Below are 1,146,414 nucleotides of genomic sequence, written 5' to 3' on the forward strand. Positions count from 1 at the left end.
AGTTTCCCTTTTGAAAGTTTAGCACGAGAGCTGTAGATTTGCTTACTGTCCCCCTTCCTGTCATTAATTCAAATTTGATCATATTTTGATCACTATTGCCAAGCGGCCCCACCACCGTTACTTCTCTCACCAAATCCTGTGCTCCACTGAGAATTAGATCTAAAATTGCTCCCTCTCTTTTTGGTTCTGTATATAGGCCTTAGGCCTAATCTGTATTTCCTGACTTTGCTGGCAACATATTTCGCAACCATGTGCTTTGGCAAGCTCAGTACCGGAAGAAGCCAACACCCCAGAGACGATACCTGATTGGACTATAAAGTAACGTTCATAATTGGATATTAGAAGAAGATAATACACCCAGGATGCGCATCAATGTATTTCTATTGGACAATGAAAAAAGTTTAAAAACTCCAGCCCGAGGGCTCCGCATTTGAGAAGCAAGCTGAATGCCAATTGTCACTGACCTGCGTCTCCAGAGAAACAACGACTTCCTCTTTTTCCTTGTTCCTCTTAACTGTATTGTCTTTGTATTGCTATCAATAAATTTGCCTTTTAGATCATAAAGCTGTCTGAAGGTGCTTTCCGAATACCCGCCAAAAACAGTTCCTGAACCAATTGCTCCATAAAGCTATCATTTATTCCATCCAGGAACGTTATCTCTCTAGCATGTCCCGATGATACATTTACCCAGTCAATATTGGGGTAATTGAAATCTCCCATTATTAGTGCACTACCAATTTGGTTAGCTTCCCTAATTTCTCTTAGCATTTCACTGTCCGTCTCATCATCTTGACCAGGTGGACGGTAGTATACTCCTATCACTATAGGCTTCCCCAACACACAAGGGATTTCTACCCATAAAGATTTGATTGTGCATTTAGTTTCATGCAGGATGTTTATCCTGTTGGACTCTATGTCATCCTGGACATAAAGCGCCACATCGCCTCCCGGGTGCTCCTCTCTGTCATTGCGATATAATTTGTACCTTGGTATAGCACTGTCCCATTGGTTATGCTATCCCATTGGTTATCCAATGGTGGGAGAGTGGGTGCTCAACACTGAGCACCTGTTTTCCCGCACTCTTACTGTATTGGCCTGTAAGTGTGGCTCTCTGTGTGGGTAAACTACATAAAATATATTGGAATATTCAGTCCATTAAGGAATCCCATTGACTGGACCTCCCCTGCTGCTTTATTAGTCACTCTTTCTTCTTCCTTCTTGTATCTCATCCAGGAGTCCAAACTCCAAATGCCATTATTAATCATTCATATGTAAGTTTAGTTAAGGATTACCAAGCTTTTAACAACTTGCCCTACGACTTCCTATTTTACAGAATTTCAAGGATAAAAAACCTTTCCAAAAAAAAATCCCAGATGCCAAGAAATAAACTATAATGAACTATAAAATGGTAAGAAACTTTAGCATTAGGCACTAGGCATGGCCCAGAACAGGACCAGAATTTTCCTATAGTGCTATTTCAACATGGTAAGACATTCCGAGCAAAGTATCATGTTATAGATGGTTACGTGCTAGTTATTTAGGTATAGCTAGATCCCATCCCAGAGAGGCTGGACCACACAATCTGAACAGGAACAGTGACTTCTTCATTATTTCCCAGAGTACCCTCTGGTGCCCCATGACCTTTCCAAATAATTTTATTAACACATCCTTTAACTGAACATTATACCCTGTGTCACACAAAGAACCTTGCCATCAGCAGAAGAAAGGGATAATTTCTTGCGATCTGAGTTATGTGTCACAAGTCAAGAGTGCTCAATGAAGATCAAGGACAATTACCTTACCGCAACACTGGTTCAATTAAGATTTTTTTGTTAATGGGTTACTGGTACTTTTAAAAGTTCAGCTTCAGATTGAAGTTGCATCAGAAATGGGGAGGGAACTGGAGCACCATGGTGGGTGCAGCTGCTCAGCCGTCAAGTTTGTTCAGTAGAGTGAAGCTGCCCCGAAAGTGAAAGAAGGTAAATGCTGTGGGTTTTCTTTGGTCAAACATTCTTTTAGCGAAGGAACCTGTAAACTTTCATGACAATCTTGCTGCCTCTGTTAAAATTAATTTGTGTCAAGGTTGCAGCTAACGACAGCTTGTTTGAGGGCTGTGTGTGTATTTGTGATCTAAACTGGGTTCCTGGGGTAGGCAGTTCAGTAGCTGGTGCTGAAAGCATCAGAAAGATCAAGCCATAAGGGCTGTTATCGGAGAGCACTGTACAAATGCCAAGCACATGGAAGCAGACATCCCTAGAAGGACAGCAGTGGCCATTTTTAGTGTAATCTGAATAGGTTGCAAACTATTTTGTGACATGGTTCCTGCTTTACATTTTTTTAATTTTCCTGTTGGGTCTCCAGAAGAAAGGGAGACTATTGACCTCAAGAGGAAAGTGAAAAATGTGAAATTGTCCTTGCTTTAAACCTCATTATGGGATTTAGAAATCCAGTTGTTCCTGATATAAAGTCCCTGAAAAAGATGAGAGATTTTGGTGATTGTTTTCACATTGGATTTTATTTTGAGCCATATGTTTTCAGAAATAATTTTAGAGGTCGATATTCAAAGGGGTTTAGTGAATAAACTCTGAGGTTTGACTATCTTGGCCACTCCTCTAATGTGCATAAAATTTATCCAGATTGATTAGAGGAGTTTTAGGGCTTTTTGGAATAAAAAACCCTCCAGAAGATAAGTGACCCTACCGGCTCAATCCTTCACGCCAGTGACATTAATGTCAGAGCTTGCAAATGATTCCCCCCTCCTCCCCAAACCTCCCCTCAGATAATTTAAATGTTAGGTTCCATATTAGGTGCTGCTACCCAAGAAAGAGATCTAGGCATCATAGTGGATAACACATTGGAGAAGTACAGAGAAGGGCAAACAAAATGAGGAAAAACTAAAGAGGTTAGGACTTTTCAGCTTGGAGAAGAGACGGCTGAGGGGGGGTATGATAGAGGTGTTTAAAATCATGAGAGATCTAGAACGGGTAGATGTGAATCGGTTATTTATGTTTTCGGATGATAGAAAGACTAGGGGGCACTCCATGAAGTTAGCATGTGGCACATTTAAAACAAATCGGAGAAAGTTCTTTTTCACTCAACACACAATTATACTCTGGAATTTGTTACCAGAGGATGTGGTTAGTGCAGTTAATATAGCTGTGTTTAAAAAAGGATTAGATAAGTTCTTGGAGGAGAAGTCCATTACCTGCTATCAATTAAGTTGACTTAGAAAATAGCCACTGCTATTACTAGCAACGGTAACATGGAATAGACTTAGTTTTTGGGTACTTGCCAGCTTCTTATGGCCTGGATTGGCCACTGTTGGAAATAGGATGCTGGGCTTGATGGACCCAGTATGGCATGTTCTTATGTTCATATAAGTGAGAGCTTCCCCCATGAAAAGAGTCCGTCTCCCCCCCCCCCCAAGGGATTAAGAGTTAGTGTGGGAGTGCATGGTTAGCCAGAGCAGCCCCAGAAGATATAAATAAGATTGTGTGCCCTTGGGACTTAAAACACCCCACTAAGGGTTACATAGAGTTAGATTATAGAGTTCAAGAAGACAGGGAGAAGTGATTCCTCTACACAAAAGAGGATGTTAAGAAGTGGCTAAGAACTACAGACCAATTATTCTGAACTCCATGTATAGAAAATTAAAGCAATTGCTGCCAAAACAGAGAACAGTGCAATTCCTGGAATCCAAAGAATTACAGGATCTGAGGCAGCATGGTTTTACCAGAGGTAGGTCTTGTCAGTTGAATCTAATCAATTTCTTTGACTAGGTGACCAGAAAGTTAGATCAGGGGAAAGTGCCAGATATAGTGTACTTAAATTACAACAAGATCTTTGACATGGTTCTGCATAGGCGACTTATAAATAAACTGAACAGCTGCAGTAAAGACCCTAAAGTGACTGTCTGGGTCTGAAACTAGTTGAGTGAGAGGTGACAAAGAATAGTGGTAAAAGAGTTCCCTCTGAGGAACCAGTGGTGTGCTGCAGGAATCGGACCTCAGTCCAATTCTGTTTAACAATTTCGGAAGTGAGATTACAGAAGGGCTATTGGGAAAGGTTAACCTTTTTTTGGAAGATATCAAAATCTGCCATAGAATAGATACCCTGGAAGGTGTGAAAAACATGAAGAGAGATCTAGAGAAGCTTGAGGAATGGTTTAGAGAAGTGATGGCGAACTCCAGTCCTCGAGTGCCACAAACAGGCCAGGTTTTCAGGATATCCACAATGAATATGCATGAGATGGATTTGCATACAGTGCAGGCAGTGCATGCAAACCCATCTCATGTATATTTATTGTGGATATCCTGAAAACCTGGCCTTTTTGTGGCACTTGAGGACTGGAGTTCGCCATCACTGGTCTAGCAGATAAGACTTAATGCTAAAAAATGCCAGATCATGAATTTGGGTTGCAAAAACTCAAGGGAGCAATACAGTATAAGTAAAGTACTTCTGTGTACAAACCGAGAGTGGAATCTGGGGATGAATTTATCTTATTTATTTATTTATTTATTTCTAGGCTTTTATATACCGAAGTATAGCGGGGTGCCTTCATTCCGGTTTACAAGATAACAACTTATACAAATTGGTAACAACTTGGTAACTTATACAAATTGTACAACTTATACGACTTATATAAATTGGTAACAAATTGGTAACGAAATTGGTAATACTGGGACACCCTAGCAGAGAACTGAGTTAGGGTGGGGTCAAGGGGGAACAACGATTACAAACTGGATAGAGCACTTTATAACATATAACTTTATAACAAGATCTTATGATCTTAAAGTGACCAAACAGGTCGATAAGATGATGAGAAAAGCCAGAAGGTTGCTTATATGCATAAGGAGAGGAAAAGCCAGCAGGAAAGAGGAGGTGATATTACCTCTGTATAAGTCTTTTGTTGAGATCTGATTTGGAGTAATGTGGACAATTCTGGAGATTGCACCTTCAAAAGGATATGAACCGAATAGAGTTCGTCCAGAGGGCAACTACTAAAATAGTAAATGGTCTTTATAATAAATCATACGGACACAACTTAAAGATCTAAATACAGTATATATACCCTGTAGAAAGAAGAAAAATGATAGAGATTTAAATATCTCCAAGAAATAAATACACAGGAGGCAGGTCTCTTTTAACAAAAAGGAGGTTCTGAAATGAGGGCAAAAGGGAGTAGACTCAAGAATAGTCTAAGAAACTTTTACAGAAAGTGTTTAAACTTGCATCTTGGGAGTTTCAGGTGGTGAACCTGCCACAGAGCTACAGCGGCTATTGATGTGCTAGGCAATCCTAGTATTTTTACCCTCTATACTATGGCGCTCTAGACACACCTGCCTGAAGGAGACACCAAAGACTGAAAAAGAAACTTAGGCTCCTTTTGGGGCCACTAAATCTAGCCTGAAGTTAGACCATCTATCTAACATAGCTCATTAATTTTGAGAACAGTCTCAGATTGACACAACGAACGAGGTATGTTCAGAAAGCACACCATCTTGGCATCTGCTCTGTGGAAGTGTAATCTGGCTGATCCCTGATCCTGACCCCTGGCTCCTATCCAACCCCTTGGCTCCACTATTGTGCTTGGCCTTGCCACGCCAGGTACACACCTTCCTTCCGAAGTGGACTCTGCTGAGCCCCGATAGATGGATGTGTGGAACAGCCTCCCTGTGGAGGTGGAGGAGACAAGGACAATACTGGGATTTAAGCAAGCATGGGATAAAGCACAGGGGAACTCTGAGGGAAAGGAAAGAGCTATGAAGCCAAACAGGAGATGTGGATGAACAGACTGGATAGGCCGGATGGTCTTTATCTGCTGTCATGTTCTATGTTTCTATTTTGATATTATTAAAGATGAAAATGTAATTTCATAAAATTGATTGGTAGGAGTTCTGAAAGGCTGCTATTATTGAGCTTGAGTACCCTTAGAGTATATTTTAAAGGGAACATGATTTCATTACTTTCATTTCAATGACTCATGTTATATTGGATTTATTTAATTTAGAATATTGTGGTTCTAAGAAAGGGGAGATGTGCTGAGCTCCAGCACCACATGCTGAATGAAGCTGATTGGCCTGTAATACACTGACACACTTCCGAGACCTTTAGTAATGTAAAAGGTGGAATGATCTGTGACTGACCAATAAGCATTTTGTTTTATTTGCTTATAAAGTGAGCCTACCAAGGGGAACCCTGTTATTTTGGCCTGACTTTAAAAGTAGCTGTGAACTGCATTCTGAGGGTCACAGAGTTGATTTTAAGTTGTGATTTCTGTGAGATAAGCAGAGTTGATTTAAGGCCTGCTTCAGAGTTAGAGCAGAGATCTGAGAGGCCTGCTCCTTAGCAAAAACAGTGTTTCAACATACAAGATTCTGGTAAGACCTGAGTAAGGTAAAGTAAGATTATTTATCATATACAGCTTTAAATAGAAGTGTCATAGAAAAAACAGTGAGAAACAAATAATACTTTATTAGAATGTAAAGATTTATTGTTATTGTCCGTTTAGATTCACATTTTTAGAATAGTCACAGAGGCATTATGACATTTTCCGTTTTATTCATCATTCGCTTCCTTATAATTCCTAGCATTCTGTTTGCTCTTTTGGTTGCCGCAGCAGACAGAGCTGACAATTTCAATATATTATCCACGATGACGCCTAGATCTTTTTCCTGGGTGGTAGCTCCTAATATGGAACCTAACATCATGTAAGTACAGCATGGATTATTTTTCCCTATATGCATCACCTTGCACTTGGCCACATTAAATTTCATTTGCCATTTGGATGCCCCTTCTTCCACTATCGCAAGGTCCTCCTGCAATTTATTACAATCCGCTTGTGATTTATCTACTCTGAATAATTTTGTATCATTTCCAAATTTGATTACCTACCTCGTCGTATTCCTTTCCAGATAATTTATAAATATATTGAAAAGCACTGGTCCAAGTACAGATCCCTGAGGCACTCCACAGTTTACCCATTTCCACTGAGAAAATTGACCATTAATCCTACTCTCTGTTTCCTGTCTTTTACCCAGTTTGTAATCCACGAAAGGACATCGCCTCCTATCCCATGACTTTTTAGTTTTCGTAGAAGCCTCTCATGAGGGACTTTGTCAAACGCCTTCTGAAAATCCAACTACAATATATATACTGGTTCACCTTTATCCACATGTTTATTAACTCCTTCAAAGAAATGAAACAGATTTGTGAGGCAAGACTTCCCTTGGGTAAATCCATGCTGACTGTTCCATTAAACCATGTCTTTCTATATGCTCTGTGATTTTGATCTTTAGAATAGTATCTAGGGATGTGAATCGTTTTTTGACGATTTAAAATATCGTCCGATATATTTTAAATCATCAAAAATCGTTAGGGCCACGATACAATACCAATTCCCCCGATTTATCGTTAAAAAATCGTAAATCGGGGGAAGGGGGAGGGCAGGAACTTACTTACTTGCCCTAAACCAATGGCAGGAAAACCGGCACAATAAAACCCCCTAAAACCCACCCCCGACCCTTTAAATTAAATCCCCCACCCTCCCGAACCCCCCCCAAATGCTTTAAATTACCTGGGGATCCAGCGGTGGTCCAGAACGGCGGCGGTCCGGAACGGCCCCCTCAATTGAATCCTGTTGTCTTCAGCCGGCGCCATTTTGCAAAATGGCCGCCGCAAAATGGCGGCGGCCATAGACAAAAACGATTCAACGCAGGAGGTCGTTCCGGACCCCCGCTGGACTTTTGGCAAGTCTTGTGGGGGTCAGGAGGCCCCCCCAAGCTGGCCAAAAGTTCCTGGGAGTCCAGCGGGGTTCAGGAAGCGATTTCTTGCCGCGAATCGTTTTCCGTACGGAAAATGGCCCGGCAGGAGATCGACTGCAGGAGGTCGTTCAGCGGGGGTTAGGGTGGGTTTTAGGGGGTTTTAGTGTGTCGGCTCACGATTTTTTTTTTTTTTTTTGGAATCTGTATTTATTCATTTTTTAACCATGTAACAATACAACAAGTACATTCACTAATAGAAACTAATATAAACTAATATAAACTCCCCCCCGCCCTCCCTCCCCGCTCATGCAATCCGTAGTTGAGGTGGCCAGGTATATAGTAGTAGAGAGCAGACTGCGCACCTCCCCTCTGATGTAGTAGTCTATAGAGCCTGGGTAACAGCCGCTGTGTCCGTGGGTGGAGTCGGATCCCGATAACCGGGAGTTAGTGCGCACTAACAGAAAATGATACAATTTGACACTTTTCAGGTCAGTTAAGGTCAGTTTAGGAATGAATATGTATTCCTATTGGCTGCCCTCTTATTTATTCAAGTTACCAAGGTTCCCACTGACAATATATGGGGGATGGGAAATGGAAACAGTTGGTAGCTTGACAAAAAAGTAATGTGATCAGTCAATGTGACTAGAACTTGTGCCCTAACCCTGATACCAGGGGTGTTGTGATCTTCCTGCACACAGTGCCCTATCCCTATTAATACCAGGAGTGTTGTGATCTTCCTGCACACAGTGCCCTAACCCTGATACCAGGGGTGTTGTGATCTTCCTGCACACAGTGCCCTAACCCTGACACCAGAGGTGTTGTGATCTTCCTGCACACAGTGCCCTATCCCTATTAATACCAGGAGTGTTGTGATCTTCCTGCACACAGTGCCCTAACCCTGATACCAAGGGTGTTGTGATCTTCCTGCACACAGTGCCCTAACCCTGACACCAGGGGTGTTGTGACCTTCCTGCACACAGTGCCCTATCCCTATTAATACCAGGAGTGTTGTGATCTTCCTGCACACAGTGCCCTAACCCTGATACCAGGGGTGTTGTGATCTTCCTGCATGCAGTGCCCTATCCCGCCTGCATTACTAGTGAGAAGCTGGCTTCACAGACAGGGGGGAGCTGCCTGACCCTCACTCCTGACTTCCCCCATCTCCCAGCCAGTGAATGGTGTGTGGGTGAGGGGGGGGGGAGGATGGTGAAGTCTGAGACAGCTCCCTCCCTGCATTACTAGTGAGAGGCTGGCTTCACAGACAGGGGGGGAGCTTCCTGACCCTCACTCCTCCCCTCCCCCATGTCCCAGCCAGTGAATGTTGAAAAGAACTGGGCCAAGGACCGATCTCTGAGGCACACTGCTAGTTGCAACCCCCTCTTCAGAGAAAACTCCATTTAGTACCACCCTTTGTTGCCTCCCACTCAGCCAGTTTCTAACTCAGTCACTCTAGTATTCATACCAAAGGCGCACAGTTTATTTATAAGTGTTCTGTGTGGAATCGTGTCAATGGCCTTGCTGAAATCCAAGTACACTACATCTAGCGCTCTCCCTTAATCCACTTCTCTGGTCACTCAATCAAAGAAATTGATCAGATTCATCTGACAAGGTTTTCTTTTGTAAAACCATGCTGCTTTGGATCTTCCAATCCATTGGATTTAAAAAATTGCACTATCCTCTGTTTTAGCAGGGTTCCATTTGTTTGCTCACAGCAGAGGTCAGACTAGCTGGCCTGTAGTTCCCAGCTTTCTCCTTATTTCTACTTTTATGAATAGAAATTCACCCTTTTCCAGTCCTTTGACTACTCCGGACGCTAAAGAAGCATTGACAAGGTCAGCCGGCAGAGCTGCCAGGACATTTCTAAGTTCCCTTAGTACACTTGGATGTATCCCATATGGTCCCATCACCTTATCTACTTTAAGTTTAGTTAGCTCCTCATGAACAAATTGTTCTGAAAATCAATTGAGGTTAACCTCTCTTCCAATCTTATTTCTGTTTGTTATATGTGGTCTCGCTCCAGGTCGTTCCACAGTGAACACTGAACAGAACTATTTGTTAAGCAATTTTGCTTTTTCCTTATCAGCCTCTTCATATTCCTCCTTTTCACCTTTGAGTCTCACAATGCTACTTTTTTACTTCATTCTATTGCTAACATACCTACAAAAAGGTCTTGTCCCCCCCATTTTAATATATTATTTTTTTCTTCTATTTGAATTTTCACATTTCTGACTACTTTCCCAACTTCTCTTAATTTTTCCAGATGCTGTCACCTGTCTTCCTTTTTCTGCGATCCCCTGTAGTTTATGAATGCTAACCTTTTCTCCCATACGTTTTTCGCTACATCTTTAGAAAACCATAACAGTCTCTTTTTCCTCTTCCCTTTATTTACAATCCTAACAAAAAGCTTTGATACCTTTACGATATCTCCTTTTAATTTTGCCCACTGCCCTTCAACTTCCCCAGATCTTCCCATCCAGCTAATGTCTCCTTGAGGCATTCCCCCATTTTGAGAAAGTTAATTTTCCTGAAGTCTGTTGCAAAAGACTTGAACATGAGCCCCTCTTGCCGTGATACAATTGGTGCAACCTCATGGGCTGGCCCCTAGAGTTTGCGCCGATAGCAGGTGAGCACATCTTGGCACGAGCCAGGCTTTGACAGAGTCCAGGAGGCTAAGATAGAGGCAGGGCTGAGTCTGAAGCTAAAGTTTGAAGCAAAGCCAAGCTGATGCTGAAGACTTGAACAGAACAAGACTTAAACTGAAGACTTAGGTGGAGCAAGACTGAAGCCAAAGATTGAAGACTTGAGCGAAGTAAGGCTGAAGTTGAAGACCTGAAGTAGAGAAAGGCCTGAATATTGGAGCAGAGCAATGCTTGAAGAAAGAGGAGGCAGGAGTGAGGCCTATGAAGCAGGACCAAAGCAGGAACAAAGCATGACTGGCTGGAGAACTTTGCTGAGGCAACGCTGAGTTGCACGGCCGGGGTTTAAATACCTGGCTGTGTAACGTCATTGGGAATCACCGCGAGAGAGGTTTCCCGCCATGAGGCCTACATAACCTGACATGCATTCTTAGAGGCAGAACAGTAGCAGTGTTTCCCTACCGTGAGGAGCAGCAGTGTCAGACTGGTGGCTTCTGGGTGAGTAAAGTCACTAGTGGGCCTCCCCACAAATGGCAAGCATAATAAAGTCTAGGACTTTCGACTTAGAATGAGCCTTCATCTCTTGTGTCCTAATATTGAACCACAAACTTCTGTTTGTTGCCTGACTCTGACTACCTATTTAAAACAAAACACATGAACATACTAAATAATATACCTCAATAGTTTACTTTTCTCCAATACTTTTAAGTTTTAAAAATGTCTCCTAGCAGTACTTACTGATTCTTTCCAGCCACCAGTAAGGTGATCCTCTCCTCTCAGTGCTCCCACTGGATTGTGGGATCCTTAACTGGGAAGATTGAGGAGAATACTACTGGAGCACCTATCTGCTTTACCCTCTCTCCCAGAGCCATGTAGTGTAGTCACTGGCTCAGACAGAGAAAAAGCAGAATAAATGCCTCACTGAATATCCATGAATAAAATTATTGTTGCTTATGTGGACCCTTGTGCCGAGACGAGGTTGATACTGCCACCAGGGGAAGGTCCCCAGTGGTCCTCATCGTCAGGCTGAGAAGACCCAACAAGAGCTTCACCTTTACCAGCCCATGTTCCCCGCAGGTTGAGCCCTTGGGTGCTGGGGTCGGCAGGACTTAGAAGTGGGTCTCTCACGTCGAGGAGTCCAAAGTCGAAGACAGCACGGAGTCAGGCAGGCAAGGGTCGAGGCAGGCAGCAGACAGACAAAACCAGGAGCAGGCCAAAGGTTGGGATAGGCAGCAGGCAGGCAAGATGAAGAGACAAGCTGGAGGTCAGGGCAGGCAGAGGTCAAGTGAAGTCGGAGAACCAGGAAAGGATCAGGCAGGTGGAGAGCAGACGGAGTTGAGATACCAGGCAGAAGTCCAAAACCAGGCAGTCAGTCCAAGGGCAGGAGCAGGAACAGGAGCAGGACAGGAGCAGGAACAGGAGCAGGGCAGGAACACTGGATCAGGAAGACAAGGTTGGAACGCAGGATCAGGAACAACGCAGACTACGCACTCAAGATCTGAGCAGGACCCGTTGCTGAGGCAAAGTGCCGTAGTCAGAGCCGGGTTTAAATACCCGGCTGAGGAGACATCATCTCCCGGGGCTGCGGCAAAAATTCTTGCCGTGGGCCCTTTAAAAGGAGGAGAACGGCGCACGCCTAGAGAGGCGGGTGCTGAGGCCGAGCCGGCAGCGTGTTGTGACACGAGAGCAGGCCACCGTGGCAGGATTTGGGGCCTGGCTGCCCGGCGCAGCAGAGGAGAGGGCCAGAACAGGATGCCTGCCGGAGCAGGTAAGAGGGCCCGGCTGCGGGTGGCCGCGGCCGGGAATCCTAACAGTTATCTGGCTACCTTTAGCTGGATAACTTTAAACCTAACCAGCTAACTTTGGATATCACTAGTTCGGTTTAAATTTATCTAGCTAAAAGTACTCAGATAACTCTATGCTACATTAAAAAAAAATATAGCCAGTTGTGCCGACACATTTTTATGTTTAAACAATTTTATTGCGTTTCACAAATTACAATTATACAACCATCCAGGACCAGGCTGGTTCTGCCCCCGGTCCCAGCAAACTGACAACAGACACGTAAGAACAATAAATTCAGTGACACCCCCCCCCTTACCCCCTTCCCAGCCCCAACCCCCCTACTCATCCCACATACATATTGTCCAGTTCCTCCACTTAGCAGAATTATCCAGGCTCCAGTGACGCTCGTACTGATAACGCCTCCACCGATGTCAGTCCTCATGGCCTCGGAAATTGAGAACTTGGCTCCTTGCCCGATGTGGGAGTGCTTGTACATAAGGTTCCCAGACGTCCAAGAAGCGGGTCCGCAACCGAGGGGGTCCCCTTGATGAAAGGGACTCCATATGCATCATAGTAAAGAGGAAGTTTCTCCACACCCAAAAAGAGGGTGGATCCACCTCTCTCCACTGCAATAGGATGACCCTCTTCGCCACCACCCCCGCTTTTTGAATAAACAGGCGGGCGCCCGGATCACGAATTCGCAGTGCTGGTATGTAGCCAAACATCAACCAAATAGGGGCGATCGGAATAGATACCCCCAAGATCCCCGCTAAATACTTAGCAATCTGCGTCCAAAATTGCAAGACCCCCGGGCAAGACCAGAAGGCATGAGTTAACGTTCCTACACAACCCGGGCATCTGTGACAATGGTCCGACACCACCAAGCGTTGCTGAAAAGCCCTCTGGGTCGAAATGTAGGCCCGTCCCAAAAATTTATATTGTATCTCTCTATAAACACTATTACTCGAGATCCGGGACACCCCCCTATAACAGGAGCGCAGTATTGGATTTGTCACAATAAATTCCCCATCTCGATTCCACCTGTCAGCCAATACTACAAAAACAGCATCACTACTCTCCGCATTTAAGGACTTATAATAAGAAGAGATAGAGGGTGCACGAATCTGGGACAACTGCAGCATGTTTTCCAGTTTTTGAAACAAGTTGTGCTGTAGAAAGGCGGGGGGTAAGGAGCTCAAATAATGTGCCAGTTGCATATATGAGAACACCTCCCGACCCTTCACGCCATAAAGCTCCCGGAGTTCAGCCCAACCAAGCCGGCGGCCCTCTGCCTGAAAAAGGTGTCCCAGGTAAAGGATACCGAGATCTTGCCACCGCTTAAACACCCGGGACTGCATACCAGGAGTAAAATCAGGATTCCCCCTTACAGGAAGTAAATAAGCGCATATACGAGGTAGATGCATTCGCTTAGTGAGCGCCACCCACGCACTTCGAATCGGACTCAGGCACGCGGATTGAGTAAAAACATAAGCTAACCGAGAACGCTCCGCCTGCAGAACGTAGGTAAGAGCAAGGGGATTGATCAATGCCTTGTCCGCCTCTAGATCAGTATATATCGCCTCCCCCTTTATCCAGTCCCGAATAATGCGCATATTACAAGCCAGATTATATAAATATAAATTGGGGACCCCTAATCCACCATCTCCCCAGCGCCTCTGCAACCAGGCTAGGGGCAGACGAGCTCTCCGCCCCCTCCACAGGAACGCCCCTAAGGCCTGTTCTAGAGAAGCCCTATCCGCACGTTTAATAAAAAGTGGTAAACTCTGCAGAAGATAGAGCCACTTAGGTAGCACCACCATCTTGTAAAGATGTACCCGTCCACTAATAGAAAGAGGAAGAGGGCCCCAGCGATGGAGCATGTCTCTCGTTTGTTGTAATAACAGGGGGACATTTGCCGCGTAAATCAGGTCGGGGTTCACCGTAATACGGATACCCAAATAGCGGAGTTCTCGGGTAGCCCACTGGAAGGGAAACACACCAATCCAACCCTCCCGTAAAGAGTCAGGGTACGCCATCGCCGTGGACTTCCCCCGATTCAACCGAAACCCGGAAAACCCCCCAAAAGCATCCATTTTTTCCAAAAGAATTGAGAGGGACTGCTGCGGATTCGTTAAATACACCAAAAGATCATCCGCAAAAGCGGCACTTTTAAAGATCGAATCATATAAGCGAATCCCCCGAATGCCCGGCGTCTGTTGAATGGTCAGGAGAAGTGGCTCCATTTGCAAAACAAACAGTAAGGGAGAAAGGGGACAGCCCTGGCGAGTACCCCGTCGGATGTAAAATGGTGCCGAGCACTCTCCATTCACCAAGATCGCCGCCTGTGGACTTGAATACAGCAGCTGTATGGCCCGAAGAAAAAATCCCCCAAATCCCATACGTTGGAGCACCGAAAAAAGATAAGGCCACTCCACCCTATCAAACGCCTTTTCCGCGTCGAAGCTAATCACAAGGGACGGAGTATCGGTGTAATGACAAAGAGCGAGGGCCGTAAGAATCTTTCGAATATTAGTCAGCCCATATCGTTTGCGCACGAATCCCACCTGATGTTCCCCCACCAAGCCTGGAAGGAATCTTGCCAACCTATCGGCTAAAATTTTTGCCAGCAATTTCTGATCATAATTGATCAGCGAAATGGGCCTATAGGAGTCCACCGTCTGTGGATCCTTCCCCGGCTTAACTAGTAATGTAATATGCGCAGTATTCATCTGAGGAGGGTAGCTGCCCTCATCCACCAAGGTCGCAAAAAACCTCTGCAAGGGGTCACTAATCTGGTCCAGCACACATCTATAGAATTCGGGCCGTGTAACCATCTGGACCTGGTGCCTTCAACCTTTTGGAATTCAGAATCCCCCTTTAATTTCAGGGCCGTTATCGGGGCATTAAGAACCTGCTGCTGTTCCGGGGTGAGAGTAGGCAACGACAAGGCATCACAGAACTGACTACACTTCTCCCCAGACCACTCCCCCGCCTGATACAATTTTTCATAATAAGCGCGAAAGAGTCGCAAAATAGTTTGAGTGCGCGTTTCCACCTGCCCCGACTCGTTCTTTAAACCCGCAACAAACCGCGCCCCCCGAGCCGAGCGAATCAAGTGGGACAGCATCTTCCCCGATTTATTACCATAGCGGTACAGCTGATATTGATAATACAATATACTTTTTTTTGCACGGGCATGTAATACCGTATTTAACGTGCACTGGAGAGAGTGATATTGAGCACGCAGCTCCACCGTATTACTCCGCAACAATAGACGCTTGACCCGCTTCAGTTGATCTGTGAGGCGCAGGATTTGCCCATTAATGGACTTCCTACGATGGGCTACATAGGAAATGATATCTCCCCGTAGAACCACTTTAGCCGTATACCAAAACAGAGAAGGGTCCTCCTTATGTGCCTCATTAAGAGTAGCAAAGTCCAACCACCGTTCCGACAGAAACTTCTGAAAAGCTTGGTCTTCCGCCAAATAATACGGAAAACGCCACCGCCGAGCTCCCCCACTTGGGGGGGCAAGTTGCAAGTCCACCCATACCGGCGCATGATCAGATATGAGAATATCCTCAATGCCGGCCTCCGCCACCAAATGAAAGGCGTGTCCACTCAGCAATATGTAATCTAAGCGGGCATAAGTCGCGTGTGCCCTAGACAAATGGGTAAATTCCTTGACCGCGGGATTAAGGAGTCTCCAAACATCCACCAAGTGTAACGTGGATTCCAACATCCCAGGGCCCTTCCCCATCCCATACTCACTTCTACGCACCTGCGAGGAGTCTACCTGGGGGTTCCGTATAGTATTGAAATCTCCACCCACTAAGAGAGTGTCAGCCATATAAGGCACCAAATACCTATAGATCGTCTGAAAGAATGAGGCATTATACACATTTGGGGCGTATATATTGCAAAAGACTATCTGCCTATGGAACAACTCAGCCACTACAATAATAAAACGTCCTTCCGGATCTTTAATTTCCTGTTTGATATGAATCGGGAGAGTTTTATGAAACAGAATCGCCACCCCGGCAGATTTAGAGGTCGCCGAGGCATAGGCCACTTGTCCCACCCACTGTTTACGTAATTTAAGATGTTCAGCATCCGTGAGGTGGGTTTCCTGGAGGAAGCCCACCAGCGCTCCCTTTCTTTGTAGATGAGTCAAGATTTTTGTGCGCTTAACTGGGGAGTGTACGCCACTAACATTCCAGGATATTAAACGGGTATGGGTATTAAAGAGTCATGAGAAATTCAAACATGTGAAGCAGGAAAATTATCCCCAACTTGATCTGGACTCTCCCAGCATGAGTCCAAATCAAAGCCATCCTGCCTCCTGGCCGGCTAACAGCAAATCTAAACTTTCATTAGAACTGGACCAGAACTGACACCAAGCAAACCCAACCCCCAGCCTCCCCTCCCCTTCCCCCCCCCACCATCCCACCCCTCCCCCAATCTCCTTCCCCAATCCCCCTCCCTACGCCCTCCCCAACCCTCCCCTGCCCCCCCCATCCCTCCAAGACCCCTACCCCTGAGAAACACATCGTCCTTACGGGCAGAACTCCCGTGACGCTGCGTTTAAGGAGATCACGCAACCACCCCCTCCCACGGGTGAGTTCCCAGCCCCCCCCCCCCGCCCCCCTCCCCCTCCCCCCCATACCCCAGCGCATAAACCGGTGCTTATAACAATATATACATGAATAACCAACCACCCCTCCAGTAGCCAGTCCCAAAATAAAATCAGCACACCCTAATAGCCATCCAACTGGTGGCTTCCCAGGCATAAACGAGAAGGGGACCCAGAAACAAGGGTAAAGTCTCCATGCCATTGAAGGGAAAGTCAGCACTGGTAGTCAATATAGCACTAATAAAAAAAATAAAAAAAACCAAACACTGCAGCCCGCAGCCATAATGCACCATCCTATGTCCCCGGTGGAAATTGCTCGAAGAAACTGACAATAAAAGAAATTATTGCACCGGTTTCTTCCGTGTCCATCGTCCTGACCGCCCCCTGTCCCTAGAGCACTGTTATTTGGTGAGATAATATAAAGAGAATAAAATATGTGAAGAGCATGCGAATGTAGATCCCTAAGGAAAAAAACAAAAACAATGGGGCGAAGAAAATAAGTGAGAAAATACAAATCAGTCCAGCGGATCAGTTCCCGCGCAGCCAACGGTCTTACTATTCGCCGCCGGGCTATGCAAAAAAAAAAGGGGAACCATAAAAACAAAAAGTAGGTCCCGGTTCCAACCCGGAACCACTCCAAATCCGCTGTGTGGATGCCCCGGGATCAGTAAACCATAAACAGTAAACAGCGAGCTAAGATCCACCACGCAGTACTAGGCTAGCGGTCCAACATAGGCATACAAACCCAAACGAAGTGAAAAAGAAAAAATAAAAAAATTTCAGCACAAACCACACGCTCAAGCCCCCAATTAGGTAACTATCACAGCGCTCCCGGCTCAACTGCATCTCCGCTCCCTGAACTGCTGCCGATCACGGTTCTCCTCCCATGGCCCGGTTCGCCGAATTAGTCGCCTTGTACTCCTCCACGAAGGCGCGAGCCTGATCCGGCTTCTCAAACCACCGGATCCCCCCGGCCGTTACTACTCGCATCCGCGCCGGGTATAACAGAGTCGCCCTGAGACCCATGTTAATTAAGTTGGAACAATACGGAGCCATGGCACGGCGTTGTTGAGAGACGCCCACGGAGAAATCTTGAAAGGCCAAGATGTTTTTGCCGTCAAGTTGAAGGCTTTTCCCTCCCCGCAGTGCCCGAAGAATATCAAGCTTGTGAGCATAATTAAGCAGTTTAGCTATCACAGGTCGGGGACGCGCGACATCAGACTGCCGCGGGCCCACCCGGTGGGCACGTTCCACCCGCAGCGGGCCGTTGGACTGGGGGAGAGTTAGTTGTTCCGTCAGCCATTTCTCCAGATAAGCCGGCAAGTCATTATCTTTCAACGTCTCCGGAATCCCAATCAAGCGGAGATTAGATCGACGTGATCTATTCTCAAGATCATCGATTTTTTGGGCCTGCTGCGTGACGGAGGCCTTCAGCGCATCGATATCCTGTCGGGCTTGCACGAGGTCGTCCTGCGTTTCTGACATCCGCGATTCCAGTTCCACAAAACGCGGCTCATACCCCTGTAATGATTGCTTTAATTCCGCAATTTGCTCCGCTATCGCTTTAAGGTCGGGCCCCAACGCCGCAGCCACCGCCGTCTTAATGTGCTCCAAATCGATACCTGCTGTTGGCTGGCCTGGCTGCGGGCGATCTGGGGAAGATGGCGGATCCGTTCCCTTAGGCCTCTCCCGATCCTTGTCCTTGCGAATCGTCCTGGTTGCCATATTACCTCCACCGAAGGGCGCAGCAGTGGGGGTGAGTAGGAAGGATGTTTAATTTAAAATGCCAAATCAATTCAAGCTGGGGATGGGTGCAGATCGGGGAGCGGGACCTGGAGCTAAGGAACCCACATCCGTTCTCCCCGCTGGCTCCAAAGACTTTTCCCGACACATTTTAAATAAAACAAGTCCAGCCATTTGGCCATGGCCCCCTCTCCTCCAATGGATTTCAAAATCAACCCTCAGCCTCTGCTCCCCCCCCCCCCCCCCCAGCTCCCCCTAATCTTATAAAAATACATCTGGCCAAAAGGCATGAGGAGATAGGCTAGCACCCCACCCCCCTCCTGATCCAAGCTTTATAAGAAGTCAAGTGATAGCAGTCCCCCAGCTCCCTCCTGATATTGGCCCCTTTGATTTTAAGAATTGCTCCTACATTTTGCCTGGCACCAACATTAGGCTTACCGATCTGTAGTTTCCTTGTTCATCCCTGGAGCCTTTTTTTTTTTTTTTTTTTAAAGTAAGCATTAAACTGGTCACCCTCCAGCCTTCAGGTACTGTGGTTGTTTTACACGATTACTTAGCAACAGGTTCTTTCAGGACTCTGGGGTGGATACCATCTGGTCCTGGATATTTTACTCTTTTTACCTTGTCAATTTGATCTATTACGTATTCCATTATCATAGAAATTTGCTTTGATTACTCAGAATCATTACCATCAAAGAATGTCTCCGATGTGGGTATATTTCCAACATCCTCTACGGTAAAGACCGAGGCAAATAATTCATTCAGTTTTTCTGCTTTTTTTTTTTTTGTCCTCCCTGAGCACTTCTTTTATCCTTCGGTCATCTAGAAGTCCAACTGACTTCTGACAGGGCACTGCACAGCACAAATAAAAACTGAGCAGCTGGCAAGCCAAGTCACACACCAGTGCTAGGCATACTTGCGAAGTAGAGACAACTGGAAGATTTGCACAGTATTTGGTTTAGAGACATTTTAGTTTTTGAGAATATAGGTTAAAGAGAAGGTTCTATGAGGAACAAGAGGATATCGGAAACCTTTTTTGAAGAGGTGAAGCTTTCAATGACCTTCTGGCTGCCCAAGCTGACCTTCAAGAGATTTCTTCACATCCAGTGCTCACCAAGTCATGCGAGCTTTAGAAAACAATAATAGACATTCTGGCCAGAATTTTAAGAACTTGGGCTTACTTGAAAAGTAACACTAGTGAATGTTAAATACTCAACTAGGGAGATCCTACAGTAGAACAGTAATCTAGATATTATTGGATATTACAAGTGTTATTTTTGTAAGCTGCACTGAATACAGTTTTATATGGAAGTTTGCAACAACAATATTTTAAATAAAGAAAGAAAGAAAAGAAAAGAAAAAAGTTTAAGTTCTTCAGCAGTCTTGCCTAAGATTAAAGAGCGTGCAAGTTAATTAAGAAGGGGTTTATCTTACATTATTGAACCACTTTTTATCACTGCAATCTATTCAAAATCCAGCTGCACGTCTTCTCTTCTTTGAACGCTTGCTCTGACCATGTAACCGCTCTTTTCAAGTCTCTGCTTTGGCCCCCTGGTCAGTTCTGCATATGGTTCAAGCTCCTCTTACTTGTCTACAAGTGTATTTTCTCTGCAGCTCCTCAGTATCTATCTTCACTTCTCTCCCTCTACAGCCTTCCTTGTGAGCTCTGTTCTTTGGACAACTCACTGTTATCTCTCTGTGCCTTTCTCCTTCACTGCCAGTTCCTGACTGCTCTCTACCCTGCTGCGCTGTAGGCCTGGAATAGATTCCCTGAGCTGCTGTGTCATGCTCCCTCTCTGGCCACCCTTTTTTAGGCTGTTTTTAACGCCTGACTACTTCTCAACAATAAATCACTTCCCGTTGACTCTTGTCTGTCACATATGTTTTTCTTGACTAGACTGTAAGCTCCATTGAGAAGGGACTCATGTGTATCTGTACAATGCTGTGTATGCCCAATAGCACTTTATAAGATAAATAGTAGTAGTAGTAGTAGTAGTTCTGTACATATACACCAGTTAAAGAGTGGATAAAATTCTTACCTAAAGGCTGTTGTATGAAAAAAAGAATATGTGAAGAAAAAAGTGCTTGAGAAAATCACACTGTATTATTGCAATATTGAAACGTGAGTTATAAGACCATCTGTTTTCATAAGACGATTTTTTAATATTCTGCCTTTCATGACACTTCAAAGCAGACTGCATTCAGGTGCTACAGGTGTTTCCCTGTCCCCAGAGGGCTCACAGTCTAAGGGCCAGATTTTCTCCCATTCTGTGTCTATGGGGAAAAGGCTTAGTAAACGAGGCCCTAAGTTTGTACCTGAGGCAATGGAGGGTGAAGTGACTTGGCGAAGGTCACAAGGAGTGGCAGCGGGATTTAAACTCTGGCTTCCCTTGTTCACAGCCTCCTGTTCTCAACACTAGGCTACTCCTCCCCTCAACATGTATACCTTTACGGCTTGAACCTCTGAAGAGGTTATTTTGTTAATTTGGTGTCATTTCTTGCATCTTTAAAGTATATTTTTGTGGGTATGTTTTGTGGGATTTTAAACTTACTGTGGCTCTAAACATACAATAGGCCCAGTGTCCTAAGCTGTTTTCTCATGGAAATGGCTTTGATAATGGCTTTCTTTATTAGTCTTCTGTGGGGACAGTGTCAAAAGCCTTATTTAAGACCTAAGTGTACCACATCCAGAGGGCACCCCAATTTAATTCTTTGGTGAGCCAGTCAAAGAAATTGATCAGATTTCCTTGACATGATTTGTCTCTGTAAAACCATACTTGCTTTATACTCCTGTAATCTGCTCAATTAAAGATACTCCATTGTCCTCCCCTTGGTAGTACCATCATTAATTTACCCACCCCAGGCATCATTCTAACTAGCCATGTTTTGTGAAGTGGGACGATATCTACCAGACTCCAGTCCTCTGAAGCTCCAATCCCCAAAGAGCGATTGAACAGAACCTCTCTGAGCAGCCTTCATAATCCTGAGATGTATCCCATCCAGCCCCATTACCTTGCTCCCGTTCAGTTTTGTTAGATTCATCTCCAGTTATAGAAGAGTGGGTTTTCGTGGGTTTTCATGGAATTATCTTTCTACCATTTTGCACTTCTGATGTTTATCTATTGTCCTTTACCAATCTGTTCTTCAGTGTACACTAAACTGAATAGAAGGATTTGTTCAGTACCTCTGTTTTTTTTTCTATCATCCTCCACATATTCTTCCTGTCCATCCCAGTCTTAAAATCATACTCCTGCACGTCTTCCTTTCACTAACATATCTAAAAAAAAAAGCCTTCTCACCTCACTGAATGGCTTTTGGTATTTTTTTTTCCTTTTTTGCCTTGGCTACTTTTCAGATTCAATCTGAGTTTCTAGATATTTATCCCTTTCTTCTTCCTGTGAGAACCCTTGTACCATTTTGAATGCTAATCTTTTTTGCCCTTAACTTTTCAACTATCTCTTTTGAAAACTATACTGATGTTTTTCTCTTACTTTTATTTACTTTCCTAATGTAAAATATCTATGCTCTTGCAATGATTCTATTTAATTTTGCCCACTGTTCTTGAATGTCAACTAGCTCTTCCTACCCTAACAGTATTTCCTTATAGTACTGCTCCAACTTTTAAAAAATTGGCACTCCTAAATTGTTCTGGATCCTATGTTCATGTGACCCATCTCTGCCTTTGCTTTTAGATTGATCTGGTGATCACTGGAGCTCAGATAACCACATAACATGATGTCAGAAATATATCCTCATGTATAAGTATTAGTTCCTGTATTTCCAATTCGTGAGGGGGTTCTATTGCCAATTGCCTGAGGAGTGCTCCTTGAAAGGCATCCGGATGCTAGATTCTGTTCTGCTTCTGTTTCGGTAAGTTTTATTTATCCTCTCTGTATCTCCTGCATTGTAGCAATGTTAATGTTATTCTTTATATAAAATGCTACTCCTCCCCCTTTTTGTCCATGTAGGATCTGTACTATTTTTCTAGGGCCATCTTTTCTGTCACACAAAGATGCAGACCATAATTTTGATTAGCTCTCTTAAGTTGAAAGTTATGTTTATTATACTTATTTCTCCTTTTGCTCCTCAGAACACATATAGGTATGCCTCTGGCAATGGGGTCCACCCATGTGGTTGGACCTATAGAAGTCCCATCTGTGTTCCAGCATTTCTCTTGACTTTGGGCTTCTCCTTCGCTTTCTGCTTGATCTTGCCAGATCCAACCACTACATCTGCACAGACATCTCTGCAAGTCCATGTCAGACTTGCGAAAATAAAGAAAAAGTCTATATAGAGACATCCTTAGGTCTCCACTAGATATCCCTAGCTTAGGCTTTGGGTAGGGAGTGAATTGAAAGAATACCATTCCTATCTAACATCTCCTTCAAAGATGCTCAGAGTGGTATCTCCCTCCTACATAACTGCAGGAGGGCGCAAAGTAATGTGTGGCATTTTGAGTTTGGGTTTTGGAGAAGGAGGAAAGTACCCTGCCTTTCCGCCAATAAGCAGAGATGAATTAGCCAAGAAATATGGGTGATGTGATCTGGCGGCACTGAACAGAATGCTCTGTCAGCTAGTAGAGCTTTCACTCTACTGAACATGTGCGGTAATTCCCACATTGGCGTTGCCTCGTGAGCCCCCTCAGTCTTTTTCACCAGCATAGACATGTATCTCTGCTATTTTTCAATAAAAAAAAAATCTGTACTTTTGTTTCTAAAAGTTGTCTCGCTGCTTCAGAAGCCTCAGAAGCACTTTAGAACTTACTTTTTCCTCACAATGTCCAGGAAGAAAAAATCCAGTCAGTGGATTCAAAGACTGTATGTGAGGCAGGAAAATGTCCGTAATCATTGGGCGCGAACTCTGTTACTGTTACATAGGACTGGATCACCAGGCCAATTGTTACAACTGTGGACAGATGTCCCCAAAAATTCAAAAATCAAAAGCCTGAAAAATGGAGGAACTATGCAAGTCTCTTAGAGTCGCAGTTGGTCCTCCTCCCATAGTGCAACTTTTCTGTCTTGCCAGGAACTGAGTTCAGCAGGAGCTCCACAAAAGTATTTCCTTTGTTAGTGGATCAGACAGAATGCTCAGCATCAAATAAGTGTCATGTGTTCAAAAAGAAAAGTAGAGCTGCTAGAGCAGCTGGTGCACAAAAATTGCCAATTCTCAGGTGCATTGGTGCCATCGATGCACAAGGCTCCAGCACCATCAAAGCAATCAACATCATTGGCACAAAAATCTTTGACCTACTCAGTGCTGCAAGTCCTGGTTACAAAACTCATCAATCCTCTATTCTGTCAGGACAGATTACTCTAGTATCAACTAATATGTTAATGTTTTCAAGACAACTCTATGCTGGCTTAAACAAGATTTTAATGGAAGCAGAGTGGGATATGATACCTCTGCTCCCATCAATGATTAGAACCCTTATGCCATCAAAATGAATGGAACAAGGACTAGGCAGTAGAAGAGGACCGAAAGGCTCATCTGCATAGTGTTCCCAGCTTCCCCGGGAGAGGATTCCAGGGGTCACAGCAAGCGATCACAAGGCAACACGCACATGCATTCCTGCATATGCCTAGTAGCTGACAGAGAGCTCAATTCGGTGCCACCAGATGACCCACCCACATATCAGGGCTAATTCATCCTGCTATCTACGGAAAACACAGTTTATGGTAAGCGAGCAAACTTTGTCTCCCATTTTCAGGCCCCCACAACCAGATACTGTACCTAGGGTAGGGCAGAGTCATCACTCAAACAGTTTGAAGGAGTTGTTCTGAGTTAAGCAAGAGGTTTTGAAAGAATTGTTTTTCGAAGTGGTTTGTGGATTCCTAGTCCTGCCTCTGGGAGGATTTTTCCCCTGCCTGGAGAGGGATCAGGGAACAAAAGATCTTTGGTTCCTATACTATAGCATGTCATTAGGTTCTCTCCTTCCTCTCCCCAGGGCCCCTCCTGAGTGCTCTTCCTCCTCACCCCCATGGCTGCTGTACATCCCATGACCTCTCTCCCTCCTGTGCCCTCCAATATGAACCTCTCCCTCCTCTACCCCTTCCCAATATGAACTCTTTCTCTCTAGTGCCCCTTCATTTCCCCTCTTCCTTCTGTGTCCAACCCATGGCCCTTTCCCAGCCCTTCTTAATTTCTCTCTCTCCTGACTACTTCTTGGCTTCTCTCTTCTCCACTCTACCAATGGCTTCTTTCCCCTGCAGAATCTGCCTCTTCCCAGCTCTTCATCTTTTGTGGTTCTTCCAAGGCAGGCCTGTTAGCAGCTGTAACAGCAGAGGAGGAAGCAGATCCAGTGTGGGGCCCAGAGCTGGCCTGCATGCTCTGGCTGGCCCTGCAGCAGCCTTATCCCCTCCTACTGCACAGGCTTCGGGTAACCACGGAGGCCCATGCAGGGGTGAGACCACTGCATGGCTTGTCAGGATGTGCGGGTCGGCTCTGATCCCCATGCTGGATTTGTTATCTGTTGAGCTCGGCTCAGCTGAGGATCTCTGCAGGCAGTAGCCATGAGTTTCCTGCCTGGGTTTTAGCAGCAGTAGAGTGCATATTACTGGCTTTTATCTTCTGCAGGTCATGGATACTTGGGTGGGCCTGATTCTAAAATAGGTGGGCCATGGCTCACCCATGGCTATGCCCCTGGTCTCTCCCCTTCTCCATGTTCTAGTCTGTAGCTGTATATTGCTTTTCTGTAGTTGTCTGTATCCACTTTCCCCTGCTCAAATTTATAACTCTCTCTTCCTCCTCCTCAGCCTACCTATAGCTGTTTCCTTAGGTACAGGTTAGGACTGGAAGAGGTCTGTCTCCCATTTCCCAGCTCCAGTTTGTAGTTGTTTGTCTCACCTGTCCCATCTCTCGTCTGTAGCTGTCTCTCACACCCTCTGCAGCAGTCTCTGTCCCTGAGGCTTCCTCTTCCAAAGAGTTCAGCAGTAATAAAAAAAAAAAAAAAAGCAGCACTGTTTCTCTAAGGATTTGAAGTTATATACCCTGGATTCCCAATGTTATTCCGTAAATTTTCACCACTGTAAATCATTTTAAATGCGGTTTGTTTTATCTATATTGATTGTAATTTGCCTTGAGGCCATTCTTGGTAAAATGTAGAATATCAAAAGTCTATAAATAAACTTGTTCTGCATTTTGAACTTTCTACCCGAGAGCTCCACTTTATACAACTGAGAAGAAGCAGGAATCTCTGGTACCCTACTAGGAGCCTGGCTTCTACCCCCTGAGCGACTCTCAGTCAGAGGAAGAGGCCTGAGACTGTGGCTAAATCCTGAGGTTTTAAGATGAAATGAGTAGTTGTCAGATGATAAACATGGAAGATTTGTAGCAGTAAAATTTATTTTTTGAAAACCCCACTCGAATGTCTAGCGAGATTATTGGATTAGAGAAGACTGGAGCAATTCAACTAAATGTGGGGCCGATGCAATAAAGTCGTGTAGAAAGCGGGTGCTGAACAGTCAGCACCTGCTCTCTTAACGCGCCCCAGGCACCCCCAAGGGGGGGCGCCATGCAATATTTAAATTAGGGGGTCGCGTTAGCAAGGAGGCGCATCCTTGCTAACACGAACCCAATCGGTTTTCGTGACTGCCGTCCGCCGGTCATGAAAACCGACGCCGAGTTTATCGGCGTCGGTTTTCCTTATCGGAGGACAGCCACGAAAACCGACGCTGATAAACCCAAACCTGCTCTGCCCCACTCTCAGGCAAACTGAAAGGGCTGAGGATGTTCACGTCAAAGCTGATTTTTAAAGCTTTTTATTGGCCGAAAACCCTGGGGAGTCTATGTGTGTTCCCCCCTCCTTGATCCAGACTATGAATTACCCCTATGCTTGGGGTGGGGAGTACCACATATTTACCAATATGATTTATCTTCGGGTTCGAAGCCTGAGTGGGGGATGAGACAGGGTCCTGGTCAATCCCAAAACCGAAATTCTGTGCCCTTCCCACACAACAAATTGTGGCACCACCGATCAGATAAAATCATCCCACCAGAACAAAACAGTAATTAATTAACACTTTTACTAATATTATATAAGTAGACAGTAAATCCAAACAAAACATCAAATAGGAAAAGTACAGTAGTGAAGTATAATATAAACTTGCAGTTTTATTTTAAATCAAGCAATGCAAAAATAACTCTGGGTATGGCCTGTTAGCCAGGACCACCAACATATTCCATATAGATATTAAAGAAAATAGGGAACACTAATAGAGAAAGTGGGGGGGGGGGGGGGGGGGAAGAGGCAATGAAGTACTCAACTTTCAAAAATTGTCTTTATTCATGAGTTCTCAAAAAAAAAAGGGGGGGGGAAACAGATCCACCCCAATGTCACACAAAGGGGCCGATAAGCAGAAGTCATTTAGATGAACAACTGAAAAGTTATCCGTTTAAATGGCAAAGCAGCAATATTTGAAGCTGTATTCAGAATTTAGCCATTTGCTTAGAATTTTGCCGTATAATTCAGGGATGATCCGAGGGCGGTTGTAAGGCGTTTTGGGGCAGACCAGAGTTAGTTGCATAAGTTATAACTCTGATATTGCGGCTCACTCTGGTCGTGCCGTAGGGCATATACATATCCGGCTAACTTTAAGATAGCTGGGTATATTCAGCGGCGCAGCCATGCTGTTGAATATCCCCATTAACTTAGCTGGATAGCTATATCCAGCTAACTTAACTAGCTGCTCCACAGCTGAATATCGGCCCCAAAATGTTGCGCCGGAGGTGGACCCTTGGCCCGAGGAGGGGTTGACGCTACCCGTAGGGCAAGCCCCACAGGTCCCCACCATCGGGAGGTGGAGCAGACTAGGAGACGGAGGACGACGGGAGCTTCGCCAATACCAGCCCACATTCCCCGCAGGTTGAGTCTTTGGGTGCTGGGGCCGGCTAGTCTTAGGCGGGCCTCCGTCAGATGACTCCCAGTGGATGTTTGCAGGTTGCCAGGGACCAGCAGAGGTATCGGAGAGACCGAAGCAGGTCCAGACGAGGTGGGGATCCAGAGACTCAGGTGCCAAGGATGTGCCAGGAACAGGAACAGGTGACGCCTGGGAAGTAGAAGGCCAGAGCCTGAGAGGGCCAAGTCCAGGGAGATACTGAAGGCGTAGTCGAGAACAGGCTGGAGTCGGGGCAGGCAGCAGAGCTAGTCAAGGTGTGGAGTTCCAACAAAGCAAGGGTCAAAGCCAGAAGTCAGTCCTAAGTGTAGTTCCAATGAAGCAAAGGTCAAAGCCAGAAGTCAGTCCTGAGCATGGTTCAAACATAGCAGGGGTCAAAGCCAAACGTCAGTCCTGAGATTGGTCCAAACGTAGCAAGGGTAAAAGCCAGAGATCAGTCCAAGCAAGGCTAGGTAGGAGCCAGGAACAGAGTCAGGAACTGGGACCAGGAATAAAGTCAGGAACAGGAACCAGGAATGAAGTTAGGAACTGGAACAAGCAGCGAGCACATGACAAGCGTGGAGACCTGTTGCCTTAAGTAGCAGGGCCCGATTATGTCATCTTCTGGGGCTGCTGGTTAGATTCCCACCATGGCCCCTTTAAATGCCTGCAAGGCGCGTGCACCAAGGAGAGGCAGGATGCTGGATGGCAGTGTCTCTCTCCGCGGCACACGTGGGGAGACCCGCCGGGAGCCGGGGAGGTCTGCAGAGGAGACAGGAATGGCTGAGGATGCAAAGGGGGTGCAGGAGCGCAGATGGCTGCCTACTGCCACCAGTGAGGATGGGACGGGTCCAGGAGCTGGGCGCTGGAGGTAAGTGGGCCCAGTTGCGGGCCTGCCGCAGGCAGGACATGCAACACAAAATTGTGTGAAAAAAAAACCAATCAGGAAAATGAAGAAGTCCCTCTTGATGGTGTAGGTGGCTAGGTGACAAACCAAATAGATGAGCATGCAGTGTGTAGAAGGTCTCTCTCTGCTGGGTAACTTCCTAAATAGAAAGTTGGCCTGGTTTCAGACTCTTACAGAAAGACCACAGTCTATCAGTTTCTCTTTCCCAGCACTATCTCATGTAGCTGTACCTGCCAGCTAGGGTTTAATCTTAACTTCGGCTGAAAGGCTGAAGCAGTTAAGATGAGATACTAAATTTGTGACAAAATGTAAGGAAATAAACCTTCTCCTTCGTCTGCTAAGATACTCTCTGTACAAAGTTTAGATTACTTAACATGGTCTCTTAGGAAGTTGATCCAGTTATGTGCTTCTGGGCCTGAATATCTCTGGAAAGGAATTCTCTTAGTCTCTCAGCTCCTGGCTCCTCTGTCCCTTGTTGGGATTTTACATGTAGCTCGGCTATGAAGCAAGAACAGTTGTCTGACTGTCTATTTCCTCACAGTGCAGACTTCTGTTTCTGTCTCTTAATAATTCGTTTTTCAGGAGAAGAACTGATTACAGGGCTGCCAGCTGTACTCCTTTCTTCCTGGCTCTAACTCCTGGCCATCCCCACCCCACACATACAGAGAGAGCCAGCCAAATTTGCCCCTTTTCTTCCTTAAATGTTATCCCAGCATTCCTTTGGCTTCTTTCTCTGCTGGCTATGTAATGATATTCTCTGGGCAGGCTAAATAGTACAGCCCTTTTCCCAACTTGTTAACACTGTGTGTGCTGGATGCTGGTTCTTGCAGAACATTTGTCATTCATAGAACACACTGTGGTTTTGATGTACTTTTATATTCCTTGACGTTGGCTCTTGCAGTCTCTGCAAGGTTGAAAAATCCTTTTTGGCAGGTCCAAAACACATCAGTCAGCTCGGTACACATTGTAAGGCTTCAACACATGATAAGCTCATGAGGGAAGGAACCTGGTTTATAGTAGCCTGCTACATGTATGTAAAAGAGCACACAAAACCTCATTTCACACATGCTTTTACCTGTGGTTGACAGAAGCATTCCAGGGAGAGGTGTTCCTAAGTCTACATGCAGAAAGTTACACCTGCTCAGAAAAAAAGGTGCAACCTTCCTCGTCTATGTACATGCAGATACCGGGACAACCTGCAGATTTTCAAAGTAGACCTTTGCTCATAAGTCTGCTTTGAAAATTCAGGCTAAAGTCTATGGGTAGTTATAAAATTACTTTTTAAGGTACAGTCAAATAAAATGTAATGTGGCCCTGGCCCAATTCTGATCCACATGTCACTAATATTTTCATCCCTTAACATCTACCTGAGCTATGTATATCCTCTGCCCACAGAAGGTAATGCGTTGTATTGCTTTCAGTGTTAGATGGTGCAATATGGGATGTGCATATTTTAAACCTGGGTGATAACATATGGTGACATCTAGTGGAGAAAAAAGTGAGACTTGCAGAGAGCGTGGGCTCATTTTTTTCTCAACTTTTTCTTCCAGCCCATTTTTCCCTGCCTTTTTCCAGCAACTGTTTGTTTTTTGCTGTTTGGTGCAGAAACCAGTGGAGACAATTTTCCACTGAAGAAGTAGGGACAAGACTTTACTCCTAGGCTTAAAGACTAACTTAATTTAGGAAGAAACCCCTTGGAAGAATGTTAGGGACTCCCACCAAAAAGAACAGCCTGTCTGTCATTTATCTTAACTTCTGAACTGGAATAAATGATGTATTTATTGCTTGTGAACTATGCAGGAAGTTTGACGTGATGGAATTCCCCCAAATTTTGAGGAGTTTGTAGTGCTGCTAAACTGGTTATTTTGCTAATGGCTGTTTGTTGTAATTCTTGCTGTGGAAGCCTGTGAACTATTCAAATAGCCCTAGATTGTGTTTAATAAAATTTGGCTTATTAGAATCACTCACCTATTTGTGGATGAATTCATTTCTCATGCATTGGATTCAATTGAGGCAGAGGAAGCCCAGGACCTGTTGTGTGTCTGAAGAAGCAGCCATTTTATTTAAGGCAAAGTCTACTGAAGCCACAGAGGGGAAGTTAAGTGAGAAGGATCAGTAACAAGAGGCCCCTGGAACCTGTTCCATCTGCCATTTTGGAACAGGCATGGCAAGATAAATCAAAACATATGCTCTCTTGGGTTGGCACCTATAGCTGGACAATCTTTCTAACCAATAAGGAACAATTTAGCAGTTTCTAGCACTGTCTCACTTTAAGCATTTGTATCACTCTTTTTTGCATTTCACCTGGTTTTTTTTAGCACAGATTTTCATCTTTACTCAGGATTTTCTGTTTAGCATGGTTTTGTAATCACAGTCATTAGCTTACTGCATCCCACACCATGTTTCTTAGCGTGTGAGTAAAAATAATCCACAAAACAATATCACAGATTGTAACACTGGTTTGATTACATCACCTCCAGGGTAAGCAGAACTCAAACGTTCCCAGGTATACTACCATGGGGGTCCTTCCAGCTGTAGGGCTTGGTGCGGCTATACTGTTCACAACAGTCTTCTTCGGTCCTTACTGCTTGTCACTGAATGCAGCTATACAGAGAGCTAACCTTCACCCAGCTTTGTACTGAAGACAGGTTTGTTTCTCAACTTTTAACATGTATTAACAGGGAACAGGAACTGGAAAATGTACAACTTACTGGATGATGACAGAATTAAGAACAGAGGACTCAGAGTCTTTGAGCTGTTGTAAGTTATTTTGCTGAATTACTATGTAAAAAACTCATATTTTCTGAAGGATTTGGAGAAATAGACAGATGAGACTGTGTTGCAGACACAAGATGGAGAGTCTTCTCATACAGGAGAGAAATTTCCTAGCATATCTAGTGGCTTGTTCAATCAGCGCACAGGTTGCATAAATCAAAGTGAATGTGAATGCAGGTATTCTCTGCAAGTAGCAGCAGATACATAAAATAGGTCCGGCGACGTGCGGAAAGCCCCAGGACGCATCTAAGTCCCAGGGCTTTACTAACGGGGCTGTCTGGGGTGGGGCCGGGCCGGGTCAGAGGCCCCCGGCACAGTGGCCATTTACTGCTATGTCGGAGGATCGCATGCCTGCGCGCGCATGTTATAAAATCGGGCGTACATGTGTGCGTGCCGGGTAGCGCACGCACATGTACGCCCACGCTATTTTTGAAAATCTACCCCTTAATGCGGGGTTTTAGTTGCTAGGAGGAGACGAGGCTGGTAACCAACTTTAGTGTGCATTGCTAATAGCATGCACTATTAGAAAATAACATACACAGAAAAAAAAAATTATATGAAAAAACCTCACCAACAAAATGAAAGTAGAAACTGACATGAAAAAACAAATTCCTGTGTATCCTCGCTTGTTGGGGAACACCTGGACTGAGACACAGGCAGCCACCATCAAAACGGATACCTGAGGCTCATTGCCGGCATACACCTGCCACAACATCTTCCTTATTGCTTCTAAGATAATGATTGAGGTATGGTTGATATCTGTCAACTGGATATGCAGCATAGCCCACCTGTACCATGCTGATCTGCCAGCACTAGAGCTGCTGCCTGCCTCTGCCTCAGCCAGTTGCCACCAGTGTGCATAAGAGAAAGGTAGGCATATGTAGTGTTCTGGCTAGTCTAGATATCACTAGTGGAATGGATGCTACTTCTCTTCCTCTTGGCCAGCTACGCCTGCATGGGAGCTCTGTACTGAGTGTACAGTGCAGGACAAACTGTCTACTGAACGTCCAGGAGGGAACTTTGTAATTGGGATTAACAGGTGCAGCAATTGTCTACATAACAAGTTCTCTACAGTGGTTGATCATCCAGAACAATCAATTCCCTGTTGTTCTGTGTCACCACATTTAAGAACATAAAAATTGCCTTACTGGGACAGTCCGAGTGTCCCATCAAGCCAGTATCCTGTTTCTAACAGTGGCCAATCCAGGTTACAAGTACCTGGTAAGTACCCAAATTTTAAATAGATCCATGCTACTGATGCCGGCAATAAGCAGTGGCTATTCCTTAAGTCAACATAATTAATAGCAGTTTATGGACTTCTCCTCCAGGAACTTATCCAAACCTCTTTTAAACTCAGTTACACTAACTGCCTTAACTATACCCTCTGGCAATGAATTCCAGAGCTTAATTGTGCATTGAGTGAAAAAGAGTTTTTTTCCAATTTGTTTTAAATGTGCTACTTGCTAACTTTATGGAGTGCCCCCTAGTACTAGTATTATCTGAAAGAGTAAATAACCGATTCACATCTACCCATTCTAGACATCTCATGATTTTAAACACCTCTATCATATCCCCTCTCAGCCGTCTCTTCTCCAAGCTGAAAAGTCCTAACCTCTTTAGTCTTTCCTCATAGGGGAGCTGTTCCATTCCCCTTATCATTTTGGTCACTCTTCTCTGTACCTTCACCAGTTCAATTGTATCTTTTTTGAGATGCGGTGACCAGAATTGCACACATTATTCAAGATGAGGTCTCACCATAAATCGATACAGAGACATTATGACAATCTCTGTTTTATTGACCATTCCCTTCCTAATAATTCCTAGCATTCTGTTTGCTTTTTTGACCAATGCAGCACACTGAGCTGACGATTTCAATGTATTGTCCACTATGATATCTAGATCTTTTTCCTGGGGGGGGGGGGGGGGAACTATAATATGGAACCCAACATTGATTGTGTAACTACAGCATGGGTTATTTTTCCTTCTATGCATCACTTGTCCACATTCAATTTCATCTGCCATTCGGTCACCCAATCTTCCAGTCTTGCAAGTTCCTCTTGCAATTTATCACAATCCACTTGTGATTTAACTACTGTGAATAATTTTGTGTCATCTGCAAATTTGATCATCTTACTTGTCATATCCCTTTCCAGATCATTTATAAATATATTTAAAAAGCACCGGTCCAAATACAGATTGCTGAGGAACTCCACTGTTTAACTGTTTAACATCGCCATTTTAGTTTTATTAGAAGCCTCTCATGAGGGACTTTGTCAAATGCCTTCTGAAAATGTTTATGTTTATTATTTCTTGATTAATCACAATTAATTACAGATGTAAAACAAAGTTATGTACAATTAAAATAAGCATGACTAACAATAATAACTTATAAAACATAATAAAATATATAAAACAAATGAAATAAATAATAAAATAAAAACAACAATCTAAAAAATAAAATAAAACAAAATACGATAAAATATGGCCCTTTAATTCCTCGCTCATCTAACGGTCCAACCATCACCCTCACAGGTTTCCTGCTTTGATATATTTCTTTAAAGTTTTTATTATGAGTTGTTCCTCTGCGGCCAAATTCTTTTCAAATTCTCTCTTAGCCTGTCTTATCAACTTTTTACATTTAATTTGCCAATGCTTATGCTTTTTCCTATTTTCTTCAAATAGATCCTTCTTCCATTTTTTGAAGGAAATTCTTTTGGCTAAATTAGCCTTTTTCTCGTCACCTTTCAACCATGCTGGCAATCATTTAGCCTTCCTTTCTTAATGCATGGAATACATCTGGACTACGCTTCTAAATGGTATTTGTAAACAATGTCCATGCCTGTTGTACAGTCTTAACCATTGTAGCTGCACCTTTCAGTTTTTTTCTATTTTCCTCATTTTATCAAAGTCTCCCTTTTGAAAGTTTAGAGCTAGAGCTGAAGATTAATTCAAATTTGATCATGTAATGATCACTATTGCCAAGCGGCCCCACCACCACTACCTCTCTCACCAAATCCCGTGCTCCATTGAGAATTAGATCTAAAATAGCTCCCTCTCTCATTAGTTCCTGAACCAATTGCTCCATGAAGCTATCATTTATTCCATCTAGGAACTTTCTCTCTCTAGCATATCCTGATGTTACATTTACCCAATCAATTTTGGGATAATTGAAATCTCCCATTACTACTGCCTTGCCAAATTGGATAGCTTCCCTAATTTTTTCTTAGCATTTCATCATCTGTCTCATCATTTTGGCCAGGCGGATGGTAGTATACTTCTGTCGCTATGCTCTTCCCCAACACACATGTGATTTCTACCCCTAAAGATTCTATTGTGCATTTAGTCTCTTGCCGGATATTTATCCTGTTGGACTTTATGACATCCTTGACATAAAGCACCTCCCACATACACACACAAAATTGATGCTCCCTATCATTGCAATATAATTTGTGCCCTGGTCCTCTTTCCACCAGGTCTCTGAGATGCCAATTATGTCTATCTCATCATTCACTGCTATACACTCTAACTCTCCCATCTTACTACTTAGACTTAAGGCATTGGCATACAGACATTTCAAAGTGTGTTTGGCATTTGAATTAACAACTGCTTATCAATTGACAGGGATAATTTGGAATCCTTTAACTCAGGTGATTCTTTATTTTGATAGTATCTGCCTCTTCTACAGGACAGCGATGTGGTAAAACACCCTATGTTCTCCATGGTGATTTGCTACTGATGTGAGGTTGTAAGATGCTTGCCTATAACCTCTAAGGATGAAAGGGCCATGAGAATCAACTTGGGAGACAGACTTCCCCCTTTTTTCTGGCTTTTGTGCTGCTGCTACTTTGAGTGGTAGATGGGGTTCCCAGGGGTTAGTACCAATGGCCTTACCTGAAACCAACACTAATGGGTGGTTTTTTTTAAACAATGTTTTATGCCACAGTTTGTAAAATGGCCCAGAGTATCTTTCCTCTACTGATACTCACCCAGATTGTACCTAGGGCCCTGGTAGCTTGTCCTCCTCCCCACTGGTTGAATCCCAGTTCCTCAGTGGCTAACTGTGTGTAATTTGTGAAGAAGAGTGAGAGGTCTGGGACATTGAGATTAGCACTGGAGACTGTGTGACCCCTACATTCTGGCTCTAAACCAAAGAAGGGGTTACATAAAAAATCAACCATGCCAATCAAAAGAATCAATATTTCAAATCAGCTGACAAATAGAATAACATCGAATAATTAAAAACACATATAAAAATGTTTTAAAAATTACCAAAAATTAAAAACAATATTTCAAAACAGCAGACACATGAAATAACATCCAGTAATTAAAACTAAGAAGGATTAAAAAAAAATCCCTCACTCTCCATACCTGGGAACTTTAGATTTCCAGTCACCCTGAGATTGTCATAAATTGGAGGGGGCACACAAATTTGTTATCCTCTCTCTTTCATATAAACAATCTCTAACACACACATGTTCATTCTCTCACACAGAGCTCATCTTCAACACACACAAACATATTCATGCTCACATTTTGGCTCTCTCTCACACACACATAAACCTTATCTTTCACACACACACACATGCACACCCAAAAGGACATACACACACACATGCTCTCTTTCTTTCTCTCTCTCTCTCTCTCACATACAAACACACACACACACACACTCTCTCTTTCTCTCACTCCCACATAAACACAGGCTTTTTCTCTCTCACACATACATACAAAATCTTTTGTTTCTCTCATTCTCACACAAATACAGGCTCTTTATCACACATAAACACAGACAAAGGCTCTCTCTCTCTCATATACACACTCTCAAACAAATACAGGTTTACTCACACAAATAGGTTCACTCTTTCTCATACAAACACAAAGGCTGTCACACAAGCTTACTCAGGGCCTCTTCTTAAGCCACTGGCTGGAAAGGAAATGCTGCTGACCTGCAGGACATCTTCCTCGGCCTCCGACTGCAGGGAAAAGCCAGCGGTCCTGCAGTGCTTCTTCCTCAAATACCAACTGCTGGGGAAATGCTGGCAGCCTCACAGGACCTCTTCTTTTTCTCCACCAGTAGCTGGAGACTCGAGGCACCAAGAAGGAGACCCTGGCATGAGCCCTGAGCACCCAATGGTCATGATGCTCTTGATTAGTACAGATACAGAAGGCAATGGTAGGAACAGAAGTGAGAGGTTGAGTAAAGGCATTGGGGGGGGAGGGGGGGGTCTTGGTTTAAGGATGGCAACGTGTTTGCTGATCTACCTATAATGGCAGAAGATCTAAGAGGGAAAACCAACAATACCAATTATATCCTGCAGGAAGCCAAACTTGAATTACTGAGAGCTGGGATGTATCTGCCATGTTATAGGCTGGTTATTTAAGTATAATTAGGTCCTAACTGAAAGACACTGAATCATATAGTCTTAACAGAACCAGTGAACTTCTTTATTATTTCCCAGGGCACCCTCTGGTGACCCATGACCTTTAAAAATAACTTTATTAACACAGCCTATAACTGAACATTACATACGCTAAACTGCAAGAGATTATACTCCACAATATCACAGTGGGCAGACTGGGTGGGTTAATTGATCCTTTTCTGCCATCATTTATTATGTTCCCTTTCCAAACTCCTGCCCACAATGACAGAGTCACCGATGTTTCCCCTGTCACAATGGAAAGACAACAAAGTTGTTTAAGGCAATCAGCACTGACCAATGACCACCCTGTTTATTCCAAGCTCACAAAAATAACCCTGTATCTCAACTGTGTTATTAAATGAAAAAAACCAAACCTTCTGTAAAAGGAAGGAAGGAGAAACTGGAATGAGACTCAGTAACTAACCCTTGTAATGCAGGTAAGTAAAAGAAACACTTTTGCATAATTTACAGTCACTCTAAGACAGTAAGATATTAAGAAAATTAACATGGCATTTTATTTTTCCATGAACTCTTCTCACTTCCATCTGAAAAGAATTTCAGGCAAGAAGTCATATAAACATCACTTTTTACCAATAACTTTTACAGGCAAAATTTCTGTCCCTGCTAAGTCTCCTTTTGTCTTCACAGTTAACCTCTGCTATTTTAAGTCAGAAGAACATGCCCTTCACAGGTGAATTTCACAGAAATGATGATTTAAAGAATTACTGCTTGCACTCTGTTAGAACCGAAGTTAAATCTGGTCAGAATTATTTAAATGTCTTTTAGTGAGCTCAAGTGACACAAGGAAGGAACTGAAGTCCCATGGTGTATCTGAAGAGCAGGTGTGATGAAATTCCCTGAAGACTGTCTATACTGGACAGAACTGGGCCTCAGGGCTGACTCTCTCAGCCCTTCTCGACTCATAACAAATGTTACTAAATATTCTTAACCTCTCATAAGACAAAACCTGTTTTTCTCTAATCATAAGAGTTCTTCCAAAATAGGTTCCCTATTATGCTGTAAGCATGGCTGGTATAGGCGCGCTCATTTTAATGTGGCGATAAAGTGAATAAAATTAAAAAATGAAGAGTACTTCCTAACAGAAGGATTACAGCTCATTTCATAAGTATTACAACTTTGTTAATAGTTACTAGCAAATATTTCTTACTGCTAATTGGGCGCTGATACATCAGCAGACACTTCTGTGACATTACAAGCCTGTTACTGCATTCATCAAAACTCACAACTGCTTTTCTCTGCCATGCAAATGCCTTCTCTGCAAAATTTCAAGGGTTCTGGAATCTTCCTCCTTTTCTCACCTGAGCTAGGGCTATTCTGTAAGGGTCATGAAACAAGGTTCACTGAACACTCTTTTCACTTTTAACAGAAACGTCGCTGTATTTTCTTACACAGATCAGCGCCATCTGCATATACCAGAATATGGTGAGATGCACACACACACACACACACACACAAAATATCAAAATGTATTTAAAGTTGTCTCATTGGCTAACACATACTCTAAAAATGCAGTCTGTGTTCTGATTGATAATTGCTCCAGCATGAATTCCAAGCTTTTTTTTTTTCTCTAAAGCTGCTATCATCTGGCTGACAATAAAGCTCTAGCTAGCTTTCCACTTTCTGCAGGGTGCACATCTCCCTACACTCAATAGCCTCAGGAAAACAGAACAAAGACTTGGAGGATGAAGTGCCCTGTTCCTCTCTGACCTAAGAGTAAAACAGATCCAATTGAAAGTGCCATAAACATCCAAATTAAAAAATGTGAATAAGATAAATAAATAAATAAATAAATAAATAAATAAATACGTATAAAACACCCACCCACAAAGATAAACATATATTTTTGAGTCACTGGCCCACACTATATTACTATATATTATTGGAGAGAAAATAAAGTTAAAATCTAGTGATCTACATTTAACCAATCTTCAATAGGTTAGTGTCTTTGGAATCTTGGCAAGCCGATCAAAACTCGTCTTTCAAGAAAAGGGCACTTCTAGGGCACTCTGTGACTCTGGAGGTGCGTAGTGATAGAGGAACTTCACCCACTATCTGATTTCCAGGGTCTTCCACATCTCCTCCCCCCTCAACACACACACACACACACACACACACACACACACGCACACAAACACACACATGCATGCACACACACACACACACACACACAAACAAACACTCCCCAATTCTGTGTATGGGTGCCCAAATCCTAAATCCAGCCCTGGAAAAGATAGTTATGATTTGAACCCTAGGTGGAACCTGGATGAGCAAAAGGGTAAATCTCTATGCCTGTGTCTCTACTGTCAAAGCAGAAACAGAGTTGGAAATATTATTAAAGCTGCTCCTAGGAAATAAATATCCTGATTAACTGGTTTCTGATATCAACTATAGCACAGAAAAACTGCAGATATTTATTTATTTAAGAATCAAATTTGCCAAAATAATATTTTTTGCTGTTTAAATATTTCATTTATTTATTTAGATTTATATTCCGCTTTTCGCACATTCAGGTACTGTAGGTATTATAAATATATAACAGCATAAAATATTTTCACATACTTCCCTTGTAAATTCTGTGGAAAACTTGTTCAATAGTCTACTACCTGGCTAAGATTTTTTAGAAATGTTGCAGTTCTGCATAAAATTTGTGTGCCACCTCCTGCTCTTTGTATACTCCTCCTTGTTCGCCCTCCCTGTTCATTGTAATTTCTACCTTTAAAGTTACATTGTAAACCGGTATGATGTGTGCATACTAATACCGGTATATAAAAGTTTTTAAATAAATAAATAAATAGAAGTGATTATGTTCCAGAGAAGTAAATGAACCCCAGAGAAGTGATTAAGCACCAGAGAAATGAAAAGGTTCCATTCACAGAATGAGGCTTCTTTAATAAAACTCATTATATTCACCTACCTGGTAGTATAGAAATTTCAGCAGTTTATGGGACTTGATCTGAAAAACATTTACCAAAGCTAATGTAGAAAGAAACAACATTGCAGACTACTTGTCCCCTGCTACACACCTCCATAATTGATCTTGATTTTGGGACGCCACTTCAAATTGAATTTAAAGAATTAAAAAACGCTGTAGGCCCAACTCAGTACAAATGCAATTGTTTTATTATGAAAGTAATAGGTCATGTATCCTATTATTTAGAGAAAAGTAAGCCCCCTCCTCTTCCCCTGATCACAAGCCAATCTGTATTACATAAGAACATATACACCCTCCTAATTCTCTTCACGATGGTTTCCAAGTTCAGGCTCTCTCTTGTGCCAGACTGTAATGTAAACTCTTGCTTATTGTCCTCCTTCGTTTAGTTCACATCATGATTAATTTAACTTGGGTCTAATCTAGATTTGAAATCAGATCGTGAGAGGTGACACCCCCTGACTCTTCCTCATAAAGAACACACACAGCTGCTGTCTGTCAATCAGTTCTCTGGAATAGATTTTGCCGTTCATTGTGTTTACTTCAATCTAAATTTGTAAGCAACATTTTTCATTCCAGTGTTCTGCCGCTAAGCTCCTTATGCGATTTATCTTGCCCTCGTGTCACAGCTCATTGATGGTCAGGCTTACTTTGCAGTATTTGAAGGAATTTTTGTTGCCAAAAGAAAAAGATAGTTAACACATTGATTTGATATAATGACAAAAGTTTGTTGAGTGGTATAGTAAAATGTGAAAGTACAAAGCATGGCAGAGTAAAACTCCTTCCATCCTGATACTTTCTGTCAGAAAGATGAGTGGCACAGCCCTTGGCACGAGACATTGTGCAAACAAGCAGCAGTGGGAAGTTGTAGCATTGGCAGAACCTTGCAGGCCTTATAGATGGCAGGTTATATTGTCGTCATGTTCTGCTCTTGATGCTTCTCCTGTTGAAGATGACTTGTCCATGTTCAAAGCATATGGCACCTGCGTATTCAGGTACAGGCTTATGGAGCCCCTGAAAATAAAATGTGCCAGCAATAAAAACAATAAAATAAAATCTTTCCAAATGCTGAAAAGGTTCCACAGATTAAGACCACACACCGTTTGAAAAGTTTTGAGTCGTGAGGCGTGCATTTGCTCATGTGTTTATTTATTTGAGCCCTTTTGAACAATAACTGTGGTGATACATCAATTTGACATTCACTACTAAGGTAATTTAATATTTCATTCACTTAGCTTGAAGATACTTAGAAAGAAAAGCTGTGCAGCGGACAAATGCTGCCCTCTTTACAACTTTAGACATCATGCCTCACCACACTCAGGGCAATAAAAAAAATGAGAATATTATGCAAGCTTTGACACCTTCTGTGGCTACAGAATGCTCTCTGTAAAGGTCCCTCAGTGAAAAGGCACATGACATTAGGAGAATCGGGAAAGCAGCCCTTTAGTGTGTACAGTGGCTTGTGATTACACAGCTTTCCACTATTTCCATGGCACTCTCGCAGGCCTGTTACATTGGGTTTTAGCATGGTACATGAACAGACTGCAATGGTTTAGATTTGGATAAAGGTTTTCATTTTTTCTTTTTATCCTGGCAGTTTTCTCCTTTTGATTTCCAGCTCAGTAGGAACCAGGATTGGCATCTGGCACTATGAGCCTTCTTTCACAACTTCTTGGGGATTTGTTCTTCCTGTTTTATATCTCCTCCTATCAGAGACATTGCTGGATTACCTAAAAGATCAAGGCCACAGGTCCCTAAACCCTCCCCTCCCCCCTCTGACATTTTAATAATTTAATTAGCTCAATAGCGATCAGCAGCTTCCTCCCCCTGACCCCAAACAATCCTGCATAAACACATAACTAGATATCACACTTTTAAATATATTAAATTTTAAATGATCTCTATTCTACGTTCCCATGCAGCTGTCATCAGGGAGTCACCTTATATGACCTGGACAGGAAAACCATCCAGTTAGTTCGATCCCAGTTGGGGTCCCATAGCTCTCTCCATACCCGCCTCTTAACTTTTTCCATATGGAGATGGGACACCCCTGCTCAAAACGCAGGAGGCACCGCTACAAACATTTTGCTCCATTGTCACAAAGTGCTGGGCATGCATGTCGGTGGCATCTCTAGACAGACGGACTTTCTATGCAATAAAGAAACCCCTGGCCAGTTTCAACCTTTCTAGTAAAACAACCACTAAAATTACTCGAGAACATTAATCAATAAAATTCTTCTCTATGGGAGGGCAGTCTGCAGTCTGTACAGGATAGGACCAAATCCCAATATAAACCCTGCACCTCAAATTCTACAATACCCTGCGTTCATATAAGCTCTTTCAATAAAGGATACTGCCCCTTACCACTCACCATAGAAAAATACTATTCAAACGCTGGTGTCACTATTAGAAAAACTATACAGAAATTACATGCTAGTAGAACACCTCACCTTGATCACCCATGCACAACACAAAAGACCCTTACCAAATACAGAATAAAGGGACCATAAAGAATAACTGGAAACATGCAAAGCAAAAACTGAACTGGAAACCACAAGAAGCAGACTGTAGAGCAACAATGGAATAAAACAGAAACATCACCATTCCTCAGTAAACATCAAATATAATCAAGAAATATAAAACATCAACCATATCAATAAAAAGAATACATATTTCAAATTAGCTGACAAATAGAATAGCATCCAATAATTAAAAACACATATAAAATTATTTTAAAAATTACCAAATACCAAAAACATTTCAAAACAGCAAACACATCAAATATCACCCAATAATTAAAACTAAGAAGGATTTTAAAAAATACCCCCTTCTCCATACCCGAGAACTTTAGATTTTAATTGGATTTAGAATCCAATGACCTGAGATTGTTATTGGAGGGGAGCAAACAAACTTTATCCTCTTTCTGTCATATACACAGTCTCTAATACACACATGTTTATTCTCTCAAACACAGTCCATCTCTGTTTTACACCCAAATACTCACACATACACACCGGTTCTCTTTCATACATATACAAACCAGCTCTTCCACACAATCATGCACACACATAGGCCCCCTTCTCACACACACATACACACACACACTTTCTCTCACACAAACACTCAAAACACACACACTCACAAACCCACATTCTCTCACTCTCACACAAACTTGTTATCTCACACACACACACACACACACACATATATATATATACACACTCTCTTTCTATCACTCTCACACAGGCTCGCTCTCACACCAACACAGACACAGGTTCTCTTTCACACACACGCACTCACTCTCACACAAACACGGGCTCTCTCACACAAAAACAAATTCTCTCTTTCTCTTACTCTCATACAAACACATAGGCTATCACACAAGCTCACTCATGGCCTCTCCCTCTCTTCTTCGGCTGCTGGCTGGTGAAGAAATGCCAGCAGATTGCTGGGCTTCTTCCTTGGCCACTGACTGCAGGGGAAATGCCTGCATCCCCCAGGACCTCTATTTTGTCTCCACCGACAGCCAAAGACTCAGCGCACTGAGAAAGAGATTCAGGGCATAAGCCTCCTGTGCACAGTGCTAATGACAGCCCTGCCTCCTGGCTTACTTTACTCCAGTCATTGCAGAAATGGCTCCTACCCTAAAGTGCAATCTTGGGTCCTTTTCCGGCCACCAGGTCTCGCCATTGCAAGACGACTCTGAGGCAGAGTCAACATGGATTTAGAAAAGGGAAGTCTTGTTAGATTTTTTTTGGAAGGATTAATAAACATGTGGACATGAGGGAGTCAGATGATATCGTGCATTTGGATTTTAAGAACGTATTTGACAAAGTCCCTCAGGAGACACTTATCAGGGAATTAAAGATTCAAGGGCGTGAAGGCACTGTCCTTTTGTGAAGTGGTAACTGACTAAAGGATAGAAAACAAAAGGTAGGACTGAATGGTCCTTTCTTTCGACGGAGAAAGGCATGGATCTGTACTCTGTGACTGCTGCTTTCAATATATTTATAAATGATACAGAAAAGGGAGAAATGAATGATCAGGTGCTCAGATGACATAAAATTATTCAAAGCTGATTGTGAGGAATTGTAAAAGAACCTTGCAAGTCTGGGGGATTGGGCATCTACATGACAGATGAAATTTAATGTGGACAAGTGCAAAGTGATACATACAGGGAAGAATAATCCAAACTACAGGTACATGCTGCTGAGTTCCTTATTAGGCGTCACCACTCAGGAAAAGGATCTTGGAATCACCGTGAACAAAACATTGAAATCCTCAGCTCAGTGTGCAATGGCGGTCAAGAAAAATCAAATAGAATGTTAGGAATTATTAGGAAAGGAAAGGAAATGAAAATAAAACAGAGGATATTCTAATGCTTCTGTATCAATCCATGGGGCAATCGCATCATGAGTAGTGTGAGCAGTTCTGGTCACCCCATCTCAAAAAACATATAGTGAAACTAGAAAAGGTAAAGTAAAGGGCAACCAAAATGATAAAAGGGATGGAAAAGGAATGGAACATGTCCCCTGTGAGCAAAGGCTAAAGAGGTTAGGGCTCTTCAGCCTGGAGAAGAGATGGCTGAGCAAAGACATGATAGAGGTCTATAAAATCTAGGAATGGACAGAGGCAACATTTTTGGTTCTTATATTCATTTCGTAAGTCATCTCAATTTATTTATTTATTTATTTATTTATTTATTTATTTAACTCTTTTCTATACCGACATTCATGATATAAATCATATCATATCGGTTCACATGGAACAGGGGAGTTGTAACATTGATAATGAGGAAGAAGACAAAGTTACAATAAAACAAGGATATGTAAACTAGGAACTGAAAGTGCGAGAGACAGAAGTATAACGTTATAAATTTAACAAGGATGTACTGGTTGTGCCTTGGGTCAGATATAGGGCACTCTAAATATTTAGAACTAATATACAACCAAGAGTCTGGCTAACAATGCGGAGTAGAGTCAATGCTGGGGGGAGGGGGGGAATTGGCAGAGGGGTGACTTTCTAGGATCGAGGAGATTAGGAGAGGGGGAGGGGAAGGGGAAGGGGGAGGGGGAGGGAAAGAAGGGAAAAGGGTTATGGGAAGACTTGTTGCAACAGCCAGGTCTTGAGGTTTTTTTCCCTAAAGGTCACCATGAATTTGTTGGATTTGTTTCAAATGAAAAAAAAAGTTTTTGCTCATTCATTCCATTCATTTTATTTTTCCCATTAAAATCAATGGGGAAAGTAATGCGGCCTCTTATGAGCTTCAAAATGTGTGTTTTCTAATTAATTCCAATGAAACATGTGGGTAGACATCATCACATGGGGGATAAGAACTCCAAGGTACCGAAACTGTGGCAAAGTGGCACCGGAAGAAGCACAAATAGTCTAAGGCACTGTAAAAGAGCAAAAGAGTATCATCGGTGGCAGGAGTCCTCCAAGGCACCGTGAAAGGAGCAAAGCAGCGGCCAGAGTGGCAAAACACCCCAAGGCTTCAAAAGAGGGCACCAGCAGTAGCATGTACCCCCTAAAGGCAGTAGATGAAGGGCAAAGTGGCACCACGAATGACATCAATATCCTAAGGCACCATGAAAGGGGAATGAGGCAGCAAAAGTGGCAGGGAAAACACCCAAGGCACTGATAGAGGGACAAGGCAGCACAAAGAGTGGCCTGACCTGCAAAGGCACCATGAGAGGTGTAAAGTAGTCATCCACAGTACAAGAACACTTCAAGGTGTAGAGTCTGGAATATGGCACTAAGGCAGAAAGGCAGCAAGACCCTCAAAACGTAAAGTCTGGGGCACGGCTACAATGCTGAGTGGTTGAAAGACCCCCAAGGTGTAGGAAAAGGTGTATTGCAGCCTGACAGAGTGGCAGCAAAACCCCCAAGATGTACAGCAAAGCAGAGTGGCAGCAAGATCCTCAAGCTGCTTTCAGTCATTTTGGCACTCATATGGAATTTCTGGGAAACCCAGTAAAGGCAGGTTGCTTTTCAAGAAGGTCAACTTTTCCGTCAATTCTGCCTGATCTTCCTGGAGGCTGCTCTCAGCACTGTCATTATCATCTATCTCCCCCACCTCCTCACTGGCGGCTAGGATGCTACTGACTTTAGCACCCAAATACTCTTCAGTTACTAGCTCTTTGATATCTTATGATTCATGGAATCAGTTTTTGAAAATATTGCCTGTTATCTCAGAAGCAGTAACTAATCACTAGGGATGTGCGGCATATTTTTTGTTTCATTTTAATTAGTGTGCACTAAATCATATTAGTGTGCACCACTTTCCAAGTAGTGTGCACTATTTTGATTTAGTGCTCACTAACTGGAAATTAGTGTGCATTACAAATTAACAAAAAAAATGAAAATAGGAATAATTAAGAAATGACATGAAATGACAAAATGAACATTTTTTTGGCTGCAGATCCCTAGTAATCATGGAAGATACTGACCCTTGCCCTGCCCTACTAATACCAGCCTTGGATGGTTCTCTTTCTTTTTGCCCCTGTTCCAAATCAAAAGGGAAAAGAACAGGCTGCAGTGGCAAAGTTTTAATTTCTTATTGCTTAAGCTAGCTTCCGCACCTGACTTTAGTTTCTATGGCTAAAAAAGTCTGTTTTAAGTTTAGGAGTAGGCCTCCCTTTTTTCTCACTGCTTCTTCTGCTTGTTCTTCTGACAGGCTGAGCTGGCTCTGCAGGAACAGCCAAGCCTCTTTCCCTGACATTTTCTCTCCTCCCCTTTACTCACAGTGTCATGTAGGAATTGAAAGTGGTTACTGGGGTTTTTGATATCACAATTGTTGCGGTTCTGGCTGCGAGCGCCGCGACCAGACCTTTACCTCCATGCTCCTGGACCTGTTCCCGCTTCTGGAGGCCTGGTTTGCGGCCTGTTCGGTGGCATCCCCACGGGGGCCGTGCCGCCAGGAAGCTTCCCATGGATGCCCTGCTGCTAGGCGCGCGCCTGCGGCACTTGGGCGCTTTTCTAGGCCGTTTCCCGCCAGTGGTGACTCCGCCCAGTTCCTGTCATCAGAGGCCGTGGCCTTGATAAGCCGGCCACGGACACTCAGTCTTTGCCTTGTAACGGGTTTACCTCCTGGTTCCCTGTTGCGTCGTGTCCCAGAGTGAGCTGCCTTGGAACTCGCTCCTTTCCTGCTTACCTGCTACAGTACCTGCTTGGTTCCTGTTTGCCTGCTACAGATCCTGCCTGGTTCCAGTCCCCGAGTCTTGCTACAGTTCCTGCCTGGTTCCATTCCCCGAGTCTTGCTACAGTTCCTGCCTGGTTCCAGTACCTGAGTCCTGTTACAGTACCTGTCTACTGTCCTAGTCTGGTTCCACTTCTCAGTCCTGATCAACAACCTGCCTAAGTCCCAGAGGCCGGGTTCATTTCAGTGCTGAGCAAGCATTACCAACTTGCCAAGCAGAGTCAGCAGCTTGCTAGTGGCACAAATTTAGCCTCTGTCTACCTAAAGCTATCCCTCCCAGCCTGTACAAAAATGCCTCTTTTTCTCTCTTATATGCATATACATACACTCACACACACACTGCTAACTCCTTTTGCACACACACAAAAAAATTATTAGAAAGAGAATAAACTGAGAAGGCTAGCAAGGCTATGCTTCTCTTTACTACAATCTGTGTGCAGATAAGCAGTGCAGTGCACTATGCAGAGTCAGGCAGATCCAAAAAAATCAGTGTTCATCTCTTCTGTATCTCCAGTTCACTACCCTGCCCTAGTGAACAGACAGTATTGTCTCTATCTGTCTCTCACAGTGAGAGCACTGTGACAGTAGTAAATATAAGAAAAAGCCCTTTGCCAATGCCAACATTATTCTCCGTATTTGTAAATCTTTTTTTACTCTAAGAAAGCTTCTGAAAAGACAATCTTTTCTTCTCAAATCCAACAGAGAATATGGAGTTTCTTTGCACATGCTCAGATCTTTCATTAGGAAGATGTCAGTGTCACTTGATCCAATGTGAATTATAGGCTAGTTAAAAAGTGCTTCATCTTGCTTGGTCCTCCATCCTGTCTACTTGCCTACTTCTCCCACGATGGCTCCAACTCGGCTGCCATCTCACACAGGCATTGGTTGATTACTATAGTTACAATATTAGTGCAGCACTTTTCATTGGACCATAGACTTGAATGGGAAACATAAAAAAATTAAACAAACATTTTTTATTTAATTTATGGGCATCCGCCATTCATTTCAAAGGTCCATTAATGAAATAATGATGGCCTCATTCATTGCATTTTACGAATTCATTTCAAATGAATGCACATCCCTAATAAAATCATGAGTGGGGTGGAGTGGGTAAATAGGGAACAGTTATTTATCCTTTACAATAATACTAGGACTAGGGGACATACCATGAAACTTAATAGGTAGCACTATTAGAACAAAAAAAGTTTTTTTTTTCACTAAACGCACAATTAAACTGTGGAATTTGTTGTCAGAGGGTATGGTGAAAGCAGTTAGCATATTTAGGTTTAAAAAGGATCTAGATAAGTTCCTGGAGGAAAAGTCAATAAACCAAGTCATGCAGACTTGGGAAAGCCACTTGGTTATGACCAAGAAGGATTGGACCTATTCTTTGGGGTCCTAGTGAGTTCTTTATGACCTGCATTGGCCACTGTCAGTTAGAAAATGCTGGACCTTTGGTCTGACCCAGTATAGCAGTTCTTATGTACTCTCCCTTCCCCAAGGGGCCATGAATGTTGCTACCACATGTTGTGAATGCCCATCTCTGGCCAAAAATTGAAGCAGAAGATCTAAACCAGGAATCAAACCTATGTCTTGCCATATGGCAGTTTACACTACACAGCACAGTCACTGAGCCACCAGGCCAGTCAAAGATAAAGCTTTTTCAATAGTTGATGTTCCAATAGACTAGCAGTAGGCATTTTTATAAATAATATCTTGTTTTTAAATTGTATTATACTGTCACTGTACACAGCACTAAACAACATAAATCACATAGCTTCAAGGTCCCTGTCCCAAAAAGCTTAAAATCTCAGTACTGGCAAAAAAAAAAATTGTTGATAGTTAAAACACAATTAATTATTAAAATCTTCCTTCTGTTTTCATCTTTTACCTTATTTCTCAAGTTAAATTAGTATTTAAAGTTTTTGAAAGTTCTTCGTATTTAGTTACTCCCACCATTATGAATCTGCTGTGCCATGAGACAATTCGTTTTCAGTTTTTATTTTATTTTCCCCTAAGAATTTAGCAGTGTTTACTGTTTAATATAACTTAAAAAAAAAAAAGGGGAAAATCATTGGTGGAAAAAGAGGAGTCATTTTTTCCCCCGCTTATTTTCTGTTGTTTGGTTGGTTATAATAAACACTGATAAATTTCCAGGGAAAACAAAATAAAAAGCAGAAAGTGAAGGTCCCTAGCCATGAATGAGGAACTGCCAATTTCTCATCAAGGAGCTCTCACCAACTCTATTCCACTAAAGAAGATGTTGCTTTCATAAAATAATCTAATCAGGGGTTTCCGGCGCCTTCTCTGTTACATCACTGTCTGTACTTTGCTTTGTCTCAGTTCCACATATGTAACGCCCTGACAGGGCACATTAAATAAAAGATGTTCCTGGCACCAGCCTTTGTGGGTTGAAAAATTAAAACATAGATTGTGTAGTGGACCTGGTCCAGAGGCTAAGGACAATATTTTCTCTTCCTGGATAGGGAAAAATACCAAAATCCTCCTTATCCCTTTGTGACCATTTTACTGCACTCCTATAGCCCAAATGTATTTATTTATTTTTATGTATTGCAGGCTCAATACTAAACATCCCTGAGTGAGGTACAGTATTCATAAAGAGCATTAGAAATCTTCACTCTTCTCTTCCTTAAGTAGACACTCGCACCTCAAACCTATTGCCCTATGATTACGTCATTAGGGTTTCACTCACTGAATGATATTGCAAAATTATAACTGTTATTCTTCTGGGGGTTCCAAGTCACCAGGGAGATGCAGAAACCTAAAGTCAGTCCCAAACTTCAAAATTTGTACGAACAAATATTTAATTCATTATATCGGCAACTCCATTGCTTAAGTTTATCAACACGGCGTCCCCCGACACGGACTCGTGTTTCACCAAACGCGGCTGCATAGGGGGGAACAGTAATTTCTTTGCGGTATTCAGAGCTTTAAATCTTAGCGTCTTGGCTAAGAGGGTGGCTAGAGAGGGTGGAGCGAGGGCAAGAGCAGGCACGAACGTAACAAAGAGATAGACAAGAACCATGCCATATCCTTTTATATCAGCTCAAATCACAAATTATCCAACATTGGAGGTGGGGGAGGCAATTTTCAAAATGATATATATACTTAAAACTGGGTTTTACACATATAAATGCACTTTACTTGTGTAAGTGGGCTTTTGAAAATTGTTACAATAGATGTCATTGAATTGACAATAAGTTTTACGTGCATAAGTGCCCTGTAAATGTGTTAATGGGCTTTGGAAAATTTCTACGATAGAATGTCACATTTACATGTGTAACTCATTTGAAAATTACCTCTAGAGAGGATAACTTTCACAGATCCGCGGCAGGCCCAAAAATGCATGTAGATGGGTGAATGTGCAAAGCTACATGTATTTTGTATCATGCATACAATTGCATGCATACGATACAAAATTGTATGCATACGATACAAAATTCTCAAAAGTTGAAGTTGCAGATTGTGCAAACAGTTGTGCATACATTTGTGAAACGTTTTAGCAATGTGTGCGCAAGTATGCATGTACAATTTATGAGCATACGCACTAGAGTGGCCCTTATTTTTCAACTTTTGAAATTCTTTGCTCCCAACCCCTAATCTTGCTCCAATATATGAAAAAGTGCTCCTTGTCACATTTCAGCTCATTTGAGCTACTTTAAGGTGAACCCCTAATGGCCTTAAAGTTTCACCAAAAATTAGTATTTCTTATTTAAAACTTTTGTATTTCATTTTCAAACGTTGCTTGGGAAAATAATAGTCAAGCATAATCGAAAGACAATTTTATTTATTACTGTTTTCTTCATACAGTTATTTACATGAAATAAAAATTAACCAAGATATTGAGCACAAACTTAAACCAAAAGAAAAATACATACTTCACAATGTAATATCTAAAATGGAAATAATAACAATAAAAATGTAATAAAATACCAGATTTTACTGTGTCATTAGGCCAGCTTTGGTAACCTCTGGGTACTTTTTTCTGTGTTTATTAACAATCTGCACAATGTATTGCTTTTCTTTTTCGTTCTTGGTCAGAATGTTCTGATATTCCTGGATTAGCTTCACTCCTCTCTCAGCCACGTCGTTAACTACTTCAATGCTTTTCAATGTTTCCAACCCACGTTGGAAGTTGACATCATCTTTCCAAGTAGATGGTCAATTTTTTTAGAAAATTTGTGTTTATTGAAAATCTTGAGAAGCACATCTTCGATTCTGTGGAAATAAAATCATAGAAGTGTTTTCATTTTAAATGGTTGAGATCTTCACTACTAACAATGTATCTTTTTATTTGATTTTCTGCATCGCTGTCTTCTGTAGTCATCATTATAGTAGGCATATTTTGCTTAATGACTGGTGATAGATACTATAAATGGTTTGCAAATTTTTTCACAACATCACTACTAATTTCTGGATCTACGTCCTTATACTTGATCAATTTCAGTAAAAAATTGTAATCTAGATATGGAGCTTTCAGAGCCAGTGGTGCTAGGAACCAGGCTCATAAATAGAGTCTGATAAGAAAAATGCATGTTCTTCTGATTGAATCGTTCTCTTTCTTGGTCAGTTTAAATTGATCTTGGAATAAAAATATTTTAAAAGCATAAATAGCCTTTCAGTCATATTCTATACTTCTTTTGAAAAAAGTATGATAAAGAAGATAAAAACAGTTTAATATAAAAAAATATCGATTTTGTTATAGTCTGAAACTTCAGGCCTTTGGGGGCCATTTTAATATTATCTGATTGAGCTGAAATTTTACAGCGAGTACTTTTACATGGATTGGAACAATTTTGGTGGTTGGGAGATGAAAAATATTTCAGTCCACAAAATCATATACAACTAAGGGCCACCCTAATATGCACACTTCTGTGAGGGTGGAACTTCCAGTTCTTCAGGGATGTGGACATACAAAATGCCACCACCAGCCAGGCAACCCAACTTCACTGCCAAGGACGTCACCCACCAGGCATTCCTGGTGGTGGAGTATGAGCAGGACCTGTTCCTGAGCCCAAAAGTCTGGAAGAACCTGAGGAGGATCAAGCTAGTGTGGTGTGTGGTGCGCCGTGCCTTTAACAGGGAAGCCTCCTGCCCATATGGAGTAAGTATAATGTGGATAGTGGGGGTAGGTATGGGTGTGCATGGAGCATCACTAGGGGGGCTCTTGGGGATGGGGGTAGGTAAAGGTATGCACAGGGGTCCCTGGGGAGGGGCCCCAAAATGGCCTACAAATAGAATTAGTGCAAATTTATATTTATGGATATTGTAACCACTGTACATTCCATTTACAAGCAGGAATGTACATTTGTAGCCAAATTAATAAAATGTAGCATAAATAGTAGGCAAGGTTAGCAAGGAATGGCTACAACCTAAATTCACTAATGTACTGATGAGATACAACTTCCTTTGGGACATTTGGAACATTCCATGGTGGTACCTAGAGGACCTAAGGGTTCTTTTCAGAGGATACAGATTAGGGTCTGTTGCCCGGTTCTTGTAACTCCACAAAGCTTTCTCCTCTATGGAAAGGGTTATTCCCACTGGCTGCACTGCACAGCTTGTATACTCATGAACAGGGGTATCGTGGTCCTTCATGGAGGCTGCCTGTTGTGGTGAACGTTTGGGCCAGGTGGCAGCACACCACTTCAATGTGCATTTATAGAGTTCACGGAGCAATGCTACTCACTTCATACATCAGTAAGAGGGCACAGTAACAGCAATAGTGCACACTCAGCTTTGTCATCCTGTTGTTTCTATAGATTAAGGATCTGAAGAAGAAGGCCCAAGAGCTGCACCAGAAGAAGAGGAGGTGATTGGATCAACTGTGAGCTCAGCGGGATGGGGCTTACGTTCATTATCTGGCCATCGGGGAGATATTCCCGAGATCTGCCTAGTTCTAGTTTCTATTGCCAGACACACTATTGCCCTTCTGCTCTGCACAACCCTGTCTCTACCTTCAGCCTCAAAAAAACCCTCATTCACACATACTGACATGTAGAAATTTCTCTGGGTTGCAGGCAGCACTGTCATGAGGTGTTAATTGGAAGGCACCCTCAGGCCTACGGTAACATTCGTCTGGTCACTGGACAGCCCTGCGACTGACTGCACTTACCCAGATGCTGCAGAACCTCTGCTCACCTGAAACACTGCCATTAGGCTTCTCGTGCACTGCCTGCTTCTAGGGCACACGTGCACACGTCGGTGCAAATTATCAAGGCCCCTTGGCGAGAAACAGCTCCGGGTGCTCTCTGCTGACGTCAGACCTCCCGAACCATTTAAACTCCAAGGGATCCCTCATTCAGTGCCTCAGCAACCGGTCGTATGTTGCCATATGTTCCAGCCTGCCTCCTTCTTGCACCGTCAAGCCATCTGCTTGCCCTGCCTTCCCAGTTTGCCCTCCTTGTTCCCTTCTAGCCTCTGCCTTGGGACTGATACCACTTCCACCGTATGGCTACATTCCATGATGTGATGGTGCTGTTCTCCACACTTTGAGACAGTAGGCAACTCTCTTCAAAACCCACTGCATTTAGAAAGTTCTCTTTAAAGCTTTGCATGCTGGTGTCTTACTTATGATTCCAGGAAAAATATCTGCATTACAGGAATGCTTTGTATAGATTTTGTAGTATATCAGGAGGTGCTCAAGGAGAGATGAGGGTGCTGCTATTTAGGCAGAAAGTAAGGTGTACCCACAAATTAAGTTAACGTCAAGCATGTATATTTTTCACTGTTGCAGGGGAGCAGCATGTGACCAACCAGAGTGGCCTGGACCAAGTGGCCCATGAAGGGCTTAGCGATACCGACAGGTGCTGAATGATAGCTCCAAGGAGGACATGTAGGGAGAGGGCCCCGCTGAGGAGCAGCACCAGCCCATCATGGAGGAGGAGGAAGAAGAGGGGGAGGTGGACCAGCCAGCCGAGTCTCATTCACTGACACCAGTCATTGGGCAGCTTGAAGGTGGGCAGTAGGAGAGCAGCTTGTCAGAGGAGGAGCAAGTCCCTCCTCAAGAAGAAGAGATGGCAGCCATTCCTGCAGAAGGATCAATGTCCAGGTGTTGGAAGAGATAAGCACACTTGGAGCAATGATATATGGCATCCAGATGTAGTGAGGGAGGAGGGCGTGCAGCATAAGCTATGGGGCATCCAGGAAGAGCTATGGGGACTTTGCCAGTCCATGGATGCACAGTCAGTAGTATGGAGGGAGATGCTGCAAATGAGGCCCCCCTGCACCACCAACCACCACTGACTCCATACTATTATAAGGGGGTATGGATGCAGCACTCACCCACCTTTTCAAGCACCAGATACCTGAATACCTCCACAGGTGGAGCATCCACCTGCACCATTGCCCACTCCAGCCATGATTCCATGACTACCAATCATGCAACCACCTCCAATGAATGCTGTCACTACCAGCACCACTGTCCATGCAGCCAGCTGCATCACCTCCTGTAGGATCCTTGTGCAGCCATGCTGCTATGCCACTGCTCCAAGGTCCTGTGTCCCCCGAGGGCAAAGTGAGCAAACATAGGACAAGTGAAGGCTGCAGAGCTTCTCCACCCAGTAAAAAAGGGAGGCCAAGGAAGCAGTAGTGTTTTTCTTTTTCATTCGCATGGAGCACTATTTGTAAATAAATGCACATTCACCTTTGTAAATGTCTTTGTTTCAGAGTGTTCCTTTCCTGTATAATCTGTCGTTGACTCACGGATATGCATCTCCTGCAATTCTGCCTGACTCAGCTCCTGTTCCTCCACCTCCTCCTCCTTTTCATCAGCATTCTTTTGCAATCCTTCTGGAGGAGGCAGGCATCTGATTTTGGCCAGGTTTTGTAGCATATAGCAGCTAGAAAGATCTCATAGACTTTAGGTGGGTTGTAGAGAAGGCATCCTCCAGATCTGTCCAGACAGTGAAAATGTGTTTTGAGTAAGCCAAAGGTTCTCTCAGTGACTGCCCTGGTCTACCGTTGGGCCCTGTTGAATTAAACCTCTGCAGTGGACTGTGGGCAAGCTGCAGAAGAGCCAGGGATGATGAGCCAGGTTTTGTTTGGATATTCTCTGTCACCTTTAGAGGAAAAAGCAGAGAAGTGTTGTAAGGGTTTAGTGGACTCTTGGGCCGGCCTGGCGGAGATTTAGAAAGGTGGACCACTGTCTCCGTGGAGAGAGGTGCAGGCCGGGAGGCGGACACTGGACCAGGTGAAGGAGTAGGCCTTCACCCTGGAAACCTGTACTCCCCAGGAGGGGCCAGTGGGAGTCGGGCTGCTGGGACTTAGGAGAACAGTGAAGGTGTCTTCACCCTGGAAGCCAAGACTCCCCCAGGAGGAGCCCATAGGAGCCCGGCCGCTGGGACTTAGGCAAGCGGGGACACAGGGACGAAGATCCGGGATCAAGGAAGACACCAGGCTGGAACTGAAGCAGGATACTGAGGCTGGAACCTGGCTGGAACTGAAGCTGGATTCTGAGGCTGGAACCTGGCTGGAACAGAAACAGAGCACAGAAGCGGGAACCAGGCTGAAACTGAAGCAAGGTACAGAAGCGGGAACCAGGCTGAAACTGAAGCAAGGCACAGTAGCAGGAACCAGGCTGGAACTGAAGCAGGATACTGAGGCTGGAACCTGGCTGGAACTGAAGCAGGATACTGAGGCTGGAACCAGGCTGAAACTGAAGCAAGGCACAGTAGCAGGAACCAGGCTGGAACTGAAGCAGGATACTGAGGCTGGAACCTGGCTGGAACTGAAGCAAGGTACAGAAGCAGGAACCAGGCTGGAACTGAAGCAGGATACTGAGGCTGGAACCTGGCTGGAACTGAAGCATGGTACAGAAGCAGGAACCAGGCTGGAACTGAAGCAGGATACTAACAGACGTTAGCGAACTCCGAGGCACACAGCAATAGGAACCCCAAGGTAACCTCGTTGCAAGGCGTCTAACTGAGGCAGGCGCCGGGCTTACATACCCGCCGGCGTCTGATGTCACTGAGGCGGGCGGAGCATTGAGTGGCGGGAAAAGGGCCTACAAGTTCGGGCTCTTTGCACGCACACGCGCCTAGGAGGAGGGCGGCTGGCTTAGGCGTCCCGGCGGTGTTGCCCCCGCAGAAACGCCGCTGAAGAACAGGCCTGGGACCCGGCAGACCCCTGCAGTGAGCCCGAGTCTGAAACCCGGAAGAGCGAGGTAAGGTCCCGGTCGCGAGTGCCGCGACCGGGGCTGCAACAGAGAAGAGCAGAGAAGAGCAGAATTAAACATGTAGTAAGCAGGACAGTTGACAGAAGAAGGTCAGAGCGGTCCTGCAGGGCAAATGCTTTCAGTCTATCTACATATGAAGGAGACAATAAGAAGAGATTAGCTGATATGTGGTGGTAATGATAAGTGCATTCCTACCTAGAAACCAGTCCCTGATGATCTGGTCATGAATTTCAGACTGCAACAGGATGTAAGCATCATGAGCGATCCTGGAAGACTGGGCACTATGTCCAGGATGATGCCCTTGGCATCACAAACTACCTGCATATTGAGGGTTGGTAGCCCTTGCAATTGTGATAGGTGGCCTTGTCATCCCCCCCCGGTGCCCTTTTAGGACAGAGGGAAAATGTGCTATCTGATAGAAATCATGCATTATTTCATGTTGCTGGTGTTGATGTATTCTTCGAGGGAAAGATATATATATATTGCCATAATCTCCTGAGCAAGGCAGCCAAGGCCTAATCTATACACATAGAGGTGGCCAACTGGCTGATTCCAGCTGTGGCCCCCAGAAGTATTTGAAAGGTGCCAGTGGCGAAAAATGCCAGGAGAGTAGTGACCACAACATGTACAGGCAAGATGTGGCCCCTTCGGATGGGAGGTTCCAGATCCCCCCTCTAACTGCTAGCATAAGTACAGTGTGGTTTCCTTGTTGAACCTGAACCTGAACGTGTGCATTTCTTGCTCCTTTGAGAGATCCATAAATTGTGTCCTAGTACTATATACCCTGTGTAAGAGGTATCTGCTCCTCTTCCTCTGCTCTCTCTCCTTCCTCAGACAGGTAGATCTCAGTACCTATAGGGCCAGCAGAGAAATCTTGAAAAGGGAATCTTCACTAAGAGATGAAACTCCCTGTATGTTGCTGAAACACACACTGCCAGTCCCCCTTTATAGCTCTTAATGTCCCTGTATTTCCTAATCCATTCCTCTAACTCCCAGTATAAATCTGTATGTCCTAGGTAGCAAACAGTATGGCCTTGTCTATCCTAGGAACACTCTGTCCAACCACCCCTCCCCCAATCTGTCCTTTAACACACACCCCTCCCACCCCTCCCCCTGTATGACCTGCAGTTTCCCAGCATCCCTCAGTCTGTTCCAGATGCACCCTCCTCTCACTCTCTGGCCGGCTTCAGTATCTACTCACCTGGAGAGGCCAAGCCACCAAATGCCAAATCACAAATCAAAGTGAAAGTTAGTACATGTATGCATACATGAGCTGTAGCAAATATACTTGCAAATGCGCACGTACATGGGTATAGTTACACGTGCACGTCACTTTTAGAATACATCATTCTGTACGTTTCTCTAGACACACTCCTGACACATCCCTTTTTTGCATGTATAAAGGTGCGTGAGTATCTGCATATACACATGCAAGTGATGCCTTTTCAAAACAAGGATTGCCCATGTTCGGGCCGCATACACACATATAAGGCCTTTTTCTGCATGAGTAACCCTTTGAAAATTCATCTTTAATTGAGCAAAACTGGATTAAGGTAAACGAGCACATTATTAGTGGGATTTGACTTGTATTTTGGGCCTGGGCCATACATGTAAAAGAGACAAAAGAAGAGTGATTTCAAGGAAGAGGTTTAGAAAAGGGGTCCATGTTTATAAGACAAGAACAAGATGAACACTGTTTATTCCAAAAAACACATAGAAATATAAGCAATAACTCGGAGTGGGGAGGGGGAAGAAATAACATTGAGGAATAAGACTTCAAGAGGAAGTATTTGAGTTTAGATACAGGCAATGTTATATTTTGAAGACTCTATCTAGGACATGAAGGCTGAAGTGATATGCTCAGTGTTAAACACTGCATGACACTACTTACTCCAAGAAGGCTGGATCTGTTAGGAAGACACCAAAGGTCTGATTTACTAAGCTTTTTGTCCATAGACACTGGGATGTACACAGACCTTTTTTTGTTTGTTTGTTTCATTTGTTGTTCCTTTAAAATGAAACAAAAAATATATTTAAAAACAAAACAAACTAAAAAAATTTCAAGTAAACAGCCAAAAAACCCAAATCACTCCAGGGCCATCCCTCCTACCCCCACAGACTCTCTTACCTTATAGTCAATAATGCATTCATGGGACAGGAGCAATTCCCGGTTACTGCTGCTCCACAGCTGCTGCTATTGGAAACGGTGCCAGCAGACTGAGACTGGCACCATTGTTAACTTTTGCCATGCAAAATGGCACCAGCCAGTCTCCGGCCAGCACCATTTTGTACAGCAAAAATTGACAATAGCGCTGGCCTCGGTCTGCCAGCGTCATTTCCAATAGTAGGAAGTACCAGGGATTGCTCCTGTCCTGTTAAGAAATTTAAGATGGTCTAGGGATCATTGTAGGGGAGTCCAGGAGGTTTTGGGGGGCTGCGATGACAGTATTCATGTTTTGAAACAAAACTACAAAAACAAAGATCTATCGTTTGCTTTTATTTTATTTCAAATTAAAGCGAACTGAAATGAAACAGGAAACGTTATTGAAATGTCCCATTTGGTTTCAAATAAATATACAAGATGGGGAAAAAACGTCTTAGTAAAGGAGGTCCAGGAGTTTTCAGATGCATTCAAGCACCACGCTCAAAGTAGGCCAGGAAGTGTGTGGAGGTTTTGTTTTGCCTTCTTTCATGTGTCTAATACTAAAGACTTACAGATCTGGACTGCTGTGAATAAAAGGGTTCAGAATATGATCAACAGGTGCCAGTACAGTGAAGGCACCAACACTGGCAAAGTTTAGGGCTGAAGCCTTAGCAGTAATACTCACCTTCTGATATAAATGTGAAATATAGAAGTAAGTAGTAACAAAATCCTGTTTGCTTCATATCTAAAGGAAATAAAATGATCCAAGAACTTGATTGTGTTGTGAGATATGATTATATTTTACAACAGGCTTTACATTTCCATCACCTCTGTTGCCTCCATGGATGATTTCATAGGTTCCTGTAGAAATGCCACGTGATCTGCCACCTACAGTTCTGTGGGCAAGGACAATATTTTGTTGATTTCAAGCTTAGAGAAAAAAAAGTACCATGACTGAAAATGGTGATGGGCCAACAGAGTGATGTCAGTTTTGGGAGTGCTGGTGATATTTTATCTTGAGAGAAGGTAAATGAACACTGCACTTTGCACATTTGGTATAAATGAAAGCTAGAAGCTTGAGATGCACAAATTCAGGACTTGGAAAAATTGAAGACAAAGTTGTTAAACTTTTTTTTTTCCCATAGATACATAATTGGAGAAGAATGCCTTAGAGAACCAGGACATGAGATTGGCAAATAATAGGGATGTGAATCGTTTTAGGACGATTAAAATTATCGTCCGATAATTTTAATATCGTCTTAAACCGTTATGGAACACAATACAATAGAGATTCTAACGATTTATCGTTATAAAACGTTAGAATCGTGAGCCGGCACACTAAAACCCCCTAAAACCCACCCCCGACCCTTTAAATTAAATCCCCCACCCTCCCGAACCCCCCCCAAATGAGTTAAATAACCTGCGGGTCCAGCGGCGGTCCGGAACGGCAGCGGTCCGGAACGGGCTCCTGCTCCTGAATCTTGTTGTCTTCAGCCGGCGCCATTTTCCAAAATGGCGCCGAAAAATGGCGGCGGCCATAGACGAACACGATTGGACGGCAGGAGGTCCTTCCGGCCCCCCCCTGGACTTTTGGCAAGTCTCGTGGGGGTCAGGAGGCCCCCCACAAGCTGGCCAAAAGTTCCTGGAGGTCCAGCGGGGGTCAGGGAGCGATTTCCCGCCGCGAATCGTTTTCGTACGGAAAATGGCGCCGGCAGGAGATCGACTGCAGGAGGTTGTTCAGCGAGGCGCCGGAACCCTCGCTGAACGACCTCCTGCAGTCGATCTCCTGCCGGCGCCATTTTCCGTACGGAAACGATTCGCGGCGGGAAATCGCTCCCTGACCCCCGCTGGACCTCCAGGAACTTTTGGCCAGCTTGTGGGGGGCCTCCTGACCCCCACGAGACTTGCCAAAAGTCCAGCGGGGGTCCGGAAGGACCTCCTGCCGTCCAATCGTGTTCGTCTATGGCCGCCGCCATTTTTCAGCGCCATTTTGGAAAATGGCGCCGGCTGAAGACAACAAGATTCAGGAGCAGGAGCCCGTTCCGGACCGCTGCCGTTCCGGACCGCCGCTGGACCCGCAGGTTATTTAACTCATTTGGGGGGGGTTCGGGAGGGTGGGGGATTTAATTTAAAGGGTCGGGGGTGGGTTTTAGGGGGTTTTAATGTGCCGGTTTTGCGATTTTTAGATTTTTAGATTTTTCACGATTTTTCACGATATTTTACCCCCCCAAACGGCAACAATACGATTCCCTCCCCCTCCCAGCCGAAATCGATCGTTAAGACGATCGAGGACACGATTCACATCCCTAGCAAATAATGATAATCACAACCTATTTTAATTAAAGCACGGCTCAGGGGTTCTGCATATCTCAGAAAAGTCATATAAAGCCCCTTTACTTGCCTTTTTAGTCCATCCCTCACTGGGAGTCATGCAATATTATATACGTTTTTATACAATATGTATAGGCCATATTATTCCCATCCTGATAAGCTTTCATTACGTGATCAACATTTAGATCTGACTGAAGGAAGCTAACTAAAGCCTGCTCCTGCCTTGAAGCCACCATTTAGTAAGAGCAAGGTTTCAAAAACACATGCTTACAATTCAAGTCACAACATTGCCTCTTTTAAATATGCCCAGGAAACCTTACATGGACCTATTCTGCTCATCCCCCAAACCTCTCCACATGCATGCACGCACACACACACACACACATATTTAAAAGGATTGTTGCCAAGATTGTTATACAGGAATAAAGTTTAAAAAAGAATAGAAAACGGTCTCATTCCTTACTTTTCTATACTGCTTCATCAGAAATAAATATCAAAGTTGAACATTCTCTTCATAGGCAACACAAGGTCAGCAGCTTTCCACAACTCTGAGGCTTCATTATGGACTCCATCCCTCTTAGGATGCCATGTATGTGCATCTACACGAAGCAAGACAGGAAAAACTACAAATTGTCCAAAGAGGAAGAGGAAAATGGAGCAAAAGTGACCATCTGCCTAGGACTCTACAGCCATCATCAGGCTCGGAAGAAGACTATATCAGAGAAGGGTTCCTCTGCAGTTTGGTTGAACTGGACGTACAGAAGGATTGCAGACAACCGCGGCATCCAAAAAATAGTGGATACATCTGCACACTGCCACTTGTGTCTAGGAAGACATTCCTTCAAGCTCAAATCTTACAGATGAAAGATGGAAACCAACTATCTGCTAAGGCCAGAAATTAGCAAAATTAGTCATAAATCAGGAGGGTCGCTTGATCAGCTGCATGCACATTTACCAACTGGTAGGAGCTCAGATCACACAGCCCAATCTTCTTATATTGGCAGTTCTTTACTGAAATTAATTTGCGGTATCAGATGTGTGCAATAGACAAGAGTCTATAGTGCTGCTCTTGTGGTCAAGCCATGCCCCTCACATGACATCCATTGTTGTCTGAATGATCTGTGGAGGTGGGTAATGGCAGTGACCAGGCCAACATGGCTTCCAGTTAGGGGGCCAGGGCTGCCCGCCAACCTTAAACTGGTGCTCCAGAACGAGTACATTAGCCCTAAGACATTAATCTGGAAAATCCTCCTGCCCAACCTGGTCAGTAGTTCTCTTTGTATTATTATATTTAATGTAACTGTGAATAAAATTTTAGAAGGTTGATAATGTACATAGATTTGATGTGTCCTCCTCCTCCTCCTTCTCTTTTACATTTCTATAGTGCTACTCGACATATGCAGCGCTGTGCAAACAACATGTAAGAGGCAATTCCAGCTCAATAGATCTTACGACCTAATGAAGACAAACATACAGGGCAATTGATGTGTCCTGTCTGGGTGTGCTTCTTTGGATAGACTGTGAATAGTGGTAACATTTGAAGAATACATACTAAAGTTGATATGTTACTATTGGGTGAGAGAAATGTTTTCTCTTCTTTTTTTTTTTCAGACTGACATGGGACAAGCAAGCAACTCATTCCAGATGAGCAGAGGCGACAGGGGCATGAGCCTGGCTTCTAGATTTCATCTCAGGCTAAATCTGAACAATAGGGTGCTCTAAAGAAGGGATCCTACAGGGTATGCCATGCCAAGAGGCAATGCTGATGCAGAGCAGGCCAGTGAGTAGTTTTCTCAGTTTTCAAATGCTTGCAAGTGTGTGTCTGGATGTAAGTGTGAACTCACATGCTTAGTCACAGCACACTCCTGTGTGACATCATGGCTGCGTCGTGCATTTTGTGCATGTTGAGGCAAGCTGAGTAGCTGAACGTTCACAGATTGCTTGTTGTCAGTGTGCTATTTGTCTATGCAGGTAGCGTAGGTGTATGTTAGTCGGTCAGCTACTGTATGTTTCACTATATGGTACTAGTAAGAAGGAGTGTGTGTACATGTGTTTGTGTGCATGTGTGTGTGTGTGGGGGGGGGGCACGAGGGATTCTTCAGCCATTTGATACTCCGCTGACACTCGTATTTCATAAAGTGTGACAAGCTTTACATTCCTTCCTTGTTAATCGATCAGATACCATCAGGTGCACTGTTGCCACTTTCATTATTGTTCTGCTTTCTGCTATTCTGTTCTTTTAAACTGCCATTGTTTCCTGCCAGAGCCATTCCTTTCATCTGTCTGTTTTAAGAAAAATAAGAAATGCCACGCTGGGTCAGACTAAAGGTCCATCGAGCCCAGCATCCTGTCTCCGACAGTGACCAATCCAGGTCACAAGTACTTGGCAGGATCCCAAAGAAGAGATCCATATTTTCATTGTAGCTCTGCAAGAGTAAAGCTGACCCTGGGTGTACATTGAAAGTCAGGCCAAATAATTTCCTAAACATGCTATGAAAGCTTGTTTATGTAAGTTTTGCTGATTCCTGGGCTTGGATGGTAATGTTGGCTCACAGTACATACTGTAAGACCTGCAGGTGATAAATACAGGCAGAACACATGGAAGACCTGTAAAGATATGAGCAGAAGACATGCAGAGGTGCAAGTGAAGCTGCAAAGTGGAGCTAACCTCCACTGATCCAACCAGCAGCAAACAAAAGGATAAAGTGACAGGAAAACATATTTTTGTAAAAGATGTTGTTTGAACACATCAGCAAAACAGTTGTGGTTGGACATTTCCTAGCCATATGTGGTGTAGACCGATATTAAAGTAGATTAGGACATATGTGCCAGACTGTTTAAATACATTCCTTTTTAAAATTATGTACTGGTCAGCAATAAGGACGTGCTTTTGTTTAAAATGAAATAGAAAATATCCATAAAATGTTATTTTTGTTTCGTTTTCTTTAGTCCTTTCTAATCAAACCTGCAAATTAAACTTTTTTAAAATCCCAGTCTGTGCTTTCCCTGCATCCTCAGTTCCCCCTTAATTTACTCCTTCCCTGGGTTTAGCTGATGGGGGGAGAGGCTAGGCTGGCAGCCAGCTTTTAGTGTACGCTGCCAAATGTAGTGTAGTGTAATGACAAATAGTGAGCACTATTGTAAGATAGCACACATGAAAAAAAAACAACAAAAAACTCTTAACAATGAAACAAAAATTAAAAACAAAGACCTAACATCTGAATGCACCTACTCAACAAATGACCCAGGCCATAAACCTGGGTCATTTTAATATTTCCTTTATTGCTATGATTTTTTTTAATGATTGTGCTATTCTGTGATGCATGATAGTTTAATTTGAAACACCTTAAAAATAGCAGACGTGTTTTGTCTGATCATTCGTGTTTTCTAAAAATGTCTTACAAATTTACAGCTGTAAATAAATAAATAAATAAATATTGCTTGCGCTGATTAATGGGTCTGGAGAACATTTTCTCCCTTTTCTGTTGTTATCTTGCTACTTTAGGAAAATTGCTTGTCCTGAGAGCATGTGAGCTAACTGTAAAGAAATGAGTTAGCATTTGCTCCCAGCGTTCTCACATGCTTTTACTGGAATCAAATGTCAATCATTTCACCCAGTTCTATTTGATTATTGCATAGTGTAAAACGACAACTACAATAAATAAATTACATTTTATTCTAACTGACCCTGGTTCTTGGTTTTACTGGAGTTAAAAAGATCTTGCAGGTAATCAGATTCAGCGCTGGCAAATGAAGGAGGAAAATAAGATGGTGGGAGGGTGACGACCCAGGTTTCATGAGGTTTTCCCCACCATCCAGGAATATTGGGGCTTTTCCCTTCGATATATAATTACATAGGTCTTTTCACTGAATAAGACCATGGCCAACAAAGCAGCTTTCTTGGATTATTAGTAGTATGGTTAATATTGCTTTTTCTCAGTAGGATGAGCATTATATATATTTGCATTTTAGCTGGATATAGAGTTTCTTACATGGCTTAACTTCTTTTGTAGCCACAAGACATGAGTCTTCCTACTTGCTAATGCCAATGCACTTGCCAAACAAGGAAAGGAACCCCCCCCAACCAGCTCATCCAGCAGCAGAAAATGGGGCAGAGACAGCTACAGCTACTGCCACTTCAGTGGAGGACTAGCCTAGTGGTTAGAGCAGTGGGCTACAAACCAGGAGACCAGGGTTTGAGTCCTCACTGTTGCACTTTACCCTCCATTGCCTCAGGTACAAACTTAGGCCTGGATTTATCAAAATACACTAAATATTGCATGCAATAAGAAAAGGGATGTGTTTTATGGTAATAGGTATTGTTATTTATATCTCTATGGGAGGCCCACCTAGTCTCTCGAGGTGAGATTTAGGTATTAGTGTAGGGGTTAGGGGCCACTTTGACATTCAAAGTGAGACGTACGAACAGAACAGTGCTCTCTTGTGAAGATCTGATGACCCTCGGAGTGAGGAAACTCACCCAAAGATGAGATTTGTGCAATGTTCTCTCAACCTAGCTTGAAGGACTCTCTAACTGGGTAACATCAAAGCTTGGTTGAGAGAACATTGCACAAATCTCATCTTTGGGTGAGTTTCCTCACTCCGAAGGTCATCAAATCTTCACAAGAGAGCACTGTTCTGTCCGTACGTCTCACTTTGAATGTCAATGTGGCCCCTAACCCCTACACTAATACCTAAACCTCACCTCGAGTTACTAGGTGGGCCTCTGGCCAAAATTCCTGCCCCAATATCCTCTCATATGCATTGCATGAAATGTTATGGTGATTTCACATGCATTACAGGTGTTTTTTGCATGCGAAAAAGCCATATAGCACTTTGATAAATGACTCCCTTAAATTGTAAGCCCTCTGGGGTTAGGGAAATACCTACAGTACCTGAATGTAATCTGCTTTGACATGCTGAAAAAAAAAGTGTGAAAAACGGAAATATAAATCTAAATAAATAAATAAATAAATCCCCATCCCAATCCACATTTTCTTAGTTCCCAAGAAAGAGGGGGAGGGTATTTTTATTATTTTCTGTTGGTGTTTTCTATAAATAAATATTATACAGTCATTTGTTTTGCAGTATGTGGAAAAACTGATTTTTTTTTTGTGTGTGTGTGTGTGTTTCTGTGTTCTCTATGGAAACATAGATAGGAGTGATCAACTGAGAATTGTAGTGTGCATGGTGGTAAAAAGAATGGTATGCATGAACTGTGTGGGCTACAGCTTGAGTGTTACATTGAAGGCTTTCTATTGTGGTACTAGGTAGTGCCACGAGTGGTCAGCGTGGGTTTCATTCTTGCTAATGTAGCAGTGCAGTTCTAAGGTAGCAGAGCAGAGTATGTGTCTTGTGTCTTTTGACACATACAGTACTGTGGATACATAGTACCATGGATGTGTGCTTTGTGTTTCAGAAAATAAGAGGTGGATAGATATGTATAAAAAAAATGCTTGCATGTAGATTGTAAAAAGAGTGTGGTATGCATGCATGAAGTCAGCTGAATAAGCGTTTGTTTAAAAGAGACATCAAGATATAAATGCAAATAAAAATAGGTTTAGAATATGATAAGACAGACTGCATTCATGTTTTATATGCTAATATGGCACTGGAATAGGCCAACACATTTTTTAAAAAATAAATGTCATGAACTCTTGTGGGAGAAGTACCATTAACTCTTAAAAAGTAACTTTTAAATGAAAAACTTTAGGCAGTCTGAAAACAGAATAATCAGGTGGCATTATGTTAGAGAAAAAAAAGAGCGTTTGTGCCTCTTATTTTCCCATTAGTCCACAAGTTTCAAGTATGTCAAAATCACTCCCGTAATAGAAGCTGTGTGGTTATGTTACGTTGATGGTTACATTGGAAGCACTCGTCCAGAATTACTTCTTCCTCAGGCTGAAATAAATGTATTTTGTCTGAGGTCTTCCAGAGGTAAATTAAAGCTGTGCATATGTTTGGCTGAATAGATTTGTGAGTATATTAGTAGGGGTAGTGTTGGACCTTGAGGGAAGGTCCATGATGGCCCCTCTACCTCCTGCAAGCTCGAAAAACTTTTCTTTTTTTCAGGCCATTTCACTTGCTGTCTTTGTCCTCTTCATGTCGCCAGGGCACCTGGTGGTCACCCATTTATTTATTTAAAACTTTTCTATACCGACATTCGTGGTCCCGCACAGAATCAGCATGGGAGACCGAGGGCCAGGTCCGGTTGGGGCAGTGTCTGGCCGAGCACGTGCAAGCACTTTTGCACCTCCCTTCCTCCCCCACTGATTGGGCCAGCAGTGCGACAAGGAGGGTGGCAGTGCCTTGGGCCATCTCCTTCTCCTCTGCTGCCCGGGGCCCAGTTGCTGCTTTGAATGCGCAGCACTATGGCAGCCCACACAGTTCAAAGCGTGACTCAAACCTTGGGCAGCAGAGGGAGGGGCGAACTGGCCTGAGGTATTGCTGCTCTTCTGAACTTCTTGCTGGCCAGATTGTCACCGAAACATCAGGGGAGAGGGCAGTTTCTGGGCAAAATGGCACCCCGGGGCATCCCCTTTCTCCTCTGGGCTTGCACTCACAGACGGACAGTGTGGTGCTCCCCCCCCCCCAGGATGGCATACGGAGCACTTAATCTTCTTAAGAGATGGCTCTGTGAGGGAGCTGAAGATCAGCAGGTAGGGGGAGGAAGGTGACAATCAGAAGGGTGAGAAGTGGGAAATTGTTGAGGTGGACCAGTGGGAAATTGAGAGAGAGTTGCTGGAGAGGATGTGAAGGCACCAGCTGGGGGTGTGAGAGAGGATCCAGCTGGGGCAAATGACTGAGAGGAGATTGATTAGGGGGCTTCAGAAAGAGGAGTAAGGGGTGGATGATGGAGGGATACGTGGCAGACGGAAGTGGGTATTTCAACCGATATAAATCGTTTTGAGATGGTTGCACATGAGGCAAGCTGTGTGGAGGCGTGAGTGGAAGAGATGATCTGCACCCTTCCCCCATCCTCATCCTTCTTCCAACCTCCTTCTCGCTCCCTCCCCATTCTGTTTTATATCCTCCCTCTCTCTGTCTCCTGTCCTATCCTTCCCTCCCTCTCCTCTTACCGTGTTCCATTTTTTCCTCTCTTTCCCATGCTCTTTTCTTCCCTCTCCCTCCTCCCTCTCCACCCTTTGTCACACCTTTCCTCCTTCTTCTCCCATCTCAGATCCTTCTCTTTCTTCCCTCCAATGCCAATCATTGCTTCCATTCCTTCTCTCATCATTCCTTCCCTCACTTTTCTCCCCCAATACCAATCTTTCAATCCTTCCCCTCCCTCATCACGAATCCTTCACTCCTTCCCCCATCCCTGTGATCCCATCCCATTGGTTCATCAATTATCAGTGCAGATTATTAGGCCATGTTGCAGATTCTATGCCTAGAAGTTATTTCACAACATAGATGCAAGTATTTTTTTTTAATTTGTTCAGATGAAAAGCTGGCTCAATCTCCTCTGTTTACTCACAGACCTAGAGGTGGGGCATGATTGAGGAATAAAGTCAGGAACAGCTGTGAGGCCTGGCTATCTTCTTTTAGCATTAAATGTTACAGCTATAGTAGGAGTCACTGTTACTGAATGTAATTCACCCCACACTGCAGAGTTAAAGTTTAGGGATTGCTGAATTTATTTAGTCAAGCCTTCAGTAATTAAAAAATCCAGCTGCTTATAAATTTTTCAAGCCAGACTTGCGTAGTCCTCCACTACTAGCCAAATCAAAACCTACCACTATTAGCTCTATAGCACTTCTACCGGAATAACATAATGTCCTCCAAAACATGATGACAATGTGTTCCTTTTTTATTTATTTTTTTTTTTTTAGGTGTAATTGAAGTTGTACAAAACTATTTTTCTATTGCTGGAATCATGAAGAATCAGAAATTCTGTGCAACCCCATGTATACTGAGTTAAGTCATAGATTCTTTCTTAATATAATTTTGAAGATTCTTCACATAATATAACTTTTGTGAAATGCATTTTTTTTAATTTAAAAAATCTTTTTAATACTTGGGAAGGGGAGAGTGTGAATATAAACTGCCTCCTAATAATTTCTAATGTATCAAAATATTTGGACTTTCATTTATTTTTCCATAACCAACCAATCAAATCCCATCTAATATGAAAGTTGAATTTGATTTTATAAATCAGACATACTTGGGGCAAGTTTCCTATACAATTATCTATACCAGTAAATTGAAGAAAAGAAAAGGTTAAGACACAATGACCCAAGTGTGATGGAAACTTTTTTTTTTTAATGTTTATATTCACTTTTCAGTGATTCAGTACATTTCTGAAGTACATAAAACAAGACAACTAAATTAAAACAAAATCAATAATAATAAATTAAAGAGAAGACATATAAGCTATTCTCCAAAGTTTCCTTTTTTTAATTGTAAAATCAACAGTAGAGATTTTTTCCAGGCTGACTCACACAAACATACATACACATAATGTGAAATCGTGCCCAGAGCAGCCCCGGGACGCACTGCAAGCTGTTGCTTGTTTCCCGCTCGTCTCCACGCACCCTCTCGCCCCTCGGAGAGTGAGTCAGGGACTTTGCAGTGCACCAGCAGCAGCAGGTGGATCCGAACCAAAACCAGCACCACGACCAGCTAGAAGGCCAGGTCCAGCGACCACCCTGGGACCAGCAGCACCGCGGCAGGAGCGGTAACAGCGGCCGCCCCGGGTACCAGTTTTGATAGCGTCCGAATCCGACTTCTGTGGCGGGGCGGGACTTACCCAGAGCGCGCGCCTCCGCCCACCTTGCGCCGGCCCCGCCCCCCCCCCCTGAGCGGACCGCAATGATTTAGAAGTTCAGGAATCCCACGTGACGTCACCATGGGGTGATGTAATGCTTCTCTAAATAGAACGTATTGTAATCTTCTCTCAGTCCAACGTGGTTCCTTCACGCAGACTGCTGTTCCTGCTCCACACTTGTTTGGTAAGTTCCTAAAAATACTGGTCCAGCTAAGAAATGACTTTTGATTGCATTTAACGCTGCGTTCTTTTGCCGCCGGACCGAGATGAGTACTTTTTATTGTGTAGGCGATTCGTTGCGGGAGAAATGAAGGAGAAAGCTGAAAAGGGGCTACATATGCATTTCTGCAAAGGGGGCGGGGGGAGGAATGCATTAAGCAGTCCGGTACCGGGACGAGATTGTAGCCTGTGGGCTGCGCTCTGAAGGATCTTTAGCGGGGGTGGCCGTGTCTTTCACTGGATGGTGGACTGGATGCGATGTGCCGGGCACTGAGATAGCGATGAGGATCGGAGGGGTTAGGGGGATGCGTTTTTACAAGTGACAAGGGGAAACTCCGGCAGGGCAGGCGACTGGGGGTGTGTGTCCCGGGGCCGAAGACTATTGGCGAACAGGAGTGAAGAAAAGAGGAGAAAGAAAAAAAAAAACCGCAACTTTTTTTTGTTTGTTTTTGCGTTCGCCCAGACAGAACTTTGAAGTTGTAAAACTTTGCTGTGTGGTGCTCCTCTCTTAGCTGCAACTGAGCCGGACATAATCATTGCTCTGTCCGTGGCTGTAAATTGTCTAAATCATCGCTAGCTGCGCTGCCATCTCCAGCGGCCTCGCCAGATTGAGCAGATTTATTTAAAACTAGAGGGTACTAATTCAGGTAATAATCAAAATATTTAGTCTTGGGGGAGCCCAATGGGAAAAAAAAGTCTTTACAAAGCACTGGAACGCTTTTTCCTCCTATTATTATCGGCATCTGATGCCTCTCTCATCTGACAGCTCCGGGAGGGCGAAGTGAAGTTACACGTCCAGTTTACAGATATTTTAGTGGAGAGGAGGCGGCTGTGGCAGGGCTTTAGTCTTCAAACTTCATCTAAGTTTTCCAGAGACTTAGAATAATCCGTGTTGACATTCCAAGTATTTTCTGAAACTTGATTTTATGTATGTATTTATTTATTTATGTTTGCACAGATTATTGTGTTTCTGGTTATTCTTTTAAGTAACAGTATTTGACGCTCATCCTTTCCTCGGCAGCCCCAGCACTTTGGGGTCAGATCTACTAAGCCTTCTTCCTATAGTCACAGAATAGGAGGAAGCGCTCGGTACAAGGGGTCCAAGGAGAGTGATTGCACAGTGTCCTGCTGGGTAGGCTCTGTGGGTGCGTGACTTTGGCGTGGGTCCGTGCGTGGCTCGCGTGTGGGTTATTTTGCCCGAGACGTCTGGGGGAATAAGGCTGTATACTGGGGACATTACGTCATTCTGCAGCCCGGTAAGTGTGCTTGATTAACGGTGGCTGATACTGAAAGGTTCGCAGGGGTTAGAAGCGCTGACACAGCAGTCTGCCTTTTTTTTTTTTTTTTTTACAAGCCCACTGGCAAAACACAGATCTTCGAAGCAGCTATCTGCTAGCCCCCTCCTGATAGAGGGCCTTTTACATTTCTTCATCATCCCTGGGAACTAAAGAAACTTATCAGAGCAGCGGGGGAGGGAGGGGGGAGGGGGGGGGCAGTAGCCAGACTTCCCTAAATGAATGTAGTGAACGGATCGGGGTAAAATGGTGCAAGGCATATTTTCGCAGTGGCAGTGCTCCCTAGAGCAGGGGAGGCTGACTGCTCTTTATGCTGTCCCAAATCATGGCAAAGCCTTGAGTGCAAGATCTGGCTTTGGCTTTCCTCTTGCACCCATTCATGTAAGGGTAGGATGGGGGGGGGGGGGGGGTGTCTCCAGTTCTGCTTTACAACCTAAAGAAGGACTTGATGGAAAGTACTGGTAATGACCAGGAATGGTGAGCTTTAACCCTTTGCGAGAAAGTCAGAAAACTTCCCCCACAGTTTCAGAGAGTTGCATGCGCGTAGCACGCTGGCTGATGAAAGTTAAGACTTGGCAGACCAAAACCCAACCACTTACTAGTTTAACGAATACGGTTTGTAATGGCTTTTTTTTTTTTCCTCTCCTTTCGTTCGTGAACATAACAGACACAGGGCGGCCTTTATGATTTCAATGAAGTCTGAACAAAATTGATAATGCAGCTAGATTAAGAGCCATATTGTGCTTGACTTTCCTGAAAATTATATTGTTTAAATACAAAATGCTTGCACTAGCTGGCGAGGCCAGGTCTTCTATCCCCCTTTTTTTTTTTCTGCTGCTGTAGGTTTAAATGTGGATCGGTTCTTTTCAGGCTCACAGCCAGGGCAAATATACTTGCAGGCAAAGCAGAAAAATAAAAGTTTATTTCTTTTTTTTTTTTTAAAGGGTTTTATTTATTTTATTTATTATTATTTTTTTTTTAATCATGGTTAATTGGTGAGCACCATCAGAATGTACCCTCTAGATACAAATTGTATGAATTGCTGCGATGGGCAGATGCAGTACTTTGTTACAAAACACTAATCAACTTTAAACAATGAGTTAAGTTTTAGAAAAAGTAATATTGTATTCGGCGAATCAGTTATGGAATGTTTTTTTTTTTTTTATCTGACACCTTATTCACGACTCCTTAAGTTTCTGCAGAGTTGCAAAGGTCGTAGAGCACCAGGGAAAAGTGTGATTAATGGAAAATGATTAGAGATAAGTAATTAGTGGTTTTATTCATAGTTACCTCTGACCAGAAGCACACATCAGAGGATTAACAGGCTCTTTAGATAAATGCTCGTTAGTGGAACTGGAAAAGCAAAGATAATAGGCACGCAGACAGGGACACCTTTCCAAGGAAATCCTTCTGCCTCTCTAGAAGAATAAGAAGAATTAAGGCTCCCTCCTTAATTTAAAAGTTGCTTTTATCTTGAAAATCAAAATTAGATGTAGACAGTCTCCTTGCCCATTATAGCCTAAACTTTCCCATATCAACTGGGAGTGGATTATCTCAGTCGCCATATTTTATTTTTTGTGCGTTTAAATACATATTTAAAACTAAGGGAACTGACTATTCACAGTTTTTAAAGCCCAGAATCTAAAGGTATCCAATCCACCTCTAGCAGGCAGTTAACTAGCTGGCAGAATGGTGTTGTAAAGTACACTGCATGGGATTCTCAGCCAAACAAGTAACTACTTGCTAAATGTCCTTCAGCACATGTAACAAATTGACCCTGTTGGAGGCTAGATATAGATAGTCCTGCATGATTTTTTTTTTTCCAGCTTTTCCATGTTAGGTGAGGTGCAGTCTAGTTAGTTATTTTCAGTTGGTGGCTATAAAGCGAGAGAACCTGCTTTGTGCTGGAAGAAAGCAATAATAATAATCATCATAATTAACCAGTGATTCTAATGGTGGGAAACAGAAAATGATTGCAATTTATAAAGGAGTTTTTTTTTCTCTCTCTCTCCGCCTGCTACCAGCGAAACTGCAGAAAAGTTACTTTACTAGCTGAAACAAGCAGTTCAGTCCTGGTTTTATTTTATGGACAATGGGAAGATGTGTTTTTTTCTCTTGTTAACTAGCTAAGGATTTATTACTATTGTTATTATTATTATTATTATTACTGTTGGTCAATAAAGGCAGACCTTTAGTTCTTATCCTGTGCCATTCCCTTCTAAATCTGCAGCATCTCTCAGCAGTCTTCATTTTTGGGACTCGTGGTCCTTTTTGGAAGCTCGGGTGACATGTTTGCACTTGACTACACTAGAAAGAAAACCAAGTACATTAGGGCAAAATAATGAAGATTATTTTTTAAACAGTTCTTTCTAGTTACATTGCTTAACAGGAGTAGTTCGAGTTTCATGAGAATTTTGCATGGACAGATAATATGCTCAGAAGACTGTATTTGTTTAAAAATTCTGTTTTTCTTGTCTCTCAGACTGCTTTGCCCTGTTTGTTACAGAATATAATGGAAAAGACGGTTATCAGATTATTATTTTACTTTCTCTTGGTGCACAGACTCTGGATTGCTTGACCAAGAGCAGTAGAGTGAGTCTGCCCTTGAATGCTGAACTCCATTAGCCATTACTTATGACAATGTCCCTCTCCTCCCAATACACCTTTTTGCACAAAGTAACAAGTTCTTGCATCCTTTCTCTCACTTTGTTACCCATCCTTCTCCACAAGCTGACAGCCTTGACTCCCCCCTCCCCATTATTTTAGCAGTCCTGCTGCTGGCTCCTAGTCATCCCTTTCTGGATTTGAAACTTTTTATTTCAGATCAAATTAACATTTACTTTTCGCTCTTGTTTCCAGCACAAATTTGAATTGATCTCAAACAGATTATATGTTCAGTGTGTGTTTTGTTTTTTTTTTCATTTTAGTGTATTAGAATGAACTCTTTACAGGGCCATCACCCATACATACGCCTTCTTCAGACACAGACACAAAGTGTAGTAGAGGCCTGGAGCCTTATTTTACAGTTTTATTCATTGCTTTTGTGTTTACTGTTTGAACATATTATCTTTCATTTTGACCAGGCCTGCTTTTCTTGTGCTTTGGAAGGCTTGGGCAAGAATGCCAAGCGGAGTTTAGAGTTTATTGCACTAAAAGAACATTACTTTGGATTCAAGACTTGCTGATTCAGTCCCAGCCAGTAAGTGATATTACCTGGGCTGATCAGATGTCTAGCCTGATGACCAGTCTAGGGTATCCCAATGAATAATTGCTGGGGTTTGTTTTTCAGTAACACTGTGCTTTATGTTGTGTGCCCTGTAGCATATCTTTAACTATTGTATCAGTTGTCAGTCACTCGCAGACACTCCAGAAAATTCACATTCAGTGCAGTAAGGCTGTCTGGGTAATAACAATATAAAGATCTGGACAGCTAATGTTAATAAGACAGTAGCTCACCCTGATGCCCTCCACTAGATTAACAGAAATCCCTCTGTGGTTTTCTGGCCACCCACTAATGAAAACTCTTGGCCAAATAAGGTTCTGTGGTTACATTTGGTCATCTGACCACTGGACGTCCACCTTTGGAACCTTTACATTCAGGTTTTTCCATTTCAGGACAATACTTATATTTATGTTGCTTTTAAATTTAATAATACTATTTAATAATAATTACATTTATGTTGCTTTTATATTTAATAATACTATTAAGGTTAAGCAGACTAAATTAGAACTGAAGCCTACCCCTCAAGTCTGCAAGTTCTTCCTCCTCTCTTAGGCTTTCATATCTTTTAATTTTTATATGTTTATATTCTGAGAGAAATGGGCTAATGACATCAGTTAGTTTATTAACTTACCCAGTTTACATGCTGGTGGTATTATGGAAATATTTGGAAATGTTTGGCAGAAAAACAAAAACCTGCCCGTGGTTAGTTTTTTTTTTCCCCCTGAATTCAGATTAAAGAAGTTATATATTTAATCTCAATGCAAAGGATGCAGAAAAACTGTTTCAAGTAGACTACTAAGAAAAAAATAGAAATGAAGAAGACAACTGGGGTAAGACAGGGCAGTACTCAAGACATTTTTTATATTTCATAGTGCATTCAACACTTGACGTATTTTGTGGCATAGGCTGAATCTGCAACACTGGTACTTTTCAAATGACATCACGTCTAATGCTTTCACTAAAGACTTATTTTATTGCCCTGTAATTATAAAAAGAAAACGAAGAAGAAAGTGTTCAGCATTTTTTTGGAGGGGGGGGTGGTAGGGGGGTTCAGTTTTCGGAGCTGTGGCTGTTGATTGAGCTTTGCGGAGTCCTGAAACCTGGGAGGTGTCTGTCTGTCTGTTCCAGCGGCTGGAAAGGACCAAACCAAACTCTTCTCCTTCCCAGAAGGACGGAGGCTTTGCCGAGGGTGGCTGGTCTTACAGAGTCAAACATTTCAAACTGAATACCGTTCTCTCATCTTATGGAAATGTTTCACTTTTGTTCTCCTCCTCCTGAGATTTTTCTTTCGTTTTCATTTTTTTATTTTTGACAAGAAATCAGTTATGATATCAAACCCAAATATTAACCAAACACTTATAGGTGACTTGCTTGCTTCTTGATTTACTTAGCTAGCGCTTTTTTTAAGTTTTTGTAGGGGCTCCTCAAGTGTTGCGCCACCCATTTGCTTTCAGAGGACTCTGGCTGCTTACCAGTGCCTCGTCATGGGGGTTCCACCAGCTGCGAGACACACTTTGTTACCATAAAACATTTCAACAAGGAGCCGCCTCCAGCACATCACTCGTCATGTGAAAATTGCAGCCAAGCTGGGCCAGGGATGTAGCTTTTCACAGGAAAGGCCGTAATATAGACACAAAGTACACTTATAGTTTGAAGAGCAGGCCTTGCAGAGTTTTTTGCTAGGAAGGAATCTTGCTTTGTGGACGAGAAAAGGAATTGCAAAATGTAAACGGTTAGCTTTGAATAACTAAATTACCCTAACGTTACTTTTGGCTCTCACCCTTGCATCTGATCTGCTCTATCACTCGTACAATTTGCTTTGAACATTGTTGTCTTTATTTCCTCCTTTCTTGTCTTCTTTTGTTTATATTCCTCTTTTAACGTCACTTCCCATCCATTTTGATGCTGCCTGTTCTTCTCACTTACGTTTATTTTGCACTTGGAGTACATTCAGCGATCCTGGCACTGGTTGAAATACATTTATTTACTACTGACAGAGTAGTTAAAGCCTTGTGCTGCTGGAGGCAGCCTGGATGCGGGGGGGATTTGGAAAGGTGAGCAATGAAATGCAAATGTGTGACACAGACTGATAAATGGAAAGCTTGCATGGACTTGCGATATCCTAAGGCCCATGTGAAATGGATTACTCCACTTTATAGGAATATGCAAGTCAGCTTTGACAGGGCTGAGAACCCTTGGACCGTACCTAACTTGATCCAGATCTCCACTGAGGAGTATTTGATGAAGTTATGATATTTTTAACACTGAAGGTCCAATTTGATGTTCCGTTCCAGAAACATGAAAATGTGGACAAAATATTAATTTTATAAATTCTGAGGAAGTTTTTTTTAGAAAAGAGATCAACATTTAATCCTCTACTTTTCCAGCCATGGGAACTGGGACCACTAGACCAGGGGTGGGTAAAACTATTTTGTGCCAGGGCCACATTACATGTTAGCGATCATAATGAGGACCAGGCAGGAGGGCTCTTGGAGCTTCTTGACATTATCAAACCCCCAACACCTGCTGCAGGCATTTCAGTATCCAGCAGGCTTAAGCACAATCATTTTAGCACCAAGTAGCCCCTTCAGTCGTGGATCTCCAGCCTCTACCAGCATCAGAAAGAGGTACAAAGTGTTTTCCCGGCTAGCAGACTACCTCACCAAGGTCTTAAATGCAGAACATAGACAGAGCCTCTCAAAATAAGAATAAAAAGGCCATAAAGTATAAATAGTAAGGTGCAGGCAAAAAAATGAACTGGAAACCACTAAAAGCCAGACTCATATACAGTACAAATATATAAAAAACAGAAATATCACCATTTCTCATAAAACAAAATCAAGAAAGATAAAATCAATCATTATAGTAAGTAAACCATATTAATACAAATATTTTAAAACAGATGATTAATTGAACATACAGTATAATAATGAAGATGACTAAGGATTAAAAAAACCACAATAAACTTTCCAAAAATCAGTTAAATATTTCAAAACAGACATATCAAACACCCAATAATTAAACTAATAAGGATAAAATCCCCCCCCCCCCCAATACCTATGAACTTTTGATTTCCAGTCACTATGAGATTTTAGCAGATTAGTTGAGGGGAAATTGAGGGAACACACAAAATTTCTCCTCTCTCTCTCACACACACACACACACAGCCTTCTATCCTCTCTTCTAAGGCTCCTTGTCCACTTCCTCCCTCCTCGTCCCCCTTTCCTCTCATTCACCTTTTAGTCACTCACCCCCTCCCCTCCACTCACCTCCTGAGTCATTCACCTCCGCCTTCCCTCTGTTACTCATCCCCTCACTCACACTCACCCTCTTCTCTTTGTGTCAGTGACCCTCCTTCCCACTCATTCCCTTCCCTCTCACTCACCCTTCCTTCTCCCTCACTCCCTCAACCCCTCCTTGTTACTCCCCTTTATGTCATTCACCCCTCCTTCTCGCTCACTCCCTTCTTTGTGTCACTCACCCCTCCTTCCCACTCACTCCCTCTCACTTGCCTCCTCCCTTTCAGTCACTCTTTCTCCTTCCCACACACCCTCTTCCCTTTTATTCACTCTCCCTCTCCCACTCAATCTCCTCCCTTCCCTCTGTCACACACCCTCTCCCTCCCCTCCCCTCTTAGTAACTAATCTGCTCATTCCATTTCCTTGCCTTACTCATACCCCTCCTCTTCCCAACCCACCATGTGATGACTCACTCATCCTGCAAGCTTCATATCACCTTCTTCTTCCTGCCAGCTCGGTCAATTTTGGGCCCACTGTTATGCAGGATCTTGCTTGCTGGACCCCCACCAGCACGTCACTCGTTGTGCCGCATTCCCAACCTTCTTCTTGCTGGTGGGGGTGGTACCCCCCATCAGTGTGTAACTCGTGTCTCGGTCCTGGCCTTCTTCTCACTAGCACACCATTGAATAGTGCCGCCGAAGCAGCCTATTACCTTCCTGCCTACATGAGATTAGTCGCACAGGCCGCACATAATCTACATTTTAGGAGAGCTAGGTGGGCTGGAAGAAAGATGGTGATGGGCTAGATTTGGCTTGCAGGCTGTAGTTTGCCCACCTCTGCAACAACACGGAGCTGTGATGAGCCCAGGACAGTATTTTTGGTGGTTGTTTTTGTTTATTTTTTTTTAAACAGGAAATGCTGAATTCACTTGAATGCCAAATGGGTAATTGCCAGGTTCTTGTGGCCTGGTTTTGGCCTCTGTTGGAAACAGGATGCTGGGCTTGATGGACCCTTGGTCTGACCCAGCATGGCAATTTCTTATGTTCTTATGATCATAATTCTACAGTTGTCACTCCTTTTCTGTGTTTTTGGATTGTTTTGTACCACTGCAGTTTTATAAAGAGCAATGCAGAATATCATGATACACAACTTAAAAATGCCAAGAACTGTGATCAAAATGACCTTGGCAAAATGTGAAAAACCAAGAAGCACAGGATAATCTTGGTACAAATATATCATTGCATATGATCTAATTATAAATGCTTTTCTTTTCAACAGTGTTTGCTCTTATTTTTTGCTGCCAAAAGCGAGAATGTTACCATCCAGCAATGCTCCCTCAAATTTTTGAAAGACTGTGCGCGTAAAAGACTTCTTTTTGTGTTGCTTTTTATGAACCAAGTTCAAATTGGTACATTACGAGCCAATAGAATGCAAATAATATTGGGATTATTTGTGCATGTTGTTTTGCTGTGCAGGCAGGATTCATTACCTCTGTGCATGCACACACATACACACTCATCTTAGAGGAAGTCGTGTCATCCAGTTCAGTTTTCCTTCTTTAGGAACAGAAATATCACTTTTTTTTTTTTTCAGTAGGTGAAGGAGTTTCTTATCTGCAAATGAACGGAAGAATTCATTAAGATTTAATCAACTCATGAATTTTAAAGTTGAGAACATAACCCTCCCAGGCCAGTGTTCTTGTAACCCCACATTTAGGGCACGTATTTGATAGGCTTTTGAAAGCTTCCCGTACTACTCTGCTAATGTACATCTACCCCACTGTGGTGGAAATACCCCTGAGGGTGAGAGGGTGAGGCAGTCGCCATGCCAGTGCAGTTTTTTGCCTCTTCGCAGACTGCCCCCACGGCAGCCAATTAGTATCCCTCCAAGGGGTGGTTTTTAGTGACCACTGGGAACTGGACGGAGAATGCAAATTCCTTTTTCTTAGCTCACCAAATGGCCTTCGGGGCATTTTTACTGTGAGCCTGCAGGCCTGGCCTGGTTCTGTGTCCCCCTGATTTACTTCTGCCTTGTAGTTGTTCTTGTTTCAACAATATGAACACGCAGCTTATTGTGAGACACGCAGTTTTCAACTTAAAACCCTACCTACGTACTGCTGTGGTTGCTCAAACAATGTTTTCAAGGAGTGCGCTGAAGTGCAAGTACCTTGACTGCCGGTGGTCATGGAGAAGGGCAACTTTCAACAGCTCGTGTAGGGCTAACGTCCGCCGGTGCAAAATACCTGCAGACTTTGGCTAGAGGTTTTGCAGAGCAGTCCGCCTTGAAAATGTTGCGCAACCCGTCCGCGCTCGGCCCGCACACGGGCCTGCTTACCTCGCTAGCTCCTCTGCAGGTCACAGTTCGGCCTTCCCAGTGGCAGCCACGAGCTCCTCCAGGCCTCGGTGTCCCGCAGCGGCGGTCGCCGGGCTTTCTACTGTGCACCAGGCTTCATGCCGGAGTTCGGCGTCCTCAGTGGCTTTGGCCACACCCCTACGTGAGTGCGGACCGCCTGGCCTCTTGTAGGGCCAGGGGTGGGTCCTAGCTCTGTGGCGCGCCCTGATTAAACGTAGTACATAAGGAAGTTCCTGCCTGCACTTCCTTGCCTTGGCAATCGGGTCGGCACTGTAAGTGTACTAGATTGCCTCCGCATTCACAGCCTTGTTCCAGTCTTGTTCCAGCCTTGTTCCAGTCTTGTTCCAGTGTCCTACTTTTCCAGCGTCCTACTGTTCCAGCCTTGTCCAGCGTCCTCCTGTTCCAGCGTCCTTCTGTTCCAGTGTCTGTCTGTCCTGTTTCCCCAGGTAGTACATTCGGACTGACTCTCTGGTACTGACCTCTACCTGCTCCATTGACCATTCTGCTCGCTGCCTGGATCTTGACCTCTGCCTGCCTTGTGACCTCGTCTGACCTCTGGAACCTGACTCCTGCTTTGATGACTACTCTCGAACTGACTTCTGGTATCTGACCCCTGCTTTGGCTGACACTTCTCGGACTGATCCTCGGAACCTGACCCCGGCTGCCATTGACCACGTCTCTTGATTCAGGCTTTGTCCCTTGCCTTGTCATCGCCTAGACTGTACTGGCCTTCCTTGATACTCCAGGCCTACAAGCCTAGTGACCGACCGCACTTCCTTGCTGCTCATGGGCACGCCTCTCTACTACCTCTCCGGGAGACCCTGTGAGGCCCACCTAAGTCCAAGAGGCCCGGATCCTTATGGGCTCCACCCGGGGGGACCGCGGGCTTCCGGTGATGAAGTTCTTCCTAGCCTCTGTCTCCTCCTGTGCTCCGCCCCCTGAGGGCAGGTGCTTCCTGGTCCCTACCAGGGAGCCGTTCTCCACTGCTCCTGGACAAGGGTCCACCTCCAAGCGCAACAGAAAATTCCTGGATTGTGCCAGTATTTGCCTACATAGGAAGTTACGCCTGCTCCCAAGCATACTTTTGAAACTTGAAAGTTATATAAATGCTTTCCCTGCCCTGAGTCCACCCCCTGGAACACCAGCTGTGAGCGTGGGGAAAAGCTTTGTGCAAAATTGTATTTCACAAGTATTCTTTCCCCTGCACAGGCCCCTGGTCAGTTTCCTAAAAGGCGGTTTACCCTTTTGAAAATGAGTCCTATAAGATTTAGTGTATTTCCAAACCTGAACGCCCGGTCACCTACCAGGTGAGCATTGCTGACATCTGAGAAGATAAGTCAGAGCCTTCATTGATTCCCTACTCCCTCTCACTCTCTTTAGTATTTGTAAAATTGCTGCAAAGCATTATGGGGTGGTTTTGCATGGTCCGTCAGAGTTACTGGGCTCCCAAGCCAGCAGCACAGTGGAAACTGAGTCAGAGCAGCAATAAAAAAAAAAAAGTAGAAGTATTTGATTATTCTACAGCCCTTGATGACTGATTGTAAACCTGGTGTATAGCCAAGTCCAGGACCCCACAGCATAATTAAGCTTGCCAGCAGAGGGAGGATTACCACACTGTCAGAAATGCAAACTCTGGCACTTTGTGAATGACTGACTGTAGTAAGGGCTGCTGATGCGTGAAAGCAGGGACATTGACTTCTTCATTGACTCTTGCTCAGAAACATATGCATACATTTCTGGGTTATTTAAATAACTAGAGGGAGGCCAAGAGCAACACATAACAACCAGGATTTGTGTGGCTGTTCACCAGGTTCTCAGAGCATGGCCATAAGTGGGTAGCTGCAGTCTGCTATTGTCAATTTTTATTAATTGTTATAGGGCAATATCAGATTCTTCCTCCCCCCCACCTCAGATGATGTGAAGAAGCGTGTCTAGACTAAAACCAGCAATTTAGAGGCAGCGGCTTTACCGTTGAGCCACAAGAAATACCTGCTGCTGATTCAGCAGAAGCTGCTTTCAGCTGTAGTTGCTATTCTTCCCCACTAGAGGGGGATCACTCCATTGTTGTCCATCTTTAGCAAGGGCCTAACGACAAGCACTCAAGATGTTCAGCACTTTCATATTTTCATTTTACTTACTGCACACGGAGAGTAGTTTTAAGGATTCATATTTGCAGTTGAGCATTCATGTCTACCACGTACAGGCAATTAGCAGCACTACGACCTGGCCATGCATAATCCACAATGGCAGTCAGAAGGGCTGCTCTCCGTAGTTTAGTTTTAGTAATAAATTACTTTTTCTTTTTAAAGAGCAAAACATATCTAGCTGTAGAATCCAAGGACAGACCCCTATCCCATCTTCCTATGCCCAGTAACATTTATAAAATGATGCAAACATTTGCAAACAAGGATGACAAACAGTCTTCTATTTCTGTTATTTCTTTTTTCTTTTCTTTTTGGATCAGTTACTCTTGCCTGTGGGGAATTATGATTGTCTTAACTGTGAGATCTGACTAGTAATTCAGCATTATCAGGCGCTTGTATTATAGAGGAATAACAAATGACAATTACCTGATGTTATGAAACTGGGTAGAGCTGACCGTTATCCAACCAGAGGTTTCTAGAGCCGAGTCCTACCCCCTGCACCCCTTCCATTTCCCTATTGCGTTCTTTCTCTGTGGTTTGCAGCGCATAGTTTGGTGGTCCTTAGCTTTAGCTTTTTGAAGTGAACAGGGCCAGGGAACCAAACCTCTGTCTTAGTCACACTTCCCTAATCATAATCTCCTCTTTTTGCCTGTCAGCACCCTATTTTTTTTTTTTTGTGTGTTTCTGTGGACACCTCTGTCTAATATCTTCAGGGGTTAGCATATGGAGCAAAATCTGACAAGATCTATTACTTGTTGCCCGGTGCTTTAAAGAGGGTGAGAAAAGGTCAGACTCAATAAAGCTTTATTAGGGGCTTCTGCAGAAGCTTAGTGCTTTTTGACCATTTAGTTTTGTTTGTGCTGGGCAGTGCCTGGTAGAAAGGATTGAGTTGTCTGCCAAAATACTGATGATTATCTCTTAAGGGGGCCAATACTAGGGGTGCAGCTAGATTTAATAATCTTGTTAAAGCAACTTATGCTACTGGGGGAATTCTGTGTTGCTTGGAGTTCCCCCTCCTGCACAGAATTCTGAATTTTCCCGGCAGAATTAAGCACGGGAGCCAGGAAGCAGCAGCAACAGCAGCAGTGAAGGTCTGTGTGGGCTGGAAGAGAAGGAGGAGTAGTGTTGGCATCAGCGGGAACGGAGAAAGGAGCAGCGGTGAGCTGGCCTACATGGAGCAGAAGAGATGTCGGAAAGCTAGCGTTGGCCCGCATAGGCTGGAAGAGATGAGCCTGCAGCATCAGCCTTGGCCTGCAAGATCCAAACGAAGGAGGGAGCCATGCGGAGTCCAGTGGAAGAGTGAGCGAGGTAGACGGCGATATTGGGGGAAGGAAGGAACGAGCCGGGGTCTTGCTAAAGCCAAGGGGCAGATAGAAAGCTAGGGGGGGGTCTTGCTGGAAAGAGAGGAGAGAACTGGGAGGAGAACAGAGAGAGAGAGCGAGCAGGGGAAGGGTTCAAACTTTGTGAGGGCAAGGGGTGAGAGAAAGGATAGGGGTGAGCCTGGTGGAGCAGAGAGAGAAAGACGGGGGGGGGGGGGGGGGGGGTAGGGAAGGGAGAGGGATCAACCCTGGGAGGAGGGGTTGGTAGTGAGTGAACTGGGAGCTTGGCCTGAGGGGGAGGAGAGATCAAGAATGGGCAAGGAGTTCAAGTCATCAGGGGAAGAGTAATCCGGAAGGGCCAATTATGATGGAAGACTTCTGCAGTAAAAATCTGCAACTTTGAGTAATAATCTTTTTCTATATCGCATCATAAATTATTACTTAAGGTCAGTGATTAGATTGTGTTATCTGAAAAATAAATTCTGCAGAATTTTAGCATTTTTTTGTGCACATTTTTAAATTTTAATTTTGCACGGAATTCTCCTAGGAGCACTGAATCACCCTTTGTGTCTTGTGCCAGCCTGTAATGTGCCACCATTTTTTTTCCCTAAATAAATGGGCTCTTGCCAGATCTATTTCGTTTGCGATCATAAAATAATTTAAAAGGGGGCTCCTGGGAGTCCCCGCCTACTTATCTGCACAGGACTGAGTAGACTGCGCACGTCCTTGCTCGGTCTCGAGCTGTAGTTTTGCTTTTGCCTGTTTCCAGGTCCTGGACGCGTTGGTCATCTTCCACCTGTGCCAGGCTTATGCCACCCAGTGTATAGATTTACTCCGCATCGCACACAAGAAGAGCTCCGGGACAAGCAAGTCGTGGTGGGTGAGGGGAAGGGGGTGAGCAGGGCAGGGTAGGAGACAGAAGGGGGAAGTCAATAGTAGAGATGTGAATCGGAACCAGAATCGGTTTGGATTCCGGTTCCGATTCACATCGTGGTTTTTTTTTCGTCCGGCCCGATCGCGGTTTTGTTTATCGGCTGCGCCCGAGCAGATAAACAAAAAACCCACCCCGACCCTTTAAAACTAATCCCTTAGCTTCCCCCACCCTCCCGACCCCCCAAAAAACATTTTACAGGTACCTGGTGGTCCAGTGGGGGTCCCGGGAGCGATCTCCCGCTCTCGGGCTGTCGGCTGCCACTAATAAAAATGGCGCCGATGGCACTGGATGGCCGGTACCATCTTTAAAAATGGCACAGGCCATCCATTGCTCCTTCCATGTGACAGGTGCCGGCCAATGGCACGGATACCCTGTCACATGGTAAGGGCAAAGGGCCATCGGCGCCATTTTGATTAGTGGCAGCCGACGGCCCGGGAGCGGGAGATCGCTCCCAGGACCCCCACTGGACCACCAGGTACCTGTAAAATGTTTTGGGGGGAGGGTGGGGGAAGCTAAGGGATTAGTTTTAAAGGGTTGGGGTGGGTTTAGGGGTTATGTTTGTGTGCCATTTTTCCCGCCCTCCCCCAAAATGATAAGAGAACCCCCACGAACAATATTGTGGGGTTTTCCTATCGTTTTGGGGGAGCCCCCGATTTCTGACGATTTTGAAAATATCGACGATATTTTCAATCGTCCGAAGCCCGATTCATATCCCTATCAAATAGCATTATTAAAAAAAATAATAATAATAAGCAAGGGGGGAGAAGATTAGCTTTCTGTTTTGATGTCTGTTAATTTAAAATCGCATACCCCTAGCTTCCAAAAATGGAGAAATATGGAACAGAGATGAGCTGGACCAATATAAATAATGTACAGGAGAATAGGAAAAAAAAAAACAACAGAGGGAGAAATGGAGCCAAGAAACAGACTAGCTTATACCTCTGAGGAATTGCTTGGTAGTTGAACAAGACTGCTTTAAGGTGTAACGGTTTTTATTATTTTCAGTCAACAAAAACAAAAACAAACAACAAGCCAGAGGTGAGTTGGTTCTGCACCCACCCCAGGCAGACTTTACAAGCAAGAACTAGCAGTAACAAACCCCCCACCCCCCAAATTCCCCGGGAACAACATCCACAAAGGGTCCAATCATCTGCAGGGCAATGCAGTCCACAATGCTCACAAGGCATCAAGGAGGGCCCGGGCCGATCAGTCAAGCATTGAGAAGCAAACTTCGAGTGCGATGCGGAAGGGTCTGGATGTACAGCTGCCACACCGAAAGAAAACGTCGTCTAGCAGTGGGGGAGCAACGGGCCATCATATTCTCCATGGTCATCAGGGAGTGAAGGCCGTTCCGCCATGCCCAGTAAGATGGGTCCTCCGTCGACCGCCATTTGGAGAGGATGATTTTCTTACCTACAAGACAAGCCTTCGCCACAAACAAGCGTGAGCCAAGATCTCGAATGCGAATGGGCGATATACAGCCAAATAAGAGCCACAAGGGGGTAATGGGGATAACTACATTTAATAGGTCAGCCAGATAAGCTGCAATACGCCCCCAAAACCGTTTAATCGGGGGGCAGGTCCAGAAAACATGCGACAAGGTGCCCAAAGCATGACCACACCGAGGGCACCCCGCCCCAGAGACCAGTTTAAAATGATAAGCCATCTGGGGAGCTATGTACGCCCGACACAAAAATTTATATTGCATGTCCCTATAATATTGGTTAACCGAGATCCTGGCTACACGGCGAAAACACACCTGAAGAATAGTCTGGGTAAGGGCAAAATCACCATCATTGGTCCAACGGGTTGCCAACAGTACAAACATGGCTCCCTCCCCTACCATGCGCAACTGTGTGTAATATTGGGACAAGGATGGGGTCTTTCGGCCCTCCAAGCGAAACAGCCGTTTCATGGATTGGAAAGTAGCGGGGTCCGTACGTGTCTCCGGAATGGACCGTAGGTAGTGCGACAATTGCAAGTAAGGGAAAGTTTGAACCGGCCCCAACCCATAGGTTTCCCTAACCTCTTGGAATGTGAAGATCTGCCCCTCTGTGTGAAACAAATGACCTAAATAAGTGACCCCATTCTCCTGCGAACAAGACTGCTTTAAACTAGGCCTTTCAAATGCTTGTCAGGAATTAGGGATTCTTTATCAGAGTCACAACAATCTCAAACTAAAAGCAAAAGGAATCCAAAACAAGCAAACAAACTAACAGAACCCTTCCCCCTTTCCACTACCACATGCACACATAATTATAGTGAACTGATGTTTCTTGCATAATTATAATTTACAACTCATAAACATAAGAGTATAATTTGCACATAAGCAAAAATATATTTTTATTGGGCCTTGCTCACCTTCCTCCACACCTGAGATTCCAGCCCAGTCAGAACCTGCCCCAGCTCAGCTCACTGCTATTAATGAAGAGGCAGGAGGATTTTTTTTTTTAAGCTGAGGCGCCATGATCCTTCATTCAAGGCCACTGATCCCAGGTTAGGCCCCACCTTCCTCTTTCTAGTTTACTCATTACATCAAGTCTTCAGTAGGGGGGTTACAAACCACACCTTTGTTCTTGCCACCAAAATCCTACCTATGAAGTGTAATGTTTAGCATTAACTTCTGTGATAGCTCGAGCGCTAAGTGCCTTGATAACAGCCAGAGGAAACAGGAGGCAGATTTTGGCTGTTCCTTAAGTGCACTTTACTTACAGTGAAACAAGCTCAAAAACAAATATGACAACATACCTTCACTTCAGGAATCAACATAAATATTACAGCTGATCTTACTTCAGGTATAGCACAGTCCTTTAGACATAACTAGTCCTTACATACAGTAGCTCTCTCTCTCTCTCTCTCTGCTCCCCGGGGTCTCCCTCACCTCTCTGGGCCATGCCAATTTAATCCAAGCTAAAGGGAATGCCCCTGACCAGAACCTCTTGTGGTGTTGGTCCTTAAGGAAGACCGTGCCAGATACCTGTGGCTGGTCCTCTAAGGTGTTTTGAGGGAGTTTCTTATAGATTCTCGCACACCTTCCCCAATGTGCAACCCTCAGGGACTGTGAATGGTGCCCCCTGAGAGCCATGTTCTTATAATATTTGACATAGTAATCTAACAGGATTTGTATTAATGTTCAGTGCTTTGGTTGTGATGAACTGTTGATTTCATTGGGACTGTTGGAGTGTAACTGAGTTACAGAGAGACTGCGCTTGGTCTTTTGCTTTGACCTTAGTACAGAAGCCCATATTAAGAGTCTCCTCTTTGCTGGTGTCCTTCGAGTATTTTATTTATTTTATTTTTATTTATAGAAGGGCTTATATTCTGTACCCTTCATTCACAGAGTGTCAGTGCGGATTACAATCAATATTAAACAGCTATAAAAAATTAATAAAATACCATTATAAAAAAATACATAAATGCATAGAAAAATTACTAACAATTTTGACCATCACTCAAAAACTTCACAGAACAGGATCGATTTAGCTATCAGCTAAAGTCCTTCATAAGAACATAAGAAAATGCCATACTGGGTCAGACCAAGGGTCCATCAAGCCCAGCATCCTGTTTCCAACAGTGGCCAATCCAGGTCATAGGAACCTCAGTTGGTCAGGGAGAGAGTTCCACAACACAATGGTCACATACGAAAAAGCTCTTGCCCTTATTCTCTGTAAATGAGTCACATTATTCAATGGAATCTTTAACAGTGCTTTATTTATTGACTGCAAATTGCGATTTGGTTTATACCATTCCAGTTTTTTTTGTAAAATATGTCTACTAGCAGAGAGCATAAGCTTGTGTACTAGGATAAGGAGCTTAAATTTTGATCTTAACTGCACTGGCAACCAATGCAGTTCTTTCAATCAGGTCGAGACAGTAAGGCCGCGGTAGAAACAGTGCGGCAGTGTCAGGCGCACCCTTCCTCCCCGCACGCACAGTTCTCTTCACTTAGTCCCCGATACTCTCTTCTAATTGCATGCAAATGCATGCCGCGGCTTTAAAGTGTTAGGGAAGGGTTAGGCCCGCGCAACCCATTTTACTGTATAGGCGCTTAATACAGCGCCTATACAGTAACCTGGGTGCGCTGGTACCTGTCATTTCAAATGTCATTTCAAATGACATTTGAAATGACAGGCACCAGGAAGTGTAAAAAAAAAACAAAAAACCAAAAATATGTAAAAACCTGAGTGTTATAAAAAAAATTTTTTTTAAATACCTGTCACTTTCATGCGGTCATCCAGGCAGCGGCGTGGGTCCAGGCAGCCGGCGGGCGGCGGCGGCGGGAGCCGGGTGTTCGATCGAGGCCGCGGGCGGGTAGGCGCGTTCAATTGGGCGGGCGCGGCAGCGGGATCCGGGGGGCGGGTGGGCGCATGTTCAAACGAGGCCGGGTCGCACAGGCGCGCATTAATTCAGGCGGAGGGAGCCGGCGGCGAAAGCCGCCTCCGGCAACCCCCACCGGCAGTGAATGCGCGCCTGTGCGACCCGGCCGGGTCTCACAGGCGCGCATTAATTCAGGCGGAGGGAGCCGGGTGGTCGTGCATTCATCCAGGCAGAGGGAACCGTGGGCCGTTTTCGCCACCGGTTCCCTCTGCCTGGATGAATGGCCGTGCTATTTCAGCGCTGAAGGCAGTCACATGCCGTGGCATGACGTCACGGCATGTGACTGCCTTCAGCGCTGAAATCGTACGGCCATTCCTTCACTGCCGGTGGCCGTGCATTCATCCAGGCAGAGGGAACCGTGGGCTGTTTTCGCCACCGGTTCCCTCTGCCTGGATGAATGGCCGTGCGATTTCAGCGCTGAAGGCAGTCACATGCCGTGACGTCATGGCATGTGACTGCCTTCAGCGCTGAAATCGCACGGCCATTCCTTCACTGCCGGTGGCCGTGCATTCATCCAGGCAGAGGGAACCGTGGGCCGTTTTCGCCACCGGTTCCCTCTGCCTGGATGAATGGCCGTGCGATTTCAGCGCTGAAGGCAGTCACATGCCGTGACGTCACGGCATGTGACTGCCTTCAGCGCTGAAATCGCACGGCCATTCCTTCACTGCCGGTGGCCGTGCATTCATCCAGGCAGAGGGAACCGTGGGCCGTTTTCGCCACCGGTTCCCTCTGCCTGGATGAATGGCCGTGCGATTTCAGCGCTGAAGGCAGTCACATGCCGTGACGTGACGTCACGGCATGTGACTGCCTTCAGCGCTGAAATCGCACGGCCATTCCTTCACTGCCGGTGGCCGTGCATTCATCCAGGCAGAGGGAACCGTGGGCCGTTTTCGCCACCGGTTCCCTCTGCCTGGATGAATGGCCGTGCGAAATCGGGAGGAAAGGAGAAGGGTCTGCCGTAGCAGGCCCGAGCCTTGCTACTTTTTCGTTTTTTGTTTTTTTTTTGCTTCGGGAGGAGGGGACCGGACGGGCTGCAGGAGACCGGACTGGGGCTACACCGGAGACCGGACGGGACCAGGGCGGGTAAGCAATGTTTTTTACACTACACTACACTACACTAACTCCTACTAGGGGGAGGCGGTAAACTAACACGTTAAGGCCGCGGCAAAACAGTGGGTTACTGAGGAGATAGTATCAGCGCCCGTTACAGTATCGGAGGGGAATAGCTAATTCCTTCATTATTCAGCTTTTTCGTTCATTTACATGCTGGGTGCGGAAAGGGTTATGCGTCTGTTTTAGGAAGCGCTAGGGACGCGTGAAACTGGAGACTGTATCGCTGAATCGCCTTACTCGTCTGTATTGTGCGCTCCCAGCACGTTACAGACGGGCAATCTTTAACTGCACGTTACTGTATCGACCTGAATGTGAGCTGAATGTGACCCCCCCCCCCCATTGCAACCCCGTCAAAGTACGGGCAGCGGCATTTTGCACCACCTGCCATATATATGATCATTTCTTAGGCAAGCCCACATAAAAGAACTGCAATAGTCTAACTGACCCCAGACCAAAACTTGCAGGACAGTTCTAAAAATGTTTTCAATGGCTTGACCAATGTCAGCTTGAAAAAGGAATTTAGAAATGGCTATGAATATGTATGTGTGTATGTGTTGCAGAGGTGATAAAGCTTGGCCCATGCTTTGACTGTAACACAGGAGACCCTGCTTGCTTCTTCTAATGATCAGAGCCATCAGAGTATGGGTGCATGAGAAGTTATTGATAGCCATGGTGACTCCTTCTGCATTAAGAGTGGTATGGAGAGCTTCAGTTTCAGAGGAGGCTTTTTCTCTAGCTTCTCTAGGCCTTGTTCAGTAAGGGGTGGATTATCCTGGGAGAAGGTTACCAGCAACATGTAGGAATGTGCACAAATGTTCAGTTTGTTTGTTTTTCATGAAATGTAGTCACTTATGTTAGTCACTTCTCTGACATCAATTTTGCAAACAACAGATCCTGAGCTTTCTATTTTATTTCCTCTTCTTGGCTCTTCAAATGCACTATTTCTAACTGTCAGAAACGTTTTCCAGATGTTCATAATCAGAGAACTTTAATGTGTGATCCTTCACACCAGATTTTCTTGTTCAGCAAAAATGCACACTTAAAAGAGTCTACCCCATTGTTTCTTTTGCATTATTCATTGTTTTCTTAGGAATAAGGTAAATAATAATTTTCTGTGAAAGCACAAGACCTATGCAGATGTTTTGTTGCAGGATCCTGATGTAGCTATATTACTGCGTATCAGTCTATATCACTATCAGTACATGCAATATCTGCACTCTCCTGTGCGCACAATACAATAAGTTAATTTATTTAAATTAGGGCCGGCGGTAAAAAGAGGCGCTAGGGACACTAGCGTGTCCCTAGCGCCTCTTCGGACAGGAGCGGTGGCTGTCAGCGGGTTTGACAGCCGACGCTCAATTTTGCTGACGACGGTTCTCGAGCCCGCTGACAGCCACGGGTTCGGAAACCGGACGCCGGCAAAATTGAGCGTCCGGTTTTCGAGCCGTGGGCCGATTTCAATTTTTTTTTTTTTTTACTTTTTTTAACTTTCGGGACCTCCGACTTAATATCACCATGATATTAAGTCAGAGGGTGCACAGAAAAGCAATTTTTATTGCTTTTCTGTGCACTTTCCCGGTGCCGGCAGAAAGTAGCGCCTACCTTTGGGTAGGCGCTAATTTCTGAAAGCAAAATGTGCGGTTTGGCTGCACATTTTGCTTTCTGAATCACGTGGGAATACCTAATAGGGCCATCAACATTCATTTGCATGTTGCGGGCGCTATTAGGTTCGGGGGGGGGGGGGGGGGGGGTTGGACACGCGTTTTGGATGTGCTATTGAATAAGGGGTAAAGCTAGCGCGTCCAAAACGCGCGTCCAATCGCGGGTTAACTGTGCACTCCACTGGAGTGCACTGTACTGTATCGGCCTGAATGTGAGTGCTTCTAGAGCACCCGGCTTTGGTAAATCACCGTCCTTAAAAGGAAATGCATCTGAGGGTTTCCATACATGATGTCATTAAGAGGTTTTTTTGTATTTTGCAGAGATGAATATATTCTTTTTCTATTTTTATGTTGACTAAACAAGGTCAAATACTTTGTATATGTTATTTGTATAGACAATTCAGTCCTTAGATTCCTTTGTCATTGCAGTTCTCTTAATATCTTGCAAGTGTTCTGTTTTCCAGGTGACATGTCCCACTATTACAGGTTGTTTCCACAAATAAAGTCTTGTTACCAACAATAAAAAAATGACATTGGATTTTCAAAACCTACATCTCCTTGTTTTAAAATATTTCCTGCTTACAAAACCATTTGCATTAAGATTTGTAGTTCTCTCTCTTTTTTTTGTTGTTGTAATGATGTGCTGCTGTTTTTGACTAAGGTGTAGAGAGATTGCAAAGAATACCACGATCACATTAGACAAGAATCATAAAAGAGTGGCCCATGACAACAAAATCAGCGTGCACAAGCATGGCCAAAGGAAGAGGCCAGCTCTTGCCTTTGAGAACAGCTCCCTGGTTTTCAGATAATCAGCATCATACAGATATTTCTATTCAACATGCATTCTCTGTACTCTTGAGTAGAGATGTGAATCGTGTGCCCGATCGTTTTAACGATCAGGTTCGGATGGAGGGAGAAAAAAATTGGATCGTTAGAGATGTGAATTGGAATTGGTTCCGATTCCAATTCACAGCGTTAATTTTTTAGTGAGGCCTGAGCAGATAAAAAAACCCCCACCCCGACCCTTTACAAATGACCCCTTTGCTCTCCCACCCTCCTGAACCCCCCCCCCCAAATGTTAAATTACCTGGTGGTCCAGTGGGGGGGGGGGGGGTGTCCTGGCGCACTCTCCCGCTCTCGGGCCATCGGCGCCATTTTGGTTACCACTGATAAAAATGGCGCCGATGGCCCGATAAAAAAAAACCCACCCCGATCCTTTACAAATTACCCCTTTGCTTCTCCCATCCTCCCGACCCCCCCAAAAACCTTTTACATGTACCTGGTGGTCTAGCGGGGGGTCCGGGAGTGCTCCCTGTGACATAGTGAGGGCAAAGGCGATCGGCGCCATTTTCAAACCAGTCCAGCACCGGCACCGAGGGTATGATTGAAGGGATGGCTCCCGGACCCCCCGCTAGACCACCAGGTACATGTAAAAGGTTTTTGGGGGGGTCGGGAGGGTGGGAGAAGCAAAGGGGTAATTTGTAAAGGGTCGGGGTGGGTTTTTTTTTATCAGGCCATCGGCGCCATTTTTATCAGTGGTAGCCAAAATGGTGCTGATAGCCCAAGAGTGGGAGATCGCGCCGGGATCCCCCCCCCCCCCACTGGACCACCAGGTAATTTAACATTTTGGGGAGGTTCGGGAGGGTGGGGGAGGGTAAAGGATTGGTTTTAAAGGGTCGGGGTGGGTTTAGGGGTTGTTTTGGTGTGCCGGTTTTCCCGCCCTCCCCCCAAATAATTCCCATACTCGATTTGACGATTTTTCACGATAAATCGAGGGAATTCCTATTGTATCGAGTCCCTTACCGATTAATGACGATTTTAAAATTATCGGACGATAATTTAAATTGTTAAAAAACGATTCACATCCCTACTCTTGAGAACCTGACCTGTTTGGTGCTCTCCAGTGGATATGCCTTGCAGTGGAGCAATCCACAAAAACGTGTACTTCCACAAAGTTTTTGAAATAGAATTTGATGGGAACATTTTTGAGAAACAAACCAAAAAATGGAAAAAGCTGATGGTTTTGACTACATTCACATACATCCCTTCCTGCTGCGGAACCAGGAAATTTTGTCGTTTTCTACCTTCAGAGTGGCGAATATTTGTTTCATGGACATGTGAATGCTGCATAATATTTGGGAAAATTAAAAGTTTACTCTTTGCATGCCCTTGCTATTGAGAAATGGCCCCACTCTGGAATGAGGGAGTAGAAATGACAAGAAGAGGGCATTCTGGCAGCATTTTAGCAGCAGGGGCCGAGAAGACAAAGTAGGGGAAGCAGCAAGAGGACAGAAGACCAGGAGAAAGAGGAGGAGGGGGCAGGCAGACATTTAAGAAGAGAGGAGGAACCACAGGAGAGCAGTGGATGGAGGGAGTTGTCAGCCAATGCAGTTCTTTCTGGAGAGGGGAGAGTATGGGGAAGGACATGGGAGATGAAGGGGGCTTGGGATGATTATAGGCAGGACTATATGAAGAGGAAAGAGAGTTTAGCAACAGGCTGTAGAGAAAAGAAAAAAAAATGCAAGTTTGGAAATAGCTGGTAAGCACAGGGGGGTGAACAATTTAGCAGCTTTGAATGGAAGAAAGACAAGGCCTTCCGAATGCTGGAAAGGTGCAGAGGGCATGACTTGGTGACCTGCACGGACTGGCGGCAAGAGGGGCTTCAGTGTTCAGAATCGTTTGTCAGCTGGCAGAATCAGACCCTGCTTCACTGGAAGCCTGTCTGTCTGTCTGTGCTGTGCCTGTGGGCGAGATGGGGCATAGGAGCTGTAGAGGATCCTTGTTGCCAACCTGATATTAGAACTACTCTGGGGAAATCCCAGTTTCCAGCATTGGGGGAGTGAAGGGAGAGAGCTGGTAAACATTTCATTATCTGCACCAGACTAGACAGAAAACGCCTATGTTGTGGGAAGACTACAAAAAAAAAAAGAAAAAGAAAAAGATATCCCTGTCCTTCCTTCATGCATATACTAAATGACAGCCAGCCTTGTGTCCAACCCTTAAACTACAGCTTGAAGCAACTTTGTGCTAACCACTGGCCTGGTTTCTAGAAAGGGGAGAGACGGTGAGGTTATAAATACAGAGACTTGCTCTCACCACGAGCTCCTGAATCAGGTTAAAAGGGTAGGAGAGTTTTCTGCCGGCTCAGAAGCAGGGGACGGGTCAGTCAGTTCAAAACTGAAGAAATAAATCTTGCAAGCAAATGGATCAGGAATGACAAGACTGCACATCCATATATCCTCATCTGTGCTTGTTTAAAAGCTCTTTACTATTAAGAGGTTGTGAGGTTTTTCTTCTCTTTGTAACGTGGTTGAAGTGTTTAAGTGCTGGTCAGGATTAAGGATGCTGGGAACCCAGGGCAGTGGGGGGGGGGGGGGTGCTTGTTGATCTGCTTACAGTCATGGCATCGCTTTGGCCCCTTCAGTCGCTGGTGTGCATTATCTTTGCTCCGTGCTCCCTAAGCTCTACCCTTCTAAGGATTTATTGCGTGCTATCCGAAGAAAGAAAACAAATAATATATGTGTTTTTCCTTCTTTTTTTACGCCGGGGCTGAAAAGCAAACATTTTTGTAATAGCAACGTTCCACTTTTGTCAATCCTGAATTGTTGTAAGACTGACCCTCCTTCTCTGTATTTTATGTCTGGCAGTTGCTATTAAAGGGATCACAGAGATGCAAGCAGCTCTTAGCTTTGTGTTTACTTAGAAAGAACAAATGTTACCGGGTTCATCAGGATTGTGACAATGGCCAGTGAAGTGCTGAGGAAATACTACCAGAGAAGAGTATGAATGGGTAAAAGAGCTCAGGTTTGATTCACCCAAAACTGAGACTTGGCAAACAAAAATCATGTCCTGTGTTGAAAAGCTCAGAGGCTCCGTGTAGATCTAAAAAATACAAAAAAAAAAAAACCCCATCAACAAAATTTTATAAACCCCTTCCCCCCCTTTCATTCCAGTTTTCAAAGTGAACACATGCGTATATGTTTGCTGTGAACGTCTCCCTGTCAAAGCTTTCGCCTGCTAATCTGCACATGTAAATCTTGGGGGAAGGAGGGGGGAATTTTGAAAACCCAGACGTATGTGTACAAGTCCCTCCCTCTCCCCAGTCAAGGTAAATTTATACGCATGCAAGTCATCTGTGCATCCGTTTAACCACGTATTGGGTGGGCAGTTTTAAAACGGAGTCGTTTCCACAGGTAAATCCCTGGTTTTAGCTGTGGAAATGCCTTTGAAACTTACCCTCCCTATTTTGGTTGACTGCCCTCCACCCCCCTACTCGGAATTGCAGAATACATTATCAGCTTCATTGTAGTGTGCATGACCCTCGTTATCCCTTATGTCTGAGCAGAGGAAGCACCCTGAGTATGCTCCTGCTCAGGTGTCAGCTCCAACTCTGAGCTAAACAATTAAAATTACGATCCACCCCCATTCATATGTCAGAACACCTTAAGGAGCGACTGGAGGAAAAGGATGAGGAGAATGAATACATATTTTAGTTTTGGTGGGGACAATCTTATGTTTACAAGGAAGTTAATAAAGATGGGTTGTATAAGAGTTCGGGAAGTTTTCGCATATGCTTCTAATTAGGCCACCCAAAGTCCCAAGAAGATGTGAGCCCAGTAGACCACGCACAGCCATCTTCCATGCCATGTAACACATTCCAGCAGTCACCGTCCCACAGATCTGCAGAGCTGAGCAGGTTTGTTTTTCCCTAGGGGGTTGTCCAAATACCAGAAACTGATGCTTAATAAATTTGTGTCAGGGGGTTGCACATCAAGGCGCACTAGTATCCGCCAACAATGAGTTAAAAAAAAAAAAAAAGAGAGAAAGGGAATGGCCCTGGGACCAAGAAGCAGGCCGATACAGTAAAATCCACGGGAGAGCAGGCAAACGCCTGCTCTCCTGGCGCGCACACAGCCCACTCTCAAGTGTGCGCGATTCAGTATTTAAATGAGGCCCGGTGGTAAAAACGGGCAAAAGGAGCGTGTCCCTAGTGCCTTCTTTTGGACCGGAGCGGCGGCTGTCAGCGGGTTTGACAGCCGACGCTCAATTTTGCCGGTGTCGGTTCTCGAGCCCACTGACAGCCACGGGCTCGGAAAGCGGACACTGGCAAAATTGAGCATCCGGTTTTCGACCCAACAGCCGCGGGCCAACTTCAAATTTTTATTTTATTTTATTTTTTTTTACTTTTGGAAAGTTTCACGACCTCCAACTTAATATCGCCATGATATTAAGTTGGAGGGTGCACAGAAAAGCAGTTTTTACTGCTTTTTTGTGCACTTTCCCGGTGCCTGAAGAAATTAGCGCCTACCTTTGGGTAGGCGCTAATTTCTGAAAGCAAAATGTGCGGCTTGGCTGCACATTTTGTTTTCTGAATCGCGTGGGAATACCTAATAGGGTCATCAACATGCATTTGCATGTTGCAGGCGCTATTAGGTTCGGTGGATTGGACGCGCATTTTCGGCCCCTTACTGAATAAGGGGTAAGGGAAAACGCACGTCCAGTGGCGGGTTAACAGTGTGCTCCGTCGGAGCGCACTGTACTGTATCGGCCTGAAGGTGAGGTGAGAAAGAGTGGGGTAAGGGGAACTGTAGACTACAGATAAGGGAGTCCAACACTCCTTTGACCACCACCCACTGAGACTCTGCTGGAAGCCCCAGCACATGGTGGAGATGTGAAACCTTTTTAGGTTATGACTTGGCTTTGTGTTTCTTCTGCGCTGATCTCTCGAGTCTGAGCATGTTCATTGTGATCTCTCTGCCTCATTCCAGACATCACTGGTGGAAACCATTTTGGACAAGGAATAATGAGGCTCATCCATACTGAAATGAGACTCAGACTGGGGGTTATCTTAAAACCTCAATGAAGGGGCTTTACCTGACACTCACCCTTTCCATGCTACATTAAAAAAAACCCCAAAACCTGAATATTGTTTCTTTATGGAGACGATGAATATGTTATTTTATGTTCTGTTTTGGAAGTGATATTTCCTAATATACTTTATTGTAATGCATATTCTATGTTCTTTTTTTTCTGTATGCAATGCTTTTTGCTTTGTATATAATTACAATTTAATAAATATAAAGTTAAAAAAAACCTGAATGTGATATGGGACAGAAAATTCAAACCATTATATCTTTCTGCTGGAAAGTCTCTAACTCTTGAATTTGGGTGAGTGGATCCCTGAGTCTGCAGTGCTTCGGAGGTTGTGCAGAACCAACTCCAAACCACTCCATTTACCTGTTTAGAAGTGATGAACAATCCGGTATTAATTTGGCTTGTTTGAATTCAGATATTGTCATGCAGTTTGTTATGGTTTGCAGCACAGACTGTGAATAGAGCATCAGCCAGGAACAAGAACTTTGTAAATGGGGCCCCGAATATCTTTTAGTGAAATTGCACATATATGCAGGCCTGGATTTGCCAATAGACACAGTAGAGCTCTTTCTAGGGTGGTAAAATCTGTAAGGTTCAGGGGGTGGGGGGAACAGCAGAATTGCTACTTCCAAGTTATGCTGAAACAGCCTTTACATCCTGCTGCATGCTGCCCCTCCCAGGCAGCGTGAAGAGAACAGAAGGGAAGGGGCGAGACGGAAGGGACAGAGCAGAGCAGAGCAAAGACAAACTGCTCTGTTTTCTGATCCCTCCTGTCCTGTACCTGCCATTGCTCTCCTTCTCCTCCTCCTATTGGCTGGAATCAGCTGCAGTGCTGGAGATAGGAACTGGGGATGAAAGGACGTCCAAATGGATGAGAGTTAGGGGTAAGGAGTGGAAAAGAGGGATACGTGGGGGATTATTGTGATGGGGATAGAGGAGGGCACGAGAGAGATCATTGGGAAGGGGATAAGAGAGGGGGAATCAGCTGGGTGCTAAGGAGGGACTGGGGAGCAAGGGGGATCATTATGGGGAGGTTAGAAGAAGGTGCGAGGGGGATCATTGGGGGAGAGGGGATTTGGCTGGGGATCATGTGCCTGTGTATGGGAGAGGGGAACAGGAGGGGGCAGTTTTTGTATGCATGAGAGAGAAGAGATCTGTACCAGGTGTGTGTGTTGTGTGCCAGATTGGGTGGGAGGTTAAAGAGGGGATGGGATGCAAGAGGAAGCAGAACTGGAACAGGGTAGATGCCTTCTCCCCCACATCGTAATTTGCATCCTTCCTCCCTCCTTCATTTCATCATGGATTCTGTCCCCTAGATCCTAGAACCTCCATTCTTTCCTACCTCTCCCTTCTTCCCAGATCCTGGAACTCATTCCCAAACCCTAATCCAAGATCCACCCTCCTCTGATCTCTTCCTCCCTCTTCCTCTACTTCCTCAGTCCCAGAGTCCCCTCTGTCTCCCTCCTCTTTTCCCATCCTAAATTCGTGGCTCTCTTCCCACCCCCACCATTATCTTTGCCTTCGCTTTCTTGAACTTCTCACTCTCCTCTGCACACCCCCTCACCACACCACAATCCCTAGTTCTCGTCTTTTCTCCCCGCTCCTGATAACTTCTCCCTGTGCTGATGCTTGCCATCCCTTTACCTCATCCAATAAAAACATGTTATGCAGACACAATCAAGGTTGGAAGCCTACTTTATTTTTATAATATAATAAAAAGAAGGACACGTTTGCCAATGTGCTTCAGAATTTCCTAATTCTTGCTGCAGAATCTTCCCCTGAGCTGCTGCAAAAAAAAAATTGTCAGGCTGTGCCTTGGACCTTCATGCCCTGTTGTCATACCTCCATAGGAGGAGCAGGGAGGGTAATGGCTCCGACAGTGCCTAGGCAGCAGCAAAACGGTCTTCTGAATATCTGCTTCATAGTGTCTACACAATATTTCCACCTGAGTGCTAAATAGCATACAGCTCCTACAGAAAATAGCGTTTAGGTGCTAAATGGAGAATGCTCAGTCCTCTTTGCCCTGAGGTTCTGCCTCCTTGCCTCATGCATGTATAAAAGTAAGCCCAGCACATGGTATTGGTCATCAGGGCTGGAGGGAGAAGTGAGAGAGCAAATTTTTATCCCAGAAAAAAAAAAAAAAAGAGAGTAAAAGAAAGCAGAGAGCGCCAGCAGAGGAGGGAGTTCTGGAGTGTATTTCTTTCTCATTGTGCCAGGTGTGTGGGTGAGAGAGTAAGTGTGCATTTCTGTCCATCAGCCTTCTGCATCAGTAAGGGTCTTGTAAGAATGGAGAGAGAGGACATGGTTAGTGGGGGAAGGGAGTATGTAAAGAGGACAGCAAGTGTGCGTGTGGGTGGGCATGGAAGATTCAAGTAATGGGAGGCTCTAGTAGGGAGGAGAGGTAGAGTGGAAGCTACTACAGTGCATGCAAAGTAGAGAGGGAGGAGTGTGTCACGGGGCAGGGGCAAGTTGGTCAAGTCAGAGGGGTACAGGAGGGAGCCCACATAGCCCAGGTCAGGCCTAAAGAAACCAGGAAGAATAGAGGACAGCACAGCAGGGGGAGGGAGAAGTCGTAAAGCATGAATGGACTCCCCAAAGCATGCACCTCTCATGTCTATCAAGGAGGTAACGGAGGAGAAAAGTGCGAGAGAGAGCTGGCAGAGGAACAGGAGCCGGAGGCTGAACCAAGCACCACACCAAATGATGTTTTGCTTCACTAAGGAAGAAACAACCACATTCTGGAGTTGATATTGGAAAACTGCAGTGTGCTCTTTGGAAGAGACTCAACAAAAAATTCCTGGCAGTAAAGGAGCATTGGAAAAGAAGAACATTGGGAGACTCAGAGTCACCCCACCAAGGGATGTCCAAGTCCAGTGGGAAGAGGCTGTCTCCTGACCAGCCCTCGGAGTTCCCATGGGACTGACAACCCAACTGCTTCGGCCTCGTCTGAGGATACAGTGTAGCCTCCAGCCTGGTCTGCCGCAACACCTGTCTTTCAGGCGGCGGCTGCTCTCATATTGTAAGGAGACTCTGCAGTACATGGAATACATGCTGTGCAAAGCTTCTGCACAACGATGCCACCCTGCAGGAACTCTGATGACAGTTCTCTATTTTAAAGTGTTAAAACTTTATACCTTGTGTACTATGAAGTGTACAACAGTGTCTGAAGAACAGTAGTCATCTGTTAGCCTCTTGTATTTTTTTTAAATTTTGTAAAATTGTGGCGTCGTCTCTTTTCATTCAAATGAGAAGTGTGGGAAATGGTGTTAAAACTCAAAGGCCTGTGTGTAAATATATACAGTGTCATTTTTTTTTTTTTTGAACAGACTGATGTTAAACAATGGCTCGTGCACCTTCTCCTGTCTCTTCTAGTCCCCTGAGTCTGAAAGTGTTGAGCGTCATCCTCTTGACAATGCTTTTTAGAATCTTTGCTAGCAGCCAGGGGAAACACAAGCCTGGCCTCGTGCTAAGTGTAGGCGGCAGTGCAGGACTTCTACAGTTTGTTTGGCGCGGGTTTCACTGATGAGGACCTAAAGGAGCACCAAAAAAGCCCCATCAAATAACCACAAGTCTGGAGACTGGACTCCAAAAGCACATCGTAAATCAGATTGAGTTATTGGAAAGACAGTCTGTGAGCCAAGTAAATAAACGGGGAGAGTTACCTGTGAGATGTTTCCTATAGAGAGGCCTGTAGTTTCACGCCAAAGGCCCACACTGAAGCCAGTCTCTTAGCTTCACTAATAAAGCATGCTTTTTATTCGGTAAAGGTGGGAGATTCTTCTTACCCTATCTATCTGGGAGTATACTTGAAGGAGTCAACAGAGGAAGACCTGGGGGGACAGCTGCACTCTGTGCAAGATAGAGACGGGAAAGCTGAGCTGGTTGAGGTGGTGTAAGTGGTCCAGTAAAACATCATTTTCTTCCCCACTTTGGCACCGTTTGCAGACGGAATCCCCGGTGACTCTGTGACTCTGCTTTCCAGATGCCCGGCAGGAGGCAGCGGGTATCCTGGAGGAAGTACAGATTCATGCGGGCCTCTGTGGAAGTACCACACTGCAGTGTTAAGATGAATGCAGCGGGCGAACACCATCAGAGTCACTTTTCCTGGGACTTATTGTAAGGCTGCACCAGAGTGATTCAGTCTTTAACATTCCAAATGACCGCTCTAAATCCTCTCTTGTGGAAAGAGTGGATGCATGGGGCCTTGTTATACCCCCCCCCCCCCCCCCCAATCATCAGCTGGACTTCTCAGGACAGTCACCAAAGAGAGCAGCCATGGTTCACCTCCACATCCTGTGTCACCTAGAAGGAAGCCACTGACTACGTGATCCGCAATGAGATTCCTGTTTTGACTGATCAACAGGGGGGTCTATTTTCAGTTCAGGGAGTTACGGGTCTAGAATCCATGGAGGGGGGAGTTTACCTTCATCAGAATGTTTCCTGGTAACTGAGTCCTTTAAATAGCATGTGAGCTAATGAGCTGGATGTTCATTTGTTTGCATTAGCAAACACATGCTATATACTGTGTGGAGAAGAGCATATGATGCTATTTGCCATGCAGTTGCTAAAGCCTAATTTTCATTTCATTATTGCTATTTTCATGCGCATGCCCCTTAGACGCACACAAGCGCAGAAGCCTGGGATTTAAAGGGGCCGCGACGGGAAACCTCGGCCCAGCTCCCAACATGATGTCATCTACAGATGCCTATAAATAGGCCACTTCAGACCTCCTTGCTTTGCCTTGGCAACAGGTCGTACTCTCTGAGTAGCTGGTTGCTGTCCCTGCGAGTTCCAGCCTCTGTGTTCCTGTCTCCGTGTTCCTGCTCTGCTCCTGCCTCCGTGTTCCATTTCCTGCTCCGCTCCTGCCTCCATGTTCCAGTTCCTGCTCCTGCTTCGGCTTGACTCTCTGGTTCCTGACTTCGGCTCGTCTTCTGGGATTCCTTGTCTGCTGCCCGTCCTGATCCTTGGCTTGTCTCCTGTCTCGGCTAGTCTGCTGCCTGCCCTGACTTCTGGTCTGCCTCCTCGTCTTGCACCACTGCTGCCTGCCACAACCTCTGGACCGTCTCCGTCTCCTCTACTCTTCTGCCTGCCTCGACTCGGACCGCCCACCGGATTCCTCTTTGCTAGGAGACCTTCACCTAAGTCCTGCCAGCCCCGGTACCCAAGGGCTCAACCTGCGGGGAACGTGGGTTGGAATAGGTGAAGCTCCTGTTAGGTCTCCTGGTCCCGTTCCGCCTCCCGGCTATGAGTCCCGCTGCGGGCCTTCCTTCAGCGGATCCACCACGCGCTCTAGCCGGCTCAAGGGTCCACCTTCACAACAATTATAGCATGTGCGTGGTAACATTTTTTTTATTTTTTATTTATTTAATTGATTTATATTCCACATTTTTCCAGACTGGTAGAGACAGCATGTTTAGGGTTAATACGTGGCACACAATTTTGAGTACATGCTAAGTGGCTTTAATGTACAAGCTAAGCTGTTGGGCATAGGGCTGAAAATATAGCAGGCTATAGTTACAAAGAATAACGGTTTATTTCTTATTAATCCTAATATAGTGGAAAATCTAAAAAGAAATGTGTGGATTAAGTAGAAATGGCAAGCAAATTATCATCCTAATAAAAAAGGATTATTATGCAAAGAAAGCATAAAATGCAAAATATTTATAATAACCAACTGGTCCTCCAGAGGCTGTGTGAGAATTAACAAGACACTTGTAGAATTCAAATGAATCTTTAAACACCTGTACAGTGAAACATTAACACCTACCTTAAAGTTTTATGTACAGTGGGTGTAAATTGATTCAAAAAAGGGAATAAAACACTTGTGAACAAAATATCTCCTTAGCACGCTAGAAAACATGGTGCCAAATGAGACACATACATGGCAGTATATTTATGTGGCTAACAGTTTGATAATTACATCTGTGCTTCCAAACTGAAACTACTTAACAGAGTTTCTAAACTTTGGCATAAAGGAACAAGCTTTGCGAGGCTGTTTAGGTGCATGACTTTGAGACTTGGGTACTAAAGTCATAACTAAACTGTTGATAATTTAGCCCAAAGAGTGCATTACCCACACTGTGGGCTACAAGAGAACATTTTCAGTAGGATGTCTGACTTCAAAAGCACGCATGTACTTTTTCAGCTCAAGCGGAATCAGTCGCCTTTCGAATACAAGATACCCACACAGATCAGCTTGCTAAGCTGCTAAAAAAAAAGCGTGCACATGCACTCCAGCAGTATTGAACAGTGGCATAAATTATGCACTTTGGGTAGCGTGTCTACTCTCCACAGACACTTTTGAAATGAAATGTATGCCCATAGTTTCCAACCACACCCTTCCCCCTCCCGTGCTGTCAGGCGATTAAAAATCCACTTATACGGGTTCAGTCAGGCTACCCATATGGCTTCTTATTAGTTGTTACACGCACAGATCCCGATCGAGCCTTTGAAAGTTTACCCCACGGTGTGAATTATCTGTGTGCCCTAAAGATATATAGAAATTCTTTTCACTGTACTGTTGAGTAACGATTGTAGATTCCACCTCCACAGTGCTCTATGCTGTTCCTATTAAGGAACTCCATGCTTCCCGAGCACCTCTGGGATATCTGATGGGTGCCATGGGATTAGAGAACTGTCAGGTGCGCAGAGCCCAGAAGAAGATTCGGAAATCATGCAGAAAGAGTTTTACATTCCAAAATTATTTCTCCTCTTCAAAGAGCATATAGCAGGCCATATTATTGCTAATACTACAGTGAGCATTTCAGTTCGCATCAGCTTGACTGAAGTACTACTGTAAAGGCGCGGCTCATTAGTCGCACAAAAATACAGGGTTCTTGTCACAGAGGGAAAGAGTAAATCTTCCAGGCCCTCCAGTGAAGTGTGACACAGGCTCACAGTACTCCAGCAGTCCCTTTCTCCAAATAACATGCAACACACTGGATTTTGTAGTCTCAAAGAAAAAGACAGTTTCTTACTGAAGAAAACTACAGCCATGACAATATTTATAGCCAACTTTGTCAAGCACTTTTGATTTGGTAGATCACCAAATTTTATTAAGTCACTTTAGGGATTTGGAAATGGGAGAGCAGGTTTTAAAATGGCTAACCTAATTCCTTAAAGACCAGTATACAGTGGTTGAAGTAAGAGGGGTTTACCTGCCCCTTATTCAGTGGAATTTGGGGTGCTTCAAGGCTTCCCCACTATCTCCTTTGTTGTTCAATGTGTTCACACAACCGTTAGGTCATGTATTAGAAATCGGTGTTTTAAAATGTTTATGTATGCTGACGATGGATAGCTAGTGTATCCATCCAGCTAGTGAATCTATCTTTGGCTTGTGTTAATGAAGCATTGAAGATAGTTGTGAGATGGTTCTCCGTGAATAATTAGATTTGAAATGAAAGTAAAATAGAATGGCTGTTTATTCCAGGTAGGAAGCATTCGGCTATATCAATGCCTCTTAAGATCAAGGAAAAGAGATTGTAAATATTATAGAGTGCAAGAAATTTGGGTATACAGTTTGATGAGGAGTGTACATTTGACTCCCAGATCTTGATGATAGTAAAGCAGGTTTTCTTAAAGGTACACCAGTTATGGAAGGTAAGGAATATGTTGAGTTTTCTGACCTTTCGCACTGTGTTGCAAGCTCTGATTTTCCCAATATTTGATTTTGTAATGACTTGTTGATGGACTTATCGGAGAAGAACTTGGAGAGGCTACAAGTAATGCAGAATACGGCTGCAAGATTAATCTTTGCATGTCCACGTAGACAAAGCACTCAGCCTTTGATGGTCTGCCTCCATTGGCTCCCAATAAAGGAAAGGATAATGTTTAAAATCATGATCCTGATGTTCGGGGAAGGACCGAAAATCATGATCCTGATGTTCGGGGAAGGACCGAACTACCTATGCGAATTGGTTAGGGAGTATGTCCCTAACCATCACTTACGGTCAGCACAGAAGATGTTGAAATATTTATTTATTTAATTTTTATTTAAAAGGCATTTATGAATTTGATCTCACTCAAAGCAATGTACAATCAATATCATGATACTCATCAGCTTAAAATAAAACTAAAACAGAACAAAACAAAAATCTACACACATAATTAAAATACTTAAAATGTTCCATCAGTAAGTGAAGCCTGAACAGTGGTTTGTAGAAGGAGGGCGTTCTCTGTAATTGGCCTGGATAGTTGGAATTCTGCTCTTTTGGAGGACAATTAGAAACCAATTACCTGGCATTCAGGAAAAAGGTGAAGCCATGGTTGTTTACCAGCTTGTAGAATTGGCGGTCAAGATCTGGATTTGTTAGGGTTTTTAAAGTTATTTTATTTTATCATTTTCTATTGAACCATTGATTGTGATGATTGCATTTTAATTTTATGCTTTATTGTTGTTCACCTCGCCAATCAGGAGGTGCAGCTGTGGTATATGAGAACTGGAAAAAACACTATTTGCTGCTTCTATAGAGGTAGGGCAAGATGAACATCACAGTTAGTACAACTTATCTACATGAGATTACTCATTGAACTGCTAGTAAATTGTCAGGTTACTGTCCACAAGGCATTCCAGAGTCTGAAGTTGGGATGAGCCCAGGGCTTAGGTATTCAGTCTGGGCCAGGCACAACTAGAAAACAGCTTAGAGTCAGGAGCTGCACTCTGGTAAAGAGAGAGGCCCAGATATGGATCTAGAAAAAAGCTGGAACCAGAGCTTGCACTAAGGGAGGCAAAGATATGAACCTAGAACTGGCAGGTAGCAGGAGCTGGAGAGGAACTGGAACCAGACCAGGGCTGCAGGCCTGATCTGGAGACAGCAGGCAAGACATAAGGCTAGGTATATGACCTTGGGTGCTATCTGAAGCAGTCTTCCTTCGCCAGTACTGGTGCTTGGATCTGATTCTTGACTGGGCTGAAGTTTAAGACTCCTGCCCTAAACCATGGGGCTGAGCCTGGTTCAAGCCACCATTGGGATCTCCCCGTCCTTGAAACCCAGTGACTTAAAAATATTTGAGTTAGATTTTTTTTCTTCCTCTGCAGCAAAGCACTTATAATTCAAAATTGTTGCTTCCTTTGCTCAACAAAGCTGACTTAAAAGGCGAAAGGGACAGTTGACAGTCAGGAATGCCAAATGCAGGTAAACAAATGTTGTTTTGAAAATTAAAAGAAGTGTAATTACCTATGTTTATAGTAAATATTCAATGGCTTTTGATGTCTGGAGGGGTTACACTTTGTGTCATAACAGGTTTGCTAGGTTACAAGGACATTTACTGGTTGTTACTTGATAGGGGGAGATATTTGTGTTTCATGGAAGGTTATTGATACAAATTCTAATTTTGATTCAAAAGGACCAATTGTAGGTCTTGGAATCAGAACTTGGATGTGTAATACCTGCCTGGAGCCAATGAGGATCAGGGGATCAATTGCTCATGAAACTTTTTAATTAAGTATAAAGGATAATGCTGCTTTTGCTTAGGATCACACAGAGAGGGGCAGGGAGAGGCACAGAGGTGTAGCTTTGAGGGTTCCAACAGTTTCTGATAGTTGGATGTTCCTTTATAGTCATTATCTGAAGAAACATATCTATGTGCAATACTGAGATGGCTAGCTGTTTGTTATTTTGTAGAGAGGGAAAGGAAAGTGATGTTCAGATATTTCCTGATTTTTGTTTTTATTTCAAGTTAGATGAACAGTCATGGAATAGCTACTTGCACACTATGGTATCAGGCAAATTTGTAGTGGCAGGGACTTTAAGAAGACTTTTTGCAAATGTCTAGAGTAGCGAGAGGTTTTTGTGAGGTTTTGGACTGTCATCGCCATGAAGCAAGAAGACAGTGAATCGGCATTGAGTACTGGACTTCAAGCACATGCAACGGCTTCATCAATCATCTGGACCACAAAAAGGATTCAAAAGTCACGTGAGACCTAACTGACCACTTATGCTATTTTTCTGCAAGAATTTTGAAATATTCTGCAAGTGAACTGAACTGAGACTTAGGGAGGGCTTAGTGATTTTCTTTTACAAAACTGATTTTCTTAATTTTCCAAGGCTAATAAATGTTTTCTTATCCTATAATTCCACGTGTCTCTCTTTGCTATAAAGTATAAGAATCCTAATGTGTTATGTAAATGTGCATGCACTGATTTGATATGCATTACTTGCAATAGTGACGCATTCTGGGGTAGATTTTCAAAGGGGTACGCGCGTACCCCCCCCGAAAACCTACCCCAAACCCCCCCTGTGCGCGCCAAGCCTATTTTGCATAGGCTCGGCGGCGCGTGTAAGCCCCGGGACGCACTTAAGTCCCGGGGCTTGCATGGAGGGGTGTGTCGGGGAGCGGGCCGCGAGTGACGCGGCGTTTCGGGGGCGGGCCATGAGTGACGCGGTGTTTCGGGGGTGGCACCACTGGCGTGGTTTCGGCCCGGGGGCGTTTCGGGGGCATGGCCGCGGCCTCCGGACCAGCCCCGGCCCGGCGCGCGCAAAGGTAGGGGGGAGGTTTAGATAGGGCCGGGGGGGGGGGGGTGGGTTAGGTAGGGGAAGGGAGGGGAAGGGAGGGGAAGGTGTGGGGAGGGCGAAGGAAAGTTCCCTCCGAGGCCGCTCCGATTTCGGAGCGGCCTCGGAGGGAATGGAGGCAGGCTGCGCGGCTCGGCGCGCGCAGGCTGCTGATTTTGGGCAGCCTTGCGCGCGCCAACCCCAGATTTTAATGGATATGCGCGGCTACGCACGTATCTATTGAAATCCCGCGTACTCTTGTTCGCACCTGGTGCGCGAACAAAAGTACGTGTGTGCGCAGATTTATAAAATCTGCCTCTGTGGGTTTTATGTTATTGTATATTGTTTTTATTTTCTGCTACAGCCTCTTCTCCCCATTCCTGGGAGAACCTTTGGTTGTGCAGGTGTGCCACAGGTGCCCATCCTAAGTTGCACAGCTGAGAGGGGGAGTTATTTATGTGGCTCCCTCCCATATAGGGTGGGGGTTTACGCTCTGTTGAGGTCAAATCCACAGGCTGGAATAACTTACTCTACACCCCTCCACTGTAGAAGACCCTGAATGTTGGGAATATCTTTGCCTCCTTGAAAGTCACTTTCTTTCTGGCTGTCAAAGAACTTGACAGACTTTGGATTAGGAGCTATCCTGGTTTAGGACTATCTCCCTTGGCTTCAGTATCGGGATTATTTTCTTATTATTAACGCAAACTCAACTCCTTTCTCTTTGCCCTTCACAAGGGAACCTCCAAACCACCCTCCTTCCTCTACCAGGGGCCACTTCAGACTGAACCTTTTTCTCTAGGGTCTCTGTAATGCCACCTGCTGGCAGAAACTACTAACTGCATGCACCATACTGCACTCTATCTATATTCTTTACTTAGGCAAATTTCTTTATATTAGGGATAAGGGGTCCTTGCACTACTTTATAAAGAAAACTCAGTTGTACAAATGAAGTTTAGTTTCTTTCTTGTACAGTGAGCCTTGGTGAATAGAACTCTAAATGAACTAAATGATTTGACAAAGGGCCAGATATGCTAAACATTTTTCCCGTAGGCACAGAATGGAAAAACCCTTTAGTGCTTCTGGCCCAAAGTCAGAAAGTGCTGGTCACTCCAGCTCAGTGTTCTGTCTTTGTAAAGAACATTTGTCCGCTGGAAATGAAAGCAGTGCACTAACATTTTGGACAGGATTCCATCATTCGGAATCTATTACATTCTTTTCCTGTGCAACTGGCCAAAGATTTGTCTGTTTTGTCTGCATACAGTGTGTTTTGTAATCCATCTTCTGGAAGAGAAAAGGATATGCCCACATACACCTGCACACCTATATTCAACCTCTGTTTCTCTTCAAGTACCCCCACAGCAGGCCCAGTGCAACCAACTAGGTGCCACAGATGACTATTCCAGACTCCGGGCTTTCCACCTGGCTGTGCCTCATGCTTGGAGTAGTCTTCCTGAACTGGTGCATCATGCTCGCTCTCTCGCTGAGTTTAAATTCCATCTAAAGACCTATCTTTTTGAAACCACTTTAAAATCTTATGCCTGATTGTCTGCTTTTAGTTTTGTTAATTAACTTTCTTTTCTTTTATTTAAAAATCACAACAGGAGCACAACTGCACACAATAGACCCAAGGAAATGTGCAGAATATATTAAATGTCCACACAAAGTTCAATGAAAATTTATATTTACTCAATACGGCAACTCCGCAGTGTTATCATAAGCAATCTTGTACACAGAACGGGTCCCCCGACACGGACCCGTGTTTCACTGCAAGGCTGCGTCGGGATTGCTTATGATAACACTGTGGAGTTGCCGTATTGAGTAAATATACATTTTCAATGAACTTTGCGTAGACATTTAATATATTCTGCACATTTCCTTTGGTCTATTTTCTTTTATTTAACCATTGTCTTGCTTTTGGAAATACCCCAAGTCTCTTATCCTGTATGTTTGTTTTATTAGATTGCAAGCTCTATGTAGCAGGGACTGTCTTTTTGTGTGTTTGTACGGTGTTGCGTACGTGGTGTAGCATTCCAGAAATGTTAAGTAGTAGTAGCAGTTGCACTATGTAGGGCAACAAATACAAGGGGCAGGTGAAGCCGAATGTGTCCTGCTGCTGCTTCCTCCCTTCTGTGAGCTATTACTCCACTGCTCCTGTCCAGCCGTTGCTGCTCTCTCCCCTTCCCCACCTCTCCATGCTTCCACTCCTCCACCCTCTGCAAACTTTTGTTCAGAGAAGATTGAAAAACAAAATCTTGTGGCAGTCCAGCTTTGCAGTAAAAGCAGATCTGTGCATGGCTCTTCAGCAAGGGATGATGAGAGATGCCGTAGGCTTTATTTATTTTTTTTATATGAATGAGGAAGGAACACGCAGTAAAAGAATCACACTGTGTGAATCATTAGAAGTCGGCTTGGCCTTCAGGAATACTGAAGCCCCCTTGCTGTAAGTGGCAGAAGACTGTTCACCATCGTCAGGCAGCGGGACATGCAAGCACTTCTTGCGGGAGCCGCCGGGGTGCGATCTCCGATGTGCTTCCTCTGTGCTACAGTACAAAAAAATCATCTGAACATTTCAGAAAGGTGCTTGGGAACCCTGCTGTTCCCCTTTGCCAAACTCTTTTAAGGCCAGCAGCTCTGGTATATTAAAGCCCGGTTGAGGTAACCATGGAGATGTCACCGTTTGTTTGCACTTTATTCGCTGCATGGAAATGCTGGGGTTTCCTGATGCTTTATAAAAATAATACTTTAACTTATTCTTTAAATACTGTACGTTTGGGAATGATTTGCTAATTACAGCTTGAGGCTGACTTTGTTTACTTAAATTAAGGGTCCTGAGGTAGATCACACATAGTTATGTCAAGGACTAGGTGCTCACTTAACGCAGCCAACAATAATTCCTGATTAGCGGTTGCAGTCACTTTTTCTGCAGCTGCTGGAAGCGCGGTAGCTTTCTAAAAGTGGAAAATATTGCCTCTTTCCTTACGCCTTTCCATCCAGCTCTTATCGGAGACTGCTTGTAGCTGGCCTTCCACACATAAAACTGATAAATTTACTTTGAAATCAAAGGTAACATGTTTTATAGATTGGGAACTAATATAACACTTTTGGCAGAGATATGGTAAAAATACTGGACAGAACTTTAGCCACTAAGAATGTCAGTAGGTAGGTACAACGATCTATAAATACCAGTATCCACAAATATGGGGTAATTTTCAGAAGGAGTTACGCACATAAATGTAACTACAATTGTAGCAATTTTCAAAAGTCATTTACTCGAGTTAAGTGCACCTATGCAAGTGAATCCTAAGGACAATTCAGTGGCATATATTGTAGCAATTTTCAGAAGCTCACTAGCAGGTTGATACAGTTATGCCGCGTTAGAAAGAGTGCGGCAGTGCCAGGCGCACCCTCGTTCCCCGCACGCACAGTTCTCTTCAGCTACCGCTCGATACCACGCCCCCGGACCGCCCCGGACCGAAACCACGCCCCCGGGACCGCCCCCAAAACGCTGCGTCAATCGGCCCCGCCCCCGACAAAAAACCCCGGGACTTACGCGAGTCCCGGGACTCTGCGCGTGCCGGCGCGCCTATGGAAAATAGGTGCGCCGGCGCACAAGGCCCTGTTCGCGTAAATCCGGGCGGATTTACGCGAGCAGGGCTTTTAAAATCCGCCCCATAGCCTATGGCATGCCAGTGCAAGGGTTATTAAGTCAAAGCAAAGTCAGCCAAAATATAAAATTAAAATTGCTTTTTCTTCTTGCTTTCAGTAGATATGTGCGAATCCCTAAAATCTGAAAAGCCTTGGATTTTTTTTAACTGGCTATATACATTCAAACAGATTTTGAACCTGCCAGTGAGAAAATCCACTCCAAAGAGTTTTGGATCTGCCTTGGAGTTTTCTGGATCTGCAGCCAGGGCAAAATTTGCCAGGCTTTCCCATCAGATCTGTGCTCAGTTCGGTTTTCCCGGCAGACTTTCACCAGGCTGCAAGCCGGCTGGATTGAGCATGACCTCTAGTTGTTAACACAGCTGTCAGGGCTTGTGTTTTAGGGAAAAGCAGCAGGAGGAAGATGCATGAAGTCTGTAAGCCGACGTGCAAACAGGGCTTTGAAACAGCATTCTCTTTTTTGTCAAAGAGTTTAATTGTGCTGTCCTTCAGGAAAGGGAAAACAAATAATCAGAAATAATATTGTGCAAGCTAAATCTTTTCCTGCTTAAAGCTTTCTGGGGTACATTACACAATTCTTAAATTTTGCAGTCTTGGGCAACAGCCACACAGCACCTTCTACTGAAGTTTTAGCGTCCACAATATTTTTATTTTTTTTGCCTGTAGAATTCTTTTCCTTCTTAAAGGAAAGTAAACCCCAGGGCTGATGGTGGACTATTTCATAATTATGCGTGGTGTATGGAGCAAGCTGATGTAAAGGCTTTTTATCCCCCACCCCCATTTTTTTTTTGTCTAAATCTTAGATTTGGCCCTCATCCTCCCTATGTGCCTTTTCTTGGATGATCCGGGGCCTTTCCTGGGGTTTTGGGACTGCATGCAGCACTCGGGTATTGGGTACAGGGATGACTGAGCCTTTCTGTCTGGGATTGGATCTGCGATTCTGAGCCAGCCTTACACTGACATCAGAACGTTTTGAGGAAAACGGTCTTGGATAGAACATAAGAACATAAGAAATTGCCATGCTGGGTCAGATCAAGGGTCCATCAAGCCCAGCATCCTGTTTCCAACAGAGGCCAAAACCAGGCAACAAGAACCTGGCAATTACCCAAACACTAAGAAGATCCCATGCTACTGATGCAATTAATAGCAGTAAGCTTGATTAATAGCCATTAATGGACTTCTCCTCCAAGAACTTATCCAAACCTTTTTTGAACCCAGCTACACTAACTGCACTAACCACATCCTCTGGCAACAAATTCCAGAGCTTTATTGTGCGTTGAGTGAAAAAGAATTTTCTCCGATTAGTCTTAAATGTGTTACTTGCTAACTTCATGGAATGCCCCCTAGTCCTTCTATTATTTGAAAGTGTAAATAACCGAGTCACATCTACTCATTCAAGACCTCTCATGATCTTAAAGACCTCTGTCATATCCCCCCTCAGCTGTCTCTTCTCCAAGATGAACAGCCCTAACCTCTTCAGCCTTTCCTCATAGGGGAGCTGTTCCATCCCCTTTATCATTTTGGTTGCCCTTCTCTGTGCCTTCTCCATCGCAACTATATCTTTTTTGAAATGCGGCGACCAGAATTGTACACAGTATTCAAGGTGCGGTCTCACCATGGAGCGATACAGAGGCATTATGACATTTTCCGTTCTATTAACCATTCCCTTCCTAATAATTCTTAACATTCTATTTGCTTTTTTGACTGCTGCAGCACACCAAGCCGACGATTTTAAAGTATTATCTACTATGACGCCTAGATCTTTTTCCTGGGTGGTAGCTCCTAATATGGAACCTGACATTGTGTAACCACAGCAAGGGTTATTTTTCCCTATATGCAACACCTTGCACTTGTCCACATTAAATTTCATCTGCCATTTGGATGCCCAATCTTCCAGTCTTGCAAGGTCTTCCTGCAATGTGATTTAACTACTCTGAATAATTTTGTATCATCCGCAAATTTGATAACCTCACTCATCGTATTCCTTTCCAGATCATTTATATATATATATTGAAAAGCACCGGTCCAAGTACAGATCCCTGAGGCACTCCACTGTTTACCCTTTTCCACTGAGAAAATTATCCAGTGGGAAAAGCGCAGACACAATCATTCCAAGCTCCATCATTTCCCAGCTTCTCAGCGACTCTGAGCTTGCATTTCCCTGCCTTCCTCAACCCCCATCCACCCCCAAAATTTCTTTGTTCACATTTTTACTATAGTTTCCTTTTTTCAGAAGCTGTGTACAGTAAGCCCCAATTTAATCTATCACACGGAAGTTAGATATCAACACAAACCCCTCCCCCCCAAAACAAACTCACTACAAAGGTACATTGGGGTCAATATTCAACCGCAGGAAGTCCATGTTGTGCTTGGAGGTGGACCCTTGTCCTGGAGCAGTGTAGAATGGCTCCCTGGTAGGGACCAAGAAGCACCTGCCCCCAGGGGGCGGAGCACAGGAGGAGACAGAGGCTAGGAAGAGCTTCACCACTGGAAGCCCGCGGTCCCCCCGGGTGGAGCCCGTTGGGACCCAGGCGGCTTGGGCTTAGGTGAGCCTTGCAGGGTCTCCCAGAGAGGTAGAAGAGAGGCATGCCCATGAGCAGCAAGGTAGCATGGTCAGTCACTAGGCTGTAGGCCTGGAGAATCAGGGAAGGCCAGTACAGCGTAGGTGATGACAAGGCAAGGGACAAGCCAGAATCAAGAGACATGGTCAATGGCAGATGGGGTCAGGTTCCGAGGATCAGTCCGAGGAGTGTAAGCCAAAGCCGGGGTCACATACCTCACCAAATACAGAATAGAGCAACCATAAAGTAGAACTATAAACACGCAGATCAAACCTGAATTGGAAACCACAAGAAGCCAGACACTCTATGCAGTGCAACAATGAAAAAACAGAACCATCACATTCCTCAAACATCAAACAATAAAATCAAGAAATAAAATAAATACATAATCATAATATTAAAAACATACTAATAATAATATTTAAAAAATGCTGATGAATAAAAGATCAAATAGTTAAAAACTCATATACAAGTTTTTTTTAAATGTTTTTTTTAAATGTCCCAAACACCAATAAAATATTTCAAAACAGCAAACACAGCAAATAACACCTGAAAAATAAAACTGAAAAGGATTTTAAAAATTCATGCTCTCCATACCTGGGAACTTTTGATTTCCAGTCACCCTGGGATTGTCATAGTGTAGTGGGAGTGGGATGCCCAAACTTTCTCCTCTCTTTCTTACATATTCACACACACACAAACTCATACACACATACGCTCCCTCTCAGACAGATCTGCAGACGTCTGCAGCTCTTCTTTGGTTGGGATCTACCAGCAGCCCCAGGCCCTCATCTTCATTTCAGCTGCTGGCAGGTTGGAAACCACCTGTATCCCCCATTTTCTCTCTCTGTCTCACTTTCTCACACATTTTTACTTACACACACACACACACAGCCAAGCTCCCATTTACATTCACACACCCCAGGCAGGCTCCCATTCTCTCACATACATACCCTGCTCATCCCAGGAAGGCTCCCATGCATGCATGTGAACACACACACACACACACACACACACACATATACATATGCAAATGTAATCCACATTGATGTACACTTTGAAGTGCCGAAAAGTGGAATATCAAAATCTAAAATAAATAAATAAAATAAATCCAGGTAGGCTCCCGTTCACCCACCCATCCCAGGCAGGCTCCCATTCACCCACACATCCCAGGCAGGCTCCCATTCACTCACACACACCCACACCCATCCTAGGTAGCCTCCCATTCTCACACCCACACCCATCCCAGACAGCCTCCCCCCCCCACACACACACCATTCCCAGGCAGCCTCCCATACACACACACACACACCATTCCCAGGCAGCCTCCCATACACACACACACACACCATTCCCAGGCAGCCTTCCATACACACACACACACACACACACCAGTCCCCTGCAGCCTTCCATACATATACACACACACACACACACACACACCCATCCATCCCAGGCAGCTTCACACACATACACACACACTCACACACACATACCCATCCCAGGTAACCTCCCATACATACACAAATCACAGGAAATCTCCCATTCACACACCCACTCATTCCAGGCAGCCTCCCATTCACACACACTCACACACTCACACACACACACACACATACATGCAGACCAGGCAGTCAGGGTCCATGGGTCATTCCTCCTCCGCTGCTGCTGGTAGCCCTTTCTTCTGTGGAGAAAAGCCGTTCTGAAGCTCCTTTTCCTATGCTAGCACCATGGTAATTCAACACTCGCAGTGCTAGCACTTCCTGTATTCTCATCTCACGAGAATACAGGAAGTTCTAGCTCCATGAGTACGGGCTTCCTCTGCTGTGGCCTCCTGCTTCTGCTACCTGTGGGATCGGATCCACCAACAGCAACACGGGCCTCCGCTTCTTCTGCCACCGGTGGGATCGGGTCCACCAGCGGCAGCACAGGCCTCTCCCTGCTTCCACCGCTGCCCCACTAGGTGACCGCCCTGTGCAACTGAACAGTTTGCACACCCGGTGGTGCTGAGCCTGCATCTGTTTCTCCCAGCACAACATGATAAGATTTACAAGAAGAGCACAATAAGGTCTAGGATTTCTATTACATGCTCAGAAAAGCCATACAGTGTTTTTATTTTGAAAATTTATCTAAACATTTGTGGGGCAAAGCTTTGTCCTGGAGCATGAGGCACAGCATGTCCTAAAAAGCTTTATTCTGCTACCATTACTTATCATATCCATAGCATTATAAAACTTACACATAAGAAACAGTCCCTGTTCTCCTGCTTAACTGGACTGATCCTTTGTCTGCATCTGCCATTTCAGACTCAGATCAGGCCCGGCGTGACCGGGTATGTATACCATGTATTTGCATGGGCCGGCGATGGGCCAGCGGCAGCTGGAGAGGCTGCAGGCTGCTGGCAGAGCCTAACCAGCCCGCCACCGAAGAAGGAGAGAGTGCTGGCGAGTGAAGGAGAGTCCCGTGTTCTGCGTTTGGGCACACCCATGCACAGCTTCCGCTCCCTTCTCTATCCCCAAGTAGGAAGATCGGTGAGCTGTACGGCCCGAAGATAGCAGGAGGCCCCCAATGATAACAGAGGCAGCCTGTGTATGTTAGAGAGAGGGAGTGTGTGAGAGAATGAATGTGTTATTGTGCATGTGTGTGAGAGAGAGAAGATAAAATTTGTGTGGCCCTACCTCCTCCCCAATCCACGACAATCTCAGGGTGCCTGGAAATCAGATCCCAGGTATGGAGAGAAGATTTTTAAATCCTTATTAGTTTTAATTATTGGGTGTAATTGGATGATTCTGCTCTTTTGAAATTTTATTTTTTTTTGGGGGGGGGGGGGCGCGGAAACAGAACATTTTTAATTGGATTTTTATTCATCAGATTTTTGAAATATTTTATTGGTGTTTGGGAAATTTTGGATACTCTTCTTCATTAACTGGTTTGAAATATTTATTCTTTTTATGAATATGATTTGACTATTATTTATTTATTTATCTGTCGTTTTTTTATATACCAACATTCGATTTGGCATATCACATCGGTTTACAGAAATAACTCATGGTATAATATGACAACTGTGTCATTATTATTATTACATTTTAACATGGAAACTTAGTTAACAAATTGGAACTTAAGTATGATTTACATAGAAACTGTGTAACTTAATTAACAAATGGAATACGCTTGACTTACATCGGGCGATTGGGGGAGGAGTAGGAGTGGGAAAGGTGGGGGGAGGGCATAGGGTGATCATGTGGTTTTATTAGCACGTGGGTTGGAAGGCTTTCTGGAATAGCCAGGTTTTTAGGGTTTTCTTAAAGGACTGGGTTGAGGATTCTAATCTGAGTTGTGTGGGTAATTTGTTGCATAATGAAGGGCCACCTATTGAGAGTTTTATGAAGAATGATAATGTTTCTGTTTTTCCACTGTTGCTCTGCATATAGAGGCTGGCTTGTTGTGGGTACCAGTTCAGTTCTTCTCAGCACTTTTCTGTTTATACTTTCTGATCTCTTTATTCTGTATTTGGTCAGGGTCTCTTTGTGTTCTGTATATGTGACCGAGGTGAGGTATTTTGCTGGCGTGTAATTTGTAAGGATCTAGAGCAGCCTGGTTTCCTAATAAGAGGTTTATTGGTGTTCTAGGGCCTGGTGTAATATGTGCAGTGTTATCTTTCATAGATAAGGTTGTTAGGGTTGTTTTGGTATGGGAGGTTTATTATATTGGTAATTCCGTTTATACATGACTTTCTGAGGGCCAAGCCCACACTCAGCCCACACTCAGCACACATTACAGAGTCTTTTTTGAAGAGTTTTCTGGTTGGCACCACAGGAGTGCATCTACCTTATAAATGGGCTCTGGCCGACGGCCCGCAAATGCGCAGTAGAGAGCAGCTCTACTGCGCATGCGCGGGCGAGCACGTCGGTCAGAGCGGAGCGTGCCCGAAAAAAAAAATGGTGCTGGGAGGAGCAGGAGCGGCGGCGGCGAGGAGCAGGAGCGGAGGCGGCGGTGGCGAGGAGTAGTAGCGGCGGCGGCAGCGGCGAGGAGCAGGAGCGGGAGGAGCAGTAGCGGCGGCGGCAACGAGCAGTAGTGGCGGCGGCGGCGCACGCGAGGGAGGGAGGGAGGGACACCCCCCCACCCCGAGATCTTCCGTCTGCCAGTTGTGGATGAGCTGAAAGGGGAGGGGATTGAGAGAGGGGGAGTGACTGAGGGGAGGAGAGAGTGAGGGGGGAGGGGGGAGGGAGGAGAGAGTGAGGGGAGGGGGAAGGTGACGGGGAGGGAGGAGAGAGGGGAGGTGAGAGGGAGGGAGGAAGAATAGAGGGGGGAAGTGAGAGGGAGGGAGAATAGAGGGGGGAGGGAGAATAGAGGGGGGGAGGGAGAATGAGGGGAAAGAGTGGGAAGGAAATGAACCGAAAATTTTTTTTTAAATGTAGCCCGTTGTTATGGGCTTAACGACTAGTGTAAATATAATATGCATGTTGTAAGTGATATTTTTCCCTCAGAAGACTGTACTCTTGAATGTTCTTTTTCATGTAAAATTTGTTATAGATGCATAATTTAATTGTGTGTGTCTGTAAAGCATGTGGGAGTGTGTGTGGGTGAGGGGAGGAGGGTCGCATGTGTGCAAGGCTATAAGGTTTCCTAATACACATCTTTATACATGGGTTCTGGGCAGGGGGACTTGTTAGTTTTGAAAAATATAGATTGCAGGACGAAGCTGGGCTTTATTTGATAGGCCCGGGACAGGCACTGAATGAATCGGATTGGGGGTGGGGAGGTTGAGCACATTAATTTTTCGCACAGGGCAGCAAAAAAACTAGTACCAGCCTTGTCTCTGCTTTTATCAGACAGATTTCATATCTACAAAATGATATACCTATGCTGGTAAATATAGGCAGATACTGGGAGGTATAGGCTGCATTTACAGAATAAAAAACAGAAAACATAAGACTGAGCATCTCACCTAGGCTGCCAAATTTCAGTTGCTGAAATTTAGGTGAAATTGTAGCTGAAACTTAGGGACTTAAGGTTTTGGCTGAAAAGTCTGCAAAATCTAGGCAGCCAAAATTCGAGTACCCTAGATTTAAGTCTTCAATTGAGTTCCCTAAATTGTGGGCACTTAGCGCTGAAAAACTGCAGAAGGAACATAAATTTCCTCCCCTGGGGCCACATCTGGAGCAGCTAAACCAGGGGTCGGGAACCCATGGCTCGCGAGCCAGATATGGCTCTTTTGAGGGCTGCATCTGGCTCGCAGACAAGTGTCGCCACACTTCGCGGTTCCCCGCTGACCCAGCTGCTCCCCGGTCCTCCGCTGCCCGGGCTTAAAATGCTGTCAGCCCGGGCGGAACGCGGCGGGACAGCTGGAGTCAGCGGCACCGGCGTGCTCTCTTCTCCTCCTCCCCCCCCCCGCGGCCCGGAAGAGGAAGTTGTGGGCATCGGGTGCCTGCGCGGAAGAAGAGACCACGCTAGTGTGGTCTCTTCTTCCCGCGCAGGCACCCGATGCTCTCCACTTCCTCTTCCGGGCCGCGGGGGGGGGGGAGGAGGAGGAGAGAGCACGCCGGCAACGGCACGACTGGAGTCAGCCGGGTGCCAGCGCTGGAGTTATCGGGTGCCTGCGCGGGAGTCTTCCCGCGCAGGCACCCGATGCTCACCACTTCCTCTTTCCGGGCCGCGGGAAGAAGAGAGCACGCCGGTGCTGAGCGGCACCGGCGTGCTCTCTTCTTCCCGCGGCCCGGAAGAGGAAGTGGTGAGCATCGGGTGCCTGCGCGAGAAGAAGAGGCCACGCTTGTGGGAAGAAGACTGCAGCGCGGCTCGGAGGAAAATGAAGAGTTTCAACCGCGGCCGATGGGACTCCGCCTCCGCGAGGGCTGAAAATGAAGGAGGTTAGTGTTGGGAGGAGGCTGCTGCTGCCGCGAGTTCCTGGGGTGGGGGTGGGGGAGAGAGAGAGTGAATGAGCGAGCAAGCGTGTGTGTTTGAGATCCTGTGTGTGTGAGTGAGATTGCATGTATGTGAATGATTGAGAGCCTGTGTATGTGAAAGAGAGTATGTCTGTGATTGAGAGCCTGCCTGTGAGAGAGAGAGCATGAATGTAAGTTTACCATTGGGAACCTGTATGTGTAAGTTTGTGATTGAAAACCTGTTTGTGTGAAAGAGTATGTGTGTATGATTGAGATCCTTTGTGTGTGAGAGAAATCATGTGTATGTATGATTAAGAGCCTGTGTGTATAAGTAAGAGAGAGATCATGTGTGTCTGTGTCTGATTGACAGCTGGTTTAGGTGATGGAGCATGTGAGTATGTGATTGAGAGCCTGTGTTTAAATGAGAGAGAGAGACCATGTGTGTCTGTGTGTGATTGAGAGCTGATTTAGGTGAGGGAGCATGTGAGTATGTGATTGAGAGCCTGTGTGTAAATGAGAGAAAGAGAGGACATGTTTGTAAGCATGTGAATGAGAGTCTGTGTGTGAGAGAAAAAGACAGCATGTATTTATGTGATTGAAAGCCTGTGTGTGTGTGTAAGCGTGAAAAGATAGACAGCATGTGTGTAAATGTGTAATTAAGAGCCTATATAAGTGAGTGAGAAAAAACATGTGTATATGTGAGTACTGAGAGCATGTGTGTATAGGTGTGTCATTGAGAGCCAGTGTGAGAGAGAGCGCTGGTATGTGACTGAGAGAGGAGAAAGTTCCAAGCAAACCACCCCACCTCCTGCTAATTCAGAACAATCTCAGGACACCTGGATATCAAACGTTCCCAGGTATGCAGAGCAAAAAAATTTTTGTATCCTTATTATTTTTCATTACTGGATCTTTGTGTCTGCTATTTTGAAATATTTTGTTGGTATCTGGAAATGTTTTATATGAGTTTTAATTATTGGATATTCCTCTCATCAGCTGTTTCGAAATATGTTCTTTTTGTTAGTACAGTTTTACTGCTGATGATTTTATATTTCTTGATTTGTTTTATAAGGATGGGTGATGTTTCTTTTTTCCTTTGTTACACTGCATACAGAGACTCTGGCTTGTTGCAGTTTCCAATTCAGTTTTTTCTGCATGCTTCTTGTTATGCGTTTTGGTCTCTTTATTCTATGTTAGGTGAGGGACAGCACGTGATTCAGGTGAGGTTTTCTGCTGGCGTGTAGTTTCTGTGTAGGACTCTATAGCAGCCTGACTTGGTCCGTTTTCCTAATAGGAGATGTATTGGTGTCTTAAGGCCTGGTGTAATATTTTCAGAGACTTATTGTACATTAAAAGTGGGATCTTACATAAAATGCACACATTTACTTGTATTTAGTTTTAAACATATTGTATGGCTCTCATGGAATTACATTTTAAAATATGTGGCGTTTATGGCTCTCTCAGCCAAAAAGGTTCCTGACCCCTGAGCTAAACTGAGCCACTGAGGGGAGCAAGTTTTTCACCTCGTGTGATCTAGCCACCCTACTCCATTGCTAGGCGGCCAGATCCCTTTGAAGATCCGTCAATGGAAAGTGAAATCCTCTATCAATGGTATGTAATCATTGTTATTTCTACACAAAGCAGGGCTCACCCGGCTCAGTGGTGAGTACTTAGCACCTATTCAGTGACAGTTTAGGGAACCTGGGAACCCTGACTGATAATTTAAGACGCCTGTATTGCTGTCCATTCTGTCATTTAATGGTTTATTGTTTGCCTGTGGCTTCTGTTCAGCCTTTGGCATGCATGTTATCATCTAACAGTACTTCTTACATCAGTGATTTTTTTAAGATACCTTAGCATCCCAAATTTATCAATGACAGCTAAACAAATTTTCTAGGCCTAAGCCCTCGCAAAGAACATAAGTGTAAGCCTTTGTTGGGGAGTTCTGCTTCCCAAGGGCACACAAACCAATTTTTTCTCTGGGGCTGCTCCTGCTAGTGCTTCTCCCTTCTCGCTTTGTCCCAAGGGGTGGGGGAAAGCTTAAGCTTGTGGTCCAGGTGGTGATGCGTTTCTAGCTCCTTCTTCTTTATTAACTTTATTGCTGTTCCTGGGACAAACAGGCAGGACAAGATTCTGGGTGTTCAAAATAAAAGTTTACTGATTCTTTAAAGTTGTATCAAAGTCCACTTTATCCAGGCAGTTGATATTACAGTTGTCTGGCTTAAGTTTGTTAATCTTCCTTTGGGTATGTGTCCTTTCTCTCAGGGTCCCAAGGTAAAGTTTACACTTCTGTTCTTTGTGCATAAACTGCTCCAGGGCGCCAGGGAAAGCCTACATGAGGGGATTCCCCTTAAACCTGGAAAAATCCTACCTGAGTCCAGTTATTAATTCCCTGTCACCCAACCTGTGTCCTGGTCCCTTTCGGTTGAGATCGTGTGTGTGTGTGTGTGTGTGTGTGAGTGTGTGTGTGTGTGTGTGTGTTTGTGTGTGTGTGTGTGTGTATGTGTGTGCGTGCGTGTATGTGTTTGTGAGTGTGTGTGTTTGTGTGTGTGTGTGTGTGTGTATGTGTGTGTGTGTTTGTGTGTGTGTGTGTGTGTGTATGTGTGTGTGTGTGTGTATGTGTGTGCGTGCGTGTATGTGTTTGTGAGTGTGTGTGTTTGTGTGTGTGTGTGTGTGTGTATGTGTGTGTGTGCGTGTATGTGTGTGTATGTGTGTATGTTTAGGGTGGTTGTCTCATTATCTTGGTCTTTTTTTTCCCCAAAGTTCTGTGGTCTGTGACTTCTTTGAAGGAAACATCTATGGTGGACAGGAAACTGGATGTCCCAGCCTTGTTTCCCAGTGAGGAGGGGTGGATAAAAAAAACAAGCTCCCCACAGCAGAATGGGAATACCTTCCTAATTTCAAAGATCTCTCTGTGGCTAATGCTATGCTGTCGCTGTTGCTCGCCTCTTCTATGGAGTAGAAAAAGTCTCACAGGTCTCCAGCTCCAGCTCCTTTGTGTCCAGGGGATGGGGGTTTGCCTTCTCCGAAAGGGTTCAAAACAACTTTCCCAATCTCAGAAAATAAGGATAAGTTCTAGCCAACAAAAATCCCATGCTGGGTACTGCTGTCACTGACGCTCGCCTCCCCCTAGGGAGTAGATTGATGGCTCTCAGGTCTGCAGTCCCTGGTCCCTTGAAAGGAGACCAAGGTTTCCTCCAGAATGAAAATCCAGAAAGGAAACTGGCAAAGATCTCTCTTCCAAATTTAGAAAGGACCCCTCAGACAGGGAGTGTACTGAGGGGAAACTCCTGAGGAAAAAACTTCAACTGGGCAGAGGGCCCAGCTTAAAAAAGCCTGTCCACAGGCTAACTAAAAAATGACCACAATGAAGTTACTGATTACCTCAGTAACAGGCCGATACAGTAAAAAACACTCTCCTGTGCACGCGATTCAGTAAAAAAATGTATTTAAATTAGGCCCGGCAGTAAAAAGAAGCGCTAAGGACACTAGCGCGTCCCTAGCGCCTCTTTTTGGACAGGAGCAGCGGCTGTCAGAGGGTTTGACAGCCGACGCTCAATTTTGTCGGCATCGGTTCTCGAGCCAGCTGACAGCCATGGGTTCGGACGCCGGCAAAATTGAGCGTACGGTTTTCAACCCGTAAGCCGCGGGCCTATTTCAAAATTTTTTTTTTTTTTTTACTTTTTTAAACTTTCGGGACCTCCGACTTAATATCGCCATGATATTAAGTCGGAGGCTGCACAGAAAAGCAGTTTTTACTGCTTTTCTGTGCACTTTCCCAGTGCCCGGAGAAATTAGCGCCTACCTTTGGGTAGGCGCTAATTTCTGAAAGTAAAATGTGCGGCTTGGCTGCACATTTTACTTACTGAATTGCGCAGGAATATCTAATAGGGCCATCAACATGCATTTGCATGTTGCGGGCGCTATTAGGTTTGGGGGAGATGGACGCGCGTTTTGGACGCGCTATTACCCCTTACTGAATAAGGGGTAAAGCAGGCGCGTCGAAAACGTGCGTCCAAATGCCGGCTAACAGTGCGCTCCGTTGGAGCGCACTGTACTGTAGCGGCCTGTAAGTACCCTCAGTCAACCAATCACAGCCCTCCAGGTTGGGAGGGGCTGAAAAGGAATGGAAATCTCACAAAGCTATGTTTGGAGGACCAGGGGGTGTGCCATATAAGTTAATAACTTATTTGCTTACACGCCTTTCCAAGACATGATCAAAGTATGGTGCAGTGAATTAAAAACACACTCTGACATAAAAATCAAGAAAATACCAATTTACAAAGTATTCCGCCATTACTAAAAAAAAAAAAAAAAGTATTTTGTGCACTTGGTGCTTGGCCGGTGTGGCCTGCTCATCCATGGCCTGCACGTAGCGCACAGCACTCTGTGAGGCTCGCAGCCTGAGCGCACACAGGCCCCTTCATCTTTGTACTGGGGAAATGAAATCCCCCTGCTAAGTAAACAGCGCTTTTGTTAGCATAGAGGATTTCTAGATTTTTCATGCCTGTGATTGCCTAGTCTGAGACATATGTTAATAGTTTGGCTTTATTGGGCAATAGTAAATAACAGGGGAAGATCATTATACCACTCTGCTTATCAGTGAGCCTGGTAAAGTCTAATTTGCATATGATACTCCCTTTGTTTTTGTGCAGGTGCTAATTTTAGCAGATAGATGTTAACATGTTGGGAGACCAACTTAATGTGCATATTAAGGCCTTATTGCGTAACACAGTATTAGCACATGCAAATCAGCTTTAATGTGCATGCTAAACTTTATTACATAGGCCATTTAATGTACAACAACACACACTTAGCTTTGGCTGTTGTTGCTCAGCTCGGCACCTTCATTCTCAGTTTATCAGTTAGAAATCCAGGTCTTCTTCCTGGCTCTCAACATGTACTGTCTCATTTAAATTGTTTCATTCTTTATTATTGTAACGGGTTTCCCCATTAGGGAGCTTTCTCTGTCACTGAAGAGATCCTGAAATCATTCTAGGTGGGGGAGACTGCCCGGGATGCTCCTCTAGAGTGTGACATCACTATAGAAAACCCCCCCCCCAAAAACGTCCTTTCAGGTTAACTGAAATTTCAGCGTGTGATATTCATAATGACCACTAGGTGGCAGATTGTTATGGTGAAATTGGGGAGACGTATGCAGCCTGTGTCATGGTTACTGTTTTGGGGTTAAGGGTATGTGGTCTTTTAAGAAGGTTAAGATGGTTTCGGATTTTGGCAGGGACTTGAGGGGAGTTGCCATCATGGATTATTAGGAGAGAATCCATCCAGGGAGTGGGTTCGGTCCAATGGTAGCCTCTCAAGTGAGAGGGCCCTGCAGGGGATCACCAACCCCCCCCACACCTCAATGGGAAAGGCTCAAGGTGCTGGACAGTTTTCCTCATGGGGAAGCAACCAGAGAGCGGTGTGTCGTCTGATGGAGAGACAATCGGTGACCTAACCTGAGTCCCGAAGGAAAACGTGGAGTTCTGGGGAGAAGCCTTCGGTGAGAGAAGGGTGCTGGAGGAGAGAAACTCTGAAGACAGTTTCCCTGGATGAGAAGTGGGAGAAAGTGATTCTTGATCCTTGGAGAAGAGATACTGTGTAACAAATAGTGAGTACTGAAATATTTGTTGATGCATATGTGGAACTGTGGATAGTAGGACTTTCATATCCATGATATCTCATAGAGAAGGAGCACTATTGGATGGCCAAAAAGTGATGGGAACGTGAAAATTGTGTCTTGCTGATGGTCCTGTGAGCAGTTGGATAGAGGAGGGGTGGAAGATATAAATGTGAATTGGTTCTCCTTTTCATAAGTGAACAACTGTAGGTAGTTGCAAAAGCATTTATACCTATACTGTTCTCTGTCTCTTTTTTAAGTACCAAGGCTTAGCCGAGTAAAGTCTACGACCTTAATTTGATCAGGGAATTGATTTACTCCATTTTATTCTCTGACCTCTGGTTTTGTTGGTTTAGAATAAACTATGAAGTGAGTTCCATTTTCTGGTATTTGAGGGGTGGGGAGGAGTCATGGAGGGATCCGCAGCGTGTCAGAGCCCTGTCCAGCTAAATATACCAGTTCACCCTATTTATCCTCTGGGTCCGGGTCCACTGCACCATCTGTTTGACCCAAACTCCTCCTATCCTGAGAGACTGGTACTCAGCTGCAAGCAGTTCCAGACCCTCTTTTATATTATTAATGTTGGTAAAGAGCCTTTGGGGATTGGCTTTGGTATCTTTACCAGTCTTCCTTTTGCTCGGTTTACACTCTTTGTCGCATGCCTTTCTTTATCACTTTTGCTTTCAGCCTTTTCATTTCATTTTTGCATTTATAGTCCACCTTTTAAATGCCCGCTTCTGAGATGCTTTTTCCTGACTTCTTGATTTAGTTACATACGATTTGCCTTTCTAGTTTTATATATATATATATTTTTTCCCATCAGCATACATATTTTTTTGGCAATTGCCTGTGCTTTCTGCAGCCTTATTAATAAACCTTTGGTCTCCGCTTTACCCGGGCCAGAAAATTGTATGACCCTGGTCCCAAAACTATGACTCCGCTTAGTCTCTGCCTGAGAGGTAGAATGGATTGGAAAAGGATTCTGTGCCCTTAAGGATGGATGAGGTCACCAGTGACCCCTGGTGGGTATGAATGACAAGACTTGCAGTGACAGTGAGACCAGAATTCAAAAGATGGGAAAGAGTGCCAAAGCATTCAGATTCCAGTCTGCGCTGTATTTATTTGCTGTGAATAAGGAAGGCCTAGCAGATTTTCTCATGGAGAGGCTACACACAATCTACTCCTGGGCCTCTGGCCCAGCTATTCTCCAGACAGTACCTAGGAGGATCACGGGAACACAGAATGAAGAAGAAATCTCATAACTTAAGTGGAGCCTTGTTGCTTATAGGATGAACTTTATTGGGATGTCAGAATGAATTCTAATGGGGAGGAGGTTTATCTGCTGCAGCTGTGATGTGCTGCTACTTCATGTAAAACCTTTTACTGTGGTTTGGGGTTGTCAAATTTGTGTTTTGAGTAAATTGGCTGAATGGAACCACCACAGCTTGCACTGGACCGAACTGATTTTCAGTTTCTGGTTCTTGTGTGAAGAAGCCAGTCACTTAGAAGGGGGTTTTTTTTCTAGCCACATAATTTCCCTGCTCCAGTGAAGGGAACACTTTGAGCCCAGTACATTACAAGAACTGCCAGACAATTTCCACTAAGAACCCAGTAACCAAGTTGAGGTTTGGAACTCACTCACCAGACACTGGTTACATATGCATAACCTTAAATTTAGCCTTTTAAAAATGTAATTGCATGGTTTTATCTTTTTGCCCCTTCTGCATTTGCCTTGATCTCTAAAGATCCCAATCTGTCATCCTCATTCCCTGAATGTTCTCTGACCTGCAAGTCGTTTGCAATCTCCTCCTGGCTACTAAAACATAGATCCAAAACTGGACCCATCCTTAAGTATCCATGGCTGATTTCTTCTTTCTTTCTTTATCTCAGGCCACTCCTGAATAATTTAAGTCCCTCACTCATTAGGTGCCCCAGCCTGGCTCTTCTCATTTGGTTAAGTAATTCAAGATCAAGCTCCTCTGTAATTAAGTGGAATTGTTTAAAATTCCAACATGTTGAATATTCTGTTCTTTTCTATCCAAATAATCCCAGCCCCACCCCCCTCAGATAATAGTGGCACATGGAACGTGCATCAGTGAGCGCTAAGTTTTGGCTTTAATTTTTGTCACTTTTGCTGAATGAATACAAATCATAGCTACCAACTCCAATTACATGAATTTTTGTAAAAGTTCAAGTTATACAGAAGAAAGGGGGTCAAGAAGTGGCGAGAAACCACTTCAGTCAGCAGCTAAGGGTTTTCTTTCCCTGTGGTTTCATTTTATAGCCCTTAACATTTTTCACATGAGTTTAATTTAGAGCTGGATGTTTCAGAGTTTGCTGTGTTGACGTTCATTGTAAACTGCTTAAAAAGCACACTGTTTACAATTTCACATGTGTTTCTACATTTACTAAGAAACTAATGGAAGTAGGTCCTGTAGGAGCGACATCCCACTGTCAATTACTAAGGGCTGCCCTAGACCTGGGATTACACATAGGTTGGTGTATAAATAACCAGGAAAATACTGGGGGCCACAAGTGACTAAGTTATAGAAGCGTACGGAGAGAAACCTCTGTTTTAAAAAAATATATTGACTGGTAAAACCAGATTAAGACAAATGTTTTCAGTTGGAACTTGAGATAGTCAGGGACTTATGTGCTACATTGTTCTATAGACACAAAATGGAAAAAACCTTTCAGTACATCAGACTCTAAGTGATTTGCCTAACGTTTCACTGAGAGTCTGTGGGCAGGCAGTGCACTGGGGGAAGGGACCCAAGTGCAAAAAGATTTCCTGACTCATCTAATCTTTGTAAAATGAATGTTATGTGACATTAAAATGCGTTATTTAATAATCAGAATAAAGATATTCCCTGATGTAATTATTTCTTGGTAAAAGATTGCAGGAGTCTTTTCTACAGTGTTCAACAACATAGGGGCCAGGTGTGGTGCATCATCTCCTTTGCCTTCTAGGGGAAGCTTCACAATGAAAATAGTATACATTTCTGTATTGACTAAAGTTGTTTACAGATATCATCCCAATTATGTTCATAATCACTTAAACTCCAGTCAATGTATTTGTCCTCTCATCTCATCTGTCTTCCATTGTTAGACTTCCCCTAGGTAATCACCATGCATAGTCACTGTGGCCCCCAGGATTTTCCTGGTTATTTATTCATCAATCTATGTGTAATCCCAGCTCTAAAGCAGCCCTTAACTGACAGTGGGATGTAGCTCTTATAGGACTATCTGTATGTTGTAAAATATGGTCAGAGCCTTGTAAGTGGCCAGGAGCATACTGTGAAACCTTACCTTATTTGGCTTTTCTATGGCACCTTTCTCATCCAGAGTACTTTATGAAGAATATAATTGCAAAATTATTCCAGTGATATACAAATAAGACAGGAGAAGCAAAACATTGAAAAAGAGATCAGAGATTTGAAAAAGCTAGTTTCTAGAGGTAGGTCTCAAGCTCATGTGGAACAAGGAATGGCATTTTGAATTTGTGGTAAAAATGAGTTCCAATGGATAGGGGCTAAGAGATGGAAAGCATGGACGTGAAAGATCACCTGATGACTGATGAGAGCAAGGGACTGGCAAAATAGTTTGCCCTTGGGAATGGAAAGGATAAGTGAATAAATGGCAATTATTGGGACACAGAGCAGAGAGAGGCCACAAATTGATTTCTACAGTAGAATTAGGACTTTTAGAATCTAATCTACCCACTTTCTTCCTGGTATAATATATTAGACCCCAAACAATCACTGTTGATATGTTGATCTATATCTTTCCATTCACAACTTAACCCATGCTTTTTTGAATTCTGTTAGCTTTTGTCTCCACCACCTCTTCTGGAAGTCTATTCTATGCATCCACCACACTTTCCTTGACGTATTTTCTGAAATTAATTTTGAGTCTGCACCGTTGGAGCTTCATACAGTGACTTCCCTCTGAAAAATGTTGCTTCTTTTATATTATCATCACTAATGTTCATACTTTTCTAACTAGAATGCTCAAAGTATGTTACAGTAGGTCAGTGTTTACATTCTTAATATTTCAAATAAATAAATAAATTCACAGTATTCATCACAGGGATAGATCATATGTACACCAAAAATACATAAATCAGAGAAAATACATTATAGAACTACTTTATGGTAGGGCACTGTAAGAGCAATAAAGAAAGCATATGGCTACAGTTTTAGTACGCTAGGATGATTGCTTATGTCTGAGCAGCAAGCTCTTTAAAGGTATAATTTCCTGCAGTTCTTTAATGATCAGGGAGCATGGCTTGAGAATTGGGCCAACTTAGGTTTGTAGCCAAAAGCCACCTGAAAGAGCCGTGTTTTGTAGCCAAAAGCCACCTGAAAGAGCAGTGTTTTTAGTAGTTTTCTGAAAGCTGGTGGATTTAAGGACTCATCTGCTGTTAGGAGGCAAAGCATTCCAAGGGTTTGGTACTGAACAAGATAATGCTCTCTGGGGATTGTGAGGCAAATTTCCATAAGTGTAGGTACTCGTAGATGGGCTTGTGACCTATAGTGCAGGGAGTGGGAGGGCACATGTGGAATGAGTCGGCATCTGAGGTAGGGCAGTGGACTGCCATTTAGGACTTTGAAAACCAGAACTAAGGTTGTGAATTGGGCCCTACAGAGTACTGGGAGCTCGTGCAGAGATTGTAAAATAGAAGTTATCGTCTTGAATTTATTTGCATTTGGCATTAGTTTAGCTGCAGTATTCTGTATAAGTTGCGGGCACCAGTTGAAGGTTTTTTTGAAAGCCGATATAGAGCAAGTTGCAGTAATTCAGGCAGGAGACCGTAGCAAATGCAGGGCCATCAAAGAAGGGATGAAGTTGGTGTAGATGACGGGAAGCTCATTTGAATGCTGCCAAGATCTGAGCTTCAATGGTGAGTCCACATCCCAGACTGCAAACTTGGCAGCTGAAAGAAAAAACTGTCTCTTCAAGGATCACCTCAGTGTTCAATTTGCCAAGGTCCTTTTTTCCTATCCACACACAATACTTCTGTCTCAGTTTATTTTGGCACAGCCAGTTTGAGGTGTTTTCCAGGCATTTGTTCAGGTTGGCTATTGCATTTTCCAGGTCTGGGCCAGGAGGGATCAATAGCTGAATGTTGCTACTATAAAAGTCTCTGATGAACTTGCCTAGGGTAGCCATGTATACATTGAACAGAACTGGCAACAGGATAGATTCCTGTGGTACTCTACAGGAGAGGGAGTGAGAGCAGGATGCTGCTAACCCCAGTGTAACAGTCTGGAAGTAACTGTGGAGGAACGAGTTGAACCAGGCTAGTGCTGCTGGGCCTGCTAGACCCAGGTCTGTAAGATGGATAATTAGGATGTCATATTCGACAGTGTCAAACACCATAAAGAGGTTGAGGACTTCTAGCAAGGCTATCTGCTCACTGCCCATGCCTTTGAGGTACTTGAATATCTCTGTCATGTTTCTTCTTCCCTCACCCTCTCCACCCTCCCTGTTTCTGCTCTACTTTAGAGCATATATATTTAGATCTTTAAGTCTCATATCATAGGAGTTTTGATGGAGGCCCTGGACCATTTTAGTAGCTCTTCTCTGGAACATTTCCATGCTGTCTAAATAATTTTGGAGGAACAGTCTCTAGAATTGGACACAGTACCCCAGGAGAGAGCTTAACAAGTATCTGTGCAAAGGCAGTATCACCTTTTTTCTACTGATTATGCCTCTTCCTATGCAGCTAGCATTCCTTTGGACCTGGCCACTGCCTTGTCACACAGTTTTGATATGTAAGGCAGCTCAGGCCTTACTATAAAGCAGGTTTCCCCACACCTGTCCTGAGACCCCAAAGCCAGTCAGATTTTTAGGATATCCGCAATGAATATGCATGAGATAAATTTGCATAGCATGGATATTCATTCTATGCAAATTGATCTTGTGCATATTCATTGCGGATATCCTAAAAATCTGACTGGCTATGGGAGTCCCCAGGACAGGTCTGGGAAGCCCTGATATAAAGGATAATGGCGTATTGATTAAAATGCGGAACTTTCCAGAGGTGGGAGGTTTGGGGAGTTGTGAGCACAAGTGTGGAGTGACAAGGAGTTCCTTCCCCCAAAAGGGGATGAGTTGGGAGGAAGTTATAAAAGGTGAATCCACAAGCACTTGGGAGGAGTTACTGTTTTGGTGCTGTTTTGGATTTACTGAGGAGCAGACTTCCATGAGTCAGGGGCCTGGAATGGAAAGTGAAGCAGACCGAGGTTTTCAGCCCAATGAAGTAATTAGGATGGTTCTGAGGATTTCTCTGGATCTGAAGCTTGAGTGTGTTAAGTAAGGGTTGCTGGGAAAAAGAGTATTCTTTTGATGTATGGGGATTTTCTCTGTCTGGCCTTGGGATAATTCTTGAAATAAAGAGAAACCACGATAACCTCCCTGATGGAGCTGGAGATTTGGAAGTGAGAAGCTGCTTGCCTCCGGTTTGGAAGTGGTGTTTCTGAAGTGAATTTCCTGCTGTTATTCTGCTCTGCTTGGACATTTTTTTTTTTTTACCTTGCATAAATGCTCTGTCTGTTTTGGAACAACATTTTGGTGTGAACCTGGAATTCTTTCTTTGAATGAGTGCAAGTCTCTCCTTGCATTGGAGCCCAACTGTTTTGAACTCTAATTGGGGTTTTTTCTGAAATCTTTTGGGGGCTGCAGAACAGTCACTCACCACCCCTGCAGCCCCCAAAGATAACCTCAACAAAAGGGAGGGGGAGTGGTAGCAATTACCTTGAAATCATCAGTTCTGGTCTCTCCCCTCCAAGGTCTCTCTCCTGCTTTGTGAACCTCAGCACATCATCCCCCACTGTGGACTGTTCCCTTGAAGTTCTTTTCGCCAAATGTATGACTCTGCACTTTTTTTTGTATTGAAGCATGGCTGCCAAGCATTTTAACCACTTCACAAGCTTTCTTAAATCACTATTCCTTCTGCCTACACCCTCAGGGAATTCCACTCTGGTGCAGATCATGTTATAAACAAAGAGACAAAATTGTTTTTCATATTAACCCTTCAGTAATATTGTTCCCAAAGAGATATTGAATAAAAACAGACCTCGGGACCAATCCCCGTGGCACGCCGGCCTTCTTTCCTGAGTGAATTCCGTTTATTGCTATCTTCTGTCTATTACTCGAGCAGTTCCTAACCCGTATGACGACCCCCCCCCCCACCACCTTTGGGGCCTACCTCCTGCAATCAGTTTATGTCTAAGCCTCCTGTGCAGTACAGTATCAAACACTTAGGTGAAATCCAAGCAAACCAAAAGCCGAAGCACATCCTTATATAATTCTCTGCTCATTCAGATTTATTTGACACAATCTCCCTCTAGTAAAATCATGCTGCCTCAGATCCTGTAACCCTCTGGGTTTAAGGTATATCATTATCCTTTTCTTTAGCAGAATCTCCATTAATTTTCCTTCCTCCAAGGTCAGACAAATAGGCTTTTGGTAACTTCTTCCTCATTATTACTTTTATGAAGAGAGACAACACCCACCTTTTATGTTTGAACTATTCACTTAATCCTCATTTCACTCCTCACCAAATGCATGCCACCTTTCCCATATGTCTTTTATTCCTCCACATTTTATTGTAGACCTATGGATAGCCAGAACCCTCTAGAACAATCCTTCAACCATGTATTAAAGATCTTGACGCACGCAGTGCCAAATACTTCTGTTTTAAACCCATCTAAATGTATAATAAAGATTTTTTTTTATTAGATCTTTGGGGCATGTGCTCTCTTCTAACGTTTTTCAAATGATTTAGTGTAGCTTTTGCTCCATTTTCGGTTACCCACACGGTAAGTATTCTAATTTAGCTTACAGCTAAGACTGCAGAAATTCAGCTACGATTAATATATTGTCTTTACAGTCAGGCTATTATTACAGAACACCAAAATACATAATCAAAATATATATATGGACACTCAGTCTGAATTCTAATTGTCTAACCATGTCTGTGACTTGTGAGGCTCCTATACTCAGAATGAATATTAAATGATGGAAATGAAGCCACAGGGTGACCTACATGGAGCTGCAGGAACAGACCAAACAGCTTTAAACTTCCAAAACGGCAGTGGGGTGACCTGCACAGAGTAGCAGTTACAATCCTAAACAGAAGTGATATAATTGCACTGCGGATCCAAGAAGGCTGAGGAATCTGCATGGAGGGCCCTTGGTTAAACCCAACTTCAAGGAGAATAGGAAGGCCGGATTTTATCATGGAAGGGGGGCCGGGATGTTAGCTTAAGAATTGCTTCTAAGAAGCAAGCTTGAAGATGGCTAGGCCTAAAATAGTCAACTAGCAGATTTGATAGAGGCCATCGCCATAACAGATTTTGGGAGTGAAGGGGAGGATATAAGGCGATAGGAAAAAGTATGAGAGGTCAAGTAAATGGTGTGGGGAGAAAGAACTGGTTTAGACTTGCACATGGGAATTCATGTACATCTAACCAAATTGCACGAATTTCAAGTGGGCAGACTAGATCAGCTAATTTGGTCTGTATTTTCTGACATTCACATGGGCTAATATATAATCACTGGATGAATTGCAAAGTTAGCCCGATAAACTTATCCAGCTGGGGGAACCTGCCATCCTGTTCCTGCCGTGATCGGAGGCCCTGATGAGGAAGTGCTGCAGGTGTTACATTGGACAGTCCGATCCCAGGGATGACGCCATCAAAACCCTGGAGCTTTAAAATCCAGCACACAGCTGCCTCCGGTGCGCCTAAGCTGTGCATTAAAGGGGCAACACCCCTTGTGTAATTTTTCTTCCCTTTCGGGCCGATTCAGTAAAGTCCGCGGGAGAGTGGGCGAACACCCGCTCTCCCGGCGCGCGCACAGGCCACTCGCCTGTGCGCGCGATTCAGTATTTAAATGAGGCCCGGCGGTAGAAACAGGCAAAAGGAGCCGCTAGGGACACTAGTGCGTCCCTAGCGCCTCCTTTTGGCTTGGAGTGGCGGCTGTCAGTGGGTTTGACAGCCGACGCTCAATTTTGCCGGCGTCGGTTCTCAAGCCCGCTGACAGCCACGGGTTCTGAAAACGGACGCCGGCATAATTGAGCGTCCGGTTTTTGACCCGACAGCCGCGGGCCCGACTTAAAATTTTTTTTTCTTTTTTTTTTTACTTTTTTTTACCCTTCGGGACCTCCGACTTAATATCGCCATGATATTAAGTCGGAGGGTGCACAGAAAAGCAGTTTTTACTGCTTTTCTGTGCACTTTCCCGGTGCCCGAAGAAATTAGCGCCTACCTTTGGGTAGGCGCTAATTTCTGAAAGCAAAATGTGCGGCTTGGCTGCACATTTTGCTTTGTGAATCGCGCGGGAATACCTAATAGGGCTATCAACATGCATTTGCATGTTAAGTGCGCTATTAGGTTCGGCGGGTTGGACGCGTGTTTTCGGCCCCTTACTGAATAAAGGGTAAGGGAAAACGCGTATCCAATTGGCCCATTTGTTTGTTATTATGGGAAGGAAAAGAAAAGGTATAAGTGCCACTTCTCCCAAAATTCCAGCACCAATGTGAGGTCCCATGAATATATATGTAACCCGCCCTCACTCATTATTGCGTGGGTACCTGACTGCAGAGTTAGAGGACACCTCCTTGCGTCCAGTGCCCTGTATCCCTCCACTGATGCCTTCTTTAACTCGGAGGGTTGAGGAGACAACTTCAGCAGGGGACTCTGTTACTTCTGCTTTGCTGTCTGGAAGTGGATCCATTGGGTTTATTTGTTTGCTTGTTTATTTATCTATCTATTTATTTAAAATGACTTGATGCCCATGCCTTCCAAAGCCTGCAGTTGTTTTCAGGGGATTTGCTAGACAGACAACAGTGAGTCCCCCAACTAACACAAAGAGGGATTTTTTCAAATCCCAAACATCAGCAGGAGAGACAGACAGGTCAAGCCACAAGAAGATGAGATTTGGGGAGGATGTGCCAGTTTTTCCATCAGTGTCTCAGCCAGATCCTGCAATGTCAGAGGAGAAGGAAAGGGAAGGCACTAGTGTACTAGTAGCAGCAAACTACAGCCCCCAGTGCCTACAGAAGTATAAGTACAAGCGGTGAAACCAAAACCAGCACCACAAACCCTTAGTGCAGCAGAGGCTATAAGATCAGTTTTGTCATCCTCTTTTGATTCAGAGCTTGATGAATCTCCCTTCAAAGGATTTCCTGAAGCAGAGATGGGAGAGGCATTAGCTGAAGACCCTGTATTAGGAGATTTAGTCAGTACTGTGCTAGCTTCCACTTCACTGACAGAGGAGAGAGATGCAGGATGACATGTTAGTGAGGGAGACGGGCCATAATGATAGTGCAGGAACAGAGGATGAGTGAATCCTCTTCTGCAGTTCCTCAGGCTCCATCTGTGACCACCCCCACTTCACTGCCAGCAGTGCCGTTCCTCCCCCCCACCCCCACCCCAAGGATGTAGACAGAGGCAAGGGATCATGAAAGAAATCTGTGAGCTGGAGCCATTTTCAAATGAGGGAGGACTCACGCTTTGCACATTGTAACTACTGAGCAAAGGACATCAGCCGAGGGAAGCAACTGGGCCGCTTAAGCAATGCTGGAATGGAGCAACACCTGAAGAAGCAGCATCCCCTTCAATATGTACTTGGGGATGATAGTAGAGGTAGTCAGGGGGCCCCTTTTGCAAGACAGAGGACACTAGTCTTTGAAAAGGGGGCGAGTGTTCCTCAAGCTCCTTCCAAGATTTTGGCTCCTTCTACCAGTCAGGTGGCAGGCCGGCAGCAGCAGTCCCCAACTATAGCTAAGAAGCGACATCCCACAATGAAGGAAATGGAGTGGTGTTTGGTGGCACTGTCTTGGGGAAAGAGGCAGGCAGCATCTAAAGTGGTGACAAGGACTAATGGTGAGATGATCCCTTTAGATGATCAGCCCATGCAGGTCATTGAGAACATGGGTCTCAGGTGTTTGCTGTCTCTCCTGCTGATGTTTGGGAATTGAAAAACTATAAATTGCCCTCAAGTACCACTTTCAATAGAAAGGTCATTGCCAATTTGTATAAACATTGTTGTAGCCATGTGCAGGTGCTGCTGGTGAAGGCATAGGATAGCAGTGTGCATTTCATAAGTGATATATGGATATCCACAAATGCCTCACACTCCTTCTTCTCTCTGACGCACACTGGTGGGACCTGGCCGAGATCAGAGCAGGCAGCAGCTCCACAGGAACTGGAGCAACAGGACGCAGGTGGGCTTTGCTGCACACTCACCTGGCGGATGGTTCCCATACCTCTGCCAATATTTTAGCAGTGATTCAAGAAATGTTGGAGGGCTGGAGCTGGATCAGAGAGCCATAAGTCTCAACGCAGGTTTCTTTATAACTGACAATGGCTCTAATAATATGGTCAAGACAGTATCTGACGGTGGATATCATTGTGTATGATGCTTTGCTCACACCCTGAACCTAGCAGTGAAGGAGGCCTTAGGGCTGGGGTCCAGGGATCCTGAGCATGCATACTTGCACGGCTTACTAGATAAGTGTAGAAAAACTGCTGGACACTTCCACCAAAGCATGAAGGTGGGTGGCCTTCTTCGTGAAAAGCAGGAGGAATTAGAGATGCCTCAAAAGAGTCTCATCATAGATGTGGGTGCGCGCTGGAATTCAACTTACATGATGCTACAGAGGCTAGTGGAGCAGCAGACACCCCTGCATGATCTGTCTCGGGAAATGGAGACAGACATGCAGGCTTCCCTAAGGCATCATGTCTGATCAGTCATGAGACAGCTTGCGAAAATCCTGAAGCCCTTTAAGGATGCCACAGAGGAGTTGCGTGCTACAAGTGCCACCTTGAGAGATGTCATCCCGATAGTAAACATCCTGTTAGAAAGTTGGGGGGCTTTCAAAAGGAAGGGGGAGTGAGAGGTGAGGTGCTACGCTGTTTGGTGTCCTTGGAAAAGCAGGTGGCAGAGACTCTAGGACCCCTGACCAGAAACTCCACATACATGCTTGCTACATTATGTGATCCACGTGTGAAAGGGAGACTTGCACTGGTGATGAACAATCTGACACATATGAAGAGCATGCTGACAGGGGAGGTTTGTCAATTAGAGCACCACAGGTTGAGGCAGAGGAGGGATGTAGCACAGATGGAAACACCCTCACTGGCCAGGTCAGACAGCAGTACAAGTCAGAGCAGCATCCCATCATCGCCACTTAGCATACCCTCCACAGGAAAACAGAAAGAATCCTGACTTCTGTCCCAGGCGATCTCTAAAGCAGCTGGGAACAAAGATTCATGTCCAATACCACTAAAGGAGATGGCAGCTCAAATCTCAGTGACTCGCTATCTCACTGAGACCATTGAAGACATGGAGACGGATATGCTGGCATATTGGTCTCACAAGTCTAACATCTGGCCAGACCTAGCGAGAGTGGTTCAACACTATCTCTCTTGTCTACCAAGTGTCCCAAACGAAAGAGTGTTTTCCATAACAGGAGACATCATAAGCCCTCATCGCTCCAAGCTGTCATCACACTTGATGGAGAAGCTAGTGTTCCTCAAAATGAATCTGTCTTTGCTTGGCTATCTAAATTTGCCATGCGAGTGGCAAGATGAATGAATGGAACATGAAGGTCCTGTAGCTGCTGGCTCTTCTGCCTTTCTGCAAGCCGAATCTCAATAATAGTAATGAGGCCTACATCCAGCATCCAGCAACATCCAGTGACTGTGATTGACTAACTGCATTTGCCTGCTCTGTCTGCAAAACCACCAATTGAACCAAAGTTCACCAACCACATTGATGCTGCTGTCCAGGCCCGAGATGCCAGATCAAGGTTTGCAATGCTGAGTCCTGCTGTGTCCCCAACACCGCCAGTTGGGCCACACTACAACCACCACACTGGCTCCTGTCCAGGCCCAAGATGCAAGGTTGAGGGCTGGAAGAGATGCAATGCTGTGTCCTGCTGTGTCCCCAACATAGCCAGTTGGGCCACACTTCCACAACCACCCTGCTGCTAGTTTACGTGTATGATAGTATTTTAAATGCCTAAAAAAAAATAAACATTCGTATTCCTTCTTGTCATAGAGCAACTATCAAAATGGCGCCGATAGCCTTTGACCCTCTATGTCACAGGGCTACCGGTGCCATTGGTCAGCCCCTGTCACATGGTAGGAGCAATGGATGGCCGGCGCCATCTTGTGCTCCTACCATGTGACAGGGACTGACCAATGGCACTGGTAGCCCCTGTGACATAGTAAGGGCAAAGGCTATCAGCGCCATTTTGATTACTGGCAACCGACAACAAGATCACTCCCGGACCCCCGCTGGACCACCAGGGACTTTTGGCAAGTCTTGGGGGACCATCCTGTCCCCCGCAAGCCATACTTTGACAGGAAGAGTCATCCACCCTCTCTATGGTTATCTGCGTTCTCCAATGGAATGACTGGTATCTCTCATGCCACTCTGCCTTAATGCTATGCCCCTCATCCTACACATTCAGATCCTTGTGCTGCTCAGCTTTGCTGCTATGTGCAGATTTTACACCTTTATATTCTTAACTTATTTCTGCCACTCTAACTTCCTGGCACATTCCAGCTTTTACACTTTGAGGTCTTCTTGCCAGTCTGGGGTGCTGCTGTGCATCTCTCCCATGCTTTTGAATTCTTTATCTTGATAGCAGTCTTTCTGATTCTTGGTCCCTTTATCTATATCTTGGGATATTTTCTGCTTCATTCCTCCTTCATGTTGCCTTAGGGTCCTGATGCCACTTTTGGTGCCATTTTGTCTCTTGTGCTGCCATCAACTGTTCTTGATACTTTCTAAACCTTGAGGTGTTCTCCCTCCTCTTACTGCTTCTTTGCTTTACTTACATTGCATTAGTGAACTCCTGCCAATCCCACAATCCTCATACCCCTTTGCAGAGCCTTAGGCTACTTTATGCACTATTTTGATGCCACTTTGCATTTTCTAAAGTACCATGCGACTCTTTCCCCCTTTTGATGATTTCTTCTCCCAAGTTTCATTACAATTGATATAAAATTCACTATTCTAGAGCCTGTTATAGACTGTAATGGAAAATGATTGAGACTAATGAAATGAATAAATTAATTTCTTTTTTCGTTTTGAAACTAATGAAGTGAGTAGTGTCTCAATGAAACGAATGAACAAACCAAAATGATTTTTTTTGTTTTTTGGTTTGCACATCTCTATTGACATGTCTAAGAGATGGAGGTTATAGTAAGATGTTTGTAAGACCAGTCTGACATGCAATTTCATATCAAGTTTAGGGTCATGGTATGTGAGTACATCTACTACTTATGATGTTGTTTTGTTGGAAGCTATGGCTAGGATTTGCCTGGAATCTGCTTCAGCTAATTTTCAGAGATTGGGGTTGTCTGTTCCTGATTCTATGTTGCCTGCTATCTCTATATGTCCAGGGGCTGGGGACTCTGGTGCCTGGAATCTGAAGATGCTACCCTTAAGGACATATAGAGGATAATGAATGGGATGAACAACTCTTTGGAAAAATCTGTGTGTTTTTTCAGCAGGGACTTCAGCTAAATTACAGGATGTAGACTCCGGGATAGGCTTATTTGAGCCTCCCTTGTTACCTCATATGGGGTCTATAGGAATGTTACATAGTTCATTAACATCTCTTCAAAACTGTATGTCAACTGCTATTAAGGATAATTTGAATATCCATTATCAATTTGAAATGCTGAAAAATAGAATTAGATCTAGGAATCTCAGAATTCTGACTTTTTCTAAATCTAGATGGTTGTTAGGGACAAATCTTTTCAAATGTTATGTTGCTGAGGTGCTCCAGTTTTTACCCGATGGGCCTTTTTTGATATCTAATGGTTATTTACCTAACAGGAGAAGGATTTCTGGATCTATTGACGGAGCTTCTGATGTTTTTGCCTCCTTTTGCTAGTCCAGTAGGGATGTGCAGAGGGACGCCATATGTCGCATTCGGGATTCGGATTCGTCGGGGGGGGGGGGGGGGGAGGGGAGCAGATTCGTTGCATTCCTATTAATTTCCCTGCTAAAACTAAATTAACTACAACCCCCCACCCTCCTGACCCCCCTAAGACTTACCAAAACTCCCTGGTGGTCCAGCGGGGGGGGGGGTCCGGGAGCTATCCCCTGCACTCACTCCCTCGGCTGCCGGTTTCAAAATGGTGCCGATAGCCTTTGACCTACCGGTAGCCCCTGTGACATAGTAAGGGCAAAGGCTATCGGCGCCATTTTGATTACTGGCAGCCGACGGCCCGAGTGCAGGAGGTCACTCCCGGACCCCCGCTGGACTTTTGGCAAGTCTTGTGGGGATCAGTTGGGTCCTCCAAGACTTGCCAAAAATCCCTGGTGGTCCAGCGGGGGTCTGGGAGCGATCTCCTGCACTCGGGCCGTCGGCTGCCAGTAATCAAAATGGCGCCGATAGCCTTTGCCCTTACTATGTCACAGGGCCTACCAGTGCCATTGGTCAGCCCCTGTCACTTGGTAGGAGCACAAGATGGTGCCAATGGCCATGTGACAGGGGCTGACCAATGGCACCGGTAACCCCTGTGACATAGTAGGTCAAAAGCTATGGTGCCATTTTGAAACCAGCAGCCGAGGATGTGCGTGCAGGGGATGGCTCCCGGACCCCCCACTGGACCACCAGGGAGTTTTGATAAGTCTTGGGGGGGGGGGGGGGTCAGGAGGGTGGGGGGGGTTTGTTTAAATTGGCTCCTTTAGGCGGCCGAATAATTCGGCAAAGATTCGTTGTATTCATGGGGAATCGTGATACGTTTTGCTTCCCCACGAATACAACGAATAGGGCCCTATAAGTTGCCGATTCCCAATTTGTAGGGAACAAATGCACACCCCTATAGTCCAGCGTTCTCCCAGTTTCTTCATCTAGAGCCACCTTTGTAATATAATTTGCTTTAGAAGCTGATAGAAATTTAGTATTCCAATACTTTAAATATAAGGATTCACTGTTCTGTGGTGAAAAACTACGTATTTTCCCAGTTGTCTCCTGGGAAACACAGGTAAAAAGGGAATCTTTTTAACAATTAAAGTAACAGACTCTGTCCCTGGGGGCAACATTTTTTCTAAAATTCCCCTGTAAATGTTTGGTGACAAATCAGGGAAATACATTTATTTTTATGCACCCAGTTCATCTGCATTCCTTTTTAGTAGATACATCTCAATGGTCTTCTTCTAATATTGGGGGAGAAGTATAATCTTTGGATAATTTTCTTTCTTTTAATTTCTCTATCCCTCCATGTAATGTAGACTTGATAAAAATTTCTGGTGTGATTGAATTTGATCTCTTTGAGATATATTTTCTTTATTGTTTTATTGTATTTATTTTATTCATTTATTTAAAAATTAATATAGCCCACTATATCCTATACATAGTTCAGTACAGATAACATTTTAACATATATATCAAACATATAACTTACATAAATTACATACAATGAAATACATTAAAATCAAAACGCATTAAAAATGAAATCACACCTGAACATATGCCTTTTGGAAAAAGAATGCTTTCAGTCGTTTCCTAAATTTTATCAGATCTCTTTCTAAATGTAGAACTATAGGGATCGAATTCCATACCACCAGAGCTGTATAAGTCACTGCCACTTCCGCAGGATCTTATGCAGCTCTTATATCTTATATTCCTTGGTTTTGTATCAAGAAATTGATTTAAAACTTAATAAAGAATAAATTATATAATAAAAAACCCAAACTTATCCAGCTTACTCTGGAGGGACATTCCGTGGTACACCTACATTATTGAATATAGCTAGCTATTATAAAGATGGTCAGATAATTTTACCTGGCTAACTTTAGGACTACTCTTTGGAAAAACCAGATAGAAACAAAGAAACATTTATTTATTTATTTTTATTTGAGGTTTTTTTTCTATACCGGCATTCACGGAGTTCGTATCATGTCGGTTTACATAAAACAAGGGGTGATCAATAAATTATAAACGTACATAACTATAACATGAGAGTATACATTTGCAAAATATAACAAATTATAACAAGTGCGCAGAAAAAAAGCAGTTACAATAAAACAAGGATGGATGGCAGAAAAGGACCAAAATGATCCATCCAGTCTGCCCAGCAAGCTTGTGGTAGTATCTGGTGCGCTGTGCAGGTTACCCCCAGGTTTCTCTTAAGGGTAGCAACTGTTGCTCTGTGCAGTTATCCCCAAGCCTTATGATAACCCATAAGAATTTACTGCTAGCAACATTTTTACTGGGTGATGAGCCAGTTTGAAAGTTCAGACAGTGCTTCTTCACATGCCTTGCTTATGGACTTGACCATAGAAGCAGTCCTGGGGTTTTTTTTCCCCTTATTTCTGCGCATCAGTTCCCCAGACCGTAAAAATCAGGGCCCTTGTTGGTTGCAGTGTGAATCCAGTTCTCCTTTTCCCCCCTGCCATCTGAATATTGGAGGTAGCCAGATAACCTTTTTTTTGGCTAACTCTGCCCTGGAACGCCCCTATGTTATCCACCTAACCTTTAGACAAATGAGTTAAATTATCTATAGCCAGTTAAATGCCCAAAATATTCAAAAGTCGACATTTAGCCAGATAACTTGTGAAATTATCTGTCTAAATGCCTCTGAATATTGACCTTTATGTTACTGTGGTCCTTGAAAGCCACAAAAGGGTGTCGGTTTCAGCTAAAATACGCACATTAGCATGATTCACAGAGCAAATGCATAAAGCTATGTCTCATGGATTATCTCGTGGGGGTCAAGTGCTGGAATCCTCCTGGAGGCAGAGGTCTGAACTGGAGGATGGACGGATTCTGTCACCTTAGCTGCAGGAGAATCTGCCTCGGCACTTCTCCCGTTCCCGTCAAACCTGGGAAACGTTTCCTTGATGTGTTTTTTCTTTTCTTTTTTTTTTTTTTTACCCTTTCATTTGACATTTGTCTTTTTCCACAACACGAGTCTGGTCTCAGGTCCCAGTTTGGCCCAGTCCCTGCAGCAAGGCAGCAGTGTCCATTTCAGTCAGATCAAGGGCACAAAGGACTGCAGATGCTGATTTATTTCTTTCTAGCTGGAAATGTGTGGTGTCGAATGTCCCACCAAGATCTGCTAGGCTGCTGGTACGGTGTGTTCGGGGCCCTGAAATGATTCTCTCTCAATAAACTTTCAGGAGCCTTATTTGTGGCTTCTTTGCTTTCAGTTGTCAAGGCCACCTGACTCCGTGAATTTAAGTATAGTTACATTACTGTTATTTGTAAGTAGAATAATTAAAAAGTATTGGAGAATTCCAAAAAAGCTGAACTCCAAATAAAAGGATCAGCCAAAACTAGGGCCAAAATCATGCAAAACGTCCGTAGTTGAGGTTTCTCACACAGTTATGAAACCGCCCCTTTTTTTTTTTTTTTTTAACTCGATTTCTTGCAATTCCTGTACAGGAAAAAAAAAAAAAAGCCACATAACATTTTGCACTGTGGAACTTTTTTTGCCATAAAATTTAGCCATTAGGGCAACATGATGTTGCTCGCTTTCAGAATGAAAGCTGCGCAGACAAAAAGCGGCACCATTTCAGGACCATGCCAAGAAAACGGACCCAGGCGAGCTTTCTGCCCTTTTCGGGGGTTTTTTGTTTTTTTTTTGCATGACTTCGAAGATCTTGCAGCCTCTGGAACAAATGTTCCCTCCTGCCCGGCAAAAAAGGCAGCGGCGGTGCAGATGGGCGCATGACAGGTCCATAAATATTTACACGAGTGCAGATTAAACAATATGAGGCCTTTGAGATGATCTGATTTCACTGCTCTACTCTCTCTCAGGGCCCAGTGCCCTGTCCCCGGCTGCCTGCGGAGTGTGGCACTTAAGGCTGGGTGGGAGAGGAGGGGCCACTGCTCCACGCTTCCCTCAGCTTGTTCATAAGTTGATCTGCTGCGCAGGCTGCTCTTAACGCTCTGTACTTATCGTTATGGATCGGTCGCTGCCTGCAATTTGCGGGCAGTTGCTGGCGGGGAGTTACTTCAATTTTGATGAACTGCCTGCTTAATGGAGGCAATATTCCTCCAGCCACAAAGGCTGCTTTTAAAAAGCCATTCGACAACTTAGCAACCCCGCTTTAAGAACGGGGCCTGTAGCTCTGAGGCATATTTTTAAAATCCTTTTGACAGAGGAAAAAAGGAAAATGTCCCTTTAAACACCATCATACATACACATTTAGAAATTAAAGAGTGAACCGGTGGGACCGAGCAAATACATTTTTTTTTTTGCTTGTCTGGTACTTTTTATGGTGTTATCGATCAAGATAGTCTGCTGTAGATAAGCAAATGAGATTTTTAATTCTGATCATAAAGCATGGAAACCCCCGCCCAAGCCAACCCTTTCAGGCTGCAATGTCCATCATGCTTTCTGCTGCACAGAACATTTTCACTGGGTGTTTTATCTGTACAGATGGACATACATAGGGACGCGCCCAGCTGCTATCATATCCAGTCAAGGCAGCAGGACCACCAAAATCAAGCTTTATATCCATCCAAGTTCAAATGTGAAGAAAGAGGTGATGCAAAACAACTCCTGTACTGGGCTTCGCATATTTCTAATGTTGCTCCCATAAAAGCCACCACAAACTGCAAAGAAGCCCAAATAAAAATTAACTCCCTGACCTTCTGATAACTGTGGGGCAGGTTCACTATGAGGTGACCCTGTAAGGCCCTGCTGGGCCTAGTTGTCTCTGAGCAATCTGTGCCACTAATGGGATTTTTCGCCCCCACTGGTGCACAGACTGTAGAGCCCCTAGCGCTAGCCTCATGTCTCATGCTCCAATCCAGAGGGTGCGAGGGCAGGGGAGGGCCCCTGAGTTTTGGTTTGAGTGCTGGTCTTGTAGGAGGCAGAGCTGGGGATGGCAAGGCCTGGGGCGACCTGCCAGCAGAGGTGGTAAAGCTATTACTGTGGCATGGTTGGGATGGATGTAGAGGGCAGTGGAAGGGACAGGGGTTGAGAGACAGGATAGAAAACATGGGGGAAGGGGAGTTGGTGTAGATGCATCTACCCAAAGTGGATAAATCTCTCAACAGGGCAGACTGGTTAAGCCATTTTGTCTTTATCAGTTATAATTTACTATGTAAGAGTATTTTATTACAATTTATTAAAACAAGGATATCTCATCTTAGTACCAGTGACCTTTCTTTCTCCGGTGCTTATCTTAGCCCCCAAAGACATCCCATCATACGCCTCACAATCAGGCCGATTCAGTAAAGTCTGCGGGAGAGTGGGCGAACGCCCGCTCTCCCGGCGCGCGCATAGGCCACTCGCCTGTGCGCGCGATTCTCTATTTAAATTAGGTCCAGCGGTAGAAACGGGCAAAAGGAGGCGCTAGGGACACTAGCGCGTCCCTAGCGCCTCTTTTTGGACCGGAGCGGCAGCTGTCAGCGGGTTTGACAGCCGACGCTCAATTTTGCCGGCGTCGGTTCTCGAGCCCGCTGACAGCCACGGGCTCGGAAACCGGACGCCGGCAAAATTGAGCGTCCGGTTTTCGACCCAACAGCCGCCGGCCAACTTCAATTTTTTTTTTTAACTTTTTTTACCCTTCGGGACCTCCGACTTAATATCGCCATGATATTAAGTCGGAGGGTGCACAGAAAAGCAGTAAAAACTGCTTTTCTGTGCACCTCAGTGAGGAACTTTCCCGGTGCCCGAAGAAATTAGCGCCGACCTTTGGGTAGGCGCTAATTTCTGAAAGTAAAATGTGCGGCTTGGCTGCACATTTTACTTACTGAATCGCGCGGGCATACCTAATAGGGCCATCAACATGCATTTGCATGTTGAGGGCGCTATTAGGTTCGGCGGGTTGGACACACGTTTTCCGCCCCTTACTGAATAAGGGGTAAGGGAAAACGCGCGTCCAATGACAGGTCATTACCTGTCATTACAATATGTGCACCAAACTCTACACGTGGTTCACATCGGTGATACTGTACCAGCTCACACTGACGTGGATCACTGGAAAAATTCCAAGTGTGGTTGCAACTTTGCGAAGGAACATCTCTAATCAAAGTGGAGAAGCCTCAGTACTGGAGCTGGCACACACACTCCAGGGTACTGGCAGTTCAAGTTGGATAATAAATTGAATTAGGCATGTTATTTTGCATATAATGAATAACTCCTGCTCGCCCCCTGTTTTCAAATGCGCCATCTGCCTGCAGGGATTTGCAAATGTGTTAGGGTGCATGCTGCAAGTTGCATGAAGACAGATAAACACATTGAAACGTTTGCTTATACTTTCTTTTTTTAATCTTGCAACTGAACCACTGTACAAAGGATTTTTGCCTGCTACTATCAGCAGGACCACTGTATTAAGAATGTTTCTGGGAACTTGGCTATGTGCTGCTTCCTGCTGCCTAAAATTGAAGTGGCTGACAGTAATACAGCACCTTCCTCAGCAGATCAGAGAGATATGGGGGAGGGAGGGGTAGCTATTTATTTTTTCCAGGCAAGTTCTGGTAAACAAAAACATCAGCATCAAAAGTCACCAGCAACTCAGTTTGTATGCTTCGAGATTTTGCAAAAGTAGAGCCTGATGTAATAAGGTAATGCTGGGCTGTGCGCACAATGTTGACATGTGCAGGGTTTAATTTATGAGGGAGTGGGTTGGCACTTCTTTTCAGGCTTAAGAGGCAGAGCAGCAGGGGGTGTTCTGTTACAGCCCCTCCATAAGAACATAAGAACGTAAGATATGCCATACTGGATCACACCAAGGGTCCATCAAGCCCTGTATCCTCTTTCCAACAGCAGCCAATCCAAGTCCTGCCAGCCTGCAGGGAAGAGAAGGGGAGGGGGATCAGCCTGGAGCACACAAAGGCCGATGCAGTACGATGCAGGCCAGCGCATGGCTCAACACGCTATTGGATGCTCATTTTGGACGCATATTCATAATCCCCACTGCAAAATGGGGATTAGCTCATCCAAAACGCATATTCAGTTCAGCGCGTAGTTAATAGCACTCATCACATGTAAATTCATGTTGATGAGGCTATTAGCTATTACCCCCGATGCAAAAAAACAAACGTGCACCCAACGCGCACATTTTTACACTCATAAATTAACGCCTACGCCGGAGCAGGCGTTAATTCTTGAGGAGGCCCAAATGTTTACAGCAAAGCAGAACATACTGCTTTTCTGTAGTCCCTCCGACTTAATATCGTGGCGATATTATGTCAGAGGAACCAAAAAAGAAGAACCTTATAAAAAAAATTTTTAAACATTTTTTTTTAAAAAGAGTGCCGGCGTTCAGGTTAGGAAAGTGGACGCTGAGCTAACGAGCATCCATTTTCCTAACCTATGGCTGTGCACAGCTTAGTAAAATGGACGCTCGTAAAACTGAGCATCCGTTTTCCTAACCCGCTGAAAGCCACTTCTCCGGGGCGTCCGATGCAGAAGATGCACAATTTTCCCTAGCGCCTCCTTTTTACCGCGGCAGTCCATTTAAACATTAAATCAGGCGCCCGGGAGAGGTGGATCGGCGCGCGTTAAGAGAGCAGTCACTCAATCATGAGCGCCCCGTTTAACGTTTGCCGATGTTGCATCAGACTGTGTCAGAGAAGTTGGACGGCCACTCTGCTCTCTAATCCCTTCCCCCCTCTTGTTCCCCCTCCCCCCTACTTTTCCTCCTGTATTGCAGGAAAGAGAAGGGGAAGGGGGTGACACTGAAGCAGACACTGCAGAGCAAAGAACAGACACAAAAAAAAGGCTTTGAATTAGCACAAGTTTGAAACTTGTGAGCAGTAGTGCCAAATGTATCAAGGCTTCGGTTCTGGCCTCGATGAATGGCACTACTGCACACTACTTTGAAACTTGTGCTAATGCCGACCTCTTTTTGTTTCCATTACTGAGGGCTTAATTTCTGGCAGAATAACCCAGCACAGCATTCTGCCACCATTTTTCTGGGACCCAAGAAAGTGTATCACAATTCTGCCTCCCCCCCCTCCCAGGATGCTATGAGGGACAATAGCCAAGATAAAAAAAAGACATGAGGTGAATGCCTGTCAGCCCCGCTGCTTCTGCTACTTCTTGACGGGTTGGCTTTCTGCTGCTCATGCCGTCATCCCACACCCTGCTGCCTCTGATACTGGTGACTACACTAGTGAGGGTGAGTGAATGAGGGAATGGGGGTGGGGAAGTGAGTGAAGAGATGAGAGGGATGTGGGAGGGCAAAAGAGTGAGTGACGAGGTCGGAAAGGCGGTGGGGGTTGTTCGAGGCAGAGGGGGAGAGAGTGAATTGGGATCAGCGATGCTGCAGGGTGTGAGTGAGGGATCCGTAGGGACCATGAGATGTGAGTGAGTGATCAGAGTGAGGGGAGGCAGTGAGGAAAGTGATTGGACCAGGTGGAGAAAGAGTGAAGGAGAGGAAGGGATAGGATTGGAAGAGGTGGATAGGGACGGAGAGAGAAGAGAGTGAGTGAGGAGAGCGCTTGGCATTGTTCCCTTCCTTCCACTCCCAAGGAGGCATAGAGTAACCCCCACAATCCTGTCCAAGGAAACTGAGGACAGCGGACAATGCATACCAGTCTGTTCCTGCCCTACCCCCGAGGCAGAGGTGAGACAGCTGATTCTGGCTGGAAGAGACGGCCAGTACTTTACTGACCGAGGAAAGACAGGAGGAGATTTGCTGGAGAGGGTGATTTTCCAGGGAGAGGAGGGGGCTCAAGGATCACCAGAGATAGACTGTTAGAAGCTTTAGGACCATTGAGGGGGTGGGGTGGGGGGAGGACAAGGACCACTGGGGAATGTATGGGCGGGGATGGGAATGAAGAATCATGACCACCAGGGCAGAGAGAAGAAGGAGGGGGTAAGAGAGAAAGAGCTCCATTCTCGCTATCTGTCTTACTCTCCTTACCCTAGTGATCCTGCACCTCCAACCCCCAGCCGTGCTTCGTCTACTAGTGCTCATGGAGCATGCTAAGAGTGTGAAGAGTGTATTCGGATATGTATATGAGTGAGAGAGTTCACACCCAGCCTTGGTCCCGCCCCTTTGCTCAGATCACACCTGGTCCTGGCCTCGCCCATCTCACCTCCCTCCACAGTTAGACTTCCTTTTTGTCTACAAATTAAGCCTGAGAGGTATGTTTGAGTGCAAATTCTTGTGTGCACATCTTTACTCCTGATTTAACAGTGAGTTTTGCATACACATTAGTGCATCTGTATGCAAATCCCATATTAATGAAGGTATTAACTATTACTTCCTAATGCAGGGAACTGCATTAAAGCCTTAAAGGATTAAGGCAAGGTGTTTTTTTTTTAAACACTGGAAATTTAACTCCTGGTCAGAGATGGACTAATGTTAATTCATATACCTATGGTTAGTGTTGGTCTATGGTGCTGTGCCCTACTGAGGTCCTGGACCTGGAGTTTGGGTGTCCTGGACTCATGTTTTGTGTGCACAATTTTATGTGCACAAGTCATGCTTTATGTGCACTAAGCATGTCTTTACACATTTTTGGGTTAGCATACTTTTTTTTTTAAACCCCAATGCATTAGAATAACATTTTGCTTCAATGGGAGTTAACTCTCTCTTTTTTTTTTAGCATATAAGTAAAGTAAATGTGTGGGGAAATTCACCATACATTTTTTTACTCGCGTCTTATTACATTGGACCTATAATGTTTAAAGAACAAGGGGAATGGCATTCTTTCTAGTCAGGCTTTAAAAGAAAATTGTACCCTTGGTTATCCCATATGGTAATTCAACAGAAGCAAGTAAGAATCCACATGTTTTCTCAATTGTAATTTTACTGGCAAAACATTTTTGGGAACTCTTGTAGTTGATGGACTACATTCCCCACCTGGGAGCAGGCATATTCAGAACAGTGACCCAGTAACTTTTAGCATTCCATCTGATTGGTTCTTAAAGTGATGATTCTTGTATTTATAACATCATAACCATTATGGACCAATTATATCCACTACAGCAGACCTGTCTCCCCTGTTTTGTCTTGGATGAGTTCTAATTTCTCTGGAGTGCAGCTTTGCTTGTATGTTCAAATAAAATGTCACTTGTCTATGTTTTCACACCAATAAAATAGCACACACATGAGAGAGAGAGGGAGGGAGGAGGAGGTGGTGTAGATTATCATTCACTGAGACTTAGGTTATTGCAACTTCGAGTACAAGGGCTTCTATAGTTGCTACTAGTATAAGTGATGGTCCCAGTGCTAGCACCACCTGAACTGTCACCAGGCAAACACTATATCCATCGCTTGAATTGCAAAGGGCTTCTTCAGCTGCTGTGATTCTAAAATCATTGGTGGTGGTTGTTTTGCCAGATTTTCTACAGGCAAGAAAGAACTGTTTGTCCATTTTACCTTGGCTGTTATGAACCACCTCAGAGAGAAAGAGAGAGAGAGAAAGTCTGGCAGGCTCACAATTGAACTGAGCTGTTGAGGAGGAGGATAACATTTTTCATTGACTCCTTTTATAAGAACTAGAAGATGAGGAACAAGAAAATTTGGTGGAAGTCTTAGCACAGCACGTGGCAGAGATTCTGATTTGGCACTCCCAAGGACAGTGTTGAGTTGATTCAGTATAATTTCAGTCCACATGGTATCTTCAGAAAGGTTTCCTGCTCTAGCCATCCTGGCCTCAGCTCTCCCACCAACCTCTCCTTAAAGGTCAACTACAGGGAACGCCTCTCTCTGTTCTTCCCTTAAGGGAGTTCTGCCCCCTTTTTCCTCCAAAATCTCTCTATACCCCCTACTGAGCAGTCACTTATCAATCAGACTGAAGGATGGCTGGATTACACTGCGTGCTGAATCAATTTGCTTCCTAATGTAAGAAATATGGCTATATAAAACCCCAAAACAATTTCCCTTATTAAACAGTCACACCCTGGATCCAGGACTTGGACTTGATTAGATAAAGGGCATCACATCTACAGGAGGCAAGAAAACAATAACATTCACCTTGGGTCTGTAGCTCTGGGGAAGCACTGGAAGCCCCACTACCTTATGTAATGGATGGCTTCATGCAACTCAACCATCAGCACTTCTCACACGCACAGGAACATGCAGCAAGGGATCAAAGAGATTTCTTTTGTTTCCCATGTAACCCCAACTCAGAGTGTTGGCTGAATTCTAATGGATAGTATCATACAAAATTCACCTGTATTTCATAGACACAACATTGTGATTATTAGTGCAAAATGTATATGACCATCACATAAAAGACGATGAAATCTGCTTATTTGTAGAAATTCAGCAAGTTGGTCTTATCCAGAACTCGTCTTGAAATTATAATCATCAGACATAAGGGAGTATTTTTTCAAAGAATTTTCAATATGCAATTTTTTTCAAGAAATTTTCAATATTGCAATTAAAAACAACAACTTGAGAGGACAGTCCAATGACTCCAAAGTCTTGTTCTGAAGAACAGCCACCGGACACTGTCAGCAGTGATTCAGTGTTTCGGTTTCTCTGCATCGGGGCAAAAGATAAAAGTGTCAGTCTCAGCAATGTAAAACGTGTCCTATGATAAGGTGACGAATAAATTAAAGGAGGAATTTAAACAAAAGTTTGTATATCAATCATTTATGAAGTACTTATTGGCTATTGGTATGGCTGCTAGTTTGTCATTATACCGTGGGATTTAACTCATTAGAATGACTGCTTTACTGACTGAAAAAAAAAATGGCATGCCGATTTTAAAACAAAACAAAGTAAAGCGGAACAAACAGGAGAACCTTAGACAAATATTCATGTCGATCATTTACAATTACTGGCTATTAGCATGGCAACTGAGTTTTCATGCACCATGCTGTCTCACTCGTTAAAGTGACAGCTTTATTGACAGGAAAAATCCGGTGAGAAACCTACTCTTGCCGGTTTTAAGATGGAAGAGGTGGGAACCGAAGTGAAAAGTTGTCAATCATTTCCAGGCACGGAACCACAAAAATACGTAAGGCTCCTAAACAAAAAAAACCTGATGATCATTTTGGAAAAATGTTAGAAAAATATTAAACCAAACCATACCAATCGATCTGTTCATTCATAAGAACATAAGAACATGCCATACTGGGTCAGACCAAGGGTCCATCAAGCCCAGCATCCTGTTTCCAACAGTGGTCAATCCAGGCCATAAGAACCTGGCAAGTACCCAAAAACTAAGTTTATTCCATGTTACTGTTGCTAGTAATAGCAGTGGCTAACTTCATGGAGTGCCCCCTAGTCTTTCTATTATCCGAAAGAGTAAATAACCGATTCACATCTACCCGTTCTAGACCTCTCATGATTTTAAACACCTCTATCATATCCCCTCTCAGCCATCTCTTCTCCAAGCTGAAAAGTCCTAACCTCTTTACTCTTTCCTCATAGGGGAGTTGTTCCATTCCCCTTATCATTTTGGTAGCCCTTCTCTGTACCTTCTCCATCGCAATTATATCTTTTTTGAGATGCGGCGACCAGAATTGTACACAGTATTCAAGGTGCGGTCTCACCATGGAGCGATATAGAGGCATTATAACATTTTCCGTTTTATTCACCATTCCCTTTCTAATAATTCCCAACATTCTGTTTGCTTTTTGACTGCCGCAGCTCACTGAACCAACAATTTCAATGTGTTATCCACTATGACGCCTAGATCTCTTTCTTGGGTTGTAGCACCTAATATGGAACCTAACATTGTGTAAATATAGCATGGGTTATTTTTCCCTATATGCATCACCTTGCACTTATCCACATTAAATTTCATCTGCCATTTTCCAGTTTCACAAGGTCTTCCTGCAATTCAAACTGTGAGGTGTCATAGAGTCCAAATAAAAAATGAATTTTTGCTTACGATAATTAAAAAATGAACAAATATCTCCTCCTCAAGGTGAGACTCGAACCGCCTGTAAAACTGACCATCTAAGGTGCTCAAAACTGTGTGGATACTGCATATACTGTTGTACCATTGGGATGGAGAGGGCCTGAGTTTCAGGTGTACTCCAGATGTTCAAAAAACCTGCCAGTATCCTGTGTCCCAGGGTGAACACTTCTTGGGGGGGGGAAGGGAGGTATCTCAAGATGTCACAACTTCTCTCTCTCCAGCTCTCCTTTCCAAAACAGATGCAGTAGACCTCCGCGGAAGAAAGGCCACACACTGGAAAGACCATTCTTAAATCTTCCCAGCCTTAGGTTAAGGAAGGGTGGCTCAAAACATCCTTCCCAAAAACCAAGGTAGAAAAAGATAAACCATGGAAAAATGCTCTTTGTCTCTCTTTCTGCCCACTTCAGGTCCTAGCTCCCCTTCCTGAACAAGGCGATACGGTTTGCTGGACCCCTCCTGGCTTTCCAAGATGGAGATAAACAGCTTCCTTGAGCAGGCACAGGTCTCAAATGGAAAATATCAAAATATCAGGACAACAAAAAGCCAAAACTCTTCCAAACTTCTCTCTTCTTTCAACAGTTCCTTCAAGACCTGTGAAGGAGCTGGAAAGGAGCAATAATTGGAAATATTTCTTTACAGAGAGGGCGGTGGATACATGGATCCAGCCTCCCAGTGGAAGTGGTGGAGACAAAAACAGTATCTGAATTTAAGAAAGCAGGGGATAAATATAGGGGATCTCTAAGGAAGTGATGAGAATTATAATTCTAAATTTGGACAGATGGGCAGACTGGATGGGCCATTGGTCTTTTTCTGCCATCATGTTTCTATGTTTCTAAGGGTAGTGCTGCTGCTGCTAGGTTTTAGACGTGAGACCCAAAATATGGAGAGCACAAAACCCACTTCTGACCCTTTCAACTGCAACTCATGACTGCCACACTATTCCTTCTATTCTTACTTTCTTATTCACACAGGAACTCCCTCTCCAGCAAGCCTCGGGAGAGGCACTCTTAGGAATGGTATGCCCTTTTCCGAAACTCTCTAACCTAGGATTGAGCTGGAGCCAACTAGTGGAAACCTAAAGGGTCCCTACATCCATACAGTGTAACAAAGCCAAGAGAGAAATTAGTTTAATACAGCTTATCTGGTCAGAAGTCAGAGGAAACGTAACTGACCCAAGCAGCTTGAGGAGGGTAGGGAGGAAGGAAATTCTCCAATCGAATTACTCAGGCTCGAAATCATTTTAGAACAACAGAATCATTTTGTGCTTCCATTATTGCAATCATCTTAATATGAAACAGACTGTACGCAAAGAGTAAGGACTCTTGGTTGTTGTCAGAAATCATCACCAAAGCCTAACTCCCTTACAGTTTACATGTTGGAAAGGTCCAATTACCCTCATACGCCATGCAAAGATGAAAGCCACCCCTTTAGGAACCTGGTCATTGTGCAACATTGACACCTAGTAATAGAACTTTAGTATTTATTTTTTATTTTATTGACGAGCATTTATATCCCGCACCCTCTAAATAGCTTGGGGCAGGATACAATTTTACATACATATTAAAACTGTCACATTAAAAAAAAACAACATGCAAATTATAGTGTAAAACAACTATGCTAAGTAATGATATCAAAGCAAAATGACTTCATGCTACGAAATGACAATCCTACAAAGGAAAACAGACTAGGGGATAAAAATCTAGCCAGGGATCTAAAGGACTGCTTAAAGAGAAGTTTCTAGGGCTTGCTTAAACAATTTGGGAACGGAGACAGTGTGTAAGGAGGAGGGCAAGGAATTCCAAAGGAGGGGACCAGCTGTTGAGAAAGCATGCAGGCTTAGACGGGCTGGCTTAGGGGAAGGAACATTGAGAAACTTTGGTCTGACAACTGAAGGGTCCGTATAGGGGTGTGAATCTTCACTGACAAAATCCATGGGGAATTAACGTTTTTTTTTTAGTAGGTTGTGGATTATGGTAGTAGTAATTTATATCATACTCACCAGTATATTGGAAGTCAGAGAAGGGAAAGCAAGACTGGTGTGATGTGATCATGCAATTTTGAGCCAGTGAGGACTCACACTGCAGCATTCTGAATCATTTGTAGAGATTTTTAAGCATAGACCGGAAGTCCCATATACGAAAATCGTTGGGTTTGAGGAGTGGCCAGAGATGCTATAGCATACATAGTTTACTGAATGAATTTCTTACTATGGACTTAATGTGAGGATGCACAGAGAGAGACAGGGCTCAGTGGTGACACCCAGACTCCGGATCTGGTTGGAGACTGCAATATAGTGGCCATCAAAAAACAGAGTTGGAGAGATATTATCAAATGGACATTGTGAAAGTACCAGGAGGAAGACTTACTGCATGTTCCCTGGCTGAAGACGGTTGATACAGTGACTGGGCTAAGTGAGATAGGTGGGTATATAAAATAGAGCAAAATCCCCAGATAGTTCTGTCTGAAGGCTCATAATATTGTATAACCCAATAGAGGCTAGTTCCAATTCAGCTAGTTCCAAAAGTGCAGGAAGAAACTGAAAGAAGAAGTATTCTAAAGCTGATTTTTAAAATTTCCCTCCAAATCTGCTGGTAAAAGTCCCATGGATTGCTCCAGCAGATCTAAAAAAGTCTGTTCAACCCAAACCAGGCCAGAATCTGCCTTCCTTGAGTTAGATTTTAAGTTTTTGCACATTTCCAATGAACATCCAGCGACCTCAGATTGGTGTCTCCATTTTTGGTCGCACAAGTGGGTGAAAAAAAAAAAATCCTGCAGAAGGAAGAAGTCAAATAGCATGAAACTGAAAAAGAAAATGATTTCCGTGTAGACCTAAGAAAGGTGATGACCACCAGGGATCTTACCAGCCAAAGGCTAAAAAAGTGTCATCACCCTCAAATGCCTGAATGATTTTACTAAGGGGTACTTAGTGGTGTTGTCACGTGCGTCTGTAGCCTCGGGATTATGCGTCTCCTTTGCCTGCTGTAGTTATTTGGGCACATGCCATCTAAACCCTTTTATCGTTTGCTGCTGGTGAGATTCTTAGTGATCACCTTCTTAGGTCTACACCCAAAGATCTTTTTCTCTGGCATCCGTTTTGTTTCTATTCTTGCTAAGGTAAGGTAGCTTAGGCCTTTAAATGGTGTCTGACTCTAACTTTTAAGACTTTTCCAGTAAGGGGAGATCCTGGGAGGTGTGTAACTAGTTGTTGAGTGACGGTGGGTGCCTTCCCCAGGTCCTTGTGAAGTTTATAAAGGTGTCTCCCATGAGGCCAGAGGAGGAGCTGGGAGAAGGATTTCTGAGGAAGAAGAGCTGACAGTTATGGGAAGTTAGGCTTTTGAGGTCTTCAGGGCTGGAGAGTTTGAGGGGACAATGGATGGAGGAGCAAAGGGAGTTCTTTCAGGACGAGCCAGTGGCCATATTGGAGATAAAAGAACCCTCAGTCAACAGGGATACTTTTTTTTGCTTTGGGAAGCCCACAGCTGGAATTTTGACCACAATAAAAGAGTTTTCCCGTTTCTTCACTAGGGTCTAGTGTGAAGTAAAGGGCCTTGGAGAGTCCTAAATGGGAAAAGTTCTTCTGGATGGCGTCCAACTATTGTGAGAAGGGAAATGTGAATAACAGCTGTGAAATATGCTTGTGATATGGAACTGAGAAGCAGATTCTGCTCATAACTACTGGACTGTACTATTTACTTTTTTCATCTTTTTCTGACTTTCTGGATTATTTTCTTGTAAATATGGACTCTGCAATAAATGAATTTTTTTTTCTAATTTGCAACAACACTTGGTGTGGACTCCTGTTTTTGGTGTGCAACTCCCCTTGGACCCCATTTCAACTGCATGTAGAGTGTCCACAGACTGAGCAAATACCCACAGACGTGTGATTGGGAAGATAATTATGTTTGTTTGTGGAATGTATGATGCAATGGTTTTACATGAGCCGCTAAAGACTTGGATTATGCGGCATACAATATTAAAATAAATAAATAAATACCCACTGCTGGAGAACTGAAGGGGGGCCCTGGCAAAGGGTAGGGGTGGAAGGGTTTACCACAACATCATTGTTTCAACTGTTCAAATATTATATATATATATATATATATAGTTACATATATCATCAGCAAATGAAGAGAGCACAATGAGGTCAGTGAAGAGAAGAAAGACCCTATCAATATTTTTAGCCAGAAATAAAGATTAACAAATAAAAACAAAACATATCAAGTGAAACCTTTTTATTAGACTAACTTAATACATTCCTTGACTAGCTTTAGAGAGCTAATACTCTCTTCTTCAGGTCAGAATTCACATGAGCAAAAGAGGACATTACCAGGCAATATAAAGTAGTGTGGTACAATAAGAGAATTATAAAAGGCATCAACCTAAATATATATTACGTATATACATTGTTTTTCTGTGCATTTAAGTGAACAAACACAGCAGCCAAACTACTTTATCTAACATTTTTAGCCCACATCAAGACAAATCTGTACATTAAAACAGGCCCAGCTTTCTCATTAAAGGCAATTTTAATGTTCTTTAAATTTATGCTAATTAAAGAGACAGCAAGGATGGTAAAATATTTATTTATCCAAGTGTGCCTCAGATCAGAAAAGACTGGGTGAATGCTGCGGTATCAATATTTTCTTGAGTCATTTTCTTTAGTTTGCGGTCTACTGTAAACGTTAAGCCGGTGGTGTGACAAGTACATCCGTGGTGGAAGTGCGGCGCAGCTCTCGTTATCCTCCTTATCACTATAACAATGCACTTTCCGAGGCTTGTCATCACCCCCTCATTCCTATCTCCCTGATCTGGAAAGGGACCTCAGGCCTGGGAGCTGGGAGGAGGGAGGAGGTCCTACTTCGGTTCCAAGCAACCCATTCATGCTTTTCCTTATCCCGCCTCTGAATCATTGCTGCTATGATACCACTTATACGAGGTACTGCTGCTGCCGCCGCCGCTGATAACCCACCTCATCTACCAGAACAGCAACCGACTCGGAAGCAGACTGCTTATTTATTTTTGGGGGGTACAGGAATGAACATCATTACTGGTTTTGCTAAACACAGCAGCAGCAGCAGTCAGGGGCCAGGGCAATAGGTTGAAACAAATAGGTGGTTATAACCTTTTTGGGAGTCACTGCCCGGAAACCACAATGCTCTGTGGCTTATGTGTGCTACATTTGCTGCTGGTGTGGTGTTTTGACCAGAGACCCTGAGTTAGCAGTCCCTTTCGTGGGTCCTGAAGTCAATGGGGAAACTGGGTGGGTGGGCCCAGCGGTAGACTAGAGCAGTTCAGTACATCCCTCAGCAGCAGTAGCACCTCCAACCTGCATCCCACTTTGCATGATCAACAACACGCACAAACACACACACACACACACACACACACACGTGGACACGCAATAGTACAAAATCGGTTGCCTCCTATTTATAGCGCCTAGGAGAGATGAAGAAATATATGTGGAAAATGAGATACGTTCTGACAGCCATTTACCGTTTGCTTCTATGTGCAAGAAGAGGAAACTATGGGCAAAGAAGTACTTTGGATGAGCATTTGCAGGAGCCAAACAAATATTCAGTTTCTCATACTTTCTACATTTGAGATGAGATTTTTGACGTGCCTCTTCCAGGAAGTAGTGGCAGGACGGGTTCTGCAACAGACAAAGCGGGATTTGCACACCTACCTACCCATCTCTTGCTTCCTATTAGTTTATACCCCATTGTCTTAATTTGGGCCTTTTTTAAGCAGGTATGTATTGCCTGCATGGAGGATATTTATGCACATGAGAAAAGCTATATTTCTTTCTCTGGCACGTAAATGCTTTCTGTGCAGTGGATCTATGCCAGTTACAAGGGCTTGCATGGAGCCAATAATGTACATAGGTAAATAAATAAAATCTTTAATTTGATACGGTCATATTTTACCCCTAAAGTGAAGGGTGTGCATGGGCTCAGCAGCTTTCCCATGTATTTAGCTCAATGGGGAGGTGTACCCTGAAGCTAAGCAGCCCTTCTTTAATTGGAAAAGAGAAGGAAGCAATAAATTTTCAGGACCTGTAAGTAGATGTCTAACTTTTGAGTCTCCAAGCAAGGGTCTTGTTAGGTAACTTGTGGTGTAGGTGGAGCGAGTGCAGCAGTGAACGTACATCTCTGTGCAGTATGCCAGATGTTAACTATGTCGTGCCCTTTGGATGACTGTTTGTGGTACTTTTTCTAGTACCACAAATGCCTTGTGCCATCTTTGCTGCTTTGCAAGGTCTGTGAAGCTGCTTCTGTTTGCCCATTCAGATGGAAAAATTAATTATTAGGGACCTTTGGGTGAGTTATTAATGGCTTCCAAGTACAATGGAAGTATTCTCTTGCCATGAAATTATAGTTATAGGCAGTGAAAGGAAAGGGGGCAAAAGGGTAACGGGCAGGGATTAAATTAAGTTAGTATGAGATTGATGGTGATTTAGAAATAATGAAAATGTATTTTTTTTTTATATCTCATTATGGAATTTCCCTTCAGGAATATTAAAATGATTGATAAACAAAAACGTTGAGTACCAGGCCCTCCAGCATGCCAACAGAGATTGCGCAATGAAAACTTGTTGACCCAAACAATGGCAGTAGTTTAGCAGGAAAAAAGCCAGTGAGATGAGATGCTCCTGCTTCCCTCTACTCTCAACATTTCCTCAGGGCATTTTTTCCCTTCTGTTTCCCCTCCACAGGGATTTTACTTGTCCTACAGTATTCCATAAAGCTAACAAACTTCATTAATTGTGGATCTCGGGATGTGAGCTTGCTCCATATTGCAGCTTTCCTGATCACAGCCGTTTCACCCTCTGTTCAGAGTCTGGGGCAAGAGCTAGTGCTATCATTTGAAAAGGCCCCGCACACGGCAGCAACTCCACAACATTAGCACTTGTTTTACCAGATTTAAGTTCTCAAGATCTGAAGCTGCAGCTTTCTTGATCTATTCCAGGCACTCTACTGATTAGCTGAGGTAGTGGGAGTACCCGGTCTATAATAGCCTTTCCCTAATGGTATCATCCCCCTTGTCACTGTACCCTGCGCCACTCTCTTTCTGTGGAGGTTCCTGCCCTAAATAGGAGCTTTCAGACCCACATCCACCTGATAATTTCTGTGCTGGAGAGAGAGGGCCACTAACCAATTGCCATCGAATGACCTGTCATGCTTCGCTAGGACTGGCAGTTGTCATAAAGGGAAGAGGGAGGGGTAGGAGGAGATAGAATCGATATGACAGGATCATTATAAAGGATTCCTGGATTAATCTGACGCTGCAGCAACCTCTTTTTAACCAGAGTGCAGGGGTGAACCCTCTTCAGGTATGGTAACCAGCCCCTTGATCCAGGTCAGTGCTGACAAGCTAATCCAGTTCTGGTTTTGTCTCGTATGGATGGCACAATGACTTGCCTACCCTTCCCAGCTGAGAAAAAGGGCTCGGGGGGGGGGGGGGGGGGGAGATAATCTGGGAAATTATAGACTGGTGAGCCTAACATCTGTGCGGAGCAAAATAATAGAAGTTACTCTTAAAAACAAACTTACTGGCCATATGGATAAACATGGCTTATGAGGAAGATTCAATATGATTTTAGCAAAGGGAAGTCTTGTCTTATAAATCTGCTAAATATTTTTTAATGTGTGTGACGGACCCTACGGTCAATGACACCCTTAAGACCTGGTTGAGTCCCTGCTTCAGCTAGAGAGAGAAGGTTAGAGTAGAGGGAGGCACATTACAAACACAGCTCCTTCCTCTGTGGAGCCTGGAATGGCCATCTCCATGCAAGTCTGTTTAGGAGCTCTCCACAGTGAGCTCGGGAGGCAGACCCTTTCTGTTAGTACAGAGGTGGTAGGAGTTTACCTTTTGTTGTTTTGCAGGCTAACCCAGGCTGTTAGTCCTGACCAAGGTCGGGAGGGACTTCCTTCCAGTCTACTCACTAGCTGGGTCTAGGTTTAGGGTTTTTTGAGATTTTTATTAGGAGCCTTACTGGACACCTGGGCCTGTCTTGCACGCAGGGATTGGGGAACACTGTGTGTGAACCCCTGATGTGGTGGTGACCTGCTGCGAGGAGGGGATGCCACTGTAAATTTCTGTTCCTTTTGTGGGGAAAGAACATTTTTGTTAGAAGATCCAGGAGGAAGGTTTTGGCTGCCCCTTTCTTCCTGCTAGAAGCAAGAGAACTGTGTGTTTCAAAGAGGGTCCCTTACATCAAGGATCCAGAGAGAGAGAGAGAGAGAGAGAGAGAGAGAATACTAAACAGACTGTGTAAGATCATGGAGATCCTGAAGATCTGCTATCCATGAGTAAAGGAAAATAACATCACTAGGGACGTCCATTTGGTGTTCACCACCTTTGGGAGAGAAAGAGAGGATTTACTTTGCTGTTTTTATCAGCTGGGAAGGGGTTTTGACCATCCTAAAGACCCTGCCCATCTGGGGGCTCCACTTCATTTTAAACCAAGAGAGTGGATATTTTCCCTGCTCTGATATAAGGTTAGAAGGAAGAGGGAAGATAGAGGGAAGAGACTGCAAAAGAACTGAAGAGAGATTTCTGTGGTTCTGCAGTTTGAGTTTTGTGATATTCACCATCAGTGCTTAACAGTAAAGACTTTTATTTTGAACATTAACCAAGTGGCTCCAGAGTATTTATTTCTGCACTCACTGCACCCACATCAAGGTCAAACATCCTCCCCAGCAGAAACATACAGGAATGTCTAAAGAAACCACCTGTGTCACATTGGGACCTGAGAAGACTCCTTTCTTCTCCCAATCCAGCGAATACACACCTTGGGAAGTAAAGAAGATGCAAGAGCTAGTCAGGGTCCATGCCCCAAAGAGTATAAATAACTTTATGGCCTCACCCTTGCTAGATATGCACACCAGGGTAGGGTTACAGGAGTAAATAAATGTGGAAAAAGGCGAGCTGGTTGATATAGTGTATTTGGATTTTCAGACAGCATCTGACAGAGTCCCCCCATGAGAGACTCCTCAGGAAATTATAAAGTCATGGGATAGGAAGCAGTGTCCATCTGTGGACTGGTAACTGGTTAAAAGACAGGATACAGAGGGTCGGACTAAATGGTCAACTTTCCAGATGGAGAAAGATTATCAGTGGAGTCCTACAGAGGTCGGTAGTGAGACCTGTCATGGATCCATACCTCAAAACATAATTTAAGATGACACAGTCCTTTCCTAATGTTAGTTTTCTCTGAGTGTCCAGAATTCACTGACATAGAAACATAGAAGTGATGGCAGAAAAGGACCTTATGGCCCATCCAGTCTGCCCAGCAAGCTCCCATAGTTACCAGTTTCCCATACTTATCAGTTACTGAGTCCGCCAAGGTCAGGGTTCTTGTTGGTTACGGTTTGAGTCCAATTTCCCCTCCCCTCTCCCCATCATTGAAGCAGAGAGCAATGTTGGAGTTGCAGCAGAAGTGTAGTATTAAGCTTTTTGATTAAGGGTAGTAACCGCCGCATCAAGCAAGTTACCCCCATGCTCTTGATGGTTACTGTTTTGGTTCAATTACCTTATCCCCCTGCAGTTGAAGCAGAGAGCAATATTGGCGTTGTATCAGAAGTGTAATATCAGGCTTTTTAGTTAAGGGTAGTAACCAAAGTTACCCCCAAACTTATTTGTTTTCCCAGACTGTACAGTTCACTGTCCTTGTTGGTTGTTGACTGAATCCAATTCCTCTTTTCCCCTTGCCGTTGAAGCAGCAATAAGAAAAGTCAGCTAGAGAATGTGGGTATCAATCACACTGTCTCTTGCATGCAAAGCAAGTGCTCTACCATGTGAGCTAATTCCCCTATCCCCAGGGAGAAAGTTTACTCTTCTAGGCCCTGTGCGTTGCTTAGTTCTCAAACAGTAAAGTCAATTGTAAACAGCACTAATAAGCACATGGGAAATTGATGTGGTTTCCAACTTAACTTTTTACTGATTAAGAATGGAAAGTTGATAAATGGATTCTATATAGCTCTTGGTATTTACAAATTCCTTGCTACACTTTAGATCTTCAATAAATTTGTGACTTTAGACTTCCAGTAAGGTTACTCTGATGTTAAAGCCAATTCCATTTGATACCTTTAGTCTTTCTCCTTTCCAATCAGTGGGGCAGTTTGCAAGCTCCCTTCCAAATAGCTGATGAGTAAATTATTTAGTCAGTTTAGATGTATTATATGAAAAAACAATCCCGGTTCTCATACCTTTCTGATAGTGCTTCCATCTTCTCTTCTTTTCTTTTGTTGGTTGTACTTTGTGGATACTTGTGTAGCTCCTTTTTTTATTTAACCTCATTGAGATGAGAGTGGATGCTCCTGGGAGTGCCACTGGTCCCCCTTCTCCTGTCCTTTACTCCCTCTCCCCGAGGATGAATGAAGTTTCATTCCTCTAAGAGATCTTTGTTGATGGTCCTAGGGTTCTCTCTCAGTGAGAGACACCCTTCGTCAAGATGCTAGAAAAAGATTGAGTCCCTGGGCCCTAGGGTGCACAGGAAAAACAAACAATCTCTTAAGAAAAAGGGGAAACCAAAACAAGAGGCAGGAGTGGTTGGAAATCCATCCTCCTCCTAAAAGAAAGGTTTTTAAAATACATAGGAATAAGGAGGGAAAGGCACTCCTGCCTTCTTCACTTAACCCAGGTCTCATCCCTAGATAGGGATGTGCATTCGTTTTGAACGAATGCGGAATCCGCAACATATAGGTGCCTATTCGTTGCATTCGTGGGTCCGCGAAACGTATGGCAAACCCCCACGAATGCAACACATCATACGTTTCCATTCTTTTGGTTCGCGCCGCGTTGTTTTAGAAATAGAAGGCCATGTGAGAGTGGAGTGGATTGGCCTATCAGGGCATTGGGCTTCCCCCAGTGGGCCGGACTAGCGGATCATGTGGCCTCCTCTGCTCCGGGCCATTGATGGCGCCGGGCCAAAGAAATGAAGAGACCAGGCCGGCAGGGCCAAAGAAAAGAAGATGGCCCCTGCCAGCCACCGCCGACGGAGAAATGAAGACTGGCTCAGTCAGCCGCCGACGGAGAGCAGGCCGGCGGGGCCAAAGAAAACAAGATCGGCGCAGCCCGAGACTAGGCCAAAGAAAAGAAGATGGCCGCTGCCAGCCACTGCCGGAGAACTGAAGACCGGCACAGCCCAAGACTAGGCCGAAGAAATGAAGACCGGCGCAGCCAGCCGGCAACAGAGACAAGCTGTTCAGCTGGGGGCCTTTATGTGTATATGTATTTGAGATCAGAAGGGTGCTTCTGTGTTTGTGTATGTGAGAAGGAATGGTGCTTCTGTGTGTGTGTGTGTGTGTGTGTGTGTGTATGTGGTGTGTATGTGAGAAAGGAATAGTGCTTCTGTGTGTGAGACAGGGAAGGTGCTTCATGTATGTGAGATAGGGAGGGTGCTTCTGTATGTGTGTGGTGTATATGTGAGTCAGGGAGGATGCTTGTGTGTGTCAATGTGTATGTGAAGGAGAGAGATGGAGCATGTTTTTGGCTGGCTTGTGGCTGTGAGAGAGGGCATGTTTGTAAGTGAGATAGAACATGTGTGTGATTGAGAGCTTGTGTGTAAGTGAAATAGAGAGAGCCTGTGTGTGATTGAAAGTCTGTGTGTAAGTAAGAGAGAGCGAGAGCATTGTGTGATTGAGAGAGAGTGGCCAGAGAGGTGACGTGTGTTTGTGTGAGAAAGACTGATCAGGGAGATGACTGGTGTGTGTGTGTGTGTGTGTGAGAGAGAGAGAGAGAGAGAGAGACTGGTTGGGGAGATGATTGGTGTGCGAGAGACAGAAACTGGTCCTGAAGGTGTGTCTGGTGTTTGTGTTTGAGAGACAGAAGAGACTGGTTGTGGTCCCTAAGGAAGAGGACAGTGAGGACAGCTTCAGCAGCTACTGCTGCTTCTGGTGTGGCCTGCAAGGGAAAGGAGTAGGAGAAGTGCTGGAGAGGGTAAGTAAAGGTGTCTTTTTAAGTTCATTTTTCTTGATTGACTACCATTTTAATTATTGGGTAGAGTGTGATGTGTCTGTTGTTTGAAATATTTTATTGGTGTTTGGTAAAGCTTTCAAAATTTGCACGAGTCTTTAATTATTGGATATTCTATTCATCAGCTGTTTTAAAATTATTTTATTAGTATGATTTTACTATTATGATTACTGATTTATATATCTTGATTTTATTGATTGTTTCATGAGGTATGGTGAAATTTTTGTTTTTCCATTGCACTGTATAGAGTCTGGTGTGATGCGTTTTACAGTTCAGTTGTTGTCTGCATATTTCTATTTCTATTTTATGTGGCTTTATTCTGTATTTGGTGAGGGTTTGTGTTCTGCATGCAAAGACTGAGATGAAGCATTCTTTTAATATGTGGTTTCTCTGTAGGGATCTGTAGTAGCTTTAGCTTGGCCTGTTCTGTTTTCCTGATAGGAGGTGTATTGATATTTTAGATTCTGGTGTAATATTTGTGGTATTCTTTTTCATAAGTAGGGTTGTTATTCTTTGAGTGTTGGCAGATAGTACTGTGTTGATACGGGAGGACCATGTCATAACAAACTTGGACGCGTTGCTCACGTGCGGCCCACATACATGTGTATGTGGGCATTTTTACGCAAGCAACACTTTTAAAATTGACCTCTATGTTTCTGTGATTTTCTAATGGTGAAGAGTGGCAATAACCCTGTCAGTGAAGATTTTAAACAGCTTCTCCAAGTGTTCAAAAATCTGACAGTTGAAAGTTGGCAACCCTAATTGGTGGAGCTCATCCTACCATGGCCCGAAAACATCAGGAGATTATCCCACCATGGCCCGAAGACAACAGGAGGCCAGGTGTGTATGTGTGTGAGTGACTGAGATCCTGTCTGTTTGTGCATATGTGCGTGTCTGTGTGAGAGCCTGTGTGCCTGTGAATGTGTCTGTGTGAGAACTTGTGAGTATATTTGTGTGCCTGTGAGAGCCCATGTGTCACATATAGGCTCTCACAGGCGCGCGCACACACACACACACACACACACACAACACACACACACACTCACACTGTATCTGTGAGGGAGAGGGAGCCTGTGTATGTTAGAGAGAGGGAGTGTGTGAGAGAAAGAATGTGTTATTGTGTGTGTGTGTGTGTGTGTGTGTGTGAGAGAGAAGATAACATTTGGGCATCCCTACCTCCCCCAATCCATGATGATCTCAGGGTGATTTGAAATCAGAAGGTCACAGGTATGGAGAGCAGGAGATTTTTTAATCCTTAGTTTTAATTATTGGTTGTAATTTGATAATTCTGCTCTTTCAAAATATTTAATTTTTTTTTGGGGGGGAATAGAACATTTTTTAACTATTGGATTTTTTATTCATCAGATGTTTTGAAATATTTTATTAGTGTTTGGGAAATTTTGTTCTATTCATTAACTGCTTTGAAATATTTATTCTTTTTATGAATATGATTTTACTATTATTATTGTTTTATATTTCTTGATTTTATTATTTAATGTTTTATGAAGAATGATAATGTTTCTGTTTTTCCATTGCTGCTCTGCATGTAGAGGCAGACTTATTGTGGGTTCCAGTTCAGTTCTTCTCAGCACATTTCTATTTATACTTTCTGATCTCTTTATTCTGTATTTGGGGAGGATCTGTCTGTGTTCTGCATATGTGACTGAGGTGAGGTATTTTGCTAGCATGTAATTTCTGAGTAAGGATCTAGAGCAGCCTGGTTTCCTAATAAGAGGTTTATTGGTGTTCTAGGGCCTGGTGTAATATGTGCAGTGTTGCCTTTTCATAGATAAGGGATGTTTTGGTATGGGAGGCTTACTATATTGTAATGGTAATTCTTTTTGTTCATGGCTTTCTGAGGGCCAAGCTCATACCTAATATTCATTATAAAAGTCCAATTCCATAGGAGTTCCAAGTGTCTTTTTTGCAGGATTTTCTGGTTGGTACCACAGCAGTGCATGTAAATATAAAATGCATGTTGTGTTATTTTTGCCTCAGAAGACTGAAAGTTCTTTTTCATGTAAAGTTTATTATAAATGCATAATTTAATTGTGTGTGTCTGTAAAGGATGTGGGGGTGTGTGGGGGTAACGTGTGTGCAAGGCTGTAAGGTTTGCCTAGTATACCTAATACCCTTCCCTATCCATGGGTTCTTGGGGGGGGGGGGGGCGTGCAGGATGGATCTGGGCTTTATTTGATGGGCCCGGGACAGACATTGAATGAATCGGGGGGGGGGGAGCACAGTAATTTTTTGCATAGGGCAGCAAAAAAGCTAGCACCAGCCCTGCAGGTCTGATTGCGGTTCTCCATTACGATCTGTTCAAAATTCTGCTAAACAACTTCTCTTCTTCCAGTGCATTAGGACCATGTTACCCCTCTTCTCATGGTTCCAAATTGGCTCCCTACCTTCTTCTGCATTCATTTCAAATTGTTTCTTTTCACCTACAAGTGCGTTCACTCTGCAGCTCCATGCTACTTCTCCTCTTATTTCCTTCCATGTCCTTCCTTGTGTCTTCTGTTTCATGGGGTAAGCTGCTCCAGTCTGTTACCCTTTGTTCCACTGCTAACTCCAGGCTTTGCTGTGCTTTCTGTCTTGCGGCACCTGAAACAGCTTTTCTGAGTTGGTCATATTCAAGTCCCACTTAAAGACTCTCCCTCTTTGAGATTGCTTTTAAATCTAAAAACCTTGACTCTTCCTAATGTTGACCTTCTCATGTTAAATAGATTTTAATGCAAAACTTAAAACTGTCTTTTATATGTATCTGTACCGAACTGCATATGGCTAATAGCGCTATAGAAATCTAATTATAATAAAATGAAAAGTTGTCCCACCCTTGCATTGCCAATATACAAATTGAGCTCCACCTCCTCCCTCCCTGTACTCCCAGCTCTGCCCCCCTCTTCTGCTGTTTCTCCATCTTCACCTCTCTCTCACTCTCACTGTCACTCACACTCTCTCACTCTGAATTGTCCAGTCCCCTCTTTACTACCTCACAGTACACCCTAGCTCAGTCTAATTTGTAAACTCTTTTGAGTTCTTATTGTACCTGAAAAAAAATTCTGTATGCCACCTTTTATCTATTTATGTATTTATTTGTATAAAAAGTTATATTCTGCATCTTCTTAGCTGCAAGCATTCAGTGAAGAATACAATTTTAAACATAAAATCAAAACAGTTACATTAATAAAACCACGTAACATCTACAAACAGTCGGGACTGACATACTCATGCAATCATCATCCAAATGCCTCCTTGTACAATATCATCTTCTCCTTTTTTCCCCCCGAACGCTTTTATTATCCTCTTCCTCCCGAAGCCATTCTGGGAATGCATTCCACAAAATGGGGGCTGCATGAGAAACAGCTCGTGTCCTGGTTTGCTGAAGCCAATGCACAAGCCGATGCAAAAAGCAACATTTTTACCATCAGAGTTTAACACCCCTATGGGACAATATCACCAGATCCTAAGGGCAGTTTGCAGGCAAGAACCAACTTATACAATTATTACTAGCAGTTGCAGCACTGGATGTATGTGATCATATTTTGCCAGACCATTGAAGAAAGGCGCGGTGGCAGCAGGCTGGACTAGTTGAAGAACATCTTAACCAATTTTTCAGTAGACGTACATATAGGCTACTGCAAAATTGGGAATGCAGACTAGAAATTCAATGTATTATTGTTACATAGAAGGCACAGCTTTCTTTTAACATGGCCTGTCCTACAAAATGTGTTTGTGTTAGCAAGAGGCTGTAGTAATTTACTAGCACTCCAAAGGAGTCTCTTGTGATATCCCAAGTATACTTCTGGTCATGCTAATTATTACAGTTACTGCTACCTTACTTGTGAGATTCCGATTTATAAATGCCAGGCTAAAGGTGGGCTTTCCACCTGCCCCAGGCTAACTCTGAGAGGCTGACCCAGTCCTGGTATTGCCCCAAGCACATCTGCGAACGAGTAGCTCCACGTTTTCTTGGAAAGCAGGGCCACAAGTCAATAGAAGCAAGGAGGCAGAGCTAGAATTGGATCGGGCTGTCAGGTTGACCCCAAGTGAGGTAGCAAAACTCTTCACCAGTCTGAGCTCTGTAGGCTGAGCAGAGGGAACTTGCAAAGCTTTAATAAGCAGACTTTAAAAGCCCTACGTGTGCCAAAGTCGGGAGATATGCACAGCAGTTGCGCTTGCGTGAACCAAACAGATTTCAAAAGGCGCGTGAGTACGTGCATTTCTCCCAGGACGCAAACAAATTGGGAAGTCAGAAAAAGGGGCGGGGCACAGGCAGAGTCTGGGCAGAACATGGGCGCTCTGGGTCTGTAACCTGAAATATACACGTATTTATGCGCACCAGTGCGCGCCAGGGTCCCCTACTGCATACCTTTACTTCTGCTGTGGATGGCGTGTAAGTTTTAAAATAAAAAAAATCAGGGCTAATCAGCAGGGTTTGAAGGGTTGGGACTAATAGGGTAAAAGGGAAGCTATCTAGCTAAGGGGGGTTAGGAACGGAAGTCCTGTCCTTTACTGGGGCGAACAGGGAATGAAGTGGGAAAAAGGACTATTGTGTCCATGCACGTATCTACTAAAATTCCCCCCACTTACGCGGTAGAGGTGGCATTATCATGCACATGCATGTGTCCATATAAAATTGTGCACGCAAGTATGCGTATACAGCCGATTTTATACCATGCACACATATAGATGCGTATGTTAGAAAATGGCCACATCCATTCGCGTGAGCTGGCATATGCACGTACATGTGCGCCCACGCGGCTGTTTAAAAGTTACTGTCACTGAGAGCACATTTTTCAAAGTCATTTGTCCAAGTAAATTGGTTTGGCTGAAAGCTGCCTTCCTCTATCCTCTAAATGCAGGAGCAAGGAGTATACTTTTATAGCCGGGTTAAAAAAGAGGCATGCCGATGTGCATGTTTGGGTCAGGGGAAGAAAACCGCACATATATGTGGGATGATCAGAAGTATAAACACTATTTTACCAACCTTTTTTGTACAAAGTACTTCAGCGCTTTTAGGATATATATTTTATACTAGCTACTTTACAAAGCGAAACTGGCTATAGAATACCTGTCTACTTTGCAAGTACGCAGACTGCTCCAAAATTACCCCTTAAACAAAAATGTAGTGCTACAACCAAGGGGATTCAGGTACACTTAAAAGTTTTGGAAATTAAAAAAAAAAAATAACCACTGTGTCTTCAGATTGGGAAGTATTTTCATGTTTCTGCATGTTAAAATAACACAAGACCCCTACATTTCCAGAAGAAAGGAATGTATTCTGGAAGTCACATATGATTCAACTTTTTCCTGGAGGCTTTTACAGATAGTTTGGAAGTAAAATGCAGAGGTTAACTGAAACCCTGGTGGGAACCGCTGTCATTATTTGTTTGAGGCTTTTTAGCTGTGAATGAAGAAAAGAGATTATCAGCGATGAGCCTGGAAACGCATACACAAACCCAAGAGTTTACTGGACAAGGTTGCTTTTTTTTTTTAACATTGCACTGAGGTTTAGCAGATAATTCACTCAGGACTCATGTTGGAGAGATGTAATCAAAGATCTGCTCCAGTGCAAACATGCTCCATTATTTCATGCTGGTGATTCTGCCTCCGACAGTTCAAGGAATGTTTTCATTGATAAATCTAAAGCAGTATTTTTTTTTTTCTTCTGGAGGAAAATCTCCTCTCTATACCCTCCATCTCAGCATCATGAACTCTTTTCTTAATGAACACAAGATCCACTGTTTTCGCCAAACGTTTTCAAGTCAAGGAGGCTATGGTGGTGACACAGCTGAGGTAACAGTTGAGAACCCAAGAGTAATAAGTCGGTTGCTGTGGACAGAAAAAATAGCAGCTGTGGCGTGTCATTAAAAGCCTGCCATTCTTCTTCTTTTTCAGTCCCATTCTCATATGTCTCTTTCATGTAGTTTCGCTGGTTTGAATGCTGTTACCCCGTAGTGGATGTCGGTGAGTCATATACTGCGCCTTCCTGCCCTGTATGAAACATTGACTGGTTTTCCCCATAAAATGCTCTGCATCGTGCTGTAATATGTTTTCTGTGACCTGATTTCAATCAGTCAGATCATGTTGGAAAAGGAAAAAAACCTGTAAAACTTTAAAGCTCATCTAAAAATGTTGCCAAATGCCTTTCGATTTCAGTTAAGTGCCGTTTTAAGGCAGCAGTGTTAACAAGAAATAAACAGAGATTGATCTTAGGGCCTGAGATATTAAGATCTTTTCCCACAGACGCAGAGTGAGGAGAGCAACCCATAACGACTCAGGCCTTTAGTTGAAATGTAGAAAATCATCAAGATTTCCCTTTCTCCTTCTGTTTTTTATTTAGCATCCAAAGTGATGATAGCATTTAAACTCTTTGAAAGCACAGATACCCAACCACATCAGGATGTGCCACTCCACTGAGCCTCATCTGAACCCCACACAGGTCTCACCCCAATGCATGTGTAGCCCCCAGCTTGGGGGAAAATAAAATAAGTGGTCTGATGCAGGATGTTTGCGGTCCTGACATCAGTTCTGTGGATGAAAAAGTGCAGTGTTCATCAATGCATCAGGCCTAATCCCGTGCTTATAAAGTTTTGCCAGGTTCACCGTTTCTACTTTTTTTGGAAGTTGAGTCCTCTGCTCACTCACTGGTGCAAACAGTTCAGAGAAATTGCGGTAACTGAAAAACTTACATAGTCCTTGCGGCACAAATCTTCGCTCTACAACAAAATATGGGGCCCTTAATGAGATTCTATAGTATCCCAAAGACTTAAGTCTGGTCAAGCCAACCAAAGGGCTGGAAGGAGTATAAGCTCACTTTATTTACTTGGTGCATGATGTAAAAGTTGCTGGTGATGTAAAGCAATCTTTTTTGTTAAGTGCGTTATGCTATGCCTGCTCTAGATATAAATACAAACTTTAAAAATAATGCAGTTGGGCAGGTGGATGCTGGAGTGGACCTGGCTCAGAGGTTTAAGGGCAATGTTTTCTTTTTTACTACTGGACAGGAAAAAAATCAAAATCCCTTTTTCTCCTCTGTGACTATAATCAATCTCTTCTCCTCAAGTCCAGAATCTTCCTAATTTCGAGTCTCACACAACGGTTGCTATTTCCAAATTATAAAAATGTTAACTCTCTTGGGGTACCAGCAATCAATTACCAATCAAAATCACAAAAGAACACATCATAGGATTTCACAGTAGAGACAACAGCAGCAACAAAATAAACACACGTTACTCTTCCTTGGTAGTGCATGCAGCTCTCCGTACCTGGGAGCTCTCCAGATTTGGTCCTGAGACTCCAGAATTATGGAGAAGCTGCTGGGTCTGCAGGCCAATATCCAAAAACTTTGGGTATTCCTTCCTGTAGAAGCAGGCCCAGGAAGAAGACATTGCAGGAATTGCGTGGGCAAAAAGGAGGAGGAGAGTTGGAGCTGCACTTAGAAGAAGAGAGAGAGCGTAGCGTCTGTCCCTGGTGCATAGCCACTCAGCACTGCAGTGTCTGACCCAATCAGCACTGCATGGTGGCCAAAGAAGTGGCCCTGTAGCAAGCCACTGCAGATTCCATTCTGCAGTAGCCTGAGAAGAGGAGGACCAGAGGCGAGGGGGAAGCTGATGCCCTGATTGAGTGTGTGAAATAGCTTGAGAGAGCACGTGAGAGTAAGAACCTGTGTGTGTGTATGTGTGTATATGAGAGAGAAAGACAGCGTATAAGATTGAGAGCCTGTGTGTGTGTGTGTATGAGATGGCAACAGCATGTGAGAGTGAGAGCGTGGGTGTGTGTGTGCGCAATGGAGACAGCGTGTGAGAGTGAAAGCCTGCATGTGTGTGTGATGGAGACAGCATGTGACAGTGCATTTGTGTGTGAGAGAGACAGCATGTGAGAGTGAGAGCCTGTGTGTGTGTCTGTGTGTGTGTGTGTGTATGAGAGAGAAAGACAGCATATAAGATTGAGAGCCTGTGTGTGTGTGTGTGTGTATGAGATGGCAACAGCATGTGAGAGTGAGAGCGTGGGTGTGTGTGTGCACAATGGAGACAGTGTGTGAGAGTGAAAGCCTGCGTGTGTGTGTGATGGAGACAGCATGTGACAGTGCGTTTGTATGTGAGAGAGACAGCATGTGAGAGTGAGAGCCTGTGTTTGTTTGAGGGAGGAAGGGAAGAAGACAGAAGGAGAGAGAAGAAACAGAAAAAAAAGAGACCCTGAAAAAGGAATTAAGAAAAGCCAGAGAAGGGGAATGTGGGAATAAAGAGGCTGAGATTTATTTATTTAAATGTTTTTTTTTCTATATCGCCTATACAATATATAGATCTAAGTGGTTTACAATGTTAAACATACATAATTAAGAATGACATCACAAGAGCATAATATATTAGAAAGCAAATAAAACCACATAAAATAAATAGAAAGATTGAAAGCAGTTTACAATATTTAACATCCATAATTAGATCAACTGAAAAGTAAAGATCAAATAACAAAAGTAAAAAAAACAACATTTTATTTTGAGATTTTAGTGATTGGCATATGCTATTTTTAGGAATGTGCAAATTTGTTCTTTCTTCAGTTTTCCACTGTTCAGAGTTTGGTTTTTTGGGCTTTCCATTTTATTTTTGTCCATATGTTTCTGTTTCTAATTTGTAGTCCCTTATTCTGAATTAGTAAAGTTCGATCTGTGTTCTGCATGTGTAACTGAGATGCAGTTAGCATGTAGTTTTTCTGTAGGGATTTGTAGCAATCCGGCTTGTTCTTTTTCCCCAGTAGGTGGTGTATTAGTGTTCTAGAGCCTGGTATTATATTTGCATTGCTGCCTTTTCATAGGTAAGATTGCTGCTGTTTGAGTCCTGAGATTTAGTGCTGGTATGGCAAGGTTCTAGGTATCTTGTTATTGCAGGGGTTTGTGTTACTTCACAAAGTGTTTGGCAGTGGAGGGTGTTTGGTTTTCTGTTACTGAGTTGAATGTGTGTGTGGAAGAGGGGGAGAACTGACTGACTGTGCATGTGCATGAGAGATTGTGGAGAAATGAGAGTGAGCGTATGTGTGAAAATGAGAAGTAAGAGAGCAAGTATGTTAGCGTGTGTTTGTGTGTGTATGTTTATGAGAAAGTTTGTGTGCATGCGGCTACTGGCATGCATTGCACAACACCCCCACCACCGCCCCTTTCCCTGTTAAAATGCAACAATCATACATAGAAACATAGAAATGACGGCAGAAGAAGACCAATCAGCCCATCCAGTCTGCCCAGCAAGCTTCACTCTTTTTTTCTCATACTTATCTGTTTCTCTTAATAACCTTAGGTTCTATTTCCCTTTCACCCCCACCATTAATGTGGAGAGCAGTGATGGAGCTGCATCCAAGTGAAATATCAAGCTTGATTAGTTGGGTAAGTGGCAGCATAGCTCTCTGCTGATGAAGCAGAGAGTAAAATATGCTGGATATGCATGGATATGCGTGATATGAGTGATATGCGTGAATATGCTGGATATGCGTGAAGTATTAGTTTTTCTTCTCCCCTGCCGTTGAAGCAGAGAGCTATGCTGGATATGCATTAAAAGTGAATTATGCCTTGAAGGTCACATTAACTATCAACAAATATTGAATAAGCCTAATAATTGGTAATTGAATAAGCCTAATAATTGGTAATACCTATAGCCCATGAAGCCACCCTGTTTTGTTTTTTTTTAATTGGGAGATGGCAGCCCTCCATCCTTCCGCTCCGTGAAGGTGGAACACCAACCACTGGCCACTGGCATCCCGCTCCGTGAATGCCTCTGTGGCTACTGCTGCTCCGTGCAGTGTTTTGCTGCCTCCTCTTTATACGCGTCCTCTAGACCTGATGGATCCACAGTGTTTATCCCACGCCCCTTTGAAGTCCTTCACAATCTCAGGGTGACTAGAAATCAAAGGTTCCCAGATATGCAGAGCTGTTTCTTATTCCAAACAACCATGGTGCAGAAATCATTCTTCTAACATAAGCTCAGTAGTACCCTCACATCATATCACTGAATTCGGGCGCAGAAGAACTTGTTTAGGTAAGGCCACGGAATCTAACATAATGTGGTTATGGTCCTTGCATCCTCCCAGGAATCTCCTGGCAACTTTCAGGAGCAGTCTCTTGGCACCTCAGCATTTATGGTGACAGACATATCGAGCTGACCTGGAAGAACCAGCAGGCCAACAGGGATTCTGAAGAACCCTCTAGGTCTTTCCATCTATAAACACCCCCTCTTCCACTCTGAGTTCAAGCTTATATTTACACAGGACACACTCCTAGAGGTCATCTCCCTTAACATTTACATAAAGGCAACGATAGTGTTATTCTCTTCTGTAACACTATAATACCACCACAACCAAAAGGGGGAGGTTAAGTGGACCTGCTGGTCCAAGGTAAAAGGATACATTATGAGTGGCATGGAACCAGAAATTAAGGCCACATAAATAAAGTGGAGTTGCACAGTGGTAGTTTTCTAAAATAAATAAATAAATAAACAAATAAAAATGTACAGGGTTGGGGCCAGAAGCAGCTTCCATTTTCCATTTTTTACCAATGGGGAAAAGGATGGAAATTCAAAAATGTTCCAGCTCAGCGACCCAATGTTACCTGGCCAAAAATCACTACAGGCTTACCGCACATACAAGGGTGGAGCGGTCAGAAAGAATTTTTAAAACTGTGGGTAGGAGAGTGCCGGCCATAACAAGCACAAACCTGTAAAACTGCATACAAGTAAAACATAATAACCCACGAGAAGACCAACCAGCCCATGCAGCCTGCCCAGCTGCTATTATGTCTACTCTGCTAAGGGCAGAGTACTTGACCTCTTATAAGATTTCTCCTTATTCTGGACAATTTTTGTCTTCCTTGTTTAAAAAGGCATGGTATAGGGAGCAGTATCCTATTGTGGATTGGGAACTGATTAAAAGATAGAAAACAGAGAGTAGGGCTAAATCGAACATTTTCTCTATGGAGGAAGATGAATAGAGTGGAGTGCTCCAGGAATCTGTTCTGGGATCACTGCTTTTTAATATACAGTATTTACAAACGATCTAGAAATGGGAACAACGAGTGAGGTGATCAAATTTGCCAACTGTGAGAAATTGCAAGAGGACCTTGCAAAACTGGGAGACTGGGCATGCAAATGGCAAATGAAATTTAATGTGGACAAGTGCAAAGTGTTGCACTTAGGGAACAGTAAACCAAATTATAGTTACACAATGCAAGGTTTAACATTAGGGGTCACCATTCAGGAAAAAGATCTAGGCATCTTCGTTGATAGCACATTGAAATCTTCTGCTCAGTGTGCAGCAGCAGCAGCCAAGAAAGCAAATAGAATGCTAGGGATTATTAGGAAAGGAATGGAGAATAAAACAGAGAATGTCATATTGCCTCTTCATCTTGAGTATTATGTGCAGTTCTGGTCTCTACATCTCAAAAAGATATAACAAAAGTAGAAAAGGTACAGAGAAGGGCAACCAAAATGATAAAGGGGATGGAACGATTCCCCTGTGAGGAAAGACTAAAGAGGTTAGGACTCTTCAGCTTGGAGAAGAGACGGCTGAGGGGAGATATGATAGAGGTTTATAAAATAATGAGTTATATAGAACGAGTAAATGTGAATTGATTGCTTATCAAAATGTACAAACACTAAAGGACAGACAATGAAGTTATTAAGTTGTATATTTAAAACTAATAAGAGAAAAAGCAGGTGAACGTGATGGCTGTCTTAATTATTTTTGAGGTCAGTACAGAGGAGGATAGTTATATGACCATGGGAAAACAGTTTCTTTATTTGGCTGTTTTTGCTGGGTAAAAAAGTAATTCTGACACATTGGGGAACTGATTCCCCTCCCAGCTAATGGCAACTTTCTTCTGTAATGATTTTTTGCACTTACGGCAGAAAAAGTCTATTAGGACAAAGGAATCTCTTCAGTTATGGACTAAGTTTTGTACCACTTTGCCGGTGGAAACCCAATCTTTTGTTGCAACATTTCTAGCAGTGCATGCTTCACTGGCGGTGAGATGTTGTGTAAGTGTATATGAATGCTTGTGTGATTGAGCACTGACCAATGAGAGCTGTCTGCTTGGTAGTGTTGGATGGGGTATTCTGATGTGGCCGGGGGGGGAGGGGGGCTGGGGGGGGGGAAGGATGTGAAAGCTAAGAGACATGTCGCACTTTATCTGGTTTGTATTTATAGTTTATAGTTCTTTCTCTGCGCTGTCATTGATTATAAGATCTTGTTAATGTTTTTTTTATGTGTGACCTGTCTCTTGAAAAAAGAGAATTTTCAAAAAAATAAATAAAACTAATAAGAGAAAATATTTTTTTACTCAACACATAATTAAACTCTGGAATTCATTGCCAAAAGATGTCATGAAAGCAGTTAGCGTAGCTGTGTTTAAAAAAGGTTTGGTCAAGTTTCTAGAGGAAAAGTCCATAAACCATCCCTGGAATAAGTAGCATGGAATCTATCAACCCTTTGGGATCCTGCCAGGTACTTGTGACCTGGATTGGCCACTTTTGGTCTGACCCAGCATGGCACATTTTTATTTATTTTTTGTAATCCTCTTTTTTGGCTTTTCAAAGCAGATTACACATCCAGGTACTGTAGGTATTTCCCTATCCCCAGAGGGTTTATAATCTAAACTTGAACCTGCGGCAACAGAGAGTAAAGTGAGTTGTGGAAGGTCACAAGGCGTGGCAATGGGATTTGAATTTTATGTTCTTATGTACTGTATCATCTTGGGCAGATGAGCACACAAGATAGGGATGTACCATCATTTGAATGAAAAAATGAATGAAATGGCATTCGTTTTTCTTTCATTTTAGTGTGCTGTCATAAAAAAAAACAGGTTCCTTCACACTCCCTATGGTCCTCCCCTGGACTCTTTGACACCGCACATGGAGTCCTCTTTAACATACCTAAAACTGGATAATCTCACCTAAGGGCAGGAGCGATTTCCATTTGCTCCTGCTCCACCATTGCTGTTTCTCTTAATGGCACCAAACTTTTGAAATTTTGCCATAGAAGAAAAATGGCACTGATTTCAGTCATGTTAACGGGAAGGCCAGGGGGGCCAGGGGTGGGGGAGTGACAGAGCATCTAGGGGGGGGGGGGTGTCTTTTAAAAAATGGCAGCCGGGATTTGCTTTTAGTGTGGGCTATTATAAAATACAAGATCTCCAATTTAGTTCATACCCAGTACCCCACCTTTCCAATATCTAATCACAAAATTTTAATAAGTTAAAATATTCACTAATACTAGCATGGCTGTTTCCTGAACATCTGGCCTTCTAGGTCCCTTTGCAGTCTACCAGACAGACTATGGTATGTGAGCTCCTGCATTTCCGCCAGAATTTCTAGTTATCACTTTACAGTACAGCATGGACATGATTAGAAAAGGATTTGATGGCGGTCAAAGTTTTATTCTTGTCCTGTTAGATATATCAGCTTCCATTGACACCCTTGACCATCAAATCTTCTTCTATCATTTAAGGTAGTACTGTATCTTGGGTAAGGTCTTGGGTTGGTTCAGTTCTTATCTGTCCAAGCAATCTCAACAAGTACGGATTGGAAACCATAGTTTAAAATGACACACTGTTCGTACAGATGACCCACAAGGCTTTGCCTTGTCAGCTGTACTCTTAAACATCTACAGTATACGTCACCAATTTATAAATTGCTGGCTGGGCTTTGTGGGGGTTATAGACTATATGTGGATGATATACAGCTTTTTTTTTTATCCCAGTGTGTTCATCATGGGCTGAGACAACTGGATTAGTTTCTATCTGCCTATCTACTGTCAAGCTATGACTTTTTCAAAGCAAGCTGTCTCTGAATCTTTCTAAAACGGAATTGATTGTATTACAGCATTCAGATAAGATGATAGTCCTGCCTTCCCCTGTTGTTGAAAATATTGAGTTAGCAATCATCTCCTAGGTAAAAATCTTGGGTGTCTTAATAGACTCCAATTTGTCTTTTTGCCCCTGTATCAAGGCAGTTGTGAGGACTGGTTTTTTTTTTTAATTTCAGCTTCTTTATACTCTTAAACATTTGCTGAGTGCGTCCAACTTTCAAGGCTTTGTCCAAGCTTTGATTATTCCCCTTTTGGTTATTGCAGCTCCATTTAGGATTACCTTCTTACTCGTTGAGGGAACTTCAGATTCTGCAGAACTCTGCAGCTAGGATGGAGTATTGGAGATCATATTATATCTGTGCTATGTGATCTGCAGTGCTTGCCAATTGAGTGGCGAGTCAGGTACGAAACTGCAATACTAGTACACAAGTTACTTGGAAAGGCTTCATTATCGCGGTCAGTGTACAACCCTCCTCAAACTCCTCATTTGTCCCAGCGAGAGCTATGACATCCCGTCTGTATGTCAGCAGGTGCGACTTGCTGAGACAAGGGAAAGAGATTTTTCAGTTTGGAATTCTCTCCCTGAGAGCCTGCACCTGACCACTGGTACAAAGACTTTTAAGTCCTTGTTATAGACATTTTTATTTTAACAGGCCTTTTTCCGAGCTTGGTACTGCAGTCTTTTACAGCCAATTTATTTGTTCTCTGTTGTTTAGTATATTAATTCAGATTGTTTTTTTAGGGTTTTTCTGAGTCGTTAGTGTTTATGTCTTGTTTGTTATTTCTGATTTACTTATCTTAAATTATTATGACTATTTGATTGTATGCTGCCTAGAGTTTTGGTAATTTAGGTGACTTATAAATGACAGAAATAAATAAATAAACAAACAAATAAATACATTTGCAGCCTGCCAGACAGAACCAGCTGCTAGTTTAATTTTATCATTTCAGCCTGATCTAAATAACAAACAATACTTGTGTGGCTGGTGCCACACTAGAATTAAAAGCAATAAAGCATGTTAGGAAAAAAGACAGAAACCTTTAGAAGAAGGTCAAAATGGAAATAATGGAGCCCAAAACAGGCAAGTTAATACTTGGAAGACTCTAGTTAGTACTGCTGCTATAAACAGGAGGGAGGGAATGGTCCCCAGATATAATTAATCTTGTGCTTTCCACGCTCTATGGCAAGAATCCAGCAAAATTAGAGCTAATTACATCAGTGCCAATAACGCAAGCATCCTAAACTTTCTTTTAAGCAGCTTCTAGAAAGCAATCTTTATCAAATCCTTTAGACTGCTAATTAATTAATCAGGTGCCAATGAATATATTCTGCACATTTCTGTACTCTGCTGGCGGTTTTGTCATAGGCGGAGTTTCACTGCTTAATTTGAAGGGGCAAGGGAAGCCAGAATGGCAGGCGAGAGGGGAGGCGTGTGCGCTTCCTTTACCCCTACCCCTATTCAGATTAGCATAGATTATGAGGGGGGGAGCCCAATTTCTCTCCCCCCCCCCACTTTCTCTCTCTCTCTCTCACACACACATACAAATTCTTGCACTCTTTCAAATCCTCTCCCCAGACCCGACCCCCAGCACGTCCCCTTTTCTCCCTCCCCCATCACCTCCCCCCCCCCCAGCCAAAAGTTTAGACCCAACCTCCCACTGGTTTCTGTTTCCTTCATTGCTCTGGCCAACATGGGTGCAGCCTCTGCCTCCTTCAAGCCAGCGCTGGCTAATGCCAGCCTCTTTTTCTGCCGGCCGCACAGGCCAGCGTAAGCATGGCCTCCTCCTCTCCCTGCCATCCGGTGCAGGATGGCATCAGTGTGGCCTGCTTCTCCTTTTGGCCCACGCAGGCTGATACCATTCCCCTTATGTCTGGGAAGGCGCGCACTGCCTCCTCTAATCTCTGCCCATTAGTTTAGTCCCCTGTGTGTTTTTCTGTGTTTCCTTAAGGAGTAAAAAGTTTCGAAGATGGTATTGGTGCATTTGGCGAGGGAAGAAGGAGGGTAGATAACTGCAGTTTTTTTTTTTCGATCCCAAAGGAGGGGGGTGGGGAGCAGGAAGAGAGAATGGGGAGGTCAACAGAGCAGGATGCCCCTTCCCTCACATTTTATCCCGCATGCGCTTTTCATAGAGATGGAATGAGAGAGAGAGACAAGCAATCGGTTGCAGGCAGAGAAACAAAAACTCGGGTTGGCTCTTGCAAAGTGATGTTGTCATGGGAAGGGTTTGCCGGTGAAAGAGATGGGATTCTGCCCGTGCTCCACCGCTGCCAGCCCCTCTGCATATAACACTGTCAGCAGTAGGGAAATTATAAGTTAGCAATGTGCATGACCTTGATGGTCTTTTTTTTTTCTTTTAGACGAGTACAAGAGTTCACCTTATTATGATTGACAGTAGGTCTGACCACCACTGCTAGTCTCTCTGCTTAAAATGTGTGCGCTGTGTGCAGGGGGGCGCTGAGCACCGTCCCGTTCTGTGCAGCTCCAGCGCAGGGAGCATTCAGCAGCGGAGGTTCCCCCTCCCCGTGCTCGTGGGACTTAAAGATTGTGAGATGGCGAAGGAGCTTTAATATCTTTTCTCTCGCCCTCTCCATGACAATCTCAGGCGTCGATTGAAAAATGATGCTGCTGTTTCGGAGCCAGATCCCATTACAGGAATAAAAAAGAGAACTGGCCCTCAGATTTGTTTATTAATAGTGTAACTGTTTGAAATTTGTGATAAATTGAAGAATGAAACCTTAAGGTTGCTGGAGAGCAGTGAATGTTTTTTTGTTTGCCTTTTTAAAATTAAAATCCTGGGGTGGGTAAAATGGTTTATTTGGTTTTCTAGCTGGGACATGATGGGCCAGATGTAATAAAGGATTTTTTTCCCCCCCTATTTTGTGTTCGGGGAGAGGGGGAGGAATTGGTATATTTGGCCCATAAGCATTCTCTAATATTGAACAAGATTTTAAAATCCGGAGGCTAATGAAGATATATATTTTTATTTACTTGTTCCCCTCGCTGCTTTGCTATGATCCTAGGTTACTCTGTGCATAGCATATAATTCCTTTTTTTTACCTGCCTGGTGTAGAGTGGTGGACACCAAAATAGATAAACACTGGCAAAAATTAAATTTCTTTATACATTATCTTATTCTTGGGTTAAATCCAATACAATCCAGAAGGAGATTTTTAAAAATTACGGTTAAACCTGATAAGACCTGAGCCACCCCCCCCCCCCCCCCCCCTCACCAAAATCTCTGGAAACCAAGCTAAAATGAAAAGGTAAAAGAAAAGCCTTCTCAGCCTTTTAGGTCAGAAACACAGCGACATTGCAGATTTTTAGCATTCAGAAATTGATTTTGCATTTACTCCGAATTTAAGGTTCGCCCAAAGAAATGTCTGCAAGTTCCATCATGATGCAACAAAAAAAAACATCCCCAAAAAAACAACCCACTGCACCCTTCTGCTGCACCCCCCCCCCCCCCCCAAAAAAAAAAATCACAATTTTCTTGTGTGCTTTTGAGATAGTTTTGTTTATGGTCTACATCTGGTGCTATGCAAAACTAAAAAAAAAAAATCTTGAACCCCCTAAAAGATATGTAGATAGCGGTCTGCTTTGGTGCAGGGTGACATAGGGTTCTTGGGGTCATTCTTCAAACTCCACTCTCTCTCTCATACAAGTTTCTCTGACCCCAGGTCTGGGCTCTTTTATTGGCGTTTGTCGGGGGGGAGGGGATTTCTCCTTCAAAACCTTGGGTAGCAGGGGTGAAACAGTGTCTTTATCTCTGGGTGTGGTGTAAGTTCTCTTTCTCCTTTGAGAATATGAGTGAAAATAATTACACAGGAGACTCTGGGTGAGGGTCCAAAATTAAAACTTTACTGAAAGTGTTCTTAGATTAAAAAAAAACCAAACATTGGCACAAGCGATGGATACTACAGTTTTCAGTCTCTTTTCTACAGGTATCTCTTTCTACCAAGGGAGGGGAAACATTCATCCTCCAGGACTTGGAAGAAGTAAGGTTCCCAAATGGGCAGGAAAAAAATGCTCCAAGCCTTGAACTGGTAAAAGTCAGTCTCTGCATAGGGTCCCGAAATCTGCTTCCTCAGGGTGAAGACTTGTGATGGGGGTCCTCAGAATATCTCAGAATGGATTTGCTCATAGCTCTCCAGAATGTTCTCTGTCTCTCAGGAACCCTCAATGGGGAAAGGATCCAAACAGGAACGGCACAGCTCTCTCGATATTCCTCCATCAGGACAAGAAGGGGATGGCAAAATCTTCCTCCCAGATCGTCTAACCAAAAATCTCTTTCACCAGAAACTGAGTCCCAACAGCAGACTCCACTTGCAGCGGGTCACCTCAGAGAGGATGATGAGGGGCAGGTCTTCTCTATCCTGCACTTCCACCCCTGCCCCCAGAGGGAGACTTCCCTGTAATCTCTCTCCAGGCCCCAAAAAAAAACAAAAAACCAGGGGTCTCACAAGCTTTGCTACCACTAAAACTGGACAAAAAAATCCCGAAAGAGCAACCTGAAAGGTGAACCCAACCACCTAAGTAGTGGACTGGAAAGTCAGTTTCCCGACCTTTTCTCCAAGAACCACAGGCAGGGGGTCTGAGTCCCAGAAGCAGGCCCAAAAATCAACTGAGGCAAAACTCCTCACTCCTTTAACTCCAAAGTCTTGCTGTATCGCCCCTCTCTCTCGGGAAGAGTTGCTTTTATACCAGAATGGGACGGCCATAGGTGGAAGGGAGAGCTGGTGGAGATTTCCACTGCTCCGGTTCTCTTCCACCATTGAATGTAGCCATGAGAAACGTGTTGCTCCTGTTGTCATCCTCCTTTGCGCTAGGGTTTAGAGAAGGGGCTGTTTGAAGGGAGGGAACAGCAGTTGCAGAAAGGATTTGATAGTTGGATCAGCTGGAGAGGGATTGGCTCTAGAGGGTGAAATTCGGTGAATAACAGAAGATTTTTAGGAATGTAGACAGCTGGGTGGCTGGTGGGCATGAGATCGCCTGGTAACATGCCTACCTGGTGTGAAGGTGGCAGACCTCACGCGTCACCTAAATAGGATTTTAGACAGTGCTGGGGAGGAGCCGGCTGTCGTGGTACATGTGGGCACCAACGACACAGGAAAATGTGGGAGGGAGGTTCTGGAAGCCAAATTTAGGCTCTTAGGTAGAAAGCTTAAATCCAGAACCTCCAGGGTAGCATTCTCTGAAATGCTCCCTGTTCCACGCATAGGTTTCCAGAAGCAGGCAGAGCTCCGGAGTCTCAATGCGTGGGTGAGACGATGGTGCAAGGAAGAGGGATTCAGTTTTGTAAGGAACTTGGGAACCTTTTGGGGAAGGGAGAGTCTCTTCCGAGGGGACGGGCTGCACCTTAACCAGGGTGGAACCAGACTGTTGGCGCTAACCTTTAAAAAGGAGATAGAGCAGCTTTTAAACTAGAACAAAGGGGAAAGCCGACAGTCGCTCAGCAGCGCATGGTTCAGAGAGAGGTATCTTCAAAGGATAATAATAATGCATTAGAATTAGGGCATCCCGACAGTCAGGTTCCAATAATAAGAAAAGTAGTTCAAGTGCCTGTAACTAAAAACTCACCTGAGCTAAAAAATTCTAACTTATCCCTATCAATTAAAAAGCACAATGAAAATAGAAACAAAAAACAAACTTTGAAATGTTTGTATGCTAATGCCAGAAGTCTAAGAAGTAAGATGGGAGAATTAGAATATATAGCAGTGAATGATGACATAGACTTAATTGGCATCTCAGAGACATGGTGGAAGGAGGACAACCAATGAGTCAGTGCTACACTGGGGTACAAATTATATCGCAGTGACAAAGAGAAGCATCTTGGTGGTGGGGTGGCGCTTTATGTCCGGGATGGCATAGAGTCCAACAAGATAAACATCCTGCATGAGACTAAATGCACAATCAAATCTTTATGAGTAGAAATCCCTTGTGTGTTGGGGAAGACTATAGTGATAGGAGTATACTACCGTCCATCTGGAATTTGTTGCCAGAGGATGTGGTTAGTGCAGTTAGTGTAGCTGTGTTTAAAAAAGGATTGGATAAGTTCTTGGAGGAGAAGTCCATTACCTGCTATTAATTAAGTTGACTTAGATAATAGCCACTGCTATTACTAGCAACAGTAACATGGAATAGACTTAGTTTTTGGTACTTGCGAGGTTCTTATGGCCTGGTTTGGCCACTGTTAGAAACAGGATGCTGGGCTTGATGGACCCTTGGTCTGACTCAGTATGGCATGTTCTTATGTTCTTAACTGGAGGAGATGATGGAGGGATAAGAGGGAATCAGTGGGGGGGGGGGGATGTGAGAGAAGGATTGAAGGGACGGATGGGGATGAGTGTGAGGGAATGTGGCATGGGGAGACAGAGAATCAGTTGGGATTATAAAAAGAGTTTGGGAATGAGAGGATACGATGGGGGGATGCGAAAAGAGCTTCAGGGGTGAGAAAAGAGATTGGCTTGGGAGAAGAGAGGTGGTGGGAGATGTAAAAGGGGACTAGCTATAGGGAAGAGGTCAAGAGAGGAGGTCTGCTGGAGGGATGGAGATTGAGAGAGGAGATAAGCTGCAGTCTGGGGACAGGGACTGCACCCCTGATAATTTGTTTTGGTTGTCCTTTGGGCTCAAGTGAATTTGCAAATTCTAAAATTTCCCTAAAAGTATGGGAAACCCTGCTATATTTCCTACAGACACAATATTATGACTTATACATTACATTACACTAATGGTAGGAGTCTGTGTTGCATAGAATTTCAAGAATTTACATCTTTTTAAGTATTTATTCCCATTTCTAATGTTCAGAGTGTAATTTCTTCTACTTAAACAGGTTTTAAACTACTTAAGGATGTTCATATAAGCAGCTCATTATGTAGTGTATCAACATTTGTGCCAAGATTTATTCTGAGCACAGATCTACCACTAGACAGCTCCTTCCAGTCAAGTCATCCATGTTTCGGAGGATTCCTCTGCAGAATTCTAGGGTTCATAAGCAATGTTTGATGGCTTGCTGTACTAGCAGTAATTATAATTTTTTGAGAACAGACATTGATTTTCCTCATGAAGGCACGTCAAGACCCAAAAATGTCCAGCGATAGCAGCTTACAAAAGGGAATGCAAAAAAAACAACCTATCTCAGAGGGCATTTGAGGATGCGGCATTAAGAGTGCTTGCCTGAACTGACTGCAGTATCCCTCCAATACAGGAAGATTAACAGTTCCTGCACGCTGGCTGTACGCTGAGATGGAAGCCACTCTTTAATGCCAGATGTCCTGTAATGTGTTCAGTGCGTTGTGCTTCTCTGCTAGAGCCATCAAATGTGAAGAATCACAAGGCTCAGAGTGCAAATCAAACCTGCGTGTCCATTCATTGCTCTCTCTTCCATAGGGACTTTATGAAAGGCGCACCTGTCCTGTGGAAAACTTTAAACGTTGCAGGGGGGAAAAAAAAGAGGGACCCATAAATAAAGTGGGCCGGTATTTATTTCCAATTTGGAGTGACTCTTCCATAGGCAAGAAAGTTAAGCATTCTCTTACCAAAGGTAGCTTTGTGCTGAAGGAGGCTCTTGGGAGCCCCTTTATTACATGATTTTGTGGAACAGAACTGGCTGGAGCCCTTTTTTTTGACAAGAAATGGGTGGCACACCCAGAGCTGTTTTTTTTTTTTTTTCAGGAGATATATGCAGATATTGAGTACCAGCACCTTTTCCTCCACCTGCTTGAATTGCCCTGTGGTTTCCCTCGAAAAGCCTGAATCCAGTGCCCCCCCCCCCCCCATCCTTTGTCCTCTCTTCTGGGCAGGGAAGTTGGGGAGAGAAGAAGACGGAAACTTAGTCAATGGGGAAAGAGAGGAGGAGATTCGGCCTGCCTGCTTGGAGGAGGAAGGTGAGAGGACCCCCGGGGTGGCAGGTGGGGGGAGGGAGATGGAGAGGCAGTGTGAGGGGAGTGGAATGTGTTATCTTAGAGACACCAGGCCCCTGCCATCATTCTTGTGTGTGTGTGTGGGGGGGGGCAGGGATAGGAGGTCTTACACTGGGGTCACCGAGCCCCCGTCATCGATCCTTTTTGTGAATGAGGGGAGGTCTTATGTTGAAGCTGCTGAGCCCCAGTCATTGTTGTGAGAGTCGGGTGTTATGTTAGGGTCCAAAATGTCCAGACAACAAAGAAAGAAAAAAAAAAAAAAAAGCTTTTTTTCTTTGGGTTTAGTGATTCAAATGTGTCAGCTTTGGGAACAGGAATGTGCAGCATCTCTGATATGTTGGTGTTCTGCACAGTATAGCAGGAAATGCATTTCTATTTCTCCAGTGCTGCACTACATGTAGAATCTGGCTTCTTGGGGTTTCCAGTTCAGGTGTTAGATGCACATTTCTGTTTATTTATTGCACTTGTACTCCACACATTGCAAAATATTCTTGATCATTACAAATTACATTATAACATTAAAAAAATTCAGATAATAAATAAATAAACAGAATAGATAACATAGTGTACATATTCAATTGAACAATTAACACTTAACAAATAAAAACAAACATTATAAACATATGTAACCCCTGGATGGAATAAAAGCCAGATATTGAACCCAAAGGCACACCATCAAGGATTAGACCCTATGACTGTAATAAACATGCTGGAAGCTTAATAGTTTCCAACTTCCTTTACTGATAGTTGATCAAATGGTTGCAAATTGTTGTTTACAGCTCTTAGATGTTAAATTTAACTGAGGTACATCATTAGAAGGTTTAATAAATTTGTGACCTTATTCTTCTAGTGAAAGTCTTAATTTCAGCAAGTCAATTCTTAAATAGTTTATCGTCTTCTCCTTCCAATTAATTTGACTGAAGAAAGTGTAAGCCTTGTCCCAGAATTTACACACTTGGAAATGGATAGAATATAGACCCAATTACTCAATTAACTATCAAGTCCCATGTATCTCATACCGGTTGTGCTCCTGCTTGCGGGCTGTGCCGTGAGCAGGCATTTACCTCTCAGCCTGGAGGCCGCTGCTGTCCCCGGACCTCCCAGAGTGGCAGGAGCTGCCGCCGACATCCTTCCTTGGCCCGGAGGCCTCCTTCCTTCTTCAGCATGGTAGGGCCATGCTGGTGTTCCAGAGCAGCAGGAGCTGCTGATGTTATTTCCGCTTCGCGGCCCAGAGGCTGCAGTGCCCGGCCTCACTTGTGGTGGGAAGCCGCTCCCAGCTGTCTGATCCATGGCCTGGATGCTGCCGCTCCAGCGTCGAGCCTGGTCACAGCCTGCTTCGGCTCCTCCACTCTCAGTGATGAGGACACCGCTTCCAAGGTCCTGCACTTCCTGTTTCGCCTTAGGCGCAGGGCCGCACCTCCTTCTCTGATTTAAAGGGCCTGCGGCCGGATATGTTCCGGGCCCCACCTGTGGACTCCTTCCTGGGCATCTCCAGCTCAGCCCTACAAAAGGGCTCAGTCGTCACTTCTCCTTCGCCTTGGCAAGGAGCTAGTTCTCTTCTGGACTTCTTGCTTCTGCTCCTACCTGTCATTTCATTGTTTTTTTTTGTTTTGGGATCCCTCATCCTTGTTCCTGGTCTCTTCACTGGATGTCCTTCATCTTGTCCTGTCGTCCACCAGATGTTCCTGATGTTTCTCCTGTTTCAGATGTGTCCTGATGTTCCTCTTCGTTGATGTTCCTGATGTCTCCTTGTGAGCAGCCTGCACCTCCGAAGGTTCCTTGTTTTTAAAGTTCCAAGTTCCAAGTTTTAATCCTGAGTCTAGTATCCTGTCCCAACCTCGAAGGGTCTTGGGGCTGCTTCTTCCCTGACTTGTGTTTGATGTCCAGAGCTTGCCCCGCTCCCCTCGTGGTCCACGACCAGCTGACCGGCTGTGTAGGGTGCGTAGGGGGACAGTGTGGTCCGCGACCAGCCCGCCTGGGCTGTGTAGGGCACCTGAGGGACCTTGCTCGTCTGCATCTGAGTCTCCACGTTCCAAGTTCCTCATCTGAGTCTCCACATTCAAGTTCCTTGTCTCAGTGTCTTCGTCTTCATCTGCACCTGAGTCTGTCCTGTGCCTGTGGCCTTCATCCTCCTCTGCTTCCTGTCTGGCCTGCCGCCTCAGCCATTACCCAGTGGCAGGTCAGAAAGGACTTGGAGTGGTCGGAGGACTATTCAGAGATCAACCTTGCGTGGTTGACCTCACGGAGGCCGTGGAGGTCGGCGGGGGCCTGGGCTTCCGGTTCCGCCCAGACAAGGTTCGCTGAGGTCCAAGGGCACACTCCATTCATTCCAGCGCAACAGATTCCCAAGGCCTTGCGTGCAATGGATTACCAAGGCCTAGGGTACACTTCATCTCTCGGAAGTGGGATTGCGCCCCAGAGCTCCCGGAACACATTGCCAAGGCCTGTGTGCGCAACAGATTGCCAAGGCCTCCGAGCATATCAGATGCTCAAGGCCTTCCGCATGCAACAGATCGCCAAGGACCCTTGAGTGCAACAATACCTCTCCAATAGTCTTCAGTGTTCTTATTCCCTCCAGTTAATTCAAAGTAGGCACTGATCTACTCCTCTTGGAAGGTCTCAAAAAATGATCTTTACTCCTTCAATAGATGGGAATCCATGCAATAAATGGGAATCCATTCATCCTTGAAGATAACATGATGCTCCTTAGGGTCTTTCTGGGCGAAAGACTGTACTCCTCTGGATCCGGAATAATCCTGAAACCTCGGGTCCTAGGGTTCTCAGTCAACAAAGCCACAGAGAAAATATCACTCAAAAAGAGGAAACTAATAAGAGACAGGAAGGGTGGAAAAACTTCCTTCTCACAAACTAAAGTCTCAGAAAATGGGGATCAAAAACATAAGGTCAAAGCATTCTGCTCCAACAACTTTACCCAGGTTTCTGTGAAGAAAACCTTCAGAGTCCTTATTCCTTAGAAAAATAATCAAAAGAGAGGACTGCACAAGCATGGCAGACCCACAGCAGGGAAACTTAAGGAACACATCCAAAATCCAACTCAGTATCCATGCCCTAAGACGGTGGCATACTGCTAGAGCCCACCACATGGGAGAATCACAACCCAAGACCTCTACTCACTAATCTCTCTGAACCAGTCCAGCAAGTTAGTACTCTCTTCCAGTAAGGAAAACCAATGTTAAAACATTACAGTATAAAAATGTATGTTCTGTTTATAATTTGTGATCACTTATTTGGTATTTAGTGAGGGTCTATCCATGTTATATCTGTGATCAGGGTGAGGTGTTCCTGTATGTATGTGCAGTTCCTGTATACTGATCTGGCTTGTTCCGTTTTCTCAATAGCAGGTGTATTGGTGTTCTAGAGCTGGGTGTAATATTTACATTGCTGTCAATTCATCTGCTCTATGGCCAAATGCAGTGGGCGGAGCCCTAGGTAGTTGTCCCTTCCCATCCAACTCCCCTAGAGAGGGCCCTGCACGTGAGTACCAGCATCATTTTTCCTGTAAAAATTTTTTAAAAAGGCACTGGGCACATCCAATGAACTCAGTGTCTCTCTGTCATTTGTATCTATGGGAAAAATGGTTAGTACAACAGACCTTAATGGCTGTAAGAGGGAGTGAAAGGGTAAGAGGAGAAAATCTTCCTTCCCTCTGCTCAAGATTAATACATCTTGCAAGGAATAGATCCCATGAAATGCGACTTAAGAACCCAAATATGTATACTCAGCAGGAGAAGGGGGGAGATGCGATAGCTATTCAAATTCCTCATAAATATGAATAATGCAAAAGAAGCAAATAGCGTTCAGAAGAAAGGAAATACTAGAACATGAGATCATGATATGAGCTCAAACAGGGGAGGCCGAGGAGTAATATTAGGAAATATTTCTTCACAGAAAAGGTGTTGGATGCATGGAAGAGCCTCCCTCTGGAGACAGTGTATGCAAAAACAGCAACAGAATTCATGAGGCCTGGGATAAGCACAGAGGATCCTTTTTTGTGAGGAAGTGAAGTTAAAGCCTGAGATCATGTGGGGGTCTCTCTTGTTTTACCAGGAAGTAAACTGGTCTTATAGTCCTTATCTGCTGACAGATTCTCTGCTTCACCTCCTCTAATCAAAAACAGGCAATTTGTTATATTTCTCTCTCTCTCTATGTGGTTATATTATTTATACTGTATATATAAATATATAGATACTTATTTCTCTTATTTTTGGTTCTGCGCACTATTTTATAACATAAATGGTTCTAAGTTACAGGAAAAGCAGGTTGCAGCAGATATTACTGTTTATTTTTATCTCGGCAGTTCCTTCCTTTTGCTTTGGTCTTTCAGCTGAATCTGAACTAGCTCATACCGGGCTTACAGCACTATGAACTTTCATTTGCAACTTACCTGTGTGTGTGTGTGTGTGTGGGGGGGGGGGGGGGGGTCCCTATTATATATCTATCTATTTATTTATTTATTTAGTTTTAGCGCGCTCCCTCTTCTCACCTAGCCCAGTCGTTAAGGCAATGGTCCTTGGTCGGAAGCCACAGGCCGCCATTCTCTCCAGAGCCCAGTATGCCTGTGCCCAGATTCTAGGGGTTGCCATTGTGTGATGACAGAATCCTTCCCCCCTCCAGGGGCACTGTGGGTATATTCCTGAGAGCTCACACCGGTGGGCCTTCTTTTTAGTAATTATTATTGCTGATGTAATTTGCCAGTAATGAACACAGATATCTCCTTCATGTAATGTAATCTCAGTTTACTCATGCCTTTCTGAGAGCAAAGCCCACATCAAACACATGTTACAATAAGGCCTAATAATATCATTAGTTTTAGAACAGGTATTGCTTAGTGTTTTCCTTATAGCCCAGAAACCAATACTTTCAAACTGTTCTGGAAAATTCTTTCTGAAAATAATACAACACAATGAAAACAGATCCATTGCTGGTACAGAACAGCCTCCTGTTTGGGAAAACCAATATTATAAAACAAGGCCCTTGGTTATTCTGTCCTTCCTCCTTAGCAATGAAAAGCAGTGTCACCTACTGAGCCCTCTGAATGTCATGTCCTGCTAGGTTGGAATTTTCCTATACTATGAGGAATTGGTAATACAATTGGATAGTAATCTACCTTATTTTAATACATTAGACAATGGGACCTATTTACTAAAGCATTTAAAAATGTGTTTCTACACGCATTGTTAACACTCTAGTAAACTTGGTATTTGTTAGACTGCGCTAGTTGAGTACAGTAATTTAGTGAATACAGCGGTAGTGGTCCTGCAGCTGTGAATGCACAAATGTTAAACAGTGGTGGAGTTCTACAAGTCTACCCAATACCTACCCCCTTTGAATGCCCCAAATTATGTTCCTACAGCTTTCTTCACAACCATGTTACCCTTCTATTCATGGCTCTTCATTGGCTATCTATTTGCTTCTGCATTCAGTTCAAACTATTTCTTCTCACCTACAGATGCATTCAATCTGCAGCTCCACCCTACCTCTCTTCTCTTACCTCCCCCATGGCCCCTGCTGCTCCAATCTGTGCTCCACTCCTCCTCTGCTAACTTCGGTCACCACACTTTCTGTCATGCAGTACCATGTGTCTGGAACAGCCCTCCTGAATTGGTGCATCTTGCTCCATTGTAGGCTGTGTTCCAAGAACATCCTATATCTTACTGATCTTGAACCTCTCACCAGTGACGGATTTAGAATTTGGCCGCCCCCTAGGCACTGTTGGTGAAGTTGTGCCCCCCCTCCCACCCCCCAGACAAGGAACAACAGAGCAGAAGATCTAAGGCACAGCCTTCTGTGCTCCTCTCAACTTGTTCCAGGCTCATCTACTGCCCTGGTCCCTGAACGACAGGAGGAAAGGGGCTGGATTAGAGAGTAGAATAGCTTTTCTTCACTCCCTTCTGTGCGCTCTAAGCCTTACCTCTCCCTTGCTATTCTCTCCCCAGTACATGAGGGGAGGAGTTGGAATAGGGAATAGAACCAGTTTTTCTTTGCTGTCCCTTCTAGCCTCACCCCCTCCCTTCCTGTTCTCTACTGTGGGAGGGGAGGGCTGGAACAGGAGGCAAAAAGTTGCTGTGCTGAGTCAAATTCAATACAGCTAGAAGGTAGCAAATCTTCAGCCGGCCCGCTGTCCCGCCAGATATTTGCTGCCCTGGGCACAAGCCTAGTGTGCCTATTGATAAATCCAGGCCTGCCTCTCTCATTAAACATGCTTTTTTTGTAGCTGTTAAGTGATTACCAGAAAATTGTTTGTCTTAACTAGATATTGCTTTCTCCACAGAGCTTACACTCTCTTTCCTATACCTGTATAGTACTGCGTATAGCGAGTAGCAAGGAGGTTGCTGTTCAGGAGCCAGATAACCGGATAAGTAAGACTTATCTGGCTATCTAGCACCTGCTAAATATCCGGTTAATATTCAGCAGTCGCTAGACAGCAGGATAAGACACTTATCCAGATATCTGGTTAGCCAGATAAGTTGTGGGTGGGCAATTGGCAGATCAGGGTGGCACTACTTAGCCAGATACGGTATTTGGCAATGTAACGATATTCAGCCTTAGACGAATAACTTATCGGGCTATGTTAGACCTGCTCAATAGGAGGTCTAAACTTGGATGAGACTTATCCAACAAGTAGCACTTTCTATGGGGATATTCAGCAGCATAAATGTGGCAACGTGCTGCTGAATAGTCTATCTAAGTTAGCTAGATATGTCTATCCAGCTCATTTAGATCTGGCTTGCTTTTGAATATCTCCCCAAACATATCTAGTAGCATAATATAGACATGTTAAGCAGTAGTAGCAGAGTGGAGTTACAGCTTTACAGTGAACCAATCACAATGCACAGGCTGAGTGAGAGTATTACTAAACCTAACACCTATATATGTATTTTTTTGGTGGGGGAAGGGTCCAGCAGTTTCTTCCCATTCCTTTGGATTTGCGGCTCAGTTGGAACCAGGGCTGGGATCTGCATCATGAGCTTCATTCGTCATTGCCCAGGGATTTTCAGTGGCACAAATTCCACCCTCACAGTCCCTGCAAGTTCTGGGGTGTCCAAGGGAGGGGGAGGGGGTCCACTTGCTGCCACTCCTGGATCTTCTAAGGTGGACACCTCTGCTGTGGGGGATCTTTCAGAAGCCCTCGCTTGGGAGCCATTAATTTGAACCTCTCCCCAAGGTCTGTGAGCACTGCCTTGACCCAGGGAGCGGACGATCTGAGCTCGAAATTGAGCCCAAGTCCCCTCGCCTGGCAGCACACTGCACTGCCACCGAGCTACTGGACCGGCCCCAGCATATGCATCTGTAAAGTCCATAACTGCTTATGAACTGGCTCCCTTGCGGTTTGTTTAATGTCTTTTTGCTAACATGTTTATGTTTTTAGGTTCATATCTTTTAGATTCCATTCTTTTAAGACACTGTACAGAAAACCTTTAACACCCGGAAAGCTCTTCTTGGCTTGCAAATGTACAATGCTAGATTTTAAATTTCTGCAAGGACAATCCCACAAAAAAAAAAAAAAAAGGTTATTTCTGTGTGTATATATCACTTCACTGAAAAATCTGAAAAGTTCTGCAGCTCGGAGGTTGGGAAAGTGACTTTTGAAGCTGGGTTACAAAGGTCACACAGCTGCAAATAATAATGGACCCACGGAAAGTCAAACCCTAACTGCAACCCACTGCAAGAATAACATTGAAACAGGAAACAAACCTGCTTGATATTTTTACCAGCAATCAGAATAGCACATACAATAAAAATAAAATCAAATAAAGCTGATTTTTTTTTTTTTTGTGGCTTGAAATACTTGGCATGTTTCTAATTAAAGAAGTGATGAATGCTTTATGTTCCGGCTCACTGGGCAGTCCAGGCCTGTCTGAGCTGAATGGATGGCCAAATGCATCTGGTGGAAGGTATATTCATTGTTAGCTTTTCTGAGCATTGAAGGGAATGAATCCTAAAGTCCATATTTCTGCCTCTTGATTCTTAATTTTGAGAATCTCTGTTTGTAGTTTACAAGGAAATAGATGTATTCATGAGACATGGCAGGCCAGGATGGTGCAGCAGATTTACTCCCATCTGTATATGCCAAGAAGGCTCTTGATGTGGTCACAGCAGGGCAATAAATGTCGACAGGTGGTGTTAACGTGTCTATTTAAATTTCAGCCTCCCTTTTGCAGATTCCTAGTACCTTCATACCAATGTGAATATCATATCAGCACATGTGCTGACACAGCAATATCTGCTTAAGAACTCATTTGTATTCAGAAATCCAATTTGCAAACTTTAAAAGTTGCAATCAGTTGAGTTGCTGGTAGCAACGCACGCCAGGGTTTCAGATTTATGTAGCGCCTTATTTTAGCTGTCCAATCATTTTGAATGAATGTGCTGCTCATTGCAGCACTGGGCTGACTCCACTAATTCATACCATTCATGCACAAGTCCCATGTGCAGCCATAATAGATAAGTGTTCCTCCAACATTAGTTTGTGTTTTTTCTTTAAAGAGTTGCCCAGAGTTGATTAAAATACTCCTGTGGCATTTCTGTGAATCTAATAAGAACAAACTCCAAATCATAGTGCGACCATCTACTTAGAGTTTTCTTTAGAAAAAGAATGGTAAAAGAATGAAACAGCCTCCCTGTGGAGGTGATGAAGATGAGGACCATATCAATATTCAAGAAAACATGAAATAAGCACAGAGGATTTCCAAGGGTAAGGAAGCAGGGCGGGTGCAAAGATATTACACGCCCTAGACAAACCTTGTGCCCTGTGCCTGCCTCCCCTTCCCCCCCCACCCCCAGTCCAGGCCCCGGCTCCAGCCCCACCTCATTCACTCAGACAGGCCCCCTCTCTTACACACACTTTCGTTCCTTGCCTCATTCAGACACACACCCATACACAGGCTCCCTCCCTCTCTCTCACACTAACATCATTGCTTTCTCAATCACACACAAACCCTCTCTCTCTCACACACACACACACACACACACACAGCTAGTGGCCTGCCGAGACTTTGCTCCTCTCTGCCACGAGCAGCTTGGGTGCTGCTTGTGGCCCCCCAAGTCTCTGCATTTCTCGGCCTGCCGAGTCTGTGTCGCATGAGGTCCGCCGAGTCTCTACTCCTCTCAGCTGTGAGTGTGATGTTTCTACTCACGACCCCATATGGCTGCTCTTTGTTGCCCCCTAATGACTGGCGCCCTAGGCAGCCACCTAGTTCGCCTATTGGGCCCCGCCAGCCCTGTGAGGAAGGGACTATAAAGTCGAATGAGAGATGTGACTGGGCAGACTGGATGGGCCATATGGTCTTTATGTGCAATCAATGTTCTGTAAGGAGACCCCTACATTTGGCCCTCTCTTTGGTTTCTAGTTGCACAAGATGTTCTGGGTGGGGGAGACCTGGGATTTATCATGGTTGACCTTTAGGGTCTCAAACTGCCATTAGAGATAAGCATCTTCCAATGAGTATCAAAGCCCTTTGTTTCAGCAGAGCTAACAGTAGACAGACTGACACTCATGCCATGATAGGTTTTACAACCTATGCATTCTTCCTGCAAAGTCTGTATTTCTTAGTTTTGGCACAAATAGAAGAATATCCATAATGCTTTGCCATCTCTCTTCCATTTTCTCTGGTTCAGACAGAATGAGATCCTTTAAGATATACTCAGAAAATCTTGGTCTGAATTCTCCCTGTGCCAGAAGTGATGTGTAAAGGTGATTCATAGGAAATGAAACAAATCTCAGTGAACCTGAAATATGTACAAGGGCAAATTGACAAACTTAAAAGCAAAGAGCAAATCACCTGGACAAGATGGCATTCATCTCAGAGTGCTGAAAGAACTGTGAAATGAAATTGCTGTTACGAGCGCACGCGGAGCGCGGTCATCTCAAGCGGGTGGTGAGCCCTTGGGCCTCGGCAGGACTCAAGGAGGAGCCCCAAGCCACACCGTGGGAGGTGAGCTGGGCAGGCATGGTGAGCCAGACGGGTACAAAAGCAGGGAGTAAGGAGTGGAGTCTGACCCTGCGCCGGACCTGCACGCCCATGGCAACCAACACTGGGAAGTTGATTGATGAACGGTCCTCAGACTGTTCCCAGCCCTTTCGGACCTGCCGCTGGGTACGGCAATGGGTGGCAGGCCGGACAGAGGCGAGGGCAGACAGAGTCCTTTACACTGAAGACATCGTAGACAAGGCAGGTGCAGAAATCGAAGACAAAGGCTAGTGCAGACATCGAAGATGAGGGCTGGAAGGAAGACATGGCACTGTCCATCAGGGCGCCCTACTCAGTCCACCCGTGGGACTGAGTTGCGGACCACCCCATCCCAGACGCACCCTACACAGCCCAGGAAGGCTGGTCGCGGACCACGCTGAGGATAGGAGGGTGCTGGGAAGAAGAAGAGGCGAAATACTGCACTCCAGGCAGCACAAGGCAGGAACGCTGCTCTCCAGGCAGCTCTAGGCAGGAACGCTGCTCTCCAGGCAGCACAAGGCAGGAACGCTGCACTCCAGGCAGCACAAGGCAGGAACGCTGCACTCCAGGCAGCACAAGGCAGGACATCAAGGAAAGGCAGGAACTGGATCAGACATCAGGTAACACAGCAAGGCACGGACTGGAACAGACATCAAAACAGGACAAGGCACCATCAACACAGGCAAGACCACGGATGACCTGGATCAAGGAGAAGGTTACAGGCAACTGTAGAGCCCGATCCGAAGGCAAGTTGCAAGTGACAAGAAAGTCCTTATATACTGGAGGTAGTAGGCAACTCCCTGGGAGGAGTTTGCCAGGACCGCCCCTCGTTGGCCCTATAAGTGGGGTACAGAGCTGCGGGCCGGCCCCTAGGAGAAGGGCGTCGCCAAACAGGAAGTCCAAACGCATGCATGCAAGCCACAGGCAGGCCACAGGAACAGCTAGGCCTCCCAGGCCCTGGAGCAAGTCCCGGATGGTGCACAGGAGAAGCCCTGGCTTCGAAGCAGCCTCCGGGAGGAAGGTAAGATTCCTCCTGTAGCGCAGCAACAGGGGGGATCGCAACAATTGCAGATCTATTGTTAGTAATCTGGAAACTGTCATTAAAATCAGCTTTGATACCTGAAGATTGGAGGGTGGCTAATGTAACACCAATTTTTAAAAAGGGTTCCAGGGGAGATCCAGGAAACTATAGACCAGTGAGCCTGATGTCAGTGTTGGGAAAAATAGTGGAAACTATTCTAAAGAACAAAATTACTGAAAATACAGATAGTATAGTTTACTGGGACAAAGCCAACATGGATTTAGCCAAAGGAAGTTTTGTCTCTCCAATCTGCTACATATTTTTGTAGCCATGAATAATCATGTGGATAAAGGTGAGCAGGTTGATATAGCGTATCTGAGATTTCAGAAAGCATTTGGCAAAGTACCTCATGAGGAAATTAAAAAGTCATGGGATAGGAAGCAATGTTCTATTGTGAATTGAGAACTGGTTAACAGAGAGGATACAGCTAAATGGAGAAAGGTGAATGGTGGAGTCCCCCAAGGATCTGAATTGGGACCACTGCTTTTTAACATATTTATAAATGACCTAGAGATGGGAATGAGTGAGGTGATCAGATTTGATGATGATACAAAATTATTCATAGTTGTTAAATCACAAGTGGATTTTGAGAAATTGCAAGAGGACCTTGTGAGACTGGGAGGTTGGGCAAGCAAATGACAGAAGACATTTACTGTGGACAAGTGCAAAGTGATGCATGTAGGGAAGAGCAACCCAAATTATAACTGCACAATGGAAGTCCCTACCCAAGGTTCCACATTGGAAGTCACTGCCCAGAAAAAGGATCTTGGTGTCATCATTGATAATATGTTGAAATCTTCTGCTCAGCATGCGGTAGTGGCCAAGAAAATAAATAGAATGTTAAAGATTATTGGGAAAGAAATGGAGAATAAAATAGAGATTATTGTAATGCCTCTCTGTCACTCCATTGTGTGACCTCATCTTAAATATTGTGCGCAGTTGTGATCACCACATCTTAAAAAAGATATAGCGGAATTAGGAAAGGTTCAGAGAAGGGCGACCAAAATGATAAAAGGGAGGGAACAATTCCCCTATGAGGAAAGGCTAAAGAGGTTAGGAGAAATCCTGACTGTAATAAGCTGCACCAGGGAGTGGGAGGAGGAAGAGCTTGGAGATGTCTAAGAGGCTGGAAGTGACTGTGTGAGAAGATGGGGGAAGGGCATAGGGAGCGGGCAGGAAGATATATTTATTTTCATTATTAATATGGTCTTACTATTATGATTAATATTTTATATTTCTTGATTTTATTGTTTTATGTTTTATGATGAATGGTGATGCTTCTATTGTTCAATTTTTGTCTGCACACTTCTGTTTATACTTTATGATCTCTTTTTATTCTGTGATAGACTTTTTATTTAGAGATGGACTGTTTGTGACATGTGTGACAGAGGTGAAGTATTCTGCTAGTGTGTAGCTTTTGTGTAGGGATGTATAGCAGCCTGGCTTGTTCTGTTTTCCTAATAGGAGATGTATTGGTATTTTAGGAGCTGGTTTATATTTACTGTATTCACTTTTGACCCTTTCACTGGCCATGGGTTCCAGAGGAGAGGGAGTAGACCTGGATAGGGAGGAATGTCATATTTTAAAGTTTAGATTATTGGAGGGAGATGAATTTACCTGGGGGCTGGGTAGGGGGCAGCAATTAATTGTTCACACAGGGCAGCAAAAAAGCTACTGGCCCTGATGATGTTATTGTTTTACATCATTTCCAGTGGATGGGCCAAGCCACCTTATTATTCCTTTATGTATACAGGCCTTCTGATAGTACTTAACATCCAGCGATATGGTGTGTAACTGTTTCTAGTTCTATTTTATAGAACCTACATTCATCCGCTTTAACATTTTTTTTCTATGCTGGCTGTGAACCATCTTGTCAGTAATCCACTGTCCTGTGCTGCAATTATCAATCTCTCATCTGAGATTTTTTTTTTTTTTACTTTTTATCTATTTATTTATCTATCTATTTATTTATTTATTTAACAGCTTTTCTATACCGACATTACAATGCACATCATATCGGTTTACATCTCAACAGTAGGTGGAAAATACAATGAACTGGGGAGGGAGAGGGAGAACAGTAGAATTTTCACAAAATACATGGTCCAAAGACTGCAAAAAGGAAAAAAGAAAAGTAACAATAATTAAAGGTAACTTACATATTGTCTTTAACCTACAGTTTTAAGTGGGGATTCAGATACCTAAGAGAAGAAATACACACAATTAAAAAAAGAAACAGGCATAACATAAAAAGATCATTCTAACCAATGCCCAAACTTCTCTGTGTTGACACCGGGGAGGACGTTAATGGCTTCTTGAAATCGAAAAATGCTCTAAGTTGCTCAGGAACAAAAAAAGATGAAACAATCTGTATTATATTTAATAAACCATTTACAGGGATAACGAAGCAAGAAGGAGCAGCCTAAAGAAACAGCCTCTTGTCGATACAAAAGAAAAGCCCTTCTTCTTTCTTGTGTTACATGTGAAATATCAAGAACCACACGGACCAGCTGACCATGGAATAGCGAGGACAGATTCCTAAAGTATTTATGTACGACTTTACTCACATCTTGAGATGATACAAATGAAACCAACAGGGTGGCAACATTCTAAAATGTCAAGTGAAGAACTCTCAAGAAATTAGTCAAATTAGGAAAACCAGACTGGATTTGAACCTTAGCATTCACAGAAGGAACTGTAGGAAGCAAAAACAATTTGCTAATAGAAGGCAAATGCTCAGAATCAGATTTTAGAACTTCTAAGAAGTATTTCTTTAGGGTAATATCAGGAATTTCCTCTAAAATCTTGGGGAAATTTAATAAACAGGAAGATTCAAGTTTCTGGAATAGTTTTCCAGTTGTTCAGTCCTTCTTGGCAAGGTATTTCAGTCCTTCACTGAGGCAGACTGAAAATGTTTCATATCTTTAACATCACATTCCAATTTGGAAACTTTTGTTGTAAGGGACATTATATTTCCATCATATTTCTCCCCCATCTGCTCCATTTTTAATAAAAGAGAGTCTATCTTTCAATAACACACACTTAAGGAATTGCCAAAACCCGCCATCGGCTCTCACAGTGAATCCAGAGTCACAACCTCGGGACGAGCAGGGACTGCTGAAGGCCCACTGCTGGATGATAGTAAATCACCCCAGGCCAAATCCAAGGGGCATGCTGCCATATTCCAATCCACCCCAGTAGGGGTAGAAGAACTCAAGGACAAGGGCAGAGCTGATGGAATAAACTCACCCTGATGACCATCAAATGGCGGCTCCACTCCCTGAGAAGCTTCCTCCGATGTTCCACAAGACCCCTCCTTGACAGTCGCTCCAGTGATGTCATAGCTGGGTGCTACGGAGCTGAGAAACAGGAGTGATTCTCGGGCTGGGGGAAGCCGTTGGTCGAGCGGGCTGAGGGTCACCTCTGCTGCAGATGCAGCACAGCTCCTTCCATGCAGGCACCATCAGGCTCCTCTGCTCCCTGAAAGTTGGTCGACGAGGCGATGAAATTCATGATCAGCTGCTGGCTTGAAGGGAAGAAGGCTTCGGGAGTAAATACCCTCACCCTACCCTTCCTTTTGGAAGGCATCGCAAGCAAGGAAAGTAGCAAGTGGAAATAAGGGTATAGCAAAGCTGCTGAGCATTGCCTCTAGCATGCTGCCATCTTGGATCCCCCTCTCATCTGAGATTTAAGCTCAGCTCTCTTCAGCCATTCCTGAGACAGTGTTTGATCCATGTGAGGCTTCTGAAGCAACTCTGTATAGTTTAGTTCCCATTATATTTGTGCTCTGGGCAATTGGTTTTCCTTATTTGCTGATCAGATTCTTTAAAGAGTTTTTCTCTTCCTTTGTAATTTCTGTTGATTCTTTCCCTTATGTGCTGAAAGATTCTCACTCATTCTCTCTACTTGCCAAACAATCATCTGGGCTTAAGAATATCGATTGATTTCAGCCATTTACGTTTGTGTTTCAGCAGTTTTTGAGTACTGGGATCTGTTGATGCTTTGGGTATGCTTGAGGCATAAGAGGTTCCTTTACTCATCTGCCAGGAGCCAAGGCATGGCTATTCTACCAGGCCTTTCCCCAGCCGACTTGTTGGGAATATTAAAGTTTTTCCCACATTTGTAGGTTCGTATTCAAAGGCATTTAGCTGGATAACTCAGAGGTTATCCAGCTAAATGAAGATTTGGGCACTTATCCGGCCAAATTCTAGCTGGATAATTTTTGTATCCAGCTAAAATTTGGCCAGTAAATTAGGCGCCTTCCGCGTGTGTAACGGGGAGGAGTTAAGTTAATTTACTTATTTATTTTATTTATTTATTTATTTATTTATTTTATTTAACAGGTTTTTTTTATACCGACATTAAAATGCACATCACATCGGTTTACATTATAACAGCAGGAGGAAAATACATTGAACGGGGAAGGGGTGTGGACAACCAGCAAACAAGAATTAGAAGGGCTGTAATCGAGAGCTCGAGGTGTAGCTGAACGAGAATGGGGAGAGGGGTAAGAAAAAGGGGGGAAACTATTTACAAAGGCTAGGGTGGAGGGTAAGAGGGAAAATTATTTTCATGGCCAGGGTGAGTGAAGTTTGTAGCAGAGCTAGTCTGGAAAGGCTTGGTGGAAGAGCTAGGGTTTTAGCATTTTTCTGATTTAGTTGGGCATGACTCCAGATACATTGTCTGGCTAGCTCTGCTATTCAGAGTTAGATAACTTATCATCCTAAGTCTGGTCAGTAGGGATGTGAATCGTTTTTTGACGATTTAAAATATTGTCCGATATATTTTAAATCGTCCAAAATCGTTAGGGCCACGATACAATACCAATTCCCCCGATTTATCGTCAAAAAATCGTAAATCGGGGGAAGGGGGAGGGCAGGAAAACCGGCACACTAAAACACCCTAAAACCCACCCCCGACCCTTTAAATTAAATCCCCCCCCTCCCGAACCCCCCCCCCCAAATGCCTTAAATTACCTGGGGGTCCAGCGGCACACTAAAACACGGCACACTAAAACCCCCTAAAACCCACCCCGACCCTTTAAATTAAATCCCCCACCCTCCCGAACCCCCCCCCCAAATGCCTTAAATTACCTGGGGGTCCGTAGCCTTAAATTACCTCCATAGCGGCGGTCCGTAGCTAAATCGGGGGAAGGGGGAGAGCAGGAAAAGCGGCACACTAAATCGTGTAGTCTTCAGCCGGCGCCATTTTGCAAAATGGCCGCCGCAAAATGGCGGCGGCCATAGACCAAAACGATTCGACGCAGGAGGTCGTTCCGGACCCCCGCTGGACTTTTGGCAAGTCTTGTGGGGGTCAGGAGGCCCCCCCAAGCTGGCCAAAAGTTCCTGGGGGTCCAGCGGGGGTCCGGGAGCGATTTCCTGCCACGAATCATTTTCCGTACGGAAAATGGCGCCGGCAGGAGATCGACTGCAGGAGGTCGTTCAGCGGGAACCCTCCCTCGCTGAACGACCTCCTGCAGTCGATCTCCTGCCGGCGCCATTTTCCGTACGGAAAATGATTCGCGGCAGGAAATCGCTCCCGGACCCCCGCTGGACCCCCAGGAACTTTTGGCCAGCTTGGGGGGGCCTCCTGACCCCCACAAGACTTGCCAAAAGTCCAGCGGGGGTCCGGAACGACCTCCTGTGTCGAATCGTTTTGGTCTATGGCCGCCGCCATTTTGCGGCGGCCATTTTGCAAAATGGCGCCGGCTGAAGACTACACGATTTAGTGTGCCGCTTTTCCTGCTCTCCCCCTTCCCCCGATTTAGCTACGGACCGCTGCTACAGAGGTAATTTAAGGCTACGGACCCCCAGGTAATTTAAGGCATTTGGGTGGGGGATTTAATTTAAAGGGTCGGGGGTGGGTTTTAGGGGGTTTTAGTGTGCCGGCTCACGATTTTAACGATTTTCACGATACTTTACACACCCAAACGGCAACAATACGATTCCCTCCCCCTCCCAGCCGAAATCGATCGTTAAGATGATCGAGGACGCGATTCATATCTCTACTGGTCAGCCCCTAGACCAGACCTAAAGTTATCCAGGTAAACATATCTGGCTAACTTTAAGAGACCTGGATATATTCAGTGGTGTGGCTGCACTGCTGGATATATGGGCCAAATTAGCCAAAGAAGTTTATCTGCCTGACTAGCCAAGCTGCACAATGGCATTAACCGTGTTATACCTGTCTAAGTCTTTATTTCCGTAATCCACTTAAACCTGAAAAAAAGTGGACTATCAAATGTTCCTAAATAAATAATTAAGTAATAAATATAATAGCTTTATATATATATAAATCTAGTTCTTAAAATAAGGTCTATACTGCCCTCAGCTCTTGGAATGTACAGTCTCGGCATTCACTAATTCTTATAGTTCTTACATCCAACTGTTTACAATCTTTACCATGCCACTTTAATTTTTCAGAGCTATAGGAAAGTATAGAAATTGCAAGTTGATTGATAGCTTGTATCTTACTTTGTGTTGACTCTTTTCAAAATCAATTTCAGTCTCCTAGAGTATTCTTTTCTCTTAGCAACTTGTGCTGGATTGTTGTACTTCATCCACACTTAGATATTTATGTATGTCTTCCTGCTCGGGTTCTTTTATGCCACAGCCCTCAGCCAGAGAGATGTTTACAGTTTTGCTTAATTTTCCCTTACAGAAAGTTGCCCTAGCATATTTCTCTGGGCTGAATGTCATCCTAATGTCATCTGAGAAGCTCTTCACTATTCTAAGGAGCTGGAAAGCTTCAAGGCATCCACAAACAATAGGTGTGATGTCTACAGATCATTAGCTTCCCTGGAATTAATGTGAAATCCATAGCCAGAGAGTTAATAAGAGTACTCAATGGGTTCAGTGCCAGACAAAACAAGAGTAGTGAAAGGGATCTCCCTGAAATATTCCTTGCTGGATTTTGATATTAGGAATAACATATTGTCATATAATTCAGATGGAGTGTAGCTTGCCACATTCCCATGGCAAATTTGACATACTTGGTCAGTTCAGCATTCACTCTGTACATTTCCAAGCAATTTATTATCCAACAGGCTGATACAGTATGGTGCACTTGGCTGAGCGTACCGTTTAACACCCGTTTGGACAAGCGTTTTTGACTCGCTCCTATTACCCCTTATACTGTAAGGGGTAATAGCGCGTGGAAAATGCGCGGCCAACCCCCCCCCCCGAAACTAATAGCGCTCATCACATGCAGATGCATGTTGAGCCTTTTAGTTATTCGCCCAGACGTTAACTTAGAAAGCACCAGGAAAAGTGTACAGAAAAGCAGAAAAAACTGCTTTTCTGTATACCCTCCGACTTAATATCATAGCAATATTAAGTCGGAGGCACCAAAAAAAAAAAATCTGCCCGCCAGTCGGCAGGTTCGAAAACGGATGCTCAATTTTGCCAGCGTCCATTTTCCAAATCCATGGCTGTCAGTGGGTTCGAAAACAGATGCTGGTAAAATTAAGCAGCAGTTGTCGGACCCACTGACAGCCGCCGCTTCCGCTAATAAGGAGGCGCTCGGGATGCGCTATTGTCCCTAGCGCCTCCTTATTAGCGCCCGGCCTCATTTGAATAGAGAATTGCACGCCCAGGAGAGGTGCCTGGATGCGCGTCGGGAGAGCGTGAGCTCAACTCAGAGCTCCGGCTCTCCTGCACGTTTTATTGAATTGGCCTGCAAGAGTGAGGGATACTATCAAAAGCTTTTTTATAGTCTATGCTGAGGTTTCGATTTGTCTTACAGCTGGTCATGATGACTTTATTCAGTGTCAACTGGTCTTTGGTTCTGTATATTTTGCTTCTGTTGCCATCTTGTTGTATTGCCATGATATTAAAATCCATGTGTTCATATATTCTGTTTATATCAATTGCAGTGAACAGCTTGTAGATTGTAGGTAGGCATGTTATTGATCAATTATTGTTGGGGAGTCTGCTTGGGTCTCTTTTAGAAGCAGTGCTGGTGCGAGGGTCTGCAGCAACCCTAGGTGGTGATGTCACCATGTCACGTTTCTCTCTCGCTGTCTCTCTCTCTCTCTCTCTCTCCTCTACCCCACCCTGAACCACCAAAGCGTGCACCTCTATCCCTGCTGCTGCCACCCGATATCTCCTTCTCTCCCGCTGCCGCTCTCAACCCTCCTGCGCACATTTGAAAAATACTCGCGCCGGGCCTGCTTAGAAGAAGTGCACTTCCTCTTATTAACCATTGAGGTGTTAATTCTGGTTGTCTGATCAACTGATATTTACAGTTTACCAGATCTTGGTGGAGAGGTGTTAACTGTCTGAACCAGAAATAGGACACTGCATCTTTCAGTTTAGGGCTTGTTTTTAAACCTGGCTTCCAGCTCTCTCATTGCTACTTCAGGCCATTCCTTTCTCTTCAGGCCTCAGATCTCTCTTCCCTTCTGTAGATGGTATCCTTTATTCTCCCCATTCTCTTTCAGGCTGAAAGATCCAAAATGACTGCAACACAGAATATTAAAAAAAAAATCCTTCTTCTTTCCCCACTTCTCTCATGGGCAGAAGGGTGGAAACCAAAATGTCCGCCCAACATAAAAGTTTAAACACCTCCAAAATACTCAAAAAGTCAATAAAGCAATTCACCAGCCATTAGATGTGGGCCAGCAAATTGGTCCAATTGATTCCTACACTTCTAAGCAAAAGAGATTTTTAGCTAATACAGAAAGCACAGGAGAACTACAAAATCTGATCTTTCTCCTCCAAAATCCAACACAAAACTCCACAGCCAACCCAGGAGCTGCCTTGCCCTCTGCGGGCAGGAGCCTACCCCTACAGCAGCCTCCAATGGGGATGCTGTGGTAAAATGCAGTGCTCTTCTAATATCTACACTGAAGGCTGCTAACACTAGGCCACTCATTCAGCAGGAATCCCCATGGGATCTTCTACATAATGAACCCAAGGCTTATAAGTACAAGCTAAATATTAACCATGAGAACTTTTGGACTATGACAGCAAAGAATTCACTATTGGAACTATGAAACTAAAATAAGTTATTTGTAAGATTTGCTTTAAGAATTTTTATATGGCTGGGTGGCAAAACGGGATTCTTGATTAAGCTTGTAAAAATGGTAAAGGCATGTACTAGTGTAGCCCCTCTTTTGCTCTTTAACCAGGAAGGTAGGGGGTCACACTGGGTCCTGGGGCTACGTTCTGCCCTGGGTGGGTGGAAGTGTTGCAGCTGATTCTTCGATGGGGGGGGGGGGGGGGGGGAGGATATACCTCCAGGGCCCCAAGATGTAGAGGGTGCCTATATCTTCTCTGGCTGTGTATGCATAAGAGACGTGAGTGCCAAATAAATAGGAGGGCACTATGGTTGGGTGTTCCCAAACAAAACTTCACTGCTGCAGATCTTCAGTAATACTTACTTGGCAATATATAGGTAATCCCTGGGCAAGACTGAGCCTGTAGCTGGCACCCAGGGGCACACAGAAAAGAGAGGACGGAGCCCTTTATGCACACAATTCTTCTTAACTCTCTGAGTCTCTCCAGGGATAGCATTAGTTCCAGGATTCCAAGCTGGGAAAGAACAATAGCTCTACTACCCATTTCTTGCAATCTCAGCCCTTCGCTGTCCTCTGTACACAATGTTAACAATTACCACAGTCTTTTTCATCTAAAAAACACACTGAGAAGCAGGGTGGTTTCCAACTTTTTTTTTTTTTTTTACTGGTAGTTGATTAGACCACTGAATGATATTTACAGCTTCAATTCAGTTTTCAATTAAAGTCAATAAATAATAGGACAGCAGAAAGATTCATAAACTTGTGACTTCAGTTCCTTAGTAAATTCTCCCAATTTCTTTGGAAGCTCACTTTTCAGCACTTAAATTCCTTCTCCTCCCAGTTACTCCAATTACTGTTTTGCTCAGATTGAAGATAGTTCAGTCTTCCTTCAGATTCCCAATTTTATTCCAGTTTCTTCCCACCATAGAATAGAGTCCCAATACTTTATCCGAAGTTAGTCCCAGCTCCCATACATACATACCTTTGTAAATGTAATTCTTTCTATTAGAACACGTTCAACTCCACCCAGCAGTGCATTGGAGTAACAGATGTGAGGTTAAACACATCCAGCTTTTGGTTACTTGCATTATCATTGCTATTCTAGATGTGTTCGAGTTAGGAATGTGCAGCCAGAAAATGTATTTTTTTTTCTTTTTCTTTTGTTCCGTTTTAATTCTTTGCTTTGGTTTTCTCATTTTGTTGTTGGTTCAGTGGGCACTAAGTCAGTGTAGTGAGTACTGAAAAAATTAGTGCAAACAAAAAAAACGAAAACACGGAGGCAGTGTTCACGGTCCCTGGAGAGGACTGCAAATGGCAACGGCGGTGGGGGACACTGAATTCAGGGCCCGTGACTGCAGGACTCTAGAGGGAGCCCTGGTGTATGGCCTTTGGCCAAGGACTGCCACTGTGGTGACTAGGCTGAGAGGGTTGGGAGGTGTTACAGATATTAAAAGGAGACATAAAATAAGAAACAGTCCTCCTGTCCTGGGTAATCCCTGTTCTGAGGGAGCTGGAATTGCAAAGGAGCAGAAGGAAACTGCCAACCCTTGCCCCCTCCTTCATATATTAAAAAAAAGCCTGCCTTATTTATTTATTTATCTAAAATGGTTTGCATACCACTTTTTCAATAAAATATTGGTCAAAACGGTTTACATTAAGTACGCACATAATTAAAGGTAAAAATAGTTAAGCATAAACAAAAACAGTTAACTTAAAAACTTAAATTGAAAGACAAAAAGACTTGTTATCCACTTAAACAATTGCAGCCACCTACCTGCCCCAACTTCACCTGACAGTGCCCTGAATCCAGGCAACAGCAAGGCCTCCTACTCCATTCCCTACTCCCCTGATCCTTCTGACTCTGGCCTCACCCGGGCATCAGGTGAGGTCAAGCTGCCCTGAGTATCAGGGAAGTAAGGCAGAGAGTAACACTGATGGGGAGTGGGGGAGGGGTAGGACTGCAACTGAGGAGGTAGGAAGAGAGGGCTGGGGTATGGAGGGAGATGAACAGGGACTTAGGGGTTAGGTTGATGGGAGAAAGAGGACCCTGGATTTGGAAAGGGAGGGGGAATTCAGGCATATAAGATGAGGACTGGAAGAAAAAGAGGAGACATGGGAAAAAGAGAACAGGCAGAATGAGTAGGAAGAGAAGACCAAGAGCCGGAGAGCCAAGGAGAGAAGAAGGAGACTGAACTGAAAGAGTAGGAGGAGAAAGTAGCATTAAAGTATCCACTGCTAGAGGGATGAGACAAAGAAGGAAGAGACAGAACTGAATGGAAAGAAAAAGGAAAGAGGACACCAGAGAATGAGACAGAGAAGGATTTGAGACATAAAAGAAAGAACAGAGACAAGAGCAGGGAAGTTATTTATTTATCTAAAATATTTACATTGTGCCCTTACACAGTGAGCGCGCGTGCACCCATACATGTGCGTGTTGACCCGCAATCAAGCATACGCTGGGATTTCTAATCATGTGTGTATATACGTCGCAAAATGCAGCAGCCATGTAAAACTATGCTCCTCAGTTTAAGAGGTTTGTCCAGTCAATGGCGAGGTGTTTCAGACCCCTCTGGTTCTTCATCCTGCATGCTGCCCAGTTGACCCGGACCCCTCACCCTGTTCTATAAGCCCTAAAACGCGAGGTCTACAGACCTGCTCCTCCTCAGGGGCAGCAGTAAAGTTACGCGGATATCTAGCGTACGCGCGCTGCGGATTCCGTTTGTACAATCTGAAGTCACGTGCGTAAGTCTTTGCCCCGCCCCAGAACGCCGTGCCCCTTTCCGCCCCTTTTATTCCTCGAGCGCGCACGCGGGCACCGTACGCGCGTATTTTGCAGCTTTTTAAAAAATCCGCGTTGCTCGCACGCGGCCCACCTCCGCGCCTCTGTGGGTATTTTTGTGCAAACAACGCTTTTAAAACCAGCCTGATTGTATCCAAAGCGGATAAGAAGCATGATTTTGCATAATTAAAAAAACACCCACCGTACGATAAAACCCCAAAACAAGCATTGCGCCAAGGCAAAATTATAAAGCAGGTCACCGATCAGAACATTCCAGTGCTTCACAGGGCTGGGGAAATAAATGAGGACAAAAGAGACTGCTGAGTCATCCAGCCAGAGACACCAAAGACTGGAAACTTTTATTACCCGATGGGGAATATTAACTCCTCAGTGTAAAGATTCTGGGGGCGCGGTCTCTGACCTGAATATATCTCCTACCTAAGGGATTCAGCTTTGTAAGGAACTGGGGAAACTTTTGGGGAAAGGGGAGACTTTTCCGAAAGGATGGGCTCCACCTTAACCAGAGTGGAACCAAGCTGCTGGCACTAACTTTCAAAAAGGAGATAGAGCAGCTTTTAAACTAGAACAAAGGGGAAAGCCGACAGTCACTCAGCAGTGCATGGTTCGGAGAAATGTATCCTTGAAGGATACTAATGAAACAGGAGAGTTAGGGCATCTCAACAGAGAGGTTCCATTAAAAGCAAATATAGTCCATATGCCTATATGTAAAAAATCACCAAAACTAATGATTTCCGAATTATCCCAAACAACTGAAAAGCAGGTTGTTAAAACAAACAAAAAACACACTTTGAAATGTCTATATGCCAATGCCAGAAGTCTAAGAAGTAAGATGGGAGAGTTAGAGTGTATAGCAGCAAATGATGAGATTGACATAATTGGCATCACAGAAACTTGGTGGAAGGAGGATAACCAATGGGACAGTGCTATATCAGGGTACAAATTATATCGCAATGATAGGGAGGATCAACTTGGTGGGGGTGTGGCACTTTATGTCCGGGAGGGTATAGAGTCCAACAGGCTAAAGATCATACAAGAGACTAAATGCTCAGTAGAATCTATATGGGTAGAAATCCCATGTGTGTTGGGTAAGAGTATAGTGATAGGAGTATACTACCGTCCACCTGGACAAAATGGTCAGACAGATGATGAAATGCTAAGAGAAATCAGGGAAGCAAACCAATTTGGCAGTGCAATAATAATGGGAGATTTCAATTACCCCAATATTGACTGGGTAAATGTAACATCAGGACTTGCTAGAGATATAAAGTTCCTGGATGTAATAAATGATTGTTTCATGGAGCAATTGGTTCAGGAACCAACAAGAGAGGGAGCTATTTTAGATTTAATTCTTAGTGGAACACAGGATTTGGTGAGAGAGGTAACGGTGGTGGGGCCACTTGGCAACAGTGATCATAACATGATCAAATTTAAACTAATAACTGGTAGGGGGACAATAAGTAAATCTGCAGCTCTAACACTAAACTTTCAAAAGGGAAACTTTGATAAAATGAGGAAAATAGTCAGAAAAAAACTGAAAGGTGCAGCTGCAAAGGTTAAAAGTGTTCAACAGGCTTGGACATTGTTTAAAAATACAATCCTAGAGGCGCAGTCCATATGTATTCCACGCATTAAGAAAGGTGGAAGGAAGGCAAAACGATTACCGTCATGGTTAAAAGGTGAGGTGAAAGAGGCTATTTTAGCCAAAAAATCATCCTTCAAAAATTGGAAGAAAGATCCATCTGAAGAAAATAGGATAAAACATAAGCATTGTCAAGTTAAGTGTAAAACATTGATAAAACAAGCGAAGAGAGAATTTGAAATGAAGTTGGCCATAGAGGCAAAAACTCATAATAAAAACTTTTTTAAATATATCCAAAGCAAGAAACCTGTGAGGGAGTCGGTTGGACCATTAGATGACCGAGGGGTTAAAGGGGCTCTTAGGGAAGATAAGGCCATTGCAGAAAGACTAAATGAATTCTTTGCTTCCGTGTTTACTAGTGAGGATGTTGGGGAGATACCAGTTCCGGAGTTGGTTTTCAGGGGTGATGAGTCAGACGAACTGAACGAAATCACTGTCAACCTGGAAGATATAGTAGGCCAGATTGACAAACTAAAGAGTAGCAAGTCACCTGGACCGGATGGTATGCATCCCAGGGTACTAAAGGAACTCAAAAATGAAATTTCTGACCTATTAGTTAAAATTTGTAACCTATCATTAAAATCATCCATTATACCTGAAGACTGGAGGGTGGCCAATGTAACCCCAATATTTAAAAAAGGCTCCAGGGGTGATCCGGGTAACTATAGACCAGTGAGCCTAACTTCAGTGCCGGGAAAAATAGTGGAAACTATCCTCAAGATCAAAATTGTAGAGCATATAGAAAGACATGATTTAATGGGACACAGTCAACATGGATTTACCCAAGGGAAGTCTTGCCTAACAAACCTGCTTCATTTTTTTGAAGGGGTTAATAAACATGTGGATAAAGGTGAACCGGTAGATGTAGTGTATTTGGATTTTCAGAAGGCGTTTGACAAAGTCCCTCATGAGAGGCTTCTACGAAAACTAAAAAGTCATGGGATAGGAGGCGATGTCCTTTCGTGGATTACAAACTGGTTAAAAGACAGGAAACAGAGAGTAGGACTAAATGGTCAATTTTCTCAGTGGAAAAGGGTAAACAGTGGAGTGCCTCAGGGATCTGTACTTGGACCGGTGCTTTTCAATATATATATCAATGATCTGGAAAGGAATACAATGAGTGACGTTATCAAATTTGCAGATGATACAAAATTATTCAGAGTAGTTAAATCACAAGCAGACTGTGATACATTACAGGAGGACCTTGCAAGACTGGAAGATTGGGCATCCAAATGGCAGATGAAATTTAATGTGGACAAGTGCAAGGTGTTGCATATAGGGAAAAATAACCCTAGCTGTAGTTACACGATGTTAGGTTCCATATTAGGAGCTACCACCCAAGAAAGAGATCTAGGCGTCATAGTAGATAATACATTGAAATCGTCAGCTCAGTGTGCTGCAGCAGTCAAAAAAGCAAATAAAATGTTAGGAATTATTAGGAAGGGAATGGTTAATAAAACGGAAAATGTCATAATGCCTCTATATCGCTCCATGGTGAGACCACACCTTGAATACTGTGTACAATTCTGGTCGCCGTATCTCAAAAAAGATATAGTTGCAATGGAGAAGGTACAGAGAAGGGCAACCAAAATGATAAAGGGGATGGAACAGCTCCCCTATGAGGAAAGGCTGAAGAGGTTAGGGCTGTTCAGCTTGGAGAAGAGACGGCTGAGGGGGGATATCATAGAGGTCTTTAAGATCATGAGAGGTCTTGAACGAGTAGATGTGACTCGGTTATTTACACTTTCGAATAATAGAAGGACTAGGGGGCATTCCATGAAGTTAGCAAGTAGCACATTTAAGACTAATCGGAGAAAATTATTTTTCACTCAACGCACAATAAATCTCTGGAATTTGTTGCCAGAGGATGTGGTTAGTGCAGTTAGTGTAGCTGGGTTCAAAAAAGGTTTGGATAAGTTCTTGGAAGAGAAGTCCATTAACTGCTATTAATCAAGTTTACTTAGGGAATAGTCACTGCTATTAATTGCATCAGTAGCATGGGATCTTCTAGGTGTTTGGGTAATTGCCAGGTTCTTGTGGCCTGGTTTGGCCTCTGTTGGAAACAGGATGCTGGGCTTGATGGACCCTTGGTCTGACCCAGCATGGCAATTTCTTATGTTCTTATGTTCTTAGAATTTACCTATTGGGAACAGTGGGATTTTGTTGGCTAATCTGGCATTTTCTGGCTCATAATTACTTCCCTTCTATGCAGGGCATACCTACCTACCTATCATACACTTTTTGTGCTGTGTCCTCAATATTTAGTGCCAACTTAATTTCAAGGAATGTGCTTTTAGGTAATATTGTGAAAGCTGATTACTACAAATTTCCAAGGGGACAGTCCACCAGACAACCCCTCACCCCCTTGCAAAGTAAATATTCGCTCACTAATGGCACCAGAGGGATGACATAGCCCAGATTTGCTCACCAAAAAATCTGGTCTGGTTACTAGCACACTACAGAACTTCCCACCTGTGAGGCAACGCCAAAGGCCCCCTTTGCCCCCCAGATGGCACTTCAGTGTCTGCGGCTCTGGCTCTGCCCCCCCGGCTCCCACTCTCTGCCCCCCTCCGTTTCCTGTGATCAGATGCCAGGCGTTCCCTCAGTCTGGGTGGTGAAGGGAACCGTGCTGCCAAACCATACCACAACCAGAACCCTGCAGGGGGAAGGCAGACTGATGCCCCCATCGTCTGTTACCCCAAACCTCCTGGCAACCAGCAGAGGCTGCCAGGAGGCCGGGGTGCATGTGACTGGGATTGTCGGATTCAGTTATCAAAATCTGCAATGGGGAGGGAGTAGAGAGGAGCCTGTGGGCCTGTGCCCCAAATCTTTTAAGACCTTAGCAATGGCTCTGCCATATAATTCACAAAAGACCCAGTTAACACCCAACCGTTCAAGGATGGTGTGAATGAACCAGTCCTAACTGCTTGTGCTGAGCATCTTGGGATATGTGAGTCTTTATCCCCAATCTCTGAGCAGTCTTGGATTTCAGTGGTCGTGCATTATTGTCGATACTGCAAGGCAAATTCCAGAATTGTTAAGGAGAGCATTATGGGCTTGCTTGGAAGATCAGCTCTACAGTTTGTATCATTTCTCTCTGCAGTACTAGGCTGAAGTAACCAGGGTACCATTTTAACACAGATGGCCCAAAAAAGTGGCAGAGGGAGGGAATCTTCTAATATTGTGCCCCATATCCACAGCTCTGCTTTCCCAGACTCTGGGTCACGTCTGTCTTGAGACCCTGTGTGAATTTCACTGTACAGTGGCTCCACCCCTTGGACTGTGTATTATTAACTTAACCTGTGTCATTTGAGACAGCCCTTCACAATAATAACTGCTCACAGTACCTAGTGTAAAGAAAGCCTCCATATAGTCTGCTTCTTGTAAGGCGCCAAGCAGGAAGTGGAACTGGAGAAGGAAAGGTAAAAAAAAAAAAAAAAAGTTTGAATTCAGAATCTCTCTGAGCAGACCCACTCTTATCTAACCTTAACACTGAGCGTGTGTTTCTCCTAGGCAGGGTTTCTGCCAGGATACATGCTCCGGAAAGAACAATAAAAGCTCAGACAGCAGGGAACTTAGAGAATTAAGTCAGGACTTTTAGCATATGTTAATTTCCTATCTATGCGTTTAGGAACCATGACATAGAAATAACTCCCCCTCCCCCGCCACCCCATACAATCAAAACTACAACCCCATGTTCCTAAATGTTAACAGTAGACAGTGGTGCTCATAGATTTCTTGCTTCTTGTTTCCCCGCCATCTAGGTTTATGAGGAATCGGAGATGAACCTGGAGCAGGAGAGGCCATTTGTTTGCAGTGCCCCGGGCTGCTCGCAGGTGAGTACAGCGCACGGGGAAAACTAACTGAGCTTTCTTAAGGTCTGATGGATTATGATGCACCTGATAACAGTGCTTTCTGCAAGCTACTCCGGATAATGTTACATAACGAGGAGAGCCAGCAGGCAGCTGCTCAGCTACAGTGCTAATTGCTAAATGGCAGTGTAAATTGTTGGAGTAATTACAAAAAAAAAAATAAAATGCTTCCAGCCACACCAAACATTCCTGTAATATGTAGAATAAGTAACTGAAAGCTTGCTTACGAGGCGGTGATGACTTTTTTTTTTACCTGGAAAAATTGTTTTAATTCACTGGTGCTGTGCTTTAACATCAGCTTTGCTGCTTCCTGTTCTACTTTTGGCAAACAGGCTTATTTTATTTATTTATTTATTTATTTATTTATTTGTTTGTTTGTTTGTTTGCTTATTTATTTATTTATTTGAAATGCTTGTAGACCACTTGATCCAAAATTTTATTCTGCTGCATAAACATTAATCTCAAACTGACAAACATATAAAAGACTAAATCAATATTTTAACTAATGATCATGAATTTGCATTCATAAAGGCTTCAGAAAATAAATGAGCTTTTAAATACTTGCGGAAAGTTTTCACATCTGACATAAGATGCAATTGACTAGGTAAAATTGTTCCACAATACAGGGCCTATTAGGGAACAGTATTGCTCGTATTGCAGCAAGTTAGGTTGCTTAAATGATGCTACTGCTTATTTATTTATTTAGACATTTTACATACTGTGCCAAACTTGATGGTCGAAGTTGACGGGAAGATTGGTATAAAGATAATAAATTTGTTAAATAAGAAGGACCTTCTCTTTTGAATGCTTTGAAAACTAAGACCAATATCTTAAATTTAATATGTTGAGCTACTGACAACCATTGTAACTTAATTAAGGTTGGTGTAACATGATCATGCCATTTCCCCTGTGTTACCAACTGCACCGTTATGTAACAACTGAATAGCCTTAAGTCTACATTTCAGAATCCCAATTAACAAAGAGTTACCACAGCCAATAATAGTCAAGAGAAATGCTTGGACAACTGTCCTGAAATCTTTTTTAGGCAACACATATCGCAAACCTTAGTTCACCATTTTTTTAATCTGACTAATTGAATTAGAATCTGTGCTCATGCCCTGTTGAATAGCAGGACAGTGCAGAGTTCTCTTTACACTGAGCTCTGGAGCTCAGAATACCACCCATAATCAATGACAAATCATAGTATATTCCAGCATCACATCTTCTCAAGCGGTCCAGCGTTAACATAATTTTCAGATCGCGAAGGGGACTATGTACTAAGCATTTTCCCCATACATACAAAAATGGGAAAAACCCTTTAGTTTACCAAAATGATAAAGGGGATGGAATAGCTCCCCTATGAGGAAAGACTAGAGGTGTTAGGACTTTTCAGCTTGGAGAAGAGACGGCTGAGGGGGGATATGATAGAGGTGTTTAAAATCATGAGAGGTCTAGAATGGGTAAATGTGAATCAGTTATTTACTCTTTCGGATAGTAGAAAGACTAGGGGGCACTCCAAGAAGTTAGCATGGGGCACATTTAAAACTAATCGGAGAAAGTTCTTTTTCACTCAATGACAATGAAACTCTGGAATTTGTTGCCAGAGGATGTGGTTAGTGCAGTTAGTATAGCTGAGTTTAAAAAAGGATTGGATAAGTTCTTGGAGGAGAAGTCCATTACTTGCTATTAATTAAGTTGACTTAGAAAATAGCCACTGCTATTACTAGCAACAGTAACATGGAATAGACTTAGTTTTTGGGTACTTGCCAGCTTCTTATGGCCTGGATTGGCCACTGTTGGAAACAGGATGCTGGGCTTGATGGACCCTTGGTCTGACCCAGTATGGCATGTTCTTATGTTCTTATTAGGTCCAAAGAGTCCCCAGACTCTCTGGAGCATTTGGTGGTCTGGACCTCTAGAGGCACTAAAAAAAATCCAACAGAACTCCACCATGTTGGATGTTATAAGTCAAAGCTACAGACACCACCAGCCAAAATCAGAATGCTATCCTGGCATCTATGAAACACCGCAACACAAAACCCTAGCGATCAAGAGCTAAAAATATAGGTCTGTTCCCACTTTTATAAAAATCCCAGCTAGGACTTTTCAATTAATATGTGTAAGGCATTTACAAGCTTGTGAAAAACCAGGAGTATTACATATCCTTTTAAACTAAGAGAGGGAAGGCTAGCTGGAGGTAAATATATCGTAATGACAGGGAAAATCTTGTTTTCCTGGAGTAGGAAGGATTTTCAAGCTTTTTGAGAGTAGTGATTTATCAACATTTTGTTCCAATTTGGGTAAAGCTTTTTGACATCATAAAAATTATCATTGATAATTTAGGAGCAGCTTTTGCAGCACAGATAAATCCTGCCTTGAAATGCAATTCGTAGATACAATGACATACATTTGGGAAATGGATTTATTCTGTGAGAGTGCTTGTATGTAGGCAGCTGTGGCATGAGCGGGAGATCCTAAGCCCATTCTCAGGCTGCCCATCATAGTGCCCCTGAGACTGACACATCTACCTGCTCATTCCCTACTGGAAGAAGAACTCACAGTCCTCTGCCTATACTAATGGCAGGAGAAGGTATGAGCACCAGTGAAGCAGGAAGAATATAAGATTTGAGCTTTCAACGCACTCATCGAATGCATAATCATGAATGATGCTGTGGTCATTCCAGATGTACCATCCCCCAGCCCCTTTGCAAAGTATTCACACAAGTTTAGTCATGAAGCCGAAAACAAACTTTGCACTGACTCAATGGGTTTGGGATCTTTTTTTCATTTTTATCCATTGCGATCAAAACAGATTTAATGAGGCTTCTGCCTCAGTGGCAGTTACACCCAGTTTGTTCTGACTGACCAAAACATGGATGTCCTTCCTGGAAGAAGCAAACTCTCAGGACCATGTTGACAGACATGAATTACCGTTGCCACAACTCCAAGCAGTAAGCCTATTGACACATCGTACACTGCACTATCCAACATTCATTTAATATGACCTGGAGCAAATCACTAAGGCCTGGATTCACCATTCTAACGCAGAATGGTGAATCCAGCGGAAACGGGGGCGGGCTGCGAAAGCCGGCAGCCTTCGCACCACCGCAGTGTTTTCGCTGCCAGCTTTCGCATCCAATAGCGCCACCGTGAAAGTTGGTGCTATTGGGCGCACTACTGGCGATGATAACGGTGCTTACCTTATCGCCGCCAGCAAAGACATCGCAGTGTCTGCCTCGCCACCCCCGACTCCTCCCTGCGCCTCCCCGACTCCTCCCTTCGCCGCCCAGACTCCGCCCCTGGCAAGCTATCGCACGCGAAAAGGGACTTTTCGCGTGCAATAGCCGCTTATCACACTCATTAAGCGATAGAAAATGACCCCCTTAGTTGTTTTCCTTAGCCCAAGGGGAACGTTTGTGAGACAAGAGCTTCGGTGAAGAAAATCACTCCAAAATGTAAGAATGAAAATCTCCCAGTATTCTCTAAGGGAAAAAATGCCCTGGCAAAACTGAAGCAATTTTTGCACTTGCACCAACCATTAAGGGGCAGATTTTCAAACATCTATGTGCGTAAATCCAGGAGGATTTACGCGCGTAGGGGGGTAACGCCCGCCGGGCCTATTTTCAAAAAGCCCGGCAGCGCACGTAAAGCCCCAGGGGCTTTTCTGAATGGGCGGGCAGGGGGGGGGGGCGGGACAGGACAGGGTAGACAGTCCGGAGGCATGGCAGGGCGGTCCGGGGCGGGGCTGGGTGGTCCAGGAGGCATGGCCGAGGACTCCGGCACAGCACTTGGCCGGCGCGCACAAGTTACACCTGCCTCTGGCAGGCGTAACTTTGAAAACAAAGGTACAGGGGGGTTTCGGGCTGGGGGGGGCGAGACAGGTAGGGGAAGGGAGGGGATGGTGGGGGGGGGGGGGGAAGGAAAGTTCCCTCCAAGGCCGCTCCAATTTCGGAGCAGCCTCGGGGGGAATGGGGAAAGCCAGCTGGTCTCCCTGAGGGCTCGGCGCGCACAAGGTGCACTAGTGTCCACCCCCTTGCACGCGCCGACCCCTGATTTTATAACATGCGCGTGGCTGCGCACGCATGTTATAAAATAGGGTGTACATTTGTGTGCGCCAGGTAGGCGCACATTTTAAAATCTGCCCCTCAGAACAGAAGAACTGCCATGCTGGTTCAGAACAAGATCCAGTGAGCCCAGCATCCTATCTCTGATAGAGATCAGTCTAGGTCCTAAGTACCTGGTAGATCCCAACGTAGATTTATTTCTTGTTATTCCCTCCCAAGCATAGTAATTGCTTTCTATAATCTACCTGGCTGATAATGTTCTATGGACTTTTCCTCCAGGCACTTCTCCAAACCTCTTTTAAACCCCTAGTTGCCTTGATGAAATCCTCTGGCAACAGATTGTATGCTGAGTTAAAAAGAACTTTCTACAATTTGATTTAAATCTGTTTCGTGATAGTTTCAAAAATGTGTCCCCTTGTTTTAGTATTATTGTAAAGGGTATTATTTACCCCTTCCATCCAGACCCCTAGTCTGTGTAGCCTCTCATCATAGGAGAGCTATTCCATCCCCTTTATCGTTTTTGAGGCCTCCTCTGCACTTTTTCTAGTTTCACCGTGTCTTTTATGAGATCAGAACTGCACACAATACCCAAGGTGTGGTCGCAATATGATATTTTCCATTGTATTGCCTATTCATTTTCAGATCATTCCTGATATTCTGTGTGCTTTTTTGATTGCTGCTGCATAATGAGCACCTTGAGCTGAAGATTTCAGTGTATTCTCCACAAGGACTCCAAGGTCTTTTTCCTGGGTGGTGACTCCTAGTATGGAGCCCAGCACTGTGTACATGTAGTTGGACTTATTTTTCTCCCTGTGTATCACTTTGCATTTTTCCATATTAAATTTCATCTGTCATTCAGATACCCAGTCTCCTAGTCTCACAAGGTCTTTTTGCAGTTGCTCATAATTCGTTGCTTTTTTAACAACTTTTAATAATTTCATGTCATCTGCAAATTTGATCACCTCACTTGTTCCCTTTTCCAGATCATTTATAAATATGTTAAACAGCCCAGGTCCCAATAGCAATCCCTATGGTATTCCACTAATGATCTTTCTCCATTTGGAAATCTGTCCATTTAGTCCTACCCTCTGTTTCCTGTCTTTTAACCAGTTACCAATCCAAAATAGGATACTGACTACTATCCTATGACTTTTTAATTTCCTCAGGAGACTCTCATGCGGACTTTGTCAAATGCCTTCTTAAAATCCAAATATAGTATATCAACCAACTCACCTTTACCTACATGTTTATTTACCCTTTAAAAAAAATCCAATAGATTTATAAGGCAATGCTTCCCTTTGTTAAAAAAATGTTGACTCTTCCCCATTAAGCCAGTTCTAGCTATATATTCATTTTACTCGACACTGACATCAGGCTCACCAGTCTATAGTTTCAAAAATTACCCCTGGAACCCTTTTTAAAGATCAGCGTTACATTGGCCACCTTCCAGTTTTTGGGTACTTTTGCTTTTTAAAATAATAGATTACTGATTACTAGCAACAGGTTTGCAGTTTCATGTTTTAATTCTTTCAGGACAGAGTGTATGCCATCTGGTTCTGGTGATCTGTTACTTTTTAGTTTGTCAATTTGATCTAGTACATCTTTCAAACTCATAGAAATATTTTTTAGTTGTTCAGAATCATGACCTGCAAAGAATGTTTTCGGCATGGGTGTGTTCGCAACATCCTCCTCAGTAAAGAGCAAGGCAAAGAATTCATTCAGTTTGTCTGCTATTTCCTTGTTCTCCCTTAGCACCCCTCTACCCATCAATCATTTAGCAGCCCAGCTGACTCCCTCACAGGCTTTTTGCTTCAAATGTATTTGATAAAGGTTTCATTATTAGTTTTGGCCTCTCTGGCAAGCTTCTTCTTAAATTTTCCCTTGACCTGACTAACTGCTGTTTTGTATCTAACTTGACAGTACTTATACTCTTGCCTCTTTCTTCAATTGGATCTGCTTACAATTTTTTTTAATGATGCCCTTTTGGCTTTAACTGCCTCTTTCACCTCACCATTAAACCATGTTAGCAGTCATTTGATCTTCCTTTGACCCTTTTTTTTTAAAGCATGTGATATGTTTTGTTTGGGCTTCGAAGATGGTATTTTTAAACAATATCCATATCATGCAAACTTTTAACTTATGCAACCCCTCCTTTTAGTCTTTTCTAATTTTTACATTCTATTATAATTTCCCTTTTTAAAGTTATAAGCTACTGTAGTAGTTCTACTTAATATCTTCCATCCAGTGATTATGTCAGATGTGATTGCATTATGATTGAAATTGCTTAGCAATCTCACCACAGTAATCCCTTGCACCAGGTCATGCTTCTCACTAAGGACTAGATCTAAAGTCCCACTAAGGACTAGATCTAAAGTAGACCAACTGTTCCATGAAGCAGTTATTCGTGGCATCTTTATATTTATTTATAAAAACTTCTCTAGCATGTCCTGTTGAGACATTAACCCAATCAATACTGGGGTAATTGAAATCTCCCATACTAGTGCATGGGGCATGGGAATTGTAACGTAGAATTGTATTATATGGCATTACAAAACTTTAAAAAGTTTAAAACAGTTTTCAGAACAATCTAGTTCTCTAATGGTGGAGTTAGGTGGCTAAATTAGGGGTTTTGAAAATATGCTGGTGTTGAGCCACTAAATATAGGCACATAGTTTAACTCTTTTAGGCATCAAAACGACAGGCGTTGCTGAAAGCATGGGAAATCCAAGCCACAGATAGCAGGGGCAAGAAAGCTTTTAGCTAGATTTTCAAAGGAAAACTACCTGAGTACTTTCTGACTGAAAATCTGCCTAATGTTATACAGATATAAAGTACCCATGTATCCTGCTGATAGGCAGTTTAGGGAAAATTTCCTTTTAAATAATTTTTGCATTATTTTTACCTTACATATAAAGAATGTTCCATACTATGGGAAAAATAAACTGCCCTCTGAAATCAGACCTTTAGTGAATACTGGAGGCAACATTAAAAATGTAGCCTCTTCTCTGTAGCCCGCTTCCTCTCTCTCCATACTTACACAATGGTTCAGGAAATCCGTATATAAATTAGCAAAGTAATTTGGGCACAGATATTCACTGGGTTGGCCCTTTCTTCGTTTTCAAGTAGCCCCCTTTTTCTAGTGGTTGCTATGAAGGCAAAGGGCGCACTCAGTACCAGGATGTAGTCCTTGCAAAATCTCACTAAACCCTGGCATGGGTTCTCTGAAAAGGGGGCAGAGGATAGACTTCCCAGGGTCCAAGGCGTAGTGTAACTTTTCTTTCTCTGGGTGAATGCTCCAACTCTTAGTCTCTGTACTGGAGAGATGGCAAATAACCAGGCTGGATACATGAGCAGGGCGTTCCAAAATGTAAGAGTTTACTGCTCAGCTCCGTTCAAGGGCAATTAATTGGCATTAGATACATCATTTTCTTGGTATATCCATAATCAATAAATAAAATCCAAACTTATATGTAGCTTTGGTCCCTTAGTCTCTTCCCAGGAGTTTCTTTTTTAGCTTTCTGGAGTACGGAGCTGCCCAGGGTGCAATAGAATGGGTTCTCCTATTTCTCCTATTTCTCCTGGATCTCCCCTTCCAAACACTTGTGGTCCCACTGCTTCAACCTGCAAACTGCAACCTCTCTTTTCCTGCTCTGCTGACTGGAACCTTAGTATAGGGGCCCCAAATTCCTCCTCTCCTTTTCTTCCCCGATTTTATTTATTTAAAAAATGCATATTCTGCCTCATCCAGTTTCATGTTGTGCTAGGCAGATTACAATGACAATGATAACATAAACAATATCAGTTAAAACAAACAGAACTCAGAATATTCACAGGACAGAGTGCCCATCTTTAAAGCAACAAGACAACTATCTCATATATTACTTTTTGATGACACTGGAATCTTTTGGTTTGAAGGATCCAAAATGTTATAATTAGTGAGGTTTGGGTGGACCCTTGGACACTGTGGCAGCTGACCACGCCCATGGGGGGAAGTCCTGTGAGGGGCCACAGGTGAGGCTCAGCTTAGGACACACAAACACAGAGATTGATCTTTTATTAGACAATGTGATGAAGCCACCAGAGGTGGCAGTGGTGAGCAGCAGAAGTAGCCCGGCTGGGCTGGTATCCCTCAGGCACTGGAACAGCGACTCCTCCGGTAGCAGTGCTGTAGTGGAAAGAACTGAGAATAGCGAGTACAGTGGAATATGCACAGAGCCCCAGTATGGAGAACCCCAGGATAGGGAGAGCAGGCCCTCGAGGAGCGAGTACCTGATCCCTGAGAGCTGAGAGGCTTGAAGGTAATGTACTTACACAGCGGTTCCATGTAGGAGATGACACTAGGGCTGGAACGGAGGCAGGCCCTCGAGGAGCGAGTACCTGGTTCCAGGGAACAGCTCTGAGGTGAAGATGGTAGTACTCACTGGAAGATAGTGAATCCTTCCAGGCAGAAGAGAAGGTAGGAACAGGCAGCGAGTCAGGGATCATGGGCCCTCGAGGAGCGAGTACCGGTTTCCTGATAGTGACCTGAAAAGCAAGTGAGGCCCCCGAGGAGTGGGTACCCCATTAGCGTTAAGAGTCCAATGGAATTGGAGGCAGAGTAGCTGGGTACGGAGAGCGAATCCCATCCGTAAGATACCCCTTGCTAATTCAAAGGCTAACAAACGTAGGCTTTAAATATCCAGGCAGCGTGATGACATCACAGGGGGACGCCCCTGAGGTTCGCGCCAAGTAGGAAATAAGAGAGAGGGCCGCGTGGCGTGCACGCCCTAAGGTAAGAGAGGAGCATGGCGGGAGGCAGCGCCCAAGCCGGTCTGGGGACGCCGGATAGGATGGCAGGCAGATGCCGCGGCAGCCAGGCGTCCATCCATAGCGAGAGGAGGTGCAAAGAAAGAAAGGTAGGCGGAGTGAAGCCATCGGGAAGGGACGGTTGCAACACAAAACTAACACAATTGAGGGACAAATCCCCACTTCTGTCTCATGAGAAGGAAGGGTGGACAGAAAACTTCCTCTCAAATTAAAACAAATCCTCATATACTCAAAAACACATGAATACTGAGATCCACAGCTGACCACTGGGTGTGGGTCAGTAGGTGTGATTTTCGAATTTCTTAACCTACTCAGTATAGGGTTGCAGCCAATACTGGGTAAGGATAGATGTAACCTTTTTCTCAAGGAGTTAACTGTTTCGAAAGGGCTCACAAAAGAATTTGTTTCTGGGGCTGTCTTTGCTATCACTCTTCCTCTCTTCTCTGTGCCCCAAGGTGTGGGTCCTTTCTATGCATGTGAAGGCAGACCTTCTTGGCACAGGTAGTAGAGTGGTTCTCTTCGTTTACTTGTGTGCGTATCTCTCATACTTTGTGTGCACTCAGATGTGAGGATGCAGGGACAGACGGACTGGATACAATGCTGGGTGTTCAAATAACCTTTACTGATTTAGGAAACATGAAATAAATATCCAGTCATCCATAAGCAAGTAGACTTTACAGCTGAAGGTCCATTCTCTTCTGTGTAGGTATTGCTGAACTCAGGTTCTTCAGACAACGCTTATCACTCCTGCCCTGAGGGTATAACATGCTCAGCCTCTTGGGAAGTTCCTACTCTGCATGGGATCCCCTTAGAACATGGAAAAGTCCTACCTGAGTCCCAGTACCCAGCCCCTGTCTTGGTCCCCTGGATATGAAGATCCTGTTGAGGGTCTTTCAGTTTTCTTCACCTTCTTCCTTTGGGACATGACTCCTCAGAAGGAAAAGTCTGATAGAAAATTTCAGAGCTGTGATTCTTAGTCCCAGCTCCCTGGCAAGGAGGGCTGGACAAAAACCTCCTTCCAAACAAAATAGTATCATCTCTGATTGACAAAAATCTCTTCTGGAGGGAAAACACTGTCACTGCAGATCTGTCTCTCTCCTAGACAGGGTTCTACCAGGTCTTCAGTGTCTTGGCCTCCGGATACGGGGAACTGCCATCACCACCATGACCAGGTTTCTACTCTAATGTGACGTCTCAAAAATAGTAAAACACTTAACAAAGTCTCTGCTATTAATCAGAGGTAGAGCCAGACTGGCAGGAAGTGCCCAGAAAAGATTAGCCTCCAAAATGAATATACCTAGGATGGGATAGGCCTCACTTTGAAAGAAACACCTAGAGATCCTCATTACTCAAACGCCAACCAAAAATACCACACCTTTCCTACTCCTAGCCCCCACTTCTAGGGAAAGGTTCCACCCACTTCAGACAGCCTCTGGGGGAGGTGCTGATAAGAGGAATCTCCTTCTAGATAACTAATTCCTAGGGTAGGGAACTAGGGTCATCTAGTGGTCGACCAGGGGGTTGCCACGTAGAGAAACTACAAAAATTCAGATTTTTCTTGTTCAACTCCATATCAAAAATGCAAGCAGGAAACTACAACTGCAGCAACCTCCAGTGGGAATGCCATGGCAAGCTCTAACCTAGTAGTTCTTAACCTTTTTTCCATTTGGACACACCTTTCACATGAAGCTCATATGCATGACACACTGAATACATGACTGTCACTGGGCTAAATGTAAGTATTTACTCTGCACCCACAGGAACCCCCTGACCCCCAACAATGGGTGCATAGCAGAACTAGGATATTTCCCCTTAAAATTCACAAAAAAAACCCCAAACTCTGATTCTGCTGTTATCTCAGTAACAGCAACACAAATTCTGTGCATACAAAACCTGAAAAGAAAAAACAACTAGCACATGTTTAGCAAACCTGCCATACCATACTAGCACTAACTTCGAAAGCTCAAACAGCAATGAAAAGGCAGCAGTACATCTCCAATGCACAACAAATAAAACACAACAAATAAGAATAATACAATGCCTACATGCTAGTAAAATACCTCACCTCGGTCACCCATCCAGAACTGCCCTTCACCAAGTACAGAATAAAAGACCATAAATTCAAAATTGGAAACATAAATCTGGAATGGAAACCCCAAAAAGCCACTCTGCATGCAGTACTAAACTGGAGAACTAGAAACAAATACATTTCCTCTTACAGAAAGTACAAAGATAGAAGACATGCACATTCCCAAAACTGGTTCTACTATCGTGTCTATGAGCCGACAGTGGCTTCTAATCATTAGGTAACTCTACAAGGATGGTTCAATATTGTTATAGTCCACAATTGCTGCACTTATCTCATATTGACTCAGTCTGTCTCGAGCTGCCCGACACCACGGTGTTTCGGAGCAACGGCTCCTTCTTCAAGGGCGGGACGTTTTACCGAGAGGCTGCTAGAGTGCTGCAGAATACTGTATAACATAAAAAACATACCATTACATACATCCTAAATGTTAGTGACTTCTAAATGTCACTGAATGAGGTCACTATGCATCCGGGCTGATACATACATGCTGTCGCGGCGTTATCAGTGATGTGGACTGGGCGTTAATGTTGCGGTCAAGAATGCTCCGCTGTAAAAAATGTGTATACTCAGAATGCTTGATCAACCTTTTGATTATGCAGCGCAATGTTGCCTCCAGTTTGAGATGAACAGGTACTTGCTGGGTTTTTGGCGGCTGGTTCTTGAGAGACTCCTTTCGCTAACGCGAGAGCCGGCTTAATGATCGCCATTTTTAAAGGTATGCTGTCTAGGGTACTTAATGACGTGGGAGGGTTGTACTGGTGACGTGGAGGCGGTGCAGGCGCGGTGAATGGACTGTGCTGATGACGTGTCAGAGTGTTGGTTTCGTTGCTAACAAATTTCAGATCATCGTGAACCACTCTATTTTGTCATTTAATCCTTCCGGTTCCAGGGAATTGAGACGGTAAATCCATTGATTTTCTTTTCGATTGAGAATGTTATCTCTATCACCACCTCTCCACGCGGATCGAATATGTTCCAATATTATCCATGTTAGATCTCCAAATGTGTGTCCTGAGTCAATACAATGCTGCACCATGGGAGCTTTGACGTCCTTATTATTGATGCGGCATTTATGCTCAGTGAGCCTGATCCTGATTTTCCGTGTTGTTCTTCCTATGTAGACCTTGGGACAGGGGCACTGCAGTGCGTAGATGACGTAGTCAGTATTGCAATCTACATCATCGTTTAATTTTACTGCCTGTCCTGTGCGGGGATGATGCCATATAGTGCCAAGATGCGCTTGTGGGCAAAAAATACATTTGCCACAGGTGGTTTGTCCGGTAATGACTGGTTACCGGACAAACCACCTGTGGCAAATGTATTTTTTGCCCACAAGCGCATCTTGGCACTATATGGCATCATCCCCGCACAGGACAGGCAGTAAAATTAAACGATGATGTAGATTGCAATACTGACTACGTCATCTACGCACTGCAGTGCCCCTGTCCCAAGGTCTACATAGGAAGAACAACACGGAAAATCAGGATCAGGCTCACTGAGCATAAATGCCGCATCAATAATAAGGACGTCAAAGCTCCCATGGTGCAGCATTGTATTGACTCAGGACACACATTTGGAGATCTAACATGGATAATATTGGAACATATTCGATCCGCGTGGAGAGGTGGTGATAGAGATAACATTCTCAATCGAAAAGAAAATCAATGGATTTACCGTCTCAATTCCCTGGAACCGGAAGGATTAAATGACAAAATAGAGTGGTTCACGATGATCTGAAATTTGTTAGCAACGAAACCAACACTCCGACACGTCATCAGCACAGTCCATTCACCGCGCCTGCACTGCCTCCACGTCACCAGTACAACCCTCCCACGTCATTAAGTACCCTAGACAGCATACCTTTAAAAATGGCGATCATTAAGCCGGCTCTCGCGTTAGCGAAAGGAGTCTCTCAAGAACCAGCCGCCAAAAACCCAGCAAGTACCTGTTCATCTCAAACTGGAGGCAACATTGCGCTGCATAATCAAAAGGTTGATCAAGCATTCTGAGTATACACATTTTTTACAGCGGAGCATTCTTGACCGCAACATTAACGCCCAGTCCACATCACTGATAACGCCGCGACAGCATGTATGTATCAGCCCGGATGCATAGTGACCTCATTCAGTGACATTTAGAAGTCACTAACATTTAGGATGTATGTAATGGTATGTTTTTTATGTTATACAGTATTCTGCAGCACTCTAGCAGCCTCTCGGTAAAACGTCCCGCCCTTGAAGAAGGAGCCGTTGCTCCGAAACACCGTGGTGTCGGGCAGCTCGAGACAGACTGAGTCAATATGAGATAAGTGCAGCAATTGTGGACTATAACAATATTGAACCATCCTTGTAGAGTTACCTAATGATTAGAAGCCACTGTCGGCTCATAGACACGATAGTAGAACCACTTCGGGGTCCTATCGTATGAAGGTAAACTCTACTTACATCTATACATGACATGTACTTATTTCCTGTATATATTATCATGTTATGAGACATTGGGTCTATATTTCAGTGCATTCCCAAAACTGGCATACGGGTTTTGCACCCCCTCACTCCTCCATGCTCCATTATCTCAGTTTTCCCAATTACTCCTTTTTAGTCATCCCCACACACTCACATTCCTGCCCAGCATTCCAGACCCAGCCCCTCTCCTGCATCCTCTTCCCTGAGCTCCCTCTCTCCCCTGCTTGACAGTCCCTGCCCCCTTCCTCCCGACCTCCTGTTTTCAACCCCTTCCTACTCAGCAGCCCCCAGTGACACTCCCTCTCTTTTCCGCCTCTCCTTCCCCAGCATCCCCTACCTCCTTTTCCCCACCCCCTACCAGGCTGAAGAGAGCATCAGCAGCATTACTTCCAGGTCCAGTAGGGGAAGATAAAGTTGGTGTCCCATTGGGCCCAGAAGATCAGGAGCAGGCAAAGACTCACTCTGATCTGGATGAAAGAGGAAACAGCCCCCTGCTGAGCCAGAAACAGAAGAAAGTGAGAGTAGCCTCCTGTCAGGCCCAATGAAGGAGAAGTCAATTAGCTCCCACCCGGGCTTATGAGAAATCAGCCTCCTGGTGGCCCTGCGACACAATTCCCAGGGCCTCGCGACACAACAGTGTGTCCAGACACACCTGTTGAGAAACAGGGCTCTAAACTCTACTGCTCGGTACTAATACTAGGCCAGAATCTCTGGGGACGATCCCATGGGATCTCTACATTCAGATTTAACTCTCCTCCTCTGCCTTCGTGGGTGCACCACATATGCACAACAGACTTACAGTGTGAGGGCAGTTTATAGAAGTGCATTGATATCTGTGGGTGTTTTCTTTTTTTATCCATTTCCTTGCATTTCCTTGCATTTCAAAGCATTATCCAGTACAAAAGCTGCAGATGAGCACAGCAGCTCAGATTTACCTGGGATCTGTTTCACCTCATGATCTATTTCCTGCCTTTCCAAATCCTCTAAAGAAGTTCATTCATTCTGCCCTGGGAGGACATGGAAGTCAGGAGGACAGAGTAACCAGAATTTCAGATGTGGGAGACCCCCAAATATATGACCCTTTCTGTTCCAATAGTACAGGATATTTTAGGTGGGGGAAACCCAGGAGTTTCCTTTGCCTGAGATGTTGATAAAATGTTTTAATGTTTGGAACCGCACTACTGCAGAATGACCATTGGATGGCACGTGTTGTGATACTGGATTACTGGGTTATGGTTAGTGGTATGTGGTAAAGGCACCTGAGTGCTAGCGTTTTGGCTAATGTAGTTTCCCTTAAACTTATGGAAGGTTATGATTGGTTGGGAAGTGTCCCAGGAAGGTATAAATCTTGGAGCAAATTGGCGGGAGTGACTCTTTCAAGGTTGGAGCTTGAGAGGGGCCTCTAGGATGTAGGGAGCCTGGAGTAGCCGGGCTGTGGGCTGGTGGGCTCGGAGATTCTCCCAGAAAGGAACGAGGCCATGTAGGGGCTTTCACTTCAAGGGGAAAAAGCCTGAGGCCAATGAGTGAATGCCATCTCCTTAGGAGAGCTCCATGGAGGAGGAGATGAAGGGCTGCCCTGAGACGAGGAGAAGCCCAGCAAAAGCTGGAGGGGGAAGGAAACCGGGCAAGCCTGCGCATTGCCAGGAGAGGCCCAGGACGATTGGCGAGAAGGTGCCCAAAGTCAAGAGGCTGTGGGTCGCTCTGGAGGATTGGGGGGGGGGGGGGCGGTCAGGTGTATATTCAACCAGAAGAGTACCGGTAATTGGGATTTGAGCTTCGAGTCCCACAGTGAGAGGGAGAGAGAGGAAGAAAGGTGAAGTACGTAAAGACGAGTCTATGATAAGGAGGGGGATTGATGGATCTTAATTCTAAGTATGGACAGAGTATGGTACTTAAACATTTGAAGTGAAAATTGTATTTTTTAGTATATGCTTTATTCTGACTACATATCCCCTGAACTCTGAGTATTCAGGATCAAGTATGTAGTGTGTACCCTATACTAAAATATAATATAGTGGCTGGTTGTAAAATCCAGAAATAAAGATCAAATTGTTGTGAGATTTCATCTATACCAGAACTATAAGAGGGATATAGAGGTCCATATTTAGTCACTGTCTAGACAGATAGCAAGGCTAGCCAGATAAACTTATCCAGGCAACTTTAGAGATATATTCAATAGTGCACCCACACAATTGAATATAGTCAACTAATTTTATCCAGCTAATTTTAGGACAGCTTTTTGGTCCGATCAGATTTAACTGATCTGACCAGCTCACTTTGAATATTGGATTTAGCTGGATAACTCAGCCGGCTAAGTCAGCTCTTCCTAGTTATGGCCTGAAATGCCCCTAACTTAGGTCTGGATTCACCATTCTGCGATAGAATGGTGAATCCAGCGAAAACGGGGTGGGCCTGCGAAAGCCAGCAGCCTTCGCACCACTGCGGTGTTCTCGCTGCCGGCTTTTGCACCCAATAGCGCCACCATGAAAGGTGGCGCTATTGGGCGCGCTACTGGCGACGATAACGTTGCTTACCTTATCGCCGCCAGCGAAGACATTGCTGAGTCTGCCTCCTCGCCGCCCCGACTCCTCCCCTTGCCGCCCCGACTGAACCCCGACTCCGCCCACGCATGCTATCGCACGCGATAAGCGTTAGAAAATGACCCCCTTAGCTGGCTAAATTCTAGCCTGCTAACATTAATTGGATAAGATATAGCTGGCTAATTGCCCAAATATTCATTTAGCTGGATAAGTTCTGAGTTATTTGTCTAAATGCTTCTGAATATAGACCTCATAGGGACCAGGTTTATGGAGGGGAGAAAAGGTGATGCCCTCCCAGTATTCTACCCTACTGTTTGTTTCCAACAGGGTCCACTTTACCATCACATCACACAAATTGTTTGAATCCACAAAAATAAAATTGAGAGTCTGACACTTACCATTTTGGGGTAGATCCTCTCATCGTTTTATGCGCCCTGTGGTAGTGGGGTTACACAGCATATGGTGGCAGCAAGACCACCAAACCCATTTAATCTGCCCATTTTCTCTTCCTGCAGCAATACCATAGAGTCAGTTTGATCTCCAGCTTCTAATTTAATTCCCACAACTAAGGATTCCCTTTGCCTGTCTCAGGCTGTCTTCAGATCTGATACTGATTTTGCCCCAGTCTCCACTGGGAGGCTGTTTCATGTGTCCATCACCTTTTGCGTGAGATAATGTTTTCCTGTTCTGCCTGAAGTCCCATCCTTACAGCTTGCTGTTGAGGTGCACCATGCCATGTCGCACCTCTTTTCCTCAGCTGGAAAATAGGTTTGTGCAGGCAAAAAAATGTCATTTTTTATGGAATTTCTTTTGTTTTCTTTTATGTTATTTCATTTAGCCTGCACAAAAAAAATATTTTGTGTGGGTTAGAACATATTTGGTGCAATTTAATATGAATTTAATGCACACTAAAATTGAAAAGTGGAATAAAATGATATATATGAAAACTGGCATACTCTAAAGGAAACAAAACAAATGACCACACATCTGTATTGGGAAATAGTGTGCACTTGTTAGTTGAGAAAGGGGTATTGCTAGTACTGCCATCTTGCACCTAAAAGCATTTTTCAGCCTGGTAAAGGCTTCATCTTTACACAATGCTGTGTCAGTTTTCCTGTGGCAAATGTGTTTTGGAGCTAGTTGATGCGGTTCCCCCTTCCTGCTTTCTCCAGCTCTACGCTGCCTCTCACCACATGATGGTGTAGACTGTTCCACATTCCTTTCACACTAAATGCACACTGTAGGCCTTACCTTCCTTCCAGATGAGTAAACACTGAGGATTTCGCAGACAGGGAAAAAGTTAATTTTCCTGGGAATGTTTTGGGCAGGAGATCTTTAGCATCTTGTGGACCGGGTCACTCATGAAAAATACAACACAGCCCTGCCAGTGTTGGGAGTAAGTGTGGGACAGTTTCACCAGGCACATATCACTTTAGGGCTGGTGACTGCCTTTGGCTCAGCAGGAAAGTTCATTCTTTTCTGCAGCAGCCTGTTAGGATCCTGCCCGCGGCTGCCCTGCAGGCAGTCCTCTACCTTCCGCAGCCAGCCAGGCCGCCGACGCCATCCCTCGCGGCAGGCTGAGCCCGCCCAATGCCTTCTTTCATCTTTGCATCTGGAGCCGCCACTGCTGATTCCGCCTCCATGGTGGGGAAGACCCTGCTGGGATTTCCTCTTGCAGCAGGAGGCCCCCAACATCGGGCCTTTGTTTCCCGGCCTAGTGCCGCTCCTGCCTGCTCTTCTTCATGACATGGACGCCGCCAACGCTGCCAATGGTCCTGCCCCTCTCTAGGCACACGGCCATGCCTCTCTTCAGTTTTTAAAGGGCCAGCGGCGGAAAAAGCCCTGCGGCCCTCAGCAATGATGTCATCAGTCTTCGCCGAATCAGCCCTATAAAAGGGCCCAGCCTCAGTTCCTCAGGGCCTTCTGATCCCGTCTTCACAGCTTCTGTGGTCTTCTTCCTGATCCAGGTCCTCTGTGGTCTTCTTGTGCCTTGATGGATCTTCGTTCCATGTTCTTCGTGTTCTGAACTTCGTCACTTTGATGTTCCTGGTCTCGTCCCTCGTTGGAGCTCCCTTGTTGCCTGTTTCGTATTCCTGATGTTCCAGATGTCCAGTTCTCCTGATGTCCTGATGTTCCGTGTCCTGAGGTACCATGTTCCAAATTCCGATATTCCAGTCCTGACTCCGTCCGTCTCATCTTCAGCTCTTCGTCCAGTTCCCAGGTCTCTTGTCTGTTCACCTCTCTTGGCGTGCCACCATCATGGTCTGTGACCAGCCCATGGGGGGCTGTGTAGGGCGCATTGTGGCACAAAGCCTGTCTTCATGCCTGCAGCACAAGACTCCGGAAGACTCCTGGTTTTAATGCCTTGCTTCTGAGAATCCTGAGTCTTGAATCCTGTCCTGGTCTTCGGAGTTCCTTGTGCCTTGCTTCTGAGAATCCTGAGTCTTGAATCCTGAATCTTGAATCCTGTCCCAGTCTTTGGAGTTCCTTGTGCCTGCTTCCATCCATGCTTCATACTCTGCCAGAACCTGATCCACTTCAGCATGGTCCACGATCAGCCACAGGGGGCTGTGTAGGGCACGCCCTGGTGCAGGCCTCTCCTGAATCTTCATCATGTCCTGGCTTCTAGTTCCACTTCTTCGCCTGGAGTCTGCCTCGCATTCAGTGTTGTCCATGGCCAGCCATGGGTGGCTGTGTAGGGCACGCTGCAATGCAGTTCTCACCCAGTACTTTCGCCTGAGTCCTGAATCCTTGCCTGAGACCTCCAAGTAACTTGAATCTTTGTCCGAGTCTTCTGAGTAACCTGAATCCTTGACCGAGTCTTCTGAGTATCCTGAGTCCTTGACTGAGTCCTCCGAGTATCCAAGTCTACATCTAAATCCTCCGAGTATCCTGAGTCCATGTCCGAGTCCTCCGAGTATCCTGAGTCTTTGAGTCTTTTTGTTCCTGCCCTCAGCCTCCGTCTGGCCTCACGTGGCGAGTTCGGAAGGGCTATCAAGTGGCCGGAGGGCCACTTTTGAGACCAGCATTGCGTTGCTGGGTCTCATTGGTGTGTGTAGTTCCAGTGGAGGGCTGAGCCTGCCTTGCATCTGTTCCGGATATTCCTCGCCTTGTCTTCAGTCCAGCCTTGCTCCTACTCTGCCCATGCTCGTACCTGTTCACCTCTCACAGTGTGTCTTGGGGCTCCTCCCTGAGCTGCACCGTGATCCTAGTCTCACATCCTCCCTTGAAATAGGACCGTGCCTCCATGTTCCTAACAGGATCCGAAGGCCGCACTCCTAACACAGCCTTCTGCATCCTGTAGAATCTGCTCATGCGATGCCGAGTCCCGTGCTCCCTTCCTCTGCCTTTAATATATCTTCTGTATGTACAGATGTGGTACTGGCCAGTTGTTGGTCAAATTCTGGCTGCAGTTGAGCCTGGAAAGCAGGGGCATACACAGGGCTAACTCTTTACTCTCACAGCCCTGGGGTATTGGGTTCTTTCTGATGCGGGGTGGGTTGGGAAGGAATACTACTCTGAGATCCAAGATGTTGCAGTGAATCTCTTTATCTCTTTACTTTCAATGGGAGGGATGTAAGTGCCAATAAAATACTCTGGACACTCAAGTTGGGTGTCCAAACAAAACTTTACGTAGCAATTTTTCGAAAGCAAGTAGGGGCACTTTACACATCAGTTGTTGGCACAAACAGCATGTTATCACAGTTCTCCAGCTTTCTTTATACAGGCAAGTGTCTCTCAGTAATTGAACCAGGGAAAGCTTTCCAGCATTCTCAGACCCTGTGGGGGAGGTATCTTAATTTGGGCAGAAAATTCCCCTTCCACAAATGCTGGCAGACAAAAAAAATAGGATTTCAGTCTCTGCACAACTCCCACTTGTACCTCTCCTCCACAGGATGAAGACCGCGAATGGGAGCCTCCAAGTATAACAGAAAGATCTTACTCACAGCTCTCTCTTTCCAGATGACACCCTGGATTTTTTCTTTTTGGATGGAAGGTCCAGGCAGCAGGGAACAAACAGTTCCTCTGCTTTTCCCCACTTCAAGGCAGGAATTGTGGCAGCAAAAATCTTCCTCCCAGATCCTCAAAACAAATTCTTCACTCAAAAAAATCCCAAACTGGAATTTTCTTGCAGCAAGTCACCACTGGATACCACCCTCGGATTGGAGTGGAACAGGCAGAGTCTTCCCTATCCTGGCTATCTCAAAGAGGGGACTTCCCCATGATCCCTTCCAAAACCAAGAACCAATGGTCTTGTAAAAATTCCAAAACAAGCCCCAAATCCCTTCAACAGCTCTGGGACACCCTTTCTGAATAGACTGGGTGCCAGCAAGGCAATTGGCTCTTTTCAGTGCAGCTTCCAAATTTTGGGGGCGGGGGCATGGGGCAGGGCTAGTACGCTAGGAAGAAAATCAACTCTTGCGCCTTTAATTGCTAACTCAAAATACCACACCTAGCTATGCAGGATGCAAGCTGCTTTTACACCATCATGGGCTAGCCATTCCAGCAACCTCACTGGAGGAGCTGTTCTGAAGAGGTGCACCCTTCCCTCTACTACCTAACTCCTACTCCTAGCTTAAAAAAGGTTTTGGAATTAAGGTCAATGATCCCAAAGGATCACCACACAGGTAAGCAGAACCCAACACATCATTCATGCATTTCTTCCATCTCCAAATATGCAGCTAGCCGATTCCAGTACTTTGAGCGCGGAGTAGAAATTATTACAAGTAGTGTCGGCCGGACTTAGTGGCAGTGCTGCCATGCTGAGGTACCTGGGTTTGATTCCTGAGCCAGCTTCTGTTCCTCCGGCCAGCAGGTTCTGCAAAGGCAGCGTTCACAGGCCCTGTAGGGGAGCAGAGCGTAGGGAGGGTGTCCCAGCTGTAGCACAGAAGTGACACCTAGTGGCAGGTCTCAGGAAGCATACCTACCAGGTTCTGGAGGGAGTCATGGTCTGTGGCCCATGGCCAAGGACTGTCCTTACAAAGGCTGTGCTAGACATACAAGGAAGAGGGTGGTTACAAAATGGAGGAGAGCCCCCCCCGGCACCAGAGAATGAAGGCAGTTGGCTGCATAAGCCCAACAGAGGCTGGTTTGAATTGAGCTGGAAGCACAAAGAGGCAGGAGGAAACTGCTATAAAAGGTAAATACCAATTCTGGTTCCTACTGCTCAGTTTGGTTGATGCTGGGGATGTTATTTAACATGGCAATACAATGCCAAACGGTAGGAGAGACCAAATACTGCTCCTGCAGGCATCCCTAATGCTAAGTTAAAGAGAAGCACTATTGTAGTATCTCTGACACACCGCAGGGCTTGGAATGCCCCTAGTGTGGCGCTTCTGTGCCAGAGAAGTGAAATTTGTAATTCTATATGAAAGCAAAATAAGTATAAAATTAGCATAGTGCTTTAAGACTCATCATGCCCCTGACATGTTTCACTGACAGGGATGTTAAGGTGATCTCTGACTGATTACTGACTGACTTGCCTCTATACAAATATCATAATGCCTCAGTATTGCTCCATGGGGCGACCTCATCTTGAGTATTCTGTGCAGTTCTGGTCATTGCATCCCAAAAAAGATAAAGCAGAATTAGAAAAGGTACTGAGAAGGGAGACCAAAATGATAAAGGGGATGAAACGATTCCCCTATGAAGAAAGGCTAAAATGTTTAGGCCTCTTTAGCTTGGAGAAGAGACTGCTGATGGGAAATATGATTAAGGTCTATGAAATAATGAATGGAGTGGAACGAGAAAAAGTTAATTGGTTGTTTTCTCTTGCAAAGAGTACAAAGATCAGGGGACACACAATGAAGTTACTAGGTGATACATTTAAAACTAATAAGAAAAAATATTTTTTTTACTCAGCGAATAATTAAGCTCTGGAATTCGTTGCCAAACGATGTGGTGAAAACTATTAGTATAGTTGCATTTAAAAAAAGGTTTGGACAAGTTCCTGGAGGAAAAGTCTATTAACAATTATTAAGGTGGAGTTGCAGAAATCCACTTCTTATCCATGGGATAAGCAGCAGGGAATCTATCTACTACCCCTTGGGATCTTGCCAGGTACTTCTGACTTGGAGTGGCCACTGTTGGAAACTGGATACTGGGCTTGATGGACCTTTAGTCTGTCCTAGTACGGCAAATCTTATGTACTTATGGACGTAATCTGATAGCTAAACTTGCAAGTTACAGATTCCAGAAAGGAATGTAACCCCCCCCCCCCCACATCTCACCACTCTCTGTCCTCCCATCCCATCTACTCCCCCCAAAAAAAGTCATCTGTAAGGAATGTCAAAAAAGGATGTTTAAGGCAAAATGAATAAAAAGCAATCCCGTCTCTTCCTTCTCCTCTGCTGCTGCTGCTGTTGCCTCCCTGCCCTCTTTTGTGAATGGCACGATACAGTCCTAACATTGATGACTCACTGTCTGGGCTCGGGAGTTTGTTTGGCTGTTTTTTTTTTTTTTTGTTTTTCACTACAAACGGCAGTGAGCAGTTACTGGAGATAAGCATACCTGTTCAAAAGAAAAGCCTTGGGCCCCGGCAGCAGCCTGTGCTGTTCCAGGAGCCCTCTCTGGCTGCGCTTCCCTGAGGTGTGTAAGCAGGGCACCTTCACTCGCACTAAGACCTCTTCCCCCCCCCCCCCCGGACAATCAAGCATCACACCGAGGGAGCGGTCCTGTTCCCCAGGCTCTCCTTGGCAGCTGGCATGGCCCCTTGTGAATGCTGGTTCCGGGTTTCGTGGAAGAAAAATGGTCTAGTTGTGTAATGCAAGAGTTGGAATGCAGAGTTGCACTAGGAATATTGAGCTTCAGCTGTGGCATTACCTGATGAATGGAGTCCTCCTTTTTCACCCTATCTCATGTGTAGAGGGAGAAAAAAAATAGATTTAATAGACCAATCCATTCATAAAAAAAAAATAAAAAAGCCCTGGAAAATGCTAAACATGGTTGCGCGGTAAAGCAGACAGTTACCTGTCAGATTTAGAAAGAGCTAAACAGGAAGCCGATGAATGAATCATGAATAAGATTTCAGTCATACCACAATGAACCGATTCTAGTTACTTTGATGCTGTGACCAGCTCTTGCAATAACTGCTACAAAGTCATGATACTTTTCCGGCTGGTTTCTCTATGCACTGTGTTCATAGCTTGCAGCCTTAGCTTTGCTTAACTTTATTGTCCATAAAAAACTGTTGTTCCTTAAGAACCCATTGAGAAAGCAGAACTGATTACATCTGCCAACTGAAGTTGCAACTTTTGGTATCTTTAGTTATTTAAAAAAAAAAAAAAATCCACACGTTTTCTGAAACTGCTTCTTCTAATTGAAATAATACCATTTCTTACTTCCTGAAACGTTGCCGGTGCTGATAGACCTTTCGTTTTGTGTTCTGTCCTTGATTTTGCTATAGGTTTTATGATTTCACCAGCAGATTAAACCTGCCAGTGACACTCAAAATCCCAATGCAGTCCTTGAAATCTCTCTTCTTCTCTCTTCCTGAGTGTGGGTGAGGCAGAAGAGATTGGTGTGGCACTTTTGCTACCCATTTGCAATTGCCAATGGTGAGGTGAATACCTGGAATCACCTACCAGAAGAACTGGTGGTAGCCACACAGGGTGATGGAATTCAGGCATGGTGAGAACAGATACAGAGGATGGTGATATGGACAAAGGTGATGATCAGAGCGGAACCTAGTAGGGTGTGGGGCCTGGGGCAAATCATCTTGTGCAGGGCCTCCTACCTACCATCTGTTTCTCTCTCTTTCTATTGACCTCTTACACACTGCCCAGCAGCATCCCCTTCTCTCAGTCTTCCTCCGCACCCAAAACTAGATTGGTAAGAGAAGAGGGTATGCAAATTTTATCTTTTTTTTCATTCTCTCTCTCTCTTACACACACACACATACACACAAGGCACTTACTCTTTCACTTCCCCAAGTCTGACCCCAGCACTCTCCCCCTTCTGTCCCCCAGTCTCTACCAGCCAGCCCCTAAACCTCTCGGTCATCGATTTTATCTGCAGCTGCTTCCTCTTCTTCCTCCTGGCTCGTGGGAGCCAATGACGCCATCTCTTCTTGCATGCGTCATCCTCCTTCCAGCTCATGCAGGCCAATGAGATAACACCTCTTCCTTCCAGCCCATGCAGCTGATTCAGCTGGCCCTGCACCTGGAGATTTAGAGATTTCTACAAAATCTCAGAGTCTCTGGGTGAAACTCATATGTGCAGAGCCCCCCCCCCCACCCAACCTGAAAGCATAAGGCCCAAGGCAATCTCCCTGATTTCTGCCCCCCCACCCCCTCCCCAACACCACTGTCCCCATAAAGACAGCCCTGAAGATGATCACAGATCAAGCAGGGTATGCATTGACGCAGTAGGTATAGAAAACTTGGTACCTGAAGATTGGAGGGTTGAAATGTAATGCCAGTTATTAAAAAGAGATCCAGGGGTGATCTAGGAAACTATATACCTTTTGTGCCAGGCAAAATGGTAGAAATTATCATAAAGAACAAAGTTGCTGAACATGTAGATAGGCATAGTTTAATGGGACAAAGCCCACATGGATTTAGTTTTGCCTCACCAATCTGTTACATTTTTTGAGGGGATAAATAAACATGTTGATAAAGATGAGCCAGTTGATATAGTGTATCTGGATTTCTAGAAAGCATTTGAGAAAGTCCCACATGAGAGACTTCTTAGGAAATTAAAAAGTCATGGGATAATAGGGCAATGTCGTATTGTGGTTAAAAGAAAGAAAACAGATTAGGTCTAAATGGTAAATTTTCTCAATGGAGAAAGGTGAATAGTGGAGTGCTCCAGAGATCTATTTTGGAACCACTGTTTTTTTAATATATTTATAAATGACCTGGAAATGGGAACAATGAGTGCGGTGATCAAATTTACTGATGACAAAAAATGACCTTGCAAAACTGGGAGACTAGGCATACAAATGGCAAATGAAATTTAATGTGGACAAGTGCAAAGTAATGCACTTAGGGAAGAGAAACCCAAATAATAGCTCCACAATGCAAGGTCCCACATTAGGAGTCACATTAGGCGTCATCATTGATAATACATTGAAATCTTCTGCTCAGTGTGCAGCAGCAGCAAAGAAAGAAAATACAAATCCTAGGAATTATTAGGAAAGGAATGGAGAATAAAACAGAGAATATTATAATGCCTCTGTATCACTCCATGGTGTGACCTCATCTTCAGTACTGTGTGCAGTTCCGGACACCACATCTCAAGAAAGATACAGCAGAATTAGAAAAGGTACAGACAAGGCAGTCAAACTTATAAAGGGGATGGAACAATTCCCCTATAAGGAAAGACTAAAGAGGTTAGGACTGTTCAGCTGGAAAAGTGATGGCTGAGGGGAGATATGTTAGAGGTCTATAAAATAATGAATGGAGTAGAACAATTAAACATGAATCAGCTGTTTACTCTTTCAAAGAGTACAAAGGCTAGGGGACATTCAATGAAGTTGCTAAGTTGTACATTTAAAATTAATAGAAAATATTTTTTTTCGCAATGCATAATTAAGCTCTGGACTTTGTGGCCTGAGGATGAGTTGAAAGCTATTAGTGTAGCTGCATTTAAAAAAGGTTTGGACAAGTTCCTGGAGGACAACTCCTTAAACCATTATTAAGGTGAAATTGCAGAAATCCACTGGTTATCTCTGGGATATGCAACATGAAATCTATCTACCCTTTGGGATCCTGTCAGGTACGTATGACTTGGATTGGCCACTGTTGGAATCAGGATACTGAGCTTGATGGATCTTTGGTCTGGTCAAGTATAGCAAATCTTATGTTCTTATTTACTGACAACTATAGGCATTTATGTAAATAGTTTAGTTAACACTCTAACTTCAAACCAAAGATTTATGAGAACACTTCAGTAGTGCTTCTTTATGTGCATGGTTTTATGATTATTTTTTTTTCTTCTTCTTTGCCTGACAGCGTTTTCGCACTGAGGATCACCTGATGATTCACAGGCACAAGCATGAAATGACTTTGAAGTTCCCTTCAATAAAAAATGACAATGTTTTATCAGGTAAGAGGACTTGGAAGTAGCTGTAGTTGACTGAAGCTACCACAAGCATAGCTTGTGCAAAGCACCTCACGGCTTTTTTTTCCCCTCCCTTTTTCCCCTTCTCATTTTATAGACTCCCTTGCCCCCATGGGCTGCAGCAGGACTCCTTGCCAGGCAGTCAGAGAGGCCCCTCATCTGCTTTCCACCCCCACCCCCACAGAGCGCACCTGATCCCAGCCTGCCCTGTTGCACAGGAGCCTCAGACTGAGCCACAGGGGCCAGTCCCAAAGTTACTGCAGTTTTGTGAAAGACTTTTAGGCCCCGTTGGTTTTATTCCCTGTTCATAGGTAGTCAAAGAGAAATACTTCAGGGATTTCCATGTGAGAAGTGTGCAGTCAGTATAGAATAGCAGCCTACAGTAATTGTTGGAATCTGTCAAATTTCAAGCATAAAGAAGTGAGACAAAAATATATGTTCTATGACTAACAAGTGAACAACACCTTTTGGCACCAAAGATGGAAAGTGATATGAGAAAGTAGTTTTTACATCTTCTATGCGACCCTGGGGAAACACAAGCTCCTCATCCTTTAATCAAAGTAAGATATGCTTTTTTCTAAGATTTTGTATTAAAATTAAATGACATGAAAGGAAAGTGTTTGCTCTACTCTTTTCTGGACAGATTTGCAGTAGCTTTTATCTTCTTTGCGTTTAAAGAACTGTAGCAGCACTCACCCCTCAGCAAGTGCAGGTGCACTGATCCTAAGTCCTGCCTGCTCATTCATTTTATTAATGGCTTTCAAAGGCTTGGTAAGAAAGTTTTATCTGAGTGGACCTGTCTCTTGGTACAGTCTCTGACATGGCTATGTGCGTCCTTAAAACATTAGGCCAAACAGATGGTGTAGTGGATCTCAGGTGTTGATAAATGTTTATTCTTGGACATGTGTTTTAATGTATGTTTATTTGTAGGGATGTGCATTCATTTAAAATGAAATAGACAATGTCAATGACATTGTTTATTTCGTTGGAACTATGAAAACAAAAAAAAAAAACAAAAAACAAACACAAACATTTCATTATTTTTGAGTTTCATGTTAGTGTACACTGACTGGACTTGGTGCACCCTAACTGGACGTAGTGTGCAGTAACTTGGATTTAGTGTGCACTAAGTCCAGTTAGTGCACATTAACAGAACTTGGTGTGCACTAACCATGAAATTAGGGAAAAATGAAAAAAATTCCAACTAACCATTTTAAAAATGAAAACAAAGCAAAAAACAACACATAAAAAACAACAGTGCACACTCTTATTTTATGTTTGTATTATGGTATTTCATTAATCATATTACAATTTGCCTTACACATTTTGTTATAGGTAAAAAATTAATATTTCTAATAAATAAATAAATAAATAGAGTGCATCCTCTTCAGGAAAAAAACCCAATATCACAATACTGTTGGATTTTTCCAAAATGGTAAACTATACAGTGGGGTTGTTCCCAAATTCTCTGTTTTTATTTACATAGTTTATAGCAGGATTCATCCATGAAGTACTTCTCTGCGTCTTCCAAAGTGTAGCACTTGCAACTATTTTAGGCTATTTGCAGAAATATCCTATAATATTTACAGAAAGATCTGAACCCCACTGAAAAAAGGTGAGTTCTAGGGTACTATCACCCCTCCTGTATCCCACACCAGCTGCACCAGTGAAGATATCTAGGAGGATTTTGAGCATTTGGTTCAAACCCCTACTTCCATTAATAAACCATTGTGCCCTCAAGGGATTCTTGGTTCATAGTCCATACTGACATTTATTAGCTGTTGACCACCTCTTAATTCCCAAGGTTCCAATCGAACTCCATACGTCTCCGGGCTAGCAGACATCTGAGATGCCTTTCAAGGCATGGAGTTACTTTTCTTAGGGATGTCATGATTCTCCCTTGCAGCCTGTGCCTGTGGCAGCAGCAACCAGCTCCGTGTTGATTTCTCTGCCTCTCCCTCCTCAGATTCCCTTGGCTTTGCCCCTCTCTCTCTCTCTCTGCCCCTCCCCCCCCTCTCTGTTTCTTCTGAGGAAGACTAGATTTTCTCACATTCTTCCCCCTTACACCCTGGACCAACCACAGGGGATCACTGTTCACAGGTCTTTCTGGGGCATAATATTACTTAACCACAGGACTACACTAGGAAAATGTTTCACACTCCTGACGTTAATGTAATAGTAGATATTGCTGTAGGCCAGTTACACCTCTGTTCCTTCCTCCAGCATTCCTTACCATTCCGTTTAGAATATCCCCTGCTCCTGGGCTGTGGGCATTAGAGATGTGAATCGGAACCAGAATCGGTTCCGATTTCAGTTCCGATTCACATCTCTAGTGGGCATGGCTGATGCCAATGTCTTCCCCTCGGTTGCAAAAAAGTTAACATCAACGCTGCCCCCACCTGTCTCACATATTTTCAGCAAGGATACTAGGGATGCTGTGTAAGGAGAAAAATACTACTACTGTAGTCAACTCGCTGAATCCCTGCAAATTTAAGCAGTTTGTCAGACTGAAGACCTTCCAGTTCCAGTTTAAACACAATACTGCATGTAGGGGCCCCATAGGGTTCCCTACGTAAAGTGTATTTGATAGAAAAGATTATGGAGGTAGAGTAGTATTAGAAGAGCAAACCATTTGTAACCCTTTGTTGGGGAGTTCTGCTTCCCAAGGGCACACAAACCATTTTTTCTCTGGGGCTGCTCCTGCTAGTGCTTCTCCCTTCTCGCTTTGTCCCAAGGGGTAGGCGTCCTTTTTGTGGGGGAAAGCTTAAGCTTGAGGCCCAGGTAGTGGTGTGTTTCTAGCTCCTTTTTCCTTAGTAAGTGTAATGCTTGCTCCTGGGACAAGGTAGTGGATGTTAAAATAAAAGTTGACTGATTCTTTAAAGTTAAATCAGTTTATCTTATAGGTGATTGTAGAGCTGTGATGTTTGCAGATGTCTCTCTTTCCTGGGTAGGTGTCCTTTCTCTCTTACTCTTGGGGTTTTAGCTTACCACTTTTACTCCTAGGGGTAGATTTTAATAGGCACGCGCACACGCACACATGGACGCGCCAATTTTATAGCATGTGCGGTATAAAATCAGCAGGCTGCATGCACATGCGCGCTGGATTTTGTAATCCACGCATGTGTGTGCGGCGCGCGCAAGGGGGGGGATACAGTTTTACAAATATTGCATGGCGATGCATCCCTGCTTTCCCCAGTTCCCTCCCAGTCCGCTCCTTAATTGGAACTTCTGTACCACCTACCCTAACCTTCCTTCCCTTTCCCCTCTCCTCCTCTCCTCCTCTCCTCACCCTCTAAACCTTTCTCCTACCTGTTGATTTTTTTATTTTGTTGCTTACTTCTCCAATGGAGCAGTAGCAACTTGCGCACGCCTTCTGACCCTTCCCTGGTACAGCGGCAAATGGCCGCTGTGCCAGAGGCCTCTGGCCCCGCCCTGCCCCCGAACCACCCCGCCCCCTTCCCACCCCTTTCTTGAAGCCCCGGGACTTAGACGCATCCCGGGGCTTTACGCGCATCGCTGGGCCTTTGTAAAATAGGCCTAGAGCGCGTAACCCCACCTACGTGCTTAAATCCATAGGATTTATGCACGTAGGGCTTTTAAAATCTACCCCTAAGTGTCCTGAGACAACCAATTGCAGCCCACCAAGTTTGGAGGGGCAGAAAAGGAATGGATATCTCACTAAAGGATCTAGGGCCAGCACCCCCTTGTGAGACTGCTGTAGTGGTTGCTGCCTGTTCCTGTATAAGGTTAGGAACCCTTGTGGATGTGTAGATTTTTAGTTAGACATCAGAGAGTGAGGAGTGTTTTTTTGAGTTCCCGCTTTTTGCTTAAGAAGAAATACTGTGTCTTTCACCTTGGGGGTCTGTATTTGGAGAAGAACTCAGAGACTATTGAGTGTTTTTCATTTTGAGGAGGGAAGAACTGGCTTATGTTGGACTTTCTTTGAGGAAAACTTTTCCACCCTTCTTTCCCTTTGAACATTGGGAGTGATGTCATCTTGTTCATCCGTTTCTCTCCTACTGAGAGTTACATCCAAAATCTGGGCGAGAGCTTGGACATGAATCCATTGTCCAAGAGGAGTAAAAGAAGTAAAGAAGAGGAGTGAAGTGTCAATCCTCAGGAGTATAAACACTGTAATTATCTGTTCTATATCCAGGAATTGGAGTAAAGAAGTACCCTTCAAGTACACCAGGAGTAAAGTGTTAATATAGGACATCTGTGTCAAGGTATGGTAAATGGAGAGTTAAATTATTGTTAGCTACCCTACTAGTGTGGACACGTCAGGAAGGACCCCCAACTACCACCAGAGTAGAGAGGGATCTGTTTGAGATTGTATTACGGAAGAACCTCTAGAGTCATAAATTTACCACAAGTAACTTTGATATCTTGATGATGCGAAAGGAAGGAAAATCGTAGGATATACCATGTTTCACTTTTGAAGAAAACGTTCAGTAAAGTTGTGCTGGAACACCAATCTGTTTTCAGTATGATTATTAACATTGTCTGTAGAGAAGTTGAAGATAATGGCTAGAGCCAAGGCGGTTACCCTCCTTCCTCCTCCATGGAAGAATCCTGTCTGCATCAGGGTTGACTAATAAGAGAATGACGTGTTTGAAAATATTCACCAACAAGAGTTTAAGTGCATGCCCAGTGAACTCCCAGACAGTTGTGTAAAACTGTGAATCAAACAATATTTCTAGTGTAAGGCCCAGGATGAAGGAAGAGAGGTTCCTGAGGATATGAGGTTGTGAATAGGCCTCGGGTTCGGGTATGGGCAACCAGAGGAGTATTGGGGATGTACATTCTAAGGTCCATATTCAGTCGCTATTCAGCTGAGCTAGTTGTTAGCCTGATAAACATAACAGGCTAACTTAGTTGTGATATTTAGCAGCATGGCTGCACCACTGAATACACACTAATATCTAAAAGTCACCCAGATAAGTTTATCCAGTTAACTTTAGGACAGTTCTATAGCACAACCAGAGTTAGTCAGATAAGTTATTCTGCTAACTCTGAATATTGGAATTAGCTATATAACTTATCAGGCTAATTGAACTCCTTCCACTTATGCTCATGCCCCGCCCACCACTTAGCAGCTAACTATTTAGCCAGATAAGTGGTTATCCAGCTAAATGGTGGCAGCTGATCCTGGTCAGATATTCATCCACTGCCACTTGGCTGAAGAAATCAAAACTTATCTGGCTAAGTGGTGCTGAATATTGACCTCTATATGTCCCAGAGGTTATAGGGAGGAACAAGGGAAATAATGGAAAATGGAAAAGATCTAATTTCTGTTCAAGAGTGGACTGGTAGCATGGTATTTTAACCCTTGGGGTACCAGATAGTTTTATTATAGTGTATGTTTTATTCTGAATGTGTATCCTATGAACTCTGTGTTGTGTAACGGGTGTTTTAGTGTGCCCTTGGGCCTCAGCCCGACCCCAGACAGATCCAGGACCGAACCAAGGGTTGGCGACGTGTCCCAGGATGGCAGAGACACGGTCTTACCCTCTGCCAGGCCTGTAAGCTCCCAGCGCCAACAACAAGATGATGTTGGTAGGTGAACGGTCCTCCGACCGCTCCGAGCCCTTTTGGACCTGCCACTTGGATTGGCATAGAGGAGCAGGCCAGCCTGAGGATGAGGGTAGACAGAGGCCTTGACACGAAGACATGACACCAAGGTTGATGGGACGGCATCACAGACAAGGGTTGAAGCGAAGACATGACACCAAGGCTATTGAAGACATGACACCAGGGCTGATGCAAAGACATCAGAAATGAGACGAGGAACTTGACAACGTCCAGACGAGACGAGAAGCTGGGCAGGTAGACATTGGCACTGTCTCTCAGGGCGCCCTACTCAGCCCACCTTCACGGGCGGACCCAATGAGCTGGTTGCGGACCACCCTGTCCCACTACATGCCCTACACAGCCCAAGGAGGCTGGTCATGGACCATGAGGAGAGCGGGACAAGCACAGGAAAGAATCCAGCTGAGGCAGAACTTCGACGACGGAGCCAGATGTCATCCAAAGCACCACAAAGGCTGGCAGGACAAGACGGCTCAGGAGCACAGGACACCAGTCCACTGCCGGCATCTCCCATGATGAAGCTGCGTCACCTGGAGATCCACGGCTGGCAGAACAGAAGGCTCCAGAGCAAGAATGAACACCAAGGAGGGCTAGAACACCAGGAAGCGAGACATCAGGAGATGAGACACCAAGACACTTGGATGGGGACCTCAGGCAATCAAGACATGGCATGACGAGACGACAAGACAAGACGAGGAGCTCCACGAGGAAGACAGATGACCTGACGGAACTCTAGCAGGCAAGAGCCTCCAGGACTGAAGACACTCTGATGCAAGGCAAAGAACAATGGCAAGACCAGCCCTTTTATAGGGCTGCAACAGGAAATAGTCACTAGGTGCGGCCCAGGGCATATCCGGCCATGGGCCCTTTAAATATAGAAGAGAGGCGCGGCCGCGCACCTAGGAGAAGCAGGAAACAGGCTGTGCAGGACCGTGGACAGCGGCCCTGCACCGACGTCAGCATAAGAGAGGCAGGGCTGCGCTGGAAAGCAGGCCTCAATGTCAGCAACGGCTCCTGCCACTGCAGGAAGCACCGAGGGCGGCTCCACCGCCAGGCAAGACCGGGGCTTGCGGCCTTCAGCCGCGAAGATGTCAAGGACGACAGTGGCGGCACCAGCCGCGAAGAGGACTGTGAAGGGCGGCCTCCGGACCACGGGAAGGCAGGCAAGGTCTCCAGCTCCGGCCGCGGTGAAGGCCCGACGACGGCCGCATCCTGCCACGTCAGGAAAGCAGCACGGCAGCGAAAGCAAGGAGAGGTGAGCGGAGACTGCTCGCGGGGGGACCCGCGGGCAGGGTTCATAACACTCTGATTATTCAGTACTGACAGTTTTACCCGTTGCAAAAATGTACATAGCTGCTGGCCCGAAAAATCCAGGAAAAATAAAGTTGGGAGTTTTGGTTAAGCCTGTAAGTGGAATGATTTGATTTTTGGAGCTTTCATTTATGCCAGCACTGATGATGAAATAGGGGGATTTATTTATTTATTAGATTGGGTTCCAGGAGGAGTGGATAGGCAATGGCCTTCCTGACCAGCCAAGGAAAAGTAGTCTACACCATTGTTTCCAACAGAGTCTACCTTACCATCTGCATGATCCAAATTGTTGAATCCACAAAATAAATTAGAGAGCCTGGCCCTCATCCTGTTGGGTCAGATTCTCTCGACATTTTATGTGCCTGGTGATTGGGGTTACAATACATTCTTGAACCATTGGTGCCCACTAGCTCAGATATGCAAAATTATCATCAAAACAAAAGAATAGGAAAAATAATTATAAGAGGAAAAATATCTTCACATCCAAATGCAGTTGCAGCATGTTGCTGACATGAAGGTCTCCTTAGTATTGTTCAGATCCATCCATGCATAGCATTATTTGAGAGAGTAAATAACTGTCCTTTATTTATCCACTCCACTGCACTTATGATATTATAAACCTCTATCATATCTCATCTAACCCATATCTTCTCCAGGCTGACAAGCTCTAATCTCTAACCTCTCTTCATAGAGGAGCTGTTCCAACACCATTATCATTTTTGTTGCCCTTCCCTGTACCTTTTCTAGCTCTGCTATGTCTTTTTGAGATAGGTGACCAGATGAATGTAATGCTCAAGGTATGGTGGCATCATGGATCACTATAGAAACTACAGAGATATTGTGGCCTCCCTTGGTCTGCTTGGGGTGGGGAGTACCACATGAGAAATTATATTTACTAATATGATTTATCCTGGGTTCGTACCCCTGAGTGGGGGATGAGACAGGATCTCAGTCACCCCAATACCATGATTCTGTACCCTTCCCAAACAACCTCTCACATGTGGTACCACAGACTAGATAAAATTATCCCACCAGAATAAAAGAGTAATTAACCTTTTTACTAGTATGTAAGTAAGCAGACAGTAAATCCACCCAGACAATTAAATGGGAAAAGTACAGTAGTGAAGTGTAATATAAACTTGCAGTTTTCTTATTTTATATCAAGCAATGCAAAAATAACACTGGGTATGGCCTGTTAGCCAGGACAACTAACATACTCATATGGAGTGTAAAAAAAATAGGAACACTAATAGAGAAAGGTTAGAGGGAAAAGTAGTAAAGTTTACAGCTTTCAAAAATTATCTTTACTCCTGAGTACTGAAAAAAGGGGGAGGGTAGAAACAGATCCACTTCAGTGTCACCAATTTGTAAAGAGTGTACCCTGTCCCAAACCCAAAATTGTGTGGAAAAAAACAATCAAGTCCCTTTTGATGGTGGAGCTGGCTAGATGACAGACCAAATAGATGAGCCCTGCAGTGTGTATAAGATTTCTCTCTACTGGGGAGCATCCCCAAATGCTTTATTTGCTACTAAAGAGAAAGCTGGCCTCATTTCAGTCTTTCACAGAAAGACCATGATCCACCAGTTTTTCTTTCCCAGGTCCTGTCAGCAAGTGTTTATGCTTGACTTCGATTGAAAGGTTGAAATGATTAAGATGAGATAATGAATTTGGGGACAAAAGGCAAGGAAATAAACTTTCTCCCTCCTCTCATATGATGCTCTCTGTGCAAAGTTTAGATTACTTAACTCAGTCTCTTATGAGGGTGATCCAGCCATGTACTCCTGGTCCTGGATATCTCTGGAAAGGAAGTGTTTCAGTCTCTCAGCTCCTGACTCCTGTCCCTTGTTGGGATTTTATATGAGGCTTGGCTATGAAGCAAGCATAGCTATCTGTCTCTCTATTTCCTCAGAGTGCAGACTTCTGTCTCTCCCTCTTGATAATTCATTTTTTGGGCAAAGAACTGATTGCAGAGCTGCCACATGCACTCCTCTCTTCTTGGCTCCTGGCTCCAACTCCTGGCCATTCCCCACCCTGCACACACTGACAGAGCCAGCCAAATTGCACCTTTCCTACCTTAAATGGTCTACCGGCTTTCCTTTGGCTTCCTCCTCTGCAGGCTATGTAGTACTGTTCTCTGGGCAAGCTAAAGAGTACAGCCCTTTACCCAACTTGTTAACACTGTGAGTGCTGGATGCTGGTTCTTACAGAACATTTGTCATTCACAGAAGAGCCCACAGGAATTTTTTATGTATTTTTAATATTCCTTCATCTTGACTGTGGCGGCTTGCAGTCTCCGCAGGGTTAAAACCCCCTATTTAACAGGTATAAAACACAACACTCAGATACAGATGCAACTCAGTTCACATTGTAAGGCTCCAACACATACGTTTGTGAGGACAGGAATATGGATTATAGTAATTTGCTACAATATGACATTCTTTGTTTTATTCACTGTTCTTTTTCAGATCATTCCTAATATTCTGTTTGATTTTTTTTGACTGCTGCTGCACACTGAGCTGAGGATTTCAACATATCAGCCACAAGGACTCCAAGGTCCTTTTCCTAGGTAGTGACTCCTAATATAGAAGCCAGCATCTGTAATTGGGATTCTTTTTCCCTATGTGCATCACTTTGCACTTTCTATATTAAATTTCATCTGTCATTCAGATGTCTACTCTCCTAGTCTCATAAGGTTCTCCAATCCTCGCAATTCACTGAATAATTTTGTATCATCTGCAAATTTGATCATCTCACTTGTTGTTCTGTTTTCAAGATCATTTAAACAGCAGATGTCCCAGAACTGATCCCTCTGATCAGGAGAGGCAAGAGCTTCCTCAACACACACACCAAAAAAAAAATCACTTACTACCCCTTTGCCACACCAGCCTGAGTCAGCCAACACTCCTAAACTGGTTGGGCTGCAGGTTAAAAATTGGCTTCTCCTTCAGCAAGCACAACTCCACAGCGAAACATCCCATGTTTGAACCACAGGGCTCTGTATCTATGGTGTCCCACATGGTTCAAACCTCAGCTCTTAGAACTGCATTGGGCCGCATGGTTCTAATAGCTGATGTTTGAATCATGCTCAGGCTCCATAGATACAGAGCCCTGTGGATCAAACAAGGGTTGTTTAACTGTGGGACTGCAGGAGGAAGTAGGCGCCAGTGTTTAAGTTGCAGCCTGACCAGCTTGGAAGTGTTAGGGCAGAGTGAGAGAAAGCAAAAAGGGGATTCAGCTCATGGTAGACTTATCTCCTTTCTTTCCCCATTTCTACTTGGGACCTGCTCCATCCTGCCCTTCCCCCTCCTTTCTCCCACGGTAGGCTTGCAATGCAACCTGCAATTTTTGATCCTCCACAAGTCCTCAACCAGCCTACCTTGCTTGTGATAATCTACCAGCCAATGTCCTCTTGCCGCTGCCACAGCCTGCTTTCCAATAGGCTGGTTGTTCAATGTGCACCCGCTGCAGGTGCAACACAGCCTCATTGGAGGCAAACGATGTTTCCTTTAAGCTGTGCACTCACCCACAACTTTTCCCGCAAGTGCACACAGCTATGATGGAGAAAGTGGTTGCGGACCTCCGTCGAAGATGAAGTAAAAAAAAAAGAGAGATTCCACTGCAAGCCATTGACAAAACCCAGGCTGGTGGGGACAAAATGAAAAAAAAACAAAACAGAGATCCTGCAGCAGGCTGCCGCCGGAGCCCAGGCCAGCGGGGCTGAAGTGGAAAAAAATAGAAATCTCGCTGCAGGCTGCCACCAGAGCCCAGGCCAGCGGGGACAAAGATTGAGCAGAGGTACAATTGTGTGACAGAGATTGGGAGCCTATTTGTGAGTGCACCTGTGTGACAGAGAGCTTGGGAGCCTGCTGCTTGTGTGTGTGTGCCTGAGAGAGAGAGAGGAGAGAGATTGGGAGCCTTTTTGTGTGTATGTGCCTGTGAGAGGGAAAGAGGGAAAGAGAGATTGGGAGCCTGCTTGTGTGTGTGCCTGTGAGAGAGTGATTTGGAGCCTGCTTCTCTTTGTGCCTGAGAGAGAGGGAGAGATTGTGAGCGTTTTTGTGTGTGCCTGTGTGTGAGAGACAGATTTGTGTATGTACCTGTGCAAGAGCCTGTGTTTATGTGCCTTTGTGAGCGTATGTGCCTGTGAAAGCCTATGCGTCATATACAGGCTATCATAGACATACACACAAAGGGGTGGATTTTCAGAGCCCTGCTCGCCTAAATCCGCCCAAAACCGGGCGGATTTAGGCGAGCAGGGCCTGCGCGCCGGTGAGCCTATTTTACATAGGCCTACCGGCGCGCGCAGAGCCCCGGGACTCGCGTAAGTCCCGGGGTTCTCCGAGGGGGGGCGTGTCGGGGGCGTGTCGGGGGGGGGCGGGCCCGGTCGTCGTGGCGTTTCAGGGGCGTGTCAGCAGCGTTTTGGGGGCGGGTGCGGGGGCGTGGCTATGGCCCGGGGCGGTCCGGGGGCGTGGCCGCGCCCTCCGTACCCGCCCCCAGGTCGCGGCCCGGCGCGCAAGAGGCCCGCTGGCGCGCGGGGATTTACTTCTCCCTCCGGGAGGCGTAAATCCCCGGAGAAAGGTAAGGGGGGGGGTGTAGACAGGGCCGGGCGGGTGGGTTAGATAGAGAAAGGGAGGGGAAGATGAGGGGAGGGCGTTAGAGGATTCCCTCCAAGGCCACTCCGATTTCGGAGCGGCCTTGGAGGGAATAGGCAGCACGGCTCGGCGCGCGCCGGCTATACAGAATTCATAGCCTTGCGCGCGCCGATCCAGGATTTTAGTGGATACGCGCGGCTCCGCGCGTATCTACTAAAATCCAGCGTACTTTTGCTGGCGCCTGATGCGCCAGCAAAAGTACGCCTATTCGCGTTTTTTGAAAATCTACCCCATAATGTATCTGTGAGGGAGAGAGCCTGTATATGTGAGATAGGAGTGTGTGTGAGAGCATAGGCATGTATATGAGCGAGAGAGTGTGTATAAGATAATTAATGTGTTATTGTGTGTGTGTGTGTGAGACAGAGAAAAGATAAAGTTTGTGTGGCCCTCTCTCCCCCAATACATGAAAATCTCAGGGTGACTAGAATTCAAAATATCCCAGGTATGGAGAGCAGGAGTTTTTAAAATCCTTTTTATTTTAATTATTGGTTGGTGTTTGATGTTTCTGCTGTTTTGAAATATTTTATTGGTGTTTTGGGAAATTTATAACAAGGTTTTGTTTTTTTTAGTTATTGAATGTTTGTTAGCTGTTTTAATGTGACATTTTAAAATTTAATTTGGTGCGGCACAAGGATCAAGCAAACATGAAAGTCTGCCCTGATATAAAAAGAGCTGAGAAGCTCTGCTCTAATCTACTCTGCCCAGCATGACCTTGCTCCTGAGACACACCCATTAGGAGGGATCCTAGTGGGATCCTATATTGGGTTACCAGAGCAATGTTTGGTTTTTATAGTTGTAAAAATATTAATGGAAGGATTAGATTCAGGAGCAACATCAGGAAATATTTCTTCATGGAAAGGGGGTAGATGCATGCTATGGTCACCAGTGGAGAAGGCAGAAACAAAAACAGTCATGGAATTCAGGAAAGCATGGAGTAAGCACTAGGGATGTGCAGAGGGACGCCATACTTTGCATTCGGGATTCGGATTCGTCGGGGGGCAGATACGTTGCATTCGTCCTTATGGTGCCCCGATTCGTTAATACGTCTATTTCGATTCGTTCCCCCGCTAAAATTCAATTAACTACAAACCCCCCCCCCACCCTCCTGACCCCTCCAAGACTTATCAAAACTCCCTGGTGGTCCAGCGGGGGGTCCGGGAGCCATCCCCTGCACTCACACCCTTGGTACCGGTTTCAAAATGGCACCGATAGCCTTTGACATACTATGTCACAGGGGCTACCGGTGCCATTGGTCAGTCCCTGTCACATGGCCATTGGCGCCATCTTGTGCTCCTACCATGTGACAGGGGCTGACCAATGGCACCGGTAGGCCCTGTGACACAAAGGAATGGGCAAAGGCTATCGGCGCCATTTTGATTACTGGCAGCCGACGGTCCGAGTGCAGGAGGTTGCTCCCGGACACCCACTGGACCACCAGGGACTTTTGGCAAGTCTTGGGGGACTCTCCTGACCCCCACAAGACTTGCCAAATGTCCAGCGGAGGTCCGGGAGTGACCTCCTGCACTCCGGCCGTCGGATGCCAATACTCAAAATGGCACCCATCGCCTTTGCCCTCACTATGTCACAGGGGCCGACCATCGGCCCCTGTGACATAGTGAGAGCAAAGGCGATCGCTTGCCAGTATTCAAAATGGCGGCGGTCGCCTTTGCCCTCACTATGTCACAGGGGCCGACTGTCGGTCCCTGTGACATAGTGAGGGCAAAGACGATCGGCACCATTTTGAGTACTGGCATCCGACAGCTGGAGTGCAGGAGGTCGCTCCCGGACTCCCGCTGGACTTTTGGCAAGTCTTGTGGGGGTCAGGAGGGTCCCCCAAGACTTGCCAAAAGTCCCTGGTGGTCCAGAGGGGGTCTGAGAGCGACCTCCTGCACTCGGACCATCGGCTGCCAGTAATCAAAATGGCGCCGATAGCCTTTGCCCATACTATGTCACAGGGGCTCCCGGTGCCATTGGTCAGCCCCTGTCACATGTAGGAACACAAGATGGCGCCGATGGCCATGTGACAGGGGCTGACCAATGGCACCGGTAGCCCCTGTGACATAGTAGGTCAAAGGCTATCGGCGCCATTTTTAAACCGGCTCCAAAGGTGTGAGTGCAGGGGATGGCTCCCGGACCCCCCGCTGGACCACCAGGGATTTTTGGTAAGTCTTGGGGGGGTCAGGAGGGTGGGGGGGGGCGTTGTTTAAATTGATTTCTTTAGGCGGCCGAATAATTCGGCGAAGATTCGTGTATTCGTGGGGAATCGCGATACGTTCACTTCCCCACGAATACAACGAATATGGCCACATCCGTGGCGGATTGCCAATACGTAGGGATCAAATGCATACCCCTAGTAAGCACAGAGGATGCTTAGTTGCGAAGAAGTGAAGGGAAAGCCAGATAATAACTGAGGTTTAAGGTATTGCCCCCAGAATGATCTGGGTATACTGGAGGGGAGGGGGGGCCTTTATCTGCTGTTGTTTTATGGGTTTCTGTGATGGGAACAAGGGAAGCACAACAGAGGTCTGAGTGTACTTGTGGTTACTACATTTGTTAAAGTCTATTTTGATTTTGATGTATGAAACGTTGATTGCAGTATTTTCCAACCCTCTGCTGGAGGCACACCTAGCCACTTGGGTTTTCAGGAATGCCACAATGAATACACATGACATAGATTTGCATACCCTCAGTCTCCAGTGTATGCAAATCTATCTCATGCATATTCATCATGGATATCCTGAAAATCTGACTGATTAGGTATGCCTCCAGGAGAGGGTTAGGAAACTGATTTATTCATAGGTCAGAGAGAGAAACAAATATTATTTGCAGCTAAAAGAAGATAATGTCTGGTAATACATGGGAAAACCAATCTCTTTGAATCCATTAGTATTCATTTCATCTGATCATGTTAATTTCAAGTGTCTTATTTTATTTACACAGGGTGCCTCCCCCCACCTTCTGTGTGTGCAAATTTGTGTCCATGAAGGCAGTTTTTGGCCATTCCCCCAAAGCAGTATCCTTCCTAACAATTTCTGTATTGAATGGTCTATATCAGTGGCACTGCATGCACATTTTCTCTCATGCATATTCATTGAAGATATCCTGAAAACCCGACTGGCTGGTGGACCCCCAGGACAGGGTCGGGGGCCACTGGTCTATATGATATCTGCATGCATTTCAAAGGACCGCATTACACATAGGGAGGATAACATTCAAACTTTCGCATTATTGCATACGCATGCAATAATGCATATGCGGAGGTTTATCCTAGTGTTTTATCAACTGTGTAGCAGTAGCTGTGCAGTTTATAAAATACCAGGTACCAATGCTCTGAAAGTACATGCATACGTTTCAGAACATGCATATATTCCCAAAAATTGAAAGTGCTTATTTTTCTTACCTATTTTATAAACATACGCCAGTATAATTTAGGTGTGTAAAAAAATAGAATATGCATGCGTACAAACAGGTATTTTATATTGTTGGCTCGTATACTGTTAGAAAGAACATTCTGGCGCACGTACTTGAAATCACTAACTTGTTGATACCTCTGCAGATCACCCAATCCATCTCCAGTTCACTTAGACTCTTTAGCACTTCTTCCTGAACCCCCAGCAGTTCACTCAGACCTCCCATCCAAAACTTGCAGGCGACAGACAAGTCTGATTTCAGTTGCTCTAGTCAAGTAGCAGGTGTAAAAGTGCATGAATACGTTTGATAATGTATGTGCGAATATCTCTTATAAATAGCAACTTCCATGGGTACCCCTTCACCTCCACCTTGGAATTCCCCTAGACCGCTCCCTTTTTTGTGCCAGTAAATGTGTATGTGAAATGTGTAAGGAAATCATAAGAGAACACGCTGTCAGGCTTGATGATGCGGCTAGATAGCAAAAAATAATAAACAAAAATTAAAACACCTATAACCTATCTTGGGAAGCGGCATATTTGTTAGAATATTGCTGGGAGAGTGATATTTCCTTTTTCATATTAAATTTAATATACACACATTCTTTTGATATTTGTAAACTGAATGCAGGCTACTTACACGCGCATATACTTATTTTCCTTGCATAAACCCTTTGAAAATGTATTCAGTAACTATCTTACATCATTTCAAAAAAGGGTGAAAATGTTGATACATTAAGAGGTTGAATTGCCATAAAAATGTTTTGAATGTTATTTTACTTATCCTTTGCTATTTGCATTATAAAGCACCTTAAAATTATGAGTTGAAAGAAGAGAGATAGAATAAAAAAACGTTAAGATTACAAGTAGTTGTTATCAATTAGTCATTAACTGTACCAAGATTAAGGAAGCTACAGAGTGCTGGTGGAAGGTGGTAGACCAAGATGCTGTGCTGTTCATTGAAGCTTATGATGCATGAGTTCAGTTATTCATGGCAAAGATAATTATGGAAGCACTTGTTGCTGAATTCAAGAGAATAAACTTAAGAGATGAGTCAACTGCCTGGGCTGTGCTAACTTGAAGATTTTCTCTCTGAGCAAACCACTTCTGGTTTTATGTTTTTCTCAACAGAAAGCAGGATCAAGAGAAATTTGAGAGAGAAACATTGTCAATTTTCAGAAAATGCTATGTGCGTCACTTAGGTCCCTAATTTTAGATTCCTAAACTTGGGTGATTTTTTTTTTTAATTTCTATTTTATTAGAAGTTCGCAAACAAGCAGAGGCCATATGAACTTTACATCAGAAATTGTCAACATAGAGAACCATAGAACTCAAAGTAACAAACAGTTCCAATCATCGCCTCCCCACCATCACCCACACCTAATATACAAACAGCCTCCAATTTTCCCAATTCCAACTCCCCTAACCCCCCACCCCAGGTCCCACCAGTCCACATATGATTGCCAAATAACATCAAAGGCCTTCAATCTATTCTTCCGAATAGCAGTGAGGTGCTCCATACTATAAACCCCTTCCAACCGCTTATACACTTGCTCCATTGACAGAGCAATCATCCTTTTACAATTGGCCACAGTTGCAGCCCTAGAAGCAATAAGAATGTGAGAAATTAATATCTGAACCTCCCATGGAGATTCCTCCTTCCTTCGCATCAAACAGATACACCAGAGCATCCCAACTTACCCACCACCCTGTCAAAAAATAGATGAAACCTTGAACTTTCCTCCAAAATGCCATGATCACCTTGCATCTCCACCAAATATGCCCCATAGTACCCACTTCCTCACAGCCCCACCAACACAGCACTGACCCCCTACCATACATCCTATATAATCGATATGGAGCAAGATACTATCTATTCTATAATTCACTTTCAGGCTATTTTCTGCTGGATGTACAGAGGACTTCTTTAACCACCCTTTCACGAATTGCTTCCCACCCCTCAACCTCTAAAGTGACATGTAGATCCTTTTCCCACTCTATTTCATGTCTTAATTTACCTTTAGGCCTTTACATGAGGATTTTATACACCTAGGATGTCAGTCCCTCAAGGCTATTTTGTTTAGTGCAATGTGCTTCCATCTCTGTTGCTCGCTTACCCAAAATAGCCTTTTCAATGCTATAATCAATATAGTGCCTAATTTGAAGATAAGCAAATAAATCCCCATTAGCTAGTTTAAACTTATCTCTCAATTCCGCAAACCTTACCACTATACTATCCACTAATAATTGTCCCAACACCCTTAAGCCCAGGTTTTCCCATCTCTGAAACATCCCCTCCTGTAACCCCGGCACAAACCCTCTATTATATGTAATGGATGTGAGAGGGGAAAGCTTCCTCCATGACAGCATCAGCCAAGCATGCCTATCCCAAATTTTTAAAGTATGCTTGACATAAGGATTAGAGATCTCCACAAAAGGCCTAATTTATTTCACAGGGCAATTATGTATAGCCAATTGTTCTATATATACCCACTGCTTAATGTCCTCCTTCTGCTACCATTCTATAAAAGCCCGTAGTTAAAAAGCCACATAATATTTCTCCACCTGGGGCATTCCCAAACCTCCCAGCCCCTTAGGTCAATAAAGGACCTGTTAACCTACCCTCAGGGGCCACTGCCTCCAAATATAGCTTAAAAACTTTTTCTGAGTTTGACTAAGCATGAGTTTTGGGAAGTGTGTTAAATAGATATGGAAGTGTTGGAAATAGATATGATAGCCAAGCCACAACATTCATTTTCAACACTGCCACTCTCCCTAACCAGGAAATGGGTTCATTCATCCAGAGCTCCAAATCCTTGTATATTCTCTTCAACACCGGGGTGTAGAGGAGGCCTAGTAATTTATGTCTATTCACACAAAGATTAATGCCCAGTTACCAGATGGATAAAGCAGCCATTTAAAAGGAAACGTCTCCTGATGTCTTCCCACCTCTTCTTTCGGGACTATAACATTTAAACTATCTGACTTTGTATGATTTACTTTGAAACCCAAAACTTTAACATAGTGATCAATTTCTTATATTAAGAAGTTGAAGGATTAGAAAGTGTAAATAACCCATCATCTGCATATAATGATATACGGTATTACTTATCCCCTAACTTAATCGCTCGAAGAGCCTGTGACTCTCAAATGCTAGAGGAAAAAGGTTCCATAACCAAGCAAAAAGCAAAGGAGAAAGAGGGCAACCTTGACATGCACCTCTACCCAGTATAAATGCCTCCAAATACCCCCATTTACCCTCAATCTAGCCATTGGGCCATTATAAAGCTGTCTAACCCACTTTCAATAATTGTCCCTCAGCCCCATGTTTTGCAATAGCTCCCACAAGTAATCCCAGTGTACCCAATCAGCATCGATCGTGAGCAAGATGGCTGGGATCTTATCCTTTTGCGCCCTCCATATCAGGTTTAACACCTCCTTATATTATCTGCCATATGCCTTCTGGGGATAAATCCTGATGGATCCTCATGAACCAAATTCAGAATCACACTAGCCAACCTGGATGCCAGTATTTTCGCCAAAATTTTTATATCAATATTGAAACATAGAAACAGACATGATGGCAGAAAAGGACCAAATGATCCATCCAGTCTGCCCAGAAAGCTTATGGTAGCAGCAGCTGCACCATACAAGTCTCCTCCATAAAGGTATCATCAGGGGATGGCAACTGCCGTGCCTTACGAGTTACTCCATACTTAGTTTCCCAAACCGCCGAAGCAGAGAGCAATGTTGGAGTTACATCACAAGTATAAGGCTTATTGGTTGAGGGTACTAACAGCTGCATCAGCAACTTACCCCCAAGCTTGTTTTACCAGACCATAAAATTCATGAGCAATGAAATTGGCCTATACGATCCACAGTTTGTCTTGTCTCTTCCTTCCTTGAATAATTCCACTGTACCTACTTACCTCATGGATAGAGTAATATCATCCTCCCCCCAGCACAGCATTAAACATTCTCTTTAAAGGGTCAACCAGAACCTTCCCAAATTGTATATAAAAATTAGCTGTAAAGCCATCTAAGCCCGGAACCTTATCAACATTCAGAGACTTTATATCCTACAAAATCTCTAGTGTAGAGATATCCCTATTCAGCCGCTGTTTCTGGTCTAAATTCAGTGATGGAAACTATCCCCTATCCAAGTAGCTTTTGATATTATCTGCCTTAATATCCTCATCACCCATATATAGTTCCTGGTAGAACTGATGGAATCTTTCCCTAATCTGCCCTGAGGAAAATACTGGGACTCCCCTCCTTTCACTAATCTGCACAATCTGGGATTGCACAATTTTCTTTTTAAGTTTCCTCACTAGAAGTTTTGAAGCCTTGTTATTAAATTAGAAATGCTCTTGTTTTACTAACATTTTATTTATTTTTTATTTATTTTGGGTTTTTATATACCGGCATTCATGAAAGAATCACATCATGCTGGTTTACAATTAACAAGGGGGGTGGATGAAAACAAGAACATGGAATGAGTGCAAAGAAACCAAGAAACCAAGATTCTATCCAACATAAGTATATGCTGAATAGAATCTATTTGTAAATCTTTCAGTTCCCTTCTCGCCTTATCTAATTGTTGCCATATCTTTTGTGATCCCGTTTTTTATGCTTCCCTTCTAAGTGCCTAATCTGCTCTAATAAAGTCTCCACTTTCTTTCTCTTTCTTTCTTCTCCCACAATGCCCATCCCAGACCATACTAAGCTTCACCTCTCCATCCTGATTAAGCTCTAAATATTTCCTCAATGCATCCTTCACTTTCTGTGCAATATTCCCATCTCTTAACAAGGCATCATTAGGTTTCCAAAACGTTGTCCTACCTTGGACTGAGACCCCAGCCATGGACAACAAAACCAGAGCATGTGCGGCTCTCATTTCCAATTCCCCTCACATCCTCCATCAATGTATTCTCCACCAAAAAGAAATCTACCCTAGAATACGTGCCATGCAAATGTGAGTAGAAGGAATAATCCCTAGACCATACATTTTGCACCTTCCAGACATCAATAAGATTTAATTGCTTTATCATATACAGCAATTTACCCTGTGCCCTTTCATGGATTCTCCCTTGGAAAATGAATTATCCAATTCTGGCCTTAAAATACCCCCCCTCCCCCTCCATTAAAGGCCCCGTAGCTCTATCCATTATTTTTTCAGTCAAATGATCATAAAATTTCCCCTGATCAACTTTGGGAGTATATAGATTCACAACGTAATCATAGTGCCCCCAGTGTAACACTGAGAATCAAATACCTCCCTTCTGATCCTTACTGATATCATTCACCACAGCATTTAGCATTTCCTGAAAAGAATAGCCAGCCCACAGCATTTTCTCCCCACCTTGTGATGCTTGATCAAAATATTTATGTAAGAGCACCCTTCTCCTTAGGTGAGCTTCTTGCAGCAACACTACATCAGCACACAGCCGACCAATTTCTTTGAACAGCAGCTGTCTTTTCAAATAAAAATTCAGACCTTTAACTTTAAAAGATATTAGCTTAAATCCCCCCATTACACCCATACAGACCAACATCTCTTAAGCCCCCCATAGTAGAACTTGGGTGAAATTTTTAGCAAAATGTAGGAACCTGTTTTCAGCAGAAAATTTCCCTAAAAATTTAGATGCCAAAATTTAGGGTTACGACTAGTTTGGTGCATAGTGCTAAAAATTAGTGTTAAGCTTCTAACTTTATTCCCTGCCTTAACTCTGCCCTTTACTCCTTCACGTTTTAAGACCTACATTTATTTGCTTAATGAAAGTAGGCCCCTAAATTTAGGGATTCATTACTAGTCAGTTTTCAGAGCAGCCAATTTAGGTTCCAGTTCTCAAACTTAGGCACCTAAACCCTTAGAAAATGGATCCTATTGTGCTTAGTCATCAAACGCTGCAGTGTGCTGTCAGTATCATGTATGTGGGACTGTAAATTTCTAAGCTATGTAGGCAGTAGGTTTATCTGGAAGACTCATACTCTTAGAAACTTTGGGGCTGAAATTGTCCTCCAGAGGTCATCTCTCCCATCCGCCTATACACAGGCAGGATCCATTGCTATCTTCCTGAGTAAATGTTTTCATCTCTGAGGGGTTGTAAGGGCAGTTTAGGTAGAGTTTGTTCTCTCTCTAGATAATGTGTTCTTATGCTTGCCTACCCTGTCAATGAAATTGCTCTTTGTCATGGAACATATAGGGGCGGATTTTAAAAGCCCTGCTCGCGTAAATCCGGGCGGATTTACGCGAGCAGGGCCTTGCGCGCCGGCGCGCCTATTTTCCAATAGCTCTGCCGGCGCGCGCAGAGCCCAGGGACTCGCGTAAGTCCCGGGGTTTTTTGTCGGGGGCGTGTCGGGGGGCGGGGCCGATCGACACGGCATTTTGGGGGCGGGACGCAGCGTTTTGGGGGTGGGCCCGGGGGCATGGTTTCGGCCCGGGGCAGTCCGGGGACGTGGCCGCGCCCTCCGGAACCACCCCCGGGTTGTGTCTCGGCGCGCCAGCGGGCCGCTGGCACGCATGGATTTACTTCTCCCTCTGGGAGGCGTAAATCCGTGGACAAAGGTAGGGGGGGTTTTTAGATAGGGCCGGGGGGGTGGGTTAGGTAGAGGAAGGGAGGGGAAGGTGAGGGGAGGGTGAAAGAGAGTTCCCTCCGAGGCCGCTCCGATTTCGGAGCGGCCTCGGAGGGAACGGAGGCAGGCTGCGCGGCTCGGCGCGCGCCGATCCTGGATTTTAGAAGATACGCGCGGCTACGCGCGTATCTTCTAAAATCCAGCGTACTTTTGTTTGCGACTGGTGCGCCAACAAAAGTATGCGAACGCGCATTTTTTAAAAATCTACCCCATAGTATAATATACCAAAGAGAAAGTGGAAAATAAATTGTTTTAAACAAATAAACTGTGGCACCTCCTCTAATTTATTCACAACACAGTAGAGTTTAGGAAAGGCATACTATAAGCTGCTTCAGATTTACAGATATAATTGAGTCATACCACACTGGACTTAAGAACCCACCCTGGAAATGGTGCCTTATTTTGTAGGAGACAAATCAAACCACTTCCTTTCCTCTGTGCTGAGCAATGGCGGTAAAGCTGTGGTTGGAGCACTGCTTCTGTCGTTCTGCTCTCGGTAGAGCCGCATGAAAATGAAACTTTCAGGGAAGTTCCAAGACTGAACCATGTAAACTCATGCCGTTAAATGCACAGCAGGCTAAATATGTCTTTTTTTTTTTTTTTTTTCCTAGATGAGGTATACAGTTTCAGTCTTAGAGCTTCAGTCGTAGGGTTTTTGATTAATAACATTTGCCATGGTTTCGAGGTCTGCATTGAGCCAAGTCGCACTTTGGAAAGCAAAGCATGAATTACTCCCCTCCTCATAAACCACCCGTAAAAAAAAAAAAAAGTATGCTTTCAAGTTTTCTGGATAGCAGCATATGCTAGTACTACTCTTCCACCAATTGTGTGATGTGAGATTTCCACTCACACACTCAGCAGCGTGAATCACAGGAATGAAATGCTTACTATTGTCCAATAAGCCAGTAGATACGAGAATATGCTCTCTGTTGAAGGCATCCTACAGGCATTGCATCTTTCCGAGTCATTATAGTACAGTCATTAACTCATCTCCATTCGATGGCCTCGTCTCTGTTTTTCAGGGAACTACTCCATATGTTTGTTCAGATTTGATGCAATATGAAACTAATGCTGAGACATGATAAACCCCCAGATGGATAATTTTTTTTTTTTTTTTATCTGTACACTTTTTAGCTCAGCATGCAGATCTTGCACATTTGCAGCTAGGTTACAAAAAATCAAGAAGAAAATATTTACCATAAAACACACCACTGAAATCAACTGCAAAAAAAAAAAAAGTAACGGAGCAAAATGCATACCTTCTTCCTTGAGTAAGTCTATGAGTGTAAACTGAGAGGAGTGACTTCCGAGCATATAATAATGTTAACCATTCATCACAGCTGAGCTCATTAATCACAGCCCGATTCTGTAGGTCACATCTATCATGCGTTAACACAGCAGGTGGCTATCAAACCAGTGTATTGTATATTAGGTATTTTAAGTTGTGTAGGTAATTAAGCAATGCATACTAGCTTCTAATTGCATCAAATGTATCAAGCTGACAGAAATTAACATTCTTTCCAGGGCAAATGCAATCAATATTATGTGCAGAAGCCCTTCTTGATAGCTGTGATTTTAATCTTAGGAGCTGGTTTCTAAATGTAACCCAGGCAGTAGATTAATTAGCCATCCAAACAAGAGGCACTTTTCAGGAGCCTCCCAATAAGATTATAGCGTGTTAATTAGAAATGCAGTAAAACATGGCAGTGCTGCATGCTGCCATATTAGAAGACTTGGTTTTATTCCTGGGTCAGGTCTTCCATTCTCTGGGACAGCCAGGGTTGGGGAATGCGGATACTGTGATGTATCTGCTCAGAGTATCAGTTTTTTTGGGGGGGTGGCAATGACAGCAATAGCAGTCACAGCAAAACAATAGGTCCTGACAACCATCAGTGTTTTTAATAATTTTGTCTTCCCGTCTTTTAAGCACAAAAATAAACAGCCACACCAAGTTTTGCTTTTCACCATGGCTTTTTTTTGGTTTTTAGGCATCGTTTTCTTTTAGGTGGTAATTTTAGAACAGGCCTCATAAATTTCCGGGCCGTGATGTGCTAAAGTTAAACTAGCTTTAAAAACAAATGTATATGAGTAAGTTCTCTTTGAAAAACTACAAGCACACAATTATACCTGCTATTTGGTGTGCATAGTTTTGTCAAGAGAAGTGCACACTTTTTAAAATCAGAAAGTATGCATGTAATTCCAAATCCCACCTAGACTCCATCTCCTAGAATGCCTCTACCCTTTAGGGTATAAAATTATGCACATGCGGTCTGAATGTGCATAATTTTATGTGTATATCAGTTGTGCACATTTCTAGAGAGTAATTTCTGCAGGCTCGTTGTAGCTTCACCCCTGACAGGACCTGAGTGGCTAGGTTAGGTTTTAGTTCTGTTCCCAAAGTTTAGGAAGTTACTCTACAATTCTTCTGGAAAGTGGAAGTGAATAAAGTTGTAACTTCTAATTTATGGTCCTTGCTTCTCTTCCCTTTGCCAGCCACAGTCATTGGATAAGGAAGTGTTTACAAACTATAGTGCTTCTCCTAGTTAGTCTCGCCTTTCTGCTTTAACATTCCCATAAATTGTTCTTTGCTTTGTGCCCTAACTCCTGCAGCCTCAGAGGCTTCCCAGGAGAACTGGTGCATTGTATTAGGAAAGCCTTATAAGAGACCTACAGTAGGGCTTGTTGCTGCCGAGAAACCTGGCAATCCTGGAGGGTGAGGAGAGTAATGGGGAAGGAGGGGGAACAGGCAGAGGAAATTGTGAGGAGGGAGGAGAGAGGGACTGAAGGGAGCCACAAGAGAGGCAGAGAGGATCCATGGGGAAGAAAGAGGCAGAGGGGGAAGAAGAGAGATAAAAGAGACAGAGGGAAACCATAGGGACTGTAGGGAACCACAAGGAAAGAAGGGAGAAAGGAGAGGAGGGGACAGAGAGGGTCACAGGAGGAAAAGAGGAGGACAGATGGAGCACAGGAAGAAAGGAGGAAGGAGAACGACAGAGGGGACCCATGTGGGAATGATGTGAGAATGAATGATGGGCATGAGGAGGAAAGGGAGAGGTGAGAGCAGGAGAGCAAGAAGTCAGAAGAGAGGGAGGGAGAAGAGAGGCAGAGGGGAGCCATGGGGAAAGGACAGGAGAGTGGTAGGCAGGGAACAATAGAAGGGAGTAAAGAAGGACAAAAAAGGCACAAGTGAAAAGGGAGGGAGAATGACAAAAGGGGCAGAAAGAGAGAGGGAAGAGGTATGTAGAAGGATAAGAGAGAGCCAGTGGGGCATGAGGGGAGACAGCTGGAAGGTTAGGAAGCATTATGGAAAAGAGAGGCAACAGAGAGCTGGGAGGGTTAAGGGAATGATAGATAGGTGGGAGCGGGAGGGTTAAATGATAGATAGCTAGGTGGGAGTGAGGAGCAGGAAAGGGTAGGCATGGATAGGGTGATGAAGAAATACGATTGGAGATAGAAGTTTGAGAGGTTAAAAATGTATGAAAACGTAAGGGTGTGCATCAATAAAACTTTTGGTTCATTTTATTTCATCTTGTTTCTCTCCCTTTTTTTGTCTTTTTATTTTTTTCATTAAGTTTTTATATTTTTTATTTTTAATTTAGTGCGCACTATTGTAAATAGTGTATACTATTTGAGTTGTAACAATGCACACGAACTTGAATAGTGTTCACTAAATCAAAATGATTGCCACTTGGCAAAAGTGATCATAACATGATAACATTTGAATTAATGACTGGTAGGGGGACTGTGGGACTGAGCAGCGATCTCCTGACACAGACCTGGACTGACTTCATATTTTCTTAAAACACTTATCTTTATTACAGCTTCACACTCACACAACAGCAGACTTTCGCTTCAGAACAATGTACTTTCTTTACTTACAATTCATTACTGCTTCCCTCAGTACTCACAGTTCAGCTTCGTCTCAGCTCAGTGATTGGACATTGTTACCTTACAGGAGCTGCCTTCCTTCTGGAGACCTGGGCATGGTCTGGTTATCCCCACTTGGATCCTAGCTCTTATTCCCCAGTCTATGGTTACGCCCCCTGAGCCCCACCTGCCCCGCAGGATCCCACCCATAGAGCATATTCTCCTTAAGGAAGTTAAGGTGGTCCAGATGTCTAGCTTGGTCCTGTACAGGTAAATAGGGGAACATTAGGAGGACTGCCTCACTTACCCCTCCCCTCAACTTGGACCCATCAGGCCAAGCATCCCTACTCCCTCCTGGATCCCATCTAGGAGAGTCTAAGACATCCCATTTCCCTTCTTCTGACTTTCCATGGGAACAGGGACCTAATGACATGCTCACCCCTTCTCTTAGGGTTACCCTCAACTGTGTTATGACCACCATCCAGTGTGCCATTTGCACATGCACAGTGCTCATCCCCAGTCCTTTAACTAAGTCCTTTGCTGACTCTGGGTTTGAATCCTACCCTGATGGAGCTTTATGGATTGACTAGGAAACCACCAATGCTCGTTCCTCTATAACCAGCTGTGCCTGCTTCCTGGCATATTGTATCCTTGAGGTAGAGCCCCTCCTTGGCTCTTCTGTTTCCTTAGTTGCTGGAGACTGTATAACACCATCCTCTGGGCTCCCCACGGATTCTTCCTCCCAGTTCTCCGCAGCATCTCCCTCTGGGTTCTTTGCAGTTTCCTCATCTGTAAACTCTGTAGTACCTCCCTCTGGGCTTTCCGCAGTTTCCACCTCTGTACATTCTGGCCACTTGCCCACACTGGTCACTTGCTCCTCCGCAGCCTCACTCACTTGTGCCTCTGCAGTGCCAACCTCAGAGCTCTCCATAGCATCTCTCACTTGCCTTTCCATGCCCTCTCTCTCTGGGCTTCTCATGGATAGTGTTTGGACACCCTACAGGATCTTCCTTGGGACCTATAGGGTCCAACTTCACAATACTGCCTCCTACTGGGCAGCCTGTGTTGCTCTCTCCAGAGCTTTCTGTGACCCCCCCTCTCTCAGGGTTCTTTACCACCCTCTTCTCAGGGCTTCTCATAGGATGTGTTTCTAGACTTCCATTAGTGTTTGGGCACCCTACAGGGTCTTCCTCAGGACCTCCTGTAGTGCCACTCAGCTGCTGAGCCTCCATTGTGTTCTCTGTGGTTGCTTTCTAAGCTCCCAGGCCATGTACATTCCTCTCTAAACAGGAATCAATAAGAGCCTGGCCTGTTTCCAGGTTATTTTTTACTTTCACTATGGCAAGCTGGCACTTTATGAGGCTCTCCTGTAACTTCCTCTGCAATAATGCTTGCCAACTTTCTTTAGTCATGCTCTCAGAGTGCTGCATTCTGGTGCTGCAGTACCCTGGCTGCTCCACTCCAGGTTTTCCTGTGTCTGCACTCCTTGAATTGCAGAGCAGCTTGCTTGGTGGAAGAGGGCCATGCCCTGTTCCCATTCATTGCACTCACAACCCACTTCTTCAGGGCCATACCCTGCCCAGCACATTCTTGCTGCTCTGTATACCCCTGTGCTCTGTACTTTGCCTTAGATTCACAGGCCCCTTGTGTTCTATACTTCATTTAAAACCATAGGTCCTCTTCACAACTCTCTTTTTAGAGGCTGGGTTTTTCTCTGTAGTAGGTTTAGAGAAAAAATCCCATGCATGACACCATATATGGGACCGAGCATTGATGTTCTGACACAAACCTGGACTGACTCTAGCATTTCTTATAGCTTCACAATCACAAAACATTAGACTGACTACCCTATAGAACAGTGTTCTTTCTTTACTTACAATTCAGTATTTATTTTATTTAAAGTCTTTTCTATACCGTCGTTAAGCTATATGCCAACACAATGGTTCACAATAAGGCACATAAATTAATGCTTCCCTCTGTACTCACAGTTCAAATTTGTCTCAGCTCAGTAGTTGGACAGTGTTACGTTACAGGAGCTGCCTTCCTCATGGAGACCTGGGCCTGATCTGGTTATCCCCACCTAGATTTTAGCTCTTATTCCCTGTCTCTGGTTATGCCCTCTGAGCCCCACCTGCCCTGTAGGATCCCACCTATACAGCATGTTTTCCTTAAGGAATTTAAGGTGGTCCAGGTGTCTAACCTGGTCCTGCACAGGTAAATAGGGGAACCCTATGGGCACTGCCTCACGGGGACAATATGTAAATCTACAGCTTTAACACTAAACTTTCTAAAAGGAGAATTTGATAAAATGAAGAAAGTGGAAAAAAACTGAAAGGTGCAGCTACAAAGGTTAAGAGTTTATAACAGGTATGATATTGATTAAAAATACCATCTTAGAAGCCTAGTCCAAATGTATTCCACTCATTAAGAAAGGTGGAAGGAAAGCCAAATTACTGCCAGCTTGGTTAAAAGGTGAAGTGAAAGAGGATATCTTAGCTAAATAAAAAACTCCTTCAAAAATTGGAAGAAGGATCCAACTGAAGAAAATAGGAAAAAGCATAAGCACTGGCAAGTTAAATATAAAATGTTGATAAGACAGCCTAAGAGAGAATTTGAAAAGAATCTGACTTTAGAGGCAAAAACTTATAATTAAAACTTTCTAAAATATATCTGAAGCTGGATGCCTGTGAGGGAGTCGATTACACCATTAGATGATTGAGGGGTTAAAGGGGCATTTAGGGAAGATATGGTCATCGTGGAAAGAATACATGAATTATTTGTTTTAGTGTTTACAAATGAAGATGTTGGGAAGATACCTGTTTCAGAGACTGATTTCAAGGGAGATGATTCAGATGAACTGATCCAAATTGCAGTTAACCTGAAGATGTAGTAGGACAGATTGACAAACTGAAGAGTAGTAAATTGCCCAGACCAGATGGTATATTCCCCAGAGTTCTGAAAGAATTAAAAATTAAATTTCAGATGTATTATTAGTAATTTGTAACCTATCATTAAAATTGTCAATTGTACCTGAAGACTGGAAGGTGGCCAATGTAATCTCTGTATTTAAAAAGGGTTCCAGGGGAAATCCAGGAAACTATAGACCAGTAAGCCTGACTTCAGTGCCAGGAAAAATCATGGAACTATTCTAAACAACAAAATCACAGAAATTATAGATAGATATGGTTTAATGGGACACAGCCAGCATGAATTTACCCAAGAGAAGTTTTGCCTTACAAATCTGCTATATTTATTTTGAAGGAGTTAATAAACATGTTAATAATGGTGAGCTGGTAGATGTTTGGATTTTCAGAAGGCATTTGATAAAGTCCCCAATGAGAGATTTTTAAGAAAATTATAAAGTCATGGGATAGGCATTTATGTACTTTTGTAAATTGTAAACTGGTTAAAAGACAGGAAACAGTGTGTAGAATTAAATGGTCTGTTTTCTCAGTGGAGATAGGCAAACAATGGAGTGCCTCAGGGATCTGTACTTGTACAGGTGCTTTTTAATATATTTATAAATGATCTGGAAAGGGGAATGATGAATGAGGTGATCAACTTTATAGATGACACAAAATTATTCAGAATAGTTAAATCAGAAGTGAATTGTGATACATTACAGGAGGACCTTGCGAAACTGGAAGATTGGGCATCCAAATGGCATAAGAAATTTAACATGGACAATTGCAAAGTGGTGCATGTAAGGAAAAGTAACCCATATTATAGTCACATGATGTTAGGTTTTATGTTGGGAGTTACCACCCAGAAAAAAGATCTAGGCCTCATAGTGGTCAATTTAATGAAATCATTGGCTCAGTGTGCTGCAGCAGTCAAAAAAGCAGAATGTTAGGAGTTTTTAGGAAGGGAATGGTGAATAAAATGGGGAATGTCATGATACCTGTGTTTGGCTCCCTGGTGAGACCACACCTAGAGTATTGTGTTCAGTTTTGGTCACTGTATCTTAAAAAAGATATAGATGCACTGGAGAAGGGCAACCAAAATGATAAAGGGGATGGAATGGCTTCCCTATGAGGAAAGGCTAAAGAGGTTAGAAAAAGAGATGGCTGAACCCTTATATCTGTACATTTTGGGAGCATTTTTCTAATTTATATTCCACTTTTCACAACACTTCAAAGTGGATTACATTCAGGTACTGTTGGTATTTCTCTATCCCCAGAGGGCTTACAATCTAAGTTTGTACCTGAGGCAATGAAGGGTAAAGTGACTTGCCCAAGGTCACAAGGAGCAATAGTGGGACTCAAACCCTGATCGATAGCCCACTGCTCTAACCACTAGGCTACTCCTCCCCTCTTGCTCGTGTTGGTGCAAAATACACAAGGTACCTTTGCACCCATAAACCTGGCAGATTTCCAAAGAAAACTACCTAAGTAAGTAGTCATGCACATTGCACCTGCTGTGTCTGCGGCTGGCAGGAAGTAGAGCAAAATCCTATGCGGAGATTTGTAAATCAGCTCATGTATTTTCCCTCCTCCGATCTAGCCCTGTATCTGGGACAGCCCTTCCTCCACCCCCTTTCTTTTTTGCTGGTTTCACTAGGCAGGGATAGGGGGACAGGTTTTTACCTGGAGGAATCTAGCCAGGTAACTCATTAGAAAATTGCCTTCTTCAGGGTATATTTTCAAGAAGGCATCTAATTATAGAAGCACATGTGTCATTTTCAGCCTGCACAAACCAGACCAATCTTTAAGCACAAGCTAACTTCATATAGTTAGGATTGTTAGGCGGATAAAAAAAAACAACCCCCACACACATACATACTCTTAAGTCATCTCAAATGAGAGTGTAAAGTGTGTAAGCTGGCTACATGAACACATTTTTTTTTAAACTGATGTATGTGCATGATTTTCTCCTTCGACCAAGTTAGCCCCCTCCCCCCCAAATGCACATGAATTAAGATGGCTGAAAATTCACTCTGGACATATTCAGCCATTCTATCCATTTAACCCCTGTTTTTACTTACATAGATAAAGACTAAGCCTTTGAAAACATAGCATTTATTTATGTATTTATCTATTTATTTGGCCATTTTATATACCCCTTCAAAAGTCAGATGTTTCTCTATTTCCACTGATTCTCAGTATTCATTTCACATTTACAAATAATTTTGAAAAATATAACTGGGAAGAATAGGTTTTATGTGTGTGTGCGGTCAGACTACTTGCATAATGTTTTTTTGTCATGTGCTTTATTTCTCTTGCGTAAGAAAGTAACCCTTTCCATGAAGAAGGAACTTGGTGGCTGGGGGATATTCGGCTCGCATACCCACAGCAGGAATTCATGCTTTGAGCTGTATTGTTATCTTTAGTTACTGTGGATGATTCATCATGGTTTGTATTATTTATCCTCAGACCAGACGCCTACACCAACTCGGTTCTTGAAGAACTGTGATGAAGTGGGCCTCTTCAATGATATTGACTGCTCCCTGGAGCATGAGTTCAGGAAGGCACAAGAGGAAGAGAACAGCAAACGGGTATGTTGCTGTGGCACACTCAAATCTTTTTTTTTTTTTAACCTCTGTAGAGAGTTTAGTACTGCTGAATGCAAATAGCTACAATACAGTGCCTGCTAGAAACATTTTTTGGCAGTAAAACTTGGTGGAGCTGTATACTGACATGGCTTGTTTCCAGGTATTTTATTAGCAAATCAAATTTGCAAGGAGAAGCTGGAAACAGGTGAAAAAGGGCTGCTTGTTTCACAGGTGACCAGTTTTGGCGAACATAGTTGGTCAGTGGTCACCATCTATGTCTGACCAGGTGTCAGCACTATAGTAGGTGTACATGATCTTGGATCCTAACATGCACAACCAGTAAAGCGTGGAGAAGGTTTGCTATTATTTTATAGGATCACCATCCAGGTAAAACAGCTCAGTCTCGAGACTGAGTTGCCTACAGAAGCTTTATTTGTCAAGGTGCTTAATTGGACAATAAATCTATTGTACCATCCTTCAGGTGGTATAATGTCACAAATTACTAAGTTGGCCTAGTTTTTAGTTGGTCTACAGGTCAATTATGAAAATCTAATAATAACTGGCAACTTTAATCTGTATGTAGATTGCAATGTTTCCATATATGCAAAGGAATTGTTAACTATTATGATTGCCACAGACTTGACACAACTGATACAGACACAGATGAAGCTTGTCAAACTTTGGACCTGTTCTTTTTTTATGAAAGTTGTTAAGAATCTCAAAACCAAGATTTCCATGGATAGATTATGTAACGATTTTATTTAGGTAAGAATGTGCTCAGTTAAAAAAAATAGAAATTATAAAACTAAAAAGACAGGTCTCGAGTTGATATAGATGAGTTTCATCAGTGCTGGGATTTAATGGCTGTTTGCCCTGATGATGCGAATGCTGAAGATTCTGTTAATAATTGGTATGCTTCTCTTTCGAGCACATATGATATGGTGGCCTCATCTAAAATAGTTAACGCTAAAGAAAATCGAAAGCAAGCAGCTTAGTTTACTCAAGATCTGTAGAAAGAAAGGCAGATGCTTAGGAATTTGGAAAGATGGTGAAAAAACTATGATTCTAGGAATAAGATGTTGTATAGCAACAGTGTTAGCTGATTACAAGGCGAAATGCCAACATACAAGGCAGGATTCTTTCACCTTTAAGTTTTCTAAGTCAATTATTCATTCTCAAGAGTTATTATATATTGTGAAAAATCTAGTTTCTGCACCAAAATCAGATAATGATATTCCAACTGATTGTGATACTATTGCTAGCCATTTTGAAGAGAACGTGAAGAAGCTCCAAAACAGGTTTGCAGAATGTAGCAAATAGAATAATGTTAGTCCAGCAAACACTGATCTGCATATTATTTGGCCTGACTTTAGGCAGGTAACACAGGAAGATGTGCAGTCAGCTATTTCACAATTGAAATCCACACGTTCATGTTTAGATCCATGACCTTTTGGTATAGTGAGGGGATGAAAGGATGTTTTCTGTGACTATGTAAGCCAAATAATTAATAAATCCCTGAATGAAGGACATATTGGAAATATGTTGAAGATGTTGACAGTGAAACCAGTTCATAAGAAATTAGTGCTTTCTGTGGATGTGGTCTCAAATTATCACCCTATCTACCCTACCGTCTTTGGTGAAGGTGCTAAAAATGTGTGTGTTGAAGTAATTGGAAAATCTTATAGATGAACATAATATTTTAGATCTTTGACAGTATGGGTTTAGGAAGGCCCATGAGACCAAAACATTAGGGACCTCATTTCCAGATGCATTGTATTGAACCTTAGATAATGGCATGTCGGATGTACTAATGCAACTTGAAATATCAGCAGCCTTTGACATAGTGAGTGAAATATTATTCACTTGTCTTCGCTCACGTGCAATTGGGGGAGCAGTTCTCAGGTGGTTTTTACCTTGTTCCTTTAGGAAAGAAAGCACAAGTCCGGATGGGGAATACATTTTCAGCCTGACCTCAGGGGTGCCTCAGAGGTCGGCATTGTCGTCGGTGCTATTTAACTTTTATATTCGACCCCAGGAGGAATTGCTGTAATGTTGGGATTGACCTTTTTCTTCTGTGCTGATGGCATTCAGGTTTTTTAAATTCCTTGTAATACAGATGGTTCTGCAAAACTGTTTTGAGACTCTTAATAACTGGCTGCATCTAAATAAGTTGGTTCTGAACATATACAGTTTAAAACTGTGGTTTTATGGATTGGTGAGTGCTAACCAGAAATGTAACAGAAATAGCATTTGATGATTTTACATTGTCCATTTCATTTCAAGCGAGAAATTTGGGTATAATACGTAATTCAAATTGTTCTTTGAAGTCCCAAATTAAAAATGTTGCCAGGGCGGCATTTTTTAAGTTGATGATATTGAGACATCTGAAATATTATATGTCAGTGGCCAACTTTAGAACAGTATTACAGGATTTAGTCATTACTGTAATGTTCCTTATATAGGATTGCCAAATCACTTACAGGGAGATGCATAAAGCCATGTTAGGGCATTGTCGCATGCTAAAATGTGATAATGAGTAATATTATGTGATGCTTATCGCACTATGCGTTGGTATTAAAATATGCAAAGTAGTATGCAAATTATGTAAAAGTATGCAAATGAGGGATTCACCCCCAGATCACGATAAATTATTGCGTAATAAAGACAGAATTAATGTGGGAAATAACACCTTTTTCATTTGCAATACGCTGGAAAAAAATACATTTTATTGCGTGACTGAGGAATTTATCAGACGCGATAAAATGCGGCCTTCTCTGACACACTTACACAAGCCTGCTGAATCAATACAAAAACATTTTGCAACCTGCCCTGTCTCCTAAGCCAGAATGTTAGATGGCAGTTTAATTGTATTGGGACACTAGCTGCTTCGGACAGCTCAACTATAATACCAACAGGGAAGGGAGGTTAGAATGCAGGTAGAGCAGGATGGGCCACGTCATGGCTTGCTGTGCAGGAGGGCTGTACAGGACACATGTATTTCATCCCTGCATCACATTGCTGGGGATGCCAGAGGACCACATGAAGAGGAATTGCCTGAGCTCTCAGGCCATCAGGGATTTATATGAACAACTCCAGGGGATCTGGATCTGCTCACAGAAAGGTCCCATGCTATACCAGGCCTAACCAAACTTTTGGCCACCCTGCATTTCATGGCTTCTGGCTCATTCCAAACAACAGTTGATGGGGGTATGTCATAAACATCTTTTTCCCACTGTCTGCGCCAAATGAGGGACTCACCCCCAGATCACGATATCAGCAAGGGTGTGATGTGATCGAATTTCCTTGTTCCTATTAATAGTTTTGCTGCGGCAATTTGTAGTAAATGAGTTTTTTTATTTGACAATTAGGAATTCCCAGTAATAGGGAGTTACAGTAGTCTGTGTTTGAGAAGATGAGTGTTTTTTGGACCGTATGGAAATCTTCAAAAGTTAGCATAGTTTTCTGTCTATGTAGTATGCGCAGCTTTGCGTAGCCTGAATTAATTACTTTATTTATGTTCTTTTTCATTGTGAGGTTTTCATCTAACTGGATTCCTAAGTCCCTCACTTGATTAGCGGGTGTGATTTGAAAATGACCCAGGTCTAGGGGTGGAGGTTTAACTATAGAGGAGTTTCTCCTTAACCAAATGATTGAAGGGTTTTTTTTGTGTTTAGTGTTAGTTTGAGTTGGGATAGTTCTTGCTGTATTGCATTCATGTATTTTGAGAGTGTCAATGCTGTATTTTCAAATCATTTGGTGAGTGAAATGTAGAACTGAAGGTCATCGGCATATAAGAAGAAGGTTAGTCCTAATTCTGCCAGCAATTTGCACAGAGGAAGCATATAAATGTACAATAGTGTTAAACCCTGGGGGACACCTGTATTGATAGGGAATGTGTCAGTTTGACTTGAAATGTCCTATTTGATAGGAAGGAAGAGAATCATTCGAGAGCACTACTGTCTATTTCAGTTTTTCTCAGTTGATAGCATAGTAAGATATGGTCTCCAGTGTTGAAGGATGCAGAAAGGTCAATTAGAACCAGAATATAGGATTCATCATTGTTATATCCCCGTAGTATAGGGGCCATTAAAGATATGAGTAAAGTCTTGGTTGAGCGATTTTTTTCTGAATCCGAATTGGTTTGGATATAGAATATCATGGTCTTCTAGGTGGTTTTCCAGATGAGATAACACTGCTTTTTCAAGGACTTTTGAGAGAAAAGACAAGTTGGACATTGGTCGATAGTTGTCCCAATAATCAATTCTACCTGTTTTATTTTTTAGGATTGGTTTTATCACAACTTGTTTTGCCCCATCTGGTACTAATCCTTCAGAGAGCGAGTGATTGATTATGGTTGCAATTGTTGGAGTGATTACGCTGTGTACTAGTTTCAAGGAACTTGCTGGAATTGGGTCACGTGGGTGAATTGCGGGGTTAATTTTTGTTATGATTTGACTGATTTGAAGTTTAGATGCTCTGTCGAATGTGGTCCATTTAGCCTGTTCATGTTTTTCTTCAGGTTCTTTTATTGGTGGGCCAGTGGAGAATTGTATTTTTAACCTATTGATTTTGTCTAATAAATAAATGGCATATTCATTGCAGGCATTCTTTGAGAAGTAGTGGTTACTCATTATGGTGAAAGACAGGTTCTTGATTAAGTGTTTAATGACTTTGAAAAGCAATTTGGAATTAAACATTACCACATGAATCTGTTTAGCATAGTAGTCATTTTTTGCTTTGTTAGTGCTCAGTATTTTGTTGGGAGGGATCTGTATTTTCCTAGGGATTCTGCAGTCAGACATTTTTGCCATTGTTTCTCAGTTTTTCTCAGTTTCTGTTTAGTGCGTCTTAATTTGTCATTGTACCATGGCTTCTTTTGTTTTGTGGTGTTCTGTTCTTTTTGGAATGTTCTTATCTATATTGGGCTTATGTTTTCAGCTATTTCGTTGAGTATTATAACCCAAGTATCAAAAGCAGAAGAGACATTAGCTTAATTAAAATCAATTAGCTTATTTTTAATTGCTTCTGCAAGTATATCTGATTCAATCTTTTTTCTGAAAGTGAAGGTTTGATTATTATTTAGAATTTTTTTCATTGGGTTGAGGAAGGTTATTTCCGCTTATTAGTTGGTGATCAGACCAGGGCAATGTAGTGTGAGAAGTATTGATAAGACAATTATTGTGACTGGCAAATACTAGATCTAGGATATGTCCCGCTTTATGAGTGTGGTTAGAAACAAACTGTGACCATCCCATTGCTTCCATTGTTTCTAAAATTATTTTACATACTGTAGTTTTTGGTGTTCTATCTACATGTAGGTTAAAGTCTCCTACTTTAAGGGTAGAATCAGGTGATGGAAATGCTTTAGTGAATAATTCGATTAGAGGTGAGCAGTCTTTCTGAAGTATTCCTGGTGGGCAATAGACCATTCCTAAGTTTAGTTGTGGTGATTTTAGTATCGCCACCTCATAGGGAGAGATAATCTTTACTTTGTATGGTATAAGTTTAAGGAAAAAGCTGATAATCACTGACCTTATATGTTATATGCAGATTCACCAGCTGACAGCCATGTGCATGCGAACTAATCCACATGTGACATCTGAATCATATGCGCAGATCGGAATGGCATGTACATAGAATAAACAATGTATACATCAGTTTCTGAGACAGTGATGACATCTGAGTGCACACATAGTAGTCCTTCACTTATACCCTTTATCAAAGCACATCTCCAGTCTCGCTGTACTCACATGTTTTATGTGAGTGCAACATGTTTCATGTTTCATGTGGGTTGCACATAACCATGCACAGCAGGGCCCAGCTACACTTATATAAGCAAACAGTCAAGTCTTATGTATAGATCCAGAGTGCCGTGGCCGTTAGTCTGACATGTGTAATGTTAGTTGCACAGCGTATATTGCTGTTCTGTCCATCTGAAGCCAGAATTGGGAATCGGATGGTGTCATGACTTTACATTCTCTGTATTGAAACCTCTTCAATGTAAAGGCCATAGTTTATTAACAATAATGGCACCCATATGTGGCAGAAAAAAGGTTCACCTCATTGAACCAATGGTAAAGCAGTGTGAGAACCTAGAAAACATCCCAAATATGTAACAGGTACCCAGTGGGAAATAATCAGATATTAGGGCCATGCTAGGGCCTTTGCCAGCCCATCTCAAGGCTATGCATATATTCCTAGCTCCTGTACATAAAGAGAGAAGGCAAGAGTAGTTTCTTCAGCCCGATGGCTTGTATCAGTTGAGGACTCCAGGGGACGCATGCTCTCATCATCATCATCATTAGCATCATCCAAACAGAGGTGGACATTTTTAGGGATATATATATCTGAGGCCCTTGGTTTTGCATGTGGCTGGCACACAGGAGTTGGAAAGGTTCCTACATAACCTGTGCCAACATAGCAGATTGGCAGCCCTGTAGGATGTGTCTTCTTTGGTGTTTGTACATCTTAGGAACAATGGCAAATGCGCTGATCGACTATACATCAGCTCTATATCTAGTGTTAAGGCAAAAGAAGGACTGTTCAACTCCTAAGCTAATGAGTGGACAACAGGCCTCTTTCTGAGGATTGCCACAATGATACATGCATTGGCAAAAAGCTCTCATGCGTACAGTATAATGTGGAAAGTGTGATGTCCTCTGCACATTCATTGATGTATTATTGAAATACTTGCTTTTGTGATTCACTGGAGGTGACTATGTTCATTACAAGAAAGAATCAGCTAGTTTATGTGCTTGCAACAGATGTTTGTCAGGCTGAATGGTGTAGAAAATAATATCTGGTTAGTTCTCGGCTACATAATTTGTAGGTAAGGACAAGCTTGGCCTGGACATCATCGACGTTTCATGATAGCCTGGCCTCAAACTGTAAATGATAGCCTTTATAGGCCTCCAAAGTCCATTAGAAAGTCTGTAAACTGTTAACTAACATATGTTTGAGTGCCTTCTATAAGAGAAGGACTGTGCTGCTGATGTACCATTGCTATTTATGAATGCCCTTTGTATCAAAATACTGTGTCTTGTTAATAGAATACTTGTATGGTAGTGCTGCATAGCATTACATGTCACCTACTCCTATGCTAGGAGTATCAGTGGTGCTGTTTCTTGACAAATCGTGTATGTACAGTGTCAAAGATGGCAAGAAAGACTTGTAGCCTCAGGAGGCCTAAACCAAAGCTATACAGCACATCACTTATTCATTCATTCATTCATTTATTTATTGAAATATTTATAATACTCAAATATCAAATATCAAATTTGGTTATCCTGATGGATTAGTATGATTGTGTGTGTCCTGCAAGCTGTTCAGGTAGGCCCATTGTGTTCCTGACCCACATCAGTGTCAAGATCCAATACCCTTTGCCAGGTTTCTTTGTGGGTGGGCTGGGGAAAGGAGCTGTATAACTTGGGATGGACCAAGGGGGGTGCGGCTTACTCAGCAGCTTGCCCAGAGATGGAAGGATGCTGTATGTTGGCACACAAGCCAGGAAGACTACCAACCTTCTGGCCTGTGCCAGGGAACAGTCCCAGCTGCTATGTGGCCCATGTCCTGGGACAGAGCTAGCATACAGAGAGCACAGCTGTTGTGCTTCCATGAGGAATATCATGGAGACAAAGGGGGTCTAGAATGTGGCAAAAGGCCTATGAGAATATTGACTAGGGTTGAAAAGAGGGAAGAGATGTCAAAAGAGGAAACTGGGCTAACATGTCTAACTTTCAACAAAGGTAGGGCTACACAGAGAAGACCCAAGGAGGGCCAGCCACCAAGACACATACACAAATAAAGTGATATGGAGGTCAGAGAGGTCAAAGTAACACCTAAGAATACACATTTTTGTGCATGGTATTATGTTATTCTTGTCAGCTGACAGATTTTTGTCATGCCAGCAAGTACCTAAGACTTGGGCCCACTTATATAGGAGTGAGACCTCTGTGGTAGGGTGGGTCATGGAAAGTGTGTGTGTGTCTGTGTCTGTGTGTCTGTCTGGCATGCTTTATGTATATATGTGTGGTGTATGTCTCAGCAAGTGCTGTGGTATGTAAGTCTGTATTTATATATGTGTCTGAGTGTGGTGCATGGGTTGGGCTTTTCCTCATGAGCATGCCAATGCAGAAACCTGAGTATTCAAAGTGTGTGCATCTAAATAGTGCACACTTGCTTTATCTACAATCTATAATGGGGTTCCACTCTTAATAATATGTGGAACCAATCAGCTAATGTGCAGCCTTTTAGAACAAAAGCTCACCCATTCTACCATGAGATTACATTTTGGCCTTATGAAGTTTTGCTATCCATAAGGGAGGTGGATGATGGCATAGCCAGTGTATGAGCTATGCATCCAGTTCCACTTTGCTGAATGAGTAGGGAGTTCTCTGGATATCTGGCTGTATTTGTCACCATGTGGGCTGGTCATTACAACTCCAATAATGTCGGTTGTGAACAGTGCCACACACGCAGAGATGTACATACATATGAGGCAATGAATATGGTTCGTTTCATTCAGTGGGGGCCCCCGAATTGCCCTTATTTGTAGCGTTTTTAAATTTTGTTTGAAACAAATGCACATCCCTAATGACCAGGTGGACATCGTCATACTTTCTACCACCCTTGCACTGCTTTTATTTGTACATATGTAGATATGGGTTAAGTATGTCTCATATATTTGTAGAAAATTCCTTATGTGCATATATTTTATTTATTTATTTAGAACTTTTTTATACCGGCATTCATAAGCATAATCACATCGGTTTACAGATCAATGGGGATAAACCAAAAGATGAGAAATTGATTTATAAAGTTACAATTAACAAGGGGTCAAAGGAACAAGTAGGGAGTATTAGAGGGTCAAGCGGACCTAGGTAATGAGAGTAGAAGATAGTATAACCAATAAATAGAAGTAGATCACTTAACCATAACTAGAATAGTTTAACCATAACTAGATAGTTTAACCAATAAATAGAGTTGGGCTTGATGAGGATAGGGGAGAGCTAGGTCTTGAAGGAATGAGCTGCAGGGTGAGGGGAGGGAGGGGAAGGGGGAGGGATGTTATGAAAGAGGGATGGAGGTTGAAGTTAGTTATAGCCCCTGTTTAAACAGCCACATTTTTAGGTTTTTTTTTAATGTTTTGATGTATTGTTCTTGGCGTAGTTCGGGTGGCATAGAATTCCAAATCGTTGGGCCTGCTGTGGAGAACGCACGTTCTTTGGTGGAGATGTGCTGAGTGAGTTTATGCGAGGGAATAGACAAGGAGCCTTTGTTGGCGGATCTAGTCGGTCTATTGGAGGAGTGATATTGTAGGGAGTCATTAAGCCAGTAAGAGTTTTGATTGTGAAGGGATTTGTGGATAAGTGTGAAGGCCTTGTGGAGTATTCTAGAGGGGATGGGGAGCCAATGTAGCAGGCCGATACAGTACAGTGTGCTCCGATGGAGTGCACTGTTAACCCACGTTTGTATGCACGTTTTCGACGCGCTAGCTTTACCCTTTATTCAGTAAAGAGTAATAGTGCGTCGAAAACGTGCATCCAAACCCCCCCCCCCGAAACTAATAGCGCCCGTAACATGCAAATGCATGTTTATGGCCCTATCAGTTATTCATGCGTGATACAGAAAGTAAAATGTGCAGCCAAGCCGCACATTTTACTTTCAGAAATTAGCGCCTACCCAAAGATAGGCATTAATTTCTCTCGGCACCGGGAAAGTGTACAGAAAAGCAGTAAAAACTGCTTTTCTGTACATCCTCAGACTTAATATCATGGCAATATTAAGTCGGAGGTCCCAAAAGTTTAAAATAATAATAAAAAAAAAAATTAAAATTGGCCGGCAGCTCGCGGGTTGAAAACCGGACGCTCAATTTTGCCGGCATCCGGTTTCTGAACCCGTGGCTGTCAGCGGGTTTGAGAACCGACGCCGGCAAAATTGAACGTCAGCTGTCAAACCCGGTGACAGCCGCTGCTCCTGTCCAAAAAGAGGCGCTAGGGACGCACTAGTGTCTCTAGCGCCTCTTTTTACCGTGGGCCCTAATTTGAATAAATTATTTTTCTGAAGCGCGCGCACAGGAGAGTGGTCTGTGCATGCGCCGGGAGAGCAGGCGCTCACCCGCTCTCCTGCGATTTTTACTGTATCGGCCAGTAGGTCTCTAAGGATTGGAGTGATGTGGTCTATTCTGCAAGAATTGGTGAGGATTCTAGCTGCTGTGTTTTGCAGCATTTGGAGCGGTTTGATGGAAACAGGAGGGAGGCCTAGGAGAAGAGTATTGCAGTAATCAATCTTAGAAAATAGAGTCCCTTGGAGGACAGTCCTGAAATCGTTGTAATGGAGGAGTGGTCTTATTTTCTTAAGGATGTGCAGTTTGTAGAAACATTCTTTAGTGGTGTCATTGATAAATATTTTTAAGTTCTGTATATCTGTAGGCAAGAAGATTTCCCCAGCCATCTATACTGTTTCAATGCAGTGATAACAACCCAGCAAATGAGTTGGCACTTTAAGTGTAATGGTAATGAATGTGGACTTTCTTATACCTAAGGGTTACTGTAAGGAGCAGACTTATTTAAAAAAACAAAAATGCCTCCCATTCAATGGCTTTATTCAAACCTTTAGGGTACACTGTGCCCCACTGGTAGATGTAGCTTTGTTCCCTTTTTTGTAACTGAAGGGAAATATTGCCCCCACTTGTCAAACTGAGTTGCTGTATCACAAAAAATGTTAAGTCTTGGAGAGAATGATTGTGCTCAGTCCATTGTTGAACTATCGGGACTTCCATTGTCCTGGTATGGATGCAACTTGCATGTTGGATCATTCTGGTTTTTATAGCTCTCTTGGTGTGGCCAAAGTAAATTTTGTCGCAGAGGCAATACTATTGCATAGATTACTTGTTTGGAGTTGCATGTATAATGTCCACGAAGGTAATGGGTTCTGGTGCTATTGGGAAAAGTAAGTTGTTGGATCTGTGTTGTGTGAGACTGCACATGACACTTTTGCCACATGTGAATTGACTCCTAGGTGTCCAACTGGATGTGGGTGTCTCTATGTATTTATAAACATATCCCGTAGATTTCAGCCTCTTAGATTCGCAAAAATGGAGGTCTCCTGAAAAGGAGTATGGTCAGATAGTATATTCCAATTTTTTTTTAATGATTTTTTGGGCTTCACTTGTGCGGGTGGAATAAGGCAATACACATGCCATTCTAAGTGCGGGTTCTTTCTGTGATGGTTGTAGTAGCCACTCTCTATTGGCATACAATGCTCATTTGAATGGTCATTTGATAATTCGGTGAGGAAACGTCTCTGTAAAGATTTGTTCTTCATGTTGTCTGCTTCAGTGATGTATTCTTCCATTGAGAAGCATATCCGCCGGAGGCGGACGAATTGGCCCATTGGGATGTTCTCTTTCAAATGTGTAGGATGGTGGCTTTAAAATGATAAAAGTGAATTTCTGTCTGTTTCTTTGTGGTGAATAGTAGTTTGCAATTTTTATTCCTGTTTGTAAACGATCATGTCCAAAAAAGAAATTTTTTGTGGATTATTGCAAAATGAAAACTGCAGATTTGCATCCTGCTGGTTCAGCCACCCTTCAAACTCTAGAAGATGTTCGAACGAAGAAGTCCAAATGAACAAAACGTCATCAATGAATCTGACCCACAACCTAAAGTGTTGCCAAAAAGAAGAGGTATAGACGTGTGTTTCTTCAAATTTCGATACATAAAGGCATGCTACCGAAGGCGCCCATTGCTGTGCCTTTGATTTGATGAAATAAACTGTTCTGGAATTGAAAAAGGTTTTTTGTTAGGGCTATAGCCACAAAATCTGTCACAAATCGTTGATAGCCAGCTGATAAGTCAGTGTTCTGTAATGACTCTTTGATAATCTATATGACTGCCGATTGTGGAATATTAGTGTACAGTGCTGCTTATCTGCTGTCACCAACCAACCACTCCGTTCTGGCACTCATCAAGTTTCTGAATGAAGTGGGTGGAATCTCTAATAATTTGTGTAGAGACATCAGTGGATTAAAAAATGAGTCCATATATATGCCCTATATAATGGGCTTTCCAGGAGGATCTTGTAGAGATTTGTGTATCATGGGTACCAAGTAAAAATTAGGGGTAACTGGATGTTTTTGAAGCAGAAACTCAAACTCTTTGTTATTAATACAATTTTGCTGTTTACCTGATTGTAGAATAACTGAGATGTCTTGGTTTAGCTGCTCACTTGGGTCCTCTGTTAATAGAATATAGAAACATTCATCCCAAAGTTGTCGTAGTTTCTTCTGCTTCGTATTTAGTTTGGTCCATAACCACCACTCCTCCTCCTATATCTGCTGGGCATATCACAATAGAGTTGTCATTTTGTAAAGCTTTGCATGCCATAATTTCTTGTTTGCTATAATTGTGAAAAGGTTTGCACACTTTCTTTTCCTTCTGCCCTAAATCATGTAATACTAGTTTTTAAAAAATGTGGATCATAGGGTCCGGTGCTCCGGGAGGGCCCCAGACTGGTTTTGATGCAAAGCGTTCTGTTCTAGATGTATTGACATCATTGGCAAATAAATTTGCCACTTTTAATTTACAAATAAATTTGTGTATATAAGACCACATTGTACATGGGTCATATACGTTAGTGCGGACAAAAGATAAACCCTTCTGTAAGACATTAATTTCTACTGAGGATAAAGGACATGAAGATAAATTGAAAACTGAGCCACTGTTTACTGGGATGATTGAGTCATCTGACTTATTTGTGTCGGTTTCCCCGGGATCCTATCTTTCCATCTGGTTTCTTTATCTCTGTGCCACTCCTCAAACTGGTAGCTGTCTCTAAAAAAGAAAAATCTTCCTGTCTATTGGCATTGTGGATAAGATTATTGTCATTATGGGTAAACTTAAAGCGTACCTGCTTATTTGTGCTGTGTGCAGAGCGATCTACAGAGTGTGTCTCTGAGGAGTCACCAGAAGTGTCAAAAGATCTAAAGGACAGAGAGTTTGCTGTTGTTCATCCAATTATACGCGAATCCCCTAGTGTAATTTGCTTCATCTCTCTTGATCTTTTTAATTTTATTGCTCTTAAGCTGATTGTGAAATTAATCTAGATTTGTCTGGATCTGAGCTGTCTTATTGGTGAAATTATCTGGTCCTATCCCTGACTTGAGTTTCTCAATTTGTTGAAGTAGTTTATTTTTCATGTCTATAATAGTCTCATTTGTGGTAGAAATAATTAGTATCATTAAATCATATGAGCGTTTATTAAGTATAGCTGTCCACTTGGATATAAAGGATTCATTAGCTAAGTGCAGAAAAGGTTCCTTGTGAATACGTAAGCCTCTGGGAATCCTTTTGACCCTACAGTATTCATTTAATGTAGCTGAATGGAGCTCTGCCCTTATAATTCTTTTCTGTAATTGGTTAACTGACATCCAATTAGTGTCGCCAGGGTGTTCGGCCAAATCAGTATCAAAAAGCCTAATTCCTGCTAACACTGTGGTAGCTTCTTGTTTAGAAAAACTAAACATGTCAAATTCAGGGGTGTTTGCCATAATGCCACTAAATGTCACTATACAGTATATTGGATCTAGGCTTTAAATGAAATAAAAATGGTATGTGGATACCTAAAATGGTATATCCAGAGAACCCTAAAATAGGGTAAGTAACACCACTAATGTTTTAAATGATTTGAAAGATGATTAATGTTGCAAGTTTTATTACACAATGGCAAAGAATATCAAAACTATTCAAAAAGATGGCTGGGGAAATCTTGCCTACAGACAAGAAAAGATTCTTAGAACATTGGAAGTCCAAATCAGCATAATTAGGAATGTACAATGGAAGACAGTACTCGCAAGAATTTCTGCAGTTGTAGCTCTCTACAGGGGTCAAGAAAACGTTATACAAATTGATCTTGAGGAGCCCTGTGTCTGAAGCTTTCCACAGGGGTCAGTAAAGTTCTATACAAATGACCACCAGATACAAACAAACAGCTAAGAGCCCTGTTTGACACTAACATCACAGATTCTGTACAGCAAAGAGGCATTGAAGTCTGCTCCAAATACAGTTCCAGCAAAGAGACTTGAAAAGTTTTCCAACAGGTTAAGAAGGTAACATAGTTTTATAACTCCTTGTTAAACTGTAGCCACGCATCCAAGTTAGGTATAGCTTTGGTAAACAGATGAAGAACAGTCTATTTAATATACTGAGCAGTTATTACAACACTGTGGCTACCAATAAGAAGTGAAAGGCATAGCTTATGGTCTTGTACTTTAAATATTTAACGGTTCTCATTAGTTAAGAGTTCAATCAAGCAGGGGTTTCAGAACTAACAAATCAATATGCATGAGACAGCTTTGCATGCTCTGCCTCCATTGTATGCAAATCTATTTCATGCATATTCATTGTGGACATCCTAAAAATCTGGCCTATTTGTGGCTTTTGAGGATTAGAGTTGGCTACCCCTTTTGTATGCTCTGAGGCAATGTGTCCTCTCTATGCTCCATACCTCCTTGCTTTTTCTGATGTCACACAGCAGCCTATACAAGCTTTACATATAAGCTACTTTCAAGGATAACACTGTGTTCCAGGAGGCTGTAACTACACAACACGCATTTTTCTCTGTAACACTGTGACGGGGTCTCTGTCCCAAACCAGAACCGTCAGGTAAAGACCCAGGAACCAAAGATTCAGGAGAAGGGGGGAAGGAAAATAGGGCAACACCTGGCTAGAGACGTCCCTTGGTTCCTTCCCCCTGAGGTTGTGGATCCAGAGGAGCCACAGGTGTGGGAAATTAAGGGTGGAGCTGGTGAGGCCAATCCATGGTTTCAGGGGGAGGGCCACAGTGAGGAGGGGCTGTTCCGAGCCAACCAGCTGTGAGTGGAGGAGGAGTCTCTGGAGGATAAAAAGGTCGACCTGGGAGAGCAGTCTCTGTCTCCTGCCGGGGACAGAGGAGGAAGGAACAGGCTGCCTGGCTGCTCTGGGAAACTTGGACACTGGATATCCCCGATGGTGTGAAGGACTGCAACCACTATCACAAGGAAGGTGAGTGCGGGGACTTCTGTTGGTTTGGACTTACGATAAAGACACTTTACCTAGAGAACTCCAAGTGGGTGGTTGTATCCTGGGATGAGAAAAACCATCCCAAGAGATACGGTGGGTAGTGGCAGTTAGGCCCAGCAGGGCCAGACTTTTGAACATTGGATTTGTTGTTTAAAGATGGACTTTTGAAGATAGACTTCAGAAACTGAGTTGCTAGCTCAGTGGGGAAGGCATCTGCCTCCCATCCAGGTGGAGGAGGTTCAAACCCCACCTGAGGACTTTGTAAAGAAAAGTAACTTTAACAACTATTGGAGTTCCTGAGTGACCAGGGCAGCTCATTCAGGGATTGGATCCTGGAAAGGACCCAATTAACACAGTGCAGACCAGTGAAAGTGTCACAAACACATTAAAAAGCTAATGTAACTCATACCTTTAAGGGACCCAATTTTATTTCTTGTGGGATCATTTGTGTCATTCCACCTAAGACCAGACAAGGGTTACATGTACATTGTCTACTCTATGGGTCTGGCTCCTGCAGCTGAAAAGTAATGGTAATTTTCAATGAACAACACCAAGTGTTTTTCATTGTCCTTTCAAATTGTCTCTTGTTGTTGGTTGTTTATAGTTACTGCTTGTTCGATGTAAACTGATTTGTATCAAGAAAGTTGGTATATAAAAGCCTTAAATAAGTGGTTACTTTAAAAGTCAAGTAGCTTTCTGACTATTACATGATAACAGCATTAGGTGCTAGACTGAAAAAGAAGGCCCATTGTTTGGTCAGACATGATATAACTTCACAATGGAGGTGGCCAATGGTTTTGTATTGGTGTCCCATGTGTGGTGTAACAACACTATCAGTCATCAAGAAAATGAGGACATTGCTAACATCTCCTCTAGCCAAGCATTTCAACATCTTGTTCTCTTGATGGTGTATGGAGGTGAGCACTAGCTAGCTAGTGGCCATCTCATATACATACTCAGGTATCCAGTAGTAAGCAAAGAATATGCTCTCTGGAGAAGGCAACACAAGCCACTTCTGAAGCTGCAAGGTAAGGAGTTTCATGTTCTGCTCTTGCTGCTATTCCTTGTGAGCATGCTATTTGCTTTCCTTTGAAAGGGCTAAGCCACATAGTCTTGCATGTGAGATATTTGCCTAGTTGGCATGACCAATGGCACTCTAGCATGCAAGGGCATGTAGGTCCCAAACTGTCACCTAGTTAAACTTTAAGAAAATAATCACACAAAAAAAAGACACAACAGAGTAAAGTATCAAAATATGTGACCACTTTATTAAACAACTTTTGTAGTCACCTCATTCAAAACAATAAAACATATTTGGTAATCACATTCTGCAAGGACAAGATATCAAATAGCACATGACATTGTAACTGAAATAACCAGCACATTTTGTGCAAACATACATACATTGTTACAAATGGCAACACTACATGTATAGTAAAATAATATTATCCTTAGACAAAATGATGATTACAGCAAAGAACCTAGGAAGTGGAAGTGGCAACCCAATTTCTATAGTAAAGCACAACAATATGATGGCAAGAAAAGGCCCAGGCAGTCCATGTTGAAAGAATGCACTCAAAGGGGGGACTGCAAAAGGCCACAGCAGCAAAGTTTGTGAAAAGGCCCAGATAGTCCATGTTGAAAGAGTGCACTAAAAGGGGGGGACTACGACTGCAAAAGGTCATGGCAGGACATTTTGTGAAAAGGCCCAGATAGTCCATGTTGAAAGAGTGCACTCAAAGGGGCTAGGGCAGCAAAGGTGACATAGCAGACAACAGGACAGTGACTGGAGAATGCAGCATGGAGGCAGCAGACAATGACTGGAGAAAGCATCATGAAGGCAGCAGGATCATGACTAGAGAATGCATCATGGAGGCAGCAGGACCATGACTAGAGGACGATGAGATGAGACACCAGCAGCACGATGAGAAGAGATACCAGTAGGACCATGACTAGAGAATGTAGCATGGAAGCAGGAGTACGGGCAAAGCATAGAGGGCATCCTCCTCCCTATGCACTCTCCTGCCTAGACCCCTTCTCCTCCCTCTTTCTCCTATCTCTTCCACCCCCTGTCTCTACTCCTCCTCCTCTTTCACCTACCACTCCTACTCTCCCCCTCCCCCCTCATCTCCTGCCTTCTCTTCCACCTCTCCTCTCCCCTCTCCTCCCGCTTCTCCTCCCTACCTCCATGCACATGCCTTTCACACTCCATCCTCACACCCACTCCTCTTTCACAGACAAACAAGACAAATGCACAAAAAGTTTCACTCTTCTTTCACACACAGATAAACCCAACAGACAAAGGATAAGATGAACAGATGACAAACGAGAAACAAGACAGGTAATAGATTACTAAACACCTCTAACTCTCTCTCCAATCCCCTACCACCATCACCAAACTCCTCTCCTCTAACTCTTGACACATCCTCAAAGAGGCAGCTGCAGGAAACCAGTATATAAATAAAAAATTATCACGAGATGGGAGAATATATCGTACAATATATCATGACACATTATTTAGGAAATTTCCCTAACCATGCCTATATTTTTATCGCAGGATATTAATGCGTGGTATTTCTATTTTTACCACGGCTTAATGCATGTGGGGGTTAGTGTGTGTTCTTCAGCTGGTACTACAAAATGCTGCTTCAAGGTTATTCAATGGTTTGGCTGTCAAAGATCATATTATACCAAAAAGCATATTACACCAACATTGCATGAGCTGCATTGACTTCCTTTATAGTGGAGAGTGCTGTACAAGTTTATTGTAATTATTCGTAAACGTCTCTATTCAGAGCAGCCTTGAAATCTGGCAATTGATAACAAGACAAAATCCTAGCAGAATTATACAATTATTAGGCCACAATTTATTAGCTATTCCAGACTTACCGTACATGAGTTTAGACTCCAAAAACACAGGCACATGCATTTTCTTATATGGGGCTAATTCCATGGAATACAATTAAAGGTAGATTTTCAAAGGTATGTACATGCGTCTGGCAAGCGCACATGGAAGCGATCATTTTATAACATGCGTATATTGGCGTGCGAATGCTATAAAATATGACATCTGTACGCACATGCACACTGGATTTTTAACATCTGTGCACGCATGTGTGAGTGGCCCGCGATTCACATGTGCAGGGAGAGAATTTTCTAAAGTATGCTCAGCGATGCGATCGGGCCTTTGCCCAGTTCCCTCCCAGTCCGCTCTAAGGAGCAGACTGAGAGGGAACTTTCCTATAATCCTACCTACCCCTAAACTACTCCTAACTAACCCTCTTTTTTTTGTTTTGCTACTTACAGCTCCTCTGGAGCAGAAGTGTCTTGTCTGGCACGTGCTACCCCGGGACAGCATTTAATGGCACTGTCCCTGCCCGCCCCTTTTGCAGGGCCTAGCACTTTGGCATGTATTGGGGGGTTACACGCGTGGCTGGGCCAATTGTAAAATGCGCGGGCCTTTTAAAATTGGGCCTGATTTAAAGATTTTCAGGAAATGTTTCAAAACATTCTACATTGTTCAATCATTTCAACAGGTGTATAATAGTGTGCAACTGTTATAATTTTATTTTACATTTTTAGTATTTTGTAGAATCTTGTTTTATTGTTTTCTGTATGTCGTGAATGTTTTACGAATTAAGGATGCATCATATATGATCCTCTCCAAACAAGTGGTTGAGGTAGTAGATTATAAGACAATATAAATGTATTTAGAGTTTTTTTTATACACCGATAATCATTTAGAACATCTAATAGGTTTACATCGAACATTAATTCAGCAATTGGCTTTACAAATAGCTTAGCGAACAACAACAGCAATTCAAAACAGGCAGTAGGTATAGCTTGGAAGTCTATGTAACTGGCATGAGAAACATTAATGTGTAATTCTCGTGAGAAAGATTCAGGCGATTTCTTTAACATGGAAGGCTGAAAATGTCCATCTACTAGGGATGTGAATCGTTTTTCAATGATTAAAATTATCGTCCGATAATTTTAATATCGTCTTAAATCGTTAAAGAAAATAATACAATAGAAATTCTAATGATTTATCGTTAAAAATCGTGTTAGTGCGCACTAACAGAAAATGATACAAATTGACACTTTCCAGGTCAGTTAGGAATGAATATGTATTCCTATTGGCTGCCTGCCCTCTTATCTATTGATGTTCCCATTGAGGTGATGGTTGGGGGGATGGGAAATGGAAACTGTTGGTAGTTGACAAAAAAAGTAATGTGATCAGTCAATGTGACTAGAACTTGTGCCCTATTCCTGATACCAGGGGTGTTGTGATCTTCCTGCATGCAGTGCCCTATCCCTATTGATACCAGGGGTGTTGTGATGTTCCTGCATGCAGTGCCCTATCCCTATTGATACCAGGAGTGTTGTGATCTTCCTGCATGCAGTGCCCTATCCCTATTGATACCAGGAGTGTTGTGATCTTCCTGCACGCAGTGCCCTATCCCTATCAATACCAGGAGTGTTGTGATCTTCCTGCATGCAGTGCCCTATCCCAGATACTGGGATGTGTGCAAGAAGATCACAACACCCCCGGTAACCGGGATAGGGCACTGCATGCAGGAAGATCACAACACTCCCGGTATCAGGGATAGGGCACTGCATGCAGGAAGATCACAACACCCCCAGTATCAGGGATAGGGCACTGCGTGCAGGAAGATCACAACACCCCCGGTATCAGGGATAGGGCACTGTGTACAGGAAGATCACAACACCCCTGGTATCAGGGTTAGGGCACTGTGCAGGAAGATCACAACACTCCTGGTATCAGGGTTAGGGCACAAGTTCTAGTCACATTGACTGATCACATTACTTTTTTTGTCAAGCTACCAACTGTTTCCATTTCCCATCCCCCATATATTGTCAGTGGGAACCTTGGTAACATGAATAAATAAGAGGGCAGCCAATAGGAATACATATTCATTCCTTAACTGACCTGAAAAGTGTCAAATTGTATCCTTTTCTGTTAGTGCGCACTAACAATGGTTAGTGCGCACTAATTGGAAAAAACAATTTTTTAACTAAAAAATCATGCCAAACACGATTTTCTTCTCCTGCCAGACTATTTCGATCGTTAAGACGATAGGGCACACGATTCACACCTCTATCATCTACTAGAGTTCTGGCACTGCTTAAGCCGTGCAGCCGTTGCAGAATGGAATACTTCAGCTTAGTTACTTAACAGTTGGTCAAGTCAAAATACTTTCTCATGAAGTACAGTAGCAACTTGACAAGTCTGAGGATTTGTCGAATTATATCAAACTTTTTTTTTGGTAAGTTCCGATGAAACCCCCTTGAATCAGTGAAATTGCATCAGAGTTTCAGAAGATTTGCCTGTTTCTAGGGGGTCCATCACAGGCAGAGTCAGTGCAGATTCATGTGCATTATTGATTCTGCAGCAAATCTGCTTGAACTTTTCCTGTGTGCGCTAGAGAAATTTTGAGAAATGTTATCAACAAAATATTGGGCAAAATTCACCTGGTTGAAGTTCAACCTTGTATTTTCCACACCTCTCTAGTGCACAGTTTAAAACTTAGTGCCATGCATCCTCAGGAATAAAATAACTTTAAATGCAAATATATGTCCCTGCACTGTGTGAGGCTTTATGCAGATTTTGCATGTATTGCTACCCTTTAACCCTTCCTGCTGAGCGCTTGAAGGAGCTGCAGCTTTTAGTGCAGTTGGAAGCCCCAATACTCTTCTTATTTTATTTATTTTAGATTTTTATATTCCACTTTTTGGCATTTCAAAGCAGATTACATTCAGGTACTGTAGGTATTTCTGTATCCCCACAGGGCTTACAATCTAACACCTAGATTCATCAAAATGCTATAATATATGGATAACACCTGCTAAGAAAAAGGGGTGTGTTTATGGAAATTTTAGAATTACTGCACCATATAATAGCATACCACATTGCATCAGTAGTATTCTGTGGTAAATGTTTCACACCCCATGGTAATTCCTATTTTGTATCTTGAGTTGAGAGAGAGGAAGAGAGCCTATCTATAAGGCCCTCCTAATAGTCAAGTATTTATATCTCTGTAAGAGGGGCATCTAATACCGTAGCTCGAGGTAAGGTATTGGTGGTGGTTTAGGGATTAGGGGCCAGTTTTTCATGTAACGTGAGGCATATGAACAGCACTGTACACCTCGGTGAAGATTTGTCATCATTTGGAGTGCGGAAAGTCTCACAAAGATGAAATTTTGTACTATGTTATCTCGCCCTAGCTTGATGATACCTATAGAGTCCATCAAGCTAGGGTGAGAGAACATAGTAGAAATGTCGTCTTTGTGAGACTTTCCGCACTCCAAATGATGACAAATCTTCACCGAGGTGTACAGTGCTGTTCATACGCCTCACTTTACATGAAAAACTGGCCCCTAATCCCTAAACTACCACCAATACCTCACCTCAACCTATTAGATGCCCCTTCTATAGGCATATACATAGTTGCTCACTGTGCAGCCCTCTCCAAGCCCACAAATAGCCACAATGCAATTCAAAACTTTTTTCGCAAATTGCGTTACGGCTGTTTCGGTTACTTCACATAGCTTAACGCCAGGAAAAAAGATGTTGTTTCCCACGTTATAACCATGTGATAGCATTATGCATGCTATCGCACAGTGCGATATTGTCCCTCATTTTCATAAATCCCACCCAAACTCCTCCCCTTCCCAAAATTTGCATTCACACTAGCATTAACACCCTTACACATTTTGATTAATGACCCTGTAAGTTTGGACCTGAGGCAATGGAGGGTAAAGAGACTTGCCCAACCTCACAAGGAGTAACACTGGGACTTAAATACTGGTCTCCCTAGCTCATAGCCTACTGCTCTAACCACTCAGCCATTTCTCCACTCCATTCTGTTATCATCATTGTTCTGTTGTCATTGATGGTGGCAGAAGCTCAGCATTACAAATCATAGGTCAGGGCTGCAGAAAATGCTCAGGGTTTGCGAGATACCCTCTCTTCAGAAAAGGAAAGCATGAAAACCATACAGCAGAGTCTGTAAAATAGTACACAAAGAATGGTTTGTCATCATAAGTATAATCCCTTTCATAATATCAAACATGGGGATGATTTGAGTCTACAAAATCAGTCTGTACAAACATCAGATATGGATCCATAATGAGATGGGCATAATTAAAAAAAGAAATAGAAACCGAAAGCTTTCAGTTCAAAGTAGTTTGGAGTTCTGTGATTTCCCATATGGACAGGATCATCAAAATCAATATCAGTGCAAGTGAAGAATCACTTTGGTGGGTAGGTTCATTGTCCCTGCAATGTATTATCACCTACTATACTGGTAGGAGCACCAGGATGAGTGAGTTCAGTTCCTGGCTGGAGAGGAAGCTGAGGACTGAATATTTCTGCAATAACAATGATCTAATTTATAGAATACAAATGTTTCATGTAGATTGTCATGTAACCGGACATTTTGTAACTGCAATGTAACCATCACCATGATATTGATTACAGTTGAACCATTATTTCTAACTCTGCATAAACAATGTGGGCCAGATTTTCAAAGTGTTACGTGCAAAAATCCAGAGGATTTATGCATGTAACCGATCTTACGCGCGCCAGGCATAGATTCATCAAACTATTGTATGCAATAGGAAGAGGGGCATGCTTTATGGTAATAGCGCACTTTGTGATAAGCTATCATAGCACTCCACATAGGTATTACCACAGAGTGCAATAACATTTCACGCTTTGCAGTAAGTGCCACGACTGCTGTAATTCCTACCTATAATCACTGGGGGGGGGGGAGGGAGAGAGAGACTAGCTTACTCGAGATGAGGTTTAGGTATTAGTGTAGGGGTTAGGGGCCTCTTTGACATTCAGAGTGAAACGTACGAACAGAATAGTACACTCTTGTGAAGATTTAATGACCTTCGGAGTGAGGAAACTCACCCAAAGATGAGATTTGTACGGTGTTCTCTCTACCTGGGTAATATCAAGCTACACTAATACCTAAACCTCACCTCGATTAACTAGGTGGGCCTCATATATAGTGGTATAAATACCTACCAAGTATGAGTGCCTTATAGCTAGTCTCTCTCTCTCTCTCTCTCTCTCTCTCTCTCTCTCTCTCTCTCTCTCCTCCCCCCCCCCCCCCCCTTGTGGTGGTAGGTTAATTAAAAGACTAACAATGCTGTGAGTGAAAACATTGCAAAACGTGATAAAGCCATATTGCACATCTTAACACAAATGACAGAGGTGGAGTTATTGGCTGTGTTAAAACTGTGGGATATGGCTTTGCAACCTGTGAAGCTAGCCCACTTGGCCAGAAATCTTGCTCCAAACTCCACCCCTTTTCTAAATTAGCATCATACCATGCGTTATGGTGCTTTTCGCATGCGAAAAACACCTTAATGCATGTGAAAAGCCTATAATGCAGCTTGGAAAATAACCCCTTAACAAGGCCCGATGGCACATGTAAAGCCCCGGGGCTTTACAAAAGGGGTGGGGGCATGGCCAGAGGCTTCTGCACGGCTGCTGGGCTGGTGCATGCAACTTACTTCAGCCTCAGGGGTGAAGCAAGTTTTAAAACAAAAAAAAAGAAATCAACAAAGGTAGGGGGGCGAAGGGAAGGTGGGATGGTGGGGGGGTAGGGAAGTTCCTTCGGAGCCTGCTCCGATTTTGGCCTGGGAGGGAACAGGAGAAGGGAGTGAGCTCAGCACACACAAGGTGCACAATTGTGCGTACATGTGTGTGCACCGGGTAGCACACGCACATGTATGCCTGCACACTTCTCTTTAAAATCTACCCCAGTATGTTTTGAATGAAAATAAAACAAACAACCACCTCCCCTCCATTAACTCTGGCCTGGTTGGTGTCAGGATAGATTTCACACGTTCGCAAATCTTTCCCACTATGGGGAGTAGGCAGAAGAGTGTGCATGGTACTCTGGTCAACAGTTCTCTCTATCATGCTGGTCTGCAAAGGGGATTGAGAGGGAGGAGCGAAAAGGAGGACTTACCTAGGGCAAGCTCAGATGCTGTCCCTGACTCCCTCAAGGGTAGATTACTGTGAACTAGCCTAGGGGAATGACTCTGTCCACATCAAGAAGTGCATGTGGGTAACCCCTTTCCCATATCCTGACCACACAATGGGGATTTTGTTGGGGGTCCTGGGTCCATTCTCAAGCTTGGTGGAAGCTATGCTATTGCTTATAGGCCCTTGGGGTTAAGCTGATCTCTGAGTCTGGTTTGCCAGACCCTGTTTCAACTGGAGCAAGGACTGCTGTGAAGGCAACATTCACAGCCTCTGGTGGGGAGAAAGTCATGGTCATCATTGATGACATCCCATGGCCAGATTTAGAGCCCATGATTACAGAAGAAGCCCTGAGACATTGCTTCTGATCTCATTACCACTGCTGCAAAGGCCAGAATCAAAGCAGTGAGAAGGTCTATTAAAATAAGGGAAAAATCCCTAAGTAGTAGTAGTGAATGGAGGATCCTGGCACCAGAATCCCAGTCCTGGTTCCGACAGAGTTGGAAGGAAAAGGCGTAAGGAGGAACTACCAGGCCAAAAATATAAAGACCACTTATTCAGTGAATCCATATCTTCAATCTGTGCATTCACTATTGCCTTCTCTCAGTACCCCCTTTCAGTTTCCAGACTTGGACTCCTTAACGAGGTACTTGACATCCAATGCTCCATTTCTGTTCTGCTACACTGCAGGGCAGTCTCCTCACCTTACTTCTCCTGTTATGCACCATGTTGGGCACGCTCTCCTTCCTCTCCTCCATGGCTATACCAAATGGGCATCCTCTCCTTTCTCACTCTGGAAATAATGGGGGCATGGGTTGGGTGGAACATTGTTCTCCCATCAAAAAACGCAACTCTAGATCCTAGTTTATTCCTGCTTTTTGTCATACTTCATCAAAGGATTCCCAAGTGAAACCCTGGATCTGAGATCATGAAATTTCACTGAGCTGCTTTATCAGGTTGGAACTTCTGCTGAGGTAAGCTAATACAAAGGGTTTTACTTTCTCTTAACACTTATGCTCCTGTTGTGAGATTTGCTCATTTATATGGCATACAAGTTTTTCTTTCAGAAATACAGTATAAGCCACATGTATTAAACATTTTTCCTATAGATGTGAAACTCCTCATTTTCCAGGGATCACCTTCCCAGTCCTGAGGAGCACAGGTCCAGCTCAACCGGGGGGGGGGGGGGAGGAAAGTTCCCACTCTCCAGGTACCATGAGTTTGGCGGCAGGATCACCTGCAGGGCCCAAACTGATCTGAGGACATTCCCACAAAAAAAAAATGTCCAGACTATAATTGTGCTCCAAAAGAAAAAAAAATTGTTCCAAAATGAACTAGTTCAGCAACACAAACACGTAAGTTCACAGTACATTACAGTAGTAAAAATCAGAAAACAAAGGTCACAATCCACTCTCTTCCAACCACTTATTCTTTCCCATTTGCGCTTTTTTTTTTTTTTCCAATTCCTCCTCATACTCCCTTCTACCAGTTCCTCATCTCATCATCTCTTTATCGATTTCTCTTCTGCCACAGCTCATGGAATGGCTCCAAGATAACTTATCTTCTTCCTTAGGTGGATGCGGTATCCCCAGCTCTACGATGAAGCTCCTGTAGGCATCCAGCACAGTTCCTTTCCTTTACTTCATGCTCTACTTTTTCAGTCTTTTCCTTCTCTTGACTTCCTTTTGTCTCAGCTCTTTTGAGGACTTTTGGAAGCACCTCAGCTCCTTAGCAACAGTGATACCACTCCCAGTGGTACCTTCTTCATCTCTCAGCCTCTTTCCATTCTTTTTCATCAAAATCCTCATGGAAAGCATATTGTATACTCCCCCTTAGTATCTACCCCATACTTGGCTGGACCACTCTGTCACTCAACTTAATGGCCCTCTTGCACCTTGTCCGCTTAGTGAACTTCCCTTTCCAGCAAGCTCCCCATTATAGAGAATGGAACACACTGTAAAATACCTCTGCACTCCCAATGATCTGCCCCTGCTGGAAAATCTTATGGTTAGAGATAGACCTAATTCTTTTATTTAACCAGTACACCATCTAGTGGCCAAGCAGGGGCCAAAATGCATAAAGGCAGAAGACACCTAGGGTATATAACCCTCCTCTTCCTACCCTGCTTCCTCCATATTTCTATGTTTGTTGGTCTTGGAGGATTGGGGGGAAAATGCCTGATCAGAATGTACTGACCAAAATTTCTTATAGAACAAAATACTATTATATGATTATCCAAGATTATTAGGAAAAATGTTGCTATGCACGAATCTTAACATCTATAGATATAAATTACTAGAGTCATCCACAGGACAAGTTACAGAACAATGCATTGGATAATGACTTTATCCCCTGGAATAATAAGCAAATAATCTTAGTCTGATGTCCCAGGTAACCCAAACTGGTATGAGGTTACAAGATTAATTTCAGCTTAGAAAGGGCAGATGTATAGACTGATAATATTGGAACTATAGTGTCATGTTACCTTATAGTCAAGAGTAGCTGGAGGGCTCCTGTAGTTCTTTCTGCCTTTCTCGGTTCCCACATGATTGCCCTTAGGTCATTTCCATAATCCAGTGATCTTACAAATCAAATTCAAGGGAACAGGTCAGCTAACCTGCAGCATGTGCCCTTTGTATTTAATTTGCCTGCTGCTCCATTGGCTGTCACATTACAGCACGGACTTATGAACCACAGACAAAACAAAAACATATTGGAGATACGTGTCACAATGGAAAGTGAGTCCAATGACCACTGTTTACAGTTGAACTCTGAAGTTCAAGTATGATGTCCTCTAGTGCTTCCCTCCCCCACCACTCCAGCTTCCCAACTGGGGAACTGTCTATACTGAAACCAGTGACAAACTCTTTAAGATCAATTAATGTATGTAGTGTAGGGGAGGCGCCTAACAGCACACACCTGCCACTGAATCGACTTTCTTTTAGTACAGGCTTTATTTCAAGCCTTCAGTCACAAAGGAGACCTGAATCAACATGACAGTCATTGCATATGTGGGGATAAATGGAACACGGTAACAACAGATGAAAGCAGATAAGGAACAGTTGGCCCATTCAGTCTCCCAGTTGTCTTCCTCTTTGGCCCGCTACCATTTTTGAGTCGATAAACATGCCAATTCTCTGCTCTCCCCATGAAATGTCTTTTACCAGAGTCTCATCCTCATGCCTGCTACATTTGTTCCATTACAGTACTGGCCTCCACTACCTCTGGTGATAGGCTATTTCAGGCCTTGTCATCTTTCTCTCACTTTGTTAAACACCTAGGTCTCCTCCATGTCTAAGATCTGAAATAATCCAGACAGTCACCAAACCAAGTAAAGCAGTAATTCAAATCAACCTGGCCAGCCTATGCTTGTTGATATCAAGATTACAGCCTTGTCCCAGCCTTCTTGGGAACCTGATGCAACCATATTGCTTTGAAGTAGCTGACCAGTTACAGAATAAAAATATGAAATTACATTAAATTAAATACTGCCAGTCTGCCCATGGGCTTGCATTCTTTCTTCTTTGGCCCTCTATTGCTCCATATAATTCCATATAGATGACACAGGTCCCCTCCTGCATGTCTTCTGTTTACACCCCCTGCCCTGGCCCCCTACCCACAACTGCTCTTTTCCTATCCCCATTTTCTGCATGATCTGTCCGGGCATGTTTAAATTCTGTCAGGGTTTTGGTTGTCATGACATCTGCTGGTAGTGTATTTGATAGGGGTGTGAATCGTGTGATCAATCGTCTTAACAATCGATTTTGGCTGGGAGGGGAGGGAAATCTGATCGTGTTTTTATTTTTTTTAAAATCGGGGGAGGGCGGGAAAACCGGCACACCAAAAAAACCCTAAAACCCACCCCGAACCTTTAAAACAAATCCCCCACCCTCCCGAACCCCCCCAAAATGTGTTAAATTACCTGGGGTCCAGTGGGGTGGTCCCGGCGCATCTCCCTCTCTGGCCACGACTGCGTTGAGAAGTAGCGCCGGCGCCATTTTGGTTCCTGGCTCCCGACGTCACGCGTGCAGAAGATCGCCGCTGGACCCCCAGGGACTTTTGGCCAGCTTGGGGGGGCCTCCTGACCCCCACAAGACTTGCCAAAAGTCCAGCAGGGGTCCAGGAGCGACCTCCTGCACACGGGCCGTATTGCCAATCTTCAAAATGGTGCCAGCGCTACCTTTGCCCTGTCACACAAGGGCAAAGGGCCACCGGCGCCATTTCTCAACGCAGCCGTGGCCAGAGAGCTGGAGATCGCGCCGGGACCACCCCACTGGACCCCAGGTAATTTAAAACATTTGGGGGGGGGGGGTTCGGGAGGGTGGGGGATTTGTTTTAAAGGTTCGGGGTGGGTTTTAGGGTTTTTTTGGTGTGCCGGTTTTCCTGCACCCTATTTAATGATACAATACAAATGCCCCTGACGATAAATCGGGGGCATTTGTATTGTATCGTGCACTCTAACGATTTTGGACGATTTTAAAATTATCTGACGATAATTTTAATCGTTCAAAAACGATTCACATCCCTAGTATTTGAGGCATCTACCAGTTTCTCAGTAAAGAAGTATTTTCAGTTTTTTCCTTTGAGGCTCCCTTCCCTCAATTTCATATCATGACCCCTTGAACTTGAATTTCCTTTTGTATGAAAAATGTAATTTTCTTATGCTTTATTGAAGTCTGTTAAATACTCTATCTGTTTCTGTCAGATACCCCCATCCCTTCAATAAGTAAATACGTTTTGAGTATGTTAAGCCTTTCCTTGTAAGTTTTATGTTTCGATACTTGTATCATTTTAGTAGACTTTTTATGAACTGCTTCCATCCTCTCACTGTCTTTACTTCAAAGGGGCATGGGATAAACACTGTGGATCCATAAAGTCAAGAGGATGTGAATGAAGAGTGGGTGGCTTGCGGGAATGACGGCTATTACCTGGAGATAATACCCTTATTTAATAAACATACACACGGTTAATGCGACTCCAACATTGCTCTAAGCTTCAGCGGCAATGAGGAAATGTGGAAAAAAGGATTTGCATTCACAAAAAAGCGGAGAGTAGCTTGCTTGTTATGGCAGTTACTACCCCAAACCAAATAAGCCTGATACTTCACTTTCAATGCATATCCAGCACAACTCTCTGCTTCAATGGCAGGGAGAATGAAGAACAACCAACAAGGACTGAATTACATAGTCTGGGTAAAAAATAAGCATGGGTGTAGCTTGCTTATTGGGGCGGTTACCACCCCTAGCTAATCAAGCTAGATATTTCACTTAGATGCAGCTCCTACACTGCTCTCTACATTAATGGTGGGGGTGGAAGGGAAATAGAATCAAAAGGTTACTAAGAGCCAAGAGTAACAGATAAGTATGAGAAAAAAGTGTGAAACTTGCTGGGCAGACTGGATGGGCCGTTTGGTCTTCTGCCATCATTTCTATGTTTCTATGTAAAGATATGGCACCCAAGACTGAACACAGTCCTCAAGGACAGTGTCTCACTAGTGACCTCTGCAAGAGACAGTGGTTAGGCAATGAGGGCCAATTGCATTTTTAAAAAAAGTGGTGGGTCTTACTTGCTTTTTAAGACAAAATAAATACACAGGCTAATTTTAAAACAAGCGCGCGTGCACCCATACACGCGTGTATCGGCACACAAGTGGAGATACACTGGAATTTTAAATCATACACATACATTTGCTCCTAATTTTAAAAGGTTACTTCAGCAAACCTATTTTGGCTGTCTCCCATAGGACTTTGCTTTAACGCACGTATGCAAGTAGATTTTAAAACATGCTTGCGCGAGGTACATTCCCAGTTGTTCCAACTAGTCCACCAGTTTACCCAATCAATATTGAGTCCTTGCAGACCTCTCTAGTTCTTCATCCTGCACGCACCCCTCTGTTGACCTCTCACCCTGTCCTGTAAACCCTAAAATGCGAGATCTACAGACTTGCTCCTCATCAGGGGCAGCAGTAAAGATACGCGGATACCAAGCCGATGTGCGCTGCAGCCTCCAGTGTTAAAAATCAGTTACGCACGAAAGCGTTTGCCCCGCCCCCTTATTTGTGGTGCACGCGCGGGTATATACGCACGTAAATTGTGGCTTTTTAAAATCCGCATTGCTCATGTGCGGCCCACATATGCACGCATATGTGGGCATTTTTGCGCAAGCAACGCTTTTAAAATCGACCTCATAAAGAGGAACCTGTTGGTAGGTGACAGGATCTGAAGCAGCATGGTTTTACCAAAGGGAAATCAGGTCAGACAAGCCAAATCACTTTCTTTGATTGGGCAAATGAAAGTGAGGAAACAGCTATTTCAGCCCTAGTTGTAATGACTGGACTAAGGTACAGAGATTAAAAAAAAAAGGGGTGGGGGGTCGGGAGAAACCCTGGAGAACTGTGAATGAAGGCTCACAATACCAACGCTCCAGTGGAGCAGGCACTGCCGAAAAGCAGGAGGATATTTGCCAAGACTCCCTTTCTCTCCCCCCTCCCAAATGTTAGGAACGCCGGCTATCTTGCCCGGCTGCTTGGTTCTCGGTGGTCCGGCTCCTCCCCCTCAGCCCTAGGGGCTGTGCGCGTGGCTGCAGAAGATTTAAAGGAGCCATGACCGGATATTGTCATGGCTCCTCCTGAGACTCCGCCTCCTGGCTCCTGTATTTAAGGCAAGGTCTGACACCCAGATCTTGCCTTGGTATTGAGGCTCTGTGCTTGGTTCCTGTTTTGGTGTTCCGGATCCTCTCCTTGCTCCGTTCCTGCTCTTCTCCTTGTTGGACTGATTCTCTGGCTCCTGACCCTCAGACTGGTGGTGGTGTATTCTGGTATCAACTTGGACTGGCTCTGGACCCTTCTCCTTCTCTGCTCCTGGATCGGCTTTGGACCATTCTCCTGTCTGCTCCTGGACCGGCTTTCGACCCTCCTCTGGACTTCGACCCTTGGACTGGATTGGGACTATTCTTCTACTATACTCCCGGACTTCTCACGACCTGCTGGAGGCGCCAGCCATCTGGAACCCATGACCTGCAGGAGGCGCCTGCATCCAGACCATCTTCATTCTTCAGGGAGTCGCCTAAGTCCCAGCGGCCGTGTCCCTATGGGCTCCTCCTGGGGGGATCACGAGCTTCCAGGGTGAAGTCATCCTCTCAACATCTTCAACAGGCCTCGCCATCTGACAGTAGAGACCGACGAGGGTTTACTTCCTTCTCGGCAGCACAGACTCTACCTCAGAACAAGGGTCCACTCTCCGGTTCATAACACCAAAAATGTTTATAAACCCGTAGTCCTTACATCTCTGGCAGATTTCGTGTTTGGTTCACATATGGATATATACTAAACTATCCAACATTTATGTGAATGTCCCACAGACATGTACTTTTCACATACGTTGAAATATTGTTGGGGGTAAAAAAAAAACCAACCCAGTCTAGAGTGCCTGCAATGCAAATGAAATATGAGAATAACCATGAATAGCTGACCAAACAGACTCAAACTCCATGAACATTAAAGGTACGAACACTTAGATCCATCATATTCACAAACTTAGTATGGAAAGAATGTGACAACATTTGTATAATCCTCTTCAAAAGCAGAATTAATTGCTTGGCCTCTATGTTACTTTAGTAGTAAATGGTGCAATATATTGTATCTAGAGAATACTGTAATACACAAAACAACGCAATTTTTATCAAACTGTATTAGATATGTTTTTATAAGGACCCTGAAAGCACTATTCCAATATGCAAGTCACATTGTGGCTTACTGAGATTGAACCTCCGCCCCCCCCCCCCAGAATGAAGACCAGGGAGGGAAAGGTCCATGCATGGATTGAAGCATGGTGTGGGATGGTGGGGGGAGGTTCCTGACAACATTGTCTGCTGCCATAGCTCCTGGTGTTTCCTCAGTGTAAGCAGCAACAGCTCCTAGTCTGCCACTGGGAATGGGAAGTGATGTAAGGGTTACAGTAGCACTGACAGGAAATGTTAGAACTGGGGGACGGGATGCTGTGGCAGTATGGGGGCCCTCTGCAATTGAGCCTGGGGATCTTGCCCCAGTTTGTTTCCTTCCTCCCCCCCTCCCTCAAAGATGGTCCTGGCTATTGGTGTGCATTTCTTTGGCACTGAACTTTGTGTAATGGCAATAAGCAGTCCAGTCTTATTTCCTGGCTGTCAGTGTAGAGTTGTTTTTCTCCATCCCCAATCAATCAGAAGTCACTGCTATGCAGCTGGTGTACTGTGCATTAGATTTTCCCTCCTCTTGCAGTGCCCACTGGTTTGCTTTGGATTAGATTCTGTCTGACAGAACATAAGTTAATAAAACATTTCTAGCTTCTGATGAAATCAGACCCTGCTTAACTCTGATGTGTAGATGAGATAAGAATGGACATAGCAAGGTCCATTTCCAAATTGATTTATGAGGGTAACGATCATTTTACCCACGTTAATTCACCGTATGAAACTTGTCCTCTCTCTGTGTATAAAGAGTTGCATGATCTTCCACTTTTAATTTCTTCTTACTTCATCAATTAAGTAAAGTGGTAAATCCCTATAGCTTAACTCATTTCATGCTGCCCATCCTTATAGTAATCCCACCTTGCTGCCTAGCACACTGTTTTACCTGCTGTTGGCCGGTCAGGTTAGGAAAACGGATGCTCAATTTTACCAGCGTCTGTTTTCCTGACCCATGGCTGTCAGCGGGTTCGGAAAACCGATGCTCGTAAAATTGAACGTCAGTTTCCCGAACCCGCTGACAGCCACCTCTCCTGTGTTTCTGATAATAAGGAGGCACTATTGTCCCTAGCACCTCCTTTTTAGCGCAACCCCCTCATTTAAATACAGGATCATGCACCCAGGAGAAGGTGGCTGGGCATGTGTTGGGAGAGCGGGCGCTCACCACTGAGTGCCCATATCCCCACACTCTTATTATATCAGCCTGATTTTTACTTCAAAGCCCTTGTTTGTATTTCTGGCTGTGTGTTGACTTGATTGTAAGCTGCTGTCTATTATGTGTGTCTGCAAAGCAGTAAGCACTCCTGGAAGTGCTCTTCAAATAATAATAATAATCAAAGATGGCATTTTAAATTTGTGCACCTACTTTTCCAGCAAAATCCTACCAGCAGAAAAAGCAGATGCAGCTAGGCACGGGTGAAAAATATATGCAGTCTCTGTCCCAATGTGGACAGCTTAGAAGTTGTTCCATCGTATCTTTATTAGATAAGTCATTTTATAGGTGTATTAGTTTTTTTGCAATTAATTTAATGTAACCTTTATAACGGTTATAATTTACATAAGGAATATTTACAGTTCAAAGTATTCCTCAGTATAGAAAATGATGCATAATGCGCATTGCTATGGCTCAATATACAGTATTGTATAAAAATAGCTAGGGTATCATTACCTTTACCTCAGCTATTTGTCTGACTCTTAAACAAGACAAGTAGCCATTTGTCTCTTATCACTAGCCAGCAATGGACAGCTTAGCCTCCAATAGGCTTGCAATCTAAACCAACAAGGTTTGGTAGTCCTGGCAGATCAGATTCTCATCTCTGCCTGCAAGCAGGAGGTTTTAGGTTTACACCGAGCAAAGCATTAGGTATCCAAAGCATTTGTCATAGGTTATATTTGCAATCAGTTGACCTTTCCAGTTACTGGATAGGGCCTTCCGTCAGAACTGCTCATGAGCACAGGTCTGAGATGGTAAAGTAAAAAAAATGCAAAAGTCCAGTATCCATTTCTCAAGAAATAAACCAGAGATCTGGCATAAAGGAAATGTATACTGTACATTATCTTATGGGAGACAAGAAAATAAGAGGCTGATCATATTTTTAATTTTGTGTATCCAAATTTTTAACATAGTTCCAAGCACAAAACAGCGACTCAGTGTCAATGCATGCACTGCCATAACAAATGACCCGAATCTGATTCCAAGCTGAGGTTTTCCAGTGCCTAGGCAGCATTCACAGCCGCTGGGGAGAGGGAGTCCTAGTCATTGTGCAATGGTGACACCTAGTGGCTGAATTTCAGTCCTATGATTGCCAGGTTCTGGAAGGTACCCTGGCGTCTGACTCCAGGCGAGGACCATTGCTGCATTGACTGGATAATAAAACAGGGAAAGTGTTGCAAATGAAGGCTCATGGCCCCAGATCCTAGCCTCTGTTCTCACAGAGCTAGAAACCCCAAGGAGCAGAAGGAATCTGTTAGGTCAACATAATATACAAAATAAATATCCTTATACAGTACTTGCTTTATGATGTTATCTCAAGCCCCCAAGGCAGAAAAGATGGAAACCAAGTCACAAAGAAAGCAAAAGACACAGTACAATCAGAAAATAAAGTGTAGCAAGAACCATTGTCAAACATGAAGAGGAACATATTACAGGTATAACCTTTTCATGCAAAGTAGACATTGAAGATGAAATGTGGCATTTATAACTTCCTGCCCAAGGACTATACATTTTTTCCCCTTTAAATTGCATGGCCTCGCCACATCCAGAAAGACCTTGCTCTTATGCCCCACAAGTCTCTTAGCAAGAAACAACTTAAGAATTCAGTTCTTATCAGATTCAAATATTAAGACATCATAAGCATAGCTTTTTAAATCTCTACACCTTGCGAGGCCTCCAGAATTTGAGTATAGTCAAGACTATCCATTGTCAGTTGACCTTCAGGTTTTGAGCCCTGGGTATCCTTCATATAATGGGCAGAGGGAAGATAATATTCCTGTGATGTAAGTGAAATTGCCTAAGCAGAATTTCTATTAAATATTGCTTAAAGTTGGCTGTTTAAATCAGCAGGTTAACTCTTAATATCAAATTAGTCAGTTAATTCATCCACCCAACTTGACTTCTCTTTGATCCGCCCATTCCCCATCCTTGACTTGTCCAGCTAAAAATATAACCAGCTAAGCCACTTATGCAGCCATATGGTGCCCACTGAATATAGTCAAATTATTCAGAGTGTCGCTCAGCCAGCTAAGTGCCATTTTGAATATCAGGCGCAATGAGTCCATCAGGTTGATTCTAGAACCTGGGGGCTCCACTGTGTAACTGTAAACATTTCCGTTGTGTATCCTCATTAGGATACAAACAAAATTAAACCATAAAATGTTATGATGTCAGAGTTAAACAGCTCAAAGTTTAGGCTACCACCATACATGGTATCGCCTTTAGAATTAACATTGAGCTTCTCCAATAAATTAATCTTAAACTGTAATTTTAAGCTCATTTTGAGTTGTAATTTTTGGTTAGTGATAAATTTACTTTTTTTGAGGCCAGAAAGGTGGCTGAGGCACCTTTATTTTCTGGCAGGCCAGAAAATAAAGATATCATCTTTTCAAAGTTGGACCAGAGGCTGCACAGGAGATCAAATAGGGACAAATAGGGTAATAATGGAAACTTAATAAGGTATTTAATGCCCATTGTACTTTGACTTATGAAACCATTAGCTTCATTATTCCTGTTTAGAACTGCAAAGTCAATCTGGTAACATCAGTCACCTGTAGAAAAAGATAGAAAAATGTCACTGAGCATGCTCAGGCAGTGATGTCAGCAGTATCTAAGGGCAAGAAGTAAAAACAAAAATTAAAAAAACTCTTGCCCACACTTTAATCTCCACACTACCAAATTAGAATTATCTCTGAAATACTTATTTACCTAAATGCCATAGATGGAAACCTCAGTACTCACAAACATGGAAAACATACTTATTAAAGTCAGAAACAAATCAACCTGAGCAAGATGACAAGCTTGAGAAACTGCTGTCATGCAAGGCCAACATATGTCCAAATTAAACTCCTTTCCACCTCATTCTTTTTCCCATGTATACACTATTCTGCATCCTTCACTCACAGTTCTCCTCTGTATGAAAGGGCAGCATTCACAGAACACTAGCCACGTTCTCTTACACACTCCATGCAATCCTCAATCCCATAATCTCACAGCTTCCTTCTACACAGGCCAGCAAGGCTAGGGATACTGGCCCATTGGAGCCTCATCTGTCACACAGAAGAATTCCATCACTGCACCACCTACCCTGCATCCTCAGCATTTATGTTATAATAGATGAGACTTTGCCTTCATCCATTCCACGCCTGCAAGCACCATGCTACCTTCTGCTATTGCTACCAGAGCTATAAATAACCTAAATCACACCTAAGATTTGAAGATTTATCTCCCATCCCCACCCCCATTTTGAGATGAACATTTTTCTTGGGCTGGAGGAATAGCCCAGAGGTTAGAGCAGCAGGATGTTGTAGGAGATATCAGAAGTTTTTACCACTGTGTGCAACAAAATATGAATTCTAACTTCTATAGACATTGACTAGTGTTCCAGCAAAGGAATGCAGAGACAGCACAGAAAATGCAGAGACAGCACAGAATAACAAATAATGAAATAAGCGGCCTCAGGACAGGGACAGATCAGAGATGTGCAACTCAAGTCTACCTGAAAACAAGAAACAACCAATCCAAAGGGTGAGCTTATCAGAGAAATTAACTCCCAGAAAAGTGCTTACATGGCAGAGCAGTGCTCGTCAAGAGGTGACAGGATGGAGACCATATCCTTGTCTAGGGGCGCCATGCAGCAGGAGCAGTGACCCCCTCAATGGAAAAGGGGGTCCAGTGGTCTGAAATAAAGAAATGTCTCCATCCGCCCCTTTGCTTGACTATGCATGAGTTGTTTACATATGAGAGAGAGATAGGGCAGCAGCCGACAGAGAGAGACTCATTAACACCTGAAGACCATACCTGAGCCATTTGCTGCCTGCCCCTCCCTACAGCCAGCAGATCCTCTGCTGGAGGTCTCTGCACATAAGAGAAGGTCCTACTTGGGACAACAGAGACTTCAATGTGTGCTGCCTGCCCAGGGACATCCCCTGTAAGCCATAGCGTCTCCCACAGATCTGCAAACTGGAATGCAGATCCAGGGAAAACTGACAGTGATCATGGAGGCTAGTTAGTTATGTTAACATACTTGAAGCAAGTTGAAGACTCTGATATTTATGTTCATTAATGATGCAGAGCTTTTCTCTGTATAAGCCTATGCTGTGGTAAGGGCTGTAGAGGCATGTGCTGTCTACCTCCTTCTAATTGTTAAATCTGAAATGTCTGAAAATAAAGAAGTCTGATTCTGAGACAAACAGGTGTCCTGTCTTGGGCTTATAAGGTAATACGTGGCAAGTGTCTGTAGTACAGCCAGCAGCCCCCCAGAGAAGGAAGGCAAGGGGGAGCAGGCAACATCCCCCCAGCTACGTATACCCTTATATTAATAGTAATTAATATATTAATAGTAACATCATATTGTTTCAATGTCATATTGTTATACTGTATCTCCCAACTGAGTTCATTGTAAACCGGCATGATGTGCTTCACGAATGTCGGTAAATAAAAGTTAATAAATAAAATAAATAAATAAATAAATATTGCTTACAAAGTAAAGCAAGGAAGCCAAATCCCATTGACATTCATTGTGACCTTGGGCAAGACACTTCATCCTCCAGTGCCTGAGGTACAAAAACTTAGATTGTACTCCTTCGGGGAATAGGGAAATACCTACAGTACATGAAAATCTGCTTTGAAGTGCCACAACATAAAAAAAAATTATTATCATGATCAATAGTTTTTCCTAAAATAGCTCAACAGTTTTGGTGGAGTAGTAATTCTAAAGCATATAGAAAACAGATGTAGCCCCTGTCCACTAGCTAGAAAGTCTACGGGGCTCACTTGGGGGCGCTGGGGACACATTCTGACCCATGCTGCCAGGTTATTCTCCCAAGAGAGGGGAAGGGTGCAGTCTTTCAAGGCCCTTAGGATGCAAGGAGGTCTGCCAAGTTTCAATTAAAACAAAGACAAAACATCAAGTTGAGGTTGTTCAAAAATCAAATCCTTTTACTGCTTACTTGATTGTAAATGAAAAATCACAGCAGATGCATTTTGGAATAGTGGGCTGTACTTCAAGTCACAAAGGAAATTCCCCGCCCCCCATCACAGTCACTGGTAAATCTGGACTCCCTGCCAGTGGGGACTCTTGACAAGGGACCTTCCCTGGACACATCTTCAATGGTACCTGCAAACTGGATGCAGGCTCCTTCCCATATACTTCAGAAACTCCTAGGTTTGATGCTTTCCTTGAAACAGCAACTCTGTAGGAACTTCTCCCTGCAAGGCGGTCTTCCCTCTGATTCCCCACAAAGAAAATCCTCTTTCTCCAAAACACTGACCAACGAAGAATATGGTACAACTCCCTCCTCCCCCCCGCCCCCATTTGGTTCCTGGGTGATATTTCAGAAGTCTGCTTTTGGACCATAAGACAAATCTCCTTGATTCTAAGGGCCTGGGAACTCCACTCGTGGATCCACCAGTCACCCGCTCAGGACAGGTGACAGGAAGCAAGAACTGATTGGAAATCTGAGCCAAGTGGGTGCATGAATTTTGTTAAACCACTCACTTTGGATAGATACCTCCCACTGCGAAGTGTCAGACACATCACTACACTCTTACTCTCTCTTACATGATCTAGCAGTATCTGTGGAGACATTGAAGTCATCAATGCTAAGGGAAACTTTGACATCCTTACACTGAAATACTAGAACTGATTAAACATTTTTCCAATTTTTATGTGCTTGACATTTTTTTACTCTTGGTCTGTTCCGACTCCTCCTTTTTTTGGGTTTTTTTTTTTCATCTTTTGATTTAAATTTTGTTTTCTCTTGAAATTCCTGTCTTTTTCCTTGTTTGAAAATCATTTCTCCTTTCCCAAACCCTCCCTCCTTCTTCTAATTTTCTTTTGCCTTTTCTATTCTCTCTAAAGTCTCCTTTTTCTCTCCCCTCTGCACCTGCAGCCTACTTTCCCTTTACTCATTACTCCAGCCTTCACTGTTTCCCCATCCTCTTCCAGTGGAACCCCCATTCACTCAATTCACACTGCAGATTCTACTCAATCCTTTCACACAAACCCCCTCGTTCAATCCTTCCTCCCACAAACCCCCAATCTCTCTTTCTTCTCTCTCGCCACACAAACCTCCATTCACTCCATCCACTGCCAGATTCTATTCACACCTTCTGCACAGGAACCACCTTCAGTCCTTCCCTGCCTCCTGGAGCTCCTCGTGCACTCTTTCTCTCCCCCCCATGAACCCTCATTCACTCCTTCCTCTTCCTCCTCCCCTACTTGGACTCATTTAGTCCTTTCCCCGGATAGCCATTTTTCACACTCTCCTTACCCTCCAAGGTTCTCCACTGCCCCCCCAGGCTGGTCTACCGTTAGGGTCACCTCTGCTGAAGAAGCAGCCTGAAGAAAGCTGCAGGCACTGGTCCTAGGGTTGCCAACACAGGGCTGCTTTAAAATAAATGTGAGGACTGAAGAGCCTGTGCATACAAGATCCATGATGGCCTCCCCCTGCCAGCTTCCTGTGGAAAGCATAGCCCGGGAACACAGGCCATCTCATTCCCCTCAGTCTTTTAATTAAAGTTGGCGATATTTACATAAGAACATAAAAAATGCTATGCTGGATTAGACCAAGATTCATCTAGCACAGCATCCTGTCTCCAGCTGTAGCCAGTTCAGGTTACAAATATCTGGCAGAGCCCATGAGGTAGACCTATTTCCTGTTACTGGCTGGATTGCAATAGCTTTCTTTAGTCTACCCGGATAAAAATGTTTTATGGACTTTTCCTTCAGGAACTTGACCACACCTCTTTTAAACCTTGCTATGCTAGTCGCCTTGACCACATCTTCTGGCAACAGATTCCATAGCTTGATTGTGTGCTGAGTAAAAGTACTTTGTACGATTTGTTTTAAATCTGTTGGTTGTTAGTTTCCTGGAATGTCCCCTTGGCTTACTATTATTTGAAAGAGTAAATAACCATCCTTTATTTACCTGTTCCACCCCAAGTCAGGATTTTATAAACTTCTGTCATGTCCCCCTCTTAGCTGTCTCTTTTCCAAGCTAAAAAGACCTAACCTACATAGCCTCTCATCATAGAGGAGCTGTCCCAACCCTTTCATCATTTTTGTTACCCTTCTCTGCATCTTCAAGTTCCGCTATGTCTCTTTTGAGATAGGGTGACCAGAACTACACATAATACTCGAGGTGCAGTTGGCAATATGATATTTTCCATTTTATTCTCCATTCCTTTTTGGATTATTTCTAACATTCTTTCTCACAGGACAAGCAGGATGGTTGTCCTCACAAATGGGTGACATCGAGGATGGAGCCCACCACGGAAAACTTCTGTCAAAGTTTAAACAGAACTTTGACTGGCCCCTACTGGGCATGCCCAGCAAGGCACTGACCCTGCAGCCAGCAGGGGTCTCCCTTCAGTCTTCTTTTTTCCGCGCAGCAGTTGCCACGCGGTGAAAGGAGCTCTCTTACCACGTTCCTGACAGGAATTCGGTATTTTTCTTTCCAAAGAAAATTTGCCCCTCAGGGGTCTCCCTTCGACAAATTTGTCACCTCCGCGGAAACCGGTAAGTTTTTTGCCTTTTTTCTTCGACTACCGTCGAATTTGGCCCTTGAGGCCTGTTGGCAATTACCGAGCCCGCGACTAAATTTGGCCTTAAGCCATGGCGACGGGGTTCCGTCGATGCCCGGATTGTACCCGGACTATGTCAATCACTGACCCCCATAGGGTTTGGGTTTTGTGTTTGGGAAGTGAGCATGATGTCCTGACTTGCACCAAATGTGCCCTAATGACACCTAAGGGTCGCAAAGCCAGGATGGAGAAGATGGGGCTCCTCTTCCATGCACCCACCCCAACGCCATCGATAGCATCGACGTCATCGGAACCGGCACCGTCGAAGTTGCACCACCATCGTCAACCCTCCGGTGACCGTCCACCATCGATGACTTCTCGGCCGTCGACTCCTGTCCCCTCCCCGGATGGGCGAGGAGACCGGAAGGACAAGCATCGCCATCGACGGCACAAGTCTCGGCCTGTCGAGGATCCACAGTCATCGACCTCTGAACAAGCCGAGCCACCGACTAAGAGGCCTCGATCAGACTTGGCACCGTCCACGTCTCGTTCGCAGGCATCGAGGAAACCCTCACCCTCTCGGGGTGTGGGAGCCGTGATCCCACCGGTTACGGTGGTCCCTCCGGCTCTGCCTCAGCCTCCCTCTCCCGTCGAGCCGGGTATTGTTACCCCTGGTCTCCGGGCAGAACTGGACCGGCTGGTCCAGGAGGCCATCGAGAAAGCGATGCAAAAATTCCAACCTCCATTGGCACCGTCTCCGGCACCGATTCCGGCATCGACCCCCAGCACCGACTCCGCCACCGAGGAAGGAACCGACCACCGAACCTTTGGAAGCGCTGGCACCGCTACTACAACGTATGGAGGCACTTGTACATGCCCTTCCATCGATGATTCCAGTAGCACCGACAGCGCCATCGTCTCCGACTGGATTTTCATCGGTGGGAGAAACACCGTTCCTGATTCCCCCTTCCGGGGTGGTCCCATCGGTGCCTTCTCGAATATCTCCACCGATTTATCCTTTGACTCCATCGGTTCCAAGACCGGCACCGACTCAATCGGCAGCACCGAAACCCTCGATGCCGTTCCCAGTACCGATTGTACCACCGGTTCCTCCAAGGTTTCCTTCGATGCCTTTGGATCCTCAACCTGGTCCATCGGGGCTTCAACCCCCAAGTGATCCCTATGATACCTAGGGTGATACATCTTCTGACACAGATTTACCATCACCGCCTTCTCCTACAGAGAGTAGAAAAAGATCTCCTCCAGAGGATCTCTCCTTTATTAATTTTGTAAAGGAGATGTCCGAAATTGTACCTTTTCAGCTGCAATCTGAGACCGATGACAGACACCAGATGATGGAACTGCTTCAATTTTTGGATGCTCCAAAAATCATCGCTTCCATCCCCATTCACCAGGTGTTTCTCGATCTCTTAAAGAAAAACTGGGAATCTCCTTCATCTGTATCACCAGTTAACAAGAAGGCTGACTCCACATACCTCGTCCAGTCAGCACCAGGCTTTCAAAAGCCTCAACTGGATCATCGCTCTGTTGTGGTTGAGTCCGCACAAAGAAAGGCCAAGCATCTAAAGCCACACTCCTCCACTCCGCCGGTCAAGGACAATAAATTCCTGGACAGTGTGGGACGGAAAGTGTACCATGGAGCTATGCTGATTTCTCGCATAGCCTCATATCAACTCTACATGACGCAATATAACAGAGCCATCCTTAAACAGATGCAAGATTTTGCTGACACATTACCTGACCAATACCAGCCACAGCTTCAGGCCCTTCTTAACAAAGGGTTTGAAGCAGGGAAGCACGAGATCAGAACGGCTTATGACATCTTTGATGCCTCCACAAAGGTTTCAGCTACTGCCATTTCGGCCAGACGTTGGGCTTGGTTAAAATCATCCAACCTTCGCCCAGAAGTCCAGGATCGTTTAGCGGATTTACCCTGCTTAGGGGACAATTTGTTTGGGGAACAAATTCAGCAAATTGTAGCTGAATTAAAAGATCACCACGAGACGTTGAAACAACTTTCTTCTGTTCCGTCTGAGGTTTCCTCCAAACAACCACTTAAGAAGGACTCTAAGAAGTCGTTCTTTCGGCCACGCCGTTACTACCCTCCATCGGCCAGGCCTCGTCCAGCTCGATCCTCTACTAGGCCTCAGCCGCGTCAGCCTAGGAAACAAAGGCCTACTGTAGCCCCTCCACCTGGGCCTGCGGCTGGCCTTTGACTCCCTTGTAGGGAACACATGCCAAACCCCTCTTCCAGACATTCCTGTAGGAGGTCGCCTGTACCATTTTCTACAACCTTGGTTGCAGATCACCTCAGATCAGTGGGTGCTAACAATTATCGCACAGGGTTACCACCTCAACTTCATAACTCTTCCGGCAGACTCCCCGCCTCTTCAAGCGTGGAGTCTATCCACCCATTTGGCTCAATTACAACAGGAAGTGTCTCTTCTTCTGCAATCAAATGCTATAGAACCCGTTCCTCCCTCTCAACGAGGCAAGGGATTCTATTCCAGATACTTCCTAATACCAAAGAAATCAGGGGGACTACGTCCCATTTTGGACCTTCGAGCCCTCAACAAATACCTTCAAAAAGAGAAGTTCAAAATGGTAACCCTAGGCGCACTGCTCCCTCTGCTACAAAGAGGGGATTGGCTGTGCTCTCTCGACCTCAAGGACGCTTATACCCACATTGCGATCACACAATCCCATCGCAAATATCTGCGGTTTCTCGTAGGCCACGACCATTATCAATACCGTGTCCTACCTTTCGGTCTGGCTTCTGCCCCACGAGTCTTTACCAAATGTCTCGTAGTGGTAGCAGCATTCTTAAGGAAGGAAGGTGTCCACGTCTACCCCTACCTGGACGATTGGCTAATCAGGGCCTCCACCCAACAGATAGCTCAATCCTCCCTAAAATTGACAATTCAAACACTCCTTTCCTTAGGGTTTCTTGTCAATTACGAGAAATCTTGCTTAGTCCCGTCTCAAACCTTATTCTTCATTGGAGCAGACTTGGACACCTTACAGGCAAAGGCTTACCTTCCACTTCAGAGGGTCCACACCCTAATGTCCCTGGCTCGCCAGCTCCAGTCTCAGAACACTGCCACAGCTCGCCAGTTCCTCATTCTCCTAGGACACATGGCATCCTCGGTTCAAGTCACTCCCATGACCCGACTAGCCATGAGAGTAACACAATGGACTCTACGACACCAATGGATTCAAGCTTTTCAGCCTCTGTCCTCCATAGTCACAGTCACACAAGCGCTGCGCCTATCCTTAACCTGGTGGACGACTCAGGTCAACCTCCTTCAGGGCTTACCTTTTCTTCCACCGGATCCGCAAGTAATCCTAACCACCGACGCTTCTCACATCGGTTGGGGAGCCCATGTGGACGACTTTCAAACCCAAGGGTTATGGTCCAAAGAGGAAGCCGAACACCAGATAAATTTCGTGGAACTTCGAGCAATCCGCTATGCGCTCCGCACTTTCAAAGATCATCTCTTTCATCAGATAATCTTAATCCAGACGGACAACCAAGTGGCCATGTGGTACATAAACAAGCAGGGAGGCACAGGCTCCTTCCTTCTGTGTCAGGAAGCTGCGCAGATCTGGGCGGAAGCCCTCTCCCACTCCATGTACCTCAGGGCCACTTACCTGCCGGGAGTAGACAATGTATTGGCAGACCAGCTGAGCCGAGTCTTCCACCCACACGAGTGGTCACTCGATCCTCTGGTAGCGACCTCTCTGTTTCACAAGTGGGGTTCTCCCCGCATAGACCTCTTTGCGTCCCCTCAGAACCACAAAGTGCACGATTACTGCTCTCTCATTCGGAGCCAGCACTCTCGGCCGAGGGATGCATTCTCCCTCAAGTGGACAACCGGTCTGCTCTATGCATTCCCTCCACTCCCTCTTGTGTCAAGGACTCTCGTGAAGCTACGCCAGGACGGAGGAACCATGATCCTGATAGCACCTTACTGGCCACGCCAAGTATGGTTTCCAATACTCCAGGATCTCTCCATCCGCAGGCACATTCCTCTGGGAATGGACCCGCATCTGCTCACTCAAAACGACGGATGCCTCCTCCATCCCAACCTCCAAGCCTTGTCCCTGACGGCATGGATGTTGAAAGGTTAGTCCTTCAACCATTTAACCTTTCAGATTCCGTTTCTCGAGTCCTGATAGCTTCACGGAAGCCTTCCACAAGAAAGTCTTACTCATACAAATGGAAAAGGTACACATCATGGTGCACTTCTCAGTCCCTTGATCCCCTTTCCTGTCCAATCTCCAAATTCTTGGACTATTTATGGCATCTCTCTGAATCAGGTCTTAAAACCTCTTCTATCAGAATGCATGTCAGTGCGGTAGCCGCCTTCCATAAGGGTATTGGGGGTAATCCTATTTCAGTACAACCCCTAGTAACACGCTTTCTTAAGGGCTTACTCCATCTAAAGCCACCCTTGCGTCCTCCGGCCCCATCCTGGGACCTTAACCTGGTTCTTGGTCATCTAATGAAACCTCCTTTCGAACCTCTGCACTCCTGTGACTTGAAATATCTCACTTGGAAAGTGTTATTCCTTTTGGCTGTTACTTCAGCTCGCAGGGTTAGTGAATTACAGGCCCTAGTTACCTATCCGCCTTACACTAAGCTCCTGCAGGACCGGGCGGTACTCCGCACTCACCCTAAACTTTTACCTAAGGTAGTTTCGGAGTTTCATATCAATCAATCTATCGTACTACCTATCTTTTTTCCCAGGCCCCACTCCAACTCTGGAGAGCAGACCCTGCATACCCTAGACTGTAAACGGGCTCTAGCTTTTTACCTAGACCGTACAGTTTCCCACAGGAAGAGCACTCAATTATTCGTCTCTTTCCATCCTAATAAGTTGGGACAACCTGTGGGTAAGCAGGCTCTTTCTTCCTGGTTGGCGGACTGCATTTCTTTTTGCTATGAGCAAGCTGGCATTCCTTTTCAAGACCATGTTAAAGCACACTCTGTGAGGGCCATGGCGACGTCAGTGGCACACCTTCGATCGGTGCCGCTTCCGGACATCTGCAAAGCTGCAACCTGGACTTCTCTCCATACTTTTGCAGCCCATTATTGTTTGGACAAGGCTGGAAGACAGGACTCCATCTTCGGCCAGTCTGTCTTGCGTAACCTTTTTCCAACCTGATGTACCAACACCCTTCCACCTACCCGGTAGGGTGCGGATGCCCTTTCCCAAATTTCTCCTCAGTTGTTGTGCCTGCTGCACACCATTGGGTACATTTGGTGCAAGTCGGGACATCCTCAGCTCGGTACTCACCCATTTGTGAGGACAACCATCCTGCTTGTCCTGTGAGAAAGCAAATGTTGCTTACCTGATGTAACAGGTGTTCTCACAGGACAGCAGGATGTTAGTCCTCACGAAACCCGCCCGCCTCCCCGCGGTGTTGGGTTCGTTTTTATTTTTACTTTCTAGGCACTGCCTGTAGCTTTGAAAATCAGACTGAAGGGAGACCCCTGCTGGCTGCAGGGTCAGTGCCTTGCTGGGCATGCCCAGTAGGGGCCAGTCAAAGTTCTGTTTAAACTTTGACAGAAGTTTTCCGTGGTGGGCTCCATCCTCGATGTCACCCATTTGTGAGGACAACCATCCTGCTTGTCCTGTGAGAACACCTGTTACATCAGGTAAGCAACATTTGCTATATGCTTTTTTGACTGCTGCTGCACACTGAACTGAGGATTTCAATGCATTGCCCACAAGAAATCCAAGGTTCTTTTCCTGGATGGTAACTCCCAAGACAGAACCCAGCATCTTGTACCTGTAGTTGGGTTTATTTTTCCTTATGTACATTACTTTTGCACTTTTCCACATTAAATTTCATCTGCCACCCAGTTACCCAGTCTTCTAGTCTCCCAGTTCCTACTGCAGTTCTTCAAATCTGCTTTTTTAACAATTTTGAATAATTTCATGTCATCTGCACATCTGAACTCACACATTGTTTTCTATTCCAGATACTTCATGAATGTTAAATAGCACAGGTCCTATTTCTAATACTTGTGGTACTCCTCTAATGATCTTTCTCCATTTTGAAAACTGATTATTTAGTCCTAGCTTCCATCTCCTGTCTTTCAGCCAGTTCCTAATCCTATGCTATGACTTATTTCCTGAGTCTCTCATGGGGGACTTTGTCAAATATCTTCTGAAAATCCAAATACACTATATCAACTGGATCACATAAGACTTGTCATACTTGGTCAGATCAAAGGTCCAGTATCCTGTTTCTAACAGTGACCAATCCAGGTCACAAGTACCTGGCAGGATCCCAAGGGGTGGATAGATTCCAAGCTGCTTATCCCAAGAATAAGCAGTGGATTTCTGCAACTCAACCTTAATAATGGTTAATGGACTTTTCCTCCAGAAAATTGACCAAAACTTTTTTAAACACAGCTACACTAATAGCTTTCACCACATCCTCTGGCAACAAATTCAAGAGCTTAGTTATGTGTTGAGTAAAAATACATTTAAAACTAATAAGAGAAAATATATCACCTAGTAACTTTTAAAAGAGCAAACAACTGATTAAAATTTACTCATTCTATTCCACTCATTATTTTATAGACTTCTATCATATCTTCCCTCAGCTTTCTCTTCTCCAAGCTGAAGAGTCCTAATGCTTTACCTTTCTTCATAGGGGCATTGTTCCATCCTCTTTATCCTTTTGGTCGCCCTTCTCTGTACCTTTTCTAATTCTGCTTTATCTTTTTTGGGATGCAGTGACCAGAACTGCACACAATACTCAAGATGAGGTCGTACAATGGAGTGATACAGAGGCATTATGATATTCTCTGCTTTATCCTCCATTCCTTTCTTAATAATCCCTAGCATTCTAATTGCTTTCTTGGCTGCTGAGTTGTGACTCCTAATGTGGATCCTTGCACTGTGTAGCTATAATTTAGGTTACTCTTCCCAAAGTGTCTCTTGCAATTTCTTACAATCCTCTTGTGATTTAACAGCTTTTGTCATCGGCAAATTTGATCACCTCATTCATTGTTCCCATTTTCAGGTTATTTATAAATTCATTAAAAAGCAGTGGTCACAGAACAGACCCCTGAAATAATCCTCTATGCACCTTTCTCAATTAGGAAAATTTACCATTTAGCCCTACTCTCTATTTTCTATCTTTTAACCAGTTGGTAATCCACAATAGGACACTGCTCACTATACCCTGATTTTTTTAATTTCCTAAGAAGTCTCTCATGAGGGGCTTTGTCAAATGTGGTGTGGAAATCCAGAAACACTATCAACTGGCTCATCTTTAGCCACGCCTTCAAAAAATGTAGCTAATTTGTGAGGCAAGACTTCCCTTGGCTAAATCCATGTTGGTTTTGTCCCAATAAACCTTGCTTATCTATATGTTCTTTATGATACTTTCTAGCATTTTGCCTGGCACAGACATCAAACTCACTGGTCTATAGTTTCCTGGATCACCCCTTCATCCCTTTTTAATATTGGCTTTATATTGGCAACCCTCCAGTCTTTAGATACCAGAGACAACGTGACTGAAAGTTTTCATTTATCTACATATTTTTTACACTTTCAAAAAAATCTAATAGATTAGAAAGGCAAGACATCTCTTTGCTAAAACTATGTTGGCCCATTCCCATTAAGCCAGGTCTATCTATATGCCAGTGATTTTCTTTTTAAGAATGGGTTCTACTATTTTACATGGCCACTACATCAGGCTCACTGGTCCTCAATTTCCAGATCACCCCAGAGCCCTCTTTACATTGATCAAACATTCTTCTTACTAACTCCATGTTGGTCCTCACTAATAACTGAGCTGCAAGCCAGCCTCCAGGCAAGAGACTCACCGATGCCAGACTTTCAAATTGTCTTGTCAGTCCCAGTGACCTATTGTGGGAATGTAATCTTCAGATTGAGGCAACCATCATAAGGAAACCTTTCCTGACTCAATCCCCATAGCCTAGATTGCATATCTCTTCCAGGGGAATATGATATAAATACTTGTCAGAGAAAGCCCTATAGACAATGGTGACCTGGGAACCACAAGGCTGAAGTATAGATCTCTTCTACTTGCACTGGAACGTGGAATGTAGGCACTATCAGTCCCTTTGGGGCCACCTGTTACACCTTTGTTTCTCCTTTTCCTATCTGACAGGATTGTGGATTGCACCTATGGGAAATTCTTTTTCCTATAGGTCTGTGCATTTTTGTCTTTAAACTTTCCTTGTTGAGCTTTATGAACCTGTTTGAGCTGTTTACCTGAGGTTTCCATCTTCTGAAGTAGGATATCGTCATTGGAGCATTCTGTCTTAGGGTACTCTGTTAGCACTATCACTGGGGCCCTCTTTAGTTTCTCTTATTCTTTTGCAGGAAAATAAATTTGTGTTACTTTAGGAAAATTTTCAGATTTTTGCTTACAGTGGCCATCATTCCCTTAATGAAGACAAAATCTTTCCCCTTTTTGCTCTTTTTATTTTGGGGGGGCGGGCACAGGCATTCACCTTCCTTGGCCTTCTCTTTCAGATCTTGAGTCAACAGACCCAGTTTGGAAGGAGGCGGTTGTGCTTCTTGCCAATAGGCTCACCATATCAGACTGAGCTGCCAATTGCTATCATAGCTGTGACAATTCATCCTTGAACTAAGGTATCTCCAGAGAACAAATCTGAGCTCCTGAAACTCTCTTTAATTCATTTTCTTCTAATAGTGTTTCCCCTTCTCTAACTTCCCTAAATAATCGAGGGAGTGAAGGTGCCGCTTGTGCATCCTTTCTCAACTTCAGTCTCAAAGTTGGCTGGTTCTGTCCCAGATACCCTTTCAATGTTTGGTTAAGGCATATTTTATTTGCTTTCTGAGGCTCAGTTCCATGTTTCAAGATGATGTGGGGTAGCATTTTATCTAGGCGACATATATAATCCGATAGTATTACCTAACCCTGTTGGAACTGATACAACAGATCAGTGGCATTTTCTGTGTGACCATATACAGCTGTTGGGCAATCTCTAGCGGCAAAAGAAGGATGTATCAGAGCTCTTACAATCTCGGGCTTTTTAGACTCTATATCATTCTTTATTACTTCATAGATTCAGAGCAGTTCTATTCCTCTAGAAGTTGGCCTACTTGATCCAACCAGGGCTCAAAATCTTCTTCGCTAGTGGAAGTGGGCGTTTTCCCAGAGAGCACCCGAAGCTTACAATAGCCAAACCTACTTCCTTCTTGGGAGGGTTGGTAACACTTCTCTGCTAGTGCTTCCAAAGCATTTACAACAGTAGTCTACTGTGTTAATAATGGGGACGGCCACAGCAGGGATAACATTTCTTCTGCTGTTTTTCCCTCCTTTCTTGCCCAATTCTTACATTAGTGTGTTAACTCCAGGTCTCTATTTGCCAGTTGTTGACCTGGAGTAATAGTGGGTAGGGTCACTTTAGTAGCTTCACCTTCTTCAGCTGTTCTCAAGGTAGGAAGAACCCATTGTGGATCTAAGGTCACCCCCCTGCTTCCATTAGTAGATAAATGAGTGGAAGTTGAGGGTTTGTTTACTTATCTCTTAGTATTACCCTTCCCAGCCCTGAAGCACGATTAGTAGCTTGATACAATGAAGCCACATTTATATCTTCATCGTTGTAAGTAATAGCAAAAAACTTTATGAGGTCATGTCCCAGTTCTTGGTTCCGTACTAGGGCAGCATTTTGGGTCTATGGTTTGAGAATTAGCCATGACTAACAACTGATATGACAGATGCTAGTGTAGCTGCAGTGAACAAATGGATGCCCCAATCACCACTGGTGTATGTTGAACAAACATCATGAGATTTTAATGGTGAAACAAACACTGCCTTTTGTGTAATGGAAAATATCACAATAGACCACAACTTAGAAGTTAATCAGAGCCCTGAAATAGGGACAACTCTTTTGTGTGGGTTTGTGTATCAAAGTACTCACTCCTCCCCAGCATTATTGCAGTTGCCCACTTCCTCTGCATTAAGCCAGATCATTTGTCACCACAATCCACTGTTAAGGTGTGGTGAGATGTTAATAAGCGTGCGAGCATTCTGTGTACGGCCTTTTCCTAAATGACTTCATTGGTAAAGAATCCCAGCGTTTTGATCACTTTTTGTCCAGATATGCATGAGTGGTTGGGAAAAGGGGTGAGATTTTTAGGTCAATTATTTGAGGAGGTTCAATTTAGGACTTTCACAGACCTATTGACTGAATAAATCCTTCATTATTCTAAATTTTTATATTTCCAGTTGTGGAGGGATGTGGGGCAATTGCATGGGGTAGCTGATACGGTGGAGGAAGGTGAGGGCTTGGAAGGGCTTTTGTGCTGTTAAAAGTGGGGACATTTGATTGATCACTTTTATTTCAGTATTATAGCTATGATAAATCCAGAGAAAAGTTCACCAGGTTGAATGTCAGTCTGGAATGACGACTTGCATATGAATCTTGATGAGATGGAATGGCGGAAAATATGGAAAGCATCTTGAGCGATCTCCTGTACAAAGAGTAGAGAATTGCTTTTTAAGCTGATTCATCGGATGTATCACATGCCTCTTTTTTATGCTAAAATCAGTCCTAGTAGTCCTTTATGCTGGTGGGGTTCTGGTACAAGGGGCAATTTACATATATGGTGGAACTGCCCAATGGTAGAGAGCTTTTGAGACCAAATTTTGAATATTTTAAGTCAAATTTGTGGTCAATCTCCTCTGAGAAACTGGTATTTGTCTGTTGGGTTACTGGGAGGATAGGGGAAGTATGAGGGGGGTTCAGAAAATCGACTAACCAATTACTTCATGCTGCTCGACTTACCATAGCACATGTGTGGAAACAAAAACCTACACTTGAATGTTGGGAGGCTAAAGTTATAAATATTACAACTTTGGAAAAATTGACTTATTCTCTTAGAGAGCAGAGTGACGTCTATGAGGTAACATGGTCTCCATATTGGAAATAGTGTACCATGCGGTCTGAGTGTTAATAAGTGTTGGGGTATTGGATTGTAACTTATGGATATTGTATATTGTCTACATTTGGAATGTACCTACATAATGTTCCCATGCCTTGCTAAATAAAGAGTTAAAATAAAAAAGTATTCACTCCTCCCCAAGGCCAAAGGGTAATCTGCCAATTTCCAGATCCTGGAATCCCTTAGTGGCCTACAACTTCTTACACTGCACTAAACAGACTTAGCAGTTCCTTATGTAGTTCTCATACGTTGTCTGGTTCCAGCTCTGATGCCTAGAGGACCAACAGCAACAACTTCCAGCCACATACGAGTTGTTCTTTGTTGCCTGAGCAGATTCCAGTGGAGACTGGCACATTTTTCTCAGCTGAGGGCAGAGCCAGCTTATGTCTATCTCAATTCATTTCCTTTTGAAAACAATAGAAACACTTGGTTAAAAAAACCTCTCCTCTTTTTTTGGTTCATAAAATCAGGTGGCCTGAAGCATAGTGCAGTCTTATGATGCAATAACAGGTCAGAGCAACCATGTTGAGTGGGTCAGCAGCAGTGAAGCACTAGTGCTCTGACATTTCTTTGGTGTCAGGCACACAGAGCAAGGTAGCAGGGTACTACGAAGGTAATCGTGCTGTGGAATCCTGAGCTTACTTTTAGCTGGACTGAGGAGGGCAATTTTCAGACAGGCCAGTTTACCCAGGTAAATAGTTTTGCAAATTGTTCTGCACAAGTCTTCTCTCTTCTATGGCTCTGTATTTTCTGTTCATGCATCTGAGTGTAACCATTACTTCCTTGTATGTGTGATGTCTGGTCCCTTCAGGGTTTGAATCCAGAATGGCTTGGGTTGGAAGACAGATGCCCTGACTGGTGGACAAACCTGTGAACACAGGAAAAGGCCAAAACCCCAAGTGAAATGACCTAGAGGAACCGGCCTGGTTGGAGGTCCAGTGAAAAGGGGCTGCTAAGAACGAAGTGTTCCCAGCAACTTAAAAGCCGCCCAGCTTCTTGCCAGTGAATTATGGTCTTGTGTTCTGACTCTGGGCATGACCTGCTTTCTTGCAACCCTAGTTGCCCCACATCTGGACTAGGACGTCCCACCTGTGAACTTCATTAAACCTTGGTTCTGGACTGGAACTATTGGTTACCTATTGCTAACATCAGAGCTGACTTGTTTGTATCTGTGACCCATTATAACCTGAATCAAATGTCTGACCTGCTTGCCTATCTGTTTTGGGAACCTGTAAGTACAACCCACAGAGGATCTGACCAAATCAAATTTCTTTCCACTTCTTCTCTTTTCTCCTGACTACCCAGAGCATGCAGCAGTCTCTGCAAAGCGCCAGTGTCCAGTTATCCAGGCAAGCCACCCCTAGAAGCATGTATGCATGCATGCATGTCCTGGAGCTAGCTTTAGAAAGGAAGAGATGACCCTCTATTAGAAGTGAAGTTGTATGTGCTGTCGTCTTTTCTGTTTTGTACCTGCTGCTTTTTAATTTGTCTGAGGAAGCCTGAGTGATTGTCCTTTTTTCTCTCCTTCAGCCTTACTTGGACATGCTCATGTTCTGCCTCTAGGGGCTACAAGAGAAGGAGGTGACCCTCTGAAGTCAGAAGGAGGTCCTTCATCCACCTTGAGGCTCTAGAAGACTGACACTCTCATTAAACACCCAGGAATGGAGAAGAAATTCTTTTAAAAAAAAAGTGTAAATACATACTTTATAAATGTTGATATTTTGTGTCCCTTGTGGTTTTTCCTAGACTTAGTGCTCTATGCATGATGGGTGTAAGTGCAGGAACATGGGTGCATGTGTATAGGGTTGATGCACATAGCATATGCTTGTGAGATTGATTGTGAGAAATATGAATGGAGGTGGGGAAGGGGAAGGGGATAGAGAAGGACGTGCCAGGGAGGGGACTGTGAAGGGATAGTGTATGGAGATACTTTTGCTGTTGGTAGGAGCTGCCAACACTGGGGTACATTTTAAAAGACAGCACGCGCGCGTACTTTTGTTCGCGCATCAGGCGCGAACAATAGTACGCTGGATTTTATAAGATACGCTCGAAGCCGCGCATATTTTATAAAATCCGGGGTCTGCGCGCGCAAGGGGGTGAACATTTGTGCAACTTGCGCGCTGAGCCCTGCCTCCGGGCAGTAGTAACTTACGCGCACCGGCGCAGCAGGCCCCGACACAGGCCGCTGTGTCGGGGCACTCGGCGATGCCCCCAGACCGCCCACATGCCCCCGATCCTAAACCACGGCCCCTGGCCACGCCCCCGACCACCCCTTTTTGCAAGCCCCGGGACTTACGCGTGTCCCGGCGGCTTGTGCGCGCCGCCGAGCCTATGCAAAATAGGCTCAGCGCGTGCAGGGGGGTTTTAAAAGGGTTACGCGCGTACCTTATGTGCGTAACCCTTTTAAAATCCGGCCCACTGCTTTTCAACAAACAAGTGACACAATCAGGCTGATAGAATTCTGACACGCTAAAAATGTGCATCCAAACTGGACACGCTTTTTTTTTTTTACGCACGCACAATCACCTCTCCTGGGCGCTCGATGCAATTGGCAAATGAGCCGCCACACTAAAAAGGGTGCGCTAGGGATAAATTGTGTGTCCCTAGCGTGACCATGGCATCGAGCACCCAGGAGAAGTGGCTGTGCAGGTTAGGAAAATGGATGCTTTAAATTGAGCATCTCTTTTCCTAACCTGACCACTTTAAAGACCTTTTCTTTTTTTTTGCAGCTTCTGTGGTTCCTCCTGCTTAGTATCGCAACAATATTAAGTCAGAGGAAGCACAGAAAAAGCAATATTTTCTGCTTTTCTGTGCATGGTTTGGGCACCTCAAAACTTAACACCAACACCGGAGCTGGCGTTAATTTTTTAGCATAAAAACATGCGCGTCCAAAGTGTGGTAACTTTTTACATCAGGCATTAGAGATGTGAATCATGTGATCGATCGTCTTAACGATCAATTTCGGCTGGGAGGGGGAGGGAATCGGATCGTCGCCGTTTGGGTTTTTTAAATATCGTGAAAATCGTGTAAATCAAAAACCAGCACACTAAAACATCCCTAAAACCCACCCGAACCCCCCCAAAATGCCTTAAATTACCTGGGGTCCAGAGGAAGGGTCCCGGTGTGATCTTTTACTCTCGGACCTCCGGTGCTTGTAGAAATGGTGCCGGCGCTACCTTTGCCTTGTCATATGACAGGTCAAAGGTAGCGCCGGTGCCATTTTTTTTTTGTCCCCCGAGGTCAGGAGCATAGGAGATCGCTCCCGGACCCCCGCTGGACCCCCAGGAACTTTTGGCCAGCTTGGGGGGGCCTCCTGACCCCCACAAGACTTGCCAAAAGTCCAGCGGGGGTCCGGGAACGACTTCCTGCATGCGAATCGTGTTGTCTACGGCCGTCGCCATTTTGCTTTTTGGACATGCTAATCCCAGTATTGCATCGGGCATAAGTCTAGCGCATTCAGCGGCATGCTGATCTTAACGCCCGATGAATGTGCTGTGGCCATCACAGGACTTTCTCCTTAAAAATAACCAGAAACAACTACAAACAGAATTATTTTGCAATTTAGACCCAGGACGTTTTCTTATTCCATTCCAGTGGAATCAAATAAAAGGAAATAGTGTGGCATGGGTTGGCTCTTATGATTTTCTGTGGGAGAAGAAGAGTACACAAATACATTTTTCTTCCCATAAGAAATACTGGAAGCAAAATAGGAAAAAAGGAGGTTGCTCAAACCTCTGCTCTGAGCTGGAGTAAATTTCTTTGGCATACAAGCCCCAAGGAGGTGAATAAACACCATGGGAGGGGGAAGGAGGAAGGCAGAGGTTGAAGGAAGCAGGGTAATGGAGAATGTAGGCAGGATCCTCCTCCTGTTAGCTCCAAGTATCTTTAGCCAGGCCCTTGCGAATAACTTTTGAAGAGTTTGTAAGCACAATACCCCTTTTACAATAGTAAATCTATGTTATGGATTTTTTAAATTTTATACACTACTTGGGCTTCCTTAATAAGGCCATGAAGACAGTTTAGAAATCTTTGGCGAGGGTAATTTTATAACTGCATGCATTAAGGTAAAGTTTGCATGTAACTTTTACAAGCAGACTTTACCCCAAATTCTGAAAGTGCACATAAGTTCACTTTGAAAATGTGTGGGTAATTAGGCATACAGAATAACTCATACGACTTTTCAACTGATTTTTGGAAGGCCTGATTTGGACATGTTAACTTATGTACATATTTTTTTATTTTAAAAAGTATATACTTAAGTCCCACTTCCATCTCTTAGAACATCTCTTTCCAGTTTGCATAAAAGTACACACGAAACCGGGTTACATATGTAGTTTTATGTCCAGTGATCCCTGGGCTATTTCATAACATCCATTTGCGTTCAGAAAATTGAGTTTTATGCACATAAATGGCTTTGAAATACTTAGGGGTCCATTTTCAGCTGCTCTGTGACTTGGCTAGTTAGCCGAATAAACACATCCGGCTAATTAGAAGGCTATATTAAAGTTAGCCAGTTATGTCTAACTGGCTAACTTTAGGACAGTCCTAGCCCGAGTTAAGTTAAACGCCTAACTCTGCTCCTCCAGAAAATGCTTCCCGCCTGCCCCCGACTTATGTGGTTAATATTTCTAGCTGTATAACTCCATATGCGGGTAGAATGTAGCCGCATACAGCATTTAATATCGCCATTTTGCCATTTAGACGGATAACGTTTCAGCTACTTTTCAGTTATCCGTCTAAATGGCTTTTGAATATTGACCTCATAAATTTTTAACAGACATCAGTAGAGTACAAGAATTTTTCCATAGAGAAAGACATTCAAAGACCAGAGACTATCATATTTAGCCTTAGGGAGAGAGGTTCAGAGGAAATATGAAGAAATGCTTCTTCATGGAGAGGGTGGCAAATGCCTAGAATTGCCTACCAGTGACTGTGATGAAAGCAAATGCTATGACAAAATTGAAGAATGCTTGGAACAGATACAGAGGATACAAACAGGTTGGGCAAAAGACATGTGGGGTGGGGGGGGGGGGGGGAGGCCTGGATGTTGGTTTAAATATGGGAATTTGTATACATATCAATCCAAAATGGAAGAAGACCAAGGAGGGAAGATGACATCCTGCAGGCAGTCAAGCTAATATGACTGACATCAGTGGTGCTAGAACCAGAGGGCAACCTGGCCATGGTCCCCTACTTTTAAAAAAAGGGAAGGCCAGGCCCTCCCCCCATGCATGCTTTTTAATAAAAGAAAAATACTTTGCTCCCGCTCCTTCTGCTGTTGAACCTCTTCATTCTGTCCTCGTTCCATGAGGACTTCATTTCTTGGATTGTGGGGAAGGTGCTGGGGCCAATCCTAATGCCTTGGGTGGGAGAAAGAGTAGAACGAAGTGTGGCACCCCTCTGGGTTAGCCACTAGATGTCCCTAGTGTCCCACAAACCAGCTAGAAGGAATACTACAGTCAGCTCCGCCCCCAGAGGCTGCTTGAGTGGCTCCTATAAGTAGGAGCTAGGAGAGAGGAGAGAAGTAGGTTTGACATTTAAGTTAGGATTGTGTTGAGCAAGGAGCTCCTAAGAGGAGCCAATGTAATAAGACCTGTGCTGAAATCCGCACTGATTTTTCTGCACGGAATATTTTAGTGCCTGCGATAAAAAAACAGTGGCAGCACGGGATATTATAACGGTCAGGTATGCTAATTAGATACGTGAAAAAAATTCTGCGTAAGCCAAGCACTCACGCCATAATGCACACAGTAACATGCGCTCGTGGATCAGAAACCCGTGCGAACACCTATGATTGATTCTTGGGGCGAAAGCCTTTCTTTTTCAAAAAAATGAATAAATCAGTGGTCCGGAAGTTGATGTGAAGGTAGGAAGAGCAATATCTAACCCCTTCATGATCGGACTCCGACAGCCGGCGGAGTCCGATCATGAAGATCGGCGATTCTGCCTCGTCGAGAAGCTGCCTTCTCTCTACCAGTTTCGTCTGCCGCTTGGCTGACCTGCAAAAGCATCAAAAAACTGGTCTCCTCAGCAGCACTTTCACTTGATTTATGCCCTGACCTAGGTGCTAAAAGCCCGCATTAAAAAAGCCCGCACTAACCCGATCTCCCTGTTAGCGTGGCTCCCTGCATTGCCCATGATTAGATAATTGCCTCCTTTGCATGGCGTTAGCATGCACTCACGCAGAACCTGCCACAGGTTTTTTAAACAGGTTTATGTGCAAGTTTTTCCCCTGCTGAATACATTATTACACCTCGCATGAGACTAGCGCAGGAAAAACCAGTGCAGAAACCCATGTATGTACATGCAAAAACTCACGGCAGCTTTAGCGCTGCTTATTACATCAGCCCCAGTGTTTGTTCCTTAAGTTTAGAGTGAGGTCTACTCCCTCAGTACATTTATGGATTGAAATCCTTTTGAGCACTGCCTGCTTGCTAAAGGACTATCTTAAGCTGACAGAGACTTTAATTAAGAAGATCTTTTATGCAGAGAATTGTTTTTCCTGGAGTGCAGTCTGTTTCCTCTTGGAGATTGTCTTCCCCCAAATCCACAGGCCAGGACACTGAAAACCTGCCGGTTCCCTTCTAGGTCAGAGAAGGACTGCTGTAACAGTAGCACTGCCAGAATTGTTTTGGGACAGCTAAGTGAAGTAGTTTTCCCCCTTTTTTGTTGAGAGGAGGTTTTGTCACCCCTCTTCTCACTCGGAAACTGGGCAGAGTGCCTGACCTCTGGCTTCCATAGACCTTTCCCTCTGGAGGATCTCAGAGAATGGAGTTTAGAGGACGAAGGAAGCTGACCAACATTGGAGACCCACCACTGGATCTCCCCCTGTGGGACACAGGCACAGGCTGGGTAGAAGAGAACAACTTGGAACTCGGGTAGGACCACTTCATGTTTTGAGGGGATCCCAAGCAGAGCAGGATCTCCCACAGAGACTGGGCCTCTTACTTACTTCAGGAAATGTTAGGAATCACCCCAGGAACCTGAGTCACCACCAAGTACACAGAAAGAGGGCATATTCAGTTGTAATCTCAGCTATTTAAAAGTTGGACACTGATTACTTTTTGGAAACAATCAGTAAACTCTTATTTTGAACACCCAGCTCTGTGTACTGCTCATTTATTCCCAGGCAAGCATCATCACACAGCACCATTTCACATAACCAGCTACACACTAATAAGGACAGCATCCCAACCGACTGGGTCACGAGCAATAGCCTCCCCCCACCCACAGAAAGAACCCACACCTTGGGGTTAATGGAGGGGAGTGTAGAGAGCTCCCTCTATTAATTTATTTGTGTGCCCTTGTAGAAGTATGCCACTTCCAAGAAAAGGTTCAGAAAAGGTTCTCATGCTTATAGGCCCTACGTTCGTTCAAGGAAGCCACGAGTGAAATGGGGGCTTGTGAGCATAAGTTGCCTTAGTTTTCCCGTTCTCGCTGCCCATTGCTACTGCCATTGGTAGGCAGCAGGACTGGCCCCAGCAGCTTCCCCATAGTCTCAGAGAAACAAGGTCCAGGAGAAAGGGGAAGCAACAGCTTATGTGTGTGTGTGTGTGCGGGGGGGAGACCGAAGGTTGAATGGGAAAAGGAGACTGAGATGAAGTCCGAAGAGAGGCTGAAGGTTGCCCTCCCTTTCATACGTTTCAAGCTGGGATATATCCTTAGCCTGAGCTTAGCCAGGCAGACTGATCCTTTTCTGCCATCATCTACTATGTTACTAAAAATGAAATGCTATATGGAAAGCTTTCTTGAATTTGTGTCGGGTAAGAGTTTATAACATGTCCGTGGCGCAGGCTACTTGATACCAGCTGAACTAAGGCATCCAAGCATTGATTTTTCACATCGTAATATAATACTTCTCTGGGAACACGTCCAGACTGTCAGGAATCCATACAGCTCAGTGCATGTAGCTTTTGAACCTGTGCTGAGCACTTCAGAGCTGTGATTTCAGTAATTTTCTCCTGGCGGTGTAGAGCACAGGTCTTACCCTGTAAATATGAAATGGGATAAATATTCCATAAGGTGCCTAACTGTAAAGCAGCCCTTTTACTTTTAATGCCATACACAACAAGCACATTTTCAAATTGCAAGGTACCCCTGACACCACCGCCCTCCCCCCCCCCCCAAAAAAAAAAAAATTGAATGTGAACACTAGGAGTCCAATAAAATCAAAGACATTTACAGGGTCATTTATCATTTCACATTAGGGCCCTAATGCACGAGATAATGCTCCTAGCCTGTGTTAGCGGCATATGCAAGCGAGATAGAGAGAAAACAGTAAGTCACTCTACTATTTATACCACTGTAAGAGGGGGCACTTTTAACTCGGAGTGGGGTTTAGGGAGGTAGGGTTGTTTTTTTTTTTGGGGGGGGGGGGGGGTTTACATACACAGTAGGAGGCACAAACCATAAAGTGGGCATCGCTGAAGATTTTCCGCTGTTTGAATGGATGAAAGGTACGAGAGGAGTTGATTTGTACCATGCACTCTCTACCTGAAGCTAGTGCTCTCATTCTGAAACGAGCAAACATCAGAATTCCGATGCAACGCAGCTTCCCCCCATGGACTTTGCAAATCTCTTTATTGACCTCAGCCTTGAAGATGGGCAAACATTTCTCAGACTTGCAGTCCTTTAGCAGCCTGAACTTAGATTCACTGAAATAGTCCCTTCTTACAAGCAATGCAGTACTTTAGCAGACAAATAAGAAACTAGTGTAATGATTTTTCTCCCCTATCCCGCCAGCCTACCCCCACCCCGCCCTCCAGCACTCAAAGAACTGACTTGCAATCTGGTAATAAAAATATATATATGCATCTATCTATATATGTGCTGCAGTAAATTACTAGAATTTTGGCAGCAAAACTGTTTTCTCTGACAGTTTGTCTTGGGAATTTAATTAGGCATGACTAAGAAAAACAAATTGCTTTTTAGTAAAAGAACTATGTCTTTGCACTCTTCTTCCAGTGTGGGTCTAGCTCTTTATGATTACAGGCAAGTACACATTCGAACGTACATACTTATGACCGCAGACAAATACAGGGCACATAGCGGGTAGATTTTCAACTGCCCACACGCGTAAAATCCGGGCTTTAGGCGTGTGGCCGGGCCTTGCATGCGTCGAGCCTATTTTCGAAGGGGCCTGGCCATGCGTGTAAAGCCCGTTACACACACAAGAGCCGGGCTTCTTTGAAGGGGCAGGCCAGGGGGCGTTTTATGGGTGGGGAGGGGCGGGGGCGGGCCGGGACAGCACCATTGTTCGCTGTCCCGAAAACCTGGGTGCCGGCACACACAACTTACTTCAGCTTGGGAACTGAAGTAAGTTGTGAAACAAAGGTAAAAAAGAAAAAGGTAGGGTTTAGGGGGTGGGGAGGTTAGGGGTAGGGGGGTAGGGAAGATCCCTCCCAGTCCATTCCTTAATTGGAGCGAACTGGGGAAGGCCGGAATGTATCGCCACGTGGAAATTGCAAAAATCCCCCCCCCCCCCCCAGCTCGTGCTGCCCGCACATATGCACGCGGATTATAAAATCCGGCGAGATGTGCTTGCAGCCCATGGATTTTCCACCGTGCGCGCGCATGATAAAAAAATCGGCGCGTCCATGTGTGCGTGCCAGGAAGCGTGCGCCCATGGAGGCGGTGCACACGAGTGGAAAATCTACTCCATACTGCATGCCTATACATGCTGCCATGAACTGAGGAAGTAAATCAGGGTATTAGCTATTGTTGATTAGGGGTGTGCATTCGTTTGCAACGTATTGGCAATCCGCAACATATATGCCATATTCGTTGTATTCGTGGGGGTCACGAAATGTATGGCAAACCCCCACGAATACAACTTATCACTAACGAGTAAACCCCCACCCTCCTGACCTCCCCAAAAGTCCTTGGTGATCCAGCGGGGGTCCTAGAGTGATCTCCTGCACTCAGGCCGTTGGCTGCCGGTATTCAAAATGGCGCCGATAGCCTTTGCCCTTACTATGTCACAGGGGCTACCTGTGCCATTGGTCGGCCCCTGTCACATGGTAGGATGGTAGGAGCAATGGACGGCCGGTGCCATCTTGTGCTCCTACCATGTGACTTTTGGCAAGTCTTGGGGGGGGGGGGGTCAGGAGGTTGGGGGGTTGTTGTTAATTAAATTTAAAGGGTTGGGATGGGGGTTTTTTTATGAAACAAATACATATGTAACTAATGAATGGATCGGAGTCCCCCGAGAACGGATGCAATGGATTTAGGTCCTGAAGAATACGAGTACCGAATGGGACGAATCCGTCCCTGCTGCACATCCCTATTGTTGATATTCCACCCAATTCAAATAGGCTGATCCAACCTTGCTTTTGCATGTGCGAAGATAGAGCCCTGTTTTCTTAGGAAGTCAGGACTCCAACTCCCTGCATATAATGGGGGACAAAACCAGAACTGGATCAACTTCTGTGCTTTATCCTCATTGAGCTGGCAACCACAGTATTGATATCTAAAGAAAAAATGATGCAGCAAAAAACTTGAAATAAAAACCAAGTATTCCATGCATCAAATAATCAAATGTTTCTGTTGGTGTAATGCATAAGTATGCTATCGCACTGTTGAGCTTAGCATTATGGCACTAGTTCTAATCATTTACCTAAAAGCTAGTAAAGACCATATATTTTATTACAAAACTTTAAAAAGACTCTTCTCGTTTGTATGGGAGAGAATCTCAGAGGTTTTGACTCTCTCTATCCCCAACTCATATCGTATGGTAATTCTAAAATCAATGGACTTATATTCCACTCTTCCCACAAGCCACAGGAGACTCTTTCTTCTCACTATAGCTATGAAAAAGATTTTGGCTAATTGGAAGACTAGTGCACTACTGAATGTACACTTCTGGTGGAATTCTGTCTTTATGCTATAAATATGAGCAAATACAGCAGTCGGATTGCACATTAGCTATTCACGGGGGGGCCCGATAGATTGCATCTTCAACCTCACCTAAATTATACTGTGGTTCTGCAGTCATGCTCCTCCTTATGATTTTGATTATTAGCAGCCAAGTGACAACTTTTATTATAGCCTATTCTGTTGACTGAGTTTTAGTGGCTTGTATTTCTTGTTATTTGTAAAAAAAAATTTCTCTCAGTAAAATGATTGAACTTAAAAAAAATACTTTTCTCATATTTTTACATTTCTTTCTTTCTTTTTTTTTTTTTTTTTTTAATGAACCATGTGTGTGTGGTTAAAAATATTAGAAATAACTAATTTATGGTTTCCACAGAATTATTGCACAATACATAGCATAACCATGGCATTCAATTTCATTTAACTGTGGCTGAGTCTATGGTCTAGTTTGTTGAAATACAATGTAAATGATTTTTGGTTGCTTAGGTCCACATCTAAAGACCAAGCAAACAGGGTCATTCATCAAATCATGTTAGGGCCCTAATGCCTATGATAACACTATATTGTATGTGTTATTTATTGCAGTACATGCTGTGTATGCAAATTTGCAAAATTTATTCAGGTGGGTGAAATTTGCAAGGAGTTTGTGTGTAGTAAATGAAAACGAGTTGTGATAATGCTGTGTTTGATAGCACAATGCATGTGTTATTCATGCTATATATCACTGTAGGAGGGCCAGCTAGTAACTTGAGGTGAGGTTTTGGTGGTGGTCTAGGGTTTGGGGGCCAGTTTTACATGCACAAGCATGTAAAATGAATAGCACAGTACACATCAGTGAAGATTTGATTGGAATGAGGAAAGGTACACAAAAATGAGATTTCTAAAATGTTCTCTCGCCCTAGCTTGATAGAACCCAGATAGAGAGTGCATCCAGCTAAGGCGAGAGAACATTGTAGAAATCTCATCTTTGCGTACCTTTCCTCATTCCAAATCACATCAAATTTTCATTGATGTGTATTGTGCTATTTGTACGTCTGCCTGTGCATGTAAACCTGGCCTCCAAACCCTAGACCACCACCAAAACCTCACCTCGAGTTACTAGCTGGCCCTCCTATAGTGATATAAATAGTTGACTTTATAGGAGAGTCTCTCTCTCTCGATAAATTTTAACACACATTGCTATAAAATTCCTATGCAAAGCACTTAAAATAGCAAATTACCCTAACCACACCCCTTTTCATTATCGTGGGTATTATTCATTCAAAATTTATAGCATTTGGATGAATCTAGGGGCAAATTAGGTAAAATAAAAGGGGCAAAAAGCCCATAAAGTTGGTTTGTGAGTACAACTTTTGAAATAGCATGTCATTTGGTCAAAGATTTCATTTCCTGAAATTTCTGGAAGGGAAAAAAAATTGCACAAAAGAAATAATGCAAGCTAAAATGTCTGTAAACCTCCCTCCCCTTGAGGAATGTGTCTCTCTGATTTGCTCCAAGCAGCCCATAAAGAAGAAAGGCTGAAATGAAGGTGTGGAAGTGGATCTGTCAGAGAGAGGATGGAAGAGAGTGCAGAAACCAAAGTTTCGGAAAAATATAAAATAGCAAAACTTTATTTTTCTATGTGCAGGCTCATCTAATGGAATTATTTGCATTTCATCATAAAATGCTGTTTTATAGCATGCATTTTCAACCTCTTCCTGATCTATCATCTTAGTGATATATCTTCCCTCCTCCATTATTTTGATTTGTTTTTATGAGGGAGATCTTTCAAGGCAACCAAGAAGTAGGAGCAAGTATATTGATAGGCACTCATTTCTATTAAAGATTTACCTGCTTAGCTGCTTGTAACCAAAGAAAGTCAACTTGTTTTTCAGCTGTCTTCCTGATGAGTAGTCTTACTGTCATTGAATTCCCCGGTGATGGCCAGAGTCATCATAGAAGACTTGCAAAGAATTCACTTGTGCTCTTTGCATGACGCAGCATACATATAGATTAGGGATGTGCATTTGTTTAAGACAAATGCACAAAATACAACGAATAAGTGCAGTTTATTTCATTTGGGGGACCCTGAAATGAATTGAGGGCCCCTGAATGAAGCAAACCTTATTTGTTGCATTTGTTTTAAATAAATTCATCAGGCCCTTCGGTCTATGCCCTAGGGCCTGGCCTAGGGCATAGACCAAAGCTCAAAGCAAGGTCTGTGGCCTATATCCGCATCTGATGCCAGTGCCTCAGCCTAGGCCTAGACTTGAAGCTGGGTCCTCAGTTAGGTCATAGGCTGAGACCTAAAGCAGGGACTGTGGCCTAGACCTGATCGTGATGCCAGGGTCTTGGCTTAGGCCTAGGCCAAAGCTGGGGCCGAGGCCAAGATCCAATATCCCCCCAAACAATCACTTACCTGATCAGTTGGGTATCTGCGGAAGTGGCCAGGCCAGGTCCTGAGGCCTGGGCCTCAACCTGGATCCGAGCTTGGATGCCATATATCAAAATGGTGCTGTCTGTTGGGGTGAATGCACTGGAGTTAATTAACTCTGGTGCAACCACAGCGGATGTCATCAGTTAAAGAAAAAAAAAAGAAAGAAGGGTATATCGTCAGAGCTGGTCCGAGGCCTGGGCTCCAGGCCTGGGCCTAACTCAAGGCCGAGGCCCAGGCATTGGGACCTGGTCTTCAGGTTAGGCCTCAGCGTCGGGCCTGGATTCAGGCTGAACCGTGGAATCTAATCTGGGCCCAGGCTCCATCCTATGCTGAGGCCCAAGCATTGGGACACAGCCTCTGGGCTGGGCTCTGGCTTTGGGCCTGGGTCTGGGCAGAGGCCCCAGCATTGGGACTCAGCCTCTCGAAAAGGCCACAGTGGTGGGCCTGGCCCAGGCATTGAACTCCGGCATCAAGTCTAGGTCCGGGTCTAGGCTCTTGCATTGGGCTTGAGCCCAGGCATCGGGCCTGGGTCTGGGTCAAGGCCCTGATGTCGGGCCTAGATCTGGACTGAGACCCCGGTGTCAAGAACCAGTCTCTGGGCCCGACCTAAGCATCGGGCCTGAGCCCAGGCTCTGGCCTAGGCTGAGGTTTTGGCCTTGTGTAGACCGAGGATGAGGACATGGTGACCTAATGCATCCTCAGCTTACGCAAGGCCTTAGGCCTCCCCAACGGATCCCCACCAGACCGGGTAAGTGGGGTTGGGGTGGATTCTGGCCCTGGCATTTTTCCAGGTGGGTGGGAGAGAGAGACTGGAGGCTTTCGGAGGCCCCATTTTCATTTTTTTGTCCTTTTTGGTTTTTTCTTTTAAATGTTTGATTTATTTCTTCACACAAATGAAATGAATCAAACATTCCACAAACCAAAATTTGTGGGAAAAATCCTCCTGAAAACGAACTTAGAAACATAAATTATTTTTTTTTTCCCTGCACACCCCAAATACAGATACATGTATTCATGTTGGTGTATTAACAGCTTGTTTTATAGTACTCTGATTTTTCATTTGGCAATTACAGTTATTTGTCGCATATCAGGAATGTTTCCATATATACCATTTCCCCCGTTTTTTCAGGATTCCTCTGACAGAAAAGGTAAAGTATCTCAGTAGGACTTATTTATTAATAACAACGTGAGTTGGATGACAGCTATTGTGGCATCGTAGATATAACCATGAGGATGGCATGTTCAGCTTCCCCCTGAGGTTGAGGAAAAGGTCCTTCCCTCAGTGAGTAAACACCAGGGATTGCAAAGGATATGAGTTGCAAACAAGGAGAGAGAAATAGAGAGAGCATAAGGTAAGGGAAGTGTTCCATGAAGGCTGAAGCATGATCTTTTTTTGCCAGCCTGCTAAAGAGATCAACTTGCCTTATCATTCCTTTGGCTCATCTTATTCAGGCCAGTACACAGTTTCATGGTGTAAATGGGCAGATTAGATAGGTTGTATGGTCATTTCTTTTGCAATCATGTTGCTAAGAAGAGTAGTTTTTAACTACTGGTGAAGGTGAGGACCCAGGTTGATCAGCTCTGTTAGTGGAAGGCTGGTGAGGGTATTTTTGTTTAGCCAATTATCCTATGTATTGTGGCAGAATCACAGTTCATTTTCTGTCTTTTGGAGGATCAGTACATTTCAGCTGCATACATTAGGGAAATATGAGATCTGTTACTCGTAAACAAATGGGTCCAGTGATCATCAGATGTTCTGATGTAGTGTTTGAACAGTGGTAGAGTTTGACTTCAGAAAGGTGAGGATCTTTGATGTGAGGGAATGATAATTTTGTTAAGACAAGAAGTAACACAAAGGGGCTAGTGGCGGGAAGGGGAAGAGCAATCTGGGTTGATTAGAGGAACAGCGTTTGAAAGTAAAAGGAGCCATTGTTGGGACAACAAATCTTTATGCCAGAAAAGCAAACAAAATCAAGAGAAAAAAAAAAGAGATTAGTGTGTTTTTTGAAAATGGTATAAGCATTGAATAAGAGATTAACATTTTTGGTGGAAAGAAGGTTTATGATATGAGTCTGTGAGATGGGGATTAACTCAGAAACAAAAGGAAGCATTTCTTCAAAGAGGGAATAGTGAATGCTTGGAGCAGTCTCCCAATGGAGATAGCTTGGGCAAAAACAAGACTATAAATTAGGTTTGTGCAAGGAAACAAAATTCAGTGTGGTTCAGATTTTTGCATTTCTTTTCTGTTTCATTCAGTTTATATAGTTCAGATTAGAAGCTCATTCATTTCATTTGTATCATTCCTTTCCATTAAAGTCAATGGGGAGAAACAATACATCCTTTTGTTGACTCGAACACAGGTGTTTTCCATCCACATTTTATGAAGCTTGCTGGTAGGCAGCAGCAGCAGAAGCAACTGCATCCTGAGACACCAAGTGTCGCATGAACACCTCAGGGCACCAACAGTGTCATCATGAACAGCCCAAACCACTGTGAGAAGGGCCAAGGAGGTAGACTCAGGAACAACATCATGAAATATATTTTCATGTAAATAGTGGTGAATGCCTGGAATGCCCTTGTAGAGGAAGTAGTGAAGACAAAAATGATAATGATAATTGAAAAAAGTATGGGATAAATAAAGAGGAGGCTTAGTGACAAAAGGATGGTAATGAAGTGCTGGGATAACCAGCAAGGTATGGTGGATCAGCCCAAAACAGCAATTTCATGATTGTATTGGGTCTCCAAGAAAGCAATGGGGTAGCCTGCACAAAGTGGTAGTTACAACCCTAAGTGGATTGGCCACTGTTAGAAACAGGATGCTGGGCTTGATGGACCCTTGGTCTGACCCAGCATGGCAATTCCTTATGTTCTTATGTATCTATCTTCTAAGAAGCATGGGGTGACCTGCATGGAAAGACCATAGTTGAAGCCTGGGTCGGTTTAACCTTTTTGCTGCCCTGTACGAACAATTATTGTGCCCCCCCCCCCTTCGCATTTTCTTTTAGTCCTTGTCTTGGGCCTACCACAAACAGCCCAGCTCCTTCCAGCAACCCCTCACCTCCGGGTCTTCACCCCTTGCCCAGGAGCCCATAACCAGTGCAAGAGTATTAGGTGCCCTAGGCGAACCTTATACCCTTGCATTCTACCCCCACCCTCTTCACACACACAGTTAAAAATATGCATTCATAATAACAGATTTTACATGAAAAAGAACATTAAAAGTACAGTCTTCTGAGATAAAAAAAAATATCAACATGTATATTATATTTACATGCACTGCTATGGCACCAACCAGAAAACCCTACAAAAAAAAGACACTTAGAACCCATATGGCATTAGGACTACTATAACATGTGTCGGATGTTGGCTTGACCCTGAGAAAGCTATGAGTAAATTACTATTAAAATATAATAAGCCTCCCTTACCAAAACAATAACTGCCAGCATTTAAAAAGTAAGAATCCTATCAATGAGAAGGCAGCACTGCAAATATTACACTAGGCCCTAAAACACCAATAAACCTCCTATTAGGGAAACAGAACAAACCAAGCTGCTATAAATCTCTAAATGCTAGCACAATACCTCTTCTTTCTCACATATGCAGAACCTCACCAAATACAGAAAAAAGAAACCATAAAGTATAAATAGAAACATGCAAGCAAGAACTGAATTGGAAACCACAAGTCAGACTCTGTATGCAGTGCAACACTGAAGAAACAGAGCCACCACCAATCTTCAGCCATTAAACAATAACATAAAAAAATATAATAAATACATAAATTATAATAGTATAAACATACTAATAAAAATAATTTTTCAAAACAGGTGATGAATGGAAGATCCAGTAATTAAAAACTCATATAAAATTTGTTTTAAATTGCCCAAATACCAATAAAATATTTCAAACAGCAGATACATAAAATAATATCCAAATTTAAAACTAATAACTAATAAGGATAAGGATTCATGCTTTCCATACCTGGGAATATTTTATTTCCAGTCACTCTGGCATTGTTGTAGATTAGTGAGAGAGGGATGTACAAGCTCTCATAGATATAGATATATATCTATACATACACACACACAAACATACAAACATATGTTCTCTCTCATGCACACACTCCCTTTCACATGCTCCCTCTTACATACACACACACACACAAGATATCTCTCTTACATACACATGCTCAGACACACACACATAGAGCCTATCACACACCACACGCATGCTGACACACACACACGAACCCTCTCACACAAAGATGCTCAGACACATAGACCCCCTCTCTCACACACACACTTGTGCTCAGACACACACACAGACAGATTCCCTCCTGCTCATACACATATCGGCTCACTCACACACACACCAAACATTCTTTCGGCAGCCATGGTCCCTCCTTTTCACTTTCGCCGGTTGGGAATTGCTTTGTGGCTTTTTTTTCTTTTGGCTGCTTTGGTGAGTTGAGAGCGCTGGGCAGACTGCAGCTGCAAAGTCCACCCAAGAGCTTGGCACTCCACCCCCCCGAAATGAGAACTGACAGCTTCGGTGTTAAGAGCCGATTGCTAAGGCACAGGGCCTCGCTCTCAGCTGCTTTAGCAGGAGTTAAGGTTTCATCTCCCACAGAAAACAGGAGGTTTTCCCGAGCACCTGAGGAAGTGAGCAGCACCCGGGTCTTCCCGGAAAATTCCCGACAACCTTCCTGCTCTCTGGCCAGGGGGTATGGGTGGTGTGTGTGTGTGTGTGGGGGGGGGGGGGGTGTCTGCTACCATGCACGCATGAAACAAACTTTTTTCTCCTTATGCAGCAGAGAAATAAGCCCCAATTGCAGACACAGCTCCTTACATGCACTCCAATGATTGCTTACTTCTAAAGAGAGCATTTTATCCGTGATCAGTTCGTATGCTGGTCAGACGGATGGCATCACAACCGGCAAAGAATGCAGTCTGGCACAGTTAAACTTTTTAGTTTGATGAATGCAGGGATCTGTGCACTCGACAAGAACTATGCGCGCGCCCCTGCTGCTGGAAAAGATAACTACATGCAGCGCAACATAGAAGATAAAGAGCAATACCCAAGTTTGCAGCTGGGGAAGAGTGGAAGAAAGGGTGCACGTAAAGCCAGTGCAGGAAATACTAATTAGAAGAAGTTACTGCACGGAACCTGTAAAAGAGAGAACACCGACACTTCTTCTCCTGCCTTTCGGAAGTGACATCTTGGAACCAGTGCAGCCACAGGCTCAGAGCCGAGCGCCATGGCGGCTGTGCTCATTCCCAGGCTCCCCTTTCACCCTCCACCCCCCACCGAGCTAGGAAATTCTGCCGAGGGCCCCACCACGGAACTCGCCTCATACCCGGAATGACTAGGCGTGCCTCTTGCAACCTCGCACTTCCCCCTCCGTAGGAAAGCACCCGTGATGTCAGGCGGCAGGTCGGGAGCTCCAGGCAGCCCCGCAGCTTCTTCCTCTCAGCCGCGTGGCAGGTTGGGAACCATCACAGCGGCCTCTTCCAGTTCTTGGCCTCCTGGTGGGGTCCACATTCATTACCTTCATCTTGGGGCTGGCTGTGGCCCCCAGGTCGCCGCTCCCTTCAGGCCGCCGCCCCTTGCATGTGCACGGCTTGCACAGTGGGTCGCGACGGCCGTGGTTGAAACCCAAACTTCCATGAGTATGGGGAAGCTGGAAATTTTACAAGCCTCACTAACCTTGATGGTGTAGAGATTATTATAAATCGTGGTAATAAGACATAGAGGTGGGGGCCTGGTTGTTTGTCCTGAGTATTGGTGTTAATAGAAGCAAAGGTGAAGATGACATAGCCTTAAATGGCCTTCTAGGAGAAATCGTGGAGGCCATCACCGTGACAGATTTTGAGTATGCTTAGGATAGATACAGATGGTCATTGTGGGAAGGAGGTTGTAAGGTCAGGGAAAAGACATGGGGAGGGGGAGCTGGTGTTGGATTGTGTGTGAGAATTTTTATGGGGGTAATTTTCCAAAGGTTTCAGCACATAGAACTGGAAGTAACGCCTGTAGGTAGCATGCACGCATGCAAGTAGTATTTTGTAAAAGCCTGAAGTATGTATGTATGTACCGGCAGGGTCACGTGTAAATGTAAATTAAAAAAAGGGGGCAATTTGGGCCTGATCCAGGATGTGTGTTCGGGAGCTGACGCGCAAGTTAGCATTTTGTAAGTAGTATTTTGTAAGTAGCATGCTGTTACACCTGCTGAGTCAAGGAAATGAAATTGCACTTAACGTGTGTCTGCAGTTTTTGGGTGTGAGGTCTGGGTTAAGTGGTGGTGGTGGGGGTGGGGGTCAGGGTGAACTGGTGGAAGTGTCAGTGCACTGCTGATTAAAAGTACTTGCAGAAGTATTTTCATAAGCGCATGCTTTATGAAAATACCTGCCTCCGCACATGAACTGCACAGAATACTGTACATTCAAATCCTACAATTATTTTGCCCATGAAACATGAACATATTCTTTTATAAAATAGAAACATGCTTGTATGCTTTTGGGGCAACTCTTGTCACACAATTTATAAAATACAGTCACAGCTTTGTTTGCGCACACTTACACTGTTCAAAATTACTCTCCTCATGTGCAAATTGGAAGAATCTCAACTGGGCTAACTAGACAGTCCGTTTTGGTCATTTTCTGTGTTCCTGTGTTCTTCCTACCAGTGTAGCCTTGGTGTGCTTTGCAAGTCTATGCACAGGCTTAAGGGTTCTTTTACCAAGGGGGAGAGCTTACTCTTCAGAGCCCTCCAGCAGAGGAACCTTTCGTCTTGCTGTATCACAAAATGTATTTTCTACAGGGATGCTTGTTCCCAAGTCTTTATTTCAAGGCAAAACTTGTAGCAGCTTTAACAGAATAAAACAGTCTATATACATTCATGCACAGTTATTTTCAATAAATTGTTCTTTTACTACTTCCCTTACCTTGCTTGTCTGCTTTAGAGGACAAGGCTGTATCTTATACTGGGATATGGAACAGCAGACACTCATGTGGCTCCCACTTTCCAACATGCTCTTTAATATTGTCTTATCCGGGGAGTTATCTTTATCAGTTGTACATATTTCTGCCATTACTGGAAAACTTGAAGGTTCTCCCATCCATCCCACAAGAGTATTATAATAGGGTCTTCTGGAATATTCTTCCTAATATGGAGCTTACTCACTCCATATGGGATGAATTAAGGGCCAGGTTTTCAAAGGGCTACGCGCGCCGGGCCTATTTTCAAAAGGCCCGGCGACGCGCATAAAGCCCCGGGATGCGTGTAAGTTCCGGAGCTTGCAAAAAGGGGCGAGAAGGGGCGGGGCGGTCTGAGGGCAGGGTGAGGTCAGAGGCTTCCGGTACATTCCGGCCATTTGCCACTGTGCAGGGGATCGCGTGCCAGCAGTTGGCCGGTGCGCACAACTTTCTTCAGCCCCAGGGCTGAAGTAAGTTTTCAAACAAAAGTGAAAAAAGGAAAAAGGTAGGGGGAAAGGGCGGGGGAGGTAGGGGAAGGGAAGGGGGGTAGGGAAGTTCCTCCGAGGCCACTCCAATTTCGGAGCAGCCTGGGATGGAACGGGGGAAAGCAGTGCGGCTCGGCGCACGCAAGGTGCCCACATGTTATGTAGCAAGGTGCCCGCATATTATAAAATCGGGCGTACATGTGCACGCGCTGGGTAGCGCGCGCACACGTTTTAAAATCTACCCCTAAGTTTTTATTTAGCTGCATCCGCAGAGTGGTGTGAGAACTTCTAACTGCTCCAAACTTGTTCCTCTTTCTCCAACCTCTAGGGCAGCACTCTCATTCCCTGCTATCCTGAGAAGATTAAGTTCCTTCAAGAGGTCTCGATATACCTATACACCCTCTGCTGGCAGAAATCAACTACTGCGCATCCAGAAATTTGCGCATGATTGTACCAAACCATCCCTGCTTTAGAGGCTGCTTTTGACCATCCCTGATTTAAGGAATGGCTTTGACAAAGTTAATATTGTCTCATTCCAAAGTTGGGGATGCAAAGCAGAATTTTAAAGTATTTATTTTCATCCACATCTGTCTATATTGCTTCATCTCTTCGATATTTCAATACAAATTTTTATACCCACCATTTCACATTCATTCCTGTGTTAGTTTTTCTTGTCCAATAATTTCTTTGTTCATATTGTTCCACCTTTCTCTCTATCCATATTTCCTGTCTTTGATGATAATAAAGAGGAATGTTTTTGTTCTGTATCTTGCCGAGAACAGTAATTGTTTTTTCCTTTCCAAAACCCATATTACAGCCTCTCTGCATTTCTGAGTCATTTTGAGCTCTCTTCCTCGCTGTTCATGGGTTTGCAATGGGATTTTGTAGGTTTGTAAGTAGAGAATACAGTTTGGAAGAGCTGTACAAAAAGACAGGCATCTTGCCCTTTGCTTTGGCTTCTGAATTTTAGGTCCACTGGTGTGGATACAATCAGTTAAAGTAGATAGAGAGCCCTATGCAATAAAATTCATGCTAAAAAAAACTAGCATGCGAGTCAGTAATTTAACACACACGCCATTTAAGTTTTGTAGTAAGTTCTAGCATTTGCATGGTTCTCAAGGTTGGGCATGATGACCCTCAACTAAGATTAGCTTTAAAGATAAGCAAATTATGCAATTTATCCAGGTGATGCTGTTCCTTACACCAAATGTATGCAAACCTATCTAATAACTATTCATGGTGTGTATCCTGAAAACCTCTACTGATTCTGTCTTCTTTATGACTGGGTCCTCCTGTTTCAGGTCTGTCCCACCAGACATGAAACAGCTCGCGTCCCCTGCGTCTGAACCCATAACCAATTCAACAACATAAAACATTTGTGCTGTCAGACTAATATAGCAGTCCATGTATTTTTATTTTAAATTAACAAAAGAAATGTTGCCATGATGGGCTAAAATTCAGCATGGAAAAAAGTATAAACCTTAATTGTAATGTCTTTTTTTTTTCAGCAAGGCTGTCTTTGAGATAGGAGAACTAAATCTCTTTATAACATATACTTTGCATTACACACAAATTCTCAGCTCCCTAGAGCAAGCTGGTAATAAGATATTGCAGATACATTTTAGAGCAAGGTGCACTTTTACTTTATTTATGAAGAAGGACATGCTGGTTGAGGGCTTAATCACAGCTGATAAATCACTTCAAGGAAAGCTATTAGAACCATGTGCTTATTTGCTGCCTGTTTCTAGTCGACCAAGATCTTTTTTTTAGTTTTCTAGATTATTTATCTGTTTAAGTGGTATCACTTGTATAGAGATATTTATTTCTTACAAGGCATCATTAATAAACTGAAATGAAACCGCTGTGTAAAAAAAAAAAATACATAAAAAGAATGGGCTAGTTTCAGATCCCAGTGCTTTTTCTAAGGGGAGGAGTTTGGTCTAAAGTCAAACGTCAAATGTTGAGAACAGAAAACATCTCAATTAACATTTAGGGAGGCACACATATGAGCATTACGCAGCATAAGGCAGTCATTTGGCACAGGTGGTTGCAATAGCACTCTAACAGGGTTGTTGGAAGGTACTGGGGCCTTGTGCACTGACATTTTGGTTACCTCAATATGGAGGGCAAGGAGAAGTCTATCACAGCGCCTTAATGAAAGCCACACTTGTGTAATTACTTAGCGCCAAGCTCTGCTTATTACTAATTGGAGCCTTTTTTTCACGTATCCTTTCTATTATTTGCTGATCGTGCCCTTGCCCTTTTTATTATCTTGCCAAAATCCAAACACTAAAGATTTACGGCTTATTGATAGCCCTGTCTGCTGCTTAAATGGATGCATTTTAATGGATTTTAAAACACACATTTTAGCATCAGGTTTTAAGTTTAACTGGATTTTTCTTCACCTCATACTTATAGACCTCCCCTTAGAGACTCTTAAAGCTTTCCAGTTGGGCCCTCCTCCATTCCTCAGGAAATAAAAATCAATTCTGTTGGATAAATAATGTTTATTATTATACAGAGAAACTGCATGAGAATGGGTAACTATGCAGACGTAAAGACCTTAATATGTGCCCCAAGCTTGATGAAAATGTAGCAAAACAAATTTAATAAAATGGAAAATTGGCACATTATAAATCTACTGAGACAAAAATGACTCATAGAGAAGCGGAGAAGCAAGGGGGCCAACTCATGAAAATGTATAGAAACTCAGAATATGCAAATTAGCATCTCCGTCACCACCTTAATTCATTTAGCGTTCATATTGCAAAATGGTACTAATGTTTTTATATACTCTGAAACTTTCTGCAGGCAAATTTTGTAGGGACAGGAGTCAGCTTGTCTCTCAAATGCATAACAAGTTGATGAGTATGGCATATTCAAGTTCCCATGTTTCTATTGTATGGCCCCTTTGCCTTAATTAAGACAAAACCAAGCTCTCAAACAGGGAGTGGTAGAGTCGTGTTCATCTCTCTCAGGCCAATGTAGAAAGATGCGTTCAGCTCAATGCGCAGTTTTACCCATATTTAAAATGCTTATTTTGTGAACTTAACCTGGAATTTTACGTTCAGAAAATGTGCATTCTACAATGGGAGTACTGCTTAGTGCCCTCATATGGAAATCCCATGCAAATGAGGGCATTAAGCAATACTCACTGCTGCAGAGAGGTGTGCTGGCCTAACCCAGGTTGTCTTAACATTGGAAACTTAAACTCCTGGGTCAGAGATGGAGTTAAATTTCCAGCGCAGCTGCGTGGGCACAAAAAATCTGGAAAAAGTATTTCCCGCTCCGCTGCCACTTAGCCAGATAAGTTTGGACTTTTCCAGCTATCTGGCTACGGTTAGCCGCTGCCAGTTAGCCAAATAAGAGTCTGGAGGTGTGTAGATTAAGATCATTACAGTCCTAGATAACCAAGACATGGGAGCCATAGGAAGAACCTTGCACATGGGAACAAGCGTATATCAGTAGCCAGCTGTTTTGGGGCAAGGAATGAGGAACCTCAGGTGTTTTCCTGGTGACCTGGTTCTGACAAACTCATGAACAATAAGGGTGAACATACTACAGATATCATTTCACAGTACAACCTTTAGATGCTTTTGATTACTTTCTGCAAGCATAAGGAATAGAATCTGCTTTGTCCACCTGGTTTTACCTATATGGGGCAATCCTGGGAAAGTAAACAGATAGAAATGTTAATTATATATAAAGACAAGTATTAATTATATAATAACATAGTAATGAAGGTAGATAACTGTTATTCTGTGCAGGTTACCCCATGCTTCTGTTAATGATAGTAACTTCCATTCTTTACAGTTTACCCCCATGCATTCTGTTAAGGATAGTAACTGTCGTTCTGTACAGGTTACCCCCATGAAGAAATGTTACACCATCCCTTTCTTTATGTCTTTAGGGATCCGCAATGTTTGTCTCATGTCTTTTTGAATTCATTAACTGTTCTCATCTTCACCACCTCTTCTGGGAGAGCATTCCAGGCATCTACCACCCTCTCCGTGAAGAAATATTTCCTGATATTAGTTCTGCATTTTCCTCCCTGGAGCTTCACATCAAGACCCCTAGTTCTACTGTTTCCAGTGGAAAAGATTTGAAGTTTGTGCATCATTAATACCTATCAGGTATCTGAAGATCTGTATCATAGCTCCCCTTCACCTCCTTTCCTCCAGGGAATACATATTTAGATCCTTCAGCCTCTCCTCGTGGGTCTCCTGAAACATACCCCACAGTATTTTGGTCACCTTCCTCTGGACCGTTTCCATCCTGTCTCTATCTTTTTTGAGATACGGTCTCCAGAACTGAACACAGTACTCCAGGTGAGGCCGCACCAAGGATCTATATAAGGGCATTATCACTTCCCCTTTTCTGCTAGCTATTCCTCTAAATGCAGCTCGCATCTTTCTGATACCATTTGAATTTGGTCCAAATATTGACATTGTTGTAGTGAAGTATTGTACTTGGACTTTATGAGTAGTTTATCATCCATCTGACATTCTCATTTCTCAAACTGTGCAATTACTGGAATTATTAATTAGCTTACAACTAAAGTATCGGAATGTGATTATTATCAGTGACTTTAATCTGCATCCAGATGTGGACTCAAAGCCTGTTTTAGATCTTTATTTTGCCATGAGTCGGTTGTGCAAACTGGCATGTTCTCACCACCATGTGTGGTAACTATTTCATGGTCTGGTCATTTGATGATTTTATTTGCATTGAAGGTTCCTTCTTCAAAGGTTTTGGGTGTAAGAACTGTCAAATCAACTAGAGCTAGAACAGAATTTTGTGCTAATTGGATTTCATTTGGAGAAGATTTGGAGGCTAGTACAAAAGAGTTATTTATGTAGTAAGAAGGTTATTATAGAAACCAAAAGAAAAAGAAGATAATTATTTTAAATTGTGAAGCTTTAGCTGATTATTTTGAGAAAAAGGTTCTGACATTACAAGATCAGTTTAATATTTGTGACTGTAGTAAAGTGCAAGATCAAGTTGTGAGTATGTCTATTGTTTGGTCGGAATTTGAACCCATTTGGAATTCAGACAATAATATCACAGTTAAGATCTACCTTTTGCTGTTTGGATTGACAACCTTTTTGGATTGTCCAGGGCATGAAGGATATTTCTTATAAAATCATTGTCAATCAGTCATTTAAGGAAGGTGTTGTACCAGAGAAATTAAAAAATGGTATTGTTCATCTGGTTCAAACAAATTGGTCTCTTCAGTGGATGATCTAACAAATTATCATCTAATTTATAATTTACCTTCATTGGCAAAAGTTTTAGAAAATATGTGTTACAATGCTTACGTCATTGCTTTAGAGATTCGACCTGGGCTTCCCTACTCCTTGGGACAATCTACATCATCATATCAGAGCCTCGCTTGCTACGAGGCTCTGGTATGATGACGTATGCCCCTCGGGACAGTTTCTGCTGAGCTTCACTTACAGTTCCTGTTTCGTGCTCCACGCTCCTCGAGGCCTACCTAGCACTCCTATGTCAGAGGCTCCTGCTCTGGCATTCACATCTCCAGTCCTGCCTGAGTACTGTGAGTTCCCTCCAAACTGTGTCTCTACCCCACTCCTCAGGATACCTCACAGTATCTTCTCCACAGCTCCTGAGATCACGTGGCTGTGACACAGGGCGCCCTATCTCTCTGCCACTACTCACTGACCTCCTGCTACAGCTGGCCTCGCCTCCCGGCGGTGAGGACCTGTGGGGCTCCTCCGCACAGGTGGTATCAACCCTCACCTCGGTCCAAATGTCCACGAAACCCACGAATCCTAACAGTATAAGTGCTGCACTCCGGGTTCCAGAAGAAATCCTAACTCTCTTTAAGAGAGAGTGATTAGTGGTCCCCTACTCCTGAAGGGTCTCAGGCTGTGACAGATTCCTGTTGAATTTTTATAGTCCTGCCTGGATCCAGCAAACTTCACACCATGACCCAACCTGCACTTGTGTGCCGTTCAAAGATCCTGCTGAGGGTCTTCACCGATGCTCCTCAATCTCTTATTTTTGGTTTTCCTTCTTCTGAGCCTACTACCCCTGCAGCCTTTCACTGAGCCTACTGCCCCTTCATTGACTTTGGAAGATTACTAACAGGGCTCAGTGACCTGGTCTCTGGGTTCTCTTTCCTCAGAGCTCCAGACTGTAACTCAGGCAAGTATTTGTTAAAACAGTCCAGTCCTTAATAAATTATCTTGTTCTCTCTATATTAGCACCTGATCTGGCAGGAAGCGCCAAGGCAGGTCTTTTCTCAAAGATGTCTTGTGGTGAAGCGGTAGGCCTCATCCAGATGAAAGGGACCCACTCCAAATAGGGCTCCTCTCTCCTTTAACTCCTTCCTTTCACTCCTCATGAATCTCATCCTACTCCCCTAGTTATAGTAGGGTCCACTAGGGATGTGCAGCAGGGACGGATACATTCAATTCGGTATTCGTATTCGTCGGGACCCAAATCCGTTACATCCGTTTTGGGGGACCCCGATTTGTCCATTAGTTACATATGGTATTCATTTCCCATTAAAGTAAAAAAAAAAAAAACCATCCCAACCCTTTCAATTTAATTATCTACAACCTCCCACCCTCCTGACCCCCCCAAGACTTGTCAAAAGTCCCTGGTGGGCCAGCAGGGGTCTTGGAGCAATCTCTTGCACTCGGGCCGTTGGCTGCCAGTATTCAAAATGGCGCCGATAGCCTTTGCCCTTACTATGTCACAGGGGCTACTGGTGCCATTGATCGGCCCCTGTCACATGGTAGGAGCACAAGATGGCACCGGCCATCCATTGCTCCTACCATGTGACATGGGCTGACCAATGGCACCGGTAGCCCCTGTGACAGTAAGGGCAAAGGCTATCGGCGCCATTTTGAACACTGGCAGCCGACGGCTCGAGTGCAGGAGATCGCTCCAGGACCCCCACTGGACCACCAGGGATTTTTGGCAAGCCTTGGCGGGGTCAGGAGGGTGGGAGTTTTATTCGTTAGTGTTATGTTGCATTCGTGGGGGTTCGCCATATATTTCGGAACCCCCACGAATGCAACAAATAGGGACCTATACGTTGCGGTTTGCGCATTTGTTCAAAACGAATGCACATCCCTAGGGTCCAGCCATTCAGCTACCTCATAGAGGAGAGCTGTAAAATGGTATTCCCATTGTTGTTCTTTCTACTTGGACTAGGTAACATCTGGTGTTTAACCTATAGGTGGTTCCACAGAATGTTAATTGATAGTGGTTTTAATGAAAGGAACATGGCTTTCGGAAAGCACATAGGGGCCGACGCAATATAATGCATGAAAACAACATGCGTTCAACTTGGATGCATGTTTTTTGAACACCCGCATATCCCCTCTCTTAGGAACTCAATCTCATATTCTAATGAGCTGGCATGCTAAAAGGGATGCGCAGTGGATAATTTGCGGGTCCCTAGCTCGTCCATGCCATCTAGCTCTCAGGAGAAGTGTCTGTGTGCACAGACACGGGTTAGGAAAAGGGATGCTCATAAATTGAGCATCCCTTTTCCTAACCTGACTGCTGTCAAGTTTTTTGTTGTTGTTGCAGCTTTCTGTGGTTCCTCCTGCTTAGTAACACAACAATATTAAGTAGGAGGAACCATAGAAAAGATGTATTTTTTGCTTTTCTGAGCATAGCTTGGGATGCCTCAAAACTTAAAGCTGTTACGGCTATGGCTGCTGTGCAACCGCCTCACCACCAGGGGTCCCTCTAGAGCTGGATCTCCTGACAGGCCCAGTCCATCTCCCTTCTCCTCTCTATGTTCTGGGCTGTCCCTTATAACCCTGCCTGACAGTTCCCTCAGTGCTTCGGCATCGAGCTCGCCTGGGCTCCCTGCTCTAGCCTTCCTTGCTTGCTGTGCATTTGGTCCCTGGACCTTCCCTTGCCTTGCGCGGCCTTCGGGCCTTATTCCTTGCCTTGCCTTGCCTTGCCTTGCGTGGCCTTCGGGCCTTATTCCTTGCCTTGCGCGGCCTTCGGGCCTTATTCCTTGCCTTGCCTTGCGCGGCCTTCGGGCCTTATTCCTTGCCTTGCCTTGCACGGCCTTCGGGCCTTATTCCTTGCCTTGCCTTGCCTTGCGCGGCCTTCGGGCCGTATTCCTTGCCTTGCCTTGCCTTGTGTGGCCTACAGGCCTTCTGTGTGTGTGTGGCCTACGGGCCTTCTGACCTGCCTTGCCCTGCTTACGGTGTGTGGCCTACGGGACTTCTGTGTATGTGTGGCCTACGGGCCTTCTGACCTGCCTTGCCCTGCTTACGGTGTGTGGCCTACGGGCCTTCTGTGTGTGTGTGTGGCCTACGGGCCTTCTGTGTGTGTGTGTGTGGCCTACGGGCCTTCTCTGCCTTGCCCTGCTTACGGTGTGTGGCCTATGGGCCTTCTGTGTGTGTGTGGCCTACGGGCCTTCTGACCTGCCTTGCCCTGCTTACGGTGTGTGGCCTACGGGCCTTCTGTGTGTGTGTGTGGCCTACGGGCCTTCTCTGCCTTGCCTTGCTTACTGTGTGTGGCCTACGGGCCTTCTGTGTGTGTGTGGCCTACGGGCCTTCTGACCTGCCTTGCCCTGACCCAGCCTGAACCCAGACACTGCTACTTGCCGCCTGCCCTGACCCAGCCTAGACCCAGACACTGCTACTTGCTGCCTGCCCTGACCCAGCCTGGAACCAGACACTGTTTCTAGCTTCCTGTCTCTCTCCACCTGGAGCCACCCTGCTGGGTGGTGTTCACGACTCCTGACCGGAGCCCAAGCGTAACAAAAGCCACCTCTGGGCTGGTGTTAATTTTTGAGCGCTAAAATGTGCACGTCAGCCTCACATTTTATTTTTAAATCAGGGGTACTAGCTAATAGCCTCATCAACATGGCATTTGCATACTTTTTACCTTTGTAGCTGCACCTTTCAGCTTTTTTTAAAACTATTTTTCTCATTTTATCAAAGTTTCCCTTTATCTCCAAAACAGGAGATAAAAATGCTTTCCAGAGAGTTAACTAAGTGGGCTAACTTTAAGGAAGTATCGACCTTAGAGGTGGAAGGTATGATAAAAAAAACTAAACCTTGCTAATCATATAATTGACGCAATACCTACATTGGCGCTAAAACCTCTATTACAAACTGTAGCACCATATATCACTGCCATTATTAACCTATCTCTAAAGGAAGGATCTTATCCAGATATGCTAAAGGGCACTATCATCAAACCCATTAAAAAGAAAAAAAAAAAACTTGGATTCGTCTGTATTAAGCAGCTATAGACCCATATCTAATCTACCTTTCCTAGCAAAATTAATTGAAAAAACGATACAAATACAACTGACTGAGCATTTAGAAGCCAATAACATTATATATCCATCCCAATATGGGTTCAGAAAACACTATAGTACTGAAACATTATTACTATCATTAACAGACACAATACTTAGGGGTTTCGATAATGGCCAACAATTCCTTCTGATTTTACTAGACCTTTCATGCGCATTCGATACAGTAAACCATGCATTATTATTAAAAGACTTGAAGAAATAGGACTTAGCAACATTACTATACAATGGTTTGAAGCATATTTACAGAACTGATTTTATCAGGTACAGATAAACAATACTCTTTCAGAAAAAATCATATTAGAGACAGGAGTACCACAGGGATCTGCTCTTTAAGCAACTTTTCTTAATATATATATGATGCCGCTATGTCATCTTTTAGCAGGTTTAGAGATCAATCATTACTTAAATGCAGACGACATCCAACTAATTTTACCATTAGCCGATACCCTTGATAAAACTTTTAAACTAGCAGCCATGTATTTAAACATAATTAAACAGCTTTTAACACAAATGGAATTAGTAATCAACATGGATAAAACTGAATTTATTCAATTAGAAAGAAAGGCCTCTAAGATTATTCAAACACTAATAATGATCAACGATAATTTAACAATTAAACTGTCCGATAAGATACGTGATCTTGGAGTAATAATCGATAATGAGCTCAGTCTAAAACAACATGTCACACAGAAAGTAAGAGAAGGCTACGGGAAATTAATTACATTAAAACGCCTTAAACAACTACTTACTTAGTTACAAGGTTTTTAGAACTATTCTACAGTCCTTAATATTTGCCAGTAACAATTTTTGTACTATTATTGGGTTTACCAGCTTCTACCATAGACCACTGCAAATTCTGCAGAACGCAGCGGCAAGAGTATTAACCTGTCAGCAGGAAAAAGGACCACATCACTCCAGTATTAGCTGAATTACATTGACTTCCAGTTGAATACTGTATAGAGTACAAAGTTCTCAGCACATTACACAAACTGATATATGATGAGCACGCAGGTTGGCTTAACACTACAGTACGTTTACATACTCCTCAAAGGGCACTACGATCAGCAAACAAAGGCTTACTACCAATTCCATCAATAAAAACAGCACATCTCACACAGGTCAGGGATAGGGCTATCTCACTTGCAGGACCAAAAATCTGGAATGAAATGCCAGTAAACCTTAGACTACAACAAGATTACAGGCAATTTAAAAAGGACCTGAAAACTTGGTTATACATACAAGCTTTTAAAAAAATAGAAGGTGATTCTCAGAGCAAATAGTTGGCTTTCTTAGTATTTATGATTTTATGGTTTTACTCTGTATTTTATTTTCTTTTATGCTCTTTTAGTAACTCTTATTTATGCAATGCTGTTGTAAATTTTATTTTTTTATGTTATTATTTATTTATTTATTTATTTATTTAAAAACTTTTCTATACCGTTGCTAAGTTAAATACCATCGCAACGGTTTACATGTAGGCACATATTTAATGTAGGTAAAATTGTACTATAGTACATTCTAACAGGTGCCGTCAAAGGTTCGGTTACAATATATCATTAGACATAGTCATATAGGGGCGGATTTTCAGAGCCCTGCTCGCCTAAATCTGCCCAAATCCAGGCGGATTTAGGCGAGCAGGGCCCTGCGCGCCGGTGAGCCTATTTTACATAGGCCTACCGGCGCGCGCAGAGCCCCGGGACTCACGTAAGTCCCGGGGTTCTCCGAGGGGGGCATGTCGGGGGGGGGGGCGGGCCTAGTCGTCGCGGCGTTTAGGGGGCGTGTCGGCAGCGTTTTGGGGGCGGGTAGGGGGGCGTGGCTACGGCCCGGGGCGGTCCGGGGGCATGGCCGCGCCCTCTGTACCCGCCCCCAGGTCGCGTCCCGGCGCGCAAGAGGCCCGCTGGCGCGCGGGGATTTACGCCTCCCTCTGGGAGGCGTAAATCCCCCAACAAAGGTAAGGGGGGGCTTAGACAGGGCCGGGTGGGTGGGTTAGGTAGGGGAAGGGAGGGGAAGGTGAGGGGAAGGCAAAAGGAAGTTCCCTCCGAGGCCGCTCCGATTTCGGAGCGGCCTCGGAGGGAATGGGGGTAGGCTGCGCGGCTCGGCGCGCGCCGGCTATACAAAATCAATAGCCTTGCGCGCGCCGATCCAGGTTTTTAGCAGATACGCGCGGCTCCGCGCGTATCTACTAAAATCCAGCTTACTTTTGCTTGCGCCTGATGCGCCAGCAAAAGTAGGCCAATTCGCGCTATTTGAAAATCTACCCCTTAGCGAGGTAGTTCATGACCAATTGTACCAAGGTACTTACATGGTTAGATTTATTACACATAGTATTATAGTTATGCTTATTGTGGTGTAGTGTTCATAATCTACTATAAGTTATGCTTATTGTGGTGTAGTGTTCATAATCTACTATAAAGTCCTAAGTACTGTGTGTCGGTGCCTTTCTGTCTTTTCCTGAATAATTTCTCTCTATTCTCTCGTCTCATTGTAAAATGCTTGTTTAAACAGCCATGTTTTTAAACTTTTCTTGAATGCCTTGAGATCACTTTGTAGTCTGATCTCTGGAGGCATTGTGTTCCTGATTATGGGTCCTGCTAGTGTTAGGGCTCTTTCTCTCACTTGGGTCAGTCTTGCTGTTTTAACTGATGGAATGGTTAGGAGTGCTTTATTTGCTGATCGGAGGTTCCTGTGTGGAGTGTGAACCCGTAATGCTGTGTTTAACCAATCTGATTTCTCATCATAAATTAGTTTGTGAATGATACATAGGGTTTTGTATTTAATTCTGTGTTCAATTGGTAGCCAGTGTAACTCTGCTAGGGTTTCAGTTATATCGTCCCTCCTTCTTTTTCCGGTTAGTATTCTAGCTGCTGTGTTCTGAAGTATTTGCAGTGGTCTTAATGTCATATTAGGTAGTCCTAGCATAAGGGCATTGCAGTAGTCCGTACTGGAGAAAATTAGTGCCTGTAGTATTGTTCGGAAGTCATTTTGAGTTAGTAGTGGTTTAAGTTTTCTGAGTACCATGAGCTTTGCATAACCTTCCGTTACTTTTAGTGATATGTGTTGTTTCAGATTGATTTCAGGGTCTATAATTATTCCCAGGTTACGTACTTTTCCAGTTAGTTCAATTTTCTGGTTGTCTTTGAGAATTATTGAGGTTTGATTGATTTCAGAATTTTTTTGTTCTAAGTGTAGAAATTCTGTTTTATCAATATTAATTACAAGTTCATTTGTGTCAGTAGTTTTATAATGCTTAGGTACATGTTGGCTAGGTTTAATGTTTTCTCTAAAGCATCCTCTATGGGTAGAATTAGTTGGATGTCGTCGGCGTAAATGTAGTGTATAATTCCTAGTCCTGCAAGTAAGCTTAGTGGCATAATGGTAGCATGTATATGTTAAAAAAGGTAGGAGATAGGGCTGATCCCTGTGGAACTCCTGTTTTGAGATTAATTTTTTCTGATAATGTGTTCTGATAGTGTGCAGTAGATTTATTTGATTATTAATTTGAATTCTTAGTATTACTTAATATTAATTTGAATTATAATTCTGTTATTTTATACTTTTATTGTTCAATTTGTAAACCATTGTAAAGGTACCTCCAAACGACGGTATAGAAAAACAGTCAAATAAATAAATAAATACTGTCCCCCCTTCCAGTCATTAATTCAAATTTGATCACATTATAATCACTATTGCTAAGCGGCCCCACCCACTGTTACCTCTCTCACCAAATCCTGTGCTCTACTGAGAAATAGATCTAAAATTGCTCCCTCTTTCGTCTGCTCCTGAACCAATTGCTCCATAAAACTGTCTTTTATTCTATCCAGCAACTTTATCCTTCTGGCATGCCCTGATGTTTCACTTATTGGGGTAATTGAAATCTCCCATTATTACTGCACTACCAGTTTGGTTAGCTTCCCTAATTTCTCTTAGCATTTCACTGTCTGTCTCACCATTTTGGCCAGGTGGACGGTAGTATACTCCTATTACTATTCTCTTCCCCAACACACAAAGGATTTCTATCCATAAAGATTCAATTGTACATTTTATTCCTTGTAAAACATCTGGAAGTTTGGTAGATGTTTTTTCCCAGGAATGTATGCAAACTGTAAATACTTGGTTGATCTGTAACATTTTATCATTGAATTTTGCAGACTTCAATGTTGTGGGTATGTAAGAAAGCTATATCATGTAGCTTAAACCCTATAGGTTATAAACAAGAACCTCTAGCATTTGTCTTTGAAACAAGAAATCTTGGGGCTATCATGGATGCACAGTTATTAATGAGACTACATTTGAAGACAGTGGTAAAAAGTGCATTTTGCAAAGTAAAGTTAGTGAGTTCCCCTTAGGAAGTTTTTAGCTCCAAATCTTTTTTGATATGCACTTGAAATTCTAATATTTGACCAGCATGATTACTGCAATAGCCTGAATGTTGGTTTGCCGAAAAATATTCTGCAAGCACTTCAACTTGTACAAAATTCTGCTGCAAGATTATTAAATAGAGATTCCAGTTTTCAAGCATATTCCCCCTGCGTTGATGAATCTCCATTGGTTATCAAGGGCAGCTTAAATTGTTAGTGGTGATAGATAAACTACTTTACTTTTTTAAAATTAAATTAAATAACTTGCCATACTAGATCAGACCAAAGGTCCATCAAGCCCAGTATATTGTTTCCAACAGTGGCCAATCCAGGTGACAAGTATCTGGCAGGATCCCAAGGGGTAGAGAGATTCCAAGCTGCTTATCCCAGAGACAAGCAGTAGATTTCTGCAATTCTACCTTAATAATGGTTAACAACTGATTAACGTATACTAGTTCCACTGCACTCATTATTTTCATATTTTCCTTCAGTCGTCTCTTCTCCGAGCTAAAGAGTCCTAAGCTCATAGGGAACATTTCTTGTAATTTGCCTAATAAGTTACTGTGATACGTGCTAACGAAACTTTGCAATCAGTTGACTAACACTTTTTAACGATTCCTTCCTCATGTACATTTAAATTAACAATCAATCTGGCCCTGAGTATTCTCGTGTGTTGCTCCGATTTTATGGAATGCGTTCCCTGTTGAATTACATGATGAGTGGGACTTGAAGCCTTTTAGAAAGCAACTTAAATTTTTTATTTTATGGAAGCTTTTAGATAAATCTTTATCTGTTTTATCTTGCTGTTATTCATGTGAATTGTTTGTGAGTGTCGATGATTGCTTTTATGAATATTTTAACTGTAATTGGTATTGAACTTATTTTTTGGAACTGCAGAATATGACTGAATAAATAAATACAATTATACTATGGAATATATACATTATGCATGCTATCTTATGTGCCATGTTGAGCAATTAGGGCCTGAGTTTCAAAAACATTTACATGCTTAAAAATGCGTTTTTCATGTGTAAATACACTTTACTTGAGGAAGTGGGCTTTTGAAAATTGCAGCAATATCTGCCATTGACTTATCCTAGAATTTACTCGAATAAGTGGAATTTATGCACATAAATGGCTTTTGAAAATTGCTATAATAGTATGTTACATTTACATGTGTAACTCTATTCAGAATTCACCTGATTTTGTATTGGAAGTCATTGAATATACAACTGTGTAAATAAATAAATAAAACCTCCTGGTAAGGACATTATTGGGAAATATTGGTGTCCTAAATAGAAAGTAATTTCTATAGGTTTAGAAGTTGGATCGAAGCATTGTGAAGAGCCTTCCTTTTAGTACAAAGGAGCAGGGGAAATAAAGGACTGATTTTAAAAAACATTTTACATGTAAAACTGGGTTTTACTTGAGTAAATAAGCTTCTGAAAATTGCTACAATTATATGCCTTTGAATTATCTATAGGATTTGCTCACATATGTGCACTTTCCATGCATAAATGGCTTTTGAAAATAGCTATGATAGTGGTTACATTTACATGTGCAAGTCCTTTTGAAAATTCACCTGAAAGAGTGCAAATGGAACCTGAACAGCAGTTATTGGTAGTGAGATTGTTCTTTGCTTTTCTATATTGTATTGTCAACATTTCTACCTCTGCACAGTCTGAAAATCCTGGGATCACAACCACTGGTGTGACTGTGAAATTTGTGGTAGAAGGAGGAACGGAATAAGTGGGTAATTTTAAAAGCCACATAGGCGCATGAAACAGTGGTTTCTGCATGTAAATGGCTCATTATAAAATTGCCCGGGATTTGTGCAGGTAAAAGTATTTCATAGAGGCATTCTGGGAGTTTGTGTGTGTTTGGGTGGGGAAGGGAGGAGAGTCAGAGCAGTGTATATGCTTTTCAAGAAGAATATGTGAGCACCAAATAGCAGGTATAACTTGTGTGAGTCCTTTGGGTGGGATAATTTTCAAAAGAAATGGAGACATATAAGTTCCTTTTTAAAATCAGTGCAGTGTAGGCGTGCAATTGCCGCATGAGCTTCGCTGCAATGTTAAAAAAAAAAAACTGTACCCTTTAATTTACCCTCGACTTTCATGGGTAAAGTAGTGCCTTACCTGCAGACACGACACTTAAGAAAATTGAGCCATCGATACATGCATGAAATTATACGCAGAGGGAAGATGTGTTCCAGAGGATGGAATCTGGGTGGGGTCAGCCCCCGAGCAACTCTTTTCAAATTATCCACATAACATCAAGCAGGTGATTCTTACTCCCATGCTACATCTATAAGCAGTAACTTTAAAAGAATACTTTCATATTGACTCATAAGATAGGAAGCAGCGCAAGCTTGTCTTGCGCTGCGTAGTTTAACATGGGAGTAAGTGGCAGGGAGCTTAAGGCAGACAGGGTTAGCCAGGGGAGGGGGGGGGGGGGGGGGGGGGAATAGCAGCCGAGGCAAATGGAAACAATTTTGAATTGGTGCATTGCTATTGGTTGCTAGGGGCTCAAATAAAGGGAAAGCGGGAAAGGCTGGCAGTTGAGCAGCAACCACGAAGCGAGCAGCTGAATTTTGCTTCCCTCCCTCCCACCCAGATTTCAAGGAATGTTCATGGTATTTGTTCTGTTGATTGTTGCAGTTTGGCGGAAAAACCCGAGCCAGCAGAATGTTTATTGTGGGTATGGGGGGGGGGGAGGACAGGAGGGGGAGGGGAAAATGCCCGCGTAGTTTTGGGGCCGCTACGCGGGAAGGCCTAAAGAGCAAGATGGGGCCGATGCTCAGGCCGAACGCTTACCCTCGCTGGAGACGAGGCGGGGTGAGCGGGGGTGGGGGAGGGGGGAGCTAAGTCTTACCATTCAAGCAAGATGGTAAGTGAAGAGGAAAGGGGCGTGGGGGTGTTGGGGGAGGATGGGGTAGGTTTTATTTGATTGTATTAATTATTTAGAGGCTCGGGTTATTATTATGTTGTATGGTTAATAAACTGCGGCCTAAAATTTTTTATGCCACTGAGTTGTCAGTGTGGTTTGTATGGGGATACAGAGGAGGGGGAGAAGCGAAGGGCCGTCTTGCTTCCTCATGTTAACATAAGAAATGCCATATGGGATCAGACCAGTGGCTCATCAAGCCCTGTATCTTGTCTTCAACAATGGCCAATCCAAGTTGCTTGGATGAAGTATCCAGCAGATCCTAATGATGGAATTCACTCCCAGCAGTAAGAAGTGGTGTTTCCCAAGCCTATCTGGGTTATAGTTGTCATTCCATGTCAGGATTTGTTAATTTTTTTGTGGACGGCATTGTTGCCTATATTTTCCCAGTACAGCTAGCACATCTGCAATGTAAATGAAAGCCAAGACGTCCCAATGGATGTTCCAGTTTCCCCCTTTCCCTAACCCTCCAGTCTCCTTAAAATCTGCTTTGTATTATGCATTTTAGATATGCCAAGTCATACTATCCCGGGAGGCACTGCGTAGAGAATGAGGCTTTAGATATGGAAAGGAGAGTTTTTTTTTGTTTGTGAAAGGAATATTCCTCCTTGGTGCTTTGTACTAATGAAAGAGGGCCATAGCAGAGAACTCTAGGTTTCACCCTGAATCTTTGACTTTTAAACTCAAAGATCTCCGAGGCAAATAAAAAGACAGTAGGTGCAAAAGCCCAGCAGAACTCTAAGAGCTGCCTCTTGCCTTGCATGTACTGCAGATCCCCTGCTTTGATACCTCTCCTTCTCCTCCTCCACTCCTCTCAGCGTGAGCCATGTCACAGATAGCAGCAGCATGTACTGAAATGAGTGTCTTCTCCCGTGGCCTATTCCTAATGCTGCAGGCTGCTGTGATTTTTTTTGTTTATACAGAGGATGATCGGGACAAGATAGGGAGGGGTGAAGGATGGGGGGAGGGCACAGGGGGGGGATGAGAGGATAGATGTGCTCAGGGGAGGATGGAGGAGGGCAGATGCAAAAAAGGGATGAAGGAGGGGGGGGGGGGGAGAGACAGCGGCATAAGGGATGTTAGTGGAGGAGAAAGATGCCTGGAATGGGAAAGAAACACAGAGGGGTGCAGAAAGAGAAGCAGAATCGACGGGCATAAGAAGTGAGGGGAGGATGGAGAGCTCTAATGCGAGAGAGGAGAAGGACAAAAGGGCTTAGGAAGGAAAGAGAAGGACAGACGGGAATAGGAGAGGGGGGAGAAGGACCGAGAGCATATGGAACTAGGTGATTAGAATGGGGGCCTCCTCGACCTGTTAGAGTTGCTAATCCCCAAAGAAGTGGTAACATCATTGTTAAAAGAGGGAGGTCGATATTTAAAAGCCATTTAGAGGCTACCTGGCGATATTCATCGCCGTATGTGGCTAAATTCTAGCTGCATAAGTTGGGGTCGTTCTGGGGATGGGAGGAGGTGTTTCCGGTTGGAGCAGGGTTCACTGCATAAGTTATGCAGCTAACTCTGATATTCTGAGTTAGCTGCTTAATCTTTGTGGTTAACTCTGGTCAGACCAGGGCCGTCCTAAAGTTAGCCAGTTAGACATAACCGGCTACCTTTAATATAGCTGGGTTTAGTCAGTGGCACAACTCCACTGCTGAATACACCCTGCTAATTAGCCAGATATGTTTTACCCAGCTAACTATCCAAGTCGCACAGAGGCTGAAAATGGCCGTGCTCATGGAAGAGCTACAGAGCAGAAATGTTTCCTTGTTTGTGTAAATTAGGAAACTCTGATTTTCCTTCTAAACTCCCAGGCTTAAATCAGAAGTGTACTGCCTGGCAGGTCAGGAGGCTCCATCAAGTCAGTGAAATGTACCCATATAGTGGATAGTTTACAAGTGCAGCGGTGGCTGCACTGAACTTTCTCCATAAAGCATCCCAAGTTGAGCTGAAAACAAATCAATTTGCAGTCGTGTTGGAATAATTAATTATTGCCTCAGTACTGGAAATTCAATTACATGACTGAGAAAGGCGATTGAAGAGAGGGTTTCTAGGACAAAGGGATCGCAGCTTGCTCGTGGCCACTCAGATGAACGTGGAGAAAGTGATTGGGTTTTTGGATCTCCAAGTTTCACAGCTATGTGTACTCCAATAAAACCTCAGTTCTAAATGTAAGACAGCACTGCCATCCCAGTCCTTAAAATATTTAACTGAGCACAGGATTTGCTTTTGAAATCATTACCTAATGTGCAAATACAGCTGACCCAGTAGTGGTCTTGATTTGTCAAATTATTTTCCTGGAACAGCAAGAATGTCTTTGAGATAGCTTTTAAACACGTCTGGCAGCATATTCAAAGCATATTCAGCACTCGATAGCTAGATAAGTAGGGCTTATCCAGGTATATTCAGTGGCTGCTAGATACCGTGTTTCCCCGAAAATAAGACAGTGTCTTATATTAATTTTTGCTACCAAAGATGCACTAGGCCTTATTTTCAGGGGATGTCTTATTTTTCCATGAAGAAGAATTCACATATATTGTTGAACAAAAAAATGAACATTTATCATATTCTGAATAGTTGTCTGGTTATGCTGGTTTGTGATGACAACTAACTGTGAATCCTGCAGGGTAAAAAAAATCACAGCTGCATGCTCTGGTGTTCTGTGCGACGGGCATGCTCCCAAATAAAAACTTTGCTAGGTCTTACTTTCGGGGGAGGTCTTATATTTAGCAATTCAGCAAAACCTCTACTAGGTCTTATTTTCGGGGGATGTCTTATTTTCGGGGAAACAGGGTAGCTGGATAAGTCACTTATCCAGCTATCTTTTACTACATAGAAAGTGGGCGGGCAGTGGGCAGATCAGGGTGGTGCTACTTAACCAGATAAGTAGCAATATTTGATCTTATCCGGTTATCTTAATCAGTTAAACCAGCCACAGAGCTGGTCTAACTTAACCAGAAATAACATATCCAGCTAAGTAGTGATTTGTGCACGTATATTCAGCGACATAGCAATGCCGCTGAATATCCCTTTTAATTTATCCAGATAAGTTATATCCGGCTAAGTTATTTAGCCAGATTTAGCTGAATATCGGGCTTATCGAGGTCCATATTCAAAAGCCATTTAAATGGCTAATGTAATAGTCATCTTCCTAAATGGTTTATCCGGCTATATTCAGCCTTTAGGCAGCTAATAAGTTAGGTGGCTAGAATTTAGCTGGATAAGTTAGGGGCGGTCCAGGAGTGTAATTGGAAGGAATTGAGTTAGCTGCTAAGTCTGGTCAAAGAAAAAAGCTGTCCTAAAGTTATCTGATTATAGTTAGCTGGCTAATAGTGTGGCTGCACTGTTAAATATGCCTCCAAAGTTAGCTGGATACGTTTATTTGGCTAACTTTGTTATCTGGACAGTATCTGAATATAGATCTCTTCATGTCCTGTTATTTTAGGAGCACAAAGAAAATGTATTAAATGCAGAGTCCTAGATTTAGAAACATTCTCCATATTCTCTAGCTTACGTTAAAGAGTGCTATTATCAGCCATTAAAACATCATACTTATCTTTGTAACCCCTCTTTCGTGGGATGCATCAAAATTAGGGGGACTTATACATTTTCCCAGGTAGCTCTTGTGTGTCCCGGACCTCTTTTTCTCTCACACATGCCTCACAAAAGCCCCTAGAGACACCAGGGTTCATCCAGTGAGGGGGAGGTTCTACCTGTTGGGCTCCTGGTGCAGTCATGGATACAGTCATCAAAACTTACACTCCCCACTCTGTTTCTTGTCACTGGTCAATGGTACTCACAGTTTGAAGGGTTTTCCACTTAGATCTGCTAGCAAAGGCCTCTTAACAATTCCCTCAGTCAGATCAGCCCACCTTACCCAAGTCAGAGCAAGAGCTATCTCTCTAGCTGATCCTAAAATTTGTAACTCCCTTCCACCTGAATTACGCCTACAATCTGACCTAAAATTATTTAGAAAAAATGTAAAAGCATGGCTACTCACCAAGGCTTTTCAGGATTCAGATTAATCCCCTGTTGAAGAACTCACACTTACCTGAGAACTTTTGGTGGAGTGGTTTATTCTAACTGTAAGGCATATTCTTCAATTCTTCCTTAGACAACTTTTTGATATCTGAATATGATGCAGTGGTTTGGCCAATCTTTGAGGCCTACTTTTATCACTTTTTACTTATCTTCTATTATTTTTATTGCTTGGAGAACCTTTTGATATGTGAACATAATGCAATGGTTTGTTTCATCTTTGAGGCCTACTTTTATTTCTTGATTTATCTTCTATTATTTTTATTGCTATGAAGTAAACTGTAATTCCTGTTTTTATTATTTTCACCTTTTACCTTTATTTTACTTTTATTCAATTTGTAATTATGTAAACGTTGTGATGGGTATTTCCGAATGACGGTAGAAAAAAAAACAATAAATAAAATAGAATGCAGAGAGTAATAAACCACAGATCAGAGGATGTGTTCAAATAAAAATGTACTTAAAGTTTGTAAAGTGGAGAAAGGGGGTGGAGTCAAGATGGCAGCTTGCAGTGTTTTCTAGAGCTCCTCATGTTCTTCATTCAAATTTTCTCACAATGGCTTCTAAGAGAAAGGGGAGACCCAGGCAATAACCCTCCTTAACTGAGGTTACCCCCGGCCAGCAAACACTAGACTCCATCTTCTGCCAACTATTGGAAGAAAAAAGGGTTCCCGGTCCATTGAGGAGCCATGCGAGGGAGCGCAAGCACCTCCACCTTGAAGCCTCTCCAGTCGCAGAGGCTTCAAGGTGTAGATAGTATAGAAAAGCATGTACAAGAGATTCAAAAGGTAAATTCTGCTTTAATTCAAGATAAGAATTCTATTCATCGGAAGATAGAACAGTTGGAAAACTTTTCAAAGTGTTTAAACCTGTGGTTTCTAAGCTTTCCTAAGCTTCTTGGAAATTCTGTTCTGAAAAAAGATTTCATTGAAGTTCTTGGTTTATCAGCCGATTCTTGCCCACTGATCAGTAGAGTCTTTTTTCTGCCTGTGGGCAGAAGAGAAGGGGTTTGCCATCCTATCCCACCAGAACTACCATTAGATGTCTGCAGTATTAGGAAGCTCAGCAGAAGAGGTTGTGGAAAGACAGACTCTTTTGGTGTCTTTTGTGTTTGAGCAGGACTTGAACATGATTTTGAAATGGTATTTTTGCAAAGCTCAAACCCATTTTTATGGGAACCGTATCTGGATTTATCCAGATAGAGTTAAAACTACCCAAGAGAGGAGAACATTTTTTCTTGCAATGCATCAGGAACTAGTTTCTTTAAGTGCCACTTTTCTTCTCAGATATCCGGTTAAATGTATTGTTTCATATGCTGGAAATAGATATTATTTTTTCCTTCCTGACCAGCTTCGTTTCTTTTTAGATCAGAAGAAATCTCCTTTGTCAGCACCCAATAGCTCTATTAGTTAAAGTGTATACTCTCCGATCTATAGCAAGTTATTGCTTTTTCTCTAGATTGTTACTTGTAGCTCTCACTTGCCTTTAAAGTCCACCCCTCTTTATTGTGGTCCATGGTTTTTTAGGAGATGATTCGCTTTCTTGTATTTTGTTTTCTTTTTAGCTTTGTATCTTTATTCTCCTGCCTTCTCTTGTCATGTTTATGGCATTGTAATTAATAAAATATCATGAAAAACGTTTGAAAAGTAAGATACAGGCTAGTGTACCAAAAATTAAAAATAGCATCAGGAAAATCATAATCAAGAAGGCAAGAGTCTCTTTATCCATGGTACATTCCTAAGTTGTTCTTCTCCCAACTGAACTAGTGTTCAACTCAAAAATACCTTCCCCCTGGAGGGAAGGATAATCCTCTGAAACCACAAGCATCAATCAAGGGTACAAAAACAAAACCCCTTGATTCAAGGAAAAACTTCAAAGTAGGTAACTCCAACAGTCTTTCACAAAAAATCTCTTCAAAGCAGCATTAAATCCCCAGCTCTTCTTCTCTGCTGTTACATGGGTGCAAAGGTAAGAAAACCTCTAAGACTCAGCTCTTCAAGATACCGGGAATTTGCCCTTTTCTCATGAGCTGGCCCCAGAACTTCCACACTCTCCAAAACTCTCCAAAAACTCCACTCGTCTTGGACTCCCTCTGGATCAATCCTCTTAGGGAGAGGTAATGAGGGGTAAATTTATAGCCATGAACCACTGCCCCTCAAAAAGGTGGGGATAGAGCAAGGGGAAGCCCCCCCCCCTCTCCAAAATGCAAAAAAACCCAAGATGCTGAAAAACAGGGCAATTAAAAGTAGCAAATGCTACATCTTGGACTACAAATCCATTAGATTTTAAAGTGGTAAGCTCCTCACTAACTTTAACCACAAAGAGGTCCATGTTCGACAGCGCAGGGAGCAGGTACATTATTCAGGTAGATTCACCTGGATAACTTTACTCAAATATTCAGAGGAAGGTAGCCAGTTATGTGTTTTGCAGAATATGCCTGGATAAAGTTTGAGATATCCAGAAAAAGATATCTGAATAACTATAGGACTATTCTCTGGCATGACCAGACTTACCTGGATAACTTAGCTGAAGAACAGTAAATATTGTCAGGGGCCCCCAGGTGTTCAAGGCCAAGGGATTCAGCAGTGGAGCCATAGGGACTCAAACTCATCAAGAATCCTGTAGGAAATAGATACCAAGCTAAGCAGAGCTAGGGAGACCCGTCTCCAAAGTCTCCTGAGTGCACCAGCATTAGGCTGGATATAAGGAGCCCTAGCCTGACACACCTTTGTGGTCCAGCAGTCCTCATAGAGTTCGCTCCGTGATACCATTGCTTGCCTGGCCTGTTGCCTGCTTGTTCCTGATTCTTGTTGTCTCCTGGTCCTGATCCCTTCCCATCCTGGGTGCCATTCCTGGGTCCTGCTTCGCTCTGGCTTCCTGCCTCTGCTTGGTAAGTCCTGGTGGCCGCTTGCACCCTAGGGCCCAACTTGTGGGGAAAGGCGACCGCTTCAGGCAGAAGAAGTCTGCTCCAGAGCCCCCGGCCTCTCTGAGGTACGTTCTTGCCCAGGCACGCTACCTCCTCTCTGCCCTCAGTGGAGGAGACCTGACAAGCATTGGCATTATCCAGGTAAGTTAAACCTCACCCGGAACCTCTCCAAACTCTTCCAGTTTATTTGGGCAATTTTATCTGGCTATAAACATATCCTGATAAATCAGAAATTCAAATCCCACAGTTTGTCCAGCTAACTTCGAATTTAGCCTGACAATCCACTTTGAATACGGACCTCAGAGTTTCTATATTTCCCTAAGTTTGTAGGGAAACAAAAGATTTTCATAAATGTTTTCTTTCTTTGAAGTTAAAGGTTCTTGCTCCGGGGTCTGCTTTCTTTCTTAAATAACCATGTTGACGTAAGCTGATATTTCACCATCACACATTTTTTTTTTGATCCTCCGTAATTGGAGTCCTTTTTGGAGACTCATCAAGTCTTTAATAAAGAAATCTGTGGTTCACTGTCATCATTGGAGGACTGATTACCTTTTCTTTTTCCATTCTGGCTTTTCACTACAGCTTGCATGGTCTTTCTTTTTTTTTTTTTTTTCCATATTGTTTATTTACCCTTGGATCTCCATGTAGTCACTAATTTTTTGGCTAATTTGCAATCTTAAGTGTGCAAGATGACCTCATTAACTACATAAGTGTTACAAATGTGTCATGCAACCTCAAGATCTAAACCAAGCAGCCTCCATTTTCAAGAGGTGGTGGGAGGGGGCAAGGGGGGAGGCAGAGGGATAGGGAAAAGTGGTCGCAGCAAGGACTCCCTTCCCTCTTTATCTATTTATTTATTCATTTATTTTCAATAATTTGTATTCTGCCTGTTTTAGCAAAATATTTGTTCAAAGCAGATGACAGCAATAAAAAAGTATTAATAATCATTAAACATTAAAAAAAATTGGCCCATCATTTAAAGGCATTCACAAACAGAGAGGCTTTCAAACTCTTCCTAAACTTTTTATAATCCTGAATCAGGAGTAAATCAGAAGGAATGGAATTCCACAAATTGGGAGCTATCTGAGAGAACGCACACTGTGCTGTTAGCTTTAAATCAATGTTCACTGTAAGGCTTGGGTTGCTGTGTGCGAAACGTTTTGCTCCTGAGCAAACATTTTTTGTTTCAATTCCCTATGAACACTACTTACTTTGATGCAAATAGCCTATTAATTTTATGTTCACAGCAGCCCAATTCTTAGAGGGAACACTGGAGCAGCATGCACACAAACTTTCTCTCATACACATACACACACACACACACTAACACCCTTGCATATTCACTCTCATACTCTTTCTCATGCATACACGCTCATTCTCACAAACACTCACTCTCACGCTCATTCTTCTCTTTCACTTCCCAGATTCTCACGTATGTTTCACACTCACTCAGTTCTCCTCCTCTTCCACACACACACACTTAGCTTAGTAACTGCAAACCCTTCAATGCCAAATACTATGGGGCGGATTTTAAAAGGGTTTATGCGCGTAACCCTTTTAAACCCCTCCTGCGTGCGCCAAGCCTATTTTGCATAGGCTCGGCGACGGGCGCAAGCCCCGGGGTGTGCATATGTCCTGGGGCTTTAAAAAGGGGCGGGGAATGGGCGGGGGTGTGGCCAGAGGCCTCTGAAGGCCTGCTAGGCTGGGGGATCGCGCGCCAGCACTTGGCCGGCGCGCGCAACCTACGCCTGCCCAGAGGCAGGCGCAACAAATAATAAAGTAAGGGGGGAGGATTTAGGTAGGGCTGGAGGGCGGGTTAGATAGGGGAAGGTGGGGGAAGGTGGGGGGGCGAAAGGAAAGTTCCCTTCCTCGGAGAGAACGGGGAAAACCATCGGGGTTCCCCTAGGGCTCGGCCCGCACAAGGTGCACAAGTGTGCACCCCCTTGTGTGTGCCGACCCCGGATTTTATAACATGCGTGCGGCTGCGCCCACATCTTATAAAATCGGGCGTAGATTTGTACATGCCGGGTTGCATGCACAAATCTACGCCCGCGCGTAGGTTCGAAAATCTGGCCCTTTGAGAAGTAACACAAACCCCCTCAGGATTCAAACAGCAGCAGCTTTATCTATAAATGGCAGCAATGCAAATATTATATTATGCCCTAGAACACTAATTCACCACCTACTGGGGTTAACAGAACAAAGTCCTACAGAAAAGCTACATGCTGCACCTCAGTTGCACCTGCAGAACACAGTCGGACCCTTACCTAATACAGAATAAGGGACTACAAATTAGAAACAGATATATGCTGACAAAAATAAAACAGAAAGCCCGAGAAACCAGACTGAACAGTGGAATACTGAAAAAAGAACAAAACACAAATATATAATGCACATTCCCAAAGATAACATATGCCAATCACTAAAAATTGAAAATATTTTTTTTACCTTTGTTATCTGATCTTATTTTTCTAATTGGTAGGTCCTGATTTTTTTCCATATTTCCTTTCTCAGTCTTTTACAAATTCCTTTTACAGGTTCTCTTCTTTTTCCTTTTTTTTTTCTTTCTCCATCTGACTTCTTCCCTTCTTCCCCCCATCCACACCCACACATTGGCAGTCACTCACAAAAGCTCTCACCCACCCATATACACCCACAGGCTCTCAAGTCCCATCTCCACACCCACACACACAGCCTCTCACCCACCCACAAACACACACCCAGGCTCTCACTCACCCACAGGTTCTTACCCTCCCCCCCACCAACACAGGCAGACATCCGCATACAGGCAGACATACACTTATTTATTTATTAGTGGTTTTTATATACCGATCATCGTTTGGAACATCTAATCGGTTTACAGTAGAACAGTAAATTCAGCAACAGGCTTTACATATAACTGCGTGAATAGCGAGATTAGCAAAACAGGAAGGAGAGGGAGAAGAACGCTACATGGAACAAACTATGTCATCTAGAGTAGACAGAAGGGAGAGAAAGTCATACACCCCCACGCACAGGATCTCACACAGCCACATATATACACAGCTCCTCACCAACCCATCCACCCATACGCACAGCCTCTCTCTCTCTTTCACACACACACACAATCACATATACACAGGATCTCATCCACCCCGCACACACAGTTAATCATCCCTTCCCCCCAACACACACACAGCCTGGCTCTCACTCCCACACCCAGGTAATCATTCAACTCCACATACACACACACACACACAAGCAGTCATTCACACACACAACCAGTCACTATCCCACCACCCATGCTTTCACCCAGCCACACACGCACACATACACACACACACTAGGGATGTGCAGCAGGGACGGATACGTTTGACTCGGTATTTGTATTCGTCGGGACCCAAATCCGTTACATCCGTTTTTGGGGGACCCCGATTCGTCCATTAGTTACATATAGTATTCATTTCCCATTAAAGTTAAAAAAAAAAACCCCATCCCAACCCTTTAAATTTAATTAACTACAACGCCCCACCCTTCTGACCCCCCCAAGACTTGCCAAAAGTCCCTGGTGGTCCAGCGGGGGTTCTGGAGCATTCTCCTGCACTCGGGCCATTGGCTGCTGGTATTCAAAATGGCGCCGATAGCCTTTACCCTTACTATGTCACAGGGGCTACCGGTGCCATTGGTTGGCCCCTGTCACATGGTAGGAGCCCAAGATGGTGCTGGCAGCCAAACAGAGGAAAAGGAAGCAGAAGCCACCAGCCGACCCCATCCCACTGGTAGCCAAAAAGAGAAGAAGTCGCAATGGCTGAAAGCGGACCTTATCCTGCTGGTGGCTGAAGACCAGACCCAGGCCCTGTGTGTGTTAGCGCATTCGTTTAAAACGAATGCACATCCCTATCTGCAACGTATAGATCCCTATTCGTTGCATTCGTGGGGTTCCGAAACGTATGGCGAACCCCCACGAATGCAACATATCATTAAAGAATAAAACTCCCACCCTCCTGAGCCCCTCAAGACTTGCCAAAAGTCTCTGGTGGTCCAGCGGGAGTCCTGGAGCGATCTCTTGCACTCGGGCTGTCGGCTGCCAGTATTCAAAATGGCGCCGATAGCCTTTACCCTTACTATGTCACAGGGACTACCGGCACCATTGGTTGGCCCCTGTCACATGGTAGGAGCACAAGATGGTGCTAGCCGTCCATTGCTCCTACCATGTGACAGGGCCGACCAATGGCATCGGTAACCCCTGTGACATAGTAAGGGCAAAGGCTATCGGCGCCATTTTGAATACTGGCAGCCGACAGCCCAAGTGCAAGAGATCGCTCCAGGACCCCCGCTGGACCACCAGAGACTTTTGGCAAGTCTTGGGGGGGTCAGGAGGGTGGGGGTTTTATTTGTTAGTGATATGTTGCATTCGTGGGGGTTCGCCATACATTTCGGAACCCCATGAATGCAACGAATAGGGACCTATACGTTGCAGATTGCACATTCATTCCAAACGAATGCACATCCCTAACACACACAGGGCCTGGGTCTGGTCTTCAGCCACCAGCAGGATAAGGTCCACTTTCAGCCATTGCAACTTCTTCTCTTTTTGGCTACCAGTGGGATGGGGTTGGCTGGTGGCTTCCGCTTCCTTTTCCCCTGTTTGGCTGCCAGCAGAATGGGGTCCGCTGAGGCCATCACTTCCTCTTCCTCTGTTTGGTCGCCAGTAGGATAGGGTCCACTAACAGTCACTACATCCTCTCTCTCCAGCCGCTGCGAAGCTGAGTTGAGGGATGGGTGGCAGCAAGAGTCATGTTTATCTGAACATCATCTTCTGCTGCTAAGGGGCTGATCTTGTGGTAAGAGCTGTGAGATTGGCCTCACAGCAGCAGGATATGATGTTTGGATAAAGTCGACTCCTGCTGCCCGGAAGGAGGTGTGATGCCACTGATCGAATTGGGAAGGGCTATGGTTTATCCCTGTGCGATCTGATCCATGCATGGGGTGGTAAAAGCTGTGCATGGCTGTGAAAAAAGTTGTTTATGGCTGCGCACATGTGCAACTTAGAGGGAACTGTGCTTTAAAGGTGTATCTTTTACTACCAGGAATAGTTAATAGCTGATGATTCATGGAACCGTAAATTCCTTTGAGGATAATACAATTGCACCAATGATTTAAAAAAGACAGGACATTTATCATATACAATTTGATGAACCAAAATTAACATTTTAAAAAGGATCCAGGATTCACTTGGTAACCAATATAGCTGCATCAAAAAGATTGAAATATGCGCGGACAATGGACAACCGGTAATCACCTGAGCAGCCACATTCATTAAAACCTGTAAAGCCCTCAGATGACACTTAGGAAGCCCTACATACGGGCTGATGCAGTAAAGTGCGCGGGGGAGCCAGTGCTCCGAGGCGAGCACCCGCTCTCCCGACGCGCGCCCAGGCCACTCTCCTAGGCGCGCGATTCACTGTGCAAATGAAAGCCCACGCTAATAAGGAGGTGCTAGGGACACTAGCGTGTCCTAGCACCTCCTTATTGGCAGAAGCGGCGGTTGTCAGTGGGTTTGACAGCTGATGCTTAATTTTACCGGTGTCGGTTGTCAAACCTGCTGACAGCCACGGGTTCGGAAACTGGACGCCGGCAAAATTGAGCATCCGTTTTCCAACCTGCAAGCCTTGGGCAGGTTTTTTATTTTATTTTATTTTTGGGGCCTCCGACTTAATATCACTATGATATTAAGTTGGAGTGTGTACAGAAAAGCATTTTTTTCTGCTTTTCTGTACACTTTCCCAGTGCCGGCAGAAATTAATGCCTGCCTTTGGGTAGGCATTAATTTCAGAGAGTAAAATATGTGGCTTAGCTGCACATTTTACTTTCTGAATCACGCGGGACTAGCTAATAGGCTCATCAGCATGCATTTGCATGTTGCAGGCACTATTAGTTTCGGGGGGGGGGGGGGGGGGGGGTGGCCGCGCGTTTTCCACGCGCTATTACTCCTTACTGTATAAGGGGTAAAAATAGCGTGCCAAAAACATGCAGCCAAACGGGGGCTAACTGTGTGCTCAGCCGAGCGCACCATACTGCATCGGCCCGATAGAGGGCATTGTAGTAATCTAAGCAGACAACACAAATCCCTGCATAACAGGCCTAAAATCAATAGTGCCAATTACATATATTAACTTGTGTAATTTCTTTAATTTGAAAAACCGCTTCTGACTATATCTCATAGCCATGAAAGCATAGTGAGTCCCGTATCCAAATCGCAAACAGTTTCAGCAACAGTCACATCTGATCCTCCAGTTTGCAAAGAAACAAGAGTATTAACTTCTGATACTCAGGAAAAAGAAATCATTTCTGTTTTTTTCACATTGACCAAAAGACTATTTTTAAACATCCACTGAGTGGCTTCATGTACCACAGCAGTTATTGATTGCATACTATTTTCCCAGCTATCAGGAATCGAAAACAGTAATTGCAAATCATCAGCATAACAATGAAAAACAACATTCATGAAATCAAGTAATATACATAAAGGTAAAAGATAAACATTGAAAAGCATTGCTAAAAGGCATGATCCTTGAGGAACCCCATGATGGAGAGGAAACAAACCCAATGAGTCCTGACCCAGACGTACGTGGTAAAGCCTATCTTTCAAAAATGAAGAAAACCACTCAGCGACATTCCCATCTAAAAAAATGGCTATTGCTCCATGATTTGTATCCGATCCACGCAATATAAAATCAGAAACTGAAATTAAAACTGTCTAGGTGCTTTGTCTGCACCAAAAACCACTTTGAAAAGCATTCAGAAAATGGTTGTCCTCTAAATAAGAGGTAAATTGCTTTAGAACCTCTTTCTCAATTATTTTCCCAATTGAAGGCAGAACCGATACGGGATGATAATTTACTGGATCATCACATGAAAGTAAATTACTTGTCCATTTCAAGACAGAGCAAATAGTTTGAGTAAACTGTAAACAATCAAAACTAGACTGTTTACTAACTTCCACAGCAGTAATAGATAACAGTTAGTTTATGTTCACTTTCATCTCCCCAAAATGTGCCACCTCAGCACACGTAATCATATCTTCTACTTGACTATCAGGGAAATTGGTAAGGCGATCAACAAGTCCAAATAATTCTCGAAGGTGATTTAAAAAAGATGCTTTTATTTTCGATATAAAGTAATATTTTTTTAGCTTTCATAAATTCAGATCTATAGATAGCTCAACAATTCTTATATGAATCAAGGATTTCAGTGGATCGCTGATCCTCTAAGCGGGTTCAGCACCTCTCATTTTCTTCTTTAACTGTATTAAACCCGAGGTATACCAAGGAATCCGATGCCTAAGACTGCAATGATATTTTCAAGCTCCCTTGCAAAACTATCCATACCGTCCACATGGATATTAAAATCACCAATTAATAAAAGTGAATAGTAACGTAAAAGTAAACTTGAACAAAATTCAAATAATGTATCCAGGGCCTCTTTGGTCTTATTTAGAGGATGATAAATGAGGCCAATAGCCAAATAACCATATGTAATTACTAAACTTTCGTTCCCACCTCCTAATTTACGTGGGTTATATTTAAAAAGCAAAGAGGCTTGATAAATGATTATTACCCCTCTTCCTTTCTGTACACTACTAGCATGTTGATAAAATAAAAAGTCAGGAGGACATAACTGATGCACAAGTAAAGTATCGGCATCAGTTTGTTACAATTCAGTAATAAAGAATAAATCAACCCATTCCTCTAAGATCAAAGTAAAAATTGTATCACATTTATTCCCCACTGAACAAGCATTAATGTAACCTTACTTTTAACACATTTGAGATGATAGACCAGGGGTCAGGAACCTTTTTGGCTGAGAGAGCCATAAACGCCACATATTTTAAAATGTAATTCCATGAGAGCCATACAATATGTTTAAAACTAAATACAAGTAAATGTGTGCATTTTATGTAAGATCACACTTTTAAAGTACAATAAGTCTCTGAAAATATTACACCAGGCCTTAAGACACCAATACATCTCCTATTAGGAAAACGGACCAAGTCAGGCTGCTATAGAGTCCTACACAGAAACTACACGCCAGCAGAAAACATCACCTGAATCACGTGCTGTCCCTCACCTAACATAGAATAAAGAGACCAAAACGCATAACAAGAAGCATGCAGACAAAAACTGAATTGGAAACTGCAACAAGCCAGAGTCTCTGTATGCAGTGTAACAAAGGAAAAAAGAAACATCACACATCCTTATAAAACAAATCAAGAAATATAAAATCATCAGCAGTAAAACTGTACTAACAAAAAGAACATATTTCGAAACAGCTGATGAGTGGAATATCCAATAATTAAAAACTCATATAAAACATTTCCAGATACCAACAAAATATTTCAAAATAGCAGACACAAAGATCCAGTAATGAAAAATAATAAGGATACAAAAATTTTTTTGCTCTGCATACCTGGGAACGTTTGATATCCAGGTGTCCTGAGATTGTTCTGAATTAGCAGGAGGTGGGGTGGTTTGCTTGGAACTTTCTCCTCTCTCAGTCACATACCAGCGCTCTCTCTCACACTGGCTCTCAATGACACACCTATACACACATGCTCTCAGTCACTCACATATACAAATGTTTTTTCTCTCTCACTTATATAGGCTCTTAATTACACATTTACACACATGCTGTCTATCTTTTCACGCTTACACACACACAGGCTTTCAATCACATAAATACATGCTGTCTTTTTCTCTCACACACAAACTCTCATTCACATGCTTACAAACATGTCCTCTCTTTCTCTCATTTACACACAGGCTCTCAATCACATACTCACATGCTCCCTCACCTAAATCAGCTCTCAATCACACACAGACACACATGGTCTCTCTCTCTCATTTAAACACAGGCTCTCAATCACATACTCACATGCTCCCTCACCTAAATCAGCTCTCAATCACACAGACACACATGGTCTCTCTCTCTCATTTAAACACAGGCTCTCAATCACATACTCACATGCTCCCTCACCTAAATCAGCTCTCAATCACACACAGACACACATGGTCTCTCTCTCTCATTTAAACACAGGCTCTCAATCACATACTCACATGCTCCATCACCTAAACCAGCTGTCAATCAGACACAGACACACATGATCTCTCTCTTACTTATACACACAGGCTCTTAATCATACATACACATGATCTCTCTCACACACAAAGGATCTCAATCATACACACATACTCTTTCAAACAAACAGGTTTTCAATTACAAACTTACACATACAGGGTCCCAATGGTAAACTTACATTCATGCTCTCTCTCTCACAGGCAGGATCTCAATCACAGACATACCCTCTTTCACATATACAGGCTCTCAATCATTCACATACATGCAATCTCTCACTCACACACACAGGATCTCAAACACACATGCTTGCTCGCTCATTCCCTCTCTCTCCTCCCCCCCCCCCCCCCGGGAACTCGCGGCAGCAGCAGCCACCTCCCAACGCTAACCTCCTTCATTTTCAGCTCTCGCGGAGGCGAAGGCGGAGTCCCATCGGCCGCGGTTGAAGATTTTCATTTTCCTCCGAGCCGCGCTGCAGTCTTCTTCCCGCGCAGGCACCCGATGCTCTCCACTTCCTCTTCCGGGCCGCGGGAAGAAGAGAGCACGCCGGTGCTCTCTTCTTCCCGCGGCCCGGAAGAGGAAGTGGAGAGCATCGGGTGCCTGCGCGGGAAGACCCGCGCAGGCACCCGATGACTCCAGCGCTGGCACCCGGCTGACACCCGATGACTCCCGCGCAGGCACCCGGATGACTCCAGTCGGCGTGCTCTCTTCTCCTCCCCCCCGCGGCCCGGAAGAGGAAGTGGTGAGAATCGGGTGCCTGCGCGGAAGAAGAGACCACGCTAGTGTGGTCTCTTCTTCCCGCGCAGGCACCCGATGCTCTCCACTTCCTCTTCCGGGCCGCGGGGGGGGGGGGAGGAGAAGAGAGCACGCCGGTGCCGCTGACTCCAGCTGTCCTGCCGCGTTCCGCCCGGGCTGACAGCATTTTAAGCCCGGGCAGCGGAGGACCGGGGAGCAGCTGGGTCAGCGGGGAACCGCGAAGTATGGCGACACTTGTCTGCGAGCCAGATGCAGCCCTCAAAAGAGCCATATCTGGCTCGCGAGCCATGGGTTCCCGACCCCTGTGATAGACTATAGTGAAATAGGTACCTCAAACAATACAGAACACATTCATCATACTCTTATAGATCTATTACAAGAAAAATAATTAAGATTGTAGTGTCCCATTACCTGAACTACCGGAATAGAATCCAACATACTCACCGCTCCAAAAGGAGCTAGATGAAATAGCAAAATACTCCTCTCCTTCAAATTAAAATAAACTTGTAAAGATTACAAAAATGCTAGCAAAGAAGCCAGCAAATGGGCAGTCCCTTTGCCGTCAGCCGGGCCCTCTTAAAGGGCTGCATGTCTCTTAGTGATGATGTCATTGTTGCAGGGGCAGGACCAGCAGTCACAGGGAGCAAGATGCCAACATCTCAGTAGTAGCAGTAGGGACTGCGTTGAATTAAGGTGCGATGTGCAAAAGTGCAAAGCACTCCAGCTAAGTGCCCTGTTCACACAGTATCTCTCTATCACTTCCTCGACCCTTTCCCTCATCAGTCTCTCTCAATGCTTCCACCACTCTCTGTTTTTCTCAGTTCTCTCACCCTTTTCTGACCATTCTCTGTCCCCTTCCTCTTCCTGTCAGATTGACACTCTCTCAATCCCCCCACCCTCTTCCCTTGAGTTTCTCTCTCTCAATCCTCCCACCAGTCACTCTCAATTCTTCCACCTGTACCAACCAGATTCGCTCTCTCTAAATCCTCCATCCTGTCCCCACCAGTCTCTTTCAACCTTCCCACCACTCTCTCTCTCTCAGTCCTTCCACCATCTCTCTCTTGCTCTCGGTTCCCCCACCCTGTGCCCAGAACACTCTCTCTCACTCTCTCTCTCTCTCTCACTCTCTCAATCTTCCACCATGCTCCCTACCAGTCTCTCTCAGTCCCCCATTCTGTCCCACCTATCTCTCTCAATCCTCCCATCATTTCCCCACCAGCCTCTCTTAATTCCCCACCCTATTCCAAGTCTGTCTTTATCTTCTCACCCTATCCCAGACTCTCCATCAGTCTATCTTTCAATCCCATCTTGACCCTACCAATCTCTCTGTCCTCCTATCAGTCTCTCTCTTAATTGCCCCAGCCTTTCTCCACCAGTGTCTCTCTCTCTCTCAATCCTTCCACTCTGTCCACACTAGTCTGTCTTCCCTCCATTCTCTCTAGTTCCCTCATCCTGTTCTGATCTGTTAACCTGAATCCTTACACCATGTCTCCATCAGTCTCACTCTTGCTTTCAATCAATTCCATTCTGTTCCCACAAGCCTCTCTCAATCTCTCACCAGTCTTTCAATCCCTCCCCCTGTAACCTCTTGATCTTAATTCCCCCACCATTCTCCCCACAGTCTCTCCCCCTCAATCCCCTATCCTGACCCCCACCAGTCTCTCTCTCTCTTTCTCTCTCTCACTTTCTTTGTTCTCTCTGTCCCCTGTTCTAATCTCACCCATCTCTCTCTTGGCAGCCCCAGCATAACATCCTCCACCCTAAATAATAGTAATTATGGAAGATCAGCAGCCCAACAGAACATCTTCTATCCCTTGTGCTACTTTACCCCTCCCCCTCCCCATCTCCCAACCCTCTGCCCAGCACCAATATCCCCCTTGATTTTCTCCCTTGTCCTCCACCCTCTCTGTCTCCTCCCTGCTCTACCACACACTTTCCTCCCCAGTGTCCCAGGTTTGGATTTGGGCATAGGCAGCAAATTCTTATAGGCCAAATTCTTATAGGCATTGGAGCATCGCCAGTGATACTTTAGCCTAAATCCAAATCTTCTGCCTTATGCTGTTTCTCTCCTCCGGTGGCATGGGCTCTGGAAATCAGCATGGGGCCTTCAGCAGTCTTCTTGCACTGAATGACCCTGTGGCTGAAGAACTCACACTGATTTTTCTTGGTCTTCTGTTGGTGCTTCAAAGTGAGAACTGGAATGAGGGAAGGAGAGAGAGAAACCCTGAGAAGAGGGGTAGGAGGGATCATATCCGCCCCTCCACACACACAGGTGGCATTCACCAATAGGCAGTGGGGGAGAGGACAGGATAAGTGGCCCTTCCCCTATTGCCCTTCCCCTATTGCCTATGGGTGCATGCCACTTTAATCCATCCCTGCAGTATGCCCTGTACCTCTTCTCCTGTCCTGTGCAGTACTGTCCAGTCGCTATGGGGAGAAGAGAGCAAGAGCCACATTTTGTACATGAAAAAGCCACATGAGGCTCCCAAGCCACAGATTTGCCACCCCTGAATTTAAAACAGAAATGTAAGGATCTGTTGTTGAGTGCTCCTCTGGCCTGCAGGTGGTGCTGTGAGCCACTTGAACTGTCTGTCTAGACCTCCCAGCTCTGTTTTCCTCACTTCCCCCAAGCAAGCATTTTGTTTCCTGTATAGGCCTGTACTTATACTGAGGCAGTCTCAGTAGTCAGTTGCTAGAGCTTGGTTCCACCTTCCGGTCCTCGTACTGTGTGTAATGATACTAGCTGCATGATGCAGCAAGGCCAGTCCCATTAAATCCTCCCTCCTTCACAACTCCCTGCCTCATCATCGAGTCTCCTTGCTCTGTACTGTGGCCACCCTAGTGCCTTGTCATTGCCTTGTTCCTAATTCTTGTGTTGTCTTGCCTTTGCCTTGTTTCTACTTCTGTTGCCTTGTCTTGCCATGGTTTTGGTCCTAATTCCTGTTTATTGGCCTCCCAGTGGTCTTCTGGTGTTTTACTTGTCTTGCCCCTGCTTTGCCTTTCCCCCTGCTCCTGATTTGCATTGCCTTGTACTCTGTCCCTGTATTGTTCCAGTTCCTGTCTTCTTGTCATGCCATTTCCTGACTTATTCCACCCTTGACTCCTCAACTGTCCCGCTTTCTGCTTGCCCTGCATTTCCTTGCCCTTGGACTGACTTCTCATTTATGACCCGGCCTAACCTTAGGCATTGCTTCTGCTTGAACTCTGCCAGTCCTGACCACTGCTTGCCTTCACACTGACTTAAGTGCCCTGTTAGTAAACTCCTGCCAGGCACTAGAGCTTATGGGCTCAACCCAAGGGGAAGGTGCCCAATTAGACAGGAGACCTTGCCCTGCTCTGCATTTAAGGCCTGCGCTGCTCCTGCTGGGGGTTTACCCCTTAATCATCCTGCATAGCCGTGGGATACTCTGGCTCCGCTTCTGTTTTCAGAAAACTGCATTTCATCAGCTTCCACATTCAGCTTCTTCATCCAGCGTTGTTCTCCTTCCTGGTGTTCTGGATTTCTGGTTAGTTCCTGCTCCTTACTCTGTGTCAGGCCTCTCATTCCTTGTCCGTGTTGGGGCCTTCCCCCTCCTTCTCATGCCTTGCTGGCTACCAGCACCGGAGGGCTTAACCTGAAGAGAAGGTGGCTGGCCTAGACAGAAGTCCATCTCCCGTCACTGGCCTGGATTCCAACTCTGCTGGGACTAGACCAGGCACTTCTGGGGCAACCCGCAGACTACAGCCATCGCAAGAAAATTACATTGGCTTACTCCTATACTACTTGCTTCCATGTCGCCTCCGCTAGAGTGTGGTGCAGTGCTTCAGTTTAGATGTTCGTCTTTCTTTATGTCTCCAAGCCTAAAACTCACACTTGGGTGGGAAATGCTGGTGGGAGGAGTCCCTGCAGCTATAACGTGAGGTGATAACTGAAACTTCTGCTGCTTCTTTTTACTTATTTAAATTTAGCTCACACCTTTTCATTGATAGTTCAAGGCGAGTTGCATTCAGGTACTGTAGGTATTTCCCTGTCCCCAAAGGATTTACAATCTAGCCGGCCGATTTAGTAAAGTCCGCGGGAGATCCCGGCGCGCGCACAGGCCACTCGCCTGTGTGCGCGATTCTGTATTTAAATGAGGCCTGGCAGTAGAAACGGGCAAAAGGAGGCGCTAGGGACACTAGCGCTTCCCTAGCGCCTCCTTTTGGCCCAGAGCGGCGGCTGTCAGCAGGTTTGATAGCCGACGCTCAATTTTGCCGGCGTTGGTTCTCGAGCCCACTGACAGCCACGGGCTCGGAAACCAGACGCCGGCAAAATTGAGCATCCGGTTTTCGACCCGACAGCCGCGGGCCAACTTCAAAATTTTTTTTTACTTTTTTTACCCTTCGAGACCTCCGACTTAATATCGCCATGATATTAAGTCGGAGGGTGCACAGAAAAGCAGTTTTTACTGCTTTTCTGTGCACTTTCCCGTTGCCCAAAGAAATTAGCGCCTACCTTTGCGTAGGTGCTAATTTCTGAAAGCAAAATGTGCGGCTTGGCTGCACGTTTTGTTTTCTGAATCGCGCGGGAATACCTAATAGGGCCAACAACATGCATTTGCATGTTGAGGGCGCTATTAGGTTCAGCGGGTTGGACGCATGTTTTCTGCCTCTTACTGAATAAGGGGTAAGGGAAAACGCGCGTCCAATGGCGGGTTAACAGTGCGCTCCATCGGAGCGCACTGTACTGTATCGGCCCGTAGGTTTGTAACTGGTGGTACTTATTAATGTACACTGTGTTGTGCATGGAACATCTATAATTATGTAGAAAAATGATATGTATTCATGTAACAGAAATAAGTAATGATAATGTATATTACACTATAAGCTTCTGACAGAGGAAATGCAAAACACCCCAGTTAATAAGAAAAACCTCTCTCATTCATTTGGTCTTGAGGCTTCCTATCACATGCATTATATTCATCCTTAGATCTCAAAGGACAGCTGTTTTGTATCTGCCTACAGGGATGGCATTTCCCCAGGAAAACAGAGGTGAAAGGAATCCAAACATCATTTGAAACAATGCCAGCCTCCCATTGAGCCGAGAGTACCCTGAAAAGTCTGCATTAATCCTTTGGCTTTTCCTTGCTGTAGTCTCATTCCAAATACACTGAAAGATATTTGGCTGGTTCTTAACAGAATGCCAAACGAAAGTGTAATCTTGAAGTGATTACACTGCGTAATGAAGGAACAAGGAGCTCTTTAGTAACTGGAATGGGGAGCCATTATTTGCAGGAGACAGATGCATGTGCACTGCATAATTCATCTCTCTGCCCTCTTGCCACTGAATCGCATGTGGGTCAGGAGCAACCAGAACCGGACCTTATATAAAACTAGTAAAACCGTACTTTTATCAGCATTATAGTTATCACAGGGTGTAAGTTTATAATATGCTAAAATGTTATTGTACTTCATTTATTCTCCTGAGAAGTTTTACCATGCTGTAATATGGAAGGACTTCACAGCACTGGCCCTTTTAATATTCAAGGACCAATGTGGACAATTTGCCAGGCATCTGCTATGACATGATCCCTAAATTAGGAACATAGAACAACTTGCTGTTAGATGGCCCTTCTCATTCTCAGACTGGGCTGTTTAAAATCTTAAGTAAAGCATCATTGGGAAACAAAAGTCAACACCAAAGCTTGACAAGTAAGCAATGGGAACAGCCTTCTGAAAGTGTAAATATTTTTCAACTTTTGATCTTGTGGTTAGAGCAGTCCTGCTGAAACTCAGTAGTTCCAATCATGCTCTCCTCCTGACTTTGTGTGACACTTGGGAAGTCCCTGCATCTCCCCCTGTGCCTTAGTTTACCCAGTTTTATAGGGGAGTAATGATTCTTAAAAAAAAAATCCTCCAGCTCCCATTTCTCTTTTTGGCAGCTGTTCATACAAGTCATTCACCATTCTGTGAGCAGACTTTCCACCCAGAGGTAACTGTGCAAGAAATGTGACACTTTCAAAAATAGATTTGACAAAACAGACCCGGCAAGATGGACATTTTTGTGGGGGAGGGGCAGGAATTAAATTTTCAAAGGGGCTTTGGCAGGGAAAACAATTTTCTAAGCTCAGAAGTGGACTTTTACAAAACTGTCCCCTCAATATGTGGGTAGACTTATGTGAGTGAGTCATGTTTGGATGTGAGTTTACCCAGATGAAGCGGAGATATTCCGAGGGGCGGAGTTGGGCAGGGTTTGGCCTTATAGCCACATGCTTTTGGATTTTAAAAGGCATGCATGTAAATTAAAAAAAAAATGTCTGCAGAATATTTAGCAGCGCACCTTGTGTGTGTGAGTAAATTTGGTAGGGATCGTTTTCAAAGAAGATGTATGCACAAAAATATGCTTTGAAAATTTGTACTAAATATTCTGCCCCATATGACTCCTTTTGGATAGGAGTGTGTACATTTAGATGATAAAATAAATACAGTTTTTCTAAACTGCATGTATTGCTTTGAAGGGAAAAAATTTATCCACAGAGAAAGCAGATACAAATCTGTTGCAAAGCCCAGGATTACAAGCAGAGCACAGATTTCTCTTCTTTCCTCCTTTAGTACTTCATCAGTAGTGGTCCCCATGCTGAGATTTGGTGTCGATTTTATACAACAAAGTCACTGCAAGAAGATGCTTGGTTCAGCTTGGCAAGAGAAATGTACTCTCTATTTTCACCCGCCGAGCAATGCACAGCAATTATTAATCACTGTAGACCCTACCAGTATATAGGACCTATTGTGATATATATATATATATTTTTTTTTAATAGAAAACCTGGGGGTAATATTCATTAAGCTGGCAAGCAAGCAATTTATTTGGCTATAAGTTGCTAGCTAATTTGTCCTGAATATTCAGTGGGACAAATGAATATACTCGCCTAAATTATCCGGCTACATATAGCCAGATAACTTTAAAACCTAACCAGCATACCTTGGAACTCTCCGGATCTGGCCTGGAGACTCTGGAATTCTGAACAAATTGCCGGGTCTCTAGGCCAGCACCCCAAAACCCCGGGTGCCCTGCTGCAGAAGGCTGGAAGAAAAAAACCCGGAAGGAAAAAAATGGCTGGAGCAGCGTGAGCCCCAAGGAGAAGGAACGTCGGCACCCGTCCTGCAGGAGGATGAGAAGAAGCAGGGGGCTGCACAGCAGGAGCAAGATGAGTAGGAGTGGGGAACAAGAATCGGCTGCCGCAGGAAAAGCAGCGGTGTCAGGCTGCGCACAAAAACGAAACAAGGGCAGTGCGGGCCCGACGCTGCAGAGGGAGGAGGAAGTGCAGTATTTGTGCCATGGGCCTGAGGAAAGGTGAGGCCTCTGTGGCTAAATGGGGATGAAGATGAGAAGAGAGAATGAATGTGTGTGTGTATGGAGAAGGGAGAAGAAGAGTGAGTGTGGAGAGCTCCGTTTATTCCATATATAATTTTAACAGTCTTCCATATCTTTTGAAACATTTAGAATTACTAAGGGTTTGCACAGGCATAGTTTTGTTTCCTTCGGTTTATTATTTCTTTTTTTTTTGTTTCTTTTTGGGGTTGGGATGGGGGAATCGGGAGGAAGGGGAGTGGGGTTTTTTTTTTTTTTTTTTGGCAGCATATTTTATTAAAAGAAAAAGAATTAGATTTTGTTCATTTTTCTTTCTTTTCATTATAAAAATGAATTGAAATGAATTGGGAAAGTTTGTGAAAATGTCCCATTTCATTTCAAGGAAATGCACATCCCTAAAAACGATAGCATCACCTTGGCATCTTCTTGAAACTTGTTAATTAGTGATGACCCTGCCATAATAGTGTCTTTCCAGAAAGGATCTCTTAGAAACATTTGTTGTTAATTTGTTGTAATGTCTAGCAAATGAGCAAACCCTGGTGTGTGCCTGATTCTGCACCCTAGAGGTACATATACCACTTGGAAGTATTGCACAATGCATTTACAAAGAGATTGCAATTCTCCAGGGCTGGAGCAATGTAAATAATTTTTGTCAAGATCTCCCAAGAAGCCTCTCCAATCTGCTTTCTTAAAATGGAAGAGTCTGTATGCGTTTGTAGCAAATTTGGGCTTACTGCTACACTGGCGTTTGTTGGCATTGGTCTGTACTGTGTGGGCTGGATTTTAAAAGAGTTACACGCGCCAGGCCTATTTTAAAAAGGCCCAGCGAATCGTGTAAAGCCCCGGGGCTTGCATAAAGAGGTGGGGCGGGGGTGGGTGGTCCGGGGGCAGGGCCAGGGTAGGGCCAGAGGCTTCCGACACAGCGGCCATTTCCGCTGAGTCGAAGGATCGCGTGCTGGCAGGCTGCCGACGTGCGCAACTTGCACCTGTCCGGAGGCAGGCGCAAAAGGTAAAATACAAATTTTGGGGGGGGGGGGGGGTTAGAGGGGGGAAGGTTAGGGGAAGGGGTGGGAAGGTCAGGTTAGGGGGAAGGGAAGTTCCCTTCCAGGGAATGGGGGAAGGCAGCTTGGCTCGGCACGCACAAGGTGCACAATTGTGCACTCCCTTGCGTGTGCCAACCCCTGATTTTTATAACTTGCACGCACCCTCGCGCGCAAGTTATAAAATCGGGTGTACATGTGTGCGTGCCGGGTAGCGCGAGCACATGTACTCCCGTGCGCACCTTTTAAAAATCTACCCCATAACTTTTAGCAACAAAGATAAGATCTGGATTAGTAATTTCTCCTCTGTCAGGAGCTGTTAAAGAACCCAAGTAGCTTTGAGTCATCAATCAGGCTTAGATGGCATGCCTCAGTCCACATCTTGACCAAGACATCATACTCATCGTATTCACTGTAACCACATATGACACTATAGCTATTAAAGCCATTGGTAATCATGAGTGCTTTGTTGTGCTCTATATTTCCTGGACTCAAAAAGGCAAGATGCTTTCCTAGAGGCTTGTGAACAGATGTTATGATGATGGTGCCCATATCAATGATCAAGAATTTGGTGTCATTTTGTTCCATCATGTTAAAATGTATAAATGGGGCTATTGCAGATGATGAGAGATGGAAGTTGAGGTGTTTATGAATTTTAGTTTGACTGTTTAGGGAATTTAGTTAAAGGGAGGTAATGTGGGAGGAGGGAAAGGGGAGCTGTAAGGAAATAGTAGAGATTAACATTTTATGTATTTTAATTTTATTTATTATGTATTGGGCTTCTGATTTTTGGTAAAAACCGATACCCCTTGATAAAACACCCTCGAAGGAGAAATTGGCTTTTTTCGGTTTTAACTGCTAAACCTGAAAATAGGCCTACCTTGAGCTGCTCTGATGACATGATCAGACTGCTGTGAGCAGCAGTCAGATAATGTCATCAGAGTGGGCCATAGAGCTGGTAGAATCAAAAAACAGAAGTGCCATGAGAGCAGCGGGCTGGCAGGGAGGCTCGACGGCGCGCGCAAGCCCCAGGACGAGCGTATGTCCTGGGGCTTTGAAAAAGGGGCGGGAAGGGGGCGGGGCCATGGGCGTAGCGCCAATCTGGGGGCGGTCCAGGGGTGGGACCGAGGGCTCACCCCCGTGCCGCCGTGCCAGAGCGGCCGTGCTGGAGCTTGGCGCGCCGGCAGCTGGCCAGTGCACGCAAGATATGCTTGCAGGAGGCAGGCGTAAAAAATAAAATGAGGTGGAGGGAGATTTAGGTAGGGCTGGGGGGGTGGGTTAGATAGGGGAAGGGAGGGGAAAGTGAGGAGGAGCGAAAGAAAAGTTCTCTCCAAGGCCACTCCAATTTCGGAGCGGCCTTGGAGGGAACGGGGAAAGCCATCGGGGCTCCCCTAGGGCTCGGCGCGCGCAAGGTGCACAAGTGTGCACCCCCTTGCGCACGCCGACCCCGGATTTTATAACATGCGCACGGCAGCGCGCGCATGTTATAAAATCGGGTGTACATTTGTGCGTGCCGGGTAGCGCGCGTAGGATTAAAAATCTGCCCCTATGTCTTGCTGTGTGCTTGGGGTTCACAGCCTCTGTGCGCATGCTCATGTGCACTGCTTAGAGGGAACAGTGGTCCACAAATGATTCTAAGATGTATTGTTTCATTAGCTTTTCTTTTTTTTATTTATTTCAGAAAAGAATACCATACAGTGAAGAAGTTAATATGTTCCTCAGTGCTTTGCACTCTGTATAACTAAACATATGTTTTCATGGGAAAAAAAACCCTAAGTTCTCAAGAGCATGGATTTCCTTAGATAAACAGCTTGTTGTTATGAGAAGTCAGAGAGATAATGCCCAGACATGCCCTTTAAGCAGAGCGGGGCAGACAAGAACTGTCATTTAGAATGCACGGTGCTATTTTGTATAGATTCTGATTTGCAGCCTTAAACTGGAAGAAAGGACTGCAACTCAGAGGGGAGAATATAAATCTCTGGCCTTCCCTAAACCGTGAAAGCCACTTCAGGAGTTATAGTAAGAGAACATTAGCATAATGTAATTGGCTGGTGAGATCGGCTCTTCTCCATTAGCCTTTGCAATATTTATTGTATGAAGAGGCAGAGAAAGCACTGAATCTGAGTATTGTCCTTCCTCCTGAGTGAATGCAATACCATGTCGGTTAATCATAGATTATTAGCATTATAGTATAATCCTGCTTTCAATGATGCTATCAAGCCCAAACTTAATTTAATCCTCCGATGAGCCTATGTTTGTTAATTACTTATTTTTGGGAGGATGGGGGAAGAAGGGGGCCTTCATTTGCAATTGCCTGGGTATTTCCCCTCTATTTTATATCTCCTCCTAACTCACCTTGCCCGGACATTGCAGGGAGAGTCCTCAGCCGGTAGCCGGGCGTTAGGGCCCCTTCCAGAAGCTTGCAATCATGAGCCCTAAATCCAACCACTGGGTATCACCACCATTGCACAATGACTATGACTCTCTTTTCCCGGGGCTGCCTCCATAACATCCATAGCCCCCGCTGATCTAGGGAGCAGAAGACCTGAACCAGGAACCAAGTCCAGGTCTCTACACAGGACACTGCACAGCGCTGCCACGGGGCCAGCCCTGAGATGAGCCTATTTTTTATTTTTTTGGGCTATCCTACTTTAAAAAACGTTTCTGTCACAGGCAGAAAATGGAACAATCCCTTTTAAATAAAAGAAGGAATCACAGGAGTATATATATATATATATATATATATATATATATATATATATATATATATATATATTTATTTATTTATTTATTTTTTTATTTTTTTAATATAAAATAATTGTTTTTTGATGCCATGTTTCAAGCTGTAGCAACCTCAGGTTCCTTAGAGTGTTGTTAAATTGTTTTTGTCTGCATAGTAATTGATAAGGTGACATATAAATATCTGCCTAGGCTGCTTGCTTGAGAGACTTCCAAGATTTCTGGCCTGGGGCACGTGTTGTACTTTTACTCTCTGCAGGCTTTGAAGGGAGGCAGTGCATGATACATTCCATGAGGGTTCCAGCTGTTGACTTGCTGATTAATGCAAAGATTAGAGCGAGTTCCATGTTTCACAGTAAAGCCTGGAATTACTGCAGAAAAAAATGATGCCTCTCTATCAAACTCAGCTGGGAAAGAAAACAAGAATGTTCCTAATGTTTCACATAGCACCACTTTCACAATTTGAAAACTGGGAGAAACGACTGAAATGAGCGTTCTTGAGCTGGTCAGTGAGCACACAAATTAGTGCCAAATGGAGACATGCGCGTCTGTGTCACTTTGACCCAGTTGAATAAGAGTGTGGAAGAGCAATTGCACCCAAGTAGTAGAGCACATGCTGGAGCAACTGGGCAAAGCCAAATTCTTTTCCAAGTGGCTTTTTGGTAGATTCCATTGACTAGAAAGCTCCATGGAGCTGATAACTCCTTTTGGGTGAGATTGTTCCAGGTGATCCTTTTGGGATCCTTTGCATACCTGAGCACTTCCAAATGAAAATGAGCCATCTGCTTCAAGGAACTGACAGGGTCCTTTGTCATATGGATGCTGTCATAATGGAACAGCTTGATCCAAGACTGTAAAAGGCCTTGAGCAGGTCTAGGAAGCAAATGTCACCCTCAGCAATGTGAAATGTGAGTTCTGGTTTCAAGCGAATGTTTTCTGAGACATTATTGATGGAGAGGGTATACACCCTGACACAAAGAAAGAGGCAGCAATTTCAAAATGTCCCACTGCGAGATCTGGCACAAAAATCTGGTGAACTTCTTGGCTCAGTTTCTGCCACAACTACCTGATCTTACTAACCCACTCAGTGAGCTATGGAAGGCAAAGACTGAATTTGTGAGGGGCCAAAGTTAAGAGCAAGCCCTTTAAAGATTCAAGTAGCCCTGAAAAAAAGCAAAGATTCTGGTGGCCTTTGATGCAGCAGGGCTGACTATCATATCAGAAGATGATTCACTCTAACGACTGGGGGCAATACTGCAACAATGGCAGAAAGATTAGCAACTTCATCTGGTTGCCTTTGCATCAAGGTCCTTGTTGGCATCTGAAAAGCGTAACGTCCAAACTGAAAAAGAGGCATAAGAAATTACATGAGCATGCAAATGCTTCCAAGATTTTATTACTGGATTACATATTAAGACTGAGACAGATCACAAACCCCTGGTCCCTATTTTCTCAACCAAAAGATTGGATGATCTCACACTTCAACTACATCGCTTCCAAATGTAGATGGTGCAGTATTCCTTTGACATTACCCATATACCAGGCAAGGAGCTCGATGTTGCTAAATACTCTTTTCAGACAGCCATTGGCTGAATGTGGAAATGGTGTGTGGAACAGGAAATAATAGAGCACATTGCTGCAGGCATTCTAGCATCAGACCAAAAGCTGCAGGATATCAGGATGAACCAACAAGAAGATGGATGCCACATTGTTCAAAACTGCACAACATAATGCACAAGATTTCTTTTCTCAAATCCAGATGGGATACCAGAGGATCACAAAAGGTGAGGCTCCTTCTTGGAATCTCCCGTGCAATAGATGAAATAGTGACGAGGCTACTGCCTGCCTTGAACCACTATCAGAATTTCTAGAGAGGCCTTGGCAAAAAAGATCTTTTTCAGTGTCAAGGAAAAATTACTCCTGCTTCCCTAAAATTGCTAAACTAGAGAATCTGAGTGGAAATACAGACACATTGATTTGATCCAGAATGACCTTGGCTCTCAATTTATACCTCTGAGTACATCAGAGTTCCAAACATTTGCAAGGAACTGCCTATCTCATTACCTAACCTTCAGCTCTCAGCTCCTAAAGAGCAATAGGTTTAACATATCTGCTTAACAATCTTGATTTAAATGCAGAGGCAGGTATTTTATGAAGTATGTGCACTGTACATATTGTTGTAAAGTTATCCTTCCAAGTTATCATTACTGGAGTCCTGAAATGTTCTCACCCTCTACCAGGGCTTGGAATGGTAAGCATCCCAGATAGACAGGGGTCTCCTAGATGTAGTAGTCCACATATACTTCTGTAAGGAAGGCTTCACTTCTTATTAGATGCTTTTGCCTTCTTTCCAGCTGCTGGGAGAGTGTTTTGCATTTTTAGATCCTCCCCATTTGGTTGGCCATTCCCCCTTATTTTGGGATTGGCTGAACTCCTCTATATAGGCTGGGTAGAGCTCAAGGAAGGTGTGGTTGGATGTGGGTTTTTGTTGGAAGTGGAAGCTGCTGTTCTGTGTGGATTCCAGTGGGCTACACCAGGAGAGTTTGGAGGATTTTGATTTTTGAGAAAGATGCTGTGATTTTTATTTACCTACTTCCAGTTCATGAGGGAACTCCCAGCCTGAGGGGAGAGAATTAGGTGCTGTTTGCCCTGCTGCCAGCAAAGGTTGGGACTGTAGTGACCCTATAAGGAGAAGGTGACCTTCGTTTTTGCAGAAGTTTCTTTGTCAGAGTGTAAGCTCCCTGCCTTACTTTTGGAGAGAAGTTCTTCTTTTCCCATCACTAGGGAGAGACTTGGACACTGAGTCACTGATTCAGAGGCTGACCTGGATAGAGACTGGAGTGCTTGGAGCTGCCATTCTGTTGGTTTTACTTTTAATGATTTTACAATTCCTGTTGGAACTTTATTTTTAAGTTACATTAAAACTAATTTTTGCTGAACACTACTCCAAGCCTCTGCCTGCTCTTTCATACCTCAAGAACCAGCTTTATGAACTGAGAGATCTTCCTACGTGAGTACAAGTGGGAGAGAGACTGTATGGTTGTTAGAGACCATACAAGGTACCCACCCCCAGGAGCTTAGGGCCCTGGCAGCTTGTTCTCCTGCCCGCTGATAGAACCCCAGCTCCCTTGGTGGCTTACTCCAGTGTTGTGGACAGTTCAAGAGAAAGTTAAGAGAAATCCGGGAGACAGTGGCCCCAGGGACGTCTGCTGTGACCTCTGTATTAGGGACATCTAAACCAAGAGGGGATTACACTTCATATTCTTCAAACTAGCAACTCTCCTTTCTTCTCCCAGGGCGAGACTCTGGTGGGGGCCTCTAGAGGGGGAAAAAGGTTCTTGGCCCTAGTTTTTCTGTTCAGATGGTAGCAAGGGATCTTTCAGAATAAAGGTCTGGCAGAAGGGAAAAATAATGCTTCTCTTTTCCCCTAATCTTGAGCAGGAAGGGTGGCAGCAAACTTCCTCCTGAAACAAAAGGTGGAAATCGTCACCAAAAATACTCAATCACCAACAGATTCACCCCTTCCATCCACTGGGAGTGAGATGGAACAAAAAAACTTCTCTCACCCTAACCCTTCCCAGAGGCAGAGGGATTTTCCTTATTTGAGCAAAGACAAGGGAAACCAGAAAAAAAAACCCCACCAGAAATTAAAATCCAGAATATCTCAAACTGAAAAAATAGAAAAACCCCTAAACAAACCACTGACATGGCCCCTCCAGCCAGGTTGTGGACTGAAAAGGTAACCCTGCTTCCTTCCTATCCTGGCCTGGCCTACCAGAGACAGGGGACCAAAGAAAGTGACAATGCTTCTGCCAAGTCCAACTAAAAATGCCACCCTGATCTCCTGCCCTGCCTGCCTCACAGGGGGGGATATAAAAAATGTTACCCTCCTCTCTTAACATCTAACCCCATGGCCTTGACTAGGGCTGTTCAGTACAGATCCCAAGGTGGGAGCAGAGGGTCTCTACATTTCGAGTAGGCAATGTAAAAGCCCCATTTCGCGGGTAAAATGCCAATCTACCCATGGAAATGGCTGCGAAAATTGCCATTGCTCGATCATTAACTGTGGACATGAATACTGTAAGCCCAGAAAGCTCCTCCAACTGGCTGATCGTCTTTGTCTTTGACAGCATGGGCTACAGGAGAGAAGAAAACTCTAAAACACGTTGTTTATTCTGCCAACACTTGAACGCAGGTATTCTACTGTGCTCTTCGTTTGACTCAACAAAAGTTCTCCACTTGTCTTGTTCAACCGCATGAAATAATAGAAGATAACTGGATGCTTTCATGCTGCTAAAGGTTACGATGCCGTACATAGTCCATGGCAGTTCAGTCCCCAAACATCTGCAGTTCAACCAGCCTAATCATTTATGATGAACAGAGGCTGATATTCAGCCAGCCACTTCTAAAGTTAACTGGACAACGTTTGGCCTGCCATTTGGCTGACCAGAGTTACCCAGGTAATTATGACTGGCCAGCACCGAATAGTATCAGCATTAACTGGCCAAAGTTTTATTTTGCCCTGGGAATGCTTCCAGCACAGTCTCTGTGCTGGAAGCAGCTAGATTTTGTGTGAGCTATGATTTGCCCCAGACAAAGTGCACTTAATGCAAGTAAAACCTATTCACAATTCAGTGGCATATATTGTAGCAATTTTCAAAAGCTCACTTAACATGGGTAAAGTGCATTTACATATGTAAAACCTAGTTTTAAACATGTAAATGCTTTTGAAAATGAGGGCCTTAGGTTATGAACCCTCTGGGGAAAGGGACATGCCTTCAGCACCTGAATGTAGTCCTCTTTCAAGTGCCTGCAAAGCGGAATATAAATCAAATAAATAATAAATAAATATCTCAAAGGTATAAATAATGGGCAAGAAACAAGCGTGTTTCAGTGCAAAGGAAGCTCTTGATGAACAGGTCATATTATGAGGCTTAAGGGAGGTAGTCAGTCAAAGGAGTGATACGAGGAAATATTTCTTCACAGAAAGGATGCTGGATACATGGAACTCACACCCAGTGGAGGTGGTGGAGGAAAACACAGCATCAGAATTCAAGAAAGTATCAGATAAGAACAAGAAAGATCCTTAGATGTGACAAAGCAAAAAATGTAAGTTAAGCAGCGGCCTTGCAAAGGAGCAGCTCTAGGCAAGGAACAGTACTGAGGTAAAAAAAAAAAAATCATCACATAGCTCACAAGGCCACAAGCACAGTGCCATGTTTTCTTCGTTCCACCACCAGAAGTGCATCTGCACGGCAAGAGGTAACAGGGAATTGGACTCAGACAGCAACCAACAAGGCTCCTGACTTTTGACAGTTTGGGAAACTAAGTAAGGGGGTGATTTGTATGGCGCAGCAGATGCTACCATAAGCTTGCCGGGCAGACTGGATGGACCGTTTGGTCCTTTTCTGCCGTTGTTTTCTATGTTTCTGTGTTTCTATATGGACAAAGCCCAGGCTAAGCACACAAAAGAGAAACAAAGTCTAAAACACTTGCTCACAGAAGAGAACTGTAAGGCAACTGTGACTTTGCTTTTGTGACTGGGAGGAAAAGGTACAAGCAGGGATGAATGAATGTGAATGTGAATGTGTAAACTGTCAAGGTCTATACATTTTAAAATAAATAAATAAAAAGGCTTACTCAATTTTGCCTTTTTAAAAAGTGCATAAAGTTCTATATACAATCTTAAACTCATTGTTTTGGTTTGATTGGTTTACTGCATGAAAGGTTTGTGAGGTAAGAGTCACGTGGTTTCTGCTTTTGTAGAGGGATCATATTTAGAGCACTTTAAGCTTATAAATTGTGTGTTGTTGCTTGGGCAGACATCAGCTGACAAGTTTCCAAGTGAATTGGTTATTGAGAATTTTGGCCTTTTAAATAGTACAAGAGACACATGATTTGGCCATGCTTTTAGACAGTGGGTTGCCATTTAGGCCTGCGAGAATAGTGAATCCCGGCACTAATGGGGGGCAGGGGGGCGAAGCGGGGGCGGGCCTGCAAAAGCTGTCAGCGATCGCACCTCCGCGGTGCGATCGCTGCCAGCTTTCGCACCCAATAGTGCCATCGTAAAAGGTGGCGCTATTGGGCGTGCTACTGGCAGCGAAAAGGGTACCTTTAAGGGTTCTTATCTTTTCGCAGCCAGCGATCTATCCGGTGCATCTGCCCCAACAACGTTCCGACTCCTCTTCCGGGGCTGACTCCGCCCCGAGCTAGCTATCGCACACGAAAAGGGACTTTTCGCGTGTGATACGCTACGAAAATGACCCCCTTAGAACCCATATTAGTATGATTGCTAACTCAATCTTACATTAACTTTGTATTTTAAAGCAACTCAAGCCTTTTATTCCATTGGAAGATATTAGGACAGTATTGCAGTATTCTTAGTAGATTGGAGTGTAGTAACTCGTTATTTTGGGGGTTATCTTCTGATGCACTTAGGGTATTACAGCTGTTAGAAAACGATGTGACAAGGATTGTTATCATAACAGAATTACATCAAAACTTACGCAGCTTCATTGGTTGCTGATTAAGGAAGGAATCCAATTTAAAGTTCATACTCTCGTGCATAATATTTTATATATTGTTTAGCTGGTTGGTAGGCTCCTTATGTTTCTTGTTGGAATTTGAGATCTTCTGGTCAAAGCTTAAGGACTATACATTTGTTTCGGGGATATAGCTTGCAAGAGACTAGGACCAGAGCATTTTCAACAGCAGGGAGGTGTTGTGGAACAGGCTGCTAAGTAAATTAAGATAATTCAGACAATCTCAGTTTTAGGAAGAAATTAAAAGCAGTACTATTTAAGAATGTTTTTTTATTACAAATTTCTAGTCTTCTGCTAGCCTTTTTGTGTTAATTTTAGGATTGTTTTTATATGGTTTATGTATATGTATATTTATATTCATTTTGTTTTTGACATGTTTTGGGTTTTTTTTAATATTGTTTTTGACATGTTTTTATGATTGTAAAAGTAGTAAACCGCATTGATTAATTTAATTAGGAGATTGAGGCATTATAAAAATATACAAATAAATGAGTAAATCCATCTTCCTGTAGGAGATCCTTTCTTCCTGAGAAGCATTTTCTGGACTACACTGATGACTGTTAGATGCACTAAAATATTTGTCAGTATAGACCTGGAAATTTTCTAAAAATTGTAACAAAGATTAACTACAGTATTCAACATTTAAACATTTTTCCTGAAGCAGGCATTCATACCAAAACATGGCCATGTTGGACTTCAGTTTTGTCCTTGAACTGATTCTTATGATTTGGTTTTCACATATATAATTCTGCTGTTTGGGGTTTGTTGTTGTTGCTGTTTTAGTCATATATTATACAGGTTAAAATAGGTTTTATTTAATGATTTTTTTGACATATTGTTGTATTAACTTCTTTTATACTTATATTAGGGATTTGGTTACCTTCCATCTTGCTCAGTTTCTTCCTGAATTTCACTGTTGATTCCTTTTTGGGGTTTTGTATATGTGGTAGTGCCTAGTGGTGCCTCTCTTTTCTTTTTATCATATCTTTTGCCTTGCCTCACTCACTTTGGACAACAATACAACATTGTTCACTTTTTTTAAAATTTCAAACACTTTCCATTTGGAAATTCTTCTACCGAAACAGTCGTTCATACATCTTTTTCCACTTACAGCAGATTTGTCAGTTGCATAAGTTTCTTGGACAAAAAGGATTTAGCATCAATTGCTCATTCTTTGGTAACTACCAGGTTCAATTATTGTAATTCACTCTATCAAGTTCTATCTGGAGCATTTAAAGACTGTGCTTATCCCTCTTACCCCTGCTACCATACCATATGGTAGTAGGGGTAAGAGGAAGGGATCATATAACTCCCGTTTTAATAGAGTTCCATTGGTCCTCCAGTGTTATGAAGCAGATTGACTAGTTCCATATATTCCTTTGAGTGTATGAAGATCTTTTGAGTTAGATTTACTCCAAACTCTCTTTCTAACATGCAAAATTAATTATTACTAGAAATGAGAAATTACTTCTTACCTGATAATTTCCTTTTCTTTAGGACTGACAGATGAATCCAGAACAAGTGGGTTATGCACTAGAGATGTGAATCGTGTCCTCGATCGTCTTAACGATCGATTTCGGCTGGGAGGGGGAGGGAATCGTATTGTTGCCGTTTGGGTGTGTAAACTATCGTGAAAAATCATTAAAATCGTGAGCCGGCACACGAAACCCCCCTAAAACCCACCCCGACCCTTTAAATTAAATCCCCCCCCCCCAAATGCTTTAAATTACCTGGGGATCCGGCGGTGGTCCAGAACGGCGGTGGTCCGGAACGGCCCCCTCAATAGAATCGTGTTGTCTTCAGCCGGCGCCATTTTTCAAAATGGCCGCCGCAATATGGCGGCGGCCATAGACAAAAACGATTCGACGCAGGAGGTCGTTCCGGACCCCCGCTGGACTTTTGGCAAGTCTTGTGGGGGTCAGGAGGCCCCCCCAAGCTGGCAAAAATTTTCCTGGGAGTCCAGCGGGGTTCCGGGAGCGATTTCTTGCCGCGAATCGTTTTCGTACGGAAAATGGCTCCGGCAGGAGATCGACTGCAGGAGGTTGTTCAGCGGGGGTTCCGGACCGCCGCTGAACGACCTCCTGCAGTCGATCTCCTGCCGGCGCCATTTTCCGTACGAAAACGATTCGCGGCAAGAAATCGCTCCCGGAACCCCGCTGGACTCCCAGGAAAATTTTGGCCAGCTTGGGGGGGCCTCCTGACCCCCACAAGACTTGCCAAAAGTCCAGCGGGGGTCCGGAACGACCTCCTGCGTCGAATCATTTTTGTCTATGGCCGCCGCCATATTGCGGCGGCCATTTTGAAAAATGGCGCCGGCTGAAGACAACACGATTCTATTGAGGGGGCCATTCCGGACCGCCGCCGTTCTGGACCACCGCCGGATCCCCAGGTAATTTAAAGCATGGGGGGGGGGATCGGGAGGGTGGGGGATTTAATTTAAAGGGTCGGGGGTGGGTTTTAGGGGGTTTTAGTGTGCCGGTTTTCCTGCCCTCCCCCTTCCCCCGATTTACGATTTTTTAACGATAAATCGGGGGAATTGGTATTGTATCGTGGCCCTAACGATTTTTTGACTATTTAAAATATATCAGACGATATTTTAAATGGTCAAAAAATGATTCACATCCCTATTATACACCTCTACCAGCAGATGGAGGCGGAGCAAACTGACGTCACAGTATATATATATATATACCCCTGTAGTGACATCAGCCTGCCAGTATTTCCTTCAAAAGCAACTGTGGACAGATTAGCAAAAAACTTGATTAAAAACAGATAACCATTTAAATACTCAGCCAGCGTGAAACACTAAGCTCAGACAAGAATGTAATAACACTAGTCTAGTACACTAGAGTAACACTTACCAGTAATCTCTGTAACATGTTAGCATGCAAGAGGATCAATACACAATCATGTGGCATCCGATGGAGGGAAGCTGGATTCATTTGACTGGCCTAAAGAAAAGGAAATTATCAGGCAATTAGTAATTTCTCTTTTCTTAGCGGCCAGTCAGATGAGTACAGAAGTGGGATGTACCCAAGCCACTCCCCAATAGGGTGGGAGGCTGCCCACGATCCAGCCAAAACCACACGCACAAAGGCCACGTCCTCCCAGGCCTGCACATCCAGACGATAATACCTGGAAAAGGTGTGCAAGGAAGACCACGTCGCAGCTCAGCAAATGTCAGCAGGAGACAACAATCTCACCTCCGCCCATGACACTGCCTGAGCCCTAGTGGAATGAGCCCTAACCTGACTAGGTAACAGCTTCCCAGCATCAACGTATGCATCTGTGACTACCTCCTTAATCCAGGAAGCTATTGTAGCCCGTGAGGCTGGCTCTCCCTGTCTAGTACCACCGTGAAGGAAAAACAGGCAATCCAACTTCTGCAAAGGCTCAATAACCTTTAGATACCTGACAATATGTCTCTTGACATTCAAGGGTTGCAACAGATGATACTCCTCTGCATCTCTCTCTCTGTCCAGAGATGGCAGGGAGATGGATTGATTCAAGTTAAACTCAGTGACCACCTTTGGTAAAAAGGAAGGAATAGTATACAGCTGTACTGCCCCTGGAGTCACCTAGAGAAATGGCTCCTGGCAAGACAAGGCCTGCAGTTCGGAAACCCTACGCACAGAACAAATTGCCACAAAGAAAACTGTTTCTAAGGTTAGCAACCACAAGGACAGAGTACATAGCGGTCTAAACGTAGGGTCTGCCAAAAAATCCAAAACAAAATTAAGACTCCATAAGGGCACCGGAAACCGCAAAGGAGAAAGAAGGTGTTTCACTCCTTTCAGAACATGGGCCATATCAGGATGAGCCAACAAGGATTCACCATTTACCTGACCCCTGAAACAGATGAGAGCTGCTACTTGTGTCTTTAGGTAATTAAGAGCCTAGCCTTTATTCAAGCCATCCTGCAAAAATTCCAAAATGAGCAGAATCTTGACCAAAGAAGGAAGAATATCTCGATCCTCACATCAGGCCTCAAAAACTCTCCAAACCCGCCCATAGGCCAAGGAAGTGGAAAATGTTCTAGCTCTTGGCAAGGTGGAAATCACTGCCGCAGAGTATCCATGTTTCAGCAAGTGAGCCCTTTCAAGTGCCCTTTCACTGTCAGGAGCTGATAGCGCAAGGGCATTGGACTGCAGAACAGTCTCTCTGGAACATCAACTGGATAGAAGCCAGGGCAGTCGGGTTGGCGTGTTTACAGTTTGTCGACAGGGTTAATCAATCCAAATAATGTTGGACAATGCAACAACTGTGGCTTACATCAATCAGCAGGGAGGTACCAAGAGTCCCACTACAGTTGGGTGGAGACCTCCATTGGCAGGTGGAGCCGAATCAAATAGTCCTGAACTGCGGATCCCACCGAGACAGCAAGGAGAGCTGAAGAGGATGCATATGCACCCTGCCCATGGTACTACTTCCAGAGTCACCACCATTAAGCCAAGGACTTGCAGATAAGACCATACAGATGGGCACAGAGTGTTTAACAGCAGATGGAGTTGAGCTAGAAACTTCTGAATTTGAGCTTCCAGCAGGAACTCCTTGCCCTGCTTTGTGTCGAACTGAACCCCCAGGTATTCCAGTGATTAAGTAGGATGAAGACTGCTCTTGGCTTGTTTCACCACACAGCAGAGCTCCCACAACAGAGAAATCAGCTTGTGAGTCACCAGGCGGCTCTCTTCTAGTGGCTTGGCACGAGTCAGCCATTCATCCAAATGTGGGTGTACTAGGATTTCATCCTTTCTCAACTCTGCCACAACTACCACCATTACCTTGGAAAAGGTTCTGGAAGCAGTGGCCAGGCAACGGGCAGCGCCCGAAACTAAAGTGCATCCCAGAACTGCAAATTGCATGAAGCATTGAGGTTCTAGTCAGATGGGAATGTGGAGATATGCCTCAGATAGATCCAGAGAGGTCAGAAATTCCCTCAACTGCAAGCCATTTTAACCGAGTGCAATATTTCCATGAGAAAATGCTTCACTCGCAGATGGCGGTTGACGCCCTTGAGGTCCAGAATGGGACAAAAAGAGAACGAGGCACATTATTTCCTTAATTCTCCTTTTCTTTAAAATGAAGCAATCCCCAGAGGGGAGATGCACATCCTCCATCTGCTGGAGATGGAAAATATTGGCAGGCTGATGTCACTGCATATATACTGTGACGTCAATTTGATCCATCTCCATCTGCTAGAAGAGATGTATAACCCACTTCTGAATTCATTTGACTAGACGCTAAGAAATTGACCATTCACTTGTGTTGCACCTACACTTTGGAACAATCTCCAATGAGATAGAAAGCTAATTATATGAAGTTTCATAAATTAGATATTTGGCCATTTTTAATACTGTAAGGAACGCTATATGTTACATTAATGGGCCAGGAGATTGAGGGGTGAAGGTCTTTGGTGATGATGGAAGAGGTTTGGGGTGAGGGATATTTTTACTTTATTTGGAGGGTTATGCTATTGATTACTTTTTGATAATGGGGGGAGGGATGGGTGTTTTAATGTTATGTTTATGTTTTTTATATCTGGATGGCACCTGTTTCATTATGGCAAATTTTACATTTGTTACCTACCTAAGGATTGGCTGGGATTAAGCAGTATGACAAGTCAGACAATAATAATAATACTGAAGAATTTTGGTTTGGTTGGATCCTGTTTTATCTTTTCGTTCACATATCAAAATCATTGTAAAGAATGGTTTCTATAAACTTCGTCTTTTGACAGGATTATGTAATTTGCTTCATTTTCATGATTTTCTTACTATTGTACATGCAATCATATTTCCACATATCGATTACTGCAATAGTCTTCTTTTAGGTCTTCTATTAAATTCATTATACGCATTAGGGATGTGAATCGTTTCTTAACGATTAAAATTATCGTCCGATAATGTTAATATCGTCTTAAATCGTTATAGAATACAATACAATAGAAATTCTAACGATTTATCGTTAAAAATCGTTAAATCGTGTTAGTGCGCACTAACGGGAGTTAGTGCGCACTAACTGAAAATGATACAAATTAACACTTTCCAGGTCAGTAAAGGTCAGTTAGGAATGAATATGTGTTCCTATTGGCTGGCTGCCCTCTTATCTATTGATGTTAACCAGGTTCCCACTGAGGTGATGGTTGGGGGGATGGGAAATGGAAATGGAAACTCAGGAACACTAACAGAAAATGATACAAATTATTGACACTTTCCAGGTCAGTAAAGGTCAGTTAGGAATGAATATGTATTCCTATTGGCTGGCTGCCCTCTTATCTATTGATGTTACCAAGGTTCCAACTGAGGTGATGGTTGGGGGGATGGGAAATGGAAACTGTTGGTACTTGACAAAAAAAGTAATGTGATCAGTCAATATGACTAGAACCTGTGCCCTATTCCTGATACCAGGGGTGTTGTGATCTTCCTGCACTCAGTGCCCTATCCCTGATACCAGTCTGAGACAGCTCCCTCCCTGCATTACTAGTGAGAGGCTGGCTTCACAGACAGGGGGGGAGCTGCCTGACCCTCACTCCTGACTTCCCCCATGTCCCAGCCAGTGAATGGTGTGTGGGTGAGGGGGGGGGGAGGATGGTGAAGTCTGAGACAGCTCCCTCCCTGCATTACTAGTGAGAGGCTGGCTTCACAGACAGGGGGGAGCTGCCTGACCCTCACTCCTGACTTCCCCCATGTCCCAGCCAGTGAATGGTGTGTGGGTGAGGGGGGGGGGGGGAGGATGGTGAAGTCTGAGACAGCTCCCTCCCTGCATTACTAGTGAGAGGCTGGCTTCACAGACAGGGGGGAGCTGCCTGACCCTCACTCCTGAATTCCCCCATGTCCCAGCTAGTGAATGGTGTGTGGGTGAGGGGGGGGGGGAGGATGGTGAAGTCTGAGACAGCTCCCTCCCTGCATTACTACTGAGAGGCTGGCTTCACAGACAGGGGGGAGCTGCCTGACCCTCACTCCTCCGGGGTATTGTGATCTTCCTGCACACAGTGCCCTATCCCTGATACCAGGGGTGTTGTGATCTTCCTGCATGCAGTGCCCTATCCCTATTAATACCAGGAGTGTTGTGATCTTCCTGCACGCAGTGCCCTATCCCTAATACCAGGGGTGTTGTGATCTTCCTGCATGCAGTGCCCTATCCCTGATACCGGGATGTGTGCAAGAAGATCACAACACCCCCGGTATCAGGAATAGGGCACTGTGTGCAGGAAGATCACAACACCCCCGGTATCAGGAATAGGGCACTGTGTGCAAGAAGATCACAACACCCCCGGTATCAGGAATAGGGCACTGTGTGCAGGAAGATCACAACACCCCTGGTATTAGGGATAGGGCACTGTGTGCAGGAAGATCACAACACTCCTGGTATTAATAGGGATAGGGCACTGTGTACATGAAGATCACAACACCCCTGGTGCCAGGGTTAGGGCACTGTGTGCAAGAAGATCACAACACTCCTGGTATTAATAGGGATAGGGCACTGTGTGCAGGAAGATCACAACACCCCTGGTGTCAGGGTTAGGGCACTGTGTGCAGGAAGATCACAACACTCCTGGTATTAATAGGGATAGGGCACTGTGTGCATGAAGATCACAACACCCCTGGTGCCAGGGTTAGGGCACTGTGTGCAGGAAGATCACAACACTCCTGGTATTAATAGGGATAGGGCACTGTGTGCAGGAAGATCACAACACCCCTGGTGCCAGGGTTAGGGCACTGTGTGCAGGAAGATCACAACACTCCTGGTATTAATAGGGATAGGGCACTGTGTACATGAAGATCACAACACCCCTGGTGCCAGAGTTAGGGCACTGTGTGCAAGAAGATCACAACACTCCTGGTATTAATAGGGATAGGGCACTGTGTGCAGGAAGATCACAACACCCCTGGTGCCAGGGTTAGGGCACTGTGTGCAGGAAGATCACAACACTCCTGGTATTAATAGGGATAGGGCACTGTGTGCAGGAAGATCACAACACCCCTGGTGCCAGGGTTAGGGCACTGTGTGCAGGAAGATCACAACACTCCTGGTATTAATAGGGATAGGGCACTGTGTGCAGGAAGATCACAACACCCCTGGTGTCAGGGTTAGGGCACTGTGTGCAGGAAGATCACAACACTCCTGGTATTAATAGGGATAGGGCACTGTGTGCAGGAAGATCACAACACCCCTGGTGCCAGGGTTAGGGCACTGTGTGCAGGAAGATCACAACACTCCTGGTATTAATAGGGATAGGGCACTGAGTGCAGGAAGATCACAACACCCCTGGTGTCAGGGTTAGGGCACTGTGTGCAGGAAGATCACAACACTCCTGGTATTAATAGGGATAGGGCACTGTGTGCAGGAAGATCACAACACCCCTGGTGCCAGGGTTAGAGCACTGTGTGCAGGAAGATCACAACACTCCTGGTATTAATAGGGATAGGGCACTGTGTGCAGGAAGATCACAACACCCCTGGTGCCAGGGTTAGGGCACTGTGTGCAGGAAGATCACAACACTCCTGGTATTAATAGGGATAGGGCACTGTGTGCAGGAAGATCACAACACTCCTAGTATTAATAGGGATAGGGCACTGTGTGCAGGAAGATCACAACACCCCTGGTGCCAGGGTTAGAGCACTGTGTGCAGGAAGATCACAACACTCCTGGTATTAATAGGGAAAGGGCACTGTGTGCAGGAAGATCACAACACCCCTGGTGCCAGGGTTAGGGCACTGTGTGCAGGAAGATCACAACACTCCTGGTATTAATAGGGATAGGGCACTGTGTGCAGGAAGATCACAATACCCCTGGTATCAGGGTTAGGGCACAAGTTCTAGTCACATTGACTGATCACATTACTTGTTTTGTCAAGCTACCAACTGTTTCCATTTCCCATCCCCCATATACTGTCAGTGGGAACCTTGTTAACATGAATAAATAAGAGGGCAGCCAATAGGAATACATATTCATTCCTAAACTGACCTTAACTGACCTGAAAAGTGTCAAATTGTATCATTTTCAGTTAGTGCGCACTAACCGGAAAAAACGATTTTTAACGATTTTTTAACTAAAACATCGTGCCTAACACGATTTTCTTGCCCTGCCACACGATTTCTATCGTTAAGACGATATGGAACACGATTCACATCCCTAATACGCATTGCAACTTCTGCTTAATTCTGTTGCCAGGCCTATTACAGACACCAAATGTTGCAATCCTGCCTGCGGCAGTGCCACAAACTGGCTCTTACCTCGCGGCCCGGAGGCCGCTGTTAAGCCTGGACCTTTCTTTCCTGCATTTTTCCCGCGGCTTGGAGGCCGCCGAAGTTTTCAGTGCAGCTGGTGCCGCTCTTCAGGAGTCCCTAGCAGCCCGGAGGCCCCCAGCACTTTCATCACGCAGCCGGAGCAGCGCCCTGGTACATCAAGCAGCCAGGAGGCTGCCGACGTGTTCCCTGGCGGCATAAAGCCACATTGCCTTACCTCCAGGGGAGTGGGCCTCAGCCTGGCCTTGCCAGCGGCATGGAGCCATCTTCTGTTCATCTCCTGCAGCTGGGAGGCTGCCTTTGGCATCGGGCCTGTTTGGGGCCTGCCTCTCCTCCTCTGCATCATTGCAGGGCCGCTCTCCAAGGTCCTGTACTTCCTGCCTGCCTCCTAGGGGATGAGGCCGCGTCTTCCTTCCCTTCTTAAAGGGACAGCGAGGGAGTAGCCCATGAGTGATATCATCATGGGAGTTCTCCTTCAGCCCTATAAAAGGGCTCCTCCAGTATTCAGCCTTCGCCTTTGCAAGAAGTAAGTCCTCCTTAGGACTCCACGTCTTCCAGCTTTTCTTAGGCACTCTGTTCCGTTTGGGATCCTGTGTCTTCATCATTGTTCCATGTTCCGGTCTCTGCTCTGATGTCTTGATGTTTCCTGATGTTCCTGTCTTCGTTCTTGTTCCAGATGTTCTCTTGATGTCTTCTGTATCCTGATGTTCTGTTCCAGTCCAGATGACTTCTGTATCCTGATGTCTGTTCCAGTCCAGAGGTTCCTGAGGTTCCGTCTTCCTGTCCCTCGTGGTCCGCGACCAGCCCGGCTTGGCTGGTAGGGCGCACAGTGGCCCAGTGGTCCGCAACCATCCTGGCTGGGGTGTGTAAAGCACTGGTGGGATTCCTCCATCTCACTGATCGAAGATCCTCATCGTCCATCTGAGTTTCGTCTCGGATCTTCTTCCTTAACCCATCTGAGTTTCGTCTCGGATCTTCATCCTCAACCCATCTGAGTTTCGTCTCGGATCTTCATCGTCAACCCATCTGAGTTTCGTCTCGGATCTTCATCTTCATTGTCCATCTGTGGATCTCCTTCTTTGTGGCAGTTCAAGCAGCTGAGGACCCCGGTTCTTCTCCCTGCACTGGGTTTCGTCTCAGTGTTCCTACACTGGGTTTCGTCTCGGTGCCCCTGGCTCTGAGTTTCACCTCTGAGCTTCGTCCTGGCTCAGAGTTCCGCCTCCGAGCTTCATCGTTCTTCTCATATCCTGCCTGGGTCTTCGGAGTACATGTGCTAGCTTCTACCTTCTTCCATTTGTCCTGACGTCCTTCATCTTGGATTCCAGTCCTTCCTTTCAGTACTCGTTGCCATCTTGAACTCTAATGTAATTGAGTCAATGTCAACCTTGCTGTTTTGTCTCTAACGTGGTCCGCGACCATCCCAGCTGGGGTATGTAGGGCGCGTAGCATCACAGCACTCCTTCCAAGCCTTCTTCCAAGCCTGAGTCTTCGTCTTCCTTCAAGCCTGAGTCTTTGTCTACCTATGTCTGAGTCTTGTCCTGTGTTAGAGGTCCTTTGTCCGACCTGCAGTCCGAAAGGGCTTGGAATGGTTGGAGGACCATTCAGAGACTACCATTGCGTCGGTGGTCTCAAGGGAGCATACAGGTTCGGTCGAGGGTCAGGGACATCTCACCACAAGGGCACACATCTCTTATCCCATGCTGAGGAGCGCCCCCTGGTGCTCCCTTCCATCTGCAGTGCAAAACCAAAGCCATGAACATATTTCTCCCATTCTTCAAAAACTAAATTGGCTCCCAATCAGTCAAAGAATCCAGTACAAAATCTGTATGACAATTTTCAAACTGCAGAGTTCACACTCCTGCCCATGGTCTAATGCACTTCTAAATATCTATAAACTTTCAAGAGAGCTGAGATCTTCCCAACGAGGTTTGCTCGACATTCCATCTTTTCGTCATGTCCGCCTCGCAACTACACGTGAGCCGGCTTTCTTTATAACTGCTCCAATTTTCTGGAATACGCTTCCCTTTGAGCTTCAGCTAGAAGACTCCTTAAAAAAATTCAGAATGTATTAAAAAAATGATTTACTGAAATTAGCCTTCCCTTAATGCATCAAGTAAGACTTCCTGCGATTGGTTGCTGTACTAGAACAAGTTTTTATTGATTTAATGTTGTATTTTATTTGTATTGTATGTTTTTACTTTGTGAATGGAACACTTGTAAATCGCCTAGACCAATTTGCATTAAGCGATTAATACATTTTAATAAATGAAATGAGAATGAAAAATATGTAAATTTTGTGGCATGCTCACAAAATTATTTTTGAAATAAGTCTGATTCTGCATATTCCTAGTGAAAGTCCATGTGGCTCTGACTCCCATCAATGTGGCTCTTTGGTGGGGAGGGGACATTTTTTGTTTGTCTTGAAAGAAATATTTTTCTTGTGAACATAGTGTTTAGGAAGGGTGCCAGCACTAGAAACTGAAGTCCTCGTATTTCTCAGCTTGCTTATCTCATTGCCATCCCTGCTGGAAAGCAGCAGATGATAGGAAAAAGAAAAAAAATAGAAACCTCCAGATATTTAATTTGGTCCCATTGTTTGTTTTCAAAAGACACAGTAACCAAGCAATTAAAGAAGTCAGGCCCTGCTGTAGCAAACCGCGCTGCACAAATATCTTTGTTTCTTATCACAGCGCTAAATAAATTCCCAGTAATAATGTTTGGACTTTTATCAAATCAGCACAGAACACCGCTTCTGCAGTCCTGATTTCCTTACTGCGCTTCCTAAATCTAATGTATTTCTATGTAAACAAGCCTGTTTTGAAAAATGCTTTTTATTGGTACTTTGTGTCTTCTCAAGAAAAAAAACAATCTCCAGCTTGAGATATAATGTTCCATTTGCAGACAGTGTAACCTTATTTGTTTTGTGGTTTGTTTTTTTTTTCTTTATAATGCATTTTTATTTAGAAAAGGAAATCGGTTTGCACCACCCATGACATTCTGCCAGGCCCATGTTTGCAGCATTCCCTCTGCGGGGAAGTGTCGTTGGCTTTAGGGTTCTAGTCAGCGTGGCACACTTTGGGCTGCCTGGTTCACTACGGCTTCTGTGTTTGTGGGTGAAAAGTGTAGTAAATCGGGATTCCCAGAACCCAATAAAGTCAAAACATTTTAGTCAGGGGTGGCAAGTACATTCCCCCCCCCCCTCCCCCAACAAGGATCTTGTCTCCCAACTGCCTCCTCAGCCTGGCTGGACCACTTTGATTAGCTGGAAGGAAAATCCCGTGGGTCCTTGCTCACCTTGGAGTTTATTGTGCACCTCTATGTTCTCCCAAACAGAAATGCCTGGAACTGCCCCTATTTTTAGTTCCTGTCCTAGTGTAACATTACTGGCCCTGGCTGCTCTGCCCCATGCTGGTTGAAAGCACTGGTGTGAACTGGTGGTCTAACTGGGTCCTTTCAAATGACTGTGTCAGGCAGGAGATGGATTGCTTATGAAATAACAACCTTCTTTTTCAGACTAACAAGCTACGACGTATACATTAGTAATAGTGCAGCTGCACCTAATTTTATACTATTTTAACAGTTTTTAACTGATTGTTCATTCTTTAAAGATTTTTTTCACATTATACATACATACAGATAGCTATATATAGATATATAAGATGCATTTTCAGTCCAAAGCATACATTAGAAGAAATGTTACAGAACAGCATTCCCATGCATTATCTCTGTGAAGATACAGAGGACAGTACAAGGGTGCCTTGAATACAAGGGGCATCTTTCATTATTCATGGGGACTGGTAATTAGAGAGCACCACAGAATGCATGTAATTGGATTATGTCAGAAAAATTAAGATTAAAGAGCATGAGCATAAAATCATGCATTTTGTTCCGTCAACCATAGGGGCTTAATGCAGCCGAGAGAGAGACAGAGAGAGAGCCTTTGGCCTGGGTAAGGCTGAGAGTCAAAGCAAGTGACAGACCCGGTGGTCTCCGTTTGCCGTGAAAAGACTAGGCCCATAGGGGAAGAAGAGTAAACCATGAAGTAGTCACATACCTTTCTACAAAGTCGCACGGTTGCCTCCTGTTTTCCTACAAGTTCACTTGTTGATGTTTAGTGTTCTGACAAATATGTAACTGATGATGCTGGCGAGAGCCTCGCCACATTTTCATAATTTTTGCCACACAGTTCTCTCAGTGCTGATGATCCATACTGACTTTGCTATGCTAGTTCCAATTCCCCCTTAACAGTTGCATTGGCCAGATGCTTATAAATGCCAACTTGCCAGGTTTTATAGCAAGCTTCATCAGTGCAATGCTCCTGCTGTGGTCACTCTGTTCTGTCCATCTGTCTGTGGCTCAAACTCATGTATAGGCCCTTTCAGATTTCGCTGAAATTTGGTAGGAGAGTTTTTGGCTGAGTTGCCAACATTTCTATATTCCAGTCAAACCCATGCGGGGGAAGGCCCATGATTGATGTGTTGGGAGAGCAAAGTCATCTGTGAATTGGTAGGAGCAGGTGGAAACAACAGCATAAAGCACAACACTGGGAAACATGCCTTCTTTGTGTTAGGCTAGTTCAGGCATGGGGAACCTCTGGTCCTGGAAGGCCATTGGTTGGATTTTCAAGATATGCCAAATGAATATGTGTGAGATAGATTTGCAAGCAGTTGAGGCAGTGTGCATACCTGACTCTTTAAGAAACGTTAATCTTACATGCTTAGTGATTTTCTTGCTGTGCACAAGACTTTTATAAGCCTTGGCATGCATGGGGTATAGCAGCAGGAACTCCTGCTGAAGTCCAGCATTCAGGCAATAACCAACCACACATGATGTATGTATGTATAATGTGAAAAAAATGTGAAAAATACCTCAATACAGAAACCCTCCTGCTCTCCCTCACGGACCACTTACTCATAGGCATGGACCGAGGCAACTGTTACCTCCTCGCCCTACTCGACATCTCAGCTGCCTTTGATACCATCAACCATAACCTCCTCATCAACCGGCTATCCGAAATAGGCATCTCAGGCCTAGCCCTACTATGGTTTAAATCCTACTTATCTAACAGAAAGTTCTCCGTCAAGATAGGAAACGCCAACTCCACACTCTATCCCTTGTCTCAAGGTGTCCCACAAGGCTCCTCCCTCTCCTCCACCCTTTTCAACATTTATCTCACACCTCTATGTCAGCTCCTCACAGACCTCGGCCTCAAATTCTACCTCTATGCAGATGACGTTCAAATCGTCATTCCCATTCACAACTCTCTCTCAGATGCCCTTGCCTTCTGGAACACATGTCTTGCCAACATCAATGACTTCCTCACCAACATCCACCTCGCTCTAAACTCCTCCAAAACAGAGCTGCTCCTTATCTCTCCTCACCTCCCTCCCAAACCACCGATCTCCAACGATCCAGCTTTCAACGTCATAACACCCCAACCCACAGTAAGAGACCTTGGGGTTATCATAGATCAACAACTCAATCTCAAAAAACAGATCAACTCCATCCTCAAAGAAGGTTTCTTCAAGCTTCACATCCTGAAGAAACTCAGACCCCTCCTCCACTATCATGACTTCCGCACCGTCGTCCAAGCCACCCTTTCCTCAAAGCTGGACTACTGTAATGCCCTCTTCCTTGGCCTACCCTCCTCCACCACCAAGCCCTTACAAATGCTCCAGAATGCCATCGCCAGGGTCATCACCAACTCAAGGAAAGCTGATCACATTACCCCAATACTCAAAGAACTCCACTGGCTCCCCATCGCATCCCGAATTCTCTTCAAAATTCTAACCATAGTGCACAAGTCCATCCACTCGCACAATTCCAATTGGTTGGATGAACCCTTTCGTCCTATACGCACTGAACGACCCACTCGCACTGTCAACAAAGGCACCCTCTCCATTCCCCCTTTGAAAAAAGCCCACCTCTCCTCTACTAGGGACCGTGCACTATCCATTGCAGGCCCTAAACAATGGAACGCCCTCCCTACCACTCTCAGGCTAGAGCCATGTTACGCCAAGTTCAGAAAAAAACTTAAAACATGGCTCTTCCGACAAGCCTACCCTGATTAAGTACACCGACTTCTGCAAGTATCTTGCCTACGCCTTGTATATTCCTGTAAATAGTCCGTTGCAGTTTTTATTTATTGCTTTAATTCCTCCACCTCCTGCTCTTTGTATACTCCTCCTTGTTCGCCCTCCCTGTTCATTGTAATTTCTACCTTTAAAGTTACATTGTAAACCGGTATGATGTATGCATACTAATACCGGTATATAAAAGTTTTTAAATAAATAAAATAAAATAAATAAAATGATCACGTAAATATATCGGCGGGTGCTTTTTAATTATGGTCACACAATCCCTTGTCTTTAAAGACCTTTTTTCTTCAGTGGTTCATGAGATATTCATACTTTGAATGCACTAGTGTGATATCTGCATGGCATTCTGAGAGATTTTGGCATAGCAGCGCCCTTAATTCACTTAAATTTGTAATTGTGGGACTGATTAAATAGAAGGCGATTTACAGAGCTTTAGCAGAGCTGCCGTGTGCCCCGTTTTTGAAAAGTGACTTAAGGTATTTTAAAATCCCCTTTCTAATATATTGTGGAACCTATAGTACTGTCTCCAGGGAAAGAAACAGGACTACAAATAATGCAGTACGTTGGGATATGAACTGAAAATCCAACAATGGCCACCAGGGGTGACTCAAGGCAATGTGCTGCCTGAGGCAAGAGATGAGATGGCACTCCTCCCCACCTTCCCCTCACACGGCATAGCACAGGCCAAATCACTGACAGAGCCAAGGGAGAGGTCCTCTTCGAGAGCAGCCCTTCTGGTGATGTGAAATGCTGCAGAAGGGAGAAAGCAGGCATCAGAGTTCTGAGAGGCGCGGCAGATAGAGCATTCGTGATAATATTTCTAGGAAGCTGGTAACCCTGCCACACTCTCAGAAACCCTACTACCTGCCTCCCATGTTTCTCCAGCATTTGCGTCCTGGAAAAGTAGAAGATGAGTGAATGGTAGGGGGGGGGGGGGTCGTCTGTGAGAGGTGCATTCTCTCCAGATCGGTGCCAGGGTGCTAGGCACACTAGGTGAACTTTTACAGATTTGTGCCCCCACCTTCACAGACCTCACCATACAGAATTAAAAACTGTGCATTTATAATAGATTTTACATGAAAAAAGACATTCATAGTTTTTTGAGGTAAAAATATATCACAACAACAAGTTTATTATTTTTACATGCACTGCTGTGATGCCAAGCAGAAACCCCTGCAAGAAAGAGATTTGGAATCCATATGGTATTAGGCCTATTATAAAGTGTGTTTAATGTGGGCTTGGTTCTCAGAAAGCCATGAGTAAACGAAATTATGATTGCAATATAGTAAACCTCCCATACCAAAACAGCACTAAATGCCAGCATTCAAACAATAACAACCCTACCTATGAAAAGGCAGCACTACAAATATTACACCAGACCTAAAACACCAGCACACCTCCTATTAGGAAAACAGAATAAACCAGGATGCTTTAGAGCCCTATACAGAAAGTACATGCCAGCAGAATACCTCACCTTGATCACACATGCAGAACACAGAGGGATTGACACCAAACACAGAATAAAGAATAAACAGAAATATGCAGACAAAAACTACCATAAGAAGCCATACTCTGTATGCCAGAGATGGTCTGAATGAGTTTCCTATAGACTCATTCACATACCCTCCCCCTCAGCTCACCCTTATTCAGGTGAATGCCTGCCTATACTAGGGACAGCTCTCGAGACAGGAAATCAACATTGATGTTTTCTTTTCTTGCCCTAGTAGTTGAAGGGCTGTAGGGCCAGAAACTTTCTCATCACCCTTGCATTAGACTCCTTATTTCTATTTATCCAAAGGGGCGGCTGGTGGTTTTTTATGAGCATAAATTGCCATCCCAGCAGGTAGTAGTACAAGGTCTCTAAGACTCGCTTGACTGCCAATGCCTCTTTTGCGACTGTTGAATAACACTTTTCCCGTACATCAGCTTTAGGGTAATGTATGCCACAAGATGTTCTTGGCCATCTTCTTGGATTAAGACTGCTTCCAAGTCTATTTCTGAGGCATCGATCTGCACCGTGAAGGCTTCGGTGAACTCTGAACTTATCAGGACTGGTTCAGAACATAATGCCTCTTTCAGAGCCTGGAAGGCCTTCTCTGCTTCAGCTGACCACTGGACCTTCTCCGATGCTTTCTTCACCAACAGCCTTGTGTGAAGCTCCGCCTTCTCCGATAATTGGGAATAAATCTTCTATAATACCCCATGATGCCTAGGAATGCTCTCACTTTCACTTTTGTTTGTGGGACTGGCATCTGAGTGATCGCCTCGATCTGCTGATCTGCCCTTTCCCAGGATGTAGTCAAGATATTGGACTAATAGCCCCTCTAGGAAGCACTTCTTAGGGCTGGCCGTCAATCCTGCTTTCCTCAGACTGGTTAGCATGGCCTGGAGTTGGCTTAGGTATGTCTTCCAATTTGGGCTGAATACCACACATAATCCAAATAGGCAGCTGCATATCCTTGATATGGGCAGAGCAGGCTGTCAACCAAGCACTGAAACATTGTGGTGGCACCATGGAGTACAAAAGGGAGGACAGTGAACTGGAAAATTCCCCTGGGCATTGGGAACACTGTCTACTGCTTTGCCACTGGCATGAGAGGCACCTGCCAATACCCTTTTGTAAGGTCCAGGGTAGAGATGAACTGGGCTGATCCCAGACACTCAGTCAGCTCATCCGCTCAAGGCATTGGGTATGCGTCAGGTTTTGAGACCTCGTTGACCTCTTTAAAGTCAATTAGAATCTTATGCTGCCATCTGGCTTTGGCACCAACACTATGGGTGAGGACCAAATACTGTTAGATTCTTCTTAACTCTGAGCCGGAGCATCTCTTTCACATCAGTCTCAATGACATGACATCTGGCTTTGGGAATCTGATAGTGTCATTGCCACACAACAACTCCAGGAGGCATAATGATGTCATTCTCTATCAGGTGTATACAACCCAGTAAATTCAAAAAGATTTCTTTGTTTTGTTTCACCAGCTGCTTTAAGTCAGCTGTCTGTGCAGTGGACAGCTGATCTCCGAAAGAAATCTGGGATTGGTCTACTTCAGGTCCTACCTCTGGACCAAACTCTTCTTCTTGGACCATGCCACACACCTGTGGAACCTATGTCTTCAGAAGGTTTACGTGGTAGATCTGAGTTTTCTTTTATTTATCAGGCTGGGCTATTTCGTAATCCATGGGCCCTGTTTTCTCCAAAACTTCATAAGATCCTTGCTAACGGGCTAATATCTTACTTTCCAAAGAGGGAAGGAGGACAAGGATATGTTCCCCTCTCTCAGGGTGAACCAATTCCAGGGTGCTTTGCCCTTCAAAAAGAAAAAGGAATTCTCTACAGGGCTCCCGCCAACTTCTCCAGGATCAGTTATGTTACTGCACTGAATGTCTTGCTGAGCCTGCCTCTGCCTTTCCAGGTTCGGGGATCTGATCCCATCTCCCTTTCGATTGGCTGAGGACAGCGCAGGCCATTGCCCGTCCCTTTTGAATGGCGTTCGCCTATCTCTTAGGACTGACTGAATCATGTTCAATTGCTGTTCCTCTCCTCCAGATTTTCAAGGACCAGCGAGAGCTCACTGGATGCCGCCGGAACCATGACTCTTTCCAAGACTCAGGCCCCTCTGGCTCTTAGGACTCCATTGTCCTCTACTTGGGCCAAGTGACTTCTCTGGGAACTGTGGTGACTCAGGCAGAGACTGAGCCTAATAACAGGCCTCTGCTATTTCCAGCACCTTTCAACCATAAGATGTGGCTATCGGCGCCATACTGGCAGTCGATAGCCTTTGCCCTCACTATGTCACAGGGGCCGATGGTCGGCCCTGTGACATAGTGTGGGCAAAGGTTATCGGCACCATTTTGAATAATGGCAGGCGACGGCCCGAGTGCAGGAGGTCGCTCCCGGACCCCCGCTGGACTTTTGGCAAGTCTTGTGGGGTCAACAGGGTCCCCCAAGACTTGCCAAAAGTCCCTGGTGGTCCAGCGGGGGTCCGGGAGCAATCTCCTGCACTTGGGCTGTCGGCTGCCAGTAATCAAAATGGCGCCGATAGTCTTTGCCCTTACTATGTCACAGGGGCTACCGGTGCCATTGGTCAGCCCCTGTCACATGCTAGGAGCAAAGATGGTGCCGGCCATCCATGTGACAGGGGCTGACCAATGGCACCGGTAGCCCCTGTGAAATGGTAGGTCAAAGGCTATCGGTGCCATTTTGAAACCGGCAGCCCAGGGTGTGAGTGCAGGAGATGGCTCCCGGACCCCCCCGCTGGACCACCAGGGAGTTTTGGTAAGTTTGGGGGGGGGTCAGGAGGGTGGGGGGTTTGTTTAAATTGGCTTCTTTAGGCGGCCAAATAATTTGGCAAAGATTTGTGTATTCATGGGGAATCGCGATACATTTCGCTTCCCCACGAATACAACGAATATGGCCACATCCGTTGCGGATTGCCAATGCGTAGGGACCGAATGCACACCCCTAGAATACACCTCCAAAAGATATTGAGGGTCTGCACAGAGCAAATATTGATCCTCTCCTTCATAACATGGAGAAAAAATTGCGGACATGGACTAAATTGCCCCTCTCCCTGTCTGGAAAAATCTTTTTACTAAAAATGATGGAATTGCCATGGTGGCTTTATGTGTTACAACAGCTTCCTCTGTGGTTAAAGAAAACGGAGATTACACGTATACATAGGGCAATACGTGAGTTTCTCTGGGGAGGACATAAGGCTCGTTTATCCCTCCAAACCTTGATGCTGCCCAGAGACCAAGGGGGATTGGCATGCTCTAACTGGCGGGAATATAATTTAGCCTGTGTTTTACGTTATATATATGACTGGATAAAGGAGACGACTATTTGCACCTCATATAAGTTTCTTTGCGAATGGCTATCATCACTCCGGCCTGTAAACCTCCTCCAAGTCCCAGGGGTACGGATACCGAGCAGATATAGGAATAGTCAGCTTTTGAATGCCAGTTGCTAGGCATGGCGGTTTTTAACTAAGGTAAAGTGTGGACTGAACACCATCTCCACCCCTTTCTTACGTTTAATGGTAATCTGGCACTTCTGGATGGGATGGGATCTCCAGTTTTTAGCAAATGGGCTGACCTGGGCCTGACCAGTGTGTATCAATTTATGGACCTCGGACAGGGAGGGGTCATGAGTTTTCAAGCCTTGAGAGAGCTTTATGGGTTGGACAATAAAGACTTCTATGGATATCTACAGGCTAGACACTACATCCAATCCTTGAAGTTGGACTCCTCCACCTTACAGAAATTTGGAGATGTACGGTTTTTCTTTGTTGCCCGAGGGCATAAACCTAACTCCTGTGCCACTTTTTCTAAAATCCTTCGCAGCATAACTAATACTAGTGCACTTCTAACCATTCAAAGTAAATGGCAAAAACAAGCAAACATTCACCTAACTCTGGAAGGAATTGTTAGTATCCTAAAGGGGTGTTTTACCGTATCTGAAAATGTTAACTTAAGAGAAGTGGGGTTTAAAGTACTGCACTGTATATATTTATTTAATTTATTTATTTAACACTTTTTTATACTGACCTTCATAGTAATAACCATATCGGATCGGTTTACATTTAACAAGGGTATAACTGTAGCATAACTGAAGAAAATTAAACAAAAGGAAATGAATAAGGCAAGTTACATTCAACAAGGGTAAGGAACTTGGAAGCTTATATAGCTGGAAGGAAGTAAAGGTGGAAATAATTAAGATATACAATGGAGGATACGGGTTAAAGCTTAAGAGTGCTTTAACCTAGAGGTGCTCTAGTCATCGTTCATGAAGATCAAGGCCATCGTCCAAGTAAGAGAAAGGGCAACTAGTGATTGTCTGGGGAATCCCCGAAAGCTTGGTGAAAGAGCCACGTCTTGAGTTTTTTTCTGAAAGTTAAAAGACAGGGTTCCAATCTGATGTCTGAAGGAATATTATTCCAGATAGATGGTCCTGCGATCGAAAACACTCGGTCTTTAGTCGAGGAGAGGCGTGTGGCTTTAGTCGGAGGAAATTTCAGAGTTCCTTTGTGAATATCTCTAGTTGGTCTGTTGGAGGAGTGTAGATTGAAGGGGAATTTAAGATTAAGTTGAAGTTGATGGTGGATGAATTTGTGAATTAAGATGATTGATTTGTATAGTATTCTAAAATTCACTGGTAACCAATGTAGGTTTCTGAGAATGGGAGAGATGTGTTCGCCACGGCTGGTGTTAGTCAGCAATCTCACTGCGGCATTTTGTATCATCTGCAGTGGTTTGGTGATAGATTTGGGGAGGCCTAAGAAGAGGGCACTGCAGTAGTCGATCTTAGCGAATAGCAACGCTTGGAGGACAGTCCTGAAGTCATAGAAAAATAGGAGTGGTTTGAGATATATGGCTCAGAACAGAATGTATGCAGCCCAGCTCTGTGATTCTGATTTGTGTCTAAATGTGGGTCTAAACCAGGCTCCTTCTATCACTGTATTTGGTCCTGTAAAGTGTTAAAGGGGTTCTGGGACACCATTTTGACAGAGATGGGAAAAATGTTGGACATTACAATCCAAAGAGAACCTCGGACCTGCCTCTTATGTAACGTAAACGACTTAACGTTTCAAATTCAGCTACAAACCTCCATGAAACCGACGAGAAGTGCGTATCAGAACAGACTAATCACCCAACCGGCTAAATCCTCCCTGAGGAAACGCGCACTTTCCACAGCGGGCCCTTCACTATGGAACTCGCTACCTCCAGACCTCCGCCTTGAACCTGACCACGCTTCATTCAAAAAGAAACTTAAGATCTGGTTGTTTAAACAAGCATTCCCAGAGAGCTAAGAGCAGGAAGAAAGTCATGTTTCAGACTATTCGCTCTTTCCCCAGCCCATAGCATATAACTTCACAAAGAGACCAGTTGAAATAATCGGGTCATTTATTCATTTTATCCCTATATAATCATATATATTATATTCAATCATGTTTAGAACCTTCTAAACACGCTATTTATTTATTTATTTACTCGTTTGTTATTTATTAACTGTCAGCAATGAATACTAATTCGTTAATTTAATTAATATGTTCAATGTTCAATGTTTATGTTTAATGTTCAATGTTAATTAATATGTTCAATGTTCAATGTAAACCGCTAAATGAAGCGATAGTTCTTGTTTCTTGTAAACCGGGGTGATATGTATTTTATACAGGAACCTCCGGTATATAAACCCTATAAATAAATAAATAAATTATGTCTTTATGACGGTCCGCCTTAGCCGAGACTCAAAAATTATTTCTTAGTAAGGCCACCTTGGCTGGCATACAAACTATAATGGCAGACTGGATAACGGATGCTCGCCCACAGAAAGCTCGCTGGAGGAACAGGTTGGACACTATGCTGCAATATGAACTCATGACGGCCAACAGCCAATCCCAACGACTGCAAAGCAGATGCGACGAGATATGGAGGGGATACTGGACCCTGATCCCACAATCCAAGAAAGACTTATTCAAGAAACTTTGTTTCAAAAGATACACAGCCTCTTCTCGTGGGCTTAGGCTGTCCACGCTGACATAAGCATGTGCTGAGAACCTTGTCCAAAGAGGGGGGGGGGGGGGGATTCTGAGACCTTTTCAATTTGTTTTCTTTTTCTCAATTTCTAGATATTGCAATTCCTTGACCGAGCGGAGTTGAGTTGTACATAATAGTTGTGTAAATGTTGCATATTACTATTGCTTTCTTCTTTCATGAAAAATTCAATAAAGAAATACAAAAAAAAAAAAAAATCTTTGGAAAAGGTTCCTTGGGTTTTCTCCAGCCTGTAGAGCTCCCTGCCGAAATCGCTGTCAGTAGGCTTCTGGGGTGAGTCCCATTCTCTCTAGAATGGTGGCCTTTACTTCCTGGTGTGTGACCCTCCCTTCCGGATTGGCGGTTTGGAAGGCATCTTGACTACTCCCGGTGAGTAGATTGTCCAGATAGGTACTCCACCTGTCCTCTGGCCAGTCTGCTAGCCGAGTTGTGTGTTCAAAGTTTTTCAGGAAGCCACTTAAGTAGTGTCAGTGACATGGGAGGTGGACTGCTACAGCTTGTACTATCTGGGTTAGCACTCTATGCTGCTCTTCTCAATGCCTGCTGTTGATCAATATGCATTTGCAGGGCATTCTGTAATTGTTGCTGCCCTGTAGCAACACCTGCTCCATCTTTTCTGCATATTGAGCTGCCTCCAAACTATGTTCATCTCCGGAAAAAGGAGAGGGGGCTAGATTATCTGGCCCTTACTCACTGCTTGACCTCCAACTATACAGACGGGGCTAGTCCCCTTGGCCTGTTGTGCAAAGGCTGGGTAAGTAGAACTGAGAGGCCCCAGGAAAAAGAAAAAAACACTCTGCAGGATGTTTTTTTTCTTCTGCTGCTGTGGCTGTGGGCTCTTGCCTGTGCTTCCCGCTTAGGCAAGAGATCCCACTGCTACCACCATATGTGGAAACTTGGCAGTAGCAGCTTGGGAAATAGCCAGAAGGAATAAGGAGGCACATTCTGGCTGTTTCCTTTATATGCAATTTATTTACAGTGAAAGAAAAGTCAAATAAACAAATGCAGCTCACTTTAAGTTCAGGTAGCACACAGACATCCCACATATTAGGTCTTTGAATAGAATGGCTTCCTGTTTGCTCCATAGGTCCTCTCTAACTTTTCTTGTACACTGGTCAGGGTGTTCCTCCCTTTACCCAGGATTCCCTGTAGGAGTGGATCTTAAGGAAAACTGGGTGAGATAGCTGTGCCCGTTCTGTTTCCTATAGACTCCCTCATACCGAGTATCCTATTAGCTTTCCCAACTGCTCTGTCACACTGACTGGCAACCTTGAGGTCATCAGAGATGATGACACCACCATCACCATCACCACCACCCACATCTCTTCTTTATTTAGTGACTGCAGGTTCTTCATCTCCATAAAGGAGTTTGGCCCTTGGATTGGTATTTCCCAAATGCATGATGTTGATCTGTTGTTTTTAATTAAATGTGTAGTTGCTGCCATACCTTTGACCTTCTTTCCAATTTTTTTAAAGTCACATTTCAACTGATTTACACCTTCTGGCATGTCTTTTGCAAATTTTCATATAATCTGGAAACAGGTAATTTTTCCCCCCTCTGTCAGTGAAGAAGACTGGGCTATCACAGATCCTTGTGACACCCCACTGGTCAGTTTCCCTTCACTAGATTGGGCCTATTAATTATCACTCTCTGAGTGATAGTGTCTTTTTGCCAATGAAACCAAAATCTGCAAGAGTAGAGAACCAGGAAGGTGTGGAAAACATAACGAAGGATTTAGTAGAGCTTGAGGAATGGTCCAGTTACTAGCAGCTAAGATTTAATGCTAAAAATGCAGAGTAATTCATTTAGGATGCAAAAACCCAAAGGAGAGGTACAGTATTGGAGGTGAAATTCTTCTAAGCACAAAAGAAGAGTGTGATCTGAGGGTGATTATATCTGATGATCTTAAGGTAGCCAAATAGATGGATAAAGCAACGGCAAAAGCCAGAAAGATTCTTGCCTGCATAGGGAGAGGAATGTTCAGCAGAAAAAGGGAGGTGATATTGCTCCTGTATAGGTCCCTGGTGAGACCTCATTTGGAATACAGTGTACAATTCTAGAGACCGCACTTTCTAAAGGATATAAACCAGTTGGATTTGGTGCAGAGGGTGGCTACTAAAATAATCAGTGGTCTTCGTTGTAAAGCATATGGGGATAGACTTAAATATCTAAACATGTATACCCTAGAGGAAAGGTGAGATAAGGGAGATGTGATAGAGAAATTTAAATATCTCAAAGTTTTCTATGCACAGGAGGTGAGCCTCTTTTAATAGAAAGGAAGCTCTAGAACAAGGGGTTATGGAATGCAGGTGAAAGATGGTATACTCAGGAGTAATCTTAGGGACTATTTCTTTACAGAGAGGATAGTGGATGCATAGAATGGCTTCCCAGTGGAGGTGGTGGAGACAAAAACGTTAAATGAATTCAAGAAAGCATGGGATAAATTCAGGGGATCTCTGAGGGAGTGATGGGAATAGTAAGGCTAGATAAATTGGATGAATGAGTAGATTGAATGGGCCATATGGTCTTTTTCTGTTGTCATGTATCTATGTTTCTATGAGTCTTGTTGCTGAACCAACTGGTCATCCATTGTTAGGCCTTGATTAAATTTCTTTTTTTTACTTGGTGTGATGCATTGCAAGTTCTATTCATTCTTGCGAAGGAATGCAGTCTAAACATGTCAAGCTTGATTTAGACTTTTAGAAAGCCCTATTAATCAGAAGTTTATTAGTCAGAAAAGCCCAAATTGTAGTAATGTATGATAAATGGTCACATTTTATAGAGGCAGTTGCTTCATGCAGCCAGATTTATAATTGCATTGTTTTGGAAAAGCGGGCCAAATCTTAACTTATCTTGAAATGTTTATATTGTGTAGTTTATGTTACTGTTATTTTATTTTATATCTTTTTTAATGTAATTTTCTTTGTAAACTGCTTTGATGTTTTCATAAGAAAAGCACCTAATCAAGTTAATAAACTGAATAGCCTCAATTAAAAAAATATATATATATTCACTGAATGGAGAGGTAGATGATATAATTTGATCTGGGATCCATAATGGCTGTTTACAGAGATTTCCTAAATATACCAGATTGGTTAGTATAATTATGCGATTTTACTTAATAGGATTGGTATGTTGTAATAAATGTTGTGAATCTAGTTAATGGAAATTTGTTGGATTTTAGAGTGTTTTTTATTATTTCAGAATGATATATTGAATTAGGATTATGTTCTGATAATTGTATTAAAATAATTATTTTTAGATTATTGATGCAATATTGTATTTTATTATATTTTTATGTACTGATTGTTTTGTAAACTGCTATAGGTTAAACCTCGGTTTAATATAGCATAACATCCTCTGATTAACTATTCTGGTCATTTCATCTTAAGTTTGTTTGGCAAGATTTGCTCTTTTAAAACCTATGCCTATGATCCTATAGCCAACTGGCTTCAAGGTATAGCAGTATCTGTTCTTCATTAGTGCTTCAGAGGGGAGGATTAGCCTAGTGGTTAGAGTATCAGGCTAAGAACCAGAGAAGCCAGGATTCAAATCCCTCTGATACTTCTTGTGACCATTGTGCAAATCACTTCATCCTCTGTTGCTGAGGTAGATACTTAGAGCCTAATTTTTCAAAATGGCACCAGTCAGCCCTTTGCCCTATCATGTGGCAGGGGCTACCCATTGGCACCGATAGCCCATGTAACTTGATAAGGGCAAAAGGCAGGTTGGCACCATTTTGGAAAATGTGCTGACCAGGTCTGGGAGTGGAGGGATCAGTCTGGGCCCCCAGTAGACCACCAGGAAGGATTTGGTGAGTGTCGGGGTGGGGGATTGGGAGAGTGGGCTAGGATGGGGAGTAGGATGACTGGTTCCTGGGAGGGGTCTATGCTTTAACAAAGAGAGGGATTGAGGGTTGAGGGTGCGGCCTAAAACCAAGGATATTTTTTTTAATTAATATTACAATTTCTGGAGAAACAGCTGCCTCCAGGGGCAGCGGAAGAGGGGGGAGTGGGACACGGGGTCCCTGGAGACCCTCAGGATCTAGACTCATGTTTTTCCTTTACTTTTACTTTTTTTAGGTTTCGGAAAATAGCATGCACTATTTGCAAGTAGTGTGCTCTATTTTTCAATAGTGGCACTATTTTCCAAAACCTCCCAAAAAATGAAACGAAACTTTAAAAAACAACAGTGTTAACTAACTAAACTAAAAGGGGAAACAAAACAACAATTATTTCTCTGCACATGCACACCTCTACCAATTGCTTTACCGGCCTCTCATTGTTTCTCCTAGTAATTTTACCTGTCCTTTTCCTTTTGTATCTGTATTTCCTGAAGTCTATTCTTTATAGTTTAATTTTGCTCCTGCTTCATTCGTGAACAATACCATAGTGTTCGCTTCATTCTCTTTCCCTTACTAACATGCCTGGCATGCCTTACTAACATGCCTTTCATAAATATACATAGAAATTGGTGTCTGGAACCAGGAGGCCAGCTCCTTTTATTTTTGGCTTGTTCTGATTCTTTTCTATGTGGTGTACTCTCAAGAAGCATTTTTGCTGTTGCAGGAACTATGTAATTCATAGGGCCTTCTGGATAAAATACACCTTTAAGAAAAATGTTGAAAGGTGCCCAGCTACCATATGTCAGGTGATTTTTTTGCATGTATGGGTTGACGTTTCTCAGGTGGGTGCCTGTCAGTGTTCCATCAGTGAGGTCACACACGTAGGGGGTGAATGGCAATGTTCAGAAGATAGGCCTTTGATTTACTATGGCTATGATCAGTGATTAATTTGTGGGAGAACGGGACTGGAAGAGGCAGAACAGCAGCATGCAGAGCTGAGAACAGCCACCGGGTTCTCCAATCCAGCCTCTTCCCTCCTGTTCTCCAAGGAAGGTGGGTGGTAGTAGGGATCCTGAAGCAGACAACTGCAGAGCAAAGAACAGGTGCAAACAGAGTTGAATTAGCACAAGGACTGAGCAACAGTGCCACTGGCTTCAGTCCTGACCTTGACGATTGAAACTTGTGAGCAGCACTGCCAAACTTGTGCTCATTCAAGCCCTTTTTGTATCCGTTACTCCAGGACCTAATTTCTGGCAGAATGATCCAGAATGGGCATTCTGCCACCTTTTTTTTCTGAGACCAGATGAAATGGAGAAGAGCCAGCAGTGTAAATTAGTTCTAGCTCGTCCGCGGAAATGGAGAAAAGCTGGTGATGGCAGGCATGGATCATTTCTGGTTCCCCAGCCCCCTGAGGAAGCAGAGCAGGACTGCTTACCCCGAGATGGGGGTAAAGCACATGGCCTTGACTACTGTGCAATTTCCTAGCACAGCTTAGGAGGCCCTGATGGAAAATGTCCAAAGGCAAAGAGATATGGAGTCAATGCCTGTCAGTCCCCACTACCTCTGCACTACTAGGTGGGTCGGCTTCCTGACCCCACTGCTCCTGATTGTGCTGGCTTCCTGGGCCCTGCTGCCTCTGCTGCTGGTGACCACACCGGGGAGAAGGAAAGGGTAGGAGAGGCAGTGAGGGAATGAGAGGGGAGGGAGAGAATGGAGGGATCAGAAGGAGGAAAAGGAGAGTGGAGAGCCGGGCCAGACAATGAGGGAAGATAATAGGGAGGGGAGGGAGCACGCGTGAGGGGATGTAGAGGGGATGTAGTGGGTGTGGGTTGAGCGGGAAGAAAAGAGAGAGTGATGGGACTGAAGGTGCTGAGGAATGTGAGTGAGAGGATCAGAGGGCTCTGTGATGTATGAGAGAGACATTTAGCTCGGCGCAGGGAAGCAGTCTGAGTCAGGCAATCAGAGGTGCGGCTGCAGAAAGGGCGAATGAGGGGAGGGGAGGGGATACAAGGAGTTGAGAGGGAGAGAGGAGAAAATGCAGTGATTCTGCTTCCCTTGCTCCCAAAGAAGGCAAAGAACAGGCTGTGCTTTTGGTTTTCAGGCATACAACTTCCCTGTCCAAGAAGGCTGAGGAGAGCAGGTAGTGCACACCAGCTTTCTCCTGTTCCTTAAAACACAGAGGAGAACCAGTTGATATTGACGGGAAGAGGAGGCATGCGTTTTATTGACTGAGGAGGGAGAAGGGGAGAGTTTCTGAAGAGTGTAATTTTCCGAGAAGGGTGAATTAGTGACTATTTCGAGGGAGCAGTTCAAGGGCCACCAGTGACTGAGGGTGAGATTTGGGGTCCCAGGACTTCTGGGTGGAGAACAAGGAGCACTGGGGGGGGGGGGGGGGGTCATGGTGTGTAGAGGGGTGGCGAGCATCTGGAGGTGGAGGATCAGGGGATTACCAGGGCATTGAGGAGGAGGTAAAGAGAAAGGGCCCCATTCCGGTCTGCACCCAGCAATGCTTGATGAACAGCTGGGGGGGCCGAGCACTGGTGGGGGCTGGAGATGGAGGATGTTCGGGACGAAGAGGAGGGAGAGTGTGTTCATGTATATGTGTGTGTGTGTGTAAAAGAGAGTTTGCGTATTTGGGGGAGAGAGAGAGTGAGAGAGTTCACTCCAGCCCCCTCGCACAGTTATCACCTGACCCTGGCCTCACTCCCTCATTCCTGAACCACAGGTCCACTTCCTTTTTGCCTGCAAGTTAAGCCCTGGCTAGGATGAGAAGCATGAATACGCCAGCTTCTTTTCTGAGTCAAGAGGTTAGTCTGGCTTTGGTCATGCATTTCCCTGCTTCATAAATCATACTCTCCCCTCCCCCACATCCACATCAGATCGTATTTTTGGTCGGTGATTGGACCTCCGCTGTCAGAGGTTCAGGAATGCAGGTGTGAGACTGACACTCTGCTGTAAACCGTGGCGCCGTATCCTTAAACAGTCCCAGGCGGCACCTCCGTCCTGCTGGTACATTTTAAGCAGCGCAGTTGTTATATTCTGGATGAGCATTTGGCTCCCGGTGAATACAACATGTCGGAAATAAGTCCCGTTGATACCATCTTTGTGGCTTTTTGCGTGCCCTTGTTCACTACTGCCCACTCTCCCTTTCCAATGGGAAGGAACAGCTTTGGTCTTGGCTCTCTGAATTCAGACCTTGTCAGCTCGCCGAGTCCCAATTTAATGTTACATCTAAGGAGTTTTCAGCCCTATCCTTTGCTATGTGCTTGGTGTGTTTTTCACTTTCATTTAGAGCCTTTCATGCAGACAGATGTGAGAGCTGGAAAATCTGGTCTATTACCTCCAATTACTTTTCATAATCTGCTTCCCTTTTACTCCTATTACGGAACAGATGAAGAGGAATCAGATCATTTGAAGCCAAGCCAAATTATTTGATTGGCTAAATTTCTTTGGCACTTCTTTTTTTCCTAAAATAAAAATAAGAAAGTATCATTTTAATCAGTAAAACAGTAATAAGATCCATGCTATTGCATTGAAGGGAGAAGTATTCTATATGTTTTCTTAAACAACTTTTTTTTCAATCAGGTTTTGGGGACAGTTTCTTGATCAGATTAGAAAGATGTTTTGCCTTAGACCTGGAATTGTCTTTGATGTCGCTTCCATGCATCTGTACAGCACTGCAAGTACCCCCTGGTACTATATTTTTATTTATTTATTTATTTATTGGTTCTCGTATACCGATGTTTATGAGAACATGTCACATCGGTTTACATTTACAGGCAAATATTCATTTAAAAACATTTGCATTTCAAAGTGAAAAGGCAATACATAGTTTCATAATAAAATAAAATATAAATCTTAAAAATAATTAAAACATAAAAATTAATTAAAAGTTTAAAGATTCAAAAGATTAAGAAAAGTAGTTAAATATTAATTATTAAAAGGGTATAAAATCAGTACAGTTATTAACAGGCTTGTTGAAATAGCCACGTTTTTACACGTTTATGTAATGTTTTCTAGCAGCAGCAGCAGCAATAGTAAAAGAGACCTTTAGGGTGGGACAGGGCTTAGGAGCCCTATAACACTGTTAACAATAATGAGTGTAACTCTACCAGGCTTACATTTTTCTTCTGTCTTGGTCCTGAATTAAATTAATATGAATACTATATGATCTTTGCAGATACTTCTCTTAATGTATTTTGGTCATCCCTTATCTAGATCCAGCCTTTCATAGTTACTATTAGGCTATTTGTCCTAATCGTTAACTTTTCTTGAAGCTCCCCGGCTTTTTGCTAAACCATTATGGAGTCAGGTCTGCTGCAGAATAAGATGCTTTTAGAGTGATAAGTTGGAGCCTTAAGCTTGGCTTGTACAGAAGGTTTTCTACCTTCACACTTTCAATGTAAAATAAACAGGTAGATGTGTGTGAATGGTAAAAATTATTAACTTACTATCCATTTCAAATAGTGTCTATTTCAATATTTCCAAACATATTACATTTTTGTTACCTGTACTTAGGAGAATTTGAAGAGAATAGTCCATGACAAGCATGGGATGTTCCAGCAGCCTTAATGCCAGCAGTGCCGTGGCAAAGTTGGTAATCAGCCATTTTTGCCCCGAAGTGGCTGTATGTGTCACTCAGATGTATTATAACCCTGCAGAGCATTGGCATCCTGTTTGGCTGAAGCAATTTTCACAAGAAGAACTGTGCTGTAGGTTGTCATGGCCCAAATTCACCACTAGACATTTTTAGGTTGCTGACATTTTAGAATATTGGACTATGCTGCAAGCTGTGATAATCTATGTGGCCTTGGTGAGTAAAAGAATAATTTACTGTACATATAATCCTGATTCCAGCTCTCCTTATGATGACTGAGCACACGCTCAGTACAAGGGCTAAGTCCCGAACTCTTCTATACACTGCCCCCATTGTGTGTGTAGAAAAGGAGGATTAACCTTCAAAGGCTCTAGACATAGGTGACAGTAATTTTCATATCGGTGGGTGGGCGCACATGCGTGCGTGTTTGTCAGCCCGTGCCCGGGGGCGCAGCTATTTTATAACAGGTGCCCTGCCGCGTGCACATGTGCACTCAATTTTAAGTGGATGTGCACCTGTGCATGCAAATTCCACTTCTACTGCAAAGAGGGGTGATTTTAATAGGGACGCGCACTGACGCATTGCTAGTTTTCCCAGTTCGCTCAATTAAGAAATAGATCTTCCAAAACCCTAGTTTAATAGCCTTCCTTCCCCACTGTTAGCCCCGACCCTTAAAACCCCGCTGATCTGTCTAGAGGCTTTTGTTTTATTACTTGCATGTCATCAGTAGCAGAAGTAAAGTTAGCGGCAGGGGACCCTGGCACGCGCCGGATCACATTAGTATTTACGCGCTAATTTCAGGTTAAAATCTGGGAACGCCCATGTCCGTCCCCCCCTCCAGAATACGCCCATGCACCGTCCCTTTTTTTGGAAACTTTTCATTTGTGCACACAGCGGGAGATACGCGCATATCTGGGCGGCTTTTAAAGTCCACTCAGTATGAGCCAGCCCAACTTATTCGCCAATCCCCCGATCGTGATGGATGCGTCAGGCTTTTAAAATTCACCTCCAAGCCTACTCTCCTCTTCTGTGCTAACGTAGAAGCTGGATGTTGGCATTTCAGCATAAAACTTTACTGAATAATATCTTCAACATGACTGTATGACAGGGGATACCAGTTTTATAGAAAATCTCCATAAATGCAAATTCAAAGGAGTAAATCTTTGAATCCGTGGTCTCTTAATCTATCCCTCAGAGTCCCTTCCTTTATACTTGAATGTGAAGATACCCTAGGCAAACTGGAAAAGCATTCTTCTATCCCTGTGAGGATACCCCCTTGAAATACCTCAGATCCACTGCTTGCTCTTGAATGCTCCAGTTTTTCTCCTCACATGTACCTCGTGGGCATCTCCTTAGCTGTTTGCTGTTTCCAATCACCCATGTGGTGGTGCAGTTCCTCCTCTCACCTCCCAGGGTATGGTACAGCTGGCCATCTCCTTCCGCCAATTGCCAGATTGGCAAAAGGATCTTTTAGACTGAGGAGCAGAAATCTGGATAACTGGTAAAAAAAAATATATATTCTTCATTCCCCTCTCTCTCTCTCTCTCTTTGAGGCAGGAAGGTTGGGTAAAACTTCCTTCCAATAAAAATTACTCAATGAGTAAACTACTAAAATTTAAAAAAAAAAAAAAAAGGAGATATAATTTATTACTCGCTGAATGTGAGTTGCAATAAATCTCTTAACTGTCTAAGAATCCTCAGCCAGGGCTTCGGACCTATACTATGCAAACTTAAAGAAAATGACAGTAACAGCTCCTGCTCTCTCAAACGCAAACTGAAAAACATTAACACAGACAACTAGGACTAAACCATTGCAGCAGTCTCCGATGGTAGCGCTCTGGTAGAGTTGGTACATTCCTCTCTAACTCTGTGCTGCCCGACCTAGAAACTATGCAACACTCCTTAGCAGGGACTCCAAGGGGGCCCTGCCCGCCACAGACTTCCTGCCTCCGAAAGCATCTAGTGGATGGATTGCCGCGGCAAATGCCGCTCCCTGTCACTGAAGTGCAAAAGCAAATAGATCGCGCTAGGTTCCTGCGTTTGATGAAGGACTCTTCATCGGGTCTCCATCTTAGGAAATCTCCATGTAGGCTTTGCCACAGAATGCTATATACGGGGGGTTCTGAAACCTGCATCTCTTGCTTATAGAGCTCAAATAGCTAGGGCCAGTTTTTGCCCCAAAGTCACTAGTGGTTGGCAAGGAACACCTTGTCCCCACCAAACTTTCTCTTAAGGGCTACATTTGGAAATAGTCCCTTTTGTTTGCCTTTCTTTGATAAGCATTCGTCTGAGCAACAACAACTGAGAGCGTAGGGTTTCTGATCGTTATCTTTGCTTCCATATGGTTTGAATCTCTTGGATGAAATTATATTGCTGTTTATGTATCACGGTCAGTCTTTGAATTTTTATGACAGAGCCTTTTAAATCCCTGAGAGTGAAAGCCTCAACAATCCTGACAGTTGTACTTTGAGAGCGAAGGATTCCACAATAGGATCTAGCCAGCTGTTGGGCCTGGGTCCAACTACAAATTTTCTATAGAAGTAGCTGGAAAAAGCGCACACATCTTTTTCATAAGAGGCAAGTAGAAAACAGCAATGCATTTTTTGGTTACACGTCTTGATAATTAAATCGTGAACCTGCTGTAATACCCAAATGTAACCTATCCATTTTTGTATTGTGATAATTTTCTGTGGCAAAAAAATTGTGATACTAGATTCTATTTTAGAACTCCTGACAGATTCTAAGAACTTTCCTCTTATAAGAATATCCTTCCAAAGCCCCATCATGTTTATTGTTCTGTGGAAATGATTCTTTTGATTACAAAAAAATAAATGATGGTGGCTTCTGAATGAGGTGGGTTGCTTTAATTGCACCATTAAAAATAAATTAAGGGGTTCAGAGCCAAAAAAAATGGTGATGGGGAAAGATGATGGCAGGAGGACGTGAAGGGGTCCCGAGGGGGAAGATTGGGAGGGGGCAAAGGCTGGGTGGAGGCAGTTGGAGTGGGGGAGCACTGACAGTAGTGCTAGCTGCCTCACCGACTTTTTGCTCCCCCAGAAGCAACTGGGAAAAAAAAAATCCTTCTGTGGAGTAGGGAAAGAGCTGAAAATTCTAGCATGAAGATTGATAGGGATTTGCTAAGTTAAGGTTTAAGCTGGAATCGGAACTGTGATGCAAATGTCAGTGATGGAGTTGCGTGGTCTGTTATTGTTAAATATGTATTTAAAAAATATATAAAACCATTTTGAATTAAAAAAATTCCTTCTGTCAAGCACATTTTTCCATTTTTATTGTATTACTGTTAAATAGATGATTTTGAACTGTTTATTGTTTGAAGGGCTGTGCAATACCATAACCAGGAGAAACGACCCTGACATATAATAATTTAGTTGTTATTAATTTTGAATTACTTGGAGATTAAAGAATAGGGATGTGCATGAAAAAAAAATTGCATTTTGGGTTGTTACATTGTTTCATCTGTGTCGTTTCAGCCTATGTGTCTTTTATGTCAAGTGTTTTAAAAAAAAAATGATGTTGGGCCAGGATAGCCTCCCTCCTGAAACTCCCTCCCACTGCCCTTTAAAAAAAAACCAAAAAACATATTGGGCCTGGGACCTCTATCTCTTCATCTATTCCCCCATCCCCACCCAATTTGTGTACAAAAAAAGTAGACCAGACCCCTGATCAGTCCTCCCAGCCCCACCTCCCCGTGCCAAGCAGGCAGCTGAGCTCTTCCCTTACCTGTTATTGACTGGGCAAGCAGTGCTGCTCTGACAAGGCAGTGCTATGCCAGCTGTGCAGGCTAAACCGAAGATTTCCAATGTAGCCAGCACAGCATTGCTTTTTCTTTAGTTTAGCCAGCGCATAGTCCTGAGCTGAGAGCAGGTAAGGAGGAATCCTGCTGTTGGCTCGGCACGGGCAGTTTTGATGGATCAGAGAAGAATAGGAAGGGGGCCTGGGAGGCTGACTGCAGGCCCAGTGCCACTTTTTTTGTATACAAATGGAGAGTAGGTGAGTGGGTGAACCCAAACCTACTGGCTTTCTGTTTGTTTGGTTTTTTTTTCAAAGAGAGCATTGAAAACCATATATGAAAATTTTGTGGTATGGTTCTATGTTTCAGATGCAAAACAACACGAACTACATAACAAATAATATTTTCATGTCCTTTCCAAAAAAAAGCACATCCCTATTAAAGAATACTGGGTTTGTTTGTTTTTTTTTTTTGTTTGTTTTTTTTAGAAGAGTTGCTGTGCTATTGAGATAACATTGGTGGCATTAATGAAACCTGAATTTCACTTTGGTATTTTACCTTGCCAGGTTCATTTCTTTACCTCCCATCTTCCCTACATTGACTTATCCCCTATGACCCTTCCCCTGTACACTACCTTCATGCTCCCGGTGGTATAGTGAAGCCTGGAGCGTCCTCTAGAGCTCTGGGCTCCATTCTGCCATTTTAAAAATGAGACCAGTTAGCCACATAGGGACTTTTGCCCCCATTATGAGATGGGTCGAAAGCATAGATTCAGTCAATTGGCGCCATTTTCTAAATGGCAGAACCAAGCCCGGTACCCTAGGGCGAGCTCCAGGATCACTGCACCACCAGGGATATTAAGGGAATAGACAGGGGATATGGGCTAGGATGGGGGAGGTAAGAAGGTTTGGAGACAGGAGGTAAATGTTTTGACCAAAATGGGGTGAGGTTTGGACATGGGAGAGGTTGTCGGCAGAACACCTCGAGTCCTTTCTCGTTTAGTTTTACGGTTCAGCCACTACAAGGGTTGGCTGGGGGGGGGGGGGGGGGGGGGGGGGGGGGGGGGGGGGAGGAGACGGGAGGACCCACAGGAACCCCAGGGATATTTTTACTATTATGAAGGGCACTATGAGGGCCAGTCAAGAGCCTTAAAGAGAGATATGGGAACATCAAGACAGACTTAGTATCCCAATATTCCCAGGGAAAGTTAGCTACACTCATGAGGTTTTAGCTACTTTAAACATAACATAGATTGCAGACTTTATGACAATCCATGCTATGTTATTACCATATTAATGCCTAGATTTGCATGCATTTGCATGAAAATAAAATCATTTCAATACTCGCATTGCATCAGGTTTGTTGATGGGTGGATAATGTGCAGAATTTCAAATTCTGCATGTTATCTCTGTAGTGAAGCACCTACCGTGTGGTAAATCCTTAACAGAACTTAGTAAATCGTTCTCCATGTGTGATCTGTCAGGCTCATTTATTAGATATTAAACACATTCCTATTCTGGGATTACAGAAAACAAGGGCCACAGTGGTCAAACTTCCACATGGATTGAATGTTCTGTGACATATAATTACGCGGTGCTGTCTTTCTGGGAAACAAAAGGTGCACATGCACAGGGTAAATCAAGCAGATGGAGGAAAAAAGGGCCAGTACTCGGTACCGGGCGGGAAGTACGCCCTGAAAAAAAAGCCCTGCAATCAAGGAAGAAGGCAGCACCAGTTTGTGTTGTGCAGTGAACATTGGTGTTCTTGGTGTGTGGAATGAAACTTGAAACACAATGCTTAGCCGTATGCCTCTGCCCACCCAAGGAGCACTGACAGCCAGTGGAACATATGGCGTGCTATATCTTATTGCAATTATGGAACGGAGTTCACAGATTTTATTTTATTATTCCCCACCCGAAACCCCATCCAGCTTGCTTGTCAGCCCCGAGGCCTGGAGGATATCTCCTCCAAGGCAGTCCCTCAACACAGCTCTTTATATCTGTCAGGGGATGGTAAAGCAGCAGCAGTGATCCTTCCTCCCTCCCCAGGACGGAGCATGTTGCTTTGGCTGCAGGCCCTAATCCCAGCCAGCACTGACAAATAGCAAACTCAAACTGAGTCTGAACAGGTAACGGGGGGGGGGGGGGGGGGGGGGGGGGGGGGGGGGGGAAGGGTAGCATTCATAAACCTGTGTCTGAAAAGGTAAGGGAAAACAGATCGTAAAAAAAAAAAAAAGGAAGACAGGCAACAATATTTGGAAAAGCTAAAAAAAAACAAACTCCAAAACTGGAAAAGTAGTCAGGAGAGGAAAAGTGCAAACAGAATTAAAAACAGCTAATATGGTAAAAGGGGGAGCAAGACATTTTATTTAAAGATATTTTAGTGAGAGAGGGACGTGCAAAAAATAGGACTGTAAGACTCAAGAGGGGAAAATGTGGAATATGTAGAATCTGATGAGGAGAGAGCAGAATTGCTGAACAAATGTTTCTGTTCAGTGCTCACTGAGGAAGGGCCTGGAATAGGACCATGGAAAAACTGCCGCAAATAGGGCTGAAAGCGAGGTAGGCTTCCAGCAATTTTCAGAAAACTGTGTTTGCGAGGAGCTAGCAAAATTCAAAGTAGACAAAGTGGATGGGGGCCAGATGGGATATGTCCGAAGATATTAAGGGAACTTAGGGAACCTCTGCCAGCTCCATTGGCTGCTCCTCCCCTCATTGCTGCCTTAGAACTGAGGATGGCTCTAAAGGACTTGCACTAACCCTAAGTAGAAGGCATGGGGAGGATCTGCATGGCAGCCACAAACTCTAAACGACTTGCTATTAGAGATATGAATCGTGTGCCAGATCGTCTTAACGATCAGATTTGGCTGGGGGGGTAGGGGGGGGGGGGAATCTGATCGTTAAGATATGTGAATTGGAATAGTTTCCGATTCCAATTCACATCGCTAATTTTTTTTTTAGGGAGGCCCGCACCGCTAAAAAAAAACAACCCACCCGACCCTTTAAATCGACCCCCCCCTCCCGACCCCCCCCAAAACCTTTTAAAATTACCTGGTGGTCCAGGGGGGCCTCGGGGAGAGATCCAGGGGGGCCTCGGGGAGAGGAGAGATCCAGGGGGGCCTCGGGGAGAGATTTTCCGTTCCCAGGCATCAGCTGTTCTAAAAAAAAAAATGGCGCCGATGCCCCTTTGCCCTTACCATGTGACAGGGTATCCATACCATTGGCCGGCCCCTGTCACATGGTAGGAGCACTGGATGCCCGGCGCCATCTTTAAAGATGGCACCGGCCATCTTTACTCATCAGCCCCTATTATACTATACTCTATAATAGGGGCTGATGAGTAAAGATGGCACCGGCCATCTTTACTCATCAGCCCCTATTATTCTATACTCTATAATAGGGGCTGATGAGTAAAGATGGCCGGCGCCATCTTTAAAGATGGCACTGGCCATCCAGTGCTCCTACCATGTGACAGGGGCCGGCCAATGGCACGGATACCCTGTCACATGGTAAGGGCAAAGGGGCATCGGCGCCATTTTTTTTTTTAGAACAGCTGATGCCTGGGAACAGAAAATCTCTCCCCGAGGACCCCCTGGATCTCTCCTCTCCCCGAGGCCCCCCTGGACCACCAGGTAATTTTAAAAGGTTTGGGGGGGTCGGGGGGGGGGTCGATTTAAAGGGTCGGGTGGGTTGTTTTTTTTAGCTGCGCGGGCCTCCCTAAAAAAAAAGGGTCGGGAGGGTGGGGGGTCGATTTAAAGGGTCAGGTGTTTTGTTTTTTTTATTGGGCCATCGGCGCCATTTTAATTAGTGGCAGCCAAAATGGTGCCGATGGCCCGAGAGCGGGAGATCGCGCTGGGACCCCCCCACACACACACACACACTGGACCACCAGATAACTTAACATTTTGGGGTGGTTCAGGAGGGTGGGGGAGGGTAAGGAATTGGTTTTAAAGGGTCGGGGTGGGTTTAGGGGTTGTTTTGGTGTGCCGGTTTTCCCACCCTCCCCCAAATAATTCCCGTGCCCTATTTAACAATACAATACAAATGCCCCTGACGATAAATCGGGGGCATTTGTATTGTATCGTGCACTCTAACGACTTAGAACGATTTTAAAATTATCTGACGATAATTTTAATCGTTCAAAAACGATTCACATCCCTACTTGCTATGTTATTATTGTTACCCTGGAGGAAAGGTGGGAAAAGGGAGACATGATAGAGACATTTAAATACCTCCAAGGAATGAATGCACAGGAGATGGGCCTCTTTCAACAGAAATAAGGGGTCATTGGATGAGGGCGAAAAGGGGTGGAATCCAGCGTAACCTAAGGAAATATGTCTTTTTAGACAGGATTGTGGACACGTGGAACAGTCTCCCTGTACAGGTGATGAAGACGAGGGCAGTGCAAGAATTCAAGAAAGCTTGAGACAAGCATAGAGGGTCTCTGAGGAGGAGGAGGAGGAGGAAGGGACAGTAAAGCCGAATGGGAAATGTGGCTAAGCAGACTGGATAAGCTGTATGGTCTTTATCTGCCATCATGCTCTATGTTTCTATGTGTCTGCTGTACCATATTGAGCTCAGGGGGATCGTTACTGGAAATCTTTATTATTTTTATGTATTTATTTATTTAGATTCCCATTATCTACTTATTGAAAAATTCCAAAAACATCCAAGACACACGATTTAAAAGGAAAATTATCACCACATATTCCAATTACGTTTTAGAGAAAAAAAGAAAATTAATAGAGGTAAAATATAAACTATGATGTGAATATCCAGTCAACATACAGGGGGGAGATACTAAGAGGAAGGGTCCCGGGAACGATCTCCTCCTCTCGGGCCGATGGCTGCCACTAATCAAAATGGCGCCAATGGCCCTTTGCCCTTACCATGTGACAGGGGCTATCTGTGCCATTGGCCGGCCCCTGTCACATGGTAGGAGCAATGGATTGCCCACACCATTTTTTAAGATGGCGCTGGCTGCCCATTGCTTCTACCATGTGACAGAGGCTGGCCAATGGCACCGATAGTCCCTGTCACATGGAAAGGGCAAAAGGCCACCGGCACCATTTTGTTTACTGGCAGCCGACAGCCTGAGAGCAGGAGATCGCTCCCAGGACCCCCGCTGGGCCACCAGGGACTTTAAGCAAATTTTGGGGGGGTCAGGAGGGTGGGGGATTGTAATTAATTAAATCTGAAGGGTTGGGGTGGGGTGGGGGGGTTCGGTTCAGGACAGCCGAAAAAAAATTGTCCTGAACCACGGGAAACGAAATTTCCCGCAGTGGGCCAATAACGAAGGCCGAACCGAAAGGTATGGCCAAATCACATCTCTAGCAATAAATGGCCTTGTCCCTTACTAGTGATGGAGGTGTGTTTTCAAAGACATATCACAGGACAGAAGAACATAAGAACATAAAATATGCCATACTGGGTCAGACCAAGGGTCCATCAAGCCCAGTATCCTGTTTCCAACAGTGGCTGGCCAATCCAAGTCACAAATACCTAGCAAGTACCCAAACATTAAATACATCTCAAGCTATTGCTTGTTAATTAATAGCTGTTTATGGATTTTTCCTCTAGAAACTTATCCAAACCTTTTTTAAACTCAGTTACATTAACTACTGTAACCATACCCTCTGGCAATGAAATCCAGGGCTTAACTATGCGCTGAGTGAAAAAGAATTTTCTTCGATTTGTTTTAAAGGAGGTGTAGTGCAGTGGCCTTCATTGTAAGCCCCAGGAGCCAGTGGTGGTTACCATTGACCCTAAGTGTGGCTCCCTGATTCTACCCCAATAAACACTCTCCCATAACCTTCTCCGAAGGCTTGCTGATGGCAACAGCTGTTCTATTTTCTGCTTGCACCACACAACTCTCAGCATGTTTGATTTGCTCCATGCCCAAACGACTGCACTATTCTCATGAGATTGAGAACAGTGTGGGGAGTTCGAGTACCATGCAGCTCAAACTCACCGAGAGTCATAGAGTGCTGGAATAAAAACAGAACAGCGGATCTAGAGGCAGCACTAGCAGCAAGTTTCCACAGCAGTTGATGAAAGATTAAGGGGAGAACTGGCTTGGAGAAGAGGAGAGTGGGGGGACAGGATGAAGCAGGTTGACTGTTAAGAGAGGTAGGTAGTGGTTGAGACTGGCTGGGGTGTGGCTGGGTTTGAGGAGGGTAATTTGAGAGGAGGGAGAATATGAGGGAGTAGACATTTTAGTTACACGAGTCATTCTGAGTGCACCTGAGCAGCAGGGTCAACCGCACTGTGGGAGAAGGACCCTCCCATGTCATTGGATGGGGAGCTCCCTTACTCAGTGTGCTGGTCACTCTGTCCAGCGATAGCCTTGGCTCACATACAAAAATTATTTTGCTAAAATGGCTCCCGCTTGAAAAATAGTAAAGATCACTGATGTAGTAAATTTATTAACACTCTCCATTTGGGACGCATCTATTATTGAGGAGCTTCAATAGAGTGAAGGAACCCAGAGGTTTTCTGCCCCATCATGTGATAGGGCAGAAGTGTTCCTGAGACTGGCTGGTGCCATTTTGAACATGGTGCAGCTGGACCCAGATGTCTAGGCAGGCCTCAGACATCGCTAGGTACCAAGGATATTAAAGAATTGAACTGGAGTCTCTGAGGGATTTGGGGGGGAGGGGGCGGGGAGAGGAGGTCCAGAGGTGGAAGTTAACAGTTTTGAATCCAAGGGAGTGGGGTTTGGGACCAGGGGCCTGTGCTGGGGCCAGAATATTTTACTCTTTTTAAAATGTGTAACATTTTGTGTGACTTAGGAGGTGGTGGGGGTATAAGGCTGGGAGAGGGGCCCAGAAGAGCCCCAGGAGTTTTTTCATTCTAGACATAGGGATTTTAGAGGGCTACTCAGCTCCTTTAAAAGATGGTGGCCCCAGGATGTGAGGCCGCCATCGTGCAGGTTACCTAGGCTGTGATATGTTACCCAGAAGGAAAAACACTTAGGGGGCAGATTTTAAAATGTACACGCGTGGCCTACATTTCTGCGCGCTACCCGGCACGCACAAATGTACACCTGATTTTATAACATGCGTGCACAGCCGCGCGCATGTTATAAAATCAGGGGTCAGTGCGCACAAGGGGTTGCACGCTAGTGCATCTTGCGCGCGCCGAGCCCTCGGGGAGACCAGCTGGCTTTCCTCATTCCCCCCCCCCCCCCACCTTCCCCTCCCTTCCTCTACCTGTCCCGCCCCCCAGCCTGAAAAAAAACAAACCCGTAACTTGTGTGCGCTGGCCAACTGCCGGCGCGCGATCCCCTGTGCCCAGCGGCCTTGCAGATGCCTCTGTCCACGGTCATGCCCCGCCTCCCCGGACCACCCCGCCCATTTTTTCAAGTGTCAGGACATACACGCGTCCTGGGGCTTTATGCGCGCCGCCGGGCCTTTTGAAATTAGGCCCGCCACGCGTAGGGCTTTTAAAATCTGCCCCTTAGATTGTAAGAGCTCTGGAGACAGAAAAATATCTACTTGAGCTACCAATGAAAAGGTGTGAGCTAAATTTAACAAATATATAAATGAACACAGTGATCAGTCCTGCAGCAGCCATTTCCCACTTTTGTTACATCATAAAAATATAGTTACTTTTTTTGGCTATAGCAAGATCCGGCAATTTAATAGTTGACAAAGAATATTTAAGTGTGCTGCCATTGCCAGTGGGTGCCTTCCTTCTAGGTGTAATGTTCATGAGTAATAAATCCTTCTACTTTGTTGTCCCCTCTTCGTAGAATATCTCCGTTCATAATGCAGTTGGAGGAGCAATGGCAGGAAATGGATCTCACCAGCTCAGTAATGCCAGAATGCCAAACCACGACACCAGCGTTGTGATTCAACAAGCCATGCCATCACCGCAGTCCAGCTCGGTCATCACGCAAGCACCTTCCACAAACCGACAGATCGGGTAAGGGAGCTCAGCTCCTGGCTTTCCGGCCCATGTGTGGCGCTGTTGGTTTGGAAGGATTTACTGCAGGACTAGCTCTTTCTGTTCAGTGCTGACTTACGTGGTACCCCCTGTGTCCTGTTCACAGTCAGTGTAACTTTCGAGCAGAAATGCGTCTTTGGTCTGGAAGTGCTGGGCGACGTTAGTGCACAGCAAGCAGAATCTTTTCTTGCTGCTGTTTCTTTAGACTTTAATAGTGGCTAGTTGCCTTCCTGCATTACAGCAAATTCTTTTTCATTTCAGTTGTATCGGAGTTGTAAATGGAAAGGAGAAGTGTTGGTTTTCATGTGTTCCAGAGGCTGCATTTATTTTAGAAGATAACCACGTGGTTGCATCAACTTGAAATACTTAAGGAATGGGTTTTCTTGACATCACATGGACCTTTGAAATGTTGGTTTAGGAAGCTCTGGATTACTTTCTTAGGGACCCCACAGCCAGTCAGATTTTCAGGATATCCACAATGAATATGCATGAGATAAATGTACATACATTGGAGACCCACCATATGCAAATTTCTCATGCGCAAGCATTTTGTTCTGATACTTACTTTGTATTTGATACATTGTTATGTTTTATTATTCTGAGTGATGATGATCTGTCCTGTATTTTGTAAACTGCTTTGTGCATTCTGATGAAAAAGTGATTTAAATTAAATTAAATTAAATTATGGATATCCTGAAAATCCAACAGCTGTGGGATTGGCTTGGGACAGGTTTGGGAAGCATTGATCTTGCTGTAGTTTTGTTCAAGTGTTGGCATTATTACGTTTATTACAATGATAATTAAGTTAAAAAAAAAAGATTGAACAAAAGTTGTTTTTTTTTGTAAGAGGGAGAGTGCTTGCATGCTCATCAAACAAATTGTTACCATTTTAACCTTCCAGACATGTTAGTATGTCGCAGCAGAAGTGACAAAGGGGCTATATTGGTACCTTATCGACTAAGAGATGAGCTTTCAAGAACAGGAGTTTTCAAAAAGTGCTCCAAATTGCTAGTCTCTGCTTCTCAGAAAACAACTTTTCAAAAGGATTCATAGGTTCATTTGATTGTTGGTCTTGTATGCAAGGGTCATAATTACTTGTGCAAGCTGGCTTTCAAGCTGGAAAAATCCAGGGGCTGATTTCCCCCTAAGGCGTCGCTATGTATAGTAACTGGCACTGAGTACCTACAATAATGCTGAGTGGTGCTGTGTATGAGAGATGATTACCTCCCTCCACACATGTCCCAGGTTTCAGCTATCACCTTGGGAGTACCTTGCTATCAGAAAATTAGAAGATGGAAGTATCTGACATGCAAAAATGGTTCTATTTTCGTGTAATATCTGGATTTTATTATTTAGACTTCCACAACCAAGAGAATACTTCCAAATTGGTGTGGGGTCTGCATCAGAAGTCATATGACAAGAGACTTCAGGACAATAGAGACAGGGATATGAAAGTTTAAAAAATCATGAGTAAAGTGGACAGGATATAAAGGGTGGTTATTTACCCTTTCAAATAATACAAAAACAAGGGGACACTTCATGAAAGTAACAACCTCGATCTGATCCAGCACGGCATTACTTTATGTTCTTTTGCTCTAAATGTATATACCCCAGAGGCGAGGAGAGGCAGGGGAATATGATAGAGGCCTTTAAATCTATGAAAGGTATTAATAATGCAGAAGATGCAAACCTTTTTCAGTGGAATGGAAGTTCTAGAACTAGGGGTCACAATATGAAGCTCCAAGAGGGGTAGACTCAAGAACAAAATCAGGAAATATTTTCTTTCATGGAAAAAGTGGTGGTGGATGTCTGAAATGCCCTTGCAGAGGAGGTGGTACAACAAAAACCAGTAGTGAAATTCCAAAAAAGCATGGGATAAACTTAAGAGGATGGAAATGAATCACTGGGGAGGGGAGGGGGCAACCTGCCCAGAGCGACAGATACAACCCCCAAAACAGCATTGCTATGATTCCATCATATCTGTAAGAAAGCACTGGAGTTACCTGCACAGACAGAAGTTACAACCCTAAAAGACGGTGGTGGTACTTTGAAAGATTGAGTGAGGGACTCTGGGGAAAGGGGAGTGAATGGGAATTTGACCACGTGTCCACCCAAAGTAGACAAAAATTAATGCTGAGCAGACTGGATGGACCATATTGAACTGTATCTGCTTTCATTTACTATGTCGCTGTGCAAAATGAGGCATATGGAGTTTTCAGCTTCTAAAAATTAGTTTAATTAACACCTTGTTCACGTCATTAGGACTCTTCAAATATGTATGCTTTTCTAGGTTCATTCACAAAACAGTAAAAAGTACTTTGGGTTCCCTGAGGTCAATATTCAGTGCCACTTACCCAGATACATTTGGACTTATCTGGCAAAGTGGTACAGTTTGTATATTTGACCACGTTCAGTGGCCACTGCTTAGCTAGATAACTACTTATATGGCTAAACACTTAACTGGCTAAGTGGTGGGTGGGATAGGGACCTTTGGTTGTTACGTACCCAAATTCTGGGATGAGATACCTCTATCCCTTCACTTGAACCATCCTACTTCAGTTTCCAGAAGAAAGTAAAGGCATGGCTGTTCATCCAGGCCTTTCTCCAATCTATTTCCTAGCAGTAGAAATACCCACTATGCCTGAGACTGACTCGATGGTTCTGCACATGACACTTGAGCTAATGTGTCTCTTAAGTACTAATTTCCTACTAGCCATCCTTATTTAATTACAATTCGCTTCGAGACCAATTTTGGAAAAAGGCAGAATATCAAAATGTGGAAAAAAAATATCCAGCTAACTTAGCCAGATAAGAGTTGATATTCCTACCTATCCATCTAAGGGGAAGATTTACAAAGTCATGATATTTTATCATAAGAGGGGCCAAATAACATGGGAGAGAGTCATCCCTACGATATTGAGCCCCTCTCCAACAAAATATTGTGACTGATTCATGATTTTTTTTTACCATGGGACAAATACACAACACCCACCCCATCCCCCAAAAAAGAGATGATGGTTTGGGGGGCAGCTGACACTCCACCCCAATCCCCTACCTGTAAGCAGGCTCATTGGTGTACAGAGGGAGCCTGGAGTGCCCCGCCCCCCAACTCTGTGCCCAGTTGATGCTATTTTCCAAAATGGCTTCAACCTGACTTTGCCCCTATCATGTGCTAGGCATCAGCTTTGCCCCTATCATGTGATAGGCGTCAACCTGACTGTGCCCCTATCAAGTGATAGGAGCACAGTCAGGTTGACGCCATTTTGGAAAATGGCATTGATCACGCCCCCACTATACACTAACAAGCCTTCTTAAAGTTAGGGAGATAGGGGGGTTCAAGGTGCCTCCCTAGATCACCAGGATCTTTTTTTAAGGTTGGTGGTGGGGGTAGGATTTGTGGGGGAGCCATTAGACCCAGGGATTTTCTCAGATTTGAACCCAGGAGGGGGTGGGGTTGCTGCTGGGGGGGAGAAGTTTGAAAGGGAGATATTTGTTTCCTTGCATTGAGGGCAATTATAATGATAAAAGGGAAGGGCTAGGGAAGAGGGCAGGCTGTCGCCGTGCGCTTTGAAAACTTATATTTTTTTGTTGGGGACCACATCACCGCGGAAGGTAGTGAGAGAGCAGGCAGGCAGTGGTCTTTTTCTCAGTCTTGGGTGGGTTGGTTTTCAGCCGCTTGGCCCTTTAAATTTTCAAGCGGGGAAAATAGCTACACTTCCCTCAAATGTGATAAAATAACAGGGCAGATTTTTTTTCTAAATCAGCCGCTTTATTTTATTATCATAGTATTAGGTAGGCATGAGCTTCTTTGCATGGATTTGCAAAATTCATGCATGCAAATGCCATGCAAAGCAGCTCATTGTAATAGGAGAGGGTTTCAGGCTCAATCATCGCACAATATTGCAAATATTGCGCGACATACAGCATTTATCGCACATTAAATGCTGTTAATGCATGTTGTAGCCATATTGTGGCTTGGTAAGTCTAGTCCTAAGTTAGCCGGACAAGTCAGTCCTGCTGCTGAGGAAGTCTAAAGTTACCCAGGTACACTTATCTGGCTGCACCATTACAACCAGCTGATTGTGAATATGGAGAGAGAGCGAGGCAATTTGTCAGTGCCCCTAATCAGATACCCAAATTATCAATTTGGGTATTTGCAGCTACTTTCAAAACGAGGCCCATTACTCATAATTATAACCCCCTGCCACCCCGCCGCCCCTCCGGTACAATTTAAGCTGCAGAGCACATGTGATTCCAGGACTTAATTCCGACTCCATCCTGCAAAACCCTGGCATGGATCCTCTGACAGTGGGAGTGGATATTGCCTTCACGGGCCAAGGCAGTTAGATGGTACATAACTGAGGAGGCACTCGACACATGGTACTGGTGTACCAAAATAATAAGCCTTTGCTAAACAGTTTACATTGGAAAGTTGCAAGTTAACAATCTTTCAGACTGACATCCGCAAAGCAGGTACTAAGATTTTACAAGGAAGTTGCTAATCGTTGCCGCCGGTGCACCCTCCTGGGATCCCCTCACTCCTTTTCCTGGGGCTTTCAGGCTCACTTGGACAGATGCTGGGCTCCTTGATTCCCACGGATCCCTTTTCGGTGCCTGATTCTCCAATGCATGAATCTTTCTCCTGCACACCTTTCTCCTTCTCTCCTCTGGACTCCTATTGGACTCCCGGATCAGGGCACCAGATGGCCAGCTTTCTCTTTTTCTCCTCACTCTCTCCACACTGCTGGTTATCTCTGGACAGGTGCCTGGTACTCACTTCTGGCTCTTCCTGCAAAAGTTCTTTGTTCACACACAGAACTCGGATCAAAGTCTTCTTTTCCCTGTAGAAACACAAACTCAGGGTGAGAGGTATCCTCCGTCAGAGCAGGAGTATTCTCCACCCCACTGCTTGATTCCTCAGGAACAGATGCTTCGAGTAAAATATCAGACGCACTACCGAAGGGACTTTTCTGTGGCCCTCTGTATTCACTAAAGGACTCTGAAGACAATGAGGTACTAAGACAGGCTGTCCCCTATCCCTCAAACTTAGAATACCTTAGGAAATGGGTCTATATCCACTCACTACGCTGATAAACCTAAATATGTCCTCTGCTGGAAGGAGCATAGACTGTAGTGAAGGGACCAAAAGCCCCTTTACATAATTCAAATCATTTTTTTTCCCTGAAAACTTGAAATAGTTTAAAATCCAGCTTTGCTGATCTTTGTTTTGTAACTATAGTTTCCAGCACCATGTCACTTGGAATTTCTGGCAGTGACATATCACAGCTGTTTATAATAATAATGTAATATAACAGAGATGCAGAATATTTGTTTAAAACCTGTTTATTGTACAACCACTTTTAAAATGCAAGCTATTGCAGGGGGGCGGGGAGACTAGGAGACTGAGCAACTGAATGGCTGCTGACATTTAACGTGGAAAAGTGGAAAGTGATGCACGTAGGGAAAAATAATCCCAAACATTGGTACACAATGCTGGGCTCTGTATTGGGAGTTATCGCCCAGGAAAAAGCCTCGGAGTCCTTGTGGACAATACATTAAAATCCTTGGCTTAGTGTTTGTCAGCAAATAGAATGCAAATAGAATGTTAGGAATGATCCAAAAAGGAACGGAGAATAACATGAAAAATATCATATTACCTCTGCATCGAGCTATGGTGTGACTGCACCTTGAGTATTGAGAGCAGTTCTGGTCGACCCATCTCAAGAAAAGAAATAGCAGAAATAGAAGAAGTGCAGAGAAGGGCAACAAAAATGATAAAGGGGATAGAATATCTCTCCTGTGATGAGAGGCTACGCAGGCTAGAATTCTTCATCTTGGAAAAGCCTCAACTGAGAGGGAATATGATTGAAATCTATAAAATCATAAGTGGGGTGGAAGGGGTAGAAAAGGACCGTTATTTACTCTTTCAAAAATTACTAAAACAAGAGGACACGCCATGACATTAACCACAGGCAGATTTAAAACAAATAGTAGAAAGTAATAGGGATGTGCATTCATTTGCCACGAAATAGGAAATATAGATGATATTTCCTATTTCGTCATAGTTTGGGGGGGCGCCAAAATGATAGGAAAACCCACGAAATTCGTGTGGTTTTCTTAACATTTTTTGGGGGGGAGAAAGGGCACATTAAAAAAAAACCACACCCCAACCCTTCAAATTTAATTAATTGCAACCCCCCACCCTCCCGACCCCCCAAGACTTGCCCGACCACTCCCCAAGACTTACTGAAAGTCCCTGGTGGTCCATTGGGGTCCCAGGAGCAATCTCCCCTTCTCGGGCCGTCAGCTGCCACTAATCAAAATGGCGCCGATGGCCCTTTGCCCTTACCATGTGACAGGGGCTATCGGTGCCATTGGTCAGCCCCTGTCACATGGTAGGAGCAATGGATGGCCTGCACCATTTTTTAAGATGGTGCCAGCCGTACATTGCTCCTACCATGTGACAGAGGCCAGCCAATGGCACCGATAGCCCCTGTCACATGGTAAGGGCAAAGGGCCACTGGCGCCATTTTGTTTACTGGCAGCTGACGGCCCGAGAGGGGGAGATCGCTCCCGGGATCCCCGCTGGACCACCAGGGTCTTTCGGCAAGTTTTGGGGGAGTCGGGAAGGTGGGGGGTTGTAATGAATTAAATCTGAAGGGTTGGGGTGTTTTGGGTTTTTTTCAGTTCAGGACAGCCGAAAAAAAAATCGGCCCGAACCATGGGAAACTAGCATAGTGGGATTTAAAAGAGGCTTGGATAAATTCATGGAGGAAAGGTCCATAGCAAATTATTTGTCAGGTAGACTAAAGAAAGCTATTACTAGCCCTGGGAGTGAGTAACAAGAATTAGGATCTACTTTATTGGATCTGCTGGGTACTTGCGATCTGGATTGGCCTCTGTCAGAGACAGGAACCTCGGTCTGACCCAGCATGGCATTTTTTATGTTCTTATTTTTAGTTCAGTACTGAACTGCCCCACTTGGGGTTAGAATGCCACAATGTCCTGAAAATTTGGAATAGAGGATCTCAGGAAAATGGAATTTTCCTCTAAATCTCATGACTGGGTTTGGGTCCCACTACTCTTCAGTGTCTCTAGCTCTGCATTTCTCATTCTTGTACTTGCATTTGGATGACAGCTAGCTTAATACAACTTGGCTCCTAGGATCGATACTCAATTCTTTTTTTTTTTTTTTTTTTAATTTTAGCATCTATGTGACGCAACAAACCAGGTCCTTCTAGTCTACAGCTCTGAAAATGGAAGATGGTAGCTATGGAGATGGTTTTCCATGATCTAGTCTGATGCCTTACTTCTCCAGTTCCCTTCTGTATCTGCCTGGAAACATTTATGTTTGTTCATCTTGAAATTAGTGGAAGGGTAGAAGAGAGCGCGAAAGTTCTCTCAGCATTGTCTCCTGCATTATTTTGTAGTGCCAGAAATCACTGTGTAGGATCTACTGTGCTCAGCTTTGTGAAAGGCGCATCAACGCACATTAAGGGTGTGCATCGATAAAACTTTTCTTTTTCCATCCTTTTTCGTTTTATTTTGTTTCGCTAGGCTTTCCTTTTTTTTTAACGTTTTTCATTTAGTGTGCACTATCTTTTATTTAGTACGCACTATTTGAATTAGTGAGCACTATTAGAATTGTAATAGTGTGCACTAAATCAACACAGTGCACATTAAATGAAAAATTTTAAAAATACATTTCATGAATTTTTTTTATTATCAGTTTCAGTTCTATCATTGACATTGCTTATGTTGTTAAAAACAAAAGCACATCCTTAGCACATATACAGCCATTGCTAGTTCTATCATATATTATAAGCTCTAATGCACCACTCTTCTTCCTAGACTTTTCCTCCGATCTTTACCACCATCTCTCTCTTCCCTCTCCTACTTCCCCTCTGTTACTGCTCTTACCCCTGCCCACCCAAGGTCTGGTTATGCTTCTTCTCCTGCATCGTCTATTTAGGACCCCCACTTTCCCTCCATATGACCCTTTGTCTAGATGCCTCCACTACCCATCTATGCTCTTGTATTCTTCTTGTTTCCCTTCCTTCTGCCTCCTTCCTTCCCTTCCCTTTCTCCCTCCTTTGTTCCTCTCTTTCTTTCTTTTCCTCCCTTCCTTGTGCCTCTCTTTTATTCTCCTCCCCTTCTTGTGCCAGTTGAAGCCTTTTTCAGATCTAGACCCCCTCCTCCTCCTCTTCCTCCAGTACTGTGTGGGGATCAGGCACGCTGTTGCCTCCTCCTCCGAATGATATGCCGGGCCTGGCCTCCTGCTGCTGTCTCCTTCAGACCAACACATGCTCAAGTCACCTGCTACTTGTTTTCTTTGACCCTATTTGGGACTGGGCCACTTTCACGTTCACCTTCTCCTTCACCTGGCCCCCATCTCCTGCTCCGACATGGAGCAGAAACTGATCTATACTCTTCCTGCCCTGCTGCTCGCGGAGTAGACTGATGCCACCTGAACCTGATTTTGTTTGCTGTCAGACCCATGTTTTGATTGGTTCAAAACATGGGTCTTGATTCACAGCCCTGTGCATCTGTGATACAAGCAGATTAAGTGTTTTTTGTTGAAGCAAGTGTCCGTAACAGAAGTAGGACTTGAATTCAGGTCTTCTGGTTCTCATCCCATCACTCTAAGCACTAGGCCGCTCCCTTTCAAAGCATGGTAAAAGGTGTTTGTGAGATGGGGCTGCAGCTTGGTTGTCTTTGCTCACTGCCTCTGAATGGTGTCTGGGATGTGAGCACCAATGTGTTGCATCTTGCGTTCGTCCCTTTTCCCAGGGTGGCAGCTTTTCCCTCTGACATGTCCTAGGATAACATAATTACTATATTTTGGACTTTATCCGAATGTCAGACTTGAGTGTATCTTTGTTGTTTGTCTTTGCCTACGGAATATATTCCATGTACATGCCCTGCTATTTCCATTTATCATCATCACCCCCGCCTAAATGATTGGCAGTATTCAGACAGAAGGAGTGTGAGTTATTAATGGCTTCAGCGTTCATGGCACTTGGAACGTCTATTACTTTTTCACTTTCCCAAAATCAAAACAATTTGCCAGCAAGCGCTTTATTTAAATTTAAATTTTCCAGCAGACTCCAGAGAACATTTCTTTTAGCACACTCTTAATATTGCAGCTCGCTCGTTACACTTCATATAGCATCATGCTCTAGTTATATTCAGATTTCTATCACAGCCTCAACCGTGGAAGTGTCAAAATATGGCCAAGCCACCTGCAAATGTTTCAGATGGCGACCATCCAGCAGCAACAGCCAGCAGCAGTGAAAGTCTCCTTTCAGGCTCTAGGCCGAGCTGGGCTCCAGCAAGGAGCCGGGATCCACCTGTGCCCACGCAGAGTCTGTCTTGCTGGGAAGAGTGGGTGTGCCCACAGCTGGGAACCTGGACGAGACGCTGTCTCTCCACACACCGCCCTTCCTCTCCTCCGCCTCCACCTCTCAGGGCTGGTTACAAAGCGATAATTGACACAGCCGAAGGATGGAAAATATGACAGGATAAGGATTCCTAGTGAAAGCTTAATGAGGGCAGCACATAGACCTTTTTTTTTTTTTTTTCAGAAGCAGCAGATCCTCTGCTGACTAGAGTCAGTGCAGCATATGGACAAGACAAGTAGCAGTAAGAACACATTGCTGGCAGCACTAACCCACCCCCCTTTCGACCCAGTTAAAATGAGGCCCAGCAAATGAACTGTGTTCACTGGATTGAGGTAGTACAAACATCCCAGGTAGTACTTATGCTTTGAGGTGGTCTGCATGTAGGAAAGACTAATTGAGTATCTATCCTCTAGCTATCTGTTTCAGAGCAAAGACTAGAAACAAGAATGGCTATGATGAACTTCCTTGGGTGGATGCAGTGCATTGATAATTTGAACCCCCCTTTCAAATAAAACAGACCAGGAACCAACAAATGAGTTGTTTTTTTTCTGTTGGCTACAGAAGGATTTAACTGCCGCAACAAATACCGTGATTGAATAACTGCAGAGGTCAAGAGTTTGTCAAGGGGATTTTGTTTCAAGAAGAGGGATCACTGTAGTAAATATAATTTGGATTACATGTGGTATAAGAGTAAATAAGCATGTATTAAAGCAGTGGTTTACATTAATCATAGTTTTTTTCTGCTTTTCAACATGGAGGTGGTAACAATGCAGGAAACAGTTTATGTACACCAAGCCTGCAAGCTGATAGGTCACTTCCCTGAGAAATAAAAGGCCTCATGAACTGCAGTCCAGGGGTAAATGAGATCTCGCCCCAGCCTCAAAGCCCGGCAGGCTTAGTTTAGTTTAGTTTTTTTCTTTCTCTGGGTCACGTTAAATCACCTTGGATGTTATAGTAGCCAGAGAAAGAGAGAGAAGGAGGCAGAAATGCTAGAACCTGGGGCAGCTTGACTCATCTCCAGGAAGGGCAATAATTGTCAGGAAATGCTTTGCTTTTCAAAGGTGATTGCTGGCACAGAGTGTGGAGAATCACAGGTCCAACAGCCTGTGACCAGTTAGTTGGTTCTAATGAGTGAGTGATACTGGTTGGACTTATTAGGAACACAGTTATAGCCACTGAAGTGCAGTGAGAGCAGGGACCCAACTAAATTATTGTGGGCTGCTTTGGGGAAAAAAAACCAAGATTTCTATAGAGCACAGAGAAAAGAGGCGAATTCAGACATGACGAGAGACATGAGGGAAGCATATACCAAGGGAGGTCCTGCTTTCAGGTGGCCTCAGTCTCCTGGAGGAGCACTAGAGCCCACCTGCTGCAATTTTAGCCAGGAGTGAAGAAGTCCTGGATGATCTAGAAGCAGCGCTCCTCAGGGTATCAGGAAGGCTTCACTAAATCAGGTACGGACAGTCTCATTGACCCCCATGAAAGGGGAAAATGTAAGGTCTAGTGATCATCGGGCCAGTATTAGATTGAGACCAATCCAGCAACAATTTACCTGGGTAAATTAACTTGGTTGCTAACTGCCCTCCTCTGTCCGGCTAAAAGCGTGTATGGGGCTCCAATAGCGCCCCCATTTTATAGCTGAGTTAAAAAAAGGTGTTCCCTGGGTCAGGGGAGGAAAACAGCCTGCGTACATTCCATGCACCATTGTACCCATGTGGCTGCCCACACACTGGCGAAAGGAGCAAAGCATGCTATGAGCAGGTGTAATTTACGCTGCCTAATCTGCAAAGAGAAGGTACCTGAGTAGTTTTTCTTTCAAAATTATCCATCAAATAGCATGCACACGGGCTATTGAAAACGAACCCCTTCTTCACTAGGATTGGTGACTGCAAGAGGGCTGACATCAACATGGTGAGTGATAATGTCAAGCGTGGTTGATTTTGCTGCCAAGTCGCCAATCTGGAACTTTTTGCTGCTGGCCTAGAATCATTTTCGATCTTTGCTTCTTTTCCCCATTACAGCTGGAGTGGGTCAATTTAGGAGCCTAACTGCAAAAGGTAGGAGCCTAAACCCTTTAGAAATCAATCTCAAAAACATTAGCATTCAGGAACTACAAAAAATAAAAATAAAAAATAGGCAAAATTATCAGAAAAAAACACAAAAGGAGCCAGGGAGGGCAGTTTGAAAAGCAAAGGCCTAAACACAGGAGAAATCTTCCCAATTGATCAAAAGAAGGAGAAATCTATAAAGGAGAGATGAGCAGCCAAAGGGGGAATAGTTAAGATGCAAGGAGAAAGTAGCGTTAGCAAGGAGAAGAACCAGCAGAAGGCAAAACAACTTAAACAATTTCTTTTGCTTTGTATTTACATAAGAAGGGGAAGGAAACATACCCAAGGCAGGAAGAGGCACATAAATGATTGTGATATAAACTTAAATATATTTACAATGGAGACACACTCAAAGTACTTCATACACAAATGAAAATAGTTAAGGCAGTTGGCCCCTAGTGGGAGACACCCCAGATACTAAATGAGCTCCAGAAAGTGCTGGCCTCATCATTCCCAGCTCTGCTCAGCTTGTCCTTGGAGACAGAAAAGGTTCCAAGAAACTGAACGAGGAACGAGAAGGAAGCAGGTAACCACAGACCTATCAATCTAACCTCAGAATTGGACAATCATGAAAACACTACCAAATAAAAAGATATGCAGTGTCATGGATGTGAGCCTTTGGGCTGTGGCGTGGTTGACGCAGTCTAGCAGGCAAACCTACTAGGGCCCACTTTGATAGCTGGTGGTGGACTCACTCTTGCTAGGACTGGAGATGGGGCTTCCCCTATACCAGCCCTGTTTCCCCGTAGCTTGAGCTTTGGGTTCCAGGTGCTGGCAGGGCTTAGGCAAAAGTCCTGCAAGTAGCAGTCAGACAGGGTCACATTATGGGCAGAGGTCAGGGCTGTCAGCAGGCAACAGTATCTGGGCCCAAGCAGAGGTCAGGACAGGTAGTGAGCAGTCAGTATCTGGGTCCAGGCCAAGGTCAGGGCAGGAGGCGAGTGATCAGTATCCGGGTCCAGGCTAAAGTTGGCGCAAGCGGTGAGATGGTAGGTCAAGGTCCAAGCTGGGGTGAGGGCAGGCTGCAGTCCAGAAGAGTAGTCAGTATCCGTAGCAGGGGTCAGAACCAGGAGTCAAGCAGAGATGATCAGACATGACAAAACAAGGCACTGGGGACCAAGACACAGGCAGGGTGGACAGAGAGGCAGGGCAAGGCAGAGACAACTAGGCAAGGCCAGAACACAACAACGAGGCAAGGCAAGAACAAGACAAGGCAAGGCAGGACAACAGGACAAAGAGGCAAAGGCAAAGATAGATTGATAGCAACACATACTGCAAGGCAGGAGGACCTGTTGTTGAAGCGCTGGGCTGAAGCGCAGCTGGGGTTTAAATTCCCAGCCACGCTGATGTCATCAAGGGAGCACTGGCAGGATTTTCCTACTGCACGGCCTAGGAAGGCAGGACAAGTGTGCGCGTGTGCCTCTAGGAGAAATTGCGGCGCGACAGGCCCGGCATAAGATGGCAGCGTCCCAGCTACAAAGAGATCCTGGCGGTGTCCTGTAGCCTCCACAGTGCTCAGGATAGGAGCGGCTGGTTACAGGGCCTTCCTGTAGCTGGCCACAACATTACATGCAGTATATTGAAACAAGTAAATTACAAGACTCTAGACAAAATGGTTTCACAATAGGAAAATCCTGTTGGACATACTCTATCTGATTGGGCTATTTAATGTATTGGGGAGGTTGCAGTAGATGTTGTCTATATGTATTTCATTAAGGCTTCTGAGGATGTTCTGCAAAGAAGAATGAAATGCAAACTAGCCAGTATGGGCTTGTGACAGAAAACTGTTAACCAGAAGAAGACTTGTTTGAGCATTCAAATTTGCACTGGTGGTCAACAGAGTCCATTCTGGTGAAGGGAAAGTGACCAGTGAGGTACTTCAGAGCTTGGTGCTAGGGCCAGTTCCTTGTAATATTTTTATTAGTGACATTACAGTGTGATTTGAAGGAAGAATATGTGTGTTTGCAGATGGTACGGTGATCTGTCACAGAGTTAGACACGCTGGGAGAGATGGAAAAAATGAAGGGGAACATGAAAAAATTGGAAGAATGTTCAAAGGTTTGGAATCTGTGTTTCAATGTAAAGAAGCATAAAATCATGCATCTTTGATGGAAAAGCCCATTAGCCACTTAGCAAGTAGGAGGGCATGAACTGGCAACTTTTACATAGGAAAGAGACTCACCAGTAGTCATCTTAGATGGCATGAAGATTTCCAGTCAGCATAATAAAGCAAGAGGGGAAACTAGAGGTATGCCCAGATAACTAAACAGAGGTATCACCAGCAGAAAAAAGGTGACAATATTGCCTCTCTGTACTTTACTAATGAGATCCCACCTTGAAGGCTGTGATTAGCTTATACCTTTGTAAGAACATTGAAAAGATGGCGGCCGTTCAGAGAAAGACTAACAAAATGGCACAGGGCCTACATAACAAACACTGCACTGGGAGGCTTATGACATTTATAGTGTACTCACTGGAAGATAGAAGGGAAAGGAGGAGTAGAGTAATAAGGAAATGGATACAAGTGACACGGCTACAATAGATGGCGATCTCTTTTATTTTGGAGTACCTGATTTGGAGGCTAACGGTTGTATTTTCAAATCCTCAAAAAAAGGCTTTGATGCTGTGGAATGCACAGCAACTCTTGTACTGCCACAGGGGAACATAATAGAAATATTCATTTATTTAGATAAAGGTCATGAAAGAGCAATATTCCACAGAAAACATAAATTCAAGGACGAGGGATCATGATATGAAGTTGGAAGGGGGGAGTTTCAGAGGAAATAATTCCTTGCTGAGTGGGTGGTAGATGCCTAGAATATCTTGCCAACAATGGTGGTGGAAAACTGTACTTTGACAGAATTTAAGCATGCTTGGGACAGAAACAGAGACCATTGGTAAGATCAGGATTGAGAAGACTGGTAATTGGGTGGGAGAAAATGGGTTTTGGTTTAAGTATGGAATCTTCTAAGCTCATCTACCCAGAATGATAGAAAAGCAAGGAGGGGAAACAGCAAAGCTGTTTTAGATTAAGAGTGATATCTTGAACGTCGTCAAGCTTGTATAGCTGGCATTTGGCATATACCGTATCTTGGTTAGAGCAGTGTAGGCAGAAACAAATGGACAGACTGTGTAGGTCAATTGACCCTTGTCTGCCAGCATCTACTGTGAGGTCAATATTCAAAGCGTTTGTCCAGCTAACTTTTTGAGTTAGCCAAATAAAACCCAAGATTTTAATATTTACCCCTGCTTCCCAGCAAAATTTTATCTGTGCAACTCATTATCCCACAGAATTTAACCAGTTAAAAAGAGGCATTCTTATAAGTGTTTCCAGGGTTTCGTGTTGTCTGGCTAGCTAGAACTGATATTCAGTGCTAGATGGACAAAATTATACAGATAACTCTGGTAGGCAAATAGTGGGCCTAAAGTTACTCAGAAACCAAAAGGAAAAAATGTACATACCTGGGAACTTTTGATTTCCATTAATCCTGATATTATCTTAGATTAGTGGGAGGAAGAAAGCTGCACACAAAACTTTGTCCTTGCTCTCTCATCTACACATTAACTCACATTCATTCTCTCTGACACACACGCTTGCTCGCACTCTCTCACATTCTCACACATACATTTTTCTACCCTTCTAACAAACAAGTTGCTGCAGCCTCCACCTCTCATTCCCTCACTCCCTTCCTTCTCACTCAATCCCCTTCCCTGTCTTTCTCTCCCCTCACACCAACTTCCCTATCCCTTTCTTTCCCTCCCCTCCTCCCTTCTCCTCCCCTTTTCTTCCCTCACACTTCCTCCCTTCCCCTCTCTCTCACCACCTCCCTTCCTCTCCTCATTCATAACTTCTCCCTTCCCTTCCTCCTCCTCCCTCTTCCCTCCTCACTCACACCCTCCCCCTTCCATTGTCACTCACAACTCTACTCCCTTCTCCTCCTGCTCACTTCCTCCTTCCCCCTCCCCCCCATCCCTGTGGGATGTCATCAAGAATCACTGCAGGTTGACTTTGGAGGCAGGATGAGATGGCTGCTGCAAGAGTATTTTGGGGGGGGGGGAGAGCACTTTTGCTGCTCCAAAATTCTGCTGCCTGAGGCCACCACTTCATCCCCGCTTGACCACCAGGGACTTTTGGCAAGTCTTGTGGGGGTCCGGAAGGTCCCCCAAGACTTGCCAAAAGTGCCTGGTGGTCCAGCGGGGGTCCGGGAGTGACCTCCTGCACTCGGGCCGTCGGCTGCCAGTATTCAAAATGGCGCCGATAGCCTTTGCTCTCACTATGTCTCAGGGGCTGACCAATGGCACAGGAAGCCCCTGTGACATAGAAAGGTCAAAGGCTATCGGCGCCATTGAATACCGGCAGCCGAGGGTGTGAGTGCAGGAGATGGCTCCCGGACACCCCGCTGGACCACCAGGGAGTTTTGGTAAGTCTTGGGGGGGTTAGGAGGGTGGGGGGTTGTAGTTAATTACATTTTAGCTGGGAAACGAATAAGAATGAACGCATGAACGTATCGGGGGCCCCCCTTGCCGAATGCAACGTATCTGCCCCCCAACGAATACGAATACCGAATGCAACGTATGCAGTCCCTCTGCACATCCCTACCGCAGAGCACCTCAAAAACTCCCCTTATCTATTCAGCTAAAAAAGTATCAGTGATATTCAAAACTCGCCACTTAGCCACCTAAATGGCTTTGAATATTGGCTTCTTTACATTTTTTAAATTTCATCAGGTTTGCACAAAATCGTTCTTATGAATTGCCCTAATAAACATACCTGGGAACGTCTGAGTTTTGCGCACCCTGAGATTTGTGTGGACAGATACTAGAACATTACTTCACTACATCTCTCATTGGAAAACAGAGCAAGCTAGACTGCTATGGAAACTACACGTGACCCAAGAGAAAGCCACACACTTGCAGAATCCCTCAGTTGGGTAACAGATGTAAGATATGGAACTTCACCTAATAGACAATAAGTAACCACAAACTAGAAAACAGGCAGACCCAATCACCAAATTCCTAGTCTCCAAATTTTCCAACCAATCTTAAAGCTCTGCCACTCAATCCCCCCAGTCCCTTCTTGCACCCTCCCCCACCCAATCCAAAATCTCCAGTGCCCCCTCCCACACCCTCTCCTCCATTCAAAATCCCAGGGCCTGCTCCTCTCCCTTTTGGAGTTTCCACTCAGTTCCCCAATCGTCCCCATGCCAACCAACCTAATCCCAGAGTCCCCTGCACTCTCTCTTTCCAACCATTTTTTCTCTCCCCCCCCCCCCCCCCCCCCACAAATCCCAGAGTTTCTGCTCTGCCACTCAGTCACAGCTCAGACCCTGTTCACCCCATCCCAATCCCTAAATCCCTCACTCCCTTCCCCAGGCCTCTCCATCTCCCCTTGTCCCCTCTCCACCTGAGGCCACTCTCTTGTCTCTTTCCCTCCCTCCCTCTCTCTTATGCAGTGAGTGTGTGCGCTATATTGTCACATGTCGGTGAACTGACAATTTCACACCACTACTCACAATTACTGCTGTAGAGGAGTGAACCAGTCCTGGGAATCCACCTGCCTTGTCCAGTCTTTCAGGCCCCAGCCGCTGATAGGTGGGACCTGGCAACTGTTGCTCTCCGCCTCCTCCTCCTACACTGCCCTGAGTGGCCAGCCCCGCTACCACGGCTGTGCCTGCTCTGGGCCCTCCCTCGGTGAAACTTGTCCATGCTCTCATCCACTGCAAATGCTGGGTCAGTTAAGTGCCCCGTGGGAACACTGAATTGTTGAGTCAGCAGGAAATGGAGCTAACGTGTGCTGAGGCGCGGAGCGCAGGCAAAACCCGCCGAGGAAGCAAACAACACCCAACACTGCGCTTGCGTCCTTCATCCTCTCAGTGGGTCAGTGCGGCACCCGGAGATTTCAGCTTCCTGCCCGGAGACCCGGAAATTTGTTTAAATATCCGGAGTCTCCGGGCTAAATCCGGAGCGTTCCCAGGTATGAAAATGTAAAAGAGACCAGCGGTGCCAGATACCTCCCCCCCCCCCCTCAATCCCCAAGGAGAAAAATCTAGCAGGCTGAGCTGTGCCAATCTTGCCACTTCCTCTAAATAAAAAGTAGTGGGGTGCCAAATTCCCACGCTTCATCTCTCCCCTGAACCCCCCAAAAGTGCCTTGGAAGTCCAGCGAGAGAAGGAGAGGCTTTTATCACCTCCCGCTGGGCTGAATACTGAGTGCCAGTACAGCTAACTGGAACCGGCACTTAGCATTCATTTGTTCACGCCACTCCAGGGTAAACAGACAAGTCTCAGTTTTGAATGAGGGTTGGTCCTTTCCCTGCCAGTGAGCTCTAAATGGGAATTCATCCCTCCCCTGACAGGCACAGAGTCGAGCCCCATTTCAGAACTAACTGACAGGGAAGGGTCTAATGCCCAATCAGAACTGAGCTCTAAATGAGGGTTGGTCTGTTCACTCCAGAGTCACATGAACAAATAAATACTAAGTGCCAGCATCTCTCAGCTGTACCGGCACTTAGTTGTCAGCCCAGTGGGAAGAGGTAAGAGCCTCTCCTTCTCCTGCTGGGCTTCTAGGGCAATTTTGGTGGTTTGGGGGGGTGTGGGTGGAAATTGGCACCCATTATTTTTAGTTAAGGAATATAGGGAGATCCATGTGGCTCGGTCCGCTGCATTGTTTTTCTCTTTGGAGTGGGGGCGGTGAGTGGCAAAGTTACCGAATAACTTCATCCAGGTAACTTGAGCCGAGTATTCGGCCACACTTTTACAAGGTTATGTGCCACTGACTAGGTAAAGTTGCCCGGATAAATTTTTCCGAGTACCTATCCCACTCAACAGGCTTTTGAATATGGACCGCAATATTTAATGTGTAACCACAAGCGCTTGCCCGCTGGAACGATAAAAAGCAGCTGGAAGGCGAAATCACGCCTTCCAGCACAATCCACAAAGCATGATCAGCACCTTACCTACACCTGCCTGCCCTCCCCTCCCACCCCCAGGAAAGGGTTCATTAGCACTGGTGAAGGCTCATTGAATGAATAATGACCACTGCCACTTATTTCTTGAAGCATTACCAGCAGCAGCAGCCTATCCAGAGCTTTCCTCTCATGTGAACTGGCTGTGAGGTGTGCAGCCATGTATGCACCCTGAGACCACCACATTAGTCCTGGGAATCGCCGGTTTCATCCTTTCCCCCTTCCTCGGGCAATGCTTTGCAGGGAAACTCTGAAACGGAGCCCTCTCTGATGAGTAAAGAGTGGAAAAGAATAGCCCAGCATGACACAAGTCCTTTCAGATGTGTAGTGTGCAAACTTGTTCAACCTCAGGCTGGACTGGGGCAGTTTTTTGGCCTGTTTCAAGTTCAATGAAAAACGCTGATTTGTCTGAGATCCGCTAGGAAATCCCATCCAATCCTCCCCTCCCTACCCAGGCCTCAGGAAAATCCAGTTTGGATCCTACCAAAATCCCAAGCAGTCCTGGCAGCCTTGCAGAACTGATGGCAAATTTGCTGTGGATGGTTCCACCACACTGGATTTCTGAGGTTCCACCACAGCTTTTGTGCCTTCCATGGGCATTTCTTTTAAACAAGGTTTGTCCAGCTAGTTCAGTGAAAAATCAGATATTCTTCCATATTCAGCAAATTCTTTCACAAACCTTTATTAAGAGAACTTGGCATGTTCCTATTTGCTGTTTTCATGTTGGGAGGAAGTTTAATTGCTAAGATTCACACTTCCACCATGAACAGCTAAGATGGCAGACTATACGGCCTGTAATAAATAAGTGCGTCCCATAAGATATATATACATGCATAGATCCATATATATATATGTGTGTGTGTGAATACACATGCATGTATATATATATATATTCATGTACACACAGACACACAACATATATACATGTGCACATACACGCACACACATACATTTCACACATATATCCTCTTTCCTACTTACACAGATAAACAGAGATATGCAGACATGCATACATACACTGTCTCACACACACATAACCTCTGACCCATGTACACACACATGCTCATTCCTGTGGTTCTGGGATGGGGTGATGCCCTTCTGCTGAACAATGTTATTGCCTGAGGCGAGAAGGATCGTGAATGTCTAAATCAGGTTCTTTACTATCCTCCGGGCACTGTAGCTGAATTGGGGGGGGGCCTTGAACCAGTCTGTGTCTGATACAAGGCGCAGAAGGAGGACGGTTATTCACAGTGGATAGCATAGCATGACACCCTTCCTCCCTCTCCGCCTTTCCCCCCTCCCGCCCTCTCCCCAGGCTCCAAGGACCTGTGTTTTTATCAGGTAACTGGGAGGGAAGTCCAGGCACTCCAGGAGCCATGACCTTTAGTGGAGGGAGAGGAGCCACACTATCTGGATAATGAATAGCCTGTCAGCCCAGCACAGAAGCGGCTTTGTACACTTATCTAGCTCTGAAATTAACCCTGACACTGAAGCGGACTTTGTGTGGAAAAGAGTGTAGGAGGAGGAGGTTTGAGCAAGTCTCCTGGTGGTTAGAAATAATGGGTGAACTCTTGCGAGCTTCATTCTCTGCCACTGTAGGGAAAGAGCCCACAGGTTGCTAGAGGAGGCTGCTGGAGCCATACAGGGTCATTTTCAAAGGACAATATAAATCATAGGAATTTTCAAAAGCCTGTTTACCCGTGTTAAGAGCACTTAATGTAGGTAAAACCTATTGCCAGTTCAATAGCATACATTAATTGCTACAATATATGCTATTGTATTGTCAATAGGTTTTACCTGCGTTAAGTGCACTTAATGTGGGGAAATGGGCTTTTGAAAATTGCTACATTATTTTACATTTACATTTTCCTTTGAAAATTACCTCCTAAATCACTGAACAATTGCATATTTATGTCAGCATTGGGTTTGCATGCCTTTCAGATTGCTACCTCCTTCCATTTAGACCCGTGTAAAATCTGCAGTTTTTTTAAAATTAATTCACAACCCTTTTTTTGTTAATAAATGAGGACTGATTAGCAAAATCTACTGCAGAATTCTATGGATTATATCAAACTGGAACCAGACTGGGCCTGGAAAGCAGAGGTTACATGGGGAACTAGGGCTACTCTTTTCTCTCTGGCCCACAGCCCCGGGATGTTGGGTTCCTACCAATGGTGGTGGTGGTGTGGGGGGGGCGAGAAGGAAAGGTGGAGGAGTACTCCTCCAAGACCCAAGGTGTGTGAGGGTGAATCACTTTTTCTTATCTGGAGACATTTCTCTTCACCGCCTGATTGCTTGAGATGGTTTGACTATTTAACTTAATAATATAAGGCCAGATGTACTAAAGGTTTTTTCCTCTGTTTTATGTCTATGGATGAAAACGCTTATTTTGTCGGTCTCTATAGCATGAAATAAAAACTGCGCTCCAAACCTGCAGGCTTCCAGCACCCTCAAAGGATAAAATAATAAAAGTCTTGTGACTTAAGATACCTTCATCTGAATACAGAGTTACGCACTGTTCTCCTCTTTGCTCTAATATATGTGACTGTGCTGGTGGTGTTTTTAAGGTTGCAAGGTTATGTCTAACCGGCTAACTTTAAGAGAGCCGGGTACATTCAGCGGCACAACCATGGCGCTGAGTATACCCTGCTAGATAGCCGGATAAGTAGCCGAGCCACAAAGCGACTGAAAATGGACCCCAGAGTTATTTGTGGACTTTCAGACGAGTGCATGCATTTGTCACGGCTTATGAATTCCTCACTATAAGAGCTGTACAGTTATAAGACTTAAAAAATCTCACTGGGCGCTTCAGGCGTGGTTCACGCACGGTTTTACTCTACATTTAAAAATAAGGGGAAGGTTGCTAATTTTTTCCCTTAAACATTTTTATTTTGGCAAAATCTAACCGGAAGCCTTGGACTTTGGAGTGAAGTTTGAATGGGGTTCCATGCGTCAGAATAGCGTATTCATGTGTAACCTATGGGCACATATATGCTATTTTATTTTTTTATTTAAAAAAAAGTTGTATACAGCCTAGTTGAAGTTCATAGAGGCTAACGTCAATCCATACATAAAAATATTACAAAAAAAAAAAAAAAAGACAAAAACACGACCAGCGTTCACTATTACAAATGTGCAAGACTACAGCCATAAAATAACCAACAATTATAACCTGGCCTGCCCTGAGATCAGGTGACTGTTTCTGTTTCCAATGGCGTAGCAAGGGTCTCTGGTGCCCCGAGGCCAATTCCTTTCTGTTGCATCCCCCCCCTCCCCCCACCCCTTTCCCACCACCACCATCCTCCAAGTAAAAATGCTTAAGGTCACAGAAAGGGCAGACATTTCAAATAACATACTTTTCTCGCTTTCTACCTGCCTGCTGCTGAAAAACAAATACAAAAAGAGGCCCCCAGGTGCCCCCTACAGCCCAGCCTCCTGGGGGCTTTCTTTGACCCTTCCCACCCCTTCCCTCGCTGCACTACTGTCAATTGCTAAGACTCAGAGTCAAAAGCCAGACGAAAAAGATGGGTTTTTCAGAAACTCTCTAAAACTCTTGGTGCAACAAGTCAGTCTGAGTGGATCGGGCAGGGAGTTGCAGAGGGTCGGAGCAGGGATGGGAAAAGCATTCTCCCTTGTCTCAGAAAGACACGCTGCTTTTAACAGAGGGAACAGCACACAAGGAGGATCCTAAATCTTAGCCATGGTGGCTCAGGGCTTTCAAGTAGTTTGTTTGTTATAAACATTGAGAGTATGCATGTACTTTCAGTTTCACATATTCGCTGTACTGGTGGGGGTAAGGGGCAGTCTAGAGGGATTCTGGGCCAGGGCTCAGAGGTACAGGCCTAGGCCTGTAGTTGCAATTTTGTAAGAGATATACTGTCTGTGTTTATATTTCCAACTTTGTACACTTTCACACCTGCTACTTGATTTGTGCACATGAAACTGAACTTGTCTGATGTCTGCAGCTTATGGGCGGGAGGTCTGGGGTAAACTGGGTCGGGGTTCAGGGTGAAGTGCTAGAGGATCTAGGTGAACAGGAGAAGGACTGGGTGAACTGGTGGAAGTGTCGGCAAATTAGTGATTCCAGGTATGTGTGCAAGTAAGTATTTTCAAAACGGTATCTGCGCAGACTTTATAAAATATCTGCCTCTTGAGTTTAATTCTAGGTGTTTGCACAATGTCACGATTGTTTCGTGTATAAAGTATGTGTGTGTGTGTGATTATAAAATGAGTATAGAAAGTATTTTTTTCTTGCATTTGCGCGCTCTAAAACATATGCACCTATTTATGGAACAGAAAAATGCAGCATTTTATAAACTGCACAACTACTGCCACACAGTTTATAAAATACTGGATTAGTCTCCTCGCATCCACTTACACTCGCAAATGTTGTATTGCAGATAGGTTTGAAAGTTATGCTTTTTGAGAGCAAAATAGATCCTATGCTTGTGAAAATTCTACCAACAGTAACTTTGAGACAATGTAGAGTAGTGTGAAAATAGCCCTAGATAGATGTTTAAATTAAGGTCACCCAGAGTCTTTCAATAGGTTGCTATATGCCCCAAATGTGACAACAAATTGGAGCATGGTGAGAACACATAAAGACAGTGGGGAAAAAATAATGAAAGAAGAAAAAATTGTTATTTAAATTAGGCAATTATCTTTGAAAGATGGCTGCCAAGTGAAAATGGAAAATTCCGTGATAGAACTTTAGTTGTTTACTGGCAGCTATTTAATCAGTGAGGCTTTTCTATTTCTGAATATATAGATATGAGTGATGGTAGAGAGTCAAAAATAAACGAAACCGTGCAGTCATATAATATAATGTATATACTCATATAATATATTGTATATACTCATATAATATACTGTATATACTCAAGGCTGGCTGCAGAATGAAGACTCTGAATGGGGGGGTGGGTGTCATCCAGTTGTTTTGTGCAGGCTTTCCTGCCTATTCCATACAATCCTGTCCTTGTTCCCCATGCCCTCACAATCCTCTCTTTCTTCAGTCCCCTCACACTACACGATCCTCTCTCTCTCTCTCCCTATTTCCACACTGCACCCTGAGCAATCCTTTCTCATCCCTCTCCCTGCCTGTCTGCCCATACAATCCTCTCTCACCAACACCACCCCTCCAACCTTCCCAGTCTCTTCTCCATTTCCCTCAGACTGCCTGGAGGAGAGCAGTGGTTAATTCATATCTGCTTTACTGCTGGCTTCAGTTCCCAAAGTTTGCACACACAGGACTGGCACCCTGAATTTTCAAATGACAGAATAAACCCAGACAACTGAGGCTCGAAGTGCTGCTTTCCTCCTGCTGGATGGGGAGGGTAGAACATAGGGGTACAACTGGGAGTCAGTATCCTCTAATAATATCCCCTTATACCTATTTAGCCTTTCTCCCCCATTTTATAAATACATGTAAAACATAAAGATAGATATTGATATAATTAACCGAAGTCCATAATTAACAACTATACAATAGGTTCTGCAACAAGCAAATAATATTTAATCATATGGCAAGAGACAGTATGACTGAACCCACTTGTTGGTTTAAGAAATCATTCTTTTGAGTACAGTTTCTAACATTATTGAATTGTTTGCAGCACTGAATAATGTCAAACTATCTTCAGAAACAGAAAGTCATGTTATTTTGTCCAGAAGTGAAGAAAGTATCTAAGTGATGCAAACATTCTTGCTCCAGATGTGAATTTCACAGTTTGCAACACAAGATGGCACCAATATTAGGTAAAATCAATGTACAAATTGGGTGAACTTTAATAGTTCATTTAAACTGGAATTGAATTGAAACATAGCATATGCAACACACTTATGGGTAGATTTTAAAAGCCCCGTGCGCGTAAATCCTGCTGGATTTACGCACGCAGGGCACTCGTGCGCCGGCGCGCCTATTTTACATAGGACCATCGGCGCGCACAAAGCCCCGGGATGCACGTAAGTCCCGGGGCTTTGCTTGGGGGGCGTGTCGGGGGGCATGTCGGGGGCGGCGCGGCATTCGGGGGCATGTCCTGGGGGCGTGGCAGCGGTCAGTGGATGGGGCCGGAGGTGTGATGGTGGTCCGGGGGAGGGGCCGAGTGCTCCAGCACAGTGGCCTGTGCTGGAGCAGGAAGCCGGCGACAGGCGTAACTCAACTAAAAAAGGTAGGAGAGGGGGATTTAGATAGGGCTGGGGGGTGGGTTAGATAGGGGAAGGGAGGGAAAGGTGGGGGGGACAACTGCCGATTTTGCGCAGCCTTGCGCGCGCCGACCCTGGATTTTAAAAGATACGCGCGGCTGGTTGCGCGAACAAAAGTACGCGCGCACGTACTTTTTAAAAATCTGCCCCCTGGGAAAAAGACAATATTTTGTATGTAAATTATCAAATCGAAATGTTTTACTACCGATTAGCTGGGAGCTGCACAGACTAATTAAATCTAAACATGCGCTTTAAAGAAATCCGAAAGCACAAAAGGTAAGAGCATTGTAGGGTCATGGTCAACTGTCAAAGCTGGCCGTGGATGCCAGTGCCATGTGCCTTTATTTCTGGCAGAGAGAGCAAGTGGACCCATAATACTGGACGTCAGAGTTGGTCTCAGCTAGGACTGACAGCTGGCTGGGCCCTGTGGTGTTTTCACCTGACTGCCAAGGTAAAAATGCCAAAACTGTCCTTGTGCAAAGTACGCAGCGGTTGAAGAGAGAAGGGTTTATCCATGGTGCATATTCCTATGAGACTTGAGCTACTTGGGTTAGTGTAAAGCTGATTGGTAAGTAGCTATATGGCTACATAACAGACCAATAGCCTAGGCCTTGTATCTAATGCCTGCAGAGCCTTTATATATCAACGAGCTATTTGCTTGTGGTAGCCCCCAAAAGGCCTAACACTGTTTTCAGCTACTAAACTGGCCCCTGAACTGTATTTAGAAAAAGACAATGAAGGTATTTTGAGATAAATGGCCTCCTAGAAAGGAATAGTTTTAGACTGACCTGTTTTTGTTTTGTTTTATTTTATTTTTACTTTGGAGAAAAATGTGTAGCAGAATATGACCAAGCAAATTTTGTTGCTTTAGTTTATTACCAGAAGCTGACTTTCCTCGGGGGCTTGTCTCTGGTGCCACATCTTTGAAACAGCAGTCCCGTTTGGCTGCTTCTTTTTTACTTAGGCATGAAGCCTCTATCCCACCTTCGGCATAAACAAAGGGGCACGTTTGAGTGCTGCAGGATAAAGGCTTAACACGTCGCGGCCTCTGGGGTTCTTTGATGGGGGAGAAGCAAAAGCTTCCTGGCCCACAGGGTTAGAACGCAAACAGCTCTCATGAAAAAGCAAATCACTTCCCACAGCGTGTCCCAGAAAATCAATCCTTTACTGTATTACTTGGTGCAGGTTGGTTTTTTTTTGTTTTTTTTTTTATCATGTTTACCTTTCAATTTAGTGTATTGTTGTTGTTTTATGTTTTAACTATGTAGCTCCACCAGGTACATGGCAGGTGGATCAGCAGAATATGAATATAAATAAATAAATAAATAAGGTGAATTGTTTGAAATACAGTGCATTTAGTTCTGGTGCCATCCATATAGAAAGCAAAACTCCACAGTCATGGAAATCTGCAGACTCCTGGGTATTTCCCTGATGCAAACCCTGGATGGAGCAGATCTCTTTCCCTAGCAGACAGAAAGGAAACTGGAAAAAAAGAAATCTCCTGAACACTTGAGTTCTTTCTGATTGCTTCTCAGTCGGCAACTCCATAGCTTGTCCGCAAGTCTGGACGTCCTCCTTTTTGACTCCATCCAGTAAATCCTTTCATAAGACACTTATGGCAAACATCAGTTAAATCAGAGAGCAAGGGGCTAATTCCTCTTTCACCAACTCTGGTTCTGTTATGCTTGCAAGTCTTCCCGGACACAAGCTGCTTTCAAATCCTGGGGCTCCAACTGCACCTCCCTGGAGCCTCGGCACCCCTCCTAGGACAGAAGACTGAAAGTAAGATCTAGAGCCAGAGAGGGCTCAGGAGTTTTCTTAAGCACTCCTTGACACTAGGGAGTGTCAGGGAACACTATACACGCTTACCCTGTCTGACCTCACACATCCCTCGTCTGTGAAGGCTCCGATGTCTATAGGGTGTGTCACAGAACAATATACACGCTTATCCTGTCTGACCTCACACATCCCGCATCTGTGAAGGCTCCGATGTCTATAGGGAGTATCAGGGAACACTGTACACGCTTACTCTGCCTGACCTCACACATCCCTCGTCTGTGAAGGCTCCGATGTCTATAGGGTGTGTCACAGAACAATATACACGCTTATCCTGTCTGACCTCACACATCCCGCATCTGTGAAGGCTCCGATGTCTATAGGGAGTGTCACGGAACACTATACACGCTTACCCTGTCTGACCTCACACATCCCGCGCCTGTGAAGGCTCCGATGTCTATAGGGAGTGTCACGGAACACTATACACGCTTACCCTGTCTGACCTCACACATCCCGCGCCTGTGAAGGCTCTGATGTCTATAGGGAGTGTCACGGAACACTATACACGCTTACTCTGCCTGACTCACACATCCCGCGTCTGTGAAGGCTCCGATGTCTATAGGGAGTGTCACGGAACACTATACACGCTTACTCTGCCTGACCTCACACATCCCTCGTCTGTGAAGGCTCCGATGTCTATAGGGAGTGTCACGGAACACTGTACACGCTTACTCTGCCTGACCTCACACATCCCTCGTCTGTGAAGGCTCCGATGTCTATAGGGAGTGTCACAGAACAATATACACACTTACCCTGTCTGACCTCACACATCCCGTGCCTGTGAAGGCTCCGATGTCTATAGGGAGTATCAGGGAACACTATACATGCTAACTCTGCCTGACCTCACACATCCCGCGTCTGTGAAGGCTCCGATGTCTATAGGGTGTGTCACAGAACAATATACACGCTTATCCTGTCTGACCTCACACATCCCGCATCTGTGAAGGCTCCGATGTCTATAGGGAGTGTCACGGAACACTATACACGCTTACCCTGTCTGACCTCACACATCCCGCGCCTGTGAAGGCTCCGATGTCTATAGGGAGTGTCACGGAACACTATACACGCTTACCCTGTCTGACCTCACACATCCCGCGCCTGTGAAGGCTCCGATGTCTATAGGGAGTGTCACGGAACACTATACACGCTTACCCTGTCTGACCTCACACATCCCGCGTCTGTGAAGGCTCTGATGTCTATAGGGAGTGTCACGGAACACTATACACGCTTACTCTGCCTGACTCACACATCCCGCGTCTGTGAAGGCTCCGATGTCTATAGGGAGTGTCACGGAACACTATACACGCTTACTCTGCCTGACCTCACACATCCCTCGTCTGTGAAGGCTCCGATGTCTATAGGGAGTGTCACGGAACACTGTACACGCTTACTCTGCCTGACCTCACACATCCCTCGTCTGTGAAGGCTCCGATGTCTATAGGGAGTGTCACAGAACAATATACACACTTACCCTGTCTGACCTCACACATCCCGCGCCTGTGAAGGCTCCGATGTCTATAGGGAGTATCAGGGAACACTATACATGCTAACTCTGCCTGACCTCACACATCCCGCGTCTGTGAAGGCTCCGATGTCTATAGGGTGTGTCACAGAACAATATACACGCTTATCCTGTCTGACCTCACACATCCCGCATCTGTGAAGGCTCCGATGTCTATAGGGAGTGTCACGGAACACTATACACGCTTACTCTGCCTGACCTCACACATCCCGCGTCTGTGAAGGCTCTGATGTCTATAGGGAGTGTCACGGAACACTATACATGCTTACTCTGTCTGACCTCACACATCCCGCGTCTGTGAAGGCTCCGATGTCTATAGGGAGTGTCACGGAACACTATACATGCTTACTCTGCCTGACTCACACATCCCGCGTCTGTGAAGGCTCTGATGTCTATAGGGAGTGTCACGGAACACTATACACGCTTACTCTGTCTGACCTCACACATCCCGCGTCTGTGAAGGCTCCGATGTCTATAGGGAGTGTCACAGAACACTATACACGCTTACTCTGCCTGACCTCACACATCCCGCGTCTGTGAAGGCTCTGATGTCTATAGGGAGTGTCACGGAACACTATACATGCTTACTCTGCCTGACTCACACATCCCGCGTCTGTGAAGGCTCTGATGTCTATAGGGAGTGTCACGGAACACTATACACGCTTACTCTGCCTGACCTCACACATCCCGCGTCTGTGAAGGCTCTGATGTCTATAGGGAGTGTCACGGAACACTATACACGCTTACTCTGTCTGACCTCACACATCCCGCGTCTGTGAAGGCTCCGATGTCTATAGGGAGTATCAGGGAACACTATACACGCTAACTCTGCCTGACCTCACACATCCCGCGTCTGTGAAGGCTCTGATGTCTATAGTAAGTCACACTTTGGTGACACCCTTGCAAGCTTTGCATCTTTGTTGATGACTTTACTTTATTCTTCTGTTTTCATCTGCCTCTGAGCTGCTCCCTTACCAGATTTCTGCTAAGAAGAAGTTCCGACTATTAACTTTTCCAGAAGGGCTCTTCTCCTGGCTCGATGGGAAAAGCCACTGATGCTGTAAATGGTATTTTTGTATACACTATGAACTAACCAATTGGTTGGGGTATTCAAAACTTAAAAGGAGTAGAATATAAACCATGCTTAAAATTTTTGTAAAGAATTTTGAAATGTGTATATATTAGCATTCTTGAGGCCATCAGTAGTTAATACTTTTCCTCATCCAAACCTGGCCAATCAGTTGTGCAGTTTGCTCCCTTCTACCTTGGGTATGACTGAAAACCAACCATATATAAGGTTTAAACTGTACCCTGTACCCTATAGAAAAAGTCTATGCTGAGAATAGTCTTAGTCTAAGGGTCTAAATTACTATGGGAATAATTTTAAAAACTATTTACGAGCATAAAACAATGATTGTTTGCCTAAATGGCTTGTTACAAAATTACCCGGGGTTTGTGCAAATAAAAGTATGTACAAAATACTATTTTTGTGCATACTTTACCTGCCCCATGCAGAGGCATTTTGGGGGTGGAATCTGGGCAGGGTTAGCATTGACCTGCATATGTTCCGACTTTGAAAAAAGGGAGCGAGGGCGCTCATTGGCATGTAAGTACCAGGCCCAGCACGTGCCCAGGGATGCGGAGGTTTTATAACTTGCGTGCATATATGTGCCTAATTTTAAATAGAGGAAAAAATCCCATTTCTACCACATAAGCTGGGGAATTTTAAAAGGGGCGTGCAACATTGCCAGTTTCACCAGTTCATCCAGCAGTTTGCCCAGTTAACAGCTAGATCCTCCAAACCCCCCTGGTTGAATAGCTTACAAGTCCCTCCAGTTACCTCAGCCTCTTAAAATCCTTCAGGTATGGCTAGTTTTTTTAGTTTTTTTCAACTTATATCTCATCCCTAACAGAGATAAACTTGCACAGCAAGAGAACTGGGCATGTGCCCAGGTGCGCAAGTATTTACGTGCACATCTCTTGGCCACGTCCCGATACGCCCATGTCCTACCCAGACCATGCCCACACCCCACACTTTTTTGAACGCTTTTGAGATGTATGCACAGCAGGAGCTATGCACACATCTGGGTGGCTTTTAAAATGTGGTTGGCGCACACAAGCCCAACTTGTGCGTGCATCCCCCAGTTGATGCATGCACCTGGCTTTTAAAATTCACCTTTATGCAGGTAAATTTTCCAGACAAGTTTGTGCAAACCAAATAGCGGGTGAAGTTTGTGTAAGTTCTGTCAGTGGGATCATTTTCAAAAGGAACTTAAAGCATGTAAGTTCCTCCGAAAACTGATGCAACCTGTGCGTATAATTACCGCGTAAGTTAGCTGCAATGCTGCAGAATTACCCTCCCTATGCCTTACAATACTGGCGTGGTACGCAAAAATGTAGAGGAAAGCATGGGGAAAACAAGATGACATTAGACTGTTACTTGTCTGACAATGTTTAAGCTTCATTTTTACAGCCCAATTTTCAACGGTATGCATGAGTCACCAAATGCACACATGAGTGGGAGCGCAAAGATTTATGTTAGTATTTTATAAACTGGTGGAAGCTGCATGCTAATGAAATTCCCCGTGTTTCTGCCCTAAAGGTATGTGTGCATTTCAGTATACGTGTGTATATTTGCGATGCAGGAAAACACATTCTGTGCCTTCCCATTTTATCAAAGTACACGTAGATATTTTTTTTACATGCATAGTAATTAATATAACATGTGCAGGGCGATCGAGTTGTTCATGGAGGCAGGAATATTATAAAGAGTGCGGGTACTCCATTTATGAAAATACTTACTTGTATGCTTACTTGCACTTGGTCAGTTTGCCAACACCCAAGGCTGGTGCTTCCCATCAGGCAAACTAGGCGGCCGCCTACAGCACCAAGATTTTGGAAGAAGCAAAATACCGCCAGTGTGATGTCTAGAGGGATACTGTACCGCAACCAATACTGTCAAGGAAGGGATTGCAGTACTGGAGCCTCTGTTGCCAGTAATTAAGATGGGGGAAGGGGTGAATGACCAAAGGTTTGCCTAGGGTGCCAAATATGCTTGCACCTGCCCTGCCGGCACCTCCACCGGTTCACCCAGACCCTCCAGAACTTCACCCCCAAAACCCCACTACTTAACCCAGACCTCCCACCCAAAAGCCACAGTCAAGTGCACTTTCATTTCAGTAACTCAATTAGCAGATATGAAAGGGTATGGACAAATTCGGTAACGTGTACGCATATAGGGGTAGATTTTCAAAGGGGTACGCGCGTACCCCCCCGAAAACCTACCCCAAACCCCCCCTGCGCACGCAAGCCCCGGGACGCGCGTAAGTCCCGGGGGCTTTACTAAAGGGGCAGTCCGGGGGCAGGGTGGTCCGAGGGTGGGACCAGAGGCCTCCGACACAGCGGCCATTGCCGCTGTGTCGGAGCATCGCGTGCCGGCAGGCTGCCAGCGCGCGCAACTTGCGCCTGCCTGGAGGCAGGCGGAAAAGGTAAGACAAAGGTCGGGGGGGGGGGGGGTTAGAGTAGGGCTAGGGGGAGGAAAGGTTAGGAGAAGGGGTGGGAAGGTCAGGCTAGGGGGAACGGGGGAAGGCAGCGCGGCTTGGCGTGCACCCCCTTGCGCGCGCCGACCCCTGATTTTATAACATGCGCACGCGCCTGCGTGCGCATGTTATAAAGTCAGGCATACATGGGTGCGCGCCGGGTAGCACGCGCACCCATGTACGCCCGCGCGCACCTTTTAAAATCTACCCCTAAATGAACAAATGCTCTGGTACAGTATTTAATAAATAAAATTGATCACATTTATTCTCTCTGTTAAATCTATATTAAAGCAGTAAATCTCTAGGTGCTGAAAGTATATTCACCTACTGGGAACTGCTTGCCTACATATAAATACTATTGAGCTAATAATAATCCTCGCCTAGAGCATTTTTACAGATAATCTGCATGGTAAGGGGTTGTTTTTTGTTTTTTTTTTAATTTAATTTTTAGCTTTTCTTCTGCATTTGTTATATAGGCTGGCCAAGGAGCAGTGGCAGCCTGTATGTTAAGAGGCGTCATAAGTAATCCCAAAGAGAGATAAAATAGGTTTCCCATAGTTTCTGATAGTTAAACGATGATAAGAATTTACACTAAAATAATGCAAGGTATAAATTTGTCAAGGAGGGGGGAAATAAACACACAGGAGATTTTGGTACCATACTAGTTGATTACTGGGAAATACCAGGTGGGAGTGATGTCTGGCTTTGCCTCTGGTACAAATCTCTTAAAGCTGATCATGAACAAGAGCTGCTGAGCCTGCTCAGTGTCTAATGTGGCAGTAGACAAGGCGTCGTCTCTAAAGATTAATACCGTGAGCGCAGGGGTGTTGGGGTAATTTTTAATGAGCGTTGGATAAAATGGCTGAAGGGAGCAGGATCTTCCTAGGAATTAATTTTTTTTAAAAGGTGGTTTGTTAAACTAAACAGGCCATTATAGAGTTTTGACTTGCACTCAAATACTGATATAAAGTTGTAAGAAATGTATTGAGAGATTTAGATGCATGCAGAGTGAGGCCAAATTTGGACTAATTTCCTCTGACGTCCCTTGGGTAATATTCTCAATCTGTGCTCTTTTCATGTGGTTTATTTTCTTAAGATTCATGCTACAGGTTTTAAATTCAACCCTGACTGCACACATGTGGTCAGGAGGTTATGAAAAGAGAGCCAGGCCCACACTCTCTTCCAACCGAAAACCCTAAGGTGGAAAAGATCCCCCCCTCAGTGATTCCTTAGAATTCCCTTTTTTACATTTTGATCCCTTTCTCTCTTTTTCCTTCCCTCCTCCCTCTAAATCTCACAAAATCAGGGCATTGAAGAGATATTTCAGTTTTGTTAACTCATAAATATGGGGAAGATGAAGTGTTCCTTATGCTAATGAAATGCTCCCTCAAATGAAGAAAACATCTTTTTGTCCCTATTTTTCCACTTTTTACTGGGAAAGCAACAAAATAAAATGAGGATAGCCTTAACAATTGTGCTCCGAATGCAGGACGTTACAAAAAAAAAAAAAGTCCATAGGATGTGTGTAGCAAAATATATTTTCTTAAGCCATCAACATAGTTTAGATTCAGTATCAGTAACAAACCTAAATACCCGGGTCATTCATCAAGCTGCAATGTGGCCTTATCGCGTGCGTTAGGGCCTTATCATGCGGGATAACGCTGTACTGCATGAGATATCGGCCGCACTGCAGTGGTACTTATTCAAATTAAAGGAAAGGGAGGGGTGTGGGCGGGGTTTAGGCGGAGTTATGTCCCGGCAGCGCTGCGGGCGATGATGTTTTTCACATTGTCGAGGGCAGCACCGTGGGAAATAATTACACCTTTTCCCGTAGCGCTATGGGGGTGATAGTGTGCAGCGGTACCGCAATACGGCCTGCTGCACACTATCACTCCCCCCACCCCTTTTTTGTTCGAGGCCAACATTCTGCTATAAATATAAATATAGCAGAATGATGAATCTAGGCCTAAATATTTTGGTATAGAAAGTCTTATAAAAACTTTTATATTGGGACCTCAGAGATTCTGGATATGATATAACATCTTCGTACAGCTATTTCTAATCATTGACCTCTTACTAGTTTTATTGCGTCCATATATTATTTGTGCTTATCAAAAATTAGTAAATGGAAGTGCAAGTGCAAATAGGACCAATATTCATAAAAACCACTTCCCTTATAAAGCTGAGTTTGAAGTCCTTATCACTTAGCTCCCGGCACACACTGAAGTTAGTTAAAAGAGGTGTGCAAAGGATCCAGTGGTAAATTATCGCTATCCTTCACAGAACTTCGGGTTGTCTCCACTTCACCTCCCTAGCCTCCTATGCGGTTCACATTTCGAACAATCTGCCTAAGGAAATTAGGATTACACAAACCCAGTTGGCCATGGCAAATGCCTACAAAAAATTTCTGTACCAAAATATTTTATTTATGTGTGTTGTTGGTACTAAACTATTATCTTTTTTCAACGGTACAGTCTTGTGGTGTGAATTCTGTTTTGTGTTATAACGTAAGAACATAAGAAATTGCCATGCTGGGTCCGACCAAAGGTCCATCAAGCCCAGCATCCTGTTTCCAACAGAGGCCAAACCAGGCCACAAGAACCTGGCAATTACCCAAACACCAAGAAGATCCCATGCTACTGATGCAATTAATAGGAGTGGCCATTCCCTAAGTAAACTTGATTAATAGCAGTTACTGGACTTCTTCTCCAAGAACTTATCCAAACCTTTTTTGAAACTAACTGCACTAACCACATCCTTTGGCAACAAATTCCAGAGCTTAATTGTGCATTGAGTGAAAAAGAATTTTCTCCGATTAGTCTTAAATGTTCTACTTGCTAACTTCATGGAATGCCCCCTAGTCCTATTATCCAAAAGTGTAAATAACCGATTCACATCTACTCATTCAAGACCTCTCATGATCTTAAAGACCTCTATCATATCCCCCCTCAGCTGTCTCTTCTCCAAGCTGAACAGCCCTAACCTCTTCAACCTTTCCTCATAGGGGAGCTGTTCCATCCCCTTTATCATTTTGGTTGCCCTTCTCTGTACCTTCTCCATCGCAACTATATCTTTTTGAAATGCAGCGACCAGAATTGTACACAGTATTCAAGGTGCGGTCTCACCATGGAGCGATACAGAGGCATTATGACATTTTCCGTTTTATTAACCATTCCCTTTCTAATAATTCCTAACATTCTGTTTGCTTTTTTGACTGCTGCAGCTCACTGAGCTTTCACTATGATGCCTAGATCTTTTTCCTTGGTGGTAGCTCCTAATATTGAACCTAACATCATGTAACTACAGCAAGGGTTATTTTTCCCTATGTGCAACGACTTGCACTTGTCCACATTAAATTTCATCTACCATTTGATGCCTAATCTTCCAGTCTCACAAGGTCCTCCTGTAATGTAACACAATCAGCTTGTGATTTAACTACTCTGAATAATTTTGTATTGTCCGCAAATTTGATAACCTCACTCGTCGTATTCCTTTCCAGAACATTTATATATATATTGAAAAGCACCGGTCCAAGTACAGATCCCTGAGGCACATCTGTAATAAATCTTAAGCCATTTTGTTGTTAATAAAATACCTTGCTTTTCTAGCTAAGCTATTTTCTCGGAGACTTGAGAGCTTGTTTAGGAGCAGTGCTGTGCAGTTGACCTGTCTCTAAGCTTTTTGTCACCCTCGCAAAGCCCATCAGGGAGGTGCTGCAAGGGGCAATGCGGCTCCTGCTGAGTTCTGCAAGAGCCAGGAACTTCTCTAGGATGGTAACTAATAAATGCCCTCTAGATGCAGACAAAGCCCTGCACCGTGGAGACAGATTTTAATCAGAAGGTTTGAGTGTGCATGGAAGTAAATCTTAATACGCTGCACCCTCAAATTTCAGTTTCTCCAGTTTTTTAGTTGAAGAGTTGGAATGGCCAAGAAATGCTGGTTGTCATGACTACAGGTAAGCTTAGATCAGTTTATACATTTTTTAAAATTACCCAGAACTGCCAAACCAAGAAGTTAGAAGTAACCAATTCCCTAAATAATGTCCTTTTTTTTCTTAAAAAATTTGGCATATTCTTATTGTTTTTATTTTGGTTTCCAAAAGCATAAGAAAGCTCCCAAATATGGAAAAAATGGAATTTAATCAGAAAATGCCCTTCCCAATCAGTCAGTGTTCCTTAAATAACAAAGCAACTCCTCGTGTGTCAGAAAATTCCAAAGCCTTGCATTAAAGGAAGGTGACTTCACTGGGTTTGTTCTGTCATGTTTCAGAGCTGGGCTGAAGTAGGGCTGGAAAGTATGCTGAGGCCTGATTTCCGAGCTGCTTGACAAAGCTGTGATCCCACGCCTGCTGCCAGCCTTCTCCCAGGTTGCCTAGCATTCCTCTGTTTTTCTTGGTGCCGATTTAGAACTCATGACACCAAAAAGGGATTTTTCCACATCGTAGTTAACTTCTTGGAGTAAAACAGCTTATTATGTCATCAGTTAAAAGCTTTGAGAACTGCCTCTGTCAGGGAAAGGTTACTCGAGAAACGTCATGTTGCCACTTGCCAGTAGGTCTCTTCATCCAGTGCTTAACACGCTGTGCTTCCTCTCTTGGGACTTTGGGTAAGGTGTGACCTCCAGCTTTTGGGGGTTCTCATAACCTCCTAGACTGGCTGAGCGCAGGTGTACCTTGTTGCTTTTGAGCGACTGACATACTTCAGTGTAGATCTGTCAGTTACTCATGTGGAGCATGTAAAGGGCTGATATTTCTCTGAGGGACAAAACTATGCCATGACCCTTAGGTGAATATTCTTAATTTTGATAATGACAGTGGGGGGCAGAGGAGGCTTGACTTAAGGGGGGGGGGTCACTATAATCTTGTTTTCACACGGTACTCTTCTGTACTTGAAAACCGAGTAAAAGTGGCAAGGGCCCCTCATGGAAGACCTATAAAAGCAAACAAAAAAAAAATTACATCAAAATCTTCTTTCTTTTTTTTTTTTTTCTATGTCTTTTTTTTTATGTAGACAGCCTAAAGGATCTCTACTATGAGGAATGGATCAACTAATTGGGGAGGGAACAGAGTTAGCATGATTATGGGTTGGGGCTCCCTCGTGTGAGCATGTGAGGTGGTGAGCTCTTAATTTCTATAACCTCTTGCCAGCATTTTCTTGTGTGGAATATTTTGTTCCCCTGCTGCAACTTTTTTATTTTTTCCTAGGGAAGAACCTTGGAGTCTCTGAGTTTGAGACCTGGGTAGTGTAAGGAGACAAGGTACCTTCCCCTGTTCTGCCACGCTTTGCAGACCTTTGGGTCAGGAGGAAGAGGAACTGTTCCACCCCTCCATCCTTCGATTTTTGGTTTCCCTGTTTGAGTAAGGGTTTGTTTTTTGTTGGGTTTTTTTGCCATCTGACGGAGTGCCCTAGGGCCCAGACACTCAGTTATTTAGTATCTAAAGGAAGTGGTGTCTCTCACTAAGAGAAATGACTCCACAGCCATTCTCGGGAGAAGGAATAAAGAAGGTGAGGAGAAGACCAGTGGCTCCACTCGGGTCTATTCCATGGACCATTTCAAGGAGATCACCAAGGGAGGAGAGGAGCCTAAAGGTACCTTCAGATACGAACTACAGGAAGAGGAAAATGAAGAGGAACGACAGGAGAGGTATAACAATTGGGACTTTTCATTAGCACATCTGAATTAGGTAAAATCCTATCTACCAGCTAATGGGAGGAAGTGTAAAACCTATGTAACCCTTTTCTTTGGAGGGACTTATTCTCCAAGGGTGCACAAATTAATTTAAAACTGGGGCTATCTTCACACATCTCGTTCCTCTTTCCTGTATTCCCAAGGTAGGCATCCTTTCAGTGGGGGTGAAGGCCTGCATTCTTGGCCCAGGCTGCAGTGTTCTCCCATGTGTGGGTGTTACCATAGCTCTTTGGGACAGGTGCACCAGGTTGGACTCACTGGATGGGTGTTCAACTTAAAGTTTACTGTAATTCCTCTTAAAATAATCAATAGATGCAAAGCATTAAATGTCCAGATACTTCCAGTGTTCCCAGGATTTGGATACTCTCTAATGCTGTGAAAATGCCCCTCCAGGCAGGGACTTGGAACCTGCTTATCCTCCCTGGGAGGGAAAGATAATGGTCCTACTAGTGAGCAGATCCCTTTCCTTAGCACCTGAGGTTCATGCTGAATCCCAAACTTCACCTGGCAATGTCCTGTGTCCCGGGGTAGAAACTCTATGGGGTGTCGCCAGATATTTTTCCCTTGATGACTCCTCTTCAAAAGACAAAAGCTGGCTTCCTAAGAGGAAAGGCCTGGACTGGAAACAGCTACTGAAAATCTCCAGTTCAGGGTAAAAGAAAGGGGGCAGAAAAATTCTTCCTTTCCCCAAAGATGAAAAAAAGTACAAAACCTGGAAAAAACCTGAATCAGAATCTCGTCTCACACTGGGTGCTGCAACCTTCTCTTATGCTGGTTGAAAGGTGTACAGTCCCTCCTGACCAACCTGAGCAGGGGTTACAGCCTGCCAGGAATGGCAGGTCAAAAATGTAGAAATCAGAAAAACTGTAAAAGCTTCTTAATATGCCTCTTCCTTCCAGCTCTATTACAGGAACTGGCAAGGCATGTGCCTCTCTTCTCCTATGTCAGACTAGTGGGCTTAACTCACGGGCCGATACAGTAAAAACGCGGGAGAGCGGGCGAACACCAGCTCCCCCGTGCGCGCGATTCTGTATTTAAATGAGGCCCGGTGGTAAAAACAGGCAAAAGGAGGCGCTAGGGACACTAGCGCGTCCCTAGCGCCTCCTTTTGGACCAGAGCAGCGGCTGTCAGCGGGTTTGACAGTCGACGCTCAATTTTGTCAGTTCTCAAGCCCGCTGACAGCCACGGGCTCGGAAACCGGACGCCGGCAAAATTGAGTATCCGGTTTTCGACCCAACAGCCGCGGGCCGGCTTTAATTCTTTTTTTTAATTTTTTTTTTTTACTTTTTTTACCCTTCGGGACCTCCGACTTAATATCGCCATGATATTAAGTCGGAGGGTGCACAGAAAAGCAGTTTTTACTGCTTTTCTGTGCACTTTCTCGGTGCCCGAAGAAATTAGCACCTACCTTTGGGTAGGCGCTAATTTCTGAAAGCAAAATGTGCAGCTTGGCTGCACATTTTGTTTTCTGAATCACACGGGAATACCTAATAGGGCCATCAACATGCATTTGCATGTTGCGGACGCTAATAGGTTCGGGGGATTGGCCGCGCGTTTTCGGCCCCTTACTGAATAAGGGGTAACGCTAGCGCGTCAAAAACGCGCATCCAATGACAGGTTAACAGTGCGCTCCGTCGGAGTGCACTGTACTGTATCGACCCATCAGAGAGCACACATGATGCACGTCCTTCCCTTCTGAAAGCAAACTACATCTGCCTTGATTTCACCTGAACTAGCCCCCCTGTGTGCCTAAGGCACGTCCAATTCCAAACTCTGGGGGAGATACTGTAATGAATGGTTGGTCCCTCTGCAACTGACTATCCAAGGGCTGGGACTTTGAACATCTAGTAGAGTACACCTACCTCAGCACTTGGATTGGACACAGAGCTACTTATCAGTTGAAAATGGCTTTAAACACTGGATAAAATTATTGGACGCTTGCAGTCAAAAATGTATTGAAGATCAGTGAAAAAACAATTTTATATATATATATTTGTATATCTATATGAGCTGATATTCAAAAGCCATTTAGGTGGATAACTGAAAAGTTATCCATCTAAATGGCTTAGCCACAATATTTAACTACTTATCCAGCTAAATTCTGTCTGGATAATGGCTTATCCAGCTACGATTTAGCTGGATAAGTTGGGAGGCATTCCTGGGGCAGGTGGTAGGCATTCCGGGAAGGAGCAGAGTTAGTCGGATAGGTTAACCCAGGGGTGGTTTTATAATGAGGAAGGGTGAGGCGGTCGCTTCAGGCAGCAAACTTTGCAAGTGGCAAAAGCTGCCAGTCCCAAACTCCTCGAGCGGCCACCTCACCCTGCTTCCAAAAAAACAAAGGACCCGTGGACCTCCGGTGGATAGTCCTGGGGGAATTCTGTGTTACTGTGAAGTGCAGAATTTGCGCCGAATTCCCCTCCTGTGCAGCCGGGCTATCCTCCATCTTTGCAGTTTTCGCGGCGAAGATGAAGGCCCTGGCGTGCCATGAGTGGAGCACGTCCCACTCATGGTAAAGATCAAGGCCCTGGTGAGAGTGAGTTTGTGTAGAGAGGTGTGTGTATATGAGAGATTGCGAGCCTGGGGGGGGGGGGGGGGGGGTGGTGGTGGTGAGAGAACATGTGTGAGGGGGCAGAGGGGGGAGGCATCTCATCCCTCACCTCAGGCATCAGATTGCTTTGCGCCACCCCTGAGTTAACCAGCTAACTCTGATATTCAGAGTTAGGTGGTTAACTTATCCAGCTAACTCTAGTCATGCCATAGGGCTGGCCTAAAGTTAGCCGGATATACTTATCCGGCTAACTTTAAGATAGCCGGGTATATTCAGCGGCACTGAATATCCCGGTTAAGTTAGCTTCTGGGGATAGGGAAATACCCACAGTACCTGAATGTAATCTGAAAAGCGGAATAGAAATGATATCAAATAAATATATATCTGGAGTGTTGGAATCATGTTGAGAACCAGGGAAGCCTATTGACTTCATCCTTCATTTTCTGAGGTACAAGCTTAGGGTCTGATTTACTAAGGCTTTTTTCTCTTTGTGGCTTTAATAAATCAGTCCCTTATATTGGAAGCCCTCCGAGAAGAAGGGAATACCTACTGTACTTGAATTTAACTCACTTTGATCTACTAATGATAGGATGTAAGATAAATCTAAAAATGTAAATAAAATAAAAGGAAAAGACCAATTTATCATGCCACATAGAGTAACGTACAAGAAAGAATTCTGTTCAAATTCAGATTTAAACAAGGAATATGATTATTATCTTCTATATGATAAAAACAAGAATTCTCAGTTTGTGGGAGCTGGTGACATGTGGAAGGGAAAGATTTAGATAATACGTTTATCAAAGCTGCCCAAGTCATTAATTGAACCTGAAGGCATTAACCACCCCTACTAAATTAATGATGCAATCAATTTTGCCAGGTTTAGGAGACCAAACAATTAAGCATAAATAAATTAAGAAATAAACAACAGCATTATCCAGTTCACAGATCAGTCAGTTTCAATCACTGATATCACATAATGCAAAATTAAATCAATAGCTATTACTGCATACTGAATACGCCATCAAAAATTCAGTCAAATAATTTGAGTAATGAATTAATCAAATTAAATTTTTAAAAAAGCATTAACTATCATCTTAGGTCAGGAAAAGTAAAGCATTGCCTTTTGTTTTTTGGACACCTTTCCCTCATACAAACAAATTAGCATTATCAAAATGCACAAATGGAGATTTCCTATTATCTGTTCTCGGCCCGGTTAGAAACAAGACAGACATCTCAAACCCTACTTCCAAATATTCCTGACAGAAGGTTCTCAACTTTTGATATCGCTAAACTAGGTAGTCCTTATCAAAACCTGAAAAATATCTAACATGAAGATCTTTAGATCACAACAGTCTCTTTCTTCATTAGTATTCTTCTCCCTGTCAAATTTGGCACATCAGAGGCCCATGGCAGAAACTAAGAATGGAGCCCAGCCAGGGCCAGGTTGACATCACTCAACTTTGCCAAGGGGGCTCCTTGTCATGCTGATGCCCCAGGCAATTGCTTTTCATACCCACTCCCCCTCCCCCCTCCCCCAAACTAGCCTTGCAGCACATAGTTATAGCAATAATATGGGCTCCACTGGGCCTTTAATTTGGTTGTTATTTGCCTCCTGAGCTGGTTCTAGATGATGAAGCAGAAAAAAAATCTTTAGGGAAGAAGATTTTCAAAGACAAATTGAAGATTCTAGAAGTCCTGTCAATTTCTGACAATAACACAGTGATTTTCTCTCAGGGATCTACTAACTTCCTCCTCATTGTTTTCAGGAAGTCCCATTGTTTTTAGACACAATTTAATTTATTAATGCTTTAATTTTTTTTTCCCAAATATATTTTTTAGGATTTTTTCATATATAACAACAGGAGCAACCATCATACAGAAACGTAAATAAGCACAATATCCATAGTAACCCCACTCCCTCCCTCCACCCTACCAACCCATCTTGTAAACTGTCATGTTCCTAAGAGCGGTACAGAGAGAGGATAACAGTTTAGTACCTGAGTGTATGAAAGATCTCTTGGCCAGACAGCACCACAATAATCCAAAGAGTAAGCAGTAGTCTTTCTGGAATTACAGGGTCCGGTTTATATATTAAGAACTACATTCTTAGTCACAGTGGGGACTGTACCCAAGAATGGGAGCCAAATTTCCATCAGAGTTTTTCGTTTTGTTTCGGAGAGTGTTTTAGCAGATAATTGCTAAAAAGTAAGTAGTTTTTACATCCTAGTCTCCCAGGAGGACAAAGAAGGAGAAACCTTACCAACCCAATGAGCCAAAATTACCTTTTTAGCGATGACCCCCCTGCTCTGTCCAGAAACATGATTTGGGGTTTGGTTAGGTTTGGAGAAGTAGGAAGGTATAAACCAAGCAACAAAAAATGCAAATCACTTGGTAGGGGACACCCAAAATAGTAGAGCACCTATTAGATACTGCAGTCAGGAAGGCACATATTACTAATAGGGAACAGTTCCAGAAACTATGCAAATTTGAATTGTGTCTCTTGCAGTATAATATTTTCTGAGATCTCCAGGATGTGATTAAAGCAGTAGTGAAGGTCTTTGTCAGTTTTACTTCAGGCCATTGAGACCAAAGTGCTATGACCTCACTATAATCCTGATGGTCCTCTAAAAGAAGCAAAGCATTAGAGAATTTGGTACATGAGAGTTTCTACCCCACCTCTTCCTGAAAAAATTGTATCTAACTTGCCTAAAAGTCCTAAACTAGGATTTTTAATAAGTAAGGATGAGATGTAGTGGCAAACTTGCAAAAAAGCAAAGACATTTCTGTGCAGTAATTGAAAGGTACTTTTTAAATCTTGAAAGCTGCATAACACCCCTGTATTTCCTTTGAATAACTGTCTGATGCTGGTAAGTCATTTTGTGCCTCCAGACTTTAAACACCCCTGATTCTGACCCGAGGGTAAACAGGGGTTTCCACAAATGTCTAGGTAAGTGGTAATGCTTCCGGTCTGTCCAGACATAATACATACTAAGTACCATGCTTGTCTGCAAGAAGTAACTACCATAAAAGACTTTAATTCTTTCATACTATCATACCAGCCTACTTGTAAGATAGAGGAGAGAGAAAAGCCACCCAACCATGCCTGTAAGTGTTCGTTTGGTGAAAATTAAGAAGAATCCAAAAGCCAATCCCTATTGATTTGGAGCATACAGGCCAGATTGTAATGCTGTAAATTAGGGTAATTCAGCCCACCTTGTAACAATGGCAATTGTAAAGATTTTAGAGGAAGCCTAGCCTTCCTTCCCTGCCATAGAAAATGCTTAAAGGATTTTTCAAAGTAGCCAAATTGGTAACATTTGCAACAAATATAGCATTTAGGAATCTCAATCATTTTTAATAGATGGACCCTACCTGTAAGCAAAAGGGTTTGGTTCGTCCATTGGCTAATGTTAGTTTGCATAGACCAGAGCAGTAGCACTGGCTATACATTAGCCTTATACATTGATTGCGCATCTAAACGGATCCTAACTCCCAGGTATTTCATTTCTGAATGAACCCATCTTAGAGGGAAAGTCCCATCCCAAGTTTGACATAAATTCCCTGAAATATCTAAACCCTCTGACTTATCCTGATTAATTTTAAGACTCGCAAAAGCACCAAACTGGACTTGATAAGCCAAAACTTTCGGTAACAAGGCTTTGAGATAGGATAGAAAAATTAAAACATCATCCACGAATGCTGCAATTTTAAAGGAAGTGCCTTCGACTTCCAGACCTGATATAGATTTGTCTTCGGCGATCATTATTAACAGGGGATCAATGAAAAATACATATAAAAGTGGAGAAATCGGGCACCCCTATCTAACCCCTCTGTGAATAGGGAAAGGATCAGATTTGCCTCCATTCGCCAGAATAATCAAATTCAGGTTATCATAGAGGAGGGAAATTGTTTTCAAGATATCACCACTAAACCCGAATCTGCCTAACACCAAGACTAGATATGGCCATGAAACTCTATCAAAAACTTTTTCTGAGTCAAAACCAAACGCTATGACTGGGATTCCCCTATTTCTACAGAAGATCATTGCTGTAATCAGTTTAATAATATGGGTCCCCACCATCCTACCCTTAATAAATCCCACTTGATGGGATGAGATAATAGTAGGAAGAATGAAGCTCTCCCTATCAGCAAGAATTTATGCAAAAATTTCAAGTTGCAGTTAAGTAAGAAAATGGGCCAGTATGAAGCTGGAAAATTGGATCTTTGCCCGGTTTGGCTAATACTGTAATATACGCTGTGTTAAATCCTCTCGGAAAGTGTTCTTGTCATAAGGCATCATTTAAAAAAGCCTGCAATGGGATGGCAACATAATCTTTCAACATTTTATAGTAATCATATGAAAACCCATCTAGGCCTGGGGCTTTGCAGGTTTTACTGGATGATATAACATTTAATACTTCAAATGTCTGTATCAGTCTATTGAGGAATTCTAATTGACCCTCTGAGATTTTAGGCAAGTAAAGGTTCTGAAAAAACAAATCCTCTTCTTTCTTTAGAGACTCCGACTCTGTCTTTGGAACAAAACCCATGGAGAATATCACAGATATCTGAACGCCTAGCAGCCCAGGATCCTTGGGGATCTGGAGTTTCTCTATGTATGCTGTCCCTTTTCATACCCGAATTGTGTTTGATAGATGAGTGCCTGCTTTATTTCCAAAGCGAAAATAACAATGTTCTGAAAACTATAACATTCTTTGTACCTGTTGATGGAGGCAAAAGATCAAGCTCGCCAGGATAGAAAAATACTCAGATTTAGTAGTCTTGGTCAAATTCTGTATCATTCTAAACTTGGCTAACTTCAGTTGTGCCTCCAAATTCAAAATCATGTTATTTAATTTGGCATTCCTTCCTTTTAAGAAAGCAATGATCTCTCCCCGGAGGACCGCTTTACTGGTCTCCCAAAAAAACCCAGATGAGTCTGCATGTACAGCATTATATAAGGTGAACTCTTCCTATTGTGTTTGAAGAAATTTTTGAACATCCCTAACTTCCCGAAGGAATGAAGGAAATTTCTACAAGGCAGCACCCCTTTCAAAATCTGTGATATGAAAATCTATCCAAATGGGGGCATGATCCGAAGCGCCTGTATTTCTTATCATTGCTTGGTGAACATGAGGGAAAAAGTCTTGGGAGCCTAAAATATAATCAGTCCTGGATAGAGATGTATGTGCCCTGGATACATGTTTATTTATTTATTTGGTCACTTTTTATATACCGATTTCGTAGGAGCTTCATATCGGTTTACATCACAAGTCATGTTGCATATCCAAGGGGTATAACATAATTAAAAACTAAAACAATCTAAAATAACATTTAAAAACATTTAAAATAAATTACAATAATTCAGTAAATAAAATTTAACATAATTCTAGCTGCCAATTAGAACTAATATTAATATAAATAAGTGATTACGGTAAACTAAAATTATAAATTAAAACAAGGAGATCAACTTAGCTACGAGAATGCTTGTTCAAAAATCCTTTAGTGTAGGGTTGAGAACTCTCCAGTAATGTAATACCTGTAAACTGTTACTTAGATATGCAATACCTGTGTTCTTCACAGAGTTCTTCTTAGTCTTATGAGATGAAAGTCTATCTAAAGAGGGGGTCATGTATGCAATTAAAATCCCCTACTATAAAAAGCCAGCCTATCTTATTCAAAAGCAGTCGTTGTGTTACATTCTCAAAAAAACGGTGATCATATTCATTAGGACCATAAACATTACAGATAGTTACATCCCTACCTTTAAGTGTCCCTACTAAAATCAAAAATTGTCCTCCTGAGTCTTTAATCTCCTTATGAACTTGAAAAGAAGTGTTTTTGTGTAGGAGAATGGCCACCCTAGCCTTTTTACACGAAGCCATTGAATAGAAGCAGGAGCCTACCCACTCCCTCTTTAATCTTTTGTTTTCTGTATCTGATAAATGGTTCTCTTGGTTACAAGCAATATCCGCCTTATGCTTTTTTAGTTCTTGCAATATCTTAGCTCATTTAATAGGTGACCCTAACCCATTTACATTTAATGAAACCAATCTAACCAGCTTGCCTATGTTCTCAGAGAAGCTCAGTACATAGAAAAAGCTAAACTGTCTCGGAACACCTTGGGCCCCCCAGCCTAGACCCACAGCCATGGAAAAGACACATCTAGGTTTGCCATAAGCCCTTAGTGTACTAGTCCCAGAAAAAACATATCCTGTAATCTATAGTGAGGAAGGCCTTATGCCTGGTTCTAACTGCATCCTCTGAAGCCCAATAAATCCAATAAACCCCTCCCCTTCCCATCCCCCCAACCCAAAACCAAACTATCATTCGCCGACAAAACATCTTGGCGATTATGAGATACACTATGATATGGATGGGCACTATCCCTACAAAAAGAGAACAGTATAATTGCTATGAAGAGATAATAAGGCTGTGTAGAGTACAAATGTTTCTACTTAGATGCTCGAGAAATTCCACACACAGGAAGGTTAAAGACAAATAAATAATGTAAGTACTTTAAATCACTCTTAACTCATGCATAATCTAGAGATGTGGTCTGTTTTTATAATTGTGAGGTAACAAAAAGAAAGTCCCTTCTGGAGCAAAGATGCTGGTTAAGCTCCAGGAGTCACCTCCAGTAAGGCTCCTCTCAACAGTGGGAGTCGAGGTAGATAATCAGGTCAGAAAGATTGGAGGCCTGGACCCACCTCCAATGATAACTAGACCTCATTTTATTCCCCATATAAGTGAGAGCCATATCCAGCATGACTCCCCATCATGACAGAATAACGTAAACAGAGGAGACGTCTAGAAAAAGTCCAGGGAAATACCTACCCTTTAGGGGGAAAGAGCCTGAAAGTCCCGCGCAACAAATTTCAGCAGAGGTCCTGAAAAAATTATCTAGCTCACAAGAGTCTCTGAGCTACGGCACGTGCAGCATAGAGATGTTGCAATGCCAAATTCTTTCACTCTCAGAGAACGCTGAGTTCTGATGTAAGGGTGTGTCATCTACAGCATGAGGTCTTGATGCAGCATCCATGTCTCAACACCAAAGCTTTATTTATAGCTCATTAAGTATCAAAATAGTAATTATAAAAGCTGCAAAAAGATGATGATCTAGAGCTAATTAGCCCAAAAAGAGATCAAAACAGCCTGCATTGAACTCTGTGTCCACTAAGGCAGACCATCCAGGAAGGCTTTAGCCAGTTGGATATAATCAAACACTTGTGTAGTATTTGAGTGCCCGACCTGCAATCTTGCTGGGAATTGAAGAATACATTTCACCTGTTTGGTTGCTAAGGCTGCACTAATAGGATCAAAAGCCTTACACCGCTGAGAAACTTGTATCGAGTAATCTTGGAAAAGGCAGACTTGCATGCCTTGGTACTTGATGTCACATTTGGATTGGTAAGACCACAGAATATCTTGTTTATGTGACCAGTTCAGTATCCTGGCAATAACGATCCTGGGTCTTGAGTCTCCGTCTCGCTGGCCTCCCAGTCTATGAGCCCTCTCGATTCTTAAGTTAGCTGATAGGGCTGGGAGCTCCAGAACATCCAGTAGCCAATTTTCCAAAAATCCCACCACTTTCAGATCAAGAATAGATTCTGGGATTCCCAGAATCCAAATGTTGTTCCTGCAGGACCTGTTCTCCAGGTCTTCTGGTTTTTCCACTTGTGCTCCCAGCTGCTTTTCAAGCCTAGAAATTTGTACTGCAGAGGCAGTTGAATCATCCTATAAGCGGGCTATCCTTCCTTCCACCATATATAGTCATGGTTGAATATCAGCTAGGGAACTTTTAAGGTCTGCGATCTGAACTGAAATACAGGTTAATTTAATGTCTAAAACAGCAACCACTGCATTAGTTACCTTCTCAGTGATTACGTCAAGAGAAGCCAAGGAGAATGAGGGATCTGGAGAATCTCTTCCCTCCGTGGCCATTTTCTCGGGTATGGTCTTCGGTATCTCTTTTTCTTTCTTACCCCTCTTCAAGACCATTGTCCCTGGTGTGTTGCGATTCTGCTCGCGGGCCTAGCCATGAGCAGCCTCTCACCTCTGTAGCCTGCTGCCCCGACGCCGTCTTTTGCAGCCTGGAGGCCGCCGCCTTCCAGCCTTGGGGCCCGGAGGCTGTGCCGCCATGCTACCACGTGGCCTGGAGGCCGCCAATGTCATCCTCTTCCCTGTGTTGGTAGGGCCACCACCTCCAGCTTCCTCTTCGCAGCCCAGTGGCTGCTGCCGTCATTCCTCCAGTGGCCTGGGAGCCACCGATGCTGGGTCCTGCCTTGTGGCCTGCTGCCACTCCAGCATTCTCTCCACGGCATGGACACCACTCTCTGTGGACCTGCCTTCCTTAGGTGTGTGGCTGCGCCTCTCTCTGCTTCTTAAGAGGCCCACGGTGGGAGTTGCCCCGCGCCCCACTTGATGATGTCATCAGGGTGTCTCTACCTCAGCAATATAAAAGGCCCCTTTGCCAGTCCTCCAGTGCCTTCACAAGGAGCTAGTCAGCTCCTGGATTCTCCGTTCCAGCTCTTCGAACCAGGAGACCTCCGTATCCTTCCTCGCTTCTTCAAGGCACTCAGTTCTTCGTGGGAATTCCCTTGTCTTCATCTCTGGTTCCTGCTCCTTCATCTTGTCTTTGTCCATGGTTCCTGATCTCTCGTTGGATCCCGTCTCCTTATCTACAGATGTACAGATGTCCTTGTCTTCAGACGTCCAGGTGTCCTTGTCTTCAGATGTCCTCGTATGGTCCAGTTCTTCGATACCTGTCTCCAGTTCCATTTCCTCTATTCCTGTGTTTGATGGTCCTCATCTGCTAGTTCCTAGCTCCGGGTCCAAGCCTTGCTTCACCCGCCGGACCTCGCCTCCAGCCGACCTTCCTGGGAGTAAAACCGTATCTGATCTGGTATCCATTTCCAGTCACTGGAGTCCTCTTCTGGCTGGATCCTTCTTCGAGCGCTGCCCAGATCCCTCCTTCGTCCTGAGCCTTGGTCCTGCACATGTCCCGCTCTCCACGTGGTCCATGACCATCCTCTTCAGGTTGTATAGGGCGCACAGTCGGACAGGGTGGTCCGTGACCAGCCCACAGTGGGCTGTGTAGGGCGCCCTGAGGGGCAGTGCCTGCCTAAGTCTCCAAGCACCCTCGTCTCATCCAAGTTCCAAGTATCCTCGTCTTGTTCCAAGTTCCAGTACCATCGCCTGTCCTCGACCTCTGTCCGTCTTGTTGCATCTGCTGTTCCCAAGCGGCAGGTCCAAAAGGGCTATCAAGTGGCTGGAGGGCTACCCCAGAGACCAGCATTGCGTTGCTGGGTCTCTCCTGATGTGTTCAGGTTCAGCAGAGGTCAGGGCTCCTGGTCTTCATTCTGTCCGCCTGAGCATGGACACGTCTTGCCTGCCTCGGCGCTTCTTCGGAGCCCCTCTGCAGTCACACCGTGGTCCAAGGGCACACGATCCTCCTCAAAATTGGGACCACTCCCTAGCGCTCCCGCAACATGGTGATTTATGCATATATTTATCTATTGACCTATGCTCTTTGGATTCTTCAAAAAAGTATGTAGTTTGGGGTACAAATGCTTCAGATGTTGCTAGATGAAGGGAGATAGTGCCCAGAGCTCAGAAAAGCACGTCCTCCTTGGCTCAGCACATCACGTGACCTTTAATGCTTTAATTTTATCGCCGAAACATCTCTCTCTTTAATTAAAGATCCAGTGCGTGCTTTTCAAGACCAAGGTAATTTAGTAACTGCAGATGCCTCCTGCTATAACGTTGTAATTTCCTTCTTTATTGTCCCTGTTAAAGTAGTTTGGTATTTTTAATTTGCTGTCAACTAGAATCAAACATTGGTAAATATTCTTTTCTAGCGTTTTTTTTACAAGCAGCAACAATGTCTGAGGGTTTATTTTTTCTGGCGTCAAACCTTCCAAAAGTTGCTTCAGCTTTCATTTGTGACAGCATTTTGGCAGGGGAACTTGGTGATAAGCTCTCTATAGACTGAGGACTTATTTTTTATTGGTTGTAACATGCCCTGAGAGCCATGTGGCAGTGGAGCATGAAACAAAAATAAATATATTATTGTTATTATTATTATTAAAGTTTCCTTTAGGGGGTTCCTGACTCTGCAAGAGTTCCTTTCCCAGCTGTTGGTCCAAAGGCAGGCCATGGGAGACACTTCAGGTTGTATTGTGCCTTCACCTGGAGCAGAATTTTTCCATGTCAACCAACGAACTGTGTATAATAAAATGTTCCATTGGAGCAGAGGAGTGCATGGACAACAGTAACCATGGCACATGCAGGGTTTCTGCTCTCTAGAGCAGGAGCTGGATTGTTCCTTGGCCTCCAGTGAACTCTTTGGGATGTGGTGGCAGAGCACATGATGCTGGCGAATGGCTGCAAACACCAGAGAATAACAGGCAGAAGGTATATGGTAAAAGATGCAGCCCCACAAACTGTTTTGCATGCAAAAAAGATCTAGAACCAAAAAGGTAGATTTTAAAAGCCTTGCATGTGCAAAACTAGCTGCATATGTGTGTAAGTTTCCTGATTTGAGGTGTGCATGCCTGTGTAGTGTTACAGGACTGACACATGTAACTCTAAATTTTCTGGAGGGGAGGGAGGGAGAGAGAGAGAGACAGAAACATAGATATGATGGCAGAAAAGGACCAAATGGTCCATCTAGTCTGCCCAGCAAGCTCATGGCAGCATCTGCCGCACCAAACAATTCCCCCCCTACCTAACAGCCTCCCAGATCATCAAGCCAGGGATCTTGTTGGTTGCTTTTGAGTCCAATTTCCCTTCACCTCTTGCGTTGAAGCAGATTCCCTCACCGTCTTTCTGCTTCAGATATATTTTTTAAAGTTTTTATTATGAGTTTTTGCCTCTACAGCCAACTTCTTTTCAAATTCTCTCTTAGCCTGCCTTATCAATGTCTTACATTTAACTTGCCAACGTTTATGCTTTATCCTATTTTCTTCTGTTAGATCCTTCTTCCAATTTTTGAATGAAGATCTTTTGGCTAAAATAGCTTCTTTCACCTCCCCTTTTAACCATGCCGGTAATCGTTTTCCCTTCCTTCTACCTTTCTTAATGTGTGGAATACATCTGGACTGTGCTTCTAGGATGGTGCTTCTTAACAATGTCCACACCTGTTGCACACTCTTACCCTTTGTAGCTGTACCTTTCAGTTTTTTAAACTATTTTTCTCATTTTCTCAAAGTTTCCCTTTTGAAAGTTTAGTGCTAGAGCCGTTGATTTACTTACTGTCCCCCTTCCAGTTATAAATTCAAATTTGATCATATTATGATCACTATTGCCAAGCGGCCCCACCACCGTTACCTCTCTCATCAAATCCTGTGCTCCACTGAGAATTAGATCTAAAATTGCTCCCTCTCTTGTCAGTTCCTGAACCAATTGTTCCATAAAACTGTCATTTATTCCATCAAGGAACTTTATCTCTCTAGCGTGTCCCGATGATACATTTACCCAGTCAATATTGGGATAATTGAAATCTCCTATTATTACTGCACTACCAATTTGGTTACTTCCCTAATTTCTCTTAGCATTTCACTTTCTGTCTCATCATTTTGGCCAGGTGGATGGTAGAATACTCTTCTCACTATACTCTTCCACAACACACAAGGGATTTGTACCCATAAAGATTCAATTGTACATTTAGTCTCTTGCAGCGGGGTGGCACTCTTGCAAAGTGCCACCCCGCTACCAAATTTCTCCTCTCTATCATTGCAATATAATTTGTACCCCGGTATAGCACTATCCCATTGGTTGTCCTCCTTCCACCATGTCTCTGAGATGTCAATTAAGTCTATGTCATCATTCGCTGCTATACATCTAACTCTCCAATCTTACTTCTTTGACTTCTGGCATTAGCATGCAAACATTTCAAAGTGTGTTTTTTGTTTGTATTAATATTCTGCTTTTCAGTTGTCAGGGATAAATTGGAATCTTTTAGCTTAGGTGAGTCTTGGTCTACTTTTCTTATAATTGGAACCTCTCTGTCAGGATGCCCTAACTCTAATGCTTCATTAATATCCTTTGCAGATACCTCCCTCTGAAGCATGTGCTGCTGAGGAACTGTCGCCTTTCCCCTTTGCTCTAGTTTAAAAGTTGGTGTATCTCCTTTTTAAAGGTTAGTGCCAACAACCTAGTTCCTCCCTGGGTAAGGTGGAGCCCATCCCTTCGGAAAAGACTCCCCCTTCCCCAAAAGGTTCCCCAGGTCCATACAAAACTGAATCCCTCTTCCTTGCACCATCATCTCATCCACGCATTGAGACTTCTGAGCTCTGCCTGCATCTGGGGACCTGTGCGTGGAACAGGAAGCATTTCAGAGAATGCTACCCTGGAGGTTCTGGATTTCAGCTTTCTATCTAAGAGCCTAAATTTGGCTTCCAGAACCTCCCTCCCAGATTTTCCTCTGTCCTTGGTGCCCACATGTACCACAACAGATGGCTCCTCCCCAACACTGGCTAAAATCCTATCTAGGTGACACGAGAAGTCTGCCACCTTTGCACCAGGTAGGCATGTTATCAGGTGATCCTCTTGCCCACCAGCCACCCAACTGTCTACATTCCTAAGAATCAAATCACCAACTATGACGGCCAACCTAACCCTTCCCTCCTAGGCAGTAGCCCTGGGAGATACATCCTCGGTGCGAGAGGACAATGCACTGAGTGGAGAGCAGGTCCTTGCCACAGGATAATTTCCTGCTATATCAGGTTGATGCTCTCCAATCAAGAGACCTTTCTCCTCCAAGGTAGCACCAGGGCTGCCAGACTGGTGTTGGGTCTTGGCTACTATGTCTCTGAAGGTCTCATCTATATACCTTTCTGTCTGCCTCAGCTCCTCCAGGTCTGCCACTCTAGTCTCCAGAGATCAGACTTGTTCACTGAGAGACAGGATCTCCTTGCACTGGGTACACACATATAACTTCTCGCCGGCAGGTAAAAAATCATACATGTGGCACTCATTGCAAAAGACTGGGAGATCCCCCTCTTGTTGCTGGACTGCTGCCTTCATCTTAAATTTGTTCAGTTCCTTGTTAAGTTTAGGTTGCTATGGGAGTAGGAATGCGTACAATTAGGGTCCTTTAAATGTATTAGTGTATTCACTATTTATTTGGTAGTGACCTACAAGGGAATGATTAAAGTCTTGATAAGGCATGGGGAATTTCTGAATTGAAGTTAATAGGCCTTTTCTTTTTTAGTGAGAAAGAGTCACCTGCCTATAAATTAAAGGATGAGGTAAGGGTGGGAGGGAGGGAAAGACAAACACACAATTTCCCAGTTTTTCCTGCTCTCTCACTAGCTATTTAATACAAACTCCTAGTATTTTCCTGCCCTTTGACTAGCTATTTAATACAAACTCACAAACTCCTGGTTATTTTGCCTGCCTTCTGACTAGCTATTTAATACAGACACACAAACACACTAAAGAATATACCCCAATAGTTTACTTTTCCCCAAAACATTTAACTTCTAAAATTCCCCCAAAAAAGATATAGTTGCGATGGAGAAGGTACAGAGAAGGGCAACCAAAATGATAAAGGAGATGGAACAGCTCCCCTATGAGGAAAGACTGAAGAGGTTAGGGCTGTTCAGCTTGGAGAAGAGATGGCTGAGGGGGGATATGATACAGGTCTTTAAGATCATGAGAGGTCTTGAACGAGTAGATGTGAATCGGTTATTTGCACTATCAAATAATAGAAGAACTAGGGGGCATTCCATGAAGTTAGCAAGTAGCACATCTACAACTAATTGGAGAAAGGTCTTTTTCACTCAACGTACAATTAAGCTCTGGAATTTGTTGCCAGAGGATGTGGTTAGTGCAGTTAGGGGTAGATTTTCAGACCGCGCGAATAGGCGTACTTTTGCTGGCGCATCAGGCGCAAGCAAAAGTACGCGGGATTTTAGTAGATACGCGCGTAGCCGCTAAAATCCTGGATCGGCGCGCGCAAGGCTATCGATTCTGTATAGCCGGCGCGTGCCGAGCCGCGCAGCCTACCCCCGTTCCCTCCGAGGCCGCTCCGAAATCGGAGCGGCCTCGGAGGGAATCCTCTAACGCTCTCCCCTCACCTTCCCCTCCCTTCCTCTACCTAACCCACCCGCCCGGCCCTGTCTAAACCCCTTCCTTACCTTTGTCGGGGGATTTACGCCTCCCAGAGGGAGGCGTAAATCCCCGCGTGCCAGCGGGCCGCTAGCGCGCCGGGACGCGACCTGGGGGCGGGTCCGGAGGGCGCGGCCACGCCCCCGGACCGCCCCGGGCCGTAACCACGCCCCCGGGCCGTAACCACGCCCCGGGCCCGCCCCCAAAACGCTGCCGACACGCTGCCGACACGCCCCCAAAACACCGCACCGACCGGGCCCGCCCCCGACACGCCCCAACACACCCCCCTCGCCAAACCCCGGGACCTACGCGAGTCCCGGGGTCTGTGCGCGCCGGTAGGCCTATTGAACGTAGGCGCACTGGCGCGCAGGGTCCTGCTCGCCTAAATCCGCCCGGATTTAGGCGGATTTAGGCGAGCAGGGCTCTGAAAATCCGCCCCTTAGTGTAGCTGGGTTCATAAAAGGTTTGGATAAGTTCTTGGAGGAGAAGTCCATTAACTGCTATTAATCAAGTTTACTTAGGGGCGGATTTTCAGAACCCTGCTCGCCTAAATCCACCCAAAACCGGGCGGATTTAGGCGAGCAGGGCCCTGCTCGCCGGTGAGCCTATTTTACATAGGCCTACCGGCGCGCGCAGAGCCCCGGGACTCGCGTAAGTCCCGGGGTTCTCCGAGGGGGGGCGTGTCGGGGGGCGGGCCCGGTCGTCGCGGCGTTTCGGGGGCGTGTCGGCAGCGTTTTGGGGGCGGGTACGGGGGCATGGCTACGGCCCGGCGCGGTCTGGGGGCGTGGCCGCGCCCTCCGTACCCACCCCCAGGTCGCGGCCCGGCGTGCAGGAGGCCCGCTCACGCGCGGGGATTTACTTCTCCCTCCGGGAGGCGTAAATCCCCGGAGAAAGGTAAGGGGGGGTGTAGACAGGGCCGGGCGGGTGGGTTAGGTAGAGGAAGGGAGGGGAAGGTGAGGGGAGGGCGTTAGAGGATTCCCTCCAAGGCCGCTCCGATTTCGGAGCGGCCTTGGAGGGAACGGGGGTAGGCTGCGCGGCTTGGCGCGCGCCAGCTATACAAAATCGATAGCCTTGCGCGCGCCGATCCAGGTTTTTAGCAGATACGCGCGGCTCCGCGCGTATCTACTAAAATCCAGCGTACTTTTGTTTGCGCCTGGAGCGCAAACAAAAGTAGGCCTATTCGCGGAGTCTGAAAATCCGCCCCATAGGGAATAGCCACTGCTATTAATTGCATCAGTAGCATGGGATCTTCTTAGTGTTTGGGTAATTGCCAGGTTCTTGTGACCTGGTTTGGCCTCTGTTGGAAACAGGATGCTGGGCTTGATGGATCCTTGGTCTGACCCAGCATGGCAATTCTCATGTTCTTATGTTCAGAACCTACCAATTCTTTTCAGCTACCAAGAAGGTGATCCTCTCCTCTCAGTGCTCCCACTAGATTTCTGTTTCTTTTCATGCTATTGGATGGATAGGGATAATGCTGGATTGAATGATTTAGCATTTTGTGAAGATTTTTGTGTTTTTTTTATTTTGGGAGAAAGTTTGCTATCACCCTTCCTGCCCAAGAGAGGTGAAAGGAGAGGGTTTTGTGTTTATCCCTGCTATCCTGGACCTTTCATCCTAAAAAATCTCATTACCATCTGGAGAAGAGAAGTGACCAAGAAGTTTCATGTATCTGGAAACTCTCATCGGAGTATCTGCCCCCAAGAAAGAGAAGAGAACTGAAACTTTTGGAGAATTCTGAAACACATCTGGACCTCAAGTAAAAGGGATTCCACCACATCTAGGAAACCCCTGCCCACCTGGGAGGGTAAGACCATTTCAGGACATCAAGGGACATATTCACAAACAGATATTTAGAAAACTTTGGAACATGGATGTAACCAGAATTACATGTGTATGATGCTAAATGATTTCTATTGAAGATCTTTAGCAATAAAGTTTTTAAGTTGGAACATGCAACCAGAACAATTAGACTAGTTATTTTTGGCACATACATCCATCTACCCTACTGCGATTTCCACCCACAGAAGAGATTCACTTCCTACTCCTGGGGTTCTGGAGCTTTATCCTCCCCCCTCTCCCCATCAGAGAATCTATGCCGTAGGGCTGTTGGACTATGCAAGGAACCATGTGTGATTCCTGCACTTCTCTGCTTAACACTAGGTCTATATTGTGTTCGTGGCTGAGAGATGTGGACTACTAGCCAGTGATACTGATAGAAAATGGATAACTATTGTCATTCTGTGATTAATTAAATCAGTACTGTAATAATGGTAAATCTGGTTTATCTAATGCTTCTGTTTTGTTCAACAAAGAATGTACATAATCATCTTAGCAGTGAAGCAGTTAAAGGATGTATGTCAGTAAAGCAAACCAAGATATAATTCAATCTTTATAATATATGTTTATAGAGCTTAGTTTGTTTTCAGTATCTTAAAGACATAATTTACTTCTGCTTACTTATTTCATCATCAAAAATCTACAAATAAGATCTATTCAGAAATGAATTTCTGTTGATTAAGTCCACGGGGTAAAATGGCAAAGCTAGAGAGTCTTCAGACCTGAGCAAGCTGGGGTTCTCTTCTGATTGACTCAGATTGAGATTTAATTAACAAAACTTTATTGGCAGGACAATTTGTACATATGTTGCCAAACTAATAAATGAGGATAGCAATAATCAAAGGTATTTCTGCTTACCACATATTGTTTTACCCTCAGAAATAGGTTGTTTCATTTCTCCTGTGCTCTACATGGGAAAAAGGATGGGGCCGATTTTAAATCCTACGTGCGCAGGGTACATTTGTGCGCGCTACCTGGCGAGCACAAATGTACACCCGATTTTATAACATGCGCGGGATGCCACGTGCATATTATAAAATCCGGGGTCGGTGCGCGCAAGGGGGTGCACCTTGCGCGTGCTGAGCCCTAGGGGAGCCCCGATGGCTTTCCAGTTCCCTCCAAGGCGCACCAACTCCTGGCACAGGCCGCTGTGCCGGAGGACTCGGGACCACCCCGGGACCGTCCCCGGACCGCCCCCGGACCGCCGCCGGACCCGCCCCAAGACCACCCATTTTTGAAAGCCCCGGGACATACACGCGTCTCGGGGCTTGCGCGCTCTCGAGCCTATGCAAAACAGGCTCGGCGCATGCAGAGGTAGGTTTTCGGGGGTTAAGTGCGTATCTTACGCGCGTAACCCTTTGAAAATCTACCCCTATGTGCGTAAATCATTCAACAAGTGTACTTTTACCGGTGTACTTTGTAGGCATTCCAATGGGTGGGGATAAGTTGGGGAAAGCAACAATGTTGATAGTTTAGGATATTCAGAACTATGCATGGGGTTTTGCCTTAAGGTGCCAGCACCAAAGAACAAGTGCAAATGTGTCCAGGTAATTTTGAGGTCAATAAACAAAGCAAACAATAAACAAAGCAAAAATGTCATTAACATAGAAGGAAAAAGAGAAAAAAAAATACACAGTTGTGATGCTAACAGTACAATTGAAATTACAGATTACAGAAAGGACAACAGTGAGGACAAACCCGCCAAGTGTCTTCCCAGCAGCCAGGACACATCTGAGCCACTCACATTTTATATTTCCAACCCCAAGCACTTCTGAGATCCATATGATTCTTTTTATCTGTTGCATGATTATAAATTCCAGAATACTTAAAAAAAAGAATAAAAGCATGAGGGCCCACAGAAAATGTTTCTGGGGTTCCTGGGGCATAACAAAAACCCCCATAGGAAACTAAGAAACAAAATCATAGGTATAGTTACGAAACATTTAGTTATAAAAATCTAAAGGGGAGGAAAATGACCACTTTGTCCTCCTCTCCCCACCCTTTCCCTCCTCCCGCTGCAGGCACATAGGAATAGAAAGTATTGGTTCACAGTATGCCAGATGGCTTGATGTATGTGGATCGGTCTGCCCTCAAATCCTTCCATTCCACTGCTTCTTCCTATTCGGTTTGGTCACAGGCTTTAATCTTTACAAGAAATGAGCTGCCATACTGTCAGCCTCAGATAAAGCAGGCCCGAACTCTCAGATTCTTCCAGTTAGTCTTATCAGGTCAGGCTGTCAAAAAAAAAAAAAAAAAGTTAGACAGGTAAGTCTGAGAGGACTCTGAGCCGCCAGATTAAAGTCAAACCACAAAGAAAGCAAAGTCATGTGGTTTGGATTTAGGAGAGTTACATGTGGTGGGCCATGCCTGTTTTTATTGGGTAATCTAATGCGTACCATGTGAACATTCGCAACGCTTTCAACAGTTCAACCAGCACAAGTAACTCAAAACCAGAGCAGCAATAAAGAATAAATTAAAGCTGATTGCAAATGTTACCAATATTTTTCTTCATAATTGTACATATATATCTACAAATGCACATTATTTTGTTTACGTTCTCTTTATTAATTTCAAGTATTCACACAAACACATTAATATAACAAAAGGTATTGGAAACAAAAATGAATAAAATGTAACTGAAGTTTTTCAAAAATAGCTCAATTAGCACCTGAATAATTCAAGTCTACATTGGAAAGGAAGAACCAGAAGAAAAAATTACCAAAGATGCTAGATAAATGGCCTGTTAATTTGCACAAAGTTGGTTAATGTTGTCATTCCAAAAAAAAAAAAAAAAAAAAAAATCGAATAAACTATGCACCCCAGTTTATGCTTCCTTTGAACAGAGCTAATTTCATTCAGAGATTAAGATCTTGCTATTAAGATTTTTTTTATATATAAAATCCAAACGTTGCTGCAGATCACAATCTCATATATAATGATAGATTCATTGACTTGGTTAAGTTCCCAACTTTGCATATTTAAACCAAACAGAAGTTTACACTCTGCAGATAAATATCTGCTACAAGTACCCACAATTAAAATCTGAGACACCTTGCTAATTTAAAAGAATTCAAAAAGAACTTAAAAACCTTTCTTTTCAAGAGTGCTTTTGACCCATGTTCTGCTATTTAAACATTCCTTCCTACCCAAACTGACTCCCTTTCATTTGACCCTTATCCCTGACTCTTTCCCTCCTTTTTTTTCCTAGATTTGTTGATATTTGGTTTATTTGTAATTTTAATGTTAACTTAATTTTTAAAATGTACTTAGATTATGTTTTATGGCTTATTATGATTCTTCTATGTTATGTAAATCGTTTTGACTACAACTGTGTATAAAAACAGTATATAAATAATTGTAAATAAATAAATAAATAAAATAAAGAAATAGTTTAGCATTTGGCAGGTATTTAAGAGAGAACATGGTACCAAACCAAACCATTGCAGAGGAAAACTCCAGAAACATTTTCCTTTTCATTTGCATTGAACTGGAAACATCTGGGAATACCCTAATTTTAAAACCCATAAAGTTTTTTGTTAAAGTATGCAAAGATAAGCATAGAACCCAGATCCTTTAGGTTCTAACTCAAAATTTACTAGTCGAGTCCTATTGTATAAGCTATCATCCACAGAAGTTTCAAGTTCCTGTTCCTACATTATTCTTGTTAAATAAAATGTTAAAGATTAAAAAAAACAAAATGGAATTTGCAGAATGAGGTTTCTGTGGAGAAAGCAAATGGTAGGCCTTAACCATAAGTGAGATCCTTTCTCTAGAGATTGCAGGCATTCAGTAAAATAATTTTTAAACAGCTCAGTTCTAGAAATAGATGGGGAGCTTGGGAAAATTAATTACCCTTAACAGTTTTGCACATTTTTCAGTTTTCTAGCCATGACTGTACTATCTTTCATTACCACTGGTCTAAAATCCCGCAACCTCTCCACTTGTTGTTTCAGTGCAGTTGCTGTCTGAGTAACAGTCTCCCCAGTTTGTTGGTGGGAATTCATCTAAATCTCCAAAGGCCCCACCTTTTCTCTGAGAATACCAACATCTGGGACCAAAGCATTGCTCAGATCCAAAGTCGCTTTCCAGACAGTTTCCATGGATGCACACATGATTGCTCTGTTTTCAGCTGACAAACAAAAACCGTGCATATTAGTAATGAGGTTGCACGTAAACAGATATTTTCTGTTTTGTTCCTTATGCTGCCACGGTACTTTCTGGAAACCTTACGTATCCAATAACAGCTGCATTATTGTTCTCATTGCACTCTTGTAACTTTACCTTAACAGCAACTGATAAACTCTTCCAGGGAAAATGATGGGCAGAATATATCTTGTCATGTAATAGCCCTTAGTAGTTACACTGGAGAGCAAAGAACCAGGATTCCAATACAATTTTTTCCACTGACCTTTCTTGTGACCTCGGTGGAAGGGGTGTACTTACTGTATCTGAATTGTAGCTCATCTTGAGCACAGGCATGGAAAGGCAAGTAATTAAATCAAAAAAAAAAACCCCCATCCAAACACTGAGAAACAGACGCACTGTTCATGTTCGTTCTGTATTGGTGTGAAATATACTCCATTCCTGGCTAGAAAATTATCAGCTCTGCTCGTCTATTTCTAAAATGGAGCACTGTACAGCCAGCGTATTATGGAAAGGGGAAAGGAGCCAGCCTGGGGAGCATTCCTGTGTCTCTCTTTACCAGCTGCCATACAGTACTAGGCTGCATTAATAAGAACAGCCCCTGTTTACTTGGTTTACATTTATAAAACCACCTTATTTTGTGAGCCGCAGACAGGAATTATAGTTACAAGTTTGCATACAGCAGGGGTTCCTGAAAGGTGGGTCATGGGAGACTTGAAAGTAGGTCCTGAGATATATTAACTAGGTGGTCACTCCACCAGTAAAATCAGAATTGCAAAATAGCACAAGGGGGCAGCAATCGGACAATGATTTTAAATACGCAGCATGCCATTCCTGATTCCTGGCAGTGAAGATTTGAAGGAATAGCACTTTAGTATGTGAACGTGCACCTGTCAGCTTCCTGAATCAGAACCGGTCTCCGATGGACTACAGTGCCGTGAGCCTTCATCTGTGGCTACCTGGGTTTTTCCTCCGCTTTCATTCCCTCACTCGCCTTCCTCTATAATCCAGCCATCACGGTGATGTGCCTCAGGAGAGGGCTCCAGATCGCAGCACCCTTCAGAACCTGAATCCCAGCAGTAGGGGTATCGCTTTTGTGCCAAGGCTGGGGCATCCTCTTGCTGGGGCTGTGAATGCTGTCTTTGCAGCAGCAGCAATAGTATATTTTGATTTGGTCTTCCAAGACAGTTTCTTTTGTGGTACTTCTTGTGATATTGTTAGCAGTCCAGAGAGTGGCAAAAAAAAAAAAAAAAAAAAGCTTAGAAACCACTATCATCCCTATGTGTGCTTTCCTGGATATACAATGTGCATCCATCCCGGGGAGATCAGTGTGGGTTCATGACACAAGATAGGGGACAGATTGCAAATGATACATGGCAGTGCAAACTGTACATCAAGGCTGTGAGAGTAAACTTCTGCTTTTAGAAGTGCAGTGAAGTGCAACAGGAGCTAGTGTAATTCTACAATCTTTATTCAAGTTCTAATTCTGAAAAGATGGATTCCGGTGAACTGCTATGTACCAAGCTCAGTGTATTTTTTCTTGAAAGGTCCATAACAATGCATTGTATTTTGAGTGTGTGTATATGTGTGTGTATTGTAGTCTCAGAGAGGCATGCATAAGAATCAAGAGAAAAGATTGTTTTGCTTTGCTCATTGGAAAGGAGAATGAGAACAAAATTACAATTAAAAATGTGTGCAAAGATATCATTCATTCGTTCAACAAGAAAGAGGTTGTGAAATTAAGCATGCATTGAATTTTCCATGTCATTAACACTTAATGAACCATTACCCGGCAGCTTGACAGATTAGATTGGATGCAGGTTTTGCACTGGCGCATGCAGATGGACAACTGTTTCTGACATGCTTATGTTTTAATAAACATTCTTCTCAGCTGGGGTGGCTGAAAACTGAGCAGTCACTAGCCAGTGGGAGCCAAAGCCAAACCAAAGCTGTTAATTGCATCGATGCCTTCTTGGATCCTGTAAAAGCAAGTGTGTTCTAATTTGAGTAAACTTAAACAATTGAATCCTCAATGGCAGTGTGAAAAATACAATGTCCGCCTTCACTTGAGTAAAAACATAGACAGAAAAATGAAAGTAGTGGGCCTTTTTTTTTTTCACTTTAAAGGGCAAAGTGGAAAAAAAAAAAAGGAACAAGAAGAAGAGAGAAAAATGAATAATTAATTTTCACGTAAGGAATCCAGATGTATTTTTTTCTGCCGTATGAGAAAGGTGTCTTGACATTGATAGGAAGCTGAATCTTTGATCAGTCCTTTGATGAGTCCTACCGAAGTGTTTGACCACATTCTTGACATGCCTTCAATTTCGGTAGCTTCTATGTCCATTTTAGGTGATTTCAATGCTAGCATTTCCTAGCAAATGAGGGAAATACAGTGGTTTCTGCTGCCCTGTGTGACCGCTGCGATGCAGCATGCAAGGTATAATTGGAGGAAGGTTGGCTATTGCCATCTGGTCCCCTCCAGTCTAATCGCTTCTTATTTAAGTTGATATGATAGTATTTCTTTTGTTGTTGTTAAGAGTTCAGATGTGCCAACACTGCAAGAAAATACTTTATGCACTTTCTCAAAATAAATAGAAAGAGAATACATTCATCTTAAGTTTCGTAAACCATTGCTGTTAGCAAAACACCTAGACATTTGTTTAGGTCTAATCCAAGGATATTAAATAGAAGCGTATGTCCAGGTATTGTGGCAAGAGAAATGATTAATGAAGATGAAGATATTTTCTCTGGGGAATTTTTTTCTTAGTTCTGGTTCTTTTTGATCTTCTTTTGGTACAGTGCCAACATCAAATGAAGTAAACAGAAAATAGACCTGGATAAATGATGCCATAATATATTGCAGGCAATATAACATGCTATTTGAAAGGTATTAATAATGCACAGGAAGCAAAGTTTTTTATTGGAAGTTCCAGAACTTGAGGTCATAATATGAGGCTTTGAGATGAGAAACATCAGGAAATATTTTTTTTTCCCTGGAAAGAGAGGTGGATGTGTGGAACACTCTGCTGGCATGGATGATGGAGGTTAAGACAGTAATGAACTTCAAGAGGGTATGCAATAAACGCAGAATATCCTTAGTTGCAAAAAATTGAAGTGTAGCAGTAGAATTAATTAGCAACTGTGTCTGTCTGGCAGGCTGAAACTAGAGTAATAACTACAAGCTGCAGTGGAAACAGGTGCTAATGTAGCCAAGTTTGACTGGAAGGCCACAAACTCTTTGCGCCGACTAGTTTGGTGTAGTGGGATGGTGGTGGTGTAGAGACACCTGCAAAGGCCACAGGAGCCTGGGAGGCCAGATGTTAGGACAGTGGCCATTAGGGATGTGCAGAGCAAAATTTTATGTTCATATTTTTTATGTCCGAAAAGGGGTCCCACTTGCGGCCAATATGGACATAAAAAAAATCCAATGAGTTGGGTATATGTACATATGTGCAAAAAAAAAATTTAAACCCCCTCACCCTCCTTAATCCCCCCCCAGACTTACCACAACTCCCTGGTGATCGAGCGAGGAGTGAGGACGTCATTTCTGCAATCCTTGGCGAGAAGCATGTGACGTCGGTGGCACGTCGAGTGACGTGGCGTCACGTGATTCCCGGCTCGTTCGCGCCGGACGGCTCGTTCGGCCCAAAAAGAACTTTTGGCCAGCTTGGGGGGGCCTCCTGACCCCCCCAAGCTGGCCAAAAGTTCTTTTTGGGCCGAACGAGCCGTCCGGCGTGAACTCGCCGGGAATCACGTGGCGCCGCGTCACTCAGACGCGACGTCACGTGATTCCCGGCAAGTTCGCGCCGGACGGCTCGTTCGGCCCAAAAAGAACTTTTGGCCAGCTTGGGGGGGCCTCCTGACCCCCTCAAGCTGGCCAAAAGTTCTTTTTGGGCCGAACGAGCCGTCCGGCGCGAACTCGCCGGGAATCACGTGACGCCGGCGTCACTCGACGTGCCGCCGACGTCACATGCTTCTCGCCAAGGATTGCAGAAATGGCGTCCTCACTCCTCGCTCCATCACCAGGGAGTTGTGGTAAGTCGGGGGGGGGGGGGGATTAAGGAGGGTGAGGGGGTTTATATTTTTATTTTGGCTCAACAATCGCGATTTCCCACATATCGAACATATCTATGTTCGATATGTGGGAAATCCGATCGTTTATGTCGAATCAATTTTTTAAGTAAAAAAAAAATATGAGTTGCGTTTTACTAATGCGGTCAATCCGAATGCACACCCCTAGTGGCCATGCTGGTGCGAGAGCTGTTTGGATTATTGTTGCACTATTGCAGTTAGACATAGGGAAAGGAGGGGAGCTGAGTGTAATTACATAGGGGATCTTGCATGTTCAGCTAACCAGGAGGGTTGACAACCCAAGAAAGAGATCTAGGCGTCATAGTGGATAACATATTGAAATCGTCGATTCAGTGTGCTGTGGCAGTCAAAAAAGCAAACAGAATGTTGGGAATTATTAGAAAGGGAATGGTGAATAAAACGTAAAATGTCATAATGCCTCTGTATCGCTCCAAGGTGAGACCGCAACTTGCATACTGTGTACAATTCTGGTCGCCGCATCTCAAAAAAGATATAATTGCAATGGAGAAGGTACAGAGAAGGGCTACCAAAATGTTAAGGGGAATGGAACAGCTCCCCTATGAGGAAAGACTAAAGAGGTTAGGACTGTTCAGCTTGGAGAAGAGACGGCTGAGGGGGGGATATGATAGAGGTGTTTAAAATCATGAGAGGTCTAGAACGGGTAGATGTGAATCGGTTTTTTACTCTTTTGGATAATAGAAATACTAGGGGGCACTCCATGAAGTTAGCATGTGGCACATTTAAAACTAATCGGAGAAAGTTCTTTTTTACTCTACGCACAATTAAACTCTGGAATTTGTTTCCAGAAGATGTGGTTAGTGCAGTTAGTTTAGCTGTGTTTAAAAATGGATTGGATAAGTTATTGGAGGAGAAGTCCATTACCTGCTATTAATTAAGATGACTTAGATAATAGCCACCACTTTTAGTAGCAACGGTAATAGGGATGTGAATCGGGCTTCGGACGATTAAAAATATCGGACGATATTTTCAAAATCGTCAGAAATCGGGGGCTCCCCCAAAACGATAGGAAAACCCCACGATATTGATCGTGGGGGTTCTCTTATCATTTTGGGGAGGGCGGGAAAAACGGCACACAAAAATAACCCCTAAACCCACCCCAACCCTTTAAAACTAATACCTTAGCTTCCCCCACCCTCCTGACCCCTCCAAAAACATTTTACAGGTACCTGGTGGTCCAGTGGGGGTCCCTGGAGCGATCTCCCGCTCCTGGGCCATCGGCTGCCGCTAATCAAAATGCCCTTACCATGTAACAGGGTATCCGTGCCATTGACATAGTAAGGGCAAAGGCTATCGGCGCCATTTTGAATACTGGCAGCCGACGGTCTGAGTGCAGGAGGTCGCTCCCGGACCCCCGCTGGACTTTTGGCAAGTCTTGTGGGGGTCAGGAGGGTCCCCCAAGACTTGCCAAAAGCCCCTGGTGGTCCAGCGGGGGTCCGGGAGCGATCTCCTTCACTCGGGCCATCGGCTGCCAGTAATCAAAATGGCGCCGATAGCCTTTGCCCTTACTATGTCACAGGGGCTACCGGTGCCATTGGTCAGCCCCTGTCACATGGTAGGAGCACAAGATGGCGCGGGCCATCCAGTGCTTCTACCATGTGACAGGGTCAGGCCAATGGCATGGATACCCTGTCACATGGTAAGGGCAAAGGGCCATCGGCACCATTTTGATTAGTGGCAGCCGACGGCCCGGGAGCAGGAGATCGCTCCAGGGTCCCCCACTGGACCACCAGTTACCTGTAAAATGTTTTTGGGGGGGTCGGGAGGGTGGGGGAAGCTAAGGTATTAGTTTTAAAGGGTCGGGGTGGGTTTTTTGTTTATTGGCTCGGGCGCAGCCGATAAACAAAACTGCGATCGGGCCCAATGAAAAAAAACCCTCATGTGAATCGGAACCGGAATCCGAACCGATTCCGGTTCTGATTCACATCTCTAAGCGGTAACATGGCATAGACTTAGTTTTTGGGTACTCACCAGGTTCTTAAGGCCTGGATTGGCCACTGTTGGAAACAGGATGCTGGGCTTGATGGACCCTTGGTCTGTCCCAGTATGGCATGTTCTTATGTTCTTATGAAGTTGAAAAACTGTATTGGATAAGAGTGATATCCTACAAACCATGGGGCAAAACTTTAAAGGTACACGCGGGCGCAGATTTGTTCACACAACCCAGCGTGAACAAATCTACGCCCGATTTTATAACATGTGCGCGCTCCTGCGTAGATCGTGCCTCTGTTCCCTCCGAGTCCGCTCCGAAATCGGAGCGGCCTCGGAGGGAACTTTCCTTCCATCTCCCCCCACCTTCCTCTCCCTTCCCCTATCTAACCCACCCCCCAGCCCTACCTAAATCCCCCTCCTAACTTTTATCGAAGAAGTTACGCCTGCTCTCCATCCCCTGGCCCGGTGGCTGATCCGGAGGCCTCGGTCCCGCCCCAGAATGCCCCCGGGCCGGCGTCCCGCCCACAATCCCGCCCCCGGAACGCCCATTTTTTCAAGCCCGGGACTTACACGCGTCCTGGGGCTCGCGCGCGCCGCCGAGCCTATACAAGATAGGCTCGGCGTGCGCAGGGGGAGGCAGGGGTAGGTTTTCGGGGAATGCGCACGTACCTTGAAAATCTACCCCTATGGATACACTCTGTGGCTGGCATATATATATCCAGTGTGACTGAGTGGGCCTTTTGGTCTTTTTCTACCATCATCCACAATGCAATTATGTAAAAGATAAATGGGAAGGCTTTTTAAATTGGATGTGCTCAATGGGCTGATTAGTTTGGAAATGTCTTTGGAACTCTCAGTTGTATCATATTTCAAAGGGCAGAAAAGAGGGTCTCACAGCTGGAGCAGTGGTTTTGTTCCATGCAGCTTTGGAGATTTGAGGTTTAGTCTCTTACCAATAGAGTTTGGCAGGGCTCGGGTTTTTTATGGAAGAGATGAAGGGGAAGATAACGAGGAAGGTGGGGAGATGTAGGAAAGGAGAGACAGAGAAGAACTTAAGAGAAACGAAAAGAACATAGAAAGAAATCCAAGGGGGTAATGAGGAGGATCCTGGCAGGGGAGAAGAAGACAGAGAGGAGCCTTGTGGGGAGCGGGAAGGGAAAAATCTTAAGTGGGGGGGGGGAGATGTAGATGAATTTAAGGGGGATGGGAGAAGTACCTGAGGGAGAGGAGGGGGAGACAGAAAATAGCTCATGGGGGGAGAGGAAAGGGGCAGTAGTGAGAAATGAGAGAGGGTAGGTGAAGAGGAGTCTGTGGAGGAGGGAGATGGAGAGGGACCTGGTGAGAAAGGGAGAGAGCAGAAGGGAAGGTGAGAGTGTGAGGTGGAAAAGAGTAGAGAGGGATGATAATGATTCACCACACCACCTGCACCCCCCCACACCCACCCTTGGAAATCTTAGCTCTGTTTGTGCCTGTCACTTATGACATTCGGTTTCCATGCAGTACAATTGTCTGTCTCGTTCATACTGAAGTAGGACAGAAGACAATTTATTTAAAATCATTCCTATATAAAACAGGAGTCTTGGTCACCCTCAGCAGGTGGCACCCAGAACTCTACGGTGGCTGCCTCCAGGTGTTGCGGGTAGAGCAGTTGTTTCCTCTCTGCCAGCTTTTGTCACCAAATGCAACATGGCAGGACTGGGGCCCATCGGAGCAGCTTCTCCACCAGCCCCCATTAATTCAAGGGCAACACTACTGCTAGCCGGGCAGTGGCCATGGATGGGGCTGCACAGGCTGGGAAGCAGAGCTGTGTTAATAGATTTACTTCAAAGATGAATATCTTCAATTTTGACAGTTTTGCCTATTGGTGTATATTCGCTCTTGTGGGTTGAATTTGCTGAGAAAGTTGGCTTTTATATTCTGCACCCCCGTTTGGAGGTGCCATAATGGGGATAACAAAATCCTTTTTAAAATATATTTTTCAAAGGTTCATAAGATAAATGTTCCTAAGATACAAGCTTCTTACAGTCGGAAGAACATCGCCACATTTCCAGTCTTGTGTTATTTTCATAAGAATCCCAGGACACGAGTTCAAGACTTCCCCTCTCCCACTGACTCTTTGTGTGACCTTGGGCAAGTTACTTGGAACTCCTGGCTTTGACTTTGGCTTCTTTTTCACGTCAGGCTTGCTCTGTAATTGTTGTTTATAATTGTGCTGAGGTTAAAAGTGCTATACAAGTCTATAAACAAGAGACAAAGTAAAATTGAACACTCTCTGGTTTCAGTTTAAGATAGCTTCCTCCTCTCCTGCTCTTATGGGAAAAACGTGCCCCTCTGAATGCACAGCCCTCATGCCAGAGAAACACATATCCTCTATTCTCTAGTAAAATGTCATAGCAGTCATATTGGTCCTGGAGCAAACTGGATCCTTTCCAGGTTATGTTAATTTGCATTGGATCAACATTTAAGAATTATTCAAAGATGATGTACCTAAAGTTTTGAGAGTGCATCTGGAAGGCGACTGACATAAAATCTTTGCGCCATCAAGGCCGCTTTGGGCAGCCTTACCAGGTCGGAAAAGTGGTTAATAAGAAATTTCAAATAAACTAAAATAAATAAATCAAAATATAGGCAAACAACAACAACACCAACAAAAACCCCCACATTCAGAAGAATAGATCTCTGCAGCACATGGCCAATGATCCCCCCAACTGAGCTGAATATCTCTCTTGCAGCATGAGAAAAAAATGCTCTAGATCAAGTATTTCCATATATTTATCAATGTGATGAAGAGTAGTTCCATACTGACTGCATGCAAGAATATTCTGCAGGTGATGAGGTGCATGTGTGTGTGACACTGCTGTGAGAGGGTACATAATCCTGCTGTGAATTAAATAGGTTAGGCTGCAGCAGTTGTCGTATTACAGATAACAGAAAGGGAGGGACCACAAGAGGAATATCTGAAAAAATAAATTGTATTAAAGCATTTTGCTTAAACTCTCCTGCTTAAAGGGGATCTAAGCAGACCATGTGGATGCCACCAGGTGCCAAGAAGGTAAAGCATGTGTTGGGAGTCTTCACATTACCTGTCTGCTTTTCAGTGAAGCCCTCCTGAAGCAAGAGTTAACATGTTTTAGTAAAATCTGGGTTGTTTTTTTTAAAGTGACTCTTATAATCCGTCTGCATGATGTGGACACTTGATTGGTAATACATACTGCCTGATTTCCTGTGTAAGTTTGCATGACCTGCAGAGAGGGATTCTGGGAGGACAGAAAGGGGGGAGGTGGGATTAATGCAAAAATCTGTGCGTAAATAACATTGCTCGAGTTACACCTTCCAAAAACGATGTGCACTGTAGCTACCCGAGGATTTTCAAGGATAATTTATGTGAAAATCATCAGTAAATTCTGTGTGTGCAGTGTGCACGCAGCCTTTGCCACGCTGTGGGCTGGTTGAAAATCATCCTCCCTGTGTATATTTGGCTTCATTTATAGCTTATTTTCAGCCTTATCCAAATTAATTGAATGTTTGCCATGAGTTGTTGTTGTTTTTTTCTTTTTTTGTTTGCTGTTAATTCTTCCCACTATTATTTGCTGAAGGAGACTCCCGTGGAGTGTAATTGCACATCAGGTTGTTGGTGTGATTTGAGGCAGGCAATGTTTTTGGACATTTCTTTCTACAAAGAGCAGTTTCTGTTCCTCAGTTTTTAGAAATATCAAGATGTGTCAACATTTCCGGATGCTTGGTCTCCGTCTTTGGTACAGATATTTGCATTTGGTTATGACTACCAACTAATGGCAGGCCAGCTTTAAAAATGCTCGATTCCAGTCCAGCTCTATAAAAGGGTAGAATGTAAAATGTAAGTTACCTCTGGATAGGAGTAATTATTAGGTGTATGCTGACTTTTAGGTTCTCTCATTTGGCTTATGTGTGGGCTTCTGGGTCTTCAGAGATTACACTTTATAAATCTCCAAATAGATATAATTATCATAATTACAGTGGTCATTTGTACAAGATGACAGTAAGTCGAAAAGTATGAAGGTAAACGAGAATTACTACAGGGGCGAAAGAAGGGGAAAGGAAAAGGATGGGATTAGTCTAAGGTATAAAGCTGTGCAGTATAACACTGTATTGGTTTATTTTATTCTGTTGTGAGCTGCAGTTGTGAAATGATTCACTGTTTCTAAAACGTTCAATAAACATGTTTGGGGGGAAAAAATGCTTGATTCCATCATATTGTGAATTTAACTGAACTGGCCTGTTTTCCTATAGGAAACTACAGTAAAAAAGAAAAAAAAACTCCTCTAAGTGAGGGGTGGAGGATACAGGAAAAGTCTGTGCCAGGGATCACTGGATGCTGCATTATCTGTGACAGAAATTTGATTGAATGTTCAAAGGGTATTAAGGGGAGACACAGTTACTGAAGAAAGGGGACAGAGAGAGACACAGAAATGATTTGGTAAGGCTAATGTCCCCATAGGAAGCTAGGCTAGAAATGTTCGCATCAACTTGAGCTGCCGAGTTTGGTGATTATATTTAATGGTTAGGAGAAAGTAAAATTAGCACAGACATTACCAGTTCCATAATGAATTCCAGTGATCGTAGTACAGTGCCGTGCATTGTAATGATTGGAGACGCCACCGTGCTTCGACCCAGGAAATCAGTTCATTGCTGATATGCCCATCTTACACAGTCACTTGGGTTAAATGGTTTACAAGCAGGATATTAATGTTAATAAATAATAGCTAATAATAACAGCATTGTGAGAGATGACACTTCATTTCTTTTAAAATAGTTTCTTTTTAAGTATTTATATAGAAACATAGAAATGATGGCAGAAAAGGACCAAATGGTCCAGCAACTTAGGGTGGTATCTGCTGCACTGTGTAGGTCACCCCCATGCTTATCAGTTTCCCAGATCATAAAAGTCAGGGCCCTTGGATTCTGTTTGTAACCAGTGCCGTGATGTTGAAGCAAAGAGCAATGTTGGAGTTGTATCAACCATATCAAGGGTATTATTGGTTAATGGTAGTAACTCAATAATCAAATGCAAATGAGGACTACCAAACTTCTCGTTCTATTTCACCCAACATATTTCGAAACCCAGGCAATTAGTATCAGAATATTTGTGCTCAATCGTTTAGGCTCTTGCCCTTACAGGGCTACAACCATATTCATGGCAACAGCAGCACTTGATTTTTCACCTCATTTACCAATTCCCATTAAGACACAATTTTTATTTTTCAACTTTTTAAAATTGCACATTAATTTACTATGGCACTTATCTTTTTTTCTTTTTTTTCTTCTTTTCCAAAAACTCTCCGTGAAACCTTCAATGCCTTCCGTCACCTCCTCTCGTGACTCAAAGTTAACTCTGCTTTTATAGCTGTTGACATTGCAATGTTTCGGCGGCTCGTCTCGCCTGCTTCAGGGGATTCTTCTCATTTAGTTGGCCTCTCACGGCTCCTCCCTGCAGCACAAAAAACGAACGGCGTCTCCACGCCAATATGTTGGGTGAAATAGAACGAGAAGTTTGGTAGTCCTCATTTGCATTTGATTATTGAGTATAGGTATACATTGTGAGGAGAATAGCCCTAAAAATAGAATTAATGGTAGTAACTGCCATACCAGCATGTTACCCCCATATACTCTTCATTTCCATCCTTTACCCTTTAGGGATCCACATTATTTATCCCATGCCCCTTTGAATTCTTTCACTGTTTTGGTTTTCACCAAAGTACCTTGGTTTTCATCAAAGTACCTTGATAAGTGCAAAAGCAACAGTCAATAGTCATTCACTTTCATCCAAAAGAAGAACAAAAAGAAAAAGCAATACAGTTTTATACTAGTTGCACTAAATTTTAGTTCCCAGTAAAAGTGGGATCCATAGCAATACCTACGAGCCAAAATAAGAAAAGAAAATATATCGGTCTACTTAATTAGCCAACCAGCTATTGCAAGGGCCTGTCAAAAATGATGGGTAAAAAACCCCCCCATACATGCATGTAGACTCACTCTTTCAAGCTCCCCCCACCATCTGGAATGAACTGTGTCTCAGCCACAAATTGAATACATACATAGTTTTCACAGCGGATAAAACTGCACATACTTTTCCCTCACGCAGAAGCTGGACAATATTCCAAAGTACATTTTACCCACATCCTTACATGAGTGAAATGGACAGAAAATTGTCATTTTGTGCCCTATGAGAACATCGGTTTTAATCTATTTCTTCATCATTTAAAGTTATTAAGGTACGGTTTTGGGTTGGGTTCAGAGGGACACACTAAGGAAATGAAATCAATCACAAAATCTTTCGAAAATGCAGCACACGTATTGGTTTTAGAGTTTGACACACCCAGTGACCAACACACAGAGTAGCAAATTTCATAGAGAAGGTACAAGAAAAGTGTTCATTACAAGTGAGATGTTTCTACCCCTAATATAGTCTCCCTGTTGCCCTCTTCGACCACAAAGCAGTTTTAGAATCAATTCACCTTTATAAAGTAGATGGAACTTCTTGTATTCCAAGTTTTCAGCATTAATAAATGTACTAATATTTGGAATAATGCCCTGGTGCCCAGTGCCAAGCCAATCAGTGCAGTGGTGCATGGAGCTTCCTACACCATGGGTCAACACCTCGAGAGATCATGCTGGAGAGAGTCAGAGGCGAAGACTGGACCAGGGCATGTCACCTCTTGTTCCGATTAATGATAAGAAATGGGTGCCAAAGTTTACAGCTTTGCTGCATGCCTCTTGAAACAAGGAAACCAAAATTGTACATTGTACTGCAAGTGTAGCCTTACAAATTTGAAGGTGATGAGCTTTGCAATGAAGTGTTTGAGCATCAAACCTGGAAATGCCAGACTAGATAACCCTTCCTCCAGTCACTCTCTGACCTTGAACCATCTATTTATGTATCTATTTATTTATTAAAACACTTATATTCCGCCTATAATGAAAATATCATGCTAGGCAGATTACAACAGATTCATACAACAATAAAACCAAAACACAGCTAAAAAAATACATGTTAAAAGTTACATAAAAGCCTCTCTAAACAGCCTTCATTTACAGTCTTATGAAGCGATTTAAGATCAGTGACCTCCGTCAACTCCGCTGGTAAACTGTTCCACAGGACAACACCTCCAAAAGAAAGTGTCTGCAACCCTGTATCTTGCAGATGAACATCCTTAACTGAAGGAAGATGATGAAGTTTCTTATCAGCCGAATGCAAGGAACGCCTGGGAACATATTCCCTCCCATCCTAATCCCATCAATAAGGGCCACGTAAAGTTTTTTGCATGTACTAATAATACTGCGTTCCGGCACTTGTATTTTGATTATAAGCTGTTTGAGACATGGATCTTTTAGTCAAATGAATTATCTTGTATAGTACAACATAAATAGAGTACATATTATCAGTACATTGATGTTTTCTGAAATTTATTGGGAACTAAAGATATCGGCTCTCTATATGCCTGGTTTTCCCTTCTCTCAGTCAGCTCAAACAACTGTTTTACATACTGTGTGAAATATACAGCCTATTTTGCGTCCCATAAAAATTAACCTGGATTAAATGATCTTTTTTTCACCTTTCGCGTCCAGCCTGGCAGGAGCCATCCAGCACTCAGCAAATGAGGTGCATTAGTGGTCTTTTAGTACCTTACAAGGCAGCTGTTAGTGCTGAGCCATAAACCCTGTGTATACCCTGGCACTGGCCCATGGTTATTATGCATCTCCCTCCTCTCCCCATGCCTGTTCTCGTGGAGTCAAAATGAGTGGATGTGACATGAATGCCAAGCTGGATGATCATGGGTCAGGAGGTGTGGGGGAGGGAGCAAACCTGGCTGCAACTTCTGGCAGAGCTTCATCATAGGTCAAGAATCTGTGCCCTGGGTGACAGACAGCACTGATTAGAAAGGCTAAATGTCAACATTGTTCTGAATTGGTGGCTGGAGGCCTTCCCAGAGCAGTTCAGACAGGGGACTATGGCGTTTTTTTTTCCTTCTTCCTAGGTGCTTTTCCCAAGCACTTTAACTCTTGCTGTCATGAACAGAGTGCTGTCCCTGCAGACCTACAAATAAATCTTATACGGCACCAAATTTAACAGCTGAAATAGCCTCGCTTTCCTTTTTTTTCTTTTTGTTTTGTTTAATTCATTTCTAAGGCATAAATATATTAAGAAAAATAAAAAATCTTATGCTGTGACATTTCTGGTTTAGTATTTTAGCAGTAGTTGACAGCTGTGTGCTTTATAACTACAAGTATAAATATTAATCTGTGACACTTAAAAATGCGTGAAAAATATTTTTTAAACAAATTTGTTGTTCCTTGCATCTTATACGTTTTTAAAAGATTTTTATTTCACTTTTCAAAATTTAATTCAAGTGCAACTTGAAATGACAAGGAGAAGTATACACATGTAGCTATATCAGTATTTATATCTGTCTATCTGTATACATATATAGATAATTATATAGTTATATATAGATATAGTTATAAAATGAAAATCATAACAATAACTTTGTCAAATAATATGTATTTCCTAAAAGATAATTAAGGAGGAAGTAAGAACACAACCTTGGAGCAAGGTGTTTCTGTAAAGAAAGAGATGATAGGAAATCAACCTCTTAGGAGATAATCACCTCAGTCTTCCAAAGAACTGCACTAACACAATATAGCCAACATTTGTACTAGCCTGTGATAATCTTTTAGAGTCCAGGAAAAATCTTAACTTAGAGGATTCAGAAAATCTATTTAACCTTAGCATTTAACAAAAATGCATTTACAAGGAAATCTTACACATTTTTAAATGTATTGCTTGCTTGAAAATGAAGTAAACTCCTTTGGGTTTGATAAAACATCTAGATGGCTGGAAACATAAATGTATATAACCCCTACTTCCACCCCTTACAATTAGTATCCATACAAGAGGAAGAGGTTACATAAATAACTCAGCTGAGTGATTTACAATGGGCATATGGGACATACCAACACAGCTGAAGGTTCTCCCGGAGATAAGGAAGAGCTGCTGGAGCAGGTAAAATTAATACTGTTACAAATAATGCTACTACTGCAAATACTTATCACTATTTGCGCTGCTCAACATATGCAGTGCTCTACAAAATCATTTAAACGATAGTCCCTGGGAATTGTATTTATTGAAAAATGTTTAAAATCAATAAGCCTGTGAATGGGATAATCAGGGGTTAAGATTTCATAGCAGCCTCACAAAGGTAGATTTTTAGATTGGATTTGAGTAAGACCATAAAGGGAGCATGTCAAACCAACTCAAACAGGCTATTCCAAGGATATGGTAGATAGCACAGAATCGTGAGATGGTGGTAGAGAAGAAGGGCATAAATAAGAGTGACTTGCCTGATGAGCGAGTTCACAAGGAGGAGTGTAGGGAAAGATAAGAGAGGAGAGATAATGAGGAACTGAAGAGTGAAGGCTCTTGTAGGTGAGCAAGAACAGCTTGAACTGGATGCAAAAGCAGAGAGGGAGCTGATGTAGTGACTTGAGGAGAGGGGTTATATGGGTAAAGCAACATTGCCAAGGATGCGTTGTGCAGCTGAATTTTGGATAGATTGTAGTGGAGAGAGATGGTTTACTGGGAGACCTGTGAGGAGCAGTTTACAGTATTCTAAGCGGGAGGTCATGAAAGAGTGGATAAAGGTTCTGGTAGAGTGTTCAGAAAGGAGGGGGTGGATTTAAGTGATGTTGTAGAGAAACAAATGACACATTTTAGCAGTGTTTTGGATGTTTGTAGAGAAGAAGAGAGAGGAGTTGAGATGATCCCCATGGTTATAGGTTGAGGGGACTCAGAGTATGACAGTACTATTATCCACAGAATTAGAGAAAGGGGGAAGTGGATTTTGGGAAGAAAAGATGAGTTCTGTCCTGGCTATGTGGAGTTTAACATGGTGGTTGGACATTCAGACAGCAATGTCAGACAAGTATGCTGAGATTTGGGACTGAATTCCTGATTAACTTTCTGGTATATAGAGATAGATCTGGCAATCTTGGTACAGAAAGCGAAAGGAAGAATCACAACACCAAGGGAATTAATATAGAGAGAGAAAAGAGAAGTTGATCCAGGAGAAAGCCCTGAGGCACACCAGTTGATAATGGGATGATAATAGAAGAGGATACAATAAAAGTAAAATGGGAAAGATAAGAAGAGAATCAAGACAGGACAGAATCCCAAAATTCAAGTGAATACAAGCAAAACTAGTACTTGCACATTTTCATAACACATTTAGACTCATATTCTATAGGAGACAAAACACATGTGCTTATAGAAAAAGAAGAATTAAATATCATAGGAAAGGATAGAAAAATTAACTTTTTGCTACTTATAAACAGAAAACCATTTTATTTTATTTATTTGCTTTTATATACCGACATTCGTTGGAGTACATCACATCGGTTCACATTATAACAGGTGTAATAGTATGACAGGGGTGTCTTACTATTTATACTTTGTAACAATAAATCTTAATGGGTAAACATAGAACAAAAACCATGCCCCCCCCCCCCCCCCCCCTCTCCCATTTCAGTTCTCAGTTCAACCAAATTAAAAGTGTCCCTAAAGTCTCCAGTAAAATTCTGGACAGAAATTAGTGTGGGATTTCTCCCTTCAAACTCATGTGTTTGCCGACTGCTTTAGATGAATTTCTCTGCAGTCTCTGAGTGATTATGCAATTGCAGACTGGTTAGGGGATCCATTATGACTTTTGAGCGCTTCTTGTGAACCAGAAGAGTGCTATGACACACAGATGGGGTAACGCAATATAAAGCGTGAAAAATCGTGCATCCAAACTGGGCACACATTTTTTTCAATACACGCACATCCCCCTCTCCTGGGCTCCTGATACAATAGGCAAATGAGCTGCCACACTAAAAAGGATGCACTAGGGATAAATTATGTGTCCCTAGCATGTCCATGTCATCGGGCACCCAGAGATGCGTGTGCTGTGTTGGCATAGCCATGGGGTAGGAAATCGGGCACTCGTAAACTGAGCGTTTGTTTTCCTAACCTGACTGCCATCAAGATTTTTCTTTTTTTTATGCTGCTTCCTGTGGTTCCTCCTACTTAGTATTGGGATGTGTCTTCCACTCCCTGGGTTGGGTGGTGGTTGGGGATGCCACAGAGGTAGCATTTACAGGCCATGGGGTGGGAAAGGGAGTCTTGGTTATCTCTCAAGGGTGACACCCAGTGGCTAGATTCAGGGCCCATGATCTTAGATTTCTGAAAGATCCCAGGACCATTGCTGCAATGACTGGATTAGTTTGGGGCTGACATATATATATATATTTAAAACAGGGAAAAAAATCTCCTGATAGTTGTGAATGAAGATTCATGGTGTTAGATCCCAGCTCTGATTCTGATTGAGTTGGAGGCCTACTTAGTATTGGGATGATACTAAGTAGGAGGAACCACAGAAAAGCAATAATTTCTGCTTTTTTTTTTGAGTCCTTGATGCACATTAAGATTTATCATCAGCTCCAGGGCTGGCATTAATTCTTGCATGTAAAAACGTGCGCATCGGGTGCACAGTGATTTTTTGCATCGTGAGGATTAGCTAATAGCCTCATCTACATGGCATTTACATGTGATGAGCGCTATTAGTTACGTGTGTGTTTGGACATATTACTCCCCTTTTTGTATCAGGTGTTAGCCTAGCGTGTCCAAATCATGCATCCAGTCACAAGCTAACCTTTGCGCACGATATTGCATCAGCCCCAAAGAAAATGCCTACTCTTACCAGAATGAAATTACAATTCCCTCTCTGTTCTGAATATAATTGAGGCAATTCTTCTGATTTTTCCCTATAAATTCAGTTTGCCTGACAATAAAATGCATGAAACCTTTCTCATATTGCCGTACTATCTGGAGTTAAAATAAAACAAACCATCATCTAAAAGTTTCCTTATTGCTGCAGAACAACAAAAGGCTATGCTTGTTTCAATTTACTTAGACTCAAGAGTCATCTTTACCCTGGATACACAAGAAAATCTTCCTGCACAAAAAAACTGCTTTACCCCTTTTCCACCGCCCAAAAATAGACTGCAGGTAACATCCTACCTCATAAATATCCCTCTCTGTGTTTTTCTGATTGTTTTACTCTAGACTTCTAAAAGACAGCTGTAATCAATTAATACATCTAATTAGTACTTGATCCCTTCCTGTCACTGATTAAATGGATGAATAGGTATTATAAGTCTTTCATTTGCCATTTTTAATTTCAGTAGTGAGAAATAAGTTAATTGTAATATTGCATCCCCTGAGGATGTAATGTTCTCAGGGTGACACTGCAGTCCAGTCAATGGCACAGCATTGGCTTCCAGCCAGTAGGATCACTTACTTCTCCATAGAGTTACCTGACACTACAAGCTACCAAAGATCTCTCCCCCCTCCCACCCTCCCATAAAATTTCCAAAGAAAGAAGAGAGGTCTATGGTGGCCACCATTACCATGGCTGTCCAGCCATAAACATAAGATGGTTGCTTGCCTTTTATGTCTTTGAAAAGGACATTTGGTTCCCCCCTACTGTGAAGCATTTCCTCTTCAAACTTAAGAAAAAAGTTGCAGGGACCTTTATCATGTGTCAACTTTAACTAAAAATTAAACCTTACCTAGACAGAGGAAGAAACAATTTAAATTAATAAATATTCCTAAGTCACCGATGCACATGTTTTATAATCCTGCTAAATAAATGAAAATAATTCAGCCTAGAAAGATAAAATTCCTGAGAACTGAGGAGTGGATGATGGAGACTGGGAAACTTACATCTCAGAATCCTAATTCATGCTCATTCATTGAGACTTCACTCAGTTCATCATGTCAAAATGTACCATGATTTAATATATCGGTACAGTGACCAGCGATATCCACAAGCTGTGAGGAAACGCTGAAGTTTGATGTGGACTATATTTTGATATCTGCATCAGGGACACTTTGAAGTGCTGAAAAAAAATTCAAAAAGTGGAATATAAATTTAAATTTAAAAAAAAACCTGAGTTCTTCCTTAAAATTATATTCACGAGAATGTCAGAAATAAATACTTTCAACCCTACTTTCACATGCAAGAATGATTTTGACAAATGCTAGGAATAAAGTCAACCAATTGCCTTGTCACAACTAATAACATCAAGATAGAAAATGTTTATAAAGTACCATCTAGTCATCTGCTGAAACATCATTGCACAGATGATTATATAGGTTTTGACATCCAAGGTGTTCCCCTCAATTACCATGAAGAATTTACAGCCCTTGCTCTCAATCATCCAATCACAAAAATCCCCAGTTTGATCCCTGAGTTGTCTTCCACTCCCTGGGCTGGTCGGGGTTAGGGATGCCACAGAGGTAGTGTTTGCAGGCCTTTGGGTGAGGAAGGGAGTCATGGTTATCACTCAAGGGTGTCACCCAGTTACTAGTTTCAGAGCCCATGATCTTAGACCTCTGGAAGATCCTAGGACCATTGCTGCAATGACTGGGTTAGTTTGGGGCTGACAGAAAAAATCTCCAGATAGTTGCGAATGAAGACTCATGGCGTTAGATCCCAGCTCTGATTCTGATTGAATTGGAGGCAATAAAAATAGGAGCAGGAGAAAGCTTCCAAGTCTAAAAATAAAAAACTGAATAATAAATTTTATAAAACAGCCACAAATGTAAAATGAGTTGGTGTCTAATACTAAGAGGATGTACACCATGGGTGCTGTTTTTACCATGTTATAGTGTCACTGCTTGCTTCATCAGAACTATTCACCTTGAAAAAATCTCCCGGATAGTTGCAAATGAAGGCTTATGGCACTGAATACCAGGCCCAGTTGTGATTGAACTGGAAATTCAAAAGGAGCAGGAAGAAACTTCCAGGTGCTAAAAAAAAAAAAAAAGGAAAAAGAATAATAAAAAAGAACTGTTTGAACTGTCACCTTGCTTTGTACATGTTGCAATCCCTGGGCCACAAGGGTGCTTTTTGTACTAAGAAATGCCATTAACAACACAAATGATCTTCTATGGTATACAGTCCTTCTGAATGTTCTTGGAAAAGTGAAAAAAAATCCTCAATGAATCAACCTCAGTTATAACAAACACAAACCATTATAGATTAGTCAAATAATGAATCATGGCTCAAAATACATATTTATTCAAATGTAGGCAGTCCCCCATTTCTGTGCTTTATCCTAGACTAGAAGTGCTACGAGTCTGGGTTCAAGTCCAAACGGGGAGGAAGACTTCTCTTCCGTGCTGTCTACCACGATCTCTGTGACCACTTCTCTCTCAATAACAAATAGTTCTAGGAGGTGCCAGATGGTAAAAAATAAGAATAGGGAAGCCAAAATTGCCACTACAGGAAGAAACCAGGAATCACAAAAGGGTCAATCCATTCCCCAGTCGATCCACACTTGGGTAAAACTCAATGAAAGCACTGGAGTCTGTAGTTCGTGTTCAAATAAAAGATAGTCTTTACTGTAACTTATAAAAGAGGATCTGGGTCAAGATGACAAAAATAAGAATCAATATACTTCCAATGATCAATAAAAACAAATGGTTGCTCTGTCCATTCTTACTCTGCTCACTTCCCTTCTTGCTTTTGTACCTTCATCCTGATTGAAAATATCCTCACCAGTAAGAGTGGGATAACTAGAGTGTAGTTCCAGTTCTGGCATGAACTGAGCTGAAAGAAGAAATATATCCCCAAGCAAAAATATCTAAACTGGGTTCCAGCAAGCCAAAATCTTCAACCGTAAATCAACTATCAACAAAAATACAAGTCTCTTGAGTTAGTGCCTCAAAAGTCTATATCCTTCTCTTCACCCAATTTGTTAACTGGTCAAATGGGTCAAAAGATCTCTGATTCCAGTCCTTTGGGATATCGAGAGTTTGCCTTTCCCTCAGGCACTGGTCAGTAAAAAATTCAAACATCTTCTCAAAACTGCTTCCTCAGTTCCTCTTTGCCAAAATGCTTGAATTGCCTTCTGTGAGATCCAGAGGGAATCACCAGCTCTCCAACAACCCTTGGTCCAAGATCTGTGGAAAATCTCTAGCTCTCCAATCCTCTCTCTATTGAAAGCCAGGGAAGGTTTCAGCTCCTACTCTTCTTCTATCTCCTATCCTGTTGCTTTGAATCCTGGAGGAATCTCTAGCCTGTAGCCTCCTTCCTTTTCCTTAGCTCCTGACCCACTGAAGCACTAGGCATGCTCCAAAAGACTTTATGCCCCAACGAGCCTATCCTCCAAAAAAGTGGGGTTATAGCAATGGAAGAAATAAAAAATATCAAAACCCCTCCTATTGCCTCTAGATAGCAAAAATCACATAGGGAATATGTTCGTGACTGGGAATAGTCCCTCACACAAAACTCTGGGCGTTCATATCTGCGGCTGAAATGTCTTCAGAATGCCAGTGTGCTTTTGGTTATATTGTGGACCACTCTTTATAATCATTGCCCTTAGAGATTCCTACCTCCTTTTCATCACATAGATCACATTGCTTGCAATAGTCAAACATTTTTCAGTAAAGCAGTTTGGCTGCCATGTCAGTCCACTTGATATTTTTCAAGACTTTTTCCATTGCTATTAAAACCAAACAAATTGTTGACACTTTTCTTGTAAACGTGTGATTGCAGGGGGCGGGGGCAGGGGGGGGGGGCGTTGGAGGCCAAAAACGAACATCTCACAACACATTTGCGCCTTGGCATGAACTCCGTCTGCTTCTGGGGCTCCAAAGCTTCGTGCATCTCTGCCCAGATGTTCTCGCGGAAGAGTGACACCAGCCACCAGATTCTGTCCATGCCAATGCCATGGTCAGTTATAGCCGGGCATCAGAGGACTCGATCAGTGCTGCAGCAAATCCAGGCTTCTTTGTCCGTCTTCCGCTTGCCTGCGCTGTGAGTGGGCTGCTGCAGAGCTGTATGTACTCTGGATTTCTCTCAGCCCTTGCTATTTTATTACCGCGCGAAGGAGCATAGGAAAGCTCTAAATCTGCCTGTAATCAGCTCATCGCAATTAGTCTTGCACTCTTTTCTCAGAAAGAGACTGGCGTTTTATAATCATGCCCATCAGAATACAACTCGATGAGAAATACTGCTGGGGATTCTCTCTGTCCCCCAACTCCCCCATGCGTTGTGTACATGAACTGAAGCGCACAAGGATTTAACGGCAATCATTTAACAGTTGATGTAATACCAAAGAAAAACCAAAGTTGTTTTCTTCTTAAGGCAATGGTGGGACAACCAGAAAGAAGAAAACAATTTGGAATGCAGTTTTATTTGACAGTGTAATTTTAAAAGACTGTTGTGTAAATACAGTCAATTTAACTTTATTGTTCAGTTTTGTTGTTTTAAAATGGTAACAGTCTGAAATAAAACATTTGGTTTATAGCATGCCTTCACCCAATACCATCTGTTTTTCTGTTTGAATTGAATAATACAGTATTTGTGTGTGTGTGTGTATATATATATATATATATATATATATACACACACCTTGCCACCCTAGCGGATGAGATATTTTGGAGGAGGTTAACATTTCGAGAGCACAGATTATGCAGTTTCTCAGTAATCCTTACAAATACAGAACCTATTTCATTTCTGTTTGATGCTCTCCTGTATAATATGCTGCAATATTTTTTCTGGAGCAGATTGAGTGGATTTTTATGTGCCAGATAACTGTATCATCGGTTATCTCCTTCAACAGGCAAGGTAAAAATTTAGAGGCCTAATATAACGGTCTAATAAGTTGAGCGTGCACCAGGACTAGACATTTGCCAGGATAAAATTCTAAAAAAAAAATAAAAGAGGAAAGATCCAGCTGGTGTTTAGCTTTGCTTCATTTTTCTTGAACGATGTACAGTACTTAAGAAGTACCTTCTGACAAGGAATTGGGGGGGGGGGGGGGGGCGGGGAGAGAAGCTGAGCTAGATAGGAAGAGAAAGGTAGAGAGGCAGATGGTTGAATGTTAATAAAGAGGAAGCATATTGGTGGGCACAAAGGGGCCAATGCAAAAAGTTTAATCTCCAATTGTGTGCACGTTTTTTGTGTGCAAACGTAACTGCTGAGGCAGCAAGAATTGACGCGCACAAAAAGTGTGCACACAGCAATGTACGTAGAGATTAGTGCCTTCTCATGCAAATCCCGTGCTAACCGTGTCAGTAGCTATTACTCCCCAATTTAGAGAGGCGCGCTGGCTTAACTCATATTTTCTTAGCACAGGAAATTGAACTTCTAGTCTGAAGTAAAGTGTCCAGGGATAGTGTTAGTGTAACCCTTTTTTCAGGATTGGCATAGCTTCCGAGGGCACACAAAAGAATTTGTATCCGTCTAGGACTGTCTTCACTAGTTCTCTCCCCTCTAACTGCTCCCCCAAGGTGTGGGTTCTTTCTGTGGGGTGAAGGCCAATCTTCTTGGCCCAGGCGGAGGTGTGAATTCCTCCCCATGTGCCTGTCCTGCTGTAATTCTCTTGCTGTGTGCAATGCTGTGTTGCAGGGACAAACAGGTGGGACACAGATTGGGTGTTCAAATTAAATTTACTGATTCTTCAAAGTGAAATCAATGTCCAAAATCAATCCAAATATGAGATTACAGCTGTCTTTGCTTATACTGCTCTCTCTTGCCCTGGGTATGTGCCTTGTCTCTCAGGTTCCTGGGAGGTGGCTTATCACTCCTCTATTGCATGCATAAATTGTCCCAGTGGACCAGGGAAATACTACTGGTAGAGAATCTCCTAAAGCTCGGAAAAATCCTACCTAAGTCCACCTGTTCAGCTCTTCCTTCTCCCCAACTTGTGGCCTGTGTTCCAAGGGATGGAGATCCAGTTGTGAGCCTCTGCATCTTGCTCCTTCTTCTTGAACTTCTCCTGGATGTTGACCTCTCTGGAGGAGAGATCTGATGAGAAACAGGAAACTGGCTGCCCAGCCTCCCAGTGAGGGGGGGGTGGATCAAAAACTCCTCACAACACAAAAAAGGAAAAACTTCTTCCAACTCATACTCTCACTCTGGGGTGATGCTGGCTCTGCAGCGCCTTCTCTGGACTAGAAGGGTGGCTCACAGACCTTCAGCTCTTTGACCACTGGATCCAGGGGATGACTATCACCAAAAAGGTGCACGGTTCACACCAGTCAAATCTCACAAAAATAGCAAAAAATCTTAACACAGCCTCAATCAAAACCGAGGCAGGTCCTTGCAGACAGGGAGTGCACTGCTTGGAATCTCCTCAGTGACAGAAAATACTGACGGGTCGATACAGTAAAGTCCGCGGGAAAGCGGGCAAATGCCCACTCTCCTGTGTGCGCGATTCTGTATTTAAATGATGCCCGGCGGTAAAAACAGGCAAAAGGAGGCGCTAGGGACACTAGCGCATCCCTAGCGCCTCCTTTTGGACCGGAGCGGCGGCTGTCAGCGGGTTTGACAGCCGACGCTCAATTTTGCCGGCGTCGGTTCTCGAGCCCGCTGACAGCCACGGGCTAGGAAACCGGACGCCGGCAAAATTGAGCGTCCAGTTTTCGACCCGACAGCCGCAGGCCGACTTCAAATTTGTTTTTTCCTTTTTTTTCCCCTTCGGGACCTCCGACTTAATATCGCCATGATATTAAGTTGGAGGGTGCACAGAAAAGTAGTTTTTACTGCTTTTCTGTGCACTTTCCCGGTACCCGAAGAAATTAGCGCCTACCTTGGCTTGGCTGCACATTTTGTTTTCTGAATCGCGCAGGAATACCTAATAGGGCCATCAACATGCATTTGCATGTTGTGGGCGCTATTAGGTTCGGGGGATTGGACGCGCGTTTTCGGCCCCTTATTGAAAATATGGGGTGGGGGCAGGTTCAGAGGGGAGAGAGGGATATGGGATCCAAGGTTCAGGGCTGGTTGGGAGAAGGTGATGTACTCAGACTAGGGAAGGAAGTAGGGGTGAGAACTGTCACTACTGTAGTCAATAAGCGTGCTGTGAGTGCACTTTGGAGAACGTGGCCCTGCCAGTCCTCAGGCTGATCAAAGTCCCCTGAGCTATTCTGGCATCGCCATCTGAAAGGGGAGGGGAGCAAAAATAGCAAGTGTGACCCCAACTTGAAGTACATAAAATAAGAGAACCTCTGATGCTGGGTTTTGGAGCCTGGCACCAGCCTCTTTGGGTTTGAAAACTCAAAATGGTCAGGTGGATAATGGACTGGACCTGGACCAGAGGCAAGGGCTGTATTTTCTTCTCACTCGACAGGTAAACGTCAAAGCTTCTTTTTCTCCCCTCTGTGACCATCTTACTGCACCCCCTTCTGTATCTCTCTGAATTCTTCAATCCCTTAGGCTGCTGAGCTATACATTGATCCCATAATCCTGGGATCCTGAGCAAATGAAGACCATTGTCCTGGAATACCGTAAATTTCAAAATGAACAACTCTATACTTCTGGAGTTTACTAGCAGTTTGCTAGAGGCCGGTGTAGGCCTTTGGGGGGAGGGGGTTCGCTCTCGAGGCTACATCGACTAGCCACAGCACTAAGAGCTCACACACCCAAAACCCGTCAAACTCATTAACTCTCATTAATCTCATTCAGCCCCCAGAATCTCACACACATGCACACTAACGCAATTCTCCTCCTTTTCACACATACACACTCATCTTAATAACAGCAAACCAAACACAAACCCCTGCAACAGACACTTAGAACCTTGCTATACCAGTACTCAATCTCAGGATTCAAAGAGAAGCTACCTTACCTATGAAAAGGCAGCAGTACAAATATTATACTCTGCCCTGGAACACTAATGCACCACTTACTGGGGAAACATAAAAAGCTAGACTGCTACAAATCCCTACAGAGAAACTACGCGCTAACAGAGAAATACTGCAACTCAGTTACACACACAGAACACATATCGACCCATACCTAATACAGGATAAGGGACTACAAATTAGAAATGGAAAGATGCAGACAACAATAAAATGGAAAGCCTGAGAAACCAGATTCTGAACAGTGGAATACTGAAGAAAGAGCAAAATATAACTATATAATGCCCAATATATAATTATACAAATATATAATTCCCAAAGATAGCATATGCCAATCACAAAAAACTCAACATATATTTATTTATTTATTTATGTACCTTGTTGTCTGATCTTATTTTTCTAATTGTTTGGTCCCAGCCTCTTTTTTCCACATTCCCCTTCTCAGTCTTTTCCTAATTTCTTTTTTAGGGTCTCTTTTTTTTCTTTCTGTTTCATTTTTCTCCTTCTGTCTTTCTTCCTTCTTCCTTCATACCTACTCACAGGCTGTCTATCAGGGCCTCGGCCTCCCCTCGCCTCTGGTTCTCATTATCTTGGGCTGCTGCTGGTTGGGGTCCACAGTGGCCCTGCTGCTGGGCCTCCTCTTCTGGGGCCATTGCGGGATGAGGTCTGCCGTGACCCTGCTGTTGGGCCTCTTCTTCACAGGTCATGACAGAATGGGCTCCGTGGCTGTTCTGTTCCTCTCTAGCTGCTCTGGAATGGAATCTGTGGTGGCAAATCTAATATAGGGCCACTTTTTTAGTTAGTGGGACAAAGTCTGCTCCTCTTTCTTTTCTGCACAGGCCTGAACCTCCTACTCCTTCCTGCCTTTGTGGCTCCATCAAGTTTTCTTCCGGGGTCTGCTTCTACAGGAGCATTCGGAGTTTTGGGGTGTTGACTTGGAGACCCAGCAATTCCATCAGAATTACAGAATGTCTGGGCCAAATCTGGAGAGTTCCCAGGTATGGTCACAGGTATCAAATAGCAGAGACAAGCAGCACAGTTTAAAACAAGTTCACTTCTTACATTTTTTTTATCTTTCTCTAGATCCCTCTCTTTATTGTCTCAGACACCCTTTAAACATGTCCCTGCAACACGTACAAACTCTGCTGGATTTCTTCTTCATCCTCAATTCAGTTTCATTCAGTGGCAGAGCCCAAAATTGATTGTGGTCTATGGTCCCTCCTAGGTGCCAGAGGGGCAACCCCTAGGAGTCTAAAAGTGGCTGTCAATTTTTCATATTGGTATGGGCCTGCAGGGCTGGAAAAACCCAGTAAGGCCCCCTCCCCCATTCCCTCCCCCCCGAACTCACTGCAATCCATTCTCTCTACAACTCCTTCTCCAGAGAGAGAGAGAGAGAGAGCACATATCCTATTAAAACTCTCCTCCCACCTTAAACACAGCCAGGGCACATTCCTTCTAAAGGACCTCTTTTACATTTGCCCTTGGTGACCTCCAAACCTTCCCCATATTCTTTAGTTCTAGAACCAATCACCATCTAGCCAAAAGCAGAGCCTAAGTGACCAAAACTGCACTCAAGGATATACAGTTAATGGCATGGGACCTGATTTAGGGCCTGAGCTACACACAAATAAAAGAGAGAGAATAATAAAAAAAAAAAAGAGAGAGAGAAAAACAACCTCCAGACGGAGAAAGAGCTTTTACCTAAAACTCTGTGCTACGTATTGGCACAGGGTCCAGTCGCAGGTCGTAGGTTTTAATCAGCAATTTGCTGGAGCAGCAGAAGTGCTGAATCTGCATCCCAGGTCACTTGATCAGATTGTGAGTTGGCTTTGAAAGACATTTATTTAAATTAATGTTGTTGAAATGTCTGAGGTAATAGGTATTTCCAGTAATGCATTTTAAAAAAAATTCAGATGAAACATGTTTACTCGAGTGCTGTGGGTGCTGCAGGTGGTGGGAGAGGGAGATGGGGAGGGGGCGTAGATAGAAATTTGTGTAATATGAAATACCACAGAAAGCTGGAATTTCCAAGGAAAACATGAGATGAGGGAACTTGGGATAGCCAGCTAATGTATGCCTCCATTTTTAAAAGGAAACATTAATGGTGAAACAGGCCCTCCGAGGACAAATTAGCAATAAATTTAATGTCAGAAAATTACCTGTCACTGAGATGTTTTTAAATAATGTAGAACTGTTACTTGTCTTGTGGGAAAAAAGAAAGGTAACTTTAAAATTCAGTCAAGGATTTTAAAGCCCAGAACAGATGTATTCCACGCATTAGAAAAGATTGAAAGATGGCTAAACAATTACCGGCATGGTTGAAAGGTAAGGTGAAAGAGGCTATAATATCTAAAAGAACATCTTTCAAGAAATGGAAAAGGGATCTGAATGAAGAAAACAGGAAACAGCATAAGCACTGGCAAGTCAGATGCAAAGCATTGATTAGGAAGGAAAAGAGAACATTTCAAAAGAAGCTTGCCGTGGACGCAAAAACTCATAATAAAAACGTTTTTCAGATATATTTGAGGTAAAAAGCCCTTGAGGGAGTCAGTTGGACCATTAGATGATCAAGTGGTAAAAGGAGCACATAGAGAATGAAAAGCCATAGCAGAGAGAGTAAATACATTTTTTGCTTCAGTATTCACTGAGGAAGATGTAAGAGATATACCCATGCCAGAAATGATATTCAAAGGTGATGATTCAGAGGAACTGCTAGAAATCTCAGTGAACCTGGAAGATGTACTAAGGCAAATTGACAAACTAAGGAGAAACAAATCACCTGGACCAGATGGTATACATCCCAGAGTGCTGAAAGAACTGAGAAATGAAATTGCGGACCTGCTATTGGAAATTTGTAAATGACGAATTACTAAATCTATGGTACCTGAAGAGCGGAGGGTTGCTGCCAACATAATGCCAAATTTTAAAAAGGGATCTAGAGGTAAGCCAGGAAATTACAGACCAGAGAGTCTGATGTCTGTGCCAGACAAAATGGTAGAAACTATCATAAAGAACAAAATTGCTTAACATATAGATAAGCACAGTTTAATGGGACAAAGCCAAAATGGATTTAGCCAATGGAACTCTTTCCGCACAAATTTGCCGCATTTTTTGGAGAGTATAAATAAACTTGTAGATAAAGTTGAGCCAGTTCATGTATTGTATCTGGATTTCCAGTAAGCATTTGACAAAGTCCCTCACGAGAGACTTCTTAGGAAATTAGAAAGTCATGGGATAGGTGGCAGTGTCCTATTGTGAATTGCCAACTGGTTAAAAGACAGAAAACAGAGGGTAGGGCTAAAAGGTAAAATTTCCCAATGGAAAAAGATAAATAGTGGAGTGCCCCAGTGATCTGTTCTGGGACTGATGCTTTTTAATATATTTATAAATGACCTGGAAATGGGAACAACTAGGGAGGTGATCAAATTTGCCTATGACACAAAATTATTCAAAGTTGTCAAATCACAAGGGGATTGTGAGAAATTACAAGAGGACATTGAAAAACTGCAAATGGCAAACTAAACTTTAATGTAGACAAGTGCAAAGTGATGCCCTTAGGGAAGAGAAACCCAAATTATAGGTACAAAATGAAGGTTCTTCTTTAGGAGTCATCACTCAGGAAAAAGATCTAGGTGTCATCACTGAAAATACATTGAAATATTTTGCTCAGTGTGCTGCGGCAGCCAAGAAAGCAAATAGAATGCTAGGGATTATTAAGAAAGGAATGGAGAATAAAACAGAGAATATCATAATGCCTCTGTATCGCTCCATTGTACGACCTCATCTTGAGTATTGTGTTCAGTTCTGGTCACCACATCTCAAGAAAGATATAGCAGAAACTGAGAAGAGGGGGAACACCTTGCTGGTGGCTGAAAAGAATCAGTAAGTATTGCTTGGGGAAATTTTTAAAACTTAAAATTATTGGGGAGAAATAAACTATTGGGGTATATTGTTTAGTGTGTTTGTGTGTCTGTATTAAACAGGTAGTCAGAAAGGCAGGCAAAAAACAAGATGTTTGTGTGTTTGTATTTCCCAACCCTCCCACTTCTCTGCCACCCACCACTAGCTCATCCTTTAATTTATAGGCAGGTGACACTTTCACACAAAAAAATAAATAAATAAAAATAAAACAATAATAAAACAATAAAAAAGTAATCAGCCTTTTAACTTTAATTCAGAAATTCCCCACACCTTATCAAGAGTTTAATCATTACCTTGTAAGTCACTACCAGATATATAGGGGTAGATTTTAAAAGAAGCACGATCAGCCTACTTTTGCTTGCGCATCAGACTCAAGCAAAAGTACGCTGGATTTTAGTAGATACGCGCGGAGCCGCGCGTATCCACTAAAATCCCTGGATCGGCGCGCGCAAGGCTATTGATTTTGTATAGCCGGCGCGCGCCGAGCCGCGCTGCCTAACCCGTTCCCTCCGAGGCCGCTCCGAAATCGGAGCGGCCTCGGAGGGAACTTTCCTTTGCCCTCCCCTCACCTTCCCCTCCCTTCCCCTACCTAACCCACCCGCCCGGCCCTGTCTAAACCCCCCCCCTTACCTTTGTCGGGGGATTTACGCCTCCCGGAGGGAGACGTAAATCCCCGCGCGCCAGCGGGCCTCCTGCGCGCCGGGCCGCGACCTGGGGGCGGGTACGGAGGGCGCGGCCACGCCCCCGGACCTCCCCGGGCCGTAGCCACGCCCCCGTACCCGCCCCCAAAACGCTCCCGACACGCCCCCGAAACGCCGCGACGACCGGGCCCGCCCCCGACACGCCCCCCTCCGAAAACCCCGGGACGTACGCGAGTCCCGGGGTCTGCGCGCGCCGGTAGGCCTATGTAAAATAGGCTTACCGGTGCGCAGGGCCCTGCTCGCGTAAATCCGGGCGGATTTACGCGAGCAGGGCTCTTAAAATCCGCCCCATATTGAATATACTGATACATTTAAAGGACCCTAATTGTATGCAATCCTACTCCCATAACAACCTAAAACTTAACTAGGAACTGAACAAATGTTAGATGAAGGCAGCAGTCCAGCAGCAAGGGGGGGGGGGGGCTTCCAGTCTTTTGCATTGAGTGTCACATGTATGAATTTTTACCCACCGGTGAGAAATTCTACATGTGCATGTGATGCAAAGAGCTGTCTCTCAGTGAATGGGTCCGATCTCTGGAGGCTAGAGTGGCAGACCTGGAGGAGCTGAGGCAGACAGAGAGGTATATAGATGAGACTTTCAGGGACATCAAAGCCAAGTCCCAACTCCAGTCTGGCAGCCCTTGTGCTGCCTTGGAGGAGGAAGGTCTCATGATCAGAGAGCATCAACCTGGTGCAGCAGGAAATGATCCTGTAGAAAGGACCTGCTCTCCAGGTGGTGCATTGTCCTCTTGCACCGAGGATGTATATCCCAGGGCTACTTCCCAGGAGGGAAAGGTTAGGTTGGCCGTCATAGTTGGTGATTCGATTATTAGGAATGTAGGCAGCTGGGTGGCTGGTGGGCGTGAGGATCACCTGGTAACATGCCTACCTGGTGCGAAGGTGGCAAACCTCACTCGTCACCTAGATAGGATTATAGACAGTGCTAGGGAGGAGCCGGCTGTTGTGGTACATGTGGGCACCAGCGACATAGGAAAATGTGGGAGGGAGGTTCTGGAAGCCAAATTTAGGCTCTTAGGTAGAAAGCTTAAATCCAGAGCCTCCAGGGTGGCATTCTCTGAAATGCTCCCTGTTCCACGCGCAGGTCACCAGAGGCAGGCAGAGCTCCGGAGTCTCAATACATGGATGAAATGATGGTGCAAGGAAGAGGGATTCAGTTTTGTAAGGAAATGGGAAACCTTTTGGGGAAAGAGGAGTCTTTTCCAAAGGGATGGGCTCCACCTTAACCAGGGTGGAACCAGGCTTCTGGTGCTAACCTTTAAAAAGGAGATAGAGCAGCTTTTAAATTAAATCAAAGGAGAAAGGTGACGGTTGCTCAGCAGCGCATGGTTGGAGGAAGGTATCTTTGAAGGATACTAATGAAGCATAAGATTTAGGGCACCCCAGCAGAGAGGTTCCAATAATAAGAAATGTAGTCCAAGTGCCTACAATTAAAAACTCACCTCAGGTAAAAGATTCCAATTTATTTAAAACTTTTTCTATACTGGTATTAGTAGATACATCATACCGGTTTACATTGGAACTGAAGTTGGAAATTACATTAAACAGGTCACGGGGATGGGACTAAAAGTAGAACAAACAAACGGGCCGATACAGTAGAATCGTGGGAGAGCGGGCGAGCGCCTAGTGTCAGGCCCAGAGCCCAGGTCTGACAATTCCTTGCGTGTCGCCTCTTCTTTCTTTTTATGCCATACATCAATATGGTGCTGTTTGCTCGGGTAAATGTACCGGAGTTAGTTAACTCCAGTGCAACCCCAGCATACAGCATCAGAAGAAAGAAAAGGATGATGCTTGAGGAGCTGCGAGGCCTGGCTCCAGATCTGATCTCCATGCCTAGCCCTGAAGCTAGATCAAGGCCCAGGTATTGGGACCCAGCCTCCAGTACCTGTCCTGAAAATCTGGAGCTGATTGGCAACTGTAATATTCATAGGAGGAGTGTCTGTGCCTCAATATATGAGCATCATGTCTGTCACCAAGGGTTGTTTGTGTGTAATATGAAACAGGACTATGAGTGATTTATGTACCATTAGCTTGTGTGATGAAATGCAGACTATAAGCAGAACTTCTATAAGTTACATAAGAACATAACGTATTCCATACTGGATCAGTCAAGGGTCCTTCAAGTCCAGTATCCTGTGTCCAACAGTGGCCAACCAAGCCACAAGTACCTGGCAAGTACCCAAACATTAAATGAATAGATCCCAAGCTACTAATCCTTATTGATTAATAACAGTTTACGGTCTTCTGCAATAGGAGCTTATCCAAACCTTTTTTAAACCCAGATATACTAACTGCCGTAACCACTTCCTCTGGCAATGAATTCCAGAGCTTAATTATGCTTTGAGTGAAAAATAATTTTCTTCTATTTGTTTTAAATGAGCTACTTGCTAACTTCATGCCCCTAGCCCTTCTATTATCTGAAAGAATAAATAACCGATTCACATTTACCTGTTCAAATCCTTTAATGGTTTTGTAGACATCTATCATATTCTCCCTCAGCCATCTCTTCTCCAAGCTGAACAGTCCTAACCTCTTTAGCCGTTCCTCGCAGGGGAGCCGTTCCATCCCCTTTATCATTTTGGTCGCCCTTCTCTGAAGTTTCTCTTTTGCAACTATATCTTTTATATACGGTGACCAGAACTGCACACAGTATTCAAGGTGCGCTCTCACCATGAGCGATACAGCGGCATTATGATATCCACGATTTTATTCGCCATTCCCTTCCTAATAATTCCTAACATTCTGTTTGCTTTTTTGCCTGCCACAGCACACTGAGCCGACGATTTCAATGTTGTTGGTACAAGTGATTTCTACTTGCTAATGTTGCATTGTTGTTTGACAATTGTTTCTGTGTCTGCTCTCCCTATATTTCTGCAGCTACTTAGGCCCTGATTCATTAAGACTTTTTTCCATTCCGTAACTATGGGGAAAACGTTTAGTAAATTGGGCTCTTATTGCCATGGATGTGTGCTGTGTGGCTGAGATGATGAGACTTGAGATGTATCTAAGAAATAGGGTTTGCAAAGGGTTTACAAAGTGTGTCGTGTGCAGCCGTGAGTGAACTGTGACTGAAGAAATGTCCGAGTAAGAAAGAGGGTGTAAAATTGTGACTGAAAGGGGAAAGAGACAGGAAAGGATAGCAAAGCTTTTGTATAGGCCGATGCAGGTATAGGGTAGGAATAAGTTGATTTGAAAAGGCAAGCACTGATGGGCTGGGCTGATGTTTTGTTTTATTTTCCCGTTTGTTTTGTGTATTTAGTTTCAAATAAAGAGAACAAAATAAACCACAAAGAAACAAAAAAAAATATGAAAATAATATATAAGTGTCCAGCCCTAATACATAGATTGGTTGGCCAAGTCGTAGTGTCCAAGGGGCCTGGCTATTCCCTGCAGGTGTCCTCTTAGGACCACCTTCCTTCCTATTAAGAGAATTCTTACACAGAAGTAGAATGTGAAATCTGATGGCACTGTATAATAAGAACATAAGAAAATACCATACTGGGTCAGACCAAGGGTCCATCAAGCCCAGCATCCTGTTTCCAACAGCGGCCAATCCAGGCCAGAAGAATCTGGCAAGTACCCAAAAACTAAGTCTATTCCATGTTACCATTGCTAATGGCAGTGGCTATTCTCTAACAGGTCGATCCAGTAAAGTGTGCTCCGTCGGAGCGCACTGTCACCCTGCTCTGGACGCGTGTTTTCCCTTACCCCTTATTCAGTAAGGGGAGGAAAACACGCGGCCCACCCGCGGCACCTAATAGCGCCCTCAACATGCAAATGCATGTTGATGGCCCTATTAGGTATTCCCGAGCGATCCAGTAAGTAAAATGTGCAGCCAAGCCGCACATTTTACTCTAAGAAATTAGCGCCGCCCAAAGGTCGGCGCTAATTTCTTCCGGCGCCAGGGAAGTGCACAGAAAAGCAGTAAAAACTGCTTTTCTGTGCACCCTCCGACTTAATATCATAGCGATATTAAGTCGGAGGTCCCCAAAAGTAAAAAAAAGTAAAAAAAAAAAAAAAAAAAATTTTGAATTCGGCCCGCGGCTGTCGGGCCGAAAACCGGACGCTCAATTTTGCCGGCGTCCGGTTTCCGAGCCCGTGGCTGTCAGCGGGCTCGAGAACCGACGCCGGCAAAATTGAGCGTCGGCTGTCAAACCCGCTGACAGCCGCCGCTCCAGGCCAAAAGGAGGCGCTAGGGACGCGCTAGTGTCCCTAGCGCCTCCTTTTCCTCGTTTGCACCGCGTTAGTCCGCTCTCCCACGGACTTTACTGGATCGGGTTGTAAGTGAACTTAATAGCAGGTAATGGACTTCTCCTCCAAGAACGTATCCAATCCTTTTTTAAACACAGCTATACTAACTGCACTAACCACATCCTCTGGCAACAAATTCCAGAGTTTAATTGTGCATGGAGTGAAAAAGAATTTTCTCTGATTTGTTTTATATGTTCCCCATGCTAACTTCATGGAGTGCCCCCTAGTCTTTCTACTATCTGAAAGAGTAAATAACCGATTCACATCTACCCATTCTAGACCTCTCATGATTTTAAACATCTCTATCATATCCCCCCTCAGCCGTCTCTTCTCCAAGCTGAACAGTCCTAACCTCTTTAGGCTTTCCTCATAGGGGAGCTGTTCCATTCCCCTTATCATTTTGCGTTGTACACCGCTCTGACCAGACTTGTTTCTGCTTTAGCGCTATAAAAGAATTGAAAAATAAAATGTTTTATAATCCTCTTCTTTCTTCGGCACCTCCCTAAAAACCTAATCCTCCTCCTGTCTGGCCACTGCCTTATGACATTTTTTCACTACCTTGAGATCAGACACTTAGTCCTGGTCAGTGCACATCCTCCCACTGTGAAATGGCAGTTCTGTAACGTTCCAGGCAACAAGTGGAAGCAAAAAGGAGAAACGTTTTTCGTGTCAAAATTTCACAATGATGACATCCTCTTTTTTTGGCTTCTAATGTGAAACTTGTGCTCATTATTAGTTAAAACCTAGCAGCACAGTGTTAAGAGATTCAATTGATAAAAATCACCCAGCCTTACATGACCTTGTTTGTTGCTGTGGCAATTGAGCGTATCTTATTTACCAGGTTCATCCAGTGACTCAGATGTATCACATTTTCATTTCATGACTCACCTGTGGAAGGCAATAAAATGTAGGTACCTGTTATATGCGCACTATGTACAGCTCAATTACGTTTACATTAAAACTGCATTAAATTAAGGGCCAGGGTTATATCATGCAATGCGTCTTACGTTGCCATGCCCGGTGGGCTCATACTGTTTACTTGTTTCTCTCCAGTAATTACAGTGCAATGCCTGAGTAGTTCTGTAAATCTGTGATGCAGCTTTCTGGAACCCAAAGCAGCCTGACACATTTTTACATTATATCACAGTTATAAATAAAGCTTTTTTTTTTTTTTTTCAACTCCAAAAGGCGGGCAAGCAACTGCAGGCAGCGAAATGCTCGGGAATTTAGCAGGTTACTGAACCTGTTTTTCAGTCCTATCCAGATTGCAAGCAGGATAGGCTGACTTGCAGAATGAAGACTAATATTCAGCTTTTAGAACTGGTTGCGGCTGAAAGATGTTGAAGGTTTTGTTTCTGGAAGGTAGTTTGCCGCCACGCAGCTCTATGTGTTGCCCTGAGTCCACTGTTGGAAATTGACTGGACTTTACTTCTCTGTTCAGGTGTCAGACCAGCAACATGAACAAAGATAAGACACAGAGAACATGACATCAGGTGAAGACCACAATGAGACTCTTTTCTTGCCCAAATGACTTTTGCTCCTCCTTCTTGTTTCTGACTTTACCCTTCTTTCCACGATCCTCTGGGCTTCTCCCATAGTTTCTTGAATTCTGATACGGTTATGGCTCCCACCTTCTTCATTAGGAGACTTTTGCAGGTGTCCACCACCCTTTCAGTGAAGAATGGTTTTCTCAAGTTACTCCTAAGCCTCAGATCATGATACCTTGTTGTAGGACTTTCTTTCCATTCAAAACTGCTTAGGTTTGGGTTTTTTGGTTTTTTTTTACAACTTTGAGATGCTTGAATGTCTCGATCATATTTCCTTTCTCCATCCTTTAGCAATTTACTCTGGACTATTCAAAGATTAGGTAGGTATGTACAGTAATTTAAAGGATGTATTCAAAACCCTAGGAGATCCTCAGAACCGTAAGGGTGTGATTGCCTCGAGTGACAGCTCATTACATTAACGAGTGGGTTTTAGTAATATGTTTAATGCTACTAAGTTACAAAGGTTAATACTAACTTTCTGAAATTATGTTAACTTTTTTTGTCAGTCAGTCATAATGAACACATTTATGCTAAGAAGAGCTTGCTATGTCATTTTGAAACATAGTTTAAAAGCAAGGTGTTATTACAGCAAAACTCCGTTTTACTAGTTTGTTTCTTGGCTCAGGTGCTGCTTTTCAGGATGGCTGGGTTTGAGATGTAATTCTGAAGCAGTGCTCACACACTGTCCTCAAGGAAGGATGAACCAAGAATCGACCAAGTGACAGCATTGGGTTGATTGGACCAGAGTCAGCAGTGGAGGTGTCTCCAGAGCGATCTGTGTCCTGCAGTGTTGGCTAGAGGGATTTAAACTTATAAATCTCTCTTGTTCAAGTCAAGTTGAAAAAGTTCTTAGGGCTGACAGTCTCAAAATATTGAGAGAGAAATATCAAGCTTTCTTTGCGGTTATAATTACATACAGATAAGCATTCTATTTTAGATTTCTTTTGATAAAGACCATGCCATGGTTGAAACTCAGATGAGTCAAGTTATTTTCTGCGTGGTTTGCGCTTGTTTTTATTTAGATCCACCAGTTTCCTCTTGCTCTTTTGAGCTTCTAACTCAATTGAAACGAGCCCCTACTAGGACTATAGCACTGTGATCCTTTATTCACAGCAACTTTGGAGATCCTCCGATCTTCAGCCTTGTCTCATCTAGTTCAGCCATCACAGCTGCAGCCTTCTTAATGAGAGGCAGAGATCACAGTTCCCTTTGGAAGCCCAGCATATGTGCACCCTTAGCCAACCAGCGTCAATGTTGTCTGATTGCTTTTGGGAATGACCACAGGTAGATCTTGAACCAGGCACGGGAACGTTTGCCCCTGAGGTAAGGGAGGACACTGATGAAAGCAAGCTGATACAAGTGAGGAAGAACACCGAGTCTGCTGACAGAATCATGGACACCCCCATCCCCATCCTGAGGAGCCATAGTGGTCCTAGGGACTAGAAAATTGATTGCTAGCAACCCTGAAGGCTGCTAAGACGCACTGCAGAACCTGGATACTGCCATGCTTGACACTGAAGTGAATTACATGATTCCTGGAGTTGGGAGGGCTTGGATATTCTGACCTTGGACCGGACCTGTTTGAGCGTACCGTTTACTGAATCTGCTTATGTCTATTTGGAATTAAAATCGCTGAGCCGTTGTGAGTCCTCTGAAGTAATTGGCATTTTTACTAAGAGACTGCAAATTATCACTTTTCCATGCCTTGTGGGAGCTTGCATTTGGTTATAGAAGCTTGGAGGAAGTCTGTACTTTACTTTGAACTTGTCATATGCAATAAACCGGTATATTTCTGTTGTCTCTTAAAAGCTGCTGTTAAAATGAAGCTAAGCTTGGAACGAGACTCTGAAATACATAATCAGAGGCTCAGAACCTGACAGCGGCTGAGACTTCCTTCTGCATGGGGGGCTGGGAACTCTGCCTTTGCAACACCAGAAACCACCCTTGGGAATCATCCGAGTTTTCCTGCATGACAGCACTCAGCACTGCTGTCTGGCAGGGCCCATCTTTATATATTTTTGAAAGCATTTTTTTACTGGAATAATGATGAAGGCATCGGGGGATGGGGCAAGGCATGAGCACCTTATGCGATTTGTTTTGAAACCCCATATGCATATCTATTTCTTAAAATTATTTTTCTTTGTTTGGCTTTGCTGATCTGTTTTCAGTTGGGGGGGGGGGGGTTTCTCTATATTCTTTCTCAGTCTGTCAAGATTATTGATTAGATTTATTTTAGATTTGTTATTTTTCCTTAGGTTTTCCATGTTTTCCCTTTCGGTTTTTTTTTATTCAGGTTTAAAAAGAGCATTAAAATACCACCATGTTTGCTTCTTAAAGCAGTAGCACTCATGAGATTCTTCAACATATTAGCACGGTTCTATTACATCCTCATTTGATTCTATGCAAGGAACGTCTTCCTTTCTTTTTGGTTTTCTCTTGTGCGATAATTTTTCAAATATATTTCTTCATTCTTTTTGAAATAGAAGGCATGCAACTTATTATTACTGTGACACACACTAAGTCCTAGTTTCAATAGCAAAAAAAAAAATTGTGATTGGCCAGGTTGGATGTTTCATTCCATCAGCTGGATAAGAGTTTCCACAGAGAGTAGGTTTTTCTCAAACTTTCACACCAATCCATAAAAGCACCCAACTGTGGCGAAGCCTGGCAAGAAAATAGTGATTTCAAGCAAATACAATTCTCATGGTTGCACTCTTATTCCCTAACTCATCTGACTTAAAAAAAAAAGACATGCTCAAAAGAATGCAACATTTGAAAATTCCACTGTTGCTAAAAAAAAAAAAAAAAAAAGAGAGATTATTAAAAGAAAATAAACACATATACCAGTTACATCAAAGTTAAGAATACAAGATTTATCTAACTTTGAAAACCAGGAAGCTAAGCTTCTTGTGTGAGACACAAAGGGACTGAGTGGCTAAAGGTCTTTGGGACAGTTAGCACAGGGTGATCTATTACACTCATGACCCTGGCCTTAGTGTCCCTAGCATGGCCGTGATGATTTAAGCCACTGTCTGCGTATCATTAGTTTGCACATCAGGTGTTAAAACTAGCTGGCATCTTATGTTATCATGAGAGTTGGCTGTCGTGGGAATAGAAATGAAGTATGCAGGTTTTACTCCACCAGGACGTTAACCATTATGCTGTGCTGCCAGTTCCAGTGCTGCACCTTTCGCTCAGTGCAAGCGGCAGGGGAGGCTGCTTTAACATAGGCAGAAGACCTATCATGCTACGCATCTATTTTTAATCCGAGTGAAGCAGATGAAAATGTTCTTATTTTAATGATGGTATATTTATTTAGGGATATGTATTCGTTTAAAATCGAATGGTAATCTGAAATGAAAACAGCCAATTGCATTTTGTTTCGTTAAATCTAAAACAAATCAGAAGTGCTGTTTTTATTTATTTTGGAAAACACCGAGTGCTAGTATTTTCCAAAATAACTAAAAATTAACTTCAACAAAAAAAAAAAACCCCCGTAACTAAATTTGGGTCAAAAACAGCCCGAAAACAAAAGAAGCAAACTGAAATGCAAATTTTGGCTGCGCACATCGCTAATATTCCGATTGCCATATGTTAGCGATGGCCAGTTTGCTCTCAAGTTGGTGCCCTAATCTAAGCAAAGGTAGTACTTCATTCCAATAAACTGGTCATTCCTAGTGCATTTCCTATTCTGCCCTTCATTATAATTCAAAAGTTTTAAAGTCTTTCAATCTATACGATAATAGATAAAAGAAGAAGACGAGAGAATAGCAAGCTGCTGTGAATTGTGCCCATTTTTCACCCGAGAGGACCTGGGATTTCTGCCAGATTTCTCATAGTGGGCCAGTGTCCGTCCTAACCACTGATCGAACCAGGCATGAGCTTTAGTAGCATAGCCCTTAAAACAAATATATTCTGCTCCTGCTTTGAAGTCTTCAGATGTTCTGATGGCGATCGGCAAAGTCCTTCACGAGTGAAGACCTCCTTTCATTGGAGCCTGCCAGCGCCACACAAGGCCCGTCATTGTGCCGCACATGTGCTGGCTTAACAAAGTGCCTCCGAACGTTTTCTGCCCTCAGGGGGATGCTGTTCATAGGAGACCTCTCCTGCGCCTGACAAAAATGTCCCCCGAATGGAATTCTTAGCTTAGCAGGCTCTAATGCTAAAAGTAGTAAATAAAAGTAGTAAATAATCAACTATCAAATTACTTGGAGGAAAATAATATCCTTCATCCTTCACAATATGGATTTCGGAAAGAACATAGTACGGAATCACTCCTCATATCACTCCTTGATCAAGTATACCTGGGATTTGACAAAGGATGCTCCTTCCTGCTTGCACTCCTTGATATCTCCACAGCTTTCGATACAGTCAACCATGCTATATTATTAAACCGGCTATCTGACATAGGAATCTCAGGATCTGTCTTCAGATGGTTCGACTCATTCCTCAGTAATCGAGGTTATAAGGTTAAAATCAATAATATGGAATCTCCTTATACTAATTCCCCACATGGAGTCCCCCAGGGCTCCTCTCTATCTCCCACTCTATTTAATATTTATCTCCTCCCTCTCTGCCATTTCCTCTCGTCGCTAAATTTGAAATTCTACGTATACGCAGACGATGTCCAAGTTTTGATTCCTATAACAGGCTCTTTGGACTCAGCAATCAAATTATGGGAATCTCACCTTCAAACTATTAACCATCTCCTTACTAGCCTCAACCTGGTGTTAAATACTGCTAAGACTGAAATCCTGCTTATCACCCCTGAAAATAGTCTACACTTACAACAATTGCACACTATCTCCCACATCACTCATGCTAGAGATCTTGGAGTTATTATTGACAACCATCTGAGCTTAAAGAAATTTATAAATTATACTATAAAAGAATGCTTCTACAAGTTACAGGTGCTTAAAAAACTCAAGCCTCTCCTATATCACCATGACTTCAGGACTGTACTCCAAGCAATCCTGTTCTCTAAGGTCGATTATTGTAACTCGATCCTACAAGGTCTACCAGCTGTTACATTAAAACCTCTGCAACTACTCCAAAACGCAGCTGCAAGGATTTTGACCAACACTAAGCGCAGAGATCACATCACGCCCATTTTAAAAGACCTACATTGGCTTCCAGTTAATTTTAGAATTGTTCACAAATTCCTCACCATTATTCATAAAAACATCCACCACCAGACTCCACTAGACCTACTACACCCTCTCAAATTACACTCTTCAGCTAGACCTTTGAGAGATGCCTATAAGGGATCCCTTCATGTTCCCCCAATCAAATTGGTACAAAGATTATCAATCAGGGACCGGGCCTTTTCAACAGCAGGCCCCACCATTTGGAATACACTACCCCCAGACCTCCGACAGGAAACCTGCCTCATAAATTTTAAAAAGAAACTGAAGACTTGGCTTTTCGGTAGAGCCTTTCCTGTCTCCTAGACTATATCCTACTAAGATATTTTTCAATCAGCTGTACTTCAATAACTAGCAGAATGTCATATAATCATGTTATAATGCTAGAGTTATTCTCCTGAGGTTGGCTTCAAGCCCCTTCTCTCTGTTATATCTCTCTACTTTGATTATCTGTCTCTTCATTTCCAATTCCTAGTTACTCACCCTTGTTATAATGTAACTTTTTACCTTCTGCTCACAATCTGTCTCCTCTTTTGAGGTTTGACTAGTTACTGTTAATGTACTATCGTTCTATGTAAACCGAGTTGATTTGATCTGTATCAAGAAAATCGGTATATAAAACCCCTAAATAAATAAATAAATAATGCATGCTTAGCCGCTGCAAGGGTACCCATTAATATTTCCGATACAGGCAGTACTAGTTAGTCATGTGCTCTCCTTTTCCTGCTTTTTCCTTAACCAGAAAAATTTCCCTGGACTTCATTCGAAAATCATGCCTGAAAGAGGTGAAAGAAAAGTCAAGGCACAAGTTAGAAATTAATTTTCTTAGATCCATTTTTCCAAGTCTGCTCACAGTGTAGTTGCCATAAAAGCAATATGCAGACTGTGGTGTTAGTGAGTGTGTGTGCTGCAGTAGGACACAGCACATAGGGGGGGAAAACATGGTATCTCTCCATCAGAGCAGCAGTGCTTTGTGAAATCGTCTTCTAAATAATGCAATTGGGGAAGAAAACAAACAAAATCAGAACATTTGATATTTTAATTTAACCCTGAGGAGCTATTATGATTTAAAGTTTCTAAAAGCTTCATATCTCAATGATATATTTATTTATTTATTTATTTGTTTATCTAGTTATTTATTTATTTACTTTTATTATTATTTATATATATATATTTAAGGGGTGCCCATTTTCTGTTCCTAGGAAAATATCCTTACCTTACAAACAAGTAATATGTGGCTTCAGCTGGTTTGAGTGCATTCAGTGTGACAAAGGTCTTATTAGATCTTGCCTACATATGATGTCAGTGTGCTAAGGAGGAAGCCCACTCCCCATTGAGAGGAGTGTTAGGAGTAGCATCATAGATCCTCTCTCTCCACAGTGGGTCCAGAGAAGTTTGAGAGCGAGAGAGATTCCTGGAAGTCCTGAAGTTGAAAAAGAGGGTCCCGAGGCTTGGAGACGAATGTACTAGAATGTGTCGGAGGAAGGATAGCCTTCCTAGGAAAGTCTACCAGAGTAAAGGGAGAGCCCTAAGTAGAAGAGGATTTCCCTGGAGAGTTAATGGACAGGTGTACTGGGAGGTGCCAGAGGAAGGGCAGTCTGCCTGGGAAGGTTCACCAGATTCAGCTATGATCAGCCTGAGTCAGAAAGAAAGAGAGAAGGACCTTGGAGGAAAAGATTATAGCTATCAAACAGATATTGGGATGGCCCAGCGTGGAAGAGGTACTTGTCCCAAGGAGCTGACCTGTTGTGGGTAAAGTGGTGAGGAGATACTGAATGTGAATTTTGTAACTTTGGGCTTTAGTTTCTGGGGTGCACTGTGGAGAAGTGCATTGTTTGGACTTTGATTTCTATGTTATCAGTCAGTAAAGATTTTGATTTTGAACCGCAGCACTGGTGCGGCTTGTGTCTTCTTTTGGAGTACTTGACTAGTGAGCAGGAAGCGCCCATGTGAGTACAAACCCCTAAAGGCCTTGGAAAGAGTGAACTGGAAACTTTATGTACTTAACATAGTAACATAATAATGATGGCAGACCTTGAATTACTAGTAATTCTGAGATGGACCATTGGTAAATACTGACCCACAATCGCAAAGAATACCAATAGTGTCCAAGTTAATATTTCATTCATCAAGAACCTGTGAAGTGAGTACACATACTAGGCTTCATTGACCTTCATAATAGGCTTCATCGTATAGCATAGTTTCACTTTCACACTCCGTCTTTTATTTAATCATTGGTCAATACTGGTATACTTTTTTTTGTTATATTTTTCAATTTGCAGAATCTCTCGTGTAAATGCCACATGTAATGTGCTCTTTTAAATCGCAATACTGAATCATATTAGTCACGTTACTTAGCTTAGTAAATAGAAGCCGAATCGACCAAGTTGAATAGCCCGGTAAGCTCTGCCCGATACGGATGTCGAAACAATCCTTTTTCAAGGGCTCATCTACTGCAATATAAAAGGTTCAGATGTAATCCAGAGAAAAATTTTTTTTTACTATTCACTTTAAAGTAACAACTGATGCTTTACAAAACATCAAAATCTTTAGCACAAGTCCGGAACAAACTTACTTTCAACCACTCAATTTGTCAGCTTGAAACATGGTGGTATGACTGCGTTCATTTCCAGTATCGACGGAAAGACTGCCTTTATTGCGCCATATTTAAAAAGCTGAGCTGTCAATTGGTAGGACGACGTGATGGAGAACTGTTATAGTGTTTTTAAAGCCAATGCTGCCAAAATAGCTGATGGGATAGAAAACCTAGGCGGCCATTTTGAAATGTCAAAAAGACTTTCGTGATCTTTGAATTATAATAATGTTGACACAGAATTCACTAAAAAATTGCTAAATGTATTGAAACATTTAAAAAGCTGAAATTATCCAATATAACAGAAGGTTTATATATTATCCGATATAAACAGAAGGTTTAAATGCTGCTGTGGAGTGATACTCCTGTATTTAATAATATAAAAGTTCCCCATAAACAAGTGGTGGGAGGTGGGCGATCTGTTATATCGGATAATTTCAGCTTTTTAAATGTTTCAATACATTTAGCAACTTTTTTGTGAATTCTGTGTCATGCTACTGATGCAATTACTAGCAGTGGCTATTCCCTAACTTGATTAATAGCAGTTAATGGACTTCTCCTCCAAGAACTTATCTAAAAACAGTAGTTGCTATTTTGTAAGAGATATGCGCAGATACAATGCCAAACTTATACATACAATTTTACACCTGCTATTTGACTTATGCATGTGAAATCGGACTTGTTTGTTGTCTGCAGCTTTTAGTTGGGATGTCTGGGGTGAACTGGTGGGGTTCAGGGCAAAGTGCTAGAGGGTTTAAGTAAACTGGAGAAGGCCTGGGTGAACTGGTGGAGAATATCGGCAAATTGGTGATCCCAAGATCATGCGCAAGTAAGTATTTTCAAAATGGCCTATGTGTATACTTTATAAAATTCCAGCCTCTTCATTTAATTCTGGGTATTTATTCACATGTAAAATATATGTGCAAATGTTTATAAAATGGGTAGAGAAAGTATGTGTTTGTTTGTATTGGAAATATACATGTGTATTGAACCATGCACGCATATTTTGGAGAAGAATTATGTGGTATTTTATAAACTGTGTAGCTCTCACTACACAGTGTCTATAATAAAAACATTAATCTCTGCGCATCCACTTTTGCACACAAATGTACCATTTGGGTACATTTTAAAAAAGGAGGGCGCGGGGGAAACGAGGGTTACGTGAGTGGCCGGGCCTTGAGTGCGCCGCGCGCATTTAAGAAGGGGCCCGGCTGGACGCGTAACCCCCGTTATGCGCACAAGAGTCAGGCCTCTTCCAAGGGGCAGGCCAGGGGGCTGTTTGGGGTGGGGGGAGGGCCAAGACAGCACAATTGTTCACCGGCCCGGAGCCTTGCGCGCCGGGACACGCAAATTACTTCAGCTCGGGAGCTAAAGCAAGTTGCTCAACAAAGGTAACCAAAAAAAAAAAAAAAAAATTGGATCTAGGGGTTGGGGAGGAGAGGGGAAAAGGAAGGGGAAGGGAGGTTAGGGTAGGGGGTAGGGAAGTTCCCTCCCAGTCCGCTCCTTAATTGGAGCATACTGGGAGGGAACTGGGGAAGGCTGCGATGTGTCGCCGTGTGAAAACTGCATAATTCCCCCCCACCCCGAGCACGCCGCATGCACGTGCATGTGCGGATTACAAAATCCAGCGCACGTCTGCGCGCGGCCCAGCAATTTTATAACATGCGCGCGCCAGCGGGAAGCGCACGCACATGGACGCGCATGCACACGTATTCAAATCTACCCTATCGTGTCCAGTTACACCAAACAAGGAAAGAAATCCGTTGAAAGAATGGAAACAAGACTGCATAATTTTTTATTTTTTTTTTAATGAGAAAGGTGCCCCAAACTTTTCAATTTTTTTTTTCAACTGAACTGGATGAAATTATATTCATATTTCAAGAATGGTGATTCAGAAAGTGACACAACGTTTTTTGTTATTTTTTTTTTTAAACTAAGGGTACTTAAAACTGGACATCATCAATATTGCATTTATATATGTTCATAATATTTTTCCTTCAATCCTCCTCCCCGTGTCCAATAAAAATGGAAACAGGACAGAATATGGTAATATGTTATAGACTAAAGGTTCAATTTTAAAAGGGGCCGCACCCGTAAAAAAATGAGGGTTAGGCGCATAGCCAGGCCTTGCACGCACCACATGCATTTTCGAATGGGCCCAGCAACACACATAACTCCCGTCATGCGCAGAAGTGCTGGGCCTTGCAAAAGAGGCGGGCCTGGGCTGTGCTCTGGACAGGGAGGGGCAGGGCAGGGACGGACCGGAACACCGCTATTAACTGCTGTCCCGAGGAAGCGTGTGCTGGCAGCCGGAGCAGTGGCAACTTGCGCGCGCTTTCCGACCCTTCCCCGGTACAGCAGCAAATGGCTGCTGTACCGGCCGCCTCCAGCCCCGCCCCCAGACCACTTCTTCCCCCCCCCCCCCCCCCCCCCCCCCGGACCACCCCTGTAACTGGGCCTGGCACTTAAGCGCGTAACGGGGGTTGTGCGCGTGGCCAGGCCCCTTCGAAGATGCGCGCAGCTCGGGCAAGGCCCTGCCAAACGCGTATCCCCCGTTTTTTGCGCGTGAGGGGGGTTTTAAAATGTGGCCGATAATGTTTAAGGAATTGTTTACGAGTAAAGAGCTCGGGGGGGGGGGATAAATCTTCCAGATTTGCAACTTTATAATGGAGCTTGCCAACTGTAAGTGATATCTGATTGGTTATTGGGATATATAAATAAATTGACTGTATTTATGGATTATTTACTTTGTAAACCACATGGATAATCTATTTTTGCATGCGGTATATCAAATCCAATAAACATAAACATGATGATTTTGATATCGAAAAAGATATGATGGCCTATTAATGTGGTTCATGGAATGGGTAGTTCCCTGCTTAAGGAAATCAAAATGCACTTGTTTATTAAGCCAGCTAGATTAATTTAGAATTAAATGAGGAAAAAATAGTCTTTGTTTGCCTACTATTCACCTCTGATGACTTTAGTAGGGACTGCAATGTTTGCAATATGCTGAGAAAACAATATTTTTAAAATATGGTTTAGACAAGGTATTGGGCAAGTATCAGATATGAGGGCAGATAATCTCCAGTTGTTATCGTTTGCTGAGCTAAAAGTAACGTTTCAGATGAATAATAATCAGATATTTCCTTACTTGCGAGCATGGCATTATACATTTAGTATGAAATATACTCCAACGCAGATTCAGAAAGAGATAGAATTCTTACAGTGATTCAGTAAATGTTGCAAACATAAGAATACTATTACAGTGTGGTAGGGAGAAGCAGCATCAATGAAACAGTCTTAGAATCACAAAGTAATCATTGGGCGATAACCTGCAAGCTGCAATGATGATAGAGGATATTGCCTACTATTATAGACAAGGACCTACATTATCAATGTATTAGAGAGAGGCAACTGAAGATCTTTCATTCTTCCTATATGGACAAAAGTAGGCTTTATAGGATGGGATTTATAGAATCATATTTGTACTACATGTAAGATCAATAAAGGTGCGTTTATTCGAAGATTTTACTCTTGTAGCAAGATACAGTGTTTATTTATTTATTTATTTATTTATTTATTTTATTTATTAGAGGGTTTTATATACTGCTCATCGTTTGGAACATCTGATCGGTTTACATTGTAACAGCAATAATTCAGCAACAGGCTTTACAAATAACTTATAGAATAACAAGAGTGCCAGTGGGACAAGGGAGGGTGTAGAACGTGGCAAGGAATTGTGGGCGCAGGAGAGGGGACGACCAATGGCACCGGTAGCCCCTGTGACATAGTAAGGGCAAAGGCTATCGGCACCATTTTGAATACTGGCAGCCGACAGCCCGAGTGCAGGAGATGGCTCCAGGACCCCTGCTGGACCACCAGGGACTTTTGGCAAGTCTTGGGGAGGTCAGGAGTCCCCCAGACCCAGGCTTGACACTGCAATTGCCCGGGAGGCCATTTCCCAATGCCGGGGCCTTGGCCTAGGCCAGGGCTCAGACACAAGCCTGATGCCATGAACTGGCCCAGAGGCTGGGTCCCGACATGGACCTTGGCCTGATGGCCTGGTGTTGTGACCCCACCCGGATGTTGGGTCCAGACGCCGAGGCCTTGGTCCAGACCCAGGCCCCACACCACGACCCAACCCAGAGGTTGGTTCCTGATGTCGGGGCATGTGCCCAAACCCAGGCCTGATGCTGCAACCCGATGTTGAGGTCAGGTCCTGACGCCAGAGCCTAGACCCAGACCCAGGCCCGATGCTGGGGTTTTGGTTAGGAAGCCGGGTCTTGACACCTGAGCCTTGGCCAAGATCCAGGCCCAAGCCTCAGAGCCCAGGCGTTGGAGCCTCTTCTTTGTCCTCTTTATTCTTCAGCACTTGCTAGCCAAAAGATGCCATTCACTGGGGTTGCACCAGAGTTAATTAACTTGGAGGCCAGGTCGCAGTGTCGGGCCTGAGTCCCTGCTGAGGCCTTATCTTTGGGACTTGGCCTCCGGGTTGGGACACGGCATCAGGTCTGGGTCCCAGCCTAGGCCCAGCATCAGGACCCGGCTTTCCGGCCAGGTCTTGACATCAGGTCTGGTTCTGGGCCTAGGCCCCAGCCTTTGTCGGATATCTGATGGATAAAGCAAGTTTTTTTTTTCATTTGTTTAAATTTTGGGGGTCTTAGCCAAGGTCCCAACATTGGCCAGTGCCTCTGTCAAGACCCCAGCGTTTGGGCCTAGGCCGCAGCCCCTGCTTTGGGCCTCAGCCTATGCCCTATGAAGAGCCTCATAACTGTTAAAACAAGGTGCAATTAGGACATTAGAAAGGTAATCTATAGACCAAAATGTGATTAAACATAAAGCAATTATTTGTTGGCACTGTAATAATAGTAAAACCATATTTGGATATGACATGGGTTATCTACTTTTCAAATGTTCTTTATAAAAAATCAAAAAGTTAAAAACAAGAGTAATTGAGTTCACAACTGAAGCTAAAGTTTATAAAACCAATTATAAAGTATTTTGTTATTCATGGACTTCATGTGGTATATAGGTGCACAGTATATGTCATAGGTATACTTATGGACTTTGACATTAATAGATTCTTAAAATTATAGCTTGATGAAATTTCTCAGTTATTTTCGATTGGGCCATATTATTTTGATCTGTGTGTGCTATGTACTCTTAAACTGTGTAAGTGTTCTGGAAAATAATATTTGATGCACACAATAAGTGGTCTTTGTTAGAAGGTGCCTTTTATTGACAGATGTCCTTAAATACCTTAGTCCTTGTACGGATTTAGGAAGTATATGTTCCTTTCCAAGAATTATGGCATCTGGCCACTAGAGGGCACAAGACAAGTGAATTTGCTCAGCGGACATGATTTCTGGGAAATGTAGTTCCAGATAGACAATAACTGGGAAGACAGGTGTGATCAGTTAGGCAGCTGAGAGTGAAATCACAAAAAGGCTTTGTTCACAAAAAACAGCTAAAGAAGCAGCAGCCAAGAAGCTGTTAGGATGACAGGGCCCGATAGGGCAGGGCAGGGCTGGGTGACCCTCAAAAGATTAAGCTGAAAGGAAGTATATGTGAGGACTGGAGAAATCAGCTGATTGGAGTTTTAACAACTTGGCATTATAGCATAAAAAGGACTGTTTGGCTGTTACAGGGGATCTGTGTGCAAGCCGGGGAGTGAAGGTCTCCAGCATATGAATATTTATGCTTTGGTTCTGCAGGAGCTCAGACCTGCAGTGATAATCTGTGAGGTAACAGACGTGGGGAGAAAGGGATATTTATATTGAGCTATGGGATTTGTTCTACATGAAGTATTACACATTTCTCTGTGGAATGACTCAGTGAGAATTTAAAAAATTAAAGTGAGCCTCATTGCTTCTGTGTTTTGTGAAGTTTCTCAGTAGTGGGAAAGATCACCCCGACAGACTGGACACCCTATCACAATCCTTTACTGTGAAGGATCTGTGGCTCAGCTCTGTATTTTTCAGCTTCCTATAACTTGAAACCACTATATAGGCACTGCAGAAAATCCATCATCTGTTTCGGCAGACATAGACATCAGTTGCCTATCATTAATTAGTCTGAAGGGTTCCTTCTATTGATTTAAGCCATGGTTCTAAGCATTTGGCTTATGGTTGCCAGGCTCAGTTATACCTGAAAACATCCTCAGAATCGGCCTGTATGTGTCATGCTTGTGCCTGATGTGCACAATAGCGCATAGGTTGCCATCACCATAGTTATCCATGTAAACATTACCATAATAACATAAATTACAATTTCATCACTCATTCAGCCGAGAGAAATATGCTCCAGTTCTGGATGTCATTCAAGCTGCAACACTCTGCTGGAAAAAAAAAAGAGCCGATTTTGTTCTTGCTATAATAAAATCTTATTCATATCCTCTTTCACTGGTACAGAAGCTGATAGTTACCTGATTGCCAGGATGCACTCTCAAGAGGACAATTTATTTTGGTTGGAATGCTTTTTCATTCTCAAGTGCCCAGAAAACTGTGGGATTCAAATGTCATGAAGGGAACATGCGCCAGACAAGTCCATAGGCTTAGTGCTATCCTGTACAGTATATCTAAAGGTTATACCCACTACCTTTCTCTGCTAATTCTAACTTATGTGTTGTTCACTATAATTTTTGCCATTGACACAAATGGAAGGAAATATATATATTTATTTATTTATTTTAAACCATTATAGTCTGCATTACCAAACTTGCTAAGAGGGTAACAATATCACATTCATAAAGAAACAATAAAAACAAACGGACAGAAAATAACAGACTAGTCAGCCAATGAACTGACAGCTGGTGCTAAACCAAGTGTCCATCAAATTAGCTTCCAGACACCAGCATCCTTCGTCCTTGTTCTTCAGTTCTAGTGGCCAGTTCTTCACTGTGCCACGACTCCTCGTCTGCCCGCCTGTTCTGCTCCTCACATTCTGCTCTGCCTATCCGTCCCATCTTCCCTTTGGACAGATACGCAGTACTGACCACAGGATGTTTCTGGACACTCCTAACCGCCGTCTGTTTCCAACCACAGCTTGCCTCCAGATACGTCTAGTCCCAGTCCGCTCTGACCCTGCTATGTCAACGAATCTCCACCATCCATAGATGCCTTCTCCTAAGATCTGCTGGCTCCGGCATCTGAAGGCTCAACTCGAGGGGACCGAGGGCTGGTAAAGGCGAAGCTCCAATTGGGCCTTTGTTTTGTCCAAGTCTACCTGCCGACGGTGGTGACCTGCAGGGCTCCTCCCTGCAGGTTGCATCAACTCTGCCTCGGCCCAAGTGTCCACACCCACAATACTTAGTTGTTTTTACTGAGGACTTCTCTTGGGGAAAAGTCAGAAGGGGATCAGGCTATGCAAGTACTGCATCCCTGAGGGGAGGGGTAGATCAGAAAAAAGGCTCCTCACACTGTTCATGTCCAAAAAATACTCACAAAAGGTAAAACTGGATACATCCTCAGCCATCACTGTCTCTCTCAGCAGGATCCATCATATCTGTTCAGTTAACAAGCACTTTAATGGAGCATTGATAAACAATCAAAGCTTACAGAAGGCCCTTATTCTATCTTCTTGCTTTACAAATTACTAAATCTTGGTGTTTCATGCTCTATGGACACTTATCAACCTGAGAAATGCCAAGCAGAAATAAAGGATACTGTCCAGGATTTAAAAAAAACACTCATTGCCATGAGTGGCTTTTGACAGCTGGTGAGATGGTCTAGGGAGCAGAAGAAGATGTGTCAATCCAGGAGATAATGACTTTAGCCTCAAATCGAGGCCCCAGGACCAGGTAACAGCAGCATCTTCAGGAGAAAGAGAGGGAGATGGACTCTTCTTTGGGCCCTGGGAAGAAGTAGCAAGGGTGTAGGAGAGAGGGAGGGAGTGAGAGGACTGTAAGGGAAGGAAAGAAGAAGAGAGGCCTACATCGGGGTTGGGCAGAAAGTTGGGTAGGTGAGTGAGAGGGTTGCACTGAGTGGAGGGTTTGGCAGTGTGCATTCACCTGGGATGAAATCCATGAATTTCTGCCATATCTCCTCGCCCCCCTAAAAAAAACAAATGCTGTGGGTGGGGAGAAAACTGGCCAGCGCATTGGTCTCTGATAAGTATTGTCCAGGAGTCATTTTCATATCCCTGATTCTTTCATTTTTTTTATTTCCTTTGCATAGTTTGCACTTCATCTGAATAGTGTTAACCCTGGCAGAAATCAGCACCAGATGTTGCACTTTGTTTGCAGTTTGGTTGACAGACTACAGGTCATGGAGTTGATTCACTCCCCTCCACTGAATGAAGAATGGCCAAGTATCGAGCTGTCCCAAATATCAACCCTCTTAAAGGGAATTGTTCATGGGCTCCTTGAGGCCTGCTAATAATTACTCTCTATGGTGGTAAAAAAAATTAAAATTGGAGCATCTAGGAAGCAGAACCTCCATAGATGCTTCACTAAGGCCCTCCATTCCATCCCAGACCAGACCACCATAGGTTTCTCATTCACAGGCCTCCATCCCAACTTTCAGCAGCAGAAGTAACTTTTTGGGCCTCATTGTTATCCTCATAGTTCACGCTGTCTTCTATGGCAGGAACTTTGTCTTCTTTTCATTCCATGGATAATCATAAAAGGGGTCCCTGCCACCTTGTTTCCTTTCTACTCTTTCATATTCCGTTGGAATGGAATATGAAAAACATGAAAGGAACGACCTTCTAAATGGTTCCATTTCAGAGACGTTTCTTACTGCTTTTGAAGACTACCGTCTTTGCCGAGGATCATGGCACTCATCTTTTTAAAAGTGTCTTGCTAGTCCCTGCTTGCCACATGTACACACCAAATACAAAGTATACATGCCGCTCTGTATCTTCCTGTCCCACACCCACATACACCTTTACCTACACTCTGCACCAGTACCCGTACCCATCAATTAAACCCACAGCCTATTACAACCTATGATAAGAAGACACAGGACACCAAAGTTACGAAAAATACTTTTTACTGTATGGAAAATGTTTAAAATTTAAAACTGAAAAATGTTTCCTGCTTCCTTCTGGAGAACTGGGGGGGGGGGGGGGGGGGCGTGTTAGAGACAAAAATAAACCCAGGAGGAGCAAAATTAGAAAGGAGGCAGCAATCACAGCTGCATCTATAAAAGAGGGCATGTCTTGCATTCCAGGGTAAAGCCCAGGTCATGCATGAACGATGCATTTACTTTGCCATACCTGTACTGGGAGGATCAAGCGCTTTGCAGATGCTGCTGTACGGTCCGTATACTCAGGGGGAAAAAGAAGAGGAGGGGGAAAAAAGTAGCATAGGAGGAGGAAAGAGTTATGCACATAAGCATAGGATAAGAACAAAAAGTAAGAATGCACAGAAGAAAAAACAGAGACAAAATGAAGAAGGACACGACAGTTTATAGTCACATGACAAAGACCACTCGAATACAAAAGAAAGCACTTGCCTTTCTTTTGCATACAACAGGGAATCTGACAGGGAGCATCTGGGCTCGGCAATCAGGGCCACCCCAGAGAGAAGGTACACGCTTGGAGAGGCAAGGCCAACAGAACCCAGGGGCTGGAGAAGAGCCAGGGGAGAAGCATGAGGCAGGAACATGGAACCGGACACAAACAGGGCACCGAAAACTGGACTGTAAGACAGGAAAGTTGATCAAGCAGAAACACAATTACCAGGCAAGAATACAGGAACATGGTTATAGGAAATCAGGAGTCACACAGAGAGCACTTCCTCAGGGCAGACACCGAGAGGGTTGTTGGACCAGCAAAGGTATATCTGACTAGAGCTCAATTTGGAACTCACCTAATGGTACAATAAGGATCCTGCAGGGGTCTGATGCTCCAGGAGAACAGAATAAAAATACTAGAACTTCCTGGAGAGCCAGCAGCCGCTGCAACTCTGTGGAATGTTCTTCATAATACCTCAAGACTCAATACATCATTAACCATATAAACTTTCCTTCTTGTGGCCAGTAGGGGGCCACATTAGCATAATCACTTATATGTTTACTGTCATATATCCTTCTACAGAGCCGTGAAAAGCGGGAAGTGGGTTGTGCTTCCTATCATGTAGGTCACCTTCTCAGTGTGGGTGATAGATAACGGGACCAGTTGTGGCTATAAGAAAAAGTTTTGCACATCTGGACCATGGTGTACCATGTCCTAGGCTCCTGGTAGGACTGAGATCTATGAAAGCTGAGTATGCGTGTGTGTGTGTGTGAGTGTCTGTGTGAGAAAGAAAGGGAGTGTGCTTGAGAGCATGATGTGTGAGAAAAGGAGTGTATGTATGAGAGCATGTATTTGTGTATATGACAGAGAGGATAAAGTTTATGCAAGCTCTTCTCACTAATCTACATCAATCTCAGGATGAGTGGAAATCAAAAGTTCCCATGTATGGAGAGCAGGGGATTTGTTTATCTTTATTAGTTTTAATTATTGGGTATTATTTGATCTGTCTGTTCTTTTGATATATTTCATTGAATTTTGGAAACTTTAAAAATTTGATATGAATTTTTAATTATTGGATGTTATTCTTTTTGTCAGCTGATTTGAAATATGTTATTTTATTAGTATGGTTTTACTATTATGATTGATGTTTTGTATTTCTTAATTTTATTGTTGGTGATGGTGATGTAATCTGTTTTATTGTTAGAATGGTGATGTATCTATTTTTCCATTGTAGCACTGCATACAGAGTCTAGCTTCTTTTGGTGCCACTTAAGTTTTTGTTTGCACATTTCTGTTTATAATGTATGGTCTCTTTATTCTGTATTTGGTGTGGGTCTGTCTGTGCTCTTCATGTGTGACCATGGTAAGGTATTCTGCTAGCAGCCATTTTCTTGTGTTGGGATCTGTAGCAGCCTGATTTGTTCTGTTTTCATAACAGAAGGTATATTGATATTTTAGGACCTGGTGTATATTTGCAGTGTTGCCTTTTCATAGGTAGGGTTGTTACTGTTGTAGTCTGACAGTTACTATGTTATGGTATGGCAGGTTTACTATAAGTTCTGAGTACATTTTTTGCAGGGTTTTGAATTATTACACATTGTTCCTGGTAGTGGAGGGAGTTTGTTTTGCTGTTACTGAGGTAACACCTGAATTTTAATATTATTTTTCTGTGATGAATGGTAAGGGGAAATGTCCTTGTTCTGATCTGCACCCTTTGTTAAGAGAATTTACTCTCTCCTCTGCCATTATATTTTAGAACAAAGTATATATGTGTTCTTTTAACAGTCCTTCCAAGGTTGAAGACAAGTGACTATTTGATTCTTCTTCAGCTGTTATGTTGGTGGGAAACAGTCTTTGGGAAGCTATACTGGCGCTTGGTCTGGTAGATGGTTCTAATTAAGCCACGCCATGTTGTTTTTTCGTAGCTGCAAAGTTTGTAAATAGAGTCATGGAGCATGCAGTAAATGTTTGCAGGCAAGCCGCATATTAGCCAAATAAACTGTGCTGTTTACCTTTCAAATTAGGGTGTTTGAACTTGCTCTGCACTACTGTTTTTCCCATAGAGGTCACTTGCTTGTTATTTCTCTGGGTTGCAGAGGCAAAACAAAGCAAGAGGCCAGTATTGTAGTGCTACCTTATCCAGTGCTGAACATGCACTGGCGAGACCTCAGGGCATGCTGGTCAAAATACAGCAGAATACAGGTTGCCTCCTTTCCTCTAATTCCCTGCCTCTATCCACATTACTCCCACATGTAATGCAAATTGAACATCTGCAGGTGCCTTCACCCATGCCAAACTATAATGTGTGGATCTGTGACTGTTTTGTTTGTGAATATAAATACAGAATGGACCAATATTTCTGTGTGATCGCATGGAAATACAGTATCCTGGATCTTCTTTAATTCCCCATTTAAGTATCTCAAAATGGGTTCCCGGTTTTTTTTTTGGAAAGGAGAGGAAAGTGTTATGGGAGCAAACAGGCCCTGCATGACCAGGTGTGCCTACTGTGCATTTGCATGGGGTGGCACACCTCGGGGGGGGGGGGGGGGGGGGGGGGGGGGTAGCAGCAGCAGGGGAAGCCATAGGGCCATCGGCATATTAATATTAATTTATTTACTCCTTCACTTAATTGGTCTATTCACTGTCATGTGACAGTGAAAGGACCGATCCCCTTTCAGAAGGCTGTCCTGAAAGGGGAGTGGTCCCATCCATTGACAAATGTCAGTGAAAAGGACCAATTGGGACCAGCCCTGCCAGAGGAGGGTCTCCAGCAGGGGTTCCTGGTCAGGAGGGAGGAGATTTGGAGTCTGGCAAGGGCGGTTGTATGATAAAGACTTCGGATTCCTGATTTCAGGTAAAGGACCCCCTGGGTCCGATCCTGATCACTTGGCCCATCAGGCCAGAACTTGGGGGTGGTCAGACAATTTAAAAAAAACATTTTTTTTTTTTTACCTTACTCCTTTTTCTGTTCTTCCAACTTAATATTGCCACGATATTAAACTGGAGGAACTACAGAAAAGTAGTATTTTCTGCTTTTCTGTTAACTTTGGGGGCTCCTCAAGACATAACACTTGTTCTAGGGCAGGCATTAATTTTGAGAGTAAAAATGTGTGCGGCGGGAATAGGTGGGTAATAGGTAATAGCCTCATCAACATGAATTTACATGTGATGAGCACTATTAGCTACACACTGGTTTGGACGTGCGTTTTGGATGCGCTAATCCCCATATTGCATTGGGGGCTATGGATGCGCATCCAAAATGCACATCCAATTGTGGGTTAATCCGTGCGCTACACCTAGCGAACAGTATTGCATCGGCCCCTATGTACACTAGGAATGTAATACAAGGGTCACACACAGAATAATTAGTACAGTGTCACTGACTCTTTTATTTATAGAATATTTTTCAACCGCTATTCCTACAGTCATAGCGGTTCACACTTTAAACATTCATAATTTGTTATTACCACAATATTATAACATCACAATTAAAACTATTGTCTTGTTCCTAATTAAAACACAATATACTAAAATAATCAACGTCATCTCATCTATGCCTTCCTCACTACGTAGCTCCGCCCCTCGGGCCTGCCTCTGCGACAGACCTCCTGACCTCGCGCTCCCTGCTCCTCGGGCCTGCCTAGCGCTGCTCACTCGGAGGTCCCTGCTCTGGCTCTTGTTCTCCAGCCCAGCCTGTATACTGTGGGGTCCCTCTGAACTGAGTCTCTCAACCCGCTGCTCGGGACCTCCCCACAGACTTCTCTCCACAAGCTCCTGTGATCACGTGGCTACATTGCGGGACTCTGTTCCTCTACAGACTACTACATCTCCTGCTGCACCTGACCTTGCCTCCCGACTGTGAGGGCCTGTGGGTCTCCTCCCCACAGGTGGTATCAACCCTCACCTCGGGCCAAGGGTCCACAAAACCCATGAATCCTAACAGCATTAGACCATGGACAGGATCCAGACTAAATCAATTTGAACAGTCATCTCAATTTTGTATTCTATTTGTTAGCGTATGGGAAGCCAATGAAGACTCATTAGGATGAGACTAATATGATTGTAGCATTTAATTCCAGAAATAAGGCACGCTGCAGAATTAAGCAGACGCTGTAAAGACTGTAAGGAAATAACTGGTAGACGTAAATAAAGAATATTACAATAATCAATGAGTGGAAAGACAGATGCTTGTACAATGTTATGAATGTCATATTCATGTAGAATTTTCTTTAAACCAAAAACAACTTGTAGTTTGAAGAACCCAGATTTAATGACTGTTTTAATACATGGACAAAATGAGAGGTTACTGTCTAACAAAACCCCTAGACTTTTAACACATTTGTCGATGGAGAATGCGTGATTATCAGTGATAACAGATGAGTCTGGAAAGGTGGTATAAGTGCTCTGGATTGATAGGATAATTTAATGTAATAAAGCCATGTTTTAACAGTAGACATGCAAATTTGAAGGTGTACAAGGAGTGTCTTGCCAAGAAGTGTATAAGAGAATGACAAACTGAATGGCATCAGCATAAATTTTATAACAGTCACTAAAACTGGACAGAATTTCACAAATGGGGGCTAGGTAAATACTGAAAAGCACTGAAGATAGAGAGCAACCTTGTGGGACACCAGTTTTGATTGATGACCATTGTGAGGAATCATTCTTAATTCTGATCAGTTGAGAACAATTTTGAAGATAAGAAGAGAAACAGTGAAAAACTACGCCAATTATGCCTCACTCCTGCAATTAGTGTAAGAGTATGGTATGGTCAACAGCGTCAAAAGCTGATGAAAGATGAAGGAAAACAAGGATGTATTGATGACCACTGTCTATACCTCTTTTTAAGGTGTCAGTCAGGGAAAGCAATGAAAGCTCAGTGCTCATTGAGCACCTGAATCCAAATTGATGAGGATCGAGAAGTTTGTTTTCTTCAATATGATCAGTCAGTTGTTGCAAGACAGCAGACTCAATGACTTTGGAGAGAAAAGGCAATGATGAAATGGGTCTGTAATTGTTTGGATCTGTACTGTTCAAGTTGAATTTTTCAAGCAGAGGGTGTACTGTGGCTTTTTTAAGGTAGTCAGGAAAAAAAAACCCTTCATCTAAGGATTTGTTGACAAGGGTGGCAATAATAGGAGTAAGTATAGCCCTGGCTACTTTAAAAAGGGCAATGGCATGATTGCTGGATGGCCATGAAACATTATTTATGTTGGTAATGATTGACTGACTCCACAAATTGAGATGTTGGAACAAGAACTCCAAGATGGATTCATATTGATCGACAATTCAGTGTGCCATGTAGGAATATTGGAAAAGCTGAGGATAAGCTGAATTTTAAGATTAAAGTTCATGAGAAAGGACTCAGAAGATGCTACATCAGGTCTGCCAGAATTAATGGTAGAGGAACTAATTAACTTTTTTGCTAAGAAGAATTATGCCTTGGGATTATAGCCAATGGCTCTAATTTGTTTGGCATAAAAATTATTTTTGCCTCCAAAATTTGTAATTGATAAGTATTCAAAAAGAATCCGAAAATAGATGCAAACTCTGGAGAACAATACTTGTTCCAGCTGCACTCACATTTCCGTAGGGATTGTCTAGACGACTTAAGAGTTGGAGTAAGCCAAGGTTGAGATTTTTTTGTTTTTTACACTTAGTAATTTAAGAGGAGCTAGCATGTCTAACAGAGAAAGAAAAGTGGTGTACCAGAAAGACATAGCTGTGTGCAGACTGTCCATAGATATAATCAGCATGCAAGGGTGAAATGAGACCTATGAACTTTGTACTATCAATATGGCCTTGATGAAGTGTGGACTGCTGAAATTCACTAGGGCATTGGGGTAAAGATTTAATGTTAATGATAAAACTGATCAAAGAATGATCAGACTGGGGGGATATCTAACACAGAAATAGAATCTGAATCTGAACAATAATCTTGGTGGGATTCATTGATAAAAACTAGGTGTCCAAGCCTATAAGAAGAGGATTGGATTAGTTGAAACCATCCCAATGATGAAAAAATATCTAGCAATAAAGTAAACTGGGAAGTGAGTGGAAAGGCATTAACATGTAGGTTGAAATCACCTAGAAAAACTATGTTGTTAAAGTTTAACTTAGATAACAGCAATTGTTAAAAAAAAAAAAAAGGGAGAGATTGGACTGCAATAATTTGGGAGGATAGTAAACTAAGCACAATGAGAAGCAGTTGATCGACACCACAAGCATTTCATATGGGGAATCACAATTCAGATTTTAAATTTTAAATTTCCAGAGATCCTTATACACAATGAGCAGACTACCATCATGCCCTCTTTTATGTCATTTTGAAGCACAAAATGGACAAATTTGATTAAGAGTAATAATGTCAGAATTCAAAAGCCAAGTTTCTGTGATGCAGATAAAATCTGGTTGTTTCTCTAGAATGTCATGGGTTAGCTGGACTTTTTTCTTCACAGCTTGAGCATTGATAAGCATAATGGAGACATCCACAGTAGATGAAGAGTATAGCTTATCGTACCAAGGAATAGGGATAAGACAAGATGGCCGATGAAACAAAGGGTGACATTTAACATAGAATAAGTCACCATACCTGCCTCGTCAGTCCTTGTATTCCTTATTTGCCATCATTTTCTATGTGTGTTTCTAAATATTGACACCCCCCCCCCCCTGCTTGTAAAACTAAGCATCATGATTTGAAGCTCTAAGGAAGTTGACTCATTAACAGCAACATGAAATTATTTTTCTTGGAAAGGGTAGTGGATGCTTGGCAAGCCTTTCCGGAGGAGGCAATGGAAATAAAAATGATAATGGAATGATATATTACTTTTTTTTACCTAGGGCCTGGGAGTATTTTGTCTTGTACGTTGGAGTTGTTTACCCTCTATGGTAGCTTCTCTGGATTACGACTTACCCTGGATAAATCGGAGGATTTAGACCTTCTGGGCACCTTACATTCTTCCTGGCCCAATTTTCCATTAAGGTGGGCTGTAGATAAATTAAAGTATCTGGGTATATGTATTCACATGAATCCCAAAATGTTGTACTCCCTAAATGTTGTTCCCCTTATTTCTGGTTCCACAAGACTTGTGAACAATGGATGCATTTTCCAGTTTTGTTTATGGTTCATCTAGCTCTCATAAAAATGATGCTGCTCCCTAAATTTTTGTCTCTTTTACAGATGCTTCCACTTGTTTTATCCCGAAAAGATGTGATACTGATTTCCCAAATTTGGTTGAAATTTGTTTGGAGAGGAAGGAAGCCAAGATTGTCTCATGTGAAGCATATGATACCAAAAGAAGATGGTGGGGGTGGTTTTCCCAATATTTAATTTTATGATACTGTTTGTAACTTGAGACAGGTGGGAGATTGGTTGGGTAACATGAGTTTATATACAGATCTAGATTTAGAGAGGGCTTTGGTTGCTCCCCTTTCTCGGTCTTATGTTCTTCATGCTTCGCGACCTTCTCTTCCCATGTATTTAGCTACTTTGATATGGATTCAAGCTGCCCGGGCTGCTTGGATGTTTTTAAGGACTCAGTTGTCCTTACCTTGGGAGAAGTCATTTTTATTGCCCCTTAAGGGCAATCCTTGTTTCCCCCCCTGGGGTGTCTTGGCTATATATGGGGACCTTGAAAGAAATCAAAGAGTGCTGATACTACCCTTTATTAATTTATAATCTAAGCGAGTTCACCCTTTATCTTACTTTATTTCTCATTTGGGGTTTTAGTCACATCGTTATCTTATCTATTTATAGATCAGGAGTTATGTGTTGTCTAATTATCAATTCCAAACTGTTCATTGCACATCTTGAGCATTTCAGTGGTTTTATTTGGTGTGTCAAGATAAAAAACATACATTATCGGGGTGAGACTGCACCTTGAATTCTGTGTACAATTCTGGTCGCCGCATCTCAAAACAAGATATAGTTGCGATGGAGAAGGTACAGAGAAGGGCAACCAAAATGATAAAGGGGATGGAACAGCTCCCCTATGAGGAAAGGATGAAGAGGTTAGGGCTGTTCAGCTTGGAAAAGAGACGGCTGAGGGGGGATATGATAGAGGTCTTTAAGATCATGTTGGAAACAGGATGCTGGGCTTGATGGATCCTTGGTCTGACCCAGCATGGCAATTTCTTATGTTCTTATAGGCTTTTGGCTTCTTTGCCCATGCCTGGGGTTTCGAACTGCGCATTGATATAGATGAAGATGACATGTTTGTTTGTGCAAATGCATTATGCCGGTCTTCTGAGGGGGTCGTGTTTAAATTGCAATTTAGAATTCAGAACAGGATGCTTTATTCCCCCTATCAGGCCTTTAGAGCTGGGATTGCCAAACATAGCAAGTGCCTTAAATGTGGACATCTGGATGCGATGTTAAGTCATGTCCTGCGGGACTGTCCTTTTATTCAGGGGTTTTGGGAGGCAATTTTTCAGCTTATTGGCCAGTGTAAAATGCTCTGCAGCGGTTTGCTTACTGGGTATGCCTCCGGAAACGTCCTCTTTGGGAACAGCAGGCCACCTTTTTCTATATAAGTGTTGCTTGGTTGGAAAGCAATGCATTTTCTTGCAGTGGCTAGAACCCTTCTCTCCTACGTGAGCCCTTTGGCATAAGAAATTGGAGGACTTGCTGTATTTGGAGTCCTGGTCTATTAAACTGAAACCCTTCTCTTACTTGAGGCATTTTCTTGCTATTTGGTTCCCTTTTCTATCGACTTTTCCTACTGACCTTAGGAATGTAGTTACTCGAAATACAGACCAATGTGAGCAGAGGACCTTGGCAGAATCTCAATCGTTACTGTTCAGTTCATGATATATATATATATATATATAAAATCTTTTTTTGTTTTCTTTTTATATTGCTTCTTATGTCCACATGATGTTTTGTGCAGTAACTCATTGAAATATGATATGCTGGTTTTCCTACCTCCAGATATCCAATTCTGATGTAGTTTTTAGGTGGGGTGGGTAGGTGGCTGTGGGTGTTTCTGAAGTTGTCTTTGTTCTTGGCCTTACATACCTTTCTTTGTATTTTCTGTTAAAAAAAAAAAAAAAAGAATACAATGTATATGGAAAGAAAAATCATAATGGAATTCAAAAAAATGTGGGATAAGCACAGAGAATCTGTAGTGACAAAGGTTGGTTATGAAGTACTGGGGTAACCTGCATGGAGTGGTGGTTCAACTCAAAACAGCTGTGGCATGATTACATTGGGTCTCCAAGAAAACACTTGAGTTACCTGCACAGATTGGCAGTAACAACCCTAAACAGCAGTACTACAACAGTAACAAACATAACATAGTAATGACATCAGATAAAGACAAAATGATCCATCCAGTCTGCCCAGCAAGTTGCTCATGGTAATAACTGCCGCTCCATGCAGGTCACCCCCATGCCTGTGTTAAGCTGAGTAACTAACTTCCAAAAAGGCTGAGGTGACCTGCACAAAAAGACAGTAGTTGAAGCCCAGACTTTAGAAAACATCTTAGAAACATAGAAACATAGAAATGACGGCAGAAGAAGACCAAACGGCCCATCCAGTCTGCCCAGCAAGCTTCACACATTTTTTCTCTCATACTTATCTGTTTCTCTTAGCTCTTGGTTCTATTTCCCTTCCACCCCCACCATTAATGTAGAGAGCAGTGATGGAGCTGCATCCAAGTGAAATATCTAGCTTGATTAGTTAGGGGTAGTAGGGGTAGTAACCGCCGCAATAAGCAAGCTACACCCATGCTTATTTGTTTTACCCAGACTATGCTATACAGCCCTTATTGGTTGTTTTTCTTCTCCCCTGCCGTTGAAGCAGGGAGCTATGCTGGATATGCGTGAAGTATCAGTTTTTTTTCTCCCCTGCCGTTGAAGCAGAGAGCTATGCTGGATATGCGTGAAGTATCAGTTTTTCTTCTCCCCTGCCATTGAAGCAGAGAGCTATGCTGGATATGCGTGAAGTATCAGTTTTTCTTCTCCCCTGCCGTTGAAGCAGAGAGCTATGCTGGAAATGCGTGATATATCAGTCTTTCTCCCATGCCGTTGAAGCAGAGAGCCATGCTGGATATGCATCGAAAGTGAAGTATCAGGCACATTTGGTTTGGGGTAGTAACCGCCGTAACAAGCCAGCTACTCCCCGCTTTGTGAGTGCGAACCCTTTTTCTTCTCCCCTGCCGTTGAAGCAGAGAGCTCTGCTGGATGTGTGAAGTAACAGTTTTTCTTCTCCCCTGCCGTTGAAGCAGAGAACTATGCTGGATATGCATTGAAAGTGAAGTATCAGGCTTATTTGGTTTGGGGTAGTAACCGCCGTGGTCCAGGGATTATTACAAAACTTGGTAATAAGACATTAAAGAGGTCCTGGTTGTTTTCTTATTTATTTTATTTATTTATTTATTTAGTGGTTTTCTATACCGGCATTCAAGATAGGAATCACATCATGCTGGTTTCCATTTAACAGGGGGTGTAAAATGAAAGTAAAATAAAACAGTAACTGGTGAAGAGAAACTATGAAGTTACAATAAAACAAGGATGTTCAAAACTGGGTGAAGAAGGAAAGGCTAAAGGAATTTAAGAGAAAGAGCAATTATTTACAATGTTCTAGGAATGTCTGACTATGGTTGTCGTTGAATTGAGATTCAGTTGGGGTTTGGAAAGGCTTGATTAAACAACCACGTCTTGAACCTTTTTCTGAATGTTAGAAGACATGGTTCCTGTCGAAGATCCGATGGAATGGAGTTCCATAATGATGGTCCTGCTGTGGAAAAGGCCCGGTCTGTAAATGTTATATGTTAACATGTCTTAAGTATGTCTTAAGTATTAATTTTATAAGAAGCAAAGTTAAAGATGGCAAGGCCTGAAATGGCCTTCTAGCAGAGGTGGTGAAGAGTAAAGACCACCACTGTAATAGGATTTTAGCATGCTTAGGACAGATATAGAGAGCAGAGGTGGGAAGAAAGTTGAAAGGTCAGTGAAAAGACATGAGGGAAGGAGTGATGGTATTGGGTTGCATGTGGTAATTTTTTATGTGCATCTACCGAAACAGGGTAAATCTCAACTGGGCAAACTGTATAGGCCATTTTGGTCATTTACTATGTTATTATGTTTGTGTTTATATCTATTTATCTATTTCTAAATCTATGTATATATAGGGCTTATGATTTTATGAAAAAATAAAGGTGTTCATCAGATAAACACCAAAAAAAATACAACTTCCCCTAGTACCCTCTTACCCCTCCCTTTGCCTACCCTGGAACCCTATACTGTTTCTGTGCCTTTTCTGTGCTAATTTATTTTATTTATTTATTTATTTATTTATTTATTTAATGTTTTTCTATACCAACATTCGTTATTGGCACATCACATCGGTTTACATATAACAAAAAACAATGTGTAAGCTTTACAGAGAAATGTTTTTAGAAATAACAATAACCTTGAACTGATTGAGTAAATAATAAATGTAGAACTGTGAGAAGAATATGTGTTAACTTAAAATTAATTACATAGCAAATAGAAGGAGAGGATTATGACTTGAGGGGAGGGAAGCGGGAGGATGCGTACGGGAAGGCAGATATGGGTGTCAATGGGAAGAGGTTGAGTGGCATGTTGGGGGAGTAGTGGAAATAGGGGGGAGCAGGCGAGTAAATAGAGGAGGATCATGAAAATCCCTGTTTGAATAGCCAGGTTTTCAGGTCTTTTTTTTAAATTTTTGTAAACAGTGCTCCTGGCGTAGGTCAGGGGGTATGGAATTCCAGATTGTGGGCCCTGCAATCGATAGAGCCCGCTCTTTTGTGGTGTTGAGATGAGTGAGGTTAGGAGAGGGTGTGTGTAAGGTTGCCCTGTAGTGATATCTTGTGGGTCTATCAGACGTGTGGAAATGTAGGGAGTCTTTAGGCCAATGTATATCTTGGTTGTGTAACGTTTTACATATGAGTGAAAGGGTCTTGTAGAGAATTTGGGATGAGATTGGGAGCCAGTGTAATTCTTTGAGAATAGGGGAAATATGATCAGTTTTGCACGTGTTGGTAAGGATACAGGCGGTGGCATTCTGCAACATTTGTAGTCGGGCGATGGTACTTTTGGAAAGGCCTAGAAGGAGGGAGTTATAATAGTCGATTTTAGAGAAGATGGCGGATTGGAGTACAGTGTGGAAATCATTGAAGTGAAATAGGGGTTAGGCCACACCTAATGACCATACATGGGAACTTTTGACTTCCGGTCACCCTGAGATTACCATGGATTAGTGGGGGGGGGGGACGGACACAGGGACGGGAGGAGAGCAACTGCACAGTGGGACCAGATGCTCACAAATGTGCTCTCATAAACACTCTTACATGTTCACACTTACTTTCACTGCTCATTCTTTCACATTCTCACATGTCCATTTACACCTTTATTTCTGCCATTTTCCCAACACACACACACTCACTCACGTCTCTCCCTCTTCCATACACACTTGTCCACTCACTTTCACACCCATGCTCACTTGCACTCAACTCTCTCCTACTCACCTACATACAGTCTCAGATCTCTTCTTCCTACACAAATACACACTCACTCACTCTCACAGACATGCTCATTCATTCTCTCCCCCCTCCCTCTTTCATAACACACTAGCAACAGCAGACACTAACTTGGGCTCCTGGAGCAGCAGCAGCCTCTTCCTTCTCCTCCTGTGCTGTAGAAGTGGACAATGCCTGTTTCTTACTCCTCGTTTGATGCAGGGGCAGGAAATCGCAATGTCGATTGGCCAAGGCAAACGGATGGGGCAGGCAAGTGGCTGGATACAGGAAACAGGCTGTGCAGGAGCAGGTGGTGTCAAGAAGAAGTGAAGTTAAGAGTTAAAAAGGTCCAGAGATGGTAGAAATCACTGTCGAGTTCCTCCTTTTTCAGCCGTGCAAGACCAGTGACGTTCCTTTCTTCTTTCCGGGTCCAGCAGATTGGTTTTGCTGCAGCACCTGGAGACTTCCGGTATTGGCCCAGAGACCTGGTAATTCTTTTAGAGTTGTACTCTTAAAGAACCATAATTAGTTGGAAAATAAACCCCTACATTTTCAGTTTATAAGCACCTAACATCTGAAGCCCTGCATAGATAGCTATTTATAAGGGTACATTTTCAAAACGTTTGTACAGTTGTGTGTACCATTGAAAGTTACATTTGTTGGTAGCATGTACATCCATAAGCAGTAGTTTGCAAGAGCCCAGAGTATGCATGCACTAGCAGTGCCATGAATAAAAGTGAAAGGAAAAAAAAAAAAAGGGGTGGCTTGGGGGCATTCCAGGATGGGGTTCAGAGGTTCACGCCCAAGTTGCTGTTTTCTAGGCTGTATACATGCATATGTTACTGACCCTGTCGCTACACTTTTTGCAACTGCTAATTAAGTCACGGAAGTGAGATTGTACTTGTCTTCTGTCTGCAATTTTTGGGAGGTCTGGGTTAAGTGATGGTGGGTCAGGGTGAAGTGCTGGAGGCTGTGGGTGAACTGGTGGAAGTATCAATCTACTGAAGATTACACAGTCATGCGCGGAAGTTATTTTTGTATGCGGAGCATGTGCATTCTTTAGAAAACTCAAGCCTCCATGTACAGCTCAGGGCTATTATCTGCACTTTACAATTATTGCGCACATAAAATATGTGCCCATAGTTTTATAAAATAGGTAGAGATCGTATGCGCTTTCCTGCATTAACAAATATGTGTGCATAGTGAAACAAATATGCACATTTTTGGGACAGAGACAAAACTGTAAACTCTAAACTTGTAAACTGTTCTGCACCCATTGCAAAGTTTGTAAAATACTGCTGTAACTTTAAATGCAGCGACTTAGGTACGTTATGTGCTGACTTACACAGACTATTGAAAATTACCCTCATCATTTTTTCTTATGGGTTTACACCTATTGAAATAAATGGTATGAACCTTTTAATATGATCGCAACCCCTGTTGTGGTTTTTTTTAAATCTCCTTCCCTAAGTAGGGTGTGCAGCCAAAACAAATTTCATTTTTTGTTTTGTCTTTTTAGTACACACTCACTATATTCCATTTAGTGCGCATTACATGTTTTAGTGTGCACTAATTCGATTTAGTATGCACTGAAAAATTTGTGAACACTAAAAAAAAAACCAATACATGATAATTGAATCAAAAAAATAAATAAATGACAGCACCTCTATATCCATACATTTGATTGCTAGGTATCTGTGCTTGTCAGTACCATACTACCCTATGCTCTTTATCATGTGTGTGTGTCGGGGGGGGGGGGGGACGAGCCCAGTTATGCCGCTGTTAAGTTTGCACTGCACAGGATAGGCCTTAACAGGCGGTGGTTGGCACACCACTGGAGTAGGTCTTCTGCCTAGCCAACCACCTCCACCTTGGGTTGAGCCCTCAGGTTCTGGCGGGCTGGTGGTGACAGTTGGCTGAGCTGAGCGAGAACAGAGTCTCATCCAAGAGTAAGTCGAGAAATTCAAGAACAAGCACCAGGGCAGACAAGGACAACGGAGAGAGGACACCATGAGAAAGGCAGGAGGACACCATGAGGAAGGCAGAAGGACACCATGAGGCAGGAGGATACCATGAGAAAGGAAGGAAGCAGGGACAACAGCAGGATCATGCTGAGTAACTGGCACTGCAAAAGAAAGCAGGGGACCTTTAGCAAAGGCATTGGGTACTAGTTCTGAGTCTGCCTTTATACAAGGCAGGATGTGATGTCATCTAAGCATGTCACAGGAAGTCCTGCCAGCAGGACCTATAAAAGGGCTCAAGAGCTGCAAGAAGTTCAGCCATGTTTTTAGGATGTAGCATGATGCTGGAGACTATGCCAAAAGTGGTTTAGAGTAGAACAGAGGGGTGTTACACTCTGTTAGATTATTGTTAGGTTTGAAAGCTAAGCAGTTTTGAGATTGGCCACTAGTTGGTTGGGAAACTATCAAGTAGCTCTGGGTGCTACAGTAAGTGGTATTGAAGGCCTCCGTGATGTGAATGCCTTTAGTTAGTGCTGAACCTGTGCCTAAACATGGTACTGTTGTAATAAGGATGCTGTTAAAAATGGGCCATGCAAATAAACATGATCTGTGGGTCACAATTCCCAAACCTCCTCGCTCAAAGCTGTGAATGGAGCAAAGCCCCATAGTTTGAGCCCAGTCCTTGCCCTCATAGGCCCAAGGAAAATCTTCCTGCAAGAGAGAAGTGTGCTGTTATGATTTCGAGGTGTTTGGATTCTTAGGGGCAACAGTGATAGTGTCTCCCACGGGGAGGAGCCCCGTAGGGAATTGTAGCACCAGGCTAGACTCAGATGCACAAACACAAAGAATATATCTTTATTATGCAGCTTGTATGGTTCACCAGAGGTGGCAGTAGAGAGTGGATTAGATAGCAACTGTCTGTGATCCTCGGCAGAGGAGACCCGTCCCACAATGGTGGTATAAGGCCCCGATGCAGATATCCAGTGAGGTGCTATAGGAGAGACAGACTGGCAGATGTTATTACACACTCCCTTGTAGCTGAGTAGATAGAGTTCCCAAAAAGCAGTAGAGAGAAGATAGGTAGCAATAGTCTGTGATCCTCGGCAGAGGAGACCCGTTCCACAATGGTGGTGTAGGGCCCGATGCAGATAGACAACGAGGAACTGTAGATGAACAGACTGGGAGAAGTAGTACTCATTCTCTGTAGCTGAGAGATGGGGTTTCCAGCAGGTAGAAGAATTGGTAGCAGACACCAGGATAGACACACAGGCCCTCGAGGAGCAAGTACCTGGATTCAGGATAGGCACCTGGAAATAAGCAAAGGGCCCCCCGAGGAGCGGGTACCCAAGTTAGTAGAACCCCAGAGGGTGAAGATAGCTTCCAGCAGCAGCAGAAGCGGCAGAGCAGCTTCAGACCGGAACAAATCCAATCCATTGCTAACTCGGTGAGAGTCAGCAAATGGGCAACCTTTTGTAGTCTGAAGCAGTGACATCACTCGAGGGGGATGCCCCCGAGGTTCACACCAACACTGCTACAAGACCTGACGTGTGCACGCACACGTGCCTTAGGAGGCCTCAGGTCAACATGGCGGGACACCGTGCCAAAGCCGCTCTGGGGACTCCGGAGGGTGCGGCAAGGAGACGCGATGGACACCATTCTCCCAGGCTAGTGGAGAAGGCTGAAATAGAGGTGAGGCATGTTGGGCGAAGCCATCTGAGACCGACAGACACAACATGTGCATGTATTGTTAATTACAAAGTGGTGTTATCCAGATGATCTGCTTTTCTATTGGAATATTGGTGCAATCTGCAGCCTCCACTGAGAAGTTTCTAGTGTGTGTTAGTGAGTCTGTGAAAGTGCAGGCAACATGTAATTGAAGTAATAACACACTAGAGTACTCTCTCTATTATTTTCTCCTGTATGTATTGCCCTCGCTCCGTCAGGGTCAGTGCTAAGAGATAAGCAGTGGCTGGGCATTAGCAGCATGGATTTATCCACTATTAGATCCTGCCAGGTACTTGTGACCTGGATTGGCCACTATTGGAAACAGGATACTGGGCTTGTGGAAAGCAGGGCCAGTGCAAGAGTATCTGGCGCCCTAGGTGAACCTTCAGTCATACACCTCCTTCTCCAATTTCCCTACTATTGGCAGCATTGGTTCTGGCACAGAGCCTCTCTCGGCTCATGCTAGCTGGATTTTACTGCCCCCCAAATGTTGGTGCTCTAGGCAAACATGTAGTTTGTCTACTGGAAGCACTGACCCTGACGGAGCGAGGGCAATACATACAGGAGAAAATAATAGAGAGAGTACTCTAGTGTGTTATTACTTCAATTACATGTTGCCTGCACTTTCACAGACTCACTAACACACACTAGAAACTTCTCAGTGGAGGCTGCAGATTGCATCCGGCATCCCCAGAGCGGCTTTGGCACGGTGTCCCGCCATGTTGACCTGAGGCCTCCTAGGGCGCGTGCGCGCACGCCTCACATCTTGTAGCAGTGTTGGCACGAACCTCAGGTGCGTCTCCCTCGACTGACGTCACTGCTTCCGATTACAAAAGGTTGCCCATTTGCTGACTCTCGCCGAGTTAGCAACGGGGATTCCTTTCCGGTCTGAAGCAGCTCTGCCGCTTCTGCTGCTGCTGGAAGCTATCTTCACCCTCTGGGGTTCTACTAACTTGGGTACCCACTCCTCGGGGGCCCTTTGCTTATTTCCAGGTGCCTATCCTGAATCCAGGTACTCGCTCCTCGAGGGCCTGTGTCTCTATCCTGGTGCCTGCTACCATTTCTTCTACCTGCTGGAAACCCCACCTCTCAGCTACAGAGAGGTGGGGTTTCCCTAACTCTGCCTGGTTAATAATGATTTATGGACTTTTCATGTAAGAATTTGAACAAACCTTTCTTCAGCCCAGCTATGCTAACTGTCTTTACCACCTTCTCTGGCAATGAATTCCAGAGCTTAATTGTGCATTGTGTACATTATAAATTTCATAGCACATTTTGCAAGAATGGAGAAACTGATCCTGGAGCCAGGGCTAAAGTCCAGCTCTGGTCTGCTGAAATTCCTCTGTGAAAAAAACCTAATTTGGCTCACAGAAATAATGTTCCCCTTCATTTGATATATATATTTATTTATTTAAAAATGTTTGTATACCGCTTTTACAAGCAAGGTAGATCAAAATGGTTTACAGAGATGGTATACATATATGTATAGGTACAACACACATAGTTAAAATCACAAACAAAAATGAAATAAAAATAAACGTCAAATAAAATAGCTATATGGTAAAATAAATACAAATCAACAAAAATTAAACAGCGGTTACTTGCAGCAAAAATGTATATACAATAGATGGACAAGGCATAAGTGTTATCCAAAGGATGTTACCTTAAGATACCAAGATATTGTTGAAGGCCAGTTAGAAAAGAAACGTTTTAATTTTATTTTTTAATTCTTTATAGCTAGTAATCTGTCTTATGTCATCTGGAATCGAGTTCCATATTAAAGGGCCGCCAACCAAGAAGGCGCGTCTTCGTGTAATATCAAGTCTTGCTACTCTTAACGGTGGGCACTTGAAGTAGGCTTTTGTGCATAGATCGAAGGTTTCTGATGGGTTGATATATGCAGAGTTGAGTGCATAGCCAGGTAGAGGTATCATTGTAAAAAGTAAGTTATGAATGATTGAAGAATTTTATATTGGATTCTGTATTGAATAGGTAATCAATGTAGTGAGTGTAAAATGGGTGATAAGTGATCTTTGCGAGACACGCCAGTTAAAATGCAGGTCACAGATTTTGGGACCATCTGTAAAGGGCAGATAGCGATATCATGTAGGCCGACTAGAAGTGCATTGCAGTAATCCAAGTCACTGAATATCAGAGATTGTAGGATGATACAGAAGTCGTCTGATAAAAAAAAAGACGAACATGTTTCAATAGGTGTAATTTGAAAAAATAATTTTTTTAGTACTGTAGAAATGTGATGGGACATGGTTAACCTGGAGTCTACTATAACTCCTAGGTTACATGTCTTATAGATGATGGGTATGATAGTGCTGTCAATATCCAAATGGGTAGGGGGGCTACAGGTTGAATGTGGTATGGTGGACATGTGAAGGATTTCCGTCTTTGAAGTGTTAGGTTTTAGGCGATTGTGACAGAGCCAGCTGTTGTTTTGATATAGAGGTGAACCAGGGCTAAGGAATTGGCGTATTGAACAAAAAACCTGTATATCGTCTGCGTAAATCTTGAATTGAATTCCCAGATTATTTCGTAAGTGACATAGTGGGATCATGTATATGTTGAAAAGTGTAGGAGAAAGAGAGGATCCTTGAGGTACTCCAGAGGCTATAGTGTACTGATCTGAGGAATATCAGCCAATATTTATTTGATAAGAGCGATCAGTTAGGAAGGATTAGAACCAGATTAATACAGTATATTTTATCCCAATATATATATATATATATATATATATATATATATATATATATATATATATATATATATATATATAACCTTTGTCAAACATAGCACAGCACTTTTGGATAAATTTAGGCACAAATAATAATAATTAGTATGATAGCTGCCTGGGATTCTGCTGAGAACCAGCATGGTCATTGTGGTCTAAGATTTACTAATGATGGGAGTGATTCAATGGGAAGAGCTTTTAAAATATAAACATTGAGCCCAATAGTCAGCAGCATGGGGAGCGCATAAGTTACCCAGAGCTGAATAACTTGTCTGGGATATTCTGTGGCTCCAACCACTACAGGGCAACCAAGTGTATTCTAAATGAGTGTCTCAGCTCTGCTGAATATAGCTGGATAAACGTATCCAGTTTACTTTAGGACTGCCCTCCAGTAAGATCAGACATAGCTGAATAACTTATCTGACTAACTTGACTCTGCCCAGAATGCCTGTGGAACACCTTCAGGTAATCCAGATAATTACTTAGCTAAGTAACTTGGAGTCAGTCAGTGAGCAGGAATTTTAAAAGCCTGCAGTTTGGCCAAGTCCAGGACAAAGTATTTTATTATGGACCTCACTAATACCTTCTCAGGAATGAAATGAAAACCAGAACAATAAAAGGGGCGGCAAGGGAGCAACATCATCTGATTCTGTTTATTTTAACTGCCAGTTGAATTCTTTAAAAAATTGAAGTAAGGGATGGAGGGTTAATAACTGTAAGGTTGATTCAACACTATTCTGGCCATGAGGCCTGTCCTCATATGAGTCTTTACACACCAAGAAAAGAGGAATCAGACAATCTGACTGGCTATGCGGAGATACAAACAGCTAGAAATGAATTGACTGTGCCCCTGAGGACTTTATTATAGCTACAAAATGAGGGAAAACATTTCTGTAAGCAGGATTCTTTTTTTTTTTTTACAAGCAGCTATGCAGATATGTTTTTCTTCTTAAACCAGATATAATTTTTGAAAAAGAAAACTTCCTATTGTACCTTTGCTTATACAGTGTATTCATTGTAAGGACAGTGTATTCATTGTAAGCTATAAGGTGTGTATATCCTCAAGATAGCTACAGAGCCTTCTGACAAACAACCGTGTAGCCGAAAACATATTTATTTGTTCATTACAAAGATTTGTTTCTTGCTCTCCTACCGAAGTACTCAGAGCGATCTACAGGATAACTCAGTAATTTACATACATAATACACAGTATAGGAACCTAACATAAATATATACATAAATAATACAAAGGTAAACATGATACATAATATCTAAATATAGAAAAAACGCATAAATGCCACCTACTTGATAATAGTGTTCTTAGATAACCATCCTGCCTATTAATACATCTAAATTTTGTAAACTGGCATATCTTTAATGTATTTGTTAGTCATTCGTTTCCAAGCATTACTCACTTTGCAAGCTTACCCTTTCTCTCGCCTACGATCAGTCAGCTGCTTGTGTCCCACCGTTTTGGGTTTTTTTTTTAAGCATGCCATTTGAAAAGTGTTTTGATTCCGCCCCCCCCCCCCCCCCCCCACGCCAAACAAATATCCTTAAAAACTGAGCTTTGTATAACTAGGAGATGCCATATGTCCCTTTCTTCTGGCTGTGCAGCTTAGGGTAAAGGTTATTTCCTATTCACGCCAAGCAGTGACACTCTCGCTCCGATCAGAGTCATTTTTAGTGTCTTACGGGAAACGATTCCACAGGGAGTGCCTGTTTCCATTCAAAAGACAACCACAGCACCGTGGAAACGATCCAGTGAAAGGGCTGCCCCCGAGGCGCAAGCTCTGCTGCCAACCAGATCTCGTGTCTCTCCCTTCTTCTAGCGCCAGCTGACACTGGTATTTTCTGCATCATTAGGTAAGAATCAACTATTTCTACAACAACATATCACAAACAAAGAGACTTTTATTTTTCAACAGTCAAACACCAACTATGTTGCCCCCCAATATTCTTTTTGTTTTTGTTGTTTTTTTTTGTGAGGGGTTTTTTTATTTTTGTGTGTGTGTGTGTTTGTTGATATAGTATGGATTCTTGTATCCCATTGCTGCATGCCCACGGATGCAGTGTAGCACAGAGTCTTTGTCTCACAAAGCATTTTGGCCCCTCTGGGTTTTTCTCTAAGACTCTAGTGGCATAAGCCAGTGTTTCCCAACCAATGTGCTTTCAGACCTGATCAGGTGTGCCATGGACAAGTCACCACTGCCAGATGCTTAGATCCAGATCAGCACCTGGTCTCTGCTCTCATCACTGCACAGCAACGACAGACATCAGCAGTGGCTCTTAGACATGTAGGAGCTCCTTTCTGAGAACGTGTGGTAATCATGCCTGCCTCTTCTTCCTAGCTACAGCATGAGCCCTAAAGTGTGGTAACTAATTGGCGGCAACAGGGCATGGATATCTGGGCCCCTCCTTGTTCAACGCACATAGCTCCTCCTCCTCATTTCCCCCTGTTGAGCTTTCTCCTTTCAGTCCTTCGAGCCTGTCTTATCCCCAGGCTGAATAAGCCAGGGAGAGCGTTAACTGAATGTGGGACTTGACTCATTCTGAGTGTTGGGAGCAGCAGCAGTGGAGGAGCTCCTCTAGCAGCCACAGTAACTTGCAGAGCCACTAGGGATGTGCAGTCATTTCAAACGAATTTCAAAAACGTGACAAATAAGGGCAATTGTCATACATCAAAATGGCGCTGCCCCCTTGGGATGACTGTGCCAGCGTTAATTAATTCTGGTGCGACCAAAGCGCACAACATCAGAAGAAAGAAGAAGAAGAAGATGTTGCCCAAGAAGCGGACCCAAGGCCTCGACCCAGGCATTGGGACCTGACCTCCAGGCCACACCCTGGCCTGGGACTGGGCTCCAGCCTAGGAGTGGGTCCCAGGCATTGGGACCCACTCTCCAGACATGGCTGTAGCCTTGGGTCTGAGTCCGGGCCGAGGCCCTAGCATTGGGACCTTGCCTCTAGACCAGGTCTCAGCATCGGGACTGGTTCCGAGTTCCAGCCTAGGCCCAGGCCCAGGTGTTGGGACTCAGCCTCCAGACATGGCTGTAGCCTTGGGTCTGAGTCCGGGCCGAGGCCCTAGCATTGGGACCTTGCCTCTAGACCAGGTCTCAGCATCGGGACTGGTTCCAAGTTCCAGCCTAGGCCCAGGTGTTGGGACTCAGCCTCCAGACTGGGTCCTAGCATCGGGCCTGGGTCCAGGCTCCAGCCAAGGCCCAGGCTTCGAGACCAGGCCTCCAGGCTGGGCTCCAGCATTGGGCCTGGGTCCAGGTCAAGGCCTCAGCGTCAGCACCCGACCTCCAGGCCAGGTCCCGGCATCGAGCCTGGGACTGGGTTCTGGCCTAGAATGAGGCCCAGGTGTCAGGACCCAGCCTCTGGACTGGGTTCCAGTGTTGAGCCTGGGTATGGCCTGGGTATGGCCGGGCCACAGCATTGGGCCTGGGTCCAGGCTCTGGCCTAGGCCAAGGCCCAGGCATTAGGACCTGGTCTCTGGACCTTGGGCCTGGGTCCAGGATCCAGCTTAAGCTGAGACCCAAGTGTCAAGGCTCAGCCTCCAGGCTGAGCTCCGGCATCGGGCCTGGGTCCAGGTTGAGGCACCGGCATCAGGACCCAGCCTTCGGGCTGGGCTGCAGCACCAGGCCTGGGTCCAGCCTCAACCTACACGAGGTTGAGGCTTCGGACTGGGCCTAGGCCTCGCTGGCAGATCCCCACTATACTGGGTAAGTACTGGCCCCGGCATATTTTTGGGTGGGTGGAGGCCCTGGGATGCCCTGTTTTTGTATTTTTGGCTATTTTGGGCTTTGTTTGTTTTTTTTAATGCTTGATTCATTTTTTTCACACGAATGAAACGAATCAAACATGATATCAGTTCTTTTTAATATTTAGAAAATAATTAGTCTTGGCACCTCTTTTTTGGTCCTTTTGTAAACATATGAGGTAGCTTCTTATGTTTTGTGATAGTATGTAAAATTCTCACCCACTGTTAAGGTGTACAGCTCCATTCACCAGAAAGTTCCAGATTCTTGCAGTTCACTCACAGAAACCTGGAATATTTCTATGGGTATGCATTATCAGTATTTCCTTACCATGGTGGCATTTCATAATCTGGTATCTACCTGAATAGCAATGTACCAAACCCATCAGGAAGCCATACCACATGAATATAGAAGGGCTTACATGCTGCCCATCCATCCTGTAGTACAGCAGTCTCAGAAAGCCAGTCAAGTACTCTGCTTACAACACTCACAGCAAAATTGTGAACAAGATCCCTTCTGTTCTTAATAGGTACATCTGAGGAACATTATGTTTAATTCCAATACATTTAATTAGTAAAAGGAGCGTGCAGTCATTTTTATTGGAAAAGTCACTTATAAATCAATAAATCAAATCTAATTAAATCTTTAAAAGTATGTTGAGAGGACAATACTAAAATGTCCTACAGTTTTATGGAGAATTATAATTGTTTCATGTAATTTCCAATAAAAATATACAGGCATGTATAAATAAATGAATATGATCTCAGGGCTTCATTCGTAGTAAATCCTTCTAACTTCCTAACTAAAAGGGCATGCTCTTGGGTGAAACGAGTCAGCTGATCAGTGCTCCCCCAGCTATCCCCTGGCACTTGGCAATATCCTGGGAAGGTTACATCAAAGAAAGCAAATTCTCTGATGTTACTTTGCTGACACATAAAATACAGTCTCGCAGGTGCATGAAAGAAAAAAAAAAAAAAACGACTGTCAGGTCACAGAAAAGATGAGGGAGCTTGAATGCAAGAGAGGGCAAAAACAGTGGCCTGTAAATATTTTATTTATTTATTTATATTTATATTCCGCTTTTCGCACTTTTTCAGCGCTTCAAAGTGGATTACATTCAGGTACTGTAGGTATAGACAGGAAGAAGTGGAAAAGAAGTGAGGAGGTGGGAGGGAAAGCCTAGATTATAGGAGGAAGTATTTGGGAGAGACCGAGGAGCAAATAGACAAAGAGAGAATCGTAAGCAGGCAAAATGAAGTACACAGAGACCGAGGAAGAGACGGCAGGGTGAACAGTGTTCTGACAGTATCGCACAGATTGATTCTAGTTTTCATTCATGCTTCAATAAAAGCTGTGATGTATTCTGACTAGCATGTCAATATTGGCTCCAAGCACTAAGTGGCAGCCAAGTGTATTCTTGATGAGAGCAAACCCTGACTGTTTATACCTGCATTGTATAAGGCTGCTTGCCGACTTTCTGACCTGAGCTCTTTGTGTGATTCTAATTTCTTCCTCTTCTCACTCACACTTGTTGTTTTCTGTGTCTGTTTTCTATACAATTTCCCAGCTGATTATTGAACTCTGGGACCAGATATAAACAAATGAACAAGTTAGTAGCTTTGGAACTGGGCCACACAGTGCTTTGCTGTTGACCCAGCTTTACTCCATTGCATCCCCAGTGCTGGAGTAAAGTACGAAAAAAGAAAGAAGACATCTTCCACAAGGCCTGTGCTCCATCCTCCAGGCCTGGGCCTGATCCCTGGGCCAAGGCTATGCCATCGGGTCCCGTCCTCTGTGTCGGGCCCCGGTGTTGGGCCTGGGATGAGGCTCAAGATCAGGACCTGTCCTCCAGGTCGGGCACTGGGCCCTGGGGTTGGACCTGGGCTTGGGTTTTGGCCTAGGTCAGGACCCAGGAGTCAAGACCTGGCTACTGGGCCAGGTCTAGGCCCAGACCCAGACAACTGAAACTGGCTTCCATGCTGGGCCCAGGTAAAGGCTCAGTTGTCAGGACCCAATCTACAGATTGGACCCCAGTGTAGGGAGTGGTCCAACGCTCTAGTCCAGGCTGAGGTCCATGAGTTGGTACCTGGCCAAAACTAATGCCCTGGGCATTGGGCCTAGGCTGAGAGGTTGGTACGAGGCTTCCAAGCCTTGGCCTTACGTAGAGCCTAGGTCAAGGCTGCAGCAACCTACCATGGCCTATACCTACTGAAGGCCAAGGTTTCGGCATGGGTCTAGGCCTCGCCAGCAGATCCCCACTGAACCGGGTAAGTGAGGGGTTAGGAGGGAATCCCGGCCCCTGCATTTTTTCAAGTGAGATGGAAGAGTGGTGGGATGGGAGGCCTTGGAGGGCCCATTTCCTTTTTGTTATGTTTGATTTGTTTAAAAAGAAGGAAAAAAGGAAACAGGACCACCCAAGGTCACCCATCCCCAACACCCTTCCCTCCCTCCCAGAATAATGTCGAGGCCAGGATTCCCTCCCCCTAGCCTTTACTCACTCAGTTCAGTGGGGATCTGCTGGTAAGGCCTAGGCCCAATCTGAATCCTCGGCCTGGGCCGCAGTAGGTCGCCATGACCTCAATCTAGGCTATATGCAAAGCCAAGGCTTGGAAACCTGGTCATGATGCCAGGGCCTAGGCCTTAACCAGTTACTGACTCCTGGGCCTCAGCCTATGTCACTGCCTGGGCCCAGGCCCAACTTTTTTTTTAAACAGAAGAAATGAGCTAAACATTAAACAAAATGAAATTCGTACATGAAACCGCCCCAAAAAAGAAAACAAATTTTGTATCCCTGTACACCCCTACTGTCACCCAGGATTACACCAAGTGCCATCCAGTGGTCACTCTGAAGCAATACAGCTTCAAAATTCCAAACATTTTTCATTACACTTCAGGCAATAAAACTCCTAGAACTCCCCACCCAAAATATCTGATACCACTGAAAGTGAAAAGGGCAACATTTTGGTGTCTCTCTACAAGTAGAAATGGTCATCTATTTTGGTCATTAAGAGTCATTTTCAGGAGGAAATGTAATGTTGGTGCAGAAGAAGGGGGAGAACGATGTCCTTGAGGTATTTATTAAAATCACTGACATGGGCCAATCTACACCTAGCGCCCAGACACTCATATCTTTGCTGGATCAGAAAATAGAATGCAAGGATCTTTATGGGAATGCTAAATGTCAGGTTGGGCTATAAATAATGACAGGGATGTGTGATACCAAATTGAAACTGTTCAGTCTTAGAAGAATCACTTGTACAATACAGTAAAATTCCAAAGTGCTGGTTGAGCTAATTTATTGATGAATAGTTTACCACAACACAGTCCCCCGCACTACACCATTGTGTTTCACCAGTGGGGCAGCTGAGATACCTAGGACGACTCATTTATGCCACAGAGGTATAATTTAAACTGTATGCATTAGAACAGGCAGAGCGGCGTAAATGAGTCGCCCTAGTTATCTCAGCTGCCCCATTGTCCCTGGCTAATCACGCTTGGAATCTGAATATTCTTCCTGTATGCCTAAGCACTGCTGGATTTGTCTGGCTGACTCTCCTCTTTAAGCCTTGGTTCCAGAATTTGTTTGTGGGTCCCTCCCGGATCTAGCCCCACTGGCGAAACACAGCCGTGTTGGGGAGGGGACTGTATTGCTGTAAAATGTTCATCAATAAATTAGCTCAGCCAGCGCTTTGGATTTTTACTGCGTTGTAGATGTGGTTCTTCTAAGACTGAACAGTTTCAGTTTAGAATTGCACATCTCTGCCTTTCTTTGCTACCTTTATGTGTGATATGTGTGATTCCTTTATTCCACCTGTGGTATTTGCAGGTTGGACTACATCCCATACACACGGTAATCTATTTTCTTATGATTATTGTTTGTGGTGATATGTTCACCAGATATTTTTTTTGCCCATTCGTGTAAACAAACAAACAAACAAACAAAAAAAGTTGTTCAAATACCTGTAGAAAACATTTTGATGATTTTGAGTGATTGGTTCAGGCCATTTCCACTCTGAGCCCAGCCAATAAAAGTATTGACTTTTGAAAAGAAGACAAGGCAAGGCTCAAAGTGGTTGTGGCTGGTTTTCATGTGACATTCGCTTTTTTTTCAGACCCAGTACCTTCACAGTCCAGCTCAACTGATGCCTGGTATACTCCACAGAAACCCTAATGAAAATCTTCCCCCTCCCGATCCAAGACTTAAGGAATTCACAGAAAACAAAAAAAAGCAATGTCCTCTCTCTCTCTGCTTTCCATCACTTACCAATCTATTTCCCATACTTCCTGTCTCAGTGTATTGGGCACCAGATAACTTGTATTTCCTGAAGTTGACTGATAACAAGATATTGATGTCTGGAGTCCGCCACTCAGAACAGTGTCTCAACTTAAAGGGTCACCACCAGACAAAAGTTCTTCACCACTTTGAGATTCTATCTGTCTCCCCAAGCTGCCGTGGAGGGCGGCCATGAAAAACATTTGCAGGGCACAGTTATCTGCCTAATGCCATTTTTTTTTTTTTTAATCTTATCTGATCTTTAGGATATTTTCAAGGTGCTGATATCTTTTATTTGATCGTGCTTCTGCTTAGACAATGGATGCTATTGCAGAATAGCTTTTCTAGAAATATTAAAAATGACCAGCTCAGGTTTGGATTGTGCAGTCCAAGGAGATCATAAAATATTTAGGGACACGATGAGAGGATCGTTACACCAAGTGGAATCCTGCTTCCTCCCCTGAAAAATATACTGCACTTGTCATTTGGTGTATTTTAGTTGTATGTACTAAGTGCAAGAGACAGTGCCAGCCATCATAGACACTTGCTGCTTTGCAGTTATTGTATACTTCTTAAAGATTTACATATTTATTTATTTATTTGTGAACTTTTAATATACCAATATTCGTAGGTCACATCATACCGGTTTACAATCAACTCATGGAGAAAAGAAACATATAACAGGGAGGGGGGAAGGGGAGCAGAGAAGGAAAAGGGAGAGAGGGGGGCCGGGTGAAAGCAAGCGCGTAGGGAGCGTGAATAACAGAAGAAGGAGAGAGTGAGAAAAAATAAATAGGAACTGTGATAATATTAACATAATCATAACATTTCAATAGGTTACATAATCAACATTTCCTTAGGATACATCATTGTTGGCGGGTGATATAGCAAGACGCAGTAGGAAGGGAGCAAGAGAGTTTGGTATAGAGAATATATATATATTTATACACATATCTATGTGTATATATGTATATGTGAATATACATATATATGTGAATGTGTGTATATATATATATATATATATATATATATATATATACACACATTCCCTGTATATATATATATATATATATACACACATTCCCTGTATATATATATACTATATATATATATATATACACACACATTCCCTGTATATATATATATATATATATATATATATATATACATATATATATATATATATATACACACATTCACACATATATATAATATAAGATATACACAGGGAAGTGTGTGTATATATATATATATATATATATATATATATATATATATATACACACACATTCACATATATATATATATATATATATATATATATATATACACATTCCCTGTGTATAGATATATATATACATACATTCCCTGTGTGTATATATATATATATATATATATATATATATACATTCCCTGTATACAACACATTCCCTGTATATATATATATATATATATACACACATTCCCTGTGTATATATATATATATATATATATATGTGAATGTGTGTATATATAATGTGTGTATATATATATATATATATACAGGAATGTGTGTATATATATAATATATATAATATATACATAATATATATATATATATGTGAATGTGTGTATATATATATATATACAGGGAATGTGTGTGGTGTATATATATATATATATATATAGATGTAATAATATATACTAATATATATTATACAACACATTCCCGATATATATCATATATATATATATATAATATATTACACACATTCCTGTGTATATTATATTATACACACATTCACATATATTATATAATATATAGATACATAATATAGATATATATAATATATATATATATATATATATATAGATATAACACACACACACATCCCTGCACACACATTCACATATATATGTATATTCACATATACATATATATGTGAATATACATATATATGTGAATGTGTGTATATATATATATATATATATATACACACATTCACATATATATGTATATTCACATATACATATATACACATAGATATGTGTATATATGTATATGTGAATATATATATATATATACACACATTCACATATATATGTATATTCACATATACATATATATGTGAATATACATATATATGTGAATGTGTGTGTGTATATATATATATATATATATATATATATATATATATATATATATATATATACAGGGAGATTCATTCAACAGAGGCCCCGAATATTCTGTAATAACTCTCAGTAGGTCGAAGCAATCTGAACGAAACAATGTGCAATGTGCTCCTAGGTATATGGAGCTTCGAACAAGCTGAGGTGCCACTGTGTCGGAGCGATGAGGGAGGTGCTGGACAGCCGTCGCGATGTTTAACCTCTGTTTGCATGATGGAGCACGTGTAACACATTGGCAAAGAACGTATCAGAAACTGAGTCCTTTTTCGGCAACAGGGTAATTTCAAAGGGGCTTTGGCCACCACGGTTGCCGGTTCTGATACCACCAGACTTTCTTCCTTTGGGGTGTGCTCCAAGGAAAAGTCTATCGGAACAAGCCTCACACTGTGGAAGATTTGAAGGAAAACATCCAACGTGAAATTGCTGCTATTCTCTCTGATATGCTCGCAGACATGTTCAGGGACATGGAGCGCCGCGTCAAAATGTGTCTGGCGGAAAACGGCAGTCACTTCTAGCATCACATGTAATGCAAAGGATTATACATACGTCAAGGTATGTAGTGTATTTTTTGGGTTCAGATTGCTTCATCCTAACGGAAGTTACAACAGGATGTTTGGGGCCTCTTTCAAGTGAATCTCCCTGTGTATATATATATATATATACATAAATGTATGTATGTATGTATATATAGTACCTTGCTGGATAAATTTTCTGTAGTGCACCTTACTGCATCTATAATTTTGAATGTGCTGAAAGGCAAGGTTACCTTCATAAAATTTGGTTTGAATACTGAGATGTGATTGCTGTTGTGCAATCAGATATATGGACACAACTTTACCTATTGTACAGTAGGGCTTAAAGTCCTGCACATAAGCCAGAAACACACAGAGCTTTTGAATATTTAAATTGTGTGAGAAAATTCATGGCACTCACCCAGAATGAGCTTGGAGCTCCTCATTTTCATGTGGACAGATGTATGTATGGTCTGAATGTACAGGCATTGTTTTAGGCAACTAAAAATTCACTTAGGCACATGCAGGCAACCTATACCTGCAACTTCTTAGAGATCGATACTAGAAGGCTCTGTGCAGGTAACTTTCCAGATTATTTATTTACTTCTTTATTATCAACTGCGCAAAACTCAATGTTTGGATATTTTCTCTTCCTGGCCGCATGAATTTTGTGCGCACAGATTTTTCTATGCACAAAATGTATTCAGACAGTAAGGGGCATCGATAGAGGCGTTCCTGAGGTGGCGCTAGACTTCAGCAGGTGAGGGCATATATTAGTGCTCTCTGACTAAAATTGCATGCCTCAGTCTGGTTGGACAAATAGCTGTTCTCATTTTATTTAGGTAAAGTGTAACTTTATCCATGTACATTCGGCAGCAGACTTATACAGGTAAACCCAGCTGGAATATCCATGAAAAAAGTTACACCCATCTTTACCCAGAATAATTTGCTGCTCGCTGGCTCTCTGAATTTTGACCTTTTATTTTTACAGACCTAAATCTGACAAAGCTTTTGAAAATTTATCTCAGAGTGTACAATAGTTTATTACTTCACCAAGTCACATTTTCCAGTGCCGAAGTGGAAAACATGTCGTTTTTTTCTACCCTTGTTTGAAGCCTTTTTCCTTTCACACATGCCCAGATAAAAAGGGGGCCCTGCAATGCATTGACATGGAAAACTCACATATTTTATTTTTTATTTTCTGATGTTTATGTTTTGGGGGGAAGCAGAGCCCATTATTTGAAACTGTGACAGATCCTCCTGTCACCATAAGCTGTCCTTATTTTCAGATATTGGAAGCACTTCAAGCCAGGAAGAGGCCGGGCAGGCCTTGAGCTTTTGAAACGAATCAGGGAACTTGGGTTGTCTGCTGCAGGCACATTTAAACCTGCCTTTCCTCACACAGTTATAATTGCACCTCAGAAGAGATCTCCTGTATGAAAATTAATGTGCAATGACACCTTTACATAAAATCTTTGTCCAATGAAAATATCCTGTTTATAGTGAAACTAGTTTGTCAGCAGACATTTTGTCTTTTATGTCTTTGGAACAGGGCACCTTTTTCACCCTGCTCCAATTTTTTAAATTTTATTTTGCCCCGTTTTAAGTGTATCTGAGCTGTCAGGCCACCCTGACATTGAAAATGTATGTGTGAGTAAGGTGTTACTACTTTTGGGTAGGACAGCTCTTCATCTAATACAAATAAAGTTTGCATGCATATTAGTTTAAGAGCAGAGCACATGATGCTTGGTACCTTCCAAAGCCACGGATGGTAATGTTTGCCCTGTGATGAGCATTTTTCCAATGTATGTGAGCACTGCAGGTTTCCCCCATTGAATCTTACAGAGCTGGGTGAGGGTTGGAGAAAGTATGCAGATGAGGTGATCTGGAGACTGAAGTGTGGGAAGGCGTATGTTGCTTCTTGCCCTTAGTTCAGGCTGACATCTTTGCCCTTGCTTGCTCACTGCAATTTCCCTGCCTTTTTCTATAGGGGACTGATGTCACCAGAGTGACTTTGCCTGTCCATAAAGGTATAATGAGGTTCATGCTGTGGAAATGTATCAGCTAATACTTTCCACAGCCTAAAGCCAGACAAGTCTGCAATACTTCATTACATGCTCATTATTGTCCAACTCGCCACTGTTCATCCTCCTGCAATGTTGTAAGGGTAAGAATAGCCCGGCACAGTCTCAACCGTGATCTGCCCTGTTGGAGGGCTGGAGCTGCACCCTGAACATCAGGGTAGGTCTCTTCACTTGCAGCCCAGCAAACTGAGAAGACTTGCATACATGCTTTTAGCCCAGACCTGCAACCCCACTCCTGAGGATGTGGACTGGTCCTTGAGTTTATAAGGAATTGCTGTTGTTTTCCCAATGTTCCCAGCATCCAGAGAGCTTGGGGATAGAAGCAAGACTATCAGAGGTAACTCTGTATCCAGACATATATTCCTTTCACCTTGAACCTACAACCTAGTATTCGTGTATCCTGCGTCGCAGATTCCTTGTGCTTTGAAGTAAACCCAGCCTAGGACCATGTCCATGTCCTAGCCCCAGGCTGACAGTTGTCTCTGCTCCAGCATGGAATAGAGATTTTTTTTTCTCCACTGGCCTTCCAAATAGCTATTCTCTATGGCACACTTTCCAGCCTCACATTGGGCGAATCAACCCCTTAGAGAACTAAAATATCCAACCACCTTTGCTTCTGATTGTCGTAGCCTTTTACACACTTGGCAATTCAACTTAGGGTATCTTAACAAGAGGGCCCTCAACATTTTTCAGTTGTTCCTGCTTTTCTCTGCTGGTTTAAGCAGCCCTGAAATGATTCCTGCCCAGCACCATTGTATAGCCTGAGACTGTTCTCCAGGGAACTTTTCTCCTTTCTGACATTTCCCAGTCCTTTGATTGGAGCTGAGCTGACATTTAGCTCTGTCTGTTCCATCTCAAGTTGGTGAACAAGGTTAGGGGAGGTGAAAGGGTATATACAGGGAGTCCATGCCTTAATCCACCATGCCACAGACTGAAATTTTCTCTCACACGTACACCTACAGTTTTTACATGTGTGATCTTCTCTTGACAAAACAGGCTTACTTTTCTCACTTACAAAACCCCTTATAAGTTCATTAAATTTGTAAATGTGCCATCTTGTATCTTCAAAAGTTAGTGTTTGCTAATAAAAGAATACAGGATTTTGTTTAATGGGGAAGGAAGAGCAAATATTGTTTCAGGAGGTGAGTTTGTGCAGCAAACTTAAATGGTGTGACTTGCAGTTTATGATTGGATTTGACTTTTCGTACATTTTGAATAAAATATAATAACGTTTTGGCATTTTGCAGGGGAAACATGAGAGTATGAAGTGATTTAATATATAATATGCTAAACCCTACTCCGAATGATTTGTGCGCTCAGGGTCTTGTATGAATGTGTAACATAATTTAGTATTTATTGGCAGATCCCTTGATCTAGCTCAGTCTGCCCAGTGGCCCCTGCCTACTACGTCACCAAAGACCCTGTTCTTTCTCCAGTCATTTCACTTAACTCCACCTTCGGTATCTGTCGCACACAGGCTTCAGTTCTGTCAGTCTCTTGGTCACTACAACATCTGTTGGGTAGAATATTCCAAGCATCCACAATCCTCTCAATAAAAAAGTCTTTCCTCACATTTCCTCTGTGCTTCTTGCTTCTAACTTCATATAATGACCCCTTGGTCTTTGAGATTGTCTGTATGTGATACACAGAGCTATAGCTAGCTTATGGTCAATGTGGCCACTGCTGAAGGGCCTCACTGCATGCAGTTTGTTCACGGTAGGGCCAGTAGGGCTGGAAGTGCAGGAGAAGTGTGCTTATGGTCCCAGCAATCCTCTCGATACTTTCTCTCGTTCTGCCCCCTGACTCACAAGAGGATGCAAGGGGTACCCCTCTTGACACCCTGGTCTGGCCCCCCTTTTCCCCGTGGCAGTACCAGGACTGGAGACGGGGTGGATGAATAGTGCCCTTCTATAAAGGCAGCACTGTGGCCAAATTAGGAAAAAGAAAAGATAGTGAATGCGAGCCCTGTCTCTGAGCTGGCACGAACTCAGGCCCTGCAGAGACATCGCCCCCATAGGGTTTCCTAGGTAACAGGAAATCTGGGTGGAAGGAAGGGGTGGGGCCACAGCGAGACCTGAGTGCATGCCCTCTATCTTTTTCTTTCCTATGAGAGGAGCGTGGGAGGTGAAAAGGACGTCTGCTGGTGCCTCCTCTGACCAAGAATGATGTCATGCTGCAGCATTGGCACCTGAACCCAAACAAAAGGAGGGCTCAGAGATGCAGCCAGAATCAGGAAGTGACATGGTGATCAGGAAACTGAGGGGGAGGAAGAGAGGAGGCTGCTGGGGCTGGGAAAGAGGAGTTGCTGGGTTTGGGAGGAGGAGACGGGTGGGGGGGGCTGCTGGATTAACCAGTACGCAAAATAAGCCCATGCATAGGGCACCAAGGGAAGGGGGCTCCAAAGAGTGGTGAAAATTTGCATTTTTTTCTGTAGCCCGCTAATTATAAGTAAATCTGCTTATATTGCTTACTGTGTTTAGTGTCAAATAAATAAAATAAAATACAATTTTATATTTAATATAGTTGTGGGGTCAGCCCTGGGGCATGGCCTGGAAGAAAACTGAATTCTTAATCCATTTCTCCTTCAGCTCTTATTGGGGCCGGTGCAGTACCATGCGCAGCGGCTAGCACTCGGTTTAACACGCGATTGGACCTGCATTTTGGACTCGTGCCCATAACCCCACCCCCCCATGCAATATGGGGATTAACACATCCAAATCAACGCGTAGCTAAAGGCGCTCATCATATGTAAATCCCATATAGATGAGGCTATTACCTAAGCCTCACGATGCAAAACAAAATTTCCTGTGCGGCCAATGTGCCCATTGCAACGCGGCAAATTTTACGCCAGCCCCAGGGCTGATGTAAAGGTATGCCACACTCAAGGGCACATTGGAAAAAAAAAAAAAAGGAAAATCCTGATTTCTGTGATTCCTCCTAATAGTATTGTAGTGATACTAAACAGGAGGAACCAAATAAAGCAGACTTAGCTAAAAAAAAATTCTGGACGCCCAATAGACACGCACACAAGATACACGGTGCAGGCTGTGTATCTTGTGCCTGTAGCAGGAGAAAACAGACACTCAGAGAGTTGAGCGTCTGTTTTCCCATCCCACTTGACAGCCACCTCTCCTGTTCTCCCCAGTGCCGAGGAGGTGCTAGGGATGCACAAATGTTTGCGCCACGCCTAATTTAAGTATTGGATCGCGCGCCCAGGAGAGGTGGCGGGGTGCGCGTTAGGAAAACAGGCATTCAGTACCGAGCGCCCGTTTTCTACACATCAGCCCCATTGAGCCTTAACGTCTTGTCAGTTAAGCAATGGAAGAGCCGAGGGGGGGGGGGGGGGCCCATTGTTGGGCTGTGCTTAGGGCATCAGTTGGCCTTCATCCAGTCCTGGGTGAGAAAGAGGAGTTGCTGCTGGGAATGGGGAGCTGGGATTAAGAGAGAGGGAGCAGGGAAAGACAAGGGGGGTTACTGGGGCTAGGGCGATGGAGGGGGATGATATGTCAGAGCTGATACCGGCGCATAGGTGTGTAATGGGGGTAGAGGTTGCAGAGGGGAGCAGCCTATAGGTGTGTCTAGGGCACCTAATCCCCCTTGCACCAGCCCTGGGTGCATGGCCCATTGCCCTAAAATGCCACTGCAGTGAACAGACTTGGTATATTGGGTGAAAAATACCCAGGTAGATGTCATATGATGTATACAGATTGAGGATGCACTTTTTCACACTACCATAGGTGCCAAATTGCCTGGCTACGACTCTGGCAATACACACTAATCGGTTGATTCACCAATTTTGAGGTTAGAAAGGATGTTGACATGATTTGCTATTCAAGAAGGTGTTTGGTCTGAGACATTAGCGTACTTGGGGTCTGTTTATTCTGAGACATACCAGAGAACATATGTGGCTACTTTACGGAGAACAGCATTATAATTAATGTACTTGTGTGATTGTGTAACAAGTGGATTTTACTTGCAGAACAAAAACATTACAAAAAATATAATTTTTCTAGCTTGACTCTCCTTTTCACTTTTTCTCTGGTGTGAATGATTGAGTTGACCGGGCAATCACCTGTTAGGTGGTCTTACACTGTCTTCCCAGCTTGCTGACACCTATCTGGAGAATTATGTATTGAGGTGTGATTTTCTTATATGCATTGAATTTTCTTGTGAATATGAATTGTTTTGATATTTTATATTTACATTTTATGTATGAAATATATTTTATAACTTGTAAGCTGACAATCCTAGAGATCTGATAGTGTGGGGTATAAATGCAATGATAAGATGAGATATTTCCATGTTTGTGCATCGGAGCACTGAGACATCTGGAAAACTGACATGACCCTGAGGAAGCAGATTTGAATGTACAGTGGTTAGGAGGTTGTGAAACTAGCACAAGCCACAAGCACTCTGTCCCTTCTGTGATTTTTTGCAAGATCACAGCATCTCCTTTTCTTCTTTTTGTGAATGTGTACCTGACTTTTTGTGCTGGTACCCTGTGGACATTTAGAATGGCAGGCAAAGGCAGCCACAGACGCTTCTGGGCCTCATAGCAACGAGGTCAATATTCAGACATAGCCAGCTAACGGGCCAATGCAGTATGGTGTGCTTGGCCGAGTGCACCGTTAGCCCCCATTGGCCACGTGTTTTCGATGCGCTATTTTTACCCCTTATACAGTAAGGGGTAATAGCACGTGGAAAACGCGTGGCCAACCCCCCTGAAACTAATAGCACATGCAACATGCAAATGCATGTTAACGAGCCTATTAGTCCCGCGCGATTCAGAAAGTAAAATGTGCAGCCAAGCCGCACATTTTACTCTCTGAAATTAACACCTACCCAAAGGCAGGAGTTAATTTCAGCAGCCACCAGGAAAGTGTACAGAAAAGCAGAAAAAACTGCTTTTCTGTACACCCTCTGACTTACTATCATAGCGATATTAAGTTGGAGGCCCCAAAAATAAAAAAAAAATAAAAAATCTTAAAAAAAAAAAATCTGCCCGCGGGTTGGAAAACAGACGCTCAATTTTGCCGGCGTCCGTTTTCTGAACCCGTGGCTGTCAGCGGGTTTGACAACCGAAGCCGGTAAAATTAAACGTCGGCTGTCAAACCCGCTGACAGTCGCCGCTTCTGCCAATAAGGAGGCACTAGGGACGTGCTAGTGTCCCTAGCACCTCCTTAGCGAGGGCCCTCATTTGCACAGTGAATTGCGCGCCCAGGAGAGTGGCCTGGGTGCGTGTCGGGAGAGCGGGCACTTGCCTCGGAGCACCGGCTCTCCCGCGCACTTTACTACATCGGCCTGTAAGTAAGTTAAATGGATAAGACTTATCCAGGTAACTTACATGGGATATTCAGCAGCGCAGCTATGCTACTGAATATCCCCATATTTGCTGCTACTTAGCCCAGTGGTATAGCCACAGGTGGGCCTGGGTGGGCTGTGGTCCATCCACTTTGCGCTCAGGCCCACTCAATCAGCATTGCCCAGCACTGAGAAGAGGAGGCCCAACACAGGACTGACATGCAGCATATCCTGTGTGACCCGAGAAGAGGGGGCCTGTCACGGTGCTGATCCCAAGTGAGAAGAGGATGTTCGATGCAGGGCCATCACAGAGCTCATTCCGTGTGGCCCTAGAAGAGGAAGCGCCTCACAACAAGGAGGCCCAGAAGAGATAAGGGGAATGGAACAGCTCCCCTATCAGGAAAGACTAAAGAGGTTAGGACTTTTCAGCTTGGAGAAGAGACGGCTGAAGGGGGATATGATAGAGGTGTTTAAAATCATGAGAGGTATAGAACGGGTAGATGTGAATTGGTTATTTACTCTTTCAGATAATAGAAAGACTAGGGGGCACTCCATGAAGTTAGCATGTGGCACATTTAAAACTAATCGTAGAAAGTTCTTTTTCACTCAACACACAATTAAACTCTGGAATTTGTTGCCAGAGGATGTGGTTAGTGCAGTTAGTGTAGCTGTGTTTAGACACCTCTGAGGGACGGTGAATGTCAATAGGAACGGCTCAACTGCGACCAAAGTTTCGCTGAAAACAGCTTCATCAGGAGCCAAATTTTATCCAAAGGTTCTGTCTCTAAAGAAACAGCTGATGCTATTTGATACTTCGTCTTCATAGAAAATATTTGAACATAAGGACCGCAAGGTCTCTTTACTTCATTTCAATATCCATCACTTCAATATCCAATTGTCATCTGGACACACTGGTCTCACACATGAATTCAAAATGGACAAAATGGACAGTTCTGTCCCTCAGAGGTGTCTGCATCAGTTTAGAACTTTATTTGTTCAATATAAATGATGGAATGAATATATATAAGTGACTGCAAATGATCGAGAAGACCGGGCGCTCACCATAAAATTTCTGGTTTGACGCCGACTGGCTTGCTGATGCAGTTCACTCTCATATTATTATATAAGTTTTTATCGTCTTCAAAGTCATAAAAATTAAAAAGTTCACAAAAATTAAAAAATTAAAAACAAAAAAACATAAAAATAAAACTAAGATATTTAAGAAATTTTATACATAGTTATTGGAGCGACTATTTTCAAGTGAAGTAATACTTTCCTCTTTTTTCACGACTTGCGTTTACCGTGACGGAATTGTTGAGCTCTTTTTAGGAGTTTGGGTTATAATATAAACAATCCTAATTCTGCTCTGCACCTATTGCGAATCTTAAGTTCTTATGGTACTTGTGATTATTGCTGTTTTATTGTAGTTATGATATACTCTGCATTTTTGGAAAGAGGATTCATAAAAGAATACATTGATATTTGTTTTATTACGTGATTGGATCTGTTGTTTTTGTTAAGTGTTCTTTGTTTACTTTTTTATATATTGTATATTTCTAAACTGCAAATTAATACAGATCAATAAGCTACTTTTAATGTTGGTAAGTGCTTGAAACAAAATATTTTAAAGCATCACTCAAGATGCATGATGACTATTGCAGACAACAAAGAAATCCATTGTCAGGTGCACCTTAAGGCATTATTTATTTATAAAAATACAACTAGTAGAGCTTAAACCTATATGCCTACTGCCCATTCATGTTAACCTTGGGCCCCCCCCAAAAAATTCAGTTCTGGATACGCCAGATAAGTCTTATCCAGTTAAGTTTAGACTTATCCAATTAAGTTAAGTATCAAAATTCAGAATTATCTGGTTATTTGGCTAAGTTAACCGGATAAGAAATGGCACCCAGTTATGCCCACTGCCTGCCCACTGACTGTCCAGCTAACTACATAGCCAGATAAGTGACTTATTTGGATATGTGGGGACCGCTGAATGTAGCCAGATATTCAGCAGCTGCCACTTATCCAGCTAAGAGTAGTGTTTGTTTATTTGATTATCATCATGTATAACCGGGCCTCCCAAGTCCAGTCCTCCACTTGCATTAACACTGAATCCTTTTGCGGTCTTGATGCCCGAGGTAGCAAAGCCAGAGGAGTCAGGGTAGTGCTGAGGCAGTCTGGTTGGGACCCAGAGGTGCACCGTGAGCTGTGCTCTGCCGTAACTACAGTACAGATAAAAATAAAAAATACAATGCTGCTGCTTGTATATTACTGCACATAAAACTTTATATAAGATGAATAAAATGAATAGCTTAAAACTTGCTTCATCCATGCCAGTCTTATAAAGTTCTTTTCCTTCTTGACTTGTTTTCACTTCTCCTTCTCCTCATCTCCTACTCATTCATATCCTCTTATCTACCTCTCCACATCCCATCTCTCATCCAGTCACCCCCCTCCTGTCTCTCCATCTCCTAACTCATTGTCCTGTAGCAGCCCTCCATCTCTCATCCCCCTCTCATCCCTCTTAGGGTTGCCAACTGGCTCCAGGATTTTCACGACAGATTGATCCAGTCCTGGTTTTGCTCCCCTGCATGCAGGTACTTGTAGTCTTGCTTTTCTTAGGGAATGCAATAGGGAAATCAGAATAAGTCCCAGCATGCAATGGGGTAAAACCAGGACTGGATCAACCTGTCCTGAAACTCTGTAGCCAGTTGGCAACCCTAATCCCTCTATCCCCCTCTTGCTCATTTTCCTGACAGCTTTTCCTCTTCTTCTTGCAGCCTATTCTCAGCACTTTGATTTCCCTTTTCCAACCTTTCTCTTTTCCCACCTCGTTCCCTTTTCTCTCCCTCCTGCAGGGCCAGTGTATCGTTTCCTCTTTTGGGCAGGCCTAGGACATTGCATGCCACTAGAACAAGGTCAGCAGCACTTGGGGCCACTGAGCCATGCCCACTCATGCAGCCTTGCTGGGCCAAAGCAGCACCGCCCATACTGATCATACTGCCAGGACCCTCACAGCAGCTTTCAGGTATTTTATGCTGGTGCACAAAATGGATTATAGGTGCAACTCTCTGGCTCCATATCCTGGCGGGACCCTGGTGCTCCAGCAGCAGCTCTACCACTCCCCATACCTGTGGCCATGGACTCACTTTGGGCCTGGACTCCAGCAGGATAAGGGAAATTCTGGTCTCCCTTAAGGCACAGGCCCCCCACAGCAGCTGCTGTGGCTACCACCTCTATAGCTCCATAATGGTACTGTCTCTGATTTGCATATGTGCCTATTGCAACTTCTTGGGGGCTGGCCTTAATTCAATAAAGATTTTTTTTTCCATAGGCAGAATGGATAAAAGTCCTATTTGAATAGACCCAGGGTGTTAACACAGATTTATATGTTAGGTAAACCTCTATTTTGGAGCATTTAATTACAGAGGACTGTTATTCTGCAGAATTATTTGGGCTGCATCGAATTGGGGGGGGGGGGGGGGGGGGGATATTCAGCCCATGGCACTTTTTTTTTTTTTTAATGCTGCAGAAAATATATGCAGGCTGGGGAGATCCTCAGTTCTGTCCGGTGATGATTTACTCCTGTGCCTGACTATCCGCATGCACTTCTGACCTTTTGTTAGAAGGGAAGGCCATGCTGGGCGCCTGGGAACGAGGCTGGGGCCATAGCATTCTTCCCCTTTTTCCAGGAGAGACTCTGGTGCCGTACGGTGATGGCACCCAGCTTATTATATGTCTGAGGGGAGAGCGTGGCCTGCCAGCTACCGGTGCTGCTTCCTACTCCAGCTACCGGCGAGTATTTTTAGAGGCGACAGTTGTCTTTTCTCGCCTCCCCAGCATGTCACCTCTGCCAGGAGCCTGCATGCCACACCTCTTCCCCGTCACTCTCAAACCCCACAGCGTTTAAAAAAAACAAAACCTTCAAGCTAAGGAGTTGGGAAACCAGTATTTCGGGGAGGAGGGGTGGCAGTAAGTACAGTCCCGTAACATGTGACGTGCCACGAAATGCCTAGAGTTGGCAAGAAGCACAGCCTCAGCAGAGATTCTGGTGCTGCACAATCTTAAAAAAGGACAGCAGTCACCCCCTCGTCTTCTGATTATTATTAGCAGCGTTTGGTTTAAGCCTCTCCACCAAGCTCCTTCATTCGTTCTTCCTTTCCCCCCCCCCCCCCTTGTTTGCTCGCTGCACAATCTGAAAACAATAACTCTTGTTCACTGACATGAACCGGCTGTCAGTTCCTCACGGGACCGGAGCTGATAAAAAGCAGGGGAAAACTCTTATTTTATTTGTAATGTCAAGAATTTTAGCCTGTGGAGAATTTTTTTTTTTTAGGAACAGCAGTAAAGCTTGGTGGGGGGTGGAGGAGCGGGTCTGCAAAAGGGCCTCCTCGTCTTCCTCTTTCCCTCTGAGACAAATTTTTGAATCTCCAGAATATGAGAGGCTGTTCTCGCAGAAGCATTTAGCACGACTCTGTCATGCATTTACAGACCTTAAGGTTTTTTGCTTTTTTTTTTTTTTTAACAGTTCCAGCGTAGATTTGATTTTGCCATTTGGTTGCAATGTGGGCTTTTATGAATTGAGCAGTTTTATGCTCTTGACAGTGGCCCAGTTAAAACAATTGAACGAACGGTTTGTTCAGCCCAGGGACAATAATCGGTACCCTCCCCCCCACACACACTGGAAGAATTGCTGAAAATACCAAAACTAGATCGTTTCGGTAGTGTGACACTATATCTCCTCCTTTTCTTAGGAAAAACAACATTAAACAAACGGATAAAAAAATGTTGCAAAACCATTCATTCCTCTCAATTATATTCAGTTCTAGGAGCAGCATTTGTTCCTTTGGAACAGAAAAAAAACCCACTAAAACAAGCACGATCTCACCATGTAAAAAGCTTAAAGTTATATGTATTGTTTTAAACATACTGCAAATGATATTGTATAAGTGAGAAAGGCATTGCTGGAGCTCTTCGTGAGCAGACCAGTCTGTTTTTTATTACGTACAGTGGTTTTTATTGGTGGGGCTTTGCATGTTTTGATGGGTTGTGTATCCACTTCCCCTCCCCCCCTCCACTCCGTCAAGGTTAGGGTTCTGCTCAGCAGCTATGCCCATAACCTAATCTGAGGTCTCCACAGGCCATGGTGCCTTTTATTGGCCCAACTCAAGACTCATCCAAAGATGATGCTTTGCATTGAATGTGTGAGATGGCCTGGGTGCCTTTTCTCACATAGTCACATCTGAAGAAAGGACCCAGGTGGTTACAAAAGCTCATGCACCACATCTCCAGATATTCATATGCTGGTCCAACAGATATCAGAGAGGCCAATGTCCTAAAGTGAGCCAAACTTCACATGCACTTTGGTAAATAGTGTGTGCTATTTTGTACCAGGAATTATATGCAGATACAAAATGAGATGTGTAGTTTTCTACAAACATTTTTGCGAAAAATGTTAACTATGTCTTATTGAACTTTTTTGCAAAATCATGTTTGTGAACTATTTTTAGCACATAGTTTAACTATGAGTTCATAGCTCATGAGCTGCTTTGCATGATTTTACATCACAGTCGCTCATTAGCAATGAGTTCGCATTAAACTTTGTAAAAAGAAAAACTATGCGCAAAAAATAGCAATTTGTGAAGGAACAGTTAAATTGCATGCATAAAAATGTTAAACAATTCCTACAAAAATGTGTGAATGTGATTACATGCGCTATTTGCCATATTTTTCAACTTAATTGCATTTTGCGCAGCCTACTGCACTTTAGCTTTTACATATTTTATTTATTAATAATTTTTTGATAACTGTTCCCCGGCCCATGCAGGGCCACTGAAAGCAGTATACAAGCAAATAAAATTGGAATATGATAAGCTTTATTAGCTAAACAACAGGGTTAGATAGCAGAATGTTCATTTAGATATAATCTGTTAAATTATATAACAGATTATATAACAGATATAACAGATTATATCTAAATGAACATTCTGCTATCTAACCCTGTTGTTTAGCTAATAAAGCTTATCATATTCCAATTTTATTTGCTTGTATACTGCTTTCAGTGGCCCTGCATGGGCCGGGGAACAGTTATCAAAAAATTATTAATAAATAAAATATGTAAAAGCTAAAGTGCAGTAGGCTGCGCAAAATGCAATTAAGTTGAAAAATATGGCAAATAGCGCATGTAATCACATTCACACATTTTTGTAGGAATTGTTTAACATTTTTATGCATGCAATTTAACTGTTCCTTCACAAATTGCTATTTTTTGCGCATAGTTTTTCTTTTTACAAAGTTTAATGCGAACTCATTGCTAATGAGCGACTGTGATGTAAAATCATGCAAAGCAGCTCATGAGCTATGAACTCATAGTTAAACTATGTGCTAAAAATAGTTCACAAACATGATTTTGCAAAAAAGTTCAATAAGACATAGTTAACATTTTTCGCAAAAATGTTTGTAGAAAACTACACATCTCATTTTGTATCTGCATATAATTCCTGGTACAAAATAGCACACACTATTTACCAAAGTGCATGTGAAGTTTGGCTCACTTTAGGACATTGGCCTCTCTGATATCTGTTGGACCAGCATATGAATATTATTTATTTATTTATTTATTTAATGTCTTTTTTTATACCGATAACCGTTCACACATCGTATCGGTTTACAGTTAAACAGGAACCATTGGGCAGAACCCTTACATATAACATTGCAAACAGGTTAACTTTTGGGCAGGGCCCTTACATAAAATTGAGAACAGCAAAATCACTATATACATATTAATATATGTATATATCTGGAGATGTGGTGCATGAGCTTTTGTAACCACCTGGGTCCTTTCTTCAGATGTGACTATGTGAGAAAAGGCACCCAGGCCATCTCACACATTCAATGCAAAGCATCATCTTTGGATGAGTCTTGAGTTGGGCCAATAAAAGGCACCATGGCCTGTGGAGACCTCAGATTAGGTTATGGGCATAGCTGCTGAGCAGAACCCTAACCTTGACGGAGTGGAGGGGGGGAGGGGAAGTGGATACAATTATCTAATTTGTGTATTATCATGCTTCAGTATTGTTTAAGATGTATGAATAAGCCGAAGTGATACGGCTTTTGTCTGTTTTTCCTTGAAAACTTTACATTTAAAAAATAAAATTGGAATATGATACCTCTCTCATATTTGATCAAAGCCCTAAGTGCATCAGGCCCCTAGAATGTTGTCTTGATAGCGTTCTTAACAATAAATGTTCACAGGCTGAGCATGCTGTGAAGTCGCCTGTATTTTACCTTCTTAGTGCTTAGATTAGCAGCTCCACACCTGAAGTGTTCAGCGTGAAACTGTGTCATGAGTTGTGCCCGTTCTGTAGGATGGCTGGAAGTACAATATACAGTAAAGGCATATTCCTTTGTCTCAGTTTCTTTATGACATAATTTTATCAGGAAGAAAGATCTACAGTTACAAGCCAAGGGGGGGGCCAGTTTTAAAAAAAAAAAAATACTCAGCGTTTCACTTCAATCGGTGTTTCCCAACCAGCGTGCCTTCAGACCTGGTCAGGTGTGCCATGGAAAAGTCACCACTGCCCGACTGCGTGTCCAGACCAGCACCTGGGCCCTGCCCTCAGCACCTCGCAGCAACAAGAAGCAGGAGCCCCTTTCTGAGAACACGCGGGATCATGCATACCTCTTCCTTCTAGATGCAGAATGAGCCCTGGAGTGGGGCAATTAATGGGCAGCAGACAGGACACAAAAAGCTGGGACCTGCTTTGTTCGGCACCCGCAGCGCCTCCTCCTCCTCTTCCTCCTTTGAGTCCGCCCAGCCTCCGCCTTATCCCCAGGCTGAGTGAGACAGGGAGAGCCTGCCCTGAGCACTGGATGGGACTCATTCTTAGTGTTGGGAGCTCTGGCTCCCACATGAGGCCTCCAAGGTAACTAACTGAGCCGGCTGCCTACACCACACATGTGTGTCTCTGCCCCCTCTCTCCCTCTCTTTTAAAATTTGACAGAGAGACTGCAGGGGCTTTCAGTGTTTCCCAAGCTCTTCTTTTGACCGTACCAGTCCTCTCCATGTCCGCATTGCTGCTGCCCCCTGGAGGTTGGTGTTGCCACACAACATTTTTGTCAACGTAGGTGTGCTTTGGGCTTGAAAAGGCTGGGAAACACTGTTTCCAGCTGAAAATGCATCTAAATTTAGGCCTGTAATTCATTCACCTAAATTTATGTTCCTAGTTAAGTTCATAAGACTTGCCATACTGGGTCAGTTCAAAGGCCCTTTAAGCCTAGCGTCCTGTTTCCAGCAGTGAAACATAACATAGAAACATAGAAATGACGGCAGAAAAGGACCAAATGATCCACCCAGTCTGCCCAGCAAGCTTATGCCAGTATCTGCTGCACTGTGCAGGTTACCCTCAGGCTTATCAGTTTCCCAGCCCATAAAAGTCAGGGCCCTCCTTGGATGCTGTTTAAATCCAGTTTCCCTTTACCCTTGCTGAGAAGGCAGAGAACAATATTGGAGTTGCCAATCCAGGTCACAAGTGCCTGGCAGGATCCCAAGGGGAGGATAGATTCCATGCTGCTTATCCCAGGGATAATAAATGGATTTCTGCAACTCCACTTTAATAATGGTTTATGGACTTTTCCTTCTAGACCTTGTCCAAACTTTTTTTTAAATGCAGCTACACTAACAGCTTTCACCACATGCTTTGGCAACAAATTCCAGTTGCCTATTTTTTTTCCCACACCAGTTCTGCCCCTCTAGCTGCCCACTTTTTAGGGACCTGAATGTAGACGTCTAGTGAAAATAGATGCCTAAATTTTAGGTTCTCTGCCCTGATCAGGATTCAAATGTGCCTATCTCTAAAAGTTAGACTTTTAAACCCTTGGAAAGTTGACACCATTGCCACTGCAGTTCTTTGGATCTCCTAACTGGTCAGCAGATCATAAATGTGACAGACCCCTTAAATTTGGCTTATGGCACTAGAATCTTACTATTGAAAGAGTTGAATGGGGGGAGTTCACCTGAACCCTTCTTGGGTGATTGCAAATGGTTTGACAATATCTGGATGTTGAAGAATTATTCCATGGAGTGATTTCATTGAACTGCCACTAGATGGCACCATGTCTGGTAAAACTGCCCAATGCATGTAAGTGAGGGGTGGAGGTTGATTTTTCCTCTAGAGCAGCTGTTCTCCACTGGTGTGTCACGACCACCAGTGTGTTGCCAAGCATACACAGGTGTGTTACCACACTTCCCGGTCCCTCACTGGCCCAGCTGCTTCCCCTGCCCCAGAGAAATGCAAACTCTTCCTCTGCCCGGGCTTGAAATGCTGGTAGCCCGGGCGGAACGCAGCAGGACAGCTGGAGTCAGCGGCACTAGCAGCATGCTCTCTTTTTTTCCCCACCCCGACAGCTTGGAGGAGGAAGTGGTGTGCAGCGGCCGCGCACATGGGAAGAAGAGACCATGCTAGGGTACAAGTGCATGCAGCATTGGCCCAAAGGAGAAGAGCAGCGTGCCCCAGAGCAACGTCAGCCCCTGCGACCGATAGGACTCCGTTCTAGAGCCCGCGAGGGTTGTAACAAGAGGAGCCTGCTGCTGCTGCTAGATGTTGTTCAATGGGAGGAGAGAGAGAGAGTGAGTGAATGAGCAAGCAAGCTTGTGTGTTTGAGACCCTGTGTGTGTATGAGAGAGAGAGAGACAGCATGTATGTAAGTGTGTGACTGAGAACCTGTTTGTGTGAAAGAGAGCATGTGTGTGTGTGATTGAGAACATGAATGTGCAAGTGAGAGAGAGCATGTGTGTATGTAATTGAGAGCCTTTGTGTATACGTGAGAGAGAGAGAGAGAATGTGTATATGTGTGTGATTGAGAGCCTCCGTAAGTGAGTGAGAGAACTTGTGTGTGACTGAGAGGGGAAAGTTGCTAGCAAATCCCCTCACCCTGCTAATTCACAACAATCTCAAGGCACCTGCAAATCCAATGTTCTCAGGTATGGAGAGCAGAACATTTTTTTTATCCTTATTAGTTTTAATTATTGGGTCTTTGCGTCTGCTGTTTTGAAATATTTTATTGATGTTTACATTTTTAATATATTTTAATTATTGGGTATTTCATTCATCAGCTGTTTTGAAATAATCTGTTCTTTTTATTAGTATGGTTTTACTGCTATTGATTTTATATTTCTTGCTTTATTTTATGAGGACTGGGGATTTCTCTTTTTCCTTTGTTGCACTGCATACAGAGTCTTGGCTTGTTGCGGTTTCCAGTTCAGTTTTTGTCTGTATGTTTCTAGTTATGCTTTATGGTCTCTTTATTCTTTGTTAGGTGAGGGTCTGCACATGTGATTGTGGTGAGGTATTCTGCTGGCATTTAGTTTCTCTGTAGGGCTCTATGGCAGCCTGGCTTCTTCCGTTTTCCTAATAGGAAGAGCATTGGTGTTTTAAGGCCCAGGTGTAATATTTTCAGTGTTGCCTTTTCTTAGGTAAGGTGGTTACTGTTCGAGTGCTGGAAGTTAGTGCTGTTCTGGTATGGGAGGTTTACTATTTATGTAATTTCTGTTCGGAGAGAGTATGCTTATCTTTCCCTTGTGTCATTCTTAACAATAAAAGTAATATGGGGTCTTTTTTTTTAATTTCCACTGTGTCACACATATGAGTGTTGTCTGTCAAGTGTGTCAGTATGGGAAAAAGGTAGAGAACCACTGCCCTAGAGCAGAGGTGGGCAAACCTTTTTGTGCAGGGGCCACAGTACAAGTTTTCAAGTGCAATGAGAGTTTGGAGGGGGAGGGGGATCCCCTTGGAGCCCTCGATACAACAATCAAATCACCAGCACTTGCTACAGGCATTTCAGCATCCAGCAGGCTTAAGCACCATCATTTTTAGCATCCGAGAAGTCCCTTCAATCATGGATCCCCAGCCTCTACCCAAATCAGCAAAACCTTCAACCCAAGAGATACAAAGTGTTTTCCCGGCTAGCAGACTACCTCACCTCAATTACAAATGCAGAACACAGACAGGCCCTCACCAAATCAGAATAAAAAAGCCATGAAGTATAAATGCAGACAAAAAACTGAACTGGAAACCACTAAAAGCCAGACTCATAATGCATTGATTCCTCATAAAACAGAATCAAGTATAAAATCAATCATTAGTAAACCATGCTAAACATATCCAGCTAACTAGCAGGGTATATTCCATGGCGCAGTCTTGCCACAGAATATACCCAGCTATCAAACACCAAATAATTAAAACTAATAAGAATAACAATATCCCTCTCTCCCCATACTATGAACTTCTGATTTCCGGTCACCCTGAGATTGTAGTAGACTATTAGTGGAGGGGAGGAGGGGAACACATTAGCTTTCTCCTCTCACATACAATCCCTTCTTCCCTCTCTTCTCACTCCCACTGGTACCCTCTCCCTTCCCTCTCATTCACCTTTAAGTCATTCATCCCCTTCCCTCTCCTCTTAGTCAGTTACTCACCCCTCACCCTCTTCCCTTCCCTCTGTCATTCTCCCCTCACTCCCTTCCCTTTGTGGTCACTCATCCCTCCCTCCCATTCACTCCCTTCCCTCCCTTCATTCTTACCCCTTTCACTCTGTCACTGTCTCCATCCCCCTCACTCCCTTCCCTCTTAGTCACTCTGTCTCCATCCCCCTCACTCCCTTCCCTCTCAGTCACTGTCTCCTTCCTTCTCACTCCCTTTTCTCTGTTAATCTGTTTCCTTCCCCCTCACTCCATTTCCTCTATCACTCTTCCCTTCTCTCTTAGTTACTCCCCACCCTCTTCTCCTTTCCTTTCCTTCACTCATACCCCTTCCCTTCCCAACCCACCATGTGACTCACCCTTCCTATCAGCTTCCTGTCATCTTCTTCATGCCAACTGGATGCAGGCCCTCTTTATGCTGGTGGGGATGGGAACCCCCACCAGTGCATTACAAGCTGCACTGTGGTGCTGCATCCTTCTTTCTGGTGGGGGGGTGGGAACCCTACCAATGTGTCACAAGGTGCACTGTGGTGCTGCATCCTTCTTTCTGGTGGGGGATGGGAACCCTACCAGTGTGTCACAAGCTGAGCTGTGGTGCTGCATCCTTCTTGCTGGCAGGAGGTGGGAACCCCACCAGCGATTTGTTCAGTAGTGCCGCTGACACAGCCTCTAACCTTCATGCCTGCAATCCCGAGCTTAGTCAGGGCCTGACTTTGTCTGGGCCGCATATAATATAAATTTTAAAGAGCTAGATGGGCTGGAATAAAGATGGTAATGGGCTGGACAGGCCTGCGGGCCGTAGTTTGCCCACCACTGCCCTAGAGCCGAGGTTCCCAAACCTGACCTGGGAGACCCCCCCCAGCCAGTTGGGTTTTCAGGATATCCACAATGCATATGCATGAGATAAAATTTGCATGGCATAGAGGCAGTGCACGAGCAGAGTTATCCAGATAAGTTATCTGCTAACTGAATTCCACCCCAGAACACCTAAAATTTAGCCAGATAAGTGCCCAAAATATTCAAAAGTTGACATTTGGCTGGATAACTCACAAGTTATCCAGTTAAATGCCTTTGAATATGGACCTCTAAGTTGTTATTGAAGTTGATGCTGTTAAGAACATTGGATTGTTGCGACATATAAATGTTTTAAATTAAGTAAATGGATACAGCCTGGCTGTGGAAGCCTACAAACTCCTGATTCAATGAGTGCCTTCTAAACCCTTTTGTAGGCTTTGATTGCTGGTCATATAGAAAATAAAGGCTGTTGGTTTGAATGTACATGGACGTGACTAAATTATGTTATCTAACAGTGGCAGAATCTGGGGATATAGTGAGGGGGCTGGTCAAATATGCTCATAGAGGGGGGAGAACTAGGTGGTGTGGTTCTCTTGTCCAGCTCAAGGAAAACTAATTGTCCTTGCCTCTGGGCTTGAGTCCTCTCCACCATCTCTCCACCTACCTTGCATGGAGCCCATCCGAGAGACTGGCACTGTTCTCAAACTGGCACCAGATCCTCTCACACTGGATTTATTGTTTTATGAAGAAGATGCAGCATGTGGGGTCCAATTTAGTCAGGGATGTGTCCCAATCTGTCCCCATGAGAAAACACGTGGATGCCAGGCCCATAGCCAGACATCAAGGCCTTAAGACCCCCCTGGCAGACTGTAGACCATTTTGAAGGATGAAACACTCTCTTATAATAATAACGTGGTAGATTCAATTTGTTTTAGAAACATTTTAGCACATAAATTGTAAATGTCAGCGCATAGCCCCCCTGCCTTGCGGGCCCTTGGAAATTGTATCAGATCCACTTGTAAACTGAATTTGGGCTTTTAAAATATGTTTTCCCCATTTCATTTTACATTTTTACTTCCCCAAGATTTATTTTTCAAATAAACGTGAACCGGTGTGAATTGTGTTGGAAAAATTCAGTTCCATCAGAAATGTCACTAGAAGCCTTCTATGTCATCAAGTCTCATGTGACTGTCTGGGACAATGGAATTCCTTGTTGTACCCCAGGGTTGTCACAGTGTGTTTGCCACTGCTGTCCCCATGAGCTGAGCATGGAGTGTGTGCCCAATAAGAAAGGTTTATGGTGTTCTGATATGTCAGGGTAGACTAGAGAGAAACGATAATGTTCTTCTGTGTCAAATCTAGCCATCAGAGCTTTTCCAGTAAATCAATCATTTCTGACAAAACTGCATTCCGTTCAGACTCTAGCCATAGGGATTACTTGTGACTTACCACACAGCTGCTAACTACCAAGTACCACTTCCTGGAGACACTGACTTTAGGCCAGTACTGGCTTTTTTTTATTTATACTTTTTCTGATGCAATTTAGTACTTGTGGTGTCAATTTCAACTGGAAGAAGAGGGATTAAAGATGCTGGTGTATGCAGAATGGGAGATTCAAAACCCAAGAATGGCCAAAACCCTCTCTGAATAAAAGTGAGTCACTTGGTAGAGCAGCTTGACATGAACAGCGAAACATTACAGCTCTGTATATCCAACTAGCAGGGCTGCCTCATGTCCCCTCTCTATCTCCACTATCCCCACATCCCATTTACATACTTCCTCCCCCCCCCACTCCCCCTGCTCATTCTCACCCCCAGAGCTAGCCCCTTCATTAAGCAGACTTGGGCAATTGCCTAGAATGCAGCATTTTTGGGGGATTAACACCAGTGGGTATTCTTCCCCATTCTTGGGTTGGGTCTGGTCCTTTATATACTGTGTGAGCATGCTCAAAACAAGCTGTTGAAGGGAGGCTTGGAAGAGAAGCTTTCTAATAGAGACCATCTTGACTGAGGAGTGTAGAGTTGAGGTGGAGATCCTGGTAGGCTTCACAACTCACCAAGCAATTTGAAACGTTTTGGAGAATTTGAGAGAGTTTTTGGAAAATATGAGATTTTTGTGGATTCTGACCAGTTTCCTAACAGTAAGGTCAGTATACTATTGCTGGGAAGGCTGGATTTCAAGGTGCCTTTCTCCTGTGCTCAGTCAACAGTGGGGATAAAGCTTGCTGGCTTGAAAGAAGTCGGTATTCAGTTTTGAAGCCAAGGAGGGTTTCTTTTTTTGCTAATTTTCCTTCTGCTTTATAATTTTGAAAGAGGAGAATCTTCCCACTCTTCAACAGGAGAGGAAATTGGACATTGATTCAGATCATAGAAGAGTTAAGAGAGTGTGTACTATGGCCAGAAAAACTACAGCCCTTGGAGTTGTGATTTTGCTTTTAGGTTGATGATCTTTTCCATTTTGGCCTAGATTCTGTTTTTTTAAGTTGAAGTAAACCATTTTTTTGCTGAACATCACTATTAGACTGTGGGCTGTGCTCTTTCAAGGTGACCTAAACTCATTAATATCCTTCCTTCTGTGATTACCCTTTGAATTGTGATTGCACAGGATTTTGAGAGTGAATTTCAATGTTTTGAATCTTTCCACTGCACTAAGGCCCTGGAAGTTGTATCTCCTTCCTGCTGGTAGAACCTAGGCATCCCAGTGGCTGTAAATTGTGAGGAATGACAAAGAGGTAAAGAGGTCCGGGACATTAGTGTCATAGATCTGGGAACTCTTTGGCCCCTTTATTTAGTCTACAAAATGAAGAGGGGATTACAAATAATTCATTTCAGAGACTGCCTTCACCCAATGCGGTATGAATTTCTTTGAATTTATAAATGTTATGTATAAAAGCAACCAAAAGAGGTGGAGATCCAAAATATTCATTATTTCAAACAAACTTGATATCGAACATTTGTGTGCAAACAGTCTTAATGCTTCTTGCCTTGCAATGGGCTACAAGCATTTTCCGCCTTCCTCAGGAATAACAATCTTCAACAAAATTACTTCTGAGATAATTTAAAAATGGCTGCCATTTTGGATTTAGAAGTAATATTTTATCCATTAAATTCTATTTGTATGCACTGTTTATCAACATAGATCTTAAAGACAATAAAAACAAAAAATTAGGCTATTTTGACCTTTAGACTGCAGGAGGGCCTTGTGAGGCTGGAAGATTGGGCGTCTAAATGGCAGATGAAATTTAATATGGACAAGTGCAAGGGGATACATATAGGGAAAAATAACCCAAGTTGTAGTTACATGATGTTAGGTTTCATATTAGGAGCTACCACCCAGTAAACAGATCTAGGCGTCATAGTGGATAATACATTGAAATTCTCGGCTCAGTGTGCTATGACTATCAAAAAAGCAAACAGAATGTTAGAAATTATTAGGATGGGAATGGCAAATAAAACGTTGGATGTCATAATGTCTCTGTATCTCTCCATGGTGACACCTCACCTTGAATACTGTGTACAATTCTGGTCATGACTTCTTAAAACAGAAATAGTTGCACTGCAGAAAGTACAGAGAAGGGTGACCAAAATGATAAAGGGGATGGAACGCTCCTCTATGAGGAAAGGCTAAAGAGGTTAGGGCTGTTCAGCTTGGAGAATAGACGACTGAGGGGGATATAATAGAAGTATACAAAATCATGAAAGGACTTGAATGGGTAAATGTGAATCAGTTATTTACTCTTTCAGATAATAGAAAGACTAGAGGGCACTCAATGAAGTTAGCAAGTAGTACAAGTAAAGCAAATCAGAGAAAATTCTTTCACTCAACATACAATTATGCTCAGGAATTCATTGCCAGAGGATGTGATTAAGGCAGTTGGTGTAGCTGGGTTTTAAAAGGTTTGGATAAGTTCCTGGAGAAGAAGTCCATAAACTGCTATTAATCATTAGGAAATAGCCACTGTTTGTTACCAGCATTAGTACCTTGGGACCTATTTAATGTTTGGGTACTTGCCAGGTACTTATGACTTGGATTGACCACTGTTGAAAACAGGATACTGGACTTGATGGTCCCTTGGTCTGACCCAGTATGCTGTATCTTATGTTCTTATGTTTCTCCAAAATAATTTGTCTGACACCCAAAAAGGAGCAGTAATGCTTTATTAGAGTTTGTAAAAATAAATAAAGTAAAGTGAGCCTGCAAGTTCTCTGCAGCTCCATGGTGGAGAAATGTATCATCCAGGATACATTTGGAAGTAATTGCATACCAGGAAGTAAAGAATTCAAGAATCAGGAAGCTAAAAATTGCTTTTGGTAGGATCTCACTTTAATTTTGCTGTGGTTTTGCAGTCCACTGGACCACAGTGGACAAGGGGTAGAAAAATGGGAAGTCTGCATGATGGGGAAATGCATTTCTATGATTTCTGTGAATGTGCATTCTTTTACCATTTCCCAAAAGTGCTAGCCTTTTCATACAGAGATAGAGAGAAAGCACAAGAGAGAAAGAGAGAGAGGAATTACAGAGGGAAGGCTGTAATTATATTGTTTTATGAAAATAAAGGGCTTCCTAATATGATCAATTTACATAGACAGTCATAACAATAGTTGGTACAAAAAACCCAGAAATGATTTTTGTTACCAAAACTATTGTTTTGGCACTTACAGATGACATATGAAAGACAGTACTCTACTGTTGTTTTGGTATTGCATTTAGTTTTGTAGCAACTATGGTATTCAAGTATATCTGCATAATAAGTGTCATTCTTATCTGCCAGTCTACTCCAAAAACATCAACTAGGTCAGGGGTGGTCAACTCCATTCCTCTAAAGCCAAAACTAGGCCTGGTTGTCAGGATATCCTCAATGAATATACATGAGATAGAACTGCATACAATGAAGCATTGCAGGCAAATCCATCTCATGCATTTTCGTTGTGGATATTCTGAAAATCTGACCTGTTTGGGGCTCTTGAGGACTAGTTAACCACCCTTGTGCCAGGAGAACATGTAAACTTTTGCAAAAGCTGTACCAAATGAAAGCTTCAGACCTGCAGACAGTGATGTCCTGCCACAACCACCTCCCACTACTCGCAGAGATGAAATATGAGCATATCTGGGCAAAGCTGAAAGAGAGTTAAAGACAAATAAACAGACAACACGGAAATCATCAGGTTCACGCAGGAAATAAGGCAGCACATATGACTGCAACTCTAATAGGGGGCATCTCTTCAGCTCCAGAGCAAAACCCCACAAAATTCATGCATGCATGCTTGCATCCACAGGTGGCATGCCTGGACCCCAGGACACCACCCTTTGGAGACGCTGATGCATGCTTTGAGTAATCAGGGGAAAAGATAAGAAGTGGTAAGATGCTCAGATTAAAGGTTAAAGTTACATTAAGAAGCTTGAATGAAAAATGCAAAGGCAGGATGCACAGAAGAAAGAAGACATACAGGGTAACCAAGAAAGATAAAGGCAAGAACTATGACAAGACGTTACTTAGAGAACACAGAAAAAGTCTATGCCTTTCCATTGCATGTCACAGATGACCACACCCAAAGCACAGAAATGAAACTGTGTAATAGCACATACATATGTGGCCCCTATGGCACAGAGTGTCTAGGATTTAATGTTTGCAGAAGATGTAATGTTAGGCTGGAGATTCTTCCCTTATGGGAAGTCTACAAAGGCATTAACAGCAAGGGATGTGCATTTGTAGGGCCATTTGTTTCGATCGTTTTGGCCATGCGCGTGTATCTCACGATCGGAAGGTACGCGCACAAAACAGAGGGTACCCGCGCATGCGGGTAGGCTCCCACATGCACGCATACCAGCGGTTTTGCACGCATACGTTCTGATCGCGAGATACGCGCACATAAGTAAAAGGAATGAAACGAATGGCCTAAAAAAACCAACGAATGCACATCCCTACTAACATCTGCTGAGGGGTGCACAGGATGTGTAGAGGGCACCAGGTTGTTTTGAAAGTATAATGATAATGTTCTAGTTTGAGTCATCTCTAGGGCAGATGCCCTTCTTGACCTACAGTGAAGTACAGCCCCAAAGGGTTCGGACAATAGGAAAAGTAATAAAAGCCATGGCTCTACTGAATTTGGGGCTGCTCCAGATGGAAAGGACTGACTAAGGCTGGAGCTGTGATCGTCTCTCAGGGTTGCAGAAAGGAGTAGCAGGAGTGGGGTAGAGATTTTCTCCCAAAATCTCACGAAGCCTGAAGGAAAGAATAAAAGTGTTGCAAATTTTGGTTATGAAGATCTGAAGAAACCCATGCTTTACTGTAGTGAGAACAGGAGGCAAACTGTGCCAGCAGGGACCTGCAGCAGAGCTCGGTGGATTCCTGTCTGCTACATCAGAGGAATCCTCTCAAGAAAGATTTAGCAAAATTAGAAAAGGTACAGAGAAGGGCGACCAAGATGATAAAGGGGATGGAACATTTCACCTATGAAGAAAGGCTAAAGAGGTCAGGACTCTTCAGCTTGGAGAAGAGATGGCTGAGGGGAGATATGGTAGAGGTCTATAAAATAATGAGTGGAATGGAATGAGCAAACATTAATCAGTTGTTTACTCTTTCAAAAAGTACAAAAACCAAGGGACACACAATGGAATTACTGGGTAATAACATTTAAAACTAATAAGAGAAAATATTTTTTTACTCAAGGCATAATTAAGCTCTGGAATTCATTGCCAGAGGATGTGGTGAAAGTTATTAATATAGCTGTATTTTAAAAAGGTTTGGACAAGTTCCTGGAGGAAAAGTCCATTAACAATTATTTAAGGAAGAGTTGCAGAAATCTACTGCTTGTTCTTGGGATAAGCAGCTTGGAATCTCTCTACCCCTTCAAAGCCTGCCAGGTACTTGTGACCTGGCTTGGCCACTCTTGGAAACAGGATACTGGGCTTGATGGACCCTTGGTCTGACCCAGTATGGCAAGTTTTATGTTCTTATGTTCCTAGAGTTGAACAGGATAGTGTGAGTAACTATTTTAATAATGGAAAGGAAAAGAGGGCCAGAATAGGCCTGGGTAGAGACACATAGAAGAAGCTAAAGCAAAATGAGATATAGGAGGTAATTTTCAAAAGCCATTTACCCATCCATGTAAAGTGCACTTATGTGGGTAAATCCTATGGACAATTCAATGGCATGTATTGTAGCAGTTTTCAAAAGCCCACTTACACAGGTAAAGTGCATTTTACACATGTAAATCCTATTTTAAGTGTGTAAATGCTTTTGAAAATCAGGTCCACTGTGTCAACCGAAGAAGTAACTGTTACTAAAGGAAGAGAAATGGGGAGTAAGAAGCAAAGAAGTTTTGTCTGTGTTTTGGGGAGTGAAGAGCTGCCTAAGAACTATTATTTTGTTTATTTACCAGTTCTCCTGGTGTTTTTGTCAATATGTTTTATTTTGAAGATTCTGACTGCAGTAAATTATTTTTATGTTGGAGCACAACTATTGATTGTACATTGGTTTTTTTTTATTCTGGCCCAGGTTATCCTACCCCCAGCTCATGTCCCTAGAGATCACTTCCCCCACCTTGGGAGAGTGACTCCTATGTTCCCCAAGGCTGGGAAGGTAACCCCTGGTGGAGCGGGGGCCACAGATACAAAAGCGAAACAGAGAGGGGCAGGTGGAGCGAATATGCAAGCCAGAAAATTTGGACTAATGCCACACATAAGAAATGAAGAACACAGCATATGCCACACCAACATTCCAGAAAGAGACAAACACCACATGAAGACCCTTGCAGACACACACCACACCTTGCAGACACACACCACACCTTGCAGACACACACCACACCTTGCAGACACACATGCACCAAAGTCAAGGATGGATGAGAGATTTGTAAAAGGAAATACTAATCATTAGATCTCTTTCACTAGCCATAGCTGGTCTCATGGATCCTTATGCTCCTAATGGTCCAACATCAACCAATGGGACATCTTTACCCCCTTCTGCTTCTAATATTCAGGAGGCAAAGCATGTCATTCTGAGTCCTACAGCAGGAACAGGCACCTCAAGGAGATCTGCTTTGATCTGAAAAACAATAATGATTAGAGCAGTGAACCAGGGAAGCATGTCCAAATCCCACTGCTGCTCCTTGTGATCTTCACCCTCCATTGCCTCAGATGCCCTTAGGGCCTAATTCACTAGGGCTTTTCTCCCATTCTGTGTTTATGAGAAAAATGCTTAGTGAATCAGGCCTCTAGATTGTGAACCCTCTGGGTACAAGGAAATACCTACAGTACCTGAATGTAATTCGCCTTGAGCTGCCAATGAAAAGTTGTGAGGGTAAATATATGTAACCCTGTGAGGATAGCAGAGCAAACTTTGCTCTCTGGAGTCAGAAAACCACGCTGATTTCAGCTTTTGCAGTGCAATATTCACTTTATTCACAGTAAGACACAATTCTGAGAATCACTGCCTACCTTTGCAGTATTCGGCTTACCCAAAGGGCTGTAGACTGTCTGGCATCTGGACAGTGTACCTTCACTCCCTTCTGGCTTGGACAGGATAGTTTAACAGGAGCTGCCTCTCCTGGAGATATAGGGGCCTCATGAACCCAGATGGGCTTACACTATTATCCCTGCCCCAGCTGCTCCCACCCATCCCTCTGTGGGATTTAAGGTGGACCAGGCATCTAGCCTGGTCCTGCACATGCAAACAAGGGAAAACGAGGTCACTCTGTTTACATATTCCCCCCCCCCCCCCCAGTTTGGACCCATTGGCCTGAGCATCACTATTCTCCTCTGGATCCCACCCCATTTCCCTTCTTCTGGCCTCCTATCAGCTAAGTTTGGGGTCAGTGCTCAAGGGTAGGACTCACCCCCACACCTTAAAGTTACCCCAGACAACACTGTTACTACCACCCACTGCGGCTCTTGCCCAGTTTACACCTAGAGTCCTTTGAGTCCATCTGTAGCTCCAGGTTCACTCCCACCCTAGCAGGATACCTTGCACTGGCTGTGGGACGTGTGGTGAGTACTCTTCACTTAGGGGTAGATTTTAAAAGAAGCGCGATCAGCCTACTTTTGCTTGCGCATCAGACTCAAGCAAAAGTACGCTGGATTTTAGTAGATACGCGCGGAGCCGCGCGTATCCACTAAAATCCTGGATCGGCGCGCGCAAGGCTATCGATTTTGTATAGCCTGCGCGCGCCGAGCCGCGCTGCCTCCCCCCGTTCCCTCCAAGGCCGCTCCGAAATCGGAGCGGCCTTGGAGGGAACTTTCCTTTGCCCTCCCCTCACCTTCCCCTCCCTTCCCCTACCTAACCCACCCGCCCGGCCCTGTCTACACCCCCCCCTTACCTTTGTCGGGGGATTTACGCCTCCCGGAGGGAGACGTAAATCCCCGCGCGCCAGCGGGCCTGCTGCGCGCCGGGCCGCGACCTGGGGGCGGGTACGGAGGGCGCGGCCACGCCCCCGGGCCGTAGCCACGCCCCGTACCCGCCCCCAAAACGCTGCCGACACGCCCCCGGAACGCCGCGACGACCGGGCCCGCCCCCCGACACGCCCCCCTCCGGGAACCCCGGGACTTACGCGAGTCCCGGGGCTCTGCGCGCGCCGGGAGGCCTATGTAAAATAGGCTTCCCGGCGCGCAGGGCCCTGCTCGCCTAAATCCGCCCGGTTTTGGGCGGATTTAGGCGAGCAGGGCTCTGAAAATCTACCCCTTATCTCTTAGTGCCTTGTGCCTCCTCTGCACTCACAACCCTCTGGCAACTCCAACGTGGTGCCAGGCATTGTCTGCTCAGCAGACCCTCTCGCTGGAGTCTCCACACTCCTTTTCGCACACCTGTCCATGGCCTCGCCTCCTGGCCTCTCCACGGGCAGCACCGCCATCTGGCTTCTCTGTATTCCCTCTCGCTAGGGATTCCATGGCCTCTGCAGCCTCTTCAACTGACCCCTTGGCAGTGCCTCTCTCGCAGGCCACTTGGTACTGCTCCCTTCTGGGCAGTCGGTGTTGCTCTCTCCTGGGCTCTTTTCAGTGTTTGTGCTCTCTACAGGGCCTTCCAGGGGACCTCCTGTAGCGCCAACCTCAGGCCTCCCTGCAGCGCCCCCTCTCAGGCTTCTTCCTACTGCATTCCTGGCTCTCTGAGAGACCTCTCTCAGGGGTCTCTGACAGCCCTCTTGCTTTGGGCCAGTCCTTTAAGGTCCTCCATGAGCTCTTGGGTGATACAGTCATTGTAGGACATCCCTCGGGCTCTTCTCCTGCTTAGTTGCGTTCCCCTCTGCAGGGTCTTGCCACTCATGACCCGAATGGGCTCCAGCCCTTTCCGGAGTGGAGTCTTGCTGAAGTGTCAAGCTCCAGACATACAGCTCAAACAGCTGCTGTGCTTCTTCAACTTCCAGGAAGCCTGCAGCCTCACCTGGCTTAACTTCTGGCAGGCTGACAGTTTTTTCTCAGTTCGCCTGCTGCCCTAGTGTTCTCTCTGGCGACTTGCCTTAGCTCTGCCTCCCACTGGGTCACCTTTGCTGCACTCTCCTGTAGTTCAGCGACCAGCTGCCGCCATTTAATTCCACCTTCCTCTCTCTGCGTATCTGTGGCACATGGGAGTGGCATTGCTGGCCCCCGCTAGCCTGGCTGGCCTTTTCATCTGCACAACTCCAGTCTCAGGTTCTCCCTGAGATTGAGGAACTCCCACTACGCAGAAGTACACGGCTATTCTTCTTTTAAGCACACTGGCTCCTCTTTCTTCTTCTACCTGCACTGCTTTACACCCACTGGATCCGGCCCAGGCCTTTAAGCTCTCTGGCTTCTGTGCTTGCTGGCAGTTTCACTTTCACTCTGGGCCAGGCTCTGCCCCAGCTACAATGCCCAACTGCTTTTTTTTTTCTCTCTCTCTCTTTCTTTTTCTTTAAAAGGAAAAAAAAAAAGTAAAACAAAAACACAAAAAAGAAACCCATGCTTCACTGGCTTTAACTGAACTGAATATAACAGTTCTGACTCCAGACGGGGCTTCTCCCCTTAGTCTGCAAAGAAAAACCTACACTGCCTGCAGGCCTCACAGACCATTGCTAGTTTAAAGGCAGTTTTCAGTTGTTTTGTTTTTTTTTCTGTGCTCCTCTGTGAGCCCACAAGCCTCTATCTTGCAGTACTGCTCTGCTTCAGAGTGCTCCCTGAGCCACACCCTTTTACCTCCAATTGCTTCTGGCAGGCCACACATACAAACATTTGTTCACAGTCATCCCGTGGAGACTTTGGGTTTTTTCTGTGCCAAGCTCTAGAAAAAAATCCCCGACTTGACGCCATATGTAAGGATGGCCGAGCAAACTTCACTCTCTAGAGTCAGAAAACCATGCTAACTCCAACTTTTCCAGTGCGATATTCACTTTATTCACAGTAAAAACCCAATGCTGAGAATCACTGTCTACCTCTGCAGTATTCAGCTTACTCACAGGGTTGTAGACTGTCTGGCATCTGGACAGTGTACCTTCACTAGGGGTGTGCATTCGTTTGCAACGTATTGGCAATCCGCAACGTATATGCCATATTCGTTGTATTCGTGGGGGTCACGAAACGTATGGCGAACCCCCACGAATACAACATATCACTAATGAATAAACCCCCACCCTCCTGACCCCCCCAAGACTTGCCAAAAGTCCCTGGTGGTCCAGTGGGGGTCCTGGAGCGATCTCCTGAACTCAGGCCATCAGCTGCCAGTATTCAAAATGGCGTCGATAGCCTTTGCCCTTACTATGTCACAGAGGCTACCGGTGCCATTGGTCGGCCCCTGTCACATGGTAGGAGAACCCGTCCATTGCTCCTACCATGTGACAGGGGCCCACCAATGGCACCAGCAACCCTAAGGCTACCACTGGCTTCAGCTTTGAGTAGTGATATTTGTTAATTCACCACAGCCTCCTTTCCAGCCTCAAGTCCTAAATTCCGTGAAATTCCAGCACATCCATCAGGGAACAGTTTTGACTAGCCCGCAGTGTAACCAGTGGGCTCTTTAACCGCAAGTACATTGAAGGCAGTTTTTGACAGGGAACTACTTGCTTAGTTTTGTTTTTAAAAATTGTCTACAAAGTATGTGCACTAAAGCACCTGTGTACATTGTAACAACGTGAGATATTCGAAATTGCATCAATGATTTGTACATTATGCTCACTCGCTGATGTATGCATAAAGTGCTATATCTTAATATAGATGTAACAATAATAAAAATGAATAATATTCTAACTCCAGACATAAAACCACTGCTAAGAAACATATATATTTGGTAAAAAAAAAAATATATAATAATACTGGAATAACCTAGTTTCATGTACCCTGACTAAAAGCCCATAAAGGGCTGCATAAAATGTACATCTCTATAGTTTAGTGGTTTGCATTACAAAAGCCCTGCGTTGCTTCATTTTGTTATAATTTATTTCTGCAAAAGCTCTACAGTAAGTTTGCTGCTATGGGAAAACCTTGTTTGCTCCTCTGGCTACTCATAATTTTGTGATATGGTTTTTGTTTTTTAATAGAATTTTTGCCATGTCCTTAAACCTAGTCCCTTATGTCAGACAGGCATCTCATGCTCAGCCCATGCATGTACAGCACCTCACACTGGGTTGTTACATCCAGCCACAGGAGGACCCTTTGACATTTTCACCTTTTAGCATGCTATTCAATTTGTATAGCTGGCCAGTGACTGACTGCACATCTGGGAGACATTCACCAGAAACATCTGTACCAGCCAGTCTCAGGGGGGAATTTGGCTGTGTAAGGTTGCCGAGTTCATAGTATGGATCGGCCCCTGAGAAGTTTTACTGCCAAATAAGAGACAATTCTGCCAGACTAAGGTCTTAATAATTAATATCTTTAGTCAAGCTTATGCTTACTGGCTTTTTGGATGTTTAAGGAAAACAAGGTAAAAAAAAAATCTTCCAAACTGTGTAATATGATTTAAAAGAATTAATCTGTGGTGGGGAATGCAGTGCTACCAGAGATAATAATTACTCTTTCGCCATGCTACTCAGTCTCAGAACTGTCAATATTTGCAGAATGCCTATATGCTAAACATTCATAATTTGCAGTGTAATATGCACAAGGGCTAGAGGAGATGAAATGTGCAGGGTTCGTTCAACTAGCTGACTGATATTTCTACTGGAACCTGAGCTCCCACAACTGAGAATCACAAATGATGCTCCCATCAGCACGTTAACATTACTTTCCCTGTTGTAATTTTGCTTTATACGGAGAGAGAAAGGTCATCAAACACTATTGTCGGCAATGCCTTTTTATTGAACAAACTTACGGGCCCATACAGTAAAAGTCGCGGGAGAGAGGGCGAACGCCCGCCCTCCCGGCGTGCGCACAGGCCACCCTCCTGTGCGCGCGATTCTGTATTCAAATGACGGCCCGAGGCAAAAAGAGGCGCTAGGGACACTAGCGCGTCCCTAATGCCTCTTTTTGGACAGGAGCAGCGGCCGTCAGCAGGTTTGACAGCCGATGCTCAATTTTGCCGGCGTCGGTTCTCAAACCCACTGACAGCCATAGGTTCGGAAACCGGACGCCGGCATAATTGAGCGTCCGATTTTCAACCGGCGAGCCGCGGGCCAATTACAAATGTTTGGTTTTTTTTAACTTTTTTTATCTTTTGGAACCTCCGACTTAATATCGCCATGATATTAAGTCGGAGGGTGCACAGAAAAGCAGTTTTTACTGCTTTCCCGGTGCCTGGAGAAATTAGCGCCTACCTTTGGGTAGGCGCTAATTTCTGAAAGTAAAATGTGTGGCTTGGCTGCACATTTTGCTTTCTGAATCGCGCGGGAATACCAAATAGGGCCATCAAAATGCATTTGCATGTTGCGGGCACTATTAGATTTGGGGGGGGGGGGTTGGCCGCACGTTTTCGAAAACGCACGTCCAATCACGGGTTAACAGTGCGCTCGGAGCGCACTGTACTGTATTGGCCTGTTTGTACATTGGTGACTAGCTTTGGACAGATAAATGCCCTTCAGTTCTGCACCGACCGGATGAAGTAACAACAGATATTGTATATTGAGTTAGTGCAACAAATTAAAATACTCGTTCAAACTTAACAGTGTTGAGGGAGGGAACCAATTTCGATTTTCTTACCAGACTGTAGATTTTTAAATAATTGTAAAACAGGTCTGATAATTTAACTACGGCACCAAGCCCACAGAATAATTTATGTGATGGTGCTCATGGCAGCGAAGGTTTATGTGATGAAAATATAGGTTTGCCATGTCAAGACAAGGGCATCTAACTCTATGGCGAGGCATTTCCTAGTGAGTGCACAGGGCTATGAAGTAGCTCACACTTTACCTAATGCCTCGCACTCATTTCCTCTTATGATTATTTCCTTTAGTACTTTCCAATGGTGACTAAGAGGGGAGTGCAGGGAAAATATATTAGTTTCATTTTTTGTTTTGGGTGGTCTTTGTGTTTTGCTTCATTTAATGGTTATTTTGGTTTATTTCATTTACTGAACCAAAATACATATTAAATTTAAAAAAACCCTAAAAGACCCCCAACAAACTGTCCCCCCCCCCCCCAATCTTCCTGGCATCAAAACAGAATAATTAACCATTTCTTTCCCCCAGGCATGCCCATGAGCCCCTGCCCCCCCCCCCCCCCCCCCGAAGTGTCTTACCCCTTTTCTGGGGTCTGCAAAATAGATAAGGGCAGGAGTGATCCTAGGCCAAAAATGGTACCGATTAGCCCTGTGGCCAGTGCCATTTTGCTGTACAGTAAAATAGCACTGGCCAGATTTTCTTAACTAGGACCTGGTAGGGCAAGAGTGACTGGGGTTGGGGGGAAGGTTAATTTTTTATGTTGCATTAGAACAGGGCTTCCAAAATCTGTCCTGGGTACCCCACAGCCAATTGGGTTTTTAAGATATTCACAATAAATATGCATGAGATAAATTTGGTATTATTCTGAGTCTCCAAGGCATGCAAATTTTTCTCATACATATTTATAGTGGAAATTTATATTTATACTGGAAACCCAACTGGCTGGGAGTTCACTAGGACAGGTTTGGGAAGCCCTGTATTAAGACTTCTTGGTTTCTATTTCTGAAGGTGGTTTTTGTAGCCCTCTGTTAGTAGTAGTCCCTGCCTGGGTTACTGGGTTCTTTAGTAATCTGGGCTGAAAAGATGTAGTGGACCAGCCCAAGGTGAGTCATTTACTGTCAAAGGTTGACTAAACCTTTCTGGGGATTGGCAAGGTCATCAAGTAAAGAGCTACTACTCTTTTATTTCTTGGGTGGAAATGCTATTAACTAATAACGTCAGACTGGATCTTTAGCCATGGTCCCACAAGGTCTATTTATTTATAGGAGAAAAGGTAATGACAGAGTCCAAACCACAGGCAGCTCACAGTGAATGAATATTACAGGAGTGGAGGAGTAGTCTAGTGGTTAGAGCAGCAGGGCTGAGAACCAGGGGTAAAATCCCAATTCTCCCACTGGTGCTGCTTGTGACCATGGACAAGTCACTTCACCTTCCATTGCCTCAAGTGCAGACTTAGTCTGTATGCCATGTGGAGCAGGTACATACCAACCATAACTCACCTGTAGCTCAGATTTCGAAAAACGAGAAATTAAATCCAAAATACAAGTCTGAGAATTCTTGCAACATTTATTCTGGCTGGAGCTAGCATAACTTCCTTGGTCTATGAGCAAGTTCACTGTGAAACAATATAGATGGGATAGCCCAGGCAGAGGCGTACCCAAAGTATTCGGCACCCGGGGTGGATTCTTCCTTTGGCACTCCCCCCTCCCCGATTCACTTCTCCGCCCCCTCCTCCCCTCCCCCCTGCCCCCTGATCTCTGGTTCCCCTCTCTCTCACACAGGCTTTCTCTCTCTCTCTTGCAACACTTTCACACACCCCTGCTCCCTCTCCCACACACAAACATGCACCCTCATTCCCATACACACACACACAGGCGTACTCTAACACACACATATGGACACAAACAAACTCTCTCTCACTTCCTACCCCGCTCCCCATCAGAAGCACAGCAGCAGTTTCCTCCTTCAGCCCCCCCTGTGACAGACGGGAACTCTTCATTTATCTCGAGGCGGCACGAGGGCTGGTGTGGCTCTACTTCCTGCATCTGCAATGGGGAGGGTGGGGGCAGCGGTGCTGCTCTTCCTACTGCTTCGGGCCATGACCTTTCCTTCTTCCCACCTGCGTGGACCCACCACTTCCTCTTCTGGGCCACAGGGTGGGGGGGGGGGAAGAAAAGGTTGTGCAGTTGCCGGCTCCAATCCTGTGGCATTCTAAGTGGCCGCCCAGTGCTCCCACCGCTCGTGGCCCAGAGGTCTCCCTCTTCTTCTAGCGCGAGCGGGAGGGGCTCCACTCGCAGCCACCGACCTCCCAGAACAGACCGCACCCCCACACCCCATCTTAGTATGCCACTGAGCCCAGGTTATACTTAGTAGATAAGCTAATAAACTATTATGCAGGAGGAAAGGATTTAACAGCAGAAATAAACAAAACTTCTAAAGTGCACACTAACCGGCTCATTCATCAAGCTGTGATATGGCCTTATCGTGCGCGTTAGGGCCTTATCATGTGCGATAGCGCTCTACCCACGTGATACCGGCCACATCGTGGCAGTATTATTCAAATTAAGGGAAGGGGAGTAGTGTGATGGGGTTTAGGTGGAGTTATGTCCTGGCAGTGCTGCATGCGATAATGCTTTTTAAATTATCGCCGGTAGAACCGCGGGAAATAACTACACCTTTTCCCATGGTGCTATGGGGGCAATAATGTGCGGTGCCATGGAGGGTGAAACCACACCGCCGCCATGCGGCCGGCTGCGCTCTATCGTCCCCCTGCCCCTTTCTTGTTCACGGGCCATCATTCTGCTATATATATATATATATATATATATATATATATATATATATATATATATGATGATGAATCTAGGCCTAAGACAGAGAGGAAAATATATAAATATATTTAAACAAATCACTTAGCAGATTGGAGTGCTGTATGCTTTTGAATAAGGCTGCAAACTGAAAGTGTCTGCTGTTTGCAAATATTTTGTTGGCTTTTGGGAACATTTACAAATTTTTATTTGAGTTTTTAATTATGGGATATGGATATCAGCTGTTTTGAAATATTTTTATTAGTATGGTTTTGCTATTATGATTGATGTTTTATATTTCTGGATTTTATTGTTTGTTTTATGAGAAATAGTAATGTTTCTGTTTTTCCATTCTTGTACTTCATACAGTCTGGCATATTGTGGATTCCAATTTGGTTTTTGTCTGTTTGTTTCTATTTTACTTTATGGTCTAGTTATGCTATATTTGGTGAAGGTCTCTGTGTTCTGCATGTGTGGCCGAGATATGGTGTTCTGATAGTGTGTAGTGTCTTTATAGGGATCTGTCACAGTCTAGTTTGTTCTCTTTTTCCAATAGGAGGTGTATTGTTTTTCTAGGGCCTGGTTTAATGTTTGCAGCATTGCTTTGTCATAGGTACAGTTGTTATTGTTAAGTGTTGGCAGTTAGTGCTGTTTTGATATGGGAGGTTTACTATATTGTAATTGTAATTCAGTTTACTCATGGCTTTCTGAATGGCCTGTCCACTTTCAGTGCATGTAACAATAGGCTTAATATCATATGGCAGAATTGGCCATCTCTGATCCTCTAGATCCATAAACAAGTCTGGTTTTCAAGTTATCCATAATGGATATGCATAAGATAGATTTGCATGCACTGCCTCCATTGTATGTAAATATACCTCAAGAATATTTAATGTGGAAATCATGAAAACCAAACCTATTTGTGGCTCTTGAGGACTAGAGTTGGCCAACAGTGCCATATCTAGGTGTCTTTTTTGCAGGGTTGGTACCATAGCAGCCATGTGACAGGGGCTGACCAATGGCGCCGGTAGCCCCTGTGACATAGTAATTCAGAGGCTATCGGCGCCATTCTGAGTGAGGCAGGCACGCTGGGTACGGAGGGACAAATCGTTCGCGGGACCCCGCTGGACCACCAGGGATGTTGATAAGTGTTGGGGAGGGATCGGGATAGGGGGGGGGAGTCTATTTAATGTTTTATAGTAAGTTTTAATGCTTGGGGTGGGGTTTTTTAGCTTCGTTTTCCCGCGTTGTTTTTTGAGCCGGTTTCGTTTTTCTCTCTTAGTTTTTTATTCGTTTGTCAAAAAAACTAACCGAGGAAAACCGAACTTTACCCCGAAGTGTCCGACTCAAAAAACGACCCGGTAGTAAAAAATGAAGCACATCTCTGGATCTTAGTATCATCTGCAAATAGACATAGTGTACCTTCTATCCCTTCCGCAATGTCGCTCACAAAGATATTGAACCGAACCAGTCCCAACACCAATCCCTGTGGCACTCCACTTAACACAGTTCTCTTTTCAGAATAGGTTCTATTTACCATCACACGCTGTCTTCTATCCATCAACCAGTTTGTAATCCACACCACCACCTTAGCACTCACTCCCAAGCTTCTCATTTTATTCATGAGTCTTGTATGTGGGACAGAATGAAAAGCATTAGTAAAATCCAAGTAAATCACATCAAGCGCTCTTCCCTGATCCAACTCTCTAGTCACCCAATCAAAAAATACAATCAGATTCATCTGACAGGACCTTCCCTTGGTGAATCTATGCTGCCTCAGATTGAGCAATCCATCGGATTGTAGATAGTTCACTATCCTTTCTTTCAGCAGAGTCTTCATTAATTTTTCCACCACCGAGGTGAAGCTAACCGGCCTGTAGTTTCCAGCCTCCTCTCTGCTCCCATTCTTGTGAAGAGGGACCACCACCGCTCTTCTCCAATGACTTGGCACCACTCCCATTTCCAGGGATCTATTGAACAGGTCACACAGCGGACCCACCACCACATCTCTGAGCTCCTTCAGTATCCTGGGATGAACCTCATCAGGCCTCATGGCTTTGTCCACTTCTCAGTTTTCCTAGCTCTTCCCATACATTCTGTTCTGTAAACAGAATTTCGTCTACTCCACCCCCATCCACAGTCCTGTTAACTAGCGACAGTCCTTCTCCAAGGTCTTCTTTAGTGAACACCGAACTGAAGTATTTGTTTTAATATTTCAGTCTCTTCTTTGTCTCTCTCTACACATTGATCCTTATCACCTTTCAATTTCACTATTCCTCTTTGGACCTTTCTCCTTTCTCTGATGTTTCTGAAAAATGTTTTGTCACTTCGCTTTACCTCTTTGGCAATTCTTTCTTCCATCTGACTTTTTGTTTTCTTGATTACTTTCTTTGCCTCCCTCAGTTTCACCAGACATTCTTCCCTTTGTTCCACTTTCTGGGATCCTTTATATTTCTTGAACTCTGCTGTTTTTGCTTTTATTATATCAGCCACCTCCTTTGAGAACCAGATCGGTTTCTTATTTCTCTTACTTTTGTTTACTTTTCTAACATATAGATTTGTTGCTTTTGTAATTGATCCTTTTAGTTTGGTCCAATGTTGTTCCACCTCTTCCATTTTCTCCCAGTCTTGTTCTACCTCCCAGTATGTCCCCATTTCGACAAAGTTCATATTTTAAAAATGCAAAACTTGGGTCTTCATGTGACTTCTCTATATCCTATTTGCGATGTCAGACCATACCATTTGATGATCACTGGTGCTGAGGTGGGCATCCACCCGAACATTAGAGACATTATCCCTGTTAGTGAGCACTAGGTTGAGTATAACTCCCTCCCTCATGGGTTCCATCACCATTTGTTTGAAGAAAATCCCTTGCAGGGCATCCACTATCTCTCTACTTCTGGTAGATTTTGCAGAAGGGATTTTCCAATCTATGTCCAGCAGATTAAAGTCTCCAACAATCAACACTTCTCCCTTCTTTCCCACCTTCTGGATGTCTTTGACCAGCTCTCTGTCTAATTCTTCCATTTGAATCAGAGGCCTGTAAACTACACCAACAAAAATGGATGCACCATCATCCCTCCGAGGCCGCTCCGATTTCGGAGCGGCCTCGGAGGGAACTCTCTTTCGCCCTCCCCTCACCTTCCCTTCCCTTCCTCTACCTAACCCACCCCCCCGGCCCTATCTAAACCCCTTTCCCTACCTTTATCCATGGATTTACGCCTCCCGGAGTATTGACAGGAATCACTGATATAAAACTAGTCTATCCTCCGTTGGTCCAAATGTTACATAATGACTCCGGTTTGATATAGACACATTTTTACTTAAAGCGCTACTCTGTAGCGATCTTGACAAATTTTTTTTTTTTTCTCTGGTTTCATATAGACACAGTAGTGATCATGGTATATCTAGATATATATAACACAGTTTTTTGTTTAAGTGTCAGTCTTTCATAAATATACAAAAACCATGCAGTAAATGAATGTGGTTTTCCTAGGAAATGATGGAATGTTTATTTTGATGCAGTTAAAATAGCCATGCTTTTGATTAATATCGAAATTGGTTCTCTAGAATTTTGTCTCCTTGACTACATGATTGACACATTTCACAGGAAATGATGTCATAGTCTTTTGGCGCGGTTTCCTTTTGAAGAATGCTATATAAATGACAAAACAGCAGAGGACTCTTCTTAGTTGCAGTGCCAGTTTTGCGAGATGTTCTACTGACTGACAAAGGTAAAGTAGATAGCCCTGAGACTACTTTCAAAATTTTTCTCTTTGTAGAGTTGCTCGTAGAGTATTAGTTATATTTATCACAACAACTTAGGGATTACTCTATTTATGTTTTATGCTAATGGTTTTTGCGCTAAAATCTGTTTAGTGTGGTTTGTCAATACAATATTGCTTTAGTTGCCGGGTAGTTTTAATTATTTATTTCTATGGCCTTTTATGTCTGTAATGTTTTCATTTAGATAGAAGAAGCTATGAGAGCACTGATATTTAACTTATTGTTAATAGTTTGATTGCCATTTTCATAATTTTCAGTTTTAGATGTGTCTTTTTTAAATGAATATTATTTATAGTCCGAATGTGAGGTTTGTTTTGAAGAACGCTATACAAATGACAACATATCAGAGGACTCTTCTTAGTTGCAGTGTCAGTTTCTACGAGATGTAAAGTAGATAGCCCTAAGACTACTTTCAATAACTTTCTCTTTGTAGAGTTGCTCGTATCATAACAACTTAGGGATTACTAAAGTAACAGTCTAAGACTTTATTTATGTGTTAAATGGTTTTAGCGCTTAAATCTGTTTAGTGCGATTTGTCAATATAATATTGCTTTTTTTGCCGGGTAGTTTTAATTATTGATCTTTATGGCCATTTATGTCTGCTATGTTGCCATTTAGATAGAAGAAGCTATGAGTGCACAGATATTGAATTTACTGTAATAGATTGATTGCTGTTTTCATAATTTTTAGCTTTAGATGTGTGAATATTATTTATACTCCGTATGTGAGATTTGATATGCATAAGGTCTTTCTTAATACTATTTATTGATATATTTGTGTATATGTGACTTTTTTTCATTTTATGTTTTCTAATGATCATTTTTATTAACAGCTTTATTTTTTAGCTTTACTGCAACAGCTAATGTTCAGATTGATATACTGATATATGTAGCTGTGAGTATACGATTACAGCATAAAGGTAATGATTTCAGTTTTTTCAAATATTTTTTAAAACAATTTTTTTAGAAAAATGATGTTTGTTTTAAATAATAGCAGTTTTAAATAGAGTGAATGGGTCACGTTGCACAACAATGATTTAAATATGTATGTTATATATGAATACTATGATTATAGACCATTATGGCAGAGTTACATAGAGATAAGCAATTTTCTATTTTTTAGTAGGTTGTTTAATACTTTTTAGCAGATTGTTTAATAATTTTTATAGAGCATGTTTGTGGTAATATTTATTGTTCTTGATTGTTTTAGCCCCTGATGCAGCCTTTTGGCGAAACTCAGCTTGTATTTTGAGTCGGGCTTTTCTAATAAAAGTCTTTCCACGGTGTAAGGTAGTCCCCTTTGTTTTTTCGCCTTGGCTACGTGGGACCACCTTCCGGTTTGTTTCATTGGACAGACAAATGTAGGCCATCCTTACCATATAGTCTTTTACACATGACCCCAGCCTCCAATGTATCCAAAACCACTTTCTGTACACCAAGTTTTGAGCCAGGAATTGAAATTATTTATATGGCATAGATTCTCATTTCCCTTTCTATGAACAGGTAATATGGCTGACAAGATAATAGTCTTTGCAGTGTGTCTTATCATTTTGCCTAGATTTTGGAAATCTTTTTGTACTTAATGGATTCCATTTCTGTTGAGGTCATTGATCCCCAGATGGATGATAACAGAGATCAACCAAGAGCTCTAAAAGTGCAGTGCCTGCTGAATAAAATCAATTAACTTCTTCCTTAAAGCATTATCCAAATGGACTAGTTTTAAGGCCTTTATCATCTAGAAACAGTTAATGTAGGAAAAAATAAGTTTCAGGTTATCATTGTATCCAGAAGCAGCAGGTCACATTTGTAAATCAGGAGGTCCATATTTAGACATAGTCCAGATAGCAAAGTTAGCTGGATAAACGTATCTGGCTAAATTTGGGGGTATATTTAATAACACAGCCACACTATTAAATATAACAGCTATATTAAAGCTAGCCGGCTAACTTTAGGGCAATTCTTTGCCCCGACCAGACTTAGCTGGCTACATTAGCCGGTTAACTCTGAATATTGAAGTTAGTTCCAAGGTGGTGGCATGGATTACAAACTAGTTGACTGATAGGAGACAGTGTGTAATGGTAAATGGAACCTATTCTGAAGAGAGAGCCTTGTTAAGCAGAATGCCATAGGGATCGGTTTTGGGACCAGTTCTGTTCAATAACTTTGTGAGCGACATTGCGGAAGGGATAGAAGATACAGTATGTCTATTTGCAGATTATACTAAGTTCTGCAACAGAGTGCATATGCCTGAAGGAGTAGAGAGAATGAAAAGTGATTTAAGAAAGATGGAAGAGTGGTTGAAAATTTGGCATGGTTATATGCCACTTGGCAATAGTGATCATAATATGATCAAATTTGAATTAATGGCTGGAAGGGGGACAGTATTTAAAACCACAGCTCCAGCACTAAACTTTCAAAAGGGAAACTTTGATAAAATGAGAAAAATAGTTTAAAAAAAATGAAAGGTGCAGCTACAAAAGTAAAAAGTGTGCAACAGGCGTGGACATTGCTAAAAAATACCACCCTAGAAGCAAATCCAGATGTATTCCACACATTAAGAAAGGTGGAAGGAAGGGAAAACAATTACTGGCATGGTTAAAAGGTGAGGTGAAAGAAGCTATTTTAGCCAAAAGATCTTCATTCAAAAATTGGAAGAAGGATTCATCAGAAGAAAATAGGATAAAGTATAAGCATTGGCAAGTTAAATGTATGACATTGATAAGACAGGCTAAGAGAGAATTTGAAAAGAAGTTTGCTGTAGAGGCAAAAACTCACAATACAAACATTTTTCAGTATATCCGAAGCAGAAAGCCTGTGAGGGAGTTGGTTGGACCATTAGATGATCGAGGGATTAAAGGAGGCACTTAGGAAAGATAAGGCCATCGCGGAAAGATTAAATGATTTCTTTGCTTCAGTGATTACTGAAGAGGATGTTGGGGAGATACCCACTCCGGAGAAGGTTTTCATGGGTGATGATTCAGATGAATGGAATCCAATCACGGTAAACCTGATTGACAAATTGAAGAGTAGTAAATCACCTGGACCACATGTTATACACCTCAGGGTTCTGAAAGAACTAAAAAATGAAATTTCAGACCTATTTCAATTAATTTGTAACCTGTCATTAAAATCATGCATTGTACCTGAAGACTAGAAGATGGCCAATGTAACCCTGATATTTAAAATGGGATCCAGGGGTGATCCGGGAAACTATAGACCAATGAGCCTCACTTCAGTGCTGGGAAAAATCATGGTAACTGTTATAAAGAATAAAATCGCAAAGCATTTAGATAGATATGGTTTGATGGGACACAGCCAGCATGGATTTACCCAAGGGAAGTCTTGCCTCACAAATCTACATTTATTGAAGAGATGAATAAACATGTGGACAAAGGTGAACTGGTAGATGTGGTGTATTTTGATTTTCAGAAGGTGTTCAACGAAGTCCCGCATGAGAGGCTTCTAAGGAAACAAAAAAGTCATGGAATAAGAGGCGATGTCCTTTTGTCGATTGCAAGCTGGTTAAAAGACAGGAAACAGAGAGTAGGATTAAATGGTCTGTTTTCACAGTGGAAAAAGATAAACAGTGGAGTGCCTCAGGGATCTGTACTTGTACCTGTGCTTTTTAATATATTTATAAATGATCTAGAAAGGGGTACGACAAGAGAAGTGATAAAATTTGCGGATGACACAAAATTATGCAACGTATTTAAATCTCAAGCGGATTGTGATGAATTGCAAGAGGACCTTGCAAGACTGGAAAACTGGGCTTCCAAATGGCAGATGAAATTTAATGTGAACAAGTGCAAAGTGATGCACATAGGGAAAAATAACCCTTACTTTGTTACACAATGTTAGGTTCTATCTTAGGAGATACCACCCAGGAAAGAGATCTAGGCATCATAGTGGATAATACATTGAAATTGTCAGCTCAGTGTGCTGTGGTGATCAAAAGAGTAAACGGAATGTTAGGAATTATTAGGAAGGGAATGGTTAATAGAATGGAAAATGTCATAATGCCTCTGTATCGCTCCATGGTGAGACCGCACCTTAAATACTGTGTGCAATTCTGGTCACTGCATCTTAAAAACATATATTTGCACTGGAGAAAGTGCAGAGAAGGGCGACCAAAATGATAAGGGGCATGAAACAGCTGTCCTATGAGGAAAGGCTAAAGAAGTTAGGGCTGTTTTGTTTGAAGAAGAGACAAATGATGGGCATATGATAGAGATTTACAAACTCATGTGTTGCGTCCAGTCTCAGGCGGCTTCGACCCTTGTGCCTCACTTTTTTCTCTGGCTCTCCCCGCCATCTTTAAAAAATGGTGCGGGCCATCCATTGCTCCTACCATGTTACAGGGGCCGGCCAATGGCACTGATAGCCCCTGTCACATGGTAAGGGCAAAGGGCCATCGGGGCCATTTTGATTAGTGGAAGCCGATGGCCCGAGAGCGGGAGATCGCTCCTGGGACCCCCGCTGGACCACCAGGTACTTTAGAAAAGTTTTGAGGGGGTCGGGAGGGTGGGCGATTCTAAATAATGAGATTTACAGGGGCAGGGTGAGTTTGGGGGTTGTTTTTGTGTGCCCTTTCTTCCTGCCCCCCCAAAAACGATAAGAGAACCCCACGAAAATTTTGTGGGGTTCTCCTATCGCTTTCGGGGAACCCCTGATATTTGGTGAGTTTGAAAATATCGTCTGATATTTTCAATCATCAGAAAAATGATTCACATCCCTAATAAACAGGCCAGTTGTCATGATATCCACAATTGCTGGGGTAGATTTTCAAACCGCGCGATTTGGCGTACTTTTGCTGGCGCATCAGGCGCAAGCAAAAGTACGCGGGATTTTAGTAGATACGTGCGTAGCCGCGCGTATCCGCTAAAATCCTGGATCGGCTCGCGCAAGGCTATCAATTCCGTATAGCCGGCGCGCGCCGAGCCGCGCAGCCTACCCCCGTTCCCTCCGAGGCCGCTCCGAAATCGGAGCGGCCTCGGAGGGAACTTTCTTTTGCCCTCCCCTCACCTTCCCCTCCCTTCCCCTACCTAACCCACCCGCCCGGCCCTGTCTAAACCCCCCCCTTACCTTTGTCGGGGGATTTACGCCTCCCGGAGGGAGACGTAAATCCCCGCGCGCCAGCAGGCCGCTAGTGCGCCGGGACGCGACCTGGGAGCGGGTCCGGAGGGCGCGGCCACGCCCCCGGACCGCCCCAGGCCGTAGCCACGCCCCCGGGCCCGCTCCCGACATGCCCCGAAAACGCCACGCGGTTCGGGCCCGCCCCCCGACACGCCCCCGACACGCCCCCCTCAGAAAACCCCGGGCCTTACGCGAGTCCCAGGGCTCTGCGCGCGCCGGTAGGCCTATGTAAAATAGGCTCACCGGTGAGCAGGGCTCTTAAAATCCGCCCCAATATGTATGAGAGATTTCCATGCACTGTCTCCATTGTAAGCAAATCTGTCTCATGCATATTCATTGTGGATATCCTGAAAACCTGGCATGTTTGTGGTTCTTGAGGGCTAGAGTTGGCTATCCCTGTGTTACCCTATAAATGAAAACCACTACAAAATGATAAAATTAAAAGCATTGTGAAATAAATATGTCTTCAATGATTAGCTGAATGGCATGGTTCACCTGCTATACAGCCTCCCTATGTCATGGTTTTGCCTGCTGCGCAGCCTTCCCTCCACCAAGGATCCTCAGCAAGCCCAGCTCCCAGCTGTGCAAGTCACCACTTCACTGATTACCTCAGACCCAGGCCTACTTAACCCAGCCTGTCCAGTCTCTTGGTGCCTCTTCATTGAGATACCTCAGCTCATTGACCTGGCCATCTCCTTATCATTATTCTAGCTTTCATTACAGCCTACCCAGCCCTTCTGCCTTGCCTTGTGGCCTATCCAGCCCTTCTTCCTTGCCTTGCAATCTACCTGGGCCTCCTGCCTTGCCTTGTGGTCTACTCAGGCTTCCTGTCTTGACTTGTGACCTCCTGGGCTTCTCTATCCTGCCTTGCAGCCTCCAGACTTACTAGAGTTACCTTGCCCAATCTCGTGTCCAGTTGGGCTTTCTTGTTCCTTATTGCTTGTCCAGTCTTGTCCTTGACTAGTCCAGTTCTTGTCAAGCCCATTCCTTAATCAGTCCTGTCCTTGTCTTGCCTTGTCCAGTCCTGCCCCTTGCATGTTTTCTAGGGCCTTGCCCTTGCCTCTGGTCCTGGCCTTGCCCTCAACTCTAGCCTTGTCTCCAGCCCATTCTGTATCTGATTCCAGCTTCCAGTCAGTACATAAGCCCAGCTCCCAGCCAGTACTTGGACCCAGCTCTCAGCCAGCACCTGGACCCAGATTCCAGCCTGTACTGGGACCAGTTCTCAGCCTGTGCTTGACTCTAGCTACGATGTTCAAAAGGAGACAAGTCCTACCAGTCATCAGAACCCAAGGGCTCAATCTGTGGGGAAGGAGACTGGTTAGGCAGAAGACCAGCTCCAGTCCTGCCCTGTGTTTCTGTACCGCTTCCGCGGGGGTGCTCCCTGACTCCAGCCTGCCAGACTATGACTCTGAAACAGAGTTAATTATCTTTGTACCTCAGCTCTTTTAGAAGAGAGTTCAAGAAGGTAGGAGCCATACAATTAAAAGCACTCCTGGTTTTTGGTAATCTATATATCTTGAAAGACGGAATAATGAAAGGCCTATCTTCCACAGAACATAGATACCATGCTGGGATATATATCTTAATTTTACCAGCAAGGTATTCAGGCTCTTTATGAAGTCTGTAAATGTACGGCAGATGACCTTAAATTGAGATCTATGCATCAATATTAACAAATAAAGGTTATACAGAATTTGTAATGTGATCCTAATACAACTGCCTGAAATAACACAGGCTGCCACTTTCTGTATCAACTGCAAGCATAAATGTTTTTTTTAGCAATAAACCCACCAACAATATATAATAGTTATCTAATACAAAAAGAACAAGAGTCTACATCACAGTTTTAACATATCCGATAGAAAGTGTTTCACCTAACAAAGTAACCTAATTTTAAACCAGGCCCTTTGACATACTGATAAGAACATAAAAATTGTCATGCTGGGTCAGACCAAGGTCTATCAAGCCCAGCATCCTGACTCAGAAGTGGCCAATCCAGGTTGCAAGTACCTGGCAGATCCCCTAGATCAGTTTCCTCTACCTCACTCCCAGGGATAGCAATAGCTTTCTTTAGTCTACCTGGCTAATAACATGTTATGAACTTTTCCTCCAGGAACTTGCCATTGCAATAATTTTTACCAATTGTGCAAACATTTAAGTTTCGTGAATGCACGAAAATATACACTTAGCGGTTCTAATGTTAAACACCGTTATGCTATGAACATCAAGAGTGAGCCTAGAATTAATAAGAGCCACTAAACTTTTAACTTGAGTCTTTGGTAACAGGGAGATCCCATCCAGGCAGATTTTCCTGTCAGCCAACTCTGTCTCTGAATTGGCAATCCAAATAACTTCAGCCTTCCAGGCATTCAGTGCTAGCTTACTTGTTCTCATTCAATCAGATACTTGACACAAACAATTATTGATATTCCTGAGTTAGCCACACTACTACCAACTGAGCAAGAGTGATAATGTGTTTGATGTCAGCTCAAGAAGTAATTTCATCTATCTGTGATTGTATCTGTGGAAAAGGCTTGTAAATAACTTCTCTGTGTAAATAAATTGACTTGCTTTTCCAACTACCACTGACTGGAGTGGTCTGCATCTCATTTCTGAGCCTGCTTAAGGGACTGATCTAATAATGTGTGGGTTAAAATTGTACACTGTAAGTCAGCACACAGTTTAATGCGCAGCTTAAAAAAAAATGTTAAACTCCCAATTCCAATATGCTAATGCATCAGGAGTTTAAAAAGTGCCCTGCCTGGAAAATGTGCAAGAGGATTTAGAGACCTCCACAAATTTTTGGTCATGCACCCCATACCCCCAATTTACCTATTGGCAGCAGCTCTAACACAGTGCTCCCTTCTTTGGCAGTATTGGCTCTCCCTTTCTGGGCCTTATGCTGGTGAGATTTTGCGACCCCCTAAATGTTGGCACGGGGAGTGGGGAGTGTGTTGGACATGATTTATGCGCATAGAAATCATGGTTTGTGCCTAAAATATGATTTTTGTGCACAAAACTGCTTTCAGCGCAGAAGACTTTTTTTTTTTGTTTACACAAATCATATTTTTACACAGAAAACCTGCTTTGTGTACAGAAGGCATGTTTTCTGTGCATAAATCCCAATTATAGGCCCTAGTGCCCGAAACTCCACCTGGAATAAAATTGTACTCCTCTGACCAGAAATAAAATTTCCAGCACTAAGAAAACCTGAGTTAAGGCTTATAAGGATTAAAATTCTTTAATGATGTTAGTTTTACAGTGAATACCTCTGTGTCTGTAACAACACCTCTGTAACCCCAACCCACCTCCGAAAATTCTTCCCGAGTCAATGGTCCATATGTAGAGTATCAGAGTGAGCCTTAAAAAGAGTCTCTCTTTTTCTCTCTCTCTCTCTCTCTGTCTCTGTCTCTCAAGGTTCACCAGACTCCTGTACCTAACAGGGAGCTGTAGCAAAGTGGTGTGCACACATGAAGAGCATATTATAACCTATGCACAAAGTGCAGCAAGATACACGCGTTTATGGGTGCACTCGCGGCCCTTTTAAAATCTACCCTTTTAGGTTTTCTTTTATTTATTTATTTTGAATGTTCTTAGCCCACTATTCCATAAACAAGCTCATAGCAGATAACAATATTAAAAACATTATATTAAAAAAATGGTAAATAATAGTAAGACAAATCAATAAATTGATAAATTAACATACAAAGAACATCAAATACAAAAGGTCTGAAATATTAGCTCCACTTCCTTGCAGTCTTGAAATCCCTAAATTTCTGCCCTTGTGATATGCTTCGCTTTCTATCACAATCAATCAGCCATCTTAAACAGGCTAGTTACAGTAGATATATGTTAAAGGAGGTCATTAGAGCAGCCCCAAATCAGTTTATTGTATTGCTTTATGCTTTGTTATGGCTGTAAATCTCTTTGTACAGAGTGTGAGCACTGATTGCATGGGATGATTTAACAGCAAATTATAATTTGCAGGCCATTTGCTGAGCAGATATATTGGCCCTCCTTGAGGATCTCGCATGTTTTTTTAAACCACTGACTGCGCGACGCCAGCCCCTTCACCCCACTCACCGTTTTTTTTGTTTGTTTTTTTTATGAAGAGACGCCGTATAAACTGACTGCATGAGATTCCATACCATGTACAGCTCAAGCCCTGGCAGTAATTACTGATAATCTAATAGGCCAAGCAGCTACTCTTCTGACTCAGTGTTATCACTGCTGCGGGCAGTTGCTGAACATGCGCGCTTGCCCTGGATGGAGGGATGCTGCTTATTGGCTCAGGACTGGGCTTCATCACAGAAACATTCTCAGAGGTTTTCTACCAATGGGGCAAAGAATGAAGGAATATCGGATTACATTTCTGCCCAATAAAAATGAACTGGATACATTTAAAAAAAAAAAAAAAAAAGATTTTTTTTTAAACTTCACAAACCTGACTTCTGGATGAAAGATTTTGCTGTAGCTATTATATTCCTTTATTCCAAGAATGGCCTCAAAGTGGATTACAATCAATTTTAAATTAAGTTTAGGTATAGTAACAATAACATCAATTGTAAGGTCTTTTGCAACCATAATTGAATCAAAAGCGCGGTCTTAGTAGCATTATACTTAGTAATCGCCTTTTCACATCGACTCAAAGTGGTGTACAATAGTAACAAATAAACAATACAATCATGACAACAAAGTGTTAGCAAAATATTTAAATGACAGTACAACATGCCAATACACTAATCAATTTAAAAAAGAATCATAAGAATTGATATTCAAAAGGTTTTGTCTGCTTTCGTTTGGAATTTAACTGCATTAAATCATTACCTGCTAAACCTTAGCTAGATGAGAAGAGACACAGCGTGGGGCATTCCTGTGATGTGGCTTACATTTACTGAGGACCTGCCCTTCAGCTGTCAGTAAAGGACCAATCAGTGAAGGAGTATAGTGAATAAATGAATACATAAGTCCCGATATCTGTAAGATATACGGTAGTAGCAGTTATGTGCTATGCAGGTGGGAGGAGGTAAGAGACACTGCTCCTCCTGCTCCCCATCCAGAACCCATCCAGAACCCCTTTTGGGGGTTCTGGTTGGGGAGCATCTACCCCAATCCAGAACCCCCAACCTTTTGGGGGTTCTGGATTGGGGTAGATATACAAAAATATTTTAGATGATACCTGACTAACCCAAACATTTAAAAAAGGGATTTAGGAGGGGAGGAATCGGCCATGACTCAGCCGCTTTTTTTCAGTAAGACAGTGAGCAGCAGAGTAACTCAAATTACTTTCTCTGGGTAACTTTAGTCAAGTATATTCAGCAGGAAACCTAGCCTGGTAAGTTCTGCTGAATAGACCAACTAAAGTTACTCAATTAAATTTAACTGGGTAACTTGCCGCTCATTGGCCTACTGAATATGGACTGATAATGTCCAACAAAACAATTTAAACAAAAGCATAAGCACTTCAAGAAGACATATTACAAATAGCATAGTTTAATAAACTTATAAAGAAGTGAAGATCCCTACTAATAAAGTACAAACAGTATTTATCTATAATAAAGCCACATGTATTTATTTATTTCTGTTTCTGAATTGTCTATCCAGAGCTTCTAGGGGATATAGAATAATTAAAATACAATATATAAAAATGCACAATAAAATAAAAAACAAAAACATACATCAAACAAAAAATATGAACCATTAATACATACAACACTTAATTTCTATTTCTACTGATATGATAAAATCTGTATTAAAAGTTAAATGCAGTTTTAAAAAGCTATAAAGTGATTTTTAAGAGTTGGCATGTAAAAATGAGCACATGCGTGTGCAAGTAGCATATATTTGCGCAACTGCTATTTTATAAACCTCAATCATATATGCGTAAATAATTGTGAATGAATAAATTTGCTTGTATAAAAAGGGGCAGGCCGGGTGCGTTCCAAGGCAGGGCCAACATGTACACATATAAGTTGCTATGTTATTACCTGCGAAAGTGGCGTGCCTAGAGCTGTTAACTGCGCATATTTACACCTGCTAATTATCAGGTTCAAGTAAGAATATAATTCTTTATAGGCAAATACTGACTGGGTGGGAGTGCAGGCTGAAGAACCGGGGATCTTGATGACCTAGAGATAGACTGGGAAAACTGGTGCACTAATTGGTAAAACTGGTAATTTCCTCCTTGCACATGTTCTAAAATTTGATCATTTACATTCATAAAAGCCTACAAGTGCTAAGTAAAATACACAAATTACATTTCCTTGCGTAAATGATTAAAATTCCGAATATAAATATGCACACATAGCAGATGTCTGCCACTTATCAGGATACATTTTGATTTATCTGGTTAAGTGATTGCAAAGCTGCCATTTATCTGAATAAAGCTTAAAAAGCGCTATATTGCCTGAGAAGTACGATAGCCGAATAAGTCTTCAACACTAGTTATCTGTCTATCTTACTTCTCCGGCCAAGTAGCACTTCCCCCTTACTCATCCGGATATCTTTCTTATGGGCCGATACAGTAAAAACGCGGGAGAGCGGGCAAACGCCCGCTCTCCCAGCGCACGATTCAGTATTATAATTTATTTTAATTAGGGCCGGTGGTAAAAAGAGGTGCTAGGGACACTAGCGCATCCCTAGCGGCTCTTTTTTGACAGGAGCGGCGGCTGTCAGCGGGTTTGACAGCCGACACTCAATTTTGCCGGCATCGGTTCTCGAGCCCGCTGACAGCCACGGGTTCGGAAACCGGACGCCGGCAAAATTGAGCTTCCGGTTTTCGGCCCGCAAGCTGCGGGCCCATTTTTAATTTTTTTTTTTAATTTTTTACTTTTTGTAACTTTTGGGGCCTCCGACTTAATATCACACTTCCCCAGCACCTGCAGAAATTAACGCCTACCAAAACGGCTGTCAATCACAAAAAAGGGAGGGGACAAGTAATGCCCATATGTGACAAGTAAATAAAGCTCCGAGTTAGAAAAAATTTCAGATCTTAAGCTGACTAGCCAATTCATAAACGATTGCTGCAATTTATAATCTATAGCAATTAATAATTAAATAAAAACCGCATCTTGGATTGTGATTGACAGCCGTTTTGGCGCATTTTTGACCCCTTTAAAAAAGAGACGCCGGCACCGGCGTTTTTCAGCCTTGTCATTTTGATCAGAGAGAAAAAGAATTGATATTTTACTGTTCGAGCTGTGCAGCGCATCAAGTGGTAAGCAATATCAAACAACGCTTTGGTTTCTGTGTCTTGCTTTCCGTTTTTTAATTGATTGAGCTGTTTTTGTGGGTGAAGACGGCTTTGTATATCGGCATTAATATGTCAGTTTTAGTAAGTTTTGTTTTTTATTGTCTTAATTGCAGTTATATCTTGGCAGATTTTAAAAGATTATTTTTGGAATACTGGCATCAATATATCAATTTGAGCGTGCCCATAGTTTTTAGTTTGTTGTGACATCTTGGTTGACTACAATAGAATACATCACCAATAGACTTATAAGTTGTTTTTTCTATTTTGAGCATTTTTTGGTGTAATTTCAATTTTGAACATCTATTCATCAAGCTGTTTGGATTATTTTTTGATAGATATCCCCGACAATTAAGTGCACAAGAGAACAATCATGAAGTGGATATAGAATTGTACAATGCATGCAATTGTAAGCATTGTTATCAGCCATATCTCACATATTATAATTAATATTTTTTAAGTTATGGGTTTCATTTTATTTTTAATCACATAGGGGTGGATTTATCAAAATGCGGTAAGTACCGCATGCGATAGCAAAAGGGGTGTGTTTTATGCTAATATAGCATTTATCACAATTTGCCTGTGTGAAGAGCTAAGATAGTGAAAATTGCAATACCATTTTAAATATATGAGAAAGAGACTGGCCATAATATCATGGCCCATAGGCAGGTATTTGTATCCCTATGGTAGGCCCACCTAGTAACTCGAGGTGGGGATTAGGTAAGAGTGTAGGGGGTTAGGGGCCACTTTGACATTCTACGTGACACCTACGAACAGAACAGTGGTCTCTTGTGAAGATTTGCTCGCCTTCGGAGTGAGGAAACTCACTCCAAGATGAGATTTGGGCAAGGTTCTCTCAACCTAGCTTGGACATCAAGCTAGGTTGAGAGAACCTTGCCCAAATCTCATCTTGGAGTGAATCTCATCTTGGAATGAGTTTCCTCACTCCGAAGGCCAGCAAATCTTCACAAGAGACATCACAAATGGCAATGAAAGCTTACCTCACGGCAGCTATCGCACAGCCTAACGCATTTGAAAGAGGTGTAGTTAAAATCAGCATTACAGCTGTGCAATAGCTCATCACAGACAGGCTAACCCAGCCCACTCTCTGCCCCTAACTCCTCCTATTTTCGGAATTTGCATTGCACCATACGATATGGTGCGATCGCATGCGGTAAACACGTTTTTGCATGCGTTAACAGGGCTTTTCGCATGCGATAAGCCCTTAAGCATGCGAAAACGCCTTATCGCATTTTGAAAAATGACCCCCATAGTTTGCTGCATTGGTATATTTTTTCTATATATTTTTTTAAAATATTTTTTCATCTATTTTCCTTTTCTTCTTTTTTCAACTTTCTAGTTGCAATATGCATATCACAATAAGTCTACACAGCATATATTTGGAGAGCATTGGTGATTCAAATATTTTTTATCTTTTATTTAGTTGCACTGTACACAAAATTTAATGTTTTTATTTTCAAATTATAGACTTTTCAATTTTTATTCACATTAGAAATCCAGATACATAGAAAGGATACAACGATAAATCTGAGGTAAAGGCAATATTCAAATTACCTTTTTATTACATATATTTATCACCTCATGTTATTAACATTTTATGTCACACCACATATATTTATGTCATCATTGTATATGTTCATTCGTATGTCTGTTTTTAGTTGTGTTTTTATGATTTTTATTATTTATTTATGTATCATCTTTTGTATGTTGTAGCCCCTGATGCAGCCCTATTGAAAGAGGGCGAAACTCGGCCAGAGTCGGGCTTGTTTGCACATTCTTGTCTCTGATTAATAAAGAAATCCAGATTGGACATTTGGCTGCTTATTCTGTATTGGCTCCCACTTTTCCACCTTTTGTTGCTGTCATGAGGTTTTTAAGTGCTGCTAAGATCCTTGTAGCAGACTCTTCCTCCATCTTGGGTGATCCTGGGCAGTTAGTGGCAATGTTCCATTCCTTCACATGTGCCTGCCCTTGAGAACGCCTTTTATAAACCTAAGTGAAAGCTATTTATATGTCTGTATTGCAAGATATATAAATCATTTTTGTACAACACTAGTAGGAAGGAAGGAAATATGTTTTGTTGTAGTTACTTTATTCTATAACTATTGTAGCCTGTAATCCATTAGCTAGTTCTTCCTGATGCTGGTTTCTGCTATTCATGACACATTTTAACAACGGTCAAACCAGGCATCTTGATGTGGGCATTACTTGTCTTCTGCGTTGTTCAGTTAAATGATCAACAGCACAGAGGTGAGGTAAGCCTCCTTGGGTTAAGATGTAATCCTTTGGCTACGTATCAGTTGGTCCTAGTCTGCTTTATTTACCAAAGAATATAGTATTGTGTTTGTAAGAATTAAGGATGATGTGGTTTCAGAAGTTTCTTCCACGTGGCTTTGCTGCATACCCTTACAGTCCTTGACTCTCAGCCCTCTCCTATTCCACTCCATACCTCCTCCACTGCATGTAGAGGGGAAGGAACTGCTCTCTTCTGTCAAAAAATGTATCTGTATCAGGTCAGGGTGCTTCACCTTCGAGAAGAAGTGACTTAGAGGGAATATAATAGAGGTATGTAAAATCATGAATGGGGTGGATCAGGGAAACAGGGGATGGTTTTTACCCTTTCAAATAGTACTAAGACTAAGGAACACTAACAGGTAGCAACTTTAGAATAAATTGGAGAAAGTATTTTTCATTCAATGCACAATCAAACTGTGGAAATTGTTACTTGAGGACATGGCCAGGTCTTGTTGGATTTAAAAGTGATTTAGGCAAGTTCCTAGAGGAAAAGTCCATAAACCATTTAGCCAGGTAGATTTGGGAAAGCTATCACTTATTCCAGGGAGTGAAGTGGAACGGGTAAATGCGAATCAGTTGTTTATTCTTTCAAAAAGTTCAAAGTCTAGGAGACCCATAACGAAGTTACTAGGTCATACCTTTAAAACAAATAGGAGAAAATCTTTTTTTACTCAACACATAATTAAACTCTGGACTTCATTGTCAGAGAATGTGGTCAAAGCTGTTAGTGTAGCTGGATTTAAAAAATGTTTGGACATGTTCCTGGAAAAAAAGTCCATAAACCATTATTAAGTTGGACTTGGGGAAAGCCACTGCTTAATATCGCTGGGCATTAGCAGCATGGGATTTATCTACCTTTTGGGATCCTGCCAGGCACTTGTGACCTGGATTGGCCACTGTTGAAGACAGGATACTGGGCTCAATGAGCCTTCGATCTGACTCAGCATGGCATATCGTATGTTCTTATGAAAGTTCTCTTTTTTTTTTTTGTGTGCATTATGCACATATCTTGAATTTAATTTTTCCTTCTTCTTTACTGGAACATTCCCCTATCACCAGGTAAATGAGTCCCTTAGGATAAATACTACATGAGTGTGATTTTATGTGTTTCTGGAGGGAGGAAATTAATTATTTGAAGGAAATATGAAAATAAAACTCAAGTCTCTTCATATACTCTTAATGTCATCCTCTTAGCCAGCATTGTTTCATACCTATGCTATTAAGTACTGGTAAATTAGAAAAAGGTAATTGAATTTTTAAGATGCAAGTAAAAAAGAAAGTTCACAAGTTTAGGGGGTCATTTTCAAAGGCTTATCGCGTGCCATAGCATGCTGGGGGCGGAGTCGGGGTGGCGAGGAGGCGGACTCAGCGGTGTCTTCGCTGGCGGCGATAAGGTTAGTAACGTTATCATAGAAACATAGAAATGACGGCAGAAGAAGACCAAATGGCCCATCCAGTCTGCCCAGCAAGCTTTCACACTTTTTTTTTTTTTAAATCACCTCTCATACTTTTCTGTTACTTTTGGTTCTATTTCCCTTCTACCCCCGCCATTAATGTATCATCGCCAGTAGCGCACCCAATAGCGCCACCTTTCACAGTGGCGCTGTTGGGTGTGAAAGCCGGCAGCGAAAACACCGTGGTGGTGCGAAGGCTGCCGGCTTTCACAGGCCCGCCACCCCCCTTCGCCTCCCCGCCCCGCCCCGTTTTCGCTGGATTCACCATTTTACGATAGAATGGTGAATCCTGGCTGTAAACAGCAGCAGCATGAGTGCTTGACATTTGAAGAAGGGCTTTGGGAAACCTGCCCAGAGTGTTAGTTATAATCCTAACAGCAGTAATACAACTGCTTTGGGCTTCCAAGAAGATTGGGGGTAACCTACATGGAGTGACCAGTGTCAAACCCAGTCATCAGTGAACATGAGGAGGCTGAATGGCTTGTACAATAGCCTCACTAGTTTTGGTGGCTGTTTTTGATTTATTACGGAGCTTGGTAATAAGACATGGAAGGGGGCTTGAGTATTAAGAGAATTGGAGATGAAGACAAGGCAAGGTGTTGGTTTCTGTAGAAGAATTTATATGCTAACCTATAAAAAGGGGTAGAAAACCAGTAGAAGGATCTCAATTGGGCAAACTGGATGGAGTTAGTAAAACTAGGCTCCTTAATTTAGGTGATCAGCCCTAGACAATTTTTGAATGGGCTGATTTAGGTGCTTAACTCCCCAAAAGGCCGATGTAATAAAGCAGTAGTAAAAAGAAATGTGTGCTAAAACATTTCCTTTACTGCCACACTAAAAATAATCTTTACTTTGTAGTAAAAAAAAAAGTGCACTAAAAATGATAGTGAAGTTAAAAAGTGCACTAACTGTACTAACTTCCTTGGTTAGAGGTGGAAATTCATTTTAACTCACACCTCTAACCTTTTAATTAAAATAAATTGTAGGCTGCCTAGTCCAGGTTGTGTCCTCCTAGCCAGAAGAAGTCTGCCTCAGGACCAGAGATCCTCCAACCCCCCCCTACACCCATCTAACTCCCCCACCTACGCAACAATTCAGCTCTCCACCTACCCAATAGGCCCCTGTATGTTTAACGTTCCTGTTTAATTGGCTCCTCCTGTCTTTCTGCTGGCCATTTTTAAATGGGGGTTTTAGGTAGAGTGGGGGTGAGGGCCCCAGATGCAAACCACTCTCAGGGGTGGGAGTGCTGAACCTTGGGTTCCTGGGACTTGGGTTTCCAGACTTGATACTCCTGGGTTTGGGAACCTCATGTCTGGAAGTCCCTCTTTTTTTAACTTCCTTTACTTTACCTCTAGGGCTGTAGTGAAGCATCAGCACTAAAGGTGAAGTAAAAAAGTTTGTAATTTTTCTGTATTTTCCTGAACTGGAAGTGATTCCAGATGCAGGGCATTGTTTTCAAATCATCACACTTTTATAGTATACAAATGTGGTGTGCTATAACCCTACCTACAGCAGAATTAGTTGTAATGCTACAGAATTGTGCATTAAGATGGTAGTAATGTGGTGCACTAATTTTAGTGCACCTTATTACATCGGCCTCAGAGATAGGATCCTAAACCCTTTGAAAAGTGACCCCTTAGAATTGTTTCCACAGACTCAGAATGGGATGCACACCTTGGCAAACCTCTCTCTACATTTGCCATAGCCAGACACACACACTTGTAGTACCACTACTATTACTACTACTACTACTTATCATTTTTAAAGCACTACTGGACATATGCAGCATTGTACACACACACACATATATATATATATATATATATATATATATATATATATACATATAAATATATGACAATACCTACCTACTCCATTGAGTTTACAATCTAATCGACAAAAGTCTGTGGGAATAGTATTTATTCCACTGAAGTATTTAGGATTTAAATGCTGCCTCAAAAATGGCGAGTTTTACATGTGAAGTTGAATATGACCAGAGAGGGAGAGTAACGCACTGAATCAGGAAATCTACAGTATTCTCTGCATGTGGCACAGCAAGGTGAAAGTAATATCAGGAAATAGCGATGGAGGAGACAAGAGCAAGGGAGGAAGGGTGTAGGGAGAGAGAAGAGAAGATAGGTAATGAGGAGCTGCACAGTGATCTGTATGAGGAGAAAAAGACCTCAGCTACAGTAACTTGATTTTGAGACTTCATTAAGCTTGCATCCTGCCTTTAAGCTTTGAAGCAAGCATCTGGTATTCTTATGCAGATTTGAAATATAAGTGTGTTGTGAACTGTGGCACAGCTTGCACACTAGATAAAACTCTGCCTTCAAATGCATTTGTTTTCCCTGGATATGAGATGGAAAAAGGAAAAAGAACGTGGCAGTCAATCCCATGGCTTCCCTGGAACAAAAAGCAAAGGTAAGCAGCTGTAAAGGAAGCTAGCATGCTGCTTATAAGCAAAAACACAATATAACAGGGAACTCTGGCCTTTGCATCCGTTTCCTATTAACCAGCTTAGTATTAGGCTTGGCCACTTCATCCCCTGAGCACAGCTTGCTCGTTCCTGAACGGATTCTCCTGGCACAGGCAGAACTGCTGATTGACCTCTTGAAATCAAGTGCACCCCTAGGAAAATGCCACCGCAATCTTGGTGTCCCGAAGGCCCGGACTGAGGTGGCGGTAGGCTGCCGCAGCCTTTAAAGGGAGGTGAGGCAGTGCGTTGTGATGTAGGCACAGGTGGGCTGACCATGTCCGTCCCCCCCCCCTCCCCCGTCAGTGACTTTCTAATCTGGCAAACCTTTCGTCCACTTTAGAGGAGAGCAGGGGGGCAGTGCGGGGCCATGATCTGGAAATGGGGGTGAAACAAGGAAGAAAACCGAGCAGAGAGGGAGTGGGCGTAGAAAGGTTGCCTTCCTTCCTTCCTATCAAAGACGGCATGGGATGATCAGCATTATCGTCCAGGTCTCTGGAATATTTCAGGCTTTGGTGGCAGGGATGCATTGTTTTGTATCCATGCACTTTAATTTGTTTTTTTTCTTTTCAAGAACACTCTTTGTTTTACTTTGTGCCAAGGCAAGTAAAGCCCGGGCTATAATCTCCTGCGAGCCAACGTGCAGTGCAATGTGCTCGTAATCAGGGTCGGCTCTAGGATAATTGGCACCCTGTGCGAAAACTGAAATTAATGCCTCCCCCTCCCCCCCCCCCCCCAGTGAAAAATACCAGCTTCACTCGTGCTACGACCTGCACCCTCACTCTTCCTACCCATCCTCCCCACATCACCTGCCTTTCTCCTTCCATCCTTTCCCCCCATACCTTCCATCCTCCCCTCCTTGCTCTTACTTTCCATTCCCGGCCCGGTCCCACTGACAGGAGAGTGGCACTAGGGCCCAGGTCTTCTACACACTGCGTCCTTCTGCAAGCCTCTCTCTATTTCCTATGCAGCTCGGTGTACTGCACGGAAGAGAGAGGGTCTAAAAGTGCTGGGTCCTTAGTGCTGTTCTCCTGTCAGAGGGGGTGGGGCTGGGCAGCTGGCACTAGGAAGAAGAGGCAGGCATGGCATGATCATACATGTTCTCAGAAAGGAGCTCCTACACATTTAAGCGCACCACTGTGGCCCAGGTGCTGGTCTGGATCTGAGCATCAGGCAGCGGTGGCTTTTCCGTGGCGCACCTGATCACCTCTGAAGGCACGCCAGTGTGCCATGGCACTCTGGTTGGGAACACTGCTCTGCATACTCAAGAGGATGCCCTGTTAACTCTCTTCGGATGCCAGTTACAAACCCAGCTTGGCTATCCAGATGCCTAAATCCCTCAGCTGGCACTACCTCTTTTCCTTTCCATTCTTTTTCTCTCTGTACCATTGCCTAGGAATGTGCAGAGGGACTGCATACGTTGCATTCGGTATTCGTATTCGTCGGGGGGGGGGGGGCCAGATACGTTGCATTCGGCAAGGGGAGGCCCCCGATACGTTCAGGCGTTAATTCTTATTCATTTCCCGGCTAAAATTGAATTAACTACAACCCCCCACCCTCCTGACCCCCCCCCCCCCTACAAGACTTACCAAAACTCCCTGGTGGTCCAGCGGGGATCCTGGAGCGATCTCCTGCACTCACACCCTCGGCTGCCGGTATTCAAAACGGCGCCGATAGCCTTTCACCTTACTGTGTCACAGGGTCAAAGGCTTCGGTCAAAGGCTATCGGCGCCGTTTTGAATACCGGCAGCCAACGGCATGAGTGCAGGAGATGGCTCCCCGACCCCCCGCTGGACCACCAGGGAGTTTTGGTAAGTCTTGGGGGGGTCAGGAGGGTGGGGGGTTTGTTTAAATTCGTTCCTTTAGATGGCCGAATAATTCGGTGAAGATTCATTGTATTCATGCGGAATCGCTTCCCCACGAATACAACGAATATGGCCCTACACGTTGCGGATTACCAATACATTGGAAACGAATGCACACCCTTACCATTGCCTTTTTCCTTCACATGGCCTATTTCCTTGCGATAAGCTTGTGGATGGATAGCACATTAAACCTGAAAATAAATAAACTGGCTGCTCTCCTGCATTTCTGCACCCAAGATTCAGAACTGTTTCCTGTTTGCATCCAAATTCTGAGCCAGTCCTTCATCTTTAAGCTAGTTCCTCAGTTTCCCCACTCTTTCTGGTTTGTTAGCCAGGTTGCATGTCTGAGTCATCAGCAGAGAGACCGACCTTCCTTTCTAGTCCTTCTGCGTGGTCATTTTTTGAAAAAATCTAAACAGAGCTGGCCCCAGCACTGATCCCTAAGCGATTCCACTGATTCCCTCTTCTCAAGAGTGGACACCATTTTACCAGTTATCAGTCACCCAGTTTCTTCAAACTCATACAAGTATGATGCAAAAAAACAAAACAAAACACAAAATACAAATAGTTTCAATTTATTACTCACCAGCACGAGTGTTCAAGATACAAATGCACTCCAAAGGTTTCTGACCTGGTTTATCCGGGCGATGTGCCGAGGGAGGGTCTTGAGAGCCCACTGCTAGATTATGTTAGGAAAACGGAGTGTCTCATTGAATTGAGCAGAGCTGAAACCAGACCAGAGAGAAGAAATCAGCCACCCCCTATGGTTTGCCTCGCTTGTTAATGAGATCTTGAGTGGAATGGTGGCAAAGTTGTGCTGCTAGCAGAGCATGCTCGGAAGTCATGGCACTTCTAGAGTTTGGGAGCCTTTGAGAGACAGGAAAAAAACTGATAAAGCATATATCTATATCTATCTATCTATCTATGAAATACACTTGGTAGCATCTGTCTGTTAGGGGGCTCTGTGTTTGTTTTATGCGGTTTTACCAGTAGCAGCGAGGGGGGTGTTCCCTGCATTTGCACACACATATACATAGCACAGAAGCTTGTGTGGCCTCAGAAAACATGGCCATGCAGCCCAGAGGAGGGGAGAAGCCCCTGGCAGATTGCAAGGTAGAGGATGTCTACAGACTAACATGCACAAGGGGAGACCAGGGAAGTGCACTGGGGCTGGGCGGGGAGGAATAGAACAGAGACTCAGCAGCTGCTCAGGTTGCACGGGTTGGGGGGTGAATAGAAGACAATGCTGGGTTCGGTCTGAATTATTCTCCATCGAAGTTTCAATGTGTCAGCTAGTTCTGTTAAAAAAAAAAAAAAAGGTCTGTTCTGAAGTCATTAAAGCACTGCAGTGCTTTCTTGAGCAGCCATAACTCAGCAGGAACTGACAGTGTAGGTGCAATGCCTGAGGACCCACCGGCAACCTAGAGCTTCAGCTAGCAAAATAGATTTCTGATTCATCGCATCTGGTAAATTATGATTTGGATGAGCTAAAAATTGTAGCGTATAGGTCGTGAGCAGTGCGGATTGCTGAGTGGAGTTTTTGTGATATTATGGCTGAAACGCAGTATGAAAAACAGAAACATCTGTGTTCCCCATGCCCTAAAAATACTTATGACTCAAGATAACTGAGTTCAACACAACAACTTCAGATGCTGCCAGCCTAATTTCATGATGTTATGAGGTTTTAATTGTTATCTTCTGGTACATTTATATACCACTTTCCTTGAACAAAGTTCAACCCAAAGCATTTTACAGATGAAATAGTACAATAAGTAATAAATACATCAGAATATAACAGTACGTATCACTTTGAGTCCTACATTTCTAAATAAAGTTTCTAATGTGCCTTGCAGGACCCCAAGGGCCAGAGTGCACTGGGATGGAGTAAGCAAGCTAGGACTAACGACCTGTGCTAGTGGGGAGCTGGGGTTGGCAGCACCACACACCTTTTGCTTTAGATCTTAATTAGGTCAAGCAAATGTCAGTCCAATGATTAGCGGAGTGATTATAGTCACACTGAATCGGAGGATGAAATCGCACAGCAAAGTGATAATGTGCATTTCTGCACTGCACCAGTGTTTCCGAACCAGTGTGCCTTCAGACCTGGTGAGGTGTGCCGCAGAAAAGTCACCATTGCCTAGTGTTCAGAACCAGGCCAGCACCTGGGTTCTGCTCTCCGCACCAGCGATGGCCCTTAAACATGCAGGAGCTCCTTTCTGAGAACATGTGCAATCATGCCGGACTCTGTTTTCATTACATCATGAGCTCTGGAGCCTGGTAATTAATGGGCAGCAGGCAGAGCATGGATAGCCAGGTCACACTTTATGTGGCACACATAGGGCACACAACAAGCATCCTCCTCATTAATCCCCCTCCTGAACTCCCTCTTTTGCGTCCTTCCAGCCTCTGTCATATCCCCAGTCTGGGTGAGATGGGGGAGAGTGTGCACTGAGCACTGGATCTGACTCACTGATTGTTGGGAGCAGCAGCAGCAATGGAAGAGCTCTGACAGCCACAAGCGGCAGCCACAGTAACTAACTGAGCCGGCTGTTCACACCACCCCGACTTCTCCTTTCCCCTGTATTTGTATTTAGAGGGAACTGGTCCACTGTGATGAGTTCATGTGCCTCTCCATCCCCTCTCTCCCTTTGTTTTAAAATCTGGCAGACACCCCCGTGAGGCTTTCAGTGCTTTCCTAGCTCTCCCTTTCCCCATGACTCCTTTGCCATGACCACACTGCCTGCTCTAAGGAGTTAAGTGCCACATGACCTTTTTGCTATTTTACCTGTGCCTTGGACTTGAAAAGGCTGGGAAATAACTGCACTACACACAGATACTGTACAAGAAGCAAAGCATGTCTTAACGAATGTGTCTGCAGGGTAAAAGAGGAAAAACTAGAGATGAAAAGTGGGCATTCCTGGATTCTCTACGAATACAAAGTCCTTTTGGCTACAGATTAAACAGGTCAGATTTATATTTTGTAGCTAAATAGTTTTCGATTTAAATATATAATCTCTTGTTTTAAACAGTGAAGTGAAAACAAAAATGCTTAGAGTCTTATTCACCATTTCTTGTCTGTGGAGAAAATCCTTATTGACTCTAAGGTGCTTAACATCTTATACTGTGTGTGTGTAGTGAAAGTACATAAAGGTGAAGACCATGGAAGGGAGCCATATAATGACATAAATTTAAAAAGTAGTAGCAGTGCCCTTGAAAAATGATTATTCCGTGGGAACGATTAAGGTTGCACATCTGCCATAAAATACCGGGGGGATCTCTGGAAATCTGGCTGTTTTCCTGCCTTGAATATGAGGGTGGGGGAAGGAGGCGATCTTGGCACTCCTCACAAACAGCTAAGGAAAAAAAAATGTAGAAAATATGTGCATCCCATCAAAAAAAAAATCATAGCTTCCCAAGATATGCAAATAGCAATCTGGTTAAAGATGGAGTCAGGCACTCAAAAGGTTAGGGACAGCAATACTTATTAATCCAGCTGACGTTTCTGTTCATAACAGAACCTAAGTCAAGAATCCCCGAAAAAGGTTGTTATGACCCAAAACACCAGCTGGATTAATAACTGATGCTTGCTCTTAACCTTTTGAGAGTCTGGCTCTATTTTCATTCCGTTCTTGTGTCTAAGCAGAATAAAACATGAGATTGATTTATTTTTTTTTTTTCATTTCTTGGCTAGGAAAGTCAGATTAAGACAGACCTTGTTTTCTGCTGTGTCCCAGACATACAAGGTGACAGTGATGTGCCCAGAGACACACAGAGCGTTATTGTTGCCGGGCAGCCTTGAAACTATGTACCAAGTTTCCAGAATCATAGTGCATTTGCTCTGACCACTAGATCATTGGAATTGGGTTTAGGGGTCAACTTTATTAATTTCATTGCTCTTATTTAGCAATGCTTTCAAGGTCCTGTTCTCAAAGAGAGTATAATCAGCTGCACCCCCAAAACATTTGCCCTCCAATGAGAATTTCTTATGAAATCCCCCTTTGCTCCCTATCGATCTCTGCCCCCTTTCCCAGCTCCTCCCATCACCCCATCATCCTCCCACACATCTCACCCCTTCTTGCTTTTCTTCTTACCCCTTTTCCCAATCCCTCCTCCCCTCTCCCTTCATCTCCCTTACCCCATCTCCATTCTCCTCATACTCCTCCTTCTCTCCCCTATTTCTTCTCACCTTTCTTCTCCCCTCCCCCTTCTCTTTTTCCCTCACCATTAGCACAGGGTCAGCCGATTTCAGTTATCCATCTAAATGGCTTTTTAATATCGACCTCTTTGTTTTTCGTGTTTTCCTTGCTATGCATATTGCTCTTTTTTTGCATTACTTTGTGGACAGGTGAATCCCAGGTGCTGGCACGGGGATTGATCCTGTTACACCAGGTTACACCTGTGACAGAGACTGTTGCCGTCAGCAGGTTGCCAGCTAGCTAAATTACAGCAGCATTTCTAGCATTCTTTGGCACCCGTTATGTCATCCTATGCCTGTTGTAGTTAGAGCTAACTTTTTAATTAAAATATTATTTACTTTTGTAATTAAGGGAACCAGCACATGACAGGCACTGCAAGATCGCTACACAGCGCTGCCTGGTCCATCACACAAGCAAATGATATACATACACTCCCTGTGTCTAGCAGAGGTCAGAGGTCAGCTGTACTCATGAGTGACCCCCTAAAGTCATAACATGGACTGCGTTTCAGTTGGCAGTCAGGTTCACTTTTCAGGGGTGATGAAGCAATGGAGTAATGCAATGCACTGCAAAAAAAGATAGCAACCAGGCTTTGGGAAAAGCTACTTTAACAAAGCAGTGTTAGCTAACCGGTTCAAAATCTTAAATTGCCTCTTTATTTCATCTTTGATCTTATTTCTAGTTTTACTTAATTTTTCAATAATGCATTATATTTCCTGTATTTTAAACTCTTTGGGGAAAATGTAAAAAAGATGTTTTTAAAAGATTGCCCTCCTCAGATTGATTCACCTGTTATTCATTACCCTTTTCCACAGGTATCTGTGGGATGTCTGTCTAGGGCTGTAAGCAGGGTCATGCCTTTCTGAGATATAAATAGGACGGAGTTGATCCACAGGGTGGCTACTAAAATGGTCACTGGTCTTCCTTCTAAAGCATATGGGGATAGACTTAAAGATCTGGCAAGATAGGGAAGATATGATAGAGACATTCAAATATCTCAAAGGTTTCCATGCTCAGGAGGTGAGCCTCTTTCAGTGGAAAGGAGGCTCTAGAGCGAGAGGTCATGAGATGAGGTTGAAAGGAGTAATCTTATGAAATATTTCTTTACAAGAGAGAGTGGTGGAAGTGGCAGAGACAAAAACAGTATCTGAATTCAAGAAAGCATGAGATAAATACAAGGGATCTCTAAGGAAGTGATGAGAATTATAATGCTAAAGTAATTGGACAGATGGGCAGACTGGATGGGCCATATGGTCTTTTTTTGCCATCATGGTTCTATGTTTCTATGTTGGCTTTGGAATCACTGGCAGTCCATGATCCCCTGTGCTTTTAAGGGGGCTAACTTGAATGGGGAAATATCACTGCCCTTTGAGGCCATCAAAATCTTTCTCTTTACTTTTGGCAGGTAATTCTTTATCCTCCCTCCTCTCAGCACCTTAAAAGTTCAGGAATGCCTGGTCTGGTGGAGCCCTATTGACATCATTGCTCTTCAGCTGCCTGAGAGATTATCCCTTGCATAAAGTTAGCTGAGGTTTTTATTACATTTTGTTTTTTAATTTATAATATTTTGCAATTAAAACAAGAAAATGACTTCTCCCAACAGGAAATTAATATTCATGGCTCAATACAGTCAATATAATATAATATGTTAAAAGGAGCTAAAATAAGCAAACAAAGGAATAGCCTGTCAGAAATTCAAGTGCACAAATAAAAGAAGAGGAGGGAGGAAATCAAATACAATACATAAAGCAGACTGGCGGACAATTGACTAATAATTCATTCCTCCACCAGTGGAGCATCCACCCCTCTCACAGGTCTTCCTTCTACAAATCTCTGAAGTTATAAAGGGTCAAAGAAAACACAAGAAACTCCTTGACATTTAATTAAGCATTTAGAAAGAAATCGGCACCCATTTCACTTAAACACTGTCTAAATCCCAAAAAGGCTTTACGTTTCTCCTGGGTCCGTCTGCTCAGACATGGGTTAACCTTTAACCTTAGCCTCACAGAAAAATAGCACTCCTGTTACGAAACAAAAAGGCTTAATAACCCAGTCCCAGTCAGGTTCCAGGGCAAATGATATGAAGAGGTTTGCCCTTGCGACTGGCACTTGTGAAGATTACCACAAAGCAGTAAATTCAAGTTTATTCATAATCAAATTATTCTCTAACGGGGGAGCAAATCCCGGCAGGTACACTTGTGGCCGGGCTGAGCGCATTTTCTAAACAGCCCGGCCACGCGCATATCTGCCGGTATGCACGGAAGAGCCGGGGTTTAGAAAAAGGGCAGGCTGGGGTGGGGTCTGGGTGGGGTGGGGGGATGAGCTGGGAGCTGTTTGGGGCAGTGCGCAGGCAGCCAGCTGGCGCGCGGAATTTGCTACTGCTCCAAAGGAGCAGGCAAGTTCTTCAACAAAAAAATGAGGGTAGATAGGTAGAGTTTAGGGGTCGGGGAGGAGAGGGGAAAAGGGAGGAAGGTTAGGTAGGGGGTTAGGGACGTTTCCTCCCAGACCGCTCTTTTATTGGGGTGGACTGGGAGGGAACTGGGGATGTCCCGATTGTGTTGTTGCACGTTTTTTAAGAAAATCCCCCCACTGCGCGCAGAAATAAGATCAGGCGGGCATGTGCGCGCAGGTATCGGCGGGCATTGGCGCATGCATGTTATAAAATCGGCACATCCATGCCACGTCGTTTAAAATCTACCCCTCAAGTGCTTCTGTCTCCTTGAACCCTCTTCTTACCCATCAAAAGATAATGCACCTGAAGCAAAGGTGGAAAAGCCTCTGAAGGATATTTAAAAACTTCAAGGAAATACTTTTTCAATACATCAAGTGGAGAAATTATAAGAGATCTAGGGAAATTTATGAAATGCAGATTTCTTCTCTGCTTGATTTCCCAATAACTCTGTTTTATTATGCAAAACCTGGTTATCCTGAGTGAGTGCAGAAATTGTAGCTAGGAAAACGGAAATATTCTTTTCACATTTCAAGAGGTCTTCGCTATGCTTAATAGGGATGTGCATTCATTTAGGGAACTCACAAAATTGTGACACACAGCCAGTGAGAGAGGCCTGCATGCAAAATACCAAAGTCCAAATCTCTCTCAAAGACACATTTTAGGGGACTCCACATAAACTTAACCAGGGAGGCAAAGAGAAAGACAAAAAAGCAATTCAAGAATTCTCATCACTTCTTCAACCTCTAAAACTCTTATCTCTAGCAAATCTTCATCCATTCCAAAGTATCCCATAACCTGACTTTGAGGATCTTCTGCATCTTCTGTCTCACAAGCTACCATCAGACTGCAATGATGTTCCTGATGGGATCATCATTGGCCGCTGTTACAAGCAGAGAAGGAAAGGGATATCTACCATCAAAGCTGAGAGAGGCCTTGGGGTAGATCACTTCATGCTCCAATCCTCTCACCTCCCTTCCAACTGAGGCTTCAAGCTGCAAACATTGGGTGATAAGAGAATCAATGGGGCCAAACACCAGAGATGCTTTTCAGATATGATTTTCGCATTCCCTTTCCCTTGCCATTGCTGTAGAATTCTTGAGGTCTGGATGGTCTCATCCTCAACACAGCATACAGCCTGTCCACCATCTTGATAACCCACACACACACACACACACACACACACACACACTTTTAACCATAGAGAGTGAGAAACAGCATAGACATGACAGGAAGAAAGTGAACATCATGAGATAGAGTGTTGTCCAAAATTAAGAGTTTTGAAGCCACTGCCATGAAGACCCACATGGGATGGGGCAGGCAGACTGACTATAGTGGTTACTCATGATATCCTTGCCATTACCCCACCACCCCAATTCAGTTCTAGCAACACCCTTGGACCATATAATCCCATACCTCAAGTCACTATATTGGTTTCCTATCCATTTTCACATACAGTTCAAGTTTCATTTCCTCACTTATAACTATATTTACTCTGCAGCTCCTCATTATCCTTCCTTTCTTCTTTCTCCCTGTTTCCTTCCTTATGAACCCCATTCCTTGGTATAGTCACTCTTATCTGTGCTCTTCTCATCCAACCAGCTCCCAGATCTGTGTTTTCTGTCTTGCTGTGCCATACACTTGGAATAGACTTCCTGAGTCAGACTGTCAAACTCTCCTTCTGGCCATATTCAAATCTAGTCTAAATCTTCCACCTTCTTCTGGCTGCTTTTAAATCTTAAGGTCTGGATCTCCCTGATGTTAGAATTTAAGAAATATCTCACCAAGATGTCAGAAAATGCAAGTGATTATACTCCTATAAAACAAAATGAGACATAAAGACAGTTGTTACTGGGGATCATAATAAGTCTTCCTGGGATAAATACCTTCATTGCTTTTTATATAATCATTGGTCCCATTTGTCCATCTATTTTTCTAATTTTTTGTTCTTGGAAGTAAAATGTATTCAAAATGACTTCTCTCTCTTTGTTAGAATTCCAAAAAAAGTCCCAATGCACCGTGTTTTGAAGTATCTCTGCATCAGGGTCTTAGACTTTCATAAATTTTTCAAATGGATGACATCTTCGCCATCCTTGCAAGCTTGAGCAAGTCCAAGCCTTGAACTTGGTGCTCAGGTCTCTTTTCTAGGTTGTGACACCTAAGTTATTAAGACAAGTGTCAGTGAAAAGGACCAATTGGGAATAGCCCTGTTGGAGAAGGGTCTCTGGCAGGAGTTCCTGGCCTGGAGGGGGGATCTGGGGATCTAGCATTTCAGCTAGAGGACCCCAGGTCCGACCTGGACCATTTGGCCCATCGGGCCAGACCATGGGGGGTAGGGAGGAAGCTTTCGTCAGGACAGCTGGTGGTGCTGTCCTGGGCGCCTGATGCTGTTGTGGCCGCACAATGTATCCCTAGTGCGTACTTTTTACTGCACCAGATCGTTTTAGTATAACATCGGGTGCCCAGGAGAGGTGGCTGGTTTTACCGCACATCTAATTGCATCGGCCCCAAGGTGCAGTCTCACCGTGGAGTGACACAGAGGCGTTATAAAAGAAGCAGGCGGAGTTAGATCAGGTGAAATGGGGTCTCTGCTGAGAAGAACTGCCTGAAAAGCCGTGCCTTAGCTTTTTTTTCTTGAAGGTAAGGTAGCAAGGTTCAAGTCATAGGTGTAGTGGTACCTTGTTCCATATTTTTGGTGCATAACTGCTGAAGACACGAAGTCTATTGCAGGACAATCTGGCAGAGGTCAGAGAGGGAGGCAAAAGAAAAGGTATTTGGTAGGACAGGAGATCTCTTGTGGGTGTGTAGGAGGAGAGCAGTTGGGAGAGGTATTCTTATGCACACACTTGTAAGCGAAGCAAAGAGTTTTGAATGTTATCCTACTTTCAAACAAAAGGAGTATTGGTTTTATGTGGTCTATTGCTTTGGCTCTAAACAAAATTCTAATGGCATTACTCTGAAGGAGCTGGAGATGTTTCGTATTGTATAGCATTAATCCCTTAAACAGAGAGCTACAGTAGTCAATTTATCTGATGATTATTGCATGGATTACAGTGGTTAAAACTTTTTTTTTTGTACACATTTATTAGATCCAAAATCTGTTACTAATTATGACACAGTCTGATGTTGCCACTCTTATTGCCACTATGGTGATGAGCCGGGTGGGCTATTGTTCTTCATTATTTAGTAGTATATCGGCAGCTAATCCTAAAATTTTAAACCTAGAACAAAATACAGCTACATGACTGTTAACCAGTATTAAAAATGGGGTCATATCAGTCCAGTTTTAGAGAAGTTGCATTAGCTGTCAATATGGTATAAACTGCAATTTAAGATCTTGATATTTGTCTTTAAGAGGCCAATATTCAAAGTGATTTATCTGGATAACTCATAAATTATCTGGCTAAATGCTGACTTTTCAAAATCACCAATACTTATCCAGCTAACCTTTTCCTAGATAAGTCATTATCTGTCTAAAAATTAGTCAAATAAGTTATGGGCATTAAGGGATATTCCAGGGTGGGGACAAATTAGCTGAGAAACTTATCTAGCTAACTCCAGTATTAGGAGTTAGCTGAATAAAAGTTAATCAGGTAATTTTAAAAGTGCTGTGAAGCAGGTCTAAATTTATCTGGGATAGTATTCCCAGATAACTTCATCCTTAAACCAGCAGGGCCGGTAGAAGAGTATTAGGTACCTTAGGCGAACCTTCTGCCTTGTGCCCGCCCCCTCTCCCCTCCCCCAGTCCATCACTCAGACAGGCCCCCTCTCTTACACACACGTTTAGGTTCCTTGTCTCATTCACACACACACAACCTTACACAGCCTCCCTCTCTTTCTCTCACTAACATCATTGCTCTCTCACACACACACAATCCCTCTCACTCACACGTACACACAAACAGAGGCACCGTTTCTGGCCAGCCGAGACTCTGCTCCTCTCGGCCGTGAGTGGGATGGGCTCCGCTCTTTGCCACCCCCCTAATGACTGGTGCCCTATGCAACCACTTAGGGGTAGATTTTTAAAAAATGCGCGTTCGCGTACTTTTGTTGGCGCACCAGTCGCAAACAAAAGTACGCTGGATTTTATAAGATACGCATGTAGCCGCGCATATCTTATAAAATCCTGGATCGGCGCGCGCAAGGCTGCCGATTTTGGGCAGCCGGCGCGCGCCGAGCCGCGCAGCCTGCCTCCATTCCCTCCGAGGCCACTCTGAAATCGGAGCGGCCTCGGAGGGAACTCTCTTTCGCCCTCCCCTCACCTTCCCCTCCCTTCCTCTACCTAACCCACCCCCCCAGCCCTATCTAAACCCCCCCCCCTACCTTTGTCCATGGATTTACGCCTCCCGGAGGGAGAAGTAAATCCACGTGCGCCAGCGGGCCGCTGGCGCGCCGAGACACGACCCGGGGGCGGTTCCGGAGGGCGCGGCCATACCCCCGGACCGCCCCGGGCCGAAACCACGCCCCTGGGCCCGCCCCCGAAACGCCGTGTCCCGCCCCCAAAATGCCGCGTCGATCGGCCCCGCCCCCGACACGCCCCCAACAAAAAACCCCCGGGACTTACGCGAGTACCGGGGCTCTGCGCGCGCCGGCAGGCCTATGGAAAATAGGCGCGCCGGCGCGCAAGGCCCTGCTCGCGTAAATCCATACGGATTTACGCAAGCAGGGCTTTTAAAATCCGCCCCTTAGTTCGTCTACTGGGATGCGCCAGCCCTGTTAACCAGCTATATTCAAAAGAGCAAAGCTGATTAAGTGATGATCCTATTCCCAACTCTCCTCCCCCCTGCTCAATGAAAAGCAAAAGTGCCCTTCCTGTCTGAGCCCTGAGTTCCCAGTGCCCAAACACCCTGAAGTATTCTTTAGAAATTAAAGTCTGCAGCGTCCGTGCTGGCCTCCCTGTTCCCTCGCCTGCTTCCCTGGTTCTACGTCATATTTGCCACAATGAGCTCTCCTGTGCTTCCCTCCCTCTGCCCTCCCTACACCCTCCCCCCCCCTTCTCCAATCCTACCCTCCCACTCTCCCGGTGACTTTTCAAATGTTTAACTTCTGCGCTGTTACCACGACCCCAGCCGGCGCTTTCCGTGTTGCTGTTTGTAAGAACACTTTGGCGGGGGGAAGCACCTTTTTTCATTAACTGGCAGATTTTAAAAGCCCCCACGTGTGCCAAAGCCGGGAGATACCTGCAGGATTCGGCCCGGTGCGCGCTGCGTGGATTTTAAAAGCCGCACGAGTACGAGCGTTTCTCCTGGTACACGCCTAAATCATAAAATTTAAAAAAAAAAAAAAAGGGGAGGGGGGCATAGGCGGGTCATGGGAGGGCTGAGTCTGTAACATGAAATCTGCCCGTAAGGATTTATACGCACAAGTGCGCGCCGGTGTCCCCTACCACGTAACTTTACTTCTGCTATGGATGCCGTGTAAATAATAAAATTTAAAAAAAGAACTAGGCTAGTCAGCGGGGTTTTAAGGGACGGGGCTGATAGGGTAGAGGTTAGCTAGAGGTTTAGGAAGTGCTCTCTGGGAACAAACTGGGGAAACAGGTAATTGCGTAGGCGTGCGGATCTACTAAAATCCCCCCCCCCCCCCCCCGCTTACGTGATTGAGGCAGCATCTGCACAAACACATGCGCGCATCAGTATAAAGTCCTGCGCACGTGTACGCATGTATAGCCGATTTTATAACGGCACAAGTATACGCGCGTATAGGTGTGTGTATGTTATAAAAGTGCCCCGTCCGTGGGCGCGAGCCAGCAAACGTGCGCACATGTCCACACGTGCACGGGTCCTAAAATTCACCTCTAAGTGGGAGGGGGGGAGGGGTTGGGAATAGAGCTGCCAGGCCTATTTGTCACTGTTTTTATTAAAGTTCATTGCTACTTAACCAGCCATATTCTTTGATTATATTCAGTTAAGTTTAAACTTATCCAGCCACATGAGGCCGGATAACTTCAAACCTAAATGAGAAAATTCAAAAGATAGCTGTAAAGTTACCCAGCGAAAGGTAGCTGGATAACTTTAACCAGGGACATTCAGCGGGATTGGGATAACTTGTCTGGCTAACTTTAGTCAAATAAGTTATCCACTGGAGGCTTTTTTGAATATTGGCGTCTAAGTTTTTGTCTGATGGCCCATAATACTTGGCAGATGCTTTAGCTTGGTACCATCCTACCCAGACCTTGAGATCTGTATCTCAGTTGATATTAGCTAGCTACACCTCTGGTGGGCTTGGCTCATCCAGCGCTAATGCGGAACACAGCTTGTAGCTAATCTTTTGAGTGTGCTTCCACTGAAGTTTGAGGGGAACCTAATTATTTGAAGCTTAGGAAGCTGGCAAAAGCATGGCTTTTTAAAATGCTTTTTTTTGTAAGGGAGACTGATTTCATTTGGGGATTGTTGATGTTTTGTTAGGCTATTATGCTTTAGGGTTGTGTATTGGTTTTATGTTGTTTTTTTTAATATGGTTTTTGTTCCGTTTTTTTGCTTGAGTTCATTTTTAAAATGTTTTTTTTTCATTTTTTCTTTATTTTTGGTTAGTGCACTCTAACTGGACTTAGTGCACACTAATGGAACTTAGTGCACACTAACACAAAACTAAAAAAACTCCTGAAATGTTGGCATTTTTTTTCTTTCGTTTTGTGGTTCCAATGAAATTAAACAAAATAGACAATGTCGTTGACAATGTCTATTTCATTTTAAATAACTATACATCTCTTTTCCGCTTGTTAATGTTGGGGTTGGTGTTAGCGTTGGTATTTGTGTTTTGTTGCACTGCCTTTATATTGCTAGTATTGTAACCCACTTTACTGAATAAAGGAATTACTGGCTATCAAGATGTAATAAATAAATAAACAAACAAATAATAGTGCTATAGAGTTGATGAGTAGTAATAGTGAATATGTGCCTGGACTTTACAAGTAAGGTAGCCTGTTGAAAAATTCTCCATTGTATTTCTTTACTTCTTTTTACCTCATGGTAGGTAAAGAAAATTAAATTAGTTATGCAAGGGAAGAGCTCAAAACAGAGCTTACTGTTTAACTCCTGTCTGAGGATATAGTACCAAAACAACAGAAACTGCAAAAACAGGATATGAATAAAAGGGAAGGTTAGGAAAGGAAAGACCAGCAGGACCTAGAGCAGAAGGAAAGCACCTGAACAAGGGAATGAGGGGGAAAATGGAAAGATATAATGAGTAAAAGCTCAGCATTAAGTATACATTCTAAAGAGAAAAGCATATAATATAAAGTTAAATTATAACTAACGTACGAGCGCCAGTAAGAAGGAAATCTTACTGTAAATATTCACACATTTTCCCTGGGAAAGTTTCCCGGTGTAAATGTGGCTTCAGCTGTACTTTCCAAAAGGAACAAAACAAGCATTCAAGTTGTGGGTCCAGGGGTGCACAGATCTCTGCTATTTGCACACTTGTTTTCTTGCCTGGTGTACAAGATTGTTACTGTATGTATTTGTCTTAGTTTAGGATTTGCACATTGGGATGTAACGCCTTAGCACAACTCCTAATACCCATAACCTTATCCCCTGGTGAATTCTAGGGACACTGAAACCTCCGACAACCCAAGGGTCCCACAGTTCCTAGAAATACACCTACAGACCAAATACAAAAAAATGTGGGATCATTAATCAGTCACAAGACAGAACTAACAAATAGCAAGAAAAGATGAGGCACATTTTGACAACTTCTTTAAATGACTGCAGGAGTCCAGTCAGTGTTTGCCATTGAAAGAATGGACAGTGACTCAGAAGGAGTAGTGTCTCCTTGTTGAGCAAACAACCCTGGTACTTGTAGCACCTTGGACAAGCACTACATGCTGGGCTTCTAATGTCTCAGAGTTAACAATGTAAATAATGAATTTCCATGTATATTTTTAATCTGGAAATAAATAACTAGAAAAGTGCTGTTCTGACATTGGACCCTAAGCATTAAGAGATTTCTCACGTGCACAAAAGTGGAAAAAAATTGGAGGGGCCTCTGTCCTGACAGAAATATCTGACCTCGCAGTATGTTGTATAGAAGAAAATATTCAAAATGATTGCATACATTGAGTGAATAGAGGTTTACTTTTGTGGAGGGCTTCCTGCATGACCTCCTGTATCTCTCTGGATAGGGTCTTTACTGAACCTGCTTCATTTTAGAAACACTAATAGGGTCAAGTTCAAACCCATTATCCAGTTGTACAGAGGGGCATTGTGTGCCAAATAAGCTCCCCATCTCGCCTCCTTTACAGACTATTGAATTGGCTAATTTAGGATTTTATAACACATAAAGCCCCTCTGCACACCACAAAGCATGACCCGTGGATTGACCATACTCATCAGATCAGCCATGCTAACTTTCCAGGCAATATAGGGTAACAAGACAAAGTGCTATGAAGATTACTACATAACTGTTGTTTCATTTGCACTTCAGATATTTTTGCTACCTATAGCTTAAGGAAGTAACCACAAAAAGTGAAGGGGAAGACAGATTGTATTATTATATTAAGATTAACTTGCTTTAACAACAGCCAGATAAAACCTGACAGGGGGAGAATGGACACGTACTCTCTGAGTTGCATGTGCTGAAGTAGAATAAGGTGGTAGCTTACTTTATAAGAAACTGGGACAGAAGTTAACATTATTGCATTCTGAGGAGCAGCAAATGCATAGTAGTAACAACAGGATAGATGTCTTTGTACCAGGGCACCAATTGGTTTAAAAAAAATCTTAGCTTGGGTAAATATAAATGTCCTGGGTGACTGGTGCCTTATAACTGTTTATTTCTTCCCTTATGTTTTCAAATAACTCTTAAGTTAATGAAGCAAAACCTAAGCATAGCCCAGAGTAGTGCAATTTTGAAGCCGCTAAATGCCAAGAACAGTGACTGTATAAGGGTAATGTTGGCTAGTTATGTAGAGCCATCAGAATACATGGTATTGTGTATTATAGTGTACATACCAGTGCCCCTTCCCCAGAGGGCTTGAAGTCTAAGGGCCTGATTTACTAAGTCTTTTTTACCATTCTGTGTTTATGGGAAAAATGCTTAAAGGTGAATTTTAAAAGGCCAAAATTAGGGGATGCATGAATATGTTGTGCCGGCGCGCGCTGTGCAGATTATAAAAGCCACCCAGATATGCGTGTAAGTGCCACTGCGTGCACAAATTAAAAGTTTTGGGAAAAGGGGCGTGGCGGGGCATGGTCTGGGCGGGGCATGGATGTTCCGGGATTTCTGCATGAAATTTGCGCATAAATACTTACGTGATCCAACGTGCTCCGGGGACCCCTGCTACGTAACTTTACTTCTGCTATGGATGACTTGTAAGTTATAAAACAAAAAACTCTAGGAAGATCAGTGCAGTTTTAAAGGTTGGGGTTAACAACATTGTTGTATGAATTCGCTGGGATTTCGGTAAGAGGTCGGAGGGACTCTGTAGTCAAAAGGCTGTGAGGTGCCACTGTCCACCGCTGCCCTTCTAAATGGTTGTCCTCTGCCAAACTCAACCCTCCCCTGGGACTGAATCTTTTTATTCCAGCTAAAAGTACACACACTATAGGAAGCTGTCACAGACTTACAGCCATTCAAAGAGGGCCTGTTTTCATCTAGGGCAATCTATTTGGCTAACTGGTTCAGAAAACTGTCCTCATAATGCACAAGGTGCATTTTTTAAAAACTTCTAATGCAGGAGTTAAAAAATGTACACCAACCAGAAAAGGCATGCAAAGAAAAGCATAGCCCCCTCAAAACATGATTTATGTGCACTACTCATATTTTATGATCAGAAAACATGGTTTATGTGCAAAAATCACATTTTCTGCGCTTAAAATATGATTTATGCACACAAAAATTGCCTTCTGCACAGAAAGCAAATTTTAAGGTGAATGATCTAAGAGATGCACGCTCACAAATTAGCAGATGCGCATGCAAATAGCGCGTGTTCATGCTCGTGCTATTTTATAAACCTCGCGCACAGGCGTGCAAGAACCAGTGCACAAATAACTTTGCTCATCTAAAAAAGGGGCGGGTCAGGGGTGTTTCAGAGAGGAGACAACATTTATATGTATAAATTGTGATTTTATAACTTGCAAACACAGCGTGTGCACGGCTGTTACCTGCAAACATTCACTTTTGCTATTTATCAGGTGTAAGTCAGAATAGAACTCTTTATTAGGGATGTGCAGCAGGGACGGATTCGTCCCATTCGGTATTCGTATTCGTCGGGACCCAAATCCGTTGCATCCGTTCTCGTGGGACCCCGATCCGTTCATTAGTTACACATGTATTCGTTTCCCAAAAAAAACCCATCTCAACCCTTTAAATTTAATTAACTACAACCCCCCACCCTCCTGACCCCCCAAGACTTGCCAAAAGTCCCAGGTGGTCCAGCGGGGGTCCTGGAGAGATCTCCTGCACCTGGGCTGTCGGCTGCCGGTATTCAAAATGGCGCCGATAGCTTTTGCCCTTACTATGTCACAGGGGCTACCGGTGCCATTGGTCAGCCCTGTCACATGGGAGGAGCAATGGACAGCCGGCGCCATCTTGTGCTCCTACCATGTGACAGGGGCCGACCAATGGCACCGGTATCCCCTGTAACATAGTAAGGGCAAAGGCTAACGGCGCCACTTTGAATACCGGCAGCAGACAGCCCGAGTGCAAGAGATCGCTCCAGGTCCCCCGCTGGACCACCAGGTACTTTTGGCAAGTGTTGGGGGGGGTCAGGAGGGTGGGGGGGTTTTCGTTAGTGATACGTTGTATTCGTGGGGGTTCGCCATACGTTTCGCGACCCCACGAATACAACGAATATGGCATATACGTTGCGGATTACCAATACGTTGCAAACGAATGCATACCCCTTACTCTTTATAGCCAAACACTGACTGGGTGAAAGGTCTGGGTAAACTTGGGGGGGGGGTTTCAGGCTGAAGAACCAGGGAGGTCTTGAAGACCTAGAGATAGACTGGTCGAACATATAAATTCATTGGTAAAAATGCTAATTTCCTTCATGTGCACCTATTATAAAATGTGCTCAGTTGCGCATGTAAAAGCCGACAAGTCCTAAGGAAAATATGCAAATATCATTTTGACGTGTAACTGATTAAAATTAGGAGCACACATATGCGCCAATAGGTGTATTTTATATAGTGCATGCACACCTGCGCAGACAATATAAAATTCATGCTCATGTGGGCTCATGCCCACATACGCACGTATCTGGCAGCATGCACACTTGATTTAAAGTTACCATCTTTGGGGCGGATTTTCAGAGCCCTGCTCGCCTAAATCCGCCCAAATCCGGGCGGATTTAGGCGAGCAGGGCCCTGCGCGCCGGTGAGCCTATTTTACATAGGCCTACCGGTGCGCGCAGAGCCCCGGGACTCGCGTAAGTCCCGGGGTTCTCCGAGGGGGGCATGTCGGGGGGCGGGCCCGGTCGTCGCGGCGTTTAGGGGGCGTGTCGGCAGCGTTATGGGGGCGGGTACGGGGGCGTGGCTACGGCCCGGGGCGGTCCGGGGGCGTGGCCGCGCCCTCCGTACCCGCCCCCAGGTCGCGTCCCGGCGTGCAAGAGGCCCGCTGGCGCGCGGGGATTTACGCCTCCCTCCGGGAGGCGTAAATCCCCCGACAAAGGTAAGGGGGGGGGCTTAGACAGGGCCGGGTGGTTGGGTTACGTAGGGGAAGGGAGGGGAAGGTGAGGGGAGGGCAAAAGGAAGTTCCCTCCGAGGCCGCTCCGATTTCGGAGCGACCTCGGAGGGAATGGGGGTAGGCTGCGCGGCTTGGCGCGCGCCAGCTATACAAAATCAATAGCCTTGCGCGCGCCGATCCAGGTTTTTAGCAGATACGCGCGGCTCCGTGCATATCTACTAAAATCCAGCGTACTTTTGCTGGCGCCTGATGCGCCAGCAAAAGTAGGCCAAATCGCGCGGTTTGAAAATCTACCCCTAAATGTGCAAAAATCATGATATTTGCACATAAATCATGTTTTCCTCACGTAAAATATATTATGCACACATAAAAATGTTTTCCATGCAGAAAGTTTTTTTGCATGCATAAATCATATTTATGATTGGAAAATATACTTTTTATGCATAAAGCACGTTTTCTTGCACATAAAATACCCACTACAGGTCCCAGCACCCGAACTTCATCCTCCATCCATAGACTAACATTAGCCCTGGAATCTTTACTCCACCTCAGACTAGGAGTTAAGTTTCCAGTGTTAAGAAAACACAAGGTAAGGCAGTGCACCTCTCTGCTTTGGGGAGCAATAGCTAATGCCATCATTAGCATGGGATTTCCATGCAAGGGTGCTAACTTAATCTTTGCTGCAGGAGAATATAGAGGGGAGAGAGAGAGGGGGAGAGAGAGAGACAGAGAGAGAGAGAGAGAGAGAGAGAGAGAGAGAGAGAGAGAGAGAGACCAATATGTAACTTTGCTATTTATACCATTGTAAGAGGAGACACTTTTAACTCGAGGGGAGGTTTGGGTGGGGGGGAGGTTTAGAGGGGCAGTTTTACATATACAGTCAGAGGAATGAACAGCAAAGTTGACATCAGTGAAGATTTTCTGATTGCAACTTGGTAGAGAGTGCATTGTACAAATCTACTCCTCTTTCATCGCTCCAAATGACAGAAAATCTTCAGTGATATCAACTTTTGTTGTTCATGCCTCTGACTGTGTATGTAAAACTGTCCCCCCTTTGGATATTTTGGGGAGGCCTGGTAATATGGTTCCAACGTTCAGGGCTCCCTTGCCTTCAGTTTTATCCCGTTCCAGTGAGTTAGAGGACTCAGATGTGCCTTTAATTATTACTTTGGTAGATATCTGGCAGGTTGTTACTAAGATGGATAAGACTTGTCAAATTCTCTTTTTCACCTAAATAAGATTATGGAAGAAACTAGATTAAAACGGGGTGTATAAGACATGCATTCCAATGCTATTGAACAGCCTTTAAGTACTGTGAACTCCCAGGTTGTCTCTTTGCATACAGCAGTTGTAGCGCACATTAAAGATATCTTAATATTGTATAATCGGTTTGAAAAAATGGAAAATCAAATCAGAGGGAAACATTTTCATTTTTTTAACTTTCCACTGTTAGGCTATTGTCTCCTTATGAGCTTTATAAGAAATACTTAGATGTTTTGCCTATACTTGAGAACAAATGTCTTATTCTCTCAAAAAATTGTATTATCTTCCTAAATCTAGAAGAGTGATTGCCTCTGAAGGCCTGCTGGATTCTCTTGTATTGGAGAGTCTATCGCTGTCTGATTTCCATGAATCTCCAGTTGATGCTATACCAGCTAGAGCCTACCTTAGTAGTTTCTTTATGTTTGGAACAGGACAAAGATACGGTGTTTCAGAAGTTTTGTAAAAAATAAAGAAATGGCATTTCGTGGCCAGAAGATTTGAGTGTTCCCCAACGTTTCACGGAATACTCAGTGCCGTAGATAGCAGTTTCTACAATTAAAACATAAGGTTTGGGCCATGGGCCTTAAAATCTCCATGCACGTTGTATCAGAAAAATCAGTTTGTGTTTATTGACCCTCTCCATTTAGAGACCTTCATTAAAGATAAAGCTGTGGATAATTCTGAGTAGAAGAGAAAACATTTAGAAATTATACTGTATATATTCCTCCTGTTATAGATAATTTTAGATTATTTCCTGATATGGCCTTTATGCTTCTCTTTATGAGGACTTTTGGCACATGATGTTGATTTTATGTTTAATGCATTTCTCCTTGTTCTTGGTTTTCATTGTGCTGTAGTTCTAATGGAAATTTAATAAAAAATAAATTTAAAAAATAATACTCTTTGCTGCATTGGCAGTAAAGTTTGCACACAAAAATGTGCAAAATGTGCTGTGCCGAGGACACCTTATTGCATCAACCCCTACATGAGCCAGGCTGTCAGTCAGCATGGGAGAAACATGACATTCAGTAGGGCTGCTGGTGAAATTCACTGAACAAATAGTGTTAGTTTGACACTTTAAATGTAATCAATTTCTTTACATTGTTCCGCTTTTTTTTCTTTGATGTGATAAACTGACAAATTGATCAGTAAAAAAGAGTTAATGATCCATAATCAGTCGCTGATTAACAATATATGGCTAAGAGAATAAACGGTTCACTGGAATATTTTTGTTTGTAGCATTAGCAGTGTTTATGCACATTTATTGAAGACACAGTAAGGACCAAAAGCAGATATTTTGCTCTTTTTTTTGACAATTTTAGGTACTGTTCATTCACAGCAACCTTGTTGATAGGGCACTTAGCAATCCTTTTCCTGGATGAAGTAACATAAATTGGGAAGCACAGGTGAAGATTCTGATTAGAATTGCTTGAAGTAGTTAATTGATTTTGCTGATTACTTGATTGCTTACCTCTGCTGGCTGAGTACCTATACTTGTAATAGTAAATGAGTAGATGAGTGTGCAAACAGGTAAATCCTTATTGAAAAACTCTGTGATGTTAATATCTGTGAAGGAAAGCTGTCTGTCTTGTGCTCTTATACAATATGAGTCTGAAGGAACTTCACTGTTACTGATAGTTGTTTAATATCTTTTCCTACTATGATAAACTGTATACAAACTATTCGTATTGGATGTTAAAGAACAAATCAGAGGAAATTATTTTTCACTCAATGCATAGTTAAGTTCTGGAATTCATTGCCAGAGGATGTGGTTACGGCAGTTAGTGTAACTGGGTTTAAAAAAGGTTTGGATAAATTCCTAGAGGAGAGGTCCATAAATTGCTATTAATCAATAAGGAACAGTAGCTTGGGATCTATTTAATGTTTAGGCACTTGCCAGATATCTTTGATTTGGATTGGCCACTGTTGGACACAGGATGTTGAAAATGGCAAAAAACTGAAGCACTTTGGGTCAGCTGCTCCACAAAGCCTGAGTAACTGATCTCGTTTTGAATAGATGATGTACTTATTCCAATATAATCAGAAGTATGAATATTAGGGGCAGATTTTCAAAGGGTTACGCGCATAAATCCAGGAGGATTTACGCGCGTAGGGGGGGTTATGCGCGCCAGGCCTATTTTCAAAAGTCCCGGCGGCACGCGTAAAGCCCCGGGACGTGTGTAAGTCCCAGGGCTTAAAAAAATGGGCAGTCCGGGGGCATGGCAGGGGCATGGCGGGACGGGGCCAGAGGCCTCTGCAAGGCCGCTGGGCTGGGAGATCACGCGCCGGCAATTGACCTCTGGCAGGCGTAACTTGTGAAATAAAGGTACGGGGGGGGGGGGGGGTGTGAAACAGGTAGGGGAAGGGAGGGGAAGGTGGGGGGGGGAAGGAAAGTTCCCTCCGAGGCCGCTCCAATTTCGGAGTGGCCTCGGAGGGAATGGGGAAAGCCAGCTGGTCTCCCCAAGGGCTTGGCGTGTGCAAGGTGCACTAGTGTGCACCTCCTTGTGCATGCCGACCCCTGATTTTATAACATGCACGCAGCTGCGCAAGCATGTTATAAAATCGGGCGTACATTTGTGCGCACGGGGTTGCGCACACAAATGTTTGCTGCGCGCGTATGTTTGAAAAATCTGCCCCTTAGATTCCTATTTTGACAAAAAAAATCTATTCTTGAAGGCTCAAGTCAAAGCCTTGATTTGTTCCGCCTTTTACAAAATCATGCTACTTCGAGACCCAAAACCAAAAATATACCCTACCGATTTTCCCAGTGACATAGAAGCCTGTGCTCGTTCTCAAACAGATTATTGTAATTTCCTTTACTTAGGTCTTCCAAAATCACTACAAAGATTTCTTCATTTGGCTCAAAATGCTGCTACTTGGGTCATTAATGGTACATTTTATTATAATCATATCATTCTTGTATTATTTAGCCTTCTCTGGCTTCCAGCTGCCTGGTGAACCCATTTTAAGATTCTTACATTGCTCTTTAAGACACACCATCAAACCATTCCTAATGGTAGACATGCAATGATATCTGTACCTCTAAAGGATCTTGTGGTAATTATGGGGTAGATTTTAAAAGGTTACGCGTGGGCATATATGTGTGTGTGCTACCCGGCGCGCGCATGTTATAAAATTCGAAGTCGGCGCGCACAAGGGGGGTGCACAATTGTGCGCCTTGCACACGCCAAGCCACGCTGCCTTCCTCCGTTCCCTCTAACTTAACCTTCCCACCCCTTCCCCTAACCTTTTCCCTCCCTAGCCCTACTCTAACTCCCCCAAAATGTTTATCTTACCTTTCGCGCCTGCCAGCCCTTGATCCTCCGAAACAGCAGCAATGGCCGCTCTGTCGGAGGCCTCTGGCCCCACCCCACCCCTGGACCGCCCCTTTAGTAAAGCCCTGGGACTTACACGCGTCCCCGGGCTTTACGTGCGTCGCCGGGCCTTTTTAAAATAGGCCCGGCGACGCATGTAACCTGTTGAAATTCCGGCCCTGTGTGTGTACTTATTTTATTAGACTAATGTATGTCTACTCCACTGAAACAAGGATTGGTGGATTATAAATGTTTTAAATAAATACATAAAGTTAATGTGTATTCTCTAGTAAAGAGGTGAGACAGAAGGGATATGATACAGACATTTAAATACCTGAAAAACATTAATGCACAGGAAGCAAGGTATTTCAATGGAAAGAAAGCTTTAAAACTGAAGTTCTTGAGTTTACCAAGGAGGTAAACTCAAGAACAATCAGGCCGATGCAGTATCGGTGCGTGTTAATTGGGCGCTCATGATTGAGCCCCCACTCTCTTAACGTGCACTGATCCACCTCTCCCGGGCACCCGATTTTATATTTAAATGGGCTGCTGCGGTAAAAGGGAGGCTCTAGTGAAACTAATACGTCCCTAGCGCCTCCTCGGCATCAGGCACCCAGGAGAGGTGGCTGTCAGCGGGTTAGGAAAATGGATGCTCAATTTTACAAGTGTTCAGTTTCCTAACCTGTGCACAGCCACAGGTTAGGAAAACGGACACTCGTTAATTGAGCGCCTGCTTCCCTAACCTGACTGCCGGCACACTTTTTTTTTTTTTTTTTTTACGGTTCTCCATTTTCAGTTCCTCTGACTTAATATCACCATGATATTAAGTCAGAGGAACTACAGAAATCAGTATTTTCTGCTTCTCTGTAAACCTTTGGGGCTCCTCAAGAATTAACGCCTGCTCCGGGGTAGGCGTTAATTTTTGAGAGTAAAAATGTGTGCATCAGGCACACTTTTTTTTTTTTTTTGCATCGGTGGTAATAGCTAACAGCCTCATCAACATGAATTTACATGTGATGAGCGCTATTAGCTATGCATTCAGAGGTTATAGAAGCGCGTCCAATCTTACATTGAGCCGTGTGCTGGCCGCAGCGGTATTGTATGGGCCTGAATGTCAGGAGGGTTTTATTTCACAGAGAAGGTGATGTGGATGCCTGGAATGCCCTCCCCAGAGGAGGTGATGACGACAAGGACAGTGATGGACTTCAAGAAGGCATGGAATAAACAGAGAGGGTCCCCAGTGGTAAGAGAATAGTAATGAAGTCACTGGGCAGCCTTCACTGAGCGGCAGTTATAACCCAAGGCAGCAGTGATATGGGGAAACCTCATAGATTGGCAGCTGCAAGGGACACAACGGAATTGGGAGTTAGTTCCAATGTGAGCATCTGTTTTGGGCAAATACACATAAAATCATTGCTGGGTAGTCTAGATGGGCCTTTTTTCTGCTGTGATTTACTATGTTATTATGAGCTGAATACCCTTCTTCCAGCAGGGGAAATGTATAAAGCCAAAAATATCATTACCTCGTGAAGACCAGGATGTCCATATTCAGCGGAACAGTGAGTGGGAAAATTACCTGGATAGCTTTTTAGCCAGATATTCAGCAGCATTTAGTTGGAAACGTTTGCTGTTGAAAATACCCCAAGTAAAGTGACTCAGGTAAAGTGAGTCTTCCAACTAGACTTTCCAGGTTAGGATTATTTGGCCAGTGCTGATTATTGGTTGGCCACACCCCCAGGGCATCCCCTGCCCTTCCTCTTTTTGTCCTGCTAAAGTTTAGTCAGATAATAACTTACCCGGTTAACATTTCACCTGAGGGAAGGGCTGGACATTCAGATCTCAGAGTTTGTCAGAGTCACTGGAAAGGTTACCCAAATCAAACCCTTTCAATATGAACGTCTAGGTTTTCTCTATTTTGAGGCAATAGTCCTCTACTATTGCTCTGGTCATGTCAGCACTTTTTAATTAAATCTGGACAAAATATGTTCAGCTAATGATTTTCTTCCTCTCTATATTTCTGAATTTAATATGGGAAACCAATTCAGGCATCTGTCCAACCACTGGTCAAGTAAGTATAAGTAAAAAGATTCCCAAACTTTCTTCTTCCATACTGTCCAACAACTACAAATCACTACAGCGATACCATGTTACATTACAGAGATGTCAAATGGTTTACTTCTAGCAAATGCTGGAAATCTCTCCACTGAATGTTAGTAAATGGCACAGGAGCCATGTTGTGCCCTTTCTTCCTCACATTTCAACTTTCTTTACATCGTGTGTCTGGTCTCATCCGTGATTTAACATTGCTGCTTTTTACTGGGCCAGTAGGGAAATGGAATGTGCCACTCACTCAAAAATAGCGCCATGATGATGTGCTCATACTGTCTGATATTAGTCAGTAATCATACTGCAGAGTTCTGGATGATCTCTAATGTCCTCAAGATAGATTTTGTGCATGTACACTGAGATCGTGGAAATCTTTTCTGCAAGTTTCCACCATTTCTTTGCAGTTATTTCCATGTTTGTAACTTGCACAGGCCTAGAATATGCTTTTGGTTGAATGACAGTTTATGATGGCGTTTGATACGTCTTAGTTGCTGTTCAGTGAAGCATACAGTTGAGCCAAACTCCTGAAACTTTCACTTGCATACCATCCACACATGTAAGCCAGCAAATAATTTATATATTTATTTATATGTTATTTCAACATGAAGGTCGGTATGGAAAAGTTAAAAAATAAATAAATAAATATTTATGACAGTGTTTCCCATTTGCATATCCTATGTCTCCAATGTATGCAATCTATCTGATGTATATTCATTATGGATATCCTGAAAACCATACTGGTTAGGTTTGCCTTCAGGGGAGGATTGGGAAATACTGATTTATGGGTTTGTAGTCGATGCTGTTGACGTCACAGATCATGGCATCCATCAAATGAACAAGCCATCCTTTCTAATACTGCGGTCTCTGCAGTGCAGATTCTGTGGTATTAGGAGTTGTGCAAAGCAAAGCCTCTTCCGGAATAACAAAAGGAGTTGGCTGTGATAAAAGTGCACTGGTGAGCCTCCTCAGTACAGACACAGATTGTTTATTTGTGGTTGAAAAACATTTGTACTTGCTAGTTTTCTGAGAGATTATCTTGTGGTTGTAGAAGTTATTCTTCTAATTTTATTGATATAAAGAGCAGCTCAATTGCAGAACCTCATCTGTTCAATCCAGCTCTGCATGCCTGGATCAGTAAACAATAAATATTTATTTTTATTTCAACAGGAATTATTCTGTTGATTGCTTATGAATAGAAGTCTGCTTATCCTTACTAACATGCCCAAGTAAAGCCTTAAAAAAAAAAAAGAAACAAACAAAGAAAAAGAGAGTTTGCATCTAGGAAAGAAAAGTGCTAAAAGTGTAGATTTTAGCTAAATGTTATCAATAAACAAACATGCCTAAGAATCCCACATTCAAATATAAACCAAATACAAAATAAATGGGGATTAAACAATAGTTTCATAGAAACATATACATATCATAAATATGTCATATAAACCATGCTATGAAAGTTTCTAATGAAGCAACCTAGCATCTAAGCACTTTGTTATAATCATCCACCTACCAACAAATATATTTTTATACATTTTTTAATGCATACAAAAATACAGGCATAAAAATGGCCAACAAAAATCAAACTTTTTATTTTTTTATTTATTTTATTTTATTTAGCGTTTTTTATATACCGAGGTATAGCAGAGTTGCCTTCACTCCGGTTTACATTATAACAAACCAGTTACATTTAAATTTGACAGATTACATTAATCAGACTGAGAAACAGACATAAAAATTAGTCTAACAAACAGCAGGATATATTACAAGTAAGGTATACTGAAAAAACAGGGTTCATAGATAATAGGATATATCTGTAGTTAGAGGGCGGGATAAATTGTCCTGTCGGTAGACTGATAGTTATGAGATCAAAAGTCCGAGCTGTCAGTAAGAGATTGGCTTAGTAGCCAAGATTTTAGTTCTTTTTTAAAAGATTTAGGGTTTTCTTGACCAGCGAGGTACTGAGGAAGTGAGTTCCATAATTTAGGGACTTATCTGATTTGTTTTGGCACTTCCAAAAGCTGATGGTTCCTTCTTTCAAGATGACGTTCATGCAGCAATCACTAAAGAGACAGTCTGAAACAAAAAATACAGGCATAAAAATGGCCAGCAAAAATCAGACTTATCTGATTTGTGATGGTACTTCCAAAATCTGATGGTTCCTTCTTTCAAGATGACTTTCATGCAACAATCACTAAGGAGACAGTCCGAAACAAATCTATAATTGAAGAGCTAATGCTGACTGAGTGTCCACAGCTGATATAGCTGACTCCAACTTTGAAGTTCAAGCTAGTTCTGCTGACTCATGTCCAAAAATAATCTGCTGACTCAAGGCTGACTCTGCTTAACTGATGCATGCGTTTCCGCAATATCTAATCACGCTCTTCAGGGTTAAACTCTCAAAAATTATCAGACCGATTAGTAAAACATTTCTTCTAAAGATAAGTTATGTATGAATTTTGGAAATCGCCAATGTAGCCCTCATAACAGGAACCAACATGGTCTTCTTCTGCAAAGGTTTCTGGGAACATAACACACATGCATCCATTATTGTAAATCAAGCAATAAGGCTCCTAATTGGATCAAAAGAGTCCATCTCAGCAGGGAGACATAGATTGCACATAACTGTTATTCTAGATTTACCAAACTACACATGGGAAATTTGTCTGCTTCTGAACATTGGGCTTAGATGACAACATGATAAATTTATTGAATTACTTTTTTCTGCCTTTATATTTGTCAAGCCAGGAAGACAGAGGGGCAGAAAAGCAACTCAGGTACAAAAGAAGTCTGGCAAATGAAAACCTTTGGGCCTCACTGTGCGAGCACTGAAGAGGCCCAGCAAACCTGGGCCCAGGATGAAATTTGCTTTTGCATCCACATAAAACTTTAGGCAAAATGATTTCAGAAGCAGTGAGCTTTGTGACATGCCATTTATATACCCGTGCTGTATGTGTGAGGGGTAATGTGAAGCAGCCCCAACAATATGATTCACATGGGGCATTTGCAAAACAAGATAACTAATAGGAAAAGAAAACTGTGTTTTGCTCATTATCAATTCAAGCTAAGAGAATGAGAAAGTATGTGGTATTGAAGGAGGAGCTAGCTACTCTGTTCCACGTTCATCAGTACAAGCCCTTGCTGCACAGAACCTGGCCTTTCTGTATCAGGACCAGGGTCAGATATACTTCACACTTTAAGGTTAAGAAAAATGACAGATGAAGAAAGCAAGAAAAAATGCCTAAGTGCCTGCAGATCAAATGGTTTGCTTAAGATCACACCAAGAAGAAGAAATAGTGGGATCAGATTTGCGCAGGTCATTTCAAACAGAGTGTAGCCCCCGGCCTCCCTTCCGAGTGCAATGTTAGCTGGTGGGCACACTCAGTACCAGGGCTCAGTCTTAATTAGGTCTCCAAAAGTGCTGGACAGTTAACCTCCAGGACCCAAGACGTTTAGATGGTCAGATATAGGATTCCAGAAATTAAAAGGTGAATTTTTAAAAGCCCAGCTCGCGCCAAGATCGGGAGATGTGCGCACAAGTCGGGCTCGTGCATGCCCACCGAATTTTAAGAGCCGCCTAAATGTGCATATCTCCCGCTGCGTGCACATCTCATTCAGTTTCAAAACGGGGCGTAGAGTGAGGTGCGGAGCTCGGGCATTTCAGGGCATGGCCAAGAGATGCGCTCATAAATACTTACGCTTTCTGGTGCGCACCCGAATCCACTGCTGTGTAACTTTACTTCTGCTATGGAGACGGTGTAACTTAAAAAATTAAAGAAATTTGCCATTTCTGCTGCATTTAAAGGGTCCGGAGTACCTGCAGGAAGTGCAGGCTATCAAACCAGGGGGTTTAGAGGATCTATCTCTTAACTGGGCGAACTTGTGGATGAACTGGTGAAACTGGCCATGGCGTGGATGTGTGCCCATTATGAAATACCCCGACTTACACGGAAAAATCAGGATTTGTGCACCTAGGCACGCGCCCACTTAAAATCGGGCGCACATGTGCACATAGCCAGGCTGTTTCGTAACGTGCATGTATATGTGCGCGCAAGTTATAAAATGGCCACGTATCTGGGCACGTGCCGACACACGCGCGCCAAAAATGCGCCCGCATGCCGGTTTGAAAGTTACCGTCCCTGTGTTTACTGAAACGGTTCAGAATCAGGAAAATTGCAATTTACAGTCCCTGTGCATTCAGAATCCACAAACAAGTATTGTGGTGTATGAAGGGGGTTACTGATCCTTGCTGTTCCACTCTCTAGGGATCCCCTTACTTCTGTTCTTTTGAGGTTTAAGGCTCTCTTGGATGGATGCTGAGCTTGCTTTCACCCAAGGACCCTTTTGCGTACTTAAATCCCTCCTACATGCACTTTTCTTTCTCTGCTGACTCCTTTGGACTCCTGGTTCACTGGATGCAGAGCATCAGATGGGCAGCTCTCTCAGCTTCTCTCTGCTGCTTCCAAACTTCGGGTCATTTCTGGCCGGACACCTGACTCTCATTTCTTGCTGTTCCTGTACAGATCTTTGTTCAGACACATAACTTGGATCAGAGCCCTCTTTCTCCCATAGAAAGACATGGCCCAGGATGAGGGGTACTCTCCATCCCATGGCTGGAACCAACAGGAGCAGTCACTTTTAATAAAGTATCAGAAGCACCACTACAAGGAACCGTCTGTGTGGCCCTCTATACTCACTTTAAGACTCTGGAAGAATATGGGCAGAAGGCCGATTCTCCCCTTCTCCTAGCTCCAGACTCTGGTAATGAGAGATGAGAGACTGGACTCTCTCTCTCTCCTCTCAGCCTCCAGCCCTTCTGAACAGAACACTGTCGGGCTTCTTTCTGCAAACCCAGGACTTCACTGCGTCCATCCCTAGATGAGAGAGCCATAGCAAAACGTATGGTCCATTCAGTGACGGATTTAGGATTTTGCTACCCCTAGGTACTGTTGATGTTGCTGTCCCTTCTCCCCTTATAAAGTCGGACAACTGGGAGCAGAAGGTCTAAGGCACAGTCCACACGGTTTCCTGCAGCAGCTCGGGGTAGATTCCAAGGCAAATATTTCCATCTTTTAATTTCCATTATAAAATTAGTTGTTTTCCAACTTTGCTTGCATCTGTTATGTAATCGGGCTTTGCTTCTCCACTAATATTTTTCCCTGCTGTTGGATGTTTTTACACCTTGGGACCCTTCCCATCTTTTTAATCATCCCCTTTTTGGGGTGGGCTCAGCGAGCTTATATATTCTCTGCTGAGCATGCTAAACAGTGGGACCCTTTAGGTTGGAAAGGAAGAATAGGAGATTTTGTGAGAGGAGGTTTTTGGTAGGCCTCATGGCCCACCAGTGGCTTATCAGCTGGTGACCAACACCAGGAACAGTTTTCCCTGAGTGGAAGGGCTGGAGTGCAGATGCTGGTTGCATTCCATTGACCACTCAACAGTGGGCTGAAACTGCTATTTGGAAGAAGCTTTGTACCATCTAGTGACAGGGAGTTTTTTTTCAAATTTTGATCCCTCTCGGGGAGGGGGTTTTCTTTCGTCTGGATGCTGATGCAGAGGAAGGTAGAGGAGCTACAAAACCATGCACCATGGATAAAGAGGCTGTTGCTTTTGGGGGTGATGATTTTTGTGTTGCTGTTCATGATTTTTGCCATACTAGCCTGGATTTTATTTTTCAAGCTTAAGTCCTTTTTTTTTTTTTTTTTTTTTAAGTTGCACACCCCCAGCTGCCTCCTTGCCGTGTGTTTTGAAATGCTTGCTTCATCCAGCGGACTCCTCTACCAGTGAGTACAAGCTGATCAGCGATTGTGTTTAGGGTGAGAGTGGATAACAGTGACACAGATTTCCACTCCTGCCCCCAGGGCCTTGGAGGTGTGTACCTCTTCCCTGCCGGTGAACCCCAGCATCCCAGGAGCTGATGAGTGAAATGCCGTAGAGATGAAGATGTCTGGAAAGTTACTGTGCAGCCACAGGAACTATATGGGCCCCTAAACCAGTCTTACCCAATGGTGAGGGGCTTACATGTATAATTTATTTTCTTTTTCTTGACTGAGGAAAAGGGATCTCAAGTATCAGGTACAGGGTCAAGATCTCAGGGGTGGGGAGAGAAGGAGAGGGTGGGAGGATGAGGGATGGTAGGAGAAGGGAGGAGGACCAGGAATGAGGTGAGGTGAAGGTAAGAGGACTGGGGATTGGGAGGACTGGAGATGAGTGAAGTTTGAGGAAGGGGGTGTGGGGGGGGGGGGGGAAGATCAGGAATGTAGAATGGGAGAGGATGTTCCTGGATCTCAGGAGAAGGGAGAGGTAGGAAGGAAGGCACATTCCAAGGTCAAGGGAAAGAGAATATGAATTACAGTGGGGGATGGGAGGGGAGAAAAGGGGGGAGGAGGCAGGTGTTTCTGTCGTGTTCTGGTCCTTCTCCCCTTTGCATCCACTTTCTATCCTCTCACCGAGTCTGGGTCATACACACACACACACACACACACACATACCCGACACCAATTCCTTCTCTCTCATACACAAAAATACTGCCCCTCCCCTATTCCCTTCTCTCACATATACAGACACAGGCCCCTCAGCCGGTCCCCTCTTATCCCCCAGCCTTTCTGCTCTCTCCCCAATGATTTCCACTCAGGCCATCCTAACCTCCCCCAAAATGATCTCCTCTGCTCTCTCTGCTTGGCTCAACCCCTCCCTTCCTGTCTCTGAATGACAGGAAGGGAGGGGTTGGATGAGGCAGCAGAGTAACTCTTCGTTGCTCTGCCAGGTGTACCCCAGCTCACCCTCCTCTCCTGTTCCCTACACGCTGCCTGGGAGGGGATGGATCAGGAAGCAGAGGGCTGCTGATTGAGATTCAGCACAGCCGGAAAACCACAAATCTTTAGCCAGCCTGCTGCCCCCAGATCTTTGCCACCTTAGGCTCAGGCTTAGTGTGCCTATTGGCAAATCCAGGTCTGAGTCCATTCACTACTCTACCAATCTCAAAATGTCCCCTGCTGGGAGAAGCATACACCTAGTGAAGGGACAAAGACTAGGGGACATGCAATGACATTTAAGACAAATAGGAGAAAATATTATTTTTACCCAATGCACAAATAAACTCTGGAATTTGATGCTGGAGGATGTGGTGAAAGCTGTTAGTGTAGCTGGATTTTAAAAAGGTTAGGCCAAGTCAATGGAAGAAAAGTTCATAAATCATTATTAAGGTGGATTTGGGGAAATCCACTGCTTATTCCTGGGATAAGCAGCTTAGAATCTATCTACATTTTGGGATCCTGCCAGGTACTTGTGACATGGTTTGGGAAGTGCTGGAAACAGGATACTGGGCTTGATGAACCTTTGGTCTGACCCAGTTTGTCAGATATTATGTTCGTTTGACTAAAGGCCCCTTTACAGGAGTTAAATGGAAGCCATGCTGCTAATTCCTGATAGCATTAACTGCAAAGTTTTTTCACATAGTTTTATGCGGTGTAATTCAGCATCACTAGATGCCATAATTATCATGGACAGCCTGTGTGTTTGGTTATCCAATGTAACATGCTGTGGAGCATATTGTACCAGATCAGTGCACTCACTTTGTTCATGTATGATGTGAGACAGAGAAGGTGGAGTGACTGCTGCATATGCTTAGTAAGATATTTTTGAACTGAACTCCAAATAAGGGAGAAATTCCAGGAACTGAGTATCAGGCCAATACAGTAAAGTTCGCTCTCCTGTGCGCGCGATTCACTAAAAGAATTATTTAAATTAGGGCCCGCGGTAAAAAGAGGAGCTAGGGACACTAGCATGTTTCTAGTGCCTCTTTTTGGACAGGAGCAGCGTCTGTCAGCGGGTTTGACAACCGACGCTCAATTTTGCCAGCGTCGGTTCTCAAACCCGCTGACAGCCACGGGTTCTAAAACCGGACGCCGGCAAAATTGAGCGTCCAGTTTTCAACCTGCGAGCCGATTTTAAATTTTTAAATTTTTGATTATTTGTAACTTGTGGGACCTCCGACTTAATATCGCCATGATATTAAGTCGGAGGGTGCACAGAAAAGCAGTTTTTACTGCTTTTCTGTGCACTTTCCCGGTGCCGGCAGAAATCAACGCCTACCTTTGGGCAGGCATTAATTTCTGAAAGTAAAATGTGCGGCTTGGCTGCACATTTTACTTACTGAATGGCGTGGGAATAACTAATAGGGCCATCAACATGCATTTGCATGTTGCGGGCTCTATTAATTTCGGGGGGGTTGGACGTGCGTTTTCGACGCGCTATTACCCCTTTCTGAATAAGGGGTAAAGCTAGCGCGTCGAAAACGCACGTCCAAATGCGGGATAACTGTATCGGCCTGTATATTATTTTACTGGTACACTGGAGCAAGCAAGGCAAGCAGAGAGAAGGACTGGATATTATTTTGACTGAGGAAGAACCAGGGATTTAGTGGATAAGGGGTTGTTCTAGAGGTGGGAATTCACAATATTATATATTTGAGTAGGTAACATCCTACACCTATTTGAGCCAATAAATGAGGTTTTTATTTAAAAAAAAAAAAAATTAAACTTGTGTAACCCCTGGGATGAGGTCCTCATAATTTAAACTGCTTTCTTTCCTTACAATCCAATAGATCCAAGTTCTCCAGATTCCTTTTGAGGGAAAGTTTACTCTCCTAGGCACTGGGCAGTGATCTTTCACACTCTCCAGCGCACGTAATAAGAATCACACTGGACCCTAGGATAAAGTTCTAACTTAACTATACCGATAGGTTGTTGCCAAACGGAGAATAGTACTGTTTAGAAGTCCTTTCCATCACACGGTCCATAACACGAACATTACTGAGGGAAAACCTGTGACTCTGCCGTCTCCTACTCAGTGTAGATTCCCAACCGGATTCTCTCTCGGCTTAGGGGCAGTTTGAAAGCTTCCTCCTGGAGGGATCTCTACGCTGGTGTCTTGGTAATTCAAAGCTCACACTCCCCGTAACGCCTTCCATTGCTTGATGCTTCTTTCCCAAATATCCTTTGGATATCGTAAGGGGACCCCACACCCGAGGGGTGCCCCTCGTCTTCTTTACTCCTGGCTCCTTTTCTCCTCTCAAGCACTGGATAGACATCCAGTCCCCCATTCAGACCTCTGCTGGGTGAAGGAATCTCTCTGCTGGAGAGGTCCAGATAAAACAGCTGTACAAGACCAGGCGGTAAACCAAAATCCCAAAAAAAGGTAAGGAAGGATGGGTTGAAAGCTTCCTTCAATTCAATCCAAAAAATTGAAAAATAAGTTCTTTCTCAAAAAGGAAAAAAAGGAAAAAACAAAAACCGCACAGCTTCTTAACTTGTCCTTCATCTAAACTACTTTGGGTATTTTCTAAAAGTTCCTTTACTATGTACTGTAAAAAAGCCAAATTGTAGAAAAGATATAAAAATGCAAAATATAAAATCTTTCGCACAGCACTTTCGTGTAAATTGTCACACTGTCGCCTTAGTGGAGAGGGGAACGTCAAACATATGAACCGCACCTATAGGATTGGTGGAAGTTCAAATAATATAAGTCATGGATCCCAATGTTGCAGTCTTAATTTTTAAACCACTTTTTAAAAAATATTATTGCCTGTAAAATAGTTTACTGAAGATTTAGGAATGCAGATACTACTCTTTGGGGCAGATTTTAAATACTTGCGCGAGCGCGTACTTTTGTTCGCGCAGCAGGCGCGAACAAAAGTACGCTGGATATTATAAGATACGTGCGTAGCCGCGCGTATCTTATAATATCCGGGGTCAGCGCACGCAAGGGGGTGCACATTTGTGCAACCTGCGCGCGCCGAGCCCAGCGCGAGCTGCCTGTTCCCTCCGAGGCCGCTCCGATTTCAGAGCGGCCTCGGAGGGAACTTTTCTTCGCCCTCCCCCCGCCTTCCCCTCCCTTCCCCTACCTAACCCACCCCCCCGGCCCTATCTAAACCCCCCCTTACCTTTGTCGGCGACTTTGCGCACATCGCCGGCAGCCCCGCTCCGTCCGCCGGTCCCGGGGGCTGGTCCGGAGGCCTCGACCACGCCCCCGGGCTGGCACCACGCCCCCAAAACGCCGCGGCATGCCCCCTCCCCTTTTCGAAAGCCCCGGGACTTACGCGCGTCCCGGGGCTTTACGCGTGCCGGCGGCCTATGCAAAATAGGCCGCCGGCACGCAAGCCTTTTAAAATTCGCCCCTTTGTGATGATTAAATTTTCAGTTAGGTGATTTATGAACAATAATATTTTTTAAAAAGTGCTTTAAAATTAAGACTGCAGCATTGAGATCTATGACTTACATTATATGAGAGAGAGATAGAGAAGTAAATTATATATACCACTGTAAGAGGGAGCACTAGTAACTCGGGGTGAGGTTTGTAAAGTGTGGGGGGGGGTGTTCTGGGTGCAATTTTACATGCACAGTCATATGTACGAACAGCACATTCACCATCAGTGAAGATTTAATGTGATTTGGAGAGATAAAAGGTGAAAGAAGAGTAGATTTGTACCATGTTCTCTCTATCTAGCTTGATTGCAGCTAGGTAGATATAGTGCCTCAATCTAGGTAAAGAGAACATGGTACAACTCTACTCTTTTTCACCTTTCAGCCCTCCAAATTAGATTAAATCATCACTAATGGTAACTGTGCTGTTCATATGTATGACAGTGCATGTTAAACTGCCTACTAAAACCCATCTCACCCCAGAAACCTCACCCCAAGTTAATAATGCCCCCCTCTTACAGTAGTATAAAAAAATGCAAATATCAGTGGTCCTCCACAGAGGCTCTTTCTCTCCTCCTTTCCCCTCTCCTCCCCTCTCTCTGTCCCCTCCCCATTCCCTCCTGATATGGGATTTGTGATAAATCCCATTTTGGCCATAAAGCACAGGTATCACAGGCATAATGCTCAGGAAAATGGTGTAGTCATTTCTGACGTTAAATCCCGCGACAGTGTGCATTACATTATCGCATGCAACGTTAACCAGCCCTCATTTTCATTTACTCCACCCAAACTCCTCCCACTTGAATACAATTTTCAAATTTGCATACGCCTTTTGGGATGTGGTATTTATCGCATGCGTTAAGGCGTTATCGTGGGTGTTAGGGCCCTAACGCCCACGATAACACCCTAACGCATTTTGATAAATGACCCCTTAAGTATCCACATTCTCACTAGGGGGCTCTGCCTTTTACAGAGGATGGCAGCCTACTGGGCGAACCTAAGGAATGGGTGGAATGCTTTTACCCTTACACTGCTTACCTCATCTTTGAAAAGATTTTAACTTAGTAGGGACCTCGTAAGGGACTTGGTTTTAAGCATTTTTAATGAGATATTGGGCAAATACAATTATATACGGAAAGCATGTTTCATTAAGGCATACAATGCAAATTTAAATGATTTATGGGACAGAAGCTTTTGTCTAGCAGAGTCAGATTTATGAGATAATGTTTGTTTCTTTTCAGGTAAATCATTTAATGAGTTAAGAGAGAGGCACAGGCTTGACTTCAAGCCACACTACATACATTGCTTTCATGTAAGTTTAAGCTTCTGTCCAGGATTCCAAAGGGCATTTGATTATTGGTATGCCTAAAAATTGATCTGTCTGTCTGCTTATCTCTCTGCAGCTGGTGCGCTGTGTGCTGCTATCGGCAGGGTTATTATATTACCAGACACAGTTACAGTCAGGAGCTCATTCCTCTGCGTCTGACCATGTGTGTGCATATTGAAGGGAAAGGGGGTGGGGAGGGTATATGTGTATTTAGACACGCTCAGGCATATTTTTGGAAAAAAGAAAACAAAAAAAAAAACTGTACAGTCTGGAATTCCTGAAATTAAGAGGCTTGGATTTAATCACTGGAACAAGTCCAGGTGTACGTTTTGACTATGCGGTGACTCAGAGACTATTATCGCCACCGTATCATCAGGAGAAGGGGAAAGTGGGGGGTGGAGCTGAGCCTACAAGACAGACTGATCTCCCGTGACAGTTTTCATCTGCATCCCCTCTTCTGCCCCTTCTTAGTAATAATTGCATCTCATATCGTAATATGAGTATTTTCATTTGAAAGACTGAAATTGCTTCTTAAACGCATATTATCTTTTTCTCGGGCAACAAGAAATATTGCAGGGCCACCTGCATGGCATGTATCAGCTCAGCTTATCCAAGAGGTAGGACTCTGTACATCTTTGGATGAATTCTTAGGATTGGTTTGATTAATCAAGTGCTTGGACCCAGTACAGGGAATATCACCAGCAAAGGAGCAAGTCATAGAATTCTATTGCTTTTTGTTTTAGTCTTTCTGGGCAAAGAATAGCCCATTTGTATAAAAAATCTGCATTATCTTGGTTTTAATGAAGCAAATATCATATGTTTAGTTATGGCCATAGCTTTTTATTAGCATTTGATCTAAAATAAAAAACGTTTATTGAATAGCTAACAAAGTCAACGTAAATCAGAAGGATTCTTTCGTTCCATTTCAGGAGCAGGATGTTGGCACATTGTTTTGATCTGAAGGAGAGCATGTCCAGTCTGTAGAGAATTTTTGGACTGTCACCAGTGCAAGTGAATGGTACAGCAAGACCTGGCTGGTGAACTAGCCACATCTATAAAAAAGAAAGAACAATCATCATACAGCAGCATGGACTGACTGCTGCATTATCAAAAGACAAAATTTACCCTGAAGTCCCTGAAAGGCTCGCTGTTCATCCAGAGAATGTAGCTAAGAGGTTTTTGAGCCTCCTAATAAAATGAGAAAATGCATGTGAACAGCATAGCACCTCAAAAGCTTTGTACAACAGTTTGGATTTTTCTCCTTGGAAAGTCCTTATTGTTACCTGGTGATGATTTGTCCAGAGCCTATCGTGCAAGTGTAATGCTTTTAACAAGACTGCAGTCTGTCAGTTGCCTGGTGACTCTGCAGTCCTCCCTTTGACTGCACGAAACACTGTAGTGGAAAGGCTGAGACTGGGCTGGAGCTAGCTGCAATTAGCCGTGTTCCTGGGATCAGTCATAGCTGGATCCCGAAGGGGGGGTTAATGTCCGAACCATCAGCATGAGCCCGTATTCAGTTTTCTTTATACACAAAATGGAATTATTGCAAGCTCTTTGTGGTTTATAATGGTAGCAAAAATAGCCGGTACTGATATTGACACTGTGCTGTTCACTTTTTATTGTTCTTCTTCCCATTGACCCGCCTTAAGATATTGAGTTGGTTCCTGCTGCATACAGTAATCTTTGAGTACCTCACTTGAAGGCAGTTGGAAGTGTTTGGGTTAGAAACAGTTCCTGTCACAGATAAAATATGCCACTTTTATTTGTGTGTGCACTCAAAGAGAAAATCTCTCGGGCTCCGTCCACTGTGAAAACATGGGACACCCAAGTTGAACTGAATTCTGAGTAGCACCACATGGAATTGCAGTGGTCTGTGACTACAAGGTTCACTGCTAGCAATCTGCAGAGAATGCTTTTGGAATCCACCTGAGCTTGCTGTTTTACTTTTTTTTTTTTTTTAAATAAGGAAGAGATGTTTCTTTTTTGAATAATTTTTTTTATACTAAGTTGAAGATTGGGTACATGTGATTGTGATTATAGCTTACTTAACCTTTATATTATATGACCTCTTCCATTCTCTTGGGATATTTTTTACCTTGGGCTTAAAAAGTTCAATATATATATATTTTGAAAGGAAGCTGGAGAATCATCTTTCAGTATACTTAATTGAATTCAGAGCTATCATATTGCAGTACTTATGTGGTATAACAAATGTTGCTAATAACAAATTGAAAGCTCAGTTCAAGAAGTGATTCAAGAAGAGAGTATTTGTTGCAACAATTGGGTTTTTGCTATAACAAAACCTCTTTATATAAAACATGTTAGTCCCTAGACCAGTTGTTATGCAAAAACCCCTCTCTGCTTTAATTAGTTTATAGTGCAGTAGCCTTCAGGCAGGGCTGGATTTAGGCAGAAGTAATATAGGCAACGTCCCTTGGGTGCCAAATTCTGAAGGTGTCCAAAAACTGGGACTCCCCCCACTATTCTCTAATTTTCAGGGGAAAATTCCCCCACACACTGAGTCCTCTGCCCATGGGCGCCATTATTTTAAATCTGACCCTGCCCTCAGGGTGTGTGCCCTGCCTCTGGGGTTCTTTTCCTAAATGGTAAAGTTATCCAGACAACTTTAGCTGAATATTCAGTGGCACACATCTTTTGGTGGATATATGCAGCTGAAGTTATCTGAGTAACTTGAACCTTGACAGGCAATATTCTGAATATAGCCAGTTAAGAAAAAAAGAATAATAATTGTTTTAAAAGCCTGTAAGGAGGACGATCCCCCAAAATAAGTTCAATAATGCTGGGGCTACAGGGCCGGTGCAAGGGTATTAGGTGCCCTAAGCTTATACTCGTCCTCTCAGCCTTACATGCCCCATGTACGATTATGCCTGCATGAAGCTTGCACTCAGTCTCATCATCGTTCATTAATATCACACTTTTCCAAGTGGAGAGTTCAAAGCATGTTAGAAGATTAAAGTTGCAAAGGGTATAGAGGGTTCAAATGACAGTGGCTACATAACAGATGAGAGTCAGAGATGCCCCCGACAGGATCGGAGAGTGAACTGACTGATGGACAAGATAATGGATACCACACTGTGGCCAGGCCAGTGCTAGGAGAATTAATCTCACCTTGTCCTGAAGGTGCCTTCTGGGCAGTTCTAGCAATGAGAAGAACTGGTGAGTACACATAGAGAGTGGCCTGGCGTTCCAGTCTATCGCAGAAGCATCGGGAGCCGATCTGACAGTGCCTGGCACCATGTGTTTAGACAGACAAATAGTCACAACCTAGTGAAACATGCCTAAAAATGCAGAGTTATGCCTTTTGGCCACCGAAATGCAAGGGATTGGTGCATGATAAGGGCTGAGCTGAGCCGCTGAGGTCCATGAAACTGAAAAGAGACACTGGAATGATTATATCGATTTCAAGGTAAGGAAAGGTGGTGGCCAAAACTGGAAGGATGCTAGCATGCACAGGAGGATCTACATCCAGTAGAAACGAGGAGGAGGAGATTATGCCGTGGTGCAGGTCATTAGTGAGATCTCGGCTGGAATACTGTGTGCTCCGTTCTGGAAGAGTGGAAGCAGTCCAGAAAAGGGACTATCAAAATGATGCAGACTCTGCAGAAGAAGTTCTTTGAGATGAGACTTAGAAATGTAAACGCGTATACTCTAGAGGAGAGGAGGGACAGGGGAGAGTTACTGGATTTAGAGGCCCCAGGATCTCTAGGCCCTGCAGCTGCCTCTCCTCCAGTATTAGATGGGCACCTACGACTGCTGCAGAAGCAGCAGCTGAGAGGAAGCTTCTCTCCTCCTCCTCCTCCTTCTGCTACAGAAAATTGGAAAACTAAAGGTGCTGAGCCAGAAAATTGAGCCAGAGACAGCAAAGTAATTCCATGGAGGGGAACAGCCCATATTTAAAATGCTGTCCTCGACTGATTCACTAGTGAGCACTGGGGCAGCCAGAATGAATGTCAGAGTGACTAGCATGAAATGTCAGAAGTCCAGCAGGATTACATTCAGCCATGTGGCCAGGATTGTCTGGCAGGCTGTGATGGTAGAATTAACTGGCAGCTGGGTCTGTCTGGCAGGCTGCAAGTAGTACTGTGTTAACTGGACGTCCTAGTGGAAACGCAAGGGTTCATATAGCCAGGTCAGTCTGGCAGGCTATGCAGGGGACCTAGGAGGCCCACTAGTAATGGTAATTACTTAAATCACGCTGGGATGGTAAAATCAAACTATCAGCTGCCTCTGCCTGACTGGCTGCAAATTCAAAAGTCACTAGAAGTCCTAGTGGAATCTCAGACATTTACATAGCCGGGTCCATCTGTCAGGCTGTGCAGGAGACCTGGGACGCAAGATTTCTGAAAATGAACATGGGACTATACTTCTGCTAAACAATGGAAAAACTGCTGCATAGGTGACAGCATTTCTCTTCTATGTTGGTTTCTAACACCTCCATATCAAGCTATGACAGCATCCACCCTACAATAGTTTATTTATTTCCATGGCACCTTGGTTTGACAGTGCATTTCTGTCATTATGCTCAAAATTAAAATATTATTTCACAATTATACAGGGGTAAGTAGTCTGAAATATATTTACTGCTCCAATGTTTGGGGGTTTTTTTTTTTACCTGGCAGTTTTCTTCTGCTGCTTTTGTGCTTCCAGTCTATCAGAATAAGACTGTTGGATTATGGTTTCATAAGCTTTCATTCACAACTACCCAGGGATTATTTTTCCCTGTTTTTATATACCCCATCCAAAACCAGCTCAGCCAGGGGCCACAGGCTGCTGCTCCTTCTGTGACGCAGGTAGGATGGATCTTAAGTCTGGCTACTAGATGTCACCGATGACCAGTGGCCGATTCCCTCCCAGCAGAGGCTGTGAGCACTGCCTCTATGGCAGTGACTCTCAACCACCGGTCCATGGACTAGCAGCAGTCTATGAGAGCTTTTCGCAGGTCCATGGAGTAGCAGTGACTTCTCAGACAGGGTAGCAACTGGCGAAGAGCAAAACAGAAGCACAGCAGATGGGGGGAGGTCCCAGGCCTTGCCAGCCAACGTAGATGTGGCTGAGGAGGAGGAGGAAGAGGAAGTGAGCAGCTTGGTCTTGAATGAGCCGTCCTTCCAATGCCACCGCCTGCACCAACACCTTTCCTTTGGCTGTACACTCTGTGCAGCAGCTGGGAAGCAGTCAGATGGGTAGAAAGGAGAGAGGACAGAGAAGGAAGTATGATGAGGGAGATAGTTTATGGGGGGGGGGGGGGAGTGAGGATTGGGGAGGGAAAGTTCCCAGGGAGAGGAGAAGAGAAAATGGTTGAGGGGTGGGTGGGGCAAAAGGACAAAAGTGCAGGGTGCAGACGCACCTCAGTCCATCTATTTGGTGACTGGGAAAGAGAGATCCATGGATTTAATTTAAAAAATAAAATGATACCTGAGGCTGCTGTAGGCAGCACTGCCGATGTGGCTGAGGGCTGGGTTGAGACTGGAGAAGACTCCTGAAGCACTCCACTCTGCAGCCACAAGGGGACTAACTCCCAACCCTGGCGCTTAAAGAATTTCCCCCAGCTACGGGTCAGCCGGTCTACACCAATTTAGAAAAGCTGCCAAACCGGTCCCTGTGAAGAAAAAGGTCTAATGCCCTAATGGCATTCCTAGACCCAGTCAGCCCGAGGAGTAAAGGCCTGGCCTGAGAATCAAACCCAGTGCCACCGAGCCAGAGCTTCAGCGCGAAGAGCTCTGGCAGTCCATGCTGCCTCCCGTGGAAATGCCACTGCTTGATGTGTCAGCCTGGCTTACCGGGGGATGCTGCTGCTGATGACTGGAACTCTTAAAGAACTAGCAAAGAAGAGAGAAAACAAATATAGTGGCTCGTTTTTGATTTTCTGAGCCACCCGAAAGACCTCAGCAATGTTAGAGTTCAGTGCATTCAGTGGGAGATACGTATGTATCCAGCTGAATTCCAGCTTTTACAGTTTGCATTCACACGTTCAAATGTAGTGTTATGCTCCCAGGAAGATCTTGATATGATCAATGCAGTTCTGTGATGATCCATCTGCACTCCAAGTTTGTGAGCCTAGGTCCCACAGGCTTCTTTCAGCCTTTCAGATCTGAGCATTTCAGCAGATGCAGTGAATCTGCGAGCCCTGTTCCGCCAAACAGCTGTTCTGCTCTACCACCCTTTCCCCAAGGATGAATAAGAAACGGAGGGTGGATTGTGTAAGCAGTTCTGAGGCAGCCTGCTGGACTGGAGTCACAGCTGGATTGGCAGGGGGGGGGGGGTGGCTGAGCACATCCCACACACCCCCCTAAGAAAACAGCACAGTTCTTGTAGGAGGCTGAATCCTGGACGGAAACCCAGGAGGATGGTAGGAGAGAAACGGGAGGGGAAGTGCAGCTCTTTGACAGGAAGAGAATGGCCTTTCGAGAGCCAGGAGGTTGCTTCTCCTTAGCTGATTGCAGGAAGGAAAATGGGAAAAGAGTGTTTCCTGTAGGAAAAAGAATGATAGAGCTTTAATTTACCCATGTTAGGAAATAAAAAACAAAAACGCTTGTGCCTCTACCAGATACACATCTGTATCCAGCTAAGTCCAGCCACAAGGAAGGTTCAGTTACTGCACTCTTTAGACTTTGTTTGTGACACTTTGATCATCAGTAAGGCTGTTAGATTTTTTTTTTTGGCATGATTTTTTTTCAGTCACATTTTTTTTTTTTTGGTATGCAAATTCAGCTTTATTCATTGTCTGTGCTTTTCTAGCATTCTAGCACTGCTCCCGTGGGCAGTCATCAGCTCTCTGTTGATTTGAAGATCATTTCGTACGCCTTTCTTAATAATGTAAAACCTAAAAGTGTTTTTTTTTCTTAACATGCAATGTCCTCTTTAAATATTGCTTGTCTAGCTTCATTTTTCAGTGCTCCACATAGGGCCACAGCTTGCGGACCTATAGGCATAAACTCACTTTGGGCGCACGCATTTACAGCTGCCCGTTAGCAGTGTGAGAAGATTTAGGCGCATACTTTCAAAAATCAAAAGCACGCACATAAATGGTATTGCCACCCCCTCCCCTCCCCTGAAATGCCTCTTTCAAGTATATGCAGAGGTCTGCATGAACCTAATGCTACAAAATAAAGACAGCGCCGCCCAGCATTGCTGACATACCAGGCTTCTCACCGTCGCTCTGCTCACTATTTTTAACATGGACAACGCACAGCTTTCACCAAAATCTTGCATGATAAAATTGTACCCTTTTCCATTAGTGATCTCCAGGCAGTTTGCTTTAATTACTCAGATACGTCTGAATCATTTTGAGCCTGTGGCACTCTTTCAGCTCCACCCACTGGTTGACTTTATTGCAGGCACAAAAAAAAAAAAAAAAAAGAGGAAGAGCTCTCCCTACCATTAAAGTGGTTAATCAGGTTTAAGGAACAGAATAGGAAACCTCTACCAAGAAGAATTTTCTCCTGTAATTACTTCTCATTTTCCCCAATGGCGTGCTTGGGACAGACATAAAGAATGGGGATAAGGCTAAGGGAAGGAGATGACCGGATGCCCAGTAAGGTACGTGGGTCACCCAGTAGGCAGGGCCGGACTGGGAAGGCCCAAGTGATTCTTATCTGTCGACCCTTACCGTGTGAATGTGTTATAAATATCTGCTCACACAGCGCCATCCGGAAACAGAAAAAATAGTCGATGTCTGGCTTCCACCATCCAGTGCGTTCAGAAACCATTTTAAGGTTAGGATAAGGGAGGACCATCTCCTGCCACCCTCTGTGTGCAACACTGTTGTCTGCTGGTAGCCCTCACTGCTCACAGTTAGTGACTTTCAAGTACTTCTGAAAGTAGGAAGTGTGTGTTTATAGAAAGTTCCTGATCTATAAAGGCAGAGCCTGAAAGGGAGGGATCTTATTACTTCTGATACCCGGCATCATTAAACGTTTCTTAACTTTATAAAGCTTATCACCTTTTCCCCATATTCTCCTGCCAGTTTTTCATTTAACTAAATTCACGCATTCATCCAGGGGCGAGGCAAGTATTTTGGAAGAAGAGAAAGTGCCGCAGCCCATCTCACTGGTTTTTTTTTTTTTTTTCCTAAGGAAACAAAAATCAATAACTCATTGGTCATGCAGACGGCAAGAGTTATACAGGCCCCTGACATGCGGAGGCTTAAATTTTATAACCACCAGATCTGATGCTGTCAAGCTGCTGGCTTCGGCGGCGCCAGCCATAATTACGGCAGATCACCTCTCACTGAGACCTGCCTCCTTTGACAAAGGTGACCATGGTGCTAGAATCTACTGAAGGTGGCAAAAAACAAAACAAAACCCTAGGGGGCGTTAATAATTCAAGCTGGCTTCCAGAGGATGACATGGACTTTTCAATCTCCGAGCTCTGCTGTCTGCCTGCGGCAGTGCATACCCGAGCACTCCCTTCTTCCTGGTTGGCACAGCGGGCACCTTACCTGGGAAGCATTTATCTCTGAAACGTAAGGGGCTGGTAACAGAGCCGAGAGTTGTTTCACGGTGTGATTATGGCAGGGCGACGGGTTCAGAGCGGGTGCTGCACATCTCTTATTTATGCAGAGATAATGCGCCCATGTGCTCCAGCATGTTCATTTTTATATCAGCACAGCCCGACACGTTTCAGGCAGGATTCTGTTATTTTGGGTTGAACAAAAAAATTCCTCGCGCTCGGGGGGGGGAGGAAAGGCTGTGTGCTACAGGTTAAACAGTGCCCGGGGCGAGTGTAACTGGTTCCCTTGAATGTGCAGGATATATCCGAAGAAGAGGTATCCCGCCTGTCTCCTTGTCACTGACATGAAATGTTGTCCTGGGCCCTGAGCAGGGTCGGGTTTCACGTTAGGCAGAGCAGGGCCATGTGCCTGGGGCGCCTGCTCCGTGCAGGGCACCGTAGGTTAAAAATGGGTAGCTTGGGGGGGTCTTCTGCATGCTGGTGAGTCACTCCAAAAATCACTCTTCTTCAGCGCCGTTGTTCAGAATAGACTCTTTTACTCAAAGAAAAACACAAGACCAAAACATCAGCGCACATAGGATAGTGCACCAATAGTGTAACACAAATCCTCAGCACTGAAAATCGAAAATCAGTCTCGTTCCACCTCTCCCTCAAACAGGCCCGTTCTTCAGGACAGGTCCCCTCTTCCTCCCTGGGACCTCCCAGTACCTCTTTGATACATGTAATCTGTTTCTCCAATGTCCTTGTCTCTTCCTCTCTCTCTCTCTCCTGTGAGTCTTGGGCTGATTTTAGCTGAAACAGTTTCTGACTCTGGTGAGCCTTCCCAGGCAGGCTACCTTTTCTCTCTGCACCTTCCAGTGCACAGATCCACCAAACTCTTCCATGATCTCCCTCTCTTCTGGACTCCCATGTACTTCCATCCCGGATTACTCTTCCACTCAGTCCTCTTGGAACCTCTCTTGGGAGGCAGATCCTAAGGAGCCCCTCAGTGGGAGAGGACGCCAAGGATAATTCTACTGCCCAGTCCTCCTACTCACATGGGAGCAGGGAGTTTTATACCACTACTTTACCCCACCCTCTGGGGAGTGGTGCTCCTCCTCAGCACACTGACACTAACTTGACATCACCAGGTCTGGTGAGTTCCCGGTTACACTGAGGGCACTCAGACCGGCTGAAGCAGAGGCGGTTCTATAATGAGGCAGGGTGAGGCGGCCGCCTCAGGCGGCAGAATTTTGAGGCGGCAGAAAATGCTCTCCTCCAAATGCCCCTGTGGCGTCTGCCTCTCACTGCCCTGCTATGGCGTCTGCCCGCCTGACTGTGCCTCCCACGCTGCACTCGTGTCTGCAAAGTAGTCCGCACGCTTGGAAAAAAAAAAAAAAAAAGGTGCAGCATCCCACGTCACCACGGCGCCGTGCAGACTCACCATTTTTTTTGTTGCCTCCCCCGTCCTTCTGCTTTGGAGCCTGGCTGAGCAAGGGGGGGGGGGGGTCTCCTTTGCCACATTTTCACTCTTCGGCTCGCTTGGTGGCCTGTGTGTGTTCAGAGCAGAGCTGCTTTCTAATATGCAGCCGGTTTGGTTCCCACACTGACGCTGTGACGCCTGTGCCGGTTGCCTCCTGCCTCTGCGGATCACAAAAATAAAAGTAAGCAAAAAAAAAAGAAAAATCCATCAACGCTGGCAAGGCTGAGCCTCAGTTCTGCATCTCCTCTGCCTCTGCTGCTTGATCACTTTTGCGGCCTGTGCTGCAGGTGAGGACGCGGATGCAAGGCCAGGCAAGAGGCGGGGGCGACTGCAGTAAAAAAGTAAAAGCCAATTGCCGATGGTCTGGGACTTCAGTGTGGGGACCCTGGGGCAGAAAGCCACAGCTGGTCTTCTGATCTGCTCCCCACCAGCTGCTGACCCACCCTGCCCTGCCCCAGACTCACGTCCCTGTGTGCATGTGCGCTGCCACTGCCTCGAAGTTGGCTCTCCCCCCCCCCCCCCCCCCATTTCATTACCCTCTGCTGTGCAGCAGATCCAACTTCGAGGCAACGGCAGGGTGGCGGCTGGTGGGGAGCAGACCATAAGATCTGTAATGCTGAATAGGCAGAGGCTGCTGCAGCCTGCAGGCCTCGCCTTTCGGTAGCAGCGCTGGAACCTCTTGAAGGCAGCAGCTTCTCCTCACTCCTGGAGAGAGAGGAAGATCGGTCGGGGGGGGGGGGGGATTGACAGTGACGAGAGAGAGACCAGCCTGAAGGGAGAGCATGATAGTGACTGGTGGAAGAGAGAGAGAGAGAGTCCAGTCTGGATGGCAGGAGATGACTGACTGAAAGAGACTGGTCTTGGGGGGAGGGGGGGGGGTGTGACAGTGACAAGAGAGAGACATCCCAACACGGCCTGAAAATATGTGGAAGCCCTGAGAGTGCCCGTGTGTGCGTGTCTGAGAGCCTGTTTCACGCATGCACACTTATGAATATGTCACACACACACAAGTATGTGTGTGAGGAAGCGTGACAAAGCCTGTGTATGTGTGTGAAAGAGGAGTGTGTGTGTGAGTATGGGTGTGTGTATGACAAAGAGTGTGTGAGAGATTCAACATGTGTAAATGTGTCTGAGAGAGAGGATAAAGTTTGTGTGTCTCTCTGCCTCTCCCCCAGTCTACAAAAATCTCAGAAACCGATGGAATATCATGCACTCAGGCTAGCGCACAGCTTAACCAGCGATTGGACGCAATGTTTTGGAGGCACTAGGCTAACACCGATGCAATAAGGGGATTAGCAAGTCCAAAACGCGTGTGGCTAATAGCGCTCATCACATGTAAATGCCATGCAGATGAGGCTATTAGCTATTACCCCCGATGCAAAAAATTGCCGTGCGCCCTACGCGCGCTTTTAAGCACAGTAAATTTAATGGCAGCCCCGGAGAAAGCAGCAACATGGAAAAAAAAAAGTCTTAATGGCAGCCAGCTTAGGAAAACAGAAGCTCAATTTACCAGCGTCTGTTTTACTAACCTGTGGCTGTGCGCACAATCACGTCTCTCGGGCCCCCAATGCACAGGAAGCACTAGGGATGCACGATGGATCCCTGGCGTGTCCTTTTTAGCGTGGCACCTCATTACCATACTGCATCGGGCGCCCAGAAGACGTATATGTGTGTGCACGTTAAAAAATAGGTACCCAGTTTGGAGGCACATTTTTACGCACAACTTTATTGCCTCGGCCCCCTCAGAGTGACTGGAAATGAAAACATCCCAGGTACGGGGTGAGATTTATTTTTGTAATCCTTCCGTTTTCATTATTGGGTGATCTTTGTTTCTGCTGTATGTCTTTTGGGTGTCTGGAGGGGACGGGTGCCATCTTATTCCTCGCCTCAGCAGGTTGCCTTGAGCCGCCCCTGAGCTGAAATCGCATGCTGCGTGCTTGTAAAGGGCAGGGTCATTTTTGAGGGGCTAAAAGGGGCACCCCCTTGCACTAAGGATGGATGAGATGTAAATCTAGGATTGCCATCTGGCTCCATGTCCTAAGGAACAGGCTAATCCAGTCCTGCACGGAATATAATATACACAAAAATCCAGCGCATCCACTGGATCACGGTATGAGTGCGCCTATTATTTCCTCATATGTGGAGACTCTCTTTGATACACTTAGCCTTATTCCATGCAAGGAGCTGCGTTTCTGATATTCTCCCACTGATTTACGGAAGACGATCAAAACTACACATCCCTGCATTAGGCGGACTAGGTGGCCGCCTAGGGCACCGGAAGGGAGCGGGGCACCGTAGTCGGACGCGAGGGTGGCATTTTTGAAAGCAGCGAACGAGGGTGAAGAGGCACGGAGCTGGGAAATGTCTTGGTGTATGAACAGAGCTTTTGAGGTTCAGGTCGGTGTGTGTGTGAGAGAGAGAGAGAGAGATCAGGTGATGCCGTTACGTTATCGCCGCCCCGGACGGCTGCAGACCCTTGCACTGGCACTGCCTGCATGCAGTAGGGTAAAAGCAGGACTGGGTTAGCCCGAACCGTGGGACATAAGCAAGGTGGCAACCCTGTTTTAATCCAGCCGTGACCCTGAAGGGAGATGTTAAAAAAGACAGTGATTGTAAAGCAGGGGAATGTGATGTTCCACTGCAGTAGGGAGTAGGTGCAAACCTAGATGTGCAGGTACTCTTCCTCCTCTCTTCCTTCCCCTCCTCCCCTTCGCATTCCCACCTAAACTTTCTTGCCTTCTCTTTCTCCTCCCTCAAGCCTGAAACACATGGGTTGTTTTTTTTTTTTTTTGTAAGTTTTTTTCTGATCAAAATAAGCAAATCACTGTCAGAAGGTAGAAGCCTAGCCTCTAATCTCCCGGACAGTGGCTCGGAGGTTTTGAGGCAGCACTGTCTGTTTCTTTCTCTGTTTACCCGTTTCCAGTGGTGACTGCAACCACCAAATCTCCCAACCTCTGGAACTAGGCCCGAGGCTGTTTTGGTTACATTGAAGTTCCTTGCTTTAGCTCTGCCAGATTTAAATGGTGACTTCACTAAGCAGTGAGCTAAAAAGGAGAAGGAGGGAGGGAGGGTAGTACAGGGATGGGGGGGAAGAGAGAGAGAGAGAGAGAAGGCCAGAGCATTACATCACCGTTTGGACTGGAATCAAATGGGAAGGATATGACTCACTTGGGCTAGTTAAGGTTTGGCTCAAGTTCTGCATACACTCACTCCAGCTCGCTCATGTTCTGCACTTCAGCAGGGAATTCAGGCTCAGTGATGTCCATGAGGTTTGTTGTGAATTTTCTAACTTTTCCTTTCAAATTTCTACTACCTATTACAGCCAGACATTTACTTTTAAATATTTCAGCACTCTTTTCTCCTTGAATACCACGTTTGGTTTTTTTTTGGGGGGGGGGTTTATTGTTGTTATTGCGCGCATGGGAGGATTTTTTTTTTTGGTTGTTTTTGGGGTTTTTTCACTTCGAGGAAGAGTTTGTTCTGGTAATGAGGCCACACCGCTCAGTGGGGCAAGCGACCGAGTCAAAACAAAAGGAGAAGCAGCAAAGAAGCGAGCCGGGCGCTGAGTGGCGGCGAAAGTTTGAGCTGCAGGGAGCGCTGCAGATCGGGGGGGAGCCGGGGGAGGGGGAGTCACAGCGCGGGAGCCAATGGGGCGGCCGCTGATGTAATGCAGGCGCTGCAGGGCACCGAAGTAACGTGAGAGCTGCTGGGGGGCGGGGGAAGGCGCGCAGGGTTGCAAAGCAATTTACCTGCTCTCGAGGGGCTTAAGGTTTATTATCCCGTGCAGCGACTGTGACTGGCTTCAGGCTGCAGGCTCGTAATTATTCGCAGGCTCCCCTTTTTATCTGTGATTATTAAGTAAAACTCTATTATGTTATTTGGCAAGGGATGGGGGGGGGAGAGAGAAATGACATTATCATCACAGCTGCAAATTATTTTCCTTGCGGGCTTTGTGCTGGAGATGGTTTGGCATTGGGTGCGCTGGTTCCCGAGGAGGCTCTTGAAGTAGGAATCGGTGAATGGGAAAGACAAGGCAGAAGAGGAGTAGTTCAAATGCTGTCTGGCCAGCTGGGCGGTGGTACTTTAAGATCCCTCTGTTATGAAATCGCTTTCTGTAAAATAAAATAAATCATTTGACACGGTCATTTAACTCGGCTGCTGAATCGTGATCTGTGCCCTGGCGCCGTTTTATTCATGCGAGATGTGTTTGCCTCTGGGAATTTTTGCTCCTCTTTTAGATTCCACGTTTGCAGGCCATTGGATCAAAGCCTTTTTTTTTTTTTTTTTTTTGCCCACGCAAACGTACAGATCCAAGGCAAAACACCACGCACTGTATCCTGGAGTACAGAGAGCATCAACCGGTGTGGCTACACGTAGTCATCTATAGCACGGTGTACTTCTTCCGTGCTCATCATGCAACAGATACCACAGTAAATAAAAGGCACACAAAATGCTATTACAATCAATACTTTACTGCATGGCCGATCCTCATTAGGATATGTAAATATTAGCAAAAATGGATTTATCAAATATTGTACGGTTATCAGCAGTAAAAAAAAATAAGTGTGCAAACCCCCCCAACGGATTCTGCAGTACATTTATTGCACTGATTGTACCGTGGTACAATGTATTTAGGATTAGTTACATCTTGTGGTCCCTTTGATTGGATCAGCAGAAGGGCTTTCCAAATATTATTTCCATGATGGTTCCCCCTTCTACAGATTCGACTTTGTATTCAGGCCACACATATATTAGACAATATTCTGTGAATGTATTTTTTTTACATTTGATGGTCACTCACTATTAAGTATAAAATTGTTTTGGCTTATCATCAGCATCAGTAAATATTGGAAGTGGGGGATGTATGTTGGAGTATGTGAATGGTTACAAGTAGCCCAACTATCCATTACAAATATTGTTGTCACTCTCCGGTTCATATTTAGTTGTATTTTTTATGTGCTATTGCAGCAACAAGAGGCATTTAAAACATCCCTTTTATACAGTTTATCTACATTGTATTAAAAATGCACAAAAACAGACAGCTTCCAAGATAGGCATGTACTCAGAATTAGTGTCCCAAAAGGAGGTGTTACATAACTATTGGGCCTTTGACCCTGTTAGACATTAAGTTTAATTTGATAATCTAATGCCTGACCTCAGAAGCAAACTGTAAAACATTTTCTTTCTTTATCTTTTGTAAAGAAAAAAAAAAAGAAAGAGAGAATTCTTTTAAATTTGTAAAGTAACAAAAGTTTGTCACGAACATTGTGGGAATAACTTTATCTGAATGGGGAGTAGCTGGTTTGTACGGCATTTAGTGGTGATTAATATTCATTACAGCAGCCAATATGATGGGCACCGGTCAATTCAAGCATTCTAGTCTGATTTATAATGAACATTGACATCTATGTACCAAAAGAAAATGCTTAATATACTCAACAAGGAGGCTGATGTATTAAGATTTTTTTTTTACTCTGTGAAAATAGCACATGCTACTTTTCTACTGGGACTTATATGCCAATAAGCCAGATGGAAACATAGTAATGGTAATTTTGATATCAGCGCGCAGGCGCACATGTAGCGCACATGCCAGCTCTTGCTAAAGGACAGGGTCATATAACATACGCGCATGTATGTGCATGGCATAAAATAGGCTGTACGTGCGTACATGTGCGTACAATTTTATATGGACACGTGCACGCAAATGCCACCTCTACCACATAAGTGGGGGGATTTTAGTAGAAACGCACATTGGCGCAAGTACCAGTTTCCCCAGTTCATTCCCAGTTCGCCCAGGTAAAGGCAGGACTTCCTACCCCCGCCCCCTAGTTAATTAGCCTCCCTTTTACCCTATTAGCCCTGACCCTTAAAACCCCGCTGATTAGCCTAGTTTTTTTTTTTTTTTTAGGAACTACATGCCATCCATAGCAGAAGTAAATGTACGTGGTGGGGACCCTGGCACGAGCTTGTGCGCGTAAGTATTTACGCGCTGGTTTCACTCATAAATCCTGGAACACATATTGCCCCTTGTTCGGAAAAAAAAGTTTTGTGCGAGAACCGGGAGATACACACATACGCGGGCGCCTTTTAAAATCCATGCGGCGGGCACCAGCCCAACATTTGCGCATCTCTGCCAACTTCGGTGCGAGCCGGGCTTTTCAAATTCACCCCAATGCGTGCAGTTTTTCTACAGGAAAGTTCCCAAAAACCTTAACTGCATCTCACTGAGCTGTAGCTGAAGCTCTTGCAAACACAGGTTTGTGATGCTGGTTGCATGCATGCCTTTACTATGTGCTACTGTTTAATGAGCTGCTTTGCAGATTTTGCATCTCAACTACTCATTAACTTAATTTAAATTTATTTATTCTTTTTATATACCGTCGTTCCAGCGAATGATCACAATGGTTTACATAAATTGCATATAAGTACAGTGTAATATCGCAAGATTTACATATGAATTAAAGAAGAAATAATTGTTAAGTAACGGTTATAATATTAATATGTTCAATAACATTAGTTAGAGGATGCAGCACAATTCATTAGGTATAAGAGATTTTGTTAAAGTGTTCAAAAAGGATGGGAAGAGGTTCTGATATATTAGAGTATAAATCTATAACCAGTGTAAAGATAAATGATTTATGTTAATGTAAATACAGTTTTGTAAGCCTAAAATTGAAAATTTACAATTTGAGAAACTGAAACATTTTGCAAAGTCAGCTTCACGCATTTTGCAAAGTCAGCTTCACGCATTAAAATATTGCGCACTATTTGACATTTTTGCATGCAAAACGGACTTTGCTAACTTTTCTCACTTTAGTACATCATATTCAAAGCATGACTGCTCCCCTGGAAAAGGGTGGATGTAAGCAGGACCCGTCCCTGCCGAGTTCAGTTCCCTTTCTTCTCCTTCTCAGGACAGTGTTAAGAGTCTTGACTTATTACATGCAATGACTACAGCCTGTGCTCTCCATCAGTGCATGGTGCGGGGATTCATTTTTTTTATCTTTGTTTTTCCTTTGAAAGCTGTAGACTTGTGACAATCTTTTTACATATTTTCTGGCATGCTACCTTACTAAAGCCCACATCTTATTCATCCAGATCGCAGATACCAGTACGCCTTTCTTTCCATTTTGTATTCAAATGGGGAGCACCTCTATTCAAACAGTTTGCAGTCTATTAGCGTTTTCCCTTTTATGAAAGCCTCTTGTACTTTAGAGTTCTTTCCACAAGGGATTCCTCAGGTAAGAAAGCGTTAACTTGATTGTAAAATATATACTAGATGTCCTGGGGTTGGACTATGCATGGTAATTAGATTCAGACAAAATCCTTAAAAGCTTTTTCTCCTATTAACCTTACTGATTGTTAAAACTTGGACCTTGGAAATAAAGGGACATGATTTTGTCCCTTGACATTTTAGCAAGTACATTTACACACACAAGGAAGTGTGTGTGTGTGTCAATGTACTTCCCTATATTGTGTCTATTCCAGGTACTGTAAAATCAGCCTGAACAATATTTATTACAATACGCTGGTGGCTGGTACTTACACCATCTGCCTGTTGTTGCCACTGGGTTTTACCAGGGAGCCTCAAGTCTACACAGATATTTCAAGCTTAGGCAGTCAAGCAACCTTGTAATCCCATTAACTCTGAAATGAACTACCTTTCATGTTTACTGAGCTGCAGAGACTTCAAAAAATACAGGCAGAGGAGAGCAACCTTCTACTATATCAAAGTTACTTTATTATTATTGTTATTACTTTCTTCAATTTTCAAATAATCTATTCTTTTTATTTGTTTTTGCACTTAATTTTAAATTAATTTATTTTTATTAATGTTTATGTATGTTATATTTGTAAACCGCCTAGACCTACCAAAATTGTATAGGCAATATAGAAAAGATTTTACATAAATAAATAAATAAATAAATAGATAAATAAATAAATTCAGTTTAGATGAGTAGAATGTAAACGAAAAGAGAGCATGGGGGAGAGTGTGATGAGGATGGGCGGCGATCTAGTGAGTCCACGGGCCAGCTTTAGCACTGTCTGCCTGGCGTGCTCCTGCAAGGAACATTTTTGCACAGGGCTAAAATTAACACCTGCCATGGTATTTATGAGCTATTTTTTCATTACTAGGAATGGGAAGGATTTTGGTTACCTATAATGTACTATGTACAAGCAGTATCTCAAAGGACAGAGGGTACAGAATTAGTGTTCAGGATTCATCCCATTCTAGGAATCTGGTTGTTCTTTTTTGCTCTGAAATCTATTGTGGACAGCCCTTGGGATTTTTAGTAATGTCTATTACAAAAGGAGATCCAGGGAGTCCGAATTTGGTTATTTGTTTTGTTGGCAGGAGTGATTAAAACGTTTATTGCCATATAAGTCCTGTGGAAAACAGGACACTTCGAAGGTCGTGATCTTCTTTATTGTACCTTGATGCTGTCCTGCATTAACTTTCAGGCCCTCATGGGTCATTAGAAGAAGAGAACATATGAGGCCTCAAAAGTCAATGTATGACAGCATTATGTATAGGCAGCCTGTTAAAACAGATCACAACTTGCAGAATACCCATTGTTGTAACGAACTGCTGTTCTCAGGAAATCTACAAAGGCCAATGGTTTTCAGTGTCCTATTATGGAACATATTTAAAGTAGCCGGGATCGTAGTAATGGCATTTCCAGCACCCACAAATTTACTTCCTCCACACACCTGTATGAACCTCTGAGGTGGAAGAAACACTTTTTGTAAGTTGATCAAAGAGCCTTGTTTATGCAAGATAATGTAATAGTATATCCAAGATCCTTGCAGTGACAAAACAAATGTATCTCTCTAATGGCTTTAATTATAAACAGTGCTCTTTTGGCAGATCCAAAATTAGTGCCCGATAAATGGGGCCCTTCATGTGCTACTGTTTGCAGATTTGTTTGGTAATGCGCCTTGGACTAGGTGTGGGGAGCCTGATGTTAGGCACGGCAAGGGCAAATTTGGCTTGCAGACCTGGATAATACTGGTCAAAGTCCTGGGTCTGTGAGGTGTAGTTAGTGGCCTGAATCTGTAGCTATTTTAACTATTTTCTTAAAACAAAAAGCACATTTTCTGTTAAGTGAATTGAACGTAAGCTGCTGTTGTTTTAAGGATATAGTGTATGATAGCCAAGGTGTGGCTCAGTGGGCCCGGAGTAAAGGTTTTCTACCCAGAGCAGCCCTCGATTCAAGTCCCGCCAGCAGCAGGGCACCTAGCAGGCAGGGGACTCCTTATCTGACAGCCTTCACTAGTGCAGACTTTAAAACACCTCCAGGTTTATCCAAATATCTGAACCAAATTTTTTCAGTCTGGCAGGCTACTCAGAGGATCTAGGAAGCCGGATGTTTGGCCATGGCCACTCTGCTGGCTATTTAGATTATTATAGAGCCTTGGGGTTAGTAATGGGAAAGGTGGGTGCTGGAGAGAACTAAGGGTAGATTTTGAATGCTGTTCTACTCAGGAAAAGGTGAAATGCAAAAGAGAAAGACAATAAGACTCTATCCTGGATAAGAAGAAATCTTGCAGGCAGTCACACTTGCAGCTGAGATATCTCTTATGCAGTGTGGACAGAATAACTGGGCAGACTGGATTTGCTTATTTAATATTTATTTATTGAAAAATTCTTTTAACCCGAATATTCCGTTTGGGAGTTCACAACGACCAAAAATTGCATACACGGTTCTCATAAAATAAAAATAAAATACAATCAAACTAAATGATGCAGAAACGTTTAAAAAAACAAAATACAGTAGACCCCTTGTTAAGTTTAAAAAGCCAGTTTGAATAAATATGTCTTTAGTGCCTTCTTAAATGTTCTTGAAGACGCAGCCGTACGTATCGATGCTGGCAGGCTATTCCGTAAGCGTGGGCCGGCCGCAGAGAACGCTCTCTTCCTGGCAATCTCTAGTCTTGGTATTTTTACCGTCACTATCTCCAGCAGGTTTTTGTCCACTGATCTCAGAATGCAGGCGGGTTTATAAAGTCTGAGCGTTGAGGCCAACCAGGTAGCAGATTCATTGTTTAGCAATTTGTATATCATGCTAAGAGCTTTGATTTTTTGACCTCCAGACGACGGGCAATCAATGTAAGTTCATAAAGGGTGGGCCAGACGTTTTTCTGCCGTCATTTTCTATGTTACTAATTAATGCTGCATTGTAAGGAGGCCTCCTTGGATCTAGTGTGTTACACACAGCGTTACTTTACAGTCACATGTACCCGTTAATCGTTTCCTGACGCGCATTATTCTATCGGGTGTATGTGCGTGCGCCCTCGTGTGTGTGTGTATGAGAAATGACATTATACATGAAACAGAATCTAATCCGATTGATAATTATTGATGGGCCCTGAAGATCAAGAAAGACTCCTAAAATTGGATTTACTTTTTGCACTGGGTGCCAGAGGAAAATAGTCACGTGGAGTTCGATATTCGAAAGCCATTTAGATGGATAACTGAAAAGTTATCCTTCTAAATAGCTAAGGCGGCATATTTAAAGTCTTATCCTGCTAAACGAGTTATTCTGCTAGAATTTAGCTGGATAAGTCGGGGGGGCCTTCTGGGGGCAGGCGGGAGATGTTTCGGGGGAGGAACGGAGTTAGCCAGTTAACCTATGCGGCTAATTCTGGTCGTACTGCTGACCTATCCTAAAGTTAGCCGAATAGACATATCCGGCTAACTTTAAGATAGTTAGCTAGATTCAGTGGTGTGACCGCGTCGCTGAATGTACCCTGCTAGTTAGCCAGCTAACTAGGCGAGCCGCTCAGCAGCTGAATATTGCCCCCCAGGAGCTTATCCTTCTGATTCAGAAATGAACATCACCAAATGTTTGCATAATTCCAGTTCCTCACTAGCAGTCACTTTAATTTTCTGCCTGTGTTCTCAGTCCGCCCCACACCTGTCTTTTCTCTGCTTATCTGCTTCTTCACTGTTTCATTACACATGTTCCCGTAACCATGCTAAGGCATCACTATTTGAAGGGATTACTGTTATTTTTGTTTTGTTAAAAAATGCATTATTTTGGCTTTTGCACACCACTGAAAATTTGCCTTGGGCACCGTGAGATATGATTTGCATGGCAAATTGCTTGTGATTAGCGTGCATTGCAGCAACCAATGGTGGGCACCGGTCAAGTTCCAATGTTATATTTCAATTTACAGTGATTGTTGGCATCATGCACCTGACAAGGTATAACTGCACCCCGAAAGATGAAATCCATGTGCGTGCTGTAGGTCCATGTCTAATTATCATCCTCCCCATATCTTAAGGACACTTACGCACAAGTTACTTTTTTCTTGTTTTTTTTCCCTCCACTTTTAGTTTCAAGGTGGACGCCAAGGCAGAAGGTGATCACGGTTCCCCTAGTCAGGTTATCCAGTGCCAGCCTGTACCCCTTCACTGGTGCTTCAACCTGTTTCTGTCATCTCTATCCCTCCCCACCCCCACCCCCAGAAAATCTAATAACATTATTTTTTTTCCACATAACAAATGAAAAGCAGCATTTATTTTTTAATGTTAGCTCTTATTATGCTGCTCTCCAGAAAGTAGTGTGGGTGCCATGTTAGTTCACTTGAATGCTCTTTCGAATTCTGACCTGGAGAGTCAAGATATATATATACATACATATATATTTTTATATATTTAACCTTTATATCTGCACTATCCTTAAAGGCTTTAGAGTTCCTTAAGAAGATTTATTTTGTTAAATATTCTGAGCTGGAGGCATTGGTTACCCTTACAGCTCTTATGCATTTGTTCAGAAAGTGTCAGGACTTCTTCATAATCTCTCCATGAACTTTTGATTCTTTTTTTTTCCACGCAATAGCGTTAAGTAACATAACCTGCGGACTTTTAGAGAGATTGCAGTGATATCTCATATTTCAAAAGCTGTAATACTTAGCGCAGAGGGAATTCCTGCTCAATTGGAACAATTGCTTTTCTAAATAGAAGGTCACTCGAGTTTCTGACCTCGCAGCCCTGACATACCTGGAGGGGAGCAAGCAGGAAGTGCAAAGCATAGGAACGGTTACATTGCACTTCTGGGGTGAGGGGGCAAAGACCTGCGCCTTAATGAGGAAGAGAGAATTAGAAGTTATTTGACTTCAAGAAGCCTCAGAAATTAAATGCCACCAAAAGGGCTTTAACACTCTTTCTGGTGCTGTAAAGTAACTATTTACATGTAAAAAAATATTTCACAGAGTGCACATCATGGATTACTCCACTGTCATTTGAATTCTGACCTGAAGAAGAGAGTATTAACTCTCGAAAGCTAGTCAAGAAATGTATTAAGTTAGTAGAATAGAAAGGTATCACCTTCACTATCTATCTATCGGGCCGATACAGTAAAAGTCACGTGATTCAGGAGTGAAGAATATGCTAATGAGGGCCCGCGTTAAAAAGAGCCGCTAGGGACACAAGCGCGTCCCTAACGCCTCCTTTTTGACAGGAGCGGCGGCTGTCAGCGGGTTTGACAGCTGACGCTCAATTTTGCCGGCGTCGGTTCTCGAACCCGCTGACAGCCACGGGTTCGTAAAACGGACGCCGGCAAAATTGAGTGTCTGTCTTCTGACCCGTGGGCTGATTTCAAATTTTTTTTTTTTTAATTTTTTTTGTTTTTGGAGCCTCCGACTTAATATCGTTATGATATTAAGTCAGAGGGTGTACAGAAAAGCAGTTTTTTCTGCTTTTCTGTACACTTCCCCTGCGCCAGCAGAAATTAACGCCAGCCTTTGGGTAGGCGTTAATTCTTGAAATTAAAATGTGCGGCTTGGCTGCACATTTTACTTTCTGTATCGCTCGGGAATAACTAATAAGCCATCAATATGCATTTGCATGTTGCGGGTGCTGTTAGTTTCGGGGGGGTTGGGCACACGTTTTTGATGCGCTATTACCCCTTATTGTATAAGGGGTAAAGCTAGCGTGTCGAAAACGCACGTCCAAACGCGGGCTAACGCTGCGCTCCGCACTGTATTGTATCGGCCCGTATGTTTTTATTTTTTTTCTGTCCATGAAATTGCATGTGTGACTGCTTTCTTTATGTAGTGCAGACTTATAGTTGCTTTCTGCAGAAAGTCACAAAACTTCATGCAGTCCACACTATAAAGAAGGCAATACATCAAAGGTTCGAGCAGTTTTTGATGAGATAGCAGTATTTTAATTTGCACTACTGTTTCAGTTTCGAGGGAACACCTTGCCCAGGGCACTTTATAAGAGTACTAACGTCTCAACAAAGTGTGTTCAGATCTAGAAGTAAAGTCAGATCCTAGTTTCCATACTTTTGTCTTGTACAGAATATCCTTGTCTTATTTTTTTTTTTTTTTGGGGGGGGGGGGGGGGGGGGGAGGATTGTTTGAGGTGTCCTGTCAATATTGATTAAGAAATTGGTAGTACATCAGGGAATTACTTTAACCACTGTGATATTTTTTTCACAAAATAATTTTTATTGGCAAGAGGTAGTTGTACATACAGCATCTCCAACATACATTGCAAACATACACATAGAATTAACTTACTAGCAGGCCGATACATTAAGGAGCGGTAGGAAGAGCTGCGTTAGTGCCGGGCGCACTCGCGTTTGCCGCACGCTCAGTCCGGCTCACCTACCGCTCGATACTTTATTAAAATCGCATGCAAATGCAAGCCGCGTCCGTGAAGCGTCCGTGAAGCGTTAGGCCCGCGCAACCCATTTTACTGTATAGGCACTTTATACAGCGCCTATACAGTATCCTGGGTGCGCTGGAACCTGTCATTTCAAATGACAGGCACCAGGAAGTGGATCCCAACTTTAACCAAAGAAAACCTAAAAACCTAAAATCCCTTCCTCCCGAAGCGACTGGACATGTAAAATATGTGAATAAGTGTAACCAACTTACTTTTTGTTTCTTTTTCAGCCCTTTCAGCCTTCTCTGCCGTCCTCCGGAGGGGGCAGCCGGCGGCGAAAGCGGCCCCCGCCGGCGAAGACGGACGAATGCACGCCCGTAGTGCACGGACGGGCGTGCGTGACATACGCCGTGACGTCACGGCATGCGCTTCGCTGGCTAGAGCGCCCAAATTGACGGGCGCTCAAGCCAATGAAAGCACATGAACGCGCGTGCGTGACGTCACGGCGTATGTCACGCACGCCCGTCCATGTGCTTTCATTGGTTTGAGCGCCCGTGCACTATGGGCGTGCGTTTGTCTGTCTTCGCCGGCGGGAGCGCTGGAAGCCGCTTTCGCCGTCGGCTGCCCCCGCCGGCTGCCCCCTCCGGAGGACGGCAGAGAAGGCTGAAAGGGCTGAAAAAGAAACAAAAAGTAAGTTGGTTACACTTATTCACATATTTTACATGTCGAGTCGCTTCGGGAGGAGGGGATTTTAGGTTTTACATATTTTACATGTCCAGTCGCTTCGGGAGGAGGGGATTTTAGGTTTTACATATTTTACATGTCCAGTCGCTTCGGGAGGAGGGGATTTTAGGTTTTTAGGTTTTCTTTTGGGAGAAAGTTTGCCGTCTACCCTTACCCTTGCCTCTAACGCGGGGGTAGGGGTAGGCGGTAAATTAGCAGGTTAAACGCGCGGCTAAACTCTAGGTTAAAAAGGCGATAGTCAGGGCGCGCGTTACTGAATGGGGGGGAATAGCTAATCCGATCGTTTACATCTCATATACATGCCGCAGGCGGAAGGGGTTACTCGTTGATTTAAAGAGACGGTAAGAATGTGTTAAAGGGGATAGTGAATCGCGGGTTGGACTAACGCGGCCAAATTGTGAGTAGAAGGCGGGTTAGAAGCAGGGTAACCGCGGCCGCACTTTACTGTATTGACCTGATAATTATAACTAGCTTTACTTTTCTGACAGTGCAACTCATTACTTTCTACAGGGCCAATGTAATGAAGTGTGAGCGGCAAATCTTACCGCTGTATCTGGAGTAAAACTTTATTTTTTTAGCCAGTACATTAAGAACTGCCCTGAATTTCAGCACACAGTTTTAACAGCTCCCTTATTACATCAGGCCCTGTGGTAGCTTTTACATATTTTTTCCTACTCTGATCAGCTCAAAAATTTCTAGAGCTGTAATAGCGCTGAATGTCACACTACACAATGTTTGCTTTCTGTTGCATGACAAAAGAACAATTATTTTATTTTTTATTTGAGATCTTATCATGAACATTTCTTTTGTCAAAGGAGGATTTTTTTTTTGTAGTCTGTGATAGCAATTGATTGGCCTAACATGCGATAACCTTATATTACCAAAAATGATGGTGCACACACAGGAGCTTTACAGACCGTGCAGCTTCCCGTTGTCAGCTGGGACCTGCACATTTCTGAGATGTGGAATTCTGATAGGAGTCACCCATCTCCATGGCAGATGCCCGTTTTTCCGTTCCCCTAGTTGAGCAGCTGTCTGATTTGTAACCTGCTCCACCATGCTAAGAAATCTCATTCTGCAGGGGATGTGATCACTTAAGAATCAAGGATCATACGATTTTCAGCACCCAGGAAGGGAGAGGTTGGGGGGAGTGCTCACAAACCAAGATCCAGAAGGTCTGTGACCCCGACCAAGCATGGTCTGTACATGGGGTTCAGCATTATATAAAATGGTTAAAAATGTCCAGGTAGTTGTGAATGAAGGCTTCTAACTCAATAACCTAACAGAGGCTGGTCCTGATTGAGCTGGAAGGCCCCTGCCAGGCCCCCTCCCCCCCCTGCTCCCCATCCCCAGAAAAATAGAGAATCATACATACATCATGAGGAACTGACCCATTTATTTTGTTAGAGGGGCTGATGTCACTCTTGCAGCGTAAAATTAAAATCAAACACAATATTTTAGCATTCCCCGAAGAAACATTTATTAAGTTACTTCAGTTATCAAACATATGGTATATGTTTTCACTTTTATCTGGCTTACGAGTTCTGAAACATACATTTTGATTTAGAGTTATTGTATGCATCCTATGGAGTTATTTATTTCCCTAATTTTTTTTTTCCTTTCTGTAAGAGGCTGGGTGGACAGAGACATCAGGACAATTTTGCTGTCTAGGATTATAATGCTTTGGTCTACGGTGATAATCACCATTTGTCTGCCATAAGCATTAGGCATGCACAGCCACAAAGATTTGGTTTCGGTTTATTTCTTCATTTTATGATTTTTGTTAATTCATGTTTACATTTTTCATAAATTCTTATTTCAGTTCAGTTCATTCGCTGAACCAAAATAAACATTAAAAAAAAAAAAATAAAAACATTAAAAAGAATGTAAAAAGAGGCCGTCCCTTGACCCTGATTCTACTCCCGGGGTTTCCTGGAGCCTCCCCATGCCCTTCCAACCCCCTATCCCCTGCTAAAAACCTAGGCTTGGACCAACCTGGCTGGGTTGAGCCAGGCCTAGCTGAGGCCTCTCCAGGCCCCTCTCACCTTCTTCCTTCACAAAAAAGCCAGGGCCAGGAACCTACTCAGCCCCCATTTAACCTTTCTATGGAGATCTTGCAGGGCGAAAGAGACAGGAGCAATTGATCCTGCCCCTCCCCAAGTCCCTTTAAAAATGGCAGTGGCCCTCCCTGAGACAAGCCAAGCTGGCATCAATAAGATAATGCCCACCTCAGGGCTAGCCAGTGCCATTTTCTTGTATGGGCATAAAAGAAAATGATGCCGGCCAGCCCTGAGACCGGTGTCATTTTGTTGACATCAGCTTGGCACCGGTTTCACAGCTGGCTAGCACCATTTTTATATAGACTGGTGGGGAAGGAATGACTGGGGATCGCACCTGGCCCTCTCGTTCTGCTAGACCCCCCCATAGGAGGGGTTAATGGGGGCCAGGGAGGTCCTCAACCATGGCTGTTTTGCAGGGGGCAGTGGTGAGCTCAGAGGGGCCCGGCCAGCTGGCAGGACAGAAGCAACTGGGGATCATTCCTGTCCCTTTCTGCCTAGAAGACCCCCACATCAGGGGTAAGGAGGTGGGGAAGACTGGCAGGAGGTGTGGATTTAAAAAAAAAAAAATTGCTCAGAAAATATTGTGCACTATTTGCCAAAATGAAAACAGATGAATACTTTTGGGGTTTTCAGACCCAGTAGGGATTTGGTTAATTCGAAATGAAACAAGCTGAACATACTAATTTTCAGTTCAAATTCCTTAATTATTTCAAACAAATGTACATTCCTAATATGCATTCATTTTATGAAACCAGCAGCATCACTACAAGGCTACCTCTCGTCTTCTCATGTAATGTGTCCTTAATAAGCCACCTCCGTGGTGAGTCCGAGGGAGTTTTTGGACAATAGGAGGGATGTTTGTAAACTGGTTGTACAGAATATCATGAAATGGTAACTGTGACAGTCCTACGAGTAATATCTCCCTCAATGCAGATATGATTTCTGTCAGTTCCCCAGTGTCCAGTTTTGTAATTTGATAGCAAATGCATGAGGGGTGCAATGTTTGCAAGTATCATGATTGTTCTAATATTGTTTACGTAAACAATGGAATGAAAGCTGGAAAACTGTAAAAGCAGTCAGAAACGTTCACTTTGTTTAGTCCGCTTGGCACGTACGTACAAGGAGGTAAATGTTGGAAAGTGACAGGTGATAACTTTTTATCAGTTTAATCTAACCTGTTGCTGACTAGCTTTCAACATGACCTAAGGACAATGTTGGTTGACTATTCAAGTAAAGTGTTGGTTGGATGAAAACAGCAAGCCTCATCCTTACTAGCTCATGAGAGCTAATGACAAGCTCTTCAGGTTATTCCAATGAGAAGGTATCACCTGCATTCTGTTGGCTGACCTTTGTTTCTACACAAGTATTGGTGAAAAGGAAGAGGCCCTGAAAGAGCTTTAAAAAACACAAAACAAAGAAAACAATAGTTTTTTTTTACATGTTACAACTTTACAATGTAGTGTTTAGACCTTGCCCTGTTTAATTAGAAACACATGGAGGCACATTTTTTTCTTTTCTGGGCCTGCCGTGTCTGTTGGTCTTCTCCACGGTTCTTCGCCGGCCGCGTCATGTTTCCAATCATGCAGCATTACCGGGGCATGCGCTTAGACGATAACCTCCGGTGTCAGGGCTTAAGCCAGCTTTCCTGTGTTCCTGATCCGCTAGGCCATATCACGTTCCAGCACAATGCAAAGCAAAAATATTTAAAATATGTTTCAAATAAAAAAAAATATAGATATGCTTAACTTAATAAAGATGCGGTGTCCGCTTACCAAAACAAAATACTGACCAGGGACCAACAAAGTCCAATGTTTTTCCAGCAGGTTGCAGTTTACAGTAATCCTTCTATATGCTCCCTTGCCCTCCCTGCGTGCTCCTGTCCCCTAGCTCCCCTTTCAAAACTGGGGCATGGCTACAGAGCCACAGAAATTGATTTGGCTTCACTTCTAACACCAAGCACTGAGGATTCCCTTTAATTTCATTATACCCCAAGAGTCAAGCAAACTGAGAGCAATTCATAGCCTGTCCTGGTTGGAGAGGTTTGCACAAGCCACGTTTAGTAAAGCGAGAATGTGAGCTGTCGGCCGTACGGAGCGCTAGAGGAGTGGAGACAGCAAACAAACATGGAGGGTAAGAGCTTCAGTGGGAGCACTAAAAGGCTTTGTGCAAATAGGTTCACCAACTCATTTGCCGAAACCGTACGAAATCCGAGGGCCTGAAATCGGTGAACCGGTGTACCATTTAAAAAAAAAAAAAAAAAAAGAATTCTAGTCCTGCACCAAATCCCTGGTAGATCTGCAGAAACCCATCCGATTTGCAGATCTCTGAAAAAGCTAGGGATTTATTATTATTATTTTTTTTTTTTGGGACAGTCAAAATCCACCTGGTTTCTCAAGTCTAGTTCATCCTTTCCCTCTGTCCTTTTGCATTCCTGCCCTCTGTACTTCACCTACAGGTAAAATCAAAACCTATGGCATAAAACGACCCTTGACAAGCATTGCCTTTCTTAGTTACAGCCAGCCAGTCCCACACTGCACTGCTACTACGGCTTTAGCTATTTTGATGTCATAGTTTGGAAGGGAAGGAAACACTAAAATGAAGAGAAACAGTCATGCAAACCTAATCTCGCCACAGTAAATGCCTACTATGTGCAAATATATATATATATATATATATATATATATATATATAATTTTTTTTCTAAGCAAAAAAGTGATGCAAACTATAATGAAGAGAGCTTTACAACAACAGATGGGAACATACAATTCATTATTCTTACAAGCAGAATACAATAAAAGCAAATGGATCTGATTTCTCAAGACAGACTAATCACAGTCAGGCTTTGCCTCTTTGTGTGCTTGGCCTTGCACAGATTTGGCAAGCAGGAATGCACGGCCATGTATGCAGTGGGATAAAACCAAGGCTGGACAAGCTGCTCTTGAAGAGACAGATCCACTTGTTAACGGCGCAAGTCAAACAGCAGCACATTGTTTGCTTCTAAGTTTTCTTGCTTTATTCTCGGAAGAATATCAATTTACCTTTGTTTTTGGGAATAAAAGATGATATTCATACCACTTTTTTGTAAAAAGAATTAAAAAAAAATGACACTAACAAACAACCAACCTGTCCAAAAGCATTCTTAATTGTATTTTGCTGTGTTTATAATGTGGACATCTATGGATGATATCGGTTTGTAATGGCAATTAGCACAACGGGAACTCATATTAACTTGGATCTGTTGTAGCAAAAGAGGGTCGGGGGACGACGACTTAGAAACCTCAGGCACTTGTTTCTGTTCAGGAATTTAAAAATGGGAAGAAAGGAGGATTATAATAATGGCCCTTTATTTTGTGTTTTTCAAGCTGCCGACTGTTGCTGACCAATGTCCTTGGCAGCACTGCAGCCATCAGTAAAAGGGGCTGCAGCATTACACTCTGCAGCACAAGAGCTCGGGAACGCCGCTAAACTGCCCGCACATCTCTGCTTCTCAGCTTCAGTAAATGCAGATCTGAATTAGGTGTGGAGGTGAGCTGGGGAAAGAAGTTAAAAGAAGACTATCCAAGTTGATACTTTCATGAGGCTAATAAATATTCCAAGATGAAAGCTTCCTGGAGTACTCAAGTGGCTTGCCTTGTTAGTCTGCTGGTATATACAGGGAAATAAGGGTTGGAAAACAAGTGACAGGTAAAATATTATTATTAGTCTAAGCTCTGTAAGCCTGGGGAAGTGACTTTAGAGGCCCAGAAAGCTTCATAACATCCTGTTTCCCCTTTAAAAATATCATTTCTCTCCATGTACTGTGCAGGTCATCTTTTAGCTAGTTTTGTTATCGGAGGGGTACCGGGGTTCTCCATTTCGGCCTTCTGACTTGAAGAAAAATAACAGCCTCGGAAGCCCATCTACCGACGGCAGAGCTAGTGGCGACCACAATAAATTATGTTTCAGGTTAACACTAGAACTTCATCGCAGCTTGGTAAATTGTGTTGAGAATTTCTCAGGTGATTGAACATTTGCCGAAGTCCTGTTTGCTTTCTAGGGCTGCAGGACCACAGGGCGAAGGGAGCCATCACGGCACTGCACTTCAATTGAATGGCCATGGCATGTCAAAATAAACTTTCAGAGCTGCTCTGTCTAATTAGAAACACACACACACACACATATACACACACCACACTTTCCTTACTGTATCATTAAAATAAAGTGTTATAAATGCCGACATATGGCGAATTTTATGTACAGTATATATTTCTTTCTTCCCATGGTGGAAAAACTGCTTGTCTGTGTAGTACATTTTTTGGGGGAGGAGGTTGATCATCACTAACTGTGATCACTAGCTGTGCTGTCCTGCCAGTTGCAGTATTCTTTCATGCTCAGGACAGAGACTGTGACCTCGCGGGGAAGCCTCTTAGGCTGGGTCAGCCCGGCCTTGCATATGTGTCCCAAGCAGAGCAACGGCAGAGGAGCACGTTGCATAAATAACCACGGCCTGGCTGGGCGCCACGACTATAATTCCCAGGCCCCGGGAATCGGCACAGCACGCTGCTAATTATGGTTTTCTGGGGGCTGAAAAAGTGTGACCAAATTGATGTTTCGCTTACAAATGATTTACCATTGAAATAAATAAATAAAGGAATAAAATGCACATGCCTGCATCTGACGGAGAGTATTTTCAAAGAGTTACGTGGCGGTTGCACAAGCAAAAGATCATTCGTGTGCCGGTAGCATGCATGCATGCGTAGGATATTTTAGAAATCTTGCGGGTATGCGCGGGCTTGCAATATTGCGCGTACATTTTAATGGGGAAAAGCGGGCAGTTTAGCGGCATTCCAGAGCGGGGCTCTGAAGTACGTACGCAAGTCGCTATTTCGGAAGGGGTATATAAAATGCGTAAATTGCTGAATTTCTTCGCGAACTTGTACACCAGCTAATTGACTTGCACAACTGTCTGCAGCTTTTGGTCAGGAGATCTGAGTGAATGGGCGGGGGTTTCAGAGCGAAGCACTAGAGGATCCAGGTGAACTGGCGAAGGCATGGATAAACTGATGGAGGTGACGGTGAACTGGTGACCCCCAAGTACGCACAAAACTCAAGTATTTTCAGTATAACAGGCGCGCATACTCTAACATGTACCTGCCTCTGCTTTTAATTCTGTGTTTTTACGCAGAAACTGTTGCAATTATTTTGTGCATTAAATAAACGTGCACAGTTCTTATAAACTGGGGAGAGAAAGTATATGCATTCCTCTATTACAAATGTGCACGCGTTTCGAAACATATGTGCGTATTTTGGGGGCAAGAAAGATGCGGTATTTTATAAACTGCACAGCTCCCGCCATGCAATTCATAAAATACTGGTGCAAAGTTCCACAGGCCCGCTTATGTGCACAAATTGTCTACTGTGCACAGTTTTGAAAGTTGGGCTTAATCCTTTCATTCTTTAGCCGTTCGTTGCATTATGCTTCAGGTTCAGATACTGGAAACAGTGCCAAAGTGTTTTGTGTATTTTCTGCCTAGGACATTACCGTTCCTATGGCAATATATTAAAACTACAGATTTATTATTTTAATGATTTACAAATTTTTGATATTCTGCTTTTTCCCCTAATAATTGTCTCAAAGAGGATTACAGTCAGCTTAATCTGGACTCATAGATACATTAGTAATAACAGCCGACTCTATGCGGACTTGTTACTTATTTTTGGCTGTCGCATAGGCCAGTTATCAAGACCAGTCCCTTTTTTTTTTCTTTTTTAAATTAAATCTGTAATTTGGAGCAGTGGTATGGGCTGTCTTCTGGGCCTGCAGGACTGTAAATGGCTTTCTAGTGCCAGCAAACCGTGTCCTTTCTGTTTCATTTGTACTAGGAAGGGAGCCTCCATGAATATTTGAATACAGTATTCATTTTATTACCATAAACCCACCACAAATTAATGTCAGGCTCTCAGTTCCTGGTAGGGAGAAGCCTGTTGCACTATATAAAGACCTCTAAGTTTATTCTGAATGACATTTTAAACCCTAAATGAGAGGCATTATTTATAGAAAGAGAGGGATGTGTCTGTGATAGAAATAGGACCCAGGGCTCAATAAGCTCTCTGCCTGGAGGAGTGTGTAACAAAGTCAAGCACAAGCAGCTGCCTCTGTACTGCCAAGACTGCAGAAATCCTTCAACGGATTGTAGTAGTTGGTAAAGCTTTCTGTCTTGTGCACAGAACAGAGAACCTTTAACACGCAGAAGTAACAGATTACCGCATGGCTCTGGCTCCTTGGGGACAGCCTGATAGCGGCCTGCTTTTACCCCCACTGCCATGCACTAGGTGGCAACACCAGGACAGGCTCAGCCTGCTTTTGAGGAGTCAAAAGTTGTCTGGTGGGACCTTTTAGATAATTCAATTGTCAGCTGGCAAAAAATACAAAGAAAATGACACCACTGCAGGCAAATTTACAAAACCTACCTGCTTCCTCAAAATTATTCTGACGTAAAATTCAATGGGGAAATATTTTGGGGAAAGAGGCAAAAGCACCCTGTGGAAAGTGCTAGCTTTCTTTTAAACATTTGCGACCTTTGTCTTTTTTTTTTCTTTTCTTTTAAAACCAATGAACTGTGGAATTAGGGATTCTTCCCATTTCTTGTGTTTCATGTGGCAATACTCCCAATAAAGTTATGTCGAATAGTTTCTCAAGCAAAAATCGGGGGGGGGGGGGGGGTTAATCGCACATGCCATATACTCGCTATCTAGCTTGATTGCAGCTAGGTAGAGAGTGCATCAAGCTAGGTAGAGAGTACAAAATAACTCCTCTTTAACCTTTCATCGCTCCAAATGACAGAAAATCTTCAGTGATGTCAACTTTGCCGTTCGTTTTTCTGTGTATGTAAAACTGACCTTCTCCCCAACCTACCCCACTCTGAGTTAAAAGTGCCCCCTCTTACAGTGGTATAAATAGTAAAGTTACATATTGGTCTCTCTCTCTCGACCGGCATGTGCGATAAAAAAACTTTTCTTAGCACACGATGCAAAAATTAGCACTGGTGCAATACATTTATCACAGCTTGCAGAAATTCCCTACCTAACGCAGGAGCAGGGAAATTAGCCAAGCCATACCCCCCCTTTTTATTTTTTTTTTTATCACAGGCCCTATTTCCACTATATTTATAGCATTTTGCTAAATCTAAGCCTACATTTGTACAGGAATAGCAGTGAGATTTGAACCCTGGTTTCCCTGGCTCTCAGCCAACTGCTCTAAACACTAGGCTACTCTAGTCCTGCTTGACTAGTTTAAAAGCGCTAATGTAATCAAAGCTTTGAGTTTCGGCTCCACCAAAGGCCCCCTCCCCCCCCCATGTGGTTTACAAACAGCACAAAATGCACTATTAAAAACAAATAAAATACAAAAAGCATAGTAAAGACAAATTAATACAGTCAAAACACATAAATAATATGTAATAAAATACATAGGAATACAATACAATCCCTGGCCTAGCCGCAGGATTCCAACCCCCTCTCACTGGGGAAAACCCGCTGCTATCCTTACAAGCTAAAAATAATTACAAACTACTCCCACCCAAAAACCCATCGATTGAGAATCCTGCCGTTCATAAAACCAACCACTAAGCTTCCCATTAAATTCATTACATTTTTCTCTGCTGGAAATGCTCTAAATAAGATTGAATTCCTTTCCCTGTTTGGTTTTTTTTTTGTTTGTTTAGAAAACATTTGCAGTGAGAACATAGCACTAGAAAAGCTGTGGCGCAGCAGAGCTTGGCTTCAGCCCCGCCGTCTCTCAGGGGGCCGGCCGAGGTTGGCCATTCTAGGGTGGCAAACCCTTCCTCCAGTATCCCAGGAAGGGAGGTTAAAGCAGCTGCTGCTTCTGGGGCGACCCCTGCTGGCCATGCAAAGCAGCGCTAAGGGAGCATTTCAGACGAGTCTTCTCTCCGGTGAGGGTGCTGGGGGCCACTCGGCCGGAGAGAAGTGCACCTGGGGGGGGGGGGGGGAGTGAAAGTTTATAAAAATGTGGCTTGCCTGTTTTGCATGCTAATGCATAGGGTTCTCTGCACAAAACGTTTGCCAGCACGGAACGTAAATACTTCTTCATAACCGTTCTTACTTGTGTCTTCTGTTGAAGCATAACGTTTAATTGTATACTGACTTTATTTAAGCTCCTCTCAAGGGGCTCTGGTGCACTAAAAAAACTGCTCCCATTTTCTTTCTGTTTGTATGGAAGGTGCTTAGTGCATCTGAGCCTATAAGTCATAAGTGCAAGTGATTTAGAAGCAGTTTTGCCAAATATACGCATTGAAATGCTTATGCGGTGCAGAAATTGGATTCGGATGCTCTAATTTGCCCTCGTTTTAGTGTAACTGATATGTTTAACTTTAAACCCTTTTAAGTTTTCTTAAATGCAGCACTGGTGTAGGGCAGAGCTCCAGTCTTTTAAACATTATAGAAATTGGAGACAGATGAGCCTTCCTAAATTATTTTAAACAAATTCTAATGAAATCTTTGAGGTGAACTTTCTAATGGAAATGAATTGGACTGATGTGAAAACAAGCGGCTTTGAGTTGAGAGAAGCCTTGTCAAAAAGTCAGAGCAAGTCTGGAAGGGGATGAAGCACAGGCAGGAATGCAGGCGCACAGAGAGTCGGGCAGGAAGTGCATTTGGGCTTAGGCATGGAAATCCGTGCTGGACCTTGCAACTTGCCTTTATTGCCTGCTTTCTGAAGGAAGAAAAGTAGGCTTATGAGAGAACCATGTGCGCGCATGCTTGCGTCCCCCTACAGATACTTTTTTGCGTTTGGTGTCCTATCTGCACCAAATTGTCAGGGCATGTCAGGGGCGTCCAAGAGGATCCTGACTGATCTGTTTTCATTTTGGGGGATTCACGTAGACGCACAGATGCGCATGTCCTGCAAAGTAGGTCCCGTTAGTTCTATGCTTAATTTCATTTTTTTTTCCTTTTGTTTTATGCCTGGCTTGCTGCCTGCCTCCACACCTGAGGTTTCAGCCCAGTTGGATCCTTCCCCAGACCTGACTGTTGCAAATTATGATACAGAGGAGGGCGGGAAAGGAAGAGGGAGGAGAAGGGGAATCTGAAGTTTCTTTTCCAACTACCGGGGGGAGGGGGGGGTTCCTCTGCCCCAGTGAAGCCCATTCCTCTTCCCTTTATAACTCACTCACCATAGTAAAAGTGCTCGGTGGAAGGGGTGGGGGAGACACCGCAGACCATAGCTGCCTTCGGAACCTGCTACGTGTGCACCCTGGAACCCCCACCTGTAGGCGTCACCTGTGGTGAGAGAGCAGGGAAACATGGAGCAACCTTCAATAAGAAAAATACCGTTGCACAATAAATCTAAAATTGCTAGTTTGGGTCACAAGCTACATCAGTTGTCCCAGGGGGTGGCAGAGATGTGTCTAGAAGACAGAAAATCAGAAGCCTGCCCCTGCGGCCAAGCAGTCATTGTAACATAGTAAATGATGGCAGAGAGAGTCCAAAGTGGCCCACCAGCCTGCTCAGTTGTGATTCTTCCACTAGGGGTAGATAAGCATGTACTACCTTTCCATAATCAACCCGACACTGCCCCCACTGCTCATGTCTTCTACCTGAACTTTAAACCTCCTTCCTTGCACTGCCCTCCATATCAGTTCCAGTCATGCCCAAAATCTGTTGAATATCTGGCCTTCACCCCCTTCGCTGATAAGACCGTTTTAGGCACTGGTAGTTTTCTGCCAAGTCGCCGACCTGGAGACGTTTTGAGCTTACTTCCTTTCCCCCATTGGGAAAAAGTGGAGGCTGCACTAGCCCCCAACCTGATACCTTTTTAATTTTTGAGAAAATTACCACTGATTTCAGGCCTTGTCATCTTCCTCCGCGACTCGTACAAGGCCAGACCAGTAATACATCCAACAGCCAGGTCCCATTCCATGTCTTATTACCAAGTTTTTTTTAAAGGTAAGACCGCACCTTGAATACTGTTGTACAATTCTGGTCACCACATCTCAAAAAAGATATAGTTGCGATGGAAAAGGTACATAGAAGGGCAACCAAATTGATTAAGGTGATGGAACAGCTCCCCTATGAGGAAAGGCTGAAGAGGTTAGGGCTGTTCAGCTTGGAGAAGAGACGGAGAAAATTCTTTTTCACTCAATGCACAATAAAGCTCTGGAATTTGTTGCCAGAGGATGTGGTTAGTACAGTTAGTATAGCTGGGTTCAAAAAAGGTTTGGATAAGTTCTTGGAGGAGAAGTCCATTAACTGCTATTAATCAATTTTACTTAGGGAATAGCCACTGCTATTAATTGCATCAGTAACATGGGATCTTCTTAGTGTCTGGGTAATTGCCAGGTTCTTGTGGCCTGGTTTGGCCTCTGTTGGAAACAGGATGCTGGGCTTGATGGATCCTTGGTCTGACCCAACATGGCAATTTCTTATGTTCTTAAACCCACACAGCTACTAGAACTAGCCAAGCCGTTATCCAAAAACATTCGGCCTCCCCTTACTGAAGTTTGGATTTTAAGCAATGGAAACCCAGTGCAGCCCTTCCCACTGCTATCCAGGTTGTAAGCGCCGCCCCGTGCAGTTAGCCCAGTCACATCACGTGACGTCCCAGAATCTCCGCCCCCTCCCGAGCCAGGAAAGTCTGCCCAAGGCTTCATGGACAGGCCCGGCATCGTGAGGAGGAAGAAGAGCGCATAACTCTTTCCCTAACAGCCCTCGCCCTGCTGAGGACAGTGAAAACACAGCCTGTCATCCCTGACGTTTTAATTGAAAGAAACGTTTACACAAATGTCCACCTCGAGCGGCGTGTTTACACAAGTGTACGAGGAGAAGTAATCTGTCAGTGCTGCCAAGGCTCAGTGCTACAGAGGCTGGTGTAGTAATTGAACAAGCCAACATTAGCTCACACACCTTACCTTGCTCCATGCCTCAATAATTTTTAGTAGAAATACTTTGCCTGCAGGCATGTAGTTATTAAAAAAAAAAAAAAAAAAAAAAGGTCTCGGCCTGTTTAAAGTCTGGAATTATTAGCTCATGGTAACAAGCCTGCACTGGAGAGACTGTTAGCTCTTTGTGTTCCCTGCTTTGCTGTACTTCTCAGACCTGTTTTCCAGAGACAAAACTTCTGCTTTGTTGGGGACGTGGGGCACAAAAAGAAGGCGGGGAAATAACCTTCGAAGAGACGCGGTTTTCGCAGGGTTCATAAATAGCCTAAACTTTGTAACCCTAACCGAAAGGCGGCGGCGTTACCGCATCGATCGAGGCGGTCCATGTGCGTCGCTGCCCGAGGCTGTCACTGCGGCGTGCCCCTGCGGCATGCCCCGTGTAACCCTGGATCTTCCTGCTAGAAGGAATGAGTGACCTGCTGGGGCAGGGAGGGGTAAGGGGCTTTAACCTCTTCTTCCTTTTGTTGTTTCAGGCCAACAGCAAAATAACATGGCAGGTTAAAGTTGACTGCAGATGTCTCATTCTTTGGCACTTCTTTTTTTCTCCGAGATTTGCCCATTTCCCTCGCTTTCCCAGTGCCACCATTGGTAGTACGGGGTTTTGGGGGAAACGCGAGGGGAGGTTTTATATGGATTTGTTGTCACAGCAGGTCACCTCCAGAAAGCTGACCTGCTGTGACTTGAGGGTGCCTAATTGACCCAGGCCTGGAAGGGAAGTCTCTTCTGAAACCGATCCCCACCCCCGGGGCTGTTCTTCTGATAGCAGGGGGGTTGGTCACGCCATAGGCTGGCACTGGCAGCAGCCGCCTGCCCTCCCCGAAGCTTGAGCGCATCCCCTCCTCAATGCACTCAAGTCCCTGCCAGTCATGAGACTCGCACCTTTAGTCTGTCACAGCGAGCAGCAGGACAGCTGAGTCTCAGGTGGAACCGGCCCCACTCAGTTCTATTTATTTGAATTTATTTTACATTTCTGGATCACTTTTCCATTAGCTCAAAGTGGTTTACAACAGCCAAAAGTAATAAAATAAAATAAAATTACATACTTTAGTCTTCTGCTCTTTCTAATAAAAAAAAAAAAGGAAGAGGATGAAAAATGAATGCTCCAGTGCATGAACTAAAACCCATAATACCTGGCACCAATGATTTCCGAAGAAAGTAGAGACTAAGGTAGGAAAGGCATTTATGGCAGGGTAGGCAAGGCTTAGAGAGAGTCAGCTACTTGTGTGCATACTTACTGTAGGTGCCTAGCGTCCTAAAGGATACTGTGTGTTTGTAATAATGGTGTCATTTAAAACCACTTAAATACAGGCTTTATCTGCAGTTCGACTCCTCAATTTACTTCTCTTTTTATTATACGTTAGTGCATTCCCCAAGAGGTATATTTTATCAGATAATAGCAAAGTCTTGCATATAGTAATATGCGGTTCTTCTGCTGTTACCGGGACTGAGTAAACACTATTATTTTACCGCAGGTACCCTTTGAGGTATGCATTAGCTTATGTGATGACTGTTATTAATATTTCATTTTCATATAGCCCTGTGTTTTTACAGTTTTATGTATCAGCATGCACAGAAGGGGAGCCATAGGCACATGGTGTGAGAACAAGAGAGAACAGACCATTGAAGAGGAAGGAGAAGCTACAGAAAGTCTGATAGTCATTGAATGGGATCGACAGCTTTTTGAGATTCCCTGCCCCTATGAATCAAAGAAATAGGCAAGCTAGAAAGGGTTATAGTGATCAGGGATGACAGGGGAGATAGCAACCAAAATGATAAAGGACATGGAACGGGTTCCATATGAGGAAAGGCTCAAGAGGTTAGGACTGTTCAGCTTGGAGAAGAGAAGGCTGAGAAGGAATATGATAGAGGTCTACAAAATCATGAGAGGTCTAGAATGGGTAAATGTGAAATGGTAATTTAGTATTTTGGATAATACAAGGACTAGGGGATACTCCATGAAGTTAACAAATAGCACATTTAAAACAAATCGGAGAAAATTGTTTTTCATGCAACATATAATTAAGCTCTGAAATTCATTGCCAGAAGTTGTGATTAAGGCAGTTAGTGTAGCTGGGTTTAAAAATTGTTTGGATAAATTCCTGGAGGAGAAGTCCATAAACTGCTATTAAATCAATAGGGAATAGGCACTGCTTGTTGCCGGCATTAGTAGCACGGGATTTATTTCATGTTTGGGTACTTGCCAAGTATTTGTGATTTGGACTGGCTGTTGTTGGACACAGGATGCTGAGCTTGTTGGCACCTTGGTCTGATGCAGTTTGGCATATCTTATGTTCTTAAAGTCAGGGATGCAGTTGGGAAAAGTCCAGCCCTCTGTTGGATCCACTATCTGGGTGACCTTGGATTGGAGGAATGATCTAATGGTTAGAACAGAGGACTGCATACAAGAGAGATCCTGGTACTTCACATTCACATCTTGCTCTCTGATTTATTATGGATCATATAAGTGCCCCAAATCCATTCCCTTTGCCCCCTCCATCAATGTCTGTTCTTACTGGAAGGCTTCCCTGCCCTTATTTAAACTTTCTTTTTAAGCTGCCAACAAAATATAAATGTTATAGCAGACTGTGGCTGTTAGTTGGTGCAGGTCTTCACTTTGATGGCAGTGTGCACACTCAGGCTAGTGCTAGCTTTTCTGCAGCCCTGTGCGAATAATTACTGTGGTGTTTTCACGCTTTGATTCATTCAATCTCTGTCCCAGGCCAATGAAAAAAGCCCAGCTCCCTCGGGCAATCTATATTTAAAAATAAAACTGCCCCCCCTCCCCACAGAACCCATGGTCAGTGGAAGGTATTAGGTATCCTAGACAAACTTTACAACCTTGTATACATGAACCCCCCCTCCACCCTCTACAGACACACACGCACAAACACACACACATACAATTAAATTATGCATTTATAACAGATATTACATGAAAAAAACATTCAAAAGTACAGCCTTCTGAGGCAAAAATATCACTTACAACATGTATATTATATCTATATGCACTGCTGTGGTACCAACCAGAAAACTCTGCAGCAAAGACACTTGGAACTCCTATAGAATTTTAGACCTTTTGTAATATGTTTATGCTTGGCCCTCAGAAAGCCATGAATAATCAGAATTGCCACTGTAATATAGTAAACCTCCCATACTAAACCAACCCTAACTGCCAGCACTCAAACAGTAACATGCCTATCTGTGAAAAGTTAACACTACACATATTACACCAGGCCCTAGAATACTAATACACCTCCTATTAGGAAAACAGAGCAAATCAGACTACTATAGATCCCTACACAGAAAGTACATGCCAGCAGAATACCATGCCTTGCTTACACATGCAAAACACAGACAGACCCTGACCAAATACAGAATAAAGAGACCAGAAAGAATAAATAGAAACGTGCAAAGAAAAACTGAACTGGAACCCACAACAAGCCAGCCTTTATATGTAGAGCAACAATGGAAAAACAGAAACAGTACCATTCTTCATAAAACATTAAACAATACATTCAAGAAATATAAAACAATCATAGTAGTAAAACCATTTTCATGAAAAGAATAAATATTTCAAATCAGTTAAATAGAATATCCAAAATTTTCCAAATACCAATAAAATATTTCAAAACAGCAGGCATATCAAAAACCAATCAATAATTAAAACAAATAAGAATAAAAAATTATCCTTCTCTCCATATCTGGGAATTTTTTATTTCCAGATGCCCTGTGATTGTCATGAATTAATGGGGGCGAGGAGGGGAAGGCTCACACACATACACACACACACATAACCCAAGCAGGCTCCCATTCATACCCATACCTCTCTCACACATACACAAAAACAGGCTTCATCTCTTTCTCACACATACAGAGGCAGGCAGGAAGATTTTCTCTCACATATATACACACACAGGCAGGCAGGCAGGCTTCCTTCATCTCTCTCTCTCTCTCTCACACACACTCACACACACACACACACACACACAGAGGAAGGTTTCTACTCTTTTTCTCTCTCACGCACACACAGGCAGGCTTCCTTTCTCTCTCACACAAACAAGCAGCCTTCCTCTTTCTCACATACATATACAGGCAGGCTGTTCCATGGCTGCAGGTGTCATTGCGGCCTCTCCTTTGTTTTGACCACTGGCGGTTGGGCTCTGGCAGTGGCCCACAACCTCTCCTCTTTTTTGGCTGCTGGCGGGTTGAGTCCACTCGTTGCCTTGTGCCTCTCCTTTTTCAGCCGTCAGCAGCCCGGCAGCCTCTCTTCTTTTTTGGCCGTCGGCAGCTTGGGCTCTGCTGGCAGCCTCACGTTTCTCCTCTTTTTTGACCAATATGAGTCTCCACTCCACCATGAGTCAAACTGGTGGGCCACTGCCAATTGAGTCCACCTGTGCTGCCGCCCCCCTAGGTGTGCCACCCCATGCAGATACACACTATGCACACACGCTTATGCCAGAGCTACATGTACTCATTATATTTACTGCTATTCTCCTCTTCACACGCTTTTGTCCTGGAGTCTTGTGAGCCATGGTAAAATAGGGCCATTAAGAGGCCATCGTCTAATCCAATATACTTTTTTTTTTCAAGTCTTAAAATTATGAAATAAAGGCAGGGACATCTTCCAGTAAGAGAAGCAAGGGAGAGAGAAAGAAAATTAGAGTCCTAGATGTATTTATTTATTTAAATGTTATATTCCCCTTTACCACAATCTTCACAAAGCAGATTACAACCAAGTCTAGCACCCGTCCCAACTCCTCCTTGGTGACAGAGGTTCACTCGCCAGTGGAAGGTGTCAGTAGTTTAACAAAACTCCTGGACATGGGCCATTCCAGCTCTCATAATCCTGGCTTCTTTCCATGCAAGGGGGAAAGAACAAGTTTTTCAAGGCCCTTGGCTTTGTTTTCTGGAGGTCCTCTTCAGTTAACTGGATACATTTATTTGTCTAACTTTAAGATTACTCTCTGACAATCCTATAGTTATCTGGCCTAATTAGCTGGATAATGCTGAAAACTGGCATTATCTGGCTTAACAGCTAGGTAACAATGCTCTGCCCTGGAATGCCTCCGAACCACCCCTAACCCTGGGGGAGATTTATCAAGCCACAATTTTTTATTGAATGAGGGGTGAGTCATCAAATAGGGACATTCCCAAGATGTTTAGCTCCTCCCTGACAAAATATCTCAGCTGTATTACAAATATCGCAGGATTTCGCCACAATATGGCTATATCGTGTGATAAGCAGCATTAAATGCATGTTCAGGGCTGTTTATCAGGCATTAGAGCCATAACACAGTTAGGCAGGATAAGTCTTTGAACAGGATAAAAACTTATCCAACTATGGCCTGGATTTTCTTTCTTTGCCTTGGTTTGTGAATCCCGGCACTAATGGGCAGTGGGGGGGGGGGCGAGGCGGGGGGCGGGCCTGCGAAAGCCGTCAGCGATCGCACCACCGCGGTGTTATCACTGCCGGCTTTCGCACCCAATAGCGCCATTGTAAAATGTGGTGCTATTGGGCGTGCTACTGGCGGCGATAAGGGGCCTTACCTTTTTGCCGTCAGCGAAGTTTCCACGGCAGCTGCCCTGACGCCGCCCTGACTCCTCCTCTTCCAGTGCTGATGCCACTCTGACTCCGCCCCGATCTAGGTATCGCACGCGAAAAGTCCCTTTTCACGTGCGATAGGATTAGAAAATAACCCCCTATGTCAGAGGTGGTCAAACCTGCAGAATTTATAAAATATTGACCCCTGTGTGACAATTCCCCAGGCTTTCTGTCTGTTGTACTTTTTTGCATCCTTAAAACCAGGACCCTGTAATATAATATAATTTTAGCTTTTTGTCAGGAACAGTAAATACAGAGACTAAAACTGGGACTGTCCCAGTTAAACCGGGATGTATGCCACCCCTATGTATAGAAAAATATAATATGAATTTCACTGAGATCCTGTAAATACTATCACAAACAAGAAAAGCATCAATAACATTTATAGAATGACCTTCATAGTAACACTCCAAGACTGCATCTACAAATTAGATGGCTGATGTCCGGCTGGTGCTAATAGTCTAATCATGAGATCAAGACAGTTCTTGAAATGTAAATTGAAAGTCTCTGTAATGCACAATTTTTCAGTATATTTTTTTAAATGCACATAAAATCAAGCTGAAACAAATTCCACACTTATCTGTGTAAAATCTTCGTGGAGGTCTATTAGCTGCCCGGTACCCCCCAGGGGAATGGAATGGACTGATCTTGGACTCAAAATGCACTCGATGCAGCAATGTTTCATGAGCCCTGCTCTCTGCTTCAGGAAAACTGTGATTAAGAACATAAGAAAATGCCATACTGGGTCAGACCAAGGGTCCATCAAGCCCAGCATCCTGTTTCCAACAGAGGCCAATCCAGGCCATAAGAACCTGGCAAGTACCCAAAAACTAAGTCTATTCCATGTTACCATTGCTAGTAATAATATAAAGAAAAAAGCCTTAACAAGCAATACGATTTGACAATCAAAATGCAAACAGACATATTCACCAAAAATTATGATAATAATCTTAAGGGACCTTCATACAAACCCCTCACTTTGATATCTTTTAGAGCCCTACGTTATGCTCTATTGATAAATCAAAGGGATATTCTTTTAATCATTGGTCCAAATTTTTAACAATTTTTTGGAAACATGTTTGCAAAAACTTTTAAGTATTTAAAAAGTGCACTACTTCCCTGTTTTTTTTTTTTAAGTTAATTCATGCCCAACACGGTACCATGTTTGGCAAACTGCTGCTTCAGGGGCCGGAGTCAGCCTGTATTCAGTCCGAAATATTCCTTCTTTTCAGTCCTGCTTTACTCTTCTGAAAAACAGAAAGTATATATTTCAGTGTCTCACCAATATTAAGAAAGCTTCCAATGGGAAAGAAAACTTACATTAGCTGAAGGGACTAATCAATTCTCCATGGAGTATTTTCACCAGCCCAGGTTTTGGAGTCCTAAACTGTGGTGCCAAACTAGGCTTTTTTAAATATTCCACCTGATGATGTATACTGTTGCTAGTAATGGCAGTGGCTATTTCCTAAGTCAACTTAATTAATAGCAGGTAATGGACTTCTCCTCCAAGAACTTATCCAATCCTTTTTTAAACACAGCTATACTAACTGCACTAACCACATCCTCTGGCAACAAATTCCAGAGTTTAATTGTGCGTTGAGTGAAAAAGAACTTTCTGTGATTAGTTTTAAATGTGCCACATGCTAACTTCATGGAGTGCCCCCTAGTCTTTCTACTATCTGAAAGAGTAAATAACCGATTCACATCTACCCGTTCTAGACCTCTCATGATTTTAAACACCTCTATCATATCCCCCCTCAGTCGTCTCTTCTCCAAGCTGAAAAGTCCTAACCTCTTTAGTCTTTCCTCATAGGGGAGCTTTTCCATCCCCTTTATCATTTTGGTCGCCCTCCATTCATCTAATAAAAATAATACAAGACAATATCAACACCTAAAACTGTGCACTTGTATTCACTGTTGACCACCATATGATATTATTGAAAAAACATTGAATTCAATTTAATCCGTTTAAGCAAAGATATTATACAGGATAAGGAATCATTTATCAGTATGTCACAGAGAAATTTCTTCACAAAAAGTAAATGTGCAATGTAGTACTTACTGAATAATGATCTTTGTAAAAAGAAATCAGTCAAAGCTGCTCTGAACTTATTCCGGAAGCCCAACGTTCAGGTATGATTAACAACTGACGTGCTCGAATACCGGAAGTGGAGCAGTTTTAAATGCACTAACATGTAGTTAGTGCGTACTAAGTTCTGTTAGTGGGCACTAACTAGTTATCTTAATTTTGTAGTTAGTGTGCACTACTGGATGTTATCAATAAGTTAAAAAGTATCAATTAGGGAGCAGTTCGTTAACTAGAGGTATGGTTTGCATTCCCATTGGCTATCTCCTTAGTTATTTGTTTGTGTTGCCAAGGTTGCAAGGTGGTGTTTGTGGGGCGATGGCCAGTGCCTGGTAACAAGTGTAAACAGCAAGTGATGTAATAATAGCATCAAGTTCTAGTCAGCAAAAGCTTGAAATGCAAATGCATATTTACAATTTGCCAAACCCTTTGTATTTTAGGACATGGCATTTTGGGATATGGAATGGCATTTTGGGATATGGATACATTGAATTCCCCTGGTGTGAGTCTGTGTGTTTGGGTGGGGGGGGGGGGGGGTTGACTGGTGAGAGGGGGAGTGACTGGGGTGAATGTATGGGGCGACAGGTGGGAGAGAGACTAGTTGGGGTAGTGACAAGTGAGAGAGATTCAACCTGGTGTGTGTGGGGGGAAACAGTCATCCCAGTCACTTCTCCTCTCACCAGTCCCACCCTACACACAACAGGCTGCCTCTTTCTCACCAATCACCACCCCAAGCAGTCTCTCTCCCCCTATCATCCCATACAGTCACCGCAGTCGCTTCCCCCTCACCAGTCACCCCCACACACACCAGGATGCCTTTCTCTCACCACTCACCAATCAGTCTCTCTCCCATCTGTCATCCCATATAGTTACCCCATTCACACCCCCTCTCACCAGTCACCCCCACACACCAGGAAACCTTTTTCTCACCACTCACCAACTAGTCTCCTCCCACCTGACACTCCATACATTCACCCCAGTCACTCCCCCTCTGACCAGTCACCTCCACACACACCAGACTGCCTCTCACCAGTCACCACCATAACCAGTCTCTCTCCTATCTGACACCCCATACAGTCAACCCATTCACCCCCTCTCTCACTCACCACTCCAGTCTCTCTCCCAACTATCACCCCATACAGTCACCCCAATCATTCCCGCTCTCACTAGTCACCCACACACAAACACACACACCAGGCTGTCTCTCTCTCACCAGTCATGACTCCAACCAGTCCCTCTCCCACCTGTCACCCTATATATTCACCCCAGTCACTTCCCCTCTCACCATTTACTGACCCTCACCTAAACACACAGACAGACACCAGGGTAATTTAAAAGTATGTATATCCTAAAATGCCAGGGCCCCTTTCCTAAAATACAAAGGGATTGGCAAATTTTAAAATATGCATTTGCATTTCATGCTTTTGCTTATTCTGACTAGAACTTGATGGTATTATTATATCACTTGTTTGTTTACATTTGTTACCAGGCACTGGCCATCCCCCTACAAATACCACCTTGCAACCTTGGCAACATAAAAATGTAACTAAGGAGACAGCCAATGGGAATGAATTGACACTTTTTAACTTATTGGTAACATTTCTAGCTAGTGCACGCTAAAATCCAGTTAGTGCGCACTAACTCAGAAATTATGAAAATTAGTGCGTACTAACGGGACTTAGTGCGCACTAACATCCATGTAGTGCACACTAAGTCCTGTTAGTGCGCACTAAGTCTGTAAATAAGAAAACTATAGTTAGTGTGCACTAACGGGGACTTGGTGCACACTATCATGGAATACTAATTTTTCTGAAATTTCATCATTTTTTTTTCTTTTTGTGGCACTCCAGATACAAGACGAAATAGACAATTTCATTGCCATTGTCTATTTCATTGAAAATGAATGCACATCCCTTCTCCACCTCTTTCTTGATTCTGTTAACTCCTTAGGAAGTGCCAAGTGGGCACTTCTCAACCCTTCATGTAAGACTTCTCTCTATAGCAACAAAGTTCTTGACACCTTTATGTTGTATCTTCTTTGTTTCTCCTGGTAGTTCACTTTACTGGGACCTCTTGTGTCAGATGGAATTTGTAACACCTCTGTATCTTTCTGAATGAAAGACTTCCCTCTTCCAAATGACCTCCGAGTACCATGGAAAAATATTAGAATGAACCCAAAAAGGGGGAAAATTTCAAGCAAGAAACAGGAAGGGTGCAATAAAACTTCCTTGCCTTCAAACAGAGGAGACAGTGCAAAAAGACAGTTAATGCAAAAACATAATTCCTCTGCATTGGATCACTAGACAGCTTAAATCCTTCAGAGGAGAGACAGTCATTTGGTCTTCCTTTGGCCTTTTTTAATGCATGGAATATATTTTATCTGGGCACATAAGAACATAAGAAATTGCCATGCTGGGTCAGACCAAGGGTCCATCAAGCCCAGCATCCTGTTTCCAACAGAGGCCAAAACCAGGCCACAAGAACCTGGCAATTACCCAAACACTAAGAAGATCCCATGATACTGATGCAATTAATAGCAGTGGCTATTCCCTAAGTAAAATTGATTAATAGCCATTAATGGACTTCTCCTCCAAGAACTTATCCAAACCTTTTTTGAAACCAGCTACACTAACTGCACTAACCACCTCCTCTGGCAACAAATTCCAGAGCTTTATTGTGCGTTGAGTGAAAAAGACTTTTCTCCGATGAGTCTTAAATGTGCTACTTGCTAACTTCATGGAATGTCCCCCTAGTGCTTCTATTATTCGAAAGTGTAAATAACCGAGTTACATCTACTCGTTCAAGACCTCTCATGATCTTAAAGCCGTCTATCATATCCCCCCTCAGCTGTCTCTTCTCCAAGATGAACAGCCCTAACCTCTTCAGCCTTTCCTCATAGGGGAGCTGTTCCATCCCCTTTATCATTTTGGTTGCCCTTCTCTGTAACTTCTCCATCGCAACTATATCTTTTTTGAGATGCGGTGACCAGAATTGTACACAGTATTCAAGGTGCGGTCTCACCATGGAGCGATACAGAGGCATTATGACATTTTCCGTTCTAATAACCATTCCCTTCCTAATAATTCTTAACATTCTATTTGCTTTTTTGACTGCTGCAGCACACTGAGCCGACGATTTTAAAGTATTATCCACTATGATGCCTAGATCTTTTTCCTGGGTGGTAGCTCCTAATATGGAACCTAACATCGTGTAACTACAGCAAGGATTATTTTTCCCTATATGCAACACCTTTGACTTGTCCACATGAAATTTCATCTGCCATTTGGATGACCAATCTTCCAGTCTTGCAAGGTCCTCCTGTAATGTATCGCAGTCTGCTTGTGATTTAACTACTCTGAATAATTTTGTATCCTCCGCAAATTTGATAACCTCACTCGTCGTATTCCTTTCCAGATCAGTTATATATATATTGAAAAGCACCGGTCCAAGTACAGATCCCTGAAGCACTCCACTGTTTACCCTTTTCCACTGAGAAAATTGACCATTTAATCCTACTCTCTGTTTCCTGTCTTTTAACCAGTTTGTAATCCATGAAAGGACATCGCCTCCTATCCCATGACTTTTTAGTTTTCGTAGGAGCCTCTCATGAGGGACTTTGTCAAACACCTTCTGAAAATCCAAATACACTACATCTACCGGTTCACCTTTATCCACATGTTTATTAACCCCCTTAAAAAAAATGAAGCAGATTTGTTAGGCAAGTCTTCCCTTGGGTAAATCCATGTAATCTTTTAACCCTTGCAACTGCTCCTTTTAGTTTTTTTCCAACTAATTTTCTCATTCTAATATAGTTTCCCTTTTAAAGTTATTTGCTGCTATAGTAATTTTACTTTGGTGGCATGGTAGCACATCTGCAAATTCATGTTTAAGTCCAGATTTTTTTTACTATGTAACTTTTTTAACATTTACAATTTGTATTGTAAAGTAACTTTTCTTTTTAAATGTATACATGTGCTTAATTTGAATGGTGCATGCATTATATTTTTATAATTCCTTTTTCATTTCTTAGTAAAGTAGGAAGATCAACACACTGGTCATTTACCACTTTTGTACACATATTGAGAATTTTCTAAGTCAATGGTATAATGTTATAAACTAATCAAGCAATGCTTATGCATTTGTGTGGAAAAAATCCTTGCTATCCCTGCTTTTCCTATGCATGCAATAGATGAGTTACTTTGACTCAACTGAAACTGGAAACAGTCGATCACGAAAAATACACAGCTTGGCAATTTGCACACGGTTTCTTTTTGAAAGTTGTGTGATTGTTAAAGGAAGAGGGTATGCTGTTTTCTTCCCAGGGTACATATAAAGGCATGAGAGTAAGCAAAGTTATATGTGTTTTCCTATCCCTAGTACACTGGTCCTTGGTTTTAGAAGGAAAAAAAAATGCTTGACCCACTCCGAATCTCTACCGGAAGCCCCAAAATATTTATTGCTAAACAACAAAAACACAGTTGCAGGTAGGGCAAAGGTAGGGCAAAGGTAGGGCAAATTTTTTTTGTAGATATGTTACTTTCCGTGGACAAATAGAATAACAATAAAAGTAGACTTCGTTCTTTTCACTCAGCTGCCTGGATCTTTCCATGTAGCAGGGTAGAGTGGGAGTAGCACCTGTGTTTTTGTGATTTAGCAGCATTTTTGTCTTCATTGCCGTGCACTGTATCTTTTGTTGTGCTCCTGTTACAGCCACTTATTTTTACTAGTAAAAATAAGCTTTATTTGGTACATCATGGAGTGGTGGAAACAGGAACTGAAGCCAGTTTGATTTTCATTATAATCATACCACACATTATTAAAGTTAGAGCAGGGGGGCGCTGAGAGGCAAGATGGCTGCCGAGGAATGAACAGCAAACACTGAGCTCCGGTGGTGACTGATCCTCTCTTTGCTTTAAATTACCTAAAAAGTGAATTTTTCCTCTTTATTTTGTGGCAAACATGCCACCTACAAAATGCAAAGCAAAGATTAAAAAATTTACCTCTACTCCAGTACTGACTAGTGACTACATGGCAACCCCGGATTGAGGAAGCATTTGCCGGACTAGTGCAGCCGTTGCCGGAGGGAGGGGCCATTGGTGGAGTCAGCGGAGAGCAGATGCTGAGCCCCCTGGTCACAGAAACATCATTGAGTCCTGGTGCACCAATTACCCCGGAACCTCCATTCGGGGGATTGGAACCCAAACTGATTACATCTGCTCTGCTGGAAGGAAAATCAGCTTTGCTAGAGGCAGGCGCCCAGAGAGGGAGTGATCGAATTGCACTGCCCTCGGAGAGCCTCGGACTATTGGGCACCAGGGGCCTACCCGTTGAAGCGCCGCATCGAGCTGGAGAAGGAGTTGATCCCCTGAAGGAAGAGGGGGAGACAGAGATATACGAGTGATATGTGAAGCCTCTAAATTTATATCACCCAAAGCAACTTTAGAAGAAATTCTGAAGGCAATTTCATCTATGGAAAAAGTGATTGACTCTTTAATAATGATGGTAAAAGAAAGTATTACAAAAAACCAAGTTATAGAGGAAAGAATTAAGAAAACTGAAACATCAATGGTTGGATTGGAAAAGAAAATAGTTGAAATGGAAAAAGTTCAAGGTAATTTGATAAAGTCTGAAAGTCTTCAAATGATAAAGATGGAAAATCTTGAAAATTACATAAGGGGAAACAACATAAGAATCCTTAATTTTCATAAGATGCATCTGTTAGCACATTGTGAACTTTTTAGAAGTTATCTCCTCAATATATTAAAATTACCGGAACAGGACTTACCAAAGATTGTTAAAATCTATTACTTGCCCCAATCTAATAGAGGAGGAAACCTCGAGGAACAGAATGAGAAGGAAGAAGTTTCGTATGATTTGACTTCTATTTTGGAAAAATCTCATGATTTAGCAGTGGAAGAGAGAGCTACTAGCCACCTCACCTGAAAGAGACTTAATTTTAAGAATCTTTTTCCGAAATGAATCTTTAAAATTCTATGGTTACCCAATAAAAATATTTCCAGAAATAACTAAGATGACCCAAATTAAGAGGAAAAAATTTCTGGAAATGAGAGAGGAAGTTCAGGCGACAGGAGCTAAGTATTAACTCCGATTTCCATGCTATTGTGTTATAGTATATAGAAGTTCTAGATATATATTTGGGGAACCTGAACAGCTACGCTTATAACTTGACTCCCACTCAAATTAACTTTCGGGGGTGGGGGGGGGAATTTTGGCAGTTAGAAAATGTAACACTAGTTAATTCTGAAGCAATATGATAAATATATATACGTGTTTATAATTTCCTATATTTCTGCTTGATGTTACATCTTGCCTCCCTATTTACCTCATGTTATAATTTCTATATTGAACCTCAAACTACAATGTTATATTTCTGAACTTTCGTTCTGTATATTATTGAAAAATTCAATAAATAGATAATTTAAAAAAAAGTTAGAGCAGGGGTCGGCAACCTATGGCACACCTGCCACGACTGGCATGCAAGATCTTTTTTTTTAGTGGCACAGCAGCAGCGGCATGGCACAGAATATCAACAGAGAAGGAGCAGCCACCACTGCTAACATTACTACCCTATCACTGCCTCTGGGTCTTGGACCTGGCCTCATGCCTGAGATGCTGCAGTAATGGCGCTGTGGGGCCAGTGAGGAGGAGGCAGGGGCAAGAAATGGTGAGCCAATTAGAAGCAGCTAGCAAGCAACCTCAGCACGTGGGACTAATTGCAGTTGGCAGTCCTGATGGCTGCTTATATGTTAGGGAGGCTGTGGGCCCAAGAATTGTGCAAGTCAAAACTGACTAAGCCAGTCGGGATGTGGGAAGGCATGTGGGAAGGTCGGCTGCCACTGGCGTCATTGAGGGGACCAGCTGCAGTGTTTACAGGTCTCCGATAAGGAGAATCAATTGGCCAAGAGAGGGAAGGAGCGTGACTGAGGAGGCAGCATTAAGGCCTGAGGCTGCTCATTTAATCAGTGGCAAAGGGTTAAAGGCTCATGGAGGATTGGAGAGAGGGGGACAGATGCCAGTAAGAGAGAATTTGTGAGAGACTGGACTGCCGAGATAGGGGGAATGTGAGACTGCTGAGGCTGTAGGCGTACGTAGATGAGAGTGAGGTTAGCGGGGTTGGGGGCCTGTGGGTAGCATGAGGCTGGTGGGGATGGAGGCCCTGGGGTATGTATGAGGCTAATGGAGGTCTAGGATTAAGCATGGGATCTGGGATTAGGTGTGAAGCTGCTGGGGATGGCATCTGGGCGTGAGTGTGAGGCTGATGCCGGCCTGAGGGTAGACCATGAGGCTAATGGGGGTGGAGGTCTGAAGGTGAGCATGGACTGCTGGGGGAAGGGGGGAGTATAAGGCTGATGAGTGTAGGAGGGTCTGCAGGTAAGTGTGAGGCTGGTAGGAATGGGAGTCCATGCAGTAGCATGAGGCTGGTGGGATGTGGCTCTGGGGATAAGCATGAGGCTGGTGGGGGTCTGGGGATGTGAATATGCTGGGGGGACAGGGGTCTGGGGTGAGCATGAAGCAGATGGGGATCTGGGGAGTCATCATGTGGCTGCTAGGGATGGGGGGATGGTACAGGGGGGTGAACATAAGGCTTCTGGGGGCTTGTGGCACTTGAAGACTGGAGTTGCTACACCTGATTTAAATCTTGGCACATCATTTCAGAAAGGTTACCTACCCTGAGCTAGAATATAACTCATCAGCCCTCCTGTGAAGAGTCCTAAAGAGTTGTCCTCAAAAATTTCTCTACGAGTCGTCTTGAGATGGATGTGCCCAACTACTAAATTTTAATTGGAATTGTGATTAGTCCAAAAATATGGATCAAGATGCTTTTTCATTTGAATTGCCAATGAAAAAAAAATAGAAATGGTTAAACCTGAATTATGTGGCTAATAGATTTTTATTGTGATACTTTGCATTTAACCCCTAGCTCAGTCAAATATGCAACTGGAGAGCAATTTTCAAAAAACTCTAAAACGGCTAGCTTATCTGGCTAAAGTAAGTTATCCTAGATATTCGGTGGGATAAACGACCTGCTGAATATTCCCAAATAAGGTTATCTGGTTAATTTTAGCTGGATAACTTTAAACTTAACTGGCTATGTTTAAAGTTATCCAGCTACCTATGGCCGAATAACTTTAGACTTAACTAGCTGTATTCAAAAGAATACAGCTATTTAAGTGGCACAATGTTGTATATAAAGGGGCAGATTTTCAAACCCCCGAAAAGCTGCCCCTTCCACCCCCTGCGCGCGCCGAGCCTATGTTGCATAGGCTCGGTGGCATGCTCCGAGCCACAGGACGCGCATAAGTCCCGGGGCTTTCCTGGGGGGCGTGTCGGGGGCGTGTCGCGGCCGGCGCATCATCGGGGGGCGTTCCAGGGGGCATGGCCGCAGCCTCCAGACCAGCCCCCTGTCCGGAACATGGCGCGCCGGCAGCCGGCCCGTGCGCGCAAGTTACACCTGCCTTGGGCAGGCGTAACTTTTGAAATAAAGGTGGGGGGGGGGGAATTAGTTAGGGCCGGGGGGAGGGTTAGTTAGGGGAAGGAAAGGGAAGGTGGGGGTCGCCGGAAAGAAAGTTCCCTCCGAGGCCGCTCTGATTTCGGAGCGGCCTCGGAGGGAACGGAGGCAGGCGCGCACAGGCAGGCGCGCACAGGCTGCCGATTTTGCGCAGCCTTGCGCACGCCGACCCCGGATTTTAAAAGATACACCTGGCTACGCGCGTATCTATTAAAATCCCGCGTACTCTTGTTTGCGCTGGATGCGTGAACAAACGTACGCGCTCGCGTACTTTTTAAAAATCTGCCCCAAAGTGTGCAGCATGGGCCTGACAACCTGATTCTCCAACCCCACACATTGTACGAGAAAGGGTCTCTGCTGGGCCGAGCCCCCATTCCATTTATCCCCTCCTTGTAACATCACAGCTTCTCCCCCTCCTAGGTTTCTGAAAATTATTGCAAAGCCCCCCTCCTCTCCCCTCCTTCCCTTTACCAACCCTCTTACCCCAGTTCTGACCCTACCACCACCCAGTACCTCAAGAAACCTCTTCCTGCTGCTGGGAGCGCAAATCACTATAACCACCCTTGGCAGCATCCAGTGACAGTGTTGCTCTGACAGCAACACTGAAAGCATAAACTAACTACTCTGTACTGTCAGATTAGTATTCTTTCATTGTTATTGCTTTCTTTATGATCTAATAAATTCTGAAAGCAAAGATAAGTAGAGAAGAACCCATCCTTAGAATAATCATTCCTGGCTCACATGCTGCGGTCTCAAGGGTCGTTGCTATTTAAAATCCTTGCTGTAAAAGTTATTCATCTGACAGAGACACACGAAAGAATGTTTGTAGTACTGGCTCCTTAACTGCTACCTAACAATAACATTTTGTAAGAAAGTAGAGGCCTTTCTGTTCAAATACGTCTTTTCTACTAAACAAGATTAGCACTGATATACTTTTTAACCACATGATTTTCTCTTTGCTTTTGTTTGTTTTTATTTGTTCATCTTTTCGGATGGTTGTGCTGAAATTATGATTGTTCTAATTAATTTGTATTATTTAATGTTGTACTCAAGCCATTCGAACTTGCAGTTTAGAAATGCTTTAAAAAAATAAATAATAATAATGGCCAATAAACACACCTTAAGTGAGATCTTTTTAATGGATTAACATAATACTTTTGTGACAAGCTTTTAAGAGATATAATCCCTTCATTAGGCCAGTGCAACATAAGCTTGCTTGTTGATTTATTTCTACTTAAATAAAAATGAACTTTATAAATCAGTCATTAGGAATAAAACTCAAACTGTAGATTCTTCTCCTAAGCCCCAATTATACAGCGCCTACAGGCACCATTTGCACCACTCGTACTGTCTTAATATTGCAGCTTTTACATGTAGATATTTAATACTTGTCATATGCAAAATGACATTTTAACTAATATTGACACATCATAGAGCATTACATAGTTTTTAAAAGAGTAATGGATATCACGGCTATGACTGATTGTCAACAGATGTTTTAGGTGAAAGTTTACTTTCAAAAAGGTGGCTGCTAAATCATAAATTAACTAACTAAATAAAATAAATAATATTTAATTCAGGGCCTGATTTACTAAGGCGTTTTCCTATTTTGTTGCTATGGGAGAAAGCCATAGTAAATTAGACCTTCAGTTTTTTTTTAATCTCTTTGGGGATAATTTTCAAAAGGATTTACACATGTAAATGTTCCTAATATTATAGCAATTTTCAAAAGCCATTTACGCACATAAAGTGCTCTTAAGCAGGTAAATGCCATAAATCCTATGGACAATTCAATGGAATGGCATATATTGTAGCAATATTCAAAAACCCACTTAACTCGAGTAAAGTGCATTTACACGTGTAAACCCCATTTTAAAGCGTGTAAATACTTTTGAAAATCAGACCATATGAGCTTCTGATACTTAAAGACAAATTCTAAAAGCTCTAAGCGCGCCAAAGCCAGGAGATATTTGTAAAACTCGGGCCGGTGCGTGCCGCTCGGATTTTAAAAAGCACGCCAGTATGCACGTATCTCCCTGTATGTGCACAAAAAATGTTTTGCAAAAAAAGGGTGGGGCATGGTCTGGGAGGGGCATGGGCATTCCTAGATTTCTCAATGAAATCTGTGCTTAAGTATTTACGCGCACAAGTGCATTCTGGGGTCCCCTACCACGTAGCTTTACTTCTGCTATGGATGGCGTGTAAGTCCTGAAACAAAAAAAATGTAACATGAGAGTGGAGTTTTAAGGGTTGGGGCTAACAGGGTAAAAGGTAGACCAGCTAATTAAGGCCTGGATTTATCAAAATGCACTAAATAGCGCATGCGCTAGGAAAAAGGATGTGTTTTATGGTAATAGCCCACTTTGCGATAAACAGCCTATCTTAGCGCTTCGCATAGATATTACCGCAAACTGCGATAACTTTTTCGCACTTTGCGGTAAGTACCACAATTGTTGCAATTCCTACCTACAACCACTGGGGGAGAGAGGGAGAGGGAGAGAAAGCGCAAGCCTAGCTGTAAGGCCCTCATACTAGGTAGGTATTTATACCTCTATAGGAGGCCCACCAAGCTGTTCGAGGTGAGGTTTAGGTGTTAGTGTAGGGGCTAGGGGCCACTTTGACATGGAGAGTGTGACGTTCGAACAGAACAGTGCTCTCTTGTGAATATTTGATGACCTTCGGAGTGAGGAAACTCACTCAAAGATGAGATTTGTGCAGTGTTCTCTCAACCTAGCTTGATGTTACCCAGGTAGAGAGTCCATCAAGCTAAGTTGAGAGAACATTGCACAAATCTCATCTTTGGGTGAATTTCCTCACTCCGAAGGTCATCAAATCTTCACAAGAGTGCACTGTTCTGTTCGTACGTCACACTCTGCATGTCAAAGTGGCCCCTGACCCCTACACTAATACCTAAACTTCACCTCGAGTAGCTAGGTGGGCCTCTTATAGAGGTTATAAATACCTACCTAGCATGAGGGCCTTATAGCTAGTCTCTCTCTCTCTCTCTCTCTCTCTCTCTCTCTCTCTCCCTCTCCCCCTCCCCAGTGCAATAAAGCCATATCACATGGCTTAATGAAAAAGGTGTAGTTAAAGCTGTGTGATATGGCATTGCAAAGCCAGAACTTCTCCCCTTTTCCTAATTTGCATCGCACCATGCGTTATGGTGTTTTCGCATGCGTTAAAGGTACTTTTCGCATGCGAAAACGCCATATAGCACTTTGATAAATAATCCCCTAAGGGGGTTAGGAAGTCCAATCCTTTACCTGAGCGAACTGGAAACGAAATGGGGAAACGTGTAATTGCATTGACACTTATCTTCTAAAATCCCCCCCCCCCTTTCACGATAGAGGTCATATTTGTGTGCGCATCCCCATAAAACTGTATGTACATGTACGCACATACAGCCTATTTTATACTATGCATGCATATACACACGTATGTTATAATATGGCCGCATCCTTTGGTGCAAGCCCGGCATATGCGTGTGCCTGTACACCAACGCGGCTGTTTAAAAGTTACTGTCTTAGAGTCAGACGTACTAAATATTTTCCCTATTTACACAATGGGTTTCATTTACTAAGCATGGAGGAAAAGCCATAGTAAATCAGGGTCAAAATGGGAAGAAACCCTTTAGTCCATCTGGCACTTGGAACAGCCTGGCTGATATAGTTCTTGAGGTTATTAAATCAACATGGTATTGATCACCTATTCAGAACAAAATAACATTTTTGATGTTGCATTTCTTGTTAAGGTACAGTACTTAAAAATGACCTTGTGTTTCAGGAAAATGGTGGCTTTGTGGAAAGCTTGTAGTGCAGTGAAGTTTCAGTGATACAAAACTTGAGCTTATGTTGATTCACCATCATATGTTTGCTACATTCTTTCCAGAGAAAGTACACGCTTCCTGTAAAACATGTACTGGAAAAAATATCTGATGGTAAATTAAGCAAAACAAGCACCTGTATGCTGTACTTCAGAATACGTGTCTGCTATTCTTCCAGCGCAGCTATAAAAAACACACAAGGAAGCTCAAACCACCAGAGAGTTTTACCATTTAATGCCACTTTAACCTTAACGCTAGTAAAACTACACGATGTAAATGTGTTGCATGCTTTTTTTTCTTTGGAAAAGGGGAAAAAGATAAATGTGCGCTCAAGTAGCGAATCCCATGAAAAGACAATCTGGTGGAGGAGCCTTCTTCAGTAATTTCCTTCCTCCTAGATAACAGAAGTAGCTAACTTTGGGGAAGGGGGAGGCACCTTTTTCCTTTGATCAAAAGTTATTGCTTTCATTACGCAGTTTGATTTAATAGCTTCAGAAACTGGAGATAAGCGTAGAAGAACCCATCCTTGGAATAATCACTCTGAATGGACAGTGTGGCTTGGATCTGGATGAACAAAGGCCCTTTTATTCAGCAGAATTCCGGAGCCATAGAAATGACCCGTATAGCTGGAGATATTCTGCCTGCTGACGTTTTCTCTCATGTTTAGTAAAAAAATAGATGTTTGGGCCAGCTCGGGGGGGATATTCAGGTCTCTCGTATTGAAGAATTTACTCCTGTACCTAATTGTGTTTGGCACACCTCTGAATTTTGCAGAATGGGGATCTAAGGGAATATGATTGTTCCCTCCTGCCAATCAGTCTAATCTCGGTTTTATTAAACTTGCCTACTATGTCAGTAATACAATAAACATCATGTGGGGGTGGTGTGAGTGGACAAGTGATCCAGCTAAGGATAAACATCCCACTGAATGTACTCGCCTAAAGTTAGCTGGCTGCATCATTTATTTATTTATTTATTTAACATTTTTCTATACCGACCTTCATGGTTAAATACCATATCAGGACGGTTTACATCGAACAGGGGTAAAAAAATAACTAGGTAAAGGAAGAAACAAAGTTACATTAAACATTTAGATGGATAACTTTAAAACCTCACCAGTTATGGCTGAATATGACTACTGGTGAGGTTCTAAAGTTATCTGTGCTTGTGTAGCTGGATAACTTTCCATATAACCGGATATCTTAGAAGATATCTGGTGAAGTGGCACTGTTAAATAAAAAAAAAATAGTAAAGTGCCTTGAGGTCCTGTGGCCCGATTCCCACCTCCTCCCCAATAGGTCATAAATTGCCCTGCTGGGCCACGCACCCCCTACCCCTCCAAACCTCTCAGACGTTTAGGAATAGATGTGGGGCCACAGGTCAATCCCCCTACTCCCGCCCCCCTACCCCAATTTAACTTAAATATGGTCAAACTGATGATGTAGTGGACCAGTCACAGAGGCAAGGGCAATATTGCCTGTGCTGGAATGGGAAACACAGCCACATCTGTTTCCCCTCTGTGATCCCCCCTCCTCCGCTCTGATACCAGCCTCTGACCAAACTCACACCTTGGGATAAAATAGGCTCTCACACGCCAAGGAGTCTTCAACAAACAGAACGTTTATTTCTAGGGTTTCCGGCAGTCAAAGTGTACAGAATAAAAAGGGATATTAAGACACTGATTTAATCAGGGGTTCACAGTCATCCACTGTGAGGCTGCAGCTTTAGCAACATCACAATAAAGATTAGCCGAATCCGTTTCTATCAGCTGTATACTTTGTCCTCTGTGTTAGGAGAAATACCCCAAAATGCCTTTCTGCTCTCCACTCGAGTGGACTTATGTTACTCACCGTCCTCCCAATAACAACATCATCTTCAGTTACATCAGTACTTCTCATTAGACACAATGTAAGTCCTCTCCTCAGTCCCAGGAAATTCTGTATCATTTTCATTCTGCCTCCAAACTTCTTCAGTTAACAGCAAGTGATTTGCCCGGTATCCTAACATATTACTCCCCCAAATCCTTCTTTTCTCCCAGGTTTTCCATTGACAGTGGGACCTCGGACCACTCCTGTACCTTCAGGATCCAGGTTGAGTCCCCCTGGTTGTTTCCCCCAGGGGAGAAACACCTCTCCAGCCTTAAGCTTTTTCCCTTGAGGGAGAAAGCCCCTGCAGTGCCCTCTTCTTGAGGTAAAGCATCTCGGGCACCCCACACTCCTGCTGGGTTACTACCAACTACTCTGCCAAATTTTAAACAAAATATTATTTACTTTGAATATTACTTCCTCTGGAAGATCGTTTTCCTAGTCCTCTTAAAGGAGACGCACAGCAGAAACTCTAAAACTCCAATCCTGAGCTTTCCCATTCTTTAGCATTCACCACTTTCTTTTACCACACACTCTGCCATCTAGTGGTTGCTCAGTGTAATGATCTTTTCAGCACTCTCATAATGTTTAACTTCTCCTATCCACCTTCAGGAACCCATTCAGTAGCACAATCCCCTGGGAAAGGTCAAGGATTCCCCCCCCCCCCCCCCCCCAGACTCCCAAAGATATTTTCAAGTGACATAGGGCCCAGTTTGAAGGCATGCCACATCTGCAGTTCATTCAGAATGCAACAGCAAGAATAATTTTCCTCCCTTGCAAGCCTGTCTCTGCTTCTCCTTTCCTTGAATCCCTCCAAAGGATCCATATTCCCTTCCACATTAACTTTCAGTTGCTGATTCTCACTTTCAAGACCATGCAACCTTACCTTTTCTTACATCGCAGACCTCATTTCTTGTTACATCCTTTCCTGTACCTGAGCTCAGTATGGGTCTCTTTTCTTATTTCTTTGTGCCCCGTATCTCTTGCCAGATTCCTTTTATCTCCAGTTATTTTCCTTTGCTGGCTCTCAGCTCCAGAAACCCCTCCAGTTTCCCTCTCCCCCCCCCCTCCACCTTTAAGCATAGTTGGACGAGGCATTTCTCTATTAGTGAAGCAATTTTTGTCACAGATATGAGCCCTTGGGCTGTGGCGTGGTTGATGCAGCCTAGCAGGCGAACCTACTAGGCCCACATCGATAGCTGGTGGACTCGGTCTTACTGGGACTGGAGCTGGAGCTTCACCTATACCAGCCCCGTTCCCTGCAGGTTGAGCCCTTGGGTTCCAGGGGCCGGCAGGGATTAGGCGAGGGTCCTGTAAGGAATGATCGGTCTCGGGCAGCGGTCAGAACAGGCAGCAAGCAAAATGGCATCTGGGTCCAGGCCAAATTCAGCGCAGGCAGCAGACAGGCGGGTTGAGGTCCAAGCTGAGGACAGGGCAGGCGGTGAGCAAATGGTATCTGGGTCCAGGCCGAGGTCGAGGCAGGCGGCAGGCAGGCAAGTTGAGATCCAAGCTGGGGTCAGGGCAGGCGGCAGTCCAGAAGAGTAGTCAATGTCCGAGGCAAGGATCAGAACCAGGAGTCAGGCAGAGATGGAGGGACATGAGAAAGACGAGGCACTGGGGATCAAGGCACAAGCAGGACAAGACAGGGCAAAGTAACAGCGAGATAAGGCAAGGCAAGATGACAACGAGTGAGGCAAGGCAAGGCAACAAGGAAACAAGGCAGTCGGGAAGCAGCACTCACTGCAAGGCTGCAGGAGGACCTGTTGCTAAGGCAAAGCTGTGGAGTGCAGATATGGTTTAAATAGCTGGGTTGCTGACATCATCAGATAGCGTTGGCGGCGGGTTTCCCGACATGGGGGGGCCTTTAAGTGGTGCTGCGCCGTGCGTATGCCTAGGAGGCCCCGGAAACATGGCGGGATGGTGTCTTAGCCGCATCGGTGGCACGGGGAGTTGGGGGTGAGTGGAGGCGGCTGTGGACCATCCTGTGGCCAGCCAAAATGTTACAACTTTCCGCTTTCCAACACTTGTTCCTGTATCTGGAAACGTAAGTTCTGCTTTCCCTGATGTTATTGTAGATTGATGGGGGCAGGAGAAGGGGATCTCCTCCTCCCCTCCCCTATAGATAAGTTATTCCTGATCCTTTCCCTGTGATATATGAGAGCACTATAATCACCCTTATCCCTTATCTCACTGAGATATATCAATTTGCTAGTGCTCCCTGCCTCATTTTTATACCAGGGTCCCCAATTATAATGTATTTGAACAGAAATGCAAAGAATATAGTAGTGTTTCAGATCCTTCCATCATAAACTCCTTCCCTCTCCACTTCAAAACCATTCCTGGCTCTGAGTTACAGCTGATCTTCCTGCCCCTGACTTGAGACCCTCTGCCCAGAGCCTCCTTGCACTGCCATACAATCTCCACTGCTCCTGGGGCAGCTCTAGCTGCAGACTATGATGTCGCTGTAGGATCCCTACTACTTCTGGGGTCACATTATCTGCAGCCTCCTTCGCCACTGTCCCCTGGGGACCTTCTACCCACAAGGCTCCTATACCGCTGTAAAATCTCTACTGATCCTAGAACACACTTGCCAGCGTTTGTGTACACCATTGTTCTGGTACGCCAACATATGCTTGACACGTGGGATCCGATGATTTTTGGCATGTCTCCAGAGACCCAGTAATGCCAATAAATCCTGGAGTGTTAGGGTGAAGCCTGGAGAGTTCCTAGTTGTGCTTGTTCTGGCTCTGTATCATCGAGGTCTACAGAGGATGATATCACACTGAGGTTGTGTATAGAAGCATGTTTAATAATGCACCATTTGTGCTGACTCTGTTGATTCTGATATTACGGTTTCCTTTTTTACTAGGCCTGTCCCAGGCTCCCTGTCTTCACTACTGCATCTACACAACAGACAAAGACAGCCCATGCCTGCCTCTATGCCAGGCACCCTTCCTAACCCTACTATGCCTGGATCTTCAGCAGTATTAATGCCAGTAAGTACTTCTATTTTTACAATTTGTATAATAAGAAATAGAATAAAGAAAAGGTACTTTAAAAATTGACTAATTTTATGAAAAATTAAGGATGTACATAGCAAAAATTTTGTTAAGTTTTTATATGGCATTTCATTTGGGTGTTTTTCATTTTTTTGAGTTTCTTTTTTTTATTTCATGTTGGTTTTGGTTTCAGAAAATACTATGTGCTATTTGCAAACAGTGCACACTATTTTCTGAAACCATAAAGTAAACCCAAGAGGTCTCTGGAGACACCCTAACCCATCTCCCACTGCTGCCACTAGAGGTGGCTGTTTCTCCCCAAAAAGAAATATTTTGTAAAATAAACCCAAGGTCATAGGCCCCCCCCCCCCAAGGAGTTGGCATCCCTACAGCCCACTCTAGCCTGCCCTCCCTCCCCCCGGTCTCACAAAATTCTCCCTGATGTTCTAGAGGGGGCCTGGGAGCAACCCGTCCGCTCCCAGACCCGATGACCACCATTTTGAAAAATGTCACCAGCTGCACTTTGCCCCATTGTGTGACAGAGACCATCCAATGGCCGTAACATGGCAGAGGCAAAGTGTGGCTGGGGCCATTTTGAAAAATGGCAGCTGCCAAGTCTGGGAGCAGAGAGGTCACTCCTGGGCCACTACTAGACTACCAGGGAGAATTTGGGGAGTCAAAGGGGGGGGGGGTCAGGAGGGTGGGCTGTGGGGATCCAGCTCATAAGGAGTATTTTTTAACAAAGAGAAATGGTTGGGGGTGGGGGTGGGAGTGGTGCCTTTGACCGGGGGGTTATTTTATTTTACAGAATAGAGTTATTGATGTTATTTCAAACTAATGCACATTCCTATTAAAAATGAGGTTGAGTTCATAGATTTAAGAAAAAAAAAATGTTTGCCACTGTTTTATATTTTGCTGTAGGAATGATGAGGACTGTGCAGATACCTAGATATATACAGGGTATTTATGCTTCTCCAGTTTTTGTTTTTGTTTTTTAGCAGTAGTGTGGCTTTCCTTGTAGTGCATGCATATATCAATAGAAAAAGATGTCCAGATTAAGGATTCTTGGCATTGGATGGACAAACTAATAACCCTGTACAGTATGCTGCCATTTTCCTACAAGCATCCATTCTTCCAAAGGCATCCCTTCCTTTCTTTTTACCGTCACACTCTTCTTCAGTAGCAGTATCTGCTTGCTCAAGGTCAAAAGAGGGAAAGGCATCAGCCAAAGGCTCAGCAGTAAATGCAGCCTAAACCCAGGACCAGCATTTGACAATTTTGAGACTTGCCTCCCTGCCTCCTCTGGTGGGGAAAAGGGTTCAGTCTTTCCTCCTGGAATGGGTTTGTGTTATCAAGGGCCGGTGGGTTCTGAAAATTGTAGAGTATGGCTATCGCTCACACTTCTTTTGCCCTCCTTCAACCTAACAGATTTCGGTCTTCAGCTCCGACCCTTCTCAGTCTGCTTTACTGCAGTTAAAGGCTGATTTGCTACTTCAGCAGAAGGTGGTCGAACTTGTCACTTCTCTGGAATGTGGCCATAGATTCTATTTCTGGTATTTCCTAATCCCCAAGAAGTTAGGAGGATTGAGATCTATGATGGACCTGTGAAGACTGAAAGCATGGGACAGGTTCAAGATGAACTCCTGCTACATGATTCTTTATTTTATTCATCCGAGAGATTGGATGTGTGTTCTGTGTTTGAAAGACACCTATGCACACAATCTTGTTCACAAGCCCCCTCCCCACCCCATTGGAAACTCCTCAGGTTTGTAGTGAAGGATGCTCATTAACAATACAAGGTGCTCCTCTTTGGCCTCTCGGAAGCCCCAAGAATGTTCACAGAAATGCCTGGTAATAGTGGCAGCACAGCTTTGTCTGCTCTCAAACCTGCACAATTGGTGGTGACAGGTCCATCTCTGTTTGGAGTTCTGGCGTTCCTTGAGAAGACTGTATGGCTCCTCCAGTCTCTGGGTTTCCTAGTTAGCATTGCTAAGTCAAACCTGGTTCTGTCTCAGAGAATTCAGTTCATAGGAGCCTGGATAGCCTCAATCCAGGCAAAAGCATTTCTCCCTACTGAAAGAGCCACATGGCTCATCGGCCTTGTAAGGTCTCTTTTTCTGCAGGACTGTACATTAGCAAGGTCAGTCTCTGGTCCTTCTCAAAGAGATGGCTCCTGCATTGCATGTGGTTCTTATGATCCATCTGCATATTTGGGGCCTTCAGTGGGGCCTCCAAAGCTAATGAGATCAGATTTATTTGCTTTCTTCCTGCCAAATCTCTGTGATGCTCAAGATGAGAGCATCCATTCAGCAGTGGATGAATTCAGAAGTTGTAAAAGTGGGCCTCGCTACATATTCTTCTGTATCAAGTTATTCTGTTTACTGATGCCTCCACCATCAGTAAACAGATGGTGGAGGCCTGGTCTCCGGTGGCAGCTGGCACCGCCGGTCTTCATTTCTTTGGCCCCGCCGGCTGCGAGTAGCACGCAACACACCTGCTGGTGCATGGCGACACAACAGTTGAGAATCGCTGGCCTAGGTCCTGCAGCTGCCACCAGTGTCGGGAATCAGGACATCATTTTTTCACAATTCTGAGCAGGTCCGATGGAAGCAATAGGTGGCTGCTGGGTCACCCCTATACCTATGGCACCCTAGGCGATCACCTAGTGCTTCCACTGGCCCTGGCTTTAACTCTTCTAGGAGCTCCTCTCCAACTAAATGAGAAAGCAAGACACGCCAAAAGATCTTTTCTTATTTTTGTTTTTTTATTCATGTCATTGTGGTTTTTTTCCCATTCTTTTTTATTTAGTGTGCACAAACCTTTTTTAGGGCACACTATTTCAAATTAATTTAGAGGGCCATATTCAAAAGCAATGTAGACAGATAACTGAAAGGCTCCATGCCAGAAATGCCCCATCATGTGATAAGGGCATTCTTAGTATGTGTTGTGGGTCCGCATGGGCAGTAAGAAGGATGCCCAATCGTCATAGCTGGAAGGATTGTCCAGAAGAAAAGACTGAGAGGGTCAATTGTAGCATTGGCCAGCCACACGGTAGGAGAGAGACAGGATCGGTCAGGCTGTGCGGATGAAGAGAGGCATCGATTGACCGGGCCGCGCAGAAGGAGAGAGGTAGCAATGGGCCGGGCCACGCTGCAGGAGAGAGGCAGCGATTAGCCAGGCTGCACAGCAGGAGAAAGGCAGGATCGGCTGGCCACACTGCAGAAAAGAGGCAGTATCTCTGCTGAACAAGGAAGACAGTGGAGGTCTCCTGATGCCATGGAAGTCGAAGAAGAAAGCTGCTACTGCTGCTGCCTACACCTAGAAAGGAGATTAAAAAATATATATGCATGTGAGCATGTATGAGTGCATATGTATATGAGAGTATATGGGGAGAGAGTGCATGTGGGGAAAAAAAAGAGTATGTGTTTGTGAGAGAGAGCAAGTGAGGAAGAGTGAGTGTGTGGGGTGAGAGCCTGTGGGGGAGAGAGAGCATTTGTGTTTGAGAGAGCATGAGAGGGAGAGAGAATGTGTATGTGTGTGAGAGGGACCATGTAGGGGAGAGAGAGAACAAGTGTAATGAAAGCATATGGAGGAGAGAGCATATGTGTGTGTGTGTGACAGAGCATGTGGGGGAGAGAGTGAGTGTATGTATGAATATGTTTGAGTAAGCGAGTATGCCTGTGTTGGAGAGTGTGTATGTGAGAGTGAGGAGAAAGTCTTTGTATCGCAGCCACCGCCTCCTCTCATTAATCCATGACAAGCTCAGACTAAAGATCAAAAGTTCCCAGCTATGGATTGTGGGATATTTTTTATCCTTATTTTAATTATTGAGTAACGTTTATGTGTTTGCTGTTTTGAAATATTTTATTGGTGTTTGGTAAAGCTTTCAAAATTTGCATGAGTCTTTAATTATTGGATATTCTATTCATCAGCTGTTTTGAAATTATTTTATTAGTATGATTTTACTATTATGATTAATGATTTATATATCTTGATTTTATTGATTGTTTCATGAGGAATGGTGAAATTTTTGTTTTTCCATTGTTGCACTGTATAGAGTCTGGCGTGTTGCGTTTTACAGTCAGTTTTTGCACATTTCTATTTATACTTTATGTGGCTTTATTCTGTATTTGGTGAGAGTTTGTGTTCTGCATGCAACGATTGAGATGAAGCATTCTTTTAACATGTTAGCAGCTTGCTATACCTCAGTATATAAAAAACATTTAAATAAAAGTAAATAAATGTAGTTTCTCTGTAGGGATCTGTAGTAGCTTGGCCTGTTCTGTTTTCCTGATAGGAGGTGTATTGATATTTTAGATTCTGGTGTAATATTTGTGGTATTCTTTTTCATAGGTAGGGTTGTTATTCTTTGAATGTTGGCAGATAGTACTGTGTTGATACGGGAGGACCATGTTGAAACACATCACAATAGGTATGATGCCATATGAATTCCAAGATGCAAGGTTTTCTTGTTGGCATCACAACAGTGCATGAAATTATCACAACGTGTATATTAATTTTACTTCAGAATGTAATTTTTCATGTAAAATATGTTGTTATAAATGCATAATTTAAAATTGTGTATGGGGAGGTGGGGGGAGGGGGCACCAGGCTGTAAGGTTTGCCTAGGGTGCCTAATACTCTTGTATTACTCTTTGAATACTCTAGTTAAAGCAAAAGGATTCTGGAGGATTTCCTTTTCTTAAGTTCTATAGGAAAAGAGGATATTTTTCTTGAAGGCTATGCACATAATCAGGTATTTGTTATTGCTGGAAATGGAAGAAGGATTTCTAATTCCTGAGAGGGTCACTGAGAGAGAGTCAAGGGAAATCCCTCCTGTGTCTTCTGCCACTGGTTGACTCAAGGTGTGTGAGGAGATGAGGCTTGTGATTGTGGATTGTTTAAGGACGGTGTCTGACCTATTATTGAGTCTGCTCCATTCTAGTGCATTTCTCTGGACTGTAAAAACTTTGCATCTGGCTGTTCTTATTGTTTTGTTATTATTAAACTAATTTGGTGTTTCTATTCGGTAAACTTCATTCTTTGTTTTGGAATACAGCTTGTTGTATGTGGATTGTTTTTTTTTTGCAAGAGATTGAGCCTGATCTCCTGGTACTTACAGATTAGCCTGACCCCCATAGCACAAATCCATGGATCTTGTAACGAGTTTGATAGTGCTCAGCAGACTCATAAGTGTGAATGGAGGATTACACTAGTAAAGATTGTTTATGTCACATTATTTCTATATAATGAATGAAGAGAATGCTTTATAGAAAAACTAGTAGTAAAAGTCCATCCAAGGACGGATAAATACTGTGAAGTGTAGGAAATGCGGAACTGAGATGTGTGGTAATAAAATAACATCCCCATTTCCTCTTTCCTTTATCCCCCTTCTAAAGTCCCTTTAATTTCCTCACTCTCCCTCTTCACGTCCTCTCCCCACCTGATCCCCTCAACCTGGTTCCCTCCCCACCCTCACAAACCCCTCCCTCATCCTGGTTCTCCTTTCCCTCCCCCCATGAACCCCTCAGTCACCCTGGTTCATTACTCCCCCACAGACCCCTTATATACCCATATTCACTCCTTTCCCCGCTCCACAAACCCCTTACCACATTTCCCAACCCCCATCCCCATTTCCCCTAGTTCACTAACTTCTCCCCTGCCCCGATCACTCTCCCTCTTTTTCTTCCTTCCACTACCCAATCCTTCTCTCACCCTGGTTCCTTCTCCTCTCCTCGCAACCTTCACTTACCCTGGTTCCCCCCCATGAACCCCCTCAGTCACTCTGGTTGCCCCATGAACCCCTCACTCACCCTGGTTTACTCCCTGACCCCTCACTTACTTTGGTTTTAGTACTCCCACATTCACCCTGGTTCACTACCTCCCCCTCCCCCACCCCGCATGAACCCTCACTTACCCTGGTTCATTCCCCCTATCTCCAGTTGACTTATTCCCCCATTTCCTCTAGTTCACCCCCCCCCCCTTCCGCTTCCTGGTTGGTTCATTCTGTTCCCCCCGCCTCACAATCCCCAGTTCACTCTTTCTCCCTGCCCTCCCCTTCCATGGGCTTCCTCACTCACCGGTTTCTATCAGCCAAACAGGAGGAGAAGGAAGAGCACGATGGCCTTGCAGTATCTCTGGCACATACTTCTTCCTCTTCTGCAGGGGCCTGAGCATCATGCTTTGAACCACGTTGTTCATAAAGTGCCATTCAGACCCTGGCAGGGGAGAAGAAAGGTTGCACCGGTGACACTGCAAGGCCTCCATCCTCTTCCTCCTCCTCCTCCTCCTCCTTCTTCTCCTCCTCTTTTGAGTGATAGGAGCCAGTGAAGGAGGGGGTCTGGGAAGGAGGGGAGATTGCCCTGTCCACTTCCACCAACATGTCTCTTCCAAGGCGGGCAGGAGAGGGTAAAGGCGCCATCCACTGCCACCAATGTTTCTCTTCCGGGATAGACTCAAGTTCCATACAGGGAGAGAGAAGGGTGGAGCTGGTAAGTACAAGGAAAGAAAGGGGCAGAGCTCAATTTGCCAACTGGCAATGCAGGCATGGGGCAACTTTCCTCGTTATTATAGCTAGATAAGGACTTTGAGGGAACTGGAGCAGCTCTAGCTACTCGTTTCCTTATTTCTCTTTCTCCCATTTATATTGCACCTAGAATTCTCAGAGATCCTTCATCGATGCGTCCTGTCTAATACCAAAAGCCAGAAAAGTTCACATCCCTTTAGTGTTGGTTGGCATGGCTCCTTCCAACCACTTAATAAAGGTATTAAACATTCCCTCCAGAATTCATATTTATTTTTTACTGCATGTTCAAGAGAGGACAGCATTTCTAGGTTTGTTTTGGTTTTTTTTACCACAAAGTAAAGGACATCATTGACCCTGGATTTTATATATATATATATATATATATAGATATATATAGATATATATAGATATATAGATATATATAGGAACCTAAAGGTTGGCAATGTCTACCTAGCTAGTGCTTAGTATAAACAACAAAAAAAACCCCAAAACCCTAAAAAGAGGAAAGGAAAAAAGCACTATGTAGTTTTGTAATAAAAAAAATGTAAAAAAAAAAAGTTATATCTTACTGTATTTAAAAATACATATTTATTAGAAATATTTATAAAAAATGTTTGACATACAATACATATAATTCATTCAAAAAGTTGTATACAAAAATTGGTATAAGAATTCCTCATAAACGCTCCTCAACCCTAATCTGTAACTAATCTCACACTATGAGCAATTTAACCACCTCTTCTATATCAACACTGCAAATACTTACAATACAAATCACTTATTGACTACATACAACATTCATGCAACTTGCTGTTACTGAATAATAAAGTACATTACTGAAAAAATAGTTCTTTTTTCAAATTGTTGTCTTTTAATATCTATTATTTGCCCACTGTGTGGTTTTGTTGGTATAATCACATATCACAATGTGTATAATCACATATCACATGTGATTATACCATCGAAAGACACAGTGGAAAGTAGACGGGGAGAATTGTGATATGTGATTATATTGTGATATGTGATCAAAATCATCGAAACCACACAGTGGGCAAATTATAGTTATTAAAAGACAACAATTTGGAAAAAGAACTATTTTTTCAGTAATGTACTGTATTATTCAATAACAGCAAGTTGCATGAATGTTGTATGTAGTCAATAAGTGATTTGTATTGTAAGTATTTACAGTGTTGATATAGAAGAGGTGGTTAAATTGCTCATGGTGTGAGGTTAGTTACAGATTAGGGTTGAGGAGCGTTTATGAGGAATTCTTATACCAATTTTTGTATAAAAAGTTTTGTATGAATTATATATATTGTATGTCAAACATTTTTAAAAAATATTTCTAATAAATATGTATTTTTAAATACTGTAAAATATATAACAATTTTTTTTTTATTACAAAACTACATAGGTGCTTCTTTCCTTTCCCCTTATTAGGGTTTTTTTTGTTATAGATATATATATATAGAGAGAGAGAGAGAGAGAGTGAGAGAGAGAGAGAGAGAGAGAGAGAGAGAGAGAGAGAAGTAGATAGATATAGAATATAGTAAGTACACACTATATTATCCTTTTCACTGCTGACTGCCATTTCTTGATTGAACATCTTGTGACTATTTTTGTAAAAAAAAAAAAAAAAAAAGATTGAGAAATTCTTTTTCTTTATTCCATTTGGAAGATTTTACAGAGAGATATGCCCTGTCTATAGCTGGCCCTTCAGCTCTTGTGCTGTGCCTGGTGATTCTATGCCCAAAGAAGAAATCTAGTGAGAACATTAAGGACTCTTCTAGTGTTAACAGTTATGTCCTTCCCTATGTTTATGATGGACTGATTAATTTTGGCATTATCGATTACAGACTTTTAGCTGTTACTCTTTGTTCATTCTTGGACTATTTCATCCTCATAATTCTGAGAATTTTGCCCAGTTTTTCTATAATAAGGATCTTATGATTTCTTCTCAGTTTTGTAATAATGATGTTTTTGAAGAGACTCATATTGATGAGTCTAGAAAAATGGGAGATGTTTGATAAGGTTTCTCCAAAGGAGATTTCTCAGATTATTGCCAACCTAAATGTTACTTATTGCATCTTATTTCAATGCTCTAATGCAATATTGAAGATCTTGAGAAATAACATGAGTAACATTTTTACCAGATTTGTCAACCCATCCTTATTCACTGGTCAAATTCCCGACTTGTTTAAAGTCACTTCGGTCTGGCCTGTTATGAAGAAACCAGGATTAGATGCCTCAGCTTTGTCTAACTTTTGCCCTATTTCTTCATTGCCTTTCTGATTTGTTCTCCGTGAGGAGTTAGCAATCTGTAGTATTTAGGAGAGTTGTGGGTGGATCCTTGGACCAGTGGCAGATGACCATGCCCCCGGGGAAGACCCCGAGAGGGACCACCTGTCAGGCTCAGAGTATGGAGACAGACACACACTAGTTCTTTTATTAGACAGTATACTGAACCACCAGAGGTGGCAGTAGTGAGCTGGGATGCCCAGCTGGGCTGTAGTCCCTCAGAAGCTGGAACAGCGATCCCTGGAGGCTGAGCTGTAGAGAAACTGAAATATAGTGAGTAGGCAGGGTAAGCAGAGTTCATGTACCGAACCTGATGGTAAGACTCACACAATGTCTCATAGAAGCCCAGGAGCTGGAATGTATAGGCCTTCGAGGAGCGAGTACCTGGTTCCAGGGAAGGCTCTGAGATAGCGATGGTAACTCACAGATGTAGTAGGCAGTGCTGATGTCCAGGCAGAAGTGAATTTGAAGAAGTCCAGGAACAAGTGCCGTCGAGGAGCGAGTACTGGTTCCAGACTACAATCTACAAAGTAAGAGAGAGGGTGAGGCCCCCGAGGAGCGGGTACCCCTGGTTAGTCCGAGGAGGCAGAGTAGCTTAGGTAGTAAAACCCCCTTGCTAACTCGATGTGTTAGCAAATACTAAGACCTTAAATATCCGTCATGGGTGACGTCATCTTCAGGGGACGCCCCCGAGGTTTGTGCCATCGCCGGTACTTCAGTCGGGGCTGCGCCGCGCGCGCGCCCCTAGGCCTCCAGGAAACATGGCGGTCAGCAGCGTGGAGCCGGTTCGGGGATGCCGGAGGACCTCGGCAGAGGAATGCCATGGCAGCCAATCTTCCCGCGGGCGAAGAAGGAGGCACCAAAGAGGTGAGGAGGGTGGAAAGTGTGCGTCGGGAACCAATGGACACAACACTTTCTTAGTAAAGGTATTGGAGAAAATAGTGCTGAAGCAACTCTATTGGTTTATTGATGAGCAGAAACTTTTAGATGACTATCCAATTGGTTTCCATGCTGGTCACTTACAGAAACCCTGTTACTATCTACTGATGAATTATTTTGGAGGGGATTTGATAACAGAACTGATTTGTTGGTTTTATTACTTATAGCAGCCACCTTTGATATGCAATATTGATCACCTAGATCATGCGATATTGTTCCAGTGGCTAAGAGGCATATAGATCAGCTCAACTGCTCTGCAGTGGTTTGGTTATTCTCTATCTAATTGGTATCAGAACGTTTTATATTTTTTGAGGGGGGAAGGGAGAAAGGGGTTCTACAGAGCTCTGCCCTGTCAGACTCTCAGCCACTTTTTATTTAATATCTATATATTACCTGTCTGTCAACTCTTGGCCAGTCTTGACATCGGCTGCCGGCTATATGCCAATGATATCCATTTTTTTGTGCTTATTAATTCTGGTGTGAGTAATGCCTGGTGATGGTTAATAGCTGTTTGCGCACCATTAGGGATTGGATGACAAAAAATAAATTAGCATTAAATATGAAGACAGAGATCTTATTTTTGGCTAGATTCCCTTCCATAGAAATTCCTTCCACACTCAGTTTTGAAGGATGTGATTCCTATTCTGGACCAAGTATGTGATTTAGGATTTTTGTCAAATACCACTATATCTTGTCAGCTTCAAATTAGGAAAGTGGTAAAGAATTATTTTTTCAAATTGCGTTTATTATGGCAATTGAAGCCTTTTTTTTTTTTTTTTTTAATCAGAGACAGATCAAAAACCGTCATTCATGCCTTAGTTACCGCAAATGAAAGAAATGAGTAATGAAATTGCGGACCTGCTATTGGAATTTGTAAACTATCTATAACATCCTCTATGGTACCTGAAGACTGGAAGGTTGCCAATGTAACACCAGATTTTAAAAAGGGGTCAAGAGGTGATCCAGTAAATTACAGACCATTGAGTCTGATGTCTATGCCAGGCAAAATGGTAGAAACTATCATAAAGAACTAAATTGCTGAACATATAGATAAGGACAGTTTAATGGGACAAAGCCAACATGGATTTAGCCAAGGGAAGTCTTGCCTCACAAATTTGCTACATTTGTTTGAGGGCATAAATAAACATGTGGATAAAAGTGAGCAGTTGATACAGTGTATCTGAATTTCCAGAAAGCATTTGACAAAGTCCATCATGAGAGGCTTCTCAGGAAATTAGAAAGTCATGGGATAGGTGGCAGTGTCCTATTGTGGATTGCCAACTGGTTAAAAGATAGAAAACAGAGGGTGGGCCTAAATGGTAAAATTTCCCAATGGAAAAAAGTGAATAGTTGAGTGCCCCAGGGATCTGTTCTGGGATTGATGCTTTTCAATATATTTATAAATGACCTGGAGATGGGAACAACAAGTGAGGTGATCAAATTTGTGGATGACACAAAATTACTTAAAGTTGTCAGATCACAAGAGAATTGTGAGAAATTGCAAGAGGACATTGCAAAACTGGGAGACGGCATGCAAATGGCAAATGAAATTTAATGTAGGCAAGAGCAAAGTGATGCACTTAGGGAAGAGAAACCCAAATTATAGTTACAAAATGCAAGGTTCCACATTAGGAGTCACCACTCAGGAAAAGGATTTCGCTGTCATTGTTGAAAACACATTGAAATCTTCTGCTCAATGAGCAGCAGCAGCCAAGAAAGCAAATAGAATGAAAGCAAATAGAATGCTAGGGATTATTAGGAAAAGAATGAAGAATAAACAGAGAATATAATAATGCCTCTATGTCACTCAATGGTGCGACCTCATCTTGAGTATTGTGTTCAGTTCTAGTCACCACATATCAAGAAAGATATAGCAGAATTAGAAAAGGTCAGAAAAGGGTGATCAAGATGATAAAAGGGGATGGAACAATTCCCCTATGAAGAAAGGCTAAAGAGGTTAGGACTCTTCAGCTTGGAGAAGAGATGGCTGAGGGGAGATATGAGAGAGGTCTATAAAATAATGAGTGGGATGGTTGTTTATTCTTTCAAAAAGTACAAAGCTCAGGAGACACACAATGAAGTTACTGGGTAATACATTTAAAACTAGTAAAAGAAAATATTTTTTTACTCAAAGCATTATTATGCTCTGGAATTCATTGCCAGAGGATGTGGTGAAACTATTAGTATTAGAGATGTGAATCGTGTGCCAGATCGTCTTAACGATCAGGTTCAGCTGGGGGGGGGGGGGGGAAATCTGATCGTTAAGATATGTGAATTGGAATCATTTCCGATTCCAATTCACATCGCTAATTTTTTTTTTAGGGAGGCCCGCGCCGCTAAAAAAAACAACCCACCCGACCCTTTAAATCGACCTCCCGACCCCCCCAAAACCTTTTAACATTACCTGGTGGTCCAGGGGGGCCTCGGGGTTCGATTTCCCGTTCCCAGGCATCAGCTGCGCTAAAATAAAATGGTGCCGAGCCCCTTTGCCCTTACCATGTGACAGGATATCCGTGCCATTGGCCAGGCCCTGTCACATGGTAGGAGCACTGGATGGCCGGCGCCATTTTAATTAGTGGCAGCCAAAATGGCGCCGATGGCCCGAGAGCGGGAGATCGCGCCGGGAAACCCCCCCCATTGGACCACCAGGTAATTTAACATTTTTGGGGGGTTCGGGAGGGTGGGGGAGGGTAAGGAATTGGTTTTAAAGGGTCGGGGTGGGTTTAGGGGTTGTTTTGGTGTGCCGGTTTTCCCGCCCTCCCCCAAATAATTCCCGTGCCCTATTTAACGATTTAGGACGATTTATGACGATAAATCGGGGGCATTTGTATTGTATCGTGCACTCTGACGATTTAGGACGATTTTAAAATTATCTGACGATAATTTTAATCGTTCAAAAACGATTCACATCCCTAATTAGTATAGCTGTATTTAAAAAAGGTTTGGATAAGTTCCTGGAGGAAAAGTCCATTAACAATTATTAAGGTAGAGTTACAGAAAACCACTGTTTATTCTTGGGATAAGCAGCTTGGAATCTGTTTACCTCTTGGGATCCTGCCAGGTACTTGTGGCGTGGCATGGCAACTGTTGGAAACAGGATACTGGACTTGATGGACCCTTGGTCTGAACCAGTATGGCAAGCCCTATGTTCTTATGTTCTAACTCTAGATTATTGTAATGCCCTGTATATAAAATCTCTCTTATTTCACTCTAATAGCCCTTCAGATTATCCAAAATTTAGTAGAAAGGCTTGAGTCAGGGGTTGATATACGCAAACATATAACTCCCATTCTGTTTAAACTTCATTGGTTACAGATATGCTGGCTTGTGAAATTTTAAATTTTAATGTTGGAATGGCCCCAGCTTGTTTTTAATTTTGTTTTAAGTATTTATAAGCCAACTCGGTCTCTGAAGTCTGCATCCCATAACCTTCTTGAAGTTCCATTCTTGAGACAGGTACATCTCTCCACAGTTGAGAGCATTTATTTGGTGTGGTTGCCTCATCACTATGCTATCAGAGGAGCTGAAAGCAGAATCCACTGTTGTACCATTTAAGAAACTGTTAGAGGCCTTTTTATATGAGCAAGCTTTTAATTAATTGATGTAATCTTCTTTAAATCTAGCTGGCGTAGGTGGTGATTTTTAAAATGTTTTAAGTTGGTTAACCTGTTCTTATTTGCTTTTATTGGTGATTGTATTTATTGTGTTCATGTTTTTATATTATACATGTTTATCTGTAAGCCGCCTAGAATGGTAAATAGCATGAATCATAAATTTTAAAAATAAATAAACAATAATATGGTATCCTAAATGTTTCCTTCTAATGTAGTGCGATAATTCTTTGAAGTATTCACAAGTTCACAGAGCAGTGTTGTGTTTTTCTCAGAGCTGTATGAGAGGATGCCTCTTTTCAAGGACCCCTGTTTTGTTTTTTTTTCTGCGACAGGGTCAAAAGTCCTTTGTAAGCAGGAAGTGGCACTCACCACCAGGAAGGAGGATGAATGTTCCAAAGATCATCACATTTTCAGCACAAGGGATCTTTTGTTGTAAGGAAGGCAGATTCCCCCAGAATAGACCAAACATTTCCTGAGGAAGGGAAAGAATCATTCCCAAAAATGTAGTTCTGTTTGTGGCAGTTTCTGATCTGCAATAAAACCTTACTGAGGTGAAAATGTGCTGACCCTTGGCTTGTCATTCCTTCCTTGTTGGGGAATGCCACTCTGTACTTGTATGAAGATTAAGGTGACCAGCTGTTTTGCACCTGGAGGAAAAGCGCCTCGCTGTGGATAAAAAAAAAAAAAAAATCACTATTCTTTTTTCTTTCTCTCCTTGAAGCAAATACTTCCAGTCCCAGCATATTTCAATGGGGCTCATGACATGTCCCTTATGCCAAAAGGAAGCAATTTCGGTTTTCACACAAGGAAAGTTCTTTGGTTTCCAGAAAGTTCCATGGTTTCCAGATCCTAATGATAAATAATAATAATATTCCCGTTTCTGAGGCTTCTGCATGAACTCAGATATCCAGCAGGAGAACTTTTACCCAGAATGGTGATATTAATAGTGAAAGTCCTGAAAGGAAGCAGGGCAGGATCCAGCAAGCCAAACATCCTCTGAACCCACCGTGGTGGCATGAGCTCTCCCAAAGCCTGAACTCTGCTCTCGAAGCAGCCGTTGTTAGCCTGCATTTTAACAGCACGGCTCTCTTTTTTTGTTGTAGATGGAGAGACAGATGGCAATGAACTCCAATATCATGGGAATGCAAGGCCCAAACCTTAATAATCCATGTGTTTCACCTCAAGTCCCTCCAATGCATTCAGAAGCCAAACTGGTAAAATAAACTAAAAAATACTGTTTTTCTTTCCTTGTTGCTTGTGTTCTTAGATAAGAATAATAGTTCGTGGAAATAGAATTCAAGGAGCGTGTCATATCTGGGAATGAAGAAGTGTATTTGATGTTTTATACATGCCTTGAAGCTAATGAATTATATGCAAAATGCAATCACAATGCCCTCATGCAAGTGCTGAAACCTAAGAAGTAAAGAATAGGGTTTTCCCCTAGACTCAGTTTGAATTTGGCTGAGAAAGGTCACTATTCATGGTATCAGTAACTCTCGCCGCAGAGGGGAGAGTCCCTGCAGCAGTAGATTCTCCAAAAGATAATTGCTCATGCCATGAACTACTAACCTGATGCCCTGAGCCAAAGGATACTCATCTTAGTGGTGCAGCCTGCTTCCAAAGGGGGTGGCGATTTCTGTTACTAAAGGTAATTTACAAAATGTAAAAACATCATTTTGAACATATTTAATTGTTGTAAAATGTTGCATCAGCTGCGAGTTCCTTCAGGCATCCGTAGTTAGATAATAGCCCACTGCATCATACCCTGATTGGCTGGCAAAAAAAGTTTCATTTTCTAGTATATGCAAGCCAGTAAGTATATTATTTCTTTCTTTTAATAACAGCGGCTAGAAGTTATTCAATGACAGCTACTGATCAGACTATTCTGCTTTGGAATAGTTTTTACTTTTGGAATTTAAATGGGAATTTGCAACCTACTAAATGTATTGAGTTTGGCTGGATGCTATGAACATTGTTGAAGTTTTCAATAGCAAGATCATGAAAAAAATACCAGTTTTAAGATAGCAGAAACCTCGAGTAAGAGAAAATGTACTAACGTATAGATGTGCCATATGTGAGTCTCAGTGTAGGCCGAGAAAATTATTCTTGTGGTGGACTCATAAGTTTTCATTGAGTTGTGACTGTATGGGATATATGAAGTCAGATATTGAGACAAGATCTTCCAACATTTTCAATGTAGAGGTGCCAAGTGCAGGGTAAAATTTCAGTCACTGAAATAAATAGTGAAGTAAAGACTGCACCTATTTTGGTATTATGGCTTCTATGGTGATTTGACAAGGAGGGCTTTGGGATACAGTCTCTGCCTCCTTCCTCTTTTCCTTGCCATATTTCTGTTATCATACACATTTACTGAGAGTTTTTGCTACTTTCAGCCCATCTAGGTATGTTTTCAGCTAAAACCATCACCAGATGAAAATGTCAAAAGTCATTGCACTGCCTGTTGCTTAAGTCTGTCAAAGGACTAGGGAAAGCTGATGCTGGGAATGGCAGGCTCCTGGTTTTCACAATCTGTTGAATTGACTGTCTTTTTAAATTACTTTTACTCAGACTTTGAAAGAGCATGCTTGTCTGAAAATATAGAAACCTGGTGTGGAAATTCAGTGTACCAAAAAATGTGTCATGGTGCATTATCTCAGTTATTGTAGCTATCATTTATCCCATCTTGGCTTCATGCATAGTGTGGATTGGGTGGTTTTCCATATTCATGTTAGCTACATCCTGGCTAAAACTAAACTCTGTGGACTTGTAGTAAGCGGGCCAAGCAAGCAGGGCTGATGCAAGGGTATTTGGCACCCTAGGCGAACATTTGGTCCTGTACCCCTTCTCCCAACTTACCTCTAACACAGTGGGGTAGATTTTAAAAGGTGCGCGCGGGAGTAGATTTGTTCGCGCAACCCGGCGCGAACAAATCTACTCCCGATTTTATAACATGTGTGCGCTACCACGCGCATGTTATAAAATACAGGGTCAGCGCGCGCAAGGCTGCGCAAAATCGGCAGCCTGCGCGCGCCGAGCCGCGCAGCCATCCTCCATTCCCTCTGGCCCTCCCCCCACCTTCTCCTCCCTTCCCCTATCTAACCCACCCCCCAGCCCTAATTAATTCCCCCCTCCTACCTTTATTTTACAAGTTACGCCTGCCCAAGGCAGGCGTAACTTGCCCGCAGCCCCCGCCCCCGGAACGCCCCCGATGACGCGCCGGCCGCGACACCCCCCAGGAAAGCGCCGGGACTTACGCGCATCCCAGGGCTTGCACGCGCCGCCGAGCCTATGCAAGATAGGCTTGCCGCACGCAGGGGGTGGAAGGGGCAGCTTTTCGGGGTTACGTGCGCTTTGAAAATCTGCCCCAGTGCTTCCTCCTGCCAGCAGCAGTAGCTCGGGCACAGCGCTTCCTTCTTTGGTGGGATTGGCTCTGGTACAGCACCCCTTTGTGCCTTGTACTGGCAGAATTTTGCCACCCGCAAAATATTGGTGCTCTAGGCAACTACCTAGTTTGCCTAATGAAAGAACTGGCCCTGCAGGCAAGTTTGGTACTGTTAGACATGATGGCTACCTGTGCCAAAAAATGACTAGTGGTAGAGTTTCTGATGCACTGGGAGCGGAGGTGTACCAAGCAGCAAAAACAGTAGGATTTGCTGCATCTTTGTAGAGGGACAATAGGCGTGGAATGAAACAGATAAGTATGGGAAAATAAGTGTGGAAGCTTGCTGGGCAGACGGGATGGGCCGATTGGTCTTTTTCTGCCGTCATTTCTATGTTTCTATGCCAACATTTTCAAGCCCAAAAAAAGCCAAAGCAAAGCAAATGGTGCCTGGCACAATATTGCATACCAGGATTGGTGTCTATTTTGGATACTAAAGCCTTTGCAGTTTCCTATTATCCCTCTCCACACAGAAAAGAGAATGGCATCTTTTTCATGCATGGTAAAAGTTCTGAATTTAATTCTCATAAATAACTTTTCAATACTGATTATGCTTCAATCTTGTTTTGGCCAAGAACTGAGCTGTAGAGAAAGTATTGGGTTTATTTGTTTCCCCAGTGGTTTTATCCCATGGCTCCAAAGACAATGTACATTGATACCTGAATTAGAAGGGTAGGCAACACCAGTCTTCAAGAGTCAGAAACAGCTCTGGTTACAAAATAACCACCAAAGTGCAAATTAACTGGGATCTTAAGCCAAATTTGTGCAGGGATACCTGATGAATATTCATTGTTGACATCCTGAAAACAAGAGTTCTAGTTTGTGGCTATGGAAGATTGGAGCTGCCAACTATGGCATTCCCTAAACCCCTCAGAAAAGGAGCATTACCCACCCCCTCGAGTAAGACGTATGACGCATTTAGCACAGGCCTACTGGTAATTCAACTAATGGGTGTTTTGGAATTATTGAAATACTGGAAGAATCTCACCGAGGCTAATCTCCCAAGGATAGTGCCCCTCCTCGCCTGCCACTGGCTGATCTGTGTGCTTACTGCTTGCTAAGGCAGTACAGGAAGAGAGTTGAATGTGAAAAGCCGGAGGGGGGAGGCAGTGTAAAAGAGCAGGAACAGGAGACAGTTTACTGGAGAAGAAAGCAATGCTTGATTTATTTCATCTCACCAAACCTTCCCCCTCTCTTTGTCCAACCTTTCCCTCACCCCGCTAGGCACATTTCCTATGTTTGTCAGTTTGTAGCCCTCACAACAAAAAGACTGAGGTATTGTTTTTTGAACTGATGAGAAAGGTGGAACCTAAAATACTGGTGCAACCCGTCCTCCGCTGTCTCCTCTAAGAAGAGGTCACTGGGGGTGGTTCCATCCAGAGCTGGGGGAATCTTCACTTTTAGGCCCTTTCTGGCTGATGCAATATCGGTGCGCGAAAAACAGGCGCTTATGATTGAGTGCCCACTTTTTTTTTTAATCTTATTTTTATTAAATTTAACAATTTAGACATCAGTACAGCATATCAATGCAATACGGAGTAAAAGGGTTCTGAAAAAAATAAATAAATAAATGCAGTTGTAAAAAGAAAATTAAGTAAATCTTAACCCCTCTAAATCCAATATGAAGAAATTGGGGGGAGGAAATCAAGGGTTAAGTATGCACCCCATACAGAAAAAAAGTTAAAGGAAAACAGAGAGAAGCTGTTACATATTATTTTTGCGCTGTTGGGTGGCCCTAGTAATATGTGGGTAAATCTGTATTTTCTGTCCAAGAAATAGCTTATCACGATTAAGAAGAAACAATTTCTATACTGAATCACAATCAGATGGAAAAACAAATGCAATAAACAAAGTTCCACGATACTCCACTTGATCTGTCCCAGAGGATTCCAAAAACGTGGATACATTTTCAATAGGAACCATTGGACCAGAATTATCTTGTGATGCGTTGAGAAGATCAGTTTTCTTCTCCTGAGATGTAAAATATATCCAAGATAAAGGAGGAAAAGAGTGTGCTGAAAAAAGCAAAACTTCCTGTAAATACTTCTTAAATACATCATGAGATGTCGCAAACTTGACACAAGGAAAATTTAAAGCTCTCAGGTTTAAAGCTCTGAGAGCATTTTCCATATTTTCCAACTTTTTTTGAATTCATTAAATCAGATTGTACAAGACCATTCTGAACTAATTGTATTGCCTCTATCCGTTGATCCAAATTGGTAATCTTAACATTATGGGCAAAAGTTACAGCTTCTGTAGCTTGAACTGAATGTTTATTTTCAGTCATAATTGTAGTTAATACAGAGATGGATCTTTGAATTGAAGTAAGAGCTTCACATACTGAGTCTAAAGTAATAACTTCAGGCTTGACCAATTTTGGTTTAGAAATAATATTAGCCAAGTTGTCGCTGTGGGACTTCCCCAATCCTTGGAGCCACACAGATTCCTCGTCCCCAACCGGGGTAGACGCTTGGATTGTGCCAAGAAGTTCTTTAGGCCTTACCGACCCCTGAGAGGGGTATATTGGTGTTAGTTCTCCATTCAGGCCACCACCTCCGTATCTCGCCATGCTAGGCTGGGTCCCGGCCTCCACCACCACCGGCTCCATCGATGAATCACATCTATCCAGTGTAACCAGGTCCACAGTCTGGACATGAACCGGGAGAGAGGGAGTCGAAGGTGCTCCGGGGCTCAAGGTGACATGCATGTCCAGCGGGGGTGGGGAGGTGCGCAACTCACCAACATCCGCAGTGGACGTTCCCGAAGTTTCTGGGCGAAAAAGCTCTCAATACACTGTTGTACTGAGCCAGCAGAGGGAGGGGTAGAGGAAACCTCCCTTAGCCGACCCTTCCTTTTGGTATGTGGGATCAGACAGTTACCAGAGGAAAAACAATTTCCGTGCATATGAGAGCCTAAATGCCGTACTCTCTCTTCACTACGCCTGAGCGCCCGCTTTTTTAATGTGTGTCTATCCTTCTCTCCTGGGTGCGTGATACAGTAGACATATGAGCTGCTGGGTTAAAAAGGAGGTGCAAGGGGAAATTGTGCGTCCCTAGTGCCTCCTCGACATCAGGTGCCCAGGAGAAGTGGCAGTGCACAGGTTAGGAAAATGGATGCTCAATTTTTCCAGTGTCTGTTTTCCTAACCTGTGTGTGCACAGCCATGGGTTAGAAAAACAGACACCCATTAATTGAGCATCTGTTTTCCTAACCTGACCACCGGCAAGACATTTAAAAAAAAATTTTATGTTACTCCTTTTTTCAGTTCCTCTGACTTAATATCGCCATAATATTATGTTGAAGGAACTACAGAAAAGCAGTATTTTCGGGTGCACATTTATTTTTTACATACAGGGGGAATAACTAATAGCCTCCTCCACATGGCATTTACATGTGATGAACGCTATTAGCTATGCACTGGTTTGGATGCGCATTTGGATGTGCTAATCCCCTTATTGCATAACGGGTTATGGACGCTCGTCCAAAATGCACGTCCAACCACAGGTTAACCTGTGCACTAGCCTGAGTGCACAGTATTGCATCGGCCTGTTTGGGTTTCAGTGCTGGGAGGTATCCCCAAAACATTTGTCACACAAGAGGACTATATTCCAATGAAATTTTTACTGCAAATATACATCTTCCAGGGTAACGATTTCACACTAAGTATATTTGTAAGGGGAGGAATTGGAACTCTCCATCTCACTGCACAACAGTCACTCTGTAAGGATCTCTTGTTCCTTCCTTTAGCAGTTTTTCCTATTGACACTGCTTACTGAGGCTTCTATCACAATCTTCTCTGCTACCCCAGTACCCAGAAATCCTATTTCTCTGAGACTTTCCTGCTGCAAGACTCTTGAACCCTGCTCCTACTCCTTAGCAGGCAAGATTCTTCTTTTATTCTTAGCTGCTTGCAGGCACTTGGTAGCACTGACTGGATGAGTCAGTTTTCACCTTCTCACTCTTTAATTTCAGAAGACTAATGGTTTTTTGGGGGGTTTTTTATATTCCTTTATTAATTATTGTACTTTAACATTCAAGAAATAAATCTTGGGTTAAGAAAACCATAAAATTACCAAAAGAAAAATATTAGGAAACATACATTTCAGTGGTCAGTTTCCAATCACATCAAGAGGAGAGATATAACAAGAGATTTTACAAAGAACTATAGCACTTAACTAATACAGGCCAGGTCCAGAATCAATTAACAGCAGTAACAGTAACTAAAGAGTTTCTATTCTACAGAAAATTTTCTAATTGAATAGGGTCATAGAACAAATAGCTAGCCATTCCCTTGTAGTCTAACAAGACATTTGCAAGGGAATTTCAGAACAAAAGTTGCTCCCAAAGTCAAAATAAGAATATGTTGATCTTATGACTCAAAAAATTATTTTCTTCAAAATAGAAAAACAACTTCAAGGCTCACTGTTTACCATACTTATGAACAAATATCACTAGTAAGTGTTATTGTTTGGGATAGTTGTGGGTGGATCCTTGGGCCGATGGCAGATGACCACGCCCCCGGGGGAAGATCCCGAGAGGGACCACCGGTCAGGCTCAGAGTTTGGAGACAGACACACACTAGTTCTTTTATTAAACAGTATATTGAACCAACAGAGATGGCAGTAGTGAGCTGGCAAGCCCGGCTGGGCTGTAGTCCCTCAGATACTGGAACAGCGATCCCTGGAAGCTGAGCTGTAGAGAAACTGAGATATAGTGAGTAGGCAGGGTATGCAGATGGTAACACTCAAACAATGTCCCAATAAAGCCCGGGAACTGGAATGTATAGGCCCTCGAGGAGCGAGTACCTGGTTCCAGGGAAAGCTCAGAGAGAACAATGGTAACTCACTGATGTAGCTAATATAGTTGGTAGTGATGACTTCCAGGCAGAAGAGTATATAAAGCAAGTCTGAGAACAAGGGCCCTCGAGGAGCGAGTACCGGTTCCAGACTGTCACCTGAAAAACAAAGGAGAGAGCGAGGCCCCCGAGGAGCGGGTACCTCTGGTAAATCCGAGGAGGCAGAGTTGCTTAGAAAGACAAAGCGAGTCCGTTGTCAATTCGATGTCAATCCTTGTCAATCCTTGCTAACTCGATGTGTTAGCAAATACTGAGACCTTAAATATCCGTCGCGGGTGACGTCATCTTCGGAGGACGCCCCCGAGGTTTGTGCCATTGCCGGTACTTCAGTCGAGCCGCACCATGCGCATGTCCCTAGGCCTCCAGGAACATGGTGGATAGCAGCGTCAAGCCAGTCCAGGAACGCCCGAAGACTTTCAGCAGAAGAACGCCGTGGCAGCCAATCTTCCCATGACTGGAGAGGGAGGCGCCAGAGAGGTAAGGAGGGCGGAGAGATGCATCGGGCACCGACGGACACAACAGTACTCCCCTTCTAAGGGCAACTTCCTCTTCGGGTACCAGGCTTAGGTTTTGAAGGATGCACGAGGTGGAACTGATGAAGCATCTCTTTGTCCAGGATATTGGTCTGAGGCTCCCAAGAGTTTACTTCGGGGCTGAAACCTTCCCATTTTAGAAGGTATTCAAAAGTCTTGCCTTTCTTACGAACATCCAGGACTTCTTCGACTTTGTATTCCAAATTGTCTTCTGCATTGATGACAGGTGGATCTTGAGTCTTGGAAGAAAAATCACTGGGCCGGATTTTAAAGGCCCTGCGCGCGTAAATCCAGCTGGATTTACGTGCGCAGGGCACTCACGTGCCGGCGTGCCTATTTTGCATAGGCCGCCGGCGCACACACAGCCCCGGGACGCGCGTAAGTCCTGGGGCTTCGTAAAAGGGGCGGGGAGGGGGCGTGGTGCCGGCCCGGGGGCGTGGTCAAGGCCTCCGGACCAGCTCCCGGGTCGAGTGATGGCGCGCCAGCAGCCCGCTGGGGCGCACAGATTTACGCCTGCTGAAAGCAGGCGTAAATCTGCCAACAAAGGTAGGGGGGTTTTAGATAGGGCTGGGGGGGTGGGTTAGGTAGGGGAAGGGAGGGGAAGGTGCCGGGGGGGGGGGGGTGGAAAGAAAGTTCCCACCCGAGGCCGCTCCGATTTCGGAGCAGCCTTGGGTGGGAACAGGCAGCGCGCGTATCTTATAAAATCCAGCGTACTTTTGTTTGCGCCTGGTGCACGAACAAAAGTATGCGCGCGCGGAAATTTATAAAATCTACCCCAGTGAGTATAAGTAGTTATGGCAGGTTTTAGCCCTTTGGTTTGGCCCTTATCGAAGAATGGCAGGTAGGGACCTCTGATATGTGATCAGCTAGAGTAGCCAGCCCTTGGGCTGGTGGAGCCCGGAGACCTCCCCAAGTGGGAATGGGACCCTGTAGGGGTTCTTCCTCTCAAGAGCAGAGGCCTGTGGCCATGGAGTGGCGTGGAATGGGTTTCTTCCTCCTCTTCCTAAGGAATTAATCAGGAGGTGAAGGAGAGATATAACCAGGAGGCTAAAGGAAGTGTAAGTCATTCCTCCCTCTGAGGAAGTGGCCCAGGAGTTCAGGAGTGAGATGAGCCCTAGAAGAGGATTGCCCCAGAGTGTCCCTTGAGATGCAGTGGTCTGAGGAATCCCCACCAGGAGAAAGGTGGTGTGGGATTTGAAGGAAAAGGTCTATGACTGGAAAATGAGTGAGTTAATCATGTAAACTACAGTTGCATTTGGTCTCCATTGGATGTGAATGTCGATATGGGTATGTTACAGATAGATGTGTAAATATAGGGGAACCGGCAACAAACCAAAATTTCACAAATGCTCTCTCATCTGATTTGATAGACGGAATCGAGGTGTGGTGCTCTTTTTGGTGTATGTATACAGATAGATGTTTGACGCATGAGGAATTTGAGAGTTCTGATTAATTCTTAAGTATGGTCTAAGGCAAATAAATCATGTAGGGTAAAGAGGTAAGAGGAAAGAATGTACTACTATGTTCCCAGAATCTCCTGTTGTCATGTATTATGCTGGCTGACTGAAGCCAATGGACATCTGATTTATTTGTGGTAAAAATGTAACCTTGTTTCAGATCCATGTAAATTGTTAGCTAGCTGCTTCATCCAGAAAATAAAGTTAATTGTTTGGAAGTTTGAAACTCGATGTGTTCTATACTTATTTTGCTAGCCAATGGGATGAAGCAGGGGATCAGAGTTCATAGAGGGGAGTTGATGGGTATCCTCCCTGTCAAGTCAGTCAAAGAAGAGAAATGGTATATTGTATTCTATTCTTGTTACCTATAAGGTCCATGTCTCCATCCGCATGACCAAACTAAAAACCCATCCCGCCTCCAACAGTGGATTGGCCACTGTTGGAGGCGGGATGCTGGGCTTGATGGACCCTTGGTCTGACTCAATAAGGCATGTTCTTATGTTCTTACACCTGTAAATTTAAAGTACTCTAATTCCAATTCCCTTAGTAACCTACACTTAACTAGGAACTCAACAAAATTAAGATGAAGATAGCAGTCCAGAAGCAAAGGGGGGGGGGGGGGCTTTCCAGTCTTTTGCACTGTGTCACATGTTTGATTTTTTACTAGCCGGTGAGATTGTATGTGTGCACCTAGTGCAAAGAGCTCCTGGCTCTCAGAGAATGAGTTTGATCTCTGGTGGCTAGAGTGGCAGAACTGGAGGAGCTGAGGCAGACAGAGAAGTACATTGATGAGACCTTCAGGGACATAGTAGCCAAGTCCCAAATCCAGTCTAGCAGCCCCGGTACTGCCTTGGATCAGAAAGGTCTCCCAGTTGGAGAACATCACTCTGGTGTAGCAGGAAGTGACCCTATAGCAAGGATCTGCTCTCCAGATGATGCGTTGTCCTCTCACACTGAGGACAGTGCTCCCAGGGCAACTGCACAGGAAGGAAGGGTTAGGTTGGTCATCATAGTTGGTGATTTGATTGTTAGAAATGGAGGTAGCTGAGTGGCTGGTGGACATGAGGGCCGCCTGGTAACTTGCCTACCTGGTGCGAAGGTGGTGGACCTCACGCGTCACCTAGATAGGATTATAGACAGTGCTGGGTAGAAGCCGGCTATCGTGGTACATGTGGGCAACGATGACGTAGGAAAATGTGGGGGGAGGATCTGGAAGCCAAATTTAGGATTTTAGGTAGAAAGCTGAAATGCAGAACTTCCAGGATGGCATTCTCTGAAATACTCCTTGTTTCACGTGCAGGTCCCCAGAGGCAGGCAGAGCTCCGGAGTCTCAATGTGTGGATGAGATGACGGTGCAGGGAAGAGGAATTCAGTTTTGTAAGGAACTGGGGAACCTTTGGGGCCGGGGGATACTTTTCTGAAAGGACGGACTCCACCTTAACCAGAATGGAACAGGGCTGCTGGTGCTAACTTTTAAAAATGAAATAGAGCAAAGGGGAAAGCCGACAGTCACTCAACAATGCATGGTTCGGAGGAATGTATCTTTAAAGGATACTAATGAAACAGGAGAGTTAGGGCATCACAACAGAGATGTTCTAATAAAAGCAAATATAGTCCAGGTGCCTATAAGTAAAGAATCACCTGAGCTAAAAAATTCCAAATTATACGTATCAACTGAAAAACAGTTTGTTAATGCAAATAAAAAACGCACTTTGAAATGTCTGTATGCCAATGCCAGAAGTCTAAGAAATAAGATGAGAGAGTTAGAGTGTATAGCAGTAAATGATGAGATAGACATAATTGACATCTCAGAGACCTAGTGAAGGAGGATAACCAATGGGACAGTGCTATATCAGGGTACAAATTATATCGCAATGATAAGGAGGATCAACTTGGTGGGGGTGTGGCACTTTATGTCCACTTTATGTCCAGGAGGGTATAGAATCCCAACAGGATAAAGATCATATAAGAGACTAAACGCTCAGTAGAATCTATATGGGTAGAAATCCCATGTGTGTTGGGTAAGAGGATAGTGATAGGAGTATATTACCGTCCACCTGGCCAAAATGATCAGACAGATGATGAAATGCTAAGAAAAATCAGGGAAGCTAATCAATTTGGTAGTGCAGCAATAATGGGAGATTTAAATTACCTCCACAGAAAAAAGTGCAGACCACCTACATTGAGTCCCAATCAAAGAAATTCAAATTGCAAGTTTTTGCAGTCAAAATTTTTTATATTTAATTCGGCAACTCCACTGACTTACAGTACAAGCATCTTATAAGCGTCCCCAAACACGGTCCCGTGTTTCGCCAGAGGCTGCATCGGGAGGGACCAAACGTTTCAAAAGAACAGCTGTAAAAAGACATAAACAGATCAGGACAAACAATGGACTTTAGTGCCGACAGGAACCTAAAAACACATCATGTTTACAAAGGTTCAACATACCTGAATGCAAACAATTTAGAACATGGCAGGGAGTGCATAGAACCTCAGTACAGATGGGTATTTGAACCAGACAGAGTTGGCGCGAAACTCAGGTGAACCGATCATGTGATTCCAGGGAGCCAATCAGAGGTTCCCCCGACCCTGAAGCGCAACTAGCAGTCGGATGGACGGATGTCACTCAAACCCCGACAAATCACGTAAATAGATACCATTCCAGTTCATGATTCAAGCCCTTAGGAATGACAGTGTCTAAAAAAAAGATCCACCTTTGTTCCTTACGACCAAGATATTCAGCATAATTTCCTCCCCGAGGGGGGCGTGGGACCACTTCAATGACAAAGAAAAAAAGGTCAGAGATGGTATGCGCGTTCTGAGCCCAGTGCTCCACCAGGGGCTCAGGGTGGTCTGCACTTTTTTCTGTGGATATAATTCGTTGAAGTGCAGCGGGTGCTCTGTTGTTCTTATAGATTTAAATTACCCCAATATTGACTGGGTAAATGTAACATCAGTACATGCTAGAGACAAAGTTCCTGGATGGAATAAACGACTGCTTCATGGAGCAATTGGTTCAGGAACCAATGAGAGAGAGAGTTATTTTAGATTTAATTCTTAGTGGAACACAGGATTTGGTGAGATATATAATGATCATGGGGCCACTTGGCAATAGGGATCATAACATGATTAAATTTGAACTAATGACTGGAAGGGCGACAATATGTAAATCTACAGCTCTAACACTAAAATTTGATAAGGGAAACTTTGATAAAATGAGGAAAATAGTTAGAAAAAACATAAAGGTGCAGCTGCAAAAGTTAAGTGTACAACAGGCATGGACACTATTTAAAAATACAATCTTAGAAGCGCAGACCAGATGTATTCCACGCATTAAGAAAGGTGGAAGGAAGCCAAAGCGATTACTAGCATGGTTAAAAAGTGAGGTGAAAGAGGCTATTTTAGCCAAAAAAAAAACAAACCATCCTTTAAAAATTTGAAGCAGGATCCATCTGAAGAAAATAGGAAAAAGCATAAGCATTGTCAATTTAAGTGTAGAACATTGATAAGGCAGGCTAAGAGAGAATTTGAAATGAAGTTGACCGTAAAGGAAAAAACTCTTCATAAAAACTTTAAAAAATATATCTGAAGCAAGAAACCTTTGAGGAGTCGGTTGGACTGTTGGATGACCGAGGGGTTAAAGGGGCCCTTAGGGAAGATAAGGCCATTGCAGAAAGAATAAATTAATTCTTTGCTCTGTGTTTACTAATGAGGATGTTGGAGAGATACTGGTTCCAGAGACGGTTTTCAAGGCTGATGAGTCAGATGAACTGAACCAAATCACTGTGAACCTGGAAAACATAGTAGGTCAGTTTAACAAATTAAATAGTACCAAATCACCTGGACTGGATGGTATGCATCCTAGAGTTCTGAAGGAACTCAAAAATAAAATTTCAGATCTATTAGTTAAAATTTGTAACCTATCATTAAAATCATCCATTCTGTCTGAAGGCTGGAGGGTGGCCAATGTAAGCCCAATATTTAAAAAGGGCTCCAGAGGTGATCTGGGAACTTATAGACCAGTAAGCCTGACTTCAGTGGTGGGAAAAATAGTGGAAACTATTCTAAAAATCAAAATAACAGAGCATATAGAAAGACATGGTTTAATAGAATATAGTCAGCATGGATTAACCAAGGGAAGTCTTGCCTCACAAATCTGCCTCATTTATTTGAAAGGGTTAATAAACATGTGGATAAAGATGAACCAGTAGATGTAGTGTAGTTGGATTTTCAGAAGGCATTTGACAAAGTCCCTCAGGAGAGACTTCTAAGAAAACTAAAAAGTCAAGGGATAGGAGGTGATGTCCTTTCATGGATTACAAACTGGTTAAAAGACAGGAAACAGAGAGTAGGATTAAATGATCAATTTTCTCAGTGGAAAAGAGTAAACAGTGGAGTGCCTCAGGGATCTTTACTTGGATCAGTGCTTTTCAATATATTTATAAATGATCTAGAAAGGAATACGGATGAGTGAGGTAATCAAATATGTAGATGATACAAAATTATTCAGAGTAGTTAAATCACAAGTAGAAGGACCTTGAGAGACTGGAAGATTGAGCACCCAAATGGCAGATGAAATGTAATGTGGACAAGTGCAAGGTGTTGCATATAGGGAAAAATAACCCATGCTGTAGTTACACAATGTTAGGTTCCATATTAGGAGTTACCGCCCAGGAAAATGATCTAGGCATCACAGAGGATAATACATTGAAATTGTCAGCTCAGTGTGCTGCGGCAGTCAAAGAAAGCAAACAGAATGTTAGAAATTATCAGGAAGGGAATGGTTAATAAAACGGAAAATGTCATAATGCCTCTGTATCGCTCCATGGTGAGACTGCAGCTTGAATACTGTATACAATTCTGGTCACCGAATCTCAAAAACAGTTATAGTTGCACTGGAGAAGGTACAGAGAAGGGCAACCAAAATGATAAAGGGGATGGAACAGCTCCCCTATGAGGAAAGGCTAAAGAGGTTAGGGCTGTTAGGCTTGGAGACGAGACGGCTGAGGGGGGATATGATAGAGGTCTTTAAAATCATGAGAGGTCTAGTATGGGTAGATGTGAATTGGTTATTTACTCTTTCGGATAATAGAAGGACTAGGGGGCAATCCATGAATTTAGAAAGCAGCACATTTAAAACTAATCAGAGAGAATTATTTTTCACTCACCGCATAATTAATCTCTGGAATTTGTTGCCAGAGGATGTGGTTAGTGTAGTTACTGTAGCTGGGTTTAAAAAAGGTTTGGATAAGTTCCTGGAGGAGAGGTCCATAAACTGCTATTAATCAATAAGGAATAGTAGCATAGGATCTATTTAGTTTTTGGGTACTTGCCAGGTACTTGTAGCCTGGATTGGCCACTGTTGGAAACAGGATGCTGGGCTTGATGGACTCTTGGTCTGACCCAGTATGGCATGTCTTATGTTAAATTTGGAAGAGATGATCCTCAAGTAATATGGAAGCCCCGTTCGATCATTTTATGTACACCATCAGGGGGTTACATCAGTATTGTTGATGCGCAGCACTGTAACACTGGGTGAGACTGTTAAAGAAGATGACCTAGGGTAGGCATGGAAATCAGGAAAAATCTTACATCTTTAAACATTCATTAACCTTCTAAAGGTACCATTTCTTCTTGTTGTCCTCTAACTGCTTTTCCTTATCTTCTCATTTGCTAGTTTCCAAGACTGTACATGGTTAAAAGTCAGAGCTTCTGAAGAGTTTCTTTTCAGCATTTTCAGTCCTGCTCACAAAGGTTGAGGCAGTGTCATTGTTTTCATAGAAGCAAGCCACATAAAGGGAAATGGCCTTATCAGCAATGCCATTAGATAGAGGCCGGCGCAACATGGAAAGTGCTACTTCCTGCCTCCGACAACACAGATGGGAAGAGCGATGAAGGATATGTTGGTTATGCTTACAGGTCTAAGACTGAAATTTTATTACATTAGTAAATTGTAATTTAAAAAGAAAAAAACCTAAAGGAAATAGCATGGCCCGTCTGGTGGCTCAGGTCATAGAGTTCTGGAAGGTAGGGGCTGCCGCTACGATGATAAACCCTGCCAGCCAAAGACCAGCATTGAGGGGGTTAGTCTCAGAGGAGACTTCTCTCTGGCCTTCGAGAATAGAGCCGAAGAGGGAGATTAATAAAGAAGGGAGGAAAAAGGGGAAAGAAAATAGTGCCAAACAAACATGGCACGGGGTTGTATTTTGGGCAGAAAAAACTCTAGGTCATTCTTCGAGCAAGATAAGCAAGAGGCGATGGAAGTTTAGTTTTATGTGGTGCCTGTAACACAAAAAATACAGAGACAGAAAGCGACTGGAGTGGAAACAAGGCTTCGGTAATTTGTGCAGAGGTAACTCTGCTGTGGAAGGAGGAGAATTAACCCCAAGCTCAGAGTGCACAAGAGGTTAAGCCCAGAGTGGCTGCCTCAAGGTCTCTGGCTAAGTGCTAGTAATGGGATTTAACCTTGGCTCTGCTCTCCGTTGGGCTGCATTGCTGGCACATTACTCGGTGGAGATGTAGTTTGGGAGTGAGTGATCCATTAACAAGAAGCTCTTCTGCCCAGAGTGATAAGCATTTCATTTACATCAAACTTCAATAGCAAAATACAGAAACAAAGGAGTGTACGTAGCATTAGGTGAAACTACAGTCCCTTGTACACAAGGTTTTGGTGGGATTAGGTTATTATTGCTGATGCAGTAAGAATGAAACTGAGATCATAAATTGTAGAAGCCACTTGAAAGTCCAGAAGCCATGGCCTAAATTAATAATAATATAAAAATTGTTTGTGATTGGGAGAGTTGCCTCAAGCCTTCCTTAAATAGCTAGTAATAATTTGGATTTAAGCAGCATCTTTTATCCAAACTGGATTTAGCTCTTAAAACTGGAGATGACAAACTGGATGACAGCTCCTGAAAGGGAGACGAGCAATTAGGAACTGTAGTATCCCCTGTCAAACCCTGATATATATATATATCTTCTGTAGTACTTGCTTGTGCCAAAAGTGCAATCCATGCCTTTACTGAGTTATTTGTAGGAAAATCACAAATAGTCTTAACGCTTATCTTCCCTTGAACAAAGTTGCCATGTTACCAGCTAGTCTGTAATCTCTCTAATTGATAGGTCAGGCCAGGCTTACCAAATGCACCAGCATTTTGAATGAAAATCCCCCTTTTTTTGCCTAGATCCCGCCAACAAAAGAGGTCTCCCCCCCCCCCCCCCATGAGCTGTTGATGGAGCAGGAGACTTAGCTTTTGAAGCTTGGCATGTGATGCGGCGCCTGTGTGTAGAAGCAGTTTGTATGGCCACACGCAGCAGAGCAAGAATGTTGGATGAATAGTTGGACTCACTTTGCTCTAGTGCTGCATCTGCCTTGCCTTTCCAGTGGCTGGCTTTTTAGCCCTTGTTTTTTGTTCTGGCTAAATTGATGCTGTAAAGATCTTATCTGTACTGTTTGACAAGAAGAACTGGGATTTTATTGTGTTCGTTGGTGCACTGACTCAAGGGCATAGGGCTAACAAACATGCCTTTCTTCTGCTGGGTGTTGAAATGGTCCCACTGTCTCCGTCTTATCCTTCGCTTCTTCCTGCTCTGTCTTGCAATTATTGTCTTTTCAGTGTTTCGCTCTTTCTGCGGTACCCACCCCTGGCTTTTTTGTAACCATAGCAGTAAAGGAGATGCAATCCCAATTTTTCATTGACATTTATCACTCAGTCTAGCAGGCTGACACTGCTGGGCCTTATTTCCACATTTCCTTAGTTGTAAAATGCTTCAGTGCCTCTATTGCATCTACTGTAGGGCAGACTTGGGTGGGGATTGTGTGTTCCAGATAACATTTAGAGCCTTAATCGCCTCCAGCCCTGGATTTCTCAATAGGCACCCATTATGTCTGTGCCTAGGGCAGCGAACGTCTACGGGCAGCAGGCTGGCTGAGGTTTGCTGCCTTCCAGCTCTGCTGAATCTCAGAATATCCCTCTGCTACCCCATAACAGCCCCTTACAGGAGACAGGGGGAGGGGAGGAGTGAAAGCAGCGAAAGTGCCCAGGGGCAGCAAAATCCTAAATCTATCCCTGATCATCAAGGTCTTTTCCCACAGATACAGAATGGGGAAAAGGCCTTAATTTATCAGGCCCTTAAAAAAAATCGAATCAAAAGGACAGACAACAGTGGGTGTCACTTTGCAAAGGATCAGTATTGTACTGCCTATTGAACAAAAGGGAAATAAAAGACATTGATAAAAAAACAAAACAAATATTACACAGGCGTCTTTATGCTGTGTTCTTGACATTTTACAGCTTACACTTTCCAAGGCTGCTGCCAGAGCCACAAACAGTGAGAGCTGTTTGGGACTGTTCCTCCCTAGGCCTCTGTTCTATGCTGATATACTGAATACTGTGTCCGCTCATTGCCGCTGGTGCTTTTCATAGTGAGAACAGCAGCTTTGCATTTTGACCCCCCTGAGAGACCTTACTAATGTGTAACTCACAGAGGCTTTCTTACTGCAAGCTTTGGGGATGACAGCCCCCAAACCTGGAGAATTTTAGTTTGTATCACCATGTGAACCCATTGCCTGCTTACCGCCTTAGGCAAACTAAGGGGCCGATGCAATACAGTGTGCTTAGCCCAGCGCACAGTATAACCCGCAGTTGGACGCAAGTTGTATAGGCGCTAACTAATCCCCTTATGAAATAAAGAGATTGGCACCTCTACAACACACGTCCAACGCGGAGTGAAACTAATAGCGCTCATCACATGCAATGAATGAGGCTATTAGCTAGTCACTCCCAATGCAAAAAAACAATGTGCATCTGGGATGCACATTTTAGCAATCAGAAATTAACGCCTGCCCTGAGCAGGCTTTAGTTGCTGAGCGCTACTAAAACTAATACAGAAAAGTAGAAAAAACTGCTTTTCTGTACTGCCTCCTACTTAATATCATTGGGATATTAAGTAGGAGGAACAACTCTTTAAAAAAATAATAAAAAATAAAAGTTTAAAAAAAGCACTGATAGTGGGGTGCAGGAAACGGACGCTCAGTTGACAAGCGTCTGTTTCCTGAACCCCTGGCACACGCACGGGCTAGGTAAATGGATGCTGATAAATTTAGCATCCATTCTCCGAATTTGACTACCGGTACCAGAAGGAGTGTATAAATCAACATTAAAGTGTTGGGCACTTAATATTAATTTATTAACTCCTTCACTTATTGCCCATTTGTCCTTTTCTCTGACATTTGCCAATGAAAGGACCAATCCCCTTTCAGGACAGCCTTCTGACATGTGACAGTAGAGGGACCAATGGGCAACAAGTGAAGGAATGAATAAATTAATATTAAGTGCCCGACACTTTAATATTGATTTATACACTCCTGGTGCCCATAGTCAGGTTTGGAGAATGGACGCTGAATTTATCAGCATCCATTTTCCCAACCCCTGCATGTGCGCTGGTTAGGAAAACGGGATGCTGATAAATTCAGCGTCCGTTTTCTTAACTGGCGGACAGCCACCAACAGTGGACCTCTCTCCGGCTCGCGCTGTCAAGGAAGAGCTAGGGGAGCGCAATCGCCCCAGCGCCTCCTCGACAGCGCGAGCCCTAATTTAAATATTGCATCACGCCCCCAGGAGAGGTACCTGGGGGCGCGTTATGAAAGCGGGCTCCGAACACACAGCGCCCGCTTTCAGTGCCATTTTTTTGCATCGGCCCCTAAGCGATTGCCTAGAGCACGAAGATTTTGGGGCGAGCAAAATGCTGCCAGTGTGAGAAAGTTGCTGTACCACAGCCAATAACATCAAAGAAGGGAGTGCTGTGCCGGAGCCACAGTCTCCAGTAGTTATGGTGGGGAAGAATGACCAAAGGTTTGCCTAGGGCATCAAATATACTTGTGCCAACTCTGATCATTAGATGTACAACTGCCTGAGAAGGGAGGGGAATCTGAGGCAGTAGATTTACTAGCACACTGCATAATAGTGAGGTGCAGGGGAAAGGAATGGAAACAAAACGTTTATTAAATCAGAGAATAAGACAAAGAGGTTATGAATAAGGCTAAGGGGGTCTATGTACTAAGCTGCTTTAAGACTAATGTGTTACTATTAATGCAAGAAACATGGGCTTCAGCTGCTCAGCATGCAGGTATAATTAAAACAGGTTGGTGCAAATCATGTGGAGTGACATAATATGCGTCATTCTGACTAGTTGGTATAAATAGTTGACTAATATAAGAGCCTTATAAAGAGGCTTGCACATTGCAGTTTCTAAAAATGTTTCCTAACCACGCCCTTTTTATTATTGTGGGCATTATTCATGCGAAATTTATGGCAAAATGATGAATCTAGGTCTAAGCCGGACAAACGAGCTGAATATTGACCTCTTTATTTTGTTTCACAGTTTTTTTTTATTCCATAATAGTGCATATGTGGGGGTTTTTTTTTCGTTAAGAAGTACACTGTTAATATGTTATGCTATGTTATATATTATCTTATGGTAATGCTGCAACGTAATATGTTTTTTGGATTTGTAACCCCAGGGTGGGACAGATCCTTTACTTGGCACCCAGGGGCACATAGAAAAGAAATTAGAGACTGACTTTTCTGCACCACTGCTCCAAGTCTCTATTCAACTCCTTCTTCCTACTAGATAGCTTTACTCCCTGAGGTCCAAACTCCTGAGTGAGGGGACTAACAATAGATCTTATACCTGCTTCTTTGCAATCAAGCCCTGTCTCCATTCTTTACTTCACAGCACTACCAATTTATACTGTCTTTGCATCCAATAAACACACAGGAAAAGAATGGTGGTTTCCAACGTCTTTACTGATAGTTCGATCAGATGATTGAATAATATTTGCACTTCTCTTATTTGATTGATTAGCAGCAATAAATAATAAGACAGCAGATAGATAAACTTTATTTTTATTTTATTTATTTAAGGTTTTTCTATACCGGCATTCATGAAAGCATTCACATCATGCCGGTTTACATGAAACAGGGGTGTGAAGAAACAACCAAGAACATAAATAAACGTGAAGAAGAGATGCAGTTACAATTAACAGGGGCTGATAACTGGGAGGGGGAAAATAGAAAGAGAAAGAGGAGGTTAATTATATACAATAGTACAGTATATATACACAATCCGAAATATACAGTTGCTGAGTGGCTTCTGCTTGTGACTTCATATCTTCTAGTAAAGCCTCTGAATCACTTTCAGGGTAATTTTTAAAAGGGAATGCACGTGTGCCCATAAACACGTCTGTCGGCGCAAGCGAAGAGATGCAATTTTAAATTGTGCTTGCAAGCATGCACATATTTAAAGTACCGCTCCTGCGCATATTTCAGGTAGGGCTTTAGTGGTTTTTATGCACATAAGCAGACGGATTTTAAAACATGCTCATGCAAGGGAAAACGTTTTTCCAAGTAGTCCACTAGTTTGCCCAGATCATATCGAAGTCTTCCAGACCACTCTGGTTTTTCATCCTGCAAGACCCCCACTTGACCCTGAACCCTCACGATGTGCTAAATGCCCTAAAACTCGAGATCTCCAGACTTTCCTCTCATCAGGACCCAGAAGTAATGGTGCGCAGATAACAAGCTGACACGTGCCATAGTCAGACTTTTTAAAATCCCTCCTTCTCGATGCGTGTACGGGTATGTATGCGCAGACTTTGTGGCTTCTTAGAATGTGCGTTGCTAGCGCGAAGCCTGCATGCGTGCATATGTGACCGTTTTTGCATGAGCAACGCTTTTAAAATCAACCCATTTGGAAGCACTCTTTAATTACAATGAATTTTCTTCTCCCACTTCCTCAAATTCCTCAGATTATGTAGATTGAAAGTGGTTCAATCCTCCTTCGCCTCCCAATTTAATTCTTAAATCTTCCCATGCAGAGCGGTTAGAAAGTATACAATCCCAATATTTAATCAGAATTTAGTCCCAGATTTAATATCTACCACTAAATCTTTTAGATATCCTTTAACTCCTCAAACAGTCCCAGAAGGGTGCTTCACTCTCTTTCTTGATTCTAACTCCTCAGGCAGCACCTGGTGAACCGTGACATTTCTCACCCCTTATGTAAAACTCCCCTCAATATCAACAAAGTTCTTGTTACCTTTATTTTGTATCTTCTTTGTTTCTCTTCGTAGTGCACTTTTCTGGGATCCCTTGCTTTACACAGAATTCGTAACACTTCTGTATCTTTCTGGATGAAAGATTTCCCTGTTCCAAAGATTTGGTATCTGACCCCCAGGTACTATGGGTTATCAGTTCCAAGTAGAAAAAATATTAGCTGAACCCAGAAAAGGGGAAAAATCAAGGAAGAAGCAAGAAAAGTGGAATAAAATTTCCATGCCTCCAACATAAGAGATTGCTCAAAACAGTTAATGCAAAAATATTCTTCTGCAGCAGATCACTGTCAATGTGTCTGCTCATTGGAAGATATATCACAAGCAGGTCTTCCTTACCCCACATCCAGCCTTGAATACAAGGATGCACCAATCCATTGCAACAAGGGGGATGGGTTCTCACAGGGAAATCTCAAAAATTGGTTTAAGAGAGTTCAAAGCAGGCTGCCAGTGCGCGATCCCTCAGTACAGCGGCAAATGGCCTCTGTACTGGCGGCCTCCAGCTCCGTCCCACCCCCTGCACCGCCCCTCCCCACCCCCGGGACTGCCCCTGCATAGAGACCTGGCTCTTGTGCGCATAACAGGGATTACACGCGCGGCTGGGCCTTTTCTAAAATATGCACAGCGCGTGCAAGGCCCGGCTGCGTGCATAACCCCTGTTTTTTACGTGTGTGTGTTGGGGGGTGGGGGTTTAAAATCAGGCTTTTAGCCTTTTGTGCTTCACAATACAAAAAACAACAAAAATATAATCAGCTCCTTTGTAACAGAGTGGCTATGTTGAGGAACATTAAAAAAAAAGTTTAACAAATAGCTCCCCAAAGTCTCTATCAAGAAACATGTGATTGGGCTAGCCTGATGGCTTAGTGACAGGGACCTAAATTTCATTCCCAGGTCAGGTTTTTGCAATCAAGGGGACTGGGGATGCTGCAGAGGCAGCGCTCACAGCCCTGGAAGTGCTGGGAGTCAGTCATTGCCCTGTGGTGACACCTACTGGCCAGGATTAGGGTCCATGATAATAAGGTTCTGGAAGGAGCCTGCTGCACGGTCTCTGGACAAGAGCCATCGCCACAATGGCTGGGCTAATTGAGCGGGGAAAGGATCTGTGATAGGGGGAAAGAACCTGGCTGGTTATGAATGAAGGCCCATGGTGCCAGATTCCGGCTCTGGTTCTGATTTAACTGAAAACCCAAAGAAGCAGGAGGAAGTTGCTGAGAAAAAGCAAAACAAATTACTGTATTATCATATATAATCAAAGGATAGCGAGTGCAAGGATCATCCTACAATTATCTGATAATCTAGCAAAAATGCCAAAGCAGGTTATCAAAAAATGTGCAAAACTACCATAGGCCATGCTTGAAGCGCACAACACTGTCGTATCGTCTGTATACCGCCAGCTTTCCCCATGGAGGCATCTGATATTGATGTTGATAACATGCAGAGAGCTACTCAGCTACACTGGCCGAATCCCAATCCTCCAGTTTCTTCTACCGATCTCTCCTGACTCAGTGGGGTCTGGTCTCTGTTAAACAATGCAGCTGTTCAAAGTCTTATCCAAGAGCATCTCAGCCATAATTGCCTCCCGCTTTTCATCTCTTAACAGAGTTTTCAACAGGGGAAAAAGTGCCGGAATGCACAATTAATATTTAAACAAGTCCTGGTGGTTTCCAACATTCTTTTCTATCTCTGGGACTGCTAATAGGAGAAGCTGTGAATTTCCAGATTTAGAGACATTGTTGATAAAGGTGCAGTCTTTGTATAGTCTCTGGAGAACTACTTTCTAGTCTTTTGTACTTCACTATATGAATAACAACCTCTCTGACCCCGTAGAGTGACTGGGTTGACAAAGCATTCATCTTTTGGCATGACAATTGTTATGGCAGATGTCAGTCCCTTAAAAAAAAACGTACTCGCCAAAGTGTAATATTTTAAGAGTGCACGCAGCATGTAGAGCAAGAATGGAAAGATGTGCTCCGTGAAGAGAGTCTGCATGTGTATGTTTGCATGCTGCCTCTGCTGCTATTTGTGGGTGGCCCTCCTGCATTGCTGGTGTAATCCCTGTTTTTGTGTGGTGCACGATGCCTGCTGCTACCTATATATTGGTTGTGCGTGTGATTTCTGTTGATGTTCATTAGTGTGTATGTGCATTTGTGTAAGTAATCCCTGCCTGCCGGTTGCTGCTGCTGTTTCCCTGCCTTTGCAGCTGCCAGCATGTCCTTACTGCTGGTATCTGAGCGTGGCCACTGCCAGCACTCTGATCTATCTCCTGATTCCAGCGGTGCCTGGAGAACCCTGTTCTGACCTGGAGTTATGTGGTTGGGGGTCTGCAGGCAGGCGGGATCAGGTGGTGGGGTTGTTAGCAGAACCTGCCCAGGGGGGGCGGGGGAAGAGGGGTGAGGTGGGCTGTGGGCAGCCGCTAATGGATTGCGATTGTGGATTGCAAGTGTTCAGAACAATGCTGATTTGTAAAACAGGGGACCTAGGAGAGCTCTTAAAACAATTCTGTTCAATTAAACCATTAACATTCCCCATTTTTATTCTGATTTCTGTTTCCTACCTTAGGCGATATTAGCATCTGACATTTGTCTCCTGCTTAGTTGCTCTCACCATGATGAATCTAAAGACAGGCCAAAAAATGTGCATTTTGTGCAGGCCAAAAAATGTTGTGTTGTGTTGTTAATATTTTCCCTTTTTTTGTAGTTCAGAAACAGTACACACTAAAAACAATAGAAGAAAAAAATTTGTGGTTTTTTTTCTATCAGATCATTTTGAAAACGGAAAAATAAAAGCAAACGAGTGCACATATCTATTAAGTATTTTTTCCTACAAACACAAAATTGGAGAAAACCTTTAGTAAAGTGGCCCCTCAGTTTGTTGGTCACCTTATTTATTTTTTGCTGATAGTCTCACATGATGTCATATTGAAAAAAGGAAGAAAGATATTCTGGGCAAATGTAACAGGGTGTCATATTCCGCTCCCTGTGGCTGTGGTTGCCCTTTAGTGGAATGGTGATTGTGGCCTCAACAGGTAATTCTGCCAGCAGTGTGAGTCAGAGGTCTCCCTCCAGACCTGTCCCTATGTGTGAGGTCAGTGTGTTGTAGGTGTGTTTGTGTGGTGGACTACTTCCTACTGGGAGGGTTTTGTATGCTAACAAAACTCCTGGGCCCCGGAACTTCAGAGGAGTCAAGAATCAGCCTTAGCTCAGAGCTGAGGGAGCAGGTGTCTGTCCTCGCAGAGGGCACCTGAGGGGGCCTTATGCCTTCAAAGAGATGGCCTGGGGAGTGAGGAGAAGATTCCAAGCGCTGACGTCCTATGGGAGTGAAGGAGAACGATTTGAGGAGAGGAGTTCCTGGAAGGTCAGAAGACTGGAGTGTAAAGAGCTGGGGACGAGTGTACTAGGAGGTGTCAGAGGAAGGACAACCTGCCTGGAAACGTCTGCCAGACTCTAAGGAGGAGAAGAAAATGTCCCTGGAGAGTGTGTGAACTAGGGTACTGGGAGGTGCCAGAGGAAGGGCAGTCTGCCTGGGAAAGTTCCCCAGAGTTAGAGATTTATTCATCTACATCAGCTGGAGTCACAAGACAGAGTGAGAGAGAGAAGGACCTTGGAGAAAAGATTACAGCAACCAAACAGGTACTGCGATGGCCCAAGGTGGAAGGGGTATCCATCTCAAAGACCTGACCTGGGGGCAAGAAGTGTGAAGGGGTGGAAGAGACAGTGCTTATTTTTGGTGACTGGACTAAGTGACAGCATGAACAATATTCAGAAATGTGTTTTTGGACTTTGTGTTTTCCCTGCCATCAGTCAGTAAAGATTTTTTATTTTGAACAACACAGCTGGTGGGAAATTGATCTTTTTTGGAGTGCTTGACTGGTGAACAGGAAGAGCCCCTGCGAGTACAAACTCCTAAGGGCTTTGAAAAAAATACACTTTTCCCCCTTGTGCAGGAAATCCTGGGAAGTTATGAGGTCTTGCATGGTTTGTGACCCTGTACCCAGGACCTGACTGGGATGGGGGCTACACAAAGAAATGTGTGCACAATATAAATCTGTCTCTGATATTTAGCTATTCAGCCAATCTGTGAGCTTGGGTGCTATTATTCATAGGTGTTAATCTTTTATTCATAAATTATGAATTTCTCTCTTTTATCCATGGGCTAAATGATGATTTTTTATTTATTTTTTTTGGTGATGGTAGGTTTTCATAAAAGTAGAGGTGGGGCACTTTGATTAGGCCACCCAAAATAAAATAATTAAAAGAAAACCAACAAAATATTGGAACAGCGATGACACCTTTTCTGCCTAAGTTTAGAACTGCTATTGAGGAAGTCTAAACTTAGACAGATAACTTATCCAGCTAAGTTGCACTGTCCCATGATGCCCATCATCCGGTCACAAGTTATCCAGCTAAAAACATAGCTGAATAAATGACTTATCCATCTAAGTGGCAGCCACTGAACATAGCCGGACATTCAGCAGCCATTACAAGGTGCTGTCTCACCATGGAGCATTATGACATTCTACATTTTATTCTCCATTCCTTTCCTAATAATTCCTAACATTCTGTTTGCTTTTTTGACTGCCGCAGCACACTGAGCAGACGATTTCAATGTGTTATCCACTATGACACCTAGATCTTTTTCTTGGGTGTGGCTCCTAATATAGAACCTAACATCGTGTAATTACAGTATGGATTATTTTTCCCTATATGTATCATTATGCCCTTGTCCACATTAAATTTCATCTGCCATTTGGATGCCCAATCTTCCAGTTTTGCACAGTCCTCCTGCAATTTATCACAATCTGTTTGTGATGTAACTACTCTGAATAATTTTATGTCATCTGTAAATTTGATCACCTCACTCGTTGTTCCCCTTTCCAGATCATTTATAAATATATTGAAAAGCACTGGTCCAAGTACAGGTCCCTGAGGCACTCCACTGTTTACCTTTCTCCACTGAGAAAACTGTAGTTGTAGTTCTTATTTCCCTAAGAAAAGTAAGGTGCAAACCCAGGCTTGACCTCTGGATCGACCTGGGTGAGGAGGCAGCCCTGCAATCTGTTCAGCGAGAATATTTTGCTATCAGAATTTTGAAATACTATACTTATAAAAAAGACACGCGTTTTACAAAGTTTAGTCAACGAAAGAGCATCCAACCAGATTGCTGAATCTTCCCGTTACCTTATATTTTACTGTAGGTGCTTCTGTCTTGAGTGGGATGTAGTGCTATGCCTTTTCATATTTTTCCTATATCTTCACTAAGGAGTGAATTTTCAAAGGAGTTACACGCATAAAAACAGCATATATCGGAGCTATTTTTGAAAGCCCACTTATGGACATAAAGTCCATTTACTCGCATCCAACCTTTTGAAAATTCAGTCTTATGGAGTTTACACGCTTAAATCTTTTTGAAAATTACCTTCTTTGATTTTATTGTAAGGCACAGTTCATAAAATAAATGCAGTCCGTAAGCTTGGCTAATGCAGCCCGGACTGGCTGGGTAGCAACTTGAACACCACCTGTTTGGGCTCTTCGGCCTTTGTGCAACAGCGACCCCTGTTGGGTAGCTTAAGAACGCACTAGTGCCAAGTTCTGGAAGAAACTGCTGTCCGTACCTCTCGTCCAGCGGACAGTCACTACAATGGTTAGGCTAGGCAGGAGTGGAAAGAGGGCTACAAAGAGGCTATGAATGAAGTATTTCATGTTGCCGTAACACCAGTAGATGCCGGCTTCAAATGAGCTGGAAACCCAGAGGAGCAACAAGAAATTGCTGAGCCAAAAAAAAAAAGAAACAACTTGAGAGTGAATCAAAAGCTTTAAAAAAATATTTTAATAAAAGATCCTTCCCTTTCATTTGCGCTCTTTGTCCTAATTCCATCCCCTGATGGCATTCCTGGGATGTTCTGGGAAAAGTCACCGGCCAAAAGGCTGGATGAGCACCTTCTCTCCAAGGTGGCCTTGCTTCTTTGCCAGCAGGAGCCTCCGCGGTAGCAGCATCTGTCTTCTCTCTCCCTCTTCCAGGCCTGAGCACCAAGTCCCTCAGAAGGGAAGGTGAGAACGAGCATTCACTCGGGACACCAACACTTTCTTGTCCAAAGTGGGACTCCAGCACACCATTGCAGAAGGTGCACACACCTCTCATGAGGCTGCTGGTGTGAAATCGCATCATCAAAAGGGGGATCCCCTTGCCAGCCGTGTCATAGAGAGGAAGCCTCCCACTGCCGGCCGGAACTTTGGAGGGGTCCCCTGCAAAGTGGGTACATCCCGGGGTGCCACTTAGCCTGGTGACGTGGACTGCTGAGTGCATCACCTCCATGACTACTCTCGGATCCCTGGTCCCTGACAGATAGTAAATCCAAACCCAGATCCCCCAACACCACAGTGCTGTGCACCGCAGGACCAGCCCAGAACCAGAACCTGTTAAAACAGAATATTTGGCTGTTCGCAGCACAAAATGTTAATGTTGCTTTACATAGTAACCCAATAGATGATGGCAGAAAAAGACCATGCTGCCCATCCAGTCTACCCAGTTATTCCTGTTCACACTGCTAAGGATTCATCCCAGCTGCCCGCCACAGAGTGATGGCCTCTCCTTATCCGGGGAAGACTTTATTCCTCTTCCCCATTGCGTACATATTTCCTTTAAAAAGAAATATATTTTAATCTTAAAGAAAACACATGCTAATGAATAAAAGTATGTTTCTTTCGCCGCTCCTTTGCTAATTACTTATTACAGCAGTCTGGCTGACAAGTAAATGTGACACATATTTATTAGAGAATTGGGTTAAATCATTGAAACACACACGTGGTGCAGCCTTTATGTAGAGTTGAAATCTGTACCTCACTGTTGCTTGTCAGGTTGGAGAGAAGCACTGAAATATTTTCCAGGCTTTACGACAGTGGATCTGGAGGTATTTGAGTGACAAATAAATGAGGGCTGTTGAATTCTACAAAAATATATTAAAAACAAGAACCTAAAACCAAACCAAGCCTTTGAAAGACTTGGCCAAATTATTTTAAATTATCTAAATATTTTTAATATGTCTGGCTTCTGACAGACTAGCACTGTTTATTGAAGTCAGATATTGACTCTGCTTTTTTTTTTTTTATTATTGCAAATTAGTCTTTTGGATTATTATTGGTTGAGATTTTGCACTTCAAAATAAAATGTTTGCAGAGAAGGTGGATGGGAACACATGACAGGTGGCCATGGAGCTGTGCACTTCATCAGAGAAGGGCTGAGTGGGAGCCTTGTTCTGGCATATGGATAAAGATGGGAGCATAGTGGATTTGTAACTGCAGAACATGGAGAGCCGGAAGCTTCCTCAGTTGCTGCCAGCACCCACCCAGCTATTGCCCACTCTGGGAGAGCATCTGAAGACCTGTAGCAGGTAGGGTATATCTCACTGTCCAGAGCTTTATCTCCTGGGGATCTCCACTGGCCCATGGGCTTGCCACGGCTTCACCGACGCTTGCGGTAAAACTCCAGCAATTTGGGGAGCTTGAATTGCAAGAAATGTGTAAAAAAATATTGTCCACATGCATTTCTTGGAGGAAGCCAGCTGGTCAAAGCACATTTCATTTTTCCGCCCTGATTATTTCATTCCTCTGAACCTAATGACGGTGCGAGCTCCAACGGCCCAGAAGGCAGCCATCTTCTTCCTCATCAGTGCATAAGTGCTGTGTATTTTGCTGATAAAGCACTGGTAATGTAAACAAATCAGTTTGTATTTTGGAACTTGATTTGAGTTTATGCTGAAGTTATTTAAAAAAACCAAATTAGGAAGTCAATAAGTAGTTTGGTACGTAGCACTCTGGATGGCAAAGGTTCCCATGGCTCCACGAGAAGGATTGCTTTTCATAATTTGTTGTGTGCTTCGTATGGGAAGACATTGTGTGTATACAGGTATATGGGTACACTGTTTAGAGTAAATCTATATACGTTGGAATGCACTTTTGAATATCGAGCTCTGATCCCTGGCAATTGAGGACACCATTTATACTGTGACTTGTAGGCCCCATTGGAAGGTATTGTCACAGTTTTAACTCATCATGTCCCAAGTGCCTTTTTTTTTTCCAGGGTTGGCACCACAGCAATGTATGTTGTTGTAAGTGATATTTTTGAATGTCCTTATTCACGTAAAATCTTGTATTTATAAAAGCATAATTTTTAACTGTTTGTGGGGAAGGTGTGACCAGGAGGGGGTGAAACCTAGTTATTGGTTTGAGAGAGCCCATGCCTGCAGGGCTCTGTACAGAAGCGTGGTGCATGGCCCCAAGACCAGTACTGACACTGCAATGACTGGAGTAAAGAAAGTTGGGATGGTATGTAAAATAAGGGGGAAAAAGATCCCCAGTGGTTGTGAATAAAGGCTCATGGTGCAAGGACTCTGTGCTGATTGTGACTGAGCTGGAAGCCCAATGGAGCAGGAGGAAATTGATGGGTGAAAATAAAAATCAAAGCCCCCCCACACTTAACAAAGCCTCCCAGCTCATGAAGTCCTATGTGGTGCTCAGGGTGAGGGCGCACTTTTTCACTCGGGCCATAGGTGCCAAATGGCCTGGCTATGGCTCTGAAAAAATCTAACTGCAGGGAATTATTAGGCGGTATTGAGGGCAGATGGAATTTAGTGTGGGAAAAGCGCAAGGCGACGCACATAGGCAAAATAATTCCAACTATAGGTACGCAATGCTGGGTTCCATTGTAGGAGTTACCACCCATGAAAAGGACCGGGGAGTTCTTGTGGATAATATATCGAAGGCCTCAGCTTAGAGTGCAGCAATGATCAATAAAGCAAATAGTCTGTTAGGAATGAACCAAAAATGAATAGAGAATAAAAAGGAAAAGATCAGATTGTCTCTGTATCAAACCATGGTACGGCCGCACTTAGAGTATTGTGTGCGGTTCTGGTCGCCCCCCCCCTCTCAAGAGGGACAAGGCAGAACTAGGAAAAGTGCAGAGGAGGGTGACAGAAATGAGAAAGAGGGTAGAACAGCTCCCCTAAGATGAGAGGCTACACAGGCTAGGGCTCTTCAGCTTGGAAAATGAAATTTATAAAATCATGAGAGGGGTGGAACGCGTAAATAAAGGATGGTTATTTACCCTTTCAAATAATACTAAAACTAGGGGACACTCCATGAAACTAACAACCAGCAGATTTAAAATGAATAGTAGAAAGTACCTTTTCACTCAGCGCACGATCAAGCTGTGGAATCTGTTGCCAGAGGACTTTGCAAAGGCAACCAGCATCGCAGGGATTAAAAGAGATTTGCACAAGTTCCTAGAGAAAAAAAAAAAATCTATAACACATTATTAACCAGGTAAGATTAAGGAAAGCGGTTGCTAACCCTGAAAGTGAGCAAAAAAAACCCGGTCTGCTTTTTGGGTTCTGCTGGGTATTTGTGACTCAGCCTGGCCACTGTCAGAGACCAGGATGCTGCACCCGATGGATCTTGGTCTGACCCAGCATGGCAATTCTTTAGTTCTTATGAGCGGTTCTGCCTTTAAAATCTCAGATTTGCAATCTGGGGGTTAGGTTAGACTTGAACCTAAATGGGGTGGTGTATATTATCAGCGGTCTCTAGAAGTGCCTTGGCCATAACTTTGGCTTGTCAGACAGCTTAAGGCCTTATCGTAAAAAAATCAGAATTGGCCACAGCTATTCGTGCCTTGGTTATTTCCCGGCTGGGCTACTGCAGCGCTTTACATATTTTGGCTTTACCAGTGTGAGAGCTACAGTTGGTTGGGAGTGCTGCCACCTGGCTATTGGTTGGTTGTCGTTAAAGAGATAGTATTACCCTGCTGCTGAAGGACTTTCACTGGCTGCCAGTTTACTTATGGGCCCAAGCCATTCGGCTTTCACAGCCCTGAATGGAGGGGACCCTCTTACTGATTTTTATTTTATTTACCTTCAGGACCATTAAGGTCTGCACAAGCAGCTTTTCTCTCAGTTGGGTTAGAGGCTAGAGTGGCTAGGATTCCTGGGTGGGTTTCTTCATGTTTTATTCCATCTTTCTAGAATTTCCTCTCCAGGGAAGTTTGCTTTATGAAAGATTATTTTGATTCTAAAATGCCATTGGTGAAAATCTTGCTGTTTCAGCAAGCCAATGTTTCTTAATCTTAATTTTGTTATTCTTTGTATGATATTAGTTTGTTTTATTACTGTAGATGTATCTAGCTGGTCCTTTTTCTATATTCAAAAGGTTTTTATGTCCTTTTCTTGCATCTGCATTTCTTTTTATCATATTTCATTTCGTTTATTGTTTCTTTATTGTAATTTTATGTTATTTTTACTGTACCTTGCCTTGAAGCTTGAGCACATTGTTGAAAAGGCAAACTATAAATGCTAAATAAAGAGTTATATTAGGATTACAAAGCCATTGGTAAAATCTCTGATTTTCTATGCATATTTTCCAGCATGAGCATACTATATTTACACCTAACCTTTACAGAAGCAAACATTTAGTTACTGTTATACTTTCTCCATTATAGAGACAGATTAGCTTGGCAGATACAGGCAGAGACAGAAAAAATATTTCTCTATTACCTTAACCCACTATCAGGCCGATACAGTACAGTGCGCTCCGGTGGAGCGCACTGTCAACCCGTGTTTGGACGCGCGTTTTCGCGTTTTCACTCTTACAGTGAACTTCTAGGGAAATTCTGCTCAAAATATTTAAAACTCTGCATCTTTAAGTAATAACTTTTTCTGTATTACATTTTAAATTAATTACTTAAAGACTATCATATAAAGTACAAATAATTTTAAATATCTGTGTGCAGAATTTTACAATTTTTTGTGCAGAATTCCCGCAGGAGTATTTTGTTGTTTTATATGGAATGGCCATGTTTCGCTTTTTCCTCTGTTGCACTTCATATAGAGCTTATTGGGATTTCCAATCATTTTTGTCCGCATGTTTCCGTGTATACTTTATGGTCTCTTTATTCTGTGTTTGGCGAGGGATTGTGTGTGTGTTCTGCATGTGTGATTGAGGTGAGGTGTTCTGCTAGCGTGTAATTTCTGTTGCAGCCTGCCTTGTCCTGTTCTCCTAATAGAAAGTATATTGGTGTTTTATGTCCTGGTGTAATATCTGCAGTGTTACCTTTTCATAGATAGGGTTGTTACTGTTTAAGTGTTGGCAGTTAGTGCTGATTTGGTCTGGGAATTTATTATATTATAATTATAATTCAGTTTACTCATGGCCTTTTCAGGGCCAAGCTCACACCCAACATGCGTTAGGCTTAATACTGGAAGGGTTCCAAATGTCTTTTTTTTCCCTTTTCAGCAGGGTTTTCTGGCTGGCACCACAATAGTACATGCAAATCTAATAATATACATGTTGTAAGAAATAGTTTTAGTCTCAGAAGGCTGTACTTTGAATGCTTTCATATAAAATCGTATGCATGACTTTTAATTGTCTGTGGGGAGGGTGTGACTTGGGGGGTCGCAGGTACAAAGCTGTAAGGGGGGAGACTGGAGCATGGAGCTGACGAGCAGCATGCTGGGATTTCATTTTGAAATTCCTGTATGAGCTTTACGATGTTGACTTTGTATTCGGTACAAAGCAGGTGAAAAGTCTGTGGCTGTGCATGTACTCCTGGTTCCAGATGACCCCCAGATTTTCAAAGAGAAACTTCATGGGCAGTTTCCCAGCTTCTTGCGTTAGGTACAATGGATTTGTCTGATGATACCGAAGCCTCTCACCTATCCATACGCTACAGATCCAAATATTTTGCATGCTCATTATTTCAGCATTGGAAACCTGACTAATTTAAATATGGTGAGCAATATTTGATGCATGGATATGTAAATATTTTTGTTTGTGAGCCATTTTATGGTTATAAGTTTTAATATGCATGTCATTTTGTACCCTGCCTAGAACTGTATATAGAGCGAGTTATACATTTTTAGAAATAAATAAGGCTCATGGTTTCAGGATTCCCACACTGGTTCCAATTGAGCTGGAAGCCCAAAGAAGCAGAAGGAAACTCTGGGTCAAAATAGAAATTAAAGCCCCCCCCCCCTACATTTAACAGAGTCTCCCAGCTGCTGGTGTGGTGTGTGGTGCTCAGAGCAAGGGCACATTTTTTCATTTGGCCATAGGTACCAAATGGCCTGGCTACGGCTCTGCCCTGGTGGGATGGTGCCTATGGCCGAGGCCATATCAGCCGTAGGCTAGCTACGGCTCTGAGATTTTTCCTTTATGAACAGCCCAAAACCCATGGTATTTCTCCCCAGTTTATTAACCAAGGCATCGCCGAGTCATCTTCTTGGAGGCTTCTAAAAGATGCATTTTCCTATGTGCTCATTATAGTGAGCTAGCTTGCAAGGCCTTTGAACTGACACAGGATTTCATTCTCATCATAGCGAAGGTTTGGAGACTTGACTACTGCATTCTTTTAAGAGTCTTAATTTTTTGCTACAAGTCAACAAGAACCATCTGTCTTATTGCTTCAGTATTTGTGGGTATTACCAAAACTTTACTCCTGAGCCAAGTGCCTTTCTGTTGATTTATATAACTGGCAAATCTGTCTTTACCGAGAGGAGAAAGCGAAAGCTATCCCACCCATGCATCAGAGCTCTACAGATGAAGTGGGGCTTTTATGTGTCTTTTGGAAGCAATTCCCCAAGGAGAAACATTATGGTGCCTGATGTACTAAAAAATTTCTTCCCTTTTGTATGCATGGGAAAAATGCTTGCTGCATAGAGCCGATATGATTTATGACTAGCAACTGCCTCTTTCGAGTTAGGTGAAAGTCTGCTCCTAACACTGCAATGAAAAAAAAAAAAGAATTTCTGCCTTTTAAAGTGTGCAAGGGAGCTTGTAATACACACTAGTCTATTTCTGTCACCATTCCTTTTCCATATCTTGTTTCCTCCCAAAACTAGCCCTTGAAACGTGTCACCACCAAACGGCCCGTCCACTTCTACCCTGTGGAACGGTTTGGAAGGGCTTTTTTTTTTCTTTTTAAAATTTTCTTCTGTAATGAATAATGTAATCAAGAACTGCAATTCCTGGGTTAATTTAAAGCCACCCCCCCCCCCCCCAAAAAAAAGGGCGGATTGAGATGAAATTGTATGGAGCGCGCTGTGGCAGGGCAGCGTGTTTGTGTTTGGCTCCCTTGCTCCTACATGCAGGCTGCAGAGCTGACTACTCCATTCTCCTCCTCCTCCTCCTCCTAATGAACAATAATTGATTTTCTGGATCTGGGAGGGGCTGGAGCACTAGTAAGTACTATTCCACCGGGCGCACAACTAAATACTTTATGAGGTAATTAGTATTTTAATGCCTTGCCTAATGAGCCTTCTCTGTAATGAAATCCCATGAGCTATCTTTATTGGCTCAAGGTAGGCGTCCTCAGACGCAAGAAAAAAGGGGAAGGGATCACCGTCAGGATACCTCAGAGACCACGGACACAGGGGGGGGGGGGGGTCACTTCGCGTGATTTGCTCCCGAGCGCTTGACCCTTTTCAGCTTCAACTGTTTGCGGCTGCTCTGGGTGCAAAGGAGCCGCAAGCCGCCTGTCAGTTGCCCCCGCCTGTCCTCCTCCTTACAAGCACATCACCAGTTCCAACATGGGGCACGGGTCTGCGCTTCAGGCGCCGCGGTTTCAGGGGCTGCTACCCGATCCCCCTCCGCTGTACAGTAGGGCAAAGAATGCTGCCTCAGCTCAGATGAAAGGAAGAGAAGGCTGTGCCTGCCTAGCTGCGGGATTCATGGGGGTGTACTACGGGGCCCGTCTCCTGATTCAGGCCAGCGGCCGATCCCGACGAAGCTTCCCCAGCCTGAAGCTGAACTGACTTCGGGGGCGGGTGGCGCAGGGAAAGCCATGGCCCTCCACGAGCAGCTTTCACCTCCTAAATTTGCACAACCGCGCTGGCAGCGCTCCTTAGAGCCGCAGTTTGGTGAGGAGTGGGGTCATATATATATATATACCTATGGTGGCTGACTATAATGGGCCTTGAGCTCGGCCTTGGAAAGGTGAGTGATTCAGTCCCAAATCCAAAGTCTTTAATGCTCTTGTTAATGTGCAAAAGCCATCTTAGTACAATTCTAGGGGGGGGCACTTTCCAGAGGTAGCCTTGGCGGGTAAATGGAAGTTTACCTGCAGGGAAGAGCCCTTGGAAAATTGTCCTGGGGACCCCCCCCCCTGCGGGGAGGCAGGGGCAGGCTGGAGACAGTGAGCTTTCTGTTGCTTTCCCTTGCGTGCTTTGCATCTGCACTCCCTGCCAGCACCAGCCTGCTGCGAGGCGTTCCCCTTTGCAAGGGTCTTTATCCTTTCAAAAAAAGAAAGGGCCATGTCACTTTTTATTTTTGTATTAATGTCCCCAATAATTTTGACAGCCGCAGCCCTGTTGAAATTCGGTATGCTTATGCATTTCCCCCTTATCCACAGCCGTCACTATCTCTGTCCTCCTTATCCCCCAGAAGTTGCACACTGTCTCTTAATCACCCCCCTTTAGCCCCATTGGTCGACAAGGCAAAGGTCATGCCTGGTGGTATGGCTTGCCACAGACATTATTATGTTCCATCAAGGTGCCCGTTTGAACTCTACTTAACCCCCGCCCACCACCACCACCACCACCATCATTAGTAATTATGGTTCAGCTCATCTGGCAGCTGCCATATTCTAGTGGCAAAAAAATGCCATCCTTCAGATGCCATCCTTCAGATCAAACTGCAGTCAGGGACTGTTGTCCCTGACTGCAGTTTGATCTTTATGACTGTTTAAAAGAGAAGAATCAGGGACCAGGCACAGTAGATACAGTAAATCACAGCTATGTGTTTTGACAGGGTTTTTTTTTTTGTTTTTTTTTTGGCCGAAAGTAGGAATTGGGGTTGAGGACAGGTCTATCAAACAAAGGTTCTGCTTGTTGGAAACTTTCTTATCAGTTCTCAAATGGCAAATAAAGAACTAAGGCTTGGATTTATCAAAATGCACTAAATATCACATGCTATAGGAAAAGGAGTGTGTTTTATACTAATAGGCAGTTTATTGCACACAGAGCGAGAGAGAGAGGAGAGACTGAGACTAGCCATGATGCCCTCATACTAGGTAGGTATTTATACCTTTATATGAGGCCCATCTAGTTACTCGAGGTGAGGTTTAGGTATTAGTGTAGGGGTTAGGGGACACTTTGACATTCAAAATGAGATGTACAAACAGAACAGTGCTCTCTTGTGAAGATTTGATGACCTTCGGAGTGAGGAAACTCACCCAAAGATGAGATTTGTGCAATGTTCTCTCATGAGAGAACACCGAAGGTCATCAAATCTTCACAAGAGAGCACTGTTCTGTTCATATGTCTCGCTGTGAATGTCAAAGTGGCCCCTAACCCCTACACTAATATCTAAACCTCACCTCGAGTGACTAGGTGGGTGTCATATAGAGGTATAAACACCTTCCTAGTATGAGGGCATTATGGCTAGTCTCTCTCTCTCTCTCTCTTTCGCTGGCCCTGATAGCTAGGCTTTGCAAATTATGAAGCCAGCCCACTTGGTCACAAATCCCACTTCTCCCCTTTTTCTAATTTCCATCACACTATGCGTTATGGTGTTTTCGCAAGCGTTAAAGGCGTTTATTGCATTCGAAAACGCCATACAGCAGTTTGATAAATATCCCCCTAAGTAAACTAAAAGCCAGGGCATTATAGGCTGTAATAGCCTGGTTTTGGACAACAGGCTGTTTTAAAGATACTCTAGAGTACACATTACTTAAGATACTTTTTACATCTTGTTACTGGCAAAATATGAGATATTTTATCTTTTTTGTCCAACGGTCTTTAGCGATTGCTGGGTAGCCACAAGGACAGTGTTCTTAGAGATACGTTATAGAGCAACACAGAGTAGCAGGAGTTTGTAAAAGCTTCTGAAAATGCTACAGACCACTGGTGAAAGTGTATTTCTTGCTGAAGAAGATTGTTGTTGAAAAATCAGTTGTGAATGCCAGGAGTTCCGAGGTAAAGGTATCTAATACCAATGACCCATTGGTGGAGCTGTCTTTAGTTTTAGCATGCGAGTCTCTTGGAAAAGCCACTGGGCTGATTACATTGGCATTAGAATCGGATAGGGAGAGGATTCTCTAATTGTATTTGTTTTGCTAAGCGAAACTGAAATTTTCTGGGCCAGAGTGTTAGAATGTTTCCTGTTGCAAGGAGACCCAACATTTGGAGGCAGATTTTGCTGGTGTTTAGATAAGAAGTACAGGCCATGGGGGCTTCTTTAATACCCTTCCTCCCCCCGCCCCCCACCTGAAACCCCCCCCCCCCCCCAAATCCCTGTAAGTGCAAAATTGTACATGCCAGAACACATAGATTCTCTTTGATCTGGTTCAATTGCTGATTTATTTATTTTTTTAACCATCAGCCTGAACAACCTGAAATGAATTCCAGGGATTCTTCTCCATCATAATAGGACTGATTTCGTGTTTGTCTTGCTAGATTTGGAGATGCCTATCCGCTTCTTTTGTCTTTTTTGGTCCCAGGATGGGATTAGTTGAACTTGTCATATGAACTAGAGTTTGGATTTAATGTTTGTGTGAGTGCATGTGTATATATTTTGTATTTATTAAACTGGTTTTGGACCTTGAGTTGTGGTCTTTGAGGATGGCTTAAGCAAATGAAACACTGCAATTTTGTTTAGAATTGAAAATAAACTGATGTTGTTTTATTTTTCATCCTATGTTGCACATATTTTTCAGCTTTGTATTACTGAGATGCTATAAAAATAAAGTAAAAAAAAAAGCCACAAACATGAAAGGGGACATAGCTCACTCTGATATTAAGTGCCACATGCACTACGTTTATTGTTAAAACAGCAGCAGGTCGTTAACTTTTTGGTTTCCTTCTGATATTTGAACAGCCTTATGGGATGCATTTGCATACCAATGTCAGGGCGTAAAGTTTCAGATCCAGCTGTATAAGGCCAAAAATGTACACTTGCAGACTTGCACACCCTGAGATTAGCAAAGCAATTGATTAGCTGGGGTGGGATACAAGAGAAGGGGATGGGAGAAAATTCAAACCTTTTTTTTTCATTTCTGCGCAGCCGTGCATGCGCTGAGGCGCCGCACATTTAGCTTAGGTGCCACTAACAGGGCCAGGTGAGGGAAGAGACCTCCCTTGTTGCTGGCACCTGTCAGTACATAAGGCACATCAGTGCAAAATCAGTGACCTAGAAAACTCTGAATTGTGCCCCCGTCCTTTTCTCTCGTAAACATTTCCTCCCCTTTAGCTCCTTTCCCTCCCCACTACCACCTCCCTTTTCCTTACTCTTCTTGTTTTCTTACCTACCTCAGCTCTGCTTATGTGGCTCTTCCTCCTTTCTCTGTACTTAGCCCCCCCCTCCCCCCCCCCCACACACACAATTTTCTTCCCCAGAGCAGTACGGCACCTCAGATCCTTCTCTAATCCTCATCCCCCTTTTTTTCCCTCTTCCTATCTCCTATATTTGCATTTTCTCCGCGCTCTCTCACGTCCTCTTCTTCTGTTCCATCTCCCATCACCCTGTTCTTTCACTCCCTCCCCTCCCACTTTTGTTCTCTCTGTTGTTCCCCCCTTTGCATAGAGAGTTTTTTGCTGGTTATTTAGGTATAACTAGGCTCCATCCCAGAAAGCTTTGACCACACAATCTTAACAAGGACAATGAATTTCTTTATTATTTTCCACAGAGCCCTCTGCTGCCCTGTTACTTTTGCTGACATCTTTATAAATACAGACTGGCAGAACTTTACACATGCTGAAAACCCACCGTGCTTAGGCTCATAAGAACATAAAATGCCATGCTGGGTCCAACCACTGGTCTATCGAGCCTCTCCCCTAATCATTTTTGTTGGCCAGCTCTGTACTTTTTCTAGTTGCCATGTATCTTTTTGCGTTGAGGTGATCAGAATTGCATACACTGTTCAAGGTGTGGCTGCAGCATGGATTGATATAGAGGCTTTATTATATTTCCAGTTTATTTTCTATTCCTTTCCGAATAATTCCTAATATTGTATCTGCTTTCTTGTGTGTTGCCTCACTCTAAGCTGAAGACTTCAACATACTGTCCTCAAGGTCCTTTTCCTGGATAACGACTCCTAATATGCAACCCACCATTATGTATACACAGGGGCTCGTTCGCTAAGCCACATGAGGCTATTTACCCCATGAAAAATGCCGTTTTTCATGTGGTAAATGGCCTAACATGAGGATAACATGAGATATTTCAAATATCTTGCATTATTTGAGCCCTGACATTGGCAAGACTGCTTAGCATGTAAATGTATGCTAATGAGCTCATTAATTCCTTAGCTTACCCTAAACTATGCAAATCAAATAATGCAGTTTGCTGAAAAAATTGCAAGCTGTGTTATTTGATTAGAAGTTAGCTACAATTTGAGAGTTGCAGCTAACTTCCCACAGGAGCCTCGGGACATTAATGCACATCCTGAGGTTCCTGTCTTAAAGGGGCCAACTGCCCCCCACCCATAAGTAATGCTAAACCCCTACCTCCTCCCACCACACTAGGAGGTGACCATTGTGTAAATGAAAAAAAGTAACTTTTTACCATCAGCGCAAGCCCTATCCTCCAACCCCAAACCCTCCTCTTCATTAAAAACATTTGGTCGGAGGCTGGGACTCCCATCACTGGATCCCACCTTTCTCAGAATGAAGCCCTAGTGGAGTGCCCCACTTGAGCCCCCCCCAACTTTATCAGAAAATGATCCCTCTTGGACTAAGGGACCCACACATCCCCAAACCTACCCTTACTGAGAATTCTCTTGTAGTCTCATGGGGGCCTGGAGCGTCCCCTATGCTCCTGGTTCAGTGGCAGCTATTTTCCAAAATGGCACCACTTGGCCTTTGTGGGAAACTTTCCTGATAGAGGGGGTCTGGGGGTCTAGGATGGGTGAGGCACTAATTTATTTATTTATTCATATATAGGATGCTGATACCAAAACACGCAAAAGCTTACAATTCAAACATATACAATAAAAACACAGGGAAGAAAAATGTAAAATAAAACCAATAAAAACATACAAGAAATAAAATCATAAAAACATAAAAAAGAGAATAAACATAATAAAACAATTGCATCTCTAAAATACAACCTGAAAAGAACAGGCTAAAACAGAATCAAATATCAGACATAACATTAACCAAAAGCCCGTTTAAATGAAAATGTTTTAAACCAATTTTGAAGCCCACTGGGGCTTCTTTTCTGAGAAAGTGGGGCCTGGGGGTGTGGGCTAGGATGGTCATCTTGGTCTCAAAGTGTTAGATATTTTCAGTAAAGAGGAGGGGGTTGCCCCAGTGGTAAAAAGTTACTTTATTATTTACACAACGGCCACCTCCTAGGATGGTGGGAAATACCACAGGCCATAATGTTTTCCCATAGGGTTGTCACAAAGTTTCAGGGTCATCTACTGTGGCTTTGTGACTTTCTTTTGATGTACTTGAAAACACTTTTAATAATTTTTGCATCTATAACAAGCTTCTTCTCAAATTCTTTTTTTGTCTTGCCTTATTCATCTTTGACATCCTTTTTGCCAATGCCTCTGCTCTTTCCTATTATCCTCATTTGGACTTGCTTTCTGCTTTTTGAAAAATGTCTTTTTACTATTAATAGCCTTTCACAGCACCATTTAACCATGCTGGCAATTGTATGGTCTTCCTTTAACCTTTTCTTAATGCATCAAATACATTTTATCTAGGCTTCCAAGAAGGTATTTTTAAACAATCTCCAAGCCTCATACACATTTTATATCCTAGCAATTACCCCGTTTAGTGTCTTCCTGACTAATTTCTCATTTTATCAGTCTCCCTTTTTGAAGTCAAATGCTACTGCAGTAGTTTAACTTAATATGCTCCCTTCAACAATTATATAAATTTTAACTGCATTATGAGCACTGTTACCATGCATCCCCACATTGTTACCACATACACTAGGTCAAATAATCTACTGAAAACTAAATCTAAAGTAATTCCCCTTCTTGTTAGTTTCTGGACTATTTGCTCCATAAAGCAATGATTTTATGGTGTCTAGAAACTTAACTATCCTGACATGCTCTGATAAGATATACACCCAATTAATGGAGTAATTGAAATCTCCCATTGTTATTCCATTGCCAAAATTATTAGCCTCTAATCTCTGTTAACCTTTTACAGTCTGTTACATCATCAAGGAGACAATAGCATAATCCTAGTGTTTGTTATACACTTCCTTGTCTCACTTGGAGTTTCTATCCATAGAGATTCCAGAGTGAAGTTTGTTGCCTGTTGAATTTGTAACTTGCTTAACTGTATTCCATCCTTGGCATATAGTGCCAAGCTACCCCCAATTTGATCTGCCTAGTCATTTCTGTGTATTTTATACCCTGGTATCACAGTGTCCCATTGGTTATCTCTTTCTCTCATGTCTCTGAGATGCCTGTTATACCCCTATGTTCATTTATAGCTATACAACTAATTCTCCAGTCTTAATTTTTAGACTTCTAGAATCTGCGTAATCACAGTTGATTCATGTAATTTTGATGCATTCATATTTGTCTGCTCTTCATTTAAATCTATTTGAGCTCCCTCAACTTTTACTTTCTCTTCTCTATCCAGAAATTGTTGCTACTCTTTTTTAACAGCATTCCTTCAAGATACCTTGATCTGAACCATGCACTCATGACCAAATTTAGGCTTTCTCCAGTAATCCAGAAGCTCTGTTTCTTTTTAAATTGTTAGTGCCAGCAGCTCAGCTCCAACCTGATTAAGGTAGAGCCATTATGTTAGAATAAAATCCCCTTTCCCAAAAATGTTTCCCATTTCCTAAAAAACCTAAAGTCTTCTTCCTTGCACCATCATCTCATCTGTGCAGCCTGCCTCTGTGGTCCTGTATGTGGAACTGGGAGCATTTCTGAGAATGCTACCTGGAGGTTCTGGATTTCAGTCACTTACCAAAAGCCTAAATTTGACTTCCAGATCATCTCTCTTGTGTTTTTCTATGTTGTTGGTACTCGCATGTACCACAACAGTGGGCTCCTCCACAGCACTCTGTAAAATTCTATGTAGGTGATGCATGAGGTCCTCCACCTTCATACCAGACAGGCAACTTATCAAGTAATCCTCATACCCATTAGTCACCCAGCTATCTACATTTCCAATGATTGAATTGCCCTTTCCCAGTTGAGCGCACACCCTTGGAGACACATCCTCAGTGTGAGAGGATAACTCATAACCTGAAAGGCAGATCCTAGCTACAGATCACTTCCTGCCACTGCAAGATGATGGTCTCCTTCCTGGAGACCTTGCTCTTCCAAAGCAGCACAGAGATTGGCAGAGAGGAGGCAGGACTACTCTAATATGTCCCTGAAGGTCTGCTCTGTATATCTCTCTGACTGCCTTGTCTTCTTCAGGTCTTCTACTCTTGTCTTCAGAGATCAGACTAATTCTTTCAACTTTAAGAGTTCTTCGCACCTGGTGCAAATATGACTTCACCCCAACAAGCACTCATACATATGGCATTCTATACAAAAGACCAGGTAGCCTCCATCCAATGCTGGACTATGGTCTGTAACTTTTTGTTATAAATTATCATTATTTTAAGTTCATTGACCCATTGAAAAAAGGATAACTTGAAAGCTCATCACAGATGTATTAAGTTAATCCAATAATAATAATAATAGAAAGGGTCACTTAGGGAAGATAAGGCCACTGTGGAAAGACTAAATGAATTCTTTGCTTCAGTGATTACAAATGAAAATGTTGAGGAGATACCCATTCCAGAGATGGTTTTCAAGGGTGATGATTCAGATGAACTGAACCAAAATCATGGTAAACCTACCAAAATCATGGTAGGACAGATTTGACAAACTGAAGAGTAGCAAATTACCCAGAACAGATGGTACACATTCCAGGGTTCTGAAAGAACTCAAAAATTAAATTTCAAATCTATTACTAGTAATTTGTAACCTATCATTAAACTCATCCATTGTACCTGAAGACTGGAAGGTGGCCAGTATAACCCTGATATGTAAAAATGGCTTCAAGTGTGATCTGGGAAACTATAGACAATTGAGCCTGACTTCAGTGCAGGAAAAATTGTGGAAACTATTTAAAGAACAAAATCAGAGGTCATATGTAATAGATAGACATGGTTTAATGGGACAGAATCAGCATGGACTTACAGAAGGCAAGTCTTGCCTCACTAAACTTTTACCTTTTTTTGAAGGGATTAATAAACATGTAGATAAAGGTGAACCGGTAGATGTAGTGTATTTGGATTTTTAGAAGGCGTTTGACAAAGTCCCCCATGAGAGGCTTCTATGAAAATTAAAATGTCATGGGATAGGAGGCGATGTACTTTTGTGGATTGCAAACTGATTAAAAGACAGGAAACAGAGAGTAGGATTAAATGATCAGTTTTCTCAGTGGAGAGAGGTAAACAGTGGAGTTCCTTCGTGCTTTTCAAATATATTTATAAATGATCTGGAAAGGGAAGTGATGAGTGAGGTGATCAAATCTGCAGATGTCACAAAATTATTCAGAGTAGTTAAATCACAAACAGATAGTGATAAATTGCAGGAGGACCTTGTGAAACTGGATGACTAGATGTCCAAATGGCAGATGAAATTTAATTTGGACAAGTGCAAGGTGTTGCATATAAGGAAAAATAACCCATGCTGTAGTTACACAGTATTAGGTTTCATGTTAGGTGTTACCACCCAGAAAAAAGATCTAGGCGTCATGATGGACATTACATTGAAATCATCGATTCTGTGTGCTGCACTGCATCTCAAAAAGGATATAGCTGCATTGGGGAAAGTGTAGAGAAGGGCGACCAAAATGATAAAGGGCATGGACCAGCTCCCCTATGGGGAAAGGCTAAAGAAGCTAGGGCTGTTCAGCTTGGAGAAGAGACAACTGAGGGGGGATATGATAGAGGTCTACAAAATAATGAAAGGACTTGAACAAGCTAATGTAAATTGGTTATTTACTTTCTCAGATAATAGAAGGACCAGGGGGCACGCCATGAAGTTAGCAAGGAGCTCATTTAAAATAAATCGAAGAAAATTCTTTTTGACTCAGCGCATAGTTAAGCTCTGGAATTCACTGCCAGAGGATGAGGTTACAGCAGTTAATGTAACTGGGTTTTAAAAAGGTTTGGATAGGTTCCTGGAGGAGAAGTTAAATTGACTTAAATAGCCACTGCTTATTACTGGCATTAGCTGCACGGCATCTATTTAATGTTTGGGTACTTGCCAGGTACTTGTAGTCTGGATTGGCCACTGTTGGAAACAGGATGCTGGGCTTGATGGACCTTCAATTTGACCCAGTATGGCAACTTCTTATGTTCTTATGTATCACCTACAAACTGTTTGACCCTTTATTCCAAGTTATTATAAAAAAATATTTTATAAATTTACTTGACATTTTGACAAATTCTTGACAAATTTACTTGACATTCTTGACAAATAGTTATAATTTACCTATTTCTTTTCAAATGTGATTGAAAGAGATATTTTGCAGTGATGCACTAGTTGGTTCCTATTAGGTAACTTTCCTCCCTCCCCCTAATAGGGCAGTGGACGATAAATGCAGATTTGAGGTAGAGGTGGATGGCAAAAAGAAATAAAGAAACGGCCCTATCACACTCTCAGACAGCCAGATAGTGTGCTTTTAAAACTTTAGCACATTTCCAAACAGAAAATAATATACTTTAAAGTTCAATTACATTCCCCTCAGCAAGCAAAATAATTTAGAAAGTTAGACAAACCCCCGTTTTTATCCAGGGCAAAGTCCTGCTCTCATCAGCTCTTGCGTCGGTGGCAATTCCCTTCTGACTTACACTTAAGTCTAAATATCACACTTCCCCTTTTCGTTCTTTCGCTCCTCTTTCCCTTTCCCAAACTTTGATTACCCTCTGCCATTCCCTCTGGCACGCAGCAGCAGCAAAGAGGAGCAGGCGAATTCAGAAAAAGCCTTCTCTCAAGCACTGCTGCTTCTGCCTCCTCCTCCTCCTGTGACCTATAGGTATAGGTAGGTAGTGCTGTACGGCTGATAACCGGGAGGCACTCCAGGGGAATGCCTGCTGGCCGTTCTTCCCTTCCATGGTTACTCACACCGGAGAAGCCACACGAGGTGGCCAGTCACTTACTAGTTTTGAATTTCCGATTGCCAGAGGCGAGGTGGCAACTAGAAATCTTGTGTTCTACCCGCTTTTGTGCATTTGTTTAATTATTACAGCCATAATTTCCCATGTAACAGTCTGGACAATTAGATCCCCAAAGGTTATTTGGTGTTTGTTGGGTTGCTACGGGTATCTAGTACATGAGCTAAAGAAGTGCGCAGAGCTATTGCCAAGTGGGTTTTTTTTTCTTTTTGTAAGATAAATAGTTTTATATGCCTCTGAAGTTCAATCCAATTGGCTGAGCAGCTGGTGCAAGACTAAGGGATTACCTCATTCTTGGCAAATCACATTGATTTTTATTTTTTTTTACATGCATAGTATAAAAAGTACATTATAGCTTGCCTAATACCAGCTTCCATCTAAAAATAATTAGATACTGTATAGTCAAACTGGATATCATTGCGTCTCAAAGTAAAAAGTTAAAGGAGTATTAATTTAATAATACATGATACTCTGTTGTGGTTTGAGCCCTCCAAGTAGTGTTAAATGATGGTATCTGTTTGTAAAAGGGGATTTCCCCAGTTCTGCATCAGACCAAATTCTTTTGGTGATATCTGGTCAAAAGAAAGGTGTAATGATAAACACGAAAAATATGCAAAAAGATAATTTTTCCTCTTTGGCCAGGCCAAACAGGGGCATTCTCAGAGTTGTGTTTAGGCCAGGAGAGGAAAACAGGGTGCATACACAGCTTTTTTTTTAAATGTGTGCACTACTTTACCTCTGGCTACAAATAGCAAGTGCAGGATTCACTACTGTGTAGAGCGCCATATTGAAAGAGCTTGTCCAGCTTAGATCACAACTTTGCCAGACAAACAGCAGGATCCAAAAATCCCAGTGCTCTGCCTCTCTCAGACTTATCTGGGTATGTTTTAGATACATTGGAGGCGTTCTGGGGTGGGCTAGCTTAGCTGGATCACAGATATTCATCATTATTCAAACAAGTCTGGTTGTGCTGGAGAGCAGCACTAAAGTTATCTGGGTAACTTTATCCAGGTAACCGGGACTTTATAAAGCTATATTTCGCAGAATGCATATGGTGTTTGTTGGGTTGCTATGGGTATCGCTGAATATGCAAGTACGGTTGTCCAGGTAACTTTAACCAGACAGTTTTCCTGCTTGCCAGCTCTCTGAATATGGACCTCTAAGCACCTGTGCTTTGTACCAGCTAATTTTCAATGAAAAATTACCTGGGTAGTTTATCTTTTGGAAACAGCTACAAAGCACATGCATTGAAAGCACTCTGCAACTACACTGGCGGCTACTGGAACTTGTCCTCATGATTTTATTACATGTGCAAAATCCAAGAAAAAGCATTAAAAATGGTTAAAATAATATTCATGGAAGCAGACTTGAAAAGATTAATATTTACTATTAATGCTTTCATGACAAAATATGGACTGGAAAGGTGCAGTAAGAAAGGGGCTTCCCCTCCGTGAACGAATTTACAGTTTGAGTGAGTCCTTTCTTAGCTTTAACAGCCACTTCATAGGCAGTTGAGTTCATTGTAGGCAGTTGCCTACAGAGCTGGACAGTGCTAGGTAGTAGTGGCGAAGCAGCTTCCCAGCTCTCTCCTGGAGGCACACCAGTCGAGTTTTCCGGATTTCCACAATGAATGTGCGTGGGATAGATTAGCATATCCTGAATCTCCAATATATGAAAGTCTATCTCATGCATATTCAGAGAGCTGGGAAACACTTCATTATGGAATCAGGCAAGAGGGTAAGACCAGGGGTAACAGAACACCATTCTGGATGGGGGTCGGGGGCAACTAAGCTCTGCCTCTACCTCACCTCAAGCTCCATCCATGTTCCCACTGCCAACTTATTACTTTACATTTACAGTTAATGTAATTTTATCTCATAAATCAGAGTATAATTATTCATTCCCAGACCAATTAAATGCTTGATGCTAAAAAAAACAACAGAAAAAAATACTGACATAGTGGTAAAGGAGAAAATGACAAAAACAGCATTACTAATAGAAATGTCAGAACTAAGCAACTATTCTGTACTATTTTTGGAGAGAGAGAAGATCATCAAGTGCCAAAAGATGCAATCAAAGACTAAGATAATGTGGCCTAAAGATGTAGAAACAGTCCTATTTATTTGGGCACAACTCACCTGATTCAAAACTTTCAGGCTCACTTTGATATGTTGCCTGTATATGTAACACCTTAACAAGCTTCAGAAAGAAGCAGATTGAGGTCATACCCAACATACTGTAGCCTTGGTTAAGAGAGGTTCATTCTTGTCATTGTATGTACAAAACAAACCCAATATAAATCCTGTACCTCCACTTCTGTGAATATATACTTTGTGATCACAGATCACCTCCCCAACACACACAGCCCTCTAACAATCAGGCCGATACAGAAAGAAGCGCTGGAGAGGGCCCGCAGTAAAAGGAGGCGCTAGGGACACTAGCGCATCCCTAGCGATTCCTTTTTATTTATTTATTTATTTATTTATTTGCATATTTATTTATTTATTTATTTAAAGGCTTTTATATACCGAAGATCATGTACTAGTACATATCGCTTCGGTTTACAGAGAACCAACAACTGGAAATTACAGCAAAAAAAATGAATGATTACATTGAACATGGAATAAATAATAAGGATTAAAGAGAACCTCGAGAAGGCATAACATCCAAACATAAGAACGATACTATAGTATTAGGTAATAGGGATGTGAATCGTGTCCTCGATCGTCTTAACGATCGATTTCGGCTGGGAGGGGGAGGGAATCGTATTGTTGCCGTTTGGGGGGGTAAAATATCGTGAAAAATCGTGAAAAATCGTGAAAAATCGTGAAAAATCTAAAAATCGCAAAACCGGCACATTAAAACCCCCTAAAACCCACCCCCGACCCTTTAAATTAAATCCCCCACCCTCCCGAACCCCCCCCAAATGAGTTAAATAACCTGCGGGTCCAGCGGCGGTCCGGAACGGCAGCGGTCCGGAACGGGCTCCTGCTCCTGAATCTTGTTGTCTTCAGCCGGCGCCATTTTCCAAAATGGCGCCGAAAAATGGCGGCGGCCATAGACGAACACGATTGGACGGCAGGAGGTCCTTCCGGACCCCCGCTGGACTTTTGGCAAGTCTCGTGGGGGTCAGGAGGCCCCCCACAAGCTGGCCAAAAGTTCCTGGAGGTCCAGCGGGGGTCAGGGAGCGATTTCCCGCCGCGAATCGTTTTCGTACAGAAAATGGCGCCGGCAGGAGATCGACTGCAGGAGGTCGTTCAGCGAGGGTTCCGGCGCCTTGCTGAACGACCTCCTGCAGTCGATCTCCTGCCGGCGCCATTTTCCGTACGAAAACGATTCGCGGCGGGAAATCGCTCCCTGACCCCCGCTGGACCTCCAGGAACTTTTGGCCAGCTTGTGGGGGGCCTCCTGACCCCCACGAGACTTGCCAAAAGTCCAGCGGGGGTCCGGAAGGACCTCCTGCCGTCCAATCGTGTTCGTCTATGGCCGCCGCCATTTTTCGGCGCCATTTTGGAAAATGGCGCCGGCTGAAGACAACAAGATTCAGGAGCAGGAGCCCGTTCCGGACCGCTGCCGTTCCGGACCGCCGCTGGACCCGCAGGTTATTTAACTCATTTGGGGGGGGTTCGGGAGGGTGGGGGATTTAATTTAAAGGGTCGGGGGTGGGTTTTAGGGGGTTTTAGTGTGCCGGCTCACGATTCTAACGATTTATAACGATAAATCGTTAGAATCTCTATTGTATTGTGTTCCATAACGGTTTAAGACGATATTAAAATTATCGGACGATAATTTTAATCGTCCTAAAACGATTCACATCCCTATTAGGTAATAAAGACTTTAAGTAAAAGCTCTTGTGAAGAGCCAAGTCTTCAGTTTTTTCTTGAACATCTTTTTGACAGGAGCGGCGGCTGTTAGCGGGTTTGACAGCTGACGCTCAATTTTTCTGGCATCGGTTCTCGAGCCCACTGACAGCCACAGGTTCGTAAAACGGACGCCGGCATAATTGAGCATTCATCTTCCGACCCGTGGGCACATTTTACATTTTTTTTTAATTTTTGGGGCCTCCGACTTAATATCGCTATGATATTAAGTCGGAGGGTGTACAGAAAAGCAGTTTTTTCTGCTTTTCTGAACACTTCCCCAGTGCCGGCCGAAATTAGTGCCTGCCTTTGAGCAGGCGTTTATTTTTGAAAGTAAAATGTGCAGCTTCGCTGCACATTTTGCTTTCTGTATCGCGAGGGGAATGTCTAATAGGCCCATCAACATGCATTTGCATGTTGTGGGTGCTATTAGTTTCGGGAGGGGCTGGGCCGCGCGCTTTCGACACGCTCTTACCCCTTACAGTATAAAGGGAAAAGCTAGCGCGTCCAAAACACGCATCCAAACCCGGGCTAACAGTGCGCGCCACTATTATCGGCCCGAATGGGGGCAGAGCAGGATATTTTCCCCTCCACTCACCATTCATAAAAATTCTGATGTCATCTAAGAAACCAAAATTTCCTCCACTACCAAGCACATTGTGAAATAATACAAAATCTTGTAAAAAAAATCCAAAAAACACTCAGCTTGTATATAACAAACTTCCCGTACTACACTGTACAAACTCATAAGACTTCAAAAGCAGCAACTCTACCTATGATTAGGCAGCACTGCAAATATTACACCGAGCCATAGAACACCAGTACTCCTCCTGTTGGGAAAACACAATCAACAAGATTGCTTTAAATCCCAGCGTGTTAGTGGAATACCTCACCTTAGTCACACATACAAAATGACCCTCAACAAATAAAAATAAGTGATCACAAATTAAAAACAGAAATATGCAGACAAAAACTAGAATGGTAACCTTAAGAAGACAGACTCTGCATGTAATGCAACACTGGAGCACTAGAAAAAGACATTGTTCTCGTGGGGAGTAAAGGCTGTTGTTACATAACACCCCCTACATGAAAATCGACAAGTCTTAGTGGTGCCCATATAATGTGATATTATTCTGGAGCTGCTGAGCCTTTGCTGTTTCTCTTGTGGGAGGTGGTTATGGCCGAGGGCAGGAGGGAGAGAGAGCAAGAGGAGGAGGAGTGGGAGCATGGAGGAGAGAGGCTTTTGGGTAGAGGAGGGGGCATTGGACAAGGGGTGAAAGCAAGAGGGAATGGAGAAGGAGGAATGTAGGGTGTTGAAGAGGGAAATGGGAAAGAGAATAAGAAATAATGGGGCTAGGGTGAGGTGGGATGCTGAAGAAGAAGGGGGGATGGGGATATAGGTGGGGTGTTGTAGAGAGAGGAGGGAGCTGAAGGGGAGGCAGGAGAGAAAGAGAGGGGAGGTCTTGAGGCCGGGAAGAAAGGTCTGCCCCCAAGACAAATGTAAGCTCTGTGTCCCAACATGATATGGTTCTGTGTTGGGCCTACCAAGCCTTTGTTGTTTTTCTTCTGGGGGTTGGAGGGTAGGGGTATGGGTAGGGTTAGGGGTGATGACAGAAGGGAGAAGAAAGAGCAAGGGGAGGAGATGGAAGCAGGAAAAAGGAGGAAGAGGGGAACAGAAAGCCGAAGAGGTGGAGAAGGGAAGCTGAAGGGATAATGGATCAGGCCGAAGGGAGTAAGGATGGAGAGATAGGGGCTGAGGAGAGAGGCTGAAGGGAGAAGAAGTGGATGGGTGAGGAGGTGGAATGCTGGTGGGGAAGAGGTCTGCCCACCAAGAAAAACAACAAAGGTTCATGGTCGTCCCCCGTCCCCCCCCCCCCCAAGAAAAACAATGTTCAGGTCTCTCTTCTAGGCCCCTCCTCTTTCTTCCTGACACCAGCCCCTCTCCCTCCAAAATCCTAACATTATACTCCCTATCCCTTTCTCCTTCAGCCCCCTCCTCTCTCTCCCTATCCCTACCCCCTCTTGCTCTCATCTCCTTCTCCCATTTCTCCCCCTGTCCCCACCTCCCTTCCCCAATCCCTTCACTCAGCCTCATTCAGTCCCTACCCTCACAATCCCCTCACCTTCTTCATACCCCCTCTTCACAATCCCCTCACCTCTTTCACACACCCATCCTCCCCGCCCCACTCACCTTCATTCCTTCTCCCAGAAGCCTCACTGGTAGCAGGTGGGACGGCACATTTTTTCCTTACCCTGAGTGCCCCCTCCCTGCAGTGCTGCCACAATCTTCTCACTCCATGCTCCTAGGGGGTCAGAGGATCCTGGCCTTGCAGGGCTCAGGCCACTTCCTCCTCCTCAGCTGTTGGTACCTGATGATGTCATTCAGCTGCCGGCAGCCGAGGAGGAGGAAGAGGGCCCAAGTTCCTGCCAGGCCAGGGTCCTCAGACTGTTTAAAAGCATGGGAAGGTGAGTGAGGGGATCAGGGCAGGGGCAACAGCAGCAGCGGTGGTGGCCACCAGAGTGGGAAGAACAGGAAGGAGAACAGGAAATAATGTGCCACCCCACTTACTACCAATGAGGCTTCTCTTCTTCCGTTGCTGGTTGAAATTTTGTAGTGGTCCATGGGCCCTGCAGGCCCCTTTATGATGCCTAAGGGTAAAATCTGAGAAACAGAGAAACTTACAGGAGGAAACGAGATTGTAAAGGTGAATTCTATGATCAGTGCCTAAAATTTCCAAAGGCATTCTTTACGTCAACTGCAAATTTATAAAATGTGTTTGTGTGAGGTAAAGGGAGGCTTGTTGGAGTATGTGAGCAAGAGAGAGAGACTCTTTCTTTATGTGTGTGTGAGAGAGAGAGAGATTAATTTTATGTGCATGTGTGACAGAGATAAGACTTCTGGGTGATTCTTGTGGAAAAGGGCCTCAGTTCAAAGGTCCTCTTCCGCAACAATACTAATATTGAGGCCCTAGGAGAGGGAGATATTGTTTGTATCTGTACATATTGTAGTTTACCTGTGTTTAGTGCAGTCCTCCTTTCTGAGGATTCTTAATACTGAAACACTTTTTGTAACCCATGATAAAAGACTGTGAGCCTTTGCCCTTAAGAGAAGCTCCCTCTCCCCTCCACTTTCTCTCACTATCGGAAGAGCTTGAATGCCCCTCAATCTAACTTGAGTCTTCCTAGGTGCCTTATAGGCTCAAGGGACTGCCCTTCATGCTCCCCCTGTGTCACATGGTTCTTAGGCTTGCTGCCATTGGACCTTGCCCCCTGTCCCCAGCTTGTGGAGGCGTTTCCTTTAGCAGCTCTCGATGAGAGTTCAGTTCACCCCTTGCTTGCTTCTGAGCCAGCAGCGCTCTGTAAAACTCCCTGAAACGATCGGGATTTTTACCTTCTCTCTTACTGCCTTTGTCTGAAGACTAAATCAGCCTCATATCCCTCAAACTTCCTACCTCTACCATAAACTAACTCCTGCTACCCTGTCTCCAGTTACCAATGATCTTTGCCTAGGAGCTCACGTTTGAAATGCAACAATTGTAGGTAGAATTTACCTGTACAATAAATAATTTCAAACTTAAAGAATCTTTGTCTTGAGGACTGATTGGAGAAAAAAGTTTAGCTGCCTGAATAGGAAAAAGCACAGATGTTTACCTGATTCAGAACATAGCATATAACACTTCAATCTGTCCACAGAATATAGCATAGATGCCTTTAGAAAATGGAGATTCATTCTTCTAATGGCATTCTCAAAGTGATCTAACTTATTATGAAGAGCTACATTTTCCTCAATGAGAATAATTTTATAACTGTGTGCAGTGGAGTAAAAATCTACGTGTAACTTTAACCCACTGAATTTAACCCTGAATTTTCTAAGTGAACTTATACACATAAGTTCGCTTGGGAAAAATCCACATGTAAGTGCCCAAGTATGAACAGAGACCCACCCGCACAAAGTTATGCCTACTCTACTGAGGGCGTAACATCTGCGGGTGAACTTGTATATTTTTATGTTTAAATCTGTTTCATTGAAAAACATTATAATACATAAGAGACATGTCCGCTAGTTACTGCCCAGCCCCACATCTAGTCAAGAAGAAACCAATTTTCAAGTTTTTGTGAAACTTCACTCCCATCCCAAACCTTCCCCATGGAAAGCCCACATATAAACAATAACAAAGATAAACATTCCACTGCTACATTATACATACTAATGAAATCAGGGATTATAAAGAATATAAAAGTCTTCAATACACAGGTTAGCAAAAATCTTTCAAAAGCAAGCTACGGGCTTTGTACGATAATGATTGTATGTACAAGTCCAAAACTAACAAAAGCTCCTTCTTTTTGGACACATCAACTTTTTCTATATATTTCTCAAAGACACCAGTTTGATGTAGTACATTTTGCTGCTGAGTTAATGTTGGGGGATGTTCCTCCAACCAACACTCAAGGTTACGTTCTTTGCCAAAAGAAGCGTCTTGCGTATCCAAAGTTTAGAGAATCGATCTCCATGGCAAAGGTGTTAGATGTCTTCAAAGAGGATCACTTTCGCCTCCAAGGGCAGCCGTATATCTGTTATTTCCCTGATATAGGCTATCAGCTGTCTCCAGAACTTCTGGTTCCTAGAGCAAGTCCAGAATTGGTGATCCAGAGTTCCTATTTCTGGCGTACATTTTACACATTGAGTAGACAATGAAATCTTAGTTATATAATCCATTTGAGAAAATAGTACTTCCACAGGAATTTAAATTGAGTCTCACACAGAGAAACATTACAAGAAACAGACTTAATTCTCTTGAAACACTTACTATAAAAAGATTCAGTAAGAGTCACATTTAATTCCAACTCTGCACCAACTTATCATGTCTTTGATGTCTGAGTTTCCCCACCAAGAACCTATGGAAAAATAAGACCATGTATCTAAATGGGTCCTCAAAATTAAATAAATTATCTAACCATTCCCTGTGTTCATGTTGCAAGTCACTTACATCTAAAGACTGGACACAGTGTCGTGACTGTAAATAGGCAAAGAATTGTTTGTTGTAGCTCAAACTCTTGCTGCAAATTATGGAAAAAGTGGTGCCGTCCCTCTGAATCTAAAATTTGTGCCAATATCTTAAGTCCCTTAGCTCCCCACTGAAGAAATGTCCCCCATAATGTCCCAGTGTGAAATCCCCATTCCTCCTAAGAGATAAAAATTGTGAGATCTTACTCTGCAACTCTAACACAGCACATAAATATTTCCATGCACTGCCACAATTAGGGGACTATCCCTAAAATGTATTGCTGGCATCCAGTGTATCAGTTAATGCATGTTTTAACAGTGAGAGAAAGACCTCCTCCATCTGTATACTTTTAAAATAAAAAAATGTGTGCATGTAAGGGCGAACTGTGCCCACAACTCTACCTCCTGGTAGAGTTCATATAAAAGAACTTGTGAAACCAGTTTATGCATGTCCTGGGTTATTTTAATACACCCTTTTGCATGCATAAAACAAGTTTTATCATGTATGTAAATAGCTTTAAAAATGAAACCTAGTAAGTGTGGCGATCCATGCCTGGACTGAAGAGATCTTTTCAGTCCCTTGAAGATTCCGACTGTGACTCCAAGGAACAATGTCTTGGGCTTACAGGTTGGACAGCAGAAATAACACTCAAATCATTTATTTGGCCAGAGGTATGATCTTCTCAGCAGACATGACCCTCGGGATCTGTTTATGCATGATATTCCCGGATCCCAGAGTCATACCTCCCAGTGGTTTGGGGAATTCGCTCCACATTGCCTCACCATCTGAGCCCACCTCCATCTCAGCATCTCTGCCACAGTCACTTCTGGGCTAATTGTTACTTCTCTCACATGAGAAACTCTGAAGCTCCACCCTCTTCCAGGGGATCTTTTCTCATGCCTACAAAGACAGAAACCTGTATTTGGGCAAATGTCAGCATCACAAATGGACCAAGGAAAATATCACCATCGTCATCATCTTTATCGCCAGGCACAGGAGAAAAGGGGGATTTGAGCCCAGTAGCTCAGTGTAGTCTCCAAGTCCAGATCCACCAAAGACGCTAGTGTACTTATTGAGCCCAAAGACTGCCGGGGCTCCTTTCCCATAGCCAACTGGAGCACAAAACTATCTAATGTTCACAGAATAGCAGGCTTGGACTTAGAGGAGTAAATCCTAGTCTAGTCCTGTCACTTCACCATGTTATTAGTAATAAAAAAAAATAAAAACAAAAAATAAGAAGACTGGAAAGAAAAGAGTTATAGTGTTTGGTCATCACAGCTGACCAGAACAGGTGACAGCCATTTTGCCCCCCCTTTGCCACCAAATAGGCCAGTTCTTTGGATATTTCACTCTCTGCATAAAGATGCACAAAGAGAATGCATATGTGCTCTGCTGTTAAGAACATTAGAAGTGGAATGCAGGCTCAGACCAAGGCCCACTGAGCCCAGCATCCTGTCTGCGAGAGTGGCCAGACCAGTTCACAAGCACCCAGCAGATCCCCAATAGTTGATCTATTCTTTGTATCTCACTCCCAGGGATGAGCGCTGGCAGCGACAAGCTGCCTGCAGTATCCATGATGGCTGCAATCATCCTGTATGTTGGGATCTTTTTCATAAAAGTGCTTTGACTCGCAGACCCATACTCTACATAGACTCATTCCCACCTACAGGAAACTCTTTACTGGCAATAAAAGGCAAATATGACTATGCAGATCATCAGAAATTAAAAAAAAAAAATTAATGCAAGCACAGAATAAAAGGGCATGGCTCAGAAAAAAGAAAATATGGTTTTATAGCAATTGGATTTCTTGAAGAGTTTTGAGTAAAAAATAAACCTAAAATTACTGAATTTGTTGATTCCCCCCCCCCCCCCCCATACCACAGTTATCCTGAACGAGGAGAAAACTTAGAATCCTGCCTACATATCCTGTCCTTTATTCTCTACAACACAAAGCTGTGGCTCTCCAATAATCAAAGAATCACTGTTGTAAAGAGCAATGGGCGAAAAAAAAAAGAAGAAATGTTCTTACAATTAAATTGGGCAGTGTGTTCTTTTGCACAACTGAGTTACGACTGTCCCCCATGAAATGTCACTTTAAAAAGAAAAAAAAAAACAAGGCTACAGAAAGCAGGAGTACTTTGCTTTTTCATTCTCCATCAAACAGGCTAAAAAAACTTGCGTTTCTGCGGCTAAATGAAACTTTTGTAAGCGGCCCCGCACCACATGTGGCATGAATTGGTAGTATTGTAATAGGATGAGGTCGCCGCAGAAGGGGGAAAGTGAGGTAAGTGCGCAGCTGAATCCACGTAATGCACCAGCAATGTCTTAAAGGCACAGGCAGCGTCTTGGGCCAGGCATCGCCGTTGCCCCAGGTATGAGAAGGATGAACGCATTGACCGGCACTCGCTTGTCACGACTTGATCCATATCACGCTTGATTTCTTCTGCCTGAGAGGCACCTCGATTACCTTGAAGTGAACGTCCCATCACTGCAATCCTTTGCTTTAATGCGTCGCAATAAACAAAACATTTTCTAAGAAAATATATCGTTACCAATTTTTTTTTTTTTAAAGATGTGACTCAGCCTCATAAAGAATGATTGTTTCAATTTGGCTTCACCTTTGCACCGAGTGGGAACTTATACAAATATTCACTGTAAAAACAGTGTGTCTGAATCAATTACAATTAGGCAGTGGAAGTGAACCCTACCAAAAACCAGTACTGAAAAGAAAAATACGGTTTATGAGAGACGTGTGTCAGTTAGGGAAAGTAAATTTAGCACAGGCTAACAAATGGTGGGGTAATGTCAAACAGCCCATTACCCTTGTGTACATATTTTACATGTGTAAAATGCAACGCAGTTCATTATTTTAGAGGTTTGGGAGGGTAGTTACTTCATGCAGCAGCCCTGTAGTACATAGATAGTGCTATTTTTAGCGCATGCATGAAGTAGGTTTTGTTATGTCCTTCGGTCACAGACAGCCGCGACCTCTCTTACTTACATCATGTGCTGCTGCCCTCTCTTCTTTGGGTGAACTTGCGGCGGTGGCTAGCCGCTCCCAACGCATGTCGCCCTGTCCTGGGACTCCTCATGGAGGCAGGGACGCCGCTGACCTCCGTGTCTCCTCCAGGCCTTCCTAGGCACGCACACGCTTACTACTCGACCCATCTTTAAGGACGCTAGGGCGGGAACCTCGGGGGTGTCACCTCCTGATGACATCACTAGCCCTGGACTCTTAAGTACCACCCGGGGCCTGGCTCTAATTGACTTGGCAATGAGTTCTCTCATTGCTGATTCCTGCTGCAGTCTCCTCGGACCTGTGGTTCTCATATCCTGTACTTCCTGGCGTGAGACACTCTCCGGATACCCGCTCCTCGGGGGCTCGCTCCTGTCTCTGGCTTCCCGCTCCTCGGGAGGACCCTGCTCCTCTGAAGCCCTGCCTGCCGGCTTCCCCGCTCCTCGGGGTTGCTCCTGGAACTACACTGCTTCTTGGAGACTCAGCGTTGGTGTACCCTGCTCCGCGGGCCATTGCCTTTCTACTTCAGTGACTGTGCCACGTTCCCCCCCCCCTCCTCGGGGCAGCGCCTTGTGTTCTTCAGTGACAGTGCCACGTCACCCTGCTTCTCGGGGCAGCGCCCTGATTCACTTCAGAGACTGTGCTCATGCTTCCCCACTCCTTGGGGTAGTGCTTACGTGCATTGCCAGAGACTTCATTGGGTTTCCCTGCTCCTGGGGTAAGTCTACGTCATTTCTCCTGTGCCAGCTCACCATGTGGCTCCGCCCCTCGGGGTTGTTCCCTCTTCACGCCTCCATACTCTGCCTCGTACCCCCCGCTTCTCGGGGCCTGCTCTGCGCTCCACCACAGTGATTTCCTACTCTGGCACTTGCACCCACATCCCAGCCTCTCTCTCTCCGTACTCTCTGGGCTGTGTCATCCGCTGATACAAACCTCGCCTCCCGATGGTGAGGCCCAGTGGGGCTCCTCCCCATGGGCGGTACCAACTCTCACCTCGGGCCAAGGGCCCACTAACGCACGGATCCTAACAGGAGGTTTAACAGGAGGGTTAAAGGTAGTGCAGCTTAGTTCATAAGCAGTATTTAAAAAAAAGTGAAAACTGAACATATAGATCAAGGGTTCTCACCACAAATTATGGCTGCTTTTGCTGGTGGACACATTGAACAATTATTTCCTCACATTCTCAGTTAAAATTAGCCAAATTCTTGGTTCTCAGTGGCCACAAAAAAAACAAAATATAGATATAGATAGATATATATTTTGGTGGTCAAAGTGATGCGCTGATAAATAGAAAATTTGCACAGTTTTGAAATGCCAAATCTTTTCCCCATAGCTTTAATTTTCTGCAGCTTGAGAAAGGGGAAGCAATTTCTCAGGAAAATGATTTGCAAGAAAACGCTGATACGCAAGCCTATAAGGGCTACATAGAAGGGTCAGCCAAAAGTGCTGCAGAGGTTTGTGCACAAACCTTAACATAGGGACTCGAGACAGTCGTTCCGGCTTGAATTCCGCTTCCCCCTCCCCTTTTGTCAATAAGCATACACAGACAATTATATGGTAATAAAACAAAGGCCGCAGTTTATTAAACCTAACCCGAGCCGTAAACTTAACAATATCCAAATACCATCCGCTCCTCCCCCTCCTCCGCCGCCGCGTGCCATTCTTCACTTACCCCCTCGGCCCGATGAATAAGCTAGCGTTTTACATCCCCCCCTTACTTACCCCGCCACGTCACCAGCGAGAGTAAGCTTGCGGCCTGAGCATCGGCCCCCCCCTTGCTCTTTAGGCCTTCCCGTGTAGCAGCCCCAAGCTACACGAGCATTTCTCCCCCCCCTCCACCATGCCCTACACAATTTCAAACAATACAATACAACATATGGCTCGGGTTTTTTCGCCACCAACTAGGACAACTCGTTTGTCCTTGTTCCCCACTGCGGCCCTGCCCCTCACAGGATTTGTTGCGTTAACCCGTCCTCTAAGGCATCATTGAATAAATCCATGGCCACCTCGGACAGGTGGACACCGTCCCCCATGAAGTAGCCACCCAAGATGTCCCATGACCACTGATAACGAATCCAAAAACCCCCTTCCCGCACCAACCATTTGCCAATTTGTCTGTTTAGTTTCTTAACACCATTCCGCCATATGGGCTCCGTCTGGTGCTTGATCCTAATAATAACGTCAGACCAACCCAACTTAGTATTTGGCATGTGATTCATAAGGAAAGCCAAATCTTTGCGTATAATTTTAATTAATTCCCTACACGTGAACCTGCCGATATCGTTGCCCCCTAAATGAATAATAATCCATTTAGGAACTCCCTCACGTCCCACAGTGCCCAGCAAAAAATCACATAAATCCCCCCAGCGCATGCCCCCTTTGCCAAACCATCGGACTCTGACAGCCGTAGGATTCAAATTCAAGTTTTCGCCGTATGGCCGCTTCTTAGCTCATCGTTGAGCATGATGGATAAAGGAATGACCCACGATCCAAGCACATTCCGTAATCGACACCTCCCCGACCCGATCTGCAAAACAAAAAGGGGAATTACCGACTGCCGCTGTTGTAACGACTACGCGCAGTGTCACTATAGGCGCACATACCCACAAAAGACGTTAGACTTCCATCTCCCCAGTGCCTGAATGCGGCCGGTAGGCCACCCCAATTCCGCGACTGTAGTAGCCGCTCCAATCCGAAAGGAATGAGAAGTATATCTGCTAACATCCCACCCCAAAGACGCGACCTGTGCAACACCACCCCAAATTGGTATCGGGTTAACGGGGAACCCTCCCGATGCACCAAAAATTGTCCCCCAACCCCTGGTCGAAGCGAGAGATAAGCCAGCGCCAACCGCACGGGACACTGGCGCAAATGAAGGAAAGCCAAGCACCTTTACCTTTCTGATCAGTTTTGGATTTCCTAATACGCAGCGTGACCCGCTGCGTGTACACGCAAACATCCCCCGCCCCTAACTCCGCCTCCCCGGTATCCACTGCGGAGTTCGCCACCAATTCCCCGAGGCGTAGCGCTCCAAAGAACGCCCACGAAAAAGCGAGACGAAACAACGCACACTCATAGGCAGAACTACACACCTCCTGCAAACCCTCTGCTAACAAAAGCAAATCATCGTAACGAATAGGGCGACGCTTATCCGACCGGATACCATCCCCCTTACCCCAGCCGACCAACAATTTCTTAACCACGAAACTACGCCACAAAGTCTCGTGACCAGCCAACTTGTGGAAGAAATTAAAGCCCGCCAACTGACTTCGGACCGAAGCCAAGGAGTAACCCGCGGCCTTGGCCCAAAGAACGAACTGGACGACGTCCCCGGCACGCACCTCCCCCCCAACCCAGCCCAAAGAAAACAAAAAACGAGCCACCGCTGATCTTCCCGCTTCATAAGCCTTCCAGGTCACTGGCGCCACCGATCTCCGAATCAAGTCCCAGTGATCCTGGTGCCAAGGGTCCAAAGGTGCGCTGGGACCTCCTCTCCGCGAGCGTTCGCCTGCGGAGCCGCCGCCCGGAAGACGTCCCACTTGAAACGAGAGAGAGCGTCTGCAATAAGGTTCTTGGAGCCCGGAACATGCCGTGCTCGAATAGTAACGTTCCACTTCAGGCATAACATGACCATTTCACGCAGCAAGGCAGAAACCTTACCGCACTTGGCGGACTGTTTATTAACGACTTGCACTACCCCCAAATTGTCGCACCACCACACCACTTGCTTGTTCGCTAACTCCGCCCCCCAAACCGTCAAAGCCACAATGATCGGAAAGAGCTCCAAGAATGTGACATTCCGCACCAACCCATCAGCTGTCCAGCGAGCCGGCCACGGCTCAGCACACCACCTGCCACCGAAATATACTCCCAACCCGGCAGCCCCCGCCACGTCTGAATATAAGTCCAACTGGACATTGGAAGTTTCCTCCTCCGGCATAAGACAAATCCCATTAAAGGATTGCAAAAAGGCTTCCCAGATTGCTAATTCGTCCCGGACGGAGCGCATTATACGGACGAAATGGTGACCAGCGCGAATACCGGCAGTCCTGGCCGATAAGCGCCGAATGAAAGCTCGGCCCATAGGTATGACTCTGCACGCGAAGTTCAAAGTACCGATCAATGATTGTAACTGCTTCAAGGTGACCTTAACCGAACCTTTCACCGTCCGGACCAAATCCCGCAGCTGATCAAGTTTGTCCCTTGGCAACCTGCAACACATGTCTACCGAGTCCAACTCTATACCCAAAAAAGTCAATCTGGTCACGGGCCCTTCAGTTTTGTCCTGCGCGATCGGCACCCCGAAACGCCCCGCCGTCCACAGGAAACCCCTGAGCTGACGCTGACAAGCATCCGATTCACCGGGTCCTACAAAAAGAAAATCATCTAAATAATGCACGGAATCATGGCAAGCATTATGCACCTTAGTGACCCAATGAATAAAAGTACTAAATGCCTCAAAAAATGCGCAAGACACTGCGCATCCCATTGGCAGGCAACAGTCGACAAAATACGCTCCCTCAAAATAAAACCCCAGCAATGGAAAACATGACGGGTGAATTGGTAACAATCGAAAGGCTGACGCTATGTCCGCCTTGGCTAGCAGCGCTCCCGGACCAGCATTGCGCACCAAGGCAACCGCATCATCGAAGGAAGCGTACTGCACTGTACAAGCCGCTCTCGGAATGAAATCATTAACCGATGTACCATCCGGATACGACAAATTAAGAATCAATCGATATTTACCCGGAACCTTCTTGGGAATAACTGCCAACGGCGACAAATGCATCCGCTTGAACGGTCTGGACGCAAACGGCCCCGCTATTCGACCCAAGTCGATTTCCTCCTGCAGTTTTGCCTTGACAACATGCGCCAAACGAGAAGCCGACCGGGAATTCCGCACTCTACCACCTATGCCCGGTCCCATATAAGGAATAATAAAACCCCCGCTAAAACCCTCCCGCAACCAGCGTGCCGTGTCTCTGTCCGGATAAAAACGTAAACTGTCAACTAACGCCTGTAAGTTGACGGGCGAGACCGCCTTCTCTTGCAGCGATGCCCTACTTGGTTCCCGTACTAGCTTCCACCCTCGTCCCTGGGCATTTAAGTGCCGAATGGGGTCCCCCGCATGTAGCGCATGCGTGTTTAAATTTGCACGCGGGAAACAAACAGGTAAGCTTATTAAAGCGCCAGCAAATGTCTGTTGCACCCCCTGCGCTTTTGGCGCCCGGCTCGCTGGGGCGCGATGGCCGAAAGGACTGATCCCTGCCACCTGAAGGATTGAGCGCGGAAAAACTAACCCTTCCCCCCATAGTCCCTGTCTTCCCTGACCCCGAACCCTTGTTGGTCATCTGTGTCAACCATAAGTGTATATCTTGGGAACCCCATGACATGAAATTATTCCCTGCCATTTTGTCCCTGAACTTTTCATCATAGTTGAGCCACGCCCAACCGTCATAATCCCTGAACGCTCCCAAAATGCTGTCCGCGTAGGACAACAATGCACCGTGCTGGGAAGGATCGAAATGGCTAACCACGCTTGCTAACCGCAAAAAACCACGCATCCAATTCACAATGTTTTTTGCAACGCGCGGCCCGGAGCCGTCAGTCCTACGTCGTTTCTTCGCTTTTTTAGAAAGTTTCTTGCCGCCCCTCCTTCCTTCCAACAACTTAAAAATATTTACAAATTTTCTCTTCTTGATCCTTTTCACTAAGCGGGTTGGAACTTCCTCCCACAATTCCGTGAGGGACGCCAATGCCGGGTGGCCCCCTTCGCATCTCGGACCGTCTGCTAAGACCGCACCCTGTCTGGGCGCCTCATCCCCATCGCTAATCGTGGAGGACGAGGAACTGGAATCCGTGTCACCGCGAGACGTCTTCCTCTTTCTCCCGTGTCCCCCACCCTCCCGCCCAGACCCGTCCTGTTCCTTACCTGTATCAGCACCTCCAGCGTCGCCATCCTTCGGACCGCTCGCTGTATCGGAGTACCCTCGTCCCTTGGTCTGCTGCCTCTGCTCCAACGCATCCCTCGGTCCAGCTACAGCACGCTCCCTCCACGCCTCGCGGCTAGATGGACCCGGTCGCTCGTCTTCCGCATCCGCTGTGGAAAAACCCCGTGGAAAACTGGGGACCCCCCCCCCAGCGCATGCACCTGCGTCCCCTGTCACACGTGGCGCAAAACTGGAGCTAGCAGTGCTGGAAAAACCCCGCGGGGCAGCAAGCCGAGCAGAACTAAATTGATGTGCGCTGCCAGGAAAAACCGGCTCACCTGGGGAGGCAGCAGGGCCCTGCTGCCAACCCCCTATCGGTGCGCTGCTGCTACCCATGTCCTGCGATGAAGGAACTAACGTATACCCAGACCTGGCTAAATGTCCGATGACATCCGCTATCAAAGCCGCAGATATGGGGGTATTCTGGCCAGGTAAAGGAGCGATACCATCCCCTGTAGGGATCGGAGCGCCGCCACGTGGTAAAGGCTGGCCAGATGCCCGTCGAGGGCCCTGCCCGCTTTGTAAAACAGCCCTCATGGACCCACCAGCTGTGGATCTGCGTGACCGGGCCAAGCGCACGGTATTTAAGGTAGCAGGGAAACGGGAAACCGCCGGGCTGCGCCGAGGTCTAACCGCTGGGTGACCCCTAGCACGGGAGAGGCCCCTGCCCCTACCGCCGCATTCGGATAGCCTGGGAGGCCGTGGGAAGGGAAGAGGGGAGGGCATAGGAGAGATAAGCCGACCAGCCGATGCCGCAATCCCGCTAGACCTGCCCATGTGTCCGCACGCCAAAGGGGCCCGGATCGCATCGATCTCGTGGATCCCCTGCTGGGAGGCCGCCGCCGCCCCGGGCGAGGCAGGTAGGCCCGGGACGAGCCCAAAATAGGAACCAGGGCTGACCTGGCCTTCAACGGCATCCGGCTCCGGCCCGCTTTCGCCGGAGTCGGACAAGTATTGAATAGGGAATGCTGGGGTGATGTTCAGGGGGGTCAGGGCTGCAGAAGTCGAACCCGGCCGTAAACTCCGATCGGGTAAACTCACCGTCGACGCCAGCTCCTGATCCGGCCTGCCCGGATTCCTCTGCGCTCGGGTTGCCCTCGCCGCGGACCTCGAGGAAGTGCGGGGCTGCGACCCCACTGTCTTTCCTCTCTGTCGCCGCATACCGCCGCAAAAAACAAAACCGGCCTGCGCTCCCGAAAAAGCAAAAAAGGCAGTTGGCAACTCAGAGCGCAGCAAGCGAAAAACCCCTCCGCTTGCTCTGCTGCCGAGATCCCAACTGCCCTTTCACCCGCCTTTCCTGTGTTTTTTCTTCCTTGTTAGCCAATGGCACCGCAGCCTTTGAATTTGCTGCGCTGCCATTGGCTGTCTCCTCTATCCCCTTCCCCCCCCCCCCGCCTTCGCGCCACCTTGCCGACCGCTCCTGCCCATGTTACCCTCGCCGCCCCGGGACTCGCCCGGTTCGCCTCCTTTTTTGCTTGCACAGGCTTGATTTCCTTTATCCCTTTCTTTTACCTGATCTTGCGGTGGGGGGGGGGGGGGGTAATTGTCAACAGAGGGCTGAGGTTTGCGTAACACGGGTCCATGCAGACTTCAGCCCAGCTTTTCAAAACGGACTTAGAAATTTGAAAATGAATGGCATGCACACACACACACACATGAACGCCTGCTCGACAGCAGCTGTAAATTTGTGCAGGTAGATTTAAGCGCATACTTCTAAGTAAGCTCGTAAATGCTATCCCTGCTCCAGCTCCATCCCCAGAATGTCTCTTCCCAGTGCATGAAAAAGTACACGTGGAATCACATATGCATGAAACCTTATATGCACAACCCCCCCAGGCAATTTTCAAAAGCCCATTTACATGCATAAAACCGTGTTTTATACATGTTAATGCTTTTGAAAATGAGGACCTGAATGTATTCTCTGTCATTCCAGCATGGATTCAGCATGTGCTGCAGGGGAAGCCATCGTTCTATGTTCATTTACGGTGCATTCCATAAGTTTGTAACCACTAAATTATAGCTTTAGGACACATAACTTGTAATTAGCATCACACTGATACTGCAGATAAATGTACGCTGCACTGAAAGGGCACTTAGGGCTTGATTTACCCAACTTTCTGACTTCCGGCAGAAAGCCACTATTTGGTTTCTGTGAATGAAAAGAATCACATTCTAAAGATTTGCAGCTTGGAAGCCTCTCATGGCGTTTTGGGAAAACTGAATGTGTCCCCCTCGCCCCTTCATGTGGGTTTTCAAACCAGCCCCACTTCGCATGGTGTAACATGCGAGGTTCATTATAAAGTGCATGACTTTCATGATCCCTTTCCCAATATTCAGGGCCTCTCTCCTGATATCTCCTGATATCACCAGCATCTCGAGTCGGGCAGGAAAAAGCCGCTCACAACATAAAGTCAGCTCAAAATGTGGTCGAAAACCTAAAAGCACTTACCGCGTTTCAGTCATCCCACGGCCATAAGCACTCATATGGCCCAAATCTATAGGCGTCAATGAAGGCAAAGGAAAAATACAAATCAAAGAACAGAAAAATAGAAATGTTTCATTTTTGGTAGAAAAGTTAGAGAATGGAATTATGGAAAGCTCACAGGTCTGCAGAAATAAAAAAAAAAAGAAAGAAAATGTCTTATCTCCTTTGAACACTTCTAATGCTTGAAATAATGACCAGGTCTGGGGAAAAAGGGAAAATAATTTCTCCGTAAAGCCATTTAATTGCTGCATTTGATGAAGTTCCACCAGTCTTTTATAGACTGAAGACAAACTTGGTGGTTCTTTCTGTATCCAATGAGCTGCTATTTCGCAGCCCAAAATATTTGAAGTATTCATTTGCCGATATATTTGGAACTCCTTCCATAGGAGTCTGGAATAACCATACCACTGAGTCTCTATCTTTATGAAGCTTGGAGATATTATAGATTAGTTGCTGTATGTTCCTTCAAAACAAAACCAGTTCTGGGCAGGACTCCTAAATATGTCCCATTGTTGCTACCTGCCCACAGTCTCTCCAACACTGGTCTGATGCAGTTTTATATATGACTTTCAGTCTCCGAGGTGTATAATACCATCTGAAATAAACTTTAAAGGAATTTTCCACCCACTATGTGAGATAGATTTGTTTGGCGGACTTTCTTCTAATATCCTCCCACATCTCTGCATCAGTATCACATGGGAGTGCTTTCTACCAGTCCCCCCCCCCCCTCCTGAATAACACTCACGTCATTATAGAGCTTAGAAAGAAAACATTTCAGTAAATGGCCTTTTCTAAAGGATTGTACCATTAATCTAGGAAGGTTCAATGAGGAAATAATTGAGAGAGGTTTGAGTTTTGCTTCTCCACGAGGGAACATGCAGATGGTGTGTCTGAGCTGTTTATCATCCCAGCGCACCTGCTCTCCTCGTGGATTTTTTGTTTAGGAGTTAAGTTAACAGGTCGTTGATTTTTAGTTAGAGTTTCTAGCAGCCAGGAGCTTGCTGCTTCCTGCTGTGCAATGTTTCCTCATATTTGGGAAAGGAGTAAGGAAGTTTTCCCATTTAGGAGCCAGTCTCCGCTAACTCGTCTGTCTAGTCTTTTTAAGATTGTTTTTGGACTCTCTTAAGCCAATTTTTGAGAATTCCCTGTGAGAGCCTTGGTATCCCTTCACAGTGGATTGAGACACCTGCTGCGTAAAGTTAGATCAAGTGAAGGGAATATTCTGGCAGTCCTTTGTCGCTCCGCCAAAGGATTTAAGTTGTCTGGTGACCCAATGCAGAAGAAGTATATTGTTACATTAACTTTCTTTTTGCATTATCTCCTCTGTTTGGAGGCATCATCTCCTGTGTTTGGAAGTTTTTATTCCACCTTTCCAGCTTCTTACTTGATTTTTCTCCTTTTTGGGTCAACAAATATTTTTTTTCTACTTGGAGCTGATAACCCAGGTACTTTGGGGTCTGTATACCAAACCTTTGGAAGAGGGAAATCTTTTTCATCCAGAAAGATACAGAAGTGTTACCAATTCCATCTAAAGCAAGAGATCTCAGTAAAGTGCACTACCAGGAGAAACAAAGAAGCTACAACATAAAGATAATAAGAACTTTGTTGCTTTTGAGGAGTCTTACATGAAGGGATGAGAAATACCCACCAGGCACTGCCCAGGAAATTAACAGAGTCAAGAAAGAGAGTGAAGTACCCTTCTGGTGCTGTCTGAAGAGATAAAGGATGTCTACGGATTTTTTGGAAGATATTAAATCTGGGATTAAGTTCTTATTAAATATTGGGACTGTATACATTCTAACCACTTTCAGTGGGAAGGTTTAAGAATTAAATTAGGAGATAAAGGAAGATTGAACTAACTTCAGTCTATACAATCTGAGGAAATTGATGTAAGTGGGAGAAGAAGAAATTTCAGTATAAATAAGGAGTGCTTCTAAAGTGATTAAGAGACATAGGCCTGGATTTATCAAAATGCACTAAATATCGCATGCGATAGAAAAAGGGGTGTGTTTTATGGTAATAGGCAGTTTATCACAATTTGTGCCAATACCTGTGCAAAGTGCTAAGTTACTGCAAATTGCAATACCTTTTTTGCACCTTGAGATAAGTGCCAGAATTGTGGTATTTCCTACATACAACCACTGGGGGGACCATGTTTTCTCTCTCTCTCTCTCTCTCTCTCTCTCTTCCTTCCTTCCTTCCTGACGGAGCTTCAAAACTACTAAAACTGGCATTTGAGATTTCCATTGCACCATACATCAAGGTGCTTTACACATGCAAAAACACCTTATAGCATTTTCATAAATGATAGATAATAACCTTGTGACTTCACATCTTCTAGAAGATGTGAAGTCACAAGGTTATTCTATCTATCTGCTGTCTTATTGTTTATTGCTGCTAATCAGTCGAATAAGAGAAGTGTAAATATTATTCAGTCATCTGATCAAACTATCAGTAAAGAAGTTAGAAACCATCATTCTTCTCCTGTGTGTTTATGGGATGCAAAGACAGTGTAAACTGGCAGTGCTGTGAATCACAGGACAGAGACAGGGCTTGATTGCAAAGAAGAAGGGTATAATTAGCTATTGTTCCTCCCCACAAAGGGGAGCCTTGCCTCAGAGACTAAAGCTATCTGCAAACCAAGGGAGAGGTATGGAGGTATTTTAAGCCAAAAGGATCCATCCTTTATTCTTTCTATGTGCCCCTGGGTGCCAAGTAAAGGACCTGACCTGCCCAGAGTGGTTACGTATACAATATTTAACAAACAGAATATCATACTCCGATCCACTATTGTCTCAGTATTTTTCTAATATTATGCATTACCTGCAATAATGCATGCCCTCCTCATCATTATTATTTTTTAAATTTTTTAAATTTATTTTTGTCATTTTCACAAGATTAACTTGATTAAGAAAATCCAAGTTGAAACAAACAAACAAAAATATTAAAGAAAACATGTATCTAAGGAAAATATTCAATTTCAACATCAGATCAAGTCCGTAATAGTAGGATACCAATATCACCATCAAAAGGAAAAAGAAATAGATAATACCATTGGGGGAAAAAAAGAGACAAACAGGCAGCAACCCCCCCCCCCCCCGGGATCTTATTTAAGGGAATATCTAGATGTTTCCATCTACATGGGAGCCTTTGGTACAGCCGGATGAGTATCAGGGGTTACAAATTTATCAGCTAAGATGAAGAAAAGTTGGCTAGGTTCAAAGAAAGCATAGTATAATTTACATAACACTTGCAAGGAAATTCAAGAAAAAAAAACTGGGCCCCCAACTACAACACTCTAGGTCTCAATAGTAGAAATTTCTTCCTTTTCTTTTGAGTTTTTCTTGCCACATCTGGAAACACCATAACCTTACAATGTAAGAAAGTACCAGACCAGCGTCTGAAATACATTCTAAGGATCCAGCCTCTATTAGACTTTAATACCTAAGAGACCAATTATGCTGATGGTTTAGTTGATATAGATTCTGAAGTCTCTGATAAGGTTGTAGCATCCAAGGCGTTATGCAAAGATGGTGAAAGATTTTCTACTCTTTTTTGCTTGGAGGGAGACAGATAGCATATTCTAGCAATAGGAAGAAATACATTTTCTGGAATCTGCCTGTTTATATCTCTTAAACATATCCCTAGAAGAAACCACAGGGACTTGAGGAAAATGTTCTTATGTTCTTATGTTCTTAAAATTCACAAATCACAAGGTATTGAGCTTATGGAATTATCCAAATGTTTCCACCTTATTAGTTAACAATAAACTGTCTTTAATCAGACTCTCTTGCAAAGATTTCATTTGAGACATAGTCATTTTTAAATCAAGTAATTCAGAGGCTGTATCTTCCTTAGAATTTGCAAATAATACAAGTGGAGATTCCAGGAAATCAGTATGAGATTGAAAAGTGCCTATTTGGGAAGAAACCATTTTTTCAGGCCTCTCAGTGGCTTCCCAGATGGTCTCCAGGGTGAAGGTTGGCAATGTTATCAAAGCAAAAGTAAAAATTTCAGAAGGCAAAGAATTTCTAGCCAAAGCAAATAGAGCAGTACCTCCTCGAGCTTCCTCCTGCTGCAACACCAGGTCCCCTCGAGGAATGAAGATGGCAGACAATGCTTGAACTTGCGGCGGTTCTGCTGCCCTCAGCGTTCCCCATGCACCATAGAGAGTTGTTGAAATGCCATCCATAAGCAACTCCAAAGGCCGCATATAGAGGAATCTGCAGGAGGCATTTACATAGCCGGACTTAGAGATGTCATCAAGCCAGGAGAAGAAGGAAGCAAACGTTCCCTTCCTAAACTCCCCAGTGGCTCATTCATTGACAGCTCACCACCGCAGAGCACATGAGCGTCCTTCGGGCCGATTGGAGACAAAGGATGTAGAGCCACAGGGACAGCTGCCCATCTACCTCCCTTTCTTCTTAGGGCCCATAAAAGTAAAAAATAAAGCAAACATCAAATCAGCAGAGCTCTGCCTCTTAGCTGTCTGCTGTCACCATCTTGGATTCCCTTGTGTCCATCTTTATTATTTTATTAGAAATAAGAACATAAGAACATAAGAAATTGCCATGCTGGGTCAGACCAAGGGTCCATCAAGCCCAGCATCCTGTTTCCAACAGAGGCCAAACCAGGCTACAAGAACCTGACAATTATCCAAACACTAAGAGGATCCCATGCTACTGATGCAATTAATAGCAGTGGCTATTCCCTAAGTAAACTTGATTAATAGCCGTTAATGGACTTCTCCTCCAAGAACTTATCCAAACCTTTTTTGAAACCAGTTATACTAAGTGCACTAACCACATCCTCTGGCAACAAATTCCAGAGCTTTATTGTGCGTTGAGTGAAAAAGAATTTTCTCCAATGAGTCTTAAATGTGCCACTTGCTAACTTCATGGAATGCCCCCTAGGTCCTTCTATTATTCGAAAGTGTAAATAACCAAGTCACATCTATTCGTTCAAGACCTCTCATGATCTTAAAGACCTCTATCATATCCCCCCTCAGCCATCTCTTCTCCAAGTTGAACAGCCCTAACCTCTTCAGACTTTCCTCAAGGGGGAGCTGTTCCATCCCCTTTATCATTTGGTTGCCCTTCTCTGTACCTTCTTCATCGCAACTGTATCTTTTTTGAGATGCGGCGACCAGAATTGTACACAGTATTCAAGGTGCGGGCTCACCATGGAGCGATATAGAGGCATTATGACATTTTCCATTTTATTAACCATTCCCTTCCTAATAATTCCTAATATTCTGTTTGCTTTTTTGACTGCTGTAGCACACTGAGCCGACGATTTTAAAGTATTATCCACTATGATGCCTAGATATTTTTCCTGGGTGGTAGCTCCTAATATGGAACCTAACATCGTGTAACTACAGCAAGGGTTATTTTTCCCTATAAGCAACACCTTGCACTTGTCCACATTAAATTTCATCTGCCATTGGATGCCCAATCTTCCAGTCTTGCAAGGTCCTCCTGTAATGTATCACAGTCTGCTTGTGATTTAACTACTCTGCGAAAGAACAATTCTGTCACAAACAGTTCTTGTTTGTTATTGCTCTGCTGTTTCAGTCGCTACTCCACATTTCCCAGGACAGGATGCCTTGGAGACTCTGAAATGAATAGGCATGGTGGCTCAGGAGGCAAGTGCTGAATACTGTCATGCAGAAGATTTCCCAAGTCTCCTTGATCTCCATGATGGGTCTTCAGCTCCTCGGGTCGATTGGGGATGGATGCTACAAAGGATGACACCTGATGGTCGAATTTCAGGGCCCAGGATTGCAGGATTCCAGACGGAACCATGGTGCATGGCCCCAAACCCAGGACCATCACTGCAATAGCCAGACTAAATATGATGGGGGCAGTGGGAGTGCTGTAAAATAGGGGGAAAATGTTTGGATAGTAGTGAATAAAGGTCCATGGTGCTAGATCTCAGGCCTGGTTCTGACTGAGGAGAAGGCAGGAACTGCTGGGTCAACAAAAAAAAAAAACCCTAAATATACAGTGCAACTTAGCCAAGGAAGATTAGGGGATTAGGAAAGAAATATCCGTCTTCCTTGCATAAGACAGACAACCTCAGCCTTCAACAGTGCATGATCTGATATACTACACAGGACAGACACATTACAAACCAGACAAATACAAAACACATGCATACACAAACACACCACCCATAATACTGAAGAAAAGCCTGTAGACAAGAGTTTTGGTTTGTTTTTTTTAACTCCTGCAAATGAATCTTTCATAATTTGCATATTTCTTGTGTATATTGCATCATTATTTATGCAAACAAAAACAACCCCAGGTTCCAAAAAAATGACATCAAAATAATTATTAATCATTGAAAAGAAATAAAACTCAAAATAAGCACAGCATCAGAAATAAATAAAGTGCCAGATACAATCTATCATCTCTTGCTTCTCAGTGGTCTGCAAACAGTGTCAGAAAAAGCAGACAGCTCTCATTCATTTGGTGGTTGAAAGCCGTATACAAATAATAACTTCAAAAATCCCTCAAAAAACAAAAGAGTGAAAAAATACTTAACTCTGAATGATTCATCTGATTGCTATACTCGAAGGTGTATTCAAAATGAAATACCCAACCACCTTTTTGACACAGGCCCATGTTTCAGCGCCCTAAAAGCCTGCATCAGGGTGAACGATTTACTAAACCCCCTGCAGCATACTCGCGAGACATTTAAAAATGGCGGCCATTAATTATGCTACATTTAGAAGTGCTTTGTATGGCAGAAAGATATGAATGATGAACTGTAAATTGATATGTTATGTGAAGGAGGGGTGTGAATGATCACAAATGTATAGTGAGTTGTGTGACAGGAAATTGATTTTATGTAGCAGTGCTGTGTGATGCTGTAGCCACTGCGAAAGATTCATGTTTGCTAATGTAACATTGCTGCATGACAAGACAATCTATCTTCTGATCTTCTTACAGAGCAGAAGGATCCATTGGGGATACATTGTACCATAATGGATGTGTGATGGGTGCTAGAGAACATGAAATATGCATATAGAAACATATAGAAACATAGAAATGACGGCAGAAGAAGACCAAACGGCCCATCCAGTCTGCCCAGCAAGCTTCACATTTTTTTCTCATACTTATCTGTTTCTCTTAGCTCTTTGGTTCTATTTCCCTTCCACCCCCACCATTAATGTAGAGAGCAGTGATGGAGCTGCATGCATGCATGTAAAAAGAGTTCAGATTGCAAGTATGAGTGTGTGAGGTGTAAGTGAATAAGTACGGTATATAGGACAGAGAAAACGAGTGTAAAACTGTGAATGAAAGGAAAGAGATGGCAGGTATGCTGTATAGAGTAATATAGATGTGAGTGTAGGCCAAAGCAGTTTCTAAAATACACACTCTTCTGTCCCCAACGGAAAAAAGCAGCATTGGCCCCTTAAAAGCAGTTTCTACATGTAAAATATTAGGCAGCCTTAAAAATAGAGTTAGAATATAAAAAATGTTTTTGTGTCTTGAGTAACAGAAGAGTCTTTGTGTAATATAGCGTTCCTGTCTTTTTCACATTTAAAAAGTGTCAGAATTGCTCCTGTAGGAAGTAATGTGAGCTCTGTGGCTGGGACTTGCTCCAGCTTCCGGCAGGAGTATATATATATATATATATATATATATATATTTGGGCATGGATACTTTCTGATGGTATATGAGTGTTTGTAGACATAAATCTGGGTGGGCTGGAGGGTGCTAATGGTGAATCTATCGCATCTCCTCTTCCTGTGCACTTTGAATGTATTTTTTTTCAAGCCACACTGAACATTTTCTCTTTTCTTTGTCTTCACCAAACATCTCTGGAGTGTTGGATATTTTTCGCACTGTCCTGCAGAGGGAAAAAGAGCTTGAGAGACTTGGCCGGTAGTGCTCTCTCCTCACGTTTGCTGGGAGGGGTAATGCAGTAATGCCTGTATGATTGCCAGCTATCAGTTTTTCATTGTCAGGAGCACTACTGTTCACCAAAATATAAACCCAAAGGGCCTTTCACTTAAAATATCTTTATCTGAAGGCACAGAATAAAATAAAGCCTTATGGAAATACAAGACATTTATAAAAATGGCCAGTATTAACATTTGGTCATTAATAGAATAGATATCCATGCCTGGTTTTTCAGGGGGGTGACACTGTAGCATCGTACTAAAATTATTCTCTCACTGGGCTTTTTGTTTTACAAATTTTCAAAACGTGTATTTGGTTTTCACCCATCTTTGCAATGAATAAAACAATGTTGTTAGTCAAACGTTCACAATACTGAAGTTACTACACATAACAGTAATATTTGTTTAAGTGACAGATTTAATTGATTTGGCTCTCTTCCTGAGTCAGACAAAACTCTTTGGGCAAAAGGGATCCTTGCTAATATGTCCCTGGATTCAGGATGGGTCTTTCTGGTGGTCCAGCGACAGTGCTAGAGAGCAAGGCTCTCATCCTGAGCCCAGGTCCTGCTCTGTAGGTGTGGCCGGTCATGCTCCATAGAGAGCTGCAGCTCCACTTCTCAGTTACAGAAAACCACTTTGGGTCCACAGTGGTGGAGGAAGAGCACTGTGAAATCTCAGCCACACAGTGTGTCTCAGCTTCAGCCCTCTCTTGCCAGAGACGTGTAAATAACTCTAAACTTAAGAGTTCAGCAGACTTTTCAGATTTTGCCCAGATTGGCCAGGAAATTTTGAAGAAAGTTTTCCCTGTGAATCTGGGGAGGTTCAGAGTGTATTCACTGAAATTTAATGCAAATTTCACTATGGGAATTTGCATCTGGACTTTTACAAAAAAAAAAAGGTTTGACGCATCCAAAAAGCATTTACATGTTCGTCAAATAGTTTACAAACTTTATTAAAAAAATAAAATAAAATTCGCACATTCCTAGTCACCTGTCAACATCCTGACAGTATGTGGAGTTGGAACATCATCGGATTAGGTTAGGGCTAGAGGGAAATCGATTGGCCTGTCCCGCTTTCTTTCAAAAAGAAAGAAAAAAAAAAGAATGCTAATGCAAAAGAAAATGCATCTCAGAATCACACAAAAATGTATTTGTTCCTTAATTAGAGTCCAAGCGCAGCGAAGCGAGGGAGATGGTGGGAGAAGAAGATCCCTCAAAGCTGTACAAGTCTCGTTCATTTCTGAGTCAGGAAGAAAACTGCTTCTGTGAAAGGATTTCATCAAGGAGCCATACGAGGGAAAATCCAGTGCTGCGCCAGACAGGGGCTTGATATCAAGTCTTTTATGCTCCATCGTTTAGCTCTGTTTCCAAGTCGTGAGGTCAGCCCGATAGTGGGCTCATATTATATCTTAGCATCTCTTCCTTTCCTTCTTGGGGAGGTTAGTCTTATATCCGCCAGTGCCGGATTACCTAACAGGTACAGTGGGGCGTGCGCCTAGTGGTCCCCCAAGGTTAGGGGCCTCAGCCTCCGTAGGTTGACTGTTATATGTGAGCTATGCAACAGTCAACCTACAAGTGCAGGAAGCCCCAAAAGTCTTGGTTCTTAGGGGGCTCCAGAGAGTCTTCATCCAACACTGCCGTCAACCTGTTCTTGACCCAGATGGCTCAGAGCTTTGCAGAGTTTCGTCGGATTCATAAATTTTCTGTCCTTCTCAAAAACAAAAAAGAAATTACCTGTTACCCATCTGTGGGAGGAGGGGGCTGAGGAGGAGAAAGGAGTGGCTCCTAGTTATTTCTGCACTCTCGGTTTATACAAACCCTCTCTGCGACCTCCCCCTGTGCCCTCTACTGAAATTCCATCCAAGTTCACTCTAGCAATGACTTGGCCCTGTTTCTTGAAGTCCTTAAAATACCCAAGGAGTTCTTTTAACTTTTATATATGGTCAGTGTCTTTAGTTGTAAGCATGATGGCAATAGTTAGGTTTCTGCTAAGGGTTCATCTGGATTTTTTTATATACCAGGGATGGCCAGCTCCAGTCTTCAAAAGCCACAAACAGATCTGATTTTCAGGATATCTCAATGAAATATGCATGAGATATATTTGCCTGCAATAGTGGAGTGCATGCGGCTCTATCTCATGCATATTCAACATGGAAATCCTGAAAACCAGACCTATTTGTGGCTTTTGGGGACTGGAATTGGCCACCCCTGTTTTATGTTAACTGGCAACTTTGTGAACAAATGCTGGCTTCCACTAGTCAGTATATAGCAACACTTTTATTGAATCATGGCTATGATTATAGGCCCAAGTTACATAATTTAATTCCAACACGACAGCTAAAGTAGTTCTTATCAAATAGTGCTCAGTGCCAGTCTATCTTACCTGTTGAATTTATAGCTTAGATCTCTGTTCACCAGGACCACGGTAAGGCACTGGTAGGTCCTGGGTAACATATAACTATGCGCCGTCCTTGAATTTTAAGAAAAGGCAATATGTTTTGATAAACAAAATGTATTAATGTTAAACAAAATTCATAACAAAAGAATAAATATTTTAGAATTTATTTTGTAAGTATTGTTTTATTACATAATTTATATTTAATTTATTATTATTATTGCAACTTTTTTCTGCCGTTTAGTTTTGAAAGCTCATCAGTGTATTATGGTGAAGTCAATTGGCTTCAAACATGCGCTCTCCGTTGACATTAATATCAAAGCAATAACGATTTGTTCTGGGATTGTAGTGGATGCTGCACAGCTGGCCCTTTTCCCATTGGATAAAGGGACCCTGGTATTCCTGGTAAATATTGGTCACATCTGCCCATGTGGGCAGCCTTGGAATAAAGTTCTTCTCGTCACCAGCCTATGATGTCCCCATGAGGAAAGGCACATAGGTTAGGGCTGTTCAGCTTGGAGAAAAGGCGGATGAGGGGGGATATGATAGAGGTCTTTAAAATCATGAGAGGTCTAGGACAGGTAAAGGTGAATTGGTTATTTATTCTTTCAGATAATAGAAGGACTAGGGGGCACACCATAAAGTTAGCAAGTAGCACATTTAAAACTAATTGGAGAAATTGTTTTTCACTCGATGAACAATTAAACTCTGGAATTTGTTGCCAGAGGATGTGGTTAGTGCAGTTAGTGAAGCTGGGTTCAAAAAAGGTTTGGATAAGTTCTTGGAGGTGAAGTCCATTAACTTCTATTAATCAAGTTGATTTAGGGAATAGCCACTGTCATTACTGGCATCAGTAGCATGGGATCTACTTAGTGTTTGGGTACTTGCCAGGTACTTATAGCCTGGATTGGCCATGCTTGGGAACAGGATACTGGACTTGATGGACCCTTGGTCTGACTCAGTATGGCAATTTCTTTTATTCTTATGTTCTAGATAAAACTCAGCCCACCCTATTCTGCAGAGTTTTCTCTTGCCTTTCCATACTACAGTAAAATGACCATGCATTCCCTCCATCTTGTAAGTGGCATGTCCATTTTGTGTGTTAATGCATAAGAACTTTTTTTTTTATATATATAGATCATTGTGGGAACTAAACTTTTGTGGCCCTTGTGTGCCACAGAGTTATATAAGGTTTAATTTAAAGAGGATGTGTTATATTAAAGTGGATATTTTCCTCTTAAGGGAAGTCCTGCAGAGGTTATATTTAAGTAATGTGAGAAGGTTCTAGGAAGAAGGGTCATCTTTTGGTCAGAGGGTGTTACAAGCAACTCTCTGTCTCACAACCTGTTACAGCCTCTTTTGGGCATGGCTAAGGAGAAGGTTATAAAAACCCTGGATCTCAGTAGAGCTGGAAGTCTTCTCCAGTCACAGAGAAAGGAGGAGGATATAGCTGTTATTCGGTCTAAGGGTACAGGGTGGGAGAACCAGGAATCAGGCAAAGACAGACTGAGTGATTTGGTGAACTGTTAGTTGAGGCAGAAGATAATATTTGATAACTGTGAAAGGATCATCCCTTGAGCTATTTAAGACTTTTTTAATACTGAATGAGACTGTGTTAATGGAAGAAGTGATTTTTTTTTTCTGTGAGAAAGAACATACTGAAGATGTTGGTGTTTGGATTGGGAACAGGGCCGGAGGAACCACTAGGTGAGCTAGGCCTGTGCCTAGGGTGCTGCGATTTAGGGGGTGCTGTGGCAGGCGGCAGAATTTTGAAAGGGCAAAAAGTGCCCTTTCAAAATTCTGCCAGCCCCTGCCTCACCGTGCCACCCTCCCGACACCCCCCTTGTAGTCCAGCGGAGGGCCCGGGAGTGATCTGCCACTCCCGGGGCCTCGGCTGCCACTAAGCAAAATGGCACTGGTGGCCTTTAACCCCTGTGAACAAATAACAAAGAAATAAATGTATTGGTCTTATTTCAAATAGAAAGCACTCTATCGCCAAGATACTAATGTAAGACCCTCTATTCACGAGTAAGACATTTCGAATAGCTTCTCGTTTACCATAGGGGTCTAATTTGCTTTAATAAATCCTGCAAATTTGCTAAATTTTTCTAATTTTCTTTAAAAGAAACCGTACGAAAATTATAAGAAAAATTCCCAATTAGATACCGCATGATTGAAAAGGAATACTTATCCCAAAATAACGATCAAGTCCCATAAGTCCCGACATGGCCATGTTTCGGACGAATTGTCCTGCTTCAGGGGAAATCACGGGTCGTCTTTCCAATAACGTTGATGCGGCAAATTCACTGCGAAACTCTGCGAAAAGGAGTTTCGCAGTGAATTCGCCGCATCAACGTTATTGGAAAGACGACCCGTGATTTCCCCTGAATCAGGACAATTCGTCCGAAACATGGCCATGTCGGGACTTATGGGACTTGATCGTTATTTTGGGATAAGTATTCCTTTTCAATCATGCGGTATCTAATTGGGAATTTCCCTTATAATTTTCGTACGGTTTCTTTTAAAGAAAATTAGAAAAATTTAGCAAATTTGCAGGATTTATTAAAGCAAATTAGACCCCTATGGTAAACGAGAAGCTATTCGAAATGTCTTACTCGTGAATAGAGGGTCTTACATTAGTATCTTGGCGATAGAGTGCTTTCTATTTGAAATAAGACCAATACATTTATTTCTTTGTTATTTGTTCACATTTGTGGTGTATTGGAGTACACTGTGTGTTTGTGGGTATTTTTGTGTGATTGATATCGTGATTTATAGGCCTTTAACCCCTACCATGTGACAGGGGCCAACCAATGGCACCGGTAGCCCCTGTCACATGGTTAGTGGCAGCTGAGGCCCCGGGAGTGGCAGATCGCTTCCGGGTCCCCACCTAGACCACCAGGTATTTTGTAAGCTTTCTTTTGGGGGGGGAGGAGTCGGGGCTGCAACTGGGGGTGGGCCTGGGGGGGCGGCACGATGGGGGCGGCACAAGGTGAAGGTACCTTGGGCGCCCAATCCCCTTGCACCGGCCCTGATTGGGAATACTGAATAAGGACTGTGATTGTTGGTTTTTTCCCCTGGTTTTCTCTTGTTGATTTCTAATGTTTTGTTCTGAACAAATATCAGTAAAGTATTTTTATTTTGGAGCACAAGTTTGGTGTGGGCAATCATTTATTTCATGAAGGCTTACTTGGCCCGGTTTTGGTTCTGCAGGTTATTCTACCCCCAGCCCCCGGCCTGAGATACTGTTTCCCCCACCTTGGGAGAGCTAACGCAGTGTTCGCCAAGGCTGGGGAAGTGACCCCTGATGGAGCAGGGATTACAGTTTGTTTTGGGTCATTTGAAGCAGAAAGGCTTCAGTAGAGGTCACAAGGAGATGGATATTTCATGCTAATGACTCTATTTTGCACCTTGCCTGAGTGGAATGGGGAAAATAAGTTGACTTTATTCTGATGGTGAAGCATAGTCATTTTTTAAAAAATATTTAAAGTTAATTCAGCTCATCATAGAAAGCTATTCAAGACTAATCAAGATCCAGTCTTTAGTGTACAATAGTGTATGAGGTAATAACAGCTTGCCATGGCAGAGCAAAACTGAGAGATTTAATCAACAATGGAAATATTTATCTTCAGGCCGATACCGTAAAGTGTGCTCGGCTGAGTGCACTGTTTTACCCATAGTTGGATGCATGAACAAAAACTTTGTATATAACCTATGTACATATTAATTGTTCCTCGAACCCCTGTACATATCTTTTCCCTATGTTTTCCATTTTCACCCCTCCCCCTCCCCCTCCTTTTGTCTCGTATATCCCTACCCTTCCCTCCCCTACTTATTTATCTAGTTAATTGCCATGTTACTGCATTTATGTTACAAACTGTTCCATGTAAAGGCTTTGCCTATATATTACTTGTTATAAGTTATCTGTAAACCGGCACGATGTGCAAACGGTTGTCGGTATATAAAATCAAATAAATAAAATAAATAAATAAATAAATGTTTTCGAAGCACATCCAATACCCCTTATATAATAAAGGGTTTAGTGCATTGAAAACACACGTCCAGCCCCCGCTCTGACACTAATAGCGCTCATCATATGCAAATGCATGTTGATGAGGCTATTAGTAATTCACCCAGGATACTGAAAAAAAATATGCGGCCGATCCAACCATTTTACGCTCACAAATTAACACCTGCCCAAGGGCGGCCCGAAAAAGTGTACAGAAAAGCAGAAAATATTACTTTTCTGTACATCCTCCAACTTAATATCCCAGCGATATTAAGTTGGAGGAACCAAAAAGGTTAAAAAAAAAAAAAAAAAAAGTGCCAGCCAGTCAGGTTGGGAAAACGGATGTTCAGTTTTACCAGCGTCCATTTTCCTAACCTATGGCTGTCAGCGGGTTCGGAAAACCAACGTTCTTAAAATTGAGCATTGGTTTTCTGACAGTCAACTCTCCTGGGTTACCGCTGCTAATGAGGCACTAGGGACGTGCTATTGTCCCCACCGCTTTCTTTTTAGTGCGACCCCTCATTTAAATACAGGAACGCGTGCCCAGGAGAGGTGGCTGGTTGCGCGTTGGGAAAGCAAGCGCTCAACACTGAGAGCCAGTTTTCCCTTGCTCCTTAAAGTATTGGCCGGTTGGTGTGCAGTCTTGCAACATGCACTAGGCATTGCTGGTATATGTGACTTGAAAATGAACGTTAAGTTCCAAACGCAAATAGTGCATATTAATGTAAATCCAGGACTCAGAAAACAAACGTGCAGAAAAGAGGCAGGTAGCAATGCAATCGGGGACCCTGGATTCTGACCAAAATCCTCATGATATAAACATACCGAGCTCTTCCTCTGGGAGGCATACAAAAAAACATACTTTTCTAGGTGGGTGGATCTGACTTTTGGAGTGGGCCGAATGTGGAACAAAGCTTGATAATGGAGAATATAGGTGAACTTCCCCTCCTTTCTATGCCAAATATCATTTAGGGGCCTTTTTAAATATGTATTTGAGTGTTTCAAAGCAGTATGAACAGCAGGCAAATATCCTCTTTTTATGATGACAAATATTTGGGAAAACCTGCTGTTCGTCTGTTGAATGCCCAAACCTCTTGGGGTGAGTCGAGCCCTTTAAAGTGTAAGATTTCAGATACAGAGCTTACTGGAGCTAGAATAATCATTCTCAAACTTTACAAGATAAACGATTGTCATTGTGCTTCAGCCAGTGCAGTTCAGTGCTGAAGGTACTTGCAGATTAGGGCAAGGAAAAGAATGTTAGGATGAGGCTTTCAAATGATGACGACGGTGCTGCTGCTGCACTATCCCGCAGAAAGCTTCCTAGTCATCAGCTAGCTCAATGCACTGGATTTACATCTGGGCATCGCTTAGGCCTGCCTCAAGAGAAAATCATGCCAAGCCTCGCTGGCTAGAGCAGTAGGGATTATTTGTGTAATTACAAAATGGTTCCTTCAGGAAGCACCTGGCTTTTTTTTTTTTTTTTAAGAGAAAGTTAAAAAGGCTGGGATTTTATGTGACGCTTATTTAAAATAGCAAAAAGAATCTGGCGTGGGAAGGAAAATCCCTTGGGTTCAATATAGGGAGTTTCAGAGCTGTTTTATGTATTTGTGCGCTATCAATATAGTCTTTCACGGCTCCTAATTTGTTCTGTTAGCCAACATACAGAGAATTTGAAGTGAGAAGTAAGTTATTTTCTAACAGAGATAGTGTTAATGAATAGCCGTGTGGCCAGCAGGCTCCTGTAATAAGACAGTCAAAGGCAATCTTTCGCAGCAGCAATAAAGAGCAGGGCTGTGTGTTTCCATGTATTGCAGGCAAAATTGTTCATTGTTTGTCTCCTGTATTACAAATCATGTTCACATTTTATACAAATGCCATCCTGACTAGTAAGTCACCAGTGAAGGTTGGAGGCGGTTGTGCCTACAGAAGCAGAAGGATCATTTGCTCTTCAGGGCAGCCATTTTTCCATGTAACCTGTTTTGTTTTAATGTTTTGTTCAGCTCCATAACCCTACTGCCTGATTCCTTTCACATTTCATAAGAGCTCATACGAACACTGCAGTGGAACCTCTGTCTGAGTTCCAGGCCTGGAATGTATCTAGGTGTTCAGTGCGACAGGACTGGCTCTAGGCCAGCGATTCTCAACCGGTGTCTCACGACACACAAATGTGCCGCCAAGCACCAGCAAGTGTGTTTTAGCTCCCGGTGTCCCACTACCCAGGTTGTGCTTCCCTTCTCCCTTTTTCCTGCCCACACAAGCCAATGGGAAGCCTCTTCCCTTCTTCCTGCCCCTGCTGGCCAATAGGAAACCTCCTTCCTTTTTCCTGCCCCTGTGGGAGCAATGGGAAGCCTCCTCCCTTCTTCCTGCTGCCATGGGCCAATCAGAAGCCTCCTTCCTTCTTCTTGCCAGTGGAAGTAGGAAGAAGGGAGGAAGCCTCTGATTGGCTGGTAGGACCAATCCCGTAGCCCACAGCAGAAGTAGAAGATGAAGAGGGCATGGCCTGAAGAAGAAGGAGGAGGAGTTTCATGGCTGCAGGGGTGCCCAAAGGAGGAGATTACTGCCACTGGTTGGGACAGGGAGTGTATGTGTGGGAGAATACAAGGAATGTGAGCAAGCAGGTCTGTGAAAATGAGCACGAAAGTGAACAGGTGAGTGTGTTATGAGTGAATATGCATACCTTGGAGCCTGTCCTCACCCCAACTAATGGATGAAATCTCAGGGTGACTGTAAATCAAAAGTTTCCAAGTATGTGCATAAAATACTGACAACAGCACAGGACTGGACCAATGTGAAGCACATCTGGCGATCAGTGATGGGAGAAAGAAGAGTTAGTCCTCACAGCTGATATGATTCTTCTTTCTCTGGCCACAGGGGCTGGAGAAGGAGGCTACTGAGGCTGCCATTTGTGCTGGGGAGGAGTGGGGGTTGTGAGAGAAAGAGAGAGCCAGAGGGAGAGAGAGCATTTGTGAGTGATTGAGAGCTTGTATGTAAGTGAGAGAGCATGTGTGTGATTGAGAGCATGTGTGTGAGAGACAGAGGTGATGTGTTTCTGTATGAGCCAGAGAGATAGACTGGTCAGGGAGGTGACTGGTGTGTGTGAGAAAGAGACTGGTCAGGGAGGTGTGTATGAGAGAGACAGACTTGTTAGGGAGGTGACTGGTGTGTGTGAGACAGAGACTGGTCGTTGGGTCTAATTTGGGTGTGGGTGTGTGTGTGTGTGTGTGACTGGTTGTGGGCCCAATGGAAGAGGACTGTGAGGATAGAGCTTCAGCAGCCACTGCTGCTTCTGGAGTGTGCTTTTGGCCTGCAAGGGAAAGGAATAGGAGAGTTGCTGGAGAGGGTAAGTAAAGGTGGCTTTTTAAGTTTATTTTTCTTGGTTGACTGCCATTTTAATTATTGGGTATTATATGATGCTGCTGTTTTGAAATATTTTATTGGTGTTTGGACAGTTTTTAATAATTTTTATGAGTTTTATTTGTTGGATGTTATTCTGTTCATGAGCTGTTTTGTAACATTTATTAGTAAAGCTTTACAATTATTTCTGTGTGGGGATCTATAGCAACTTGGCTTGTTCTGTTTTCCTAATAGGAGGTGTATTGGTGTTTAGAGCCTGGTTTAATATTTGTAGTGTTGCCTTTTTATAGGTAGGGTTGTTACTGTTTGAGAGTGTTCCATAATGCAGGTGTAACTTTGTGTGGGTTAGTTTTTGTGCATTATTGCAGATCCTGGGACTGTGTTAAGTGCTATATTTCTCTTTCCATTTCTCCAGTTTTGCACTGCATGCTGAGTGGCTTTTTTGGGTTTCCATTCCAGTTTCTGTCTCCATGTTTAAAATTTGTGATCTTTCTGTATTTAGTGAAGGTCGGTTGTGTGTGTGTAACAGAGGTGAGGTATTTTACTAGCATGTATGTAGGCATTTATATCAGTCTTATTTGTTGTGTTTTCTCAATAGGACATACATTAGTGGTAAATTACTGTCTTTTCATAAGAAGGGCTATTGTGCCTGGTAGTAGAGGGAGTTTGTTTTGCTTTTACTGAGATGTCATCAGAACCAGAATATCTTTGTTGTATGGGTAATGCCCTAGCTCTTTTCTGCACCCATTGTTGGGTGACGGTCTCATGTTCAGTGTGTCACGCATGTGAGAACCATCTGTCAGTTGTGTCCCTGCCGAAACAAGGTTGACAACCTCTGCTCTAGGCTATCAAGCAACCTGTGCAAAAACTAAAACCGGCACCCCCATTGCGGCAGCTCTAGCATAGCCCTCCCTCCTTCAGAAGTGGCAGTGGCTCCAGCACAGTATACTGCTCTATTTTTCCTGCTCACAGTTCCCAGCATCCTTTCTCCCTTCCCTTTCCTGCCCAGCAGCATCTCCTACTTTTTCCTTTGTGCAGGCTGATCCTTCACACACCATCACAGACAGAAGCCTCCTTCCTCCTGCAGAGCATTCCTGAATCTCCTGCTAGCAGACATCATATGAAAGGGTGAGGAAGGGAGTGGCCAGCAGTGCCCACTTCAGTATGGTGGCCTATGCAGTCGCACACATCATACATCCCAAAACCCGGCCCTGCAGTGTCATGACATATGTCGGATATAGTTCATTGATGTTTGCCTCTGTAGTGACTTGTTTTGCCACATTCAGTAGATTGTTTTGCATTTCAGAAGATCAATGGCCCCTGCACAAGTGCCCTCTGGTAGCCTATTAAAAAAGGTGTGCATGAAACAAAGGCCATTCACCAGCACTCCCAATTGATAGGAAGGCAAACAGGCATCAGAATAAGAAAGCAGAAAAATGTCTTTCAGAAAGGATATTTCACAAAGAAAAGGGCTAAGAGACCTCTTGACCAATGCTTGGCGGACTTTTTGCCAAGATGCTTTGAATGGCATATTGTGTTCCCTTCCCCCCCAAATTAATTGTAAGGCTAAAATACTGGACATAATCAAATTTCCGTCTATAACTTCCTCTCATATACAGTATCTTATTCAAACAAAAAGCACAACAACTGTAAAAATGGATGGTGATGGCTACTTATAACTCAAAGAGTGTATCTCAAACAAACCCTGGAGCTAATGTTTCTGCTTCCATTCTAAATGCTAGAACCAGGCTGTCTAGATTCATTTCTTCTATAAACCATCTCTTTTTTTTTTTTTAATATTATGTTCTGTGCTGTATCTGCATTTCATTTTGTTTCTTTATACTTGATTGCTTCTATGAATCACTCAAAGCAATTTATATTATTAAAATAGTTACTAAAAGAAATATATACAAATTAACAAATATCAAAATAATATGCAACCAATCAGCCATTAATTGGCTTTTCATCATTCTTTTCAACATTTTTAATGAGCATTGTCAAAAACGTATTATCTATAGTTGTGGTTGATTGGTTTATGCCAATTTTCCCAGTGTGAGGTATCATAAAATGGTTACTTACCTCAAACTTTGTAAGTATTCAAGAAGCATCAACTGATCCAGCACTGATATCCTTCTGTGCACGATCATGGCATCATGCATAAGGCTGCCAACTAGTTCCAATTTTTCAGGACAGGCTGATCCAGTCCTATATTTACCCCATGGCATGCATGATCTTGCAGTACTGCTTTACTTAGGAATGACCTTGTATATTTAATCTTTTTATTAAAACGATGAACACAAAACCATGGAAACTGATTGTCACTTATGAACTCCATGGCCATACATGAATACATTCATTGGCAGCACAAAAATACAAATGAGGATGCAGTTAATCCAAAATGCTGCTGTCTGGCTGTTGAATGGTCAGCACCAGGGTCAGAGAGAGCAGGAATTAGGCCCGTGCCAGCTAAGAAAAGTAGGCCCCCTATGTAAGAGAAATTGTTTTCTAAATTCCCCAAATAATTTGTATTTATTTAAGAAGGCTTTACAAGCTTTTTTGTTAGCAAATTCTTCAATTACAATTGAAATTTTTATTTATACATGTTAGAGATAGATATATTTAGCTTTTTTTTTTTTTTTTAATTTTGCCCAACAAAAGTAGGCCCCTTGAACATTGTAGGCCCTAGCCGAATGGCCATGCTGGCACCCCCTCTCTCCTGGAGTGGTCAGAGCTGCTGGGATCATAGTAGATCTACCCTCAGAGACCTCCATTAGTTACCAATCCATTTTGTATGAAATTCAAGGTGTTAATGGTGACTTTTGGAGCTTTTACAGGATTCAGAGCAATATACTGTAGCTAGTGGCATAGCCATAACTGATTTTTTGGGTAGGCACAAGATTAACATGGGTGGGTTGTAGGTATGCAGGTCTGAGACCTACTAGTTGTATTCATATTGATAAATAGTGCCATATACTACACCTTACAATGGCTTTCTAAATAGTTTGCAACAGCCGTTATGCAACATACATGAAACTTTAAAATATTTTACCTCAATTATTTCGAGCACTTACCAGCATTAAAAATTCCTTATTAATCTGTATTTATTTTATATTTATTGCAGTTTATAAATGCACAAGTATATCATGTAAAAACAAAGAAAACAAACAATCAGAACCAATCAATCATGTAATAAAACAAAAATTAATGTCTTCTTTCATGAATCCTCTTTACAGAAAGCCAGAAATCATAATTACAATAAAATATCATTAATCATCAGAACAGGTACAGAGCAGAGCTAGGATAATTCACATCACAACTAACATGAAAAAAAAATTCACATTTTGGTGCCACTTCAGCAAAAAATAACCCTCCACTGCTAAACATTTTCTGAAGCAACCCAAACTCGTACAAAAAAAAAGAGACATCTAGAACCTTGCCATACCATACAGTCACAGCACTGACTCTCAGGACTCAAATAACAGTAACCTTATGAAAAAGCAGTAATGCAAATACCAAATCAGGCCCTAGAACAAATCAGGCTGCGTCGGGAGGGACATAAGATTCAGAACAAATCAGTATACTTCAGGCGCCTGTCAAAATCTAATCTTGAAGTATACTGTTTTGTTCTGAATCTTATGTCCCTCCCGACGCAACCTCGGCGAAACACGGGTCCGTGTCGGGGGACCTGATTCAATTTGAATTATTATAACAGTGGAGTTGCTGCTTGGATACGAATGATGAAGTGATGAAATAAAAACACATATTCAAATTGCTAAAATCTCAAAATAATTCTTTTTTTTTTTAACCTTTGTTGTCTGATCTTTGTATTTTTCTAATCAGTTGGTCCTGGTCTCTTTTTCCCATTTTTCCCTTGTCGCTCATTTCCTAATTCCTTTGCAGTGTCTCTCTTCTACTACTATCTTCTTCCCTTTCTTCCTCACACCTACACTTTCTCTCACAGACTCCCTCACATACTTATTTATTTATATTTATATTCCGCTTTTTACACTTTTTTTTTCAACACTACATGCTCACTCTACATGCTCTATCATATACACACACACAAGCTCTCACTCTCTCCCCCCCCCCCCCCCCCAGGTTCCCATTCTTATGTATACATAGACGCACATCCAGGCTCCCATTCTTATATACACAGAGACGCACACCCAGGCACCCATTCTCACCCACATACATATATTCAAGCTCCCATTTTCACCTACCTGCACACATTCAAGATCCCATTCTCACCCACACACGCATACATTCAAACTTCCATTCTCACCCACCCACACACTCAGGCTCTCACTCATTCACACATGCATACTAGCTCACACACATATCATGGTCTCCTGTTATCATCATACAGTGGTGAGATGAGCTCCACCACGGCCCCTAGGGCCTCCTGTTATCTTCAGGCTGTACGGCCCACCGATCTTCCTGCTTGCAGGGGGGAGGAACGGAAGCTGTAGGCGGGCGTGCCTCTCCTGCTGTCGCTGGCCCACCCCTCCCAGGTCTCGCCAGGCCTGGCCTTGCAGGGAATGGGATCCAGTAACAGCCTTGCAGCTCTGGCCCTCCTCTTCGCCGTCGCGGGAATGGGATCCCGCAATGGCATTGCCCCAATAGGCCTCTTCCACTTGGGTGGGCCTGGGTCCAAATTGGGTGGGCCACTGCCCACCCAAGGCTTTGCCACTGATTGTAGCTGAGGGATCACCTTGTGTTGTATATCCATAGCAGCCCTCTTTGATCCGATTATGAGCCCCTCCATCAAATGCAATCTCCTTTGGTTCTAAAATTGCAAGGGACTTTTTATAAGGCTTTCACATTTGTGGCACTTAAATTCTGGAATGTTCTTCCTCAAGAAACCTGTTTGACAAGAGATTATTTACATTTTAGAAAACAGGTGAAGTACCAAACTGTTTATGTTAGCTTTTAATTAACCAGTCTATCTTCAGCATTTTACTTTGGCTGCCATGTTGGCAATGCTGAATACATTTTTTTACCTCATGAGGAATTTGTATTTATGGCTGTTTTGAAAGTATATACTGGCAATTTGCTTTGAGATTTACTTTTAAAATGGTGCTAGGCACTTTGATTTAGGGCCTTAAAGGTGAATTTTAAAAGCCCGGTGCGCATGTTAATTAGGGGATGCATGAATAAGTTGGGCTTGCGCGCGCCGAGCGGATTTTAAAAACTGGTGAGATATGTCATCATCTCTTGGAGTACGCACATCTAGAAAGTTTTCAAAAAGGGTGGGGGCATGGGTGTTTTTGGGCGTGAACCAGAGTTCTGCGCATAAATTACTGACGCAACCCGGCACGTGCCGAGGCCCCCTGCTAGTAACTTTATTTCTGCTATGGATGCCGTGTAAGTTAAAATTTAAAGAAAATCAGGCAGATCTGCAGGGTTTTAAGAGTCGGGGTTAACTGGGAGGAGTGAAGGCTATCAAACCCAGAGGGGGGAGGGTTGCAGGACCTATCTCTTAACTGGGAGAACTGGGGATGAACTGGTAAGACTGGGAATGGCGTCAGCGTGCACCTCTTTTAAAATTCTCCAATTTACGGTGTGGAAGCAGGATTAGGGCGCCCCCTTAGAATTTGGCATACACGTGTGCGCTGCCAGGCTATTTTATAAATATAACATGCGCACGCCAGTTTGAAAGTAACTGTCTTAGTTTCATGCTTAAGTTAGGCTTCTATATTCAGCCATTTTTAGATGCTTAACCATTAAGCCTAAATTAAAATTTAAGGCAGTTAAAATTTGGTTCCTAAACTTAATTGCCTAATGCAGAAAATTAGGGCTAGGCAGCTAAGTAGTCTGTCTCCCAAAACAAACTAAGGGGGCCATTTTTTAAAGCTAGCGTACGCAAAAAGGGACGTTTCACACGCGTGTGATAGCTAAAAAGGGGTGGAGTCAGGGCGGCGTCTTCCTCGGAAGAGGAGGAGTCGGGGCGGACGCCGTGAAGACAGCGTGGACAGCGAAAAGGTAAGGAGCCTTTTTGCTTCCAATTTCGTGCCCAATAGTACCACCTTTTACGATGGCGCTATTGGGTGCGAAAGTGGCAGCGATCGCACGCCTCCCCCCCCCCCGTACTGTGCGATTTACGTCGCTGCAGAACATTAGAAAATCTAGGCCTTAAATTGCAGTGTGTGTGTGGGGGTGTGGGAACAGGCCCAAGGATCCCTTTCCCATCTTGCCAAAGATTTAAAATCAGCAGGGCAGAGAGCCTCCTAGATCTCCCCTTCCCGAGGTCAAAGATTAAAAAGCAAAACCTGAGCCCTTTAGAGGGCAATCCTCTGATCCCCTCTTCCAGCCCCAGTAGATTGTCTTCCTGTCCTTCTCTGCACTTTCTCCAGTGCAACTATATCCTTTTTGAGATGCGGCGACCAGAATTGTACACAGAATTCAAGGTGCGGTCTCACCATGGAGCGATACAGAGGCATTATGACATTTTCTGTTTTATTAACCATTCCCTTCCTAATAATTCCCAACATTCTGTTTGCTTTTTTGACTGCTGCAGCACACTGAACTGACGATTTCAATGTGTTATCCACTATGATGCCTAGATCTTTTTCCTGGGTGGTAGCAGCTAATATGGAACCTAACATTGTGTAACTACAGCAAGGGTTATTTTTCCCTATATGCAACATCTTGCACTTGTCCACATTAAATTTCATCTGCCATTTAGACGCCCAATCTTCCAGTCTCGCAAGGTCCTCCTGCAATTTATCACAATCTGCTTGTGATTTAACTACTCTGAATAATTTTGTATCATCTGCAAATTTGATAACCTCACTCGTCGTATTCCTTTCCAGATCATTTATATATATATTAAAAAGCACCTGCACAAGTACAGATCCCTGAGGCACTCCACTGTTTGCCTATCTCCACTGAGAAAACAGACCATTTAATCCTACTCTCTGTTTCCTGTCTTTGAACCAGTTTGCAATCCACAAAAGGACATTGCCTCCTATCCAAAGAATTATTAGTTTTCTTAGAAACCTCTCATGAGGGAATTTGTTGAATGCCTTCTGAAATTCCAAATACACCACATCTACTGGTTCATGTCCACATGTTTATTTACCCCTTCAAAAAAGTATAGGAGATCTGTGAGGCAAGACTTCCCTTGGGTAAATCCATGCTGGCTGTGTCCCATTAAACCATATCTATCTAAATGTTTTCTGATTTTATTCTTTATAACAGTTTTCATGATTTTTCCTGGCACTGAATTCAGGCTCTCCGGTCTATAGTTTCCTGGATCGCCCCTGGAACCCTTTTTAAATATCAGAGTTACATTGGCCACCCTCCAGTCTTCAGGTACAACAGATGATTTTAATGATAGGTTACAAATTAATTATAGTAGGTCTGAAATTTCATTTTTTAGTTCTTTTCAGAACCCTGGGGTGTATACCATCCAGTCCAGGTGATTTACTACTCTTCAGTTGGTCAATCTAGCCTCTTACATCTTCCAGGTTCACCATGATTTGGTTCAGTTCATCTGAATTGTCACCCTTGAAAACTGTCTCCGGAACGAGAATCTCTCCAACATCCTCTTCAGTAAACACTGAACCTAAAAATTTGTTTAGTATTTCTGTGATGGCCTTATCTTCCCTAAGTGTCTCTTTAACCCCTCGATCATTTAACGGTTCTACTGACTCCCTCGCAGGCTTTCTGCTCTGGATATATTTTAAAACATTTTTACTATGAGCTTTTGCCTCTATGACCAACTTCTTTTCAAATTCTCTCTTAGCTTGTCTTATCAGTGGCTTTCATTTAATTTGCCAATGCTTATGCTTTATCCTATTTTCTTCTGATGGATCCTTCTTCCAATTTTTGAATGAAGATCTTTTGGCTAAAATAGCCTCTTTCACCTTACTTTTTAACCATACCGGCAGTGAGACCACACCTTGAATACTGTGTACAATTCTGGTCGCCGCATCTCAAAAAAGATATAGTTGCGATGGAGAAGGTACAGAGAAGGGCAACCAAAATGATAAAGAGGATGGAACAGCTGCCCTATGAGGATAGGCTGAAGAGATTAGGGCTGTTCAGCTTGGAGAAGAGACAGCTGAGGGGGGATATGATAGAGGTCTTTAAGATCATGAGAGGTCTTGAACGAGTAGATGTGACTCGGTTATTTTCACTTTCGAATAATAGAAGGACTAGGGGGCATTCCATGAAGTTAGCAAGTAGCACATTTAAGACTAAGACTAATCGGAGAAAATTCTTTTTCACTCAACGCACAATAAAGCTCTGGAATTTGTTGCCAGAGGATGTGGTTAGTGCAGTTAGTGTAGCTGGGTTCAAAAAAGGTTTGGATAAGTTCTTGGAGGAGAAGTCCATTAATGGCTATTAATCAATTTTACTTAGGGAATAGCCACTGCTATTAATTGCATCAGTAGCATGGGATCTTCTTAGTGTTTGGGTAATTGCCAGGTTCTTGTGGCCTGGTTTTGGCCTCTGTTGGAAACAGGATGCTGGGCTTGATGGACCCTTGGTCTGACCCAGCATGGCAATTTCTTATGTTCTTATGTTCTTATGTCATTTGGACCTCCTTCCACTTTTCTTAATGTGTGGAATACATCTGGACTGTGCTTCTAAGATGGAATTTTTTTAACAATATCCTCGCCTGTTACACATTCTTAACCTTTGTAGTGCACCTTTCAGGTTTATTTTAAACTATTTTTCTCACTTTATCAAAGTTTCCCTTTTGAAAGTTTAGTGCTAGAGCCATGGATTTACTTACTGACCCCTTTCAGTCATTAATTCAAATTTCATCAAATCCTGCACTCCACTGAGAATTAGATTTAAAATTGCTCCTTTCAATGGTTCCTGAATCAATTGCTCCATAAAACTGTCATTTATTCCATCCAGGAACGTTATCTCTCTAGTATGTCCTGATGCTTCACTTACCCAGTCAATATTGGGGTAATTGAAATCTCCCATTATTACTGCACTACCAATTTGGTTAGCTTCCCACACCATTGCCAGTTTCACCAGTTCATCCACCAGTTCACCCAGTTAAGAGCTAGCTCATTCAAGCCCAGCTAGTTTGATAGTCTGTACTCCTCCCAGTTACCCCAGACCCTTTAAACACATCAGAAATGGCTTTCTTTTTATTTTTTAACTTACACCTCCTTCATAGCAGACCATGCTCACACCGCGTCCCTTTCTGAAAACTATCAAGATGTGCACGTAGTGGGAGAACCGCGTGCATCTGGGCGGCTTTTAAAATTCAATGGGCGTGTGCGAGCCCAACTTGTGCATGTATATCCTGATTTTCCTGTGCGCTGGGCTTTTAAAATTCACGTTTAAGGGATCAATTTTCAAACAGCCTGCATAGTTGCAAATTGTGCAGGCACTATTAATGCACATACAAAAAACGCACATTTTCAAAGACAAATGGCTTGTGTTGTTTTTCTTAGAAAATGATGAAGCTCAAAGTGTGTGTAGTAAAGGTGCGCACTTTGCACCTGCTATCTGGGCAGTCAGAGTGTCCCTCATGTTATTTTCTTCCCTGACCTAAATACATTCATCGGAGCGCCTCTTTTTAACGTGGCTAGGGAAGCAGTGCGTTTGAGGAGGTTGGGTTTCATTCCGGCCACGTTCCCTTGTTGTTTTTGATAAGTGCCCTCCCCAGGATTTTGGGGTCCTTCCTGAACGTGGCAGCTTCCTGCATTGCCTTAAGGTTCATAAGTCACCTGGGGCCTCGTGAGCTTTTTTTATATGTACACGAGCTTTCTTGAATCTTTATTCAGGAGATATCAAAGGCCCTTCCTTATTTCAAAATTCTTATTTTTTTTTCCTGTACCGTGGTGCAGAAAAGGAATACAATGCTTTGGGAATAGGGCCCCCAACCAGTTCCCTTTAAAATGTTTCCCTCTACGGTTTCACCTAGTGCTTTTATAGGTTTTCACTTTATCGGCTAGAAGAGATTTATAAATGTACAATCAACACATCAAATATGCCTAATTTTGTGGTACACGTTGCATTTATATAGGCACTTTAAGTCGAATTTTAAAAGCCCTACGCGTGTCAATGCGGGAGATAGGTGCAGAAGCCAGGCCCAGCATGCGCTATGCGGATTTTAGAAAGTGTGCGAGTGCACGCGTATCTCCTGGGACGCACACAAAACCTTTTTGCAAAAAAAAAAGGGGCAGGACGTGGGCATGGGCTGGGCGGGGTATGGTTGTTCCTAAATTTCTCACTTAAATCTGTGTGTATTTACGTGCACACGCGCATGCCGGGGTGCCCTACCGCGTAACTTTACTTCTTCTATGGATGGCGAGTAAGTCCCGAAACAAAAACAAAAAAAACTAAAGAGGTTAGTGGGGTTGCAAGGCTCAGGGCTAACAGGGTAAAAGGAAAATATCATTACCGACTCTTATTTGGTGCCAGTACTGGTCAGCTTGGCGAGTTTATTTTAAGTGATTTTTGCTTGGTTTGGGGTGCGGGCATTGCTTGCTCATGTCTGCATCATGATCCACAGTGGTTATCGGTCTACCAAGGAACCCTTGCCGATGCTCGCCAGCTGGGCCTGCCTGACCCCATGGAGCATTTCGTTTTGTTTGCACTTGGTTCCTAGGACCGTGGTAGCCTGTGCTGTGCCATAAAGGGTGTTTATTATTACTCTGCAGCAGCAACTGAAACTCTGCCAGTCCGCGTCAGTAGAGCAAGTTTGTGAGATGACATCAGCAGCAGCAGCCCAGGGCTCAGCTCATTAACCACACACCGCTGGGACTGCTGGTTGTGCGGTGATGTCAGCCCCGAGTCCTCGTCCATTACCTGCTGAGGTGGACGTCTGCTATTTCCCTGTCTGATCACCCTTTTCACATTTGCTTTTTTTTTTTGTTTATTTATTAATGTATTTATTTTATTTTGTTCTGGCTGAAATTAAAAGTTGCTTCGAATAAAGCAATGTTTATAAGTCATGTTAAGACATGATTTATAAATTAAAGTAATTAAATGCACTGGGTTTTATTAACGCGAAGAAGTCCTATAGTCTTGGAAAAATCCATGTTTTGTTACAGTACAACGTTTATTGAGCAAAAAAGGCCAAATTCAAGGGCTGAGTATATTTTCCTTATGTTATGCATAATTAATCATTTTGATGCACAGTACCCATTTTAGCATTTTGCTAAAATAGTTTGTTTTACTGTATGCGTATTTTATTTTGGGTTGGCTAGCCACTCCAGATTTATAGCTCATAGGGAAACTGAAATCTCTTCCATTTCTGTTTATCTCCATCTTGATGGGGTGCGAAATGATTCTTTTAATGTGGTTTCCCCTAATTTTATCCTCTAAGAGAAAGAACAGCAATCTTCTGCTGAAAGAATATAGATTATTTTTCCCTTTAGCACCCAAGACAAGTGTGACTCTTGTTCAGCAAATATCATTTATTCCCTGCAAAGCACATAATTTAGAAACCACTGTTCTTGGCTGGGCTAATTGGTGACCCGGACAATCATGGGGTGGGTCCCTTCCAACACTGGCCAGCTGGGGCGCAGAGGAGTGAAGCTCTGAGGACACAGCCAGCTCTGAGGGCCAGTCCTCTTCTAAGGATGCTGTCATGCAGCAGCTTACTTCCTGCTGCCATGGTGGTGACAGCAACCGAAGTGGCATTACACTCCCTGCCCCCTGGCCTGGTGTCCTGTGCAGCTACTCGACTTGCCCGCTCCGTGCAGTGATTCTGAATATACTGTAAAATATTAGATGAGACTGCAGCATGTCAGACTAAGAATCTATGCAAAGTAGTGTTGAATCATTTGGGTGGTGCAGAAATTCATGGGAGTAGCAGACAATGGGAGATGAGGTACTGGACAGAGATCTCAGAGTGATCCTGTCTAGTGGCCTCAAGTTAGTGAAACAGTTCAACCGGGTAGGGGCATAAGCCAGAGGAATACCAGAATGCACAGGGAGAGGCAATAACTAGTGGAAAAGCAAAGGCAATAATGGCTTTGCACAAATAATTTGTGAGACCTCATGTGGAAATGCCCCGTGTACTAAGGGGTTGATATTCAAAAATTTCTGTGCACGTAGCTCTGGAATCATGTGCCCAAAAGCTGAGTTTTCCTCCCGCAGAGCACCATAATAGCCTCTTTTTCCTCTTCCCTTTATTTACTTTCCTAACAAAAAGATTAGTTTTGCCCACTTCCCTTCAACTTTTCCTAAATTTTCACAGCCAGCTAATGACTCATTGTAACATAGTAATGACGGCTGAAAAGGATCAAATGGGCCATCCAATCTGCCCAACAAGCTTCTTAAGACAGTATCTGCCGCGCCGTACAGGGTACCCCATGTTTCTCCTAAGAGTAGCAACTGCCGCTCCATGCAGTTATTTGATGAGCCTTCCTGAAAATTGAGACAGTGCTGATGTGTTTTGCTTATGGACTTGGCCTTAGAAGCAGTCCTGTCCTTTTTCATTTATGTCTGAGTATCAGTACCCCAGACCCCAAAAGTCAGAGCACATGTTGATTGCCATCTGAATCCAATTCCTCTTCCAAACCCCCCACGTCACCCACAAGGTGAGCGTAAGCATTAGGCAGGGAAGGCGGCAGTGTTGGTGCAAAGGTGGCCATCACCGTATCAGTGCTCTCTCTCTCTTTCTCTCTCTCTCATGACCAAAACCCACCGTATCGCAAGGAATGCACTTCCACTGCTCCCTGCACACATGCAATCTGTTCCACTTCCACAACACCGCCCCGCCAGCCTCCTGCCATTTAAAAAATGCCACCCTTGCATCAAGCGATGGTGCCTCACCCACTTCCTGCACCCTAGGCAACCGCTTAATTGGCCTAACACCAGCCCAGGTGGGTGGTGACCGAGGGAGCTAGAAGTGGGCAGTTCAGCAGAGTAGCTGGTAAGGGCGGCAGTTTTGAAAGGATGGATGAGATGAGAAGTGGCGCGAGTGAGGCACGGAGCTGGAGGGCGTTTTCCGTGGTTGGGTATGTATTTCTTTGAGGAACTGGGGTCATTTGTCACGTGCGATTTGAGAGAGAGAAAAATAAAGATCACATAATGAATCACCACCTAGGGCGGCTGGACATTCTTCCACTGGTACTGCCTTCCACCTCAGTCGAAGCAGAGAATAATGTAGTTGCATCAAAAGCATCAAATAATCCCTTGCCCTATGTTAAGGGAAGTAATTGCTGCTCCATGCAGGTTACCATCATGCTTATCAGTTCCCCAGACCATAAAAGTCAGAGCCCTCGTTGATTATTGTCTGAATTTAACTCCCCTTTTCCCTCCTTGAGGTATCCCCCTATTTTAAGAAAGCTAGTTTTCCTGAAGTCTAGGACCCTCACTTTAAAGTGAACCTTCATCTTTTGCATCCTAATATTGAACCTCACCATTCGGTGGTCACTGGTTCCCAGATGATCATCCATTGCAACATCAGAAATACTGTCTCCGTTGATAAACACCTGGTCCAATATCACCTCCGTCCATGTGAGTTCCTTTACCAGTTGACAGAACAGTTCTCCTTGCAGAGAATCCAGGATCTCCCTGCTTCTAGAAGATACTGCAGTTGGGATGTCCCAATTGACATCTGGTGGATTGAAATCTCCTAGCAGCAGCTCCTCCCCTTTCATAGCAATCCTGTGAATATCCTCCATTAAATCTCTATCTATCTCCTCAATCTGTGAGGGAGGTCTGTATATTACAGATGTTCCAGTCCCTCTATCCAGATTAACCCGCAGTGCCGGGCGGTGATGTCGTCACATTCTCTCTCTCTCAAATTGCTCATGACAAACGACTCCAGTTCCTCCAATAAATACATACCCAAAAACGGAAAATGCCCTCCAGCTCTGTGCCTCATCTGCGCCACTTCTTATCTCATCCATCTTTTCAAAATTGCCACCGTTACATGCTACTTTGTACCCCGCCCATTTCCAGTGCCCTAGGCCACCGCCTGCCCCGCCTAATGCTTCCACCAACCCTATGGGGGAGGGGGGTTGAAGAGGAATTGGAATCAGACGATAACCAATACGGGCCCCAAGTTTTACGGTCTGGGGAACAGATAAGCATGAGGGTAACTTTCACAGAGCAGCAATTACTACCCTTAACACCTTAACGGAAGGCAAGGGATTTCTTGATGCTTTTGACTAACAACATCATTCTCCGCTTTGACGGTGGTGGAGGGAAGGACAGGGTTGGTGGCAGGATGTCCAGCCACCCTAGGTGGTAATATTGTCACAAGATCTCTCTCTTTCTCCATACTATGAGCATTAGTGTACAAAGCTTTTCAGTAGATAATACCCTTTTTTCCCCATTTCTATACAAGTATTGTTTTACTTACCTTGGGGTTTTGTTCGCCCATCCCCAATGATTCTAGTTTAAACCATCCTCACTAGAATTGCAATTCTGTGTTGAAAGATGCTGTGCCCTCTTCTTCGATAAGTGGACCCCATCTTTACTCAGCAGTCCTTGAAACATCATCCCATGATCCAGGAAGCCAACAACGCTCACGTAGACACCATCTAAGCAGCCATTCCTTTATCTCCAGAATGTGAACTTCCTTGCCTGGGAAATTGTACCACTGTTATGACTGCCCATTGTTTCTGATCAATATCAAACACTGAACTGTGGTCATACCCAATAAATATTATAAACAAAATAAATATTCATGAGCTAGTACTTTTTATAAATCTGCTTTTATAGTTCACCTGTTATTATTAACTCATCTATATCATGTATGCTTATTATTTTCTTTGGGGAAAGCGTGGCATCTATTTGCCATTCGCCTAGTATAGGGGCCTATTTACCAAACTGTGATAATGCATATTAACACACATTGCTAATAAATAAGCCCTATTAATATCAATGAGGCCTATTTACTAACAATGTGCATTGATATGCATTAGTGCATTTTGGTAGATAAGCCCCTTGGTGACCTGAAAAATTTGTGATCTATTGTTCAGATTTCAAAATGTTAAAATTAGTTTGTCCCAGGACTGCAGTAGTTGAAATCTGAGCACTAACAGAAGAAAGAGGAAGTAGTAGCAGGTTGACTGATTGATTTCTTTAACATTTTAAGTGGAAGACTTGGAAAGGGATATTGAGGAGGTAGGTTGTTTTCAGATCTATATAGTATATGAAATATTGATCCTAATGATCATAAACTGATTGCTTTCTATGTTAGTTTGTATCAAGATCAGCAACTAGGCAATGAGGCATGAGACTGAGAATTCTGTCAGTATTGTCATGACCTAGAAGAGCTGTATAACACAAAACCAGAGATGGAATATTTTCAGCTATCACCAAAAGAAAAAAAGGATTTGGAATAAAAAGCTGCACAGGAGTGCAGCATTAGAGCTTTCATGGAATCGATTTCCAAATGAATTCTGAACATAAAGCAAAGATTTGTTATTTTAAAATTGCTGGTAAAATCTGAGGGGTCGGTTTTCAAACAAGTGCGCGTGCACACGGACGCGATGATTTTATAACATGTTCATGTCGGCACGCGCATGTTATAAAATATGGTTCCCGCACGCACATGCATGCCGGATTTTAATATTCTCGTGCGTGTAGGGGGGGATTTTAAAAACCAACTCGTGCCGATGCAAGTAAGCCTCCCCTAGTTCCCTCCCAGTCCACTCCAATTAAGGAGCGGACTGGAAGGGAACTATCCCATACCCCTTCCTACTCTGCCTCCCTTTTCCCCTCTCCTCCCTGACCACTCCAACCACTAAAACCGCTTTTCCTACTTGTATTTTTTTTTATTTTGGAGCATACTTCATCTGAATGGATGACGTTAGTTCCACGCGTTGGCTGGCTGCTGGTGCGTGCTTCCCCGGGACAGGGCCTAATGGCCGCTGTCCTGGCCGGCCCGCCCCCCCGGCCCCCACCCTTTTCCATAGCCCGGCACTTCTGTGCGTATCAGGGGTTACACGCGTGGCTGGGCCGTTTCTAAAGTGTGCTTTCCATAGCCCGGCACTTCTGTGCGTATCAGGGGTTACACGCGTGGCTGGGCCGTTTCTAAAGTGTGCTCACGTGGTTGGGCCGTGCGCGTGCCGCGCACAGCCCAACCACGTGCGTAACCTCCGGATTTTACACGCGTGGGCCTCTTAAATTCAGGCGTGAGGTGTTATTCCTTATCAGCCCCACTGTTCATAATGTTCACACATCTGTATCTAAACCAGCTAAGAAGAAATGTCATGGCCCAATCAGATGACTTGTTTTCCGGAGCCCATTTTATCTGTATTGTCAAACATTGGTCAGCTCTTTCCAAACACAGTCCCATCATGATGTCATCTCCCCTCCCTCAACCAGCATAATGTTGGTACTTTTTCCTTAGCAGCAAGACTGTTAACAAATAATTATTGTTTTCTCTACTGACAAACCCTTCAAGTGATATCCTTTGAATGTAATGTAAGCCCTGGCTGGGAGAATAGCACATGCCTCACATTCTTTGCGACTTTATTGTGATTCAGGGTAAACCCAATGACCGCTCTGCGGTTTGTTGTGTTTACAAACCCCCCCCCCCCAAGCGAGCGCAACAAGTTAAGAAATCCCTTGAAACCGCAGTGCATTTTGTATGTGGTGAACGAGGCAGTCATCTTTCAATAACTGCAAGTGTTGGCAGATAGTGAGACATTCTTCTGATGACCTTTAGACAGTACAGCAGAAGAAATATGACTAAGGGGGGTTTATGTTTTTTTTTCATTCAGTTTTTCTCTTCCTCACCCTAAGTTCTTAACAGTCCATCTTGCAGTAGGGAGAATTAGTAAATTAATTACAGACTGCAGGTTCTAATGATAGGGGGGGCTTAGGGGTTTTCACACTAAACAGGCTTCTTTGTAATAAAAAAACAAAAAAGTTACTCACCACAAATGTTTTTGATGTACTCACTATGCTTGCATAAAAAGGAATGCTAGATGCTGAAAAGGGGCCCAAAAATGTTCAAATAAAGTGCGATCCTGCTTTAAAAGAATGAATTTTTCACGCTGCAAAGAAGTTTAGAAAATATTTGAAACAAGTTGAAGTACAAAGTTATTCCAGTTACCCTCTATGTATCTGGGTTAAACATGATTTATTTCGCCAAAAAAAAAGGCTCCTCATAGCAACCAATACAATTATAACATATGTTGTCCAGGTCCAAATTACATATTCTATAAATGCATTTGTTTGTTCGAGAACACAAAAAAACCCCACATTTTTTTTCATGCATTAGTAGGCCTTTCCTGCTTTTTTTTTTTCTCATTATTTTAAAATCAATATATTTTAATGCTCTGCATATTTTCTTCTCTTTCGTCTTATTTTTCATGTATTTAAATACAAATAAATTGCCATGAAAGGATAACTGTTGAAGTTGTCGCCAGGTGTCGTCCCATCCTCCTGTGTAGACAGTCATAGCTTGCCTCCTTCTCGCCAACCTTCCTGGGCCTTGAGCTCTAGTGAGCTTTATGTGCCAGAAAATATCTGATGCAGAGGTTCACCAGGCGTGCCTTTTGGCATATCGTTGGGTATATTCTCATACATTTGCTCTGAGAACCTGATTAATTTGCACAGCTGGGATGCCCAGAATACCAGACCTCTTTACAGCCCTCGAGGTCCATGGCCTCAGATCTTCTGGAACTTGCAAGCTACTCTTTTTGTTTTCATCAGCAATGTCATGTTTACTTTCCAAACAATAAAATGCAAAAAGGTTTGCGCCTCAAGACCTGCATTTGGAAATCCCTGACAAAGATGATTTAAAAAAAAAGGAAAGAAGGACACGAAAGAGACAATGGGCAGTGGCCTGACAGAAACAAAAATTCATTTTTGCTCTCCTTATTCTTACCTCATGATTGGCACTATCTGTTTCTTCTCAGAGATGGATTCCAGGATATTAAAACTAAAACAAATTGCTGCCTGCCAGCCAGCCCTGATGGGCCGGTGATGATCTGGATTTGATTCCTGAACCCGGGCCAGCAGGGGAAGAAAAACATTGCGGAGGCAGAATTGACAGCTTGCTGGGCAAGGGTCACTCAAGAGCGACACCTATGGGCTGGTTAAAGAGCAGACTCGTACGGGTCTGGGGCTGCGGACCTTTGCCCCAGTGTCTGAGCTGAATAGGACAGAGGAAGGAAATGAACTCTTGATAACTGCAAACGAAGACTCAGAGGGCCAGAGATCTAGTTGTTCAAGTTACAATGACTCTTGAAACTCAGAAAAAGAGGAGGGAGCCACTGAAAACCTGAAATGTTGTTCTTATCTAGGCAAAAAAAAAAAAAAAAGAGTGTTTGTGCACCAATATACAGTCATTTCTATTACTGACTGTTTTCTGTTATCTGAGCTGTTGTACATAATTGTAGCTTTCAGGCCTCTTTGATGCAAAATTCCTGAGCCACAATAGTGAACAAATTTGGCGATATCCGGCCCATACTCATACTACAGAAAAGCTCTTCAGGCCTGCTTGGCAGATATTTAGCTCTGTCCTGTGGGGATTTCCTCTGATGAAGTACTTTATGGATACCGCCACATTTTTGCAGAAGTAAAGCCAAAGTGTACATGCTTTGTTGTCAACTGAAAGTTTTTCTCTTGTAGTTAAACATAGTGAGCTTCGCCGGTGGTTGGTCACACTATGATTGTGCTATCATCAATACCAAGCGTATTCATTTACCTAACCAACTCATGACCCTGTGTGTTCCCTCCCTGGGGTAAAATGAAAGTTCCTTCTCTGCTGAAAGCGACCATTCACCAGTCTCTCCCATGGTGTGACGTAGCCATGCTTGATCCAAACAGACCCGTCCTTCCAGAGCTTCCTCAAAAAGGCAGAAGCCTTTCACTGCCCATGTGTGACAGTTCCCACGCTGCTATAGCCACCACAGCTACCCTCAGTTTCAGACAGAATCACTGACTGGGAAAAGGGTCACAGACTGGCTTCAGCTCTGAGCGACAGGCTTGATCCAGTGCTGGATTCACCCCACTGCATGCAGGGACTTGTAATTCTGATTTCCCCCTACAAAAAGTACGAGCACGCGTTCCTGCACGCAGTGGGGTAAATCCTGAACTGGATTAACCTTTGGCGGGAGACTCTGGATCCAGCCGGAAGCCCTAACTGGGAAGAGAACAATTCCAAAGGGGAAAAAAAGGATTCCTTAGAATCTGTGGGATGAGTGCATTGTGAGTTTTCAGGCTGATCAAGAAAATCTGCCAAGGCTCGCTTACGAGAAGACAGTGAGAGGAACAGAGAAGAACAGGACAAGGGGCTGCACCCCGGGAGGCCGTTCCATGCATCCACCACCCTTTCTGCAAAGAAATATTATTTCCTTAGATGACTCCCGAGTCTGCTCCCTTTCCCTCTCATCCCATGACTCCTCATTCCAGAGCTTCTTTTCAGTGGAAAGAAATCGGCTTCCTGTGCATTTATTCTTGAAAGCATTTGTGTCTCTGTCATATTCCCCCTTTCTCCCAGAGTATACATTTAAAAAAAACAAAAAAAAAACCTTTCAGATGCTAGGAGGGAGGGAATGCTGGCTGACTGGGGAAGTTTTCACAAACAAATCTGGGGCGTGCTGAGTATGGGAAGGAAAGCAAGATTCGCAGCTCAGGAAGCTTTCCCAGAGTTTGGGGTGCATTTATTTATTTATTTATTTTTAACTTTTATATACCGACATTCTTGTATCAGATACAAATCATACCGGTGCATGCAGGAAGGGAGAGAAAACTCGTGGATAGGTGCATTTCTTTAAAAAAAAAACTACAAGCTGTGGAACAGTAGGGGGGGACAGGGTTGTTACTTGCCTTTTTTTTTTTAATTAACAGAATTTAGTTGATTAGTGCCTGATTTTCAGCACTTACAGGCTAAGTTTAACTGGGGAACCAGCCACACTAAATCTAGCCAGTCACATTTTGACTGGCTAGATTTAGGGGGAATATTCAGCTGAAAACCTGAATATTCTCCTAACAATAGCCAGATGAATTCATCTGCTCGGCGAGGTTTGGAATATCAGCCTCTGCGCTCCTCTGACAGGTACGCAGAGTGCCAAAGACTCAAGACTCAGGAAACACTGGGCTGAATGGATGACTGGGGCTGCACCGTCCTGGCACCAAGAACGTCTGTTGCTTAAAACTCAGCTCTTTGGGCTTTGGGACCGAGTGTGATGGAGGGGGCAGGAAAGGCTTCCTGCTTTGACCCTGTCTGAACCTTAGCTCATCCCGAGCAGCTCTGAAATGCCAGACATTTCTCAGCACCAATGCTCAGGGCCAGAGTGCTGGTGCCCAAGGGATGATTTATTCAGTGCATGCTGGGGAATTAAGATGTTGGCCTTCTGGGCCCTCACTGCTCGGGATGACACCGGTGTCGCAGCTGAAGGCATCGTGATCTTTGCGCAGACATTTGCAGCAAGCCCCGTGAAGGTTGCTCATGGATATCTTCTGTTTGCGCTCGGGACAGAACTCAAAGCTGCTGGTCTGCCTTTCTGACATGGCAGAGAAAATTGACAAAGCAAAAATCAAATGAAAATATTTTCCTCCCGTGAAAGACGGCCCCAACGACGTGAAAAGAACATTTTGGCCAGGTGGTTTCCTGGCATGGCTGTGCCGATGAAAACAGAGAGCTGGCTCAGCAGATCTCAACAAAAAAACAAAACAAACAAACCGTGATAAGCTTCAAAAGTGCCAAAAAAAAAACCAACTAACTAGGGCAATTTAGGAGTTTTAGGGGGTAAAAAGCATAAAGAAAAAAAGAAAATCCACTTCGTGAGGTCAGCAGAAGCGCAGCAGAAAAGAATGTGTTCGATGCTCTCAGAGGTCAAAAACTAATTGAGGGACGCTGCAGGGTCCGGGAATTGTGGAGCGGGAACTGCTGTGGATAGGCAATGAAAGGCTTTGCTCTTTTCAGAAAGCTCTGGAAGAATCTGTCCTTTTGATGCTGAGCACAGTCAGGTGACCCTGTGTTTGTGACCCAGTGAATTGCTTGTCTTAAGAGAAATATTTTATGTAGTTCAGAACTATATTTAGGGCTTCTGATTTTAGGTGTTTATAAGTCGTAAATGTAGGTGTTTATTTTCCAGCTAATTATCGGTGTCCAGTATTTATCTGTGTCTTCGTGGTGCAGGTACTGATGTTAGTTAGGTACCTTGTTTCAGCTGAATCAAATGCATACATTCGTGCAACTGAGGAGTCGTTAGTGTGAAAGGGCACAAAATCAAAGTGGAGGATTCAGGGTAGAGTACTAGGGGAAGTGGTGGTTTTTCTGGTGTTTATCTAATAACCACCAGGTTTATCTTTTTTTTGCATCGGGGTGCTTTATTGGGGTTTATCAGTTAAAACCTGAAATGAGAAACCCTCACTATGTTATATGTTCCGTCTCTAAGCAATATGCCGTTCACTGAGACAGTGGTAGCATTGTGCTGGTGATATCACGGTTATTATTCACCGGAGAGCAATATCGTGCTGTTCCACGGCTCTAAATCAGAATGACCTGGAAGTATATATTTTCGCACTTTCATTTTATGCCCAATTTATTGCTTTCAGATGTGATATGACAGGGCTGCTATGAAACAAGCAAATCTCAACAAGCCTTTGCTTTCATTGCCTCTGATATTAGGCAACTGTGTAATCAATCGGAAAGAATTATTAAATCCCACGAGTGCGGTAGGGCTGCCCCATCTTTGCGCCTGCAGTCTGCATCCTAACTTATTCTGCTGTAAAACTGATATTTCTCTTAAAAGTTTCCCTCGTCATCGAGACGTTGAAAGTTTCCGATCTAAGCCCTCATCATCCTCTCTGTTCTGTATGGCATGCAAGGGTGTTCCTGCACCGTCTATACTTGTTAATACATCCAGAAAACGTTGCTGCAGCTTCCGACTTGAGCTGAGCCTGCTTGAGCTTGATCTCCTGCTTAACTCTCGTAGACCCTTTCGCTAAAGTCTATCTGTGTTTGCTCTAGTGCGTTCTTGGATTCTCATGTAGCATTATGGCCTCCGCAATCTCCTCTGGGTGGCTGGCGCTTTCTTGCATACACCACCCTTATCATGAAGAAATCCTTCCCGATGTTACTTATGTGTCTATGGGACGCATTGCCAGTAGCTCACTTTCATTTCATGATCCACATTTCTGTCTTTTTCTCAGCCTTTGCCACTCTTGTGTGCCAGGAGAGCAAGGAGCTGACTTCCAAAGGGTCATGTTAATATAACCTTGTTATAACTGCACAAAGTAACTGTTGGATCCATGTTTACCTTCACTAGTTTGAAAGAGCCTTCCTGTGGCTCCTTAACATCCACCTGTTGTCCCTAAACCTTAAACTGAGCATCATTGACCTATCAGCGATGTAACATTGTCAGTTAACCAGATTGCTGACGTACAGTGTGATTTAGTGCAGTGGCAATAATATCCGTGTGCCATGCTGATTTGATATTAAAGTCCATGTAGTAGTTAAACATTTTTAAAGTACACTACATTATGGGATTAGTTTAGAAGTCTTTCTGTGAGTTTCTGTGTATTTGTGTGGGTGGGTGTATACAGTGTGCAGCTATACATACAGTCTTATAATTTCTAAACTTTCAGATACTGATATCTTCTAGCCCTCTCACATCTGCTAACATGGTGGCCCACCCTGCTAAACTAATAATCTGAATATCTTTACCTTCAGAACATGCCTGAAAAGTGCCCTTTAAGCATTGAGTTCATTCGTGAAGTGCATTCTGTTTGCCCAAAGAACATCCCCTGGTTTTTCTCCGTGTCTCATCGTATTGTGCTGCATGCAGAGCACTGCTGTAAATAATATTGCTTTTTCTCATGAAGTCACCCACAACTCTTGCAGTAAGATAATCCGGGGCAGGGTTCACGAGCTGGATGAGTTCATCTGCAGTGTGAAATGTAATTGTGTCCTTGGCTGCGGGATGCGCTTAGGGCTTTGTTTCCCTAACTGTACCACAGGAATGGTTTTTTCACCTGTTTATCCGCAGCTTGTTTATCACCTAAAGCGTAGCGCATCTCTGAAAGCGCGGCCTGTGTTGTCAATTCAGCTTGCCTGTTTGTGGCAATCTGAGGAGTGGATTCATTTATTTCTGCTAATTGTGACTGCTTGCTGCTCAGATTCCTCTCTCTCCTTTTCAGTGTGTACGGCCTTCTGGTAAGCCTGATGGTGGTACATGAGAGCTGAATATCTAAGGAGAAGTAAAAGAAATGTCATTAGGAAACTAGCTTTAGCCTCTTTTAAAGCAGACATTCCCAGGGCGTAACATGGTCGGGGGAATAAAATGCGTCTATACAATTGAATTTCCAAATGTACGCGAGTAATTTTTTGTTTTCCCATTCCACAGAAATAGCTACCTTTCCCAGCGTGTAGCCAGATGGACTCAGGACCAATGGGTATTGTGGCTAACTTTCCCCAGGAGCATTGGAACACCAACGTGCTCCAGGGCAGTTTCTTTAAGGGCCGTCGTGGCCAAAGGACTCCACCTCCAACGTTTGAAACCCCTCCCTCACGGGGTCTTGTGAGACCCACATCCCACCTCTTGCTGCCTGTAGAGGTGGCCCTAACGTAAAAAAATAAATCAAATAAAGCTGCATTCGCATGGCAAACACCCCTCCTCCCTTCCCAGCCCCTTTACAATATGAGACTCTTCCCCCCCCCCCTCGATGGCAAACACCCCTCCTCCCTTCCCAACCCCTTTACAATAGGAGACTCTTCCCCTCCCCCCCCCCTCCCCCGTCTTAGGATCTCTCAACCCACCCTAGCTGACCTAGGACATTCCATGATAAACTTGGGGGCCTAGAGGGGTCTGCAGTGCCTTCTGGAGCAGCAGGCCGGCTGCTATGCAACTTATGTCTCTATCGCGTTTTGCTAGTAATTGTTTTTGCTTGCCAACCTGCTTTCTACCTGGGTTTTGTTTTTATATTGGTTTTGGATATTTTTAATGGAAGTGGTGGTTATGTGTGCTTTCTGGGGTGTTAGGTTATGATTAAAGATATTGTGATTTGTGGTACAACAACTATATTTGATTCAATAATAAGTTTTATTAATGTTTTTTGTAATTTCATTTGTATTCTGTATGAATGATATTATGAATATTTTGTAGCCGCATCACGTGCCTATGTGTTTTCTATCTCTGTTTAGGACATGACAACATATAAGCCAGAGATACTTTCCGCATTTATTGCTCAATTCAAGTGTATACATTTCAGAAAACCAGAATTGTGCAGTATTAATCTGCAGTGCATCTGAATATTATTATCTTCACTTTTTGCATTTATGTCTCAGGGCATCTCGTACCTTAATATGTAACGTGCACTCACAGTACATTACAGAAATCTGGCATAAAAAAACAAAACACTCAAACAGGGAGGGCTTAAAACAAGATCCAGGAGCTGGGGTGCAGAATACAAAATGGCCCCTGCAATTACCTGCAATGCCCAAAATACATCCAGTGGCAGAATTATGTAGCTCAAAATCCCAGCGAGCAAAGTGTTATAGAAATTCATTGCTTAATAGAGTATTTCTCCTTTTTTTTTTTAAATCATCCTCCCACATCTTGCTCAGGATTACACATTTATAGTGTTTATTATTTTGACTCATTTTGCCTAGCAGTATGATGAAACTTATTTTTCCTGTGGGTCTTCTATAATGGCAGCCAAATCTATAGGACTGTTTTGCATTAGTGCTCACGTCTTTCCTGCTCCTGCCTTACGTCAGAATGTCGTACTGTAAATCAGTCAACATTCCAGTGCTTAAAGAACACCCAAACGCCAGCCCATTCACTGAAGTGACACTAATTTAAATGGGATAGACTGGTGGTGGTCGGAGTGTGGCCTTCTGGCAAGCCAACTATGTTGCTATTACGAAGAGTTGACATTTTGGGCGTAGCTTGATGGCAAACCAACTTTTACACACAGTTTTCCTCAGCTGTGGGGAAGTGCATTGATTTGGTTTGGTTTGGTTACGTCATGCACATAAGTTTTTAGGCGTGCAAAATCCTTCTTAGGCGCATTAAGATCAATTTTAGGTGCATACATGTGTAAAAATGCATTTTATGGATGTAAGTAACAAAATGAAACAAAATGAAACACAATGAGAAAGAGAAAAAAATAACTTTTTCCTTTGTCCTCAACTTTCCCAGGATCACAGTTTCTGAGTAGGGACCAGGGCAGGGATTTGGCACCATAAGCCTTCATTTGCAACTTCTCTGCCTGGAGATTTTTCCCCTATTATATACTCCCCCCCCCCCCCCCCCCCTCAACATACTTATGGATATACCTTCATTTTAAAGTGACAAGAAACATCTACAATATTCAGACCTGGTGCCAAATGTAATTGGCGCCCCAGGCAAATGGTCGGTCATGCATTCCCCTCCCACAGCTTACCTGCTTTTAGCAGCTCCAGCATGGCATGCCCTCCTACTGGTAGCAATGGCTCCAGGACCAGTGCTCCTTTCTTTGGTATTGAGTCTGGCACAGCCCCCCTCGGGGCCTTGTGCTAGCAGGATGTTGTCACCGCCAAAAATTTGGCACTGTAAGCGACCACCTAGTTTTCCTAAAGGAAGTGCTGGCCCTGACAATATTTGTTATACTGTTTTGGGTCGTTTCCCTTTCAAAATCACACAAAAATGAATGAAATATTGGGTGTTTTTTTGTTCCTCTTATTTTTATGAGCGCTAAATAGAAAACAAAACAAACATTTTTTCCCATGCACACTCCTAAACATACCTAATCTTATCACTGCAGTGATGGTCCTGAGTCAGGGGGGAAGTGGGGCAATCACCAAGGCTCCTTCTGGAACATTACAATCCTGGGCCTGAATCTGGTCATTATGTGTCACCCCTGAGCAATGACCATAACACTTCCCCCTGGGGACTGTGAATATTGCCTTCACAGCATCCTCAGCTGACTAGGGGGCAGAAGACCCAATTAACAGGCCAATTCAATATAAAGTGCAGGAAAGCCGGCACTCCGTGTTGAGCGCCTGCTCTCCCGACGCGCCCCCAGGCACCTCTCCTGGGCGCGCGATTCTCTATTTAAATTAGGGCCCGCGCTAATAAGGAGGCGCTAGGGACAATAGCGCATCCCTAGCGCCTCCTTATTAGCGGAAGCAGCGGCTGTCAGTGGGGTCCAACAACAGATGCTTAATTTTCCCAGCGTCGGTTTTCGAACCCACTGACAGCCATGGGTTCAGAAAACGGATGGCGGCAAAATTGAGCGTCCGTTTTCGAACCATGGACCAGCAGACAGATTTTTTTTTTTTTAAGCTTTTGTTTTTTTTTATGTTTGGGACCTCTACTTAATATCGTTTTTCTGTACACTTACCCAGTGCTGTCTATGGTTTACGCCTGCCTTTGGGCAGGTGTTAATTTCTGAGAGTTAAATTTGCGGCTTGGCCACACATTTTACTTTCAGTATCCCGGGCATCTAACTAAATAGGCTCATCAACATGCATTTGCATGTGATGAGCGCTATTAGTTTTCACGAGTTTGGCCGCATGTTTTCAAGGTGCTATTACATCTTACAGTATAAGGGGTAATAGACACGTGTCGAAAACGTGTGGCCAAACGGATGCTAAACGGTGCGCTCAGCTGAGCGCACCATACTGAATCAGCCTGTTTGGAATTGAACTGGGAGCTTGCTGATTGCTGCTGCACAGCACTGTTACTGAGCCACTGGGCCAGCCCACCATATTAACTGCTTGATTCACTAAGGCTCTTCTCCCATTCTGTCCTATGGGAAAATACCTTGATGAATCAGGCCCTAAGTTTATTAATATTACTGTGCTATTCTTATGTAATCAGTAGGGTTACCAGCTGGCTCCAGATTACCAAGACAGGTTGATCCAGTCCGGGTTTTACCCCATTGCATGCTGGGATTTATTCTGATTTCCCTATTGCATTCCCTAAGAAAAGCAAGACTATAAGTACCTGCATGCAGGTGATAAAAGCAGGACTGGATCAATGTGTCCTGAAAATCTGGACCCAGCTAGCAACCCTAGTAATTAGAGGGTTAAAAATTAAAGTTACCTGGTTGTGTTGTAAAAGGCAATGGCTGAGCACAGATAGCATTTTATTTTTGTGCTGTCAGTTGTGGGAGCTGTGCTGTTCCCTCGTGAGCAGCTGGAGGTGCAGTCAGCTATTCAGGACTGGATATCAGCTATTTCCCACAGTGAAGGAAGGAGAGGAAGGCTGCCACTGCTCCCGCAATTGCAGAAGAATTTAAAGCTGCCACAATTTACTTTTGTTTTAACAGAGGCAATCCTAGAATGCTGCCACTACAGATGAGAGGCAGAAAACCCGGCATCAGGGGTTCTAGGAAAGCCCTTGGCACTCGAGAGGAAGTAGGCAGCTGCCTGGATCTCAGCTGATGTCACTTCTGTGTCCCATGGGTCAGCTGTGGCCAAAATAAAGAAATTAAAAACAGATAAATTAAGCAATAAAAAATTAAAAGAACCCCCAAATTCAGGTGGAGAAGGTCCTAGGAGGCTACCATGTAATTCTCAAAGCCACATCTGTGAAATGTATTTGTTTATATACTGCCTTTCTAGAAATCTGACCAATGCAGTATACATCGAAAATGCATGATATATCATATAATAATACAAACATAAAAATTACAATAAAAACTAAGTAATAAAATCTTAAAAACAATAAAAATCTTAAAATGGTGGCCATGACAATAAATTCATATAAAACATTAAAAGCAGCCTCAAATCCAGCAAAACAAATGCAGGGATCATCTGGGGGGATGTGTGGGACCTGCGCAGAGTCCTCAAATGGGGTTTTTGAGGGTTTTTAAAGGGGCAAAAATTCTCTTGATACCAGCATCCTTTAAAGTGCATAGAAATGATTAAAATTAGAAAAGGACATAAAAGAAGCTTATGATATTCCTACCTAGGATAAAAGACCCCAACTTGTGCTTTACTTAAGTGAAAAACGGTCAAAAAACTGGGTATAGTGTACCCACTGTGTTTTTTGGGGGACAATGTGGGGAACTGGAAAGTGTAATGTAAACAGAAATTTCATAGGAACCTTTAAAAATAAGTATTTATTGTGATTTGGGTAAAAATAATATTAACGTTTAAATGTATTGACAAATTTGACTCCAGTCCTTTAGATAGTTGGAGTCCAGTTCGGGATCTCACTGTTGCTTCATTACTTGGATTCCGGCAAGGCAGCATTCCAAGCTGTTGGAGTTTCCACCTGCAGTTCTCCACATGGAAAACGGAAGTGAAGAGGCCAGTGTAGGAATACATCAGTTTCCACAGTGCTTTGACTTGTTGAGCTTATTTAAGGTTACGCCACTGGTTTAAAAAGCACTAGAAATATTTACTCCTGCTAGTTATTAAAAGTAGGGGAGGGGAGGAAAGGAAGGTTTATGCAACTCTAAATGCCACACCCAAAGACCCCTGGGTACTATTTTCTGTTACATCATTAGCAGAGGATGAATACCCCCCAGTCAGAAATAGGTTCTGATTGAATGTGTTTTGAGCAGAGAAGCAGCTAACACAGGACAGGAGTAGAAGTGCATTGTTCCTGCTCTTTCACTGGGCATGCTCTACTGCCTTTAACTAGCAAAAGAAATTCAGTTACTTGGTACTTCCCTCATCCCTTTCCTTTTTTTAACCCCTGCTCTCCCTCTCTACCTGCGGGAGACGATATTGGGTGGGATCCAGTCTCCTTATTTACAGCACCCGATTGGAAAGAGGGCTTCTGAGTGTGTTGCCTGCCAGCAATATTATAAGACTCTACCTTACACACCATCGGCCACATCGACACCATAGCAGGAAGGGAAGTTTACACTTTTCGTACTGATATTGAGCTTCCTTGGTCCATCCATTCATCCATCCATTCTGGCATGCAGGTGCCCTATCACCTCCACATTCTTGTCCTCGCACTTAGTACCTCTGTGCTGGAAAGAGAGAAAACAATAAATGAGTGGGAGGTGCCACTTTTTCATTGGCTTAACTTTGGGTGGGGGGGGGGGGCAATATCCAGGCTGCCTGCAGTGGGATAAAATCCATCCGTACTTTGCATCCATTTTCAGACACAGAGTATGCATGTTATGTCATTGTCGCAGGTACAAACTATTTGGGGGCTCTGCACCTCCTTTTGTTTTCCTTGGAAAACAACACGCGCAGAGTCGAAAATGCCATCTGCTTGCATTATTGTCCTCTCCCGATCTATTTGCGCCCCGAGCAGTGCCTCCTCTAAATGTGTCTAAGAGAGCTTGTAGCCACATTGGTGCAGAGTGGTTTTCAGAGACAACCAATGTGATGCGAGTAAAATGTTATTTGTTCGCATGCGTGGCTTTGAATTTCTCCTCCTAATACATTTATGAGAGTGAGCAATCAGGTAAGGATGATGCTGCCCGAACCGATCTGATGCATACAGGAAACACCGATTTTCTCAGCTTTACTATTTGAGGCTTGTATTTTGTTTTTTAAGCCATGGAGAACAGCAAAAGAGCAGGCCCCCTTAAATGATTCCTTTCAGCACTGCAGATTTACTTCAGTGGTAATTAGACAGACCCGGCAGAGGTGACCCTGATGTATAAATTCATTGAAAGAGAATGCTCAGTCCTTTCCTGATGATTCTTTGTGAAGGATAGCGAGAATTTGTTTAAGGGCATGTAATGCTTTGTATCAGTGCAGGTAACAAAATGAGCTTTGCCTTAGGTTCAGGAAAGAGAGTATTATTGCCAGTGGAACTGATGGTGAGGTGGTTGTGCTGGTCAAACGCAGACACGATAAGACTGGCCAGTGGTGCTCAGAGCAGTCCTCAGGCCCACCCTAACCAGTCAGGCTATCAGAATGTCCCTAATGAATATGCATGACATATATTTGCCTCCAGTGTATGCAGATCTACCTCATGCATATTCATTAGGTATATCCTGAAAACCCGAATGGCTTGGACTTGGGCAGCGGGGACCGGTTTGAGCACCAGTGGAATAGTCCACTGTTTTTATAAAATGCTGATTCATTTTGCTCATGCACACATGTGGTGGTGCATATCTTAGTTATGGGATATTTAAGAATCTGCCTATCTAACTGACCAATTCTGCTCTTCCTAGACAGCATCTCTGAGACGCATGACTGACAAGCACATGCACAAATAGAAGAATCTGCAAAAACTTAAAATCTGTAGCTTCCAATTTTTTTTCTAACAGGTTTCTAACCTGTTTTTAAATGTGCTTTGCTAAAGTTTTCTCTTGTGAATGTTTCATTAGCTTAGGAGATGAGACTTGCTCTTCATTTCCCAAGTAGCATTTTTAATAGAAAACTGTTTCATGAAACAAAACAATATAACAAACGGAAGTTTAGTGCACAGTGAGGTCAGTATTCAAAGTGCTTTCAGCACTGTTTAGCCAGATAGGTGTAACTTATTTACCTAAATAGTGGCCACTGAATGTGCGCCTACTTTTAGTGGCCATCCCTTAGCCACATAACTTGTGGGCAGATTGGGGCGAAGCGAGTTAGCCATATAAGTTATGCAGCTAAGTTAGTCGTGCCATAGAGTAGGTCTAAACTTAGCCGGTTATAACTTCTATGGCTCAGCATGGATATATACACATATATTCAGCGGCTTAGCCGTGCCACTGAATATACCTTATGCCAGATAAGATATATGTGGCTACGTTACTTAAACAGCCAACTTTGAATATTGACCTCTGTGATTTTTATGCACACAAAACATGAACAGTAAATCATGGATATAAATACATTTTTACTAATTTTCACCCTCCCCGACCCAATAGTATAATGCATAAGCACAGATATAACAAACTCTCACAGCCCCATAACGAAACCCTAGCTAGAAAAAACATGTGCCTTACATCTCCACCCCACAGATATTAAAGATCGTTGCGAACATGACTTCACACCCTAAGGGACAATTTCTGTAAAACCTCAGCCCAAATAACAAGAAAGGTCCTCGGAGCCTTGAAAGAAGCCTTTGACTAATTTTTCCATGTGCTTTAAATTAGAGTGCACTCCGCCACGTCCAATAGGAAGGGAAGGTTCATGGTTCCTCCAAGCCAACAGCACAGACTTTTTCCCCAACAGGCGAGCTTTCCTAATAAAGAGGCATGGATACTTCCCCGCCACATTGAAAGCTTCAGGAGTATCAAAATGAAAACAGCCCTTTACCCAGTTACCCATTCAAGAAATAGTCTAATTTTAATCCAAAATTGCTGAATAATAGAACAGGTCCAAAAACAAGGACCTAGTGTGCCCACGTTTCCCCCTACATTTTGGACATGAGTCACTGTCTGAAAATTTAGCTTGGAAAGCCACGGCAGGAGAAATATAGGCATGTCGCAAAAATGTATATTGTGTTTCTCTGAGGGTGACTTGGCCCACAAGGGCTAGCATCTGCTTAAAAGCCAAGTGCAGCTTTACTATAGGAAAATCAAGAGACAGATTCCTTTTCCATCTATGCGACAGGGCACCGCCATCCAGCTGTAAGGATAAATTAAAAATGACCTTATAGAGCAAAGAAATAGAAATTCTATCTAGCTTTTCCCACTTAAAAATTCATCTATCTTCATCCTGAAATCCCCCAAAAGATGACTGCATTCAAGGAACTGACATAGTGTCATAGTTGCAAATAAGCAAAGAAATCGTTCTGTTCAACATTATAAAGCCTTTGAAACGTCTGAAAACACATCATCCTACCTTCACGGTCAACCATAATGCACAAGCTGACACACATCCACAGAGGGCCAGACTTGAAAGGACTTAGACTGGCTACCTGGAGTGAAATCTAAATTATCCTGAATCGATAAAAAAAAAAAAAAGACAAAACCTCACTACCATGGTGGAACAGTTCACACAGATATTTCCATGCCAGCCGAAACGCAAGAATCAACACACGGGATTGTAAATGAAAAGGCAGTGTGGAAGATTCAGCATGCAAGACAAAGCACAATTGGAGAAACAATAGCTTTCTCCAATGCTAAAGGGGTATAAAACTCAGTATCATACAACCAGTCCCTAATGTGGCGTAGAAGACGTGCATAGCTACAGCCCTCCATACTCTGTCCAACTTGAGGCCTTCATAGTCCTCCCCTGTTTAATGTCCCTGCTTTTCGCCCAAGTTATACAGACCCAATTCTCTATACTTGCTTCACCCATTTTATGTTTATCCAGGTTACTTCTACCCTGTTCATTGTTTTAATCCAGGTTACTTCTACCCTGTTCATTGTAAAACAAGACTTTGTCTCTGTTATTTTTTGCTGGTTGTAATGTAAACCGAAGTGATAATTAATCTTGTTAATTGAACCTCGGTATATAAAAAGTTATAAATAAATAAAAGGTACCCTTAAACCTCCATATTGCCCATCCCCCACTAAATTCCAGCTAGCTTTTTTATCTTGTGACCCTTCTTCACATTTTCTGGGACCCATTCTTTGATCGTACCCCACAGACTGAGAGGTGCTGCCTGAAACCCTGCTCTCGAGCTTAATTGTGCCCTGCAGTTCTACCCATTATGATACCCCTATGACAGGGGGTCTTTGGGATCCTGCCAGGTTCTTGTGGCCTGGATTGGCCACTTTTGGAGACAGGATGCTGGGCTTGATGGACCCTTGGTCTGACCTAGCATGGCAATTTCTTAGGATCTTATGTTCTTATATGCCTTTTATATTTCTTCTTTGAATAATCTTCTATAAATAATAATGGACAGAAAACTATCACCAAATAGTACCCAAGTAGCTGACTTGATTCTTCTCTGGGTCGCCACCTTGCCAAGCAGTGATTATAGTTAGGTCTCCACGGGTGCAGCTTGTCAATTTCATTAAAATCACAATGACCCCTAATTCTCCTGAAAAACCACCACCTCAACTACTAAATGTTTTCTCATTTAAAGAGACAACATATAAAGTAAGAAGCTGTATTGAAAGACCTACTGAGCTGGATAATTTTATCCAGTTAATTCTACCTGGATATTCAGTGGCACTTTATCCAGGTAAGAGTAGCATGGAATATCCGGGTAACAGTGATTTATCTGGCTAGAATTGCCCAGGTAACTTTGTCCTGATGGCGCTGAATATCGGGGCTGCCCAAAGTGAAACCTTGCCCCGGGAACATTTTCCAGCACCACCTCTTTTTAGATGGATGAATTTTGGGCTGGCAATCATTTGCCTGGACAAAATGAAGCTGGGGAATGGAGGAAGAATGTCAGACCTTGGAATCTGTCCAACTAACTCTAAAAGTTTGCTGGACACACCCTTTGAATGGTGTCCCAGCATACTAGAATCTGCGTGCAGACAAATTCCTTGTAATCAGAACGATCCTTGTATTTCTCATTATAAAAAAAAAATTAAATTAAACCATATGAGACATCTCTCATGTACAGTATTTACAGGATTAGGTATAGAACGCATACTGCACTGAATTAGAGAACAAGGGACAGAATAATGCTTAGTTTGCGATGTACTTCAAGGAGAAGACAAGGGGTGGGGGGTTTGTTGCATTTTTTCACCAGTGCATCTGCAAATGTTATAAATCATAAACATGAAGCCCTGCTACAACAGGTCTGTAGCCTACAAGCACAGATGGTATGGAGGAAGCTGTGTCCAGTGAATACAAGCCCACCGAGAATCTGGCTGCAGTAATTAATGAATCCATTTGGAAAAGCCCAGTGCCCTTCAATTAACCTCAGAGCAGTGGAGCAGATGGGATTCCCATCCTCCAGGGAGAACCCTGAGAGGTATCCTGAAGAATTCTCTGGTAGACTGATTTATAGAGGCAATTATCAGCCTCATTTGTGCAAAATTGTTCAATATGGCTGTAGCAAAAAAATTAAGAATTTATAAACCATTAATCTGTGAATGTAACTACTATAAGCATGTGGGGCTGGTTCATCTTTCAGCAACATCTTCCTTCAAGGGATGCTCAGGATCAAAAATCTTAGAGTAGTGTAACCCTTTTCTTTGGAGGGGCATGTCCTCCAAGAGCACACAAAAGAATTTATAAACCTGGGCTGTCTTCACATTTCTCATTCCCCTTTCCTGTATCCCCAAGGTGTGAGTCATTTCTCTGGGGGTGAAGGCAAACCTTCTTAGCCCAGGCAGTAATGGTATTCTCTGTGTGTGTGTTACTATAGCTCTTTGGGATAGGTACACTTATAAACCAGGCCGGACTCACTGAATGGGTATTAAACAAAGTTTACTGTAATTCTTCATAAAAGAATCAATAGATGTAAAACAAAGTATCCAGTTACTTCCGGAGTTCCCAGATTTACATGAGACATCATTTGAATGCTCTCTACCTCTGTGGATGTGTCCCTCCAGGCAGGGACTTGGAACATGTGTATCCTTCATGGTAAGGAAAGATAATTGTCCCAAAGTGGGTGGAGAGTCCTAACAGTGACTGGATCCCTTCCCATAGTACTTGAGGTCCAGGTTGAATCTTGAACTTCACCTTCCAGTATCCTGTGTCCCAGGGTGGAAACTCCTTGGGGTGTCTCCAGATGTTTCTCCCTTTATGTCGAAGAGGCAAAAACTCATAGTAAAAACTTTAAAAAATATATCTGAAGCAGAAAGCCTGCGAGAGAGTCAGTTAGATGATCGAGGAGTTAAAGGGGCAATTAGGAAAGATAAGGCCATTGTGGAAAGACTAAACAAATTCTTTGCTTCGGTGTTCAGTGAAGAAGATTTTAGGGAGATACCCATTCCAGAGATGGTTTTCAAGGGTGATGAGTCAGATGAACTGAACAAATTATGGTGAACCTGGAAGATGTAGTAGGTCAGATTGACAAACTGAAGAGTAGTAAATCACCTGGACTGGATGGTATACACCCCAGGGTTCTGAAAGAACTAAAAAATGAAATTTTAGACTTGTTAGTAAAAATTAGTAACCTATCATTAAAATCGTCCATTCTACATGAAGACTGGAGGGTGGTCAGTGTAACCCCAATATTTAAACAGGGCTCTAGGGAAGATCTGTGAAACTATAGACTGGTAAGCCTGACTTCAGTGCCGGGAAAAATTGTGGAAACTGTTATAAAGAATAAAATCACAGAACATATAGATAATGGTTTAATAGGACACAGCCAGCATGGATTTACCCAAGGGAAGTCTTGCCTCACACATCTCCTACATTTTTATGAAGGGGTGAATAAACATGTGGACAAAGGCGAACCGGTAGATGTGGTGTATTTGAATTTTCAGAAGGCTTTCAACAAAGTCAGTCATGAGAGTCTTCTAAGAAAACTAAAAAGTCATGGGATAGGAGGGGATGTCTTTTTGTGGATTGCAAACTGGTTTAAGACAGGAAACAGAGAGTAGGATTAAATGATCAGTTTTTACAGTAGAAAAAGGTAAACAGTGCAGTGCCTCAGGGATCTGTATAGGGCCAGTGCTTTATAATATATTTATAAATGATCTGGAAAGGGGCACAATGAGCAAGATGCTTAAATTATGGTGAACCTGGAAGATGTAGTAGGACAGATTGACAAACTGAAGAGTAGTAAATCACCTGGACTGGATGGTATACACCCCATGTTACGATTGCTCCCGTAGCTGTGCCACAAGAGGCCTCTCACCTTCTCTGGAGGCCACTCCGAAGCCGGGGCCTCACCTGAGTAATCCTTCGGATCTTGCTCCACAGCCTGGGAGGCCTTCGGTGTCAGCAGGGCCTACCCAAGGCCTACTCCACTGCAGCCTGGATGCTCTGGTGTGGACCACGTCCTTCTCCTAAGGGGTGGGCCCGCGGCTCCTCTCCAATCTTGTAGGGCCAGAGAGGTGTGGCCCATCTGGACTCCTCCCAGGCAGTTGCCTGCTCTTGGGGTATAAAAGCTCTTCACCAGCACTCATGCATTGCCTTGCATTGGAGTTACTTGTCTCTGTGATGTCTTCGCTTCAGCCCTCGTCTGTGATGTCTTCACTCCAGTCCTAGTCCAAAGTCTTCTGTGTTCTAAGGACTCTGTCTGCCCTCGTCCTCTGTCCGGCCTGCCGCCTATTGCCGTACCAAGTGGCAGGTCCGAAAGGGTCGAGAACGGTCGGAGGACTGTCCGGCCTGCCGCCTATTGCCGTACCAAGTGGCAGGTCCGAAAGGGTCGGGAACGGTCGGAGGACGCCCCAGGTTGATCAACATTGCATTGTTGATCAACCTGGGGCGTGCAGGTCCGATAGAGGGTCAGACCTAGGACCCCTGTTCTTGCCTCAGCCTTGTCCTGCTCTTGTTACCCGTGCTCACACCAGCTCACCTCCCGCGGTGTGTCTTGGGGCTCCTCCCTGGGTCATGCCGTGGCTCAAGGGCTCACAATACCCGCTATAGAAACGACCACGCATCTGCGCTCGTAACAGAATCTGAAGGCCCCCGTGCCTCAGAGCGTAACAGGATCCAAAGGCCCCAAGCCCTTGGTCCTTACAGCTGCCGGAGGCCATGCTCGTAACACCCCAGGGTTCTGAAAGAACTCAAAAATAAAATTTCAGACCTACTATAATTAATTTGTAACCTATCATTAAAATCGTCCATTCTACATGAAAATTATGTAGTGTAGTTAAATCTCAAGTGGATTGTGATAAATTGCAGGAGGAACTTGTGAGACTGGAAAATTGGGCATCCAAATGGCAGATGAAATGTAATGTGGACAAGTGCAAGGTGATGCACATAGAGAAAAATAACCCTTGCTGTGGTTACACAATGTTAGGTTCCATATTAGGAGTTATCACCCAGGAATGAGATCTAGGCGTAATAGTGGATAACACATTGAAATCATTGGCTCAGTGTGCTGTGGCGAACAAAACAGCAAACACAATGTTAGGAATTAGTAGGAAGGGAATGACGAATAAAACGTTGAATGTCATAATGCCTCTGTATCGCTCTATGGTGAGACCGCACCTTGAATACTGAGTGCAGCTCTGGTCACTGCATCTCAAAAAAGATTTAGTTGCACTGGAGAAAGTACAGAGAAGGGCGACCAAAAGAATAAAGAGGATGGAACGGCTCCCCTAAGAGGAAAGGCTAAAGAGGTTAGGACTGTTCAGCTTGGAGAAGAGACGCTGAAGGGAGATATGATAGAAGTCTTTAAAATCATGAAAGGACTTAAACGGGTTAATGTGAATCGGTTGTTTACTCTTTTGGATAATACAAGGACTAGGGGGCACTCCATGAACTTAGCAAGTAGCTCATTTAAAACAAATCGAAGAAAATATTATTTTTCTTTCAATGCATAATTAAGCTCTGGAATTCATTGACAGAGGATGTAGTTATGGCAGTTAGTGTAGCTGGGTTTAAAATAGGTTTGGATAAGTTCCTAGAGCAAAAGTCCATAAACTGATATAAATCAATAAGGATTATTAGCTTGGGATGTATTCATTTAGGGCCAGATTTTAAAAGGTATGCGTGGGCGTACATTTGTATGCACAACTCGGCGCACAGAAATGTACGCCCGATTTAATAACATGCGTGCGCAGCTGCACGCATGTTATAAAATCCAGGGTCGGCACGCACAAGGGGGTGCACAATTGTGCAATTTGCGTGCTCCGAAACCACACAGCCTTCTCCATTCCCTCCCCCCCCCCCCCCCCACCTTCCCCTCCATTCCCCTACCTAACCCACCCTTCAGCCCTATCTAAACCCCCTCCCCCTTACCTTTATCCTATAAGTTGCGCCTGCCTTCGGGCAGGTGTAGGCGGTGCGCGCCGGCCAACAGCTGCCCATGCCCCTTTTTTCAAGCCCCAGACATACTCGTGTCCTGGGGCTTGTGCGCGTCGCCAGGCCTATGCAAAATAGGCTCGGTGCGCAAAACCCCCCCTGCGCGCGCGTAAATCCAGGCGGATTTACGCGCACAGGGCTTTTCAAATCTGCCCCGTAATGTTTGGGTACTTGCCAGGTACTTGTGACTTGGTTAGCCATTGTTGGACACAGGATACTGGGCTTGATGGACCCTTAGTCTGATCCATTATGACATATCTTATGTTCTTATGGTTCCTCTTCAATAGATATCAACTGGCCTCCCAGGAAGAAAGGTCTACACTGGAAAAAGTTACAAAAAGTCTTCAGTCCAGGTGGTAAAAAGGAGCAGAAAAAAATCTCCCTTTCCCCCAATGGTGGAAAAATACAAACTTGAAAGAACTTGAATCAGGATCTTTGCTCAGAGCTGGGTGCTACAACCTTCTCGTATGCCGGTCAAAATGGTGTTCAGTCCCTCCTGACCACTCTGGGCAGGGGATACAGCCTGCCAGGAATGGAACAGGTCAAAAATGTAGAAATCAGAAAAACTGTAAAAAGCGTCTTAACCTCTTTCCGGTCCACCCCGAATATATTCGTCAGTGAGCCTATTGTGTTGTGCTTTCTCGTCCTGAAAGGGGTTAAATATCCCTCTTCCTTCCAGTCCTATTAATGGAAATGGCAGTGCATGTGCTTCTCTTTACCTATGTCAGACTAGTGGGCCTAACTCACAGGCCAATGCAATATAGTGTGCTAACCTGCTATTCTATAAGGGGATTAGCATGTCCAAAACATGTGCCCAACCCCCCACGAAACTAATAGTTCTCATCACATGCAAATGCATGTTGATGAGGCTATTAGCTATTCTACCCTGATCCAAAAAAAAATGTGTGCCCGACCCACACATTTTTAAACCTCAGAAATTAACGCCTGCCCAGAGCAAGCATTAATTTCTGAGCAGCCCAAGAAGTGTACAGAAAAGCAGAAAATATTGCTTTTCTGTACTTCCTCCGACTTAATATCAAGGCAGTATTAAGTCGGAGGAACAAAAAGGACAAGAATATTTTTTTTAAAAGTGTTTTTTTTAAATGTGTGCCTGCGGTTTTTGTTTGTTAACTTTTATTTCCGTGCATTCAGGTGGATGAGCAGGGCAGCCACACTACTTTATTTGGGTACATGCATGGTGAACCTTTCAAGGGACCGCTGTTGGGTAGATTGGCTGACAACATCCCCCGACTCTTATTCCTGTGGAGCGCCGTTGTATGCAGCGGAATAGCAATTGGACCATTCCACGCAGGCCCTGGGAGAACCTATTCCCGCAGCTTTTTTTTTTGACGGTGAAAGAAACTAACTTATTATAAGCCTCTATGAATGTAAAATCGGTAATAAAAGACACTGGCACCAGCACATCGTAATTTGCTTAGCAGTTGGGCAGGTGTGCATTCATACAGTGAAATGCAAATGTTAAAAAAAAAAAAAAAAAAATTCAGGAGGACAAAATTTCCATCTCCAAACAGCTGCACAGATCATCTCAGTCTGCGGCTTGCCCCCTTCTGCCCCAGCCCATAGCCCTGGTATTCCTTGCCGGGGGGGGGGGGGGGGGGGATCGTTGATGAAGGGAGCCTGCATGCTGTCAGGGAGAATCAGAGGATGGCGGTGAGGAAGGCTCGGTCACATCTTCTTCACCCAGATCCAGCGGCAGACAGGCTGACAGTGGCACAGCTTGGCCTGTGGCTCCACCTTTAGCCCTCCACAAATAAATAAGCAGCCTAATTGAATTCATAAATAGATACTTCTTTTCACTGCCAGCTGGAGCACCATCGAAATGTGTGATAAATTATCAGCCACTGCCTTAACTGCCAGAAAGAAAAGAAATGGGAACATTTAACAGCTTCAGTCCTCCCACTGTCACCTCGCCCCACTTTACGTTTGCTCAGGTTCCCCCCTCTTGCCCCCTCCCTACATCCTCTTCCTTTCTTCTCTACTTTGGCTGCCTTCCAGGGCAAAGTAGCTGTGAGAGAGGAACTTACTGAAGTTGGCCCTGTTGATAGTGGATGATTAAAGCTGCCAGACTGGGGCAGCCTGGTAAAATTCCAAGCCATTGTCTGCTCCACTGGCAGGGTGCGTTCTGACTTGAGCCCGTGGTTAAAGCACACAAGATGCTTGTTAAAGGGGTCCTGTATGATGCGGTTCATTAGTACAGCACTGCGGTGTCTGCTTTCTTGTATTCCCTCGCACCTAATGCCACAGAGCTTCCTGGCTGCTCTTCCATACGTTTATTCTTGCATTAAACACGGGCACAATCAATAATCATCTCCCTGTTCCTCCCGGGGGTTGTACACAATGTGCTAGAGATGCTCAGGGAGTGACACTTTGCTTCCTCTGTGTTTTTTTGTTCACCACTCACCTTTCTTTGTGTCAAGATGGATTTGCTCGGTGGAAACGTTTCACTGGAGTGCCCATGAATGCACCTGTTTTCAGATGAAAACTTTGTGAATGCTCATCTCAGACACAGGCACAAAGATATTGTGGGATTGAATCATACGGTGTCAGATCAGTCATTTCTAGCGAATAATGCCAAGATGTGCAGCTGAAAGAGTATGCATCAGTCTCTATGCAGTAGTTGATTTCATTCTGTTCCTATTGAATTTCCAAGATACATACTAAGTCAGATTTTGAAAAATTAAGGAATGTGATATGGTGAAGCCTTTACTTGGTTCTCTGCTACTCTAGAAAAGTTGGTCCTTCGATGATCAATGAGTTGGTTTTGGTGGGATGGAAAGCTTGTTTTTACCTGAACACTGATTAGCTATTGTATATTTATAAATGAACTAGAGAAAGGAACAATAAGAGAGGCGAACACATTTGCAGACAACACCAAATTATTACAAGATGTTAAATGACAAGCAGATTGTGAGAAATTGCAAGAGGACCTTGAAAGATTGGAGGACAGGGCATCCAAATGGCAGAAGAAATTTAATCTGGACAAGTGCAAAGTGATGCACATAGGGAAAAGTAATCTGAAAGATAGTTATATAATGTTAGGTTCCATATTAGGCATCAATACTCAGGAAAGAAATATAGGCATCTTCATAGACAATTCATTGACATCCTCAGCTCACTGTGTGGTAGAGGTCAAAAAAGCAATAATAATTTTAGGAATTATTAGGAAAGGAATGGAGCATACAACCTCTCTGCTTTGCTCTATGATGTGACTGCACCTAGAGTACTGTGTGAAATTCTGGTTGCCACATCTCAGAAAATATATAGTAGACTAGAAAAGAAGCATAACCAAAATGATGAAGGGGATGGAATGACTCCCCTAGGAGGAAAGACTAAAGGGATTTGGGCTGTTCAGCTTGGAGAAGAGAAAGCTGAGGGAAGGTATGATTAAGGTCAATAAAATCATGAGTGGAGTGAAACAGGTAAATGCAAATTGGTTGTTTACTCTTTCAAAAAATAAAGATTGGTGGACACTCCGTGAAGTTATTAAGTAGCACATTTAAAACAAATCAGAGAAAATATTTTTTCTCTCAATGCACAATTAAGATATAGAATTCGTTGCTGGCTGATGTGGTTAAAGAAGTTAGTATGCTGGGTTTACAAAAGGTTTGGACAAGTTCCTGGAGAAGTCCATGAACAGTTATTAACCATATAGACTTGAGGAAAGCTAATTCTTGTGCTTGGTCATAAGCTGTATTGACTCTACTATTTAGGATCTTGCCAGGTACTTGTGACCTGGATTGGCTACTGATGGAGAAATAGGATACTGGGCTTGATGGACCCTTGGTCTCACCCAGTTTGGTGGTTGATATGTTCCTATGCTGGTTTCTTATGGTTTGAACAAATACAAATGGACTAATGAAACATGATCACAAGACAGTTAAACTTGATGGCCTGCATATCTTTGTTCCCCACCTCACTATCTACCTCAGTACCTGAGTTTTGTTCTTGAAACAAGAAGTTACACCTGGAGTCGACTTTCCAGGACATATAGATTTGGCAAAAAAGCACCCCTGTCAGAGTTCTCATATCCCCCTTGACTTGTCCTGAAATTTTAGTGTGGATAGGGCACCAAACTTCAAGAAACAAAATTTAGAGAAGCAAAGACGGAGGCATGTTGAAATCAAATACCCAACACCAATTAAACAGGAAAAAATATAGCACCCCCAAAGTCACCAGTCCAACATGTAAAGGTGATCCAATTCCTAACCCTCAAAGAAATTCAAATTGAAGAAAAGTAAAGCAAAAGAAGAGGGAGCAAGAAGGCTTGCTGGGTCCAAAATCATTATTTCTTCTATTGTTCTTGTTCACTAAAGCAAAATTGCCTGCATGGTGCTGTTGTCCACAGAGAGGGAGAAAGAGATGTTTATTAAATGTCCTTTTAAGAAGGGTACAGTTATTGAAATTATGTGAGCATTAGTCCCCTGACTGGAAATGGATGCAGGTTCTCTACAGACCTGACATAAGACTGGCCAGGAACATTTATGAGATTTCTGTCTTGGGCAACTCTTGAACGAGGAATCTTAGTTGTGTTGAATTTATACTAGTGTGTAGTGTCATAGAGTAGAAGAGGATTACCTAGTCGCTCTTGTGCAGGAACAATTTTTAGAAAATGTAATTTATGAACAAATGCTTGATCCAACATTCCAAAATAGAAGAACAAATTCATTGTCCATCGCATTTTAGAAATCTTTTTTTCTAGTGGAATTGTTTTAGTCTCAAAGAAAATATTATTATATTATTATTAGTTATGATTAGTATGATTTATAAAGTACCTACAATGTTTTTGGTGTTCACAGCATTGTATAAATACAGAAAGATCCAAAAGAAGATACTAAGCTTATATTAACAAAGAAGGTGCACAAAATGCAGGCATAAAGGGTGACGGGGTTCTGCCCTATAGAACCGGTAAACCTTGATGAAGGCCATAGGGAGGACAAGATATGGAACGCAGAGGGACGATGTGCAATAGTTACAAGCTGATAAAGTGGGTTAAAAGGATGTCGTCTACCCTTCCTTGGATAGATGGCATCCTCTTAACCCATACCAGCCTAAATGACATCACCCAATTACAGATTAAATCTAACCGCCCTAGATCCATGCCTTGTTACTTTATGTAATCTGCTTGCGCCTACCTTTAGGAAAATGCTAATAAATAAAAAAAAAAAATCTGACTCATAGCACTGGAAGTTATGATGCACAGAAAGAAGGGACTTTTATGTAACTGAGAATTTGTAACACAACATCACACCACAGTAGTTAAGTTGAGGAGGCCACAATAAATCCTGGAACTATGTGTGGTCTTCTCTGTTTGAGTAAACTGGTCCTGAAATTATTTTGGTATTTTTGTTGGGATTATTTGTGACTTTTGATATGACAGATTTACACTGCTGTTGCTATACCCATGGGAGCTTTCCCAAAGGCTTGGTTTCTGATTGTGAATAATTTATTAATTTTGGCAGGGTTTGCGTTTTAGACTGCAGATCAAATAATTTCATACATTCTTGCACATTTTTTTTTTTCAGTGTAGCTGGTTGATTAATTTTTCCAGTACATAACAGCCAGCCATTCCTGTTTTTCTTTCTGATACGGTTTGGCTATGAGTTCTGACATTTTGACTAAATACAACTCAATAGCAATTAGACAAAGTAATGCAAGATTTAAATTTCCCAGTGTATGTTTATTTAAAGGGCTGCTAATGGATTGACTGTATCTGAACACTCTATCGCCACAATTTAGTGATGAACTGTTTTGAATTACAGTATGGAAGATCATCAGTACTGAGTGGAAATAAATCAGGTATCTTAAGTCAGCCCAGAAGATGTTATATTTGTACAATAGTGTAGATATATATATATATATATATATTTTTTTTTTAATTTCAGTTTTGTTTTTCAAAGGCCATTGCTCAGGACCGCAGGTTCTGTCAACCCTTCTGCTGAGAGTCAGAGAAAATACTGAGAGATCGCAGGTGGCACACCAGGTTATGAGGGGTGCCTTTTCAGTTTTTTTTCTCTGACTTCCTCTGCTGGAAGGGAGACACAACCCAGCGGTCTGGACTGATCCTGGTACGTACAGGGAACTGCGGTATACATAGAAAGTGTGTAAATATAAAAATATATGACGATAACTTTTAAACAGCCGCACGTGTATGCCGGCTCGTGCGAATGGACGTAGCCATTTCATAACATAGGCGAGTATACGCGCATATATTATAAAATCAGCTGTACGCATGTACATGTCCGCCCAATTTTATATGGATGCGTGCATGTGCACGCAAATGCCTCCTCTACTGCGTATGTGGGGGGATTTTGCTAGGCACGCATGCTGACGCAAATACCTGTTTCTTGTTTGTTCCCAATTCACCACAGTATAGGATAGGACGTCCTAACCCCACTAGCTAGATAGCCTCCCTTTTACCCTGTTAGCCCTGACCATTCAAACCCTGCTGACTAGCCCTGATTTTTTAATTTTAAAACTTACACGCCATCCATAGCAGAATTAAAGTTACGCGGTAGACGGCCCCAGCGTGCGCTTGTGTACGTACTTATGTGCATACTTCAGGTTATAGGAACTCCTGTGTCCTGTCCATGCCCCGCCCAGACTTTTCCCATGCCCCGCCCCTTTTTTGATTTCCCAGTTTGTGCACATTCCGGGACATACGCGCGTACTCGAGCACCTCTAAAAATCCGCGTGGCGTGCGCTGGCCCAAGATACTTGCATATCTCCCGGCTTTGGCAAGTATAGGGATTTTAAAATGCACCTTGCTAGTCCACTCTCATCTGTAGAAAAAGAGGTCAGCAAACAGTGGCAGGTGCCACCTTTTTGTTGGATTAGTGGTTAGAGCAGCAGGTTGAGAACCAGGGAAGTCAGGATTTGAATCCTACTACTGCTGCTCCTTGTGAGCTTGGGCAAGTCACTTCATCCTCCATTGCCTCAGGTACAAATTTAGGACCTGATTTATTGAGGTTCTTTCCCCATTCCTTTTCTGTGGGAAAAATGCTTAGTAAATCAGGCCCTTAGATTGTAAGCCCCCTGGGCATAGGGAAATATCTGTAGCACCTGAATGTAATCCACTTTGAAGTGCCAAAAAGTGGAACATGAATATGTAAGAGTAGCCTTGAAGAGTTAAAAAAAAACCCAAAAAAAAAAAAACCTTTATCAGATCAGTACAAAATAAACTAATGATAATGTTACCTGGCATGTTCATTTTGCATTAACCCAACGAAGAAGCATGACTTTCACACACGGATAGATTTTTAAAAAATACGTGCGCGCCTCCATGGACGCATGATTTTAAAACCCTTAAATTTAATTTAATTTTTTTTTTTACCTTTTCGGGGCGGGGAGTGTGCTGTCCCGGCACACCCCCTGCCCTGCCCAAAACACGCCTTTCGGCCCACCCCTTCCAAGAGGCCCGGCACCTGAGCGCGTCCCAGCCTTTACGCACGTGGCCGGGCCTCTTGGAAGATTTGCCCGGCGCGCATAAGGCCCAGCCACACACATAAAGGCCTGAATTTATGCGCGCCGGGCATTTAAAATCTGCCCTACAGGTTCTAGGTTAGTTCAGTAAAAAGGGATGACCTGCAGCCTGTTTGCTTACCTTTATTTTATATTTATTTATATGACTGGTAGCCCACCTTTACATTATAAACATTAAAATGGAACAATCATAACATAAGCCCATAAAAAAACAGCCACAAATTAGCCCAAACAATAAGAATAAATACTCTAAAAACTAACAGAATCACAAACATGTAACAATAGACCACCTAACAAAAATAGGCATAAACCAAAAATTATAAACATCAATTAAATGAAATCAAAACCAATTCCCACGTTAACAGCAGCCTTAACTATCTAAAGATACCAAACATTCAGCAAAAGGGGAGGAGCAGCAGCTTAAGCAGATAAAGTATAAGAATACTTTATACTTCAAAAAAGCCCATCATATCTCAGTTATAAAATGCCTGCTTAAAGAGTCAGGTTTTGATGCCTTTTTGAACTTAAAAGTTTTGCCTCAAGCTAATATCTGCCATTATTGTGTTCTATAGTTTTGGAACAAAACTCAAAAAAGCATCTTCCCCTGTTTCTGCCCAGATGCAAAGTAGTTAACATAGGCACGTGCGGGGGGGGATTTTTTAAAGCACATGCAGCGACACAGTCGGGCCTTTGCCCAGTTCTGTCCCAGTCCACTCCAATTAAGTTGCAGACTGGGAGGGAACTTCCCTATCCCCCTACCTACCTTTCCTCCCTTCTATCCTCCACGACCCCTAACCCCCACCAACTAACCTATTTTTTTTGTTTTGAAACGTACTCAATCTGCTGAGCTGTCCTGGCTGGCCCGTCCCTTTTGCTTCCTGCTGGCATTCGCCACATACAAAGAAATACGCTCATGGCTGGGCCCTTTATATATCCCCGTGGTACGCGCGCGGCCCAGCCATGCGCATATCTCCTTGTTTTTACACGTTTGAAAATTTAGCTGTTAGCTTGCACTTAGTAAGTTAATCGAGATTTCAGATATGTAGCCCCCCCCCCATCTCAAAGCTTAAAAAATGGGGTGATATGCCCTCGTCTAGCAGCACCAAAGACCATGAGGGCTATCGCATTCTGAATTATCTTTAGATAGTGAAAATTCTTATTTTGTACGATAGAATGGGATAACTTAAAATTGCTTTCCTTCCCGTCTGTTGGTTAAAATGTTTCTTGGAATCGTGGCTTTCAAACTGTTGGAAATTACGGTTCTGAGTAAGTGGTTTGTTTTGTGAAATTACCATTGTCAAAAGGGTAACCCAGATTCAGGAAAACCGAAAGCAGTAACTTAGAAGGGTATAAAAGGGGAGATTTGCAGAGAGTGCATGGGGAATTTTGTGCAGCTTTTGGTCTATTCTGGTTCTTTTGTCTGCTTACTGTGTGAGCTCCCTGGGTTAGAAACCAGAAGAGACTCAATTTTTTTCCGTGGAGGGAATAAACCTAAACCTCTGTTCCAAGGCTTAAGGCCTAGTTTCTTTTTGGAAGAGGCCCTGGGAGGATGCATGGGAACAGCAACAAAGAAAACAACCTGGGATTTATTTGGTTTGCTTTGGAAGTCTCATCCTTTTGATTAACTTCTGATTTAGAGTAAGTGACTTATTTTGCATTGAAAACTGTGCTGGGTTGGTGCCAGAAATTAATTCCATGTGCTGAGTAGGTGTAGGGACCTTCTAAGGGTAGTTTTTGTAATTTTGCTGCTGACTAGCTGCTTTGATGTGGAATCCTATGGAACAAGACGTTGTGAAGACGCCCTCTTTCTAGTGTGTTTAATACATTGTGTTAGCATTGGATCCACCAACCAAGTTGAGGTCTGAACTTATTAAACCCAAGATTTGGGGTTCACAGGAAGGAGATGGTTATGCCAATGAACTGTTGTGAGTCTGAAGAAGTAAAGGAAGTGAGGAGGTTGTTGGTTCATCCACAGAGGGGAGCGGTTTCCCTGTCCAGTAAAAGATGACAAATGTTCTGAACCTGGGCCTCTATACCATCTGCTCGGCCATTTTAAGAACCCACTCACCAGCGGACATGATCCTAAGCCCTTGGCACTTGTTTTTTTTATTTTATGTACCCTTACTGGGGGTTCCAACTAAAAAAAAATCAAAAGTTCGGCATTCAAAAATATACATAGCCCTGAGTACAAAAATCTAACACCAAGAAACTGTTTTTCATGAGTTCAAACAATCACAAAAGCGCAGACAGCATTCTTTTAGGCTTCTTAAGTCACTTACCTTCAATGCAGAACTTCCTTGATAGTCTCAATAAGGCCTCTGATTCTTCAGACCTCCACAAGAATTTTAGAGACTAATCCTTTTGCTCCAAAGTTACTCACAAATAACTGGCTTCACAGGAACAAATCCTCTCCCTGTTGTCTAAGAGATGGATCTCCCTGTGTCAACCCCATGCCACTTGCAAGAAAGGATGCCCTCCTCCTGTGGATCAAATGGAGCCCCAAGGCCGAGCACAGCTCCTTTGCTGCCATTCCCCAGGCTCCTTCCAAGATATCTCTGCAAAAAAAATCTAATTGATTCCCTAATGGCTCATCATTTATACTTTTGTAAAGGGTGGCTCAGGGGATAGGCCCTCCTGTCACTCCTAAATGACCACCTACTCTAGGGAACTCCCCTTACCAGAATATATCCCTCTGTTGTAACTCATAATGAAGCATAGATAGCCTTACATGTACAGTACCTGTTTCTAGTACAAGCAGGTTCTGTGTAAGGTCAGTTGCTCAAACAGAAATGAAAAGAGCTCCAAACTACACTATGACACTAACTCTTCCATAAAAAAGTTGCAAAGTGGCAGATCTTAATAAAATGTTCGGCGCCTTCCTTCTAAGTCAGAAGGGCCTTCAAGCGAGGACATCTTAATCATGACTACAGAGGAGCCTGCAGACCAAAGAGAGAGTGAGAGACTGTGTGAACTTTTGAACTAGTCCCCATCCCTGTGAGCGTAGGGCCCCAGAAGAACCCTGGCACACTGGTATTCTTTTGTAACTGTATTGATGTGAGTTGGAGAAGAGAGGAGAACTGGGAATAAGATTGGCCTCAGGGACTGTTGTTGTGCCCCTGCATTCGGGGAAGTCCCCAAAGAGGGGGGTTACATATATTTATTTTAGTTTATTTTTATTTAAAATGTATTTTATTAAAAAATAATTTGTTTATTTATTTGCTTGCTTGAAAATTCTTCTATGCCGCATATTTCCTTCATTCAAAGCAGATTACAGCAATACATACAAATTAAAAGCACATGTTTACATAAGACTAGAGATAACCAAAATTACAAATCAAATAGAGTTAAAAAACAGAGTTATACACAATAAGGTAGATTTTAAAAGGGTTGTAGATGACAAACCCAGGAGATACACGCATGACTCACACGTGCCGCACCGCATGGATTTTAAAAGGCTCACAGCCATGCATGTATGTCCCGGTACGCAGATAAAAAAAGGTTTGCTGCGCACATCTATTAAAATCCCCCCACTTACGCGCTTGAGATGGCATTCAGGCGCACACGTGCGCATCGATATAAAATCATGTGTGCATGTACATGCGGGTAGCTGATTTTATAACATGCGCGCATTTATGCACGCATGTTATAACATCGGTGTGTCTATATGTGTGTGCCGGCAAACGCGCACGTGCACACACGCAACACTTTAAAAGTTACCGTTTATGTATAGATAAAGAAGTTACAGGAGAGAAGGTCTTGAAAATCATGATAAGTTAAAAAAGCCTGTAGCTGCCATCAAATGCCATTTTAACAAGATGAGTTTTTAAAGCTTTCTTAAACATTTTGCTGCACGTAATTTCTCTGGAAGGGCATTCCAGATGACTGGAGCTGCCACCAAAACGGCTGTCTCTCGAGTTATGCCTAACCTAATGGTATTTCTAGAAGATTCTTGCTTTCATATCTGAGAACTCGGTTTGATTTGTAAATGCGAAGAATGGCATTGGACCATGAAAAAGAATCATTTGTAGAAATGTGTATATTATTGAGATTATTTAGTATTGGATTCTATACTGAATGGGCAGCCAATGTAATGCTCCAAGAGTTGGAGTGATGTGTTGCACACTTTTGCTCCAGTGAGCAGGCGCACTGCAGAATTCTTTAATATCTGCAAAGATCTCAATGTATTATTTGGGAGACTGATCAGTATTGCATTACAATAATCTATTCTGGATAATACTAAGATTTGAAAACTTTCTGAAAATCCTGAGGAGCTAATAGGGGTTTTAGGTTTCTTAGCAAATGAAGTTTAAAGAAAGAACCTTTCACCAGATTGCTTGTATTTGATTTTATTGTTAATTGCTTCATTGATAAAATCTCCCTAAGTGAGGAACCTACGGTATATTACTGATCTTCTTAAAGTTTGCACACACATATCAATCATGAGAATTTTTCTCTCTGATTGGATATTCAACAAAAAATTCATTGCAATTAAAAATACTTTAAAATCCAGTTCAGAAAATTAATTCTTCAGATAATCTTCATACAGAAAAAACAGTCAAAAACTGCCAATTTTCTTGGTGATGTTAGTTCAGTCACTGTCCCTTTTGGTGACAAACTAGGAAAACTTCCCACTTCTGTGTGGTAGGAATGTAGGCTCTCAGTAGGGGCTGGATTCTCCTTAGCTCTTTCTCTGAGGGTAAACTGAGGCTTCAGGTGGCAAAGTCCCAAAAAGGATGCTAAAAATCTAAACATCTCTCTCTTTCTCTAAGTGGTCAGAAGTTGGTGGCCAAGGAACTCCTCTCAAAAACTAAGAATAAAGTCGCTACAAAAAAAATACTTCTCTCTTTTTCTCAGACTGAATACTGCTTCCCTTTCTTCATCTGGATGGAGGGAGCCACAGCACCTTCCTGACCTCCCAAAGTCAGTGGGATATCCTCCTTAGGCAGGCTCAGGATCTCAAACATACAAAGAATCCTAAAACACAAGGAAGCCTCTCTTCACTCCCGTGGAGGTACTGGCAAGGGCAGAGCCTGCCTCCCCTGGTACAGGCTGGGGGGGCTCTTCATGCTGCACTGCTGACCCAGTCAGACTGACCTCAGGTGGAGGAGCCTGCAGGGATGGTCTGCAAACCACCAAATCCTAGCCAGGGTTTTACTGCTAGGGACAATTTTGATAGTGGGGGACTTAGGTAGTTCCAATGTTGACATTGCCTATATTGTTTCAAACAAATACACATCCCTAATATACGTACACAGGTAGTCCCTTACATATAGGCTTCTAAATTTAGGCCTGCTATTTATTTGCCTACATTTAGGTCCCTGAGGGGGTCATTTTCTAAGGCTTTTCTCCCATTTTGTGTCTATGGGGAAAATGCTTAGTAAATGACCTCATAAATGAGGTGGCTAATTCTGAAAATCAGTGCTAAGCTCCTAAATTTGTTTCCCCGCCCTAACTCTGCCCCTGTAACCACCTATTTTTTAGGCTCCTAAATTTAAGAGCCTAATGAAACTAGGAGTCTAAATTTAGGCACTCAGCCCTAGTAAATTTTCAAAAAGGGCTAATTTAGGGTCCTAACTCCAAAGGTTAGAAGCCTAGGCTCTGAAAATTGGCCCCTTTCTGCCTATCTTGAAGCAGGTGCAACTGCGTGTGTACATGCAGAGAATTCAAAATGAAATCTCTGCATCTGCTTTCACTTCCCTGACCTGTCCTTGCCCCTGTTTTGATGTGTGTAAAAATAGACGCGCTGTTGACTTTTACCTGCACTTGGTGGGGGAACAATATTTAAACCATGTTTTTACATGGGTAAACATGTTTACTTGTGCAAAAACGTTTGATTATTTCTCCTTTAATCTCATGCATCAGAAATGGGATTAAAACTAAGTATGAATAAATGCTGTTTAAAGAGAGCTGATATATGTATACATCTGGCTGTTTTTCAGTTTAACCAAGGGTTAATGTTTATAAAATATGCACCCCACTACTCATGAAGAGCAGGCAACCTGCCAATGGTGCATGAGAACCAAAATCTAATTTAATTCAGCAATTCACCATAAACATCTTTTATTTAGCTATATTAAATCTTGCAACCACAGATCTGTGGTACTGCTAAGTGATACCATACATCTCTTAGAGAAGAAAAGCATGAAAAATTTAGGGAATAAAAACTTCCTGAACAGAATCCGGTGTGAATCCGTTTTCCTTCCTCGGAGACAGCTGTCACACGGCCACTCCACGCCAATCGTTAAGCTTCCCTGAGCGGCTATGTTAGTCTCCATTTAGTGCTGACTGGGATGGGAAGAGAGAGTCAAAAGCAACCAATGAAGCTCCCAAAAGGTTACCGAAAAGCATTCAGCGTACCACTGATCTTTATCTGTTGACATCTTCTATGTTAAACTGATATCAGTTTGTCACATGTACAGTTTAAATATGAAAAATTAAACTAGGGCTCTCTTAATATTCAGCTTCTCCGACTGAGCTGTTGGACCTTCTTATATATTTTTTTCTCTGTCACAGGCTGTCCGTATGCACATGACTTATGATTGGCTGCCAGTGTGTGTAAAGTCTTGATGTCTGTTCTGGAAAGTTATGACAGTGTGTTATGTAGAAGAAGAAAAATCACTGCACTGGACTGTCCTTTCTATTTACTAATAGAGATATACTTTAGTTGGTAGGAAGAGGGCCTTACGTTCAATATGCTCTTGATTGCTTTACAGCTGCCTCTGGGTGGTAATGCAAAAGAAGGGAAAAAGAAAATCACTCTGCATCTATAGCTAGTTTAACAGCTCTGTGAAAACAAATTCGTGTCTGATTCCAGAAACCGCGATCAGCACTTTTCTAATCACATTCTCATAGGCACTGATCTCATTTTTTACTCCAAGAAAATTTCTGATTTCTCTTTTGAAATTGTTTAGAAGTAAATTTTCAAAAGCTTAAGTCAGAACCAAACATGAATAAAATAAGAAGGTACTCGTGCAAGTGTAAATAAATGAAAAAATATTTGCATTCTGTATGCCTGGTTGAAAGAAATCCCAGAAACTCTGCAGTGGTTAAAAACAGGGAAAGACAGGCTGAGAGAGTCAGCCTGTGTTTTTATCTCATTCATGCCTGATTACCTTCTATGGTTCTGAAAGGACAGCAAAAAGCAGGCTTTAACCACTTCAGTGGTCAGAACAGAAAGGATTCAGCTCCTGTTATTACAGAGGAAGCAGGACTCAGAAAAAAAAGACAATCACAGGGAGAGTGCACTGAGAAAGTTCCAGTTATACCTTTTGAATCAGCGGGGTCTGCAGGGAAGGGAAAAAGGAAGTGACATCAGCCCAGATCTCCAGTAATGTAAATCACTCTGGAAAAATCAGAACAAAAGTATTGAAACCAGTGCCAGCCTAGATATGAGCAAGCATTGAGCAATCCCTTATATAATTTTTATTTCAAAACGAAGCTTTAAAAAGGTTTTAGAAGATAAAGTTGGATGGTGTTTCACAGGAAGCAGTTGGAGACAATACAAATCTATGGGAGGTCAAGGAGCTGCACCATTTAGTTGACACCACAAGGTTCCACGTTTCAATAGTTCCTCTGTGACAGGCTGCAAGAAAGCTTAGTTTTTGGGGGGTTTTTTTGCAAAAAGGCTGTGGAAGAATCAAGGAGCTATGAGTTGACTGTGTTTCACAAAAGTTTAGTACTGTGTTTAACAAAAGTTCTAACTGGATGATTTTAATTGTCAGACTTTTGCTATCTTAAGGAGGTTATAAAGGAGTCCAATAAGAAGTGTTTAAGGATATATTAGCACTATGTGAGAAACTATTTTCTGTTTTGTGACCTCATCCAGGGCAGTAATCTTCCTTGTGGAAAAAAAAGCCACGTGCAAAAAGAGACTGGTCTTGTGCAGAGGCAGGCGTTTACAAGTGGAGCTCTGCCTTGGAATCGGAAAAAGGAGAAAACTGTTTGTTTGAGACAGAAATAGTGGGAACGGAGAGAGAAAATCTATCATTGTTAAAGCCTGAGCAAATCAAAGAGTGGAGGAGATTGTGCGCATAAGAAAATCCACTGAAAATAAGAAAATCCACTGTCAAGGAAGAGAAAGAACCAGTAGTTAAGAATAATTGCTTATTCTTTTATTTTATTAGTTAGAATTTCAGTACATGGTAGGTTCTTGTTGCACACATAGGGGCAGATTTTTAAAAAGTACACCCACGCGACCAGCCCAGGAGCAGTTTCGGAGGCCTCGGCCATACCCCCGAAATGCCCTCGGGCCGGAACCACATCCACGACCCCACCCCCGGATGACGTGCCGCTGCGACATGCCCCCGACACGCCCCCCCAGGAAAGCCCCGGGACTTACACGCGTCCCGGGGCTTGCGCACGCAGGGGGAGCTTGGGGCAGGTTTTAGGGGGGTACGCGTGTATCGTACGCGCGTACCCCTTTGAAAATCTGCCCCATAATAGGGCCACATTGTTAGATTGCTGGAAGATATATGGTGAGAGGCAGATAGTTTCTCTTTTTTTTATTTTCTTAAAGCCAGGCCAATAGGTTGTTGCTGCGGTACCTGGAAGGCAACCAACGAGAAGAGGACCAGAGCCACAAAACCAGCATCACAAGCACCTATTTGGAGCATCAGAGACAACGCACCCTGCATCCTACAGCTAAGTTTGCACTGTCACAACAGCCTATGTCTGGCCAGACAGTAGTGACAAAAGAAAGACATAACAGAATTACAGGAAGAAAATGATACTTACCTAAGAAAAAATGTTCAAAGATACTGCAAGCTAGAGAGCAGCCCAAAGCATCAAGTTCAGAGAATGCATTGGTGTTAAGTAAAATACAATATAAAGAAAAAGAGTGGATAATATTGTGACTTGCCTGAATAACTGTTTTGAATGCATCTTGCTTCTTTTGAGAGAGACTTAGAAGGAAATGCTAATTACCATAGTGACTTAGGGCCTCATTTTCTAAAGTATCGCAGGCCTGCGATACTTTACGGAATGAGGGGTGGGGGGCCGAAACGGGGGGTGGGCCTGTGCTAGCCAGCAGCGATCGCACTGTCGCGGTGTGATCGCTGCCGGTTTCGTACCCAATAGCGCCACCATAGGAGGTGTAGCTATTGGGAGCGAACTCGGACGCGAAAAGGGCCTTACCTTTTCGTCGTCCACGGCCTCTTCACGGAGTCGGCCCCGGTGACACCCCGACTCCTCCTCTTCCGGGGCCAACTCCACCCCCATTTTGATATCGCACGCGAAAAGGGACATTTCGCGTGCGAAACGTCCCTTACCGCGTGCAATACGTTTAGAAAATAAGGCCCTTAGTTGGTAAAGATTTTTCTGATTACTGTTCTGATATCTCAATTGTAAAAGATTTAAAGTGAATTACATTTACTGTTGGTACACAATAGCTGTTGGACCTGGTTTTAACAACATTGCCAGCTGGTTTACATTTTTTTTATTATTTGCATTTCAAAATTGTTACCACAATAAAGCTTTTATAAATTTTAAACGCTTCTTTCCTACATTATATTTTTCTTACTCCCTGTTTCCCCTCGCAACATCTGGGAGCTCCATTAGCTGGGTGGGATTTCCTATTTCTTCTAAATTACCCAGTCGAGAAGAGGGGAACCTGTTACATTCTGAAAGGTGGATCCCTTGCCCGAGATGGAGTTGACACCACCTGTGGAGGAACCCCCACAGGTCCCCACTGTCGGAAGGCGAGGCTGGGATGAAGCAGAGGACCCCGCAGGAACTTCACCACTACCAGCTCACGTTCCTCTTGGGTTGAGCCAGCTGGATTTACGTGGGGTCTGTGAATGTGGGTAAAGAACTGGAAGAGATACCCCGATCTGGGACCAGAAGTGGGCGGCAGTCTGAAGCGGAGAGCAAGGGCCGAAGCGGACCTGGACCTAACAACAGAAGACCCGGCGTGGGTCAGGACTAGAAGACGGACTCCCAGGTGCTGGGTCGGACCAGGCAGCAGAACGCAGAGTCAAGTTCCAGGCGAAAGGACAGGCAGCAGAACGCAGAGTCGAGTTCCAGGCGAAAGGACAGGGCAGGTGGCGATCTTCAGAGTCGAGTTCCAGGCGAAAGGTCAGATTCCAGGAGAGTCAAGTAGTGCGAAGAATCCAGGAGCGATTCTCCGAGGAGGAAAAGGACACAAGGGCAAAGAGCCAAGAAACCAAGGTACGGTCTGAGGGGCAGACCTTGCCTTAAATGGAGCAGAGCCAGGTGGGGCCCATGGGAGGAACCGCGGCAATTTCCTGTCGTGATCCCTTTAAATGTAGAGAAGGACCGTGCACGCGGCTCTAGGGAGGCCCGGCAGGGGAGGAGCCATCACAGGAAGAGCAGGCGAATTGGCAGGCCCAGAACGCGGCCTAGCCGTGCGGCAGTCGGAACGGCCGAGAGGAGCCACGCCGGGGACAGCTGCCCGCCACAGCCAGCGAGCCCGGAGCCACGGTTCCCGTCCTGGGGAACTATTAGTTCACTTTCACTAGTAAAGGATGTGAGTGCCAACAAAATAATCCGGAGGCTCAAGTTGAGTATGCAAAATAAATATTTACTTTAGAACTTTTTAAATGGCAAAACTGGTACTTTACACTAGGGATGGGCATTAGAGAGAAACGAAATAGGAAAGGAGATGAAATTTCCTATTTCATGTTGGGTCATTTTCAAAATGGAACAATTTAAATTCTGCCAAAATTTTATTGGAATTTTGTCATGTTTTGAAAAACAAGAAAAATAAGTAAGCCATTGGGCCTAGGCCTAGGCCCGAAGCTGTGTCCTTGTGTAGGCAATAGCTTGAGACACAAAGCCAGGGCCTCAGCCTAAGTCCATGCATGACACCGATGTCGGCACCATAGCCTAGGCCCAAAGCCAGAGCCTCATCTAGGCATAGGCTATGGCCTGATGCAGGGGCTGCAGCCTACACCCTAGTATGATGCCGGGGTCTCAGCCTAAGCCCTATTGCCAAGGCCTCAGCTGAGACCCTAGCAAAGGCCCAGGCCCAAGAAATTTCCCAACCCCACTTATCTTATCTATCGGGAATCCAATGCCGTGGCAGGTCCAGTCCCATCAACTGGGCCTCGGTCTAAGTCCAGGATCGACACCAGGACCAGGCCTGGAGGCTGAGCCAGGCCTGATGTGTTGGACTGATGCCTTGGCCTGGGCTTAGGCCAGGCCCAATCTTGGGGCCTCAGCCCAGGGTCAGGCCCAGGTTCGGAGGTACCTTTCATCTTCTTTCTTCTACCTTCAAAAGTCATCGACTGTTGGGGACATGCCAGAGTAAATTAACCACAGCGCATCCCCCTCAGTGGATGGCACCATTTTGATATACAGCAGTTAATTGAACTGCCATACAACAAAATGGTGCCCTCCGTTGAGGATGCACCAAAATTATTTACTCTGGTGTATCCCAATGGACGGCATCATTTGAAATTAGAAGAAAGAAGAGGACCTCACGACCAGGGCCTGACCCTGGGCCGAGGCTCCAGTGTCGGACCTGTGCTTGGGCCACAGTCCAGATGTTGGGACTCAGCCTCTGGGCAAGCCCTGGCATCAGGCCTTGGCCCAAGCACTAGCCTAGTCTGAGGCCCAGATGTCGGGGCCCACCCTCTGCATGGCCCTGGTGTCATGCCTGGGTCCAATCTGAGGCCTAGGCATTGGGACCTGGCCTCCAGACTGGGTCCTGATTTTGGGTCAGGGCCCAGGTGTCGGGACCAGGCCTGCAGCCAGGGCCTTGTGTAGGGCCTAGGCCGAAATTGCAGCAACCTACCGTAGTCTAGGCCTATGTAAGATCAAGGCTTCAGTCTGGGCCTAGGCCTCATCATTGGATCCCATCAGACTGAGTAAGTGGGGGCTGGGGAGTATCCTGACCCTGGCATTTTTTCGAGTGAGAGGGATGAGTGTTGGGGACTGGAGGCCCTATTTCTTTTTTTAGCCATTTTTTTTTAAACAAAAAAAACTTTAAACAGAACAAAATTCATGGAGGGGAAAAAGAACGAAAATGAAACAAAAAAAAAACCAAACAAAATTTTTACTTCTTTCCATCCCTACTTTACACATCAGATCTTGGCAATAATAGCTTGAAAATCAGAGTTCTCCAATTTTCTGTCTGTGCAAATGTCTTTCAGTAGTTGGACCAGGGAAAACTCTTACCCTTCCAGGTTTAGAAAAGCAAGACTTCCCAGCTGGACGGGGTATCCTGGTTGGGCCGATAAACTCCCCTTCTAAAAATACTGATGGACAAAAATACACGGTCTCAGTTTCTGTATAAAATCCCCAGGGTGAAGATTCCGGACGGGGGCCGGATCTTTATTATAAAAGGTCCAGGCAACAGGGAACAAAACAGCTCTCTTGGTTGTCCCCACTTCAGGGCAGGAAGGGTAGCAGCAAAACTTACCCTCAAAAAAAAAACCCCTACCCCTGGGACTAGCGCCAGGAAGGTACTTGCCTCCTTCCTACCCAGTGTAGAGTTCTAAGCCATGAAGCCTAATACACAGAAAAGGATAACAAACTCAACTCAAGAGAAATTGCTCCTTCACCTCCAACTGCTAACCAAAAATGCCACACCTAGCTATGATGCCAGCTGCTTCTATACCAGCAGGGGGCTAGCCATTCCAGCACCCTCTATGGCAGCGGTTCTCAACCGGTGCGTCGCGACACACCAGTGTGTTGCCAAGCACCGGCAGGTGTGTCGCGTGGCTCCCGGTCCCTCCCGCTGCTCGTTCTTTCCTGCTGCCGTTGCCGCCGGGCTATCAGCACGTTCAAGCCCAGCGGGAACGGCAGCGGTGCAAAAAAAAAGCTGTGGCATCCGCGACTGGCCTTTTCCTCTTCCCACCCCCCCGACCCGGAACAGGAAGTGATGCACGGGAAGGAGAAAGGCCGTGCCGTGTGATAAACTAGCAGCGGCCGCTGCAGCATCGGCCCAGTGGCGTAGCCACGGGTGGGCAGGTGCCCACCCAACTTAGACCCAGGCCCACCCAACTGGCACCGGAACTGCAAGGCTGTCGCGGGATCCCATCCCCGTGACAGCGAACAAGAGAACCCACGCCTCGCGCGCCATCACCGCACACATGGGGAAGCGCTGCTGCGGCCGTATGACCAACCAGTCTTCCTGTTGAGGGGGGGGGAGCGGAAGCGCCGCGCGCAGCTTCTGCTTCCTCCCCCCAATGCAGGAAGATCAGCTGCCTCTCCTGCTGCCACCCATTCTCCTGCTATCTTCGGGCCAAACGGCCCGCCGAACTTCCTGTTTGGGGGTGGGGGAGCGAAGTGCCGCGCACAGCTTCCGCTTTCTCCCCCAAAGCAGGAAGATCAGCTGCCTCTCCTGCTGCCACCGGCCTCCTGCTATCTTCGGGCGTCGGGCCGTATGGTCCGCCGATCTTCCTGCTTGGGGGGGGGGAGGGGGAGGAAGCGGACGTTGTGCGCTGCACTTCCGCTACCCCCCCCCCCCCCGACAGGAAGTTCGGACGCCCGAAGATAGCAGGAGGCCAGTGGCAGCAGGAGAGGCAGCTGATCTTCCTGCTCTGGGGGAGAAAGCGGAAGCTGTGCACGTGCTTGAATGTGTATGTGTGGATGAGAATGGGAGTGTGTGTGGGTGAAAACTGGAGCCTGGGTGTGTATATGGGTGAGAATGGAAGCTTGAATATGTGGGTGAATGGGAGCTCGAATGTGTGTATGTGTGGTTGAGAATGGGAGCCTGGGTTTGTGGGTGGGTGAGAATGGGAGCTTGAATGTGTGTATATATGGGTGAGAATGAGAGCCTGGGTTTGTGTGGGTGGGTGAGAATGGAAGCTTGAATATGTGGATAAGAATGGGTGCTTGAATGTGTGTATGTGTGGGTGAGAATAGGACCTTAAATGTGTATATGTATGGATGAGAATGGGAGCTTGAATATGTGTGGGTGAGACTGGGAGCATGGGTTTGTGGGTGAGAATGGGAGTCTGGGTTTATGTGTGTGGGTGAGAATGGGTGCCTGGATGTGCGTCTGTGTGTGCATAAGAATATAAGCCTGGGGAGGGGTGAGAAAGTGAGAACTTGTATGTGTGTCTGCAGACAATGTGAGCTGGGGGGGGGGAGAGCAAGTGAGAGTGACAGCTTGAGTGTGTGAGAGGGAGTCTGTGAGAGAAAGCGTGTATGTGTGTGTGTGTGTGTAAGGGAAGAAGACAGTAATAGAAGAAAGACACTGAAAAGGAATTAGGAAATGAGCTATAAGGGAAAAAATGGGACAAAGAGACCAGGACCAACTGATTAGAAAAATACAAAGATCAGACAACAAAGGTAAAAATATATATCTATATTTTGAGATGTTAGCAATTTAAATATAAGCAACACAACCGCTCTCTCAAAATTTATGGACAGGTAGGAGCCGTGTATAAAATCGTAATAATAAGAAGGCTAAAGTACCACAAATCACCGTGAATTATGTTTGTATCATTAAGTAAACCTCATACTTAGGCGCAGATGTGAATGCTATGCTGCATAATTTGGCATTATTTATCAGTAAAAAAAACAACTAGTAGACCCGCATGCCTACAGCCCACCCATGTTAACCTTGTGTCCACCCAAAAAATCAATTCTGGCTACGCCACTGCATCAGCCCCCAAGCTATTGCAGCAGACGGTAATCGAGAAAGGAGAGAGCAGCATGAGCCTCCCGCGATCGATGGAATTCTTCCTTCTTGGCCTGCGGGGGCTAGAGGAGGAGGAGCAGCTACCGTTTGTGCTCGGGGGGGGGGGGAGAGAGGAAGTGGGTGACAGAAAGAGAGAGAAGCAGCCAGCCAGCCTGTGTGTAAGTGAGAGAATGTGTGTGATTGAGAGCCTGTGTGTAAGTGAGAGAATGTATTTGATCGGGAGTATGTGTGTGATTGAGAGAAACTGGTCAGAGAGCTGATGTATGTGTATATGTGAGAGACAATGAAAGTGACTGCTCAAGGAGATGACTGATGTGTATGTGAGAGTGTGAGACAGGGATGTGTGTGTGTGTGTGTGTGTGTGTGTGAGAGAGAGAGAGAAAAAAGCATGGAAGTGAGAAATCTGGGTATGTGAGAAAGCATGGGAGTAAGAAGCCTGGTGTTGTGGGGGTGTATGTGAAAGAAAGCATGGGAGTGAGAAGCCTGATTATGTGAGAGAGAGCATGGGAGTGGGAAGCCTGTGTGTGTGCATGTATATGAGAGAGACTGGTTGGTAAGGTGACGGTGTGACTGGTGTGTATGTGAATGTGAGAGAGAGAATGTGATTCAGGGAATGAGAAGCCTGTGCACGTGGAGAGCGAGCATGGAAATGAGAGAGAGGCTGGGTGGGTGTGTGTGTAACAGAGAAAGTGATTATGGGAATGAGAAGCCTGTGCATGTGAAGAGAGTGAGCATGGGAGTGAGAACCTGGGTGTGTGTGAGACAGCATGGGAGGGAGAAGCCTGTGTATGTAAGACAGAACATGGAAGTGGGAAGCCTGTGTGTGTGTATGCATGAGAGAGATCAGGTGACGGGTGTGTGTGAGAGAGAGAGAGAGAACGTGATTATGGGAATGAGAAGCCTGTGCAGGTGAAGAGTGGGCATGGGAGTGAGAAACCTGTGTGTGTGTGAGACACAGCATGGGAGTGAGAAGCCTGTATATCTGAAAGAGAACATGAGAGTGGGAAGCCTATGTGTGTGTGTATATGCATGAGAGAGATCAGGTGACTGGTGTGTGTTTGTGTGTATGTGAGAGAGAGAAAGAAAGTGATTATGGGAATAAGAAGCCTTTGCATGTGAAGAGTGAGCATGGGAGAGAGAAAGCTGGGAGTGTGTGAGATACAGCATGGGAGTGAGAAGCCTGTATATCTGAAAGAGAACATGGGAGTGGGAAGCCTGCGTGTGTGTGTATATGCATGAGAGAGATCAGGTGACTGGTGTGTGTGTATGTGGGAGAGAAAGAAAGTGATTATGGGAATGAGAAGCCTGTGCATATGGAGAGAACAAGCATGGGAGTAAGAGACTGGTGAGTGTATGTGAGAAAGAGAAAGTGATTATGAGAGTGAGAAGCCCATATATGTAAGTGCAACACGAGAGTGGGAAGCCTGTGTGTGTGTGTGTGTATGGCATGAGAGAAACTGTTCAGGAAGGTGACTGGTGTGTTTGTCAAAGACTGGGAGATGATTGGTGTGTGAGAGACAGAAACTGGTCATGGGGGCATGACTGGTATGGTGTGTGTGTGTGAGAGAGACATGGGCCCTAAGGAAGAGGACCATGAGTATAGAGCTTAGCCACTACTGCTGCTTCTGGTGTGTGCTACAGCCTGCATGGAAGAGGAGTAGGAGAGCTGCTGGAGGGGGTAAGTAAAGGTGGCTTTTTAAGTTTATTTTTCTTGATTGACTGCTATTTTAATTATTTAATATTATGTGATGTGTCTGCTTTTTTTGAAATATTTTATTGGTGTTTGGAGAATTTTTAATAGTTTTTATGAGTTTTTAATTGTTGGATGTTATTCTGTTCATAGTTGTTGTGAAACATTTATTCTGCTTATTAGTATAGTTTTACAATTATTTCTGTGTGGGGATCTATAGCTGCTTGCTAGTTCTGTTTTCCTAATAAGAGGTGTATTGGTTTTTAGGCCCTGATTTAATATTTGTAGTGTTGCCTTTTCATAGATAGGGTTGCTCCTGTTTGAGTGTATTCCATAATACAGGTGTAACTGTGTGTGGATTAGTTTATGTGCATTCCTACAGATCCTGGGAGTATGTTAGGTCGGTTCTGTGTCTGTTACAGAGATATTTTACTAGCATGTAAGTGTTTTATCAGTCTTATTTGTTGCGTTTTCTCAAGAGGACATGCATTGGTGGTAAACTGCTGTCTTTTCATAAGTAGGGCTATTGAGCCTGAAAGTAGAAGGAGTTTGAGTTGCTGTTACTGAGATGACACCAGAACCAGAATATCTTTTTTGTAGAGTGAGTTGAATGGGGAATGTCATAATTCTGCTTTACATCCATTATTGTGGATCAGGGGGGTTCCCGTGGATGCAAACTGTACATTTACATCTAGCCCTGTGACTATCATGGGTCAGTGTGTCACGCATGTGAGAACCATCTGTCAGGTGTGTCCTGACAGAAAAAAGGTTGAGAACCACTGCTCTATGGAGATGCTGTTCCAAGAATGATGCTTCCTCCTTCTATTGCCTATCTGTGTATCCTAGCTCAAAAAAGATGTTTAAGAACTAGGGTCATAGAGTGGTGATTCCCAAAGGGTTGCCACACTTGCAACTTGAATTTTGAAAAAGTTATGTATGTATGTAAGGGTGAAATTTCAAGTGCATGGGCACTTTCCCTTTGAAAATTACCCAGGTGCACTACTGGTTCATGCATTTTGCACCCACTGTTTGTGTGGGCACACTATTTATATGAAAATGCCTTGTACTATTTCCTAATCCCATCTGGGAATGCCGCCTCATAACTTGGCTAAAAATGCATACAATGTGGAATCCTGCAGGTACATTTAGCTGGGTGGAATGTGGACCATTTTCAGACAGCCATTTTCCTGGGCAAATCAGCATTTACCCGAGTAAATTATATTTGATTTGATTTGATTTATATTTTGCTGTTTTCAGGCACTTCAGAGTGGATTACATTCAAGTACTGTAGGTATTTCTTTGTCCACAGAGGGCTCACAATCTAAGGGGGTTATGTAGTCAAGGTTTTCTCCTATTTTGTGATTATGGGAAAAATGCTTAGACGGTAACTTTCCTACCGGCGCGCAGGTGCACATTTGCGCACATACATTGGCCCGCACCTAGATACATGGCCATTTTATAACATACACATGCATATGCGTGTATGTTAAAAAAATATCCTGGCCGTACACACATATGTGCCAAATTTTAAGTGGGTGTGCGCATATGCATGCAAATCCCGCTTCTGCCGCATACATTGGGAGATTTTAAAAGGGGCGTGCACAAACGCCATTAACGTTTTACCAGTTCATCCCCAGTTGACCCAGTTAAGAGAGAGGTCCTCCAACTCCCCCTGGTTTGACAGCCTTCACTCCCCCCAGTTAGCCTCGACCCTTAAAGCCCCGCACATCTGCCTAGTTTTCTTTAAATTTTAACTTATACGGCATCCAGAGCAGAAGTAAAATTACTTAGCAGGGAGCCTCGGTGCATGCTGGGTCGTGTCAGTATTTATGCGCCCAACATAGGTTCACGCTCCGAAATTTTCATGCCCCTCCCTTTTTGCAAACATTTGAGATGTGCGCGTATCTCGACAGCTTTTAAAATCCGCTCAACGCACGCAAGTTCAACTTCTTCATGCATTCCCTAATTAAGGGGCCTATTTTAAAAGCCCGGCGCACGCAAATCCTGGGAGGTACGTGCGTGGCCGGGCTGCACGTGCGCCGAGTGCATTTTCAAAATGGCCCGGCCACGCGTGTATGGTCCCGGTCCACGCGAAAGTGCCGGTCTTTTAAAAAGGGACGGGCAGGGGAGGGGGCGGGGACACAAGATCTGGGCGGGGCAGGGGCCGGCCGAGACGGTGCCATTTTGTGCTGGTTGGTTAGGGTGGGTTTAGGGGTCGGGGTGGAGAGGGGAAAAGGTAGGGAGGTTAATTAGGGGGATAGGAAACTGGGCAAAGGCCCGATCGTGTCGCCACGCGTTGTTAACTAAATCCCCCCCCTTGCGCGGCTGAGTGGGAACCCGGGCGCACATGCACACGCTGATATAAAATCCGTCGCGCATGTGCACGTGGGCAGCCGATTTTATAATTATAATATGTGTGCAGCGACACGCGCATGTCATAAAATCGGCACGTCCGTGTGTGTGCTTCAGAGATGGGGAGATTGTACATCCCCTGTCTGCTTGGGTGTTAGAGCTGATCTAGAAGGGTTGCTTTCCCAAGGGCTTGGCGTTGGGAGCTTGTCCACGAGGCAGTTTTCACCCTCAAGGTATCTGAGAAGTATTTCTGAATTGGGAAAAGAGGATTTCTTGGTTCTGGGGAAGAAAAAAATCTTTCAGGAAATCTCTTCCACTTTTGAACTGTGGAGGTTTCTAAAAACAGTATCTGATTTATTTTGCTACCTACTGGGCTAAGAAGAACTGATTATTGTATTTTTCTCCCTTTTTATATCTTATGAACTTAATTTTTGCCTCCATATAACTCTTTTTCGATTGGAATTCATTCTTCACTGTGGGCTGTTTTATTTTTGGATCATGTGAAGGGCTCTTGGTGTCACTGCAGGATTAGTCCTGCCCCAGCCCACAGTGCTGAGTCTTCCCCAATCTGTGTGAGTGGTTTTAGTGCTCTCCAGGGCTGGGAAAGTGGCCCATTCCCTCTGGGAGGGGTGGGGGGTTGTCATGAAAACAAGCTGTCAAAAATAAAAAGAAATCTTTCATTCCCCTACTTCATAATTGGATCAATAAAAATGACTGAGGATATTGGCTCTAAACCCCTTAATTATATGTGCATGGTAGTGAACTTAATTTCCCCCTTTGCCTATTTGAATTAGGGGTGGGAAGAAGGAACATTTTTTTTGTTTTGTTTTGGGTGGTTTGGTTTCCCATGAATTTCGTTTCATTTAATGTTTATTTTGTTTATTTAGTTAAACAAATGAAATAAGCATTTAAAATAAAATGAAATAAACATTACAAAAAAAAAAAAGGGGTCTCCTGAGGCCTCCTGTGCCACCCACCCATCCTTCCCACCTGAATAAATGCTGAGGCCAGGATCCTCCCCAGCCCCCACTTATCCGGTTGGGGGGCGATAACAACGCCTAGGCCTACACAAGGCTGAGGCTTCCGCCTGGGCCTAGGCGTCAGGACCAGGCTTCCAGACTGTGACTGCTGTCATTTGACCTTGCACAACTCCTTCCCAGTTTACTATCAGTAACCCATTTCCTCTGATATGCCCGTCATCTCCTCTTTTTATGAATAGAGGTCTATAAAATCATGAGTGGAATAGAACAGGTAAATGCAAATCGGTTATATACTCTTTCAAAAAAATACAAAGGCTAGGGGATACTTCATGAAGTTAGTAAGCAGTACATTTAAAAGAAATCAGAGAAAATTATTTTTCACTCAACAACACACAATTAAGCTTTGGAACTCATTACCAGAGGATGTATTTAAGACAGTTAGCAATATAGCTGGTTTAAAAAAGATATGGACAAATTCCTGGAGGAAAGTTAATAAACTATTAACCAGGTAGTCCTAAGAAATAGCCACTACTTATCATTGCATGATAGCAGCGTGGGATCTATTTACTGTTTGGGATCCTGCCAGGTACTGGTGACCTGGATTGGCCACTGTTGCAAACAGGATACTGGGCTTGATGGACCCTCAGTCTGATTCAGTTCTTCACTTCATCAAAATCCTTACTCTTTTTTTTAGGGATCAACAAGAACAGCAGTTGATGTAGGAAAATAGAAACATAACGGCAGAAAAAGACCATTATGGCTATCATGTTTCTATTTTCCTTCACATTCCTACATCAGATACTGTTCTTGTTGATCCCTAAAAACAGAGTAAGGCTTTTGAAGAAATAAATGCAAGGACATAGACAGTTTCCATTGGCATAAGCCATAAAGAGGGTATTTTTCAGTGCCATTTCTACAGGTAAAGATGCTTTACCTGCAGAGATGGCCTTTTTTTTTTTTTTAATGAATTGCCTCGTGCATAAGGCCTGTGTACGGATGGACTTTCCCTTTGAAAATCACTGTAAAGTCTACGGGTGAGAACTCTCTCAGAATGTACTCCGGTCTGGTCTGTTATAAACGAGCCCCCAGAATAACTGATTTCAGCTACATAAATGAAACCTGTTATATCCCAGCATTCTTGCATGAAGTGGAAAGACAGAATTCAGAGATATGATTTGCGGATGCCTGAGAATTTCCAAATGTCTAGACAGCAATAGTGAACAGAATGGTCAAGATGGTATAGCTCGACTTCAAAATATCAGTAGCAAAAACTGTATCTTCTGTTATTTGATTACGGGAAATTTTCTAATGTGCAAACCAAGAGAAGGAATGTGACTGTGGACCTAATGTGTAAGGGCACAGTGGTTCCTTGGAAGGATGAAGAGTCAGTCGTTATAAAAATGGTGCCAATGAGAAGAATGTATTTTCACAACCAGGAGAAAAGAGTAACCTGTTTCATAAGACAGTTTGAGACCACTGGTGCTCAAACTGGTCCTACGGGCCCCTCCCCCAGCCAGTCGGATTTTCAGGATATCTTGAAATCCCGACTGGCTGGGGCGGCCCATAGGACTGGTTTGAGCACCCCTGGGTCTACAGAATGAGCCTAATGGGTCTGGTATAGAGTTTTTCCAAAGATGATCACATATGCACAGGATAAAATCTATAGAATGCTAAATGCATGTAAAGAAATCTATAGAATGCTAAATGCATGTAAAGAAAGATATAATGTTTTCCATTTGCAGTATATTTTAAGTTTTGGTCAGATGTACATTATTGACATCAGAATTTCTGAAATCCTCTCCAATTTCAAACATGAAATCACAGGAAATATTCTATTTACAAATGACTGATGATAAAGAAAAAACATTTTAAAATTACATTTTCTGAAATGGTTTTTCCAGGAATGTTTGAATAAAAATGCTGTTTCCCTCACTCACCCACTACAATCCACAATGTACCGGAAAAGCCCTTTCATTCATCGTGGTTTAAATAGTTTCATGCTAATATAGGTGACTTCTAGTTGCATTATCTTTGCTGCTGAATTGCTCCTGCTGTGGATCCTGGATGTAGTCTGTGGTTCCCTTCAGTATAAACCTGAATTTCTTGTAGATCAAGATTATTGCATGCAGTACCAATGTGATATTGCATGTTGCTTATGGTAATATAGGTGCCTATTTTAAAGGGTTTCAATGCAAAATGTGTAGGCAGTTGTGTATTGTAGGTAATTTTTTTCACTGGTGATGGATTTAAACCCCTATCATAACATGAAGTTCTGCTTCACGTACCTTTCACACAGCCAGCCATAAAGGTATTATAACAAGGCTGAAACTGGTTTTTATCCAGCACAGGAGGAAGGGGCTTCCAGTGGATAAGTAGCCTCCAGGACTGCCTAGAGTAAGGTTAAACATCATTCCACCACTATATATCAGAGATAGTTTAAAGAGCATGTAAATAGAATTATTTGCATGGCTTTGCTTTGTTGTCCTGCCGGGTCACTGATCTGGAACCTTTTGTCACTGACCCGGAATCTTTTTGAACTTTCTTCATTTTATCCATTGTAGCTGGAGTGGAAGGCTGAGGCCGCCACTGGCCCCCAGCCTAGTACACCTTTGTAAGGTGACGCTACAAAAATTGACCTGTCTGTAAGCTAATGTTCTAATATGCCGCAATCTGCTTTGAGTGAATTCTGTATTCAAGAAGATGAGTAATAAATCCAAGCAATAAATGCATTAATTCAATGAAACTACCATTGAATCTACCTCAGGAATAGCGGGTCTGTCATGGGCAGAGTGACTTAGCAGTCCAGCTTCTTTTGTAGCCGCACATTGGTTTACTTAAATGAGGGAATGTCAGCATGCATGCACCGAAGTAACACCAGCAGCCCTTCATCACTGCTTTTCATGGGCATTGCCCTCAGTGCAACTCTCAATTTGTTGGTGCCAGTCTGGCAAAGGAAGCGAGGTAGGGAGAAGAGATGGGAGCACTTATCTTCCAAAGTTTGTGCTGCAGGAACTTTATACCCTGGTGCACCAAATCTTTCTTCAAACCCTTCCCAGCATGCCAGAAATACGGACTTGTGTAAATGGCATCTACCAAAGCGGATAGAAATGGTCCTGTGCCTGAGATTCTCGGTGCTTAATAGCCCCACTCCACTTATTTTCTCATTTTTGCTCCTCAGTCACTGCTGGATCCCATGGAAGTGAAGCCCAGAAGCAACTTGATGATCCCAACACAAATGTTGCACCAGACGTATTGTCTAGACGGTCTTTTGAAAGCTTGGGCATTTGGGCTTCCCGCCCCTTCCAAGTCACCAAATTGATTGTATAAACTCTACCATGGAACTTTTTTCTTTTTGTAATCCGAGCCAAGTCAAAAACCTATAAACATAAATCTTTATGTTTCCTATATCAGAGCATGGTAATTTGGAAGAAAATGTAATATTTATTGTATTTGGTAAAGCAAACGTGGGAATGCTGCCCTCCATCCTCCAAGCATGAAATGAGCTGAGCAGCTCCCAAATGCACCAGCACTTCAGCTTCTTTTTACTAAGCTCACATGAAACAGCCTCTCCCCATTAAAGTCAATAAAAAAATAAATACGCTCCCCTGTCAGCAGACAAAATGCAAACAATTTACTGAATGCCTGGTGGGACTAGAGAGCTATGAGCAGTGCGAGCAACTGATCCGACTGAAGAAAGAAAAATGTTTACAGTCACAAAAATGTTTTTCATTGGCAAAAGCAACTCGTTCATGACAAGAAACATATAACTTTCTGAGTGCATGTGTTTGTGCCTGCATATGTGTGGATTTGTGCCTGTATGTACTGTGTATGTGTATAATTGTGTGCATATGTATGTGTGCACACGTATAGGTCTGTGTGTATCTACGTGCATTTATGTATATGTGTGTATTTGTATCGTGTGTCTGCACATGAATGTATGTGTATGTGTCTGTATGTGGATTTATATGTTTATTTATACGTATTTTTAAATGCCTTCTTGCAAGACATCCAAGGCAACATAGGTGTTTGTGCATGTGTATATGTGAGTGTATGTGTGCATTTATACATGTTTTTGTATATGTGAGTGTATTTATTTGTGTATTAGTGTGCATGTTTGTTTATCCATGTGTATGTATGTGTTTCTTGGTTACAAGTGTGTGGGTGTGTAATTGTCTTTACATGTATTTATATGGTTGTGTAGGAGTATGTATATGTGTGTGTGTGTGTGTGTGTGTATGTTTGTGTGTCCCCACATTTTGCAGAAATGATTTAAGCATGCAGGGCTGGTCTCTTAGCAGGATTCAGATCCAGGGCAGCTGCTCCACCTCCCCATTGGGAACAGTGAACACGGAGCTTGTAAAATACACAGACCAAATGGAAATGACCCCTCTTGACTGAAAGCAGCTGCATGTCGGGCTTTGCTCTGTCTCCCTGGATTTGCTGTCCTCAAATAAATGGAGATGCCAGAAGAGACTGTAAGAAAGAAAGTCAAATTGTTTATTCTGTTTTCTGGCCCTGATAGTTATGCCTAGAAGCCATAGATCTACTATTGGAAAAAATGCATTATTAATTCATAATAATATGCTATAATGTAATAAATCATTTATTTTTCTTTTATTATTCTGGAACTCATAGTATTTAAAATAGGGAGTGTTACATCATTAAAGAAACACATTAGCTTGGCTGACTTCTAAAATGCCCCCCCCCCCCTCCCCAAACTCATGGAGTTATAGAGCTAGAGAATATTCTACACACATCCAAATGGAGGAAATAACTTTAATTTAAAAAATATATTTTCATCAGAGCTGGCATGCCCCCTCTGCAGCTCCCAATAAGAATAGTGGGTGATGTGGATAAAGGGCAGCTGGGTACTGTGCACCCAGAACAAGCTCCGAAATGATAGAGAAAATGATCTTTTATTAAAACGTTATCGTATTCATGTAGATCGTGCATAGTATATTTTGGTGCTATTGGGACAGGGCATTTCAACATGGCTGACTTTTGAGTTAGCCAAGAGAAGGTTTGTCTCTAAAGGTCAGATTATTTCAATGTATGTTTATTGGATGCACATTGAGATTCACATTGTCTTTTAATGTTTTTATAATTCAAGTGCATCAGGCCCATATGTTTGTCCTTGTTTTTTTGTGCTTTCAGAGGTTAAAGGCAGCGCTGAGTCATCATCCTGCAGGCATGTCAAACGGGAACATGAATACTATGGGCCACATGATGGACATGATGACCTCCCGTCAGGAACAGACGGCGCACCATCACATGCACACGCATCCGCATCAGCACCAGACACTACCGCCTCATCACCCGTACCACCAGCACCAGCCACACCACCCTCACCCACAGCCCCATCACCAGCAGAACCACCCTCACCATCACGCCCACTCGCAACTTCACGCGCATCCGTCGCATCACCAGACCTCACCACACCCGCCAATGCACACGGGCGGACAAGCACAGGTACGGCCATGGTCTTCGTCATTTATGGTGTAGGGTGATACTGAATGTGCACTATTTTCTGCATGTTGCCAGTCATCCAGCTCAGTCACCAGTCCCCCACTTGCTTTCAAATGTGCCACGTTCCTGCTGGCTCAGGAGATGACAGCCATCCCCATTAGCTCTTACGCAGCATGCTTATATTAAAGCTGACAAGGAGCAAAATAAGAAGTGCTTTCTTTAGGTCTGGTGGGCACTACAACTAAACCCTAGAAACATTTCCAATGGTCCTCTTTTTTTTTTTTAACTTTTTAATTTAGTGAGTGGAAGTACAAGTTCACAAGATCAGCGGTTATACACTCAGAAAGCCATAGCCATAACAATACAGACCCTCCATTAATATGTCTCTTTGTTTATTTCATTTTTAAACTATTAGGGAAGCACGCAGGCCCTGGCATACTTGATATATTCCTTATAGCATGCTAGGTGGCACTTGGCAGAGCAGTCTATTAAAATCTGTAAGGACATGTCAGCAGACATTGCTTAATTAAGCTAACTGGAAAGTTTATATTTTTTTAGATCTCTTTGCAATCGTATTGCAAGTTGAACTTTTATAAAGGTATAATGCATATAACTTTGGGTTTCCCGTAATTCTGTGACCATGGCAGCCACCACAGGCTTCGCTCCCGTTATTGAATTTGCTGCTGCTGCCGCCGCCTTCAGAATTCCAGGGAAGCCACAGTCTTGCAGCTTAACTTCCCCAACTCCGCTGCTGATGCACTGCGCCCCCAATCGATCCAGGGGTCATCACACTCCTTCTTCCCTTCCTCCTCCACCAGCAGCTACTGCGCTATTTTTCCCCTTCCCCCACCTCTGCACACTGCAGCACTTCCTTCCATCTCCCCTTGGACTTACCATGCTTTTCTTTCTCCCCCACCCCACCCCTCCCCAACCCTGTGAGGCTGCTGCACTCTCCCCACACCCCCGCACCCCTGTTGCTTGTCGCACTCTCTATTCTTTGCTCCTGCTGAGCAGCTGTGTTATTCCCATCCCTTATCTCTGGATCACCAGCAGCAAGATCCGTCTTGCCCACAGCTACCAAGTGGGGGCCGATAATGACGATACCTGTCGGCATCAGGGAATTCAGACTACACTGAGCCCTAAAGTGCTGGACAGGGAGGGAGGCGGTGGAGGAGGCAACGTCGAGGATGGAAGTTGGAAGGCAGTGTGGGGGTGGGCGAAGAAGCATTAGTGTGAGGCAGGCAAGGCAAGAAGAGGTAGCATTGGGGTGAGGAGGAGGCAATGTAGGAGGCGGCCTTGGGGGGGGGGGGAAACGGTGGTGTGGAAAATAGCACTGGGATAGGGAGAGAGAGCTCATGCAGGTGGCAGCAGCATTAAGGGGAGGGAGATTGAGTGGGAAGCATCATTTGAGATGGGGGGAGGGAAGGGAAGAATGAAGAACAGAGGGATGAGAGAGGGTCCACAGACAAATGGAATGGAGTGAAAAACATATTTAGGAGCTGTCTGCGGAAGACATTAAAAGAATCACAAAAATGTGGAACAACCACTGTAAGAAAGTTAAGTGAAGCCATTAATGGAATTTGATGAAACAGCAAAAGGCAAACTTAGACTTATCATTAACATCTAATAGCAATAAAAACCCTCTAGAGAGAGGGCATTAGTGAGGATTACAGACTAGTTTGGCAAGAAACAGGCCTGGGATGAACCAAACCATCCATAATCCCTTCTAATGCCCTCTCTAGAGGGTCTGATTGCTTCAGCAGGCACATTAGCTCCATTGTATGTCTTACTGGTAATTTACCTTTTCATTCAATTAGGCAAAACCACTCGAATGCAAACCTGTCAAACAGAAAGTGCCTGTGATGGAGCAGGATGTTCACTTATTCCCTGTCATAGTTTTCCTTTTACACTAATTTTTAGATATCTACACTGAATGTGTTCCTCATCAAATATGTTTCGATAGATAAGTACTTTTTAAAACTTTCTGTTTAATTGAGAGTTTTGTTACACAATCATGCGACAGTCAAACATAAAAGAAATCCCCAAATGCCTGAAGAAACAAAAAATATTAACACCCATCTTCACAGTTATATTTATTTATTATATTTTGTTGGCATTTTCAAAAACATTATGTCAAAATAAATTGAAACCATGAAAGAATAATTTTCAGGAAAATAATTTTAAAAAAAATGTAAAATTAAAGCCCATTACTCATAGCTATATAGCACTACACAGAGAAAACAAATACACCTCATCCAGCACCCAGACTAACCGAACCACCCACTTTCTTAGCATTCAAAAAGAAACAAAGTTGTGTAGGTTAAAAAAAAAAATATATATATATATATATAAGACCATTCTCCAGCTTTGCAAGACATTTGGAGGGGTAACAAACAATGAACTGTCTAGGAGACTGCCTCCTGACACATTCCCAAGGTCTTTTCCTAAGCTCTTGAGGGTTTTGGTTGTTTTAAACAAGTCCAGGAAAACGCAGATTCTCCCAGCAAGAAATAAAGTATTATGATTGCGGAAATAGAGGCGCATTCTAGAGTCCGTATCTTGGACCAAGACAAAGGTCACCAATAACGCGAACCGATTGATTTGGTCACCCCCAGATCTTTTTTATAAACTAGTCAGGTCCAGAGATAAATCCCCATCAGCTATAATATCACTGGCAGTAACATGGATTTCAACAACTGCCTTCAGCCAATGCATTGTGGATTTCTGATGCATGGAGGCAATTTTCTGTACGTTCTGGTGCGAAGTCCGCGGTGCTTTTGCCTTTGGGCCTTGCACCAGTTCTCAAAGGGAAAGTATGACCATAATTTCCCTTTGGACGTTGCTCCGGGAAAAAGTATTTGTAGAAATTTGTACCTGCTTTTTCTGCGGGTACATACCATCTTCCTTTAAATAAAAGTTCAACCCAAAAGCTAATATCAAACAGAGTAATGCAGGAGTAAAATTTGTCAGCATAATAAAGCAATATATCAATAAAATACAGTCCTAAAATACATCAGTTAGCAACCTAGAGCCAAGACTCAGACCACCCCGCTCTCACTGGTAATGAGAGAGGTTGGGAACAAATTATGTTTGCAGTTCCACAACTGGCTAAAGATTCCTCTCGATTTGTATTTTGTGGCTTTAACTTCCAACCTGCTTCACCAATGTTAACGTCTCCAACATGTCCTTGACCATAGACCACTTATGGAAGAATTAATCTAGGTGACATCTGGCAAATGCATCAAACCTTTCGCCTTCACTGGGTCTTTCCACAAAGTCTGCAGCTAGAGAGAGAAGATAGGAGATACATTTGAACACCCAGTGCCTGAAAACAGGGAGGGCTAAGGGTATAGCTGCCATTCCTGACTTGAAGTAGAGCTGACGAGCTCAACGGAGCCCAGCGCTCCCGTGCAGTTCTCCAGCACCCCCACTATAGGACTCATTCCAGTGTCTGTATTTTATTACTCTTATTTTTTTCATTCTCAAGTAATTAACTTGTGGCACGTTTCCCATTTCCCTGTGACTTCTCCACCCAGCTTTCACCAGCGGCACAGCAGATGCAGCCCACTCAGACGATACAGCCGCCTCAGCCCGCTGGGGGTCGCCGAAGGAGGGTAGTGGATGAGGATCCAGACGAGAGGCGGCGGAAATTTCTGGAAAGGAATCGAGCCGCTGCCACACGGTGCAGACAGAAGAGGAAGGTCTGGGTGATGTCACTGGAAAAGAAAGCAGAAGAACTCACCCAGACAAACATGCAGCTTCAGGTGCGCACTGCATATCCCAAGGACACAGGACCTGTTTTTACATTCAGGGTATTTTCTGCACAAGTTGAACATACACAGGCTCTGTTTGCATAAGAAGACACATAGCATTAATAATGAAAGCACAGACACAATCTGTGTGTTTATTAATATAGATATTTCTTCTTAATGAAAACATTTCACTTCAGAATTAGCCAGTGAAAACTGCTGAGGGATTTAAAAGCTCACTAGACTGAGTAATCGTTTTTTTAGTTCACTTGTCAAAAACTACCATTTTGTTGAATCTCATAATTTGACTGAATACATCCCATTCACAAGGATATTCAATGAAATCCTACAGTGCCATCTATTCAAAAGTGGCAACCAGCTGAGGCTGTGGTTCTTGCAAGCTCTCCCATGGAAATCAATGGGGCCTGCACTCACCTCAGCAAAGACTCCAGATCATAGCAGATACCCAGGATTGTGGCTACCTGTCCCCAAGTTACATCATCAGGTCCAGTGCAGTAACCCCAATTTGCACTTTGAAGCCATTTAAGTTCTTTTGAGGGGAATTGAACACTTGACTGTGTTAAGTGGTGTCTAGTCTGTACTGCATTTGCACATTACAAAGTTATCGCATAACTGAACATAGTCATGTGACTAATCATTACCCTTTTTTTGGTCCCATCAGCTTCCACCCGATCTTTTGGGTGTCCATCATAATTGGATTCTTCCATAAGGAAGCTAAGGCACCATGAGCCTCCATTCATAGCTACTCTGAAATTTTCCTAATTTTATTCCCCTTCCTATCCAGTCTAGGGAACAGTTCTTCAGCCTAGAGAAATGGAACATGGCTCCCTCCAGAACCTGGCACAGGTGTGCTTTTAAGCCAGTAGGTGTCGCTGTTATATGATTGCTGGGATTCCTTACTTTCCAGACACCATAAACAATGCCTGCATAATAGTTCTAGTCCCAGCTGGGCCAAGGATCTGATGTCAGGCTCAGGAATCAAACCTCAGTGTCCCCCAAGGCAGTAGACAGAACTATCAGACTAGCCCCCGCTATACATCCTATTAATGTTTCCCCAGTGCACACTTTAGGTTTATTATATGTAGTAATAGGAAGGAAATTGGTAACTGTAGGCTAGGTAGCCTGACTTCAGTGGCAGGTAAATTAATGAAATCTTTATTAAAGGTTAGGATAGTGCACTATCATGAGTCCAAGGAGTTGCAAGTAGGGATGTGAATCGAGTTTCGGACGATTGAAAATATCATACAATATTTTCAAAATCGTCAGAAATCAGGGGCTCCCTCAAAATGATAGGAAAACCCCACAAAATTGTTCGTGGGAGTTCTCTTATTGTTTTGGGGAGGGCGGGAAAAACGGCACACAAAAATAACCCCTAAACCCACCCCGACCCTTTAAAACTAATCCCTTAGCTTCCCCCACCCTCCTGACCCCCCAAAAAACTTTACAGGTACCTGGTGGTCCAGTGGGGGTCCCGGGAGCGATCTCCCGCTCCCGGGCCGTCGGCTGCCACTAATCAAAATGGCGCCGATGGCCTTTGCCCTTACCATGTGACAAGGTATCCGTGTCATTGGCCGGCCCCTGTCACATGGTAGGAGCACTCGATGGCCCGCGCCATTTTTAAAGATGGGGAGGAGCTCTGGAAGGGACGGGGTTGGAGCTTCACCCAGGCTAGTTCCACCCAGCCTGAGTAACGAGTAGAGGCAGACAGAACTAGGTAGCTTGAAAAGAACCATTAGGAAGGAAATGGATACTTGGAAGGAATAGGAAGCCAGGAACAAAGTATTAGAGAAGCAAACTGTTCAATCTATTGAGAGAGGACACGTGACTGACGGGCCTGAAAGGATATCTGGGGAGATTGAAAGATCACTGCCTTTCACAGGATGTGACTTAGACATGCAACAGAGCAGACACTCCTGAAAATCTGACCAACAGGTCTATACTGTAAAGTGCGGTTGGAGATTCTTCGTCTGCAACTCGCTGTGGGCGCACAATTGGGACGCATAAAGCGATCCTGCGATACAGTCTCCAGTTTCACTCGTCCTTAGCGCTTCTTGAAACCAACGCATAACCCTTTCTGCACGCAGCATGTATATGATATGTAAATGAACGAATTAGCTATTTAGTGAAGGAATTAGCTATTCCCTCCGATACTGTGACGCGCGCTCCGATTATCTCCATTGTAACCCGCTATTTTGCCGCGTCCTTAACCTGTTAGTTTACCGCCTACCCTCTACCTGGTGTTAGTCCTGCACCATGGACGACCTCCCTATATACTAACCCGCTTTCAAACTGCATTCAGCCCTTCTTTTTGCATGAACGATGCTGCACGGAACTCCAATTGCATTAGTTATTTGCTTAAAAAAATTATTTCATCCCGCATGTTCCGTATGGGAGCTGACAGCGGCTTACAAAAAAAATTACAGTTCTCATAAAATGCTAAAGTTGTTATATATATATATATATATATATATATATATATATATATATATATAAATACCTTGTCACTTTCCGAATCCCCCATCTCCACATGGGCGGGCGGGCGTGCGGTCATCGAGGCGGCGGCGGGAGCCGGCGGGCGGGTGGGCTCCCGTTCATCCAGGCGGCTGCGGCGGCGGGAGCCGGCGGGCGGGCGCGCGTTCGATCCAGGCGGCGGCGGCAGGGTGGGCGCGCGTTTATCCTGGAGCCGGCGGGCGGGTGGGCGTGCATTCATCCAGGCGGAGGGAGCTGGCGGCGAAAGTGGCCTCCGGCAGCCCCCGCCGGCAGTGAATGAATGCGTGCCTGTGCGACTCGTGCGATTTCGGCGTGCCTGTGCGACCCGTTCGATTTCGGCGCTCAAGGTGTGACATCACGATGCTTGACGTCGCCTTGAGCGCCGAAATTGCACGGGTCGCACAGGCGCGCCGAAATCGCACAGGTCGCACAGGCGCGCATTCATTCACTGCCGGCGGGGGCTGCCGGAGGCCGCTTTCGCCGCCGGCTCCCTCCGCCTGGATGAATGCATGGCCACCCGCCCGCCGGCTCCCGGATAAACACGCATTCACCCGCCCGCCATCTCCCGCCGCCGCCTGGATGAATGCATGCCCACCCACCCGCCGGCTCCCGGATAAATGCGCGCCCACCCTCCCGCCGCCGCCTGGATCGAACGTGCGCCCACGGCTCCCGCCGCCGTCTGGATGAACGGGCGCCCGCCGGCTCCCGCCGCCGCCTGGATCGAACGCGCGCCCACCCGCCCGCCAGCTCCCGCCGCCGCCTGGATGAATGCACGCCCACCCACCCGCCGGCTCCCGGATAAACGCGTGCCCACCCTCCCGCTGCCGCCTGGATCGAACGCGCGCCCGCCGGCTCCCGCCGCTGCCTGGATGAATGCACGCCCACCCGCCTGCCGGCTCCCAGATAAACGCGCGCCCACCCTCCCGCTCCCACCGCCGCCTGGATCGAACACGCGCCCGCCCGCTGGCTCCCGCCGCCGCCTGGATGAACGGGCGCCCGCCGGCTCCCGCCGCCGCCTGATCAAACGCGCACCCGCTGGCTCCCGCCAGTAAGTTTACTTTTTTTTTACATTTTATTCCCTTTTGTTTTAATTTTCGCCCTGCGCCTTGCTTCGGGAGGGGGGGAACCATCCACTTCCTGGTACCTGTCATTTCAAATGTCACTTGAAATGACATTTGAAATGACAGGTACCAGCGCACCCCGGGATACTGTATAGGCGCTGAATATACCGCCTATACAGTAAAAGGGGTTTCGCTTCATGGACGCGCGTTGAGCACGGGTTGGACGCGGCTTGCATTTGCAAGCAATTTGAATAGAGTATCGAGCGGTATGTGAAGAGAACTGTGTGTGCGGGGAACGAGGGTGCGCCAGGCACTGCCGCACTCTTTCTACCGCGGCCTTAGAATATCGACCTGCAAATGAGGAGTGATCTATGCAAGCACGAGATGTGGTCAAGCAATTGACAGCCAAGATTCAGTGCCAGAAAATGCAATGTCATATAATTGGGGTGCAGAAATCCAAGGGAGCATTACATGATAAAGGGGGGAGGGGGGGGGGAGAAGTGAGATCCTGATGTGCAGCAAACAGAAGACATACCTAGCAGTGATCAGGAGAAAGGAAGAAGTGATTATGCCTCTGTATGGGTCATTTGTGAAACCTTGTCTGGAGTACTGTTTCTATATCTGGAGGCCACACCTCTAAAAGATATAGACAGAGTGGAGTCAGTCCCTAAAAAAGCTAACCCAGTGGGGCAGGGTCTGCACCAGAAACCCTATAAAATGAGACTTGAAAAATTAAATATATATGCCCTAGAGGTGAGGAGAGAGGGCAGGATATAACAGAAAACACCTCATAGAAAAAATGACACATAAGAAGCAAACTTTTTCTAGTGGGTAGGCTGATCTAGAGCAGGAGGTCAAATTATGGAGTTCCAAGGACATAAACTCAGGAGTAACATTAGACAATATTACTCCTTAGTGAGGTTGGTAGATGTATGGAGCAGGCTTCTACTGGAATTGGTTTCAGCAAAAAAAAAAAAAAAAGAAAACAGAATTTAAGAAAGCCTGGGAGAAGCTCATAATCCTATGAACAGAACTGACCTTTCGATTTTTCGAACATATGCACGTAAATCTACGTGCGCACGTTTACATCTGCTCTCAAACAGGCATAAATGTGTGCACGGATGCCATGCTGGGTTCCATGTACACCTGCTAATTTTCAAAGTGGATTTATGTACATATCTGCTTTGAAAATTTGGGCTAATCGTGTACTTCACAAGCAAACTTCAGCCCTACACGGACTGTTACAAAATTACCCTCCCTGTGTGCATGCTAGAAAATTGGTACATACAGCAGCATGAGTTTTCTTGATAACCAAGTGCTTTTTTATTGGCATTCTGCTGTAGATCTTTTCTCAAATGGTAAATCCCTAACATGGGGGTTGGATTATAAACCATTTGCATGTAAGAAACTGTTCAAAAGGGAACACTAAATTCCCACAGACACATTCTCGCTCCTAATCCATATACAGTTTGAAGCACTTGTCTTATACAGTATCTTTAAATGCCTTTCTTAATAACTGGAAACTAGAGGAAAAGTTAAAAGAACCAGAAGATTTACTAGAGCTTTGACTGATTTATGGGACTTGCATTTATAGATAGCAGTTACCTAAGAGTGAGTTGACAATATGTATTTTCTGTTTTAAATTGTGTACATTGTCCTGTGGCTGGCACTTAAAATACTAGGTAATTCCCTGCATTGTCTGTGAGCCCCACATATTCCCATATGTGGGGCTCACAGACAATGCAGGGAATTACCATCCTACAGCTGTTCTGGAATATGATTGGCTGCCTGTTAGGAGGGGATATGGAGTATGGGTCACAATGCAGCAAGAGGAGTGAAAGGGACACTTGTTGGAAATTCCACTTGGCTAGTAGCCATAACCTAAACCAGAAGGGAAGAAAATCAGACTTCTGCTAGCTGCTTCAGTCTGACACCAACATCAACACCTGAAAACTCTTACAAGGGGGATTTAGTGAAAGAAAGAAAGAAAGAAAGAAAGAAAGAAAGGAATAGGTGCATTCCTTATTGAATTGTACTGGAGAAAAATAAGATTTAGACGGGTAGGGAGAAAGTGAACAAAAAAAGAGTGATAGTTACTACTGGCACACCATTTCTTATCTAGTATTAACTCCTCCTGGACAGTCCTTCCTCCGCTGACCATGGCAATTGTACTCCATTAAATAATGCTGGGCAAGCCATGAAAGGCTTGAGCCCAGCTTTTGGCTCTGGCTCAGCTGCTTGTCCTCAAAAGACAATGAGCCAAAGATGAGCCAAACCAAGTGTGCTCCTCTTCCTTCTTATCTCAGTTGCCATCCATTGCCATTGCTGCTTTGTCTCTCCCAAACCCGAGGCAGCACACATCAAGGAGTCACTTAGAGAAAGTTGCTCCTCCTGTCCCCGTAGCAGCCCCATCTTCTCTAGTCGCGCCTTTTCTGTTTCAAGCAGCAGCTTCTGGCAGAAGGAACCAGGCAGTTGCAAGGTCAGAGGGAGCTGCTCTCACTCTGCATCCTTGCGGCCCATGTCGTTACACTGGTCCAGGCCTCAGAGAAAGGGGGGAGGGAGGTTAGGAAGAGAGACATAGGGAAAGGAAATGGAATGGAGAACAAGGAGTTAGAGGGAACCTGGAAAATAGGGAAGGGAGAACGTTTCTGGGGGGGGGGGGATGGAGGGAGGAAAGAGGAGATAGAAAGAAATGGGATGAGAGGAGAAAGAAAAGGGAGTGGTGGAGATGGAGGGAAAAAAAGATGAGATTGAGAGGGACAGAGGAAGGAAGAGAGATGATGGGAGGAGGGCGTGAGGGAAAGACAGGCAAAGGGTGACAAAGGTGCACAAGAACATCAAGGCAATGAAGATACAATAGAGGATATTAAAAAGGAAAGGAGCAGTGGAGGGAGCGATGAGAGGAGGAGATGGAGGAGAGAGAGAGAAGGACAGATGAATGTCTTGTGGAGAGAAGAAGAGAGATGAGAATGAGAGAATTCAAAAGACAAAGTGGGGATGTTGCGCCCGTTGGTCGCAGATGGCTGCGACCTCTCATGCTCCCCTCTTTTTTCACTGCACCATCAGTTCTAAGATGAATGGCGGCCTCCCCCAGTCACTGCCGATCTCCCTGGCATTCCCGGGACGGCGGGGCACTGCCGACCGCCATTTTGCTTCTGGAGTCACATAGGTGCGTGTGCGCATGGGCCAGCTATGTACACATCATGGCGGGAACCTCGGGGGCGTCCCCTCCGGATGTCATAGTCTCGCTACCTGTACTTAAGCAGTCTGGCCCTATGCACTAATGAGTTAGCAAGGAGTTTCCTTGTTGCTGAATCCACTACTCTTGGACTATTGGTTCCAGTTCCTGGCTTCGGAGGGAAAGCTCTGAGTACCCGCTCCTCGGGGGCTCTTCCGCGTTCCTAGGCTATCCGCTCCTCAGAGGGCCTTCCTGCCTTTGAACTTCTGATTGTTCTACTCTCAGAACTTCCTTTGGGAACCACGCCTCATGAGTACTTCCTTCGTACTTCTGCTCTACCAAGCCTTGCTGGGATTCCCTGCGGTGTACCCCGTGCCTCGGGTCACTACCACTCTCTCCTAAGCAGGATTCACCTCACCATTTCCTATGCTACGGATTACTGCCTCAACGTCTTCGGGAACCTTCTGAGCTTCCATACCTCTGACTACCTCAGCATCACGATCATTGTACAGTCATCCTTGTCATACCCCACGCTGCGGGCCACTACCGGACCTGCACATCTGAGGTAACAGCTCTACTCCTGAGAAGACTGCCCAGCGTACCCTGCTCCGCAGGTCACTACTGGATAATTACATCTGAGATATCACCCTGGGCATACCCCTTGCTCAAGAACTGTATCTCTACTGCAGTTCCCGCTCCATGGGCTCTGCTCAAGAACTGTTCCTTAACTGCAGTTCCCCGCTCTATGGGTTCTGCCCTTTCTCCTCTGTAATAAAGTTGTGTCCTAAGACTCTGAGACCGTGCCTACCGATGGTGAGGCCCACAGGGCTCCTCCCTGTTGGTGGAGTCATCTCTTACCTCGGCTCTGACCCATATCAAAACATAACACATTGCTAACTCCATGGACCCGGCTCAGGTCTCAGCCCTCCAAGCCATCCCTGGCCTGGCCCAACGACTCTCCGAACAACAGAGGACACTAGAGACTTTGGCTAACGCTTTTAACCAGTTGAGATCTCGACTGGACTCTGCTTCTACGCCTGACAAACTCTCCGCCACTTCACAGGCGTTGCTTATACGGCAACTCAGTACCCTTGCCTGCACCTACACGTTTTACAGGTGATCCCCTGTTATGTAGAGGCTTTCTGAATTAGTGCTGTATGCATTTTTCCCTGCAACCTACCTACTTTCCAGATATAGTGTCCAAAACTATGTACATCCTGTCTCTTTTAGATGGGAAAGCCCTGGCATGGGCATCACCTCTTTGGGAGCATAATGATCCAATTCTCAAGGATTTGACCGGCTTCCTTGCTCTCTTTTGTTCTGTTTTTGATGATCCTCCCCCCAAGACTATCGCTGGATCTGCACTCCAACAAGGTATCAAGTCTTTAACTGACTATGTTATTGAGTTTAAAACCTTGTCTTCTGAACTACATTGGGACCAGGATTGCCTACGGACTATTTTCCTGGAAGGCCTTAATTTTCACATTAAAGATGAGTTAGCCGCACGTGAGCTTCCTGATCAGTTGGACTCTCTCATTGACTTAGTCGGACATATTGATCGTCGTCTGCGTGAGCACTCACACGAGCTTAAAGCTTCCAAGAAGATGCCATCAGGGGTTCCTCGCTCTCGTGCACCACCGGTTACCCAGATTACGCTGGTATCCATGATTGAAGAAGAAGAACCCATGCAACTGGGCCGCAGTCATTTATCCGCTAAAGAGAAGCATCACCAGAAAAGACTAGGACTCTGCATCTACTGTGGACAACCTGGTCAAGCTGTTTCCACCTGTCCTATCTGTCCGGGAAACTCGAAGACCTAGGGTCCGCCAGAGGACTCCTCCTAGGTCTAACCTCTCTATCTCCTCCACTGTGTTGCGGTCTCCACCGCTTCCCCTCTATCTGCTCTGCCTTGTGCTCACCTCCAGTGGTGGAAACGCCGCTCCCGCGGTCCCGCTAGGCCTTCAGGGCGTCCGCCATTGCCAGATCATCGCTCTGCTGCCACGCGCGCAAGGACGCGCATTATGGACGCACGGCCACCGGAAGTCTGGCCCCGCCTGGGTTAACGACGCCACGCCCCAAGCCTGATTTAACCGGCATTCGCCTGCCTTCTCATTGCCTTGCAACAAGGGTCGCTACTGTTAGTAGTTCTTAGTTGCGCTTCGTCTGTTCTACGTTCCGGTTGACCTCAGCTTGTTCCTGACTCCGCTTCTGCCTGCCGCCTGCCATTGACCTCAGCCTGTTCCTGACTCCGCTTCTGCCTGCCGCCTGCCATTGACCTCAGCTTGTTCCAGACTCCGCTTCTGCCTGCCGCTTGCCACTGACCTCAGCGTGTGCCCGACTCCGCTTCTGCCTGCCGCCTGCACTGACCTCAGCGTGTGCTCGACTCCACTTCTGCCTGCCGCCTGCCACTGACCTCAGCGTGTTCCCGACTCTGCCTCTGCTTGCCGCCAGCCTCCGACCCTTGCCGTTTCCAGATTCTGCTTCTACTGGCTGCCTGCCTGACTGGGGTTCGTCTCCGTTCCTACTCACCATCCGTTCCAGCTCTGGTGCCCGCTACAGACTCCAGTCCTGCTTTCAGCTTGCTACAGTCTACTATACGCTACAGACTCTGCTCCGGTTCTCTCTGCTCCGCTTCACTGCATACTACAGACCCCGGGCCTGCTCACAGACTGTTTCTATTCACAGCAAGCTAGAGACTCTATCTGGTCTTCTACCGCCCCGCTCTCGCCGGGCCTTCCAGCTCACTGTTTACTGGACTCTGTGGTTTACTCCTTGCCCAGGCCTTCTTTCTATAGAGACTGTTACTGTGCTCCTAAGTCCCAAGGTTCTAGGACCCTACGGGCTCCTCCTGGGGGGTTCCTGGTTCCCGGGTGAAGACCTTTGCCTGTGGCTCCGCCTCCCGACCTACTCTGCCTTCAGGGTAGTTCGGCTCAAGGGTTCACACCTGGACTGCAGCTTCCCAGACTGCAACACACTGACCCTTCCAGTCTCTATGAATTCCGAAGCCCTTGAGTTCTGTACATTATCCTTAGTGGATTCCGGTGCCAGAGGGAACTTTATACTCAGACAACTCGTGGAGCACCTGCGAATTCCCACTGTCCGGACACCCACACCACAGCTCTTGTCTTTTATCCATGGCGAGCCATTACCTGGTGAAGTCTCGTTTACTACTCAACCTATCTGTCTCCGCACAGGGTCTCTTCATACGGAGACCATCACCTTTTATGTTTTAGATAAGGCAATACACCAGGTGGTACTAGGTATACCATGGCTACAATTGCACTCACCTCAATTTGACTGGAGCACCCTTCAATTATCCCAATGGGGAAAGTCTTGCCATGGGAGATGTCTCGAGGTGGTGACTCCCATGCCATGCAGAACCACTACTTCATCACTTCCAGGTCTACCTCCACAATATTCCGCCTACCAAGATGTATTCTCTAAAGGAGCGGCAGACACCCTACCACCTCACTGATGTTTTGATTGTGCCATCAATCTACTACCTGATACCGAGCCTCCCAGAGGAAGGGTGTACCCACTTTCTCTCTCAGAAACCCAGGCCATGTTCCCTATATCCGAGAATTTGGCGAAGGGCTTCTTTCGGCCTTCTAAGTCTCCTGCTGGGGCTTGGTTCTTTTTTGTGGGCAAGAAGGACAGCTCCCTTCGCCCATGTATAGACTACCGGGGCCTGAACGAAATCACTATGAAGGATCGTTACCCACTGCCATTGATCTCCAAAGTTTTTGAAAGGCTCCAAGGAGACGAAATATTCATGAAATTGGACCTAAGAGGGGCATACAATCTGGTCCAAATACACCAGGGGAATGAATGGAAGACAGCATTTAATACCCGCAATGGCCATTTTGAATATTTGGTCATGCCCTTTGGTCTTTGCAAACCCCGGCCATGTTTCAAAACATGATGAATGAAATTTTCAGGGACATGCTTTACACCTGCATAGTAGTCTATCTTGACGACATACTGGTCTTTTCCCAGAACCTCCAGAACCACCAATTGGACATCAAGAAAGTTATCCAGAGATTAAGAGACAACCACTTATATGCCAAATTAGAGAAATGCTCTTTTCACCAAGAATCCGTTCCTTTTTTAGGCTATGTGGTATCCAGCCAGGGGTTCCAGATGGATCCGCAAAAGACCAAAAGTATTCGAGACTGGCCCCAACCTACTGGACTTAAAGCTCTGAGAAGATTCATCGGATTCACCAACTACTACAGATTATTCATTCATCACTATTCCACCTTGACCGCGCCTCTTACTGCCATGACACAAAAAAGAGCTAACCCTTCTCAATGGTCCCCTGAAGCCGTGATCGCCTTCCAAAAACTCAAGGAGGTGTTCCTTCAAGAGCCTCTTCTATGCCACCCAGATCCCCGAAGAACTTTCATCATTGAGGTAGATGCTTCGGACATTGGGGTTGGAGCAGTCCTTAGCCAACAAACTGACAATCATACCCTATATCCCTGTTCCTTCTTTTCTCAGCATTTTTCTCCAGCCAAACGAAACTAAGGGATAGGAGACAAGGAACCTTTAACGATCAAATTGGCCTTTGAGGAATGGTGCCCGTGGCTCGAAGGCGCTCAACATCAAATCGAGGTTTACACCGACCACAAAAACCTTGAATACTTGTGGCATGCACAATGCCTGAATCACAGACAGGCTCGTTGGTCATTATTTTTTAACCGCTTCGACTTCCTCCTGAAATATCACCCAGCGGACAAGAACACTCGCGCGGATGCCTTATCCCGTTCCTTTTCTAAGGAGGATGTTCCTGACATGCCACGTCATATCATCAATCCTAATTAGGGTACTTCTCTCTGCTACTCACACGGTTCCTGCTGGGAAGACGGTGGTTCCACAGACCCTCCGGAAGAAAATATACCGATGGGCCCACGATTCTCTACTCACAGGTCATCCTGGACAATCCCGAACCTTAGCTATGCTACAAAGGTATTACTGGTGGCCCTCCATGAAAAAAGACGTTCGGGCCTACGTGGAGTATTGTCCTACCTGTGCTAGCCAGAAACCACCACCAGGCCATCCTTGGGAACGCCTTCAGCCACTACCCGCTCCAACTGAACCATGGACACATATTTCTACGGACATCATAGTAGACCTACCAGTGTTCGATGGCAATAATACCATCTGGGTCACAGTTGACCGTTTTTCTAAAATGGCCCATTTTGTGGTGCTATCCAGGTTACCTTCGGCTACAGAATTGGCAAAACTATTCATCCGTGATGTCTTTTGTCTCCATGGCCTGCCAAGACATATCCTCTCTGACAGAGGGGTCCAATTTACAGCTAAGTTTTGGAGGGCTCTATGCCGAAAATTTGACATCTCTCTGGATTTTACAATGCATACCACCCACAGGCAAACGGACAAACTGAAAGAACAAATCTCACACTAAAGCAATTTCTCCGAGCCTATGTGTTGTGTCCATCAGTTCCCGATGCCCTCTCTCCGCCCTCCTTACCTCTTTGGCGCCTCCCTCTTCGTCCGCGGGAAGATTGGCTGCCGCGGCGTTCTTCTGCCGAAGTCCTCCGGCGTCCCCGGACCAGCTGGATGCTGCAAACCGCCATGTTTCCTGGAGGCCTAGGGAGGCGCGCGTGGCGTGGCCCCCGACTGAAGTACCGGCAATGGCGCGAACCTCAGGGGCATCGCCCGAAGATGACGTCACCCGCGACAGATTATATAAGATCTTAATATTTGCTAACACATCGAGTTAGCATGGGAAAGGGTTACTCTACCTAAGCTACTCTGCCTCCTCAGACTTACTAGGGGTACCTGCTCCTCGGGGGCCTTGCTCTCGCCTTTGTTTCTCAGGTGACAGTTTGGAACCGGTACTTGCTCCTACAGGGCCCTCGTTCCCAGACATACTCAGTACTCTCTTCTGCCTGGAAGTCATCACTGCCAACTACATCAGTGAGTTACCATTGCTCTCTCAGAGCTTTCCCTGGAACCAGGTACTCTCTCCTTGAGGGCCTATACATTCCAGCTCCTGGGCTTCTATGAGACATTGTGTGAGTGTTACCATCTGGTTCAGTACATGAACTCTGCATACCCTGCCTACTCACTATATTTCAGTTTCTCTACAGCTCAGCCTCCAGGGATCGCTGTTCCAGTATCTGAGGGACTACAGCCCAGCCGGGCATTCCAGCTCACTACTGCTACTTATGGTGGTTCAGTATACTGTCTAATAAAAAAACTAGTGTGTGTCTGTCTCCATACTCTGAGCCTGACCGGTGGTCCCTCTCGGGATCTTCCCCCGGGGGTGTGCTCATCTGCCACCGGTCCAAAGATCCACCTATAACTCTTCTAAATAACAACAGATTGCTAATTCCAAGCAGAGTGTTAACTCCGAACTGAACACTATGTTAATTCCAGGCAAAGCGATTGGGCTGAGTTGCTTCCTTGGGCCGAATTTGCATTGAATTCCCATCCATCAGCATCTACAGGGTCATCACCCTTTCAACTTGTCTATGGATGACAACCTTTACCACCTCTACCATCTCCAGCAGCCCAGGTGTCGGCACAAGAACTGCATCAACTCTGGCAGCACACCAAGGAACTTCTGCAGAAGGCTGGACAGAAGGCCAAAAGATTCTATGACGCTCACCACCGAGCCGCTCGACAGTTTCAACCTGGGGACAAGTGTTGGCTCAGTACCCGCTTCATCTGCCTAAAAATACCTTCTGTCTGATTTGCACCTAGATACATTAGGCCTTTCGCTGTGCTTCGCCACATGGGTCCCATCTCCTATAGCCTACAGTTACCTGCCTCGCTGAGCATCCACAATTCTTTCCACATCTCTCTTCTTAAGCCTGTCATATTATCAGAATTCTCAAGGAAGACACCTGAACCACAACCTCTTACCGCTGAAGAGGACATCACCTACCAGGTCGAGGATATATTAGATATGAGAAAACATGGAAGGTGCTGGGAGTACCTCATATCCTGGGAAGGATTTGGTCCCGAGGAAAATAGTTGGGAGCCTGCAAGCAACATCCTGGACAAGGAATTGATCCGGCAATTCCACGTTTCCCATGCTAGGAAACCGAAACCCCCGGGCTGGGGCCCTAAGAAGGGGGGTACTGTTGCACCCGTCAGTCGCAGACGGCTGCGACCTCTCATGCTCACCTCTTTTTTTGCTGCACCATCAAATCTAGGACAAGTAGCGGCCTCCGCCAGTCACCGCTGATCTCCCTGGCATTCCCGGGACGGCGTGGGCGCTGCTGACCACCATCTTGCTTCTGGAGTCACATAGGTGCACGTGTGCATGGGCCAGCTATGTACACGTCATGGTGGGAACCTTGGGGGCGTCCTTCCGGATGACGTAGTCTTGCTACTTGTACTTAAGCAATTCAGCCCTATGCACTAATGATTTAACAAGGAGTTTCCTCATTGCTGAATCCACTACTCTTGGACTATCGGTTCCAGTTCCTGGCTTTGGAGGAAACGCTCTGAGTTCCCGCTCCTCAGGACTCTTCCGTGTTCCTAGGCTTATCCGCTCCTCGGAGGGCCTTCCTGCCTTTGAACTTCTGATTGTTCTACGCTCAGGACTTCCTTTGGGTACCACGCCTCATGAGTACTTCCTTTGTACTTCTGCTCTACCAAGCCTTGCTGGGATTCCCTGCGGTGTACCCCGTGCCTCGGGTCACTACCACTCTCTCCTAAGCAGGATTCACCTCACCATTTCCTATGCTACGGATTACTGCCTCAACGTCTTCGGGAACCTTCTGAGCTTCCATACCTCTGACTACCTCAGCATCACGATCATTGTACAGTCATCCTTGTCATACCCCACGCTGATTGTTCTACTCTCAGGACTTCCTTTGGGTACCACGCCTCATGAGTACTTCCCTCGTACTTCTACTCTACCGAGCTTTGCTGGGATTCCCTGCGGTGTACCCAGTGCCTCGGGCCACTACCTCGCTCTCCTCAGCAGGATTCGCCTCACCATTTCCTATGCTACAGATTACTAGGGATGTGAATCGGGCTTCGGACGATTGAAAATATTGTAGGCCATCCAGTGCTCCTACCATGTGACAGGGGCCGGCCAATGGCACGGATATCCTGTCACATGGTAAGGGCAAAGGCCATCGGTGCCATTTTTATTAGTGGCAGCCAACGGCCCGAGAGCGGGAAATCGCTCCCGGGACCCCCACTGGACCACCAGGTACCTGTAAAAAGTTTTTGGGGGGGTCGGGAGGGTGGGGGAAGCTAAGGGATTAGTTTTAAAGGGTCGGGGTGGGTTTTTTGTTTATCGGCTTAGGCGCAGCCGATAAACAAAACCGCGATCGGGCCGGACAAAAATAAAACACGATGTGAATCGGAACCGGAATCAGAACCGATTCCGGTTCCGATTCACATCTCTACAGATTACTGCCTTAACGTCTTCGGGAACCTTCTGAGCTTCCGTACCTCTGACTACCTCAGCATCATTGTACAGTCATCCTCGGCATACCCCATGCTGCGGGCCACTACCAGATCTGCACATCTGAGGTAACAGCTCTACTCCTGAGAAGACTGCCCGGCGTACCCTGCTCCGCAGGTCACCTCCAGATAATTACATTTGAGGTATCACCCTGGGCATACCCCTTGCTCAAGAACTGTATCTGTACTGCAGTTCCCGCTCCATGGGCTCTGCCCTTTCTCCTCTATAATAAAGTCTCTCTTACAGTTGTGTCCTAAGACTCTGAGACCGTGCCTACCGACGGTGAGGCCCACAGGGCTCCTCCCTGTGGGCGGAGTCATCTCTCACTTCAGCCCAGGGTTCACATCCATACCAAAACATAACAGTGGAGATGGACTGGGGAGCTGAAAGGGAGGAATGGAGAAGAATTTTACAAATATTCAGTTCATTAATGATGCAGTCCTGGAGCTATAGACAAGCTGGAGTGAGAAGAGGGAGATGGGGCCAGGGGAAGGAGGGTGTAGATACAGATTAGGTACACAAATATAGAGGAAGGAGAAAGGGGACAAAAAGGCTGATGATATGAGAGAAAGGCAAGAAAAAGAAAAATTGAAAAAAGAAATGAGACAAAATAAAGATGGAGAAGAAGAAAAAAAGGAATAAACCAGATAAATAACAGAGATATGAAAAGGCTGAAAAATGTTTTGTCTTTGGTTAGAATGCTATACCTGTATTAGTTAAATTGATTGGGGTTCATATTTGGCTCTAAGCGCTGAGCCAGAGCCCTGGCCTCAGCCAGCCAATCACATTCTCTTACTTGCCCATCTCTAGAGTGAAAGGAAATTGAATATATGTGTATGTTCTTTGTATGTCAGCTGATTGTGTAGAGGTGTTTAAAATCATGAGAGGTCTAGAACGGGTAGATGTGAATCAGTTATTTACTCTTTCGGATAGTAGAAAGACTAGGGGGCACTCCATGAAGTTAGCATGGGGCACATTTAAAACTAATCGGAGAAAGTTCTTTTTCACTCAACGCACAATTAAACTCTGGAATTTGTTGCCAGAGGATGTGGTTAGTGCAGTTAGTATAGCTGTGTTTAAAAAAGGATTGGATAAGTTCTTGGAGGAGAAGTCCATTACCTGCTATTAAGTTCACTTAGAGAATAGCCACTGCCATTAGCAATGGTAACATGGAATAGACTTAGTTTTTGGGTACTTGCCAGGTTCTTATGGCCTGGATTGGCCACTGTTGGAAACAGGATGCTGGGCTTGATGGACCCTTGGTCTGACCCAGTATGGCATTTTCTTATGTTCTTATGTTCTTTGTAAACTGCTCTGAACATTGGAGGGCGTGGGCTAAAAATAATTTTTGAATAAAAAAATAAATAGAGTCAGTGCTTGTATGAAAATACTTCATTCATGTTAATTGGATTCTTTGCACGCTGTGATACCCTTCACTGGACCAACACAAAAATTATGCCAAAATGGTGTGCTTGAGATTTTGAGACCACACCGCTCTCTTTTTCAGAGAATAGATGTATGTGGTCTTGAAAACTCAGCTACAGTAACTTTGTGTATAATTTTCCTGTTGCTCCAATAAGAAACATCCCAACCTGCAGAGAAGAGATATGATGTCAGTAAATAGCCATGAGAACAAGAAGATCTCCATGAACATTGCCTCACAAGTTCATGTAAATAAAACCAGTAATAAACAAAAGAGATAAAGTTATTACTGGGTCCAAATGAGCCAAATATTGCTACAGTGCCATTTTAGTAATTATTTTTGATGTATCTGCCTTTCACTGAATACTCTCGTGTTAGGCAAGGGCCCGTCTTCAGTTGCTGTAGTCTAGGACAAAGCTGGCTGCGACTCTGGCTCAGGATTTTCTAATACGAGGCAGCAAAATGCTGCAAGATTCAAGGGATTCACATGCACACTCTCTCAAAAAACAGTCCACCCACACTGGGTGTTTTTCAAAACTCAAAAAATTTTACTGAAGTTAAACTTTTTCAGGTGTACAAAAAAACAGAAAAGATAGTTTTTGACTTGAACAATCCACCAAACACAAAGATGTTTAAGCAGAGCTGTAGGAAGTTTGAGATGTCCACTTGTTTCCCAGGGACACTCTCCCTTCCAGAAACCCAACAAGACACCAAAATCTTTGTTCCCTCTTCAGCTGTCATGTGAACACTGCCTCTTGAACTAGATTCTTTATCCCCAAGACCTGGGATTGTTAACTCTTCTAGGCACTGCTTGCAGCTGAATTCTTCCTGGAACCCACTCCAACATTTTGAGAGAGCAACCCCTTCACTCAAGAAAAAGGAAGGCCAAACGCTCCTCCTTCTTCAGGAGCCTGGAGAGCCACAGCTCTTGCTGCCTATTCCTTGATCATCTGGACAACATCTAGTGACTCGTGGTGTCACCTATATAGCTTTTAAACAATTGCTCTTACAAAACACTCCATGCCCATTAACATTCTCATTGCTAGAAATTTCCACATTTTAGTCTATGTTGAAGGTTTAATCAGTCTTACACTGGCAACAGCATATTTGTGACAAAAATATTCTTTGTATGAAGGATGAAGTCATGCAGCCCATGGATTGGAGTGTAGCCACTGGCAATTAGATTTGGAAACATATGTCAACATTACTAAGAGCCTGATTTACTAAGCTTTTTTCCCATAGACAGAATGGAAGGAAATCAGGCCCTAAGTCTGTCTATAAGCAAGAAATGGATTAAATTTAAAATTTTTCAAAACTAAACATTTCCCTGGATCTACTGTACATGTGAGGCGAGCGTTGTACTGTACATGTGAAAGAATTCTCATTTTTTTGGAAGCTAAACTAATGATAATGCTTCAATTTAAAATATCTATTTTGGGATATCTTCTACTTTCAGTCTTTTATTTTTGGATATTTTCTCAATTAAAACTTTACAAACTGAGATTAGCTGAAGCCTTGACTATAAGGATGTACTGGACCACATTGAGTCTAACCTGTGGACCTAAGGGCATGTGCATCAAACAGAGTACTCTTCTCATAACATTAAGGATCAGATATATTAAACATGTTTTTGAACAGATGTAATGGGGTCAACTTCACTAAAGTGCATGAAGCATTAGAGTGTGAAAACTCACAGCAAATCAATACAGCATGGTCACACTAAAATTGTGCATATCTCAGCTGTGTGTGTAAAATATTTAAATAAGATGATTAATAAACTCTTTAGCTCATATCCCTCTATGTACTAAAGTGCACTAAATTTATTACACTCACGTGGCTGTGATCATTTTAACGCCACCTGAAGAGACTTATGCACTGACCCTGTGGATCAAACCTATAAAACGTAGTGCACTTTAATGAACTGGTTCCAAAATGGCCCTTTAATGTTAATTGTCATGTTTTGATGTATATCTGTTTAATAACAATTTGCAAAGTTATGAGCAGAAGTACTGTAATTATTAACATTAACCTATCAACCACCATAATAATGAAGAAGCCATATTTTAACATGACTCAATCTTACCTTGCAGTTTTGAAAACAAAATTATATAGTCCTTTGAACCACATCAATGAGAAACCCTTCAGGTAAACACCAATTAGATGGGAGCTGAGAAGGGAGTGTGTTATTTGTATTTAGAAAGAGTTCTTCAAACTTACTAGCATTCATTCTTACCATACAAACGTAATATAATCAAAATGTAGCATATATATTACAATATAAATATAAATCCTTACTATTTATTTAGTTCATGCTTTTTCATGGTGGCTCAAGGTGAGTTATAAGTTAGGAAACAAAAAAGGCAACATATATACATTACTCATATTTAGCCTTTCACAGAGGTGGCATTTAAATAACATTTCAAAGGAAAATTGCCAATAATTAAGCAGATGCAGGTATATATATATATACAATTCAAACCAAATATGATATATATCCTCAATGAAGAAGGACAGTACCCCTTAAAATGTCATAATCATACATTATCAGACCCAACATTGCTTGTCCTGGAGTCTGTCATCTTTCTAAAGTCTAGCAAAAATTAGAGCTGAGAAGGCTCAAAAGAAAATATATTTAACGTTATCCAGCATTTGCAGTAGATACTACGAAAAATTCCACACCAAGAGCAACAGCTTCTTGACACATGGCTAGAAACAATTTTCTTTTTTCTGCAAGGCTCTGTAAAAGCCTGGGAACATCCAGATAATCCGTTCCAGAAAAAAACTTTTTATTTTGAAACAAACAAAAAACCCCAAAAAACAAGCGCATAACCATGTTCAGACGGAAAGGATACCAGCAAAGTAGCCCGGCTGGATTCTTCTTGAGAAGACTCTTCCAACAAGCCAGTAAGGTTAAGACTGCACAAACATAAGTGACCTTTTCCCCTGAGTTTCTGCTTGACCCCTGTGCAAGTGGAAAAGTAAGACAAATATATCCAACTGGTCATTAGAAGGCAATTTTCAAAACTATGTAAGCAAGCAGTTGCAAAGTACCGAGGTATTTTGTACCATTTCTCAAAAGTAAAGTATTAGTATACTTTCCCTCTGAAAACTGCCCGAGGAAAAAGCGCTTGCAGAGATTTGCACCTGCTTTTTCTGTGGGTACTTTTTCCAGCCTAACTCTACCCTGGGAACACCTGCATAGAGGAGTAGGCAGTTTTCAAATAACCCCATTACTCGGGTAAATTACTTTTGAAAATCGTCCTCTAGTTGTATTGGATCATCCGAGACTTGGTGTCCGTAAAAGATGTAAGTGCCTGCTCATGTTCCTTTTCTCTTTTTTTCTTTTCCTAGAATGAGGTTTCAATGCTGAAAAATGAGGTAGCACAGCTGAAGCAGTTGCTATTAACGCATAAAGACTGCCCAATAACTGCCATGCAAAAAGAGTCACAAGGATATTTAAGTAAGTGATGGGTTTATTCACATTTATTCACATTGATATTTTCATCCAATCCACTGCTTTTGGTTGTTAGTAGAGCAATCTCATCTAACATTAAGAAGGAGTTCTAGTTAAAAACCAAGAGGCAGGGAATCTGAATAACTGTCCATATTCAGTCTGGCTGAATTGCAGAGTTAGCTGGATAAACTTATCCAGCTGTTAGTGGTGCAGCTGCACCATTGAATATAGCTGGCTACCTTAAAGATAGCCGAATACATTTGTTTGGCTAACTTTAGAACTGTACGGATGACCAGAGTTCACCATATATGTTGTCTGGTTAACTCTGAATATCAGTTAGCCGGATAACTTATCCAGCTATCTAGCTCCACCCAGACATGCCCCTGGAACACTCCACGTTATCCAGCTAAATTTTAGTTGGATAATGAGTTATTCAGCTAAACTTTAGCTGGATAAGTGACCAAAATATTAAAAAGTCAGCATTTCACTGGATAATTCACAAGTTATCCAGCTAAATGCTGCTGAATATGGACCCCTAGATGTCTGTTTTCACAACTTGGCAAAATGGAAACCAAATGATGGGATGAGCGCCTTATTACTAGGTATTCTCTCTCTCTCTCTTTCAGTCCTTATTGGGTTCTGGACTCTGCATCAATTGTCAATAATTGTGAGCAAAAATGCCATCACCAAGCAAGGAAATTCCAAAATCCAGTGATTACAGATTTATTTTATTTTGCCTATATGTATAACCAGTTCCTTTACTGATGTCACTATCCAGTCCTGTACACTGTGGAGAAACATGCTGTTGCAGACAATAAATTATGACATCAAAAGAGGAATCAGACAGGACACTCCCATTCCAACTGATAGAAAGTTTAATGCAGGGAAACAAGACATTGTGGTAAAAGAGAAAAACCACAAGGAGTACTTTGTTGATAGAAATGTTAATACCAAGCCACTATTCTATGGAATGGTATGGAGAGAGGAAGATCCTCAACTTCTTAGGGATGCAATCAGAGACCAAAAAAAATATGACAGAAAGATTTAGAAATAGTCACAATTGTATTGGGCACTACTGGCCTGATTAGAAAAGAATTTCCAGGCGCACCTTGGTATCTTGCCTATACATTAAGATGGTAATTTTATAACAGCCAACATGTATAAAGTACTCTGGACTTCAGTTCTAATTATCAAAACAGATTTACACACATAAGTCCACTATGAGAATTAGTGATTGTATGCAGAACCCTGTACAGCATATGCAGGTGTAAATGTGTACATGTACTTTGATGCTCATAATTTTGAAAATCGAAAGTATGCAAGTAAATGTGTTCCCACACCATCTCCATCCCAGGAATGCCTCTTTCAAGTACACACAAAATCACTTCTGTGTATACTTTTACATGTACAGCCTCAGGATAATTTTCAAAAAACTTATTTAAATGTGTAAAAGCTTTTGAAAATTATCCCCATTACATCTTGTGAACTTTAGGAGACTCTCTTTGGCACAGTGCAAGTATTGAGAAGAGCATTAGCAGTAAATCTGAGAGACTGAGATCATTCCCGACATAACCTAGCTTATGAATGAGGTTTATTCCTGTCAAGGTGTGCAAAAAAACAAACCCATTTGGAGACACTGCTCCGAAAGAATAGATGAAAGTGTAAAAATCCAGAACAAATCACTGAGAGAAAAGATTGCTGATTTTTTATTTATTTAATTTATGCCATCACTCTGTGTGCAATCATGGTGGTTCACAACAAAATTAAAATGTTATGTTTTTGTATGGATGTGAACCCTGGGCCAAGGTGAGAGGTGCCTCCGCCTACAGGGAAAAGCCCTGTAAACCTCACCTTCAGCAGGCGCGGTCTCAGCAGTGCAGGGCACAGCTGTTAGGCAGAGACTTTATTATCAAGGAAGGAAGGCAGAGCCCTCAGAGTGGGAGATGTAAATAAATACAGTTCTGAGCAATGAGATATACCCAGGGTGATGTCACTGAAGTGAAGGTCCGGTAGTGGCCCGCAGCATGGGGTACGCCAGGAAGTCCCTTCGGATGAGTAGAGGTACCTCAGAAGTGCAGATCCAGTAGTGGCCCACAGAGCGGGGTATGCCAGGAAGTCCCTGTAGATGATTAGAGATTACCTCAGAAATGCAGATCCGGTAGTAGCCCGTGGAGCAGGGTACGCCGAGGATGTCTGTACTGAAGATGGTGCTCGTGAGATAGACAAAGGTGCAGGAACCTGGAAGTGGATCTCGTAGCTGGAATGGCACTACCCTGCAACATAGGGTACACAGTAACAACTTCTACTGAAGAGGGACTGTAGTGGCCCGAAGCCCAGGGTACACCATAGAAAGCTTCAGTAAGCTGGTATAATTAAAGTCTGTAGAATGTACTTACAAGAGGTAGTTCCAGGAGAGTGTCCCGAGAAGTGGGACAGGTAGAAGTCCAAGGCAGGAAGGCTCTCCGAGAAGTGGATAGCCAGGAACATGGAAGGGCCCCTGAGGAGCGGGTACCCAGAGTGTCCACACTCCAAGAGAGAATCTGGAACTGAAGTTCAAGAATGGAGCAGATTCAGCAACGAGGGAACTTCTTGCTAACTCGTAGAAGCAACGGGCCGGTCAGCTTAAGCACAGCAACGAATTGATATCTAGGGGTGTGCATTCGTTTTGAACTTTAATGGAAAACGCAACTTATTTTTTTTTTTAACTTAAAAAAATGATGAGGCGTAAACGATCGGATTTCCAACTTATTCAACATAGCTATGTTGAATACGTTGGAAATCGCGATTGTTGATCTAAATAAAAATTTAAACCCCTCACCCTCCTTAATCCCCCCCCCAAGACTTACCAAAACTCCCCAAGCTGGCCAAAAGTTCCGTGAGGGTCCCGGGAGCGGACCCGAGGGGAATCACGTGACGTCCGCGTCACTCCGTCGTGACGCCGACGTCACGTGGTCCATCGCGGTTCCGCTCCCGGAACCCTCGTTGGGCCCAAAAGGAACTTTTGGCCAGCTTGGGGGGGCCTCCTGACCCCCCCAAGCTGGCCAAAAGTTCAGTTTGTTCAAAACAAGGGCTCCGGGAGCGAAATCCCGGTGGACCACGTGACGGCCGCGTCATCGACGTGACGCGGCCGTCACGTGGTCCAACGGGATTTCGCTCCCGGAGCCCTCGTTTTGAACAAACTGAACTTTTGGCCAGCTTGGGGGGGCCTCTTGACCCCCCCAAGCTGGCCAAAAGTTCCTTTTGGGCCCAACGAGGGGTCCGGGAGCGGAACCGCGATGGACCACGTGACGTTGGCGTCACGACGGAGTGACGTCACGTGATTCCCCCCCAAGCTGGCCAAAAGTGCCTTTTGGGCCCAACGAGGGGTCCGGGAGCGGAACCGCGATGGACCACGTGACGTCAGCGTCACGACGGAGTGACGCGGACGTCACGTAATTCCCCTCGGGTCCGCTCCCGGACCCCTCGTTGGGCCCAAAAGGCACTTTTGGCCAGCTTGGGGGGGCCTCCTGACCCCCCCAAGCTGGCCAAAAGTTCAGTTTGTTCAAAACGAGGGCTCCGGGAGCGGAACCCCGGTGGACCACGTGACGGCCGCGTCATCGACGTGATGCGGTCGTCACGTGCTCCTCGCAAAACCACTGGGAGGAATGGCTTCCTGACTCCCCGCTGGACCACCAGGGAATTTTGGTAAGTTTTGGGGGGGATTAAGGAGGGTGAGGGGTTTAAATTTTTATTTGCACATATGGACATAGACTCAACTTATGGAATTCTCCATATGTCCATATTGACCGCAAATGAGCCCCCCATTCGACTTATGGACTTATGAACATAAACCTTCGGGCTGCACATCCCTATTGATATCATCCGGAGGGGACGCCCCCGAAGTTCCCGCCATGACGTGTACAAAGGAGGCCCTTGCGCGCGTGCATCTTAGGTGATTCCATAAATAAGATGGCGGTCGGCAGCACCCACGCTATCCCAGGGATGCCGGGGAGGTCAGCGTTGGCTGGCAGAGGCTGCCACTCTTCCTAGGATTGAAGGTGCAGGGCAAAAAGAGGTGAGCATGAGAGGTCGCAGCCGTCTGCGACCGACAGGTGTAGCATAAAAAAGACTAACAAAAAATACATATATTAATTAACAACATATCATATAATACAAATCATGTTAGTTCATATTATCTTAGACCCTTCTTTTCCTCAGCCTATCAATAAAGAAAGAAAAAAATTATCTCTCAAATATTACTTCTTTCATAAGCTAGATAACTACAGAAGACTGAAATTAACATTGAAAAGTGCTTTCATAGCATGGACTAAGATACTAGTTATCAACAATTTTGTAAACCTCACACTTTCATACAACCTGGGAATTGTAGAGTGATGTGAGAAAGATCTCAAGCACTTGAATATAAGAATAAGAAAATGTCATGCCCTCCAGCTATTCTGTCAGAACCAGTGCATGCCAACACTATACATGCCAAGAGTTAAAGGAATTGTGGGTCCTTCAGAAAAAGGCGATACATACAGAGCTACTATCCAAGGCACCCATACATACTTAATTGAATCAGCAGATCCAAATACTCAAAAATTACTGATGGACAAAAGTACATGGCCACAGTTTTCATCCTTAAACTTAGATAAGTGCTTTGAAGAATAGAAGAAATGAGTGAGAATCCACTAGCACACATGGGGAATCAACAGAATTTGCAAAACAAAAGGAAAACTCTTTAAAGAGTTGAACCTGTGTAAGGATCGTGGAGCCTTGTCGCAGTGGGGAGATTGGCTCAACCTACAGGGAAGGATCTGCAACTCCTCACTGACAGCTGGCAAGCCCAGCCTGGTGTGAGACTGGTCTAGGGCTTCACCTTTACCTGTCTCTTTCCCCTTAGGTTGAGCCCTTGGGTTCTGGGGGCCAGCAGAGGCTTAGGTGTGAGTCTCGTGAAGTTGTGCGTGATGGGAAGTCCTAGTCGTGGCTGGGGTCAGAGACAGGTGGCACCCAGGGATGGTTATGGTTCAGGCTGAGGTCAGAGGCAGGCAGCAGGTGGGAATAATCAAGATCCAGGCTGGTCAGAGGTAGGCAGGCAAGACTAGTCATGGTCCAGGCTGTGGTCAATCTGAGAATCAGTCAGAGGAGAGGTTGGGCTAGAGGAGATGAAGTAGGCAGGCAGGGCTCAAGAGAGACAAGGGAGGTAGACAGGGCTGGGGGAGACGAGACAGGCAGGCTTGGGGAGATGAAGGAAGGCAGGGCTTGGAAAGATGAAGACAGAAACGTAGCAACTCACACTCCAAAGGCTGTAGACAACCCATTGCTGAGGCAATGCTCTATCGCACAGCTGAACTTTAAATACCTGGCCATATGATATCATCAGGTTGCGCTGGGAGGAGTGGTTCCCGCTGCGGGGCCTACGTAGGCCAGCACGTGCCTTGTGCGCATGCTTAAAGGGTAGGCCCTAGCGGGAGATGGCTGTGGCATCCGGCCGTAAGGCGCGCCTCGGTGTCAGCAGCGTCAGGTGAGTGGGCCGTCTCATGGGGGGCAAACGTAACAACCAGCAATCAAGGAAAAGCAAGTGGCAAATGTATTTATTTTATTTAGTGAAATTTGATTTCCCCCCTTTCCAATATTAGAGCCTAAAGCAGATTACAGCCAAAATGCATAAATAATTAGCAAAGCATTATTTCAGCTCCCACATGTACATCAACATCTGATACTAGAGTGGTTAAGGAGAAGAGAACTTAGACCTAAAGTTGAGGGATTGCTAATTGCAGCAAAGAACTGTGGAGTACAAACAAGTTGGCTCACAGCAAGCATAGAAAAAACTGGAGGAACAGATAAATGCAGATTCTGTACCACAGAACTAGAAACATCTCATTGCTGGATACAACATGCTGATGTCAGAAGGCCTCTGGACAGAAAGGCACAATAAGCTGGTATGACTCATCCACTGGAAATTGTGTAAGCATGCTATACCAGAAAAACACTAGGATCATGACCTTGAAAGAATTGCAGAGAATGAAGAAGTTGTGATCACATGAGACTGATCAAAAACATGATGCTGGAAAACTGGACATTGTTGTAAAGGAGAAAAACAGTGTTAGTACCAAGTGACTGTTCTGTACTACATAAGGAGAGACAGGAGATTATCAAATACTAAAAGATGCAATCAGACACCAAGAACATGTGGCAGAAAGATACAGAAATAGTTGCAATTGCATTGGGTGCCACCAACTTGACTAAAAAGAACTTCCAAGCACACCGTGATAAGTTTACTGTACATATAACACCCTATGAGCTCCAGAAAGAAGTTCTCTTTGAGACAATGCAAGTATTAAGAATACTAGCAGTAAATTCAAGAGATAAGATCCTACCCAATATACTCTAGTTTGAGGGTAAGGTTCATGACTGATTGTCATAGTATGCATAGTGGGGCAGATCTTTAAACCTGCGCGCGGGCGTAGATTTGTTCGCGCAACTCGGCGCGAACAAATCTATGCCCAATTTTATAATATGCGTGCGCTGCCGCGCGCATGTTATAAAATCCAAGGTCAGCGCGCGCAAGGGGGTGCACAATTGTGTGACTTGCGCGCGCCAAGCCGCACAGCCTTCCTCCGTTTCCTCCGAGGCCGCTCCGAAATTGGAGCGGCCTCGGAGGTAACTTTCCTTCTGCCCCTCCCCCCCCCGCACCTTTCCTTCCCTTCCCCTATCTAACCTGCCCCCCAGCCCTATCTAAAAACCCTCCTAACCCACCTCCGAACCTCTGCCATGCCCCCAGACCGCCCCCTGACCCCCTGGACTGCCGCCACGCCCCCGGACCCGCCCCTTCCTGCCCCTTTTTTGAAGCCCCGGGACATACATGCGTCCCGGGGCTTGTGCACATCACCGAGCGTGCGCAGGGGCAGCTTTTCGGGGGTTATGCGCGTAACTCTTTGAAAATCTGCCCCAGTATGACTTGAGCATTAAAGGTAGACCAAAGCAAACCTCCTGCAATGAGAACCAGTTCATGGCAGTTAATGGAAAAATTAAAGTCACTTGGACTTCTGAAAAGATCACATCCAACATAACGGCCCAAGAGTGTGGTTCATTCCCATCATGATAAGTGTAAAACAGACACAGCTTGAGACCCTAACCCCAAAGTGAGTACTTATCATAATGAAATGAGTTTCTGTTATATTTGCAAATATTGAAAAAGAAACATGATAGTTAAATAACTATTTTTTGTAAGATATAAATTGCCCTAAAGTTTACAGCTATTTAAGTCATTGGAGGGTCATTAGTATTATTATTGCATTAAGAGCCAAGAATAAAAAAAAATGTAAAAAGGAGTTGGATAAGAGTAAAATAAGTAGGGCTATGGTATTAAGTCCATGTATCAGAGAAATGGGACACTGTGAATTAAACAGATCACGGATGATGTTGTAACTTTCATAGGGCTATCATTTTTCATTTGTTGAGCAAATTAGTCATTTGTTTTTATTGGTGAGATGTTGCCTGGATCAGAGTGTCCAAATGTTCAGGGTTTATGGGAGCAGACCCATATTTTAATAAAAAATGACCAAGTTTATTGCTTTCTGCTGCAAAACAATCATTTACTTGAAAGCATTCCATTAAGAATTTAAGACGTTTCCCCCCTCTTTCTTACCGTACAGAAGAAGCTTTGAAAGTTGACCCTATTGCACTCATTGTTTGGCATCATGGAAAGCAATGATGCCCTGATACGGTTCGTCTGCTGGTGCTGTGCCCGTCTTAGACCCCAGCAGGAAAGGAGAAATGCCCAATGCGCTCTGACTCCTTAGGGGACGTTTTCTGGGCTTTCTAGACCGTTGTTGGTCGGGGTGCTTGTAGAACAACACAAATTACTCATGGGGCAGCATAGCCAAAGTTCACACAGTGAGTGTACTGTCAGATTGTACAAAATGAAAATTTTATTTTTAAGTTATTATTTTTAAGATGCTTTCGATAATCCCCTGCTCCCCTGAGAGTTGCCATATTGGCAAAAATAGAACAAAACATGGCAACTGCCTCCCACATAGTAACCGTCTACCGGACAAAGCATTGTGTGCAGTGCCTTTTGTTGCATTCTTGCCAATACGGATAGGTAAGTCCCAGTTTTGTGATACTGCCACACTGGCCAGCATGGTGGCTTTGAGGGAAGCGAGGGAGCTACTAGATATTTCTAAAAATGATAACTATAAAGTAAAATTTTCCATTTTACACAGGGTGAGTACTGCTACTCAAATGATGCCCAGTGCACGGTAAGTGGCGTTTTCTTTCAAGGGTACACTACATGCACTGTTCAAAGAAAATGCATGCCCACTAGAATGGCTATGGGTTGATTCATTAGAACATCAGCCATGTAGTTTTATACTTTTCTCAATATACAGAAAGTTAGTTTTGATTAAATATTGCCTACTTTTCTTGCCCTTCAATAGCATTTTACAAGATAAATGTTTGTTGCCAAACCTAGCCTTATTTTTTCTAACATTTTATTCAGTTTCCTACTGCACACATGCACGCACACACACTGTTCACTGATTTAAAAAAAATGCACAGTATTCTGCTCTACTTTTCAAAATATTTTTTCTATAAATAGAATTAGGGTCTTTCGTCAGCTCAGTGGTTGTGCTGTGCACTGCCATGCAAAGGGACTGGGTTTGATTTCTAGCACAAGTCCTTTGCTCGCCAGGTTGGTCAAGGCTGGGGATGCAGTGTTCACAGCCCAAGAAGAGGTAGGGAGTCAGTCATCATGCAGTGGCCATTGTGTCCACATTTAGAGCCCATGATTGTAAGTTTCTGGAAGGAGTCCTAATGCATGGCATTGGTCAATTTTGTAGGTTTGTTTGACATGACTAGGTCCAATGACGCTCTGAAAATGCTGTACTATCTATGACTGTTACTTCCTAGACTTAGTGGAGCCAGTAACCAAAACTGTAAATATGCTTGAAGAAAGGGAGTCTGGTTAGACCTGGTAAAATTAAATGGATCCTGGAGATTTAGTGCTCCCTAAATCAAGTTTCAAAATCTGTGGTGCCAATGAAAGCTTAGTACTGTGAAATGACTTCCAAATTGAACTCAGGGAGAATAACTTTCAAACAAATGCACGTGGCCTGGCGTATATGTGTGTATTTGGCTGTGAGCAGATCTATTCTAGTATTTTATAACCCATGCATATAATATATGTGTGTTTTATAAAATACGCATATCTAGGGAATGCATTGAAAGAACGTATATCACTACATTGAACATGTGTACTTTCCTATCTATTTTAAAAATATGCAAATGTATATTTTACGCATGAAAATAAAGTAGGACTTACATGCATAAATTGGTACATTTGAAAATATGTGCACATCAAGGAAATTACCAGTTTTACCAATTAGGTGACCAATTTATCCAGACCTGCAAGTCATTTAAACCCTTCTGATTTTTCAGCTTGAACTTCCCCCAGTTCATCCAGACCTCCCACCCAGTCAGTACTACACAATAAACATTTCATATAATGTATGCCAGATAATTAGCATATGTAAAATTATGCAAATAAGCCAGCAGATCTACCTGCATAAATATCTTTTAAAATAGTAACTTATGCACTTAAATGTTGGCCCTGCCCAGAACGGCTCAGACCACCCCTTTTTCCAAGCGCATAAATATGTGCACGAAAGTGAAAATACGCACAAGGTTTGGACTTTTAGAAAATACGGAATACATGAGTAGAGGATACTTACACACATATATACTAAGTTTTACGAATGTAACATTGTGAACATTTGCCCCAAGTGTCAATTTTTCTCAGTCTACGACATATCTAATGCTTTTTGGAGTCTGCCCCTGGCAACTGAATGCCAGTACAAAACAGTATTTCAGTTACAAAATAAACAATATACATGGATTGTACGTCCCCAGGGTTACAAAGATTCTCCATCTATTTTTCGCAAAGACATGCATGAAGCCCTCACACATGTATTGCAGAGAAAATATAATATAGTATGTAGATGACATTTTAAATCTGCACACTTGGGCTTATGTGAGAGAGATTTTGAAAGCACTTTTAGAAGCTGGTCTTAAAGTTAATTCTGCCAAAGTCCAGCTGTGTACAGCAGAAGTTTTCTTTCTGGGGGTTACCTTTGGCAAGCATGGTAAGTCTGTAGATTCACAGAGAGAGTAGAGCTGATACAGAAATTGCCTCTCCCAACCAATCGGAAATCACGTAAGTCATTTCTGGAACTTACTGGGTTCTGCACAACTGTGCTGCATGGGCAGCGCCACTGTACTCCCAGCTGAAATGTGAATATTACATTTGGGAGGAGCAGCAAACAGATGCTGAGACTAAACTGAAATACATTTTGATATCTGCCCCCTATGCTGGCACATCCATATCACACCCAAGATTTTTCTCCTATAACTTGGAGCTGGAGAAAATAATATAGGTGCAGCATTCACCCAGCATTTAGAAGGGATGGACAGTCCAATAGCTTTCTTTTTCAGAGTTCCAGAGGTGTCTCCAGAACAGAAAATGGGAATGTGTAAAAAGCATATACTGGCATCTTATGCTACCATGCAAAATTTACATTCATAATTGGTGCTCAAGCCACACTTATCTGTAGCCACCATACACATCTTCTCTATCTCCCCCATTCCTTCTCACGTTCTTCCTCTATTACAGCTACAGTTATTTGTAATATAAACTTGTAACATGTTTAATATCTCATACATACTAATACCTGCTTTTGGGTATCCTATTCTACTATCCACTGCCTTAGGAAAGAGATTTCAGGAACCTGCATTACTACTGTTAATAATAATTCAGCCTCCAGCCAAGGAATTTCACTAGACTTAAAAAGAAATGTTAGGATGGGATTATAATATGGAAATATATAATTGGGTAGTTGTGAATGAAGGCTCATGGTGCCGCGGGCCAACTTCAATTTTTTTTTTTTTTTTACTTTTGGAAACTTTCGGGACCTCCGACTTAATATCGCCATGATATTAAGTCGGAGGGTGCACAGAAAAGCAGTTTTACTTTACCTTTGGGTAGGCGCTAATTTCTGAAAGCAAAATGTGCGGCTTTTGTTTTCTGAGTCGCGCAGGAATACCTAATAGGGCCATCAACATGCATTTGCATGTTGCGGGTGCTATTAGGTTTGGGGGTTTGGATGCACGTTTTCGGCCCCTTACTGAATAAGGGGTAACGCTAGCACATCGAAAACGCGCGTCCAATAGAGGGTGGAGGGTGGAACCAGACTGCTGGCGCTAACCTTCAAAAAAGAGATAGAGCAGCTTTTAAACTAGAACAAAGGGGAAAACCGACAGTCGCTCAGCAGTGCATGGTTCGGAGAGAGGTATCTTCAAAGGATACTAATGATGCATTAGAATTAGGGCATCCCAACAGTGAGGTTCCAATAATTAGAAAAATAGTCCAAGTGCCTGTAACTAAAAACTCACCTGAGCTAAAAAATTCTAAATTATCCCTATCAATTAAAAAGCAGAATGAAAATACAAACAAAAAACAAACTTTGAAATGTTTGTATGCTAATACCAGAAGTCTAAGAAGTAAGATGGGAGAATTAGAATGTATAGCAGTGAATGATGACATAGACTTAATTGGCATCTCAGAGACATGGTGGAAAGAGGATAACCAATGGGACAGTGCTATACCAGGGTACAAATTATATCGCAATAACAGAGAGGAGCACCCGGGAGGAGGTGTGGCGCTTTATGTCCGGGATGGCATAGAGTCCAACAGGATAAACATCCTGCATGAGACTAAATACAAAATTGAATCTTTATGGGTAGAAATCCCTTGTGTGTCGGGGAAGACTATAGTGATAGGGGTATACTACCGTCCACCTGGTCAAGATGGTGAGATGGACAGTGAAATGCTAAGAGAAATTAGGGAAGCTAACCAAATTGGTAGTGCAGTAATAATGGGAGACTTCAATTACCCACATAAACATGGTGCAGGAAAGAATATACAGTTCCATCGAAAATTCAAATATACTTTTATTATATCTTCAGGCATTCAAAGTTCAGTTAAGTGCGGCAACTCCATTTCGAGTAAACAAACAGAAATTTTTAAAGTCCCCCGACACGGTCCGTGTTTCAGGTAAGCTGCATCAGGAGGGACCACAGCGGGTTTATAATCTTTGTGGTTGACATCAGGAGCGCCAAAGATTATAAAGATTATAAACCCGCTGTGGTCCCTCCTGATGCAGCTTACCCGAAACACGGACCGTGTCGGGGGACTTTAAAAATTTCTGTTTGTTTACTCGAAATGGAGTTGCCGCACTTAACTGAACTTTGAATGCCTGAAGACATAATAAAAGTATATTTGAATTTTCGATGGAACTGTATATTCTTTCCTGCACCATGTTTATGTGAGTACTTGCTTATGTGCAAGGTTTGCTTCGGTTGATTTTTAGACTTCAATTACCCCAATATTGACTGGGTAAATGTATCATCGGGACATGCTAGAGAGATAACATTCCTGGATGGAATAAATGATAGCTTTATGGAGCAATTGGTTCAGGAACCGACGAGAGAGGTAGCAATTTTAGATCTAATTCTCAGTGGCGCACAGGACTTGGTGAGAGAGGTAATGGTGGTGGGGCCGCTTGGCAATAGTGATCATAATATGATCAAATTTGATTTAATGACTGGAACAGGAACAGTATGCAAATCCAAGGCTCTCGTGCTAAACTATCAAAAGGGAAACTTTGATAAAATGAGAAAAATTGTTAGAAAAAAACTGAAAGGAGCAGCTACAAAAGTAAAAAATGTCCAAGAGGCGTGGTCATTGTTAAAAAATACCATTCTAGAAGCACAGTCTAGATGTATTCCACACATTAAGAAAGGTGGAAAGAAGTCAAAACGATTACCGGCATGGTTAAAAGGGGAGGTGAAAGAAGCTATTTTAGCCAAAAGATCTTCATTCAAAAATTGGAAGAAGGATCCAACAGAAAAAATAGGATAAAGCGTAAACGTTGGCAAGTTAAATGTAAGACATTGATAAGACAGGCTAAGAGAGAATTTGAAAGAAGTTGACTGTAGAGGCAAAAACTCACAGTAAAAACTTTTTAAAATATATCCAAAGCAGAAAGCCTGTGAGGGAGTCAGTTGGACTGTTAGATGATCGAGGGGTTAAAGGGGCACTAAGAGAATATAAGGCCATCGCAGAAAGATTAAATGATTTCTTTGCTTCGGTGTTTACAGAAGAGGATGTTGGGGAGGTAACCGTAATGGAGAAGGTTTTCATGGGTAATGATTCAGATGGACTGAATCAAATCACGGTGAACCTAGAAGATGTGGTAGGCCTGATTGACAAACTGAAGAGTAGTAAATCACCTGGACCAGATGGTATACACCCCAGAGTTCTGAAGGAACTAAAAAATGAAATTTCAGACCTATTAGTAAAAATTTGTAACCTATCATTAAAATCATCCATTGTACCTGAAGACTGGAGGATAGCAAATGTAACCCCAATATTTAAAAAGGGTTCCAAGGGCGATCCGGGAAACTACAGACCAGTTAGCCTGACTTCAGTGCCAGGAAAAATAGTGGAAAGTGTTCTAAACATCAAAATCACAGAACATATAGAAAGACATGGTTTAATGGAACAAAGTCAGCATGGCTTTACCCAGGGCAAGTCTTGCCTCACAAATCTGCTTCACTTTTTTGAAGGAGTTAATAAACACGTGGATAAAGGTGAACCGGTAGATGTAGTATACTTGGATTTTCAGAAGGCGTTTGACAAAGTTCCTCATGAGAGGCTTCTAGGCAAAGTAAAAAGTCATGGGATAGGTGGTGATGTCCTTTCGTGGATTGCAAACTGGCTAAAAGACAGGAAACAGAGAGTAGGATTAAATGGACAATTTTCTCAGTGGAAGAGAGTGGACAGTGGAGTGCCTCAGGGATCTGTATTGGGACCCTTACTTTTCAATTTATTTATAAATGATCTGGAAAGAAATACGACGAGTGAGATAATCAAATTTTCAGATGACACAAAATTGTTCAGAGTAGTTAAATCACAAGCAGATTGTGATAAATTGCAGGAAGACCTTGTGAGACTGGAAAATTGGGCATCCAAATGGCAGATGAAATTTAATGTGGATAAGTGCAAGGTGATGCATATAGGGAAAAATAACCCATGCTATAATTACACAATGTTGTGTTCCATATTAGGTGCTACAACCCAGGAAAGAGATCTAGGCGTCATAGTGGATAACACATTGAAATTGTCGGTTCAGTGTGCTGCGGCAGTCAAAAAAGCAAACAGAATGTTGGGAATTATTAGAAAGGGAATGGTGAATAAAACGGAAAATGTCATAATGCCTCTGTATCGCTCCATGGTGAGACCGCACCTTGAATACTGTGTACAATTCTGGTCGCCCCATCTCAAAAAAAATATAATTGCGATGGAGAAGGTACAGAGAAGGGCTACCAAAATGATAAGGGGAATGGAACAGCTCCCATTTGAGGAAAGGCTAAAGAGGTTAGGACTTTTCAGCTTGGAGAAGAGACGGCTGAGGGGGGATATGATAGAGATGTTTAAAATTATGAGAGGTCTAGAACGGGTAGATGTGAATCGGTTATTTACTCTTTCGGATAGTAGAAAGACTAGGGGGCACTCCATGAAGTTAGCATGGGGCACATTTAAAACTAATCGGAGAAAGTTCTTTTTTACTCAACGCACAATTAAACTCTGGAATTTGTTGCCAGAGGATGTGGTTAGTGCAGTTAGTATAGCGGTGTTTAAAAAAGGATTGGATAAGTTCTTGGAGGAGAAGTCCATTACCTGCTATTAAGTTCACTTAGAGAATAGCCACTGCCTGCCATTAGCAATGGTAACATGGAATAGACTTAGTTTTTGGGTACTTGCCAGGTTCTTATGGCCTGGATTGGCCACTGTTGGAAACAGGATGCTGGGCTTGATGGACCCTTGGTCTGACCCAGTATAGCATTATCTTATGTTCTTATGTTCTTACTGTATCGGCCCGAAGCATTCCCAGGACAGGAGTGGTTGGAGGAGGCACTTGCACATCTAGTTTTGAATAATCAAAACTTCCTGTATTTTTTTTATAAAATACCTGCACAAAAAAGGAGGCACAAATTTGTGCATTTGCTTTTCGTGAGGCAATAATCAAAGCATTATTGCCTCACTGCGCAGTTTTACTTTGAGTACTTTTCTCAAGCCCCGTGGTTAAAATCGCTTGTGGGGTTTTGCTTTGACTGTCAGTAGTTTGACTATCCAAATTACTACAAGAAGCAACTCTTATCACTCTAATCCTATTCTAATGCGAGCACCAAATCCTGCCAGTTACTTTTCTATAGCATTCCTAACCTTGTGCCATTTGAGCCCGGTAACTGTGAGTGGAATAACAGAAAGAAAGAAGAACTAAACTTACGCATGTGCACATTTTATAACATACGCACGTATATGCACATTTATGCACGCGTGTTATAAAATGTGTATCCGCGTGTACATGCACGCACAATTTTATATTGACGCAGTGTGTGTGCAATCGCCGACCCAAGGACATAAGTGAGGGAATTTTAGTAGGTATGTGCGGCAACGCAATATGCCTTTTTCCCAGTTAGTCCCAGTAAAGGAGAGGACTTCTTAAACCCCCAAGCTAACTTGCCTCCCTTTCACCCTATTACCCACGGCCCTTAAAACCTCGCTAGATAGTGGTTTGTTTTTTTTTTTGTTACATGATTTACACGCCATCCACAGCAGAAATAAAGTTTCGCGGTAGGAGACCCTGGTGTGCACTTGTGCATGTAAATACTTGCGTGCTGGATTCATGCCACAGACCTGACCCGCCCATGCTCCGCCCATGCTCTGCCCATACCATGCCTATGCCCCCTCCTCTTTTGGTGAGAATTTTTTATGCGCGTCCCGGGAGATACGCACGTACCCGCCCTGGTTTTGAAATCTGCGCGGCGCACACCAGGCCAAGTCAAGCGCTTATCTCCCAGCTTTTGGCATGCGTAGGGCTTTTAAATTCAATCAGCTAGAAAGGAATTAAGGTACATTGCTCCTAAATTAAAAAAAAAAGTATATATTTATTTCATTGCTGGCCATCTGCTTTATCATCCATTTTGCAGCTGGTTGCTGCAGACAGACCTAGGGCTGGACATGAAAATGAATGGATACTTTTAATTGTTCTTGTGAAAACATAGTTCTGAAAGATTAAAAAAATCCAACCTGGCAAACTAAAAAGTAAAAAAAATATATATATGTAAGCAATTAGCCAAAGACACTGTGGAACTTTGTCAAGCAGTAATTGCTAGTAAATAACACTTCATAGACCCCTAGGGCTGGAAGGTACCTCAAGAGATCACTTAGCCCTTCCCCTGCCTTCAGAAAGACCGCACGCCACCTATATCTCAAACACATTTGTCTGAGCCACTTTAAAAAGAAAAAAAAACTCTGTTGCTGAAGATTCCCCCACAACATTAGTTAACTTGCTCCAGTATTTGACTTCTCTCACTTCTCCTAATGTGTAACCTAAATCTTCCTATGCTGCACTTCTTGTCGTCTCCTCATTGAAGAGGGAGAATAACCGATCGCTGTCCTTTATTGTAATCCCATTTCATGCATTGAAAGACTGCCGTCAGGCCAGCCCTCAGACATCTCTCTTGTTGGCTAAATAAATCTGATTCCTTCAGTTCCCTGTAGGTCATGTGATCTCGCCATCTAGTCCTTTTTATTACTCTCCTCTGGACATTCTCCTTGAAGTGCGGGGCTCAAAACTGAACACAGTACTCCAGCAGTGGACTTTGGCACTTTTCCAGCAGCATGTATCTTACTTGCAGTACTCCTTTTAATAAATCTGGCTATAGTAATAGCTTTCAGTGAAACAGCGTTACATTACTATCGCATGTTCAGTTTATGATCTACCGTAGCTCCCAGATCTTTTTCAACAGTGTTCCCACCTAACCAGCTATTTACTATTTTCCATATATACAGTATGCTTTGGAATCCTGCATTAGTCCTTATATTGATTCTTGTTTATTACTGACCACTCTTCCAGAATAGCAAGATCAGAACTTGAATGCAAAAAATATTGGGTAGGGAGGGGACTTTAAACTCTGAAAGAGAAAGAGTCGCACTAGATCCTAAATTCATTTAAAATATAATAATGCCTTTTTTTGTTGTCATTTTTTCAAACTCACCAATGCCACCCCCCCCCCCTTCCAAAAACAAAACACAGGTTTCTTTTTAGACTGTTTCTGATACCTAACAGGATGCAGGTGAAAGCCCATCAGCATCACTTTTGATACAACCCAGGACAACTGCAATGCTGCGGTGTCAATTTGACATTAATTGAATTAAAAATTAGCAGACTTTGGCAGATATAGAAGTCTATAGTAATGCCTTGCAAACAGTCATATGCTTTATAAACCTCTTTAACATGGAAAGAAACGTTTTCAGCAATGTGAACTCTTTCGAGGCAGTATGGGCCAGTCCACTAAAGGAATTTAAATGTAAATAAATATTTTGCTGTCATTAGATTTGATCTGTGTACTTCCTGTATAATTTTTTATGTATGCAAATATTGTACAAAAAATATACCTTTCTCTTTTTTTTTCCCCATTCAGGCCCAGAGAGTAGTCCTCCTGGAAGCCCGGTGCCAGCTTGCTCACAACAACAAGTCATCCAGCATAATACCATTACGACTTCTTCCTCTGTCAGCGAGGTCGTAGGAAACTCCAGCCTCAGTCAGCTGGCCAGTCACAGGACAGATATGAATCCTATTCTTTAAAACTCATGGGTTTGGGGGAATGGTATCATATCAAACCACCCTACTAATAAGAACTTTTTTCAACCTTAACTGAGACCTGGAAGACTCCTCAGTCCTTGAAAGACTCTTGCTTTTGTTTTTATAGTTATTAAAAAAAAAAAAAAAAAAGTGTCTTTTATACTTAGTTACACAAAAAAAAAGGGAGTTATGCAATTAATATGCTAGCAGCTTGGAAATTTTTTGGTGCTTTTCTCCAATTTTTCTGGTACCAGTCACCTGTTTATAAGCTGAACTCTTTCTGTACATAGTCGTGGTTTCATTCACACCAGCCTAGACTGAAGCCTCAAACATGGCTTTTTATTTGTATTTGTTTGTTTGGGGTTTGTTTTTTTTTTTGGTATTTTGTTACACTGCAGGCTGTCAGCCAGTATGAAGCATACTAAGAAAGTATTCGATTCAGTGGGTTCTGTTCTGACTGCAGTGGTTCCCCTGGTCAGTATTCCAAGCTTTGTTTTACATTCTGGAATCCTCTTCACCGCGCTAAGGAGAAGCACTTCGTTTGTTAAACTAGCAATGCACTGACGAGGCCACTTCCGGCGGTGGTAGCTGTATCTTGGTAGAATCTGGAGAAAACCAGCCGCATTCTTGCTATGATGAGCTAGTGTGGTTTGAACTAGCAGTGAAACCTGAGAAACTCATCACTACCATACCAGTACTCCTAAAATTAACTAGTTGCTTACACTAGTTTGACTATTTAAAGATAATCCCAACATACTGTAGTAAGGTTCCACAAATACATTTTCTTCAGCAGTATTCTAAAAAAAAAAAAAAAATGTACTGAAACCAATTATGTTATATCTATTATTTTAATAGTTGTTTTCAAATCCTTTCCTTTTTTTTGGCTTTGAGAGAAAATGTATTTTCTGATGCTTTGGCTTTCATGAATGCTTGCTGCAAAAAATATATCAAGCGTGATCAGCACTAGTGTCACTGTAATGACCAGAGCCCTTGTGTTAGAGGGTGGTAAAAATCAAAAAATCAATGTCATCATTTTAAACAGGGACAGGAATTCCAGTCCTCATGAGCCATAGGCCAGTCTGGTTTTAAGGGTAACCTAAATATGCAAATTAACCAAGTTCTGAGACCAAATGGATGCAGAACTGTTGGATGATTATGTATCATGGATAGACAGAGAACCAAACATGCGTGTGGCTTTCAAGGACATGAGCTTCCTTCCCCAAATTTAAAGATTAGCTTCCTATGCTATAGTCTATTTCCCTTTATATAACATACTCAGCTCTTATAGTATAAACTTGAAAATGCAGTACTAGGAGAGGTGCTACTTGCTCCAACTCAAATGTTAAGTCAAAGCACAGCTGTTGGAGCTGGCAATCACACTAAAAGGTAAAAAGGGACATTAGGATATGATTTCTGATGGTATCTGATGATGACATGTAGTGCAATCATGTTGCATGCCTAGATGGGCTCATGGCCAAAGCCTCCTCAAATGCAATGCTTTGGCCTTCAGGGCATCCCTTGTAATGCCCCTTTTGACTTTACTTTCAGAGTGAGCACCAACTCTGGTATTTATGTTGTACCCAGTTAACTTTTCATTAGCATTTTGAAAAGTTCTCGCTTTGTTATGCAAATTCTTTCAAAGATGGTTTTGACTGTATGTTGTAATTCCTGACTTGACGTGTATGGTCTGTGAACTTAAAAACTAAAAAGAAAAATACCTATAAGATTTTCCATTATATTTTAGACAAACATGCTGTTTTGAATCTAAAATCCTTTTACTTTTCAATTCCACTCTTAGCAGCAGAATGGATTTTGCTAAGCCACACTGCGTCTACTGAAACCGTCTTTTAACTCAGCTTTAATTGTGGCAGGAGGCACAGTGTGTCAAGAATTCCAGCTTCAATATATCTCTCAATACAACATCCTGATGTTAACGACATTTAAGCGGGACCCCCCTACTTTTCACTTGGATAGGACTAAGTAAAGCAGGATTATATAAAGAAGACCACATGTACGTTAGTATTAGAAAGACCCTTTGCCTCTCATGATTTGGCTCCTGTTTTGATTTGTTTTTCTCAGTGGAAACATCTAACTCTGAAGCAGAAAGCTTCCACGTCTGAACTTTGTTAATCCTGTGGCTTGACAGTTTGACATATGTGCATTAAACAACTCAAAATATGTCTGTTTTTAATGCTAATTAGGCAAGCCAACCATATATATATTGGCAGAGAGTCCTAAATATAATGCATTCAGTGTGTAATTAGCATTACCTATCTCCTGTTTATACTATTGACCTATAGATGGAATCATTAGCAATACTGACATAAAGCTTGCCATTCCTGTTAGCGTTTCTTAGAACTCCTAACACAAAGTTCACAGGCCAAAGCAACATGCCATATATCAAACATGCAAAGAGCATGCCACTGAAAGGACCAACCACCTCGAGTACTCCAACCAAACACATCAGTACAGATCTGTTCCTGGCTAAACCTTCATACGGGACTTTGTTACCACTCTGCATTTCTCTTTCAAAAGAAGCAGCATTTTTAACTTGAAAGGCATTATGGAGACACAACACAAGAGCTACAAATGCAGTCCATCAGCTTACTTACCACCAGAACACGTTTTAGAGCTTGGTGTTTCGTTCACTGTTTAAATCTGCTTATTTTGTATCTCAGCGGGCTGAATTGTGGGCCTAAACTACAACTTGTATCTATATCTGGAACTGAAGAAAAGAGAAAGCTGGCAACAGATAGAGCTCAATTACTTTCTTCCAAGTGAACGTGGGATCCATGTTTGATTTGTCTTTGTGCAAAGTATTGATTGATGGAAAACATTAATATATGTTACACCAAAAACCCTAGCAAAGATAGATAAAATCTCACTCAAAAACAATAATAAAGTGATTCAGGTTCCCTGTACCCACCAGTCTAATTATGCAAGCCTTCTTCACAGCACTTTTCTGTGGGTAACAAGCAATGTTTGTACTAGGTAGGGGTGTGTGAATAACTTTTAAAGAGGTTTACCACCCATCAATATAGCCATGAAAAACTCTCCAGTTCATCAAACCAGTAAGCCATTTAGAAAGGAAAAGCCGCACTTATGGCAAAATCCACAGCAGACCCTCAGAAAATCCAGAAATAGACTGGATTTCCTCAGATCAGTAGATCTGCTTCAGATTCCTGTGGGTCTGCATCAGATTTTCCACAGATCTCAGGAAAATATGGAATTTTCCTGTCAAACTCCCAGCAGGCTGAAACGTGCCTGGTTCAAGTCTGACTTTGCTCTGTTGGGCATATCCCTGTTTCCATCATAGTGTTTCACAAGAAAATGCTAAATGTAGCAGATCTGAATGATGTTCGAAGCTGATTCCTAAAGTTCTCTGAACAGTAGAAAGTCAGTGTTTCACCTTCAGGTGGCTAATTTCCTGTCTCGCAGTAAATTGTAGCATGTCAAACTGATAACGACTGCATCACCCAACGAACCCACCTTTTGGAGGGATTACTTCCTATGCAACGATATTTTGCTTTAAAGCAGCTTTCTAGATAGGCTAGAGTGCACTTCTGACCTGATCACGTGTTGTTGGTTTTTTTTTTAGTTTGTTTGCTTGTTTTTAAATGTATGTATTGAAATTTAAGGAGTTAAACTCACAAGGACCAAAGTAAAAATGAAATAGGAATCATGAATTTTAAAAATTCACATCAAATTTTATAAAAGTATTTATTAATAAATGTTATTTTAACGCACACATTCCAAGTGAAACACTGTTCTGGTATGGACTCTTTTCCTTCTCGGCTCAGCGGAAGGCTACACAGCTGTGTTTGTCTGTGGGCGATCGCTCACATGCATCTCAAACTTTTCAAGCTCTCTGGCAGTCGTCACTCAATGGAGTGAAATGCTTGGGTAAATTATATAGAAATTCCTAGGATTTTGTATTAAGGGAAAGCAGTATCTGCTTTTTTTTTTTTCTTCTTCTTCCCCCCCCCCCCCCCCCCCGATAGCAAAAAACATTGTCAAATTAAAATTGTTTCCTATTCATTTGAAATGTGCCCTTTCATTTAAGAAAGCATAGGGTTACCAAAAAAAAAAAAATGAAATTAAAAAGGGAAATGAAAACATAACTGGAAAATTCTTCGTTTTTTGAGATTGCTACAAATCTCTGTAGGAGAAACATCTCTCCCATCTCCACCCCACTCCCCCCAAGCAGTGCTAGATATTTTTAAATTGCATGCAGAAATTGCACTATATTGCCTTACCAGAACCTTCATTCTGTCTCGTGCAAAGCAGTATTTGGTAGCTTTAAGTCATTGAAATGCTGCTCTGTATTGAATTTTATTATCTGAGACAGGAAACGAGATATTTTAATTGGTGTGGGGAAAAAAAAACCCCTCCTAAATTGTGCCTATAAAAACAGTTGCAGCTTTTTCGTATCTCATGTCTATTGATTTTGTTATTTATACTTTACAATTGCACTTCAGCTGTCTCTTCCTTGTTAAATCTTTTATTATTATCTTGTAAACTTTTTGTAGGAGGTGCATGATGCATAATGCTCTCACTGGTGGCCTGCATACAGTGAGCTTCTCCCATCAGCCTGTAACACAAGCTGCTGGGGGAAGCCATGAGAACTCGGGTCACTGTGCAAGGTACTTGCTGTCACTTTCCCAGGATAGCAGGTGCATGATATTTTTTTTATGCATCCTTAATGATGGCGTATAAATATATTGTTATGCAAATTATGTAAGGCAACACTTAAGCTGTAGTGTAATGTGTTGACCTGAGACCCAAAGTATCCTCAGAGGTGAAGAGACTGGCTCTGTTGTGCATTATGATGCACTTTCTGACTGTTCTTCCCAGTGGCAGCAAAGCTGCAGAGTTAACCGTGGCCATATCATGTTCAACGTCTAAGTCTATATCATTGCCTTCTGACTTTCTTAGAGACAGCGCCTCTTATGTGACTGAAATCTAAAGACAAAGAGAGAAAAAAAAGCAATAAAACCTCTAATACCTCAGGAAAAATCTTAGACACCATTGTATGTAGAGATCCAGTCCTTCAGCTTCCATATTCCACTGTGCATAGGTTTTATATTTTTCCTATTCTTGAAACCAAGAATACTTGGAAAACAGGAACAAATGGGGGCCAGGCAGCATCTAATATTTTTATTATTATTATTATTATTTTTCAGTCACTCCATTGTCTCTCCTTCCTGCAGGTAAATTGTTTAAAAACTGACAGAAGGAAAATAAGCCAAGCCAGCCCCATGGCATTGTGCGTGAGCCAACTGCCATCTGGAAGGAGATCCAGCCCAAAGCCTTTAAAAAATAATATTAACATTTTAATTTACCTTTCCTAGATGAGCCTTAAGCCCACTTTCCTTCTAAAGATAAAAGTCACCAATTTAGGGAAGAACGGATATTTTTACAAAACTGGTTTGGCACGTTCCAAAATGAAGCCATATTGGAATTAGCAAAGGAACTAGGTTTAGTGTAGCTATGCTGGAGAGTCCTCGGTGAAATTAGTGATGATCTGGTTCAGTTACAGTAGTTCTCTTTAGGACCATTTGAGACTAAGGCCTAAACGGGTCTCAAGAACTCTTTTGGTAATCTTGAAGTACGGATGCCAGCTGATTAGCAACTCTTAAAACTGGTTCAAGAGCTGTAATGTGGACCCCGCCTTTTCTCTTCCTCTTAATCCTTGTGTTTTGATATTGCTTTAGAAGTGATGCATGAACAGTGGTTTATAATATCAAGTAAGGATAAGCAACAGAAGCTGGATAATATTATATCTTGTATTATGCAGTTGGTAACAAGATGAGGACAGAAATAATTGCTAAAGATACATGGAAAATAATCACATTAACTTATGCCTAGATGTAATTATTCAAAGTGTTCCCTGAGATGCTAGTAGCTCTTTGTTTCTTATACCAAAAGCCTTGTATACGTGAAACACTCTTTACTTTTAGTTATTTGATATAGTCTCATATCTCCGGCTATCATGATATTGGTGTTAATGTTTTGTTCTTTTTTTTTTTTTTTTGAGCTTTTATTCTTTACAAAATATTTTACTGCAAATAAAAAAGAGCTAGATCAAACTCAAAAATATCAGTGTAGGCAAAAACATGATAATTCTCTAAGCAAGGGCCAAATAGCTTTCCAAGTTTTTAATCTGATATATGAACTGTCATCATTGTTGAGTGTGCTAAAAACAAGGATTCAATTAACTGTCTGTAACTGAAACTTAAAGATTTCTCACATTAAATTTTATGAGGAAGGGTTAAGTCCAAACCTAGGGAATTTGACTTCTCTTCTCTTACAATATTATGTGTTTCTGGGCATCACCTCACAGGACGAGAGTGTTGGGGGTTGACAAAAAAAAGCTGTTAATTCATTTCTGGACAACTCTGAGTCACTTTTGCTAGTTTTGCATTCTGCTTTATGTATGTGAATGTTTAATGTCATGGAGAATGATTATTATTATTATTATCTGAGTTTATATAGCGCTTAGAGCCTTTCCTCCCAATCCTACCGTATGTTATGGGTGTAGCATTCTTGGGAGGTGGATGGCTTGACACAAACTTTGGTGTTTTGGTTACAGGGAAGCTGCACAATGGGAGAGGAGGGCTAGAACAGTGTTGTTGTTCCTGTAGCCTGGTAGATAGCTTAAGAGGCTGTTAAGCATCGTTTCAACAATGAACCAAAAAAAAGAAAATTAAATTTTAAAGAAAAATTTCTAGCACTCTGCTGATTAAAACATTCATTTTGGTAAGTCATAAAAAAAAAGGTGCTGTCACTAAGTTTGGAAATTGTTTCCATTGGACATGACTACATTTTTGTTTGTTTTTATTTTTGTCATTTCTTGTTTAATTCTGTATAGCAACCCGCCTTCCTCTACCGGAAGGAGAGACAATTTGGTACATAAGTGTAAATATCTGATGCGGCATTTATCATCTTTAATTTTTCTGTTAAAGCTTTTCTGTTGCATTGTGAATACATTTACTATTACAAGCGGACGATGAGTTTGTTGAGATTGCTCAGCTAGGCCAGGTTTTTATGTCTCTTTCTAGTTAGAAGAGAAAAAAAGTTTTTTTGTGCATTTGTACAAATGTTAATATCACCGCAATTCCAATACAATAAAGCACTCAAATGCAAAAAAAAAAAAAAAAAGAAGTTTAATTTGCTGTGTCAGTTTTTGAACGCCAGGGACAGTTTTGCAGAGCTTCCGTGAGAATTGTAAGTTAAGCTGCCTTTAGTAGGGATGTGCTTTTGTTTGAAACATAGGAAAATGTCAACATTCCCTGAGGCATTTTGTTTTATTCTAGGAGTGGGAGGGATTGAGTGCAAGCTCAGGAGGAGTTTGCCAGTTTGAATAAACAGGGGGGCGGGTTGGGGCTGGCTGTCTGGTTTAAGTGCATGCTATTTACAAATCGTGGGGATTATAAAATTACAACACAACCCCCCCCCCCCCCCCCCGATATAAAAAGAAAATGAAAAAAATTCAGCACGCACAATATTTCCCTTTAGGAGATGCCAGTGCTTTTTTCTAGAAAGTAAGATGCTGGTACTCAGATTCAGGGCCGTCCTTGGAGAGATCAGCTTGGGAAATCAGGGCAACAGTCTGCCCCCCAGTGTAGACCAGCTTCCTGCATCTAGCTGCAAAATTCAGTCACATATCATGATCAGCACTGTTAAAGTTGCTTCCAAGATGCTCTACTCTGGCTGCATCAGCCACTGTTTGTTGGGCTCTGGTGGCAGATCCTTCATCCCCATCTAAGGAGCAAGACTCACTGGTATTTAGAAAGAAGTACTCTGTTTCAATGAAGGCAATGACACCAAAGTGCTTTCTCTTGCTGATGAACCGATGGCACCAGAGCCAGGAAGAAGAGGTGGCTCACTGCCAAGTGTGTTCTAACCCATGAAGGATAGCACGGGCCCTGCTTGGACTACTGTTTGTTTCGGCATCAAGGCGGACCCTGCCAAGGGAAATGGTCTCAGTTGGGATCCCTCGTGCCACTTAGATGCTTCTCTTCCATCTGTGTCACAGGCTGTGCTTATCCTCTGATCTATGACAGATCTGGAAACCTGGGCCATGGTGGGAGGAGAGAGGCAGCTTTCCCAAGCTTACAAGAACAGGAGAGGGGAGATGTCCTACCTGATTTCTTGGGCCAAGAGCCTAATGACATTTTGGTCCTGGATGAGGAGTGGCTGTGCTGCTCCCCCTCACTCTGAGGCTTCAGTCTCCTGGTTGCTGGTGCCTCTTCTCAACCTGTATCTTTATTTGAATGTATCAATCACCCATGTTCTGGGCGATGTACAAAGCACATTTATAGCATTTCAGTAAAATACACACTAGAATCAAAGTTCATGACCACAAACAGTTAAAACACACAAGGACCTGCTGCGGACTTGGCTGACCGCTTGTCCGAAAAGCCATTTTTTTAGTAGTGTCTTAAAAGGACTTCACGCTGTCTACCATACATAGTGCTTCAGGAAGAGAGTTCCAGCTCACCGTAGCAGCCACTGAAAAGGCGCAATCCCTAGCGAGACTTAAGTCTGGCCTGTAAGGGTGAGGGCACGCCTAGGAGACTGTGTTGTGCCGAGTAGAGCATTACGCCAGGGTGAGGTATCAAGAGATAAGATTGAAAGTGATGGTGGCAATTTTATATTTGATTCTTTCCCCACTTGGAAGCCAGTGTAGCGTGAATAGGACTGGAGTTACGTACGCCCTTTTGCTGGTGATAAATCACGCTGCAGCATTCAACAATATTTAGAGAGGTTTAAGCGTTACTGCCGAAAGACCAAGGAGTATAGAAATGCAGTAATTGACTAAAGGTAGAATGGAAGCTTGTACCACTGTTTAAAAATCCATTTTGTCCAGCAGCTGGTTAAGGCCACAGAGCACTCTGAATTTGAAAAATCCTGCCATAATTCTGTTTTTTTACAAATGGGTGAAAAGATAAAGCAGGGTCAATTATTATACCCATGTTATGGATGCTGAACTTCAAGGTAAAGGTAATGTCAATCATGATGGAGTTGTGAAACATCTTAGAAGGTACTGAATCAACAAGCACTGAGTTTTTGATATATATATAACGATAACTTATTGTAGATAGACATAAGTTAACTAGATTGACTGTTGCGGACTATGAAGGGCGCACACATACACAGAACTGGATATCATCCGCATATAGAGGTAGATATTAAAAACTTACACGCACGCAAACAAAAGTACACCGGATTTTATAAGATACGCGCGTAGCTGTGCGTATCTTATAAAATCTGGGGTCGGCGTGCACAAAGCTGCGCAAAATCGGCAGCCTGCGCGCGCCGAGCCGCGCAGCCTGCCTCCATTCCCTCCAAGGCCGCTTTCCTTCCACTCCCCCGCACCTTCCCCTCCCGGCCCTATCTAACCCTTCCCCCTACCTTTATCAGAAAAGTTACTACTGCCTCTGGGCAGTAGTAACTTACGCGTGCCGGCGCGGCAGGCCCTGACACAGGCCGCTGTGTCGGGGCACTCAGCCATGCCCCCGGACCGCCCACATGCCCCCTGGCCACACCCCTGACCACCCCTTTTTGCAAGCCCCGGGACTTACACATGTCCCAGGGCTTGCGCGCACCGCCAAGCCTATGCAAAATAGGCTCAGCGCGCGTAACCCTTTTAAAATCTGGCCCATAGTTTATATCCATTGCACAGAGGTGTTAAATATGTATTAAATAGCATAGCTCAAACTGCTGAGCCTTGAGGCAGTCCAGGCCCTTGAGAATACTCATTATTAAACTCAATGCACTGATCATGGTTCACGCAAGAGGTAAACCACTAACACAGTTCCAGAGCTACCACATTCATGAAGGTGATGTAATAAAAGCCTTCACAGTCCTCCCCTATTTAATTTCCTTGCTTTTCGCCCAAGTTATACAAACCCTATTCTCTATACTTGCTTCACCCATTTTATATTTTCCAGGTTATTTCTTCCCTGTTCTTTGTTTTATCCAGGTTATTATTCCCTGTTCATTGTAAAACAAGACTTTGTCTATGTTATTTTGCTGGTTGTAATGTAAACCGAAGTGATAATTAATCTTGTTAATTGAACCTCGGTATATAAAAGTTATAAATAAATAAATAAATCCCTCCCTCCTTCCCATCGTTCCTCCTGCAGGTAGCAGGCGTAAGAGAACAGCGCTTTTACCCACTGAATGTCCTCTTCCACCGTTCATGGCATGCAAAATGCATCAGTAGCGGAAGAAGGTGGAATGAGAGAGAGAGGCAACACTGGTGCTTTTCTCAGATTTAGATTCAGGAAATTTTGTCATGACGAAATGTGTACATGCCGCCAAAGTAAAATTTAAAGTGGTTAAAGGAGAAAAAAAATTTAAAAAATATATAATCGTGTAATAACGTTAGTAACAGGGTACAGAATGGTAAATAATATGGATAATTACCAGGCTCTGGTGCTGTTCTGTGTTATCCCTGGTCTCAAGATTGAAAACAGAAGCCAAGCAAACTGTCCTTGAAAATAATACCAACATAAAGGGACATTAAAACCAATTGTCTACAAGGCAAATCTATACCTGCATATTTAACATATCTTTGTGGATGTCAGCAAGCCGGGAGTATGTGCAAAACCTTTCAACACAAAAAAGAAGTATCCCGGACATCTCGATCATTCACCCATACGGCCCATAAAAGGATACCGGATATAATCTATTTTTCTTAATTTTTCAATTCCATGTAAAGCAAAATCTAACATAAATTGTGTAAATCCATCCCTTCATCACAAAGAGCACATGTAGCACCTTTAGCCAGGGGTTGGGTTAATTAACATAAACATTGTTTTGCCAACATGTGCTGTTTGAAACATGGGGATGGATTTAAACAGTTTATATGCATATTTTGTTTTATTTGCAATTGAAAAATTAAGAAAAATAGATTATATTCGGTATCCTTTTATGGGCCATATGGATGAATGTTCGAGAGGTCCAGGATACTTTTGTGTTGTGAAGTTTTGCATACTCTCCAGGTTTTTCTGACACCCACAAAAATATATTAAATATGTGGGTATAGATTCACCTTGTAGACAATTGGTTTTACTGTCCCTCTATACTGGCATTTTCTCTAGTCTCGGCAAGTATCCCTACCTTGCTTCAATTCTCCTCCTCCTTGTATCCCCTCTCTAACTTCCACCCAATCTGGCATACACACACAAATGCATACAGCTGGCACCAATTCCCTTCTTTTTCATACCTACAAACACTGCCCCCTTCACTGTCATTCCCTTCTCTCTTTCATCCACAGACATCACCCCCAGCTGATCTCTTCATCTCCAATGATCCCCATTCATCCCCTCCTGACCTCCTCAAAATGATTCCCGTTTTGCTTTCTTCTCCAAGCTCACCCTCTCCTTTCCTGTTTCCTTCATGTTACCTGGGAGGGGAGGGGCCAGATCAGTAATAAGAGGGCTGGTCTCTGCTGATTTAGATTAGGCACAGCTGGAAGGCAGCAAATTTTCAGCCAGCCTGCTGTCCAAGATTTCTGCCACCTCAGAAATCCACCTCTATTGACAAATCCAGGTTTGTCCACTAGACTGAGCGATTTGATCATGTCTAGCAAACATGGACCACAGATGATTCCACATGAGTGCCACAACCAAGTCATGTTTTCAGAATATCCACAATGAATATGCAGGAGACCAATTTGTGTACACTATGGGGTAGATTTTAATAAAGTACGCCCGCGTGAACAAGAGTACGCCGGATTTTAATAGATACGCGCGTATCTTTTAAAATCCAGGGTCAGCGCGCGCAAGGCTGTGTAAAATCGGCAGCCTGCGCATGCCAAGCCGCACAGCCTGCCTCTGTTCCCTCCGAGGCCGCTCCGAAATCGGAGAGGCCTCAGAGGGAACTTTCCTTCCACCCCCCGCACCTGCCCCTCCCTTCCCCTACCTAACCCACCCCCCAGCCCTATCTAAACCTCCCCTACCTTTGTTTGAAGAGTTCCGCCTGCCCCGGCTGCACGATTCCCCGGCCCGGGAGCAGTTTCAGAGACCTCGACCATGCTCCCGAAATGCCCCCGAGCCGGAACCATGCCCACGGCCCCACCCCGGATAACGCGCCACCGTGACACGCCGCCCCGACACGCCTTTCCCCCAGGAAAGCCCCGGGACTTACGCGCGTCCCGGGGCTTGCGAGTGCCGCCGAGCCTATTCAACATAGGCTCGGTGCACACAGGGGGAACTTGGGGCAGGCTTTCGGGGGGTACGCGCGTATCCCTTTGAAAATCTGCCCCATGTCTATTTGCATACAATGGATCTCATGCATACTCAGTGTGGATATCCTGAAAACCTGACTGCATTATGGCTCCTGAGAACCAAGTTTGGGCACTCTGGTTTACATCCAATGTTTGTATCAGGTTATCGTGGAACAGTGATCTCTATCAATGAATATGTTTATATAGTGTGAATGCCACCTATGGCAGGACCACATAAATAACTCCACTTCTCAAGTGTATGATTTAGAATGGGCAAGTGTAACATGCCTACACAACTAAAGGTTCTCCCAAGGATGGGAGGAGAGGCTGGAGCAGAACATAAAAAGCAATATAAAATAAAATAAATACACAATGTATTGCTATTGTAAGTGATATAAGCAAAATCAGTGCCTGCACATTCACATAATATATTTAGAATCTTAAATGCTATAGAAAATAGAACCACATGGCATTATAGTGAAAGAAAAATTTATTTGCATTAGAAAATAGAGAATATTAGCTTTTTGTAAATTATGAAAGAAAACTACTAACCCTGCCTTGTATCTCAGTTCAGTTTACTTCAAGAAAATTAAAAGTTTGAGTTTCAAAAATCGTTCTAAATTATGGCCAGAAAATTAGCATAAATTCCCCATTTAATCTCACATGATGGTTGAATCCTTTACATGAACTTCTCTGTAGTTAGGATGAGCGATGAAGCAGCTGCCAATGTTTGCGAGATCCACGATCTGCATGGACCAGATGATCCTCAATAAATTAAAAGAAAAATTCCCTCTCTACTGTGTACAAACGCACAGCAAATCTTCTGAATTTCCCTGTGACTAAATTAGACTGATACTAATAGTGTACACTGTAATCTAGCTTGAAATAAAACAAAAATCAGGAAATATTTTAAAAAAAATCATCTTCCTTTCCAACAAACAGCTATCTATGGGGGTTATTTTCCAACCCACGAAAGGTCATTATCGCGGCGGTAGCATTCAAATTAGGTGAAGGGGAGGAGTTAGGGAGGGAATTAGGTAAATAGGCCGTGGCAACACTGACGGTGATAATGTTTAGAACATTATCTCCGGCAGTAGTGCGGGAAATAGCACCACCTTTTACGGTGGCGCTATGCCCGTGATATTGTGCAGCACAGCCGCACCGCAGCAGGCGAAACCACACCGCCGTGGTGCGGCCGGCTGCAGGCTATTGCCCGACCTCCCCCTTCTTTGCCCCCCCCCAAGCCCCCCCTTTACCACCGCGTTCATCATCCCACAAGGAATGATGAATCCTAGCCTACCTCAGTACTGAAGGATAAGTACTTCTGATAATGACAAGATAACATCCAGCCACCTCAAATTAGCCCTTTCTTTGCTGCCAGCAGCCAGCAAGCTGGAAGCTGAAATTAAAGCCTCATCTCATGGCTATATCACTCTCTCTCTCCCTTTCTCTCTCTAAAACAAAGGCTATATTAACTTAAATACTTAACAAAAAAGGTTCATTAGTATTTAGTCTGTTGCCCCTAAATAACTCCAGGCAGGTATCACCTATCCAAGCTCTGATACAAAAGCCTACATTCGGTCCTTTTGAATCTAAAATAGTATTTCATAGACTTATTAAGAAGAGTTAATTATAATAAATTCTAATACCTTTAGCTGTCTAATAATGTCCACTTTATCAGTGTAGCCTGGCTCCCCACCAAACCCCTGCTCCCTCTGCTGTGTGACACAGAAAGATTTCTCAGATTAATCCAAGAGAAGGTGTTAATGATCCTTCTTTTGACTTTCAAAGAACATTTTATTTTTGTTTTCCTCTGTAACTAACAAACAAAAATGACTGCAAGGAGTTGTTTACATTTCACCTTTTCTCTTTGAAACTCAGTTTTGCTGAGCAAGGAAGTAACAATTATGAATTATAAATGCTTCTAAAAATAATTTACATTGCTCCCCACTAAGAATTAATGTTGTTCCCAATATTACCAAGCCACGCCATCATTCCTTGTGTAATGTTAGGTTAATAAGTAACTGAAAAATTCATACCTATCAGGCCGATACGGTACAGTGCGCTCCAGTAGACGTGCGTTTTCGATGCGCTAGCTTTACCCCTTATACAGTAAAGGGTAATAGCATGTCAAAAACATGCGTCCAACCCCCCCGAGACTAATAGCGCCCGCAACATGCAAATGCATGTTGATGGCAGGGATGTGCAGAGCAAAATTTTATGTTCATATTTCTTATGTCCGAAAGGGGGTCCCACTTGCGGCCAATATGGACATAAAAAAAATCCAATGAGTTGGGTATATGTACATATGTGCAAAAAAAAAATTTAAACCCCCTCACCCTCCTTAATCCCCCCCCCAGACTTACCACAACTCCCTGGTGATCGAGCGAGGAGTGAGGACGTCATTTCTGCAATCCTTGGCGAGAAGCATGTGACGCCGGCGTCACGTGATTCCCGGCGAGTTCGCGCCGGACGGCTTGTTCGGCCCAAAAAGAACTTTTGGCCAGCTTGGGGGGGTCAGCTTGGGGGGGTCAGGAGGCCGTCCGGCGCGAACTCGCCGGGAATCACGTGACGCCGGCGTCACTCGACGTGCCGCCGACGTCACATGCTTCTCGCCAAGGATTGCAGAAATGGCGTCCTCACTCCTCGCTCCATCACCAGGGAGTTGTGGTAAGTCGGGGGGGGGGGGGGATTAAGGAGGGTGAGGGGGTTTATATTTTTATTTTGGCTCAACAATCGCGATTTCCCACATATCCAACATATCTATGTTGGATATGTGGGAAATCCGATCGTTTATGTCGAATCAATTTTTTAAGTTAAAAAAAAATATGAGTAGCGTTTTACTAATGCGGTCAATCCGAATGCACACCCCTAGTTGATGGCCCTATTAGTCATTCCCGCGTGATACAGTAAGTAAAATGTGCAGCCAAGCCGCACATTTTACTTTAAGAAATTAGCACCTACCCAAAGGTAGGCGTTAATTTTTGCCGGTGCCGGGGAAGTGCACAGAAAAGCAGTAAAAACTGTTTTTCTGTGCACCCTCCGACTTAATATCATGGCGATATTAAGTCGTAGGTCCCAAAAGTTAAAAAAAAGTTAAAAATTAAAAAAAATTTTTTTAAATCAGCTCGTGAGTTGAAAACCGGATGCTCAATTTTGCCGGCGTCCGGTTTCCGAACCCATGGCTGTCAACCCGCTCGAGAACAGACGCCGACAAAATTGAGCATCGGCTGTCAAACCCACTGACAGCTGCCACTCTGGTCCAAAAAGAGGCGCTAGGGACACACTAGTGTCCCTAGCGCCTCTTTTTACCATGGGCCCTAATTTAAATATTTTGTTTTACTGTATCACGCACACAGGACACTGGCCTGTGCGTGCGCAGGGAGAGTGGGCGCTCGCCCGCTCGCCCGCTCTCCCGCGAACTTTACTGTATCAGCCTGTATGTGCAGCTACTAGCCAAATTAACTCATGTTAGTCTTAACTCAAGCATCACATCATCACAGATAAATCACAGAAACTAGTTCCCCCTGACTTAAGAGCTATCAGGGAGAATTTTAAGGCAGTCATTTTCAGTTTATTTTTACCCAGTATATAATTGTCCTTCAAAGTAATAGGGTCTCTTTAAATCTCTCTTTAAATCTCTCTTTAAATAGGGTCTCTAAGTCTTTGCTGGCCTATGCACTGATTTTGCACTAAGAGAACTTTATGTCCTTCCCAGTTGAAATACTTACAGGTGAACTCTCTTTCCTTTCAGGTTCTTCTTTCTTTATTTAGAGGAACTTTCCTCTGAACCTCTGTTTTGTGCCAATTTCCTGCTCTGGCATTAAGAAAACAGCCAGAGCAGGAAATTGGCCACTTGGTCCAGCTCTTGCCTTGCTTTTACAGAATAGGCCTTATCTACCGTGTTTCCCCGAAAATAAGACAGCGTCTTACTTTCTTTTTACCCCCAAAAGTCCCACTATGTCTTACTTTCAGGGTATGTCTTATATTGGAAAAAAAGTCGAATTTGGTTTTAACGGTGTAGCTCTTCCTTTTACCATTGGAACCGGAAGCGCTCATGTCTAGGGGCAAAAATTTAGCGTACGGTAAAAGCACTGCTTATGGTTCCATATCACAGTCTCCCATAGGGTTACAGCCTCATACAGTATCCCAAACAGGGATAGTATATGTGTTATGCGAACAGGGGACATAGGCAATATACTATAGGTGTTATGTGAACAACAGGGGGCAATATTACCCCCTGCTATGCACACAGGACACAGAACAAGTACTGTATGGCGATATCTCACCGCTGCAACAGCTACCGTACCTCTCTATCCTGTGTCTTCGCAGACAGCGCGATATCAGTGCGGGAGATCGCGCGGGGCACATCCAATGAGAGCTGCCGGAGACACATGACGCTATGTCTCTGACAGCTCTCATTGGCTGTGCCCATGTGACCTCCTGCTCTGCTACACAATTCAATGAAGCCGGTGCCACCGTCCTCCTCCACGCTATGCCGTGGCTACCTTTTACTTTACTACGTCTTACTTTCGGGGGATGTGTTACATTAGCTGACCCCCCTAAAATTCCCACTACGTCTTACTATCAGGGGTGTCTTACTATCGGGGAAACACGGTAGAACTTGGTGCTTCCCTCCCTGCTTCTGGTTCAGAACTTTTATTTCTTCTCTTTTTGGCGAGGGCTTGCTGTACCACTGCCAACGAGTTGGAGTACACTGTACCTCGGATTTGCATTAACTTGCCACAGTTCAACTTCTCCGTCTGTGCTTCGTATAATTGGTGTTGCTCGTTTTCAGTCCAGATTGCTTATACCCCTCCTTTCTTCTTAGAGTTGTCATACAGAGTTGACAAGTTTTCAAACAGCCCCTCTAAATCCTACAAAACATTCATATCCAGGATGCCTGGAACTTCTTTGACTTTTGGGTCAATTTGAATATTATCTCTCACAATGAAAATGATTCTGGACTTTAGTCTCTACCCAAAGATTTCCACATCAGCTTCTCTACAGCCAATTATGGGCAGTTCCATCCCACTGGCTAGTGTTATCCTAGCCCAGAAAGCATCTTTATTTGAGAGCTTCACCAGACGCTCTCACAGACACAGCTTGTGGAGATGGTTGTGACATCAGAGTCAATGTCCAAATAGTACGTAGTCTCCACATCATTTATCACCACCACAAAAATGGGGGTCTTGCCAAAGGCCGTAGCCTTTTTTTTTTTCTGGAGATAATTCCAGCCTTCAGTCCCAGCTATAACTTCAGAACCCACTTCCACATTCCCTTGCCCATGCATACTTAAAAGCCCTTTCCCCTCCTCTTCCACTTCACTAACATGGGGCTGCTAGTCCTCACTAAACTTCGACACACTCAAATCATTTTTTAGCTACTCACCACCACCCCCCCCCCCCAATCCACACCAATACAAACTTCCTTTCTCAATTTCAATATCTTACCCTGAAAGAACTGAGCAAAATCATTGCAAAGTTCTAAAGAGGATATCAAAGAGGAAGGAGCTCACCTTTGGGGAAGTCTACATATTAAAATAGAAAACAGTTCCCTTGGCCTACTGTTAGCCAATGCCAGTAGCTGTAAAAATAATGGCTCCTTTTAGCTTCCCTGATTGCCCTAACATATTCCAACTCCTGGGCCTTATACAATGAAAAGGCTATTTCAGATCACTGTTTAATCCAAGCCCTCTCAGTTATGCATGTTTTCTGCTTCAATACTCTCAAATCTGAGGTATACCACAGGATCAACTTCTTGTCTTTCCTCTGTACTCATAGTTTTTCTGGTGCCATCCTGTTTAAAAATGATCTAATTTCCTCTTCCCAATGGGAAGCTAATTTAGATATATCCACATTATAGTACAATTTAGTGACTGGCTCTGTAAAGTCATTGAATTCCTCTATTGTGGAAAAGATTTGAAACCAATGACCATATACCTACCATCATCATCCACATCCAGTTTTACATCTATTAGTGGCAACAAAAACGTAATTTGTGCATGGCGTGACCATGGTAATATCAATGTAACAATATTTGTATTTTATTAACATGTATTGATTGCTTATGCTTAAGCCTTTAGGGGTAAATTTTCAAAGGCTTATGCGCGCCAAAAACGGCACATGCGCGTAAGTGGCAGGTGCGCGAACAACCCAAATTTTGCTTAGGCACAGTTGTGCGCGTAAATGTCTCTGTGCGCACAAATGTACGCGAATAACAAAGGGGCGTGTTCGGGGGCGGATACCTGACTTACGCACGTAAGACATATTTTATAAGCGACGCGCACAAATCCACCGGCATATATTTACTACTGCTTGCCTGTGTGCTCAAGCGACGAGTGAAGTGTCCGCGGCTGCTGGCTCTCATCACTCAGGGACCCTACATTCTGGAGAAGGACAGAAGGTGGAAGAAAGAGGTTGTGGGGGACTAACTGGTGGTAACTGGGAAACTACAAACTATTCCCCTAGGCACTGTTGATGTGTATAAATGGTAGCAGACTGCCTCAGGAGCTTATAAACTCAACAGCTATTCCTTGGTTATTCCTTTTCTACACATGCTTATAATAGCGATATGGGTCCTGCGATCTATACGGCTCAGATGAGAAAGAGAGAAGAGGAGGAGGAGGAGGAGAAGAATGCTGAGACAGATGCGGTACCCTTTACATAGAGTGTACAGGACACGCACACAATTTCTGGATCTGTCTGAGGAGGACGTAATGCAACATTTCAGATTTAATAAGGAGACCATACTGTACCTCTGCCAAATGTTAGAGGCTGACCCAAAGGGGCCATGCCTTGCCTGTATACATCATGGTGACTACAGTCCTGGTTTTTTTTAGCTACCAGCACCTTCCAAATGCTGTTTGCCGTGACTTCTGGAATCACTCAGTCTGCCACATCAAGATGTCTGGAGCAGGTCTGTGCTCCCGATGATGAGCCTCTGCCCGGCCCATGTAGGGGGGCCTTAGAGGCACCAGAGGGCCACCTCAGCCTACTGGGGCCATGAAAGGCTGGCCCCTGGGTGCCCCCACATCCCTAACTCCCCCGGCAGAACCGGGAGGAGACCCTATGGGGGGGAGGGGTTGGGAAGGCCTAGGCTGTGCCTCGCCCTCAGGAGGTGGCAGGCTACTGCGGTGTCATCTGGTGCCGGGGAGGGCGAACGCCGCTTTCCCACTGGAGCAGCTGCTGCTGGTCGGGGCGCTGGAGCTGGTCCCGCCTCCTCTTCCTCATGTGCTAGAAAAGAAACAAACTGTTCAGACTAAGCAGTACATGTAACTCCAAGCACATGTCTTTAGGGCATAATCTTCTATGGGTGCTGCGTGGCTCACCTCTTCTACACGCGCTGTGTAGCGGCGGTATGGGACTGGACTGGGCACAGGGTGCTCTAGGGTCCGGAGACAGCTCAATGGCTCCTACCATGCCACCCAGTTGGTGCTGTGGTGGAAATGGTTTGCTTGCTGGGAGCCAGCAGCCACAACTGGTGATAACTATAGTTGCTGACTTAAGTTTAAGCCTGGGGGTGCCATGGAGTTAGGGGAAGGTGGTTCGGAGAAGTAGGGACATTACCTCAGAGGCTACTCATATATGGGAGCTGTTCCATACCCCAGCATTTCATAACAGGCACATGCATGTGTCCCTGTCTGTGCTGGGTAGGTCACCCATCATACAGTATAAGGGATGTCTACTTACCCCAGCCCCAGCACCTGCTGCACGCAGCCGCTCCAGCCACCTCTTCTTGAGGCGCAGCCAACGGGCCTTCTTCTTCAGATCCTCTGTCTATGGCAACAAATGGAGAGAATACCATGATCTGACTGTGCAAGTCCTGCACTCATGAATGTGACAATGACTATTAGATAAACATTTCGGACCACAGAAGAGCACTGAATGAGATAGAGGTCCTACAGAATGGTCTGTCAGATTTTCCTTTGCACCCTCCATCCCAAAACATTCTCCTGCTACACTCTGTTTGTCAGTTTGTTCCCTCCTCCCAGTCCCAAATTGCTGTAGTACACGTTGGTAACACTTACCCCACGTGGGTGGGAGGCCCTGCCATTATATATGGCCTGGAGTCTCCTCCAGGCCATCTGCAGCACTGGGAAGTTTGTCCGTTGCCCCCTTTGGGGGAACAGGTGCCGTTCCCAACCAACCACCAGGGACCCCAACAGCTCGATGTCCCTGGTGGTGAAGTTGGGCTGCCTGATCACGTATGCACAGGGGGGCGTGCCCATTGCACGGGGCGTGCAAGTGTATTTGCGCATGTAGGTAATGGTGCGCGCACAAATACATTTGTGCGCACCCCCTGCGCAAACATCTTTGGGCCGAAACTTGCTCGGATTTTGCATAGCGCGCGCACAAATGCACACGCTATGCAAAATTCAAGCGCCCACCTATGCAAACACCGAAGCCAGCGCGTGCAGGTCTTAAAATCTACCCTTTAGTGTGTACATGGCCACATACATAATAAAAAAACAGGAAATCAAACTTAAAACAAATAATATAAATAATCACTACTCTTCAGCGATAAATAAAAAAAATTGTCAACAACTCATCTGTGAGCTAAGAGATACTATATTAACAAAAGGTCAAGCAAAAGCCAGGTCCAACATATATTCCCCTATCTTTCTGTGACCAATGACTGAAAATCTGAGCAAGGTATGACTTTTGGAATGGGTGGGGACTTTTACCATCAGTGAATAATCCAATATGGCTATACCTTTGGCAAAAAAATGAAGTTAGTTCACAGTCAGCCCTGTGAAAGTGCAGATTGAAATCTCCTATTGCAATCATATCTGCAAACTCTAAAGATATCTCATATACCAAAGATATCAACTGCTCTACTTAAGCCACATTTTAGCTGGGTGAATGGTAAATAAATAGTATCCCTACATTTACCAGAGAATTTATCCTCAATAAAAAGCTTTCTACGCCAGAGACTTGTAAGGTGCTCATACATACCGACTGAATTCTGTCACTTGAAACCATAAAAACTCCATTTGCCCTATTATTATCTCTTTTAATGTTGTGGTGATAATAGTACCCAGGGAGGTATAAAGCATTACAAGTTGAGATATCAGTATCGGTAAACCAGATTTCAGTAATACCCAGTAATCTCGGTTATTATCTAATACCAAGTTAAAAATGGTAGTAGAATAAAGATTTATTGGCAACACCTTTAGAGCTACAGATGGGTTAGGCAAACATATGAATGATCAGCAAATTCTCATTCCTTCCCACAAGACTGACTTGCTTCTCAACCAACTCCAACCCTTTTATTCCTTCTCCAACTGATCATCACAGGGATAGGCTGAGCAATTTCAACATCCAAACCCCTACCCACGCTCTCCCCTAACAGGTCTCTTCCAAATATTTCTATCAATAATTGTTGTGATTCTGGCCGAGAGCACCGTGGCCAGGCCCTTACCTCCCGGACCTGCTCCCGCTTCCAGAGGCCTGGTTTGCGGCCTGTTTGGCGGCGTTCCCGCTGGGGCTGTGCCGCTGTGAAGTCTCTCATGGACGCGCGCGCCACTTGGGCACTTTTCTAGGCCGTTTCCCACCAGTGGTGACTCCGCCCAACTCCCGACGTCAGACGCCGCGGCCTTGATAAGTCGGCCGCGGCCATCCAGTCTTTGCCTTGCAACGGGTTAGCCTCCCGGTTTCCTGTTGCGCTGTGCCCCGGAGTGACTCGCTTTGCTTCGTCGCTCCGTTCCTGCTACAGTACCTGCTTGGTTCCTGCCCATCTGCTACAGTACCTGCCTGGTTCCTGCTTGCCTGCTATAGTACCTGCTTGGTTCCAGCCTGCCTGCTACAGTTCTTGCCTGGTTCCAGTACCCGAATCCTGCTACAGTTCTTGCCTGGTTCCAGAACCCGAGCCCAGTTACAGTATTGCTACAGTCCTAGTCTGGTTCCAGTTACCTGTCCTGATCCACAACCCGCCTAAGTCCCAGTGGCCGGGCCCCTACGGGCTCCTCCCAGGGGAGCACCAGCTTCCAGGGTGAAGAGCACCTCTACGTCCTGCCTGAACATCTGCCTCCCGGCCTGCTATTCATTAGAGACATTGACCACCTTTCCCAGTCTCCAGCAGGTCGGCCCAAGGGTCCACTAAACAGAGACTCCCATAACAATAATAGTAAAGATGACAATCCAAAAATATTGAAGAAGAACAACAGCAACAGCACACCCTGATGTTACCTGCTGAAGAATTTCCTAGACATCAGTAGCTTTAGGTCTCTTGAATATTGGTGGGGCCTTATATACTGCATAAATTACACCCCTGCCATCTCTTCTTTAGGCCCAGACAGATAACTTGTTGAGTGTTCCAGTCAGCATGTATTTTGGCTGAATATCTCCTTTTAGAACAATATTCATGAAAACCTATTTGCCAAGTGGGGGCTCCAACTGCTAGGGGAAGAATGGATCCTTAATACATTACATAAATAAAATATACATCTACATAAACATTTCTGAAATTATGTTCTTATATATCAAATCTGTAGGTATGCAGGCTGATAAAGCAGATAGGGACCTAGTGTAGGTGACTTTTTAGATGCATTTATAATTCAAAATGTTTGTTTCCTTGTTCAGCAAAACTGAGTGCCAAAGGCAAAGGGTGAAATATAAAAAAACACCTTGCAGTCCTTTCTGTTTGTTAGCTGCAGAGGAATGCAAATACAAAATGTTCTTTGAAAGTCAATAGAAAGATCATCAACACCTTCTCTTGGATGTACCTCAGAAATCCTTCTGTGTCATAGCAGGAAGGGGGGGGGGGGGGGGTCTTTTGGATGGACCACGGTGATTGACACCAAGTGGACATTTCTGGACAGGTGAAGATTTTAGAATTTTTTTATAATTAACTCTTCTTAGTCAATTGAACATTGTTTTAAATTCAAAAGGACCTGTTGTAAGATTTTGCATCAGTGTTTCGGTGGTGATACTGGCCTAAAGCCAGCAACAGAGTGAATACTAATGAGCCTTTTTAAATATAAAAAGTAATGTCTTTTTTTAGAGAGCGAAAGAGAGAGAGAGAGGAATGTAGCCCTGAGATGAGGTTTTAATTGCATCTTCTAGCTTGCTGGCAGTTGGAAGCAGCTGGAGGTTTTCTTGTAAGAACATAAGAACATAAGAAAATGCCATACTGGGTCAGACCAAGGGTCCATCAAGCCCAGCATCCTGTTTCCAACAGTGGCCAATCCAGGCCATAAGAAGCTGGCAGGTACCCAAAAACTAAGTCTATTCCATGTAACCATTGCTAATGGCAGTGGCTATTCTCTAAGGGGTGGATTTTAAAAAGCATTTACTCGAGCAAAACTGGTTTTTGCTCGAGTAAATGCACTTTACTCAAGTAAGTGGGCTTTTCAAAATTGCTACAATATATGCCATTGAATTGTCCATAGGATTTACTCAAGTAAGTGCACTTTACTCGAGTAAGTAGCTTTTGAAAATTGCTACGATAGTATGTCCCATTTACATGCGTAACTCCTTTGAAAATGACCCCCTAAGTGAACTTAATAGCAGGTAATGGATTTCTCCTCCAAGAACTTATCCAATCCTTTTTTAAACACAGGTATACTAACTGCACGAACCACATTCTCTGGCAACAAATTCCAGAGTTTAATTGTGCGTTGAGTAAAAAAGAACTTTCTCTGATTAGTTTTAAATGTGCCCCATGCTAACTTCATGGAGTGCCCCCTAGTCTTTCTACTATCCGAAAGAGTAAATAACCGATTCACATCTACCCGTTCTGGACCTCTCATGATTTTAAACACCTCTATCATATCTCCCCTCAGTCGTCTCTTCTCCAAGCTGAAAAGTCCTAACCTTTTTAGTCTTTCCTCATAGGGGAGCTGTTCCATTCCCTTTATCATTTTGGTAGCCCTTCTCTGTACCTTCTCCATCGCAATTATATCTTTTTTGAGATGCGGCGACCAGAATTGTACACAGTATTCAAGGTGCGGTCTCACCATGGAGTGATACAGAGGCATTATGTCATTTTCCGTTTTATTCACCATTCCTTTTCTAATAATTCCCAACATTTTGTTTGCTTTTTTGACTGCCGCAGCACACTGCACCGACGATTTCAATGTGTTATCCACTATGACACCTAGATCTCTTTCTTGGGTTGTAGCACCTAATATGGAACCCAACATTGTGTAATTATAGCATGGGTTATTTTTCCCTATATGCATCACCTTGCACTTATCCACATTAAACTTCATCTGCCATTTGGATGCCCAATTTTCCAGTCTCACAAGGTCTTCCTGCAATTTATCACAATCTGCTTGTGATTTAACTACTCTGAACAATTTTGTGTCATCTGCAAATTTGATTATCTCACTCGTCGTATTTCTTTCCAGATCATTTATAAATATATTGAACAGTAAGGGTCCCAATACAGATCCCTGAGGCACTCCACTGTCCACTCCCTTCCACTGAGAAAATTGCCCATTTAATCCTACTCTCTGTTTCCTGTCTTTTAGCCAGTTTGCAATCCACGAAAAGACATCGCCAGCTATCCCATGACTTTTTACTTTTCCTAGAAGCCTCTCATGAGGAACTTTGTCAAACGCCTTCTGAAAATCCAAGTATACTACATCTACCGGTTCACCTTTATCCACATGTTTATTAACTCCTTCAAAAAAGTGAAGCAGATTTGTGAGGCAAGACTTGCCCTGGGTAAAGCCATGCTGACTTTATTCCATTAAACCATGTCTTTCTATATGTTCTGTGATTTTGATGTTTAGAACACTTTCCACTATTTTTCCTGGCACTGAAGTCAGGCTAACCGTTCTGTAGTTTCCCGGATCGCCCCTGGAGCCCTTTTTAAATATTGGGGTTACATTTGCTATCCTCCAGTCTTCAGGTACAATGGATGATTTTAATGATAAGTTACAAATTTTTACTAATAGGTCTGAAATTTCATTTTTTAGTTCCTTCAGAACTCTGGGGTGTATACCATCTGGTCCAGGTGATTTACTACTCTTCAGTTTGTCAATCAGGCCTACCACATCTTCTAGGTTCACCGTGATTTGATTCAGTCCATCTGAATCATTACCCATGAAAACCTTCTCCATTATGGGTACCTCCCCAACATACTCTTCAGTAAACACCGAAGCAAAGAAATCATTTAATCTTTCCACGATGGCCTTATCTTCTCTAAGTGCCGCTTTAACCCCTCGATCATCTAACGGTCCAACTGACTCCCTCGCAGGCTTTCTGCTTCGGATATATTTTAAAAAGTTTTTACTGTGAGTTTTTGCCTCTACAGCCAACTTCTTTTCAAATTCTCTCTTAGCCTGTCTTATCAATGTCTTACATTTAACTTGCCAATGTTTATGCTTTATCCTATTTTCTTCTGTTGGATCCTTCTTCCAATTTTTGAATGAAGATCTTTTGGCTAAAATAGCTTCTTTCACCTCCCCTTTTAACCATGCAGGTAATCGTTTTGCCTTCTTTCCACCTTTCTTAATGTGTGGAATACATCTGGACTGTGCTTCTAGAATGGTATTTTTTAACAATGACCACGCCTCTTGGACATTTTTTACTTTTGTAGCTGCTCCTTTCAGTTTTTTTCTAACAATTTTTCTCATTTTATCAAAGTTTCCCTTTTGAAAGTTTAGCACGAGAGCCTTGGATTTGCACACTGTTCCTTTTCCAGTCATTAAATCAAATTTGATCTTCTTGTGGTCATTATATGACGAGAAGTACTTATCCATTAGTATTGAAATAGATAGCTGTTTGTTATTTTGTAGCGAGGGAAAGAAAGGTGATTTTTTAAAAAAATATTTCCTGATTTTGGTTTTATTTCAAGCTAGATGAACAGTGCATACTATTAGAATTAATCTAATTTAGTTGCAAGGAAGTTCAGAAGATTCGCTGTGAACTTATGCAGAGTAGAAAGGGAATTTTCTTTTAATTTGATGAGGCTCATCTGGTCCATATGGATCACGGATCTCTCAAACAGCAGCAGCTACTTCATCACTCATCTGGATGATAGAGAAGTTTGTGTAAGGAATTCAACTATTACCTGGGATTAAACTGAGAATGTATGCTAATATTCTGGCTATAATTTAGAATGAAATTTTGAAACCCAAACTTAATTTTTTTGAAGCGAGATATAGGATAGGGCTAGTGGTTTTCCCTTATAATTTCTAAAAAGCCAACTTTGACCTAGATGCATCACACTGCATCAAGCTAGGGTGCGAATCCATTGTACAAATCTCATCTTTGTGTACCTTTCCTCATTCCACATCACATCAAATCTTTGCTGATGTGCACTGTGCTGTTCGTACCACTGACTGTGCATGTAAGACTGCCCCCCAAATCCTAGACCACCACCAAAACCTCACCTTGAGTTACTAGTTGACCCTCCTACATTGGTATAAATAGATGACTAATATGTGTGCCACCCCAGAGATGCTTGATCTCTATCTCTCTCTCTCTCTATCTCTCTTTCTTTCTCTTCCCCCCTCCCCCCTCCCGTCCAAAATGGGATTTGTAATGAATATTGCAAATCCTGTTTCGGGTATAATTCCAGGAAAAAAGGTGTGGTTATTTCCGGCATTAAAACATGTGTTACGCTATCACATGCAACGTTAAATGCCCCTCATTTTTATAAACTCCACCCAAACTCATCCCTTTTGGCTAAAATTTAAAAATTTGCATATGCATTTCATGATGCAATAAATAACGAATGTGTTATGGCGTTATCGTGGGCATTAGGGCCCTAACACCCACGAAAAGGCCCTAACGCACTTTGAAAAATGACCTTGTTTAGTTTCTAATGCAAATACATTCTTCTTTCCCTATAATGCCATGCGCATCATAATCCTATAGAGTAAAACTGGGTTTTACATGAGTAAATGTACTTTACTTGAGTAAGTGGGCTTTTGAAAATTGCTACAATATATGCCATTGAACTGTCCATAGGATTTACTCACATAAGTGCATTTTATTCAAGTAAATTGCTTTTAAAAAATTGCCTCGATAGTATGAAACCTTTACATGTGTAACTAATTTTAAAATTACCTCGTAAATGTATATGCACTATACATACTGATTTTGCTTGCACTACTTACAACAGTAATACATTGTGTTTATTTTATTTTATCTTGTCTTTCATTTTTTTCCAGCTTCTCCTCTATCCCTGGGAGAATCTTTAGTTGTATAAGTGTGTTACACATTCCAATCATACAGCTCAGAGGGGAGTTATTTATGTGGCCCCTCCCATAAGTGGGGATTTACATTTGGCTTCATGGAACAGGATCTAGAAACAGGAACGGTAACTTTGAAACCGGCGTACAGGCGTACATTTGCACATGTGAATCGGCCTACGCCCAGGGACATGGCTATTTTATAAAATGTGCACATATATGCATGTATGCATGCTATAAAATAGCCTGGCTGCATGCACATGTGCAACTAATTTTCAGTGGCTGTGTAAATACTACTGGCATAAGTCAGAGGATTTTAAAAGCCCAAGTTATTCACAGTTTACTAGTTTGCCCACCACGTTGCCCATTTAATGGCTAGGTCCTCCAACCTCCCCTTGTTTGATAGCCTATACACCCCCCAGTTACCCCAGACCCTTTAAACCCCTCAGAAATGGCTTGACCCTTTTATTTTATAATTTACACATCATCCATAGCAGAAGTAAAATTACATGGCAGTGGACATCAGCACGCGCTGGAGCATTTACGTATTTATGCACACATCTATTATCCAGGACCCAAAATGCCCATGCCCTTCCCAGACCACACCCACTACCTGCCCCTTTTTTGAAATTTTTGAGATGTGCGCACCATGAAATTTACATGCATATATAGGTGCTTTTTAACACACGATTGGTGCAATCAAGCCCAGCTTCTTTGTGCATTCCCTAATTTCGGCACACACCAGGCTTTTAAAATGCACCTTTTAGTTGTAGATCTTTATATAAAATGGCACCCTAGGACACAGTAAAGACTATGGTCCTAGATCAGTATTTAGAACATAGTCTAGAAAACACCTAGAAAATAGTCTAGAATTTATCTAGAAAGTTGTTTTGCACATGGTTTTTAAACTGGTTTTCACTGAGTTTTGTGCTATGGTATATCTGAGCTTGTGTTAATAAACTTAATCTCCTTACCTGTCTTCTTCCTGAAGACAAAAGAAGGTCAGACATACTGGAGCAACTTGGACCATCTCATAGATGGCACAGTGGCCAGGGGGCTGAGCTTGTTGAACAGGAGGCATCGGGAGATGAAACTGGGGAATTGCATTCACAATCTGATTCATCAGTTCTTGCAACTTCTACATTGTACATCCCTCAGGAAAAGAAGATTCCTGATTTTGATGGAATACCTATGAAGTATGGTGATCTGACAGTGGAAGAATGCATAACATAAACACAGAATGTGTTATGGGTTCTCCAGCTTTCACAAGATCTTCAGGTGGAGATCATGAAACACAATCTCAAGGGTTAAACAAAGCACATAGTAAGATTGCTGGCAAAGCCAGATGAAAGCAGCAAAGACAACATATTCACGTTATTGAAAGGCTTGTAAAATGATAAAGTACCAATTGGTCTACTACTGAAAGAATTTTGTGACCAATGCCAATCCAGAAAAGAAAGTGATTGAAGTTTTGTCTATAGTATCCAGGATCTATTGGCCAAGGTAGTGCTTCATGGCAGAACATGCATTGGGGAATTAGAATTCATGCTGAAGGAACAGTTTTTGGCAAGGCTTAATGATGCATATCTCAGAAGAGAGGTGAAACATCTATACAGGGAAACCCTCGCATCACATTCCAAGAGATAATACAAGAGGCAATTGATTGGTCAGAAGTGAACCAGATCCTAGTATTCAACAAATATAGAACTCTTCCACAAGTTGCACAAAGAGAATGGGTGGAGACCTCCGTGATTAATGATGTTGATTCCACAGTGGTAGCAATCATGAATCTCACCAGGATGGTTGAGAAACTAGGCCATCAACAAGAAAAAATGGGACAAAAACAGGAAAGAATGAACAGAAACAAGATACATTAAACTTCCATCAACAGGAGTTGTACAGGAAGTTTCAGCTGGAAGAGTCCACTCAAGATCCCTACACAAGGTATCCAGTCAGAGGGGTTGGAGGGGAAGCAATTCCAGGATCTTCTCCCAAAAAGTGGTCAGGCAGAACTGATCTTCTATCATTGCCATAGGCCAGTTACTACAGCTGAGACTGCCAAGGTGAACGAAGAGTGAAGAAAAATTGGGGAGGTGCATGAAGCAACTGAGGAGAAGATGAAGATGCAGCTTATCAGAAAACTGAAACTGTAGTTCCTGATGGAACTAGGCCAGGGACTCCCCAGGAGGGTGGACTCCAGACTACTGCATCAGAATTGTATCATCTACCTCCGGAGTTAGAAGGTACATGGCAAGAGTGAGAAACACCAGAGAGAAGAAGAAAAAGGCTACGGCTTTTGGCAAGTCCCCCATTTTTGTGGTGGTGATAAATGATGTGGAGACTACGTCCTATTTGGATATTGGCTCTGATGTCACAACCATCTCTGCAAGCTGTGTCTGTGGGAGTCTGTGTACTTGTGTGTGTGTTTGTGAATGTTTGTGTAACTGTGAGAGCCTATGTGTCACATATATGCTCTCATAAGCACACATACACATACATAATATATCTTTGAGGGAGAAGGAGCCTGTGTATGTGAAAGAGAGAATGTGTGAGGGAATGAATGTGTTATTGTGCGTGTGTGTGAGAGGGAAGATAAAATTTGTACGGCCCTACCTCCCCCAATCACGATGATCTCAGGGTGACTGAAATCAAAAGATCAGAGGTCTGGAGAGCAGGAGATTTTAAAATTATTATTAGTTTTAATTATTGGGTGTAATTTGATGTTTCTGCTCTTTTGAAATATTTAATTTTGGTGGGGGGGAATAGAACATTTTTTAATTATTGGATCTTTTATTCATCAGATGTTTTGAAATATTTTATTGGTATTTGGGAAATTTTGGATATTCTTATTCATTAACTAGTTTGAAATATTTATTCTTTTTATGAATATGATTTTACTATTATGATTGATGCTTTATATTTCCTGATTTTATTATGTAATGTTTTATGAAGAATGGTAATGTTTCTGTTTTTCCATGGTTGCTCTGCATATAGAGCAGGTTTGTTGTGGGTTGCAGTTCAGTTCTTCTAAGCACATTTCTGTTTATATTTTCTGATCTCTTCATTCTGTATTTGGTGAGGGTCTGCATGTCAGTTTTTAAATATAGATTGGGCTGGGACAAAGACTGAATGAATCGGGTGTGAGAGGGGGCAGCACAGTAATTGTTCACACAGGACAGCAAAAAACCAAGCACTGGCCCTGATCATTAAAGACTTATCTTTATTCTCATGAAGAATTGAAAATATTGAGAACTCTCTCAGGTCTTTGAACCTGAGAATTCTTAATTTTCTTCAGATTCCTTTATGTCCACCTGCTGATCTTTTTGCTTCTTATATGAAGTAAGTTTTGTTAATTCCAGAGACTGCATTACCTCCTATTGTTACACCCGTCGGTCGCAGATGGCTGCGACCACTGTTGCTCACCTCGTCTCTCTGCTCTCTCTTTCTCGGGTCGACTTGCAGCCTCCGCCAGCTATCGCCGGCCTGCCTGCCCCTGTTCCCGGGCCTCCCTGGATGGTGTGGACGCTGCTGACCGCCGTCTTGCTCTTGGAGTTCCTTAGGTGCACGCGCGCTCTCTTGGGCCAGTCTTATGCACTTCATGGTGGGAACCTCGGGGGCGTCCCCCCCGGATGACGTCGTTCATCGTGGACTCTTAAGCTGACTGGCCCTGCCTGCCTACGACGTGGCAAAGAATTCCCTCATTGCTGAACCTGCTTCGCTCACTACGGACTTCCCGTTCCAGCTCCTGCTTCCTCGGCCTGAGACTTCCCGGGTACCCATTCCTTGGGGGCTCTTTCCTTGTCTCTGGCTATCCGTTCCTTGGAGGGCTTTGTGCCTAGAACCGCTGCCTGCCCTATTCCCCAGGGCTTCCTCTGGAACCTTCTCTACTTCTACAAGTGAGTACTCCACTTCGCAGACCACTACCATTACCTCTCTACTGAGGAACCCTCATCGGTGTACCCCGCTCTGCGGACCATTGCTGTATCATCTCAACTGAGGAACCCTCATCGGTGTACCCTGCTCTGCGGATCATTGCCCTAATATCTCTACAGAGGACTCCTCTTTGGGTATTCCCCACTTCACAGACCTCGTGGCATCTCTGTGTCTGTGTGACTTTCATAATACACTCCCCGCTCCGCGGGCAGTGTCACTCTACTGCTCAATAGAGACTCAAGGACTTCCGAGCTATCTCTGACGTCAGCTCCCAGTGCTGACACTCTGTGGCTCCAACCCCTGGAGCCATCATTCTCTAGCTCCTTCTATCCTCTCAGCTCTCTTTCTCTCTGCTCTCTCTCCAGTACCTGCTGTTCCATGCACCCCGAAGCTGAGACCTCGCCTCCCGACGGCGAGACTCATGGGGCTCCTCCCTGTGGGCGATACCATCTCTCACCTCGACCCAGGACCCACATACCCACAAACCCTAACAGGAACAACAAGTGCTTGAGGCCAGACCAAGGCTGAGGGCAGGAACAAGAAGACTCAGATGAAGACTCAGGATACTTGGAGGATTCAGATGTAGATTTGGATACTTGGGAGACCCAGACAAAGACTTGGATACTCATGATACTCGGAGGACTCAGACAAGGACTCAGGACATTTAGAAGACTCAGACAAAGATTCAGGTTACTCAGAAGACTCGGACAAGGATTCAGGTTACTTGGAGGTCTCAGGCAAGGATTCAGGGCCCAGGCAAAAGTACTGGGTGAAAACTGCATCGCAGCACGCCCTACATAGCCGCCCATGGCTGGTTGCGGACCATGCTGAGCGCGAAGCAGACTCCAGGCGAAGAAGTGGAACTTGAGACTGGAACATGACGAAGATTCATTAGAGCAGCGGTTCTCAACCGGTGTGTCGCGACACACTGGTGTGTCGCCAAGCTCCGGCTGCTGTGTTGCGTGTTCCCGGTCTCTCCCGCTGCTCTTTCTTCCCTGCTGCCGTTGCCGCCGGGCTATAAACACGTTCAAGCCCAGTGGGAACGGCAGCAGTGCTAAAAAAAGCTGTGGCACTTGTGGCTGGGCCTTTTCTTCTTCCTGCGCCTGCCCCGCCCCCCCCCCCCCCCCGTGACACGGAACAGGAAGTGATACGCGGTGCGCGGGAAGGAGAAAGAGCCGTGCCGCGTGATAAAGCAGCAGCGGCGGCTGCAGCATCGGCCCCCGAGCAATTGAAGCAGCCGGTAATCAGGAAAGGAGACAGCAGCATGAGCCTCCCACGGCCGATGGGATTCTTCTTTCTTGGCTTGCGGGGGCTGGAGGAGGAGGCTGCTGCAGCTACCATTTGTGGGAGGGGCAGGGAAGAGGAAGTGAGTGAGAGAGAGAGAGAAGCAGCCTGTGTGTGATTGAGAGCATGTGTGTGAGTGAGAGAAACTGGTCAGAGAGCTGATGTGTGTGTATATGTGAGAGACAATGAAAGTGACTGCTCAAGGAGATGGCTGATGTGTATGTGAAAGTGTGAGACATTAGTCAGGGAGGTGACTGATGTGTGTGTGTGTGTGTGTGTGTGAGAGAGAGAGAGAAAAAGCATTGAAGTGAGAAATCTGGGTATGTGAGAAAGCATGGGCGTAAGAAGCCTGCTTGGGGGGGGGGGGATGTGTGTGAAAGAAAGCATGGGAGTGAGAAGCCTGATTATGTGAGAGAGCATTGGAGTGGGAAGTCTGTGTGTGTGTGCATGCATGAGAGAGAGAGACTGGTTGGTAAGGTGACGGTGTGTGTGTGAGAAAAAGAGACTGGTGTGTGTGAATGTAAGAGAAAGAATGTGATTCAGGGAATGAGAAGCCTGTGCAGTGGAGAGCGAGCATGGAAATGAGAGAGAGACTGGTGTGTGTGTGTGTGTAACAGAGAAAGTGATTATGGGAATGAGAAGCCTGTGCATGTGGAGAGAACAAGCATGGGAGTGAGAGACTGGTGAGTGTGTGTGAGACAGAGAAAGTGATTATGAGAGTGAGAAGCCTGTATATGTAAGTAGAACACGGGAGTGGGAAGCCTGTGTGTGTGTATGGCATGAGAGAAACTGTTCAGGAAGGTGATTGGTGTGTGTGTCAAAGACTGTTTGGGAGATGATTGGTGTGTGAGAGACAGAAACTGGTCATGGGGGCATGACTGGTATGGTGTGTGTGAGAGACATGGGCATTAAGGAAGAGGATCATGAGTATAGAGCTTAGCCTCTACTGCTGCTTCTGCTGTGTGCTACGGCCTGCATGGAAGAGGAGTAGGAGAGCTGCTGGAGGGGGGTAAGTAAAGGTGGCTTTTTAAGTTTATTTTTCTTGATTGACTGACATTTTAATTATTTAATATTATGTGATGTGTCTGCTTTTTTTGAAATATTTTATTGGTGTATGGAGAATTTTTAATAGTTTTTATGAATTTTTAATTGTTGGATGTTATTCTGTTCATAGCTGTTTAGAAACATTTATTCTGCTTATTAGTATAGTTTTACAATTATTTCTGTGTGGGGATCTATAGCTGCTTGCTAGTTCTGTTTTCCTAATAAGAGGTGTATTGGTTTTTAGGGCCTGATTTAATATTTATAGTGTTGCCTTTTCATAGATAGGGTTGCTCCTGTTTGAGTGTTGAATCTTCCATTGAAATAGACTGTACAGTCACATTGTTTGCAGAAATTGTAAAATGTGCTGTTTTGAAGGGCAGGGATAGGGGTTCCCAAATGAGTGGGATTCTCTGTCCTAAAAAGAGAGAGAAGTGGCAACACTACATTTCTCCTGTTTTCCTGCTAGCGCCGCAGCCATGCAATCCTATGGCGACGACCCGGGTATCAGCCTTACTAGTAATATGGTAACAGGATGGCCAGTACCAAGGCAGTTTCTCAGAGAACTCCTTCTCCTGATCACACAAGGCACTTTGATTCTGGAGAGTGTGTCATCAGGCCCAATGCCAGCAAGGGAAAACAACACAGAGTGAAACAAACTAAGAATTGTTTAAACCTAGACACCTTGCGAAATCCCTCTCAGTCATTTTTTCTTTTTAATGTGCTAATTATTTGCAATTAAGTAGCACACCATATGTTAGGGGCATTTTTCATTGTTAGCATCCCCTTACATTCTCTTCTCTACTTGTAAGAATGTTCAGCCCTATAGACCAAGGCAGGTGGATCTGGATGATTTCATTGGGAACGTACATCAAAGGCTGTTTGGGGAAAAAAAAATATGGTCTAGACACAAATGGAAAACTGTATTTGGGTTTGCAGTTCTTCCAAGAGTTCAGGGATGCATTCCTCTTCAGGCAACACCTAACAGTTTTACACAATTTTTTCGAAATAGTTTTTGTGATGTGGGCTGCTGGGATACTAGCTGGATAATGTGTTTATTAGCTTATTAGCTTTTATTCCCTGGAGTCCTGTGCTACAATCTAGCTCCAGTCTACAGTACAAAGAGATTGCGGTCTCTCATCCTGATGGGCATTAATTCACTTCAAACATCACAAAACTTAGCAGTTTTGTCTCTGGAGATGCACAGGACTGGCGTATCTGCACCACGTGTGCTAGGACTGAGATACTTTGGCAGACTCGGCTGTCACGGTGTGGGTCTCACCTGCATTACAGGTGGGATGGCTCAGTGGCAGCACTGAATCCTACTAGTGAGGGTGGAGACCTGGGTTTCATTCCCAGACCTGACTTTTGCCCATCAGACTAATAGGGGATGGGCTGGGAGTAGAAGGTGAACTGGTTTTGCTATTCTTTGGGCCGATGCAGGGCCAGTGCAAGGGTCGTAGGTACCCTAAGCAAACTTTCAGCCTTGAACCCCCCTCCTTCACCATTAACTTTCAGGCCCATAGGCCATCCCCTTCCTCCAGAGGTTTTAATAATTAAACTCAACAGTCGTCCATCCACCACCATCCATCCCCTAACAGTCCTGTACAAACACATAATAGGACAGTTTTCTAAAGTCATTTATGTTGGTAAATACTGATTTACCCAGGTAAAAGGGCTTTTTGAGAATTGTCTATCCTAAAAGTACCTAAGAGAACAGTTCAAAAGGAAAGCATGCATAAGCATACTTTTACTTATAAGGCTCGCGAGTACAAGAACCCCCATGGGCTTCCCATCCAGACATATTGTTTTGAAAATTGGCAGTCATACTTTTAAATATAAAACTTTGTTTTGTGTGTGTGTGTGTGCATATATAGCCCTGGATGTGTCAATAGGCACATATCATGCCTGTGCCTAGGGCAGCAAACATTTAGGGGCCGCAGGCTGGCTGAGGTTTGCTGCCTTCCAGCTCTGCTGAATCTCATTCAGAGGAGAACAGTCTTCTGCTACCCCGTAACAGCCCCTTACAGGAGGTGGAGGGATGAAAAGACCAAAAGTGTCTAAGGGTAGAAAAACCCTAAAGTGTTCTAGAAAATTATATCATATATCCACTAACAAAGAACACTCATGGAAAACTTTATAAAAAAAAATATATTTATATTTTGTAGACAATGTTTATTTTATATAGAAAAAACAAAATTTAACACCACCACAAAATATACAAAACTGTTATTGCACAAAATATGTTAAAAATTCAGATGAAATTATTCATACTTCAAATGTAAAATGGCCATGATTCCAATGTATCAGTTCTCAATCAGACATATGTATCTTCTTGCATACTTCAATGAAAGAGTATCACAATGTCAACATCACATAACATAGTGCATGAATCCTTTCATTGCTTCTGCCTTCTATTTGACTCGGGAGATACTAGATGTCAGTTGATCAAAAAGTCAATCATTGAATATTCTAGCCCCAACAAAGGCCTTGCATTTCACCAAACTAGGCTTCCTCAGTGGGAGGAATGCATAATCAACAAGGATTAATACAAAATTCTAAAAAAAAGCCATACAAAGTGGCATAAAGTACCAAAAAAAAAGTTTGTCTAAAAACCCATATTAGAACAGTTACTAATAAAAGGATTATACACACTTACATTTGTACAGGATGTATAAATTACACAAACCAAGCGATACTGGTAAGTCATTTTCAAAACTATTCAGAAACACTTGCCATTTCTGTAAATCCAATTATATAAGAGGTTTTTAAACGAAACAAAGAAATTATTTATAGAAACAAAAGCAAGTATTACCTTAGCCTTCCTGCCGCTACCTTCAGGTACGGGAACCAAAACGAGGCTAGGTCACACAAGTTTAAGGGACTTTTAAATACAAAAACCTAACCCGCCTACTTGCTGAATCATCATGAAACATGGGAAAAACTTTTTGTCTACTTTAGCAGGATAGAAACATAGAAACATAGAAATGACGGCAGAAGAAGACCAAACGGCCCATCTAGTCTGCCCAGCAAGCTTCGCACTTTTTTTTCTCTCATACTTATCTGTTACTCTTGGCTCTTAGTAACCCTTTGGTTCCATTTCCCTTCCACCCCCACCAGAGCAGTGTTGGAGCTGCATCTAAGTGTAATATCTAGCTTAATTAGCTCGGGGGTGGACCCTTGTCCTGGAGCAGTGGAGAACAGCTCCCTGGTAGGGACCAGGAAGCACCTGCCCCCAGGGGGTGGAGCACAGGAGGAGACAGAGACTAGGATGAGTTTCACCACTGGGAGCCCGTGGTCCCCTCGGGTGGAGCCCGTAGGGACCCGGGCTGCTTGGACTTAGGTGGGCCTCGCAGGGTCTCCTGGAGAGGTGGTAGAGAGGCGTGCCCACGAACAGCAAGGGAGCATGGTTGGACTCTAGGCTGTAGGTCTGGAGGAGCAAGGAAAGCCAGTACAGCGTAGGCGATGACAATGCAAGGGACAAAGCCAGAATCAGGAGACGTAGTCAATGGCAACCGAGGTCAGAATCCAAGGATCAGTCCGAGGAGTAGTCAACAAAGCAGGGGTCAGGTTCCAGAGGTCAGATGATGTCACAAGGCAGGCAGAGGTCAGGATCCAGGCAGCGAACAGAAAAGTCAAAGAGCAAGCCGAGGTCAGTACCAGAGAGACAGTCTGAGGGTACTACTTGGGGAGACAGGACAGACAGACGCTGGAACAGACGGACGCTGGAACAGAAGGATGCTGGAACAGAAGGATGCTGAACAAGGCTGGAACAGTAGGATGCTGGAAACAGTAGGATGCTGGAACAAGGCTGGAACAAGACTGTGAATGCGGAGGCAAACTTGTACACTTACAGTGCCGACCCGATTGCCAAGGCAAGGAAGTGCAGGCAGGGACTTCCTTATGTCGTACGTTCAATCAGGGTGCACCACGGAGCTAGGACCCTCCCCTGGCCCTACAAGAGGCCAGGTGGTCCGCGCGCGCGTGGGTAGGGGTGTGGCTAATGCCACTGGGGATGCCGAACTCCAGCGTGAGGCCTGGTGCGCAGTGGAAGGCCCGGCGACCACTGCCACAGGACGCTGAGGCCTGGAGGAGCTTGCGGCTGCCGCTGGAGAGGCCGACCCGTGTCCTGCAGAGGAGATAGCGAGGTGAGCAGGCCCGTGTGCGGGCTGGGTGCAGACGGGGCACGCAACATACTGTTTCTATGTATCTTTTGTGATTATGCCTGCAGAGGGTAGGAATAAAGAAAAAAGATCTGAATCAGATTCCCTGATCCACATTTTTTTTTCTTTTTTGGCAGAGGGAGGATATAAGAGGAATCTCATTCTCTTACCACTAATTTTTCCCTTTTCCATCTTTAGGGAGATGTTTTTGACACTTTTTGGACAACCCTAATATTTTTTCCTGCCTTGGGTGCTGGGATTGGTCAGTTCAATAGTATAAAAGCTTGACTGAGCATGTGCAGAGCATGGTTGGTTATATATTTTGGTTTTGGAAGAGGAGTACGTTTTTCCTGGTGGATCCCAGTAGGCCCCATAACCTACAGAATTTTTGGGAAACAAGGACAATATTCTTAACAGTGCCTTTATGGACTTGGCGGCAACTGCCCTTGCAGAGAAAACAAGCGAAGAAAGAGTTTTGACTTTTTGAGAGAGGTGGGTTTTTATTCTCCTGCTCCTAGCTCAGGAGGGTAGTCTCCACTGCCTGAGGGGAATGGGATAGGACGCTGCTTTGCCTTGCATCCAGCTTAAATGGGGATTATAGTTCGTTGGGTAAAAGAACTGTTTTTTTTCTATTTTGTGATGGGAGGAAGCTTTTTACCACCAACTTCTTACCCATTTTAAGAGGAGAAAATGTTTCTACTTTCCTGTCACCAGGAAGGGATACCGTTGCAGATATCTGGACAGTGGGAGGACTAAGGTGCTGGAAGTTTTTGTTGATATTATGCCATGAGACAACAATGATTCTTTTTTGCGATTTTTGATTCTGGTAAAGTTTTGCTGACTAACAGTAAAGTTTTATTTGAACACCGCATCAAGTGTCCAGCCTACTATTTCCAATGTCAAGAAAAAGCCTGCTGAGACATCAAGGAGTGAGTCCTATTGTGAGAAAGATCAAGTGGAGCTTGTGGGAGTGGAGAAATTGTGCAGGGATGCCTACCCATCTGCACTTGGGGCCCTGTGGGGTTTTCCTCCTCTCTATCGGCAGAACCCCAGCATCCCAGTGGTCAACACATGGTGGTACACATGACAGGAAGAGTTAGAAGTCTGGGAAGATAAGATTGGCCCTAGGACTATGAGTGGCTCTTATGTTCTGGATATCAACCTAAGAGGGGGGGTAACACAGGGGAGATCTGGTACATGCGCATTTATTGTATATATATCCTGAAAACTCAGACCTGCTGTGAGGGTCAGCTGAACAGTTCTGAGACTCCCTGTCCTAACAGAGGCCATGGTAAAATTGCATACACTTTACCTTCATGTCATTTAATTTATTTATAAACCACTTCTGTAAATCATGAAATCCAAAGTGGCATAAACAGCCTAAAACAAAGCATGATCATGAACACCTACCTACCCTTCCTGAGCCTTTCTGTTTTTCCTAGGAAAATCGAAATTACTTCTCCATGCAACGGGGATAAAAACAGAACTGGCTCAAACTGTCCTATCTGGCATGAAGCTACAGCATAATGGTCACTCTACCTATACAAAATCAGCTTCTGCCAATGAGGATCTGTCTCTTCTCCTCCTCGTGTCATGATCAGTTAAACGCCACATTAATATTAATAGCTTTCCTTAAACTTTCCCCCTGCCTTTCTTCTCCTTCCCCTGTTTCCCCCTTCCCCCCCCCTCCCCCGCTCCCACACCCAGTGCTTTGCAAGTTGTATGATTAGAAACAGTCCTAACATAAAACAGGCATTCCCATTCAGTAATTCTGCTACAACGCAGAGAAATTTCTTTTAGGAAATATAAGAGAATGCCCTGCAAGGGCAGTACAAAGTCCGCTGGAATCAGTTCTTTGGAAAAAATACGTCCTTAAGTAGGGTATTGAATTTCAAGGCTGAGAGCAAGTGTCCTGACTTTGCTTTATACTGCAGTTAAGTGGTAATGAAGTGGTTACCATGGTCCCTTAGTTGCTCAATTAAAATTAATTAGATCTGCCACACCAGACCTTTTTTTCCCCTCCCTTTTTGTTTCAGACCTGCTTAGGAGTTTGCAAGCCTACTCTTACACTCCTGCTATGGCAACGCAAAAGTAAACTCTTTTATGCCTCCAGCCAGCGTAACAGCGCTTTTCGTTACTTCCTGTGCAAAGGCACTGGCTAAAAGATTAGCCAATTTGCGTTAATATATAAAGAGATAGGATGGAAATAAGTTAAAAGTTGAGCACTGGGAAATGTGAAAAGAAAATGTTCTCTATATGTGCTTTGACTATTTTCTACTGCGTGACGGGTCACCAACTAAAATACGGCACTCTGAAAATATCACTTCGAGCTCTCTGGAGAGGGTGAAATAGTAAACCAGACCTCCAAATTATTTAATGGCCTTTGAGTTCCCCTTCATAAGAGCAGGGGCTTGTTATATTAAAAGCCTGAGAAATCTCCAGCAAAGAGGATGGGCCAGAAGGCAGCTCCAAGCCATGAGTTTAAGTTTCCAGTCAGCTGCTGCCAAAGTGTGGCAGGGTTCAAAGGTCAGGCTGAGGGGAGTGGGCTCAGGATCAGGCTTCCTTGGCTTCTATTATCCACAACAACATGTGTGCAAAGCCTTTTGCGCTCTCAAAGGCTATTTTCTCTGTTGGAATAAAGTTCTCCAGGACCGTGCATAAAACTCTGTACTATTGGTTCCCCATCCCGCCCACTCGTGCTTATCTGTCATCATTGTGCGCTGTTCTCAACGGGTGTGTGAATGTGGGAAAAGTTGTGGTGTGAATGTGGTGTGCTTGATTATCTTCTTCTGGGTGTTTTGGTTGTTTGCGTTTGGAGAAAAAACAATTTGTAAAAACCTTCTTTGGATCATGACAGTTTTATCCATTGTTAACAGTTCTTCTTTTCTCATGGTTATATTATTATTTTATCCAATGATCCAATAAAGATGAATAAAAAAAAAAAAAAAAGAACTGGTGCAAGGCCCATGGATGAAAAGTTTGTTCCAACATGGGCAGTCTAAAGACTGCCCTCTTTATGACATAGAGTTTGCACTGTATTGTTAACTACTTTTTTTTTCTATTGCAGCCATCCTCTCTTATGCATCTGCAAAATTATTAATCAAACTCAACATTCACAATAAATAAATGTCTAACACCAAAAGAAAAACGAAACCCATTATGCTCCATGCATGGTTATTTGCTTTACCTTTCCTTAATTATTCCCTTTGGAAATGACCTAAATGCCTAGCTTCATGAGTAATTTTGAGAAATTTGTCCACCCTTCCCCCACAAGTGTTAAGTTCTGGGTTTCCAAAAGAGCAGGCCAAGCTGAGTTTTACAATTTTTTTTTTCATGGCCCACTATAAAGCTACGGTTTGGTGTTTTTTTTCCATGAAAAAACAGACTGTATTAAGTCTCGTCAATGAATAATTGTAACGCCTCCATTCTAACATCCTAAAACATATCAGAAGACAGTGAATTGTGAGTTTCAGCAATACGCTCTTTTCCAGAGATCCAAACGTCTTGACTCCTGCTGTAAACCTGCCATGTTTGTCTGCCGCCTGCCATGACCATTGCCTGGAACTCGACCTCCGGCTGTTCTCTACGGGACCTCGCATAAGTCCTTCTGGCCCTCGAATCCAAGAGTTGAACTTGCGGAGGAAGGGGCTGATATAGGTGAAACTGAAACAGACCTTGTCCCCTGGCTTACGAGTCTACCTATTGTTGGTGAGGGCCCTGCTAGGTTACCAGGGCTCACAGGTCATGACAAATGGATAATATATGCACAGAAAGAGAATGTTCATAGCTGTCAAGTCACCCAATACCGGGCAAACCCCATCGTGATGCAGTCGGGTACCCGCAGGCTGATTTCAAATGATAGAAAAAGGGATTTCAAAAACCACAATGCATTGAGATGCAAGTTTAAGAATCAGGACTGGTCTAAATTCTTTGCAGGAACTGGCAGCTTTGCAATTCATTTTCATTTGCAGCAGTACAACAGAGAGGAAGAAAATTATTGTGCTCCTTCTCCAGCCCTCTCTTCCTGTTTCCTGCAGTCTGCCTGAAAGACAGGAAATAAAGCCTGGTTCTGTATCTTTCTGGTATGGCATAAGGGCAGAAAATGTGCTGCGTACCTGACTGTACCAGCCCTACTTGTAACCCTGATTACCAGTCATAACATATTACATACTGACTTGACAGGTACATTTAACAGAAAAGACTATATTATGATGATGTCTGCTGGTATAAAATGAAAATGACTCAATCCCCTCTATGCAGCAAGTGCGGTGCATTGGCTGGTGTATTGCAGCATCGTCTGTTTGCATGTCCAAAGTTACAGGCCTTTTGGACATCGGTGTTACAGACTATAGGTCAATGCATGAACTGGACTATGGAGTCTACTGGACACATTTCACTAGCCAGTCAGCATTCGAGTAGCGTTCCTGGCAATAGCTCTAAGGAGCAATTTGAGTGACTTGCTGTAATGCTCGCTTGCCGTACAATCCTGGCAGAATGGATTGACCCTGCGGCGTTGCCCACTATTGCTGCGTGGACTAACAGAATGGTCTCTCTCTTGCAGATGGAATTTCTGGACTGTCTCGGTGGGACAAGGAAATTGGACAAAATTTATAATGCTTGTTGGCATGCATACTGTACTCTGCTACCTAGTGACACCCAGGCTGGGTTGAATAACAATGGCTACAAGCCAACCTGGTCCTAAGGGAAGGTTCGGGAGGGGAAGTGTATGAATGATGATTGTCTGTTGTATGGATGCAGTGTGTACGGGAGATGGGGTTGGGGATTGGTTGGGGTTCGTGGATATGGGAACGAGTACATGACCAACATGGAGACCTGTTGCAAAGGCAATCCTTAGGAGCGGAGCCAGGGCTTAAGTACCAGAGCTCTGCTGACTTCATCATCCAGGGCTGCGGCTAGGTTCCTGCCGCGGGCCCTACTTACGACAGAATGATGTGCGCGTGTGCACCTAGGGAGGGGCATGGCGCTGAGTAGCGGCGTCTCTCCACGGGCCACATGGAGAGGCCTGACGTGGAGCTCAGAGAACTGCAGCTGAGCCGGAGGCACCAAGGGCGGCCCGAGGGCGGAGCTGGCGGCCCACCACCACCAGTGACGAGGAACCAGGCACTGGATTCATCTGAGAGAGAGGAGGGGGCCGAGCAGCGGGTCCGCTGCGGCCGGCACTCGTAACATCCCTGGGTACTAATTCTCTAAGGATTTCCCTTCCATACCTGGGATTCACTGCTTGATCTTATGCTTTTCTTCCTCTCTCCTCTTCTCTTCGTATCAGGTTGGTTCCTTCTCTCTATCGCCCCTGGACAAGCACTAGATTGGTAACTCTTCTCTTTCAATTCTCCAACCCAATATGGTACTGGACTGTTATCCACTTCTTCTTCCAAGACAGGCCAAGTGATACCGGAATAAATGTAAAGGTTCCAAAAAGCTGTTGTGTTAGAATTCAGCCACCTTCCCAGACTCCTAGGCTTCAGACACTCACTGCATGGCAGGGAGCTAAGTCTGATGCATGTATTACTAGGACCTGACGAAGAGATACATTGGGTATGCAAGGGCATCTGTGTGAACAATTCTGCACACTCTGGCGAGAGAGTAAGGTAGTCACCCCAATGATGATGTCACATGCTCAAGACTACTTAGCCTGCCTGGACATGGACTCCTTGCCTTGGTTAAGGTTCCTTGGCCTGTTCCTGGTTCCTGCTTTGCTTGCTGTGTGCTGGTTCTGGATGTTGCTCCTGCCTGCTTGCTGCCTGTCTTGGCTTTGGACCATTCTGATTTCTGCCTGTTTGCTGCCCATCTTGACCTTGGACTGTTCTGGATTCTGCTTACCTGCTGCCTGCCTTGACCCCAGACTGGTTACTGGATTCTGCTTGCCTGCTACTTGCCTTGACCCTGGACTACCTCCTGGCTTCTGCCTGTGCATGATTGTGTCTTGGGATCCACCTAACTCCTGCTGGCCATCTGCCTTGAGGGCACAACCTGAGGGAATGATGGTTAGTATAGGTAAATCCTCTCCAGGTCCCTCTTTGGCACTTCCGCCTATGGTCAGGCTCATCAGTGGTGCTTCTTGCTGCCTCACCAAGCAGGGGTCCACATCACCGCCTGTAGTCCGAAAAGGCTTACGGATTGGCCAGAGGGCTACCCCCCTGACACCAGCAAGGGCTGCTCTCTTAACAAGTTAAGCCTTTGTATCCAACTACTTTTGGGTAGTGACTCTCCTGCTAAGGAACTATTAGGATAAGGAGCTTCTGGTGTTACTCTGGGAGTCACTAAGTACACAAAAGAGGGGAAACAAGAGGAAACTTTTGCTCTTCTTCCTGTTGGGTCTTCCAAAACCAGGAAACAAGGGACTGAAACCCACCCAATCAGTCTCCCAGGGATAGAGAGGGAAGGCAGAGTCTTTGAAAGTATAATACACATATATATATATGGTATGTGCTTACACTTAGCTGTCCTGTAATCCTTCCAAACTGGTTCCTATTTTCCTTGCTGCAACTCTCCCTTTGTCTTTTTCAGGAGCTGAATGTAGATGGCTGAAGGCAGTCTATCTCTTCTCCTCTTCTCTCTGTCTCCTGGTGCAGGTATTTGAAGTCCTACCTATCTTGAAATAAATCAAAGCATGTGTTCCCTCAATACACTATGCACGACCCCTCTCTTCTGAAGTTGTGTTTAAATAATGTTTCTAAATGTGGTGTCTCTGACTTCTTATTGATCTTATTGAACTGTTCTAACTTGGTGTGTAAAATAAAGGATAATCAATACCACCCTAAACTCACTGAAAGAGGGGAAATGATTTGATTCAGGTTGGTTCAAAAATCTTTTCACACACACACACTGGCACACCCAGAGCTCTTAAGTGAAAAACAGCTTAAACTTTCTTATAACTCCTCTCCTCTGATATATTACTGTGCTCAGAGGTTTTGAATTAAAGCTGACCCAGCAATGTCTAATTGTTTCACATGAAACACTGAATAGTCACTTAAATTGCACAGTCACTCTCAGACCAGAATCTGAGTTACGTACTTGCACTGTAGAACTTCGACAATCCATTAACTCTCTGGTTCTATCAATTTATGTAGCAAAAATTTACAGTGAGGTCGGTCTGAAAAGTATATTTACACTTTTCAGTTAACAAGTAAAAAGAATATTAACCCAGCATTTTTATACACATCAATTTTTCATATTCGGTAAATTTTCCCACTACAACAATCTAACTGAACTAAGCCAATGAAAATCTCTGCATCTTGTCTGTAATTTTAAGTAACTAACTGTTACTATACATATGAAGCCACAATTCTTACCTGCATTGCTCTAATATGAACACAAGTTTTAAATCACAATCTCATTCCTTCCTTTCAGTCACACACACTCTACTTTGAGTGTATTAACAACAATTCCCTCTGGATGTCAACCCTTCAGACAAATGGGCCCTATAAAAGAAGCCAGAAACTATCTGCCTTTTTTTTCTCTCTCTCTCATCTCTCCATGTGCAAAACCTCTCCTGCTCGTGGGGACGAATCGTTGGCATATCTCTCAGCATGGAGTCCCATAAGCCTTAACTTTGGCAGGACTGACATAGCAAGCTGACAATCAGAATCTCCAGTCCTGCTCTTCCTGCTGAGGTCATTCTACTTCAGTCCCTCCCACCTCTTGTAACTGGACGTGAAGACAGGAAAAAAAAGCTTCATAACTGATTCTTCCCATCTCTCCCAAGGCTTCCTAGTCCACCGGAAGTGTTATTTTCCTGTCAGCACTGATAACAAAATGCTGTTTGTTTGTTTTGTCATTCCCTGAAGCCTGTCACTTAATCTTGTCACACACAGCTTCAGGTTCTTTACTTTGAGCCACAACAGTCACTCCCTCACCCCCCCCCCCCCCCCCCCCCAGGCAGACAAATATCCAGAGAGGAAAGAAAGCAGCCATGTCCCAGCAATGCTTTCTACAGCCTCAGAACTCAGTTCAGAAAAAACCAAATGCGTTTATCCTCTTGCGGTATTTTTAACACCTGGTTATACCTTCAGTCACTAAAATAAAACTTTACCAGGGTCTGTCTTGCCATAGGCAAGGACCTGGAAGAACCAAGAAGTAGATTTTAAGACCCATGCATTTGCTGGCACGCACACATGGACGAGGCGATTTTATAACCTATATATATATATATACACGTGCGTTTTATAAAATCTGCTATATGTGCATACATGTGCGCATGATTTTATATTGCTGCACACATATACACGCAAATGCTACCTCACGCGCATATCGGGGGAATTTTAGTAGCTATATGCATCGACACAATAGCCCTTTTTCCCAGTACGCTTCCAGTTTGCCCCAGTTAAGGAGAAGACTTCCTAACCCCTCTAGCTAACTCGCCTCCCTTTACCCTATTAGCCCCGACTCTTAAAATCCTGCAGACTACCCTATTTTTTTTTTTTTTTTTGTTACTTGACATACACGCCATCCATAGCAGAAGTCAAGTTACACAGTAGGGGACTCCAGTGTGCACTTATGTGCAGACCATGGTTCAGTCCCGACCTACTCAAGTCCCGCCCATGCCCTTCCCAGAGCATGCTCCCACCCATTTTTGTGAACAAATTTTTTTTGCGTGTACACACATGGTTTTTAAAATTCGCGCAGCACGTGCCGGGCCAAGTGGCGCGCATATCTCCTGGCTTTGGGGCACATAGGGCTTTTAAAATCGACCAGCAAGGTTTTAGTTGAGATCTTTAAGGGACCTTAGCCCTCTTTCCTGGAAGGGAAGGGTGGAACAAAACTTCCCTCCAAAATAAAAATGACACAAAGAGAGATAAAATTCACCAGCCACAGTGGTAGCAAATCTCTCACTCAAGGCCTAGGGTCCTCACCGGAGGATTTACGTGCGTAACTGGCCTTGCACGTGCCGAACCTATTTTCAAAAGTCCCGGCGACGCGCGTAAGTCCCGGGGCTTTACTAAAGGGGCGGGGGCAGGGTCAGAGGCTCCAGGCACAGCGGCCATTTGCCACTGTGCTAGGGATCGCGCGCCAGCAAGGCTGAAGTAAGTTTTGTAATAAAAGACAAAAATATAGAAAAGGTAGGGGGAAAGGGCGGGAGAGGTAGAGAAAGGGAAGGCAAGGTGGGGTGCGGGGGTAGGGACTGAGGGAAGGCAGCGCGGCTCGGCGCGCCCCCTTGCGTGCGCCGACCCCCGATTTTATAACACGCGCGAGCGTGTTATAAAATCAGGCGTATGTGTGCGCGTGCCAAGGCAAAAAAAAAACAACAAAGGGACTACCAATAAAGCAAATCGGAAGGCGGTCCCACGTATGTGTGCGCGTGCCAGGTAGCGCGCGCACATGTACACAGCACACGCTCCTTTTAAAATCTACCCCCAAGGTTTTAGGCCTGCAAATCATATGCAGTGGAACAGGTGATAAACCTCTAAATATATAACCCACACTCACCACAAGGGATCACTTGCTGATATAGAATCTGGATTGGACCATTGTTGTAATCTCTAATGGGGGTGTTGTAGCACATATGGAACATTCCTCTAATCTACCCTATACTACATGACCAGGCCCAGGACAACTGGGTGTGCAAACTGTGCAATTGCACAGGGCAGCACATCCGGTAAGGCGACGACTGTGATGGAAGGGAGCCCAGGAAAGGGATCAGCGAAAGGCCTATGTAGCCACCGGTGGACCCCATCCCATCAGCAGCGCAAGAATACAGAGGCCCATGCAGTCACTGTCGGCAGCAGCAGAAGAAAATGGGGGGCTCGCTCTGCAGTTCCTCCTCTTGTGCTGGCCACCCCGCGGTACTCAATATCTTGCGATGCACGAGATGAGCATACAGGAAGTGTTAGTACTATTGAGTACTGCGGGCCGGCCTGCCCACATGAAGGAGCCACAGGAAATACGCTTACAGCTCTGCTACCGTCGAATCCTGCGCTCTCCCAAGGAATGAGGCATCGGGTGGCAGTAGCGACAAGAGAGACCTGTGGACCCTGCTTGCATAGAGGTTATGTGTAAATGAAGCCTGCCTGGTGGGGGGATGGATGTGTATGAGAATGGGAACCTGTCTGAGGGGATGGGGTGTGTGTGTGTGTATGAATGGGAATCTGGGGTGGGGGGGGGGGGGGGTGGGGGTGTGAATGAAAGCCTGCCTGGAAAGAGTGCTTGTAAACCTGAACTGGAATGGATGGGTGGGTGGGTAGGTTAGTTGGCTGGTTGTGAATGGGAGCCTGCCTGAGGTGGGATGGTTGTTTGGGTGTGAATGGGAGCCTCTCTGGGATGGGTGGATGTGAATGGGAGTCTGCCTGGGGCAGATGGGTGTGTTTATGTGTGAATGGGAGCCTGCCTTGGGGGAGGGGGGGGTGAGAGGGTGAACATTTTTTGCCATCCCCACTAATCCATGACAAGCTCAAGGTGAAATCAAAATTTTTCAGGTATGGGAAGTGAGATATTTTTCCCTTCTTGTTTTAATTATTAGGTGTTTGATTTGTCGGCTATTTTGAAATATTTTATTGCCATTTGGAAATGTTTAAAACTTTTTATTCGAGTTCTTAATTATTTGATGCTATTCTATTTGTCATCCTTTTGGCAATATTCTTTTTATTAGTATGGCTTACTATGATTGATTTATATTTCTTGATTTTATTATTTGATTTATGAGGATGGTGATGTTTCTGTTTTTCCATTGCTTCATAATATTACAGAGTCTAGCTTGTTGGATTTTCCAGTTCAGTTTCTGACTAAATATTTATATTTTATGTTCTCTTTATTCTGTATTTGGTGAAGGTCTGTCTGTGTTCTGCATGTGTAAGCAAAGTGAGGTATTCTGCTAGCATGCAGTTGCTATGTAGGAATTTAGAGCAGACTGGTTTGTTCTGCTTTTCTAATAGGAGGCGTTTTAGGGCCTGGTGTAATATTTGCCTTTTCATAGGGTTGTTCCTGTTTGAATGCTTGCAGTTAGTACTGTTTTGGTATGGGATTTTTACTATATTGTTGGCTATCCAAGTAGGGATGTGAATCAGTACCAGACTCATTTCCGGTATCGAGTTCGAGTAAAAACCACGGGAAATCTTCATTCTCACGATTCTTACCAGTTTTAATCGGCTGTGTTATGCCAAAAAAAAACCCCAAAACACCCTGACCCTTTACATTTAATTCTTTCGCATCCCCCACTCTCCCAAACCCCCCCCCCCCCAAATTTTTAAAGTAGCTGGTGGTCCAGCGGGGGTCCAGGGATCGATCTCCCGCTCTCGGGCAGTCGACTCCCACTAATCAAAATGGCGCCGATGGCCCTTTGCCCTTAGCATGTGACAGGGTATCCGTGGCATTGGCCGGCCCCTGTCACATGGTAGGAGCACAAGATGACGCCGGCCGTCCATTGCTCCTACCATGTGACAGGGTCCGGCCAATGGCACAGATACCCTATCACATGTTAAGGGCAAAGGGCCATCGGCGCCATTTTGATTAGTGGCAGCCAACGGCCCAAGAGCGAGAGATCGCTCCCGGGACCCCTGCTGGACCACCAGGTACTTAAAAAATTTGGGAGGGGTCGGGAGGGTGGGGGATGCAAAATAATTAAATTTAAAGGGTTGAGGTGGGTTTGGGGTTTATTTTTAAGTGCCCTTTCTTCCCGCCCCCCCCCCCCAAAAATGATACGAGAACCCCATGAAAAATTTTGTGGGGTTTTCCTATCAGGTTCAGGGGCCTCCTGAATTCTGATGAGTTTGAAAATATCTTCCCATATTTTCAATCGTCAGAAAAACGATTCATATCCTTATGTCCAAGCGCCAAACCCACACCTAAGACCCGTTACGATAGTACTATATGGGTTCCAAGTGTTTCTTTTTTTGCAGGGTTTTCTGGTTGGCCCCACAGCAATGCATGTTTTTCTGTACAATAAACTGGTGCCAGCTACAGGGCCCAGCCCGCATCAATTTTATGTTCTGGTAGATGAGGAAGGAGCACTTGGGGATCATTCCTGCACAATCTAGAAATTTTAGACCTGTGGATGGGGTAAAATAGGTTCGGGGGAGTGGGATAATTTTCATAGTTTTGATTGCCGGAGGGAGCAGGGATTTTTTTTGGCAGCGGAAGGGGGATTGGGACAGAGTGTAAGACTGACAGTTTCTTTTGTGTGCTGAAATGACAGGAATCGGATGGCACCTTATAGACTAAGCAATTTATGAAAGCACGAGCTTTTGAGGGTAGTCCACTACGCCAGATATACTGTGTGTTGGTTATTGGGGAAAACAACAAAAATGTTGTGTCAATAAAAAAGAAAGAACGGGAAGCAGCACAGCAATTTTTCGCCTAGGGCAGCAAAAATGCTATCACTGACCCTGCACATGACCCTCTCCATGGGGCATAATCTTTAGCAGGGACCCTAATGGGGTCCTAGGCAAGGTTCATTGAACACTCTTTTTAACTCTTTTATAGAGATTTTACTATCATTTCCTAAACAGGCAAGCGACTTCCTGTCTCTCAGCATGTGGCCAGCTTAGAAACTCTTACAAAACAACTATGAAATGCACACTCACTCACAGTCTCTAAACTTGTATAATGTTGTCTCATTGGCTAACATGCAAGCTACTGAACGACACATCCCAAGAATTTTACTCTAAAGCTGACATCATCTGACTGATAGTGAGATCTAGCCAATCAGAACTACCGGTAATCTGTTTCCAGCTCCTGCACATCTTTGGGCATTCAAAAGCCACAGGAAGACAGAGCAAAGCCATGGGAGGAGGAAGGTTCCCTATTCCTCTCTGGCCCCTCATACACACCCCAAAATGCACTGATTTGCTGTTTGGGTTTATATTGTTTATGTAAGATAGAAACATGATGGCAGAAAAAGATCATATGGCCTATATCTAGTCAGCAGGCAAATACAGGGTGAATCGGTAGTCACATCACAGCAGAGAAAAGGAGGGACTTCCCAAATAATTTAAATTATATCCAGACACGATTCCAGGGATATTTCTTTCAAAGATATTTCTTTCACAAGGATATATTCTTAATGCGTTGCTGCAAGACGAGATGGAATATGGGACCATATTCCATTTTATCTTGTAAATAGCAATGCATGATTCCAGATATTTATTTCACAAGGATATATTCATAATGGAATCGTGTCTGGATATAATTTATAATTGTTTGGAAAGCACCTTCTTTTCTCTACTAAATCTAGTCTGCCCACCCACACAACTGATCAGCTTTACAATCCCTATTACTCCCCCAGAGACTCCCTGGGCTTGTCCCATAATTTCTTGAATTCAGATACTGTCCTTGTCTACATCACCTCCACCGGGAAGATATTCCATGCCTCCACAACCCTTTCCGTAAAGAAATATGTCCTTAGATTACTCTTGAGTCTACCCCCCGCCCTTTCACCCACCTTTGCATTGACACCTCTGAAGTATGTCTCTGTCATATCTCCCCATCATGCCTTTCCTCTAGAGTATACATGCTTAGATTTTTAAGTCTGGCCCCCAAACACTTTACAACAAAGACCATTGACCATTTCAGTAGCCACTCTATAGACTGACTCTATCATCCGGTTTATATTCTTTTGAAGGTGCAGTCTCCAGAACTATATACCGTATTCCAAATGAGGGTCTTATACAGGGGCAATGTCACCTCTTTTTATGTGTTGACCATTCCTTTCCCTTTCATCTTTTGCTGTCACCTCATCCGCCTGTTTGACCGCCTTGAGATCATCAAGAAACGATTGCCCCAGATCCCGCATTTGTTTCGTGTATAGGAGAATTTCACCCCCAATATAAAAAAAAAATCACCTCTTATAAAGTAACAAGTTGCTGGGTGTCACGCCATGGGCCTGGATGACTTGGAGGCTGGTACTTTTTCCTTTGAGTACTAGAAGGCACTGAGCCAAGTAACTACCACAAATGTGGCAATCTTGTATTGAGTCTGCTGGGAGAACAAATAATTCTGCCCCTGGGGAACCAGATTAATCTTCGGGACTAGAAAAGATGTTACTGGAAATAGAAAAGATGTTCCCAGCAACTCAAAGACTACTTAGCTGTGCTGCTGAACCTAAAGGGTAAGCTCCATGATGCTTGATTTTCAATATTGGATACTTGGATTTATACATGAGCTCTAAGCATACTGGAATCAAGTCTGTATATGACTACATGAATATTATGCAATTAGAAATGGATCTCCTTGCTGAATTACTTATTCTATTCTATTTCAATATTTTTGTGCCATCTTTCCCCACAAGATAGGGCCTGAATCTGCTAACAGCAGCTTAAATACAAAGTTTATTTTTATGTATGTTTATGCTTTGTAAACATTTTACATCATACAAACCTAATAAGAATCCTATCCTGTACTCTCACCAACGGGTAAGACAAGTTACTGGCATTAAACGTGTTTGTGTTATAACACACACTCCAGAAAAGGTTGAATTTGAGTTGTTGAAACCCCCTGGTGAACTGAACCTGCATATTTGAGTCATTATCCCTGTGTTTAAATAAAGTTAAGCTTAGACCTTGAAAAAGACTGGGGTTTCAATAAATTCAGGCTGAGAACCTGACAAAAATTCTTGACAACGTTCCATTTCAACAAAATTTCCATTTTGATGTGATGTTATCACGATTGCTGGTATAGAAAAAATTAAAATTAAAAAAAAAAAAATATATTTTTCACGCTAACCCTTGAGTGTATTTCCTTGCACCACCATTGAGCAAACTGTGCTTGCAAGTGACTACACTAGCTAAGTCATGACCCATGCATACCCTGGGTAAAGTCCATGGGGAAGTCAGGTACACTATTTTGTATTTTGGAGAGCATGATTAAAATGGCACTTTAATTTCTATTTACTCAGGGTTTCTTTAAAATCTGAATATTATTTTTAATGTGATGCAAGAAGTTCAAAAACTAAGGAGCCAAAAAGAGGAACAAAAGAAGCCTCTCTCTGTCGTCTACTTATTCTGTAGTACTAGTGCTAATTATAAATTAATGTTGCAGAACTGAGGTAGAAAGGAAGGACCATGTTAAATCTGAAACATGGAAGCAGTTATTTTCCTCAAACCATTGTGCCCTCCAGTGGCAAAAGTCAATACTGCAGTCCCACCTCATTCAGGGTTGCTGCTCTCTTCTTCCAAGAGGAGATCTCCTTTATTTCGCTCATCAGTTGACCAATTTGTTCATTTTTCCTTCTTATTAATTCCTACATTCCAGTGCAACTCAATGGAATATGAAGCATGCTGTCCTTGTCACTCACAAAGCTTTCTTCAGAGCTTTGCATTGTGGAGTTCCAGTAACCATATGAAACCAGGTAAAAACTGGAATCTTTGTAGGTTGTGGCACCATTTATCGGACCAACAGAGAAGATGTCATAGCATATGAGTATTCGGGAGCACACGGGTCCTTTCTTTAGAATCTGAACATCTTATTTGCTGGTCCAGTAAAAGCAACTTGTCCTAAAATAAACCTTTCACATGATAGCACTGCAAACATGCATTGTGATTTGTATACCTGCCAATCTGAAGGACAATTTTCCAAACCATTTACTCAGATGAATAGGCCTGACTGTAGATTGTCTTCTGAACGGCTGGAAAGGGTGCACAGGGTTCACAACGCACTTCTTTTCAGCTTCTAGAAAAAAAGGGAGAGCCCGGGGTTGTATTTAGGACAGAGGGAATGAAATACATGTACAGATTGGCATCTTTCAAACCTATGGCTTGAACGTTCCCTCCCCCGCCTTTCCCCCACCCTCAGAAAAAAAGAGGTACAAAGTCAGTGGAGTGCTTTTGTCACTGGGAACCTGCTGAAGCAATGTTTCAAAGACACAACTAAGAGCAGAATTAGCACCTGCTGAATATGGCGGGCTACTGAACATTGCTCCTTTCATGTGCTTTCATGGAAAAGCAAGTAAACAACTGTGCTTCTCTTTCAAAGGCTACTAGTTTCAGATGTTTGTCACAAGCACAGCATGAGAAAAACAGGTCTTCAAGGAAGGAACTGTGGGAATCTTCCCGATGCCTTTGTTCTCCGATGAAGTCAGGTGGCACTGTTAATGCCTTCCCTCTAAAGGGTCATTTGCTTCTAGAATAAGCAAAGCACCTGGTTTTGATTCTCTCAAGGCTATTTATTTGCTTTATTAAATATTTTTAAACCATTTTTCTTTTTGCAAAGTTATTACTCTAAGCATAACAAGCCAAGAACAAGAACAGCCACAAAATAATATATGTAAGCAATGCAATAATAGGTTCAAGGGAGATTTCAGCAGCATTTAGAAATGATCCCGTGAATCAGCATTTTTAATTCCAGATAAAAGGCTGTTTCAACACACCAAAACCACATGAAACGAGACTTACATGTGCTGTCAGTCACCCAAAGAGAAGGCCAACATGACAAGCACAGCAGAGAAGCAAGAATAACCTGATTTAACCGGCTCAGGCTGAAATCTCCACACTTATTTGAAATTCGTACCTTCAATTTACATCAGGAATAACTTGAAAATAAAATAAAAGGTTTATCACAGCAAATAAATAAGGAAAATTAAATTGTCAGATTAGTGAAATACTTCATAAAGAGCCCACAATGTAGAGAAAACCAACAAACAAAAACCTTGAGAGCAAAGTTCCAACCAAAGAAACAAAAAAGGAAAAGTCATACTTGTACCCAGAGAGGTTTATGCACTGGATGTTAATTAATAAAGCTGTATATAACACTCACAACATCAAGAAAAGCCTGTGATGATTTACTTACGAACCTGCAGTAGTAGGACCTCCTGATTTCTTTGAACCTATGAAAAAATGTAACTGAGAGGGATCAAAAAATATATAGGTAACATTAAAGAGCTAGGCGTTTACAAGGAAAATGATGCAGAAAGAAGGCACATATCAAGAAACTTCTTTGTATGTTCCTATGTGATTCTACACAGGTCAGGAACCATCCACACTCTTTCTCCTCAAAACAAAGTGTGAGGATTCTGTAACCCTCCTTTTCCAGGCACTCCCAAGAGGCCACCTTCGGATGCTACAGAGTTTGAGGAAAACCAGACTGCAACTCAGGATCAGGATTCTTCCACGGGGGACAGCAAAGCTGTTAAAAGAGTCCAGGAGATCATGCACCCAGTCTCTCAAAAAACAGAATGTCCCCAGCTGGGTGTTCCTCCAAAACAAATATACTTTGCTGAGGCCAAAACTAAAGTGTGTCAGCAGTTCACAAACAGAAAAAGACCGTTTTCAGAGTTCAACAGTGCATAGCATGAAAATGCAGCTTCTTGTATCTCTTGAGTCACTTGGTAGGAGAACTGGGTCCTCCTTTCGTTCCCAATGGAAAAGTTGTCCCTTCACACCCCTCAGAACTGGACACAAGACCCTGTTCTCCTTGGTAGCATCCTCTCGCCCTCCCCCCCTGGACAAGCCCCAACCAACCCCCTACCCCCTGAGGACCCCCTTAAACCCTCCCCGCCATGAGGCTTGCTCCTTTCTGCTCTAAGTATTGGCTTTAGCAAGTGGGGTGGGTGGGATCCCTTTCCCAGAGGGCTGTGGGAGCTTTCATTCACAACCACCCAAGGATTCTTTCCCCTATTTTAATATTCTCTCCCCCCACCACCACCCAAATGTTCCTAGTCTGATCAAATGCAGCAGCAACAGGCCTGAGGCTGGAAGCCATGCACCATGACTCCTTCCAGAACCCTGTGCCATGAGCTTTAAATCCAGCCACAAGGTGCTCTTTAAATGAAAAACATGATTCCCCTCCTCCCCAGAGCCAGGGAAAGCTCTGGGGAGGAGAAAGCAGAAGGACCGATCTAAGAATCAAATCAGGTACCTTCCACATGGAAGTGCATAGCGCTTGTCACTGATTCACCAGGCCAGCCCATTGCACTAAGGGCTTTATACCCTTTAGTACAATGAGCAATAAACTGGTCACTAATACTCAATGTTAGAATTGGAAGATTAATGGCCAATTTTAATGTGGCTTAGTACATAGGCCCCATAATGTAAGACCTGAATGTATACAAAAACAATGTTTTCCATGGACTCATGCCAACTATATAAAGTTTACATATGATGTCTATTTTTCATTCTTTTCTTTTCTTTTTAATTGTTTGTAAAGAAAGAGAAAACAAACAAAAATGTAACCCTGTAGCACTCTGTTCTCAGTTATTCACTTTTCTTACCAGTCCCCTGGGTCCGGTCCTGGGTCCTGGTGCCGGATCCACAATGCTGATGTTGACATTGTCTGCCCCTTATTGACTTCTCCAAAATAGTACAATGGTACCTCTATCTCTCTTGCTCCTTTTCACCAAAAGTACTGAAGGCACTGCTCTAGGAGAAAAATTAATAATCTACACAACCCTCTTAAATCCTTCAAGGTCAGGCAGAGAGCTTGCCAGAATATCATGCAATACCAAATAAACATTCCTGCTCTAGGTAAAAGTAAATGTTAACATTGACTTAGAAAACACAGAATATGAGTGCAGGGAACCTCTAGTTTCCCTTACTAAAAGGAGTGCACCAATTGATTGGGGAGGTTCTATGTAGAAACTAGTGAAAGAGGTTTGGGTTTTGCTCCCCCATGTGGGAATATCAGATGGTGTGTCCTAGCTAGGGATGTGAATCGTTTTTTGACGATTTAAAATATCGTCCGATATATTTTAAATCATCAAAAATCGTTAGGGCCACGATACAATACCAATTCCCCCGATTTATCGTTAAAAAATCGTAAATCGGGGGAAGGGGGAGGGCAGGAACTTACTTACTTGCCCTAAACCAATGGCAGGAAAACCGGCACACTTAAATCCCCCACCCTCCCGAACCCCCCCCAAATGCCTTAAATTACCTGGGGGTCCAGCGGCGGTCCGGAACGGGCTCCTGCAATTGAATTGTGTTGTCTTCAGCCGGCGCCATTTTGCAAAATGGCGGCGGCCATAGACCAACACGATTCGACTGCAGGAGGTCGTTCCGGACCCCCGCTGGACTTTTGGCAAGTCTTGTGGGGGTCAGGAGGCCCCCCCCAAGCTGGCCAAAAGTCCCTGGGGGTCCAGCGGGGGTCCGGGAGCGATCTCCTGCCGCGAATCGTTTTCCGTACGGAAAATGGCGCCGGCAGGAGATCGACTGCAGGAGGTCGTTCAGCGGGGGTTCCGGACCGCCGCTGAACAACCTCCTGCAGTCGATCTCCTGCCGGCGCCATTTTCCGTACGGAAAACGATTCGCGGCAGGAGATCGCTCCCGGACCCCCGCTGGACCCCCAGGGACTTTTGGCCAGCTTAGGGGGGGCCTCCTGACCCCCACAAGACTTGCCAAAAGTCCAGCGGGGGTCCGGAACGACCTCCTGCAGTCGAATCGTGTTGGTCTATGGCCGCCGCCATTTTGCGGCCGCCATTTTGCAAAATGGCGCCGGCTGAAGACAACACAATTCAATTGCAGGAGCCCGTTCCGGACCGCTGCTGGACCTTCAGGTAATTTAAGGCATTTGGGGGGGGTTCGGGAGGGGGGGGGATTTAATTTAAAGGGTCGGGGGTGGGTTTTAGGGGGTTTTAGTGTGCCGGTTTTCCTGCCATTGGTTTAGGGCAAGTAAGTACTTCCCTCCCAAAGTTGATGAAGTATTAAGGCATTTGGGGTGGGGGATTTAATTTAAAGGGTCGGGGGTAGGTTTTAGGGGGTTTTAGTGTGCCGGCTCACGATTTTAACGATTTTCACGATATTTTAAACACCCAAACGGCAACAATACGATTCCCTCCCCCTCCCAGCCGAAATTGATCGTTAAGACGATCGAGGACACGATTCACATCTCTAGTCCTAGCTGCTTATCATCCCAAAGCACCATCTATCCTCGTGGATTTTTAGTTGCAGTTTCAAGCTGTCAGGAGCCCTTTGACACCTGCTTGCTATTTTTCTCCTATGTTATGGGAAAGGAATAAGGAAGTCTTCCCATTTAGGTATCAGCCACTCATTGATTCATCTATCCAGCCTTTAAACTTGCTTTGGACACTTTTAAGCCAATTTTGCAAATTCCTCGTGAGATCCAGTCCTGCTTGTTGCAGTGGATTGGGGCATCCCTGTATTCGAGGCTGGATTTGGAGTAAAGGAGACCTGTAGTGTGCTATCTCTCCTTCAGAGGATAGACCTGACAGTGACCTGATACAGAGGAAGTATATTTTGAAGTAACTGCCTTTTTGCACTAACTCCTCTGTTTGGAGGCATGGAAGTTTTATCCTACCCTTCCTGCTTCCAGCTTGATTTTTCCCCTTTTTGGGTTCAAAGACTATTTTCGCTCTGCTGGGAGCCGATGGCCCTTGTTACTCGGAACTCAGTAACCAAACCATTGAGAGAGTGGAGTCTTTCATTCTGAAAGAAACAGAGGTGTGGAGGAATTCATCTGGAGGACAGGATCCCATCAAAGGAAGCCCGAGGAAGGTAACTAAAGGATACAACTTAAAGGTAACAAGAACTTTGTTGCTGCTTTATGGAGAATTAACTAAAGGGTGAGAAAGGTGCCCACCAGGTGCTGCCTAGAGAGTTAACTGATTCCAGAGGATTTAGGAAGAGAAAAATCTGGGAAATTCCGATCAATTATTTGGACTATATTCTAACCATCTTCAGTGGGAAGAGCTAAGGAGGCAATTGGGATTTTGAAAGAGGATTGAACTAAATTCAATCTGATAAACTTGGAGAATTTCAAGTTCTTGAGAAGAGAAGGAAGTTAAGTATCAAAGAAGTGCTTCCAGTAAAAGTAGAAATTTTACTAATGAAGAGGAGTCACCAGTGTATTAAATCTTTCTGCTGTCTTATTATTTATTGACTGTAACAAAGAAACAAATTGAAGCTGTAAATACTATTTAGTCATCTAATCAACTATCAGTAAAGAAGCTGGAAACCCCCAGTCTTCTCATTGTGTGTTTATTGGATGTAGAGACAGTGTTAATTATCAGTGCTGTATACCAGGCATGGAAAGGGCTTATTGCAAAAATGAATCGGATATAAGAACTATTGTTCGCCCCCACACTGGAATCCTGGAACTCAGAAAATAAAGCTATCTGATGGGGTGAAGGAGAGACAGTGAAGGAGTGCTGTGCAGAAAGGGTCCATCTCTTTTTTTTTTTTTTCCCCTATGTGCCCCTGGGTGCAAGTGAAAGGATCCGTCCCACCCAGAGATTACATGAACAATGTTAAAGGAATGAAATACTGTTCATTTACACTACGCGGCTGTTAAAGTTAGCTAGATACCTATATAACTTTCCTATTATCCGTCTAGATGTTATGCGCCCCCTACGCGCCCGGCCCGTGCACGGGCCTGCTCATCTCGTTGGTTCCTCTGAAGGTCATGGGTCGGCCTCCCCAGCGGCAGCCACGAGCTCCTCCAGGCCTTGGCGTCCCATGGCGGCGATCGCCGGGCCTTCCACTATGCACCAGGCCTCACGCCGGAATTCAGCATCTCCAGTGGCGTTGGCCATGCCCCTACGCGCGTGCGCTACGCCCGGTCTCTTGTAGGGCCAGGGGCGGGTCCTAGCTCTGTGGCGCGCCCTGATTGAATGCCCAATTTAAGGAAGTTCCTGCCTGCACTTCCTTGCCTTGGTAATGGCTCGGCATTGTAAGTGTACTAGTTTGCCTCTGCGTTCACAGTCTTGTTCCAGTCTCGTTCCAGTCTCGTTCCAGCCTTATTCCAGCGTCCTACTGTTCCAGCCTTGTTCCAGCGTCCTTCTGTTTCAGTGTCCGTCTGTCTTGTCTCCCCAAGTGGTACCCTTGGACTGTCTCTCTGGTACTGACCTCAGCCTGTTCCTTGACCTTTATGTCTGCTGCCTGAATCCTGACCTCTGCCTGCCTTGTCACCTTGTCTGACCTCTGGAACCTGACCCCTGCCTCGTTGACTACTCCTCTGACTGATCCTCAGATTCTGACCTCGGTTACCATTGACCACACCTCTGATTCTGGCTCTGTCCCTTGCCTTGTCATCGCCTATGCTGTTCCGGTCTTCCTTGCTCCATCAGACCTACAGCCTCAAGCCCGACCACGCTCCCTTGTTGTCCATGGGCACGCCTGTTTACTACCTCTCCAGGAGACCCTGTGAGACCCACCGAAGTCTAAGAGGCCCGGGTGCCTACGGGCTCCATCCAGGGGGACCGTGGGCTTCCAGTGGTGAAGCTCATCCTAGCCTCTGTCTCCTCCAGTGCTCCGCCCCCTGGGGGCAGGTGCTTCCTGGTCCCTACCAGGGAGCTGTTCTCCACTGCTCCAGGACAAGGGTCCACCCCCGAGCACAACACTAGGTGGTTTTATGAATATGTACCGCAGGGTGTATAACTTTTAACCACTAGATGGTCCTGTAACACTCCATCTGTAACAATAAGTGTGTTATACCTTTCGACTACCGGGTGCCACTGCACCATAGCAATAGCCACCATTACTAGTCTGCTAAAGCACAAGGGGGTCTACGTCCCATAGCAACAGCAAACTTGGCTATTCTTTTCTTTCACTATGGTACAATTATACTGTGCATGAGGCTACTAAGTACCAAACACCCTTTTTGCTGCCTGCTTGATTGCCCTGTGATCCCCAAAAAGTCAACACATGTCTTGTGCCAACTCCGTTCCCTTACCCCCTCCTGCCCCAGTCCTTTCTTCCTCTATTGCAAACAGAACCGCAAGAAGATTTGGCTGTACCTGCCTGCTGGGAGGAGGGACAAAGAGAGATCCAGAAAGGGTCCTTCTCTGTCTTTCCTTCCCCTTCCTCCCAGCAGGCAGGCTAAATCCCCTCTCTTATTTCCCCAGGAAACCAGTATCAACTTTATTCTCTCCCTCACTTCCTGCCCAGGCAGCTGTCAAAGTTCTCCAGGTCCCTTCTCCTACCACAACTCTTTTGCACAGGGTCTTTTCTAGTCCCCTGGGTCAGCACTCTAACTCCAGCTGTTTCAACAGCAGATACAGAAGCTTTTCAGGGCAATAAAAGGAACTTGACTCATGGTGGTAAGAATAGCCTGCTGGCCCAAGCCCACCTCTGAACTGTACATCCCCACATTCTGCTGTGGCAGGATGACTGGCACCTGCGGCATGTGTCTCCAGGCTCTCCCATGGGCCAAAATGAGAACACGGGTGTCTCCAGCCAATCTGTGCTGGGAAGCATTACAAATATACAACTCCTTAGGTCCCTTTGCATACAGCACTGATAATCTCTAAAATCTGTGACCACAATAATCACACTGGAAGCTATGTGGTTTCCAACTTCTATTACTGATAGTTGATCAAATGGGTGAAAAAAACGTTGATTATAGCCCGCTGATGTTAAATTCAATTGATGTACATTGCTCTGGATCAAGCAGACATCTGAGTTTGCCATCCAGGCAGCTAAACGTTTTCTCCAATCAGTCCTCAAGACAAAGTTTAAGTTTGAAATTATTTATTGTACAGGTAAATTCTACTTACAATTGTTGCATCTCAAACGTGAGCCTCAAGGCAAAGATCTTTGGTAACTGGAGACAGGGTAGCAGGAGAGAGAAGGGAGTCCTTTATGTCGCAGGAGTTGGTTTATGGTAGAGGTAGGAAGCATGAGGGATATGAGGCTGATTTAGTCCTCAGAAGAAGGCAGTAAGAGAAAAGGTAAAAACTCGATCGTTTCACAGGGTTTTACAGAGCGCTGTTGGCTCAGAAGGAAGCATGAGGTGAACTGAACTCTCGTCGAGAGCTGCTAAAGGAAACGCCTCCACAAGCTGGGGGCAGGGGGCAAGGTCCAATGGCAGCGAACCTAAGAACCATGTGACACGGGGGAGCATGAAGGGCAGTCCCTTGAGCCTATAAGGCACCTAGGAAGACTCAAGTTAGATTGAGGGGTATTCAAGCTCTTCTGATAGTGAGAGAATGTGGAGGGGGGAGGGAGATTCTCTTAAGGGCAAAAGCTCCTCTTAAAGGCAAAGGCTCACAGACTTTTAACATGGGTTACAAAAAGTGTTTCAGTATCAAGAATCCTCAGAAGGGAGGACTGCACTAAACACAGTTAAACTACAGTATATACAGATACAAACATGTACCCACTACTGGGGACAGAACATATATTTTGGAAAGAAAAATTAATAGTAACAATCTTCAGAATTTGTAATAGCCAATTCCTTGTTAATTCAGCTCCTTCTCCCTTTGAATTAATCAGATTGAAGAATGTGTAAACTCACTCCCACAGTTCTCAAAGTTATGAATAGATTCTTCCCATATTGTAATAGTTAGAAAATAATCCCAGTTATCTCATACCTCTTCAGTAGTCTTCAATATTGTCTTCCCTTCAAGTCAGTTCCAAGTAGATACTGAGCTTGTTCCTCTTTTTCACAATATGTCTCACTTGGGACCATATTGGAAAGTCTTCGAAACAATAATGCTCCTCACTCCTCACCTGGAATGGATGGGACTCCATTCCTCCTTTGATATCGCTACTCCTCAGGTTAACACTCTACAATTATTTTATAAATTCCAATTCTTCCAAATGAGCCACCAATAAAAAGACATGAGTTAAATATACGATAAATAAATACATAGATGTAGCAGCACGTGAAAATTCACACATGGCTATCTGGGGAGACCGCTAAATTTAGATGTGACGGGGCTCTCAGCAGCTGCATCAATCCTCCTGAGACATCTTGCTGTTGGGCTTCCTTCCCGCTGGTGGAATAACGTCATCAGGTCTCCTGTGGTACGCTGGCGCACCAAAGCCACACACCAAAGGGGTGCGCCCCTAGGTTCTAGTTTGATATGGCCTCCATTTATGATCCTTGGCTTACTTACCTCCTTTTTCTGCAGCGCTGTAAGATTATTTCCTTATTATGGTTAAAAGGAAGAGTCGGGTCCAGAAATCTACTGTTTCCCAATCTCCCAACAACAAACTATGCCCCAGATGCTGTTCGGTTCTTCGGGGCAAGTTTTCTCAGGTGCATCCTTCGCTGCTAGCAATTCGAGTGGAGCAGTGAATAGCCAGCTTGAAGCCTTAACATCACTGAGCCCTGAGATCCACAATCTTCCTTCTGCACCTGGTACTTGGCTAGCGGTGGAGACTCTTTATTTGGGCCCTGGAACTGAGCAACAAGTCACAACATCAGATACGGGAGATCATTCCTTTGGACAAGGTGAGGCCACACTTGCAGAGTCCTGTTTGCAGAGACCTGCAAACAAAGGCCTTGAGGGCGTTTGGCAGGCAATTGTTTTATTGGAAAAGACTATTAGTCAAAAGTTTAATGTTTTTGCTATATCCTTCTTAGATGTTGTTAAAGAACAAGTTACTACTCAGCAATCTGGTTTAGAGAATTGTCAAGAGAGGTTAAATATATCAGAATCTCATGACCGTGTTGCTCAGGAATTTAAATCTGTTTGTGTTTCTGACTGTTTTTTCATGAAATGCCACTTAGAGGTTCTTGAGACCTGTTCTGGAATGTTAAATCTTTGTGTGCATAATTTTCCTCATACCACCTTGATTTCTTCTCAACAGCTTCTTGAAAAAATTTTGAAGGCAAATTTAGGCATTGCTAATGAGCATTTGCCTTCTTTTTCCAAAATGTATTACTGTCTCATGTTCTCGAACCAAATGTTGTATCTGCTACTCCAGCTGCCTCATCTGATGATTTCAACCTAACAGAATTTCTTGAGCAATCAATGATGTTATCAATGTCAGTACTACTCTGTTAGTCTGTTGTATGTTGGAGCTTGACAACAATTTAATTATGAGATTATTTTTCAGCAATAGGGATGCCCTGTTCTTGGGGCATAAAATAAGTATCTTCCCCCATTTTGTTTCTAGACAGATACAGAGTAGACGAAATTCTTTTCTTCAATATAGAGACACTGTTTTAAGTTTGGGCGGAGAGTTTTTTCTTCCATACCCTGCTAAGTGTCTCATTAAAATTGATGGTAATAGGTTTTTCTTTTTTTGGACATCAAGCTAGGCTGAGAGAACATTGCCCAAATCTCATCTTTGGGTGAGTTTCCTCACTCTGAAGACCAACAAATCTTCACAAGAGACCACTGTTCTGTTCGTACGTCTCACGTTGAATGTCAAAGTGGCCCCTAACCCCCTACACTAATACCTAAACCACACCTCGAGTTACTAGGTGGGCCTACCATAGGAATACAAATACCTATCTAGGGAGTTAACAGCATGGCTAGTCTCTCTCTCTCTCTCTCTCTCTCTCTCTCTCTCGCTCTCTTTCCCCAAAACAGGCCTTTCAGGAGACATCACAAAATGTGATAAAACCTTATCACACAGACTGGCAAACCCACCCTTAACTCCTCCTGTTTTTTTTGAAAATCATGAGACTTTAAAATAACCACCTGAAAAGAAATAGGTACCAAAAGAAAAAGGAGCCTACTAATAAACTCCCAAATTTGAGTAGAGAAAGGATGAATCTCATAACAGCCATCAGCTTATGTTCTAAAGTTCCATCAATACTCTCACACTGCCAGCACTTTAGACATTGCTTTAATTTTGTTCTTTAACATAGTAAGTCATTCCTGTTCCAATATTTTGAAAACAACCTATGTCTGCTTAATATCAATTTGCATTTCTCAAATATATTTGGAAGCTAATTACCCAGCATAAGAGTAACTAGCCAATCTTACATACGTCAGCAGTGTTGAAGACATCTGGACAGTCTTAGACTGTCTCACTCTCTGCTGCAATCAGGGGCGGATTGTAGGAAAATTTCGGCTCGGGGATTTTTTCAAAACTGGCCCAAAGGGTTTCTGACGCCCTCATGCACTTTCCTTGCTGCACATATATCTTCTAGCTGTGGCAGGATCAGTGGCATAGCCAGAGCTGATTTTTTTTTTTTTTTTGGGGCGGCGGGGGGCAGCAAAGTTAACATGAGTGGGCAGTAGGCATACAGGTCTGAGCCCTACTAATTGTACCCTTATCCATAAATAATGGTTTAGAGGGCACCTGACAAAAATTTTCTAAGTCCAACAGCTGTTATGTATCATCAGTGAAACTTTAACATATTTTAACTTATTTCAAGCACTTACCAACATTAAAAATTCCTTATTAACCTGCATTAAGTTTATCATGTAAAAAACAAAGAAAATAAATATCAGATCCAATCATGTAATAAAACAAATGTCAATGTATTATTTCATGAATCCTCTTTCTAGAAAGGCAGAGATTATCATAAGTACAATAAAATAGCCATAATTATAATAACCACATGAACGAGTACAGAGCAGAATTAGGACAGTTCACATTACAACCCAACATGCAAAAAATATATATATTCAAATTCTGGTGTCACCTGAGTAATGCAAAATCCTTCCACTGCTAAACACTCTGTGAAGTAACACAAATTCCTGCAAACAAAACAAAACAAAACCACCTAGAAACTTGCCATATCATACAATCACAGTACCAACTAAGGAATCAAACAGCACTATTATTTATGAAAAGGCAGTAATACAAATATTACACCAGGCCCTAGAACAGGGGTGGGCAATTCCACTCCTCGAGGGCTGCAAACCGGTTGGTTTTTCAGGATATCCCTAATGAATATGCATGAGAGAGATTTGCATGCACTCTGCCTCAGTCATATGTAAATCTTTTTCATGCATATTCATTAGGGATATCCTGAAAAACCAACCGGTTTGCAGCCCTCGAGGAGTGGAATTGCCCACCCCTGCCCTAGAACAATAATACACCACCTACTGGGCAAAAAGAACAAGCCGGACTGCTACAAATCCCTACAGAGAAAATACACACTAGCAGAAATACTGTACCTCAATCACACACAGGCAGAACGCAGACCCCACCCTTAACTAATATTTATTTATTTATTTAACAGTTTTTTATACCGACCTTCATAGTAAATAACCATATCGAATCGGTTTACATTTAACAAGGGTATAACTGGAGTAACAATTCAAGTAAACGAAAGAAAACAATAGGTAGAATAGGTAGAATAAGTCAAAGTTACAATCAACAGGGAAGGGGAACTTGGAAGCTTGCAACAAGCTGGAAAGAAGATAAGGCAGGAAATAACTATAAGGGTTATGACGTTCAAATACAGATATAAGGGGCTACAAATTAGAAACAGAAAAATGCAGATACAACCAAAATAGAAAGCCTGAGAAACCAGACTTTGAATCGTGGAACTCTAAAGAGAGCAAAATACAAAAATAATAAGAAAAATAAGAAATATATGCACATTCCCAAAGATGGCATATACCAATCACTAAAACCTCAATATTTTTTATCTTTATTGTCTGATCTTTTTATTTTTCTAATCAGTTGTTCTGGGTCTCTTTTTTCCACTTTCCCCTTGTCTGTCTTTTCCTAATTCTTTTTTCAGGGTCACTTTTCTCTGTTTCTTCTATCTCCTCCTATCTTCTCTTCCTCCCTCACACACAAATACATGTCTCGCTCTCACATACTCTCTTTTCTCACACACAGGCTCTCATTCTTACATCCTCTCCTTTTTCTCTCACACAGACTCTTACACACATACACACACATAGGCTCTCACTCTCACAAGCTCCCAAACACACATGTTGCGTCCGTCGGTCGCAGACGGACTGTGATACATTATAGGAGGACCTTGCAAGACTGGAAGATTGGGCATCCAAATGGCAGATGAAATTTAATGTGGACAAGTGCAAGGTGTTACATATAGGGAAAAATAACCCTTGCTGTAGTTACACGATGTTAGGTTCCATATTAGGAGCTACCACCCAGGAAAAAGATCTAGGCATAATAGTGGATAATACTTTAAAATCGTCGGCTCAGTGTGCTGCAGCAGTCAAAAAAGCAAACAGAATGTTAGGAATTATTATGAAGGGAATGGTTAATAAAACGGAAAATGTCATAATGCCTCTATATCGCTCCATGGTGAGACCACACCTTGAATACTGTGTACAATTCTGGTCGCCGCATCTCAGAAAAGATATAGCTGCGATGGAGAAGGTACAGAGAAGAGCAACCAAAATGATAAAGGGGATGGAACTGCTCCTCTATGAGGAAAGCCTGAAGAGGTTAGGGCTGTTCAACTTGGAGAAGAGACGGCTGAGGGGGGATATGATTGAGGTCTTTAAGTTCATGAGAGGTCTTGAACGAGTAGATGTGACTCGGTTATTTACACTTTCGGATAATAGAAGGACTAGGGGGCATTCCATGAAGTTAGCAAGTAGCACATTTAAGACTAATCGGAGAAAATTATTTTTCACTCAACGCACAATAAAGCTCTGGAATTTGTTGCCAGAGGATGTGGTTAGTGCAATTAGTGTAGCTGGGTTCAAAAAAGGTTTGGATAAGTTCTTGGAGGAGAAGTCCATTAACTGCTATTAATCAAGTTTACTTAGGGAATAGCCACTGCTATTAATTGCATCAGTAGCATGGGATCTTCTTAGTGTTTGGGTAATTGCCAGGTTCTTGTTGCCTGGTTTGCCTCTGTTGGAAACAGGATGACCAACAGGGTCATCCTGTTTCCAACAGATTGGTCTGACCCAGCATGGCAATTTCTTATGTTCTTATGTTCTCCCCTTTCTCTCTCTTTGGGCAAGATGGCTATCTCTGGTGCCGGGTGCCATGGGCCTCGGCGTTGTCAGACCAGAATGGGCGTCCCCATCCGCCATGCTCACTCCCATGGCCTCCTAGGGCGCGAGCGCGCACATCTCTGACGTTCAAATACATGTGGCGAGAACCTCGAGGGCGGCCCCACCGCATGACGTCAGTACCTCCGGGTATAACTAGCCTCTGCTTCCGCTACTTATCGAGTTAGCAAAGACTTCGCTTCGCTACTCTGCCTGCTCTAAGCTGCCAGCTTAGACTCTTCCTTTCGTTAAGGGCCTCGCTCCAGCAGAAGCTCTAGACACCCATTCCTCGGGGGTATTTTGCTTCCAACTTCCCTTCGGGGTCCTCACTAACCTAGACAACCGCTCCTCGGGGGTCTTTTCTCTTTTTCATTCCCAGGATATTGGACTATTGGGTACTCGCTCCTCGAGGGCCTATTCTCTTCATATCCTGTACCACGGACCTTCAGTCCCACCATTCTACCAACAGGAAGACTCCTTCACTCTGTGAGTACCTCTACGAACCGGCGCTCCAACTCCACCCACCAGCCGCGGCGTTACCCGCACTGTGGGCTCCTGCCCATCATGAACATCTGGGTGAGACTATACTTCTGAGCCTGTTGAGCGTATTGGCACTTCGTGGATCAGTGCCTTACCTTCCTGCTTCACCATCTATTTACAGCAGTACAATAAAGACTCTGTCCATTCTGTGTCTGCTAACTGTGTCAGCTTATCGCAGTGGTTCCCCACGGGGCTCCTCCCCATGGGCGGAGTCATCTCCATTGCGACCAAGGGTCCACGATGCCTCAAACACAACAACACACAGTCTCTCACTTTCTCAAGTCCAGTATCCTGTTTTAAACAGTGGCTAATTCAGATCACAAGTACCGTCAAGAACTCAAGGAGTAAACAGATCCCATGCTGCTATCCTGCAGTGATAAGTAGTGGCCATTTCTTAAGTTTATTTGTTTAATAACAGTTTCTTGACTTCTCCTCCAGGAATTTGTCCAAACCATTTTTAAACCCAGCTACACTAACTGCCTTAACCACATCCTCTGGTAATGAATTCCAGAGCTTAATTGTGCACTGAGTGAAAGAATTTTCTCCGCTTTGTTTTAAATGTGCTGCTCATTAACTTCATGGAGTGCCCCATAATCTCTGTATTTTTTGAAAAACTAAATAACCAATTCACATTTACCCATTCTATTCCATTCATGATTTTATAGATCTCTATCAAATCCCCCTCTGATGTCTCTTCTCCAAGTTGAATAAACCCAACCTCTTTAGCCTTTTCTTGTAGGGGAGCCATAACAAATTCTTTATCGTTTTAGTCTCCCTTCTCTGTACCTTTTCCAATGCAACTATATCTTTTTTGAGGTATGGTGGCCAAAAATGTACCTAGTACTCTAAGGGGGTCATTTTCAAAAGTCTTTACACACTTAAAACTGGGTTTTACAAATGTAAATGTGTTTTACGCATGCAAGTGGGCTTTTGAAAATTGACACACTATATGCCATTGAATTGTCAATAGGTTTTACATGTGTAAGTGCAATTTACGTGCGTAAATGGCTTTTGAAAATTGCTATGATAGTATGTTATGTTGACTCTTGTAACTTCTTTGAAAATTTCCTCTTTATTACAGCCTCACCATGGAGCAATGCAGGGCATTACGGCATTCGCCATTTTATGCTCCATTCCTTTCCTAATAATTCCAGATGCATGCTGCTTGCTATTTTGACCACCACCACACACTGAACAGAGAATTTCAAAGTATTTTCCACTATGATGCCCTGGTCCTTTTCTTGGATATAACTCCTAATATAGAACCTAACATCTTTCTTCTCTTACACAGAGGCCTTTGCTCTCTTACAAACACAGACACACAGGCTCTCACTCTCACATGCTTTCCCTCACAAGCTCCCTTCTCCCTCCCCCCCCCCCCACACACACATAGGTTCTTGCTCTCAGGGTCCTCTCCCCACACACAGGCCCTCCATGCTCTCTCTCTCTCTCTGTCTTACACACAGGTCCCCCCCAAGCTCTCATGCACATACACACACAAGAGAGATGAGTCTCACACTCATCCCTCAATGCCCCTGTCCCAGCAGTTTCACAATCACCCCTCACTGCCTACCCATCCTCAGCAGTCTTACAGTCATTCTTACTGCAATGTTGTTCCTGCTCCTTCCCTTGCTCCCTTCCCTTCCCTCTCACTCACTCATCCTCTTCTCTTCTCTCACTACCCTTCCCTTTCAGTACCTTGAGATCATCAGATATTATCAAACTGAGATCTATTAGAAAAGAATGTGATTTATCATACAGCACTTATCTATTGAAAATTCTTACTTGCTTTATAATGTATGTTGCTGTCCATGTATTGTTCGGCTTAGCTTGTCAAATCTGCTCACCTCATTACATTCATATTGTGGTTCCCATGTCCATGCTGCATACAAGGTCAGGCTTAAACAGTAAGACAACAGCAGCAGTAGCACCTGTTAACTTATCTAGCAGTCTTGTCATTGCTATACAGATGGATCCTGCTTTACCAATGAAAATATCTGACAGCTACTTCCCTCTGTACAGTAAAAGAAATCAAATGAAAATGATCTGAAGCTATATGTATGTGCCGTACTAGAATTATTTCTTTTTCTTCTTGTTACTAAGATCCTGCAAATGAGATGATGTCACCAGAAAGAAAAATAAAGTCTTGTCAATAAAAGCTTACAGAGCGTACAGAGCAGTCAGCACTGCATTCTGTCAGCTCATAATTAAAAACTTCTGTTCTGGACTGGCTCAGTGGCAGTAGTACATGCTACCATTGTAGAGGGTCCCCAGTTCATTTCCCATTGTGGCACCCCTATGGGTTGGCCACTAGATGTCACTAGATCCCTGTATAGAACATTAATTTCATGAGCATTCCATCCCCTATCAGTCTCTCCCACCTGGAGGTGTAAGCTTCGTGGACCCTTGGGCCGATCGGAACCAGGCGATGGAATACCTTTGAGAGGTAGAGACACCGGTTCCAACCGGGAGGCGGCGAAGACTGGCTCGCGGACTGCTGGGTGGAAGACACGAAGGGCCCTATGCGACCAAAGGCCCAGAGAAGGAGCTGACCCGGTGGGAGAGAATCTTCGCCCTGGAAGCCGGTACTCCCCCGAGAGGAGCTCGTAGGAGTCCGGCCGCTGGGACTTAGGTGGTTCACCCTGGAAGCCGGTGTCCCCCCGGGAGGAGCCCGTAGGAACCCAGCCGCTGGGACTTAGGAGATCTCTGCCGACGGAGTAGTAGCTCACCAAGCCAGGGTCAGGTGCCGGAGAATCGCCGTCAGCCGGTCCGCGTCTAGAGCCAAAGAAGTCGTCGTCAGCCAGTCCAAGTCGAGAGCCAGAGAAGAACCGAAAGCCAAACCGAGTCGAGAGCCAGAAGTCACCGAAGCCAAACCAGAGTCAGGAGCCAAGAAGAACCACAGCCAATCCGAATCAAGAACCAGGAAATCAAGCGAGGAGCAGGAACACGGCAACTGGGAGCAGGACGAACCTGGGAACCTCGTTGCAAGGCCCTGAGGAGAGGGACTGCAGGGCTTAAGTAGCCCAGTCGCGTCTGACGTCACTGGAGGGTGGAGGCAGGTTCCCCGCGCCTGGCCCTTTAATTCTCGGGCCGAGACGCGCGCGTGCCCCTAGGGGGCGGAGCCAGCCGCGGCAAGACGCTGGCTGCTTCGGCGGCGCGGCAGCAGCGCAGGGGAAGCGGAGGCAGGCCCGGGCGCCGCGTGGGGACGCCGAAAACGTGGCGGCACGAGTCCCCGGAGGCCCGGGGAGGGCTGCAGCGTAGCAGGACCGCGAAACCGTGAGTGGGGCGGCCGGGGCCGGCCCGGAGCCGCAACAGTACCTCCCCTCCTACGCCCCCTCCCGGGGGGTCGCGGCTTGTCCGGATGTTGGAGATGGAACTGTCGAAGAAGGTCCTTATCCAGAACGTGGGAAGCAGGCTCCCAAGAATTCTCCTCCGGACCGTAACCCTCCCAGGACAGTAGGTACTCCCAGCGGCGGCGACGGCACCGGACATCCAAGACCTCTTGTACCGTGTAGATGACATCCGGATCCGAGGACACCTTGGAGGGCTCCGGCGGGGAAGCCCGAAATCGAGAGAGCACCAGCGGTTTGAGGAGGGACACGTGGAAGACATCATGGATCCGAAGTGAGGAGGGTAGTCGCAGTCTATAGGATACCGCCCCTATGCGCTCGGCCACCGGAAAGGGTCCAATGTAACGAGGCGCTAGCCTCATGGAGGGGGTCCGTAATTGAATGTGCTTAGTACTTAGCCATACTCTTGTCCCGGGTAAGAATACCGGAGCGGGCCGTCGAGACCGATCGGCATACGTCTTGAAGCGAGCTGCAGTGCTGCGGAGCTTCTCCTGCGTAGAAACCCAGAGGTGGTGAAGCTGGTTAGCCGTTAGCTGTGCTGCCGGAGAGGTAACTGTCACCGGTAAAGGCAGTGGGGGTCTTGGGACCCTCCCATAGACTAGCTGAAAGGGGGACTGTAGCGTGGCGGAGTGCTTATGGCGATTGTGAGAGAATTCCGCCCAGGGAAGGAGGGAGACCCAATTGTCTTGGAGCTCATCTACAAAAGCTCGGAGAAAGGTCTTCAGAGACCGATTGGTCCGCTCCACTTGGCCGTTACCCTGGGGGTGAAATGCCGTAGTGAAATCTAACTTTATCCCAAATTTCTTGCATAATGCCCTCCAGTACTTAGCCGTGAATTGGGGACCGCGATCCGAAGCGATATGCGAGGGCAATCCATGTAGTCGGAAAATATGCTGGACAAAGAGGTCAGCCAGCTCAGGAGCCGTAGGTAGCTTGGGTAAAGGGATGAAATGTGCCATCTTAGAGAAGCGGTCTATCGTGACCCAGATTACGGTTTTCCCCTCGGAGGGAGGCAACTCCACCACAAAGTCGGTGGACAGGTGAGACCACGGTTCTGTGGGAATAGGGAGCGGCTGGAGTAGCCCCCACGGGCGTCCTGGTGGCGGTTTTTGCTGAGCGCACGTGGGACAAGACTGAACATATTGCCGGACATCCTCCTTCACCCGTGGCCACCAATAAAATTCAGTGAGCAACTCCAGGGTTCGCGAAATCCCAGGGTGACCAGCCGTCAAGGAGTCGTGTGCCCATGCCAGAACCTTCCTCCGGGAACGGACTGGAACCACCGTCCTCCCCTCAGGTCCTACGTCCGTGGCAGCCAGTAGGACTTTAGCTGGGTCCAATATGTACTGAGGGGACTCCGTTGTGTCGTCAACCTCTGTGGTGCGAGAGAGGGCATCAGCCCGGACATTCTTGGCCGCGGGTCGGTAGTGAAGCGAGAAGTCGAACCGACTAAAAAAGAGGGACCAACGGGCTTGTCGGGGATTCAGCCTTTGAGCATGAGACAAGTACTGTAGATTCTTATGATCGGTATATACGATGATCGGGTGTTGGGCTCCCTCCAACCACTGCCGCCATTCTTCGAACGCCAATTTTATGGCCAACAGCTCCTTGTCGCCAATCCCGTAATTCCTTTCGGCCGGAGAGAACTTGCGGGAGAAGTATGAACAAGGCCGGGTCTTGCCGGTTGGTGAGGTTTGGAGCAGCACTGCCCCGACGGCGACATCAGAAGCATCCACCTCCACAATAAATTGGCGTTGGGGGTCCGGATGCCGGAGACAAGTGTCCTGTAAGAAAGCCTCCTTGAGATCCTGGAAGGACTGTCTAGCTCTTGGAGACCAGTTTCGAGCGTCCGCGCCCTTCCGTGTGAGGGCCGTCAGAGGGGCCACCAGACTAGAGTAATGCGGGATAAACTGGCGGTAGAAGTTCGCGAAGCCCAAAAACCGCTGAAGGGCTTTCACTCCCGATGGTTGTGGCCAATCCTTGATGGCGCTCACCTTGTCCGGGTCCATTCGGAAGCCCGTAGAGGAGACAATATACCCTAGGAAGGGCAGTGCTTCTTGTTCGAACTGGCACTTTCTAGCTTCGCGTACAAGTGGTTCTCCCTTAGCCTCTGAAGAACTTGCCGGACGTGTTGGCGATGTGACTTGAGATCCTGGGAATAGATCAATACGTCATCCAGATACACAATAACAGACGTATATAAGAAGTCCCGGAGCACCTCGTTCATAAGATTTTGGAATACCGCTGGAGCGTTACAGAGGCCGAACGGCATGACAAGGTACTCGTAATGGCCGTCCCTGGTGTTAAAAGCGGTTTTCCACTCATCCCCTGGGCGTATTCGAACGAGGTTGTAAGCACCCCTGAGGTCTAATTTTGTGAAAACACGAGCCCCTTGAAGGCGGTCCAGCAGCTCTGGAATCAGAGGCAACGGGTACCGGTCTCGGCGAGTGATTTGATTCAAGCCCCGATAATCAATGCAGGGGCGAAGAGACCCGTCCTTCTTCCCTACGAAGAAAAACCCGGCCCCTGCCGGGGAGTTGGAGGGTCGGATGAAACCCCGATCCAAGTTTTCCTTAATATAGGCAGACATCGCTCGGGTCTCCGGCAGAGACAGGGGGTAGACTCTCCCCCGGGGCGGGGTGGTTCCTGGTAGTAAATTAATTGTGCAGTCAAAGGGTCGGTGTTCCGGGAGTAGTTCTGCCTTCTCCTTGGAAAAAACATCCTGAAAGGCATGGTACTGCGGAGGTACTGTTAACGAGGCCGTGCAGAGGGAAATGGGTTGCAGCGGGCGTGCAGGAAGGCAATGACGGTGGCACGCAGGACTCCAGGAGGTAATCTGAAGGGACCTCCAATCGATCACCGGAGAGTGCTCCCTAAGCCAGGGTAGGCCCAGTATGACCGGGTGGATGGATTTTTCCAAGATAAGAAACGAGATTTCCTCCTGGTGGAGGGCTCCCACCTGAAGCTTCAGAGGGCTGGTGCGAGTGGCTATTATACCAGGAAGTGGGTTCCCCTGAATGGAGGAAACCCGCACAGGCGGTTCTTGTGGGCAAACCTTGAGCTGTAGCTGTTGTACCAGCTCCTGGAGGACGAAGTTCCCCCCGGACCCAGAGTCGATTAGGGCTAGGGTGTCGAAGCCTCCCTCCGGGAGACACAGGCGTACCGGAACGGTACATGGGGAGCTAGGTGAAATGTTGCCTAGAGTCAACTCCCCGCTGAGCTCTAGGTTCGGGCGTTCCTCAGAAGATAGGGGGCCACGGCCCAACTGCATGGGTTCCTCGGTAGATGGCGTGGTGGCTGCAGGTGGAGCCGGCCGGACTCGAGGCGGAGTGATCCTACGTGTGGTTTGGCCGTGAGGAGACCGTCGCTCTCGGAACCGACGCTGAATTCGTCGGTCTACGCGCCCAGCAAGTTCAATGAGCTCTTGAAGGTCGTCGGGGAGGTCACGGCCGGCGAGCTCATCCTGAAGACGGGGGGAGATGCCTTCCATGAAGATGCCGTGCAAACTGTCGGACCCCCAGGCCAGCTCAGTGGCCAGGGTCTGGAACTCTGTGGCGTACTCCTCTAGGGTCCGATTGCCCTGCCGGAGCTGAAGCAGTTCGGAAGCGGCCGTGGAGGCCCGGGAAGGCTCATCAAAGACTCTGCGGAAGGCTTTGATGAACTGAACCAGATTATTTAGTCGGGAATCCTGTCGTTCCCAAAGAGCTGAAGCCCAAGACAGAGGTCTCCCATCCAGAAGGGAGATTATAAAGGTCGTCTTGATTCGGTCCGTAGGGAATTGGGCGGGTAGCAGGTCGAAGCGGATGTAGCATTGATTGAGGAACCCCCGGCATGCCTTCGGGTCCCCTGAATATCGGGATGGAGCAGGCATCTGTACGGGAGCGGCGGCGTCGGGACTGACCTGAGGCATAGGGATCCGGGAACTTGCTGCGGAGGCTCCATCAACGCGGTCTGCCAGACGTTGTACTGTCGACATCAGCGTGTCGAGGCAGGTCTGTTGCTGCTGCAACTTCTGTGCCAGGCCAGGAATAGCTTTGAGGCCGGCAAGATCCGCCGGGTCCATGGCCTTGCAACCTGTAAGCTTCGTGGACCCTTGGGCCGATCGGAACCAGGCGATGGAATACCTTTGAGAGGTAGAGACACCGGTTCCAACCGGGAGGCGGCGAAGACTGGCTCGCGGACTGCTGGGTGGAAGACACGAAGGGCCCTATGCGACCAAAGGCCCAGAGAAGGAGCTGACCCGGTGGGAGAGAATCTTCGCCCTGGAAGCCGGTACTCCCCCGAGAGGAGCTCGTAGGAGTCCGGCCGCTGGGACTTAGGTGGTTCACCCTGGAAGCCGGTGTCCCCCCGGGAGGAGCCCGTAGGAACCCAGCCGCTGGGACTTAGGAGATCTCTGCCGACGGAGTAGTAGCTCACCAAGCCAGGGTCAGGTGCCGGAGAATCGCCGTCAGCCGGTCCGCGTCTAGAGCCAAAGAAGTCGTCGTCAGCCAGTCCAAGTCGAGAGCCAGAGAAGAACCGAAAGCCAAACCGAGTCGAGAGCCAGAAGTCACCGAAGCCAAACCAGAGTCAGGAGCCAAGAAGAACCACAGCCAATCCGAATCAAGAACCAGGAAATCAAGCGAGGAGCAGGAACACGGCAACTGGGAGCAGGACGAACCTGGGAACCTCGTTGCAAGGCCCTGAGGAGAGGGACTGCAGGGCTTAAGTAGCCCAGTCGCGTCTGACGTCACTGGAGGGTGGAGGCAGGTTCCCCGCGCCTGGCCCTTTAATTCTCGGGCCGAGACGCGCGCGTGCCCCTAGGGGGCGGAGCCAGCCGCGGCAAGACGCTGGCTGCTTCGGCGGCGCGGCAGCAGCGCAGGGGAAGCGGAGGCAGGCCCGGGCGCCGCGTGGGGACGCCGAAAACGTGGCGGCACGAGTCCCCGGAGGCCCGGGGAGGGCTGCAGCGTAGCAGGACCGCGAAACCGTGAGTGGGGCGGCCGGGGCCGGCCCGGAGCCGCAACAGGAGGGCTGTGGTTGGATGCCTCAATTCTGTTTAGCCCAGCCATTTTAGAGCTCAGAGTGATCAGATTCAGAAAGCCTCTGAACAGTGAGGATGTTTAGGATTTACTCTCTGGTGAGGCCTCCCAGCCTCACCCTGCACCTTCAGTTTGAAGTGATACCTCATCGTGCTCTCCCTGCCAGAGGGTTCCTCTTATATTAATTACAGAGAGATAGATTTTTACGCTGGATTCCGTTTTGAGGTGAAAAGACTCTATCCTGAGGACTGAAGACATGTGGTCCCACTCTAAACCCTAGGTAAGGCAAGCACCAGTGACAGATCCTGTTGAGAGAGACAGTGATGGCTGAAGATGTATCCAGTTTTGCCTTTAGAAGTATTTTTTGGACGAGTACTGTGGAGAGGTTTTTTTCTTATCCACCCCTCCCCACAGGGTGTTATGACCATCAGTTTACTCACTTCATCTGCTGACGTTCTCTCTTCCTTGGGTAAACTCACGGCTGTGGCTAGCCGCTTCCGACGCACATTGCCCTGTCCCAGGACCTCACATGGCGGCAGGGACGCTGCCGACCTCCATATCTCCTCCAGGCCTTCCTAGGCGCGCGCACAAACTACATGGCCTTCTTTAAGGATGCTAGGGCGGGAACCTCAGGGGCGTCTCCTCCTGATGACATCACTAGCCCTGGACTCCTAAGCACCACCGGGGCCTGGCTCTAATCAACTTGGCAAAGAGTTCCCTCATTGCTGATTTCTGCTGATCCCTCCTCGGATCTGTGGTTCCTGTATCCTGCACTTCCTGGCGTGAGACACTCTGCGAGTACCCGCTCCTCGGGGGCTCATTCCTGTCTTTGGCTATCTGCTCCTCGGAAGGCCCTGCGCCTCGGATGCTTGCCTGCCAACTTCCCCACTTCTCAGGGTCACTCCTGGAACTACTCTGCTTTGTGGAGACTCAGCATTGGTGCACCCCGCTCTGCGGGCCATTGCCTTTACTACTCTGCTTTGTGGAGACTCAGCGTAGGTGTACCCTGCCCTGCGGGCCATTGCCTCTTACTTCAGTGACTATGCCTCTCTTCCCCGTTCCTCGGGGCAGCATTCTGTTTTCCTCAGTTAATGTGCTGCGCTCCCCGCTCCTCGGGCAGTGCCTTGAGTACTTCAGTGACTGTGCCACGCTCCCCACTCCTCGGGGCGGCATTCTGCTTCAACCTCAGAGACTGTACTCGTACTTCCCCCGCTCCTCAGGGTAGTGCTCCATGCATTGCCAGAGATCCCTGGGGCTTCCCCGCTTTCCGGGTAAGCCTACATCATTCTTCCTGTGCTGACTCACCTCGTGGCTCTGCCCCTTGGGGTTGTTCCTTCGGCACTCCTTCCACCTTGCCTTGCATTCCCCGCTCCTCGGGGCATGCTCAGCACTTCACCACTGGGAGTTCCTACTCTGGCATCTGTACCTACACCCCAGTCTCTTGCTCTCGCTATACTCCCTAGGCTGTGTCAGCTGTTGCTACAGACCTTACCTCCCGATGGTAAGGCCCAGTGGGGCTCCTCCCCGTGGGTGGTACCAACTCTCACCTCAGGCCAAGGGCCCACTAACCCACGAATCCTAACACAGGGATGGAGTGCTGTCCCCTTTGACTTTTCCCCTAGAGAGATCCTCAGTAATAACAACTAAGGAGAAAGATCAAGACAAGGAGACCCCATTCGGCTCTCCATACTCATGGGACTAAGATGGGCTGAGTGTTCAGGAAGGAAATGGATTCAGGTAGGACTGATTTTGCTGAGAAGGTGGGGACCCCTCCAATAGGAGCTGCTGGGTGAGCTTTGCACAATTAAAACTACCATGGGAGCTCTACCCAGATACCTGAAACAAAGGATGCCTACCTACAGAGAAATACACATGTACTTATGGCAGTTGCGTACTAAGGGGGAGGGGGTGAGGGGGAGGTCCACCCTGGGTGACAGCTAGGAGGAGGGTGTCATCGGGAGGCCCCCACCCCACTTGTATTGACAGAACTCCATATGCCAGCGGCCAAAAAGAAGAAACACTGCTGGTGGGAGCCAGGATCATCCTTGAAGGGGGGGGGGAGGATGTGGACACTGTTCCCTCTAAACTGCGTGCATGTGCCATCATGCACAACTTTTAGTCTCCCCTCCCCCAGGAAGATTGGCAGGACCGTGGTGGAGCTCATCACACCACGGCCTGAAGTAAACAAGAGACCCCCAAACCTCCAGGTGCTCCTTCTCCTTCCTGCCTGCACAGTACCGGAAGAAAAATGTTGCCGGAACCTTGTGGGCAGGAAGGAAGAGGAGCAGCGTTTGTGGCTAAGCTGTCGTGGATCCCATCTTCCGGCAGCTGGAGAAGAGAAGGCCTGGTTGAGGGCCGCCATGGATCCCATTTTGTAGCAGCCCGAGAAGAGGAGACCTGATAGCAGGGCCGCCACGAATCCCATCTCGTGGTGGCCTGAGAAGATCAGGGCCACTGCGGAGCCCATCCCACGGTGACTTACAAAGAGGAGGCTCAGAGGCTGAGGCACTGCAGTGTGTGTGTGTGTGTGTGTGTGTGTGTGTGTGTGTGTGTGAAAGTGAGTTGAGAGAATGTGTGTGGGAGTGAGCCTGTATGTTGTGAAAGACAGAGAGACAGCATGTGAGAGCCTCTGTGTGAGTGAGAGACAGCATGTGTGTGAGAGCTGTGTGTTTGTGTGAGAGAGCATGTGAAAGTGAGAGCCTGTGTGTGTGTGCAGTGCCAGTGGAAGGAGGTCCAGCTGCCCTAGGTGATGATGACATGACATGATCTCTCTCTCTCTCGCTCCCCGCAAATGACCCAAGCTCCTCAAATGCATTAAACTCAAAAACAGCTCCATTACTCACCCATGCCACATCTCATCCTTCCTATGCTCCTTTCAAATCTGCTGCCCTTACCAGTTACTCTACCGCCCAGCCCACTTCCAGCAACCTAGGCCACATCCTACTCCGCCTAATGCTTCTGCTGGCCCTGTGTGTGTGTGTGTGTGTGTGTGTGTGTGTGTGTGTATGAGAGAGAGAGAGAAAGATAGCGTGTGAGAATGAGAGCCTGAGTGTGTGTTTGAGGGAGGAAGAGAAGAAGACAGGTGGAGAGAAAAGAAACAGAAAGAAAAAAAAGAGACCATGTAAAAGTGTTTGGGAAAAGACCAAGAAAGGGAGCATGGGGGAAAAAAACCCTGGGATCAATCAATTAGAAAAATAAGATCAGACAGCAAAGGTAAAAAAAATTGTTTTGAATTTTTGGTGATTGGCATGTTATCTTAGGGAATGTGTGTTACATATTTGTATTTTATTCTTTTGGGCTTTCCATTTTATTTTTGTCTGCATGTTTTTGTTTCTAATTTGTAGTCCCTTATTCTGTATTAGGTAAGGGTCTGTCTGTGTTCTGCGTGTGTAACTGAGGTGCAGTTTATCTGCTGGCATGTAGTTTTTCTGTAGGGCTTTGTAGCAGTACAGCTTGTTTTGTTAATGCCAGTAGGTGGTGTATAAGTGTTCTAGGGCATGGTATAATGTTTGCATTGCTGCCATATCATAGATAAGGCTACTGCTTTTTTGAGTCCTGAGATAGTGTTGGTATGGTATGGTATGGCAAGGTTCTAGGTGTCTGCTGCATGTCGGTGGGAAGCATCTACTGGCACAGAGGAAGGGGTGGTGCTGTTTATTTGTATCTTCCTGCGCAATGCAGAGGAATCAACGGTAGATGGGAAGAAATTACTGTCACCATCGACAAGCTGCCTGGGAGGGTTAGGGATAGGGGGAAGTGTTTCCTGGGGGTCTTGGTGCCTGGGAGGAGGGGAGAGTGCTTGCCGATAGAATCTTGGTTGGAAGGGAAAGGGCTTCGTGGGATATTTGGGGGGGGGGCATAGACTGTGGAGAGAGGGTCATGGGGGGGGGGAGGCTGCATGAGGTGTCTTGGAAAAGTGGAAAAAGCATCATGGAGTCTTTTGAGGGAGTGCAGAGTAGAATCTCAATCTTGAAGAAGTCCTTCACTCATGGTTGGGGGCACCTTTCTGGATGATTCATCCTGGGCCCCCCAACCCTCTAAGATCATCCCTGGTGTAGCATAATCCAAAACAAGCTGAAGAGTGGAACAGGCCCTCAGGGCTTCTGTCAGCAGTCAAAGAAGAGAGGGAGAGACCTGTCATGAGTCAGAGAGTGTGTGTGAGTAATAGAGGATGTAAGAGAGAGGGCATGTGAGAGAAAGTGAGAGTGTAGGTAGTGTGAGACAGTGAGACCATGCATGAAATATAGCATGTGAGTTATGTGTGAGAGAGAATGTGTAAAAAAGCGAAAGTGTATGTGTATGAGAAAGTGAGAGCATGTATGAGAGAGGGTGCATGTGTGAGAGAGAGAGAAAGAGAAAAAGCATGTATTATTGACTGTGTGTGTGTGTGTGTGTGTGTGTGTGTGTGTGTGTGAGAGAGACAGCATGTATGAGAGTGATTTTATTGTTTGTTTTATGAAGAATGGTGATTCTATTTTTCCATTATTACACTGCATTCAGATTCTGGCTTGCAGTGGCCTCCATTTCAATTTTTGTCTGCATATTTACCCTTCGTGCAGCCCCTCTAGGGCAGCACTTATCCCTAGTCGCGTTTATTGACTCTCAACAATTCGTGGACCCCAGCTTTTGGGCTCGGCCCACGGCTCATCGCTACCCTGTACATGACAAGCCTGGCTCTGTTTCTAGCCTACTTTCCCACTCACTCAGCGCCGGCCCTCACTCTTAGCAGCAGCCAATCTTTCCTAACGGAGACAGGGCAACAAATCAGAAGAGGACCGGCGGATTCCACACCACATCACCCCATCCAAAACAGCTGTCCCCTTTTCAAGCATTCTCATTGCTAATATCTAAGCTACAAGCTAACATCGATCCTCTAGCATATGGACTTCCCACCTCTATCTTTGCCTAATCCTTCCTTCAAGATGCGCTCCTTCAGGATACCCATTATACACACCACCTTCAATCACAGAATCAATAGACCTCGAGCGCTAGGCCTTCGACAACAAAGATTACTCCCAATCTTGATCTCTCTACAGAATAGAGCAACCATAAAGTAGAAATTCAAATATATAGACAAAAACTGAACTGGAAAATGCAAGAAGCCACTCTATGCAGTGCAACAATGAAAAAAACAGAACCATCACTATTCTTCAAACATCAAACAGTAAAATCAAGAAATAAAATAAATACATAATCATAATACTAAAAACATAATAATAATATTTCAAAAAAGGCTGAAGAATAAAAGATCAAATAATTTAAAATGCATATACAAGTTTTAAAAAAATGTCCCAAACATCAATAAAATATTTCAAAACAGCAGACACATCAAATAACACCTAAAAATAAATCTAAAAAGGATTTTAAAAATTCTCGCTCCCCATACCTGGGAACTTTTGATTTCCAGTCACCCTGAGATTGTCGAGGATTAGTGGGTGTGGGATTCATAAACTTTCTCCTCTCTTTCTTATATCTACACAAACCAGCAGGTGTCTCCTGCTCTTCTTTGGTTGGGATCTACCAGCAGTCCCAGGCCCTCATCTTCATTTAGCTGCTGGCAGATTGGAATCCACCTCCAGCCCCCATTCTCCCTCTCTTTCTCACACACTCACACATGCACACACAGCCCAGGCAGCTCCCATTCTCTCGCTCACACCCCCCCCCCCCCCCAGATAAGCTCCCATTTGCATCCACACACCCCAGGCAAGCTTCCATTCACATCCTCCCAAATCCCAGGCAGACTCCCATTCTCACACACAAACACCCCTGCCCAGTCCTGGAAGGTTCCCATGCATGCATGCACACAACACACACACACATCCAAGGCAGGCTCCCATTCACACACACATCTATCCCAAGCAGGCTCCCATTCACACACACACACACATCCCAGGAAGCCTTCAATTAATCAATTCACACATATACACCATTCACAGGCAGCCTCCCATTCACAAACCCACTCATCCTAGGCAGACTCCCATTCCCTCACATACACATGCAAACCAGGTAATCAGGGTCCATGGGTCATTCCTCCTCCGCTGCTGCTGCCGCCATCCTATACCTTCTTCTTTGTGGAGAGCAGCCATTCTGCAGCTCCTCTTCATATGTTGGTCCTGAGGTTATTCAACACTCACGGTGCTAGCACTTCCTGTATTCTCATTTCCTGCTTCTTCTGCCATTGGTGGGATCGGTTCCACCAGTGGCACCATGGGTTTCTTGCTTCTTCCGCTGTCAATGGGATTGGATCTGGATCCACTGGAGGCAGCACGGGTCTCTTGCTTTTTCTGCTGCCGGTGGAATCGGGTCCACTGGCAGCACCACGGGCCTCCTGCTTCTTCCGCTGCCAATGGGATTGGGTCCACCAGTGGCAGCATAGGTCTCTCCCTGCTCCCAATGCTGCTCCATCGAGTGTCCCACCCTGTGCAAGTGCACGGTTTGCACACCCGGTGGCACCAGACCTGGGAGTAGAACAAAAAGAGCTACAAAACAAGCAGAGGGGAAGAGGAAACTTGGGGGTTTTTGTGTCTTTTTTCACATTTTGTTCTGGGGACAAAACACCCCAGTATAACCAACAAACAAACAGGGTGGCAGAACCAGGCTGGGATTGTAGAGGGCTAGAACAAAATGAAGAACCATAAAATGGGTGGAGAATGCATGAGAATTTTTTTTTTTTAATTATTTTTATAGTCAAAGGCAGAGAAGGTTTGACAAAACAATTTAAAGTCCACAGATTAGTAAATTCAGTTTATATTATAGCATGTAGCATATTTATTCAAGGCTGCATAGCGTATGAGCTTGAAGGTAAAAGATAGAGGGGTAAACCATATGATGTACAATAGTTGCCAGCTTATACAAACAGGATAAGAAACCCGATCCCAACATGAGCCGTGTTTCAAGCAAGGCTGTCTCAAGGAGGCAACTATTGACAGGAATACATCAGACAAAATAATTTTATAATGTTTGTGCAGGCTTAAAGTGTCACTCAGTCAATCTATACATGCATAAATGTTTCTGAAATACTAAATGGTAAAACACATTGTGGTCCTGGGTGAATAAAAGGTGCTATATAAATCCACATAATAAATATAGCAATAAATAATATGTTGTTATTGATAATTAGCTCCTTTGTGCCTGAAGGCAAATTTCTGCAATTAAAAATGCATTACAGTTCTGGCAGAAGATCAGAATTTGGAGACATCAAAGGGTTAAAACTGTAAAATGTATTTTCTTTCTCTCTGGAAAAACCACAAACTCATCCTCAGCAGGCTGAATGATCTGACAGTAATGCACTGTAAAAACCTGCACTGTTTGATGTTCTTTTTTTAAAATCGATTTGGATAGCAGTGGGAATATTTCACCTTATGCTTCTATAATATGCTTTAAATTATATTTTGCAGTTTTCCTTCCAAAACCTTCAGCATGTTATTAAAAATAGGGTGTTGGCAAAACATCAGACTGATCCCTGAGGGTAAAACTTTAAATAAATAAATGCCAACGTTGTTTAAAATCCTTCTAAATTGCTGTTGATTAATGTCCCTCAGAATGAAATAAGAGCATGTTTGCTTTCCTAAAAGATTTGCATTTCCTTTCAGCTTCTCAGAAGTAAGGGAGTAGGACCTCAGGCATCCCAGCCCCTTGTTAGGTCACGTGAGCTCCTTCTTCATTACATTTCTTGCAATCCCCACACTTCAGTGGCACGCTGGTCAAGCCTTCTTCTTAAAGACAACATTTCCATTCCATTCATCAAGAAGGCTTTCCTTTCCTCAAAGTACACAGAATAGACATAGTAAATGCTCCCATCGAGGCTTTGTTTTTTTTCAATTTTTATTATCATATTTTTCTCTCTTTAATTCTGTCTAAAATACTTCCAAGGACCAACAAAAAATGCTGAGTTACCTAAAGAAGTGAATGGGTTTAAGGAGCACACATGATTGAGGAGCCTCTCATGCTTTTTCTCTATGTCTTCGCTGCTACTTTGACATACAGAGTTCTTTCTAGAAACTAAATTGTTTATGGCGAGAACTTTTTTTTTTTTTTTTGCAAAGTGCGATTCTTTGTAACCTCCTCAGTTCACATAGTTCCTCACTATTAATCCCGCCAATGTGAGCTATGAAACTGGGTTCAGTTGTTTAGTATCTTGTTGGTGTAACAGATGGCTGAACACCTCACTGTAAATAATACGGTCACTGAGAATGATCTCTAGTGCAGTCTGTGTGATGCTGCATCCCTACAAAATGTTTTCAGTGCAAGTGGTGCTGCCTGTGAGGGAAACAAGATTGGACAACCTTTACTTCAATGGAGTCACGCAAGATCATATAAACTACAAATGCAGTGAAGTTTTATTGGTGTAGAGAAAGAGAGATTAGATGGTTATAAACATAACAGAATCAAACACTCTCTATCCGAAAAAGTCCCTCTGGTGGCTTGAGTCAAAGGGGTCTGTTTACTGCAGTGTTTTAAAATGTGTAGCTTTAATGCACTTTAAGTTCCATAATATTTACTAAATTGAGGTAATTGAGTAGCACAGTTTAGCAAATACCGGGGTACTATTCCTGTGGTTAGAAATGTGCAGACATTGCCAATGGCAGTAATATCAATGCAATCCTATACCCATCCTTTGCACAAAATCCCCTTTTTAGAAAAGAAAGCTCCTCAAGGGACTCATTCTCAAAACTGTTAATTTCTATGCCCTGTCTCCTGATTACCAAACCACCTCCTCCTCCTCCTCCTCCACAACAGACCTCCTAAGTCACCTGCCACTTACATTCAGGGGCCCCCAGGATGCTAAAGGGGGAGAAAGGATCCCCAGTAGGGATGTGCATTTGTTTAAAATGAATGTGCAATCCAAAACAATGGTACCCTATTTGTTTTATTTGTAGGTTCCCAGAAACAAATGGAGGGTATCATGAATGAAATGAATCTTATTTGTTCCATCTGTGTCATTCCCTATTCATTTCTTTTGGCCATTGAAGTCTATGGGGAGGATAAGGGGAAGTAGCCATAGCAACCAGCTATGTGAGCCATGTGTGACCTCACTGCCTTGTCACAGACTGGGCAGGATATGTTGGCAAGGAGACAGCAGAGATGACATTTATTTTCAGCTTGCATGGCAGTTTCCAAAGGGGAAAGAAAAGATGGAGTAATATCATTATTATTAATTTTAATACATTACTTTTGGGTAAATTGAGACTTAGGATGATAAAGTGACTTGTCCATACTCCAAGAGGGACCCAAAAGAATATGTAAACACTTTTCCTGAATCATAGTTAGAGACCTTCATTTTCAGTTTTTAATTTCTCTTTCCCTGGACTTTATCAATTTTTATTACAACAAAAACGGAAGAAAAATCAGTGGAAAAAATGTAGTAGCTATTGCTACTTTATCCCCAATTCAGGGTGTTGACTGAACTTTGCTGGGGCCACACTCAATCCTAGGGCTAAGTCTCAACTGTATAATTATGGTACTTATGCCCTGGGGTGTCGGGTTTTTTCTATTAGGGCGAAGGCTATCTTTCAAGGCAGAAGGAGTATAGGTGAAATCCCTTTTCTGTGTGTTATTGATGATTCTTGGGGGTAGATACTCTGAATGGAACAGGCAGAAGACTGGATGGGTGTTTCAAATTAAAATTTACTGTGCTGTGCTCAAAATAACCAGTTTACATCAACAAAAGTGGTTCCCAGTTACATCTGTGTCCAGACTGGTCTCTTTCCATATAATTTCTGTCACGGCTAAATCTGCTGTGCAGCCTCCTTGTGCCATGGTTTCACCTACTGCGCAGCCTCCCCTCCACCAGGAGTCCTCAGAAATCCCCGATCCCAGCTGTGCAAGTCACCACTTCACAGATCACTTGATGCCTCATCCCCAAGCCTACTTACTCCAGCCTGTCCAGTCACCTCGACTCCTTGACCTGGCCACCTCTTTCTTGCTATTCTGTCTTGCCTTTGAGCTACCCAGGCCTTCTGCTTTGCCTTGTGACTTATCCAGGTCTCCTGCCTTGCCTTGCAGCTTATTCAGGCCTCATGCCTTGCCTTGTGACCTTTTTTGGCCTCTTACCTTGCTCTGTGGCCTCTCTTGGCCTCTTACTTTGCACTGTGACCTATCTTGGCTCTCTGTACTACTTTATAGCCTTCCAGGCATCCTAGCCGTACGCTGTGGCTTCCTGAGCCTCTCTCTCCAGCCTGGTGGCCTCTGGGCCTACTAGATTTAGCTTGCCCGGTCTTGTGCCTTGTTGAGCTTTCTTGTTCCCTGTTTCTTGTCCAGTCCTGTCCTTGTCCAGTCCTGTCCATGTTTAGTCCAGTCCTCATCCAGTTCTGTCCTTGTCTTTCCCTGTCCAGTCCAGTCCCTTATATGTTTTCCCAGGCCATGCCCTTGTTTCTGGCCCTGACTTTGCCCTCAGCTCCAGCCTTATCTCCAGCCCAGCCATTACCTGGACCCAGCTCCCAGCCTGTGCTTGATGCCAGTTCTCAGCTTGTGCCTGATTCTAGATATGATGTTCACCAGGAGACAAGTCCTACCGGCTCCCAGAACCCAAGGGCTCAATGTGCAGGGGAGGAGGCTGGTTAGGCAGAAGACCAACTCCAGACCTGCCCTGCGGTCCTGTGCCGCTTCTGTGGGGGTGTTTCCTGATTCCAGTTTGCCAGACTGTGACAATTCTCTTCACGCTCTCTGTGTAAATGTCCCTGAGATTTTCTTACTCTCCAAGGAGTGGAAAGATATGTGTCCCAGACTGGTGGGAGTATCCTATATGTAGAGGGATCCCTTCCCCAATAATACCTGAGGTCCCTGATGAATTCCAGATCTTCAAAAAAAGGCAGTGTCCTGGGGTAAAGACTCCAGTGGTGGTTTCCAGATGTCAAATCTCTTCTTATATTGGCTCTCCTCTCCAAGTTGCCTTTTTGGACGTCTTTGGATAAAAGGCCCTTGGCTGGGAAAAATAGATCTTCTACTGTCCCAACCCTTAGGTTAAGGAAGAGTGGCCTCAAATTTCCTTTCCACTCAAGTAAAAATACAAAAAAACCCCAAATTCTTCTTAGCTCCAGGGAGATACTCTCTCTCTCTTGTGGCAAATCACCACTGTCCCTCCATGGATGGTGAGAGGGGCACATCAGGTCTTCTCTACCCTGTTCTCCCAAGGAAAGACCTGTCCCTCCTTCAGCCAGGACCAGGGAAATAAAAGGAGAAGGGAAATAAAAAACAAAACTCCCAAACTCACTTCAACAAAGTCAGTTTACTTTATCCAAAACTTGAGGCAGAACCTCTTCAGCAGGGAGTGCACTGGTCAGGAAAAAGACCTTTCTCAAAAAGTGAGGCTGTGAGGCCCAACAAAAGGCAGGAGAAATAAAAACGGTTCCTTCTGCTTCAAACTCCAGCCAAAAATGCTACACTACTCTTTCCACCCCTCCCCACCACCTTTATGCAAGCAGGAGCTCACCACTCCAGCAAGCCTCAGAGGAGTTGCTGTATTGAATGGGACGACTTTCTTCTAACTCTCTAACCCTAGGGCTTGGACAAGGGCTATTTAGTGGAGACCTAGAAGCTCTCTACACTTTTCCCCTCCCACAAAAAAAATATGGGGAGAGGACATGTACACAGTTTTTTTTTTCAAAGAGATATTACATAAATTATAACAATAAACTGAGATGTTCATAACCTAGCCTATATGGTAATAAGCACTAGAGACTCTTATCCACCCTTATACTAATTAATGCTAATATCAATAAATAAGGGTAGTATATTTAATAACATGTAATACATATCACATCACAATCCTTTATTTCATAAATTATTAAAATAATGTTACAAGTTTCAATATATCAGCAAGTTAACATATATCCTTTTAATACATATAAACCTTCATATCATTTAGGCACCCACTAACGGGCGGATTTTAAAAGCCCTGCTTGCGTAAATCCGGGCGGATTTACGTGAGCAGGGCCTTGCGCGCTGGCGCGCCTATTTTGCATAGGCTGCCGGCGCGCGCAGAGCCCCGGGACGCGTGTAGGTCCTGGGGTTTTTCAAAGGGGGCGTGTCGGGGGCGGGACCGGATGGCGCGGCATTTCGGGGGCGGGACGTGGTGTTTCGGGGGTGGGACTGGGGGGCATGGCACCGACCCGGGGGCGTGGTCCAGGCCTCCGGACCAGCCTCCGGGTCGGAAGACGGCGCGCCAGCAGTCCGCTGGCGCGCGTAGATTTACGTCTGCTTCTCGCAGGCGTAAATCTAGGGACAAAGGTAAGGGGGGGTTAAGATATTAGGTAGGGGAAGGTGAGGGGAGGGCGAAAGGAAGTTCCCTCCGAGGCCGCTCCGATTTCGGAGCGGCCTCGGAGGGAACGGAGGCAGGCTGCGCGGCTCGGCACGCGCTGGCTGCCAAAAATCGGCAGCCTTGCGCGCGCCGATCCAGGATTTTAGAGGATACGCGTGGCTATGCGCGTATCTTATAAAATCCTGCGTACTTTTGTTTGCGCCTGCTGCGCAAACAAAAGTACGCATCGCGCTTTTTTAAAAAGTCTACCCCTAAGTGCACACACTCTCCCTATTGCACTAATATTAATTATCCCCTAAAAATACCTCCACATTCATCCTTCCCATTCATTCATCTACATTCACCTACTTGTCCCTTCACAAGACACCATTAAAATGAACACCCTCCCCCTAATACTATATTGACATCAATATATGCAAAAAACGTTCCGGTCATCACTACATGTATAAAATCTAGCTGTATAAAATCTAGGAGGGATGTGCAGATAATAGTAGTAGGGGGACGGTGTTAATTTTAACAGTGTCTTGTGAAGGGACAAGTAGGTGAATGTAGATGAATGAATGTGGAGGTATTTTTAGGGGATGATTAATATTAGTGCAATAGGGAGGGTGTGTGCACTTAGTGGGTGCCTAAATGATATGAAGGTTTATATGTATTAAAAGGATATATGTTAACTTGCTGATATATTGAAACTTGTAACATTATTTTAATAATTTATGAAATAAAGGATTGTGATGTGATATGTATTACACATTATTAAATATACTACCTTTATTTATTGATATTAGCATAACCTGGCCTAGCCACATGAGGGGAGCACTAACCACAGTGGAGCCTGGGGTTAGTGCTCCCCTCATGTATATTGTTATGTGGTGTATTTGTTATGTGGTGTATTTCTTCACAATACACCACTTAACAATATACTCAACAATCCCCACAAACAGCAACTTCATAATAGTGTAGCAGTTCTCCTTGGAGGGAAAACACTTCCCAGTTGGTTGTCACCATCCCTTCTGTGTAGACTCAAACCTGAAAGGCACTACTGGGTGGATGTCTTTAAACCTGGCAGTGAGCACCATCAACTTGACCCCCACCTTCTTACCACAATACCAGAATATGGGAAATAACATTGCCAAATGGGAGGTGTCTGGGACCCAATTGACATATTCTTCCATATCCTGTTTACATTAATACACTTTTATTACACAAGTTGCCCACATCAAAGACTATATCTAAGCTCTCCTTTTGTTCTCCCCCTTGAGATATGGAATAAAGCATCTCTCACACTACAGCTCTCCTGGGATCTCTGGGTGGAAGATCTCCCCTCTCCTCTTGCTCAACCCCTCCCACAAGGCCTAAGGATGGAAAAGTTAACTCTTACAGAGAGTCACAGGGACAGGAGATCAGATGCACTCCAGAAACCTGCATGGAAAAAGTAAGTTAACAGCAAGGTCAGGATTCCTGTTGTGAGGAGTCTCACCTAAAAGAAGGAAAAGTAATTATTTAAGATGATTAATAAAATATAACAAAATAATACCCTTTTTAAATCTTTGTAACAATTTATGTCTTTTCTAGAAGGATTTGTTTTCTTTTCTTTCCCATCACATCATTACTTTTTTGTTTCAGCAGCAGAATAAATACAGTCACCCTCCTCAGTCCATGTGGTAGCAATCAGTTAGACTGAAGTCTTTGGTAGTCTTCAGATCTTTGAGGCTTCTTGATCACTTCTGACAGATCAAGCCTTCCAACAGGGCTCGGACAGCAACAGTTCTTAGGAACTTTTCTGTCTCGCAGTCTCAACTGGAAAATGATTCTGAAACACAGGAAACAAAAGCAGGCAACACAACACACAGTTCAACTCCTGCATCTGGATCACAGGAACCTGTTAGATCTTGGCACAGTCACTGTTGGGTCTGCTTCTCCTCTTCTTCATTGAGTGGTGCAGGTTCATAGTGTTCTAGGCTTGGCTTTTTGACGGTTATCCCACTGGGAAGGGAACAGTTAGTATGGTGTTTCCTCTGGTCTCCACTCATCAGCTGGTAAATAACAGCATGCTTGTGCCAATTTCCTTCCCAACCTAAGGTCGGCCACTTTTCTGTTCTCTGGTAATCAGGGTGCACTTTCACACACTGAGGATTTGAAGTATTTCTGATGATACACTTGTCAGCATCCTCTGCAATCCACACATCCCACTGCTCTTCCACAAAGCTCATAACATATGTAACCCACACATAGCATGCACCTTTCTCCATACTATATGCTCTGCTTGGGAAGCCCTGCATATTTGTTAACCTGGCACCAGCTGAGTGGGTAGTGTCCAGGACAGATTCGTCCAGGACTGGTCTATGACTTCAGGGGCCAATGGATAGTCTAATAGTTCATCCTACACCAACGATTCAGGCACCCCAGAGATATCACTCACTGCAGATGAAACAGCTTCTCCCAGCATAGCTGGTAATGGTGAAGATGAGTTGCTGTGCTGCAGAGACCCCTCTCTTGAGGAGATTCCAGAGCTGGGATGTAGGGGTGGGCGACTCCATCTCCGTTTTATATAACTTACTGTAGATCTTTGGGCCCCTCACCAATAGGTTCACCTGATGGGTCACAATAGATAACCACTCCCTGGCATAGTTTGGACTCATGGCCATGCCCCACTCTCACCTGTCAGTACTCCAGCTGGCTATCACCTTGTCCAACCTCCCTGAGGATCAAGAACTGCTGGGCCGTTCATTCAATGAACAACATCTTTTCAGGATCTTCCTTTCCTCCTCTGTGGATATTTGCTGTAAAGACCGACTCCTCCGGTTTGCATGAGGCTGAGCCACCTCTAGAGGCCTATGCAGCAGGGTCCATCCATTTCCATCTGGTGCACTTCTTCTTCTCCATCACCAGCTCCTTCGGCCTCCACTTGGGCCACCACCTGCTTGGCCCAAGACATTGAATCATCCAATCCCCTGGCTGGAATGGGAGTCGTCTCCTCAATCACAGCCTCCACTCTCACATCTGGGCCTTCTCTGAACTTGTATATCACATCCTTTATGGGCCCGATTTGTCTTTTCCGATGGGTGGAGACTGGGGCTTTGGTGATCGGTCCCCCCACTGGTTCCTTTCTTTTCAGCTGACTAGCACCGCTACTGTTGCTTCAATCCCACAGGGAACATCTGGCCTGTTTGGGTGCTCAACACAGCTCACTCAGGTGTGCTATTTAGCTGGGGACCCCTGAATAATGTGGCTGACTGGCATTGGTCTCCATGAACAGGCTTATACTGCAGCAAAAACAGTGTAGGTTTACTATCTACAGTTGTTGGTAAGTACAGTACTCCATGCATTTGGCTGAAACTGACACTTCGCACCCTACCAGAGTCAGTTAGAGATAGCCCCAGCGCTGGAAGAGCTGCGAATGATCGAGGGGCCCATATACTTGTTCAAGCCTGGATGGTAGGAACAGGTAGATATGCACTATAGCAGTGCTAGCCAGGCTGACCATTGGGGATCTGGTAACTATTGGCTGCACCTCCTCAGAATGTGATGGCAAACTGCCATCTCCCATCCCAGACTGCATTTTAGCCATTCAATCACTGGTTTCATTCCATACTATGGATAGATGGGCACTGAATTGTTTTTCACAAACCACACCAGTGAGACTTACTGCTGCAGTGCATGCTCGACACTCCTTTCCCTTCCTTCCTCATGCTAAGCCCTATGTGTGCAACTTACCGTCATTTTCATAGTTCTCTGCTGGCTGTGCGCCACCCACTTCACACCCCTTGCAGAACCTTCTCTTCCTTCTAGTGCGCTTTCTCTCCCATTTTCCCAAGGTGGGAAAAGCAGCCATTTTACTAATTTTTGCAGTTTCCCTTCACAGTTCTCCCAACCACAACAGTATAACAAAACATCACATTTCTCTTCTGTAACACACGATGCCATCCTTCCAATGCCCCATGTTGGTCGCCATTTTATGTAGCCCCAATTCAGGATGTTGACTGAACTTTGCTGGAGTCACACTCAATCCCGGGGCTAAGCCCTAATTGCATAGTCATCAGCCCTTCCCCCCCCCCCCCCCCGAGGTGTGGATTGCTTTCTAAAGGCCCAAGGTGTGGAGGTGGAATCCCTTCCCTGTGTTTTACTGATGATTCCTGGGAGTAGGTACCTGGAATGGAACAGGCAGGACACTCTGATTGGGTGTTCCAAATATAAAATGTACTGTAATTTATTCAAAATAATCAGTTTACATAAACAAAAGTGGTTCCCAGTTACATCTGTGTCCAGACTGGTCTCTTTCAATATAATTTTCTTCTCTCTCTCTTTCTCTCTCTCTAAGTTTCCCTCAGCAATGGCTCCTGAGATTCGCTTACCCTCCAGGGAGTGGAAAGATAAGTGTCTCAGATGGGAAGTGGTATCCTTTGTGTAGAGGGATCCCTTCCTCAACAGTATCTGAGGTCGCTGGTGAATTACAGATCTTCCAAAAAACCAGTCAGTATCCTGTGTCTGGAGTGAAGTCTCCAGTGTGGGTATCCAGATGTCAAGTCTCTTCCTACTTCACCTCTCCTCTCCAAAATGCTCATTGGACCTCTCTGGATGAAAGGACCTTGGCTGCAAAAAACAGATCTTCAATTGTCCCAACCCTTGGGGTAAACAAGGATAGCCTCAAAACTTCTTTGCCACTCAGGAAAAATACAAAAAACCCCAAATTCTTCTCAGCTCCAGGGAAAAGCTCTCTCTCTTTCTCTCTCTTGTGCAGGGCTGGTGCAAGGGTATTAGGCACCCTAGGTGAACTTTCTGCCTTGCGCCCAACCCCCCCCCCCCCTTCCCCTCCCCAGTCCAGGCCCTGGCTCCAGCCCCGACCTCATTAACTCAGACAGGTCCCCTCTCTGTGTGAATGAGACAAGGAACACTTAGGTTCCTTGTCTCATTCACACATACAATCTTACCCCTGTCCTGAGGTTCCACCCTGGTACTCCCCTCTATTTCTTGTGTTCCTTTTCTTCTGCCAAGGTTTACTGCTAAATATTTGTATCTGTTCGTAGGCTGTTGCTACTGTACCTGTGTTGCACGACTGTTCCCCAGATCCCTGATTGTGTTTATCATGAGGAATGTATAGCCTGCGACACACCTTCCTCAATTCTAAATATGCATTTGCACTATTGTCAAGAGCCTCACTTCTCATTTTACTTGTAAGGAAATCAGCATTTAGGACTTCTGATCCTGGCTGATGTGGATGTCGAAGATGTACTGTTGGAGCACACAATATCCTAACATTGGTCTTCTTCACACCCTGCAAGCAGTTGAGTGGTTCATTCTGTAAGTATTATCAGAGGTTGTCCACTGCTGATTTGATGGCCAGGCATTCCTTCTCAATGATGCAGACATTTTTTTTCCACTGGTAATAATTTACAACTAAGGTACAAGTTAGAGTATTCCTCCCCATCCTTTTCTTGTGCCACCACCAGTGCCCACTGTTCCCTCTAAACTGTGCACGTTCAGGACTGCACACAGCTTTTTGTCCCCTCTCCCCCGCTTAGGGATCAGATGAGGAAGGGATAAATCACACCCCTGCCTGATCCAATCAGTGGCATCACCCCTCTCTAGACCTCTTCCCAGGCAGCAGGAGTCACGTTTATCCTGATGTCATCTGCTGCTATGGGGCCAGTTTCACATCTCTTACAGCAAGATCAGCCCTACAGCAGCAGGAGATGTTATTTGGATAAACGTGACTCCTGCTGCTGCTCATCCCACAACTCGGCAAGCTACCGCAGAGCCTGTCCCACAGCAGCTGAAGAGAATGAAAGTGAGAGAAGGCTGGTGGCTGAAGACAAGTCCAGGCCCTGTGTGTGTATATGAGTGACTGGGTGAGAGCCTAGGTGTTAGGGTGGTGACTGCTTGTGTGTGTGGGTGATTGCTTGTGTGTGAGAGCCAGGCTGAGTGTGTGTGTGTGTGTGTGTGTGTGGGTGAGGGAGTGACTACCTGGGTGGGCGAGATGTTGTGGGGGTGAGTGTGTGTGTGAAAGAGGCTGTATGTATATGGAGGTTAAGAACCTGTGTGTATACAGGAGAGGGTGGGTGAGAGGCTGTAGACGGGGGTATATGTGTGGTTGCCTGTGTATGTGCTTGCTTCTGTTTGAAGGACAAGGATAAGAGTCTGTGGGTGGGTGAAAGCCTGGGTGTATGTTTGTGGGTGAGTTAGAGGCTATGTGTGTGTGAGAGAGGCTGTGTGTGTGGAGGTGGAGTTTGAGAGCCTGTGTATGTGGTAGTGAGTGGCTGAGTGAGAGCCTGAGTGTGTGTGTGTGGCTGGGTGAGAGCCTGTGTTTAGGGATATGTGTGTGTGTGGCTGCCAGTGTGTGGGTATGGATGGAGGAAAGAAGAGAAGAAGACAGGTGGTGAAAGAAAAAAAGGCAACATGGGGAATACTCTTCAGTATTCCACTGTTCAGAGTCTCTTTTCTCGTGCTTTCCATTTTATTTTTGTCTGCATGTTTCTGTTTCTAATTTGTAGTCCCTTATTCTGTATTAGGTAAGGGACTGTCTGTGTTCTACATTTGTAACTGAAGTGCAGTATTTCTGCTGGCATGTAGCTTTTCTGAAGGGCCTTGTTCTGTTAACCCTATTAGGTGGTGTATTTGTGTTCTATGGCATGGTATAATATTCGCATTGCTACCATGTCATAGATAAGGTTGCTGCTGTTTGAGTCCTGAGGGTTTTGTGTTACTTTTCAAAGTGTTTGTCAGTGAAGGGTTTGCAGTTATTAAGATGAGTGTGTGTATGTGTGTGTGGAAGAGGAGGAGAAGAGTGAGTATGCATATGCGTGACAGTCTGGGAAGTGAATGAGAGGAATGAGAGAGTGTGTGTAGGTTTGTGAGAATGAGTATATATTTGAGTGAAAGAATGTGCGAGTGAATATGCAAGTTTGTTAGTGTATGTGTGTGTGAGAAGGTTTGTGTGCATGCTGCTTAATGTTCCTTTTAAGGATTGGGTTGCTATGAGCATAAAATTGATAGGCTTTTTGCATCAAAGAAAGTAGTACTCACAGGGTAGTACACAGCAATATAATCCTTAGAGAGAACATTGCAAGTGTCTCGTCCAACTTCAGAGGCATTTGTCTGAACAACGAACTCCTTGGTGAAATCCACAATGTGGAGTTCCTCATGCATGTACCTTTCAACTCTTTGAACCTCTGTTCACATTAAAGGGAGTCAGGTAACACTTGTTGGAGTCCCGAAATCCAAGAAATGACAGAATATCAAGAAGTAGGTGGTGATCAACAATGTCAAAAGCAGCAGATAAGTCAAGGAGGATAAGGATCGAGTAAAGACTTTTGGTTTTATCCATAAACAGGTCCCTGGAGACTTTGGCAAGGGCTGTTTCTGTGGAATGTAGACTGGAGTTGATTGATAATGGCTTGAAATGAAAGAAAGTCAAGACAGCAGAACTGAACAATAGTTTCAAGTAGTTTGGATGCAAAAGGGAAAAAGGAGATTAGATGTTAGTTAGCAGGGCAGGTAAGATGCAGTGAAGGATTTTTGAAAGTAGTGTGATCACAGCATGTTTGAAGGTGCGGGAATAGTTGCAGTGGAAAGCAATAAATTGAGAATGTGACAGAAGGAAGGGAAGACTGTATGGGAAATAGAATTGAGAAGAGGGGTGGGATTGGGGTCAAAAAAGTGAGTAGTGAGTTTGGAGGAGGAGAGAAGTTGGGCAGTTTCCTCCACTGTGATTTCAGAAAAGAAGGAGAGGGTAACAGAGGCTAGAGGAAAGGGAGAGGAATGAAGGAGGGGAGGTATGTAGGAGTGATATAGTTGAGAATTTGGGACTAATTTTGTGCACCTTATTATAGAAGTAGTCAGTAATAGTCTTAACAGAGAATGAAGGGGCATGGGAAGCAAAGGCAATTTGAGAAAGAAATTGAGAATGGCAAATAGAAGGCAAGGTTTGATTTCAAGAGAGTGTGTCAACAGAACATAATAATCTTGCTTGGCAAGTGCAATAGCAGACTGGAATAAGGTCAGCATGAATTTGGAATGTATGAAATTGGCATGGGCACAATATTTTAGCCAGAGACACTCTGCATAGTGGACACAGGATTGAGCCAAAGTTGGGGTTTGGGTAATGGGAGGGCAAGAGTATCTAAAGCAGAGGAAAAAATATGATGGAGGAGAAGAGAGATGAGACAGTAGTGGAGAGGATGCAAGGGTCGATAGCCTGGAAATTTCAGAAGGTATTGGTGATGACTGGATGAGGCTGTGGGAAAGAGTGATTTAGTGTGAAAATTAGCAGATGATTGTCTGAGAGGGGAAGAAGTAAGGTGAAGAAGTCTGAGAAAGCAGTTGGAAGAATGGACTAGATCAATGCAGTGGCCATGCTTGTGAGTAGGGGCAGTAGAGTAGGGTTGGAGATCAACTGAGGAGATTAAGGAAAGGAGTTTTGAGGCATAAGAATTAGAGAGGTCATCAGTGTGGAGGTTAAAGTCCCAAGAATAAGGGAAGGGGAAGATGGTTCAAGGAAGAAGGAAAATCAGGAGTCAAAGTTAGTGAGAAAGAAAGAGGGGAGTTTATCAGAAAGTTGATTTGATTTGATTTATTTTATGTATATCCTGCTTTTTAGCACTTCAAATAAATGACAGCTACCCACAGATCTCGCTCTTATAGTAGTGATTTCTCTCAATCGTGTCTCCGTAATGAGCCAAGGCACTCAGCTTGTGCTCCAGTGGCATGGTCATTAGTCTGCTTACAATAGTGTCCCTTCCCAGTAAGATCAGTTGCAAAAATCTGAATGAGCTTTCAGTTTAAAAGTAATTTTATTTCATTTCTTTATTGCGTCTATCTCATTCCTGTCCTAGAGAATGTCAAGATCTTGTTTAATCCAGACACACTTTGATCTGGAGGCTTTGGAAGATTACAATCCACAAAAATAATTATCTGAAGGAGGCAAAATACCAGAAATTCACTCTGCAAATCACAAGTGCTGCCAAGATTGCTTCTGGTTCTGGTTTGTACTGAAATACAACAGAATTTACTACTTCTGTTTATTTTGGTAGCATTTCAATCTGTCAGCAATTCTGTAGTGCTAGCAAGATGTTCTAAAAAATATCCCAAATCATACAGGATTTTTGCTTGATTTCTTTATTCTTTCTTTTCTATTGTAGATAAAAGAGAGAAAGAGAGAGAGAGAATATCAACAGTCAGAGTCAGACTGGCATTAGAAATCCAACAATTATCCTAATTATTAATCAATTGCACAGCAAAGGAACAGTAGTGTGCTAGAATTTTCTACACCCACTCATACTCCTCCTCAGATAAATGTGACTAGAAACTATTATATTTCAGTTTTAAAAAGATCACCTTGATTGGTCTTATAAAGGTTGCATCCTTAACTCAGCTACTTTATTGGATTTCTTTTAACCGGTTTTATTTCTGGTGAACTAATCCCGTGCCTCCATTCAACTTGCTTGATCCCTCTTCTGTAGTTTCAGAACTGACTAAGCTCAGGAAAACTGGTAAACAATATAGAAAGAACACATAAGTTATAAGTAGAATAGATGCATTTTTTTTTTGTAACTACTCTAGACACTGTCCCTTCAGATGAAATAAGTCAATTGAAAATGACATATCGAGCTATCCAGCAACGATCCTGGAAACGGTGATAAATTCTGAAACCACTGGGTGGCAGTGCACCTCTTTATATGAAAGCAAATTTGGTTGGCTCATCTATAGTGCAACACTTTTACAGTCATATAAAAGAGTCATATCTTATCTTAAATTAGTTCATTAACAGAAGAAATAAAATTGCAATGTTTTGATAATGAGGGGAAGGAAGGAAAAAAAAAGAAAATAGCAGCAGCTCTCCCCAGTTTCTCAATGCCATGGTATCAAATAGTTCCAGTTAATTTATTTTAAGGCAAATTTCTCTTTAACAATCGATATAAGAATTAGAAGTCAAGAGATAATTTATCATCACCAAAGTTTTAGTCATTGTTATCAGAAATGGCTAATCAGTGTATATTACACTAACACTGAATGATAACAACCATTGCTGTGGCCACTCCATTGTGACAGTGGGGATAGGTCCTGGCCATGCATGGTTTTTAGTCAGGGGCCGACTCAGGGTAGTCATCTCTAGTCCTGGAGTGCCACAACCAGATCTGGTTTTCAGGATATCCACAATGTATATGCATGAGATACACTTGCATACATTGGAGGCAGTGCATGCAAATCTCTCTCATGCATATTCATTATGGGTATCCTGAAAACCAGACCTGTTTGTGGCACTCCAGGACCAGAGTTACCTACCCCTGATGGCTCAGCCTTTGTTAGTTTTGTATGAGCCAGGGATCGACAACGACCAGTCTCCATGGAAATCAGTCCATTTGGGTTTTCAGAGTATCCCTAATGAAATAGGCACGAGATAGATTTTCATACAATGGAAATAGTGTGCAGGCAAATCTGTCTCTTGCTATTTATTAGGACTATCCTGAAAACCAGAGCAGATCAGTATCCACGAGGACTGGAGGTTGCTTTCCTCTGGTGTGAGCACAGGGTTGCACCAGGTTTAATAAATCATCCTGGTAGATATACCAGGTCATACATACTCTTATGCTGATGCTTGTGGTCATGACAGATAGGCCTATGTCTGTGAGTGTGGGAAAGAAAAAGCACTCCAAGGCCTTTAGCAGCTGTTTGGTTTTCTGGTCTTTGAACATGAAGTTTAGTTTCATTCATTTCTAATATAAAGCTAGAAAAGAAGCACATTTCTCAAAGCTGGGGGGGGGGGGGAATACTCTGTATATTCCTTGGGAAAGCAGGAAAAACAGCAGCTATAGCAGCAAATATGTTGCATCCTGCTAGCAGACCAGAAATAATATTGACCAGTACCAGAATCTTAGAGCTGTCTTCATTTCTTTTCCGTATATTCTCACTTTTTTTCTTAATATTTTGATAACTCATGTACAAATTGTCAGATCTACAACATTTTTTTAATCTGGTTCAAAATTGCCACAAAAAAATCAACAGTGTTAGCAACTATAATGCCTTTCCTTGGTACTGTATTTAAGAACAATGCTGTGCAAATATACACTGGCAGTAAATGCACATTTGGCTTTTTCTTCTTGGATGCAATGCTCTCTGGCTCTGGCACAAGGAGTAGGTTGCTGCAGTTACTCCATCAAACCACCAGGGGGAGCTGTAGGCCATAAATATTATTGTAAGGAACTGTGTATGCAGTTATTCTAGGAACAGCCTAGTGCTTAGAGCTGAGAACCAGTGAAGCCAGGATTGAAATCCTCTTCATGCTCCTTGTGCCCTTGGCAAGTCACTTCACCCTCCATTGCCTCATGTAGAAATTTAGGGCCTCATTTATTAAGCATTTTTTCCCATAGTAAATCAGGCCATTAGATTGCAAGCCCTCTGGGACAGGGAATTATCTACAATTAGGGCTGAATTTGTAATTAAAAAGGAAGTGGAACTGTGGAGGGGGGAGAGATGGGCAGTGCTAAAGACACATTTGACCTGTGCAAAAGGGTGGAACCAGGACAAGGTGTGAACTCTCTCTCTCACACCCACCCATACCTATAGTGCTTGGTTCTTAATACATTTTATTTAAGATCTGCTGGTGCATGGCTCTTTTGTATGGCTGTAAACACAGAGGCCTGTTTTTTTAAAGAAAACTAAATCCTTGTTTTATTCACTTTTGAAGTCCCACAACTTCCAACACCCAACACCAAGCTGTTAATTATCCTCTGCTCAAATTTCACTCTGCCAGGTTAGGGGCCCTTGGGGGTTGGGGCATGCATATCTACAGTAAGGGGGGGAGGGGAGAGATTCTCCCTGTCTCTGTGTACAGAACAAGAGACAGCTTCCTGCCACCTCACAGATAGTAACTTTTAAAACAGAGGGGCTAGAGAAAAACAGCATGCTTCCAGCTCTGTCATCATTATAAAGTGACAGGGACATTTCTGCTAATGTTCTAGGGGATGCATTTTTGGGGTGGGTGGGTTGGGTTTTGTATTGTACTTCTGGTGAGATCATCAAAAACAACTAGAGTCCATTAATTCTGTCATCATTAAAAAGTGACAGGGCCCTTTCTGATGATGTTCTAGGGGACGTGTTTTTGGGGACTGTGGTGAGGGGGGTTGGACTTCCGGTGATGTCATACCTGTGACACCATAGGGGGTTTGGCTTGGGGTGGGGCATGGGAGGGGCCACCAGTAACATCAAAGGGAGATTGGTTTGGGGGCAGGGCATTGGAGGGGCCACTCTATTCACTTCTATTGGGGGGAGGAGCAGGGCCATGAAGGGTGCCAGGGGCGGAGCTAGGGGCATGGCCAGGGGATGGGATGGGGCAGGAGGGGGCAGGGCTATGCCCCATCCACTTCTATGGGGTGGGTGGGGCTTAGACCGAAAGTGAACGCTGATTGGCTGATGTCAATTTTGATTGACAGTGTACCCATAGACTACTGTTGTTCAATTTGTTACTCTCTGGTGGCTGTTCCCATGGTCTGACTGGCCCGCTGTTGGAGGCAGCATCATTTTCCACCTATGCCTAGGGTTGCCATCTCACTAGCTCATGTTGTCAAAGAGGCTGATCCAGTCCTGCTTTGGCACTCATTTCATACATATAGTTGTACTTTGGATTTCTTTTAAAAAAGTAAGAATTTGCATGTTCATGCATACAATGAGATAATTCAGGCCTGATTCACCCTCTTTGGGTTGGCCTGGGTGAGGTGGCAACCTTAACTGTGGCAGGAGGAAGATGACAAACCTCACTCCCCCCTCCCCTCCTTACATTTTAGGGGAGAAAAGGAACTCTAGGAATAACTGCAAAAGAGGACATTATAGAGCCAAAAACACCTAGGGATAGCAGGGATCTGAAATCTACAGCTGGGGGAGGGTCCAACCTAGCCCGTAAAGGGGCATTCTTCTAAAAGTACCCTGGTTATACCGGCAAGTTGATATCCCGCAAGTCCCAGAAATAAATAAGTGAACAGCTAACATTACTGCTTTAAATCTTTACATTCTGAAGAGGATCTCTCTGCCTTGCTTCTCCACGCAATCACATCATCATATCATCACACAGTCTGATGCTGGGGGCAGGAGTCCAATGTCGGAGGCTCAACATGTCCTGAAACATCTGCCGGGTCAAACAGGAGAACAAGTGGGGCTGTAGGTGCCGATGTTCACACTGATATGAAAATACTTCTGAAAGCAAAAGGTGTAAAAAAAATAAATAATTCTAGAGAATGCAGAAGAGGTCATATAAAGTTTGGTATGACTGTGACAAGATGTAACACTGTTCTTGATGGTAAGAATCTTTCCTTATGAATAAAGACAATGATCAAGCACATTCTTTTGTTGCAATGCCTGAACTGGTAGAATTAAGCATACATTGAACCTGAGCACAGCAGCTAGTTGTCAGGACTACAGGGCCCATTTAATCCTGACTCATCAAGTCATTAAGTCATGCCACCTTAGTCTAGCTCTCTGTGTACAGACCTTTCAACATCAGCATGTCACACATAACAAAGAGACGTGTAACCATTTCCAGGTCTGTTTTACAAAATCTGTATTTGTCTTTTTTACCGTTATTTCTTTTCCTATGCTGGCGGTGAACTTTTCTCCGTGCTGCAATCATCTTTAGATTTAAGTTTGCCTCTCCTTAGCCATTCCACTGTCGGGCTTTGAACAAGCACAGTTGTTCGAAATAAATCTTTGTATTTCCAACTCTATTTGTCTTTTTGCCCATTGTTTTTCCTTGTTTGCGGGTCTAGCTCTGTAAACAGTTTTTTTATTTTGTTTTGTTTTTGCAAATTCTTTTGCTACTTTCTCTGGGTGAGCTGGCAAATTCTCGCTCATTCCTTCTGTTTGTTAGAGCGTTTGTTCAAGCTTAAGAATGGAGACCAATTCTGGCTGTTCACTTTCGTGCTCCAGTACCTTTGGAATATTTGGGTTTGTTGATGTTCTTAAGCATGGCCGGAGGCCTATGACAGTAGCTCCATGTGTGCCTTCAGCTCTTGGGATGTACAACCTCGGCATACTCTGGTTTTTAAGATTACTTGGTGGACATGGTGTGTTCTTATGTCTGATTTCTCGTTGGATTTCGAGGTGAGGAATGTCAAATTATCCCTCTTCAGAATTCAGATGGAGTGTAGTTTTGTGTATCCAATGTTTTTATTTTGAAAGAGGGAACTGAGATCATGATGCATTAGTGTTTCCCGCTGACAAAATGGAGAAATTACTTACCTGATAATTTCGTTTTCCTTAGTGTAAACAGATGGACTCAGGACCAGTGGTTTATGCTCCCCTGCCGGTAGATGGAGCTGGAGCAAGCTGACATCACAGTATATATATCCCTGCATTGACACCAGCCTGCCGATATTCTCTTCAAAAGCAACTGTGGACAGACTAGCAAAAAACTTGATTAAAAACAGGTAACCAGAACTGTACTCAACCAACCATAAACACTGAATTCACATAAGATTCTAGGTACCCCAAGCTAGGGTCTGGATGAACACATCAGTAATACCTGGAGCCTCATAGCCCCACAGGAGGACTATTGACACACTCATGCGGCAGCTGAGGGCGGGAAGCTGAGACCATTTGTCTACACTAAGGAAAATGAAATTATCAGGTAAGTAATTTCTCCATTTCCTAGCTTGAAGACAGATGGATCAGGACCAGTGGGATGTACCAAAGCTACTCCCCAACAGGGCAGGAGGCTGCCCCTGGTCCAGGCAATGTGCAAAGGCTGCATCCGCCCGGGCCTGCACATCCAGACAATAAAACCTGGAAAAAGTGTGTAAGGAGGACCATGTCGCAGCTCGGCAGATATCGAAGGGAGACAACAGACTAACCTCCCCCCATGACACTGCCTGAGCTCTAGTGGAATAAGCCCTAACCTGAGTAGGCAACGGCTTTCCAGCATCCACATACGCAGCCGTGACCACCTTCTTAATCCAAACGAGCTATGGTAGCCCATGAAGCTGGAGTGCCCTGCTTATTCCCACCATGGTGAACAAACAGGCGATCTGTCTTTCAAAAAGGCTTAGAGACTTCCAGATACCGCACGACAAGACGCTTGACATCTAAGGATCGTAAGAGGCAAAACTCCTTAAACCAGTACAGAAAAAAGCAGAAAAAACTGCTTTTCTGTACTGCCTCCTACTTACTATCATTGCGATACTAATTAGGAGGAAAAGTGAAACTAAATAAAGTTAAAAAATAGAGAAATAATAACAACACTGGCAGTCGGGTGTAGGAAACAGATGCTCGAATGACAAGCATCTGTTTCCTGAACCCCCTGGCTGTGCAGTGTTTAGGTAAAAATCGATGCCGATAAACTCGGCATCGATTTTCCTAACCGGCAGACTGCCTACGCCGATCGGGTTCGCGTTAGCAAGGAGGCGCTAGGGACGTGCAAGCAACCCTAGCGCCTCCTTACTAACGTGACCCCCTAATTTAAATATTGCATGGCGCCCCCCTGAGGCTGACTGTTCAGCGCCCGCTTTCTATGCAAATTTATTGCATCGGCCCTCTGTCAGCTAATGTGCAACCACTCCCTCACCTGCCCGTATTGTTTCCGTGCCCTTGCTGCCTCTCCCTTTCTCATTGGCTCCTGGCTTAGTTTCAAGTCAGACAGGGAGCCCTATTGGCCGCATGCTCCCCACCCTTCCCCCCTCGAGCTGGTTGCAGCACGCCTGCCCAGTTATGAGGTCCCTGCCTAAAGCGGCTGGGCCTCCTTTAATTTCTGCTTCATCAGTCAAGGTTGGCATGTTCTAAAATTGCTTATTTCAATTCACACGGATACTGTCTTCTTTTTTTTTTTTTCACCTTTAATATAATTCTGCAATCTGAGCAGTAAGAACTTCGCTCTCTGAAAGCGATTGTTTTAATTATCATAGCGTAACCTAACAGAGCTCCTCCCCATGGCCTTGCCACAAATCAGTTACAAGGTGTGCAGCAGACTTCACAGATGTGTAGGAATTTGACAAGGGCTGTACTGAGAACTCTTCCGCTATAGCATTCAAAACTGAACTGAATCCACCAACTCATTTCACAAAAGCCACCTTTTTAAGATCCCTATCACCCTGAGCCAGATTTGAATTAGCAACCTAGAGATGAAAGGCTCTGTAACCAGGGCTGGTACTTCCCATTAGGCGAATTGGGCCGTCGCCTAGGGCGCCAACCATTAGGGGGCAGCAAAGAGCAGCCATGTAGGGCCTCGAGCGGAGCCTATCCTGCTCAGAGCTGAGAGGAGTAGAGACTCAATGTGCTGCGAGCAGAGCCCATCCTGCTCGTAGCCGAGAAAAGCAAACATTTGGCGGGCCACCAGCAGCATCTCAGTGAATGAGGTCGGGACTGTGAGGAGGGGAGGGTCAAGGCCGAAGATTCACCTAGGGTGCCTAACACTCTTGCACAGGCCCTGTCTGTAACACTCAGCCAGTCCCCACACTGCGAGTACTGGAGGCTTAAGGCCCCCAAGCTCAGTTCTCATTCCTGCTACCCTCACCGTGTGACCTTAGCTTTGAGAGAGAAAAAACCCACTTGGTAAATGAGAGAGACATTCAGATTATCCTTCTGGCTGTAACTTCTAGCTTTTATCTGATTACTTTTGCAGGTTAAAAATCACTTTCTACACATTCCATTACCATATAGTGAGAACGGAATACAAAGACCCTGGATGGTTTTTTTTGGGTTTTTTTTTCTGTGACTGATGTAACCAATTACCAGAGCTTATTACAGAAGGACTCACCAAACTCCTCAGGTAGAACATATCCAGAGTTCCTGTCCTAGTTTATTACTGTAGTATGGAGTCACTCAGCAGATGGGCATGTCCTGGGAGGTCTCGTCTTACACAGACTTCCCTCTCAAAAGTGGAGCTTTACTTAAGTTACTTAAAGCAAAAGCCAGCCCTGCCATGAAGCAGATGCTATTTTATCAAGCTCGGGCTGTGGGGCAGCGCACAGTCACCTCGTCTGTAAAAAAAGATCACATCCTGAGAAAAGATTCCAGCAGTGAAGTGATGATGGCTGTTGTGTGTGCTCTTACGGTTTTCTTGTGCAGCTGGCTCCTCACCCCTCCCCCCCTCTCAGAGTCATGATCCGGCAGAGTGTTGTATAACCAAATGCAGAAAGGAGAGAAAAATCTGCTCTACAATTCATGGAGTTCTCTGTACTTTTCATAACAGAAACACACAGCAGCACAGCATGAAAGGGTACATGTGAAAGTGTGCATTTTTTATTTTTTTATATACACACATATTGGAAGAATGCTCATGAGACAAGACTTGATCGTTTGAGAATTTCACAATGTTGTACCCACATCGTGCATTGTCTCTCAGAACTGGAAAAGTGTATTCCATGGAGTAGACATGATTTCCAAATGTTCTCTTTACATTGTGTCTCTGCTCAATCACCAGTCCTTTCTCCAGTTCAGTCCTCAATCATTTCACCCTTCAGTGCCCCCACTCCAGGCCTCAGTCATTACCCTCTGTGCCTCTGGCCCAGCTGACCATTCCAGCCTTAGTATATTTGTGTGTGTGTGTGTGATGATTGTGTGAGAGTGTGTACATGCAGTGTGGCTATCTAGTTTTTTGGCAGCCAGATTGATCATGATGTCAGACACCTATTATGGGAGCATGACAGACAGAGGCTTTTTTTTTTATAGAGAATTCTAGCAAATCTATATTGCTGTTAGCTAAAGTCACTATACTCTATTGACAACATATCCACATTAATACTAGACAAACAGAGAAAAGTGCAAAGAAAGCAATGGATCAGCTATGAGAAGAGGATGGCCCCAGTGAACTCACCACTAAAAGACTGGTCATGGCTCAGACAATAATAGAACAAAAAACAAACATTACACACCAACCACATTGCTGAGGTTATTAGCTTAGCGTCTTTTTAAAAAAAAAAAATAAAATAAACACCCTATCCTCTGAAACTCAATTTGCTTTTATTTTTCCCCATGCTTTCCTTAAATCTCTTCCATCCCCACTCCCCAAACTTCACATGGTGCAGTGTAATTGTGAAATAGCCACAATTAATCTATTTATTTATTTATTTATTTATTTATTTATTTGATAATCTTGTATTCTGCCAACTTCCATACATGCAATACAGTGCACTCAGCCGAACGCACTGTATAACCCGCAGTTGGATGTGGGTTATATTGGCGCTAACTAATCCACTTATGGGGATTAGCACCTCTACAACGCGCGTCCAACACGGAGTGAATCTAATAGCGCTCATCACATGCAAATGCACGTGAATGAGGTTATTAGCCATTCACCTCCAATGCAAAAAGAAATGTGCATCTAGGACGCACATTTAGTGATCAGAAATTAATGCCTGCCCGGAGCAGGCATTAATAGCTGAGCAGTCCTAAAACTAGTATGAAAAGCAGAAAAAAATTGCTTTTCTGTACTGCCTCCTACTTAATACCATTGCGATATTAAGAAGGAGGAAAAACTAAACTAAACGCTTTCTGTGCACAAATATTGATTCGGCCCCCAAGTATTCAGTGCTTACATAGTAATAGGGATGTGAATTGGGCTTCGGACGATTGAAAATATCGTACGATATTTTCAAAATCGTCAGAAATCGGGGGCTCCCCCAAAATGATAGGGAAACCCCACGATATTGTTTGTGGGGGTTATCTTATCGTTTTGGGGGAGGGCGGGAAAAACGGCACACAAAAATAACCCCTAAACCCACCCTGACCCTTTAAAACTAATCCCTTAGCTTCCCCCACCCTCCCGACCCCCCCAAAAACATTTTACAGGTACCTGGTGGTCCAGTGGGGGTCCCGGGAGCGATCTCCTGCTCCGGGCCGTCCTCCCGCTCCCAGGCCGTCGGCTGCCACTAACCAAAATGGCGCCGATGGCCCTTCCATGTGACAGGGTATCTGTGCCATTGACTGGCCCCTGTCACATGGTAGGAGCACTGGATGGCCCGCGCCATTTTTAAAGATGACCACCAGGTACCTGTAAAATGTTTTTTGGGGGGTCGGGAGGGTGGGTGAAGCTAAGGGATTACTTTTAAAGGGTCGAGGTGGGTTTTTTGTTTATCGGCTCAGGCACAGCCGATAAACAAAACCGCGATCGGGGCGGACAAAAAAAAAACACGATGTGAATCGGAACCGGAATCTGAACAGATTCCGGTTCCGACTCACATCTCTACATAGTAATGGTGGCCGTACCCTCAGTGGATGTAAAGTACTGTACACTCTAATCAGTGTATAAGTTCAGTCTCCCACAACAGTAATTGGTAATGAAATCTCAAAAAGAAAAGTCACTGACATACTTGGTTTTGTATCTTAAGAGGTCCATATTCAGCTGCTGTACGTTTCTGCTTGTTATTCAGATAAACCTATCCGGCTAACTAGTGCTGTATATTCAGCGGCTTGACAGCACCACTTAATATACCCGGTTATCTTAAACCTAGCCAGATAAATGTATCTGGCTAACGTTAGGCTACCCTGTGTCCTGACCAGAGTTATCCGGCTAACTCAACTCCTCTCCGTTATGCCCATTCCCTGCCCCTGACTTCTCCGGCGGATATGCGACTTACCCGGCTTAAGTGGCGCCCACTCATCCCAGCTGGATATTCAGCGCTGCCATTTGGCTGGATAAGTAGTACTTATCCTGCTAAATGCTGTTTTGAATATTGGCCTCTAAATATATTTAGAAACTGTTACATAAATGGTTAGGTTTAAAGAAGACTCAAGGTCCATTGAAGTCAATCATTTTCTAATTTTTATAATAGGTTTCTCTATTTGTACTCCAGAGGAAATTAATAATTCCCCACATAATACAAACAAAAAAAAATGTAAAGGAAAACACCACATTCCACACAAGAGAACAGCTAGGGAGATATGGAAGCTGCTAACTAAGGGTCTGATTTACTAAGACTTTTCTCCCATTCTGTATCTACAGGGAACATGCTTAGTATGAGGCCTTAAATGAGGCCTTAAAACTGCGCCCGCAAGACTTAAACCAGCCCTTCAGCTCAATAGATTCAGAATGGGCTGGGGAAGCTTTGTGCACAGAAATATTCTTTTGCCACCTCTTTTATAAGCTGAGCTTACATTTCTGCTCTCTGAGCCAAGTATTGCCTGTGCAAGCATAATGCAAAATAATATTGGGATTTTGAAAGTGTTATTTAAGTAACTTATTTAATGAAATTAATTCTGCTATTTCAATTTGTTTTGAATAGAAAATATCAAATAAAATAAATGTGATTTCATATTTTCCTTTAGTTAAGCATGATTGCATAGTAAGGATATATATATATATGCTATTATGCCATTTTATGTGCATGCTGTCTTTTGCCACGTGCACAGGGTTTACGGCCTGTGTCTGCGCATGCACGCGCACAGCTTAGAGGGAACAGTGTCCTCAGGGTAATTCATCTCAAATTCATAGCACTTCTACCCCTTTCTGTGAGGAAAAATAACTTTTACATTGTTTTCCTTGTTTTCCTTTTACATTGTTTTCCCTTTGATTGAGGAAACTGCGGGCGATTTTGAAGCTTCCTCGGATAGCCCAGCCAGAGTCACTGTGCCATCAGGAAGGCAAGAGAGCATCTGGCACAGTAACCTCCAAATTACAGGACAAAACTTGTATTCCTAGTTATTCCTTCTTCTTCAGAAGAGCATGTGTTGCGTCACATTTCACTTTTATCCACAGTTGGGAAAGCATTTCAACATAGCTAACATTCTGGTTGGCCATGCTGAAGTGCTACTTTGATGTGAGAAAAAAAATATGTAAGAATAAGACACTGAAATTGTAAAATTCAAGAATTAACAAAGCAGGCAATGTAACTTCCATGTCTGAACATCTTGTAAGGGGGGAGGTACTTCAAAAAACAGCAAACATAGCTTTCTTCTGAGCAAACAGAGCAGCACTTTAGGAAATAAATAACCAAATGCTCTGGACTCTTGGCATTTGTTCAAAATCAGATTGGATGACATTCCTTGAAAGATGGCAGCAATACCAACCATTCTGTAGAAAGCTCAGCCAGTCTGTATTTGTAATATGTAAGCAGGGAATTTCTAATGAAGGGACTGAAAGAAAACTATTACAGGAATGAATAAAACAAAGAAGTCCACATTCAGCCATTTCCCATGGCTAATGAGCAGAGCTTTATTCATAAAAAAAAAAAAAAATCCCGAAGGCCAGAGTCTGGCTTTTCCAGTAACGGTCCAGTTTGGAGCTATGGGACTGGTTTGAGTTACACCCCCACGTGACTGAATAGCCAGTTAATTGTCATTACATTTTTAATGGTATCATGGGCATTTAGCCTCCGTCATATCTCATTTTCAGCAACTTTCCAAAACTCATGGACAGTTTCTGGTTCCAGTCGCCATGAAAGGCAGCCAGTGTTTGTGCAACAGAAATCTAAGATGTTTCTGGCACTGCCCTGTACTTAACACACACCTTTATTAACTAAGGGAAGCCTTGCCAGCTAGGATTCTGCTTTACCTGTGAGACTAGTACGTGCGAGCGAGCATTTTCCCAGGATTACGCTGATGGCATCGTCCCCTTTTTCTCCCAGGGTGGCTCACATCTGTTGTTTATCTTTAAAAAATACAATTCTCTCTTTTATGACGTTTAGAAATGTTTTAGTCAGGTGCCCTGTGCTGACCCCACTGCTTCAGAACCAAGCCAATCTCTACGGTAACTCTGACCCAGCTGAAAACAAGTATGCAGAGATCACGCGAATGAATCAGAGTGGGAGGAAACTGCTCACCCCAAAGCCTGTGGGAGAAACCCCCCTACTGTACAAAGGAGCAAACTGCACATTTCCTATAGCTCTGCTTAAACATTTCAAGCTTGACACTTTAACTTTTTAACAAATGGGTTTATTGACATAACTGAAAGAAAAAATGTACAGCATTTCCGCATCTCCCATTGGAAGAATATCCAGTGATACAGTTCAAATGTGTAATGTGCATTTTACTCATGAGCACCACTCACCGCTATATTCCCGTTAAACCACAGCAAATCTTGGTCTTTGCCAGCAACCTCATATTCATGCAGGGCACCGAGTTCTGCACCTTAACAGTTCAAACAAGGCTCAAAATTATTGCAAAATGAACTCAAGCTCGGTCAGCTTCAGTGCAATATGCTTTACACCTAGCGTACGTATTGGCAGTCGAAGAGCCCCCTTAACACATTGGATAAAAGTTCAACCACAGATGATTAGATGTATTTGGCCAATCTCATTTCAGAATCACATATTAAGGATTACTGAATGTAAACTAAACTCGTGCGTCCACATGATTCTTACTTCAGTAAATACTGAAATTTGAAGGGATTCAAGATATCTAGGAACAGCTGATTCCAGACCTTAACCTTGTACTTTTGAAAATATAGAACCATCAGCCCCTCCCCCATAAACCCATCATCACAAGAAATTAATTCAAAACAGTGGATCAGCTGTTAAAAATGCTCATTAAATAAGCAGAGCACCAGAAAACATATGGCTTAGTATTCAAAATGAATACAATCACATGAGGTATACAATCTTTCTGTTTCTGAAAGTCAGACAATATCACCATGAAGAAGAGCTGCACGACCTTTATTTAAGTACTCCACACCTAGTTAATTGTAGGGCATCCCATTGTGCCCCAGCCGTCTGTCAACTGCCACTTAAATCTGGATACAATCCTATAGTTATGAAGATGGATTATTTAAAATTTGTCAGACCACTAATCATATACCTGCAAGCTCAATACACATTAAAAAAAACCAAACATGAGTATCACAAAAAAGTTATGTATTTATATAAAAACATGTTAAACGTCAATTACAGTTGCTTTAGCTGTATTCAGAAACTTGCAATTTCCTTCATTACAAAATCAGCAACCCCCTCCCGTAATTCAAATTATATTGTTGCATTCCACAGAGAAAATAACTATGCAATTATACAACAGAATAAAATGGAATTGGTTGTATTCTAACTGAATGTATCATGCCATTCAGCTTCCACCATCTGCACGATTTCTATTTTCCAAATGCTTTTTTTTTTTTTCTCGTATTGTTCAATTAGAAATTAAATCCTCCTTCACAGACATTGTTTCAACAGTGGCAGTGTTTCATAAAGATTTGGTATTGCCTGATTTTAGGACAACTCTAAGGCAATTTTGGATTTTTCTACACACTTTGGTGGAAAAATGATCCAGTGGGTTTTTTTTTTGGAGAAGGGGCTTGAAATAAAACAAAGACCAAAACATCCTTTCCGAACATAAATCTCCAGCATGGTGGATGAAAGTTACTCACCTCCGATGCAATGCACAGTTGCCAGCTCTGCGGGCGCTCGAACCCCCGCCCCCCCCCCCCCCAATATTGAGAAAACGCCTTCACAGTGACCAGAGACGGGTAATTTGTTTTGAGTTCAGCGCCCCCCCCAATCATTTTGAAAAGCTAGCTCATATGATGTACTGTATGGGGGCCTCTTCTTTTCTCTCCTATTTTTTTTTTTTTTGGATTTAGAAACATTCCTTTAGGAGGCGTACAATATTTTCATAAGCAAATAAGATGGCTGTAAACACACTGCGAAACCTGATGCAGTAACCCCACCTGATAGGATTTTACCTCCAGGAAAAGCACCAGGCGGCTCCAGAGAGGAAGCAGCGATGGGACCAAAGGATTCAAGTTTTGCCAGCGAGCTGTCCCGTTCCCCCTCCCCCCCCCCCCCCGGCATGACAGCCCGTTACCAGTAAGGATGCAGGAGCCGGCGCCGGGAGTCCCTGGCGCTCTCAGTCCGTGAAGCGCTGCTGCAGGACGTCGTCCCTCCGCAGGTGCGTGTCCTGGAAGCGCTCGCAGGGGAACTCCATGAGGTCGGCCTCGCTCAGAGCGCAGACGGCCGCAGGCCGGGGCCGGTGCGGCTGGAAGCCCGAAAAGTCCGCCGACACGCCCGTGCCCACCGAGCGGTAGGGGCGCCGGGTGGAGTACATGTGCCGCACGTGGGCGGGCGCCTTCCGCCGGCTCCACCTCCTGCGCAGGCGCCGACAGCCCCAGCCCGCCAGCGCCAGCAGCACCAGCAGCAGGTTGAGGGTGAGCAGGCAGATGGTGAGCAGCTGGTAATCCCTGGCCGGCTCTCCGGCCCCGCCCCCTTCTCCCCCCTCCCGGCCCTCGGTCGGCACCACCAGGCCCGCGCAGTGCTCGCGGGGGGCTACGGGGCAGGCATGGCCCCCGATCACGCTCTCTATGCACACGAGGTAGGGGGCGCCGGGGCACAGCTCGTGCAGCGTGGTGGAGCATGCGCCGCGCTCCCGGACGTAGACAAAACGCTGGAACCGCGTGGGCTGTCCGAAGCGCTCGTACAGCAACCGAAAGTGCACGGGCCCTGCCGAGCGTGGGCTGCGATGCTCGGCCACCTGCCAGCTCACTGTGGCCATGCCGGGGGATGATGCCGTGGCAACCACCGACAGGTTGGTGAGGAAGAGTCGGTTGAATTCGCAAGGGTCTGACACCAGCGGCCGGGTTTTGCTCCCTGCCCGCTGCAGGGTCTCAGTTCGCTCCTGTGGGGGCATTTGTGGTATCCTGGCGCCAGCGGAGGTGGTAATGAATGAGGAAAGTTGCGATGGCAGCTCCAGGGAGGGGGAGGTAGGAGTGGGTTGTGGCCTGGGTGTGGCCAGTAGCTGCAATGCTGAAGCGGAGGGAAGGGCATCGGCAGCTCGGTACTGCCCGCGTTTCCTCAGGCCCGGGGCCGCCAGCAGTCGCTTGCGAGGCGGTGAAAGCGTCGAGACCCAGGGCTGGGTGCTGTTGGCGAGGGCCAGGGCGTAGGGCAAATCAGCGGTACAGGCCACAGAGCCGTTGGCACCCAGCTGGGACTCATCGAGATAATCGAGGTACTGGCCGGCCAGCGCCGGAGGTCGGTGGCATCGCAGGAAGACGTCGAGCAGGCGGCCGCGTGCGTGCCAGGCCCCCAGCCAGCTCCGCAGCGCCTGCAGGCGGCAGTCGCAGGTCCAGCCGTCGCCGTCGAGTTCCAGGTGGGTGAGGCGCGCCAAGGCAGCAAGGGCTTCACCGGAGAGCACCGCCAGCGCATTGTCACGTAGGTGCAGCTCGCGCAGGCGCGTCAGGCGAGTGAAGGCCATCGGGTGCACGCTGGTGAGGGCGTTGTGGCTCAGGTTCAGCATTTCCAGGCCCACCAGCGGATCGAAGACGGCGTGCGGCGCCCGACTCAGGCGGTTGGCGTCCAGTCGGAGCTCGCGCAGTGCCCCCAGCCCACGGAAGGTGCCAGGCTCTAGCTGCGACAGCCGGTTGTCGCTGAGCCAGAGCCTTGACAGCTGCCGCAGGACGCAGAATACCCCCTCTCCGCCGCTCAGCTGCTCCAGGCCGTTGGCAGAGAGCCGGAGGTCGCCGAGCGCTCGCAGTGGGCTGAAGGGGGCCGGGTGGCGCAGCGCGCGGTGCCGATTGCCGGACAGGTCCAGGAGGCGCAGCTTGGCTAGGCCGGTGAAAGCGTGCTCGCCCAGCGCGCGGATGTGGTTGCCCTCCAGATGCAGGGAGATCAGGCTCGTGAGCGGCGCGAAGAGGCCGTCGGGCAGGTGCTCCAGGGCGTTGCCGTCCAGCCGCAGCCTGGTCAGGCTCCGCAGGCCCGCAAAGGCGTCGGTTCCCAGCTCGCGTAGTCGGTTGCCATTGGCGTTGAGGACGCGCAGCTCCCGCAGCGGCGCCAGCGATCCCGGGCCCAGGCTGGCCAGCAGGTTGTGTCCCAGGTAAAGCTCCTCCAGCCGCGGCAGCTGTTCAAAAGCCCAGGAGTGCAGGGTGTGGAGGCGGTTGTATTGCAGGTCCAGCCGCCGCAGCCGGCCGAAGCCCTGGAAGTCGGAGGCGCTGATGTTGCTGATGAAGTTACCCCCTAAGCTGTAGGCGAGAACGTCCCGTGGCGCGATCAGAGGGGCCCTGGGCACCGCTCGGAGCCCCCTGTTGCTGCACATGATGTGCTGGCGCTGCTGGCAGTCGCATTGCTCCGGGCAGAAGGGCTCGAGGGCAGGGAGCGAGCACCATGCAGAGCTGCAGAGGGCCAGCATCAAACATACCCTCCGTGGAGCCTCCATTCCCGGGTGGCCTGCGGGTCGGTGGTTCGGCTGCCGGTGGTTTTGTGCCTCCTGTGCATTCCCTTGTGATCGGACCGCACCGGGACCCTCGAGCTCATGCACCTCCAACGAGAGCTAGGGGGCTGCAGGCTCTTGGCATCCGAGCTCTGTTTCCCAGAGGCTGCAGCAGCAATGAGAAAACAGCGTCTGCCATCCTAAGCATTGCCGAGCTACTTTTATTTTACATGAGAAAGTCAGAGGCTGAGAAACGGAGGTGTGCCGCTGTAGCTTTTCCACCGCTTTTGTTTTTTGCTCTCCAGTTCATTTGCACCAGTGCTTGCACGCCTCCTTCCTCTTGCGGATCTTTCCTTTATCTCCCTGGAACGTGAAACCTGCCTCTTAGATGAAGGAAAAAAAAAAAAGAAAGAAACGTCTACTTTGATTTCGATTGAGAAAACCTGTCCTATTGTCATGAAGTCTGGAAAAGTGGGCGCATCAGGAGAAGGAGCCTCGGAGAATGCTGAGGAAAAACGAGCGGAAGCGAGCACTTCCCACAGTCCTGTCCCCAGAGACTCCAAGCAATGAGGAGGGATGGAGGATGGGACGGAGAGGGCGGAGGAAACGTCCAAAATATCCAGTGCTTGGCTTTCTGCTCTATTGGAGCAAAAGGCAGAACAGGGGCTTTTAACAGCGGGCGGATGTTTGTAGGCATTGACCACACGGTCCAAGAGGGAAACGTCCTCACTTGTGCATCTGTTTTCAAGCCATTAGTAATTTGTAAATCTGCTATATTGAATATCTAAGTGAAATGTAATAACTACTTTTCTTACAAACTGTCTTTTTGTTATAAGTGCACAGTTATGCCCACTCTTTTGAAAACAGAGATTTATTTTACTTAGGTGGTTTATCATAACTACAGTTTTAAAATGTGATGGTCTAAGTTACTTTACATCTGACTGCATATCTTTAGGGTTTTTTTTTTAATGCAATCCATAAACAAAATGAGTCTTGTCTATCTTTGTCACATCACCAAGAAACTGAACCATACATTAAAATCACATTGGTCACTATATATGATTCCATTCTGCCTCTGCTCTATTGAGCACTTTAGCTCAGACCCTGAAGAAAAATTACATTGTTAAAAAGGTAATAAAGTGAGCTAATATTCACTTCCCTGCGTTGAGTAATAATACATAATGTAGGCATTACTATGCATTTGCTTGAAAAGTATGCTACACTTAGCTCACAATTTTTATGGGATAAAACCTTTATTAAATCTGTTATTATAACTCACAAAAAGGTAGTAAAATGGCAGTTAAAAATATGCTAAGCTCAGTACACCTTCTTACATTAGTTCTCATTATAGCTGACATGGTGGAGCAGGACAGACAAGTTTTAATTTCTATTATTATTTCTACTGGAAGTAAATGGAAGTTAAAAACAAACCATCTGCCTGTAGACCTGGGATCCCCAGGTTGGGGACTCCAAGAGCCCAGAGTGAGGGAGCTCTAGAACCAATAGCTCCAGGCCTAGGTTGTTGACTCCAGGGTTTCCAGCCCTGGGAGCACTAGAGCAAAACTCTGGCCCAGAGGGCTTCTGACTCAGGATCCCTGCGCCATAAAGCCCCAGCCTCGAGACCCTCTTACTAAGCACCTCCAAAAACCTTGGGCCATAGAGCCTCACACATCCCACCCCCAACTCAGCCCTGCACTCACCGCCTCACCAACTAAGTCCACATCATAGATATTCTGATTCTTTCTTACTTCATTGTTTATAGGTGCAACACAAGCAAACATCAAAACATTCAGAAAAAGTTTAAATACATGGCTATTTAAGCAAGCATACAACAAAGAGAATCGAGAGGAGAACCCAGGGAAATGTTGGTTGTAGTCAGTCAAACTCCCCCACACACACCTTTTTTTCTTAATGCGTGTGCTTCTCACTTATGTATATTCTAAATTCTTTTTGATTTTGAAACAACAAAGAACCAGAATTAAGTAGTACTTTTATCTTATAGCTGAGACAGAGAAAACTGGACATGACTTATATTACCCACCAAATAATATTTATTATGATACTGTGTTACAGTAATTTGATGGCACCTGTTTAATTGTTAGAATTCTAGACACCTTATACAACATATAGTTATGTGCCTTATTGTGAACCGTTGTGATGGCACCCGCTTAACGACGGCATAGAAAAGTTTTTAAATAAATAAATATAAATAAATGTAATCTGGTATAGCAGGGGAGGCCTTCAGTAGTTCTCTGTTTCCAGAAGATGGTGGCTGTCTGGTTTGGTTCAGCAGGTCCAATAGGTGGGTTTCTAGGACAATGACCCGTCTGTAACATTCCGGCCGGCCATGGGAAGGCCCTGCAACTGGCCACCCTTACCTCCAACTCCGCAGGCCAACCCCAGACTCCTCTCATGGCGAGGACACCACCAGCATGCTACTGGCCCCTTGTGCTGTGCCTCGCCCTGTGTGTGCACGCTGACTGCAGTTTTCAGGGCTCTGTGGCGGGAAAGGAACTCTCGGCGCTTCTTGATGACGTTGGTGTGGCTGGGTATTTAAACCCCAGCTGTGCTCCCAGCAGACACCTCAGCAAAAGGTCCTCCTGTCTTGCAGTGAGTGTTGCTATTCCCTTGGCCTTGTCTCGCTTTTCCTGTGCCTTGTCTTGTTGTCCCTGTGCCTGCCTCGTTATCCTGCTGTCTTCTCTTGCCTTGCCCGTGCCCTTGCCCTGCCTCTGTTGCCTTGTCCTGTCCGCCTTGCCTTGTCCCTCCCACCCTGTCTTGTTCCTCAGTGTCTAGTCTTTGTCTGTCTTGACTTTCTTGGCCTGATTCCCCTGTCTGAACTCTGCCCTTGATTCTGACTTTGCTTGCTGCCTGCCCCGACCTTTAGCCTGTACCTGGACTTTCTCTGACCGCTCCTTTAGGGACACTCGCATAAGCCCTGCTGGCTCCTGGAACCCAAAGGCTCAACCCACAGGGAACGGAGCTGGTACAGGTGAAGCTCCAGCTCCAGTCTCAGTAAGAGTATATTTGCCAGCTGTTGGCGTGGACTTAGTAGGTTTGCCTACTAGGTTGCGTCAACCATGCCGCAGCCCAGGTGCTCAGAAACGTGACACTGTCAGGTTATTTTCCTAGTGCAAAGCCAGAACCGAGTCCAGGGAAAGACAGACGATAGGCTGCGACTGATACCAGGCTCAGGGATTCTTGGGCTTTCCAAAGGCAAGGCCAGGGCTTAATTTGTGGGGGAATGGGGGTGAAATGCAGTTCCGGCACTTCTTTTCAGTCTTAAGAGGCAAAGCAGCAAAGGGTGTTCTGCTCCAGCCCTTATCCTTCCGGGCAGCCTGCTGGAAGGAAAGGAGAGGAGCTGAGCCTGAGCCTGAAATGCCCTTCCGGAGGAAGTGGTGAAGACCAGAACTGTGAAGGACTTCAAAGGGGCGTGGGATAAACACTGTGGATCCATAAAGTCAAGAGGATGTGAATGAAGAGTGGGTGACTTTCGGGTATGACGGCTTGCGCCTGGAGATAATACCCTTATTCAATAAACATACACACAGTTAATGCAACTCCAACATTGCTCTAAGCTTCAATGGCAAGAGGAAATGTGGAAAAAAGGATTGCATTTACAAAAAGCGGGGAGTAGCTTGCTTGTTACAGCGGTTACTACCCCAAACCAAATAAGCCTGATACTTCACTTTCAATGCATATCCAGCATAACTCTCTGCTTCAACGGCAGGGGAGAAAGACTGATTCTTCACGCATATCCAGCATAGCTCTCTGCTTCAACGGCAGGGGAGAAAGATCAATACTCCACGCATATCAAGCATAGCTCTCTGCTTCAACGGCAGGGGGAATGAAGAAAAGTGGATCTATATACAGACAACCAACAAGTACTGAATTACATAGTCAGGGTAAACAAATAAGCATGGGTGTAGCTTGCTTGCTTCGGTGGTTACCACCCCAAACCAAATAAGCCTGATACTTCACTTTCAATGCATATCCAGCATAACTCTCTGCTTCAACGGCAGGGGAGAAAGACTGATTCTTCACGCATATCCAGCATAGCTCTCTGCTTCAACGGCAGGGGAGAAAGATCAATACTCCACGCATATCAAGCATAGCTCTCTGCTTCAACGGCAGGGGGAATGAAGAAAAGTGGATCTATATACAGACAACCAACAAGGACTGAATTACATAAGGTAAACAAATAAGCATGGGTGTAGCTTGCTTATTGCGGCGGTTACTACCCTAACTAAGCTAGATATTTCACTTAGATGCGGTTCCAACACTACTCTCTGCATTAATGGTGGGGGTAGAAGGGAAATAGAACCAAAAGGTTACTAAGAACCAAGAGAAACAGATAAGTATGAGAAAAAAAATGCAAAGCTTGCTGGGCAGACTGGATGGGCCGTTTGGTCTTCTTCTGCCGTCATTTCTATGTTTCTATGAAATGGAGGCCTATGCAATACCAAGCACGAAAAAACGTTCGTCCAGTGTTAAATTTCCAAAAGATGAGTGCCACCGGCTCCATGCCTCCAGCACCCTCCCCCCCCCACTAAAAAAATCACAACTTTATTACTTCTGACCTCCACAAACATCCACTCACACCCCCTCTCAGCCAGGGACCCGGTTACCTTGAAACTAAGCCCCTCTTGTCCTGCTGGGATCACTGTGCTACGCTACACAGTACGCTTCCAGCGTTATTACCTAAGTAACGCTGGAAGCCTTCGCCAGGGTCATGTAGCACAGCGATCCTAGCAGGACAAGAGGGGCTTAGTTTCAAGGTAACTGGGTGGGTGAGGGAGTGCCTGGCTGGGAGGGAGGATAAAGTTAAGATTTTTTAGCAGGGGAGGGGGGCTGGAGGTCAGGGCTTATCTTTTGGAAATCTACATTGGGTTTTTTTTAAGATGGAGGCACTTTTTTGTGGTGAGCGGTGGAGGGGATGTTGAGACATGTGGTGAGGGATTAGGCATCAGGCTGGAAGGTCCGTGACTTGATGCTTTTTCTTTTTAAAAAGATGTGCTACTTACCCAGATATCTATAAAGATATCAGAATGCTGGGAATTATTAGAAAGCAATTATTAGAAAGCAAACAGAATGCTGGGAATTATTAGAAAGGGAATGTGAATAAAACGGAAAATGTCATAATGCCTCTGTATTGCTCCATGGTGAGACCTCACCTTGAATACTGTGTACAATTCTGGTCGCCGCATCTCAAAAAAAATATAATTGCGAAGGAGAAGGTACAGAGAAGGACTACCAAAATGATAAGGGGAATGGAACAGCTCCCCTATGAGGAAAGACTAAAGAGGTTAGGACTTTTCAGCTTGGAGAAGAGACGAATGAGGGGGGATATGATAGAGATGTTTAAAATTATGAGAGGTCTAGAACGGGTGGCTGTGAATCGGTTATTTACTCTTTCGGATAGTAGAAAGACTAGGGGGGCACTCCATGAAGATAGCATGGGGCACATTTAAAACTAATCGGAGAAAGTTCTTTTTTACTCAACGCACAATTAAAGTCTGGAATTTGTTGCCAGAGGATGTGGTTAGTGCAGTTGGTATAGCTGTGTTTAAAAAAGGATTGGATAAGTTCTTGGAGGAGGAGTCCATTACCTGCTATTAAGTTCACTTAGGGGTAGATTTTCAAAGGGGTACGCGCGTATGATACGCGCGTACCCCCCGAAAACCTACCCCTCCATGCAAGCCCTGGGACACGCATAAGTCCCGGGGCTTGCATGGAGGGGCGTGTCGGGGGCGTGTCAAGGGGGCGTGCCACGAGTGACGCAGCGTTTCGGGGGCGGTCCGCGAGTGACGCGGCGTTTTGGAGGTGGGCCTGGGGGCGTGGCGCCGGCCCAGGGGCGTGGTCGAGGCCTCCGAACCAGCCTCCGGGTCGGGTGATGACGCGCCAGCAGCCCGCTGGAGCGCGCAGATTTATGCCTGCTTTCCACAGGCATAAATCTGCCAACAAAGATAGGGGGGGGGGTTTTAGATAGGGCCGGGGGGGTGGGTTAGGTAGGGGAAGAGAGGGGAAGGTGAGGGGAGGGGAGGCGGAAGGAACCTCAGGGGGAACAGGCAGCATGCGCTGGGCTCGGCGCGCGCAGGTTGCACAAATGTGCACCCCCTTGTGTGCGCCGACCCCGGATTTTATAAGATGTGCGCGGCTACGCGCGTATCTTATAAAATCCAGCGTACTTTTGTTCGCGCCTGGTGCATGAACAAAAGTACGCCCACGTGTACATTTATAAAATCTACCCCTTAGAGAATAGCCACTGCCATTAGCAATGGTAACATGGAATAGACTTAGTTTTTGGGTACTTGCCAGGTTCTTATGGCCTGGATTGGCCACTGTTGGAAACAGGATGCTGGGCTTGATGGACCCTTGGTCTGACCCAGTTTGGCATTTTCTTATGTTTCTTATGTTTCTTATATCCAATAAGTAGCTAGTTATCTAGCCACACAAGGCTAGATAACGTTAGACGTGCTTCCAAGCAGGATAGCCTGTGAGTTATCCATCTAAATAGCTTTTGAATATCTACTTCTGTATGTTCAAAGCCTTACCATTCGACCTAGCCAAGGCACCATGAACTTTTACCAAGGTAATGGTGATAGTGGCTGCCTTTCTCCACTGACAAGGCTCTTGGTGTATCCAGACGAGTGGCTAATCAGAGCCAAGTCCTGGCAGGAAAGTCAAAAGGGCTACTCACATAATCCTTCAAGTGCTGGAAGCCTTAAACCTGGTGGTCAACTGATTCAAGAGTTAACTACAGCCTTCTCAGTCCCTAGTATATCTAGGAGCCCACTTAGAGATGAAGGTGGGGAGAGTCTTCATGACAGCCGCATGGATTGCCAAATTGTAAACCCAGGGAGATATGAACCATCAGGACACCTCAAGTCTTGTCATATCTGTAGGTGCTGGGGCTCGATGATGGCAATAGATTTGGTACCCTGAGTCAGAGCACAAAAGCGCCCCCTATAAAAATCCCTATTGCTACATAGGTATTCCCAGAACTAGTACTTTGACTGGACACTCCCTTATTCTGGAAGGAGTCAAGAGGTGATTGGTGGCTGAATCAGGAAAATCTGGGAAAAAGAGTCAGTTTGGAGCTTACACAATGGATTATGGTTCATCATAGAGGCAAGTCTGGTCGACTGGAGAGCGCATTGCTAAAGGCAAATAGCGCAGAGTCTTTGGCCACCCAAGGAAGTGAAATGGCCAATAAACAAACCAGAGCCAAGGACTTTCAGACTAGCTCTAATCAGCTTCCTGCTAATAATAAAAAGGAGGGTGGTCAGAATATTGTCAGACAACACCATGGCAGCAGCCTATGTAAACAGACAGGGAAGGCACTAGCAGCCCCCATATAACAAGGGAAGAGGAGCTGCCAATGGCCTGGGAAGAAAGGCATCTCCAAGACCTGGTGGCAGCGCAAATTGCAGGGACAGACGACAGACAAGGGGACTTTCCGAGTTGGCAGACCTTAAATGCAAGGGAACGGGAATTGGCCAACGAGGCATTTGCGCAGGTTGTGAACAGATGGAGTCGCCCATATTGGGAGCTGATGGTAACACATGTGAGTATCAAGGCGGAGAAATTCTTCAGCTGCACAAAAGGAATGGGATCCAAGGGGGCTCAGATTCACTGATTTGCCTTTCAGCAACCCATCTGTGCTCTAGTTTTCATTTTCTTTATGTACCGTGTGTGTACTGCAGCCTACAGCTATTGTTTCATTGTGAAGTGTCCTGAATAAAGATGCCAGATTGGTTTATCCTCTTTCCTCTTTCTCCTGTCTCTCCCTGTATTGTTTTCTTTTCCTCTCCCACTGGTGTGTTTTCTATCATTTTTTATGCCTTCTTGAACCTGTTCCTTATTTGTGCATTTTTATTTGCCATATATTTCTGTCTTGTGTGCATCTTACCTTGAGGTTGTTTATTTTGAGAAACCCATTCTTGACCTTTTGCTCCTGCTAATTACTGTCTTGTATCCTCTTTCCTCTTGGGTTTGGATTATTGTTAGGGGACTTTCCATTTTCAGTTTTTATTTTGTTTTCCCTGGAAATTTATCAGTGATTATTATAACCAGCCAAATAGCTGAAAATCTCCCCCCCCCCCCCCATGACTTTTTCCTGTTTTCGTTGATAATAAATACTGATAAACTACCTGGGAAAATATAATAAAAATGGAAAATGAAGGTTCCTAGTTATTGAGCACCACCAGCATTCTTTTTCTTTTCATCTCAATAATGGGTTAATTTGAAAAGCATTGCTCTCGCAAAAACGGCCACCTACGCGCATATGCGGGACTCGCACGAGCAACACGTATTTTACGAAGCCACGGAGGAAGTGCATACATACCTGTGTGTGCGTCGATAAGAAGAGGGGTGGGTCACGGGCGTTCCAGGGCGGGGCCAAGACTTACGCACAATTAAAGTGAACTTTAAAAAAAGCTGACCATGGCATGCATCGGCTTGTTATCTGCAGAACTTGACTTCTGGTCCTGATGAGGAGCAGGTCTGGAGGTCTCGGGTTTTAGGGTGTTTAGCACAGTGGGAGGGTTCAGGGTCAAGTGGGGGACTTAGAGGATGAAGAACCAGAGGGGTCTGGAAGACCCCCACATGACCTGGGCAAACTGGTAGACTACTTGGAAAAACTGGTTTTCCCCTGGCATGAGCATATTTTAAATCTGCCTGCATATGCGTGTAAAAGCCGATAAAGCCCTAGCCAAAATACACGTGGGACGGGTACTTTAACTGATACGCCCGTACTTGTAAGCACAATTTAAAATTGCAGCGTCTCTCGGTGCTCTCGACGCATGTGGGTGCACGTGCATTCCTTTTAAAATTACCCTGAATAAAGATTTAAAACTTTACTGAAACCACCCCTTTTCTGCAGATTGCTTTGTATATATATATGCCTGTTTTACCTCTCTTGGTTGTCCTCAGCTCTCAGTGTTCCCTTTTATTTTCATTGCACTCTTGATCATACTTCTGTGCATCCTCTTATCTCTAGGCCACCATTAGCTTTGTTCTAGTCAGTCTTTATCTCTTCTCTCTGACTCTTCATCATCATCATCATCATCATCCTGATTTTAACCATCATGCTCCAGGTCCACTTCTTTGTTTTTCATTCTAAATATCACTTTAACTTTGGCATTTGGATTTTATGCCACCTTTCTGCTAATAATACTAATAGTATTCTTTGTCCCCCTTTGTTTTTTTTTGTTTTTTTTACTGCTCGTCACTCTCAAGATATTTCTGACTGGATATTCTTCCATGCTCTTGAACACAAGATAACTGCAGTATGATTGCCTTCTTCAAACGTTCTCTTGTTGTTATCTCTCAATCATTCATTCCTAAAGGGTACATTTGCCCCTCTTCCTCCTGCTTAAATGTTGCTGTTTTCCTTAATGGGAAGAACTGATGACCCAGTCACAGTAGGGTCCTATTTCTGTCAGTCCTAACAGGCGAGAAATTGATAGGTACTCATAGCGACAGTACATCATGCTAACATTCTGTATTAATATTTGTGTCCATATTCTGGAAAATAAGCTGCCTCCACGCATTTTTCCCCTAAAACACACGAGACAATCTGCTAATAAATAAAACCAAAGTCATGTAACCCCCCCCCCCCCCCCACCCCAGATTTCATAAGCTATTCACTGGACTTATTTTTTCATACAAGTAAGACTATGATTCTTCCTTTTGAAGTCTTAGCTCTTTTTACCCCTCCAGTCGGCCACGGATACACAGATGCTCAGTGACGTCAGTGATGTAGGCAAGCTCCTGCTGACACAATGGCTGGTATCCTTTTTGCCATATATAATCAGACAGTTACGGCTGAAATCTTAAACCTCCTGCACGGGTGCAAAGTCCGTGGGTACTTTTAACCTGTTGACGTAGCACCAGCTTTCACAGTGAAAGTAAATGCATACTTCCCCTTTGAAAATTGCATAAAGAAAAAGTACCCAAGCGTTTTGCATGTGCTTTATCTGCATTTATAGTACTTCTTCTGACCAAAATTATGGGCATAGTTTTCTCTCCTGACCTAACTTCACCCCTGCAATGCCTCCACTTCAATGCAGATAAAAGTGTGTGCCATACAGGGAGGATGGTGGTGGCAAAGAATTTAAGAAGAAAACTGTTGAAGTGGGCACATGATTCCCGTCTAGCAGGCCACCCAGGACAGAGTCGTACCTTTGCCATGTTGCAAAGATATTATTGGTGGCCAACCATGAAGAAAGATGTACAAGCATATGTAGACTCCTGTGCTGTGTGTGCCAAACAAAAACCCTCACCCGGGTGTCCATGGGGTCTCTTACGCCCTCTACCTCCGCCGGAAGAACCGTGGATACACATAGCCACTGACTTCGTAGTGGACCTACCGTCATCCAATGGGAACAACACCATATGGGTTACAGTTGACCAGTTCTTGAAAATGGCACACTTTGTGGCGCTACCAGGATTACCCTCTGCTACCGCATTATTTATTTATTTATTTGACATTTTTTATATATCGACAACCGTTTGCACATCGTATTGGTTTACATTTAACTCAGAACTGATAGGCGGAGCCTTTACATGGAACGGTAACTAGAAATTAAAATTAACAGGAATTACAAGAGACAAAGTAAACAAATTAATAATAATTGTGAACTAATGTACAATATATTTACAAGATAGTCAACAGTCATATGGACATATGGGTTTTATATTAGCAAAGCTTTTTATCAAACACATCTTTCGCCTCCATGGGATGCCTAAGTATATCCTATCCAACAGAGGAGTACAATTTACTGCAAGATTTTGGAGAGCATTGTGTCAAAAGTTTGATAACCTCCGCATACCATCCCCAGTCTAACGGTCAGACTGAGAGGATGAATAGGACACTGAAGCAATTTCTGCAATCCTATGTGAATTCCAGACAGAACGATTGGGCTAAATTATTGCCTTGGGCTGAGTTTGCCATCAATTCACATCCTGCTACTTCAATGGGATCATCCCCTTTCCAGCTCATCTACGGAAGACAACCGTTACCTCCTTTGCCTATTCTACTTTCAGTAGCCTCTCCTGCTGCTCAAGCTACCGTGGCAGAATTAGCTCAAATCTGGAAGCAGACGAAAGAGCTTCTTCTCAAGGCTGGGAAAAAGGCAAAGAGAACGTATGACATTCATCATCAAAGCACCACAGTTCAAGCCTGGAGACAAGGTCTGGTTAAGTACCAAGTATCTTTGAATTAAGCTTCCCTCAGCAAGATTTGCTCCTCGGTATGTGGGATCATTCACTGTTCTTCGATGATTAGGTAACCTTACATACAGTCTACGACTGCCACCATCTATGAAGATACACAATATATTTCATGTATCCTTAATAAAGCCAGTGAAGCTCCCTGAATTCTCCAAGAGAGACCCAGAACCTACCAGCCTGGATACGGAAGATGACATAGAATATGCCGTGGACGACATCCTCGATGTACGCAAAAAGGGCAAGACATTGGAGTATCTCATCTCATGGGAGAACTATGGTCCAGAAGAGAACTCCTGGGAACCACTGGCTAACATTACAGATAAAGAAATGCTACGTCAGTTCCATCTGGCATATCCACGTAAGCCCAGACCACCTGGAAGAGGGCTTGGAGGGGGCCCTTTGAAGGGGAGTAAGGCTGTGACCGCTCTGTCTTATTTCTTTTATTCCTCTCTCCTCCTCTTTAGGCAAGATGGCTGCCTCCGGTGCCGAGTGCCGAGTGCCTCGGCATCTGCAAACGAGTATGGGTGTCCCAGTCCGCCATGCTCACATCCGTGGCCTCCTAGGGCGCGCGCGCGTACAACTCCTGCGCTCAAATACACATCATGGTGGGAACCTCGGGGGCGTCTCCACCACATGACGTCAGTACCCCTGGGCATATCTGGCCTCCACTTCCAATTCCAAATTGAGTTAGCAAAGACTTCGGTTTAAGCTGCTCTGTCTGCTCTAAGCTTCTCACTTAGATGCTGCCTCGCTCCAAGGGCCTCACTCCTCTGAAGCTCAAGATACCAACTCCTCAGGGATCTCTCGCTTCCATCTTCCCTTCGGGGTTTACTAACAAATGCAACCGCTCCTCGGTGGTCTTTCTCTCTTTCTACCTTACAGGATATCGGACATTCGGCACTCGCTCCTCGAGGGCCTATCTGCTTGTATCCTGTACTGCGGACCTTCAGTCCCTCTCTACGATCTTCAGGTAGGACTTCTATTCCTGTGAGTATCTCTACGATCCGATGCTCCCACTTTACTTACCAGCAATGGCATTGCCAGACTGCGGGCTATTGCCTAGTATACCATCTGGGTGAGATTCAACATCCGGGGTCTGTTGAACGTATTGGCACCTCGCGGACCTCAGTGCCTACCTGCCTACATCATTATTAAAGCGGTACAATAAAGCCTCCATCCATACTTTGTGTGTTCCTTCACTCCAGCCTATCACTGCAGTTCCCCGCGGGGCTCCTCCCCATGGGAGGAGTCATCACTGCAGTGACCAAGAGTCCTCAATGCCTCAAACACAACAGTCAACTTGATTAATAGCAGTAAATGGACTTCTCCAAGAACTTATCCAAACCTTTCTTAAATCAAGCTACACCAAGTGCACAAACCACATCCTCTGGCAACAAATTCCAAAGTTAAATTGTCAATTAAGAGAAAAACAATTTTCAACAATTTGTTTTAAATGTGCTACTTGCTAACTTCATGGAGTGCTCCCTAGTATGTCTATTATCCGAAAGAGTAAATAACCAATTCACATTTACCTGTTCTAGACCTCTCATGATTTTATAGATCCCGATCATATCCCCCCCCCCCCCCCCAGCTGTCTCTTCTCCAAGCTGAACAGCCCTAACTTCTTTTGCCTTTCCTCATAGGGGAGTCATTCCATCCTCTTTATCATTTTGGTTGCCCTTCTCTGTACATTCTCCGGTGCAACTATATCTTTTTTGAGATGTGGTGACAGAATTGTACACAGTACTCAAGGTGCGGTCTCACCATGGAGCAATACAGAGGCATTATAACATTTTCCATTTTAGTTACCATTCCCTTCCTAATTATTCCTAACATTCTGTTTGCTTTTTTGACTGCCATAGCACACTGAGCTGACTATTTCAATGTATTATCTATTATGTTACCTAGATCTTTTTCCTGGGCGGTAGCTCCTAATATGAAACTTAACATCGTGTAACTATAGCATGGGTTATTTTTCCCTATATGCATCACCTTGCACTTGTCCACATTAAATTTCATCTGCCATTTGGATACCCAATCTTCCAGTCTCGCAAGGCTCTCCTGCAATTTATCACAATCTGCTTGTGATTTAACTACTCTGAATAATTTTATATCATCTGCAAATGTGATTACCTCACTTGTCGTATTCCTTTCCAGATCTTTTTTAAATATATTGAAAAGTACCAGTCCAAGTACAGATCCCTGAGGTACTCCACTTCTTACCCTTTTCTGACCATTTAATCATTCTCTCAGTTTCCTGTCTTTTAACCAGTTTGCAATCCACAAAAGGACATCACCTCCTATCCCATCACTTTTTAGTTTTCTTAGAAGACTCTCATGACTGACTTTGTGAAATGCCTTCTGAAAATCCAAATATACCACATCTACTGGTTCACCTTTGCCACATGTTTATTAACCCTTCATAAAAATGTGAGAGATTTGTGAGGCAAGACTTCCCTTGGGTAAATCCATGCTGGATGTGTCCCATTAAACCATGTCTATCTAAATGTTCAGAGATTTTATTCTTTATAACAGTTTCCAAGATTTCTCCCAGCACTGATGTCGAGAACGGCCTCAAAAGGCCTTGCTTTCTGTTGAGTAGGGGGTGTTTTAGTGTGCCCTTGGGCCTCAGCCCGACCCCAGACGGATCCAGGACCGAACCGAGGGTTGACGGCATGTTCCACCATGGCTGACGGTCTTACCCACTGCCAGGCTGGCAAGCTCACATGGCCAACAACAGATGATGTTGGAATGTGAATGGTCCTCTGACCATTCCGAGTCCTTTCGGACCTGCTGCATGGAACAGCATGGAGCAGTAGGCCTGGCCTGAGGTTGAGGGCAGACGGGCCTTGACACGAAGACATAACAGCAGGATTGATGCAACGGCTTCGCAGATGACAGCATGACACCAGGATTGATGCAACGGCATCGCGGATGAAGATATGACACCAGGATCGATGCAACGGCATCGCGGTCAAAGACTTGACACCAAGGCTGATGCGAAGACATCACGGACCAGTGGTCGATGCGACGGCATCCCAGACCAGGGTCGATGCGACGACATCAGGAACAAGACATGATACCAAGAGTGATGCAACGGCATCCAGGACAAGACGAGGAACTGACAAAATCCAGACAAGACGAGAAGCTGGGCGGAAGGACATTGGCACTGTCTCTCAGGGCGCCCTACTCAGCCCACCCGTGGGACTGAGTCATGGACCACCCTGTCTCACTGCGCACCCTACACAGCCCGAGGAGGCTGGTCACAGAATACGCTGGGAGCGGGACAAGCGCAGGGAAGGATCCAGTCGAAGCAGAACTCCAACAATGGAGACGATGTCTTCCGAAGCTCCACCAATGGCTGGCAGGACATGACGGCTCAGGAGCACAGGACACCAGTTCACCTGCAGGCTAGTCCCCACTCGGGAAAAATGTCATCCGAGGGACTACCGGCCTACAGGACCAAAAGGCTCAGGAGCGTTGACGAAATAGCAAAGGGCAAAACATCAAGGAACCTGGGACATCAGGAAGCAGAAGATCAAGACGAGACACCAGGATACCTGGACGGGGACCTCAGGCACGAACATGACTTGGCATGACGAGACGAAACAACAAGAACTCCATGGAGAAGATGAAGAAGACCTGATGGAGCTCTGGCAGGCAGTAGCCTCCAGAGTGAAGCAACTCTGATGCAAGGCAAAGAATGACTGACGGAGCAGCCCTTTTATAGGGCTGGTACAGGAAGTCCCATTAAAGGTGGGGCCAGCACACTTCCTGTGCCTGGCCCTTTAAATCTTGCAGAGAGGCGTGCGCCGGCGCCTAAAGAAGCAGCAGGAGCTTGTGCAGGACCGCGGATAGCGGCCTGCTCTGACGCACAGTGTGCAGAAGAGGCAGGGCTGGCCTGAGACGCAGGCCCGACGTAGGCAGCGGCTCCAGCCGCTGCAGGAAGCTTCGAGGGCTGCTCCAGCCCCCAGGAAAGACCGAGGCTTTTGCAGCCTCCAGCCACGAAGATGATATCAGCGTCGGCGGCAGTCCCGGGCCGTGAAGAAGGCAGGAACATCCGCGGCTGCTGCCACGGAGAAGCGTGGAACCAGGGGTGGCCTCCGGGCTGCAGGGAGTAACAAAGTCCGCAGCTCCGGCCGAGTAGAGAGGCCCGACGGCCGCATCTATACCACGTCGGGTGAAGAAGCAACAGCAGCGGAGGTGAGTGAGCCTGCTCGCGGGGGGACCCGCAGGCAGCATTCATAACAACTGAATTCAGGTTCACTGGTCTATAGTCTCCTCTGGAGCCCTTTTTTAAATATTTGGGTTACATTGGCCACCCTCCAGTCTTCAGGTACAATGAATGATTTTAATTATAGATTACAAATTTTAACTAATATATCTGAAATTTCATTTTTCAGTTCCTTCAGAATCCTGGGGTGCATACCATCCAGTCCAGGTGATTTGCTGCTCTTTAGTTTGTCAATCTGGCCTACTACATCTACCAGGTTCACCATAATTTGATTCAGTTCATCTGAATCATCACCCTTAAATAAGGAGATAGAGCAGCTTTTAAACTAGAGCAAGGGGGAAAGCCAACAATCAGTCAGCAGTGCATGCTTTGGAAGAAGGTATCTTCAAAGGATATCAATGAAACAGGAGAGTTAGGGCATCCCAACAGAGAGATACCAATAAAAGCAAAAGTAGTCCATGTGCCTATAAGTAAAGAAACACCTGAGCTAATGGATTCCAAATTTAACCCTATCAACTGAAAATCAGGTTGTTAATACAAACAAAAAACACACTTTGAAATGTCTATATGCCAATGCCAGAAGTCTAAGTCTAAGCGCGAGCAAATGGACACAGTGTTCACAAGCTTACTGTGATACTGTATTTGGTTTTGATCTCCAGATCATTTGAAAATACAGCTTTTGATACTCTCCAACTATATGAAAGTAATAAAACACAAACTTTTGCAAACCCTTAAAAGACTGAAATAATTTGGCTGAGTAGAAACTCAACTATAGTTAAACCACCTGGGTAATCTTTAAATTATTCCCTTAAATCAAGTACAGCATTTAGGTAGACTGCTGGATGAGAACCTAACAATGAAAATGCACATCAGTAAATTAATCAAGACAGGTTATGTCAAGTTGTGTATTCTACATTGACTGAAACCATTATTAACTTTTGCAGACTTTCGTATGGTATTGCAAACACTAATCTACTCAAACCTAGATTACTGTAACTCTTTACTACTAGGACTCCCAGCATGTCACTTAAAACCACTACAACGATTGAAAAATGCAGCAGCTAGACTCTTATTAGGGTCTAGGAACTATGATCACATTACACCCTCGCTGATGTCACTACATTGGCTACCAGTACAAGCCAGAATCTACTATAAAGTATTAATGATTATATTCAACATCATTCATTCCAATAACATTGGCTTGTTAGGAGTGACTCTACAACCATACAATCCATAACGAACACTAAGATCACAAAATAAAGGACTAATAATTATTAGAGTTGTGATTTGACCGAACCTTTTGGTTCAGCCTTCGTTATCAGCCCACTGCGGGAAATTTTGTTTCCTGTGGTTTGGGCTGATTCTTTTTCGACTGTCCTGATCCGAAATCCCCCTCCTGACCCCCCAAAACTTGCCTAAAGTCCCTGGTGGTCCAGCGGGGGTCCCGGGAGTGATCTCCCGCTCTCGGGCCATCAGCTACCAGTAAACAAAATGGCGCTGGTGGCCCTTTTCCCTTACCATGTGACAGAGGCTATCGGTGCCATTGGCTGGCCTCTGTCACATGGTAGGAGCAATGGACGGCCGGCGCCATCTTAAAAAATGGCACCCTCCTTATAACCAAAACCATCATCCATCTCCACAATTACCTTTCTCTCCAATGCCTCACATGGTGGTACAAATCTCACCCAACCCAGCCTCATTACCCCCCCCCCCCCAGAGAAAGGTGGCAGTCGAAAAAGGCCCCCAAACAACCACCGAGGACTCCTCCATACTGCCAAGCCCTGAGCCTGATTACTTCCATCATTCTCTTCCAAAAAAGCCGCTCTGACATTCCCGGGAGGTGGTGTTTGGGGCAGGCGGTTTGCAGAAGAGGCCGTTATCCATCCGCCAGAGCTCACTCGTGCTCTCCTTTGTCCAAGGAACAGAACGGATCACTAACTCCGTCGCCTGTCCTCATATCCCACCAGTTCATTCATTGCTCCAAAGCCCTTTCCATGGCAGACCATAGAATCACAGAGGAGCGCAGTCATATTATTTCAGATTTGTGCATGCTCCCCCACTCACACTGCTCAAGTGGTGTCAGAGGGTGGAAGGCTGCACCACTTGCTTACCCATCGTGGCTTGGACAGAAGGAGGAAGAGGTCAGGTGAGTTACTGTCCATGCCTCTTATCTTCCACCTTGGCTCTCCACACCCCAAGCCCTCAAGCAAGTGGGGTCTCAGCCCTCATCCAGAATGAGTCAGCCTTGGGAGGACTTGTGCAGGGCTGCCAGGAGGCATAGGAATGCAAGACCTGTGCAGTCCACACCCACAAAGTGTGCTACCACAGCACAGACCTGATGACCCCAGATCGCCAACCATCCAGGTAACCAGAGTGGGCCGGCATAGCATGGGCACCCCATTACAAGCTGCGTCCATGCATGATGCTCAGCACCGCTCTTTTCCAACTTTTCAATATTATTTTGGTTTCAACTATTAGATTATCTGATGTTTTGAAGGGGAAGAGCTTTGGCAATAAATGGTGTGGTCAGTGTTTTATCATATTATGTATGGTGAGTACATAAGCTGCTGTAATTATCTTGGATTCAAACCTAATAATGGTCCTAGTATGGACTGAAATGTTGCTACTAGGGATGTGCATTCATTTGAAACAAAATAAGAATGAAACACTATTTCCTACTTTCTTTTATAATGTTTTCAATATGAAAAGAAAGAAAAACCAAGATTTCATAGGTTTTTCTTTTATTTCATTTTTTTTTTAAAGGAAAAACTTCTCAGGCCACCCCCAATAATTTTTGGAGTGCAGGATTCTCCCTGGCCCCCACTTACCTCATTTGTGGGGTGTGCCATCTTTGTAACCAGCATGAGATATAGTCATAGGTTTAGGCAGGTTCAATGGCCCGATGCCTCAACCTGTGTCAGGTCTGGAGATCAGGTCCCATCCCCACAGACTTGGCAGAGGCCCTAGAACAGGCCCAAGCCTGATGCTAGAGCCTGGCCCAGAAGCTGGGTCCTGACACTGAGGCCTAAGCACAAGCTTAGACTTGACACCAGGACTTGACTCCATCACCAAGGCCTCGGACCAGGAATGATACCGGAGCCTAGCCCAGAAGTCAGGTCCCATTGCTGAGGCATAGTCCTGGGGTCGACATTGGGGACTGGCCCAGAGGCTTACTTCCATCATCGAAGTCTTTGCCAACCCAATGCCAGGGCCCAGCCTGGTAACTGGATCCCATCATCGAGGTAGAGAACCTACGCCAAGCCCTAGGCCTGGCACTGGATGCTGGTCCAGAAGACAGGTCCCATCACCTCAGTCCAGGCCTAGACTCAATGCTGGGACCCATCCTGGTAACCTGGTCTCATCACTAGGACCTCGGCCTGGGCATAGACACAGGCCCAGAGCCTGGGGACCAGGCCTCCAGGTGTCCTCTTCTGTCCAATTAACTCTTGAAATGATGCCTCCTGCTTGGAGGATGTCCCAGAGTGACATCATTCTGGCGCCTTCCTCCAGAGCGAAGGGCACCATTTTGATGTATGGCTGTATATTTAATAGCTGTACATTAACATGGCACCCTCCACTCAGAAGGAAGGCATCAGAGTGACATCACTCCGGTGTATCCTAAGTGAAGGAAAGCATTTCAAGAGGATATCAGACAGAAGAAGACATCTGGATGCTCGCTCGGTCCCTGGCTTCTGGGCCTGGGCTTGGGCCTAGGCCTCAGCATTGGCCTCATCATTGAAACCTGGCCTCCAGGCCAGGCCCTGGTATTGGGCCTGGGCATAGACTAAGGCCTTGGTGATGGGACTCAGCCTTCGGGCAAGGATGCAGCATTGGGTCTGCACCAGGGCTGAGCCTTCTGGCTGGGTCCCAGCATCAGGCCTATGCCTGAGTCTAGGTCTTGGCCTTGACAACAGGACCTGTCCTCTGGGTCGGGCCCCAGTGTTGGGCTGGGTCTGGGCCCAGGCTTTGGCCTTGTGATGGGACCTGGCCTCAGGATGGGCCCCAGAGCTGGGCCTAGGCCTCTGGCTGGCCATGTTGAAGGGACCCCTACAGATGGTGTAAATGGTGTCCAGAGAGGTTTCTAACCCCTGCAATCTTGGGGAGATGGGAGAGATGTGGCTCAGTGGGTCCTGGGGAGGCTCTGTTTTTTTGTTTTGTTTTGGGGGACAGGGGGCTAGAATATTTATTTCATTTCTGCACACTACAGGAACAAAATAAACATTAAACAAACGATACCCTGGAGAAAAAAACCCAAAAATGGAATAAAATGAAACAAAATATTTTTCCCTGCACATCCCTAATTGTTACAGTATGTTGCAATAAGAACTGTTATGCATTAATTTTATAGAGCTGTGCTTGTACTGTTTCTGTTTTCCTTTGTTTATGACTTCAGTTTGTCAAGGATAGCTACAATATGCAGCACCCTGGGATTCACCCTCTCATTGAGAATAAATTGCCCATAAGAAGGGCAATTTTCAAAAGCTATGTACCCCTGTGAATGGCTATTTACATGAAAAATGCCCACTCTGTATGTGGGTAAAAGTTTGTGTTCCACAACACAGGCACTTTAAGTGCATTTTTGTGGAGGTTGAGGTAGGGCCATGGGAGATAAACACATAGGGGTAGATTTTAAAAGGTGCACGCGGGAGAACAACTCTACTCCCGATTTTATAACATGCGCGCGCTGCCATGTGCATGTTATAAAATACAGGGTTGGTGCGCGCAAGGCTGCGCAAAATCGGCAGCCTGCGCGCGCCGAGCCGCGCAGCCATCCTCCGTTCCCTCCAAGGTCGCTCTGAAATCAGAGCGGCCTCGGAGGGAACTTTCCTTCCAGCCCCCCCACCTTCCCCTCCCTTCCCCTATCTAACACTCTCCCCCAGCCCTAACTAATTCTCCCCCTACCTTTATTTTACAAGTTACGCCTGCCTGAGGCAGGTGTAACTTGCACGCGCCGGCCACCTGCCGGCGCGCCATGTTCCGGTCTGGGGGCTGGTCCGGAGGCCACGGCCACACCCCCAGAACGCCCCTGAGCCAGAACCACGCCCACGGCCCCGCCCCCGGAACGTCCCCCAATGACGCACCGGCCGCGACACGCCCCCTGACATGCCTCCCCAGGAAAGCCCCGGCACTTACGCGCGTCCCGAGGCCTGTGCGCGCCACCGAGCCTATGCAAGATAGGCTCGGTGTGCACAGGGGGTGGAAGGGGCAGCTTTTCGGGGATTACGCACGTATCTTACGCGCTTAACCCTTTGAAAATCTGCCCCATACAGTTTAGCATTTTCAAAACTACATGCATTTTTGCTGGAAAAACTATCCCCAGAATAAAACAGGTGCAAATCTCTAGGGTTACCCTTGGATTGGGACCTACCTGCAGTTTTCAAAATTGTCACATTAATTCAAAGAGTGACTGGATTTTCACAGTAACTCTTGGCAGCTGCCTGCCTTTTTTTCATGACTGCACCTCTTTATTGGGTCTGTATGAAATCAGGAACCATGATTCTACATTGCTATGTTTCAGTGGATTATTTTTAACTGATCAAGTTGAAGTCTAATTAAAATATATGCAAAATAAAATACAGAAACAAAAGTAAAAGAAACAGGCAAATAATGTAATTTTTTTTCTCAATTGGCTTGAGAGATAGTCCCTTTAGTGAGCAACATAAGTAGATATCCTGGAGCAGACTGACTTTCAAAATCCTAATGTCAGAGTAGTGTCCAGAGAGCGGAACCAAATTATTTTTATTTAAGGTACAAAAAATTATCATAGTTAATCGCATTCTAATATATCAGAGCAGTGAATAGTTTGCAAGTTATGACATACACTTTCCAGCAGTTTTGATGTTGGTTACTCTTACTGGAATAAACCTCAGATTCTCCTGTCCATCATTAAATAAAAAAATCTTCAGGGAAACATTCCTGGCAACTATTTTTCGCCTAGATTTATCAAAACGCACTAAATATTAGAGATGTGAATCGGAACCAGAATCGGTTCGGATTTCAGTTCCGATTCACATCTCTACTAAATATTGCATGTGATAGAAAAAGGGGCATGATGGACTCTCTACCTGGGTAACATCAAGCTAGGTTGAGAGAACATTGCACAAATCTCATCTTTGAGTGAGTTTCCTCACTCCGAAGGTCATCAAATCTTCACAAGAGAGCACTGTTCTGTTCTTACGTCTCACTTTGAATGTCAAAGTGGCCCCTAACCCCTACACTAATACCTAAACCTCAACTCGAGTTACTAGGTGGGCCTCCCGTAGAGATATAATTACCTATCTAGTGGTATGGTGCTATGGCTAGGTACTTGCTTTCTCTCTCTCCCCAATAAGCCCACTCCTCTTCTTTTTCTGATTTGCATCGCACCATGTGCTATGGTGCTATTGCAAGTGTTAAAGGTGCTTAACGTATGCAAAAACGCCATAATGCTATTTGATAAATGACCCTGTTTGTCTGAAAAATCTGTAGCTACGTCACTTTGGCTTCTTTGGAGTTTTGATGTGTTATGAATTTTGCGGACCTTGCTACATATACCATATAGGGAATCACTGTACTAACGTAGTAATTCTATCCATTTAAATATATTGATGAAAGTTCTATTGGGGAAAAAAAGTCCCCAGGTTTTATGTTTTCTAACCTAAAATATGTAAACACACTCAGGTACATGTTCAAAAGCTATTGAGCGGGTCTAAATTTAGCCAGTTATCTTATCTGACTAACTTGTAACTTATCCGGGTATATTCAGCAGCACAGCCTTATCCGGCTAACTTATGTAGCTGGCTATGTCTGAATATTGATCTCATTGTAATTATATAGATTTCATTGAATATCTTTGCACTCTTACACTCCCTTAAATATTTTGACTCACCTATTCATGACTCTGGTAATGGTCATACTCTTCTTTTCCACAAGATCTGACAGTGTTTAATGTAAGTGACAAATAACAGATAGAATATTAAGAACATGTGTGACATTGATGCCAAGCATACCAGAAAAATGTACAGAGGAATTTCTTTAAAAAAATATTTGGTTTACTAATAGAGATAAAATTCTTCTACCACATGTACAAGTATACAGTAATGCACATGTAGAAAACATCTTGGATCAGGGGTTTTTGGTTTTTTTTAAGGGAATGTCATAACCTGCAATTCTCTTCTGACCAAGGAGAGCAAGATTCCTGAACTTAGAGGGAAAATTGTATGTTTTGGTCCTCTTAGTTAAATGAAAAGCACCAGATGTTAAATAGATACCTAGAAATATTCCTCAGGGGATTTTTCACTGTAGTTTTTGGTCTGCTGAGTAAAGGAAAGCCTGTTTGAGCTTTTAAGAAATAAATATTTGAGTAGAGCATGACTGGCTTCTATTGTAGATAGATCATGAACTAAAATGTTCAATGCATTTCTCAAAACCCTGGGTTAATTTCTTTCAAAACCCTTGAGGTTCATATTTAGAAGCATTTAGCTGGATAACTCAGAAGTTATCCGGCTAAAATTTGGCTGGATAAGTCAGGAGCGTAGCACTGAATATGTAGGCTAAATTAACCGAACCGTACAGCGGCTGAATATGGACCTCCTTGTGTCTAGAAAACTATTCAGAAAAGATGGACTGAAAAACTGTGGTCTGTAATCATAATCCAAACCCTCAGATCAAGTAGTAATCAGGCTATTTCCCAAAAGGTGGGGTTTGGTGGCCTACAACATAAGACTGGATTAAAGCAAAAATATTGACTAAAGTGTATATTAAATCCCTGATATGATTTCAATTACCTAGGAATCTGGTTTTCAAAACCATTTACATGCTTAAAATTGGGTTTTACATTTGTAAATGCATTTTACCCTTTTGAAAATTGCTACAGTATATTGCATTTAATTCACCCACGCAAGTGCACTTTATGGGTTTGATTTTAAAAAGCATTTACTCGAGCAAAACTGGTTTTTGCTCGAGTAAATACACTTTACTCAAGTAAGTGGGCTTTTCAAAATTGCTACAATATATGCCATTGAATTGTCCATAGGATTTACTCAAGTAAGTGCACTTTACTCGAGTAAATGACTTTTGAAAATTGCTACGATAGTGTGTAACATTTACCCGCATAACTTCTTTGAAAATTCACCTGATAATCCCCACTTGATGAGAAATACCAGGACTTACGAGGTTTTACTGAGGAGAGCAATTTCTTGGCTCATCTTTTAAGTACCATAAAGAGAAAAAAAACCCTTAATTTCTGCAAAGCACTAGGTAAGCTGATTTTCTATTTCATGAAATGGTACAAGAAACATTTTTTGGATAATTCTTTTGTTAGTTGAACCAAAAAAAATAAATTTCAGATCCACTTTTTTGTTTTGTTTTTAAGATTTCTGCGGAGATTTACATCTTTTGAAAGAGTGTGAAAGCAGGAAGGGACCCTAAGCTTCATATTTGTCTGCCCAACTTAATTTAAGGTGTGGTGACATGAACATTTCTGTCATACTAAAGAATGCAGCTTAATAAATCAGTCTCACTGTGTTCACTTCAGAAGCCTATGCAGGTATCACCGAGATTTAAAAATACATGAATATGGCATGAATAACAGAAGCAGGGAGGAGGATGATTGAAATTTTCTACTCAAAGGGGTAGATTTACAAACAGCGCGAATTGGCGTACTTTTGCTGGCGCATCAGGCGCCAGCAAAAGTACGCGAGATTTTAGTAGATATGCGCGTAGCCGCGCGTATCCGCTAAAATCCTGGATCGGCGCGTGCAAGGCTATCGATTCTGTATAGCCGGCGCGCGCCGAGCCGCGCAGCCTACCCCCATTCCCTCCGAGGCCGCTCCGAAATCGGAGCGGCCTCGGAGGGAATCCTCTAACGCCCTCCCCTCACCTTCCCCTCCCTTCCTCTACCTAACCCACCCGCCCGGCCCTGTCTAAACCCCCTCCTTACCTTTGTCGGGGGATTTACGCCTCCCAGAGGGAGGCGTAAATCCCCGTGCGCCAGCGGGCCGCTAGCGCGCCAGGACGCAACCTGGGGCGGGTCCGGAGGGCGCAGCCACGCCCCCGGACAGCCCCGGGCCGTAACCATGCCCCCGGGCCCGCCCCAAAATGCTGCCGACACGCCCCCAAAACACCGCGCGGCTCGGGCCCACCCCCCGACACACCCCCGACATGCCCCCCTCGGAAAACCCCGGGACTTACGCAAGTCCCGGGGTCTGCGCGCGCCGGTAGGCCTATTGAACATAGGCGCACCGGCGCGCAGGGCCCTGCTCGCCTAAATCCGCCCGGATTTAGGTGGATTTAGGCGAGCAGGGCTCTGAAAATCCGCCCCTAAGTGCACTTAAGAAGGGTAAATGGGCTTTTGAAAATTGCTACAATAGTATGTTACATTTACATTTACCTTTGAAAATTATCCTCTAAGGGGTAGATTTTAAAAAGCATTTACTCGAGGAAAACTGGTTTTTGCTCGAGTAAATACACTTTACTCAAGTGGGCTTTTCAAAATTGCTACAATATATGCCATTGAATTATCCATAGGATTTACTCAAGTAAGTGCACTTTACTCGAGTAAATAGCTTTTGAAAATTGCTACGCTAGTATGTCACATTTACATGCATAACTCCTTTGAAAATGACCCCCTAAATGCGTAACTCTACATTTTGTTTAGCAATAAATCTTAGCTTCCAGACCCGAGACAGTTCCTTGGGCTTCGCCAGATCCCTTCTCATCTTTTCCTCACCTTCCTGCCCGTCTACCCTGTTGCAGATATCATCATCTGCAAAAAGACAAACCTTTCTGATAATCCTTCTGCAAATTGCTCCCAAAAATGTTGAAACGAGCAGCTAATAACGCACACCACTAACAATCAGGTCGATCCAGTAAGGCCACGGTAGAAACAGTGAGGTAGTGTCAGGCACACCCTTCCTCCCCGCACCCACAGTTCTCTTCACTAACTCCCCGATACTCTCCTCTAATCGCATGCAAATGCATGCCGCGGCTTTAAAGCGGTAGGGAAGGGTTATGGCCGCGTAACCCATTTTACTGTATAGGCGCTTAATACAGCGCCTATACAGTAACCAGGGTGCGACGGTACCTGTCATTTCAAATGTCATTTCAAATGGCATTTGGAATGACAGGAACCAGGAAGTGTAAAAAAACACGAAAAGTCTTTGTTGCTTCGTCGCTGTGTCTCTCCTCCCGGAGCAGGGCGCGAAAGCAGCCTTACTCCGGGAGGAGGTGAGGCACAGCGGCGAAGACAGACGGGAGAGGAGAAAAAGCAGAGCCGAGCAAAGCGAAAGCGTGCAGCAAGCCGGCGAAATAGACCTGCGAGCAGAGGCAATAGCAGCGGTTCGGTAAGCCTGGCACCCTCCTTGATGTAGTACGTCCCGGATGCCCCCCCCCCCTCCCCAGCGCGCCCGCCACTACCCCTTTCATCAGCTGCATCCACTGCGACCCGGCAGTCCCGTGAGGCCTACAAAAAAAAAAAAAAAAAATCCCCGGCTCCCGCGCCCCCACACTGGCTCGCCGACTCTACCCCCCCTCCCCCCTCCTCCCGATCGGCGGCAACGAAAAGCAAAGCAATTTTTTTTTTTCAAAAAGCAACATCACACATTGCATAAAATAATTTCTCCAGCCTTAAAGCGACTTACTTTTGGGATCTGTCAAGTAAGTCGCAAAAGTAACTTACTTTTCTGAAGCCATCACGATCGTAGCTCAAGACGAAGATGGCCGCCTGCACGGGGGAAAGCGTGCAATTGGCCGCTGAAGACGTGACGTCACGTCTTCAGCTGCCAATTGCACGCTTTCCCCGTGCAGGCGGCCATCTTCGTCTTCGTCCGGAGGAGCTAAGATCATGTTCCTGATGGCTTCAGAAAAGTAAGTTACTTTTGCGACTTACTTTTGGGATCTTGACAGATCCCAAAAGTAAGTCGCTTTAAGGCTGGAGAAATTATTTTATGCAATGTGTGATGTTGCTTTTTGAAAAAAAAAAAATTGCTTTGGTTTTCGTCGCCGCCGATCGGGAGGAGGGGGGAGGGGGGGGTAGAGTCGGCGAGCCAGTGCGGGGGCGCGGGAGCCGGGGATTTTTTTTTTTTTGTAGGCCTCACGGGACTGCCGGGTCGCAGTGGATGCAGCTGATGAAAGGGGTAGTGGCGGGCGCGCTGGGGAGGGGGGGGCATCCGGGACGTACTACATCAAGGAGGGTGCCAGGCTTACCGAACCGCTGCTATTGCCTCTGCTCGCAGGTCTATTTCGCCGGCTTGCTGCACGCTTTCGCTTTGCTCGCACGCTTTTGCTTTGCTCGGCTCTGCTTTTTCTCCTCTCCCGTCTGTCTTCGCCGCTGTGCCTCACCTCCTCCGGGTCGCAGTGGTAGCATGGCGCTGTGAGGGGGGCGAAAGGGTATATACCCATGAACAGATTTGAGTGGGAGCGCTCTGTGAAGCGGGACATGCCCGTGAGGGGCATAATGGGTGGATGCAGCTGATGAAAGGGGTAGTGGTGGGCACGCTGGGGAGGGGGGGGGGGGCATCCGGGACGTACTACATCAAGGAAGGTGCCAGGCTTATTGTTTTATTGTGTTTGAGTATCTTAAGCGGTGTCGATGGATTTGTTACACAGTCCTAACTCCTACTAGGGGGAGGCGGTAAACTAACAGGTTAAGGCCGCGGCAAAACAGCGCGTTCCTAAGGAGATAATATCAGCGCCCGTTACAGTATCGGAGGGGAATAGCTAATTCCTTCATTATACAGCTTTTTCGTTCATTTACATGCTGGGTGCGGAAAGGGTTAGGTGTTTATTTTAGGAAGCGCTAAGGACGCGTGAAACTGGAGACTGTATGGCTGGATGGCCTTACTCGTCTGTATTGTGCGCTCCCAGCACGTTACAGACGGGCAATCTTTAACTGCACGTTACTGGATCGACCTGAATGTCTGTCTCCTCAGAGTGAAGTTTGCAAAGAAATAAAATAAACAGAGGCAGGGAGCAACAGGATCTTTACACCCCATAATTCTGTTCATAAGAATAGCTTCCACTATTTTGCCTGCCGCTGACCTAAAGTTCACTAGTCTATAGTTTTCCAGATCACCCTTGGAGCCCTTTTTACAAGTTGGCATTATGGCTCTGAGGTGTGTGAGACATGCTGTGTTTTGGAGTATGTTGTTCATCATTGTTGGCTGATGGACAAGAAGAAAAAAGAAGAAATAGTTGGTGTATGTTGGAATGAACTGTGACTGCAATCTAAATCGTGCTCTCAGTTCTTTTGCAGAAAATTTGAATAATTGGAGGAAAAGACCTCAGCGCTGCTATCTTTTCGGAATTAATTATCAGAGTGTAAACCAGTTGATACAGTCATCGGTCAAAAACCTCCACTATATCTCTTTTTTATTAGAAAAACTTTTTTTTGTATCTTTTTTTTCTTTCAATAAAAATTGTTATTATCTGCTCTTGCTCACCATGTGTTTGTATTAATTTATTAAGTGAGCGATTGACATATCAACAGGAGTTATCCTGGTTCACAATGGAGAGTTGAAAATTCAATCCCTTGGTGAAATTCTTTTTATGAACCAATTGCAGTCTCAATTACATTGCCCAATTGAGTAAAGAAACTTTAAGACAAGATTGCCTTCTAAGTTAAATCGGTGAAACTCATAAAGATGCTCGTGAGGCAATTCAAAGAAACACTTTAAGCGGTACTTGAAAAGTTGCCGATCAAGGCTTGATTTTCTATTGCTCTACAGTTCTTGTGTGGATAACAATGTGATTCTGTAATACTGTGATTCTGTCACTTCACAAATATTTAAAGCTCTATAGAAGCTGCTTGTAGTACAGAGATCACTTATCTTGGGCTGGTGGTTGATCCAATTTGTGCCGGGGGACGCCTGAAACGCCGACGTACGTTTCACGGGAAATGCTGCGTCAGGGCAGTATCGCGTCTCAAAGGGTTACATAGTTTCTTGTCTGTTCAAACTTTCGGTCATTGGGCTTCGAGTCAAAAAGGACAGGAAGCACAAACTCATCCTCTGCGGCCCTGATCCTTGGGCCCCATAGATACGTTCGTCATGTGAGGTCTGGTGAAGCAAACGGTGACGCCTCCTGAGTCAGGCATAGACTCGAGTGGAGAGGGGAGCGAGACAACACCCAAGCGCTTTTTTCTCCAGCACCACAAATGCCTCGCTCCACGGTGGAGCTTCCATCTCTCCTCTGTGGATCCTGAGAGCAGGGAAAAGGTTTTGCCAGTGCACAAGTCCTGAGGAAAAGCAGTGGGGGCTCAGCAGGCTTCTGCTGAGCCAGAGTGATTAAAGTTCAGAGAAGCAAGTGTCTGACATGGCAGGGGTGACTGCCATAATGGAAGGGAAGATTTCTTGCTAGTCGTTTGTTCCACTAAGTGCAAGTATTGATTTGGGTTCTAAAGACATTTTGTCCTCTTCATTGCTGGGTCCTGGTTCTGTTGCTTCAGGGTTTAGGCCCTCATTACAGATTACCTTGTAAAATGTATGGGTGGCAGTTTCAAGAATAGAAAGTTTATTTCAGTAAAATATGAAAGTTATGCAATTAGAATCTTTGTGTTTTAAAAACAGACTAGAAACACAGGAGGTGCACTCTCAAGATCTTGTATATAGGATTTCTGTAACAAGAAGTGCAACCTCCGTACATTAATTTAGGACATAGGCATATAACCACGTAGACGACATTGACTGAAACGCAGGTGGTTTGAAATGTTCTTTTTATGCGGTAAACCCGTTATTTGGTCTTGCCAATTTGAGCCCTCTATTGTACTGTCACCAAACTCACAGGTGCCACATTTTTTATAGTAACCTTCTGTGCATAATGGTGTCTTGTCAGTTAACTGAGAATGTACCACTTGATCATGTATATTTGAGCCTCGTGACACTGCAATTACTGCTAGTTCCCTAAATGTATCATGTAACGCCAGCACATGCCAGTGCTTGCTAATGGAAGATGCAATGTAATCAGATGAAGTGGTCTGTTTTAAAACACAGAGCAAACGAGAGTTGTCTTTTCTCAGTTCATATTGCAATAGAGACTGGCGGTCAGTGAATTTGACTTGCTTGTATGCGTGACATATTGCCTTATAGGGATAAACTCTTGCACAAAATCTTTCTGATAAGAGTGTTTGCTTGATGTTCAAATTCATTTGTATTAGAACAAATAGATTTAATATGAAAAAATTGATTTGAATGATCGAGAATGGTGACTGTGAAACTGTAGAAGGTTGTTCTTGTCAGTCGGTTTGCAGTACACTGTGGTACTAAACTGTCCATCATGTACAGAAACTAAAACATCCAAAAAGGCAATAGATTTTTTCAACCATTGTGCTGTAAACTGAAGATTAACATCCAAGAAATTGATCCACGTCATGAATTCGCCAAGCTTAGTCTCCAATTAATATATCATCAATATAATGATGCCATCCAATAATGTGTTGTCACCATTGCAACAGATAAATTCTCAATTCTTCAAAAGAAGCCACATGCAAACTGGTGACTGATAGAGCCAGGGAGGATCTCATAGGGATGTCATGTATCTGATGGTAAAACTCCAATCTAAACAAAAAATAATTGCTAAAAATTACTACTTGTGTTAAATCCACCAAAAAATGTGAAGTTATATGTTGACATGTAGGTTGTGTGTGACAAAGCCTCCTTGACCACTTGCAAAGCAAACTGTTGGGGTATGTGGGTACAGAGTGATTTAATGTCCATGATAACCAACCACACTGGAATGGTCCCTAAATGAGTACCGTATCTTTAATAGAGATGTGAATCGTGTGATCGATCGTCTTAACGATCGATTTCGGCTGGGTGGGGGAGGGAATCGGATCATCGCAGTTTTGTTTTTTTAAATATCGTGTAAATCGTAAATCGAGGGAGGGCGGGAAAACCGGCACACTAAAACAACCCTAAAACCCACCCGACCCTTTAAAATAAATCCCCCACCCTCCCGAACCCCCCCCAAAAATGTCTTAAATTACCTGGGGTCCAGTGGGGGGGGTCCCGGTGTGATCTTCCACTCTTGGGCACACTAAAACAACCCTAAAACCAACCCCGAACCTTTAAAATAAATCCCCCACCCTCCCAAACCCTCCCAAAATGTCTTAAATTACCTGGGGTCCAGTGGGGGGTCCCGGTGTGATGTTCCACTCTTGGGCCACGGATGCGTTGATAGAAATGGCGCCGGCGCTACCTTTTGAGGTAGCGCCAGCGCCATTTTGGTTCCTGTCCCCCGACGTCACGAGCGTAGGAGATCGCTCCCGGACCCCCGCTGGACCCCCAGGGACTTTTGGCCAGCTTGGGGGGGCCTCCTGACCCCCACAAGACTTGTCAAAAGTCCAGCAGGGGTCCGGGAATGACCACCTGCACTCGAATCGTGTTGCCGTACGGCCGGCGCCATTTTGCAATACGGCAACACGATTCGAGTGCAGGAGGTCGTTCCCGGACCCCCGCTGGACTTTTGGCAAGTCTTGTGGGGGTCAGGAGGCCCCCCCAAGCTGGCCAAAAGTCCCTGGGGGTCCAGCGGGGGTCCGGGAGCGATCTCCTACGCTCGTGACGTCGGGGGACAGGAACCAAAATGGCGCCAGCACTACCTTTGCCCTGTCATATGACAGGGCAAAGGTAGCGCCTGCGCCATTTCTATCAACGCACCCGTGGCCCAAGAGTGGAAGATCACACCGGGACCCCCCCACTGGACCCCAGTTAATTTAAGACATTTTGGGGGGGTTCGGGAGGGTGGGGGATTTATTTTAAAGGGTCGGGGTGGGTTTTAGGGTTGTTTTAGTGTGCTGGTTTTCCCGCCCTCCCCCTTCCCCCGATTTATGATGTTTGACAATAAATCGGGGGAATTCCTATTATATATCGCCTCTAACGATTTTTGACGATTTAAAATATATCGGACGATATTTTAAATCGTCAAAAAACGATTCACATCCCTAATCTTTAACATACGACCAATGATTGTAAAAGGTTGGGAGGGATAAAACTTTAAATTGTTTATGCTGTGAACTTTCTATTGCCAGCTATACAGCAAACAAATTAGAGCTCATGGTGGATCTCTCCATATTCTATTGTAGATAACATAAAAAAATGTTTTTGTCTAACAATGAAGTTCTGCCTTTAGATATACAGTGCGGCATAGACTGTCTTTAATTGCTGAAAATGTTTTTTGTTATAAAAATAGTTCAGTGGAAGTTGGTTGATAGTTAATGATTACAGAAGTACATGGCCCTGATAACCCGGGGGTATAGAGACTGATGTGAAACTGCCATCCCTTTCCATATGTAAATTTGGTGATATCAGTTATTAATGTTATGAAATATGGTTCACTATTTGCTTAGTCCATTTTCGTTTATCAAGAGGTGTTTTTTTGTAATCTATTGGGATTCACACTTCTATAGTGGGGAGTTTTTTGCAATTAAATTTGCCTCATAGTCCATACCTGACGTGAAACTGGAAATTCTAGCTAAAAAAACCAGTAAAGGTAATTTTGTTTTGTTTTTCCTTATAGAGAAGTAACACTCTCTCATTTTGCACGCTTTCCCCTCATATATAGTGGAACAGAAGTTCTCTTTAATCTAATAACTCAGACACAGGTGTTCATTGTCATATTTTAACCTTAATAGGTTCACACAGAGCTGCCACTTTTAATTTTTTTATGGTACTCCTATCACTGGCCAATTCCCTCAGAACAGGAATTCTTTGAATCAGAGGCTGTTCTTTCTAAAACTCCTTCCTCTGATATTCTTCACATCCCTCTCAGCGGCCAAATGCCTTTTCCAAGTTTTGTTTTTTTTTTCAAATTACACTTGGATTCGCATATCATTTTTCTCTTGAACTCAAGCCAAATTCTGACAATTTCCTCTGGTGTTTTCATTTCTGTCAGAGGACACTAACAGCACTCTGACTGCTAACTTGCTTAGTGTATTAACCAACTCTCCTACAGTACTCTCGCTGTGGGAGTCACTTCCCAAACAAAATAGGGGGTGAGACACACTCACACAAACGGAGTACAGCTTCCCCCTTTTTTTTCACTTCAGCTTGCTCTGGTGTACTTTTACATTCACACACACACATGAAAGCGAGAACGCCCTCAGCAGCAGCAGCTTCTTTCTTCAGCCGCTTCATTTCTATCCTGCTTCGCCCCCAACATTCTATGCTGTCTTTTTTTCTCTGTAGATCCTCCCTGTTATGGTTGCCAACATTTCCACAGACCAGGTCTGGACACTTGAGGACCGGGAGGGGAGATGAGAAACAGTGTCCCTCATTTGCATACATTTTAGATCCTGCCAGTGAACTGCCTAAACACTATGGGGTGGATTTTTAAAAGCATTTACATGCATAAATCTGGGTTTTACGCATGTAAATGCACTTTACTCGAGTAAGTGGGCTTTTGAAAATTGCTACAATATATGCCATTGAATCGTCCATAGGATTTATTCACATAAGTGCACTTTACGTGAGTAAATGGCTTTTGAAAATTGCTACAATAGTAGTTACATTTACGCGCGTAACTCCTTTGAAAATTACCCCCTATGGGGGTAATTTTCAAAAGGAGTTACACATGTAAATGTAACTACTATTGTAGCAATTTTCAAAAGCCATTTACTGGAGTAAAGTGCACTTACACAAGTAAATCCTATGGACAATTCAATGGCATATATTATAGCAATTTTCAAAAGCCCACTTACTCAAGTAAAGTGCATTTACTCGAGTAAAAACCAGGTTTACTGGAGTAAATTCACTTTACTTGAGTTTTTGAAAATTGCTACAATATATGCCATTGACTTGTCCATAGGATTTACTTGTGTAAGTGCACTTTACTTGAGTAAATGCCTTTTGAAAATTGCTACAATAGTAGCTACATTTACGCATGTAACTCCTTTTGAAAATGACCCCCTATCTGTGAGTGCATTGAAAGGCAATAAAGACTTGACAGGCTGCACACAGGCAACGATTTCTCTTCCAGCCTCTCAGAGCAATGAAGAGGGAGCCCCCCCCTGCCACTCAGCTGCTCCCCATTTCTTATCTCGTGGATTAGTAAGGAGTAGTGGTGGGTGGCACAAACTTTTTCCTGTGTCCCTCTCTCATACACATTCGCATTCATTCTGTCAGACACAAACACACTCACTCATACATGCTCCCTCTCTCTTTCACACATAATATTAGAAGGTTAGAAGCATGCTGAGCAGGGATATTAGAAGGACTAGGGGGCATTCCATGAAGTTAGCATGGGGCACATTTAAGACTAATCGGAGAAAATTCTTTTTCACTCAATGCACAATTAAACTCTGGAATTTGTTGCCAGAGGATGTGGTTAGTGCAGTTAGTATAGTGTGTTTAAAAAAGATTTGGATAGGTTCTTGGAGAAGTCCATTAACTGCTATTAATCAAGCTGACTTAGAGAATAGCCACTGCTATTACTAGCAACAGTTGCATGGAATAGACTTAGTTTTTGGGTACTTGCCAGGTTCTTATGGCCTGGCTTGGCCACTGTTGGAAACAGGATGCTGGGCTTGATGGACCCTTGGTCTGACCCAGTATGGCATGTTCTTATGTTCTTAAGGGGGGAAGAAGGGAGAACCAGGACTGTCAGAAGAAGCAAACAAATACCAAGAGTGCCAGGCCTAGGGGGCACTAATGCATCTCATCAGGGGGGCTGGCCATCAGTGCTGTATGCCACTATTATTTAGTGGAACAAGCATTCCTTAGCCCCTATGTGGCTGCTGGCCAATCATGTCATCTAAGAAGGCACTGCCTGCCCCCCACCATGCCCCACCAGCCATATTACCTACATTGCCCGGGGCATTGGGCAGCCCAGCAATAGGCTGGGGGAGGGGGGAGACTGAGTTCAGGGCAGGGGATGCTGGGCAAGGAAAAGGGTACAGACATGGGCAGAGTGGGACGGGGGGTCACTGCAGTACACTATAAGGCCGATGCAGTAAAGTGCGCACACAAAAACGTCTGTCCAAACTGGACGCACGTTTTTTTGAATGCGCGCACAATCACCTCTCCTGGGCGCTCAATGTAATAGGCAAATGAACCGCTGCGCTAAAAAGGACGCGCTAGGGATAAATTGTGCATCCCTAGCACGTCCATAGCATCAGGTGCCCCGGAAATGTGGCATTGCGGCAGTTAAGAAAATTAATGGGCATCCATTTTCCTAACCTGACTGCTGGCAAGATTTTTTTTTTCCATGCTGCTTCCTGTGGTTCCTCCTTCTTAGTATCGGGATGATACTAAGTAGGAGGAACCACAGAAAAGCAGTATTTGGGGCTGTTTTGTGACTTTATGGGGCATTTTTCAGACAGCTCAGAGCGTGTAAAGACTTAATGCCAGCCCTGGGGCTGGCGTTAAGCTTTTCAGTGTGAAAACATGCGCGTCGGGCACACGGTGATTTTTTTGAATTGGAGGTGATCTACATGTATTTACAAGTGATGAGAGCTATTAGCTAGGCACTGGTTTGGACACTCATTTTGGATGTGCTAATCCCCTTAGTGCATCGGGTATTAGCCTAGAGGGTCCAAAACACACGTCCAAGGACTCGTTAACCTGTACACTAGGCTTAGCACACTATATTACATCAGCCAGTATATGTTTTCAACATCAGGTAAATTCCAAGTTGCTAAGGGACAAGGCATGGGTCCAGAGTGAGACCTGAGGGAGGAAGGTACAACCTATAGATCAATTTCCCAGATAGCTGTAGCTGCCAGCTTGACTGAGCAAGAGGCCTGTGACCCATTCCCTCCCTCCCTGCCCCCCTCTGTTTTTCAACCCTACCATGCTCCTATCATGTCTATTTCCCCTCTCCTCCCCTTTTGTCTCTGTCCCCTCTCCTCACTCTGTACCTCCACCTTCTCCTCTGTGCCTGTATCTGTCTTGGCAGGCTCACTGCAGCTCTTCTCTCGGGTCTTGGCCCATCATGCTGTGAGCGCTGGGGGAGGGGTGGAGGGAACCAAGAGGGCCATTGCTACAGAAATCTGCAGAGTCCCTGGTTGCTGAGGGCTCTGCTGGGCCCAACCTCCTCTCCCTATGCTGTCCAATCACAGCATAAGAAAAGAGGTGGAGGCAGGAATATAACGGTAGCTCTCATCTGAGAGGCTCTGACCCTGCCTTTCTCTCCCTGTAATTAGGAGACTATGGGGGAGAGGAGGAGCCATCTGCAAAACTGGACTTTTAATGTTCTGTCGTTTGTTCTGACTAGGGACTGCACAGCATGCCTGAAAACCTATCTGGTCCAAAACGGGGCACTTGGCAACCTACTCCCTTTGCCGAGCTCTAAGTGCAACAATTAGTCTCTCTTAAAGAGACAATATAGTCACCAATGTGAGTGGAAGCCAAATTTTTATCCTATTACAATACCATTCAGTCCTGGTGATTTGTTACTCTTTAGTTTGTAAAGTTACACTATTACTTCTGCAGATTTCACAGTTATTTATTTCAGTTCTTCTGAATCATTACCTTCAAAGATTTTTTCCAATGTGGGTATCTCCCCAACATCCTCCTCAGAAAAGGTCAAAGCAAAGTACTAATATAGTTTTTTACCCCTTGCTTATCTAGTGGTCTAACTGACTCCTTCACAGGCTTTTTAATTTTGAGGTACTTGTAAAAAGCATTTAATATTATTTATTGCCTCCATAGCAACTTTCTTCTCACATTTCTTTACCTGCATTATTGTTTTACATTTAATTTGGCAGTGCTTATGTACTGTGCTATTCTCATTTTAATCTGCCTTCCATTTTTTAAAAGATATATTTTTATCTTTAAAACTCTCTTTCACTTTGCCATTTTACCATGCTGACTGTAGTTTGGTTTTCCTGTGACATTTTTTAATGTGTGCAATACATTTTATCTATGCTTCCAAAGTTGATATTTTTAAAATCCCCACACCTCATGCAAATTTTTAACCCTTACAACCTCTCTGTTTTTTCTAACTAATTTCCCCATTTTATTGTAGTCTCCCTTTTTCAAGTTGAATGCCTCTGCAGTAATTTTACTTAATATTCTTCTCTGGTTATTATATCAAATTTGATTACATTATAATAACTTTTGCAAAGCGGTTCCACCACCTTGGAGGAGAAGTCCATTAACTGCTATTAAACAAGTTTACTTAGGGATAGATTTTAAAAGGTGCGCGCAGGAGTAGATTTGTTTGCGAAACCCGGCGCGAACAAATCTACTCCTGATTTTATAACATGTGCGCACTGCCGCACACATGTTATAAAATACAGGGTCAGTGCGTGCAAGGCTGCGCAAAATTGGCAGCCTGTGCTCGCCGAGCAGCGCAGCCATCCTCCATTCCCTCCGAGTCCGCTCCAAAATCGGAGCGGCCTCGGAGGAAACTTTCCTTCCAGCCCCCCCCCCCCCACCTTCCCCTCCCTTCCCCTATCTAACCCACCTCCCAGCCCTAATTAATTCCCCCCCTACCTTTATTTTACAAGTTACGCCTGCCTGAGGCAGGCGTAACTTGCGCGCGCCGGCCAGCTGCCGGCGCGCCATGTTCCGGTCTAGGGGCTGGTCTGGAGGCCGCGGCCATGCCCCTGGGCCGGAACCACACCCACAGCCCCACCCCCAGAATGCCCCTGATGACGCACCAGCCGCCCCCGACATGCCCGCCCCAGGAAAGCCCTGGGACTTACGCACGTCCTGGGGCTTGCGCGCGCCGCCGAGCCTACGCAAGATAGGCTCGGCGTGGGCAGGGGGTAGAAGGGGCAGCTTTTTGGGGGTTACATGCATATCTTATGCGCGTAACCCTTTGAAAATCTGTCCCTTAGGGAATAGCCATTGCTATTAATTTCATCAGTAGCATGGGATCTTCTTGGTGTTTGGGTAATTTCCAGGTTCTTGTGGCCTAGTTTGGCCTCTGTTGGAAAAGGATGCTGGGCTTGATGGACCCTTGGTCTGACCCGGCATGGCAATTTCTTATGTTCTTATGTTCTTATCCAGTCTGCCCAGCAAGTTTCATATGGTAGTAACTGCCACTCCGTGCAGGTTACCCCTAGTTCTCTGTTAAGGTTAGATGATAGATTCCCCTGCAATGTCAGAGGTTGTGGGCCCAATCGACTCTTCCCTTGTGCATTCTGGCTGGGTGGGTGGGTACAATATAACGCTGGGCAATTTTGTTAGCCTGAAGCTGGTGTCATCATAACTGTCCATGAGTGGGACTTTAGACCCCCTTCCACAATCTAAGGCACTATGACTAGCTTCAGAAAGCCCATGAAGTTGGGAGATTCTCCAGGCTTAAATCAGAGTCTGCAGGTGGGGGCCACTTGAAAGCTCTAGCAGCACCATGGAGGAGTTTGTGTTGGTGGGACTGTCAGGAGCTGAAGCTGAGTCCAAGATTGAATGGCACTATGGTTTTGGAATCCTACTTAAGAGCTATCTGTCAAATTTGGTAGTCATTTTAAAAATTAAGCAGGCTTTAATCCCTAAAATAAATGCTTTGGATAAATCCTTTCAGAGTTATAGGAGTACATTAATATCAATTGGTTATGGAAAGAGTTCAAAATGTTTTGGGATCTATATGGGCAAAACTGAGACAATGGACTTGATGGTCAACAAATTGATTCAAGATAATGTTGCATTAAGGAGAAGAAGACAGGAGAATTATGAAAATAGAATGAAATATTAGGTTAATACATTTTCCTGTGGTTAAAGGGATTTCTCCCCTTGAATTGTTTAAAAAATATATATGTATGAATATTTATTGATTCCTAAGAGGCTTCTTCACCTTTGTTAAAGGTTTATTATCTCCCATCTAAAAATCCAATCAATTCTAGAAACTTTGGCAGTTCATCTTTGGATTTGTCTTTGGAATTGAGCACTGTTGCTTACCAAGAGCTTGCTAAAAAATATTGATGGTTCTTATCTCCTTGAATCAGATTAGGCTTCACTTCATAGAATATTATATACTAAATTGGATTCTTTGTCCTTAGATGGGAAAATTCAAATTTATTTGGATGCTTCTAGAACTACTCAGTTGTGTTATGATTTTTCTTTAATCTATAATATGTTGGCAGTTATTTCTTTTCTTGTGAAATAGTGTGAGCTTTCTGTTTTTCTTTTTCTTTTTTCTTTTTATGGACTTAAACCAGTAGATAACTGAATTTTTCTGGAGGTTAATATTATTTGTGCCTTGAACTTCTTTGGTTATATGCTACTGGATGTTTTCAAGATGTTATGCATCATGGATATGTTTTAAGTGCTATAAATAATAAAATGTAAAGCACAAATTTCCATAATGAAAACATATAACATGATTTGACAATAAAAATAAAAATAAAACTGAAACAAAAATTAAATAAACACAACTCAATATAAATATTTCAAAAGTTAAAATACCATATAACTACAGATATCCTTATAAGATCTCCAGTTAACCAAATGTAGAAGCAAACAACCAAGTTTTGAATGATTTTACAAAAAATCAAATCATCATAAATAGCTATAATTCTCTGGGTAAAGACTTCCAAAGGAACGGACCTAAAAATAGGAAGATTTTGCATCCAGTGTCTCTGAAACGGATATCTCTAAAAGTCAGAATTTCCAGCAATAGTTCTTGAGAAAGAATTATTTTTTTACCTTTTTCTTTTCTTTTTTTACCTTTAAAATTTTTTTAACAGAAAAACTGTTTTTCATACAGACTAAGGACATGGAAGTATTGATTGATTCTGTCTTATGATCCTCCCCCATTATGTAGCTTGAGCAAACTTGGACTGCTGCAAACAAATATCACTCAAGGGGACTCAATAACTATTTTGAAATAAGACAACTTGCCCTTTCTGGAAGAATTTTTCTATATTCTCTCACAGGGCTCATTCTTTCTGCGATTACATAATAGCTGTGCTTTTTGGCAATAGTCACTGAAAACTGGTGAATCAGTCATTCTAATTGTGCTATTCCATTTTTTATTTTTTTTTTAGTATAAATTGGCTACAAAATGATAAAATATGAGACTAATTTAAAAAGAGAGGGATAAAAGCATTGTGATCTTGGACCTTGATTATAAGCCTCACCCATAATCTGGGTATTTACTGTCCAGCAGAGTTAATTGTATCACAATCTGAGACTGGATGCTCGTGATCCAGAAAAATCAGGGAAAAATAATAAAATGATAGATTGACCTATTTAGAGATCAGCATGGAGACTGAGTTTAATAGTTATTCAGAAAGTCTGGGTTAATATCTTTTTTGTACCCTAAGCTTATTTGGGCTCCTAAGGAGCCACTTTTCAGAGATAGGTTGGCTGGTAAGGAGCATATAATGAAGGGCTCTCTCCATGGATGGACCATATTAGCTATCTCTTTAAAATGTCCATCAGGCTTATTATTCCTTTTTGGACATGCAAAGTTGTTTTGATGACATCAGCAACATCTAGAACACAACAGAAGTGCATGGAGTATGCTCAGTGAGTGATTTCAACACAAGCAAAAGGCACGTATTGACCACTTATTAAATCACAAACCTTCCTCATTTAAATATATTTTGAAACACTTTATCAGCTTGGCTCTTTACAATATAATGGGGAGCAAACTTTCATCAAAAACAAACAGAAAATGTTTTGTTAGAATCCAAAAAACAGTGCTTAGCAAGGTGTAAAGCATGAAGTCCTGCATGAAGACCAGCAGGTGTTACACACATTACAAAACACCTTTACCTATGTCTGTAATCTTTTTTCTACATCACTAAATAACTGCTGTCTTGTCCATTTGTAAACAGCATTGGCACCACAGCTGGAATAGACATTTCCTTTACACATATTCAATATTAAATCCCACCATTGCTTTTATTATTTGTATTTATTTTATTTTGAAATTTATATAGTACTCTACATGAGTGAACTGTTTAACAAATTACATATGTATTCCTGCCCCAAGGTAATAGGAGACAAAACAACTTGCTTAAGGTCACAAGATGTATCAGTGGGAGAAGCAGGATTTGAACTCACAGCTCACAAAAGCCATGGACAGCAAGGGTAGGAGTATGGAGTATTTTATCCTGCCAATTGTCCAATACCATCTTTCACTGCCAAACAACATAGATGGTCCAGATTCTCTTCTTCAGATCCTACTTCTTGGGCTTCTTCATTGGGCATACAATTCTTCTGGCAGTATGTTGATAGGAAACTGGATCTTGAAATTGATGTGCAACTCATGTCCCTCCAGCCGTGGAAGGCAGATTATGATTGGGAAATGTGGCACTCTGATGAGATCAAAAACAATAATTTCCTGGTGGTTATGTATTGCCATTAAAACAAGAGGTTTCATCTTGCAGTTACAGGCCCTGACAATAAGGGTGAGCCATCGATGGTCTCTACCATGATGCTTAATCCCTTCTGTCATAAGGAAACCTGGTGTTGCTGTGAGGTCCAGACAACAGATGCGCCAGAGTCAATCTTGCTAGAGCAGGAATTCTGTTATTTTCCCAGGACAATTTGACTGGAATAGTGACATGTATTTATTTATTTTATTTACTTCATTTCTAGCCCGCACAATCCTAAATTCTTGGCAGGTTACAGCATACACACATAATAATTACATAAAAGTCACAATGACTAAAAAACACAAAATTTGACATTAAATAAATTAAAACATTTGTTACAAACTGACAAAATACAAAATAAAAAGAGCATATAATGTATATACAACAAGAGACATGAACCCAGGCCAGTGTTGATACTCAAAGGGATAACTACCTCCTGACCCATTCTCTCTGCTGGGGACAACTTTGATTCTGAGGTCTCCTTTGGCAGGAATTTGAAAATGCCCTGAAAGGCCACAATAGAGGTACAAACCTTCTTGACGGAGGTCCTCTGTTTCTTCCTCAAAGAGGTGGCATTTTATGTCATCGACCAGTATAAGTTCTTCAGAAGTTAACTGCCTTTTGTGGGGGCAACCTGTCCTTTCAGGGTTTGTAACTCTCTTTCCGTCTTTTGGCGCCACTCTCCCAAGCATCTCTCAATTCTTGGGCATAAGGTACGCCAATGTGAGTAAATACATTTTTAAAAGAAAGTTAATAGGCTGCTCCTACTGCTCCTGCACTTTTTTGGGGGTGGGGGTAGAGAGAATGTGAGTGATCCAATTGGAGCCTGTGAGTGTGTGAGACTATGTGTGAGTAAGCATGTGTGAGTCAGTGTGTGAGAAAATGTGTGTGAAACTGAGCATTTGTGTGTCAGCATGTGAGAAAGTTTGTGCATGTGACTGAGCATATGTGTGTGTCAGTGAGCATGTGAAAAAGTATGTGTGAGACTGAGCAATTGTATCAGTGAGTGTCAGAGAAAGTACGAGACTGAGCGTTTGTGTGTCAATGAGTCTGAAAAAGTGTGCGAGACTGAGCTTTTGTGTGAGAAAGTGTCAATAAGTGAGCATGTGTGATAGTGTGTGTGCGTGACTGGGTGTATGTATGAGTCAGTCAGTATGTGTGACTGTGTGTGCCTGAACATGTAAGTGTGTCAGTGTGTGAGAGAGTGTGTATGTGTTAAGTGTGTATATATGAGAGCAAGAGAAGAAAGTCTGCACACATCCCTCACTCCTGATCATCTCAGGGCTTTTGGAATCAAAAGAAAAAATTCTGAGGCATTTTATTTATATATTAATTTAAGAGTAGGGCATTTGTTATCTTTATTGGTTTTAATTGTTGGGTGTTTGTGTCTGCTGTTTTGAAATATTTTATTGAGAAATATTTTAAATATTTTATATGAAATTTTAATTATTGGATATTGTATCCATCAACTATTTGAAATATGTGTAGCGGGTTCTCTGTTCTCGGCGCTTTAGCCTTACTAGAGATTCTATGGGTCCTCTCTACCCAGGAGTAAGTACACAGAGCAGAGCCCAGAGAACCATAACAGTAAAAGCAGCACACCATGCAGCACCCAGTAAATGGGAAAGTGCTGGAGTAGCGGAGCAGGGGGAGGGGGGGCAAAGAATTGGAGGCAAGCTAAAGTCACAGAAAGGGAGGAGGTGAGCCAGGAGGAAATGCTTATGCATTGTTAATGAGGCTTCTGTCTGAGGTGGCTGGGCTGAGCTCTGAGAGGGGCAGATAGCTGTGGGACCAGCTGTGGCATAGCCCACTTTGGGCTCAGGCCTACTCAAACAGAGACTGCTGATGCTGCAGCAGCACGATGATGACGTGCCCACAGTAATACCCCTCCTCCCCCACCCCCGCGGGCACATGAACAGAAGTTACTGCAGTGATGGTGATGATGATCCTGTCCCACGGCAGCGCACTAATGACAATCCTAACCATCCCCCCCACGAGTAAATAAGCGCAACCGCGGTGGCAGTGCAGTGAAGACCTGCCTGTGAGGGTTATATCCCTCGCAGGCTGAAAAGGATCACAGTGGCCTATTGGAAGAGCAGCCCACAAGGGGTACCACTTCCCGTGGGCTGAAGACCACGGTGATGTAACAGGCCTCAGGAGGTACGGGAGGCAGGCTGTGAAAGGGAAGGTAGGAGGAGTGGGAATGTCTCGCTCCCTCGGCTCCTCTCCCCATCCCTTCCATTTCCATCTGCCTCAGCACTCAGCTTCCCTTCCTTATCTTCTCTCCCTATTTCGAGAATGGAGGGGAGGAAAAGGGAGCTGAGCTGAATAAGGGAAAGAGAAGGGAGGGGGTTGTGAGTGAGGAGAGTTGTGAGTGAGAGGAAAGGGAATGGAGGAGGAGTGAGAGGGAAAGGGTATATGAAGGTAGGAGGAGGAGTGAATGAAAGGTGGAAGGGTAGTGAGAGAAGAAAAGGGGATGAGTGAGTGAGACAGAAGGGAGCAAGGGAAGGAGCAGGAACAACGCTGGCAGTGAGAATGACTGGAAGACTGCTGAGGATGGGGAGGCAGTGAGGGGTGACTGTGAAACTACTGGGACAAGGGCATTGAGGGATGAGTGTGACAGTCATCTCTCGTGTGTGTGTGTGTCTGTTTATGAGAGCATGGAAGGCCTGTGTGTGTTCGTGAGAGAGAGACTCTGTGTATAAGAGAAAAGAGATGTTAGGTTCCATATTAGGAGTTATACCCAAAAAAAGGACCTGGGTGCAGGGGCGGCTCAAGGCAATCTGCCGCCTGAGGCGTGGAATGAGATGGCGTCCCCTCGCCCCCTCTTGCTCCGCCCCCCACCCCTCCTCCCTTCAGCTGCTGCCGGCCAATCCTCCGGCAGCATTAGCCCGCAGCAGCGACCCTCCTCTTTTCTGCTGCTGCTGGCCAGGGTCGGCAGCAGGGGCAGGCAGGGTGAGGCGGACACCACAGTGGCAGTTCTGAGAGGGGCATTTTTGGCCCTCAAAATTCTGCCGCTTGAAGTGGCTGCCTCACTCTGTCTCATTATAGAACCGACCCTGCCTGGGCGTCATAGTGGAAAATACTTTGAAATCCTCTGTTCAGTGGTCAAAAAAGCAAACAGCATGTTTCTATGTGTCTATATGTTTGGAATTATTAGGAAAGGAATGGAGCATTAAATGGCAAATGCCCTTTATCACTTCATAGTGAGGCTGTACTAAGGAGATAGTTTTCAAAGAAGTTATGTGAGTAAATGTAACATACCATCATAGCAATTTTCAGAAGTCATTTATGCACATAGGGCAGAATTTTAAAAAGGTTCCACGTGCCTGGCCTATTTTAAAAAGGCCCAGTGGCGTGAGTAAAGCTTCGGGACGCGTGTAAGTCCTGGGGCTTACAAAAAGGGATGGGGAGGGGGCAGGGCATGGGCATGGGCAGTCTGGGGCAGTCTGGGGACATGGCAGGGGAGGAGTCAGTGGCTCCTGGCACAGCGGCCATTTGCCACTGTGTCAGAGATCGTGTGCCGGCAATTGGCCGGCATGCGCAACTTGCACCTGCCCAGAGGCAGGCGCAAAAAGTAAAACAAAAGTTTTTTTGGAGGGGTTAGCGTAGGGCTGGGGGGGGAAAGGTTAGAGGAAGGGGTGGGAAGGACAGGTTAGGGGGAGGGAACAGGGAAAGGCTGCGCGGCTTGGTGCGTACAAGGTGTACAATTGTGCACCCCCTTGCATGCGCCGACCCTGGATTTTATAACTTGTATGCGCTCATGTACACCTGTGCTCAACCTTTTAAAATCTACCCCACAAAGTGCACTTACACATGTAAGACCTATTGATAATTCAAAGGCATATAGTGCATCAATATTCAAAAGCCCTCTTACAAGTGTAAAGTACATTTACACATGTAAAACCCAGTTTTAAGAGTTTAAAGACTTTTGAAAATGACACCCTTAGAGTACTTTGTGCATTTCTGGCCTGTTATTATTTGTGATAAATGTGGGTGGATCCTTGGGCCAGTGGCAGAAGGTAAAACAAAACTTTTGGGGGGGTTAGAGTAGGGCTAGGGGGGAAAGCTATGGGGAAGGGGTGGGAAGGTCAGATTAGGGGAAAGGGAAGTTCCCTCACAGGCCACTCTGATTTCGGAGCAGCCTGGGAGGGAACGGGGTAAGGCTGCGCAGCTCGGCACATGCAAGGTGCACAATTGTGCACCCCCTTGCGCGCGCTGATCCCGGATTTTATAACTTGCGGTCTTGTGCACGCAAGTTATAAAACTGGGTGTACATGTGCGTGCACCGGGTAGCGCTCGCACATGTACGCCCGTGCGCAACCTTTTAAAATCTCCCCCTATATATGTATACCCTGGAGGATAGGGAAGATACCATGCAGACCTTTAAATTCTTGAAAGGCATTAATGATACACAAGAATAAAACCTTTTCAAATGGAAAGAAATCTATAGAACTAGGGTCATGATATGAAACTCCGAGGGGATAGGAACAGTGGTAGGAAATATTTCTCCAAGGGTGGTGGATGCATGAAATGCCTTACTGGAAGAAGTGATGAAGACAAGAAAGGTAATGAAGTTCAAAAGGTTGTGAGATAAGCAAAGAGGATCCATAGTAGCTAAAGGACAGAAATGAAGAAAAGAGGTAATGCACATGAGGCAGCAGTTATTGCCCTAAAAGAAATTAAAAAAAACAACTTGCTGAGCAAACTGGAAGAACCACTTGAGTCTTTTTCTGCTGTCATTTACTGTGTTAACCAAACTTGTGAGGGGCACGGGGCCAACCAGTTTAATGGATGGAAGGGGCACTGCAGTTCAGTTCGCTCACTCCTGATCTAGGGTATGTTCTACTTCTTACTTATTTAGGAAAATTGTAGAGTTTACATTAGAGATATTTTGGCTCCAGGTCACATAGACCTTTGAAAGGGTTAGTTTGGCATGCTTTTGGGAGCTGTTGAAACACATGCTGCACAGACAGTGCAGAAGGGTACTGGGCATATTACCTGAGGGCCTATTTTGAAATAATCCCCCGGGCTGATATTTTCCTACAATTCGCCCCTGGATGGAGGAAAGGTACAATGGCTAACAAAAACCTTGAGAGGCTGAGTGTTCTGGAGCTGCTGTCTTCTGCCTAAGGCAGCCGCCATTCCCTGTGGGTTAAACTCTTGGGTGCAGGCTGCAGCCAGGACTTCCACATGAAAACAGGAGCCAGAATGGACTGAAGACCAGGACCAGAGCAGGAAAACTCAATATTGACTGTTGGATCAGCAAAAGTGTGGCAGGCTAGAGCTCCTTTTACCCAGTTGTCTATTTGGGTAAAACATAATGCTGGTCCAATAGGGAGCCTCTGGAGGCAATTCTTCCTAACTTTGGGCTAGATTTTCTAACTGCGCAGGCCTCTGTGAATCGCGCGGTACCGGGGCTGGGGAGGCGAAGTGGGGGGCGAAAGCCGGCAGCGATAGCACCACCATGGTGTGATCGCTGCCGGCTTTTGCACCCAATAGGCCACCATGAAATGTGGTGCTATTGGGCGCGCTACTGGCGGCGATAAGGAGTCTTTCCTTTTGCCATCAGCGAAGTCATCGCGGAGTCCACCCCAAGGCTGCCCCGACTCCTCCCCTTCCAGTGTGGACTCCGCCCCGATCTAGGTATAGCACGCGAAAAGTCCCTTTTCGCGTGCGATCCTTTTAGAAAATGACCCCCTTTGCTTGATATTTACTATAGGATTTTCACTGATTCAGAATCCCCATGGCTCCAATGCAGCATTCCCTGCTACCTCTGAGAGTGCACCACACATTATTTTTGCTAATGTAGGTGTGCCTTGGACATGACAGAGGCTGTAAAGATGAGCTATGAATGAAAGAGAAGGACACATGTGTCTAATGACAAGATTAGGTAGTAGGTAGAGTCTGCCATAGCATTCTAAAAAGATTGATGTCATGATCTCCAGCTGAAGAGCATTATTGTCTCTTTATAAGAAGGCTGCTGAAATGGTACCTTTGTGGCCTACCTCTGCCCCGACATTTCTTTCACATTCCATGTCAATGAAATATGAAAGAATAAAAAGGACAGAAGGTGGCAATGCCTGGAACCTATAATATTCCTTTGGAGGAAATGAAAATATTGTGAACAAATGTTTTTCCAAATGGGAGTTGCATAGGAACAGGGAGAACTAGCAGCATTCACTCCTACCTAATACATTCATGGTGGAGACCTCTGGGAGGCAAATAAAACCTGCTAAATTTGTGGGTGAATAGCTTGTTTGGGCCACTTCATGGTGGAGGATAGTGGTGGAATGTCTACAGTGGCTCCATCTCCTGCTCTCCTTCAATACGCTTATTCAAGCCATGATGAATACCTTTCTTTTCAACCTTGAATACCTCCCAGACAGATCATTTTAGAACAGTTGCTATTCCTGGAAACCTATCTGCTACTGTTAATCCTAGAAAGGCTGAAAAAGGGTGAATGGTCCCAAAGTCCATAATTGTACAGGGGTCTTAGTTAATCTTTCCCCAGATTTTCTGGATTGTTTTTATGTAGTCTTGTGATCCAAGATGATCCACCTGAAAGCATATAAACCTAATTTTGTCTTTTTAAAATGGACGTGTTTCTTGTTTTCATGAGTCAGTTTATCTTTTCCCAGTAATTAAATTTCCAGACATAGGTGCAGCAAGAACTGCAAATTCTGTTTTCCAGCAGAGCCATTTCTTGTATTTATTTCTTGCACTCTGTGGTTGAGTTATTAGTTTAAATAATTAAAGGTTTCTTACAACTGCTCAGGGCTTAATTTGTGGGGGGAGCAGCCTGGAATGCAGTTCCACCACTTCTTTTTGGCTTAAGGAGGCAGAGCAGAGGGATGTTCTGCTCCAGCACCTCCCCTTAGGTAGTCTGCAGGCCAGAGGGGGATGAGTCTGGAGCTGACTGAGCAGAGAGCAACCACTCTGCCCCTGTTGTTTTTCCCTTTTCCCTCCCGTTATTCAGAAAGCAGGGAGGGAGAATGTGATCCTGACACAAACCCTGCAGCATATAGAAGACAGAAGGAAAGAGAAGGAAGTGAAGGAAAAAAACAGTTGACTGATAAGGATGCACCAAACTAAAAGTAGTTACTTGTAAGCTACAAATGCACATTAATGTTAAATTCAAACCGCCTAATATGATCCCAACAGACAAGCCTAATTTACACACACAGATTTTTTGAAATGAATTGTTACCGCACTATGATGGCACATGATTAATTTGTAATCTATACCACTCACATTTTCATTAGCGTGCCTTGCTGTAAACCGTTGTGATGGTTATCTAACTTAACGACGGTATAGAAAAGTTTTTAAATAAATAAATAGAACAGACACAAAAAGTGGTTTAATTAGCAGAAGTTTGAAACTTGGAGTAGTCATATCAGTTGTCAAGGCTTCAGTCCTGGCTACTATGCTATTGCTCACAAATTTCAAACTTGTGCTAATTCACCTCCTTTTTACGCCTGTTACTTAGGACCTAACGTCTGGTGGAATGACCTAGAACAGTGCTCTGCCATCTTTTTTCTGGGATCTGAGGAAGTGGAACAAAGCCATTGGTGTAAATTAGTTCTGGTGGGGCACTTGTGGGAGCTGGGGATGGAGGATCACAGGCTAGGGAGGAAGCAGAAGTGTTAGGGAGAGAGTTCCTGGCTCCACCCCCCCAGGTCTGGGCCCTGCTCTTCACATCCTCCCCCCATTCCACAGTTCCACTTCCTTTTTGTCTGCAAATTAAGCCCTTAACCTAATCCTGCACTTGTGTACAGATTATTTCTCCTGGTTTTGCAGTCTGACTCAGAATGAAGGTTTAATCAGCACATCCACGCACTCATTTGAAGCTACCCTGAACTTAAGTGCAATCTACGAATTCCTAAACTTAGAAACAGAGACTATGATGACATAAAATGACAAGGCCCATCCAGACTGCCAATGTTTCCTTCCTGTTGTTATACCACAAACCTTACTTATCTCTAGCATTACACTCACTTCCCCACAACTAAGAATCCTCTACGTTTAACCCATCCTTTCTTAACTTCTGCTATTATTTTTCTCCATTTCCTCAACGTACTCACCAAATTTCTCTGCATTACTCCTGAGTCTACCTCCTTTCAACCTCAAACCATGGCCCCCTTGTCCTATAATTTCCTTTTCATTTGAAGTATTTCAGTGTTCCATTATATCCCTCTTCTCCCTTCTTTAAACCAAGGTATAGATATTTAGGTTCTAAAGTCTTAAACTTTAGTTGTGGTGTAGATTCTATATCACTTTTACAGCTTTCTTGATTCCCTCTCTCTCTCTCTCTCTCTCTCTGTATATATATATATATATATATATATATATATATATATATATATATACACACACACACACCCTTTTAATATAATATTACCTGGGAACTCTCAGGATGTCACCCTGAGGGAATTTGCATCAATTGCAGGGTCTCAGGGGAAACACTAGAAATCTCAGGGCCTCTCTGTATACAGCTCAGCCTCTCACCTTCCTCAGTAAATCTACAGAGAACAGGAGAAGTGGGGCAAACCTTGAGTAGACACTGCAAGCAGCATGTGTGGAGAAACTGGAGAGGGGCTGCAATACACACAAAACTCAGTCTGCAGCTGTGATTCCAGGACTTGGGACTCACTCAGCTAAGGGTAGAGTGAGGATTAGGGATGTGAATTGTTTATCTGATGAATGAAAATATTGTTCGATATTTTCAATATCGTCAGATATCGGGGGGTCCCCGATAGCGACAGGGAAACCCCCTCGATTAATTTAGTGGGTTTTCTTATCGTTATAGGGGGGGGGGGGCGGGAAGAAAGGACACAACCTAAAAACATAACCTGACCCTTTAAAATGAGTTTGTTAGTATCCCCCCACCCTCAGAACCCCCCCCCCCCCCAAATTTTTAAATACCTGGTCGTCCAGCGGGGATCCCGGGAGCATTCTCCCGCGCTCGGGCTGTCGGCTACCACTAATCAAAATGGCGCCGATGGCCCTTTGCTCTTACCATGTGACAGGGGCTATCGGTGCCATTGGTCGGCCCCTGTCACATGGTAGGTGCACTGGATGGCCCGCGCCATTTTTAAAGTACAATCTACTACTGAAAGATTGTAGATTTACCCACCTGTCATATGCAGATCAGATTGTGATAGAGAAGGTCCAGCAACATTTTGGAACTCAATACCCCTATGTACCACTGTGGAACATTGAAGAGACCAATGCCTTAGAAAGCATATTGGTGAACAGCTTAACAAAGATCCAATATATACTAAATATACAAAAAAAAATCATTCAAGGTTTCAGAAGGTAGTTGAAGTCAGGGTTAAAGAAATGAAGATTAACTGCAATATATACAGGCATTATGTCATGTATGTTCTGCCTAGTGGTAGTAAGTGGTGCATCCATGAAGAGAAAATCCTGCCAGATAGTACCACCATGAGGAAACCACACCCTGAACACTATTTGGCCTATTGAGAAAGAGCATCCTACCTTTTGAAAGGACGACTATGTTACTGTTTTCAGTTTCCAGAGTTTTCCAGAGTAACACAAACCCCTGAAAAAAAAAAGAGACACCTAGAAAAAAGTTTAAGATATTTTCCCTTTGTGGGTGTTGTGTGTTTTTTCTGTTTTATTTCAGGTTCCAAGAGAGATGAGACTTGAACTATGAGGTCTCCTAACATCCTTGGTTCACAGATGTAAAAACCATGCGAGGACTGGACTGTTATCTTGGATTTACATTACTCTATCAGAAGACCTGGATACTTCAATGTGTCAGAGAGCTGCAGGTCACAATGATACTGTTACCAGAAGTGGACAGTTATCCATACACTGTACTTTAATTTATTCTTGAATAATGATATTGATCATTTAGTTGATTTCTTTTAGAGAATATTTCATAATCATTGAGCATTAGTGATTTTTATATTGAAATGTAAAATGTTGTTGTTTAATGTGTACTGATAGCACACAATTAGTACTGCTTGAAAAAAAAAAAAAAAAGAAAACCCTGCTAAAAAAATAATAAAACCTCGAAAAGCTGGTTTCTAACATGATATATGTCTAGGATTTATTTTGTTGCACATTAACTTTTTTCCCTTTAGGTGTATAGACACCTGGATATGACTAATATATTTTGTTAACCTATTTTTTCTTTACAGCTAGTAACCAATATGATGACAACAGAGATTTAGAAATGTTTATTACAATGTGGGTGACTTGTGAAAAGTATTATAGAGATTGTAGAAAGTAGTTATGGATTTTGTAGTACCAAGAAGTAGAATCATATATCCCTAGGAGTATAAATGTTATGAATTGGTGATGTTTGGAGGCTCACATGCTTGCAAATGTGTGGCTGAAGAATGTCAACCATGAATAAAGAGGATCCTCAATTGTATATGTTAAGAAATTTTGTTCAGGAAAAACTGGTAAGAGGTATGATGAGTTCTGCATTGTTGTGAGTGTGAGGTATACAGAAAACTCTCTTAGACCACTTTAAGGAACCGGCACAGCAGTCTTGTCTGATCTTCCTTAAGGTTCAGACCCACAGGGAATCCTGAATGAAGGGAGGAGCCTTTCACCAGAGTATAAGACCTCAGGTCCTAAAAGGGTTAAAGGTACCCCAGGGGACAGAGACCTACCGTATGTGAAGACCTGCTATGTTTAAAGATTGTGACTTGCCAGAAGTCAAGGTGAGCTTCCTAAATTGTTTGTTTTAATGTGCACTTCCCTTTTTTTCACTGTAAATAATCGGTACTTAAGGAACTGCCAGATTCTGTCTCCTTTTTCCTCTGGCTGTTCTCAAGCCGCTATTGCTTAAGTTACCACAGAGAGGAAATTGTGATGCATATGTGTTTTAGTAGATAGGCCTGAATTTGTCAATAGGTACACTAAGCCTGTGCCTATGGCAGCAAAAATCAGGGGTTAGGGAGGTAGACTGGCTGAAGATTTACTGCCTTCCAACTGAGCTGAATCTCACTCAGCAGAGAACAGGCCTCTGTTTCCTGATCCAGACCCACCCCTCTAGGAGGCATGCAAGGAACAGGAGAGGAGGGGAAGTGAGCCGGAAGCAGTCAGAGCAAAAAGAGATCATTTTGGAGAGAATAGGAGGGGCTGAGTAGAGATTACTTTAGAGTGGGAAGAGAGGCTAGGGGATCAGAGGGAGATTGGCTGAGGAGTGCATGTCTGTGTGTGAGATAGAGGGGAACAAGTATAGAGGGCAGTTGGTGTGTGTGAGAGAGAGAAGGGATTGGTGCTAAGTGTGTGTGTGCACATATATGGGATGGGATACTAGGAGAGGATGCAAGGAACAGTGCATAGTAGGAACACCTCCCTCCTCTTTTTCCCACTCACTGAAATTCAAATCCTCCCTCCCTTGATCTTGGTTTCTATCTCTCAGATCTATCTTTCCTACCTCTCCCTTCTCCCAAGATCCTGGAACCCATTCCCCAACCCTTCCTACCCCTTCCTCAATCCAAAAACCTCCCTCTTTCTTTCTTCCTCATCTTCCCTATCCTAGATTCTTAATATTCTCCATCTCCCATCCTCCCCATTCCTATTGCTCTTTCTTCTCACACTCCTCCCCTTTTCCCCTCACTCTGTTCCTGATCCTCCTCCCTTCCACTCCCCATCCCTAAGATCTCCTCTCTGTACTGATATTTGAGATCAATTTTCTTCACCAATAAAAATATGATGGACTCTATGGTCACATCACCATTAAGAGCTGGTTGAGTCCCTGCTTCAGGTAGAGAGAGAAGGTTAGAATAGAGGGAGGCACAATTCAAACACAGCTCCTCCATCTGTGGAGTCTGGAATGGCCGTTCCCCTTGGGAGTCTATGTAGGAGCTCTCCACAGTGAGCTCAGAAGCAGTCCCTTTAGGTTAGCACAAAGTGCAGAGGTGTTAGGAGTTTACTTCTTATTGTTTTACTGGCCCAGTTAGTAAAGGAAGGCTAACCCAGTCTGTTGGTCCTGACCAGGGTCGGGAGGGTTTTCCTTCCATTTTACTCACTAGCTGCTTGGGATAGCCCTCTGGGTAGTTTTTGAGGGTTTTGAGATTTTCGTGGTAGCAGCCTTGTGAGACATCTGGGCCTTTCCTGGGCACAGGGATTGGGGAACCCTATGTCTGGGATGCCCAGGGATAGGGAAGACCTGCCCTCTATAACCTCAGTGAGGAAGGGGGTGACAGTGACAAGCTGCAAGGAAGAACTCTGGTGTTAATAACAGTTTTTTGAGGAAAGAATCCTTTTTCTTAGAAGATCCAGGAGGAAGGTTTTGGCTGTCACTTCCTTCCTGCTAGAAGCAAGAGAACTGCTTGTTTCAAAGAGGGTCCCTTACATCAAGGAACCAGTGAGAGAGAGAGCATACCAAATAGACTGTGTAAGATCAAGGAGATTGTGACGATTTGCTAACCGTCAATAAAGGAAACTACATCACTGGGAACACACATCCAGTGATCTCCGCCCTGGGGAGAGAAAGAGGGGTTTTTCTCTCTGTGCCATAGTCTTTGCTATTTTTATCAGCTTGGAAGCAGTTTTGACCATCTTAAAGACCCTGCCCATCTGGGAGCTCCACTTCATTTGAAACCAAGAGAGTGGATGTTTTTCCTGCCCTGGTATAAGTGAGTCCTGTATAGATAGAGGGAAGAGACTGTAAAGGAACTGAGTTTTGTGATATTCACCATCAGTGCTTAACAGTAAAGACTTTTATTTTGAACATTAACCAAGAGGCTCCAGGGTATTTATTTCTGCACTCACTGCACCCACATCAGGGACCAACATCCTCCCCAGGGTAAACACAAGGGAATGTGTAAGGAAACCACCTGTGTCACATCGGGACCTGAAGGGCTCCTTTCTTCTCCCAGGTCAACGAACCTTCATCTTGAGAAGTAAAGGAGGTGCAAGAGCTAGTCAGGGTCCCTGCCCCAAAGAGTATAAATAACTTTATGGCCTCATCCATGCTAGATTGGCACACCAAGGTGGGGTTACAAAAATAAAATACATTATACAAATTATATTACAACATACTGTTAATAAATTTAATTTTATAATGTTATATCTAACAGTGTGTCAAATTCTATCCTGTGTAGCTGTAGTTACCCTTTATTGGAATGGCAATTGCAGTCTCAACAGGTCATCTTGCCAGCACTGTAAGTCAGAGGTCTCAATCCAGATCCCGAACCTATGAGTTAGGACAGTGTACTGTAGATCTGTTAATGTGGTGTACCACTTCCCACTGGGATTAGTTTGAGATCTAACAAACTCCTGTGCACATGTGACACAGGGGGAGTCAAGAATGAGCCTTAGTTCAGGGCTGAGGAAGCAGGTGTCTCTGCTTGTGGAGAGCACTGAAGGGGGTCTTATCCCCTCATGCAGATGATATAGAACGTGAGGAGGGCATTCTAGGCATTGAAGTTCTATGGGAGTGGAGGAGAAGGATTTGAGGTGAAGAATTCCTGGATGTCCTGAAGTTGATGAAATGGATTCTGGAAACCGAGGGACGCGCGTACTAGGAGATGTCAGAGGAAGGAGAGTCTGTCTGGGAAAGTCTACCAGAGTGAAGTTGAGAGTCCTGAGGAGAAGAGGATTTTCCTGGAGACCAAGTGGACTGGTGCACTGGGAGATTCCAGAGGAAGGACAGCCTGCCTGAAAGGATTCACCAGAGTCAGAGACTGATTCTGCCATAATCAGTTCAAGACTCAAAGGAGAGAGAGAGAGAGAGAAGGACTTTGGAGAAAAGATTACAGCTACCAGGCATCGGGAGGGCCCAGGTACAAGGGGTACCCATCCTAAGGAGTTGGCAAGTTTTGGGGAAGAGGAGTGAAGAACAGAGAGAGAGTGTGTGGCGGGGGGGGGGGGGGGGCACTTTTTTCTGGATTGATTTGCTGCTGTGGTGCATTGCTCTAAGTGTATTTATTTTTTGGACTTTGGGTTTTCCCTGCTATCAGTCAGTAAAGGATTTCATTTTGAAAACAGATCTGGCATGGATGTGGTCTTTGTAGAATGCTTGACTGGTGTGCAGGAAGAGCCCCATGAGTACAAAATGCTAAGGGCCTTGAAAAGCCTATCTTTTACTACCTGTGTGGGACCTGAAGGTCATGTGGCCTTACATGGTCTAAGGCCCTCCCCACAAGCCCCCATGCCCAGGACCAAAATGAGATGGGGGCTACAAATATAAAAGATGGAAGTGTTTACCAATTTGCTTCAGAACATCTATTATTTCCCACAGAATCTACCCCTGAACTGCCGCAGGAAATTAGGGGACTGTGCCTTAGACCTTTTGCTCCCTGTTGTCCAACCTTGGGGAGAGAGGATAGGTGATGGGGGCAACAGCACCAACAGTGGCTGGAGGCGCCAAAATCCTAAATCTGTCTCTGAATTCTGTAGATATTTCTCTGTCCCAGTAGACTCACAATCTAACCCCTAGATTAATCAAAAAGTGTTAATAGTGCATTGATAATGCCTGCATTAAGAAAAAGGGGTGTGTTTATGGAAATTTTAGAATCACTGCACCATGTGGTAACTTACTACTTTGCATTGGTAGTATTGTGTGGTGCAATAAACTTGACACACCCTGTGATAATCCCTATTTTTACTTCCTGTGCTAAGAGGGGAGGGGGAAGAAGAGAGGGAGAGAGGGAGAGAGAGACTATCTATAAGGCCCTCATAGCAGTTAAGTAGGAGGACCTACTAATAGGTTGAGGTGAGGTGTTGGGAGTGGTTTAGGCTTTAGAGGCCAGTTTTGCATGTAAAGTGAGACGAATGAACAGCACAGAACATCTTGGTGAAGATTAGATGTCATTTGGAGTGAGGAAAGTCTCAAAAAGATGACATTTCTTCTATGTTCTCTCACCCTAGCTTGATGGATTCTATAACAGGGTACCATCAAGCTAGGGTGAGTTCTCTTCCTAGTAACTTCATTGTGGGTCCCTCTAGTCTTTGTAATCTTTGAAAGAGTAAACAACTGATTAATATTAACTTGTTCCACTCCATTCATTATTTTCTAGACCTCTAGTATATCTCCCCTCAGCATTCTCTTCTCCAGGCTGAGTAGTGATAACTTCTTTAGCCTTTCCTCATAGGGGAATCATTCCATCCCATTTATCATTTTGGTTGCCCTTCTATGTATCTTTTTTAATTCTAATGTATCTTTTTTGAGATGTGTTGACCAGAACCGGTCATCACATAGAGCGATGTAGAGGAATTTTGATATTCTCTGTTTATTCTCCTTTCCTTTCCTAATAATCCCTAGCATTCTATTAGCTTTCTTGGTTGATGCTGCCCAATGAGCAGAAGATTTCAACATATTATCAACAATGTCACTTAGATCCTTTTCCTAAATGGTGACTCCTAATGTGGAACCTTGCATTGTTTAGCTATAATTTGGGTTACTCTTCCCTAAGTGCATCACTTTAGACTTGTCCACATTAAATTTAACTTTCCATTTGTATGTCCAGTCTTCCAGCTTTGCAAGGTTCTCTTGCAATTTCCTACAATTCTCTTGTGATTTAACAACTTTGAATAATTTTGTGTCATCAGCAAATGTGATCACCTCACTGGGGCACTCCACTATTTACCTTTCTCCATTGAGAAAATGTACCATTTAGTGCTACTCTTGGATTTCTATCTTTTAACTAGTTCCCAATCCACAATAGAGCACTGCTCCTTATCACATGATCTTTTAATTTCCTAAGAAGTCGCTCATGAAGGACTTCGCTAAATGCTCTCTGGAAATCTAGATACCTACATCAACTGGCTTACCTTTATCCACATGTTTATTTATGCCATCAAAAAAAATGTAGCAGGTTTGTAAGGTAATACTTCCCTCATGTTGCGGCTAGGCAGGTGGACCCTTTGCCCGAGGTGGAGTTGGTGCTACCTGTGGAGGAAACCCCCACAGGTCCCCACCGTCGGAAAGCGAGGCCGGGATGAAGCAGAGACCCCACTGGAGCTTCACCACTATCAGCCCTCGATCCCCTCAGGTTGAGCCATTGGGTACTGGGGCCTGTTGGACTTACGTGGGGTCTCTGAAGGCTGTGGAGACGAGGCCGGATGGATTCCAGGAGCGGGTCCAGGAGCTGGCATGAAGGCTCAAGAATCGGAGCAGACAGCAGTATTCGTAGTAGTGTTACTAGGCATGGGTCAGGACAGGAGGCAATTCTCGTAGTCATGGTTCCGGGCATTGGTCGGGGCAAGCAGCAGATCTCGTAGTTGTGGTTCTAGGTGGTAGTCGGGACAGGCGGCAGTTTTCGTAGTCGTGATGCAAAGCGAGGGTCAAAATCTGGAAGAAAGTCACACTGAACAGTAACGCAGGCGAGATCCTCCGTGGAGCAACAGGATACAGGACATAGGAAGCCAGAAGCCAAGGCAAGGTCTGAGAGCCAGACCTTGCCTTAAATAGGAAAAGGAAGGGCAGGGCAAGGAGGAGGGGCCGCGGCAATTTCCTGCTGTAGTCCCTTTAAATCCCGAGCAGAGACGCATGCATGGGCCTAGAGAGGCCCAGAGGGGGAGGGGCCCGTGCTGAAGTTAGCAGCATGGTGGAGAGGCCTGGGCGGGCAGGCCTACCGGTGCGCTTGGAGTGAGGAACGCGAAGGAGTGCCCTGAGAGTGGCTGGCCGCAGCTGCAGACACGCCGGAGCTGGTGGAAGCCGCATCGCGGAGGTAGGGAGTGGTGGCCAGTTGCGGGGAGCCGCAGCCAGCGGCCATAACACCTTACTTCCCTTGGCTAAATCCATGTTGACTTTATCCCATAAAACTCTGCCTATCTGTTTCTTTAGCAATTTTGTTCTTAAGGATAGTCTATCATTTTGCCTGGAATAGATGTCAAACTCACTGGTCTGTAGTTTCCTGGATCACTCTTAAATCCCTTTTGAAAATTGTCATTACATTGGTAAACTTCCAATTTTAATGTAACATAGACAATTTTAATGATAATTTACAAATTACTAATAGCAGGTCTGCAATTTTATTTTTCAGTTCTTTCAGCACTCTGGAATGTATACCATCTGGTCCAGGTGAATTGCTACTCTTTAGTTTGTCAATTTTCCCTATTACATCTTCCAGGTACACTGAAATTTGTTTCATTTCTGCTAAATAATCACCTTTGAATATCATTTCTGGCATGGGTGTTTCTCTTACATCTTCCTCAGTGATGACCAAAGCAAAGAATACATTTAATCTCTCTGCTATGATTTTGTCAACCCTTTTACCCCATGATCATCTAATGGTCCAACTGTCTTCTCTGACTGAGGAATTAAAGGGGCTCTTAGGGAAGATAAAGCCATTGAAGAAAGCCTAAGGGGCAGATTTTCAAAGCCCTATGTGCATAAATCCAGGAGGATTTACGCGCGTAGGGGGGTTACGCGCACGGGCCTATTTTCAAAAGGCCTGGCAGCTCGCATAAAGGCCCAGGTCGCGTGTAAGACCCGGGGCTTGAAAAACGGGGCAGGACATGGGTGGGGTGGGGGCAGGGTGGGGCTGGAGCCTCCAGGCCCAGCGGCCATTTGGCGCTGTGCCCTAGATTGCGAGCCGGCCATCAGTCAGCGTGCACAACCTACGCCTGCCCAGAGGCAGGCGCAACTTATAAAATAAAGGTATGGGGGGGGGGTTAGATAGGGCTGGGGGGTATTAGGTAGGAGAAGGGAGGGGAAGGTAGGGGGAGAAGGAAAGTTCCCTCCGAGGCCACTCCAATTTCAGAGCGGCCTCGGAGGGAATGGGGAAAGCCATCGGGGCTCCCCTAGGGCTCGGCACGCGCAAGGTGTACTAGTGTGCATCCCCTTGCACGCGCCAACCCTGGATTTTATAACATGCGCGCAGCTGCGCACGCATGTTATAAAATCGGGTGTACATTTGTGCGCGCCGGGTTGCGCACACAAATGTACACCTGCGCGTACGTCTTAAAATCCGGCCCTAAATAAAATCTTTGCTTCTGTGTTTACTAATGAGGATGTTGGGGAGATACTGGTTCTGGAGATAGTTTTCAAGGGTGAGGAGTCAGATGAACTGAACCAAATCACTGTGAACTTGGAAGACGTAGTAGGCCAGACTGTCAATCTAAAAAGTAGCAAATTACCTGGACTGGATGGTATGCATCCCAGGGATGTGAAGTAACTCAAAAAAGAAATTTCAGATCTATTAATTAAAATTTGTAACCTATCATTAAAATCATCTGTTGTACCTGAAGATTGGAGGGTGGCCAATGTAACCCCAATATTTAAAAAGGGATCCTTAGATCAAGGATCCTTAGATCAAGATATATCTAAGCATCCCTTTTTAAAAAGGGATGCTTAGATATATCATGTTCTTTGTAAAGCCCACCGGCAAGTTCTTACTGTTCATTGTAAATCGGTTTGATTTGTATCCAATGCAAGAAGATCGGTATATAAAAGCTAAAAATAAATAAATAAATAAATAAATAAATAAATCCTTTGTCGATCCAGGAAACTATAGCCCAGTGGGCTTGACTTCAGTGTTGGAAAAATAGTGGAAACTATTTTAAAGATCAAAATCACAGAGCATATAGAACAACATGGTTTAATGGAACACAGTCAGCATGGATTTACACAAGGGAAGTCTTGCTTTACAAATCTGGTTAAAAGACAGGAAACAGAGAGTAGGATTAAATGGTCAATTTTCTCAGTGGAAAAGGGTAAACAGTGGAGTTCCTCAAGGATCTGTACTTGGACCGGTGTTTTTTAATATATATATAAATGATCTGGAAAGGAATACGACGAGTGAGGTTATCAAATTTGCAGATGATACAAAATTATTCAGAGTAGTTAAATCATAAGCAGATTGTGATACATTACAGGAGGACCTTGCGAGACTGGAAGATTGGGCATCCAAATGGCAGATGAAATTTAATGTGGACAAGTGCAAGGTGTTGCATATAGGGAAAAATAACCCTTGCTGTAGTTGCATGATGTTAGGTTCCATATTAGGAGCTACCACCCAGGAAAAAGATCTAGGCATCATAGTGGATAATACTTTAAAATCATCAGCTCAGTGTGCTGCAGCAGTCAAAAAAGCAAACAGAATGTTAGGAATTATTAGGAAGGGAATGGTTAATATAACGGAAGATGTCATAATGCCTCTATATCGCTCCATGGTGAGACCGCACCTTGAATATTGTGTACAATTCTGGTCATCACATCTCAAAAAAGATATAGTTGCGATGGAGAAGGTACAGAGAAGGGCAACCAAAATGATAAAGGGGATGGAACAGCTCCCCTATGAGGAAAGGCTGAAGAGGATAGGACTATTCAGCTTGGAGAAGAGACGGCTGAGGGGGGATATGATAGAGGTCTTTAAGATCATGAGAGGACTTGAACGAGTAGATGTAAATTGGTTATTTACACTTTCGAATAATAGAAGGACTAGGGGGCATTCCATGAAGTTAGCAAGTAGCACATTTAAGACTAATCGGAGAAAATTCTTTTTCACTCAACGCACAATAAAGCTCTGGAATTTGTTGCCAAAGGATGTGGTTAGTGCAGTTAGTGTAGCTGGGTTGAAAAAAAGGTTTGGATAAGTTCTTGGAGGAGAAGTCCATTAACGGCTATTAATCAAGTTGACTTAGGGAATAGCCACTGCTATTAATTGCATCAGTAGCATGGGATCTTCTTAGTGTTTGGATAATTGCCAGGTTCTTGTGGCCTGGTTTGGCCTCTGTTGGAAACAGGATGCTGGGCTTGATGGACCCTTGGTCTGACCCAGCATGGCAATTTCTTATGTTCTTATGCTTCATTTTTCTGAAGGGGTTAATAAACATGTGAATAAAAGTAAACCAGTAGATATGGAATATTTGGATTTTCAGAAAGCATTTGACAAAGTCCGTCATGAGAGGCTTCTAAGAAAACTAAGAACATAAGAAATTACCATACTGGGTCAGACCAGAGGTCCATGAAGCCCAGCATCCTGTTTCCAACAGAGGCCAATCCAGGCTACAAGAACCTGGCAACTACCCAAACGCTGAGTAGAGGGCAGCCCATTGAAAAGTAGCCCTCCTCCAATAACAGTGCATTGGAGGCAGGCTACTTTTCCATGGGCCACCCTGTAGATCCTATGCTACTGATGCCAGTAATAGCAGTGGCTATTCCCTGTCTACTTGATTAATAGCAGTTAATGGACTTCTTCAAGAACTTATCCAAATCTTTTTTAAACCCAGCTACACTAACTGCACTAACCACATCTTTAGGCAACAAATTCAAGAGCTTAATTTTGCGTTGAGTGAAAAATAATTCTCTCCAATTGGTTAAGGCAATGTCTTTTGTGGATTACAAACTGGTTAAAAGATAGAAAACAGAGAGTAGGATTAAATGATCAATTTTCTCAATGGAAAAGGGTAAACAGTGAAATGCCTCAGGGATCTGTATTGGGACCCATGCTTTTCAATATATTTATAAATGATCTGGAAAGGAATACGATGAGTGAGGTTATCAAATTTGCAGATGATACAAAATTATTCAGAGTAGTTAAATCATAAGCAGATTGTGATACATTACAGGAGGACCTTGCGAGACTAGAAGATTGGGCATCCAAATGGCAGATGAAATTTAATGTGGACAAGTGCAAGGTGTTGCATATAGGGAAAAATAACCCATGCTGTAGTTACACGATGTTAGGTTCCATATTAGAAGCTACCACCCAGGAAAGAGATCTAGGCGTCATAGTGTATAATACATAGAAATCATCGGCTCAGTGTGCTGTGGCAGTCAAAAAAGCAAACAGAATGTTAGAATTTATTAGAAAGGGAATGATTAATAAAATGGAAAATGTCATAATGCCTCTGTATCGCTCCATGATGAGACCGTACCTTGAGTATTGTGTACAATTCTGGTCGCCGCATCTCAAAAAACATATAGTTGCGATGGAGAAGGTACAGAGAAGAGCTACCAAAATGATAAAGGGGATGGAACAGTTACCAGGGTACAAATTAATGCAATCCAATTACTATATACCCATAGACTCAGAAGCACTTTTACTGGGACTAGAGATTTTGATATGTTGCTCATTCTATTACAGTGAAGCTTTCAATGCACTTCAAATCAAGTAAATTGGTTTAACTGTTGTTGAAAACTTGGAGATGGATTTGTATTTGCATGCAACTTAATTATATGGTGTCCTCTAGTATACCATTTAAAGTTAATAGAGATTTTCCACCTGGTATGCATTTGGGTGTTTTTGATAAATGGAATAGGAAGGGCTTGCATATAATTTCCCAGTTCCTAGATGCCCAAGGAAACATAATTTCTTGTAAGAAAATACAGCAATGTTACAATGTGACCAGAAGGATTTCTTTGGATGACTTCAGGCCTGTACTATATTTCTTCTTTGGATAAATCTTCCCTTATTGTACAAAGTTGTGTAGAAGATCCCAGCAGAGGTATGATTTCTGGGTTTAAAAAAATACATTATTACAGACTGAAACAGAGTTAGACTATGAATCTTTATTGCAAATGTGGAAACAAGAATCACACTTGTGTTTGACAGAACAAAACAGTTGTCTCAGATTTTGCAAGGATTAATAAAATAACAATAAATTCAATTCATAGGGAATCATAATATATGTTTCTGACCAGGTTTTATTTTTCCCAAAGACAAGCCTATCTTGTTAAAATTACTCAAGCCAAAATTTGTATCAGATGTGACAAAGAAGTTGATATCTCAGGTCACACGTTTGGACCTGCGCTGTGATGAAAACATTTTGCATAAAGTCTTACATTTTGTAAAGTATGTTGTGGGTTTAAGTGCTTTGTTTGACAGATATTCTTTCATTTGGGGATATGTCTTCTCTCCTGCCTGGTAATAAACATAAAAAGTTATTGTTCATAAAAGCTTTTTTTTGGTCAAGTTATTGATGAACAAGTGATTCTCCAAGTGTTACAAAATGGTGAAATGCACCACACAATCTTTTAATAATGGAAACACTGAATGGAAGACAGGGGTCCCTGAGCAAGAGGAAAGCTTTCTTAAATGCCTGGGAAACCCATTTAGATTTCTTACCACATCAATCAGACGTCTGATTTTAAATGATTTCTAGTTTTGAAGTTTATGTGTCAAATGAAAGGATGGGAATATTTAAAGGAAATGTTGCTTGTCCTTGTTGCTCATAAGGGATAAGGATGAGGGATATGGGGAAGTTATTATAAAAATAAAAGAGACTTGATTCTTTTGTTATGACATGATATGTAAAAGAATCATTATGTACTCTGAGTTCTATCTATTTTGCATATCCCTAATAAAGAGATTTGAACTAAAAAGTCCAATATATGCAATTACAACAAAAATACTTAAAAACTGGAAAGGGGCAATCTCTTTTTGAGTCAACCATAGTAACATAGTAATGACGGCAGAAAAAGACCAAATGGTCTATTAAGTCTGCCCAGCAAGATTCTTATGGCAGTAACTGCCACTCCGTGCAGTTTACCCCCAAGCCTTATGGTAAGGGTAGCAATTAGAGGTGTGCATAATTTTTTTTTCATTCCCCATTTTGTTTTTGGTTCGGGGTGGGCCATTTCAGTCCACCACAGGATTGGACATTTTTTTTCCATTGCCAATTTCATTAAAAAAAAAACAAACAAAAAACAGCCCAACCCTTCAAATTAAGAACATAAGAACATAAGAAAATGCCATACTGGGTCAGACCAAGGGTCCATCAAGCCCAGCATCCTGTTTCCAACAGTGGCCAATCCAGGTCATAAGAACCTGGCAAGTACCCAAAAACTAAGTCTATTCCATGTTACTGTTGCTAATGGCAGTGGCTATTCTCTAAGTGAACTTAATAGCAGGTAATGGACTTCTCCTCCAAGAACTTATCCAATCCTTTTTTAAACACAGCTATACTAACTGCACTGACCACATCCCCTGGTAACAAAATACAATGCCTCCCACCCTCCTGAGCCCTCCAAGACTGGCTGAAGGTCACTGGTGGTCCAGCGGAGGGCCCGGGAGTGATCTTCCGCTCTCGGGCTGTCGGCTGCCAGAAATCATAATGGCGCCGGTGGCCCTTTGCCCTTACCATGTGACAGGGGCTACTGGTGCCATTGTCAGCCGACGGCCCGAGAGCGGAAGAATGCTCCTGGGACTCCTACTGGACATTGGGGGAGTCTTGGGGGGAGTTGGGAGGTGGGGGTTTTGTATTTAATTACATTTGAAAGGTTGGGATGTGTTTGGGGTTTTTTTCCTGGATGTGCACTTCCCAAAAAAAAAAATGATAGGAAAACCTCACGAAATTTCATGGGGTTTTCCTTTCATTTTTTTTACTTCCCGAAATGCAAAGAAATAGGAAATATCACGTTTATTTCCTATTTTGTTGCAAATGACTGCACATCTCTAGTAGTAATATTTACAATCAAACTGGAGCAGCTATCAAACGCAGCCTTCTTGATAATTCAGACAATGCTTCTTGAATGTGCTTTGCTTTTGAACTTAGCAATAGAAGCAGCCCTGTGCTTTTTCCATAATGTCTGCATATCAGTATCCCAGACTGTAAAAATCAGGGCCCAGCTTTGGCTGTCATCTGAATCCAATTCCCCTTTTTGCCCCTGCCGCTGAAATGGAGAGCAATGTTGCAGTTGCGTCAAAAGCATCAAGGCTAACTGGTTAACGGAAGTAGCTGCCACTCCATGCAGGTTACTCTCATGCATCATTGTTTTCTTCATTTCCAACCTCTAGCCTTTAGGGATCCGAAATGTTTATCCCATAACCTTCTGGATTCATTTACTGTTTTCTTCCTTGCCACCTCTACCAGAAGGGCATTCCAGGCATCCACCACACTTTCTGAAGAAATATTTCCTGATGTTAGTTCTACGTCAACCCCCTGGAGTTTTATTTCATGACCCCTAGTTCTAGAGTTTCATTTCCAACAGAAAAGGTTTGACGTTCGTGCATCATTAAAACCTTTCAGGTATCTGAAGGTCTGTATCATATCTCCCCTGCACCTCCTCTCTTCCAAGGTATACATATTTAGATCTTTCAGTTTCTCTTCATTAGTATTCTGATACAATACTCCAGGTGAGGCCTCACCAAGGACCTGTACAAGGGCATTATCACCTCCTTTGTACAGATCCTTAGTGAGGCCTCACCTGGATTATTGTGTTCAGTTCTGGATCCCATACCTCAAAAGGGATATAGACAGGATGGAGGCGATCCAGAGAAGGGCAACCAAAATGGTGTGGGGTCTGTATCAGAAGACTTTTGAGAAGAGACGGAAGGATTTCAATATGTATACCCTGGATGAAGCAGATTCTACTGCAAAAAAGTGAGAAGTTAGAATGGATGCTGAGGACTGTATCACTGTCCCAAATTTAAATGAAATATTTTTAGTCATAAAATGCAGGAAGCATCAGATTGTTGTTTAAAACATTGATGGCCAGCTGAACTAAAGCAGTGTCATTCATTCCCAGCCCTCGCAGGCTGCCAACAGGTAGGGTTTTCAGGATATCCCTAATGAATATGATTGAAATGGATTTGCAAGCACATTGTCTCCATTCTATGCAAATCTATCTCATGAATATTCATTAGGGATATCCTGAAAACCCGACCTGTTGTCAGCCCTTGAGGGCTAGGAGTGAATACCACTGTGCTAAAGAGTTTTTCTCCATTTTGTGTCTACGGGCTTTAGTTATACGAAGCTATGTGCATCAAAACAGCCTCAGCTATGATAAACATTATTTCTGTTTACCTTTCTAAAATGGCATGAGTTCTTTGCAAAGATCAGCATAAGTAAATGCGAATACAGCGTGACAATGTGCCATCATCCCCATCCTGCCCATGCAGGTCACAGTTCACAGACATGTTCACAACAGGAAAAATGTTAGTCCAAATATTGTGTCACTGTGTCTTTCTGTTTCCAGAGAGACCGAAGATGATTCATAAACAGAAATGAGGCCACAAGAAGATATCTTCTGCTGTTTTCATTATGATAGGAGCAGTGCTCTTAGGGCAGAGAGGGCACATCTCTTTCTGTGTTCCTGCAGCCCATTATGCCTCAAAAGCAGGAGCTGAAAACTGTAAGGTAGAAGAGGAAAGGCAGAAGAACAGCTGGAATGGGGAACAAGAGGGGAGAGCTGGAAAGGAAGCTAAAAGGGAGATTGAGAATGGAGGATATATATCTCCATATAATAAAGAGGAAGGTTGCCCCGTGCCTGCATACTCACACACCCTGACACGTGTCGGGGTCCCCTGCCATGTAACTTTACTTCTGCTATGGATGACATATAAGTTTACAATTAAAGAAAACTAGGCAGATCTGTGAGGATTTAAGGGTCGGGGCTAACTGGGTGAGGTCTTCCAACCCCCCCCCTATTAAACTAGGGGGGGTTGGAGAACCTATCTCTTAACTGGGTGAACGATTTTATAATATGTGCATATATCTGAGCGTATGTTATAAAATGGCTGCTTCCCTAGGCACGGGCCGACGTATGCGCGCAAATGTACACTCGCACGCTGGTTTGAAAGTTACCATCCCTTTCTTTTAGTGCATACTAAAAAATTAGCATTCACTAAATGGGTTTCAATGCACACCAAAAAAATCTAGTGCACACTAAAATACAACATACAATGAAACAATACAAAACAACAAAATGACAAAACACATAAATAAAACAAATCTAAGTTGTTTGGATGAACTCCCCTACAGGCCGATTCAGTAAAGTCCGCGGGAGAGCAGACGAACGCCCGCTCTTGCGCGTGATACACTATTTAAATTAGGTGGTGTGGTAGAAACGGGCAAAAGGAGGCGCTAGGGACACTAGCGCGTCCCTAGCGCCACCTTTTGACCCGGAGCGGCGGCTGTCAGCGGGTTTGACAGCCAACGCTGAATTTTGCTGGCGTCGGTTCTCAAGCCCGTTGACAGCCACGGACTCGGAAACCGGACGCCGGCAAAATTGAGCATCCGGTTTTCAGCCCGACAGCCACTGGCCCATTTAAAAAAATTTTTTCTTTTTCTTTTAATTTTTTTATCTTTCAGGACCTCCGACTTAATATCGCCATGATATTAAGTCGGAAGGTGCACAGAAAAGCAGTTTTTACTGCTTTTCTGTGCACTTTCCCGGTGCCGGCAGAAACTAGTGCCTACCTTTGGGTAAGCGCTAATTTCTTAAAGTAAAATGTGCGGCTTGGCTGCACATTTTACTTACTGAATCGCACGGGCATAGCTAATAGGGCCATCAACATGCATTTGCATGTTGAGGGCGCTATTAGGTGCCACGGGTTGGACGCGCGTTTTCCTCCCCTTACTGAATAAGGGGTAAGGGAAAACGCGCGTCCAAGGGCAGGTTAACAGTGCGCTCCATCAGAGCGCACTTTACTAAATCAGCCTGCTATAAAGTAATACTTTACCCATGCAAATTATTACCGACCAACATGATATGATCATATTACTCCTATTCTGTTCTCCCTGTACTGAGTGACTACCTACTGAGGCACAAATTATTTTTAAAATACTTTCATTAATTCACAAATCTCTGAACTATGAGACTCCTGGCTGTATCAGTTCATTATTAAAAGTTTAAAAGCCTCAAAGGAATTTATGTTTACTTGGCCTGGCTTTATTAGATATTCTATCAGTGAGACAAGTTAGGCTTTCCGAGTCACATGAAAGTTTGTTTCTGAGAGCAGGCCCTAGTTTATGCAATAGTCTTCTTAACTTCTTATGCCAGCAGGCATGCTTTAAAACTTTTAAGAAGGACCTAAAGACCTATTTATTTAAGAATTTTTTAAGATTAGATCATGTGTTCTTTAGATGTTTTCTTGATCATAGTCATATTTATTATTTGAGTTATTACAGTCTTGTTTTAAGTTGTTTTATGTTGTTTTAATATACTCATGTAATGTTATTTTATGTTTAGTCTTAGGACTCTAACATTCTCTATTATAGTTACACTGATGATACACAACTACTATGGCCCCTGGGTCCAGGTTCTGATTTGACAATTGCCAAATTCAACTCTAGCCTGGTGAAAATCTGAAAATGGCTATTCCACAGCAAACTCAAACAGAACCCCCCAAGAAAACAGAAGTCCTCTGGATTGATAAACAGGATCCTACCAACATCCACTCAAGGATGACTCTAGATGGGACACCCCCTTACTATCTGTCACCAGTTCAGAAGCTTGGGCGTCCTTCTGGACTCTAAACTCATTACTGATGCCCAAATATTGTAAGCAACCAAACTGCTTTCTTCTATTTACACCGACTGCACTATCTCTGCCCTTCTTCGATGGTCCCGTATTTGCAACACTTTCTGGAACTCAGTAGCTTGTGAAATCAGACAGGCCCCAGACCTTCTCACATTTAGGAAATCTCTGAAGACCTGGTTGTTCATAGCAGCTTTTGGCCCCAACCACCATCCATCCCCTTGCCCCTGAAGAAATTGCTGTGACTACCCCTCTCAGCAAATGATCCTTCCCACAAACTAATAGGAGTGTCACCACATCATCAACAGTCTCCAAGCAGCCATATCAACCCTGGCCTATAAACATCAAAACAGCTCTACACTTCCAATCCTGTAAGCCTGCAAAAATCTCAACCTTTCCCAGACTCTTTGAATTATAAATTGGAACCCTACTAATGAGCTTCTACTAAGCTCACTGTTTACAGGTTTCCCTCTGACTAATTCCCCCTATTCTTTTAATCTTGAACCTGTATACGAGTTAATTCCTTCCTGTCACTGCCTGAATTGTAAAACATTTCACCTATTTCTAAACCTTCTTTGATTTTTTTTTGCTAGACCTGCTACTCCAAAGTCCAGTTATTGACCTGCAGGGTAAATAGTGGCTACAGTAGATTAAAAGATGTAACTGATAACCTGATAATTCAAATTCATTAGCTTTACAGGAGCAGTTGCTTAAACGTTTGTGAAATAATCAATCAGTTTTATTGTAGCAGCATAAGTATACAATAAAGATATTTCTTTTCTTTTGTTTTTGTTTTAATTGTTGTTAAAGAAGAAAACACTGTTTTGAAAATGAGCAGAACTCATGCATTATCACCAAGACAACTTGCACTTGTCAATTACTTAATGCCAAACTAATTAACCCAGCTCAAAGTAATATAGCCAGTTTTATCTCATCCTTAGCCATTAGTGGGTCACACTCCTGCAGAAAGCCAGGACTTGTCTCAGTATGCCATGAGGAAAATCCATCAAATTCCCAGCTGGCAGATGATAGGAAAAGTAGAACCCAGAGGTCTCACAGATGTCTCTGTGAAGTATGCTGGCAGGAATAGAGTAAAGAAGTTCTTGGCTTTAACCAAAGTTCTTTTAAGGGATAAGTTGGCAAAATACCTACTCCCAGGGTATGGAGCAAGTTATGCTACGCATGGAATTCAGACTTAAAACATGCAGGTTCACAGAATAGTGAACTACCACAGTCAAAATTCTGAGGATGATATCTACAATCTTTAAACTCTGGGGAATAAAATCCACAGTCTGTATAGTTCAGAGTCCTTTTCTCTATTCAGAACCTCATTGCATATTCTGTTCCATAGGATCCAATGTTGATTTTGATTTGGAATGCAAATGATGTCGTCTGAGACCAGATGCTTCTAAATATTCTCACTGCAGGTAATAAAGTTCCTCACGGACATTTTCTGAACAATACCCATTTCAATGCTGGTTTCATGGCTAGATTCAAAGGTTCCAGTAAGGACATGTGCACAGTCTATGTATCCTGGGTGTCCTTGCATATTGCAAGGTGCAAATGGATGTCTGATATGAAAAACCAATTGCAGCTTCTTCTCTTCTATGTGTCTCACAATCCCATATGAAGTTGCCAATATCATCACATGGCTGAAGACTGTATCTTTGTCTTGCTTGCCCTGTACTTTGGCTCAATGTGTGTGCATGGCTGCAGGCCTCAAGTTCAATTATGCACATCTTTGTTTAGGGTCACTGGCTTTTACCCTACAGACTTGTATACTGTACACTGTAACCTTTACTCTTTTCTTGCTGTATTTTAGCTTAACTGCACTTGTCACATACTTTGAACTCTTACGATGAAAGAGCGTGATTATAAATAAACAATGAAGATGATTTTAGAAGTTTTCTGTTTCATTTTATTTTTAGTATTGTTTTATCATGTATTTTAATATTACTTTTGTTGTATTTATTTGTATTTTATGAATATTATGTTTTGTTAAATGCTTAGAATTGTAGATAATGCGGTATATAGATGTTTTAATAAATAAATAATACATTTCAAGAATTGTGCAACTGATAGGCATGTAAAATTACACATATACACATAAGAACATAAGGAATTGCCATGCTGGGTCAGACAAAGGGTCCATCAAGTCCAGCATCCTGTTTCCAACAGAGGCTAAACTAGGCCACAAGAACTTGGCAATTACCCAAACACTAAGAAGATCCCATACTACTGATGCAATTAATAGCAGTGGCTATTCCCTAAGTACATTTGATTAATAGCCGTTAATGGACTTCTCTCCAAGAACTTATCCAAACCTTTTTTGAACCCAGCTACACTAACTGCACTAACCACATCCTCTGGCAACAAATTCCAGAGCTTTATTGTGCGTTGAGTGAAAAAGAATTTTCTCCGATTAGTCTTAAATGTGCTACTTGCTAACTTCATGGAATGCCCCCTGGTCCTTCTATTATTCGAAAGTGTAAATAACCGATTCACATCTACTCATTCAAGACCTCTCATGATCTTAAAGACCTCTATCATATCCCCCCTCAGCCGTCTCTTCTCCAAGCTGAACAGCCCTAACCTCTTCAGCCTTTCCTCATAGGGGAGCTGTTCCATCCCCTTTATCATTTTGGCTGCCCTTCTCTGTACCTTCTCCATTGCAACTATATCTTTTTTGAGATGCGGCGACCAGAATTGTACACAGTATTCCAGGTGCGGTCTCACCATCGAGCGATATAGAGGCACTATGACATTTTCTGTTTTATTAACCATTCCTTTCCTAATAATTCCTAACATTCTGTTTGCTTTTTTGACTGCTGCAGCACACTGAGCCGACGATTTTAAAGTATTATCCACTATGATGCCTAGATCTTTTTCCTGGGTAGTAGCTCCTAATATGGAACCTAACATCGTGTAACTACAGCAAGGGTTATTTTTTCCTAAATGCAACACCTTGCACTTGTCCATATTAAATTTCATCTGCCATTTGGATACCCAATCTTCCAGTCTTGCAAGGTCCTCCTGTAATGTATCACAATCTGCTTGTGATTTAACTACTCTGAATAATTTTGTATCATCTGCAAATTTGATAACCTCACTCATCCTATTCCTTTCCAGATCATTTATATATATATTGAAAAGCACCGGTCCAAGTACAGATCCCTGAGGCACTCCACTGTTTACCCTTTTCCACTGAGAAAATTGACCATTTAATCCTAATCTTTGTTTCCTGTCTTTTAACCAGTTTGAAATCCACGAAAGGACATCTCCTCCTATCCCATTACTTTTTAGTTTTCTTAGAAGCCTCTCATGAGGGACTTTGTCAAACGCCTTCTGAAAATCCAAATACACTACATCTACTGGTTCACCTTTAGCCACATGTTTATTAATGCTTTCAAAAAAATTAAGTGGATTTGTTAGGCAAGACTTTACTTGGGTAAATCCATGTTGACTGTGTTCCATTAAACCATGTCTTTCTATATGCTCTATGATTTTGATCTTCCACTATTTTTTTGATCTTCCACTATCTTCCACTACTTTTCCCGGCACTGAAGTCAGGTTCACTAGTCTACGGTTACCTGGATTGCCCCTGGAGCCTTTTTTAAATATTGGGGTTACACTGGCCACCCTCCAGTCTTCAGGTACAATGGATGATTTTAAGATAGATAGCAAATTTTAACTAATAGATCAGAAATTTCAGTTTTTAGTTCCTTCAGTACCCTAGGATGCATACCATCCAGTCCAGGTGATTTGCTACTCTTTCGTTTGTCAATCTAGCCTACTACATCTTCCAGGTTCACAGTGATTTCGTTCAATTCGTCTGACTCATCACCCCTGAAAACCATCTCCATGTTATGAATCTCCTTGTGGAGTTAGCAATCTTGTTGAGAATCTCTTATGATTGACTCCAAAGAAGAAGGAGTTAGTAGTTTTGATATAGTTGTGGGTGGATCTCTGGGCCAGTGGCAGATGACCACGCCCTCGGGAGGATATCCTGAGAGGGACCACTGGTTAGGCTTGAGTATGGAGACAGACACACATTAGTTTTTTTATTAAACAGGTGATAAAGCCACCAGAGGTAGCGGTAGTGAGCTGATATGCCCGGCAGGGCTGTAGTCCCTCAGATACTGGAACAGCGATCCAGGATGGCTGAGCTGTTGAGAAACTGTAGAACGTGAGTAGGCAGAGTAGACAGGGTTCATAAACAGAACTAGATGACAAAACTCACATAAGGTCTCAAGGAAGCTCAGGCGCTGGAACGGTATAGGTCCTCGAGGAGCGAGTACCTGGTTCCAGGGTAAGCTCTGTGTTGCGTTTGTGCCTGCTCTTGCCCACGCTCCACCCTCTCTACCTCTGAGGCGACTCCCTTCGAGTCTGATGGACAGTTGCTGCTGCAGCTTCTCACCGTTTCTTCCCAGAGTCCCTGGGCTGGCCTGACGCTGCGGATCCGCCATGTTCCTGATGTCGTAGGGCGTGTGCGCGTGCTCCGAAGTTTGTACCAGCAAGGGCGCAAACCTCGGGAGCCCGCTCTATCCTCTTGTTTTCAGATTGCTAAGACGGAATCCGGTACTCGCTCCTCGAGGGCATATGTCCTTGAACGCTCAGAAGACTCCCTATTGCCTGGAAGCGATCGCAGATGTGAACATTATGAGTTTCTATTCCAGTTGCATTTAGGAACTGGTACTCGCTCCTCGAGGGCCCATGTTCCTAGAGCTCTGAAGATTCTCTTCTGTCTAAGATGCTATCACAGGTACGGAGATCGTGAGTTATTATCACAGATTACAGATAGGAACCGGTACTTGCTCCTCGAGGGCCCATGTTCCTAAAACCCTCCGAAGACTCTCTTCTATTTCAGAAGCTATTTCATATACAGATATTGTGAGTTCTTATTTCAGTTTGCCTATAGGAACCAGTACTCGCCTAGAAGCTCCTGTTCCTGAATATACTAACTATTCTCTATTGCCTAGAAACCATTACAGAGATAGATAACTGTGAGTGTCCATCGTTCTCTCAGAACTGTCCCTGGAACCAGGTACTCGCTCCTCGAAGGCCTAACTCTCTTCAGCTAATGAGCCTTCTTATTAATCAATGTGAGTGTATCATCTACTTCTGGTTATGTATCCAGCATACCCCGTCTACTCACTATCTATGAGTCTCTCTCTACAGCTTAGCAAACCCGGAGATAGCAGTTCCAAGATCTGAGGGACTTCAGCCCTGCTGGGCACATCAGCTCACTACTGCCACCTCTGGTGGTTCTACTACCTGTCTAATAAAGAACTATCTGTGTCTGTCTCCATACTCCAGCCTAGTCGGTGGTCCCTCTCATGATATCCTCCTGAGGGTGCTGTCATCTGCCATCGGCCCAAGGGTTCACCATTCTACATTAGAGTGCTCAGCTCTCACTCTTCAAGAGCTGAGTAAAACAAACTTCTTCCTTGCAGTCTAACCCTCAACTGTCACTAACATCTCCTTCCTCAGGAACTGTATCATAACCAATTGCTACTTCTTAGCAGGAACCATACAGATGGCCAACACCTCCCTTCAAGGGAACTCTCGTATATCAGGTTGCCACTCTGTGCGGAGATCCATAACAGATACTAACTCTTCCTCTCTGGAAGAACAGATCTTATATGGTTGCTGACCTCTCCCCTCTGGGGTGCAACTCCATATAGTTTGCAAACAGATTGCTAACCCTAGCAGAGTCGCTAACAGATAGCTAGCTCCTCCCCTCTGGGGGAACAAAGCTCAACAGAATTGCTAACTCCTCCCTTTGGGAGGAGAAAACCCTAACAGACTGCTAATTCCTAGCAGCTCTTACAACAGATTGCTAACTCCGCAGTCTAACCGATAACAGATTGCTAACTCCCTAGCAGATTGATAACACTCTGAGAGAGCAATGGTAACTCACAGTTGTTTGTAGTAGCGATATCTTCCAGGCAGTAGAGAATCTTCAGAGAATCCAGGAACATGGGCCCTTGAGGAGCGAGTACCAGTTCCTATCTGTAATCTGAAAGGTAAAGAGAGAGCGAGGCCCCCGAGGAGCGGGTACCTCTGGTAAGTCCGAGGAGGCAGAGTAGCTTGGATAGCCGAAGCGAATACGTAGCCGCTAACTCAATCTGATAGTGAAAATAGAGACCTTTAAATATTGGAAGCGGATGACGTCATCTCAGGGGGATGCCCCTGAGGTACGCGCCCTTGCTGATACTTCAGTAACAGCGTGCGCGCGCCCTACGTCATCAGGCAAACTTGGCGGATCTGCAACGTCGAGCCGGTCTGGGGACGCCGGAGGGAGACGGCATGGAGATGCCGCAGCAGCCAGCCGTCCATCAGACCCGGAGGGAGTCGCCACAAAGGTAAAGAGGGCAGAGTGAGGGTGTCGAGTAGCAACAGACGCAATACTCTGGAACTGGTATCTCCCCACATCCTCTTTAGTAAACACGTAAGCAAAGAATTCATTTAGTCTTTCTGCAATGGCCTTATCTTCCCTAAGAGCCTCTTTAACCCCTCTGTCATCTAATGGTCCAACCGACTCCCTCACAGGTTTCTTGCTTCGGATATATTTTTAAAAGTTTTTATTATGAGTTTTTGCCTCTATGGCCAACTTCAATTCAAATTCTCTCTTCGCCTGTCTTATCAATGTTTTACACTTAACTTGACAATGCTTATGTTTTATCCTATTTTCTTCAGATGGATCCTTTTTCCAATTTTTGAAGGATGTTTTTTTGGCTAAAATAGCCTCTTTCACCTCACCTTTTAACCATGCTGGTAATCGTTTTGCCTTCCTTCCGCCTTTCTTAATGTGTGGAATACATATGGACTGCGCCTCTAGGATTGTATTTTTAAACAATGTCCATGCCTGTTGAACACTTTTAACCTTTGCAGCTGCACCTTTCAGTTTTTTTCTATTTTCCTCATTTTATCAAAATTTCCCTTTTGAAAGTTTAGCGTTAGAGCTGCAGATTTACTTATTGTCCCCCTTCCAGTTATTAGTTTAAATTTGATCATGTTATGATCACTGTTGCCAAGTGGCCCCACCACCGTTACCTCTCTCACCAAATCCTGTGTTCCGCTAAGAATTAAATCTAAAATAGCTCCCTCTCTTGTTGGTTCCTGAACCAATTGCTTCATGAAGCAGTCATTTATTACATCCAGGAACGTTGTCTCTAGCAAGTCCTGATGTTACATTTACCCAGTCAATATTGGGGTAATTGAAATCTCACATCAAACAAAAAGTGCAGGAGGAGGGTCAATCCTGACAAAAGACTCTGAATGAATTTTGAAAGTAGATAAAGACTTTTATTCATTTATGAGGCAACTCCACTGATTCAAATCCCAAGTAGTGCTTAACAGCGTCCCCCGACACGGTCCCGTGTTTCGCCTAGGGCTGCATCGGGAGGGTAACGCCAACAGGGTTTCTCAATAGAAAGGCTAAAACAAATTAAACAAAACGTCAGGATGCTATATAGGACTTACGCCGAATAAAAATACAAACAATGATCATTCACAATAACTCTTACCTGACAGCTTGGTTTTCTGAATTCTGACAGGGAGCGCACTAACCCTAGACGCTGTCAGATATTTGAAGAATGGCAGTGGTTGGTGGACCAGGATCTGAGGGGGCTGGCCTCTGCCCGGCATTATACTCAATTTAATCTTACCAGACAGGAATCTCAAGCGTTGGTAAATTTGCAGAATGACCCTTCCATTATAGTAAAGCCAGCGGATAAGGGTGGGGGCATAGTCATACAAGATAGGGATGATTACCTGTTGGAAGCTACATGTCAACTTTCTGACACCTCCTTTTATCAAGTACTATTGGAGGACCCTACCCCTCAGCTACTCCAGGAGATTAAGGTGATTGTGGAGCAGGCAGTTGACCGCCGCATTTTAACTCCTAGAGAGGCTAAATTTTTGATCACTGACCACCCTATTATTCCGGTTTTTTACACGGTACCTAAGGTTCACAAGGATCCTCAACATCCACCTGGCCGTCCTATCGTGGCCGGCATCGGTTCATTATTGGAACCCTTGTCTCAATTTGTGGATCTTTTTCTCAAGCCATTTGTACCACAGATTAGGTCTTACATAAGGGATTCAGCGCACTTTATCACACTTTTACATTCCACCCCGTTTCCCACGGAACCGTTTCTGTTAGTCACCTTGGACATAGTCTCTCTCTATACCAACATTCCCCAACCAGAGGCTCTTAGGATCATCGAGAAAGTATTAAACACTCGTACAAATCCCCAGAGAATTCCAACTTCATTGTTAGTCACGCTGGCATCTTTAGCCCTCACACAAAATTATTTCAGATTTCAGGACAAATTTTATCTACAGGTAAAAGGCACGGCGATGGGGGCCACTATGGCCCCCAGTTTAGCCTGCCTTTTCGTGGCAGAGTTTGAAGACTCCCAGATATATCCATCAGAAGGGTTTCAATACATTGCAATCTGGTTAAGATTTATTGACGACGTGTTTATGGTCTGGCTAGGTACAGAAATACAGTTGTTTCTCTTTATTGATTGGCTTAATGCCCAAGACTCTAATTTGCAATTTAATTTCAGTTGGCATCAATCACAGATAGCCTTTTTAGACATTACAGTCTTAGTTCACAATGCCCAATTTTTGACCACTATCCATCGGAAAGATACAGACAGAAACACACTGTTGGAGTTTCACAGCTGTCATCCTAGCCCTTTAAGAAGTAACATCCCCACGGGTCAATTTTTCAGACTTCGCAGGTTATGTTCCACTCGTGAAGAATTTCTCCTTCAGGCAGAAATCATGTCAGCGCGGTTTTTGACCCGAGGATATCCTAAGCGGGTAGTCAGGCGAGCCATGAAACGGGCCTTATTTACTAACCGTGATTTGCTGTTTCTCCCACATTCTAGCTCTGATACCCCAGTTACAAACTGTATTTTGCCATTCTCTACACTTAGTCGTCAAATCACAATCATGATCCGCAAACACTGGCGTGCACTTTCCATGCAGTTGGTATTCCCTGGCCCCCTACGGTTCATGTACCGGCGGGGAAAAAATTTACGTGACAAACTTGTTCATGCAGACTTAGTGCAGCAACGGTATCCACCCACCACATTCGGACACCACCCCTGTGGTCATTGTACAGTCTGTTCATACACACAATCTACCACTTTATTCATTCATCCAACATCTCATAGAGTTTTTCCACTTCGCTCCTATTCTGACTGCACCACCTCAGGAGTCATCTACGTGATCATTTGTCCGTGCCCTCTAATATACGTAGGCAAAACCACGAGAATGGTTAAAACACGCATTATAGAGCATTGCTCTAACATCCGGCACGCAAGAGAGAACGAACCCTTGATAGAACATTGGGTAAACAAATCTCATAACCTCGCTGACCTCAAGTTCAGTGTCATTGAAGTGTTCCCACGTCCTGCTCGAGGGGGGTGTTATGCAGAACAGTTAGGACGCATTGAACAGCGGTGGATATTTACCCTAGATTCAGTAACCCCCAAGGGACTCAATCGGGAGATAGAATGGTTTCTATTTACATAAGATCTCTCACAGTCAGTACTGGTCACATACTATGCTGCTAGGGCACCTCACAGGAACGGGAACCAATGAACGGGGATAATTTTCCCACGTCATTGGTTCACCTGTGATTTTGGCGCCACTGCCATTCTTCAAATATCTGACAGCGTCTAGGGTTAGTGCGCTCCCTGTCAGAATTCAGAAAACCAAGCTGTCAGGTAAGAGTTATTGTGAATGATCATTGTTTGTATTTTTATTCGGCGTAAGTCCTATATAGCATCCTGACGTTTTGTTTAATTTGTTTTAGCCTTTCTATTGAGAAACCCTGTTGGCGTTACCCTCCCGATGCAGCCCTAGGCGAAACACGGGACCGTGTCGGGGGACGCCGTTAAGCACTACTTGGGATTTGAATCAGTGGAGTTGCCTCATAAATGAATAAAAATCTTTATCTACTTTCAAAATCCATTCAGAGTCTTTTGTCAGGATTGACCCTCCTCCTGCACTTTTTGTTTGATGTGAGATTATCTTAAAGTGCAGTCTGCTCTGATATACTTTTGGTAATTGAAATCTCCCATTATTATTGCACTGCCAAATTGGTTAGCTTCCCTGATTTCTCTAAGCATTTCATCATCTGTCTGACCATTTTGTCCAGGTGGACGGTAGTATACTCCTATCATTATACTCTTACCCAACACACATGGAATTTCTACCCATACATAGTATGCGTGTAGTTTTACGCTCATAAGGGCGGATTTTAAAAGCCCTGCTCGCGTAAATCTGGGCGGATTTACGCGAGCAGGGCCTTGCGCGCCTGTGCGCCTATTTTCCATAGGCCTGCCGGCGCGCGCAGAGCCCCGGGACTTGCATAAGTCCCGGGGTTTTTTGTCGGGGGCGTGTTGGGTGCGGGGCCGATCGACGCGGCGTTTTGGGGGCGGGCCTGGGGGCGTGGCTTCGGCCCGGGGCGGTCCGGGGGCGTGGCCACGCCCTCCGGAACCGCCCCCGGGTTGCGTCTCGGCGGCGCGCGTGGATTCACTTCTCCCTCCGGGAGGCGTAAATCCGTGGACAAAGGTAGGGGGGGGGTTTAGATAGGGCCGGGGGGATGGGTTAGGTAGAGGAAGGGAGGGGAAGGTGAGGGGAGGGCGAAAGAGAGTTCCCTCCGAGGCCGCTCCGATTTCGATTTCGGAGCGGCCTCGGAGGGAACGGAGGCAGGCTGCGCGGCTCGGCGCGCGCCAGCTGCCCAAAATCAGCAGCCTTGCGTGCGCCGATCCTGGATTTTAGAAGATACGCGCGGCTACGCGCGTATCTACTAACATCCAGCGTACTTTTGTTTGCGACTGGTGCGCCAACAAAAGTACGCGAACGCGCATTTTTTAAAAATCTACCCCATAGAGAAGAGGCTTTCCAGAGGATGAAGTATGCATTTTAAGAAGTATGCACACACATTTTCTCATCAATATTATGCACACCAAACAACAGGTGTAATGATGCATGCAAGATTTTGCCAGGATAATTTGCAAAATGACTTATGAATGCACATAATTGCTGGCTAATTTACATACGATAGGAACGGATTTAAGATTTGGTGCCAATAGTCAGGACTGGAGAATTTGTGTGTGTGTGTGGGGGGGGGGGGGGGGGAATCCCTCAGATCAGAGAGTGGTACAGGGTAAAGAGGGAATGCCAGAGTGCCACAGCAGCATCCTTTTGAAGTGGCACCAGCACACTGCCCTAAAGCAAGTAGGAGCAGGCTCCTCTTTAGCTTGGGTATTTAGTGCCCTCAAAATTTGCCTCCCTAGACCGTTACCTAGTTTGCCAATGCCTAAATCCAGGCCAGAGGATTGGGGAAGAGAATGGGTGGGAGAGAGGTAAATAAAGGATGAGAGGGGCTATGGAGGAGACAGAGAGAAAAAAATAATGGTTGACACTGTAATAATTGCTGCCAGTTAACAGTGGATTCCTATAAGAAAGTTTTAGCAAGCCAAAGCTGGTGAATAATGCACATTTGTGTTCTACAATGGGACAGGACCATCTTTCTTATTTGGTATCTTGTCCATTTAACTTGTATTTTCTAACTCTGTTGATTGTGACAATGTTATTTTGACATGTTCATCTCTGCTAAAGCTCAAAGAGCTCTGCGCAATGAGCCCCTTTCCCTTTTATCTTATACCATCAAATTGAAACAAATCCTAGGCTGCTTTCAGCTTCTTTGGAATTGACTCCACCATCATTGTTTGTATCTTAATTTATGAAAAGTCGCTTAAAGTATCATTTTTACCAATAGCAAACTAAAGTGTACCAGTAATGTAATGCAGATTTTCCTGTGATTGCTGAATTGTTTCAGGGATTTTAAAAGTATATTGGTTTGAATATTCTAGTACAACACAACTTCTTGCGATTTGTATAATTTTGCTTTTTATGTTTTAAGATAATTCAAATGTTCTTGTATTTTTCTTCGTGTTTAAGACGTTATTTATTCTGTTCCAGTGTTCAGTACAAAAATGTAGTCCAGCTCAAATGTTAGTAAATCATTTTATATGAGGAAATAATTACTGAAGCAGCATTTCCTCAAAGCATCAAAATTGCTACATATGCTTCGGGCCAAAGCAGTTTCTAAAAGGCAAGCAACACAACCCCTGGCAGGAAAAGCAGCCCTGGCCTTTTAAAAGCACAATTTGCAAAGTAAACTTTAGCCAGTGTTTATAAAGTTGTTAAAAAGAAATAGTGAATGAGTGTACGAGGTTATTATCTGGCAGAGTAAAAGAAAATATTTTTTCAAACTAGCTTTTTTGTTTTTGTACAAATATAATCAAATTTTAATGTCATTATCATAATGCCTCTGTATCGCTCCATAAGTATTGGGTGCAGTTCTGGTCGCCATATCTCAAAAACGAAAAAAGCAGAATTAGAAAAGGTACAGAGAAGGGTGACCAAAATGAAAAGGGGATGGAACAATTGCCCTATGAAGAAAGGCTAAAAAAGCAGCTTGGAGAAGAGACAGCTGAAAGGACATATGATAGAGGTCTAAAAAATAATGTGGAGTGGAATGAGTAAATGTTAATTAGTTGTTTAGTCTTTCTAAAAGTACAAAGACCAGGGAACATTAATAAGGTTACTGGGTAATATATTTAAAACTAATAAGAGAAAATATTTGTTTACTTAACACATAATTAAGCTCTGGAATTCGTTGCCAGAGGATGTGATGAAAGCTATTAGTGTAACTGCGTTTAAGAAAGGTTTGGACAAGTTCCTGGAGGAAAAGTCCATTAACCATTATTAAGGTGGAGTTGCGGAAATCCATTACTTATTCTTGGAATAAGCAGCTTGGAAACTATATTCCCCTTGGGATCCTGCCAGGTATTTGTAACCTGAATCGGCCACTGTTGGAAACAGGAAACTGGGCTTGATGGATCTTTGGTCTGACTCAGTATGGCAAGACATTCATATGTAAATTAGCTCTCATGGAAAATAATGGGAATTCCATGGCTGTGATAGTCCTCCTATATAGACTTTTGCCAGCCTCAAGCAGGAGTAAATACATTTGTGGCTGAGGACTGCTAGAAATGAATCAAAGACATGTATAGAGACAATATTAAAATATATCTTTTACATGGGATATTCAGTGGCAAGGCAATGCTCTTGAATATACCCGGATAAGTATTAAAGTTAGCCGGATAAGCATATCTGGCTAACTTTAGACTTGGTATGGGCCATGTCTAACTTATCCAGCTAACTTAACCAGATAAGGCTTCATATTGCTACATATTAAACTAAATTAGCCAGATAGGTAGCACCACCCAATTATGCCCACTTCTCATCCAACGACTATCCGGCTAAGTATTTAGCTGGATAAGTGATTTATCCAGTTAAGTAGTATAGCAGGATATTCAGCAGCAGCCACTTAACCGGATAACTTGGACTTATTTGACTAAGTAGTGTTTGAATATGTAGCACAGATGTATTTGGGTGAATAGGTGTTTGTGGGCAATCTGGAAAGCATTTTCTTGAGTGCTCCAAATATCTTTTTTTTTTTTTTTTTG

General features: G+C 43.9%; 2 protein-coding genes and 2 long non-coding RNA genes across 16 annotated transcripts; 2 read left to right on the top strand and 2 right to left on the bottom strand.

The window, feature by feature from the left end:
• Positions 1-1,750: 1,750 nt before the first annotated feature.
• Positions 1,751-64,612, top strand: LOC115084386. Of its 4 annotated transcripts, XR_003854538.1 has the most exons (5): positions 1,751-1,979; positions 22,253-22,430; positions 37,181-37,223; positions 61,962-62,130; positions 64,364-64,612. It is a non-coding gene; the product is annotated as an uncharacterized LOC115084386 (long non-coding RNA). The 4 variants fall into 4 exon arrangements; XR_003854540.1 differs by lacking the exons at positions 37,181-37,223; positions 64,364-64,612 and adding an exon at positions 31,019-31,097 and having other exon boundaries at positions 61,962-63,343; XR_003854537.1 differs by lacking the exon at positions 64,364-64,612 and having other exon boundaries at positions 61,962-63,343.
• Positions 64,613-69,250: 4,638 nt separating this feature from the next.
• Positions 69,251-950,663, top strand: CREB5 (cAMP responsive element binding protein 5). Of its 6 annotated transcripts, XM_029589192.1 has the most exons (13): positions 69,251-69,301; positions 214,923-214,994; positions 240,948-241,041; positions 271,889-272,010; positions 438,230-438,402; positions 694,451-694,516; positions 740,677-740,803; positions 755,287-755,397; positions 908,590-908,904; positions 912,438-912,665; positions 932,629-932,737; positions 940,939-940,974; positions 950,321-950,436. In XM_029589192.1, the coding sequence occupies exons 2-12, from the start codon at positions 214,941-214,943 to the stop codon at positions 940,941-940,943; spliced, it is 1,404 nt and encodes a 467-aa protein (XP_029445052.1). In that variant the 5' UTR covers positions 69,251-69,301; positions 214,923-214,940; the 3' UTR covers positions 940,944-940,974; positions 950,321-950,436. The 6 variants fall into 6 exon arrangements, with proteins under 6 accessions (XP_029445052.1, XP_029445049.1, XP_029445050.1 ...); XM_029589189.1 differs by lacking the exon at positions 940,939-940,974 and having other exon boundaries at positions 950,321-950,663; XM_029589190.1 differs by lacking the exons at positions 694,451-694,516; positions 940,939-940,974 and having other exon boundaries at positions 950,321-950,663.
• Positions 679,525-692,108, bottom strand: LOC115084388. The gene is made up of 3 exons (XR_003854541.1): positions 691,711-692,108; positions 688,504-688,702; positions 679,525-679,663 (listed from the first exon to the last, which is right to left on the bottom strand). It is a non-coding gene; the product is annotated as an uncharacterized LOC115084388 (long non-coding RNA).
• A 97,094-nt stretch (positions 950,664-1,047,757) lies between the features above and the next one.
• Positions 1,047,758-1,065,553, bottom strand: TRIL (TLR4 interactor with leucine rich repeats). 5 transcript variants are annotated; one of them, XR_003854542.1, is made up of 5 exons: positions 1,062,671-1,065,553; positions 1,060,929-1,061,008; positions 1,051,965-1,052,149; positions 1,048,298-1,048,449; positions 1,047,758-1,048,092 (listed from the first exon to the last, which is right to left on the bottom strand). XR_003854542.1 is itself a non-coding variant. In XM_029589196.1 (2 exons), the coding sequence occupies exon 1, from the start codon at positions 1,065,008-1,065,010 to the stop codon at positions 1,062,713-1,062,715; it is 2,298 nt and encodes a 765-aa protein (XP_029445056.1). In that variant the 5' UTR covers positions 1,065,011-1,065,553; the 3' UTR covers positions 1,060,804-1,061,008; positions 1,062,671-1,062,712. The 5 variants fall into 5 exon arrangements, 1 of the variants encoding a protein (XP_029445056.1); XR_003854543.1 differs by lacking the exon at positions 1,051,965-1,052,149; XR_003854544.1 differs by lacking the exon at positions 1,048,298-1,048,449.
• Between the last annotated feature and the right edge of the window lie 80,861 nt (positions 1,065,554-1,146,414).

Source organism: Rhinatrema bivittatum, chromosome 2, assembly GCF_901001135.1.
Source record: "Rhinatrema bivittatum chromosome 2, aRhiBiv1.1, whole genome shotgun sequence".
In the NCBI taxonomy this organism is placed as follows: domain Eukaryota; kingdom Metazoa; phylum Chordata; class Amphibia; order Gymnophiona; family Rhinatrematidae; genus Rhinatrema; species Rhinatrema bivittatum.

What these genes read in the sequence shown, in the direction of transcription:
- CREB5 (XM_029589189.1), top strand. Translation starts at nt 214,941, where the DNA reads ATGAACCTGGAGCAGGAGAGGCCATTTGTTTGCAGTGCCCCGGGCTGC. An exon ending in AAATGACAATGTTTTATCAG is followed by an intron (nt 241,042 to 271,888) that starts GTAAGAGGACTT and finishes ATTTATCCTCAG; the next exon opens with ACCAGACGCCTACACCAACT. An exon ending in TCCACAAACCGACAGATCGG is followed by an intron (nt 438,403 to 694,450) that starts GTAAGGGAGCTC and finishes TTTTTTTTTTAG; the next exon opens with GAACTACATGCCATCCATAG.
- TRIL (XM_029589196.1), bottom strand. Translation starts at nt 1,065,010, where the DNA reads ATGGAGGCTCCACGGAGGGTATGTTTGATGCTGGCCCTCTGCAGCTCT.